General features: G+C 42.1%; 1 protein-coding gene across 1 annotated transcript; it reads right to left on the bottom strand.

The window, feature by feature from the left end:
• Nucleotides 1-201,510: 201,510 nt before the first annotated feature.
• LOC126195584 (galanin receptor type 2-like) lies at nt 201,511-766,423 on the bottom strand. The gene is made up of 6 exons (XM_049934210.1): nt 766,392-766,423; nt 758,895-759,113; nt 332,812-332,954; nt 231,387-231,502; nt 214,088-214,351; nt 201,511-201,951 (listed from the first exon to the last, which is right to left on the bottom strand). The coding sequence occupies exons 1-6, from the start codon at nt 766,421-766,423 to the stop codon at nt 201,511-201,513; spliced, it is 1,215 nt and encodes a 404-aa protein (XP_049790167.1).
• Between the last annotated feature and the right edge of the window lie 387,010 nt (nt 766,424-1,153,433).

Genomic DNA, 1,153,433 nt, shown 5'->3' with positions numbered 1-1,153,433 from the left:
CCAAGGGAAAGCCACGAAAACATTCCTCAGGCCATAACGCTACCTCCTCCAGACAGGTGCCTGCCGATGTTAGGTTCTAATGGTGAAATGTCCCCTTAGGAAAATTATACATGACTGTGTTTAAACTGACTCACAATATTTTTTTTAGCGCAACGCAATCTGACTTTCAAAAATCCCCACAAAAGAATGGCCCTGACTAACATTAACCTATACGTTTCACAAATCAGTTACCTCACAAAAATCTTCGTTACTCGAAATACTGCAATACAGTGAGCGCCACTACTGCCAGCTAAATAAAAGATTCAAACTACGGAAGGCACTAACTACTGATAGGCATAGTTAGCAAATGAAAGATTTTAATAGAGAACAAACAATGTATTTACCTTAATAGTGTTGAAAACTCATACATAGCAGTTCATGACATCCAGTCTTATAAATTTCCAAACTCCGCCATCTCTCTCCCCACATCCACCACTGCTGGCGGCTCACCCCTAACTGCCGAACGCTATGCGCTGTTAACATCCAGCTGCCCAACACTACAATGGCAGACAACAATGCAAACTAGCCACAGACTGCACACAGCACAGCCAGTGATTTTCATACAGAGCGCTACGTGGCGTTACCAATAAGAAAACCTAAACAGCCTACTTACATAGCCCCCATGCTCCCCACAAAATATTTTACAAATTGTTTTGGGCAATGGCAATAATGATTTGATAAAAGTTTTCATAATTACAATAACAAAGTTATCAAATGCTCAACTTATTGATACAATGTTGGTCAAAACCTAAAATTTTCTCACAGTCCATAAAGACAGTCCTGATCATTCATCACAGTAATATTGCAGTGTTTTTCTCAAAGTCTGAGCAGTAGAAGAAAATGCACACGGAAGTAGTGGATTTCCATGCAGTCTTGAAGAAGTGGTGTTGTCCTTCCAACGGAAAGACAGTGCTGACTCTTGACATGCAGACAGGTAATGGGCCACAACAGAGCAAACCCACAGCAGAGTAAGTCGAGGTTTTGAAGCATATTGGTAGGTAGGTCATCACAGAGTGGACCACTATAGTCTTGTTAGAGATTACGTTATTGGTGGGCCACCAGAGTTACAGACCCACTGCAGTCATTGTAGAAATAATGGTGTTGGTGAGTCATCATAGGTGTAGACCAACTGTAGTCCTTGTAGAGATGGCTAGCAGCCATCTGTTGCGACTGTGCAGGTGCACAATCAGCATCGAAGAGTCTTGTACTATATAGCAAGTCCATAAACCAACACTTGTGCACTCAAAAAGTTTTTTTTTATTGTACTTAGAACCAGCAATGCTGTTATCCAGTCCCTTGCTGAATTATTAACACACGTGCAAACACCATCAGTCCCTACTTCTCACATATTATCCATATACTATGACCAACAGAAACGTGTGCAGTGAAATTTAACTTACAAGTTACTTAATTTGATGAACTGGTGTCAATTACAATTTGATAACATAAGAATACAATAAAAAAGGTACAAAATACATCATTAAAGAACATAACAGTACAGATAACATTTGTAGTAATACAGGCTTTACAAAAGAATCGAAATAAGATATACAACAGTGTTACAGGAATTATGACATACGTAAATACATAAAATATCAGAATAACTTTTGAAACATCAACTTTACACATGAGCATTAAAAGAAAATAGAATAAATAATGTCTAAACATCTTTACAAAGAAAATAACATAGTATTTGAAAAATTCTACAACATAAATCTTATTAGCTAAACACGTAAAGACAGGAAAAAGACAAATACACAAGGGTACATAAACACATAGCGGGATAATACAAAAGGAAAGGACAGGGTTTGTTTTCAGTGTAACATTTGGTACTGCAGTCCAACCAAAACTTCATTCCATAGATCGTTCCTCTTATTTCGACATTTGCTCCAGCCAAAAATAAAAAAATCCTATCCAAGCATGCTTTCTGTATTCTGTTCACATCCTTTTTCTAAAATAGTTTTTCTCCACTGTACACTACTTTTTTTTTTGGCCAAACCATTTTCTTATAACTTCTCAATGCATTTCTTCCAATCCATCATAGTTAGTTTCTTATATAGTCTACCCACTCTTAAGCTAACTTAAATCTACTGAGCTCAGATGCTAAACTAAGGGATGAGGCAATGCAGCAGCACAAAACAATTAACGCAAACAGCAATGACAAAAAATGCAGATTTGCAAAGGAAGCAGCTTTATAGAAATTAGCAAAGCAATTGCAATATTACAACTAATATAAGGCAATGTGCAGCAAACAAGAAGAATAAATCTGGCTTAGCAGAGTAACACAAATTAAAATTCAGTAGCACTATGCCTGGCAAACAGCAGCAGCAAATGCAATAACTTATATCTAAACATGACAAAGCTCAAGCAGAAAAAATATTACAGTAAAAATGGCCATGTTTAATGCCTATGTCACATCTTAACACTAGTGTGATGCATCACCTTAACTTACACTACTAAATGAGTTACCCAGTCATTGACAAAAATTATGTATGCAATTCCTGTGAAGGAAAATGTCTTTTTGTGCTCCCTCGTATTTTTTGAAGTAGATTATAAAATGGTTATTTACTGGATCTGTAGGCATAAAATATCTATATTAGTACATCTATTAAATTTTATTTTAACCAATGCTGCAGTGCAGCTAGAAACTAGATATTAAAGAAATTGAGTAAATAAATACATAAAGCAAGCCATATGGCATTTCTCTCAACTAGCAAGACAATAGCTGTGAAATGTTTCTCATCGTTTGATTAGGCATTTTAGGAAATATAATAAATTAAGAGGTCCACAGTATAATCATATGTTTTCGAGTTTGAGCGTGTCGTATTTGCGATGCTTTCTACAAGGGAATGTCAATAGCGAGGATAATGGCCTCCCCCTTTTTTTTTTTTTGCACCTAATGGCTTTCTTTTGTCAGACGACTACCTCTCAGCTGGGCTCCCAAAACGCATTACGTCAAGGTCACCTACCTTTCTTACTGAAATATTTACAACACCAGTTTGCACTACAGTGGCAGTCTCATATACAAAATTTCACGGGTCGAGAATTTGCGTTGCAAATGTGTAGAAACAAAATCTTATGAATATAACAGTGTTCAAAAAATTTTCGCCGGCATTGTGATACATTCAGGCATTTACACACATTTCATAACTCTTAAAGTACGATTCTTGGTTTCCAACATCCTTTTTCACAAACCAGAGTCCCTAACCACTACTCATTATTCCTTACCTTATTCGTCGACACTTCTTCAATATTTCATCATAACAGATACATAGCATAATCAAATAACTCATATAGCATCTGCTTATTGATCATAAACATACCGCAACACCATAATACACATATTCATCGTAATAATAACATCATAACACCTCAGTCAACTATCAAAATCGTCGTAGCTTCCTCCAACAATTTCAAAACCTAAAACAAATTCTCTGCTCATGTCAAAAGTGTCATCTGCCTCAAACGTACCTTAAAAATCGTGATCCCATACGAAATATATCACCCAAGCTCTCATAATATCACAATGGGTCCGAAAAAATATGAACAGTTCACAAAGTACAGACAAAATACAATTTCATAAGTGTGAAGTTACCCAACTGTGTAATTGCGTAAACATGTGTCACTGATGTAGTAAAAAAAATGTTTATCTCTCAGTTAAATGATCAGATATCTGTGTAATTTGTGTGTTAGAGAAATACGGTACCGATGTGTGAAGTTGTATAAGCAAATACCATATTAGCTAGGGCTCCTTGTGCTTGCCAAACACATGGTACACAAAGTAGTGGTGTACTGCCCCCCTAAGGATCTGGAATTACGTATGGTCTAACACAAAATTTAGTATGCTCATGAACACGAAATAGGTATTGAAATCCCTTGATTGTTCCTGTTTTGTGATTAAAGACTGTGGAATGTGCTTGTAAAATCTCAAAAAGGTCTTGGCTATCAGTGTCATTACAATTCTCAATTGTTTGAATTTTATGCTGAATTAACTCATTAGTATCAAATATGTCGTCGATATCATCCCTGTCAGTACTTGCAGAGTGATTGTTAGTGTCTAGTTCCATAGAAAATTCCGAACTGTTGTCTAACAGAAGGTAATGCCGATTAATTTCCTCGTCATGGTTTGAGAGCAAATCTTCAAATTTCAAAGCTATTGACTTACCTTCTTTCTCTAAACTTATTTCAGCATCGTGAAAGCTTAAGATTGCTTTGTATTCATTCAAAAAGTCTACTCCCAGTATAATTTCTGTCGACAATAATGGAAAGTTCATAGAGAAGCTATTGCTTTGACAAAAGAATTCTACATTGGTTTGTTGGCGTACATCTGCACTTTTTCCAGCGATCGCACCTTGTAATTTAATCTTACGAAACGGAAGTGTGGGGCAATCGTTCGATTTGTTGCATTTGCTAAAGACTGTTCCACTAATTACTGAAATGGGACTGCCAGAGTCAAGTACTACTGTAAATTTTACGTCATTTACTGTAATATGAATCAGAGGATATGCAATGTTGTTATGTTTTACGTCGTGTTGCTGGAGTAAGATGTCCCTAATGTCTTCCATTTTTACGTAATTACTAGCTACGGCAGCTGCGTCGTCAGTTTCAGAAGTACGTTTTGTGGCTCCCAGCGGTATGAGTCATTGCCTATTGTCTATTTGTTGGCGCGCGTCGTTATTGGGATTTGGAGACCTAACTTCTACAAATTCACCTTGTCGAGAGGGTCTCGCCCTGTTTGAATCCCGCCAGTTCTGATGCAATTCAGGTCTGTCGTTACGATCATATCGTCTGTCGTCATGTCGGTAGATTCCATAGCTTCTTTCTTGTCGGTCACATGGTGGAGAATTTCTCCCTGAATCGTAACTGCGCGCTGGACTGTTGCGTCTAAAGTTATTCTGTCTCCCTTGATAATAATTATTTTGGTTCCCATATTTTCTGTTTCTCTGATTGTCTCTGTGATAGTCACTACCACAGAGAGGTGATCTTTCCCTGTAATTATTACTACTCTGCCAACGGTTGTCATATGGGTGATGTCTGTATTGGTCACGATTTGTGTTGTGAGAATACCCTTGTCGTGTCCAGTTATTATTTATTTCATAGCAGAATTGCGACGGATGTGACCTTTAATTGTTGTGTTCCTGTTTTCGCGTTCCGCGATTGTCAGTGTCAATTTCTAATTCTTGTAAGAGTCCCTGAAAAGCTTCAAAGTCGTCTTTGCAACGTCCTGCCAAAATAATATGTCATAAATGTTCAGGTAATTTGATTAAGGAAATGCGGATGAGTTCTGAGGGGCTGTATGGGTTTGAACGATACTGATTCTTATGCAACACGTCTTCAAAATATTTCATAAGACTGGAAAATTCAGATTGTTCAAAACGTTTCATCATTATGATGCTATGTTTTACTCGGTCTTGTGTAGCTTGAGACCAATACGCTGAGAGGAAGGCATGATAAAATTCTCCTTCACTGTGACAATCGTGAATGACCGATCGCATTCTTTCAGCTGGTTCATTCTCTAAGAAGCCACACATAAATTATAATCTGTGCTCTAATGACCAGTTGGGAGGAAAACAATGAGAGAATTGATGGAGCCACGCTTGTGGATGAATGTCGTTGCTAGAATTCTTAAATGTTTTAAATTTATGTGTAGTATTGAACAGCTTATAGTCAAAATCATCATGTCGGCGAGTCGCATATCGGTCATTGTTACGTCGTTTCGGCGGTTCCATTTCAAAATTCGGTGCACCTTGCCAAATTCTTTCATAATTTCCGAAATACGCTGTGTTATTATTTTGTGGTTGTTCCGTATTTCTAAGTCCCTCTTCCTGTACTGGAGTGCGAGTGTCCTCTGAAATATGTAACTTTTGTATTACTTGTGCCAAATGATCTTGTACTTCCCGGATTTCTCTTATGTGTTGCGTATTAATTTGATTCTGATTTTGTTTGCATTTCTTAATTTGTTCATACTCTTCTGTGTCAGTGATGGCTACAGGTCTTGTGGCATTCAGATCATCATCTACCTTTGTAGATAAGTTAGTGAACTGATCTGAAAGTTCAGCTACTTTATCCGTTAGTGAAATTATTTCCTCTGTGTGTTTTTCTGAACCAAGTTTCAGAGTGTCCATTTGTGTTGATATCGTATCTACTGTGTCCTTTAAGTTTTCCTGAGTTTTTGCAAGTTGCGTAACCGAATCGGTAGATGCATCTGAGTCAGTTTTAGCTTGCAAGGTGTCGTGATTTTCATGAACAATAGTTTGCAGTTCTTTTATGGCTGCTTCGTGATTCTATAATGCATTTTCATGCCGCGAAAAAATAGGTTGGAAATTCTCACAAATTTGTGAGGTGCCTGCCTATGTTAGGTTCTAATGGTGAAACGTCCCCTTAGAAAAATTATACACTCCTGGAAATGGAAAAAAGAACACATTGACACCGGTGTGTCAGACCCACCATACTTGCTCCGGACACTGCGAGAGGGCTGTACAAGCAATGATCACACGCACGGCACAGCGGACACACCAGGAACCGCGGTGTTGGCCGTCGAATGGCGCTAGCTGCGCAGCATTTGTGCACCGCCGCCGTCAGTGTCAGCCAGTTTGCCGTGGCGTACGGAAATCCATCGCAGTCTTTAACACTGGTAGCATGCCGCGACAGCGTGGACGTGAACCGTATGTGCAGTTGACGGACTTTGAGCGAGGGCGTATAGTGGGCATGCGGGAGGCCGGGTGGACGTACCGCCGAATTGCTCAACACGTGGGGCGTGAGGTCTCCACAGTACATCGATGTTGTCGCCAGTGGTCGGCGGAAGGTGCACGTGCCCGTCGACCAGGGACCGGACCGCAGCGACGCACGGATGCACGCCAAGACCGTAGGATCCTACGCAGTGCCGTAGGGGACCGCACCGCCACTTCCAAGCAAATTGGGGACACTGTTGCTCCTGGGGTATCGGCGAGGACCATTCGCAACCGTCTCCATGAAGCTGGGCTACGGTCCCGCACACCGTTAGGCCGTCTTCCGCTCACGCCCCAACATCGTGCAGCCCGCCTCCAGTGGTGTCGCGACAGGCGTGAATGGAGGGACGAATGGAGACGTGACGTCTTCAGCGATGAGAGTCGCTTCTGCCTTGGTGCCAATGATGGTCGTATGCGTGTTTGGCGCCGTGCAGGTGAGCGCCACAATCAGGACTGCATACGACCGAGGCACACAGGGCTAACACCCGGCATCATGGTGTGGGGAGCGATCTCCTACACTGGCCGTACACCACTGGTGATCGTCGAGGGGACACTGAATAGTGCACGGTACATCCAAACCGTCATCGAACCCATCGTTCTACCATTCCTAGACCGGCAAGGGAACTTGCTGTTCCAACAGGACAATGCACGTCCGCATGTATCCCGTGCCACCCAACGTGCTCTAGAAGGTGTAAGTCAACTACCCTGGCCAGCAAGATCTCCGGATCTGTCCCCCATTGAGCATGTTTGGGACTGGATGAAGCGTCGTCTCACGCGGTCTGCACGTCCAGCACGAACGCTGGTCCAACTGAGGCGCCAGGTGGAAAGGGCATGGCAAGCCGTTCCACAGGACTACATCCAGCATCTCTACGATCGTCTCCATGGGAGAATAGCAACCTGCATTGCTGCGAAAGGTGGATATACACTGTACTAGTGCCGACATTGTGCATGCTCTGTTGCCTGTATCTATGTGCCTGTGGTTCTGTCAGTGTGATCATGTGATGTATCTGACCCCAGGAATGTGTCAATAAAGTTTCCCCTTCCTGGGACAATGAATTCACGGGGTTCTTATTTCAATTTCCAGGAGTGTACATGACTGTGTTTAAACTGACTCACAATATTTTTTTTTTAGCGCAACGCAATCTGACTTTCAAAAATCCCCACAAAGAATGGCCCTGACTAACATTAACCTATACCTTTCACAAATCAGTTATCTCACAAAAATCTTCGTTACTCGAAATACTGCAATACAGTGAGCGCCACTACTGCCAGCTAAATAAAAGATTCAAACTACGGAAGGCACTAACTACTGATAGGCATAGTTAGCAAATGAAAGATTTTAATAGAGAACAAACAATGTATTTACCTTAATAGTGTTGAAAACTCATAATATACATAGCAGTTCATGACATCCAGTCTTATAAATTTCCAAACTCCGCCATCTCTCTCCCCACATCCACCACTGCGGGCAGCTCACCTCCAACTGCCGAACGCTATGCGCTGTTAACATCCAGCTGCCCAACACTACAATGGCAGACAACAATGCATACTAGCCACAGACTGCACACAGCACAGCCAGTGATTTTTATAGAGAGCGCTACGTGGCGTTACCAATCAGAATACCTAAACAGCCTACTTACAATGGCTCTGGGCACTATGGGACTCAACTGCCGAGGTCATCATTCCCTTAGAACTTAGAAGTACTTAAACCTAACTAACTTAAGGTCATCACACACATCCATGCCCATGGCAGGATTCGAACCCGCGACCGTAGCAGTCGCGAGGGTCCAAACTGTAGCGCCTAGAACCGCTCGGCCAATCCGGCCGCCGATGGTAGGTGCAGAATTTCTGCTTTCCGTCCGTTGGAGCGTGAATCGTGATTTATCTGAAAAGGCAGCCTGTTCCTACTCAGTGGACGTCCAGTAGTTATACTAGCGTGCAAATTCGTCTTCGTCGCCGATGAACAGCTGTCAGCATGGGTGAATGAACCAGGCGTTTGCTACAGAAGCCCGTACGGAGCACTCTTCGCCGAACGGTCGTTGAAGAGACACTGCCGGTAGGCCCTCGGCAGCCGTCGTTCAACCTTGTCGTCTATGGCTCGTGTTCCACCACAGCTGTCTCAGCACCGGTTTTTGGATAGCACCATTTTGCCAAGAACGGCACGACGGCATGCGAGCAGTTGAAAACTTAGATGCTTCCTCCCTTAGCCCGGAAGCTATGATCATGCGGTTTTTTTACGACAGCTAAATCGCTCCGTTGCCGGACTATGACAACGACTGCACTGAATTCCTCCTCCCGCCACACCTCCCCCAATACTCATTATAGATCCTCATTTCCCATCGTCCACTTACTCAAAAATTATTTCCCTTCTCTCCTTTTTCGTACTGTCGATTTCCAGTCCACATTTCAGACTAGAATGAAATTTTCGCTCTACAGCGGAGTGTGGGCTGATATGAAACTTCCTGGCAGATTAAAACTGTGTGCCGGACCGGGACTCGAACTCGGGACCTTTGCCTTTCGCGGGAAAGTGCTCTACCAACTGAGCTACCCAGGCACATCTCACGTCTCGTCCTCACAGTTTCACTTCCGCCAGTACCTCGTCTCCTGCCTTCCAAACTTCACAGAAGCTCTCCTGCGAACCTTGCTGTCTCGGTCCGGCACATAGTTTTCATCTGCCAGGAAGTTTCATATCAGCGCACACTCAGCTGTAGAGTGAAAATTTCATTCTAGAAACAACCTCCAGGCTGTGGCTAAGCCATGTCTCCGCAATATCCTTTCTTCTAGGAGTGCTAGTTCTGCAAGGTTTGCAGGAGAGCTTCTGCGAAGTTTGGAAGGTAGGAGACGAGGTAATGGCGGAATTGAAGCTGTGAGGACGGGGCGTGGGTCGTGCCTGGGTGGCTCAGTTGGTAGAGCACTTGCCCGCGAAATGCAAAGTTCCCGAGTTGGAGCCTCGGTCCGACACACAGTTTTAATCTGCCAGGAAGTTTCGCATTTCAGTCTCTTTCTTACCTACAGAGCTCTTGGACACACAAACTTCGCCTACCGTGGCGGGTGTTGACTTTGTATACATAGGAGGAAATTAAGCTTTATTTATACTGACCTTTGTTCTACTTCCGTGGGGATAAGGCCTTGAATCGCCTTCTTCATGTTAATTTGGTATCAGTGATTGGGGCAACGAAATGGTTGCAAGTGACTGGTTATCATTGGACTCTACATAATTTGCGCTGTCTCCATATGGACATTATTTTCGTAACAATCATATAAACTGCTTAAAGACAGAAGATATCAGACTGCGTTTAGTCATCAATGTTGGGAAATATGTCGATTGCTGTTTGACTGAAACCCAAGTCCTAACGTGTATGGCTTTCAAAACAATTGGAAGAACTCTGACCTATGGTATTGTTGTAAATTACCATGTTTTAGAAGGATGGTCTAGATTTCCTTCTTAAAACAGTACAGAATCAAACTTAGTATTTCGCATAGTGATGCACAAGCGACATAACATTTTGGTGGGTACCTCGTATAATCAATTTTTAAGTTCTTTTCATGCATACTGGAAGTCGTGTTCGCTTACTTTGCTTCTCATTTTCCATTTCAGTTGTATCTTTTGTCTGAAGTAAGAAATAAAGCGTGTCACTAAATGTGTACAATTTAATATCATCGTTCATAATACGAAAAAAGAAAAGAATTTCCATTGTTCTGAAACAGTTACCTACCCACAAAAAGTTTTTCTTCTCCGACCATCAGCAGGTGACAACCTAATGTTACAGCTGCAACAAAAATACGTGGAACTTCAGAGATATTAGTGATAGGGATACAGAGTTCTCACAAATAAAGCGCATTTCAAACGTACAGAGATGATCAGTATGTTTTACAATTGTTCAAAATCGGTTCAAATGGCTCTGAGCACTATGGGACTTAACTGCTGTGGTCATCAGTCCCCTAGAACTTAGAACTACTGGAACCTAACTAACCTAAAGACGTCACACACATCAATGCCCGAGGCAGGATTTGAACCTGCGACCGTAGCGGTCGCGCGGTTCCAGACTGTAGTGCCTAGAACCGCTCGGCCACTTAAAATTGTTGACAAAGTTAATTTTGCTACTGTAATTTAGCACATGAATATCTGGAATTTAGTTGAATGGAAAGGGAAAAAGAGAATTAGAACTGTTCATTTAGAACTAAGCATTCTGTGCCATGCGTTATTGTTTTCATGCACCCGGTATTTCCAATAGTGTCATGTTGCTGAGCAATCCGTGCAATCCACATCTCAGTTAATGTTATATTGGTGGTTTTCCACTAAAAGATGTTATCCTTAGATTGCATTTTGTTGACCTAGTCTGCAGATTCTTTCATATTACTGTTACTTATCTCCTTGTTAATCAAAGTTTTAAATACAAATGCCACACATTTCTGGTGTATGGCTCCTTCTGTTGCGTATATTATTTTCAGTGCTTGTGTAGAATTTATTAAATATTGCTGCAAAATAAGACGAAAGTAAAAATGCAGTTATACAAATAGCATGTGTCCATGTTTTCACGGAGCACATGTATCTTACTTGCAAGTCAGCTGATAAATATTGCCCCATACTGCCCTATTATGAAGCTTCAGAAATATGATTTACAGAAGTAATTAATAAATTCAACCTGTGCTCCAGGAAAAAGGGTCACCAAGGTAAACGCAACATATCTGCAGGTCGAAAATCTGAAAAACTTAACGATTCTCCTTATTACAATAAGTGGACCTAGACATAGTCTTTCCCCATACGTCAAACAACCAAGTTTAATTGTTGTTATTTATTATAAACTAAATCAACAGAGTTAGCGAGGTATACTATAGCCTAACAACACAAAAGCTTGTGGAAGTGTAGGGCAGGGGCAGCAAGGGAGACAGAGCTCAAGAGTCTCATAAAACAAAAGCCGTACTATGGCACGAGAAGGTTACGCTGACGGCGGTTGTAAAGGCCGGCAGATTGTAACGTAGAATTTACACCCCGGCTGCGTTCCGTGATAACTTCAAAGGTATACGAGAGCTCTTGGACCTACGAGGCAGAAACAGCGAGAGCCAAGTGGTCAACTTGGTTTCACGGCGGCCCTTGCAGCTTAAAATCGAGTAGCGAAATCCAACATCACCATGTGTCGTATACGAGTCATGTCAAAGCAAGTTGTGTGCAAAGTACATAGAACACAGTGAGTGGTACCAATGGCTCGACATACAGGTATGTTTTCTTGGGGTTAGTTTTACACTGAATGCCCCAGCAATAGTATGGCATTATTTTACAGATTTGATATCTGAAATAACAGCTGTCTTATGATAACTTAGAATCACTATAGGAGCGTTGTCAACCAACAAATAATTTCACCTGCAGATTAAAGCGAAAGGATCTGGCACCTAGGTCACGTTAAAAAGGATCTTTATGAAACAAAACTGCGTTGAATAACTGATAAGCCCCCAGTATACGGGTTTTATAGTTTGCTCTTGGTAAATATTATTCATCACATTTAGTGATGCCTTGCTTCCACATGTTGCGGTACACAGCAGATGCTGGTTCATTTGGGCTTAAGGGTAGTCCAGAAAAAAAAACTTCCGATTGTATAGTATTTCATTTGGTTTATATTTAAAATGGAAAGCATATACCCAATTTAATACGCATTTAATATAAAATCTCTAAAACAATAAACAAAAATCATTCAAAAAATTAAATGTAAAGGGAATAATAATTCAAAGAAGATATAGTAATGCTACATACTTTTAGTATGACTGATATTGGAACGTATCAAAAGCAGGGTTAACTTGAATATCATACTGAAACTTACCCTTTGAAAAATTATACAAGACTGTGCTTATCCTGACACACAATATTTTTAGCGCAACGCAATCTGACTTTCAAAAATCCCTACAAAAGAATGGCCCTGACTAACATTAACCTCTACGTTTCACAAATCACTTACCTCACAAAAATTTTCGTTACTCGAATTACTGCAATACAGGGAGCGCCACTACTGCCAGCTAAATAAAAGATTCAAACTACTGAAGGCACTAACTAATGATAGGCACAGTTAGCAAAAGAAAGATTTTGATAGAGAACAAACAATGTACTTACCTTAATAGTGTTCAAAAGTCATAATATATATAGCAGTTCATGACATCCATTCTTACAAATTTACTGTTTCTGTCCAGATCATCCGCTCTCAAAAATCTGCCATCTCACTTCCCCACATCCACCACTGCTGGCGGCTCACCTCCAACTGTGCAACGCTACACAAAGTACATAGAACACAGTGAGTGGTACCATCCAGCTGCCCAACACTACAATGGCAGACAACAATGCAAACTAGCCACAGACTGCACACAGCACAGCCAGTGATTTTCATACAGAGCGCTACGTGGCGTTACCAATAAGAAAACTTAAACAGCCTACTTACATAGCCCCCATGCTCCCCACAAAAATTTTACAAATTGTTTTAGGCTATGGCCAATACAGATTTGAAGAAATTTTTCATAATTACAATAACAAAGATATCAAATGCACACACTTATTGATATACTGTTGCTCAAAAGCAAAGATTTTCTCACAGTCCATAAAGACAGTCCTGATCATTCATCACAGTAAAATTGCAGTGTTTTTTTCTTTCAAAGTTTGAGCAGTAAAAGAGAATGCACACGGAAGTTGTGGATTTCCATGCAATCTTGAAGAAGCAGTGTTGTCCTTCCAACGGAAAGACAGTGCTGACTCTTGACATGCAGACAGGTAATGGGCCACAACAGAGTAAACCCACAGCAGAGTCAGTCGAAGTTGAAGAATATTGGTAGGTAGGTCATCACAGAGCAGACCCACTGTAGTCCTGGCAGAGATTATGGTATTGATGGGCCACCAGAGGTGCAGACCCACTGCAGTCCTTGTAGAAATAATGGTATTGGTGGGCCATCAAAGATGCAGACCCACTGTAGTCCTTGTAGAGACGGCCAGCAACCATCTGTTGCGACTGTGCAGGTGCACAATCACCATCGAAGAGTCTTGCGGAGAATATAGCAAGTCCATAAACCACCACTTGTGCACTCACAAAAAATTTTTTTGAAATGTCCTTAGAACCAGCAATGCTGTTAATCAGTCCCTTGCTGAATTATTAACACACGTCTAAACACTGTCAGTCCCTACTTCTCACATATTGTCCATATACTATGACCAACAAAAACGTGTGCAGTGAAATGTAACTTACAAGTTAATAATTTGATGAACTGGTGTCAATTACAATTTTATAACATAAGAATACAGTAACAAAGATACAAAATACATCATTAAAGAACACAACAGTATAGATAACATTTGTAGTTACACAGGCTTTACAAAAGAATAGAAATAAACATATACATCAGTATTACAGGAATTATGACATAAGTAAATATATAAAATAATGAGAATAGTTTTCGAAACATTAATTTCCCATATGAGCATTGAAACAAAACGGAATGAACAATGTCCAAACATCTTTACGAAGTAAATAACCTATTATTAATGCAAATTATATTTGAGGATAACAGTATTCCTCATCATAGTGAATGTAACTTAGTATTAGAAGAGAAAAAATTCTATGAAACAGTACACAGAGACAGGAAGAAAACAAATACACAAGGGTACACAAACACATAGTGGGATAACACAAAATGAAAGGACAGGGTTTGTTTTCAGTGTAACATTTGGTACTGCAGTCCAACCCAAAACTTCATTCCATAGATTTTCCCTTTTATTTCAACATTTGCTCCAGCCAAAAAAAAAAAAAATCCTATCCAAGCATGCTTTCTGTATTCTGTTCACATCCTCTTTAAAAAATAGTTTTTTTTTCACTGTACACTATTTTTTAGGCCAAACCATTTTCTTAAAGCTTCTCAATGCATTTCTTCCAATTCATCATAGTTCGTTTCTTATATAGTCTACCCCTCTTAAGCTAACTTAAATCTACTGAGCTCAGATGCTAAACTAAGGGACGAGGCAATGCAGCGGCACAAAACAATTAATACAAACAGGAAAGAAAAAAAATGGAAATTGTCAAAGCAAGCAGCAAAAAAATATAAATTAGCAAAGCAATTGCATTATTACAACTAATATAAGGCAATGTGCAGCAAACAAGAAAAATACATCAGTAGTAAAACTGGCTTTACAGAGTAATACAAAGTGAAATTCAGTAGCACTATGCCTGGCAAACAGCAGCAGCAAATGTAATAACTTATACCTAAATATGACAAAGCTCAAGCAGAAAGAATATTACAGTAAACATGGACATGTCTAATACCTGTGTCACATCTTAACACTAGAATGATGCATCACCTTGACTTACTCTAGCAGACAAGTTACCAAACTCTTAAAAAATTATTTTTGCAATTCCTGTGAAGGGAAATGTCTATTTGTGCTCTCCTTTCTACGAAAGTACATCATAAAATTATTGTTTACTGGGTCTGTAGACAGAAAATAGTGACATTAGTACATGTATTAAATTTTATTTTAACCAATGCTGCTGCAGCTAGAAACTTGATATTAAACAAAATGAGCAAATATATATATATATATATATATATATATATATATATATATATATATATATATATATATATATATATAAAGCAACGTATGAAACGTCATTCACTAGGCAAGTGGCGTCTCCAAAGGAAAAAAAAATTCTCTCAACTAGAAAGACAATAGATGTAAAATGTTTCTCATCATTTCATTAAGCATTTTAGTAAATATCATAAATTAAGAGTTCCACAATATAATCATATGTTTTCAAGTTTAAGCGTGTCGTATTTGCGATGCTTTCTACAAAGGAATGTCAATAGCAAGGATAATGGCCTCTTTTTTTTCCCACCTGTGCCTCTGAAAGGCACACACTAATGACTTTTTTCCAGGAGACTGTCACGCAGCTGGGTGCCCATGACACATAATGTGAAGGTCACTTAACTTTCTTACCGAAATATTTACGACACCAGTTTGCACTACAGTGACAGTCTCATATAAAATTTCACAGGTCGAGAATTTGCGTTACAAATGTGTAGAAACAAAATCCTTTAAATATAATAGTGACCAAAAAATTTTCGTCGGCATTGTGATACATTCAGGCATTTACACACATTTCATAACTCTGTAAAGTACGATTCTTGGATTCCATCATCCTTTGTCACAAGGCAGAGTCCCTAACCACTACTCATTATTCCTTACCTTATTAGACATATACATATTCGTCGACACTTCTTCAGTATTTCATCATAATAAATACATATCATAATAAACATTCCTCAACAGCATAATACACATCGTCATCGTAATAATAACATCATAAAACCTCAGTCAAATCTCAAAAACGACGTAGCTTCCTGCAATAATTTCAAAACCTAAAAAAATTCTCTGTTCTTTTAAATAGTGTCATCTACCTCAAACGTACTTACAAATCATGATCCCATATCAAATATATCATTCAAAGCTCTCATAGTATCACAATGGTTCCGAAAAAATATGAACAGTTCACTAAGTACAGACAAAATACAATTTCATAAGTGTGAAGTTATCCAACTGTGTGATTGCGTAAATATCTGTCACTGACGTAGTAAAAAAATCTTTGTTTCTCTGTTAAATAATCAGGTAGCTGGGTAACTCTGTGTTGCAGAAATATGGTACCGATGTGTAAAGTCGTATAAGCAAATACCATATTAGCTAGGGCTCCTTGTGCTTGCCAGACACATGGTACACAAAGTAGGCGTGTACCCCCTGAGGATTAATGTAATTATACCCTCAGGTGTTACAGATTACAGCAATGGAATGAAATGTATCACGGAAAACTTTGTATCTTTGTAATTCAAAAATCTCTAAAAATAAATGTTTTAAGAGAAAAATTAACCACCCAAATACGTGTACTGTAGCGCTAAACAGTGTGTCTTGTTGTAAGATAATCTCTGTCATTACTTAACGGTAAAAATGTGCGAAGTGTCGTAATTATCGTTGTCCGTAAGCAAAGTTCTGTGGAAGTCAATGTACTTACCTCGTAATAAACGAAGTGAATTGCTGTGCGTATAGATATCGTAGTTGTTACGCTTATTGCCGTGATGAAGTAAGTACTGTACTGTAACGTATTGTTGTGCTACAGAAAAGGCTGTCTCATTGTAGCTATACCACAAAAGTTACTACTAAAACATATTTCACTTTCCAGAAGAATTCAGAAAAACTGTGCAGATATAAAGCAGATACAGCACAAAAGCAACAATGTAAATTGTGTCACACATTAGTAGCGTCGTGATATAATCGTGTAGCTGTCAAAGAAACCAAATGCCAATTCATCTTTAATCCCACTGAAAGTACTTCAAATAAAGAATGTCTATTCAAGTAAACCAACATGTTGCATGAAAATCTCATTAGCAGTACTGTTATATGTTCTAAGTATGTAAGCCTTATAGTCGTTAAGTAATCATACAACTAACAAGCAAGAATGTACACGCACAATAACACTGTGTCATCTGTTCACTATAACAATGCATTCGTAATTACTGTCTAAATATGTTCCCTAGGTTCTAGCCGGCCGAAGTGGCCGCGCGGTTCTGGCGCTGCAGTCTGGAACCGCGAGACCGCTACGGTCGCAGGTTCGAATCCTGCCTCGGGCATGGATGTGTGTGATGTCCTTAGGTTAGTTAGGTTTAACTAGTTCTAAGTTGTAGGGGACTAATGACCTCAGCAGTTGAGTCCCATAGTGCTCAGAGCCATTTTGAACCTAGGTTCTAGACTGGATAGTTAACTTTAAAACATAGCTGCATGTTAACAGTTCCTAAGTCTGACGAAGCGTACTAGTAACGTGAAGTGAAAAATTTTATAGCAAAGACTAAGTTAAGAAACAGATTATCTTTCAATAAACGGTTTTACATGTGAAATGTGGTGCATTCCTTTACTCTGCCTACTATGCAGAGCTCCAGCTTCAATGGAATTATCATGTGGTATATGGTACATCGGTAAAGAATGCTCAAATTTTTCTCAAGGTTAGAGTCTATGTTATTTTTCTCTGAGCCAGCCGGCGCACGTCGCTGCCTGCGGTGCGAGTCATTGTCTGCTATCTCTTTGTTAGCGTGCGTCGTTATTGGGTTCAAATGGTTCAAATGGCTCTGAGCAGTATGGGACTTAACATCTGTGTTCATCAGTCTCCTAGAACTTAGAACTAGTTAAACCTAACTAACCTAAGGACATCACACACATCCATGCCCGAGGCAGGATTCGAACCTGCCACCGTAGCAGTCGCGCGGTTCCGGACTGAGCGCCTACAACCGCGAGACCACCGCGGCCGGCCCGTTACTGGGATTATGAGACCTAACTTCTACAAATTCACCTTGTCGAGAGGGCCCTGCTCTGTTTGAATCCCGCCAGTTCTGATGCAATTCAGGTCTGATGTTACGATTATATCGTCTGTCGTCATGTCGGTAGATTCCATAGTTTCTTTCTTGTCCGTCACGTGGTGGAGAATCTCTCCCTGAATCGTAACTGCGCACTGGACCGTTGCGTCTATTCTGTATCCCTTCATAAGAATTGTTTTGGTTCCCATATTGTCTGTTTCTCTGATTGTCTCTGTGATAGTCACTACCACGGAGAGGTAATTATTACTACTCTGCCAACGGTTGTCATACGGGTGATGTCTGTTTTGGTCACGATTTGTGTTGTGAGAATACCCTTGTCGTGTCCAGTTATAATTTCTTTCATAGCGGAATTGCGACGGATGTGACCTTTAATTGTTGTGTTCCTGTTTTCGCGTTCCGCGATTGTCAGTGTCAATTTCTAATTCTTGTAAGAGTCCCTGAAAAGCTTCAAAGTCGTCTTTGCAACGTCCTGCCAAAATAATATGTCGTAAATGTTCAGGTAATTTGATTAAGCAAATGCGGATGAGTTCTGAGGGGCTGTATGGGTTTGCACGATACTGATTCTTATGCAACACGTCTTCAAAATATTTCATAAGACTGGAAAATTCAGATTGTTCAAAACGTTTCATCATTATGATGCTATGTTTTACTCGGTCTTGTGTAGCTTGAGACCAATACGCTGAGAGGAAGGCATGATAAAATTCTCCTTCACTGTGACAATCGTGAATGACCGATCGCATTCTTTCAGCTGGTTCATTCTCTAAGAAGCCACACATAAATTATAATCTGTGCTCTAATGACCAGTTGGGAGGAAAACAATGAGAGAATTGATGGAGCCACGCTTGTGGATGAATGTCGTTGCTAGAATTCTTAAATGTTTTAAATTTATGTGTAGTATTGAACAGCTTATAGTCAAAATCATCATGTCGGCGAGTCGCATATCGGTCATTGTTACGTCGTTTCGGCGGTTCCATTTCAAAATTCGGTGCACCTTGCCAAATTCTTTCATAATTTCCGAAATACGCTGTGTTATTATTTTGTGGTTGTTCCGTATTTCTAAGTCCCTCTTCCTGTACTGGAGTGCGAGTGTCCTCTGAAATATGTAACTTTTGTATTACTTTTGCCAAATGATCTTGTACTTCCCGGATTTCTCTTTTGTGTTGCGTATTAATTTGATTCTGATTTTGTTTGAATTTCTTAATTTGTTTATACTCCTCTGTGTCAATGATGGCTACAGGTCTTGTGTCATTCAGATCATCATCTACCTTTGTGGATAAGTTAGTGAACTGATCTGAAAGTTCAGCTACTTTATCCATTAGTGAAATTATTTCCTCTGTGTGTTTTTCTGAACCAAGTTTCAGAGTGTCCATTTGTGTTGATATCGTATCTACTGTGTCCTTTAAGTTTTCCTGAGTTTTTGCAAGTTGCGTAACCGAATCGGTAGATGCAACTGAGTCAATTTTAGCTTGCAAGGTCTCATGATTTTCATGAACAATAGTTTGCAGTTCTTTTATGGCTGCTTCGTGATTCTGTAATGCATTTTCTTGCCGCGAAAAAATAGGTTTAAAATGCTCACAAATTTGTGTTTTTACGTCAGTACAGACTTTTTGACATTTCGATTCAATGTTATGTAACTCATTAGTTAAATCTTCACGTGTTTGTTCAAGTGTGGTGTCTAACTTCCGAAGATTTTGTTCCATTGTGTCTAACTTTTGAAGCTTTTGCTGTGTTTGTTTCTGGTGTTGTTCCATTGAGTCTAACTTTTGAAGATTTTGTTCCATTGTGTCTAACTTTTGGAGATTTTGTCCCATTTGATTCTGATTTTGTTCAAGTGTTGTGTCCAACTTTTGTAGCCTTTGTCCCATTTGTTCCATTAACTGTAATAACAATTCGCTGGTGTCTGAAACATGTTCCTCAGTGCAATTCGGCAGTGCATTTGAACCGCCAATATTCGCATTTTGAAAAGCAGAAAATGTGTCTTGACTTATTTGAGAAAACGGCGAGGACGCAAAACCTGAATCTACAGTATTTGCAAGATTGTGTCCTGTCATTTCGGATTTTTGAGGCAAGCTGTTCCCGACCGATCGATCGATAATGCTTCCCTGTTCACTAATTGTTTCACTGCCTACACCATTATTTGCAGCCCGCTCCATTCCCTATGTACAATTACCAAATTACTACTTTGAACATTAGTTAATTCATTACACGGTGGCGCTAACACACTGCTTTCGTCTTCACTGTCATTTCTCAGTTTACTTTGGAGCCTAGTGTTACGTTTTTCACACGCCATTGTTGTCACAATATTTCACACGACAACACAGAAAAGCACAATTTGAAGAGCAAAATAAAAAAATAACACATTAACATAGCATTGAAAATAATATCTCGTTAATTGCAAGCACAGCTGCGAAATACTAGGTGCAAATCTACATGCATGCCACAACTGTTTTACTGTACAAGAATGAAAACTACAACTACAAAGGAAATCCTCTCTATGATTACGCGCTAGCAATAAACAATAGATACACTAATTACACAGTCTACAATTAACAATCAGAAGATTCCAGTGAGGTATCCTCGGCTAAGCGGCGACATATGAAACGTCCCCTTTGAAAAATTATACAAGACTGTGCTTATCCTGACACACAATATTTTTAGCGCAACGCAATCTGACTTTCAAAAATCCCTACAAAAGAATGGCCCTGACTAACATTAACCTATACCTTTCACAAATCACTTACCTCACAAAAATCTTCGTTATTCGAATTACTGCAATACAACGAGCGCCACTACTGCCAGCTAAATAAAAGATTCAAACTACGGAAGGCACTAACTACTGATAGGCATAGTTAGGAAAAGAAAGATTTTGATAGAGAACAAACAATGTATTTACCTTAATAGTGTTTGAAAGTCATAATATATATAGCAGTTCATTACATCCATTCCTGCAAATTTACTGTCTCTGTCCAGATCATCCGCTCTCAAAAATCTGCCATCTCACTGCCCCACATCCACACTGCTGGCGGCTCACCTCCAACTGCGCAACGCTACGCACTGTTAACATCCAGCTGCCCAACACTACAATGGCAGACAACAATGCAAACTAGCCACAGACTGCACACAGCACAGCCATTGATTTTCATACAGTGCGCTACGTGGCGTTACCATTAAGAAAACCTAAACAGCCTACTTACAATGCCATATTGATTAGGAACCCTACTAACACGGGCAATGCCCTTAACCAATGAGCTATCCTGGTGCGACACATGTCTCACCCTTACAAACGTACTTATGTTAGTACTTCCTGCTTTTGATCATTTACATTCTCCTGCATACATTGCGAGCTAAGCTCCGGTGGAAGTAAGGCAAATGCGGAGTGGTATTTGAAGCACAGCCTACGGATTGCAGAATTAATCGTTTTGTCTGCAGAGAGATGAGTGCTGTTTTGAAACTTTGTGGCAGATTAGAACGGTATGCTGGACCAAGACACAAATCCAGAATGTCGACATTCGCGCTCAGTGCGCTACCAACTGGGCTTTCCAGGCGCAACGTACATACCACACGCCCTTGCAGTCTGTTTCTGGTACGGACTTTCTCCTACCTTCCCAATTTACAAGTGGATTTGCACCCTTTAGCACGTGTCCAGTAAACAGATGTGCTGTTGCGTACCATATTTGTATCATGTAACAAGCATCTGTGAGCAATACTGACATGGACATGGCCTTTCGACAAAGTGCTGTCTGTTCTCAAGTATTTTAGCGATGACAAACGTTTATAATGTGCTGAGTTTTATCCACTTGACACCTTGTGAATGAGTTTCAGCGTAAAACGAACATGTTTTAATATAAAAACGTCTAAGACCTGAGGATGACAGCTAAGATAGTTGAAACCGGTTACCATGAGTGTGTGTGTGTGTGTGTGTGTGTGTGTGTGTGTGTGTGTGTGAAACATTATATTTGAACCGAGGACTTCAGTTCGTTACCTGGTACTGACATTTAGATTTTGTATTGTTTTCCCAGCTCATTCCACGCGTTTTATTAAATGGTTCAAATGGCTCGGAGCACTGTGGGACTTAAAATCTTGGTTCATAAGTCCCCTAGAACTACTTAAACCTAAGGATATCACACACATCCATGACCGAGGCAGGATTCGAACCTGCGACAGTAGCAATCCCGCGGTTCCGGACTGCAGCGCCTAGAACCGCACGGCCACCGCGGACGGCACGCGTTTTATTCTGACATTTAAAACTGAGTACACGTATATCGGCATCGTATGCAATTACCTCGCCCTCTTTCTCAATTTTTAGCGAAGTGTGATCACGCATTGAAGTATTCTTTGGACACCGACATCCACATCTGCATGACTTCTCTGCAGTTCACAATTAAGTTTCGGGTAGAGGGTTCATCGAACTATCTTCAAGCTATTTCGATACCGCTCCACTCTCCTCTAATTTTTTTGCAATGATCGCTTCCCCATACGTAGGCGGGACATCAATAAAATAAAATACTTTTCCGTTCGAAGGAAAAATTTTACGAGAAGATCTTGTCGCATCGATTAATGTCTTTGTTTCAACGATTGCCACCGCAGCTCACGTATCATACATGTTACGTTCTGTTCCCTAATTTGCGATATAAAATGTCAGTGGTCCTTCTTCGTGCTCTTTCGATGTCCGTCAAGCCCATCTGATCCGAATCCCATACCGCGCTGCAACACTCCACAAGCGGTCGGATAAGTGCAGTGTAAGCAGTCTCTTTAGTAGATATTTTGCATCTGTCAATAAATCACAGTCTTTGGTTAACTTTCCCCACAACGTGATAGTTCCAATTTAAGTTTATTGTAATACCTAAGTATTTAGCTGAATTGATAGACTTTAGACTTGTGGTTTATCGTGTAACCGAAATTTAGCGGATGTGGGTGTCTTCGCACTTATCATTATTTAGATTCAACTGCGCCTTTTCGCTTCATACACATATTTTGTCCAAATCATTATGCATTTGCTTTTAATCATCTGATGATATCACATGACGATTAACGGCAGTATTATTTGCAAACCATCTAAGAAGGCTGCTCAAATTGTTTCCTAAATCGTTTACATAGGTTAGGAACAAAAAAGGTACTGGAACACTTCCTTGGACAACGCCAGATATCACTTCTGCTTAACTCAATGACTCTCCGTCAGTAATCCTCGTTGTGCAGTTTCGGATGCAAATTACGAATCCAGTCGCACAAATGAGACTATACTCCGTAAGCACGTAGTTTGTTTACAACCTGCTTGTGAAGGACGGTATCAAAACCTTTCAGGAAATGACCAATCAGCTTCATGTCACCTGTCGATATAGCACATTATTTCGTGTGAATGAAGAGCTATTTGTGTTTGATGATCATTTGGCTTCAGTACGATCGAACTGTAGAAAAATAGTCTAAATTATAAGGTAGACACACATAAATTGAGATTCTAGTAGATCTCTTTATTCGGTAAATGTTGTATAACTATTGTGCCTGATACGTTCTTTAATAAGCTAATACGCCAACACAGGACCAAACAGGAATATATAAAAAGCCAAACTCAGCTACTAGTAAGGAAATGAAACTGGAACAATGCTTTCGGCAGTAAATGTAAATTGATGTACCAAGGCCTGGCAGCAAGAAACATCTAACGAATCTAATGTGTTCCCTTTGATGCTAGACAATATCTGTCATGCTGGCACTGAAGAACGTTCAAAAAATGGCTCAAATGGCTCTGAGTTCTATGGGACTTAACATCTGAGGATATCATTCCGCTAGCCTTGGAACTATTTAAACCTATCTAACCTAAGGACATCACACACATCCATGCCCGAAGCAGGATTCGAACCTGCGACCGTAGCAGCTGCGCGGTTCAGGACTGAAGTGCCTAGAACCTCTCGGCCACCACGGCCGGCACGGAAGAATGTCCTTTCTTGAGAATATAATATGTTGTGTACTGTATGTACTGCGTACTACTTTCCATGCCACACGACGCTTCGTGATGTCTTCATGCGTAACTACTTCCACATGTTTACAGTATACTTGTCGTTTACACATCCATAAATCCACATTTAGTTTTTAGATACGCCACATCTTTATATATTATTTGCTTAACGTGATGAAATGTTCATAACCATGTCATAGGATTGATAATGCTACTGTAGTTGTATAATTAAAGGGAAAAGTAAGTAAGCAAGCATCATGAATGAACACAAAATAGCGGTTCCAACAGGTATAACCGTTTATTGGCAAGTTTCAATTAAATTTTCATGTCTGTAACTCTTATGTATGAGGCGGAAAAATGGGTCTCATGGAAAAAGGGTGACCCGGCTATGTCACGCAATTTGACTCTGTTTGATCACGAGGTGTGGCCATTAACTGCACGCGTCGATCACGTAGGCTGACGTGAGGATCAATGAACTATACTTGACGGGATGTATCTGGAACATCTTAGGTGATTAGAAAGTTAGTAGACAGGAATACAATTAAATACTTAGCTGTAATTCAGCATCAGCGATTAACGTCGATCTTTGTAAAATAATATTTACAAGTGCAGTTATAGACTGAACTGCGAATACTTCTTTACAATTCTGATTGCTTCCCCATGAACGAGGAATTCCCAGTAAGCGCGAGTCATAAGCTCGCGTTGATTACGTCCCTGCCCTTTGTACACACCGCCCGTCGCTACTACCGATTGAATGATTTAGTGAGGTCTTCGGACTGGTACGCGGCATCGACTCTGTCGTTGCCGATGCTACCGGAAAGATGACCAAACTTGATCATTTAGAGGAAGTAAAAGTCGTAACAAGGTTTCCGTAGGTGAACCTGCGGAAGGATCATTGGAACACGTATTATGTTCGAGTATAATGACTTTTCTGGAGACTAGAAATCTACTCTGTAGGAATCAGCACGGGTTTCGAAAAAGACGGTCGTATGAAACCCATCTCGCGCTATTCGTCCACGAGACTCAAGAGGGCCATAGACACGGGTTCACAGGTAGATGCTGTGTTTCTTGACTTCCGCAAGGCGTTCGATACAGTTCCCCACAGTCGTTTAATGAACAAAGTAAGAGCATATGGACTATCAGATCAATTGTGTGATTGGATTGAAGAGTTCCTAGATAACAGAAGGCAGCATGTCATTCTCAATGGAGAGAAGTCTTCCGAAGTAAGAGTGATTTCAGGTGTGCCGCAGAGGAGTGTCGTAGAACCGTTGCTATTCACAATATACATAAATGACCTTGTGGATGACATCGGAAGTTCACTGAGGCTTTTTGCGGATGATGCTGTGGTATATCGAGAGGTTGTAACAATGGAAAATTGTACTGAAATGCAGGAGGATCTGCAGCGAATTGACGCATGGTGCAGGAAATTGCAATTGAATCTAAATGTAGACAAGTGTAATGAGCTGCGAATAATGGAATGATCATATGAAGTTGATCGTTGGTAAAGCAGATGCCAGAATGAGATTCATTGGAAGAACCCTAAGGAAATGCAATCCGAAAACAAAGGAAGTAGGTTACAGTACGCTTGTTTGCCCACTGCTTGAATACTGCTCAGCAGTGTGGGATCCGTATCAGATAGGGTTGATAGAAATATAGAAGATCCAACGGAGAGCAGCGCGCTTCGTTACAGGATCATTTAGTAATCGCGAAAGCGTTACGGAGATGATAGATAAACTCCAGTGGAAGACTCTGCAGGAGAGACGCTCAGTAGCTCGGTACGGGCTTTTGTTGAAGTTTGGAGAACATACCTTTACCGAAGAGTCAAGCAGTATATTGCTCCCTCTTACGTATATCTCGCGAAGAGACCATGAGGATAAAATCAGAGAATTAGAGCCCACGCAGAAGCATACCGACAATCCTTCTTTCCACGAACAATACGAGACTGGAATAGAAGGGAGAACCGATAGAGGTACTCAAGGTACCCTCTGCCTCACACCGTCAGGTGGCTTGCGGGCTATGGATGTAGATGTAGATGTACAGATCAATTGTCAATGCAAAAACCGTTCGTGGCACTTTGCTAGGTCGTAGCTACTGACTTAGCTGAAGACTTTGATAACCAGCGTCTCTGCAAATGAGATCTCTGAAGCTATAACAAGTGAAACATTCCTATTAAAGTCAACTGTAGTACTGGCCTGTGGGCTAGCTTGTCTCGTAAGACCAGGTGAGTGGCGGCGCTCGGTGTGCTAGCGTCTAGGTGGCGACTCGCGGGTCCGATGTATAGTGACAGACCGCGGCCAATTTCAAGCCTACAACCTAGCATGTGTGGTGCCTTGCGGTAACACCACAGTACCACAGCATCAAAACTAAGTACAAACATTCATTAATATGTGAACCTAGTTTAAGGAATGAAATGTCTGAGAAGCGGTCGCGGTAGATGTAATCGTGTGGTTTCTGGTGCTACTACTGGAAGTAAGCGCTTGCTGCAGCCTTTGCGCTGTAAGCACTTTTAGAGTTTTCTGGGCAGCTCTTTGGCTTTCGCCTTTTACAGCAGGACTGTAAGCTTCTCCGCTCTCGCAGCGCGTTTGCGTTTCAGGAGGTTTAAGCCCCACTGAGTGGGCCCGACGGGTGAAAGAAAAGCACTACTCGCTGAGAAACCTGTTGTCAGAATCAGTGCAGAGAAATATCAAAAATTTCATATCTGTGTTACAGAGAACGGCTTATTTTCAACTCAGATACGTAGTCTTTTTTGTCTTCTTTTCGCTAAAGAAATTTCAACATTTAAAACACTTTTCTGGAAAAAAATGTTCACATGTATGTGAAATCTTATGGGACTTAACTGCTAAGGTCATCAGTCACTAAGCTTACACACTAGTTAACCTAAATTATACTAAGGACAAACACTTACACCCATGCCCGAGGGAGGAATCGAACCGCCGCCGGGACCAGCCGCACAGTCCACACTTTTCTAGTACGTAAACCAACAATTATTTGAAGATCTGCGCTGTACACAATAGTTACAAACGGGTCGTGGCGCATAAAGTTTCGGTAAATCTCATAAATAAGATATTTTAAGTACATGTATAGTAATTTTTTATTCAAATAAGTCACTGTTTTCTAATACCGTCTTTCTCCATCTGAAAGATGATGTTCATTCAGATTTAGCACCAGTCACGTAAGAGTGGCGCTGGTAACGCCACTATGACGATGCAATTAAAGGTTTGCTTTAAAGTGGCTAAGACTCCATTATCAACACGTCACTGAGTTGGAACGAGGTTCTGTAATAGGGCTACGAGGAGCTGGATGTTCCTTCTGCGATACTGTAGAAAGACTTGGCAGGAATATTGCTGGAAGCGACGGTCACGAGAATGTACGCTCGCAAGGAGACCAGGCACCGGACGGCCACGTGGCACTGCCGGTTGGAAACTCCATCGTGTTCGAGACGGGCTCTGGCGTCTCGAACTATATCTGCAGCAGCTATTTCAACAGCACTTGGCAGGATGCTTTTACACGGAGGAATTGCAGAAGAGTTCTGAACCAGATGTATTTCTCATCGAACACGTGATAAGACGTACGGGAATAGAGCGCTAGTCAAATGGTTAGCATTTCCATCATCAGGAAACAGTTGGAGTGACGCTGATGAGTTAGTATATAACAGGGAGCGTAGAGCTCTATCTCATCAGTAGCCTACTATGCATGATAGGAGGCACACCATAATAAGAGGTGGAAGTGGTATTCTCGACAAATTGCTGTTGAATTGCACATTCCGGGATGTATCTTCTGTGGGCCTGGAAGGAAGCTTCAGAAACCCCTGGCACGCGGTGATAAAAGTATTAACCTACCAGACGAAGCCCTCCTTGAACACGACCTCGCATTAAGCTGAAAATAAGGATCTCCCAACACGCCACGTTGCCGACCGAATATTAGCCGATAAAGCCAAGCAAATAAGACGAAGAAAAGATCTAGGAATAGGCCAGCGCGTTGCTGCATTCGTAGTTGATAAAACCATGCGTGGAGAAATTAAGTTGGGTTTGGGGGTGACGAATTTCAAACGAATTATGAATGCAGCGCGAACAGCTTTGGGAGAGGAGAAGAAGAAACCCGGTTGTCTGAAAAACTGTATTCTCACTTCGAGGTGTGCACCTCGACGTGTGTTGAAGGGTGGGGAGAAGAAAAAGAAGAAGAAGAAGAAGAAGACTGCAATTAAATCACCTAGGGTCCTACCACTACCAAAGAAATCAGGTGGAATTATTCTGTTCCTCGTTTCAGACCATGCAGCTCTGTCGGCGGTAGGTTCACATAAAGGCGGGGCTGCAGGTGTAGCCAAAACAGCCAAACACGCACAGAGTGCACAGGCGCAATTAGAGGAAGCCGGAAGACATAATCGAGCCATGGAAGCAGCAGCTATCGGAAAAGGTCTCTACTTGAAACCATACAGGAAAGGACTAGGTCTCTTCATAAATAAAAAAAAGTCCGTTAGTTATCGTACCTCATCGAGTGCTCACGAATATAGATCTGGTTAATATTGTTAAAAAAACTAAACATTCCTAGATTCCGTGGCGTCTTTATGCGGTACACATTACCGAAGACCATGTGTTGGACTAATGAGTGCGGAATTGTTTCTGGGGTCCAGGGACCCATTGGGTGGCGTATGTTAAGAAAGGTGCAAATACAGTACAATATTTCGATCCATTTGGGGATTTACAGCCACCTGAAGAATTACAACGCTGCTTCACCAGCAGAAGACGTGTCTTCTACTATTTATGGCGATGTCAGGACTTAACACATACCAGTGTGGACATCTCTGCGTTATGTTCATAATCACAGCCATGACAAATTAGCCTTCACCCGCATCAGCGAACCATTGGAATGCGCGCTGTATTTAGACCAAGCTGTGAGAAGTCTGGAATGTGCGCTTTCGCCTCTCCTCATCAGAGCAGGTGTGCTAACATCCGAACATATAAAAGAGCCATCATTGAACGCACGCCCATCATTTGAGGTTTAGATGCAATGTCGTGAATTCTGACATTAATAGAGCGAGGATCAGTATTACGTGCAAATTACTTTCCGCCGATTGCTTTAGGTACAGGGGACTGGAGTATTGCACTGATTGGTCTGGAGACGTATAGCAGCATTCCAAATATCACAAAGAGCAACAATAAACTGCATCTGGAAATTCAGTGTCGGAAGGAGATTCTCCAAATACAACCTGGTGCCTACGATATTGATGATTTAAACGAAGTCTTAAAACAGGAAAAGGTATTGAACTATGGGCAAACATTAATACCCTTAAATCTGAAATACGGACAGAGAGTCCTACGATCGACTTTATGCAAAGAGCTTCAATAGGCCCACTGCTAGGTTTTGCGAAGAATCGTGTTTTGGTGAAGGACCATAGTAACTTTTACGCATCCGATCAAGCTGTAGATATACTTCCTGTCAGCACAATCTATATTCAGTGCCACAAAGTCATACCTCAACGATAAATTGCTTCACCTAATTTACAGATTCTTCTCTAAGTCGGCACTGGGTATAAAATAGTTCAAGCCCCCACAAATGCTATATATCTCCTGGTGACAGTTCAGACATTGGATTACCTGGAACTGCGTACTGTTGAATATATTAATCAGGGTTGTTAACTTTCCAGGAGAAGAGATCATTGTACGCTTGCATCTTAGCCGAGATGGGAGCAGGTATAAAGCTAGCACACCGAGCTCACAACCCATCAGTGCATTGTGGAAGCGCTAGGTGATAACACGCCTTAATTACGAATTCCTTATTTCAGCAGGTTTCAAACCGCAAAATGACGTTGCTCAATGTAACTCAGTCGGTAGAGTATAATGATCCAATTATATGTGATGAATACCACTCACACAAACCCTACGCTTCAAGCACATTTAACAAAAGTGATGAAATTGGGATTGTTATCCAGCATCAGGACACCGTAACACTGCCTTGCCAGAGCTTCCTGTATCTGGACTGTACATTTAAGAAAGCTGATGGCACTGCAGTAATGCTCTCGAAGCTGATGAGAAATGCTCTAGCATTCCTGTTTCAAGAGATACGTCATGAACTTAACGGTATCGAAATCGACAGCACGTTTAATGTTGGTAAAACGTCAAGCCTTAAGATATACATTTCAGCCTCAGCCTCTGATTCAAACAGCTTAGAAAATGCGAGGTGGTTCATACATACGCTAGATGGTGAGGGGGGATACAGCCGATTTATCGCGTGCATGCCACTAAAAATGCTTATGCGTTATTTTGAGAAGATGCAGCAAATTATTATGAATGCTAAACAGGAGCTTATTTTGGTGCGGAGTGCAAATGATGTGAATTAATTCTTTCAAACAGCTGCAGAGAATGTTCAAATCAAGATTAGTTGTATAGTACGGAAAATGCCTCACATCACTGTTGCTGACGAGGAACACTTGAAGCTCTTAAAAGTTCTGAATGCCGGCACCTATCTACCACTAACCTTTTGATCATGGGAGCTTTTTGAATACCCAGTCCTACCTAAAGCATCCACTCTTACTAGGGCTATTAAAACATCAGTGCAGTTTGAAGCATCCCCATTCATCATATTCGCATTTCAAACTCAAAGGTGTGGGAATGTATCAAATGACTCAACTGAATTTGACCACTGCAAGTAAACTAACGCCAGAGTCTACTTGAATTCCGAATACTACCCATATATGAACATCTACAGTGGGACAGCAATGTATACAGTCTGGCATTGGACATAAATGCGAGATTCTGAGCATCTTACTATGAAGGTGTTCAAAATGAAGGATGCCTACTGAGTCGACAGAGTTTCAAGAAGCTAGCACGAATAATTGTGATTGACTGTTCAAAACAGAATGAGATAATTAAAACAGGGCCTGTAGATGTACGGATTGAATTTGAATCTTCAAAAAACTTCCCAGATCACACTGCAGCTTATGCTCTAGTTATGCATGGTCGTGTTGTTAACTACTGCCTGCTCACTGGTGTATTGCTACGAGTTGTATAAATTAATAGGCGCTCTGCTAGCTCTAAGGCAGATCTCTATGTTACTCCAAGGTGTGAGGATCATAGCTGACATTCAAGGATTTTACTGTGATGAACGCAGGTGATTCATAATTAAGGACTGTGCATTAATAGCATTCACACAAAGTGATGGAATAACAGGAACATTTGCATCAAGAGTTGCATCCTAAAACCATTCACGGATGTGAAGTGCATTAAAACATGTAGAAGTGCAATGTGGTTAACACACTTCTATCATGGAATTCACTGGGATGACCCTGTCATCTCTTATAAACATTTGGTGCGAGTGCTTCGAGTATTTGATCACATGGAGACAATCATATACATTAAAGGTGATGAGAAGATTACCTGTCTGCGTGGAATATTTAAATTTGCATCTGTTCAAGATGTAGAATTGTACAGATGTCCATCAATCCATGGACTGAAGAACATTTACCAAAAAAGTGCTTTTGTATCAGTGAATGAGAATGTAAAATTACTTTTATGTTGGATTACAACTTTCTTTCTATGACACCAAACGTCTGTAGAATGTAAGTTTATTGGGGGATATTGTATATGAAGCGAGTTCCAATGGAACTGTCTGAGACGCATACGACAGCCTTGACGTGCTGAGTAGCGTTACCTGCGTCAATTAGAGACCAGCTTTCACCTCACCTGTTTGACGATGCGTCAGATGCTAGCCACGCGGCTGCCGGCGCTATGGGGTAAAAGAGAGTGCTCAGGCGCGCTGCGTGATCGTGACCGTCAGATCAAGTCCAGCACATGTCATTCAAAAATGATTTCTTTTTAAAGCAGCAAACCTTATAGGTCTGTGCAGTGCAATGTGGCTGTATCCATGTCTTGTAGACACACAAAAATACATTTATAATATTTTGTTAATAAAAAGATTTATGGTGATTGAGGGGTGAAACAATAACTAAATTCGACATTTTTACACTAAAATAAGTGCATTTATTATTCAATTCAGAATTTTTTTAACAGTGTTAGTGTAATATCAGTTTACAGTAACATGATTCAGTTTTCACATTTATATATGAGTTTACAGGTACATGATTGGTTTTTGACGAAAAATATCAACATACTGCAGTTTGCTAATGGTTCAAATGGCTCTGAGCACTTAACTTCTAAGGTCATCAGTCCCCTAGAACTTAGAACTACTTAAAACTAACTAACCTAAGGACATGACACACATCCATGCCCGAGGCAGGATTCCAACCTGCGGCCGTAGCAGTCTCGCGGTTCCGGACTGAAGCGCCTAGAACCGCACGGCCACCACGGCCGGCCGTGTTTAACATTATTATTCAGAAAAATAAGCATTCTCCTCACATAAATTATATATATAATATTACAACTAATGCCGAGGTACTACCACCTAATTACACTATTTTACAAGGTAAATACTATCACTACTGAAGTTCCACCTGAAAAAAAAGAAAACACTTTTAACTGAAGGCGAAAGTAGTTACTTCATGTGGGTGACTCTAAAACATTTTCCACCACCACAAGCAATTGAAAATATATTTCTCTGAAGTAAGCGGCTCTAAAAATATTCGACTACAAGAGCGAGGTGAACATATATATATTTTTCATTGAAGTCGACCGCTCTAAACATTTTTCCACTGCAACAAGTAAGTCAACATATACAGGGTGAGTCACCTAACGTTACCGCTGGATATATTTCGTAAACCACATCAAATACTGACGAACCGATTCCACAGACCGAACGTGAGGAGAGGGGCTAGTGTAATTGTTTAATACAAACCATACAAAAATGCACGGACGTATGTTTTTTAACACAAACCTACGTTTTTTTAAAATGGAACCACGTTAGTTTTGTTAGCACATCTGAACATATAAACAAATACGTAATTAGTGCCGTTTGTTGCATTGTAAAATGTTAATTACATCCGGAGATATTGTAACCTAAAGTTGACGCTTGAAACCTCCGACGTTCAGTTGCGTGTTGTAACAAACACGGGCCACGGTCGGCGAGAAGCATCTGCAGGGACATGTTTACGATGACGACCGTGTTTACGAGTGTGGCTGTAATGCACTGTTGTGGTTTGCTCTAGCTGTCGCAGTGTCCGCATGTAGCGCTTGCTGCTATTGTTATTCTGCCTTCGTCTCCGCACGCAGACCAACTATAGTAGTGTTACCAGACGTCTGTGATTGTGTAGTGTTGTAGGAACTGTCACCATGGTGTATTCTAACTCTGAAAAGGCGGAGATGATACTCATCTATGGCGAGTGTCGACGAAATGCAGCGGAAGCCTGCAGGGTGTATGCAGATCGGTACCCGGACAGAGCATCCAACGTGCCGCACATTGCAAAACATCTACCGCCAACTGTATGCAACAGGTATGGTCGTAGCACGCAAACGGGTCCGTAACAGGCCCGTCACAGGAGAAGCGGGTGCAGTTAGTGTGTTAGCTGCTGTTGCCATGAACCCACACATGAGTACACGGGATATTGCGAGAGCCGGTGGACTGAGTCAAAGTAGTGTCATGCGCATATTGCATCGTCACCGCTTTCACCCGTTTCATGTGTCGCTACATCAGCAATCACATGGTGATGACTTTAATCATCCAGTGCAATTCTGTCAATGGGCATTAACAGAGAATGCGTTGCAGTTCTATCTGTTTACCGATGAAGCGGGTTTCACAAACCACGGGGCAGTGAATCTACGGAACATGCATTACTGGTCCGTGGACAATCCTCGCTGGCTCAGACAGGTAGAGCGACAGCGACCGTGGACTGTAAATGTATGGTGCGAAATCATTGGCGACCACCTCATTGGTCCTCACTTCATTGCAGGGGCCCAAACAACTGCAACATACATCGCGTTTCTACAGAATGATCTGCCAACGTTGCTCGAAAATGTCCCACTGGAAATGCGTCGACGTATGTGGTATCAGCATGATGGTGCACCTGCACATTCCGCAATTAACACTAGGCTGACCCTTGACAGGATGTTCGACGGGCGTTTCATAGGACGTGGAGGACGCATAAATTGGCCAGCCCGTTCTCCTGATCTTACACCTCTGGACTTCTTTCTGTGGGGTACGTTAAAGGAGAATGTGTACCGCGATGTGCCTACAACCCCAGAGGATATGAAACAAAGTATTGTGGCAGCCTGCGGCGACATTACACCAGATGTACTGCGGCGTGTACGACATTCATTACGCCAGAGATTGCAATTGTGTGCAGCAAATGATGGCCACCACATTGAACATCTATTGGCCTCACATGTCGGGACACACTCTATTCCACCCCGTAATTGAAAACGGAAACCACGTGTGTACGTGTACCTCACCCCTCATCGTAATGTACATGTGCGTCAGTGAAAAAGACCAATAAAAAGGTGTTAGCATGTGGACGTAATGTGCTGTTCCAGTCTCTTCTGTACCTAAGGTCCATCACCGTTCCCTTTGGATCTCTACGTAATTCGGTGCTCTCCGATACACACGATCGAACCAGCGGCGGAGTGGTACTCAAGCGTCAACTTTAGGTTACAATATCTCCGGATGTAATTAACAGGAGGAGGAGGAGGATATTAGTGTTTAACGTCCCGTCGACAACGAGGTCATTAGAGACGGAGCGCAAGCTCGGGTGAGGGAGGGATGGGGAAGGAAATCGGCCGTGCCCTTTCAAAGGAACCATCCCGGCATTTGCCTGAAGCGATTTAGGGAAATCACGGAAAACCTAAATCAGGATGGCCGGAGACGGGATTGCACCGTCGTCCTTCCGAATGCGAGTCCAGTGTGCTAACCACTGCGCCACCTCGCTCGGTGTGTAATTAACATTTTACAATGCAACAAACGGCACTGATTACGTATTTGTTTATATGTTCAGATGTGCTAACAAAACTAACAGGGTTCCATTTAAAAAACATAGGTTTGTGTTAAAAAACATACTTCCGTGCATTTTTTTATGGTTTGTATTAACCAATTACACTAGCCCCTCTCCTCACGTTCGGTCTGTGGAATCGATTCGTCAGTATTTGATGTGGTTTACGAAATATATCCAGTGGTAATGTTAGGTGACTCACCCTGTATAAAAAATTTAATTGGTGGAACTCACATATTAAAAACGAGTTCAGACTGGATGGTAGGTGGTAGGTAAAACTTACAAATTAAATTCTAATCTCTATAATCACTCACATGGAAGCACATACGAAGTGCGAAAAGTTTATATTTTCTTTATATAGAAGGTAAAAGTAAAGTGAGAAGATTTATCTTTTGTTCATATATTACGTAGTAATACTGGTCAAAAAATATTTACATAAATACGCTTTTTTTGAGTTATTAATTTTTTTTTCATTTTATGATTTTCTTTCAAAAAATATTAATATATATATTTACACACACATAAACATAACATAGGCTCCCACACTCATTCACACGCTCAGACATACACGGAAGCATGCAAACTGATTCACGCCACTCAGGACTCTCATCCAGTATTTACACTATGATAAAAGAGCCATACTATTTCCACCCATAACCCCCATTCACAACATTCACACGCCCATTTCCTCTCTATCAATCAACCAGAGTCCCCCACGCCAACTTTCGTTTCAAGTAAATAGTGTGAGTATGGGAGGATTTCCACCCCATTCTCACAAATAACTCTTTCATCATCATGAGGAGACAATCTGACTTTCTATTGTAGCACAGTGTACACCTCGTGACCTAGTGATCGAATGCTAGTTTGTTGAACCGTGTGTGAACGAGCGCCTTCAACACTGTGACCATACAGGCATTGCAAATAGTTCTTGACCATGAGAGCACGAGGTGCGACCCATCTAACACCCTTTGCCCACCTCTGAGTGTCCCCGTCTATTGTACGATATGCATACATTTTGGACCTCAATCCCACAAACTCTACAATTGGTAAACCATTCGACTCGTCTTTCATGAGATTGATAATGTTCTTGTTCTGTGGAACGATACCGTAAGGATTACTGGCCTCATAAAAAGACGTGTCGAATTCTTTACCATTGCACCTAATTACTTCATATGGATCACAGTTCTTGACCCAGTAGATAAAGCTGTCTGTATCCATATAAAGTAACTTTGGCTGTACGTAATGAGGTTTTGCAAACTCATAGTGGAATTAGTACATGTAGAATTTGGAGATATCCAGTATACACATGCCCAAATAGGTAGGCTTCATTAACTGTACTGCAGTCTTCGACATCTCCACAGCAACAAAGTTTTCATTGAAGATTGTGGCCCGCTTAAAATTTTGCCTGGCTATACATTTTCTCACGTGATAACACCCTTCCCATGCAGTTCTAATGACAATATCGCTTTCATTTCGCACATTCTGCATAGTTTTCCCGAAAATTGAATTATTCATTAATTTATAAAAGTCTTTTTCAAAATCATTACTCGCGACCGCCCACTTTTCGGTATTTAGTTCAATACACTCCCTCAACCAGGGGGATTGCGTGGAGACTGCCCAGGTGACTCTTACAAGCTTCATCCCTAATCTGAGGCACTGCTGGAGGTTACAATAATGAATAATACACGTCTGCTTATCCCCAACAATAGAAAACAGTTTAAGGATGATGCTTCCTCACGGAATTTGTTGCTCTGGACATAAAGGCAAGTTGTTTTCTCTCCATGCAAATTATTATGTCTGCCTCAAGCACATACCCTACATATGAATCAGCCGCAAGACCCATTATTTGTCCTCCTAATCCCTTCAATTCGTCTTCAGGCACCCACCGAAACCCACCAACCGGCAGTGGCTGCATCATGGCGTGCCCGTATTGTACTCGACTCCCATCAGCGGGTTATTTGCCTTGGCGTGCCTGTGAACACATTGGCAGTCCCCCACGGATCCCTCGCTCGAAACATAGAAGCATTGCAGCATTAGCCAAAAGTTCAATGCTGCGGGCCCATTTTTTTTTATTTTTTTATTTTTTATTTTTTTTTGTTTAGCGTTGCGTCCCATGACAACCTAGGTGCCGTGTAATAATAGGCATGGTCCAGAGACTACGTGGTCATACGTACACTCTGGAACTTAACGAAAACATCTACAAGCAAACACACGTCTGTGTCCATGTATAACAGTGCATATTCTCCCAAATTGGCGATGTTGAATTCCCGCCAGAGATTCACTGCATGCTCATAATCTGCGGTGGTTATGGCATCGTCTGTAAGAGTACTGGTAAAACCAGATATGTCGGGAAGCCTGGTTTCATTGAGTTTTGCCATACTATCAACATACTCGTATAGGAAAACTCCTTTCCTAGCCGCAAGCTGAAACTTTTCCTCATTGGGAAATGCAGATCGAGTGATATGCATATCATTCTGAGGTAAAGTCTCAACCAGTTTCTGGAGTGAAGTCTGCATAAACCGTAAAGAGTCAAGGAAGTGGAGCATAATTTTTGGCGTAATTCGTAACTGATACTTCAAGTTATATGTTGCACTGCGAAACTTACCCGTAAGATGACAGTGGTCTCTACGAGGAGTTTCCGCTTTTCTGTCTCAGGCCAGCCCACAAATATGACAATTAACCGCCTTTTCGTACAATTCATATAGGTACGAAAAGGGTTTGCTGCGCTTTCGAGTACCTAGTTTCAACTACTTTCCCAACGAACCACTGGTTAGCATGAACACCTTACTCTGCCAAAAATCGATAAACTGTCTCCCATTTACGATATTCCATTCGCATGTTTTGCATAATTGTAGTGTGAAACAGCAAGAATAGGTAGCTGGGTGACCAGGAAAAGTAGTTGAAACTAGGTAGTTGAAAGCGTTGCGAACCCCATTTTGTACCTATGTGAGCGTTTTAATGGCTGGCTTTGCGAGATTTAGCTGACCCTCTAACATCCATCCCAGAAAACCAGCCGTTAAAACGTTCACATGTGTATATAAAGAGGTTCCCTACGCTTTCGACTACCTAGTTTCAACTACTTTTCCTGGTCACCCAACTACCTGTTCTTGCTGTTTGACACTACAATTATGCAAAAGACGCGAATGGATTATCGTAAATGGGAGACTGTTTATCGATTTTTGGCAAGATAAGGTGTTTGTGCTAAGCAGTGGGTGGTTGGGTGACTTGGGAAAGTACTTGAAACCTACACTCCTGGAAATTGAAATAAGAACACCGTGAATTCATTGTCCCAGGAAGGGGAAACTTTATTGACACATTCCTGGGGTCAGATACATCACATGATCACACTGACAGAACCACAGGCTAATAGACACAGGCAACAGAGCATGCACAATGTCGGCACTAGTACAGTGTATATCCACCTTTCGCAACAATGCAGGCTGCTATTCTCCCATGGAGACGATCGTAGAGATGCTGGATGTAGTCCTGTGGAACGGCTTGCCATGCCATTTCCACCTGGCGCCTCAGTTGGACCAGCGTTCGTGCTGGACGTGCAGACCGCGTGAGACGACGCTTCATCCAGTCCCAAACATGCTCAATGGGGGACAGATCCGGAGATCTTTCTGGCCAGGGTAGTTGACTTACACCTTCTAGAGCACGTTGGGTGGCACGGGATACATGCGGACGTGCATTGTCCTGTTGGAACAGCAAGTTCCCTTGCCGGTCTAGGAATGGTAGAACGATGGGTTCGATGACGGTTTGGATGTACCGTGCACTATTCAGTGTCCCCTCGACGATCACCAGTGGTGTACGGCCAGTGTAGGAGATCGCTCCCCACACCATGATGCCGGGTGTTGGCCCTGTGTGCCTCGGTCGTATGCAGTCCTGATTGTGGCGCTCACCTGCACGGCGCCAAACACGCATACGACCATCATTAGCACCAAGGCAGAAACGACTCTCATCGCTGAAGACGACACGTCTCCATTCGTCCCTCCATTCACGCCTGTCGCGACACCACTGGAGGCGGGCTGCACGATGTTGGGGCGTGAGCGGAAGACGGCCTAACGGAGTGCGGGACCGTAGCCCAGCTTCATGGAGACGGTTGCGAATGGTCCTCGCCGATACCCCAGGAGCAACAGTGTCCCTAATTTGCTGGGAAGTGGCGGTGCGGTCCCCTACGGCACTGCGTAGGATCCTACGGTCTTGGCGTGCATCCGTGCGTCGCTGCGGTCCGGTCCCAGGTCGACGGGCACGTGCACCTTCCGCCGACCACTGGCGACAACATCGATGTACTGTGGAGACCTCACGCCCCACGTGTTGAGCAATTCGGCGGTACGTCCACCCGGCCTCCCGCATGCCCACTATACGCCCTCGCTCAAAGTCCGTCAACTGCACATACGGTTCACGTCCACGCTGTCGCGGCATGCTACCAGTGTTAAAGACTGCGATGGAGCTCCGTATGCCACGGCAAACTGGCTGACACTGACGGCGGCGGTGCACAAATGCTGCGCAGCTAGCGCCATTCGACGGCCAACACCGCGGTTCCTGGTGTGTCCGCTGTGCCGTGCGTGTGATCATTGCTTGTACAGCCCTCTCGCAGTGTCCGGAGCAAGTATGGTGGGTCTGACACACCGGTGTCAATGTGTTCTTTTTTCCATTTCCAGGAGTGTATATGAACTAAGTCAGTTGGAGTCCAGACCCAGTGGCGAACACACATGCTTGAAGTTGGTTACATAATAAAGACAAGTCCATTTTTCCCGCCATTTTCTCAGGTGTGACGCATTAGTATGTTGGAATTTGAACTTCCGGCCATTTTTCTGGGGGCGGGGGGCGTGGCACTTTCCCGCCAAAATTCAAACTTCCTGCCAAAACATGGCATCTTGGATGACGTCATCGCAGACATCTTGGATAACGGTACTTTGGGGCCGTATCCCTTTTGTTCCAATACTCACGAGATCTGTCCCCATACCAGTCGAGCACATATGGACATCATCGGACTAGATGTCCAGCGTCATGTACAAACAGCGTCCCTCTACTGACTAGCCAACTGCCACAGGTATGGAACTTCATCCCATAACGGAACTGCGGGACCTGTAGAACTCAATACATGTACGTCTGCACGCGTGCATTCTTCATTCTGGAGGTTACACTGGTTACTAATGAGAAGTATTTTACATTTGCACTGACTTATTTCGCACTTAAATTAGTCTCATCTTGCAACGCTATTTACTTAAATATATTACCTTGAAGACGTATTCACGAAATTTCATTACTCTATTGTAATTAATTTTTGGGGTTGTGAATTTTTTCCGTCAGTGTATTCTGTAGAATAGACATATTTTAAAATGGTAAACCCTATATGAAATATTAGTCTTAAAAATCCGTCAATGGAGCTTAATACTGTTTGCTTGAAAATTGAGTGCGCTTAATAGGGCTGGTTACTTGCCAAACGAATTATTGGTGCTTTATTGCGAAATCTCAGAAATACGAATTTGAAAACTCCAATTATGTCGGATTTGCAGTAAGAATTTTTGTAATAACAATTTACGGCAATTTACAGGATTGGCATATGATTCAGCACAATACAAAATTAAGTTGTTCCCTTATTTGATCATGTAAGCAATGTTACGAATGACTCTTAATATTTCCGCCATTACAATATCACATATATTCACGTAAACAATAGTAAGTGACGCAGTTCCACATTATCTACGTGCTGAAATAACGATACACATTTAGCTGTTTACCGGCAACTTTTGAAGTGCGTTTGTGTTCAGGATCGAATTCAGGATCTTTATCTGTGTCGTAGTTATTCACATCATCGTCAGCTTTCCACAAACCTCCCTCGAAAGCATTTTCCTAGCACAAACAGTGCACGTATTACTACTGACAGCTATACTTTTGCACTTACCACTGATTACATGACCAATTCCTGTCAAAGTTACCTTTAACGAGAATCTGAAATACGAGATTGAGCGGCCATCTCCCGGTTTGGTGTGGAGATATCAAGTGATACGAATAAAGCGCAATGTTTTCCACTTTCTTGCGTGCAACGACTCTGTTTGTCTTCTATTATCGCTTACATGTTTGCTGCCGAGGTCTTCATTTCCATTTCAGGTTGCAGCCACTGTGTAGATGAAAGATAAAGGTCAGAAACGTGGAGATTTACTGATGCGGAACGTCAATGTTATGCTATGTGGCAATGTAGGACATAACGTTTTGACAAGAATAATGAAAGAAAGAAATGCTATACGTCATTCTGTCTCTGTGTTCTAAAAACAATCCTGAAAAAAAAGGGGGAGGCTTTATAAGGATTCGACAACTTTTTGAGTTGATGAAAGTCGGTGAATATGCATTTGTTTTTCCATATAACTCTCCTCCTCTCCTCCCGCACAGGCCATGTAAGCCCAAAGGTACCGACTGGCCGCCGTGTCATCCTCAGCCCACAGCCCACAGCCCACAGGTTGATGAAAATCAAATGAGTTGGGATGGAAGTCATTAAAGCGAAGACGTTTTTCGTCGCGGCGAGATCTATTTACGAAATTTCAGTCACCAACTTTCTCTTCCGAATGCGAAAATATTTTGTTGAGCCCAACCTACATAGGTAGGAATGATCATCAAAATAAAATAAGAGAAATCAGAGCTCTAAGAGAAAGGTTTATGTGTTCGTTTTTCCCGCGCGCTGTTCGGGAGTGGAATGGTAGAGAGATAGTATGATTGTGGTTCGATGAACCCTCTGCCAAGCACTTAAATGTGAATTGCAGAGTAATCATGTAGATTAGATGTAGATAGCATCTGAAGATAGCCTTTTTGGGGCTGAAACGCATACACACTTGTTAATCATATGCTGCCCATAACATTTTAAGATAGCCTTTGAGGGTCGAAACGCATAGGCACTTATTCATCAAATGCCGCTCATAGAATCTGAAGATGGCCTTCTAAGGCCAAAACCGGTTATGATCGCATCATAAAAAAGTGACTGAGTGAAAAATAAAGGAAATAATACATTACAGAAACTTCTTTGTTTCTCAGGCTTAGTTCCAAGTCCTTCAGCCCTGTGACCGTCCTCCTCTATATGTTGCCTACATATTACACCATGTTGTATGCTTTTGAGATCCCATTACTTATGAACTTAAAGTTAATGTAGCAGACAACGGTTCGTTCATCGATCGACTGGAAATTTCAGTAGCTGCAGCAGCCTTCACACCATAGTTTCTTCCACATATATGATCTGCTCGGTCCTCTGATATGTATATTTGAAAATGTTCTAATAGAATCTGAAAACCCATCTCCTGTCCATTATCGACATTTAGCACGATACATGCAACATGTGTTTGTACTGTATAACAGAAAAATAATTGGAAAATGTGAAAAAAGTAATTTCCATTGTAACTCCCCACAAACAAGAATCACTTTGTTGACTAAATGTTTTGCACGAGTCAAGATTGAAACTTGGTGAACATTTTAACTTCTGCATGCTAAATAACACTTTACTTTGATGTCACACGTAAGCTGCCCATTTCATGTGGTTGCCAATAGGGTCTCCCACGTGCAATAGCTCGTTCGCTCTCTCATTACCCAATGTGCAGCGGGTCTAGTAGGCACTAGTACAGCAACAAATGCGTTTTGCGCTCCCTATTTCAATGGTACTTACTGCACCTGCTGCAGTGCAAAACATTGGATAATGCCATCAAGGGGAAAACCACACGTAACACCCGTCTGCTCGTTGAATACGTTGAGCGCAATCAATAGAATTTTGCTCGTAATCCATAGAAGTGCACTCGACGCGATGCTTGATATTCTGCGATCCCCAATTAGTCTGTCGAGTTTTCTTGTGGTGACGATTCTGCCTCAAAGCATACAGGCTTCAGTTGTTGCAATTTTATCTTCACCTGCATTAAACATTACAGGTGGCCCAGAGATGCGTATTTCTCTTTGGAGATGACTCAGTTGTTATTGTGAAAGAGATGGAACGTGATATAAATCATATAGCTGAAGGTGTATTCGTTGATATCATCATGTGGCTTTCAGAGAATATATTAGTGATTAACCGCAACAAAATGCTACGCATACACTTTCTGACACCGAACCCTCGTATAATAGAAATTTTATTGTTCCAAGTGAGATCTGGCAGTGAGGTCGACCATTTTAAATTCACTGAACTGAGGGTAAATGGGAGGCAATTTTGGAAGAACTTGCGTGGTGGTGAGTAAATTATCTGAGTGGTCATTATTTTTTTTGTTATGTCTTTAATGGAAACACTCTTACATTGCCTGTGTATGCTTTACATCTGTTCTCACAGTTTACAAGACACTAGAAACTATTTCTGCGGTCAGCCAGAAAGCGATGGAGTTCATACTGACCATAATTATCTCCAGTCTGCAAGACCACATTACTCATTGTGCTCACTGAACGAAAAAATTCCTACCTGCTATTTACTCAGCGGTATCAGGTACAATGACTCTAAATAAAATTTTTGAGTTCTGATTGATATTTTCTTTAAAATCTGACATGCACAAAATATAATAATATTCCTGGTAATGATGATAATGTCCCTATCGGAGACAGCACTGTTAACAGTTCAGAGGTGATCGATAAGGGATATTCCAAGTGAAATGGTCACCCTGGCTTCTAATCATCAAAGTTAATAGCTCACCTTAAAAGTGGGAAATAATCTCGCCACTTGCGGTTTTGTCAACATTACGGACGGCACACAAAGTTACTTCAGTGAAAGCTAAGCGATGTAGTACAGTGTACAGTCCTCAAGAGTTCGCTTCCTACTTTTACCGAAAACGCTCTTTGCAGCTGCCTGGCTCGACGTCGTCCAAGTGACAGTGCAAGCAGGCAAGTAGGCCTTTGACTGAGGCGGACAGATTGACATCCCGGTGTGAAGTGTCTCTGTTTACTACCTCTCTTATTTAGTAACTTAAGTAAACCTACTCTAATTATAAAAAAATTGTATAATTAGAGTAGGTTTACTTAAGTTACTAAATAAGTTTTAGTTCGACTGCATTTAAACTTTGGCGACTAGAATTTTTGGAATGAAACCGACTGGAACATGACCTCTGAACTGCCTCTTTAAGATTCCTTGTAATGATTGTTGTTTACAATGAAATGTTGAAACTCTGTACTGCTGTACTATTTAATGAATGTAATCGAGTGCTGTAATTAAACTTTCTATAACAAATACAAATGAAACTTAATCTATTGTGAATAAGAACTTTTTCGTAACTTGTAAACTAATCACACAGATATAGGTTTCTTAGATCAAACGGACTCTACATACGAGTTTTCATCTTTCTGAGTCTAATATTTAGCGCCTTCAGTTTCTCGTACAAGCGCCGGTTTTGACAAAAATAGTACTCTGATCCGGTCGTAACTTGTAACTTTTAATTGTGAAATACATTTGTCCATTCTGAACCGTTTTTAGCTTTCTAGCTTCGCATTTAAGACCAGTTATTCTTTCTTAAAATAGTGTATGTAGCGAAACATATTTATTTCATCATGCTGGTACTCAATAATGTTAACATTAAAATACTGAAGCATGCATTGACAAAGTCTGGAGAAGTTATTTTAATTTTTGACTTCACTCTTAGATTATGGGGCAGTCCATTATTTGTGAAGAACAGGTGTGTTATGATGTAAGCCTCGGCACACTTGCTTGCTCCTGTACCTCTTACTATGATGCAGCGTTTGTTTTGCCACATCAACCACTAATTATTTTTTTGGCCAAAATTTATTTTTGAGGAAAATAAAATATTAGAAACAAGTAATCAAGTGATGTTACTGTAGCTGATCTCTTTAAATGAAACTAATTTTAGCTATATGTACATAAAATAACAGAGAAACATGAATTAAAATTTTGGATTATTAGAAAATTAATTTTGTGATTTAGAATTTTCAGTCTTTACCTGATAGAGAAACAGAAATACATTTCACTTTTCAGTACTCACTCATGTAATCACAACCATAGACACTGTGGCGTGTGTCTTTACAAACCACTTTCACAAAAACATTTACAGTGGAGGGTGGGAAGTCACTATGTACTACGTCCTCCACGATACCCTATTACAAAATGGGAAAGAGGAGGAGAAACTCGGTATCTACCTTGCTTTCTTCTCCAATACGACTTGCAGGCTGCCTTTCATGGAACCTCCATGTTCCTGGAAAACAGACAACACAGCCTAAGTTTCTATTCTCAGCTTACATCTAAGGGAGGACGAAATACGTTCTATATTGTGTTTTGCTACTATAATGTAAGTAATTAATCGAGAAGTTATTAGACAGTATTTTTCTTTTTAAAATTTATTATTTGACAAACTATTACTAACCTTTTCAGAATGGTAACAGGCATTATGTTACGTTATTGTACCTCGCTCTTACTAGGTACGTCATTATTAGGCTTGAATCACGAACATTGCAAAATATTCTTTTTAATAAACCACAGCTATTATGCTCTAAAAGTCAACATGGATTTTTCAATAGTCACATTTTGAGCTAGTTTGCAATGTACTTCATTACCTTAGATGTTCCTTTACTTAGAAATTCAAGTAAACTTTGAAAGTTGTATCTTCATGTGGCTCAATTATTGTATGGATTAGTATGGTAAAGAAGTCATTTGTTCAACAGCAGTTACATTTCTTTGTTACAAATATAATTAAGAGGCCTATACTCTACAATCTGCATTTCTAAACACATTTGTTGATTTTTATTGTTGTCTGTATGAGTCAATATTTATCTCTTAAGTGACAATCTGCGTTAAGCAAGATTATGCGTTTCTCAACACTTATTTCGAGTCGTGAGAGAATTACACACCAGTTTGTCACCGTTCTGCTACATACATCAGCCTAGTGACTTCATCTCTCCCATTTCCATCTATTTTCATTTATTCATATTTTTAACTGTTGTCCATATTTCGACTTTTCTTTCTCCCATCAACCTTTATCAGCCTACTGACATAATAGTTCGCATATATTTTTGGTGTGATAGTCACACCGCTTTCACACATCTCCTGTAACTAACATCAAAACGCTTTGGCTTGCGTCTGTTGGCAGCATATTATTACTCTCTCTTATCTACAGACAACCTTACGTCCAACATGAAAATTATTAATTTATACAGAGTTTATTATTTCAGATTTTAGCATTTCTGAACTTCAATTACTTCTCTTAACGCAAAGTATCTCTATTTTGTTGTTACTAATCCCTTTTGTGGGTTTTATTCATTACTTTAGCCATTATACTTCTATCATTTGTACTCATAGTTACCCACTATTATTTCCACATTTAGAATTTACTATTACAGACTACATTCCATATACTCTAACAAGTTATCAGTCGGTGATAGTCGTTTTGGGGAATCATTCTTACTCCCTTGGAAGGTATTACAAGCCAAAGGCATACGCACAACATGAAGGCACATATTCCTTGTTTAGAACCGATAGAGACGAAGAGAATAATACCTGGAAGGGAAATAAAGTTTGATCCAGCGGGGAGCGCACAGTACACCAAACTTTGTACGTGCCAAAGAGTAGCAGACTCCCTATACGACCCAATTACAGTCTGTTTTGAAATTCTTCATATCTACAATGTTTCGTAGATCTAGTTCACTCTCATTTTTCGCGTACTCCAAACACTATGCGTTTGATGAGGCTTACCTGTTATCCACTAGTCCCTCTAAACGTCTTGTAACAAATCTTTTTCAGTATGACTACAGATAAAGTAATTTTGATCAGTTGCAAGAACATTTTTACACCTATATGCACGGTGTCGTAAACCCATATATCTGCAGCTGCCTTTTCTAACCTGTCCATCAGTTTTAAATCAAAGCACTTGACGGCTTTCTTTACTTTCGTTTGCTGCACATCGGCTTAACTATTCTGTATCTCAGAGCAACTACACGCCTGTGGAACATCGCTGTCTAAAATACTGTCGTCTGCTTTTACAGCTTGTGGCGCGTCAATATAGCTAACAGGTTCCCTGGCCTCGTTATTATTGGCATCCCCTTCATCTAGCAACTGCTCCTGCTCAATACCTTGCAAAACTGACTCTATTTTCTGTGCAGAAACTTTAGCCTTCAGATTGCCATATTGTCGAAGATTTAAGCCTTTAATTCATCTTCGTCGTCATCTGATTCAAACCAGTTAACTTGTTCTTCCCTATTTTCAACAGTGTTTCCTTTTTGCTTCTTGAAGCATTTTCCTAATGTGTTCAAAATGCTGTCGGCTGTATAATGGGAGTGATTTAGCACATTACTGGTACTGTCTGTTCCTATTTCATTATCCCTGTTACAGGTTTGCGCGTGCTGACTGACAGTGGTTTGTGTTTTTGCTGTTGGCTATGTTACTGTTGCCGCGTCGTGAGCACCAATTTCCTCATAGACGGGACGTAGTTTCACACACGCGACCTGTTTTGTTCACTTCATTCAGATGCAGATCGGGTAGCATTTGGCTCTCCCTCTTGCCTCAACGGCACATTATTTAAATTTCTGTCATCGTCATAATAATTGCTGCGAAACTTTGGTGGCTGTCTACCTCCTCTGTTCCTCAACAGCAGGTGCCGTGTGCACTCGCTCCAGATACTCAACGAACTCATCCACATTTTCTCTAGGTGCGGAAATGGCTCTTTTCTGCCAATACCAATGCGACTTTCTTTTCAGTTCCATTATCTTCATTTCCGGTGTCATCTTTTCTGTCAGATGTGACAGCCGTGAAACCAACTTTCTAGAAAGCTCTTTTAACTGATTCACGACCTGGAGTAACCCTTTTGCCACTCCAAATATGGCAAAACATCGTTATGTTTATTGTGTGAGCACTACTCATGATGAAATACAGTTTCAAATTTAAAAAGAATTTACATCTAATCATTACGTCAGCTGACCACCACAAAGCATTTCTTGGTAAATCACCTATTATTAAAGAAATTTTCTCGCGTTCTGACCATGCATTTGGTAAAACAACGTCAAATCTTTCCAGAATTCTAATGGGTGACTTTATTTGTCTGGATCGATAGGTAAAAATTGACGATAGCCGATGAAATCTGTGACAAGTAAAGGAACATGCTGAACTATAGTATTGCAAGAGCTACGAGAGGGTACTCAATTTTCTATGTTGACAATACTAGTATTACGTTCCTCTAATTGTAATACTATCGCCTGCACTCTGTCAGAAAATTTTTTATCAACATCCTCACAAAATTTCTCAGAATCAGATTTTGCTTTCCTAATATCCTTCTGACAGGCATTTATTTTATTAGTTACTTCCTCAAACCGATTAGATCAAAGTTTGGATTCATTGAGTGTTCTCTCTGACAACCTCCCTTCCATAAGATCATCCGTGTCCTTGAAATCTCTACGAACTTCGCCAATTTCGGTTTTGAAAATACTATGCTATTTAGTTAGCTGTTGCCCTATTTTGACTTGCAGTATATGGTAGTTACAGTCAATTTTAAATTTTAATAATTCAGTTTTCGGGTCGTTTCATCCTTTAGTTTTATTACTAGATTCAGTCTTACTACTCAGCTCCTTATTACCATACTCTAGTTTTTTATTACTGTCCTATAATTCTTTACAACGAGATTCAAGTTCAGAAAACAGTAATTGCCTCCAATTTGGTGCCTTTACTTTGCCACCGGTTTTAAAGAAGTTTCTAGCATTCCCTGAAGTGGCTGAATTTCAGGAATATTGAACTCAGTTTCATTACCTGATAACTCTATTACTTCTGTCTTTCCTTTTCTGACTTCAACTTCAATTACATCATCAATAAAAATTGGTTCTAACTTTGAAGGAACATTGTATTTTATATCCGATTCTACTTCTGGCAAATCAGCTTCAGATCTTAGATTTATTACTTTGACGGTACCATCCTTGTTAATTTCAAAATCAAATTCTGAGGATTCGTCGTTAGAGACTGGTTCCATCTAAACTTTTATATCATCGTCATCATTCCATTCCATTATCAATAGACTGGTAGAAGCAATTAACAAATGCTTTAAATATCCTTCACTTAATTGCTTGACATCGACGAGTGATGCCGACGCGGTGTACCGGCAAACGTGATGCGACGCATTGCAGTGCAGTTCAGGCAGCAGGAGCAGCAGCTGTGGCGGTGAGGATGCTGTTGGGTCTCACCTACTGCAGCAGCTCCACGGAGAGAGGGGTGGGGAGGGGAGCGTGTCACGGCGAGCACGCCTAGTAACTTGCAGGTAACTGCAGGTCCACGCAGCTTCATGGTGATGCATCGTCTTCTTCTAAGCTTAGCGCTGGAGGTAGCAGCGATTTTGTGTCGTCTTCTTAATGTGGCAATTTGGTTTCCACACTCCCGAGAAAATCTTAAAAGTGTTCATGCACTGATTTCGGCGTATTTCACTTTGGTATCCTCTTAGTGCCTACCGAGTTACTTGTTTTGTACCGACCGCTTTCACAGTTCAGTTTTCCGGTCGATTAAAACCATACACGGGGCGACGGGTAAATGGTCTGACTGGTCCTCGCTTTTTTGTTATGTCGTTAATGAAAACACTATTACATTGTGTGTGCGTGCTTTATACATCTACCTTCGCCGTTTACAAGAGTCTGAAATCTATTTTTGTAGTCAGCCAGAAAGCGATGGAGATCATGCTGAACATAATTTCCAGTCTGAAAGTCCACATTACTTAATGTGCTCACTGAAAAAAACTTTTTTACTTGCTATTTACTCAGCAGGATCAGATACCCAAGTTTATTGCTCACCTTAAAAGTGGAAAATAATCTCCCCACTTGGCACGTGGTTTTGTCAACATGACGGACGCCACGCGAACAGTTACTTCCGTGAAATCTAAGCGATCCAGAACGGTCCACAGTCCTCGAAAATTCACTTGCTACTTTCACCGAGAACGCTCTTGGTAGCTGCCTGGCTGTGACGTCATCCAAGTCACAACGCACGCAGGTGTTTGACTGTCACGGACAAACTGATTCATCGGTGCTGCTATCAACCGCCTGAGGCACAGATGGCAGCACCTAAATGACCCATCTCTCCACACATATTAATTAATACCTCAGTAATTCAACAATTTACAATCCTCTTAATTTTTGTATAATTACAGTAAGTTTACCTAAGTTATTGAATAAGTTTTAGCTCGAATGCATTTAAACTTTGACGGCTAGAACTTTTTGAATGGAACCGACAGTAGAACATGACCTCTGAACTGCCTCTTTAAGATTCATTGTAATGATTGTTGCTTAAAATACAATCTTGAAACTAGGTACACCTGTATTATTTAATGAATGTTATCGAGTGCTGTAGTTACAACTTTCTATGACAAGTACACATGATAAACCATAAAGAACAAAGATGTTTTGGTTCCAGTATGGTTTTTAGTAAGGAACTTGAAAGCCAATAGAAGTAGCTTATTGGTGTCACAGATATAGGGTTTTCCGATTTAACGGAGGCTATACAGGGTGGTCCATTGAAAGTGACCGGGCCAAATATCTCACGAAATAAGTATCAAACGAAAAAACTACAAAGAACGAAACTCGTCTAGCTTGAAGGGGGAAAGCAGATGGAGCTATGGTTGGCCCTGTAGATGGCCCTGCCATACGTCAAACGAATATCAACTGCGTTTTTTTTAATAGGAACCACCATTTTTTATTACATATTCGTGTAGTACGTAGAGAAATATGAATGCTTTAGTTGGACCACTTTTTTCGCTTTGTGATAGATGGCGCTGTAATAGTCACAAACGTACAAGTACGTGGTATCACGTAACATTCCACCACGGCGAACAGTAATTGCTTCGTGATACATTACCCGTGTTAAAATGGACCGTTTACCAATTGCCGAAAAGGTCGATATCGTGTTTATGTATGGCTATTGTGATTAAAATGCCCAACGGGCGTGTGCTATGTATGCTGCTCGGTATCCTGGACGACATCATCCAAGTGTCCGGACCGTTCGCTGGATAATTACGCTATTTAAGGAAATAGGAAGTGTTCAGCCACATGTGAAACGTCAACCACGACCTGCAACAAATGATGATGCCCAAGTACGTGTTTTAGCTGCTGTCGCAGATAATCCACACATCACTAGCAGACAAATTGCGCGATAATAGAGAATCTCAAAAACGTCGGTGAAGAGAAAGCTACATCAACATCGATTGCACCCGTGCCATATTTCTATGCACCAGGAATTGCATGGTGACGACTTTGAACGTCGTGTACAGTTCTGCCACTGGGAACAAGAGAAATTACGGGACGATGACAGATTTTTTGCACGAGTTCTATTTAGCGACGAAGCGTCATTCACCAACAGCGGTAACATAAACCGGCATAATATGCATTATAGGGCAACGGAAAATCGACGATGGCTGCGACAAGTGGAACATCAGGGACCTTGGCGGGTTCATGTATGGCCCCCATTTTATCGATGGCAATCTAAATGGTGCAACGTAAGCTGATTTCCTACGTAATGTTCTACCGATGTTACTATAAGATGTTTCACTGCATGACAGAATGGCGATGTACTTCCAACATGATGGATGTCCGGCACATAGCTCGCGTGCGGTTGAAGCGGTATTGAATAGTATATTTCATGACTGGCGGATTGGTCGTCGAAGCACCATATCATAGCCCGAACGTTCACCGGATCTGACGTCCCCGGATTTCTTTCTGTTGGGAAAGAGGACCACTGCACTGTTAGCTGCATACAAGAAGTTTGTTAACGATGAACTTTGCCTTTTTCCTGGTTTCTGAAAGACTTCGTCTACGTGTCTCCTGTTCGAATAACTTTGGGTTAACTCTGACGCCGCACAGCATCCATCTGCAGTGGTTGCAGTGAATCCGATTAACTCAAGACAAGCTCGTTAAAGTATGCGACGAATTTGACCAACGTCTGGGTGTTTGTCGGGCGTCCGGTAGAATGCACATTGACCATTTTTTGACATTTACATGAAACTATGACATTAAATATTCCTTAAGGTTGTATGTGAATACACGTGAATGAGATACGCTTGCAAAATGGAACTATTCTTTTCAAAAGTAAAAAGAAAAAAAATCGTTTCCATCACCATAGCTAAAATACAGTAGTTAAAAGGGATAAATCTCTCTGCAAGATCCTGTATCTACTGATATTCGTTAGCTAATCAGTGTCTGCGTGCTCCGTCGGCTGTAGCCCATAAACGGGGATAATGATGACCGTGCGCATTTATCTGAAAACCCAGTGTGAGTTCGATTGCGAGATACCGAATCACAACATTTAGAAACGTTCAGTGTGCTAAAATATGCAGTTTCGTATATGTTTTTTGGATGTTGTAAGAAAGTGCATTACGAAGGAATCTACGAGAGTGTGCTGAAAGGTTGTTGTTGTTGTGGTCTTCAGTCCTGAGACTGGTTTGATGCAGCTCTCCATGCTACTCTATCCTGTGCAAGCTTCTTCATCTCCCAGTACACACTGCAACCTACATACTTCTCAATCTGCTTAGTGTATTCATCTCTTGGTCTCCCTCTACGATTTTTACCCTCCACGCTGCCCTCCAATGCTAAATTTGTGATCCCTTGATGCCTCAAAACATGTCCTACCAACCGATCCCTTCTTCTAGTCAAGTTGTGCCACAAACGTCTCTTCTCCCCAATCCTATTCAATACCTCCTCATTAGTTACGTGATCTACCCACCTTATCTTCAGCATTCTTCTGTAGCACCACATTTCGAAAGCTTCTATTCTCTTCTTGTCCAAACTGGTTATCGTCCATGTTTCACTTCCATACATGTCTACACTCCATACAAATACTTTCAGAAACGACTTCCTGACACTTAAATCTATACTCGATGTTAACAAATTTCTCTTCTTCAGAAACGATTTCCTTGCCATTGCCAGTCTACATTTTATATCCTCTCTACTTCGACCATCATCAGTTATTTTACTCCCTAAATAGCAAAACTCCTTTACTACTTTAAGTGTCTCATTTCCTAATCTAATCCCCTCAGCATCACCCAATTTAATTTGACTACATTCCATTATCCTCGTTTTGCTTTTGTTGATGTTCATCTTATATCCTCCTTTCAAGACACTGTCCATTCCGTTCAACTGCTCTTCCAAGTCCTTTGCTGTCTCTGACAGAATTACAATGTCATCGGCGAACCTCAAAGTTTGTACTTCTTCTCCATGAATTTTAATACCTACTCCGAATTTTTCTTTTGTTTCCTTTACTGCTTGCTCAATATAAAGATTGAATAACATCGGGGAGAGGCTACAACCCTGTCTCACTCCTTTCCCAACCACTGCTTCCCTTTCATGCCCCTCGACTCTTATAACTGCCATCTGGTTTCTGTACAAATTGTAAATAGCCTTTCGCTCCCTGTATTTTACCCCTGCCACCTTCAGAATTTGAAAGAGAGTATTCCAGTTAACGTTGTCAAAAGCTTTCTCTAAGTCTACAAATGCTAGAAACGTAGGTCTGCCTTTTCTTAATCTTTCTTCTAAGATAAGTCGTAAGGTTAGTATTGCCTCACGTGTTCCAACATTTCTACGGAATCCAAACTGATCTTCCCCGAGGTCCGCTTCTACCAGTTTTTCCATTCGTCTGTAAAGAATTCGCGTTAGTATTTTGCAGCTGTGACTTATTAAACTGATAGTTCGGTAATTTTCACATCTGTCAACACCTGCTTTCTTTGGGATTGGAATTATTATATTCTTCTTGAAGTCTGTGGGTATTTCGCCTGTCTCATACATCTTGCTCACCAGATGGTAGAGTTTTGTCATGACTGGCTCTCCCAAGGCCATCAGTAGTTCTAATGGAATGTTGTCTACTCCCGGGGCCTTGTTTCGACTCAGGTCTTTCAGTGCTCTGTCAAACTCTTCACGCAGTATCTTATCTCCCATTTCATCTTCATCTACATCCCTTTCCATTTCCATAATACTGTCCTCAAGTACATCGCCTTTGTATAAACCCTCTATATACTCCTTCCACCTTTCTGCCTTCCCTTCTTTGCTTAGAACTGGGTTGCCATCTGAGCTCTTGATATTCATACAAGTGGTTCTCTTCTCTCCAAAGGTCTCTCTAATTTTCCTGTAGACAGTATCTATCTTACCCCTAGTGAGAAAAGCCTCTACATCCTTACATTTGTCCTCTAGCCATCCCTGCTTAGCCATTTTGCACTTTCTGTCGATCTCATTTTTGAGACGTTTGTATTCCCTTTTGCCTGCTTCATTTACTGCATTTTTATATTTTCTCCTTTCATCAATTAAATTCAATATTTCTTCTGTTACCCAAGGATTTCTATTAGCCCTCGTCTTTTTACCTACTTGATCCTCTGCTGCCTTCACTACTTCATCCCTCAGAGCTACCCATTCTTCTTCTACTGTATTTCTTTCCCCCATTCCTGTCAATTGTTCCCTTATGCTCTCCCTGAAACTCTCTACAACCTCTGGTTCTTTCAGTTTATCCAGGTCCCATCTCCTTAAATTCCCACCTTTTTGCAGTTTCTTCAGTTTCAGTCTGCAGTTCATAACCAATAGATTGTGGTCAGAATCTACATCTGACCCTGGAAATGTCTTACAATTTAAAACCTGGTTCCTAAATCTCTGTCTTACCATTATATAATCTATCTGATACCTATTAGTATCTCCAGGATTCTTCCAGGTATACAACCTTCTTTTATGATTCTTGAACCAAGTGTTAGCTATGATTAAGTCATGCTCTGTGCAAAATTCTACAAGGCGGCTTCCTCTTTCATTTCTTCCCCCCAATCCATATTCACCTACTATGTTTCCTTCTCTCCCTTTTCCTACTGACGAATTCCAGTCACCCATGACTATTAAATTTTCGTCTCCCTTCACTACCTGAATAATTTATTTTATCTCGTCATACATTTCATCAATTTCTTCATCATCTGCAGAGCTAGTTGGCATATAAACTTGTACTACTGTAGTAGGCATGGGCTTTGTGTCTATCTTGGCCACAATAATGCGTTCACTATGCTGTTTGTAGTAGCTAACCCGCACTCCTATTTTTTTATTCATTATTAAACCTACTCCTGCATTACCCCTATTTGATTTTGTATTTATAACCCTGTAATCACCTGACCAAAAGTCTTGTTCCTCCTGCCACCGAACTTCACTAATTCCCACTATATCTAACTTTAACCTATTCATTTCCCTTTTTAAATTTTCTAACCTACCTGCCCGATTAAGGGATCTGACATTCCATGCTCCGATCCGTAGAATGCCAGTTTTCTTTCTCCTGATAACGACGTCCTCTTGAGTAGTCCCCGCCCGGAGATCCGAATGGGGGACTATTTTACCTCCGGAATATTTTACCCAAGAGGACGCCATCGTCATTTAATAATACAGTAAAGCTGCATGTCCTCGGGAAAAATTACGGCTGTAGTTTCCCCTTGCTTTCAGCCGATCGCAGTACCAGCACAGCAAGGCCGTTTTGGTTAATGTTACAACGCCAGATCAGTCAATCATCCAGACTGTTGCCCCTGCAACTACTGAAAAGGCTGCTGCCCCTCTTCAGGAACCACATGTTTGTCTGGCCTCTCAACAGATACCCCTCCGTTGTGGTTGCACCTACGGTACGGCCATCTGTATCGCTGAGGCACGCAAGCCTCCCCACCAACGACAAGGTCCATGGTTCATGGGGGAAGGCTGAAAGGTTAGGCCTCCGAATTTATGTGAAAGGTTAGGCCTCCGAATTTATGTGAAAGCACTTAAGGCTTTTTAAATAACCTTTATTAACAACTTACATCTTTAGTGGCTACATATTTATTTCTGAACATATCCTGGCGACAAACATATTTCTCCGAACGGCAGGCCGGTTTGTTGATACCGTCCCTGTAGAATGTTTGATTTTTTTGACGGTTGCAGAACCACATTCTTTGCTTGCACCGCTTCATCACTATCAAAGTGAACTGCACGAAGGTGTAGTGTGGCTAACGGTTCTTCACGTATCATGTTACCCTTTGTTTGGTAGTTTAAAAACTACTGCAAACCATGACTGTAGAACATGCTTCAGATTCCCATGAAAGTTCCTCGATGGCGTCTTAAAACATGTCCAACCTTCCTATCCCTTCTTCTTGTCAGTGTTTACCATATTTTCCTTTCCTCGCCGATTCTGCGGAGACTCTCCTCATTTCTTACCTTATCAGCTCACATTATTTTCAACGTTCATCCGTAACACCACATCTAAAATGCTTCGATTCTCTTCTGTTCCGGTTTTCACAGATTCCATGATTCACTACCATACAATTATGTGCTCTAAATGTAGATTTTCATAAATTTCTTCCTCAAATTAAAGCTTATTTTTCATACTAGTACACTTCTCTTGTCCAGGAATGCGCTTTTCAAATGGGCTAGACTGATTTCTATGTCATCAATGCTTCGTCCGTCTTGTATTGCTTCCAAGTTAGTCCAAGTCCTTAACTGCTCCTGCCTCTATGCTAAGCTTCTGGCTATTCTCATTTTTGTTACCTTCGTTACTTGCGCCTTTCTTCGGTTTACTCTTAATCCACGTTTTGTACTCATTAGACTGTTCGTTCTATTCAACAGATCCTGTAATTATCCTTCACCATCACCACCGACAGCAATGCCATTGCCTATCATTGATATCCTTTCACCCTAAATTTTAATACCCCTGTCGAACATTTCCTTGATTTCCGTCATTGCTTCTTCAGGCTTAAGAATAATTATACACGTGTGCTATCGACAGATCGATACAAAAATTTATAAGAGCATACATAGAACAAAAGCACAGAGCCTGATGGAAACAAAAAATCATCCAGGAAATAAAAAAAAGAAGCAATGAAGCAGCTGGAGAGGATAGAATGGTAGCTGAGATTTTTAAATCACTTAAATCGCGGAATCTGTGATACTTGGAAAAAAGAAACAATAACCAGTGACAGGAAATTTGTCCTTATACACTCACTCGATAAGATCCATCATATTACCGTGCGTATTAAACCGTCGCTTGTGGGACGGTTGGTGAGCCAGATTCGTATCGATATCACAAGCTTATTAACAGTGAGGGTTCGTATGCCAGCCTGGATTTCTTTTAAGGCTGTTTCCCACACCCCACCAGGAGACTAATGGGCTAGTAAAGTCCCGTCTCAGTTAAATCGCCAACATTTAGAAAACTTTCGTCTACTTTCACATAAATAATATTACACGCAGATATTTGGCGCACACATATTGCGTCCCTTGGAAGGGGGTGGAGGGGTAACAGGGTGGTGACAGGTAGTGCATCAGACCGCGCTTATAATTAACCATGCCACATCCGTAGTAGCCATGTCGACCCTATTACTGGAAAATGATAGTCTCTCCGTAGGAAGGGAGACACTACTGACCCAAAAAATACCAAGCAATTTCATTAATAACAGTTTTTTAAGTGACGTAGATTTCAAAGCACAGTTGAGTTCCTTCCCGCTCAGCCAGTCGTCGCTGCGCTGCCTTGTAACTTATAAATTTGGCCAGAGAAAGCCGTTGGTGGAGTACGAGCCGCAGCTGCCCCTCTCTGAGCCTACCTGGAGCTTTGGAACACGGAAGAGAAGAGTCAGCTGCACCGAGTGGTCACGGCAACGTCCCTGGAAGCCTCCGCGGTGGAAGCGGCGGACCGACCTCGAGCGCGTCGCCTGGGCGACGGGGCAGCTGAGGTTGCCCGCATCGGCGGGCTGGGCCTGGATTTTTCGGTCAGCGTGTCGAGGAGATGCGGCAAGTACGACTTCACCCCTGCCGGAAGTCACAGACGGTATCAGTGGATGAGTCTTGGGGAGGCGTGCTCCTGCTACGGGGCACTGTTCGCACTTGTTTGCGTGTGGCGTGGCAGGCGCGCCGTCGCGGCTTACCGGCGAGTTGATTGGCAGCCAACTACCGAGACGGAGGTTCCAGTCTGCAACGTGATGTGTCCCGAAGACGGGTAGTCGACCTGGTCATAACAGTCAACACGAGGCGTAGCCAAGATGTTATGGATGTCACCTACTTGGAGGACGGTTTGCTGCCTTTTACCAGAGACAACAGAAAACGAAAACCACAGCCAGAAACGGTGAGCAGTCCAGGTTTCTTATTGCTGTAAAGTACAGAGCACTAGGAGCTGCTTCGGTGGTCCACAGTGACTGGTGGGCAGCTGACACGCTGCCAGGTTCATGCTGTTGTGTGGCAGTATGGAGCAGAATGAAGGCAGCCAGTTTACTAGCATATGTGTTGTGTATTGAGATGTGGTACGGCGTGGCCGTGTGGGCGCAAGAACGTTTGTTCTGTATTGTGTTTTACTTTCATGTCGAGTGTGTTTTGAATCGTGCACACCCAAAAAGATCTAGGTTTGTAAGTCACCGTGGGGCCCTCTTCAACTATTGTATATAAGTTTTCAGAATTTTATGTTGATGTCTGTTGTCCATAGTGTGAGTAACCTGCTGTAGTGTAGTTGTCTGTAGCAGTAGTGAGTAGCTGGCGGAGACGTTTGGAAATAACATGTACCTCCCACAGTGATTTGATTCGTTAATTATACCGCGTTATTACATTCCCTGATCATAATGTAAATTTAGTGTCACTCCACATGTTACTTGCTGCAGGCTGAAACTGTGAAGATTCTGATTCCTATTCTGTTATACTTGCTTGGAGCCCGCTTATGTGCCACAGGGGCTGAATCGGATTAGAGTTTCACACATTACAGGTTTCTTGTTTTGTTATTTATTGTTGCTTGGTGCCCATTTTTACGTAAAATCTATTTCCCATCTCTTGTTAACTGCGAATGATTTCTACTGATGTCACTGTGTTTGTGTGCACACACACAGGGTGTTTCACTAAATGTGTTTGGCTGTGTAAGTTACGAAGTAATAAAAATGTTCCAAATGGCCCTGAGCACTATGGGACTTAACATCTGAGGTCATGAGTCCCCTAGAACTTAGAAGTACTTAAACCTAACTAACCTAAGACCATCACACACATCCATGCTCGAGGCAGGATTCTAACCTGCGACCGTAGCGGTAGCGCGTTTCCAAACTGAAGCGCCTAGAATCACTCGGCGACTACGACGTAACAGGGGCCGGAAATATTTACTGCGGTAGGTCGCTATAAAAGACGTTTCACTGTCTGCAGAGCTATGGTCATAGTTTATTGTGTTATTATCCAAAGGGTTACAGCAAAAAGATACAATTTTTTAAATGAAACAATAGTTGTTTCTATCTTGCACTGGAATTAGTAATACCAGTTGTGTGTACATAAATTTAAATTACGTTCCTATCACCTTTAGTTTCGGAGATACAACCTTTCACAGTTTCAAGGGCAGATACCACACACCCTGCGCATAAAGCAATGTGCCTTCTAAATGTGGTGTGGCCGAGTTGTGACGTCGCAGGGTTCATGGAGCGGGAAGCTTCCTCGATGCGCTGTTAGACTGCCGACTGTCACCGCACCCGGACGTATAGCCGACAGTTCGAGCCACACAAACAAATGGGGCTTAATGTACCACAGATACTGACATCGGATGAAGATGGCATACACGAACAACGTGTACGTTGATATGTTGCTGATGCTCGGCGAGTGCCAACACGATGCCACTGAAGCAGCCATGGCATACGCCGTGAGATATCCTAGGCGAGGAGCTCTGGCAGCTATTACATTCTTACATGCCGAACAACGACTTCGGAAAACAGGCTGCTTGGTAATGCGCCACAGTAAGAGACCAAGAACTGCAAGAAATGAGGATATGGAGGTGTTTGTTTTAGCTGCAGTAGACCACGATTCTCAATAATGGTTCCAATGGCTCTAAGCACTGTGGGACTTCACATTTGAGGTCATCAGTCCCCTAGAACAACTTAAACCTAACTAACCTAAGGACACCACACACATCCATGCCCAAGGCAGGATTCGAACCTGTGACCGTAGCAGCAGCTCCATTCCGGACTGAAGCGCCTAGAACCGCTCGCCACAGCTGCCGGCCCACGATCCTCATGTCAGCTTACGAGCCATTGCTGCAGTCGCTGGTGTCAGTCTCACATCTGTGTGGCCTGTAGTACACGGCCACAGGTTTCGCCCGTACCATCTGTCACTGATCCAGGACCTGCATTGGAACCATTTCCGTGTGAGAGTTACATTCTGTGAATGGGCCATGCGTAATGTAGCGCTGGAGTCTTTACAAGGTGTTATGTTCTCTGATGACTCCACATTCACAAATTATGGTGCAATGAATCGGCATAACGTGCACTACTGAGCCGCAGACAATCCTCGGTGGATGCGACCTGTCGACCGTCAACGTAGGTGGTCTATTAATGTATGGTGTGGAAATCTTGGGGATTAAATCATCGGGCCACACTACTTCCCAGGTACACTGAGAGGTGAGTTATATCACGCGTTTATATTCGACAGTTTGGGTGGTCTCCTTGAACATGTGTGTCTACACACGAGAGTTCGTATGTGGATGCAGCACGATGGTCACCCAACCCATTCTGCGCGTGCAGTTGTGAAAGAACTATACCACAGGTTTGCAGGAAGGTGGTTGGGGCGCCATGGTCCTCATTTATGGCCCGCAAGGTCTCCGAATTGAACACCTTTAGATTTCTTTTTGTGGGGGTATCTAAAGGATCGTGTTTATGTTACTGAGCCCACATCCCCAGATGATCTAAGACGGCGCATCGAAGACGCATGTTGCTCCGTGACACCGGCGATGTTACATCTCGTCCGCAGATCCTTTAGAAGAGGCATTGCATTGTGCATTCAGGAACATGGACACACATTTCAACATATCATTTTAATCAACTTCCCACCGCCAGGACATCCATCACCCACCACACAGCCATGAATTATGTACAGCGTGTGGTATCTACCCGTGAAACTTTGGAGGGTTTTAGCTCCCAAACTAAAAGTGACAGGAATGTAACTTAAGTTGATGTATAAGTTGTTATTGATTCCAGTGCATGATATAAACAACTATTGTTCCATTTCAAAAATTGTATCTTTTTACTGTAACTCTTTGGATAATAACAAAATAAAGTATGTTCATGGCTCCGCATACGGTGTAACATTTCTTATGGTGACCTACCGCAATTAATATTTCTGTTGCCTATTACTTCGTAACTTACAGAGGCAAACACAATTAGTGAAACACCCTGTATATGTCGTTAAACGAACGCCGTTGTATACTAAGTCCACGGTTGTACAACCCCCGCAACAAACATGACTCCAGCCCTAGTTCAGCGCTGCACGTACAAAGTACTTTCCGAAAACTTATTAAGCATAATAGAGGTACAAGTGTATAATCAAATAGGTGGACTCCGAGAAGGATTCAGAAAAGGAAGATTTAGTATGAAACATTTTCTGTCTGAAAAGCTCCGTCATACTAATACCAATTAGAGGCATAAATACTATAGTTATGTTCGTAAATTGTAAAAAGTATTTAACACAATCAACTGGCAGACGCTTTTCAGTGCCATGGAAGAATTCGAAATAAATGGAAGCTTAGGAAACTCTTAAGGAAACGCTAATGGAAATAATCTCCAAAGTAAAATGTCTTGGTTAAATTTCAGGGCCCATTCAGATTGAGACAGTGTTTAGACAGTGAGATGTACCGTTGTTCAGTTTCGTTAACATCGTCGTGGAAAAGCTAATTTGGAAGGAAGCTAATTTGGAAGGAAACGAATATAAGAAGGAGCAGAAGGAATCTGATTAGGTCCAAAGAAGGAGAGTTTGAAGGCGCAGTGTTTAACGTTCGCTGATGGTGTAGTATGTTTAGTTAATGATAAAGATGAAGTTGAAAATCCGGAAAACTACACGAAATAGGAGGAGAAACAGGACTCATGATCTTCTACAAAAAGAGAGAATATATGGAATATAGCCATGATTGGAAAACTTATCTGATTATTCTGTCTGAAAAAATAAAAATAACAGATAAATTGAAAGCTCTTAGTGAATGGTTCAGACCGAATGGGCTTGATTAAGAGGCGAAGGAGAACGAGTCAGACAGACGGAACTGGTATATATGTTAGCACAGAACAGCTGTAGGGAGCAATCTCCTACTGAGAAACGATTATGCACTAGGCTAGGGTTGTTAAACTAAAAGCATTTTAAAGTTCTTAGTGCCTGAAACTGAACGAGAATGGAGAAATGGAAGAACTAGAAATGAAGGCAAGAAAAATTTTATGGAAGATCCTAGGACTGAAAGCTCTTGTGCAAGGAAGAAGAGGATGAATGAAGATCTGTAAAAAAACAGGCGGAGAGGACCGCAGTCACTGTACACAAAGAGAATCCTACTGTTTAATCGACACCTTGTCAAAATAAGTGAAAGCAGATTGACAAAGAATATTACCAAACCAAAGGCGTCCACAACATGGGTCGGGGAAATAAAGCAGGCTATGGCGGAGGTTGGATTCAGTGAGAAAAGAGTCTGGGATAAAGAAGTATTTCGAATAAGAGTTGACTTATTCCTGGGCTTCCATGAAAAGCAAATTAGATTTTTGTCCTGAACAGAGGAAAGAGGAGGAATCTCAGTGAAAGAATGAATAGACTGTTGGAGGAGAAGGAAAGAATTACCAGCAAACTAACTGTTTTCTGCTGTTCATAGAACACCGGATTCAAAACTAAAAGAAAAGTACTTACGCCAATAAAATGTATAAAATTGCATTATAAGGTCTGTAACTAGCGCTTTTTGAACGTGCTGCTTTTATAAAAACCAGGTGCATTACATAAAATGTTATTTTTTAACAGGGTTTCATATTAAATAAAAATTATTCTATGCGTAAGCGGCATTGTCAAATGGCAACATTTAACATTGACCGTGATGAAGATGATTTCGTTTGTAACAGTAAAAAGGCACCGAAGTCGGGCGTCCATCTTGCTTTGCAAAAAAAATGGTTCAAATGGCTCTGAGCACTATGGGACTCAACTGCTGTGGTCATAAGTCCCCTAGAACTTAGAACTACTTAAACCTAACTAACCTAAGGACAGCACACAACACCCAGCCATCACGAGGCAGAGAAAATCCCTGACCCCGCCGGGAATCGAACCCGGGAACCCGGGCGTGGGTAGCGAGAACGCTACCGCACGACCACGAGATGCGGGCTCTTGCTTTGCATCTGATCATATCCTTGTTGATTGCTATTTGCCCTCGGTCATTGCGCACAGGCGGGGCAGGCACGTAGTAGGCGATCTCGCAGCTACATCTACATCTACATATACAGTCCTCTAGTCACCAAGCGGTGTGTGGCGGAGGGCACTATTCGCGCCAAATTCATATTTGCCCCCTCTGTTCCACTCGCGGATCGCGCGAGGGAAAAACGATTGTCAGAACTCCTCAGTACGAGCTCCAATTTCCCGTATCTTTGAATGGTGATCATTGCGCGATATCAAAGATGGTGGTAATAATATATGCTCCACATCCTCGGCGAAGATCGGATTTTGGAATTTAGTCCCTTCCGTTTAGCGCGTCGTCTTTCTGCAAGTGTGTCCCACTTCAAACTTCCTATGAGATTTGTAACACTCTCGCGATGGCTACATGTATCATTCACGAATCTTGACGACCTTATTTGGACCTTCGCGATCTCTTGAATCAGACTCAGTGGTAAGTTTTCCATACAGGCGAACAATACTCTAAGACAGGACGAACTAAAGTATTGTAAGCAATTTCCTTTGTTGAAGGACAGCATCCCTTCAGGACCCTACCAATAAACCGGAATCTAGAGTTCACCTTACCCATTACTTGTGTAATCTCATCGTTCCATTTGAGATCCTTTCGAATAGCCACACCAAGATACTTGATGGATCTTACCGCTTCCAAAGACTGGGCATTTATTTTGTACTCGTACATTAATGGGGATTTTCGCTTTGTTATATGCAGTAGGTTACACTTACTAATATTGAGAGATAACTGTCAGTCATTACACCACGCATTTATTTTTTGCAAATCCTCATTCATTTGTTCACAAATTTCATGGGGTACTTCTTTCCTGTAGAACACAGCATCATCGGCAAATAATCTAATGCCGCTGTCAATACCATCAACCAGATCGTTTATGTATATCGAATAAAAGCAGCGGACCTATTACGCTGCCCTGGGGCACACCTTATGTTACGCTTGCTTCTGTTGAAGTCCCCCTATTCAGGACAACATACTGCTCTCTGTCTCTTAGAACACAACCGCATATGTCATCGGACAGACTGTAAGCGCGCACTTTTTGGTGCAAGCGACAGTGCGGAACTGAGTCCAACCCCTTTCGAAAGTCGAGGAATATGGCATCAGCCTGGGAGCCGGTATCTAGAGCCTGTTGTATACCATGTACAAAGAGGGCCAGCTGTGTCACGCATAACCGCTGTGTCCTAAGACCGCGCCGGTTTCTGCAGACGAGCTTCTCAGAGTCTAGAAAGGTCATTGTGTCTCAGCACAAAATATGTTCCATGATTCTACAACAAATCGAAGTCAGTGAAATTGGCCGGTAACTATGTGCATCCGATTTTCTACCCTTTTTATAGATTGCTAGGACCTGGGCCTTCTTCCAGTCCCGTGGAACTTCCCGCCGTTCCAATCATCTCTGATAGATGATGGATAAGAATGGTGCTATATTTGAAACATAGTCAACATAAAACCTTACGGGGTTTCAGTCTGGGCCAGATGCTTTCCTGGCGTCTGAGGGTCTTAACTGTTTTACGATCCCAGATAAACTATACACTATGTCAGCCATCCTTGCGTTTGTTCGATAATTGAAAGGTCGAATGGTGCTGCAGTCCTCTACCGTAAACGAGTTTTTGAAAACTAGGTTTAGAGTTTCGGCGTTCTGTTTTTACCCGTACTGGGAGCAAGAGAATGTATTGAATTATTTGTAGCGTTCATAGATTTTACGTACCACGAAAATTTTTGGTGTTACTTTAGAATCTGCAGATAAAATATTGCTTTCAAATTCGTTAGAAGAATCTTTCATTGGCCTTTTGTCAGCTGCTTTCATTTCGCATAATTTCTGTTTGTCAGCGGGGCAGTGACTACGTCTAAAACGACTGTGCAAAATTCTCTGCTTTCCCAGCAACTTCCTATTATGTTTGCTGGCCCAAGGTGGATCCTTTCTCTCCCCTATATTTTTGCTAGGCACATCTCTAGCACTTGGTGGACAATACCTTTAAATTGCGACGAAAGATGCTCAATATCTTTGAGTGCCGCGGTGAATGCTTGGAGCTGAGTATGAAGATATTGAGTATGAAGATATTCGTTAATGACACTTTTATTTACTTTCCCAAACAAGAAAACTCTACGCAGCTTCTTTGTTTTTTTTTGCAGCTTCCACTGACATAGAAGCCACAACGACATTATGATCGCTAAAACCTTCTTCTAGATTAACTTCCTCAAAATGATCAGGTCTGTTTGTCGGCAAGATATATCGTATGTTCCCATCTCGAGTTGGTTTTCTAACCAATTGCTCACTGTTGCATGTTGCGAGCGCTCCTAGAATAACTTCACATGTCTTCGCTTCTGCCCCCTGTGATAAAAGTGTAATTTTTCCCAGTCAATGGACGCCAGATTAAAGTCTCCACCTATAAATAACGGATAATTTGGATATTTAGTTCCTATGCAGCAGGCGAACTCGACACGTTGTGTTCACATGCAGCTCCAGATGGCAAATGCAGTTATGTTTGTTGATAAAATAATATCAAAAATATTAAGTAAACATCCGTTGCATACTCATTATGACCCTTCATTAATTTATTCGAACTTTTCTTGTTTAGCAAACATAAATTGCTAATTTCTCAAGGGTTTCCAAATGTCTTCCTTGTGAAGTTTCAACGAATTTTTTTGGTATCACATGCATAGTTGGTCACCAATCACCAGACGCATTTATAAACAGGATTAATTTACAACTAGCTGAGTACCTAGCATTTTCTGGATATGTATTTATTCCACATTAGTAGTCCATCTCCTCCTCACTCTCTCGCTTTTCATCTCCTTCTCATTCCTATGGCTGCCCATCTCCTCTTCTCTCCTCTTTCTGTCTATTTTCTCTCCCTCCTCTCTCTGTTCATCTCCTCCTCTCCACTCTCTCTCTCTCTCTCTGTCGGTCTCTTCCTCCGCTCTCCCTGTCCATCTCTTTCCCTTCCCTTTCTCTGTCCATCTCCTCCTTTCCACTCTCTCTGTTCATTTCCCCCGTACCCTTCCTTTGTCCCATGCCTCCTCACACGTATCTGTGTGTACCTAGCCATTTGTACACCTCCTCCACCTTCCCTCTGCCTTCACGTTATTATACTAACCCCAACAGGACGCTGTTGGTTCTTCACATTATTTCTTTCGAGGTCGTAACTAATATCTGCAACGAATTAGGTTGATAACGCTTCATAGGTTTAGGATAAGCTTTTTATCTATTCCTTTGCCCGGTTACGCACATGTCAAGCGTTTTCGACATATTAAACACATGTTTCTACATATTTTCACCTATATCTCTAGCGAATTTAGCTGTGCAGTTTCATTTCCGTGCAGCTCAGTGCTTGTGTCGTTGTATCTCCTGAACTATGTGCTGTGCAATGACATAATTTTGGAGGTACATCCGCCGGTATACGTGGCTGTTGTCTGCGAATGTGTTGTGAACACACAGAGCAGCAAAGTAGTAATCGATGAAAACGTCATCCATAATGCCGCAGTTTTTTACGCATGTCAGTTTTTATGACGTATTTCCTGAAGTAAGTGTCATACAACAATACGATTTTGCTGGTACATTCAGTTGTGTATGTAGATACTCTCTAAAAAATGTGGCGTCACTATGATTAAAAGTAAAGAAGTATTAAATTAAAACGTCGTGTCTGAATCGGGAGGTTTACTGCATGAACAGCAAAAATGTATTAAGGGATAAACTTTCCTCCTTTTATCATTATGTGTGTGTTACCAGAGAGAAAAAGTTTTAAAGGTCTCAATTTGTTTGTAATGTTTGTTGCAAGTCAATAATCGCTCTACTGAACGAATTCTGCGAATTTCCGCGTCGTGAGCTGTACTACTTTTTCACCCCCCTTCCCCGCTTTGAAAGATATGTCGACCGTATCCTCCCCCCTTTCCTCACACAGCGATTTTCTCCAGACAGTATATGATATGTGTACCAGGTTTGGTTAAAATTGATCCAGTACTTTAGTAGGAGACATGGAACATACATACATATATGTGTGCATTCTTTTTGTATATTTATGGATGTGCTTTCCTCAGTAATGCAAGGGAACTAGGTCAACTACGTTATGGTATCACATCTCGTTAATTTACGGTACTTTATCTCTGACTAATCTGCATATCTTCTCTTTTAACTCTTAGACTTTTTTCTTTGAGTCATTAGTCTTCTGACTTGGGTGCTCTGTCCTGCCACGAATTCCTTTCCTGTATCAGCCTCTTCATCTCAGAGTAGCACATGCAACCTACGTCCTCAATATTTGCAGGAAGTATTCCATCTGTAACTACCTCTAAAGTTTTGCCCTCTACAGCTACCTCTAGAACCGTGAAGTCATTCACTGATTTCTTAACAGATGTCTTGTCATCCTGCCCCTTCTTCTTTCAGTGTTTTCCACATATTCTTTTTCTCTCCGATTCTGCGCAGAACCCTCTCATTCCTTATCAGTCCACCTAATTTTCAACATTCGTCTGTAGTACCACATTTCAAGTTTTCGAATCTCTTCTGTTGCGGTTTCCCCACAGTGTATGTTTCACTGCCAAACAGTGGTGTGCTTCAAACGCACATTCTCAGAAATGTTGTCCTCAAATTAAGGCCCATATTTGATACAAGCAGACTTCTCTTGACCAGGAATGCCCTTTTTGCCAGTCCTATTCTGCTTTTGATGGCCTCTTTGCTCTGTGCACCATTGGTTGTTTTGCTGCCAATGTAGCAGAATTAACTTCATCTACTTCATGACCATCAATTCTGATGTTAAAGTTCACGCTGTTCTCATTTCTGCTACTTCTCATTACTTTCGTCTTTCTTGAAAACTGATTACTTCGAGTTTTACGTAATTAATTAAAATACAGAAGTATTAAAATTTACGTTACTGTTAATATAACTAAGGGAACAATTATAGGCTACAATAAACAATGCCCGTATTCCACCGTATGAGAAACAGAAGTGAGTTAGATTTTTTAGTATTATTAGATATAATTCCATGTCTATGGAATATGGTTAGTAAAAATCTTTGTAGGTATTTGATACAGTAGAATCAATCGTCAGTGGAATTGCAATCTTCTTCGTATGGCGTAAAGTTTGAGCCAGGGAAACTTAGTTGTATTGTTTTGTTTTACTGAACTGCATTATTTATGTAGTCACTGAAAAATTTATGCAGACATAACAGTTTCATTTCCAATTTTTTAAGCACTAAGTGTGGCAAATGTGCACAGAAACCTAAAGCAACAGTTGCGTATAATGCTTAAGACATTGTCTCAATAATATCTTTTGTTGGCAGTTTGGCGTCATTAGATGTATTTGGAGGCATAGGCTTTTATATCTTATTTGTTTCTCTACTAATGATCAAAAGTCGTTGGACTAGCTTTTTGACATCTCGTCTCCTATCTTTGGTGTGAGAACACAAAGTTTCTGACCGTCTACTACAACAATACCTTTCATGGTTTGTATTAATTGTAATCACCGACCTCACATACAGTGCTATTCTCTGTCACATCCCTGAGTGTCAGGTTAATGTTTGCTGAGCACATACATTCATTTCCGCCGACCTATCCAGTGTTCTGCCAAACCACATCAACTCTGCATCACTTACCTCTCACTTGGTGACCTCCTCCATCAAGTGCTGCACCGGCTTTCCGCTATTGTACTGACACTGTGAATTTTCCTATTTCCCAAAAAATGTTTCTATACCTACTGGAAGTTTACTTGTGTATTCTTAAGAACTGTGTACAGTGTCGTGACAAGTAGCGATCGATTTTGTCACATGCGTGTCCTCATATCTTTCTACAACAGTTCTTAAATCAGCTGAAATATTTTCAGGCGAACACAGTCTACACTTTTCTTCGTTCTCATGAGATCCAACTGATAGCTATTCATTTCAGTATAAGCATAGCTGTACCTTTTTCTTCGAAAAGGTAGAGTATATCTAACGATGTCCAAAGTGTATTTTGACCTTGCGTTTAGTTTTTTTGTGCTTACGTCTTTTTCTCAAGCAAAAATTAAGGAGCTGTTAAAATATGTCAGCACGGATGAATATCTGCAATGGTTTATTAAGGAGCTACAAGATAAGAGAGGGAAGAAAGCGAATTATTGTAGAAAAACATGAAACAAAACAGGAAAATGTCTTTTATTGTTTTGCTGTTGATTACAATCGTGTAATCTTTCCTTACCTAATATTTCAATATCATTTCCCTTTTTTCACATAATTCACAAAGTTCCTGTTCCTTTTTTAGTCCTCTAGCTCTCCATCCATGTATACTAAAACGTTCTGCCGCCCATATCTTCCATATTTTCACCAAGATTCATATATTTTCTTATTGTTAAATTTTCCTTTTCGATTTTCTTTGTAGTTGAATGACACTAGCTTTTAACATGGCTTAGAGTGAAACAACTAATAACGTGCTCGTTTCAGTTGTACAGCATATTATAAAATCTTTGTTTTAGCCGTAGTAGTTAATTCTGTTACTCACCTTGTTACATAGTAGGACTGTTAACCCTCGTGTCACACAATCTGACTTGCATCAGAGGCTTAACTTGACAGCTTATTTCACTGAAAATAAGACGATACTATTTATGAATAGAATTCATTGAAGAATTCAAGTTGGTAATAATTTTCCGATGGCTTCCGTATGATTGTATATATGTGTTTCACTTATTATCGTTAAAAATTTCATTATTTTCTTACGCGGATTCTTTATTTGTGGCGAAAGTTCTGCTAAAGCGCAAATAACGAGTACGCCTCTCGTAAAACTAACACTTGCGTTGCTGAGTAAGGAAAAAGACTTGTGTGATTTATTCAAATGTGAAAATGTGTAGAACTTCAGAACAACTATGAAAATAATAAGAATTTCTGATGAGTTTTCTTGTGGCATATGTTACTCCTATAGATAGATTCAGTCTACAACAAAATGATGAAAGTGAAAGTTCCCATTATACTCACATTTTCGGTAATTGGTTAGTATAATGTAAGGTTATTACACAGGAAACTGAATCGCTGGAACAGATACATAAGGTTAGACATTCCCTTTAAACAGTTTATATAAATATGGCAGTTTAACTTTCCTACTCATTGGTTTGGGATCAATTTATTAATTGCATCTCTTGTCTAAGCAAGAAGGCAGCGGATAGAGCGTAATATTTTATCCATTCCTGGATCATTATAAAAGCGGCACTGAATCAGTTAGTCGTTTTAAATCATTAAAGCATTTATTTTACAAATGTATAATCACAACGTTTATTGACTTTGGTGAAACGAATGCTGCCCTGAGGCTATGTGCTTAGTAACAATAGCAACAACAACGACAGAAGAAATAAATACAAGCCGTTCACACACATATTACATACACATTACAATTAACATTAATAACAGTAACCATACATTATAGAGACAGCTGCACTCTTTTGAGAGATGCAGGCAGATATCAAAAGTCTTAACAATAAATCTGAAGTAGCCGATGCAAGGCCCATGACACTGGAGCCGTCGTACGCAGATTGTACTTCCTGGAGAACTTCGGGAGAATAGCAACTATAATATCAAGTATCGATTCACTTTGTATTATTCCGGTACCGAACAGAGAGGAAAATCGGATGGGTACACTTGAAATAGACACTGACAATGAGTCGCAAGATGTCCTTCTCCTTACACTAACAGATAGGGATTCACAGATATTTCTTATTACAAAACATTTTCTTTAATTCTACATGGTACTTACTACATCGTAAAACACCCATACAACAAGACTTATGACAATCTGCAACAGAGGCGTAACAGAGAATAATAATTCAACACAGTTACAAAATTAGCAAAATGCGCACAATAATACACTTCATATCTTCCTTGTCGCTGAAGGCAAAATTAACTCTTCGTATTTGGTTTTGCAGCGCAATTGAAGATAGATGTAATTAATATTCCGTTGTGCAGATATCATCCTTTAGACTTGCAAGGATAAACACCACGTACTTACCCAACAAGGAGTTTTGCACGAGTTACGGATGCGACTACAAGAAGTTCGCGAGCTATGGTAACAGTCGCCGAGTGTAGGTAACATATTTCTAAACCTCAATGTACCATTTCTATTTTCAGCGTCTTAATGAATATTATTTTACCCTCAGCAACCTATTTTAACAACATCGATCAGGATTTATGTACAATTTATGTTACAAAAACTCAGCAGACTTTAGGTTAAGGATTTCGTCACACTCGTGGCCTATATTGTTTGTTGGAATAGCAAATCTAAAGTATATGTCGATGAAGAATTTTTCCGAGAATCAGTACTTCAGTTATAACTTGGGATCTCCTTCTTCCTAACAGTTGTTGGCCAGAAGCCATTTAAAATGTGTCTGAACTCGGTACACAGAAACCTCCATAATCCTATAGTAAAAGCGGTTAAGGTACAGTATTATTTGAATATTTACAGTATTAATTTACAAATCTACAACGTTCCTGATATCCCAAGCGCAACTTGTAAGGAGCTCCTCATTATCGGACTGGAACAGGAGACGATGCGTATTTTCGCAAAACGATTCAGCGCAGGCAAAGTAATCATTGAGGCGGACAGTAATCACTGAAGTTTTTATGCGAAAATGATATGTATCTTTTCAGTTGAATAGTAATGACTTGCAACTGTTTCTCGAAATGTCGAATGGGTCATAGGAATTACAAACAAATCAATTCCAATTTTAACTCAAAATAATTGCTCTAAACGTAATGGATGTCCTAAAATTGGACCAGAATTTGGTGACTTACGTGTCAATAGGACGATTTAACCAGTCCTGTTTGCCTGAAACCGCCAGTTCGTTAAATTTTTTTTAAACCGCAGTGCCTTTAACATGAAACTTCCTATGGTGCTGCTACAAAGAGACACCTATGGGCACTTCTACGAATGTAGTGCATTGTAGTAGTCGTCATACCCTCCAAAGCAACTGTCAGCGAGGAGATTGAGCTACATCGTTGTAGGAGAGTGTGACAGTCGGTTCATTTATAGCCGCCATAGTGAGTTGATTGACATTGAAAGTAAGTATATCTAAAGTTATTGTAACGAAAGTTTGATTCTTTGAGTTCGTAGGGCCTATCTGTAGTGATTAATCAGGAGAAGAAGAACTTCGTAACCGAGATCACTATAAAAAAAAAACTTTATTGTAGATAACCGGTTTCCGTAAAAGTAAGTTGATATCTTGAGATCTTCATAAAGGTTATTACAAACGTCTTGTGCCACCTACACACAAAAGCTTTCCATTGAATTCTGAGGTACATAAATAATGAAACGAGCGATGCGTTGGCACGTCAAAATTAAAATTACTATGTGCATCGCAATTCGCCGGAACATCATTCCCATAACATAACACGTCGTGCCTGCCAGGGAGCCACAAGATTAACTGTCTTAGTTATTCTTTTGGCGCTTGGTAGGCATGCCGTGTTATGTTTTGTTACTACAAACAAGATGTTTGTAGTAACCTAAGAGCTGAATGGTAGCTTAGTTTCATCGAAATCGGTTAACTACAATAGAGTTTTTTTGTAGAGATCTCGGATAATATGTTCTTCTTCTGCTGCGTAACGTAAATTTGAGTTTACACTATTGCTTTTGTGAGTGGCTTCGAAATTAAGCCACTGGTCGCGTACGTGGTTTTGATACAAAATTTATTAAATTTCAGGCAATTTTTCAGAATCACAATCGAGATGAGCTTCTAATCACATTTCGTTAATACTATATTTTATGTTTCATGTGTTCAAGGAAATTTAGACATCTAGGATTGTGTCTATGAAGGATGTCAGTTTGCTTTCAGGTGTATCACATGGGAAGATGGGTGCTTGAAAACTATATGATCTATGGTTCCAAAACGAAACCAGATCCTTAAAACAAGAGAGTGTCCACTATTTGTCAATTGCTGTCCGTTGATTACAACGGTTAATGCAGTGAAAAATTTTAAAATTATGTTCCAAAGCGAAACCACCTCCATACAATAATTGAGGGTTTACTTCTTGCCAATTTCGGCTTGTACCCGTTGCTTACTACGATAATAACAGTTACGTTTGTGAGTTATATTTTTGTTTTCATGTTTTTGGGACTTAAAGGGGTTAAAAAAAGTAAATATATTCTATCTCGAAAGTTGAATGGAGTCGTTTGAGTTTCAAAGTAGTCATCAGTAATGAGATTTCTAACTGCGTTACTAGTTCAACTCTTCTCTAATTCTTCTCCACCTCAGAGACTTATAATAGAGATAAAGCGAGCTTCTCCGTCTGGAGATCGAGAAAAGTGATGTAACTGAATCCACTCCTAAACGGATTTTTTTTAAAAGCAGCTTAATAAATAGTTCAACGAAAAAGCAGTAATAATTTGGGAAGTGAATGGCTATGCACACCGCCCTGCTACAAGAAGTGTTTTTGCTTTGGAAGCGTCAACCTCTTTGCGTCGTCGTCATGACAAATTGCGATCGTTTTTCAGAGCTGCCAAGGAAGCCCTATATCTCGCCTCTCAAGCAGGCTATCAATCATTTTGTAGCTTCTTTGGACAGAGCCACTCGTGATGGTCGATCATCACTTTCTTTGACACTGGTGCATTGCGTTTCGGTATGTAGCTTACGTCCGTGTGTCTTCCCCAACATCAGGGGCCTCGTCTCTCCGGCAAGAGAGACTAATAACGTTAGTTTATTCCACAGCGCAATTTCAACATCGATAAGGGTTGTAACGATGTAAGAAACAAAATCTACAATTTATCGTCTTCCACTGCTCTCTTAACCTGTATATTTCTAACAGAAGATGAATTCAAAAACGAATCCTTAATAAGTTATTACCTTAATGCAATAATAAGGTCGTAGCTGCTACCACTATATGTCCTACAATTTCTCGGATGAAAGATGTGTAAGAGATCAACTGCTTTATGGAACCAAGGTAGGAACACATAGGAAAAGTAAATATCACGCTACCGAGGTGCATGTCCTCCATCACAAAATGATTTACTGTTGACTGTGCTGCGACTGTGTAAGCTGATGACAGACCATCCATTAGAAACGTCCTGGAATTTTCAGTCACAAACGAGATGAGTTTCTCATCACATTTCATTAAATCTTGGTAGCACCCCTGATATGGTTAAACCAACGATTCGATTCTGCAGAAGCAATGAAAGCTCATTCTATCAATTAAAAGTAAGACTGAGACCCTTAAAGACGTCGTAAACGTAATTCCTTCATACTGGGTCAATAGGCAGTACATTCGCATTGCATTAGGAAACAGTGTGTCCGGTAACATCGTCAGCTGATTGTCGCTCTGTAAGTGTATGAAGTTTGGAAGTGTATTTTTGCAGACATGTTTAATAGCAGCTCGTAGTCGACTTTAACTTGACAGGTAACAGCAATAAACTCATTAATTCCATACTGGAACCAACTGATAATATTGTTCACATTACAGTACTTCAGACTATTACTTTTGTTATTATGAAAATTTAGTATGACCTTTTTCATAATGGTTCCAGCTTATGCCATTGGAGCTATATTTCCGTTTTATACTTGATGTACACCGATTAGAATTGAATTTGATAAACTACGGAATTGTACACAACACATTAATTCAATAATGGAAACAATACACTATATTAACTAATGCACGAAGTATTATTCCCATGATTAACACACGTTGTTATGACTAGGTTACACAGTATCTTAGACATTATGAAAATCGAGTTTTGTTCCATTTCATTCTACGATCAGTATTCTAGTGGGTACTTTTCCACAATGCACGCCAATAATTTTAAATTAGAGTTTTTGCCTAATGTGAGTTGCAATCCACAGTCCAGCGGAACCTCAATAGCAGGTAGACGTATTGCCACAGTCACTTAGATTAATATAGTTTATAAACCTCGCTGTCGATACAGAAAGGCAATAAGAAACTGAAATAGTGGGTAATATCACTCGAATTGGGCTTACTAAAGTTCATACGTTAGATTCTGCTGTGAAGAAACTACCAGCAGTGTAGTAAGTGGCTGACGAAGAGCTGATGGACTCTTGCGATCGCTGTTTTACAGGAACGAGAGCTTCACGAGCAGTCGTCACTTGTCCAGTAGTACCTGAGGACGTGTTTCCTGATCGCTCACATGGGAAATCATCAAGTTCAGTCATAGTAAGGGGATCCGCAACGGAGTCACTGAGTTGCGTCAGTCTTGTAGGATGTCTCTGTGCAGCAGAGATCTGCATCACCGAAGGGGCGGATGCCGTAGAAGGAGAAGACTGGACAGAGTTGTGGCTGTGGTGTGAGTTCACGGAGCGCCACATCTTGGCCACACGCTTCAGTATCCACGGGCCCCTGTGATACGAGCGCGTCGTCGCCGGGAAGTCCTCGACCCGGCCGTGCGACGCCAGCGGCGCCGACTTGGACGACAGATCTGACTCGCCGGACGACTCAGAACGCTCACTGAGTCCCGAATCCAGCGACCGGCAAGCTCTGCGCACGCGTTTGACCCCGAACAGATTCCGGCGCCGACGGGGACGGGAGAGCCCCGGTGAGGGCGCGGGGCGGGGACTGGGTTGTCCGTCCAGCGGCCGCGGCTGCGCTAGTCGTACAGGTGGACGGTGGCCAACAGGTCCCTGCTGGCGGTGCCCGACGACGAGGCGCCGCTGGCGAAGCGGACGCGCCGCGAGCCGCTAGACGGAGGCCGGTCCTAGGGGCCGTGTGCCATCCCCCCGCGCAGGTAGCAGCGACGATGCGGGCTGTGCGCCGACGAGTCGAAGCCGCTGCCGCTGGACGTGGTCCGGCTGGCACCCGCCGCGCGTGGCGGCGCTCGGATCTGCAACCACAAGACGACGCAAACAAAACACCCGCGCCGACAGAGTGGCAGCCACGGCTCTGGGATCTGCTACCACAAGACGACGTAGACAAAACATCCGCACCAACACAGTGGCAGCCACGGCTCTGGGATCTGCAACCACAAGATGACGCAGAAGAAACATCCTCACCAACAGAGTAGCAGCCACGGCTCTGGGATCTCCAACCACAAGGTGACGCAGACAAAACATCCGCAAAAACAGAGTGGCAGCCACGGCTCTGGGATCTGCAACTCTGCAACCACATGACGATGCAGACCAAACATCCACACCAACAGAGTAGCAGCCAAGGCTCTGGGATCTGCAACCACAAAATGACGCAGATAAAACATTCGCACCAACAGAGTGGCAGGAACCACAACACGACACAGACAAATCATCCGCACCAACAGAGTGGCAGCAACAGCTCTGGGATCTGCAACCACAAGTTGACGCAGACAAAACATCCGCACCAACAGAGTGGCAGCCACGGCTCTGGGATCTGCAACCACAAGATGACGCAGACAAAACATCCGCATCAAAAGAGTGGCAGCCATGTCTTTGGGATATGCAACCACAAGACGACACAGACAAAATATCTGCACCAACAGAATGGCAGCCACGGCTCTATGATCTGCAACGACAAGACGACGAAAACAAAACACGCATGCCAACAGAGTGGCAGCCACAGCTCAGGGATCTGCAACCACAAGACGATGCAGACCAATCATCCACACCAACAGAGTGGCAGCCACTGCTCTGGGATCTGCAACCACAAGACGACGCAGACCAAAATTCATCACCAACCGAGTGGCAGCCACGGCTCTATGATCTGCAACGACAAGACGACGAAAACAAAACACGCATGCCAACAGAGTGGCAGCCACAGCTCAGGGATCTGCAACCACAAGACGATTCGGACCAAACATCTTCACCAACAGAGTGGCAGCCACGGCTCTGGGATCTGTAACCATAAGATGATGCAGACCAAACATCCTCACCAACAGAGTGGCAGCCACGGCTCTGGGATCTGCAACCACCAGACGACGCAGACCAGACATTCTCATCAACAGAGTGGCAGCCATGGCTCTGGGATCTGCAACCACAAGACGATGCAGACAAATCATCCGCACCAACATAGTGGCAGCAACCACAAGACATGGCAGACAAAAATCCACACCAACCGAGTGGCAGCCACAGTTCTGGGATCTGCAACCACAAGACGACGCAGACAAAACATCCGCACCAACAGAGTGGCAGCCACGGCTCTGGGATCTGCAACGACAAGACGATGAAAACAAAACACGCATGCTAACGGAGTGGTAGCCACGGCTCTGAGATCTGCAACAGTAAAACGACACAAACTAAAGAATTGGACCAACTAAGTGGCAGCCACAGATCTAGGATCTGCATCCACAAGTTGTAAACAAAACATCAGCACCAACTTAGTGGCAGCCACAACTCTCTGATCGTCAACCACAAGACGATGTAAACAAAACACGAACTTATTACCAGCCATGGCTCTGGGCTCTGCAACCAAAAGATGACTCAAGTACACATCGAGCCTTGTTAGTGGCAACTGCAGCTCTAGGATCTGCAACCACAAGTGGATACAAACGACATAGCTGTGTCAATGACAGCCACGGCTCTGGAGTTAGCAACTACAAGACAACTGAAACAAAACACCCATACTAGCCACAGCTCTGGGACTTGCAATCAGAAGACGACGAAAACAGAACATGCGCACCAGCAATTTGGCAGCCATAGCTCGGGATGAGTGGCTACAAGATGGCGCAAGGAATATGCCAACACTTATCCTCTGGCAGGCGCAGCTCCACAATCTGAAACAAGATGACACAATCAAAACAGTGACCCAAGCGCAGCCACTGCTATGAAAGCTGCACCAGCAATATGATAGATAGAAACATGTAGTGATGTAGCAGACACAACTTTAGAATCTGCTGCAACAAAATGACACATTTAATTAGTTGGTTGGTTAGCTATACATCCATAAATCATTCGAACGGTTCTCTTATGTAAATGATGTGAAACGGGTCAGTTTGCAGGTATGTGCATACTAGGTAATTCACCTGCTATTACGAATGTCGTTTTATGTGACCCACAATATTGCATCTGTCTTTCAAAAACATAAGCGAGATTTTGTTATTTCCCCGCTTGCTGAACTCGAACTATTAGTCCTACAGAAAAAGTGAACAGTACCACTTTGTAGGAAATTTAATGTAGCAAAATTCTGTATGGGGTACGTTTTCGCTGGGAGCCACGATTTTCGAGACATTCAAGAGAAACATACAAAAGTAGCCCTCAGACCACATCACCACACCACACACAAACCTCACCAGTCAGAATTTCTGCTACGCTGTTTGTGGTATTCCCTCCCACCAATGCACCATTATTTCCGACTACAAGAACTATTCCCAATATTCGACCATTTTTGGTTTGTATTGACTGGGCTCTTATGGCACCTGCATTGTTGGCTATTTCCTTAATGTTACTAATTTAAACATACGCGTCAGGGTAAGGAATGAAAAACGAGTTTTGAAAATGTTACACTAAAACTAATTACCTTGATTTTTCAATCCAAACTTAACTTTTACAAGCACTGTATCTTCTTAATGAGAAGTCCTGACGAATACAAGGATGCAAAGTTTATTTTAAGTTATTAAAATTCAAAAAACTGTTAGGTAAGATTTATATCAATATCATTTTTACAATTTTTAAGTGCTCGAATAAGCGGGTGGTGTAATAAGGCCAGTCAATGAGGACCAAAAGAGCTGGAATGTGGGAAATAATACCTGCAGTCTCAAATTTTTTGGGAGTCGCAGGAGGGGCTGCCATGAACAACACTCTAGAAATACTGACCGGCAGTGACTGAGTGTGAGAGTGGGGGTGAGTCTGAAGGTCTCCTGAATAACTCGAAAACTCCAGCCTCAAGCAGAAACATATCCAAAATTTAACTACATTAATTTTCCTACGAAAAGATCATTTCATATAAATAGTTTACGCGTATCGAGCGAGAGAATATGAAAATCTGAAGGTGAGATATAACATTGCAGGTCGCATAAACCTGTATAAAGGGCAGTCAAATGAAACCGACACGCATGGAAAAGAAGTAAGTAAACTATTGTTTCCAGGGCTCTCGGGTGTCCACCATCATAAGGTGGCGGAAAGGTTATTCGCTGAAATATGGTGGGACTTCAACGATCGCATCCGGCTGGACACCTGAGAGGCCTGGAAACAACACATATGCCGGGAAAGCCTCCGATCACATAAGCAAACTGTTATTTCAAAAATAATCACCATAACCATTAATACATTTGCCCCACTGTGAGATAAGATGGTCAATGACTTCATGGAAAATTGTTTGCGGTTGCGTCTGGGGCCGTGCTTGTACACAGTCGTATACCTCTTTGTCCGAAGCAGATTGAAGGCCACGAATGTCTTCCTTCAAGACTCCGAAAATGTAGCACTCAACAGTGCTCTTCAATTTTTACAAAGTGCCGACGTACAGATGTGCGTTAATTGTCGCACCTTGTACCAGAAAGTCAGTGAGCAGTGTACCCTTACAGTCAAAGTAAAAGGTCATTACAACTTTACTGGCGCTCTCGAGCCTTTTGTTTCAATCAGTTTTGCTGGCAACTAGTTACACATTCGCCATCCCATTTTATATTTTTGAGCCCTCAAGAAAAATATTCCTGGCCGTCGATTCAGTGTCGATGAGGAGCTGCCAACCTGGGGACAATCCTAATTCCGTTGTTAATCGGAAATATTTTTTCATGATTGTCTTACAGTGGGTGATTGCTTTTGAGGTAATATATTACTTACTTTTTTTAACATGCTATTCTACCTGCCAGAGAGCTTATGTTACTGGAAAACGATGAAATATTTTTACTGAGCATATTGAACTCATTTACGAGCCATTGACAGCTTCAATAATGGGCAATAAATGTCATTTTTTCCTCTAGTGTTTCAGGTGAGGACATCACTACTCTTCTCAAATTGTGATGGATTATTGATGACGAGTTTCATTAGCAAATGTACATACGGTGATGGAGCAGTTAAAATGCCTAATTTCTTGAAGAGTTTCCCATAGGACACTAGCGGGTGAGCGTCAGATATTGCTCTTACTGCTTGCTTTTGTGCAGTCATTACTTTCTTTATAAGTGAGTAGTTACCCCAGAAAATTATTCCACAAGACGTTATTCGGTGAAAATATACAAAATATGTCAGGAGGCTGATTCGTTAACTTTCACTAACAGTTACACGAGAAGCATAAGCAGCTGAACTTAGCTGTTTTAATGAGAAACTTAGTAATATGCTGCCTTCCATTTCAAGTTTTCAACAACTTGTACACCCAAAAATCTGGAGCAGTCTACCCTATTTACCGACGCCTGTTCGTGATGTGCTTAATCAGTTGGTATGACAGTGTCGTACAGAACTGACCATAGTACGTTTTCTCAAAATTTAGGGAATTTAAATTTTCGGAAAATCACATAATAATACTTTGGAAAACATCGTTAACAATCTCTTGTATTACTTTCTCTGTAATGGGATTTGTTGTTAGAATCCTTTGCAAGAAGCACCCATTCTGCTTGTTGAATTTCAAGTAGAAGGCCATTCGCATATATAAGAAATAGGAGTTGACCCAAAAAGGGAACCCAGTGGTACCCCCTTTGTGGTTTCCCCCTAGTCACTAAAATTTTCTACCTTTCCCATAGTGTTTGAATTATTCAACGTAGCTCTTTCCGTCCTTTTTGTTAAGTAGGGTTCAAACTAGTTTTGTGTTAAGCCATCAATTTCAAGTAGCTTAAGTTTTAGGTAGAGTGTAACATGATCTACACAATCCAACACGTCGAAAACATATAGTGATCACAGGACTACTCTAGAATCTGCAGGCAAAAAGTGACACAAACTACAGAGACGAAGTGACAGACACAGTTCTAGAATCTGCTACAACATGACACAAATAGTGACAAAACGTCCGCCACAACTGTGGAATATCCAGCAATAAGATCACATAAACAAACGGTGATCGAGTGCCCGCCTCTGTCCACAATCAGCAACGACAAAATGACACGTAAATCTACATCTATATACGTGCAGTGTGTTGACTGTAAGACGCGAGCGGAAAGCCACACCGGCTCCCACGTGGTGAGATGACAGATCCGGGGGAGGGGGGGCCTCATCTGCCCACAGCAGTGCTGGTGTAGTAAACAGCGCTTTATGCTTCCGTGAAAGCAGAAATCGAGTACGGAAGTAAGAACCGCTTGCATTTTACTAGCAAAGGGAACTCAAATCATCTTACGTATCGACATGTTTAAGAAAGATCGTAATTGCGTCAGTAAGGTTGAAACACCTCCGTTTAAAACCTTTACTGGATTTTGTATAATTTATCGTAGCCGCCAAACAGTTAATTACTATGATTATATGACCGTGTGCTTAATGGAAGAGAGGCTATCTGTTTTTCTGCTGGTGTCGGGGGTATTTCAACCGAGTGCGGCTGTTCTGAGATTGAATAGTGGAAATGATAGAAAGTTTGTCTATTATTAAGGACCACAAAGGTTGCGATGTACAAACTGATATATATATATATATATTTCCTACTAACACACAAATGCTGAGGCAGTTGCTACCATCGCCTTACACGTCTAATCACAGTTATATCTTTTTATTGGTTGTTGATTTTCAGTACTTCGTCACACGCAATGCTGATGGTTGACATTCACAACAATCCTCACTGCAATCCATGGTTGTTGCTGGCCAACGCGGTTGACGTGAAGCACGTAATTCGGCACTTGTCACTTTCTGTTTCATATCACTCGCGAATCGGTATTAGTGAGGGTCAACCCCACGACGGTCAGGGGGACGTGCTCACTCGTCATACTCCGGTGAATTTTACTCGCCAACCTTTCTTGCCCGTCTTTCCCGCACTACTTCTCACTCGATACTCTCCAGTACTACTTCGCACTCAACACTTGTCTCACTGCCTCCTGCAACAGTCGACAATCGACTCCTGTCAGCTATCGACCTGAGTGTCAGATACTAGCATCTTTGTTCGTGGTATCACGGATCCCTTACATCCCCGCCCTAAAAACCTTCTTTGTAGCCACAGGCGAAAAAGAATAATAGGAAAAATTGTCATATAGCACATAAATGAAAATGAGGAACATAAGTTCTGGTTCAAATACTGAAAATTATATCGCATCACAAATAATACCCTATTGACTCCGGTAGCGAACTGCCCCTACAGAAACATTATACAACATCAATATATCTTTATTAACATAGGATGGTAAATATTTTTATAAAACTTTGTCTTACATTCAATTACCAAAAATCTTCACTTTCAAAGATTTATATGAGCCATTAACTACATATTTGTTATTACTTGCTGCAGCAAAGACAACAAAACAAATTAGTTGAATGCCAGCTACCCCTTTGGTATGCCGTCCTTTCAGCAGGGTTCATGCTGTCCATACTACTATCACTCTAACTTATAACTCACTTCATCAACACACATTAAAGTTAAGGAAGAAATTCACAACTTTTTCATTTTAGTCTTTAACACAAGCAAAATTGAAAATGAGAACAATATAAGTATTTATACCTTGACTTATGCAATTATGCTACAGTTCCTCATACCTCTACAAACTCAATAATATTAATTGTTCCATTATACCACTAAATATGTCTTACATAACTATTTGCATCTCCATTACTAATGTGGTCACCGAATGAAAATTTTGAATTACTGATTATTTCATTTTGCCAAACATTTACTGCCATCGCTAATGCTCAGATGAAAAATATAATATTTCCTATTATACTGACATTAATCCAAATCTGCTATATGGATTATTATTATTCATACACAGTGCCAGAATTCTGCTTCTAAAGCTTGACCTAAGTATAACCCTAATTGACTCTGACAGCTAATTGGATACATGAGTTACTCATTACTCATAAGTTACCCTTTCTGTTTTATCAGCATACCTCAGATCAACATGTATACCTACAAATAACTTGCAAACAGGTATTGCTCATGTGCTAAATGACATACTTCAGTACTTCAAACATCTCATACTCAATACACTTCATTATACATAAGTCCCTCAATTTAACAGCAACTTCAACTGCAAATAAATATACATTTTCAAACTACATCAACCCTCAATATTCGCTGCAAATAACTACATACAAATACTACTTCAGGCTCCTTGGCCTCTCCATTAATCATATTTCACATCATTTATTCGAATAACTATCTCCGCATGTATTTGTTTCTTTATATGTCATCCTAATTACAAGCTGATACATTACTTCAATTTTCTGACAACAGTTTGACCTTTTCATGCCTCACAAAACAACTCTATAAGATTACACAAACTCTTGTTTGACCAATTAGCTTCCTACCACGTATTATAAACATTAAATTTATGATCTAGTTCTCATTGTATTACTTCTGGCACTAATATTTTTGCAATGTACTGACACTAAGCCGATTTTTAACGTATTGATTCTCTGACATCTCACACTCTACCTCACCAGTAACTACTTGTTCTTATTATAAGTCAACTATAAATTTGCTACATGGTTCCTGACTGAATTACTTGGATGACCACTACCTATTCTAAGTACTATACACTAACTTTCTTAACCTAAGGATAGAGAAAGATGGAAGAGGAGTGAAACTTGAAATAAGAAATAAAGTCTCACCTAGCTGGGAGCATACCAATCGCCACTTGGTATACCAGCAAAAGAGTTGCTGGCTCCCTACACCTTACATTGATTTTATTCCATTATCTGGGTTGCCCTTATCCTTACGTGGATAGTATCTTTTTATATTCTCAACATGTTCCTTACCATGACCACTTTTTGTTTGCACATATTCCAATTCAACTGTGTTTGGGTGATAATTTCTTGTGATCTTATATGGTTCATTATAAACATGGTTAAATTTATGTATCTCAGAATTTATTTTCTTCGATTTGGTGTGCACTTTTACTAGCACCAGACCCCCAACTCGATAAGTTATTGGCTTTACCAATTTATCGTGCCCCTCCTGTATCTTCTTTGCTTTCTCTTTCATACTCAGTTCCACTAATTCTAATATCTTCTCCCATGTCATGTCATTTCCAGGTAGACAACCCGATAGCTCACGGAACACGCTATCAGGTTCTTGGTTGAGTAAGATCTCACATGGGGCAAATCCCATTGAGTCATGTGGGAGATGATTCTTGATACGTTCAAATTCTCCCAGGTACTCCTTCCATGACCCTTGCTTCCTGTGACAGTATGTCCTATATAAACGATTTAATTCCTTCATCGATCGTTCGGCCGGATTGGAGGCCAGTCTACATCTTGAGATTGCAACTGGTTCTATCTGATGATTATCTAGCATTTCTATGTTTCCTTTCTTGATTTCTTCATTTTCTTTGGCCATCTCTCCTATATGCTTGTTGATTTCTTTATTTCCTTTGGACATCCCTTCTGAACACTTGTCAACTTGTTTATTTCCTTTGGACATCTCTTCTAGATGCTTGATGATTTCTTTCTGTCCTTCGGACATCTCTTCCAAACGCTCGTTGATTTCTTGGAGCATCTCTCCCATATGCTTGTCGATTCCTTGGAGCACCTTAAGTATTACTGACTGCGATTCTCCATCCTCGAGACTCACTTCCTTTCTAATTGGTTTTACCGGTGTCTCAGGGTAACCGGTTGAATGACCCAATGGGCTGTCCATTGACATTCCACTACTAGCAATTCCTGACTCATCCTTGTCCTCCTGCCCTATCTCCATTTTTCTAACTACCTCCTCCACAACGTTTTCTTTCATTTCAGGATCCATTCTAACTATTCACTATGCACAGACAAGAAAAAATAAAAATAAAAATAACCTCCTAGTAACCCAAACACTCATTAATAAGTTAATAACGAAATAATCCTTCACTGTATCTGGTTAACCCAGACTGGCAAAATAGACTTCTCCATTGAACAGCATAAATTACAAAAGCCTACCCAGATCAAACTTCAATATTGCATTTATACACAAAATCTCGAAGTAACTTACACACAACTTAAACCTGTAGTTTACAATAAATAATGCAAATGAGACACTATGCTGTGCTGTACAGCATAAATACACGGGCATATTAGCATACCATGCTTCAGAGCAAATTCGCACAGAAATCTTAAAAAAATATTGTTTTTATAATTTCTGCAATTGTCAAATTTAATTTGAAGTTCCTTTCGCACTTGAAGATGGTGCAATACTAATTAGTCTCGCGCCAGCAAATCGTCTTCACTCACCCCTTGACGATCGTTGGTCGCGATGTTTTGACGTTTGAAGTCTCGCTACTAGTCGTGTTGACGTTGGCTCTTCCGGCGCGGCGGCTGTCAAGCGATGGGTTGCTGTGTAGCTGGTGTGGTGCCGTGTGCACTGTTTACGTCCGCGGCGAATCGCGCTGACGCAGTCTCGTAGTTCGGCGGTTGGCGACGGGATGGAGCTGCTGTCACGTATTTCGAGGATCGGCGGGTAGGTGGCGCAGACGTCGAATACTTCGAGGGTTCGCCACTAGATGTCGAACTCCGCGTCGTCGTCGTTTATACTTCAGCCACTTGGCTCCGCTGTAGTCACCGGTCAGTGTGGTACATCTCCGCTATCCAGCTCCTTGCTGTCGCGGCGTGTGCAACTTCTTCACTGCTTTAGATTCTTTGGCTAGCCGCTCATAGTCTGGGTGACGTCATTCAACAATTACGCCAGTCAACACTCGCAAATGCAGTAACAGTTTATGGGTTCACATCAAATTGAGCGATTTACACCGTTCAAAAGATAATTTCAGATACAAAGATCACTTCAGAACATGCTCCTGATACTTCCGTAACGGAATTTTAGCTGGTTCACTCGCGACTATGTACAAACGCGTCTTTTCTTGTACTATGAATTTTACAGCAATTCACGTAGGTTTCCTGTCCATACTTCAATATATTATTTATTAACACTTCTCTTGTCATTTCAACTCGTAAAAACAAACTGTTTACTGTTTCTCAGTCACTTTTGCACTGTATTGTCTAAATAATGTGCTTCTTTCCCGCAATTTCTAATTTCACCATAAATGTTACACAGTATTACACTGTTTCTAGTCGGAACACCATAATTTTTCTCACGGTAACGACAATACCGAATTGCTCTTGCACTAAAATTGTTCGATGATTGCAAATGTCATTCCATTGAAACGAAAAATTTAGGTCAATAAACCATTGTTCGGATCCGATGAATGCTACTGTCCTTTTCACGGGAGCCAAGATGAAATCGACATGTTTAAGAAAGATCGTAATTGCGTCAGTAAGGTTGAAACACCTCCGTTTAAAACCTTTACTGGATTTTGTGTAATCTATCGAAGCCGCCAAACAGTTAATTATTATGATTATATGACCGTGTGCTTAATGGAAGAAAGGCTATCTGTTTTTCTGCTGGTTTCAGGGGTATTTCAACCGAGTGCGGCTGTTCTGAGATTGAATAGTGGAAATGATAGAAAGTTTGTCTGTTATTAAGGGTCACAAAGGTTGCGATGTACAAACTGATATATATATTTCCTACTAACACACAAATGCTGAGGCAGTTGCTACCTTCGCCTTACACGTCTAATCACAGTTATATCTTTTTACTGGTTGTTGATTTTCAGTACTTCGTCACACGCAATGCTGATGGTTGACATTCACAACAATCCTCACTGCAATCCATGGTTGTTGCTGGCCAACGCGGTTGACGCGAAACACGTAATTCGGCACTTGTCACTTTCTGTTTCGTATCACTCGCGAATCGGTACTAGTGAGGGTCAACGCCACGACGGCCAGGGGGACGTGCTCACTCGTCATACTCCGGTGTACTCGACCACCATTCTTGCCCGTCTTTCCCGCACTACTTCTCACTCGATACTCTCCAGTACTACTTCGCACTCAACACTTGTCTCACTGCCTCCTGCAACACTCGACAATCGACTCCTGTCAGCTATCGACCTGAGTGTCAGATACTAGCATCTATGTTCGTGGGATCACGGACCCCTTACAAGGTACACTTACCACAAGGAAAGGAAGCCATTCGAAATACAATTAAGTAAAACAAAGTAATACATCAGACAACAATGGTTACCTCACACAGTGCTGTCGGCAAGATAATGTTCGCTACAGACAAAAGTAAATTACTAGTGGCTGAAGACTTTCGACTTTTATCGCCTTTTTGCCGATACAGGGCTACGGAGAGGATCGGTCATCTTACCTCTGATAATCATTCCCCTTCCTGTTCTAGTCGCAAGCGAGGGAACAACGACTACCTACATTCTTCCGCTTCTCCCATTACTTTCCTCAGTTTACCTCCATGTAATATGTTTCGCATGTCCTACCACGAAGGTGCGATGTGACCGAATTCGTTGTGAAATATTCATTACAGACAAACAGTGATCTGAAGAATAATATGTATAATGGTGGCAGTAGTGTTATGCAGCATAAATCAAGTATTTTTTTATTTTTATTTGCACATCAAGTTCCGTAGGACCAAATTGAGGAGCACATCTTCAAGGTCATGGAACATATCAATACATGAAAGCACAACAAAAAACTAATATCAGATAAAAATAAAATGTTTATGAACCCGAAAAAAGTTAGTCCATAAGTTTAAGTAAACGCAATGAACAATACAACAAGTTTAATTTTTAACCCTTTCAGGCCGTCTGGCCACAGTTGTGTACATTAAATTTTAATATATCTTAGCTGCAACAGAAGTATTTTTCTTCCTCTGAAAATCTAAAGTACATTTTTGTAAATATTTGAGCTTTTCATTCTGTGAAATTAAAAAGTCAGGTTTTGTTGAATTGCGTGTAAGAAACTGTAAAAACTATGTCTTTCTGTCATTTAGCATTACTTTATTTTCTATAAGCCCTGAACTTAGGTCATGAACTGCACTACTTGGAACCAAGCCAATGTTGTGCACAACTGTTGAGCATCACTATGACAATAACAGAAAGACAATGTAGCAGTGGGCAGCAGCTGGTCACCACCAGAATACACGGATGTGGTTGGTTCACTAAACTCCACTGTGTAACTGAATATTGTTATTTTGCATGTTAATCATTGAATCATCATGTTACTGTTTATTACAACAGAAAATAATTTATAATTAGTTATTTTAGTCCATAAAGTGAAGCCAAGTGTAAAACGTATGTTCTGGAAACTGGTACGGTACTTATTTTTGTATAAAACTTTCATCTAAAGTTATTAAAAAATCATCTAAGAGTATTGCCACATAAAGGAAAATTTAGGTCTGAAAGGATTAAGGAACTCCTCGACAGAATAGAAGGAGTGACTCACGAGGAAACTCTTCAGTTTCGCTTTGGAAGCGCGTGGATTTCTGCTAAGATTTTTGAATTCCAGTGGTAGCTTATTGAAAATGGATGCAGCACTATATTGTACACCTTTCTGCACAAGAGTAAAGGAAGTCCGATCCAGATGCAGGTTTCATTTCTCCCGGTTATTAACTGAGTGAAAGCTGCTTATTCTAGGGAATAAGCTAATATTTTTAACAAGAAATAACAGTACAGAATGTATATATTGAGAGGCCAATGTCAAAATACACAGACCTGTCAACAGGGGTCGACAAGAGGTTTGTGAACTTACACCACTTATTGCCCTGACCACACGTTTCTGAGCCAAAAATATCCTTTTACATGGGAATAGATATCCCAAAATACAATACCATACGACATAAATGAACGAAAACAAGCAAAGTAGATAAATTTTCGTATCGAACGATCACTCGCTTCAGATACCATTCGAACAGTAATAATGGTAGCATTAAGTCTTTGAACAAGGTCCTTTCCACGACAGTTTACTATGTATATCTGAACACCTAGAAATTTGAACTGTTCAGTTTCACTAATCATATGCCCATTCTGTGAAATTAAAAAGTCAGGTTTTGTTGAATTGCGTGTAAGAAACTGTAAAAACTATGTCTTTCTGTCATTTAGCATTACTTTATTTTCTATAAGCCCTGAACTTAGGTCATGAACTGCACTACTTGGAACCGAGCCAATGTTGTGCACAACATCCTTTATTACCAAGGTAGTGTCATCGGCAAACAGAAATATTTTATACTCGTAATACTAGAGGGCATATCATTTATATAAATAAGGAAAGAGAGTGGCCCCAACACTGATCCCTGGGGCACCCTCCCACTCTCACTTTACCATACCCCACTCAGACCCCACATTACATCCATTCTCAACATTGTGAATAATGATCTTTTGCTGTCTGTTGCTAATGTAAGGGGTGAACCAATTGTGAGCTACTCACTGTAGTCTATAATGGTCCCACTTCTGCAGCAATATTTTGTGATCACCACAATCAAACGCCTTAGCTAAATCAAATGCCTAGCGTTCGAAACTGTTTGTTTAACCCAACCAGTACCTCAGAGAGAAAAGAGAATATAGCATTTTCAGTTGTTAAACAACTTCTAAAGCCTTACTGTACATTTGAAAGCAAATCGTGTGATATAAAATGATCAATTATCCTTACATACACAGCCTTTTCAACAACTTTAGCGTCCGCGTCCGTAGCGTAGTGGTGGCGTTATCGCCTACCACGCAGGAGGCCGGGGTTCGATTCCCGGCAGGGGACTGGGTGTTGTGTGTCCTTCATAATTTTCATTATCATTGAATCGCAAGTCGCAGAAGTGGCGTCAACTAAAAAGGACTTGAAATGCGGCGGCCGAACTCCCCCAAATGGGGCCTCACGCCCAACAATGCCAATAACTTTAGCAAACACTGATGGCATAGATCTAAAATTATCTACATTTTCCCTTTCTCCCTTTTTATAAAGCGGCTTTACTATTGGGTACTTTAATCATGCATGAAACTGACCATTCCTAAAGGAAAAATTACAAATATAAATACAGGGCTAACATGTGCAGCACAGTACTTTAATATTTTGCTAGGCACTCCATCATATTCATGAGAGTCCTTAGTCTTCAGTGATTTAACTACTGACTCAATATCCCCCTTGTCTGTATCACAGATTAGTATTTCAGACATCAATCTCGGAAAGGCATTTGCCAGGAAAAGTGATTCCCTGTAGAAACTAACTTTTTCTTTAATTCACCAATAATGCTCAGAAGATGATTGTTAAATACTGTTCGTATATCTGATTTATCATAACAGAAATATTTTTGCTACGAACTGACTTTATATTGTCGAGCTTCTGCTACTGACCAGACACTTTCTTCACAACTGATCATATGGTATTAATTTTATCGTGTGACTTAGGTATTCTGTTTGCATAGCACATACTCTTTTCCTTCCTAATAATATTTTTAAGCACCTTACAATACTGTTTGTAAAGAACTACTGCAGCTTGGTTGTGACTAGTTCTAACTTTTTGATACAATGCCTGCTTTATCCTACATGAGATCCTTATCCCATTAGTCAGCCACACAGGCTGCCTAATACAGCTAGTACCCAGTTGGAAAGCAACTCTCAAAGAGCATGAGAAATGTGTTAGGGAAAGCATTATATTTATTATTTATTTTATCGACACTATAAGCATCCTGACACTTTTGTTCCTTGAGAAGGTTTAAAAAACTCTCTATTGCTGTTGGATTAACTTTCCTACATAGTTTGTAATTATATGTGACATTTGAGTACAAAAGCCTTTTAGTGTGAAAATTAGTGCATCATGGTCTGAATGGCCATTCACAGAATTCCCATCTAGTAATGAAGAATGAATAAAAATATTGTCTATGACTGTGCTACTGTTCCCCTGCACAATAGTTGGAAGAAACACTCTGCATCATATCAAATGAATGCCGGAGATCTACCAACAACCTTTTTCTTGCACCATCATATACAAAATTTATATGGAAGTCACCACATGGTACTAATTTCTGGTACTTCTAACAAAGTGAATCAATAACCCTCTCTAGCTTAAGCAGAAATGCTCTGAAGTCAGTTAGGGGACCTATAAACAACAATAATTAGAAGCTGAGTTTCACTAAATTTAACTGCTCCTGCACAATATTCAAATATCTGTTCAATACAGTGCTGTGATATGTCAATGGTCTAAAATCGAATACTATTTTTTACGTACATAGCCTCGCCCCCAACCCACAAGGAACTCCTTGAAAAACAGCCAGCAAATCTGTATTCCTGGTAAAGGAAGCCTCTGAATTGTCAAATTATTTATGTGGTGCTCCGACATATGAATAATTTCAAAGTCAACATCTATACTCAGTTCACTAACTTTATCTCTAATACCTCTTATGTTTTGATGAAATATGCTAATTCCTTCTCTACTTGTATACATGATGTCCTATGATGGTGATCCCTTAGTTTGAGGGACTTCCTTTCATGAGGTATACCTATCATTCAACTTCAATCTAAAAAAGTTGCAGCTCTAACACAAACTTCTACTGGAATTTTTCCATGTGTGATCCTACCACCACCCACTACACTGTCACCTATACGCTTTGCCAGCCTCCCCATGCGTATTGAGGTGCTGGCCTTGCCTAGTGAAACCCGATCTACTGATAGACGCAACTGGAACCACTGAAATGTGACCTATGCTCTCTGCCATCAGCGCCCTCCCCAGTCCCATGTTAACCCTGCTAGCAGCCGCATTAAGACGGGGCAGATAATGACGCTGAAATAGTTGCACGAAATGCACATTAGTGCCACCAGTTTGGGTAGCTATCTTTACCAGGTCACCACCTACATCATTTTCCCCGTTCCTATTGAGACTGTTCTCTACTCCACCCACTTTCACTACCTGATCCTCCTCCGTAAAATTCCTACATAAGTCCCCAATGCTCTTAGTCACCTGACGCAATCCTGCCCTAGGCTTCACTATGCTGGTGATCTGGTACTCACTCCCCAACACTTCTTGCAACTGCTGGCCAACACCTCTACCGTCAAACTACCCATCAACAGAACCTTCATATTTTTGTTAGACTTTGCAATTGACCTGGGCCTCTTAACCGCTGAGGAATGCTGCATGTTCCGTAAATCTATAGCTACAAGACGGGACACATGTACACACACACACACACACACACCAAAGTGGACATTGCGGAAAATGTAACAGACTTGGCAGAGATCGCCTTACCTCATGCGAGTGAGAAGCTTGAATCGTAAACTCTGAAACATGATATGTTATTGTAACACCGCAGCTTGATTCCTTAAGACAGAGTAAAAGTGTCACAGGAACACCTGTCGGCCTGCTAATACGGAGGAAAAGCAACAAACTGAAGCTCTGAAAGACATTCTCACGAAACAGAAGATGCTGAAGGCCGCTGATGAGCCCAGAAAAGTAGGCTACATTCACTCATCGTAGGCCTGACAGATCATAACTGCCTCAACCAGTAGTAATATATTCGCAGGCATCTATATCTACCAACATACTCCAGAAGACACCATACGGTGTACAATGGAGGGCACTCTGTGCCACTACTAGTCATTTTCTCTCCCGTTCAAGTCGCAAATAGAACGAGGGAAAAACGACTGTCGGCACTTCGACATGAGCCCTGATTTATTGTATGTAAACTTCGTGGCCCTTATACCAAATGTATGTTGGCGCCAATACAATCGTTGTGTAGTCAGCTTCAAAAGCCGGCTCTCTAAATTTTCGCAGTACTACGGAAAGAACGTCGTCTTCCCTCTAAAGACTCCCATTTTGGTTACCAAGGCATAACCGCAATACTTGTATGTTATTCGAACCCACCGATAATAAATCTAGAAGCTCGCCTCAGAACTGCCTCGATGTTTTCCCTTAATCCGACCTCGTGCGGATCGCAAGCATTCGAGCAGTAGTACTCAACAGGTCGCACTCTCACCCTATATGCAGTCTCCGTTACAAATGAACCACACTTTCCCAAAATTCTCGCAGTAAACGGCAGTCGACCTTTCGCCTTCCCTACTACAAAAATGGCTCTGAGCACTATGGGACTCAACTGCTGAGGTCATTAGTCCCCTAGAACTTAGAACTAGTTAAACCTAACTAACCTAAGGACATCACACACATCCATGCCCGAGGCAGGATTCGAACCTGCGACCGTAGCGGTCTCGCGGTTCCAGACTGCAGCGCCAGAACCGCGCAGCCACGTCGGCCGGCTTTCCCTACTACAGTCCTCACATGCTCGTTCCTTTTGTAGCGTTACGACCAGATATTTAAATAACGTGATGTGTCAAGACTGTGTATCCGGGCACTATGGGTTTGTTTTTTCTGCTCATCCGCTTAACTTACACTTTTCTAGATTTAAATCCAGCTGCAATACATCACACGAACTAGAAATTTTGCCTAAATCGTCTTGTACCCTGCTACAGTCATTTAACTTCGACACCTTTCCGTACACAAGAGCATCATCAACAAATAACCACAAACTGCTGCCCACCCTATCCGTTAGGTAATATATGTATCTAGAAAAAACTAGCGGTCCTGTCTCATTACCTTGTGGCACTCCTGATTACACGCTTGTCTCTGATGAACACTCGCTCTGGGCTTTTGTGATGAGTCTTTATTGCAGCACACCACGTAGGAGGCCGAGCCGGTGACTTCTGCCTCCGAGACTGTTTCTATCTGGCCAACCCGGCCCTAGTACCGTGAGCCGCCGACCTCGGACCTACTGATGAGAAGACTAGCCAATTCCTACCAACCGCTTGCAGAGCCGGACTCATGGTACTTGATGCACTGCAAACCTGTCACAGTATTCGGGACGCGTGCTAACCACCTTGCCTCCGATTGGTACCTATAGGGACTCATCGACTCTCAGCATTTCTGGATACAAGGGCTATGTTGTGGACCATCTCCACACTACGTAGAGCTGTTGAGAAATTACCCGAGGACAGCAATTTTGACGCTAACGAGAGAGCTCTGGTAGCTTTTATTTTCCGTCCTGGTCAGCTTTGCCGATAGTAGGCTTTACGCCGTTTTCCCACGAGGCCTGCCACCTGCATGACAACGTGACTGCTTGAGCCCCACGCCGAGTGTAACACGCGTCGGGGTTCGCTGAGAGAGTATCAGCAACTTATGAAGCTGCGACGCATCACTAAAATGAATAAATTCTTCTTCCACTAATGTTGTGTCATCATACCCACTGCACGTACTGGTCTGCTCCATCAGGTTCCACATTCCATCGTCCTGACAACAGTAGAGGTCTCAACCCAGTACTCTGCAGTGAGGTAGTTCTGCAGCCTGTCAAAAATTGCCAGTTTTCTGAACTTTCTTAGAAGTTCTTCAAAAAAAGTCCTGGTTGCAGGGGAAATAATACTTTAATGACACGTTTCGCCCTTTAGGGCATGATCAGTAAATTTATAAGAGAAGGAAAATAATATTTGTCAGTTAATGGTACTATTCCACAGAGCTATACTGAAAAATCTATACTGAAAATTGAAAGATTTACTATAGAACTTACTGTAATATACTACTCATCCTTCACATCAGTATGGATTATTGTGTGTATCTACAGGGTATGACTCTGCTATTAACAGTTATCATGTGTGAAAAGCCTCAGCAAATTTACGCTCGCTGCAAACCTCATCTTAAACAGTTGAAAATGCAGAGCTGTCGTAAGACCATACATACGGGTTTTTGAACCATATAGCAATAATTAATTCCAATCAAGTTCTCATGCAAAGGGCATACTGTTCACAATGTCAGTGTACTAAGTAACCCTTCCCCTATGTGGAGCATTGTGTGCATACTTTACTTCAAACGTTATGTGAGAAATTGATACAATAAATCACATTTTCTTAATTAATTTAGTTTTAAATAAAAGAAGCTAAAACACGATTTGATTGATAATAGTAATGTACGAGTAGCGCTTTACGTAAATGCAGTGATGCCCTTCTTTGCTCGACAAGCGATTGTTGTGTGTATTAACGTGAATCACACGCTTTCTCAACATAAGAAACTAAGAGCGCTCATCGACAAAAGTTTTTCCAGTAAAATGATCAAAACACAACTATAGGAGTAGTAAAACTAAATATAATGTGGCACCTACAGTTATCTTGTGGAAGTCATATGTATAATATTGCTACGTGTACTTAAACAGGGTGCCACTCAGCGAAAAGTTTTAAATCTAATACCCTGTCGTTATAGGTGTGGTTTCTTGTGATCAGATGATCTTTTACAACTAACTCAATACGTGTATATGAGTGTTTTATTATTTCAGTTTGTTTTTCGTGCAACCAAGACTATTTACCGTTCAAAATACTATCCACTGTTGCTGTCCAAGATATGCCATGAAGAGGCAAGAATTTCTGAATCGTGTTTCGTGAAAAGTACACATTCTTCCTTCTAGGGATTCCCATTTGAGTTTACGTACCATTTCTGTAGTAGTCGCGTTTTGACCTAACGAACCGATAAAAAATATAGCAGTACGCCTCGGAGCTGCTTCGACGTTTCCTTTAATATGACCGTTTTGGAATCCCAGACACTTGAACAGTACCGAAGAATCGTTTGCAGAAGTGTTCCGTATGCGATCTCCTTCACACGTGAGCTACTCTCGAAGTTGACCAATCGCTTTCCCCACAACCGATCTTTGGTGTACGTTCCCCGTCTTGTCGCTTTCAGGCGTGATGTCTAGATGTTTGATCGCCGTGACTGTGTCAACACCACCACCACATTTCAATTGCATAGGCTTGTTTCTCCTACTCATCTCCATTAAACCTCGCAGTTCCAGAGGATGTTGGTGGAGGGGGGGAGGGAATACCTGATGTTCACCTTTTGAAAATATTGTAATGTAATCAGTTATATTATATCTCAAAATCTAAGGAAAAATATTTTCTATTATTAATAAATTCTTCTACCAGATTCCGTAAACATTTAAAATTTTTCAATTACACTTAACCTTAACTTAATGCAATAATCAATACTTTCAGGTTCACACCGAACGAGGTGGCACAGTGGTTAGACACTGGACTCGCATTCGGGAGGACGACGATTCAATCCCGCGTCCGGCCATCCTGATTTAGGTTTTTCGTGATTTCTCTAAATCACTCCAGGCAAATGCCGGGATGGTTCCTGCGAAAGAGCACGGCCGACTTCCTTCCCCATCCTTCCCTAATCCGATGAGACCGATGACCTCGCTGCCTGGTCTCCTTCCCCTAACCAACCAACCAACATTTCAGGTTCACGACCTTATTTACACACCTATATTTTTTTTGAGAATGATGTTGTGATTAAAAGTCAACAATAACTAAACCAACCTGCATTACAAAAAACTGTGGTTTTCATAAAGTACCCCCACCCCTCCTTGCTATCGCACGGTACCGAATGTGCCTTGATAGTGCCAAGGGTGAGCTAAACGATATATCCAGGTACCTTTTTAGAGAAATATATTGTTAACTGAAGTCAGCAACAATTGACAAGTTTTGGTTCTTTCTAATTTTTTTGGGTCGGCTTAAAGTACATCCTCTCCCCTCCGAAACTGAATTCAAATCGTTTTGTATCGCCACACTGCCACTCATGACGATACTTTACCGTACATGACTCCTTCACTCAGCAGCTGCATACGTAGTGGAAGATTTATTCTGGTAACAATTTGCTGGGCTGCGCCTAAGCCATTTTATCTGTTATTTCCTTTCTTCTTTGTCGGCTAGTCCCGCAAAGACTGTAGGTAAATACGCGTGGCAACAAAGGAAAAATCATTTGTGTAGTTTTATTACAGCTGACGATCCAAATAAAACACCCCAAAGTGACTCAGTTCTCGACTATGCATATGCTGTCCTTTTCTCGTTACATGTGGGTTTTATTTACATATATGGACTGCCCATAGCATGAATGTAAGGAGATGGATGTCTAGTTGTTATGGAGAGATATTATAAGAAGAGGCACATTTCTACAAAATATATTGCGTAACGACAGCTTACAGGGCAATTACCGGAAGTCAAAATTAAAATATTTATTTCCAGTTAGGACATGCATATCTATATCCATCCAGTACTCATAAACGATTCGACCTTCGATGTTAGTCTACGTACACACTCCGTCAATGAGGAGTACATGAAAAAACAACATAAGACAAGATTCCTCACTATCTTAGTTCCTAATCATAAAACTTGTAGGTCCATGGTCTTCTGTTAATGCATCCTTCTTGCTCCATATACAGCTAATTCCAGCTTGATGAGCTGTAGCATGTATTTCATTTCCATTACGGGAAAACAGTAAGTCGCACTCGACACAATTTTCAATTTACATCTTCGTGAAGATGGAAGTCCGACACCTCCCCTGAACAAGATCTTGTTCAGCGACGCCTACCTCCTTATTCTGGAAGATTCACATTCACTAGGCGGGTTTTCAGAATCAGACGACTGCTCCAACAATTCCAGTATCGCCTCTTCTCCGTAGCATTTTCAGTTTGTAGAACAGTCAATTCTTATGAAAGAATGCACCAATATAAACATGTGCCTATTACAAGGAGGACCGTTGAACACCGAAAGAAACACAGCGCAAGTCAACAATGGCAAATAAAGTAACACACACTGCGCAGACAGACATCTAGGTGTTGAAAATTGCTTCTAGTCGCAGAGGCCTGCGACGGCCGTACGGGATGAAACGTGCACCAACACTTTAACACATAGCTATAGGTACATTTTTATAATCTTTTTTCAAAATTTTGACTAACGTGATTGATTAGGAAAAGTCAAATTTCATTCAAATAAATGGATAGTTACTAATAGAGGACAGTTTGTGGGCTGGATTTCCAAGTTTTTTGCACTTGGTCGGTCAGTAGACTAACGGTTAATGCTGTTTGTGGAAGACGCTGAACTTATCGTCCGATCATGTCTCGTATGTGCTCGATTGGAGATTGGTGATCGAGCAGGCCAAGGCGATATGTCGACACACTGTAGGGCATCTTGGGCTACAACAGTGATGTCTGGGTGAGTTTATCCTGTTGGAAAACACCTCCTGAAATGCTGTTCATGAATGGCAACACAACAGGTCGAATCACCAGATTCATGCACAAATTTGCAATCAGGGTGTGTACATGAGAGTGCTCCGGCTGTCATACGAAATCGTACCCCAAGACCATAACTCCACGTGTAGGTTCAGTGCATCTAGCATACAGACAGGTTGGCTGCAGGCCCTCAACTGGCCTCCCTCTATTCAGCACACGGCCATCACTGGCACAGAGGTAGAACCAGCATTTATCAGGAAACACAACGTACCTACACCCTGCCCTTCACTAATATCTCGCTTGACACCACTGAAGTCGCAAATAGCGGTGGTTTGGGGTCAGTGGAAAGCACGCTACAGGGCGTCTGGCTCGGAGATGACCTTGAAGTAAGCGAGTTGTAACAGTTAGTTGTGTCAGTGTTGTGCGAGATGCTGCTCAGATTACTGCTACAGATGCAGTAGGATGCTTCAGAGCCCCAGGCTCCTCCCTCTCGGCAGGGCCACGTGGCCGTCTGGAGCCCGGTCTTCTTGCTACCGTACATTCTCGCGACCACCGTTGCCATCGATCATGTAAAGTTGCTACATTCCTACCAAGTCCTTCTGCAATATCACAGAAGAAACAGCCATCTTCTCGTAGCCCTCGTTCAAACTTTGTGAAGTGCTGATACCGGCGCCTCTGTTGCCCTAGCGGCATTCTTAACAAATATCAACTCACCACGTCCAACGTCAAAGGTAACTAATGCTCACAAACATTATTGCGTGTATTTGAAACAAACCTCTAGCTCCACTCCTATGCGACAGGCGCGGACTGTGAACAGGTATCATCCTTCAGATGTGGGAACACGTCTACTAACTGTTGATAATGTCGCACGAATGCTTCTTCATGTTGCATTTTTTCCCATCAGTATATTTTGTTCAACTGATGGAAATCAAATGGGGCTCAAAAATTATTTTCTTTCATCTTCTTTTTCTCCTTAGCGATTATCCTGTCTAACAGACTGAAGAGTGTATGCTACGATTTATTTACTGTACCTAAACAAAAAAAAAAGAGTGGATTTTGAAACAAGAATTTTCATCCGTCTGAAAAATCATAATTTTTTTATATCAGTCCAAGCGCCCAACACAAATTCCTTTACTGGATGCATTCATAAAAATGGCAGCAATATTATGACTGCCACTTGTGTTATGTCTCTCTATCGACAGGAAAAAATGAATTACTATTGTAAATGTATCAAGTCATTATACGTGTCAATATGACTAAAGTCTGGGATGTATGTACGTATGTGCACTTATCTGTGAGTGTGGGTTGGTATGTATGTGTGTTCCATAACTCCTCCTAATCCAAAGGATTGATTTCAACCAAACTTGGTGCACATATCCCTTACTGTCACTTACCAGTCTCGCTGCGCTAATAACCACCTTAGTCCAGGAGATATGACGTCATCGTCAGTGACATGCGTGAAAAACTGCCGCATCATACATGGCATTGTAATTTATTACGCTTGTACCACTAACGATGTTCGCAAAATATTTCGCAAAGAGTACCAAATTGTACAAGTCAATGTACGTGCGAAGTTATATCTCTGTACCAGACATTTTTCAGAAGTTTGACGTCATAAAGGCTGAGTTGTTTGAAAACGAAACTGCATGGCGAAATTCGCAAAATCTACAGATCGAATTTGTGTACAGATACGTCTGAAATGTGCTAAATATAAGTGAAATATTTATCTCATGTGTGTAAGCTGTCATAGCCGCGAGTAAAAAGCTCCTCCTAAACCACTAGATCGATTTCAACCAAACTTGGTAGACATGTTACTTTCTATCCGGAAAGAAATACTGCTGGGATAAAAATCACTAACTTTCTGTTCGGACGTTGATAGTAACTTAAAGAAAGAGGATGGAGAGGAATAGATGATTGAAAAGGGAAACGGAGGAGACTGATGCAGACAACTTTAAAATATCACTCATTTTCCGTCTCAGTTGCATGTTTCTAAACAGTATGACCAGTTTCAATTTCCGTGGATAATCTTCAAATGTAATTAGTACCGTCAGCAACTCGTCGTTTCTCTGTCGGGACTACACATACTTCATTATTCTGATTTGGAGTTCCAATTATCTCTATGGTTCTACACTATTCTGGTGTGTAGTTCCAATATAGGCACAGTGCGTTGCTGAAACAACTACAGATATCTGAACACGATGGAGATGGAAACTAGCCACACTATCTAGAAACGTGCACCTGGAACAGAAAGTAAATGATGTAAAAAAATTTTTTAAGATAATTATTCCATACATGTATTTAACTTTTTCATATTAGCGTTATCAGGAGAAAGAAAACTGGCATTCTACGGATCGGAGCGTGGAATGTCAGATCCCTTAATCGGGCAGGTTGGTTAGAAAATTTAAAAAGGAAAATGGATAGGTTAAAGTTAGATATAGTGGGAATTAGTGAAGTTCGGTGGCAGGAGGAACAAGACTTTTGGTCAGGTGATTACAGGGTTATAAATACAAAATCACATAGGGGTAATGCAGGAGTAGGTTTAATAATGAATAAAAAAATAGGAGTGCGGGTTAGCTACTACAAACAGTATAGTGAACGCATTATTGTGGCCAAGATAGACACAAAGCCCATGCCTACTACAGTAGTACAAGTTTATATGCCAACTAGCTCTGCAGATGATGAAGAAATTGATGAAATGTATGACGAGATAAAAGAAATTATTCAGGTAGTGAAGGGAGACGAAAATTTAATAGTCATGGGTGACTGGAATTCGTCAGTAGGAAAAGGGAGAGAAGGAAACATAGTAGGTGAATATGGATTGGGGGGAAGAAATGAAAGAGGAAGCCGCCTTATAGAATTTTGCACAGAGCATAACTTAATCATAGCTAACACTTGGTTCAAGAATCATAAAAGAAGGTTGTATACCTGGAAGAATCCTGGGGATACTAATAGGTATCAGATATATTATATAATGGTAAAACAGAGATTTAGGAACCAGGTTTTAAATTGTAAGACATTTCCAGGGGCAGATGTGGATTCTGACCACAATCTATTGGTTATGAACTGCAGAATGAAACTGAAGAAACTGCAAAAAGGTGGGAATTTAAGGAGATGGGACCTGGATAAACTGAAAGAACCAGAGGTTGTAGAGAGTTTCAGGGAGAGCATAAGGTAACAATTGACAGGAATGGGGGAAAAAAATACAGTAGAAGAAGAATGGGTAGCTCTGAGGGATGAAGTAGTGAAGGCAGCAGAGGATCAAGTAGGTAAAAAGACGAGGGCTAATAGAAATCCTTGGGTAACTGAAGAAATATTGAATTTAATTGATGAAAGGAGAAAATATAAAAATGCAGTAAATGAAGCAGGCAAAAGGGAATACAAACGTCTCAAAAATGAGATCGACAGAAAGTGCAAAATGGCTAAGCAGGGCTGGCTAGAGGACAAATGTAAGGATGTAGAGGCTTGTCTCACTAAGGGTAAGATAGATACTGCCTACAGGAAAATTAAAGAGACCTTTGGAGAGAAGAGAACCACTTGTATGAATATCAAGAGCTCAGATGGCAACCCAGTTCTAAGCAAAGAAGGGAAGGCAGAAAGGTGGAAGGAGTATATAGAGGGCTTATACAAGGGCGATGTACTTGAGGACAGTATTATGGAAATGGAAGAGCAAGATGTATGAGACAGGCGAAATACCCACAGACTTCAAGAAGAATATAATAATTCCAATCCCAAAGAAAGCAGGTGTTGACAGATGTGAAAATTACCGAACTATCGGTTTAATAAGTCACAGCTGCAAAATACTAACGCGAATTCTTTACAGACGAATGGAAAAACTGGTAGAAGCGGACCTCGGGGAAGATCAGTTTGGATTCCGTAGAAATGTTGGAACACGTGAGGCAATACTAACCTTACGACTTATCTTAGAAGAAAGATTAAGAAAAGGCAAACCTACGTTTCTAGCATTTGTAGACTTAGAGAAAGCTTTTGACAACGTTAACTGGAATACTCTGTTTCAAATTCTGAAGGTGGCAGGGGTAAAATACAGGGAGCGAAAGGCTATTTACAATTTGTACAGAAACCAGATGGCAGTTATAAGAGTCGAGGGGCATGAAAAGGAAGCAGTGGTTGGGAAAGGAGTGAGACAGGGTTGTAGCCTCTCCCCGATGTTATTCAGTCTGTATATTAAGCAAGCAGTAAAGGAAACAAAAGAAAAATTCGGAGTAGGTATTAAAATTCATGGAGAAGAAGTAAAAACTTTGAGGTTCGCCGATGACATTGTAATTCTGTCAGAGACAGCAAAGGACTTGGAAGAGCAGTTGAACGGAATGGACAGTGTCTTGAAAGGAAGATATAAGATGAACATCAACAAAAGCAAAACGAGGATAATGGAATGTAGTCAAATTAAATCGGGTGATGCTGAGGGGATTAGATTAGGAAATGAGACACTTAAAGTAGTAAATGAGTTTTGCTATTTAGGGAGCAAAATAACTGATGATGGTCGAAGTAGAGAGGATATAAAATGTAGACCGGCAATGGCAAGGAAAGCGTTTCTGAAGAAGAGAAATTTGTTAACATCGAGTATAGATTTAAGTGTCAGGAAGTCGTTTCTGAAAGTATTTGTATGGAGTGTAGCCATGTATGGAAGTGAAACATGGACGATAACCAGTTTGGACAAGAAGAGAATAGAAGCTTTCGAAATGTGGTGCTACAGAAGAATGTTGAAGATAAGGTGGGTAGATCACGTAACTAATGAGGAGGTATTGAATAGGATTGGGGAGAAGAGAAGTTTGTGGCACAACTTGACTAGAAGAAGGGATCGGTTGGTAGGACATGTTTTGAGGCATCAAGGGATCACAAATTTAGCATTGGAGGGCAGCGTGGAGGGTAAAAATCGTAGAGGGAGACCAAGAGATCAATACACTAAGCAGATTCAGATGGATGTAGGTTGCAGTAGGTACTGGGAGATGAAGAAGCTTGCACAGGATAGAGTAGCATGGAGAGCTGCATCAAACCAGTCTCAGGACTGAAGACCACAACAACAACATATTAGCGGATTCGATTTTTTCAATAAATAATTCACTACCTAGCTAAGATTTCCAGTTTTCTTCGTTACATTCCGTTTGTAACTTGGGATCGTAGTCTTCAAAACTCGTTCTTCGTTTCATTGGCAATCCCAATTTGGAAAATATTATTTGTTTACAGTTGTTATGTTTGAAAGTGAATATCTTACCTCTCGGCAGCAAGTGCTAAGTTGTGTGACGAGTGAAAAATGGTTGCGTTCAAAACTTTTTTCTATTTCATTAGGTTAGACTGTCATCTGCAGAGCCGCAAAAAGTTTTTTGGTTGTGCGTAATGTTCCTTTGGGCGTTCAGTACTTATTTCATGCTAACATTTTTGTGGAGAGTCCACTAGAATGTTAAATTGGCATGAGTAATTAATGGACAATTGAACTTCACGTACAATCAAAACAGATTTTAAAGACCTGTAGATGACAGTCCTACCTATCGAAACCGGTCAATAAGAAACCGTTTTGAATGCGATCTTGACTACAAAAAATTTGTTTAAAATACTTACTGATCGCTGCTTCTCATTTCTCATTATGAGGAACTACAGTCAAACATGGTCCATTCGACCAGACAACACGTTTCCATCGATCCACGGTACTATCTGGATGATTTTGTGACCAATGCTGTCGCAATTAACAATGTCGTTGGGTCAATATGAAAAACCCCCAGGGGTCGTCTGCTATGGAGGCCCATGTTCAAGAATGTGCGCTGAGCTGGTTTCACCAAAACACTTGTTCCTGTACGAGCATTCCACTCTGTCGCCGAATCTGCCACAGATCATCGCCGCCTATTCTTCTTTACAGAGCGAACAAGACTCCAACCTCAGTGTTCTGTGACAGGCATGAACGTCCAACATCTTATCGCATACTCGTGGTTTTACGTCCTTACGCCTCTTTTCATGGATACTCACGAACTAGCAAGGGAGTAGGCAACCACCTATGAAATTTCAAAAATGGACGTTAGTAGGCAACGGCCCATAACAGTCTACGCTTTGTCAGCATTACTTATGTCTGCGGATTTCCCCAGTTTTTAGTCATTATCATCGCTAGCATGAATTTCGTTACCATTGTGTATTACGATAATATTTTTGCGAAGCTGTCACTTTAATACATTACAAACACCAACTTATTCAATCAAAATTTTAGTTTTTCGCTTTGTATTCCGAATTAACTCTGCTTGCTTGATTGTATCTATTTATACATCTTTCTCAAATGCTGCTACAAGTGCAAGTCGAAATTATCGGCAATATCAATAGAAAGGTTTGTAGGCATAAAATACTGATTACGTTACAATATTTAGATTTCAAATATAATACTGTCTAACCTTCCTGATCACCCAGTATATTTCGTAGTACTCCTGATGTACCAGCTAGTTCACTTCCTAACCTCACTGATAGAATCCAAAAACGGGAATATATTACATCCCGTCCTCGGTTCTATTGCTTTTCCCGCCGTTTGACAGAGATCATGCCATTCTGATTGGTGATGACATCATGGGACCTCATAGACCAGTGCACCTAGCTAATGGAAATGGGATATCAAGATCATGGTCTCAGTGGAGTAACTAACACTTAAACCGGTGAAACTCCTTTTAGGAAATAATGAAACCCTTATATCAATTTGGACAGACGGTTCATACACCCCAACCTTTCCATTAACAATCATTTTGAAGGTTGTTTCCCTCTTTCCTCTTTATCGTGAAATGATAGTGAAGTCACCACCGTAAAAACTACGTGTTGAAACAGTTGACTTGCTCGAAGAATTTATTGGCGGAATGGTGTCTCGTCCGAAAGCAAGCTTGATTTGCTAATTTCGCTGTGTCATACAGACTCACAAATTGTTTTCAGTTGTACGGAATGTAGAAATACTAGGTTTATTTGACTGAATGTGCGTTTTTTATGTGTGCGCCTTGAAGTTTTAATGTTCGTTTTGGGTTTCTCTTTCGAAGACGGTCAGTCACTTACGTTTCTTCATGCTTTAGTCTCTGGTCTTTCTGTCTTATCATTCTTGTAGGTGGTGTAGTAGATCGAGCAATTTGTCTAAAATATTCACCTTATTTCAACGGAATGATCTGGTCCTGCTCCTGATCTCGTCATTGCAGTTTTTAATGTCCACACAGCTATCTCGAGTTGTGCCCTTAAGTCCCTAATCATAGTAAACGCAAAAATATAACATCTGAATGCTGCCAGCCGTGGGCAGTAAATTTTTCGACTCAGTACCATTACGCCCGCCGTGACATTTACCACCCTGAGGGAGACATCTGCGCGGTCGCTTGCAATCTCTAGTGCATCGTTTGCGGTGAGACCTTTCATCCCATATCTCTTAAATGACGCAGATAACGACAGGATATAAATCTGAATCCACTCATACGTATCACATTCGCTCCGCTGTTTTCGTGAGGTACACGTAGCGAGTGTAGCACTATATGCGTAATGGAAGGGACAGTCATCGGGAGATAACTCATCATTTTTCGCCTGTGAGGTAACAAATATTTATCTACATTACGATTAAACCTTAACTGATACACATCTAATAGTATATTATAGCACAGTTTACTGAATATTAGGAACTAATGTGTCCTCCCTTTGTTTTAATGAGTTTCTGAACACGATTCGACAATGTTAGAGCAAATGTTTGGTAGTTTGTCGTTATAAAATCACAGTTCTACCCATTTACTAAAACGCGTTCGTTTGTTGAACAGTCCATCTAATCAAGATGCTGTTTCACAATACTCATAAAATTCCCCATGGGATTTAAGTCTGGTGACATACCAGGCCACTGAAGCATACTAATGTCGTTTTCCTCCATGAACGTCTTGTCAGCTTTAGAAGTGCGACACGCGATCGTGTTGAAATGTTCCTCCACCACCAGAAAAAGTCTGTAGAAATTGCACAATCTTGGGCCTAAGGATTTCCTTGTGTTGTGTGGTTGAATTCATTATGCCACCAACTGAAACTAGTGTCAAATGGCAACTTGCAGTGAAGAAACCCCAAAACAGGTTTTTGGGAGGATACTTTACAGTATGTTCAACGTACTTAGCTCACATTGCTTCATGAATGTTTCACCTGACGGTCCCTTGCTCAGTAATTACAGCAAATTTCAGTTATAAAATAAATTCAGTATTTCACAAGGAACATGGAACAATTCTGACGTGAAGCTGAGAGTCCCGTCAACGTCGAGGTCATTAGAGACGCAGCACAAGCTTGAAATGTTTCAAGGATGTGAAAGAAAATAGGCCTGCTCCTTCAAAGGAATAGCCCAGGCAAAGTGCAAGTCGTTTCAGCTTTAACGTAACGTGACGCGAGAAACCGTTTATAATTTTTTTCGATCAATGTTATTACTGTGCCAGTGAATTATTATTCACCTAATCCTAAAAGAAAAATACTGCTGACGCTAGATATTTAACTTGATTTACATTAACTATTATTAGACATCGAACCAAGTCTAGCAATTTAATGGTTGTTGGAGAAAGGATAACGTAAATGTTGCATGTTTTTTAAAGACTGAAGAAAAACTCATTAAAATTCTCTTATCAGTACTACTTGTTTTGTTGTTGATCCCTGTGATACCCAGTATTCATATTTTTGCTACCATTAAATGATTTCTTGTACTTCATTCACCGATGCATCGAAAACCAAAAAGTAATGAGGGGATATGAAAAAGAAGAGTAACTCATACAGAGGGAATGTAAACTGAAATATTTTCTTTGTGAGAGACCGGCTGACACACCTTTAGGGCCAGATCATTCCGTTAATAAACGATTAATATTTTATACAAATCATCTACTACAGCAACTTTATAAAAATGACAGGAAAATTAGAAACCAAAGTACGAAGAACTCGAAAATTAACAAGTGAAGCCTGTATCTGAGGATACACCATCCCGCCAACAAGTTCTTGGAGCAACTCATATGCTTCAGAGGTAGTCATTATTTTGACTTCACAATCATTTCACAATAAAGAAGAAAGAGAACGGCGGTATAGCTTTTATGGGCCAAGACACCAGTAGGTTGCAGGAATTATATCATACAATCTGCAAAATACGCCTTAGCAAAAATGTCCGGGACATTACCGAAATTTTTGTACTTGTGTTTGTATGTCAGTAGATTCGCCCCATTTTGTCGTTTCACGTAATTCGTTTCTTTATTTAGTTTCCATGTAGATGACGAAGTTGGAAAACCTATCGCATTCCACCATAACTGTGCGCAGCAAATTTCTATAACGAAGAGTATAGAAATTAGTTTCAGGCAAAGAAATGTTACTACATAGAATTATTAATGCATCGAAGTTGTTCAAGGTAAGCAAGCCTACGTTCAAGAATACTGCGCTGTAATGATTATTCGTGTTTCTTCTGCGTTGTATTGTAATCTATTTCGCGCGTGAAAGTTAGCACCAAAGTGAGAACACTGATACGAATTTCATAGCTCCAAAGTTACGGGACAGCGCCTGTAGATTCCGGTCACTCTTCATTAAAGTGTACCGCGTACAGATATTGCTCCTTATATTACTTTCAAAGTTCATATAGATTTTCTAGACGATGCTGCTTGCGGATATTTGAAATTTGCGAATGTCATAGTCAGTAAATACTTTAGGAGTCAACATTTCGCAAGTCGAAGATTCGACCATAAAGTCAAGGCACCATCTTCAAAAGCCCCGCTTTGAATCGCGTGTAACTTTACTTACGGGGAGCTCACCAGTAAAGCGTAAGTTCAGAAACATATCGGACTTCTCGCATACATCACTCCCGCTTAGGTATGATTGGATAATATAAGAATTTCAAGAAGATGTTTAGACTTCTAGGACTGATATCAACGTAAACTAAATTCTCCTATGTATTAAGCCATAAATTACAGTAAAATTAAACATTGTCTCTACTGAGTTTCACTAGATTCATTTGAAGGATCTAAATACACTGCGGTATACAATTAAAGGATCACATTTTCAAAACCCCGTAATTGCCTCCCATTGCGAAGGGGCAGTTTGAAATTGGGCACGAAGACGCCCTGCGACGTCACCCTTGGGCTCGGCGATGCATCAAGCCGCAAAGTGTCGACACGTTCCAAAAAAAGGGCAAAGCTCATACATTCTTGTGAGTTGTAAGGTGGATTAATGATCCTAAGGGAGGGGGGACACATCTGCATCAACTGCTGATTTTCACTCCCCCCCCCCCCCCTCAAGACGATTCAATCTTTCTAAAATGAGATCGTGGACCTGCAACCACAATGAACGTGATCACTCTCCTTCGGAGCATAGCGCGACCACAATTTTTCCTCTAGTGTACAGCGAAGAGCTACTTGGGACCATTGAAAACCATTCAACGAAATCTAATTGTGACTCAAATCAGGAAAGAATGTTTACACTTTCTCAGTCCTCCTGCATTTCGCCCTCCTGTGGCTTGAACACTGAGGCTGCAATATTGACACACGCATGAATGGTTCGGCAAACTGTCTCTCTCCCGTTCAGAAACACCATCGGTGGAACCCAGTCACGTTTGTTGGGCGCTTCAAAAATTTGCCTGTACGGAGACAGCCATTGACTAGTTTCTAGGCAATGGTTGACAGTCACCCCTTTCGATACCCCTTAAGGCCCCTCATACACCGGCAGACGAGTCTGCCAACCAGCCCCGTTTGCCTGTGTATAGGCGAGAGGCGGCGGTCGGGACCGTGGTCTGGGTCGACGGTCTGTGCAGCGAACCTCAACCTGCCTACCCGACTGCTACCTGTCTACTTTCAGTTAGGGCAAGCAGACAGGATCTACCACACCAGTCGTCGATGTACAGACACAGCAGTATGGGTCGGCGAGTGGGATGGCGCACGGGTCGGACGATCTGTCAGGCTGTGAATGAGGGCCTTTACATTTTGTGTGCAACCACCAGGCGCAAGTTCAGCGATCTAGCACTCTCAGCTGAGTCGTGTCGAAATGTTTGTCTGTCACACCAGTGCCAAGGAATCAGTGATTTTGTACTGTAGTCTTCTTTTGAAAACCAATTTACTTGCCAAGATCTCTTTGTTACCATATTTACTGGTTTACTAGTTTTTAAAACAGGTACTGCCATCCTCACATTCTTAAAACTGGTTAGTGGTAGAGACATCACACAATGCTTGCACCATTCTGTCACGTGTGAACTATAGGCCTTCAATATGCATAAAACATTCGAGATATTACAGTGCCATGCCAGGTGTTCCATTGTAAAGTATGGACAATTTTGAGTATGCATGCTATGAACAACACAGATATATGTTACACCTTGCCACTTCGTGGTATAAAGCCATGCTAGCTGACATGCTGGATGCCGCTAAACAGGGACATATTTAATGTGTCCGACAAAGGTGTGCCTTCACCGAGGTGGTTGCCAAATTAAGATGTTGTCAGGGTGGGAGGATGAGGGATTAGAGGGTCTCTTTGCCATTTTATTTACTCATGTGACAATATTACAACACCACCTGCCCTCTTCCCACGCCCCCCCCCCCACCTCTCCCCACCGAATGCACACAAAAACACACACACACACACACGCACATGTACAGGGTGATTATAATTAAAATTTCAAATCGTGGTGAGAATGATGTCAAATTGAAACGGAATATTATCAGAGAAGGGGGAAAAGGTGTGGCAGGAGAAAAATAAATAGTTACAAAATGCAGCAATAGATCGCGCTGTAACCATCATCATTTAATAGTGTTCGACTAAAAATTGGAAATGAATCATACAACAATGTCTTTGCTTAACGTTTGACATTAAACTGACTGTACTACTCAGTGTGCATCGGTGTACAGGTGTGATACTGTTAGTTACGTAAGCCAATCTACCACGGCAAGGTGGATGGGAAAAATCAGTTTTTAATTATCCTGAGGCCAAAAACTGCATACAAAACATCACTCACATCGATTTTTTATTGTCCTGAGGCCATAAACAGCATAAAAAGCATGAGTCAAAATCTAATTGAATTAGTAATTTCCGTGTGACTGGCGCAAAACATATTCAATATCCTGTCCACCGTTTTCTGCAACAAGCTGAAACCGCAGCATGTTCCCCAGATGAGCGAAGTGTTTCCGGGGTCACGTTCAGAATGTGTTGCGCAATGCGTGCCTTCAGTGCAGCTACGTTTGCAATCGGAACACTGAACACAACATCTTCCAGATAGCCCCACAGCCAGAAGTCACACAGATTAAGATCAGGTGATTGGGACGGGCAGGCTGTAGGGAAATAGCGGCTGATAATTCTAGCATTTTCTAAATGGAGCTTCAGCAGCTGCTTAACTGGATTTGCAATATGCAGAGGTGTATCAGCTTGCATAGAAATGATACCATCTACACATCCACGCTGTTGGAGAGCTGCAATTTCGTGGTTGTGCAAAAGACACTCATAGTGCTTAACTGTGACGGCACAGGTAACAGAACAGAAAGCACCTACGATAAATGGGCCGAAGTGGCCGTGCGGTTAAAGGCGCTGCAGTCTGGAACCGCAAGACCGCTACGGTCGCAGGTTCGAATCCTGCCTCGGGCATGGATGTTTGTGATGTCCTTAGGTTAGTTAGGTTTAACTAGTTCTAAGTTCTAGGGGACTAATGACCTCAGAAGTTGAGTCCCATAGTGCTCAGAGCCATTTGAGCCATACGATAAATGATGCCGTAAACCCGCACCACACAGTGACCTTTTCAGGACGAAGTGATACTGGTTGATTTACCTGTGGGTTTTCCGTTGCCCACGTTACACAATTCTGTGTATTGACATATCCTGACAGGTGGAAGTGGGCTTCGTCTGTCCACAAAATCTTCCACGGCCAATCATTGTCTACTTCCATGCGAGTCAGAAATTCTAAAGCAAAGGTCTCTCTTGCTGGCAGGTGAATAGGAAGAAACTCGTGCACATGGGTAATATTGAAAGAGTAACAAAGAAGAACTTTACGCACCGTGTTCATGGGTATGTCCATTGTTCGGGCAGTTCCCCGTGCACTACACGTTTGCACACTACCACTCGTCTCCTCCTGCATTGCTGTGGCCACTGCTTCCACTGCCGTCTAATCAATTCATTTCCTCCATCAAAAGAACCCATCTTTTCGAATTTCCAGACCCAAGGCAGTCATTAGCCCAACACCTTTTTTCAACTCTTTCTGTGTACTGAACTTCTCCAGAGCGCGTTGTGCACAGTCACTATTTTTGTAATACAGCTTTACTAGCAGAGCGTTATCCTGCATTGAGACAGTCATGGCGAATATCGCAGACGCGAAAGGAGGAAAAGCCCTGTACCCGGCGTGTTTACACCAACTTCAATGGATCGTGAGCATGACAGCTGCTTTAATTTACGTACTCTGACACATAAAGCGCTCTCTATTGATCAATTTTCACAATATTACTTTCTTCTGACACAGTTTTCCCCCTTCTCCGATAATATTCCGTTGTAATATGACGGCGGCCGGCCGTTGTGGCCGAGCAGCTCTAGGCACTTCAGTCTGGAACCGCACTGCTGCTACGGTCTCAGGTTCGAATCCTGCCTCGGATATGGATGTGTATGATGTCCTTAGATTAGTTAGGTTTAAGTAGTTCTAAGTCTAGGAAACTGATGACCTCAGATGTTAATTACCATAGTGCTTAGAGCCATTTGAATCATTTTTTGAATCTGATGGCATTCTGACAAGTGGTGTTATTCCTGCAGCGTTTTGAAAGTTTTAGGTTAATCATAATCACCCTGTACTTCTGAGCCACACACACACACACACACACACACACACACACACACACACACACACACGCACCCATGTACTTCTGAGCTCTGGCCTTATTTTCGCGGGTGTAGACACCTTGCAGTGTGAAGCGTCTCCTACCCAAGTGGTAAAGTTCCTAGATGGCACTCTTTCGCATCATTAAGAGGGAAAATATTGAGGCCACGTTTGGCCCAAATTTCACACTTCTGTGTCTCAATGGGGGATTATTATAGTGTTTCGTAATTGTGACACTTCAATTATGTTGCGCAATGTAGCTAGAAGTAAGGACTCTTTGAGGACAATCGATTAATGCCCATCGAAACGTGTGGCCTTGTATTATCTAATTTGACTCTACGATACAAAGCACTGGTTGCTAGTCCAGTTTCTGAGTTACTGCACTGCTGCTAAAACTGATCTTTCATGTAAGCGAGCACGTACAAGTGTCGCAAACGACGTAACATGGACTCGACTAATGTCTGAAGTAGTACTGGAGGGAACTGACACCATGAATCCTTCAGGGCTCGCCATAGACCAGTAAGAGTACGAGGGGTGGACATTTGTTCTGAAAAGCGCGTTGCAAAGCATGGGGAGTTTGGTAACTAGCGGAAGCTTATAAACTCAGTAGAATATTCCTGCAACCACTCTGCATCAATTCTGAACGTGTGGGGTGTCGCCTGGTCCTGCTGGAAATGCCCAAGTCCGTCGGAATGGCCAATGGATATGAATGGATGCAGGTGATCAGACAGGATGATTACATACATGCAACTTATCAGAGTTGTATCTGGTCTATCAGGAGTCCCGTATCACACCAACTGCACACGCCCCACGCTTTTACAGAGCCTCCACCCGATATAACAGTCCCCTGCTGACATTCGGGGTCCATGAATTAATGGGGTTGTCTCTATATCCGTACACGTCCATCTGCTCTATACGTGTGCCGACTATAACACCACAATCAAAGTCGCTTAAATCTGGATAACCTGCCATTGTAGCAACACTAACCGATCTAACAATTGCGCCAGAAAATTGTCTTATGTACGCGTTGCCGAACGCAGCGCCGTATTCTGCCTGATTACATATCCCTGTATCTGAATACGCATGGCTATACCAATTTCTTTAGCGCTTCAGTATACAATGACACAGCCTAATACCCAAGAACATTTTATTGAAACTCATGTTAAGGTTTTGGAATCATTTGGTGTAAGATGGCAAGAACTATGCCCCTTACATAAAGTCATTAAAGGTCACCTAACTCACGTTCAGTGAACAGTAGGGCTGAACAAAAAAATGACTGACAAGGCACAATGTATCTTGTAGAGGGTATAGTATGGATGTATTAGAATAATTAATGTCGGGTGATGGTTTTAAAGTTATTCACACGACATGAAAACTTTGTGGAAACGAGTCGATTTACTGGACTCTAGTTTACCCCAGGGAAGTATTTAGAGTCGACCATGGCCAGCTGGGGAACAGCGAAGGGAAGCGACAATAGGCAGCTTAGGGCGGCTCAAGCTCTGAGAAAGCAGTAACGCGGCGTGGCCTCCAGCTGCCTTAAGATGAGTGACAGTGAGTGGGTGATTGACCCAGACTCCATGCTCGTGTACCAGGAAACAAACGGAGAACTTGTATGCCTGTTGATAAATGTCCGTCGTCCCATTTTCTATGAAACATGCGAGAAAGCCGCACAAATCTATGGTGGAGCGGTCAACAGAGGTCAAAATATGCGTGTTCGTGACTATAGCAACTTCATGCTGAATTCATGGTCCACAGAGCCTGAAGTAAGGTGAAGAGTGACAGCATGAAATACGCCAGCCTCTGATGAGAATGTAGGACCAAGGAATTTAAGTACTCTCCTGGGAGTCAGAATTCCGGAAAAATTGGTGTTTGTGCAGACGCTAATCTTTATGGGTGGCCAGGGAGGAGCGAAATAGCAGAAGTTGAGAGGAAGGGTAATTTTGTGGGAGTTTGTTCACTTCCCAGAGCAGGCACTGGTCGGCGCTGGGAAGCGACGCATAATTAACGCAACTTGCGCTGCAATTGGCGTAAGTGATTTTGCTGGAGGGGAAACCGAGGCGAAGAGCGGACTGTGAGAAGTCTCCATAGAGGTCTTCCATTCCCAGCATGCCTAGAGTGCGGACGTGGCGTTCTTGACCTAGCTTGGCTGAGAAAGAGTTAGCATCTCTGCAGTTTAGGACTTAGCAAAGGGAACAATTGAGCTTGGAGATTGGAAGTTTTGTTTCAGCTATGTACTGAGCAAGATAGCTAGGAGTGAATAGACGAGCGCAGCCTTGCAGCACCACAAGGTCGGCCGACGTCCACACAACGACGCCACTCCGCCACGCTGTATTCGGTGAAATTGGGCCGGCTCCAGCCACTGATTAATTTGTTGGATCACGTTGGCAAAGTTTCCACGAGGACTTCATGGGCCGTGTATTGTAGAATTCTTCTCGCACTTCACATTACGCCTGGGTCAGTCGATAGGGATTACTTTTGTTTTATCGCGCTTTACTCCACGCAAACGCAATTGATTACCACTGCCTGTTAGGAGAGTCATGTAATGTGATGATTGAAGGTCGTGAGTTAAAATAAATCTGTGCTAATCGACTGCATCTGTTTTCAATCAAGTAGTTGAAATCCCAAGTCACTTTCTGAATTAATTTTATGTTCAACATTTGCATCTAGTGTTCAATAGCTGAATATAACATCAATGTGCACCCCTTTTTAATTAAAAGGGATCAATTCTGAATCAAATAATGTCAACACTGCCACCACAGTTCAATCAGGAGTCACAGGGCCTTATTACTTTCTTTGCGTTATCCAATATTGCGGCAGTTTTGCGCTCTCTGTTGATCTGTTAGTCAATTACCTGGGGCGAACACACACCAAAACCAGATAAGTGACAGGTGGGGTGTTACAGTGGATAAGAAAATATGTGCATTCAAATGACTGTAATTCAACAGAATGCATTCGATCTCTTTGTATCCTTCGGATATACAATTATTGACTTCGGTACTGGGTATCAACTTTTTCTTCAGACTGATCTTCCGTTATTCTCAGGGATTTTTTTTGGGGGGGGGGGGGGCGTCAGTCTTCTGACCTATGCGGTATGCCAGGAATTCCTGTTCTGTACCAGCCTTTTCATCTCAGGGTAGCAATTTCAACCTACATCCTCAATTATTTGCTGGATTTATTCCAATCCCTTTCTTCCTCCACAGTTTCTGCCTTCTACGGCTCCCTCTAGAATTATGGAAGTCGTTATCTCATGTCTTATGGAGACCACTGGAAATTTTAAAAAGGTCACCATCTTTGCCAAGAAAGGAAGATGAACGGAAAAAGTGGTAGTAGCCGACCTTGGGGAAAATCAGTTTCGATTTCGGAGAAATGTGGGCTTATGCGATGCAATTGACACTACAACTTATCTAAGAACATAGTTTAAGGCAAGGCAAAAACATGTTTATAGCATTTGTAGACTTAGAGAAAGCTTTCTACAATGTTGACCGGAATGCTCTCATGGAAATTCCCAGGTAGCAGAGGTATAACACAGAGAGCGAAAGGTTATATACAAATGGTTGAAATGGCTCTGAGCACTATGGGACTTAACATCTATGGTCATCAGCCCCTAGAACTTAGAACTACTTAAACATAACTAACCTAAGGACATCACACAACACCCAGTCATCACGAGGCAGAGAAGATCCCTGACCACGCCGGGAATCGAACCCGGGAGGTTATATACAACTTGTACAGAAACCAGACGACAGTTGCAAGAAAAGTAAACAATGTTTGAGAAAAGGGGTGAGACAGTGTGGCGAAACAAGTGTGTATCATTTGAGAGGTACAGAGTCGAGCACGCAAGCCAGGACTATCCTGTTTCATTGCTAGTAGCGCCACGTCATCATAACGCGCCTGTGCTTAGCATACTGAGTTGTTGTTGTTGTTGTGGTCTTCAGTCCTGAGACTGGTTTGATGCAGCTCTCCATGCTACTCTATCCTGTGCAAGCTTCTTCATCTCCCAGTACCTACTGCAACCTACATCCTTCTGAATCTGCTTAGTGTATTCATCTCTTGGTCTCCCTCTACGATTTTTACCCTCCACGCTGCCCTCCAATGCTAAATTTGTGATCCCTTGATGCCTCAAAACATGTCCTATCAACCGATCCCTTCTTCTAGTCAAGTTGTGCCACAAACTTCTCTTCTCCTCAATCCTATTCGATACCTCCTCCTTAGTTACGTGATCTACCCACCTTATCTTCAGCATTCTTCTGTAGCACCACATTTCGAAAGATTCTATTCTCTTCTTGTCCAAACTGGTTATCGTCCATGTTTCACTTCCATACATGGCTACACTCCATACAAATACTTTCAGAAACGACTTCCTGACACTTAAATCTATACTCGATGTTAACAAATTTCTCTTCTTCAGAAACGCTTTCCTTGCCATTGCCAGTCTACATTTTATATCCTCTCTACTTCGACCATCATCAGTTATTTTGCTCCCTAAATAGCAAAACTCCTTTACTACTTTAAGTGTCTCATTTCCTAATCTAATCCCCTCAGCATCACCCGATTTAATTTGACTACATTCAATTATCCTCGTTTTGTTTTTGTTGATGTTCATCTTATATCCTCCTTTCAAGACACTGTCCATTCCGTTCAACTGCTCTTCCAAGTCCTTTGCTGTCTCTGACAGAATTACAATGTCATCGGTGAACCTCAAAGTTTTTACTTCTTCTCCATGAATTTTAATGCCTACTCCGAATTTTTCTTTTGTTTCTTTTACTGCTTGCTCAATATACAGATTGAATAACATCGGGGAGAGGCTACAACACTGTCTCACTCCTTTCCCAACCACTGCTTCCCTTTCATGCCCCTCGACTCTTATAACTGCCATCTGGTTTCTGTACAAATTGTAAATAGCCTTTCGCTCCCTGTATTTTACGCCTGCCACCTTCAGAATTTGAAAGAGAGTATTCCAGTTAACGTTGTCAAAAGCTTTAAGTCTACAAATGCTAGAAATGTTGGTTTGCCTTTTCTTAACCTTTCTTCTAAGAGTAGTCGTATGGTTAGTATTGCCTCACGTGTTCCAACATTTCTACGGAATCCAAACTGATCTTCCCCGAGGTCCGCTTCTACCAGTTTTTCCATTCGTCTGTAAAGAATTCGCGTTAGTATTTTGCAGCTGTGACTTATTAAACTGATAGTTCGGTAATTTTCACATCAAAAGTCTTGTTCCTCCTGCCACCGAACTTCACTAATTCCCACTATATCTAACTTTAACCTATCCATTTCCCTTTTTAAAGTTTATAACCTACCTGCCCGATTAAGGGATCTGACATTCCACGCTCCGATCCGTAGAATGCCAGTTTTCTTTCTCCTGATAACGACGTCCTCTTGAGTAGTCCCCGCCCGAAGATCCGAATGGGGGACTATTTTACCTCCGGAATATTTTACCCAAGAGGACGCCATCATCATTTAATTATACAGTAAAGCTGCATGTCCTTGGGAAAAATTACGGCTGTAGTTCCCCCTTGCTTTCAGCCGTTCGCAGTACCAGCACAGCAAGTATTGCGCCATAATCTAAGGATGAAATTAGAAATTAAAGTTGGGTTTCCGAACTTTTTCAACATATGCTTTAGAATATTAATGTTTAAATTACATCTTCGCCTTCCACTCGCCGACTTGAACTATGGCGGGACAAAATAATTGGAAATACTAGCCAAAACCTAAAGAGAGCGCCTGGTGCTGGTTACCAGCTGCCGTACCTGACGTGACGAACTGTGAACAGACTGCGGACTGGACTGAAGCGGTTCAAAGAAAACTTGAAACCATGGGGTTACATTTCTGGAGATGCAGCCTGCGAATGCGGAGAATCTCAAGATGATGCTCACCTCTTGGTCTGCCCGAAGTTGCCTGAATCCTGCACACTTGATGCCCTGGTCGCAACAAATGTGCTAGGAATCAAGACTGCCAATTTCTGGGTATCAAAACCATTTTTACTTGTATAAATTTCTGTGCACATATTGTACATATGTTTGATTTTGTAAATAGTTTTATTGCACCGTCCTGGATACGAAAAGAATAATAATAATAATACTGTTTAAATTATCAAATCTCAGAGTAATCATATCAATATGTTTCCCTAAATTCATGGTTTGAAAAGAGAAACAAGTGGCGCTAAATAAAATTGGTCAGAACGTGCAAATGTGTGTCAAAATCAACTGTTAGAAGTTTCATCTCGATCAGAACGACCTTTTGTTAAAAATCGGAATTTTTTTAAAAAGTTGATGGCGCTAAATATTAGACGCAGAGATGTGAAAATTGGTATGAAGCGTCAGTTTAATATAAGAACTTTAGCTTTGAGGCGCCATTAAGCTACCTCTAATACTGTCGAATAATTTACTGAGAACTAAATTTGGAGAAAAACGTTCTTATTTGTAGTAGATTATGTATCATTTATATCAATGATAGACGGTTTCGATAAAAGTACTGATGAAATCCGTTATATAATAGAGCGGTAGCAAGTTTCAAGACTTTGATGCAACTAACAAACAACACGCGGTCTCTTACAGTTGTAGTTCAGAGGTCATGTTCTACCGTCAGTTCCCTTCTAAAAATTCTAGACGACAAAGTTTAAATGCAGGCGAGCTAGATCTTTTGCTGTGATTATAGCCAAACTGATTTCATTCATACAAAAATCACGAAGATCCTAAATTAATACACAACAGTGTTGTAAAATCATACATGTCCGAGAAAGCGGCCATTTAGATTCTGCTACTTGGGGATAGTGCGAATGAAGGCAGGTGTTTCCTTCGGCCGTCGGTTAATAGGACACACTCTGAGAAATCAAGAAAGTGCCAACTTAGTATTAGATGAAGGTGTGTGAGTGTGATGAGGGAGTGGGGGGCGCAGGTAATAATCGTAGAGGAAGGCCATGAGATGAATTCAGTAATCAGATTCAAACGCAAGTAAGTGGCAGTACCGCAGTTATTCGGAGATGAAAAGGCTTTCATAGAGTAGCGTGGAGAACTGCACCGATCCAATCTTCATACTGAAGACCACAACGACAACATCCTTACCACCATCAAACAGCCACTTAATGCATCCCAAAGTAAAGCAAGCTTTCTATACGAGACACTAATATAGGTATTCGTATGTTTTATGCAGAGGCTTATCTCTTTGTGGTATGTGGGAATATGAAAATATTTCGTTACTGTTCTGTTATAACCTGAACTTCCTTCGCGGCAAACTCATCCAATATTGCAAGTGAACTGTGTTACGACGCTGCAACATTTTCATCGCTAAAGCGTTCCCCTTTGAGACAGGTAATTCTCCCTTTTTTCAACCTTGTCGTTTTTCTTTCTTTCTTTCTTCAATGTCGAATGCCGCAATTCGCTTGTAGACGATCGTTCCTAGCTGGCTGACTCTGAATCGGCTGCTGGAATCCGAAATGAGCAACAGCAGCGCTGGATAAAAGCTTTCTGCCTGGGTAACGGTTGTGGGCGCCGCATTCGAATGGTTTTCGCCAGCCAGGAGGACGGAGGGGAATGGAGGAAGGGGTAGAAGATAAGGTGGGAGATGCGGAAATAGGAAGCGGAAGTTCCCTAACGAAGCTGACAGGTCGCTTCCCTGCAACCTTATTACGGCTGTTACTCTGCTCCAGGAATAACGGGTAGTGAGAGGGGAGGGTGGTTATAACGCGATGCCATGACACAACATGTGTGCCGAGGCAATCCCAGGTACAGGTGACTTATTAGACAGGTATTACATTCGATCAGACAACGCCATGCTCCTCTTTTTCGATGTACAGATACTTCCCGGCGTATAATCTCGTGCATAATTTTACAGCTGCTATTAGATCTCAACGGAAGTCTTGAGGTACTTGGTGCTCGGCAATCGTGATATCTCGTGGTGAAGCGACGACACCTTTGAGTGTTGTACAAGACACGATGACCGTACACAGGAAGCATGGGAAATATCAGTATTCATTTCATTCAATGTTTGGGGATTATAGGGAACAATTCTTGTACGTATTCGCACATTTATAAAATAACTGTATACTTTTTATATCAAAATTAATCCAGGAAAAAGACTGTGTTACTCGTATTTGTAAACGGAAGTCCATTGACATGGACACTTGGTCTGAATGGTTGTTTTTCCTTTTGTACTTGTGATCTGACTTCCCACGAACCACGAACATTGCTGTGGTGGGAAAACTTGAGTGCCTCAACAATACTGATAACCATACCGTACAGCAACGAGTGACATCTGTAGAGAGGCCTGACAAACGTGTGTGATTCTTGAAGAGGGTCAGCAGCATTCTTGCTAGCTGCAGGGGCGACAGTCTGGATGATTGATTGATCTGGCCTTGTAACATTGGTCGCGGTGCTGCGAACGACTGAAGGCTAGGGTAAAGCCTTTACTCTTTTCCTGAGGACCTAAATTTCTGTTGTGTGGCTTAATGATAATGGCATCCTCCTGCGTAAAAATTGTGGTGGTAAAATGGTCCCCAGTCGGATATCCGTTTGGTGGCTACTCAGGCGCCGGCCGGAGTCGCCGAGCGGTTCTAGGCGCTACAGTCTGGAACCACGAGGCCGCTACGGTCGCAGGTTCGAGTCCTGCCTCGTGCATGGATGTGTGTGAAGTGCTTAAGTTAGTTAGATTTAAGTAGTTCTAAGTTCTAGAGGACTGATGACCTCAGAAGTTAAGTCCCATAGTGCTCAGAACCATTTGATCCATTTTTTGGCTACTCAGGTGGATGTAGTCATTAGGAAAAACCAACCAGCGTTCCACGGGTTAGAGCGTGGAATCTTATTTCACTTACTCGGATAGAGAGGTAAGAGAATTAAAAACGAGGAATGGATATTTTCAAGTTAGATATAGTAGAAACCTCTGATGTGCAGTGACAGGAAGAACAGCTCTTCCGGTCAGGTGAGCACGGATTTATCAACACAGAATCATGTAGGGGTAATACAGGAGTAGTAGTGGTTATGTAAACAGAAATACAGGTAATCTGTTACGAATAACATAATGAATGCATTATTGTGACCGAGATTTATACGAAGCCAACACCCACCACAGAAGTGAAGGTTTATGTGCCTACCAGTCCTGCAGCTGAGGAAGAGATTGCAACAATGTACGATCGGGTGCAGGAAATTATATACATAGTTTAGGGAGACGAAAATTTAGTTGTGACTGAAGACTGGAATTAGACAGTAGGAAAAGAAACAGAAGGAACAGCAGAAAGAGAAAATGGACTGCCGATATTAATAAAAGAGGAAGCCGACTGGTAGAATTTTGCACTGCGTGTTATGTAATCGTCACTAATTAATAGTCAAAGACACTTCTATACATGGAAAAGAAATTGGACAGAGAGAAAGATTTGGACTGATAATGCATTATAATGATAAGACAGAGTTTTCGATACCACCTGCAGGAAAATTAAAGAGACCTTTGGAGAAATAAGCAACTGTATGACTAGCATGAGATCAGATGGCAAGTCAGTACTAAGCAAAAAAGGAAATGAAGGTATCATGATGCGGGAAGAGTTTGACAGAGCATTTTAGGGCCTATCTAGAGCAGCCCGAGGGCGCTCAATGACGAGGTTATCAGCGTCCTAAGTACAAATAGGAGTGCTGGAATAGAAAACATTCCCTCAGAATTATTGAAATTTTTGGAAGGGCCAGCAAAGTAAAAATTATTCCTCATGGTGTCCAAGATGTATGAGACCGGCGACATAGTCTCAGATTTCCGGAAAAGTGTAATGATTCCAGTTCCAAAGAAGGCCAATGCTGTAAGTTGTGCATACTATCGAACCATCATTTTAATAAGTCATGACTGCAAAATATTGACCAGTATTAGTTACAGAAGAATGAAAAATCTGGTAGAGGTCGACCTCGAGGAAGATCAGTTTGGGAACAAACAAGACAATGCTGACCCTACGACATACCTTAGAAGGTAGATTGAAAGAAGTCAAACGTACCTTTACAGCATTTCAGGTACAGAGAAAGTTTTTAAAAATGATGACTAGACTACACTCTTTGAAAGTCTGAAGGTGCCAAGGATAAAATACGAGGAGAGAAAGGTTATCTAAAATTTGAACAGAAACCAAACAACAGGACGAGTCGAAAAGGACTTTATAAATGTAAACCATGTAGAAATTTGCTGAGGGAACTTACACAATTGGTAGGTGTATCATTTTGTAGCAAACAACCTCAAGTTTCACATGAAAGTGGCAGGCGTAATTTTAGTTCGATGTGAGTACAATTTGTGACGCGGCAATCATCCCACCGGTAACTAATTTCTTTCCACACTCTTTGCAGTAACTCTGGTGTAGCTTGTGCAACTGAAGCATACATGCGATTTTTCTGGTCGGCTAAATTGTTCGGTAGTGAAGGAACATACACACGGTCCTTAAAGAAACACCAGAGATATGAAATCCAGTGGTGTCAAGTCTGGGGAGCGATGTGACCGTGCGACTGATTCTTCACGACCAACCTATAGACCTGGAAAGCGATTATCGAGGAAACCTCCAGCTTCCGTGCGGAAATGAGGTGGTGCTCTGCCTTGCTGGTAGTAAACAACCTCACTTCGGTCATCTTCGTCGATCTACTGAATTAAAAAGTTTTTAAGCACATCCAGATACACAGTACCAGTGGCAGTTTTCTCCATGAAGTAGAAGGGCTGTACACTTTTAGTTTGCTAAGGGCACAAAACATGTTAACATTGGGGAGCTGTCACGAACGTGCTCATGTTGCAAGTGGATTTTCGTTGCCCCACATTTGCAGTTGTGGGTGTTTGAGTTCTTGCTGTTATGAATATTAAAGGTATAGCGTATGTAGTGTGATGATATGAAAAAGAAGTAGCTTGGTTTCTCAGAGTATGTGGTGAGCCTGAATGAAGCAGTGATATTTTGTAAATGGTTTTATAACATAAAATTTTGTATGGTGTGGTACACAAGATAAAGTGTGACTTTGAAACAAAAGGGACATGCTCAGTCACACGACCTGGTTGTGCGTCGGTATAACTACATTTTGGTAGGGCTCAACAAACTAGATATGTTAACTAGCACGTAAAGATTATGCTTCAAATCTAGAAAATCTACCTTCAGCATGTTTCTCCACACTATAGAGTTAGCGTGTGTGTATGCGTCTAACACCCATTCTATTACAGTTGATAGATTGTTTTTGACTACTAGGATTAGTGTGTAAACTCATGTCAAGCCAATGAATTTGTACGTCATGAGTTAAGACAACAATTTCATTCTTACGTCTTCCTCGCAACTATTACTTAAGTAACTGGTAATTAAACATCGAGTATTCATCATGATTTAAAAGCATGTCGAAGTACAGATTCCGCGAATATCTGATATATGTCGGCCTATCTATGCATTATTTATTTATGGCTCATAGCTGCCCTGTTTTAATTTTTACGTCATCGTTTTCCATTTCAAAAGTGTTCCAAATTACAGGATTACAGGATACTGTATTATTTGGAATTTAGATTTACTGTTACTGCGTCATACCCGAGTTAGAGTGATGTTGTTTTAATGAATGTTGTAACTGTATGTAAGCACAAAACGTTTTTACACATGTTGCGAATTTTTGCTGATCAAGGGTCAATCAAGAGAGTTCCACACAATTTGTAATCCACTTCAGTTTAGAGGAATTTCGCTCGTCAGCGATTGGATACTTCGTCAAGTGTGGGATCTGTTTGAAAACTCGCTGCAGTGCTCGACTGGAGCCAATGTAGATGGAATTCGGAATTAATAATATGCTAATTGAGGATATTTGGGCATGTTTAAGTGAGAAGGATGTGCGACTAGACAATCAATGGCCATATTTTACAAGCCTGATGTTAGAGAAGGAAAACTGAGGCCAGAAACGATCACGCTACTAACTGCGAAGTTAAAAATAATATTGTCACATTACTGTGAAAGAACGCCTTATGGTATGTTGTAACTCGAACTTTTTAAAATACTATCATTCTCTGCAGAATTTCTCCAGTTACTATAATTGAGTCCTCTAATCTGTAGGGTTAATGTGAATTTTGAAGAATAAAATAGCGTTTCATAAAATCAGAACCCACAGTAAATTAAGATATAATGTCTGTTCCAATTTTTGTCGGACAGCTGCTGTTGATACTAGCCAAGATATCATTTGTCGGCTGCCACATACAAGCTTGACACCTCATGGATGACGACAGAAATTTACGAAACAATTATCTTCGGACTAGCTTCGTGCCTGCTGCATTGCTCAAGTAGGCTGTATGCCCAGAGTAGATTTTTGTTTTTATTTAATCGAATTTTTATGTTCTTCACAAATTGCAACAACTTGTAAGCCTTTCATGCTATTTAAGGCTATATAAGCATGGTCTTTTCCGAATGTGCTTCTCACCAAAAAGCGATTGTGGTAGCTGGAGTTCAAAGTTTTTAATAAATGAAAAGCACCAGTTTGCTTTTGTTCCACAATATTACTTTTATTGTGTTAACCGATTTTCGGCTTACAAGGCCATCTTCAGGCATATACTGTGTATTGTCATCAAAGAAGTTACAATGTTTGCAAACACCATTGGAAGAGAAGTAATACGTCTAGACTGAAGCAGTAACATATAGTAAGTAACATCTTTGACAGTGTGGTGGTAATGCAATGAAAAAGTAAAACATTGAACAGTAAATAAATAAAAATGGGGTAGACAGGAAAAACTTCAACACAAAATAGGAACAGCATGCCTGCATAACAGTTTATATTAATAAACAAAAGTAATAAAATAAAATAAAATTAGTACTGGACGAGGCTACATCAGAAAATATAAAACATGGAGAGTGATACAAAACACCAATTGTAAAAGAAGAAACAGTTATAAATGTAACTACAGAATACATAAGGAACTTAAGCAATATCAATAAGATAAATAGAAATAAACAAATGCAGCAAAATGGAGAAGTTTGAAGGAACATACAGTAAATGCAATCTAGCATTTTAACACTAACATTATATTGTAAACTTTGGCTATGTAGTAGTTTGCATTAAATAAATGAACCACATAAAATATAAACAATATTCGATGAGCCAACTACAAGAGGTGTTAAACATAGACAATAATATAAGTACCAGTTAAAAGAAAGCCTTAACAATTGAAACTACAGTCTACATGGAACTCATAGACAACTTTAATAAAACAAAAGAACTTAATGAATACAGGAAAATGGGAATTTGTAGGAACAGACAGGAACAAAGTTTTGTTGAACATGCCTTTTGCGTTCATGTGGAGATAACTTCAACAGCAAACTTTCATGCCCTAACGAATATTTCTTTTTATGTAACCGAGAAGTGACATGGCAGTTTTCATAAATTTAGCTTTAAATTTAATGTTGCGAAATATTTTCTTCAAAATTTGCATCCCCTCTTGCACTCGGTTAGGGGTTGAATTTTCAGGAACACTGAAACACCCATTTTTTAAACTTCTAACCGAGAGGCCAAAAACCAATTTTCATAGGTCGCCTTAAAAATTCTTTAGTAGTTCTTCAGTAAGTATTTATTTTCAAGGAAATCTTTCACCCACCATTTTATCCCGTTACTGATTGATTTTCCAGAAATTCTAAAACAAGTATTTTTATTTTGTAACTGGAAAACCAATTACCAGTTTCGTAGTTCTAGCTTCAGAATTCCCTTAATAGGGACGTACTTCCGAAAAGCCTTTCGTCCCTTATTTCATCCCCTTAGGAGTGGGATTTCGGACAATCCCTTTGAAACAGTACCAAAAGCTGAAGATCCTTCTCCAAACCCCAAACTTAGCGATCTGGGCTGGGCGATGATGAGGTAGTGAAGCAGTCTGACCCGATTTGAGCTCCCTTCGGGTTTGAATTTCCAAAAGCAGTGAAACACTTAATTTTTCATCTCCATCCGAGAAGCCGTACATCAGTTTCCCATGATTTAGCTTAAAAATGCTTTCGCAATGAAATATTTTCATAAAACGTTTCAACCAATATTTCGCACCGCGGGGTAAAATTTACAAAAATGCTGAAACACGAATTTATGTATTTCTGATCAAGAAAACAAATACCAATTCTCGTTGGTGTAGCTTCAAAATTGCCTTAATAGTGACATTTTTCAAAAAAACCTTTCATCCCATAATTCAACTCCTTAGGGTTGTAATTTCGAAAAATCATTTCTTAAACGGCGCCTACGGTACAGGATCCTAACCTTTTCCAAATCTGTTCGGCAGGGTTATGATGATTAAGTCAGTCAGTCATCAGGACGTTGCCTTGTATAGAGACTTCATTGTGTCATGTTACATTAAGAAACGATCAAGAGACAAAGTTTATCAAATAATTCAGTCCGTGGCTTTGCATTTATGATGCAGTGGAGTTGATAACGATTGTTCTGCCACACTTTTTTTCATTAGCCAAACGATTGTCAGTGTCTACTACACAAGAATAGTAGGTGTAAACAACGCCCACCTATCTGGACAGGCCACAGAGTCTGAGATTGCCATGGTAATAAAATTTCATACATCTACAGGTCTTTGTACTAGGTATACATATATCAGCTACACTGATACATTTTATTTAGTAACCGGAAAACCGGAGGAGTTAGTATACATGTCAGGACAGCCCATCCTCTTCCACCCACAGCCCGATGCAGAGGTGGACTTTCCCAGTAAACAGATGACAAGTCGTCGACGTCACAACCACTTAGAACTGATACAAATTATAAATAATCAAGTCGACCACATCAAATGCAGCTGGCAACACCTAAAAAGTAAACCAGTCGCTGTACTCCATAATAAACGGGAATGTGTGATGAGGTGGCTTTCATCAAAGAGACGTACAATTCCGCCAATACTAGTGTCTTAGCAACGACAGCAACATTGCTACAAGCTGCTCGCAGGTGCTCCAGCCGTCTCTCACGTATTAATCTGTGCTTTTTATAAGTGATGAGACACTGTAGTCTCAGATATGCCTAAGAATGCTCTTATCTGTCGATAAGTCACATGGCGATAATCTTCATCCTTGTTGTGCGAAGCGTCTACATATTTCGCTTAACAACCGGTTTGGGTCCGCAGTCATGAAAGTCTTTTCTGATAGAAATACAACCATGATGAAATTCTGCAAGCCAATTGTAAACAATTTTTTTCAGAACGTTATTGATTCCCGAAAACTGAACGAAGCTATCCGGTGTTTTGTTTTTCCGATAGACATTACGACAGTCATAAAATGAAACAGTACGACAATTATACAAAAAAAACATGCGAAATTACAGTTTTTGACGACACTGATGCTTTAAAATTGAGCTGTATACAAATTACTCCGTCGATTTCTGAGCCGATATTTTTTTCAACAACAAAACTTGGCAAGTTAATATTACAGTGGTAATAATTCTATATAGAGCCGTCTATTGATAATGTGCAACATAAAATACGACCCTCGTTTGACTTGCCCCACGAACGTCTACAAGTACAGAGCAAACGGTTGCGTGCAGTATGCGTAGCGACCCCCAGGAACCACACATCGCCTTCCCCTGTTAGCTCTGCGCTGGCCAGACTCCACCAGGCACTAAAACGGCTGGAACGTGCGTCAGGCGAGCCTCGTAGGCTCGGTACGGCGGTGATGAAGCCAACGGCGGTGACATTTGGCCACAGGGCTCGGGAGTAAACACCGCCATGGAGGTGCTCAAAGGTCACCCGCTCGTTTCGGCTGCCCTAACAGCTGCCCACGCACACACGCACGCGGGACAGGAACGTGATTTTCATCCGCCGTACACTAAACTGTTCGTTGACGACCTCTAATATAACGAAAGGACCGTCTCCTTAAAGCACTCCACCGTTGTATACTGCTTAGGAGAACTGCGTTGTAACACAGACGTCATAAAAGTTTTGGAGAAGAGAGACGCTGCACTGCTTTTCCACAAGCAGGGTTTGTATCTGTCGCCAGGCCAGGCTGTATCATAATTAGCTAAGAAAAATGAGTCGGCTGAAACTATACGAAAACTCAAACAAAAATGCTGCAGTAAATATGGGTTTACAAACAAACCCTTACGAGATAACTGAAGACTTCGGCTGTACACAATTTCATTCCTTGATTAGAGAAATTTCGCACTAAAGGATCTAAAAAATCTGATGAATAAGATACTTGAAGAATAACGATTGTGATTCTTTTTTATTCAGATAAATATTTAGTTTAAAATTTTCCTAAAATAACGACACGTTTTTAAAATAGTAAATTCTATCCCGATTTCTTAAAAAACATGAATGGCTAGTTAATATTTTCACTTGCTAACTGTGTGCACTTAAAATAGGGTAGATAATCGTTACTGTGAGTACTCTCAAAGTACAAACTAAAAAAAGGGAATTATTTCAGTTTTGCATTAATTATTTTTGCAAAAATTAATCTATGATTCAGCGTATTAATACACTCTAAAACAATATAAATGTCACACCACGAAGGAAATATCCAAACGGGACGGAAATCGGTAGATGTGATGGGCGCGTAGAGACAAACAAGTAATTACAGTTTCAGAAAAAAAAAATGGTTCATATGGTTCTGAGCTCTGTGGGACAACTGCTGATGTCATCAGTCCCAAAGAACTTGGAACTACTTAAACCTAACTAACCTAAGGACGTCACACACATCCATGCCCGAGGCAGGATTCGAAACTGCGGACGTAACGGTCGCGCGGTTCCAGACTGTAGCGCCTAGAACCGCTCAGCCACATCGGCTGGCAGTTTCAGAAAATGAGATATTCAAGAGAAAGAGCCTGATGAAAAGAGGAAGTAAATAACGTGTTGCCTCAATTCTGGCCTTATGCAAGTAGTAATTAGGCTTCACAGTTGTTGGATGTCCTCTTGAGGGATACAGTGCCAAATTCTGCCCGACTGCCGCGTTAAATCGTCAGAATCCCCAGCTGGTTGGAGGGCACTGCCCGTACTGATCCGAACGTTCTCAATGGGGGAGAGATCTTGCTGGCCAAGATACGGTTTGGCAAGCAGGAAGACAAGCCTAGAAAAGCATTACCTTGCTGAAAAGTAACCACAGAATGCCTCTAGTTTACTCATAGGTGTGACCTGTAGTGATTACTTAGCAGAAGAACACTAATGGCCATTAAAATTGCAACACCACGAAGATGACGTGATATGCAAATGATTAGCTTTTTAGAGCATTCAGAAAAGGTTGGCGCCGTTGGCGACACCTACAACCTGCTGACATGAGGAAAGGTTCCAGCCTATTTCTCATACGCAAACAGCAGTTGACCGTCGTTGCCTGGTGGAACGTTGTTGGGATGCCTCGTGTAAGCAGGAGAAATGCGTACTATCACGTTTCCAACTTTAATAAAGGTCGGATTGTAGCCCATCGCGATTGCGGTTTATCGTATCGCGACATTGCTGCTCGCGTTGGTCGAGATCCAATGACTGTTAGCAGAATATGGAATCGGTGGGTTCAGGAGCGTAATATGGAACGCCGTGCTGGGTCCCAAGGGCCTCGTATCACTAGCAGTCGAGATGACAGGCATCTTATCCGCATGGCTGTAACGGATCGTGCAGCCACGTCCCGATCCCTGAGTCAACAGATGGACACGTTTGCAAGACAACAACCACCTGCACGAACAGTTCGTTGACGTTTGTCACAACATGGACTATCAGTTTGGAGACCATGGCTGTGGTTACCCTTGACGCTGCATCACAGACAGGAGCGCCAGCGATGGTGTACTCGATGACGAACCTGGGTGCATCAATGGCAAAACGTCATTTTTTCGGGTGGATCCAGGTTCTGTTTACAGCATCATGATGGTCGCATCCGTCTTCCACATCGCGGTGAACGCACATTGGATGTGTGTATTCGTCATCGTCCTACTGGCGTATCACTCGGAGTGATGGTATGGGGTGCCATTGGTTACACGTCTCGGTCGCCTTTTGTTCGCCTTGACGGCACTTTGAACATTTCAGATGTGTTAGGCCCCTGGCTCTACCCTTCATTCGATCCCTGCGAAACCATACATTTCTGCAGGATAATACACGACCACATGTTGCAGGTCCTGTACGGGCCTTTCTGAATACAGAAAATGTTCGATTGCTGCCCTGGCCAGCACGTTCTCCAGATCTCTCACCAATTGAAAACGTCTGGTCAATTGTGGCCGAGCAAGTGGTTCGTCACAATACGCCAGTCACTACTCTTCATGAACTGTGGCATCATGTTGAAGCTGCATGGGCTGCTGTACCTGTACACGCCATCCAAGCTCTGTTTGACTCAATGCCCAGGCGTATCAATGCCATTATTACGGCCAGAGGTGGTTGTTCTGGGTACTAATCTCTTAGGATCTGTGCACCCAAATTGCGTGAAAATGTAATCACATGTCAGTTCTAGTACAATATATTTGTCCAATGAATACCGGTTTATCATCTGCATTTCTTCTTGGTGTAGCAATTTTAATGGCCAGTAGTGTAGTTCTTAGCCAAGATCGCCAGAAAAACCTTTATTGTAGGTAGCTGGGTTTGGTAAGACTAAGTAGCATTTTCAGATATGTAATAAAATTTTAAGACATGCTACTGACTGATAGACAAATAATGCAACATTAGTCCATAGAAGAACCAAATGACAACATACGTTCATAAAGGCTGTTACAAACCGCTTGTGTCATCTACAGATAAAATGGTTCCATTGAATTTCCGGGTATATAAGAAAAAAAACATATCATTGGTACGTCAAAATTAAAATTACTATGTACATCACAAATTCGCCAAAACATCATCCCATAACATAATACGTGATGCCTGCTAGAGTTCCACAAGACTGTCAATAGCCAATGCATAAGACGAACTGAACACAAGCGCAACAGGTGTCTTTACAGAACATAGGCTCTCCATGTAAAAAGACAAATACGTAACAACCATGATCACCATGCACAAGTACAAAGGCCACACAACGGGTCGGCATACTCTGGATCAGGTGGTCGAGCAGCTGCTGGAGTATAGCCTCCCATTCTTGCACCAGTACCTGTCGGAGCTCCTGAAGCGTCCTAGTGGTTTGAAGACGTGCAGCCATACTTCGACCTAGAGCATCCCAGACGTGCTCGATGGAGTTTAGGTCTGGAGAACAGGCAGGCCACTATATTCGCCTGATATCTTCTGTTTCAAGGTACTCCCTCCCTTGATGGGGCAGTGCGTTATCATCTATCAGGAAGAAGGTGGGACCCACTGCACCACTGTAAAGGCGGACATACTGCTGCAAAATGACGTCCCGATATACCTGACCTGTTACAGTTCCTCTGCCAAAGACTTGCAGGGGTGGACGTACACCAATCATAATCCGACCCCACTCCATCAAACCAAGACCTCCATACAGGTTCCTTTCAAGGACATTAAGGGGTTGGTATCTGGTTCCTGGTTCACGCCAGATGAAAACCCGGCGAGAATCACTGTTCAGACTATACCTGAAGTCGTCTGTGAACATAACTTGGGACCACTGTTTCAATGACCATGTATTGTGTTCTTGACACCAGGCTTTACTGGCTCTCCTGTGACCAGGGGTCAGTGGAATACACCTTTCAGGTCTCCGTGCGAATAAACCATGTCTACTCAGTCGTCGGTAGATGTGTGTCTCGAGACAACTGTTCCAGTGGCTGCACTAAGGTCCCGAGCAAGGCTGCCTGCAGTACTCCGTGGCCGTCTGCGGGCAGTGATGGTGAGATATCGGTCTTCTTGTGGTGTTGTACACTGTGGACGTACCGTACTGTAGTGCATGGACACGTTTCCTGTCTGCTGGAATCGTTGCCATAATATTGAGATCACACGTCGTGCCACACGGAAGGCCCGTGCTACGACCTGCTGTGTTTGGCCAGCCTCCAGTCGCCCTAGTATTCTGCCCTTCATAACGTCATCAACATTTCTTTGAGCCTTTTTCAACACACAGTCACCATTAGCACCTTGAAACGTCTGAACACTTACTCTCTGGACCGTACTCTGACAAGCACCAACACACCCCTGCGTATGTGGACTGCTGCCAGTTCCACCGTGCGACGACCGCCGGTCAAATGCACCGCACTGTCACACCCCGGGGTGATTTAAACCCGGAAACCGCCCATCAGAGTATTGTTTCACCATGTATCAGTATTATCCTTAATTTATGAGCATGAGTGTTACTATGTTTTGGAGGTACGTGGATGATACTGTCATAGTGTGACCCTACGGAAGACTTACATCATCCTAATTCCATTTAGGAGAACACTCGATTTAATATTGAATTAGAGAATTATGGTTTTCTCCCAAGGGGAGTTACGGTTAGACGGAATAGTGACAACTCTCTGGGACATTCTGTTTGCCGTAAGCACACTAACATTGACTTGTACTTACACTCTACAAGTTGCTATCATCTTGCAAAGCATGAATGTGCTTATAAAACTTGCAAACGGTGCTCATACAGCGTCGGATGCTGATTCTTTGCCTAAAGAGCTTGCACATTTATAGACAGCGTTGAGAGACAATGGATACTCTACCTGGCAAATTACCAGGGCATTCTCAGCTAAAACGAGGAACCGGGAAGTGTATATAGAAGAGAACGCTCCAGCTAAGTCCCTGGCTTTTCTTCCTTTCGTTGGAAATATTTCCTTTCAAATACCAAGAATCCTTACTAATTTTCAGGTGAGAATCATTTTAGGCCCACCATCTAAGATTTTGGACCTGCTGGGTTTAGTGAAGGATAATTTGTTATTGCGGAAGGTAAGAATCCACAAAATAGCCAATGTGGTGTGGCCTAGTCGAAGAACGCTACACAGAATATGTAAGTTGCACTCGCCCTCTACAACCCAGCACATCTGCTCCAACGGCCGTTTAATGTACTATGACAAAACATTAATTTTGGCCACAGCAACATCTTTTTCGCACTCCATTAGAAAATAATCCGTTGAAATACCCATCGGGATAAATCTACTGAACGTCGACATCTGTTACCAGATGGATATAGCATCGAATCCCGTTACATCTGAGATTTGCTCTAGTCGAAGACGCCAGAATGCTCCGGTAACTGCGGTGAGTGGCAACGCCAAGACAGCTGATCCTTGCAGACAACTAGATGATCTTGGGTGCAACGTCCTTTCGTAGCCTGGCCTCTTTGGCTGTCATCTGCGGCGCCCTACAGCACAGTGTTACGTCGTTTTGTTGTCTTCATGGCAAACCATCCTGGGCTTACATTTCAGCGAGATAAAGCCCGCCCGCACAGGGCGAGAACTTCCATTGCTTGTCTTCGTGCTTGCCAAACCCCGCCTTGGCCACCAAGGTCGCCGGATCCCCACCCAGAAAAAAACATTTGGAGTATTATCGGCAGGGCCCTTCAACCAGCTGGGGATTTCGACGATCTGACCTGCCAGTTGGACAGAATTTGGCACGATATCCCTCAGGACTCAGGACTATGAGGCAACGACGAAACGAATAACTGCCTGCATAAATGCCGCAGGTAAACTAATGCATTATTCACTTACTCAATTTGTGAAGCTGTTCCTCTTGAATAAATCATCCATTTTCCTGAAATTGTAGTCATTTGTTTATTTGCAATGTATATCACATCCATGGATTTCCGTCGCACTCAGATAATTCCTTCGCTGTGCGTCATTTTTAATCTCACAATGATAATTAATTTTATAGTCGCGTGACTACAGCACGTAATCAATGTTAATAACGACCCTTAACATTTCTGCCGTCAAAATATCAAGTAAATTCACGTAAATTATGATAAGGGACACAATTTAACGTTATTAATTTGCATAAAAAGTTATTGAAATTTACCTGATTGTAAACAACTTTTGAAGCGCATTTGCTGTCTGGAAAATATTCAGGAGCTTCATCTGCGTTTTCTTTATCCTCATCATCGTCAGGTTTGTACAAATCGTCTCTGAAAAGCATATTCCTGTTACGGACACCGCGCTCATCCCTACTAATGGCTACCATATTTTTGAGATTTACCACTGTTTACATGCACATATCCTGACAAAGCTTCCATTAGTGACAATCTGAAGTAAGAGGCAGAGCTGCCATTTCTGGGTTTATCGTGGAAATAGCGACCAATGCGAATAAAGGACATCACGTATCGGCACCATGTTTTACAAGCATACTGCGGTTTCTCTCCGACTGTCACTTACCACTGTTCACAGCTGAGGTCTTCAATTGTGACTGAGTGGTCACAGGCGTCAGTCAGAAATATTGTCTACATTAGTGCAAATTTATTTCAAATCAAAAGTTTTCGGTTACGTCTCAATCTAAGACGGCTAATATTGCACCCATGGCCCATGGTTGGAGAATGTGATGCACGGATGATGGGGCATCGGCACATGTGGCTGTTAAAGAAAGACAATTTACAGAATGATTCAGAACCTCCCCTCCCCCCCTAACACTGGCTTTTAGGAAGCTTGCAACGCCTTCAAATACCATCGGCAAAATGAACAAGACCTTTTTGTAGGAACTCTAATGTTTTTAAATTTTGTACTGGGATGCGTTTTCGCTGGAGGCCACGGTTTTCAAGGCCAATTTTGTATGCTTTTACTGAATAATTCGGAAAATATGGGCTCTAGCGAAAACGCATCCCAGTAGAAAATCTAACTACGTTAAATTCCCTACAAATAGGTCATCTTCATTTCCCTTTAGGACTAATAATTTCCACATAACGAGCCAGAGAACATGAAAATCTTGCTTGTGGTATCATCTTGGAAACTCACCAATACGGTCCAAGATAAACAGGGCCTCTAGGATCAGCTGTCCCCTATATTTATGATTATTGTCGACTGGTGTCATCCCGAAAATGAAGTGTACATCATTACAGTTGGAATTTTTTATGAAGTGAAGTAGTGAACTGTAGAGTCTCGTCTAGATTTGTCAGATGACGGGGTTATTTGAATAAATTCGGAGCAGAGAGTACTGCAGCACCGAACTGTGTCTATCAGACGTGGGACATCTGTCTTACCAAGTACGAATGTACAATGAATTGTAACATGTAACATTGTGTAGTAATATTATATGTTAAAGTGGGCCGTGTGTGAAATTAGAGCCCAATTATACGGAGGGGTAATCGAAAATTTTACATTTCGAATGTACTTGTACTAACTAGGCCAAATTTCGTATTGATGGCTGTAACGTCTCGTAACCACATTTCTGCGATAATCTCACAATCGGTGGGTTTGCGGACTCACGTTGAGTAGAAAGTTATTGCTTCTATTTTGATCTGATTTCACTTGGTAAATTATTACTGTTAATTATGACGCAACCCGTGCATGTATATTGTCATACAATATCTACACTCCTTGGTAGAACAACACTACTAGGAAGAAGACATTAACCTAACTTAGTTTCCATTTCGAGAATGAATCTATGGTGAAATGAAGGATGGTGCAATTAAAACTATATACCACGCGGGACTTGATACAAGGTCGGTAGGTCGTGGTATGCTCTTTGCACAGCAGGCGCATAAAAGCTAGTAGGCAGTAGTAGATGCTACCGATCGCGCGCATCCATGATGCTCCACTCCGTCTCGCCGCTGCTCTGCGAGGGTTTTACGGACTTTAGCAGTTGCTTCTTGCCGTCGTTGCTGTTTGCTGAAGAACAAATCTGTTGAGCCAGCTGTCAGGAGAAACAGATTGTCATGTTTTTGTTGTTTTTATATTCAAGCAAATCGTCTGTGTCACATCAAGGTACAGCATGGGAAGAAGTGATCTCAACAAGCAGAAGAGGACGATTGTTCGGCCAGAAAGGTCGACCTCTGCAAAATCGGAGGAAGTATGGCAGCAGGAAGAGCTAAGAAGAAGAAATCCCTTGTCGAGACCGACACTGGGCACATGATTATCTAGTTTTTGTCCGATTTACCGAGGATGACTGGATTGACACCCATGAAGAACTGACTGAAGATCTCCGTTACGGATGCAAATCACACCGATGGATAGTGATAACTCACTTGAGATCTGCATATTCTGTTCGAGTGACCAGGTCAAAGTGAGGATGCTGATGGAAGACTATACTATTAAAGATCCAATTAGGACAGCCCTTCAGAAGAAGACAGCACAAGTTATGGCTCGGGTACGTTGGCTAACGTGGATGTTCGAAATGAAAACAGAGCGACGGGTGCTGATAAGCCGTCGATGGGGGGCCACGGTAAAACTTCACATCGAACCAACAAGAAGGAACAGACGTTGTTCATTTTCGGAGTAGATCGGACTGCTGGTGCGGTTAGTTTCAAGAAGACAGAAGACCTCTTCAAGGTGACGGACTTGGTTGGCTTCGAAGTAAGGCTAGACCGTATCCCAACTGGATTTGACATTAAGCCACAGTGTTATAAATGTCCAGCGCACGGTGTGGGCTTTCAAAATATAACTACGCACGCTCCGACTTCGAGTTGCAATATTATAAGTGTTGGCTGGTTTCGTTGTCTAGAGGCTGGGATACGTCGTTGTAGCATTACACGCCAAATACTGCTGAGTCTACAGTCTAAAATATGAATACACGCATGAATCGAATGGTCAAAGGTTCTTATCACTCGGCAATTGCGAATTAATATAGAAATTTATAAATGAAACATTGCAATTAAATAAAATCAGCAGGTGCTATTTCAACGACTTTAAATGATGAACTCGATAGGAGAAGTACTTTTGAAAATGCTGTATATTTCCGCAAACACTTTATGGTGGCAATGGTCCAGCAATTAAAATATAAGCTGGGTAACAGGGAAACAATAAATTCCTACTTCACCTAATTAGTTATGAACGACAATATAGCTGGCGGGATATTCTAAAGGCACACTACGTCTTCACTGTAGAAGCCACGGAAATCTCGCAAATACACAAGTCGGCACTCCGAAATATTTCTATCTCTCGCGACCACGCGCAAACCGCTCCACACTGTCCAAGACTTTCCGCGACTCCGCGTCCGTCGTGCCGTCGCCTCCAGCACTTCCCGTGTCGTGTCGTGTCGTACCGTCTGTGTCCTTTGCCGTCCTGCCCAGAACTCCCCCGTGTCCTCTCCGGAAACTCGCTTCCATCCAGTCTCCCCATTCACGAGAGCTGTGATTGGCTAGAGTGCTCGCACCATGTCTTCATGCCAACGCACAGTCACAAACCGGATTTACTTTTAAATGACTTGAAATTACATAAATATTCCTACGGATAGACCATAAACACTCTCTAACATACATTATTAAATACATAAAGAATTAAGTAAACATATATCAAAAGAAAAGAAGCAAAAGGCAGGCCAGGAGCCTAATGTCTCTGTGCTTTCTAAAGCACAGTAAACATTTAACCAATTTCTTCATGAATACTATATATCGGCTATAAACAAAGACATAGATGAATAAATATATTTATAACGATGCTGCCACCGTTTTATCGTGAAACTGCGGAGTACTTATGACCTGACGCGATCGATAGTAATCGGCCACTTTGACCTCCAATAACTCATGTACTATTCCAGTTACATGCCTGTAACTCATACTAATTTAGGTTTATACTAATAGCTTTCTAAAGACACGGCGATCAACAAAATCGGATGAACCTTTCAGATTTTGGAAATTCGTCACTGGGTGTTACTATTTAGTGTCAGGTACTAAACTTTAAAATAATAAAGATATTGAAAATCTGAGTACACCATCAGAATCGTCGTGCAATTAATGATAATTTAAATGTTTCTTTTTGAAGTATCATGATTAATCTGGCTACTATTAATTTCTATACGAACTGTGAAATGTCTGCGATTAAGATTTCACAAGGTCCGCCATGTTTGGCACTCCCGGCGTGTCTCCTTCATTGTGACAGCGGAATTCCCAGACACGCGGCTGGACCATGCGCTGGGCTACCCCTCTCGTCCGGCAAACGTTTGCCACCACGTCTGCTGCCGAGCCCCGGCTTTGACGAGCGTCCAGTGCGGCCACGCCAACTTAGAATATTTACAGGGCGCCACACCTCGCCCGTTACGTCACAACAGGAATGTATCAAAATATTGTTACAATAAAGTGAGATGTGTTAAGAGTGCCGGTAGCCATGAGAACCGCTACTGTACACACGAGATTGATCTAACGTGTGGCTGCTGTGGGGGATCACACGTTGCGAGATAGTGTGGCTGCAAGGGCTTCATAGTTCGTAAAAGCATTGGAGACAAGACACAAGCGAAGTCGGAGGAAATCGCTAAAAAGAGAGGAGACGAAGAAGAGGGAATCGCGGAACAACATATCTTGAGAAGATCAAAATTGGCCCGTCAGCGGTCCCTGAACCCGGTGACCAACCGGCGGCCCCAGCCAGTGACTGTGGGGACCGGACTCAGCCGAGACACCGAGATGGAAAAGTCGTTACAGTGGTGGAAGGCAGTGCAGGACTAGAAACCATGTATTCTGGGATGGATTTGTTGAAGATAGAGGCACTGGCCGATGTTCAGTAAGGAAGCTTTTCTATCAGCTTGAGAACAGACTCCTGTATAGAGTCGAAGACGTGATCCAAGCGGCAGTTACGACATCAAATTAGCTCTTTGCGCATTTTTCAGTCCCAGTCTAGGATTTTTCAGAGGTCTCCCCTCCTCTTACGGCTGTAACGCAAACGTCGGGACTAGCATCTCCTCCTCTGTCCAGCAAGTGCTATACCTATCTGCCGGCCGCGGTGGTCTAGTGGTTCTAGGCGCTCAGTCCGGAACCGCGCGACTGCTACGGTCGCAGGTTCGAATCCTGCCTCGGGCATGGATGCGTGCGATGTCCTTAGGTTAGTTAGGTTTAAGTAGTTCTAAGTTCTAGGGGACTGATGACCACAGACGTTAAATCCCATAGTGCTCAGAGCCATTTGAACCATTTTTTATACCTATCTGCCCTTGCAATGAAATAAATTAATCCTACGCTAACTAAAACAAATGAAACGGAATAAAAGTCTATAGCTGAAAAGAGCTAAGCTGTAGATACAACCCAGTATCAGCAGAGGTGAAGAAAATAAAAAAATAAAAAAATGAAAAACGGGGAACGTCCGCTGGCAGAAGGCGTGCATAGTCCACGCCGAGCTCTCTTAGCGGGGCAGTCGGTGGCATGACCTGCTTGCTTGGAGGGAACTGTCTACTGGCGGCCGCGGCGTCTCTGCGGTGCTGACTCAGGCGAGCACTTTTTTTTCTGGATGCTACGAGAGGGCTTAGCCGAGACGAGCAGCACGTAAACGACCGGATGGAATCAATCATCTAAACCGAGCAGCCGATCCAGGAAGTTTTTCGTGCGAACAACGGACACGCGGCCTGAGCCCACACGGTTGCGCGACCAGCCCACCGGCATCCCGAGACATCAGTTTAGTTGCTGCCCGTCTGCCGAGGCGTGGACGGCAGACCGTGTGGGGGCAGGCCCACGCAGGAGGGAACTGTTTGCCGCGGGACAACATCCACTGCCTCTGTGAGAATGTATTGTCAGCGACATATCTCTTTCAATGGACTATACTGGTCAGCGTGTTTAGAATTGATTAAATTGGGACTGTGCTGTGCCTGTGTGTCAACCGCAATAAAATAATCATAACCCAGTACTTAGTTCGGCGGATATGCGCTTATTTAACGCCTACTGATGTTCTTTTTCTATCCATCTTCGTCACGGCAACACTTAAGGTTTAGTTTCCTGTGGCACTTAGACAAACTGTAAATTCAAAAGATTCAGATCAATCTCTCGATCTGAGTAGGGATCAATATATTTCATAATTGTTTTCGTGCTTAATAATTAATTTCTGGAGGTTATATATTTTGGGTCATCACACTTAAGGTTCGTGCCTAGTCAGGATTACCTTGTACGATATTAACACTTTGTTAGGGTAATACTGCCTTGCTGGTCACCAATATTCCCTGTACTTTTCAACTCTGCCACCACTTAAATTTTGCGTAAAAACCACCATCAATGGCGGCCGAAGACTTCTGGTATCAGAAGTCACCCTCATCCTGCCAACAGTCTTGTCAAAGGGGTTGGAGGAGTGTACCAGGATTCAGGACACTCTCTTGCCATTTGGGTGGGAAACTGCCAATGAAAGGCGGAAGAATCAACGAGGACCAACGAGATAAGGATGTAGGAGACAATGGAAATCACTGCATTAAAGACACATGATGTGTATCCGCAAGATATGTGGCCTGTTATTGAGAAAGTGTAATGATGGTCTCTCCATTCATAAAAGATCCCGGAATAGTCCTCTATCAGATCGGTAGGGGGGGAGGGGGGGGGTGGCACGAGGGAGGTGACCATGAGAAAAATACTGAGTAACCAACGAAAGGATAACGTTCTAAGAGTCGGGGCATGGAACGTCAGATGTTTGAACGTGGCAGCGAAACTAGAAAATCTGAAAAGGAGAAATGGTAAAGCTGAATGTAGATACAGTGGGGTGAGTGAAGTGAAATGGAAAGAAGACAAGGATTTATGATTACATTAGTATAGGGTAGTATCAAAGTCAGCAGAAAATATCACGGGAGTAACTTTCGTTACGAACAGGAAGGTAGGGCAGAAAGTGAGTTACTGTGAGCAGTTCAGTGAAAGGGCTGTTCTCATCAGAAACGACAGTAAACCAATACCGACGACTGTAGTTCAATTAGACATGCCGACGTCGCAAACCGAATATGAAGAGACAGAGAAGGTATATGAGGATAGTGAACGGGTAATTCAGTACGTAAACGGAGATGAAAATATAATAGTCATGGATGATTTGAATCCGTTAATGGGGAGAGTGAAGGAAATGGTTAATGGGGAAAATGTGTTTGGTACTATGAATGAGAGAGGAGAAAGACTAACTGAGTTTTGCAATAAATTTCATCTGATAACAGAGACTACCCCACTCAAGGATCTCAAGTGGAGGTATAATTGGAAAAGGCCTGGAGATAAGGGAAGACTTCAGTTATATTACATCACGGTAAACCGAGATTCTGGATTGTAATGCGTACCCCTGGATTCAAATGGCTCTGAGCACTATGGGACTTAACTTCTGAAGTCTTCAGTCCCCTAGAACTTAGAACTACTTAAACCTAACTAACCTAAGCACATCACACACATGCATGCCCGAGGCAAGATTCGATCCAGCGACAGTTGCTGTCGCGCGGTTCCAGACTGTAGCGCGTAGAACCGCTTGGCCACTCCGGCCGGCATATTAATAGTGTTTCCCGTTCGGTCATTCGACAAAATAGCAAAAGTATCAGTGAAATTGTCAACAATACATTCCAGTTCGTTATCGAAAACAGTCTGATGATGCACAGGTCGGTTTTCGATCCCATGCATGTAACGGCTTGATGATTCTAAGGTAAGCCACTTTAAAAGGTTTGTCGTCAAAGTAAAACAAATATAAAAAATGAAAACAAAACCTAACCTCCTTGGTGGTTTTTCGATAAGGGTTGAGAAAGGTAATCACATACGGGTACCAGATCAGAAGACGTGCGGTACGTATGTTTTCCAAACAAGATGCTCCGTGCTGCTTTCAGGTAGTGTTTGCTACTCTGCGACTGCGAAGCTTCTCATTTGTTGACAAAAAATGTCACCTCCGGAGAACACATCGCTGTGATGTAGTTTGTACCACAAAACACCTTCTTTGTGTCACCAGATGTGTATGAATAACAACACATTTTGTGGAAATACAGAGGCCATCGTTCGGGAAAATATTTATTATCGCTTACCCATTGTTTTCTACTCTGAAGTTACCATACAGTATTCCAAATCGCCATCAGGTCTCACTGGTTTAGGTTTATGGTGGCCTTCATAAATCTATTATGGCAAATTCCAGGATCAATGCTTTGAAAGGGCAGAGATAACTACCCTCCTAGCCCTCCCCATTCGTGATTCTGCTTCGCTTTAATCTCGTTTTCGACGGGACATTGTACCGTAATTCTCCTTCCTTTCTTTTAACCTCAATATAAATACTGAATGCATGTGTTGCATGATGATTAATTGCTCATCGCACTGGCCAGTAATCGTATACTAGTGTCATTGTCCATAGTAGTATATGGCAGAAACGTCCTTCATCAACGCCTGTTTGTGGCTCTGAGCACTATGCGACTTAACTTCTGAGGGCATCAGTCGCCTAGAACTTAGAACTAATTAAACCTAACTAACCTAAGAACATCACACACATCCATACCCGAGGCAGGATTCGAACCTGCGACCGTAGTGGTCACGCGGTTCCAGACTGAAGCGCCTAGAACCGCACGGCCGCACCGGCCGGCCAACGCCTGTTTGTCTTCCTGAATATGGTCATTAATTTAATTCAAACATATCATTCTTGAAATGAAACAACTTACCTTTTTCTCCATAGTACTCGCTCCATGCAGGGTACGCCGGCCGGTGTGGCCAAGCGGTTCTAGGCGCTTCAGTTCTAGGCGCTACGGTCGCGGGCTCGAATCCTGCCTCGGGCATGGATGTGTGTGATGTCCTAACCTTTAGTTAGGTTTAAGTAGTTCTAAGTTCTAGGGGACTGATGACCTCAGATGTTAAGTCCCATAGTGCTCAGAGCCATTTTTTGAAGCCATGCAGGGTACAGGTGTTTCGAATTGTTTCTACTGCTTTCACCCTTTTATTAAACACAAACAGAAAACAATTTCACAAATGTTAGACTTGGGCAAAATAAGACCATAGTTAAGTAAGCTTATAACGTCATGCCGTAAAATATCGCTACGGAGCAAGCTGAAACATAGTATTATATCACACGAAACGTTACATAACCCTACACTTGCTAATTCTGCTGCAGAAAATTACGCTCGGGATCATAGGCCCTACCCCTGAGGCATTGCGATTAACTGAGCACGCACCTGCCTGCATCAAGCGGCCGCGGGTTGATGGCGCTGAAATTGGTCTTACCGTGACACCCACCCACGAGCCCTTTCACAAACAAGATTCCGCAAAAATTTTCTATTAGTTTCCTGTTAGAAAATGAATGAAACGATCTTCGTTCTTCTGTCAGATATCCTCTTACCAGACAGATGGAATACAGCTTAAAAAGGAAAGGAAAGGTGTAGGTCTGATGTAACAGCTTTTTGTTCGCACTGCATGACACTGACTACTAAACCTCAAATCATTATTCGCCTCAACAGCTCAAGTGGAAGTCAGTATTTCTCATACCGTGTACTGCGTACTCCATTATGGCAGAAACATTATGCTAACACAATTCGATGGTTGCTTGCACTTAGACTAGCTTGTTATGGTTAAGGCGTGGATCTCCACTGTTGGTACCAGTTTGTAACAGTCTCAAAAATACTCTCTTCACCTCCAGTAACACGACGTAAAGAGCGCAGTACTGTGCCGTGGTTCCAAATCAACATTAAACATCTGCATTAGCTCTTGAATGGAACAGAGTTGGATTAGTTTTTGAGGTCAGTGGCGGAAGTCGCTACTTACAGGTACTCTGTCTTTAGTAAGCTTTCTTACACTAGGAGTGTAATTTTATTCCATGAATCAATCATCATGTAGGGTCTTAGGAACATCATTTCTTATTTTAAGTGACCCCGAGGTTTTGAAAATATTGGCACTTGACTGACATTCGAGCTCCGAGTCCAAATTTTTCTCTGCGTTCGAACCCTTTGATATGATACCGTCCCATCATTTTGACCCGTCCCATCATTTTGACGTGTCCTCATGTTGCCAAACTCCTCCAGGTCTCTACGCTCGACGAGAACCTAAATAGTAGAGAAAGGAAATGTGATATTTGAGACGTGGTCGTGTGTGGTCAAGAACTCCGATATATGCGGGGTGGAGTCCCACGCAGCACAGTACTGTTCGTTGCGTTACCTCTAGCCGAACAGGTCCACATCACGCCTCTGGTAATGTAACGATAAATATTTCATGCCCATTCGTAGCTATAAGACAATAGCAAAAGATTTCGGGTTCGAATCCCTGCCAAACAAAAATAATTTGTATCGTCGTTTCATGTTCCAATGGCTCCAACATCACGCTATTGGTTACCAATTAAATCTCTTACATCTGATTGTACTTAGTTAACAATTCATATTTGTACTGAGTTTTACTCTTCAGCCATCACTTTACTTCAAGGCGTTTCACACTCGTGCATACCACTCTTCCTGGTTATTTCTCAGGTGCAATGTAAGCTCCATTGGATATGGTGCAGTGCTAAAAGGATTGTCATTTCTCTCCGGGTTTGGATATTAGGCCTTGTAAACTGATACTGGTGAACACTTTGATATTGTACGTCTCTTTATGCCTAGTCAAGTTATCGATCAGACACGAAAGCTATGTTTGGTTAATAGTGGGTTCCATTTCAGATCAAGAACATCAGTTCGTCGTTTCATTTAATGAGTGTGGTAAGACTTCTCTAGTGTCACTTATTATAATGAAGTTTTATTTGCTAGCGTTAAGGACTGCCTCGTCTCTAAAAACGTGTTTCCTTATATTAGTTGTATGACGCTATTTGTTTATTTCTGGACTGGCATAAAAAGCAGTGTCTCTATTAGTCACTGGTGGAACCAATGGCATATATTCAAATGATTTTACTGTAGAGGATTTAGAGGACCTGTGACACAGCTATGCTATTTTGGTAGCATACAGTGAGGTGCGGCCTACGCACTGAATTCAGGGGTGGCCGGCTTTTTGTGCTGACGAGTGTACATGACCAAGAACTCGGGAATAGTGCGAGAAATGCGCTTCAGAGCAGTATAAATAGCTGTGAATTTTTTGATAGACTGATGCGGAGTGCAGAAGCGCCATTACCACGCTAGGCGAGGAGACAACATGGAGCCACCCGCCGCCGCTATTGGATCAAGTCGACACCTATGTATCTATTTCCTGTACGAACTGCCGCAGCACAGCAGGTCTGCTGGTCCACTCCAGTAGCCGCCAGACACATGCTACAAGGCATGGTTGTGACCAGCCTGGGCGCAGCTGCCGCCATCCGAGAATGAAGTTGGCACGTCTCTTGCCGCTCGCCTTGGCTGCCTGGGTGCGGTAATTCATCAAAGAGGGGCTACCTCTGTAAGATACCAGGGCGAGGTGCGTCAGTGCTGTGACTAAAGCAACAAGACCGTTGGCCTAGCACCGGGTGCAGACGTCAACAAAGCTAGGTGGCATCACATGTTGCAGCCAGGTGGTTGAACGCTGGGTGCCGGCTGACTGAATTCTGGTCCACTTATGTGGGGCAGGGGTGTGATCACCTCCCATTCAGGCCGCTGAATCAGTGAACAAGGACTGTTAAGGCGCTTCCTCTTGGGCCTCATCAGCTTGCAATGCGGCCTCGGCCCACGGCCATTCAGCCTTCTGTCAAGGGAGCCACTGCACTTCACACTGGGGCCGGCTGTAATTTGAAATGTCTCAGTATTGTTGCAACCCTTGTTCACAGTACGAGCAGTCCTTAGCGGCTCGCCATCTCACAACTATTCATGACGTCGCCTTTCCGGCTTAGACCTTTTTTAATATGAGACTTGTAAGTACTGCATCTTTTCCAGTCAGTACAAACTTTAATTTTATTAAGTATTATATACCTAATATGTTTTAAAACAATTAGTCCAATTCTGAAGACGACGCTCATAGTAGCGTCGAAACCTGGTCAATTTTGACTTAATATTTGTGACCGAGGGCTTATTTGTTCTAATGTAATCAATTCAATGCCTGTAAGAACACTATATCGTTCCATGTCTATTTTATAAAATAAATGAAATATTAGTTAAATTCATTTTATGTTAAACAATAGAAAAATTAGGATTGAGGTTGGATGCTTATTTGTTCTAATGTAATCAATTCAATGTCTGTAAGAACACTATATCGTTCCATGTCTATTTTATAAAATAAATGAAATATTAGTTAAATTCATTTTATGTTAAACAATAGAAAAATTAGGATTGAGGTTGGATGCTCTTGGAAGGTAAAGTACCGGCCCCGCTCAACATAGGCCATATTGATGTGCTTGATATCGTCTTTCTCAAACAGCACAATGTACTCTGTGTCCCATCACAAATTTAATTTCTTCTCCAACCAACCTAATATGTGAAATATTAGCCTAGTTACATAGGGACTTGGTTGAAAAGATTACCTTTCATATACGTTTTTATTATTACTTACCTCCCGTAATCTAGGGATAGCGTCTTTGACTAGTCCTCGATCCTGAGTTCAAACCCCACCACCACTTAAATTTTGATAAAAATCATTAGTAATGGCGGCCGAAGACTTCCACTGTAAGAAATCATCCTTACTCTGTCAACAGCCCTATCAAAGAGGGCAGAGAAGCTTACAGACGTTCAGAGTACTCTCTTGCCTTTGGACTGCGAAACTGCCTCTGCAGGCCGAAGAATTAGCAACGACCAACGGCATGAGGATGCAGAAGGCAAAGGACACGTAAGCAATATAGAAACATAATGTGTATGCACAGGAAATGTGGTTTGTTAATGACAAAGTGTCATTATGAGCCCTCCATTGGTAAAAGATTCCGGAATAGTCCCCGATTCGGATCTCCAGGAGATCACTGCCAAAAAGGTCTGACCACGAGAAAAATATTGAATAACCAACGAAAGGGTAACGTTCTACAGTCGGGGCAAGGAATCTCAGATATCTGAGAGTCGTAGGGAAGCTAGAAAATCTAAAAAGGGAAATGGTGAGGCTCAATCTAGATCTAGAGGGTGTCAGCGAAGTGGAAAAGGAAAGAAGATAAGGATATCTGGTGAGATGAGTATTGCGTAATACCAATAGCAGCTGAAAAAGCTATACGGGGAGTAGCGTTTGTTGTGAATAGGATGTTAGGGCATAGATTGAGTTACTGTGAACTGTTCAGTGATAGGGTTGTACTCATCAGAATTGAGAGCAAACCGACACCGATAACAACAATTCAGGTACCCATGCCAACGTCGCAAGCAGAGGATGAAGAGATAAGAAGTATATGATGACAATGAACAAGTAATTCAGAAAGTAACGTGAGATTTAGTGAAGAATACCGGCTTGGAAGTTGGAAAGAGAGAGGAAAAAGACTGACTGAGTTCTGCAATGAGTTTCACATAGTAATATCAAATACGCTGTTTAAGAATCACGAGGGTAGAGAATATACTTGCAAAGGACTGGGAGATACGGGAAGATTACACTTCAATCAGGCAGGGATTACGAAATCAGATATTCTATTGTAAGAGGTACCCAGAACCAGATATAAATTCACATCGCTATTTAGTAATGATGAAGAGCAGGATGAATTGTAAGTGACTAGTCGGGAAGAAACAATATGAAAAGGAGTTCAGAAGTACTAAGGAAGAGATACAGCTGGAGATCTCTGAATACATAGATACTGTGATGATGCTGAATAGCTCAGTAGGCAGTTCAGTAGAGATGAATGAACATCTCTAAAAAAGGACAATCACAGATTTTAGGAAGAAACCCGTAGGTACAAGGAAGGAAACTACGAAGAAACCAAGGATAACAGATGATACACTTCAGCAGATCGAAAGAAGGAAGTAAAAAAATGTTCATTGTAATCCAGGAACACAAAATTAAAAATATCACTTAAGAATGAAATAAATAGGAAGTGTAGGGAAGCTAAGGCGAAATGGTTACATGAAAAATGTGAAGAAATAGAAAAAGAAATAGAAAAACAAAAGATTGTCACAAGAACTGACTCAGCGTGTACAGAAGTCAATACAACATACGGCGAAATTAAATGCAAGGGTACTAACATTAACAGTGCAATGGGAACTGCACTGTAAAATGCAGAGGAAAGAGCGGATACATGGAAGAGTACACTGAAAGTCTCTGTGGGCGGAAGACGTGCGTATGATGATGTGATAGAAGAAGAAAGAGGAGACTATATACAAGAGGTGGGGAATCCAGTATTGGAATCAAATTTAAAAGAGCCCTGGAAGACTTAAGATCAAATAGAAATGGAAAACGTCCCATTAGAATTTCTAAAATCACTTGGGGAGTGGCATCAGAATTCTTCTTCACATTGGTGGTTAGGAAGTATGAGACTAGTGATGTACCATCAAACTTTCGGAAAAATGTCATTCACATATTTCCGAAGATAGCAAGAGCCGAGAAGTGCGGGAATTATCACACAATTATTTTAACAAAATCTGTTAATAGAATTGTGCGATGATTCCCGGCTCTTACTCTCTTTGCAAATGTGTGAATGATATTTTTCAGAAAGTTTGATGGTATACCACCAATCTCTCAAGAATAATATAAAGAAAAAAGGAAAAGAAAATGAGGATGTATTGGATGATGATTTGTCTGGCTTTAGGAACAGTGAAGACCCCAGAGAGGCAGTTCTGACGTTGCAGTTGTTAATTGGAAGCCAGACTGAATAAAAATCGAGGCAAGTTAATTCGATATTTTTGACTTGGAACAAGCGTTCGAGAATGTAAAATGGTGCCGGATGTTCGAAATTCTGAGGAAATCAGAGAGACACCATAGGGAAAGGTGGGTAATATGCAACATGTGCCAGTGTCAAGATGGAACAATAGGACTGGAAGACCAAGAACGAAGTGCTCGGATAAAAAGGGTATCGACAGGGATGCATTCTTTCTCCCCTACTGTTCAACATATACTTCAAGGAACCTATGACGCTCCTATTGTACAATCTATACGTCAAGGAAATAATAACGGAAAGGAAAGAAATGTTCAAGAGTAGAATTATAATTCAAGGGGAATGGTTATCAATGGTATGATTTACTGATGACATTCATCCTTAGTGAACGAGGAGAACTGCAGGATCTGGTGAATGCATTGTATGGTCTAATGAGTACAGAATACAGATTGGGAGTAAATCGAAGAGGAAATTAACGGATCGTAGCAAATACGAGAACAACGAGAAACTTAACATCAGAATTGAATACCACTAAGTAGTTGAAATTAAGGACTTCTGCTACCTAAGCAGCAAAACAAATCATGATGGACGGAGCAAGGAGTACAAGGAAAGCAGACTAGGAATGGCGAAGAAGACACTCCTGGCTAATACATGTGTACTAGTATCAAATATAGGTCTTAATTTGAGAAAGAAATTTGTGAGAAGGCAGCTCTAAACCACAGTAGCGTATTGTAGTGACACATGAGCAGTGGGACTCGGAAAGGAAGAGCATCTAAGCATTTGAGATGTGATACTACAGAAGAGTGTTGAAAATTAGAGACAAAGTTCCCGCAGAATCAGCGAGGAAAGTAACTCTTGGAAAATACTAACGAGAAGAAGGGACAGGATGATTGGACATCTGTTAAGACATCAAGAACTAACTTCCATGGTGCCATGGGGAGTGTAGAAGGTAAAACCTGTAGGGGAAGGTAAAAATGGGAATACATAGAACTAAGCCGCGCGGGATTAGCCGAGCGGACTAGGGCACTGCAGTCATGGACTGTGCGGCTGGTCCCGGCGGAGGTTCGAGTCCTCCCTCGGGCATGGGTGTGTATATTTGTCCTTACGATAATTTAGGTTAAGTAGTGGGTAAGCTTAGGGACTGATGACCTTAGCAGTTAAGTCCGATAATACATCACACACACATAGAACTAATAACTAAGGACGTAGATTGCAGGTGCTCGCATTCGCTATTCTGCGATGAAGAGCTTGGCACAGGAGAGGAATCTGTGGCGAGCCGCATTAAACGTCACAAGACTGATGACTCAAAAAATATCATACTGAAGTCAGTGGGGTTTCGTAACAAAACATTTCCAATGACCTTGCTAACGGCTTGTAGGTCAAACCGTTTTTCATGTAGTTTGCTTTTATTATCACATACTTTCACCTGTGCCAGTCTTTACAATTAATTATAATACAGCCTTTGTGAAATACATAAGAATGTTCTTTAATCGATGTAATGAACTTCGCAGAGTTTGTTTCGATAAAAGCCAAAGCTAATGGGTAGCTCTAATCTCGTAATATGAATTGATTCATCGATGTGTGGCTCAAACTGCCTCTGAATCATACGCTACCCTTTCAAAAACTAGACGTGCTTTCGGCCGAGCATTACACAGAACTTTACAGTGCCGATTAATAATTGCCCGATGTGAAGATTTGGAATGCGTTTTTCGAGGAAAGCACCTGATTCCTGGGATGTTAGGCAAGACATAAACAACGAACGCAAAGTACCGTTGTGCCGCAGCTGTTTTACTTAGCGTGGGTGAATATAAGTAAACGTCAACCAACACAAGAAACTCAAAGGAAGCAGATCAGAGAGCGGTCGCCGGGCCTGTTTCCATGAGAGGCTACATGCTGATACTGCAGGAACTGCCACCCGAGGCTCCTAGGCAATTACCACATATTCTAGCCATGATGGTGAAGCCAGAGCCGTGGTATCATTGACACAGCAGAAAGGCAGAATCAGCTGAAGCGTTGATGACCTGACAGCTATTCGACCGAGCTGTGGCTATGCTACGGCACACATCATGAATAATATTTGTACGGGCTGTACTTTTCTCTGTTTTGCCAAAGCATTAGTTCCTGTTGTATACAGTCAGTATTGATCACGCATTTATTAAAAATCTGTCACAGATGCAGTACACGCATTTTCTGACTAGCTTCGAATCAGCTGGTTCATATCCCTACTGACCCCTGCGCTGGAAACGTCTGACCTTAATAATAAACATCAAAATGGCAATAAATGCTTTGTACAATGTTCGCAGTTGACTGTCACAATCAATATGCCCCTGAGAAGCAAGTCAGAATCGTGCTGTGTTCAGATTAGTGGGGTATTTGGAGGAAACTGACCTAATGTTAGACACATGTAGTCGAGGGACGACTTATTCATTGCATAGACTCCGAACAACCACATCTAAACACCACAGACAAGGATCGCCATATTATGCACCAAGGACACGCTAACCACTACACATCTGAGTCCGTCATCCAAATTCGACAAGGGACTTCCTGCAACGTTCTTTCTCAACCCATACGATTGGTCAGAGAACAGCAGTAGGCGGGCTATGGAGGATTACCGTCCTATTCGTAGGCTGCTGCTAACATCGCAACACAGATGCCTGTGTTTCAAGTGGTATTGTGACCAGGGGCTTGGACTGCTGAGGGACAGCGTTATATCGTGTTCAACTATTGTGGATGACCATCGTCGGCGAGTGTGGCGGCGACCAGCGGAGAGGCATGATTTTTCCTGTAATTTGGGGATGCAGGCAAAGCGGTTTTATTCATGACGTCATAGTGTGGGGACCCACTGCATGTTTCATCAGATGACGCCTCTAGTGTTTGAATGAACTGTGATAGTAGAACGGCACTTCATGGACTGCCTGCATCCTCAGGTCTTACTCCTTATGGGGCCTTAACGTTCAGGTCTTACTCCTTATGGGGCCTTAAAGTGAGATTCCATTTCTTATCAGGATAATGCTCGCCCATACATGGAAAGTTCTATGAACTTTCTCTGAATGCTGAGGCACTCCCGTGACCAATAAGATGTCCAGATATGTCCTCGACAAAACGTGTGTGACCAGGTCGGACGTCAACTCTGTACCAGTGACAGTACACAGGGTAGGAAGGATCAGTTACAACCGATATGGACCAGCATTCCTCAGGAGAGGGTAGAACGGCTTTATGCAGCCCTTAATATTTGAAGGAGTGCATCCACATGGGCCAGCGGGGTACAACATCATACTGGTAATTAACCTCACACTACTGTGTTTACTCGACTTTTTTAATCACTGAAATAACATCACACATCCTTTCTACATCTGACGTTCCATTTCGTTCCCTCCTCCTCTTCTGGGTGCTTTATCTTTTTTTGTCAGAAGTGTATTTTGAACGAACGTTGGAAAAGGCGTGATTGTTGTGACTGGAAATTACAGAGCAGGCCAAAAGCACTGACAGACAGATCATGAAATATTTGAAAGCGATCGCTTTTGAGACGACCCAGTGTCACAAAATTAAAACTAACATGCTGGTGTGGTGCGAACAGGTCTATTCCTATATCTGTGTATTTAAAGAAGGCGTCCGTAATATCGACAGACTGTACGGGAAAATATAATCTCGGTAATATCTCATTGCCATGTGTTATTCTGTGGTAGTGGCAGTATGAGCAATTATGGATTCAAGCAAACTTTGTGTCGTTGACTAGTGAATGTGAGACAAGAGATATTCCGTAAAAGCGTAATAAAGGCTTGTTTCCCTACTTCAGAGATTAATCATGTGATTTATAATAGAAAGTTGAGTAATGCGTACCTGAGCACAAACATTTCCAGTTGTCTAATCGTATTACGTTCTTCAGAGAGTAACGTTAAACATAAACATCCAATGATAAATTTATAGTCGCATACATTCATCTCCATATCGAAGGTCGTAGATCCCCTGTAAATGATATGCATATATGTGACTGCTTACCGCATGTGCTTGTTTAAGGCCTATGTACCGTTGTCTGTATATCGTTTTCAACAGCATCTACACTACACTCTGTTAATTTGCGCGTCCATCTGAAGCACATCTCATGGGTTTTATACTTTTCTAAGGCATTTCAGAGAATATGTTTAAACGTTCTGAATCTGGCACTTTGCGGTTAGGAAATCATCTGTCAGGAACGGCATCAGCGTTCCATTACTATAGCTGTAACAAGTGCCATATCAGATTACGTAGCACTTGTAAATACTTGCGGAGTGATTGAACGGGAGAGTTGAATTTCCGAACGCAATCACAAACACAGTTGAAAAATCCCTTCTCTTCACTATGTGTACTATGTGTACAGGGTGTTTCCGTAAGGGCGTGCAAAAGTGTAACACGACATAGGGAATGGTCCACTGAACAATTTGTCGTAGGAAACCTGGGCTAGGAGAAGCCAAAGAGATATAGAAGTAAACTTGTCTACCGCTTTGTCTAGCATTACTGGGCCGGCCGCTGTAGCCGAGCGGTTCTAGCCATTTCAGTTTGGAACCGCACTGCTGCTACGGTCGCAGGTTCAAACCTGCCTCAGGCATGGATGTGTGTGATGTCCTTAGGTTAGTTAGGTTTAAGTAGTTCTAAGTCTAGGGGACGGATGACCTCAGATGTTACGTCACATAGTGCTCAGAGCCATTTGAACCATCTAACATTACTGAATTCCAAGTTATTTACAAATAACATGCGTACAAGTTTACACGTTGCAATTTCCCCACAGAAAATACCCTCTACCACGCACCAATTAATCGTTTTCAATCGAACCATACACATTCATTCACTTTGGAAAAGTAATCTGATCTGATTTTCTCGTAATATATGCGGCGACAGCTCGACGACGCCAAAGTATTTTCTAGTGTGTTTATTCTTTGAAATAACAGAGATGCATATATGCATTCTCCATGGTTGTTAGAGTGGTAACTAGGACAGCTTCTGGAGTACCTGTTGAGGGATTGACGTGTTTCTGAGAGATACATATTCTGCTTTTCTTCTCGCTAAAGCGAGCCAATTAACATTTGAGCCGCTAGCGGTTTGTTTGAAGAGCAAGAGACTGTGAAAGGAAAAAAATTAAGGCGTGTAATCACCGGTGATCAGGACATGTAATGGAGATGGATTTAATACACAATTTCCTCCAAAAATAAGGTTTGTGACTTTCTTGTTCTGGAGTGAATGAACGAATGAGTTTTTCTGAATCATTTGATGATCACGTTGGCACTGTAATTAGTGGGGAAGTTTCAGCTGTGTTGAAGAGAGCCTGCAATCACTGAGTCTGTGTTAAATCGTCCAAAAAGGCTTCGTACACATCTGGAATTCGCAATCTTTCGTAAAAGGAGCAAATTGTCCAAACGATTCATTCTCCCGACTGACTGCAGTGTTTAACAGTAATAATAAATGTAAAGATCTCTTACAGCAAGCCAGCCGCTGATTACCAAGACGAAGGACTCCACCAAAGATCCTATTTGGCTGATTTCACGTAATGAAATATTATATTAAAAACTGAACATAGATGAAGGAGAAAAAGAGAGAGAGCGAATGAAAATAGAGATAATACTAATAATCCTCCATTAGTCTAATTTTTCGCCTGTCTTATCACGGAGCAGCCAAGAACTGGGAAGACCTTACTTTACTGGATAGATTTATGTGTGAAGGTGAAGGGATCTTAAACGCAACAGATACACGTCTATACAGTCAAGACATTACAACGTACTGTGCCGTTTATTTACAAGTGAATTCTTTATTACCTGCATCAAAACAAGGAGGACGCACGGGGTTACTAGGAAGTCATGATATAGGTTTATTTACTTTAATTGTCTGTAAGGTGGCTCTGTTGTATCTTATTTACATTGCCTCATGACAGAATTTGCTATGAATCAACGACAGACCGATTCATTGCTCAGTGCTATTCAGAGACGTACAGTACAAAGCGATGGAGCAGTACCACTACAGTTTCACATAACTCACTGACATGCACCTTGTGTATGGGGAAGTATGTTGCAGTGCTCTCGCTGTTGAAAGGCTTTACAGTGAACGATTTCTTACCGGGCATCATCCGTCACGATGAGTGTTCATTTCTGTCGACGAATGCTGGAGACTGGTTAACTGGAAAGAAGAAACGAGGGGCCTGGTAACAAGAGGGCAACTCGAACACACAATTTTGAAGACGAAGTGCTGTAATGTGTTGCAGAGGACCTCACGACAAGTAGTCGTCGTATATCACCCAGAAAGAGTCCATGCAATCCTTGTGACTGACTTTGCACCAAGGATCGCATTGTATCAGTGGTTGCCCCAATAGTAGATTGAACGATCACATTTCGCCAAATCGTGCTGTTAGCTGGCGACGCATGATGTTATCGTGATGGTATCTAGACCATCAGGAATAGAAATGTCTGGGATGAGGAAAGCCCTCACACTGTAGCAGAGTCACACCATCAGCTACGTTTTTCTGTGTATATCTGGGCCGGCATCGTGGCGACAATCTCATTGGGCCATATTTTCTGCTTTGCCGTCTGCTTGGCCACCTGTACTTGAGTTTCGTGCAAAGAGTTCTGCCTGAGTTGTTGGAGAACGTACTCTTGGCTGTTCATGAGGGGATGCTGGTGCAGCAAGACCGTGCCTATCTTCATTGTGAGTGTCCGCAACCATCTCAACGCTTAATTTACTGGTCGCTGGATTGGAGGGGGAGATCCTATTCCATGGCCTGTGAGGTCACCCGACATGAATTCCCTTGATTATTTTCTATGGAAATATCTAAAATCACCTGTGTATGAGAGCCCAGTGGATACGGAGATGGAATTAGTTGCCAAAATTGGAGCTGCCCGTGACGTAATTCGAAACACACCAGGAATATTTGTCAGGGTGAGTCAGGATCTCGTTCGCCGTGTCAAGCTTGAATTGAGATTTATTGCCGTCAGTTTCAGCACATTTTGTAAGATAGGGCACAGATCGTACGTTCATTGGTCAGTGATGGTATGTGAAGTTAACTAATGTAAATAAAAAAGTACACAGTAATGTGATTTTATTCCTATTATCTCCTTAATCTGGCTTCTCCGACCCGAGGTTCCCAACCTCAAATTGTTCAATGGAGCATCCTATTTGACCTGTTTAATTTTTGCACGCTCTCACGGAAACACATTGTATGAAGTGAAGTTCCTTGCTCCCTTCTGTCTGTATGTACCGGGTAATATCTGGAGCTATTTTACGAAATTTTATCCGGTGTTGGCAAACAAACTGATTCACGAGCAAGTTTCGTGTGAATAATTTATAATTATTTCATGGAAACTGGCTGAATAATGATGAATTAAAATCCACCGCCGCGTTTTCTCGTCTGAATGTGAAGATTGCTCTCTGGAACAGCTGTAGGAATTTCAATACTCGCGGTAGCCTGGCGCAGCCGCCCCTCCGACAAGGGAGAGGCGTCTTTGATGTTAGGCTCGCGTTGAGAGCCGGACCACGCGGTGGCAAATGGTGCGTGCTGCGTAAATCGGTTAATTTGTGCTAAAGTGATGTTATTCGGTTTCCTAACGTTGATCTCTGATTTTTAGTCGTAAATCTACACAGTGCCCAGTATCAAAATTACGGTTACGCCACACGTGCCTTCTGTCCGTATAAATTAGTGCTACCTTGCGAAGCCGAGGCTGATCGCCAGTTCATTTATATGCACTCAAGCCCAATTTCAGGACTTGAATTGAAAAAGAGATAGTTGATGAGTATACCCGTCTCAACTGGAGTACCAACATGCAGTATGAGAACTTATCTGTATAGCCGGGAATACCTGTGTAATGAAAAGAAAAAAACAGACACATGCGACATAGAATGTCTTATTCGAATTAGTCTGTACTACCAGCTGCTAAAACATTTCTTTTACCCGAAAAATGTACGCGTAAACTTTTGAAATTCTCGGAGACTCCATCTGTTTTAAATATGTATCACATCACTCAGTTTGGAATCCCTGAACAACCACTGTGCTTGTCAGAAATCATACCTATGAGGACAGTGCAAAATCGAAAAGGGCGAAATCTATTCAGTAATCAATGCGTGCTGGTTGCCTCGTCAGAAAAAGCCATAGTTGTAAGATGATGTATGGTCTTTACTCAGTCCTGTATGGGTGAATGACTGTAGTGGGTGTGACAATCACACCACCCTAACTTACGGCTAATGGAACAACGAGATCTTGAGATACATAGGCAATCTTGGTTGGAAAAAATGTTTATTATTTATTCAATTTGTGGCGCGTTTAACTCTCACCGGGGCATTATCAGACATCCAAGGGAAAAAAAAAAGGTTCCTCAGTACAAATTTATGAGCCAGGAATCAGCTATAGAGCTACATTGTCAATAACATAAAGCAACTGGGAAATCACGACCCTAGTCGTGAAAATAGCGTAACCAGGGACAAACACACCGGGTGAAACACTTTAGGACCACTGGCAAGAGCACAGAACGTTCCGCGATCACCAAAAATGGCACGTCATCCGAAAAAAATGTTACTTTTTAAAAGAATGTATTTGCACACGTGGCTTTGGTTTGTACATTGATATTGTTTAGTTGTGTTTTTGTCATACATAATGGATCTAAGATCATGATCTATCAGTCAACATATTCTCTGTTTTTCCGTACGGCGCCCGTCACTTTGAGTCATAGTTCTGTAGTAGGAGCCGAAAACTTGAGCCTTAAGGACGCTTCGTACACCTGGCCTATGAGGTAAACATGCATTACGTGGTGTTAAGAGCGAGTACACGTAAGCACAGGTAGCGTGTGACTCTTATACGATTTTATTCCTTATATTACTGGCGTGCTCTACAGCCGAGCACTTTCAGCCCTTTGTTCCTTTATCTCCACCCTTATTTACGTGGTTTCTTATGATTGTTCCGCTTACCTCTCTTCGACATGAAACATATTCTTATTTATTTCCACAGGTGGATGTATATTTTATTTGATGACTTACCATTTTTGGTGACTGCGAGAGGTTCTGCACTCTTGCCACTGGTCCTCTAGAGGTTTTACCCGGTGGACGTATCATAAATTTTATTGGATGACGTGCCATTTTTGGTGTTTGCGAGGCTTTCTCTACACTTGCCAGTGGTGCTCGAGTGCTTTTACCCGGTGAGTTGTTCTTGGTAACGCTACTTTTTCAATTAGGATCGTGGTTTCGCAGTTGCTTTTATTTAACTGAGAATGTAGCTTTGTAGCTGATTCCTGACTCATAAATTTGTACTGGAAACTTGTTTTTCCCCAAGGTGCGTGATGATGCACATGTGACAGTAAAGCGAGTGAAAAATTAGATAAATAAAAAGCCATTTCGCAATCGAGACTGGTTATTCTTTCTTTGTGGGTTTATATTTGTCTAATGAAATACAACAGAAATCATGAAATAGACCAACGGAAACAATTATGTAGCTGATCAGGAATCGCAGTTTTAATCCTGTGGTTGACTTTAACACTGCCGGATACAATGTCGCGGTATTACCTTGTTCCGACCTAGACGTATGATAATATGTGAGAGTACGGTGAAACTGGTCCTAGAAATCACGTATCTTCTCTCAATTCTGTCTCCGACATGAGTTACGCGTTTGTAATTTTGATCCGAAAAACCCATAGTACAGGTTCAGGCTGACTCTAAGGATGCAACATTGTACACTGAGTAGATAAATAAGTAATATACTTCGGGATATCCACATGTACGTTAGCTTCAGTACGGAGTTGAACAGGTAACCTATGTCTCATCGCATCTTCAGCGTAGCAGATATATCTTTAACCAGACTGTGATCAATATCGTTATAGTAAATAAAGATGGAGCATTTTGTTATATTGTCGAATTTGGAACAATAGGAAGTGGTTACCGTGATATACAAGGTGGTTATATTTAAATTTTCAAAGCACTGCATAAATAACAGCACTGGTCAGAATGACGTCAAATTTCAACGGAATATTATCGGATATGGGGAAAAACTTTTAGCATAAGAAAAGAATAGTGTGAAAATTGATCTGTAGATGACGCTGTATGTGGCAGAACACATAAAAGAAAACACCTGTCACGCGCGCATCTCACTGAAGTTGGTATAAACGTGCCGGGTACACGGCTTTTGCTCCTTTCGCGTCTGCGACGTTCGCCATGACTGCCTCAATGAAGGATCGTGCTCTGCTTGTAAATCTGTATTACAGTACTGTGCACATGTCGTTCTGCTGAAGTTTCAGACACTGAAGGGTCTGAGAAAAGGCATTGGTCCGATGACTGCCGTGGGTCTGGAAAAAATGATTCGGAAATTCGGAAAAACGGTTTCTTTTGGTGTGCAACCTGATAGAGGGAGGAAACGAATTGATTCGACATCAGTGGAAGCAGTGGCCACAGCAGTGCAGGAGGAGACGAGCGGTGGTACGCAACCCACGTGTAGCGCATGGAGAATTACCCGAACAGTGGACATATCCCCGAGTACGGTGAGCAAAATCCTAAGTAACATCCTTCTTTGCTATCCATTCAAAATTACCCATGTGCACGAGTTGCTTGCTGTTGACCTGCCAGCAAGAGAGATATTTGGTTTCTAATTTCTTGCTCGCATGGAAATGGACAATGATTAGCAGTGGAAGATTTTGTGGACAGACGAAGCCCACTTCCATCTGACAGGATATGTCAATACATAGAACTGTCGAATATGGGCAACGGAAAATCCACACGCAGATCAACCAGTACATCCTCATCCTGAAAAGGTCACTGTGAGGGGCGGCTTCATTTATCATAGAGCCATATTTTTTCGAAGATACAGGTGCTTCCGGTCCTGCTACCTGTACCGCCACTGGTAAGCGCTATGAGTGTCTTTTGCGCAACCAGTTCATTCCAGGTATCGAGCAGCATGGATGTGTGGATGGGATCTTTTTATGCAAGATGGCGCACCTCCGCTTATTTCAAATCCAGTTAAGCAGCTTCTGAAGCGCTGTTTCCGAAATGCTAGAATTATTAGCCGAATTCCCTACAGCCTGGCTGTCTCGATCACCTGACTTTAATACGTATGACTTCCGGTTGTGGGGCTGTCTGAAAGATGTTGTGTTCTGTGTTCCGACAGCAAACTTAGCTGCATTGAAGGCACGCATTGTGCAACACATTCTGAACGTGACCCGGGAAAAATCTACGATCAGTTGTGGATTTAAATTTGCTGTAGAAAACGGTGGTCAGCACATTAAACATCTACTCAGTCTACATCTACATCTACATGGATACTCTGCAAACCACATTTAAGTGCCTAGCAGAGGGTTTATCGAACCACTTTCACAATTGTTATTCCAATCTCGTATATCGCGCGGAAAGAAAGAAGACCTATATCTTTCGGTAAGAACTTTGATTTCCCTTATTTTTATCGTGGTGATCGTTTCTCCCTATGTAGGTCGGTATCAACAAAATATTATCGCATTCGGAGGAGAAAGGTGGTGAATGGAATTTCGTGAGAAGAATCCATCGCAACGAAAAACGCCTGTATTTTGATGATGTCCAGCCCAAATCCTGTATCATTTCTGTGACACTCTCTCCCGTATTTCCCGATAATACAAAACATGCTGCCCTTCTTTGAACTTTTTCGATGTACTCCGTCAGTCCTACCTGGTAAGGATCCCACACCGCGCAGCAGTATTCTAACAGAGGACGGACGAGCGTAGTGGTGGCAGCCTACTTAGTAGATCTCTTACATTTTCTAAGTGTTCAAATAGTTCAAATGGCTCTGAGCACTATGGGACTTAACTGCTGTGGTCATCAGTCCCCTAGAACTTAGAACTACTTAAACCTAACTAACCTAAGGACATCACACACATCCACGCCCGAGGCAGGATTCGAACCTGCGACAGTAGCGGCCGCGCGGTTCCAGGCTGAAGCGCCTAGAACCGCTCGGCCACACCGGCCGGCCTTTCTAAGTGTCCTGCCAATAAAACGTAGTCTTTGGTTAGCCTTCCACACAACGTTTTATGTGTTTCTTCCCATTTAATTTGTTCGTAATTGTAATACCTAGGTTATTAGTTGAATTTACGGCTTTTAGATTAGACTGATTAATCGTGTAACCGAAGTTTAACGAATTCCCTTTAGCACTAATGTGGACGACCTACACCTTTCGTTATTTAGTGTCAACTGCCAATTTTCGCACCATTCAGATATCTTTCATAAATCGTTTTGCCATTTGTTTTGATCTTCTGATGACTTTATTAGTTTATAAACGACAGCGTTATCTGCAAACAACCTAAGACGGCTGCTCATATTGTCTCCCAATTTTATATGGATAAGGAACAGCAAGGGGACTATAACACCACCTTGGGGAACGCCAGAAATCACTTCTGTTTTACTCGATGACTTTCCGTCAATTACTACGAACTGCGACTTCTCTGACAGGAAATCACAAATCCAGTGACATAAATTAGACGATATTCAATAAGCACGCAATTTACTACAAGCCCCTTGTGTGGTACCGTGTTAGAAGCCTACCGGAACTACAAAATTACTTAATCGATCTGAAATCCCTTGTCAATAGCACTCAACACTTCATGTGAATAAAGATCTAGTCGTGTTTGACTGTGTGTCAATAGACCGTTTTCTGCGAGGTAATTCATAATGTTGGAACACAATATATGTTCCAAAATCCTACTGCATATCGACGTTAACGATATGGACCTGCAATTAAGTGGATTACTCCTACTACCTTTCTTGAATATTGGTGTCACCTGTGCAGCTTTCCAGTTTTTGGGTACGGTTCTTTCGTCGAGCGAACGGTTGTATACGATTAAATATGGAGCTAATGCATTAGCGTACTATGAAAGAAACCAAATTGGTATACTGTCTGGACCAGAAGACTTGATTTTATTAAGTGATTTAAGTTTCTTCACTACTCCTGGGATATTTACTTCTACGTTATCGTGTTGGCAGCTGCTCTCGCGTTGAATTCTGGAATATTTACTTCGTCTTCTTTTGTGAAGGCATTTCGCAAGGCTGTGCTTAGTAACTCTGCTGTAGCAGCATTGTCTTCGATAGTATCTCCATTGCTATCGCGCAGAGAAGGCATTGTTTCTTGCCGCTAACATACTTCACATACGACCAGAATCTCTTTAGATATTCTGCCAGGTATCGGGACCAAATTTCGTTGTGGAAACCGTTATATGCATCCCGCATTGAAGCCCGTCCTAAATTTCGAGCTTCTGTAAAAGGTCGCCAATCTTGAGGATTTTGGGTCTGTTTAAATTTGGCATGTTTGTTTCGTTGTTTCTGCAATAGTGTGCTAACCCGTTTTGTGTACGGAGGAGGATAAGTTCCGTCGTTTGTTAATTTATTTCGTATAAATCTCTCAATTGCTGCCGATACTGTTTCTCTGAATCCATGCTACATCTGGTCTACATTTATATTATTAATTTGGAATGAGTGGAGATGGTCTCTCAGGAAGGCGCCAAGTGAATTTTTATCTGCGTTTTTTAATAGGTATACTTTTCGATTACTTTTGGAGGATTTGGGGATTACAATATTCAATCTCGCTACGGCAGCCCTGTATTCACTAATCCCTGTACCAGGTTTGATGCTCGTTATTAACTCAGGATTACTTGTTGCTAAGAGTTTAAGTGAGTTTTACAACCGTTTACTATTCGCATGGGCTCATGAACTAACTCCTCGAAATAATTTTCAGAGAATGCGTTTAGCACAATTTCGCATGGTGTTTTATGCGTACATCCGGAAATAAACGTGTATTTATACCAACATATCGAGAGTAAATTCAAGTCATCACCAACTATTATCGTATGAGTAGGGTATGTGTTTGAAATCAAACTCAAGTTTTCTTCGAAGCTTTCAGCAACTGTATCATCTGCATTGGGAGGTCGGTAAAAGGATCTTAGTATTATTTCATTCTGGTTGCAAACAATGACCTCTGCCCATACTAACTCACAGGAAGTATCTACTTCAATTTCGTGACGAGTTAAACTACTGACAGCAACAAACACGCCACCGCCAACCGTCTTTAGCTTATCTTCCGGAACACCGTTAGGTTCTTCGCAAACATTTCGGCTGAGCTTATATCCGTCTTTTGCCAGCTTTCAGTGCCTACGACGATTTGAGCATCAGTGCTTTCTATTACCGCTTGGAGCTCTGGTACTTTCCCAACACAGCTACGACAATTTTCAACTGTTATACCAATGGTACCTATATCTACGTTATTCCTGTGTTCGGCCTGCATCTTTTGTGACTGAAGCCCTTCTTGTGTTTTCCTGAGACCCTCTAAACTAAAAAACCGCCAGTCCACGCCCTGCTACCCGTGTAGCCTCCTCCTGCGTATAGTGGATACCTGATCTATTCAGCAGTATCCGAAACCCAATCATCCTTTGGCGCAAGTCGAGGAATCTGCAGCCTACACGGTCGCAGAACCGTCTGAGCCTCTGATTCAGACCCTCTGCTCTGTACCAGAGGTCCAAAACCGGTCCTGTCGACTATGCTGCAAATGGTCAGCTCTGCTTTCATCTTGCAAGTAATAATGCAGCCTTTATGACTTCTGTCAGCCGCTTGAAACCAGGGAGAATGTCTTCGGATCAAAAGTGACACACAACATTGGTACCGACGTGAGAAACCGCCTGCAGTTGGCTGCACCCTGTGCCCTTCATGGCATCCGGGAGGACCCTTTCCACAGCTTGAATGACTCCACCTGGTATGCACACGGAGTGCACATTGCTTTTCTTTTCCTTCTTGTCAGCCAAGTCCCTAAGGGGCCCCATAACGCGCCTAACGTTGCCGCTCCCAACTACCACTAATCCCACAGTCTGTGATTGCCAGGATCTTGCATGCTGAGTGGATTCATTTGAAAAAGGACAGGCGACAGCATCTGGCTCAGCGATAGTGTCAGCCACAGACAGCACCTGGAACCTGTTTGTCAGACAAACCGGGGAGGCCTACTTGCGGCCGCCTGGGAAGTCTTTCGCCGCCTGCTTCGCCCCGGGACGACGTCTCACTCGACCACGGGTGAGGGGTCAGCCTCAGTACGAGTAGTAACTGGGTTGGTCACCGGTGTGGGCCGATCGGAGAACTCGGACGTGCTGGACGTCCGTTGGATGCCCACAACAGTGGTGCCCATCCACTGCAGCCTCAAGTGTGTAACCGAAGCCATCACAGCCTGAAACTGACTGTGAGAGCAAAGTGTCACCAACTCGGCTCGCATCCGCACACAACAATCGCAGTCCCTGTCCATACTAAAGACGGTGGAAAACTAACCTACGTTGATAAACGGACTATCGGCACGTGATACGATACGCTACTCTACTGTAGACCCTGACGAAAACGCAGCAACTGGGTCTATTAATACGCAGAGATTCAAAAACCTTACTACCGAAGCACTCAGGTGAAACTAAATAATTTGCCCTTAATTATGAACTTTAATATGTCACTAAATCGGTTTACTTTCCGCCGCAAACGAAAACGCGAGAACTGTGCCTATAGATATTAAATTTACACTCAGTAACACAAGAAACTGAACTATTAAATCACACAGATGATATAAAATTCGCTCCTGGTTGCAGCGTCTGTCTCGGTCGGCTACTGCTACCTTACTTACAAATTGACGTCATCCTGACCAGTGGTGTTATTTCTACGGCAGTTCGGAAGTTTAGCTTTAATTATAATCACCTTTACGTTGTGCCGTGTTTGGCACTATGACAGGGTTTATATGCGGACAAGGAAAAAAATATCCCGGATTTTTCCGGGATGAAGATACACATTTTTACAGGTAAAATACACATTTTCTTGGGTGAAAATAAACATCGAAACTCTAAAACTTATCAATTCCTTGAATGATAAAGTTTTATTTACCCCTTTATGGCGCTTTAGGAAACGCAACCTAGAAAAAATAATGCGGTTTGGGAAAATCTGTGATGCGTAGCAACATGTACGCTGAGTATTTTCGTGTTATGGAAGTATAAATACGAATTCCACCAAGCACAGAACATTGGTTCTGAAGCACTGATATGCAGTTAGTGACGTGCTTTTGTTAGCCAATCATAGCTCACTTCACGTTATCTCGCCAGTAAATGAAAGCAGATATTCAGAAAATAGGAATACTGATGTAGTCAGGCAATAGCTACATCACTGGTAGAGTAGAGTGAACACACAAATAGGAAAAGTTTATAGTTTTAATTAATACAAATGTAGTATAGCTATAATACATATAATATTGGTCCCTTCTGTTAGTGTTACCCTTTAGGACATATCAAACACAAATGTGCCAGTAATATTTTAAATGATGACATAACTGTCTTACCATCTGGGCTCGAAATTTTTCTGTGACTGTTTTTAGAAGTGTTAATCATTGAATGGGAGTAAATCCCTGTGTGATTTAAGAAATTCATCGCTCATTTTCATACGTAACATGCCTCATCTTGCTTAAAAGGGAATTTAGTATGAAATTGACACTTCTAAACCACCATTTGCCATATTTTCCCGCGACCTGTTAGAAAAACCATTGCGACACCACGCTCATTGAAGGCAATACAAATAAAATTTGCCGGAATTCTAAAAAATTCCCGAGCTTTTCCAGGGTTTCTCCAAGATGAAAAAATTCCCCGGTTTTCACGGATTTCCGTGTTGTCCTGGAGCGTACATGCCTTGCATGAGCCTAGATTGTCATTAGTAGACTAGGCTGGCCATACATTTTCGCAACTGCCTTTGCGACATCTCTGGCTAGGAGTGGTTTACCTGGCCGTTTGAGACGCTCGGAAAGTGCAGCGAGCACGGCAAGTGTGGCGGCCACGTGTGCCAGGAGGCGGAAAATGTTGCTGGCCATCGGCGTGTTGTCTTGCGGTCTGTTTTCCTGTAGTGACCGTGCCAAGTAGCTGCCGCACGCCGCATAGTGGTGGATAGTTGGAGCACGAGCAGACTGTGGATCAAACTACACACACTAAAAAAGTTTTCCATCACCTCGGATCAGAGAGTTCCGGAACCTGTACAGAAAATTGGAATAGAAATCAACATAAACATCATTTCCATCCTTTTTGTTGCTCATGAAAACCACACATTGCATGTTGTACCACCATACAGCGAGACCTTCAGAGGTTGTGGTCGAAATTGCTGTACACACCGGTACCTCTAAAACCCAGTAGTACGTCCTATTGCATTGATGTGTGCCTGTATTCGTCGTGGTATACCATCCACAAGTTCATCAAGGCACTGTTGGTCCACACTGTCCCACTCCTCAACAGCGCTTCGGCGTAGATCCACTAGATTGGTTGGTGGGTCATGTCGTCCTATTCAATCCATCCCAGGCATGTTCGATAGGGTTCATGTGTGGAGAACATGCTGGCCATTCTAGTCGTACGATGTCGTTATCCTGAAGGAAGTCATTCATAAGATGTGCACGATGGGGGCGCGGATTGTCGTCCATGAAGACGAATTCCTCGCCTATATGCTGCCGATATGGTTCCACTATCCGTAGGAGAATGGCATTCACGTATCGTACAGCCGTTACGCGCCTTTTATGACCACCAGCAGCGTACGTCGTCCCCATATAATGCCACCCCAAAACAGCAGGGAACCTCTATCTTGCTTCACTCGCTAAGCGTTCAGCCTAACCGGGTTGCCTTCAAACACGTGTCCGACGATTGTCTCGTTGAACGCATATGCGACACTTATTGGTAAAGAGAACGTGATGCGGTCCATTCGTCATGTTGTTGGGCCCATCTGTACCGCGCTGCATGGTGTCGTGGATGCAAAGATGGACCTCGCCATGGACGTCGGGAGTGCAGTCTATTGCCCACAGTTTGAGCTGTAACACGACGTCCTGTGGCTGCACGAAAAGCATTATTCAATATGGTGGCGTTGCTGATAGGGTTCCTCCGAGTCATAACCCATAGGTAGCGATCATCCACTGCACTAGTAGCCCTTGAGCGGCCTGAGCGAGGCATATAATCGACAGATCCCGTCTCTCTGTATCTCCTGAATGTCCGAACAAGATCGCTTTGGTTGACTCCTAGACGCCTGGACACTTCCCTTGTTGAGAGTCCTTCCTGGCACAAAGTAACAACGTGCACGCGATCGAATCGCGGTATTGACCATGTAGGCATGTTTGAACTACTTCCTTCCTGGTGGAATGACTAGAACTGATCGGCTGTCGGACCCCCTCCGTCTAATAAGCGTTGCTCATGCATGGTTGTTTACATCTTTGAGCGGGTTTAGTCACATCTCTGAAAAGTCAAAGGGACTGTCTCTGTGGTACAGTCAACGTCTGTCTTCAGGAGTTCTGGGAACCGGGGTGATGCAAAACTTTTTTTGGTGTGTGTATATTGAACATGAAACATTTCGCCGGACGTGATATCCGGCGTCGTTGTTGTGTGTGAATTGTGCAGTGTTATTCAGGTACTGCCTATAAGTGGCCGCGTCGCCACAATTTCAGTGTTTCATTCACCTACAGTGCGGCGCTAATTGATGAATGACCTTTTTGTGCTTTCATGCAGTACAATTTCCGCGTGTGTACTCCGATTCTCTGTGGCTTCAGTTCGAGGGAACAATGTGCTTCTTTCTTTAATAAGATCCTGGTTTGCCACCCTTTCTGTTATGGTCGTTTTGCATTTTGATATTCATGTTCGCTGTGGTGACTAACTTGGTTTTGGGCTCGTTATTTATTTATCGAAGTGCCTGTGTCAGTATATTGTGCGTCGCTTGTGTGTGACACTGGCCTTCTCAGGTGCGATCTGAAGTGTAATGTTCTATATTTTCAGCGGCACTCTGAGGTGGATGCCAAAGGACTTGTTTAAAGACGCGCCATCAGGATGCAAACGGACTGACAAATTGGGGAAGTAGCCGCTTCTTTTACCTTCTGATATTTGATAAAAATGAGGCACTGGCTGTGGCCTCCCTGTTGACCATTGTCTGAATACCTGTTAGACTAAAGCTGCAGGTCAGGATTAACAGCTTCGAATGTGGCCCTGTTCTGGTTAATAGTAATAAATGACACATATGCTTTTAAGAAAAGGTTGAAAGTTTACTAGATGTCGTGTGTTGCCTATCTTTTTTAAAAAAAAAATGTCTGTGTGATAACACAGAGGGACAGAATGCTTACGGTTGGGTTATGTACTTCCTTTTAAATTTGGCAAACTGGCGGCTGGCCCATATTAAGCGTTTTAACTAAAGCAGATTTGAAAATTGTGAAACTAAATAAACTGAACGCAAAACTTAAGTATGAGCTAGCTTATCTCGGCTTTTGATTAAGTGACTTAACACTTTTTTTAATTTAATTTTTGTGCCCACTCTTATATTTCTTGCTTAAGGTATTTCGAAGTCTGGTACCCACTTTTTACCGCACTCTAATGCATGATACAAAGGTCACGCGTTACTGAAATTTGGCGAAGACTTCCAGAATAAGAAGTCACCGTCGTTCTACCAACGACCTTGTGAAAGAAATTGGAGGAGCAAACGTAGGTTGAGGGAACTCTATTGCCCTTGAGGTGGGAAACAGCCCTTAAAATGTGGTATAATCTGCAGTTATCAACGGCTTGAGGATGTAGAAGGCAGAGGAAACCACTGTATTAATGACACATAATGCTTAACCATATTATATGTTTCCTGTAGTTGAAAAAGTGTCTTGACGATCAACCCGTTAACAAAAGATTTCAGACTAGTTGCCTATTCGCGTCTCTAAGAGGGACGCGCGAAGGGGAGGTGATCATGAGAAAAAGATGGAATAACCGACGACTGTATAACGTTTTATGAATCGGAGCTTGGAATGTTAGACATTTGAAAGTAGATAATGAGCTAGAAAATCTGAAAAGCTGAATACAAAGGATCAGTCAAGATACAATGGTGGTCAGTGAAGTGAAATGCGAGGACAATGTTTCCGGTTCAGACGATTGTGGGGTAATATCAACAGCTGCAGAAAATTATATAACGGGAGTAGGATTCGTTAAGAATAGGAAAGGACGGCAGAATGAGCTACTGTGAACAGTTCAGTGACGGATTGTTCTCAACAGATTCAGCACAAAACAAAGGCCGACAACGATAGTTCATGTGCCCTTAGCGACGTCGCATGCAGAAGGAACAGAGACAGAGGAAGTACATGAGGACATTGAAATCATGGGGTACTTGATTGCAAATGTAGGGGAAGGAATCGGTGATAGGGTTACGGGATAACACGGGCTTTGCACTAGGAATGAGAGAGGAGAAAGACAAATTAAGTTCTTCAATAAATATCGTATGAATGTCCATTTGACGGCTTGCGTATATCCTGTTTTATCATTTCAATATTTCATTAAGTCTGAAAATAGTTGAACAGCCAAAGTCGTGCGGCAGTGAAGAATATGAAACAGGATATCCTCGCCCAAGTAACGACTCTCAATGAGGCAGGTTATTGTCATCCATTGTATTTCCTACGTGACCTAATTGTTGCACTTGACGTATTTAGAAAACACAACAGTGCATTTAAATCCTACACAATGACTAAATTTCATTCATTCCTAGTCAAAGATTCGAACTATATACTGAGCGAATTTTTTATAGTTTTATGAACTGTTAGAAGATATGTAAATTGATTGCAAATATGCTGGTACCATATTATGAGTCAATAATGACGGGTCCAACAGCCAAATGTATGTTGTGAACTTCGTTAACATAGTTTGTGCATGGGAAGTGTTAAATAGAACTGTTAATTGCTCATAAGTCTTATGTCGATATCTTGAGTATACTCTCATGCCTCTAATACTATTAAGCAATAAAGAGATCAGACCTGCGAACGTGTATTCTGGTTTTGTCTACCAGGACCCTCCCACCAAAACGTCGCTTAATGTACTGTGTGCTTACACCACGAGGCACGGCAGAGATGTTTATAGAAAATAAAGTCCATTTGTGGACATTGCTATGCTGAGAAACTGTGTACCACAAACTTTTGTCTTCTAACTGACCCAATAACAATTTCGACTTTTGACTCAGCTGTCGAGCATGTGCGGTTTAGAAATTTCTTGACCGCGACTCGGACGAGGAACCTTTACCTTTCGCAGACAAATCCTGTACCGAGTCATCTCTGTAGGCACGACGTGTGCATCGGAACAGAGGATCTTGAATCTTACCTGCATGTCTCTGATGCTAGGCCGTTTGCCCACAAAAGGTAAAGGTTCCAGTGTCGAATCCCAGTCCAGCAGATATTTTCAAGTTAGACGTTAAACTTTGCTACATATTCATTTAGTTACCTACAGTATGGCTCTTTAAGCACAACAGCAAATATAACACAAACTGCAACACATGTAATTATAAACATACATATTTTAATATTACCATCTGAGTCGTTCATTGCCATCAGGAAATCGTCGGAAGTTGGACATTCTGTAACAGTGTAACGAATGGTATTCCAGGGTGCTCCACAATCGTGTTTAGGAAACGGAGCCCATGCTTCTCCCATTATTTTTGCGTATTCTGTTAATCATTTCCATGTTCCGTTTGATTGGTCGAAAGCAGGTGGTTTTTTATGCAGGGCAAGTCTTGTTACAATGAGTCGGTTTAGTTGAACTGAGACGTATGCAGTTCGATTGCTGTTTCCATTGATGGTTTTCCTATTCGAAGCCTATTTTTTTTCTGTGATAACCACCTCCTGGAGGATAATGAGTTTAATGGTTGTATTGTATGCGTTTTAACTCGCTGAGAGGAGCTGCTTTTCGTCGAATTCCAAGGGGTGGACAGACATTCTACAGGGTGTAACATCCACGAGATAAATTTTAGTTACAGTGCGACGAGAGAAAATTATGCCTCTAACAGTTATTATCTATTCAACATATGAAAAAACAGTGAAAACGATGATAAATGTTAATTATTTATATAATATTCTATGATGGACATATCGATGTGTATCATACAAAGACAGTGATAATTGTAAATTCCTTTTATGATCTGCATTTGTCTTCCTTTGTTTTTACCTTTTGTTGGTTGGCTTTTGTAGGTTGCGGACGCATATCAAACTGAGGTCTGTTAAGAAATTGTAATTATTTGTTAATTATTACTTGAGAATAGAGTTCATTATTATTATAACTATCAGTGAATAATTATTTGTAACTTCAACGCCTCTCTCAGTAAGCATTATCTGTGTTAATTATTACCTTCCGCTGCAAGGAGCGCAGCCATTGATGATAGCGATTTGTATCTCGTTTTTGTCTGTGTTTTCTTTAGAAGCCGGCCGGTGTGGCCGAGCGGTTCTAGGCGCTTCAGTCTGGAACCGCGTGACCGCTACGGCCGCAGGTTCGAATCCTGCTTCGGGCATGGATGTGTGTGATGTCCTTAGGTTAGTTAGGTTTAAGTAGTTCTAAGTTCTAGGGGATTGATGACCTCAGATGTTAAGTCCCATAGTGCTCAGAGCCATTTGAACCACTTTTTTTCTTTAGAAACAAATCAAATGTTTGCTTGATGAAGTCTAAATAGTGCACAATACGAAATTAGAGTTTATAGAGTTTAATAAGCATTTCAAATACTTACTTATTTGGTCTAACAATAGAAAGTCTCTATCAATTGTCTGCCGCCATCTTAGCAATTATCTCGGAGGCAAATTCAAATTACGCTACTCTGCAGACATAAATTCCGAACTTAATACAAATGTGTAAAAATAAATGCGCACCGGTGTTTTCGAACTCATTTTAATGAAAATAATTCGAATCAGTTTGATTCTTTAAAAACAGTGCTCATAGCACGATCGTTATAACAAACTTTTCTAGCTGATGTATGGAGCCGAAATTAATTACACACGAGTTGCGAAGAATATTGTTTCAGGTAACTTACATCAGTGTTGTGCGCGACCGATATTCGGTGGTTTTAATGATCATCTCGCTGAAGATAACTGTTTCCATCATAATCCATAGTTGTATAGAATCTGTTGTATGAACTGTGATTTAGTGACACTTACACAACTTACAGACAACACTTTAATACGACGTTAACTTGGAGTTTTTTAGCAACTTGGCCAATTCTTTAGCCGGAGAAAAATTATTTAGTAATTACTCAATGTAATAAAATAAGATTATCATTTTCATTTACAAAATAGTTAAATACCAAACCACTGAATAAAACAGCGAACGCCACAAGGATGTGATCTTAGTGTGCCACTGATAATTCTCGCTGTGTTCTTCAGCTGTGTGGCGAACGTTTGTGTGTGTTCGCTATTGATCCATACTGGAACACCATAGCCCACAGGAGAGTAGACTAGCTGAAGTGCGCAGATGTTCAGCAGTGGAGTCCCAAGTTGTTCCGCACGGCTTACGTAGGCCTGTTCCTAGTTCGTATCAGATACTGACTGCATGACAGTGTCCGATTCAGAGTAAACAATAGGTATTTTGGGTCCTGACCTTGGTTTAATAGTCAGTCGCTTAAACAAGGCAGCGGTCTGTTCGCCGCTTTGCAGCTCGACTGAATGCAAGCCTCCACTCTCGTGGTGATTCTTAGTTTCAGTCTCCATCTCCAAAAGCACGTTTCCATTACCGCTAGATCAGACGTTCCGAAGACAAAATTTTGTTTTTGGACGATTTTGGTTGGGAAAAAATCGGAAACTTTTATGTGATTTCTTGCAATACAACCGCTCCATTGCCTATAGTTTCACGAAGTTGTGAGGGCGCTATACGTAGCCATGAAAATAGAGTCTGTTATACAGGTGTTTTCCGAGCAGAGAGCGGTCATTGATTTGCTTTAGGCGGAAAAGCGGAGCATCACCGTTATTTATAACGCTTGGAGAATTTCTACGGGGACTTGGCTGTGAATAAAAGCACAGTGAGTCATCGGACTAGGCCTCTGCCAAAATCGCAACAAGGTCGCGAAAACGTGCCCGATCTCCCGCAAGCCATTCGTCCTCACACAGCTGCGACTGCTGTAATGTTAGTACGTGCGAAAACTGTCACTCGAGGCTATCGACGGATCACAGTCAAATATCTCGTTGCTCAATTGGACGTCACACAAATCTGCTCACCCGAGAGGAGCTCACGAAACTTCCTTGGGCTGTTATTTCATCCATCCTACAGCCCAGATCTCCCATCTACCGACTTCCATCTGTTTGGCCCAATGAAGGATGCAGTCCGCGGGAAGCAATGCATGGGTGATATGGTGGTTACTGATCCAGCGAGACGTTGGCTCGGACCGCGACCAGTAGAGTGGTACCACGAGGGCGTATAAGCCCTCCGAATAAGGTGGCGTAAGCCTCAACTGAGATTATGTTGAAAAACAGTGTTTTTAAGCCAAAAGAGTGGGGAATAATACGGTGCATTGGAATCCTCAATAAAACAAAGCTATTATCAGAAAAAAGTATTGCATTACTGATTGAAAGGTCCTCGGAAAATGACTTACGTTTCTTCAAAATTTCGATGTCCCCGTCATGGGCGTGTCCGAAGTTACGAGATCTGGTTTCAGACATATCAGAGACGTACAGATTAAGCAGCAGTGGGGCGAGAATAGATTATCCTAATGCTAAGTATGACCAGAAATGACCTACGAGCAAGCATGCTATTAATAAGTTACTCATTTTCTTCCTGACATTATCTGAATGAGTGTGCGAGAAGACAGCGTCTCCACACTTTGTCAACAGCTGTCAAAATATTTATAAATGCAACTGACATTTTTAAAATTCTTTTGAAAGCCTGCTTCTACGTAGGCCGTGAATAACGTTATCTCGTTTGTACAACTGCATGCTGGGAGAAATCCAACTTGTTGAATCAAAATTTTCTCAAGTACTGTAGAGATTCTGTTGTAGGTACCCTATCAAGACTCTATTATACTGAACTAAGAAGGGCTACTGGGCGTTAGCTTTTCAACTAGTTACTTGGTTTTCCTTTAATGGTCCACATCACAATATTTTAACAATTACTTATTACTACTTTCAGTTGGGCAACCAACCATGTTCAAATCAGTTTGCAAAACGAGGACATTGGCTAACCTCAAGACTGGATAAAGACATAGCTTTCACTTTATTAATTTATCTGAATGGGGCTAATTGTTCAGATGACACTAGTAATCATTGATTGTTAAAATATTTCGAACTTGACAGTTAAGGGGCTACATACAAAAATCTTTAACATTTTCAGAGATCACTTGCCGCCAACGTGACACTGTCAAAAAAAAAAAAAAAAAACTGTTTCAGTATACCAGGTATATAGCGGCTGAACAAATGCTCAATAATTAAAACATAGAGTTATTTAGCAATTACATCTTGTGAGACATCAAAATCTGGTTAAGGTTTAAGCTCAGCATACAATATATTAAAAATATTAACGTGTTCCACATCACTGTACTTCTCTCACGGGTAATAAAATGGTGTTAAAGAATCAGTACAGTGCTTGTGCCAACATAGCGTACGGAAACGTATCCAAAAAAGTAAAATAATACTTGTTATTTATGTTTCAAAATATGGAGAGGAAAAGTACAAATGGAACACTTTCCAAACATTTCATAATTTTAATGATACGACTTTAACGATGCACATCCAATATCTATGGAAAGAACTATGATCATTTGTCAACAGCCCTCAACGATTAATATGTGCTGCATGATAAGCAAAATCCCATGTTGATTTTGTGAACTCCCTCACATTTTTCTGTGAGCCTCACTTCGTTATTAGATGAAACAAAATGTGTGATCACCACGGCTCAGTAAGTTGGGAAAGAGGAATGGGGATAGCCTACTTTTGTATAAATCTATACCAGAATCTTTGCTTCAGAATGAATTATTTTACTCATTGAGCTATTTATTGAAATGCTCTAAAGCCTAATTGGCAAGCTGGGGTAATAACATGTAACCATAATATAAAGTGTCAATGCAAACTGAAATAACTAAAACTTATATTTACTTTGCAATTAAATCTTATGATATGTCAGAAAATGGTTTCAGTTTAAAATCAATATAGAATATCATAAAAATATTAACCTGTTCCATATCACTGTACTTCTTTATCATGAGCAATTAAATGCTGTTAATAAAATCGATACATACTACACGTGATAACAAAATGTAAGGAAAGGTAACAAAAAATTTTTAAATAGGCACGTGACATATGCTTTCAGTATATGGTGAGAAAAAATACAAAAGCAATAAACAGTTCGTAATTTCAATGAAATTCAGCTCAGATATGATTTTAATGAAGCACATCCAGTATAGCCGACGAAATGTTGCGTAAACCACAGTGCATATATGAAAAGAGTTATGATTATGAGCATCTGGTCCTAAGGACTTTATGTGCAGCGTGATAAGCAACATCTCATGCAATTTCTTTTGAATTGCCTCGCATTTTTGTACGAACTTCACTTCCTTTTTAGATGCAATAAAATATTTGGTAGTCAGTTGGCTAACAGTGATGAAAGGATTCAAACATATACAAGAACCTTTGCTTCAGAATCAGTCATCTTACTGACTGAGCTATAGCAACTGCACATGATTATAAACTGCACATAACTATCGAAACAGGGTACGGACATATACAAAGACCTGTTCATAAAACTTACACATTCTAATAAGATGTAAACAGTTTACATTCATTTAAGAATTCCTCAATGTAAAGTACGTTTTCAGTGGACCGTACGTCACATAGTTTGTTGTGTGATTTGCAAGAAACTATTCCTCCAAGTTCTCTGATTGTTTCTGTTCCGGCGTAAGATAAAGTGCCGGCGCGTCCGCCTGGAACGTAACAGCTGAGAAGGCTGTGAGACGACGTCAGCCAATACAACGCTGACTAGGACGACACCACGACAGGAGCGGCCCCTATACGAACAGAATATAAGCGCCGCACCAGCTTGTCTCGGCCGCACTAGAAGACGAGCCGTGATATAAACACAATAGCCGTGACTTGTGAACTTTTTCAATTGCATGCACGGAAATTGTATATATACGACATTGTTATATTTGCATATCGCCAATTGCTTGCGACACCACTTTGTAAAAATGTAAGGTTAAGTATTGCAATTCAGTTTGCTGTAATAAACTCCATTAATATGATTTGCTTGAACTGTTGTCTAGCGATCCGAGAAAACAGCTTCCTAGGCACCCTGTATTAAACGAAGGGGAAGGATCCCACAGTTTCTTGCTTAATGATGCACAATCATACTCCTCAATACTTTAGAAATCAGTTTCATGTAGTAGTTGCTCCTTATCCAAGCTCAATTTCTGTCGTTCTTTGCCGGCCGGTGTGGCCAAGCGGTTAAAGGCGCTACAGTCTGGAACCGCGTGACCGCTACGGTCGCAGGTTCGAATCCTGCCTCGGGCATGGATGTGTGTGATGTCCTTAGGTTAGTTAGGTTTAAGTAGTTCTAAGTTGTAGGGGACTTATGACCACAGCAGTTGAGTCCCATAGTGCTCAGAGCCATTTGAACCATTTTTGAACCATTATCGCATTTTCAAATGAAAAAGCAGTGACCATAGAATTGTTTCGTTAACGGGAGTGTAACTAACACTTTAGAGTAAGGAATTTGCCAGTATGAATTCATAATATTTCTCAGTGCTCAGTGACAAATGGCGTTAGATAATGTGAAATTGTTTTATGTAGTGACTGTTGTCCGAAAATTTTTATTGGTGGTGAGATGACCACTTCATTCCTTTCATAACAAGACTGAACAGCATTTACTACTTGAACAGCGGGTGTTAGAATCACACTTTGAATTACAGCACTCCACTGTTGTGTTCTTATCGGATCGTAGCCGTTCCACCGACGCTTTCTTCCTCATTAATTTGTCTATAAGACAGACTGATGGATAGTTTTCTAAATTCACACCAACAAAGGGAGTTAGTAATGTTATGGGATTGTCTGTCTTGCATCATATATTTTCACCATGATGTTTGTACCATGGACTTTAACTATCTTTAACATTTCAGGTTGCTTTGTACTCCTTATCAAATACTGAATTGTAATAACCAATTTTTACAAAATCTCTCGCCTTGCTGGCAGCCGCCACAGTCGACTGTAGCAGTTGCTGCTCTGCCAGCACTGAACATGTGAGACTTACCACTGGTTTACATTACAAGGAGAAACGAAGATCGATGGATCAGTGTTGCATAGAAAATTGACTACAGTCACAGACATAGTTCACTACCACTAGAGGATCAGAACTATGAAATCATAGATTACAAAATTGTAGCCAGACACCAGAGAGAAACTGACCGCCACGGACAATGAGATGTAAACAAATGTATCCAAAGAGGTGACTAGTATTGTAATGATAGTCTTGGAATTTTTTGTTGTTAGCCCAATAGTACTGAAAACATTAGAAAAATAAAATTTTATCACCAATGAAGCAACTACCAATACAACACAGCATGACAGAGACAGATGTCTCGACAACCATGACATAAGCAGCATAGAATAATAAACTGTATTCATTTGTGTGTGCTCTGACACTAAATTTATGTTTTTAATGGTTCGATGACACATATCCAATGATGTAAATTATCTTAGAAATGGTATAACACTGAAATAAACACTGCAAAATGAAGAACCAATTGTAGAAAATAGGTTATAATACTACAACACAGTGCCTCATAGATATCTCTTCATTTATTTTGTAATATTTATATTATTGACTGAATACAGAAGTATGTATTTCAGAAATTAACATCAGTTACATAACTAAATATCAAGAAATAGTATTGTAAAACAATGTAGTAGAAACGCTGGCCAAGCAAGGAACTTTGCATTGCAGAAATCAAAGATTAACCTTTCATGGCCTAGTTTCACGGTCATGTAAAATTTCTAAAGATCACCATATTTGCCGTTGACTGTAGAAATCATTTATTTCACAATTCTAGTTTTTGCCTTTGGCCAATTTTCAAGAGATACTGCAAAAAATTTTGCCTCAGCACATGTCAGGCTTCAAAGTCCTCCAACATTTATAGATGAGTAGGGTCCAGGACAAATTTAAATCAATGATCACAGGCAGCTAATGTCATTAATTACTTTGTATCTTGATAGGTTCATAATGGCTACCGGATCCAAATAGTGCCTGTTGTTCTGGGCATGTCTGAAAGAACAGTCACCACATATATTTCTCTGGGTGTGGCACATTATAGCTTATAGTGGCCAACATTCAACATGTATCATGAGTAAACTTGATACTGACTCACCTTACAGCTTCAAAAGTCATTTCGATATGTTACATAAATTTCATTTGTAGCAATACATGAACTAAAATGCACAAAACATAAAGGGCAGTTTTGAACATGGCTGTCTTTCAGCAAAAATTTAAAAGATTCACCGGAAAAATAAGAGAGCCCACCTGTTTCTGTATTATTTCGTCGGTGAAACATTAAGGGATCAACGACAACATTTTAACAGTCAGTTCTCCGAAATATATGTAGTAGTTTACTTAATTTCAAAATTACAAAATAACTAAGGGCAAGGATTGAAATAGAACCAGTTCATTATCAAGCGATGCTGGAGAACGACTTGTTTCATCATTTAGCTCCTTCATTATCGAGTGAGAAAGACTACAGAACGGAGACATATCCTAAAAAAAAATTATTAAGTGATATGTAGAAAGTTTACCGAGAAACCAGCAAAGGTAATTGTAGCTTTCCCTCATTAACGTAAATCAGTTTTTTTAGAGGTACCGCAGATAAATCGGTATTTGTTTCCTTGCTGATGGTCACATCCATACAAAACTGTTCATCTCGCCACATTATGTCTTGTATTGCAGAAACATTGAGCTCGTGCGGTTCCCCCCTTAATGTTACGTAGATTTCATTTCACTTTATCTACTCTACAAATTCTGAACTTACTGCTTAACTCTCCCTGATATCTCGGTAACTTCCTAATATCATTTTAACAGTTATACTCTTTTTGCTTCTGTCTCGTAGTTCTCTGTTCTTCTAGGATGGTATGTCGTATGAATCGGAAAACTTAATTTAATTCTCTGAGGTTCCCGATTGATAATTGTTACTGTTATCTTTCTCCGCTGTAACCAAACATTACACAATACTGTACACCTACAGATGCATACGCTGCAACCTGTAGGAGAGTGCTCGTAGTGGTAGCGATCGTAGGTGGATAAAAATTTGTTATAGACCACATCGCTGAGTGGTGGCAGGTGTGATAGAAGTCTACAAGCGTCGCAGCATCCCCAATCAGCACATCATGGTGTGATTGCTCACATCGTAAGATACTGCAGTATGAAACGAAACCACAGCCAATGCAGGTGGATATTGCCTGCTCAGTCATCATGCTACCTGCTTCAGGGTAACTGGATGTATCTCCAACTTCTGTGGAGTCCGCACAGATGGCTGTGTGGTGGTTGTGGTGTAATTTCAGGATTTTTAAATAGCACAAGTCGGCTATATATGCTACGTTGGATTTATACACCGCCATTTTAACGTAGGACAATTAGGCTAGATTGTTATTTTGGGGTAAGTCAGGGAGGTAGAGTGGGGGGGGGAGTCAGGAGATGCCAGGGCAGATGATGTATGGGGGAAGGAGAGGGGGAAGGAGGGGGGATGTCGTTGGCGAGAAAATTTGTGGATCTGAAATTAACCTTGACCCTCATGACGTTAATGTAGATGGAGCCCATTGTCCGCTCTGGAGCTCTTACGCATCTGCTACAGATCCAGCTATATGGTGGGACATATTTTGTCAGAAGATTAAATTCGATATTATTCCCATCCCCTCTCACTGGGCAAGTTTTTTGGTAGACAACCAATTGGCAGGAGGACTTTGCTATCAACTCGCCTACTATTTGGCTGAAAAAGCCTTGACTCTTGATTCTGCTCTACCTCTAAGGATAGGGAATGAAATGTTAAAAAAAAAAAAACAAAAAAAAAACATGTAAGTCGTTACAAAGCCACACTGGATAACACACCCTATAAAGCAGCGCACACCCGCATTCATAGTAAACATACAGCAAATATATGGACAAATTTTTAATTTTTTGTTTGGAAGAATGTATCAAAGGGTCCCAGAAATAAATTCAGATAGTTCAAATCCTCAATTTCTGACCAAAGTTCTTAGCAGGTTTCTTTCGGTATTCAAGTAAATCCTGGAATTGATAAGTCGCACTCGCACTATCAGCTCGTCTGATAATTGGTTAAACAGAAACATGACCCTGTAATGAGTCAAATTAAAAAAAAACTCCTCTCCACTCCTTGGAGGGTAGAATGGAAAGTGCAAAAACAAAAAAAAAAAAAAGCCCCATGAGCTAAAATCGCTCCGACCAACATGTTTGGGTAGTTTCCCTCGGTTGAGTCGTAGATGCTAAACTGAACGTTCCCCCCAAAATAATCTCAGTTCAGAGACTGTCGGTCCCATTCCTAGTCTGCTGGGAGAGGAGCAACTCTTTAATGGACGCATTTGAAACAGCTTAGTCTACTGAATGGACTAGAGAAAATACCAAAATAATGTAACTTACGTGTAATAAAATAGTGTTGTAAGAATTTTATTAAACCAGTTAACCTACTATACATCTGCTTGATTGCAATGCCAGAGGACATACAGCATGAAACATAATTTGCTGAATACGTAAATGCAAAATTTGTTTCAGAAAGAAACAAAATTTCAATTGTATGTGAATTCTTTATAGATACATGATCACATAAAACTCTTACAAACAGTTATATCTTTTATTTTGTCTGTAATGTGTAAGACTACATACATGCATTCATTTTCTTTTGAATTATTTTCAAGCTTTCCAAGTCTTGCAATAACAGTACCGTACTATACGTTGATTATATGGTGACTAAGTGAGATCAGTGTACTGTAATTCAGTTATCTTTGTAGAAGTAAGAATCTGTCCTGGGAACTGGTGAAATAAGAATGAACAGGCTATTGACAGTCGCACCGCAGTCAAAGTGCTAAATGCATAAGCTTTAACAGGATCAGTTTGCAGTTAATGCTTTACAGAGAGCCGACGTACTGCCAAATTGTCTTAGGAAATGATCGAAAAATATTGTCTATGAATATAACCATTTATACCGCTTAGTAAATAATTTATTGATAATGACGTTTCTGCTACTACGACGAACTTAAAACCAATAAAACTACTTCAACTGTAACCTGTCCGATGCCTAGGATTTGTTTTTGGTGACACAGGACATTGTTTTAAAAGTTACCAAATTCTTACCTGCTGATGGCTTTGTCGTGACGTCGTTATAAATAAAAACACTATGTTCGCCAACCTAGACGAATTTATTCTAACATATGCGCAATATCACTGACTCATTCTCGAAATTTACCTCTTTTGCTAACTAAATTACTTCGCTGAGAAAATTATACATTATCTTGGAAAGGAGCAAGTGCGCTTTGTTAGCAGTTCAAAAAGTGATCTAAATGCAAAAGTATGCTTAACTGATATTGAAGAAGTTAGGTGACAGTTCGAGTTCTTCTGAGCCCTCTATGAGCGGCCAACAGAAGACTGAAGAATGAACAACATTTTCAGAATTACATAGCCACAGTTGTGGTGGGATGTTACAACAGTTGCACAGAGTTTATATTAGAGCGTTCGCGTGAGCCGATGGCACGTTAGTACCGGAAATTTTAATAACAACATCCAAGCCTGAAATTTAATGAAGAGAGAGAGAGAGAGAGAGAGAGAGAGAGAGAGAGAGAGAGATGGAGGGAGGGAGAGAGACAAACAGAAAGAGAGAGAGAAAGTAGGAGCGATTGTGGTAACCTCGTTTACTGATGCTCAGAATCTTTATTTTTTTTCGTTTCAGTAGTTGTACACATTATGTTACATTGGGCGAAAACACCATTTAAGGTTTGTTTTTATATTCGCAGCTCAAAAGATCAAACATGTTTTTATTGCCGTACTTGGTAAAAAATCTCGTATCTCAAGTGGGAAACCACGCGTAACTTATGGAGTTTATTACATGTGTTTTAATGATTTCCAGTAGTCTTCAACATCCAAAGCATACTTTTATTGTCACTAAGTATGTACTCTTCTATTTGTCTGCAAGTTAAGATATTTGTCAATGTCCCCGATATTTTACTTCACAAATACTACAGTCAGTTGTGAAAAGAAAATACAGGCATTAGGTCAGATAGAATGAAAAAATCGTAGATAAAAATCAGTTTATTTCACTTCCTGTAAAATATGTGCTGTCTGAGATATGAGATAATGATTATAAGCCGTCGATATAGTACTTCAGTTGACTGCGCGTTAGAGTACAATCATAAAACGTTCGAGGTAATTCGATTCCGTGATATTTTGTTGTAAATAATGCGCTTTGCGATCCTGATAGAATAAATGCATATTACAGACGGCAAGTAGCATCTCTGTTAGATCTGAAATCTCAGCAGCAGATTCACGAAATGGTTACGAGAGTGGCTATCCATACTGCGCGACTACAACAGGAATCAGTGATTAGCGGGACTTTGCCCAGTGGATCTTTTACTAGGGAAACGTCTTCGATTTTCTTCATATGTTTAGCATTTGAAGCTCATTGCACTAACATAAATTTCCTAAAGCAGTACGACGCAGTTGTCAAAAAGGAAAGAGGGAAGGTTAGAAGGTTTCCGAACGCTGTTTACAAAAAAATTGTAATCCACCTACGCTGTTGTCGGTAGCTGAATGCCTAAATTTGGTAGTGTGAATTTCACTGTCAGCAATACTTTTTCGGTTTATCTAAATTCAATACATATTTAATAATAGAAATACTGAAACAGCGTGGCACATTAAAACTGTGTGCCGCACCGGGACTCAGACCCGGGACCTTTGGCTTTTGTGGGCAAGAGCTCTGCCAACTGAACCGCCCAAGCACGACTTATGATCCGTCACACCTTTGCTTTCACCAGCACATCTCCTACCTTCCAAATTTCATCCTGGCAACAGAAATGTTAATGCTGATCGTAATTTCCGAACAGATGTAACATATCTTTATTTTTAATTACTGGTCGTACGGAAATAACTTGCTATTATCATGCGAATTGCCATGTTTCGAAGTGAAAAATATAATTTTCATCATTAATATGTTTAATTTCCTGAATAAAGGAGTATTTCATTTACTATTTGACGCTGTTTATTTTTCATCAAACTTTAATTTAATGCGAATATTGCTTTAAGTAATTAAAAATAAATACATTTTATATGCAAAATTTATAATTAATATAGTTTCATTAACATTTGCATCTATTTGTTAAATATGAAATTTACGAAAAAGTAAAAAAAAGAATGTTGCTAATATGGAGATCCGAACCACTAAATTTAGAACTACCAAGTCTTGTATTAGTTCAGAAACTTAAAGATTACAAGATTCAGCTGTCAAGGATTATGAAATATTGCAGATGTTTTGAAATTAACAGCTCTTGTAAATATAATCTCAAAACAATATTTTTCGTAATTTTTTTGACAACTTCGTTGTACTGTTTAAGGAAATTAAAACCGGACAATATTCGTAAAAACGTGTAACACTGTCAGCATAAAGAAAATGGTAGAGGAGCAGTGGGTAAGGTCACCTTGCGGTTTGCTGCCTGCCTTACATTTGTCGCCTCACTGGGTGAATCACACATCATTGAAAGATTCGTTTCAGAATAGAGGAACGTATCTGCATGGTGAGTCTAGTCTCGAGGTTCATAACCAAATACGACCATCCATGCAAACTACTGTGCAGGATAACAGTGCAAAAAGATGAGAAATTCTTTCTCTGTGCAGAGGCAGTGAGTAAAAAAGCGTGGTATCTTCCACGTGAATTCTGACATTGTCTCACATGGATTTGCTACGCTGCTTGCAGTACCGCTGTAACGTACAGGAAAATATTTCTGTAATTACCACACGAATGAGCAATTGAATCAGAAGAAGGTTCTGTCTTGTCTCAGACTGCCGACATGGGTATGTTCTCGTCGTATCTCACAGAATTAAGCCCCCCTTCCTCCCCCCCCACTCACCGGTGACCGAGGTCACAATGCACTGGAGTTGGAGATACATCGGTTCGTATCGTACTTGGTTTCAAACCCTCCTTTCTGTCATAATCATAATCATCATTATCATCATCATTATCTAACACGAACTTAGTAGTACCTTATAAAAGCATCAGTTATGGTCAGCTATGTCCTGAAAATATACATACCACACTATACTCAAGAGCTTAATATCAGCGGAGGAATAAAATTTTCGCCAGGCGTCTCATCACAACCATAATGGGACCTTTTCAATTAAGTGACGTTAGTATTAATCTCACACACCGCGGATAATAAGTTTTACGAAAACACTCCAAAAGACATATATCAAGACCAGCATTTCCGCTACGACGTACAGAGACCACGCTAACTCCTTTAACTGCACACCGTTAGCATCCTGCAACGCTATTACTGAACGCTCGAAATAAATATATCGTTACTTAGATTTATGAATCACGTTACATATCATTTTAGAGTTAGATATTACACTTCAATTCGTAATGTGATCCAGGCTCTGCAGCACACAAATATAAATTCGAAAATGAACACTAAGAATGTAGGTTCAGGTAGATTCAATTCTTTTTAGGTATCTTCCTATAATGGGTCTGAAGGAAACGCCAGTGCTGTCTTAAATAAAATAAGCCTGGTATTCTCATCGTCTCCAGGAATGTCTGTACGTTCTGCAATGCTATCCACAGAATCTTGTTTCTAATTCTTAGTTCTATAGTGAACGCTCTACAGACACTGAAAATGGTAAAAACATAGTTTAACTTCCCGCTGCAATCGAGATCATTGGAGACAGTGTATTCAAAAGTACATGAATGAAGGTAAGAATTATAGAAAATCTATGGTGATAAATAAGGCGAACTGAAGGGAAATTTAATCACATTCGCCGCGAATTTCAGTCCTACGAATTATGCTCAACTTTACCTGAGACGACAGTAGCTACATCAAGAATACATCGATGAGTGCGCAACTGAGAGGACTCTGTTTAATTTAGCTCATTCAGAATTTGCGTATGAGAGAACCGATCCCTCAACTTAAGTTCGGTCATTCCCAACAATCCCTTCGTCCCGACAGGGATAAGTTCCAAGGGAGTGCCTAAACAAGATAATCTTGTCCTTAAAAGGTCCAATCTCACAAAAATATAGAGTTTAACTAGTGACACCAAATAAGTAAATGAAACGACCATAATTATATAAAGTAAAATTTGGACATACCAAGTGAAACCACAGTAAGTAAAATTAAAGAAAAACTCAGAACGTGAATAGGAGGGGTAATTTAAATAGTGGTCTGGATGGGATTATTAGCAGTATCTGCAGTTAGAAGCCTGGGCCAGAGAACATTTGTATACTGATGCCAGTTATTTCAACGTAGTTTATCTTGCTTGCCTTGCATGTGTCATGTAAATCTTCATGATGCACCTTCGAACTGTGGACATCTTTAACTAGGTGATCTGCAAAAGCAGACTAAAATTATCGTGTTCCTTCAGGGGGTGGATATTGCCCTGTCATTGTGGTCCGCATGAAGTTTACCATAGTTGCATGTGATTTTGTATACTCCACTCTTTTTCAAATTTACAGTGCTGTCTTTACCACTGGGCAAAGCGTGTCCAATAGTGTTGTTCACAATTTTTTTTTCAAATTTCACGGATTTTAGCTCGCTGGTCAATGTCAGAGACACTTAATTTATAAATATTGAATGGTGCATCCAATCAGTAGGTTCTCGACGTTGTGCGTTGAGAGTAGGGTGAGGAAATTGTGAATTAAGGAGTCCAACAAAGCAGCAGTGTAGCCACTTGTTGACGCTACTAGTTTGATTTCATTTCACTCAGTTTCGAAGTTATCATCACTCATCGGGATTTATATTAGGCAATTTAAAAAAATTGAGTGGAAGGCAGCACGTTTCTGGGAACTGGGTGTTGAAAATTGGTACTTATTACGGTGTGAATGGTGTCAGGTGCCCGGAAAATCTTGGAAATGTGAATGTGACTACTGTTGTCTATGGTTGGGTCGAAATAATTTATGGATTTAGCCCCAAACTCCTTTGTGAATTTAGTACTGTGTTCTTAGAATTTACTTTTCCTTTATGGGCATTGGTCATTGCCATACAGCCCACCATTACTTTTACAAAATATATTTCTTAATAGTAATTCTACTGTGCTCTTCAATGACTGTTCCTTACAATTTTTGATCCCAGAAACACAGAACAAACATATTTATCTTGGTACCTGCTGATGATGTAACAACCAAAACGTGGTTTGTGAAGTAATAAATGGTGTAGAATACTACACCACTCTGGTGCCTTTTTCAATTTATAGTGTATAAAATACTCTGCAAATAATCACCGGAACAGCGCATTAATGCCCCTGATGTTTCAGTCTGTAAATAAGACTGACAAGGAGACATGATTCGTCTCTGAGGTCACCTGACATCCATACTATTGTGGACACCAGCAATGCTGTCAACGGGTAATTACACGCACTGTCATTTTCTGCGAACTGTTTCATTTAAATTGGAACGGCTGTTGATAGAAAATAAATGGTTTTGGGAGCAAAGGTCCCTAATTCAATTGCTCATCTTAGTATACGCAACTTAAAATATGAAGCCTTACGAGACAGGGAAAGTAATTCGACACATTCATTACCAAAATTCTGCAGTTTACATTCATTCCTACTCACTGTATGCCTGCAACATCCTTTCAGAATTACTTGTTTCTCTAACACGATCAAAGCACAGTGAGATCAGCCAGTCTGTAGGCCGGGTGTGTGATGACAGTCGTCGCTGGATGCTGTGAAGTAAAAGTTAGGATATTAGCTTTGGGTATCAGAGTGAGAACAGCCAATTATCGCTACAATGATTTTATAAAATTCGAGTATTTTATCTTTTCATTCACCGAAACTATATTTCCAAATATAATTCCCTACTCTGCTTGAGCACTATGTTGATATCTGACAGCAGAACATTAATTTCTGACCCACTCAGATCCACAAATTAACTGTGCATTATATGACGCGAATGAGATCCTCCTTACACATTGTGTACGTATGACGAGGGATACTGGGGCAGTATGATAAATAATGAGCACAGTTGCTGTTGATTTCTGAAGAAACTGCATTGGTCAAACTTCCTATCGTATTACAATTGGGTACCTGCTAATCAGTGCTTTAGAAGCACGTGCACACTGCAGTCTGGTGAAGTATTCGTCTATATATTTTTTTGTATGTCTCACTGCTGTCGTAATATATCTGCTTGACATAATTTTGGCAGCAAGTGGAACAGGTGTCAATGACTGCTATGTGTATAAGGCACAGTTATGAGTACGAATGTACAGCCATGTATGCGTTTTTTGTGATAAAAAGTGACAGGCTGGTGCGGTAATAGCAAAGGGTCCTCTCTTCTCCAGTAGAGCCAAAGTATCCGCAAAGAATTGTGTTTCCGTACGACAGACGGATCGCCATCGACAGTTTCACATTCCCCCACTCGATAATATAATGCGTAAATGACTGGAATATAATCGCAGGGAATTCTTATGTCGTCAAGCAGTTGAAAAGGAATCTTTTTTCTACAATATGATTCTAAGTGGCTACCTTCTGTGGAATGAAAGAGATTAGATTTTCCCTTCCAATGCGTAATAGTTCAGAAGCACAAGCAAATAATTTTTCCTCAGTTGTAATTACTTCTCTTTTTTTCGATCCATAACCGAATTTATAAGAGGCAAGGTATTAATAAGTGAATTCAGTCAGGTTTGAAAATTCGGAGAGTTTCGGAGGGAATCTCCTATTTTCTGGCTCAGGGTCGTTGGTACGCAAATACGTGTCAGTGGCGCGAAATAAGGTATTAATGTAAATGTAAAATATACTCTTAAGTTGTAATGACCATATCTGGCTTGAAACTGTGCGGTGAACCTTAAATATTGTAAGTGTCACCTGTCTGGTGAACGTTTTCCGTTGAGCAGAGAGCACTGTTGTCCGCACTTTTGAAGTGTGTTATATAAAGGGATTGTGGTGGAAGACCTATTTCATTTCAGAATCTGACAGACACACAGGTATCAGTGTTCGTATATAACGCTGGAAAGCCTCGAACAAAATATACCTTGAACTGGACCGTACCTAAAGGAAAACTAAGACTTGAGCACCGGGATGTTGCAGTATGGCTTTACTTTAGTCACGAATTGGTTGCAATAGATTTACCATCTGTTCGAAGGTAATAGTGAAATACTGGCCATGGTGAGCCAATGTCACCACTTGTTATAAATGATTAAACTTTATAAGCATTTTTAAATGCGCATGTTAACAGCGATAGCCACTGAAAGTAGTGAACCTGAAAATAAACACGTTTTTTCTTCAAAAGTCAATGTCCGTCTTGAAGGTGCAGTACACACGCAGACTTATGCCACATTACGACCTACGGAGTAGCTCAATCATTTTATTTGTCCTCTTCCGTGGTGGCAGCTTTATGCGTGCATGATGATGCAGCAGCTTACCGATGTGTTTTAATCTTTTAATGATGGGCATGTTTTCGGTAAAACATGCAATTTTTAACGATTTTGCCAATTTTGCAGATTTATGTTTAAAATGTTTCATATTTCATAACGTAAGATGACAATGGCTGGCACTAGTCTTCCAGTACAACACAATTGCTTTCGACCAGCTAGAGTTGAAAGACAAAAGCGCTGCCTCAGCGATAACACTGGTTCCCGTCAGATCACCGGAGTGTTGTCGGCACGTCTAGCACTAGAATGGGTCACCATCTAGGTTTTCCGAGAGTAGTACATGACCCTCCATTATTATATTTATTCATCAGATTTCTAACTGGTTTGAATCGGCCCTCTACGAATCCTCCTGCGCCAACTTCTTCATCTCAGAGTAGCACTTATTTTCTGATATATTCCAATCTCTGTCTTCCTTTACAGTTTTTATCCTGTAAGGTTGCGTCTAGTATCATGGACGTTATTCCGTGATGTCTTGAAATGTACTTCCATTCTGTCTCTTCTTTTTTTCAGTGTTTCCCATATATTCCTCTCCTCTCAGATTTTCCAGAGAATCTCCTCATTCCTTGCCTTATCAGTCCGCCTAATATTCAACAGTCTTAACTGCTTCGATTTCCTTTTTTTCTGGCTTTCCCACTACCACCCCACGCTGTGCTCCAAATGTAAATTCTCAAAAACTTTCTTCCTCAAATTAAGGCCTATGTTTGATACCAGCAGATTTCTCTTGGCCATTCCTTTCTTGCCAGTGCTAGTCTAATTTTGATGTCCTTGCTCCATCTGTCATGGGTTATTTTGCTGCATAGGTTACAGAATTTCTTGATTTTAAGTTTCTGTTGGTTCTGATTTCTCCTGCTTCTAATTACTTTCCCCTTTCTTCTATTTACTCTCGATCCATATCATGTTCTCATTAGACAGTTCCTGTCATTCTGCAGATCCTGGACTACTTCTTCACTTTCTCTGAGGATAGCAATGGCATCAGCGATAATTGATATCACTTCACATTGTATTTCAATTCCACTCTTGAAAATTTTATTTATTTCCGTCATAGCTTTTTCGTTGTATAGATTGAACAGTAGTTTAATCCGAACATATCGTTCTTGGTCGTTCACTCTTATTATTCTCTCTTGGCTCTTGTTCATGTTGCATATTACACGTCTTTCCCTACAGCTACCCCTATTTTCTAAGAAGTTCGAACATATTTCTCCATTTGACTTTGTGGAACGCTTTTTCCTGTCAGAGAGGACAAATCCTATGAACATGTCTTGATTTTTCTTTAGTCTTGTTTCCATTATCAACTGCAATGAACGGCTCTCTGGTGCCTTTATCTTCCCTAAAGCAAAACTCATCGTCATCTAACGCATTCTCAGTTTCTTTTCCATTTTTCTGTGTATTATTCTTGTCAACAGCTTGGATGCATGAGATTTTAACCTGACTGTGCTGTTATTCTCGCACTTAGCGGCGTTCCGCATCCAATGGTGCCTGTCGGCTGAGGACGACACAGAGGACGATCTGTACCGTTATGCCTTTCGAGGCCGGTTCAGACCGTGTATAGAATATAAATGCTATTAAAGCAGTAGAAACTAGTTGAATACAAGGAAGTGACTTTGCAGCTTCCAGGCGATCTGATTTTCCTTTATCAAAGACGTAGAATATATGGATCACCACCTACACAAAAAGAAATACCTATCGCGAACACCTTTGCTGCAGTAAACGGTTATGCTGTCATAATCTTCCGAGCTATTGAGCTATTGTAACTCAGTGATTAGTAATGGGCCCGAAAGACACAGTGAGTAATATTGATTATTAATTCCATGTAGTTTTTTTCACTGTTACCAACGCTCATGTGCACATCCCCTTCAACTTCTCCAATCTTCTGCGCATTGTTCCTAGCCTCACAAGAAACACAATGCTTCACCTCTTTTCACTGTAATGGTAACATTTCATAAGTCTATAAAACGATTAATGGTTAATAACTGCATATACGACAGCGAGCCGCCGGTGTGGTCGAGCGGTTCTAGGCGCTTCAGTCAGGAACCGCGCGACCACTATGGTCGCAGGTTCGAATCCTGCCTTGGGCATGGATGTGTGTGATGTCCTTAGGTTAGTTACGTTTGTTCTAATTTCTAGGGCACTGATGACCTCAGATGTTAAGTCCCATAGTGCTCATAGCCATTTGAACCATACGACAGCGATAGAACCGGTTGTGAGCTCTGCAACATCCATGTACTAATTTATATTTATTTGGAAAACCCTATTTCTAGGGCTATATTTTAATTTTGACAAATGGACTTATGCCGACATTTGTAAAAACGGCGATGATACATCAGTCCATACTAATGTAAAATTGCCACCTTCTGAAGAAGACAAATTTAAATTTGTGAAACCTAGGTAAATAATTCTTTATCCATTGCAACTGGTCGGTTGTTAATAATTTTTAATACGTAGAACCGTTGCTGTTGTGCAGCTATGTTTAAAATACTGAAATCGCAAGATGTTAGATCAGGGCCATATGGTGGACGGTCCATGGTCATGAACTTTAGACCAACCAGATTTTCAGTTGTTAGTTTTGCTGTACGTGGTGATGTATTGTAGTGATGGAAAATTCTCATAAAATTTTTCAAAATTTCGTGAAAAATAGACATTAATGCTACAATCGCCAATAACGAAAAATCTGTCTTACAATGTTATAGTGAGACTAATGCCCGTTTTTGAAAAAAAAAAATTATAAGGCATCTTCTCATGAATACGTGAATTCAACGGATTTTTGTAGGCTAATGTTCTGTCTGATCTGATTGACTTTCCTTTTCAGGATCATAACAAGCAACACTCGACTGACCACCTGTAACGATATCCCAAACCAACTTAGAAATGCCATGCATGAAATGTACAGTGTTTTTCTGCACAAATCGGTGCGTTGCCGTTATTGATCGAGACTCTTTTATGGGGAATCCATCGAATTCAAAACTGTGTCACGTCGAATTGTTGATGTGAGACGTTTTGAATTTGACTTATACAAATCCGAATGTCGTGCGAATAAATTGGTATTATGTCTGCCGATCTTCTACAAGCACTGGACTATCAGTGGCAATATGATCGTAAGTAAACATCAGTCTTTGGGCGTCGCTCAAGAAATTAATCACTAAGAAAAAATTGATCCTTTTCAATTAACTGTGCCAGTTATAAATTGTTGCTTTAGATGGGACTTCTTCATTACATGCAATTCTAAGTCGATTCTCATACTGTTTAAGAGTTAATGATGATTTAATTTCTTAAAATCCTAAATAATTATAGCCTGGAAATGTTGCCTAGCTAAATTCATTTTTCAGTAGACACGAAATCTCTAAAAGGTGATAACTATCAGAGAAAATCGAACAAACTACACGGCAATGAAGCCCTAAAACTGTTCAGATATGAGGGGTAGTCAAATGAAAACGAGACAGGTTAAACGACGAGCATGGTGCGTAAGTTGGTAACGCAAGTAAGTGTGTGTATAGACACGCCCTTTACTGGGAATCAGGAAGAAACAGCGCGAATATTCAACGCTCTACCTTTTGCCTGCTCGATGTGAGGCCAGAGAGTTGTGTGTGCGTCGGATTTTTCTGGGCTGGGACAGAGGAAGAGCGAGATGTAGTGCGATTTTTAAGTGTGGTAGGAGTATCATAAAGTGAAATTCCTGCCCGAACGTCTCCTATCGCGAACGCAGTACGTAACGTGCTCGTGTGTCTGCGTGGAATAAACGTCTACATCTACATGGATACTCTGCAAATCACATTTAAGTGCCTGGCAGATGGTTCATTGCACCATCTTCAAAATTCTCTATTATTCCATTCTCGTATAGCGCGCGGAAAGAACGAAAACCTATGTCTTTCCGTACGAGCTCCGATTTTCCTTTTTTTATCATGGTGATCGTTTTTCCCACTGTAGCTCGGCATTAACAAAATATTTTCGCATTCCTGCAACGAGAAACGCCTTTGTTTTAATGAGACCCACCCGAAATGCTTCATCATTTCAGTGACACTCCCTCCCCTATTTCGCGATAATACAAAAAGTGCTGCCCTTCTTTGAACTTTTTCCCACACCACGCACCAGTATTCTAAACGGGGACGGGCAAGCGTAGTGTAGGCAGTGTCATTAGTAGTCTGTTACATTTTCTAAGTATCCTTCCATTAAAACGCAGTCTTAGCACTCATGTGAATGACATAACACTTTTCATTGTTGTTACTGTTGTGGTTGTTTTTGTGGTCTTCAGTCCAGAGACTGGTTTGATGCAGCTCTCCATGATACTCTCTCTTGCAAGCTTCTTTATCTCCAAGTAACTATTGTAACCTACATCTGCTCAGTTTATTCATCTCTTGGTCTCCATCTATGATTTTTACCCTCCACGCTGCCCTCCGATACTAAATTGGTGATACCTTAATGCTGTGCTAGCTTTCTCATCTCCAAGTAACTACTGTAACCCACATCTGCTTAGTTTAGTCATCTCTCAGTCTCCCTCTATGATTTTTACCCTCCACGCTACCCTCCAATACTGAATTGGTAATGCCTTGATGCCTTGGAACATGATCTACCAACCGATCCCTACTTCTAGCCGAGTTCTGCCACAGTTTTCTCTTCTCCACAATTCCGTTCAGTACCTCCTCATTAGTTACGTGATCTACCCATGTAATCTTCAGAATTCTTCTGTAGAATCACATTTCCAACTCTTCTTTTCTCTTCTTGTCTAAACTATTTATTGTTCATGTTTCACTTTCATACACGGCTACACTCGACACAAATGTTTTCAGAAAAATGGTTCAAATGGCTCTGAGCACTATGGGACTTAACATCTGAGGTCATCAGCCCCCTAGAACTTAGAACTACTTAAACCTAACTAAACTAAGAACATCACACACATCCATGCCCGAGGCAGGATTCGAACCTGCGACCGTAGCGGCCGCGCGGTTCCAGACTGTAGCGCCTAGAACCGCTCGTCCACCCGGCCGGCTTTTCAGAAAAGATTTTCTAACAAATCTATACTCGATGTTAACAAATTTCTCTTCTTCAGAAACGTTTTCCTTACCATTGCCAGTCTAAAATATACATCGTCTTTACCTCGACCATCAACAGTTATTTATCTTGCCAAATAGCAAAACTCATTTACTACTTTAAATGTCTCATTTCCTGATCTAATGCCCTCAGCATCACCTGATTTAATTTGACTACATTTCATTATCCTCGGTTTGCTTTTGTTGATGTTCATCTTAAATCCTCCTTTCAATATACGGTCCACTCCGTTCAGCCGGCCGGACTGGCCAAAGCGGTTCTAGGTTCTAGAGTCTGGAACCGCGTGACCGCTACGGTCGCAGGTTTGAATCCTGTCTCGGGCATGAATGTGTGTGATGTCCTTAGGTTAGTTAGCTTTAAGTAGTTCTAAGTTCTAGGGGACAGATGACCAAAGAAGTTAAGTCCCATAGTGCTCAGAGCCATTTGAACCACTCCGTTCAACTTCTCTTCCAGGTCCCTTGCTGTCTCCGACAGAATTACAGCGTCATCGGCACATCTCAAAGTTATATTTTTCCCCCTTCGATTTTATTTCCTGCTCGAAATTTTTCTTATGTTTCTTTTACTGCCTGCTCAATACACAGGTTGAACAATATTGGGGATAAGCTACAACCATGTCTCATTCCCTTCCCAACCACAGCTTCCCTTTCATGCCCTTCCACTCTTATTATCGTTTTTTGCGTCAACTGACAATTTTCGCACGTTACAAATATCTTTTATAAATCGTTTTGCAATGTGTTTTGATCTCCTGTGTCATTTGCAAACAACCTAAGACGGCTGCTCGGATTGTCTTCCAAATCGGTTGTATAGAAAAGGAACAGCTAAAGGCTTGTAATACTACTTTGGAGAGCACCAGAAATCACTTCTGTTTTAGTCAATGACATTCCGTCAGTTACTACGAACTTTGACCTCACTGACCGGAAATCACGAATCCAGTCACATATCTGAGCCGATATTTCATAAGCATGCAATTTGACTACAAGCCGCTTGTGTGTTACAGCGTCAAAGGCATTCCGGAAATCCATAAACACGGAATCAATTTGAAATCGTTTGTCAATAGCACTCAGCACTTAATGTGAGTTAAGAGCTAGTTGTGTTTCACAAGAAAAATGTTTTCTAAATCCGTGTTGGCTGTGTATGCATAGACCGTTCTCCTCCAGGTAATTCATAATCTTCGAACATAGTATACGTTCAAAAATCCTGCTGCATATAGACGTTGGTGATATGGAACTGTAGTTTAATGGGTTTCCCGTACTACCCTTCTTTAATATTGGTGTGAGCTGTGCAACCTTCCAGTCTTTGCGTACGGATCTTTCGTCAAGCGAACTGTTGTATATGATTGTTAAGTATGGAGCTATTGCATCAGCATACTCTGAAAGGAATCTTTTTTGTATACCGTCTGGACCGGAAGACTTGTTTCTATTAAGTCATTTAACTTACTTCACTACTGCAAGGGTATCTACTGCCACGTTACACATGTTGGCAGCTGTTCTTGATTGGAATTCTGGAATGTTTACTTCGTGTTCTTTTGTGAAGGCATTTCGGAAGACTGTGTTTAGTAACTCTGCTTTGGCAGCACTGTCTTGAAGAGCATCTCCATTGCTATCTCGCAGAGAAGGCATTGTTTCTGTCTTCCCGATAGCATACTTCACATACGACCGGAATCTCCTTGGATTTTCTGCCAGTTTCGAGACAAAGTTTCGTTGTGGAAACTATTATAAGCATCTAGCATTGAAGCCCGCCCTAAATTTCGAGCTTCTGTAAAAGACTGCAAATCTTGGAGATTTTGCGTCTGTTTAAATTTGGCATGTTTTTTTATTTGTTTCTGAACAATATTCTGACCAGTTTCGTGTACCAAGGAGGATCAGCTCCGATGTTTGTTAATTTATTTGGTGTAAATCTCTCAATTTCTACCGATACTGTTTCTTTGAATTCAAGCCACATCTGGTCTACACTTATATTGTTAATTTGGAAGGAGTGGTGATTCTCTCAGGATGGTGACAAGTGAATTTTTATCTGCTTTTCTCTATAGGTATAATTTTCGTTTATTTCTGGAGGATTTGGGGTTACAATATTCCCTGTCTCTACGACAACCCTAATTCCTGTATCCGTTTTGATGCTCGTTATTAACTATTTGTTACTAGGAGTTCAGGTGTGTTTTCACAACCGTTTACTATTCGCGTGGGCTCACGAACTAACTGCTCGAAATAATTTTCAGAGAATGCGTTTAGCACAATTTCGGATGACTTTTATGCGTACCTCTGGAAATAAACATGTTTTTCGCCAACATATCGAGGGTAAGATAAAGTCACCACCAACTATAATCGTATGAGTACGGTACGTGTTTGAAATCGAACTCAAGTTTTCTTTGAACCTTTCAGCAATCGCATAATCTGAATTGGGAGGTCGGTAAAAGGATCCAGTTATTATTTTATTTCGGTTGCCAACAGTGACTTCTGCCAATACTAACTCACAGTAACTATCTGCTTCAATTTCGAGACAAGATAAACTACTTCTAACAGCCACAAACGCGACCGTGTTTAGCCTATTCACTCGGAACATCGTTAGGTTCTTCGCAAAAAATTCAGCTGAGCTTATTTCCAGTTTTAGCCATCCTTCAGTACCCATAACTATTTGAGCGTCAGTGCTTTCTGTTAGCGCTTGGAGCTCTGATACTTTCCCAACACAGCTACGACAATTCACAATTTTTATACTGATGAAAGAGATATAGAAAAAGTCGGGCGTCAATAAAGACAGCAGTTGGTCAGGGGCGCATGGTAGAAGACATTCGGTTCACGATGGCAACAGTCACGAAAGCGCTCAGTCCATAACGACAGAGCATCTGAAGTTCCGAAAGATACGTGCGCCGTGGGTTCCACGCAGGCTGACGGAACAGCAGTAATTGAACAGAATGTCGATATCACTGCAGCACCTCGAACGATATCACGGTCAAGATTATCGTGAATCACAATTACCTTGACATTTTGCGACATTCTTATCGACAAAACAAATAGCACATTGTGGCAACATTAATGTAACAAGACCTGGCTTATCTGACTTAGGGGTTGGGGGTAAAGATACTAATAACAGCGCAAATGTATTAACTGCCGTTGCAAAGTGCCAGTGGTTTTCGTAATGTTAACTGGAAACAGAGAGTACAGTAGAAAAGAATACGCCAAACCTGTGGTTGGACTTGAAAGCAGACCACTGATTCCAAAAGCGTCTTCAATGTGAAACTTGTAGTGGTCGAAATGTTATTAAATGTAGTTCCCCTTCACCTAGCCTCACGGTTGCGCATCGATCTCCCCTGAGCGCTTTGGGTGGAGACTGAAGTGGCTGCAAAATCAGTCACTGGTGGAACCAACCACCTCGCTAGCGCAAAGTGCAAGTCAGCCTGTAATTTCTTTGAGTTCCTCGATACACGACTTATGGCGATGAAACTTGGCAGCCACCAAGTTGATGACGGACACTCAGATATACGATAAAGGACAAGGCGAAGTAGTGATTTCTGATCGAATGCCTGACATCAGATTGGCTGGGCTCTGGATCTTCCAAGTGCTGACGCGTAGAAATGCTCCTTACAACACGCTAGTCATCTTCTCTGGAACTCTCCTATTTTTACTAAACCAATAACGTTCATCCTACCATCTTACGCACAGACTATTCGTTTCACTCACTATGTACTTCTGTTCTGTGAACAATAAGGCAATCTTTGTCAGCACAGCCGAACTTCTCTGATAATCTGTAGTTTATTTAAGCGAGACGACTCCTGAAACTCTTATGTCACGTAAATATTTGGTTTCTGCAGAGGCAATTCGTCCAGCGCTGTCTCCCGTCTTCGAAGCCCCAATACTGTGGAACCCCATTCCGTTTTCGAGATCTGTGGTGTTTTGTGCCGTCCGGAAAAACACTCTGGTTTCTACTTTTGAGCACAAAAGTGCTTTCTGTTAAAACGTTTCTCTCTTTCCGGGTTGTAAAATGTTTGTGGTGGCGCTTGTGCCGCCGGGTCACAAATAACTGTCTGGCCTTGGCTCACTGATCCTCGACTCTCAGGAGGCCTTCGGTGATATTGATCTAAAGAATGCAGCCTTTTCTTCCGAGTGTGGTTTGCTAACTCTGGTGAAAAAGCAAGAATTTTTTTTTTCATAAACAGTTCAACTTTCTTCTCGGCATAGTCTCCTTTAAAGGATATACACTTGGTCCAGCAATCCCCCAGCTTATTCATACCATCAGAAAAATAGGTTCTGTCGAACTCCGCAAAATACTCGTTGACTACACCTATCACTTCCTTATCTGATGAAAATTTCTTCCCAGCAGACCAAAAGTTTAAATTAGGCTACAGGAGGATATCACGGGGGTTACGTACGGTGAATCTTGTGGATGTGGAACAGATGCATTTTTTCGTAATTTTTTCGCATTATCGGATTATCCCGGTGAAGGGACACTTTTTTGCGTGCCAACCTTTATCTTTTCTCAGCCAACGCAAGTTTCAGGCTGTCAAACAATGAAGCTTAGTAGGTTCCAGTTATGGTTCCGCTGTTTTTCCAAATAATCTATGAGGATTCCTTGAGAATCACAAAACACAGTGGTCATCACCTTTCCAGCTGCCAAATGGTCTTTGATTCTTCGGTACCCTTCCACCTGCCTTTGTCCGCTGTTTTGAATGCCGTTTTAGCACTGTTGGGTAATGATGGAAGGATGTTTCACAAACAGTAACGAGTTGCAGCAAAAAGTCTTCCGGACTGCGATTAAACAACGCCAGACATCGTGTTTAAATGTGCTGTATGCACTTTTGGCGGACTGTGAGCAAATGCGACACCCAACTGCACACAGCTTCTTCATAGCCAATTCTATGTGCAGAATATTACGCAATATCCGAGTTGAATCGCCTACATTCTCAGCAATCACACGAATTTTCATTCGGCTGTCTTTTGTTACCGTATCCTTTATTGTATCAATGGTTTCCTTTGTACTAACCTCAACTCCACAGCCACAGCACGCTTCGTCTAGGCTTTTTGTGCAACTGCGTTTCAGTTCATTAATCCAAAAGTAAATCGTATTCAGTGATGATTCTCAGTGCACGTGAACCTCATCCAGTTCCGATTTAATTTGTGCGGCAATTCAGCCCTCGAAATGAAAATGTTTCATAACAACACGAAATTCGTTTTTCTCCATTTTCAACCATCTCCTCGCTCTGATCACTTGGAACGTCTGTCAACAATGAACTACGCACTTTACATTGTCGAAATTCTTCATATGATCCTTGGAATAATCAAGCTTACCCATCATGAAGGCGAAGCAAAACTGATCCATTCTTCCGTGGAAATTTACCAGACTTATCAAACCACCCTCATACCATCTGTAGTGGTCCGTGTGCTTTCTGCACCAGGCAGAATGCTTTCAACGTTTTCACACTTCTGTAAAGCATACCCATACGAATCAAGATCGAATGAAGATAATGGCTACATTAATCAGTTGCTGATAATCACTCGTACTACTGTTTTTAATATACCTTGGCGTCAACCAAATATTCCCATCAAATCGTTTTTCATTACAAATGGGCTACCGTTATGTGACTGTTTGCAGAAAATTGATCACCTAACTATATTTTGCATAAATTGAAACTCACAATCAAGTCCGAACGAGAAAGAGTCTTGGCAGACAGCAACATTTCGTTGCAGGCTAATGCCCGCCCACCTGTGGCCAAAGTTGTGTCGACTGCACTACAGACATTTCACCGGGAAGCCATTAGACATCCTCCATACAGTCCCGATCTCTCGCCACGAGCTTTTTGGAGCCCTGAAAAAAGAGAATTGCGGTCGTCGATTAGCTTCGGATGAAGAGGTGCATGCCGGTGTAAAATCTTGATTCCATAGGCATGAATGCATTGACCGTCTTGTCTGACTACCGGACAAATATTCTCATATTGATGGCAAATGTACTCATATTAACAGTTATGGCGATTTCCTTTTTACATCTGTCTCGTTATCAGCTGGCCGTTCAGCTTGCTTTTATCATATTCTTTTGCTGTAGTTCTGCTGCGCGTATAGCTTCTTGGATAACTCGATGGTTCTCTTGAAAATTTTCCCGTCAGAGATTGCCATGAATTGGTAATATTGTGACAGAGTATTGTGGGAGTCGTGCCAGTTATTCTTATTCTTGCCTTCTGGCGCTTCTGTGTTAGTTCTAGGTGGTTTGGAGTGTTACGATATCTGCCGCTGGTTCTCTACCGAGAAGCGGTGATAATTTATGTGCTACTTATACTGTTCCCGCGTCCAGGGTACATGTGAAAGGGGAGTTACGTTTACTCTCATGTCAACGTTCGAACAGTGCTGTGACCTCAAGTTGGTCGCGTGTCATTAAACTCAGATCAGTAGCTATGTATTTACCAAGGGCATAAGTGCCATCCCTTATGCTTTACTTTGTTGCTTGTGGTAACTAATCTATGTTTGAGATATTCCTACCAAAATGTTTTTCTTTGTTAACACACTGTAAAGGCCACCTTGGTGGCTGATGTTTTGTTAAGAACCTAGTAGGCAGCTATTTCGCTGTGGGACTTATGCCTACGCGTTACTATTTGAAGGCAAGCTCTTAAGTATCTAGCTGTAAGTAGGCTGTTTAGGTTTTTATGTTGGTAAAACCACGTAGCGCTTTGTATGAAAATCACAGGCTGTGCTGTGTGCAGTCTGTGGCTGGTTGGCATTGTTGGAATATTCCCTATTGTAGTGTTGGGCAGTTGGATGTCAACAGCGCGTAGCGTTGTGCAATTGGAGGTGATCCGCCAGCAGTGATGGATGTGGGGAGAGAGATGCCAGAGTTTTGAGAACGGACGATCTGGACGTGAGTCCACCACAAAAAGGAAATTTGTAAAGATGGATGTCATGAACTGACTTTTCAACGCTATTAAGGTAAATACATTGTTTGTTCTCTATCAAAATATTTCATTTGTTAACTATGCCTATCAGTAGTTAGTGCCTTCAGTAGTTAGAATCTTTTATTTATCTGGCAGTATTGGCGCTCTATATATTTCAGTAGTTCGAGTAACGAAGATTTTTGTGAGGTAAGTGATTCATGAAAGGTATAGGTTATTGCTAGTCAGGGCCATTCTTTTGTAGGGAATATTGAAAGTCACATTGCGTTGCGCTAAAAATAGTGTGTGTCACTGTAGTGATGATCAGAATAAGTAAAGAGGAAACTGTTTGAGTACGTTGAGTTTTGGTCAGCTGTTTGAAAATCAAATAACATAAGAGGATTTACTAGCACAGTCATTCATAATTTTTCTAAGGGGACGTTTCATAGGTTTTAATTACTCATGTTGCAGGGTAGTAACTGTTAGCTAGTCAATGGCATTTCACTGTAGGCTATGACTACTGCTCGCATGGAGCTACCACTGTTCCTAATGAGATGCATCATCTGCTATAGATAACTATTGCTTGAAAAGACTGTGTGCCTGAGATTACATGATTTGGTATTCGTGTATTGAAGCTTCAATTTTAAAGTGTTCACTACATTGTTTTATGTAATATATTATTATTTAAATACTCTGCTATAAAGCCTTTTACAAGTTTTAGTAATTTAGATGGTAATTGCAAGCACTCTTCAGGAATTGGATTACGTCAAAATTTGGGAAAGAGCAGCTAAGTTTGCTAACTCAGGGTTTAAATTACCTGAGGCATATGAAACTGAAGTCAGATACGAAACCTTTTTCTCCTGAGTTACATTGTATAAAACTTGTAACTTCAGGTTGATTTCATGTTTGTTGCTATAAAACTGTTAAGCTGTCATTCTTGTAGCATGGTGTTGTTAGAACCTCGAATATGAAGCGAGGATATGTGACATTTAATTGTCGGAGAGAAGTTTTGAGCTCTGATATTAAAATCTAGTCTCCGTGTAATAATTAACTTTTTCCAAAAATGTACACTACAGGCCATTAAAATTGCTACAGCACGAATATGACGTGCTACAGACGTGAAATTTAACCGACAGGAAGAAGATGCTGTGATATGCAAATGATTAGCTTTACAGAGGATTCACACAAGGTTGGCGCCGGTGGCGACACCTACAACCTGCTGACATGAGGAAAGTTTCCAACCGATTTCTCATACACAAACAGCAGTTGACCGGCGTTGCCTGGTGAAACGCTGTTGTGAGCCTCGTGTAAGGAGGAGACATGCGTACCATCACGTTTCCGATTTTGCTAAAGGTCGGATTGTAGCCTATCGCGATTGCGGTTTATCGTATCGCAACATTGCTGCTCGCGTTGGTTGAGATCCAATGACTGTTAGCAGAATATGGAATCGGTGGCTTCAGGAGGGTAATACGGAACGCCGTGCTGGATCCCAACGGGCTCATATCACTAGCAGTCGAGATGACAGGCATCTTATCCGCATGGCTGTAACGGATCATGCAGCCACGTCTCGATCCCTGAGTCAACAGATGGGGACGTTTGCAAGACAACAACCGTCTGCACGAACAGTTCGACGACGTTTACAGCAGCATGGACTATCAAGTCGGAGACCGTGGCTGCGGTTACCCTTGACGCTGCATCACAGACAGGAGCGCCTGCGATGGTGCACTCAACGGCGAACCTGGGTGCACGAATGGCAAAACGTCATTTTTTCGGATGAATCCAAGTTCTGTTTACAGCATCATGATGGTCGCATCGGTGTTTGGCGACATCGCGGTGAACGCACATTGGAAGCGTGTATTCGTCATCGCCATACTGGCGTATCACCCGGCGTGATGGTATGGGGTGCCATTGGTTACACGTCTCGGTCACCTCTTGTTCGCATTAACGGCACTCTGAGCAGTGGACGTTACGTTTCAGTTGTGTTACGACCCGTGGCCCTACCCTTCATTCGATCCCTGCGAAACCCTACATTTCAGCAGGATAATGCACGACCGCATGTTGCAGGTCCTGTACGGGCCTTTCTGGATATAGAAAATGTTCGACTGCTGCCCTGGCCAGCACATTCTCCAGATCTGTCACGAATTGAAAAGTCTGGTAAAATTTTCAATTGGCTCGTCAGAATACGCCAGTCACTACTCTTGACGAACTGTGGTATCGTGTTGAAGCTGCATGGGCAGCTGAATCTCTACACGCCCTCCAAGCTCTGTTTGACTCAATGCCCAGGCGTATCAAGGCCTTTATTACGGCTAGAGGTGGTTGTTCTGGGTACTGATTTCTCAGGATCTATGCACCCAAACTGCGTGAAAATGTAATCACATGCCAGTTCTAGTATAATATATTTGTCCAATGAATACCCGTTTATCATCTGCATTTCTTCTTTGTGTAGCAATTTTAATGGTCAGTAGTGTAGTTTCGGCCCAGCACGATAGCACTACCTTGCCGCTCCTGCTACTACTACTACTGCTACTACTACAAGCACAACGGCTTTTTGAAGATTACCGGGCTCTCCTTCGTAGCGTGTCCCCTTTTGCTGCCAGTCGTATAGGGCCGCCTTTGCGTTGTAGCAACTTACTTTGTGCCTCTGGTGGTGTCGGGAGGCGAGCAGGGAGTTGCGCGAGACGATGAGCTCGCGCGCCGCAGAGCGGAAGGTGCGCGTGAGGAAGCAGTAGAGCACCGGGTTGACGGCCGAGTTGGCGTGGCCCAGCAGCAGCGTGAAGCGCAGCGCGGTGCGCAGGGGCGCGCCCGCCTGCCCGCCCAGCATGTCGGTGGCCAGCGAGAGCGCGTTGTACGGCAGCCAGCACAGCGCGAACAGCACCGCCAGCAGCAGCAGGATGCGCGCCACGCGCCGACGCTCGCGCACCACGCTCCGGCCCTGCGCACGCACACACACACACACCACAATTGGTACTTACTCAGGGTACTGAGGGACACGTCCGCTAATCAGAATTTTAAGGTCAACTTGCCCGATCAACTCCTAGCGACTAAAGTTTCCTCCATCACCTCGATGCGAACTATCTTCAACATACACCATGAGATCGAAAGTATCCGGACACCCCGAAACATACGTTCTCCATATTAGATACATTGTGCTGCCACATACTGCCAGGACCTCAATAATTAGACATCGTGAGACAGCAGAATGGAGCGCTCCGCGAACTCAAGGACTTCAATTATGGTCTCGTGACTGGGTGTAACTTGTGTCATACGTCTGTACCCGAGATTCCCACACTCTTAAACATTTCTAGGTCCACTGTTTCCGATGTGACAGTGAAGTGGAAACGTGAACGGACACGTACAACACATAAGCTTGCAGGCCGACCTCGTCCGTTGGGTGTCAGAGACTGCCGACAGTTGAAGAGGGTCGTAATGTGTAATACGCAGACATCTATCAAGACCATCACACAGCAATTTCAGACTGCATCAGAATCCACTGCATCGTCGAGCAGCTGCTCATAAAGCAGAAATCACGCCGGTGAATGCCAAACGACGCCTCCTTTGCTGGAAGGAGCGTAAACATTGGCGACTGAACAATGGAAAAACGTTATGTGGAGTCAGGAATCACGGTACACAATGTGGCGACCCGATGGCAACATGTGGGTATTGAGAATGCCCGGTGAACGTCATCTGCCAGCGTGTGTAGCGCCAACAGTAAAATTCGGAGGCGGTGGTGTTATGGTGTGGTCATGTTTCTCATGGAGGGGGCTTGCACCCCTTGCTGTTTTGCGTGGCACTATCACAGCTCAGACCTACACTTATGTTTTCAGCACCTTATTGCTTCCTACTGATGAAGAGCAATTCTGGGATGGCGATTGCATCTTTCAACACGATCGAGCATCTGTTCGTAATGCACGGCCTGTGGCGGAGTGGTTACACGACAGTAACATCCCTGTATTGGAGTAGCCTGCGCAGAGCTCTGACCTGAATCCTATAGAACACCTTTGGGATGTTCTGGAATGCCGACTTCGTGCCAGGCGTCACCGACCGACATCGTTACCTCTCCTCAGTGCAGCACTCCGTGAAGCATGGGCTGCCATTCCCCATTAAACCTTGAAGGTATGCCTGCGGCGTATGCCAACACCGTATTGAATTGCGGCATTACTGATGGACTGCGCCACAAACTTGTCATTTTCAGCTAGGTGTCCGGATATTTTGATCACATGGTTTAAACACTGAGGATGTGGGTACGAGGGGCGTGGGGTCAGCACACCGCCCACCCGGTCGTTATGATGGTTTATTTGGCCGGAACCGCTACTATTCGGTCGACTAGCTCCTACTTGGCATCACCAGGCTCAATAATTTCTGTCATGGGACAATGTAAATACGGTACAACAGAGTCACCTTGTCGACAAGTAAAGTAAACAAAATCTGCATCACGACTTCCTGGTAAACAGCCTCGTCCTCCTTGTTCCCTTGCAGGAAATAAAATTGTGCATGTAAATAAACAGCACAGTACTCGTAAACCAGTGAGCATCTTACTTTGTAAATAAAGTGGAAAACAGTAACGCTAAACAAACTGGTAGCAACGGCCTTGCCGCAGTGGATACACTAGTTCCCGTGAGATCACCGAAGTTAAGCGCTCTCGGGCGTGGCCGGTACTTGGATGGGTGACCATCCAGCCGCCATGCGCTGTTGCCATTTACGGCCTCGTGAGGCCAATTGAGGAGCTACTCGACCGAATAGTAGCGGCTTCGGTCAAAGAAAACCATCATAACGACCGGGAGAGCGGTGTGCTGACAACACGCCCCTACTATCCGCATCCTCAACTGAGGATGACTCGGCGGTCGGATGGCCCTGATGGGCCACTTGTTGCCTGAAGACGGAGTGCCTTAGACAGACTGGTAGACAAGTTCCACATCTGCTTAACCTTACTTCTCCAGGTTCCCCGTCTCAAATTATTCAGTGGTACATTCTCTATGTTCTGCTACATTTCTGCACGCTCTTACGGAAACACCCAGTGCACAGAAGGGGGTAGTGGGAACTAGACGCATGGGACGTTCCATTCCGAAAATCGTTAGCCAGTTCACAACTGTGTCACAGTGTCTAGAGTGAGCCGAGAATACAAAATTCCAGGCAATATCTTTCATCACGGACAACACAGTGGCCGACGGCCTTCACTTAAGAACCGAGACGTGCGGCGTCTGTTTAGAGTCTTTGGTACTACCAGACAAGCAACACTGTGTGAAATAAGTGCCGAGATAAACGTCGGACGTACAACGATTGTATCCATTTAGAGAATACGGCGAAATTTGCTATGACAGCAAACAACCGAAGCGACTGGCTTTCCTAACAGCAAATCATCCTCAGCAGTCCTGGGCTCGGTACCCCTTTGACCCTACATACCTGGAAAACGTGGCCTCTTCAGATGAATCCCTATTTCAGTTGGTACGAGGTGATGGTAGGGTTCGAGTGTGCCGCAGACACCACGAAGCCTTGGACACAAGTTGGCAACAAGGTGGAGTGCAGGCTGGTGGTGGCTTCATAATGCCTTGGGCTGTATTTGCATGGAGTGGGCTGCGTCACTGACTAGAAATGGTATGTTCAGCTACTTGGAAACCATTTACCGCCATTCATAGACTTCACGTTCCCAAACAATGGCGGAATATTTATGGATGCCATTGCGCCATGCCACCACGCTACAACTGTCCGCGATTGGTTTAAAGGGCAGTGTTGGCAGTTCGAGTGAATGACTTGGCCATCCAGATCGCCCGACATGACTCCCATCGAACATTTATTGGACATAGTCGAGAGATCAGTTCGTGCGCAAAAACCTGCGTCGCAACACTTTCTGGATTATGGAGGATTATAGAGGCAGCATGGTTAAATACTTATGCGGCGGACTTCCAAGGACTTGTTGAATCCATCCAACATCGAGTTGCTTGCTGCACTACTCCGGCCACGGGAGGCCCGACGCGATATTAGGAAGTATCCCACGACTTTTATCAACACGGTGTAAAATTTTCTAGACCCCTCCGTCGGTTACTGATGGTCGGTATTCTGAACACTAACGTCGGTTTTCTGATTTGCGGGGAAAGTAGCTAGTACTCCAGTCAGGAGATAATGTGCCAGTCCTCCTTTAATCCGGCTAAATGGATGGTGATCCGGATCCACCCTCTTGTTTTCAAATGCGAATCATTTCCACATGGTGGCCGGGAAGTAATCTTCTGAGAGAGTTGCAAGGAAGCAACAGCTGAAAGGACTGAATACATCAAAATCATGAAAATGAATGGACAGGGTGATTCTCATTAACGATTAAAAAACCCCTGAAACGATGTAGACGACGGCAAGATAAGTAATTTGATATTAGACTCATCGCGTTGCAAATGACAGGAAACACCCCAAAAGTGGATGAAAAATGTTGAACATGTGACGTCACTAGCTGACGTTCCTCTCCCCACGTGTAGCGATTCGGCTTCTGCGATCTGGTACGCTAGTGCTAGCAGTAGTGGTAATGTAAGACAACGGTGAATCGGTTTACACTTACTAATTTAACTTTAATATTTTTTTAAAGTAACAAAATATTTTCTTACAACTGCAGTCGTTTAGGGGCTGAATTTCCAGAAACATTGAAACAAGTATTTTTTTTTATTTCTAACCTTCCCTTAATAGGGGCAAAATTTCAAAAAGACATTCTTTCCTTATGTCAACCCATCAAGAATGGAACTTAAGAGAGTCTCCTCTTAAGACACGCCTGTAGTAAAAGATCCACACCATATCCACATTTTAAGTTTCTGTCATTAGCGGTTTGGGCTGGGCGGTGATGAGTCAGTGAATCAGTCTGAGTTTATATCACCTCCTTAGGGGTTAAATTTCCAAGAACAGTGAAACACGTATTTTTTCAACTCTAACCGCGAAGCGAAAGACCAATTTTCGGAGACTCAGCTTTCAAAAATGTTTTCGCGATGAAATATTTTCATAAAATGTTGCACCCCCTATTTCACCACCTTATCGGTTCAATTTACAAAAATACTGGAACACGTATTTTTTCTTTTGCAAACTAAAGTCAAATACCAATTTTGATAGTTGTAGCTTTAAAAACGCTTTAGTAGTTCTTAATTAATGACACACTTTCAAACAAAGCTTCCGCCCACTTTTTCACCCCCACAGGATTAAATTCCAAAACTACTGAAACTCTTATTTCTGACGGAGAAACCAAATACCAATATTCGTAGACCTACCTTCAAATTTACCTTAATAGCGACTGTTATTTTTTTTTTTTAAATCTCTTATATCACTCTCTTTCTACAGTTAGCGGGCTGGGCTGGGCGATGATGAGTGAGCCACTCAGTCAGTCAGGACATTGCCTTGCCAATCTATCCCATTTCGGGGGATTTCAACGTTAATAAAAATTGCCCTGTATGTATGTATGTCCCCTAAACTACTAGACCGATTTTAACCAAAGTACGTACACATATCACTTACTACCCGGGAAAAATCGTTGTGGTAAGAACTACTTATCTTCAAAGGGGTGGAAGTGTAGCCCGTACATTATTTAACCATTATTTAAGAGTGAGAGCACTTAGTGACTAGAAAAAGATCTTTAGACATAGAATGAGATTTTCACTCTGCAGCAGATAAAAACTGTGTGCCGGACCGAGACTCGCACTCGTAACCTTTACATTTAGCGGGCAAGTGCCCTGCCAACTGAGCTACCCAAGCACGACTCACGACCCTCCTCACAGCTTCAATTCTGCCAGTACCTCGTCTCCTATCTACCAAACTTCACAGAAGCTCTTCTGCACACAGTTTTTATCTGCCAGGAAGGTTCAGCTTTACACATAATTTCAAACTTCTACTAGTCTTTCCCTTCCCGAAACCCACAGAAAATAATGAAAGGAAAAAAAGTTTATCGTTTACTAAATTTTTGCTCTTCACGCAATAAACCTGACGTATCAACAATCAAGTGTCAATTTATTACTTGCTTCCTACTAAGTCTATTCGCAGCAGATTTCGTAGACAGTAGATACACATAAATGTGGATTTACCTTATAATTATGTCATTGTACGACCTGTAGCTTCTAAGCTATAGGTCGGACCTTTATAATAACGTCATACCTATAGCTTCTAAGCTGTAGGTCGTACAATGACAATTATAAAGGTAAATCCGCTGTGATATGTATCTACGGTCTACGAAATCTGCTGCGAATAGACGTAGTAGGCAGTAAGTACGACGTGATGTACATTGAGCTACGTAAAAGTGAAACTACACGGAGAAATTAGCTGGAGATAGAAGTGAGATATGTATACAAATACGTGTAGTATACGACCGGTATTCTGTAAGTAACGCAAAAAAATTTTTCACTGTCAGTTTCGGTTCAAAGAATGCAAAGTGTTGTCGAAAATTCGGGCTTCAGGCCGCATAGTTTCATGAAGTTGCGATAGGTGACGGCGCTATAGGTATCCTGAAGAATGGCGTCTGTAACGGAAGTGCGTTACAAGCAGAGAACTGTCACTGACTATCTTTTGGCGGAGAACCGGAGCATCACAAATATTCATAGGCGCCTGCAGAATGTATACGGAGTCATGTTAGTGAACGAAAGCACGGTGAGTCGTTGAGCTAGGTGACTATCAATATCGCAACAAAACCGCGCAAACCTGTCCAATCTCCAGCGTGCAGGCCAGCCACACAGAGAAAAAGCAACTAACACTGTGAAGTGAGCACATTTTAAGGTACCAATATTCACAATATCGTCACTTGTACCCCTAGCACCGTGTATAGTAGAGACCACAATGACCCTTTCCTTGGCCTGTTAATTCGCACATATCTAATGGTCATAAACGACATTTCGCATTATGATAAGCAAAAGGACGACGTTCTTGATAAGTCTGACTTCGCTTACGTGCACCTCCTTCAGCTCCCCCCTCTGCCACGCACACATAAACCCTTCTCTAAGTTCACAGTGGTCCAGCAACCACAATGGGTGTGTTGAGACGCCCTTGGAGAGCAATACGAGCACAGTTTTTCTCTTCCGCCCAGGATAGTAACACTAGAGAGAACTCAAAATAATTAGACAAAATATGAGTCTGATTCGAATTGTAGTGTGAAGAATTCCTGGTGAAAGGGTATTGATAAAATTCACTGATATTGCTATATTCAGTGCGGGTGAAGAAAAATTACAAGTGTTATATGAAATCAACAGTCTCATGAGTACACAATATTTTAGAATTACAGAATGTGCTATATGAAATGAACAGCCCAATGAATACTGAATAAGGACTGGGAGTGAACCAAAAAAAGACGAAAGTATTGAGAAGTATCAGAAATGAGAACAACGGGAATCTTAACATAAAATTTAGTGAATACGGAGTAAACGAATTTGAGGAAAATGGTTGCCTTCTAAGCACTGACTCATGAAGACGGACTCACAAAGGAACAGGGATACCAAAAGGAGACTAGTACAGACCAAAAGTGCGTTACTGGCCGAGAGAAGTCTACTAGTCTAAAAGATTGGCCCTAATTTGAGGAAGGAATTTTTAAGAATGTACAGTTGGAGCACAGCTTTGTACGGTAGTTGTAACACCATACCTCTAATGCTGTACGGATTAATTTTGCTTTTTTGCTTTGGTTTAATGTTATAACATTATCTGTAAATGTGTTTGAATCGATAACATAAAACTGTATATTCCTTTCTTTGTTAAAACTTTGCTGTCGTTGTTTGAGTCTATGCAATGCAGTATATCTGTCATTTAAATTCTTTGTCCCGTTTGGAGGGAACAAAACTTACTATATATAATTGTAATTTCTGTGTGAATAATTTTTTGTAGAAATGTCAATTTGTGCAAATGTTCTGTTTTATTTAATGTGTTTGGTTGCTGTTATGTAAACTGCTGATCTTCACTTAGGGTTCTTAGTTCTTTAGTATATAAAAGGTGTAGTGGTTCCCCTCGGGAACGGAACTGTGCAGCACGCGCAAATTGTGGTTGACCTAAGTAGAAATGGTGGAACAAGAGTCAGTCGAGGGCGAGCTACCAAACTGTGTACTGCCATGTAAAAGTTGTATATTGTGCTGGTTCTGAAAGAGGCTTTTTCTGCCACTGTCCAATGCCTCAGATGGATGGATAAATAGCTGGAACGATTCTGGAATTGGTATCCATCATCGCCACCAAGAAGGGACAGAGTCCAGCAATTCTGCCTGCAAATCCACCTAACAACATGCAGTTGCCACCACATTGCGCAATAACTGTAACAGAATACTATAATAATGTACTGTGAAGGATCAGCTTATTGGATGTGTTAGTGTGCTCAAATATAAGGTAACTTATAAACTAATTTATGTACGTACCTTGATTTTTTCCGGATCACAACACCTCTCAGGTTCCTCTCTGAACTATGATTACCGAGTGTCCTAGTTTGTGGAGAAAATGAAAGCTTCAGAACATTAAATAATGTTGTTTGATCTTTGGTAAGAAGGGAGTGTTCAGATTTACTGTGGATTTAGTGAAATTGTGGGAGGTAGTAAATGTAGTCTTGTGAAAGCCTCCCAGAGATGGAAACAATGTAATTTAAAGTTTTGTGGAGTTTCAAAGTCACCTATTTAATCATTTACTTGAAAATAGAAGATTGTGCTAATAAAGACAATTTGCAGTTTCTTTTAAAGATTAAAAGTTCATAGAACTGAGGCTTATAAAGTTTCGCTTAGTAAATGATTACATTGCAGCCTGTAGTAAATTTTAAAAGATGAGTCAGTTTCTTGCAATTTTGTCAACATTGTGTTTCACTGTAGTAAAAGTGGAAAACTGCAATAGTAGAAAATTATATGTTCATGATTGCTAAGTGTTTGTCTCTCTTGTGTATTGGAAGTGCATATTAATAGTATAACAGGATTCACAGTTTGTCTATTGTGCTAATGCTAGGTAACAAGTAACGGGAAGACCACTATTTATGAAAACCATAATTTCTTTATTCAAAAGACAGTGAGAAGTAACCTGTTAGTGAATTCCATTTAACATTCATTCTAAACAGAATAGCATTTAGTTGACAGATACTTAACCTGTGACCAGTTCATAATTTTGCAGTGAACTACATTTATAATTTCATGCCAGTTAGGAAAATGTTGGAACAATAATACTGAACCTGTGTCCAATTAATGATTCTGCAGTGAATGTTAATAGTAATGTTATAAAGACCATTCAGTTTGAACAAGCCCTGGAAGTAATAGTGTGTTTCGGTATCTGCTATATTTTTGCAAATAGTTTGTGCTGCCCTAGCTGTTAGCTTCAATCTTACCGTAAACATATGTATGTGTCAGAATTTATTGCAATCGTGTGTGGCCAAGTATAGGTTGTGTTTGTCCGTTAAAGTTACTCATACCTACTTTCCTACACGAGAACGTTAATCTTTCTCTTGCCTAATTAGGCTGGCGACCATTTTCCTTTATTCTTTAAACAGTGTAGCTAGGTAAAATATTATTTACTACTGTTTGAATATTTAAGTAATTCTGACTTTCATATCCGATAAGCCACTTCCGTTATATAACAAAATTCCTCTCAGAGGGTAACACTGCTCTGCTGCGTTATGCCATAATTGCTTTAACAAGATCGTTTTATTTCACAACCTGCCTCCAACTTTAGGGTTATGGTACAACATTAGCAGACACGGGATTATTATATAGTGAATGACTGACTGCGGGAAAACCGTAACAAAAGAATCGAAGCATATAAGACGTGGTGTTACGCAATAAAGTTGAATATTATGTCGACTGATAACATGAGGAATGAGGATGTCCTTCGCAGAATTGATCGACGAAGGACCATATGGGAAACACATTGAAGGAGAAAGGACAACATGTTAGGATACACTTTAAGGCATCGGGGAATAACTTCCATGGTATGAGAGGGAGCTGTAGAGGATAAAAACAGTGGAGGAAGACGGAATACAAATAACTGAGAAATACTTCTCTTCCTACTCTGAGATCAACAGCTTGGCCCAGGAGAGAAATTCGTGGCGGGTCGCATCAAACCAGTCAGAAGACTGATGACAGCCACCCCCAGCCGACCCCAAAAAAAAGAAAACCTCTTGTGGTATGCGTGGTACAACGATGTAATTCTGCAGGTAAACGCAGTGGTATGTAAGGGTATTGTCTGGAAAATATGTTGCAGTTAGTAAAAAAGACATAATAGAAAAATCGTGCCTGATGGTGAAGTTTTACTGCACTAACATAAAAAATTCCTTATATTATCTGTGTGTGTGTGTGTGTGTGTGTGGTCGGGGCAAAGGGAGGAATGGGAGTCTCAGCACCAAAGGTTTTCGAAGAGGCTTACAATTATGTGTAAGGGCCTCTGGAAGTGACAAATTGCTCTCATTCTAAAATCTGGGTGAATATATTCTGGATAATCCTGCCTTAAGGCAAGTTCACCGTTTCTAACTTTCCTACGCACTGTGTTAAACCTTTAAAGTAAAATTATAGCTCTAAATAAGTAGAATAAGACAGGATGCTGATTTTTTAAATGTGCTTAACAATTATGTAAAGTAACGAATACTAAATTTCAGATCCCCCTGGCAGCCATTAAATGTGCTATCTGGAAGTTGGTCCAGCTTAGATATATAGACGAATGTTTTCAGTTGAAAAGGATGTCGGAATCATATGATGACAGATATCGCCACGTCACAGTTCCGTAAAAGTCGTGAAGCTGCAACAAAATGACAAATAGTACATTATTAAAAGCACATTGGGCGTGCCCAATGACAAGTACAATTCCGGTCCAATCTGCGAGGGATATAACTGCGAAGAGAATTCCGAAACCACTGTGAGCGATTTCTTGAGCAACAGGATGTAATCGGCTTTCGCTATGGACATAGTAACAACTTCGCACGATGTACCGCAGTAAACAAGGGATTTACTCGAACGGCTTAAACATTAAAATGCACAACTCTGCCATAACAGGGTAATACGCTGTTAGAGGCAATTTAAGTTCAATGACAAGCAGGTTTTGCAACTTTAACATTGTGTAATTTCAGTTGGATATCAGTTAAATCCTGATTAACGAATACTGCCTACAACAGTAATTTAAAGAACCTTTTATAATGAAACGAGCGTCATTTAGCAGCTTAAAATGTGAACACGAAATGTAAAATGTTTTTCCCTCGGAAAAATTTTAGAAGACTTCAGCTTCGTTTACCTGCAAGCTGTACACGATCTTCGTCGGTTGGTAGACTTCAGAAAAAACCTCGATCTGATCCCATACATCAATTTATCATCGACAGTAAAATTTTCGGCTCCATTGATTATTCCTATTTATGAAGCTTATGCTTCCTCAAAGATCATTTTGGATGGATACGGGATTTGTAATCCCTTAGTATAGGAAAATCATTTCCTAATGGCACAATTTAACTATGTTGTCCTCTGCATTTGTGACAAGACAGCCATGTATATTTTTTACACACTGGATCTTATCTTCCTCCATATAAAGACGGGCACGTTGACAAAAACAGTTCCGGCTATTCAAGACTTTAATCTAGATGCTTTTTAGTAATCCTCCGTGTCAGGTACTTAGCTACCATATCAAAGTACTGTAAGGTAACATATTATTACTAAGGAATAAAAGAAAATGTTAAAGTGTTTATAATGTTATTGAGCGCATGCTGGCCAAACGATAAATACAGCGCTCAGAACAGAACACGTCTTTCATTATTTATACGTGTCAACTGATTTCCCTCAGATTTATGTTCACGAAAGATACTCCTAAGCTCCAACGGAAGTAAAAATATCTGTGTTCTGATTCTCGGAGAAAATATTTTATTTTATTCAAACTCGAATGCAAAATTAATACTCATTCATACATCCACTTAATTGACTTTTCCGAATCGTGATAGATTCATTTCTATTCCCTGTCCTGACAAAGTCATTCCGAAGGCAGGGCTGTAAGGCCGATAGGAACCATCTGTGTTGAAATCTTTATGATCTATTAAGGGTTCATTCATATCTGATCCATTAGGTTAGTATCTACTGCATACTGAAATACTGAGCTAACATGGCATTTGTCTGTACATATCGTTATTAGATTGTTAAAGTAACGAATTGTTACTACCGTACCGGCTTCCACTCTCTGATTTGCAGGCTAATCTTATTTATTTCTTTAGATATGTATTCTTTAACATTTTTTTAACGTGAGCGTATCACTCAATCCCAGTCCTGACAATAAAGCATTAGAGACAGAGGTGACGCGCGATTAAGCATGGTAGAATTATTGCTGCCGACAGTCTAAATAAATGCATTTGAGGTAATATAAAACTGTCTAACATAAACAGGCGAATGGGATATAATCGAAGTAGAGCTCATCGACATCCAGAGAAACATACCAACTGAATTCTTCAGGCATAAGAGATCAGACAAATGAAAACCAAACATCCGAGTCAACGGGGCCGTGGGATTGTCCAAGAGCGTTAAGACGTTTATCTCACTGGGAGACGAGACTATCAGTTCGTGTTTCGTAGAAAGCAGTCGGCTGCTGACGGGTTCACGACCGCAACGCTCATTGGGGTCAATGTCACGTATGGTGATTACGTTTGAGTGGTACCATTGCATGGTCCCATTGTGGCAGGTGTTCGATTTTCACTTGGCTATTCCTCATATAATAGGCTAAGTCCGGTTACCCTATTCATGGTACAAATTTGTGGGGCCAATATTGAATACGAAGAATAAATTTCTATTAATTTCTCTATAAGATAATTGAGAGCACAACTCATGTCCCCTGTATGGCATCAGGAATATATATATGAAATTCTTTAATAGCTCTAATTGTAGATATCCTGAGACTCTCAACGGAAGCAAAGTTTCTTACAATTTTTTACACATTCTACACTACCCTTTGATGACAATCAGATTCTGCTTTTCTAAGGAACATTCTAATAGTTATGCAACGGAAACGCTCTGTGTAACATAATATGAAGGAGTGAACTGAAGTCGTGGAGTGATCCAAAATGTGCACTTGAAATATTTAAAGTATCAGTTTAATAGCAACCCTACTACGTGATGCTAATCTGCTCACAGTGAGTGTCGGGAGCAGCTGACCTGTTTGGTGGACGCCATGCTGTCCTCGGAGAAGGGAGGGCTGATGGCGCAGAGGCGTCGCCCCATGAGCGAGTACGCCATGACGACGATGCTGCCAGGCACGGCGTAGACCAGCACGAAGAACGCGAGACTGGCGCCACGCCTCTCGCTGTCGTGCCAGCTCTCGTAGCAGAACGCGTAGCCGGATGCCACCTCTGCCAGCGAGTAGGCGCGCAGCAATGGTGAGAAGATGGCCAGCGCCGCCAGCCACAGCACCACGATCACCTGCAAACCAGAGGCAACGCTCACAACGGCACGATTATCTAGGAGCCAACGCAGCTGGCGAGTAGGCACACAGCAGCGGCCTGAGGATGCCCAGTGCAACCACCCGCAGCACAACCATCGCCGGCCGCTGTGGCCGAGCGGTTCTAGGCGCTTCAGTCTGGAACAGCGCAACGGCTACGGTCACAGGTTCGAATCCTGCCTCGGGCATGGATGTGTGCGACGTCCTTAGGTTAGTTAGGTTTGAGTAATTCTAAGTTCTAGGGGACTGATGACCTCATATGATAAGTCCCATAGTGCTCAGAGCCATTTGAACCATTCGAGCCACAACCATCAACTGCTATAGCGTGGCAATATTGTCATTGGAAGAAGTAGCTGTACATCAGCCAAGCATGTGAGTAAAGGCACAGCAGCAGCGAGATAATGGCCAGCGCTGCCATCCGTAACATCACCATCTCCTACAACAGTGTGGCTAATTTCATATTACCACAAGTATCTGCGCACCACCCCGGCTGGTGGTTAGACACACACAGCAGTAGTGAGATAATGACCAGCTATTGCAGTGTTTCAAGTTTCGCAGCGGAAGTAGTAGTAGGGCGTTCTCACAGCTAGAGAGTAAGGGCACAGCAGCGTTGAAAGGGTGACCAATACCATCAGCCATAGAACCCCGATCACCTGTAACTGAATGGCAAGATTCACATTTAAAGAAGTAGCAAATTCCAGAATGAGATTTTCACTCTGCAGCGGAGTGTGCGCTGATACGAAACTTCCTGGCAGATTAAAACTCTGTGCCGGACCGAGACTCGAACTCGGGGCCTTTGCCTTTCGCGGGCAAGTGCTCTACCACGAGGCTACCCAAGCACGACTCACGCCCCGTCCTCACAGCTTTACGCAGGAGAGCTTCTGTAAATATATATTACGGTAGTATCTGTTCCCGAAAGAACAGTTACAGTGGATGACCATGCAGCTTTGCTAGAAATGAAATGATAATTAAATAGACGCCCTAGCTGCAAACAGGCGTTGATGTACTTCATTGGGGACGTTGAAAATGTGTGCCCCGACCGGGAGCAGGAGATCCCGGGTTCGAGTCCCGGTTGGGGCACACATTTTCAACATGTCCCCAATGAAGTACATCAACGCCTGTTTGCAGCTAGGGTGTCTATTTAATTGTCTGAGCCGTGCTTGGGTAGCTCAGTGGTAGAGCACTTGCCCGAGAAATGCAAAGGTCCCAAGTTCGAGTCTCGGTCCGGCACACAGTTTTAATCTGGCAGGAAGTTTCAAGTAGCAAATGGTTACACGCACAGCAGCGACGAGTTGATGGGTAGTGCTGTCATCCGAAACATCATGTTCACCTGAAATTAGAGTTGTGCTCTACCAAAAGTAAGGTTAGGTAGTTTGGTGCAGTACATAAATGACGCAATAAATGGTCGGATTACCTATAATAGTGGTAGCATTCGTAAGGAAAGAAACATAAATGAATGTGTGAGAGAGAAACTGGGAGACAACTACTTTGTTTTTTGTTTGTTTTGCAAATAATTAAATCTGCACATCATTCAGCGTTAGTCCACTGCGTATTTTGTATCCTTGCAAAATATAAATTGCACTTTGCAAGCAATAAAAACCAATTGATGCGTAACGTACGCACATTTATGTAATAAAACCACTTACTTAAGATGCAGGTACGTTTTACATGCCCACATTTTGCACTCAGTAGCACATTGTTTAGCGTTTTGTTTTAAATTTTATCTTTTTTCTTTCTTTCTTTTTTTAAGCCAACTGCGTTTTCCAGTGCTATGTGATGAAACTGAATTTTTATTACATCTTTCTGTGTCACGTTACAAAGCAAAAATATTGAAATAAAACCTGAACTGAACACTGCTAACCTCAATTTTGATATAGTATTTACTTTCAAGTAACAGAGACAAACACAAATACGTTGAACAAAAATGTTACATAGGTTATGCAGTCTTTTATATATCCTCATTCAGATTCTACATGGTTCACTGCTTAAAATTTCTAGGGGAAGCTAGTAAGTCACTGATCGCAAATGCAAAGAAAGCAATCGAAACGAGACAACTCCCAATACATATAAAACACGCCTAACATATGTGTAACGCGGTTATGACCTTAGCTGACTAAAGCTAATCGAGAAACTACCGTAGTTTACGCTTACATACGATAGTCTGTGATAGAACGGTAGTTTTACAACTCTACCTGTGACAGAGTGTCTAATTTCCCAGTAGCAGGAGTAGCTGAGCATCATATCAACCAGTGAATCGATGCACAGCAGCCGTGAGATAATGACCAGCACCGCCAGCGACAGCAACACAATCACCTATAATAGTGAAGCAACTCTCAGATTGGAAGGAGTATCAGGTCATCATCCAATCATATGAGCAGGCGTCCAACAGTAGAGGTTGGTTGGTGAACGCAAGTACCGCAAACCACACCTTCATGATCAACTGTACCAGAGTGGCTAGGCTCACAGTAGCAAGAATAGCTGGGCATCAACCAGTGAGAAAGAACACAGCTCCAACGAGAAGAGGGTTAAAGGCCACGTGGCCAGCCACAGCACCATGACCACATGAGGTAGAGTTGCTGGTCTCAGTACTGCATTACCTGTGCACCACCTCTGCCAGCGATGAGACGTGCAGCAGCGTCTCCCAAACACAGCACCATGATCATCTATAACAAAGTGGCAAGTCCGAGAGTTGGATGAGTGGTTTGGACGTCAGCTAAGACTGCAAATAGTTTTACAGTTCAACATTACAGCTAGAGAGGAAGAAGGGGCAGACTTCGCCTTTTATTACAGCAATGAAAATTAGAAGGGAGGGATGAATGGGAGGCTCTGGTTGAATTTGATATCGTCCGAAAGCTAATAAAGGCTGGAGGACAAAATGAGCATTCTCCTTTCGAAGGAAGTCAATTCTAGTGAAACTGTGTGCCTGCGGAGTAATCGTGTCAGCTGTCCGACTGAATTCCTGGTAATTGATGAAAAGACTCAAAATATAAGAGAAGTGATATTTGGTGCTTCCGAAGATCCTTAAAATTTTTGGGTGGTGGTTCCAAACAATCACTGTGATCATCACAGACAAGTTACTGTTCAAATGGTTCAAATGGCTCTGACCACTATGAGACTTAACATCTGAGGTCATCAGTCCCCTACAACTTAGAACTAATAAACCTAAGTAACCTAAGGACATCACACACATCCATGACCGAGGCAGGATTCGAACCTGCGACCGTAGCAGTCCCCGGGCTCCGGAATGAGCGCCTAGAACCGCACGGCCACCGTGGCCGGCCAAGTTACTGTACCAAGATTTAGGTCACATGTGAGCAACCCTCTTAGACTTTTTGGAGATGATGGTGTCATTTACTGACTCATAGTGTCATCAGATGATAGAAACCAATGGCGAAATGATTTAGACAAAATATCTGTATTATGAAAAATGTGGCAGTTGACTATATAAAATAATAAAAAGTGTGAATGTCGCAAACCCTCTAGCTAGCTTATTTTCATATTTGTTCACCTTTAATTATGCTTATGAGTAAGAGTTTCATTAGTGTAGTGGGAGTCATGATATCACAGTGATTGTTTGAGACGATTTCACTTCCTCGTCTAAATCTCTTGTAGTTTAGTATTGTTCTGGGTACACAGATTTGCTTCATGGGCTAAATCTGGAATTGAGGAGTGCTGAGGCTATGACAGGTGACGCACTGTGAGGCGCAGTTGAATGTGCGGCAGTAGGGCGTTGGTGCACCAGCCATAGCAGAAAGAGAGATGGAGTAGGAATAGCAGAAGGGCCACCTGTTTCCTTTCCAGGGGATAGAAGTCACTTTGACACATGGAGAGCAGGCCGACACGCCATTGTTCACTTACAGGGCAGTTGTCAAGTGGCCAAGAGAGAACTCTGTTGGTACGTGGTGGGTGCTAGGAGCTTGTTAAATGATATACGTAGAGGGATAAATGCCTCCTGGCTTTCCTAGCAACTTGACAGTACAGCACTGACGTACTTACTGGAGCAGAGTTGGCCACTAGATTTGTATTGAGCTCTTTAACATTTCACAGGACCTGTAATTTGGGGCTAGCTGATCGCCTAACGAACACAGACTGGAGTGTTATAAGTAACATCATGGCACGACACTCAGTGGAAAACCAGTTACAAGTGTGGAGAAGAAATTACATTCATTGACTTGTTGACGTTTTGGCATTTCTGAGCACAAAATATTGTCAAAGAAAGAATTACGCCATTGGCGAGCTGTAGCAACATTGAGAGAATTGGTGGTCGTGTTTTTCTGGCAGGAAGACAGGAGCAGACTGCTGGGAAAAACGGAGAGATGCTGAGAGTCGGTCACAGGGGGTGAAGAGACACGGAAGTTGGGGGAGTTTCAGGGCAGAAGTCACGGACATGTGACGGAGGCTAAGTTGCAGCTCAGCTCTCAAGTCACAGAGCCACTATCTCGCCTCTCTGCTCACAGTGCACTGAAGATTATGGAAAGCGTCGCTTACAGCTTTGGCGTTTTAGGGAAATCTAGGGTATTGTAGTTCAACTGCAGGATAGCTAACACTGACTCATGACCTTCTAAAATTCTTGGATGTTGGTTCCAAACACTCGCAACACCTATAGGTGGAAGCATTAGCGGCCAAAGACACTACTAGCTAGGGAATAGCCACCTATGGCAAGCTGACATACAGCAACAAGCGACAAACGTCGGCAAGCCGCAGCATATCAGCAACGTTGACTGGATATACCAGCTGCCATTAAAGCCGACACAACAGGCTACAGCAGGGAAACCGACGAGCTCGCCGACTAACGCACAAACAAATCGCTAACATTACTCTTCACTGTGCATCTGATATATGACCTATCGTACACAAAACGAGGAATAACCTAAATGTTACAGTTTAGCAGGGGTTCTTTTCCCTTGGCAGTTGCCTTGGCACTTTTTTTCCTCTGCCTTTCAAACCGCTAGCTACCCTTGGTTCGACTTTCGACCCAATCTTTCTCCAAATGAGCGCGTATTAATGGTTAACCTTGACGTACGCAAACATCGTAGTACCTACATCCTACGACACCTCACATTAGCGAAAACTAACACTTATGCAGAGATGGCAGTAGACCTTTTGAGATGGCCATCATGCCGGTGTGGGCATGGAGGGCTCCACCTCTAAATTAAAAAAAAAAATTAAACAACCACTGTGATCATCATAGACAAGTTACCGTACCTATTTCACAGAAAAATGGCTCTGATCACTATGGGACTTAACTTCTGAGGTCATCAGTCCCCTAGAACTTAGAACTACTTAAACCTAACTAACCTAAGGACATCACACACACCAATGCCCGAGGTAGGATTCGAACCTGCGACCGTAGCGGTCACGCGGTTCCTGACTGTGGTGCCTAGAAGTGCTCGGCCACCCCGGCCGGCTATTTCACAGAACTAGGCCCGATATTTTATGCAACTCCATCTATTTCAGTAACTTTGCCAATCCAGACATTTAGTTCGCATTTCTTATAAATGCGCCGATCAAAATGTTTCGGTTCTAAGGCCATAAAGACCAGAATCTATATGCGAATTAAGCAAAATCGCTGTGAGCACTGAGGTAAAAATCCTACCGACCCACCTGGCTGAAGACACCCATTTAATAAAAAAAAACCGTGTTCTGCTGCGCGAATAAATAACTGCCTGCTGCACATCCTCGTCTGACAGATCTCGCATAGGGACATATTGGTAGTATAGGGCGGGTGCTCGGGTGCCCCCACTTAGCGTAACTTCTGCGTTACGACATTTCCGACATGGGGACGAGCGTTATCACGAAGAAGCAGTACTCCTTGTTTCAGTTTTCATGGGTGGTTCGCCTTAATTGAACGTCGTAGTTTTGTCTAATGTTGTGCAGCAGAGTTCCCCTATGATGGACCCACCAAGAAATCAATAAGCAATTGGTCCCGGTAATCAACTTCTTGGGGGAGGGGATGGTGGATGACACCACAGCATAGTCGATGATTTCGACTCCTGTTACCAGTGGTCGCACTAGGTTTCGTCATCCGTAACAATGCGCTCAAGGGACGTAAGCGTATTTGGTAATAACGTCAGCATAGTTCAAATATCCGCATTTACCGCACTCAAGTGGGAAAGACATGTCACACTGATGCCTTGCCCACATGTAGGTGCTTATTTATCCACATCGGAGTCGCCCTACTTTACGATTATGGTACAGCAACGCCCTCAAACTTAAACTTTGCGGTAACACTTTATGGTAAGGTACACATTTGCGCAGTTGATGTGTTTTTATAATAAACCATAGTGTTGCTCAATCATTGAGTTTATTATCACAACCTTTAAATGATAAATATTGCAGCAGTTGTCACCTTCAGATTCAAACGCAACGAATTCGTCTCCTGTACCAACCTTTTCGTCTCTGATTACCACTGGCACCCTTCGTTAATATTTGCTGGATGTACTCCAGTCTCTCTTCCTCTACAGTTTTCACCCTCTACAGTTCCTAGATATGTTACGACCAATGTCCTATCATCCTGTCCCTTCTTATTTCGATGTATTATTTTCTTCGCCAATTCTGTGGGGGGCTTCATCATTCCTTATCTTTTCAGTCTATAAATTTTTCAAGATTTTTCTGTAGCACCACATCTGAAAAACGTTTCGATTCTCTTCTGTTCCGCTTTTCCCAGAGTCCATGTCACATTACCATACAATGCCGTGCTCTAAATATACATTCACATAAATTTCTTCCTCAAATTAGTATTGATACTAGCATACTTGTATTGGCCAGGAAGGCTCTTTTTATCAGTGGTAGTCTCCTTAATTGTTCTCCTTGCTCCGTCCGTCATGAGTTTGTTTGCTGCCTGTGTAGCAGAATTCCTTAATTCGTCTGCTTCGTGATAACCAATTTATGATGGTAAATTTCTTGCTGTTCTGAAACTTCCTGGCAGATTAAAACTGTGTGCCGGGCCGAGAAACTGTGTGGCTGGACAGACTAACGTTAAAGCTAAAGCGAATTCTTCCATGCTCTAGACTGATAACACTGCTGTCCAGCATGCTGAAATACCCGCACTTCGGAGTCTGTCTTCGTAACAAAACGAGCTAGTCGTATAAACTTCAAAACGAGTCTCGGTCCGGCACATAGTTCTAATCTGCCAGGAAGTTGCATATCAGGGTACACTCCGTTGCAGAGTAAAAATCTCATTCTGGCTTCTTACTGTTCTCTATTCTGTTACTTCTCATTACTTGAGTCTTTCTTAGATCTACTCTCAATCCATATTCCCATTAGACTCCCATTCAGAGGATCATGTAATTCTTCTTCACTTTCAGAAGGATAGCAATGTCATCAGCAAATCTTATTACTGACATCTTGAATTTTAGTCTCATTCTTGAAAGTTTCTTTTATTTCAGTCACTGCTTCTTCGATGTATAGATTGAACAGTAGGAGCGAAAGACTACATCCATCCCTGTCTTACACTCCTTTAGGTCATGGACTTCCACTCTTTTTGTTCCATCTTGGCTCTTGTTCATATTGCATATTACATGTCTTTGTCTATAGCATGTCCCTACTTTTCTTAGAGTTTCAAACCTTTTAGGCCATTTGACATTGACGAACGCTTTTTCCAAGTCGACAAATCTTATGAATGTGCCTTGATTTTTCTTAAGTCTTGCTTCCATTATCAAACGCAGTGTCAGAACTGCCTCTCTGCTGCCTTTACATTTTGTAAAGCTACACATCTAATAGATCATAAATTTTCTTATCCATTCTTCCGTATATTACTCTTTTCTGCAACTAGGATGCATGAGCTGTTAAGATGATGGTGCGTTATTTTTCGCACTTGCCGGCTCTTGCAATCTTCAGAACAGCGTGGATGTCGTTTTTCCGAAAGTCTGAGGTATATCACCAGTCTCATGCATTCTGCACACCATGGCTGAAAACATTATATTTTCTAATATATATAGGGGCATTCTATAGGGCAAGGCACCTAGTCCCCTGTTTCTTTTCCGTCACATCATCAGAGAGTCCTCTCCCTCATAGAGGCTGTAAGTAGCTTGTTTATGTGTCTGTATGTTGGCAGCGCGATAGACTGCATTAATATCGCTGACAGCGCTCTGCGCCCTCGCTAAGAGACTCTGTGGCTGTTCGGATTCGCAGTCAGCAGTGATGGAAGTCAGAAGTGAATGGCCAGCAGTGATGGAAGATGAAGTCGAATAGCCAGCAGTGACGTAGGTTGGGTGTTAATAGTAGGCAGTGATGGAGGTTAGAGGTCTGAAGTGTTAGCGCGAGCGGACGGTCTGGACGTGTCCGTCATGGAAACGAAAGATTGTTAATGATTATGTACTTTTTTTTTTTGGAGCTGGATGTCATGGACAATTATATATTTTTTAAAGCTGGATTTCACATTATTAAGGTAAAATTTACTAAATACATTGTTTACTCTGTAACAAAATCTTTCCTTTGCTAATCACATGCCTATTAGTAGTTAGAGCCTACGGTAGTCATAATCGTTTATTTAGCTGGCTGTATTGGTGTTTGCTGTGTCGCTGTAGTTCGTGAAAAGAAGATTTTCTGCGAGGTAAGCGACTTATAAAATGTATAGGCTATTGTTCGGGTTTCTTCTGATTCAGGGCCATTCTTTTGTGTTAATTATTTGCAGTCAGATTGCGTTGCGTTTGTATATTATGTGTAATAAATAAATAGAATAACTTTGAGCTGTATTTATCAGGGAGAATGCTGTGGGTCAGTGCTGAAATGATAAAAATATGGCAAAGTGGTAGTACGTTCAGATTTACTCAGCAGTTCCAGAATTAAATTAAGAGATTTCATCTTCGCAGTTATTTCTATTTAAGTAAAAACTTAATAAAGAAGCTTCACCTGTCGACCTTTAGCCGAGGAAACCTGACTGGAATCTTTTGATTTTATTGTAGTTTGAATAATCAGTGCATGGTTAGAAATTATTGTTTACTGATAGCGCGTAACAATATAGAGAATTTCTTTTGTCGTTGTAGTCTCTTGTTCTTGTACTGTATTGTAATGAGCAAAGCAGTTGTGACATGCACTTGGATTTGCACTAAGTATTTCGCAGTCGCTTTTGCAGCTAATTAGGTATTTATTATTTTCAGTGCTGTTTTTTTTAGTGTCTTCTCATTTTTTCCTTTCAAATTGTTTTTTGTGTGTTATCGTATGAAGTACTGTGGCGTGTGAAAAACGTAAAACTAGGCTCCAAAGCAATTTTGTAATGACAGTGAAGATGAGCGTAGCGTGTTAGCACAACTTAGTAATGAATTAACAAAAGATCAACATAATACACTCCTGGAAATGGAAAAAAGAACACATTGACACCGGTGTGTCAGACCCACCATACTTGCTCCGGACACTGCGAGAGGGCTGTACAAGCAATGATCACACGCACGGCACAGCGGACACACCAGGAACCGCGGTGTTGGCCGTCGAATGGCGCTAGCTGCGCAGCATTTGTGCACCGCCGCCGTCAGTGTCAGCCAGTTTGCCGTGGCATACGGAGCTCCATCGCAGTCTTTAACACTGGTAGCATGCCGCGACAGCGTGGACGTGAACCGTATGTGCAGTTGACGGACTTTGAGCGAGGGCGTATAGTGGGCGTGCGGGAGGCCGGGTGGACCTACCGCCGAATTGCTCAACACGTGGGGCGTGAGGTCTCCAAAGTACATCGATGTTGTCGCCAGTGGTCGGCGGAAGGTGCACGTGCCCGTCGACCTGGGACGGACCGCAGCGACGCACGGATGCACGCCAAGACCGTAGGATCCTACGCAGTGCCGTAGGGGACCGCACCGCCACTTCCCAGCAAATTAGGGACACTGTTGCTCCTGGGGTATCGGCGAGGACCATTCGCAACCGTCTCCATGAAGCTGGGCTACGGTCCCGCACACCGTTAGGCCGTCTTCCGCTCACGCCCCAACATCGTGCAGCCCGCCTCCAGTGATGTCGCGACAGGCGTGAATGGAGGGACGAATGGAGACGTGTCGTCTTCAGCGATGAGAGTCGCTTCTGCCTTGGTGCCAATGATGGTCGTATGCGTGTTTGGCGCCGTGCAGGTGAGCGCCACAATCAGGACTGCATACGACCGAGGCACACAGGGCCAACACCCGGCATCATGGTGTGGGGAGCGATCTCCTACACTGGCCGTACACCACTGGTGATCGTCGAGGGGACACTGAATAGTGCACGGTACATCCAAACCGTCATCGAACCCATCGTTCTACCATTCCTAGACCGGCAAGGGAACTTGCTGTTCCAACAGGACAATGCACGTCCGCATGTATCCCGTGCCACCCAACGTGCTCTAGAAGGTGTAAGTCAACTACCCTGGCCAGCAAGATCTCCGGATCTGTCCCCCATTGAGCATGTTTGGGACTGGATGAAGCGTCGTCTCACGCAGTCTGCACGTCCAGCACGAACGCTGGTCCAACTGAGGCGCCAGGTGGAAATGGCATGGCAAGCCGTTCCACAGGACTACATCCAGCATCTCTACGATCGTCTCCATGGGAGAATAGCAGCCTGCATTGCTGCGAAAGGTGGATATACACTGTACTAGTGCCGACATTGTGCATGCTCTGTTGCCTGTGTCTATGTGCCTGTGGTTTTGTCAGTGTGATCATGTGATGTATCTGACCCTAGGAATGTGTCAATAAAGTTTCCCCTTCCTGGGACAGTGAATTCACGGTGTTCTTATTTCAATTTCCAGTAGTGTAGTTTGGTAATAGTGCATAGGGACATCGACCCGACAGTGTAGACAGTCAAACAATTAGTGAACACGGAAGTACTGTCGATCGATCAGGCGGTAATTGTTCCCCTCAGGAATCCGAAATAACAGAACAAAATCTTGCAAATACCCTAGATTCAGGTTATATGTCATTGCACTTTTCTCAACTTAGTCAAGACACACACTCTGCTTTTCAAAACACGAATAGTGCCGATGCAAACGCACTGACGAGAACCACAACCAACCTCCATCACTGCTGACTATACACACCCAACAGCGATTCCGACCAGCCACACAGTCTCTTCCAGAGAGCGCACAGCGCTGTCAGTGATATTAATGCAGTCTATCGCGCTGCCAACATACAGACGCATAAACAAGCTACTTACATAGCCCCCCAGCTCCTCTCAACAAATTTTACAAAGTCTTTCGGGCAATGGCTAAGACTAATTTGTTAAAAAAATTGATATTAACAGTATTAAATAGATCAGATCACATAATTAATAATTTGCCGTTTGTCAATAAAGCAAAAAATTGCCTTCACAGTCTCTAAAGATAGTCCTAAGCATTCATCAGGACTGTTTTATGCACACAGTCTGAGCAGTAGGAGAAAATGTACACGTAGGTAGTGGACCTCCATGTAGTCTTGAAGAAGTAGTGTTGCACAGTGCTAACTCTTGTCATGAAAACATGAAGATTGGTAATGAGCCACAAAAGAGCAGACCCACAGTAGAGTCAGTCGAAGTCTTGAAGAATATTGGTAGAATTGGTAGGTCATCAGAGAGCAGACACACAATATTCCTTGTAGAGATTATTGTAGTAATGGGCCACCAAAGGTGCAGAACCATTGTAGTCCTTGTAGAGATGGCCATCAGCCATATCATAAGGCACTTACTTCACAGGAAATCTTCATTACCCGAACTACAGTGATACAGCAACCACCAATACAGCCAGCTAAATAAAAGATTCTAACTACTGCAGGCTGTAACTACTAATAGGCATGTGGTTAGCAAAGGGAAGATTTTGTTGCAGAGCAAACAATGTATTTAGGAAATTTTATCTTAATAATGTGACATCCAGTTCAAAAAATATATAATCGTCCGCGACATCCAGCTCAAAAAAAATTATACAATCATCAACAATCTTACATTTCCTTGACCGTCCGCTTGCTAACCACATGCCTATTAGTAGTTAGAGCCTACAGTAGTTAGAATCTTTTATTTAGCTGGCTGTATGGTGTTTGCAGTATCGCTGTAGTTCGTGTAATGAAGATCTTCTGTGAGGTAAGTGACTTATGAAATGTATGGGTTGCTGTTAGGATTTCTTCTCATTCAGGTTCATTCTTTTGCGTTAATTATTAGCAGTCAGACAGCGTTGCGCTTGTATATTATGTATATAAAGGAATAGAATAACTTTGAGCTGTATTTGCCAGGGAAAATTCTGTAGGTTAGTTCTGAAATGATAAAGACAAGCAAAGTGACAGTAAGTTCAGTTTAACTCAGCACTTTCAGAATTTAATTACGAAGTTTCATCTTCTCAGTTATTTCAGTCCAAGTAACTAAAAAACGTGTTAAGAAGATTCAAGGCCTTCAACGTTCTCTTGCCACGTATCCGCTCTATCATCTGCATTTGACACAAGCATTACATTCATAATGTTATCGCCATCGATCTCAATGTCACCGAAGGTTGTTTTGAATGTTCTATATGCAGAGTCAATCTTTCCGACAATGATTTCTTTTTCAGTTTCATCAAATTTTTTCTGTAGCCACTTCGCCTTAGCTTCCTTCAACCTCCTTTATAATTAATTCCTAAGTGAATTTCCGCGAACGTTCTTGTACTTCCTTCTTTCGTCGATCAGTTGAAGTATTTCCCCTGTTACCCATTGTTTCTTCACTGTTACTTTAATTGTAAATACACTTTTCTTCCTAGAGCCTGTGATAGCATTTTGTGTAGATGTCCATTGCGTTCAGCTGAACTGCCTACTGAGCTTTTATTATCGCAGTATTTACGTCCTCAGAGAAGTTCAAGCGTCTCTCTTTGTTCCTTGTTACATACGTATCCTACTTCTCGGCGCATTGATTCTTCCTGACTAGTCTCTTATGCTTCAGCCTACCATTCATCACTACTAAATTGTTATCTGAATCTATATCCGATTGTGGGTACGGCTTACAATCCAATATCTGATTTCGGAATCTCTGCCTGATTGTGATATAATCTAATCGAAATCCTTCAGTATCTCCCGGCCTTTTCCAAGTGTACCTCCACGTGTTGCAATTCTTCAACAGAGTATTGACTATTAGTGGTTGAAGATCATTACAGAACTCAACAAGTCTTTCTATCTCGTTTCTACTACCACAATCGTATTCTCCCGTAGCCATGTCTTCTTCCCCTTTCCACGACTATTAGATTCTCAGCTCCCTTTACGTTCTGAATTACATTTCCTTTCTCTATCTCCTTATCCTCTGCTTGCGACGTCGGCTTGTGTATCTGAACTATTGTTTTCGATGTTGGTTTGCTGTCGAGTCTGATGAAAACAACCTTCTCACTTTCTGCCCTGCCCTCCTACTCATAACGAATCCTACTCCCATTACATAACTTTCCACTGCTGTTGAAATTACTATATATTCATCTGGCCATCTTTCCATTTCACTTCACTGATCCACTCTACATCTAGACTGTGCCTCAGCACTTCTATTTTCAGATTATCAATCTTCCCTATCACGTTCAAACTTCTCACATTCGACTCTCCGACTCGTAGTACGCTACCCTTTAGTTGGTTATTTAGTCTTTTTCTCGTAGTTCACTACATCTACATGTACGTGATTACTCCACTATTCATAATAAAGTGTCTGGGAGAGGGTTCGATGAAGCACCTTCAAGCTGTCTGTCACCGTTCCACTCTCGAACGGCGCGCGGTAGAAGCTCGGACTTAATTTTTTCTGTGCGAGCCCTGATTTCAATTATTTTATAGTGATGATCATTTCTCCTTATGTAAGTGGGTGCCAACAGAAAGTTTTAATTAGCAGAAGTGGGGACAAAGTGAGGAGTAAACTGGTGATTGAAATTTGATGAGAACATCCCGTCGCAACTGAAAACACCGTTGTTTTTATGATTGCCACTCCAATTCACGTACCATGTATGTGGCATTATCTCCCCTATTTCGCGATAGCACAAAACGAGCTGCCCTTCTTTGAACTTTTTCTATGTCATCCGTCATTCCCACCTGATGCGGATCCCACACCGGACAGCAATACTCCAGAATAGGTCGGACAAGCGTGGTGTAAGCAGTCTCTTTAGTAGACCTGTTGCACCTTCTAAGTGTTCTACCAATGAATCGCTGTCTTTCGTTTGCTCTACCGACAACATTATCTTTGTGATCGTTCCAGTTTAAGTTATTTGTAATTGTAATCCCTAAGTATTTAGTTAAATATACAGCCTTAAGATTTGTGTGATTTATCACGTAATCGAAATTTAGGGGATTTATTTTAGTACTCAAGTGAATAACTTTACACTTTTCTTTATTCAGAGTCAATTGCCTCTTTTTTCACCATACAGATATCTTATCTAAATCATTCTGCAATTCGTTTTGGTCATCTGATGACTTTACAAGACGGTAAACGACAGCATCATCTGCAAACATTCTAAGAGGGCTACTCAGATTGTCTCCAATGCCCTCGTTAATATAGCTCAGGAATAATAGAGGGTCTATAGCACTTCCTTGAGGAGCGCCAGATATTACTTCCGTTTTACTCTATGACTTCCCGTCTGTTACTACGAACTATGACCTTTCTGACGGGAAATCACGAATCCAGTCGCACAAATGAGGCAATATTCCATAGGCACGCAGTATGGTTAGAAGACGCTTGTGAGGAACGGTGTCGAAAGCCTTCTGGCACTCTAAAAATATGGAATCAATTTGATATCCTCTGTCGATAGTACTCTTTACTTCATGAGTATAAAGAGCTAGTTGTATTTCGCAAGAGCGACATTTTCTGCATCCGTGTTGTGTGTCAATAAATCGCTTTCTACCAGGTAATTCATAATGTTCGAACACATGTTCCAAAACCCTGCTGCAAATCGACGTTAGTGATATGGGCCTGTAATTCAACGGATTGCTCCTATGTCCCGCCCGCATCTCGTGGTCGTGCGGTAGCGTTCTCGCTTCCCACGCCCGGGTTCCCGGGTTCGATTCCCGGCGGGGTCAGGGATTTTCTCTGCCTCGTGATGGCTGGGTGTTGTGTGATGTCCTTAGGTTAGTTAGGTTTAAGTAGTTCTAAGTTCTAGGGGACTGATGACCATAGATGTTAAGTCCCATAGTGCTCAGAGCCATTTGAACCATTTTTTTTCCTATGTCCCTTTTTGAGTATTGGTGTGACTTGAGCAATTTTCCAGTCTTTAGGAACGGAACTTCCTGTGAGGGAGCGGTTGTATAAAACTGCTAAATATGGAGCTATTGTATCAGCTTACTCTGAAAGGAACCTGACTGGTATACAATCTGGACCGGCAGCCTTGCCTTTATTAAGTGATTTAAGCTGCTTTGCTACCTCGAGGATATCTGCTTCTATGTTTCTCATCATGGCAGTTGTTCTTGATTGGAATTCAGGAATATTTACTTCGTCTTCTTTGGTGAATGAGTTTCGGAAAACGGTGTTTAATAACTCGGCTTTAGTGACACTGTCATGAGTGTTTTCACCATTGTTATCGCGCAGTAAAGGCTCTGATTGCCTCTTGCTAGTGGTGTGCTTTATGTATGACCAGAATCTCTTTGGGTTTTCTCGCAGATTCCGAGATAGAGTTTCGCTGTGGAAATTATTACCTCCCCATTTGGTAGTACCCACCCGGAGATCCAAATGGAGGACTAGTTAGGAATCTTTTGCCAATGGATCATCTTGACACTTTTTAAAAAAATGGCTCTGAGCACTAAGGGACTTAACATCTGATTTCATCACTCCCCTAGAACTTAGAACTACTTAAACCGAACTAACCTAAGGACATCACACACATCCATGCCCGAGACAGGATTCGAACCAGCGACCGTAGCAGTCGCGCGGTTCCGGACTGAAGCGTCTACAACAGCTCGGCCACAGCGGCCGGCGATACTTTTCAATTAGGGGTCACATGTCCTATTGGTACATATCATACATCTTTAATGCAGTGGCTTCCTTTACCTTCTGCATCCTCATCCCATTGGTCATTGATGATTCTTCCGCATTTTAGAGGCAGTTTCCCGTCCCAAGGGCCAAGAGTGTTCCCTGACTCTCTGTCTGCTCGTCTGAGGGTAACTTCTTATTGCGTAAGTCTTAGGCCGCTACTGCTGACTGCTTTTGCTCTAAATTGAAACAGTGGCGGTGTTGCAGGCCGTGTCCGAGAACGGTTTGCTTACTCAATAAGGACGCTACTCAAAGACCATGACTAAGGTAAGTAATTCTACAGCGCACATTTAATTCGGTGCTGGAACTCAAGGGTATGCCTGATTCTTCATTAATTTCAGATTCAGTTACATTTCACATTCTCACACACGCAGTGCTTTGGAGAATCCTTAAATGAATCCACCAAATTTCGGTAACACGATAGTTAAATTCTTAGGGATTATATCAGCGAATAACTTGAAATGGAAAGATTACATATATAATGTTGTGGGGGAAGCTGATCTAAGACATATTTGCAGAACGTTCATAAAATGCAACAGATCTACTAAAGAGGCTGCCTACCGTATACTTGTTTGCCCTCTTTTCGAATATTGCTACGCTGTGTGGGATCCGCATCGTATGGGATTAGCGAAGGATATCGAAAAAGTTCAATGAATGGCAACTCGTTTTGTATTGTCCCGAAATAGGTGAGAGAATGCCACAGATATAATACGCGAGATGGGCATCTTTTCACGAAATTTCAATCACTAGCTTTCTCCTTCGAATCCAAAAATATTTTGTTGGCACCCGCCTTCAGAGGCAGAAGTCATCATTGTAATAAAAAAAGAAAAATCACAGCTCGCAATGAATGATTTAAGTGTTCGTTTTACCTGCATGCTGTTCAAGAGTGGGACGGGAGAGAAGTAGGATGAAGATGGTTCGACTGACACTCTGCCAGAGGAATTGCAGTCATGCAGATGTAGATGCAGACGAAGTATTTCAGCCTTAAACGATTTAGGAAAACCACGGAATACGTAAATGTGAAAGGTGTGCAAGGATTTGTCAACTCAATAATGTAGCAACATATGACCATCAATGTAATGTATATAATTTTTCCTTAACTGTGTTTCATAGTGCGCAAACAGAATTAATGTTTAAGATTTGACTTACTGCGATCGTGGTCCGCCGGTTGAATATCTTCCGGAAAGCCATAGGGTGTCTAATGGCCAGGTAGCGGTCAATGCTCATGGCTGTGATGGTGAATACGCTGGCGCCCACTGCCACACCTGTGAAAAACGACAAAACCTGTGACTGTGGTAATTGTTCAATGGAGTCAAAAGACATAAATTCAACAATTTTTCATGTTTATGCTTCTCTTTGTTATCCACTTCAATTCCAATCCCTTTGTTATGAGAATAAAGATGATTAGGTGTAAAGCAGTTATTTGGAGGATAGAACAACATTTCTTTTGTTCTTTGCATTTCAGCAGCTTTTCCACGGTCATTGAGAAATAAAGAAAAGCGGACTGTAATATTTAATGCAGTAATACAAGCCATTGTACAACGGTGTTTCGTCCGGTAATTTGGACCTTGAACAACGGAACCCACTATCAGAAAGATAGACAGCGATATATGTAGCGAATATAACAACTATCACACTAAAATATTTTGACGCTCCGTTGCAGATGGCACGAAAGTGAATTGCAGTTGACTCAGAGATATAAATAATTACATCCGTTAAGCACCCTGGTCTCCTTTGATTACATTGTCGAATTGGTCGAATGGTTTTGTAGCTTAAAAGCATTATGTCTGCAGTTATATCACAGTCGACGTTTTCCACACAAATAAATAAATAAATAAAAGAAACAACTCGATACAAACGCCTCAGAACCCGCTATCTGTGGGGCTTTTGCGAGGGTTTCCCAGAAACTAAAGCACCGCTTTTTTTCTGAGCCGAAAACAATGCTACGAAATTGAAATACTATGGATGTATTACTTGAAGTCTCTTGAGTGAGTGCGCCAAGTTTCCGTCACTTCCGGCAGATAGCGTAATTGCAGGAAGGTGATGTACGTTACAAGTAACGTGCCGTCATTGAATTTCTCACTGCAGACAAAGCAACTGTGGGGAACATTCAAAAACGCTTGTGCAAAGTCTATACACCATCTGCTGTCTCCAGAAGTACAGTTAGTTGCAGGGCACGTAGGGTGAGGTCACCAGAAGGCGGTTCGGCTTATCTCCACCACGATTTTCAGCGGTCGGGGAGTCCAATCACGGCTGTCACACATGACATGTGGCAGCGAGCTGATGATGTGATTCGCGAAGACACACGCATTGCGACTCGGTAGTTGCTGATGCACTTGTCAGTCAACAAAGGAAGTTCACACAGTGAAGCTCTGGGTCCGCCACCAGGACAAGGATTGGTACCGACAGGGCATACGTGGCCTTGTTTCGCTTTGCAGGAAGGCCATCGAACGGGATGGGGATTACGTGGAGAAATAGGGTGGCTTGATAAAATGCCATTCTTTCGTGTGTGCAATTCTCATTATGTTCAATAAATAATTGTTGAAGAAAAAAAAGTGCGATGAATTACTTTCTGGGCAACCCTCGTAGAAGGCATAAAATAAACTGTCAAATACGTAGATGTGGAAAACGTGGCACTGACTACCACAGAGAGCAGCCATCGACAGTACATACCAAAGGTATATATATCCCTCATATAAAAGTCACCATTTTCTCATCATGAAACTTTAACTACTAGCGTATCAAACGCGTGTCTTTGTTGCAGTTTGTTCTTCAGTAGTTACATTATTAGAGGAAAAAGGCTCCTTTCGGACCACAAACAAGGGGAATGGCTAAAATGGTTCAAATGGCTCTGAGCACTATGGGACTCAACTGCTGTGGTTATCAGTCCCCTAGAACTTAGAACTACTTAAACCTAACTAACCTAAGGACATCACACACATCCATGCCCGAGGCAGGATTCGAACCTGCGACCGTAGCAGTCGCACGGATCCGGAAACAAGGGGAATATGCTCCTGTATATTAAAAGACTCTGACTGAAAATGGCGGTTCCAGCTGCCTCATTCTACCTTCCTCAATACCTATACAAATTATTCCCAAAAATTTTGGGCTGCACACCCACAAGTCCATCGTTGTTCTCTTTAAGTCGCTCATACACAACCGCACCCGTTTGCCAGCCTCACACTCTCATTCAGCTCAACTCAATGCCATTACCTTTTTGTCTCGTTGTTAGTGTCACCTGTCTCACAGCCAGAGTCTGCTTTGTTTTGTCCTACAAATACTGTCCGCTCTCATTATGACAATCTCTCTCTTGCTCTGTTTTACAGCTACTTTCTCATTCCTTCCTTCATACTACCCTCATTGTGTCAATCTCTCTCTTTCTCTGTTTTACAGCTGCTTTATCATTCATTCCTTCATACTACCCACTTTCACTGTCGCCTTCTGTTTATTCCTCTCCCAACAGCACTGCCTCCCTCTCTCTTTTCCTAGCACTGCTTTGTCACTGCCAACTATGATCCACTGACACTTCGTCATTCTCTTTCTCATTCACTGCCATTGTCTCCTACTCTCTTGCTATACCACAACCAGTGTCTACTGTATTACAGTATTTATTACTCTTCCATCTCTTTCCCACTATCAATGATTTCTTCTCTCTCAGCATTGAAAACTGCGAATATGTAACCATGACAAAATATTTACAAAATTTTTTGAAGATGGTGAGGCTGCTGGTACCCCACTTTTCAGTCAGTCTTTTAATAAACACGTACTTTTTCCACTGGTTTCCTTCTATTCACTGCAAAAGCAGGGCACGTCACTAATATGGATAGAATTTTATGGGCTGGTAAAATTATGGTAGTTTACTTATGTGAAATTGAAATAACGCAGGACTATATAAATTCACAGCTCAGATGAAATTTTATGTGCACAAAAATTTTTACATGTGCTTGAGTACTACAGAAACATGGTGTTTCCAGAATCGTTCTGATGGCAACGAAGAAGCTTTACATCATATTTTTCCGTGCTACGTCCTTTGTGATGTTTTCGCCTCACATAGGGCTCTAGTGCGTGTTTTACGTGTACAGGTAGGGTTACTCTGAACCTATGTATCTCTGAAACCTATTAAATTATCAAGAAGATTTTAGAGGCTGTTCGAGATAGTGATCTTAAGAATATATCGTTAAAATTTCAGACATTTGGCGTGTGTAGCCGTCTTGGAATCCACGGTTCGTTTTTGGATCTAAAAACCAGGTTCTCCGGGTTATCTCAGAAACCGCCCATGATTTATGCTGTCTCCGTAAGCTTTTTAAGACGCACCGTAAGTCAAATGAAATTCAGGAAGATCCAGCCGATTTGCTTCCTTTTCCTCAGCCGGTAGAAATGCGTAATGCTTGAATGTCGACGCTGCATTATAACATATTTATGGTACGAGGATCCTTCTGTTTAGTATACAAATGGTCCTTAACCCAACCGACATCCAAAACAATTGATCCTGCCTTTGTATCAGCAATAGAACCCGAAGTATGGGAATCTCGTTTTTATGTGCTACGTTTTGTAACATAACAGACAGCTCACTCTGGCGCATGCGTACTGACATATTGTGTTTCTCTTCTACAATGACATGGTAATGTATTTTTAATGACTGTTTGTCTAGCTGTGCCGTGAAATAGGTGTTCCACGGCACGCCTGAGTTCCTGCCTCACCGAGCAGTTCGCACCTGTCACGCCAGAGAGCCTATGTGTCGGTGACCTGACGGACGTAGCTCCACGCCGAGATTTCCTGTGACAATGGAAAACAGTTGTGGCGAGTCTCAAGTACGTTGTTGGCAATGGCAGTGGCTGACAAGTATCTGTGCGGCGCTAGCTGCCTTGCACGGCACGCCAGTTTTGCATCGCCTTGGCTTGTCCATAGGGTTGTTGCAGTGGTGTAGACGAATTGTACGGCCGGAACGAAATCGGCCACATTGTAAGAAAGACAGCGCCCGGTCACCGTGAGAAGCAGCTGAGAAGTGTGCGGTTCTTCGCTGGGAGTCAGGCATTGGCGTGACTGCAGAGCTTCTTTGATACCAGTGGGGACCGACCCAGGATCTGCCGGCTGGCTGTGATACAGTATGGACGACCACAGATCGGTCTTAGACAACCAAGGAGCAAATTGCCGCTGGAATCCTCCAGCCAAAGAGAAAAAATGCTGGAGGAAGCTCAACAGTACTGTGCCTGAGGCTTGAGTGGGTAGCGTGGAGGCAGCAAGTCAGTGGCGGTGCGGACCGTCAATAATTGGTGTGGCCCGCTGTTGATGCCAGAATTCGTTTGGCTGGGGAACTGCTTGCCTCCATTCGTCCAGAGGATAAGATAGATGGGAGCCATGAAGATTTTCAAAAGAAAGATGTCCTAGTTTATAATTTTATTCTGGTTGTAGTTTTAAGCAACTGTAGTAAATACATTTACGATAAAGGCATCACTTGTAAATAAATTTTTATTATGCCTGACTGCTTAATTTGTCTTCTTCATAAGCCTACAATATTATGGATACAATAAATCTTTAGACCTTGGCTGTATATGTATGTGAATTGTAAGAAGCATATTGCATAAACTTACTTAGTATTGGTTTAACATATGTCAGTATCTTCGTCAGAGAAGCATAATGCCATGATGTGTCCAGAGAAGTAATATTTTACATGATTATTGTAAGTACAGATTGACAGACTGAAAATTGGCAGTAACTGAATCACATCTTTTATACATAGGAGAACGATATGCCATGTATTTTCAGATCTATTATAAATAATTTATTGTAATTTTATTTAATTTTATTAATTTATTATTGTGTGTGTTTATTTAATTTTTTAATTTTATTTATTTTAATTTTATATTTATACATGTTCCTTGTTGCCAGCACAACAGCTGCCAACATCTTATATATATATATATATATATATATATATATATATATATATATATATATATATATATATATATATATATATGTGTGTGTGTGTGTGTGTGTGTTGGCACCTGCAAAACCAATACTAATAAAGCTTCTGTAATATAGTGCTTATACTTTACGTAAGTGTATAACAAAAGTCTAAAGGTTTATAATATCCTTAATGTTATAGGCTTTTGAAGATGACAAATTAATTTGTCTGTGAAGCACAATTAAAGTATATTTGCAACTAACAACTAAATTTTATTCTGAAAAAAAGGAGATAGACTACTGTTACGACGACTGGAAGGCTGCGCATAAGAGTGACTTGTGACTTTTGTTGTGTTGGTGTTGAGTGTGATGGTGTTAGCATATTGCCAACATTTTGAGCTCACGAAATAACGAGGCCGCTGTTGAGCTTGTAATTTGAGGAGCAGTAACTTGTAGAAGTGTGTTGTATTTTGATGAAGCAAAGTGAGGCTGTGTGGGCTCCCGATATTGTGAAGCAGTGAATCATAGAAGGAACTGTACTATAGTGAGAAACTTTTAGTGGTTAAGGTTGCCTTCCTGCGTGCTTTGATAATCGACGTACATTTGGATTTTATGTCACTGTAGATTGAACATGTTGTATGCGTTGTCTTTCCGTTTGCTTAAGGTGTTCTTGTGCTATCTTGTTGATTACTGTGTATTGCTGCAAGTCATACTGAATGCCTTTTTTGTAGACTTAATCTCTGTGGGGCGATGTATTTCCACTGGATGACATATGTATATTAGTTACAGATTTTCTGATTGGACATACACTCGTGATCCCTCAAGAGTGTGTTATAGTTGGTGAGGATTTATTTTCCTCAATTTTTATGTTATTATGTCAGATGTAAGGTCGTTCATAAACTTGATTGGGACACCGGTAGTAAGGTGTCCCGAATTTTCAGACCTCACATGAGCTTGATCCATAATGACAGTACGATACAGTGTAACATCTTCTGTAAATAATATCTATATTATATCAACAAAAAGCAACTGCAGTAGTCTCACGTACCAAAAACTAACAAAACAATATCTACTAATATAATGATAGAGGCATGCATAATTAAGTTAAAGTGAAACACATTTTGGAGATGAACCGAGCAGGTGGTTAATGGCATTAGAAAACCCCACCCAACAAGAAAATGGCAGGCTTCGGCGCAGAAAGGGGTCAGGCCAGAACAACATATTATTTCTTTTAACGTATATACAGCCGGGACCGAGGGTAAGTGGCTGGATGGCTTTAACAGGGCTAGGCGGCGACCCAGCAAGGAAAATAAAATTCACCTGTAACGAGTCATCAATTGACTGAAGCCATACTTGGCGACACAGACACGACACGGTGGAGAGATCCCCATTATATAAAAGCATATTGAGAATTTAAATTTCAAGAAGCTCTCTCGTGTCGTGGCGGACCGCACAAGTGTGTGGAAAATAGCTGTGCTTCTGCGAAGTGTGGACGCTATGCTTCACATATCGTGGCGACAGATAGCAAAGAGGTAGTAAATTATTCATGTGGGAATTTTTGCAGCCAAAGAAATTGTACATGTCACTCCAACCCCTAGCGAGTGTGCAATAGCCATTATTTCGACTAGGGAAAAATTAACGTTCTACAGTACAGAATGCAGGAAATTAGAGACTGAGTGAATTCAGTCAAGGCCAGAGTAGGGAAATAGGATTTCAGATCCAGCACAGAGACAACGCCATTGCAGATCCCGCTTGGTAAACCAAAAGTGAATCAACGGAAAACTAGTACCATTATGATAGTCACAGATCCCTCCCTCTAGAAATGAAATTACGATGACTGTCTGGTCTTTTATAGATTATAATTAGCTGAGGATAGTAGAATATATTGTAGCAGGATTTATTTGATTTACTGAAAATACGACACTGTTTAATCCGATGAAATTCTTGCAACAGTGCCTGATGCGATTACCGTAAAAAATACGATTTTTTTAGAATAGTGAGTAAAATGTAGTTTCAAAGGATTCATTCCATCTCTAATTCACTCGATGACGCCACAACCTGCAAACATCAGCCAAAGAGAACATTTGGATTATCTTCGTATTTCTCTTTTGAAAACGAAAAACAAACGTGTTTCCCCCATGCTTAACCTTTACACGTCGTTGGTATGCATGTTACCCAAGTCGTCCATAGTTATCCACGTGACAGCTACAACAGCAGAGATGGATAAGTGATGATCAGTCTCTCGATCAACTTCCATGTATTTCTGATAGGAAAGATATCCATAAAATTTAAAAGAATACATAAGGATGAATTCATATCATTGTCACTAAAACTGCTAAAGCTCTTTTCTTGTCATGTGCCACTGACAGTTGTCCAGCAAGAAAACTTCATGTTTGTCTTAAAGATCTCTGCACTATCACTGCACCCAGTTTGAACTTCAAGATACCCAAGAATCTAATGAACAGCACAGTTTTAGTCAGTTTACACAAGACAAAGATATGCCAGTAGTTGTCCAGAAACAGATATTGAACGAAGAGCGCAAATTCTGTGTGGCGTAGGGCTTCAATGGGAGGTTAGACTGGCTGGAAGTTGCGCTGGTGTGGCCTCTTAACGAAATATAATTTAGTTTTATTAACAATATGAACCATGTAACTACCGAAGAATGTGCCACATCAGGGAAAACCGTGTGAAGTGCGAAAATGGACAAAACATCTGAACTGTCTTCTCAAGACCAGAGTGTTAAACAGACATTCTAGATAAAGATGAATCAGATAAATCAGCCCTGTAATGTAGCTAATATTAGGTGCAATTAGAAATGCTCCTGTCACATAACTAGAATGCATAAATTTATAAAATGAAATGTTGGGATGTATTCTAGAAAGACAAAACAGCTGTTTCCTTTTTCATTCTATATATAATTTATCACTGTGCTTTCAGAGGTCAAGTGGTACACAACAATCATGTTCAGTTACTTCCAACACTCAATAACAAAATATTTAGCTCTTGGACATATTGAACTGAAACATATTAAATTCGTTATATCTACATATTAAAGTTTTTTTTTTTTGGCTAGAATATTTAATAATCTTCATCAGCTGATTTATGTCTATGATGGCATAGCTGGTCAACGCACTGAAGTGGTGGAGAATAATTTTACTTTTTAAACCAATGAAACACTCTCATGTACTCAACGTGAGGGTAGGATAGTATCCTAGCTTTTAATATTAAATGTTCAATCCACCCGGTTATGGCCCTTTCCTGTACATTAAATCAGCTGAGGCAAGTCGTGGGCAGTGTTCTCTGAAAGGGATCAGATCGATTCCGCTCCCCACGCTGAACATGTGCTATCTCAAGTGAGTTCCTCGACAGTGCGTTTATCATTGAAGTAACAGTTAAAGCGAAAGTCTTTCTCCTAATCGTCAAGAGAGTCACAGACATCATCATCAAGACACTGAGACGGTGATTAAACTAACAACAAAGGTGCTTTAGTACTGTGTTTAAATGCTGCCCACGCTTGCCACGGTGGAATTATTCAAAAGCCTTTGCAAATTCCGTCGAGTGTATGTAGCAACTACTAAGAGATGCATGAACGCCCGCTTTAAGAACACGCAACATAAACAAACAAACGGTAGCCGATATTGCGCTGGGACCACGGAACAACCAAATTGAATTTTCCAGCACTGTTATTTTCTCGAGGTTCAGTCAGTAGTATGCTAGGACGAACAGCGTGGTCATATAATATCGGAAACAAAAGAGATGTTAATAGGAAAGAAGGACTGAAACTAAACAAGGTTTGGGACATCGTGGTAAACAAGCGAACAGCGCCAACTCTTCTGCTGTGCAAGCCCCATAACACACGTCAGTGAGGTTCAGTGCTCTGTTGCAGCGGTCAATATAACCATGGCACTCTTACGTATGAACATTTCGCCTTGCTGTGCTTCTTTAAAACTGAAAAACAACTACGTTTTTATAGCTTTAGAGGGTGTTCGAAGCATTAGGAGACTAAACGTTAATTACAAAACATGCCATAGGCCACGGTATAATAACCATAAGATGGATATCACTCCGTATGTACACGTTAAAAGAACTTACGGTAATGTAGCCGGGCGACCGACGTACACCGACATCTCTACAGGTGCACAACACTTCATTTGCAAGATAGAAATGCAACACAGAACAGACGTGCAAAGAAAAAACCTCAGTTTGTGGGCCTATCCAGAAAGGCAACGCAAACACCGCGAACACTCTCACCAACACAACCAAAGATGACCAAAGTCAGAATTTACTGATAGTGGTTATTAATTACTAGCCAGTTAGTAAGTACCGTTCAATTAGTGCCTCTGTTGTTTAATCAAGGAGGGAGAAGAATTCCAAGAAAAATTTAAGCAAAAATTTCCATTTCTTATGTCAGTTGTTAATTTAACCTCAGCTGCTCCCTTAACAACAGTATTCCAATATTTGGAAGTGTACGTCAGAATCTCCATGTTGCTATACAATCTGTGAGATGTGTGGTGCGAAGGCAGTGTTCTGCTGTAGCATGTACAGAGCGAGTCAGGTTCCCCTACTGCTGTCGTTTTATGCAACCTGCAGTGTACAGCTGGACTCCATAAACCACGCGAAAGATCATCATATTCTCTCTCTCACTGCATGCAAAGTGTTAGTCCTACGGAAAACATGAAAAGAAATTTTTGGTAGGTATTTTAATATAGCTATGTTCTGTACTAAGATACGTTTTCACAGGAGACAGTAGTTTTCCAGCTCTTGAAGCGAAACATACAAAAGTGGCCTTCTAATGCCCTCCTACTCCCAAAATCTTTCCCCAACCAGCAGGATTTCTGGTATGTTGTTCATCGCACTCCCTCCTACCACTGTATAAATTTGTGATTGTTCGAGTTATTTCCCACATTCGACCTTTCTTGGTCTACATTGACTGTCGTTATTACGCCACCAGTTTAGTCGAGCAATTGACGTCTGAGTAAACTTTATTAAACAATTTTATGAATCTTAACAGCATCATTGTAATCGTCATGTCTTCTAACTGCGAAACTAATATGCTGGTAAGAGATAGTTTGGATCAAAACGCCAAGGTAATTAGTTGTAGTGTAACTTGAGGAAAATAATTTCTCATTCATTACCCTCAAGGTCATGTTTAAATTAATAATGTTAAAGTCTAAGCTGCTGGTGTAATAGCCGAATCACTAGAGACCGAAATAAGTCGAATATCGGGAATAGTTCATCTACCCGGAAATGTTCAGTGGTAGGAGGGAGTGCCACGAAATACACATACTAGAAATCCTTAACCGTGAGGCAAGAGTGTGGGGTGAAGGCCCGTTCGAAGGTCACTTCCATAAGCTTTTCTTGAATAATCATCGAAAATGCGCCCCAGTACAAAATTTAAGTACGTTAAACTTCCCCCAAGAAGGTACTGTTCATGTTTTCTGTAGGACTAGCAGTATGAACGTAGCAAACAGGAGAATATGGAAATCTCGTGCGTGGTTTATGAAGCCCAGATATAGCATTACGGGCTGTGTAAAACGAGAACGGTAGGGGCAGTTGAATCACTATTTACAAGAAAGCAGTTAAGATCTTATAAACAGAGACCGAGGTTTCTACTTAAAGTCTGCCTGGAGTCGTGCTCATCGCCTGGTGCTTCTTTGTCGCATTCGCACAAGTATGAAGGTTTCCTTGGGTTGGTGTACAATACTACTTCTTAAGTTTATTTGATTAACCTAAACGGAGAAAGCTTTGGACAATGCAGCTTTGTCCGTGCTGGGGAAAGGTTTAAGCTTTGCATTGACACTGCAATGTGTCGTGTGTCGACTGGGTCCTGTTGCCCAAAGAGTAATATTAATCTAACTGCTGAGAGGGCGCAATTGCGTTTACTCGAGGTGACTCCTCATATCCGCGGACAAGGCCCATACCACTGAGCCGTGCGTCGTTCATGTGCGTGCCATCTGTTATATAACATCTTGTTTTACTGTACGGCAACCTCGACATTTTAACTTTCAATTACAGGTGTCACTGAATTACTGTCTTGCCTGCCCGTGAGTGGCAGCAGCAGCGCGTATCGATATTTGCCCTGTCGTATTATCTGTTCTGGATGGCTGGACGGCTATTACTTCCCGATCGTGGTGTATCATGGAGAGAGATCGGACCTGGAGCTGTTGGATTTGGAACGTGGCGGAAGTGCAGTCGGGACGTAGCAGTAGTCGGGGACGGAACGCTAGGGAGGCGCGGACAGCCAGTATTCGCCGACCGCTCGCGACACAGGATGACCTGTCCGACGGACGGAGATGAGAGCAGGATCGACCGCTGGTCCGTCGTTCAGTTTGTCACCTCTTTGGGCGACGTGTGTTTGGTCCTTTGACCGTTTCTGGGCGTCGTCGCTGGGTCATCTTGCTGGACGTGGATCGGTTCCTTCTCGAGCGGAGACGTCGTGGCCAATGGGCTAGAGACACCTCGGCACGATTGGGTCCGAGCCAGTGTGCCCGGATCGCCGTGTCTCCCAGTTCCCGACGGGCGGCGGACGCACATGGTTTGAGTGCCAACGACCTTGGTTGGTTGTTGGTCAGTCGTCTGGTCAGACGACGTGTTTCGCCTCCGACCGTCCATCGGGTGTGTCCGCCGGTGATTTGTTCTAGTTGTTCATCAGTGATTAGTTTTATGAGTGTTCGAGTTCCTAGTGGCAGTGTTTCGTGCAACACTGCGTACCCTGTGGCAGTTCGACTGTGCAATGCTTTAAATGCTGCAGTGCTGTCTGCGTTCTGTAGCAGCCAGTTGGTCGGCTGCGACAGAGCAGCGAGTGAATGTTTTCTTACCGTCTTGATCCTGTCCGCCACGGCGTGCAGTTCCACAACTTTTGCGATGTTCATGTATGTCAGTATTTATTGTGCCTTGGCTCAGTAACACACCAATATTTGAAGACCAGTGTTACTGGTCTCTTCACCTCGCTGGCATTTTGGTTGTAGTGTTTTTGCCCTGGTGACCGAAATCAAGTAAGTGGTTGGTTCGTTGGCTGTCTGTCGGTTGGTTTGCCTTCCGATTTATAGATTGTTGGTCAGCTGCCTGTCTCGCCTAAACGGGCGTCAGTGTTACTATTCTGGGCCGACCCTTGGAAACCTCTGAGCGCCGTTCCGTGTCTGTCACACAGTAACATCCCTGTTTCGGTTTTAGTTATTTGGTTCATGTGTAGCCATCAGCCGAGTTTTTATATATCCTGAATTAATATTCCTCTCTTGCCCTTTAGACATAAGATTCCTTATATGGGGGCTTGCAGCCGAATTTTACATCAAATCTTTTAAAGCCTTAAGCCGTTAAATTATTGTGTTGATGTGTGGCCTTAAGCCGAGTATTAATATCCCTTAAATTAATATCCATGTCTTGCCCTTAAGGCGTGAGACTTATTCTTTATTTTATATGAAATGTTTTAAGATAAGGCCTTCTGCTTAATATGCAGCCACCAGCCTAGTTCCATTAAAATTAAATTCCTAACGCCTTCAGCCGATTAGATTGAAGATTTAGAAAATATTCTTGCAATGAACCTCCAGAAGAATCTTGTATTTCAATTTTGATTAGGCCTTGTGTCTTGGATTTTGAATGTGGCCTTCAGACGATGTAAAGTTAATCAAAGGAAGTCCATTAAAGTTTTGTAATATTGTGTGTTGATAAATATAGTTATAAAGTTTGTATGTTGAGTGCATCTGACACGAACAAATTTTGGCCCCTTTCCACAACGTAATCCGCTCTGTCTTGCTATCCCAGGCATTTCAACCGTAGTTGTGTTACAGAGAAAGGATTACGTTCAAAATATGCTATATTTACTGTCTGATCTCGAGTATCGCTGGCTGAATGCTGAACCAACAGGAACGGTTGACAAAAAGACTAACAACCTCATGAAGAAAAGTTTCTTGTCGCAAGAGACTATCAAAACATTAACTCTCATTCTGCAGTGCTCCTAGACTATATGGCCTTCCGAATATCTAACAGAAAGAAGTTCCTCCTTGGCCTATTGCCAGTAGCGCTGGTGCTTCGAACTGCTGTGTATCAAAACACCTGTTAATCGCTCTATCAGGTTCACAATGGTTCAAATGGCTCTGAGCACTATGGGACTTAACTTCTAAGGATATCAGTCCCCTAGAACTTAGAACTACTTAAACCTAACTAACCTAAGGACATCACACACGTTCATGCCCAAGGCAGGATTTGAACCTGCTACCGTAGCGCCTAGAACCACTCGGCCACCCCGGCCAGCGCTCTATCAGGCCGTTGTGTCCATCACGTTAGGAACTCGGTGAATTTCTGTCGATTGGAGGGACTGCTTTTAAATGACTCAATATTTTTGTAAATTTTGTCTGGGCTTTCTGTTCAAATGCATTCCTCTCTCCTATTATCTATGTTTGATTGAGGTTAGGTTTGGTGTTGCATAAATTAACCTATTTTCATATATGTTGACGTCCACTTACATTTTACTCACTGACCATGACAATATTCTACGAATATGGAGCTGCAAAGGGGAAAGCTTTCTCGCCTGTTCATAGCCAATTTTTTAATGGAAGATATCTGGGAAAATGCTCAGGAATAGGCGGCGTTGAAAGTTATGTCCTTTTTCAGATACGAAGGTGATACTTTTGTTGTTTGGCCTGATGAGAGTGAGAATTTAAACAGCCTTTTAGAACATCTGAATTCAATTCATCCGAGTATTTGCTTCACGATGGAGGTGGAAAAGATAGCTGCATATCTGATGTTTTTGTCAGGAGGAAGTGTGATGCTGCATTTGTACAAGCTATTTACAGAAAGCCAACTCACACTGACGTCATCGTCTGGCTGAGGGTGAAGAGACTGGTTGATAGAGGCTACGTCACCTTGGACCTTGAAACTGTGTCATCTGAGTTAGCTAACTCGATATCACCTCCGGCCAGAGTATTTATAGTGAAAAACCCGTAATTCGGATGAGTGGTGAAAACATCGATGTGGCACATAAGTCTACGGCATTTTCGTCTTACACACTCAACATTTCCAACATGACTTATTATATTCTGCGCGGAAGCACGGTATGGATTGTGTTTTACCACCAACAACTAAGGTTAGGACCCATTTAGGATTGGTCGAGAACGATTTTGGTTCACACAACGTGGATGTCTACCAAACATTTTGCAGTTTTTGCGTATCATACATTGATCAGACCACCAGAACCGTCTGGGATCGGGTCCGCAGCTCGTGGTCTCGCGGTAGCGTTCTCGCTTCCCGAGCACGGGGTCCCGGGTTCGATTCCCGGCGGGGTCAGGGATTGTCTCTGCCTCGTGATGACTGGGTGTTGTGTGATGTCCTTAGGTTACTTAAGTTTAAGTAGTTCTAAGTTCTAGGGGACTGATGACCATAGCTGTTAAGTCCCATAGTACTCAGAGCCATATGAACCATTTCGTCTGGGATCGGTATTTTGAACACAAGCGTATCACACGCTTACAGCAACTGAGCAAATCTGCTGTTGCAGGAAAGTGTCTTGGCAGCGACCAAACTAAGGAATATAGCAACACAGAGGTCCTGGCATGCATTTCCAGCTACTAGGATGGTGTTATTAAGAAAGCGGTTGATACTAAGTTAGCAAGTGACGTTGTAAATGGAGACTGATGTTTTCGTTTAAATTTTGCTTGGAATCTAGCTCTCTCCTTGGTCAACCAAAAGAGAGTTTGATTTAGTTTTACATGCTCATCCGTTGGCAGTTAATATTAACTAATAATTTATGACTCTGATCATCTTTGTTTGTGTAGTAGTGCTAGTGTTTACGGTATTTTGTAATTTATTTTGGATTTGAGTTACAAGAACTATACAGTGAATACGTTTTTACGGTACGTACGTTATATTTCTGCATATGACACGTATACCGAGGATTTAAATTTCCTAGCACACCGATCTATCATACTATTTGTGCATTGAAAACGCCAGAATGTGCATCTGTCTAAATATCGACCGTTGTCGAAGACGTTACCTGGCTCCAAACCCGTAAGTTGTTAGGACATTTTATAGGCCGAGGAACCTCAAATTTCACTTGTACACACGGTTTTCCTGTCCTCCACCTCTCGTTTTGACATGACTCGGATTCCTCATCCAGCCTTTTTCAATGTCTTAAGAATTATCCCTCTGGCAGGTATTAATGCAAGCGCACTAGATAAGAAAATGTGCATTCCCAGCACATCACACTATTTTAAAAATGAAAACACGGTCCGTTATAGGTTGTATGTTAATGTTCTTTATTTAAGTCCGGCGATTAGCTAATTTCGAAACTGTGTCATATTCAAGTACTGAATTTCAAATATGGCTGTTGTTGTTGTGGTCTTCAGTCCTGAGACTGGTTTGATGCAGCTCTCCATGCTACCCTATCCTGTGCAAGATTCTTCAACTCCCAGTACTTACAGCAACCCACATCCTTCTGAATCTGCTTAGTGTATTCATCTCTTGGTATCCCTCTACGATTTTTACCCTCCACGCAGCCCTCCAATGCTAAATTTGTGATCCCTTGATGCCTCAGGACATGTCCTACTAACCGGTCCCTTCTTCTAGTCAAGTTGTGCCACATACTCCTCTTCTCCCCAATTCTATTCAATACTTCATCAATAGTTATGTGATCTACCCATCTAATCTTCAGCATTCTTCTGTAGCACCACATTTCGAAAGCTTCTATTCTCTTCTTGTCCAAACTATTTATCGTCCATGTTTCACTTCCATACATGGCTACACTCCATACAAATACTTTCAGAAACGACTTCCTGACACTTAGATCTATACTCGATGTTAACAAATTTCTCTTCTTCAGAAACACTTTCCATGCCATTGCCAGTCTACATTTTATATCCTCTGTACTTCGACCATCATTAGTTATTTTGCTCCCCAAATAGCAGAACTCCTTTACTACTGTAAGTGTCTCATTTCCTAATCTAAATCCCTCAGCATCACCCGACTTTATTCGACCACATTCCATTATCCTCGTTTTGCTTTTGTTGATGTTCATCTTATATCTTCCTATCAAGACACTGTCCATTCCGTTCAACTGCTCTTCCAAGTCCTTTGCTGTCTCTGATAGAATTACAATTTCATCGGCGAACCTCGAAGTTGTTATTTCTTCACCATGGATTTTAATACCTACTCCGAATTTTTCTTTTGTTTCTTTTACTGCTTGCTCAATACACAGATTGAATAACATCGGGGAGAGGCTACAACCCTGTCTCACTCCCTTCCCAACCACTGCCTCCCGTTCATGCCCGTCGACTCTTATAACTGCCATCTGGTTTCTGTACAAATTGTAAACAGCCTTTCACTCCCTGTATTTTACCCCTGCCACCTTTAGAATTTGAAAGAGAGTATTCCAGTCAACATTGTCAAAAGCTTTATCTAAGTCTACAAATGATAGAAACGTAGGTTTGCCTTTCCTTAATCTTAAGGTCAGTATTGCCTCACGTGTTCCAACATTTCTACGGAATCCAAACTGATCTTCCCCGAGGTCGGCTTCCACCAGTTTTTCCATTCGTGTGTAAAGAATTCGCGTCAGTATTTTGCAGCTGTGACTTATTAAACTGATAGTTCGGTAATTTTCGCATCTGTCAGCACCTGCTTTCTTTGGGATTGGAATTATTATATTCTTCTTGAAGTCTGAGGGTATTTTGCCTGTCTCATACATCTTGCTCACCAGATGGTACAGTTTTGTCAGGACTGGCTCTTCCAAGGCTGTCAGTAGTTCTAATGGAATGTTGTCTACTCCTGGGGCCTTGTTTCGACTCAGGTCTTTCAGTGCTCTGTCAAACTCTTCACGCAGTATCGTATCTCCCATTTCATCTTCATCTACATCCTCTTACATTTCCATAATATTGTCCTCAAGTACATTGCCCTTGTATAGACCCTCTATATACTCCTTCCACCTTTCTGCTTTCCCTTCTTTGCTTAGAACTGGGTTTCCATCTCAGCTCTTGATATTCATACAAGTGGTTCTCTTTTCTGCAAAGGTCTCTGTAACTTTCCTGTAGGCAGTATCTATCTTACCCCTAGTGAGATAGGCCTCTACATCCTTACATTTGTCCTCTAGCCATCTCTGCTTAGCCATTTTGCACTTCCTGTCTATCTCATTTTTGAGACGCCTGTATTCATTTTTGCCTGCTCATTTACTGCATTTTTATATTTTCTCCTTTCATCAATTAAATTCAATATTTCTTCTGTTACCCAAGGATTTCTAGCAGCCCTCGTCTTTTTACGTACTTGATCCTCTGCTGCCTTCAGTATTTCTTTCCTCAAAGCTACCCATTCTTCTTCTACTGTATTTCTTTCCTCCATTCCTCTCACTTGTTCCCTTATGCTCTCCCTGAAACTCTGTACAACCTCTGGTTCTTCCAATTTATCCAGGTCCCATCTCTTTAAATTCCCACCTTTTTGCAGTTCCTTTAGCTTTAATCTACAGTTCATAACCAATAGATTGTGATCAGAGTCCACATCTGCCCATGGAGATGTTTTACAATTTAAAACCTGGTTCCTAAATCTCTGTCTTACCATTATATAATCTATCTGATACCATCTTGTATCTCCATGATTCTTCCATGTAAAGAAACTTCTTTCATGATTCTTGAACCAAGTGATAGCAATGATTATGTTATGCTGTGTGCAAAATTCTACCAGACGGCTTCCTCTTTCATTTCTTCTCCCCAATCCACATTCACCTACTATGTTTCCTTCTCTCCCTTTTCCTACTCTCGTATTCCAGTCACCCATGACTATTATATTTTCATCTCCCTTCACTAACTCAATAATTTCTTTCATCTGATCATACATTTCTTCAATTTCTTCATCATCTGCAGAGCTAGTTGGCATATAAACTTGTACTGCTGTAGTAGGCGTGGGCTTCGTGTCTATCTTGGCCACAATAATGCGTTCACTATGCTGTTTGTAGTAGCTTACCCGCAAATCTATTTTTTATTCCTTATTAATCCTACTCCTGCATTACCCCTATTTGATTTTGTGTTTATAACCCTGTATTTACCTGACCAAAAGTCTTGTTTCTCCTGCCACCGAACTTCGCTAATTCCCACTATATCTAACCTATCCATTTCCCTTTTTAAATTTTCTAATCTACCTGCCCGGTTAAGGGATCTGACGTTCCACGCTCCGATCTGTAGAATGCCAGTTTTGTTTTTCCTGATAAATATGGCTACCAATGCAGAAAAGAACAAAAGAATTTATGTCACACTTTATTTCACTGCGTTCTTCATTTTCTCAGTACGACTCCCAATAGAGAATATAATGTTGATAATTATAACGCAACATCTTATAGCTCATACTTTTGTTTTCATGTATACTTCATATCAACTTGTTCTTTACTAGTAATACTGCAATTTCTTTGTATGGAAGACCTAATGAGCCGGTTTTATGTACAGCTCCTAGAAGTTATCCTCTGTGATTTGAATCATTCACCAGTAGGAACTTCCTCATTAACCTAGTTTTTCAGTCTGTGTCGAAACTGGCAACTCGCTGTTATTTTAATATGAAAGGAAGTATATAGTCATTCCGTGTCATGTTCAGCTGATGAACACCCGGGACCAACTAGATTAGTGTTACGTAACGACGAATCATCTTCAGACAATATGTCCCTATAAATTTCGGAAATATTACGAGAAGGAACTGTGACCAAAGTAGCATCAAAGGCACGTTGTACTCTGTTAACATGGTATTGGATCATTTTTACAAGTGAGAGAGGAGGGAAAGAACTTTGATTGTTAGGATAGTACATAACCTGCGAAAAGTTTTAAAGAATCCGTAAGTAAACATCCGATTATTCAACTACCTTAAACTTCTTGCTGGTCATGCCTAAAACTATAAAATAATTAATATCTGTGTTTACAGCTCAGTGATAGCGATTCCAAGTGAAAAGAGGATATCATAAACGTTATCGGACAACTACTAGCGCTCCAAAGAGAAAAGAATAACATAAAAGTAAGTAGGAGCATTGTTGACATCCGTATCAAACCATAATCCAATGATTTACTTCATCTTCCAGCCAGTGAGCCTTTCTTTTAACAAAGTGTAAATTCACCACTACGCACACAAAGGCCACCCTATACGTCACACGCACACTCACAATATCTTCTCCGTCATTTGTCGGGCCTTGCAAAGACGTCAGCCGATGAAAGGGAAATGCTGGCGCAGAGGCCGACGCTATCAACACGTCCACCCACACACGAGGTCTAAAAAAGCGAAAGCGGGTCATTCGGTGGCCCGGAAACAGCGCCGAAAGCAGCCAGGATCGCCTTCCCCCTCCCCCCCCCCCCCAAACATCATACCACGCCTTTGTCAGCAGAACGACAGAACTGTTGCTCGCAGCCCCACCACTCTACCTTGCGAGTGTGGGCTTGAAACTGTGCCAGGATTCAAATCGCAGCACGTTTCGATCAACGAAGACCAACACTTCCACTTGAATGTCGACTGAGACTATCGCAGCAGCCGTTGAACGCTGCCACATCAAGAGAAGAAAGCTGACGAGACAACGTGCGCAAAATACAAAAATTTAGTAAGTGCACAATTGTTGTTTCATACAACTGCGTAGTCTTCCGGGGCCAACGTGAGTTGACTAAAAGTTCTCTGAGTGTTGTACCTCGTCATAATGTAAAAAAAGCTGTATTGGAGAAACCAACGTTTCGGCCATTCTGAGTCTACTGATATGCTTTAGCTGTGAGCAGTTGCTTATATTTTTGTCGTTGCTCCTCACTGAGCATGGCATTATGTCATAATTTATAAGATCATACACTCCTGGAAATTGAAATAAGAACACCGTGAATTCATTGTCCCAGGAAGGGGAAACTTTATTGACACATTCCTGGGGTCAGATACATCACATGATCACACTGACAGAACCACAGGCACATAGACACAGGCAACAGAGAATGCACAATGTCGGCACTAGTACAGTGTATATCCACCTTTCGCAGCAATGCAGGCTGCTATACTCCCATGGAGACGATCGTAGAGATGCTGGATGTAGTCCTGTGGAACGGCTTGCCATGCCATTTCCACCTGGCGCCTCAGTTGGACCAGCGTTCGTGCTGGACGTGCAGACCGCGTGAGACGACGCTTCATCCAGTCATAAACATGCTCAATGGGGGACAGATCCGGAGATCTTGCTGGCCAGGGTAGTTGACTTACACCTTCTAGAGCACGTTGGGTGGCACGGGATACATGCGGACGTGCATTGTCCTGTTGGAACAGCAAGTTCCCTTGCCGGTCTAGGAATGGTAGAACGATGGGTTCGATGACGGTTTGGATGTACCGTGCACTATTCAGTGTCCCCTCGACGATCACCAGTGGTGTACGGCCAGTGTAGGAGATCGCTCCCCACACCATGATGCCGGGTGTTGGCCCTGTGTGCCTCGGTCGTATGCAGTCCTGATTGTGGCGCTCACCTGCACGGCGCCAAACACGCATACGACCACCATTGGCACCAAGGCAGAAGCGACTCTCATCGCTGAAGACGACACGTCTCCATTCGTCCCTCCATTCACGCCTGTCGCGACACCACTGGAGGCGGGCTGCACGATGTTGGGGCGTGAGCGGAAGATGGCCTAACGGTGTGCGGGACCGTAGCCCAGCTTCATGGAGACGGTTGCGAATGGTCCTCGCCGATACCCCAGGAGCAACAGTGTCCCTAATTTGCTGGGAAGTGGCGGTGTGGTCCCCTACGGCACTGCGTAGGATCCTACGGTCTTGGCGTGCATCCGTGCGTCGCTGCGGTCCGGTTCCAGGTCGACGGGCACGTGCACCTTCCGCCGACCACTGGCGACAACATCGATGTACTTTGGAGACCTCACGCCCCACGTGTTGAGCAATTCGGCGGTAGGTCCACCCGGCCTCCCGCACGCCCACTATACGCCCTCGCTCAAAGTCCGTCAACTGCACATACGGTTCACGTCCACGCTGTCGCGGCATGCTACCAGTGTTAAAGACTGCGATGGAGCTCCGTATGCCACGGCAAACTGGCTGACACTGACGGCGGCGGTGCACAAATGCTGCGCAGCTAGCGCCATTCGACGGCCAACACCGCGGTTCCTGGTGTGTCCGCTGTGCCGTGCGTGTGATCATTGCTTGTACAGCCCTCTCGCAGTGTCCGGAGCAAGTATGGTGGGTCTGACACACCGGTGTCAATGTGTTCTTTTTTCCATTTCCAGGAGTGTAGTTATGATCGGTCACTGAAAGTGGAAGGAGCGGAAACTTTACTATAATAGGTTGCTACAGTGGAGGAAATGGGGATCTGTTGTTGTCCATTGCTTCTTGCATACTTTGTTATGTTTGGTGCTCATCGGTGAATGAGGCGTGGCTTCTTGTTTTCCTCTTGCTGGGAGCAGGCCGTGCGGCGGGAGTTACTCGCCGACAACAGACAAGCAGGTCTCCTCTCCCTCCAACGTAGCAAGCAGTTATAATAAAGTTCCTGCTCCTTCAGCCTCCAGTGACGAATCATAACTACGACCTCTTAAAATTATCATGTAATGTCATGCTTAATGATTGGCAATGACAAAATATAAGCGACGCCTTACAGCTGAAGCACATCACTAGCCCAGAAGAAGGCAACTCTTAAAGTGGCAGAAACGTGGGTTTCTTCAATATAGTTCTTTTTAAAATTATGACACAGTACCATTCTCAAAAAAATTCATCAATTGTCGTTTTCATTTAATACCCAATTTACTTTCACCACAATTGTCACATCCTCAGTAGGGTTTTCTTTTGTTGTTTCCAAATACATATATGAAGTTGTACCGTATGTATGTTAGGGAATATGTTGCAATATAGTTTCATTAAATTGCATGTATACTTTTACTTTTATTTACATTTTGTATGCCCTGTGGTTGCCAGCAGTAATCAGCCGCAATTTTACCTAAATACGCGTTGTCGTCCTCAAACATAGAGATGTTACGGCATCGTCTGAACAAAATTTTTTCTTGGAATACAACATTTAAAAACGTATATTTCAGTACAGTCGTATCGTATGTCACTTATTAGTTTGCCTGATAAAGCTTTTTTTTGTGTATTTGGAATGATCTGTGGACATTCGTAAAAATTTTGTGGGTCTATGGTATGGAGAACAGTTTGGCCTCCTTTGATCATTATAGATTACTAGCTGTTACCTGTGGCTGTGCTCGGTTATAAGTAGTGTGGTTGCGATAATCTGAGTGACAAGTGAGTAACTACGCTAATGTACGTGCAATATCGGCAGCTGCCCGTACATGTGTGCCTGTTTGGGTAAGCATAACTTCTCAGACGTGCCCTCGCCTCTCCCCCCCCCCCCCGCCCCCCCCCTGCCCCTTGGCACAACGCATTAAGCCATAAGCGCGCCGTTGCCGAATGGAACATGCGGAATGGTGTGGGCAGGAAAGTACATTTGTGCATCATGCTATTGAAGCTATGTATTGTGCAACATGTACATTATGCAACAGATTTAAAAATTTTTAAACGTTCTCTAAATTTACTGATGTCGATATTTTTATTTACATTATTACTTTTACTTAATAAAGTAGCCTGTGGTCTTCCTCAGGGTTCCAGGAATTCAGTGATTTAGTCGAGAAAACATAAAAGACAGATTTACTTTTGCACTTAATAATATTAGAATGGAAACATTGATTAGCCATGTTGAGGACTGAATAAGCCTTGTACCAATCACGTTGAAACGTATTACGTGGAAGCTATATACAAAAAAATCACAGTTATAATAGTATTCAAAATTCAGAGGGAATTACTTTTGCACATAGTATATAGCTTTTTCTAATTAGCCTAATATTCTACAAATCAATAGATATCTTTCCCTAATCACTTTCGTAACTAGCCTGAACTCTTCCTCAACGTTGAACCCGGTCTCCGCACAAAATTTTAACAAAATCGGATCAGGGGTTTAGTCGGGATTATATAACAGACAGACACACTTTCGTTTTTGTAATATTATTACGGATATGGATCTTGTGAATTTTAGCAGCATCTACTTCCGTTTCCTTCCACCCGTTGGTGAATTCTGGGTCTTGTTATGTTTCTTTACCTTGAACACACGTTTCACTGCATAATATGCGTTTTTACCCCCTCTTAACAGTCGTTTTGGTTTCACTGCTTTTTTTCGCTTGGTGGACACAGGATACATAATATGTAAATTAACGGTAAAGTACATTTTAATTTAAATAACAGTATGTGATGTATAATGCTTCTTAACCTACATGAAATTCCTATGTATGTATTACAGGAATAATAAAAAAGAACCCCACTGAAGGTACCACAAATGTTGTGAAACATGTTTAAGTATTGAAGGAAAGCAATAACTATCAACTGAAATTAGGTGGACCTTCTTTAATTCTTTATGATGTTCCTGTAAGCACGGAATGGACCTTAAAATTCCAATATCAACTTAGTAAGTTGTAGGATCTTAAAGAACGAGCGAAAGATGTGGAGTAAATTTCCACTTTATGTATTGAATCACAGCCCATTTTAAATGTCACGAAATGTAAGATTGTGACAGTAAGAAAGGATAGAACCCAACAGTGTCCCATTACAAGATTAGTGGTGCACATCATATGAGCACGTTACATGACAGAAATTTTAGGGCTGACTATTAAAGCAATACGAAATGGTACACACACTTACAGTCGGTATTAGGGAAGAAGATAAGAATATTTACATTTTTTGAAAGTGTTCTGGGAAAAAGCAAGTGTCGGCGAAAGTAGGTGATAGCCGTCCGAACAACTACAACGGCGGGTTCTAAATACTCAGCAACCACATATGAACTTCAGTGTAACAAGTACGAATGACATTTATCAACAAATAAACACAGAGAAGATATTTGCGGATACCTGAAGACAGCGCTGGAATATAATTTGACAAGAACTGTCTATAACTGTCAATAAATTATCGACCTATGTAACATTCATGGAACGTCACGCCACACAGAGGGAACAAACCAAATCTCACAAGGGAATCTCCCCATCGCACCCCCCTCAGATTTAGTTATAAGTTGGCACAGGGATAGGCCATGAAAAACTGAACACAGATCAATCGAGAAAACAGGAAGAAGTTGTATGGAACTATGAAAAAAATAGGCAAAATATACAAACTGAGTAGTCCGTGTCCAAGATAAGCCACAAAAGGTACATGTACACTGATGAGCACCGTGGTCCCGTGGTTACCGCGAGCAGCTACAGAACGGAAGGTCCCTGGTTCAATCCTCCGTCGAGTGAAAAGCTTTAATTTTTTATTCTCAGACAATTATCAAAGTTCATGCACTCAGACATGATCAACTTCGCTCTCCAAAATTCCAGGACATGTTCAGATTTGCTTGGACACATGCAGGATTTGACGGTCTACACACGGAAAAACTTGAAAACGTTAAAAACGTATGTTTTGACAGAGCACAGGGAAAACTGTGCGACTGTGAAACTTGCATTCATTTGTTGCCGTTTATGTGACAAACTCTTATGTTTTCATCACTTTTTTGGGAGTGATTATCACATCCACAAGAAAACCTAAATCGGGCAAGGTAGAAGAAACTTTTTACCCATTCGCCAAGTGTGCAAGTTAGGTGGGTCGACAACATATTCCTCTAATGTGAAGCACATGCCGTCACCAGTGTCGTATAGAATATTTCAGACGTGTTTTCCTGTGGAGGAATCGGTTGACCTATGAATTTGCGATCAAATGTTTTCGGTTCCTATTGGAGAGGCACGTCCTTTCGTCTACTAATCCCACGGTTTTGCGGTGCGGTCGCAAAACACAGACACTAAACTTATTACAGTGAACAGAGACGTCAATGAATGAACGGTCAGATCGTAACTTTGCGAAAATAAAGTAAGTAAAATTTTTACTCGAGGGAGGACTCGAACCAAGGACCTCTCGTTTCGCAGTTACTCACTCTAACCACGGGACCACGGAGCTCCTCAGCTTACACACTCCTTGATGTTGCATATCTTACACTTGGACTACTCAGTTTGTATAATTTGCTTATTTTTTCATAGTTCCACACAACTTTTTCCTGTTTTCTCGATTGATCTGTGTTCAGTTTTTCAAGGCCTATCCACTGTGTCAATTTATAACTAAATCTGAGGAGGGTGCGATGGGGAGGTTCCCTTGTCAGCACCTCTGGCAACAACACTTAGAAGACCAAAAAAACGCATAGTGACGTCATAGCCTAGCAGCGACCGTGATAGACAGCAGCGAACAAAAAAAAATGGCTCTGAGCACTATGGGACTCAACATCTTAGGTCATAAGTCCCCTAGAACTTAGAACTACTTAAACCTAACGTAAGGACATCACACACACCCATGCCCGAGGCAGGATCCGAACCTGCGACCGTAGCACTCCCGCGGTTCCGGACTGCAGCGCCATAACCGCTAGACCACCGCGGCCGGCAGCAGCGAACACCTAAACAATGATGTACTTGTGGAAAGCACGATTTTTGAATTGATACTTGGACGAGATTTGATAACAGAAAAAACATAGTTGCTTACGTGGAAATGAGGCAAAACCAATTAAGAACGCATAATTCTATTAATTTCGTGCGTAGGAAATACAACATAACTAGCACATTTGTAAACGAAGCCACTGACGTCTTTGGAAAAATGTGCGTTAGTTTCGTATGCCGTGTTAGGAAAATCTGGGACATTTTTAAATGTACAGTAATCGTTTAATAAAACATTCACATATTTACAAACAATATGCGTAGGCATACAAAATTATAGAATCATGCACATCAGTCTGTTATATTCACACAATTTTCTGTTAACAGTGCAAGTGCAAGAATAAATTCTGAGACTAGAATTTGGTTTAAAGGAACCCTTTGAATAGATCTCCACTCTCAAATGATTATCAATCGCCATATACACTAAGTAAAGGTACTGAACAGATTGATCGATAAACATAATAAATACATTATTCTTTCACTATTTTCACTTAATTCGTCTGTAAAAATATTGCATAAGCTTTATCTTTCAGTACCATAACCTAAATCATACATTACTAAATTATATATAAAGCAAAACTGACCGCTGAATGATTAGTAACAGCGAAATCCCGCCTTGAAATTGGGTGTAGCCATTTCTGTCTCATTATATCGTGTTTGGTAAACTTAAACTCGTGGTATTTTTTGTGCTGTATAATTTCCAAAACTCTTTGGTACGCGAACGCTTCATAGCCGTAATAAAGATGAATTTGCATGAACATATATTATGTTGCGTTAAACTCAAATAAACACAACTTAATAACACTGAATACGATTTCTGTGTACTTAAGTAACAATCTCGTAACGATTACATAGCACAGCGAGTTTTTGTATACCCAACTCGTTGTTGATACAAAACAAAAAGGCTGCTGACTTTCGCCGCTTCTCGCTGAAGTCACAACCTCGAATTCTAATAGTTGTTCGGCCTTTCCATCTAGACAGTTTTGCCTGTGGCGGGTGGAGCGTGAAACCTTTGACAGCTAACGTAAACACAAGAGCTGAGGGTAACTGACGAGCTTGGTCGCTACACAAAGAATCAGCAAAGAATGTAACGTACGGGACGCTACTGCAACCAGCTCTACTGTTCCATATTTTGATAGGGTTATTAAGCAGGCCCGACAATAGATAACGAACGAATTCAGAGATGAGTTGACTGTAATAAGTCGCTATAGCTCATACGAAGCTGTAATCGAAATGCTTGTTTAACGTGAATAGCAATCCTTGGAATAAAGAAAACATCACTTATTGGTCCAGGTACCATGACAGTACGTAAAGAGATATTAGGGGATGCAAACACAAAATTTTCATTAGTGCAGTACGCTAGTGGAACAGGGCAGAGAACCGATGATAATGATGCAATGTACCCTCCGCCATGTATTGTACGGCTGTTTGTGGGTGTGTAGGTACGTCTAGGTTCAGTCGTCTCCTGTCGTTAGATATATGGCTAGATAAAATAACAACAGAAAAAGAAAATAGCCAGTAATTGCCGAAGCATTGTCATAACGTTGAGATGCTTTTAACCGAAATGCACGATAACAGATTTGACGTTTGGAGAAATAAACAAATTTGATGCTAGGCTGGTAATAATAATATTAAAGCTTTCGTGGCCACTTGTTAGCAAACTGCCTGTTGGCTACTGTCTCGGGTTCATCGGCCGGCGTTTGTCTGATGATTTTTCTGACCTTTCGCCAGCACGAATGCCTGACATTGTCAAAATTTCAGCCTTCTGTGCTGGTGGAGGACTGGAGCCGAGTTCGCGGCCGCAGCTAATATGTGACTAGACTAGTTTTCACTCTAAGTTGTTACTGTGGTGTCCACGTACACTGTACGCTTTGTTATTTGAACTGATTTACTGCCTGTCACCAGTGGTTAATAATGCTGACTGTCCGGAAAGCGGCGAGGTGTAACATTCTTTTTTTCTGAAAATGGAAATCCACGGATCTGAAACGTACAACGCCACCGTCCGAACTGTAAACTCAAATGACGCGCCAACTGTTAATGGAAAAGTAAATAGTGTGTCAAAATTTTTATTACCGTCAAAGAGTACCGACGTCTTTCTGTGTAAAACCATTACGAGTAGATTCAGTAACCTCTTTTTTCGAATCTTTATTTCGTTATCGTAACTCGCGGTCTAGGGGTAGCGTCTCTGATTTATAATCAAAACGTCTTCGGTCCTGGTTTCGAGTCGCGCCTCTGCTGAAATTCTGATCAACAATCAGCAATGGCGGCCGAAGACTTCCGGCATAAGAAGCCACCCCCATTCTGCCAACGGCCTTGTCAGAGAGAGCGGAGGAGCGGGCACGGGTGCAAGGCACTCTCTTGTTCTAGGGGTGGGAAACTGTCCCTAAAGGCGGAAGAATCAGCAATGATCAATGGCACGAGGATGCAGAAGGAAATGGAAACCATTGCCTTAAAGACACGTTGAAACTCATAAATGTATAGTTACTTAAACTGAAATAACTGAGAAGGTAAAACGTCTACATTCTGACTTAAATTGCTTAATGTAGCAGATCCATCTAACACTTCTGTGTGAAACTAAACGTACTGTCACTTTGCTATTTTTTTATCATTTCATTTCTGACCTTCAGAATTATTCCTGAAAAATGTAGCTCACACTTATTCTATTCATTTATGACCCACAATATACAAGAATAACGCAATCTGTTAATTACCACAAAAGGATGGCCCTGAATTAGAAGAAATCCTGACAATAACCCATACATTTCATAAGTTACTTACCTCACAGAATATCTTCATGACACGAACTACAGCAGATACAGCCAGCTAAATAAAAAGATCCTAACTATTGTGGCTTCCAACTACTAATAGACATTTGGTTAGCAAAGGAATCATTTCGTTGCAGAGCGAACAGTGTGTTTAGCAGACTTTACCTTAATCCTGTGACATACAGATCCAAAAATTATATAATCGTCAATAATTGCATTACCCACATTTTACAGTACATATCCAACAGGAATTAAATCTCCATGACGGACACACGTCCAGACCATCCGTTCGCGCTAACACTGCTTCAAACCTCCATCACTGGTAACTCTTAACTTCAAATTCAAACGGCGAGTCCGACCAACCACAGAGTCTTACAGATGGCGCACAGCCCTGTCAGTGATGTTAATGCAGTCGCGCTGCCAGCACACAAGCATAAAACCAGGCTATTTTCTAAGCCCTCTGATCCTCCCAAAAAATTTTACCAAGTGTTTTAGGCAGCGGACAATAATAATTCATAAAATTTTTTATAAGAACAATATCAAATAACAGATCACATGCACACAATTAGTAATTTACTATTGGTCAAAGCGAAAAACTGCCGTCACAGTCCCTAAAGACATTCCTAATCATTCATCAGAAGAGTAGTCTATGATAGTTTTATGCACAAAGGCTGAGCAGTAAAAAGAAAATGCACACATAAGTAGTGGACCTCCATGCAGTCTTGAAGACGTAGTCTTTTCTTCCCAACGGAAACACAATGCTGGAAATTGGTAATAGGCTGCAACAGGGGAGACCCACAGTATTGCTCGGAGAGATTATGGTAGTTATGGGCCACCAAAGGTGCAGAGACACTATAGTCCTAGTAGAGATGGCCAGTAACCACCCGTTGCGACTGTGTGGGTACACAGTCACAATTGAAGATATATATTTGAGTATTACAGGAATTTTGACAAAAAAACGAGAATATCCTTAGAAACATTAACTTGACATAGGAGCATTAAAAGAAAACATAACAGAATAAAAAATGTCTGAAAATCTTTCAAAGTAAAGAATATGTTATAAAAACACAAGATTTGAGGATAACAGTATTCCTCATCATAGCGACTACCGCTTAGTATTAGAAGGAAAAAAATTCTACCAGATTTATGTTATCAGGTAAACACACAGACCCAGGAAGAACACACACACAAGAGTACACATAAACAAATAGCGGGATAACACGAAAGGGAAAGACAGGGTCTGTTTTCAGTGTAACATTTCGTACTGCCGTACTTATGGTGAGCATTTTATACCCCTTTTTTCATTTTTCTCCTTTCAATAATATCCTTCATGATGATCCCTCCACAACTTTCAGCCAAAACTACTTCATTTAATTCTTGGAGATCCCCATTAGTTCCACATTTGTTTCTAAAAAAGTCCTAACTATCTGTATTTATAATTTCATATATTTCTAACCTCATCATTTGTTTTCAAGAAAATCCTACCTAAACCTGGTGTCACTGTACCCTACTTATCTATTCATTTCGATTTTCACAGTAATTGTTCCTCATTCTACAATACTCCTAGGCCAAACCTTTTTCGTATAGCTTCTTAATAAATCTCTTCCCAACTCATCACAACTCATTTTCTTTTATAACATACCCCCTCCTAAACTAACTTAAATCTACTGAGCTCAAACAACAATGACAAAAATGCAAATTCGAAAGCAAGCGGCATCATATGTAAATTAGCAAAAAGTAATGCAACATTACAACTAATATGAGGCAATAAGGAGTAAACAAGAAAAAATAAATCATTGGTAAAACTGGCTTTCCCATCAACACCACAAGCAAAGTGATAGATGCGTTTCCTCACAGCCAACACAGACCTGTAATAATACAAATTGATTGCACGGTTCCTGTCATACGATCAACTCTGCATGCTCGATAGAATTTCCAGAAAGCTGACTGGATGAAGTTTTCAACGGAACTGGATAAGACCATTCGATGGATACCTCCATCACATAATAACTATCAACGATTCATTGGTGCAGTAACAGCAACAGCTAAAACGTGTATGCCAAGAGGATACCGAAAAGAATATGTTCCAGGATGGAATGATGAAAGTGAAACACTGTACCAACACTTCCAGCAAAGTGGTGACCCAGAGATAGCTACGGAACTATTGTCCAGCTTGGAGGCAGAAATGGGCAACATCTGTGGCCGCCTTCGACACTGTGTGGAGGGAAGGCCTTATCTACAAATTTCTCCGCATCATACCCTGCAGAACAATGGCTCGACTGATTAACAGCATGCTAAGTGATCGGAAGTTCCAGATAATCACTGGAAGCAACATAAGTAAGGAGAGGAAGCTGAACAACGGATTGCCTTAAGGATCAGTTCTCTCACCCTTATTGTTCAACCTATATCTATCTGATCTACCTGACACTTCGTTCAGAAAATACTGCTATGCCGATAACCTGGCTCTAGCCGTAAAACACCAGGAAACGAAGACAACAGAGGAGATTCTAGCCAATGACCTGTCTGCATTAGATAATTACTTCAAAATCTGGAGTCTCCAGCCCAGTGTGAGTAAAACAGAAGTGTGTTGCTTCCATCTAAATAACCGGTTGGCGAACGTAAAACTGGAAGTAAGTTTCAGAGGGAGAATTCTTCGTCTTAATTGGCACCCAAAATATCTTGGTGTCATCCTGTATCGTACACTATGCTTCAAACAACATCCTCTTAACTTAGCTCAAAAGTTGAGGACTCGAAACAACATCCTCCATAAGCTATGCGGAACTACCTTGGGATCTTCAGCGACCACTCTGCGATCTTCAGCTCTGGGCTTGGTGTACTCAAGTGCTGAGTATGGTGCACGTGTTTGGACGAACAGTCATCATACAAGGCGTTGTTGATACCCAGATGAATACGGCAATGCACATAATATCTGGCGCAATCATATCTACTCCAGTTTATTGGCTTCCACTGTTAACCGGTATAATGCCTCCTGATCTACGCAGATGTACTGCCCTTATGAAAGAATTCCACAAGATCTCCAGCAATTCTAACCTACCCGTGCATAGCGACCTGCCACTTTTAAATCGTAAGAGACCGAAATGATGCCATTGAACCCTGTGCGATGCTGCTGACATGGTTGCTAAGGATTTCAAACCTCTTGAAGAATGGAAAGGTCGGTGAGAAGCAGTGACAGATGTGCACCTGCATAATATCTTCTCAGGTGTTAAACTTTCAAGTGGATTCGACCTACCACGGAAGACCTGGACTACTCTCAACAGAATCCGCGCCGGCCGTGGGCGATGCAGGGATGCTCTCTTTAAGTGGAAGAAGCTGCCTGATCCAGCCTGTGACTGCGGGGCTCCATACTAGACCGTTCACCACATTGTGAGTGAATGCAGGATTCGAGCCTATTACGGCCCCAAAGAGGACTCCCTGCTAGCAACTCCAGATGCAGTGTGCTGTATTGAAGGACTGGATATTCAGTTGTAAAGACAGACTTAAGCTTATTGTGTGTCAATATGTACATATGTATATGTAATTTAATTTCATGATATGTCTGTATTAGCCATACGCTAAATAAATAATTGGTAAAACTGGCTTAACACAGTAATACAACTTAAAATTCAGTAGGACTATGCCTGACAAATAACAGCAGCAAATGCAATAACTTATACCGAAACATGAGAACGCACAAGCAGAAAAAACATTACAGTAAAGACAGCAATGCAGATAAGGGGAATGTCTATTCACATCTTAATTACTATGCCACATCTTAACACTAGAATGGTGCAACACAACAACTTATTCTACCAAAAAAATTACCAAGCCCTTGAAAAGAAAACTATGCATGCAATTCCTGTTACTATTCCCTTCTCCTTCTTATTATCCTTTCCTTTCCAAGCGCTCTATTTTTTTAAGAATTGTGATCACAAAATTGTTATTTAATGGATCTGTTGACAGAAAATGTTTACATTAGCGTACATATTGAATTTTGTTTTATAAAACCAATACTGTAGGGCAGCTAGAAACTAGATATCAAATAAAAGAAGCAAATATGTACGAAGCAAAGCATGAAAACATCATTCACCAGCCATATGGCATTCATAAGTCAGTAGAAATTCTCTCAAGTCTCATAGAAAGACACTTGTCATAATTAGGTGCGTAAACGTAAGAGTACATCTCATCACTTCATAAGTATTTCAGTAAGTAGCATAAAGTGCTAGCTCCAAAGTGTAATCATATGTTTCCAAGTTATAATGTGTCGTTCTTGTGGTGCGTTCTGCAAAGAAATGTCTATAGCAAGGTCAACGGCCTCTCTTTTTTACAGCTGTGCGAGCGTTTGCAGGAATGCGCCCTGCTTCACAGCGGCAAGCGACACCATTAAATTTGAAAGGCAACACAACAATGGTTTTTTCTAGGTGGCTAGCGCGCAGCCAGGCGCAGCAGAGCATTCATTACGTCAAGGTCACATACACATTTTGCCAACATATTTACGACAGCAGTTTCAGCTACAATGACGGATTGATACAAATAGAAAATTTCGCAGGTTGAAAAATTACAGAAGTGTGTAGAAAGGAAATCTCACAAATAATAGAGTGCAGAAATATTCGTCGGCATTCTGGTGTTCACATTCACATATCTACTCACTTTTCATATTGATCATAACCGTATCTTGACATCATAATATATATCGTCCTCGTAAAAATATCGTCATAACACATCAATCAAATCTCAAAATCGTTGTAGCTGCCTCCAATAATCTTAAAACCCTAAAAAAAAGCTCTCTGCTCTTTTCAGTAGTGTCACCTACCTCAAACGTACTTCAAAAATCATGGTCCCATACAATATACATCACTCAAAGCTCTCACTGTATCACAATGGTTCCGAAAATATATGCAACGAGTTCACAAAATGCAGACAAAGTACAGTTTCATAAGTGCAAAGTAATCGAACTGTGTAATTACGTAAATATGTGTCACAGACGTAGTAAAAAAGTTCATTCCTCTCTGTTAAATGACCAGATAGCTGTGTAATTCTGTGTTCGGCAAATATGGTACCGATGTATAAAATTGTATTATCCCATGAGGGATAATATAGTTATACCCCATATGTTACAGATTAAAACTGCAGAATGACATGTATCGCCGAAAACATTCTCCGTATCACTGAAGTTCAAAAGTATTTCTAAAAATGTTCCAAGTACAAAATTTAATCACTCAAATGCGTGTCCTGTAGCGCTAGACTATGCTTCTTGCTGTAAGATAATTTCTGTCATTGGCTAACGGTAAAATTGTGCCAAGTGTGGCAGTTATCGTCGTTCATATACAAAGTTATCTTAAAATCAATGTACTTAGCTTGTCATATATAAAAGTAAAATGCTATGCATGGAAATGTAGTTATTACGTTCATTGCTATGACCTTGAAAGTGCTATACTGTAACGTATTGTTGTGTTACGAAAATACCTGTCTCAATGTAGCTATTCCACAAAAGTCATTACCAAAACATGTTTTACTTTCTAGAAGAACGAACAAAAACTGTACAGACATGAAACAGATACAGCGTAAAAGTAATAATGAATATTGACTTACAAGAAAGTCACTTACCTCACAGAAAATCTTCATGACATGAACTACAGCAAATACAGCAAGTATTCAGCCAGCTAAATAAAAAGATCTTAACTGTTGTAGGTTCTAGCTACTAATAGGCATGTGGTTAGCAAAGGAAAGACTTTATTGCAGAACGAACAATGTATTTAGCAGATTTTACCTTAATCATGTGACATCCAGTTCCAAAAATTATATAATCGTCAATAATTCCATTACCCACATTTTACAGTTCATGTCCAACCAGTCTACATCTACATCTACATCTACATCCATACTCCGCAAGCCACCCGACGGCGTGTGGCGGAGGGTACCCTGAGTACCTCTATCGGTTCTCCCTTCTATTCCAGTCTCGTATTGTTCGTGGAAAGAAGGATTGTCGGTATGCTTCTGTGTGGGCTCTAATCTCTCTGATTTTATCCTCATGGTCTCTTCGCGAGATATACGTAGGAGGGAGCAATATACTGCTTGACTCTTCGGTGAAGGTATGTTCTCGAAACTTTAACAAAAGCCCGTACCGAGCTACTGAGCGTCTCTCCTGCAGAGTCTTCCACTGGAGTTTATCTATAATCTCCGTAACGCTTTCGCGATTACTAAATGATCCTGTAACGAAGCGCGCTGCTCTCCGTTGGATCTTCTCTATATCTTCTATCAACCCTGTGTGGTACGGATCCCACACTACTGAGCAGTATTCAAGCAGTGGGCGAACAAGCGTACTGTAACCTACTTCCTTTGTTTTCGGATTGCATTTCCTTAGAATTCCTTCAATTAATCTCAGTCTGGCATCTGCTTTACCGACTATCAACTTTATATGATCATTCCATTTTAAATCACTCGTAATGCGTACTCCCAGATAATTTATGGAATTAACTGCTTCCAATTGCTGACCTGCTATTTTGTAGCTAAATGATAAGGGAACTGTCTTTCTGTGTATTCGCAGCACATTACACTTGTCTACATTCAGATTCAATAGCCATTCCCTGCTCCATGCGTCAATTCGGTGCAGATCCTCCTGCATTTCAGTACAATGTTCCATTGTTACAACCTCTCGATACACCACAGCATCATCTGCAAAAAGCCTCAGTGAACTTCCGATGTCATCCACAAGGTCATTTATGTGTATTGTGAATAGCAACGGTCCTATGACACTTCCCTGCGGCACACCTGAAATCACTCTTACTTTGGAAGACTTCTCTCCATTGAGAATGACATGCTGCGTTCTGTTATCTAGGAACTCTTCAATCCAATCACACAATTGGTCTGATAGTCCATATGCTCTTACTTTGTTCATTAAACGACTGTGGGGAACTGTATCGAACGCCTTGCGGAAGTCAAGAAACGCGGCGTCTACCTGTGAACCCGTGTCTATGGCCCTCTAAGTCTCGTGGAGCTGGGTTTCGCACGACCGTCTTTTTCGAAACCCATGCTGATTCCTACAGAGTAGATTTCTAGTCTCCAGAAAAGTCATTATACTCGAACATAAATTCTACAATATTAAATGTCCATGAAGGACAACCGTCCAGGCCATCCGCTCGCGCTAACATTGCTTCAAACCTCCATCACTGCTGACTACTAGCTACTTCCATCACTGCTAACTATTAACTACAAACTGCGAGTCTGACAAGCCCCAGAGTCTCCTACAGAGGAAGCACAGTCTAAAGCGCTGACAAAATAGAAACGGGCTACTAGTTTAGTTATACATACCGACGTTGCATGCTGATGATGAAGGGAGAGAGAAAGTGTATGAGGATACTGAAAGGGTAATACAGTATGTAAAGGGGGATGAAAATCTAATATTCATTGGGGACTGGAATGCAATTGTAGGGGAAGGAGTAGGAGAAAAGGTTACAGGCGAACATGGGCTTGGGACAAGGAATAAGAGAGGAGAAAGACTAATTGAGTTCTGTAACAAGTTTCAGCTAGTAATAGCGAATACCGTGTTCAAGTATCACAAGAGGAATAGGTATACTTGAAAAGGCCAGGTGATACGGGAAGATTTAAGTTGGTTACATCATGGTCAGACAGGATTCCGAAATCAGATACTGAATTGAAATGCGTACCCAGGAGCAGTATAGACTCAAACCACAACATGTTGTTGTTGTTGTGGTCTTCAGTCATGAGACTGGTTTGATGCAGCTCTCCATGCTACTCTATCCTGTGCAAGCTTCTTCATCTCCCAGTACCTACTGCAGCCTACATCCTTTTGAATCTGCTTAGCGTATCCATCTCTTGCTCTCCCTCTACTATTTTTACCCTCCACGCTGAACTCCAGTACTAAATTGATGATCCCTTGATGCCTCAGAACATGTCCTACCAACCGATCCCTTCTTCTAGTCAAGTTGTGCCACAAACTCCTCCCCAATTCTATTCAATACCACATCATTAGTTATGTGATCTACCCATCTAATCTTCAGCATTCTTCTGTAGCACCACATTTCGAAAGTTTCTATTCTCTTCTTGTCTAAACTATTTATCGTCCATGTTTCACTTACATATATGACTTCACTCCATACAAATACTTTCAGAAACGACTTCCTGACACTTAAATCAATACTCGAGGTTACCAAATTTCTCTTCTTTAGAAACGCTTTCCTTGCCATTGCCAGTGTACACTTTATATCCTCTCTACTTCGACCAACATCAGTTACTTTGCTCCCCAAATAGCAAAGCTCTTTTACCACTTTAAGTGTCTCATTTCCTAATCTAAATCCCTCAGCATCACCCGACTTAATTCGACTACATTCCATTATCCTCGTTTTGCTTTTGTTGATGTTCATCTTATACCCTCCTTTCAAGACACTGACCATTCCGTTCAACTGCTCTTCCAAGTCGTTTGCTGTCTCTGACAGAATTACAATGTCATCGGTGAACCTCAAAGTTTTTATTTCTTCTCCATGGATTTTAATAGCTACTCCGAAAGTTTCTTTTGTTTCCTTTAGTGCTTGCTCAATATACAGATTGAGTAGCATCGGGAAGAAGCTACAACCCGGTCTCACTACCTCCCCAATCACTGCTTCCCTTTCATGTCCCTCGACTCTTATAACTGCCATTTGGTTTCTGTACAAATTGTAAATAGCCTTTGCTCCCTGTATTTTAACTCTGCCACCTTCAGAATTTGAAAGAGAGTATTCCAGTCAACATTGTCAAAAGCTTTCTCTAAGTCTACAAATGATAGAAACTTAGGTTTGTCTTTCCTTAATCTTTCTTCTAAGATAAGTCGTAGGATCAGTATTGCCTTTCGAGTTCCAACATTTCTATGGAATCCAAACTGATCTTCCCCGCGGTCGGATTTACCAGTTTTTCCACTCGTTTGTAAAGAATTCGCGTTAGTATTTTGCAGCTGTGACTTATTAAACTGATAGTTCGGTAATTTTCACAGCTCTCAACACCTGGTTTCTTTGGGATTGGAAATATTATATTCTTCTTGAAGTCTGAGGGAATTTCGCCTGTCTCGTAGATCTTGTTCATCAGATGGTAGAGGTTTGTCAGGACTAGGTCTCCCAAGGCTGTCAGTAGTTCTAATGGAATGTTGTCTACTCCCAGGGCAATGTTTCGACTCAGGTCTTTCAGTGCTCTGTCAGACTCTTCACGCAGTATCGTATCTCCCATTTCATCTTCATCTACCTCCCATTTCCCTTCTTTGCTTAGAACTGGGTTTACATCTCAGCTCTTGACATTGATGCAAGTGGTTCTCTTTTCCCCAAAGCTCTCTTTAATTTTCCTGTAGCAGTATCTATCTTACCCCTCGTGAGATAAGCCGCTACATCCTTACATTTGTCCTCTAGCCATCTCTGCTTAGCCATTTTGCACTTCCTGTCGATCTCATTTTTGAGGCGTTTGTATTCCTTTTAGGCTGCTTCACTTACTGAATTTTTTTATTTCCTCCTTTCATCAATTAAATTCAGTATCTCTTCTGTTACCCAAGGATTTCTACTAGCCCTCGTCTTTTTAACTACTTGATCCTCTGCTGCCTTCAGTATTTCTTTCCTCAAAGCTACCCATTCTTCTTCTACTGTATTTCTTTCCCCCATTCCTCTCACTTGTTCCCTTATGCTTTCCCGGAAATTCTGTACAACCTATGCTTATTTCTGTTTATCCAGGTCTCATCTCCTTAAATTCCCACGTATTTGCAGTTTCTTCAGTTTTAATCTACAGCTCATAACCAATAGATTGTGGTCAGAGTCCACATCTACCCCTGGAAATGTCTTACAATTTAAAATCTGGTTCCTAAATGTCTATCTTACCATTATACAATCTGTCTGAAACCTTTTAGTGTCTCCAGGGTTCTTCCATATATACAACCTTCTTTCATGTTCCTGAACTAAGTGTTAGCTATAGTTAAGTTATGCTCTGTGCAAAATTCTACCAGGCGGCTTCCTCCTTCATTTCTTAGCCCCAATCCATATTCACCTACTACGTTTCGTTCTCTTCCTTTTCCTACTGTCGAATTCCAGTCACCCATGACTATTAGATTTTCGTCTCTCTTCACTACCTGAATAGTTTCTTTTATCTCATCACACATTTCATCACTTTCTTCATCATCTGTAGAGCTAGTAGGCGTATAAACTTGTACTACTGTAGTAGGTTTGGGCTTCGTGTCTATCTTGGCTACAATAATGTGTTCACTATTCTGTTTGTAATAGCTTACCTGCACTCCTATTTATTTATTTATTATTAAACCTACTCCTGCATTACCCCTATTTGATTTTGTATTTATAACCCTGTATTCACCTGACCAAAAGTCTTGATCCTCCTGCCACCGAACTTCACTAATTTCCCCTATATCTAACTTTAACCTATCGATTTCCCGTTTTTAAATTTTCTAACCTACCTGCCCGATTAAGGGATCTGACATTCCACGCTCCGATCCGTAAAACGCCAGTTTTCTTTCTCCTGATAACGACATCCTCTTCAGTAGTCTCCGCCAGGAGATCCGAATGGGGGACTATTTTACCTCCGGAATATTTTGCCCAAGAGGACGCCATCATCATTTAATCATACAGTAAAGATGCATGCCATCGGGAAAAATTACGGCTGTAGTTTCCCCTTGCTTTCAGCCGTTCACAGTACCACGACAGTAAGGCCGTTTTGGTTAGTGTTACAGGGCCAGATCAGTCAATTATCCAGACTGTTGCCCCTGCAACTATTGAAAAGGCTGCTGCCCCTCTTCAGGAACCACACGTTTTTCTGGCCTCTCAACAGATACCCCTCCGTTGTGGTTGCACCTACGGTACAGCTATCTGTATCGTTGAGGCACGCAGGCCTCCCCACCAACGGCAAGGTCCATGGTTCATGGGGGGGGGGGGGGGGGGGCACAATATAGTAGTGATAAATAGGCTGAAGTTCAGGAGATTAGTCAGGAAGAATCAATACGCAAAGAAGTTGGATACGGAAGTACTAAGGAGTAACGAGATACGCTTGATGTTCTCTAAGGCTATAGATACAGCAATAAGGGATAGCTCAGTAAGCAGTACAGTTGAAGAGGAATGCATATCTTTAAAGAGAGCCTTCACAAATGTTGGGAAAGAAAACATAAGAAAGATGGTAACGGCGAGAAATCCATGAATAACAAAAGAAATGCTTCAGTTGATAGATGGAAGGCGGAAGTACAAAAATGTTCCTGGAAACTCAGGAATACAGAAATACAAGTCGCTGAGGAATGAAATAAATATGAAGTGCTGGGAAGCTAAGACGAAATGCCTGCAGAAAAATGTGAAGACATAGAGAAAGAAATAATTGTCGGAAGGACAGATTCAGCATACAGGAAAGTCAAAACAACCTTCGTTGGCATTAAAAGCAACGGTTGTAACATTAGGAGAGCAATGGGAATTCCACTGTTAAATGCAGAGGAGAGTGTGGCTGGATTTGTCTGATGTGATAGAGATAGGGTATCCAGTATTAGAACCAGAATTTAAAAGAGCTTTGGAGGACTTAATGTCAAATAAGCCGAAATGGATAGATAATATTCCATCATAATTTTTAAATTCATTGGGGGAAGTGGCAACAAAACGATTATTCACGTTCGTGTGTAGAATGTATGAGTCTGGTGACATAATCTGACTTTCGGAAAAGCATCATCCATACAATTCCGAAGACGGAAACAGCTGACACGTACGAAAATTATCGCACAATCATCTTAACAGCTCATGCATCCAAGTTGCTTACAAGAATAACATACAGAAGAATGGAAAAAGAAATTGAGGATGCGCTAGACGACGATCACCTTGGCTGTAGAAAAAGTAAAGTAGGGGTAAGCTATAGGGGGAGACTGGTCCTACACATGTACAACAACCAAGAGTGAATAATAACAGGGGACGACCAAGAACGAAATGCTCGTATTAAAATGGATGTGTGACAAGGATGTAGCCTTTCGCCCCTACTGTTCAAACTGAACATCTAAGAAGCAATGATGAAAAGAAAAGGAAGGCTCTGGAATGGAATTAAAATTCAAGGTGAAAGGATCTCAAGGATACGATTCGCTGATATTGCTATCCTGAGTGATAGTGAAGAATAATTATACACTCCTGGAAATTGAAATAAGAACACCGTGAATTCATTGTCCCAGGAAGGGGAAACTTTATTGACACATTCCTGGGGTCATATACATCACACGATCACACTGACAGAACCACAGGCACATAGACACAGGCAACAGAGCATGCACAATGTCGGCACTAGTACGGTGTATATCCACCTTTCGCAGCAATGCAGGCTGCTATTCTCCCATGGAGACGATCGTAGAGATGCTGGATGTAGTCCTGTGGAACGGCTTGCCATGCCATTTCCACCTGGCGCCTCAGTTGGACCAGCGTTCGTGCTGGACGTGCAAACCGCGTGAGACGACGCTTCATCCAGTCCCAAACATGCTCAATGGGGGACAGATCCGGAGATCTTGCTGGCCAGGGTAGTTGACTTACACCTTCTAGAGCACGTTGGGTGGCACGGGATACATGCGGACGTGTATTGTCCTGTTGGAACAGCAAGTTCCCTTGCCGGTCTAGGAATGGTAGAACGATGGGTTCGATGACGGTTTGGATGTACCGTGCACTATTCTGTGTCCCCTCGACGATCACCAGTGGTGTACGGCCAGTGTAGGAGATCGCTCCCCACACCATGATGCCGGGTGTTGGCCCTGTGTGCCTCGGTCGTATGCAGTCCTGATTGTGGCGCTCACCTGCACGGCGCCAAACACGCATACGACCACCATTGGCACCAAGGCAGAAGCGACTCTCATCGCTGAAGACGACACGTCTCCATTCGTCCCTCCATTCACGCCTGTCGCGACACCACTGGAGGCGGGCTGCACGATGTTGGGGCGTGAGCGGAAGATGGCCTAACGGTGTGCGGGACCGTAGCCCAGCTTCATGGAGACGGTTGCGAATGGTCCTCGCCGATACCCCAGGAGCAACAGTGTCCCTAATTTGCTGGGAAGTGGCGGTGCGGTCCCCCACGGCACTGCGTAGGATCCTACGGTCTTGGCGTGCATCCGTGCGTCGCTGCGGTCCGGTCCCAGGTCGACGGGCACGTGCACCTTCCGCCGACCACTGGCGACAACATCGATGTACTGTGGAGACCTCACGCCCCACGTGTTGAGCAATTCGGCGGTACGTCCACCCGGCCTCCCGCATGCCCACTATACGCCCTCGCTCAAAGTCCGTCAACTGCACATACGGTTCACGTCCACGCTGTCGCGGCATGCTACCAGTGTTAAAGACTGCGATGGAGCTCCGTATGCCACGGCAAACTGGCTGACACTGACGGCGGCGGTGCACAAATGCTGCGCAGCTAGCGCCATTCGACGGCCAACACCGCGGTTCCTGGTGTGTCCGCTGTGCCGTGCGTGTGATCATTGCTTGTAGAGCCCTCTCGCAGTGTCCGGAGCAAGTATGGTGGGTCTGACACACCGGTGTCAATGTGTTCTTTTTTCCATTTCCAGGGGTGTATAATCTGCTGAACGGAACGAACAGTCTAATGAGTACACAGTAGAGACTGAGAGTAAATCGAAGAAAGACGAAGGTAATGAGAAGTAGTAGAAATGAGAACAGCGAAAAACCAAAGATCAGGTTTGATGGTCACGAAGTAGATGAAGTTAAGGAATTCTGCTACCTAGGTAGTAAAATAACGAATGACTGACGGAGAAAGGAAGACATCAAAAGCAGACTAGCTATCACAATAAAGGCATTCCTGGCCAAGAGAAGTCTACTAAAATCAGATATCGGTCTTAATTTGAGGACGATATTCCTGAGAATGTATGTCTGGAGTACAACACTGTATGATAGTGGAAGATGGACTGTGGGAAAACGGAGGAACGTTGAAAATTAGGTGCACCGATAAGGTAAGGATTCTGCGCAGAATCGGAGAGGAAAAGAACATGAGGAAAACACTGATAAGGAGAAGGGACAGAATGGTAGGGCATCTGTTAAGATGTATGGGAATGACTTCCATTGTACTAGAGCGAGATGTAGAGGGCAAAAACTGTAGAGGGGGACAGGAATACACCCAGCAAATAATTGAGGACGTAGGTTTCAGGTGCTACTCTGAGATGAAGAGGATAGGACAGGAGAGGAATTCGTGCGAGCCGCGTCAAACCAGTCAGAAGACCGATGAAAAAAAAGAAAAATTGCGTGGATACCGTTTGATACAAACATGGCAAAATTAAATAATTTTGCAAAACATCTGGAAGAACAATCTCTATTTTATGCACACATTCATTATGATCCTATCATAATAGTATTTATAAGACGCATTTCGATTAGCCACCCATCTTCAGATCTGTGATACACAACAAATAGCGTGTTTTAAAAGGAGTAAGTTATATGGGACATAACACTGGTGTAATCTAGACAAATAGCCCAAAATGGGACATTTTACTTTTGTTCAGAACGGTCAGTAGAGTAGCGTCGTTCGAAGGGTGGAGAAGGAAAATGTTCTAAGTGGGATTTATTTAAAATGCGTTTTCAGTGCTATTGTGTCCTCGAAATTCAACTACGTGTCCCTAGATTTATTTCAAAAGTCAAATCATCGTTAAAAATTTTCAGGCGTTCTTTACTAGGAAGTTTATGTTGTGTATGCTAAGCATTGCTTCCACCTTAGCTTCCAACTGCCTCTGTTCAGCAAGATTTACGCACGATTATTGAGTCAGCTAAGACTATGAAGAAACTCGATGACATTCCAATCCATACAACTTACTTCTTTGATTTTATCACATCACTGAAATACTGATGTCAATGCCGGTGTGACTGATCTCCAAATGCAGTGAGATACACGTGTCTCATACCCATACATCTGAAATAGTTACTTCAAATTGTTGCAGTGAAACAGAAAACTGAAAAATGTCGATGTATTCAAAGAGGAAAGGACATGCCATACTTCGTCTGAAAGACCAGTTATGTTGTAAGAAGCCAGTGTTTTGCAACTGACCATCGACTCTACGAGTGCTTCCTGATCTGATAGTTTAACTCGTTTTTTCTTTTTTTTTTTTTTTTGACACGACAGATCAAGTACTGCAGGGAGTCACCGTGAAACTAGCAACCATCTTGGTGAACCAATTATTCGCATAAGGGAAACGCCTGTTATCCTACCACATTTTATCGTGGTCGTTATCGATAGCTTGTGGTGAAAGAACCGCTTGCAGTCAACGTAAAAAGTTCCTCTTCAAAATACCAAATGAAACTCCTAGATATTGCAATACATAATTTATTAAATGAGTCAATAAGTGAAATTAATGATTTAACTATGAAACAAAAATGAAGAAATACAGAATAATATTCAGTCGTCACCAGTGAAAGTCATTAGGCACTTAATATCCTAATGTCGGTCACTAAATAAACGGCACTAACTTGAAGTTAATAAATTGTCAATTGAGTAAAAAAGAATCGGGATTTTGGAAGAGGAGGGAGGAAAAGGTTAGCGTTTAACGTCCCGCCAACAACGACATCACAGTAGACGGAACAACGGTGCGGATTAGGCACTGATGGAGAAGAAAATCGTCTCTTTCAAAGGAATCGTCCCGGAATTTGCCTTACGCGATGTAAAGAAATTACGCGAAACGTAAATCTAGATGCCCAGACTCTGATTTGAACCTCCGTCTTTCCGGATGCGAATACAGTGTGATAACCACTGCGCTACGTCGCTCAGTATCGGGATGTTGTGGAAAAGGAGAACTCTTGCGTTTATAATCGATAACGTCGTGGTTATCTCCAACAGTAATTAACAATGTGAGTGATTAATTGACTCGTTAGCCTCACAAGAAAAGAAATAGAATAAGAATGCTCGTGCAGCGCCTCTGAACTTGCACACCGGATAGATACCAGGAACCGCTGTGAATTTAACCGTTCCAACAATCGTTGTGTGCCAACCTGTCGCACTGCAGTGCCGTCTCACCACCGTGAACTTCGTGCGTGGCGGCGGGCGACGAATCTGAGCTCCGCCGGAGTGTTGCATTAGACGTGGGCGGAATTGCTTGTACAGCGGTGGAACTTGCAGTCTCCGCGCTCCATTGTAGCAGACGCCACTCCGAAATAAAAACTTGAAGCCTCAAAACGCGAAGGGCCAAGTCACTTGGTGTCCCGTTATAAGACGCCCTCCTCACGCATCTAGCTTCCAGTCTAAACTAGGAGCAGCGCTCGCGTCTCCCTTAGCGGTAAATCGTACGGCAGCTCCGAAACGCCCTTCCAATTGCTGCAAACTATGGTGAACATCTGGCTCTCACCAAAATGTCAACTGTGGAGTAACGAATCAGCACCTTCTTCACGAGGCAGGGCCCGCCTTGCCCGATTCCCCTGCTCATAAGCTATCCGGAGACAGGAATGGAATTTTTAAGGGTCTAAATTCCCATGGAAGGCTCTGAGTCTTTGTTCCACGGAGCATTGTCGAGACGATATTATTTTGACTAGCGAGTAGAGTCCCGCTGCCTTCCATCTGAAAGTTGGTTTATTCTTCATGTCAGCCGTCACTTTCTCCACTTTCGCTCTGTATAATGGGGATAGCTCGCCTCGCCATGGCCTCGGGCTCGGGCACACTATTATGCGGACCGCTTTCGGCCGAAACTGGAACCACCGGTCCACTTTTGTTTCCGCTATAAGCGGCTTAGCCATTGTCCGGTGAGCGCCAGTCTCTTCATCTCTCGCCCGGAGGTTGCCTGCTGATAGGATGTTACGAAGGCCCACGTGTGTCAGACCCGTGAGAGCTCCGAGTTCAGAGGCCCCATATGCAGCTCCAGAAATCGTTCCAACACACATAAATATTTGACAGTAAAAAATTTAGTACTGTAAACAGGTTAGGGAATCTTGCAATGAAGATAAAACTAACTACAGCACCCATAGAATGTCATAATCACTCATGTTTCATATCCTCACGAAAATCGGAACGCAATGTTGAATTATTCACACCTGACGCGGTTCTACGCTGATTAAAGTGTGAGGAAAAAGCCAAGATGAGGCCGCCGCCTCACAGTGTTTGTCAGTTGCAGAACAGGAAAACCTGTTGACGTGTTGCCAGAAGTCAGAAGAAGCAGAGGTCTTTACTGAGGAATTTGTTTTCATGAACATAATTTTGTTATTCTCTTGTAAAAAATGATGTAAAAGAAATGAGGACTGGTTTTGGGTGACAACAATTCTACTTGTTAAAATATTAGTGCTGTATATCACTGCTTGTATTATCATTAAAAAAATAGTGCTTCTGCATTAATGGCTCTTGGAAAAAATAATTTCTTATTGGCACGTAGACTCAGTTCTGTGCCATGGCTACGTTCTTAGTGAGTTATTTACATTATAATCTGTCCCATTAAAAATTGCAGTGATGAGTTGGTACCACAATACTAAGATATCAGAATTGTTCATCATTTTTTGTGTACAATGAAGATGCACAAAAAAGAGATACGTTGTTTTCCAGTCTTCTGACATATAAGACTCTGGCACTTAGATCGTTTTACACTTCCACTCTTCACCTGCTTGGCATTAATCATTCATTCCTTCCTGCTGCTGTTTATGTTACTGCTTCTGTTTGTGTTTAGTCCTCTTACTGTGATACCGCTGTCCGACGTAACTTTTACAGCTGTAAAACATTCATCGATTAAGGATGTGAAACAGTGCGAACGTGATGAATACGGGTTTTCAGACATAATTTCGACTAGTCACCTTGTACGATGCTTTAATTTTTATTTTCATTCGGTTTTAGAATCGAATAGCTTTACAAAGGAAGTAGTACCACGATGTAGACCGACCGTCATCCACATACATCTTATGTATGAATGCCAATAGTCACAATTTTGAGCATGTGAAATAAACGCTCTGTTTTTCATCTAGTCGTAAAGTTAATACAAGGGACAATGTTACTTCTGCATTGCCATACATTACTGTACAGTATTAACACAATTCAAACGCGCCTGAAGAAGTTTAAATGTCTTTCTTACTGAAATGCACTGAAGTGATATTGAAATTGGAGAAGTCATGTATTTTTTATCATTTCCATAGCTATTAGTTTTGTGGATAAAGTAGTACATGTTGATATAATTTTCAACAGCTCTTGGAGAGAATGAGTGTATTCTTGAACAAAAGGATACATGGTTCCCTTTAAAATAATTAGCCTCTATGCCATATCCCCTGCATCTGTGGGGGCACCTTCAGCAACAACTAACCAATGTTGTTAATAAAAATTGACTGAAACAGTTTTTCTTTTACCGCTTTACAAAAAAAAAGTTATTTTGGGTGAGGCAGATAAGTGGGACACAACATATGATGACATTTCGTGAACAGGTGTAGCATTGAAACTGTTTTTGACATGTTAAATTTTGCTTCAAGCATATTTAGTCTTGATGGCGACCTAAATCACTGGCTTAGCTTCTGATGATAATTTTACGTAGTATGAGCATTTGAGAGCGTGGTATATGTGGGGTGGCGCTTTGTATGTTCGCGCGCGCGCGCGCGCGCGCGCGCGCGTGTGTGTGTGTGTGTGTGTGTGTGTGTGCGCGCGTGCGCGCGTGTGTGTGTGTTTTAATCTTGGGTATTTTCCTTCAGAGCGACTCATTAGATTTCGAAGGTTACCGGTTCCTTAATATTTTGAGTAATGTGTTATTTACTAAATCAATATATTTATTTAAGTTTTATGACTGGATCCTACATAGACCAGGACGGATGTATTCAGGTTGTGCTGGCATTGAAACAGATTAAAGATTTCTTTAGTATATTTGTCTTGTGGCAGGTTTGAACTGGAGGCTCTCCATCGTCTCCTCTTCTGAGCATCTTCTTTCATCTGTTCACATATTAATGCTCTGTTAATGTCATCCACTATTCTCGTCCTGCCTCTTGATCTCAGTCCTTCCACTTTTCCCTGTGTAATTCTTTGTTGCAGACGATTCCTGTGCAATACATGTACCAGCGTAGAGTTTTTCCTTTCTCTGGTCACTTCCAGTAATCTCCACTCTTCCCCTGTTTTCTTCATTAATTCTTCTTTTTAAACTATGTCAGTCCACTTCATCTTAAGCGGTCTTAGCCGGCCGAAGTGGCCGTGCGGTTAAAGGCGCTGCAGTCTGGAACCGCAAGACCGCTACGGTCGCAGGTTCGAATCCCGCCTCGGGCATGGATGTTTGTGATGTCCTTAGGTTAGTTAGGTTTAACTAGTTCTAAGCTCTAGGGGACTAATGACCTCAGCAGTTGAGTCCCATAGTGCTCAGAGCCATTTGAACCATTTTTCTTAAGCGGTCTTCTCCACAACCTCGTTTCTAAACTTTCTAAATATCTTTCTTCTATTTCTTGACTGTCCATGATTGACTGCTGTATAACACTACAATCCAGACATAACATTTAGAACTTCTATTCTTCAGCTCCTATGGAATTATTCTAGACGTTAGTAACGGCTTCACCTTTTCAAATGCTCTCCTTCCCAGGGCTGTCCTACTTATTTCTTCTATACATCTTTCATTCCGCGGCATTAAACGTCCCAGGTACAGGAAGAATTTTACTTGCCCTATCGCTTCTTCCATCTAGGAATATGTTAACTTGAGCTTCAGTCTTGCTTAATACCATTACTTAACTCTTTCCTAAATTTAACTTCATTCTATACACCTTGCCCCTTCTTGCAATACTCTTCAACATCCTGTTTAAGTTCTCTTTTCATACGCCAATTACAACGCCTCTTGCGTAGTTTACGACCGTACCGATCAGTTCTCCATATGTGTTGAACAGCTTCGATGACAGTAAGCATCTTAACCTTACAACCCTTTTATTGCTCATCTCTTCCATGTTCACATTTATTGCTGTAACTATCACTTTTTGATTTGTAGTTATATACATCTCCCTTATTAGCCTTCTACATGTCCAGGCTGTTCCCCAAATCCTTTAAAATTCTTAGTAGCATACTTCAGTTCACTTTATCGAAATCCATCTGCCAGTCTATAAAACAAATGTTTACCTATTCGTTCATTTCTGCTATTCTTTCTCAATCATCTTCAGGCAGCCTATAGCATCCCTTGGTCCTTTACCTTTTATGAACCCGAAACTGGACTTCCCAGAATCCTTTTCAATTCTCCTCAGTATGAATCTCGATGCAGCCTTTGTTGCACGACTGATAAATCTAAGTCTCCTTTTGTGTCATAAATTCTGTTTACTGCCTTAGTGAACTTGGGTATTGAGTTTGGATCTAAGACTTTCATTGCGTCGGATACTCTTCTCTCACAGTCAATGCTTTCTTTTCATCAAGCACCTTAATTGGTTTCTTCAGTTACCATTTTAATATCTTACGACCTCTGTCTACTTAATAATGTTTCCATTCATACTCCAAAACCAGTCTGTGCGCCAGATAACTCTTCCACATAATCCTTCCAAACTTCCTTCTCTTCTGTTCATACTGTCTTCTTCCCATGTTTATTTATCATTTCTTGGTTGCTTATATTCCTTGTTTCTCTTCTAGTTAAAGATTTTACTGTTTGGTCCTCTTCTTCCAATTTCGCTTTCTTTTCCAGTTCTATTTCCTCACATAGTTTTTCCATCCAGTCCTCTCTTAGTCTTGTCAGTTAACTATCTTAGTTCATGGTTCAGTTTTGTGTCTTATGCCTTCTTTGAAACCGTTATATTCTACCATATTTCCAATTATCCATTCTTACATATTAGGCGTTTTGGCCATGTCTCCCATTTATATCTCCTTCCATTATTTTACTTCTAATGGTATTCTACTCTTCAGTGATTTCTGCAATTCTTCTTACGTGTTCCAAATTATTTTCTACATAGTGACTGTATTCTTTCTTAATGTTATCACTCTTCACATTCCCAAGATTCCACTTCTGTTTTCTCTTCAGTATGCTATAATCTTGTATTGACATCTGCTAGAAGCAAATTATTACCTGTGTCAGCTTATTACACCACACGCGAATTGGCAGGTGTGTTATTCCTACTAAGGTTCTTTCAACGTGTTTCATCGCCTACCACGTGTCATGCAGATTAAATTATATTCATCACGCACCGTAAGAAGCGTTCAGCACGTTGTTACAGTGGCTTGCAGATGCTGTGTCTTTCACACCAAGAACAAAAGAATCGCATTACACCTCGGAGAGTTCACGTACCGGATATAGAGGAGCGAGTACAAGGTGATTCTCAAACAAGTGCGCGAAAGGCACAAAGCACGTTTGTGCGTGGTCAGTTCTGCTCGAACTGATATCCTTATCACTTGTAACGTGTAGAAGTTCTCAAGTCAAAGACCGCTACTTCACATTATAGATCTGCTAATGGATTCTTAGACGGAACACTCCAGACGCACAGTTTGTACTTAATTTACATATGAGGCAAGACACACATAATATAATAAATTACCGTACTGGCTTCGAATAGGAAGATGTAACCCCTCGAGCAGTCATGGAGACAACACATTAGGTTCGTTTTAGTACCAGTATGGGGGCAGGTGCCATGCGTAGCCGATTCACAGGGCCAGTTCTTTGAGGAAGAAGCGAGAACAATGTGTAAGAATTAACGGCAACCACAATCAGCTACTTATTTAGTCAAGAGGTCGATAATTCCCTTACAGTGGAATCAGCATGGCCAGTGTCTAAATTATCGCAGAACATCTTGTTCTGTAAGATGTCTACTTAGATATTCGAAATAATCACAGAAAATATGAGATCTCCTTCAATGCGAAGATTGTCATATTAGGCAGTTAGGAACTTTTTTGTGTGTCGTGAAATGCTCGTGAAACGACAGTTGTAACTTTTTTATCTCTGATATTGAATGAAAGTGATGTGAAATCTTTTTTTATTCGATGTGTCATATTTCACACTAGTTCAATGGATATTTTCAAGCATATATCTTCAATATTCGGTATCTTACGCTACAGAGGTTCTGAGTACAAGCAACGTGATCTTTGGTTGCCAGTAGTATAGTCTATCCGATTGTAGCATTCTGTGAGAAATAGGTGAGAGACAGTGGGCTGTTAGTCAAGTGGCTGGGCGCTCTGAAGGCAACTAGCATAACAAAGAGAGGCAAACGTTGAGGGTGTTGCTTTTCCGAAATATGATTTTGTAAAGACTGATTTGAAATTCAGATAATGCCGCTGCGTTGGTTGCTTGCGCTCAATCTATCACGAATTTGAGAAACGCACATTTTTAGCATGGATTTTCTTTATTGGTTAGGGTCAGTTCGTTCGATTGTCGAGACATGATTAAACAAAGTTTCTGCTCAGATAGCCTTCACTCAGAGTTATAGAACCATCGCTCCTTTACCATTCTACTAACTAATTTCATGGCAGAGTCATATTTTTCTTTAATCACACGTCAATTTTCTGAAGACGGTTGTAATTATTAAGGAATCAGTGTTTCGTAACAGAGTTCTTAAATGGTGGTCTCTTTTGAATCATTCAGTGAGTCCAGTTTTTCCCAACGTCTCCTCACGAAAGTTAAATTTTGTAATTTTGTGTTGCTGCATTGCACTTAGCGGAACACAGTTGTGATTACTATAGCTGCTTTGCCTTGGGAAACTTGGAAAGGCTTTTTTGTTTAACTGGTTTGCTTCTGCGCTGTATTTTTAACATTCATCACTTTTGAGTATTATCAAGTTCGCGTTACTGCAAGATAAGTCATGAAAATTTGTTGGGGCCAGTCAAGAAACAGAAAGGTTAATCACAGTCACCAGTTGCACGTGAAAATTGTTATCATTAGGATGAAAAAAATGGTACAAATGGCTCTGAGCACTATGGGACTTAACATCTGAGGTCATCAGTCCCCTAGACTTAGGATTACCTAAACCTAACTAACCTAAGGACATCGCACACATCCATGCCCGAGGCAGAATTCGAACCTGCGACTGTAGCAGTCGCGCGGTTCCGGACTGAAGCGCCTAGAACCACTCGGCCACCGCAGCCGGCTCATCAGAGTCAGTTTAAGTACTCAAAACGTACAGAACCGTTTTAACAGATGCATTCAGGTCAGTTATTATTTCAAAGATCAGTTTGTAATTTTATGCAGCATTTTTACTCTACTAGTTTTGTGTGATGGAATTGCAACACACGTACGAGTACTGTGATGTCATGAACTGGAGCACTGTTTAACTTCAATGTACAACATAGAATTTCACACGACAGCTTATTTAGTATACAGTTGTAGGTTTTCTAATTATTCCGGGTAAAAGTTAATTGGTATACAGTGTTCAGTTTTACAGTGATTTGTCGACTCGTATCGTCAAATATCGTTTGCGTGAGTCACCATTTGCATTGTTCAGCTTAACGTCACAAAACATACATGAAAGTTTAAGAATATAAACTAGTTTAGAGTTTACATACACAATAATAATAATAATAATAATAAAACAATACAGGTACATTGTTCTCTCGGAATAATCCATAGGGCGTCTAACGGTCGTCTTATATGTGCAGTTAACGAGGTGTGTTAGAAAAGTTGTATGACAATTTTTTTATTTACCAAAGATTTTATTATTCTTTTTCTAACAAGAATATTGTCTATCGACTGGAATGGCTTTGACATGTCCGTCACACGCTTTTGAGTGTCCTCCAGAGTCCGACAATGATTCCTTTTAAGACATGTTTCAGTTTCGGAGAAGACTCAAGGACTGCTGAGCCTTTCAAGCACGTATTTGTAAAACGCTTCGTTGACAGTTTGTCCTTGAGGAACAAATTCTTTATGCATAATATGCTTTCATTAAAAAAAGCAAAGTGGATTGCTTTTATGTTTGGTTTGCTAATTCAAGTTTTATCGATAGAGGAGACGTGTCAGTGTGCTACTCCATACTGTGCCGCTTTGTCTAGGTATGTAGGCACTAAAAAGTCCAGGTTTCATTACTGTGATCACATGATTAATCCATTAGTTGTTACTGGCTTCTAAAGAAGCTCAACGCACACGTTTCTTCGATTGTCCTACTGGTATTTAATCAAGGCAGCGGCATCCACACGACAGTTGGCAGAAGAGATTTCTGCCGAAAGCTCGTGAACAGTTGACCAAGTCGACGTGGCTTGAAACCGAGAAAATTTTACTACGCTGTTGTTTCTTTTCTCTTATTTCTTCATTCCGTAACACTGTCAGAACATTGAGTGTTCTAGCCACATTATAGTCGTTAAATGTGGAATGAAGTATCTTTCGAAATCAGCAGTAAGTCTCTAAGTCTTACTCAAAATGTTTTCACTGTAGATACGAAATACAATAGCTCACGCAGAATCTAATCTGGTATTCAGCCGAAATAATGGAGCAGACGGCACCCTGCGTCGGAGTTTGCCTCACTCTTGTTTGAGCTAATGAGCCTATGCAAATTAACGCTGTATGATCGAATCCGCTCGCTTAGCGCCGCCTGCGTCACAAAGACGCGTGCCGTTCTCTATAGGCACAATGAAGCGGATTTTCGCGGGCTGTGAAAGCCGCGCTCTTTGCTTCATAATTAAGCTGCTGCCCTCTAAACGCCTTCCACGGTCTGCACATCGCTCAGCAATGGCTATGGACTTGAATCGGTCTTCCCTTTGCCACTGGGCCCCAAATACCTGTGCAAGATGATAAGGCTTGGTTACTAGTCATTTCTCTTCAGTGTTCTGGCAGTGACAATAATTCCACCTGACTCAACGTTCTGGTGCAAGTACGCTGCCAGGTCACATTAATTTGACCACCTGTGAAAAGCCTGAACAAACACATTTTGCAGCTCGAACTGCTGCTAGACGTGCAGCAAGACCGTCCGTGTGGTTCTCGAAGGAGCCATACCGACACCAGTGCCGTCGAATGCAGCGATAGGTTTTGTCGGTCGAGAATCAATGACGCGAATAAACCGATGGAGGTGACGTCACAGGCTCTAGAGCGACTTTACATGCGCTGAGTTTGGTGGCCGGCGTGTATGCTAAGCTAATTCGGGTTCTCTTAGAACTATGCACGAATACTGCGAGGTGCATGACCCATTACATTGTCCTGTTGGAAAACCAGACGTGCCAAGGAAAAACAAACTGCATGTAGATGTGGACTTGGTCACCAAGGATAGATGAATTCTTGTGTTGATCAATTGTGCCTTCCATAATGACGATGTCACCCAGGTAATCCCACACATGGCATTTCCCAGATCACAACGCTCCCTCCTCCTGCCTAGATACTTCCGACGATTGTTGAAGGGTGTTTGCCATCTGTCACATTGAGCATAAAATGTGATACATTCGATAAAGCCATCTGGCAATACTCAGACAAATTGTGCTTTTTTAAATTTAATTTAATTTTTATTTTATTTGATTTATTTTCTTCAGTCTTCCGATTGGTTTGATGTGGCTCGCCAGGAATTCCTCTTCATCACAGAGGAGGACATACGTTATCACTTGTTTCCTGGATGTATTCCAACCTCTATTATCCTTTGCAGTTTTTACCCTCAATATCTCCTCTTGTACCATGGAAGTTATTCCCTGACGTCTCAACAGATGTCCTACCATTGTGATCCTTCTTCTTGTCAGTGTTTTTCACATATCACTTTCCTCGCCAGTTCACCGGAGTACCTCTTCATTAGTTATCTTATCAGTCCAAGTAATTTTCAACGTTCTCCTATAACAGCACACATGAAATGCTTCATTTCTCTTCTTTTATGATTTTCCCAGAGTTCGTGTTTTACTATCATACAGTGCTGTCGTTCAAACGTACATTCTCAGAAATTTATTCCTCAAATTAAGGCCTATGTTTGACACTAGTAGACTTCTATTGGCCAGGAATGCTCTTTTTGCCAGCGCCAGTATGCTTATGATATTCGTTTTTGGGTTATTTTGCTGCCTTTTATTTTTTCAGTCATTAGTTTTCTGACTGGTTTGATTCGGCCCCCACGAATTCTTCACCTGTGCCAACCTCCTCATCTCAGAGCAGCACTTGCAACCTACGCCCTCAGTCGCGCGGTTCCGGACTGAAGCGCCTAGAACCACTCGGCCACCGCAGCCGGCTCATCAGAATTGCGAACACCTTGCCCTATTTTACGTTGCCGAACGCTTTTCCTAGGTCATCAAATGCTATGAACATGTCTCGATTTTTCTTTAGTCTTGCTTCTATTATCAACAGCAAGGTCAGAATTGCGTTTCTGGTGCATTTACCTCTGCTAAAGCAAAACTGATCCTCATCTAACATACCCACAATTTTCTTTTCCATTCTCCTGTATACATTCTAGTCATAATATTGGATACATGAGCTGTCAAGCTGATTGTGCTATAATTCTCACACTTGTCAGCTCTTTCAGTCTTCGAAATTGTGTGGATGATATTTTCCCAAAAGTCAGATAGTATGTTACCGGAGTCATACAATCTACACACCAACGTAAATTGTCGTTTTGTTCCCACTTCCAATTATTTTAGAAATTCTGATGGAGTGTTATCCATCCCTTCTGCCTTATTGTATCTTAAGTCTTTGAACGCTCTTTTAAATTCTAATACTAGATCCCCTATCTCTTCCGTATCGATTGCTGTTTCTTCTTCTGTCACATCAAACAAACCTTCCCCCCTCATGACGCCTTCGGTGTGCTCGTTCCACCTGTCTGCTCTCTCCTCTCCTTTTGACAGTGGAATTCCGAATGTACTCTTAATGTTACCAGTCTTTGTTTTCATTTTACCGAAGATTCATTTGACTTTTCTGTATGTTGCGTCAGTCCTTCCGACAATCAGTTTGTTTTCGATTTCTTCTCATTTTTCCTACAAACATTTCACTTTAGATAATCTGTACTTCCTAATTTCTAAGTTATTTGTGTTTCTGTATTCCTTAATTTCCCTGAAAATTTTTGTGCTTCCTTTTTTCATCGATCAATAAAAGTCAAACATGATTTACCCATAATTTCTTCGCCTGCCAGGGTGGCCGAGCGATTCTAGGCGCTACAGTCTGGAACCGTGCGACCGCTACGGTCGCAGGTTCGAATCCTGCCTCGGGTATGGATGTTTGTGATGTCCTTAGGTTAATTAGCTTTAAGTAGTTCTACGTCTAGGGGACTGATGACCTCAGATTTAAGGCCCATAGAGCTCAGAGCCATTTGAACAATTTGTTTGACCCTGATGATAATAATTTTTACATGCAACTCGTGACTGTGATTAACCTTTCTGTTTCCTGACTGACGGTAAACTGGCCCCAACAAATTTTCATGACTTGATAATACTCAAAAGTGATGAATGTTAAAAATACAGCGCAGTAGCAAACCAGTTAAACAAAATGTGGTGTCACCGCCAGACACCACACATGCTAGGTGGTAGCCTTTAAATCGGCCGCGGTCCGCTAGTATACGTCGGACCCGCGTGTCGGCACTGTCAATGATTGCAGACCGAGCGCCACCACACGGCAGGTCTAGAGAGACGTCCTGGCACTCGCCCCAGTTGTACAGCCGACGTTCATAGCAGTGGTTCACTGACAAATTACGCTCTAATTTGCCGAGAGGATAGTTAGCATAGCCTTCAGCTACGTCATTTGCTACGACCTAGCAAGGCACCGTATTCAATTGATATTTATATTGTGAAGCATGTATCATCAAGAGCGATCTTCTACAATTATGGATTAAAGTTAAGTATTCAAGCCACTACGTTCTTTATTTATTAGACTCAACTCCTTTAATTGTTCCAGACCTCACGCCAGTCTGCGTGAGCTTGGAACGCGTGTATTTCGGCCTCCTCTAGCAAAACGGTGTTGGCTCTTCTGCCAACACTACACAAAAAAGCCTTTCCAAGTTCCCCAAGGCAAAGCAGCTATAGTAAGCACAACTGTGTTCACTAAAAGCAAAATTAAACTTTCGTGAGGGCTCGTTGGGAAAAACTCGACTTACTGAATGATTGAAAAGAGACCACCATTTAAAAACTCTTTTACGAAATACTGATTCCTAAATAATTCCAACCGTCTTCGGAAAATTCACGAGTGATTAAAGAAAAATATGACTCTGCCATGAAATTAGTTAATAGAATGGTAAAGGCGCGATGATTCCATAACTCTGAGTGAAGGCGATCTGAGAAGAAACTTTGTTTAATGATGTCTCGACAATCGAACAAGCTGACCCTAACCAATAAAGAAAATCCATGCTAAAAATGTGCGTTTCTCAAACTCGTGATAAATTGAGGGCAAGCAACCAACGCAGCGACTTTCCTGAATATCTTCACACATTCAAATCAGTCTTTACAAAAACATATTTCGGAAAAGCAACACCCTCAGCCTTTGCCTCTCTGTGTTCTGCTAGTTGCCTTCAGAGCGCCCAACTCTCACCTCCTTCTCACAGAATGCTGCAATGGGAAAGACAGTACTACTGGCAGCCGAAGATCACGTTACTTGTACTCAGAACCTCTGTGGTGTAAGGTACCAACTATTGAAAATATATGCTTGAAAAATATGCCTCAGGCATGGATGTGTGTGATGTCCTTAGGTTAGTTAGGTTTAAGTAGTTCTAAGTTCTAGGGGACTGATGACCATAGATGTTAAGTCCCATAGTGCTCAGAGCCATTTTTAGATCACCGAAGTTAAGCGCTGTGGGGCGTGGTCGGCCCTTGGATGGGTGACCATCCAGGCCGCCATGCGGTGTTGCCATTTTTCGGGGTGCACTCAGCCTCGTGATGCCAATTGAGGAGGTACTCGACCGATTAGTATCGGCTTCGGTCAAGAATACTATCATAAAGACCGGGAGAGCGGTGTGCTGATCCCACGCTCCTCCTATCCGCATCCTCCACTGAGGATGACAAGGCGGTCGGATGGTACCGGTAGGCCACTCGTGGCCTGAAGACGGAGTGAGTACTGAATTAATCATTCTCCTCTTTCATTCAAGGTACCACGCTTGGCCCGAAACCTAATAATCATGCCGTTTTGGATGATAGATATTTCGCTTATTTTCCGCATTAAGATAGCGACTGCAGATTTGGGCGTGCTCCGACAAGCTTTATATACTCTCCCCTAGTGTAGCCACCTGTTGCCTGTGAGCGGTTACTGCACGCTAAATCCAACATAGGCGTTCGTCACATTAATGTGACTTTACAGCGTATTTCAGTTCGACGCTAATTATGCGACTCAGCCTAATAATCCTACCGGGTACGCGGGACCTGTATTTTAACGTGGAATCCAAACCACAAGTCCGTCCTGGCGATTGTTCAAAGCCTAGGTTAATGGGAGACATATGCCTTAGCCCGTTTGGGATTCGAGGCACCAAGCCCTTCAGTTCCCACACACGTCTTACCACTACACCAGGAAATCTGCTCCGGTGAGAGTTTAATGGAAGACATGAGTGGGAGAACATCGTGTAAGAACTGGAAGGAAACCAGCGGCCTGGTCTCAGAATGTTCACTCTACATTGATAACTTAAGAATGGCCTTACAGTTTCAGCTGTTGTAAGACTAATTGCAGTAAAAGAGGTGGTTCCACCGCTATTTCAACTGATCTAAGACATTTTTCCATTGAAGGCGATAATATTATGAATTACAAAAAGCCTAATATGCCCAATATATTCATGTTCATAAACAGCCAAGTGAAGGAAAACGAGTTATTTATTTAGTGTCTATTCATTGGGACACAGTTGAAAAATTACGGTATCCTGAAGTTGTTGAACTTACAGACTTGCAAAAATATAAACGTCACTTAATAATGTGAACTGTCACTTCGCTATTACACTGTAGTAATGTCTGACAATGTAGGATGTGATCTCAATACTTATTCGAAAGAATGTGAACAAAAACAGAAGAATTGGCGAGGTGCGAGTAGGAATCGAGCACTGAGGGTCCCGTACAAACTTAATTCTATACATTGACGGGGAAAAAATTGTGACACCAAATAATAATTAATATAGAGTAGCGAAATTTCTGGAATGCATTTCTCTAGGTAACATACAGGTCACTAACATTGTAAGATCACAGGTTAAAGTAAGCGCGTGGTAGCCCACTGCGAAAATAAAACCGATGCAACCGTCGGAATTTTGAATGCAAATATTCAAACGTGCATGCGCTGCGTTTTACAGGTGCCGGATGTCAGTTTGTGAGATGGAGTTCCATGCCTGCTGCACATTGTGGTTCAATACAGGGATAGTTAATGCTGTTTGTGAATGACGCTGAAGTTGTCGTCGGACGATGTCGCATGTGTGCCCGACTGGAGACAGATCTGGTGATCGAGCAAGCAAGGCAACATGTCGACACTCTGTAGAACATGTTGGATTACAAGAGCGGTACGTGGGCGAGCGTTATCATGTTGGAAAATTCCGCCTGGAATGGTGTTAATGAATGGCAACACAACAGGTCGAATCACCAGACTGATGTACAAGTTTGCAGCCAAGACGCGTGGGACAACCGCGAGAGTGATTCTGCCATCAAACGAAATCGCATCCGAGACCATATTCAGGTGTAGGACCAGTGTACATAGCACACAGACATGTTGGTTCCATGACCTCAAATGGCCTCCTCCTAACACGCGGCCTTCACTGGCATCGGGACAGAGTCACCTTTCGACAGAAAACACGAAAGACCTCCATCCTGTCCTCCAAAGTGCTCTCGCTTGACACCACCGAGGTCGCAAAATTAAGAGGAACACATTTTACGGATGGTGTGGCCCGCAGCTGTCTTTGAAGTAATCGATTAGTAACAGTTCGTTGCGTCACTATGGTGCCAACTGGTGTTCAAATTGATGCTACAGATGAAATAAGATGAGCCAGAGCCATACGCCGAACACCTAATATCTTTCCTATTGGTCGTGACCCCAGTCTTCTTGCGGCCGTACACTCACGAGACCTACGATCCCGGGAACCGTGTGCAGTGGCTACATTGCTGCCACGTCTTTCTGCAGTTTCTCAGAACTAACATCCGGCTTCTCGCAGCCCCATTACACGACCCCGTTCAAACTGACTGAGGTGTTAATAATTGCGTATTTGTCGCCTTAAGGGCATCATGAGAAACGAACGTCCAATCTCAAAGTAAACTAACCCTCATGACCTTCACAGCATGTATTTAAAACAAATATGATTTCCACCCTCTTAAGCGACTGGCACGAAACTTGAATAGACGTCATCTTTCGGATGTATAAACACGCCTACCAACTTTCTTTTTTGTCGCACAACTCCTTCTTAGTGTAGCGCTTCTTTTGCCGTCAGTGTATAATGACATTTCATGCATTTCGAGACCCGAAGACCTCGTCGATTTCCGCCTATTTTCGATATTGATACTGACCAGATATCAGTGTGAGGGATTAAAAGACTTTCGAGTATGTATTAATTCGAATTCGCATAACAAATGGCAAAAAAATATTTGTTAGATATAATCACAAATTAAAAATTTTATTGTTTTTCTTTTACTTCTACAATCTAAGCTTGCTTCTTGTCATATTTAATAAATCTGGGTTAACTGAAGCCGGCCGCTGTGGGCGAGCGGTTCTAGGCCCTTCAATCTGTAAACGCGCGACAGCTACGGTCGCTGGTTCGAATCCTGCCTCGGGCATGGATGTGTGTGATGTCCTTAGGTTAGTTAGGTTTTAGTAGTTCTAAGTTCTAGGGGACCTCAGATTTTAAGTCCCATAGTGCTCAGAGCCATTTGAAACATTTGATTAACTGGAATTACCTTGTAGGTTTTGATCACTTAGTTTGCGAATATCGAAATACGTGACTTAAATTGCCGTGTATCTATCTGTATTGACTTAGAAGCTAATGTTCATTGTACTGCCAAATGACCATAAAGCGTAGTATGTGAAACTTTCATCTTGATACCTCTAACCGTTCCTCGACATACAAACAGATAGACAGACGAACAATAAAGTGATCCTATAAGAGTTCAGTTTTTATTGACTGTGGTACAGAGCCCCAAAAATCAAGGTACGTTAGAGTTCTGTACTTCGATTATTTATGTACACACATGTTAAACATGATTCACAACAACTAGAACTAGTCAACTGAAGACATAAAGTCTGTAAATGAGCCCGTGATCATGTTATATCCATTATTTGTAAAGATCCCTCTTGATCACACATATTTTTCAATTGACAACAACCGGTTTCAGCAACTACCATCTTCAGATGACAAAACATTCCCATGTAGGTATAATCGTCAAATACCTACATCATGATATATTGCGTGTTAAGGCACCAGGAAATCACATCCATGGTACTAGAAGGCACTGAATAGTGTAAAAACTATAGGGGAAGCATGAAATGGGAATAAATACAGCAAATAATTGAGGAATTGGGGTGAAAGTCCGACTCTGAGGAAAAGAGACGTGCAGGAGGGGAATTCGTGATGGATTGCATCAAACGATGACTGATGGAAAAAAAGAAACTATGGGTGCTACGAGTAATGTAGATGAAAGAAGAGATAAAAAAGAGAGAGAAAGAAAACTTTATGAAACACAACGTTATGAGGGGGAGAAGAAAGTGACACGACTGACTGAGAACTGAAAATATCAAGATGAATTAATGGGAGAAATTGGGAGCATTTATTTATCGTTTAACAGAGGTAAAACTGACATACCCATAAATTTTTTGGGATCCGTTACACTGGCGACAGGAGGGAGGAGATTTGTGTTTAACGTCCCGTTAGTATCGAGGTCGTTAGAGGCGAAAGACAAGCATAGATTACGGAAGGGTGGAGAAGGAATGCGGCCATGTCTGTTCGAAGGAATCACCCCGGCATTTGCGATAAGCGATTTATGGAAATAACATGAAACGTAAATCTGAATGGCCGGAAGTGGGTTTGACCGTCGTCCTCTCGAATATGAGTGCAGTGTGCTAACCACTGCGCCACGTCGCTGGGTGACAGGAGGAAGTGTTTCAGTTGCTCCTTAAAAGCAGCAGGCCATTTAATAGTGCGTATGGTGCGGGGCAAAGCGGTCCAGAATAGACAGCAGCAACAGAGGAACAATTTCTGAAAATAGTTGTTTTTTGGCTGAACACAGCTAGTATAGGTATATAGAGGAGAGTGTGTGTTGCCAACCTTTTCATCTCCGAATAGCAGTTTCAACCTATGTCTTCAATTACTCGTTGGATGTATTCCAGTCTCTCTCTTTCTATACAATTTTTGCCCTGTGAAATTCCCTCTGGTACCATAACACCGTCCCAAGAGGCGTTGAAGGCCAAACGGTACCGACTGGGCGCCGTGTGATTCTCAGCCCTTAGGCGTCACCGGTTGCGGATACCGAGGGGCAAGTGGTCAGCACACCGCTCTCTAGGAAGGTGTCAGTTTTCGCGACCGGTGCCGTTACTTCTCAATCAGGCAGCTCCTCAACTGACCCGCCCAAGGGCTGAGTGCATCGCGCTTGCCAACAGCACTTGATCTATCCAAGTGACAGCCAAGTCTAACAGTACTTAACTTCGGTGATGTGACGGGAACCGCTGTGGCGAGGCCGTTGGTTTCTCTTGTAGCATACTCCTTGTCCCTTCCTCTTGTCCCTTCTTCTTGTCAGTACATCCAATAAATTCCTATCCTGGCCGGGTCTTCGCAGAACCTTCTGATTTCTCAACGGCCTGAACCTATTTTTGAACATCCTTCTGTAGTACCACATCTAAACACTTTCGATTCTCTTCCGATTTTCCCACAGACCATGTTTCAGTACCATACAATGCTATGCTGCAAACCAGCATTCTCAGAAATTTCTCCCGCAAATTAAGGCATATGTTTGACTGTAATAGACTTCTTTCCTCCTTAAATGTCCATTTTTGCCATTGGTAGTCTGCTTTTTCTGTCCTTATTGTTTCGTTCATTATGGGTTCCTTTCCTGCCTAGTGTAATGTCCCCACAGAAAATACCTTCTACCACGCACCAATTAATCGTTGTCAATCAAACCATCCACATTCATTCACTTTGGAAAAGTATCTGATCTGATTTTCTCGTAACATATGCGGCGACAGCTAGACGACGCCAAAGTATTTTCTAGCGCGTTTATTCTTTGAAATAACAGAGATGCATATATGCATTCTCCATGGTTGTTAGAGTAGTAACTAGGACCTTCTAGAGTATGGATTGAGGGATTTACGTGTTTCTGAGAGATACATATTCTGATTTTCTTCTCGCTAAGTCGAGCGAATTAACTTTTGTGCCACTAGCGGTTTGTTTGAATAGAAAGAGAGTGTAAACGGAAAATAATTAAGACGTGGAATCACCGGAGATCTGGACATGTAACGGAGATGGATTTAATACACAATTTCCTTCATAAATAAGGTTTGTGACTTTTTGTTCCGGAGTGAATGAATGAGTTTTTTTCTGAACCATTTGATGATCACGTTGGCCCTGTAATTAGTGGGGAAGTTTCAGCTGTGTCGAAGAGAGCCTGCAATCACTGAGTCTGTGTTAAATCGTCCAAAAAGGCTTCGTACACATCTGGAATTCGCAATTCAAAGTAATTGTGTTAAGATTGACAAGGGATTATCTTCCACATGTTGGTATACCTAAGGCGATAATAACAGACAATGCTAAGATATTCACGGGACTCCGATGGAAACAGGCTTTGTCTCAAGTCGGTGTGAAACACATACTAACATCATTTTACCACCCACAAGGCAATTTGGTTGAGAGAATTTTTAGAGAGTTCAATCGATTTATGAGGACCTATTGCCATAATAAGCAGACTGCGTGAGCAAATTATGTGGAAGAATTTGAGCAGATATACAACAACATGTCCCACTCCTCCACTGGATATACACTTCATGAATTGATGTTCGAGGCAAAAGAAGAAAACTTCTGGACTGAACATATGTCCAAAACTCAGGAAACTGAGATGCCTTGGGAAGAAAAAATAAGGCAAGCCATCATAAATATGACACAAAATGCTGATCAATATGACAAATTAATCAAAAGGGTACAGGCGTACCACGTCGGAGAGAAGGTACTAGTCAAAAGACATACCAAATCATCCTTAATAAAGAAGAGTATAAAGAAATGGGAGTTATTATATACTGGCCCATACATCATTCTACAAATTCCGAACCCTGGGGCTTATCTGTTAGCATACCCGGAATCTAACAAAATGAAAGGGTTATTTTCCCATAACGACTTGAAAAAATTTAATGAAGATTAGAAGATATGGAGGAATGGTGTTGCGAGTGACAGAGATGAACGCTCGAAAAAACATAACAATAAACTGTGTGTGTTTAGTGTTAGGAAACTTTAAACTGAAATAATTAATCAGTGACACAGATTGTAGAAACAGTGACTAACTATTACTATCGAGTGCTGCAAAGAAGATAGTGGAGATAGGCTTCACCTGTGTTTGGGTAAACATGGAACTTTAGCATTGCTAATGTCATCAAGGTTTATAAAGGATCTGAATGACCTTCAAGAAGAAAGAAATGTTTCCCGAAAATGACGCTGCATAATCAAAAAAGGTTCCCAGGGAATATTCATATACAATTTCAAGAGCACGCTTAGATGTGTAAACGTGTGAAGTGATGCGTTTAGGCATTGAATCATGAGTGACGGTTAACGCCGCAAAGATAAACAATTGACGCCGGCGCGAGAGTTAGAATCGATATAGACTACACAGATATGCTTTGTAAGAGACTCGCATCAAACGCGAGGGGAAACTGATTGATGTTGAACTTCAAAAAAGTGTCATAATTAGACGTTAAGAGTTCTTGATTTATTGTTGAATGTCAAAAGAAACTAAGATTCATAGAATTAGTAGTTATTTAATCGGTCTTGTTCACTTTGGAATGTTGTTTGAAAATCCATTTCCATATATGTGCATGTATGAATGCCGGATGAATCAGAGAATAAATGAAAGAAGAGAATCCACATTCCTCACTACTAATAAGTTTTACATTACAGCAATCAAGCGGAAAAATATATGTATTTAGGATAAAAATTTTATGAGTATATATAAATGATATGACTTTTCAAGGAAATGATGGATTATGTCTTTGTATAAAATGAACCACACTTTCCATTATTCGATGATTTGAATCCAAAATCTACTGCAAATTGCATAAATCCTTTAAATTACGAAGAACAAATCATTGACAGAAAATGTGTCAGAATTTTTGGACTTACAAGCACAAATGGTGATGCGAAGTCCAAAAGAAAATTCAAACTAGAGTAATTATTATGATGTTTTCGGCAACAGCATTAGTCAATGGATAAATGGAAACTTTAAGTCAATGGCTAAATTCCTTGCAGTACATCGTAAGAAAAAGGATGCATGGAGTCATAGGGATTTTGTTTTCAAAAAGGAGAATCTTGGACGGTGGAACCTAACCAGTTCTTTTACAGGAAGAGTTTCCCTTTCGGTCATTGCTAATTCTTTTGGAATGAATGTTGCATGTGAAATCTGGTATCCCTGTTCCTTCTACTCTTCCCAATGTGGGCCACGTAGAAGACCGACTACAAATGTGGACGTCGGGGACATGCAAGATCCGGGGGAGTTTCAGCATCGCAAGATATTGTCCTGGGAACAAGATTGTAACAAAAAAGAAACTCGAGTTATTTATTGTAATTTTTTTTTTTTTTTTTTTTTTTGCTAGAGGCACAAATCACTCTTCTCCAAATCGTTATATAAATCGATCCCTATCTTTCCTTTAGAGATCAATTTCAAAATTATTTTTTCTCTTCTGTAGGCTTTCCTATCTTCTATGTACCGTAGGCTGGGGGTCGAGGCTTAAGAGGTTTTCCAAGGTTTCCCTGCTTAAGAAAGTTCCCGAATGGGTAGACCCTGATAACAGTCTCATGAAAGATCAGCTTCCTTGGTTGTGCACAGCAAACATAACACCTTGATGCACGTAAAAGCAATACAGCCGCGGTACCTGTCTCTTCATTTCTTCTGTTCCCAATGTTTATTTTCTTCGTCTATCTTAAACATAATTAATCTTTTTCAGTCGGAGGACTGACACTCATCACTTCCGGGTTACCCACACTAATAGATAGCTCGCGAAGTGTGTTCGGTAAATCAAAATTAGGCTCACAAACTTCGCTCGCTGCGAGGGGCATTGTAATGTCCCCACAGAAAATACCCTCTACCACGCACCAATTAATCATTGTCAATCAAACCATCCACATTCATTCACTTTGGAAAAGTATCTGATCTGATTTTCTCGTAACATATGCGGCGACAGCTAGACGACGCCAAAGTATTTTCTAGCGCGTTTATACTTTGAAATAACAGAGATGCATATATGCAGTCTCCATGGTTGTTAGAGTAGTAACTAGGACAGCTTCTGGAGTATGGATTGAGGGATTGACGTGTTTCTGAGAGATACATATTCTGATTTTCTTCTCGCTAAGTCGAGCGAATTAACTTTTGTGCCACTAGCGGTTTGTTTGAATAGAAAGAGAGTGTAAACGGAAAATAATTAAGACGTGGAATCACCGGAGATCTGGACATGTAATGGAGATGGATTTAATACACAATTTCCTTCTTAAATAAGGTTTGTGACTTTTTGTTCCGGAGTGAATGAAAGAATGAGTTTTTTCTGAACTATTTGATGATCACGTTGGCCCTGTAATTAGTGGGGAAGTTTCAGCTGTGTCGAAGAGAGCCTGCAATCACTGAGTCTGTGTTAAATCGTCCAAAAAGGCTTCGTACACATCTGGAATTCGCAATCTTTCGTAAAAGGAACAAATTGTCCACACGATTGATTCTCCCGACTGAATACAGTGTTTAATAGTAATAATAAATGTAAAGATCTCTTACAGCAAGTCAGCCAACAAATGGGAGGCCCTTACTTTACTGTATAGATTTATGTGTGAAGGTGAAGGGATCTTAAAGGCAACAGATACACGTCTATACAGACAAGACATTACAAAAAGTTAGCGACTAGCTGCATTCATCATCTGTTCTTAGAGGAAGAGACGACAACTCATATTATCTTGTTAAACTAGGTGGCAGTATTCTTAGTCTACTTCATGATTCCTGGTTGTTACGTCAAGTTTCTCACAGTTCTCTTTTCTGCTACTTCTCATTTCTTCCGTCTTTCTTCGATTCAGTCTCAGTCCATTCAAGGCATCCAGTAATACTTCTTCACTTTCACTGAGGACAGCAATGTCATCAGCCAATCTTAACATTGATATCCTTTCACCCTAGCGTCTGTAGGTATTATATGTGATACCTCTAGTCTAAATTTTTTTACGCGATTTTCGACCGCTTTAGCGAGAGCGCCTGCCGGTATCACAGAGAATACATTCAGCGCATTCTGTTCGTCATTTATTTAAACTTCTTCACACCATCAACAGGTAGAAACAGCAGTTACGACAGCATGCACCACATCGGAAATTAAAAAAGGTAAATATTCTTATCGTTTGCAATTTCACACATTTATAATCATATTTATAATCGCAAATGGTTCATTTATCCTGTACATAAATATCTCTTCATGAACAAAATGTTCTACTTAACAGCGGGTATCATCCCCGATAACATGGGACTATGTTACTATAAATCTCCTGTCATTGTTTACTTGGTTTTAGTGGCGCATGTGTTTGTTTCTTAATTTTTTGCTAAATGTTCTGTTTTCTGTCGTTATCCTGTATTAAATTACGAGATTCCCTTACATGTAAATATATTGGGTGTTTATTGTATTACTTTGATGAAAATAATGAAACCATTAATCCTATTTTTCCCTGATGTACGGTTAACTGATGAAGACATAGCGGAACTTTTGGCAGTGGAAGATCCAAATATTTCTGAATTTGAACTGTCTGAAGAAGAACAAGATGAACTTGATACTGCTGTCAGATCACAAACTCTAGCATACGATGAGTCATTATCCGAATCAGATGACGATGGGGTATCTTTGAGTGAGATCCAACACAGAGGTGCAACTTGAAGACACACGATGGAGTAAGTAGTTGCTAGATATAAATTTGTATAGCATATTTAACGTATAGTTTGTAAAGATTTACGTTAATTTACTTTAATTTATAGGTTTAATCCTGAAGTACCAGAATTTGCAACACCTGAAAGTCCAACTGTGAGGTCACCATTTGAATATTTCAAGCAATATATTGACCAAACATTGTTTTATGATATGGCTTATTATATACATTTACGTGACGTTGAACTAACAGGAAAGTCAATGGACTCTGGTAAAGCAGAATTAAGGACGATTTTTTTGGGGGGGGGGTTAGTATGCTGATTGCATTACTGGGGTTCCCTAGATTGAGAATGTGTTGAGAAAGGCGAACACGTTATCCATTGATTGCAGATACAATTAGCAGGGACAGGTCTTACCTGATAAGAAATGATCTGAAACTGGTTAATGACAATGCTGTATTATAGGAAACCAAACGAAGTGGTAGCTGTTGGAAGATACAACTACTCCTTGACAGACTAAGAAACGCATTTCGAAATCATCCCCGACCAACTCATGCATGTATAGATGAGCAGATGATACCGTTTACAGGTCAAGTAAGAACAAGACAGTGTGTTAGGGGTAACCTCACTCAGTTGGCTTGAAGAACTTTGTGCTAGCTACAACCAAGTGTATACCACTTGACATTTTGCTATACGAAGGAAAGGGTAAAGATATCACGTCTGGAAAAATTCCAGTACCAGACAACCTTGGTATTGGAAGGGTGTTGTCCTAAAGCTTTCAGATTCTTTGCCACCTGGGTCCCTAATAAACATTGATAGATACTTCACATCTGTCCCCTTACTAGATAGTCTCCTAAAACATGGGGCAATCTTAGCAACTGGGACTATCATGGCTAATCGTCTTCCAAAAGGGAAGGTAGAGGTTCTTTTGATCATGCTGTAAGGAGTGATGAAAAAATAGTTGCAATGAAATGGTTTGACAATAAACCTATTTGCATGCATCTTTTGCTTTTGGTGTTCATCCCACTGTCCAAATTCAACGTTGGTCAAAGAAAGATAAGGCTTATGTCCAAATTCCTAGGTCAAATGCAGTTACCAAATATAACAAATATATGGGTGGAGCGAGTCTGCTGGATAGGGTAGTGGGGAAAATACCCAATGAGAAGCAGAACTAACAAATGGACAGTACGTGTTATCCACCACTTCATAGATTTTGCTGTTGCAGCAACTTGACTAGAATATAGACAAGCAACGCAAAGTAATAAATTTATAAGAAAAGACACGATGCAATATCAAGCTTTCAAGCTTGATGGTGCAGAAAATCTTATTTTTTATGGTGTACCAGAAAATGTGCAAAGATCAGACTCGAACCTCGAACAATGATGATGAGAGTGATGGTGATGAAGGTCCACCAGTAAAACGGGCAATAGCACCAAAAGCTTTTCCATCTTTGTCATTAAGCACATGCTAAGCAAATGCTAAGCACATGCCTCAGAGCCGGCCGAAGTGGCCGTGCGGTTAAAGGCGCTGCAGTCTGGAACCGCAAGACCGCTACGGTCGCAGGTTCGAATCCTGCCTCGGGCATGGATGTTTATGATGTCCTTAGGTTAGTTAGGTTTAACTAGTTCTAAGTTCTAGGGGACTAATGACCTCAGCAGTTGAGTCCCATAGTGCTCAGAGCCATTTGAACCATGCCTCAGATGATAAACAACATACAGAAAAATAGATCAAAATGCAGGTTAGAGGACTGTAGAGGTCTAACGTTTCTACGATGTAGCACATGTAATGTGCATTTTACACCGTGAAACGCTTTTTCCAGGTCGACAAAACCTACGAACATATCCTGATTTTTCTTCAGTCTTCCTTCCAAGCGCAACGTCGGATCAGCCACTCTGGAGCCTCTACCTTTTCTGAAGCTTAACTGATCATCATCGAACAGATTCTCACTTCTCCCTATCTACGCAACTGTGTGGATGATGTTTTTCCGAAAGTCGGAAGATATATCCCCGGTTTCACACGTTCTACACACCTAGGCCATTATCCGTGTTGTTGCCACTTTCCCCAACGATTTCAAAAATTCTGATGGAATATTACCTATCGCTCCTAGCTTACATGGTGATAAGTCTTCCAAAACTTTTAAATTCTGCTTCTAACACTGGATCGCCTATCCCTTCCCTACCGACTTCTTTCTTCTTATCACTTCATCCGACAAATTATACCCTCATTACGGCCTTCGGTGTACTCCATACATCTATCCGTACTCTCCTTTGCTTTTAATAATGAAATTTTCGTTCCACTCTTAACGTTTCAGCCTTTGCTTTTAATTACACCGAAGGTTGTTTTGATTTTTCCATATGCTGAGTTTTTCCTTCCGACAACATTTCTTTTTCGATTTCTTCACGTTTCTGATGCAGCTATTTCGCTTTAACTTCACTGCACTTACTGTTAATGTAACTCCTAAGTGTCGTAGGTTTATTTATTTTTTTATTTTTTTTGTATTTTCCTGAATAGTTTTGTACTTCATTCATCGATGAACTGAAGCTTTTCTTCCGTTACACATGGTTTCTTCGCTGTTGTACCAATGTGTTTCTTCCCACCTTATGTTAACTGCTGTTTCTAGAGATATAACTTCACCTTAACCAGAGCTCCCTAGTGAGCTACCAAAAAACAATCTTTTTGCCTACAGTGAAAAGTAAGAAATGAAAGGTAAAATGGTACGCTGCTATATTTTACAGTATTGTGTAATATGTTATTGGGTATCTGTACATTTTCTCTCTGCTGACTCGTGTGTGTGTTTCTATGAGTGAGAAAGTAACAGAGCATATGTGTGTGTGTTAGCGCCGGAATATGTGACAGATACTGGCTGTGGGAGGGTGTGGGAGGGGCAGGGAGACATACGGTGTGGCAGCTACGCGTCACTGTTGGTCATGAAAAATGGGCTTACGCCGACGGATAAAAACGAAATGGAGGTACCTCATCTCTTATGATGGCAGTTCCTGTTTCCCGCTGAAATATTTTCGCGTCACATCCGTCAGTCGACATCCACTGTGAAGCGAAATTAAATAAATCCTGCTGTGTTTTAATGACGTTCGATGGAGCTACTAACCAATACGACCAAAATGTTACCTTGCACATTCGCTATAAATAGACGGAATATGCCCATCATACAATCATGAGATAAAATTGTCTACATTGATGTGTTTCTCTTGGAACTAATGACACCATGTTTATCGTACTATCTACAATAGAAGTTTTCTTGCTTGAAATTGATGTCAGTTAAATGTAAGCAATGATTACTGTGAAAGAAATATCATAAAATTCCTCTTCACTTGCATCTAAATCTTTCTCCTCCCAAACACTGTGAAGTGCGTAGCAGAGGGTAATTCTCATCACACCAAGTGATGAGAGTCCTTCCATTTGCCTATTGTACTCTGGAGGAATGACTGTTTGAATGTCTCTGTCCTACTTGTTACCAATCCAGATTGTCTTCACAGTCAGATTAAGAACTACAGCTATTGCGTGTCTTACGTTTTCAGCCTGGTTAGTACCTCCAAATAGGTATGGCACGAGCATGCCATTAAACTTTATTTTCCCCAATGCAGCGTGTCAGGTAATGAAGTGTAGAAATGTTAACACCTAACGGATAGTATATACTGAGAGGTGCAGCCCACTTTGTGGAGCAGTTACGACTATGCAGAAAACATCAAGTTGTAAGTTACGTGATGTGGTTGGGGGAAGACTGTCAGATGCAGAGAAAAACAAACTAACACACTGAAATGGGTATATTTTAAGATACCAACGATCATAACATCTGTACCTCTATCCATAACACTCTATATATGAGGCTGTAGTATATTCACAGCTTCCTCGTTGAATAGTGGTTCTGAAAACTTTATAAATGAGCTCTCGCATGATCAACAGCGTTTTCCTTTAAGCAGGTGTCAGGTCGAGTTCACACTTCCGTTAAGAGTCCAACAAATCTAGGACCATTTGCTCTGCTCTTCATTGTATGCGTTCAGTCCCTCCTGTCTGTAATACCTGGTATGGACCCAAATACAAGAGCACTAGCATGTTATGTATGCAATGTCAATTGTAGACTGACCATATTTTGCCACTGTCCTGTCAATACACCGAAGATGGCCATATGCTCTACCTAAGACTGACGTTATGTGATTATTTAACTTCATGAGGCTAAGAGTTATGCCCAGGAGTACTTAAGAGCTAACTGATTCCAAGTGTGATCTGTTGGCACTGTAGTCATAAGATGTTATATTTAGCGAAGTGCACAATTTGGACTTAATGAACGTATAAACCAAGCCGCCAACTTTGAAATTTCATCAAGTGCTAACTCACTGTTCGCTCAAGCTGCTTCAAATAGTAGCGGAGTACGTTGTATCCTCGGAACACGTTTGACTTTTGCCCATAGCGAGCCGTGTACTACGTTTCCTTATTCCGTATTGAAATAACAGCATTCCCTTAATGCGTGCTGCAGTCTTTTTCGGAAATTACTAAAATTTTGGCACATCCGATGGAATATTGTATATACCTTCTGCATTATTTGATCTCAAATCTTCCAGAGCTCGTTCAAATTCTGTCTCTAACACTGTATCCCCTATGTCGTCCACATCGACTGCAATTTCTTGTTCTGTCACGTCGTCAGGCAATTCCTCCCCGTCATAGAGGCCTTCAGTGTACACTTTCCACTTATCTGCTCTTTATGCCTTTAGCAGTGGAATTACTATTGCACTCTTAAAGTTAAAATCCTTCTTTTTAATTTCACTGAAGGTGATTCTGACTTTCCATGTGCTGTGTAAGTCTTCCCGATGATTATTTCTTTTTCGATTTGTTCACATCTTTCCTGCAGCCATTTCGTCTTGTATGCCTTAAACTTCCTGTTCAACTGATTTCTAACGGAATTATATTCTTGTATTACTGTTTTTCTCTGAATATTTTCGTACTTCTTCGTTTCGTCCATCATTTTTATTTTTCTACTAACCTAGGTGTCTTCGGAGTTACCACTCTTTTACCTACGCCTCACTGTCAAATATCTGTGACTGACCTTGTTACAGATGTCAACTCCTGTTCAGCTGAACTGCCTACTGTGATATTCATTATTACACTATCCACATCCGTAGCGAACTTCAAATGCGTCTCATCATGTTTCAGTACTTCAGTGTCCTGTTTGACTCCATATTGAATTTTTTTGGGACGTTTATCTTGAACTTCAGTCTACGTTTCATAATTTCTAAATTGTGAAATGAGTCCATACCTGCAACTGGGTCGTCCTCACAATCCAATATCTGGTTTCGGACTCTCCGTCTGACCATCATGTAATCCAGATGAAACCTTCCTTGTCTCCGGGTCGTTTCAAATTACACCTCTTTCTCTTGTGAATCTTTAACAGAGTATTTGCTATTACCGTCTGAAATTTATTTCAGAACTCAGTTTTTTTCCTCTCCCATTCCTACTGCCATGCTGATATGCTCCCTCAACACTTACTTCCATTTATTTGCTTACATCCATGTTCCATTCCTCTGTGACTATTAGAATCTCATCTCCCCTTACATGCTGAATTACCTGTTGAAAACCCCCGTGTGCTTCCTCAGCTTTTCTTTACGCCATCGTTGTCGTGGTTGGTGTGCTGTCGAATGTGTTAATGACAATCCTATCAATGCATACAATACGTTACACAGCAGTTAAATATGCAAAAACTGGTAATATGTATAAACGCTGTATAAAACACACCCTCCTGTCTCAAAACAACGAAAACAGCAGAAAATTACGAAAAATGCTTATGGAGGTCTCTAGCGTGCGATCCTTCATGTGGTTCTAAAGACAGTCACGCGATATAACCACCAATAATGCAATATTATAATTTAGTAACTGCCAGGATATTAAGATAAATCGTAAACTGATACTTTTATGTCGATGACACTTTATAGAAGGTAACATGCTACGTCCTCTTTGCGAGGAATCCACAAGACGATAACAATATAGTTTCATATCAGCGCAAACTCCAAATGGCTCTGAGCACTATGGGACTTAACATCTATGGTCATCAGTCCCCTAGAACTTAGAACTACTTAAACCTAACTAACCTAAGGACAGCACACAACACCCAGCCACTTGACCCCGCCGGGAATCGAACCCGGGAACCCGGGCGTGGGAAGCGAGAACGCTACCGCACGACCACGAGATGCGGGCAGCGCAAACTCCGCTGCAGAGTGAAAATCTCATTCTGGAATATAGTTTGATATCCCATCTGACTAAACTTTCGTTGATGAACGTTGGTGCAGAATGAGACAAAAGGTTTTGGGACGTTATGTATTGACACTTGGCTTCCAGTCACATTGGCATCAAAACTTACCACAGTTGTGCCCAGTGCCACGGTGGACATGCAACACGACGGGAAGATCGTCACTACCCCTCTTATCCACATTTCATCCCTTCTTCTGACCCTTCTGCAGCTACAAAAAGCGTCATCCAGTCTCTAAGCCGCGGTTTTTTATGGGTGCCCGGAAAAGAGCATATCAGACACATCGCCACCAAAAATTGAGACAAGAGGCCTCAAGAGAAGGCAAACGGCCGTCAATGAAACTATTCTTTCCCCTCTGGGCGTTGATTCCAAAATTTCGAGAGCTAAAACGGCAGCTCACAGTGCGATGAGAAACAGGATGAAATTTTTGACATCAGGTACCGATGAAACCCCTCCCCCGATTCAACCGATGTTCAACAACACTGACTGTGTCCTGACTCTTGTGGAGTGTAGAGTGACCGTAATGCATAATCAGGGTATAGCCATCAGGAACCGTTCAAAACCATTCGATGAAATATGGGCGTGTGCCGAATCAGAAAGTGTCTTTATCCCTTTAACACCCTTCTATGGTACGATAACAGGGTAGGACTTGAAACACTGAAATGTGCATGAATAATACCGCTAAGGATCCCTCTAACACCCCCACCCCAGTTTGGCAACATACTCGGTTTCACCTGCAGACCTTGTTGCACCTGTACAGAGACTTCGACACCCAATCAGATCAGATGAGAGCTGCTGTTTCTCGCCTGCGCCTGATGTTTGGCAGCCCCTTCGACACTCCTTACATTTTGCATGACTGCACACCTTCACTTCCCATTAGTCTGTTCTTGCAACATACAGGTACAAGTGATGGAACCCAGATGCAGCGTTGTATTTAGCAAGTAAAAATAATTTCAAAACTCTGATATATGTGTGATCTGTAACTAGTTAAGGATATTTGTATCTAGAACTTGCCATTTGTGTGCAATAGACTAATCAACACATTTATTTTTGTCTTGAGTCCTCGGTATTCATATGAATCAGCACGATTTTTTCTACTGTACCAAACTCTTCAGGTCATTATAGCACGAAGTTTTGAATGCATCAGCCTCATTTATATGTTTGATGCATTCCAGAATCAGCTTCCCCCTACAGTTTATCATCTAGGGCTCCCTTACTACCGTCGTATCTGTCGCCTTATATCGTAACATATTCTTCATCACCGTGTTCCTTCTTACAGTCAAGGATTTCTATGTATTCCTTTCCTTGCCAGTTGTATAGACAACCTCCGCATTTCTTGTACATTAACTGTATTCGCAGTTGCGAACATGGACAACCATCAGCTGTAGAACTGAGTAACGACAGTGAAAATTAGTACAGGACATGGATTGGAACCCGTATTTCCCCCCTATCGCGAGCGCTTACCTTACCATTTGGCCATCCGTGCAAGACTCACGACTAGACACAAACTTCCATGTGTAGTCAGCCATGTGCTTGCTGCCTGTACTCGTACATCCAGTATGTATATTCCTGTACAGGTGAGATATTTTACGTTGAAAGTCGCTTGCCCGATGTCGGCGGATAACTGTGTTATTCTGAATTACATTGCAAAGTTCCTTTTTACACGCGTGTATGTCCACAGGAATTTTGCATCGTAATTCGGAATAACACAGGCTCTGAAATATCGAATATTTCTCGTATGGCCAGATGGTTTTGAGCGTCCCTGTGTAAATCCACATCTTAGGATTTGCTATTCCTCTGCACCAGTTTCCCTACAGTACACGATTCACTTCCATATTGTCTTGTGGCCCAGAGTTACAGACTTAAATATATCATCCTAAAATTATGTCAAACAGCCACCATTTCAGTTACTTTATTGCGACCCATTCTAACCAAAACGTTGGCAACGCAACGTTTTTGATTACTACTGACTCCTACAGCAGTATAATCGATCGATGCTACAAGATGCCAACCGAATTACTGCCTCGATAGATACCACGTATTCGAAGTAGACCGTAAAGGAGGTGAAACCTATTACTTCAATTACCATTTCTGAAAGTTCCTGCAGCATTTTATGCTACGACGTTATGTTCAAACTTTATCTTCAACTAAATTTACATAACATAGTCATTGGAACGATCAGAAGGAGGAGCTAATTGCTACGGTATTTTACTGGTGTGTTGTTATTGTGGTCCTCATCCGAAGATTGGTTTGATGCAATTCTCCACGCAATTCTTTTCTGTGCAAGCCTCTTCATTCTTGAATAACTACTGCAACCTTTTGAATAAGCTTATTCTCTCTTGGTATGCTTATAGGATTCTCCTATCCCCTCCCCCCCCCCCCCCCTCCATCTAAGTTTCCTCCAATACTTGGTTCGTTTATGTCTCGGAAGTATTCTATCAACCAACCCCTACTTTTAGTCAGGTTGTGGCACACATTTCTTTTCTCCCCAGTTCTATTCAGTACCAACCAGTTATGCGATCTACGCATGTAATCTTCAGCATTTGGTCATTTCAGAGTGATCGCTAAACGGACCTTTCGTAACGCATACAGCCGATGTTATGGTTACACTTCTGAAGACGTGGTCCTATTCTGTGCTCCTATGGCGAAATTTGCTGGCGTCATTAAGGTCTACCTTTCATTCTGTGTGACTTTACGACGAATAGATTTTATATCCAATTACATTTACCCAATTTGATGTTACCCCAAAAAGAAGAAGCGAGACACTAATATACGTAACTTTGCACCCTAAATTGCTTTTCACTCTGAAGTTGAGAAGGAAACGAACCAAGTTCAAGAAAGTCCTGTTCCTCAGGAGTAGGTGAAGAAAATGCGACAAGAATCTGACGAGTGGTGGGCTGAAACCCCCAATATGTATTTCTCGACGGTAAGGAATATTAAGCCTCGAAGCAGTAAGTAAGGAGAAAGTAAGGAGAAATTAGTTAATGGTGAGTTCAACTGATGTTCAAATGTATGTGAAATCTTATGGGACTAAACTGCTAATGTCATCAGTCCCTAAGCTTACACACTACTTAACCTAAATTATCCTAAGGACAAACACACATACCCACGAAAACTAATTGTCGTGCCCATATGTGTGCACTGTGACGAAAGGAAAACGTAGTAAGCAGAAGAAGGCAAGTGCAACCGGAGTCGCGCCAGTGGCGCGACCCGTGGAGTCGACCGAGCGTAGTCTCGGTGGACGAAATAGGCAGGCCTGACAATAAACGGCTCGCAGTCGTCACTTCCGTCAGCTCCGAAGAGCATGGACAGAAGACCGACGATCACACGATCGAATTTCCGACGCAACCTATATTCGCCCAGTTTCAGGGCGAAGACTCACTAGACTTCCTTGGCAGACTTGACGACACCACGAAAGGGGAAATCAGTGTCTAATGCCTAGACAATAACGTTCAGCTAGATGTTCCAGCCATGTGGCTCTTAAGCATATTCTCGGCCAATATACTGTTCCGGCACCGGAGAAGACGCAGCGAAAGAAGAAAATAGCAGCAGTCAAGGCGCTTCTTAAGGGGCTGCCACGGCTGTCCAGTGAGGGCACAGTCCGCGGAGGGTTGCTACGCGCTGGGTTTGGTGATGCGGCCGTAAGGCTGCATAACATAAACAGTAAGAAGAAGGCCCCGCTCTTCGTCTGTAGAAATAGGTGAAAACTCGCAAAAAAGAAACGAAACCGAACAATTCTATGAGCTCAACAAGCTCATGAGCTTTAACGTGCAAGTGAATCCTGTCTCGGCGAGATTCGGCACTAAGCCACAGTGCTACAAGTGTCAACAAGATGGTCTTGTGGCAAAATATTTCCGCAACCAGACGGTATGTGTCTAGCGCACTGGCAAGCACGCCAGTCAACCATGCCCGCGAAAGATAAAACATGCGCCTATTTCGGTGGGCCAATGTCGAAATGTGGTGGGGCTGCAGAAATTTTTCTTGTCGCAACCAAGAAGAGGCTCTGAAATAGGCTAAGTTGCAGGAAGGACGCGACTTCCTAGCCAGATCAGAGTCGAGACTGTAGAGGCGACCCCTCCAGCGCAAACCGGCTTCCCCCACCGCCAGTGAGAGTGTTGGAGGGAAAAGTCGGTTGCTTCTAGTAGAGCGGAGGTGGACAGCACCGGATAAGCGAGAACTCCAAGACGCCGCAGTGGCTGAAGGTGGAATGCCAAATGCGTGCACGAAGAACAACCCATATGCCAACGTCAATGCCACCCAACCAAAGGCTGATTCCCGTTTTAGGATGGCGCTCCACGCGGAGACGGAAGTGGCCTACCTCCTGTTCAGGGAGGCCTGCCGTCGTTGGCCGCAAGTGGAGTCGGTAATGGTGCAGACGACCACGCAAAGGGGCGTCATGGAAGGCTGCTAACAACAAGAGACGCAGACTCTCACAGGGTCAACCTGAGACGACAAATAAGAAGCAATCAAGAAGATACTCGTCAGTAGGGTGAGCTAATGGCCATTCGTCGAGCGCAGTCAATGAGAAGCGCACCTCGAACGACCAGAGCAGCTAGACCAAAGTATGGAAACCATACTAGTCACGTACGGACATAGGAGAGTGCTAAATACGAGTACAGCCTGAATGACTGGTGAGACAGCAGGTCCTACTGCGCAAGGTGAGATATGTCCCAAAGGTGGAAACACCAACAGTGATGGCCAGGGTTTTCGGAAGTTTCCCCACGGCTGTAAGTTGAATGACAAGAATGCCATTTGGAAGTCCTCCTGCAATTCCAATTTGGAGACAGAAGGAAATATTTTATCTTTCAAATCTCCCTTCTTTACATCACTGCAGTCATAATACAGAAAAAAAACAAAAAACCAGAGATATTGGCCTAGAAAGAGCGAATATGTATGCAATATAAAGGCCCGTCTTCCATCATAAGAGGGAGGATAGAAGTGAGCCTAAAAATTGTATTGTATCTGGTAGTACCATACGTAGTTTTTGTGTTAGCATAGCTTTGAGGATGTGTTTCTGAGGGTAATTTGAGGAACCACTGGATGGGTAAAAAATAAATTGGCCGAACTCATGGGATCAATGAAGTAAGACTACTTACAGTTAAAGATGGCTAGCTAAGGATGACTTGTAAAGGGGAAAAGAGTTTCGCAGTGTTATTCTTAGTTTCTTGTACATTTTCGTCCTACAGTTCAGTGAAATAGTGCTTAGTCAAGGAAGTTTTAGAAGAGAAGCCACATGATAAAACAAGGAGAAATGCTAAGCATGAGAAGAACACTGAGCTGGACTATTTACTGGTAGGCGACTCCTGAGGAATTTGTTGAGAAAGGGGAATTTGGTGATCTCCTTTGTGACTGACAGTTCAGTGGAATCATGTTACTTTGGGGAATCGGAGCAAGTCCGGTGGACTAAACTTAGAAGTAGTGTTGATATTAACAGTACAGGCATTTGAAACGAGATTTACCATGACAAAAACTGATTATGAACGTGCAAGGTATAGGAGACTTTTCAGAATTGTCATGAGCTGAGATGCAATGGGCTCCTGAAGGTGGGAGGCGCATTCCGCTGTAGTTCATTTACTTGGCCAGGGTGTGTAAAATTGGGATTCTTGGCTATGGCTAATGTAAGAGCCCATTGAAAGTGAACAGTTCAGGCTACGTGGGCGGATCTACATCAAGGGCGACTTGCTGTAAGGGGAAATAATGATTCCAAGGCTTCAAGATGGTTGCCACACGCTACGCCCAACAAGAGGGGCCAGCAGGGGAGCGGAGCGACTTCAGTGTGTGATCTGATTGCTGAATGACTGAGCAGTTGCTCTGTTGTGACTTAGCAACACATTAGAGGCAGGCCCATATAAAAACTATTCAATTATAATTGCACTGATGTCTGCAGACCATCTTCTCTTTTGGGAGACCTACCATGGTCTATCTACGACCCTACGAGTCTGTTTACTATACATGGTTCAACAAGTTACACCTATGGACTCTTAGTGCTCGGATGCAGACGTCTTAGCGCCCTCTAGCTGGTAGACCACCTGGTGGCCTATCACAGTTGCTGTCACCTCACGATCCTGAAGATCTGGAGTTCGAGCTCAGGGCCGTGCAGCTGCTCAGTCGCCGTTGACCGTGTGGTCGAACTCCTTGCCGACGAAGGTGAAAATGAGGTTACACTTGTCACTCGTACTTACGCAGCCATTCGGCCACAGTTACGATATACGAGGATGCACCTCTGCGGAGAATGTGGAAGACTGGCATAATTTTAGGATAATCACGGAAAACCTATATCTCGATGACCGAAAGCGAATTTGAACCGTTATCCTCAGAATGCGAGTCAAGTGTACAAATTACTATACCACCTCGGTGGGTGCGGAGAACAAGTCTTCCCTTGTTAGTCATTAGCCTTCTGACTGGCTCATCTTACAGTAGCGATTGCAACGTACATCCTCATTTATTTGTTGGATGCATTCCAATCTCTGTCTTATCCTACAGTTTTTATATCTACAGCTTTCTGTAGTACCATGGAAGTTATTGCCTGAGGTCTAAACTGATGTCCTGTAATCCTGTCCCTTCTACTCGTCACCGCCTTTCCTAGCCGATTCTGAGGAGTACCTCCTCATTCCTTACCTTATCAGTTCACGTATTTTCAACATTCTTATGTAGCACCGCATCTCAAATGCTTCGATTCTCTTCTGTTTCGGTCTTCCCGCTGTCAGTGATTCAATACCAGACAATGCTGTGCTCCAACGTACACTCTCAGAAATTTCTTCCTCAAATTATGTTTAATACTAGCAGACTTTCCTTGGCTGGGAACGCCCTTTTCGCCAGTGCAAGTCTGCTTCTTATGTCCTAATTGCTCCATGCACCACGGTTCATTTTAAGTCCGCCTACTTCGTGATATAAAATTCTGACGTTAAGTTTCACTTTGCTCTCATTTTGTTACTTCTCATTATTTTCGTCTTTCTTCGATTTGCTCCCAGTCCATATTCCGCGCTCATTAAACTGTTCATCTCATTCAACAAATCCAGTAATTCTTCTTCACTTCAACTGAGGATAGTAATGTCGTCAGCGGATCTTATTATCGATATCCTTTCAGCTGGAATTTTAATCCGACTCTTAAACTTTTATTTTATTTTAGTCGTTGCTTCTTCCACGTATCGGTTGAGCAGTAGGAGCGGAAGACTGCACCTCTGCCTTAAAACATTCTTAATCAGAGCACTTCGTTCTTGATCTTCTAGATTTAATGTTCCCTCCTGACTCTTGTACATATCGCGTCTTACCCGTCTTTCCCTGTAGCTGAACCCAAATTTTTCATAATGTACCATTTTACATTATCGAACGCTTTCTCCAGATCGACAGATCCTTGAACTTGTCATGATTTTTCTTCAGTATTTCTTCAATTATCAACCGAAGCTTCGGAGCTGCCTTTCTAGTGCCCTTAACTTTCCCAAAGCCAAACTGATGTCTCGTGTGGGTTCCACCGGAGGGAAGGCATTTCTATTGTATTTATGCTGTTCCCGAAAAAAAAACTTGGAGGGGAGTGATTCAGGGATGGGAAGGGGGGGGGCGGGGAGCACCGTGGACAGGCCTCGGGTTTCGACCCCTGCCCACCCTGTCTCCACCAGCTGAGAACTGACCACTCTGCTCTTCAACATAATTAAATTAAAAGCGGTAGCAAAAGTGGCTAGCCTTGCTGCCTCTGGATAATGGGGTTCCGGGCTCGACTCCTAGCCGGGTTGGGGATTTTCTGCACGGGGACTGGGCGTTTCACATCTGCATCTACATTTATACTCCGCAAGCCACCCAACGGTGTGTGGCGGAGGGCACTTTACGTGCCACTGTCATTACCTCCCTTTCCTGTTACAGTCGCGTGCCCCCAGGGGCTCAGCATTCATTTGCTGGGCACGGGCTAGGCGAACCCGGGGTTCCTGAGCTGGGGACTGGTAAGCGTCGCCAGTACCCTGTCACCGTAAGCTCTGGACGTGCTTCAGCGACCACCGTGCGGCGCGGCGGTGGAACGTTGTGTGTCTCAGGGAATAGGGATCTTGGCTTGACCGCCCGGATCGCGAGGATGGAATAAACCTCTATAAAAAAAACCTCAATCTCAAGGTGTGCTGCGCGCTGATGAGATGCATGGCTGTTGAGGTGGAACAGTTGTTAGCGGGCAACCTCTGGGGAACCTGCCGCACCTCAGTTGTATAAGGCTTACCTAGGCACGCGGGCCTCTGTCTAGGTGGACTCCTAGTTCCCTAGCTGCTCGTGGGACCGAGATGGAACCCTCGAACTTTTCTTCTTCTCCTCCCAGCGGAAAGGGTGGGCCGCTGGTGGGTTCTAACACCGAATCTCACAAGAGGGCTCGTGTAGCCAGTCCTCCTGATTCAGGTAGTAGTAACAGAACGCATGCTGCTTCGCAGAATGTGTTTCTTATAATTAAAAGAAAAGATGGGAGTTTCGAAAAACTTTCACCATTTTATATCCAGAAAGGCTTAGAAGGTATTGCTGGCACATTGAAACATCTAGCTTCCAGCAAGTCCAGAACCTTCAGAAGGCACAATTTCTTGGGGAGTTTGCGATAGAGACTGAATTTCACAACACCTTGAACTACAGCAATGGTGTTGTGATTTGCAGAGATCTCGTTGACATTCCCCAAGACGAACTGAAGGCTGAATGGTCCCGGGAAGGAATTGTCGACGTGCAACACGTTATGAAACGGGTGGATGGTACTCTCATAAAGACTGACTCATTTATCCTTACATTTAACAGCACCAAATTGCCAGAGCATATGAAGGCAGGTTTCCTACGTCTCAGTGTACGGCTTTATTACTCCAACCCCATGCGGTGTTTTAAATGTCAACACTTTGGACACACTACTCTCGGTTGTAGAGGGGAAGCCACTTGCGGGAATTGTGGTAAAGCCGCCCATGAGGGAGTTGGTTGCTCGTCTCCTCCCAAGTGTGTCAACTGCTCTGGGGATCACCCTGTGTGGAGTAGGGAATGCAGAGTTTTCCTTGAGGAACGGAAGATCCAGGAACTTAAGACTACAAAACGCATCCCGTATGGTGAGGCGAAGAAAATTTACAAGTCCATGCAGCCGCCACGTTCGCTGCTTCTCTTCCGTTCTCAGCCAGTCTTGAAAACCGATGCCGCTACACAAACGGAGGTTGTCGCTGTCAGCACCAGCACCTGCGTTTGTCAATGTACGTGTGCTGCTGCCGTTCCTGTGCAGCCTGCTGCTCCCCCCCCCCCCCTTCCCCCGGCCTTCTGACCAGGCTGTGGTAGCTGACACCATGGAACTTCCTGCCCCTTCCCGGGTCCAGTCTTGTGCACTGTCCAGCGCTGCTACACCCCCTACTGCTTCTGAGGTTTTGGCTCCAATGCCACCTCAGGCCAGAAAATCGAAGCCAAAGACAAAGGTAAAGACTCGCCCACTAAAGGAGATTGAAGTTATACAGTCTGCTGATGTGGATGTCATTCTCTCTGACGTCTCTCTCGACTCCTCTTCTGAGGCGATGGAGGTCGATGTCAGACTGAGGCAATCATCTCGCCCCAAAACTGAGCCTCCACCTGTTGTGGGCTCTCCTCCCCGACAGAAAGTGAGAATGAAGGTACTTCCACCCTGATCGATGGCTCCCATTATACAGTGGAATATGAATGGATTCCGGGCACATGTGGAGGAACTGAACCTCGTAGCACGGCAACGCCCCCTATGCTTGCGTTTACAGGAAACGCATTTCAAACCATCTGATGCTCCTGTACTAAGGGGCTATACGTTATATCGCAGAGATGACCTGACTGGAGAAAGGGCCAAAGGCGGAGTCGCCGTGTTTGTCAATAATGACCACCACTCCTCTGATCTCCCCCTGGATACTGACCTGCAAGCAGTTGCAGTTGAAATTTATTCACGTCGGAGGCTTACCGTTTGCTCCCTTTATTTACCCCCTCTGGATGCAGTGAACTTAGAGGCTCTCACAGCTCTTATCGACCAACTCCCCCGCCCGTTTCTCCTCCTGGGAGACTTCAATGCCCATCATGTCCTGTGGGGCTCCACTTCTCTTTGCGCATGAGGTCGAATTTTGGAGAGCCACCTAACATCTCAAGTGTTGTGCATCCTCAACACAGGTACTGCGACTCATTTCTCTAGTGCTACAGAGTCATTCTCAGCCATTGACCTATCTTTCTGCTCTCCAACCCTCACTGACTCCGTTCACTGGGAGGTCATTGACGACCTACATTCCAGCGATCACTTCCCTATCCGCATTCATCTCCTGGATGGTGTATTGCTGGAGCAGCGGCCACCATCGTGGATGATTGGCAGGGCTAACTGGCCACTGTTCACTCGGTTGGCTGTCTTTGACCGCTACAACAGTGTACAGGAATGGGTGGATCACATCACGCTTGTAATCCATCATGCTGCTGACCTGTCCATACCACAGTCTTCTAGCACTCTTAAGCGGCGCCTTGTGCCTTGGTGGACAGAAGAGTGCCGTTCAGCCATCCGGGACAGGCGTGCGGCTCGTCGCCGATTTAAATGGCGATCAACAGCTGTCAATCTTACCGCCTTTCGTATCGCGAGAGCCAGGGCACGCCATGTCATTAAAGAGAGCAAGAAAAGGTCATGGTAGGAGTTTCTGGACTCCATAAACCGTTCCACTTGTTCCACAAAAGTATGGGAAGCCATCCGGAGGATTTCCGGTAAACGCAGCCGTTTACCAATAGCTGCAGTCCTGAACCAGGGATGCCACCAAACGACACCCAGAGCTATACCTCAGTCGCTGGCAGAGCATTTTGCACAAAGTGCTGCCTCTGCAACCCAGGATCCGGCGTTTCGTCGCTACCGTGCGACTGTCGAACGAGCGAACTTGGACTTTCGGTCGAACAGTTCTGAGGCCTACAACTCCCCTTTCTCCATGTGGGAACTTGACTCGGCTCTTACTGAGACTTCTGACACTGCACCAGTTTACGACCGCATCCGGTATTCCATGCTTCGACATCTGCCAGCGGCCTCCTCGAATATTTTAATCTCATATGGCAGACAGGAGTGTTCCGCACCTCGTGGAGGGAGGCAATCCTCATCCCTCTCCTCAAAGCAGGAAAGGAGCGCACATGTCCCAGTAGTTATCGTAGTATCGCCTTGACAAGCTGTGTCGGAAAGACCCTGGAACGGATGGTTAACCGTCATCTGGTCTGGCTGCTAGAGACCAGACAGCTCCTTAGCCGCTTTCAGTGTGGATTCCGAAAATTTCGGTCCACAGTCGACAACCTGACCCTCCTCGAGGCGGCTATTCAGCAGGCTTTCCTCCGTCAGCATCACTGTATCGGTATCTTCTTTGATATCAGTAAGGCATATGATACTACTTGGAGACACTGTATTCTTGCACAACTGCATCAATGGGGCTTTCGTGGCCGCCTCCCCATTTTCATTCGGTCTTTCCTGTCTCAGCGGTTTTTTCGGACCCGCGTTGGTAACACACTGTCTGATCGCTTTGAGCAAGAGAACGGTGTCCCCCAGGGCAGTGTTTTAAGCGTTACCCTCTTTGCCATAGCCATCAACAGTATAACGTCTACAGTGAGGAGTCCAGTACAGTGCTTCTTGTTTGTGGACGACTTTGCTGTTTTCTGTTCCTCCTCTAGTGTTGCAACCGCGAGCCGTCAATTGCAGCTAACAATGCGGCGGTTAGAGGAGTGGGCTGCAAAGACGGGTTTCCGGTTTTCTGCCGATAAGTGTGTTTGTGTTCATTTTAATCGTTCTCGTCGTCTTTTTACGTTGCCTGCCTTGCATATGGGGGATACTGTCCTACATTTTAGAGACACAGTGCGGTTTCTGGGCCTAATTTTTGACTCCAGGTTGTCATGGTTGCCACACCTACGTGACTTGAGGATTCTTGACTCTGTTCACCATGCTGGGATTCGACTGGCCACGGGTGCTTATCGGACCAATCCCGTACCCAGCCTCTGTGCTGAGGCTGGCGAACCGCCACTTACCATCCGGCGGCAGCTCCTGCTGGTGCGCCAGGCTTGTAAGTTTCTTGCAGCTCCCAGCTCGCCTGCTCACCATCTTGTTGCCCATCCACATTTGGACCGCCTTTTTTCCCGCCGCTCCCGGGCTACATTGCCGTTTGGGATCCGTGTGCAACGTGTGCTAGAGTCCCTCCGTGTGAGTCTGTACAACCCCAAATCCTAGGTTTTAACCGCCTGCCACCCTGGTTACTGAAGAGGCCCGGTGTGATTTTAGATTTATTGCAGTACAAGAGAGATTGCACTCCTGCCAGCGTTTTTAATGCAGCATTTTCTGCCATTTTATCTGAGAACCACGACTATGTAGCTGTTTTTACGGATGGGTCGAAACAAGGGGATTTCGTGGGTTGCTCAGTTGTTTCTCCGGATCGTGTCCTCATGGTCCGACTGCCTCAGACTTTTACTGTCTTTGATGCAGAATTGTCTGCGATATTGCGGGCACTGGAGCAGATGAGACTTTCTTCCTCTCCTAAATTTCTTGTCTTTTCCGGTTCACTCAGTACCCTTCACTCATTGCAACGTTTGTATCCGGCAGACAAAATAGTGCAGACCATCCAGGATGCCCTCCTCCGACTACAGCGACTGGGGAAGGTTGTAGCTTTCTGCTGGGTTCCGGGGCATGTCGGCATTGCTGGGAATGAAAGGGCAGATCTCGCAGCCAAGGAGGCGTGTCTCGATCCACAAGTATCTCAGTGTGCTATCCCCTTGCACGCACTCACCTCGCTGTTGAGCTCACGAGTCATGCGTCGGTGGGAGCATGAGTGGCTGGAAGTGACTGACAATAAGCTCCGTATAGTCAAGCCCACAACGCGTGTGTGGTGTACATCCTTTCAGCCCCATCGACGGGACGAGGTTCTCCTCACGCGGCTTCGAATAGGCCACAGCCCTATGACGCATGGCTTCCTGCTCCGGCGAGAGGACACCCCCCCCCCACACCAATGTGTGGTGCTTGCGGCGTCCAGGTCACTGTGCGCCACGTTTTATTGGATTGCGTTTTATTTTCTGACCAGCGGGCCGCGGCTGACTTGCCGGCGGACCTGCCATCTCTTTTAGGCAACACTCGGACCAATGTGGTTAAAGTTTTAAAGTTCTGTGCCATGTCAAATGTTTTTACAAAGATTTTAGGGAGAGGATTTTAACTTGTTCACTGTGTGAAAAGCTCGCCCATATTTTATGTAAGTGGTCAGCCAATGACAATTTCCTGTGGCATTCTTGTTGCTATGTTTTCCCTTTCCTTCGGTTTTACTTTCTTATGTGGTATTTTCCTTCTTTTCCTGCTTTCTTTGAGTGTGTTTTTCAGTTTTATTAGGTCTGTCCACATTCGTTCCTTTTAATGTGTGTCAGGGTGCTGATGACCTCGATGATGAGCGCCCATAAGCCCCAACACACACACACACACACACACACACACACACACACTCCAGTCGCGTATGGTTCGCGGGAAGAACGACTGTCTTCAGTATTTCTTCAGTTATCAACCGAAGCTTCGGAGCTGCCTTTCTAGTGCCCTTAACTTTCCCAAAGCCAAACTGATGTTTGTGTTGTCCTCTTCATTTTATCATGATTCGTGATAGTGACGCGATTTGACTGGGTAAATAATTGGACTGTGTAGAAATTGGGACTTTGGACGGGCCTGATCAGCGCGCAGTTGAGCGCCCCACAAATCAGACATCATCATCATCCAACAATCGCTTTATTTTCGGTTTCTTCACGTTTTTTCTATAGCCATTTAGCCTTAGCTTCCTTGCACTTCTTTATTTCGTAAGTTTGTGACTTGTCTAGCTCGTATCCCAGAATTTTTCTGAACGTTTTTGTACTTACTTCCTTCTTTCGTTAATCAACACTACTTCGCAGTTACGTTCCTTGTTCTTGCGTAATTCTTTCCAACTTCTGTCATTCTCCTTTTTAGAGACGTACAATGCTCTTCAACTGTACTGCCTACTGAGCTATGCGTTATGTAGTACATGTTGCTTCAGGGAACCTCAAGTGAGTCTCCTTATTCCTTAGCAATTCCGTATCCCACTTCTTTGCGTACAGATTCTTCCTGGTTAATCTCTTAATCTTCAGCCTCCTCTTCATCATTACTAAATTGTGATCTGAGTCCATATCTGCCCCTGGGTAAGTCTTACTTTCCAATATCTGACTCCGGAATCTCTGCCTGACTATGATGTAATATAACTGAAATCTTCCAGAATCTCCCGTCTTTTCCAAATGTATCTCCTCCTCTTGTGATTCTCGAACAGTGTTTCGCTATTACTAACTGATATTTCTTGCAGAACACAATTAATATTTTTCCTCTCTCGTTCTGCTAATATGTGAATATTCTCCCGTAATCCTTTCTTCTACCCCCTCCCATACAACCACGTTTCCCTCTCCCGCGCTTTTAGAATTTCAGTTCCTTTTAAGTACTGAATTAACGCTCAATATCCTCATATACTCTCTCTGTCTCTTCATGTTCTGTTGGCGATGTAGGCATGCATACCTGAACTATTGCGTTCGGTGTTGGTTTACTGTCGATTCCGATTAGAACAACCCTGTCACTAACTGTTCAGTTACTCACTGCCTGCGCTTCCTTCCTACCCACTTCAGTTATACCATTTCCTGCTGCATTTGATATTACCCCAAAACTCGTCTGACCTCAATTTCTTGTCTTCTTTCCATTTAATTTCACTGATTCCGTTATATCTAAGACAGAGCGCCTGCACTTCCCTTCCGAAATTTTTTTAACTTCCCTACCGTGTTCAAACTTCTGACATCCCACGCCTCAACGCTTAACTTTCATTCCAATTTTTGACGTGATTTGCGCATAATATCATGATAGTAAAGCGAATTTAAGATAATGAATGTTTTTTGGTTATAGTATATAGGAAATACTACAACATCCGAAAAAAATCCTTGATAACGAATTCTCAGTTATTTCCGTTGTTCTTTGGGGATTTTGTTAAACTTAACGTGAGAGAAACATCATTGCGAAATCTTAACCGGATATAGACATTTGACTGTCTAAATAGGGTGTCGCTTCTATGAGTCGTCAGACGCAGTTTGTCTGTTTTCGTGAGATATTTATAATTTCGAATTCACACTGTGTGCCTGGCGTCAGCCCAAACGATTACTGCTCATGAGGTCTATCATGGGAGGCCCTTGTAGACGAAAAGCGTCGCATCATTTCCCGTTAAATACAGAATGTTTTTTAAAGCGGAATTTTACGTGCCCACTCGATAGAGCGGTCCCAGATCAGTCTACTGCAATATTTCGTTTGTGGGTATGTAGAAACAGCAAAAATACGAAGAATAACCAGTACTTCTGCAGCCAGACACTGCCCTGGCCCACGCTGTGTGCTGGTGTGAAACATGCCGCTTTAGTGAGTCGCTGCTGGATTATTCTTCAGAGAATTTATTTCCCTGACTATACATAATCTATAAGACAAATGACGTGCTAGGCTAAAGCGACAAAATTAACACATAAGAGGAGCTGTGCACGTCAAGACCTTCGGTGGCAGACGCTTGCTGCATATTGCAAATTGATGCACTATGTATGTTTCAAAAATAGGTTTACTGCCTGTGAAGCATGATTCTAATTCTTGTGTGCTTGCGTTGGGCCCGACGGCAGTAAACCTGTGTAGACCTGTTGTTTTATGCAGAGAGCAGCAGTGCCTTCGAGTAATACAATATTTTTTAATTTGGAGGGTGGGGACGGCGAATGCGTTAATGCTAGCACTTCTCTCCCAGCTCCTTGCTTGCTACTTTTCGGAAAACGATGTAACAATCACCATAATAATGCATTTATGCCATCAAGTGTCTAACAAATACACATTGTAAGCTTTCTATAAAAGTTATCTATAAATGAAGATACTAATATTGTTATTTCAAAGACTCCTTCCTCGGGTAACGTGTGCTTTAGATATCACATTCAACTGCTGAGCGATACTGACTGTTGGTCGGCTTTGTGTTGCGTGCTGAATAGTGTCGTGAAACAAAACTTGAAACTTAGTGAAATAATGAATTTGAAATAATGAAAATTAATCTAACTAAATGCCAAAAGTAACTAATTGTGTACTCAATGAAAACTATTTAATTGAAACTCAATACTAAAGTACATTACGAAATTTAAGTGGCAGGAAGTGTAATTCCTAAACAGAAATTTCCACAAAAATAAAATACTGTTCTACTCAAGAAAAAATGGGTGTTTGAGATTATCTACAATGTTCACTGCAAATTAATCTACTTGCTTAGCAGAACACCTGATAATTCTGATTGCGAACTGCAAAATGAGATCTCCCTTGAAATAAAAGTAACTTGCCTGACACTTAGCGTGTTGTTTTGTGTCTGGTGTACTGACGTTCTCGGAAAAAAATGAGAATCATCAGCTAAGTAAACAATAAACTATTCACTACATAACTTGCATTCTGCTTGTCAAAAACAATCTGGATTTATTGTGTCGTAAGGTCCAATACATAAACGACAAAAATATCGAAAACTTTTCTAATACTAATGGAGGAGGGTTTTAGTTTAAGGAAAGTCGTTCTTGAAATAAAGCTCTGATTGCCGTCAATAAAACTATATAACATGAGAAGACTCTAACAGTTACGAATTTTTCTCAATATAAAGGTTATCGACGTTCCAACCAATTGCGTTATTTGTGAGATAATGAAAACAAGCATATCAAAGTAACACTAATCACGAATGTGAGGCGTTGCGCCTTACACCGCTCCTGTCTAGAGCCTGTGTATCAGGAGAATGACTAATACAACCATAGTGACAGATGGTCTGAAGCGTGTTCCGTCGAATACGTAGTTCTAATTTTCATCTGCTAGAGGACGGTAGTGCACAAGACATTCAAGAAATATGTCAAGAGAATGTTTTTGTGAATTTTTCTGTTTATTTCTTGAAGGCTTTTTGTTTATTCATGTTCGTATATGCTTTCAGTAGTGCGATTGATATGTGAATGTGGTCCAAAGTAAATACGTAGATAATTGTTCTACTGATAATACTGATAAACACTGTACCAACTAGCGTGAGAAAATTTTAAGACAGTGTGAATGCAACAAATGGGGAATTTTGTATCGTAATATGTTAAGTAAGTTTATGGTAAAAGGAAAGCAAATCGAGTGCAAATGAAAATAGTTAATGACGTAAAGTATACACAAATGTTAAGTATTTATTTCGGGAAAAAGCACTGTTCGAGAGTGTGTTATTTGTCGCTTGGTTAGTCATGAAAAGCGGAGACTAACGTAGGAGAATGTTTTTCTACTCGCCTTAAAGAAAACTGATCATTCAGAACGGAGTATTCTTGGAGATACAGAAGAGTTACATCAGTCTAGGTAGTCGGAACCCAGCCTTTCAGTGGTACGGTCGTGTGTAATATGAGCTCCGAACGAAGTTACAGTTTGCCGGTTTTAGTTTGCTATATGTCTCAAAAGTGCTTTAAAGTGATGGCGTATTTATTCCGATGTGTTTATTTTAGAAAGTATGTGAAAAGACAGTAATTTGAGCAGATCGGTGACGAAAAACTTCATTGCATAAGACACCAACAAACTTAATAGTGTGGCGAATATTTTCATTTAAGAACAACCCATGCTTAGCAACAGTTCAGATTTCGGAGAATACGTTACCATAAACTTGCTAACATGAATGAAAGGGTTTGTGCATGGCTGTGTTTAGCACGGGCTTGGTAGTGAACTCGAAATTCTCGACTTTCACCTTTCATTCAAAATTAAGACCTTTCCCCGAGTGTTAGAATAGTTACGTTGAATTCAGCCTGGTGCGACTTGAAGTACCGTAGGTTTCTACTCGGCTTTCCTACCGGCGATCTTCTGCAACAAAATCACAGGTACGTGCTGGTAAAAAGGACAAAAGGAACCGCGACGCCACAATTGTTATAAGTTGTCTGAGGGACAAAGATTTCCTTCATTTGATATTTCTTACAAATACTTCATTCTTAGAAGGTGGGAGACGAGGTACTGGCGGAATTAAAGCTGTGAGAACGGGGCGTGTGTGTGCTTGGGTAGCTCAGTGGGTATAACACTTGCCCGCGAAAGGGAAAGGTCCCGAGTTCGAGTCTCGGTCCGGCACATAGTTTTAATCTGCCAGGAAGTTTCACTTCATTCTTGTGCGTGCATTTGTTACATTTAGAAATTCCTCAAAATCTGCTCCTTCAATAGAATCAATAACATGTATTTACAAACGAAGTTTCACCTCCATAATAAAGTATTCCACATAATTTCTCTCAGATTCACAAATAGCAAATATTCTTCTCTAAAATCTCAGCTACTCGATACTGTTCATCAAATAAGAATGCCCTTGCGCTGCACAACTGACAGGCGAGCAAGCGAACCACAGATGAACACTAAGTCAAGGATTCTATTTACTACTCGTGCTGTGCGCTCATTCATCTTTGTCCCAGTACCGCAAAGGTCAATCTTTTTTCTTTACAGTGGTAGAAAACATTTGACAATCTTACATTTTTTTTTGTTTCTGCAAGGACATCTGCACATCTTTGCAGATAATTCAACAGTGTGCTAATTCAAGTCATTTTAAAGAAGTAGAATAATATGTATTTCATACCAACAAGAAGTCGACAAACGTGAACGTCACTGACAGGGGATAAAACGGTGTGTTCTGCGCTCTTTTTTTTTACTGGGGTGTTCAGATACAAGTAGATACAAGTAATTACTCGATATTTTTGTTTCAATATGAGTTCTTTTAGAAACGAATCATGCTTTCATTAATTAGTTGGTGTAGAAGGAAAAGTACTTGTATCGAGTCGATTTTACGTATCTTAAGGTATCCAAAACTACGCTAATGACTGTTTGTCAACAGAACTTAATAGCATCATATTAGTATTGCCAGATGTCAAAGATTGTAAGGACGTTTTACTAAGGGAGCAGAAGGAAAGGCCTGATTTGATTGGATTACATTATACAGCCATTGCTACTCTATTGGATCCAAGGTTAAAAAAACTTGCATTTTCAAGATCTAGCGGCACTCAGGCGAGCCATAGAATAACTGAAAGGTAATTTTTATCAGCTAGAAACTAGCTCAACTGAATCTGAGGAAGATGCTGCTTCGCCTACTGTAACACAGGAATATTTTTGGAAACATCACAGATAGCTAGCACGTGGCCACAGAAAGCAAAACGGATACACATGAAAGTGACGAGTTATACCGTTATTTGTGAAACCTGACATGTATTTAAAAAACAACCCATTTGAAGAATGGCAAGACATGAAAGTCATTTTCCCGTGCTTGTACAAAAGTGTTCAACAATACTTTAATGTCAATGCAAAATCTGTGCTTGCTAAGTGTTTATTATTTTCAACTATGACTCAGGAACAGGATTTAATGTGTTAAAAGCGGATAACCATGACTAGGTACCGATACGTTTGTAGTACTCATATAAGTAGTATCGCAAGACGACCTGAGTACTAGCCATGTGAGTATGTATCAATAGTCTGATGGTATCGAAAAGTCCCTAATCGTGAAGGTGCAACTTTCTGCCTTCTTATTATTATAAGCAACGTACAATATTCCTTAATTTAGCGAGCCTAAACTTGAAAACTAAACGATCGATAAATTAGGTAATTTAACAAATAATTCCCTATTTTTTTGTATTTTTGAACCAAGCCAAGTAATAAAGTAATTTTGCTTTTTATACAACATAACAGCGTTAAATAGCATCGAAGTTTTTCCAATAAAGCGCTTCCGAATAGGGTTTCATTGCTGCCCTTGAAGCTCATGGATTAATTTCCGTCGTCCAGACTTTATAGCTTCTGGAAAGTGCCTGCGGCCGAAGCCATTCGTTAGAGCTATTGTGTTGGGAAGCCTAACGCCACGTGCGCGACGTAGCTCGGGCTGCTAAACGTTACTTGTTTGTTACAACGTCGATACTCTGGCTCCTGCTATCGAATTTTCGATGATGTGTTCCGCAGTATCCTTTCAAAATTTTTGAGTGCGACCATTTCCGAACAAAGTCGGATTCTATCAAAAATGCATTGCGTTTTATGCTTTAACTTCTCGGTCAAGTTTTGGTTACAGACTTTCAGATCATTTCCTTACAAAGGAAACTGATGTTCGAGATCGCTGTCGTCGAATGAACGACACTCGGTACCTACGATATTGCAAGGAAGTTTCTGAGTCGAATTACACATTACCTTTAATCATTTCTGGGAAACTGAAAACACGGGAAATCAAGTAACTAATATAGTGAAAGTAATAAACAACTTTCGGATTACCCCTGAAGCACAGTACACCCTCTTGAGATCGTCCCACCCCAATAGCTTTCTCGCGATACGCCTCTTTGAAAGTCCTCCCGAAACTTGGCTCTGCTGCATGTTTACTCTAGGCTCTCCTCTGTTTGAAACTTCACCAAAGCCAAAATCCACTGCAACATTTAGGAGAACTGCTTTCTTACGGTGCGTTTCGTTCTCCTAAACAAAAGAACGAACATACGATCAGTGTTGCTATTTTAATTTTCCTTTAGGAGACTGCAGCATTGGAGAAAAATGGGATAACTTTAGCTTTTCCGATAGTTCAATTGTATTGTACAAATATTTCGTCATTTAAATTGACTGGGATTCCTAGGGTTGTACTATAGAGAAAAAACGGTAAACGAACTCCAACAATGAGACACGAAGTTGAGGCTACTTTGGCTAAACGATTACCATGGTTCTAGCTACATATTTATACAGGGCGATTCAGCTACTCTAACCGACGCCATTTTATCCAATCCGCAATGATATATCTGGCCTTCAGAACGCGCGCGCCAGATTTTCATATTCTCTCGCTCACTACGCGCTGACTGTTATTCATACAGAGACTTTAGTGTCGATAAATATTACACTGAGGTACGTTTTCCCTAGAGGTCGTAATTTGAGTTTTTGTTTTTTTTAAGGTACAAAAGTAATCCACAAATGCTCCCCTACTCCCACACTTATCCCATCCCACCATTGTATAATAATTTGCGATTGCACGAATTACTTCCCAGACTCAGCTTTTCTTGATCTTCGTTGCCTGGCTTTAGTTTGCCAGTGAGTCAAACACTTACAAATTTTAAAATTGACGTCTGTGTAAGCTTTTTCTATCTACTGTGACTTTTAACAGCATAAAATAAACAATTACGTCATTGTATTCTTCAGGCCTTCTGACTGCGAAACTATTATGCTTGTGACGGTTAAATCTGGATCGAATTATCAAGGTAATTAGTTTTAGCGTAACGTTCACAAGTCGTTTTCCCTTCATCTTCACAGGCACGTTTGAAATAATGTTAACGGTATAACCAACCATGTTGGTGCCATAATAACCTAACAGAGATCAAAGAAGGTCGAATAGAGGGAACAGGTTGTGTAGTCGGAAATTTTTCTACAAAGGACCTGCCATTTTTCTGTAGCACTAATAATTTGCGCGTAGTGAGCGTCCTAATATGAAAATTGTGTATTTTGAAGGACTGATATAACTTTGCGGGTGACATAAAATAGCGTCGGTAGAGACAGCTGATTCACACTGTTGTTACGTAGTAAAAGAAATGCAAAAATGGTTCAAATGGCTCTGAGCACTATGGGACTTAACTTCTGAGGTCATCAGTCGCCTAGAACTTAGAACTACTTAAACCTAACTAACCTAAGGACATCACACACATCCATGCCCGAGCCAGAATTCGAACCTGCGACCGTAGTGGTCGCGCCGATCTAGGCGCTGTCACGCGGTTCGAGACTGTAGCGCCTAGAACCGCTCGGCCACACCGGCCGGCCAAAGAATGCATTTCGTGACGATAAACTCGGAACGAAAGAAGAAAGTACTGTGAACTGTTCCAGTCGATATGTATACGACATATTTTTTTGGCCACAATTTACAGTAGTTCCCCGTAATTTCCCTTTCTGCTGTTCACCTGTCCCGGAAGCGGGAGCTGTCGTTCAAGAATCTCGAAAGTAAACGCGCGTATAGGACGCTCTCTGTAGGCCTGCAAACAAATTATTATTATGAATACCAGGTTTGCAATGCTGAACTTCTCTAATATCTTTGTTGGCCGTTTTCTTGCTTAGCACTGGGGGAGAGATTTGCAATAAATGCAAGCTAAGTAAAGGACTAATGCCGTTGAGCCCTTTAACACTGGATTGGGATTCGATCTGAAAGTGGCGAATTATTTGTTTTCACTGTTTTCAGTTGTTTCTTCCCGCCAGGGACGCCTATTACTGACGTCAAACAGTCAAATGACGGTATGTTTGTACGGCCCTAATGCATGAAAGATTCCTTAAAGGTGAAATCCCAAGATGGCAACAGAGGATAGCCGAAACTGGTCGACTACATGAATAGTGGTTTTAGCTGTGCTGGCAGACGAAAACGTATTGTTTTTAAAACTTCTACTTTCTTTTTTCCGACGCCCCCAAACTGTTCAGATTTTACTGGACAGAAGCGTTGGGCCGCTTAGCCATTTTACGTATGACTAGAATTTTCTGTGGTTCTCGGCAATATTCTTGCTAAAGTATGATTCTGATAGTTGTTACATGCTTCACGCATCGTTTTCTTTATATAGATGCAATAATTTCTCCTAACTCATTCCTGTAAGACGATACATAGAAAACAGTGGTTCGTCAGCGACTTGCCGCAGATCTCGAATTTAAACAACGTACTGACATCACCCATGAGATTATTTAGAAGCTAAATATTCTTATCGCTTGAATAGAGAGTAAAATTAAGTTACCTGGAGGAATCTGTTGGGAGCTCAGGAGCTCAAATATTGAAGAGCTGATAAAATTTTGAGCATAATCGCAGGCGGAAACGGACTCTGATCGTTGTTTTGGGCTAGTATTTGTAGGATTTTACCTTATTAGTCTGCCAATGGAGGAGGGAAGAATAGTGGTTTCTTTATCTTGGGATGCTACATGTCACAGACTATATTCACCCACGATATTATTCCATGTAGCCATTATTGTAAACATGGAGTGGCGTTACAGTAATCTAGTACTGTGATGACCAAGAAAAACGCATCGTGCTGTCAATAGTTTGAGGTCAGTTGTACACATACTACGAAACCTTATTACGCGCTAACTCGCAGTAAATCGACCGAAGCGTCCTCAGTCTCAGGTGCACTAACATTACGGTCGATTAATAGTTCTATATTTGTAGTTTGTATTGAGCGTTGTGTTATTTGAGATTTCGTGAGCATAAGCTTGTTATCAGTCAGGGCTTAAAAATTATCTTATGATGTTCTATTAACGAGCATAAACAGTGATTACAGTTAAACTGAAGTTGCAATTTCTAATGAATACTTGTACTCTTTGAAATGTACTATCACTCAAATGAGAGTGTACCTGCAGCTTATTGAAATTAATACTATTCAGTGAATAATAATGATGTTACTGACATCGAAATAAGGACGTCTATTAGGAAATACGTGTGTTCCCAGAAGAGTGTGATGGGGAGTTAAGCGTATCCCTACGTCTTCTTGAAGACAAGTGACACTCGCAACCAAAACTTATTAACGTAGTAAGAAACTAATAGCATGAAATAATATATTGGCTATAAAAGTACTGATATTATGCGTTTTTGTACACTTGGTTAGCAAAATCGAGAAAGCCACATGTGTCTTCAGCATGGATGGGTAATCGAAGCCATTTCGCGAAAGTCAATGTCTGCCACAACGTGGCAATAGATATTCCATGGATCACCATTCTGCGCTAGAGAAGCACAGACCATTATACCTCCATGGCGCTGACTTCCCGAATATTATTATATTAACAACTCTAGCTTGTTGCAAGAGAAGAAAGATGAATTTTAAAAATAAATACGACTACTCTTATTTACGAAAGAACTAACGTAGAGATGACTTGGCTGACGTTGTATCGAAGAAGAAAATTTATAAATTATTGCGAGCTCATAATTAGTAAGGAAAGTTATTTATAAAAACGTGGAGCAGAAGAAATATAAACTAGATTTTAAAGTGTTTATCTCAGTTCTTGAGAAGAAGCTCTAGGGAACAACGGTCACACAATTGGATGGAATAAGCCAACACCACGCATGAGTGAATTCCTTAACATATTTTATAAGGACATGAGTATTAAATATTTAACATAGTCTACATAGGTGTTCTAGAATCTACATCTACATGCAAGCCACCATTTCCTGTTCCACTGGCAAATGGAGAGAGGGAAAAAACAACTGTTAATATGCATGTGTACGAACCCTAAATTCCCTTAGCTTGTCTTCGTGTCCTTACGCGAGATGGACATTCGTGCCAGTAGATTCAGATTCTCCTAACTTTCACACTAGTATTTTACCGAAATACCATCGTCTTCCCTTTAGGGAAGTTTTTTGAATTCATGGTGCGCCGAATTATACTCGAGTGTCGATCGAAACCAACGGCAACAAATCCAGTAGCACCCCTCGAAATTGCTTCAAATTCTTCCTTTCATCGCACGAGGTGTGGATCCCAAATACTCGAGCATCTAGCCCCCTACTACGTTAAGCAGTAATCAATAATTATTTTACGTGTTATGTGTGTGCCAAATATATACCAATGAAGTGAATATTACAGCAAACTGGAAAAAGGATAATTTCAGATTATCTTGCCGATAATTTCCATTCAGATGCTCCAGAAATGAGATGTGGGCTTGCTACGAAAAGATTAATATACTTTTCTTACAACTCTGTATGTTATTATTACAAACTGCCACATCCTTAAAATTTACAACTCGTTTCATATAAACTTGCCAAAAGGTAGCAGTCAGCAAACCAGCAGTTTGGTTGCTCCATGGGCTCTAAACATCAGAGACTGGTTTCTGCTGGATGTATCGCACCTAAATAAAATTTGAGACTTTCTTACTTAATCCCACACAATATGTCGCGTAGCATTTCGAACTGTAGATGAAGCGCTACAGTCAACATCCTGTAGCGAAGCTAGCCCACACAAGTACAGCGAGTGAATTACTACGTTTTCTCCCAGTCGCTCCGTCAAGGTCAGTCGAAGAGAGCACCTAAGGGAATGTCACCAACCGCAAACAAATGCGAAATATACTTACGTACATCTTAAACGTTTAAATATCGGTTCAAATCTTGGTCAGATTATGTAAGACTACGAAAATGTTAAATATTATGAATCTCAATGTTAACCACTAATTAGTTTTTGTACAACTCTAATAGGCAAGCAGTATTAAAGCTTCAGGCGTCTACTTTTGGAGTTTATCAAGAGAACACGTGATAGAAGTTTACACCTCTTTTACTTTTTGAATTATTTCACTTTTTTCAGAAATGTTACAACCGAATAATATTAAAGTTACAGAGTTAAACTTTTGGAATTAGGCTCCGTTTGTCATGAAAACGTATGGGAAACGTTTCCATGAAGATACCTAATCTACTTTTATAATTATTAAGAAAAAACCAGTTTCTGTAGTTACATTTTGTAACAATAGTTTGATTAACAAAACTTTGTTAATAAGCTACAAAGCCAAGATAACAGCTCTATATTCGTTATACGAATGTAATAATGAAGCAGCACCAAGTTTAAAGATAATATTATAAATCGTCAATGTACGGAAGCTAAGACTGACACAGTTCTCAGGCCAACATCTACCGACAGTCCATCTGAAAAACTTTGGGGTTCAAAATTTAAAAGTTAATGGATTCAGAATTTTATAGAATTTACATAAAATACAGAGACACTTAAGAAAAATTGGTATAGTTGTTAGTACTCAACTAACAATGACATACCAATTTTTTATTATAAAAGGTACTGGCTGACACTGCTGCCAATGCTAGAAGCAGTTTTGGTGCAAGTGTTCCCTTCGCCAACTGCACAGGGCCTATATGACTAATGAAGTCTCCGCATCTGAGTAGTTATGTAATCGTTGTCAGTCATACGAGCATGTGGTACTCCCCACTGTGCCAATTCACATCAGTTAAGCCTCCGATTGCGTTAGTAATGGCTGAAAGTATCTTTTGCGCTAAATGGCATATCGCATATAACTGGTGAAATTGCGCAAAAGTGAGCCTCATGGGATTATTAATACTTTGTGAGCGGTCCGGTATTTTGTATAGAAATCTTTGTGGCAAGTGTTAGATATTATTCTCCACGTTACAGGCGAACCATTAACTTCTCGCAGATGCGGCCAAACAGTAGAAATCGTCTCTCTGCGGTTTCGATTGATGAGTGCGATACGAAACATTAATTATTTGAAGAACCAATTCGTTGTGCGTGTGAACATTAGTTGCAATATAATACAGTGTATCGTCATACGACAGTAGACTTTTATTTATCTCTGTGGTTGCTGACTCTCTTAGAGTTTTCTTAGATATAAAATTTTATTTCAGTTTAGGCGAGATGAGAAGTGGATTTGTGTAATGAAGATATGGACAGTACGTTCTCCGTTGCTTTCTGACGGTCAGCACAAATAGTTTTCACGCCCGCGTAAAAGCCTGTGGTATCTAAAACCATCGCACAGGGCTAACCAACATTTGAACTTACAGAACTAGAGAACAAACACGTCATATTATTACCAGCAGCACCACGATCACCGCATCCTGAATGCTTCACTGGGTCTAATCAAGAATTAATGGTTCAAATGGCTCTGAGCACTATGGGACTCAACTGCTGTGGTCATAAGTCCCCTAGAACTTAGAACTACTTAAACCTAACTAACCTAAGGACAGCACACAACACCCAGCCATCACGAGGCAGAGAAAATCCCTGACCCCGCCGGGAATCGAACCCGGGAACCCGGGCGTGGGAAGCGAGAACGCTACCGCACGACCACGAGATGCGGGCCAAGAATTAATGTCGATACTGTGTACCCATACACGATACAAAATATTAAATCGTGCGACAACAGGTCAGACACAAAAAACAAAGTACAATGAAAATTGTAAAAAAAACCTCTGAAAATGCTCTTTAAATTAGCTGTAATAACGGTAATTTACAATAAAATTAAATAATAATGATACAAACTGTATAAGAAAACGGTATAGGATCTTTTTGTAGTTAATTGTTCTTTTACTCGCTGGCGAAAGAAACTACAAAGACTATCGATATTGCCCGCATCTCGTGGTCGTGCGGTAGCGTTGTCGCTTCCCACGCCCGGGTTCCCGGGTTCGATTCCCGGCGGGGTCAGGGATTTTCTCTGCCTCGTGATGGCTGGGTGTTGTGTGCTGTCCTTAGGTTAGTTAGGTTTAAGTAGTTCTAAGTTCTAGGGGACTGAAGACCATAGATGTTAAGTCCCATAGTGCTCAGAGCCATTTGAACCATTTGAACCACTATCGTTATTACTCACTCTCTCTTCCAGTCTCGAAGCTAACGCACGCTACGGCGGCCATTCCGCACTGTAAGTTGTAAATTTTAAATAATATATGGTAATTTACGCTGATTGTGCATTTTTCTTTCATGTACATAGTGACCTTCATTCTGAAGTGAAAATATTGTTTGTAAGGTTTCCAGCACGCGGGATAAACAACGAGAATGGTCCAACATTCGACCATTCTTGGCATATATCTTGCATAGAAATATTTCATTATAATTTCATTGCGTTCCGTTATCAACGTACGCTGTAAAAGACACGCACCATAATTATTAAGGAAAAGAAAGTAAATATTTTAATTGATTTCGTTTTAAGGTAAAAAGTAGGAACATTCAGTTAAGTTCAGATATTGGAGGCTCCTCGGAAAGACGAAGATCATTACGTTTAAAAAAGGGACATACTTCCTTTTATGAAAAGATTTATTTTAATTAAATTTCACTACAGTAAAGATATCCTGCAGCAGTATGTGATAACAGGAAATACAATCCCTGAGATTATGTTTACTTTTTTGTCAGTATGGCCACTCCACGTAGACATGAGTTTCCAACAAATTCTAAAGGCGTCTCACGCAATCCTATATCATCAAGGCTGTGAGTCGAACGCTGTTAAATAATCAGAGCTTAGAGAACAATTCTACGAAAATATAGGTTCCGGTCCCCCATATTATCATGAGTCTTTCTTGTGTCCACTCTGCCACACAAGTGCACTATTCACGCTCCTGCCTGGCGTAAATATCAGTAAAATTAGGCGGTCTTCTCATCACATTCGTTGTGTACACCGTAAGTATACTTGAGACGGTGTCCGGACCGGGGCGGTAGCGGTACAACTGGATACGGTAGGCCTGGAGAAAAGTGTGGACACTCTGCTTCTCAGAACTAACACAACTACTAAAGAGCTGACGGAAGTGGCGTTACTCAACATTAGCTCCGTCTGTTGAAGGTGAGTAATCTTTTTCTGGTGTGTTTATACACTCTAAGGAAAATTGCTTAAAGTTGTTGAGTACAACCAATAAACTATGGTAGGACTTACCATTTGCTTTACGAAATAGCAACGATCAGCTCAACGGCTTCGATATTTCTTCTACTGCCTGTCAGACGAAGTGTCTTACTTCAGCTTTCTCTCAGTTGGGATAAGGGGCCATTTTGTGACTTACCTTGTATATAGTGCGTGAGCTTGCACATGACGCTGCCATACAGCCATAACTTGCTGACGGAACCGCTGACAGCCATGGGCATGCAGATCAGCGTCACCAACAGATCAGCGGCTGACAGGTTCACCAGGAAGTAGTTGGTCACACTGCAACACCAACAGATTGAAATATTCAACAATCGTGGTATCAAACGTGCATGTAATGAATAAACAGCGGAAATTCATTTATGAATTGTTTTGAAGTAAGGTATTAAATAATATTTGATCCGCTTTCTTTTCTTCAACTACGTATATAATGTTATGGGAGGCCGACTGGTTGAACACTGTTGTAGAACATCGGTTTGTTGATCTTTTAAATAATTGGGAAGTCCGTTGTGTACCTGTGCATTTGAAATGTTTTGATCAAAAATTTCAGGGCGTTTCTTTTGAAACGGTTATAGTTTACATGTAAATGCTTATATATGAAAAGGTAAGTGCTGTTCTGTTTCTGTCACTGGAGCTTTGGAGCATGTCAAAAACAGTTACACGCATTTTGAAATTACGCAGTACCCATTGCTGGTACAGAGTGACTAAATATTTGAAAATATGTTTAGCATTTTGGCAAAAGGGCACTGTTTGCACGAATTAATTTTCTTGCCATATTCTGTATTTAACAAACTTCATTAACCATCAATGAACATGACGTATTTGGGCATAAGTTATACATTAACATCTGCATCTGGAAATTTGCGAACTAGAAAAACTAGACCAACGAATATCCGTTGAATACAGGGTATTTGTACCAGTATCTCCCTCTGGTGTTTGATGAGCACACGTATCCCACTTTCGCTCTTAACAGATAAGCCTGCATCGAATTCCACCACTTTTCTCTGTCCATCTCGGTCTCTTTCTCTTTAATCAAACTACTGCTGTAAACACGCTGTTGTAAAACACTTGGCCATCCCAGGATTTTTCCAGACAGTCTGAGGCTGGTGTTACGTTTAAAACGAGCAACGTTGTGAGACCTAAACCCCTAAAATGCTTCATAGCGAATTCCGCAGCTATCAGGTCACTGTGACTGAAGTACGTTACAAGCGGCTGTGTAGTCTCACAAGACCGACTGTTCTGGCATTAAAAAAAAAATGAGTAAGTTTAGTATGAATGAGTGTTATTTGGTTGCCTTTGCTGCGTTACGTGAACTGCTTTCCTCTTGCATTTCCCAACAACATTAACGGTACGACATCTCTTTCTACAACTTTGTCGTCGGATAGCATACTGCGTGTGTCCGAATTTAATCTGCAAAATTTGTAAGATTTGTCCGAGATATTTACTAAGTATTTGTCATGACCACCAGTGACCCTTTACAAATGATGCGGCTATCGTTCCTTCGGCTTGTTACCCCAGATACCTTTTTTCTGTGAAAATACCTTCACAACAATTAAAAGGCCTGTAATATGCAAACACTAAAACGCACAACGCAAAACACAATAATGCAACAACCCTCAGACAATAATTGTGACCATGCTTGATAATTTCAGGAATCGTAGCAATATGGGACAATTATTTACGCTATTCTGCTACGATTTCAATGTAATTACTTTATAAATAATAGATTTCAGCTATCAGTCGTCCATTTTAAATTTTATTGGCAGATCTAGATTTGAGCTAAAAACTATCTGTTCTCAATGCATTATCATTTTTGCTCAATGCATGTAATGCCTGTTGGTCGGGCTTCATCCACAGTTCATTGAATACCCTGGGTGAAGCCCGACCAACAGACATTACATGCACTGATCCAAGATGATAGTGCATTGAGATTGGATAATTTCCATCTGAAATCTAGATCTGCCAATTAAATTAAAAAACGACGACTAATAGCTGAAATCTATTATTTACAAGTCAATATAACAGTCACTGAGTGCAACAGCCTTCTGAATGGAAAGTAACCTGATGATAATTACTTTATGTTTTACGTATTGCGAGACATTTCCAGCATGTTTTGCTCATCAGGTATTTATGCATACAAATGCACTTTGTCACTTAATGATAAAATGTGTGAATATAAATTAACAAAAAACACCATGTTGCTCACAGTTCTGCTGCCGGAGTGGCTGTTGCTACTTATGGGGTGTGTGGAGAGAGGGGGTGGGGATCTGTGGTGCAGATAGTCTGTACACAGATGATACTGTCATTGTGTTTGATAGCACAGATGATAAAGTAACAACCCTCTCAATAAATACAATAGCCTGCATGAAAATAGCTATTTCATACTTGCGTATGAAGGGAACACTATCATACCATTTCTTGACATGAAATATCGAGACGGAACTTGTAGCTGCCTTTGAATGTCCACAGGAAACATTCTGGTTTAGACAGCTCTTCAATCTCTTATACACATCCCAGCTTCCAAAAATGCAGTTCTATACAGACCCTATAACTTTTCACTTCAACCTACAGAAATCCAACAGCAAATAAAGTCATCAAATATACAGTAAACAACGGATGCACTCGTTCAGTCTTTAATACCAGGTCGCAGCGGACAAAAAATAAACCGAACGAACAACAGCCTACTATGCCCACAAATGACAGCAGCCCAACTGTTACATACGTAGAAATGCGATTTATGGTATAATGTTTGATATATCAGTTGTGTTATGCAAAAGCACAAAAATAAAAATCTGCATCAGCACTACCAACAACCTAAGTACGAAGCTTATTCACAATATAAAACCGTCGGACCCTGAAATTGAAGTGTCTGTCATTTACAAAATTACCTGCAGCCAGCACAACAACTATTAAACAGACCAGACTGGCAGAAATTACTGAATTAGGTTTAAAGAGCATATAGACTGGTATTGACTGTAGCAATTTGGAGAATTAGCGGTGTCAACACACATTAATCACACCGATCACTCTTTAAAAATGAAAAGCTACCTTGAAGTTATGCATAAAATTAGGTAAATAAAAGAATGGATAGTGTGGAAGAAATGGACATATTCATTCAAAGTGTAAGAAATGGAGATAATATCCTTAATGACATACCTGAACTCAAAAACTCGTAATTCTTCGGTTGCCTTAAGCCATTTTTAATGCAATAGTTTTAAACGTACGAGTATGAAACGAATGACTAACAAATTGTCAGTATCACGAATATCACTGTAAAGAAGCCATAGCCCATACCCATACACATATTAAAAGACAGTCATATTTTAGTAAGTGCATAAGGTTTACGCCTGTGTACAAGCATTTTGTGCAGTGAAAAACGTCGAAGTCAGTATCAGACTAAGCATGTTGCATAACAACGCTGCCAATATGCCTACGACGAGTACGAAGCTTTAGCACATTACAATCGTAAGTGAACAACCGACTTGCCGTATTTTACGAACTGTAAGACGCTATGCGCTATAAGACGCACCTGGATTTTAAGCAAATATTTTAAATATTAAACATGTTTGCGATTTTTATTATTAGGTTGCATAGCCAGACTGAAAAAAGAATCTTAGTGTATAAAACCGAAATGACCTGTAAAATCCCTAAAAATCGTCATCTGAACCTTCTTCTTCTTCTTGTTATTTCTCTTCGTCATAATCGTTGCCCTCTTGGTATATAAGATGGTCTTCACTGCCATCGAGAGCGTTACTTATGCCGCACTTCTTGAGAGATTAAACAATAATGTCTTATCTTACCATAGACCACAACTGTTTTATCCACTGACAGACTTGCTTGACTGTAGATCGGTTTAAAACTCCCTTTGGCGTGAATGGAATCCTGTATTGCCAGGTAGAGATGAGTTTCCTCGCAGCATCGAATGTATGAGTATTTTTAAGACTGGTGGGCATTTTAAATCAAACAAAGGATATTTTTATATCAATTTCGGGTACAAGGAGCACTGAAGTTTTCAGGCAATTTTTCGAAGACAAAAGTGCGCCTTAGTGCCCGTGAAAGACGGTATTAAAAGTGTATCACACTATTACCGCACCATAACAACTGATCCAAAATTACTTGCATTCCACACTGGCTGTGGTATCTATAGCAACAAACAAGGAGGCACAGCCTCATTCCAGCAGAAACCACAACTGGATATCGATTACTGACCACCCACCGCTCTCCTCCATCCCCTACCCCTCTTGTATTTCCCCTCAATAGCAACTGCAGCAAAAGAACAGTACAGAAAACTCTATTCGATGTTAATTTATATTAACATTTTATCTTCAAGTACGTATGAACGCCTGATGCTGGGTGAAACATTCTTGAAACGCGTTGCAATACATTAAATCAAACATAGAATTATTAGATGTCACAGTTTGCAGAAAAATGCAAACAGTTAATCCTCAGTCAGATTCAATATTACTGTGATGTGGTAGCCTTCTCTCTGAGAACAACTGAGTGTAGGGTAGTTCTATCATTAAATTCACTGAACCAACACACGAAGTACGTATCGAATAACTCTGCGTCACTAAACCTATCCATACCGGTGTGTATCATTCTCACAGTAAAACCTAGGAAAAGCAAACACGCGACAGAACTGAGCATTACTGTATGCAAGCTTGCGGTCGAAGAATAATGTGGGTGTCACTGTTGACAAACCAAGTATCATGAGGGAATGATAAATGATTGTATCCAAACAAGTCATAAAGCACAAGCTCTACATTGTTGTGGGGATATTTTCGTTGCAATACAGACTCCAAAAAAAAGGGAAGTAACAAATAAAAACTAAATGAAATTACTCGGTAACAAACGCCGGAGACTACAGGTCGGTAACATTAATATCCCTGCAAAGCTTCTGACAGTTTGGCAGTGGAATTGCGGACCATGTAGTATATAGCAAATATACTATCACTCTTCCCTACAGCATTCGGCTTCGTCTCCAAGTTCTTCAATCAACGCTAACACGTTGATTTACACAGGGCGCTCTTTAATTCCCCTCACAAGCTCCTAGAACATGGAGGGAACTGAGTAGATAATATTTGGGAATGGAACCCAAGTCAGGAAACATACCGATTACGCGCTACAAATATTTGAAAATATGTTGGTACCTTGACCACATTTACAAGTAATTTATTATGTGTGCTTCAGTACAACAAGTGTTTACAATTCCACTCGTTAATAACCGACAAAACAAAATGAAAACTTAATGAGTTTTCACAAATACTGTTGTTTACAGTTAAACCGGTTTTGTACTTTGTCCTTTGTCCTTTTTAAAGGAGGGTTAGCATGCTGATCCACTACGACAAAGATTCGGTGTGGCTACCACTAAGTTCTGTGCACACTTTTTGCCTGCGAATGATGTCGTAGTGTACACGCTCTATCACACCTCGTGTCTCTGAAATGTGACCGGCAGAGACCACAACTCGTGCCATCAGGTCTTCTTTTGTCTCTACAGGAGTCCCTTAAACCAAACAGGTCATTCGACACCTGAGGAAAAAGTCCAGACGAGTCAAATCCAGTGATCGTTGAGGTCATGCGATTGGACCTCATCCGTCTATTCGTCTGTGCCCATTGCTCCTCCAGATATTCCCGGAAATAACGTGAAAACTGAATGGATCCGCTGTCGTGCTGAAATCACACGTCTTCTGTTCTATCAGTCACAGCATCCAATACCTCACCCAATACTTGTTGCAGGACGGTCAACTAGATGGGATCTATGAGCTTGTGGGGGAACATTTACGGTCCGACTACACGACCACCCTGAATACCAGCCCACACATTGATATCAAATCCGTGTTGGAATTCTGGTTGTGCGTCGCATGTGAGTTTTCGGATCCCTGGGCATGGCTGTTTCAAGAACTGAGAAAGGAAACCCTAGTAAATTCACATGCATCTGTGAGGAGAACACGCCGTGGAAATACTAGAGGCTCGTTGATGCAGCGGCGCAGAAACTGCGTGTAGAACTCAGTGCGTGGTACAAAATCTGCTGACATTGGTGACTCTATCCTTTGTAGTTGGTATGGATGTAGCTGTCAGTCACGAAGATGCTGCAACATTAATTGCTGTTGCAATAGCTCGTCCACTCGTTGATAGGTTCTTTTCAAATTACGTAGCACGATCTCTTTCAGTTCGGATGTGTAGTGTCTCCTTCGAGGATCAGTCACATTTGCTGTCAGTGAGAGTGCCCCTTTCTCGAAGCCGTTGCGTAACTGTGGCGAAAGGGCATGTGATGGAGTCGGACGTTGTGGATAACGATCTTGATAAAGGCGACGAAAGATCATGTCGGTGCATTCTGCAAGCCTGTTCTCAGCCATATTGCTCTAACATCACAGACTCGTGAGTAGGACAGACGTCAAATGACATCAGCCGATCCGACGTAAGCATGCCTCACCATGAATACCTGTTCCATAATTACTTAGCCAACATGTTTTCAAAAGACTGTAGTACGGACATGGGTTCCAAACCAAAATATTGTCCACTCAGTCTCCTCCACAAGTCCCAGATGTATTTCAAGGGAATATCAGAACTCCCTGCATACTATGAAAACATTTTCTGTTTCCAGGACGGTAGTACTTGGTCTAATACTTAGATTTCGCTGGTCGGAGTCAAATTTCATAATAAGGGATTGATTATATTGCATCCGTAACATGGCGGGGGAAAGAATAAATCAAAATGATGGTTTAACGGCACGTCAGTAACGCAGTCATTTGCGACGAAACACATGCTCCGTTTAAGGAAGCATAGGGAATGAAACCTGAACTGACAGTGCTCTTTGTAAGAACCGCGCCGACATAGCTTTGGATATTTTATGAAAAACACAAGAAATATACATCTGGATGGCTTGATAGTGTTTCCACCCATCATCATTTCGGCTAGTAATACAGTATGTAGAACAATAGGCACCTCTGCTCTTTGCGATGCCTACCAACTTCTGTGGAGACTGTACTTTTATTTATTTTATTTTATTTATTGAACCTAATCTTATTAGGGCCTTCAGGTCCTCTATTACACTGGATTACTGTTTACCACATACAGTATTTTTTTACGTTTTAGTTACCCATAAATGCCTATTATTTCAATATGACAAGTAGAAAAAAATGATTCGAATGTCTGTAGACACTGTGAAAATAAGTAGTGCTGACTAAGAGCTAATGAATGATGAGGTGATCAGCATATTTCCTTTATATCAGAATAACCTTTCACTTAATGGATGCAAATAAGTTGTGTACAAAAAGATATACAGTGTTTTTTGATTCTCTCGACAAATGTGAAATTCGGCAGATAGAACTTCTTTAGTATCCGCTCTTCATATAATGTCAACTGTACGTAATATGCTGTATCCTGAAAAGGGTCTTATCACTGCCCATCGCGTTCGATATCATTTATCACATTCTTAAGGACTCGTCATGAGAGTTCCTGTACGTTGGTAACATGTGCGTACATGTGTCACAGTTCAGCAACGTATTTGAGATGAGCTAAAAGTTCGTTATTATTTCCGACAGAACATAATAAATACAGCCTCTTGTCTCTTCGCGAAAATCGTGTGATATTAAATGCCGCTTTGAGCGCATCTTTAATGTTTTCTCATTACAGGTACAGCTCCAGCCTCAAGAACGATGAGAGCTAATCTGTGGAGCACGGGCAAATACCACTCGGAAGCCTCGTGCAACGTCATACAGTCTAATCCGCTAAAAAAAACATTTGAGCACGGCTTATCCTCTTAGGTACACGCGGATTACAGGACTAACGGTGCTACGACGCTTGACAAGGAAAATCTCGTAACGTGTGCCACATGAAGATAGGTGACAGTAAGGCAACTGTGGGAGCCCATTTCATCTCATATTTCTTCCAAGAAGTTTCCTTTCATTTTGTCTGCACATTTAACAGGAAGGAAACGTAAATACTAATTTTGCCAGACAAAATTTCCATGACAAGTTGCTGTAGTTACGACACATTACGCGAAATCAAAACAGTAAAATTTATACACGACCTTGAAATTATCACTTGTAATGTATAACATATCAGTTTCATTGTAACGCCTCCAATGTTCTAAGTACATTTTACTTACGATTTGTTTCAAGTATGTTGTCATCTGTAACTTTTAGTGAGACGGTGATTCACATTTTTACTCTCTGGATCATCATTTGCCCTTCTCTCTGCCAAGACGCCAATTTTCTCTACACTGAGTGATCTTTATACTACATGGATGCATAAGTCTGATCTCAGATCACGGGACTTCGCCGAGCTTGCAGACTTTTGTCATTTGCATAGCCCGCCGTGTTGTAGTTAGGCAAAAAATGTTCCAATCTGTTAATACGTGATATAGAATTCTCCACTTATCAATATGCGATGCAATAGGCTAATGCAGAAGTAAAATCGAGAAAGTATTTGCATTTTGCGTTTTCCTGATATTTCATATCAACCATGTTGTACTATATACGAGTAACGTTGACCGACATCCTCGAATAGCCGGAGCTCGATTCCCACATAATAGGCTACGGAGGCCATTGAAAGACATAGACGGTATCAGAGATCTAGTTCTGGTTAATTAGTCAAAGAAGGGGAAAGCTTTTACGGAAAGCTCCGTTTAATGCATTTTGCCGTCATTTTTTTCAATGAAATATTACTGCGACACATGAGGTATTAGTCACAACTTAGTTAGAATGTACTGAGTGCGTGTTAAAAGTAACGAAAGAACTTGTTGTGGTGGTTCTTTTTATGTCAGTGACTGATTTGTGGCACTTCTCGCAGTTAGTTTGCCCTACACGATGTTTTATATTGAAAGACACCAAAAACATCTAATATATCACTTCATGTTTATGGGAGTTGTTACTGAATTGTTTCAAAACAAGAACCACTAATTTTTACCTGTCATAATTAGCGAATACTAAGATTTTTTTTACAACTCTGGACCATTATAATTTAGAACAATGACACTGATCTCAGCGCCAATGTTCCCCTGTAACATTTGCGTGAAGTGTTGAAATATATCACTTCATGAATATAGGACTTGTTACAGAAAAACATTAGCGACAGTTTTAAGTAATATTTGATTATATTTAGGCTAAATGTTACATGAAACGTAAACCCTAACGTGCCTCGTCAAAAAATGGATTCTTGCACTACCAAGAAACAAAAGGGAAGAAAGAGGATCCTTTTTCAAAAGGAACAGAGATTACAATTACATTCGCAGTTCATATTAATTGTTTACAGAGTCTTTGTGATGTTTCTGCGATAATAGTTATTTCGTTAATACGTCAGTTTTGATATATTTGTGAATTTATTCAGATGATGAAGAAATTGATGAAATGTATGACGAGATAAAAGAAATTATTCAGGTAGTGAAGAGAGACGAAAATTTAATAGTCATGGGTGACTGGAATTCGTCAGTTGGAAAAGGGAGAGAAGGAAACATAGTAGGTGAATATGGATTGGGGGGAAGAAATGGAAGAGGAAGCCACCTTGTAGAATTTTGCACAGAGCATAACTTGATCATAGCTAACACTTGGTTCAAGAATCATAAAAGAAGGTTGTATACCTGGAAGAACCCTGGAGATACTAAAAGGTATCAGATAGATTATATAATGGTAAGACAGAGATTTAGGAACCAGGTTTAAATTGTAAGACATTTCCAGGGGCACATGTGGATTCTGACCACAATCTATTGGTTATGAACTGCAGACTGAAACTGAAGAAACTGCAAAAAGGTGGGAATATAAGGAGATGGGACCTGCATAAACTGAAAGAACCAGAGGTTGTAGAGAGTTTCAGGGAGAGCATAAGGGAACAATTGACAGGAATGGGGGAAAGAAAACCAGTAGAAGAAGAATGGGTAGCTCTGAGGGATGAAGTAGTGAGGGCAGCAGAGGATCAAGTAGGTAAAAAGACGAGGGCTAATAGAAATCCTTGGGTAACAGAAGAAATATTGGATTTAATTGATGAAAGGAGAAAATATAAAAATGCAGTAAATGAAGAAGGCAAACGTCTCAAAAATGAGATCGACAGAAAGTGCAAAATGGCTAAGCAGGGATGGCTAGACGACAAATGTAAGGATGTAGAGGCTTGTCTCACTAGGGGTAAGATAGATACTGCCTACAGGAAAATTAAAGAGACCTTTGGAGAGAACAGAACCACTTGTATGAATATCAAGAGCTCAGATGGCAACCCAGTTCTAAGCAAAGAAGGGAAGGCAGAAAGGTGGAAGGAGTATATAGAGGGTTTATACAAGGGCGATGTACTTGAGGACAATATTGTGGAAATGGAAGAGGATGTAGATGAAGATGAAATGGGAGATAAGATACTGCGTGAAGAGTTTGACAGAGCACTGAAAGACCTGAGTCGAAACAAGGCCCCGGGAGTAGACAACATTCCATTAGAACTACTGATGGCCTTGGGAGAGCCAGTCATGACAAAACTCTACCATCTGGTGAGCAAGATGTATGAGACAGGCGAAATACCCACAGACTTCAAGAAGAATATAATAATTCCAATATCAAAGAAAGCAGGTGTTGACAGATGTGAAAATTACCGAACTATCAGTTTAATAAGTCACAGCTGCAAAATACTGACGCGAATTCTTTACAGACGAATGGAAAAACTGGTAGAAGCGGACCTCGGGGAAGATCAGTTTGGATTCCGTAGAAATGTTGGAACACGTGAGGCATTACTAACCTTACGACGTATCTTAGAAGAAAGATTAAGAAAAGGCAAACCTACGTTTCTAGCATTTGTAGACTTAGAGAAAGCTTTTGACAATGTTAACTGGAATACTCTCTTTCAAATTCTGAAGGTGGCAGGGGTAAAATACAGGGAGCGAAAGGCTATTTACAATTTGTACAGAAACCAGATGGCAGTTATAAGAGTCGAGGGGCATGAAAGGGAAGCAGTGGTTCGGAAAGGAGTGAGACAGGGTTGTAGCCTCTCCCCGATGTTATTCAATCTGTATATTGAGCAAGCAGTAAAGGAAACAAAAGAAAAATTCGGAGTAGGTATTAAAATTCATGGAGAAGAAATAAAAACTTTGAGGTTCGCCGATGTCATTGTAATTCTGTCAGAGACAGCAAAGGACTTGGAAGAGCAGTTGAACGGAATGGACAGTGTCTTGAAAGGAGGATATAAGATGAACATCAACAAAAGCAAAACGAGGATAATGGAATGTAGTCAAATTAAATCGGGTGATGCTGAGGGGATTAGATTAGGAAATGAGACACTTAAAGTAGTAAATGAGTTTTGCTATTTAGGGAGTAAAATAACTGATGATGGTCGAAGTAGAGAGGATATAAAATGTAGACTGGCAATGGCAAGGAAATCGTTTCTGAAGAAGAGAAATTTGTTAACATCGAGTATAGATTTAAGTGTCAGGAAGTTGTTTCTGAAAGTATTTGTATGGAGTGTAGCCATGTATGGAAGTGAAACATGGACGTTAACCAGTTTGGACAAGAAGAGAATAGAAGCTTTCGAAATGTGGTGCTACAGAAGAATGCTGAAGATAAGGTGGGTAGATCACGTAACTAATGAGGAGGTATTGAATAGGATTGGGGAGAAGAGAAGTTTGTGGCACAACTTGACTAGAAGAAGGGATCGGTTGGTAGGACATGTTTTGAGGCATCAAGGGATCACAAATTTAGCATTGGAGGGCAGCGTGGAGGGTAAAAATCGTGGAGGGAGACCAAGAGATCAATACACTAAGCAGATTCAGAAGGATGTAGGCTGCAGTAGGTACTGGGAGATGAAGAAGCTTGCACAGGATAGAGTAGCATGGAGTGCTGCATCAAACCAGTCTCAGGACTGAAGACCACAACAACAACACATTTTTTTCACGTTATGTGGCATTCAGACACATTGTTACGAAATTCTATCCTTCGTCGTTTATCATTACGTAGTGATGACACTCCGTGATGCTCAAGATGACGTTGTAGTGTGCATGTAGACACTTATCTTGCTGCTAGTAAGCATGTTTATCGACTAAAGGTACGTGGCGTGGCTGCACAATCTTGTACTGGCGAGCGAACCATATATTCATCCTGCCGAGTGCTAATTGCGTGGGGACGTTGAGATTTTGCATGGCTTCAAGTACGGGCATTCAGAATACATCGATTCCATATTTTCATGATAACAATAGGAACCCGATCAAGGCGAGCAGTAATGTCACAGAACCATGAACCAAAGTCTCTATAGGCCACGATCCTGCTGCCGTCGAATTTCGACAGGTTTTACTGTTTATTTCTTCGTCTTACAAACAAACCCACTGTGCAACAAGTCCTTGTGTGCAGAATATCGATGGCTTTACATAGTGTATCCAGTACTCCCGTGTTGAAACGCTGATCATTTGTTCATCAGAGCATAATCGTCTGACGTTTTATGCCTGCCAGACTCCTGGTGTTACAATTGTAACGGCCAGAAGTTAACTCCTCTTTTACACACAGCTGTTGTTCCTTATACACTAGGAGATCAGAAGTATCCGGGCACGTGGCTGAAAATGACTCACAAGTTCGTGGGGCCCTCCACCGGCAATGTTGAAATTCAGATACGGTGTTGGCCCACCCCTAGCCTTGATGACACCTTCCACTCTCGCAAGAATACGTTGAATCAGGTGCTGGAAGGTTTCTTGGGGAATGGCAGGCCATTCTCTATGGAGAGCTGCACTGAGGAGAGGTATCGATGCCGGTCGGCGAGGCCCAGGCACGAAGTCGGTGTTCCAAAACATCCCAAACGTGCTCTGTAGAATTCAGGTCAGCACTGTGTGCAGGCCAGTTCTTTATTGTCGTGTAACCACTCCGCCACAGTGCGTGCATTATGAACAGGTGCTCGATCGTGTTAAAGGATGCAATCGCCATTTGCTACTCGCTCTTCAAGAGTGGGAAGCAAGAAGGTGCTTAAAACATCAATGTAGGCCTGAGCTGTGATAGAGCCACTAACAGGGGGTGCAAAGCCCCTGCACGGAAAACACGACCACATCATAACACCACCGCCTCCGAATTTTACTCTTGGCACTACACACGCTGGCAGATGACGTTCACCGGACATTCGTGATACCCACACCCTGCCATCGGATCGCCACACCGTGATTCGTCACTCCACATAACGTTTTTCCACTGTTCAGTCAACCAATGTTTACGCTCCTTACACCACGCGAGTCGTCGTTGGGCATTTACTCGCTTGATGTTTGGCTTTTGAGCAGCCAGTCGACCATGAAATCCAAGTTTTCTCTCCTTCCGCCTAACTGTCATAATATTTGCAGTGGATCCTGATGCAGTTTGGGATTCCTGTGTGATGGTCGGGATAGATGTCTACCTATTACACATTACGACACTCTTTAACTGTGGGCGGTCTCTGACAGGCAACAGACGAGGTCGGCTTGTACGCTTTTGTGCTGTACGTGTCCCTTCACGTTTCCACTTTACTGTCACATCGGAATCAGTTGACCTAGGGATGTTTAGGAGTGTGGACATCTCGCGTAAGACGTATGACACAAGAGACACCCAATCACCTGATCACGTTCGAAGTCCGTGAGTTCGCGGAGCGCTCCATTCTGCTGTCTCACGATGTCTAATGACTATTGAGGTCGCTGATATGGGGTACATGGCAGTAGGTGGCAGCACAATGCACCTAAGATGAAAACGTATGTTTCTACGATTGTCCAGATACTTTTGATCACATAGTGTATGTTGGATAGTGATGCTCATATTTTGGAAATATGTAAACAAACAAAGGGTGTAATCAAAATCTAGCGCCAAACTTTCAGGAAATGTACCTCAGGAAGTATACCTCACACATGAAGATAAAAAATATGGATATGATCTCGGAAAAATTTCATTTCCAACTTAGAGCTCATTTCTTATTTCTCTTTACAATCAAATTAATCACTGGAAAGAAACAGAAACATAACGTACCAGCAATATATGAAACGCTTTCGAACGCAAAATGTTCAAAATAACCATTTAATTACGTTTGGGTAAAATTTACAGTGTTTTGTAACTCGTGTGTCCATTGCCAGTGTAAGACAGAAGAGTTCCAGAAGCTAACTGATGGCTTCCACTAGCGCTACCGGAAACGGAGTAATGAAACGTTTCTTAGGGAACCAGAATTAAGGTATCACTTTTTCGAAACTTCATAATTGTTTCCCATTGTGATACGGAAGTGTGGCATTTTTCTCTAAGACGCCTACAACTGAAATAGTCCAATAGGTTGGCGCCCTGCGACATAGTCGAGGTGTCGACACGTGCGAAAGAAAGGTCAGAGCTTAGGTGTAACGTTGGTTAATGATATCACATTCGCTCAAAATATCATCACAATTCTGCCCAATTCGACTGGGGACGTGTCACACGGTGGGAAGGTCCTCACAGCCCCTCTTACCCAAATTGTAGCTCTTCTTTTTGCCGTCTGTCCGATAGAGCTAAGAACTGCGACGCCCAGTAATGAAATCACGTGGATTTCTTGTGAGTACCCGAGGAAAACATTTCTGACATATCAGTGCTCGGAATCGACGCAAAAAGTCTCGGTGGTGGCATAAAGGACGTAAATGAAACGATCCCTCTCCTTGGGGCATTGATTCCCTCACGTTTCAGAGGCGAAACACAGTTTGCATTGGGACGAGCAACAGAACGACGTTCTTGATAACCTCTGACAATGCTGACACCTCCAGATATTTCAAACCTTCTCTAACGACATTTCGGGGCTGCATCCCTATTCACTCCTTTGGAGTGCAACGCACCCACAATTTTTCCCTCGTTTACAGAATGGAACCAAAAAGGCACACTCAATACCATTGGCTGTAATTTGAATGTGATCCGAAGCAGCAAAGGGTGCTTGCTATGTCATCCAGCCTGTTTCGTGCCCTTATGTGGCGTGATCAGGTGGACATTGACACATGCGTGAAACAAACAGCAAATTGTTTCTCTAAAACCCTACAGTCTGGCAAAACCTTCCGCTAACCTGTTTTGGAAATTTTAAAAATTTAACTGTGAAGTAGTTCTAGGTGCGTGAAGGCAGGCAACCACTTGACACAACTCTGTTTCCAATTGCCTGCCTGCAAGTGCCTAGGACTACTTTACAGGTTGTCTCTGCACATGTCCATTTTTAAAATTCTCGAGAAAGGTCTGCGAGTGCGGCCGAGGGTTCTCCCAAAATGGTGGGTTTGGGCCGTTGCCGTTTGACTGATGGACCAGTAAATGTGGCAACCCACTGTGAGCTCGCTACAAGAGGATGTGGAGCAGGAGGGCTGAAAAAGAATAAGCACGCTTTTTTCCCCTTCAGATCGCTTTCAGACTTTATCGAATGATTTTGAACGGCCCCTTGTGGCTCCAACCTCTACAAAAAAAGAACAAATTGCAATCGCACTGTTCTCCAAATAGGTGCAAACACGTTGAATAGGGACGCAGCGCCACGACATTCTTAGAGAAGGAGTGAAAAGTGTTGAGGTGTTATCAGTGTCGAAGATTATCAAGGACGTCACGGTGTTGCTCGTCGCACTGATAACTGTCGTTTTCGTCTGTGAAATGTGTAGGAATGAGCGCCCAGGGACTGTGGACGTAAATAACTGCATATGCCTCATATGTTACGGGAACTATCCTGTTGTGGGGTAATGAGAGACTTAAACCATGTTAGTTTGAGACAGATTTAAGAGCTCCTCCTGAATACAATTCAAAGCGTTAAGCGCCCCTCCACCTCACACGGTTTGGGAGCACTCCTGTGCCTTAAGCAGGTGGTTTCATTGACACCGTCTATGCCGCCCTTGAGGCCATTTCGTCGGTGTGTATGAAACGGTTTCCTTGGCCAATCATAAAATATCCACGTGTTTTCATCGTTGAGCGTCGCGCTTCAGAGCTCCATCGCAGAGGTGTCAAAAAAATGGGGTAAAATGTGGGTACGAGGGACTGTGAGGACATTCCTATCACGTGACACGTCCACGTTGGCATTGGGTAAATGATTTGTGGAGAAATGACATAATTAGTAGACCTCATACGTCACATGAATTCCAGAACTCTGGTCTTTTCTTTGCATGTGGGTGATGTCGCAGGGCGCCACGGTTTTGCGCCCTTACGGAGGATGATTCAAAAGAAATTTAAAACTCCTTTGTCGCATTGGGAGACAATTACCAAGTTTCGGTAAGTGGTCCTTTAATTTGGTTGCGCAGAGTAGTTCGGAGCGGATACCCAATGAGTAAGTGGTCTTCTTCCCGGACATAATCTGGAATGTTAATGAACCACTATCCGAAACTGCGTCCATACGTTCACGCCGATATTCAATCTACGTTGCTAAGAGAACTATGTATGCCTGGGAAGTGGCTTGTGCTTCGACATCTCTGTCAAAAACAACAAAAGACTGGTACTGAGGATTAACTACTATTTTAAATCTAATAAACATCAACACTTTCATTCTTCACGCTCTGTTCGCGAATGGATCAGGAAAGTAATGGAGTGAAGGGGTGGGTGGAGTTACAGTGATACACAAGCTACCCTTAGGCACATCCCATTAGACGGCTTGCGGAGCATATACGTAGATACAGAAGTACGGGTCCCACATTACCTTCTGTGGACGTAAATAACTGCATATGCCTCATATGTTACGGGAACTATCCTGTTGTGGGGTAATGAGAGACTTAAACCATGTTAGTTTGAGACAGATTTAAGAGCTCATCCTTCTGAATACAATTCAAAGCGTTAAGCGCCCCTCCACCTCACACGGTTTGGGAGCACTCCTGTGCCTTAAGCAGGAAATCAAAGTCTCGTCTTGAGATTGAGATAGGGGCAGTGGAGGGACAGAATATACTCTACGGACAGGAAATCGCGTATGTGATGTACGTGTAAAGACGAAGATACGGTTATAGTTTCAGAAAAACTAGATGAGTTATTCCAAAGAAATAGCTTCGCTAATCATAGTGGCTAGATTCGTCTCTAATGATAATTCTACTCCACTGAAATTCCAGGCCGAAGACATGTCTGAGACGCCCCGGTCGGTGATGGGATACTAAACTGCATGCCGCACGCCATACGGTCCGACAGCCAGAAGTGATGTCCTGGAGTGCTATTTCTTTCGATAGCAAGACCTCTTTTGTTGTTATCCACGGCACCTTCACAGCATAGCGGTACATCGACGATGTTCTACGCCCCCTTTTGTTGCCCTTCATGGCAAGGCATCCTCGGCTTACGTTTCAGCAAGATAACGTCCGCCTGCACACACCGAGAGTTTCTACTGCGTGTCTTCGTGCTAGCCAAACCCCGCATTAGCCAGCAAGGTAACCGGGTCTCTCATCAATTCAGAATGTTTCAAGCATTATGGCCAGTACCCTCCAACCAATTCTGGTTTTTACGATCTGACGTGCCAGTTGGGGAGAATTTGGCTCTATGTCGCTCAGGAGGACATCCTACAACTCTATCAATCCCGAGCCGAATAAGTGCTTTTGTAAGGGCCATAGGTGGACCAACGCTTTACTGCCTTGCTCAAGTTCAGCAGCTCCTTCTCTTGAATAAATCATCCAGTTTTCCTGATACTGTAACCATTTGTTTGTCTGTACATGTGTATTACATCTAACGATTTACATTTCATTGAGATAATTCCTTCGTGGTATGTCGGTTTTTTTTCTTTTTCTCTTATAGTGTGTATAAATGGTGGCCTGGTTTTCTCGTCTAGAAATAGCAGAGACAGTGGGGCTTGTTAGAGTATCTAACGCTGTTTGCATTTGCATGATATCTTTTGTCTTATATGGTTGGAAGGTCAGTTGCTCCTGATAGAAATGTTACACTTTAGATACTCTCTATGTACGTTAAAACAACACCCATGTCTGCTACAGATGTGTAAATTGTTACAAAATATTAAAACATTTGCGTGATCCTGGTAGATGCGGTTTCTCTACGACTTGTTTAAATTGTTACAAAATATGAAAACATTTGCGTGATCCTGGTAGATGCGGTTTCTCTACGACTTTCCGCTTGTCAGAAAGCTATGATTTGTCGCAGAATCCTTCAATGTTCATCATGCAGAGTAATTCATCACGCACTCTGTGATGTTGGGAGATGAAATGGCGTGAGATTAACTACTCTCAATCTGAACACAGGCGATCGATAACGCTCTTATCGGCTAATGGGCAGCGTTGGAGATAAAGCTCTGCCGCAGGTTTGTGGTACCACAGCTCAACAGTGGTACAAATGAAGTAAGAGTGAACACACTGTGGAAGTAGTACTGTTGTTCGCAACAGCAGCTGTAGGATACGATTCACTTGATTACGCAAGACATAGTTCAGCGCTTACTTTTCCCGGCCCCTCTGTTCCCTAGCCACTAACCAAGAATTTTTCTGAGTGAGAACAACCTATCATACTTGATGCCGTTAGTTCGATTAAAATACCATTTTACTCGTATTTTAGCTCCGCCACATGATAATTTAATCAAACTAAGGACCACCATTGCGGCAGAGTGCTGTCATTCAGAATTACATTATAACCAAAATACACTATGTATCCGGAAACTTGGATGAAAATGACTAACTTACAAGTTCGTGGAGCCCTCCATCGGTAATGCTGAAATTTAATATGGTGTTGGCCCACCCTTAGCCTGGATGATAGCCTTCATTCTCGCAGGCATACGTTCAACGAGTTGCTGCAAGGTTTCTTGGAGAATGTCAGCCCATTCCTCACGGAGTGCTGCAGTGTGATGAGGTATCGATGTCGGTCGGCGAGGCCTGGCACGAAGTCGGCGTTCCAAAACATCGCAAAGATATTCTATAGTATTCAAGTCAGGCCAGTCCTTTACAGGGATGTTACTGTCGTGTAATCACTCTGCCACAGGCCGTGCATTATGAACAGGTGCTCGATCGTATTGAAAGATGCAATCGCCATCCCCGAATAGCTCTTCAACAGTGGGAAGCAAAAAGGTACTTAAAACATCAATGTATGCCTGTGGTGTGACAGTGCCACGCAAAACAAAAAAGGCTGCAAGCCCCCTCCATGAAAAACACGACCACATCATAACACTACCATCTCCGAATTTTACTGTTGGCACTGCACACGCTGGCAGATGACGTTCACCGGGCATTCGCCATACCCACACCCTTCCATCGGATTGCCACGTTGCGTACCGCGATTCATCACTCCACACAATGTTTTTCCACTGTTCACTCGTCGTTTGGCATTTACCGGCGTGGTGTATGGCTTATGAGCAGTCGCTCGACCACGTAATCCAAGTTTTCTCATCTCACACCTAACTATCGTGTACTTGCATTGGATCCTGATACAGTTTGGAATTCGTGTGTGATGGTCTGAATAATGTCTGCCTATTACACATTAGGACCCTCTTCAACTGTCGGCAGTCTCTGTCAGTTAACAGACGAGGTCGGCCGGTACGCTTTTGTGCTGTACGTGTCTCTTCACGTTTCGACTTCACTATCCCAACAGAAACAGTGGAACTACGGATGTTTAGGAGTGAAGAAATCCCCCGTAAGACGTATGACCCAAGTGACACTCATTCACCTGACCATATTCGAAATACGCAAGTTCCGCGGAGCACCCCATTCTGCTCTCTCACGATGTCTAATGATTACTGAGGTCGCTGATATGGTGTACCTGGCAGTAGGTGGCAGCACAATTCACCTAATATGAAAAACGTATGTTTTTGGGGAGAGTCTGGACACTTTTGATCACATAGTCTATGAAAGCCCAGAAGTTGCATAACTGTAGTGTTTTGTCTAGTCACTGGCAACGTCTGGAGTCAATACCGCAGTGTGGTAATAAACATTGATGAACTCTGTGTGTCCTATTTGTTTGCTCAGTCGCGCATGTTATGTATGAATTAATTTCAGTTTTGGACAAATGAATTTTTTAAGCTTCCAACGTCGTCGTTAAACAAAAAAAGCGTAAAACGCTATTACACTTTTATAACAGCTCCCGTACGTGATGGAACTGGGGCTGAAGTCCTTTTGACGACCCCCATAGAGTGTGCTGGGTAGAGCTTTTTTCTACCTTGTCCCGTACCGCACAGAATTAAGCCTCTAACTGAGGAAACCATTGACAGATACGACGGCAGGAAACTAGCAGTCCTACACATCAGCCTGTTTGAGTGTCTGCTGTACGTAAACTCAACTTGGTGTTCCAAGTAATGTAAAAGGCTGTTATTCCCTCATGATCACAACTATAACAGGAATTAAAAATGGCCTTCATTGAAAGTAGTGGGTTGCTCCAAAAGTTGTTCACCTTGGGGCCACAGAGTGTTGGTCGTGTACTAAATATCGTAACAAAAACAGTCACTTACAACTTTTTAAAATATCTAAACATATACTTTCTTTTTCGAGACAGCTCTGACTCTTCCACAAACGAATTTTCAATAGAAGTGGTTGTAGCATATGTACAGTGGGAGATAAATATATTTCCTTAACTTATGTTAGTCGATATGAATAAGTTTTAGTAACGGATATTAGAAACTAATGTGGGCATATTCGTAGTTTAATTAAGTCATTGCGATATCTAGAACTCAAAACTGACAAGCAATATATCCCATGAACACATAGCTTGCAAACAGAAGCGTTTTACATAATTCCCATATATGCAGATAACTCACCAATTCATTTTATCTTTGGTCTAGTTGTTGGATTAATACTCTGCTGGCAATGGTAAGATATTTGAGGACTGCGGCCCGCTTATGTTCCGTATGTGATTTCAGTTAAACATCCATTAGAGACATAGATTGTTCGACATGATGAAAGAATCCTACCATCTCTCTCGTCATAGTAGTCCAATGGACCTATGTGGCATCCCTTTTGTAAAGTTCAGCGATCCCGTAGACGGAATGTTAAGAGTTTTATTTCCCGTCAACGACGAGGTTGAGCTGTCCGCGACTACCTTGTATCAGTTATTTTTGCAATGGTTTTGCTGCGCCTGCTATCTCCTTGGTTGGTTCGCTTATTGTCTCCAAACTTCGCGCTGGAGGGTTTCTTGTGCAGAGAGTGGGAAGCTATTCGTCGCGTGCGCGTTGCGTGGGTTGTGTTGCGATTCCACTAGGTGCTGCGAGTGGCGCGGAGTGTGGCGAAGGGGCCACAGCAGTCGGCTGTTGGTGTGTTCAGTATGGCTCTCACTTGAGTAATAGCGTGGGCCGCTTTGCGATTGCTAGAGGTACGTGTGTCTCGAGGGGCTCTGTCAGCATCCTGAAGAATAAGTCGAGGTACTGCGTCGTATTCTGGAATTCCGTAGCGCGGAGTCTTGTTAAGCCCCCAATGAGTTGGTACCATTGTGGCAACTATTACGGGAGTCTTCTTCATTCTGGTAGCCCCTGCCCACCATGTTATTTCTAATTGGTCTTGAGAGCTAAGCTATGGTGCGGTGGCTCTTTTCTTCCGGTTTATCAAGGAAAACATCAGAATTGTCGTGGTTATTGTACTGTCCCCGTGCCCTGCCTACGTCTTAAATCCGAGTAATGCATTTACTCTCCTGTCAAGCTTAGAACAATGTGCTCACCACAAGACGGTCGCGTTTCGTTAAGTTTTAAATCAGTATCAGTTTATTTCAGATACCACATACCACTAATTTGGTCCTTGTTTAGCGTACGCATTCCCTGACGATTTACATATGTGGGTAACTTGTGGTGGTATTTCTGTCCAAATGCTCTGCTCTGTTTAATCTATTGTAAAGGCCACATTGATGACTGATGTTCAAAAACGCACGGAGCAGCCATTTGACAGTGGGACATGTACCTGTTTGATATTATGTAGAGTCAGGCTCTTAAGTAACCTGTTTTTTTTTTTTTTAATTTTATTTGTCATCCTGATGTAAGTTAGTCCTTTATTACTTCGTTATTCAGGCTCTGTGTACTGTAGGGGTTAATAGTAACAGAAATGTGCTATTTAATTTCAAGCTGTCGTTACCATTTCTCCAACTGTTTGACTGAATTGAGCGCCTGGTAATACAAATGATCGGCTCCTACAGGCAGATACCATTTTGAAAAGGCTGCTTGCCTGAGATTAATGCTATTTCATTTCTGTGCACTCACACTTTAAATTTTAAGAGTTTTTCATTCACTGTACTGAACCTTGACATAATCCCATTAGAAAGGTTTAATAAGTTCTACTATACTTGCAAGTTCATATTAGCTTGATCAGGTGGAAATATTGTAATTGGATTACTTTACAATTTCGGAAGCTTAGTTACGTTACTCGGCTGATAGTTGAATTTGTATATCAAGTGGATGTATAATTTTTTACTTGTTGTCTGGAGTCTATTAAACTCATATGAGTTTCGACACCTCTTTTCCTGAGCTACAGTCAATGTGTAAAATTTGTGGTTTCAGTTTCGTTTTACGTGGATCACCATCAGACTGTTAAGCTGTTTTTTTTTCCGTTGTGTGATGTCATCAGAAATTGTAGTATGAAGTATACAGCATATGTTTTTCATTATATGTAATGTAATTTCGGCCCAGAACCTTACCACTGTCTCCCTGCTCCAACCAATTTATGGGATTTCAATCTTAAGTCCCTATGGGCCAAAGGTTTATTAGAACACAATAAGACAATCAACGATATCTAGCATCATTCAACTCCCCTTTAACAATGCATATTTTTTCTGCTTGCACGTAGAATCATTATTTACTATTCTGTGTCTGTAATACTCAGTTGAAAGCGGATGTATACCAAATATTCTTGTCATGTCCCGAATTCGACTTTGATCAGGAAATACTTTCTCATCAGTGTATTTAAATCAATTTGGAGATTCTTTTACAAATATTTTTTGGCCGTTGTATGTATCGGTTAAGACATAATGTGAATTGATACACAAACATATCTAATATAGTTATAATGCTTTTCGTTAAAAATTTATTGTCGAAAAACAATTGACAGCTCGAAGTCTGTAATCTGTAAGTACTATTTATGTATTTTCTCCATATAGTTAAATGTACAACGTAAACATGTCTTATAGATGTGTAACGGAGTAAAATATCTGTAGTCCAAGTAAACGATTCTCAAGGAAATGTGAATACTATTGAAACCTGCTACATACGCATGTAGCCGGAAATGAGCGTGCTCCAGAACCCAGGAGAGAAACACCTGAAGCCGCAGGGCGGAATGGCCGCCTGCTCAAGAGGACACAGAACCTTTTGGTAGCCAAGCCAAGCGTGGCTGACTGGTTGCAGACGGGACACAGGCGAGGAATTTGAGAGCAAACTAGGCTATGCAAGTGACGAAGTACAAAGCGGAAACCATCGCCACAACGGTATCAACAAGCCACAGATAAAACACAATCCGAATCGCAACCAGAGGGAAATGCCAAGTGCCAAGCGAGATTGTTATTCAATAGTCCATAGTACAGCGATGACTATAGCAGACAATATCAGACCCGAGGACCGAATGGGGTGACCGGTCGCTCAGCGGCCGTATTTCGATCGGCCACGAGAGACACTACCGGCCGGCGTATACGTGGCGAGACGAGAGGCGCGTTGGTGTTGGTCCATTTCCTCTGGTGGATTGGTTGAGTGGTTCATTTTGGGGAGGAGAGCAAACAGTGAGGTCATCGGTCCCTTGAGATTAGGGAAGGAGAGGGAAAGAAGTCAACCCTCTCCGGAGATTCAACTTTTGCGGAGCCGGATACCAGAAAACCTACAGATTTTTGCTGTACCTTTGCAATAAATTACAGTCACTGTAAAAGCGATCTACTTAAGCCCCGTGATTCTTGAAGTTTTCCCGGCGTACTGAATATTCTATGAGGTTTCGGAATTGCAGCTGGGACATTTGACTTCTTGCAGCAATATTTCGGCTGGAAAACGTCCAGCCATCTTCAGGTGAGTTACCGCCACTCCGCAGTACATAGTTTACCTGTTTTCATTCAGTAATGTATGCTTTGATTCCAGTTAACTAAACCAGATAAAATACTGCTAACGTATGAGGTGTTAATTGCTTATGGTCATATTGACCCCAGCGGTAGTGTAAAAAAAAATTCTGGTAGTAGGAGGGCTGATGTGACCACCTCTTATGTCCGACGTCACCCTCCCGTAACCACTCACGAACGGCAGGTGGCAGCCTCAGCAGTGGAGGGTATATAAAGCACGTCGGATTGAACGCTGAAAAAAATGCATCTACATCTACATCTACACTGATACTCCGCAAGCCACCCAACGGTGTGTGGCGGAGGGCACTTTACGTGCCACTGCCATTGCCTCCCTTTCCAGTTCCAGTAGTGTATGGTTCGCGAGAAGAACGACTGCCAGAAAGCCTCCGTGGGCGCTCGAATTTCTCTAATTTTACATTCGTGATCTCCTCGGGAGGTATAAGTAGGGGGAAGCAATATATTCCATACCTCATCCAGAAACGTACCCTCTTGAAACCTGGACAGCAAGCTACACCGCGATGCAGAGCGCCTCTCTTGCAGAGTCTGTCACTTGAGTTTGCTAAACATCACCGTAACGCTATCACGCTTACCAAATAACCCTGTGACGAAACGCGCCGCTCTTCTTTGGATCTTTTCTATCTCCTCTGTTAACGCGACCTGGTACGGATCCCACACTGATGAGCAATAGTCAAGTATAGGTCGAACGAGTGTTTTGTAAGCCACCTCGTTTGTTGATGGACTACATTTTCTAAGGACTCTCCCAATGAATCTCAACCAGGCACTCGCCTTACCATCAATTAATTTTATATGATGATTCCAATTCAAATCGTTCCGTACGCATACTCCCAGATATTTTACAGAAGTAACTGCTACCAGTGTTTGTTCCGTTATCGTATATAATCATACAATAAAGGATCCTTCTTTCTATGTATTCCGAATACATTACATTTGTCTATGTTAAGGGGTTTCCACTCCCTGCTGCAAGTGCCTATCCGCTGCAGATCTTCCTGCATTTCGCTGCAATTTTGTAATGCTGCAACTTCCCTGTATACTACAGCATCATCCGCGAAAAGCCGCATGGAACTTCCGACACTGTCTACTAGGTCATTTATATATTCGTTGTTGTAATGCGGGAACGGAGCGATTTAATTGAAGTCCAAAAGGGCGCGATCTTTGACTTTCGGGGCAAGGGTGGAAGCTTTGCTGAAACGGCTAAATTTTCAATTTGTTTGCTTGTCGCCGTGATTAAGGTATCTCGTGCTCGGCAACTTTGCACTATCCTATACCAGCGCCAAAGCTACTGTGGTGCACCACAGGCCATAGATGACAGCGGTGAAAGACGGCTGCGGAGATGTGTACGAGACAATAGCCGTGCAACTCTTCGACAACTGAAACAGCAGTATCTCCCAAAGCCCGCAGCGAACGTTGCTGCGTATTGGCCTACGCAGCAGGCGCCTGGTTCACGCAACCATGCTAACTGTTGTTCAGCGACGATTAAGGCTGGAATTTGTACACCAATACTGCTACAGCGTGTCCACTGATCGGCGACAGTTGGCCTTTTCAGATGAATCACGCTTTTCCCTCTATCGTACAGATTTTCTTTGGCGTGTACTGCTGTGCAATAGTCGTCGGAAGGGACCAGGCCTGAGGGGGCAGCGTTATCATCTAGGTAATATTTTCGTGGCATTCCCAGGTGACCACGTCATTCAGGAAGGCAAAATGGGTCAACATAATTGTGCATCTATCCTTGCGGATCATGTGCACTCCTACAGGCAATTCGTTTCTCCGCGGCACGATGCTATCGACCAGCAGGAGAATACAACGTGTCACACAGCTCACAGTACACACGCGTATTTCGAAGAGCACCAGGATGAATTTTACTCCCCTGGACCTTCCGAGAATCATTTCCCTGTCTGTTTCTTCATATTTTTCATGCAACCATTTCGTCTTAGCTTCCCTGCACTTCCTATTTACTTCATTGGTCACCGACCCTTTTTTCTGTATTCCTGAATTTTCCTTAACGTTTTTGTACTTTCTCCTTTCGTCGATCAACTGAGATATTTCTTCTATTAGCCATGGTTCCTGCGCAGTTACCTTCTTGTACCTATGTCTTTCTTTCCAACTTCTGTGATTGCTCTTTTTAGAGATGTCCATTGCTCTTCAACTGTACTGCCTACTGATCTATTTCTTATAGCTGTATCTATAACTTTAGAGAACTTCAAGCGGATCTCGTCATTGATTAGTACTTTTGTATCTGACTTCTTTGCGTGTTGACTCTTCCTCACTAATCTCTTAAACTTGCGCGTCCTCTTCATCACTACTACATTGTGATCCAAGTCTATATCTGCTCCTGGGTAAGACTTACAATACAGCATCTGATTTCAAAATCTCTGTCTGACCATGATGTAATCTAACTGAAATCTTTCGGTATCACCTTGCCTTTTCCAAGTGTACCTCTTCCTCCTGTGGTTCTTTTATAAAGTTTTCGCTATTATTAGCTGAAACTTATTACAGAAATCAATTTATCTGTCTCATCTCTCAGTCCTTGTCCCAAGCATATATTCCCCTGTAACCTTTTCTTCTACTCTTTTCCCTACAACTGCATTCCAGTCCCCCATGACTATTAGATTTTCATCTCTCTTTACGTACTTTATTACCCTTTCAATATCATCATATACTTTCTCTGTCTCCTCATCTTCAGATTGCGACGTCAGCATATATACCTAAGTTATCGTTGTCGGTGTAGGCTTGCTATCGGTTCGGATCAGAACAACCCTATTGCTGAGCTGTTCACAGCAACACACTCTCTGCCCTACATTCATATTCAAAATGAATCCTACTTTGTACCATTTTCTAGTACTGCTGGTATTACTCTCTACTCATCTGACAAGAAATCCATGTCTTCTTTCCATTTCAATTCACTGACCCCTACTATAATTTGAGCCTTTGCATTTCGATTTACAGACTTTCTAACTTCCCTATGACGTTCAAGCTTTTGACATTCGACGCCTCGACTTGTAGAACGTTATGCTTTCGTTGGCTGTTGAATCTTTTTCTTATGGTCACATCCCACTTGGCAGTCCTCTCCCGGAGATCCGAATGAGGGACCATATCGGAATCTTTTTCCAATGGAGAGATCATCATGACACTTTTTCCTTACAGAGCACACGTCCTGCGCGTACAGGCTATGCGTCCTAATGCAGTGGCTTCCATTGCCTTCTGCATCCTCATGCCGTTGATCATTGCTGGTTCTTCCACCTTTATAGGCAGTTTCCCACTTCAAGGACAAGATAGTGCCTGAACACCTCTCCGCTCCTTTTGCCGCCTGAGAAGGACGTTGGCAGAATGAGGGTGACTTCTTATGCCGGAAATCATCGGCCGTCAATGCTGATTGTTAATCAAAATTTAAGCGCTGGCGGGTTTCGAAGCCGGGACCGATAACGTATTGGTTACTAATCGAAGACGCTACCCCTAGACCACCGGTGTAGAGAAATGTGTCTGAATAACATTATAATTTGTTGAAGCAGCTGCATGTAGAATTTTCAGATTTTGTTTTCAACAGTTCCTATTTAACCTTGTAGCTGCGACTTTTAGCGCAGCTTCTGCGGACTTTTGTGCTTTTGAAATTACTCATCAGCTACTCATAAATGCGTGAAAAAGAATATACTCACGTTTATGCAAGGATTATCCGCATGAAATGGGCTAAGCTTCAAAGAGGTGCTTTGATGTAGGAGCAGGCAAAACGTAAAGCACTTGCAAAGACAAAGAGAAAACTCTCTAAAAAAGACAAAAAATGTTTTATGGATTTATCTGACGGTAGGTGGCTAATGTCAGGAAAACTGAATAACTAAGCAATGTGTATGCATAATAATTATTTTCTCCATTGAAACAGCTAAGAACCTAGCTATATACATCTGTCGGGACTTTAGATCCTCACTTTTTGTTTTTTCCGTCGGCCTGTCGCGAGCTGACCGTGCACTGCGCTACAATAGGCTCAGGTCCGTAAAAAAGAGCGCGTAGGCGATCACGACCATTGTCAAGTAAAGCGGCGCAGAGTGCAGTTTTCAGGTGTCATGACTGACACGGACACTTACGCCACTAGGTGAAAAATATAGAAGCCCAATAATGTGTTACACGATACGCGGAAGGGCAGTCTTCATTGATAGCAACATACAGTAAAAGGCCAGTCTCAAAGTAAGGTTACCAGTGTTAATGGAAGCCTTAATTTCAGCGACCTGTGAACGCTACAATCCCATAGTGTAAGCTGTAGTCCAGAGGCTGTAGTCCAGATGTGTTTAGTTTCAGGAAAGGCACTTCTCCCGTACGACAAAGCAACAGTTTCAAGAAACCTACTGGAGGTGAGGTATTCCGGTAACCAGTGAGAGTGCACAAAAGAATACGAAGTACATTCAAGAAAACTGAAAGTCTTCCACTTTCTGGAGATGTTCATCATATAGTGGGTATTAGACGATTAAACTTCCATACCATTCGAAACTGAAATCTTTCATCAACAAAAGTATGCGTGGACCCTTCCCGCCCACCCATGGGCACGAATACTCTCTCGTTCGTAGTGGCATTAAAGCAAACAGCCTGTGATACCTTGAGGAACTTCTTGCCGTAACTAACACAGTTGATGAAAGCGTACTTCTTCCGGTTGCATTCCGACACGTTCTATGCATGACAAATCAGAGGCATGTGAAAATCCAATCCACGATCAGTACATTCTATATCTGCACGTACATCTATACCTTCATCTACATATGAAGGGCTTATTTCAGTAGTAGTACAAGTCCATTTTAGTTCATTTTGAGATACAGAGTCCTAAAGTTAAATGAGTGCTGAAAAATCTGCAGTTGAGATACCAGAAATATTCAAGCGTATGGCTTCTTGCTAGAGATGAACCTTTCCTTTTGTTTGTTTGGATCATTAATTTCAGAAGCATTATAGGCAGAAAAGTGGAGGTAATGGACTTGTACCAGTATTGAAATAAGCCCTTCATATTACACGTGCCTAAAAATGCTTCTATTCGACTACAAAAAAGGCGGATATTCTCCTGTTCATTGAAAGGCTGACTGAAAAAGAGGATACCAACCGTCTCATTCTATCTTCTTCGGCAAATTAAAAAAAATTTCCAAAAATTTTTGCACGCGTACATTTTCGCTCATTTTTAAGAAGCAGTTCACCTCTGTCTCCTACAGACTCACCTGTCTGTAACTCGCTCACACCGATTAGTCCATCGCTAGAAGTCGCTCATACCCATCCACTCCAACTTGCTCATTCTCATTCAAAAATTCAGCCCAACTCATTGTCATTACCTCTTTGTATCTGACTGTCACTGTCCCCTGTCTCACAGATACAGTCTCCTTCGTTTTGTCCTAAAAATACTTCTCTCACTTTCTCTGTCTCCTTATTACTCTGTCTTTCTGCTATTACTCTTACTCTACTATCTCATTCATTCCTTGACACTGGTACTGTCTTTTCCCACTGTCACTATCTCTCTCTTCCTCGTTGTCATTATCAAAGATTCTATCTGGCTATCATTAACTTCCACGTTAATCCTCTCCCACTGACACACTCTACTTCCCTCTCATACTATCTCTCTTCTGTCGCTGTCAACTATGCTTTGCTGCCGCTGTATCCCTCTATCTCTTACGTTGCCATTGCCCAGTTCCCACTCTCTATACCACAATCACTATCTACTGTCTTTCGGTGATTTTTGCTTTCACATTGACATTCTCTCCTCCTCTCTCAACATAATAAAGCGCTAATATGTTCGCATAATAAAATTTCTGGGAAATTTTTTACAGGTTCTGAGGAAAGTAGAACGAGGCAGCTGCTACCCGACCTTTCAGGCAGTCTTTCCAACAAGAGCATATTCGCCTTTTTTGTGGTCCGTTCAGACTAATTCTTCTCCCTGCTGCAATAGAGCATGTCACTCATATGAAAAGAACTTTAAGGGTCAGAATAGTTTACTTATACGAAACTGAAGTAACGAAAAACTAATTTTAGACCTCAAATCGGATTTTACGTGGACAAAAACTGTGTAGTGTTTCATTGCCACAACATGGGGTTTCCAGAACCATTCTGATGAAAGCGGAGACAATTTACAGTGTACCTCAATTTCAAGTTTGTTCAAGATCGGAATCTTACGAAAATATCGTAAACATTACAGCCATTTGCTGTGCGTAGCCTTCTTGGAATCAGCGGCCTGGTTTCGGTGCCCGAAAATGATTTTTTTTTTGCTGTTTCTCGATAATGGATGAAGATTCTTGAAAACGGGAAGATTGTGCTTCTAGATATATGCCTAGAGCATAAGCGCTGCGGATATTTATGATTTATTTTTCGCCTCATATCACATTTTACTCGCAAATGGATAAAGGTATCAACAAAATGTCCAAGGTTCTAGAGATCGATGTCTCAGGAAAACATCGTAAAACTTACAATTATTTTCTGTTCATAACCGTTTCAGAATTCGCTGCGCGGTTTTGGTATCCTAACCCACGTTTATCTGGTTTTCTCAGCAATCGCCGATAAACTAAATGGTGCGTCCAAAAGCCTCTTAAGGCACGCGTTAGACCACATCAAATTAAAAAAAAATAACTAACATATTTGTTCCATTTTCCTAAGCCGGAGTGCATTTGTAATATTCAGATTTTGACCTTGTACTATGGGGTAGTAACGGTAAGACGATCCCCCCCAGCCCTAGGCCTGTTCAAAACCCTTTGTACCACCAATAGAACCCGAGTAATGAGTCCCAGAAATATCCCGTTTCTATGCACGGTGTTTTGGAACGTATTAGATACCGATATTCACGTACCTGTGGTGCCTTTGTTGGTATTTGTCCAAAGGAACCCAATACGTTTTACTGGGAGCGAATACTTCACAAAAATGGGTGTGAAATTTAATAGCTCACTATATATAAAAGATGTATCAAATAAGATCAATAACATTACAGGATTGTTCACTGAAAGGTATAACGTACATGAAAGTATCATACTATGAGGGGCACATAAAATCAAAGACAGCTTTGTTGAATACTACGTATGTTTAAACGAAATCTAATATAAGATAGCAATGTGACCAATTCTATAATTTCTATTCCTGTGTTAGGAGACACTGTTAAATATCTATGAGAAAGAACTCATCAAATTATCTCAAACTGCTTGGAGCAGAAAAGATCATATGCAAAAAGCATAGTATCTATAAACACGTTGTTAGTCTTGTTTTGTACATAAAACCGCCTTTTGTAGCTGCAACTTAATGTATTTTCCCCAGACGCGTTCCGACTTTTTTTTCTCTAAGGTATCTATAACGACACAATGTCGTTAGTTTTAGATTATGAAACAGTTCACGTCTCGGTTTTTTTTATGTAAATAAGTAAACACACACAGTTTGCTGTGTTCCGCGTTTCCTCTCATCTGGTCTGGAGGTCGCACTACCACTTTACTTCCGAAACATAATCACAGTTTTGTGTTCCGATGTTTTTCGCACTGTTCACCATGTTTCTCCTTCTTTTTTGTGGCGTATTATTATTCATTTGCCACCAGATATAGCTGTTTGTTCGAACACTGTGCTTTTAACAACGTAAATATTATAAGCCAAAGAGGAGGAAACACAAATGAAGTTACAATATTTAAGTTGTTAAAAGCACAGTGTTCGAACAAACAGCTATATCTAGTGGAAAAAGAGTGATAGTACACCACAAAAACGAAGGAGAAACATGGTGAACAGAGTGAAAAAGTTCGGAGTACAAAATTGTACTTATGTTTCGGAAACAAAGTGGTTCTGCGGTTTCCAGACCAGATGACAGGAAGCGCAGATCACAGAAAACTGTGTGTAGTTGCTTATTTACATAAAAACGTGACCTGAACTGTTTGATAATCTAAAATTAACAAAACTGTATCGTTATAGAACCCACTGAAGTTTCCTTAGGGCAAGAAAAAGGCGAAAGTAGTCTGGAAAAAGTAAATTAAGCTGCAGCAAGATAAGACTTTCTTTTTCAAAACAAATATTTCTGTGCTTGGTGCGAAGGATGACCACGCAAACGAAATTGACATTGTTATTCCGTTTTGTTCCGGAGTGCATATGTTCCTTCCAGTTTCTAATTATTTCATTTATACATAATTATGTTTTGAAGAGCATTGGAGAGGGGCTACAACCTAGGCGGACACCTTGATTAATTACAAATCTTTGTGTTAAATTATGCCCCGGATCTAAAACAAGTTTTGTCTTCTTGAATAACTTAAACCAAGTGTTTGGTGTATTCATTGCTTTTCATTACAGTCCATAACTGCTACGTATCTACCACGTGAAGAACTCTTAAGCAATCAACAAAAGGTAACGCGGGTTTTTAAGTTATTCTCTTCTCCAACATCCCTTTTAAGCCAAATATGTTATCCATGCAAGATATCTGTATTCCGAACACTATTATTCCAGAAAAGAGAGGCTTTTTATTGTTTCAGCATATACTTCATACCAGAACATTTAGTGGGCATGTTCTATGGCAGTTACATGTTTGTATCATTTCTCTTAAACAGAGGGATTTTCGGGTGTGACTTTGCTTTCTCAACAACGGTTAATAAAATACACTCCTGGAAATTGAAATAAGAACACCGTGAATTCATTGTCCCAGGAAGGGGAAACTTTATTGACACATTCCTGGGGTCAGATACATCACATGATCACACTGACAGAACCACAGCCACATAGACACAGGCAACAGAGCATGCACAATGTCGGCACTAGTACAGTGTATATCCACCTTTCGCAGCAATGCAGGCTGCTATTCTCCCATGGAGACGATCGTAGAGATGCTGGATGTAGTCCTGTGGAACGGCTTGCCATGCCATTTCCACGTGGCGCCTCAGTTGGACCAGCGTTCGTGCTGGACGTGCAGACCGCGTGAGACGACGCTTCATCCAGTCCCAAACATGCTCAATGGGGGACAGATCCGGAGATCTTGCTGGCCAGGGTAGTTGACTTACACCTTCTAGAGCACGTTGGGTGGCACGGGATACATGCGGACGTGCACTGTCCTGTTGGAACAGCAAGTTCCCTTGCCGGTCTAGGAATGGTAGAACGATGGGTTCGATGACGGTTTGGATGTACCGTGCACTATTCAGTGTCCCCTCGACGATCACCAGTGGTGTACGGCCAGTGTAAGAGATCGCTCCCCACACCATGATGCCGGGTGTTGGCCCTGTGTGCCTCGGTCGTATGCAGTCCTGATTGTGGCGCTCACCTGCACGGCGCCAAACACGCATACGACCACCATTGGCACCAAGGCAGAAGCGACTCTCATCGCTGAAGACGACACGTCTCCATTCGTCCCTCCATTCACGCCTGTCGCGACACCACTGGAGGCGGGCTGCACGATGTTGGGGCGTGAGCGGAAGACGGCCTAACGGTGTGCGGGACCGTAGCCCAGCTTCATGGAGACGGTTGCGAATGGTCCTCGCCGATACCCCAGGAGCAACAGTGTCCCTAATTTGCTGGGAAGTGGCGGTGCGGTCCCCTACGGCACTGCGTAGGATCCTACGGTCTTGGCGTGCATCCGTGCGTCGCTGCGGTCCGGTCCCAGGTCGACGGGCACGTGCACCTTCCGCCGACCACTGGCGACAACATCGATGTACTGTGGAGACCTCACGCCCCACGTGTTGAGCAATTCGGCGGTACGTCCACCCGGCCTCCCGCATGCCCATTATACGCCCTCGCTCAAAGTCCGTCAACTGCACATACGGTTCACGTCCACGCTGTCGCGGCATGCTACCAGTGTTAAAGACTGCGATAGAGCTCCGTATGCCACGGCAAACTGGCTGACACTGACGGCGGCGGTGCACAAATGCTGCGCAGCTAGCGCCATTCGACGGCCAACACCGCGGTTCCTGGTGTGTCCGCTGTGCCGTGCGTGTGATCATTGCTTGTAGAGCCCTCTCGCAGTGTCCGGAGCAAGTATGGTGGGTCTGACACACCGGTGTCAATGTGTTCTTTTTTCCATTTCCAGGAGTGTATATTAACCTGAATTTAGAATCATACCCTCATATTCTTGCAGCTCGAAATGCATTTTATCTGACACTGGAGCTTTCCTATCTTTAAAGGTTTTCAGTAGCATACTTAGTTCCTCAGTACTTGTTGCGACATTTTCTGCAGCACTGTAATCGGTGATTGCTGTTCTTGAATCGGTAGAAAGTTTTCTTTGTAATGTAAGTCTTTATAAATCTGAATTCATGATTCTTCTTCTGATTCTTTTAATATTACTGTGATATTTTGATAATTTATAAGCCATCTCTTTCCTACAATGGTCGTCTTCTAATGAATTTATTTTCTTTCTTCAGTTTCCATATTATTGACTCTTCCTGATTTTCTGGTTTCCAATTCTGTATCATTATTAGATAAGCTACTGGTTTTTGATTCACAGCTTTTGAAATTTCTCCGTTACATAGTTTTAGGTCAGCTATTTCCCTAAATTTTCTTTTCTTGCTGATTGTTAAAGTTATATTTCCGATTTTTTGTTAATATCATTACTTGTTGGAATTTCAACCAAATGTCGCTTTAAAATACTCTGATGTGGATGTTATATTTAATGTTCTTGCAAATCAGTGGAGTTGTAATTCTGTGTGACAGTACATACACGTTTCTCGTTGCGGCGGAAACCTATCACGAAATTACAGTCATCAACTTCTTCCTCTGTATGCGGAAGTATTTTGTTGACGCTGCCCTACATAGGAAGAAACGATCATCATAATAAAATAAGAGAAATCTGAGTTCGCCCGGAAAGATATAGTTCTTTTTCTTATGCTGCGTGCTGTCCGATAGTGGAATAATAGAGAGTTATTGTGAACGTGGTTCTATGAATTCTCTGACAGTCACTTAAGCGTTTTTCTCTCAATACCAATGTAGATGTAGATGTACCGACTCCAGCTCATATGCTGCGTCAGTTGCTGGTGTGACTCTATTTGTTATACAGAACTGGATGTAGCGTGTATTTGCAAACTTTAGGGAGAGTCCATTTTCAGAGAAACGCTCAATAATTCTTTGGAAAATATCATGTACCAAGTCTTCTGTTGGGGTTATCGCGAATGAGATTTACTATAAGACTATTATCGTCTGCTAAAAGTATCAATTTTGATTGTTCTGTGTCAAGTGCAAGGTCTTTCATATATTTAAGGAATAGGTGTGGACCTAAAATTGTATCCTGTGGGCCTCCCTTCGTTATTTTATTTCCATCGCCATTAAAATTGTCTGTATTATTCAGAACAACATTTGCACTCTGGCTGTCAAGTATGATCCAAACCAGCTGTGTGTAAAACCATCAATTTCATAAAACTTGAGTTATTCTCAGAGAGTTTCACGATCCAGTCTGAGAGGTTTTGGCGACCAACGTGATTCCAACCGTTCAACCACATGGATGTGAGCGTAGGATCATTTTTATGCGAGACGGTGCTCCACCGCACATTGGACAGCAAGTGAAGCCGCTGCTGCAGAGGCATTTTGGAACTGCTATAATGCTATAATTATCAGCTATAATTTTCCTACAGCCTGGCCATCCTGATTACCCGATCTTCATCCGTATGACTTCTGGTTGTGAGGTTACAAAAGTAGTTGAATTGAGGGCGCGAACTACACGACGTATAGTGAATGTGACCCTAGACACTCCGATGTGTTGCAGAACATGGTGTTTCTCGGTTTCAAGTTGTGGCAGAAAACGGTGGACAGCACACAGAACATGTCTTACACCAATCGCATGTCAAACATCTATTTCATTGCTGCTTCTTACGTGGTTTTTTGCGTCAGGACAAAAACCGATTGTTATGCGGTTTTTAGTCTCCAGAAAACTAAAGACCGATGTTTCCCATGCGATGGGGCCGTTGTGGATGAGTTTACCTAACTAACGGCGCCACAACTGTTGTCGAGGTGGATAAGTTTACCTAAACTGTTGAACGGCACACTCTTCTGGTCAAGGACTAGCCACAGTCCAACTCACACCATGGCCGTCGTACTACGATTCATCTCTCATTTGTAGCCGAACCAATTTACATTAAGACGCCTACAGCGGTTTTTATTGGGCCACGTTTCGTCAGGTTTTTTCTGTTTACATAACTTGTCCTGCTTCGTCGACGTCAACTTGAGCAGCGGATGTTTATACGGCGTTTTGAAAGTGGATCTTCAAATATTATTACGCTGTACCTAAACGCTACCACCATCTAACACGCTACCTGAGAACCTGACCAAAAATTTTATGATCATGAGCATTTCCTTCCAGAAGTGAAACAAGTTGATTTCCTGGAAACAACCAGATTTTTATTCACTAAGCAGCAAGTTGTTCTCGAGGGTGATTTACGTTAATTCCAGCAATACACCAGTTTCATAGTTTCCGTAGCTACGCGAATGAAAAGCAGAGATGTTCTAAACTAAATCCCTGTTTCGACTGTACAATAACACAAAGCCGGTGAAAAACGAGAGAGAACATTTTACGTGAAGTGGAAGGATTTTATCTAACTTTGCGTAAGATTTCTCTCGCTCGTCTGTGGAAGCAAACTCTTTTTAACAGGCAAATACTTTGCATCTGTAAATACGACAACATGTGTCTCTCGATTATATAAAAAAGAAATGTTACACATCTTTTTATCATTTTCAAAAGATGTGGGTCTGACTCAGGTAGGGAGTGATTGATTTTTATTTATGTCTTAGCAATAATGATAAGGGTTTAACGTTCTGTGGACGGAGAAACCATTACAGAAGAAGCACGAGTTCTGGCTGATGATAAAGGAGAAGAAAACCGACTCTTCCCTTCCAAATGACGAGAGATTCACACCTTTCTGGCTAAGTTTCTGCGTGAGCGTACTGCGAAGTTAGTAAAAAGACGACTCCTGGTCTCCTACTGCAATAGTGGAATGTGTTACACGAAAACACAATAATCAGTCATACACTTAACTTGACAGTGAATAAAATATTGATAATTAGGAACTCTATAAATCAAAAGTATGAAAATGTAGTTTGTCATATGATTATTATATATTATACTGGTTACGTAATTACGACAGAGGGACTGCATCAGAAGCGACGTTATCTGATACAATTAACCTTCTCCTCCACCACAAAGACAAGCATCCACTGTTAGCGCATGCACCCACATGTATGTGTGTGGAGGATGCCAGAACATACAACAGTGTCCAAAAGTTAACCTTTGTGACGAAAACATTCGAAAGAATGGCGAAAGGGTGAACTGTCACATAACATCGCCAAGCTATTTACCCATGACCCTTACTTGTTCGCTGAATGTAGCAAAGGAATACTCCGTGCTGAGAATGACCCGTAACGGAAAGGTAAACGCAATCGTTGCATGAGACCAGTCATGTCTCGGTCTTGACTGTCCGTGTACTACGAGGGGCGTTCAGAAAGTAAGCTCCGATCGGTCGCGAAATGGAAACGACTATGAAAATCCGATAAAGCTTTGCACAGATGTGTTGGGTAGTGTCTCTAGTATAACCCCAGTTAGCATCACGTCGCTCTTCTCATTTCTGAGCTCGCAGTGAGTGCGTAAAGATGTCTAGAAAATAGTGTCTGCCGCCAAGTACGAGGGCCTGGTGAGAAATTTCGCCTGAAGCTATGCAGCTAACATTACATAACTGTCGTGCTGTTTCGTCTTCAAGACAATTCTCAGCCGCATTCTGCAGGGGCAATGAAGATGCTCCTGCATCGTTTTCAAATGGAAATGTGAGATTACCCACAATACAGTCCGCAATTGTCTCCCCCTGAGTTTCATCTCTGGTCACATGAACCGCTGTCTTTGAAGACAACATTTTGACACAGACAACGAGGTGTAGGCCAGCGTGGAGAATTGGCGGAAAGCACTGGCGGCTGCCTTCTATGATGAGGCTATTGAAAAGTTGGTACAACGCTATGACAAAAGTCTAAGTCAGAACGGCGACTACGTAGAGAAGTAGCTGAAAGTTGTAGCTAATTGTTACAAGTAAAACATTTCTGATGTTCACTGTGGTTTCAATTTGGCAATCAATCGGAGCTTACTTTCTGAACAGGCCTCGTATTTCGGCGAAGATGACATCGAAACGCCACTAAGACACCGTTAGGACTGTATATTGTAGGGTCATTTTTAGTCTTTGGCTACGGTTTAGAGATACAGGAGTTATTCGTCGTACGGCAGTGCAAGGTCGAGCAAGAATAACCACCCTACAGCGGAACCGATATTTGACCTTAACTGCCCAACGTAATCGGAGTATATGTGCAGTTGGCTGTAGAACTTGCAGCTACCGACAAAGTGTGTATCGGAGGTTCAGAACAACAGGGCTGTTTGCATCCAGCTCACTCCAACACAGAGATTGGCCCCTGTATTGTGGAATCAAAACTGGACCGTGAGTGAATGGAGGAATATGTTCTCCACAGATGAACCCTACTTCAGTTTGAAAAATGATTCACATCGCGGATGACTCTGGAGAGAACCTTGTAGCCGACACACCTGCGTGAACATCGTGGAAAGAGACCGGTTTGGACTAATGGCGTCACAGTGTGGGGAGACGTCATGTGGAATGGCCATATGGAGCTGATGGTCGGTGAAATACTGTACTTGTCCAGAGATACAGAGATGGGGTACTGCAACCACATATCCGTCTTATCAGATATGTACATGGTCCAGACTTGCTCATTAGTGACGATAACGCTTGTCCGCATCGAGGTGCTCCGGTGGATGAATTTCTTGAAGCTGAACATGTCCGTCTCATGGACTGGCCAGCGAGGTAGCGGATATGAATCCTATAGAACATGCGTTAGGGAGGTGAACTGCATCCCGTCAGCCTCCACCACGGACAGTTCCAGACTTCCGCACCGCTCTTGGAGAGGACTGCCAAGAGAGCTCTTGAACCATCTCACAGTGAGTATGCCACCCCACTCTCAGCATGTGTGGTTTTTACGGCCATATTCCCTATTAACAGCTTCTTTTATTGCGGAAGAGATTTTGCACGTCTGTTATTGTCTGACCAATAGTGTATCTTAGTTTTCTAACAGTATGTTTCTCGCACTGTTGTATGCCAAATGTCTTGTGATCAAGCTATACCTTGTACAGCAATCCTTCCGACATTCTGATATGTCCTGTTTTCGCGAGTATGCTTGATTTTTGGACATTGGAGCAATTTGACCGTTAAGATACCACGAGAGTTGTTATTGCATTAATATCTTAATTGCTTTGGAAATTAAAATGCATTTGCTATCGAGTGATGAAACCAACAGTTTTAACCATACACGCCTTTAGTGTGGAGCATAAAGTGCTTGGCCGGCCGAAGTGGCCGTGCGGTTACAGGCGCTGCAGTCTGGAACCGCAAGACCGCTACGGTCGCAGGTTCGAATCCTGCCTCGGGCATGGATGTTTGTGATGTCCTTAGGTTAGTTAGGTTTAACTGGTTCTAAGTTCTAGGGGACTAATGACCTCAGCAGTTGAGTCCCATAGTGCTCAGAGCCATTTGAACCATTTTTGAGCCATAAAGTGCTTGAGCTACCCTCTCATTCCTCCCTCGCCCTCCCAATTCCCATTTATAGGGTTGAGGGATGTTCGGCGGATAATTTTCGGTTTACAGGTCGGGAAACCACAGCCAAAGTTGCACAGGGTGAATAAATACTTGTATTAAAAACTCACGACCCGTATCGCATTGGTGGAGATGCGTCTTCAGATAATACGTTTCGGTGTTTTCTTTAAAAGGCCATAGTGCGGCAAAGTAATTGCTTCTATCCAGTTCCTACTGTTCGTCGTCAAGATTAAACCAATAGCGCAATATGAAAGAAATTGGTGGTGAGCTGGCAGCCCAAAATGTTGGCATTACTTACAGACGTGCACATATTAAAAGGTAAGTTAATAATCAAAATGTATCCAATTTCACATTAAAACTGATGTATCTCTATGTAAAGATTTGTTATTAAATACTATGGTAGCTTGAGGAATGACATTCACTGTGTCTAGAACTACTGCTATTATTTGTATGGCTTTTGGGATCATTTTACATTTTTGTTAAAGATCTTAATACATAAATTATTAAATATTCTTGAAGATACAGTGTATAAAACACGAACAAGCACACATACACAGTTTTTAGAGCTGAATTTTTCAGCCACTTACCAAATCTACAGATCTTGGTGTAACCAACGCAGATCATTAGATCCACCAAGAAATGTTCGTAATGAACAGTATTCGATCAAGTGCTCTGCAATTTTGCCCAGAAACTACACAGTCGCACTTCGGAGCATCTTTGCATTCACTCTCATACTCACAGGTACCACACCTTCCACGATCTGTACGGAATCTATTCAGAAATGTCCATATTTCCCTGGACAGACTAAACTCATTAATTTGCTGCAGGAATCTTCTGGCAGTCCTCTTTCCATTCATGGCACACAAGTGGCGCATCTTGAGTTAGTCAGGCTGGTTTTCTGGATTTAAATAGATTGGCCGGTTTATTCTGTAGCTGGTGGTACACAAGTTAGCTTTGATCAGTCGTACACTTTTGGAACACTCTTACAATTGCCGCTTCTCATTTAATTGACGATGGTGCAATATTAGATCCTACAGACAGCCTTGAAAATGGTATTCTTTTAGTAATGTCACTAATTATTCCTATTTCCTGGTTTAGCTTAACCAACTTTGCCCTGCTGTGCACTGTTTTTCCATACTGCAGCACTGTTGGCTGCCATACACTTAGGCGACAAATGTCATGGGATAGCGAGATGCGTATATACAGATGGCAGTAACATCGCATACACAAGGTGTGAAAGAGCAGCGCATTGGCGGAGCAGTCATTTGTACTTAGGTGATTCACGTTGTAGTGGCGTCCTCGGCCACCGAATGTATCAGGATGACCAAATGTAGTGAGAAGACACCGAATGTAGTGGGTGAGTGCCAGGAGGTGCCGTATTAAAACTCGGAGAGAACTTTCCAAATGATTTATTGTTTCGAACTACAGTGTCCTCGTTCAACTTGGTCTGCATCACTGGGCCCCGAAATGCTGAGGAAGCACGCCAGCGGCCTGTGCAACGCAGTGCTGTGTCGTGCCGGCCTTCGCCGGCTTGCTGAGTTCCGATGATGTCAGGATGGCTGCGACCAGCCACCATCCTCCTTGTCTCCGTGCTACTCTGCGGGTAGCCCTATGCGGGTCCGCCGCTGCTTCTTCCTTGCTTGCGTAGCTGAGATCGCGGCAGCAACAAGCGACAGCGATTCGGCGTCCGAATCTGGGGCCCTCGCCTCGGGAAGTCTCCAGCGTGTGTCGGGAGCCGAGACGACCACCCGCGGCAGCGAGCCAAAGAACGGCCCGCTGCTGGCTGACTGTGGACCCCGTTTCGGCCTCAGAAGGTCGAAACAACGACCCGCCGTGGACAGGGACGCTGGCGCCCCATCTGTTGCTGCATGCAGCCCGGTGGTGTGTCACACCCTACAGTTCAGGAGAGGTGCCACACTTGAACGAATCTCGTCAGAAAATGGCACCTATTTATACTCGGCTGTGTGCCTCTGTTTTGCCAAGGGCGGCGCTTCGCGTCACGTACTCCTAACACCCTAGCTTGGCCAGTGGCCCCCTTGGTTCAAATGGCTCTGAGCACTATGGGACATAACTGCGGAGGTCATCAGTCCCCTAGAACTTAGAACTACTTAAACCTAACTAACCTAAGGACATCACACACATCCATTCCCGAGGCAGGATTCGAACCTGCGACCGTAGCGGTCGCGCGGTTCCAGACTGCAGCGCCTAGAACCGCTCGGCCACAACGGCCGGCAGTGGCCCCCTTCTGCCTGTGACTTACACCATACAAACTGCTGTGTGTGCCTTCTCTGGCAGTTCTATGCCCCTGTGGCCTCTATTTGCCTTTGCAAGTGCTGGTATGCATGACCCACTGCAATCTGGCCTGCACCCGACTGTAACTTGTGCTCAGAATATCGCAACAAACTAACTTTCCATATCCTAAATGGTGGTGCTGCTACAAAACGTTTCTGACGTGATTGTGACCACACGAAGGGGACTAACAGACTTTGAATGCCGAATCGTAGTTGAATCTAAGTGCATGATACGTTCCATTTTGGAAATTGTCACAGAATTCAGTATCCCAAGAAACACAGTCTCACGAGTTAGCCAAGAACACGAAATTTCAAGCGTTACCTCTCACCACGGATAATGCATTGGCCATCGGCTTTCACTTAACGACCGAGAGTAGCAGCGTTTGCTGAGAGCTGTCAGTGTTAACAGACAAGCAACTCTGCAGCAACTCTGCGTTAAATTACAGCAGAAATCAAGTGACGTACGTACGACGAACGTATCCTTTAGGACAGTGCGACGAAACTTGGTGTTATCTGGTTTTAATAAAATATGGCAGCAGACGACTGACGCGAGTGCCTTTGCTAACTGCACGAAATCGCCTGCAGAGCCTCTCCTTGGCTGGTTAAACCCTACACAAATGGTAAACAGTGGCCTGGTTAGGTGAATCCACATTTCAGTTGGTAAGAGTTGATAGTAAGGTTCGAGTGCTGCGCAGACCCCACGAAGCTATGGGCCCAACTTTTGTGTCGTCTGTGTTTACTTGGAATGGACTGGGTCCTTTCGTCGAACATAATCAATCATTGACTGGAAATGGTGATATTGCCTAAACAGAGAACATCTGCAGCCATTCACGATGTTCCGAAACAACTGAAATTTTTATGGATGACATTCGACCACAATTGTTTGCGATTTGTTGGAAGAACATACTGGACAGTTCTAGCGAATGATTTGGCCACCCAGATCACCTGACATAAATCCCATCGAACATTCATGGGACATAATCCAGAGGTCAGTTCGTGAATAAAATCCAGCACTGCAGCACTTTCCCAATCAAGGATGGCCTTAGAGGCAGCTCAATGGCTTAGTATTTTTGGAGGGGGCTAGTTGAGTCCATGCCTTGTCTAGTTGCTGCACTACGCCTGAGAATAGATGCTGCGGTACGGTATCCCATAACCTGTGTCACGTCTGTGTAGAGTAATGTAGCAGTATGGAAAGGACGATTGCACCTCAGCCGGACCAGCTGCTGGTATTCACTTTCTTTGTTATATTTTGTAAGACACAAGTCGACAATCGGGAATCCCGAAGTTGTAATGAGGGACCATGTTTTATTATTCGAAAGGCATAGAGATAAATGAAGTAAATCTCATAAATAGCGTGATGCACTCACCTAGATGGTGCTTTCGCAGTGTCAGGCACCCACGAGATCAGAATGAGATTTTCACTCTGCAGCGGAATGTGCGCTGATATGAAATTTCCTCGCAGATTAAAACTATGTGCCGCACCGGGACTCGAACTCGGGACCTTTGCCTTTCGCGGGTAAGTGCTCTACCATCTGAGCTACCCAAGCACAACTCACGCCACGTCCCACAGCTTTACTTCTGCCAGTACCTCGTGTCCTACCTTCCAAACTACAGAAGATCTGCGAACGTTGCAGAACTAGCACTCCTGAAATTAGAAGTAGCACACAGTTTTAATCTGCCAGGAACTTTCATATCAGCGCACACTCCGCTGCAGAGTGAAAATCTCATTTTGGAAACATCCCCCAGGCTGTGGCTAAGCCAGGTCTTCGCAATATCCTCACTTTCAGGAGTACTAGTTCTGCAAGGTTCGCAGGAGAGCTTCTGTAAAGTTTGAAAGGTAGGAGACGAGGCACTGCCAGAAATAAAGCTGTGAGGACGGGGCGTGAGTCGTGCTTGAGTAGCTTAGATGGTAGAGCACTTGCCCGCGAAAGGCAAAGGTCCCGAGTTCGAGTCTCGGTCCAGCACACAGTTTTAATCTGCCAGGAAATTTCGTCCACGAGATCACATTCCGCCTCGTGACAGCTACTGCTCTACAGTCAAGACTGCCATTATGGCTCATACAGAACAGCTATGTACACGTCTGTTCTGTAGGCAACCGAATCTGTAGCGTCTTCGTGAAACACACATATGAATTGGAACATGCGCTTTACGATCCATTTACAGTATGCTAGTGGTATTTTTTGGATTAGAACTCTGGTGAACAAAATTTATTTGGTGAGAATGTAAGTTACCACCCGAGGAACGGCTAAATGAATATTAAACGCACCTGAGGGGCAGTTCTGATGCTGTAGTTGATGGAAGCAAGACTGAAGAGAAATTAAGATAGTTCAAAAGATTTGTCGACCTCAATAAAGCGTCCTACATTGTAAAATGGTGCAAGATGTTCGAAATTCTGAGAAATATGGGAGTAAGCTATATGGAAGGACGGGTAGCATACAATATGTACAAGAACCGAGCTGGAACTATAAGACTCGGATTAAAAATGGTGTGAGATAGGAATGTATTCTTTCGCCCCTACTGTTCAGTCTATACATCAAAGAAGCAATGATAGAAATACAATGAAGGTTCAAGAGTGGGACTAAGGTTGTATGTGAAAGTTCATCAATCATAAGATTCGCTGATGACTTTGGTGTCCTTAGTGAAAGTAACGCAGAGTTACACGATTTGCTGAATGGAATGAACCGTCTAATGAGTAGAGAATATGGATTAAGAATAACTTGAAGAGAGACTAAAGTAATGAGAAGTAGGAGACCCGGGTACATTGGGAAACTTAACATCAGGATTGGTGATCACATAGGCAGCCAAATGGCGCATGACGAACGGAGCAAGGAAGACATAAAAAGCTGACTAACATTGGCAAAACGGACATTCCTGGCCAAACAAGCTCTATTAGTATCAAACGTAGGCCCTAATTTGAGAAAGAATTTTCGAAGATTGTACGTTTGGAGCACGGCATTGGACGGCTGTGAAACAGGGTCTGTGGGAAAACAGGAACAGAAGAGCAGTGGACCATTTGAGATGTGGTGCTACAGAAGAGTGTTGAAAATTAGGGACAGGACGATACGACATCTGCTAAGACATCAGGGAATATTTCCCATGGTACTAGAGGGAGCTCTAGAGGGTAGAAACCTTAGAAGACGACAGAAACTGGAGTACATTCAGCAAATAATTGGGAATGTAGCTCTGTGATGGAAAGGTTGGCACATGGGAGGAATTCGTGGTGGGTCATACCAGACAAGTCAGAAGCCCGAGCACACAAAAAGAAAAGGAGGAGAGAGAGAGATAGAGTGAGGGAGACAATGTATGGAACGTCGCCCAATCTCCTCTCAAGTAACACGTGGGTAACTGCTTTCATAAGTAAGTGGCGAAGTTGCACGTCGGCAGTGTTAGGTCACGTGAAACTGCTTGCAAATGACATGGTGCTACATATAATGCTCAGAAGTTCCTTACACCGAGTACGAACAGAGGCGTGGAGAAAAATGCCAAATATGCTGTATTAATTTCGAAATTCCACGGAAGTTTTATGTGGAAACACACGAAATCGATGCTGTATAATATCTTGTTCCTCGTTGTTGGAGGTTCTGGATTAATATTCTGCGTGTCGACAATCGGGTGTTGATGGAAATTTATTACAGTTTTACTTCTTGTTTCATGGTGATCTTCTTTTTTTCTTCTTGACAGGAAACATCCGGTTAGAGTCCGATCTTTGCCGGTGCCAACGACTATAGAATGCCATTGACACCATCATTCGTCTTATTTGTCGTGATAAAATCACGTTGTTTATTTGAAGCACACTAAGTGGCTCTTTACCAAGCTATGTGTCGCTTAGTTCTGGAACACAAAAGCCACAGCCAAAATGCCAGATACCAATATATTAGTGTGAGAGCAACCTCATTTGCGATAAAAGAGAATTTATGCGAGAAACTGTGAGTTATCGTTGAAAATTATTAAATTCGCAGCTGAAGGTTGCTCTGCTCAAGTCTTTGCTTCATTATCGCCGTGTAATTGAAAAGTTTCGCCGCCTGTGGACATTGCAGAAAAGTTGGTCGTACTCTGCCCGGATCTAACGGTAACGCTTCGACGTACGAACGTCATCCCAGAAATCATTACCCAGCCCGTTATCTTTGCTTCGCAAACATGTGAGCCGGTGCTGTCTGACAGACTGCCGCCTCTACAAGTGACGCACGTAGCACTAATTGACGCTCCACTGGCTGAGATGTCCATGTGCGAGATAACGTCACTGAAATTGGTAGCGTAATGCAGTTCTTTGTATTCGATTGCTAAGTTGCACCAAGATCCATATCTTTTTCGAAATTCAAAGCGCATCTTTAAGTAAAATTTTATATCTTAGTTAAATAAGATATCCGCGAGCAAACGGAAGAAACTTATTAATGTGATGCTCTATAAATTTATTTTCTATTTACGATGTCTAAGAAGGTAATATCGTTATCTTTCGCCGCTTGTGTCGTTTACAGAAAGGTAAGTGGTTGAGTTGTGTACTGTAGGACGTTGCGGACACACTGGAGTCCCAACAACTTTATTTGTAGTGCTGCTCGTATGTGCCGCCGGTTTCACGAATACTCAGGAAACATTTCCCACATAGACTAATTTTCTCTGTATTAATGTCATATGAAATGTTACGAACTGTTGGGGACAGCGGGTGAAAGTAGCATTTTACAACTCATCACGCTGCTAACTCTGCGGAATTTATCTTCAGACGGAAGTGCAGGAAGAAATTTACTTTCTTCGTAGCCAGTTCTAGGTCAGTATCAAGTTGGAGGGAGTGTTACACATTATTATCATGGTGTCCAGGACGTGTATCGAAGAGAGTGCAAAATTCTAAAACTGACATTTCAGATATAGCTCATTCTGTGAGTCTGATAATTTGTTGTGCCCCAGTACTTAACTGTATCTCAAATAATTTAAAATTATGTACTCAGTGCTCTAGTAGGTAGGGCTACGTGATACGCATATTTCAACAGTGCATGCAATCTTTTGATGTTATTAATATTAATACGGGTAATACAGTTTCTATTCAACGACATAAATATCATCAGACGATTGCACCCTGGGTGAGCCACTCTCATGTTCTCAAACCGGACTACATCTTTAAAAAAGCTCTTAGTCAACTGCGATAGCATCTATAACACCCGGTTTTCTTACGAAACGCACACCTCACCTCATTGATGGATTTATTGCATTACTTTCACGCTTTAAATTTTTAATGTTGACTAGCATAGCAAAAGAATAAAATATCTTCTAAAGCAACATTATTTGGATTGGTAGGAAAAGCAGTAATGCAAGGCCACTAATCGACCAGGTGATTGTGAGAAACCTCCCAGTGCTGCTCTCAAACCAGCTACTAGAATAGACCTTTAACAACTTAGGACTGGAAGAGCAAGGGTGAAGTGCTCAGATTAGAAAGGGCGTAAGGCAGGGGTATGGTGTTCCGCCCCTACAGTTCAATATATACATCGAAATAATAATGACGGAAATACAACAGAGACTCAAGAGCGTGATTAAAATTCAAGGAGAAATGATATCAATGACACGATTTTTGATGGTGTTGAGCCAGAGCCATGCAATACTTTTTTAAAAGAGTAAATCGTCATTTGACTGTGTTTTACTATATTTATCTTTTGTACTATCCAGATTTCGGCTTCTATGCTATTACCAAGTACAATGCTAAAGGTTGACAGGCTATTATTAAGTCATATCTGTTAAGGTACCGGTAGCTCAAATGAAGTAAACAAGGCTATCATTAAGACATTTAACAGATATGACTTAATAATGGTCTAACAACTTTTAACATTGTACTTTACATTGGCGTCAAGGCTGAAATGTAGATAGTACATAAAATAAATGTAGTAACGCACAGTGAAATGGCTGTTTACTCTTAAAAATGATAAGTTTCGCTGTTTAATTGCTATCCTGAGTGGAGGTGAAGTAGAATTACAGAATCTGTACTATGGAATTAACGGTTGCATGAATATAGATCATGAACTGAGAGTAATCGAAAAAACACGAAAGTAATGGGAAGTAGTAGAAATAAGTAAGCATGACGTAGACGAAGTTAAGGAATTCTGCTGCCTAGTTATCAAAGTAACCTACAATGGACGGAGCAAGGACGTGATAGAAAGGAGACCAGCACTAGCAGTAAAACACTTCTGACGAAGAAGTTCAAAAATGTTCAAATGTGTGTGAAATCTTATGGGACTTAACTGCTAAGGTCATCAGTCCCTAAGCTTACATACTACTTAACCTAAATTATCCCAAGGACAAACACTCACACCCATGCCGGAGGGAGGACTCGAACCTCCGCCGGGACCAGCCGCACAGTCCATGACTGCAGGGCCCTAGACCTCTCGGCTTATCCCGCGAAGCTGACGAAGAACAGTGTGCTAGTATCAAACATAGGTCTTAATTTGAGGAAGGTGTTTCTGAGAATGTACGTTTGGAACACAGCATTGTATGGTCGTTAAATATGGATTCTTGGAACACCAGATCAGAAGAGACTCGAAACGTTTGAATTGGGGTACTATAGATTGTTGAAAATTAGGTGGACTGATCAGGAACGCGGAGGTTCTCCGCAGAATTGCCTACGAAAGGACTATATGGAAAGCAGTGACAAAAGGAAGATATAGGAGGAAAGTACATCCGGTTAAGACATGAGGGAATAACTTCCGTGGTACTAAAGGGAGCTGTGCAGGGTAAAACAGTAGAGGAAGACAGAGACCGGAATACACCCAGCAACCAATTGAGGACGTAGATTACAATTTCTGTTCTGAGATGAAGGGGATGGCGCAGGGTAGGAATTCGTTGCGGGCAGCATCAAGTCCGTAAACGACTTATAACTGAAAAAAAAAAAGAGATTGAACTGAGGCAGTCAATATTTATGGAAGCACTTAGGGCTGTGCTGCACAACACAGGGCTTAAGAAGTTCGCAATCCTCGTAAATGGATTCTTTTCGACCTTTATTCTTCTCTCTCTTCTCTCTCTCTCTCTCTCTCTCTCGCTCTCTCGATCCCCATCCACAGGAAACGGTATTGCACATCTACAGTATACTAGCACGGTCGAGTTCTTCAGGGAGCACTGCAGAAGCTCTGCCATGCGATCATAGGTGCTCTTTATCCACAGAACGCAGTAAATTACTGTTCTGATTCCGATGTGCAGTCAGCAGTGCTGTGTAACGAAGCAACACAGGAAGGGGTGTGGACACTACTTCGGCACGGTTCTGAAATGTTTCATATGCACTTTTGCTGCAGAACAGCACACAAATAGTCTCCGCTTCTACGAATTGGCATAGTTTCCCGTGAACAGTGTGACAAGCGAAACCATCCACGATATATCGTGACTGCTGGAGATACGAGTACACTATGTACAGTTGCGCTCAGCATTGTTAAACGTGCCGTTCAGTAGAATCGCTGGCAGAAACGTGTGAGAGTTCTGTTCCTATATTCCAGGAGAAGGTAAATGTACCCTCTTGCCGTCGCCCCACCCTCTCCCCTTTATGGATGCCTATGGTGGTGCCTCCTGAGGGATGGGCATTTTTTTGTTCTGTGTGGTTGTCAGCAATAAATGAGAACCAATTAGTTACCACAAATGTATCGGTTAAATTCCAGTCTAATCTTTTTATGCATGAAAATGGCGGTTAAGCGGTTTTATGAAAATCTGACATGGTTTGACTGTGACTGAGTAAAGATGAAGGTTAGTTGTCGCAAAAAAGTGCATTATTAACAGTGGCTGGTTGCCATTTTACTTTGTAGTAAGAACTAGAGGGTATTAAGCCACAAATAGTTTGTACGTTCACTACCATAGACAGAAAATAACATTCGACCCGCCTGTCAATCCTAGCTGTTAATCGGAATACGATGTCAGTAACTGTCCTATTTGTTAAAGGCAAGAACAAATTCATCTTCAGCTAGATGAATGGAACACAAAATGCTCAGATAAATTTATCTATCAGTGAGAAAGATCTGAAAGTTTGCATACTAAGTTGAAGTGGAGTGAGCCTAATTCCATAATTAGATTCCTCATCTACTGGTATATTGTATCTCAAGAATACCGATGTAAAGACAAGGGTATCACTGACCGATTCGTCCGAGATACTAGCAATGGACGTGTCTCTTACGATGCAGGCATACCTAAAGTAATTATCAGCGTGCGTGAAACAAAGTGGTCGTTCATTTACAAATACATTATTTCGAAGTTCACGGAGATGTCGTATTAAATAACGAATTGCAGTTTTTATTATAGATTCAGACATCTTCCTTAATCGGTTTCCTTAATGCTTTTGGTACATGACGGGCCTGCCAAGTAATAGACCGATACAGAGAAGATAATCTGGCACTAACAAAAGACCATTTTCATATTGTTAAACACTCTTCCGCCCACGACAGTACACTTGCCCTACTGGGAAAATTCGGTGACCGATACTTCTATCTGTTCTCCGTCCTTCATGTACCAGGAATTTCATAAATGGTCCCTCGAATCCTTACCAGACTTATTACCTTATCAGCACGCTCGAATACTTAACTCCAGAAAGTGGTGATAGACAAAGAACAATGCTGCGAAATTGCTGTAGTAGGTAATTGCGTCTTGAGTGATCAACAACCTAGCAATAGAGAGTGCAATTAACCGCCCATCTTATGACTGTGATGCAGAAAGTGGTCCACTTGCATCTGAATGGGACTTCAGTGAATTTTCTGTAAATATAGGACAATCAAGACGTACAGCAAACTGAGTATGTGCACCACGCTGTAACTTGAGTGCAGGTGATGCCTGGGCAGAAGCTTTGGTACAAAACACGACAGCTTAGACGCTGCCAAAACTATAATCTATCACCAACCCCCCCCCCTCCTCCCCCCGAATACTCAGTTTACGTACTGGACATGCGGAATATGCCGCCTAATGTCCAACGCAAGTATTTGTTTCCACCGCGGAAGATTTTGCAGGCACCTCCACAGGGCTGATCTCAGAGACTTCTCAGTTTTTAAGTGCGACCCAGCATAAGAAGCTGATTTTAATGGCAAATTCTTTTTACATGTGCAGTATAGCGAGCAGCGGGCTGCTTTGAGGATGAGACAAAGCAGACTGAAACGCCAGTTTGTCAGTAGCATCGCCTCTGACATCGCATCAGAAAATATATCGCCTAACAAAATCACTGGAGATTTTTTTAAAACACAGTAACGTGCGCTTAAAACTGAATATCTGGCAGTGATGAGTACTTCTGCAGGGTCCGACAGAGTAAATAGTAGGTTATAAAAAGGACAGAACTTCGAAACATATTGACATACATACTGAAAAGCACATTGAAAACAAAGAAAAACAATTGTCATTACATGTCGTACAAGCTCTTTATTTGGTTTTCAATATAACAAAGTGCTGTATGTAGTTTCGCACCTGTGAGTCGGCTGCTAGAGGTTACAGGAAGCGCAAAATGAAGCTTACTCGGGCAACTTTATTTTTTCGTTGAGTTTCTGTACGACCTCCAATGATGGCCGATGTGCCGCAGGGAACAATCTGACATTTTTAGCGCCAAGGTTTGTCTGACAGCAGAACAGCTAGAAGCTGGGATGTTTGCTTCAAGCACCTCCTCCACTCGCTTCGGGGTGCGCTGGGTCCTTCGTCACCCTGGGGTTACGTTCTTTGCACAAGATTCAGTAGTCCTGAATTGTTGCACCCACCATACAATCGTTCGATGATCCTAGATTTTTACGATGTCGTTCCAACTCGAAAAGGTGACGACAGAGTCGCTGAATTATGGTGGGAGACTCGTTATTTCTGAAGTAACCCTCGATGGCAAATGCTCGATGCTCTGAGCTCCACAGGGCCATAATTACAAGTGACTGTTTCCTCTATGCAGTGCGCGCACACTTATTTCGCGCAAGCGCAGTATCGACGCCGTACCATGTAATTCAAACAATACCATCCACGAACCCTGTATATCATCGTATGGACTTTCAAATGAGATTATTTAGCAGTGTCATTACGGAACAATGTGGCGTATTTTCCTATTATCTACCTTTTTTCAATTCTTGATTGTAAAAGAATTTTATTTGTTTTCAATTACCATGATGAGTTAGTCCACAAGAAACTGCATTTTCTTTGTTATCGCGTATAGTAATTGGCACTGCGGTGTCAGAGAATGAACGAAGTCGACGAGACAAGGTTACTGGAGAAAGCAGAGAGAACGAATGAGGAAGATAGGAATCGAAATAAAAAAAAAAGCGCATTCCTCTGACGTAACGTCTCTATTACATGTGATTTATGTTAGCCCCAAACATATTCAAATCTGTCTGAATTCCTAAGGGACCAAACTGCTGAGGTCATCAGTCCCTAGACTTACACACTACTTAAACTAATACTAAGAACAAGACACACACCCAGGCCCGAGGGAGGACTCGAACCTCCGGCGAGAACGGCCGCGCAATCCGTGACATGGCGCCTCGAACCGCAAGTTCACTCCGCGCAGCCACATATTCAAAGTCACAGGGATTCGATACTGGTGTTATCCGTATATATGCCATTTCATCAGAGCGACTGGCTGAAAGGTTGTACCTTGTTGGTTGGATGACTTCAAAAGCTTAATTAAGTTACATTTGCTTGTGAATCACATTCGTCCTGAGAATTATAGTTTGTCTGTGTCTGACACCATAAACAACACCTTCCATCTACATCACGTGTGGGGACTGATACATTCATTGGAGATTTGTCCTGGACACTTACAGAAGAAGAGAACGGAGGGCTTCAGAGCAATCTCACAATTTCCAAGAAGTGCTGTCACCAGAAGAAGCGATACTCATGTCAGAAAAATAACATGATAATCCAACCACCGGGCCAATTCGTAAACCGCGTGGTACCATCAGTTACGAGTTTAATGAAATTTAAGTGCAGACTAGCAAAACTATACCATAAATCGCAGAAGAAAACTAATTTGCCAAAAATCTTATGCTGACTACACGAGAGCCACGCACCTATGCGTAAGAGAGCTTAAGATCGATGAGTAGTTTAGTGAATCACGTGAATTTTATGTTGGATGTAAAACACATACTTTTCCCATTCTTTTGTTTTTATTTTCTTATTGACCAATTAGGATTACGTAAAAACTTCAGTTTCTCTTTTTTATTTGTTGTTTCCTATTTTGCAGTACTCCTTCTCCTTCTCCCATTGTTGTCTTTTCTTTCCTTCTGTGCGTGTTGTTTCCGATTTGTTATTTCTTCTGCATTGAAAGCCATCTAAATTTAATATTTTATTCTTAAAAAGTCTGATGTCTGGTATTTCCGATTCTTTGATATTGTTTCTTTCTATATTTTTCCTTATTTCTGAAATCCACGCTACGTCGATTTCTTCTTCCAGAAACGCAGGAATATTTGTTTCGTGTGCCTCTACTCTTTCATGTGGCAGAGGTGTCCAAAAACGATTCATCTTCTTTCATCGTCTTTACTTCTGATATTTTCTGTGTACTTTTGTAGATCTTTTTATTACTTCTCGTTTTCCAGCCCTTTGTAGTTTTTATTTCACCCATTATTTTTGTAACTGTCCAGCTTTCACGTACCTCTATTCTAATTCATTTTGAATGCCAATTATCCACATGAATTAGGATACAGGCACTGCAATAAAAGTATGTTATAAAGAAGGAGAAGAATTTTATTTTTTTTTCTTTAAGACGAATAAAGAACTTCAGTTTCTACGGACGTGCAAGTGGTTGGAATTTGGACAAAACACCAGAAAACGTTGCATTTATGAATAAGATAAATTATGCTTTTAAAGAGAAGAGGGACAAGGCGCTTCCTGAAGCATTAATAAAAAGGATATTCTTTCATTAGAAAAAAAAGATACTACGGCGTACACAGATGTAATGCCTCGGAGTTTTTTATGTGAAAATTGATTATGGTTTGTAAATACAACAAAAGGTATTAAAATTCTGCATCTTTATTCTTCATGTCTACATACTTGCAGCCTTCTGCTGCTAGAGGGCTCCGAATTGTAACGCATGGCATGGCAGTGTGTAAGGTTCCGTAAGAAACGTCATGCTGTAATCGAGTTTTGAATTCTAAGAGTTCATCCACACCTGCAGTATCCTCTTCTTCAGCATGACAATGCTGGACCACACACGGCCGCTTCGACATCTGCAACAATCCGACTCTTGGATTCAGTCACAAGTCATCCACCTTACAGACCCGACTTAGCCCCACCCAATTTTTGCCGGCCGGAGTGGCCGTGCGGTTCTAGGCGCTACAGTCTGGAACCGAGCGACCGCTATGGTCGCAGGTTCGAATCCTGCCTCGGTCATGGATGTGTGTGATGTCCTTAGGTTAGTTAGGTTTAATTAGTTCTAAGTTCTAGGCGACTGATAACCTCAGAAGTTACGTAGCATAGTGCTCAGAACCAGCCCACCCGATTTTCATGTTTCCAAAACTTATAGAACACCCTGGAGAACTTCAGTTTGATAATGATAAAGCGGTGTAAGCAGAGCTTTGGTTGAGGGTCCGTCGACTTAGTCAAACATACTACAATGACGGTATCAACAACCAAGTCTCTCGTTGAGAGAAATATCTCGTCGCCAGGGTGCCTGTGTTGAGAAATAAATGTAAAGACGTGAAGAACAAAGATGTATTACTTTAATCAAGTTTGCTTAATTTAAAAAAAGAATGTAAGAGTTTTCGAATAAAAAATTCCGAGGCATTGCTTTCCAGCACCCCGTCATGCTTGATTGATTATTTCTGTTTATATATGAGTCAAGAGTGGAACCGATGCAACGGAATTACGGGTCCTTCTGCCTGCTATCCTTTGCTGAAAACTTCGTTTCTATATCTCGGCGCTCAGTCCGGAATCGTGCGACTGCTACGGTCGCAGGTTCGAATACTGCCTCGGGCATGGATGTGTGTGCTGTACTTAGGTTAGTTAGGTTTAGGTAGTTCTAAGTTCTAGGGGACTGATGACCACAGATGTTAAGTCCCATAGTGCTCAGAACCATTTGAACCATTTTTTTTCCATATCTTGAATAGGTTCATGAAATAAAACGGGTGCACTTTTCAGGTTTTCACCCTTTGTAATCTAAACTGGTGTGCAATACGTAAGGACGAAAGTAACTTTCACATGATTTGTCACTGCTACAGTATGGTACTATAGGATAACTGTAAGGAATACGCAATGAGACGAACTAAAGTCACACTTGTATTCAAAGACGATAACGACACTGAAGTCATTGTCCCCTGAAAATTACAAAGGATGACGCACGGTTCTTAATAGAGTGTGTATCACTACGAACAGCAATGTCTGCTCTGGAACGTGTTTACATACTGACCACAGAGTTGGCAAGGAAGTTGTTCACGGTTGACAACTGGATGGTCGGTGGTGCACGTGGGCGTGCTGCAAGACCCCACACGTGATCGACCGGCTGTGTCGAAGGAACGGACAGACCAGACCATTCGACGAATATGTCTTTCGTTTCAAGAGGTCCTCAATCCGCATTGTTCGTTGAGGCATTTTCATCCATAAAAATGTTGTAAGGACCGAATGAACCTCTGAGAATAAACACATGGGCATGGAGTATAGTATCACAATAAAATTGGCTGGAGAGTGGAAAGTTTGGAAATTTTTGGTAAGGTCTTATGGGATTAAACTGCTTAGGTCATCGGTCCATAAGCCTACACATCACTTAATATAACCTAAACTAACTTACGCTATGGACAACACACACACACACACACACACACACACCCATGACCGAGGGAGGGTCGAACCACCGACGGGGGCAGCCGCACGGACCCTGACAAGGCAGCTAACCCACGCGGCCTGAAGAGTGGACTGTGTTGGAGGATTTGGAGGTAAATCACGAAACTATCATCTTCGACTTTGCTCCTGGGTGCATTACTTGCTCCAACATCTCACCATAGGAAGGGGGGCGGGGGGGGGGGGGGGGACTGGCCCAGAAACACTTTCAGTCAATATGCTCTCAGCCGAGAGCAGCACGCCTCGCCCAGTCTAAATGCCGCTGGTAAACATCATAAACGATCATGCTGATATGAGGGAGTCAACGGAACGCAACGTACAGATAGTCGCTCGAGGCGAATACCCCCATGCAGTCGCTGTGTCACCGTAGAGCGTGATACTGCATGAGTCGTAGATCTGTTAAATGTGGTTGCAATTGCACGTGCACGTGCTGTCTACGAACCATGATGTGATAGAGAACATCACCGCTGTGCCCCGTTTGACACACATCTTTTCCCGTTCCTACAACTGCCTCGTGTTGCGCTGACCTCATGCCATCATTATATCAGGTCTTACAGTTTTGTATATGCTACATGAGGGTAGCGTTCTTAACATTTCGAAGAAGCTGTAGATCTGTCAGGTGTTACGTAAACCTTCAAACAAGAGATTTAATTCTTAAACTGAATTAAGTCGTAAATCAGTTTTGACTAACTTTGATTACTTAAATGAACAGCCCTTTTCATTCGCCCTGTCCTCATCCTCGTACATCCTCTTCCTTGGTGCCTTTAATAAGACTATCTCCTTTTTGAAAATTTTTAATTCTTTTCAATTCTTCTCATGTTGTTGTTGTGGTCTTCAGTCCTGAGACTGGTTTGATGCAGCTCTCCATGCTACCCTATCCTGTGCAAGCTTTTTCATCTCCCAGTACCTACTGCAACCTACATCCTTCTGAATCTGCTTAGTGTATTCATCTCTTGGTCTCCCTCTACCATTTTTACCCTCCACGCTGCCCTCCAATACTAAATTGGTGATCCCTTGATGCCTCAGAACATGTCCTACCAACCGATCCCTTCTTCTGGTCAAGTTGTGCCACAAACTTCTCTTCTCCCCAATCCTATTCAATACTTCCTCATTAGTTACGTGATCTACCCATCTAATCTTCAGCATTCTTCTGTAGCACCACATTTCGAAAGCTTCTATTCTCTTCTTGTCCAAACTATTTATCGTCCATGTTTCACTTCCATACATGGCTACACTCCACACAAATACTTTCAGAAATGACTTCCTGTAACTTAAATCTATACTCGATGTTAACAAATTTCTCTTCTTCAGAAACGCTTTCCTTGCCATTGCCAGTCTACAGTTTATATCCTCTCTACTTCGACCATCATCGGTTATTTTGCTCCCCAAATAGCAAAACTCCTTTACTACTTTAAGTTTCTCATTTCCTAATCTAAGTCCCTCAGCATCACCCGACTTAATTAGACTATATCCCATTATCCTTGTTTTGCTTTTGTTGATGTTCATCTTATATCCTCTTTTCAAGACACTGTCCATTCCATTCAACTGCTCTTCCAAGTCCTTTGCTGTCTCTGACAGAATTACAATGTCATCGGTAAACCTCAAAGTTTTTATTTCTTCTCCATGAATTTTAATACCTACTCCGAATTTTTCTTTTGTTTCCTTTACTGCTTGCTCAATATACAGATTGAACAACATCGGGGAGAGGGTACAAACCTGTCTTACTCTCTTCCCAACCACTGCTTCCCTTTCATGTCCCTCGACTCTTATAACTGCCATCTGGTTTCTGTACAAATTGTAAATAGCCTTTCGCTCCCTGTATTTTACCACTGCCACCTTCAGAATTTGAAAGAGAGCATTCCAGTCAACATTGTCAAAAGCTTTCTCTAAGTCTACAAATGCTAGAAACGTAGGTTTGCCTTTTCTTAATCTTTCTTCTAAGATAAGTCTTAAGGTTAGTATTGCCTCACGTGTTCCAACATTTCTACGGAATGCAAACTGATCTTCCCCGAGGTTGGCTTCTACTAGTTTTTCCATTCGTCTGTAAATAATTCGTGTTAGTATTTTGCAGCTGTGACTTATTAAACTGATAGTTCGGTAATTTTCACATCTGTCAACACCTGCTTTTTTTGGGGTTAGAATTATTATATTCTTCTTGAAGTCTGCGGGTATTTCGCCCGTCTCATACATCTTGTTCACCAGATGGTAGAGTTTTGTCAGGACTAAGTCTCCCAAGGCTGTCAGTAGTTCTAATGGAATGTGGTCTACTCCCAGGGCCTTGTTTCGACTCAGGTCTCTCAGTGCTCTGTCAAACTCTTCACGCAGTATCATATCTCCCATTTCATCTTCATCTACATCCTCTTCCATTTCCATAATATTGTCCTCAAGTACATCGCCCTTGTATAGGCCCTCTATATACTCCTTCCACCTTTCTGCTTTCCCTTCTTTGCTTAGAACTGGGTTTCCATCTGAGCTCTTGATATTCATACAAGTCGTTCTCTTATCTCCAAAGGTCTCTTTAATTTTCATGTAGGCAGTATCTATCTTACCCCTAGTGAGATAGGCCTCTACATCCTTACATTTGTCCTCTAGCCATCCCTGCTTAGCCATTTTGCACTTCCTGTCGATCTCATTTTTGAGACGTTTGTATTCCTTTTTGCCTGCTTCATTTACTGCATTTTTATATTTTCTCCTTTCATCAATTAAATTCAATATTTCTTCTGTTACCCAAGGATTTCTACTAGCCCTCATCTTTTTACCTACTTGATCCTCTGCTGCCTTCGCTACTTCATCCCTCAAAGCTACCCATTCTTCTTCTACTGTAGTTCTTTCCCCCATTCCTGTCAATTGTTCCCTTATGCTCTCCCTGAAACTCTGTACAACCTCTGGTTCTTTCAGTTTATCCAGGTCCCATCTCCTTAAATTCCCACCTTTTTGCAGTTTCTTCAGTTTTAATCTACAGGTCATAACCAATAGATTGTGGTCAGAGTCCACATCTGTCCCTGGAAATGTCTTACAATTTAAAACCTGGTTCCTAAATCTCTGTCTTACCATTATATAATCTATCTGATACCTTTTAGTATCTCCAGGGTTCTTCCATGTATACAACCTTCTTTCATGATTCTTAAACCAAGCTATGATTAAGTTGTGCTCTGTGCAAAATTCTACCAGGCGGCTTCCTCTTTCATTTCTTAGCCCCAATCCATATTCACCTACAATGTTCTCTCCCTTTTCCTACACTCGAATTCCAGTCACCCATGACTATTAAATTTTCGTCTCCCTTCACAATCTGAATAATTTCTTTTATTTCATCATACATTTCTTCAATTTCTTCGTCATCTGCAGAGCTAGTTGGCATATAAATTTGTAATACTGTAGTAGGTGTGGGCTTCGTATCTATCTTGGCCACAATAATGCGTTCACTATGCTGTTTGTAGTAGCTTACCCGCATTCCTATTTTCCTATTCATTATTAAACCTACTCCTGCATTACCCCTATTTGATTTTGTGTTTATAACCCAGTAGTCACCTGACCAGAAGTCTTGTTCCTCCTGCCACCGAACTTCACTAATTCCCACTATATCTAACTTCAACCTATCCATTTCCCTTTTTAAATTTTCTAACCTACCTGCCCGATTAAGGGATTTGACATTCCACGCTCTGATCCGTAGAACGCCAGTTTTCTTTCTCCTGATAACGACATCCTCTTGAGTAGTCCCCGCCCGGAGATCCGAATGGGGTTACTGTTTTACCTCCGGAATATTTTACCCAAGAGGACGCCATCATCATTTAATCATACAGTAAAGCTGCATGCTCTCGGGAAAAATTACGGCTGTAGTTTCCCCTTGCTTTCAGCCGTTCGCAGTACCAGCACAGCAAGGCCGTTTTGGTTATTGTTACAAGGCCAGATCAGTCAATCATCCAGACTGTTGCCCTTGCAACTACTGAAAAGGCTGCTGCCCCTCTTCAGGAACCACACGTTTGTCTGGCCTCTCAACAGATACCCCTCCGTTGTGGTTGCACCTACGGTACGGCTATCTGTATCGCTGATGCACGCAAGCCTCCCCACCAACGGCAAGGTCCATTGTTCTCATATATCTTTTAATTGTAAGGATTTTTATAATTTTTAGACCTTGTCTTTTCGAAATGCTATGTTTCATTCTAAATTGTATGTTTATAAACGGTTCTAGAGTTTTATCCATGCGTCAATGAGTTATTCTCTTGACTCTTGAGGGTATTTTTGGTCTGTCGTTGCAACTACAAAAACGCGTGAATTGTTCAGCAGACACGTTCAGTTTAATTGAGGTAAAGCGTCACCGGTGGTATATAATTATGTTAATTATATTTTGATCTGACTTTTAGACCCAATAACATTTCGTTAAGAATAGGCTGATTTGTATTTACGGTGATTTTTCGGCTGATTTCTCGCTTACATCGGGAAATGCGGTCTGCCAGCACATCGATGCTTTTATGTTTTTGACACTGATAATTTTCGTCTAATTTTTACATGTTCTGCAGCACTATGCATTTGGCACACCACTGTTCTTTATGTATTGTTGTGTGTGTTTTGTAGTGTTGCCAACATAACCTTTCCACTACTCTCTCTTTGACCTACAATATTTTTTTCTATTCAGATTCTTGTATGTGTGTAAATCTTTTTAATTATGTTTCTGTGTATTTACGTACTGTGTAAGAGTAGAGAAACACTAGCGATACATAGGCTTTTTTATGAAAGGGGTAACTATGATGTGGACATAAGCCTATAGCAGTGCAATGGAGTGTGAGTTAGAGGAGAAGGTGTGAAAGGGAGTGGGGGTGGGGGGGGGGAGGTAGGCGCGTGAGTGGAAGGGTGGGAAGGATGGAAAGGCCTCTTTTCTTTTTCATGTAATTTCATCAACTATTCTATATAGAGTCTGGTTTCGAATATTTATCTGGTCACTGAACAAACTGTTTATTTTGTGTTAATGCTTTTTGTATGTGAAAATTTTCTTGGAAAGGGAGGAGGTGTCTGTTTTTACTGATGTTTATTACATTGATACCGTTTTCGGTATTGCTTGGTCTATGGTGTTCTTCTTTTAGGTGATACGCAAATGTTGAATGAATGCCCTGATATGTCCTTTATATCTTGTGTCAAATGTCCTGCCAGTCATTCCAATGTACTCGTATATCTTCTCACAATCTCTGCAACTGAGCTGACAGATACCACATTGTTGGCATTTGTCTGGTTTTGAGTTTATTTTTGGGATGTGCATTTGTATGGAATTGAAACAAACAATTCATCAAACAAATCAATTCCACAAACAATTGAAATTACGAAAGGGGTCATGGCTTTAATAAGGTATTTACAACAGCTGCAGCGGTTTTATGTCACATCAAAACTGTGATTGCCAAAGACAGCTATGTGTTCTAAACTTCTTCAGTATCTTCGAAGGCAGATGGTTAGACTGATTTCCCAGATGGTATCTGAAATAAAAACTGCGATGAATTAACAATAGAAAAACGTATTATTTCGTGGCGAAGCGGTCGATTTTCTCGGAGCAGTGGATCTCGTGTATCCAAACAACACTAACCACTAACACCAAGTAGAGGCTGCAGTACCAGTGCCCTAGTAGCACGATACCCCTTGGTCTGTGTGCCCAGAAATGCCACAGCAGCAAATGTGGGTACCCCCAAACTTGAGCAGGCGCTCGCTGACCCAACTCTGCGAAGCTTCCCCACCACCCTCCCACACACACACACACACACACACACACACACATACCTCAGCCCACGCTTAGCTCGCACAAAGACACGGCGCAGTGGCGGCATTCCATTGTGCTGCAGTGCTGTGTGTAGCTCTCAAAGCGCTCGGCACAATTTATTTGCCCTTGCCCGCTTTCATCCAGAGTACCTGTCCTTCCACTGGAGAATCAGACCTTTTACAGATTGCTTCCTCCTACGACAACGATTCTTCCAGCATACAGGATTTCAGAGAAAGGAAAGTCAGTGTGCTCGTACATTTTGAGAACATCTATTATTGTGCAAAAATTGGTCAAATTACGTTTATTAGTAAGCTTTTGTTTAAGCCCTCTCGTATCTAGAGTACATTTAACTTCCCATCACTTTTCATCGTGTCATATCGACCTTATCATACAACAGACCCCACTCACAACTCTCAAATATGATTGGAATCAAGAGATTTCAAGGAGTAAGAGGTGCATTCAAGTTCCAAGGCCTCCGATTTTTTTTCTAATTAACTACTCACCCGAAATCGATTAAACTGGCTTTACTTCTCGATGTAATCGCCCTGCAGACGTACACATTTTTCACAACGCTGACGCCATGATTCCATGGCAGCGGCGAAGGCTATTTTAGGAGTCTGTTTTGACCACTGGAAAATCGCTGAGGCAATAGTAGCACGGCTGGTGAATGTGCGGCCACGGTGAGTGTCTTTCATTGTTGGAAAAAGCCAAAAGTCACTAGGAGCCAGGTCAGGTGAGTAGGGAGCATGAGGAATCACTTCAAAGTTGTTATCTCGAAGAAACTGTTGCGTAACGTTAGCTCGATGTGCGGGTGCATTGTCTTGGTGAAACAGCAAACGCGCAGCCCTTCCCGGACGTTTTTGTTGCAGTGCAGGAAGCAATTTGTTCTTCAAAACATTTTCGTAGGATGCACCTGTTACCGTAGTGCCCTTTGGAACGCAATGGGTAAGGATTACGCCCTCGCTGTCCCAGAACATGGACACCATCATTTTTTCAGCACTGGCGGTTACCCGAAATTTTTTTGGTGGCGGTGAATCTGTGTGCTTCCATTGAGCTGACTGGCGCTTTGTTTCTGGATTAAAAAATGGCATCCACGTCTCATCCATTGTCACAACCGACGAAAAGAAAGTCCCATTCATGCTGTCATTGTGCGTCAACATTGCTTGGCAGCATGCCGCACGGGCAGCCGTGTGGTCGTCCGTCAGCATTCGTGGCACCCACCTGGATGACACTTTCCGCATTTTCAGGTCGTCATGCAGGATTGTGTGCACAGAACCCACAGAAATGCCAACTCTGGAGGCGATCTGTTCAACAGTCACTCAGTGATCCCCCAAAACAATTCTCTCCACTTTCTCAATCATGTCGTCAGACCGGCTTGTGCGAGCCCGAGGTTGTTTCGGTTCGTTGTCACACGACGTTCTGCCTTCATTAAACTGTCGCACCCACGAACGCACTTTCGACACATCCATAACTCCATCACCACATGTCTCCTTCAACTGTCGATAAATTTCAATTGGTTTCACACCACGCAAATTGAGAAAACCAATGATTGCACGCTGTTCAAGTAAGGAAAACGTCGCCATTTTAAGTATTTAAAACAGTTCTCATTCTCGCCCGCTGGCGGTAAAATTCCATCTGCCGTACGGTGCTGCCATCTCTGGTACGTATTGACAATGAACGTGGCCTCATTTTAAAACAATGCGCATGTTTCTATCTCTTTCCAGTCCGGAGAAAAAAAAATCGGAGGCCTTAGAACTTGACTGCACCTTGTACATCTCAACCTCCAGTCACAGAGTGACATAAACCTTTGCATAAATGTTGAGAGCGCGGAAAAGAAAAACAGAAAAAAATCATATGAATAATTACATAGTGTGCACCAACAAAGTATACAGGGTGATTCCATGATGTTACAAACATTCAGGTATGATGGAGAAGGGTAAATGTATCAGTTTGAGGTATGGGACCCTGTTGCGGAAACGACAGAGTTGAAAGTTGTTAGCGGAAATCGCTCTGATATCTCTTGACAGTGGGATAAATGTACCGCTTCTGTAGTTGCTACCATTGTAGCGTACACAGCTATCAGAAGTGGTAGTAAATATCAAAATATCTTGTAAACATGGGCTTTAAAATGCGTACCGTAAGAGAGATGAGCATTTGTTAATCTTCGACTGAAACATCTCTCTTCTACTGAACAAGTACCCATAGCTCCTAAGGTATGCATTTTGGAGTCGATATTTACAGAACATCTTTTTTCTTTGTTTGGTTTGTACTACGCCCACCAAAAATATGGAAACCAAACCGAACTCATATTCGAAAGTTATCAACGGTGTAACGCGTGTTCATATCAAACTATTCTGAAATAATTACTGCATCTGGCACTGAAATATTGAATAATAGCTGTTGCTTGCGGATGCGCTTGCATATCGGTGAAATGAAATGAAATGTGTGTATGGCTTTACCGGCCGGGAAACGCCGTTCGGAAAGTTCGGGGTGCTTCGTGCAAGTCTCTTTATTTAACGCCACTTCGGCGACTTGCGTGTCGATGGTAGTAAAACAAACCTACGCATGTCAGAATGTATGTTACGAAGCGTTAGAGAAGCGCGATGCTCAGCGGCTGCAAAGGAATGGGTTTATGGCTTCTATAGGTACGGAACTACGGATTAAACGTATAGAGGATCGTATAAGCATTGTATTCACTACGTTGAATCTGAAAATACCTGCCCTCTGATTGTAGTTAAGTACACAGTAATATAGAATCGCTAATCTTAAATCGCAAATATAAGATCTAGTATATCCACTTTGCAGGATTTTTTTATCAGTGGATAGTCTGCTGTGAGCGTATACCTTAGGGAAAATAACCATAAATAGGTAAATCCAGAATATTGTCTTAAGCGATTTTCGAGGCAGTTAAACACCTAGAAAGTTGCAGAAGTGAAGGGCTTCATTCAAAGACACAACCAACAAAATTATTAGACAGTTTCAAATTACCAGCAAATAACACAACACTTTCAAAAACTTCCAAATATAGTTTAAATCCTTCATTCAAAGCTGGCAACAACATCGGAAATTAAAGCATGACTTCTACACAGTTATGCCAAAGGGAACCAGAGCACTACCATAAGGACACTACGATGAATAATTAGATCATTAACCTTTAGAGAAAATATATGAGAAGTGTTCGTTTCAATTATACGTGCTCACGTCACCAGGAAGCGGGTACTGTATGAAAACTCAGTTCAATGAGTATCAATGCACAACTGAACTGAATAACTAACACGCCATATTGAGAACCGAGTACGCGATTTCAAGTTTAATACTCTACTGGCCATTAAAATTGCTACACCACGAAGATGACGTGCTACTGACGCAAAATTTAACCGACAGGAAGAAGATGCTGTGATATGCAAACGATTAGCTTTCCAGAGCATTCAAACAAGGTTGGCGCCGGTGGCGACATCTACAACGTGCTGACATCAGGAAAGTTTCCAATTGATTTCTCATACAAAAACAGCAGTTGACCGGTTACCCTTGACGCTGCATCACAGACAGGAGCGCCGGCGATGGTGTACTCAACGACGAACTTGGGTGCACGAATGGCAAAACGTAATTTTTTCGGATGAATCCAGGTTCTGTTTGCAGCATCATGATGGTCGCATTCGTGTTTGGTGACATCGCGGTGAACGCACATTGGAAGCGTGTATTCGTCATCGCCATACTGGCGTAGCACCCGGCGTGATAGTATGGGGTGCTATTGCTTGCACCTCTCGGTCACCTCTTGCTCGCATTCACTGCACTTTGAACAGTGCACCTTACATATCAGATGTATTAGGACCCGTGGCTATACCCTTCGTTCGATCCCTGCGAAACCCTACATTTCAGCAGGATAATGCACGACCTCATGTTGCAGGTCCTGTACGGGCCTTTCTGAATACAGAAAATGTTCGACTGCCGCCCTGGCCAGCACATTCTCCAGATCTCTCACCAACTGAAAACGTCTGGTCAATGGTGGCCGAGCAACTGGCTCTTCACAATACGCCACTTAATGAACTGTGGTATCGTGTTGTAGCTGCATGGGCAACTGTACCTGTACACGCCATCCAAGCTCTGTTTGACTAACAGAGTGAGGTGTCGCAGTGGTTAGACACTGGACTCGCATTCGGGAGGACGACGGTTCAATCCCGCGTCCGGCCATCCTGATGTAGGTTTTCCGTGATTTCCCTAAATCGCTCCAGGAAAATGCTGAGCTGGTTCCTTTCAAAGGGCACGGCCGACTTCCTTCCCCGTCCTTCCCTAATTCGATAAGACCGATGACCTCGCTGTCTGGTCTCCTTCCCCAAACAACCCCACACCTCTGTTTGACTCAATGCCCAGGAGTATCAAGGCCGTTATTACGGCCAGAGGTGGTTGTTCTGGGTACCGATTTCTCAGGATCTAGGCACCAAAATTGCGTGCAAATATAACTACATGTCAATTCTAGTATAATATATTTGTCCAATGAAACCCGTTTATCATCTGCATTTCTTCTTGGTGTAGCAATTTTAATAGCCAGTAGTGTAGTTATAGATGAGTGAAGTAATATAAAAGCAGTTATGAAGGGGACCCTGTTTCGGCGATCAAGGTGATCTTGCAGCGGCCATCCTTGTGTAAGCGCTGAGAAAGACAGATGAGATGGCTATACTGAGTGTGCGAACGCGAGTCGGTCCTGTTGTCATATTAACAGTGTTGAGAATTTAGAATTAGAACTGCCTGCTCTAATATCGGAAGTGGCATCAGCAGCTGACTGGAAAAAGTATTCTGTATTATTTAAGTGGCGAAAAGCAAGATCTTTTCCGAACTAAAATTGATGGCAGCTGTGGGTTGACTGCCAAGAGCATAACGGCGTCAATTAGCATATGGGCTTGTTGTACAAACGGCCAAACTTTCTCTGTGAAGTGAATACGTCGATCTTCAACCCTCTCATCTCAATACCAGCGAGTATATACTCAAGGAAAGCCAGCTACGTTCCTTGCACTTTCAGAATTATCAGATAGCTTCGTCAGTATTTGAAAATATGTAATGCAGTCTTGGATAATAAAGTAATTCAAGTTAATTGCCTTTAAATTCCAGTGGAGACATAACACAGCCAACCGGTTCCGCAGAGTTATTTAATTCATATACCAAAGTTTCTGCATCTGTAAGGATGTCTTCATCAGAATGAAAACTTAAAAGCTGTGAAGTTACACTGAGAGAAGACAATAGCAAACGTTTTGAGCAGACAGTCTGATGTTCCTTGCAGTCTGTACGTACAAAGGGCTGAAATGTTTTTAATTTTTATCTTTTGAGTTTCTCATGTCTGCTCTAAAATTTAACTATTGCCTTCTCGCAATGTAATTGTACGGCTTTTAAATTTTCATTCGGATGAAATATCATTACAGGTGTCTGAACCTCTGTAAATGTTTCTGCAACTAGTTGGCTGCGTTATATCTCAATTGAAACTTACATACGGTTGGTGAAACACAGCCATGCTGAAAAACTGTATGCCTTTAAATTGTTGTTTACCTTAACAAGTTTCCGTGTTGAACTTTCCTGATGGATTGAAGTGATGTGCCAGACAGAGACTCGAGCCCAGGGCCTTTACCTTTCGCGGGAAAGTGCTCTTACCGGCGAAAGACAGAGTTCGCGAAATTCAGTCCCGGCCCGGCATAGAGTTTTAATCCGCCACGAAGTTACATATCAACGTACACTCCGCTGCAGAGTGGAAATTTCATTCAAATTTCCTGTTTGCTCTCTTCAACTAAGCTTATGTGATAATTCTGAATACATAATTGTTTTTCAAAAATTCTGAATTACGACGTACACTTGTCGGCATAAGCATCGTAAGAATACGATGCTGCAAGCTCCCTCATAACTAAGGAATTGTTAATAAATTCTATAGTAACTTTTCTTATTTAAATTTGATGAGAATATGTCAATGTAAATTTTCTTCAGCAAATTGTGTAAAATAATTATTAACATGATAACTTTTTTGTTATCTTGTCTGAGTTTGTAGAAAGGTTTCACGTAGAACACATAAATATTTCAGTTTAAAACAAAATTAAGTTTTTAAAACAAAGATTTCAGATTAATAATTTAATTGTAGTCACTCTTCCTTCAGAAATATTGAACAAATTTGTTCCCTCAAAGCTGGCGACGAATCTTCGTGGTTTGACTGTACAGGGCAGGTGACAATGGCTGTCGTCGAGTCTCACTGAGACTAAATGCTAAATACCTTATGAAATTAGGAATATAGATCACTAAGTCTATTAAGATTTTGTATCATAAATCTTGAGAAAGATTTCGCTTTGTCCATTTTAGAAATACGGTACGCACAGGCCGATCTGGGAGAATGCAGGTGAACGCGTGCGGGGTAGAAAGCAGGACGGATCGATATTTTTTGTGACTAAGGATCGCGTGAAAGGCGTCAGCATAAAAAACCGCTAGACGCTTTGGCAAAGTTTGCAGCATGGGGCCGCATATTCTGTTAACTTCCCCCAAGGCAGAAAAATTTTTCAGTTTCTATAATCTTACCATTGAATGTGGCAATAAGTACACTGACGCCTAAGATACTCTTTGCAGAAGTTAAACTTAAATTACAGTACTACGAAAAGATATAATGGGCCGCACATTCATAAATTTACATTTCTAACCGTTCAGATACGAGTTCGGGATTTTATACATAAAATGCAACGAGCGTTTCGGTTATAAGTGTCAGCGAGTAGATGTTTTGTACAGGTTTGAAACTGTATGCGAAGTCGTTGAGTGCTGCCGTTCTCAAATACCTTATGAATGTAGTCTGCGTAATTTGCACTCCGTGAGCTAGACCGCCTCTAGACATACAGCGACGACATTATGACCGCCTGCCTAACAGCTTGGTTTCCCGTCCTTGGAACGAAATACATCACTAATTCTATCACTGATCCGACAGTTTGTTGGTAGGATGGTGGAGGTATGTGGCGTTAGATGTCTAATCACAGGTCATGTAATAAGCGTAAAATCGGACCGCTGATTAGCGCACGAGGTGACAGTGCGATAGCAACCGAAAAGGGGTTCCATAGGATTTACATCAGGTGAATTTGGTCGCCGAGAAATCAACGTGACTTTACTGTAATGCTCCTGAAACCACAGTAGCAGGGTTCTGGCTGCAGGTTATATACGACAGGGCGAAGAAGAAATGATGAAATTTTGGAGATAATGGGTACTGAACAACCAGTCGTGCAAAGAATTGAGAATAGAGCTATTCAATGGTATGTCCACGTACGGCGAATGGAACAAGGACGATGGCCAAAAGCAAGTCCTCAATGGTCGCAACGAGGAAGGAGGGCGCACGGACGGCCGAGATTAAAGTGTGGAGAGGGGAGTAAATGGAATAATGAGGAAAGGAGATCTAAAAGAGGAAGACTGTCAGTGTCGTGAAAGCTGGCAAATGGGAATACAGGGCAACTGCTGAAGAGTGTAGAAGCCCTTAAAAGTAAAAGTAAAGAACTGTTTCCAATTTTTTCAGAGTTATCGACTGTTTGTTTCAGTGGCTAGAGGAGTGTACAACTGCTTGGCAGAAGGCGATGCTAAATATAGAGTTCTCAAATGTTTATATAATACGCATTTACTTTTCCAGTAAATGGTAGATTTAATTATGCTTATCAGTGGAATAATTTGATGAATTCTGTTGTGCACTGTAAGATATTAATTACCTGCCGCAGGAGTTTCAAAATTTAAACTTCAAATTTCGGTAAGTATACGTCATATTTACAGCAGTCGCAAGTGCAGTTTGATCCCCACAGGAACTTACTACTTACCTACCTTTTCAGATTCTTCGACGCCTGTTTACCATAATACTTAATTGTAACGTAAAGCATTTGAAACATCGGTACTTTTCATATGTGTGGCTAATAAATTTGTTACCTTTCTACTCTGAATCATTTCTCTTTTGTATATCTCAGTATTAGTCACTTTAATATAGCATTTTCATTACTAAATTTTTCCGCTATTTTGTTGCAAGAATACGTTCCCGTAGATGGAACTACCTCAGTGTCTTGAATGAAATACTTCTTCTATTTTCTGTGTTACAAAAAAATGTTCAAATGTGTGTGTAATCTTATGGGACTTACCTACTAAGTTCATCAGTCCCTAAGCTTACACACTACTTAACCTAAATTATCCTAAGGACAAACACACACACCCATGCCCTAGGGAGGACTCGAACCTCCGCCGGGACCAGCCGCACAGTTCTATGTTACATACGAACCATTTGATCATATTGCAAACTACGAGAGAATTAATATTACATCCGTTCAGTACGACTTCATATTACCAGATCTTTCGCTCAGTAGCGGCCTCAACTCGTATTGCAGTAGGCCTTCAGAAGTTGGCTGTTGTGTTGGAAAATGAGTGCATCTGACACACAGATGAAGTGTGAAATTTTATTTGAGTAACTTCCTGACACATTAAAACTGTGTGCCGCAGCGATACTCGAATCCAGGATACTTAGTTTAGTCGGCAGAGCACTTGCAAGTGCACGACGGAGGTCCTGGGTTCGAATCCCTCTAGGGCACACAGTTTTAATCAGCCAGGAAGTTTCATATCAGCGCACACTCCGCTATAGAGTGATATTTAATTCTGGAAACCATCCCCTACAGATCAGTGTTAGTGTCTGCCTAGTGGCTACGATAGCGATAATCAGACTCCGTAAAGCTATGGATGACCATTGTATGCATATTATGAGTGAAGTTCTTACTACTCTCACTTGCAAGGGATAACTTTGTGTAGAGTTCTAAATATCTAGGATTTTCTGATCACTGCTAATATCTGCCATCTTGAGTATGATCTTACATTGCTTTTGCGTAAATGCATTTATTCTGATGTGTCAAAACTTTAAGACCAGCTGCTTCATAAAGTGTTGGTCCACTAGTCGAACATAATTCAGTAGCTATTCTGCGCGGTGTGGATCGAGAGGATAGTAGTGGGTTTTCGGAGGTATGTGCCACAGGACATGTAAGCAGAGGCGACAAAAGTTCCCGTAAACTACACGGCGGTGGTTTGTGAGCGTGGAGCTGGCGTCCGATAGCATGAAATTCGTTTCTATCTTCTTGCATCTACCGATCGCAGGAAGTTTCCCTTTACAGAACAAATACAGTACATACACCGATGAGCGAAAAATTACTAGCCACTGCCACCACAAGTATGAATGCTCCCGTTGGCGCTGCTGGCTCTTGGCGTCAGCAAAGAAGCCAAACACAGTAGTCAGTCTAGCAAAGATACAGGCACGAGTGGGGAAATCCACTGACATTGGCGACTTTCTCAAAAGAGCGATTAAAACCGTACAGCAGCCAGAAGTGGCTTGTAACGTGACTGACACATGCCAGCCGAGGGACTTGAGCATTTTCAGATATTTAGCAGCCAAGGGCCACACGTTAAATATATCTAACCGACGGTGATACGTATGACGGCGGTGCTGTGTACAGCGGGGTATATTTAAAATGTGGCTCTAGGGCATTAAATTTCTGAAGATTCTCGAGTGTCTCGAGTAAAACATGTCACTGAAGTTAAAAGCGTTATGTGGCTCCTCTATAATTTTAATTTATGAAGGTCGCTAAAGGGAGATGAAAGCACGAGAAGGTGTCAAGATGTTGGGCGTCCAAGGCTGATGACAACGTGGAGATCAGAGGGTTGGCCGCTCAGTATAGCACGACAGGAGGCGATCTGTGGCGTATCTGACGACCGAGTACAATGCTGCTGCAAACACACAAGTTTTGGAGTACATTTTCCATTGCACTTCGTTGAACAAGAAGCTTCGACTGGTAATAAGTGTTATCATAATGGCCCTTCGAAATAGGCAGTTACCACTGCAGCAGGCAACAGGTCATATAGATGGACCGCGGATGAGTTGAACCGCGTCATCTGCTCAGATGAATCGCGATTCTTTTCCAGCACATCGACGGTCGTGTCCTGATACGGAATGGTCCAAACGAACGGTTGCTAAGAACGTGCACAGCCACAGGCCGGTGGGGCCTGCATTATGCTGTGGGAAACATTCTTCAATGCACAGGTGACAGTAATCCAAGGCACCATGATAGCTGTGGTTCTCATGAACGTCATCGTGGACCACCTCCATCCATGAAACTTCACATCATCTCCAATGGGGATGGTATCTTCCAACACGATAGTTGTCCTCGTCACACTGCCAGAATCGTGCGTTAGTGAATTGGGGACTATCATAGTGATGCCTGTGTCTCCAAATTTGCCTGATCTGAACCCAATGGGACACTATCAGGCGCCAACACCACACACACAAACCACCGATGTGTGATCTTTACAGGAATTTTTGTCACCTCTGGTCAGACATTTTGTACGGGTTGTAGCACTTTGTTTTGCTATTCAATGAAAGTGGTGTGAGCGGTATTCAACGAAAGAGATGTGAGCTCTGATCTTAGCTGACAAAAGTCATGGGATACCTCCTAATGCCGCGTAGGACCTCCTTTTGCCCGGCGTGGTGAAGCAAATCGACATAGCATAGCCTCAAAAGGTCGTTGGAGGCACGTGCAGAAATATTGAGCCATGCTGCCTCTGTAGCCATCCATAATTGCGAAACTGTTGACGGGGCAGTCTCGATTATGTCCCATAAATGTTCCATGGGATTCAAGTCGAACTATTCGGATGGCCAAATCATTCGCTCAAACAGTTCAGCGTGTTCTTCAAACCAGTTGCCCAGTAACATGGTGAACTGTCATCTACAAAAATTCCATCTTTGTTTGGGAACAGGAAGTCCACGGACGACTGCAAATGGTCTCCGGTGAATTATCCTTCAGCTGAACCAGATGACCCACCCATTCCATGTAAACGCAGCCCACACCATTATGAAGCCACCACCAGCTTGCAAAGTTGACAACTTGCTTCCATGGCTTTTTGGGGTCTGCACCACACTCGAATCCTACCATCAGCCCTTACCCAACTGAAATCGGGACTCATTTGACCAGACCAAGATTTTCCAGTCGTCTACGGTCCACCAGAATTGGTCACGAGCCCAGGAGAAGCGCTGCAGGTGAAGTCGTGCCGTTAACAAAGGAACTTGCGTCGATCGTCAGTTCCTATAACGCCATAACCCATTAGCGCCAAATTTCGCCGCAGTGTCCTAATGAGTACGTGGTTCGTACGTCCCATAACGCCTTAAATTTGGTACTCTCGGCACACTCTTGGCACTGTGGATCTCAGAATATTGTATTCCCTAACGATTTCCGAAATGAAATGTCCCCTGCTCCAACGACTATTTCGCATTGTAAGTCTGTTAATTCATTTGGCCACAATCACGTCGGAAACCCTTTCACATGAGAATTTTTAGCATATTGCAGCCCCGTCAGCAACTGTTATAGACTAATATATTGAAAAATCCGCCTGAGTCGCAAAAATTTTCTGGTCTTCATCCAGGTTTCGGCTAGAATAATCTAGCCTTCTTGAGCAGCATAAAATTACTATAACATGTCAGAGAAAGGCACAGCCAACATTAAAAATTAAACCTATAGTACCGTGGTACCATATCGAATTAAAAGTACTTAACTGAAGTCCATCCCCGGCATCACTTCACCACGCGGTCGGTTGGCAGCGGCAACTACGTTGGCACTGACCGTTGCACGCGGAATTGCACTGCGCACATAGCAACTCGTGCACGTGCGCATACGGAGAGTTAAGGCTCTATATCATTGGCTGTCTGTATATCACGTGTTGGGAGCTGATAACCGTAATTGTAAGCAAACTAAGCATTATGTAGATGAAGTCCCTATGTGTATTAACTATACGCAAATTGTATTAAATGGTAGGAAATATACTTTTCACATAAATCAGCTGTGTACAAATGACAGCTGTGCCCTGTTATATCTTGTGTACGCAATAATACCGCCATTTGTAATGTACATATTGCTATGCCACGACTTTTGTCACCTATGTGTAAATCAGAATGAAATTTCACTCTGTAGTGGAGCGTGCGGTGAGATGAAAGTTTCTTGCAGATTAAAATTGTGTACCGTGCCGTGGTTCGAACACAGGACCATTACTACTCGCAGACAAGTGCTCTATCGATTGATCAAGTGTCCCATGTTCGACTCTCAGTCCACCACGCAGTTTTAATATGCAAGGTGTTACATAAAATGGGTTCGCGTTTCACCAATGTGGCAGGAGCACCTCCTCCTCGAGACAGCCAACAACCTTCTGTCACTTATTCAGTATTGTAAATGTGATACAATCAACTTGTCAACGAAAGAAGAATGTGATATAAATCAATAGGCCGCACTGGAGGTAAAATGTAACGGCTGATATACTCGAATTTCTGCATGGTCTCAATACAAATTACTGTAGTAAGTCTATCAGTTTACTAATGTAAACAGAGAGAGAGAGAGAGAGAGAGAGAGAGAGAGAGATAGAGAGAGAGAGAGATGTCACTTAAATGCATTGGTACACCAACTGCCGCTTGCAGCCCCACGAAAACAGAGAAAGATGGTGTTAATTTAACCGTTGTTATTGTGAATGAATAATTAAAAATAATGAAGTGCACTTATTTTATTACAAATTTCAACTGTCGCAGTATTCAGATATGGGGATACGAGAAACCCCGTGATAATGTAAAAATTCAACGAGTCAGGTGTCACATAATCATCCCAAAGAAATAGTTTTTTAAAGATAATGATATACATTTTGTTCTGTTACGTTAGATGTGTGACAGTCCTCTCAATAATATGTCTAATTTAGAAATTTTACGGAATGTTTAAAACTGTAATCAGCAGGAGTTTTGCCTGTCAGTTCGTCTTATCGATTAAATGAGCTGTAGATACGTTTGTTACAACTGTATGAATCGTTTTCATAAAAGCACTAACCACCGTATTGAAGATTGCGTAGTCTACACCTAAAGAACGATATTTCTCAATCCATTTGCTACCATGTTTTCTACAACTCGATGAAAGTGAAGTTGTATGCTAATAGGTTTTGTAAAGGACTTCATCACTGAAAAATGGTTTGGATACTTATTTTTCAATATTGTTAGGAAAAACACAGCTGTCATAAAGAACTGATTGTTGTCAAACTGCGCAAATGATGATTTTTGGAGTAACCACTGCTTTAGCATGTTTCTGAACAATGATTGATACCTTGGATGACTCTCTTCATACATGTTTGTCCTTTTCACTTATATTATGAAGTGCCGTTACTTTTGTGTTAACAAAATATATCACGGCATGAAACTTAATCAAAATGTAGTTTTCATAACAGAAAATTCTTGGCGGTTGATGCTAATTACGAAACATTGTTCCGATATTCTATCTTCAATTATTTTGCACATTTAATATGATAGAAATACATACAACACAACACGTATCTGTGAACAATAAACGTTATTGATGAGTCGGTTGTGTCATGGTGCAGCTCGTGAGCTGTGATCTGCGAGCTGCATTAATTTACTGAAATAGTATACAGTAATACACTCAGAAACTCGGTTCAGTTCTGTGATCTGTGGTGGCCGGCAGCCTAGTTGACAACTTCGTGTACGTAGATAATAAATAAAGGAAAGTGTGTGATTTAGCGAAACTTAGGTTCGTCAAAGGACATCCTAGACACAGGATAATTATTTGCAACAAGTATAGCCTACTCAAAAGCACTGAAGACATGGTGAGAATCGACATGTGTGTTACGGTTATAACAAGCAGTACAAGTATATTTTTGTATTTACATTCTACATTATCACCGCAGATTATATGGTCTTCGAATGTTATGTGACGTGCAATACACGCACGTTGGGAAATGATTTGTCGAAGAAAATAATATTGTTTTTTTAATCAATTCAAGAGGCGGAAAGTTGCACAGTTCTAAATAAACGTATTTCATGCACTGAGAGTAAGAATGAGTCTATTACGCGTCTGTGTTCCCGTACATACGTCAACGATGGAAGTCGAAATATACTTTGTAAAATCTCAGAACGATTTCTGGTAGTACCGTTTTTCCTCCTCAATCGAACTATCACAAGAAAGATGTACTTATACGTCTATTAAAGCCCTTTGTGTTGCAGGGTTTATATTATTTTCACAAGCTATGGCTCTTCCACAAAAATATGCAACCATCTAGAAGTACCTAATTCGAGATCTGGCAGGTTCTTTGGATTGATATACATTAAGCTCCAGAATACCTTTGCATTTAGCCACCTATCCCGCCGGGTCTTTGGTCGTTGATTTCATCCTCAAGAGTTTCAACGAGAACACCGTTTATAATCTTCCAGCGACAAGACGATAACTGTGCTGGCTAGTTCCGTCATCATGCAGATGTTAACTGCAAGAGAGGAATTGACATCAGAGGATTTGCCACATGACATTTTCAGGTGCACTTACAGTGTCTGTAAGAGCATTGTGACAATGTATTTTCAGTGCTTATGAATGTTTGTTTATGAATCTTGTAAAATTCATCCAGTACTTCCAGCCAGGAATTACTGACGGTCGTTCTACTAGAACTCGTTTACAAAGAGATTGACGCTCAGTAACGCCGATGCGTTACTCGTCATCGTTTGAGCGCTTGACTATACAGGAAATCGCTAACGTCCAAATGGAGCAAATATTGCGATACAAAGCGAGAACTCGATGTCTTGGAATGCCTTCAAGTATGTCCGGACTGCAGAGAGTAAGTTACACCCGTGGTCCCATGCCAATATCTCTGTGGAACAAGAGCATCTCATTGTAAGAAGAGACATCAGATTCGCGGGTTCTGCTGAGTATGGGTAACAGCTGCATCACGAATGATCACTGTAGTCCTCCTCGATCCGGATCGCCCTTCACTTCGTCTCTCCATCTTGTTCGTGGTCTTCCAGCTGGTCTTCTTTCAGAGTATGTCCATTTCAGTGTTCTCCTTGGTACTATGTCTTTTCCTTTTCGTTCAACACAGTCAAACTATTTCACCCTACTTTTCTCCATTGTTTTTTTAAGAGACTGTTTCGAAGCGTGTTTCAATTCTGATCCTGTTTCTGCTCGTATTACCCAGTGTCCTTAGCTGAAAGCACATCTCTTATGCCTGTGTTCTACACAGAATTATCTTTATCCTTATACACAGGTTACAACTGGTGGATACTATGATTTCTATTTCATAATACTGCTTTGGGAAAAATTTTGCAATTACTAATTATGTCTGAACCACAAAAATAAAATGTTGAGGAATGTGAGATGAAATGACGTGTTGAAATAGCAAGTGAGGAACCATTTCACGTATCTGCTATGAGTATCTAGTGCCACCTATCTTCAGTTCCTAACTAACTAGCAAATACTTGGTGTTAAATAGAGGAAGCTACGCCCACCGTTCACCACGAGATCCATAACAAAAGCGATTAAAATTCACAAATAGCCTATGTGTATATTGAGAAACATCGTGCTATGCATCTACGTGTAATACACTACAGGCCATTAAAATTGCTACACCAAGAAGAAATGCAGATGATAAACGAGTATTCATTGGACACATATATTATACTAGAACTGACATGTGATTACATTTTCACGCAATTATGGTGCATTGGTCTTGAGAAATCAGTACCCAGAACAACCACCTCTGGCCGTAATTACTGCCTTAATACGCCTGGGCATTGAGTCAAACAGAGCTTGGATGGCGTGTACAGGTACAGCTGCCCATGCAGCTTCAACACGATACCACAGTTAATAAAGAGTAGTGACTGGCGTATTGTGACGAGCCAGTTGCTCGGCCACCATTGACCAGGCGTTTTCAGATGGTGAGAGATCTGGAGAACCTGCTGGCCAGGACAGCAGTTGAACATTTTCTGTATCCAGAAAGGCCCGTACAGGACCTGCAACATGCGGTCGTGCATTATCCTGCTGAGATGTAGGGTTTTTGCAGGGATCGAATGAAGGGCAGAGCCACGGGTCGTAACACATCTGAAAAGTAACGTCCACTGTTCAAAGTGCCCGTCAATGCGAACAAGAGGTGACCGAGACGTGTAACCAATGGCACCCCATACCATCACGCCGGGTGATACGCTAGTACGGCGATGACGAATACACGCTTCCAATGTGCGTTCACAGCGATGTCACCAAACACGGATGCGACCACCATGATGCTGTAATAAGAACCTGGCTTCATCCGAAAATATGACGTTCTTCCATTCGTGCACCCAGGTTCGTCGTTGAGTGCACCATCGCAGGCGCTCCTGTCTGTGATGCAGCGTCAAGGGTAACCGCAGCCATGGTCTCCGAGCTGATAGTCCATGCTGCTACAAACGTCGTCGAACTGTTCGTGCAGATGGTTATTGTCTTGCAAATGTCCCCATCTGTTGACTCAGGGATCGAGACGTGGCTGCACGATCCGTTGCAGCCATGCGGATAAGATGCCTGTCATCTCGACGGCTAGTGATACGAGGCCGTTGGGATTCAGCACGGCGTTCCGTATTACCCTCCTGAACGCACCGATTCCATATTCTGCTAACAGTCATTGGAACTCGACCAACGCGATCAGCAAAGTCGCGATACGATAAACCGCAATCGCGATAGGCTACAATCTGACCTTTATCGAAGTCGGAAACGTGATGGTATGCATTTCTCCTCCTTACACGAGGCATCACAACAACGTTTCACCAGGCAATGACGGTCAACTGCTGTTTGTGTATGAGAAATCGGTTGGAAACTTTCTTCATGTCAGCACGTTGTAGGCGTCGCCACCGGCGCCAACCTTGTGTGGATGCTCTGAAAAGCTAATCTTTCGCATATAAAAGCATCTTCTTCCTGTTGGATAAATTTCGCGACTGTAGCACCTCATCTTCGTGGTGTAGCAATTTTAATGGCCAGTAGTTTGCATAACTTCTTAACTTCCACAAATATATTTGTTTATACAAACGCTATTTGTGGATTTTAATCGCTTTTATTAGGGATGAAAGGAAACGTGTGCGGACCTTCCCACGTATAACGCCTAACCTTTGCTAGCTATTTAACAGCTGATGACATGTACCAGTCGATACAGCAGCTCCGTGTACCAGCTGCTCATGTTATCTGGCAAACACAACTTTTTATTTTAAAGCTGTGTTGCTTTGATGTTGCTTTTTAAGGTTCAAATGGCTCTGAGCACTATGGGACATAACATCTGAGGTCATCAGTCCCCTAAAACTTCCAACTACTTAAACCTAACATCACACACATCCATGCCCGAGGCAGGATTCGAACCTGCGACCGTAGCGGTCTCGCGGTTCCATACTGAAGCGCCTAGATCCGCTCAGCCACTTCGGCCGCCGCTTTTTAAGGGGATTAAGTTTTTCAAACATATCCTTTTACGTTATACATTTTAGAGTCTAGTCCAAAGGGAGTTATATAGACCGAAACAGCTCCCCGAAATAGAAAATAAATGATTTTCTGCGACTGATTTTCTTTATAACTGTAATTTACGTTCACTGTCGCTCCTAAATGACGTTAAATTTATTACTTCCTAGATATCTTGAAACATTTCTTTCTTTAATAATTTTTCCGTAACAATAGACATCCTTATTTTTCGTTACACTGTATGTTTGTTTATAAATAACTCATCTGATACCAGTCACGATTTTCTTTATTTTATTTCTCGCACGACTCGTTTCGGTAAATGATTCCCATTTTCAACTGCGTTTTTTGTGTTTGTTATGCCATTTATATGTGATGTTGTCGATGTGTGAGAGTCTGCTTCATTTCGTTGACTTTACAGCAATATATAAGAGAACACACGAATTTCAGTTGGTTGTCGAGCTATTTGTGAATATCGACAACCAACTAAAAATCGCGAACTTTGAAATTTAAAATAGGAAACCAGATCTACACAAGACATACACTTTGTCTATTGCTCTTGTAGCTTGAGCTAGCATATAGATGGTAAAAACCTAATTCTGATATTGGATTATTGATAACATTGCTTCAATGGACATGTTCTTATTAGATGTATGAACTGACTTACCCAGCAGCGTCTAGGGCTCCTACACCCAAACATGTACCGAACGATGGTGAAACTATACAGTTTTCACATTAATAGATATTCCCAGTTTTGAAATAGCCAATAAGTGAGAGATAAAATTTCTGGGGCTGACCAAATAGAGCTGATGACACCAGGAGTTGTTTGGAAGTTACACACATTTCTCTGGTATTTCTAAGAAGACTGACTAAAATGTGTCTATGCACATTTCTTGGTTATCATGAAAGTAAACAGTTACCTTCAGATGATACTTTCAGCCGATGAGACTCCTTCTATATCCCGTGTGGGTACTTCTAAAGTAATTAGGCACTTTAAGCCATGAATATCAGTGTAAAATAAACCATTGGACACATTGTATTTATTTAATAAAAACAAACTTCAAATTTCTGAAAGGCACGAGATACAGTTCCACACTGTCTGCTAGCAAGTAAAACGGGAGCGCACATAATACCAGATTAGCTGTGTAATTGTACTGAAGAGTTCCTGACAGAAAACAGTATTTAGTTTTCAGTGGTGATCAAGGGTGCCCTATACCAAAATAATCAAACAATATCCCTAAACAGTCTCGAGATATTTTTCGGCGGGGTTCGGGTCCACCCAGTAGATATGATATCTTGGATTTGTTTATTAAATTCCAGTTAATTCGGTTGACTCTTTATACAACACCATAACTATTTTTCTCCCTACTTATTTTCCAACACAAGCTAGTGAGTCGTGCCCAAAATTATTGTGTTTGGAAGGATGGTAAGCGTTGACTTTCCTGTCTTCTAGGCAAAAGAACAATCTTCCTCGATAAGTGAGATAAATTCATTCCTTGAAAGCTAAAGAACACAGTATAGATCTGTCACTGCCTGATCAAGCTCGAAACATTACTGTTTGCGACAGGTGACTAAAACAACCATTGTTTCAATGCACAGGCGTTAGCATCAGCAATGGATATGGTTTGTTTTATTTCTAAGGCAGTAAAATATTTTTTGCTCAGCAGAAAAATTCGACCACTTTACCATATGAATATCGCAGAGATGGAAGATTTCTATTGTCCGAGACTGAAAATTGTTGAGAAATCGGCGAGTGTGTCCGTGCGCAGCCTTGAGAGCCGCACAGAGCTCTCGATGTGCTGCAACTTTATGAAAGAGCGTTCGCCGGATCCTTCTCGAGAGGGTGGCAATTTTCTTCCACCCCTCCCCAACCACCTCCCCCGCCTCTCCTCTCCATCCAATCATTGACTGAATCACTCCCGTGCCCCAGCTTTTTTCTGTTTCGCCCCAAACCACCGACAGGACTCCGTTTCGGACCATTATCCATCGACAGCCTGAAAGATCTCGATTACGTGCAGTTCTGTCGTTTCTCTTAGCGCTGTAGGCCCAGCGATATACCTCAGAAGGAGACCTTTCTTAGCACTTGATTCCTTCATCGTCTGAAGATGTTTTGGAGTGCGACGTAGCATGTATTTATTTCGTTAATATTTGAGTAAATTCCACTCATCAGCAGTTCTGGAATGTTTTAGCCTAAATTTACATATTTCAAACGTTAGCGTACATTCTCTTGGTTTCAGGACGAACGGAACTGTAATTGCGATCTTAGTGTCTGTGAGTGATGTATACCGCAGAAGGTCAAAAACTACAAATAATTCACTTCGTGACCATCATTTCCGATGTTAAGTTTCCTGCTGTTCTCATTTCTACTACTTCTCATTACCTTCGTCTTTCTTCGATTTACTTTCAATCCATACTCTGTAGACTATTCATTCCGTTCAGAAGATCAAGTAATTATTTTTCACTATCACTCAGAATAGCAATATCATCAGCGAATCGTATCATTGATATCCTTTCATCTATAATTTTAATTCCACTCCCGAACCTTACTTTTATTTCCATCATTGCTTCCTCGATGTACAGATTGAACAGTTCTTGGTCGTCCACTTTTATTATTCCCTCTTGGCTGCTGTACATATTGTATATGATCCGTCTCTCCCTATAGGTTACTATTACGTTTTTCAGAATCTCGAACATCTTGCACCATTTTACATTGTCGAACGCTTTTTCCAGGTCGACAAATCCTATGAACGTGTCTTGATTTTTCTTTAGTCTTGCTTCCATTATTAACCGCAGTGTCAGAACTGTCTCTCTCGTGCCTTTACCTTTCCTAAAGCCAAACTGATCGTCATCTAGCGCATCTTAAGTTTTCTTTTCCGTCATTCTGTATATTATTCTTGTAACCAACTTGGATGCATGAGCTGTTAAGACGATTGTGCGATAATTCTCGCACGTGTCAGCTCTTGCCGTCTTCGGAAATGTGTGGATGATGCTTTTCCGAAAGTCAGATGGTATGTCGCCAAACTCATACATTCTACATACGAACGTGAATAATCGTTTTCTTGCCACTTCCCCCAATGGTTTTAGAAGTTATGTTATCTATCCCTTCTGCCTTATTTGATCTTAAGTCCTCCAAACCTCCTTTGAAATATATCTCTTCTAAATCCACTTCTTTTACTTCTTCTATCACATCAGACAAATATTCCCCCTCATAGAGGCTTTCAATGTGTTCTTCCCATCTCTCCGCCCTTTCCTTTGCATTTAACAGTGGAATTCCCGTTGCACTCTTAATGTTATCGCCCTTGCTTTTAACGTCACCGAAGGTTGTTTTGACTTTCCTGTTCGCTGAATCTGTCATTCCGACAATCATTTCTTTTTCGATTTCTTCACGTTTTTCCTGCCGCCCTTTCGTCTTAGCTTCCCTGCACTTACTGTGTATTTCATTCCTCAGCGACTTGTATTTTCCTATTCCTGAGGTTCCCGGAACATTTCTGTACTTCCTCCTTTCATCTATCAATTGAAGTATTTCTTCTGATACCCGTGGTTTCTTCGCAGTTACCTTCTTTGTACCTATGTCTTCCTTCCCAAGTCCTGTGATGGAATGAGATTTGACATAAATGTGAAATGATGGCCACTATCAGAAACGAAGGGATGGGCACAATAGCACTAACAACTGACGAGGAACGAGTTGGGTAGGTGGAGAATTGCATCTCGGGAGCTGAAAGAAACGAAAGAGAACTAAATGAGTGGGACACGCGAGCAGAAGTATTTCTGAAGCGTGCAAAAGGCCTGCAATGAAGCAAGGATGTCCCTAAGCAAAATGGTCGTATATCAGACGCACTACGTTCCAGTCCTGATGTATGCGCGGAGATTTGGGTAACGAAAGGAAGACACAGAAGCAAAATACATGCTAGTGTGATGATGTGGAAGAGTGACAAAGGTTGACAGTTATAGCAGTCTGTGGATCAGGAAATTAGGAGGAATTATTACAGGATGGAACAGAAGAATTTAGGGTTACATGGGATGGATATGTTTAGCGAAAAGAGGAGAAGAGGATACCCAGAAAGATACGAGAGATCAAAGAGAAGGGAAAAAGATCAAGAGGGAGACAAAATGACAGGTAACTTTTAATGTGTCCCATCAAAAGAATGGACGTGTTTCTACGAGTACATAGTCCTGATCGTAGTTAAAAATTCCATTCTTTCACACTAAGCCATGACATTTAATGGACCGTTACCAGAATACTAAGAAATCTGTAATGATCACCTTGTTTAAACAAACATCTTGGGAAGACAAAAGGTGACACAGAGGCTTATGTTCCAAATAGATTTCGGCAGTGGCTAGAAACTGTGCAAGATGATGATAACAATTATTTTGAGGAGTCAATAACTTATACTTTTTAAGTATGTTGAAATAAACGTATTTGACACTGTAGTAATATGTCCCTTTTTATAAAACCATGAGTTTAGATTAAACGACGCCGGCCGAAGTGGCCGTGCGGTTAAAAGGCGCTGCAGTGTGGAACCGCAAGACCGCTACGGTCGCAGGTTCGAATCCTGCCTCGGGCATGGATGTTTATGATGTCCTTAGGTTAGTTAGGTTTAACTAGTTCTAAGTTCTAGGGGACTAATGACCTCAGCAGTTGAGTCCCATAGTGCTCAGAGCCATTTGAACCATTTTTTTAGATTAAACAACGTACTCAGGCACAATAAAGCTCAGTACTGTGACTTGTACCGCTATCGAAATAAGCCCTTCATGTATCAAGGGCTTATTTCTATAGTGGTACAAGTCCATTTTTGTTCATTTTGAGATACAGAGACCTAAAGTTAAATGAGCGCTGGAAAATCTGCATTTGAGATACCAGAAATAGTCAAGCAAATGGCCTCTTGCTAGAGATGAACCTTTCTTTCTGTTTGTTTGGATCATTAATTTCAGAAGCATTATAGGCAGAAAAGTGGAGGTACTTGACTTGTACCACTATTGAAATAAGCCCTTCATATGTTCTGTAATTACAGTCGGTTTCATGTCTGAGGTTGGTCTTTAGTTACAACGAAACATGAAATTTTAAAAAAAATTATGTTTATTTGAAAAACCATGATCTTTCAAAATAATATTTTTATTTGCATCTTCATTAGACACTTTTACACCTGCAATGTAGCTCAGTAAGACATAGCTTATTACATGCAATTTTTTTTCATTTAGGTAACGTATTATCCACGTGAGCAATGTAACTCCGTACTTTTTAACAGAATTTCGCTTCGTTACTAATACCTGGCTGTGAAGTTGATGTTCCACAACATGTCGTGACTGAAAAATAAATACTGTAATGACTGACAAATAAATGTTGAAATGACTTATGTTACTCTGACAAGTAAGACGTGATAAGTTGTACTTTGTACAACTAACCTGCTGTGAGAAACACTGACTCTAGATGACTTCCTATAACGAAGGGAAATCCATCGGAGCTCTATGGTATATTATCCATTCCATATACTTTGGAGACTTTTTCCGGCAATTACAACAAAAATCTTCTTTCCATACTTGATTGGCCAATAATCTGCAGCTTGGTTTCAAACCATTAATACGCTGTTTAAATTACTGGAAAGATTTCGCAGTTGAAATTCTGTAAATGCCTATGCCTATCTGGATATTACATTACTCTGTGCCCTTATTACGCTCAAATCGTATCAGATGAAACGCTCCGTCCAGTGTTAATAAACCCAAAGGGTACGAATGGGCACAGTAAATCATTCTGGTATCATCTATTTAATGTGAAATAAAGAGAGATTCATTTACACAATACACTTAACGACATTAAATTTGCCGATTTCGTGTTATCTTCTCGGAAAGTGCAAAGAAACTTTTAGTGCCCAAAATGTCATTTGCTTATTTATCTTTGAGAAGCTGACGACATGAAATTTTTCATGTGGGATTCGTAATGAGCCCTTTCTGTACTAAACATCTTGTCCACGAGATGTGTTTTCAAGACGACAAAAAAATACTTGTGCCATCCAGCACAGATTATTTTTTCAGACTTCTTTCCATACACAGTATAATGTTCCTCAACAACACGCGAATTATAGAAGATATATCTGGAACACAATAAATACTCTGTACATTTCTAGTTAGTTTTTTCTAATTCCGTCGTGTAAAAAGTCAGCTATTGATTGACGATGGCATTAATGCCAAACACGTTGTAATACGTAAATGTTATGACACGGCCATGTAAATTTTGTTAACTAAACAGCATGAATGGACGTCTCAGTGAAAACTTGGATTGTGTATAAATGAAAGTCTGCAGCACGTGAGTATTCGAAATATAAAATGAGCCGGTGTTGCCAAAACGCTAGAATTGGATGTCTAATCCCGATGCAACAGAAAAACATTTTCCATTATAAGCAGAGAAGGTTTTGCGCTCCGCAGGCTTAATACCGTATCATACAAACTGACGTTACCCGCTGCCGAATGACAACATATCCAAATATTAACCAGTGATGAAATTCCACAGTCACATCTACGTAACTGATATACAGGCGTAGCAACCAATCAAGAAATGTAAACAAAATTTTATTTCCTTCAGCAACAGGCTATTACCGCAGGCTCGTGCTGTCTGCAGCTCTCTACAGAGCTGCATATCTCTTGCTTTATGAACTCGAGGCCGGCTAACGTTTGCAATGTAGAGATTTAAAATTAGCATATTTACGCCGTATTTACATACAGGCCAAGTCCTGTAAGCCATCTACAACTAATGTTTTGGATATGTGTTCCTCGCACAATTAACGAGAGTTTGAGAGACGACAAAACTGCGTCCAGTGTTAACAGTCATAATAACGAACAAGGTGCCATCACCAGCATTTATTTTGAACTGACGGAGGAACAAGTCACTCTTGTGTTTCAGCTGAGGACGCTGGTTATTTGGTCCTAAAGGTTTGACAAAAAGATGTGCATCATGTGACAGATAGGAAATAGTGGGAGATAGTAACGGCAAGGTGGGAAAAAAAGTGTTGGTCTATCAGTGTCAAAATTACAACATCCCCATTTGTATCTGAGCTGAATGTAGATATGGAGAGTAGTGAAGGGTTTATGGAGATGTGCTCCGAACTAGAGAACGAGTATGTCAAGCTATAGGACGGGTATGTCACAGAAGTGAAAAACTATGGTAGTTGACTACCGAAGATAACAGTACTGAATTCAGTAACGTGTCGGTAATGCCCGCACACAAATAATACGAAAGAAAAAGAAAGACTGACATTGCTCGGTTTCTAGCCACCAATGAAGAATTTTTAAATGTAGACCATACTCTTAACGGTAGAGAAGGTACCTGATGTGTGTTTTAGAAAGTGACGCTGCGGCAGTTGGCCTTATGCGATGCGTGGAAAATATGAAACAAAATCGCGTGACTGGATGAAAATCTGATACAACTACTTCTAAAGCTCGTTGTCCCTTACTTACTGTGTTTACAATTACAGACCACTACTACATGACTTCATTTGAGTAAAATATTGTGCAGATCGCTAAATTTCTTGATATGCTAGATATTCTGAAGTCTCTACTGCATACTTCTATGTGATTAAAGATGTAATTGTCAGAGTAATAATTCAACTGTAGGTTGCTAATCCTCAGCTGGTCACGGGAGATTTTACAGTGGCTTATCTAGTTTTAAATTCTCTCAATTTTTTTATATGTTAGCAATAAAAAATATATCTACATTCGGCAAATGTCAATTAAAAAGTCGGAGGGGTGCAAGAGCTTACCTTCTCCTATAGGATCCTCCCTACTAAATAAATGAATTGCAATAAGCGTGACACATCTGCACTATGTGTGTATCCAGATACCTGGCTGAAAATGACTTGGAAGTTCGTGGCGCCCTCCATAGGTAATGCTGGAATTCAATATGGTGTTGGCCAACCCTTAGCCTTGATGCCAGCTTCCACTCTCGCAGGCATACATTCAATCAGGCGCTGGATGGTTTCTTGGGGAATGAGACCTGGCACGAAGTCGGCATTCAGAAACATCCTAAACGTGTTCTATATGTTTCAGGTCAGGATTTCGTGTAGGCTAGTCCATTACAGGGATTTTACTGTCGTGTAACCACTCTGCTACAGGCCATGCATTATGAACAGGTTCTCGATTGTGTTGAAAGATGCAATCGCCATACCCGAATTGCTCTTCAACAGTGGGAAGCCAGAAGGTGCTTAAAAGATCAATGTAGGCCTGAGCTGTGATAGTGCCACGCAAAACAACAACGGATGCAAGCCCCCTCCACGAAAAACACGACCATAACACCACCGCCTCCGAATTTAACTGTTAGCACTTCACACGCTGGCAGATGAAGTTCACCGAGCGTTCGCCATACCCACACCCTGCCATCGGATCGCTACATAGTGTACCGTGATCCGTCACTCAACACAACGCTTTTCCACTGTGCAATCGTCCAATGTTTATGCTTCTTACGCTAAGCGGTGCGTCGTTTTGCATTTACTGGCGTGATGGGTGGCTTATGAGCAGCCGCTTGACCGTGAAATCCAAGTTTTCTCACCTCCCACCTAACTGTAATAGTACCTGCATCGAATACTGTTGCAGTTTGGAATTCCTGTGTGATGGTCTGGATAGATGTCTGCCTATTACACATTACGACTCTCTTCAACTGTGGGCGGTCTCTGTCAGTCGACATACGAGGTGGGCCTGTACGCTTTTGTGTTGTACGTGACCCTACACGTTTCCACTTCACTATCACATCGAAAATAGTGGACCTAGGGATGTTTAGGGGTGTGGAAATCTCGCGTACAGACGTATGACAGAAGTGACACCCAATCACCTGACCACATTCAACGTTCGTGAGTTTCGCGGAGAGACCTATTCTGCCCTCTCATGGTGTCTAACGACTACTGAGTTCGCTGATATGGGGTACCTGGCACTTAGTATGAAAAACGTTTGTTTTTGGGAGTGTCCTGATAATTTTGATCTCATATTGTACGTTTCTTTTATATAAAGAGTCTGTTGAGAAGGTTTGGCTGTTTACGTTTCCTATACGAACATATTTTCGGAAACATGTTGTTACATTGTTTTCAATTGGGGGATGGTGTGGTAGAGGGCGTGGCAGGGACGTAGCTGTGGTGGCTAGCCCAAATGGCTGCATTTTTTATAAAATAAAACTTCATGCTACATATTATTATGCACTCCAGCTCAGCTCCACCTTGAGTTTAACGACAAATATCATCGAATGTGGCTCGTGTAGCCTTCTACAGTCACGATGTATAAATGGGAGAGTAGTCAGAAACGGGCTGTAAATGTTGTGAGGATGCTCCAGAGTAGGTTGTGCTGAGAAATAGTCGAAAAGAAAAGAAACTGTACGCTGCACCGTTTGTGAGTTAACATGCGTTGAGTTTAGCCAATGACGCCTTTGCACGCGCAAATTCAATCGTCCTGCCAGAGACGGTGGCACCCAAAATGTTATTCGTTTGGGGTTCTAAAAGCAAAGAAGAGAGCTACACAAAATAAGGACACGGGAAGGTAATAAGGATCGAACCTCAGGCAAAGGCTGAGCTGTCTTGATGCTATCATCTACTCTATGAGAACAAATGATACGAAATACGTCAGGTGGGCCAGTAGAAATTGCGCGAGCAACGACCTGATTTGCTAAGTAACTCCGAAACAGCAACACACTTACAAGCTTTCCAGAATAGTTTTGGTCTTCCTGTAAATAATATGTGAAAGTTCATACTGGAACTTGTCATGATGCCGTGTTTTCCATTAAAATTGCAATACGAGGAAAAGTATAGATTTCTAAACTTTATTTATTCTGCGTGGACAGCATTGTAGGAAAACTACATGATTAAATTTTTTGTTGATCTGGAGATACACAGTGTGTGAAATGTATGAGTGTCATCCTATGAGTTGATATACATATTCAGAAATATCCTGACTATACTTATTAAGCAACTTTTATGGGTATTACCTAACATATATTGGAAATATGCCATGCAGTGTAACGTACTAATTCGCAAATGCTCCCATAGATATTAGAGATTGTAATGAAATGAACTGTGAGTTTTCTTGATTTATTTCTATATTAAAAATAAATACAATGCCTGACAAAATAGGTAAACATCCAGAAGACATGGTTGGATGTCAATATACTTTCGTACAAGTTCATGTTTATTGTTACGAGAGCGGGTTTGATGTGTGTCTATGCGGGTTGCCTCCAAACATGTCTCCGACGATTCTCTGATTGAAGGCATATGTGACACTCATCGGTGAAGGGAAAGTGATGAAAATGCTGAGCGGTCCATTCGGCATGTTGTTGGGCCCATCTGTACCGCGATGTATGGTGCCGTAGTTGCAAAGATGGACCTTGCCATGGACGTCGGGAATGAAATTTCGCATCATGCAGCGTAACACGACGTCCTGTGGCTGCACGTAAAGCATTAATCAACAGGGTGGCGTTGCTTTCAGGGTTCCTCCGAGCCATAATCCGTAGGTAGCGGTCATCCAGTAGTAGCCCTTCGGCGGCCTGAGCGAGGCATGTCATCGACAGTTTCTCTCTTCCTGTATCTCATCCACATCCGAACAACATAGCTTTGGTTCACTCCGAGTCGCCTGGGCACTTCCCTTCTTGAAAGCCCTTCCTGGTACAAAGTGCGATCAAACCGTGGTATTGACCGTCGAGGCATGGTTGAACTGCAGACACTGCAGACAACACGAGCCGTGTACCTCCTTCCTGTTGGAATGACCGGAAGTGGTCGGCTGTCGGACCCCCTCGTCTATTAGGCGCTGCTCATGCGTGGTTGTTTATATCTTTAGGTGGATTTAGTGATATCTCTAAACAGTCAAATGGACTGTGTCTGAGATACAATATCCACAGTCAACGTCTATCTTCAGGATTTCTGGGAATCGGTGTGATGCAAAACTTTTTTTGATATGTGTATATGTGGCATCAGCTGCGTCAGATGTTGACTAGTCACTGTGAAGGACACAGAAATTCCTTTTGAAAGAGCACCTCAAGAGTTTAAAAAGTTGCCTTGTTGTTCGTCTGGGTGGCTGGTCGAACCATGCAATATCCAGATTTGTGGTGCATTTCGACGAGCAAGTTTACATGGGTACGTGAGGGCAGGTATACTCATCGCCAAGATTCTTGCAACCACGAACGACCACCATGAGGGATAACGGCCGCATTTTAATCCAAGCGCACCGTAGCCCTTTTATAGGTTTGTCTACCACCCAAGAAGGGGTAATGGAACCCCTGAAATATTCTGTATCATACAGCACCATTGGTGAGAGACTAAATGCAGCCCGATTATGAAAATACCGTCCTATGTGCGATCTGCCGTTAACGCCACAGCGCAGACTGCTGCGTGTGCAGTGGACCCTTGACCAGGAAGGAGTTTTCATGAACGGTGTCCCATTGTTTCCACCAATGAATCGCGTTTCTACCTACAATGGGTGACCATCTTCGGCGAGTTAGGTGCGGCCTGCATATAGTCCCACCTTTCCTGTGTCTTCCTGGCGTCTATTGTGGGAAGACTATGAGAATAATCCAGGTCACAGCTGATAGATAACGGGGGAACTCTGACGACACAATGGATTGTTACTAATATTACGTGGCCTCCTGTAGTACCCCTTATATGACAGTATCGTGTTGTCATTTTTAATAACACAATACATGGCCACACATCGACTGTATGCTTGATGATTAGGTACCACCTTGGCCAGATACATCGCTGTACTTGTCCTCGATACAGCTTCTACGGGACAATCTGTGGCATTTAGTCAGTCCCAGTGACAGTATGCACTCTGTATGTGTCCTCAGGAGGAAACACAAAGGCTTTATGGCGCCAACCCTTTCCTAATCACTGCACGCATCCAGAACACAAAGGTGTGCAACGTTATACTGGTAAGTAGGTTCATGCCGCTAAGTTTTCTGTAAATGTCACACGATATTGTAATCATTTGATTAATACTACGTACCATCTCAATACGTGAAGTTACGTCTCCCCTCCCACTTTCAGTTTTGTTGTGGCAGTCTTTTTTTTTAAATAGACGCATGGCCATACCCGGTGTTTCCCGAGTAAGTACATATCCCAAACTTCTATTCTCCATCTTCCCCCTCTCTCTTTCCGGATCCTCCTTATAAGGCGTGAAATGGCAGTGCGTTGTAGGAGCTGTCACTTGTACCTCGGTGATGCATGTGACAATATTTCCGACGTGATTATGATTGCACGACGGGAATTAACAGACTTTTAATGCGGAATGGTAATGGGAGCTAGACGCATGTGTCACTTCAATTCGGAAATCGATAGGGAATTCAATTTTCCGAGATCCGAAGTCTGAAGAGCGTGCCAAGAATAGCGATTTTCACGCATCACCTCTCACCATTTACAGCAGCGTGGCAGACGGCATTCACTTAATCACCGACAGCTGCGGTGTTTGCAAAGAGTCAGTAGTTAGTACGCCTCTTGAGACGCGGCAAGGTAGGAGTAGGCAAAATGCAACAGGGAATAACAATATTAATGTGCTAATAGTAAACTGCAGGAGCGTCTATAGAAAGGTCCCAGAACTGCTCTCATTAATAAACGGTCACAACGCCCATATAGTACTAGAGACAGAAAGTTGGCTGAAACCAGACGTAAACAGTAATGAAATCCTAAACTCAGATTGGAATGTATACCGCAGAGACAGGCTGGACAGTGAAGGGGGAGGCGTGTTCATAGCGATAAGAAGTGCAATAGTATCGAAGGAAATTGACGGAGATCCGAAATGTGAAATAATTTGGGTGAAGGTCACGGTTAAAGCAGACTCAGACATGGTAATTGGATGTCTCTATAGGCCCCCTGGCTCAGCAGCTGTTGTGGCTGAGCACCTGAAGGATAATTTGGAAAATAATGTTATAATTCTGGGTGGAAATTTTAATTTGCTGGATGTAGACTGGAAGACTCAAACATTCATAACGGGTGGCAAGGACAAAGAATCCAGTAAATTTTTTTTAGTGCTTTATCTGAAAACTACCTTGAGCAGTTAAACAGAGAACCGACTCGTGGCGATAACATATTAGACCTTCTGGTGACAGACCCGAACTATTTGAAACAGTTAATGCAGAACAGGGAATCAGCGATCATAAAGCGGTTACTGCATCGATGATTTCAGCCGTAAATAGAAATATTAAAAAAGGTAGGAAGATTTTTCTGTTTAGCAAAAGTGACAAAAAGCAGATTACAGAGTACCTGACGGTTCAACACAAAAGTTTTGTCTCAAGTACAGATAGTGTTGAGGATCAGTTGACAAACTTCAAAACCATCGTACAATATGCGTTAGATGAGCATGTACCAAGCAAGATCGTAAGAGATGGAAAAGAGCCACCGTGGTACAACAACCGAGTTAGGAAACTGCTGCGGAAGCAAAGAAAACTTCACAGCAAAGATAAACATAGCCAAAGCCTTGCAGACAAACAAAAATTCCGCGAAGCGAAATATAGTGTGAGGAGGGCTATGCGAGAGGCGTTCAATGAATTCGAAAGTAAAGTTCTGTGTACTGACATGGCAGAAAATCCTAAGAAACTTTGGTCTTATGTCAAAGCGGTAGGTGGATCAAAACAAAATGTCCAGACACTCTGTGACCAAAATGGTACTGAAACAGAGGATGACAGACTAAAGGCCGAAATACTAAATGTCTTTTTCCAAAGCTGTTTCACAGAGGAAGACTGCACTGTAGTTCCTTCTCTAGATTATCGCACAGATGACAAAATGGTAGATATCGAAATAGACGACAGAGGGATAGAGTACGCGAAGGAACTTGTCCCCCTTCTTGCAGCGGTATACCGTAGGTCTCTAGAACAGCGTAACGTTCCAAAGGATTGGAAAAGGGCACAGGTCATCCCCGTTTTCAAGAAGGGACGTCGAACAGATGTCCACAACTATAGACCTATATCTCTAACGTCGATCAGTTGTTCGAGTATAATGACTTTTCTGGAGACTAGAAATCTACGCTGTAGGAATCAGCATGGGTTTCGAAAAAGACGGTCGTGTGAAACCCAGCTCGCGCTATTCGTCCACGAGACTCAGAGGGCCATAGACACGGGTTCACAGGTAGATACCGTGTTTCTTGACTTCCGCAAGGCGTTCGATACAGTTCCCCACAGTCGTTTAATGCACAAAGTAAGAGCACATGGATTATCAGACTAATTGTGTGATTGTATTGAAGAGTTCCTAGATAACAGAACGCAGCATGTTATTCTCAATGGAGAGAAGTCTTCCGAAGTAAGAGTGATTTCAGGTGTGCCACAGGGGAGTGTCTGAGGACCGTTGCTATTTATAATATACATAAATGACCTTGTGGATGACATCGGAAGTTCACTGAGGCTTTTTGCAGATGATGCTGTGGTGTATCGAGAGGTTGTAACAATGGAAAATTGTACTGAAATGCAGGAGGATCTGCAGCGAATTGACGCATGGTGCAGGGAATGGCAATTGAATCTCAATGTAGACAAGTGTAATGTGCTGCGAATACATAGAAAGATAGTTCACTTATCATTTAGCTACAAAATAGCAAGTCAGCAACTGGAAGCAGTTAATTCCATTAATTATCTGGGAGTACACATTAGGAGTGATTTAAAATGGAATGATCATATAAAGTTGATCGTCGGTAAAGCAGATGCCAGACTGAGATTCATTGGAGGAATCCTAAGGAAATGCAATCCGAAAACAAAGGAAGTAGGTTAGAGTACGCTTGTTCGCCCACTGCTTGAATACTGCTCAGCAGTGTGGGACCTGTACCACATAGGGTTGATAGAGGAGATAGAGAAGATCCAACGAAGAGCAGCGCGCTTCGTTACAGGATCATTTAGTAATCGCGAAAGCGTTACGGAGATGACAGATAAACTCCAGTGGAAGACTCTGCAGGAGAGACGCTCAGTAGCTCGGTACGGGCTTTTGTTAAAGTTTCGAGAACATACCTTCACCGAAGAGTGAAGCAGTATATTGGTCCCTCCTACGTATACCTCTCGAAGAGACCATGAGGATAAAATCAGAGAGATTAGAGCCCACACAGAAGCATACCGACAATCCTTCTTTCCACGAACAATACGAGACTGGAACAGAACGGAGAACCGATACAGGTACTCAGGATACCCTCCGCCACACACCGTCAGGTGGCTTGCGGAGTATGGATGTAGACGTAGATGTAGGACAGTGCGGCGAAATTGGGCGTTATTGGGCTATGGCAGCAGATAACCGACGCGAGTGCCTTTGCTAAGGCTGCAGTGCCTCTTCTAGGCTCGTGAACATATCGGTTGGACACTAGACGATTGGAAACTGTGGCCTGGCCCGGTGAGTGCCGATTTTAGTCGGTAAGAGCTGATGGTAGTAACATGTAGGTACGTTGAGCGCAGTAGCTGTTGTTTGGAAAACGATTAAATAGGAAGCAATGGAAAAGAATTATTTATATACAATTAATTACATGTTTACATATTTACAGGTTTTCAATTACTATCCATATGGAAGAGTATTATAATTTTCTACTACTACTCTTTTATCGTACTGAAATGAGAATTCTTTTTTAACATCTTTGTTTATTAAATTTTTAGTGTTTACATCTCTAGATATCTGATTGTATTCTAATTGTACATTTTCTTTTACTTCAATTTCGATTAATCTTATCATAATTTCACAATTCAACTTTTGAAGTTTCTTGTAGTTTAATGTAAATCCTTTTATCTTTGTTATGGAGGTTTTGTCATTTCTTTCGTAATAATAACCTTTAGGGCCAGTTGAAGCTCAGTTTAAAATCCATTTATTATTTCCTAACTGATCTGTCCACTCTCCTAACATACAACCTGCCTCTATTTTATTTTTTTCCCTGTCAATATACACTATAGAATCAGAATCAAAATAAACATATTTTCCTAGTTTGTCTATCATCTCATATAATTTAAGTCTAGCTTTTGATGTAGTAAAGGCAACTATGAAAATATTAGTGGCTGTGTTGTTTTCCACATAATAATCCTTGAAATTGTAGTTAATCTGAATCATATTGTCATTAATAAAATTTATATCTATTTTATCTATTCGACCATCTAATAATATTGAATAGAATTTTTGTAAATCTTTAACATACTTAGTTTTACTCACATTTTGGCATTGTCCTGATTTTCCCGAAAATGAAATAAGACATATCTTAGAAACAGCTCTTTTTCCTGGATTTGTTTTTATGTTATTAAGATCTAATTCAATGCCCAATTTTTCTTTCACATATTTTTTACACTCCTTATTATCTTTGAAATTATGTGGACTGGTTTATAATTTTATTTTCATAAGTCTTTCATGTAATTTTTCAACAACATGGTGCTATTATTTATAAAATTCCAAACTTCATATATTTCTCTAATTTTATGTCCTTTTTCTAATGCTTTATTTACTTCATCAGTTGTCCAAGTACCAATAAAATGTCTTTCATCGTTATTATGATTACATTCATTTATTTTTTCTTCTACACATTTCATACACAATGGAAAAAAATAGTTTTTCATTTTTCTCAATTTTCATATGCACTGGTAAAATAGGATGGTACAACTTTCTAGTTGCTAATATTTTACATTTTATTAATCCATATTACTTTTACCACAGTATTGTGGTGTATATATTTATGTTGGATGTCCTACAGGACAATAATCATAATATTGTACCATTAGATAAAAACTACAAACATCAATATATATTATTTCAGTATTAAACCATCTTCAAAGGCTATATAATTTCAGGTAGCTGTTTAATTTTCTTAAGTTTTTTATACTCTGCTGATTTAACCTAAAGAGATTGAATCAAGTGTGTCGTATTTCTGCATTCCTTCTCAAAGTCTTTTGATATAAATCATCCATTGATTCTTAATTTTTATTGTTGATTGTTTCATTTTTAAAACATTTTTACAACCATGCCAAAACATCCATGATACTGATAAACAGTATTGGTTCCTTTATTAAAGTCATCTACTTTCTCTCCAGCTATATTTATTTCACCACCATTAAGAGCATGTTGAATATTATCATTATTTAAACTATTTAAACATGCTGTAGGTTCTTTACCATAATTCTCTTTTTGCTCTTTACCTATCACTGAAATTTTTCTACTAGGTAAATATTTAGATCTATATATAGCCATACAAACTCCAGCAATAGCATATCCAGTGTGTACCAACATGATCAGATGTATCTAAATTAATGATTCCACATTCCAAATTTTTTGGCTTTTTAGGTTATTTGTCAATCATGAATACACCACGGAAGTATTTAAATTTCATTTTTATAGCAAACTTTTCTACATCAAAATTATTACTTAATGCAATAGAATACTTATCAATTATTTTTTGCAACGTTTTTTTAACACTATACCTTTCCATTCCATTTCTAAAATACATCTATTTTGCTCCTCTAATTCTCCATCACCCTTTTTCTTGTTCATGACTGCATTTTGCAACTGCTGCAGCACCACCTGCTAATGTACCAATAGTAGCTAAATCTGGTAATGCTGCTAATAGTAATTGGAAAACCACCTTCATGTTTATATAATCAGATCTTTCTTTCATTTTCGTTAACATCTGTACTATGGCAACTTTCTCATTGTGATAGTGTTTATTTCCAGCAGATTCTTCTCGATAGGTTAGGCCTACTGCTAATCTATCGCTTACATATCTAACATTATACATCCAAACGTGTCCTACTGGTGTTTCTGTATATTTCTTTAATAAACCAATACCCATTTTCTCATCTGAACTTATTGCAGAATGTGATTGTGATCATCATAATTTTGGAAAACAAATAACATCAATTTCTTTTACAAATTTATTGTATTTAACACCTCTACTTGACTTTATTTTATTTGGATTATTATCAGAATACAATGCTCCTGACTTATATAATATATCTACATGATATGATAAATCTACACCATTAATTTATTCATTCATATCATTCATAGTAATCTGCTTTTTCGTTAAAAAATTCATTAATCCATCTGTACCTTCACATGTCTTTTTACCAATTTTTAATTTATTTCCATTAAATTCAACTGGCAAATTACCAATATCTTTAAATGTACCATCAGGTCTCAATCCAAGCACTTTATCTTCACTTTGATTAATATATTTAACATTCTTTTACTAACACTTTTTTACACCATTGTCATCCTCTAATTTTTTTTCTATTTACTTCAGGCAGATTGAATTTCTGATTCACTTAATATAAAATCATACTGGCCAGGAATATCATCAGACCAATCTCCAGAGTCTTCTGCATTATGATGATAAGGAATCATTTGTTTTTCAACTTCTCTGTTTTCTTCAATACCTTTCAAAACATTATCACCTAAGTCTTTGATTCCTTGTTTTACCTTTTCTATTGCGTAAATAACAGGTTGATCTTCCTTTCTGTATTTTTCATATTCTGGACACAGTTTTTTTCCTTTTTTAAATTCTTCTTTTAATTCTAATTGTTTCTTTTTATTTCATTAAGCTTATTTAACAAGCTGCAGATTGTATTTTGTAAACATTTATATAATGTAAAAACTTTATGTTTACATTTATATTTATGTTCAAGGGTAAAAAATTGTTACCATGTGTTACTATGAAATGTTTAATTTGTGCTCTGTATTTTCCATCATTTGATTTATCTGTCAAGTCTATTGCTATAAAACCAAAATCATCATTCCAACATTTACTACACATATATCTGAATTCATCATATCTTAAATCACCTCCAACAAATTCATGATAAATGTGATTTACATTTGTTTTATCTTCTCTTAAAATATTTAAAAAAATGATATTATCTCTGACTAGTTGTTTTGGTCTCTTTGACTATGTTTGAGCTAAATAAAAGCAATCTATTCCTTTATCTCTACCTCTAGTGATAGATTCTCTTACTATATTTGATTTCCTAATATGAAGTCGTCCATTACTACAATTGCATTATCTGTACACTCATCTAATGGTATAGTTTCATCATAGCTACTAATCAATGAAGCTATTTCAGTATCTAATTTGTTTTACAATTAATTACACTATTCAATAAATTCTTGATACTTTGATTGATTTAAGCTTTTTGAATAGATGTTTAGATGATTAATTTTATCCCAGTTTAACCATCCTGGTGCCAAAATATAATTATCAGTCATGAACATTGTTTTACCACATCCACTAGGACCAATAATAGCACATATAATAGAATTAGGTAATAATTTACCATGTTTATTTTTTCACTTGTTTTCTGACATTCTCATTTTGGGATGCAACCTGTTTTGATTTAATTACCAATAAATGAGTAGAATAATACAACTATGTGACAATTCGGCATAGCTTAAAAAGATTAACTGTAATTTTAAAAGTTTAGCATTGGTTGGATTTTAAACTAGATTTTTAACTCCAACTGTTAAAACAAAAATAATAAACTATATTGCAATGCTGAAACAATAATAATTCCAACTGGCCAATATAATTTGAAAAGTCTAGAAAATTATACCCATTCAAAAAAGCCTAATATACATATTAAAGCTGACGAATAGTTAAATAGAGTTACTATTGAATGCGATGTTAAATTGTATATAGATATAAAAGGTAGTATAGGAAGTGTGTTAGAATTTAATAACTAAATTAAAGGAGCTAATGAAAAGGTTGTTGCTCATGTTCCGAAAATTATACCATTTTAATTAATAAATGTAAATTTTAATTTAACGGATGGGATTTATGTAAAGCTTAATAATCCTTTCCATCATGAAACATGTTATTGCTTTTGGTTCTCACATTTAGCATTCAACCGCGATTTTTATATATATTTTAACAACGCGTTTCGAGAGACAATGCTCTCATCATCAGGTTGTAAAATCTATGTCGCGAAATTAAACGTACTAAAAAGACAAAATACCATCACCAATAGTTGGTGGGTCCATAAAGTAAAAAAGAATTAAAAGTATATTGGACTGTGGGTCCTCGTCTTACATTAAAGTTGTTGACGCAGGTCGATGGCCGTCCCATAGCTACCAAATATGCTGTCGACTGCGCCGGCTCGGGTGCTGTTGTGGACTAACGTGCCTAGGTGTTGTGGCGTGGTTACCGCCGTGTGCTTGACGGTAACGCTATGCTATTGGGCGCCTCATTTCCTTACTGCATTGGTCTGCCATCGTTAGCCTCTCGCAACTCCGTCATTGACATGCTACAAGTTTTAAGTCGCATGCCTGCCCTAAAATAATTCTAAAAACCCGCTAAAAAATCTCATTTCTTTAAAGTTATCTTGTACATTTAGGATATTGCTTTGTTTCTTTTCATGGATAGCTATCTCGAATTCCTCTAGTAAGTCAAGTTTCCTCCCTTTCTTTTCTACATGCAATATTTCTACGTTGTCTTCTATGCTATTAAGGGGATGGCCTGTTTCATATATATGGTTCGCAACAGCTGATTTGTCATAATTTCCTAACCTGAACGCATCTTTATGTTCTTTATACCGGATCGCGAATGATCTTCCTGTCTGCCCTATATATTTTGCATCACACTTTCTGCACTGAATCTTATAAACTCCCGATCTTTCAAACTTATTTCTCTTCTCGCCAATATCGTGCTTAAGGCTATACCTCACTAGGTTATTAGTCTGAAAGGCTATTTTGACATCGTATGGCTTAAAAATATTTGCTATCTTTTGTGAGACTTTTCCGTAGTATGGCATCGTGATAATTTTCGCTTTCTCTCCATCAGGTTTATTCTTTTTGCGCTTATTACATTTTCGTAACAGTTTTTTAACTATATCTATTCTGTAACCGTTATTCTTCGCTATTCTCTTAACGGTGTTAATTTCAGTCTCCCTATCTTTTTCACTCATAGGTATATTGACTGCCCTATGCACGAGACTACGGAAAGCAGCTTCTTTATACGCCTGCGGATGGCATGAATCATTCGGGATCACGGCATCAGTTGTAGTTTGTTTTCTATAAACGGAAAACGCATGTTTGTTGCCCTTCTTTTTTATATTCAGGTCCAGGAACTGTAGACAATTGTCAGTTTCGTACTCCACGGTAAATTTTATTTTATTATGTGCGTCGTTGAACTTTTTCACTATTTCCTCAATGTCCTCACTGGAACCATCAACAAGTAACAGAGTGTCGTCAACATAACGTTTGTAATAAACAATTTTATCCGTAATGTTTTCGTCAGAATTTAGAACTTTATCTTCAAGGTCATTCATAAAAATGTCCGCCATAGTTCCTGAAATGCTGGACCCCATGGCTAACCCATCGTCCTGAATATAAAATTTGTTATTAAACGTAAAATAATTAAAACTTGTAATGAGCTGTAGGAGTTCAATAAATTCAATTGTCTCTTGCGTTGAAATTTTACCGTATTTCAGGAAATTTCTCTTAATGATTTCTATAGTTTCGTTAACCGGAACACTGGAGTATAAGTTCTTAACACCCAACGAAACCAAACGGGAAGTGTCGGTGACTGGCGTATCTTTAATTTCACCTATCATGGTCATACTACCACGCACTGAATAATTATTATTATACACGTAAGTCTTTTTCAGAATTTGGTCCAACATTTTCGTTATTTTATATGCTGGACTATTTCGACCGTTAACAATCGGACGAACCGGATGCAGATCTTTATGTATCTTCACCTGTGATCTTAATTTGGGGGCCGTTGGATTCATGATAACACATCTTCTTTTTTCGGCTTCTGTCAGCAGGAAGTGCGTGCGTTTAAGAACATTTTTTAGTTTAGTTTGGAAATTGGCTGTTATGTCTTTCGGAATTTCTGTAATGCTATTTTCGACAAAAAACGCTAAGGTTTTCGAAACGTACTCCTCCTCTTTTAATATTACGACCGTATTCCCCTTATCCGCTTTCGTGGCAATAGCTTTCGCTTCATTAAGCTTTTTATTTATAGAATCGACAGTTAGTCGGTCTGCTCTAGTCTTATGATTAACACTATTTCTCTTATTTAATTCATTTTTTACTATTTTATGTAGCTTATGACCGACATGGCCTGTTTCATTATTATTTAATTTAGCAATTTCTGTTGTCATTTTAGTGAGGGCAATTACTTCTTTCGCGACCTTCTTGTTAAATGACGGCTCAATATTAAACTTTAATGCCTTATTTAACATTTCTACTTCTGTATTATCAAATGTAATATCCGTTTTGTTAACCACCCGTGGGTAAAAGTCAAAAGACGAAAGCCTTTGTTGTTGATCTTTTTTGTCTTCGCGCGTGTTATTATTTAATTTATGAAGTTTTTTATCTTGTTTTTCTTTTTTCTTTATAAACTCCTTCTGTAGTATTTTGTGAAGTCTACATGTAACCTCTTCCCATACGTTCATTGGTAATATTTCCTTGACCTTAGTCTCTGCTTGAGTTATTTGTTTTTTAATTAAGTCTTTCTTTTTATACAGATGTTTAATTTCTGCGCGTATCCAAAACTTTTTTGCTTTTTCAACAGCTAGTCGTCCCACCCATGACTTGCAATCACAAAGTTTCAACTTCACATAATTCGGGATAACATGATTCTTAACACATTCTTTATTAAAGTTTATGTTTGCGGCAGTTTTTAATAACTTACGTCTTAAATTTTTGTATTTATACACTAACCTCAATGTCTCGCCTGACACTAACGATTTGATATAATCCATTATGGAGTCGAGGTAGCAGTTGTCGTTATACTGGTTCTCACATTTAGCATTCAACCGCGATTTTTATATATATTTTAACAACGCGTTTCGAGAGACAATGCTCTCATCATCAGGTTGTAAAATCTATGTCGCGAAATTAAACGTACTAAAAAGACAAAATACCATCACCAATAGTTGGTGGGTCCATAAAGTAAAAAAGAATTAAAGGTATATTGGACTGTGGGTCCTCGTCTTACATTAAAGTTGTTGACGCAGGTCGATGGCCGTCCCATTTCAGAGATGAAATGATATTTTTATTCTTTTTGATATTTTTATTCTTTGATATTTTTATTTTTATTCTTTGATATTCTTTGATTTTTTTATTCTTTATAAACAAACTAGAGTGAAAGCTATCCGTGTTACTCATTTCCTGTAAATGAGAAAACCAATGTAACCTGAATATTCCTAGCAAGGATACAGGAATTAATATTCATATTGGAGATGGATGTGTACATCCTAATAATGCTCAGCTGTACATGAACTTCAGTATAATTGGAGCTGAAGGTACTGATTATCCAACATATGATGGAAAATCCAGAAAAAATATTGATTTACAACCATGTGATAAAACTATTTGACTTTGAAACCATAAGAAAGGGAAATAATGTTTTGTCTAGAATTGAACATCCTTTCATTTCATCATCAGTTTTATTGAATTTAACATCATCTGTTACTGATTAAAAATGTGTATCGAAGGACATATACTTAATAATGATAAAATTAGAAAGAAAACAAATGAAGTACTATATCCTCTAGAAATATTTGGTGGATGTTTCAAAGTTTACACAGAGATAATATGGGAAGGAGACATTACTGTAATTTATACATGGAGTTCTAGTGCAAAAGGCTGTATTCTTAGATGGGCTGATGTTAATAACGTTGGTGTTGAAATAAAGGATACACTACCAGAGGAAGTTAACATTGAAGTAGAAAATATAGAAATTAGAGTACCAGTTGTTATATATGAGCCTAATTATGAACTAGAGGAAAGAGAAAATATACTGAAAATCCCTAAAACTCCAATATCCTTTTATGAACTACAAGCTACAGAGGTGACTGGATTGAGTGGTAAGAAAAATTTTGAGCTAGATATCACAAACTATCATTCAATGGAGTTTGATATGCCTTATTTTATATTTGTTGTATTTCCAAATCATCAAAAAATTATCTGTTGATTGATTCATTATCATTTGACCTTGTAATGTGTATGTGCATTATATTTTAAAAATTGAAGAATTGAAGTATATCCTCAAGAAATGTGTAATTTAGATCCACATTATGATTATCTGAAAACTTATGATGCATTTTGTGAATTGAAAGGAGATGCTGATGTAAGTCCATACAATTTTATAACAAACTATCCTATCCATGTGATTAATATGACATGTAGAAAATATGTAGTAGCTTCATAAAAAACCACAATGAAGTTGTGTTCTGCTTTTAATGAAAAAATAGCAGATGACGTTCTTGATTATGTAATTATATATGGAAGGAAAAATCTCACTTAATATGCACAACATACAATCGTTTCAGTTCGGTATAAGAGTACTTCTAGAAAATTACGATAGTCTTCCATATGGATATTAACGGAAAACCTGTAAATATATAAATATGTAACTAACTGTATATAAAATAACGCTTTTACATTGTTTAATTTTTAATCGTTTTCCAAACAACCGCTTTTGCGCTCAACGTACCAATATACTACTGATGGTAGATTTCTAGTGTAGCCCAGACTACACAAAGCCATAGACCCAAGATACTGTGCAAGGTGATGATGGCTCTGTAATCGAGTGAGCTGTGTTTACAGGTAATGGACTGGGTCCTTTTGTCCAACTGAATCAACTGTTTGCTCGAAGTGGTTATTTGCAGCTTCATGGAGACCATTTGCAGCCATTCATGGACTTCAAGCTCCCAAGGAACATGTCACGTCACTGGGCCACAGTTGCTCGCGACTGGTTTGAAGAGCATTCTGAACAATTCCAGCGAATGGTTTGGTCACCCAGTTCGCCTGACATAAATCCCAGCGAACATGTACGGAAAGTAATCGAGAGTTCACGTCATGTACAAAATGCTGCACTGGTAACAGTTTCGTAATTGTAAATGGCTATAGAGGCAGTTTGGTTCGGTATTTCTGCAGGTGACCTACAGTGACTTTTTTGAGTCTCTGTCACGTCGGCTATCTGCACAACACTGGACAAAATGACGTCTTACGAGGTCTTAGGAGATGTCACGCGTCTTTTGTCATTTGGTTGTATATATGTGAATGACCCAATCCGGCTGTGAAACCAAATAAGTCACGATAAAGTGGCAACCTGTGCGCCAAAATCTTATAACATTACAACAATTATAATTAGATAACACTACAAGTTTTTTGTTTGTTATCTTTGTTGTTGAGGCATGTGAAATATAAACGCAATTCGTGAGCACTGTGACTGCGTTGACATTTAGATTCGGCATGTTTACAGTTTTCACCTCTCCACGCTGAAACAGCGCGTTGTAGTGGTGGTATGCAGCTAGGCTGAGCGTTATGCCACTAGAGTCAGCACGGGGCTCTTGATCCGAATTATTGGCCGTCCTTAGTTTAATTCTTTCGTTGCCCTTACATCTCACAAATTATGCATAATGTCTATCAGATTTTCTTTTCATATATGAATAACTCAACGAATTCCAATTTCAAAGAGACTGGCGATATTATTGTGCACCTCACGAGCGTGCTCTCTGCAATGGCACATACATTACTGAAATCAATGACCTCGCAGGATTCGAACCCTAACCACCGTTCCAGCATTCGCTGAACCATCCCAAGACCACAAACGCCTAGCCAGCTAACGACTTTCGTCCCTTGCACAGACAAGGATCGAACCACTGCTACCTTTCCCTGTGGCTTTTACCCGTATTTGAGGGGCAGACACGCACAATGTTGCCGCTTCCCATATCGTAAATCTTTAAAAAACTTCATCATTTTCGTCACAGTTTGATTGGAAAATATTTTTTTCACAATCCTTACACCCGCAACCATTATTGAAAGTTAATGGTACGTTTCGTTTCCCAGTTCCATGTATTTGATCCTTATAAGTTTTTTGCATATTTAAATTCAATATTCTAATTTGATTAACAAATGAATAAGTCGATTATGCTTTATGAATTCGTGTTATAGAGGGCAGCAGCCACAAAAGAGAAACAAATACGGATCTGAGAACATTCGTCTTGTTTTACTTAACGGAAATGAATGCACAGTCGAGAACTGAGAGGTGGGAAACGTGATTGAACAATTGAAAACTGAGAGCCAAAAACCGAGAACTTAAAACGCGAACTGAGAATCGAGAACTAAGAACCGAGAACTAGAAAGCGAGAAAAGTGAAACGAAAACATACCAGTGATTCCGGAAATCACAACTTTCGTATTGAAAAAATAACATAGGCGAAGACTCAAACGAATGGGGGTGTGCAAATAAAACAAAATTTAAGTCGAATGAGAAATGTAAATAATGAATGTAAATCGCAATTAATATATAAAAATAATTAAAATTACGTAGACAAAAATTCCAATTGAAGAAAGAGTGATCCAAAAAAAGCAAAAAAGTTAGTACAATTAAATAGGTACATTTAATTACATTAAAAAGTGGTTCAAATGGGTCTGAGCACTATGGGACTTAACTTCTGAGGTCCTCAGTCCCCTAGAACTTAGAACTACTTAACATCAGCTAACCTAACGATAGCACACACATCCATGCCCGAGGCAGGATTCGAACCTGCGGCCCCCAGGGGCTCAGCATTCATTTGCTGGGTACGGGCTTGGCGACCCCGGGGTTCCTGAGCTGAGGACTGGTAAGCGTCGCCAGTCCCCTGTCACCGTAAGCTCTGAGCATACTTCAGCTACCACCATGCGGCGTGGCGGTGGAACGTTGTGTGTCTCAGGGAATGGGGATCTTGGCTTGACCGCCCAAATCGCGAGGATGGAATAAACATCTATAAACAACCCCTCAATCTCAAGGTGTGCTGCGCGCTGATGAGATGCATGGCTGTTGAGGTGGAACAGTCGTTAGCGGGCAACCTCTGGGTAACCTGCCGCACCTCAGTTGTATAAGGCTTACCTAGGCACGCGGTACTCTGTCTAGGTGGACTTCTAGTTCCCTAGCTGCTCGTGGGACCGAGATGGAATCCTGGAACTTTTCTTCTCCTCCTCCCAGCGGAAAGGGTGGGCCGCTGGTAGGTTCTAACACCCAATCTAACAAGAGGGCTCGTGTAGCCAGTCCTCCTGATTCAGGTAGTTGTAACAGAACGCATGCTGCTTCGCAGAATGTGTTTCTCATAATTAAAAGAAAAGATGGGAGTTTTGAAAAAGTTTCGCCATTTTATATACAGAAGGGCTTAGAATGTGTTGCTGGCACGTTAAAGTCTGTAAAGCGCTTGCGAAATGGCACCTTGCTGGTTGAAACATACAGCTTCCAGCAAGTCCAGAACCGTCAGAAGGCACAATTTCTTGGTGAGTTTGCGATAGAGACTGAATTTCATAACACCTTGAACTACAGCAAGGGTGTTGTGATTTGCAGAGATCTCGTTGACATTCCCCAAGACGAACTAAAGTCTAAATGGTCCCGGGAAGGAATTGTCGACGTGCAACACGTTATGAAACGGGTGGATGGTGCTCTCCTGAAATCTGACTCGTTTATCCTTACGTTTAACAGCACCAAATTGCCAGAGCATGTGAAGGCGGGTTTCCTACGTCTCAGTGTACGGCCTAATTACCCCAACCCCATGCGGTGTTTTAAATGCCAACACTTTGACCACACTACTCTCGGCTGTAAAGGGGAAGCCACTTGCGGGAAATGTGGTAAGGCCGCCCATGAGGGAGTTGGTTGCTCGTCTCCTCCCGAGTGTGTCAACTGCTCTGGGGATCACCCTGTGTGGAGTAGGGAATGCAGAGATTTCCTTGAGTAACGGAAGATCCAGGAACGTAGAACCACTAAACGCATCCGGTATAGTGAGGCAAAGAAAATCTACAAGTCCATGCAGCCGCCCACGTTCACTGCCTCCTTTCACTCCGTTCTCAAACAGCCAGTCTTGAAAACCGATGCTGCTACACAAACGGAGGCTGCTACTGTCAGCACTAGCACCTGTGTTTGTCAATGTACATGTGCTGCTGCCGTTCCTGTGAAGCCTGCTGCTCCCCCCGGCCATATGACCAGGCCGTGGTAGCTGACGTCATGGAACTTCTTGCCCCTTCCCGGGTCCAGTCTTGTGCACTGCCCAGCGCTGCTACACCCCCTACTGTTTCTGAGGTTTTGGCTCCAATGCCACCTCAGGCCAGAAAATCTAAACCAAAGCCAAAGGTTAAGACTCGCCCACTGAATGAGACTGAAGTTATACAGTCTGCTGATGTTGATGTCATTATCTCTGACGTCTCTCTCGACTCCTCTTCCGAGGCGATGAAGGTTGATGTCAGATTGGGGCAATCATCTCGCCCCAAAACTGAGCCTCCGCCTGTTGTGGGCTCTCCTCCCCGACAGAAAGTGAGACTGAAGGTACTCCCACCCTGATAGATGGCTCCCATTATACAGTGGAACATGAATGGATTCCGGGCACATGTGGAGGAACTTAACCTCCTAGCACAGCAACGTCCCCTGTGCTTGTGTTTACAGGAAACGCATTTCAAACCATCTGATGCTCCTGTACTAAGGGGCTATACGTTATATCGCAAAGATGACCTGACTGGAGAAAGGGCCAAAGGTGGAGTCGCCGTGTTTGCCAATAATGACCACCACTCCTCTGCTCTCCCCCTGGATATTGACCTGCAAGCAGTTGCAGTTGAAATTCATTCACGTCGGAGGCTTACCGTTTGCTCCCATTATTTACCCCCTCTGGATGCAGTGAACTTAGAGTCTCTCACAGATCTTATCGACCAACTCCCCCGCCCATTTCTCCTCCTGGGAGACTTCAATGCCCATCATGTCCTGTGGGGCTCCACTTCTCTTTGCGCTCGAAGTCGAATTTTGGAGAGCCTCCTAACATCTCAAGTGTTGTGCATCGTCAACACAGGTACTCCGACTCATTTCTCTACTGCTGTTGGGTCATTCTCAGCCATTGACCTATCTTTCTGCTCTCCAACCCTCACCGACTCTGTTCACTGGGAGGTCATTGACGATCTTCATTCCAGCGATCACTTCCCCATCCGCATTCATCTCCTGGATGGTGTATTGCTGGAGCAGAGGCCTCCATCGTGGATGATTGGCAGAGCAAACTGGCCACTGTTCACTCGGTTGGCTGTCTTTGAACGCCACAACAGCGTACAGGAATGGTGGATCACATCACACTTCTAATCCATCATGCTGCTGACCTGTCCATACCACGGTCTTCTGGCCCTCTTAAGCGGCGCCTTGTGCCTTGGTGGACAGAAGAGTGCTGTTCAGCCATCCGGGACAGGCGTGCGGCTCTTCGACGATTTAAATGCCGCCCAACAGCGGCCCATCTTACCGCCTTTCGAATCGCGAGAGCCAGGGCACGCCGTGTCATTAAAGAGAGCCAGGAAAGGTCATGGCAGGAGTTCCTGGACTCCATCAACCGTTCCACTTGTTCCACAAAAGTATGGGAAGCCATCCGGAGGATTTCCGGTAAACGCAGCCGCTTACCAATAGCTGCAGTCCAGAACCAGGGATACTTCCAAACGACACCCAGAGCCATTGCTCAGACCCTGGAAGAGGATTTTGCACAAAGTACTGCCACTGCAACCCAGGATCCAGCGTTTCGTCGCTACCGTGCGACTGTCGAAAGAGCGAACTTGCACTTTCGGTCGAACAGCTCTGAGGCCTACAACTCCCCTTTCTCCAATGGGGAACTTGAATCGGCACTTAATGAGACTTCTGACACTGCACCAGGTTACGACCGAATCCGGTACTGCATGCTGCGACATCTGCCAGCGGCGTCAATGGAAATCCTATTTGAATGTTTTAATCTCATATGGCAGACAGGAGTGTTCCCTACCTCGTGGAGGGAGACAATCCTCATCCCTCTCCTCAAACCAGGAAAGGACCGCACATGTCCCAGTAGTTATCGTAGTCTCGCCTTGACAAGCTGTCGGAAAGACCCTGGAACGAATGCTTAGCCGTCGTCTGGTCTGGCTGTTAAGAGACCAGACAGCTCCTTAGCCGCTTTCAGTGTGGATCCCGAAAATATCGGTCCACGGTCGACAACCTGACCCTCCTGGAGGCGGCTATTCAGCAGGCTTTCCTCCGTCAGCATCCCTGTATCGGTATCTTCTCTGATATCAGTAAGGCATATGATACTACTTGGAGACGCTGTATTCTTGCACAACTGCATCAATGGGGCTTTCGTGGCCGCCTCCCCATTTTCATTCGGTCTTTCCTGTCTCAGCGGTTTTTTCGGATCCGCGTTGGTAACACACTGTCTGATCGCTTTGAGCAAGAGAACGGTGTCCCTAGGGCAGTGTTTTCAGCGTTACCCTCTTTGCCATAGCCATCGACAGTATAACGTCTACAGTGAGGAGTCCAGTACAGTGCTCCTTGTTTGTGGACGACTTTGCTGTTTTCTGTTCCTCCTCCAGTGTTGCAACCGTGAGCCGTCAGTTGCAGCTCACAGTGCGGCGGTTAGAGGAGTGGGCTGCCAAGACGGGTTTTCGGTTTTCTGCTGATAAGTGTGTTTGTGTTCGTTTTAATCGTTCTCGTCGTCTTTTTACTTTGCCTGCCTTGCATATGGGGGACACTGTCGTACATTTTAGAGACACAGTGAGTTTTCTGGGCCTAATTTTTGACTCCAGGTTGTCATGGCTGCCACACCTACGTGACTTGAAAGCCAGAACTCTGAAGGCACTGAACATTCTCAAGTGGGGAGCGGACAGGACGCGTCTCCTTCAGTTTTATCGCGCTTTTGTGCGTTCACGGCTGGACTATGGGTGCACAGTATATGGATCAGCAAGGCCGTCTTATTTTCAGCTCCTTGACGCTGTTCACCATGCTGGGATTCGACTGGCCACGGGTGCTTATCCGACCAGTCCCGTACCCAGGCTCTGTGCTGAGGCTGGCGAACCGCCACTTACCATCCGGCGGCAGCTCCTGCTGGTGCGCCAGGCATGTAAGTTTCTTGCAGCTCCCAGCTCGCCTGCTTACCATCTTGTTGCCCATCCACCTCTGGACCGCCTTTCTCCCCCCGTCCCCGGGCTACGTTGCCGTTTGGGATCCGTGTGCAACGTGTGCTAGAGTCCCTCGGTGTGGAGTCTGTACAACCCCAAATCCTGGGTATCAACTGCCTGCAACCCTGGTTACTGAAGAGGCCCGGAGTGATTTTAGATTTATTGCAGTACAAGAGAGATTGCACACCTGCCACCGTTTTTAATGCAGCATTTTCTGCCATTTTATCTGAGCACCACGACTGTGTAGCTCTTTTTACGGATGGATCGAAACAAGGGGATTCCGGTGGTTGCTCAGTTGTTTTTCTGGATCGTGTCCTCAAGGTCCGACTGCCTCAGACTTTTACTGTCTTTGATGCAGAATTGTCTGCGATCTTGCGGGCACTGGAGCAGATGAGGTTTTCTTCCTCTCCTAAATTTCTTGTCTGTTCCGATTCACTCAGTGCCCTTAACTCATTGCAACGTTTGTCTCTGGCAGACAAAATAGTGCAGACCATCCAGGATTCCCTCCTCCGACTACAGCGACTGGGGAAGGTTGTAGCTTTCTGCTGGGTTCCGGGGCATGTCGGCATTGCTGGGAATGAAAGGGCAGATCTCGCAGCCAAGTAGGCGTGTCTCGATCCACAAGTATCTCAGTGTGCTATCCCCTTGCACGCACTCACCTCGCTGTTGAGCTCACGAGTCATGCGTCGCTGGGAGGATGAGTGGCTGGAAGTGACTGAAAATAAGCTCCGTATAGAAAGCCCACAACGCGTGTGTGGTGTACTTCCTTTCAGCCCCATCGACGGGACGAGGTTCTCCTCACGCGGCTTCGAATAGGCCACAGCCCTATGACGCATGGCTTCCTGCTCCGGAGAGAGGACCCCCCACCAATGTGTGGTGCTTGCGGCGTCCAGGTCACTGTGCGCCACGTTTTATTGGATTGCGTTTTATTTTCTGACCAGCGGGCCGCGGCTGACTTGCCGGCGGACCTGCCATCTCTTTTAGGCAACACTCGGACCAATGTGGTTAAAGTTTAAAGTTCTGTGCCATGTCAAATGTTTTTACAAAGATTTTAGGGAGAGGATTTTAACTTGTTCACTGTGTGACAAGCTCGCCCATATTTTATGTAAGTGGCCAGCCAATGACAATTTCCTGTGGCATTCTTGTTGCTATGTTTTCCCTTTCCTTAGGTTTTACTTTCTTGTGCAGCATTTTCCTTCTTTTCCTGATTTCTTTCAGTGAGTGCTTCAGTTTTATTAGGTCTATCCACATTCGTTCCTTTTAATGTGTGTCAGGGCGCTGATGACCTCGATGTTGAGCTCCCATAAGCCCCAACACACCACCACCATCAAACCTGCGACCGTAGGGGTCGCGCGGTTCCAGACTAGCGCCTAGAACCGGCCACCCCGGCCGGCTTACATCCAAAGCACATAAGTAAATAAAAATAATGACAATTTATTATATAAAGATATATCAGTTATTTCAGAAAAGACAATTAAAATGGAGGTTTTGAAGCTCTCAAGCGGTTTGCATCCTATAACCTTCAACACGACAGGAATGCAGGTTATTCCCTTACTCTACTCGTCAGTTCTGAGCTTTAACATTAAGTTTACTATGTCAAAAGGTGCATAGCTAGCTGTTACATCACCTGTAGTCATACAAGTGGTAAGAGTACAAATGTTTGTGTCAATAGTTTTCTGATTCTACAAAACGAGAACTGATAGTTGAGAACCGACGTCGGTTCTCGAGAACAACGGGAACTACTTGGAATCTTGCACAGCTTCACAACAGTGGGCGGAGTCCACGGGAAATACGGGCCTTCCAACGAACTTGTGACGTCACACTACTTGCCTTGCCCGTAATACACCGCAAGCACTTGGCTACGTCTGGGTCTAGGCGGGAAATAAGTAAATCAATGAATAGGTACCAAATAAAGTCTTTAACTTTGCCATATGTTATCAAGAGCGTGATTTTATGTAAACAGGTAGTTACAAAGTATAACGTGGTCTTAAGTGGTAACTCGTTCCTCACCAGAGACGGTTGCTACGGCTCGGGAGACCTGTAGTGTCATGTACTGTGATGTACATCGCAGGGCCCGTGCATCTCATTGCCCCTGAACGGTGAGTAACTAGTGACCCTAAGGTGATTGTTGGACTGCAAACTAGAAGCGGAATTAATTTTTATAGTTGATGAAATATTAGATCGAGTGAAAATATGAGAAGTATCCTGAACAGAGGATGTATTTGTGTACTTGGGCAACAAGTCTGTAATTTTATAAATGAAGCAGCGAAAGTTGTAAGTAGTAAAAGACGATCGTGAAGTAACACTTGAGTGGCAGCCACGAATGGCACATGACAATTTACATATTCTAAATGTTGCTGTCGTTATAATTGGATGCCAAAAGAGGTCATTTAAATTATCGAAGGAGTTCTACCCTTCTGAGACTTTCACCATTAAGGTATTATCGTTAAGCAGAGAACAATACATACAGAGGAAACAGTGCGTAGGTTGGTTTAGGCACACGGTAAAGTTTAATACCTGTCTGCATATCTGTGGTAAACACCGCCCCTTTCACTCATCGTGTGAACTCTCATTAATAAAACAAATATAAAAATACCTAGGGGCACGGTTTACAAGAACATGTACCAGTGAAGGCGTATGCTTTTTTGCAGTAATTACCCATATGCACAGTAACAACCTATTCCAAAATGGCGCGCACTATAATCCGATTTTTCGTATCGCGGATTCTTGAAGTCACTCAAAATGATTTGGTTCGTTGTTGTGGGTGTGCGAGAGGGTCCTCTCCAGCTGCGATCACAGAGATAAAATGTGAAGTATTTTGGATATCCCTTACCCTTGCGACCATTTTTATAATCACAGGAAGAGCTGACATGTTCTATCGATTCTACAGCACTGGCCCAAAATTGGAAAATTACGCCCAAGTAAATTGAGCAAATAGCTTGGTTCTTTTACTTTAGGTGTGTGCTAATGTAGGCCTCAGGCGGCTTATAAAAGCACCAAATGCCATTTGTTGTTTGACAGTTCCTGAAAAAGCCCAGAAAAACCACAGTCTTTTCGTACCAAGAGTACTAGTTGTTGATTAGGCTAATTCCCTAATTTATTTTGATGACAAATCGTTGAAATTTTCACTATATGTTCACAAGATGATTTTCTCTGCGAAACTTGAAACTATTTTTGTTATCATTATCCGTTACCGTTATCCAAAGGTTCAGAGTTGTCATAGTGATACACGTAAAATATGTGCCTAATATCCGCTCTGAGGCGTAAATGTAGTTTTAACGGACATAGTTGAAACATGACAAGGATTCTGGGGTCATTTCAAGAATTCTGTGTGTCGCAAAACTATGTTTTTAATCACCAATTTTTCGCCAACAATACTTTATAACGCAGTCTCTTTGTAATGGACACACGCCCATACCATACTAGAAATTACCCGATAGTCTCACCTGGCAGCATAAGCACCTTACATTACAAAAAATTATTTTCTCATACAAAATTATTAGTACTTGTAAATTAAACACCGTATTTTTTGCTATACTGTCTGTCTCGCTTGTGCATTTTTATTTAAAGAAGTGTAAAATGAACTTGCGTTGGATGGGAAATGGTTTTTTGTCAACTTAATATAACGCGTACATATTTGTTGATTATGTGTGTCAAAGGTCGAAAATGTGGCGGGTTCTATAAATAAACTGTCGAAATGTCACTGACTTACAAAAATTCATTTATTTAGCCAGCACACACAGCAGTTACAGGGAAAACAAGGAACCCAGCTGAAAAATATTCCCGACGGAGCACAAAAAACACGAACATGCCTCCTTGAAAGACTGACAGAAAAATGGGAAATTAGCTCTCCCAATCCTCATACCACCTTTCTGACATTTTGGCGTGAGACGTATTCGCGTTTTTTTTTTTTTTTTTTTTTTTTTTTTGGCGTGTTAGAGCGTATCAGACAGACAGTGACGGTGGAAGAGAGATATAACAGTGCCAGTGGGAAAGAAAGAGTGAGGAGACTGTGGTGGTGAGAGAGGGAAATTGGTAGTGAAAGACAAAGAGAGACGGATGTAGACAACAGTGCTGAAGCCAAAGAGAGGAGATAGTTACACTCTGTGAGAGACAGTGGCAGTGAGAGAGAGAGAAAGAGACATCGATGGCGACAGAAGCAGTAGAAGCAAATGAACGAGGAGACAGTGTAAATGAAAAACAGAGATGACTACAGACGGCAGATGGGTTTGGGAGGCGAGGGGGCTCGACCCTGTGTCCCATAGCCCAGCAAAGTTTAACATGGAAAAATTTGCATGCTTTCGTCAACGACTATACCCTCGTCTTATTATTTCCCGGTGTTGGGATCAAACCCCCGAGCAAACCGTCCCTAGCTACGAGTGTAGAAAGGAAGGGAAAGATTTCAGACTGTAAGAGAGAAAGAAACAGTGCAATGCAAGAGAAACCGAATGTGACACAGACAATGTCAGTGGGACTGAGAGACAAGCAGAGCGAGAGACAGGGATGAAGACAGTGGCAATGGGAGAGACCGGCAGGAGAAAGTGGGAGAGAGAAACAGATGGACAGCGGCAATTACGGGAAGATTCTGAGTATGGAGGCTTCTCTACAAAGAGAGGGTGGGTAAAATGACTTAGAAAGTCCTGCCTTTGAAGAGCAAAAATATGTTCGAATACTAAAATTTTTGGTGAGGAAGGTGGAATGAGGATTGTGGCACCTGGTGCAGATTCTCTTAAAGACGAGCACAAACGCTTTTTTTTTTGCACTGACAAGAGCATTTTTCAGCTGATTTTATGTATTTACTTCATTGTAAGACGTGAGAATCGGATTTCATGGCCTTGCCGTATTGTTGGGTGGAGAAATAAGTCTGCCAATGTCAAACAAATTGTTCTAATACTCTTAGTATATAAATATTATAGACTGAAATACTTTACAGTTTCTTTCGTTCTCAGTATGGTTAATAAATTATTTATGTTAAATGTGTGTGTATATTAAAACTCATGATTAACTTGTTGATCGTACCTGAAATCTCGAATTGATATAGTAAAATATATCGCAATCTAATTTTTTAATTTTTGTTTGTGTAGCGTGTATGTAAAACCAGTGTATTCTGCTTAACGATCGAAATGCAAAAACCGTTTTCTTTGACAATTACCGTTATCACACTTACAAGACAAGCTTTATATATGTCTTATCTTACAATTAAAGAGTAACATGAATTACTTACACACTAAACTACCTATTTTTCTTGCACGAATTGGGTGAACATATTGGTACTGCCTCACATGCTTGCGAAGTATTTCTTTTCTAATTTCTAAATTGTCATTATCGTTTTATGCTGTTAAACAATGGGTATTGACTCTCCACTTATTAATATATAGTTCCGAGATGTTCTTTACCTGTAGTTATCCTAGAACATAACGGAGAATGCTCTCTGGTGCCAGTGAGGATACTGAAGCCATATCTAAATTTACCTCACATAGTCTTATTAAGTGTAGAGGACATGAGGTCAATAATTTTCCAAATTGGAATCAGTTAATTCTAATTGTTCAGTGCTTTCTGTGTAAGACAGAACTATTTATCTATCTCGGGAATTTATTACGTACATGCATAATAATGTGGTTATTATGGACATCATTATTGTTATTTATTGGAGAGGGAGGCGTCGAACTTCACGTAATTGACATCTATGTTTAGCGACACGTCGATGGTGAAGGTTTATTTTATGATTCAGCTGTAGGTCGTGTTATCACAAACGTAATAATTTTATGGAACCATGTTTAAAAACACGTCTACATAACGTCATTATCAGATGATCTGTAACAAAATAATTGTCCGCCTCTGGAATTTATTACGTACATACGCAATAATGTGACTATTATGGACATAATTATTGTTATTTACTGGAGGGGGAGGCGTCGAACTTCACAAAAAATAGACATCTATATATAGCGACACGTCGATAGTGAAGGTTTATTTTATGATTCAGCTGTAGGTCGTGTTATCACAAACGTAATAATTATATGGAACCATGCTTAAAAACACGTCTACATAACGTCATTATCAGATGATGTGTAACAAAATCATTGTCCGTTTCCGACTACATTTTTACATATTGTTCTTTACCATAAGCTATTGCATTCGAAATAAGGGATCACTTTCAATGGTTTCTCTCCGTTCCAGAACTGTAGAAACCCAATTTCGCCTCAGTTATTTTTAAATAGAATTTAGTTCATTTCTGTAAGGCACGTTCAGCGAATACCACGTCGTATATCAACTACAGCCCGACTTGTCACTGCAGATTACAGCGACAATCATGCCGCACGTCATCCCATGAAAATTTCATGGGACTACTGGGATCGTGAAATCGTAGTTCTAGTCTCCTTTCAGAATCCATATCTCATTTGTCGCCGGAGAAGCCTCTCGTACTGCTGGCCTTGCTCCATGCAACTTGTGGATTATCTGAGCTCCCTTTATTCTCCATCGTAATGAGAATCTAATCTACTGAACTTGTTCGCAATGGCGCCTGCAGAGGCGAATTAACTTTTGAGGCCTTAGATCGCTGTGTTAATTCACTATAAAAGGTACTTGTTGACTAATTATGGTTAATGGTAGTACAAATCGTAGGAGATGTCTGGTTAGTATGACTGACGAAAATTGGGAATGCGTACCAGATGATCGTCCCTGGCCTATAAAGGTGTGTTAGTGTCTTCCCTCATCAAACATCCAAACTATTTTTGCTATGATTTTGAATGGTTCGTTAACTATAAGTGCAATGGCCGTACCGCGTTCATCCATAGAAAAAATGAATCACTCAAGCCTCAAATTTGAGAGGGATATCTTAATATAACACCACTAAGGCAACGCTAACTCGGCACAACCTTAGGATGATTACTATCAGACTTTGCATGCAATATGTACCTTTCGCAAGAGGAGTGTGATGGACTATGGGCGTAATTGGATTTACGCCCTTTTTCCGTCAAAGTGCTGAATCGATACTTCCATATTTGAGTTACTCACCCTGAAAATTTCAGCTCAATATTTATGGTTTCGCCTAACCAATCATCTTAAGAAGGCAGTGGATGACAGGCAGTTGTCACCTTGTGTAATTCGTATAGGTTATTGTATCGACTCTGAGCTGCGTTGAGTGTTAACTTGTGTGATATAAAGAGTGAAGTGAGTGGTAATGAGTCATAAACTGACTTTACAGACAAAAATAAGTCAGTGTGACCGGAATTATGCCCTTTATGGAAGAAAGTTGAAGAAGAGGGAAACTGTACATTCAAAAGAAGAGTATGTCATAATCCTTACATAATGCAGGGAGAATCCAGAGCCATGTCACGTCATTGACGAAGGGGGGAAATTAAAGATTAGAAGAAAAGTTTAATGGGCTTCTTCTCAACAAAGCCACAGGGGAAATTTCCTTTCCAGTTGCAGTCATGTGTGAGGATGCACTTTGTCAGTGATGGCACAATCGGTGCTTCAAAATCATATTCGTAGGTCTTTATACGCTTTAAGTTGATTAAGAAATCAACAAGACTCCCTGAAGATATTTCGTTTTTGTCATTAATAGCGAAACCAACTGTAGCAGCAGAAAAGGTAAAGGACATTCAATACCTGTTCCTCTTTCTTCCAGATACAGTAAGAGGCAGGTATGAAGAACTTCTAGAAAGAGTAAACATTGAAGGAGCTACTGATCCTGAACAGGAAAATAAACTATAATGGCCATGAACATATATTTTTTGTTAATGTGCAGTTTAACTGGATAATAAAATAATAAATTCAATTTTCATGATATTTTGTAGAGGTATCATAGTTTGATGGGAAATAGGCGTAAACCATTCATCATATTTTGGATAAAATATCACAAACGGAAGAAATATGTTCAGTTGTAAGGAATGATTCTGTATGTTAGAAGCATGGTCTAAGACAAAATTATTACATCACTGAAATATAACTGTTTTTCAATAAGATACAATCATGCAAATCTTCAGCTTACTTTTACCGGAAATCCACTTTTCGGATTTACGCCCATAGTCCATCAAGCTCCTCATTATTGTACTACCGACTACAGCTACGACGGGTGGGGAAGCTGATAATTTTTAAGAATTCTTGCAAACTACAACATTTTTTTACGATTCTTTTGACCAACTGACAGGGAATTGGACAACAAAGGAATGGAAACTTAATTCATTTAATTATCCTGGACACATTCACAATTGACTGAAAACTGAGTGGGAGAAAGATCACTGTGGGGCGTACTCTGTGCATTGAGGAAATGGATGCTACATTGGAGGTGATGTTACCCTTGCAAACACGAGGATTCTACGGGAAACGAAAGCGAAGACTGAAACAGTATCAAAGAAAGCTACATAATATGTATGAGGTATACAGAGGAAGTCTAGTTAGAATTCCACTAGTTAAGACTCTTTCTGAAAGTACATATTGGACACTCACGCGAACTGAAACAGTGATTCTAAACTGTTCCCCAAAAGAGTAATGGTGAAATAATAATGAAACTATCAATTACTCTGAGGTCCACAATTCATCACTAAGCATACTTAAACAGGTTTCTTACAACTTCACCTCGCAGTCTGGAGAAGCGCCACACCTCTGCAGTCTTCATCACCCATCTGTTGCATCAACAAGAATCTTACTTGAGCATCGCCCAAAGTTTAGCTGAGTACCTCAACACTGAATTTTCCCCTAGTTACTCCAAGGTTTTATCTGACCACACACAGCTACGAAATTATTCTCTATAATCTCTGTACCTTCCCAGCGCAATTTGACTAAATTTTACACAATTGCGCAAACATCTAACTGCCCTTCCAGCTTCCACAAAGCTATCGCAATTGTCCACGCGGCCCCAAAGCTCTCTGTCAACACCCCAGTGGCCAAGGCGGCATGATGCCCGCGTTTTTTTGGAGTCATCAGTGACCAATCCTCAGCAACTCTTTTCTGCGCGACGGTACAGACCAATCACACTCTGAGAAATTCACGTAGGATCACACCTTATCTGGCCATCTACAACCGAGAGAAAGCTGTCAGAAGCTTCTAGAAGCATCCGATGAGCCAAGGAAAGTTTTTTCCTTTGGTATTTGACAAAAGATCTGCCCCTCCATCGGCGCACGAGCTACGGATGACGTAGGCCACACAGGAATGTTTTTCATTGGGCGTTCGTGCAGTTTTTCAGCGTATCAATCTTGCTACTGTGCTATGAAATCTACTGGAACCTACAAGTCCTCTTGCACGAAGGCGGAGCAGAAATTCGTCCTAACATTACAGAGACCTACCACGGAGTTGGTAGAACGGGAACTTAAAAATTAAAATAAAAGGCAGTTTCACGCTGGTACTTCCCCTGGACATGATTATTACTTCATAGAACTGAATACAGACAAAAACGCAATATGATACCTAGTTAAAAAAAACAACTCCTACTAACAAAGAAAGAGTTACAAAGACAATGACGTCTTACATGATAAACATGATGCTCCAATTTTCGATGGAATTTCACTCCATTCTTGGTTTGATTGTGAAAGTCATTTCGTGATATCTTGCAAGCTATGATAATGTGATTACTTAGGTACATAAGTTGAACAAGTGTAAAAAGAAAACTACGTTCAAACACGTTCGGCAAAAAGTTTCACCTCATTTTTCTGATAGTAGGTTGTAGAGGAGAGAAAAGTCCAGAGTGCCAATCTACTATTGGCTTCGGAAACAATTCCTGATTAAATCACAGTTTTTGATGGACTGAGAGGGAGAAACAAAAAATTGAGTGCAATACGAAGCAATTCACGATTCATATATTGGAAACAAATACTGGAAACTGGATAGGGCATCATGAGCTGATGTCGGAGCTGATGGCATCCCGGTCCAGAGCCATCACTATAGCGGTAGCCATAGTTGCTGTGACCTACTTGCGTAGGCCTCGATTGGGATGGCGTGTGACTACTATCTGAGTCCCACCACGCGATTCCACGAATGAAAGTAAGCAAATAAGGAAACAACGGACTGACATTAGGTGCTAGGGAAAAGACGGAAAGGAGTCAGATGCGACTATGAAGTCGGCTCATAACTAGAGAGAAATGAGAAGAAGTTAAAATTCCAAGGACTGAGACCAGGTCCAACCATCGTCACTAACAAAAATGTATTTGACGCATAACTAGGGAAACTGAATAAAAATTATTTTAAAATACTGAGATGTGTCTGGATTTTTTTATTGGCTCTCGGCATTAACCATTTAGTCAGAGAAATGAGTAGTTACAGAGTTGGTATACAAAATCATATGTACAGCATACGTAGTACAACTTATATTAATATCAGTTAAATTTCATGGTAGACTTTGGACGTTCGCACAATCAACACAGTACATACATCACAATTTCTCAGCTGGGTCCTTTGTATCTAACTTATATTTGGATATCATCGTCTTGCAGAGACCAGAAAATACTGATATAGTCGGTTGTGGGCAGCGGACGGTACCGGTTGGTCACAGATGTACGTCGGGGAATTCCTGCTCTGATTAAGACGCTGAAAAACTTCCGGCATTGTCTGTCTCGTTTGGGCTTCACAACACGGAGATGGTTGAACTTTCGTCCTGTGCAAGAAGGCCAGCCGGATGCGCTTTATGCTAATAGTATGACGTCTACATAGTTTGATATGTGAGAATCAGGTCTTCCGCGGAATACTCGACTGTGTTACGCCAACATGTCTTCCTTGCAACTGATGTCAGATCTCTCAAGTCTGTGACCATTCTCGATAGACTTTTCTCCTTATGCCAGAAAAAAAAGCACTGTGTGAAGGGAGGAAGTGGACGTAGTCACTCTTTGTTTCGCCTGGTGTTCACCAGCACGTTACATGAGATAATAGAGTAGCTCTTGACCCATAATAACTGGACGCCGCGTACCGAAAGGCACCCTTAATTGCAAGAACTTTGGCAGTGAAGATGTGTCTGATTTACCGCCTCGTCAATTAAGGAAATAAACTCCCTAAATGAGTCTCAACTACTTGCATCCACCCTTATAGCCGTACATGTTAGAGCGCCGGTTGCCGGACAGGGAGGTGCGTCGGCCCCGGATCTAAGCCTTCCGGCGAATTAGCGAGGAGGAGTGGCGTGCTGGCCAGGCTGAATGTGGTTTTTAGGTGGTTTCCCACATTCGACTAGATGACTAATGGGATGGTACCCAGTCACCGCCGCTTAAACTATCCGCAAAGATTTAGAATACTTTGGCTCACGTTCACATGAATTAATTCACACTCAGACAGATTGAGATGCACACATTACGTCCCAGGAGGGTAATGGGGTGCAAACAATAAGGGCGTAATAAGGGCGTCCGACATCTACTTAAACTAATCATGCCGATGTGGAAAACAGGCACAAAAAAGAAGAGTCTGCAGTAACTGTGAACGTTTACGGAAGAAGCCATTACCGCTCAATATATCGGGTGATCAAAAAGTCAGTATAAATTTGAAAACTTAATAAACCACGGAATAATGTAAATAGAGAGGTAAAATTTGACACACATGCTTGCAATGACAAGGGGCTTTATTAGAAAAAAAAACACCTCATATTGCTAGACGCGCGAAAGATGTCTTGCGCGCGTCGTTTGGTGATGATCGTGTGCTCAGCCGCCACTTTCGTCATGCTTGGCCTCCCAGGTCCCCAGACCTCAGTCCGTGAGATTATTGGCTTTGGGGTTACCTGAAGTTGCAAGTGTATTGTGATCGACTGACATCTCTAGGGACGCTGAAAGACAACATCCGACGCCAATGCCTCACCATAACTCCGGAGATGCATTACCGTCCTATTCACAACATTATTCCTCGACTGCAGCTATTGTTGAGGAATGATGGTGGACATATTGAGCATTTCCAGTAAAGAACATCATCTTTGCTTTGTCTTACTTTGTTATGCTAATTATTGCTATTCTGATCAGATGAAGCGCCATCTGTCGGACATTTCTTCAACTTTTGTATTTTTTTTTTTTGGTTCTTATTAAATCCCATGTCATTCCAAGCATGTTTGTCAATTTGTACCTCTCTATCTACATTATTCAGTGATTTATTCAGTTTTCAAATTTATACTGACTTTTTGATCACCCGATATTTTCATTTACTTCGATGTTTCTGATACTGCCATCACCACACCTGTATTTAAGATTAAAGTAACATGAGAATAACCGGTTGTAAGCATACATCACCAGAGTGGCCGAGCGGTTCTACGCGCTTCGGTCTGGAACCGCGTGACCGCTACGGTCGCAGGTTCGCATCCTGCCTCGGGCATGGATTTGTGTGATGTCCTTAGGTTGGTCAGGTTTAAGTAGTTCTAAGTTCTAGGGGACTGGTGACCACAGAAGTTACGTCGCTTAGTGCTCAGTGCCATTTCAACCAGTTAGACGTAAGTATAAACATAAAAAAAATAGAAGATTAACCCACCAATACTAAGGACTCGAAACAAGGAAAAAATTCAGTTGTAAAGAAACGTTATCATATTAGGTCATTTTGACGAATTCTACGGCTTGGTGAGTTATTTTTTCCTGTTTTTACTGTTTTACTCATTTGGAAGATTATATTTGTGCCACCGTCTTGCATTTCGGCCATCTGTCACCACTCAGCGGACGTCTAGTTGCGGCACTGGCGTGCAAATTCCAGTCTTCATCGCTCTTGAACAGCAGTCAGTCTGGCTGCACTAACCAAACTCCTGCAATGTTTGACGAATGGTCGTTGAGGAGACACAGTTAGTAGCCCCTTCGTTCACAAGTGCAGTCAGTTGTTCAACAGCTGCATGTCTAGTCGCCAGCACACTTGTCCGCCGCCGCCCTTCCCTCACGTCATCTATGGCCCCATGTGCACTATAGTTACCTCGCCGCCGGTTTTGTATAGTGCCACTTTGCCATGCCCTAACTACGACGGCACACGAAAAGACATAGCCGTTTCAGAAATGCTTCCACCCTTGACCCGAAAGCCAATGACCATGTTTCTTTTGACTCACACAAATCGCTCCTTTTTCCACGTGACGAGGACTGCACTGTTGCCCGTGCACTTCGCTGCCACCTGCCGCCTGTGAGTGGTTATGGCATTTTGACGTGGAACGTAGGCTGAGGTCGCATTAATGTGACTGGACCGAGCATGTAATACGTTTCATACATAGATTTTAAAAAATCACTTGCAGGTCTATTAATTTTAATTTCAGTATTCCGTAAATTTCAAAACTGTAATCACGCTAAACACTGGATTGATGACTCGAGGATATATTATCCTTGTAGGTGTTTTGCATTATGACTCTCTCCACAAGTGGCCGGGCATGAGAAAAGAATGATGTAGGAAATAGGATTTCTCTGTGCACAAGAATTAATCGTCAATCACATTTATGACGACATAGGGATATTCATTGTATTTTGCTACCACATAACGAATAGTCACATCATTTAAAGATAAATTAGCACCGCTGCCGGTCACAAAATTACTTACCTTTACTGTAGTATAAACAGGACAAATAATAAAGGAATTTTAAGACGGAATAATGTTGATTATTTGTGTCTCGTATAAATGTAAGAGACATGTCGGTTGACATCTCTGTCAAGTAATTAACGGCGCAACAGTTTTGGAGAAGTGATTAAAGTTTGATAGACTTGTTTACCACTCCGTGACGAGGACTTAAACACAGCCGCTGTAAACAGAGGGGAAGCAACGCCCGCAACTCATAACAGGCACCTCGCGATTTGTAAATTCAAGTCAGGCCGCTGACTGCATGTGTTGCAGTTCCACGTGTTTTTCGGCAAGCTGTCTGAAACAGTTCTCCGAAACCACTCCGACGACAGGTTTGCAAATGTACGGCCTTGTCCCTCCTGTCTTACGAGAGAGGTGACGCAGCGCAGTTGGGTGACCGCCAGCCCTTGCACGTGTGCTTGTTTCTCGAAACGACTTACCGCGACTGCACAATTAATCCTTATGCTGGGCATGTCTGACTGCATCATTTGTCACTGTACAACGTTAAGTGGCTTGCAGAGTATGGAATAGATTTAGGTATTTAGTGCTGTGTGACCAATATCATCTACCATTAGCAGTCGACAAATGGGAATCTTGCACGCACTTTCCAGATATGGAAGATGGTAGTGATAGATTGCGCACAGGATTTACCAAAACGGATAAGAAGTAGGAACTACAAATAAGATTAAAGATCTCTCTTTAAAAACATGAAGTTCTTTTTTACAAAGTTGCTACATATGTAAGTAGGCTGTTTAGTTTTTTTTATTGGTAACGCCACCTCTGTATGAAAATCACTGGCTGTGCTGTGTGCAGCCTGTGGCTGCTTTGCATTGTTGTAATACTCGCCATTGTAGTGTTAGACAGCTGGCTGTGAACAGCGCGTAGCGTTGCGCAGTTGGAGGTGAGCCGCCAGCAGTGGTGGATGTGGGGAGAGAGATGGCGGAGTTTTGTAATTTGTCATGAACTGCTATATATATTATGACTATTAAGGTAAATACAGTGTTTGTTCTCTATTAATATCTTTCATTTGCTAACTATCCCTATCAGTAGTTAGTGCCTTCCATAGTTTGAATCTTTTATTTAGCTGGCAGTAGTGGCGCTCGCTGTATTGCAGTAGCTTGAGTAGCGAAGATATTTGTGAGGTAAGTGATTTGTGAAAGGTATAGTTTAATGTTAGTCAGGGCCATTCTTTTGTAGGGAATTTTGAAAGTCAGATTACGTTGCGCTAAAAAAATATTGTGTATCAGGTTAAGCACAGTCGTGTATAAATGTTCAAAGGGGACGTTTCATATGTCGACCCTTAGCCTAGGATACCTCACTGGAATCTTCTGATTTTTTTCTTGTAGTTTGTGTAATTAGTGTAGATATTGTTTTTTGCTAGCGCGTAATTGTAGAGAGAATCTCCTTTGTAGTTGCAGTCTTTCATTGTTGTACAGTAAAACAGGTGTGGCACGCAAGTAGATATGCACCAAGTATTTCGCAGCTGCAATTAACTAGATATTATTTTCAGTGCTATGTTAATGTGTTCCCCTATATTTGCTCTTCAAATTGTGTTTTTCTGTGTTGGCGTGTGAAATATTGTGACAATAATGGCGTGTGAAAAACGTAACACTAGGCTCCAAAGTAAATTGAGAAATGACAGCGAAGACGAAAGCAGTGTGTGAGCGCCACCGAGTAATGAATTAACTGATGTTCAAAGTAGTAATTTGGTAACTGTGCATAGGGAAATGGAGCGGGCGGCAAACAATGGCGTGGACAGTGAAACAATAAGTGAAGAGGGAAGCATTATCGATCGATCGGTCGGCAACAGCTCGCCTCAGGAATCCGAAATGACAGGACACAATTTTGCAAATACTGTAGATTCAGGTTTTGGGTCCTCACCGTTTTCTCAAATAAGTCAAGACACATTTTCTGCTTGTCAAAATGTGAATGTTGCCGGTGCAACTTCACTGCCGAAAAGCACTGAGGAACGTGTTTCAGACACCAGTGCATTGTTATTACAGTTAATGCAACAAATGGGACAAAGGCTACAAAAGTTAGACACAACGCTTGAACAAAATCAGAAACAAATGGAACAAAATCAGAGACAAACACAGCAAAAGCTACAAAAGTTAGACACAGTGGAACAAAATCTTCAAAAGTTAGACACAATGGAACAACACCAGAGACAAACACAGCAACAGTTAGACGCAATGGAACAAAATCTTCACACCACACTTGAACAAACACGTGAAGATTTAACTACTGAGTTACATAAAATCGAATCGAAATGTCAAAAAGTCTGTAACGACGTAAAAACACAAATTTGTGAGCATTTTCAACCTATTTTTTCGCGGCATGAAAATGCATTACAGAATCACGAAGCAGCCATAAAAGAACTGCAAACTATTGTTCATGAAAATCATGAGATCTTGCAAGCTAAATTTGACTCAGTTGCATCTACCGATTCGGTTACGCAACTTGCAAAATCTCAGGAAAACTTAAAGGACACAGTAGATACTCTGAAACTTGGTTCAGAAAAACACACTGAGGAAATAAGTACACTATCGGAGAAAGTAGCCGGACTTTCGGATCAGTTCACTAATTTATCTACGAAGGTAGATGATAATCTGAATGACACAAAACCGGTAGTCTTTAATGACACAGAAGAGAGCGAACAAATTAGGAAACTGAAACAAAATCTGAATCAACACCAAAGAGAAATCCGGGAAGTACAAGATCAGCTGACACAGGTAATACAAGAATTACGTATTTCAGAGGACACTCGCGCCCCAATACGGGATGAGGGACTTAGAAATACGGAAAAGCCGCAAAATAATAACACAGGGCATTTCGGAAGTTATGAAAGAAATTGGCAATGTGCACCGAATTTTGAGATGGAACGGCCGACACGACCTAACAATGACCCATATGCGACTCGCCGACATGATGATTTTGACTATAAGCTGTTCATTACTACACGTAAATTCAAAACATTTAAGAATTCTGGCAACGACATTCATCCACAAGCATGGCTCCATCAATTCTCTCATTGTTTTCCTCCCAACTGGTCGTTGGAACACAGATTAGAATTTATGTGTGGCTACTTAGAGAATGAACCAGCTGTAAGAATGCGATCAGTCATTCACGATTGCTACAGTGAAGGAGAATTTTACCATGCCTTCCTCTCAGCATATTGGTCTCAAGCCACACAAGACCGAGTAAAACATGGTATCATAATGATGAAACATTTCGAACAATCTGAATTCTCCAGTCTTGTGAAATATTTTGAAGACATGTTGCATAAGAATCAGTATCTTTCAAACCCATACAGCCCCTCAGAACTCATCCACATTTGCTTAATCAAATTACCTGAACATTTACTACATATTATTTTGGCAGGACGTTGCAAAGACGACATTGAAGCTTTTCAGGGACTGTTACAAGAACTGGAAATTGACACTGACAATCGCGGAACGCAGGAGCACAACAATTACAGATCACATCCGTCGCAATTCCGCGATGAAAGAAATAATAACTGGACACGACAAGGCTATTCTCACAACACATATCGTGACCAAAACAGACACCACCCGTATGACAACCGTTGGCAGAGTAGTAATAATTACAGGGAAAGATCACCGCTCCGTGGTAGTGACTATCACAGAGACAATCAGAGAAACAGACAATATGGCAACCAAAATAAATATTATCAGAAGAATAACTTTAGACGCAACGGTCCAGCGCGCAGTTTCGATTCAGGGAGAAATTCTCCACCACGTGACCGACAAGAAAGAAACTATGGCATCTACCGACATGACGACAGACGATATGATCGTAACGACAGACCTGAATTGCATCAGAACTGGCGGGATTCAAACAGAGCAGGGCCCTCTCGTCACGGTGAATTTGTAGAAGTTAGGTCTTCAAATCCCAATAACGACGCGCGCCAACAAAGAGACAGACAATGACTCGCACAGCAGGCAGCCGCGTGCGCCGGCTGGCTCCGAGAAAAATAACATAGACGCTAACCTTGAGAAAAATTCCAGTATTCTTTACCGACGTATACCGCATGATAATCGATTTCAAGTTCAAACTCTGATTACTAGGAAGAGCAAAGGTTTACACCACATTTCACATATAAAACCGTTTATTTAAAGATAATCTGCTTTTTAACTTTGACTTTGCTATAAAACTTTTCACTTCAAGTTACTAGTAAGCTTTGTCAGACTTAGAAACTGTTACCATGCAACAATGTTTGAAGTTAAATATACAATCAAGGACCAAAGGAACATTTTTAAACAGAAATTACGAATGCATTGTTATAGTGAACAGACGACACAGTGTTGTATTTGTACATTCTTGCTTGTTAGTTGCACGATTACATAACGACTATCAGGCTTACATACTTAGGACACATACTGGTACTGCTAATGAGATTTTAATGCAACATTTTGGTTTACTTGAATATACATTCTGGAGTTTGTGTGAGAGCTACACGACTATATCACGACGCTACTAATGTGTGACACAATTTACATTGTTGCTTTTGCGGTGTATCTGTTTTATATCTGCACAATTTTTCTGAATTCTTCTGGAAAGTAAAACATGTTTTAGTATTTAACTTTTGTGGTATAGCTACAATGAGACAGCCTTGTCCGTGGCACAACAATACGTCACAGCACAGTACTTTCTTCATCACAACAATAAGCGTAATAACTAAGATATCTATACGCAAAACATTTCACTTTTGTTTATCATGAGGTAAGTACATTGACTTCTGCAGAACTATGCTTACAGAGGACGATAACTACGACACTTCCACAGAATTATCTTACAGCAAGACGCACATTTAGCGCTACAGGACACGCATTTGAGAGATTAAACTTGTACTTATGCCATTTATTTTTCAAGATTTTTGAATTACAAAGAAAGTTTTCCGTGATACATTTCATTCCATTGCTGTAATCTGTAACACCTGAGGGTATAATTACATTAATCCTCAAGGGGGTACACGCCTACTTTGTGTACCATGTGTTTGGCACGCACAAGGAGCCCTAGCTAATATGGTATTTGCTTATACAACTTTACACATCAGTACCATATTTCTCTAACACACAAATTACACAGCTATCTGATCATGTAACTGAGAGATAAACATTTTTTTTACTACATTAGTGACAGATGTTTACGTAATTACACAGTTGAATAACTTCACACGTATGAAATCGCATTTTGTCAGTACTTTGTGAACTGTTCATATTTTTTTGGAACCATTGTGATACTATGAGAACTTTGAATGATGTATTTGGTATGGGATCATGATTTTTGAAGTGCGTTTGAGGCGGATGACACTTTTGCCATGAGCAGAGAATTTTTTTAGGTTTTGAAATTATTGGAGGAAGCTACGACGATTTTGAGAGTTGACTGAGGTATTATGATGTTATTTTTACGACGACGATGTGTATTATGCTGTTGAGGTATGTTTATGATGAATAATTTGATGCTATATGGGGAATTTGATTATGCTATGTATTTATTACGACGAAATAGTGAAGTGTCATCGCAAGATTGACGTGTCGACGAATATGTATATGTGTAATAAGGTAAGGAGTAATGAAAAGTGATTAGGGACTCTGACTTGTGGAAAAGGTTGTTGGAAACCAAGAATCGTACTTCAAGGTTATGAAATGTGTGTAAATGTGTGACTGTATCACAATGCTGACGAATATTTTTTTTGGACACTTATATTTATAGGATTTTGTTTCTACAGATTTGCAACGCTAATTCTTGACCTGTGAAATATTTTTATATATGACTGCCACTGTAGCGGAAACTGCTGTCGTAAATATTTCCGTAAGAAAGTTAAGTGACCACCTGCACGTAATATGTCGTGGGCACCCAGATGGGCGACAGCCGCCCGAGAAAAAAAGCCATTAGCGTGTGCCTTCCAGCGGCACAGGTAGAAAAAAAAAAGAGAGGCCATTATCCTCGCTATTGACGTTCCTTTGTAGAAAGCATCGCAAAAACGACACGGTCGAACTTGAAAACACATGATTATACTGTGGAGCTCTTAATTTATGATGTTTACTAAAACGATGAGAAACATTTCATGGCTATTGTCTTGCGAATTGAAAGAAATGCCTAATGAAACGATGAGAAACATTTCACGGCTATCGTCTTGCTATTTGAGAGAAATGCCATATGGCTTGCTTTATGTATTTATTTACTCATTTTGTTTAATATCTAGTTTCTAGCTGCACTGCAGCATTGGTTAAAATAAAATTTAATAGATGTACTAATATAAATATTTTATGCCTACAGATGCAGTAAATAATTTTATGATCTATTCAAAAAAACGAAGGAGCATAAAAAGATATTTCCCTTCACAGGAATTGCATGCGGAATTTTCTTTTCAACTACTGGGTAATTTTTTTTTGGTAGAATAACTTCTTGTGGTGCACCACTTTAATTACATAGACATTAAGATGTGAATAGACATTTCCCTTATCTGCATTGTTATCTTTAGTGTACTATTTTTTCTGCTTGAGATATGTCATGTTTAGGTATTTCATTTTCTGCTGCTGTTTGCCAGGCATAGTGTTGCAGAATTTTAATTTGTGTTACTCTGCTAAGCCAGATTTATTTTTCTTGTTTGCTGCTCATTGCCTTATGTTAGTTGTAATTTATGTTGCTTGCTTCACCATTTGTATTTTTGATCATTGCTGTTTGTGTTAATTGTTTTGTGCTACTGCATTGCCTCATCCCTTAGTTTAGCATCTGAGCTCAGTAGATTTAAGTTAGCTTAAGAGGGGGTAGACTATATAAGAAACTAACTATGATGAATTGGAAGCAATGCATTGACAAGGTATATAAAAAAGATTTAGGCCAAAATGAGTATTGTACAATGAGCCATAATTATTTTGAAAGAAATATGGTTAGAATACAGAAAACAGGTATAGATAGGACTTTTTGGAAATAGTGAGGAACGAAGGGAGATCTCCGAGAAGTAAAGAAAGTTTTGTTTGCAAAATACTGCAGTAAAAGAAACCCTGTCCTTTCCTTGTGTTATCCCACTATGTGTTTGTGTTCCCTTGTGTATTTATGTTTTTCCTGTATTTATATGTTTATCTGATAAGACTTATGTTGTAGAATTTTTCTAATACTAAGCTACATTCACTATGATGAGGAATACTGTTATCCTCAAATATAATTGGCATTAATAATATGTTATTTACCTTGTAAATATGCTTAGACATTATTTATTCTGTTTTGTTTTAATGCTCATGTGTGAAGTCGATGTTTCAACAATTATTCTGCTCTTTTATGTATGTACTTATGTCAAAATTCCTATAACATTGATGTATATGTTTATTTCTATTCTGTTGTAAAGCCTGTACTACAAATGTTATCTGTATTGCTATGTTCTTGAATGATGTGTTTTGTACCTTTGTTACTGTATTCTTATGTTATAAAATTGTACTTGTCACCAGTTCATCATATTACTAACTTGTAAGTTACATTTCACTGCACACGTTTCTGTTGGTCATAGTATATGGACAATATGTGAGCAGTAGGGACTGTTAGTGTTTGCACGTGTGTTAATAATTCAGCAAGGGACTGATTAACAGCATTGCTGGTTCTCAGGACAATTCAAAAACTTTGTGAGTGCACAAGTGGTGGTTATGGACTTGCTATATTATCCGCAAGACTCTTCAATGGTGATTGTGCACCTGCACAGTCACAACAGATGGCTGCTGGCCATCTCTACAAGGACTGCAGTGGGTCTGCACCTCTGGTGGCCCACCAGTACCATTATCTCTACAAGGACTACAGTGGGTCTGCGTCTTTGCTGACTCACCAGTACCATTATCTCTACAAGGACTACAGTGGGTCTGCGTCTTTGCTGACTCACCAGTACCATTATCTCTACAAGGACTACAGTGGGTCTGCGTCTTTGCTGACTCACCAGTACCATTATTTCTACAAGGACTGCAGTGGGTCTGCACCTCCGGTGGCCCACCAATACCGCAATCTCTACCAGGACTACAGTGGGTCTGCTCTGTGATGACCTACCCACCAATACTCTTCAAAACTTCGACTGACTCCGGTGTGGGTTTGCTCTGTTGTGGCCCATTACCTGTCAGCATGTCAAGAGTCAGCACTGTCTTTCCGTTGGAAGGACAACGCTACTTCTTCAAGTCTGCATGGAAATCCACTACTTCCGTGTGCATTTTCTTTTCGTGCTCAGACTTTGAGAAAAACACTGCAATGTGATGAATGATCAGGACTGTCTTTATGGACTGTGAGAAAATTTTAGCTTTTGACCAACATTGTATCAATAAGTGTGTGCATTTGATTTCTTTGTTATTGTAATTACGATTATGAAAAATTTTAACAAATATGTATTGGCCATGCCCCAACCAATTTGTAAAATTTTTTGTGGGGAGCATGGGGGCTATGTAAGTAGGCTGTTTAGGTTTTTTTATTGGTAACGCCACCTCTGTATGAAAATCACTGGCTGTGCTGTGTGCAGCCTGTGGCTGCTTTGCATTGTTGTAATACTCGCCATTGTAGTGTTAGGCAGCTGGCTGTGAACAGCGCGTAGCGTCGCGCAGTTGGAGGTGAGCCGCCAGCAGTGGTGGATGTGGGGAGAGAGATGGCGGAGTTTTGTAATTTGTCATGAACTGCTATATATATTATGACTATTAAGGTAAATACAGTGTTTGTTCTCTATTAATATCTTTCATTTGCTAAATATCCCTATCAGTAGTTAGTGCCTTCAGTAGTTTGAATCTTTTATTTAGCTGGCAGTAGTGGCGCTCGCTGTATTGCAGTAGCTTGAGTAGCGAAGATATTTGTGAGGTAAGTGATTTGTGAAAGGTATAGTTTAATGTTAGTCAGGGCCATTCTTTTGTAGGGAATTTTGAAAGTCAGATTACGTTGCGCTAAAAAAATATTGTGTAGCAGGTTAAGCACAGTCGTGTATAATTGTTCAAAGGGGACGTTTCACATATTCAGGAATGATCAATAATTAGCAAAATAATTTATATCGCTTTTATTGATTCTAAAACTACAAGTTGTCATTAGTTGGACTTGAAATGAAACACATGGAAGGTATTACTTTTAACAGCCGGCATTCAGTAAGCGTCACACTTTGAGACAGACACCAAGATACACACGCGAAGAATAAGTTTCCCCTAAACACAGTGTGTTCTTCTGCGGGCAGTACATGAAGAGTAGACACGCACTACACTTAGACCACACAAAAACAGACTTACATACATAAACAGCAATAGGAGACCAACAACAATGGGCACAATTAAATGCATTAACAACCCGTATTTCAAAAACGACTCATGACGAGTACCTCTGGACATGACATAACAGACATGTCTATACGGGCGACACAACAATCTCCAGAGAGTGGACAACGCCACGCACAGTGACAACAGTGGCACTGAAGAGGAGCTGGAGGAGAATAACGATGAGATATAGGAGTAAATAAGACACCTGGAATTATAAATCAGACAAAACATGCCAAAAAGCAGCGACAAATTACACGTATGAGTCAAATAACTGTCAGAATACCGAATACTTGAGTAAATGCAGTGTAAGGCTCTGGATATCTACCCCAAAAAAGCACCAAGCGTTGTACAAGGATGAATACCTAAGGTTATTGCACAGGATTAGCAGTACCATTTCTCTACTACTAACTATAAACTATTTTGTTGAGACGTGGCTAACAACTCGAAGGAACTATTCCGAGATATTCACGGCCAGTCACAATGGGTGATGGCTTTAACAAATCTCTATCGTATCACAGTTTTTATTTATAAATTACCGTTATTTTAAAAAATAACAGTGCATGTCAAATGTTACGGAGAAAAACAAAAGAAAAACTAAAAAGAAAAAAATCACAAACGGAATCTGTAATATGCACGACACGTTATAAATATCGGGTAACAGCTCTATAAATTTGTAATAAATAAATTAATAATCCGTGAATGGTGAACAGCACCATATGCTTAATATCAAAGTGCAGATGTCTTACGCGCTATCGGAAACTACGAGTTTCATTCACTCTTCTGTGACACCCAAGCATGAGTTGTCAGTTTTGTCACGTAGGTCATCAAATATGCGTAGATTGGCCGTTTATGTGAACCTTCATGTTATCATATCATTTGGTCCATAAAACAGAGGGAATTCAGTCGTGAACAGTCTTTGTCATTTATCGCTTAACAAATTTGGTTACGGCTAAATTTCCCCGATTTTATAAACCATTCGGTTTTTATTACTTAACCAGTACTAGACACAGATAACAAAATTTGGTTAGGGCTCATTTTCCGCAAATTCATGGACCATTTGGCTTTTAATTGTCTGCCAGTCCTGTGGTTTTATTTTTTCTTGTTTTTATTCATTTACCTTTACGCAATACCGGTAATAAACCTTTGTAGTTTTATTATATATCTGTGTCAACGTCAAATCAATGTTCCGTAAAACCTTGAAATACTGTAGATGAAGAAATACGGAAAGCAGCTAATTTTTGTACTTTGATTTATCTTCGTCAAAACGCTGAAGGAATTATCCGTATGGAACGGAAATCGGTAAATGTAATGCACATGTACGGCAAACATATGATTCCAATTTCAGAAAAGTTGGATGTTTTCTTCAAGAGTAAGAGCTTCACAAACTGAGCAAGTCACTAACGCGTTGGTTCATTTATGGGCCTTATGACAGAAATTATTCGACTGGGCATTGGCTGATAGTGTTGTTGCGTGCCGTGATGAGGAATCTCATGCCAAATTCTGTCCAAATGCCGTGTTGGATCGTCAGATTACCGAGATGACGGTACAGTCCTACCCATAATGCTCCAAACTTTCTCAACTGGGAGAGATTCGGCGACTTTTCCAGAAAAGGAAGTGGTTGGCAAACACGGAGACCAGCAGTATAAATTCTCACCGTGCGCGGAGGGGCATTATCTTGCTGAAATGTAAGCTCACGATGGACTGCCATAAAGAGCAACAGAGTGTGCCGTTGAAAACCGTCGACGTCCCGCTGTGCTGTGAAGTTGCCGCAGATGACAACCAAAGGCGTCCTGCTGCGAAGAGAAGTGGCACACCGGACCACCACTCCCAGCTGTCTGGCCGTATGGCGGCCGACACTCAGGTTGGTGCCCCGCCGTCCGGAGAGTTACCGAACACGTCTTTGTCCTGGGATCTCATTGACTAGAGTAGAATTGTCTTCGGTAATGAGTGCTGATTCGAACCGAGGCCCGATGACCAGTGGAAACTTGTCTGGAGACAACAAAGACAGTCGTGGGTTAAGACCTAATGGTCGCCCATCATTCGGCCCGAAAGCGAGAAGTGATGATCTTTGATGCCATGTCTTTTCATATTAGGACGCGTTTTGTTATCATCCTAGGCATCCTTACATTTAGCGGTAGTAGCCGACATTCTACGCCCCGTGCTGTTGCCCTTAATGTCATGCTGTCATACGCTTACATTTCAGCAAGATAATGCCAGTCCGCACACGGAGAGAGTTTGTACTGCTTGTCTTCGTGCTTGCCAAACTCTGCCTTGCACAGAAATGTTGCCGGATCTCTCCCCAGTTGAGAACGTTTCGATATTATGGGCAGAGCCCTCCAGCCAGTTCGGGATTCTGACGACCTACCGTGCCAATTGGACAAAACTGGTCACGATATCCTTCAGCCGGACAACCAAGTTGAAAAGAACTGCTTGCATATGTGCTTGAGGTTGACCAACAAATAATTAGGTTCCTAAATTTGTGAGACTTTGTTTCTTGAATAATTTATTCAATTTTTCTGAAATTGCTATCATTTGCTTGTTTGTACATGTGTATCACATCTGCTGATTCCTGCCGCTCTCCGATAATTTCTTAGTGATCTTAGAGTGTATTACAGAATGGAAAGAGGATGTAAAATACGTGAGATTAGACATATGATGCAACGAAAAGAATTTGACTGCGTACTGGAAGACCTAGGTCGAAACAGGACTAGCTGTCATTCCTTCAGAGTTAATAAGACCTTTCGGAGATTTAGATTTGATTAGATTAGTACTTGTTCCATAGATCATGAGTACGACACTTCGTAATGACGTGGAACGTGTAAGGTTAATAAAAGGTGTCAATACAAGATATTACATTACACAGAATATTGCATGACACTTAATAATTTTAATATTCTTTTTTTGTGGGGGTTGGGGAAATTACCCACTTAGTATATCCAAAAGTTAATCTAATGAGTAGAAGGAGTTGCCATTAAGAAATTCTTTTAATTTCCTTTTAAATGCTACATGGCTATCTTTCAGACTTTTGATGCTATTAGGTAAGTGACCAAAGACTTTTGTGGCAGCATAATTTACCCCCTTCTGAGCCAAAGCCAGATTTAACCTTGAGTAGTGAAGATCATCCTTTCTCCTAGTGTTCAAATAGCTCTGAGCACTATGGGACTTAACATCTGAGGTCACCAGTCCCTAGAACTTAGAACTACTTAAACCTAACTAACCTAAGGACATCACACACATCCATGTCCGAGGCAGGATTCGAACCTGCGACCGTAGCAGTCGCGCGGTTCCAAACTGAAGCGCCTAGAACCGCTTAGCCACAACGGCCGGCTCCCCTAGTGTTGTAATCATGTACACTGCTATTACTTTTGAATTCGTTCAGATTGTTAATAACAAATTTCATAAGTGAATATATATATATTGTGAAGCTACAGTGAAGATCTCTAGCTCTTTAATAAGTGTCTGTAAGATCATCTTGGATGAGCTCCAGCAATTATTCTGATTATACGCTTTTGTGCAATGAACGTTCTTTTACTTAATGAAGAGTTACCCCAGAATATGATGCCGTACGAAAGCAGAGAATGAAAATAGGCGTGATAAGCTAATTTACTGAGATGTATATTGCCAAAATTTGCAATGAGCCTAATAGCATACGTAGCTGAACTCAAACGTTTCAGCAGATCCTTAGTGTCTTTTTTCCAGTTCAACCCCTCAACAATGCACACACCTAGAAAATTTGAATATTCTACCTTAGCTACCGATTTCTGATCAAAGTCTATATTTATTAATGGTGTCATTCCATTTATTGTGTGGAACTGTATATAATGTGTTTTGTCAAAGTGTAATGAGAGCCCATTTGCAGAGAACCACTTAATGACTTTCCGAAAAACATCGTTTACAATTTCACCAGTTAATTCTTGTCTGTTGGGTGTTATAGCTGTACTTGTATCATCGGCAAAAAATACCAGTTTCGCATCTTCGTGAATATAGAATGGCAAGTCATTAATAGTATATTAAGAACAGCAGAGGACCCAAGACTGAACCTAGCGGCACCACGTTCTTGATTGTTCTCCAGTTTGAGAATTCACCCGTTTTTAGCATATTATATGAGCTGCTTATTTCAACTTTCTGCACTCTTCCAGTTAGGTATGATTTAAACCATTTGAGCACAGTCTCATTCATACCACAGTACTTGAGCTTATCTAGAAGTATTCCATGATTTACACAATCAGAAGCCTTTGATAGCTCACAAAAAATCCCAATGGGTGACTTCTGATTACTCAGATCATTTAATATTTCACTAGTGAAAGTATATATAGCATTTTCCGTTGAAAAACCCTTCTGGAAACCAAACTGACATTTTGTTAAAACTTTATTTTTACAAAGGTGTGAAGCTACTCTAAAACACATAACTTTTTCAAGAATTTAGGATAAAGCAGTCAGAAGAGAGATTGGGTGGTAGTTGTTGACATCAGACGTATCACCTTTTTAATGCAGTGGTTCAACAATGGCATACTTCAGTCTGTCTGGGAAAATACCCTGCTTCAGGGAGATATTACATTTGTGGCTAAGAGTCCCACTTATTTCTTGGTAACAAGCTTTTATTATCCTGCTGGAAATGCCATCAATTCCATGTGAGCTTTTATTCTTGAGAGAGTTTGTTATCTTCCTAATTTCAGAAGGAGAGGTGGGTGGAATTTCAATTGTATTAAATGGTGTGGGTAAGGCCTCCTCTATTAACTGCCTTGCTTCTTCTAATGAACATTTAGATCCTATTTTCTCTAAAACATTTAAAAAATGATTATACAAAATGTTTTCGACTTCTGGCTTGTGGTTTATCAAGTTTCTATCTGCTTTGATGGTGATGCTGTCATCCTATACTCTTGGTTGCCCTGTCTCTCTTGTAATAATATTCCAAATTGTTTTGATTTTGTTATCAGAGGTATTAATCTCAGACATGATGCACATGCTTCTGGACTTTTTAATAACCTTTCTTCATGTAGCACAGTAGTTTTTATAATGTTTGGCTGTTTCTGGGTCATTACTCTTTCTTGTTGTTAGACACAGTTCCCTTTTGTGGTTACAAGATATTTTTATTCCTTTAGTAAGGTAAGGATTTTTGCATGGTTTCTCATAATTAGATTGAACTACTTTCTTAGGGAAACAGTTTTCAAATTCCCTTACAAGTGTATCATGAAATAAGTTATATTTTTAATTAGCATCATGTTCCTTGTGCACCTCATCCCAGTCAAACTGCTGAAGATTTTTTTTGAAATTTCTAATTGTTGAGTCATTGATTGAACGCACAACTTTGAGGGGTATTTTTGAATTACTGAATGGAGGTATGTCATATACTGTAACTAGCTGAGCATCATGATCAGAAAGGCCATTCTCAACAGGACAAGCCTATCTTGGTCTATAAAAGTGTTATCTATCAATGTGCTGCTGTCCTTTGCTACCCGAGCAGGAAAATGACAGATGTCAATTTGAAAGAACTGAGCAAGAATTCCATGTCATTCTTCCTGTTACACTCTTTCAGTGAATCAACATTGAAGTCCCCTCAAATAATAATTTGCTTTCCCCTATCTGACGGCTAGCACAGCAAGGCATCCACGTTTTCCAGGAATAAATGAAATTTTCCTGAAGGGGACCTATATACTGTTACAATTATAAAAGAGCCCTCCTTCAGTTCAAGTTGACAGGCACATACTTTTATATGTTGCTCTAGACAAAACGTTTTAGTATCTAACCTTTCTACACAGTGATAACCTTTGGCACATATGGCACCTCCTTCTCTCACCTTATGCTCTCTACTCATATGTGCAGCTAGTTTATAACCACTGATATTTACCTTTTCCATATCAGACACAATGTGATGCTCAGACAGGCATAGTATATCTATTACATTATAAGATTCAATGTTATCTAAACAAATCAGGAGATCATCTACTTTATTCTTCAATCCAGGGATATTTTGGTGAAAAATGGTAACATTATTTTTTGCTTTACTTTTGTGAGAACCTACTTTTTTCTTTGATCCACCAATATTTTGGTTAAATATGGTAACATTATTATTTACTTTTCTGTTGTGAGAATTTTGTGAGTTTTGGACCTCTTTAGCACCTGCCTGCCTGAACTTCTCATCGGACACTGATATTAGTCTAAAAAAGAGGTACATCCATGAGTACTAGTGTCCCCCCTTATGGATTTCGCTAACAACCCTGCCAGTTTACCCTTCCCTTTCCTATTAAGGTGTAGGCCATGCCTTGTGAAATCCCCCCTATCAATAGCGTCGACAGGAACCAATCCAATGTCTGAAGAAATTTCATATATATTGTGAGGCTACAGTGAAGATCTCTAGCTCTTTAAATAAGTGTCTGCAGGATGATCTTGGAAGAGCTCCAGCAATTATTCTGATTACACGCTTTTGTGCAATGAACACTCTTTCACCCAATGATGACTCACTCCAGAACATGATGCCATACGAAAGCAGAGAATGAAAATAGGTTTGGTAAGCTAACAACGTAACTGTTTCTCCTTCTGTACAATGTGTATGAGACAGGCGAAACTCCATTCAAAAGTTGCTACTGACAGTTGTGACTACTACTGAACTATTAGCCTAAAGTCATTGTTTCAATATACTAACTGAAAAAAAACGATTGAAGTCGATCTCGGGGAGGATCAGTTTTGAGTTGCGGAGATATGAAGGAACACACTCGGCAATACTGACCATACGTCATATCTTAGAAGGAAGACTGAAGAAAGACAAACCAACGTTCATAGAATTTGTAGGTTTTAAGTATGCTTTTGAAAACGTTCGCTGTACTGTACTCCTTGAAATTATGAACGTAGCAGGGATAAATTAGAGCGTAAGTTTATTCTTAAGGTGTCTGATGGCAGACTGAAGTTATAAGAGTCGAAGGAAATGAAAGGGAATCTGAGTTGAGAAGCGAGTGAGACAGGATAGTAACCTTTGTGTGAAGCTATGAAATCTACACAGTGAACAAGCTGTAAAGGAGAACAAGAATAAATTTGGAAGGGGATTTAATGTTCACGGGGAAAAGTACAAACGTTAAGGTTCACTAATAAATTTGTAATTCTGTCGCAAACGGCAAAGTACTTGGAAGAGGAGTTGAACAAAATGGATAGTGTCTTCAAAAGAGGCTCTCAGATAATCATCCACAAAAATAAAATAATGGTAATGAAATGTAATCCAGTTAGATGAAGCAGTGGTAAGGAAATAAGATTACATTATGAGACACAAAAGGAAGCAGGTGCGTTTCGTTATTTTGGCAGCATAATAACTGATGAAGGGCGATGTAGAGACTGGCAATAGCAAGAGAACTGTTGTGAAATTTAAATTTTTACCGGCGAATTAAACACTCGAAGAGATTTCGGGATGCTGCCGGCCATCGTGAACTTCGCTCCACCGTGTTCCGACTAGACATCTGCCTGTCACCTTCAAGTGAGCCATGGAAGACTGACAAGCGTTTCTGGAAAACAGATATTTGTTAATATCGCATATAAATTTAAATGTTACAAAGCCTTTACGAAGGTGTTGGTCTAGAGAGTACCTATGCGGGCAAGTGACAGATAATAAACAGATAAGACAAGAATATAATAAAAGCTTTAGAAATGTCATGCTGCAGGAGGATGCTGAATTTTAGAGGGACCGAATTGAGGAAAATAGAAAATTATTGCACAACAAGATTAAAAGAAGGAACCGATTGATTCAACACAACCTTTGACATCAGGTAATCGTTAGTTTCGTAATGGAGGAAAGTGTGGAGAGTAGAAATTGTAGAGGAAGTCCAAGGCTCGAACACAGTAAGCAGGTTCGAACGAATAAACACTCTAAGATAAAAAACCGACGCACCACGAAGAAACCACACAGGTCGGAAATCGGTAGAGGCACATGTACAGACAAGGAAACGATTACAGTTTCAGAAAGAAATGGTGATTTATTCAAGAGAAAGAGTTTCACGTATTGAGTAAGTCAATAACGTGTTGGTCCACCTCTGGCCCTTACGCAGGCAAATGTCCGGCTTGGCATTGACCGATGTGGAGATAAGATGTCCTCCTGAGGAGTATAGTCTGAAATTCTTCCAACTGGCACGTTCCTCAAAATCTCCCGCTGGGTGGAGGAACCTGCCATAATACACCAAACATTCTCAGCTGGGGAGAGATTCGGCTCGACCAGCACGAAGAGCAACAGTAGGAACTTCCGCTGAGTGCATGGTAGGATTATCTTGCTGACCCTCAGGATGGCTTGCCGTGAAGGGCAGCTAAAGGGGCCATACAATAACGTCGGCGTATATCGTTTTGTTACCCTTCATGGTAAGAAATCTTTCATTTGAATTTCCGCTGGGTAATGCCGTTCCACAGTCGGTGAGATTTTCCACTGGTTGTCTCCATGCTTGCCTAACTTTACCTTGGTCACCGAGGTCCCCTCATCTCTCCAGAATTGAGGACGTTTGGAGCATTATGGACGGGGCCCTCCAACCAGCTCGGGATTTTGATGATTTAACAGACCAATTGGACAGAAAGTTGAATAACTGCTAGCACAAGGGTCAGAGGTGGACTGATTTGTTCAGCTTGTGAAACTCTTTTTCTTGAGTAAATCATTCAAGTTTTTTGAGATTGCAATATTTTTTTGTCAATACATGTACTCATCTACCGATGTCTGTCCCATTTGGATAATTCCTTCTCGGTGCGTCGGCTCTTTTTTCTTTTTTTTTCTTAGAGTGTATGCTGTAGCATTTATGCTCAGATCAAGATACTTGTGCAGGATAATATAACGTGGAGAGCTGCATCGAAAATCCTTATTAGCCTGTACCGCAACCTGACAGGTTCCAAATGCAATAACCCCTATCGATGTGTTACAATCACCAGTCACTTTTACATATTCACATTCTCCATTATCTTTTACCCAAACATGAACAGTTTCATCAGAATTTATTTTACGTCTATTACGAGTATACAAAGCGACAGGCAAATTAGACATAAAGCAGGCCTTCCCAAAATTCTTATTAGTCTGTTCCGCAACATGATAGGTTCGAAATGCAATAACATCACATTCAGAAAAATTCTCCAGACCAAGGACGTTACTAACACCACTATGTCCCGTAGCAATTGCTACAGTAAACCAACCATTACCATGAGAAAAAGTTTATAAGATACTAAACTAAAATTAAAATTACACGTATAGAAAGTACAGGACCACCACGAATAACATGAGCAGCAATAGATTTAACGTGTATTTTATTCTTATTATCAATAGCGGTAGTCGTCAGTTCTACATTATCAATAGACTTCTATATATTGTAGTGAAACCGGTATTCAAACCTAACAAAAAAAATAGGACAAGTACTTCGTTCTGTTAAAGATAGAAGGCCACCATTATCATCTAGCGGTGTGTATAAAATTCCGTGTACTTGTGGCAAGGTCTATATCGGTACTACGAAAAGAAGTGTACATACAAGGGTAAAGGAGCATAAAAGTCTTTGCCGACTGGGAAAAATAGATAAATCGGCCGTGGCGGAACATGCACTTCAGTCAGGTGACCATGTAGTTAAGTTTTCTGAAAGTACAGTTTTAAGTGCTACCACGAACTATTATCCAAGACTGCATATGGAGGCTATTGAAATTTATAAACATGAAGATAATTTTAATAGAAAAGAAGAAGTTCTGAAATTAAGCGAGATATGGACAGTGGCGTTACAGAATGGATAAGTGATTTTTATCTATGACGGACTATTATCGATAGTTACATTTTATCTTTGACTAGTTTTCTCTCTGCTACTATGTGCAAGCTAGACCACGCCCACTTTCCTTGACATTTCGCCGCTCTCCGACGCCCGACTCGTCAGTCGGCAGGACTCAGCAGGACCAGCCATACCCCTGAGGATGTCCAGCGTAGTACTGGACGAAACGTTAGGAATAAATGAATTCCATGGACCACGGCCATATAACCCGGAAGAATTATCAACAACAGTACCATCCGGTCGTGAAAGCCTTCATTGTATGTACTCGCATGATCAAGTCAAGTGTTCGAAGGTATGGAGACGAACTTACGTGCGGATCACTCTGAGCCACGGAGGACACAGAGGACAGCGCAACTGCAGAGATTTATCTCTAATACGCTCCCCGTCAGACCCACATTTCCAACTTACAGTCCACACACTACATTTGTAGTGTCCCTGCCCACTATACTCATTACTCGCGGCAGTCAATCTACGGATTCTCGTAAGAGTTCGGGGAATGTGAGTACATCCGCACTGAAGAAGATCATTGGATGGTAAGCCTTATCTATATGAATATGATATCGGACATGTCCGAAAGAACAGATACGATTGGTGATCTTGCAGCTCTCGAACAATGAAATTACAATGAAATCTAGAACTTTAGCTGCTTACAGGCGTTGATAAACATCAACGGGGAAATTGTAATGTCATTGTTCGAGAGCTGCAAGATCACCAATGATATCTATACAGATACCAGCTCCATATAAATAGCGTTTAGGCCAATTTTAGAAGTGTGTGTTCGATACACAAAAATTTAGAGTAGCTTGTCTTGACTTTGATCCTCCAGTAGTAGTCTCGATACTCTGAAATTCATATGGAGAAAGTTACATTCAGGGAAACTACATGGATAAATTTTTGATCATAACAAGCTGAACGACCAGTAGAAAAGACCGATATCCAATTATGATTAGCTTCGACAATACGTTTCGCATTAGCATTGGTTGAGCTACCCTTTTGATTGGGGTATTAGGACTCTTAAACAGCAGCAATACAAAAATCGAATAATTAATAATGAATACATTTTAAGGCCCTTAGCTTTGGTCAGCACCTTCTTGTATAATACCGCCAATATCATGCTTTCAAGGAAGCATAGTTCTTTTCATGAACGATCCGATCCAAGCTTCAGTAGCGACAGCAAGCCGAAAGAACTACAAAGCAATTCGTACTTCTAGTCTGCCGTATAGGTATATTCTGTCAAGAAGTTTTCAGCTGCGCAATGTGACTGAAGTGTAAAATGTTCTCTGTGGAAACTAATCCAAAGCTATTACTGATCCAGAGAGACTCACATCCTTACTTCCCGTCTTTATACTTAATCCAGGTGTACAGGAGAGTTTGCGAGCAATTTGTGAAGTAGTATACAGATACTGGAGGTTTGCCGTTACGAATCGCATTGAGGGTTAGTGGGTAGGAACATTGTCAGCGACGAGCTATGATTTACGTCTCAGGCCTTCTCTGGCACACATGTTTCGTCTGTCGGCACGTCTGACAGTGACTGTCTTTGGAGTATATTTTTAAAAAGGGATTCTGAGTTGGAGCATAGGTGCTGTATCAGTCAAGACTAATTCTTGACGCAGTTGTACTCGCAAATAATGGAACTGACGAAAATTAGTCGTTTGTTCTGCACAATGTGACTACTACAGGTACAAACGAAAGGGCGATTATAGGGCAATAACAGAGAACATAGCCCGGAAGCAAGTGGTTTCTCCGTTATAACGTATGCTCAAGTGCATTGATGCCAGACCTATAACGCTGATAATGTCTAAGGCTACGCTTGCTTCTAAATACCGCAAGCATAAATTGCAGAATGATAAACTTTCGACAGCAAATGTATCTTTTGAAGAACTTCTTTTAACGCTGTTGAACATTTGACACTAATGGCGAGGACGTATACACGTAACGCCATTTTTTGTATGAATACAGATTGTTTGACAGTCTCAAGATGGTCCCCGCCCGAAAGTGGTTTGAACCACAAACGCCCAGTTCATTTCAAGTGACCCTTTTAGAAGTGCTACGTGCAGAGCTCTCAGTTCTATCAAGATTTTAGGCTTCCTCTACCAAGGACAATGTATCGCTCATGGTACGGCAATACTGTGGTCTCCCAGGTCCTCCGCATTGATCCGTGGATTTTTTTTAAAGGGCGATACTTACAACTTTCGTGCATTCCAGTTCTGTTGGTAGTGTTGAAGACACCGGGAGCGCATTTTGGATGGGTGCTAGTGCATTCAGAACACGTCAGGCATTGATGAACACGCGCACCTTAGAGGAGACGCGCTGAATCCTGCCATTACATGAATAGTGGCCGTGTGGAACACTTGTGCTAATGTTTATGAAGTGCATATCTTAATTTATGGCGTCCGTATATCCACCGTTTTAATGTTATGTGGAGAGACGTATTATTTTACAGAAGTTCCGCTTAAGATTTGTAGTAGCGGTTGGCTTACTGCACATATTAACGAGATTCGTTTCATCGTAGACGGAAGAAGTGCGAATAATTTAAGCGAATAATGTGTGGCGAACCAGTAAACGCACGTAACACATTGTATATATATACAGCAATGTGAGTTCTTTGAAAATTTTCATTGCTACAGCAAATATGAATAATTTTTCTGTTTCAAGAATGGCGCAGCTTAAACTGTAATATTGCATATTACGACATTCGGCAATACAGATTCATCGTGTTGCCATGTCGAGGAACTACCAAACCATTTCATAACACAGATTGCATTAAATAGTTCGTTGTAGAACTTTGTGATAAACTGATTCGCGATTGACCTCCAATTCTCGTAGTTTATTGATATTTGGGAAATAATGTTATTTACTGATAATGTATTGTGATGTACGGTCTTTCGCATCATCACCTTAAGGATGGTGACACTAGATATTTATAGCAGATCAACATTGTTCAAAATACAGGGTGTCCTAGGAGAAATGGATAATATTCAACGATATGACAAAAAAAGTAATTTGAAAGAAATATCTACTTAGGAACATATGCACTATTCAGAATGGTTTCCGGGACACAACACATTTAATGTACATTGCTATTTATTTATCGTATTATTCAATACGTTGTCTGGAGTACATATATACAACTTAGTAAATGTTACAATATGCTTTTTGCAAAGTATCGACTGAAAAATAAGTATTCTTCAGACATTCACCTCCAAGCATTAGCGTATGTGTCATATTGAAGCTGTCGCTCATCTCGTGTACTCATCTTTGTTTTGTACACCTCGGACTTCACCCAACTTCACAAACAAAAATCTAATGGCCTATAGTCTGGTGATCTTGCTGGACAGAACTGCGGAGAAATCAAAAAGGGCGCCACACAGGGTTCCATTCAGAGTTTAGTCCAGTTCCTTGTAAATATTTTCTATCTCGGAAAGCATTGGGGAGGGGTCTTTATTGACCATTGCTGTTGCGACACCGTTAGTGATGCAGACTTCCACGGACGAGATTTACATCTTGATGATTTCTCTCTCATCCGTGATCCAAGGCATGTTTCTGTAATTAACTTACCGTCTTTCAATTCTGGACAAACTCAGAGAATGCAGAAACGTAGATTGGCTAGCTGAGTTCTTTTAACTTACAAAATTAATTAGTTTTTATACACTGTGAGGATGTATTCAGCATGACGTGGAAAGTTAGACGCAGAAACACGACCTAGACCACGGACTATTATACATAAACCAGAATTAACCAAAGTCTTCAATCTCTAATATTATTGCAGTCACAATATATCCATGTGGAACGTAATAGAGCTATTCCTTCTCTCAGAACACAAAGCGGATAGCAGCACGTCCGATGTATTAGCAGGCCTTTTGTTGTAATGTCCACGTAACTAAAAGAAAATGCTTGCATAAAGTGATATACATTACAACCAAAGGAATGTGCTGCGTATCAGAAAAATATGTGCTCACTATTCCAATAACCGTATTCAGTGTCGACACAGAAACAGTGTTAAGAAATTCGACGGAGGCGAAAACTGAGCAGGGTTATTTCACGAGTGGAAATTTTAACAGTAACTGAGGATCCAGTAATAATAAAAATATAATGGTGTACGACATTACTGACGGAGATCCCCTTGCGTTATTTCCAAGGACAAGGAATAAGTGAGGAATCTAGGAACATAGCATCTACATATCTCTCCCTAGGCCCCCCCCCTCCCCAAGAAATTACAAAGACAAAATTACAGTAATTACTGAATGCTCTGGGGCATTTAAGCAGTCACATGTCTCACGCTCCACACGCGAATGGAACCGAAACAAATGATATTTCGTGGGACACTGGAAAGTACCCTCAGGCAACCACTTCACTGCAGCTAACAGAGTCCGAAAGCACTTATAGACGTAAAACCCGTAGAGTTAGAAGTATATTTGTGTTGTTTATACCGATGAGTGATAACAATGAGATGGTGGTACATTACCAAGACCCCTCCAAATGCACCAATGGGGCCGTCGGGATTAACGTTCCCATAGAAGGGACGCATGACCAAAAGCAGTGTTTCATGCCCTCAGTCCATGAGACCCTGCAAGGAGTTTTGACATCCAGCCCAAGACGCTCAAGCTAGGTGTGGTGATCCGGAACGGTTCGCCAACACTCCTCCTTCCCTTGTAGTCGCAATTCCAGCGAGAACATTTCCCCGAATCGACAGCCTCCGTTCAAGTTTGCAGAAGTGATTTTGAACACACAGGCGTGTTTTCTAGTAATATAAGCAGCGAAACCTGTTAGTACATCAGATTTTTTTACTTAGTCATCAATATATAAAAACAAATGATTATCAGACTGTAACTCTTTTTAAAAATGGGAAAGCCGTTTAGATGTAAAACATCTTCTGAAGCCTCATCAGAAAAGCCATAGACTGAACAGTACATCCACGTCCTGGATATTTCTTACATTTACTTTCTCTCTCTCTCTCTCTCTCTCTCTCTCTCCCCCCCCCCCCCCCCCCCCTCTTGACGACCACGCCTCTTTCAGAGTTGAGTCTTGCCGACTGACTGGTCGGGTGTCTGAGAGGGACTTACATATTGTGAGAAAGGGGGGCGTGGTTCAGGTGACACGTGATGAGCAGCGCCTCTGATGAAGTCCAGCGCAGTCCTGGACGAAACGTAAGGAGCAGAAAAGTTCTTGGACCACGACCTCACATCCCGGAAAGTATATCAACAGCCATGTCACCCGGTCGTGAAAGCCTTCATTCTACAATCTTACGTAAAGGCCACAAGACGTAAGATTATGACGACGGACCTGTATATTATGTAATTAAAAAAAGGCGTGCTGTAGCTGAGTTCGGTGGAAACGTATGTCAAAGGATATGCTTGACTGGTTATCCTCTTATATCTCTTTATCACAAAGTTACATAAGCCTTTCACGCGTTGTGAAATGTTTTAGTGATTGCGTCGCTAAGAATTAAAAGAAGTAAGAAGTCGCCCTCATTCTGCAAGCGGCTTTGTCAAAGAGGGCGGAAGAGCGGGCATAGGGTCAGGGCACTATCTTGTTCTTGGGTGGGAAACTGCCATTAAAGGTGGAAGAATTAGCAATAGTCAAAGCCATGAGGTTCAGAAAGCCATGGAAACCACTGCATTAAAGACACATAGCTTGTATCCACAAGACGTGTGGCCTGTAATTGAAAAAGTGTCATGATCTCTCCATTGTCAGAAGATTTCGGAATACTCCCACATTTGGGTCTCTGGGAGGGGGGGGGGGGGGTTATGCCAGAGGACAGGTGGCTATGAGAAAAAGATTGAATAACCAATGAAACGATGAAATAGTCGGGGCGAAAAATGTCAGAAGTTGGAACGTGGTAGGGAAGCTGGAAAGTTTGAAGAGGGAAATGTAAATGCTCAATGTGGATATAGTAGGGGTCAGTGAAGTGAAATGGAAAGAAGACGAGGATTTCTGGACGGATGAGTATAGGGTAATATCATCAGCAGTAGAAACGTGTAACGGGCGTAGGATTCGTTATGAATAGGAAGGACGGCAGAGAGTGTGTTACTGTGAACAGTTCAATGATAGGGTTGTTCTTATCAGAATCAACAGTAAACCACCGTAGTTCATTTTTATAAGCCTATGTCGCAAGCTGAAGATGAAAGATAGAGAAAGTATGTGAGGATATTGAAAGAGTAATACGGTATATACAGGGAGATGAAAATTTAATAGTCATGGGGGACTGGAACGCGGTTGTAGGAGAAGGAGTAGAAGAAAAGTTACACGAGAATATAGGCTTTGGACAAGGAATGAGAGGGTAGAAATATAAATTGGCATCTGTAACACATTTCAGCTGGTAATAGCGAATATTCGGTCCAATAACCACAAGAGGAGACGGTGGAAAACGCCGGGTAATACGGGATGATTTTAGACAGAGATACCGTAATCAGATACTGGATTATAAGGCGTATCCAGGAACACATACAGACTCAAATCACAAAGCAGTAGTAATGAAGAGCAGGCTGAAATTTAAGAGATTAGTCAGGAAGAATCAATCCTCAAAGAAGTGGGATACGGAGGTACTAAAGAATGAAGAGATACACTTGAAGTTCTCTGAGGCTAAGGATACGGCAATAAACAGTAGCTCAATTGGCAGTACCGTTGAAGAAGAATGGAAATCTCTGAAAAGGGCAATCACAGAAGTTGGATAGAAAAACTTTGGTACAAAGAGCGTAAATGCGAGGAAACCATGGGTAACAGGATAAATATTTCAGTAGAAAGATGAAACAAGGAGGTAGAAGAATTTTCAGGGCAATTTAGGAATACAGAAATACAAATCGCTGAGAAATGAAATAAATAGTAAGTGCAAGGAAGCTAAGACGAAATGGCTGCGTGAAAAATCTGAAGAGGTTGAAAAAGGAAAGGTTGTCGGAAGGACTAACTCAGCATATAGGAAAGTCAAAACATAGTTCGGTGAAATTAAAAGCAAGGGTCGTAACATTTAAAGTGAAACGGGAATTCCATTGTTAAAAGCACAGGAGAGAGCGGATCTGTGGAAAGAGTGCGTTGAAGGTTTCTACGAGGGGGATATTTGTCTGCTGTGACTGAAGAAAGAACCGAAATCTATTTAGAAGATACAGGGGATCCAGTATTAGAACTGGAGATTAAGAGAGCTTTGGAGGAGTTAAGATCAAATAAGGCAGAAGAGAGTATCTGGAAAAAAGCATTCGACAATGTAAAATGGTGTAAGATGTTCGAAATGCTGAAAAAAGCAGGAGTAAGCTATAGGGAGAAACGGATCATATACAATATGTTCAACAGCCAAGAGGAAATAATAAAAGTGGACAACCAAGAACTAAGTGCTCGGATTAAAAAATGTGTATGACAAGGATGTAGGCTTTCGCCCCTACTGTTCAATCTGTAAATCGAGGAAGCAATGACGGAAATAAAAGAAAGGTTCAGGAGTGGAATTAAAATTCAAGGTGAAAGGATATCAATGATACGATTCGCTGATGATATAACTGTCCGACTGAAAATACAGAAGAGTTACATGATCTGCTGAATGGAAAGAACATTCTAACGAGTAGAGAATATGGACAAAGAGTAAATCGAAGAAAGACGAAAGTAATGAGAAGTAGCCGAAATGAGAACAGTGAGAAACTTAACATCAGCATTGATTGTTGCGAAGTAGATTAAGTTAAGGAATGATGCTACCTGGGCAGCAAAATGACCCATGATGGACGGAGCATGGAGGACATCAAGAGCAAACTATTACTGGCCAAAAGGGGATTCCTGGCTAATAGAAGTGTACTAGCATCAAACATTGGCCTTAATTTGAGGCAGAAATATCTGAGAATGCACTTTTGGCGCACAGCATTGCATGATAGTGAGACATGGACTGTGGGGAAACCAAAATAGAAGAGAATCGAAGCAATTGAGATGAGAATGTTGAAAATTAGGTGGACTGACAAGGTAAGAAGTGAGCAGGATATGCACAGAATCGGAGAGGAAAGGAAAATATGGAAAACTCTGACAAGGAGAAGTTACAGGATGATAGGATAGCTTTTAAGACGCCAGTGAACTACTACAAGGGTACTAGAGGGAACTGTAGAGAGCAAAAACTGTAGAGGAAAACAGAGATTTAGAACGTAGGTTGCAAGTGCTGCTCTGAACTGATGAGGGTGGCACAAAGGAAGAATTCGTGGCAGGTTGCATCAAACCAGTCATAACGCTGATGACTAAAAAAAGAAAAGAAAAGAACGAGAGCATACAGAAGTATAAAGACATATATCACACATCTGCAGATTTTATAAACAATATCGGATTTGAAACTTTATCCTCTTCTTGTTTTACTCTCAATACAGCACACGTAACAGATACACTATGTGATCAAAAGTATCCGGACACATGGCTGGAAATGACTTACAATAATCGATAATGCTGTAATTCAGTATGGTGCTGGCCCACCCTTAGCCTTAATGACAGCTTTCATTCTCTCAGGCATGCGTTCAATCAGATGCTTGAAAGTTTCTTGGGAAATGGCAGCCCATTCATCACGGAGTGCTGCACTGAGGAGAGGTATCGATGTCGGTCGGTGAGGCCTGGTACGAAGTTGGCGTTACAAAACATCTCAAAAGTGTTCTATAGGATTCAGGTGAGGACTCTGTTAAGGCCAGTCCATTACCTGTTGTGTATCCATTCCGTCACAGGCAGTGCATTATGAACAGGTGCTCGATCGTGTTGAAGGATGCAATCGCCATCCCCTAATTGTATGTCAACAGTTTAAAACATCTGTGTAGGCCTGCGCTGTGACAGTGTCACGCAAAACAACAAGGGTAGAAAGCCACCTCCATGAGAAACACGACCACACGATAACACCACCGCCTCCGAATTTTATTGTTGGCACTACAAACGCTGGCAGAAGACGTTCACCACTCATTCGCCATACCCACACCTTGCCATCGGATCGCCACATTGTGTACTGTGATTCGTCACTGCACGTAACGTTTTTCCACTGTCCAGTCGTGCAATGTTTACGCTGCTTACACCAAGCGAGGCGTCGTCTGACATTTACCGGCGTGATGTATGACTTACGAGCAGCCGCTCGACCATAAAATCCAAGATATCTCACCTCCCGGCTAACTGTCAAAGCACTTGAAGTGGGTCCTGATGAAGTTTCGAATTCCTGTGTGATGGTCTTGATAGATATCTTCCTATTACACATTTCGATCCTCTTCAACTTTCGGCGGTCTCTGTCAGTCAATAGACTAGGTGGGCCCGTACGCTTTTGTGCTGTGTATGTCCCTTCACGTTTCCACTTCACTACCACATCGGAAACAATTGACCTAGGGGTGTTTAGGAGGGAGGAAATCTCGCGTACAGACGTATGACACAAGTGACACCGAATCACCTGACCACGTTCGAAGTCCGTGAGCTTCTCTGAGTGCCCCATTCTGCTCTCTCACGATGTCTAATGACTACTGAGGCCGCTGATATGGACTACCTGGCTGTAGGCGGCAGCACTATGCACGTAATATGAAAAAAGTATGTTTTTATGGTTTTCCGGATACTTTTGATCACATAGTGTACTACGTCCAGAACGTGAATATAATATCGTTATCATTTCGACACGGAATTGGTTCGTTGCATTTTTCTTCTGTTTCTTCATTACGTGTTGCACATGCCACTCATTTCGCTCTTCAGAATTTTCCCTTCCGTATTAAAATGGATCTGCATGTCAGATATTACATGTCTAGCCTCTCATAAATAAGGAGTGTTGGAATAAAGGCTATTGGTATTTAGGGATACATTCGCCGGAGGTTATAAAATCGACCTTTGTTTAATAGTGGTATTATGTGTCTCGAGTATAGCTCAAAAGGCGAACTGTCTGAGCTCCAAAAGTTATCTACAAAGTTTAAAATTCATGTCTGTTATAATTTTTCAGCTTGTGCTACTTTTGATTCACAATCATCAAGTGCGACGAGGTGCTGTAGATAACAGATCACTACTTCTGAGTAAGTGGCCTTTTAAAATTCGTGATGAAATGTATCCATCAGGCTCCGTGTCTCCCAGCTCTTTAATTCTTACAGCTTTTGTTGGTGTTTCTGCATGTAATGTCAGTAAACGGCATGATAATTTTTTTTAGGTTGTTTGTGCAATCAGAAGTTTGTAGGTAACATCGGTAGCGTATGTCTGTAACGTCTCAGTGAACGCATTACCGATTTCCCGCTACACCGCATTCACTCTAGGATTTTGTTTGAAATCTGGGTGCTTACAAGCGACGTAGTTTGCTCTCGGGGCCCTATGAACATTTTATGTGCCGGCGATGTAACGGGAGCACGCAGCGCGGCAGAGAGTTTAACTTTGCCGCTGGCCTGTGAAGTGCAGCGCTTGAGGAGTGATGCCTCGTTGGCTCCCTAAAGTGCGGAGCCATTTGGAAAACCGCTAAGTCGAGCTCGTAGCACTCGTGATTCGCAGATCTGGTAAATACTGTCTGTTAGAACAACTTGTTGCCAAACAAAGGATCGTAGGAGTGACTCGGAATACGAATGTGTGTCAACAGTTAACATGGTGACCTTCCTTGAAATGTCGTTACTGCACCGCGCAGATCTCTCTCCAGTAACTTAATCCCAGCACTGATACTGAACAGGGCTCTTAAGAGTTTTCCTTGGAAATGATACATTGGCTTTTCTGCTAAGGAAATCCGAGAAGGGCTTATTAAATCTTCAGTAACTGCAAAGTGCTAGCAATTGGAGAAGATCTAATCGACTTCAGTGTTTCAAATGGGGATATGAAACAAATTTACGTTGAGAAATTTTCTGTGAAACGCTTTTCTGAAGTTTGTAACGATTCGATGTTATCATCAGTGCAAAGCGCCACGCCATTTCCAGCTCAATGTAAAATAATGTAAAAACTTCCTTTCTGCTTGTGTGAGGTGGTATTCAGGTTCCTTCTTTATTTATTCTTTTATTAATAAATGTAAAATCAACATTGCTAACTTGTACCTATTCGTTTACCGAAGCGAAACCAATATTTATCCGGTACCTCTTTACATTTGGCTTTCAAACTTTTCTTTGCATTATTCTCTTCAACTGGTTACATATGTGACATTTCAGTCTCCTCGACGGATAGTGTACACTTCCTCATTTTGTGGCTGATGATAATATTTGGATCTCAGATCGTAAGTCATATATTTGGAAAAACCTTTGGTACAAATTCAAATAACGTAACACATATTGCCCCCACACACATTTCATCATCTCTCAATTACGCCTGCTGATTTTTTTGGGGTCAACACTATGCCGACCGGTTTGATGAGGCTAGCCACGAATTCTGATTCTGCAGTAGTTTCACCTCTGTCTTCAAGTACAGTTTTTGTCTTCTATGGCTCCTTCAAGTACCCTGAAAGTGATTATTTGATGTCTTAACACATGTCACCTCATCCTGTCCCACTATCGTGTCCATGATTTACATATGTTCCAATCTCCGCCGATTCTGCGGAGAACCTGTTTATTTCTTGCCTAAACAAACGACTTATCTTTCAACATCCTTCTATAGAATAACATCTCAAATGCTTCGATTTTCTTCTTTTCCTGTTTTCCCCACGTTCCACGATTCACTTCCATGCAATATTCTCAGATATTTTTTCCATAAACTGTGGCCGACATATTGTATTGGTAGACTGCATTTGGCCAGTAATACCCTCTCGTCTGTACTAGTCGGCTTTTTATGTGTCCTTCCTGTTACCCATGGTTTCTTTGGCGGTATCTTATTTGTGCCTGTCTCTTTCCTTCTAGCTTCGGTGGCTGCTGTTTTCCAGGTGTCCATTCTTCTTTAAGTGCACTTGCTACTGAGCTATTCTTACTGCAGTTTCTATAGCCTTAGAGAACTTCAAACGTATCTCTTTATTCCTTGGTACATCCGTGTCCCGATCATTTGCGTATTGATTCTTCCTGACTAATCTCTTAAACTACAACTGACCTTCATCGTTACTAAATAGTGACCTGAGCCTGTATGTGATTTCGGTATCTCTGTCCGACTATCATGTAATCTAATTGAATTCTTCCCTTACCTCCAGACGTTTTCCAAGTATATCACCCCCTCTTGTGATTCTTGAACAAAGTATTCGCTATTGATAGCTGAAATTTATTGCAGAACTAAATTATTCTTCCTCCTCTTCCATTCCCATTCTCCCGTATTTTTTTCTTCTACTCCTTGCTCTACAACCACATTCCAGTCCCCCGTAACTATTAGATTTTCACCTCCCTTTGTGTACAGAACTACCCGTTCAATATCCTCAGGCACTGAATTTGTCTCTTCATCTGCAGCTTGTGATGTCAGCATATATACGCTGACTATCGTTGTAGGTGTTCTTTGATTCCGATTCCGATGAGAGCAATCCTATTACTAAACTGTTCACAGTAACACATTATCTTTGCAGCCTCCCTATTAATAACGAGTCTTACTCCTGTTATACTGTTTGCAACTGTTGTTTGTATTGCCCTATACTCGTCTGACCAGAAATCCTTGTCTTCTTTCTATTTCACTTCGCTGTAACCTATCATATCTACTATATTGAGCCTTTGCGTTTCCCTTTTCAGATATTCTAGCTTCCCTACCACATTCAAACTTCTGACATTCTACGACCTTCCCGGCGCCCAAATGGAGGGGTGGGGTCCAAGTGGGTAAAGGTCGCATTCCGAGGCCTGGCCACCATGTCTCGTACCCATCCTCCAGGAACCAAGGAGAAAGGATAAAGAATGCGGAGTGCAGTTACAATGAACATCGTTTATTATTTATTTTCCTTGATTTTATTTTATTTTGTTCTTATTTATTTATTTTTGTAATATTAATACCACCGAGAATACCAGGAAACCGACGTCGCAAGGAGGAAGGCGCAGTGAGAAGAGACACGTTGAGACTATCGATGTATAGTTTTTTCTAGAAGAACATTCCTATGATCAGAGAATGTATCGGTTCTAAGTGTAGAAGAGGTGGGAATCAACTCTTCATGACAGGAACAACCCAGCTCTGAGATGGGTTAAGGAATACACTGCGCCGGCCGCGGTGGCCTGCGGTTCTAGGCGCTGTAGTCCGGAACCGCGTGACTGTTACGGTCGCTGGTTCGAATCCTGCCTCGGGCATGGATGTGTGTGATGTCCTTAGGTTAGTTAGGTTTAAGTAGTAGGGGACTGATGACCTCAGAAGTTAAGTCCCATAGTGCTCAGAACCATTTGAATACACTGCAAATAAGCTGCACTGGTAAATGGAGAAGAAGTGTCTGTATTTTGGATTGCGGATAACTTCATTACGATATTCATTAAAGAACTGCCATCAGCAAACAAGTAGTGAGCTGCACGTTCACAGATCCACTTCACAGAGTTCGTCTTCGCTTGTTAGGAGAGGAGCAGTTGAGTAGGTATCTGATGAGGAGCCGTACGGGTAATTAGAGACAACATCTGTCGCACCAAGAACCAGACACCTCTTGCGATCTGTACACCAGGCGGTGCTCGTCTGTGTCCAAAACATCACAGAAGTGACACACGAAAGGGTGACTGCTCGGTGAATCCTGTGAAGACGTGACCGTCATACTTGCTTCCCATTGTCAGTAAGGTACCATGCAGACAGGACGTCAGTTTAAAGATAAGGAGCGCACACCGATCGCCAAACGGCACACCATTCGACATGGGGATGCTTCCACTCCATCACATTCCGTGACCTGTGCTGCTGAAGGGAACCACAGATCGCCTTCGTGAATGTCAATTGCACCGGCAATATCACAGTACGGACGTAGCCCAGTTTGAGGAAAAGGTGGCTGTAGTAGAAGAAGGTGTTGGACTTCCGAAAGCTGGATAGGTACTGAGACAGAGTGTTGTGCAAGGGCCTCCAGAAATAGTCAGGCAAAGCACGTCGGACTACGACGCCACGGTGCCATTTGAGAGCCAATGGAAAATGCCTCTCTATCAGGCACATGAAATAGACCCAAAGAGCCCCTGCACCACGGGGTGGTGAGGGTCTCGTACCTTATCCGAACAACAAGCCCTGGCAAACAAATGAACCCATTGCCGCTAGCATGCGGCGGGCCATGGCGGAACAGGAAGTGTCTGTGCTACGTGAAGGATACGTGACGCCAACTATACATTTACGTATTGTGTCCGTTGCAGATGTTCGAGTGTTCGTAACCTGTGATCCAAGGCCCAGCTCGTAGTTAAAAAGTAGGCATCGGCACTTCAGGACAATTGTCTGCCGCAGATCTCTTGCGAAATCATGTCCTAAGCATCGGATGGTATCAGTTACACGCAAAGGAGCAGCACTGTCTGCAGAAAGCCCCGCACCTATAGCCATGACGCTCGATTTGCGGACTTTTAGGCAGCTACCAAAACCTTCACCGCAGGTGGTAACCCATGCCGGTGACTACCTGACCTCACCACTTCTACGAAGAACGATGACGAGATCGTCTGCTTAAGCAGTGCAGCTGAATACATGTTCGCTGAGAGACATCCCAGAGAGGCGTTGACGGAGACCACAGAGCAAAGTTACCATCGTGAAAGTATACATCAGTGCAGAGAGCGGGCAGTATTGACGCACTAATCGACGGATCGAGATGAGAGGAGCGAGACACCCATTCTAGAGTACACGAGACGTAGCTCCCCGAGGGAGATGCATTGCGACATCGACGATAGTATCAGGGTAGACCATACTGCGGAGCACCTCTACCAGGTAGTCGTTATCGACCCGATCTAACGCCTGGCTGAAGTCAGGAGCTGCCAAAAGTCCAGGCATGCGATGAGTGCGAGCACGAGCGATTATGTCTCGAGAACGACAGAGGCTGTGCGGATGTTATTGGAACCTCCCAAATAAGTTTGATCGGCGGAAAACACGTACCGGGCTGTCCGTTTAAGCCGCGCATCCAATAGCCGGGTCGCTGTTGAGTGACGTCAACAGACGGTATAATCTCATATCTGTGAGGTACCCCCAGGCTTGTGGATGGGAATGGGAAAACCATCGGAGAAGCCATCTGGAATCGACACAAAAGGTGACAGAAAGTCCTGACAAATAGTCGTCCATAGAGGCGTCAGAAGGGGATGAAATGTCTGATTACACTCCAGTAGGTGGCCATCAGGAAAAGTCTATCTGTTAGAAGATCCCGCCTGGATAGCATTGCGACTTCGTTCTATGTGACGTTAGCAAGCAGATCCGTATCCTCGGGAACCGAGCCAAAGCAGAGTCTGGAGACCGCCGTATAGTTCTCAGGGTGTTGACGTTGTTCAGAGTACAGCATAACGTAATGTGCGTGAAGGGCCGCCCCGATATCCCGTTGGGTATCAAAACGCTGCCCATAATCGGTCGTAAGTACATTAATCAAAGTCCTCCCACGGTGGCGTCGTTCCGCTATGACATGATACACTATGTGATCAAAAGTATCCTGATATCTGGGTGAAATTAACTTACAAGTTCATGGCGCACCCCATCTGTAATGCTGGAATTCAGTATGGTGTTGGCCCACCCTTAGCATTAATGACAGCTTCCACTCTCGCAGGCATACGTTCAATCGGATGCTGGGAGGGTTCTTGGGGAATGGAAGCCCATTCTTCACGAGTGCTGCACTGAGGAGAGGTATCGAAGTCAGTTGGTGAGGCCTGGTACGAAGTGGGCGTTCCAAAACAACTCAAAGGTGTGCTGTTGGGTTCAGGTCAGGACTATTGCAGGCCAGTCCATTACAGGGATGTTATTGTCGTATAACGACTCCGTCACAGGACGTGTATTATGAGCAGGTGCTCGATCGTGTTGGAAGATGCAATCGCCATCCCCTAATTGTATGTCAACGGTTTAAAACATCTGTGTATGACTGTGCTGTGATAGTGACACGCAAAAAAAAAAAAAAAAAAAAAGTGTCAGCCCCGCCATGAAAAACACGACCACACCATAACACCACCGACGCCGAATTTCACTGTTGGCAGTACAAAAGCTGGGAGAAGACGTTCACCGGGCATTCGCCATACACACACCCTGCTATCGGATTGCCACATTGTGTCCTGTGATTCGTCACTCCACGCAACGTTTTCCCACTGTTCAGTCGTGCAATGTTTATGCTCCCTACACCAAGCGAGGCGTCGTTTGACATTTACCGATATGATGTGTGGCTTATGAGCAGCCGCTCGACCATAAAATCCAAATTTCCTCACCTCCCGCCTAACTGTCAAAGTACTTGCTGTGGATCCTGATGCACTTTCGAATTCCTGTGTGATGGTCTGGACAAATGTCTTCGTATTACACATTTCGGTCCTATTCAACTGTCGACGGACTCTGTCAGTCAATAGACTAGGTGGGCGTGTATGCTTTTGTGCTTTGCGTGTTCCTTGACGTTTCCACATCACTATCAATAGGAAACAATCGACCTAGGGATGCTTGGGAGGGTGGAAATCCCGCGTACAGACGTATGACAAAAGTGACACCCAATCACTTGACCACGTTCGAAGTCCGTGAGTTCCGTGGAGCGCCCAATTCTGCTCTCTCACGATGCCTAATGACTACTGAGATCGTTGATATGGAGTACCTGGCAGTAGGTGGCAGCAAAATGCCCCGTAATGTGAGAAACGCATGTGTTTGGGTTGTCCGAATACTTTTGATCACATAGTGTGCATAAATGGACGCTGTTTCATTAACCCATCGTGTGTGCTCGCCCTGACCATAGCTCCCTCAAGATGTCGGCGAGAGATTGATGTGAGTTGTGGTTTGGCACGATTCACCATCGCCTGGCGCTCTGACGAACGTAGAGAGTGGTGAAATAGAATTCCCGAGTCCGTCGCCGCCACGCCGCAACCGCCCTTCCGCAACCAGTCAACGCGTTGCGGAGGACAGCCTCACACCTAGACCACAGTTGCATGCACAGTCGTTCATTAGAATCAGTCTTCAAAATGGTTGTAAATAGCTTCTTTCAAGTCCTCAATCGTTTGCTGTTTTGCAGCATATATTCCAACACAACCCAAGAGAAAAGAATGCATTGGTGCAAGGTCAGAAGGTCTGAATAATATTTCTACTGCCCCTCTGAGTTCCCAACAAATACCTCATCAACGCCATCATTTCGAAAGGGAAGTTAGTTCAAGTCATCCCAGGCTATTTCTTGTGCAGGAACAGCACAAGCTGTCAACATTTCCAGGTAGTTTTCTCCAGTTACTGTCACTCTCTGTATACCATTAGTTGTAACTGCGGTTGTTAACATGGCTTGATGATTTGAAACTTGCATCACCACTCCAAATTATGTTAGAAAACAACTCATCATAATCTTCTCATTATTCATTTAACACTGTTTCGCAGAATTAATGCCTATGATCATATCGTCTTCCAATAGCTCGCTTATGAGACGAGGTGTGTAATATTTGAATGTTGACTGATGTAAAATACTCCACACGGAAGTTCTAGAAATATCTTGTTCGAAAGATGGCCTGCGATTAGATATCCGGGCTCTAGAGATACCCTTGTAAGCCTGTAAGCTTAGTTTCATCAATTATTGACGGACTACCAGACTATGACAATCCGCTGCAGATTCATTTTCCTCAAAATGTTTTCGTAAATTGCAGGCAGCCTTCCTCGTAGATTTAACAGTATGGAAATTTTATTCCACTCTCTTATTATTAAATTGTAACCATTTTTGTACCCCTTTTTTGAAGTAAAACTATTTATTCATTACAACATCTTCACAACATGTTAGAACCAACAATGAACAATGACAGTGATGTTAGATTTAATAGCTGTGCACAGTGACGCTTGTATCGATAATTATCTTAAAAACTATGTCAGTGCTTTCAATGGGTTGCAGTTGGTAGTGACTTTTCGCAGGTATTTAGTACGTAATACGGTTTAAGGGTAACCAACGCAAAGACACAGTTGATGCTCACTTGTACAGACGAGTGTAATAATTTGCTTGAATTAGTTTGACGGAGCGAAGCAAACGAGAAGACGATTGGTGCTGGAGAAGGAATCCTTCACAAATGAAAGAGATCTATCGGTGCAAAAAGTCTGATACCGAATTTAAGAGAACATTACTGACATTATTCATTTGTAGCACATTACTATGTGGAATAGAACATCTGAAGGAGAGAGTGCCGCAGTCGATCATTGTGGAAAATTCAATGTGCAGAAAATTTACTAGAAGCGTCGTCGAGGAAATATGTCCACGAGAAATCCTTACTAGAAGGAATGACTGGCAATAGAATCAAGGCTTGGGAAAGTAGGTGCTACTCGAGTGAATGTGATTCCAGGCTGAAGACGTGTCCGGATATGCCAAGACAGTGGCGAGATACCAAACTGTCGCCTGCCATACAACTCGATAGTCAGGAGTGATGGTCTGGAGGGCCATTTCTTCTCATTGCAGTACCCTTTCGTTATCATCCGCTGCACCTTTGCAGCATTTCGTTACGTCGATGAGCTTTCTAAACTCAACATTGTTGTCCTTCATGTCAAGCCATCCTGCGTTTAAATTTCAGTAAGATAATGCCCGGCTACAGACTGCGAGAAACAGTTCTGCCAAATTCTACATCGACCAGAAAGGTCGCCAGATCTCTCCGCAATTGACAACGTCTGCAGCATTGTCGTCAGGTCCCCTCAGCCAGTTAGGATTTTGACGATATAACAGTACAGTAGGACAGGATTTGACACTATGTCCCTCAGAAGGAGGTATAACAAGTCTATCAATCAATGCCAAGCCGAATAACTGCTTGGATAAGGGCCAGAGTTGGATCAACAAAACAAAGTGTACCACACCTGATTGTTGGGCCGTGTGGCGTACGACAGTTGCGTTTGGTATCCCACAGGCACCTGGGAGGTCTCCAACATACGTCCCATGGTCACTGGGGCCTGGGGTATTATTGACTGGAATAGATCTACCTTCATTGATGATTTCCGCTGCGAACTGAGCCACGATGACCGGCGAAGACTTGTCTGAGGAAGCCACGGACAGTGGTAAAGAACCAAGCTGACTATCGCCCGCCATATGGCTCGACAACAAGTAATCTGGGGTGCCACTTGTTCTCATAGCAGAACCCTTTATTTTACATTCAAGGTTTCTATCACGTTTGTATTAATAACTATACTATGTCTAATTAATCCTTACCTCCTAGGAGACCCGAGTAAGTTGTACAGGCATCTTTACAGCATAGCGGTACGCCAGATAATATTCTATGAGCCCTTCTGTTGCCCTTCACGACAAGCCATCTTAGGCTCCCATGTAAGCAAGATAATGCCAGCCTGCACGCAGCGAAGGATTCTACTGTTTGTCTTCTTGATTGCCGAGCCCTAGTTTGTCCGGCAAGTCTGCCGGATCTCTCCCCAGTTGAGAACGTTTGGTGCATTTTGGCAGATTACTCCCACTAGTCCGAGATCTTGACGAACTCGCTAATTGGAAGGAATTTCGCACGATATCCCTCTGGAGAACATCGATCAATGCCAAGCCAAATAGCTGCCTTTGTAAGGGCCATAGGTGGACCAACACGTTATTGACTTGTCCATTTTGTGAAACTCTGTGTCTTGAATGAATCATCCGATTTTTCTGAAATTGTGATATTTGTTTTCCCGTAGGTGTACATCACACCCACCGATTTTCCCACACTCTGGTATTTCCTTCGTGTCGTGTCACTCTTTTTGTTTTAGACTGTAATAATTACCAAACGAATTTAAAAATTTAAAATATGTCATATTTGTTAAGAGGTATTATGTTAATTAATTAACGTAGTGAGACAAATATTACAGTAAGAAACTGTAATACTTTTCTTGTCTCGAAGCAACTCAGCTGATGCCGCTTCATTTACCCAGGAATGAGAGCATTGCCGACTTCCAACGAATTTTAAGCATAACAGCAAACACCTTTAAAACATTTCTCACTCACATTCTTAACTTCAAATATTTAACACATTAACTCATTTGTACGGTAATCGCCGGCCGGGATAGCCGAGCGGTTCTAGGCGCTACAGTCTGGAACCGCGCGACCGCTACGGTCGCAGGTTCGAATCCTGCCTCGGGCATGGGTGTGTGTGATGTCCTTAGGTTAGTTAGGTTTAAGTTGTTCTAAGTTCTAGGGGACTGATGACCTCAGAAGTTAAGGCCCGTAGTGCTCAGAGCAATTTGAACCATTCGAACGGTAATCAAACGTTTGAAGCTGCTTTATACTTGGTAGTTAGATTCTTTAAAGAATCAGGCTTTAACTGGTAAGTACACAGTCCTCTTCCTTTCACTATTATTTGGATCTAATGCACGCACTACTTTCTGTCATGAATTGGAATTAACGATGTTCTGATCTTTGGTTGCAGTTGTCATTCTTTCGATATTATTTTTTCTTTTCAGAATAGTAGCCATGCGTATAAGAATTACAAATTCAAAAGCAATGGCGAACAGTCTGGTTGTAAATTTCTTCTCATTCTGTAATTCCGAAGCGACGAGAGGAGTTCTTCTCGCTTCTTGAAGAACGATTATTCCTTACGACTTCTAAATTGTCGGAGGTTATTAAGTTTGATGGTAGTCTGCAACTTCAAGTACACTTTCACTCGCTTGAGAGTTCTAGACCTCTGCCATTTCAAATTCAGCACCGAGTACTTGGCTTCGGCTGACAGTTGAATTGTCGATCGGCCTAAGCTGGAAGCCTGTTATCTGCTGTTTTTTATATGTCGTTAACATAATACTTCTCGGTGTAAAATCAAGTATACTCCATAATATTACTAGTGAACACGACTATGCCTCGCAATTGCTAAATATGTATGGATATAGAAAATAGCAATAAAAAAGGCTTAAGTTCGTAGAGGGGAGAAAGAAGAGTTGGGCAGGGAGGGGGGAGGAAATGGACTTAAACAGAAGGAAGGGGATGAGATGGACAGAGAGAGAGGGCGCAGAAGAACAAAGAGAGGAGGAAGAAGAGAGGAAGAGGGGGACGGAGGTGATGGACAGAGAGAGAGGGAGGAGGGAGAGAGGTATAATGAGAAAGGGGAGGAGGAGGTGGATAAAGAGAGGTAGGAGAAGAGATTAGGACATACATCCAATTTTCATACATATTTACTTTAGGAAAAAATTCCGAAGGGCATCAATTCCAATTATTTCTTAAATCCTACGTCAATCCGAATGTTTTCTTAAAGTATTATGTAAATGTTTGAAGTAAATTGCTGAAAAACTTTTTAAAATATTTCCTAACAATCTTTCTCTTTTACAGAGTACATACATCCGTTTTCGTGCTATATATGTTCAAAATACGTGGCCTATGTCCATCTGAACGTTTATTAGAGCATAATGTAGAAATTTGAAGTAAATTGTTCAAGAACTTTATAATGTTTTTGCTAAGATTTATTCCATTATATATATATATATATATATATATATATATATATATATATTATTTATGCATATATTTTTATATTAAAAGTATATAGCCTACGTCTGTGCTAATACGTATTGAAGCATTGTAAAAAAAATTGAAGTAAATCAGTCAAAACTGATAGTGCGTATCAGGGATCCGACAGTTTGTTGGTAGGTTTCTGGAGGTATGTGACTTTACGCATAGGCCATGGAATTCGTGTAAATAACGGGCCACTGATTTGCGTACGCGCTGATGGCACCAAATTGGATGTACATCAGGCTAATTTAGTAGCCGAGACATCAACTTGAGTTCACTATAATACTCCTGAAATCACTGTAGCACTGTTCTGGCTCTGAGACACGGACAATTATACTGCTGAAAGATGATATCCCCATAAGGGAAGATATCAAACACGAAGTGACGCAGGTGGTTCGCTGCTGTCACCGTGTCTACGATTAGTACCACCGGTTCCATGCAAGCCCAGGAGAATGTCTCCCATAGCATATTAGGTAATACTATTATAGTAATCCTCGTCCGTGGCGCGCCGCACGTTTCGAGTCGCCATTGACCTTAATGACGGCGTCTGTAGAGGCGACCATCGACCCTGCATATACCTCAGATTTTTACAAGATACTTTAATAACTACCTGGATTGACATAGCCTAAATATTTCAATATATACGTTATTTAAATATATAACACACAAAGGGTAAATTATGTTAACAAAAATCTTGATCCATGTACTTAAAGTTTTTGTACATTGGTCAAGATCTTTTCGAGATTTTATATATATCCGAATGTTCATTAGAGCTTTCTATAAATATTTCAAGTACATGTGTCAAGACCTTTTTCGAGACATTTGTTAACACCATGTCCCATTCGCATATTATGTATTTAAATTACTTATACATTAAAATATTCAGCCAATGTCAATCCAAGTATTTATCAAAGCATCTTGTAAAAATCAGGAGTAAATAGGTCAAAACTTCTCAAGATTTTTGGCAACAATGTCAAACAACGTCTTGTCTTTATAAAGTAGTATAGATCAACTGCCTGAGTGGAGTATATTCACCAGCATTCATTTGATGCAACATGTGGCCCTAAGATTTGTAAGCCTGTAAAACATCTGCAAGAAACGTTAGATCTTTTGCAGTAAACAGGACATTCACACAGTTTCATACCACAAAATTTATTCAGTTGTTTAGATGATAAAGCAGCTTTTGACAATGTTGACGTCAATGCACTCTTTGAAGTTCTAAACGTAGCAGGGATAAAATACAGAGAGCCAAAATTTATCAACAGCTAGTACACAAACCAGACTGCACTCATCAGATTCGAAGGATATGAAAAGGAAGCAGTAAAGAAAGCAGAGAGGAAATTTGGAAATGGAGTAAGTGTTGGACGTTAAAACTGTAAGGAGGCCCCAAGGCTTGAATACAGTAAGCAGTTTCACGTGGCTGTAGACTGCAGTAGTTACCCAAGAATAAAGAAACTGATATGGGATAGGCAAGCATGGAGAGCGACATCAATTCAGTCATTGGAGTGAAGACGACAACGTCACCAAAAACAACACAGTAAAGTGAAGCTAGGAAGCAAAGGCGTTACTCACCCATGATATTATTGCTCTTGACCTATACCGTTAACACGCAGTGACGTTGCAGTAAACAAGTAACTTCGGAAAACACATCACACTCTCAATACTTTCAGGTCAATTGTGCATATACTACCAGCCCCGATTATACGTTGGTTCACGACAAGCCAACCTTAGTACCGTCTTCCACACATGCAATAATATTGTGGTCGAACAATATCTTATTTCAGAGTGCTTTGTAAAGCCACCAGTACTACAACAACCACCTCTCCACTTTACTGCATCAAATCACAATGGCTTTTATCATATGTGTGAGGAATACTATTCATGGAAGCAACGAAGATTAGTGTTTAGCGTATCTTTCGATTATGATGCCACTAGGGACCCAGTAAAACTTTATTTAGGTGAAATATAACTACAAAATCTAACTTCTTCAATTTAAGAGAGGCACACCAGTAACTGCTGTAAACAATCTATGGACAATATAAATTTCGATAGCTGGACGGTGATTTCAATCCCTGACCTCACGAACATAAATGCAAGATCGTACCACCACTTTACCCAATTTTAGACAAAGATTTCTTTCTGAGTAATCGGTTCGTTTAAGGACATTACTCAACCCACGTAGATGCTACAGCATGTACTCTAATTGTAATCACAGTAAAAATTAAAGCAATTGCAGCCCTTGGCCACAAAAAAGAAGTCTTTTGACCTAGGTTTCGGCACTGCTATGAGTGCCTTCATCAGAAGTAAAACACTCAAACTGGCATGTCATGTATAAAAATAAATACTAAGCGATAAAGTTTAGTCACAAATTTTGTGAAGTAGAATACATTGAAGGCAAGCGACTATGGGCTGCTCACATAGTGACTTGCCTTCTGTGTCACTCGGCCGCTGTGGCCGAGCGGCTCTAGGCACTTCAGTCCGGAACCGTGCTGCAGGTTCGAATCCTGCCTCGGGCACGGATGTATGTGACGCCTTTAAGTTAGTTGCAAGTCTAGGGGACTGATGACCTCAGATGTTAAGTCCTATAGCACTTAGAGGCATCAGACATCACGCATCACCAGTATTGCTGGCCCCTGCTTCGATTACAAGCGAGGTAGATTATACCTAAACGTCGGTCAGGGGCCTGAAGGCGGTGTAATAAAGCGCCGAAATGGTTCCCTAGTAAAATAACTTTGTAAATTGACGGCTGAAAGGTGTTTAATTTGACATCCTCAATCGAACAGCCGAGTCCCGCGGCCATCGCTAAAAAGATGGACATACAGAGACATTTAGATATGTTAGTACATGGAGTCCTTTCGACACCCAGCGTCACTACCTTCTCTGGTATGAGCTCTTCAATGTGTCCACTCTGCTGAAGATATTTTCAACGAGGTGTCTGGATGTCTGTGAGGGAGTGGCCGCACAGTTCTTCCCCAAGAACTGAAACCAGTTAACATAGTGATGATGGACGCTGGGAGTCCACTGGGATCGACGTTTTAACATACCTAAATATGTCCGATTGGCTTCAAATTGGATGCTGGGCACACCAGTCAATTTCAGATATGCTTTTTCTCTGTCCGTTGGTTCACAAATTTTGCTATGTCGTGGTCATTCGCCACCTGACATAGCAGCCAGAAAGATATCAGCGTCAAGCCCATACATCAAAGCCACAATGGGCCTCCAGCAGACGACAACCAGAAGGCTTCGCGCGTCCACAGGCCAGCAGGAGGCAGCATGATCGCGACAAGTGGTCACTGACTCCTCGGATCTACTTGCCTTCCTGAGGTCATGTGGCCACAAATAGACCTGGCGGCATCCTGGCGCCTACACGGTAAATAGGCTGGTGTGCAGACTTAGCCGGTTAGTTCATTACCCCCCCCCCCCAAGCTCTCTGGGCCAGGTGCTAAATACAGTAACCTCCAACCTTCTCTGCGTGGAAAAGCTGGTGCTGTCACTGGACTTTGCCAGACATTGTCTCTGCATCAGGCACTTTAGTGGACTTTGGTAATGGTCGTAGTAGTGCTTTGTGTTATTAACCTTTTCCTACCAAAGTGAACTCACCAGTTATTGCGCCATTCAAGTGTAACTCTGACTTAATCAAGTGCTGCCAATGTAAAAACTGAAACTTATTTGAAGGAGGAGATATGAGCTCATTTCTTTAATAATAAATATGTTATGCTTTGCTTTCTGGAGCTATGTTCTTATTGCACCTCCAGTGGCATGGTATGTATTAAATGGCAGTGAGGTGTTTTTTGTGCAACTAAGTTCATCACAGGTGCGCTACAGCGAAGGTAAACAGGTCTTTTCATGTGACTTCAAAGTTTCGAGTGAAGTGACATGTACTTTCTGTTCCAACGTGGCTGAACCATGTCAGAGTGTCACATCTTCTCCAAAATGTGAAACAAACTCAAGAACTGCTGCTGGAGAAGATGGCTGCCATCAAAAAAAGTGGCACCAGAAATCTCCAGCCACCTGTCAAACACTGATATGCTGGTGAAAGGATTCTGAATGGTGTCGTGGCCATTCCAGCCACTCGACAAAAACGTCAAACCACGGTCAAGCTCCATAGCGTGGCTTGATTAACATTTGCTGAGGCTTCTAATCATGGATGATGTTCAGCAGCGTTGATTTTTGTTTGCCTATGGAAGTCCAGAAGTGTACATTTGCTGTAGAAGCTTAATCCAGATCTTCACGCTCATGTGAAATCACGATCAATAGACTATTTTGATTCCCAGTGCATATTGTGGATGTCTGTTGTAAGATTTTCAGCTGATATAAATTCAGTGGACAGTCGTTTACAAACAATTTTACACAATGTATTTAGTTAGGGACATGATACTCGAACACTCGCCTGATGAAGGACTCCACAATTTTCTCCTTAAGCTTAAGGACCCCTCTGTCTTCTCATCCTTAGGATATTTAAACAATCTCTTAGATCCTTGTCAGTGTTATAAGACCCCCAGCACATCTTGGTCTCCTCAACAGGCCGAGTAACTTGTCACAGGCGAAGACACAATTTTCAGACGATGCGCTCAACAGCTGCCGTCGAGCACTGATTGTTTTGTGGCGCAACGGCGTCAACAGTGCTACCATCGCCGTGCCAGATGTGCGACCTGTGTAAGAATGGGTCACAAGGCGGACGTTTCATGAATCACCGCTCAAAATGATTGGAGAATTGCAGTTGCCTGGACCCTCCGGATTCTAGATCAGTTGAGGTGATCAGTGTTCGCTGTACTGATGCACTGCACGTACAGGCCATTCTCCCTTCTGTGATAGGCTCCTAACGCCGTTGCAGTGATTTTGCACATCGATACAGACTCACCAACGACCACTGTCAATTGGGAAACATTTCGCCACTCTGGATCTCCTCAATTCCAGGCGACCACTTTAATGCGTAGGTTTAGTACCAGTCAGTCTTATTTACAGTACAACTCCGCGTGGTTGATGTGATGGTGCTACAAACATTCTCAGGTTAGTCCCACACGTAGGAGTTCACTATTCTGCTAACAGTATCCAACCATTCATGCGTGGCGATCAGAGACAAATATCAGATTTTTCGCATCCCTCTACCGGCATCACACCTTCTGAGGTATATGTTGCACTCCTTCACTAGGATATGACCTGTTTTGTTAAAGCACGCACGTCTGCACTCTGGAATAAGCTTCACAGCGAGTTTTAACATCTTTAACATCTGCAGAATGAGAACGTCTTGACTTCAGCCTCCAATGGTCAGTGGGCCATTCCTGTCACCATCACGGGAAATTCAGAACGTTTTCTTTGTAGTGAGCTCCGTATCATGATTAACACACAGCCTAGAATAAGATTTTCACTCTGCAGCAAGTGCTCTACCATCTGAGCCACGCAAGCACGACCCACGCCCCATCCTCACAGCTTTACTTCCGCCAGTACCTCGTCTCCTACTTTCCAAGCTTTACAGAAGCTCTCCTGCGAACCTTGCAGAACTAGAGCTCCTGGAAGGAAGGATATTGCGGAGACATGGCTTAGCCACAGCCTGGGGGATGTTTCCAGAATGAGATTTTCATTCTGCAGCGGAGTGTGCGCTGATATGAAACTTCCTGGCAGATTGTATGCCGGACCGAGACTCCAAGTCGGGTTCGAGTCTCGGTCCAGCACACAGTTTTAATCTGCCAGGAAGTGTCAACACACAGTCTGTCGTTGATGCCTGTCGAATACCTATAGTAGAAGACATCGTATGGGCGCCAGAAAAAGCAAGAACTTCACAAAAATTTATTTATGTGATGCACTTGTTCAACTTGAAATACATGAGACATTAAAAACATCTTGGTTATCAATATACTAATTAAAATCTTCAGGTACAATCGGTTTCTCTATGACATTGCCAGCACAATACTGCTTATGTCATCTAGCCTGATAGGTGATGGGGATGATCTACTACTTAGATGGCAGCATTGTTGCTGCTAAAAATGCTCAAGACTGAGCCACCAACGTCAACTTCATATTTGTCATGCTCCAATATAGTAATGTCAAGTGTAAAGAGGGCAATTTTTTTGTAAACCCTACTATTAGTATAACACTGTAAAGAGCCAAAACATCTGGTACACCTGTCTAATATCGTGTAGGGCCCCCGCGAGCACGCAGAAGTGCCGGAACACGAGGTGGCATGGATTCGACTAATGTCTGAAGAAGTGCTGGAGGTAACTGACGCCATGAATCCTGCAGGGCCGTCCATAAACCCGTAAGAGTAGGACAGGGTGGAGATCTCTTCTGAACAGCACGTTGCAAGGCATTCCAGGTACACTCATAAATGTACATGTCTCGAGAGTTTGGCAGCCAGAGGAAGTGTTTAAACTCAGAAAGAGTGTTCCTGGAGCCACTCTGTAGCAAGTCTTGATGTGTGAGGTGTCTCATTGTCCTGCTGGAATTGCCCAAGTCCGTCGCAATGTACAATGGACATGAATGGATGCAGGTGACAAGACAGGAAGCTTACGTACATGTCACCTGATGGAGTTTTATCTATACGTATCAGGGGTCCCATATCACTCCAACTGCACACACCCCACACCATTACAGTGCCTCCACCAGTTTGAACAGCTCCTGCTGACATGCAGGGTTCATGGATTCATGAGATTTCTCTATACCTGTACACGTCCATCTACTCGATACAATTTGAAACCAACCAGGCCACACATCTCCAGTCATCAGCTGTGCAATACCAATGTTGATGGCCTAGGCGCTTCAGTCCGGAACCGCGCTGCTGCTACGGTCGCAGGTTCGAATCCTGCCTCCGGCATGGATGTATGTGATGTCATTAGGTTAGTTAGGTTTAAGTAGTTCTACGTCTAGAGGACTGCTGACCTCAGATGTTAAGTCCCATAGTGCTCAGAGCCATTTGAACTATTTTTTTAGTAGTAAGAGATTTCGGAATCAATATTGGCTTGTAAAGCATACCCAGAGCAGATACAGATCCTATTGAAATTAGAAATGAAGAAAAGTAGCTTAAGGTATAAGAGAATCGCCAGAAAGAATAAGTATATGCAGAATGGGCTTCTGAAGTACTGAGGGATGATGAGATTTTAAGCCGGCTGTGGTGGCCGCGCGATTGCTACGGTCGCAGGTTCGAATCCTGCCTCGGCCATGGATGTGTATCATGTACTTAGGTTAGTTAGGTTTAAGTAGTTGCAAGTTTTAGGGGACTGATGACCTCAAATGTTGAGTCCCATAGTACTCAGAGCCATTTGAGATTTTTAAGTTCTCTGTGGCTGTAAATACTTCGATTCTAAATACAAGAGTGGGTATTTCACTGTCAGAGGAACAGACACCTCTAAAAAGTGAAAATACAGAAGTTGGACTGGCAAACGTGGATCAAGGAAGGTAACTGCGATTAGTCGTTGGCTAACAGAAGAAATTCTTTAATTGTTCAACGAAGGAAGGAAGAATAAAAACGTTCCGAAGCAAGAAAGTACAAAAATGTCCTATATATATGTAGGTCTCTTAGGAGTGAAACATAATGTAAGTGAAGGATAGCTAAGGTTTTACGGCTTAGGACGAACGTGACGAAGTCGAAAAAGAAATGCTCCACGGAACTACTCATTCAGAGTAAATAAAGCAAAACAAACGTCGGTGAAAATACGAGGACTTGCTAAACACTAATGCCTTCGAATTTTTTATGTGAAAACTCTTAAAGCTTTTTAAATAAAAGAAACTCGCGACGAACACATTTCTCACAACGGGAGACCAGTTTATTGACACCGTCACTGCAGAGTGACTGTAGACTGAGCTACGACCTCATCTCCGCATTCACATTCACCGCTTCATCAATCTCAAAGTTAAATTCTCGAAGGTGTTCTTTAACTTTTGGAGACGGATGAAAGTCGACTGGTACCAAGTCGGTACTGTGTGGAGGATGATCTATGAGAGTGAACACAGTGCGGTGGAGTTTCGCAGACGTAGCAGTGCTCGTGTGTCGTCTACGACAGTTTTGAATCTTTTAGTGAAATTTTGAGAATTTTATGTGCATCAGTTTAGGAGTTTTTTGCTTGTGAAATATCTGGACGATTAACGACTGCACATGGGTACTTTCGTGTACGTTCATGGAATACTATGACGAGGACTTATTTTAAAGAAGACCACTGAACGACTCGATGTAATAAATCGCGAGTATCTCTGAATCAGTGACTACTTAGAAGGTGGAATTTATTCTGGTTGTACGTGTAAGATTTGGCTGCTTTGCATGTGGAGACTTGTAATAAAATGGACAGATAGTGAACTTGCATGTTTCATACTTCCTGACCTAAATGTGGAGCCGATAGCCAGTTGAAATTTGTTTCGAAGATGACACAACCGAATTAAGTGGGCCTTAAGCCTTTTATGCCTGCAGTTAGAACTGCAAACGCCATTTTTTTACGAATTTGGAGATATTGTCGCCAAGCTTAAGTTATATTGCCTTTCCTTGGGAGGTAGTTGATATTTCCCTAACTCTGCTTTTCATCGACTCAATGTTATCAACAGAGAGTGAAGAGGATTGACTCATAAAGCATATCACGGCAGGTGGACTGAATTATCAGCAGTGAAACAACGAACGTGTATTTTGTGGTGTCACCGCCAGACAACACACTTGCTAGTTGGTAGCCTTTAAATCGGCCGCGGTCCGTTAGTATACGATACGTCGGACCCGCGTGTCGCCGATGTCAGTGATTGCAGACCGAGCGCCGCCACACGGCAGGTCTAGAGTGACTTCCTAGCACTCGCCCCAGTTGTACAGCCGACGTTGCTAGGAATGGTTCACTGACAATTACGCTCTCATTTGCCGAGACGATATTTAGCATAGCCTTCAGCTACGTCATTTGCTACGACCTAGCAAGGCGCCATTGCCAGTTAATGTTGTTGTCGTCGTCTTCAGTCCTGAGACTGGTTTGATGCAGCTCTCCATGCTACTCTATCCTGTGCAAACTTCTTCATCTCCCAGTACCTACTGCAACCTACATCCTTCTGAATCTGCTTAGTGTATTCATCTCTTGGGCTCCCTCTACGATTTTTACCCTCCACGCTGCCCTCCAATGCTAAATTTGTGATCCCTTGATGCCTCAAAAAATGTCCTACCAACCGATCCCTTCTTCTAGTCAAGTTGAGCCACAAACCTCTCTTCTCCCCAATCCTATTCAATACCTCCTCATTAGTTACGTGATCTACCCACCTTATCTTCAGCATTCTTCTGTAGCACTACATTTCGAAAGCTTCTAGTCTCTTCTTGTCCAAACTGGTTATCGTCCATGTTTCACTTCCATACATGGCTACACTCCATACAAATACTTTCAGAAACGACTTCCTGACACTTAAATCTATACTCGATGTTAACAAATTTCTCTTCTTCAGAAACGATTTCCTTGCCATTGCCAGTCTACATTTTATATCCTCTCTGCTTCGACCATCATCAGTTATTTTGCTCCCTTATTGAAATTATAAAACTTGTACCGTCAAGAGTGATGTACACCAATTATGGATTAAAGTTATTCCAAGAACTATGTTCTTTTCTTATTAGACTCAACTCCTTTAATTGTTCCAGACCTCACGCCAGTATGCGTGAGGTTAAACGTGTGTATTTCAGCCTCCTCTAGCAACACAGTGTTGGCTCTTCTGCCAACACTACATTGGCGACAAGTGTAAAACCGGTCTTCTTCTTTATACTTGCTTAAATTACTTGTGTCATGGCTTCGCCACAATCTCCAGATGTACTGTCCGAATTTTATCGCTTGCAGAATCAGCAGACGAAGTCTTATTGGATGCCCTTGGACAGATCGTCAAGGGTCAACGTGCAATGCAAAACGATGCGGCGGCCGCCGCTCCACCGCTCCCGCAGCCACAACACGCAGTTGCACCACCTTTTCGTCCTTTTGATGTGGCACTGGAAAGCAGGACGGAGTGGTCACGCCAATTTGGATTCCATCTCGCCGCCTACAGAATTCAAGGTACTGAGCGGCAGCCTTTTTTGCTTTCGTGTGTAGGCGTCCAGACGTACTGAGTGACAGTGAAATTGTTTCCCCGACGCGACGTAGCAACTCTGTCCTACGACGAAATTTTTTCTGCATTAGATGCATATTTCAAAGAATCAGTCAATGTCGTTGCCAAACGGTATACGTTCTTTCGTACAAAACATACGGCCGGTCAGACTAATAGGGAGTGGGTTGCAACTTTGCAAGGCCTTACTAGGGATTGTGCTATTGAGTGTGAATGTGGACTCCCTTATTGAGATACTATGGTGCGAGATGCAATTGCACAGAACGTTTCTGATGTTCGTATAAGGGAACAGAATTTGAAACTAGTCAGTCCCTCCCTTCAACAAGTGATAGACATATTGGATCGGCAAGACACACTTGACTTTGCTCAGGAATCATTTGAACCTTCCCCAGCTGTGTGTCACATTAACCGGCCCGCCTGGCGCGCTGCACGGAACAGTAAACAGCCCTCGCACCCGTCCGCGCAGCTGCCGCCAAGCCCTCCGCAATGTGTGCCACGCCAGCAAGCAAATGCAGTGCTAAAGTCATGCCCGCGGTGTGCTACTAGACATTCGCTTGAGAATTGCCCATCACGCCAAGCTATTTGCTTTTTCTGTAATAAAAAAGGACATGTTCAGAGTGTTTGCCAGAAAAAGCTTAGATCGGACACTCACAACCATTCCAGGCCCTTGGCTTCGCGCCGGAATCGAACCAAGAATACTCAGGCTCGTGAACCTTCGCCCATGGACATTCATGTAGTTAATACCACTCCGCCCAGTGCCACTCTCTCTAACAGTGACTGTGTTCGTCCCACAAAATGTGTGTGTCGACATCGACGGAAATCGCGTCAGGTCGCAAGTGATTCTGTACCAGTGTCAGTTCATGTTGCACGAGACAGTCGCTCTTGTCGTCAGCAGGACAATAAACTTTTTGTAGATTTGGACATTCATGGCCGCATGATACCATTCCAGCTCGATACCGGAGCTGCAGTTTCATTGATCAATAAAGACACGTACAAACAACTGGGTACACCTCCGTTGCATGCCGCAAATGTTAAGCTAACTACATATTCAGGTCACAAGATCCATGTGTTAGGACAGTGCAGCCTTCTTGCAACATACAAGGGACAAACAAAACTTGTGTCATTTTACGTCCTTCGTTCTTCTTCTGCTGTGAACTTGTTTGGTTTAGATTTATTTCAGTTGTTTAACTTGTCTATAGTTAATCAGGTCCTATCAGTGAACCAGACTGTGCCTTCAGCCAGTGTTTCTCATCTATGTGAAGAATTAGCAGACATTTTTGCTCCGGGCCTTGGTTGCGCTAAGAACTATAAAGCACATTTGGAACTGAAAGTAAACGCGCGACTGAAATTTTTCAGAGCGCGCAATGTTCCTCACGCATTGCGTGATGAGGTCGCAAGGACATTAAACGATTTAGAATCACAAGGTGTAATTGAACGTGTGCAGGCTTCTCTCTGGGCCTCACCCTCAGTAATTTTGCCAAAACCTTCCGGAAAATTGAGACTTCGTGTGGACTTCAAGGCAACGGTGAATCCACAACTAGTGATTGCAACTTTTCCTTTACCCCGCCCGGAAGATATTTTTAACAAACTGTGCCCGGGTACATATTTTTCAAAGTTGGACCTAGCAGATGCGTACTTGCAAATACCAGTGGACGACGAATCCCAGCGCGTCTTGGTGGTTAACACGCCTCTTGGTTTCTATCGATTCAAAAGACTACCATTCAGGTGTGCATCCGCCCCTGAATTGTTTCAGCAATATCTGCAAACTGTTTGTGCGTCAGTCCCTACGGCAGCAAACTATCTGCACGATATTGTGATCTCCGGAAAGACGGAAGAAGAACATTTAGCCAATCTCCGAACATTATTTCAGGTCTTGTGACAAAATTGTCTTTGCTTGGGGAAGGACAAATGTGTGTTTTTTGCTCGTGACTTACCCTATCTGGGACATGTAATCAATGCCCAAGGCATACGTCCCAGTCCAGAGCACCTCCGTGCCACACAAGACTTGCCTTCGCCGCAGAATTTGAAGCAGCTCCAGAGTGTGCTGCGAAAAATTAATTATTACCACAGATATGTACCGCATGCCTCTTCCATTTCAGCTCCGCTTCATCGCTTACGCCGTAAAGGTGTTCCGTTTGTCTGGACGACGGAATGCGAACGCGCCTTTCGCCAGTTGAAATCGGCGTTGCTTTCAAATACTTGCCTTCCGCCATTCGATCCCCAGAAACCCCTTTTGTTGATGGTAGATGCATCGGATTTCGGGATCGGTGCTGTGCTTGCGCACAAAGATGGATCGCATGATCGCCCTATTGCCTTTGCGTCCAAATTGCTCTCGTCACGCAAAGGCATTATTCACAGATTGAGAAAGAAGCTTTGGCTCTCGTATTTGGTGTTACAAAGTTTCATGATTTCTTGTATGGTCGTCACTTTACCATCATCACAGACCACAAACCTTTGACATCGCTTTTTCATCCGAACAAGCCTGTACCTCCACGTACAGCGCAGAAATTCATTCGCTGGTCTATTTTCCTCTCGCAGTACCTCTACGATATCTTGTATCGGTCCACTGCTAAGCACGGAAACGCCGATGCGTTGTCCCGTTTGCCTGTTGCTGAGGATAGAGCATTCGATTCCTCCGAACTTGCTTGCATGTTCATTGATGCGGAAACCGATGACGTGGTCGAATCGTTTGCGATTGATTTTCGTCGTGTGGCTACAGCCACAGCTGCTGACCCTGTCCTTGCTACCGTTTTGCGTTTTGTTGCTACGCAATGGCCCTTGTCAAAGTCACGGATCGAGGATCCGTTGGTTCGCCGATTTTTTGCTCACAAGGAGAGACTTTTTGTACGACGTGGTGTTTTGCTGTTGCGTTCTGATAATGATCAGTCCAGGGTCGTGGTCCCACGTTCGTTACAGTCCTCTGTCTTACGGCTTCTCCAACAAGTACATTGGGGTATAGTGCGAACGAAACAACCTGCTCGTCAGCACTGTACTTGGTTCGGAAGCGATGCCGCGATTACGAATATGTGCTCTTCTTGCATGGCGTGTGCCGAACAACAATCCGCACCGCCGCGGAAATTCTTTGCATGGCCGAAAGCCACTTCCCCTTGGCAATGCTTGCACATCGATTTTGCTGGCCCATTCTGGAATGCTCGATGGTTGGTCGTGGTCGATTCTTTCAGTAATTTTCCTTTTGTTGTCCGGATGTCTTCCACGACGTCTTCTGCCACCATCCAAGCGTTATCCGCTATCTTTTGTATTGAAGGTCTTCCACAGACTATTGTTTCCGACAATGGCCCACAATTCATGTCCGCAGAATTTCAGTCATTCTGCAAGGCCAATGGTATTCAACATCTGACATCCGCGCCGTTTTCGCCTCAGTCAAACGGTGCCGCTGAACGATTGGTTCGGACTTTCAAGTCCCAGATGTTGAAGCTGAAAGAGTCGCATTCTCGGGAGGACGCGTTATTGCTCTTCTTTTCCTCGTATCGCTCTCAGCCCCGAGATGGTCGCTCGCCGGCTGAGTTGCTCCACGATCGTCCTCATCGAACCTTAATGTCTTTGCTGCAACCGCCGCATCAGGTTCCTGTGCAGCGGCAGCCACCTGCTTCTGCCCCAGGCGACATTGTCTACTATCGCAACTATCGAGGTTCACGGCGTTAGCTCGCAGGGCGCATTCTTCGCTGCCTCGGCCGCGCTATGTATCTGGTTTTGGGGGCCTCTGGTGAGGTGCGTCGGCATCTCAATCAGCTGCGCCTCTGTCGTCGCACGGGTTCTGCCGCTCCCCGTCTGCTTTCAGCGACGGTGCCGTCATGTCAGCGCCCTGGGGGCCCATCTACTGGCTCGCCTCATCCCCGGGTGTTACCGACGATGCCTTCCATTTTGCCCCATGGCGACGCGCCGCCGCCGCCGCCGCCGCCAGTCCTCCCGCCGGCGCCGCCCGCAGTGGACGCGTCGGTGCAGCCGCCGGGCGCCTCCCTGGGTCACGCGCCGCCGATCGCTTCCCGTGACCAGCTGTCCTCCGACATGGAACTCTTGCCCGCTCCGGACCAGATGGCGTCTTCGCCCGTCGGGTACCCCGACGCGATGGAGGTCGACCCTTCGGCCCCTCCTGTCTCTCTACGGGCGCATACACCGCATGTTGGCGTGCACCCTGGACTAGGTTTTCAGGCGTTTCCTACTCCCCTCGGACCGAATGGCCGGGTGCGGGTGGCACAGCATCGCCTGTTGTTAGGCTCCCCACCTCGTCACATACGTCAACATGGGGTCCTCCCCACGGCGGGCGGAAGCCTTATAACACAACCGTACGTCGATTTGCGGGGGAGGAATGTGGTGTCACCGCCAGACACCACACTTGCTAGGTGGTAGCCTTTAAATCGGCCGCGGTCCGTTAGTATACGTCGGACCCGCGTGTCGCCACTGTCAGTGATTGCAGACCGAGCGCCGCCACACGGCAGGTCTAGAGAGACTTCCTAGCACTCGCCGCAGTTGTACAGCCGACGTTGCTAGGAATGGTTCACTGACAATTACGCTCTCATTTGCCGAGACGATAGTTAGCATAGCCTTCAGCTACGTCATTTGCTACGACCTAGCAAGGCGCCATTACCAGTTAATATTGAAATTATAAAACATGTACCGTCAAGAGCGATGTACACCAATTATGGATTAAAGTTAAGTATTCCAAGAACTACGTTCTTCTCTTATTAGACTCAACTCCTTTAATTGTTCCAGACCTCACGCCAGTCTGCGTGAGCTTAAACGCGTGTATTTCGGCCTCCTCTAGCAACACGGTGTTGGCTCTTCTGCCAACACTACAGATTTTTAGACCGAACTGTGGTCTGAAGTTGGTTCAGGAAAGTAGGAGGATGTACGCGCGCCACTGCATCCCATCGTACCAGGAGGAACTGTAGAGCGCAAAGACTGTAGAGAAAGACAGAGATTGGAATACATCCAACAAATGAAGACGTAGGGTACAGGGGCCACTTCGAGCACAGGAGAGGAATTCGTGGTGGGCCGCATCGCACCAGTCAAAAGACTAATGAAAGAAAAAGTTAAAACAGTTTAATTTAATGACCTACTGAAGAGTGAGGGACTTCTCAACCAAATACCAGGTGAGCTGGTAATGGGGCAGATGGAATCACAGCTGGGCTAGAGGCTGTTCGCGGAAAGCGGAAAGCGGTGTAAATTCAAAGGGTTTGTACGAGCCAGGGGCAGTCATGGACTGATGGCTCAGCCAGGCACCACGAAGAGAGAGGCAATACCGAGTGCTAGAGTGGCGAGCCAGTGATAGTTGTGGCGTGGTTGTAGCAGGCGATTTTAGATGATTGGCCACCCGGGATCGTACACCGAATTTCCTGCATAGTTACTGAGACGTGCCATGTTGCCCTGATCGATGGAACGCTTCGCTCTGGATTTGATGCACTTTTATGTCATCTGCCTATACCGGAAAAGCGCATGTATTAATCCAATTGGCTATCCATCATGACTAAAATTGATTTGCTGAGTAGTTTTTGGTTTGTTTTTATTTCTGCAGCCCGACGCTGCAATTTTTCTGAGATTTGCCGACATGTGACTGAGTTTTAGACTGACTGTCCAATCTGCAGTGGCAGCTTGTTCTATTGCATTATAAGAAACACTACAAATCTGAAGGGCAGTTCAACGCGCTCGTGTTTGTGTTCTGGTGGAAGTTATCAGTTTGGGTGAATGCAGTACAAGGGATATGCATGACAGACTTTGTGTGAAATGAAATGAATTGATCGTGTGGCATTGTTGGCAGGGAGGTCCCATTCGGTGAAGTTCGGTCACCGAGTGCAAGTCTCATTTCAGTCGACGCCACATTGGGCGACTTGCGTGCCGGTGATGAGGATGAAATGATAATGGGAACAACAAAACACCCAGTCCACGAGCGGAGAAAATCTCCATCTCGGCCGGGAATCGAACCATGGCCCGTTGCATGCGAGGCCAGAGCATTACCACTCAGCTAAGGAGGCGGACGAGCTTGTGCCTATGACGTAGACACTCGCCATTTGCGCGAGTTCCACCAGCGCCAAGGGCGGCGTTGAGGATGAAGATATCGACTTCGCCTCGCCCAGTTGCCAGCCGAGTACAATCCGCCAATGACCAGACAGAAATCTACTTGGAAGATAAAAGAGCAGCTCAGTCCACATGGTTATAGAGCAAAGTCCGGAGCTGAATTAGACAGGGAACATCGTTTAGTGAACTCTTAGAATTTAACAGACGGTTGTTGTAAATTGCATTTGCTATGTGCTGTAAAGTTAACCTACGATTATTTTCATTTAGCCATTGAGGGCCTCTTTGTGTTATATTACAAGCAGTGTTGCAGATTCAATATTCAACTAGTCACAAAGATAAGTAAACCGTTTTAACTCATTTATGTGACTTTCTTACTAATTTTCTGGAATTGTCTAGAACCTTCGTTCTTCTATGCTGTTACCTGACCCTGAGGCGTAGCTGTGTAATATTGGCAGGGAGAAAGTGTCTTGGTGGTGAACTGCACCAGAAGCCGTTTCACGAGCTCACAAACCCTAACAGTGGCAACTCGGCCTCCCCAGCAGTAGCGACGAGGTCTTTACTGAACTGGCGATGAACCTTTGCAAAACTAGCGACGAGGGTTTGCAAAGGGTTCAAAGAAAATAAAAAGCTTGTCGGGAGTCTATTTTTAGGGAGTCTATTTTTATATCTGTCATGTATCTTCGATTTCAGTCCGTTGTATTGATTTTATTGTAACTGCTGTTCACCTGTGATTATGCATCCTGTTGCATGATCGTTTTATGGTGACTGGGTCCGCCGGGTTGTGAACGTTTGCACCCGCGAATGTTTAAAGTGTGTTGTACTAAATTTGGTTTTGTATTGTTTCGCGAAAAATTTACAATTTAGATCTAAATAATTTCATTGTAAGAAATGAATAAAGCATTTTTTAAAATAAATGTTTGTTGAACTTCGTTAATTGTGATTAGTGTTTGAAACACTATTTGCGTTTACTTGTTGTAGCCTGGCCCTGCCACTCGCACCTCATTATGCTGAAGCCGGAGTGGCCCACATTCCAAACACACATAAATGAAACACATAAAATGTAATCCCTACTTTGACTTCGTTCAAAGCTATAAATACGAGTGTACTATTTTGATCATCTAAGCGCATGAATATTGCTGCCCAGAGCTCGCCCACCGCGAGGGAGAAAGAAATGAACAAGAAAGGAAAATAAAAACTGTTGTCGATGCGGTGTGTAGAGTTCTTTTGTGCCTTCTCTATGTGCAGTACGGTAAGATAGGTCGCGATGTCAGCATTCAAAATATCTAGTTCATTTTGTTTCTCCATTTTGTTCCTATTACGTACCGAGTGTGTAATATCTAATAAAAAGTTTTCCTGAATTTTATAGAAGAGCAGTAGATTCCTACTGGTAGAAATTACGAAAATCTGAGCTCGTCGTTTTTCTGTGTGTTCAGTATATTAAGAGAAGCGTTGTGGTTCCAAGCTTGCTGTGTGTGTATGTGTGTGTGTGTGTGTTGGAAGACTTGTTGGAAAGTAATCAGAACTTCGATAAATTTGATAAAGGGAGCTCTTTCAGCACGAGGATAGAAGCTGAAAAAAAGCAATGTGGCGTTTCAGTAATAATCTGGTAAATTCTATACTCACTACTCTTCGCTCGTGAGCACCGGACAACGGCGCGGATTAAAAACTTTTCTCTTCGGAACTTTTTGCACAGTTTATCATTGTGCTTCCGTGTCCTCGGTCTACCAGCAGCGACGAAAGGGAGAGATTGCATCTGCAGCGGTTGGTGGACCGCGTAACATATATAATCGTGGACAATAATGTAATTGAAGCATTGTTATGGGGTAGGGGCGCTCGGAAGATAAACCATTTCCTTCGGCACTCTGATGTCACCGCAAGCTTCCTGTGGGAGGTGTTAATTTTGTTAGGCATTTCAGCACTGTAGGACGACGTTTACTCTGACATCCTCTCAAGTGGGTAGGACGACGTTTACTCTGACATCCACTCAAGTGGGGCGACGTGCGCACACCGGTAGTGTTGAATACAAAAGGTAGTTGTACATTAACATATACGACAGAAGATAATTACCTTCCTTAAAAAAACCATTGACATTGTAATTCTGTCAGAGACAGCAAAGGACTTGGAAGAGCAGTTGAATGGAATCGACAGTGTCTTGAAAGGAGGATATAAGATGAACATCAACAAAAACAAAACGAGGATAAGGGAATGTAGTCGAATTAAGTCGGGTGATACTGAGGGAATTAGATTACGAAATGAGACACTTAAAGTAGTAAAGGAGTTTTGCTATTTGGGGAGCAAAATAACTGATGATAGTCGAAGTAGAGAGGATATAAAATGTAGACTGGCAATGGCAAGGAAAGCGTTTCTGAAGAAGAGAAATTTGTTAACATCGAGTATAGATTTAAGTGTCAGGAAGTCATTTCTGAAAGTATATGTATGGAGTGTAGCAATGTATGGAAGTGAAACATGGACGATAAATAGTTTGGACAAGAAGAGAATAGAAGCTTTCGAAATGTGGTGCTACAGAAGAATGCTGAAGATTAGATGGGTAGATCACATAACTAATGAGGAAGTATTGAATAGGAATGGGGAGAAGAGAAGTTTGTGGCACAACTTGACCAGAAGACGGGATCTGTTGGTAGGACATGTTCTGAGGCATCAAGGGATCACCAATTTAGTATTGGAGGGCAGCGTGGAGGGTAAAAATCGTAGAGGGAGACCAAGAGATGAATACACTAAGCAGATTCAGAAGGATGTAGGTTGCAGTAGGTACTGGGAGATGAAGAAGCTTGCACAGGATAGAGTAGCATGGAGAGCTGCATAAAACCAGTCTCAGGACTGAAGACCACAACAACAAGATATATTTCTACTTACTTCACGGACTCATCACCACCGAGGGAAGACTTTGGCTAGCTGCTGAGGGGGACGCATAACGGGTCGTCATTCAACGCCACCCCGCATCCTCCCGGTACTCCACAGTATCCACAGGGAAAGCACGTACGAAATCACAGATGAGCGTATTTAATAGTTCAATGACTTTCCATTTATTGCGGAAGTTAAAGTAATTCGACATACCGGTTGGTTATAATTAAAGTGGAGCTACTAACGTAGATCTTGTGTGGGCTATATTTATCGTATGGCAGTGAAACTAAGTACATATTGTAATACGTTAACGAGGAAGCGATTTATGCAAATAAAATTAGGTCCATTTTTAGCCACCAGGTGCAAATATGACGCTTTGAATGCAAGAAAGATGTATAGAAATGTACGATACTGCAGTGCCTGCATTATTCCGAATTACGATGTAGTGTTCCTTCGGACACACATGGTTACGACGTATGGAAGTTTGTGGCTGATTGTAAGTTATGCTTGGATAGCGTAATGTAAGGTGATAGCTCACGGCAAGCGGGAAATCCTAGGTCGAAAACCGGTCCGGCACAAATTGACAATGAAACTTCCTGGTAGGTTAAATGTCTGTGCCGGTCCGAGACTCGAACTAGGGACCTTTGCCTTTCGCGGGCAAGTGCTCTACCATTTGAGCTACCCAAACACGACTCACGACCTCTCCTCACAGCTTTACTTCTGCCAGTACGTCGTCTCCTTGTCATTGTCGTCAATCCATTACACAACTAATGGTTGCCCATATTCTCAACTGCGAACACATTTATTGCATAGAAAAACTCCCATATGTATTTTGTTATAAACGGGACGAGAACATAAAGATCAAACAAGTGAGACTGGCGTAATGTCTCATTCATTATTAACCGCAGTTTACATGATTCGTTCAATATGAACACCGAAAACGACATGCTGCATCAGTAAACTGGCATGATCCACAGCTGTTCACAGTAGTTCCGGTGGAAAATGAGCTACATGCTCCTGTATATTGGCTTTCTGATCAGGTAGAGCGCAAACGTGCTCGTGATAAACGCGTTCTTTTAGATGTCGCCACAGCCAAAAGTCACATGGGTTCGGGTCAGGCCATGCATCTGGAAAACGTCCAGAGATAAAACGTTGGTGCAAGGTTGCATTAAGCAGATTTTTCACTGGGCGAGTGACAAAAGATGTTGTGGCATCGTGCATGGAAACACAGGTTTCCATACGGTTGCACTCTTCCAAAGCAGAAATCACTTGCTGTACGAGGAACTCTCAATAAAGTGAAGACGTCATGGTACACCTGACACACACTGTGGGTATATTCTCCTCAGAAAGAAGGTCCAATCGAGAACAAAAATGCTTATGAATCCATACCCCGCATTCACATAACGTTAGTGCAACGGTTCTTCGTCTATAACACTCTGTTTCATAGTACCCCTAATAAGGAAGTATCCTGTAGTGTAAAATATGCGTCGTCACTCCATAGTTATTGCCCAGCAACATGCCGTCAACTTCGATCCGTGCCAGAAACCGAAACGTAAATTCAGAACTTTACTGCAGATCAAGATGTTTCAGTTCTTATGCAGTCTGGATCTTGCGCTGCTACTTTCCATACTATTGACAATGGGGTGGACAGTTCTCGAGACACTAGCACTATGCGGGGCACGTGCCGAATGGTCAGTTACAGCATCAGCCACCTCGTCCACAACTTCTACCAGAGTAGGGCATCTTCCAGGTGCCACATCTAGATTATCCATGTTTTCTAATTTCATTATCATTTTGTTTAAACCATTTAATGATATTGGGCCTCTCCTCAGACCTTTCAGTCGGCGATTCTCAATGCAGCCCAGAAATTGCTGCCGTTCACATGAAACCGTTTTGCTAACAGGGCACGGTCTCTCTTCTCGATAACCATTCTGTTCACTCATCTTATGGCATTTCATGCGACAGCGTGGATGTCACACCGTCGTGCAAAGAATACAATGACTGATCTGCACCTGGTGGCCACAACTTTAACAAATCGTTTTCAAGGGTAAATGGGTTCCACATTAACGCGTTAGGTCATCTACCAGGTTTCGCTTCATACGATAATTACAGCACATGCTTGAGCACTTGCACTTTAATTATAAGCACCGGTTCCATTCTGCACCTACACTCCTGGAAATGGAAAAAAGAACACATTGACACCGGTGTGTCAGACCCACCATACTTGCTCTGGACACTGCGAGAGGGCTGTACAAGCAATGATCACACGCACGGCACAGCGGACACACCAGGAACCGCGGTGTTGGCCGTCGAATGACGCTAGCTGCGCAGCATTTGTGCACCGCCGCCGTCAGTATCAGCCAGTTTGCCGTGGCATACGGAGCTCCATCGCAGTCTTTAACACTGGTAGCATGCCGCGACAGCGTGGACGTGAACCGTATGTGCAGTTGACGGACTTTGAGCGAGGGCGTATAGTGGGCATGCGGGAGGCCAGGTGGACGTACCGCCGAATTGCTCAACACGTGGGGCGTGAGGTCTCCACAGTACATCGATGTTGTCGCCAGTGGTCGGCGGAAGGTGCACGTGCCCGTCGACCTGGGACCGGACCGCAGCGACGCACGGATGCACGCCAAGACCGTAGGATCCTACGCAGTGCCGTAGGGGACCGCACCGCCACTTCCCAGCAAATTAGGGACACTGTTGCTCCTGGGGTATCGGCGAGGACCATTCGCAACCGTCTCCATGAAGCTGGGCTACGGTCCCGCACACCGTTAGGCCGTCTTCCGCTCACGCCCCAACATCGTGCAGCCCGCCTCCAGTGGTGTCGCGACAGGCATGAATGGAGGGACGAATGGAGACGTGTCGTCTTCAGCGATGAGAGTCGCTTCTGCTTTGGTGCCAATGATGGTCGTATGCGTGTTTGGCGCCGTGCAGGTGAGCGCCACAATCAGGACTGCATACGACCGGGGCACACAGGGCCAACACCCGGCATCATGGTGTGGGGAGCGATCTCCTACACTGGCCGTACACCACTGGTGATCGTCTAGGGGACACTGAATAGTGCACGGTACATCCAAACCGTCATCGAACCCATCGTTCTACCATTCCTAGACCGGCAAGGGAACTTGCTGTTCCAACAGGACAATGCACGTCCGCATGTATCCCGTGCCACCCAACGTGCTCTAGAAGGTGTAGGTCAACTACCCTGGCCAGCAAGATCTCCGGATCTGTCCCCCATTGAGCATGTTTGGGACTGGATGAAGCGTCGTCTCACGCGGTCTGCACGTCCAGCACGAACGCTGGTCCAACTGAGGCGCCAGGTGGAAATGGCATGGCAAGCCGTTCCACAGGACTACATCCAGCATCTCTACGATCGTCTCCATGGGAGAATAGCAGCCTGCATTGCTGCGAAAGGTGGATATACACTGTACTAGTGCCGACATTGTGCATGCTCTGTTGCCTGTGTCTATGTGCCTGTGGTTCTGTCAGTGTGATCATGTGATGTATCTGACCCCAGGAATGTGTCAATAAAGTTTCCCCTTCCTGGGACAATGAATTCACGGTGTTCTTATTTCAATTTCCAGGAGTGTATAAAGCACGTACACATCCCAGTGCATTGTTTGGAACCCCCCTATAGTCGCCGCAGGACACAATAGCAGCCACCTCCGCCTTTTGTGGCAGCGGAATTACTACGAAGACAATGTGTTTCAGTCGCAAAATTCAGCTGTCTGTGCTTAAAGTTCGTTCTTCCAATTCACGAACTTTGCAATCACGATACCGCATGGGGGGATGGCCTAATGCGATGTGCACGAGCGTAAACAGAACGTTGCGTAGACAGGACGGGCTGTGTTTGCAAGGCAAGCGAAATAAGGTACACCAGATTTTTTTTTAACCATGACAGGAGAGAGAAAGAGAAAGAGAGAGACAGAGAGAGAGAAACGGTTTATCGAGCGCAGAAACTGCATCTGGAGCCGTTCAATGATAGTTACAACCTGATCGGAACGTTGTTCACACACTTTACTACGTGTAAGTGCGTGCAGGTCCACCTAGTGTACAGATAAACTGCATAACGTGTAAGCAACGCCCTAACCTGATAACACACCAAGTCCGAAACCCAACATATTTGCATGTTAATGGTGGCGTGAATACTGCAACTAGATCTTATAACATGAACCGCAACGCCACTAGAATTTCTCACGCGAACAGAAAGTTGAAACTAACCTAGCGCCTTCGACCTGATTCTTGTTGCTCACGAAGTCAGTAATGTGTCATCGCAGGGACATAAAGCGGAGACTGGGATTTAGAGTCGGGTAATGCAAAGATGTTGACGTACATCAATAAAAAATTCCTTGCAAATGTCTTTTTCAGTATAAAACGTTATATTTGATGCTCACATGTCGAAGGTAGGTGACTGACGTATTTGACTAGATTCTTATTTTTAAGATAGTTAAACATAAGGACATGGTCTTCATCGACCGTGTTTTGGTTTCGATGCAAACCGTCAATGTAATCAGCGTATTTCAAACATGTCTAACAATTCAGCTGTAAATTTCTGAACTAAAAAGGCTGCTCACACTTTCTCCATGCTGAATTACTGATGATCGAAAAGTTCTTCATGTGTGGCTAGTCACGTTTTATTCTGCAAAGCCTAAATTACTTCATCGTGAAAACAAAAACTTCTAACTGAATTCACCCATCAAACTATTCATATCACACTCAGTGAGCAGACTGAATACCGATGAACTCTTCTCACGCCTTTGTAGCGATCGGGACTGATTAGGCAAGCCACGAAATCTAAAGCCGTTAGTTGTAGCCTATCTCAAAGAACACTCCGTACGGTCTATATATGTTCTCGATATCCCAAGGGAAGATGCGCATTGTCTCCACAGTTGTGTACTCAACAACATATAATCCTTTTATTAATATACACTACTGGACATTAAAATTGCTATACCGCGAAGATGACGTACTACGGACACGAAATTTAGCTTACAGGAAGAAGATGCTGTGATATGCAAATGATTAGCTTTTCAGAGCATTCACACAAGGTTGGCGCCGGTGGCGACACCTACTATGTGTTGACATGAGGAAATTTTCCAACCGATTTCTCATACACAAACAGCAGTTGGCCGGCGTTGCCTGGTGAAACGTTGTTGTGATGCCACGTGTAAGGAGCAGAAATGCGTACCATCACGTTTCCGACTTTGGTAAAGGTCGGATTTAGCCTATCACGATTGCAGTTTATCGTATCACGACATTGCTGCTCGCGTTGGTCGAGATCTAATGACTGTTAGCAGAATATGGAATCGGTGGCTTCAGGAGGGTAATACGGAACGCCGTGCTGGATCCCAACGGCCTCGTATCAATAGCAGTCGTGATGACAGGCATCTTATCCGCATGGCTGTGACGGATCGCGCAGCCCCGTCTCGATCCCTGAGTCAACAGATGGGGACGTTTGCGAGAGAACAACCATCAGCACGAACAGTTCGACGACGTTTGCAGCAGCATGGACTATCAGCTCGCAGACCATGGCTGCGGTTACCCTCGACGCTGCATCACAGACAGGAGGGCGTGCGATGGTGTACTCATCGACGAACCTGGGTGCACGAATGGCAAAACGTCATTTTTTCGGATGAATCCAGGTTCTGTTTACAGCATCATGATGGTCGCATCTGTGTTTGGCGACATCGCGACGAACGCACATTGGAAGCGTGTATTCGTCATCGCCATACTGGCGTATCACCCGGCGTGATGGTATGGGGTGCCATTGGTTACACGTCTCGGTCACCTCTTGTACGCATTGACGGCACTTTCCACAGTGGACGTTACATTTCAGATGTGTTACGACCCGTGGCTCTACCCTTCATTCGATCCCTGCGAAATCTTACATTTCAGCGAGATAATGCACGACCGCATGTTGCAGGTCCTATACGGGCCTTTCTGGATACAGAAAATGTTCGACTGCTGCCCTGGCCAGCACATTCTCCAGATCTCTCACAATTGAAAACGTCTGGTCAATGGTGGCCGAGCAACCGGCTCGTCACAATACGCCAGTCACTACTCTTGATGAACTGTGGTATTGTGTTGAAGCTGCATGGGCAGCTGTACCTGTACACGCCATCCAAGATCTATTTGACTCAATGCCGAGGCGTATGAAGGCCGTTATCACGGCCAGAGGTGGTTGTTCTGGGTACTGATTTCTCAGGATCTATGCACCCAAATTGCGTGAAAATGTAATCACATGTCAGTTCTAGTGTAATATATTTGTCCAATGAATACCCGTTTATCATCTGCATTTCTTCTTGGTGTAGCAATTTTAATGGCCAGTAGTGTAGATGCGGATAGTATTACTGCTTTCCAAACGGCAAGCCTCAAATTATCAAATCACAAAGGATTCATTTTTTAAATAGTTGAAGAACCATACTTCTCCTGTCTGCTCTGCTTATACGTAAAACAACTACACCTACTACTAGTTTAAAAACTCCTCGCACAACGATACCAACTAATTGTATCCGTTCCGTTAATGCCTGTTAGTATGTTCTAGCTTGGTCGTACAAGACAACTAGATCTAGTTGCTATACGTACTAAGACGCCGAGCAAAACTAATAATTCATGTCGACATTGCTGCAGCTATCCTTTCTTGAAAGCTACAAGGCAACTTAAGTGTGAACGTGTTGATTTAGACTTTAAAACAGTGTAAACACAAATAAAAAACTATAAAAAATTCGTGTGCAACTGGCAGCGTCAGCTCCAAGATAATTTATTGAACCAGATCATGTGTCCACAGAATCCTTCAAAAGGAATAGGCCAAACGATAACGATACGGCAGAAGGCAAAGGTGTGTTGCCAAAGTGAGAAAAGGAAACCCATGGGAATCTATTCCGCTTTTGTGTGCAGCCTGGTCTCCAACTTCAAATAAAATTTCTCACTTAGTACTGTGTTCTAATTGATTGTCTAATACTACTTCACAATGAATTCAGAGATTATATTAAATGAAAGATTAGGCATTTTATAATGAATTATTCCAGGAAAGCTAAAAATAGTGTAATTAGTAGTGCTTCTTCCTTACTACAATCTTGTTTCGCCTATAATGCCATTCCCAACTAAACTTATAGACGGAATCTCATTTTAAGAAGGCGGAAGGAGCGATCTGCTTTACTTTCTAAAAATATTTAACAGCCAAGGTGAGATTAATGTTTCTTTATTTAAGACAACCGGTTTCCACACATTTTGCTGGCATCTTCAGGTCTTAAGAAATCTTTTTTTTATGAAACGTGTTGATTTTACGTTGGACTACACGCTAAAACTTAGCATTACATAGCTGCCCAATACTATCAGTCACCTGAGCCACAAGGCTTCAAAACGATGGCTACCTGGTGCTTGAAGGAACCGCCACAGGATTTAACTGAAACCCAATCCAATGGTTTTAGAAAATGATAGAGGATTTAAGCCCTAAACCTTCAGACAGCAAGCGCACTTGTTGGAACCTGAAACAAGCACTAGGATTTCATTTGTAATCTGCGTAATGCTTTCCTATTGATCGCCGTGACTTATTGGAATGAAATATGGTGTGTACATTTCATTATCGTTGTGGTCATTACTTGTCAAGTAAGAGACTGTTACATAAGCCAAACGACAAAAGTCTTCGTTGGACTGTAGCAACTTTTGTGTAGTGTTGTAATTTGTGACGGTATACGTACAAGGTATCGCCAAAAAACTTTCTCTTAACTTAGATAAAAAGTATGAAACAATTGACGCTAAACGAAGTTCTGCTTCCGTCTTTGCATAATCTGAGAAAATATGTGTCTCAGGTACTTTCATTTTCACGCGTACAGCAGTAAGTGTGGTATGTGATGTTTTCTTGTTGGCCGACCAGTGACTGCCGATTCAATGAGTGTGAAAGTGGCACAAGTATGTGTTACGAATAATTTCAGTGTTATAATGTCACCTGATTAAGTGAGCTTCTTGTTTAACGAACTGAGGGTTTTATTTAACGCATCTCTTTATTTGAGTCTATCACAGACTTTTATTAATGTAGCTGTATAATGCCTCGATCTGTTAATTTACTTAAGTAGTTTGATCATAATCACAGTGATTTAGCTGCAGGCCATGATTAATTACGCCTGCAAGTACCAGTGGAAGCTAATGACTGAATCACGGTCAGGGCAGGAAAGTGTACGCCCAGCGTTCATTTTAGCAAGAACAGAGCACCAGATAGAGGTCTATTACAATGTGGCCTTTTGCTTTTGCGTGTTGTTGCCGTGTTTATCAGGTCACATTATCTTAAGCGGCAACAGCAGTCGCACGTATCACTTGCCTTTCGAATCATGACACCAGTTTTCCACTCACTGCATACACATTATAAAGGCATTTTCGTAATGGTTTGGTAAAAATCATACAAAGGCTTTCAGTTATTTTTGAACGATGCTCATTAAAACAGCAGGACAATTCCATTCGGTTTATCAGTCTCCCTGTCAACCTCCCAGCTTAACGCTACACGCAGCTTTTTCACAACCGAAGTCACTGTTATAAGGACGTTCTTTGTCAGGTGTATGTCTACACCGAGTGCTATGGTGCTGTGATTAGCTTATTGGATCCTGGAAGGAGGGGGGGACTGAACTCTCATTCAGCCGTCATTGTTCCCGTTTTCTAAAATCCATGAATGTGTATTCCGTCTTCGTTCCCTTGAGAGGAAAACTACCGACTTTCATCTTCTCATAGTTCTCATCGCACAATATTAATTGACAACGGGCTTTCCCTAAGCTGATTTACGAGGTATTCGGCGTGTTCACCATAACCCTGAGCAATACCATCTGTATCTACACCCGCAAGAGTGACCTGCAATTCTAAGATAGGTGCCCAGGAGTGGGTTCATCAACTAACTTAAGTTGTTTCTATACCGTTGCGCTATCGAACAGCGCACGGGAAGGACAAACCTTTGAATCTTTCCGTGGGAGTTCTGATTTCTAGTATTTAAACATAATGATTATTACTCGCAACGTAACTGAGCAACAGTAAAATATTTTAGCATCGGGAACATAAAGTTTAACTTTTAAATTTCGTGAAAAGATCCCTCCGCAACGGAAAAGGCTTTGGTTTAATGACTTCCACCCCAGGTCGCTAATCGTATCCATGATATTCTCTTCCCCCCCCCCCCCCTCCCCTCCGGCTATTTAGCGAAAATACAAAACAAACTGCTCTTCTGTGAACTCCGTTCATCTTCTCTGATGCGGACTCGTCACCGTGCGGCAGTACTCGAGATAATTACGGTCAAACGAAGTGTAGCAAGTCTCTTTAGACCTGTTGCATCTTCTAAATGGTCTGAAAATAAAACGCCGGCTTTGGTTCGTTTTCCCGACAACATTATCTAAGCGATCGTTCAAGGGTAAACTATTCGCAACTGCTAACCCTAAGTATTTATGTGATATCTCAAGTGCGATTGACTAATATTGTGCTTCGAGATGTTCTGCCAAACAGTCGTTTCTATTTTATGTACAATACTTCTTCTTCAGATGCAGCACGTTATGTTGTCATGTATTTAGTTGAACTGTATGCCTTTACATTGAGGATATGGGATCCCTCCTCGTATCGTGCAGCCGTTCGTCGTGGCATGCACTCAAGTCGTTGGAAGTCCCTATGCACAAATGTCTGTATACGTCCATAACTGCGAAAGCGTTGGACTTCTTGATTACGTCTCATAAATGTTCTATGGATGGTCCAATCATTCGCTAGAATTGTTTGGAACATTCTTCAAACCAATCGATAGTATTGCCAGTGCAAGATTTTGTGCTCGATGTGACCTCTCGATCATGTCGCTTAAGTCTTCGGTGGGTGGTCCAATCATTCGCTTGAATTTTCAGAATGTTCTTCAAAGCAATCGCGAACAATTGTGACCCGATGCCATGGCGCATCGTTATTTGGGAGCATGAAGTACATTAATGGTAGTAAATCGTCTCCATGTAGCCGAACGCAACAATTTCCAGTCAATGATGGGTTCAGTTGGATCAGAAGACTCAGCCCATTCCGTGTAATCGGAAACCACACCATTAAGGTGCCACCACCAGCTTGCACAGTGCCTTGTCGACACCTTGGGTCCATGGCATCGTGTGGTCTCCGCCACAATCGAACACTACCATCAGCTCTTACCAACTGAAATCGTGATTCATCTGACCAACCACAATTATCCAGTCGTCAAGGGTCCAACCCATATGGTCACGAGCCCAGGAGAGGCTCTGCAGGCGATCTTGTACTGTTAGCAAAGGCTCTAGAGTCTGTCGCCTGCTGCCACAGCTCATTAACGCCAAATTTCGCCGCCCGGATATGTTAGTTGTACGTCAAACATTGATTTCTGCGGTTATTTAACGCAGTGTTGCTTGTCGGTCAGCATTAATAACTATAAGCAAACGCCGCTGCTCTCGGTCGTTAAGTGAAGGTCGCCGGCCACTGCGTTGTCCGTGATGAGAGGTAATGCCTGAAATGTGTTGTTCTCGACACACTCTTGACACTGTCGATCTCGGAATACTGAATTCTGTAACGATTTCCGAAACAGAAGCCCAATGCGCCTAGCTGCAGGCAACATTCCGCATTCGGAGTCTGTTGGCTCCCGTCGTGCTGCCATAATCACGCCGGAAAACTTTTGACGGTGCGTATCGCTACGCCATGTCTTTCGTCACCTCACTGTTTATAGTGCGATTTAAGGTGCAAATGAAATTTAGCCGATTCCTTTACGTACTCATGTGGACGACATCACATTTTTCATCATTTACAGAGATTTGTCACCTTTAACACGATGCGGATATCTTGTCCAAATCATTTTGCAATTGGTTTTGATCTTCTGATGACTTTATGAAACCGTGAATGACAGAATCATTTTGACACAATCTAGGAGGCTGCTCAGGTTTTCTCCTAACTTCTTATGGCATCCGTCTATCCTCGAAGGATGATAGTGTAACACAGTTGGTTCAGACTCTGCAACATCTGCTATGACTGAAAAGTTCCACTGGTAGTCTGTACTGCAGTTTTGGAACTTGAGATGTGAAGGACTCCCCCCAGAGTCCGCTCCCTCCTGTCTTTCTCTCTTCCTGACGTCTTCTTGCAAGCGTTCGCTCTCTGCAAGCTCAACCCCATTGCACACAGCTTGTCGCGACTTGACAAGGTCACCAGCTGTATTTTCCTACTGACTTTGCTGGCCTTGGTCAGATCTCTCTAGCAGACATCCTATTCCTACTGGTCTAACACTTTCATTAAGTTCTCCGTACAGCACTTTTTTTCGGTATTCGCTCAGGATCCACGCCTGATATGTCCCAACCACGTCGGTGGCTCAGGAGTGAATGAATGCTGGTTGCGCCCACGAGCCTTCCAAGAGACCTGAAGGATCTGAAGGACAACGGAGATGGAAGCTGTTCAGTCGGGATTCGTGTTTATCAAGAGTTGTCCATATCTTACGCCTATACAAAAGGGTGCAGATAACCTAAGTGTTATGTACTTGCAATTTAGTTTTTAATGTGAGTAGGCCATTCTTTCATACTCTGTTTTTCAATCTATCCATGACAGCCGATGATTTTGCAATTCTCTTGGTAATCTCACTGCCCACAGCCAAGTTGCTACTTATTGTAGATCCCAAGTAGGTAAAATCATCAACTACCTGGAGAGGATTGTCGTAAATGCTGATGGATGGAAGGTTGGTGGTTTCCTGCGCCATAATCTTAGTCTTTTGGAGGCTGATGGTAAGACCGAATTTTCCACATGCATGTGATAACTTGTTGATTAGACACTGCAGCTCATCCTATGAGTTTGTTATCAGAGCTGCAACGTCTGCATATAACAACTCGCGAATAACAATTGTATTGACATTGGTCTTGGCTTTGAGACGGGCAATGTTGAAGAGATTTCCGTCACACCTTGTATGTAAATACACTCCCTCTTCACAGACTTCAAAAGCAAATCTCAACAGAAGTGAAAAGAAAATGCCAAAAAGAGTAGGAGCTAACACACACCCCTGCTTTACACCGCTATTTACAGGGAATGAATTCGATGTTTTGCCGTTGAAACAAGCTGTTGCTTGCATTTTCTCATGGAAAGAGACAGTTATTCGTAGTGGTTTAGGTGGGCATCCAATCTTCTGCTGCAACTTGAAGAGCCCAATTCCAGTCATGGACTGTGCGGCTGGTCCCGCGGGAGGTTCGAGTCCTCCCTCGGGCATGGATGTGTGTGTTTGTCTTTAGGATAATTTATGTTACTTAGTGTGTAAGCTTAGGGACTGATGACCGCAGGAGTTAAGTCTCATAAGATTTCACACATTTGAAGAGCCTAATTCTGTTCACTAAATCAAATGCTTTGACGAGGTCAACCAAAGCAATATATACTGGTCTCTGCTCAGGGCACTTCTCTTGCAGTTGTCGTGGAGAAAAAATCATGTCCACGGTTGATTGGCCAGGTCTGAAGCCGCATTGAGTCTCTGGGTAGATTCTAGATGCTAGGAATTGCAATGGCATTAGCATGACTCTTCCATAAGCCTTCCCAGCTACACTCAACAGTAAAATGCCTCGGTAATTGTTGCAATCACATTTGTCTCCTTTCTATTTATACAAAGTAACAATCTTCGAATATCGCATACTTAGTGGGACGTAGCCTTCTTCCCAGATGGTTGTGAGAAGTGAATGTAGGTGCTGGAGGAGGACAGGCTTGTTATACTTAATAATCCCATCTTCAGCTGGAGCCTTTCCATTAGCTAGGCAATATATCACTCTGCCAAGTTCTTCCATAGTGGGCGTTCCGTAACTGGCATTTGTTTGATGTCATCAAGTGCATCCTTGCATACTTCATTTTTAGCTGTATACAGCTCGAGGTAGTGTTCAACCCATCTGCTTGCCTTCATCAGTAATAACTTCTCTTGTCTTCGTCTTCGGAGGAGCTGTTATTCTGACAGTTGAGCAATAACTTATCTTTAATAGAGCCTGTGTCTGGTAGCCGCGTCTCCTGTAGTTCATTATGCTCAAAATCAAGCGATGCAGCTCCCTATCGGTAACTGCAGACTTACGAATGAAACCAACCTTTTGGGTATCGTCAATGTATCTTGGACACATGGTCCTGACATTGCAGGTGGAAGTACGAAATGGCAGTTTCTTTATTGTTTCCTGTTCTTCGTATGTGTACTTTATCTACCCGCTTGTTGAAGGCTACTCATAAGCTCCACACACCCTATGAAGCAGGCGGGTAGTGGAGGGACAGCACCTTATTGGTTGGGGGCTGCCCAGCTTGTGGCGAGCGGTAGCTGACCAGTGAGATGCGATGGTCTCTCCCAACGTCGGAAGTGGCCTCTTGCGCTCAGGTCTTACGTCAATCAGAGAGCTTATAACCGGTGACTGCCCCTTCCCGTGTTGTTCCGATGTCTTTAGACGTCGCTGAAGTGTCCTCTCCAGGATGAGCCATGATTGGGCGATAAATATGAAGACACGTGAGTCGCCCATGCATCACGGTCTCCCTCTCGATCTAAATGATAGTGTCCAGAGGAAAGGCAAGCCAATACGTCTGGTATCACTTCGGTCATGGGAGCTGCCGGGAGGGGACGTAGTACGCTTTCCAACCGCCTTTGGGGTCCCACTTCCGATTTTCTTTCAGGGTTTTCTCCCTTAGCCTTCATACCTCCCAAGACTAACCACAAGGAAGTGGTACGCAAGATAATTAGATGAGGAAAGGAGTGGTAACGGAGCAAAGGGGAGGGTAGGGAATATGTAGGATATAGGATGGGTCGTTATGCTGTTTATTATCATGAACAGAATAGTTCTTCAGATATATTTACTATATTTTCTTCGTATTTATTCGTTTTTCATCTACATCTACATGACTAAACAGCAATTCAAAATTAAATGGGTGACAGAGGGTTCATTGAACCACCTTTATGTTATATCCGTATTGTTCCACACTCTAACAGCACACGGGAAAAACGAACACATAAATTTTCCAGTGAAAGCTGTGATTTATCTCATGTTATTACAATGATAATTTCTCCCTATGTATGTGGGCCTCCAGAAGAAAACATAGTTTCGCTCTCGGAGGAGAAAGTTGCTGACTGATATTTCGTGGGAAGATTTCAAAAATACATTGCTTATATGCGTAGTTATGTCACATTAATGCAATTCATTGTTTTGTACTCTGCTAGCAGCAGAATTCTGGGAATGCTCAATGTGATGTCACCGATTCCAGGTATCTGATTTGGTCCATTATAAATGGTTCTGAAAGCCTACAACTGTGAAAACAATTAGTCTGTTTCTAAATAAATCTTCTGCTACCATTCACAATTTTCTTTATTTTATTTTTCGCACGACGCGTTTCGGGAAATGATTCCCATTTTCAGGTGCACCTTTCTGTGTTTGTTATGCCATTTCTATGTGATGTTGTCGGTATGTGAGAGTCTGCTTGATTTCGTTGACTTTACTGCAATATATAAGGTACACGCGATCTTAAGTTGGTTGTCGATCTTTTTGTCATGTTACTGGCGAAATTAAGAAGAATTTGTACTTACAGTTTCCTTGTGGTTCATTTGTGCTGAGGCTCACAACACTAAACATCACATACAACTTGCTGTACACTTTGTACATCGACAATATCTTACATAAACAAAACAGTTACAAAGATGTTCCTACAAGTATTCAACAGAGATAAGATTGTAGGTCTTCTACAGAGTATGATATGCTTTTGTACAATTTACCGTATCAAGTTGGATCATAATTGTAAAAATTGTTATACTTAAATTGTACTTTAACTTTAGAATCTGCTGAATGAACCGACTAGTACAGAGTTGAGTATTCGTCAATAAATGCGTGTGTTCATGTCAGAAATCATTATGAGTATTTCAATGTTTCCTCTACGCATTACAAATAGTTGGGGGTGGCGAAGAGTAAAACCTTCTTCTGCAGTTGCATCGAAAGTACGATACACTACATTTTTGTAGGATTTTCAGATGTAGATTTTGTGTTGAACGGAAACAAACATTTATACAATGTTAAAAATTGATTTATATTCATACCGCGCACGCTGCCATCAGTAAAACGTTTGTAGACGTCGTTTACATTCACCACACTTGAATGTTTAATTTGTGAGACTGTACCCTCAGATTGGACCTCAAGCATTGCCTCTCCATACGGTTGACGTCTCACTCTTTAACGTACTATGGTTAAAAGGAATATGACGTGTGTTATATTAAGTCTATGTTGCAAGGGGTGGTGGTGGGGGGAGGCATTCCGAGAAATGGAGGAGGGAGAGGAAATTTCGGGAATGCTGATGCTGGCAACATCGATTCCAGGAATTCTGATGCTGACGTCAGCGAGCTCATGGCACATTCTCCCTTGATGCCACACTTTCATTGGCTTCGTAAAGCATCATTTTATTCAGGCCCCACAATTCGTAATGGTCGCTGTTACCTCAAGGGAACAGCATTGACCTTAATGTTGTGCTCAGCTTGATAGAAGCCCCCTGTCGTCTCGCATCACACCCTTCTGATGGCGCGAAACCTAGACTGAACGTTACTGCTGAGTGGTTGAAAAGAGTTCTGCAGAAAATCTTAAATGACACGTACAAATCATTTATATGATTGCGTTGCGTCCGTTCTTTCAGACATGTACGAAAGAACAGACACCACGTATTCATAGAACTGAGGCGCCTCGATGGGCTATGAATCAGTTACCTATCGTGCGAATGCACAATCGTGTTCTGCATCCAGCGGGAATGTCAAAGTAGCAAGGAAAGAGGGCATGGATGGGGTCTGCGGATAGGTCGCCCTAGGTGGGAATGTGGATCGGCCGAGGGGCGTACCGAGAGATAAACTCAGTGTACAAGTTGTGCGGCCGTTAACGCAATTGCCTAATAAGTAGGAGATCCCCGGTTTGAGACCGGGTCTGGTGTACTCCTCGCCGCTGACTACGCACAAAGCTCCGATGCAGCTATCATGAAGTCCTTCTGTTTCCTTTCTTTCCCTCTCCACCTTCAATTTTCATAACATTTGTAGTGTATGACTTCTTAACATGTTACACAAACATATAAGAACGCCTAGTATTCTGAAAGTCGCTTACAATATGTCAGAAGTAGGTAAGTGCATTAAGTAGCTAGGGAAACGCGAGGAATACTCCTGCTACGGTGACAGGTGACCGGACCCTTCGTCCGACACCAGCTAAATAAGTAAACATTACACCACTACACTCGACCGAACTGGGTCGCTGCAGTCTGGTGTGTGTCCTTTACTCCCCGGAGTTGCTACCTGATGAACGCTGTTCAGCGCCGAGGCCTCAGAGACGAGTACGTTCGTCCAGTCCACGACATATTACCATAAAGTTCGCTCAAACCTCTCGGGTTTCCCTCGTCCGGCCAGCCGCACACACCGTTCTGGGAACTGAAAAAAATTACTTTGACGTGTTCTTCGGTTGCCGAAGTGCGGTGTTGCTGTCGAGTCATGGAGAAAGCGTGCGAAGGAAGACACGTACACATTGTCTTCAGCACTGGGATTCAGATTTTATTTAATATCAGGCCATCTTCCTCCCTTTTGATACTCCTTGGGTGTTTAACAATTTTTATGGCCTCTCTCTATAGCGTTTCACGGTATCTGCTTGTGCCGTCCAGAACTTGAATCACATAATAACGAATGTGATTGTCTCCTGGGTGTAAAGCAAATTCCGCAACAGCTGATAGATGATTTAGTTTACCATGAAAGAGGCACGAAATACGCATTGTAGGGTGAATGAGGAAGAACAGTCCAACTGAAGTTTATCAGCTTCTGGTTCAAATGGTTCAAATGGCTCTGAGCACTATGGGACTTAACTTCTGAGGTCATCAGTCCCCTAGACTTATAACTACTTAAACCTAACTAACCTAAGGACATCACACACATCCATGGCCGAGGCAGGATTCGAACCTGCGACCGTAGTGGTCGCGCGGTTCCAGACCGTAGCGCCTAGAACCGCCCGGCCACCCCGGCCGGCTTATGAGTTTCTGTCGAGTGCGCATATTTGTGTGAGGTCTTACATTGTCTTCGAGAAGGAGAAGTTCGTTTGCATTTTTGTGGCCACGTACAATCGCCTGTGAAATCGAAAGTTTTCCAGCCTTTCGTTAAGGCTATTACTGACAGCACTCCAAAGATCTTTGGGAATCGGAACATCATCGTAATCTACAAACACCTGTGAAAGACAGAGGATCACCTAAAGTTGGCCAAGGATGCTCGCAAACCGTTCAAAAAACAGGAGTTTATACGATTTCGCGTAGTTATGGGGATGTGTACATAGGTACCACAAAAAGAACGATAAAAAGTGACTAGAAGAGCAGAAGGCAGGAGACCACCACATTCATTTTGACACTATTCAAGTATTGGCAACCACAAGCTGATACACTGTGCTGTAAAGAAGTAGCATCAAACTATAAAAGTAAGTAAAAGTTAGGTGACTTTTTAAAAGATATGTGCCCAATGACATCGTGAGAAAAATGGGCCTATCTAGATTATAAACACTGTACTATTCCATACAAACAACGTAAGGAACGTAATGTACGCACCGTGTATAAAACTCAACAAGTCACGGCATTAACATAAGGCAAGACGTATACGAAAATGGTGGCATATACTAAAATTTGCTGCTGTTATAAGATTAAGGCCAGCTACATAGAACAAGCGGGAAGGACTATAAGAACGTGATGCAAGGAACACACAGAATTAAAAATAAGAAACATAGGAACTAAATTCACCTTTGCAGCACACCTCATACCATATATACGAGTGCGTCGTGTTCTTTCTCACATGTCCGGTAGAACAGACACTACGCGGAATCGGTAGCTGTGATACATTATACGTAAACTGAAGGTGGAGAGGGGAGAAAGGAAGGAAAAGTAAAGGGAAGGGAAGGAAATACTGATGTCAGCGGCAACGGGATATTACGCGGAATCCCCATCGACGAGTGACATTGTGTGCCGGACGGGTGTTTCGAAGCTGGGATCTCCTGATTACTAAGCAGATGTGTTAACCACTGTGCCATCCAGACACAGCGCTATCGCCATTGCGTGAACGATCTCGGCACACCTCCCAGTCGACTCACATTCCCACCGAGTGCCACCTACTCGAAGTCCTCGTCCACGTTCTCCATGCTCGCTACTCCTGCAAGAGGTCGGGCATTCTTGTGCATCCATATTGAAGAAGGTGGATTCATTGCCCATCTAGGCGAATCAATTACATGAATGCGTGGTGTCTGTTATTTCCGACATGTCACGGTTCGACATACATTTTCACTCGGTTCTGCTGATTCCGCATAATGTCCCGATCCCCCTGATATCAATAATCACTTTCCTTTCCCTTTCCCTATCCATCCCCCCTCCCCCCATCCCGGCCCCTCAATCTTAAATTTACGTATCATATAAGATGCTGAGACTGTGCACAGTATCGAAAACGACCTCGTAGTCCTTTATAGAGTGAGGAGGGGATATTTTGTGGATATGAAATTTACATCCACCTTAAAAAATCCAAGGAAAAGCTGTCAGTTACCAGTGTACATTGAGAACTGCCAATTTCTTGATCTGCCGCCCCGCTATTGAAAACTTGTTTCAAGAGATACTCAGCAGTTTCGTGCTACCCGACCACGACATTACTGCACTTGGTCTTCCGTGGCTGTTACTGAAAACACGTTACAGTAAACAAGTACAGTCGGGACTCAGGCAAATGCATCCCGTTCGCAATGATTTCAAGACAGTTGTGCATACACTGTCCAATGTATCAGCGTGTCCCCGTGAAACATCACGATAAAAATTCACGATAAGCCGCCCGAAACACCCACACTTTCAGGTGCAATAATACTGTGGCGGACTAATATTATTCTGGAGTGAGGGTGCTTCGCTCGACATACTGTAAGTCAATGAATACTCGGGGTGGAAAGAATGTATGCAAAACTGACCTGAAAGAAGTTTTCCTCAGTGACCACTGCACTTGTTTACTACTGCAATGTCATCGCGTACTTCCGATAACGATCTGTCGCGTCCGTGAGTTCCTGCAGACGGATCGGGAATGAGGGAGCTTGAGATCAAGTTTCCAGAAGTAGAGTATTATCTTCCAGCTCGAAGTTCTCTCGAGCTAGAGGTGCAAGTTGAAAAGATTTCAGGCCAGGGAACTCGGTATACAAAGAAAATATATCTCTAAAAACTATGTGCCACGAAAATCTAAGTCCCGCCCCGAGGGAAGAGTAGCGCAGAGACGACGTCGAAAGCGGAGTCTAAGACGGAGTCCCTGTAGCAGATCAAGCTGTCGTTTATACACACCAGTGTGACGTTCCCGCAATCTCTAGGGAAACTCTTATTAATCTGGACGCCTTCCAACCTGTATCCCGTCACTTAGTTCCTCGGTATGGGAGCTTATTGCTTATAACCTACTACGCAGCTCTGGTTTTTCCGATCCGGAATTTGTGTAACCTACGTATGAAGGCTTTCCATGCCTCCGAAAGACGTGAAGCTGGCCAGCTTCTACATCCACGGCTATATCACAGTTCTCTGTAGCACAACAACAGCCTAACCTGTACCGTAATGAAATTTATTCGAGACAAATCAAGTCCAATAATATCGTGGTTGCCGGCCGATGTGGCCGAGCGGTTCTAGGCGCTTCAGTCTGGAACCGCGCGACTGCTACGGTCGCAGGTTCGAATCCTGCCTCGGGCATGGATGTGTGTGATGTCCTTAGGTTAGTTTGGTTTAAGTAGTTCTAAGTTCTAGGGGACTGATGACCTCAGATATTGAGTCCCATAGTGCTCAGAGCCATTTGAACCAGACAATATCGTGGTTGAGTAGTAGCTGTATCCAGATGTTTGTAAACATGCTTTCCTAAACAGTCCACGATGCGTCCAAGCAACGCTAGAGCCCTCTACTACCCGATCACAGCGTTATTGTACTTGACCTTCTATGGCCGCTGTCGGAACCACGCGGTGAAGTTACGGTAAACAAGTACATTGGTGACTAAGGAAAACACAGAATTAAGATTTCAAGACAGTTGCGCATATATTATCAAGTTGTGCATTGCATCTTGGTGAAATAACACGATAAAAAATCCGACCGAAGTCCTCTCATTCCCAGGTACAATAACATTGCAGCAGGTTGTGTTTGATTTTTGCTCGCCCGAGGACATAACTTTACTCTCGATATGGGCGTCCAATCCACTCCCACTATTTTACTCTTTTAGTAAGCCGAAAAAGATACTTTTTACTTTATATTAGTGAAGCTAACAATTTGTAATTTTGAATGCTTTAGAGTGTCAACTCTTCTGAACGTTAAACCATGAGAGCCCACCCGCCTAGCTGAACGGTCTAACGCGCTGCTTCTCTAGCGGGAAGTGCCGGTTCTCGGCACGAATCCGCCCGTCGGATTAGTGTCGAGGTCAGGTGTGGCGGCCAACCTGTGGTTGGTTTTTAAGGCTGTTTTCCACCTGCCTCGGCGAGTGCGGGCTGGTTCCTCTTATTCTGTCTCAGTTGCACTATGTCGGCGATTGCTGCGCAAACAATGTCTCCACGTACGCGTACACCATAATTACTCTAACATGCAAAAAATTTGTCTACTCTCGTCTGGTATGAGGCGTTCCCAGGGCGGTCCACTGGGGGCCGAACCTTACAATAACCCCGGATTCGGTGTGGGGCGGCGGTGGGTTGAGTGGTCTGCTGTAGGCCGTTGTGGGTTTGTGAACCACTGAGGGCTACAGAGGGACGAAGCCTCTCTGTCGTTTCTAGGCCCCCAGTTTAATACACAATACACAATAAACCATGCTAACTCTTTTGTTGTATCGAACTGTAAAAAGTTGAAAATCATCGCACGCAAATTATTCTCACGATGTCACTGGGCACATAACTTTGCAAAGCCACCGACTGTTACATTTCTTATCATTAGCGCTGTTTCTCCACAGCACACTATAAGTTGTATACCGTATTCTTTCTGTAGGTACAGAGTATTAGTACAGTCTTCGTGCAACAACCGTTTGGAGAAATGTTTGCTAGGTTTCATCCGACAGGCTAGTCATGGTGGGGGGTGGGGGGGGGAGGGGGGATACGTCGGATGTGCTGAAGTCATCTACGTCTGTGTGAGTGTTAGAGAAACATGGTGGGGCACACGTTCGCAGAATACACTGAAATGATCCTTCTGAATGGCGAAGTTCACTGTAATGGAAGAGCTGATTGTCGCTGTTGTGGGTTGGCAGGAGAGCCAACACCTTAATAATAGAGGAAGCCGAAAGGCACGCGTTTTAGCTCACGCAGGCTGGCGTGAGGTCTAGAACAGGACAAGGAATTTAGAATTTAGAAAAAACGGACGTAGCTGGTGGAATACTTAACTTTAATCCATTAATGGTGAACGTCGGTCTTGACTGTACATTGATCACAAGATCAATAGCAACTGATAATGGCGCCTTGCTAGGTCGTAGCAAATGACGTAGCTGAGGGCTATGCTAACTATCGTCTCGGCAAATGAGAGCGTATTTTGTCAGTGAACCATCGCTAGGAAAGTCGGTTGTACAACTGGGGCGAGTGCTAGGAAGTCTCTATAGACCTGCCGTGTGGCGGTGCTCGGTCTGCAATCTCTGATAGTGGCAACACGCGGGTCCGACGTATACTAACGGACCGCGGCCGATTGAAAGGCTACCACCTAGCAAGTGTGGTGTGTGGCAGTGACACCACAGTCGCCTCTATCAAGATAGTTCTCCACAACGTCAGACTGAATCGCGTACCCCCTTCGCCACATTTGCGCAAAGGCTGCGAGAGGGTACCTTCACTGCCAGTCTGCGAGAGGGTACCTTCACTGCCAGTAGCCGTGACTGCGATGTTCCAAGGAGACGCTGCACACCCGAACAGGGAGAGACTGCTTCACTTAGAAGAGAACCCATCAACGAATAAACGAGCAATTTGTAGGGCTATAATGACTGGAACTGTAAAACAAGTACTGGCTCACGCCTAATCAATTACTTGTAAAAGTTGTCGCGGTGAGAACTTCTTTTGAGATGGTTACAGCACATGGGTTCCCTACTCCCACCCCTCTACAGATCCTAGAAGTTTGTAACGGGAATTTCCAAACACCCTGTGTATTGACGTAATGTGAAGGACGAAATCAGTCACGGACTTACTGGAGCGGTATTTCATTAACTGAACGCACAAATGCGAAGACAGCACTCTCCAAATATGGAGACACTAATGATGTGTATTTATAGTTTAAAATTACGTATAATACGTTTTGTGAGCAGCGGCTATCAGTTCCAACACCTGGGTGTATAAAAATATTGGAGGCATACACCTTCCAGAAGTATGTGAATTGCAAAGCTGTCTGCAGCCAAAGCAAATTTTTCTGAATGACTATAAATCTGCCACATAGTCATTCGGTACTTGGATTAAAATATCGCTTTACTTTATGTCCTCTACTATTATCAACTTTCGGCTTTGTGGACATTTTCAAGTGTGTGGTATAAACCGTAAAACCGACAGATTTTGTTTATGTCTAAACTATTCAAGAATCACTTGGTGTACTGTTGTTGTCCGCCCTCCAAAATACGACCAACTTAAATTTTAACTCAGACACAAATGAGTGTGTCCGACGGGTTATTTAATTTTTTTTTTATTATATCTCAATTCCCCATCTGGGACAGGATAACAGCAGCATAGGCGCTACTCTACAGCAGAGAGACATTAAGTACACAACAGGAAGACAATTAAAACAATACAAAGGAGAAAATATGGCAGAACATAGATATAAAAAGGGGGAACATACTGGAAGAAAACATACAAAAGGGAGGTGACTGTAAAAAGGGAGATAAAAATCTAAAAAAGTAGTTAGCACAAAAAAACACACACGGTAAGGATTAAAAGAACACAAGGCAAAATACGGCCAGAACATAAAAGTTGCAGAACGATTAAAACATCCACGCGTTGGGCGGCGTAGCACAGAACAGTCACGGACAGCATAACTATGTACAAGTCAAGCACACGATTTAAACCACAGCACATCACGTCACTGGAGAGCGGTACCGAACACAACACTGACGTAGAACACTAATGACGAAGAACAAACTCGGAGGATCTGCTACTGGAAGGGATGTGAGGGTGAAGGGAAGAAAGGGGAGAAGGGCTGACGGGTTATTCTGCATTAACTGAAGATGAGTATATTTTATAAACACCCGAAACGAGTATCTACAAGTGGCTTTCGCGCTTACTATATGAACCTGTAAGGAAACACGCCGCTCTTCAGTGGATCTTCTCAATTTACTTTATAAATCCTATCTACTACGGATTCCAGAGTAACTAACCGTATTCAGATACTGGTCGCACGAGAGTTTCCTGCGTCACCTCCTTTGCGGACGGGATACTTTTCTTGAGGATTCTTCCTCTGTATCTCAATGTGAAATCTACATCACCTGCGATTACTTTTATGTTGTTGTTCCACTTTAAATCGATTCTCACTCATAATGCTACATATTCGGTGGATTTAAATGCTTCGAGCTATCGTTCTGCAATCGTGTAACCGGGGCATTAAGGGTCTTTCTGTCTCTTTATGCAGATTACGATACCTTTGTTTAGGCTGAGGGTCAACTGGCACTCCACGCTCCAAGCGTTGATCTTCTGCAGGTCTTCCGGCATTTTGTTACAATTTTCCAACCTTGATACTTACAAATGGTGTTTCCGTAAGATCGTGCAAAAGTGTAATTCGACATACGGAATGCTTCACTGAACAATTGCAGAGAGGGAACCTGACATCGGAGAAGCCACCTTGAGGAGATATGGAAGTAAGCTCGTCTACCGCTTTGTCTTGCATTACTGTTTTCCAGCTTATTTACAACTGACACGCGTAAAAGTTTACAAGTATTGTGCTGCTTATTTGGGTCTACATTTTTTTTTATTTCTTGCAAGGAAACGAGGAGGACGAGCCTGATTACTAGGAAGTCATGATGCAGGTTTTGTTTGTTTTACTTGTCCATAAGGTGACGCTGTTGTATCGTACTTACATTGTTGCATGCCAGAACGTGCTTCGAATCAACAGCATGGGAGGTCCTATTCCGTGGCCGGCGAGGTCATCTGACCCTAATACCCTTGATTATTTCCTATGGATGTATCTAAAGTCGCTTAAGTATGAGATCCGAGTGGATACGGAGATGGAATTAGTTGCCAGAATTGTAGCTGCCTGTGATGTGATTCGAAACACACCAGGGATATCTGTCAGGATGCGTCAGAATCTTGTTTGCCGATGTCATGCTTGCATTGAGGTTGATGTCCGTCAGTTTCAGTACATTTTGTAAGACACAGTACGAAATATACGTCGATTGTGTCAATGATGGTAATTGCAGTTAACTGTAACTGATGTAAAGAAAAACGTACAAACTAATGTGATCTTATTTTTATTATCTTCTTACGCAAGGTTCTGCTTCTGCGATCTACCTCCAATTGTTCAATGGAGGATCCTCTATCACCTGATAAACATTTTCACGCTGTTACGGATACACCCTTTATGTATACAACAGCACCAACCGTGAAAAGGCTCATGGAGCCTTCGACGTTATCAGCTAGGTCATTTGTACAGAATGAGTCAGAAAGTCTTTTACAACTTTGAAATGATATTGAAATTTATTGAAATAACCTACAGAATCGGTAGATGCGTCATTTTGTAGCAAACGAACTCATGTTCGATTCACGTAGTACATCAGCACCCCAATCCACCACAAGGAACGCCAGCTTGGTGCACCGCTAAACTGTCTACTTTCATTGGTGTGGACCGTGTTCGCTGTGTGTTTTTGCTTCATGCAACGAACGCTGCAACAACTGTTCAGGGTAAATTTCGCACCGAATACGCCAAAGAACCTCCAAACAGGCCAAAACTTAGCTCTTGACACAAGAACTTTGCTGAGTCGGGTTGTTCACCGTGACATGATAATCACCAGTTGGCCTGCGTGTTCATTATTATGTCGAACAGGTTAGAGAGAGCTTTCCCCACAGTCCAAAGATATCAACGCGAAGTGCGTCTCGCGAGAGTCGCATTCCACGAAAGTCTGTCTGGCGAGTACTACGTAGACATTTACACTCGAATCCATACGAATTCACAATGGAACAGCAAATTAGTGATGCAGATAAGGTTGCTCGTGGCGAATTCTCTGCGGATATGTTGCATCGGATAGACAACGACATTCCTGTACACAATAACTTCAGCGATGAGTCAACATTTCATAGTAGTGCCATGGTGAACACACACAGCTGCAGAATATGTGGCAGCGGAAATCTACATGTAACCCTTGAACACGTTCGTGACAGCCCTTAGCAAATAGAAGGCGTACAGCCCTCTCCTCTTCACAGAGAAAACTGCCACTGGTATTTTGTATCTGGATATGCTTGAAAACTTTTTAATTCCACAGATCGATGAAGATGACGGAGATGGAATGGTTTACTACAAGTCAGACGATGCACCACCTCATTTCATTACGGAAGTCCTAGGTTTCCTCGATAATTACTTCCCAGGTTGATGGATTGGCCGTAAAGGGCCAATAGCATGGTAGCGTCCCTCCCCAAACTTGACATCACTAAATTTACTTTGTCTGGGGTTTCGTGAAAGACCTATTGTATGGTCCTCACCTACCAAACAGTTTAGTCGACCTGAAAAATTAAATCTACGCTTTGTTGTATAAGTTTCGCCCAATTTGCTGCAACGAGTGTGGTAAAAATTGATTACCGGTGGGACGTTAGCCACATCACAAGTGGTACTCACATCGAACCAAAATCATACTTAACACTTTTATGTGGAATATGAGGTTTACTATAAAATGACACATTTATCTAGTCTGCAAGTTATCTCAATAAGGTTCTATATCATTCGAAATTTGTATAGTCCGTTTTGACTCACCCTGTGTATGTTATGAAAAGTAATGGCCCTGAAACAATCTTTCAATGCACGACTCTAGCTGCTTTTACGTTTGATAATTTCTCTCCGTTGGCTCACAACGTTACTTCCTACGTTAATCGGAAGATGCCACACAAGGGCGAAACCCATCATTGCCAACAAATAGATAAAAACAATTTGCAACCAAGACTGTCTTCTTTCAGGATGTTGTGTCATATTTATTAGAACTCATCAGTCTAGTAATAGAGTTGGTCTGACTTTGCGTTCGCTCATATTTTGTTCACCCAGCGACAGTGCAGAACTATACAGGAGGCCTTCCAAAAGTCAAAGAACACGGTGTCTGCCTGCTCGTCTATTTTTGAGTCTCTTGGACGAGCAGAGCGAGCTTGATCTCACACGATCGTTGTTTTCGGAACCCATGTTGATTGCTACAGAGGAGATTTTTGGTCACAAGAAATTTAGGAATACGTGAGCGTAGAAGTTGTTCCAAAATTCTACCGACCGACGTCACAGATCGAAACCTGTTCGACGGCCCTTTGCAGTGAAAGAGTAGTAAGTATGTGGAAGGAAGCGAGCTGAATATTCCATGACCTCAGCAATGTCAGATGTAGCGTCTGGAATGTACACCCTTGTGTGGACATAGAACCAATTGCAGTTGTGTCAGTAGGCTCACGATGTAAGCATAAATCAAAGAATTCCTTGCCATCCAAAAGGAGGAGGAATGCTGTTTAACGCCCCGACCACGACGACATCAAAGACGACGAGGCCCCTTTAGGAAAGGAACAGTTGTTTGGAACGGGAAGAAGTGAGGTAGGGAACCGAAAGTGTCGACCACAAAGGAATATTTTAAGAGACGTACAGAAATCTTAATGAACCCCTACTTATACTTGCTGAAAAACTTATTTCCGGTCCTTAGAGTCCAATGTATGATGTACCAACCTTTGGGAAGCTTCAGTGGGTTTTAACCTGGGCTACAGTGCTACTACTAATGATGTGGCAAACACTGGCTTAAACTCATACGTACATCTCGAGGATGATGCTATTAACCTTTGTAAATCATTCGATTTCTTGAAAGAAATGTCAGTGAAAAGGCCGAACGCTGTACTTGTTTTAATAAGTAGTAAAAAATGTGGTCTCCTATTAAATTATTAAGAGTGACAGCTGGAGTCAGTAATGCTGGACATACACCTCCAGTAACAAAGAGTGGCAACAAGAAGACGAAAGATCGCACAGGCAAATTCGTACTTAAGAAAATTGCTTCTTTAATTCGTAGAAAATTTGAATATGTCATTTTGCATACGAAAGGGGATGCATACCACAATTCTCATAGTGGAAAATGACGCACTTGTATGTAGGCGCCCAGTCACGTTTATTAACATTATTAACAAAGTTTAGACTTTTGTCGCGCTAAAATAAAGACAGAAAGAATGGTGACCGTTTATGCACCTTGATAAACAAGAAAATAATTTCAGTGCAGTGATAGAAATTTCTAGAAAGCTATAGGCGAGAGCAACTGTTTTACTTTCTGCTGCTCTGTCACGTGCGATCGACACATAACGTTATCCTCACTGGGGCAACTGGCGGCGCGATATCCGACAGACTGCCGTGGATTCACAAAAGTGTATGGCTGAAGTATATAATAGGCTGTCAACGATCTGAGCAGAGTTACGCCTTTTTAATTAGCGCAGAGCGCACAAGTTATTGTACTAACTAAAACAGCAGTTTTTCTAGATGCGATTAGTTGAAATAACTTTCCGTGGCGTATCGTTTGTTGCGTAGCCAACATTTTCTTTTACGGCAACCTTGCGTGATATCTCAGGCTGGAGCTTCCGTACCTGTAATAAATCTCCTCAGTCCTCAGCTTACATCTTATGAATGAAATGTTTATATTGATTGTTATCGTTCAAACTAGTACTAAAACACCACATGTAATAAAAGAGTGAGATACAAAAAAAATTTAGGACGGGATCAAAGGGAATAATAGTTTGATTAGAAAATAACGGAAACATGTACTACAGTCACAAAACTCAATATCAACATAATGGAACTGTGAAATCAGTGCACCTAGAATAAGAAAGTGAAGATTGCTGCGGGATGTAGGCCCAAGGCTACATAAAAATATATTGACTATATTTCTGTGATCAAATGAAAATTCGCTTATTCGTTAGCGTAGGTTATATTACCATATTACAGTATATTCTAAACACACTCTAGAGAAAAAAATATTAAAAATAAACAGAAATTACCTCTATTTCTCGAAGACACGCTGATACTGCGATGACCAGCTTTCTTCAAGAAAGGAAGAAGAAAGGCAGATTCGTTTTGAAGGTCCTGTCGACATCGAGGTCATTTGAGACGAAGCAAAAGTCCGGATTAAAGAAGGGTGAAGGAGAAAATCGGTCGTGTCCTCTTATAGGTATCATCCTGGAATTTCCCTTAATCGATGTACCAAAATGATGGGAAAACTAAACCAGGATGACCAGACGGAGACTTCAACCATCATCCTCCTGAATGCGAGTCCAGTGTGCTGTCCTCCTCGGCATCTTAGTATTAACATACAGGAATGAAAGAAAGCACAAGGTTTAAAGTAAATGCCACAATCAAACACAAGCAAGTTTAGTTAATTGCCTGAGAAAAGAAAATGCATGTAGCATGTATGCTACCTGAGGACTGAGAAGGTTAACTTACGAGTTTTTGGGTAATGAAAAATCCCACCAAGATGAGGCAGTGACTATTATCTTCATTTTCCCATAACCGATGCAATGGCCAGTGGAAATACGATGTTCAGCCACTGCAGATTTGTTCCGATTCAGTGGACAAGGCCGCTTTCAAAATGCAATCAGCGGACAACTTGATTTACAGAAACGAGGGTTTCCAGCTCGTCAAGTCATGGAAATCCATCATTTCATGTCTGCCCTCTCAAAGGAACTATTGATGTAAATCTTCATTGCATGGTATTCCAACATATGCCGTCCATAATAATCAAATAAATGCACTGTAAGTACTGTGGATTTCCTGATTCTGCACTTGCTCTGTTTCACGCTTAGACACAGTTTTATCTATGTCTGACGCTCCTGTTAGCAACGGTGTTATATCTGAGACATGCACGTTTGCTCTGCAGTATTCCGTAAAGTGATTTAAAAATCTTGCAAACGACTCACGATGGGAATGGCTGTAAGGCTGCCAACTGACAAACTGGAACAAGAATTAGTAATATTCTCGTACGGAGTGCACGCCCGAAATATGATGGGACATTCGATGACAGGAAAACATCAATAAACACTACATCGTAAGCATTTGTTTTCCAATTATGAATATTCAAATCTTCTTCATTATATTCATATTCCTCTAATCGGAAACACGCAAACCAAATCATTGCAGTCGTGGGAAGCGATATTCTCACCCCCGTCCGCGAATGAGACGGGGGAAAACTTTAACGTAAGGCGCAATAAAACGTATTCTCTCTCTTTCTTAGCAAGCTTGTAGTCATCCACAAAGCCGTTTTACGCTATTCAGATCTGTTAAATCCAAGAATGTTTGATGGTACATATTATACTAATACAATCTTCAACACGCATGGCTTACAGAATATCACTCGAAATTAGTTGTGAGGTACCCTTCGAGTTGACAAAAGAAATGCGTGTGGTTTTTTCTGCAGAAGTGGAAAATTTGGCGTTGAAAATGTTAAAATCCTTGCAGTATAAATCCTACCACAGCCACATTAATTTCATCATCCGACGAATAAAACTTTACTGAAGTACTGATTGTTCCATGAGGTTCAGAACTACTTCTCAAGCTGCTGCAAATACAACTTCGAGATCTGGTTAAGCATACAGTTACTAATTGTTACCGAGAAAGGTAACAAAGGCCTGGGGGCAATCAATTATCACAACTATGTACCGGGATGCAGATGCTATTCAATTTCCTGCGCTCCACCTTACTATTGACCGATTTTTTTCAGCGGTTTTCGAGCATCCTTGGCTAATTTTAGGTGATTCTGTATCTTTCACGTGGGTTTCTCGATTACTGCAATGTTCCGGTTACCAAGGATATTTGCTATGCGTTTAGTAACATCTGCAACGAAAAACAGGAAAACTTTAGATTCCACCGGTGCCTGTGGTTCTTGCGCGGCGGTCGTGATTCCCTTTTCACCTCAGCGAACCAATAACTACTCTTAATGTTCTTTCCTCTATCCGCCGAAGCTTTTATGATGCCTCGCTTTTGTTGCGGGCAGTGGTTCGAATCTTTGTGTAGGTGCGTGGGTTTCCGGTAAATAGTATGTCCTAAGCTACCGTCTTCTGACTTGAAAACTGGCACAAAGAGAAAACTGGATCTTACGCATTCATTCTACATGCTAAACTAAATCTTCGGGTTGACGGAACATGCTTTACAACCTAGAGACCGCCACATTCATTTTGATGGTATTCAGGTAATAGAAGTACTGGACGTCGCAATCTGATACCATGAAAATCTATACAGGGAAGCCGAAGAGATTGTTAACCAGATCAGGAATATCAAAAAGAAGGAGAATATCGTGAAATTAAATAACATCTTGATACCTGTGCAGAAGACAATGTGTACAAGTCTTCCTTCATGGGTGAGAGCAACAGCGGACGGCGGCAAGAAACAGAAGCCAATTGCGCTCGGATTATCAAAGCATGTGACATCACGTCAGTGGACGGAAACACATGTAAACGGAATTTTGCTGCAGTAAGTAGCAAGAGAGGGCGTGACTCGGACACTCAAAGAAGATAGGATCCCCATTGAAAAGATCTCCGCAGATGGGAAAGAAATGTTGGGTTTTAATTTAAAATTCATCCGACCACGGCATAATAGCCCGGAATATTTTATTAACTGTGACATTTATGACCGTTTACACTTTACAAAGACTTGAATTATGCTTACTTTATTTGGAAAAAAATTTGAAACTTCAGGTTCTTAATTTCATCTATCTTAAGCAATAGCTAGTTGATTACAGTTCTGAAACCCTCTAAGATTATGTATTTATTGCATGTAATTGTCATTTTGTGTGATAGCTCAACAAAATCTCGCAAATAATTTAGCGTCAGTGCTAAATTGTGTCCTCCGCGTGAGCTTACATTTCAGCTACAAGGCAACGGAAAGCATAGATCGATCCTGCCTGGGGAACATTTGCGTTCTGCGAACCTTCACGTCACATGAGAGCAGTTTACCGGAATAGCCGACCAAAACATTCGCCAGTGTTTGTTTTGGCGCCGGCTGTTTTTCGTGGCCACCTCGCTCTCTCGCCTCTGCCTCGACACCCTGTTTGAGATCGGACTGCACGCCAATTTACGACCCACTCTCTGTACAATCCCATCGCCCATCCCAGCCTCTCGCGGGCGAGAACGTATTTATGGCCATAGGTGTCGCTGATTTTCCGGAAATAGGTATAGTCCCGTGATTTGAAAAACCATGTACAGATGTTCAATACCATTGCTCAAATAGGCTAAATACAATTTTATAAATGTAAATATTTATACTGATTTTCCAAGTGCGTTAACGGCGACTTACAGAGCATAATACTATCCAATAATCAGGAGCGCAACAAATATTACATGTAAAAGCTGTGACGAGTCACAGAAGTATACAGGGAGAGACAACTACGGTAGTCCACCACAAATATATCCTGAATAAAAGAATGCATCAAGACGCGGTTTCCAGCAAGCTATAGCGGCAATAAGGCGAATTTCCTGATGTTAGTAATTTTTGTCGCTTTCAGCCTCCGAATTGTGACAACACACTTGTTTCCGTCCTGATGGAACTATATACTTTTTCTACCGCGTTTGAGAGAAGCTTCTAAGAGAACTTGTCATAACATGTATGAGTCTTGATCCAATAACGCGACGTAAACACCATCCCGCCTTCAGCAGAAGAGGTTCCACAAACGTCTGCCTATTATACCGAATGTAAGAAAACACGTTACTCAGGTATGGTTCTTGTGTTTATACGTGTTCGCGTGAAGGGCATCAGTCTGCGTTCTGCTCTTGTAGCATTCAGATAAGCTACTGACGCATTCACAGTCCACACGACAGTCGTGAAACTGAATGTCATTTATGGCTAACGTCGTCAAACCTTTAGAGAAGCGGTGCGGTTGTTTCCTGAGGAGTATCCAGGTCATGCTAAACAGTGGCGATCTGTGGCTCCAAACATTCTAAAAAAGAGTGTTAGAAGTTTGAAGTGTGGAAAATAAAATGCACCAAGAAAAAAGAAGAGCGACTGAAGAAAGAAGCCAAACTACCATTTTAGCGGCAGTAACACACAATGCAAACTTCACTAAGAAGGTCTCGAAGTAGGAGAGGGATCGACCATACGAGTGTTCTGACCCTTTCAATTCTTCATATTCAGTGCATCTACAGCCTCGTGGCAGTGCATTTTATCTCTGGCGTAAATTAGAGCAAGAGTTGTATTAGGAAACACGGAACGTCTCCCGAACGCATGAAATGCCTCATAAGATGGTCCTGCACTACTGTTAACTCCAAATGCAGCAATGTCTCTACAGAATAATTTTATAGCGTGTGGCAGCGTTCAAGGTCATCATTTTCAGCATTTGGTGTGACAGACGTCATAATAAACACACCAACTGTTAGTGAGTTGAGTGCTTGCTGACGTTTGGTATAATAGGGTAGATGTTTGGTAAACATTCTCCCCTGACGACGGCGCAGAGGCTGGTCGCGCTCTCATGTTCGTAGTATTTGATCGACTCCCAATCATGTTACGTCGTTAAGGTTCTCTTAGAAGCTTCTTTCAAATGCCACAGACAGAAGTTTACAGTGTCGTAATTCGGAGTCTATTAACGATAAATGTCATTTGCGAACGTCAGCACCTCGATGTGTTTATTCATTATGGATGAATTTCGAACAGCCCTTCTTAGCTGCCTCTCCCTGTATATTACGCAATTCAAAGTAAAGTGTTTAGCAGAAGGTGTTTCAGTTCAGTGTTAAAAACGTTTGTTTCTGTATGGTATGTCCGTGGTTTTGTGGTCTGTTTGATGCTGTGCGTTGGATGCCTCTTTCATTTTTGTTTCATTTTTGTCCTTTATTTCGCTGAAAGCGGCTACATCAAAAAGTAGAGCGCAACAGGTGGGCAATAATGTGGAAGAAACAGGTGATTAAGTAAACTGGTTTCAGAAAAGCAGTCAAGCACTGTTAGCTCAAACAAGTGAGCACTTGTTGACGTGCTTTAAGAATTACTTAATTGCGTAGGAGGTACTGGAGCTACGAATGTATCTGGAAAGGTGTATTAACTCTATGAAACAGGTTACCTACCATAAGGTTTAGAGAAAAGAGAGCTACAATACCGGATAAATATGAAAATAATAGGGCGAGTTTTCTGGTTCGTCGCGCTACTGATCGCTGGTTGTAATAATCCACAAAAATAGAAGAACAAATTTAAGAGATACTGGCTTAAGATTACATTATTTCTAGAAAAGGAAAACATATCAGAGCTATAACTGTGATATATAACGAATGGAATTAAAAAGGCACATCTTTAACTTCTGTACGGTAAGAGGACGACTGCATCGTAAGGTATGGTATATGTTTGCATTCCTGAAAGGACTGTGGCTAAAGCCTAGAGACGGTTGACTATACTGAGACATCTATGAAGCAAAATAGGAGCAAAAAGTACAAAAAGTGAAATAATTCCGTTATCTGGGAAGCAAGACGACAAGGGATGGCTGATGTGAGACAAAAGTTTGATGTAGGTACCTCCGGTGCAAGAAGTTTTTATGTAAGAAATGTGAAACTGGTGGTAAGAAGAATATTTTGAAATTTTTCACCTCCTGGGGGACGGGGGGCTCTGAAGTGAAATGTCTTCCATGAGTAATAAAAATAAGAAGACAATCAGGAATATGGTGCTATCGATGAAGTTTAAAAATTAGATACGAACACGAGCTGCTTTTGATTGAAGAGCTATCGGGAAGCATACGGGAAATCATAACTATAATAATGTATACGTTAATTGGTCAAGAATCCCCGGTAGCTAACTTGACACTGGCCTGAGTAGTAGAGGAGAAAGTTGATTAAGCAGACAAAGACAAAAGACAAGACTATGCAAAATTATAGGGGATGTGTAGCAGTTTGACATAGTTATCTCGTTTTCAGAGACTGCTTGACACGAATTTTTAGTCTGTGTGGTAGATGCAGTATAGACGCCTCTCTTCATAGAATGACAGTTACAGTACTTACGGCAAACGATTAATAAAGCACATTCAACGGGTGCCTGAAGACAAGGCAGTATTGCCTCGGAATCGATTGTATCTACTTGAGACATTGAAAATAAAATAAAAATACCACTGTAAGAAAAAATACAGCTGATGTAGCCTTGGCGTGCCGCGTTACATTATGGGATGCAACCAGTCAGGATTTCCGCTGTACCTGCTATGATTGGTCGTGACCATAGCTATTGTGGGCGAAGAGAACCGTCTGGCTTCACGTCTTGAAACTCTGCGCTTATTGCTTCCGAATGCGCAGCCCTGATATCGGGATCTGGGTTTCTGCAACGACCCTCTACCGACGTAGCCCAAGGCAGCCCCAATATTGAATTGTCGCTCTGCGCATTCGCTCCTTCCGCCCTCAGCATCTGCGCCTCCCTGGCTAGCAACAGGAAGACCCAGTCCTATTACACTGGATATTTGCGATTCGATACAGTCAGCAAAATTGCACTCACATAGGGGAATTGATAGCAGTGCAGTAATAAGGCAGACGATGGCTCTTTCGAAAGTAATGTAGCAGTAATCAATAAAAAATGGTAAGTTAAGTTTCATATAAGAACATCGCGCACAAGCTTTGTATGAGCAGGAGAAATCAGATCTCTTTGAAACAGAATTAATAACGTTTCATGTCATTCATATGAGCGGTAAAGGCTACTACATTAGAAACTGGTTACTTTTGTTTATAGTGGAGCAGGACTGTCAACAACGAGAAGTTCATTTCCGACAGCCAGCGCGATTCACCTCTCACGGTGACATCGCTTACGTAGACCTATTTAGTAGGAACAACGGTGGAGGAAAATAACATAATACGGCAAACCTTAGGAAGATTGAGACTCTTCGTGGACATCTCCACTATTTACATGATGACGGAGTGTCTGAAATGCGTTCACGAGTGGCCGTACTTCGATGGTGTGATATAAGAAAATTTAATATTTTGTGAGAACTTTGAAAAAGTTATAAGACATGCAAAAGTTATGTGGACGGCCGGCTGGTGTGGCCGAGCGGTTCTAGGCGCGTCAGTCTGGAACTGCGCCACCGCTACTGTCGCAGGTTCGAATCTTGCCTCGGGCATGGATGTCTGTGATGTCCTTAGGTTAGTTAGGTTTAAGTAGTTTTAAATTCTAGGGGACTGATGACCTCAGATGTTAAATCCCATAGTGCTAAGAGTCATTGAACCATTTTTTATGTGGACGAGTAGTCAGGTGTTATCTACTTCGCATTCTTAGTATTTTCAACAGAAACTATTGTTGCAATATGTGCATTAACTAAGAAATTACGGATGATGAAGTCAAAGTGGACTTTCAGTGCGCTAACATATTTAATCAGCGGTAAGTAAATAAAAGGACGTCTTTTAATAACACAACAGAATGAGGTAGTCTCATATTACACAGATGAGGTAGAAAACCTATTGAACTTCCTTTTCGTCAGTTTAGTTTTCATTGTCTGCAAAGATGGATATAATGCAATATATTTGCCATAAGAATTACACTGGTCCGAGGTCCCACTGTTCCAAACACTGCAAATAGAAAGCAGAACACGGATTGATCCATGGTTTTTGAATAAATGAAGTAACGCCACCAAAATATCTTGGGAGACAGATTTTAAATCGTTATAGGTATTGCAAATCGTTTGCGAAATACGTACTAGCCATAAAAATATTATAAAATCCAAACTCCATCACTGTTTCGGTTTTTTGCTCTGTTTTTCCCTCTCTTTTCAGAATTTGAGATTATTGTTTCTATATGTACGTATTTCTATGTAACAACCGATGAAAAACGTAAAGAGAGCTAGACATGAATAGTAGTAAAAGCCAAGGTTATATTCACTCAATAAAGAGTGTTTGGAACACAAATAACTAGAGATCTGCCTTGATCTCACACAAGCTGACAAACAATGGTTCAAACTGACAACATGCTCTCTGATTACAGTACGCCGTCCTTAGCACCAATCAGACACGATTATCAGTAAGTTTGAACCAAAGTCCTTGTGTCTCACCACAGTCAGCACCAGGTCGCCTGCACCGAGAGCCACATGCTCAAATCAGATGTTCACTGTTTGCGCAGTACTAGGCAGAGCGCAAGCCTGCATTCTCAGAATGGGGTGTTACTTAGGACTAATAAATTGGAAGGAAATACGGGACTAAACAATATGGCCAAATGTGCAGAGGGAAAAAAACTTAATTTGGCTGTCGGATGTCTCAGAATTACAGCTGTGTGGACTTGGCATGGAAAAATTCAAGTCATGCGTAACAGCCAAATCGATACGCTTATAGTTCTTAAAAATGATTGATAATTCAGAAAGTGTCGTTGGAGGAGGAAGGCAACAGCGCAGTTTCTCACTGAAACTACTAGACGACAGTTGCTCTTTGAGTCCCTTCGAAAGTAGTGAAAGCCAAGGTTATATTCACTCAATAAAGAGTAATAGTTTACTGTTTCAAACACATATAACTAGAGATCTGCCTTGATCTCACACAAGCTGACAAACAATGGTTCTTAGAAAAACTCAAGTTTTATGAAAGTAATATCTTTACACACTGCTGTTCTTTTTTTTCATATTTGACAAGCATCATGCAAAAGGTTCTACTTCGTAACCCAGACAATGTCGGAAAGATAGAAAATTTTAGTGACTGGGGTAAAAATCACAAAGGGTTTGTGTGTCCACTCCTGTTCCTTATATTTGCGACCAACCTTCCACTTCATATTCAACAAAGAAAATGGGTATATTTTGCATACGATGCTGCCAGAGAGAAAGTAGCATAAAAGTTCGTAAACGATATTTTCGGAAGAATTATTAAGTGGTTCTCTGAAAATGGAATATTTTGGAGTATTTTGAAAAATATGTCAGCAGGAAACTGAAAGATAATTTTCTGAAGTCTGTCTTCTCACCCACCTATCTTATGAAATGATTTAATAATTGCATGTTTTACCCTGGATGGAAACATTCCCAGGGCCTCTGATACATTGGATATATCACTAAGGATATTACTTATTAATTTGAAACAACTTTTCAGAATTCTGTTTGGAATTCCATCAACCCCACAAGAGCTTTCATTTTTGGAATTTTTACAATTGTGTTAATTTCCGTGAAGAATGTTGGTGCTACCTCAAGCTGCTTAAAATTTTGTGGAATGACAGTTTAATGTATTCTCTTGCTTCTTCGACTGAACCATTTAATGCTGTATTTGCTGCTACAGTTAGAGAGTGATTTTGGATAGTACTTGCAACTTGCGCATTATCAGTCACTACATTGTCTTTCAGTTTGTTATGGAATCTTTTACGCTGAGCTGCTGTCTTGTCTCTCATTTGACAATGTCCCATATAGTTTTAATCTTATTATCTGTATCATTTATCTCTGTCAGGACATCTATCTTTCTAGCTCTTCAATGACATTCCTTAAAATACTACAGTACATTTTGTAGTGTGCAAGAATGTAGGATATTGAGTTACTCTGTCCTTTACATAAATTTCCTTCTTACTTTTATATGAAGTTTTAATTCCCGTAGTTGTCCATGGCTTATTTGTGTTAAGCGGACCTTTTGGATAATTTGATACAAATTTACGAAGTAATAAATTGAATTTGACGTTAGCATCTCTTTTTACAAATACCTCACCCCATACTACCCCTTTAGATTACTCTTAAAATACTTTATCCTGTTCTCATCAATAAGCCTCACTGCTTTCCATGGGCCTATCTTCAGCTTATAAGGTGCCGTACTGTTAGTTGATCATCATGATCAGATAATTCATTAGTAATTGCGTAAATATTAATAGTTTAGTATGAGCACTGATATTAATTGTTGCAGCCTGAGCATTCTCTATAAAAATGTTATCTTTCAGTATCGTACTATATTGCTACACACGGGGGGAAACAGATTACTGAAATTAGATTGACTTATCCAAATAATAATTCTAGTTCGTTTTTTCTCTCCCTGTTTTGTAAGAAATCTACATTGACTTTTTTATGAACTACTAACATAATGCATCTAGATTTCTCATAAATACCTGGAAGTTTCCTACAGGAGATCAGTAGACCTATTATAGTATCTATATGATAAAGCATAATCAAAACAGCAACTGAGGAGAAATGGTTGCAAATAATAATAATATCTTTTATTTTCTATCCATCTATTGACTAAAATATTCAAGTAATTTATATTTACAGTGCGCTATTACACATTTTATAATTCAGCTTTCTCGAATAAGTGCATGAAATTTGAATTTTTATTGATAAATTTTAAGTTTAGGTATTTCTAGTTCCATGGCTACAGTGCTTGACAGACGGTTTATCGAACCACCTGGAGACAACAGCTCTGCCGTTCCACTCTCGAACAGCTCTCGGGAAGAACGGACACATAAATCTTTCCTTGCGAGCTCAGATTTTCTTATTTTCCTACGATGATCATTTCTCCCTACATACGTCGGTGCCAACAAAATATTTCTTCATTCGGAGGAGAAAGTTGGTGACTGAAATTTCGTGAAGAGCTCTCAATGCAACGAAAACCGATCTTCCAGAATGAATTTTTCACTCTGCAGCGGAGTATGTGCTGATATGAAACTTCCTGCCAGATAAAAACTGTGTGCCGGACCGAGACTCGAACTCGGGACCTTTGCCTTTCTTGGGCAAGAGCTCTACCAACTGAACTACCCAAGCACGACTCACGACCTGGGGCTGTGGAGAAGCCATGTCTCCTCAAAATCCTTTCTTCCAGGAGTGCTAGTTCTGCAAGGTTTGCAGGAGAGCTTGTGGGGAGTTTGGAAGGTAGGAGACGAGGTACTGGCGGAATTGAAGCTGTGAGGATGGCTCGTGAGTCGTGCTTGGGTAGCTCAGTTCTTAGAGCACTTGCCTGCGAAAGGCAAAGGTCCCGACTTAAAAGGGAAATCAGTAGGCCAGCCGGTATGGCCGTGCGGTTCTAGGCGCTTCAGTCTGGAACCGCATGACCGCTACGGTCGCAGGTTCGAATCCTGTCTCGGGCATGGATGTGTGTGTTGTCCTTAGGCTAGTTAGGTTTAATTAGTTCTAAGTTCTAGGCAACTGGTGACCTCAGAAGTTAAGTCGCAGAGTGCTCAGAGCCATTTGAACCATTTTGAAATCAGTATTTGGGTTTGATAGCGAACTCATTACAGACAAAGTACGTCACGTCGGGAAACGGTGAGAAAGAAATCTACTTTGGCCTTTCCAAAGGAACTAATATATAAGCAAAGAGAAACCCGAATCAGTGTAGAATCATGAGGAATGAACCAGGGACCTTGGAAACCTGAGACCAGGATTTTAACTACGCCACCTCTTTCATGTGTAAGATACTCTTGTCGACAACATAAACATAGAGTACGAGAGAAGGTCAGCAGAATACGTGGTGTAAATGGAACGTTCCACCTTTAAGTAGTTCTATGTTCTAGGGGACTGATGACCTCAGATGTTAAGTCCCATAATGCTCAGAGCCATTTGAATCATTTGATTTGAAAATTAGGTGGAATGATAATGTAAGGAATGATGAGGTTCCCCGCAGAATCAGCGAAGAATGGAATATATGGAAATCGCTGACAAGAAGACGCAACAGAATAGTAAAATGCCACTTGAGACATCAGGAATAACTTCCATGGTACTAGAGGGAACTGCAGAGAGAAAAAATTGTAGATAATGGAGACAGACATTGGAATATACCCAACAGATAACTGAAGACGAAAGTTGCAGGTGCTGCTCTGAGATGAAAAAATTGGCGCAGCATAGGAATTCGTGGTGGCCTGCCTCAAACCAGTCAGAAGAATGAAGACAGAAGAAAAAAGGAAACTTAAATTATTCCATATGCTGTTTTTTCAACTGCCGCTTTGCTTATTTACAACGGCAGCGCAATTTTACTAATATTGATACAAGCGTAGTCATTTTGTGCCACGAATCTGAAATTATACATTTACGTACGCTGCGTACCCTGTACTAATTCTAGTAATTTACTTTCCTGCTGCACTCTCGACATAGTGAGGGAAAAACGACTACCTATATGCCTACGTACGAGCTGTGATCTCTCTGATCTTATCTTTATGCTCCTCACGCGAAACGTACGTTGGCGTCAACAGAATCGTTCTGCAGGCAACCCCAAATGGCGGTTCTCTAAATTTTCTCAATAGCGCTCATAGGAAAGACCTGGTGCGGATCCTAAACACTCGAACAGTACTCAACAATGGGTCGCACATGCGTCCTATGTGTGGTCTTCCTCACAGATGAAACACACTTTTCTAAAACTATCGCAGGAAACCGAAGTCGACCATTTGTCTTCCCTGCTAGTACAATCCTACCGCAATTCGTGGCACGTCTTTCACCCTGTGCAGGCGGTTGGTGTCTTCCCCGACGAGAGCACGGCTATTACAGAGAACGCGCTGTAATCTATGTACTGTAAGAGGAGAACTAACAGTGTGCTCTAGTGAGCGCAGTTATGTCATATTGATCGGTGTAGTTTATTCAAGCTGTCCTCGAGCTCCGCAAATGGTTGATGCGGTGTGCACTGAGTGTAAAGATTTGTCCGTCGTATTCCACACAGAATGACTGTGAGCCCAGTCTGGCGTGTTGAGGTGACTTTGTTTACTAGCTGGGCGTGCAGCTGTTTTCTCTAGACGAGAGCTGTGGCAATCTTCTCTATTACTATTGCGCTGCGAGAGAAGGCAGAACTGTGTACATTGTAGGACAGGGGATTATGACCGCTAATACTCGTACTATTTTACTTGGTTCATGGTATTGTTAGTAGTGAGTAACTGGTTGAGGGGATGGTTAGTAGATCTAGTATTTGGATAAACGGAACGTTCCTGAACATCTAAAATTTGAAATAATTGTTAGAGGTTTATTCATTTCATGGAGTCACGATATTACATCTCCATTAGACATTAACGGCGAACTCCGGAGGACGTGGGATCGTAACAAGCCAGAAATTCGTGGAACTTCAACATAGTTGATCATTAGCTGTTTACTTTTATGCTCATTGCACCGGTTTCGATCAGAAGACCATTATCAAGCCGAAACAAAGCGTAAGAAGCTTGTCACTACAACATTTAAAGCGAACAATTATATAGCCATACATTTCACGTGGGCGATGCAAGTGGAAATGTACCGTTGAAGAACAGGGCGTAAATGCTCTATCCATCCATGTTGCCTCTTCTATAGGTGTGTCACTTATCCAGAACATATCGGCGGTTGTAGGTCCGTTGATAAAGCTCACCTTCACAACGAATACAGCCATAATTTTAAGTGTCTGCTGAGCTACTGACAATGAATAAGTACGTACTTGTAGGAATAACATCATATTTTTATTAATTATCATTGTGCAATGTCCACCACTCTTTATCAAAAGCGTAATAAAAGTAACGAACTCAGAGGAAATAGAATAAGGCCCACACTCGTACTGACTATCTGCATGAACGTTCACCGTCAGAACGACGCAGCCGCCCTTCGCGCAAGACCTCCTCAAATTACAGCCAGTCAGAGGTCAGAAAAGGGAGCCATACCTTGTAAGTGCATGCTCTTGACAACCAAAGGGTGACGGCGTGTACAGTAAATTCTCTGTGTAGGTGTGAAAATGTGTTTTAAACGTTTGCGTACACTGTCGATCGTGGAAGCACGACACGTTTATATGATGCATTGTCTTGGAAAATGCGTTCGACGAAGCAAAATGGTGCAACATGTTCGAAATCCTAAGAAAAATAAGTTTAAGTTATAAGGAATCTCGGGTAGTATACAATAACGACAAGAACCAAGAGGGTAACCGGGGAAGAATTACAGGATCTGTTGAATAGAATGACAAGTCTGATGGGTACAGTATACTGATTGAGGGTAAATCGAAGGAAGAAGAAAGTAACGAGACGTATTAGAAATGAGAACAGCGAGAAACTTAAATTCTGAATTGCGGATGACAAAGTAGGTGAACTTAAAGAATGCTACTGCGTAGGCAGCAAAATAAACGGTGACCGACGGAGCTAGGAGAACATTGAAAGCAGACTAGCGCTGGCAGAATAAGGGCATTCCTTGCAAAGAGAAGTCCAGAAGTATCAAACATAGCCGTTAATTTGAGGAAAAAATATATGACATGTAGGCTACCCTTGCAGTACAGCATTGTATGGTAGTGAAACATGGGCCGTGGTAAAACCAGAACAGAGCAGAAACGAAGCATTTGAGTTGTGGTGCTACAGAAGAATGTTGAAAATTAGGTGCCGGCCACTGTGGCAGAGCGGTTCTAGACGCTTCAGTTTCCTATGGTGCGACTGGTAAGGTCGCAGGTTCGAAACATGCCTCGGGCATGAATGTGTGTGATGTCCTTAGGTTAGTTAGGTTTAAGTAGTTCTATGTTCTAGGGGACTGATGACCTCAGATGTTAAGTCCCATAATGCTCAGAGCCATTTGAATCATTTGATTTGAAAATTAGGTGGAATGATAATGTAAGGAATGATGAGGTTCCCCGCAGAATCAGCGAAGAATGGAATATATGGAAATCGCTGACAAGAAGACGCAACAGAATAGTAAAATGCCATTTGAGACATCAGGAATAAATTCCATGGTACTAGAGGGAACTGCAGAGAGCAAAAATTGTAGATAATGGAGACAGACATTGGAATATACCCAACAGATAAGTGAAGACGAAAGTTGCAGGTGCTGCTCTGAGATGAAAAAAATGGCGCAGCATAGGAATTCGTGGTGGCCTGCCTCAAACCAGTCAGAAGAATGAAGACAGAAGAAAAAAGGAAACTTAAATTATTCCATATGCTGTTTTTTCAACTACCGCTTTGTTTATTTACAACGGCAGCGCAATTTTACTAATATTGATACAAGCGTAATCATTTTGTGCCACGAATCTGAAATTATACATTTACGTACGCTGCGTACCCTGTACTAATACTAGTAATTTACTTTCCTGCTGCACTCTCGACATAGTGAGGGAAAAACGACTACCTCTATGCCTACGTACGAGCTGTGATCTCTCTGATCTTATCTTTATGCTCCTCACGCGAAACGTACGTTGGCGTCAACAGAATCGTTCTGCAGGCAACCCCAAATGGCGGTTCTCTAAATTTTCTCAATAGCGCTCATAGGAAAGACCTGGTGCGGATCCTAAATACTCGAACAGTACTCAACAATGGGTCGCACATGCGTCCTATGTGTGGTCTTCCTCACAGATGAAACACACTTTTCTAAAATTAACGCAGGAAACCGAAGTCGACCATTTGTCTTCCCTGCTAGTACAATCCTACCGCAATTCGTGGCACGTCTTTCACCCTGTGCAGGCGGTTGGTGTCTTCCCCGACGAGAGCACGGCTATTACAGAGAACGCGCTGTAATCTATGTACTGTAAGAGGAGAACTAACAGTGTGCTCTAGTGAGCGCAGTTATGTCATATTGATCGGTGTAGTTTATTCAAGCTGTCCTCGAGCTCCGCAAATGGTTGATGCGGTGTGCACTGAGTGTAAAGATTTGTCCGTCGTATTCCACACAGAATGACTGTGAGCCCAGTCTGGCGTGTTGAGGTGACTTTGTTTACTAGCTGGACGTGCAGCTGTTTTCTCTAGACGAGAGCTGTGGCAATCTTCTCTATTACTATTGCGCTGCGAGAGAAGGCAGAACTGTGTACATTGTAGGACAGGGGATTATGACCGCTAATACTCGTACTATTTTACTTGGTTCATGGTATTGTTAGTAGTGAGTAACTGGTTGAGGGGATGGTTAGTAGATCTAGTATTTGGATAATGTGTATACCTGGAAAGAGGAAAGGCCGCTGGACCTAATGGGATACCAGTTCGATTTTACACAAGTACGCGAAGGAACTTGCCCCGCTTCTTGCAGCGGTGTACCGTAGGTCTCCAGAAGAGCGTAGCGTTCCAAAAGATTGGAAAAGGGCACAGGTCATCCCAGTTTTCAAGAAGGGACGTCGAACAGATGTGCAGAACTATAGACCTATTTCTCTAACGTGGATCAGTTGTAGAATTTTGGAACACGTATTAGGTTCGAGTATAATGAATTTTCTGGAGACTAGTAATCCTCTCTGTAGGAGCCAGCATGGGTTTCGAAAAAGACGATCGTGTGAAACCCAGCTTGCGCTATTCGTCCACGAGACTGAGAGGGTTCCCAGGTAGATGCCGTGTTTCTTGACTTCCGCAAGGCGTTTGATACAGTTCCCCACAGTTGTTTAATGAACAAAGTAAGAACATATGGACTATGAGACCAATTGTGTGATTGGATTGAAGAGTTCCTAGATGACAGAACGCAGCATGTCATTCTCAAAGGAAAGAAGTCTTCCGAAGTAAGAGTAATTTCAGGTGTGCTGCAGGTGAGTGTCGTAGGACCGTTGCTGTTCACAACATATATAAATGATCTTGTGCATAACATCAGAAGTTCACTGAGGCTTCTTGCGGATGATGCTGTAGTATATCGAGAGGTTGTAACAATGGAAAATTGTGCTGAAGTGGAGGAGGAACTGCAACGAATTCACGCATGGTGCAGGGAATGGCAAATGAATCTCAATGTAGACAAGTGTAATGTCCTGCGAATACCTATGAAAGCCCAGTTAAATCTGATTGCTGCTTTCTGATCCATTGTTTGTAGTAACTGGTTCCGTTTGGCAGCTCTTTTTATTTGCTGATTATTGTATTTTTCGCTCAAGAGGTTGAGTAGAGTGAACTGTGTTCTAGTTGTTGCCCCAATTTTAGTGTTTTGGGGACGCTCTTAATTACAACTTGTGTTATTATTGTGATGAAGAAATGTTATTATATTTATTGTGTTGTTTTAATGGCCGTGCTTCAGGAATTATATATGGGCCAAATACTTATATTCAGTTTTTTCAATGGCTACTTTGTTCATCGGCGAACAAGGTATTTTTGGTTTGATAAAAATTGTTTTTCAAAGTAAGCCTAGTCCTACAGAACCCCCAACCCGAAACTTACTCGACTTAAATCCTACGTTACAGTAGTTATCTACATAGACTTCGATTTGCTTGCAGTAGATTGCGTTATTCAGAAAATTCTTCATCTCTTTTTCATAACTCGTCGGCGTAGTTATGAAAAAATGTTCATTTTATGATATAATTTTGCCTAAAGTGTATGAAGAATGCACCTTCATTCATCAACGTGCAATATACAGTGCGGTCAGGGACAGTGTGAAAAGCTTGTAAGGGTATTGCAGAGTGGGCTCTGCCGAGAAATAATACGTTAAGCCGTTTTCGAGTTAATTAGCACTGTAATTAGTCAGTCAGGTTGTAGATTACGCAAACTTAAGTGATCCGCTGGTCAGTGTCACCAAACGTGTTATTCGATTGGTTTCCTGAAACAGAACAAGAGAGCAACACAAAAACTGGAAATAGGATGGTAGCAAGGATTGAATCCCAACCAAAGACTCAGCAGTCGCGTGCGCCATCATCTACGATGTGAGAACAACTAAAGCTACTTTTATTCTGGGTCTTTGGAATTTGCGCGCGCAGTAGTCTGATTGGCCAAATACAGTAATAATTAACTCGGGAACAGTGCAAAGTACAAAACTTTTTCCTTAACTAGCACAACACCCTTATAATGTTTCTAGTCTGTTTCTAACGCTCCTGCATACGACTTTTTCCTTCTCGTCAATTACAATTTTCGAAATGGTGTTATCACCATCTAGAGCATATTTTTATCAGATCTAAATTTCGGAGGAGGAGGAGGAGATTAGTGTTTAACGCCCCGTTGACAACGAGGTCGTTAGAGAACGAGGTCAGGGCCGGATTAGGAAAGGCTGAGGAAGGAAATCTGCCGTTCCTTTTTAAAGGAACTATCCCGGCATATGCCTGAAGCGATTTGGGGAAACCACGGACGTAGGTTTGAACCGTCGTCATCCCGTATGCGAGTCCAGTGTGCCAACAACTGCGCCACCTCGCTTGGTGTCATCAGCTACGCTGTGAGAAAAATTGACACTAGTTGTATCTGAGCGCGCAGTGGCCTGGTTGGCTAACTTCGATGATAATTAACTCGGAAACTGCCAACGTATCAATTTTTTTTACAATTTTTTCCTTAACAATTATTTCTCATCCCAACCTACCCTGCAACACACATACAAGCCGTTCAGACTGTTTGTGACGAACGTGTATATGATTTATTTCTTTTTGTGGAGTCACAGTCATGCAGCATTTTCGAAATGATGTAACCGCTATACAGAGTGACTTTACATCACGATCTAGCTCTTAGGCCTCAGTACTGTCAGCATGTTAAATAAACATTTCCACTATTTTGCTCCTTAATGTATCGTAGAGTACATGATGTAGATTGTGATGTCTCTGTGATGATTTTTGACGATCGCTTCCCTTACGCTCACGTCAGTTGATTTTTAGATGCAGTGAAATGAAGTTAATAGCTTTGTTTTGGGCGTCCAATTTATATCACAGTTTCACAACATTTTTCAAACATACAGCTTTGCAACTGTTTTCCATATCACACTTATGTTCTTACACTTACTTACGAGGCAACTGGTTTAAACATCCTGATAAGTATTTTTCGGCGACCACTTGTGTAAAACACAATTCTGGCGTATTCTGACGTGTAAGTAAAGTGACATGGGATGTTGCTCATACAGTAATATTCATTTTGTGTGCTTTTGCCCTGCTCTTTATAATTTGTACTTTTTACGGTTATTATTACAATTGTAACACTTGAAAATGACCTAAGGGCGAAATCTAGATCGTGATGTAAATATGCGCTGCACAGACAAGTAGCAATAGTATCATTTCGAAAGCAACCTGTATATATATATAACTTCAAAAGATCCACGTGAAACTGTCGTTCTTGGTGCCTGGGAAATGAAATCAGTCGGGACGTAGCACGGTTTCGAAAGGAGATTACGACTCGATGGATCTAGTTGTTACAGCCCATTTCTTTTCTGTTCAGCCTCGTATTTGAGTTTCGTCCTGTGCTCAAGCGTATATTTTGTCGAATTGAATAAATTAATTAATCTGAATTTTAACGTGAATAACTTTTCATCCCTGGGGAAGATACTACTTACTACACCGAACCATGTGGCTCGTTTGTGCTACCGTAACGCCACACATTGGATGCTCTTCCACATGTTGTCAAAATGGTACTCCCGGTCTTCTTTTCCGTTTGAGTTTTACGGACATGAACTAATTAAAATTTCATTAATAGCACTGACCTACAAATTTAGGTTTTTGTTTTTTACAGGAATAAAAGTAGCCGCGCTTTATAGATGTAGATAGGCTGAACACAAATATCAAGGTTGAAATTGTCTCGTCGCTGAGGCTTGTAGGTAAGGTCTTTACGCTTCACAATCATACTTACGGGAATTATAAGAGATACAGGCAAAGGAATAGCGACAAGGATTCCTTTATATATCTGTTCTTTCGGACATGTCCGAAAGAACAGATTCCATCTTACTATATATATAGTTAAGGCTCACCGGCCACTTGACCATCTTCTTCTTCTGTGCGAATGAACAAACAGTGCCTGAACTCTTACGGGAATCGGCAACGCGCCGCGAGTAATGAGTATAATGGGCAGGGGCACTACCAATGTAGTGCGGGACAATACGTTGAGAATGTGGGTTTCGCGGGAGGCGTGCCAAAGATAAATCCCTGCAGTCGCGCTATCCTCTGTGTCCTCGGTACCTCAGATGGATAGAGCGTCTGCCATGTAAGCAGGAGATCCCGGGTTCGAGTCCCGGTCGGGGCACACATTTTCATCTGTCCCCATTTACGTATGTCAACGCCTGTAAGCAGCTAAGGGTGTTCATTTCATTGTAATGATTCCTTTGTCGTGAGTGAGTAAGCTGGACGCTTCCAGAACAATTTGGTAGTGCTGCCTAACACTATGACTCATGTGCAGTCATGCGCCAGTAACAGACCCTACATTTCCACCAACTTCGTCTTCTGGAGAATCGCACAATATTAATCAGCGTGAAATCAGTGATCTGATTAGGAATTTGCATGTTCCAAAGCGTAAAGCCGTACTCTTGGTGTCACAACTGCCACAATGGAATCTCCAAGCTGAGACACTATGTGTCTACGTTTCGGGAACATCAGAGAAAACTTGAGTTTCAGTTCAGTACTGAAGGCGACATTACAGTCTGCTGTGACACTGACGGTTTGTCGGAAGATCTGAACATTACATACAACTTAAACAGGGTGGAGACTTTACGTGGCTCAAAAACAGGCCTGAAGGCAGTTCTGCTACACAGCAGCAATGAAAGGCCATCTATCCATGTCGCATATGCTTCCCTAACTAAAGAAAGTTGAATGTTGTTGAAATCCGTTGTCAAGTGTGCTAATTGCAGTAAGCGTGAATGGGTAGAATTTGGAGATTACTGTCATCGCAATTCTGTTTGTTTGTAAGGGGGTTTACTAAATCCGACGGGAGGCCCTAGCCACACGACATTTCCATTTCCATCTGTGTGGGTGAGACAGTCGCTTAAAAGAAAAACTCTACACACAGAGGAAATGGCCACCAGGAATAGCTCTAGTGCCTGAATCGAAAAGTGTTGCCGAAGAACCTGTTGTAGTGAATCCAAGCAAAATGGTTCTCCCACCACTGCACATTAATTTCGGGCTCATGACAGAATTTGTTAACGCTGTGGACATTTGCTTAAGAAATTTCCACGACTCAGCACAGAGAAGATACGCCAGCTGTTGGGGAATAGACACTTTGAGTCCCATCTCTCACCTGATCAGTTGCATGTGTGGCATTGTTTCTGTAACTTGATAACATTGTTCTTGGGAAGCAGGAGAACCGAAAATTACAAAGATCTTGTGAACGAATTCATTCATGCTAATAAAGTGATATGCTGCAATATAAGGGGCAGTTAAATGAAATCAAAACACATAGAAAGAAAGTAACTTCACTATTGAAAAAATAATCATCATACATGTTAATACATTTATCCAAGTCTGAAACAAGACGGTGAATGCGTTCTTGGAAAAATGTTTGCCGTCGTCTATTGAACCACGACTGTAAACGGGTGTGTACCTTTGGTCGCAAAAAAATCGACGTTCACGGATGCCTTTCTTCAGGGCCCAAAACATGGGAACATTTTGAGGAGAGACGGGGACTGTAAAGACATAACAGTGAAACTTCTATAGCATAGTCTAAACAAACTTGGCAGCACGTGGACCGGCTTTGCTTCGGACGCCTGTGCACAATCATGGTTCCGTAGGCAATCGCAAACATAGTACCACGAAGCCACTGACCATCTTGTGTCACAGTGGGACAAATGTGTTAACAGTTATGACCGTAAGCTTCGAAAGAATGAACGGTCTATTTTTTTTACAAATGTCCCGTTTGAATTTGGCTATCCCTTATATATCATAAAATGTTCTATTACTCACAGAACTTTACGTTGACAGCGTCATATGTATAAACTTCTTAATTTCTCGTACTCCGACATTTCCGTCTTGTCCGAAACGAATCCTGTGTTATACAGTTTTTCCTGGACTTTGCTTGAAACGCAAACACACTAATCGAAACCCTTTCACGGATATTACTTTGGAGTAAACGCGAGTAGGATGACGAAATTCCTCAAATGAGTTTTACGTGTCATTTCTTTGTTCATAAAATCTGAAGTTGAACTGTGATTTGCTTTCATTAACATAGAGGATGACTCAAAAAGAAAGAACAGATTTCAATTGTTATTACAGACGAACTAAAAAGATAGAAACACATTGCGCACGAAACAGGATAGAGGGAGGTTCAAAGTTGTATGGTCACACGGACACAGCACCATACGCTCAACAGGAACACCATGCGTTGCTCGCGAAACAAGGAAACGGTTGTCCATTTCATTCCACTCACGAATCAGCAAGTCCCTGGTAATTGAACCGACAGCTTCAACAATTCGACTTCTCAGTTCTTGAGGAGTAACTGCCGTATGTGGGACAAAGACTCTGCCTTTTGTGTAACATAAGAAAAAAATCGCAAAGCGTGAGATCTGGTGGGGCTGCAGACCAAAAGCAGTGAAGAAGGACTTGTGGAATGGTGTCGTTAAGATAATGTCGCACCTCGAGTGAAAATGTTGCGGGACGCTGTCATTCCTAAAAAATGAAATCATTGGAAGCTTTGTGACGTTGAGGAAACAACAAATTTTGCAGAATGTCCAGGTACGACACTCCTGTCACAGTTTCCTTCGCAAAAATGAAAGATTCATAAATTTTTAAATAGAAAGGGCTCAAAACACGTTCAATTTTGGAGAGTCTCTTTCATGTTCGACGTGCCAGGATCCCAAGAACATCAAGTTCTTAAATTGCGGCGGGTTACTTTACCGGACAGATTAAATGTCGATTCATCCGAGAAGATAAGACGTTCAGAAAGAGTGACATCTGCCATGTCCTGGAGAAATGAAACGAAAAATTTGTACCTTCCGTTACGATTCCGGGACGCAATTTCTGCAGACTGGAGGCGTCCTATGCAAACCTCGTTATAGAAGACGACATACCGTTGTTTGAGGAAGCTGAAGTTCCTAGCCTGTCGGTCTTTGGGAATTCAAAGAGCATCTCTGATGCGTGAGTGGCCGTCCTGTGCTCTTCCCTTTGCATACGTAACCAACTTCCACCAGTTTTGTACGCCAGGCATAAATTGCTTGTACAGAGGCGGTTCTTGGTGAATCGAAGGCGGAATGCACGTTGCACTTTAACAACACACTGACATCGCCCAAGACCAATACAAAAAATGATTTCTCTTGTGGTGTAGCCGCCAAATTAACTGCAGCGCAGCTATTTCGAAACTTCCGCTGTCCAGTGGCATGCGCAATGTGTTTCCGTCTTTTATAGCTTTTCTGCAATAAACAACTGAATCTGTTCTTTCTTTTCGTGTTGCAACGTCCCCTTAGAAAAATTAATGAATTACTGTGCTGATAAACATCTTATGTTATTTGATTTTCAAACAGCTGAGCAAAACTGAACGTACTCAGACATTCACTAAAGTGACACACAATATTTTTAGCGCAACGCAATCTGACTTTCAGTAACCCCTACAAAAGAATGACCCTGACTAACAATAACCTATACCTTTCATGAATGACTTACCTCACAAAAATCTTCGTTACTCGAACTATTGCAATACATCGAGAGCCACTACTGCCAGCTAAATAAAAGATTCTAACTACCGAAGGCACTAAGTACTGATAGGCATAGTTAGCAAATGAAAGATTTTGATAGAGAACAAACAATGTATTTACCTTAATAGTGTTCAAAAGTCATAATATATATATCAGTTTATGACATCCAGCCTTACAAATTTACTGTCTCTGTCCAGATCATCCGCTCTCAAAACTCCACCATCTCACTCCGCACATCCACCACTGCTGGCGGCTCACCTCCAACTGCGCAACGTTCACCTCCAACTGCGCAACGCTACGCACTGTTAACAGCCAACTGCCCAACACTAGAATAGCAGATTCCAACAATGCCACTCAGCCATAGACCGCACACAGCACGGTCAGTGATTTTCATATAGAGCGCTACGAGGCGATGGCGTTACCAATATAAGGACCTACACAGCCTACTTACAGTGTCATCCTGTATACCGTTCCTGTCTCATGTGTTTTTACTGTAATCCCAACCCATCGACCACCGTTTACTAGTATGGAATGATTGACACCCAGCTAACTAATCTTTAATTAATTGCCATTTGTTGCTGTAGTTTAATCAGTCTATAAATTAAATGCTAAGCAGACTACGGACTGTGGTCGCTATTCTCGTATAACTACGGTCGACGGTAAATGTCTTTGTTCGTATTTGTAATGTTAAATCGCTGCAAAAATATGGTACTTCTTCGTTCCATTACATTGGCGTTCAGAGTGCTGTAATGTTTCGAGTGAACATCAGTGTCAATCATTGTTCAGTACAACGATTCAGAATGATGCTAAGGGGAAGAGAGGAAATAATCCAGTTCTTTCTTGTCTTGATTGTGCTTAGCGTCGATTTTTGTCAACAGAACTTTGCAAATGTGAAAATAAAAGTGAGTTGACGCTAACGGAAATTAAACAAGGTAGCCGAAACATGGCGTCACATTGTTCCACCAATACTGAAGAAACTTTGACCTCCGTTTGTGCTGAATATTATACGTTGCGTCGTTTAGGAAGAATAACATATAGACCTACAGTGCAATGCGTTTAGATACAACATTCGTAGGTGTGAAAGATATTTCAATATCCTAATACATCATATCGGACATGGATTGTTTTTGTGATGGAGTTGCATTGCAACATGACATTCCTATATTATACAATGGAAAATCTCAACCACTGCAACATCTCCAGAATATATTTTCACTCTGCAGCGGAGTGGGCGCTGATATGAAGCTCCCTGGCAGAACTAAAACTGTGTGCCAGACAGATTCTCCAACTCGGGTCTTTGGCTTTCGCGGGGTAGTGCTCCACCAATTGAGTTTTCACAGGCTGGTGCTCCACCAACTAAGCTATCCAAGCAAGAGTCACGACCCAGTATTGTGAACTTTGGGAAGTAGGAGACTGGCTACTGGCAGAAGTAAAGCTGTGAGGACAGGGCGCGAATCGTGCCAGGGTAGATCAATTGCCGCCGGGACGGTAGATCAGCGTGTACGACCAGTGGGCTGGCTTCTCTCTGTAATAAATAAAAAGAAATAAAAAAAAACTGAGTGAAGTATTGAAGTTGGTAGGTCACGTAGTACGTGTCGCTGAAAAGTGTCCGATTTCGTGTGGAGGCCCGGCATACAATTTTGATTCTGCCAGGAAATTCCACACCAAAACGTTTCTTCAGAGTATCATCCTCAAAGGAACTACTGAGGTCTCACTGCCCGCGTTTATTACTTTGCTTTCGTTTTATTTTCAGTCTGTCACTAACCTGATATCGCACTCAGTCTGTTCATATCTTCCCATAATCCTTTCGCTTCTGAATATACGATATACACGGTAACATTTCTTTGTCCTATAAAATGTACCAGTCACCTACTCCATCCAGAACTATGTTAACGTTCCCTCAATGTCTCAGCTAGTTTCCCTCTAACTTGCATTAACCCTAGTAAAGAGTTTCAAAGACTTTGTATTTACCCTATCTTTGCATTTTACTTTGCAGGATTTTCGGACATTTCCCATCACCTGCACACTTACTAACGTACTACTGTAGCACAACATCCGATCTGCTTCCGTGTACTTTTTGGTTTCCATGACAGATAAAAGCTTACCGCAGAAAACTAGAAATTCTTTCCGTTGTTAATCGCATCCTATATTGTCACTAGGAGAGAGGTATTCCGTGTATGGTATATATAAAAGAAATTTCGTATGATATTCTACATATGTGGATTGAGATATATATTCCACAGTTTAAAAATTGTGTTGTGCTGGGGAACGGCAAGACTACGTTGGATGGAGCACGCAAGAAATGTAACGGAAGCGAACACACGAATTGGAGAGTGAATGGAGAATTTTTATTCCTGTGGCTCAATCTACAGAGGGCAGATGTACTGACTCAAACAAATTACGAAATGCGAAAACTGAAAATGGACGACGAAAAAAGAAATACCGGTTCGTATAAACAGCTCAGGTTCCACTTGTTGCACAACTTCACAGTGGTAACCCCTAAATAAATTCTGCTGCTTAGAGATTATGTAAGTAGGCTGTTTAGGTTTTTTATTGGTAACGCCACCTCTGTATAAAAATCACTGGCTATGCTGTGTGCAGTCTGTGGCTGCTTTGCATTGTAGTAATACTCGCCATTGAAGTGTTGGGCAGTGGCAGCTGGATGTGAACAGCGCGTAGCGTTGCGCAGTTGGAGGTGAGCCGCCAGCAGTGGTGGATGTGGGGAGAGAGATGACGGAGTTTGGAAATTTGTAAGATATACAATGATCTGTTATGTATATTATGATTTTTCAACACTATTAAGGTAAATACATTGTTTGTTCTCTATTAAAATCTTTCATTTGCTAACTATGCCTATCAGTAGTTAGTGCCTTCCATAGTTGGAATCTTTTATATAGCTGGCAGTTGTGGCGCTCGCTGTTTTACAGTAGTTGGAGTAACGAAGATTTTTGGTGAGGTAAGTGATTTGTGAAAGGTATAGGTTAATGTTACTCAGGGCCATTCTTTTGTAGGAATTTTTGAAAGTCAGATTGCGTTGCGCTAAAAACATTGTGTGTCAGTTTAAGGACAGTCTTGTATAATTTTTCAAAATGGGACGTTTCATATGGCGACCCTGCCAGGATACCTCACTGGAATCTTCTGATTTTTTCTTGTAGTTTGTGTAATTAGTGTAGCTTTTGTTTATTGCTAGCGCGTAATTGTAGAGAGAATCTCCTTTGTAGTTGTAGTTTTTCATTGTTGTACAGTAAAACAGTTGTGGCAGGTATGTAGATTTGCAGCAAGTATTTCGCAGCTGCACTTGCAATTAACTAGATATTATTTTCAGTGCTATGTTAATGTGTTCTCTTATTTTTGCTCTTCAAATTGTGCTTTTCTGTGTTATCGTGTGAAATATTGTGACAATAATGGCGTGTGAAAAACGTAACACTAGGCTCCAAAGTGAACTGAGAAATAATAGTGACGACGAGCGTAGCTTGCCAGCACCACTGTGTAGTGAATTAACAGACATTCAAAGTAGTCATTTGGTAACTGTGCATAGGGAAATGGAGCGGGTGTCAAACAATGGCATAGACAGTGAAACAATTAGTGAAGAGGGAAGCATTATCGATCGATCGGTCGGTAACAGCTCGCCTCAGGAATCGGGAATGACAGGACACAATTTTGCAAATATTGTAGACTCAGGTTTTGGGTTCTCACCGTTTTCTCAAATGAGTCAAGACACATTTTCCGCTTGTCAAAATGTGAATGTTGCCGGTGCAAATTCACTGCTGAAAAGCACTGAAGACCATGTTCCAGACACCAGTGCACTGTTATTACAATTAATGCAACAAATGGGACAAAAGCTTGAAAAGTTAGACACAATGGAACAAAATCAGAGACAAACACAGCAACAGTTAGACACAATGGAACAAAATCAAAGACAAACACAGCAAAAGCTTCAAAAGTTAGACACAATGGAACAACACCAGAGACAAACACAGCAACAATTAGACGCAATGGAACAAAAGCTTCAAAAGTTAGACTCAGTGGAACATAAGCTTGAACAAACACGTGAAGATTTAACTACTGAGTTACATAACATCGAATCGAAATGTCAAAAGGTCTGTAATGACGTAAAAACACAAACTTGTAAGCATTTTCAACCTATTTTTTCGCGGCATGAAAATGCATTACAGAATCACGAAGCAGCCATAAAAGAACTGCAAACCATTGTTCATGAAAATCACGACACCTTGCAAGCTAAAATTGACTCAGTTGCATCTACCGATTCGGTTACTCAACTTGCAAAAACTCAGGAAAATTTAAAGGACACAGTAAATACTCTGAAACTTGGTTCAGAAAAACACACAGAGGAAATAATTTCATTATCGGATGAAGTAGCCGAACTTTCAGATCAGTTCACTAACTTATCTACAAAGGTAGATGATGATCTGAATGACACAACACCTGTAGCCTTCACTGACACTGAAGAGTATGAACAAATTAGAAAATTCAAACAAAATCAAAATCAAATCAATACACAGTACAAAAGAGAAATCCGGGAAGTACAAGGTCAGCTGACACAGGTAATACAAGAATTACGTATTTCAGAGGACACTCGCGCTCCAGTACGGGAAGAGGGACATAGAAATACGGAAAAGCCACAAAATAATAACACAGGGCATTTCGGAAGTTATGAAAGAAATTGGCAATGTGCACCGAATTTTGAGATTGAACCGCCGACACGACGTAACAATTACGGATATGCGACTCGCCGACATGATGACTTTGACTATAAGCTGTTCATTACTACACGTAAATTCAAAACATTTAAGAATTCTGGCTACGACATTCATCCACAAGCATGGCTCCATCAATTCTCTCATTGTTTTCCTCCCAACTGGTCGTTAGAACACAGATTAGAATTTATGTGTGGCTACTTGGAGAATGAACCAGCTGTAAGAATGCGATCGGTCATTCACGATTGTCACAGTGAAGGAGATTTTAATCATGCCTTCCTCTCAGCATATTGGTCTCCAGCTACACAAGACCGAGTAAAACATAGCATCATAATGATGAAACATTTCGAAGAATCTGAATTCTCCAGTCTTGTGAAATATTTTGAAGACATGTTGCACAAGAATCAGTACCCGTCAAACCCATACAGCCCCTCAGAACTCATCCGCATTTGCTTAATCAAATTACCTGAACATTTACGACATATTATTTTGGCAGGACGTTGCAAAGACGACATTGAAGCTTTTCAGGGACTGTTACAAGAACTGGACATTGACACTGACAATCGGGGAACGCGAAAACAGGAGCACAACAATTACAGATCACATCCGTCACAATTCCGCGATGACAGAAATAATATACGATAAGGCTATTCTTTCAACGTAAATCGTGACCGAAACAGACACCACCCGTATGACAACCGTTGGCAGAGTAGTAATAATTACAGGGAAAGATCACCTCTCCGCAGTAGTGACTATCACAGAGACAATCAGAGAAACAGACAATTTGGGAACCAAAATAATTATTATCAAGGGAGACAGAATAACTTTAGACGCAACGGTCCAGCGCGCAGTTACGATTCCAGGAGAAATTCTCCACCACGTGACCGACAAGAAAGAAACTATGGAATCTACCGACATGACGACAGACGATATGATCGTAACGACAGACCTGAATTGTATCAGAACTGGCGGGATTCAAACAGAGCAGGGCCCTCTCGACAAGACGAATTTGTAGAAGTTAGGTCTCCAAATCCCAATAACGACGCGCGCCAACAAAGAGACAATAGGCAATGACTCATACCGCTGGCAGCCACAAAACGTACATATGAAACTGACGACGCAGCTGCCGTAGCTAGTAATTACGTAAGAATGGAAGACATTAGGGACATCTTACTCCAGGAACACGACGTAAAACATAACAACATTGCATATCCTGTGATTCACATTACAGTAAATGACGTAAAATTTACGGCAGTACTTGACTCTGGCAGTCCCATTTCAGTAATTAGTGAAACAGCCTTTAGCAAATGCAACAAATCGAACGATTGTCCCATACTTCCATTACGTAAGATTAAATTACAAGGTGCAATCTTTGGAAAAAGTGTAGATGTACGCCAACAAACCAACTTAGAATTCTTTTGTCAAAGCCACAGCTTCTCTATGAACTTTCTTATTGTTCCATTATTGTCGACGGAAATTATATTGGGAGTAGACTTTTTTAATGAATACAAAGCAATCTTAAACTTTCAGGATGGTGAAATAAGTTTAGAGAAAGAAGGTAAGTCAATAGCTTTGAAATTTGTAGATTGGCTCTCAAACCATGACGAGGAAATTAATCGGCTTTACCTTCTGTTAGACAACAGTTCGGAATTTTCTACGGAACTAGACACTACCAATCACTCTGCAAGTACTAACAGGGATGATATCGACGACATATTTGAAACTAATGAGTTAATTCAGAATAAAATTCAAACAATTGTGAACTGTAATGACACTGATAGGCAGGACCTTTTTGAGATTTTACAAGCACATTCCACGGTTTTTACTCACAAAACAGGAACAATCAAGGGATTTCAATACCAATTTCGTGTTCGTAAGCATACTAAATTTTGTGTTAGACCATACGTAATTCCAGCACATTATAGGGAACGTGTTAGAACAGAAATACAATCTATGCTTGACGAGGGCATTATTGAGCCTGCAGTAAGCTCATACAACAATCCATTACATGTGGTTGAGAAGAAAAATGGATCGATCAGGCTTGTCTTAGATTCGAGACAAATCAATACTATCATTATTCCTGAAACGGACAGGCCGCAAACGTTGGAAGAACTTCTTCAAAATTTTAATGGGGTAAAAGTGTTGTCTTCCATTGATCTCAGATCCAGCTTTTATCAGATCGAACTTCATCCAGAATGTAGAAAATACACAGCTTTCCTTTGTTTCGGCGTTTGTTATCAGTTTCGGAAACTTCCTTTCGTTTTGAACATTTCTTCAGCAGCATTCATTCGTGGGCTAAATTCCATATTACCTGAGTTCTTAAAACGTCACATCACCCCATATGTGGACGATATTCTGATAGCAGAAGCCTCAAGGGAACAACATAATCGCATACTTAACAGTTTGTTACGTATTTTTGCAGAATCTGGAATTACAGTTAACTTGGAAAAGTCTGGATTCGGTAGGTCAAAGGTGAGGTTTTTGGGACATATTATTTCTTCTGAAGGCATTCAGCCGGATCCTGAAAAGTTAGAAGCAATCAGAGCCATTCCAGTTCCATCCACGAAAAGACAAGTCCGCAGTTTTCTAGGTCTCGTAAATTTTTACCGTCGTTTTCTGAATATGCAAATTCTTGTTACACCAAAACTATGTTCTCTCACTGGAAAAAATACTATTTGGAACTGGGACGAACAAGCACAGTTGGAATTCAATTCTTTGAAAGAATCGCTACTTAACGCGCCAATACTAGCTCATCCAGATCGGTCACAAATATTTCTGCCTTAGCACGGATTCTTTTAAAGTCGGTCTTGCTGCCCATTTATTTCAAGAATCCATAGAAAATGACATTACTGTTCAGAAAACCATTGCTTTTGCTAGCCGAGTGCTAACAAAATCTGAAAAAAGTTATTCCGTTACTGAATTAGAAGCTTTAGCTATCGTTTGTGTATTTAACAAATTCCGTTTCTTTCTTTCTGGTAAGCATGTAAAAGTGTACAGTGATCATCGTGCATTACAATTTCTTATGTCTTCAAAATTAAATCATGACAGGTTAAAACGTTGGGCATTGTTTCTGCAAGAATTCCACTTCACAATAGTCTACATTCCCGGCAAGGAGAACATTGTTGCGGACGCACTGTCACGCGCACCGGCTGGGCTTGAGAAAAGTAACACAGAAGGCAACCTCGAGAAAAATTTCAGTATTCTTTACATTCAGAAAGTCGCCTTTGAAAACTTCATCACCACATCTTTAAAGGACATTGCTCATGAACAAGATAAAGATCATATTTGGAAAGACATCAAAAGTAAATGGCATGAAAAGACACACACAGATTCGGCATTATTATCTGGTTAGAAACAACATACTCTTCAAACGCTGCACTGTTGATGACAAGCTATGGGTACTTTGCATACCAGACGATTTTGTTAATAAGCTCGTTTGGTACATTCATTTCAGCTACGCACATTTTGGTCCACGAAAATGTTATCATATTCTTCGAACGACTTGTTATTTTAAGAATATGGAAAAGAGAATTCGAAGAGTCTTGTCTATTTGTAAACTTTGTCAAAAGGCGAAACCATCTACTGTCTCACATCGTGCTCCGTTGTTTCCTATTATTCCTTCTAAATTAAAAGAATTTCCTGCTGTTGATCTCTTGGGACCGCTTGTCAGAACATCTAATGGATTTTCGTACATTCTAGTCGCTGTTGAACTTGCTTCAAAATTTATTTATTTCACTCCGTTATGTAAAGCCACTGGACGGTCTGTATCTAACGCCTTTCTTAAAAATTTCTTACGTGAAGTTGGACACGTTAGTAAAGTCATTTCAGATAACGGACCGCAATTCAGATCTGCTGTTTGGTCACGCATGATACGGAATCATAAAATCAAACCTGTTTTTATTTCATTGTACTCACCACATTGCAACCCGTCTGAAAGGATTATGAAAGAAATCAATAAGCTTTGCAGACTTTATTGTCACAGAAAGCATCAGCATTGGGACAGATATTTACACTTATTTCAAAATGTGCTGAATGAAATGCCTCATGAGTCCACTGCTTTACCACCTATTCTTGTACTGAAGAATGAATAACCACCGAACAGAATCAGAGAGCTTGTACCTTTCCCGAATACACATAAACTTCGACACAAGGACATAATTGATTTGGCTATTAAAAATATAAAATCTGCAGCAGACAAAAGGAGAAAACTACACGGTAAAGCAAATGCAAAGAAATTATATATTAGTCAGAAAGGTCTCATTAAAGCTCATTCATTGTCATATAAGAAGTAACACTTGAGTCACAAATTCTTTCTAGTTTACAATGGACCATACAGAATCCGACGTATACCACATGATAATTGCGTTGAAGTTGAAACTCTGCGTACTAGGAAGAGTAAAGATTTACACCACATTTCACATGTAAAACCGTTTATGGAAAGATAATCTGCTTTTTAACTTTGTTTTTGCCATAAAACTTTGCACTTCACATTTCTAGTATGCTTTGTCCGACTTAAGAAATTGTTAACATGCAATAATGTTTGAAGTTAAATATCCAGTCAAGAACCAAGAGAACTTATTTAAACAGAAATTACGAATGCATAGTTATTGTGAACAGACGACACAGTGGTTAGTTTATGTGACAGCTACACGATTTTATCACGACGCTACTAATGAGTGACAATTTATAATGTTGCTTTTGCTGTGTATCTGTTTTATATCTGCACAGTTTTCTGAATTCTTCTGGAAAGTAAAGCATGTTTTAGTAGTAACTTTTGTGGTATAGCTACAAGGAGACAGCCTTTTCTGTAGCACAACAATACGTTACAGCACAGTACTTTCTTCATCACGGTAATAACCGTAATAACTAAGATATCTATACGCAAAGCATTTCACTTTTGTTTATCATGAGGTAAGCACATTGACTTCTGCAGAACTTAGCTTTCGGAGGACGATAACTACGACACTTCCACAGAGATTATCTTACAACAAGACGCACAGTTTAGCGCTACAGTACACGTATTTGAGTGATTAATTTTGTACTTAAACCATTTATTATTCAAGATTTTTCAATTACAAATAAAGTTTTCCGTGATACATTTCATTCCATTGCTGAAATCTGTAACACCTGAGGGTATAATTACATTAATCCTCAGGGGGGTACACGTTTACTTTGTGTACCATGTGTTTGGCAAGCACAAGGAGCCCTAGCTAATATGGTATTTGCTTATACAACTTTACACTTCGGTACCATATTTCTCTAACACAGAATTACACAGCTATCTGATTATTTGACAGAGAAACAAACATTCTTTTTACTACGTCAGTGACAGATGTTTACGCAATTACACAGTTGGATAACTTCACACTTATGAAACTGTATTTTGTCTGTACTTTGTGAACTGTTCATATTTTTTCGGAACCATTGTGATACTATGAGAGCTTTGAATGATATATTTGGTATGGGATCATGATTTTTGAAGTGCGTTTGAGGCAGATGACACTTTTGACATGAGCAGTGAATTTTTTTAGGTTTTGAAACTATTGGAGGAAGCTACGATGATTTTGAGATTTGGCTGAGGTTTTATGATGTTATTATTACGATGATGATGTGTATTATGCTGTTGCGGTATGTTTATGAGCAATTTCATTATGCTATGTATTTATTATGATGAAATATTGAAGTGTCGTCGCAAGATTGACGTGTCGACGAATATATATGTGTAATAAGGTAAGGAATAATGAGCAGTGGTTAGGGACTCTGATTTGTGGAAAAGGATGTTGGAAACCAAGAATCGTACTTTAAGAGTTATGAAATGTGTGTATATGCGTGAATGTATCACAATGCTGACGAAAATTTTTTGGACGCTGTTATATTTACAGGATTTTGTTTCTACAGATGTGTAACCCAAATTCTTGACCTGTGAAATATTTTTATATGAGACTGTCACTGTGGCGGAAACTGCCGTCGTAAATATTTCAGCAAGAAAGGTAAGTGACCTTGGCGTAATGCGTTTTGGGCGCCCAGCTGAGAGGTAGACGTCTGACAAAAGAAAGCCATTAGGTGCAAAAAAAAAAGGGGGCCATTATCCTCGCTATTGACATTCCTTTGTAGAAAGCATCGCAAATACGACATGCTCGAACTTGAAAACATATGATTACACTGTGGAGCTCTTAATTTATGATATTTACTAAAATGCCTAATGAAATGATGAGAAACATTTTACATCCATTGTCTTTCTAGTTGAGAGATTGCTCATTTTGTTTAATATCTAGTTTCTAGCGGCACTGCAGCATTGGTTAAAATAAAATTTTATAGATGTACTAATATAAATATTTTCTGTCTACAGATCGAGTAAATAATATTTTTTTCAAAAAATGAGGGAGCACAAAAAGACATTTACCTTCACAGGAACTGCATTCATAATTTTCTTTTCAAGTATTTGGTAACTTTTTTGGTAGAATAACTTCTTGTGGTGCACCACTTTAATTACTTAGACATTAAGATGTGATTATACATTTCGCTTTTCTGCATTGTTGTCTTTAGTGTAATATTTTTTCTCCTTGAACTTTGCCAAGCTTAGGTATTAGTTATAGCATTTGCTGCTGCTGTTTGCCAGGCATAGTGTTACTGAATTTGACTTTGTGTTACTCTGCTAAGTCAGTTTACTTCTGATTTATTTTTCTTGTTTGCTGATCATTGCCTTGTATTAGTTGTAATATTGTTGCTTACTTTGCCAATTTGAATTTTTTTGTTATTGCTGTTTGTGTTAATTGTTTTGTGCTGCTGCATTGCCTTGTCCCTTAGTTTAGCATCTGAGGTCAGTAGAGTTAAGTTAGCTTAAGAGGGGGTAACCTATAAGAAAATGAGTTGCAATGAATTTGAAGAAATGCACTGAGAGGTTATACGAGAAAAATACAGAAAGCATGCTTGGTTAGGATTTTTTTGGCTGGAGCAAATATCGAAATAAGACGAAAGATCTATGGAATGAAGTTTTGGGTTGGACTGCAGTACCAAATGTTGCACTGAAAACGAACCCTGTCCTTTCCTTTTGTGTTATCCCACTATGTGTTTTTGTACCATTGTGTATTTGTTTTCTTCCTGTCTGTGTAGTTTCATAGAATTTTTTCTTCTTCTAATACTAAGCTACATTCACTATGATGAGGAATACTGTTATCCTCAAATATAATTGGCATTAATAATATGTTATTTACCTTGTAAATATGCTTAGACATTATTTATTCTGTTTTGTTTTCATGCTCATGTGTAAAGTTGATGTTCCAAAAGTTATTCTGATCTTTTATGTATTTACTTATGTCATAATTCCTGTAACACTGATGTATATGTTAGTTCGATTCTTTTGTAAAGCCTGTACCACAAATGTTATCTGTATCGTTATGTTCTTTAATGATGTATTTTGTACCTTTGTAATTGTATTCTTATGTTATAATATTGTAATTGACACCAGTTCATCAAATTAAGTAACTTGTAAGTTACATTTCAATGCACACGTTTCTGTTGGTCATAGTATATGGACAATATGTGAGAAGTAGGGACTGATGTGTTTGCATGTGTGTTAATAATTCAGCGAGGGACTGGATAACAGCATTGCTGGTTCTAAGGACAATTCCAAAAACTTTGTGAGTGCACAAGTGGTGGTTATGGACTTGCTATATTATCCGCAAGACTCTTCAATGGTGATTGTGCACCTGCACAGTCACAACAGATGGCTGCTGGCCATTTCTACAAGGACTGCAGTGGGTCTGCACCTCTGGTGGCCCACCAATACCGTAATCTCTACCAGGACTACAGGGGGTCTGCTCTGTGATGACCTACCTACCAATACTGTTCAAAATTTCGACTGACTCTGCTGTGGGTTTGCTCTGTTGTGGACCATTACCTGTCTGCATGTCAAGAGTCAGCACTGTCTTTTCGTTGGAAGGACAACACTACTTCTTCAAGACTGCATGGAAATCCACTACTTCCGTGGGCATTTTCTTTTACTGCTCAGACTTTGAGAAAAACACTGCTATTTTACTGTGATGAACGATTAGGAGTGTCTTTATGGACTGTGAGAAAGTTTAGCTTTTGACCAACAATGTATCAATAAGTGTGTGCATTTGATATCTTTGTTATTGTAATTATAAAAAAATTTATCAAATCATTATTGACCACTGCCCAAAACAATTTGTAAAGTTTTTTGTGGGGAGCATGGGGGCTATGTAAGTAGGCTGTTTAGGTTTTTTTTATTGGTAACGCCACCTCTGTATAAAAATCACTGGCTATGCTGTGTGCAGTCTGTGGCTGCTTTGCATTGTTGTAATACTCGCCATGGTAGTGTTGGGCAGCGGCAGCTGGATGTGAACAGCGCGTAGCGTTGCGCAGTTGGAGGTGAGCCGCCAGCAGTGGTGGATGTGGGGAGAGAGATGGCGGAGTTTGGAAATTTGTAAGATATACAATGATCTGTTATGTATATTATGATTTTTCAACACTATTAAGGTAAATACATTGTTTGTTCTCCATTAAAATCTTTCATTTGCTAACTATGCCTATCAGTAGTTAGTGCCTTCCGTAGTTGGAATCTTTTATTTAGCTGGCAGTTGTGGCGCTCGCTGTTTTACAGTAGTTGGAGTAACGAAGATTTTTGGTGAGGTAAGTGATTTGTGAAAGGTATAGGTTAATGTTACTCAGGGCCATTCTTTTGTAGGAATTTTTGAAAGTCAGATTGCGTTGCGCTAAAAACATTGTGTGTCAGTTTAAGGACAGTCTTGTATAATTTTTCAAAATGGGACGTTTCAGTATATATAAAAGAAATTTCGTATGATATTCTACATACGTGGATTGAGATATATATTCCACAGTTTAAAAATTGTGTTGTGCTGGGGAAGGGCAAGACTACGTTGGATGGAGCACGCAAGAAATATAACGGAAGCGAACACACGAATTGGAGAGTGAATGGAGAATTTTTATTCCTGTGGCTTAATCTACAGAGGGCAGGTGTACTGACTCAAACAAATTACGAAATGCGAAAACTGAAAATGGACGACGAAAAAAGAAATACCGGTTCGTATAAACAGCTCAGGTTCCACTTGTTGCACAACTTCACAGTGGTAACCCCTAAATAAATTCTGCTGCTTAGAGATTGAAAGCACCATTAACGTAATATGTGGCGCCAACGCCAGTTCACATGAGATAGATTCCATCACCGGATTTGCTTTAGTAGAATGTGTCTCGTAACTTTTAGTAATCGTATTCGTCTTTCAGTAATTGTATTCGTCAGTATTTGGCACCATTCGGTCCCGTTTATATCAACTAATATCTTAGTTATTGTGACTTCGCCTGTGTAACTCAGATTAATTTTTGAAACAAATAAAGACGTCTAGATCGCTAAATATACTTTATTTATTTTTACGATTCAGGTATTACCATCACCAGAGTTCCTTCTGGCGATGAAGGTAGCCGTAACCTCGTAATAAACGAAAATGTGTAAGGTGGTTTCATTAGCAATAATTATCAAAGACCGCAGTCTCATTAATGGAATTCATTTCCTTTAATTAAGAAGAGTGAAGATTCTTGCTTCCCTGTCACAGCAAAACGATGGACGCAAATTGCTGACTAATAACGTGGTAGCAGTTGCATGTATTTTCTCTTTGTTGTATGAAAGTTGTTTACTGAAACCTGGTCACAGTAGTCACCGTTACAGTTTAATGGGAAGCGGATGAAGTCATCCTAAACGAAAATATGGCCGTTTTGTTAAGGTGTGTTGAAAATAATGCCGAGATCTCCTGAGATCAAGGAACCGCTTATTTTAAAATCGGCGAAAAAAAGAAAGGGTTGTATATTTTAAGGAACTCACACGGCATTCATCTTACGTAATTTAGGGAAACAGGGGGACATTAAAGCTAATTGAGTAGTCGTGAGTTTGAGCTCCCACGCTTCGAAATAACAGTTTCATAGGTACTACATCGTTTTCCTCGGTCTGGCACATTTATCTTGCGATAACGACCAATGATCCCTTCAGTACAGATCACACAAAGCTCCAACTATTACAGGAATTGCGAGGTGCCTCGAGTAACGAGGTTAATGAGCAGGGGCACCACATCAGTAATGTGAGCGGTCTACTGTCTGTCGAATCTCTGGAACAATTCTGAATCGAATGCCACGAAGTGGTTCCTTCATCTTCGGAATCAAATAAAAGTCACAAGGAGTTAAGTCCGAGGAATATGGGGGATGGTACAGTACTTCCCAGTCCCATCGACTGAACAGAGCAGCCACAGCTTGGGCTGTATGCGCCCGCGCATTGTCCTGCAAAATGATGGGTGGCTTGCACAGAAAGTGTCGCCACTTCTTTCGCAAAGCTGGTCGCAGGTGACGCTCCAAACACGAACAGTAATACTGTGCATTGACTGTCCGCCGTGAAAAAACTTAATGCGTCAGGATAACACCATCACAGTAATATAAAAGAATCACCATAACTTTAGACCGCACCATTTGCACAATCAACAGAACAGAGATAAACGGTTCTTAACAGTCGGACAACAAAGTGATCCTGTAAGGTTACATTGTTACGGACCACTTTTCAGCAAATTTAATCATTAAATCAGAGCTTTTCGCAAATGGAAGCAAGATTCTACTCATTTCAGAATCTGCGTTAGCATTGTGGACTGCATGATGACTCAGAAGAGTACAATCGCTTAAGTATTCATTCTTTATAGGCGTTAGTCATAGTTCTAGATTGACTATACAGGTAATTGAAGTGCAGGCAGCATTTGTAGAATGGTATGGTTAAAGCAGAGTAGTCCGTAGAAAGTATGTAGAAGGAACAGCGTAAGACCGATACTGTATTTCTCGTTTCCACATCACGGTTATTCGGACGGCATAATGTCAGAAAATTGCAGATGACATTCGAAACATTCCAGACACGAGGGAGCAGTAACTGCTGCGCACAAGCAAACCCAATTCTGACGTTCTGCGCATGACGTCACTGAGGAACTGCTCTTGGCGCGCGCGAAGTGTACGTCTGAGCTTTGTGTTGTCGTGGTTCGTCCGTGTTGTGTTTCGTGCGTGTTGTCGTTTCCGTTTGGTTATCTTTGTGCAGTGAGTGTTTGTCCGAAGTTTTTGAGTGTGTGGAAGCAATGCCAGGTTGTGCTGTTGTTGGCTGTAATTCTCACAATCGCAATACAAAAGGGACTGAAATAGTGTTGCATTGTTTCCCACGTGATGAAAGTCTGCAAAGGGTTTGGCTTTCAAAATGCCTTAGGAAAGATCCTGTGAACGTAGGGAACGCAAGAATATGCTCTCGTCATTTCAAGGAAACGGACTATATCCGGGACTTACGTTCAGAACTGTTAAATTTACCGCGGAAACTAATCCTTAAGAGTGATGCGTATCCCTCTTGCAATTTGCCTTGTGGTAGTAGCGCCAGTGATAACACACCGATTGCAATAGAAGAAAGGAAAGAACGTTATAACAAACGTGAAATTCGTAGCAGAAGCCTAGAGACTTTAAAGAAGCTATCACCATTGAAGAGGAATGTTGACAAGTATACATTTACAGATGAAGTTCATTGTAGTGATCCACATAAAGTCACTTTACAGAATTCTGTAGCGTCACTACAGAGGAGAAATGCTCATCTAAGGAACATGTGCATGAAATTGCGAGCACGTAATAAAGATCTCAAAGGGTCAGCTGTCCTCAATAAAACGACGTCTGCACGAAGAAGAATTTAATAAAAAGGAACTTGTGTCTCGTGAAACTAATCGAATCCTGGGCAAAATATTTTCACCCAATCAAATTAGAAGTTTGTTGCATGGTTCAAAACGGGTTCGATGGGGCAAATAGGACATTTGTAAGTCTATCACTTTACGTTCTCTTTCGCACAAGAGTTACAATTTCCGCAGAGAAAAACTCGAATATCCTCTACCTGCAGTGTCAACCTTGCGTTCTTGGATTAATCGAAGTTTCAGTTGCCAACAAGGAATTTTGAAGGATATTTTAGTGATGATGAAATTGCAGGCTGCAACACTGACTGACAGGGAACGAATTTGTGGTTTGTCATTTGATGAACTGAACATTGACAGAAGAATTTGTTACGGTCAGCAAGATGATAGGACCTCACAGCAATGTCCTCGTTGTCATGGTCCGAGGCTTGTTTGCAACGTGGAAGCAGCCTATCTATTTCAATTTTGACGTTCAGATTACAGCAGCACTCTTGAACGAAGTAATTGTTTCCCTCGCCAGCATTTGTTAGAATGTTGTGGCTGCAGTAGCAGACATGAGTGCAAAGAATAGTTCAGTCTGGAAGGAGCTTGGCATTACTCATGGAAATACTTGTTTTCCACACCCGTGTGATTCTCTGAGACGTGTGTGGGTGTTTGCTGACGTTCCCCATTTGCTCAAGCTCATAAGCAACCACTTGCTGGATCAAGGAATAATGTTGGAAAACAAGGCTGTGACAAAAACTGTGTTCGAGAAACTGTTAGTTTTGGACAGTGGCGAGATGAAAATATGTCCTAAGTTATCTCAGCAACACATTACAGTGAAGGGCAGAGAGCGACAGCGAGTACGCTCAGCAGCTCAGCTGCTATCACATACAACTGCACAGGCGATTCGGTATTTGATGCCTGAAGAAGGACACGCCAGTGATTTCATACAGATGGTGAATGAGACTTTCGATGTACTTAATTCAAGGACAAAAGAAAGTAATAAATCATTAGCCCGTGGTGTCAATTTTCAAGCCCAAGAACAGTGCCTACGTAAATTTTCTAAGTGTTGTGAGAAGATGCGTGTTGGCAACTCAAAGCATCTCCTACCATTGCAGAAAGGATTTTTGAAAACTGTTCGGTCACTTTTGGGTCTGTTCAGTGACTTAGCTGTTTATAATATTAGCCTAAATATATTCTTACAGCAAGATTAAATCAAGACTGCTTGGAGAACTTTTTTTCTCTTATAAGAGGCCTTGGACGTTTTTATGATCATCCATCACCAGTCGAGGTAAAGAGCCGGATAAGACTGTTCTTGTTGAGAGCAAACGCTCATGATATTCCTCTTTCAAATGCATCGTGTGTTGAGCCAGATGAAGAAGGAAGATTCGTGACTGCAACTGTTTTAGGCAATATCCTCCCTGATATGTCTGAGGCGCTGGAAATGGTTGAAGAAGAGAAGGAGATAGAAGACTTAGATTTTGGAGTAGGAGAATCCGATGTGCCTTCAATGTCACTGGCTTCTGATTGTAGCACTGAAGGATTTAAATATCTTGCTGGATATGTAGCTTATCGATGCAGACAGTATGACAGATCACTGGCCACACCCACTGGAGAGTTACTGACACTGCCTGAGGAGACATCGAGAGGATGGCTGGGCATGGTTTCTCATGGGGGTTTGCTTGTGCCTTCAGAAACGTGGCTCGAAACAATTAGCAAATTTGAATCAGTTTTAGCCCAGATCCATGGACACGACAGTTTGTCCAGGGAAACTGGTGTCATCAAGAACCAGTGCGCTATACTTACCGAGCGATTCCCTACTATTCACCCAGAAATCATTAAGATTCACGCTAGGACGAGAAAATTTATCCGACTGGGTTGGCTGTCTGCAAAGGACAAGTCGAAGAAAGCAGTTGCCGCTCAGCAACGGAAAGCAAGGAAGTGGTATTTGTCATCGCTTTAGAATGTAAATAAATAGTATTCATGAAAGTTAAATAATATATAAACTTAGTGATAGAAGTGAAGGTTCTCTGACTGTGTTTGTTTCACAACTAGCAAGACTCTACACTGACAGTGTCAAGGATTGGCTTATTGTTTCCCACACTACATACCAACTTTGCTGAACGGCGGACTCGGTAAGTTAATTTACCACTATTTCCTGTAAATCGTATTTTGCAGCACTTTTTTTGATTCAATGCCCTTTTATATAAGTGAATTTTAACAACTAGGGCAAACATTATACAGCCACCTTGATAAAAATGTAAGCCTAATGTGTGAGGTGTGAGAAAATTAAGAATGTGTGTGCGTGTGTGTGTGTGTGGTGTGTGTGTGTGTGTGTGTGTGTGTGTGTGTGTGTGTGTGTGTGTGTGTTTGTGGCAGTTCAGGTAGGTAATTCAAATGCCTCCCACAAATAAGGCAATTGCATAATTTCTTGAGTGAAAACGACAGTGTTTTTGTAGACATGATATAAACAGAATATAAATGAGGGTTACATAGAGCATGTCTACAAGTTAACACTTTTCCGAGAGCCAAAGTTAGAAAATTGAATGCTCATTTCGAACGTTTACTTTGTAGAGAACTGCAAAACAGACTGTACTTTGCACTTATTTTTGTATAGTTTGATCTATAGACGCTTGATTTTATTAAAGTCAGCACTCAGGAGTGTCTGTTTAAAACCTGGACAAGTTACAGAATATAGCAGTAACTTTCTAGAAATAGCAGAATAACAATTTACCTTTTACTATTTCTGTAGAAACTGAAACATTCCACAAATACATCGCTTAAATGCGCGGGCCGCGTCTTGCAGCGCTGTTCTAGAGTCAGCGGCGGTTCCTTTGTGACGTCACAGCCTCAGCCAATGGCAGGACAGAACGCTTACTGCTCAACCTTATTCTTTTTACGGACCTTGATTCCAGAAAAAGTGGAAATCTGTGCTTCAGGGTCTACTGGAATGTTACTATCAGTTCCTAGATAGTTAGCCTCTGGGTCACATTGATTATGGTGAAAAGGTGACCGTGGGACATCAAGGTCGTGCAAATTGACAGGGTGGTCAATGCATTTTACCGCGAAACATTGCTGAATTTCATCAAGGATTACTTATATGTAGCCATAAATTGTGAAGTAATAATATTTAGTGATTGCACCATATTAATGTGCCTAAAACGAACAGAATAAGAGCAAATATAAATATAGCATATCAACAGTATTCTGCAAATACTCTGAATATTTCAAATATTTCAGCGTAATAAATAATGTTTAAAATTTGAATCGGAAGAAAGGTAGATACTACGGAACTTCTCAAAATGATAAGTTGTGAAGAAAGAGGGGATTTCCATGTTAATAAAATCCTCGACAAGACAGTTTCTTCTGTCGGAAATTGATGCATGTAATCGTTACCTCCCTGATGTGACACAAAGCAGCCACTGAAAAGTAACACGTGAGCTCACTAAATTTCCTCACGCTTGAATGATTGTCAAATCTGTAGATCCACCATTAGTATGTCGTAAAATAATTCGTCGCCGTGGTAAAATTATTGTTAAATACCGAAACTTGCAAACTTGCAATTGCTGATAATAATCCGGCGTCCAGGTCGTATTGGAGCTATCTTATTCATTCCATGACGGTCGTGTACGCTTTCACGAGCGTCCTAACTGATTCTGCCCCTACTACAGCTAATACTCTCGACCGTTTTCGACTAAGGTTCGACAAGAAAAGTTTCCGTGACATGAATGGAAAAACTGTATCGCGTTTGCCCAGATTTAGTCCCCCATCATCCTCCCCACCCACCCAAATCCCTTCTTGTTGCTTGCAGGAGTACCGCAGCTCACGCGAAGTTAGCAATGCCTTCAGAAAGTTTTGCCTCCGTCCCAGCGACTACAAAGAGTTGGCGCCCTGCACATACGATTACTTATCCGACTGAACGCGACTTCGATTAGGTACTCCTTCACCAATCCATATCTAACAACAAGGAAATATGTATTAAAATCTGATTTTGAATACTTGCATTCGTTAGCTTTTACGGTACAGTTTTATGAATTATTTTATCACCTTAATTGCATAATTATTGAGAGTGTATGTGGAGCAGAGCATTGTATAGTAGTGAATCATTGCTTGTATATTGTAAAATATGTATTATTTTATTTTTTAGTGTTATTCAAAAACAGAAATCATCAATCTGTAAGAAACGAAAGTCACAAAATGTGCATGTAACAGCATGCGTGAGATGTAATTTTTATCAAATGACCGCAATAGTTCTGTAAGGGAACAAGAAACTAAAAAATGTGTATTTGTGTCCTACACATGGAATGGTTCCAGATATTTCTGGTATAAATCATTGAAATTGTGGTGTGTGTACTATAAGACCTTCGGTAGACACACCATCAGATTATTTGACTTGTCGCTCTAACGAAGTGGGTGAGTGTCAGCAATATGTCTCGTGGTCTTATCGTGGCGTGTTTATCTTCTGCCGTTAGGTCAGACGATAGAAATGCCACTTGCACACTTAGAGTAGCAGATTGACGGTGACCAACTTTAAACAGAACTTGATTAATTTTCACACACATTTATTCAAAGAATATAAATCATAGACATTACGTAACTTGATTCGGGATGCTGTTTACAATTGACAATCTGAAGTTCCTTTGGTCTTGGTACGTTAATCTTATTCTCACATATCTCTGATACTTGACAAAGTGTCTATACATTTCTCTTCATGGCTATGTACAGGAATATGATAATCATATTAGGCGCAGACTGAAACTTGACTATAGACTAATGCAGACTAATGCAGACTGATGCAGACTAATGCAGACTGATGCAGACAAATGCAGACTGACTAATCGGAGGTCTGTACACTGGTTATAATACCTCACGCGTTCAGGCATCACTGCGTGATTGTGATCCGCGAGTGGAAAAGGTTCTACGTTAGCAGCAATCTCATTGGCTGCATGACATATTAATATGTGGATCGGCGGAAGCAGAATTTGGTCCATCTCTAAGGCAGCGCCATCTCGTAGAGCGGAGACGGACGAGCGCTGCGCCTGCGCTGTTGTGCTTAGCGGGGCGCGCTCTATTGGGAAAGTTGTGTACGCGCTGACTACACGTAACTATGTACACAACAGAAATAATGAATGCAACATAAAGTTGTAACTAACTAGTACTTTTCAGATCATTCAGTGACAACACATTCGGCCGATGCATTGATTTTCACCATTCTGAAGACAATATACTGTACTTGCTGACAAACTTGTCATTGCGCGGATATTCATTTTTCCAGTTTTCTATTAGAAACGGAAACAAAAACTGAAGTGAGTTTGTAGTGAAATATCGAAAAAATTCGTGAAACATCTTTCAAATTATGAAACAGTCGTACAAAGAAATATGCATAATGTACAGATGTACGTTATGTTTCTACAGTCAGCACTACCTGAAGAGAAGGCAGCTGCATACTTGGTGTGACGTCACACAGAGCGGGCCAGACTTGGCGAGTCGCTGCGCTGACAGAATCGAGGCGCACGCCACGCAGTCTTTCTCAAACAATTTTACAAAATCTGTTGGGTAAAATTACTTCTTTTCTTTGTCATTTGTAACTTTATATGTCAGCTTCATGATGAAATGCCCACCATTTCGTTCATGGTCCTAGTTATTGTGATATTTTCTATATAAATAATAAATTCGGAAACGTTGAAACAAAAAATAGGTGTCGCTATGATTTTGCGTTTCCTGCATATTATACCATACGTAGCTGCGAATCAAATTTAGCTACGATGTTTAATTCTTATTTAGTCTTTTTAGGAGGTATGTCTCCAATCTCAAGAAAACGGATTCGAGTACCATGTCCATTGCCGATCGCACGAACTCGGAAATGAAATATCCGTAACATTCCTAATATGTCGCAAACTGTTCTAGATACCGAAACGATATTTTCGCGAATGATAGCACGCAAATACGAGAGGGTTTTTCAACATGGTTGACATACAGAACCCTACTTACGGCGACATTGCATAAGCTACAGTTTTTATTTTGCCACTGCACCTTTTTATCCTACTAGAACCGTTACTTCCTTAAGAGTGATGGACAGCTCGTAAAAAGAGAATTTGCTGGTATGAAAAACATGAAATTTCTTATGTTGTGACTATTAATGAAACGATGGGCATTTCACCATGAAGCTGACATACAAAGCTACGAATAACGTAAAAAGGAAAGTTTTCTTACCGGAAAGATTGCGTAAAATCGTCTGGGAAAGACTGCATGGCGTGCGCGTCGATTCTTGCGCGTCGGTTCTATCACTGTAGCAACTCGCCAAGCCTGGTCCTCTGCGTGACGTCACACTGAGGGGGCCGCAATCTTTTCTTTAGATGGTAATGCTACTTATCTATGGCAACGCCGTTTCATAGCTGTACAGACGACTATTGCTTTCGCCTAGAGCGGTTTGCGTTCCGCAGTTGGAAGCTGTCAAAATCACTAACATGTGTCAGGGTTTTCTTTAAGTTGACCTGACTGTAGGATTGACTTTATTAAAAGGATAAATATATTAAAACTTCGGGTCAACAGAAGCGTCCGATCTTACCCGTCGGCTTTGACCCGTGACGTAAGCGTGTTGTGGTGTGTGACGTCATTACGGCGCGGAGTTTGATTTGCGATTGTGGCGTGTTTGTAGATGTCTTGTTTTTCTTTGTCGTGCTCTCTGGTGGTGTGTTCATGGTTTTCGTTTGTTTCGTTTGTTTCGTGTGGTGGGGTCAGTTTTCTGTTGCTCAGGTGTTGGATTTGAAGCGGAATTTCTAATAGTGAGTTAATGGTTAATTTAATGCTCATTGCTGTACGTCGGGTGAGTTTGTTATTAAGTGTATTCGGTTGTGGTTTTTTGTTCAGGAATGGATATGAAAGCCCGGATTAATAGTTCTCGGTTGAGGGCTATGATGGGGGAGACAGCTTTAGAGCTGATTAAATTTCTTCAGCTATTTGGCTTAATTGCCGAGGTCGTGAAGTGCGGTGTGTGCCGTGAACCTATGAAATTGGTTAAAGTTCCGGACTCTCGGACCAGGGACGGATACATGTGGTGTTGCCGGAAAGATGGCATATGGCGTTCTGTAAGGCGTGGTACCTGGATCGAGAAGTGTAGATTGGCCATGCGTGAGATTGTGCTTATTACGTATTATTTTTGTTACAGTTGCGGACAGAGTTTTTGCGCGTTTGAGACTGGTGTGAGTGAGAGGACTGTTTTAGACTGGTATTCCTTTTGCCGCGAGGTGTGTTCCGAATTTATTAAGTACAGGGGTAAGTTGGGTGGGCATGGGGTGCTTGTGGAGGTGGATGAGTCGCAGTTTGGTAAAAGGAAGTATGGGAGGGGGAAGTCTGTGGCTGGTCTTTGGGTGTGGGGGGCTGTTGTTCAGGGGGGTGGGGGTACTGAATGTGTTTTTAGGATTGTGGAGGGGAGGTCGAAGCCTGAATTAGTGGGGTTAATTGAGGAGTATGTAGAGCCGGGGTCCACAGTAGTTTCAGATGCGTTTTCTTCATATAGGGGGTTGGGTGAGAGGGGATTTAATCATTTAGTAGTGAACCACAGTCTAGAGTTTAAGAATTATGATACTGGGGCTTGCACTAACACAATTGAGGGGATGTGGGGAGCGGTTAAGTCAGTTCTTGGGAGGGGGAAGAGGCGCTCTTCCAACCTTCAGTCTCATTTAGATGAGTACTGTTGGCGGAAGAGTGTCCCAGAGGGCTATTGCATTCTTCGGGTTTTTTTAAGGGCTGTGGGTAAAATGTATAGACCGAAAGTGGTTAGTTAGGGTGGGCTGGGTAGGTGGGTGGGTGGTTTATTAGATTAGATTAGATTAGATTAGATTAGATTAATACTAGTTCCATGGATCATGAATACGATATTTCGTAATGATGTGGAACGAGTCGAATTTTCCAATACATGACATAATTAGGTTAATTTAACAACATACTTAAGTTAATATAACAACTTTATTTTTTTGTGTTTTTTGTTTTTCTTTATTTTTTATTTTTATTTTTTTAATATTTTTTCTTTTTTTTCTTAATTTATATCTAAAAATTCCTTGTTGTATAGTGTTTGTGTGTTGTATTTTGGAGTTGTGGGGGAGGGGGTTGACGTTTGGGTGGGTTGGGTTTTTATTTTACTTCAGTATTTTTTCGTTGGTGTGTGTGTGTGTGTGTTTTTGTATGTGTGTGTGTGTGTGTCTGTGCGTGCGTGCGTGTGTGCATTTGTGTGTGATTGTGGTGGCCAATCTAGTTTGTGGAGCTGGAACTTTTTTGAGGTAAGTTCCGTTTTTTTTTTGGTTATTTATGTATGTTTTGTGTATTGGGTATAGGTTGGAAACATCCGATCTCACGCGTCGGCTTTGACCCCTCACGTAAGGGACCTACACATTGATCTGTAGCGTAGCCCTGAATACGAGGTTAGGTTGGGAGTTTTTTTTTGGAATGCGGCCGCGGCAGCGGCCGCCTATGATTCGAAAATATTGATTTGACACTAATGAACATGTATACGTAATATGAAGCAATTTGATGAACATATTGATCTGTAGCGTAGCCCACTTGAGGTTAGGTTGGGAGTTTTTTTTTTGGAATGCGGCCGCGGCAGCGGCCGCCTATGATTCGAAAATATTGATTTGACACTAATGAACATGTATACGTAATATGAAGCAATTTGATGAACATATTGATCTGTAGCGTAGCCCACTTGAGGTTAGGTTGGGAGTTTTTTTTTGGAATGCGGCCGCGGCAGCGGCCGCCTATGATTCGAAAATATTGATTTGATCAATATGTTCATCAAATTGCTTCATATTACGTATACATGTTCTTTAAACACGTATTGGTATTTGGTCAGTTTTGTGATGTTGATTTACTTCGTTGTTTTGCGTGGTTTTGAATGGCGGTCGGTCGCTACATTTCTGTATATTTAGTTTCTCCGCACCCAAAAACCCCTAATTTCCCACGCTTCTCCCGTTACAGTCATTAGGCTTTTTGTGAAACTTGTGTATTTCAGTGTTTACAATACGTATGCGATGTTTTTATATCCGCCATATTGGAATTGTTTATACTCGTTTCCGCGGTATTTGTGACGTCATGGGTCAAAGCCGACGGGTAAGATCGGACGCTTCTGTATTTCCAAAACTTCATGTATGATTTGGCCTCTTTTCCATGCATCTCAGTGCATATGGAGTCATACCTGCAGAACTATGTGCTTTTGGTATATTCACAGCCATAGTTTGAATACTGTCTTAGAAATATGTTGTGATTAGAGTCACTAGCATAGAAGTAATGAATTTAAACGTCGTACGTGATATGGCAGTTTCTCACACTTCTCAGTTCTATGATATCATATCTTCTGGTCTGTGTGTCACAGAATAATTTTGCAGCTGCATTAAGCGGCATATGTGGATATTGTACACAAAATGTGTTGGGAATAGATGCAGTAACAAAGAAGAAATTAATTTAAACGTCATGCAGAATGAGGCAGTTTTACACGAATCTAAGAGTTTATGGCGTCACATCTCGCGAAATACGTTTAGTACAATGATATGAGTTTGTAGGTGCATTTAGCTCCATATGTGAATGATGTTAGGGAAATTTATAGCGAATCGAGTTAGTAGCTCAGAAGTAATCAATTTAGAAACGTCATGCATGCTGCGACAATTGGTCACGCATCTCATTGCTTATAACGTCATACCTCCTGAACAGCAATTGTTTCATGACAGCAAAAAATTTGTGTAGCAATTTTTTATGAAATAGTGATGATAGTGGTGTAGGAGGAGATGTGGGACATACATACATACGCAACACACACTCACACATATTCATACATTTTGTTATTATGTAAGGATTTCTAAATAGCAGTTGTCGATTTTCGGTGACGTGCACATCTTAATCGTAGATATTGTCACCAAACAATGATTTCAAACCTCCACGTGTAGGTTAAGTGCAGTGTCCAAATAGAAGATTACTTTTCATTTCTATAAAATTTACTTCTATGAGATTGGTGTTCTACATTCGTTACAACTCAGTGCTTTTAAGTGGCTTATAGGTTTTAAATACTGCAGCTGCAGAATTTTCATTTACATCCCTAAAGCGTACCTGCAAATTGATTACGCTTGTAAGTGCATGGGTAATTGTAACACTCGTGCAGGGCAAGTTGGTTACTTTCAAGAGACACATTCTTCAAAGCTACTTTCAAGAGGTTTGACTAGCAGACTAAGATTTCAAACTATATTTAAAGTTTTACGTGTGAAAGGAGTGATACAAACTAGGCAATGGAAAGCTGTGCATTGTAACTTGGTGACCCACTTTCCTACCAATCCTCTTACGCTGAGCGTTGAAACTTTGAAGACGTTATAAAAAGGACTCCAGCTACATTCCTTTCCAACTGTTTCTTACTGGGAGCTCGTGAGTTGCGGAACGGAACACAAGGAAATTAAATGATGTGTAAACAGCCCTGAATGTAAAACACAATAAAAGGTCATTTTAATTTCTCTCTGTTTTGTTCTCTCGGGCTGCAGCTAGAAGGGAATTTTTTTTTTCCTTTCGCCAAGGATTTACGGTTGTGAGGGGTAATGCGATGAAGTGTTTCCGCATGATTGAGTTCTTCTGGGTGCTGTATTGCGTCGTGGCATGAAACTTAAAGTACTTTAAAAGTCAATCTACAAAATCGACATTTCGGCCGCACTATGACGGCCTCCATCAGCACAAGAAACCTACGTGGGTATAAAATGATTCCAGTCAAGAGAGGCACGGAACTGATGTATCATTCGTCTACATCTTCAAAGACACTTTAATTCTGAGTTTTCTGGTTGTTTCTACCACAAAATCGTCTTTTCAACAAGTGATGTAGGTAACTGAGGTATAGTTACTTCTACGTGACAGCAGTGAGGCTGCACATCGATGTCTCAAACAAGAAATCGATTTCTCTGGATATATCTCATCTGCAAGGATCACTCTTAGCTTGATTACGAATGTTCACTCGTGAACCTGACAGGAGGATCTGGGTTAAGGTTACAGTAATAGCCATTTATACTTGGGTCTTTCAGTGTCTCCATCCACCTCTGGGGCGAGTGCCACTACCATTTCAACGGTTTCGTCACGGCTGTTTCCTTCCAGCATTGTAATATTCGCACGATACCCTGTTACTAATGACTGCGGCAGAATAAACGAGGTGATGCAGATTACACATAAGTCTGTCATTTCTGGAGGAGTAGAGCTCAAAAATGGCCGCCCACACTAGGAGTCCTCTCTTTTCCGTGGTTAATTAAGACTAATTACGAGAAGGATTTTTTGGAAAGCAAATGATCGACTACGTTCCTAAATACAAGCTAGCTCTTGGCCTAACATGATCTGGTTGCATAATAGACACTAAGTCCTATTTTAATTTACTTGTAGTTTATTGATCTCGACGTGAATTTCCACTGTGTGGTCATTTTTACAGCGTAGCATATGGTACATATCGTCATGACGTCTGAGTTCGTAACCTTTGTATAATGAAGCACATTTGTTCTCTTGCATTCACTAGAACGTGCATTTATGCGCGATGTATTAAGTGTTGATGATGTTCTAACACACACTCTGAATAGATATTCAAAACTGGTAGCAGCCATCCGTTCTGAACAAAACCTATCAGAAATTCCTGTATCTCCTGTTCAAACTAATTCTTTGTCCAGTGTGCTTAATTATTTGACACTTTCCTATCTTTCTTACAGCAATCAAAAACTGTATTTTTTGATAGTTATAGCACGTGAAGTTCAATTCCACAGAACAGTACCAATTTCCCCAAAACAAGTCAGTGCAGCCCCCAAATTTTTTGGGGAAAATCGACTTTGAACTTTTAAGGTTTTCCATGTGGAGTTAGTATCCAGTACTCTTAGTCACACTGCTCACAGGAATAGCTTCCGTCCCGCTAGCCAACTAATTTCTCTTTGTCGTTAGTGCGGGTCGCTTTTACTTTGTGCAACACCAAGTTGCCCCGCCGTCAGAAGGGTAAGAGACAGCCACCTGATGCATTTCACATAGAAATTTACATAGTGTCATGGCTAATCATGCTAGCAGTGACAATCTTCTATCGCTAGTCCGACCCCTTTAAAAACTTTTAGTGTCTGTTCATTATGAATTATTTTTCTTTTTAGATGCAGCAAATCTTAAAGCATGGCTCTGTAACCCCGGGTTTCCGTTAACAGCAGTTTGTTCTTCATGAATGGAGCACGTCTTCGTTACCTGTTACTCGCCATAGTATTGACACTATTCACTGAATAGTAAAATTTTGTAGAAGCGCGATGTGTATGCCTACGATCTTTTAACGTTGCAAGCATATTTTAGACAATCGTTTATTAATTTTGATATCCACAAAATGTGGTGACATTCTACTTTCCTTTTTATCTTGTAGGTTGCAACTGATGATGCGGCTTTAGACCGCGAAACCGGTTGTGTTTTAATAAACAACAATTTTAACAGGTGTTAGAGAAATTCTTCCTAACATCACAGTACCCCAGAATCAGGTCTAGTTTTCGACAGGTAGCGTGGGTCTGCGGTAGTCTTCGTCTGCCAAGTGGGTGGTCTGCATTCGATTCATAGCTGATGCAAATTTTTGAACAAAGGTGCAAGTTCGACGTGCGTTTCCGCGAAGCGTAAAAGACATAAATGTGGGCAAAAAATCGGCAGAGACCGAGACCGGTAATCGATGGTAAAATTCTCGTTTCGGTCATTTCTTTTTTTCCCCCTACAGTTCAATTAAAACACGAAATGCACAAAGTGTTGCTACTTAACACATACATAATTATCATTTTTGTGAAAAATGCGCGTCCCCTTACTTCTAATTGCATGTATCACACAAAAATCGAGTTTTCATTGTAAATAGAAATACGTGATTACTGATCATCTTTAAAAGATAGTTAATATAGTTGGCTTCAATTAACGAGATACTTTAGATCTTAAAATTATTTTTATCTCTGTGTATCGTATTCTATACGGAGAGGCACATAAAACATTCAACTTTGTTTAAAAATATTTTACTACAGTGTAACCTTGAACACGTGGCAGGCAAGTTACCACAGCGCCATGCTGCCTGTCAAAAATCGATCTTACTTCATTGTATTACGTATGTTCGGGAAACCTTCAAAGTCGATTTTCTCGAGAATTTTTGAAAGTTGCATCTAACTGCTTGGTGGACTGATATTTGAGCTTTAATCTCCACGTACCATAAGTATCAAAAAGATACAATAAACCGATCATTGTGTGGTCTCCTTGCTAATCAATGACGAATAACAAATAACCCAATTTTTGATCATTAGAGATGACTTGTAAAGGATATCAGTTTATATAACTGAACTAACTTTTGGTTCTAAACTTAAATTATTGAGTAATTTGTAAAATGTATAATCCAAGTTCTTCAGCATCTGTTCAGTTGAAACATTATTATGTACATTGCATTGCACTGCCGAGTTGCGTCAAATTATGTGATTTCATTTGTGATTAGGGTTAAGGGTAATTGTGTGACTAGAATGAGAGAATGGATGCGTAGTTAAATTTAAATTTGTTTCCATTACGTGGGTGAAAACACTAACTGCTGCAACCTGCATTGATTATGTGCATTTCAAATGGTCCACTATTTAATGGCAGTGATAATAAATAGTGGTCATTAACAAATGTACATAGTAATTTTGTGGAGAACGTGTGCATCACAAATTATATCTAAGCGTCGATTTGGTGTTATGTATTGATTCTCAAATAAAAACGTCATGAACCTCATTACTTCAATTACGATACGAAATCCGACTGTTGCAGTACTGTAACTAGCTTGACACAACTCTGAAGGCCAACGTCGTACCATATTCAAATGAAATGCTGCTTTTTATGTCTATTGTATTGTAAAACATGTGATTATTGCCCACAGTGAAATTAATTGATAGTGGTTTGATGTTGGACATACTGTTTTCTGACCACTGCAGTCATATTTAGTGTAGGGTCATGCCGCCGGGTCGGATGTCCATTGACATAAACATGTCTTGCGAGGACGTAGTAATAAATGAAATAGCATTCATGAGTTGTGATCGTCAGATTCAGTACCGCTTTTCTGTTCAGTATGAATCGATCATCAACGTGATTTGTCAAAGTTGTAACACAAAAAGACGGCAAATCACAGCAGTATGGGATAAGTGACTTAAAACATGCCCTAACTAAGTGATGTGCGCTGATGCCATTCCAGTTCATGTAGGTCATATACAGGATTATTTTTTCCACTGTGTATAAACTCTAGGGACTGATCGACAAAAGTATAGGAACAAGAAAGGCCTCATCAAATTATGTCCGTAAATGCACAGTTTTCATGCTAGATACTATGTTTTCAAACATACGTTGTTACAGAGACTACGGTCTAATACGCGCTGTCAGTCTCTAGAGCTTGTACACGGCGGAAAAAAGTTAATGCACTCATATGTTTATCGGATGATCGGGTGACAGTAACTCCTCATTTCTCTTCTTAGTCCTCTTATTTACAACCATGTTAAAAATGACGCATACTGTTAAATTTTCCCTCATTAATATTCATTACTATAATGACAGTCAATATGTGTAGATATGTAGTCTGAATGTTACTATAAATACGTAATTTTTTTACTGTTACTTATTCATTATTACCATACTCATTGTTACCAACATACCACTCTAGTATAACAGTATTGTTTTGTTAAAAACAACTTCATCATCAATTATACCATTTAACAAGTTCTAAAAATTGTTGTGAACACAGCCTATTACAAAAACATGTACAAGCAAATGGTATGCATTTATACTATTTTCTCACTGATGTGATTGTGACATTATACCTGACTGCACTGGATCGGGTTCAGCCTGTGCACAGCAAACTGAAATGAAGTCGGGACTGGTGACTGAAGGAGGATTGTTTCCAGCAGAAGTTACATAATGAGATTTTCACTCTGCAGCGGAGTGTGCGCTGATATGAAACTTCCTGGCAGATTAAAACTGTGTGCCAGGCCGAGACTCGAACTCGGGACCTTTGCCCTTCGCGGGCAAGTGCTCTACCAACTGATCTAACCAATCACGACTCACGCCCCGTCCTCACAGCTTTACTTCTGCCAGTACCTCGTCTCCTACCTTCCAGACTTTACAGAAGCTCTCCTGCGAACCTTGCAGAACCAGCACTCCTGAAAGAAAGGATATTGCGGAGACATGGCTTAGCAACAGCCTGGGGGATGTTTCCAGAATGAGATTTTCACTCTGCAGCGGAGTGTGCGCTGATATGAAACTTACTGGCAGAAGTAAAGCTGTGAGGACGGGGCGTGAGTCGTGCTTGGGTAGCTCAGTTGGTAGAGCACTTGCCCGTGAGAGGCAAAGGTCCCGAGTTGGAGTCTCGGCCTGGCACACAGTTTTAATCTGCCAGGAAGTTTCAGAAGTTACATAGTTTCTAGGTACAGCATGTGTAAAAATACTTCCATGTATGCAAACATTTTAAGTTCGACGCAAATTTGCTCCAAATGTCAAAGAGTATATGAATGGAAAGATGTTACATTGTTATATGTGCACGATTTAGTTATTTGGAAGATAATATTAAGACGCTACGTTGTTATCTGTACATAGATGTTATTCACGAAACAATATATTTTCTGCAGATATCAGTAGTGACTATGTTGTAAAGTGGCTGCAACTGTTAAGTTGTCGTTCTTTCAGGAAAAAAGCGAAAATTTAATGGGTACAACCATTCCACATGTCTGCAGAAAAAAATTCATTTTGCAAACATTCATCTGTCTTAGTCTTAGAAACAATATATGTATGTGCAAGATGTACCGAGTGTAAGTGCAGATGTATCTCTTGATGACTGAGGACGGTGTGCTGAACGGCATTACAGCAGTATATAAGTAAATTGAAGATTAATAATCATAAATATTACGTCGTACGCTCGTTGGTTGGTTAATACCTCCAAGAATATGTGGCCAGAGCAAGCCATTAACGGCTATTTTCCTCTGGGCAGCAGAAGATATAAGACGTCATTTTGAAAAATTTGTGACATGTTTGTGGGAAGACTTCGACGCAGAAAAAAAAATACCATACTAAGTTATCGCATGTCCAAATATCTGCACTAATCCCCGTTACATCCTGTACATAGAAATTTCATACATTTGTATCACCTTATAATATACATATGTACACTTTACAGGAATAGTGGTAGCTTGTTCCAAACCATGAAGTGAACTGATATCAAGCACCTGAAGATGAACCTCCTGGGCTGAAACGCACTGTACTTTCTTACAAATTTTGTACACAGCCAACGTGCCGTTTCCTGCGTTTGCTGGCTAGCGTATCAATGAGCACCGCTACGGAGTTGGCGGCAGAGCTGTTTTCTGATCTCACAATCAAAATATGCGGAACTCGACGCAGGTGACATGCCTTGCGATCGCGGAGGTCGAGGAGGGCCACTGTTTGCTTGCTTACTCCCGCGTCACTCCGCTTCTGGGCGCTGTGTTTACGTTCCTGTCGTCTCCTCACGGCTGTGCTCCCACAACTGTACGTCGGAACCGAGGCCAAATGCGATAGGGCCCTAACCCGCATAATTAACGGCTGCTAGCACAGATGCTGCAACGATTTGTCAAAACGTTTCAGTAGAATAGGGTGCGTAACTTATACAAATTGGTTGCATAACAATATTCTACCACAGAACCTCACATTGGAACCCTCAGTTTCTTCGTATGTTCAAAAAATAGTTCAAATGGCTCTGAGCACTATGTGACTTAACATCTGTGGTCATCAGTCACCTAGAACTTAGAACTACTTAAACCTAACTAACCTAAGGACATCACACACATCCATGCCCGAGGCAGGATTCGAACCTGCGACCGTAGCAGTCGCGCGGTTCCGGATTGAGCGCCTAGGACCGCTAGACCACCGCGGCCGGCTCTTCGTATGTGGTTGCACATCCTCGAAGTACTTTCTGAGTGCTCTGAAACTGTTTTTTGTGTGAGTGAAGTGCAGACGGAAAAATTTACCTGTGTTAATGTCTGAGTTCGACCTGTGTGAAGCCTGGAGGCGTTTGAATTAACACAGACCAGGCGTGCAGGCCAGATGAAGCACTTGTGCAATTCATACAAGGCACAACATGTTCCCGGAAGGATGTGGTTCAATTATGAGGATGATGAAATAGAAAATTGCAGATCAGCATAGCTTCTGGCAGTTGTCAGTATGTCATTACTACTATCAGTCTATCGTAAGCATTTATCCATTTGCTCATTACATTGTCATTTCTCCTTATTTATTGTGTCATATAGTACAACACCACAAATAATGTCCCTTCGTCCTAGGTAGTTAAACCAGTCATCTTTTTCCGTATTTAGCTCCAACATAGCTTCCGGAACAACAACACTATGCGGAATTATCGTGTAGCCAAATCTAATTAATCTGCCCTCTGCAAGGAAATAGTTTTACTCTTAGACTACTGATTCAGGACTGTGCGGAAGATGGATTGTGGTTTGAAAATATATATGCGAATTGAATACTGCAGACCAAATGTGCAGACAATCGCTGAAGACGTGGTCTGCTCAGACAGATGTAATCGTGTTAACGGCCATCACGTTGTAGGCTGGACACCGGCCGAAACTGGCCAGTAATGTAACACAAGTTGATGCAGTAAACTTCGTCTGTATAAAAGACATGATAGCCTATGGTGGACATTTAAAATGGTTTTATCATTCACAATGGATCGGTTACAATATCGCTGCACTTAACAACAATATCTGTACAGTTTCAGCTTCATAGGTACTTACTTCAAGCTAATGTACATAACTCAAATCAGTTACGTCTACAAAATAGTTAAAACACAAATAAAAAAAAATTCATCTCTAGAAAATAACATACCGAAAGAGTATTGTCACACATTGCATATCTTGTTGTTCGCTTTCCCTCTGACTTGTTGAGAGCAAAGTGATGCTGAACATAGTCCAGCACGTTTTTACGGATTGGTATGGTAAATCATTGTCGCTCAAGACACATTGAAGTCAAGCATTTAATTCTAATATCTGGTGGTGTGATAAAATATTTTATTGTACCATGTTCTTCTTAGCTACATTTACAATTTTTCTTAATTTCTGTTTAATTTTGGTATTTATTAGGGCTACCCAACGTTATTTTTAGTAATATTTCACTTGAATGCTTGACCTGTAATCCAAGCATTATCATTTGATGTCTCATAATATAATATATCTCCCCTTCTTTGTCTTTTGACTTAACAATCACTTGTTTTTATGTTTGTAGATGCATTAGATTCATATTACAAAGATGAATACCCAGGAGAAGCAGCGTGCTATTGAATGCAAAATAAATGAATATTTCAATCCACGTAATAGCAGGTACTGTGACACATCGTTATCATACGGGCTTAGGATGAACGTGAAAATTCTCCAAAGCAGTTAAAGTTTGCTGTTCTTCTCTTGAAATCGTGTTGTGTACTCTGTTTCCTATATGTTCGTTTTCTCAAAAATGACCGTCTGTTCTGAAACTATGATTCAACAGTATTTTACGCTGATAACATGTGAAAAAACATTGGGAAGAAATACGTTGATGGAAAAAGAGAAGAAATTTGTTAACTTAGATTTTAAAGTTTTGTGTCAGAAAATCTTTTCTGAAGATATTTATATAATATGTGGTTCTGTATGAAACAGAAAAAAAGTGAAGACAAGAAGAGCATACAAGCTTTTGAACTTTTTGGCTCTAAAATAATGCTGGAAATTACATGCATAGATCACGTAACTAATGATTACTGAATAGAATTGGAGAAAATGAAATTTGTGGTATAATTTGAGTAGAAGAAGCGATCGGTTGACATGATACAACCAGAGGAATGAAGAACTTTTCAGCTTGGTAACGGAAGGAAATGTGTTGGATAAAAAATCGTAGAGGGAGGCGAAGGCTTCAGCAGATTAGGCAGGTTCAAAACTATGTTGGTTGCAGTATTTCTGTGTAGATGAAGTGGCTTCCACAGGACAGACTAGCTGGAAGAGCTGCGTGGAACCTGTCTTCGGACAGAAGACTACAACAACATCGAGTAAGCAAGTGAACAGATCTGGAACTGGAATTTCAACAGGTGTGTATAGGTCACACGAAAGAGTAACAGATGCATCAGATGCACTTTTAAGTATCATTTTGACATAAAAAGAAAACAAGCAGGATTTTCTTAGCAATTTTATTTTTATACGTACTTTAATCTACTTTTCTATGTAATTTCAGTCAGTATTAAGGCATTTATTGTACAACCATCTTCCGAATACCATCCTCGTACACATCTGCTGCTTCATTAGACAACCATTGCAACACGGTCGTATTGACATTGTCATTGTGACGCTGGCTACCCAGATGCTGCTTCATACGCAGGAACACGTGGTAGTCACTTGGCGCTAGACTGTGGATGTACAGAGGGTGATATATGGAGGATGATCAAACTGTTCCTATCCAAATAATTTGATAAGCTCTTGAATTCGATTGGCTGTGTGGACGCTCAGTCTTATCGAGCAAACGATCCTCTCAGCATGCCATGCCTTTTGTTCTGGATTGCACGGTGCTGTTATTGTAAGTTATCACAGTAATTCGTAGATTTTATGGTGTCATCACGAGGCAAAAAAATCCACAAAAAACACACGTTTCACTTCGTAAAATACCGTACACATGATTATCTGGGCCGAAATTGTTTGCTTTGCAATGCCGCCCTTCTATAGACTGCTCCTTTGACGTAGGTGTAACGTAAGCGACTCTTGTTTCGTCGCCTGTGTAGCGTGTCGACCGCATTCGGTCAAGAACTGCACAAGAACTGAAGTGAGTTCCAACAGAGCCAGTCACATGAAGGCAAAAGTGTTATGCGTCGCCAAGCGAAACACAGCCGACAGGCATTGCGAAGCGGAAACAGCTAGGCGCGATATAGAAACATCCGACACTACAGTCCGCAAGCGGAGGGATGGAAGCCTTTCTCACCTGCCGTTTGTGTTTAGAGTACATGCCTTAAGCCCTAAACGAACATAACCTGGAGCACTTAAGTACTCAACCATATGTATACTAATATATCCTCCTTTCAGTACCATAGCTTACAACACGGACATGTGACACCCGAAGCGACATCCCAGAATACAGTCTGCTGTTTGATCACGGGACGGGGCAGCCTGCCCTACGTCACGAGGGCAGCCGCCTCCAGAGCAGAGTGTTCTTCACTCGCCGAAGAGAGGACCCGGCCCCCTCCGCGGTATCATCTGTTGCGCCGCCACTCTGTCATCACAGTCGCAGCCAGAGGCGTCGCTGACAGTGGCATTCTAGTGGTGGTACGGTAGGCCCCGGTCTTTGTAGTGACTGTAATGTTGGACTTCTACGGTTACTCATGAGAGGAAACTGGACGCCTCCAGTGTTCCTGATGTAATACGGCCGAAGGCCGAAAAAAAGGAAGTTAACTAAACAAGCCTAACACCAGTAACGATTTGGCTCAAGCACTCGCTACCTTTCTCGCTGTACTACTCTAGAAATGTAAAAGAACTGGCTAAACATTTGTTTTGATCACCTCAGTCACTATTTTCGGTATCCAGCGTGATCATAACTTTGATAATTTAAACGTTCTGTAACAGTTACATAAAACACACTTCTTGGCAGTTGAGTAAATACATCGAATAACGTCGAAATCGTTAGGCGTCTATTGCCTCCTTACTACTTCATCAACTTTCTGCACCAAATCGTCAGTACTGACTAAAGGTCCCCCACTTCATTCCTCATCAAGGACATTCGTATGGACATCTTTAACAGCTCTCAGTCATTTCTGTACCATTCCATCGCTCCTAATGCTTTCTCGGTGCTCTTCACTGATCCGACGATGAATTTCAGACGCTTTAACGCTTTTAGCACTAAGAAAATAAATCACAACGCGTATTTCACAGTCTGCGGGATTTGCTATCGCGGGAGGAATTTGAAGTACAAACAAACGTAGACACGCCGAATGATTCTTAATAGCGTCTGGGGCCTACCAACAGAGTGCGGTACACAGCACGCATGCGCAAAATTCTGACTGCGGCTCTGCAGAGGCAGAATTTTAAAACGGTCTCATTTTAAAGACCAGCTTCTTACTTGCGGAACTTTAATGGGAATGCTTGTAAGAAAATCGAGATAGCTTTCACGAACCACTGTTAGGTAAATTCAGAATCCCTTTACATGAAGAAATCAGTGTAACTTCTGCCATCACAGTCCTCTTCACGTAGGGATCGTGGGAATAATATAGAAATTAGGGCACGTACAGAAACATATAACAGTAATTTTCCATCACTCAATATGTGATTGAAACAAGAAAGAAAATAAAAAAATTTGGCAAGCTAGCTTCTGGAATATACAGAGAGCGGACAAAAATATGGAAACACCGCAAAAAGAGAATGCATTACCATGCCTGAAACAGTGTATGAAAGTCGCTGGCATTCAAAACACCTTCAAGTAGTTTCGTAATGGAATACTACAAGTCCTGTACGGTTTTGAAGGGACTTTTGTACCATTCGTGTCTTGAAAGGAGGATATAAGATGAACACCAACAAAAGCAAAACGAGAATATTGGAAAGTAGTGTAATTAAATCGGGTGATGCTGCGGGAATTAGATTAGGAAGTGAGACGCTTAAAGTAGTAAATGAGTTTTACTATTTAGGGAGCAAAATAACTGATGATGGTCGAAGTAGAGAGGATATAAAATGTAGATTGGCAATGGCAAGGAAAGCGTTTCTGAAGAATAGAAATTTCTTAACATCGAGTATAGATTTAAGTGTCAGGAAGTCGTTTCTGAAAGTACTTGTATGGAGTGTAGCCATGTATGGAACTGAAGAATGGACGATAGTTTAGACAAGAAGAGAATAGAAGCTTTAGAAATGTGGTGCTACAGAAGAATGCTGAAGATTAGATGGGTAGATCAAATAACTTTTGAGGAGGTATGGAATAGAATTGGGGAGAAGAGGAGTTTGTGGCACAACTTGACTAGAAGAAGGGATCGGTTGGTACGGCATATTCTGAGGCATCAAGGGATCAGCAGTTTAGTATTTGAGGGCAGCGTGGAGGGTAAAAATCGTAGAGGGAGACCAATAGAGGAATAGTCCACACAGATTCAGAAGGATGTAGGTTGCAGTAGGTACTGGGAGATGAAGAAGCGTACACAGGATAGAGTAGCATGGAGAGCTGCATCAAACCAGTCTCTGGACTGAAGACACAACAACAACATTGTACCATTCTTCCGCCAAAATAGTGACTACAGGTAACAACGATTGAGATGCAGAGTGATAGCACACTCTTGTCTCCAAAGTAGACCACTAAGAGCCGATAGCACTCGTATTTAGGTCCGGTGACTGGGGTGGCTACGTTTTGTCTTTGAACACAGCGTCGTCATTGGGGAACAAATATTGCACTGTAGGATGGACCTGATCAACCCAAAGTGTCACGTAATCCTCCCTAGTAATATGACTTCGCAGAGTAGCCAGGGGGCTCGTGCAGTACCGTAGTATTGCTGCCCAAATCATCACCGAACAGACTCCTGAGACGTAGACTCGGCCAGAAGTTGGAAACAGTGAGAAACAACAGTTATTAGACCAAATGACTTTCATACATTGCTCCATAGTCTAGGTTTTATAGCTTCGGCAAAACGTTTTCCTGCTACGGCCATTTACATCACTAATATGTCATCTTGGAATTCCAGCTCGCCCTACAAATTTTCACCTTCTAGAACTCCACAGTGCGACATTATGTTCTTCAGTAACTTCTGAACCTGTCCTCTTTAATTTTCTTTTTTTTCCCCTTCGACTATGTTGGTTATAAAAGCACGGAGGATGCCAGAACCAAGAATTCGCACACTTTCTTACTAACTTAGCTGGAATGTAACGCCCTCACTACTACACAGAACACTGTTCTGACGACGACTAACACTTTCAACCTATTGAAGAAATTGTACAGGTACCACTTGTGATGAAATACAACAGCCTAAATCTGCAGGCTTGTCTAGCATCTGCATTTATGTCCGAGCATGCATTCCTGGTGGTGTTTCATTTTTGTCGAACATGTGTGTGTAGCTTTAGATGAAACATCAGGCATGGACTGAATTACCAACAGATTAAGAAAGAGACTCAAGTATGGGGAAACGGTTGAGAATCCAGTCCATAACCTGCGTAACACAGAACTACCGAAGAAAGAGAAGTCCCAAAGAAAGTAAGCTCTGTTACACGAGCTCTCGCATGTAAGTCACTGGAATGGATCAGAAATAAGCTCACACTATTTGAACGCTTAATTAGAATGCCATAACCGCTCAAATTTATATTTACTCGTGAATCTTTCACGAGGTAACAATTCGGCATTTATGTAAATCAGAAGTCTATGTGATTGACATTAGTGTATGTACCAGAGCCTTGCATCTGCCATATTTACCTGCCTTAGCCGGCCGCGGTGGCCGAGCTGTTCTAGGCACTTCAGTCCGGAACCGCGCGACTGCTACGGTCACAGGTTCGAATCCTGCTTCGGGCATAGATGTGTGTGATTTCCTTAGGTTAGTTAGGTTTAAGTACACTACTGGCCATTAAAATTGCTACACCAAGAAGAAATGCAGATGATAAACGGGTATTCATTGCACAAATATATTATACTAGAACTGACATGTGATTACATTTTCACGCAATTTGGGTGCATAGTTCCTGAGAAATCAGTACCCAGAACAACCACATGTGGCCGTAATAACGGCCTTGATATGCCTGGGCATTGAGTCAAACAGAGTTTGGATGGTGTGTACAGGTACAGCTGCCCATGCAGCTTCAACACGATACCACAGTTCATCAAGAGTAGCGACTGGCGTATTGTGAACAGTCAGTTGCTCGGCCACCATTGACCAGACGTTTTTAATTAGTGAGAGATCTGAAGAATGTGGTGGCCAGGGCAGCAGTCGAAGCTTTTCTGTATCTAGAAAGGCCCGTACAGGACCTGCAACATGCGGTCCTGCATTATCCTGTTGAAATGTAGAGTTTCGCAGGCATCAAATGAAGGGTATAGCCACGGGTCGTAACACATCTGAAATGTAACGTCCACTGTTCAAAGTGCTGTCAATGCGAACAAGAGGTAACCGAGACGTGTAACCAATAGCACCCCATACCATCACGCCGGGTGATACGCCAGTATGGCGATGGCGGATACACGCTTCGTATGTGCGTTCACCGAGATGTCGCCAAACACGGATGCGACCATCATGATGCTGTAAACAGAAACTGGATTCATCCGATTCGTGCACCCAGGTTCGTCGTTAGGTACACCATGGCAGGCGCTCCTGTCTGTGATGCAGCGTCAAGGGTAACCGTAGCCACGGTCTCCGACTTGATAGTCCATGCTGCTGTAAACGTCGTCGAACTGTTCGTGCAGACGGTTGTTGTCTTGCAAACGTCCCCATCTGTTGACTCAGGGATCGAGACGTGGCTGCATGATCCGTTACAGCCATGCGGATAAGATGCTTGTCATCTCGACTGCTAGTGATACGAGGCCGTTGGGATCCAGCACGGCGTTCCGTATTACCCTCCTGAACCCACGGATTCCATATTCTGCTAACAGTCATTGGATCTCGACCAACGCGAGCAGCAATGTCGCGATACGATAAACCGCAATCGCGGTAGACTACTATCCGACCTTTATCAAATTTGCAAACGTGATGGTATGCATTTCTCCTCCTTACACGAGGCATCACAACAACGTTTCACCAGGCAACGCCGGTCAACTGCTGTTTGTGTATGAGAAATCGGTTGGAAACTTTCCTCATGTCAGCAAGTTGTAGGTGTTACCACCGTCGCCAACCTTGTGTGAATGCTCTGAAAAGCTAATCATTTGCGTATCACAGTACCTTCTTCCTGTCGGTTAAATTTCGCGTCTGTAGCACGTCATCTTCGTGGTGTAGCAATATTAATGGCCAGTAGTGTAGTTCTAAGTCTAGGGGACTGATGTCCTCAGATGTTAAGTTCCAGAGCGATTTGAACCATTTTCATTTTTACCCGCCTGACTGCGGCCGACCGCTTCGTCCTGTTGCCTGCACTGCTGCTGTTAGTCGAGCTCAGCTGCTCCGGCAACGGAGTGCGCGAGCCACGATGCGCAGTCGTGGCCCGCGGCTCGCTCGGGTACCCGGCCGAGCCTGGGTGTCAACAGCGCTCGGTGCAACCAGGAAACAGCCAGCGCTGGGATGGCAGGATTGACTGGCCACACACGCGCATTCCTTTGAGAATCGTGAATGTTTGAAATGCTGGCAAGCGGCGTTCTTGATCTTTTACAAACAAAAATAGCGCGTAATGTAAAATTATGGGTATGACACAAAAAATACTTACTATAACATGGAAGTTACTGAATTCAAAGCAAGTAGTTTAAGAGCCCTAATATATTTCACCCGTACCACATCAAAAGGGCTGATGAAGCTTTTGCGTAATGGGTAGGTCTCGTATGCAACATTAAAGTATTATACACTTTTCTGTTGTCATTGGCCGGCCAGTGTGGCCGAGCGGTTCTAGAAGCTACAGTCTAGAACCGAGCGACCGCTACGGTCGCAGATTCGAATCCTGCCTCGGGCATGGATGTGTGTGATGTCCTTAGGTTAGTTAGGTTTAAGTAGTTCTAAGTTTTAGGGGACTGATGACCTTAGCAGTTAAGTCCCGTAGTGCTCAGAGCCATTTGAACCATTTTTTGTTGTCATTGTTGTTGTGCTGGTCTTCAGTCCGAAGTCTGGTCAGATGCAGCTCTCCATATTACTCTATCCTGTGTGAGCCTCTACATTTCAGAATAACTACTGCAACCTACAGCCTTCTGAATCTGCTTACTGTATTCATTTCTTGGTCTCCCTCTACGCCTTTACCCACCAGACTTCCTTCCAATACTAAACTGGTGATCCCTTGATGTCCCAGAATGTAACCTATCAACCAATCTACTATTTTGCTCAAGTTGTGCTACACATTTTTTGCCTCCCCAGTTCTGTTCGGTACCTTCTCTTTAGTTACGTGATCGACCGCCATGATCTTCAACATTCTTGTGGAGCACCACATTTCGAAAGCTTCTATTCTCTTTTTGTCTAAACAGTTAATCGTCCGTGTTTCATTTCCATACATGGCTACACTCCAGATAAATATCTTCAGAAAAGACTTCCTAAGACTTAAATCTATATTCGATGTTAACAAATTTGTCTTCATCAGAAACGCTCTTCTAGCCATTGCCAATCTACATTTTATATCCTCTCTACCTCTGCCATCATTAGTTATTTTGCTGCTCAAACAGCAAAACCCATCTTCTACTTTAAGTTTATCGTTTTGTAATCTAAATGCCTTAGCATTAACTGAGTTAATTCGACTACATTCCATTATCCTTGTTTTGCTTCTTTAAGTGTTCATCTTATATCCTCCTTACAAAATACTGTCCATTCCATTCGGCTTCTCTTCCAAGTCCTTCGCTGTCCCTAACAGGATTACATCATTAAACCTTAAAATCATCAGCAAACCTTAAAGTTTTTATTTTTTCTCCCTGAACTTTAATTCCTATTTCATATTCTTCTTTTGTTTTCTTTTCTGATTGTTCAATGTATAGGTTATTTTTCTATTCATCTAAAAGTTTTCATTATGGAACCGACTGGTTCAAGCCTTCCTCGGAATTCGTTGAGGAAGATGCGCCTGCTTTGCAAATGATATAACTTAGAAATTAGGAACCACAGAAAATAAGGACAGTTTCAAATTACTTTCACATTGAAGTTTGTTCTGGATTTATTTTTTCCATTCGTTTTACTAAGGAAAAGCCTTTTCGCACAGATATGTGGAAGCGACAGCAATTAGGCTTGTTACCGCTTCGTTTGATAGCATTGGAAATTCCGTCTTCAAGACTAACCAGAAACCTATATGTGACAAAGATTTATTTTCTCTAACTTACTCACTAAGAGTTTCGAGTAGCTGCTCGTTTCAATTTACACTTCATGTGGATTCCAAAATTATTGTTTTCCAAGCGATTGCGAACACAGTTTTTATTACTAGATACAGCAAGGAAATGGTGTTTGACAGTTTTCCAAATCCCTTCAAATGTTCCGTGATTTTATTCTTGACATTTTCATCCGAAGTAAAATGAATTGCTACTAGAAAGTCGTGAAGTGTAACGAATCCTTCAGTTTGACTGGAATTTAGACGTTTTTCACAAACTGCAAGGCTTTTAATAAACGATTCATAGGGTCTTGCTCGTTACACAAGTTTGTGTTTAGTCCGTGAAGAAATAACTTTCAATTGGTTCAAATGGCTCTCAGTACTATGGGACTCAACTGCCGAGGTCATAAGTTCCCTAGAACTCAGAACTACTTAAACCTAAGTAACCTAAGGACATCACACACATCCATGCCCGAGGAAGGATTCGAACCTGCGACTGCAGCGGTGGCGCGAATCCGGTAACTTTCAAGTGTTGACTTTTTAACAAGATTTCTGTCAAATAAGGTACAGTTGGAAGCAAAATTTTGCCAAGGGAAAGATGTACATACTGAGAAAAGATAAACGTCATACAACATGAGGACAGTTCTTCTGTAATATATTATTGTTACTTGCCTATTAGTTAATAAAAACTTTTAAATACCCAGTTTTACAAAAACGCTCTAATTAGTAGGACGACAATTAACAAAATTATCTATTTTCACTGCATCGAAAGATACAGAGGTTCTTCACAAGCAACTAACAATAAGTTGATTTAATAAGTGCAAGTAACCCTAGAGATTTGAGTAACCATCTTGTTGCTGATGTTTCAGCAATCAGTTACTTTAACACAATACCGAAAGTGAAGTACTTTTTTAAAAAAATATTCTTTATTCTTCAATACATGATACATAAGCAACCCACCAGCTAATACATTAGCCGACCGGTTTGGCCGTGCGGTTCTAGGCGCTTCAGTCTGGAACCGCGTGACCGCTACGGTCGCAGGTTCGAATCCTGCCTCGGGCATGGATGTGTGTGATGTCCTTAGCTAGGTTTAAGTAGTTCTAAGTTCTAGGGACTGATGACCGCAGAAGTTGAGTCCCATAGTGCTCTAAGCCATTTGAACCAATTTTTTTGAACCTAATACATTAGTGGGTCCTACTTGATACTAATACAATTATTACTACTGTAGCTTTTTATTCTAAGAATGTTAGTTCTATTACTCTTCCACAATGGGCACTACTGCTATATCCTAAAGTTACCAATATTTCACTATGTCTACTACTTATGCTAGTCTACTCTACCTGCAGCGTAACAGGTGTGCCAGCGTATATAAACCTACATTAGTTGGTCGTGCTCACCGAGCTAATCCCTGTGAGCATTAACCCAGAGTGGTTAATCGCTGCAGTTCTGCTCTAGTGTTGCTATCCTAGCTTGTCCTACATCTAACCTTAGTCCTATGTCAAGTCCGATGAGTGTCAGAATCGGGTAAAAGGTGCACCATCCCCCTGATCCCAAACGTGGCGAATCCCAGCCGTGAAGCGGAACAGGACAGGTCTACGGAGTCTAGTCAGGTGATCTGTTAGTTATTGTTCCGTAGAAATTCATTTATGACTTCGTGTGATATTTCATTAGCTAACTTGTTCAGGATCTCGAAGTGGTCCTCATGCCTCAGCAAGTGATACGTGTCATAGTTTGGTAACTGTTGTCGTGATTGTGCCGCTATGTCGTTGAAGAGGTGGCACTCATGCACCACATATTCTGGGGTGCCTAGTGCGGCCCCACAGTCACACGTTTGTGTAGTCCGTTTCTCAAACCGGCATTGGTATGCCGGATAGGATCCATGTCCCGTAAGGAAGTGCTGCAGTCCTCTTGATGGCTTGAAGTGTTTTCACTGTAGTCGCTCCCTGATGTTGTGGAGTAATTCATATGTTCTGCGACCTGTGTCTTCATTACCCCACTGTTCTAGCCAAAGCTCCTCCCCCCTACGTCTATTTTCTAATTTTTTTCCCCACGTGAATCCTCATTAATTCAATTATTTGGTCCCTGTTTCCCTTTTTGACCGAATTGTTTGCTCTTTATGTCGAGAGGACAAAGCCCCATCAGTACTGTTAGTGCTCCCCCTGGAGTTGTTCTATATGCCCCTCCTTTGTCGGTAAATACTGTGTGAAGTAAAAACCTGCTTGCAAACGGCCCACAGAGATCTCGTTCCACGTCCACGCCCGCAACAGTGCGATGCCTGGCGGGCGCGCGCGCGACTTGCTGAGCAGCCGAGCCGCACGCGCGGCCGCGAGGACTCGGGTTGTGGCGGGCCACCGCTCGACCCCGCGGGCCCTGCTGGTGCGGATCCACCGTTTGATCGGGCAGCGCGTGTCGAGGCTCGCCTGGCATCCAAAGCTACGTCCGCGAAAGCTCGGTGCTCGCCTCTGGTATGTCTTTTGCAACGTAGCATATCGGAAAAAGGTGCTACACCCTGATGTACGTGTTACTTTTATTGAAAACTGAGATCACAGTTACTTCTTTATTACTCAGATTGCACATGTTCATAGGGAGCAATCTGTCAGTGGGAAACAGAAGAATCTTCTGCAGCCAAGATCGGTGGTGTTTTTATATTTCATAATGACCAATTACGATAGCATCTCGTTGTCATCATCGGATCTGCAATGTGTCAAAAGGCCATTAAAAAGACAATTTAATACTGTGTGTACACCTGTTAATCAGTGATAGGAAGTACTTAAGCATAAGTTTACGAGGGTGAGTCAAATGAAAACCTTAAATTTGTAATAAGAAATCGAAACTTCGCGCCGTTATCCTGTAAGTTGGTAAGCGTGCTACAAACACCGTGCAGAATGGCCTGTAGGTGGCAGCATAGTGCAGATGCACACATACCGTCGCAGTATCCGTATTAACATGGCCGCCCCACTTTTGACTTGCACCAGCAAAGATCAGTGTTCTGTTATTCGGTTTTTGAGTAGTGAAGGTGTGAAACCTATTAAATTCATCCACGAATGAAGCTTCAGTACGGTGATGCATGTTTGTCACAGAAGCAAGTCTACGAATGGAGTAGGAAGTTCGCAAATAGTGTGACTTCAGTGGAAGATGCTCCTCGTCCAGGTCAGGCACAACGAGTGACAGTGAATGACATTGCAGCATGTTTACAGATTAGTCATGGGTCAGCAAACCACATTTTGCATGATGGGTACCACAGCAGCTGACTCCTGAAATGAGTGAACGACGTGTTGATGCTTGTGAAGGAATTCTTAGGGGCTTTGAACGAGAAGAATGGCTTGCTTGCAAGAATCGTTACTGGGGACGAAACCTGGGTTCACCTCCACCAACGGCAAACGAAGAGAGCGAGCAAGGAATGGTGCCATTCCTCATCACCAAAACCTAAGAAGTTTCGAACAGAATCATAAACAGGGAAGGTTGTGCTGCCTCTCTTTTGGGAGGAAAAAGGCATCATTTTGGAGCATTAAGTGCCTAGAGCGACCACTGTCACCAGTACGCAGATCTCCTAAAAAATCATCTGCTACCTGCAATCAAATCAAAGCGACGTGGATCGCTGTCAGCAGGTGTCCTTTTGGAACATGACAATGCAAGGCCCCACACTGCCCGTACAACAGTTGCAACAACCACAGACCTGAATTTTGAGTGTCTTCCTCATCCACCATACTCACCAGACCTTGCCCCAAGTGATTTCCATATGTTTGGACCACTCAAAGACGCAATGGGTGGAAACAAGTTCCATTCTGATGAAGAGGTACGCCACGCGGTGCATGAGTGGTTGCGCGGACTACCAAAGAATTTTTTTCTACAGGAATTTATGCACTTTGTAAGCGCTGGAGGACTTGCATTGAGCGTGGGGGAGATTATGTTGAAAAATGAAACAGCTTTGTACCACTTCTGCACAATAAAGAATATTTTTAAGAAATATTTAAGGTTTCATTCGACTCACCCTCGTACATACAGAAAACAAAAACTAACACCGTCCGAACTCGTCGTGAAGGTCCAGTGGTACCGACTGGCCGCCGTGTTATCCTCAGCCCTTAGGCATCACCGGATGCGGATGGGCCTGTAGTCAGCATACCGCTCTCCCGGACACTGTCAGTTTTCGTGACCAGTGCCGCTACTCCTCAGTCATGTAGCTCCTCAATTGGCTTTGCAAGGGCTAAGTGCGCCCCATTTGCCAACAGCACTCGGCAGACCCAGAAAGTTACCCATCCAAGTGCTAGCCTAGCACGATAACGTTTAACTTCGGTGATCTGACTGGGACCGGTGATACCACTGTAGTAAGCCCTTTGGCATTAGTTTACATACCGCTGAAAAATTCTTATTAATATGCACACAGGCCACCAATATTATGAGAATACTTTCCACTCATAGGAGGCGGCACCATATTTGCTTGTGAAACCCATAAAAAATTGCTCAAAATGTGTGTTAAAGAGTGGCGAGGAACAAGTGCTACCGTGGTTCAAGTACACCACAGGAAAAACAGCGGCAAGCAGCCTACAGCACAGCCAGACATTACATGAATGGTAAACAGGTGGCGCATGTGGGCACATATCGGCATATCCTACAGGCGTACACTGGAAGATTGTTAATTGAGAACCGGGCCACCAGATTTCGTCTATAAGGGATTGTCTTGTTGTCGAGTGGATTTATTTTCTGGTGAGTGGCTCTTGCTGGCCAGGGGGACAGTCGTTTTACACCACGAAGAGTACCACGCAGCAGCCGTGTGTTGACGTGCACTGTCGTGTTGAAAAAGCACCTCACGTTCCTGTCGATGGGATGGTAACAGCACAGGAAATACTGTCTGTCCATGTAGCGGAACCTGGTTCGTTTAACCTGCATAATCACCAGGTGATACTGCGCGTTGAAACTGATGTCCCCCGCCCCTCCCCCCCCCCCCCCCCCACCCACACACACAGACACCATGAGGCCACCGATGAGGCCAGTGTGTCGTGGTCGAAAGTAATATGTAATCGTAAGCTCACTAGGTGTACGTGCGCATCCATCACTTCCATACAGAAAGAATCTAGTAACTGAAACTAACAGAGCGCCGCACTACTCTCCAGCCAACATTTTGACATCACCAGAGTAGCTACGCTTGGCGATATTGTACTCTTAGTGGTCTTAATCCTGCTGCAGGCATACGATTTCTAATGGTCCTGATGACACAACAAGTTCAAAAGGTGCCCGTTGTCCATCTCTGGATAATATTCGGTCTGCCTCCGACGCTCACTCATTGCATCGATTTTCTCATCCATTTGCACTACGCGGATGTCCAAAATCTGGTCTACACGTGTGGTAGTGCTCTACAGATCAGTGCTCAAAGAAAAGGCACATCATCGAAACACCTCAACATGTGCAGCAATACGTCCATCCATCCTCCAGCAGGCCCACACTGCCATTCCGTTCAAACTGGCTGAATGCGTTAGGCAATAGTATGTCCCTAACATTGGGACACGGTGGTATCGTAGAATGAATGTTGCAAACAGTAATCAAGTCTAAACTCGGCACAGTTAGTGTCTGCACAGAAAGACCTGCTTGAGTTCCATCTCTTCGCCGATGCCCGTAAAAAATTAGTCACTACTACCCTTCCCTATGCACATACGTATTATGCCGTGGTGTCACTGAACATAGTCACGAGGGTGTTGCATTTTTTACCAGGAATGTAGATCATCCATCAGGGCAAGGAAAAAGTAATAGAAAATTTTTAGAAAGGAAGTAGTTATTGAGAAACCACATTTCAAGAAACATCATATCTCTCTCAACATATGTTTCAGATGGTGTCTTTACAAAACTTGTTAATTTCGTTTATATTACCTGAACTAACTCCTCACACGACGAAAACGTGGATTGTAACAGGTGTTCCTTCATCGGACAGAATAAGGCGAAAATCATTTTCCAATAAGTCAGATCTGTACGTTGTGTGCTCCGGGACAAAACTAACAAACAGAAACATGTGCATTCAATGCAGGCTTTCACGGTCGGCACTGTCTTCCCTAAAACTTCCGGGCTGATACGCCGTGGTCGATGTGTAAATCTATGCCCTGACATTTCGTCTACGATTGCGGGAGACATCCTCCGATATAAAGCGGCGAACTGCAAACATGTCGGTTTGGAAATTTCTAAAGGAGATACAATACCCCTGCAAGGGAAGAGAGCAGACATTCAGTATTGCATAGTAACCGCTGATGAAACGTGGTCAAACGCTACGAACCACGGTGTAAGCGGCAGAGTATGGTGTCGAAACGCCTTCGCCTACTGCAAAAAATAAATAAATAAAAGCCAAGATTTCCCAGGAAAGTTGGTGATGGTAGAGCTAGGAAAGTAGTGAGGAACGTTAAGGCACGCTCGATGTCCGCAAAGGCTGTTTCAGCTTATGGAAATTTCAAAACTACCTTCCGTGATATTAAAAGCAAGGGACGCTACGTTAAGAATTTAATGGGAATATTACTGTTAAACGCAGAGGAGAGAGCGGATAAATGAAAAGAGTACAGTGAAGGCCTATTGAGAGGAAGGCACTGCCTGATGACGTGATAGAAGACGAAACAGTAGTCGATATGGAAGCTATTGGGAACCAGTATTCGAGTCAGAATTTAAAAGAGCTTTTGATAATTTGTATCAAATAAGGCAGAAGGGATAGATAACATCATATCTGTGTTTCTAAAATCATTGGAAGAAATGGCAACAAAACGACTATTGCTGGTGTGCAAGTCTATAAACTGACGACTAACTATCAGGCTTTCGATAAAATACTATCCAAACAATTCCGAAGATAGCAAGAGCGAGGATTATCACTTAATCATCTTAAACACTCATACATCTAAGTTTCTGACAAGAATAATGCAAAAAGGAATGGACTAGAAAACTGAGGATCTGATAGAATGCTTGGTTTTAGGAAAGGTAAAGGCTGCAGAGAGGCAGTTCTATGCCATTGATGATGGAAGGAAGGTTGAAGAAAAATGAAGGCGCGCCAATAGGATGTATCGACCTGAAAAAAGCGTTCGACAATGTGAAATGGTGCAAGGTCTTCGCAATACTGAGAAAAATAAGAGTAAGCTGTAAGGAAAGAGGCGTAATATGCCACATGTACAAATACCAGGTGTGTACCATAATATAGGAAGACTAAGAGTGCAGCGCTTAAACTAAAAGCGGTGTAAGGCAAGGATGCAGTGTTTCACCTCCACGTTCAGTCTATACATCGAACAAGCAATGACCAAGAAGAGAGGTCTATTGGTATTAAATGTAGGCCTTAATTTGAGGAAGGAAATGCTAAGGATGCACCTTTGGAGCACAGCATTGTATGGTTATGAATCATGGATACTGGGAAAATGGGCAATCAAGAGAATCCATTCGATTGAGATGTGGTGCTACAGAAGAATGTGGAAATATAGGTGGACTAAAATAGTGAATGAGGTGGTTCTGTACGAAATAGTCGAAGAAACGAGCTTATAGAACACTGTCAAAAAGACGGGATAGGACGATAGGACACTTGTTAACACATCAAGGAATAACTTGGCTGAACTTGACAAGAGCTCGGTAGAGGAAGACGGAGAATCCCACACACACAACAGGTAACTGTGAACATAGGATGAAAGCGCTACTGTGAGAATAAGAGGTTGGTACAGGAAGGGAATCCGTCGCTGTCCCATCAAACCATCCAGAAGATTGATGAAAAAAAAGAATTAAAAAAACAAACTGTAATGGGTTCTGTGTCTACGATAGGCGAGTTCTGTGACAAAATTTTTAATTTCATGAATATTCCTATATTCCTCTTACAGTTGATAACAGAGGTCAAAGGCGCATGTAATTAGTTAATGTTCCCACTTATCAACAGAATGACCTGTCAGTCAATGTCACCAGCGCATTAAAAAGACGTTTACAGCGGAAGTAATGGAAGTAAGGCACACAGAAGTGTAAATACTCATGGGTGCTACGTTGAAGGCGAGTATCAGCGAGACATTTAGTGAGAACCACAAAGTAGCAGAATATTTAATGTCAGAACTTTGACAAAGTATCCTCCAGCAGAGTATATAACTTCGTCTGCAAAAATATGTACATCCACTGCTATTAAACTGGCAGATTATGAGGAAACGCCAAAACAGCTCTGCGTGTAAATTGAATTTGAAATTCTATTTTAATTGAAGGTGATCTGTAGTCACTCAACGACAGATCGAATTATTGATGTTAATTGCAAAGGAGATTAAACACTTTCTAGTTTTAGTGTTTTCTGAGAAACATGATTACTTTCAGGAAATTATTCTAGTTTCTAGTACTGTGAAATCTACATCTTCATTAAGCAAATATTGCTCTGTAATTTAGTTGTATCGACATAATGAAACGGAAAAAAGGCATAGAATTATTAATGGTAGGTGGAAAAGGACTGAACTAAACTTTGGTCTCTGGTTGGTTGTGGAACTTAAAAATTCTGTGGATAACAAGCGGTAAAAGATGTAAGTAAACTCACCAAATATTATTCTCCCCCTTAAGTGAGCTCGGTGGTCGCTTTGGATAGCTGTCGATAGTGTACAACTGATACTGGAACTTCCACAGGGCGAACAAGGCATGCGAGTCCTGTGACGTGTGTCACAGCAGGTGAAGCTACAGGTGATAAAGTTTCAGGGAACGTGTCCAACTGGGTTATGACTACAATTTCACATTAATGTGATACTTCATAGCTACGCGTTTAAATACTGCCAAGCTCTCGATAACAAATGGCAAAGCTATGGGCTTTAGCGGGTACCTTTTCATTCGTATACTGGTTAACCACCTGGCCACGGATGTATCGCCGGTCACTGTGGCCGAGCGGTTATAGGCGCTGCTATCTGGAACCACGCTGCTGCCACGGTCGCAGGTTCGAATCCTGCCTCGGGAATGGATGTGTGTGATTCCTTAGGTTAGTTAGATTTAAGTAGTTCTAAGTCTAGGGGACTGATGACCTCAGATGTTAAGTCCCACAGTGCTTAGAGCCTTTTGAACCGGTGTATCCGAGAGTTCGCGATATACGTCGGGCAAGGCAACGTGCGATGTCACAACTTAGTTGTGGGCCCACATTTCTCATATGCCCCGCCCTTCCACTGCTGACCGCTGATATAAGACATGGTGGTAACAGTGTTGTAAGATGGATACGTGGCAGAAAAGCAGCCTACGTTATCAACGCGTGCAATTAATGGCCACACCTCGTGATCAGACGAAGAGTCAAACTGCGTGACTTAACCGGGTCACCCTTTTTCGATGAGGCCCATAGTTCCGCTTCAAACATAACAAAGGCAATGCAGGACAGTTGCTTAATCCACAACTTTTCATTGAGCACGCGACCGATTTCGGAATACTTAAAGTGCGATCATCTGGTGTTATAAATAAGATTACTTAATCATCTGAGCTCATTTTCGCACTAATGATGCCGTGGAACAGTTTCATATACTGACATCTACGGTCCCTAAGTGATGTAAGAATTGGAGATTTTAAGACAATTTAATCAAAAGGTACAGCTACTTATGTTTCACATTTTGATACTCGACAACTCACGCACCAGAATCTGCAAAGTACTTCTAGTCCGCCTATAATCATGAAATTAGGCAAGAGGGTAGGTATCACACTACGCGTAAATAAAAATATCCGATAATTGTTATGTTGTTATTGTTGTTGTAGTTATAATTATCTCACACAAAAAATTGTTATTTACTATTCGATTGTCTGTCTGTCCGTTCCTCTGTGAAGACCTCTTTTCACAGTAACGGGTAGACGTGTCAGTCAGAATTTTATGCCACATACTAAAGACAATAACCTCTTGGCGGTGTAGTAAATTTATACTTTTAAACCAAATCAGTCGAAAGATAAGGCCATTTAAGGAACATACTTTGATACTTCCAGTCATCAAGGCCTATACGGTATCCCATGTTGGCTTATCATCATGAAATTTGTCAAGAAGCCAAGTTTTAAGGTACAAGTGAATGATAAAATCCAAAAAACATTAATTTATAATTATCTCACACGAAGACATATTTTTTTGACAATTATTGTCCTACTGTCCGTTCGTCTCTCTGCTAAGATTTCCTTTTCGCAGGAACGGGTTGACGTGTCAAGTTGAGATTTGTGTCATATACTAAGACTTATAGTCCGTTGGCGGTGTAGTAAATGTAATCTTCTAAGTCAAGGTTAGCAATGTCATATATTTTGGTTCTCGCAGACTCACTCATCAGAATATAGAGAGTACTTCCCTTTGACGTAGAATCATGTCGTTTGGCAGAAAGCAAGGTTTCAAAGTACAAGTAAAGGACAACTTCCAAAAATTGTTCATTTGTAATTATGTCACACAAAAAAATATTTTTGCCGTACTCGAAAGCCCTAGAATTGCTGGGACTGATGTCGTGCCAGCATCCTCATCGATAAGGCTAAAAACAGACGAGATTCTCGATTCCCGGGATAGATGAACTGTCTTTATACACCTTTGGTGCGCGAGTCCCACTCTAGCCGGCCGCTGTGGCCGAGCGGTTCTAGGCGCTTCAGTCTGGAACCGCGCTGCTGCAACGGTCGCAGGTTCGAATCCTGCCTCGGGCATGGATGTGTGTGATGTCCCTAGGTTAGTTAGGTTTAAGTAGTTCTAAGTTCTAGGGGACTGATGACCTCAGATGTTAAGTCCCATAGTGCTCAGAGCCATTTGAACCAGTCCGACTCGCACTTACCCAGAATCTTTTAACATATGAAACATAGTTTAGAGTACAGTTTCTTAATTTGAGATATACTTAAAAATCTACAAAAAAGGAAAATAATTAATCAAAGAGGGATATTAGCGTTTTGTTTGGAGCCTAATGACTAAAATTTCGGTTCTTCAACACCTCAGAAATACGTTTTGTTCAAAGGAAATCGAAGTCGGGCTCTGGCTTGTACCTGTTGATTGACTGATGTTTAGCGACATGATTTAATAAGGATCATTGGGGATAATTAAGGATCAACCTTGGTTTCTTGTGACGGATTCGCTACTGAAGTAGAGAAATCGAACAAATTTAATTAATTTTAAAAAGCGCAAAAAGTTCACTGAAGCTTTCCTCAGTAATTGGTATAAGGTTGGTGAGGGCAGAAGGGAGAAAGCAGACGGAAATATCACAGGCTGGGCTCGTTGTTCATGCTGTCTGAGAATTTATGAATGGAACGAAGGTGTGAGAGCGTGGGAGGGTCGACAGATAATTACATACCCGGCACTCCACTCTCGAACAAAAGGAAAACAGCTAGTGAGGCTGCGGGTGCAAATCAGATGTAGTGTTCAGAGACAGCAATCAGCAACGTAATATCTCCTGTTCTTCTGTCTCCCCTTCCTCATTCCCAATCCCCAACAGAAATTACGTATTCATTCAGAAGTCCATCAACCAGCGTGCTCGCGCGTGGATGAACTGTCATGCAGTTGTGTGTATATGTGTGAGTGGGGGGGGGGGGGGGGGGGAGGGATGGAGGGTGGTGAGAAGCAGAGAAAGGTAGAGATACACAGAGAGGCAGAAAGAGAAACATGAAAAGAGGAAGCCTTTGGTCTTCGGAATGATTCTACAATATATCAGATATGAAAAGTAGTAATAATGATATACTGGTTAATCGGGGTGTAAAGTTAGTTCGCCTCCACGTGGTGCACCCTGGGTAACGCTAAATGAACTAACACAACTGGCGGCAGACCGAACGAAGGATTCCTGCCCCACATCACAGTGAAACAGAACGACAGACAAAGCGCTATGCAAGATACATACAACGGTCCTATTAGGGACCAACTGACAAAGGATCTCGGACCTTGCATCCGAATCTGCCTTTTCAATATTGAGGGCATAAGCAGAGCAAAATGCCAAGTATTGCAGAGAATTTTACACGATAACGACATTGACCTGGTAGCCATACAGGAAACTCATGCTGAAAATAGAGTCCAACTTGAAGCTAGAGAAAGGATACTGGGATATGATCTACTTGGAGCCACGTATGACAGACACTATGGCGTTGCGACATATGTGCGTGGGGACACAGAGGACGCCTTTCTAGTTGAAGCCTCCATTGCAAATGATATCCATGAAGTTGTCATAGAAATAGGAGAAGTTACAGTAACTAACATCTATAAACCTCCTGCTACTACATGGCCAGCTGAAGTGACAAAGATCCACCCACACCCAAGCGTATACGTTGGGGACTATAATAGTCACCACGAAATGTGGAAATATAGTACGAATGATAGCAATGGAGACATGCTGGTCGATTGGTCCGAGGAACAAAATACATATCTGGTCTTTGATGCCAAGGACCGAGGGACATTCAGATCAGCCGCATGGAACTGCGACTATAACCCGGATCTGTGCTTTGTTTCGAGGGATACAAACGATAAACCACTGACAGCCTCTAGAAGGGTCCTGACGGACTTCCCTCATAGCCAGCACCGCCCTGTGCTTATTAATATCGGTATATCCATCCCGATAATAAGGTCTTACCCTCGACCAAGGTGGAATTTTACAAAAGCTGACTGGACAAAATTCTCTGTACAACTTGATTATACCTTGAGCTGGATCCCTCCAACCAGTAACAGCTATGAGAGGTTTGTGGGAGCGGTCATTAGCTCTGCGAAAACAGGGTACCGCAAAAAATACATTCCCGGTTGGACAGGGATAGGCGATGACCTGTACGCGGAGTTCATCAAGAATGGGGACCGGGAAATAGCAGATGAACTATTACATAACATCGACTTTATTAGACGGCAAAAATGGGAGAATACTGTTGAAAATCTAGACTTTTCAAAGTCAAGCCGACAAGCTTGGTCCCTACTGCGTAAACTTGGAGGCGCAAATCCACCTGAACATAGAAAGGACGAAATATCTCCCATCAACGTTGCATCCCGCGTAGTTTCTGCGTCTAGAGCCCCACCAAATAGAAAGCACACAACAAAAGTGAAGAAAGACTTAAAAGCATTAAAAAGGACCCGTGCAATGGACTCAGAATATTCATCAGATATTCACATAGAGGAGGTTACCAATGTCCTGAAGAAGGTTAAATCAGGCAAAGGTCCGGGTTTCGATGGTATCCACCCTGAGTTCCTCATACATGTCGGAGCCTACACAAAACAATGGCTGCCTAAGTTCTTTACGGACATTCTCCAAGTTGGTAACATTCCTCCCTCACTTAAACGAGCAAAGATCATCGCAGTCCTGAAACCTGGTAAACCAGGCGATAGACCATAGAGTTACGGCCCCATTGCCCTTCTCAGTATGGTCTATAAATTACTAGAAAGACTGCTCCTCAACAGAATAGGCCAGACTATACTAAAAAAAATCCCTATCGAAGAAGCAGGATTCCGTCCATATCGCTGCTGTACAGATCAAGTCCTATCACTGACAACATATATAGAGGCGCGGTTCCAGAAGAAACATAAAGTAGCTGCAGCATTCATAGACCTAACAGCAGCCTATGATACAGTTTGGAAACAGGGGCTCATGTACAAATTAATCTGTGCCGTCCCCTGCAAGAAGATAACCAACCTCATTGATGATATGTTGTCAAATAGAACCTTCCAAGTAATAATGGGGAATGAGAGAAGTAAACAGATGAAACTCAATAATGGACTCCCACAAGGCTCTGTCCTTGCGCCCCTCCTTTTCAGCCTTTACATCGCTGACATTCCTGCAACCAGATCGCGCAAATTTGGTTATGCTGACGACTGGGCTCTAGCAACAGCCCACAGAAATATAGAAACTGCCGAAGATATCCTTACGAGTGACCTAGGGATTCTCAGCGAGTACTTTAGAAAATGGAGGCTACAACCTAGTGCTACAAAGACGGAAGTATCTGCCTTCCATTTGAACAACAAAATGGCCAACACAGAACTACAAGTCTATCTAGACGGGAAATTACTAAATCACAACAAACACCCAAAGTACCTTGGGGCTACCCTAGATAGGACACTAACATTCAAAGAACACCTGACGAAAACTGCAGCGAAACTTAAAACACGCAACAACATATTGCAGAAGCTCTGTGGCACCACTTGGGGCTCCACAGCATCTACCTTAAGAACATCCGCACTTGGGTTGGTGTATCCAGTGGCAGAATACTGTGCCCCAGTGTGGCTCAACAGCAAACACACACACATGGTAGATAGCCAACTTAAAGCAACAATGCGTATTATATCAGGCACAATCAGGCCAACTCCTACAGTGTGGCTGCCCGTTCTCAGTAACATAGCCCCTCCTAACCTGCGCCGTGAACACGCTCTGGTTAGAGAATTTCAAAAAATCAGGGCCAACCCCCAATTACAAATCCATGAAGATACTCACGACATCCAAGGAAACCGACTCCGGTCTAGGCACCCTCCACTAAAGACCGCACAGGCTCTGCACCAAACCAGCTTTAAAATAATTGACCGATGGAAAGAGGAATGGGAGAGCAGAACAGCAGTAAACTGCCACTGTATGCCATGCATCTTTAGTAAACCAAAAGGATTTGATTGCCCTCGCAAAGTTTGGTCAACTCTTAATCGCATCAGAACCAACTGTGGGAGATGCGCCGACTCCTTACACAGATGCCGGCCGGTGTGGCCGTGCGGTTAAAGGCGCTTCAGTCTGGAACCGCGTGACCGCTACGGTCGCAGGTTCGAATCCTGCCTCGGGCATGGATGTGTGTCATGTCCTTAGGTTGGTTAGGTTTAATTAGTTCTAAGTTCTAGGCGACTGATGACCTCAGAAGTTAAGTCGCGTAGTGCTCAGAGCCATTTGAACCATTTTAGCCTTACACAGATGGGGTAAACTTTCTTCGGCCGCTTGCGACTGTGGCGCTGAGAGACAGACGGTCAAACACATCGTGGAGGAATGCCCATTAAGGGCATACGAGGGTGACCCACGGGATTTCCTAATAGCGACCCAAGAGGCAATCGACTATTTATTATCTAAGCTGGACGTCTGCTTGTGATTGCTCTTCTGTGAGTGTAAATTTACAATTGGCTGTGTCCTTATATACAAACTGTTATTTATTGCTCTGTTTATACATATGTGATTTTTTTCAACTCGTGTTGTTTCTGTAATTTTTACTGTGATGTTATGAGCCATACGCTAAATAAATAAATAAATAACTGGTTAATCCACAAGAAAGCAGTCTCTTTCGTTCAAAACTAGGAGGTGACTGATTCTGCATTTAACATTTGACGATGTCACTATCGCTGCTGTACATTAGGATTTTGTATTTATAAAACAGGTATGCCCCTTCATACTTAAAAGCGCACAAATGCATAAATTTGTAAGTAGTGCTTTTCATTGTGGTCTATGTTTTGTTTTTAACCTGTAGACAATCTGCGAGGATATTTACGTTTTTCTTATTTTTTGCTGCAGATCTGATGATGGTCATTATCAACCGAAACGGGTAATCTGTCAACAAAACGTTTGTGTCCACAGACGTAAACGAAAGGAACCTTATTGTGTGTATGGGTCACTGTTTTATTTGCGACAATGTCGCAGCTTGTGATACCTCTACATTAGTAACCCACAGCACACCCTTCAGTGTGTATTAGTTGTATTTTCGGTTATTTCCTTGTTGTCATTCCGCGACTTCTATTTGACAGAAACTAATTTGTTGTCCTACTCTTTCCGGAATTTCAGTGCTTAAGCCTGTCCATGATCCACAACACTTCTCTTGTAGAGCTTGCGTTGGTCGGCAGCTCAGTACCGCTCACGAGCCGAATAAACGACTCCGTGACGGAACACGCCGTTCTTCGTTAGGTCTGTTACATATTTTCTATTAAACCAGTCTGGTGATGGTTCCAGACTGATGAGCAATACTCTGCAGCTGAGCTCTCTTCTGAATAGACTTCAGTGAACAACGCGTAGCAGTTGCTGCTATGAGTTTTCAGATCTGAAGTCGGACTAGACAGACTGAATAAAGTCAGTGAAAATAAATAAAATTGTGATCTGGATTGTGTTCTTGAGACAGAATCAGGCTGGAATGAGACTTCAGGAAACCAGTCATGCGTGTTACAGCACGTCTGTGTCTTCCACGGCACGGCATTTTGCACCTAACAGTGTTAAAAGACAAGGCGTTGGACGTGATACAATCGTATTGTGATTGTTTTCAGGATTTTGACTAAAATAACCCCCTTACGGTAAAAGTTACAGAAATACTAAAGTAGAAACATTATCACCCAAAGAAGCAAAATAACGCCGCCAACAATCGTTATAAATATGAACATTTTATTAGATATGTTACATCATTCTCGATGTGTCTCCTGCTGAAGCTGTTTTCCCAGATATGTATTGTCGTTGAATGGTCAGACGGAGATGCGGATCGCCTTACAAAGTCCATTTGACGCATTAAATAGTCATTCCAACTATACTTGGAGACGCGTGACGCAAACCAGTTTTTGGTCTGGAGTAGGCAGCAGTGATGTTATCTGAATGCAAGTATGCACAGTGTACCTTTCGTGTTCTTGCACATATAGTGTCCGGTCATGGCACATCCTTGGAGCTTCCAAGGGTGGTCATCAACAATCTGGCCACTACCAAGCGCTCTGACATGAAGTGTCTTGCATATTCTAAGCATACGTACGGCGACAACGGTCAGCATGGTGTTTAAAATATCCCACTCACATGACACGATGAACCATTCTGTTCACCATGAATCAGGGCAGATCCCTCTTCTAGACAACGTTTTAGTGATTTCGGTGTTCGTATATACAAAATAGAGACATGTAAAAGTGGCAGAGACAGATAGCTTGGGAAAAAGATAAGAACCGGGGGAATATGTACGTAAAGAGACAGAAATAAGGAGGAAGTGAAGAGGCAGGTGCACAGAGTGCGAGGACGACTGAGAGAGAGACTAAGAGGAAGTGTGGCACCACCAGAATCCGACTCATGCGGCGAGTAGCTCCTGGGGGCCAAACGGCCGGGCGAAGCAAGCGAAGAATTCGAGGCATACACCCAATGGCAGCTCAAATAGGCGAAATGAAAGAGTAGTATTACATATTATTAACAGAGTTATGTTAACGTGTTACAGCCCCTGGAACCATGTTACAGAAAAACCATGTGCAATAGGAAAATCGCAGAAATGAGATGAGTTCATTGCAGCTTCAAGCGGTACACTAGGATGACAACAGTGGAAGTTAATATTGTTTTCAGTTACGATAGATTATAAAATTAAAAGCAAACAAACCACGAGAACAGTTCAATTATATGATACCTAATGTGAATGCTAACAACGTGAATAGAGACCACAACAAACTATTTTTCAAATTCTGCACGTACTTGGAGAACTACGAACGAGTTTAACAAAAGCTGATGTTCAAATATGACAATACTACCAATGCCCCATTTCTTACTTTACCAATATAATTAATTTTCAGTATTCTTCTGTAACACAACATCTCAAACGCAAGAATTTTCCTCTTTTTGGGACTTCACCTTTTTGTGATTCACAGCTATATAATGCTGTATTGCAGCCCTACTTTTTCAGAAACGTAATCATGAAATTAAGGCCCATGACTGACACTGGTAGCCTTCTTACAGATGACGATGGTCCATTTCGCTTGTGCTATTCTGCTTATTGCATTGTCCGACATATGCCATATTAATTCGAAGGTATCAGAAGTCCTTTCCCTCGTTCTCTATGATCTTCAGTTTCAATGTAAACAAAATTACTAATCTCATTTCTGTTACTCCTCGTTACTTTCATACTTCTTTGTTGCACTTACAATCCATATTCTGTATCCATTAGACTGTTTATTCCAGTAATTAGGTTTTGGAATTCTTCTTCACTTTCACTGAAGATAAATGCATCATCAGTGAATTTTATAATTTATAATCTTTCAAATTTTTTGGAACAATGTTCCAGTAAAAACCGATCTAAAAATGCTATAATTCATTAGTAAACGAAGTCGAGGTCTCACATAATGTTACTCTTTATCTGTGGACCACTGGTTCCGATCTCCTACAGAGATCGTCATCAGATCTACATTCCTTGGTGACAGTAGGTGCCGCTGACGTGGATCAGGCCCGTACGCGCTGCCTTTCAGAACACTGCAGCAGTGCTCCACGTAAGCGGTTCCTACTATCACCCACGATTGTAGATCTGATGACTGTGTCTCTAGTAGATCAAAACCCGTCATCTACAGATAAAAACTAACATTTGATATGAGACCTCGACTGCATTTACTAAATTATAACTTTTCAAACTGAATTTTAATCCTACTCATAAACTTTGCATTTCCGCAATTTTGTTTCCCATTGTACAGATGAGCATTAGTGGAGAAAGTGCAAATGCTTGTCTTGTGTCTTTTTTAATCCGAGCGTCTCTCCTTTGATATACCAGTGTTACTGCCCTTCTTGGTTCCCACAGCTGTAATGAACCCGCTGCCGATAGGAGGTCAAATACTAACTCTTCCTCTCTCTCTTCCTAGATGCTATGCTCCATAAACAAACACTATCACAAAACGAAGAGATTTCCGATACAAATTACTTCACAACCTTTTGAGATTTCCAAAACCATACCAACAGAATAGCTGTATTGTTGCTGAGCGAAGAGAATAGCTGGTAAAGCTTCTAGGTTAAACACCCGTGTCAGTTCTTTTATCTGCCATCTACAACCGAAATATACTTTAACATGGTAGTGCATATAGTGCCTGTTCAGCATCGAAGATGATCACCTCAGCATTATAAGTGACTTTTAAACTCTACCGATTAAATGACTGTCTACTGGCGTTCGCTGAGTAGCAAGAACACAAAAATACTTTTACAGCTCTAGCGCCAGTTGGCAGCAAATCTGTTGCGGCTAGATCACCGTCCGTTTACTCTGGCAGTACTGCTTCAATACACGGCTTTTATTTGAGCAAACACAGCGGTCCATCGAAGGAATGTTATACTTGGAAATGAAGGTTTCTTGTGGCTTTCCCAGTTTCTCCTTCTTTCTGTTAGAATTCTTCAGTTGGTCTCCGTACGCACTCAAGTTTTAAGTTATACCAGAACCTTCTAATGATTCAGATAAGTGACAAATATCTTGTGAACAAACAGCAAAAAACTCTGTGTTGCGGTATATACTTCAGGCATTTGACAGGCTTGAAGCCCCCTTAGTCAGGAACAGAAGAGACATTCCCACTGTGCTGATCAGTGGAACACATCATCTCGTCGACATGCGTGGCAAAGAGGAGCGACAAAATGTCAGTAGTTCCCGTGCACTTCCAAAAGGATGTGGACCGTTGGGGTAGAACAAGGATGGGTGTCCTAGAAAGTATAGCTGACGGTTGAGATGCATTTAGCATTTACAAGGATTGTGTGGCAGCAGCTGTCACAGATACGTATCCGAGGAAATTCGGTACTTTATTTGCAGAATGAGATTTTCACTCTGCAGTGGAGTGTGTGCTGATATGAAACTTACTGGTAGATTAAAACTGTGTGTCGGACCGAGACTCGAACTCGGGACCTTTGCCTTTCTCAGGTAAGTGCTCTACTAACTGAGCCACCCAAGCACGACTTATGCCCCGTCCTTACAGCTTCTGTGAAGTTTGAAAGGTAGGGAACGAGGTACTGGCAAAATTGAAGGTCTGAGGACGGGTCGTGAGTCGTGCTTGGGCAACTCAGTTCAAATCACACACCTTCCCATTAACCGTAATTACTCATAGCATGGTGCCAAAAAGAACAGCAAGTACACACTGGGCAACAAGTACCCTCATTGATCTAAGCTTAGGTGTCCGTTGCTACTGACTAACAACCAAACTGCAACTACATGACATTAGTATTCACGTCATTTGTAGGCTAATAATAATAGCCATTAGGAGTGGAGTGTTTTCAAGTTGGTTAGTACCTCCAGTACATGAGGCAAGAACAAGTCATAAATGTTTATTTTCCCTGGGCAGCAGATAAAATGTAGAAGTGTGGATGAATATCCGCAAAATGGTAAGTCTATACGGTTAGGTGCACTCCACACTTAGTGGCACGGTTACGATTGTGCAGAAAAAAACAGACAGTAAATCATGTGATGCGTTAAGGGGAAGACTATTAGACACAGAGAGAAAAAGAGTAACACACAGAAACGGACACACATTAAGTTACCAATGACCACAAAACTCTATATATACTGTGACAGAGATGAGACAGATGGCGCCGTGATGAGAGATGTGCGCAACAGTTTTCCAGAATAAACGATTTTTCATTAGCAACTGAGAAGCATGCATTTAAAAAAACGCTCAGGAGACGAAGTCCCAGTTAGCTTAACAATTTTATTACCACATTGTGTGCACAACAATTTAAAAAAAAACGCAAGATAACACCACTTTTGTTGGTGATTAATGAATTTACAAAATTTAAGTTCACAATTACCGAAGTACAGTTAAAGCTAATAGCATTGAGATCATAGTCATATAAAATATGTTTTTCAAACATCAACATCGAAGGCTCTCAGATGCAGTTTCAGTTTCATGCTGACAGCTACAAAAAAGAAACTTCATTTAATGAGAGAACATTCGAAAAACTTTAATGCACAGTATTTTAATTTAAATGGGGCCCACCAAATACACTACAGACAGCACAAGGGACAATACAAACCTAAGCAATATTTACAGTCGTTCTGTAAAGAACCCGCTGCAACAGCCATTCAATAACATTCACAAATTAACATAGCTCTTTCGCTATGAAGTGCCATTGGACAGTAAACGTTTGCACCAAAAACAGTCACCTTCTTACCTTTGCGAAAACGAAGTTAATCCACCATCTGCCAATTAGAGCACCTTGGAATGGACAGGATTCTGTTGTCGTTGTTCTGGTCTTCAGTCCTGAGACTGGTTTGATGCAGCTCTCCATGCTACTCTATCCTGTGCAAGCTTCTTCATCTCCCAGTACCTACTGCAGCCTACATCCTTTTGAATCTGCTTAGCGTATCCATCTCTTGGTCTCCCTCTACGATTTTTACCCTCCACACTGAACTCCAGTACTAAATTGGTGATCCCTTGATGCCTCAAAACATGTCCTACCAACCGATCCCTTCTTCTAGTCAAGTTGTGTCACAAACGTCTCTTCTCCCCAATCCGATTCAATACCTCCTCATTAGTTACGTGATCTACCCACCTTATCTTCAGCATTCTTCTGTAGCACCACATTTCGAAAGCTTCTATTCTCTTCTTTTCCAAACTAGTTATCGTCCATGTTTCACTTCCATACATGGCTACACTCCATACAAATACTTTCAGAAACGACTTCCTGACACTTAAATCTATACTCGATGTTAACAAATTTCTCTTATTCAGAAACGATTTCCTTGACATTGCCAGTCTACATTTTATATCCTCTCTACTTCGACCATCATCAGTTATTTTACTCCCTAGATAGCAAAACTCCTTTACTACTTTAAGTGTCTCATTTCCTAATCTAATTCCCTCAGCATCACCCGATTTAATTTGACTACATTCCATTATCCTCGTTTTGCTTTTGTTGATGTTCATCTTATATCCTCCTTTCAAGACGTTGTCCATTCCGTTCAACTGCTCTTCCAAGTCCTTTGCTGTCTCTGACAGAATTACAATGTCATCGGCGAACCTCAAAGTTTTTACTTCTTCTCCATGATTTTTAATACCTACTCCGAATTTTCCTTTTGTTTCCTTTACTGCTTGCTCAATATACAGATTGAATAACATCGGGGAGACGCTACAACCCTGTCTCACTCCTTTCCCAACCACTAGAGAGTCAAAAATTCAAGGCAACTAACAGCGGCAAGATCAGACAACTTGCTCTAAATCACACGGTGACTGGAAAATGGGTCCCGTCTGTCGCCGGCTCGAGACGTACAGGAAGCTGTGCCTGTACAGCGCACCATGTCCATTAAACGTTTACTTGTTGGCAGCTCCGACAGGAAGTGAGATCTTCCCAGTAAGCAGCATTACTCCGGCAATGCTCGTTTTTTTTAAAAAAAGTACAGTTATATACGTTACAACACATTCACATTTCATTACTATGTAGAGAAATCTGCAGGAAAGTGTCCATTGAGCTATTTCTTAGACGAAATTCTGTAGAATTCTTGAGATTTTATGTCAAAGTATTATCATAAGCCTTACATTTTGGAATACTGAGGAAATTCTCCAACGTAAGTCTATATTTTAGGATGCTGAGTTATTTTCTCTTGTTCATCGAACAAGTACATCAGTTTTCCGTTAATTTAAGTCCGTAAATTATGTGACTTGTGTGCGCCTTGATCCAAAATGTTGCGTGTGGTTTTTCCATTCAGGTATCATGGTTTTACAAACCTGAATATTGCATTTTATATATGATTGAATTATGTCTCTTGTGGTGTGCCACATCGCGACAAATTTCATGAATTCATACTAACTCGTGGAAGTGACGAAATTGAATTGTCGTTGCTAAAATTTAATTACTCTGTCCTGCTACGCACAATACTCTCTGGGAATTTTATAGACGACGCCTGTCAGATAACATTATACGCACTATATGCATTTCCACTGTTATAGAACTTTAGCATACAACGACCAATAACATTAGAAACAGAAGCCTTAGCAATATACATTGAAGCACCAAAGAAACAAATATAGGCATGCCTGTTCAAATACAGAGATATGTAAGCAGGCAGAATACGGCTTTGCGGTCGGCAACACCTATATAAGGCAACAAGTGTCTGACGCAGTTGTTAGATCAGTTACTGATGCTACAATGGCAAGTTATCAAGATTTAAGTGAGTTTGAATGCGGTGTTATAGTCGGCACACGAGCGACGAGACACAGAATCTCCGAGGTAGCTTCAAATGGTTCAAATGGCTCTGAGCACTATGGGACTCAACTGCTGTGGTCATCAGTCCCCTACAACTTAGAACTACTTAAACCTAACTAACCTAAGGACATCACACACATCCATGCCCGAGGCAGGATTCGAACCTGCGACCGTAGCAGTCGCACTGGTTCCGGACTGCGCGCCTAGAACCGCGAGACCACCGCGGCCGGCTCCGAGGTAGCGATGAAGTAGGGATTATCCCGTACTTTGAATATCAGGAATCCGGTAAAACATCAAATCTCAGACATATCTGCTGCCACAAAAGGTTCTGCAAGAACGGAACCAACGACGACTGATGAGAGCCGTTCAACGTGACAGGAGGACAACCCTTCCACAAAATTGCTGCAGATTTCAATGGTGGACCATCAACAAGTGTCAGCGTGCGAACCATTCAACGAAACATCATCAACATTGCCTTTCGGAGATGAAGGCCCACTTGTGTACCCTTGATGACTGTACGGCACAGAGCTTTACGCCTCGACTGGGCCCGTCAACATCGACATTGGACTGTTGATGACTGGAAACATGTTGGCTGTCTCGTTTCAATTGTACCGAACGGGTGGACGTGTACGGGTATGGACACAACTTCGTGAATTCATAAACCCTGTATGTAAGCAGGGGACTGTTCAAGCCGATGTAGGCTTTGAAATGGTATGGAGCGTGTGCAGTTAAAGTGATATGGAACCCCTGATACGTCTAGATACGACTCTGACTGGTGTCAAATATGCAAGCACCCTGTGTGATCACCTGCATCTATTCATGTCCTTTGTGCATTCCGATGGGCAATTCCAGCAGGACAATGCGACACTCCACACGTCCAGAATTGCTACAGAGTGGCTCCAGGGACATTCTTCTGAGCTTAAACATTTCCACTGTCCACCAAACTCCCAAGACATGAACATTATTGAGCATATCTGCGAAGCCTAGCAATGTGCTGTTTGGAAGAGATCTCCATCCCCTCGTGCTCATGGATTTATGGACAGCCCTGCGGGATTCATGATGTCATTTTCCTTCAGCACTACCTCAGACGTTATTCGAGTTCATGCCACGATAGGTTGCGGCATTTCTGCGTGCTTCCGGGGGTTCTACACGATATTATGCAGGTGTATTACTGGAGTCAGTCTTCCGTCATCTGGCGGGCTAAGTTATTCCTACATAACACGTATCTCCAAAGAAAACAAAATATAAAAACAAATAAAACTATGTGGACATGTAGTCAACGTCTTACTTTAAAAATGGCAACACCATATTCTATTCTCGGCTTATCCATGTTTATATTGTATTGTATTGTATGGAACTGGGGACCTAGAAACGTCGGAGAGGCTTCGAGCCCGCCGTAGCCCTCAGTGGTTCACAGCCCCACAACAGGCTACAGCAGTCCACTCAGCCCACCGCCGCCCCACACCGATCTCAGGGTTATTGTGCGGTTCGCCTCCCCCCCCTCCACCCAGTGGACCACCCCCCCTCTACCCCACCCCCTCGGGAACGTCTCACACCAGACGAATGTAACCCCAATGTTGGCGTGGTAGAGTAATAATGCTGTACGTGTACATGGAGAAAGTGTTTGGGCAGCGATCGCCGACATAGAGTAACTGAGGCGGAATAAGAGGAACCAGCCCGCATTCGCTGAGGCAGATGGAAAACCGCCTTAATAACCATTCACAGACTGGCCGGCACACCGGACCTCGACACTAATCCGCAGGGCGTATTCGTGCCTGTGACCGGCACGCCTTCTCGTCCGGAATGCGGTGCGCTAGACCGCGCTTAATCATGTTACTGCCCTTCCATCGAAGCGCAGTGGTTAGCACACTGGACTCGCATTCGGGAGGACGACGGTTCAATCCCGTCTCCGACCATCCTGATTTAGGTTTTCCGTGATTTCCCTAAATCGTTTCAGGCAAATGCCGGGATGGTTCCTTTGAAAGGGCACGGCCGATTTCCTTGCCAATCCTTCCCTAACCCGAGCTTGCGCTCCGTCTCTAATGACCTCGTTGTCGACGGGACGTTAAACACTAACAACCACCACCACCACCACCGAAGCGCACCTTCAATAAAGTGGTTAAGAGTGTTCGCATCAGCTGCCTCTCGCCGGCCGCTGTGGCCGAGCTGTTCTAGGCGCTTCAGTCGGGAACCGCGCTGCTGCTAAGGTCGCAGGTTCGAATCGTGCCTCGGGCATGGATGTGTGTGTTGTCGTTAGGTTAGTTAGGTTTAAGTAGTTCCAAGTCTAGGGGACTGATGACCTTAGATGTTAAGTCCCATAGTGCTTAGAGCCATTTGAACCATTTGAGCTGCCTCTCCATGCATCGGTTGTTCGTAAACGCACAGGCAGTAACGGGTATATGTGCAAATAGTTCTATATGTGGCACCTTAATATGTGTACACAACAGTGAGATATTTTTTTTCCTCTGTGTCGAACAGTCTTTCCACAACCACACAACAAACTTTTCGACCTCATGCTTTTTGCATGGTGGTACTGCACCACGAAGTGGATTAAGTCTGGTCTGTCTGTGTAAACTAGCCGTTCTGCGTCCACTAGTTCACACTTCAACATCTAGCTTGCTGCCTGGGGGAAAATGAGCATTAATTGCTTGCTCTTGCCATATGTACTTGGAGGTACAACCAACCTAAAAAGACACTACATGTAATGATTATGATTATTAGTATGCAAATGACGTTAATTCTGTTAAAATTTTGTTGAGCACACCATCCTCAGTCACCAGTAGTACACATGTTACTCCCTGTACGTACAGCACTGGTCGACTGCACTGATCCACCAGTCGTTCCATAACGTTAAAAACATGTGAGGCACCATACCTATGATTATTTATGCAGAATCATTCACGTTTGTCATACTAACACCAGCCAAAATCTCACTGAAGGTATTATGATTCTCGTTAGTTTGTATATTAAGTACATTATCAACTTTAACGCCATGCATTGCTATTTCAAGTTCCTCAGGGAGATCGAGTTTCTTTCCTTTGTTATCTAACTATCATCTCCAAGTCCTGTGACTGTCAGATATTTACTAGTTTCATATATAAGTGCATGTTTGCCAACCCCGGATCTGCCGCTGTCTAAAAGCTTTTTCATGCTGCCTTTAACTTGTCGACTCCGTCTTATTACTTCAGTATATGCAGAACGGGTAAGTTCTTTACAATATCTTTCAGTTTGGGCAAAAACACCCATGGTAAAATAAAGTCAGACGATGTGGTAAAACTTTTCTGTGAAAGCAATTTGTTGAAGGACGTTAAGTTTTCTGGTCCATGTAATACGCTCAAAGCGATTTGTGGGGTAACAAAATGTGGTTGAAGACTCTGTCGTCTATGCCTATGTTGATATCAAAATTAACAAGAGTGTACTACTTTGTCTACGGAAAGAGGCGTCAATTTACACTGCTGAAATCATAGCCATTGACACAGCACTAAGCTGCGCAATGACCGAAGCGGCTCTCCATATTGTTATACTCACGGACTCTCAATCCATGGCGAAAGAATTTTAATTATTAAGGACAAACGGAGGTTTTACTTTACATAGCAAATAGTTGTTGTATATTTCTTTGGATCACGAGCCATCCTCGGTGGGAAACGAAAAAGCCAACCGATTTGATAATGACACGGCGACGACCGGCATGCAGAAGCGACGCATTCCCACGGAAGACCTCATTGCTCTGGTAGGAGGTTTGACCAAAAGTGTCTGGAACGAGGCATGTGAGACTAAAGATACACACAAGGTCGCCTGCTACAGGCGAACCTACCTGCATTTACCGAAAGCCACTGGTGTGCTGAGAAGGGGGCTCTGAACTACAACTTACCTGGTGCAGGGAGAGAAAGACAGTGCTTGAAGATCATTGACAGGTAAAAATTCAAGCACGGCTGCCACTGATAACACCTTTACATCGCCATATTGCGACTGTGCCGCGCTCTAGGACATTAATCAGATCTTTTTACGCAGTCCTCGACGCAGAACGAAATCCGACTGTGATTAGGGAGCTGTTCTGCATCCTTCATTCACTTCCTTCTCCTGTATTAAACCTCAAGTTTACGAAGCATTTTGATATTCCTAAAGTATTAGTGCCATTTGCTGAAAAAGTTGAAATTAAACAATGATTGCTAAGTTAGAGTTGTGTGTGTGTGTGTGTGTGTGTGTGTGCGTGTGTGTGTGTGTGTGCACGTTTGTGTAAAGGTGGTCTTTCGCTCGGTTTCAGATGTGATTGTCATCTTAAGGGACCGATATACTTGTTTCAGTATTATACGAAGACATTGTGTGTTTATTCATTTGCATTATTTGCCATGTAAATGATGTCTGTTTCTTAGTTTACTAAGACTTCCTATGTTTTACTGCCTGTATAGGTGAAACTGCAGGTCAATAAACGGAAAAAACTTCTTTCCTTAGTTCAGTTCTTGCCAACCGGTCATAGCTTTGTGATACTTGGCAGTTCCTCATCGATTTTGGACCCAATGGTACGTTACACTTTCAAGGAAGAATTGAAATACGTTGTGGAGAACAATTAGTAGCACGGAGACGAAATTAAAGGCAGCCTAACAATCTGCAGCGAATTTGTGTGTTTTTTCAATTATACATCTCATTGACAAACTGCCTATTGGTTTCTGTCTCGGGTTCTTCGGCAGACGTTCATCTAATGATTTTTATGACGTTTCGCCAGCACGAGTGGCTGGCATTGTCAAAGCTTCACCCTCCACTGCCGGTGGTGAACTGGGTGAATAGAGGGTGATGCTTTGACAATGCCAGCCACTCGTGCTGGCGAAACGTCAGAAAAATCATTAGATGAACGTCGGCCGAAGAACCCGAGACAGATGCCAATAGGCAGTTTGTCAACAAGTGGCCACGAAAGCCTTAACGATTTTGAATACATCTCATTATTATTAAACAAAAAAAATAATGAAGTTGAAAGAAAGTTAGGATATTACTACTTATTAGATCAACTTATTGAATTACTTAGTTTTCTGTAGCCTTATAAAGTGATCCTTAAAGATTAAAATAAGCTAATCACAGCGTATTACTTACTAAAACTGAAGCGCTAATCATTGAAGACTTGATTTATTATAATAAAAGGAATCCACAACACTCACAGTAGAGTTGATAAGTTATAGAGACACTATAATAATGAAAGGTATGCATGATAAGAACGTAACAGTTTTGAAAGTTCGCATAAAATATTATCATAGTTGTCCTAGGGTTCTCTCACCTAAAACTGCTTACTTACCGTTGAAATGAGTCGAGCCAATTATCTTTAACAATATGCGGGCTGAAAAAGAAACAGTAGTCTTAAGTTTGTGTCTGCATTCATAGGAATAGTCATTCTGGTCACATATAAAAGACGATCTAAAACGTTACATTCAGTATCAAAATTTATACGTACGTCTAAAGATGCGTTCCTGAGATGACTGCAGCTATTAAAGCTTTTCTCATGTGTGCGTTACCAGTTTAATCTTGCTTTCCTACCAGATGAAATTTAGGTACTATTTCGAGGATTAACAAAACTAACCGTTGAAATCACGTAATAGTGTGGCCTTTGTGGTGAGGATTATTGGTGCACCTATTCTACGAGGGGACCTCGAAAAGTAAGTTACACGTTAATATGGCAGGCAAAGGAACTTTTATTGAATGCTGCACGACACTACAAAGTGACACAGGTGCATGAAACGATATGGTTATGAAGTCTTTGTGAACAACCGCCGGAACGATCTACTGATCCTCGACGACGACATATCCTCCCAGTACTCACACAGCCATTAGAGAACCGCTGAGTAAACGTTCTCATAATTGTAAATTCCCATTCCCTACGGATGATCTCTCAAACTACCGAAAAGATTGAAGTCGCTCGGTGCAAAAGGTTTGCTTTCATTGCTGTTGAAAATTATAATGCATTTGGTCCATATATGCCAAAGTTTCACGGTGAATCTGTGTGCAGTTAAGACGTAGTGCCAAAAGCGCCCCTTTTGTTGTGCAATGATCTTACCGGGAGATGACATGTGTAACTTACTTTCTGATGTCCCGAACTAGAAACCAGTAAAGCTTAGTAAAGAATATCGATAGACCTGGAATTTTCTTAGTGCTTTCGTTCCCAATTCTGTGATATTTAACAGTAAGCTCTCCGACAATGGGTCGTTTTGCCAGTGCAACATCTAAGCAAGGTTTGCTGCCAGTCGGTTGCGTTACTGCAGTCCTAAAAGAATTAATTTTCGTCACATGTGCGTGTAATAAAATCTTCGCAGGAAATCATGAAAAACCACCACTGGCAAAACTCCTCGTACACCAAGTAAATTGGAGCACTTATGATACAGCTTAGCTTGTGACTTCTGCCACTGCAGTTTAATAATGGGTTGATGACCAGAACTATGTCGTTTGAATTGGAATATCTAGTTGTTTGTAGTAAATAATTTACGTAGTCCTGTCGGATGGCCAAAACCTTGGCCTTCTTACGAGCCAGATTCTTTGGCAGTCAAAGAAAGGTATAATATTAACAGATTGCTGTAGGCTTTGTGAGTTTTCATGACTTTAAACGACCCGTCACAAGAGAACACATTGCTGCATTTCTTGATCAGTTCTGAATGTAAACATATCCGCGAGCAAATTGAAACCTGCAGCAAAATGTGCGCTGAAATGAAACTTCTTGACACGTATGAATTGTACGACAAATGAAGAATTCATTCCATAACTTCGCTTATTTACCGCTAAACCTTGAGCCTTCTGAACATGCTTCACAATTAGTCAAGAGTTTCCCGTGAAATTCGAAGAACTATGATTCACGTAGCCGTCCGGTACACCATTTTAATGTTTCATGAAGCATTAACCGAAAATAATATTTTGCAATATGAGTTGAATTTTGATACTTGTCACTGGCGGATAACTATATTAATTTTTTGTAAACATGGTACGGTGCATTAGAACGTAACAAATGACTGTCGCAACAGAAGATTAAACAAATGTAGAAAACATATAATATGTCAAATAACAACGATAATAATGGCATTTAAAAATCAAAGTTTATCTTTCATGTAGTCATAGTGTACAAACTGAAACTGGTACATTTTACGCTGTGACTTGTATACGAATATAATTTTACCAGTAATTTCTCATAGCAGATGGAAATTCGTAACAAAAATTTGTTCTGTACGTTGTCTTTACTGGTGAGGATATTGAACTCTGCACCGAGCAACTCGTAAGAGAAGTATGTCCTGCCTGCTGTTTTTACTGGTCGAAAGGTCATTCTCAATCTCCGAGCGTCGTAAACGTGGTTTGAATATAAAAATTTATTGTATTCTTAGTATACTCGATTTTTCTTGTCCATTTTTCAAAGTGTCAGTTTTCATTTCTTTTCTGATAAAGACTGCATTTTTCCAATAGGTTACGGCAATTTTATTAGCCAAATAACAGGAGACCAGGAAGTAAATTTAGTTTGAGCGGGTCCACATATACCCAAGTAAGCTGCCGAAGTTTCGCTGGGTATCTCTTACACAATTTCGATACAGTCCAGATCTCTGCCCACGGAGTTTCCATATTTTTGGAGCCCTGGAAAAGATATTCGTGGCCACCGATTTGATTTGAACGAAGTGATTAACCGCTGGGTACGATAATGGTTCCGCAGGCATCCGCAAACTTTTTTCCACGAAGGCACTCACCATATTGTCTCACAGTGCGGTAACTACAGTAACAATTATGGCGATTGCTTTTGAAACCGTCGAAAGTTTACTTACTTTTTTCCAACTGCTTCGTTCTCCGTTGAAAGCTGCAGTGAAGCACTGAATCTTCTACAAGGAGTAACTACAGCAAAACGTCTTTAAGGACCACGATTTCCGAAGTGATAAATAACTTGTTCCTGTCACACGGTAAGCGCATATGAATTAAACATGCAGTAGTGTCAGTCTAGAACCCCCATATAACGTCTTTCAATGCTCAAGATAAATATTTTCAGCTCTTGATATGTCACTCATAATAGCTAATATATGAACCGTACCTGAGCTACGTTTGTTGCTTCCCTTTGGTACAGTGCGGCAGAAGATTTTCGAATATCTTCTCCTGACGGAAGAACTGTGCTTTGCTGCGCAATTATCTTGTTGCTATTCAATTAAGTTCAGCACATGCTATGTCACTGAAGTCTTCTTTGAATGTCCTTTCAGTACTAGAGAAATAGTACACAGTTCTATTGGAAGGAAAACTAAGTCGGTGTCATGATTCAGAAGGCATTAACTTTAAAAATAGTTGCGGACGTGGGGAAATTCCTTGCACTGTCCGCTACAACTTCGGAAAAACTGCATCTCGATACACACGGCGGTGGGAACTTCAAGGACTTCTAGACGGGAGTCAGTACATTATATTTTGAACAGGAATCAACTTCCGGAAATGTACTGTTTTCGGTTTAGGACGTTTTCAGCTCAGAGGTTTAATTCGTCCACTTCTGCTTGGAGAACTGAGTTGGGCGTGACGCAGTATAATTATTAGTTAACAGTTCCAAAGGAAACGTAACTAAGCATCCATTTATCACTTAAGCACACGCTTTTTGAATTAAAACATAAACATTACTGTTTACATTACTCCAAAACAAAACAGAACCCACCATATTGCACGTACAGAAAGTAATATTCTAGTGTTAACACAAAGAAATGCGTTTAAATGATAATTGAATGTTTCGACATGTTTCCTTTCAATTTTCTGCCTAATAACTGTATTGCGACACGCCTAATGAAATTCTTCAAGCAGCAGTGGATGAGTTAAACATCTGGCCTGAAACCGTCGTAGAACGGTAACGGTGTGTTCGCAGGCAAAGGTTCCTGTTCAAAATATTGTATACTTACTCCCCTCTACAAGTCCTAGATATTTGTAACGGGTATTTCCGAACACCCTGTACATACAAGATGTCCTAGGATTTTTTTACGACACAACTTCGACGGCAAATGTGATTGTGTACGCTGACGGACCGCAGGGGAACATCTCACAGTGTTGTTTGTTATTCAGTGATAGCGACTGATTGCGATGATCGCCAGTTCGGAAGTTGAAGCTAGCTACTGCGTAGAAAGGCCTTGTCTCCTATGAAAGCGTGGCCTCGGTGCATGACAGTGTCGGACTCACGTGTCTACCCGCATATTATTTTTCTCCTGGAACCCTCTAAACTCTGCAATATTTTAGGTATACAGAAGAACGGTAAACTGTGGATGGAAATCCATGTTGGAAATCGCAAGGCAGCATCACATTCTCAGGAAGCAAGGCCTGTCTACGCCGCAGCTAGCTCATGTTCTCCACTGGAGATCATGATAGACGGATTACTAACCAACAAATAACATCAGAGACGTTCCGTCTACGATCCGTCGCTGTACAATGTCATGTTTGCAGCCGAGGAGTTGTCTCGTGGCAATAGGTGGAGCCTATAACTTCGACGTCTGTAGCACTGGATGACTATTCCAGATACTGATTTCTAACCAGTTTTTTTTTCTCAAGACATCCCCTAAAGTCTCTTAGAAGTTTGTCGCAACATTTCTGGTAGAACAAGTATGCTGGGTGTTATGCTGGGTGTCTCAAACCTTCTGCATGAAATTGGCACAGCTGATTGTGAGTCCACAACTGATTATACTGCGATAGGTAACCAATGTTCGGAATCGTATATTTATTGTGTTATCGACATACATAGTGTACACTGCATAACAGCAACGTAGCTCATACTAATTGTTCAATGTGACGACTGCCTGCCCGTCTTGATGGATATATTCCAACGGTGCATGATGTTCTTCCGCACTCTCTCAAATATCGTGGTGTGTGTTGTACGAGGAGAAAGGCAGCTTAGACCGTAGAAAGCAGGTTTTTGTCCGCTTCTGCTGGTATTTCACATATATACACCTTGAAGTAACTTCAGAGGAGAAAATCAAGAGGTGTGAAATCTGGCCATCGCGCCGGCCGGGGGACAGAACCTTCACTTCCAATCCCAGCGACGTGGTTCGTGTTGTTCAACTGATAATGGACATTAACATCGAAGTGACCTGGTGGGACACGACCTACACGGCCAATCCCAGGGATGAGGGTGCGTGTTGTTCAGTTGATTGCGGACATTAACCTCGACGTGGCCTCGTGCACCGTCGTGTTGATACGACATTCTTTCGCTGACAACAGTATTGGCAGAGCTGTCATTTGTACTCAGGCGATTCATGTCAGAAAAATTACAAAGTTTTTATGACCGCACGAATTCAATTAACAGGCTTTGTATGCAGAATGGTAGTTAGAGCAAGACGCATGGGACAACTGATATAGGAAATCGTTAGTGAATTCAATATTACGAGATTCACAGTGTCAGTAGTGTGCCGAGAATACCAAATTTCAGACAAATGCCATCTGACATCGCAGACAACGAAGTGGCCGACGTCCTTGACTTAACGACCGAGAGTTGCGACGTTTGCCTAGAACTGTCAGTCGTATCAGAAAAGAAACACTGCGTGGAATGAAGGCAGAAATCCATGTGGTACGAACGACCAACGTATCCGTTAGGACAGTGCGGCTATCCCAACTGTTGACCGCCGGAGTGGATTTGCGAATAGCACGACAACGCCTGCAGCCCCTCTCCTGAGCTCGTGACCATACCAAATAGAACATGGTCGACTGGAAAACCGTAGACTGGTCAGATGAGACCCATTTGATAAGAGCTGAGGTTCAGGTTCGAGGTGGCGCAGCCCCCACGAAGTCATGGGCCCAAGTTGTCACCAAGGCACTGTGCAAGCTGGTGGTGGCCCCTTAATTATGTGAGCTGTGTTTACGTGGAATGGACGAGGTTCTCTGATCAAACTGGAAATATTTATGTTCGGCTACTTGCAGGCCATCTGCAGTCATTCATGGACTTCATGTTATCAAACAACGGTGAAATTTTTACGGGTGACATGAGCCATGTCAGTGGGCCACAATTGTTCGCGATTGGTTTGACGAAAGTTATGGACAATTTGAGCGACTGAAAGGGCGATGTTAGTTCGTACACAAAATCCTGCACCGCAATTATGGACGGATATAGATGCAGCATGGCTCAATATCTCTGCAAGGGACTTCCAACGAGTCCGTGCCATGTCGAGTTCTGCACTACGCTCGGAGAAAGGATGTCCGACACGATATTAGGAGGCATCTCACGACTTTGGTCATCTCAAAGTAAATTTAAAATGAGAGGATACAATAGGAATTCAATAATTATAATCATCTTGCCCAGACAGCGAGTGTGGTAACTAACTAAATCGCTCAAACTGAGTTTACTGTCAATGAAACAATCCAACTGTCAGTTTAGTAGGACCCTGACGCAACTGGCAGGTATAAAATAAATTACTCATCATCACTGCAGCAGTTACGCGAAGATGATGGGGCTTGCGCAGGACTGTCTAGCACAGAGAGCTTCATCAAACCAGTCTACAGACTGAAGACCAATGTGCACCTGGTTGTAACTACATGAGAAACAGATCTTGCCAGTGGCAATAACAGTTCCAAATGTGTCACGATTTCAGTTAAAAAATGGTTCAAATGGCGCTGAGCACTGTGGGACCTAACATCTTAGGCCATCGTTCCCATAGAACTTAGAACTACTTAAATCCAACTACCCTAAGGACATCAAACACATCCATGCCCCAGGCAGGATTCGAACCTGCGACTGTAGCGGTCGCGTGGTTCCAGACTGAAGCGCCTAGAACCGCTCGGCCACTCCGGCCGGCCACGATTTCAGTTGGTAAGAGCTGAAGATAGGGTTTTAGTGTGATGCTGATCCCATGAGGATGTGGATCTATGTTGTCAACAAGGCACTGTGCAAGCTGGTGGTGGCTCCATAATGGTATGGGCTGTGTTTACATGGAATAGAGTGTGTCCTCTGGTCCAGCTGAACCGATCCTCTTAGAGATTGTTGTGTTTGGCTACTTGCAGACCATTTGCAGCAATTTATCGGTGTCATGTTCCGAAACAACGACGCAATTGTAACTGCGCCAGAACTGTTCGCGACTGGAATGAAGAACATTCTGTGCAATTCGAGCGAATGATTTGGCCACCCTGGTAGCCCGACACGAATCCCATCGATCATTAATGGTACGTATTCTAGAGGTCAGTTCAGGCACTGGCAACACTTCCGCAATTATAGACGGCTATAGACGCAGCTTAGTTCAATATAACGTTCAACGACGCCTTGAGTCGATGCCACGTCGAGTTGCAGCACTACGCCGGGAAAAAGATGGTGCTTCACGGTATTAGGAGGCATCCCATGATTTTTGTCATCTTGGTTTAATCGGCGTTAGACCCACTATCAACTGCTTCAATTTGATACCCAATATTTGGAGTGCGCTATTTTGCCAGTTGAATCATGTGCATATGTTTCTAACATCAAACGTCACACCATATTGAACAACTATTGTTAAAGACACCTTCGATGACGCCTCATGACGACGGTAGGTTCCAGTTGACTATCAGGGACTGCTAAGCAAGTGCGCTGCGTACTAAAAACATATGTCAACTGGTTGAGTAATCATTAACAAGGAAAAAAGCACGAGTGCTACAAGAGGAGAAGTCTCTTGGGTCTGTCCCTGTCGTATGGAACGAATGACTGGCTTGTAAGTAACATACAAGGCACACGCACGACGTGGTGCAAGGTACATACACCCTGCCCCTTCTAGGGGCCCTCACAACCATCACAAATAAGAAAGGTCGCTTAAAATCTCTGGAAAGAGACGGTGAACATTTTATCTTTTACAAAGGTTGTTCATCGTGGCGTGATCTATCACTCCTAGATGTGTGATATAAATACGTTGAAAAACGAACAGAACGATAGGAACGAACTTCGACGAGTTGTAGTTGGGGGTCATAAGCAACAAATTGTGGATAAGTATCCATGTTCAGAAATTATAATCAATGACGTTGCAGATACTCGTAGTTGAAGAGTGCAAGGACCAACAGCTGTCGCTAAGTTCAGCCCCTCAGCAACTACCGAGAGTTTCTTCGCCGGCACGACCCAAGAAGTTGGTGCAGGTGTGGATCAAATCAATGTCTTGATACGCTCCCTGAGGTATTAAATGTAGTCAAGCAGTCAAGCACAATACGAAAATATGCAATTAATATCTAACATGCAGAATATACATTTGTTACACAATTAAAGTGGAACGTACAACACGTAATTGCGTAAAACTTGGCAGTCATTTTGTTGGTTTTTTTTATCTCGTCCCTTCTCCTTATCAGTGTTTTCCACATATTCCTTTCCTCTCCGATTCTGCGTAGAACCTCCTCTTTCCTTACCTTATCAGTCCACCTAATTTTCAACATTCGTCTATAGCACCACATCTCAAATGCTTCGATTCTCTTCTGTTCCGGTTTTCCCACAGTCCATGTTTCACTACCATACAATGCTGTACTCCAGACGTACATCCTCAGAAATTTCTTCCTCAAATTAAGGCCGGTATTTGATATTAGTAGACTTCTCTTGACCAGAAATGCCTTTTTTGCCATAGCGAGTCTGCTTTTGATGTCCTCCTTGCTCCGTCCGTCATTGGTTATTTTACTGCCAAGGTAGCAGAATTCCTTAACTTCATTGACTTCGTGACCATCAATTCTGATGATAAGTTCCTCGCTGTTCTCATTTCTACTACTTCTCATTACCTTCGTCTTTCTTCGATTTACTCTCAAACCATACTGTGTACTCATTAGCCTGTTCATTCCGTTCAGCAGATCATTTAATTCTTCTTCACTTTCACTCAGGATAGCAATGTCATCAGCAAATCGTATCATTGATATCCTTTCACCTTGTATTTTAATTCCACTCCTGAACCTTTCTTTTATTTCCATCATTGCTTCCTCGATGTACAGATTGAAGAGTAGGGGCGAAAGGCTACAACCTTGTCTTACACCCTTATTAATACGAGCACTTCGTTCTTGATCGTCCACTTTTATTATTCCCTCTTGGTTGTTGTACATATTGTATATGACCCGTCTCTCCCTATAGCTTACCCCTACTTTTTTCAGAATCTCGAACAGCTTGCACCATTTTATATTGTCGAACGCTTTTTCCAGGTCGACAAATGCTATGAAAGTGTCTTAATTTTTCTTTAGCCTTGCTTCCATTATTAGCCGTAACGTCAGAATTGCCTCTCTCGTCCCTTTACTTTTCCTACAGCCAAACTGATCATCACCTAGCGCTTTCTCAATTTTCTTTTCCATTCTTCTGTATATTATTCTTGTAAGCAGTTTCGATGTATGAGCTGTTAAGCTGATTGTACGATAATTCTCGCACTTGTCAGCTCTTGCCATCTTCGTAATTGTGTGGATGATGCTTTTCCGAAAGTCAGATGGTATGTCGCCAGACTCATATATTCTACACACCAACGTGAATAGTCGTCTTGTTGCCACTTCCCCCAATGATTTTAGAAATCTTGATGGAATTTTTTCTATCCCTTCTGCCTTATTTGACCGTACGTCCTCCAAAGCTCTTCTAAATTCCGATTCTAATACTGGATCCCCTATCTCTTCTAAATCGACTCCTGTTTCTTATTCTATCACATCAGACAAATCTTCACACTCAGAGAGGCTTTCAATGTATTCTTTCCGCCTATCTGCTCTCTCCTCTGCATTTAACAGTGGAATTCCCGTTGCACTCTTAATGTTACCACCGTTGCTTTTAATGTCACCAAAGGTCGTTTTGCCTTTCCTGTATGCTGAGTCTGTCCTTCCGACAATCATATCTTTTTCGATGACTTCACATTTTTCCTGCAGCCATTTCGTCTTAGCTTCCCTGCACTTCCTATTTATTTCATTCCTCAGCGACTTGTATTTCTGTATTCCTGATTTTCCCGGAACATGTTTGTACTTCCTCCATTCATCAATCAACTGAAGTATTTCTTCTGTTACCCATGGTTTCTTCGCAGCTACCTTCTTTGTACCTATGTTTTCCATCCCAACTTCTGTGATGGCCCTTTTTAGAGATGTCGATTCCTCTTCAACTGTACTGCCTACTGCGCTATTCCTTATTGCTGTATCTATACCGTTAGAGAACTTCAAACGTATCTCGTCAATTCCTTAGTACTTCCGTATCCCACCTCTTTGCGTATTGATTCTTCATGACTAATGTCGTAAACTTCAGCCTACTCTTCATCACTACTATATTGTGATCTGAGTCTAAATTCTGCTCCTGGGTACGCCGTACAATCCAGTATCTGATGAATGAATCTCTGTATGACCATGATGTAACCTAATTGAAATCCTCCCGTATCTCCCGGCCTTTTCCAAGTATACCTGCTCCTCTTTTGATTCTTGAACAGGGTATTCGCTATTACTAGCTGAAACTTGTTACAGAACTCAATTAGTCTTTCTCCTCTTTCATTCCTTGTCCCAAGCCCATGTTCTCCTGTAACCTTTTCTTTTACTCCTTCCCCTAGAACTGCATTCCAGTCGCCCATGACTATTAGATTTTCGGCCGGTGTGGCCGTGCGGTTAAAGGCGCTTCATCTGGAACCGCGTGACCGCTACGGTCGCAGGTTCGAATCCTGCCTCGGGCATGGATGTGTGTGATGTCCTTAGGTTAGTTAGGTTTAATTAGTTCTAAGTTCTCGGCGACTAATGACCTCAGAAGTTAAGTCGCATAGTGCTCAGAGCCATATTAGATTTTCGTCCCCCTTTACATACTGCATTACCCTTTCAATATCCTCATACACTTTCTCTATCTGTTCATCTTCAGCTTGCGACGTCGGCATGTATACCTGAACTATCGTTGTCGGTCTGCTGTCGATTCTGATTAGAACAACCCGGTCACTGAACTGTTCACAGTAACACACCCTCTGCCCTACCTTCCTATTCATAACGAATCCTACACCTGTTATACCATTTTCTGCTGCTGTTGATATCACCCGATACTCATCTGACCAGAAATCCTTGTCTTCTTTCCACTTCACTTCACTGACTCCTACTATATCTAGATTGAGCCTTTGCTTTTCCCTTTTCAGATTTTCTAGTTTCCCTACCACGTTCAAGCTTCTGACATTCCACGCTCCGACTCGTAGAACGTTATCCTTTCGTTGATTATTCAGTCTTTTTCTCATGGTAACCACCCCCTTGGCAGTCCCTTCCCGGAGATCCGAATGGGGGACTATTCCGGAATCTATTGCCAGTGGAGAGATCATCATGACACTTCTTCAATTACGGGCCACATGTCCTGTGGATACACGTTACGTGTCTTTAATGCAGTGGTTTCCATTGCCTTCTGCATCCTCATGTCGTTGATCATTGCTGATTCTTCCGCCTTTAGGGCAATTTCCTACCCCTAGGACAAGAGAGTGCCCTGAACCTCTATCCGCTCCTCTGTCCTCTTTGACAAGGCCGTTGGCAGAATGAGGCTGACTTCTTATGCCGGAAGTCTTCGGCCGCCGATGCTGATTATTTATCAAAATTTAGGCAGTGGCGGGGATCGAACCCGGGACCAAAGACGTTTCTGATTATGAATCAAAGACGCTACCCCCTTTTTTTTTTTAACGCGGTTCCTCCGCTTTATGGTCCAACAACGCGACCACTTTTTTTTCAGCTATCCTAGCCACTTTTTTTTGAATAAAATGAAAAAAGGGAAAAATGATTTTGGAAGGTTTGTTTTTCTGCTTTTTTATTTTTATTTTATTTTATTTTTATACAAATGGATAAAAGGAAGGCCGTTCCTCTTCGGCTACATAAACAGAATAATAGGAAGTCGTCCCGTTACGACAAAGGATGCTCCATGCTATAGCCCGCTGCTAATTTTTCGATGACTGACTTCTCGTTGCTGTGTTGTTTCCGTTGTTTGTTCAATCTCATTAAAAAAGGAACTGGGAAGAGGTGCTATGGTTATCTTCTCATGTCATCGATAATCCAGCTGCGAGGCGGATTATGGAATGCGCTCCAAAGAAAATTAGAGAAGTATTGCCTATATTTAGGGTTCTTGACGATCGCACAATGTCGTTCGTTGAGGTAATACCAAAAATCGGGTACCGTCTTTTCGCCATTACCGAAGAGGTAGTGAACAGCGTGGCCGCTGATCCACGTCACAGAGTTCGTTTTTGCTCCTGGGAAATAAATCTTATCAGGGAAAAGAAGTGATCGGGTAGTTATCCTGTCGGGAGTCGTGCGTGTGAGAAAAGCCAATATCTGACGCACCAAATACCAAACGTCCTTTGCCGACCCGCATTCGAAACGGTGTTCATCCGTGTCAATCACTTGGCATGTGGCACACAAGGGTGAATCAGCTAGGTGGATGTGATGTAGGCGGGACTGGCACAACTGTTTCCCATTAACAGTTACGTACCATGAAGATTGCACGTTAGTATCAAGGGTGGTGGCATTCACTGCCTGCCACACCACGCGCCACTTGGTGTTGGGGTGTTTGCTTTCAATCACATTCGGCATCCTGTTCATTTGCATGGCAGCATATACCGCCCTCGTCATCATCAAGCGTGTGGGTAGTAGTGCGGTGCGGATGTAGCTTAATTCAAGGAAGAACTGGCTAATGTAGAAGAAAGGTGCTGGGATGTCCGATATCGTCACAGGGGGTGCGAGTGAGATTGGTCGTAAGGCTTCCAGTAAGACACTTGTGAGGCACGTCGGACTTCGTCGCCACAGTTGCAGGTGACAGCTGACGAACAGGGCCCTCGCTCTGTTCTGAACATGACAAAGGCCTAAACCCCCTCTACTCCTCGGGAGGGTTAGGGACTCGTAACGAATCTTAAATAACATGCCCGTATTAACAAAGGATCCCAAAACCGCCAACATGCGGTGAGCCAGGGTAGGTGGTACGGGGAGTATCTGTGCAAAATGGGGGATACGTGACGCCAAATAGACGTTAGCATATCGTGTCCGTTGCAGGAGGTCTAGATGTCGCAGACGGTGGTCACTTATTCCAGCTCTCATCTGATTCAATAAACGCCTGTAGTTAAGGGCTGTTGAACGCTTCATGTCAGATGTGAAATCAATGCCAAGACAGCGGATTGTGTCACTGATTCTTAGCGGTGCGACACTCTCGTCGGGTAGGCCTCTGCCTATAGACAGGGCGTGTGATTTGTGGAGATTGAGATGGCTCCCCGATGCCGCGCCGTAGGTCGCCACCCACGCCAGTGCTGCACGAACTTCGTCATTATTGCGATGAAGGAGTACCAGATCATCTGCATAGGCAGTGCAGCAAAAAGTGTGTCCACCAAGGGATATTCCAGTCAGGCGTTGTCGGAGGCCGCAGAGGAGTGGTTCCAAGACGAGGGCGTACAATATCGCCGAAAGAGGGCAGCCTTGTCGCACCGATCGCTGGATCTATATCGGCGGCGTAAGACGGCCATTATATAACACCTTGGACGTCACGCCGCGTAGGAGACGCATCAGTACATTAACTATGACGTCCGGATACCCCATGTGTCGCAGTACCTCCATCAAAAATGTGTGGTCGACTCTGTCAAAGGCCTGGCTAAAGTCGAGCAAGGCCAAAACTCCTGGCAGTTGGCGAGCTTTGGCTAGCGCGATCATATCCCTATATCGGCACAATGCAGTGCGAATATTATGGTCACCACCTAACGATGCCTGGTCCTGCGACACAACACATCGTACTGATCGCTTTAGGCGTGCCGCCAGAAGCCGGGTGAAAATCTTCAAGTCACTGTTGAGTAAGGTCAAGGGCCGATAGTCACTGATCCTGGATCCGCCTCGTGGTTTGTGTATAGGCACAATCAGTCCTTCTAGGAAGGCCCCAGGTATCTGCGTCGTGGGAGACATAAGATCGCGGCAAATATCAGTCCATGCTGGTGCCAGCAATTGTCGATACGTCCGGTAAAATTCCAGAGGAAGGCCATCAGGTCCCGGGGACTTATGAGCAGCCCCAGCCTGTATTGCTTCAATGATTCCCTCTTCCGTTACATCTGCAGTCAAATCCGCCGCCGCTGTCGGAGAGATCGAGCCATAAGTGAGTTGAGAGACTTCGGCGATCACCTCTGGGGGATGTCGATGTTCCGAGTACAGCCTAGTGTAGTGAGCATGAAGGGCGTTTCCTATGTCGCGCTGGGTATCAAGGCGTCGTCCGTCTTCCGTCGTGATAGCGTGGATCAGTGTCCTGCGTCGCCGCCGTCGTTCTGCAATGACGTGGTACATAGACGGTTCCTCCTGGGCCACTCTGTCTTGAGTGCACGCTCTGACGATCGCACCCTCAAGGTGACAACGTGTTAATCTGATGATCTGTGCCTTGGCACGGTTCACCGTCATCTGCCGTGCAGGTGAGTACGGCAGTGTTGTACATTCCCTTAAGCTGCTGTAGTAAAAGTCCATGGTATGTCTCTTCCATGCTGCAACATCTCGGCCGTAGCCTATCAAGGTCTTCCGGAGGGCTGGTTTGGCGCAGAGTAACCACCACGACAGTGTAGACCGGTAGGTACCACGCCGGCGGCTACAAGAGTCCCACGTGTTCTCTATAAGGCGGCGGCATTCCTGAGAAGCGAGGTGGGCGGCGTTCAACTTCCAAGGACCACGGCTGTGCCATACCTTCTGGCGGCCGAGGGTAATAGCGCAGATGTAGGCCTCGTGGTCAGAAAAAGCTGTGGGCCAAACTTCGGCAGCTCTTGTCCCCACCGCTATGGAGCGCGAGATGTAAATCCGGTCGATGCGGCTGGAGGAATGGCTGGTGTAGTGAGTAAATCCGGGCCGATCGCCACAAACATGCTCCCACGAGTCCACCAATTGAAGATTATTTATAATTGTCGTAAGTTCTGCGCAGGGTGAATGATGTGGTAACTGATCCTTAGGTGCTTGGCTACAGTTAAAGTCCCCTCCCATTATCAAGGAGTCCTGACGGCCCATAAAGAGGGGCGTGATTGTATGAGCGAAAAAGGTGGATCGTTCCCGACGCCGACCAGATCCTGACGGTGCATAGATGTTAATAAGTTTGACTCCTTGGATAGTAAGAGCCATGCCTCTGGCGTCAGGGAGATACTCGACGTCGTCTGCGGATATTCCTTCGCGGAGGAGGATCGCCACACCACTGCCATTTGCAGACGCATGTGAGACCCAAGTCTTGTAGCCATAGGGTCCGTTGAAGTCTGTGACATACACCTCTTGAAGGAGCGCAATGTCGATGTCTGCTGCGTTGAGCAGGTCCTGTAGCATCTTTAGTTTATGTCGGGCACGTATGTTGTTGATGTTAATCGTCGCTAGACGGTACGTTTGGTCAGCCAGGTCGGCAACTGGGTTGTGTAGGAGGCCAGGTGTGGGCGGCAGGGGCGGCCCCACAGAGGCTGACGATACAGCCGTAGTCACTGTTGTTGGTCGGTGCTGGGTACAGCCGCGGGAGCATCTCTGCCCTCGGCATCCTCCTTGTGCTGTGGCTCATCCTCGACATCATCCGCCCAAGAATCAGATGCAGCAATTGGTAACTGTTGATGAGTGCTGTCAGTAGAGCACTCGCGCGCATGTTCAGTAACAGAAGTGATGTTGTCAGACTGAGGTTCAGAAATTGTATCCGCCGTAGCATCGTGACGGGAAGGGTAAGTTGTGGTGGTAGAGTCCTGATTGTCGTCCGACGCCGGATGTTCGTCCGAGTCACACATCCGAAGCAGGCAATCATCGGATGGCGTATGGCGCCGTTTCTTGCGTTTTCGAGGGGACCGTTGTTTCCGGACATGTTGTTCTGTGTCAGAGTGCGGGCGACAATCATCTGATGCGGTCTCCATTGGTAGGAAGGCAGAGGTCGGGACAATTTCAGTTTCTACTTCCATCTTCTCTTTAGGCTCGTCTTGGAGGCACAATTGATCACCGTCTTGAGGCAAGTCTACCGATGACGTCGTAGAGGGGGATATGCTGTCCGCCACACTGTCATCGACCACTGACTGCAATAAGGTGTTACGATCCTGGGTAGGAACAGCTGTTGCGGTTGCAGCCGCTGCATAAGTGATGGGGAGTGAAGTAGGCGTCGCCGGGGATGGAACTTCACCAACCGGTGTCTGAGTCAGTCGGCGTTGAATGCAGGCCGATCGAACATGTCCTACCTGGCCACAGCCGGCGCAAGTACGCGGTTGTCCGTCGTACATGACAATGGCTCTGCAGCCGCCAATTACTAAATAGGATGGCACATGCTTCGTCAGTGCAATCTTAATTTGTCGCACTCCATTTAAGACGGGGTACGTTTCAAACGTTTGCCATTTTTCAGCCAAGTGGCTGAGCACGTTGCCGTATGGTTTGAAAGCTGTCACCACAACATCTGGCGGGACTTCGAATGACAGCTCGAAGACCCTCAGAGTGCGAAGGCCTAATCCAGCGTGGTCGATCGTGACAGTTCCTATGTGACCATCAGAATGCTTGAATTTAAGTCCATGAGCGTGTCGACACACAACATCAGTGCACGCCTTTTCATTGATCATTTTTATGTAGACGACACTTTGTGTTATAGAAAAGTGGATCCCAATGATGTCTTGAGGTGCAATATGAAGTTCTTCCCGGATGAAACGTTCAATGTCAAGTGCTCGAGGTCTTGCATAGTCCGCTTGAAATGTGATCTTAATGGTGGACTTGCGATACGAGTGCGCCATGGCGCTACCGAGACACGGACGCGTGACACTCGCCGCAGCGGAAGGTAAACAGTAAACACTCGCGCGCGCGGTGCGCTAACAGGGGGACACAGGCACGACGACCTTGCCCCACCGCTGCTAACAGCGGACTGCCGACCACTAGATCACGGGTGTTGTTCGGGTACAGAACATAATTGCCTGTAATTGACACTCCCTCCATGACATCATTAAATAAAATAAAAATGTTGAACAAATAACAGCTTACAATAAACACAACTTGTGTGATGATCGTTTTGGGAGATTAGGCCAGTTTCGGGTTCATATAAATCATTTAATACACTTGGTGTCTTGTCTCTTTAAATAATTCATAAACACTTGAGGATAACCTGATGGCGGAAACCGGTCGTCACCCAAATACATTACTGGCCATTAAAATTGCTAACGAAGAAAGAAATGCACATGATAAACGGATATTCATTGGGCAAATATATTATACTAGAAGTGACATGTGATTACATTTTCACGCAATTTGGGTGGATAGATCCTCAAAAATCAGTACCTAGAATAACCACCTCTGGCCGTAATAACGGCCCTGATACGCCTGGGCATTGAGTCCAACAGGTGTGTACAGATACAGTTGCCCATGCAGCTACAACACGATACCACAGTTCATCAAGAGTAGTGACTGGCGTATTGTGACGAGCCAGTTGCTCGGCCACCATTGACTAGACGTTTTCAATTGATGAGAGATCTGGAGAATGTACTGGCCAGAGCAGCAGTCGAACATTTTCTGTATCCAGAAAGGCCCGTACAGGATCTGCGCATGGGGTCGGCAATTTCCTGCTGAAATGTAGGGTTTCGCATGGATCAAATGAAAGGTTGTAACACATCTGAAGTGTAACGTCCACTGTTCAAAGTGCCGTCAATGCGACCAAGAGGTGACCGAGATATGTAACCAATGGCACCCCATATCATCAGGCCGAGTGATACGCCAGTATGGCGATGACGAATACACGCTTCCAGCGTGAGTTCGCCGCGATGTCGCCAAACACGGATACGACCATCATGATGCTGTAAACAGAACCTGGATTCATCCGAAAATATGACGTTTTGCCATTCGTGCACCCAGGTTCGTCGTTGAGTACGCCATCGCAGGCGCTCCTGTCTGTGATGCAGCGTCAAGGGTAACCGCAACCATGATCTCCGAGCTGATAGTCCATGGTGCTGCAAACGTCGTCGAACTGTTCGTGTAGATGGCTGTTATCTTGCAAACATCCTCATCTGTTGACTCAGGGATCGAGACGTGGCTGTACGATCCGTTACAGCCATGCGGATAAGATGGCTGTCATCTCGACTGCTAGTGATACGAGGCCGTTGGAATCCAGCACGGAGTTTCGTATTACCCTCCTGAACCCACCGATTTCATATTCTACTAACAGTCATTGGATCTCGACCAACGCGAACAGCAATGTCGCGATACGATAAACCGCAATCGAGATAGGCTATAATCCGACCTTTATCAAAGTCGGAAAAGTGATGGATATGCATTTCTCCTCCTTACACGAGGCATCAACAACGTTTCATTAGGCAACGCAACGCCGATCAACTGCTGTTTGTGTATGAGAAATCGGTTGGAAACTTTCCTAATGTCAGCACGTTGTAAGTGTCGCCACCGGCGCCAACCTCGTGTGAATGCTCTGAAAAGCTAATGATTTGCATATCGCAGCATCTCCTTCCCGTCGCTTAAATTTCGCGTCTGTGGCACGTCATCTTCGTGGTGTAGCAATTTTAATGGTCAGTAGTGAGCCTTTACGCAGCCAAAGCTTTGTTTAATTCACAGTACCGTTAGGTGCCGAAAGTCGTGAAATATCCCCGAACACCGTGTCGGACCTCTTCTCGCCAGGCGCAATGCAGCAGAAGCATCGAGCCATGGTGCCCCTATAGCCGTCCAGATTGCGAAAGTGTTTTGTGCGCGAACTGACGTCTCGATTACTTCACATGTCGGGCGATCTAGGTGGCCAAATTATTAGTTCGAACCGTCCAGAATGTTCTTCAAATCAATTACGAACAGCTGTGGCCCCCTCTTCGTGGTGTATTCTCAGATTCAAAAATCGAAGTGAACGCATGGCCGCAAAGGACCTCCAAGTAGCCGAAAGACAGCATTTACAGTCCATGATCGGTCCAGTTACATCAGAGGACCCAATTTGTTACTTGCAATGTAAACACAGCCCACACCTTTATTGGCTCACCATCACCTTGCACAATGCCTTCTTGACAAATTTGGCCTATGGCGCAGTGGGGTCTGCGCCATACTCGTAACCTACCATCAGCACTTAGCAACTGATATCGGGACTCGTCTGACCGGGCCACTGTTATTCTGTAGTCTGGGGTGTATGGTCACGATTCTAGGGCAGGCGCTGCAGTCAAAAATATGGTTCAAATGGCTTTGAGCGCTATGGGACATAACTGCTGAGGTCATCAGTCCCCTATAACTTAGAACTACTTAAACCTAACTGACCTAAGGACATCACACACATCCATGCCCAAGGCAGGATCCGTACCTGCAACCGTAGCGGTCGCGCGGTTCCAGAATGTAGTGCCTAGAACCGCTCGGCCACTCCGGCCGGCCGCTGCAGTCGATGGCACTCTCTTAGCAAAGACACTCGCGTCGGTCGTCTGCTGCCATAGCCGATTAACGTTAGGTTTCGCCGTACTGTGCCTTCAGCCACTGCGTTGTGCGTCGTCAGAGTTAATGACTGAAATCTGGTATTCTCGGCACACGTTGATACTGTGGATCTCGGCGTACTGAGTTACCAAACCATTTCCGAAACAGAATGTCCCATGTCCCATGTGTCTAGCTCCAACTACTATTCCACATTCAACGTCTTCATCCCCGTCGTGCGGGCGTAATCACATCGGACACCTTACCACATGAATTACTTGAGTACGAATGACAGCTCTGCCGATGCACAGCAATTTTTTACCTCGCTTAGGCGATACTAACGTCATGTGTGTAGCAGCATATCGCTAACCCGTCACTTTTGTTACCTCAGTGTACTGTTTACAAGTGTGGGTATGCTGCATGCAATACGCTGTAAATACAGGATAAACTAATCAAATACAGCTCGTGATACCACTACATATTGACCATAGTCCTGCTTGCAGAAATCGAGGATGATAAGTAAATGATTGACGTACGTGAGCTGCATTACATCCTTAAACTGCCCATAGCGCTATATTGACGAAGGTTCATTACGGAATGGAAAAATTAATGTGTGTCTTTTGAACCACTGACTCGTGCTGCTTTACCTGTACGAAAGATTTCATCATCACAGTATTGGGTTTCTGACAGGCTCTCTGCCACGATAATGACTGCGCTGATGTGAGAACTTCGCCTGAAAGACAACACAGGAAGAGACGAAGATCAATAGCCTCACGTTATCCTGACACTTTAGCATACAGTCATTGAAGGTTAAAACATTTATGCCACCTTGTAGTGTTCAAAATCTTCAAAATGAATGTTTATTGCATTACTGACATGTGCACCGAAATATGGTGATGCATGGGTATTATGCAAAGCTTAAAGACTGAACATATTATGCAAAGCTTAAAGACTGAACACTAATCTACACGTCACAGCTATTGAAACGACGCTAGAATGTAACAGATCTCCTTATGCACTCACTGAGTTATTAACTAATCGAGTTAACATCAGAAAAAATGAGACGAGTACTGTGTTACCGGTGATGTAAGTGAGAAGCACATTGGTCATTCATATAAATCACTTCAAAAAATAATTCTGTATCTGCATGGAATGATCACAGATACGCCATCATGCCGTATGCGCCATTTCTTTAATTAGATGACATGACGTAATATTTAACATAGGCGAGTGTGTTTTGATCTCTCGTTGCGATGTTCACAAATAATCAACGAGTATATTTACCTACGACCTTTACAGCTACCTACAGCTACCCAGAGTCTAATTTTAGTGGATCCATGTCTATGTGCTACAATTTACTTAAAATGTGAATTGCCAATTACTGACAAAGCAAATGAGGTACAATGAGCTATTTAATTTACTAAATAGCCATGCTTTTAATCCAGACAAACACTACATAGACGCTCAAGTGTATTGTGTGCGCTATTACGAGTCATTTTTTTGCTGTTTGTGTGAGTGTCATATGTGTTAGCATCAGGACACGCCAAGCCAATCTGTAATCCATTTGTGAACTAAGAATCAAATTTACTGGGAATACAGACATTTATCTAATGATGAGTTTGCGTATCAGACTGAGCAAAGCCTAAGACGCAACTAGCAGGGAAATGCTTACCAACAAGTAGTCCGGATCACCTCTGAGATCAGTGTGGCTACCCATCCTGAATCGAGATAATCCAGCTATGGTCGTCAGAACGTTCCTCATATCAAACCCTTGCACCCGCGGCCCACGTGCCCGCTTTCGAGGTTCTTTCTCTTCCACAAATAAAAACAGAATGCCTGTTTCCACTTTGACTGTGCCTAAGGAACACGTATGTTTATTTGCTGGCTAATGGTGTGGTAAGAGCAATTGGTGCACGAATCGTATGAAATTTCGTAATTTATCTCCACTCATTTCATTTTCTAGTGACGGTCCAATAGGGCGGAGAAAACTCGTTTGCAAAATTACTAGCCAAGACCAACATGGCGGACGAATTCGGTTTTTTCCTTAGAAAATATCTTGCGTCAGACCCACAAAGAGAGTCATGATGTTTCTCTGCTTGGGGAAAAAAATGTTTCGCCCTCTCCTAGCGCTAGTAGACGATGCTGTACGGAATGCTTCCATTGTTAGCGCACACACAGAATACTTAAATGCAGTCCAGCGGCTGGCCAGATAGTCACAAAAGGAGTTGCCTTCCATCCTCGGCTAGGACCACCCACATAGTATGCACCGATCGTTGTTCTTGTCGTGGAATTCATCCAGTGGTGTGCTGAAGTCAGCGCCGCTTACAGAGCATTCCTCTCATGGAGCTCACTATATCTGGAGCCAATCTTAGGGGTCAAGCTAAACGCCAACATTTACGAAATTTATAAATTTTTAATCCAACAACAAAATTAACAAGGTTTGTCCAAATGCTGTCTGGGATAGGAACTCCCTCTACATTTACAGTGAGGGCATACAAACTGCTTCACTAATTACAATCGTCTCTCCCAGTTAGCGGGTGAGGTAATTGAATAAATCGCTTAAACAGAGATTTCTCTCAATGCAGTGACACAACCGTCAATTTAGTAGGATCCTTACACAAGTGTCGGGTATAAAATGAATTACTAATCATCATATCTCGTAAAAACAAATACAACTACCCAAGTATTGTCAAACACCACCATTACAAATCCTCTTTCATAAATATTTTCCATGTAGGAATACCTGTCAAATCTTGTAGCAATTTTCGTTAAACATGTGGAAAATCCGAAAACCGTGACAGTAAGTATAGAGCCCTTGCCCGCGAAAGGCGAAGGTCCGGAGTTCGAGTCTCCGTCCGGCACACAGTTTTAATATGCCAGGAAGTTTCATATCAGCACATATTCCACTGCAGAGTGAAAATTTCATTCTGTAAACATCCCCTAGGCTGTGGAAAACCCATGTCTCCACAATATACAGTCCTCCAGGAGTGCTAGTTCTGCTTGGTTCGCAGAAGAGCTTCTGTGAAGTTGAGAGGGTAGGAGACGAGGTACTGGCGGAATTAAGGCTGTGAGGACGGGTCGTGACTGGTGCTTGGGTAGCTCATTTCGTAGAGCCCTTGCCTGCAAGAGGCAAAAGTCCCCGAGTTCGTGTCCTAGTCCGGCGCACATTTTTAATCTGCCAGGAAGTTTCAGTATGTATCTAGTCTGCCATGATAGCTTGAAAACAATAGTTACTTCAAAACGTACGTGGGTTGCAGTAGTTATGCCAGTATGGTAAGGCTTGCGCAGGACTGTCTACCATTGAGAACTTATCAAACTAGTCTTCATACAGAGGAACAATGTGCACCTGACTGTAATTACATGGGAAACAAATCCTGCGGATGGCAGTAACAGTTAGAGAGGACTTGCATTTGTTGTTTGAACCTTAGTTTTTCCAATAAACTTCTTTCGGGGTCGGAGAATCGTTAAAGGGTGCAGTTTCCTTAAAATATGGGTGAGTTAAAGGAAATGTAGAAATCTGCAGCAACTGTGTAAGTAGATGGAAAAAGAGTGTGAAACGGGTGACTTCTTATGTGGTATAGAGGAAAGCATTATCATCACATTACCAAAGAAGACACATTCGCATGAATATGGAAATGGTCGGACAATTTTTCTGACTGTTTATGTTTGTGAAGTGCAGACAACAATATTACACAGAAGAACTAGGAAGAAGAAATAGAGAACGTTCTAAGTTTTTTAGTGCTAAATTGCTCTCGACACTATGTTGCATGTCGCTAGGCTTGTTTCAAGTGTCAAGTCATTGAGTAAGTATTTCAAACATTCATTAATAGAAGGTGGAGGCTTCCATTAAGAGTTCCAGTTACATCCCTCCATGTCTGTATTCCGCAACGTTTACACAAGACTGCTGAGACATATAAAGTTAGAAAAGCCATTCCATGAAATTCCAATGGATGTAACTGACTACTTTGGTTTTAGAGGTACTGTTGAAACATTTCTGTCAACACAGACGCGTAAGGTTTCGAAAGATGCAGAGTGGCTATAATTAAACTTTCACTATTTAATAGAACCCCACGAAAAGCTACTGATCGCAGGACAGTGAAACTTTGTGGAAATATTTGTAATGACACCCGGAAGAGAAGAAATGAATATACTATTGAAATAAACAAGTTTTAATTTCCATATTACAGGGTAACATTTGTTAATTACATACTATTTTAATTTCCCTGTTGCATACGGTGCTTAGTGTGATGGCCATCTGCAACTATGACACGTTAGAATCGCATTATAAATACAATTTCACAACTGTTCGCCGCATTTTTCGAACGATGGAGCACAGAACGTTCAGCTGTGGTGATATAATTCGTGCACAGCTTAAAGATCGCTTAAAGATACGTTAAGCGTTCCCCGTCCTAACAAGACTTTGTGGCGGCAACGAATTGCAGGTTCCGTACCATGTTCTTCAGCATCGGTGAAGAATGAGAACCTCTCCTGATTCCTTTAATGCGTCAATAATTCGCAGTAAGATCCAACGGAGCTGGGTTGGTCTCAGCCAAACAACAAACAAAAAAAGGTAAAGCCAAATGGAAAGAAATAACATTTATCAACAATAAAGTTGATAACTTATAAAATGAAATATATTAGAACTAAAAATTAAGAAAATGAAATATAACTGAATTAAAGCTAATCTAACTTCATATAAAATAGTTCGAGCAAAAGAACGCGAAGAACGAAATAAAGAAAATATTTGAATTTGACGATCGACCAGCCACTATTAAAATATACGCACCTAATCTAGTACAATACAAAAATTAAAAACCTATAACAGAATGAACACATGTAAGTTAAATAAGGAAAAAATCACTCAAACAGCCAAAGACAATATTAAATTAAAAACAGGAGAAAAATAATAAAGCACATAATTTGATATATTAAGAATATTCTGCTCCTTACAAACTAATTTGGTTGTATAACTAAAAGGCTGGGGTGTATCAACAAACCCTACTTTATTTTAACCCTTTTGAATTTGAATACAACCTAAAACCTTACGTTCCAATAAAGTAGAAAAACTACACAAATAAAAACACAATATAAATAAATCATGAAGTATCGATACTACTTGTAAAAAAAGAAGTCACGTAAAAGCATTCTAATTTCAACACATTAATCTTTCAAAATAGTAATCAATTACATCAACCAATAATATAAAATATATTTTATCCACATGGTCTTTTCGTACTAATGTGGGCAAATTATCTTACGAAAGAAACCTACCTGGCTCACACCGCTCTGAACACCGATCATCTAACAATTTAAAGTTCGAACGGACCGAATCTCTGGGACGCTGAACCCAAATATTTCTTAATCCAACATCGAGTTCGCAACTGCCTTGTCAATAAGAAAACAATTAGGCTGTTAGCCTTAAGGTAACCTAATCCCATGATAAATTATGGATCATGACAACAAACAAAAATTAATGATTTTATAATAAAGAGTTCATTTATTCTTCATGCCACCGTAACGAAACATTATCATTAAACACAGAAAGGCCATCCCAAAACTGCATAAAAGTAAAACGTTAAGTTCTATAACATTACCAGCAAAGCGCCGCTCACATTGTTTAGAACCAAGATGACTGTCTGCAACAGTGATTTACACTGATGCTTATGTTTCAAGCCTACGTCAGCTTACTGATACTGGTTCCTAATGGTAAGTCATCAGCTAACAGTCTTAACAATGAAAATTCCTCGGAGTACAGTCTGAACATCAGTCCCAGATGCCTCCTGCATTCCGCCCATATCGAAAGCTGATTAGTCATACAGCTGAAAAATGGGTTAAGTTCACTACATGCCCTGTTCTCAATGGAGTACGACAGATCCGCGTAGAGCTAGCCAAACATGTGCCGTCCTACTTATATATGTTGGTGGCTGCCGTGCAGTTATAATTTATGATTGCCAGCCGAAGACACTCAGGATGTGCCAAAGGAGGACACCTCCTTTCTGGCTGTGTGCAACGAAGAATCACACAGTTACCGCCTGGGGACCTGCCGGCCACGACCGCTTCGAAGACGCTACCGCTGACGTTCGTCGAAGATTTCCATAACGACCCCCTACCGCGATCACCGCTACTGACACATCGTCGCTTCCGGTAATGACTGAGGCTGTTACGGACTGACCGACGCCCTTGCCTCCTCCTCCCGACATGTGCAGTGGTGAGCACTCTCTAGGACAGGGGACGGCCCTTGACTTCATGGTTGTGCCTACCGATGCTTTTGTGCCTGACCGTCCGGATCCCCAGGCGTCTTCGGACACTGAAGATCAGCAACGGTCGCCGAAGAGACGTCGGAAACGGCAGTTCACCCCGTTCGACGCCTGCAGGACGCAGTCTCAAGACGATGAGGATCACAGCTATCAAGATGTTCCGCCGATGCCCATTCCGTAGTGGAAGCACTAGTCTGCATCCCGTCGGAGGTACACCCATCTTTGTATGCACGAGGTGCTGTACTTATGGTCGTTGAACAGCAGCTGAGCCTACACCACTCTTCCACCGCCAACGTGACGCCGCCTTCGGAATCCACAGGTACTCCACTGGACGCACGCAATCCACGCACCTTTTCGTGGTCTGACGTTGCAGACGACGAAACACCCACTGTTGAGACTGCAGCGAATGCTGCTGCGCGAACCAGCAACTGCTAATCGACAGCGTTACTGGATGGGGATGTGCAGCCTACTGGGACAACGTTCCTGTTCCCTGCTGCTCTTCGTGCCTCCATGAGCGTCCCAGTAGTCCCAATTCCACGGCAGTCTTACAGGATTGACTCCATCAATGTCAACACCATTGGCACACCTGTCAAACTACAATTGCTCTGTGAAATGTTGAGGGCATCGGACGTCGATGTTGCCCTTCTGCAGGAAGTTCGCCTGGCGACGTTCCCTAATATATACGACTATGTTTCCTACCTCACGCCGTGTGCTGACGGTGGCAGTGGGACAGCTATTCTTTTGAAGGAAGGCATTGAGGTAGACGGCGTGATTTACCTGCCATCGGCTAGGGGTCCTGCTGTGACTTTCCACGGCGCCCGAATCATATATGTTTACGCTCCCTCGGGCACGGCAAAGCGACGGGAAAGGACGTGGTCTTTTGTTTGTAGGCCGCTACGACCATATTATTCTTGGCGGCGACTTGAGTGGTGTGTTATACCAGAAGAACCAACATTCCCATTTCACCACATGCCTGGAACTCAAGCTGCTCGTGCATGAACTGAACGTCACCGATACTTAGGACCGTGTACATGTGATCGACCTGGATATATGTACGTCACCAGCCATTCAGCAAGTCGTCTTGACCGTATCTACGTTTCTCAAGGAATCATAGCTGCCACGCTTGATGCTGAGTAATGGCCTGCCGCCTTCTCCGACCATATAGCCAACATTTGCACTGTTTCGCTCCAGAGGCAGAAGGAATAGCGCGGTCGAGGCCTGTGGAAGCTGAATGTCACCCATCTGAAGGATATGGAATGCAGGCAGGTCATAGTAACGACGTGCAACAACTGTGTGAGACGCCTGTCAGCTTATCCTTCAACACTCCGGTGGTGGATCGACTGCACCAAGCGTGCTTTACATCGTTCTGTGATTAATTACGGACGCGAAAAAATGCTGCGGCAACAATATACCATGGAATACTGTTTGAAAATTCTCCAGGAACTCTCAAAGCACGCCCCCTCTGTTTAACGACAGGTTGAAATTCAACTCTTGTGCGTCACCGCTCTGAAGGCACAATAGTACGCGCAAGATGTCTCGATTGTGTACTAGGAGAGCCCTCATCCATGCATCATATTATCCGAGAGAAGCATCGGTGTCGGAGAAAGCTGGTCAACGCCCTCGTCATGCGAGATTGACGGCCAAGAATGACATCTTAAAAGCCTTTGTGGATAACTACAACCAGTTCTATGCAGGACAGGGCTAGAACATGGCGGTAACGACTGATGTCCTCCGTTCCTGGACAGGTACCCTTGACGAGGCTGCTGCGGAGATTCTCACAGCGACTATTACGGCTGATGACGTCGCTGATGCTCTTCATAAGGGTGCGGCGAACTAATCCCCAGGTCCCGACGGGTTTCCACTGGAGTTTTACCGCACATTCCACGACATCATGGGCTCACGCTCGACTGCGATGTATGAAGAACTGATGAACACTGACCTTCCCTTGCCACCCGAATTCGTAGAAGGCTTGCTTATCCTGGTCCCCAAGCCATCGAGAGATCACGGAATTGGACATTATCGGCCATTGACCACGGTAAATTATGACTTCAAGATTATTACACGGATTCTTCCCGCTCGCCTTAGGCAGATATCCCTCAATTCATTCTCTGGATCAAACGTGCTTTGGTGGTGACAGTAACATTCAGACGGCACTCAGCGATTATCGTGACGTCATAGCCGTGGCCACGACCTGCTGCAGTCGCAGTGCCTTAGTGACAGTGGATTTGGACCACGCCTTTCATAGAGTGAGTCATTACTTTCTAGAAAGCGTACTCCGACGGATGACCTCTCCCCACAGGTCTATACACATCATATTGCGGCTCCTCCGCCGGCCGCTGTGACCGAACGGTTCTAGGCGCTTCTGTCTGAAACCGTGCGATCGCTACGGTCGCAGGTTCGAATCCTGCCTCGAGCGTGGATGTGTGTGATGTCCTTAGGTTAGTTAGGTTTAAGTAGTTCTAAGTTTTAGGGGATTGATGACCTCAGATGTCAAGCCCCATAATGCTCAGAGCAATTTAAACCATTTTTGACCGGCTCCTCCGAGGTGCCACTTCGCGAGTGCTGGTCAATGGTCCTATTAATGTCAGGCGGTCGGTCCGTCAAGGATGTCCGCAGTCGATGCTGCTTTTGACCATCGCCCTTGAGCCGGCTGACAGGGATAACAATGAGGAGGCATACTTTCATCTGCCGCTCCTATACAAATAAAGTGGTGTTCTTGGTTGTATCGGAGGATGAATTGCGAGAGGCACTGGCATGGATCAACCAGTACGGGACTGCTGCGGGCAGTCGTGTGAACCAGACGAAATCTAGTCAGCCGGTGGAGGTCTTCCAGCAGAGATTGTGGCTCCATTGCCTTTAGTGGAAAAGCTCAAATGTTTGGGGATCTGCTTCACGCGTGGTACAGAGCGCACGATCTCATTTAACTATAAACGCCTGCTTCAAGCTATCCGCACGAACGTTCATGGCAACCTCCTGAGTGAATTAGACATGTTAATAAGGGTGGATTTTGTTAACACACACCTAGTCTCGCGACTACCCCATTTAGCACAGATTTTATTGATGCCAAAGGAAATGGCTACAGACTTGAGGAGGCGTTCGGCTACTTTGTAAGCGCGGGTCTCATCTTCAAAGTCCGCCACGACACGCTGACACTTCCTCCTCAATATGGCGGCCTCGGCCTTGTCAACGTCCAAGCGAGAGCAGCGGTACGATGGTAAAATCGTGGACCCGCCGCCGAACCGGACTATCGGGAAGCCTGATTGACGAACTCGCCCCTCTCTGTCGAGTGGCACCCGTTGCAGCAGCCCATATGTCTTCCTCTCTCTTACACGTCAGGACATTTTTCATCGAACACAGTTATAGCAGTTATATCCATGCCGACTTGCCTAGTACCAGAAATCCTACGGTGCGTGATGTTTACCACCCAACGATGAGAAACCATACTCAGATGTTGAGGAAAGCAGATATCCTACGACTGCATAGCCCGTGGCTTGGCGTTCTGTGCATCATGTCCTCCTCGACACGAGCGCTCATGTGACCTGATGTCCGCTCGTTATTGGAAAATTAATGACGCAACTTCGTCTAAATGCCATAAAAATGACAGATTCGCCGCTGTGTCCTCGTTGCCACACGGTTGATACGGACGAACATCGACTGATGTGTGGATCTTCTGCAGAGATGTGACAGCTGATTCAGAAGATGCTTGCCTTTCTTCTACGTCCGGCTCCCCATGCCATTACACCGAAATCTCTTCTGCTCCCAGATGAGGCATATTTCCCACGCACGTAGACCACCGCTGTGATCAGGATAAAGGGCCTCTCGATCTCTTATTCGTTCCATGAAGGTGTTCTTGATTTTTGGACGTTCGTGCAAGATCACTTTATTTTTCACGTGCACCATCCGCGATACCGTCGTTTTACTATGCCAACATTTTGGGTAGTGCCTTCTTCGATCGCCCTGCAGCTGGGGAATCCCAGGTATGAGAAGGTGATTTCAGTGAGATTGTGTAATACCAGGACTCGGCCTAATGTACCAGCAAAATGCAATATTCGTGAAGACGTGCCTGGAACATGCCTGCTTGCCTTGGGATTCAATGTGCGTCTACCCACAAGTTGGCGGGAGACGGATGCCATTTTGTTTGTTCTGCCAGGAGGGCGTTTTCCTTACTTTCTTTAATTCCCTTTATATTTAGCTTGTTATTGATGGTAATTACACATCATTTTGTGATCTCAACAAATATGGAAAAGAATAAAATTAAATTAGTAAGATACATGATCTAAAAGAAACTGATACCGAAAAAGTATACTTGTTTAAAAAAAAGAAAAGAAAGAAATAAAGAACACTAGATGATAGAGCAGTTGCCGACGAAAGGCAAAGGTCCCGAGGTCGAGTCTCGGTCCGGCACACAGTTTTAATCTGCCAGGAAGTTTCATATGGAGAAGAAGATCGGTGTAATAGTTACGTAGAATTGAAAAGAATAGCACAAGATGGCGAAAGATGGACAGGATTAGTTGAAAACTTGACGACGAGAGCAAAATGTAAGACCTTTATAAGTCCATTAAAGATGCAAAAAAAAAAAAAAAAAAAAAAAAAAAAAAAAAAAAAAAGGCTCTGAGCACTATGGGACTTCACATCTGTGGTCATCAGTCCCCTAGAACTTAGAACTACTTAAACCTAACTAACCTAAGGACATCACACACATCCATGCCCGAGGCAGGATTCGAACCTGCGACCGTAGCAGTCGCGCGGTTCCGGACTGAGCGCCTAGAACCGCGAGACCACCGCGGCCGGCAAAGTAGCAAAGATTACAGTATGATCCGAGTAATATATTCCAAGTTAATGTGATAGAATACCTCATACATTACTATGTTTAACTTTTCGCATCGAAGTTTCTATCGGAAATCCGTCTTCATTTAGGTTGTAAGTTGGCTGTTCAGGTTTTTATGTTGGTAACGTCACGCAGAGCTCTGTATGAAAATCACTGACTATGCTGTGTGCAGTCTGTGGCTGGTTTGCTTTGTTGGAATATTCGCTATTGTAGTGTTGGGCAGCTGGATGTCAACAGCGCGTAGCGTTGCGCAGTTGGAGGTGAGCCGCCAGCAGTGGTGGATGTGGGGAGAGAGATGGCAGAATTTTAAGAGCGGACGATCTGGACGTGTGTCCGCCAGAGAGAGTAAATTTGTAATACTGGATATCATGAACCGATATATATATATATATATATATATATATATATATATATATATATATATATATATAATGACTTTTGAACATTATTAAGGTAAATACATTGTTTTGTTCTCTATCAAAATCTTTGATTTGCTGACTATGCCTATCAGTATTTAGTGCCTTCAGTAGTTAGAATCTTTTATTTAGCTGGCAGTATTGGCGTTCGCTGTACTGCAGTATTTCGAGTAACGAAGATTTTTGTGAGGTAAATGATTCATGAAAGGTATAGGTTATTGTTAGTCAGGGCCATTCTTTTGTAGGGATTTTTGAAAGTCAGATTGCGTTACGCTACAAATGTTGTGTGTCTGTTTAGTGTTGATCAGAATAAGTAAAGAGAGTAATGTGTGAGTACATTCAGTTTTGCTCAGCTGTTTGAAAATCAAATAACGTAGAGGTTTATCAGCACAGTAATTCATTAATTTTTCTATGGGGATGTTTCAAGGTTACCAAACGTCACAGCATAGCCAAAAGCAAATAGTTATTTACAAAGGTTGAAACTTCATAAGCTACTGTTATTTTCAGCAATAATAGTTCCTGGTGCGAAGGGTGACAAATGTACACAATAGAGACTTGCATTTCAGCGTAGGTGTACACTTTTATGAGCGTACGCTGTAGTAGATAACAAGAATAGTTTTACGAAATCTACGAACAAAAAATTCTATTGTTAATTACACGATGTTCCTCTTTTCCCTTTATTTGTAAACTTTTATGTGTTACCGAACATTATGTAAGCCGGCCATGGGTGATCATTTTGCAGAATATAGCGATCTGATACGCTAATGTGAGAAATAGTTGCAAAGAACGTCAACAGCAGTTAGCAGCCTTGTAATAGCACTCAGCACCGGTGTAAAACTGCGGCTTTTATCGTAGCTTCAGTGTTACTTTGTACTTGGCAGGGAACATTTAATCGGCGTTCCTGCTTCAGATGTTTGTACAGGGTGAAGTAGCATCTGCTTCCGGTTATGAAATGTTTATTTTTGACGATCACTGTTGTCAACACCCAGTTAACTACAAAAAGCAAGTGGTTTCTGTCTTTGACGGCCTTCCTTTGTGGCCGAGCGGTTCTAGGCGCTTCAGTCCGGAACCGCGCTGCTGCTGCGGTCGCAGGTTCAAATCCTGCCTCGGGCGTGGATGTATGTAATGTGCTTAGGTTAGTTAGGTTTACGTAGTCTAGGGGGCTGATGACCTAAGATGTTAAGTCCCATAGTGCTTAGATCCAACTGAACCATTTCGGTCTTCGATGTGCACACAAAGCAAGAGCTGCCTTGGCTAATATGTAATACTTTTATACGTCAACATAGCGGAAATAGCCTTTCTCAGGGATGTTCTATTTTGGTTTATGTTTCCCTAATTACTATTTTTTGATTCTGCACCTCAATCGGTAAAAACGGAGCCATTATAGAACCACCTTGTTGTTCGTCTGACCGTCCGTCTATTAAGACCACTTTTACTCAAAAACGAGTAGACGTATCAAATTGAAATGTGTTTCAAGTAGTAAGATCTATCGCTCCTTGGCTATGTATAAAATTAAAGTGCTGAAGTCAACACAGCAAAAAGATACGAGCATTAAGGTCCCATATACCCGCAACCTCACTCATCAATACCTATACATGAACTATCTACATATACTGTGTTCAAAAAAGGTGTCGATTACTTTGCGAGAACAGAACAAGAAAAATAAGTCCGGTAAACACGGTTCCGATAATACATACTTTCTGAGCTAAGCTCCATAAACATCGGCTCGGAAACGCATACTTTCTGTGATAAAGTTGCGTTTACAAGTGATGTTCCACGTGGCGTCAATTCATAACAATGCAACGCTCTGCTCTCCGGCATAAGGAATGACGCACCCTTGGAAGTATATCCGGTTGTTGTTACAGCTGATGAAACAGCAGCGAGGGGCAGCCGCGCGTTCTGGGGCGTCTTGTCACGGTCCGCGCGGCTCCCCCCGTCGAAGTTTCGAGTCCTCACTCGGGCATGTGTGTGTGTGTCGTCCTTAGTGTAAGTTAGTTTAAAATAGATTAAATAGTATGTAAGCTTAGGGACCTATGACCTCAGCAGTTTGGTCCCATATGACCTTACCACAAATTTCCAATTTTTCTGCTGGAAGGCACTGAAGCCACGACACTGTACTGTTCGCACATCTTTGATTGCCGTGGCGTAGATCAATTCCTTCAAGTGTCCCCGTAAGAAGATTGAGGTCTAGGGGAACGATCAGGCCAGGGTGTGCCCCCTGTCCCCCCCCCCCCCCCCCCTGTCCCTTCCGACCAATCCATCGGCCTGCGTAAGACGTTCGCTCACATTTTGACGGAAGTGTGCTGGTGAGCCATCATGCATGAACGACATTTGAATTCGTTGCTGCAATGGCACAGCCTACAATAAGGTAGGAGATACATTAATGATGAACTCAAGATAATACGCCCCAGTTAACCTTTGTGGTAGCACGTATGGTAGTATTTGTCTGTCGCCAAATACACCTGCCGATACGATGATTCAGAATCGGTGTCGATCCCCTCTTTCCCGAATTGCTTGGGATTTACATCTGCCAATTCATGCTGGTTACGGAAATTCACAGCACCATCTCTTGTGAACCCTGCCTCATCGGTAAACGAAATCTTGGATATGAACGATGGCTCTGCGGCACACTTCTGCAACAGTGATTGACAGAACAGCCAACTGCCATGATGATCCTGCGGGCTTAGGAGCTGAACGATTAGGCAAACAATCATTGTCTGTGAAGTATCCCCCATATCAGTGAGACACGCTTTCTGGTGCTACTAATCGTCGCACACTGGTCCTAGGAGTTTCTCCCACCGATTGTTGTACACGCTCTGCACTATCAGCGTGCGGACTGTGGGGGCCTTTCACAGTCAGTCTTCTGAGGTGGAAAGGTTCAAATGGTTCAAATGGCTCTGAGCACTATGGGACTCAACTGCTGTGGTCATAAGTTCCCTAGAACTTAGAACTACTTAAACCTAACTAACCTAAGGACAGCACACAACACCCAGCCATCACGAGGCAGAGAAAATCCCTGACCCCGCCGGGAATCGAACCCGGGAACCCGGGCGTGGGAAGCGAGAACGCTACCGCACGACCACGAGATGCGGGCAGAGGTGGAAAGGTGCCTGCGCTAAGTCTACCGAACAGTTCATCAGAGGGCACTGTGATCTATGGACATTTTTTAGCTTTCAGGATACGTCCTGAGAAGAATATCACGTCCTCTGTTGCACATGTCGAGTAATAGGCTTCCATTGATAATAAGTGATGGAGGAAAATGTAAATGTACGTACTACAAAATTTGTACGTACAAACAGCGTAATAACGGTAGACACATAAGTGATTCCACGTTTTGAAGAAGGTAAAACACCATAATATGTAGCCCGGGTTGACAGTACTGTACAATAAGGCACACAAACATGATTAAAACTAATTTAGCCTGCAACACGACTCGAAGCACACAACTGACTGCAAAATGGTTCAAATGGCTCTGAGCACTATGGGACTTAACATCTGAGATCATCAGTCCCCTGGAACTTAGCACTACTTATACCTAACTAACCTAAGGACATCAGACACATCCGAGGCAGGATTCGAACCAGTGGCCGTTGCAGCAGCGCGGTTCCAGACTGAAGCGCCTAGAACCGCTCGGCCACACCGGCCGGCAACTGACTGCAGACCATCTAATGGTATAGAGTATTGTAAGTAAGACATCATAATGTCCCGCCAACCCATTTCATAGAGCCCTAGTGCGACGACTGTGCTAATATCCGCAATCAAGAGTCGCGCAGCTCCTCTCATAAACACGTGTTTATCTCGGAAAGTGTAAGTTTCCTGATCCATGTTTATTTGACTTATTTCATAAACACGTTTTATCTCGGAAAGTGTAAGTTTCCTGATCCATGTTTATTTGACTTATTTTTCTTGTTTAGATGAGTACTACTGCCTCTCAAAGCATTTGTCACTCTTTTTGAACACCCCGTACCCTTTACAAGTAAGGCTGCACGAAACCCTCAGAGCACGAGTCCTTCTTGCACTTGTCCAGTTTTTTTTATCTATTTCCTTATTTGTGGAAATGGGTGGACCACAATATACTGTATGTGTATCAGCACTCCATTGCTGTAACATTACTGGTTGCGTTCGGCTGAAGTACGAGTAGAAGTCTTCCCTGTCTTTTGTCCTTACGCGTGTGAAGTTAACGAGGAATTATAGCTATCGAGAGCGTGTATGCCGCAGCTGAAAATCAGCCGAAATGCCAACACTCAATGGCGTCAAAAGATTTTGCAAAGTCTGTTCCATGTTCAACACAAAGTTTGAAACTATGACCCACCGTACACTTCTTCTGCAGGGAATCGTATCCAAGGTTGTACTAGTCGATGGGGTTTTTCACAGTATGAATGACTCATTCGCAAAGCGCGTAACTTTTTACCTCTCGTGGTAGCCGAACTTCTAGAACTCTCCTCTCAGTTGCACCTGTGTCGCAATTTTTGGTTCAATCATGTAAAAGTTTTCACGTTACACGTACCTTTGTACCTAAAACCGACGTGGTATCCTGCGTTCAATCCTATTGGCCTTATATGCAGTCACTGAAAACATCGTTTAGTAAAGTGATGGAAATTACGCTGAATATAGCACAAAAGAAGAAAGGCAATTAATCAAAGTAAACGTTACTCTGGCATTTATAAAACCAAAAGAAAGCAGACACACCAAATGGGGTCCAAGGAGTATAATTAGGTAAATAAATATAAATACTCATCTGAGATCCACTGATTATCAACGGCCAGTATAGAAAATTCCTTCTGTAGCTCACAAACGAAGAATTTTCGGATCCATGTTCATTTGGGCTTTTGTAATGTTTTACTCAAAAAATACATCCTCACATTTATGGACACCAAATCATAAACACCCTTGTATATACACCACGACCACTTTTTTTCAAATGGCTCTGAGCACTATGGGACTCAACTGCTGTGGTCATCAGTCCCCCAGAACTTAGAACTACTTGAACCTAACTAACCTAAGGACATCACACACATCCATGCCCGAGGCAGGATTCGAACCTGCGACCGTAGCAGTCGCACGGTTCCGGACTGCGCGCCTAGAACCGCGAGACCACCGCGGCCGGCCACCTTTTTTCGAGAGGTAAACTATAACAGAAATGAGCAAGTATCTTGTTTGTAGCAGGGGTCATCAACCAGCTCGATTTCTTTCCTTATAACAATGGTCGTTACGGAGATAAGACCAGCAGCACTTAGTTTTTAAAAGTTCGTACTTTTGAGGGGTGTCGTGTTTAATTTTGTTTCAACAATGGATTACGGTATTACAAAACGGCATTAAAGATCCCAGTTTTTGTTTCTTTTTAATTAGAATGTTGTGTTTATGTGAATTCGTTACGAGTTTTTGAACTGATATTGCGGAGAGAACGTGAATTACCAAACAAAAATTTAATGTGTGATTTAAAAAAAGACGTACTGCTGCTCATGTCTTCGTAACGAAAAAAGGTACATCAAAGACAGGCTTGCTGGTTAATGTCCCCAGCTAAACAACATTAGCTTGGTATGTTTCGTATTTCGCATGTGGACAGAAAGTTACTTGGAGTGTTCAAGCTAAATGTATGTAGCAAAAAGCAGCGATCTCTGCTACCCATGTTCTATTGATTTGCAATTGTATATGTAACTTATCTACCCGTAGCCATTGCAGTGTTGTGGATAGTGGCTAACCTCGTCATTTTACAGCTATATGAATATTTATTTATTTGTTTATTTATTGCTTATTTTGCCTGACCATATTAGGGCCTTCGGACCCTCTCTTACATCTGACCATACCAAAAATAATACAAAATCTTCGCAATAATGAAAACAACAGTAATAATAATAAATTAAGTGAGACTAATAATAACAATAATAATACTAATAATAAATGTCGTTTAGAATGCAATAGATTAACTTAGCACATTTGAAGCTAGATGTACTGTTATCAAAAACGGAACTGCTGAAGGAAGAGGGAAAGATTAAAATGATAGAGACACTGGCTGTTACTGCAGAACAGAATATAAACACAGAACTCTGACGAAATGAGAGAGAGAGGGGTACTGACAAGAGGGTGATGCACATAATGTGGGAGAAATAGCTATTATGATAGATGATGGATCATTAGCTCTCTTTTAAAGTTCGAGAGGAACTTAATGTCTCTAATATTTTCAGAAAGATTGTTCCAAAGTCGGATTCCTGCTACAGAAGATGATTTTCAGAACATTGCAGTGCTGTGTGTTGGTACAGAGAGAAGTTTACTTTTCTGAGAACATGTATTTCCGTTGTGCTGTTAGAATAGCAGATTAAGAGTTGTAGAAAATTAAAAGGGGGTGCAACGATTGAAAAGACCATACAGCCACTAAACGTTTTTGAGAAGTGTTTCTGGTGTGCTGTTAGAATAGAAATAACAGGGAGTGCGATGACTGAGAAGACGATAGATCAGATATTAAGAATGATAATCTGTAGCCACGCCACTCGGAAGTAGCCGAAAGGCACGCGTTCAGCTCACGCAGATTGGCGTGAGGTCTGGAACAGGACAATGTCTTCAGAATTGCAATAAAGTACGAAAATCTTGTAATACTTAACTTTAATCCACATTTGTAGAACATCTCTCGTTACGGTGCATGCTTCATAATATTAATTATCAATTGAATACGGCGCCTTGCTAGGTCGTAGCAAATGTAGCTGAAGGCTATGCTAACTATCGTCTCGGCAAATGAGAGCGTATTGGTCAGTGAACCTTTCCTTGCAAAGTCGGCTGTACAACTGGGGCGAGTGCCAGGACGTCTCTCTAGACCTGACGTGTGGTGGCGCTCGGTCTGCAATTACTGACAGTGGCGACACGCGGGTCCGACGTATACTAATGGACCGCGGCCGATTTAAAAGGCTACCACCTAGCAAGTGTGGTGTCTGGCGGTGACACCACATAATCTATATGCTTATCTACACGTAGCCATTATAATTCTTTGTTGGCTTGTGTAATGTGGTCGGAAAAAGAGCGTTACAAATGTGTTGTACACAAGCATTCATCGCCAGCGTCAGCTTTCAAACGAAAGTCCTTGGAGAATGGCATCACAATAATCAAGTACGGGGCTGTTAGTGTCTCTACGACCTTCTTTTTAAGCTCGAGAGGATATATATATATGTTTTTAATTTCTGTCATGAGTGAAGTGACCCTGACACCATCTTACAGACTGCAGTTGTTTGTTGAGAGTCCAGTCTGAATGATGGTCCAGAATTACTGCAGAAGAATATTACAGGCTGATTATTCAGTACGAATTTATGGAAACGTTCAATGAAATCATATAATGATATAAATGTATATCAAATATTAGAGTTATCCAAATTTAGTGGCGATATGTATGAGTATTTATCGTTATTTTGCACTTTGATAACTAATTAACTGTCAATTTCCTGTTCAAAATTGGCTTTCGTTTAATAGCTATTCTAATAAAGTGAGCTACTGGTAATTTACCTCTCTCTCTCTCTCTCTCTCTCTCTCTCTCTCTCTCCTTCTGTACCTCAGTTTTGCCTCTGCAAAATGTACCTGAACCGTGTGTATACTGATAGTGACTGGTGGTGGCAACCGCAGCTGCCGCTCCCTGTGTGCGGTTCTAATTTACAAGTCTGTCGTTCGAAATTTACATTCCCTCGGCTGCAGCAAATCGCCTACAAATGAGCGCTTATATAGGTGTATCACATTACACTGTTTTTTTTTTATGACAGTCTGGTCTGTGCGGACGTTGAAACACCTCATCCTACAGCGGAAATACGTCTTCACGTAAAGAAATAAAACGGAATTTTAGTCGTGCATTAAACGCGTTGCCTCTATCAAGGCCACATTGTGAACTGTGAACTTTCAGTTCTTCCCTGTCACCTTAGGCAAGGTGAACTGCAGCCTAACTACCCAGCTTTACTCTGTGGCACGGGAGGCCAGGGGATGTACCTATCAAATAACATAATAACAGTGACACTTCTGGAGAGCTGCACCAGAAAGAAGGCTAAATAAAAGGTTAGGGTTCACCGTCTCTTCAGGACGGTAGTTGCTAGAGATGGAGCACGAACCGAATAGGCCAAGGTAGCTATCCTCAACTCTCTCCAAATGACAAAAGCATCCCAACCTCTGCAAGGGTCACCAGGCCAAGTAGAAATTTGTCGAAGATTCCCATGATAAGATCCTGACGAACGATAGCGACATAGCTGATAGATGGAAAGGGTACCTTCGACAGCTGCTAAATTGTGATGAACCCGAACTGCAGTTTGATTTTCAGTACCCAGTTACAGCCGACGCAGATTATCACCCACCTATCCTGGATGCGATAAAAAGCAGAATCAGACACCTCAAGCAGAATAGGAGTCCAGGTGAAGATGGAATACAGGCCGAAATGATCCTGGCAGGAGGAGAGAAACTTGAAGAAAGAATACACCTACTGATACAGGCAATATAGAAAAAAAAAGAACTACCAGCAGGACGGAAAACAGCTCTGATTTGTCCAGTACATAAGAAGGGCGACAAACTGAAATGTGACCACTGTCGAGGAATCGCCCTGCTTAACTTCTGCCATAAGATCCTGTCGAATTCCCTCATACATAGAATTCAGCCAGTGGCAGAATCGGTGATTGGAGAGTACCAAGGAGGTTTCCGGACAGGACGGTCAACAATAGATCACATCTCCAGTCTCCGGCAGCTCACTGAGAAACTGGGTGAATATGGTAAAAATCTGCATATTTTATTCGTTGATTTTAAGAAGGTCTACGACTGCATAAATCGAAAGAGCCTGCTGTTTAAGAGAGTTTGGCATGGCACGGAAACTCATTAATCTGATAACGATCTGTCTGAGCGAAACACGTGTAATGGTGAAGATGGGAAATCGCGTAACTGAGGAATTTGAAATAGTGACAGGACTCAGGCAAGGCGATGGTTTGTCCCCTATCCTGTTCGACTTTGCCCTCGAGAACATCGTACGTGAGACCTTCGAAGAAAACGAAGAGATTGAAAAGGAAAGAGACTGGCATACTTAGCCTATGCAGACGACATATTTACTCTGTATGTCTGAAGAGCAGTTGGAGCAAATGACCAAAGCATTAAAGGGGGTGCCAGCAAATTTGGGCTAATCATAAACGAAGCCAAAACAGGGTACCTCATTATGACCCGCTGTCAAAGTCAGACTGCTGGTCATCTACAATACTGCAGTGGGAGACCAGTCCTACAAGAGAGTGCCTGAATTCAAATACCTAGGGGTACCTTTCACTGAGAACTCGTCATGTGAAGCAGAGATCAATGCCAGAATACAAGCAAGAAACCGATCTTACCACAGCCTAGCACAACTGCTTCGGTCCAGATATATCTCCAAAGAGCACATGATTCGACTGTACCAAACCCTGATCCAGCCTGTTGTTCTATATAACTGTGAGACATGGAATATCCGGAAACAGAACTTCCATAAGCTCCTCATTTTTGAAAGAAAAGTGCTTAGGCAGATCTTCGGTCCGGTTCTGGATGCAGACACAGTGGAATGGAGGATCAGATACAGCCGAGAGCTTGAGGAACTATATAGCAACAGCCCAACATAGCAGGAACTGTCAAAGCCAAACGAATGCAGTGGGCCGGCCATGTGGCCCGGATGGAAGATCAGAGATAGCCTCGAAAGATCCTGGATTTCACACCTACAGGAAAGAGACCCCCAGGGAGACCCAAGAAGCGTTGGAGGCATGGGCTCCTTGAAGATTTAAACCAAGCATCAATAGATGTGGACGGATGGCGGATAGCAGCAATGGACAGAATACAGTGGAGGAGGAAACTAATAGCACCGTGCGGTCCACTGGGCCTGATCACGTAGTAGTAGAAGAAGAAGAAGATCATTACCCTGAGTGGTCTAAGCAAATTATAGGCATTTTACGTCCAATGAATGTCCTATTTGTTTATTTATTTAATTCCTATGTCAATGGATTTCTGTATCAGAGATGTACAGTTTATTTTAGGAATTACATTAAACGATGAGAATAGTCTTGCTGTAGCTGTCATAGAATGCTTCCTCGACCTTCTTATGAACGCAGTACATGTGTCATAATTAATGATATTACGTCACTTATGTAGCCGGTAATATCCCTTGTAAGCCGGCCGAAGTGGCCGTGCGGTTAAAGGCGCTGCAGTCTGGAACCGCAAGACCGCTACGGTCGCAGGTTCGAATCCTGCCTCGGGCATGGATGTTTGTGATGTCCTTAGGTTAGTTAGGTTTAACTAGTTCTAAGTTCTAGGGGACTAATGACCTCAGCAGTTGAGTCCCATAGTGCTCAGAGCCATTTGAACCATTTTTATCCCTTGTAGACTAGCGGCCACCAAATGGAAACGTTGACACACACGATTCTACATGTAAATACCGCAAACCACCTCTGTTCCAGCCCAAACGAGTAACTCTATGTAGCTTAAAACATATCAGGTGCCATAATTTAAGCATGACATTTCCAGTACAGGTAAGGAAGTTTGGGTTTTAACATCCGTTGACGACGATCCCATCATAGAAACCCAGCTGCTATTGGTGTAAGAAGCATCCAAGCATTATTTATAAGATACCCAGCGTAAGCACTACATATGTATCTCAATAGCTGGGCATCAATTTGAATCTCTTCCCCAACCCTTCCCGCTAACAATGTATCCCACGTCAGAACCATTTCAGTTGTGTCTCACTGTATTCGTTACAATCTTCGCAATGTATGGAGGAACATTGTTTTATGGGTTTATAAACCCGATAAGTAACTGGTTTATTTCATGTTTAACTAATACGGAGAAAAAGTCAAGTTAGTCAGATCATGTTGCTCTCAAGATCGATTTTGTTTTTAGTGACGGTTAATTACCTGTGTTATTCACAGCATTCAGTTTTGGGACCACTACTATTCTTGCTGCTAATAAATATCCTTCCATTTTACACCGATAAAGGAGTAATAGTTCTCTACATCAATGATGCAGACGTCGTAAACAAGCCTAAGAGAGGTCCAAATTTTTAAAACGATTATTGATCTTTCCTCGGTATGAGGCTTTCACTTAGAAAAAGCCCTGTTCATTCAGTTCTGCTCAAGGGAAGATGTATCAGTCAACATCAACACAGAACAAGAGAATCTAATAATAGAGGATGTCCCATTTCTCCAGACCGCCTCAAATAAATTTTTTGTGTATAAGCAAATTAAAAAACAGCGTATTAAGCAAATGCTTAGCTACGAGAGGGACATCTCTTGTAACTTTCGTCGTTACGAAAATGTGAACAGCACGACATCTTGCTTAAATGGCATTTTGTATTTTCTAATCGCTAATCGGTAATCACTCCCTTTCCTCAAGACACGTTTAAATACACATCACAGCATACCAGTCACGTAAACATGACGTTATTGCTCGAAAAATTCACACTGGTCATTCAGTCACGTGAAGTTCTGTGTGAGCACAATATACACCAACGAAGAAATGTTAGGAAAGGTACTTCTCTATGAAGAATGTAAGTTAGCGTAGCATAAATTACAACAATGTTTCCTTTATTTAACAAACAATTGTTTAAATTACTACTGTTTCTAAAGAAAATTTCATTATAATTATTGCCGTCCCGTTAACTTAAATTTTCCATATATGAGGAGCACCTCTCATTCAACAAAGCATTATTGAAATTACTGTGGTCATTTAATAAGATATTACCCCGGCCACTGTTCTGATAACTGGAATTCTTCATAGATGCGTAGCGTTTCTACTTTCTCCACGATGGTGAACATTTCATCCACATTAAAGCTAACTGAAGGCGTTTGACTGTATGAGCGTCGTTCATTTTCCTTATTCTGTGTTTCCATTTGTTCGATCTTTATGTGAGTGGTTAGCGCATCTGATTGCCATGTAGCCGACCCGGGTTCGATTCCCGGCCGCGTCAGAGGTTATGCCCTTTCAAGGATTGGGGGTAGTGTTGCCTCTTCAACATTTCATCATCATCGACACGTAAGTCAACCAATGTGGCGTCAACTGAAATAACTTGCAAATCGGCGGCCGAACTTCCCCAGGTGGAGAATCCCGCCCATTAATGCCGTACGATCATTCGCATTTGCTTTCTGTCACTTCCAACAACGTTACCTCTCGTACTAGTACTTAATAATGTTAGCACAGGACAGTCAAAGGCACTTTTCAGTTTTGTTTTTTTATAATAATAACGTCAAAAAAAAGTTCAAATGTGTGTGAAATCTTATGGGACTTAACTGCTAAGGTCATCGGTCCCTAAACTTACACACTACTTAACCTAAATTATCCTAAGCACAAACAAACACACCCATGCCCGAGGGAGGACTCGAACCTCTGCCGGGACCAGCCGTACAGTCCATGACTGCAGCGCCCTTGACCGCTCGGCTAATCCCGGGCGGCAATGACGGCATGTTTCCGTGAGTAATTCACTGTGATGCATATTTGACCAGTTGTTGTAGGCTACGGTAAAATAAAAAAAATTAAAACATGTACTGCTGTCATATCTTTGTTACAAGAGAGGCATTTATGCTAGTTAATGTCCCCCTGGTAGCAAAACTACATTCGCCCGATACATTTTTTTTCTTCTGGACGAAAATCTTTATAGAGTAGTCAAGACAAACTTTATAAAAGTAGCGGTAATTGTTAAACATTCCTGGAATGTTCGTATATATCATAGCTTGCAATTGAAATAAAATACGACATGCCTTCTCAGTCACTTAAGTTAAGCAGAGGTTCGTCTTCGTGCAAATACTGCTTCTGCTAATAAAAGCATGGTTTGGTTTGCATGATGTCATTTACTGACATCGTATAGAATAATCTTCTGTGGTAATTCCACAATAGGTGGAAGAAATTCTTCGCTATACTGATAACATCCGTGTTTCAGTGAGGTATCCGAATGTCTGTGGAGAAATAAGCTGCCATTCCTCCTCAAGAGCCGAAACCAATGAACACTTGAGCCTGGGCCGAAGTAGAAGTTGTAAATCATCCTAACAGACCCAGTGTTTTGTGGTCGGGACTCTGGGCAGGCCACTCCAATTCAGGAACGTCGTTGTACACGAATCATTATCCCAAAGATTCTATTTTATGACCGGGTGCATTTTCACACTTATAGAGACAATCATGGTCTCCGAACTGATCCTCAACGCTGTACACAATAATTTAAAAAGAGTTCGTATCCTTCGGCATTTAGCAATCGCCGGTCGAAGTGGCCGAGCGGTTCTAGGCGCTACAGACTGGAACCGTGCGACCGCTACGGTCGCAGGTTCGAATCCTGCCTCAGGCATGGATGTGTGTGATGTCCTTAGGTCAGTTAAGTTTAAGTAGTTCTAAGTTCTAGGGGACTGATGACCTCAGAAGTTGAGTCCCATAGTGCCCAGAGCCATTTGAACCATTTAGCAGTCTCTATAGAACAATAAGGAGACGATATTAACACCACAACCATACCGTAACACCACCTCCGTGCTTCACTGGTGGCTTTACAAATGATGACGGATAACCTTCTCAATACAATCGCCAAATCCAAAATTTCCCTCGGAATGCCGCAGGGTATAGCGTGACTTATCACTCAAAATCGCTCGTTTCCAACGTTCCACTGCTCATTGGCGTCACTCTACACTAACAGAGACGTCGTTTGGTATTTTCTTCTTTATTTATTTGCAACACGCTCCAATGCAATAGAGTGTGTGTATGTGTGTGTGTGTGTATGGATTATGGATCGCAGTGTAATGTTTATGTTGTATGATGATGAGGATGATGATGTACAAGAAAGAAGGGCTGAAATGACGCTAACGGATATGTTATTCATGCGACGTCCAACGACTAGTTCACCTTCGAAGTCACTGAACTCCGCTCTGCGGTTACAGCCTTTTATACCGACAGGTAATCATTACATGACGTCCAGTGATCAATTACGCATGATGTAGAGCTGTAAGGATACTTTTGACCATGTATTGTTGGTTGTGAAGAAAATAATCGTATGGTTTATACACTGATGTGACAAAAGTCGTGGATTAGCGATACGCACATATACAGATGTCGGTAGTACCGCCAACCACGGAATACGCAGTGGCCGGCGGCCTTCACCTAACGAAAGAGAGCAGCAGCGTTTGACGTACGACGAACGTGTGTGTTACGACAGTGTGACGAAATGTGGCGTTAATGGGATGTGGCAGCAGGCGACTGATGCGAGTGCCTTTGCTAACAGCACGACATCGCCTGCAGCGCCTGTCCTCGGCTAGTGACCGTATCGGTAGGAGCCTTGACGATTGGAAAACCTGACCTGGTCTGATGAGTCCCCATTTCAGTTTCTAAGAGCTGAAGGTAAGGTTCAAGTGTGGCGCAGACTCCACGAAGATATGGACCCTAGTTGTCAACAAGGCAATGTGCTAGTTGGCGGTGGCTCCATATTGTGAGTTCTGTGTTCACAGAGAATTAACTCGGTCTTCTGTATGTTAGGCTGCATGGAAACAATTTGCAGACATCCATGTCCCTAAACAATGACAATGCGACAGGCCACTGGTACACAACTGTTTAGTGTTGGTTTGAGGATCATTCTGGACAGTTCGAGTGAATGGTTTCACAACCAAAATAGTCCGATATGAATCCCACCGAACACTTATGGGATGTAATCGAGAGGTAATTACTACACAAAATCCTGCACAGGCAACAGTTAAGTATGGAGGGCTGTAGAGGCAGCATGGCTCAGTACGTCTGTTCGGTACAACTAACGACTTGTTGAGTCCATACTACCTCGAGTTGCTGCCAGGCAAAAGGAGGTTCGACACGATATAAGAAGGTATACCATGATTTTTGTCACGTCGGTGTAAACAGCTTCAAGTTCCACTTATTTATCTTATTGTTGCCCAGAAAGGAGCACATTTGCAGTCATAAATATATTGGAACACATTCTCTGTGACTTGTAGTTCTAGAAGATAATGAAAGTTTTGAAAACAAATTGAAGGCATTTCTAGCCGACCACATTTGAGTAGATAATATTGAAGTTTTTGGGTTATATTTATCTAGTTTTGTGGTAAGACTAGTAAGATATCCATTTGTGTCGACAGCCGGCTTGTAGCCATTTTTCTACATCCAGAATGAATCATATTTGTAAACATAGTTACACATTCCGTATTAATGTGATTCTTTACGAAGATAATACACGGAATACGCATAAGAAAACAACTATTCGGACAATAAGTCGGTGAAGAAGGATACTGCAACGTCTTTCAAACATACATAATAATATACAGCTGAGTTGGTGTTGTATGGTTACTAAACTACACCTAAAACATCCTAGACTCGACGCGCAAGTTACCGAAGTGGCATCAAATCGAAAGACTTGCACCCGGCGAACGGTCTACCCGACGGGAGGTGAAAGCCACACTACGACATCCTAGAACAACGCGGTGAATTTCTGTCCGCCATGTTGCCATGTATGTCCATTGGTTCTGTAGTCCAATGGGACTGTTTGTGCATAAGATATAAATTTTAAATAAAAAATAGCTCCAAGAAATTGCTACTTACTTGCGAGACATTTAGAGCTTGGGGAGCATATTTCCTGCAAAGCATACGCTGAAACTATATACAACGTATAGTTTATTTCGGCGAAGAGGAGTGTTGTAACTGTTGTACTGAACTCTCTCTTCGTCACTTCGGGCAGTGCGATCTAAGAGTTCTACGAATAGTTTTTGTTGCAATAGCTGTCCATTATCAAGATGTAACTATACCAGATCAGTGCATCAGTCACAACGAGTATACAGTCTGCATACTCCGCACTCCGAATCAAGGATTGTTAAATACCCACATAATGCGAAAGGGTTGCCGATTTCGTATGCCAGCCACAATAATATCCACAGAATTTTCCAGATATTTGCGTGGTGATTTCATAACGCGCCTGTTCGTCATACACTTCCTCGCAAATTCCGAGTCGTCAGGAGAAGAGAGGAGAGAACGAAATAATATAAACCAATTTTGTACAGACATTCAACTTCCGGGTAGACAGTGATATGGAATTTTGTAAATCACATAATGTTCCGCCTATACTGTAATAACTATAAAGGCAGTTCTCAATAAATGATATAGTGTTATCATAACGAATAATAACAATATATCATTTATTGAGAACCCGTGAAGGGTTTCTGGTCTCCATTGGGCGCCTCCGCAGGTGGCGGATAGAGGAATGCTCACCAGATATAGTGGGAACCGGGGAAGGCATCTCTACGGGGCAGGCATAGCACAGAGCATTGGAAAGGCAATCTGCGAAGGAAATTGTAATCCAAAATATTACTAAGCTAGCTTGGAAGCTGTGAGGTGGTAGCCCCATCACCAAGCTTAAGCAGCGCAGCGCTCGTAACGCCGCCAGGGGATTCTACACCTACTGGCTCACATCAACAATTTGCCTCGGATAATGGATTCAAAGGAAACGGACTTGGACTATGGAACAGGAATTCGTGAGATGGAGACAAGAAACACCGCTTCACATTTGGGACATGGAACGTTCGTAGCTTAATAAACCAGCTGCGGCAGCGACGTTGATATCTGAATTAAAAACATAAAAGACAGACATTGTAGCTCTACAGGGAGTTAGGTGGCCTGCAGAAGGGGTACACACAGAGCAAAATTGTGTCATTTTTTATGGGGGATAAGGAAAACATCATGAATATGGTACTGGATTGTTAATCAGGTTAAGGAATTCCATCCCACTGACTGTGGTGCCACTGCCAGACACCACACTTGCTAGGTGGTAGCCTTTAAATCGGCCATGGTCCGTTAGTATACGTCGGACCCGCGTGTCGCCACTATCAGTGATTGCAGACCGAGCGCCGCCACACGGGAGGTCTAGAGAGACTTCCTAGCACTCGGCCCAATTGTACAACCGACTTTGCTAGCGATGGTTCACTGACAAAATTCGCTCTCATTTGCCAAGACGATAGTTTAGCATAGCCTTCAGCTACGTCATTTGCTACGACCTAGGAAGGCGCCATTATCAGTTACTATTGATATTGATTCATGTACCATCAAGACTGATGTTCTTCATTAACAGATTAAAGTTAAGTATTCCACCAGCTACGTCCGTTTTTCTAAATTCTAATTTCCTTGTCCTGTTCCAGACCTCATGCCAGCCTGCGTGAGCTAAAACGCGTGCCTTTCGGCCTCCTTCTAGTAACACAGTGTTGGCTCTCCTGCCAACCAAAACATTGGCGACGAGGCAAACCCGTGTTCTTATCGATGTTGCCCTGATCTACTTGTGTAATGGCTTCACCAATATCTCCAGATGTATTGTCCGAATTTTATCGCTTACTGAATCAGCAGACGCGGGCCTTACTGGATGCCCTTGGACAGCTCGTCCAGGGTCAACGGGCAATGCAAAACGATGCGGCAGCCGCCGCTCCGCCACTGACGCAGCCACAACACACTGTTGCAGCAACTTTTTGTCCTTTTGATGCTGCACTGGAAAGCTGGACGGAGTGGTCCCGCCAATTTGGATTCCATCTCGCCGCCTACAGAATTCAAGGTAACGAGTGTCAGCCTTTTTTGTTGACGTCAGTAGGGGTGAACACGTACCGTGTGATAGTCAAATTATTTCCCCGACGCGACGTAGCAACTCTGTCCTACGACGAAAAATTGTCTGCATTAGATGCATATTTCAATGAATCAGTCAATGTAGTTGCAAAAAGGTATACCTTCTTTCATACAAAACGTACGGCAGGTCAAACTAATCGGGAGTGGGTTGCAACCTTGCAAGGCCTTACTAGGGATTGTGCTTTTGAGTGTCAATGTGGACTCCCTTATTCAGATACTATGGTACGTGATGCAATTGCACAGAACGTTTCTGATGTTCGTATATGGGAACAGATTTCGAAACTAGTCAATCCCACCCTTCAACAAGTGATGGACGTATTGGATCGGCAGGACACACTTGACTTTGCTCAGGAATCATCTGAAACTTCACCTGCCGTGTATCAGGTTAACTGGCCCACCGGGCGAGCTGCACGGAGCAGTAAACAGCACTCGCGCCCGGCCGCGCCGCTGCCGCTAGGCTCTCAGCCACGTGTGCCGCACACGCAAGCAAATGAAGTGCTAAACTCAAGCCCGCGGTGTGCTACTAGACATTCGCGTAAGAATTGCCCGTCACGCCAGGCTATTTGCTTTTTCTGTAATAAAAAAGGACATATTCAGTGTGTTTGCCAGATAAAGCTCAGATCGGAAACCCACACCCATTCCAGGCCCTTTGCTTCACGCCGGAATCGGAATCGAACCAAGAATACTCAGGCTTGTGAACCTTCGCCCATGGAAATTCATGTAGTTCATTCCACTCCACCCAGTGCCACTCTCTCTAACAGTGACTGTGTTTGTCCCACAAACAGAGTGCGTCGACATCGCCGGAAATCCCATCAAGTCGCTAGTGATTCTATACCAGTGTCAGTTCACGTTGCACGAGACAGTCGCTCTTATCGTCAGCAGGACAGTAAACTTTTTGTAGACTTGGACATTAACGGCAAAGTGATACCATTCCAGCTCGATACCGGATCTGCAGTTTCACTGATCAATCAAAAATGGTTCAAATGGCTCTGAGCACTATGGGACTCAACATCTTAGGTCATAAGTCCCCTAGAACTTACAAGTACTTAAACCTAACTAACCTAAGGACATCATACACACCGATGCCCGAGGCAGGATTCGAACCTGCGACCGTAGCAGTCCTGCGGTTCCGGTCTGCAGCAACAGAACCGCACGGCCACCGTGGCCGGCACACTGATCAATCAAGACACATACAACCAGCTGGGCACACCTCCGTTGCGTGCCGCAAATGTTAAGCTAACTAGCTATTCAGGTCAAGATATCCCTATGTTAGGACAGTGCAGCCTTCTTGCAACATACAAAGGACAAACAAAACGTGTCATTTTACGTCGTTCGCTCTTCTTCTGCAGTGAACTTGTTTGGTTTCGATTTATTTCAGTTGTTTAACTTGTCTATAGTAAATCAGGTCCTATCAGTGAACCAGACTGTGCCTTCAGACAGTGTTTCTCGTCTATGTGAAGAATTTCCCAACATTTTTGCACCGGGCCTTGGTTGCGCTAAGAACTATAAAGCACATTTGGAACTGAAAGTAAACGTGCAACCGAAATTTTTCAGTGCGCGCAATGTTCCCCACGCATTGCGTGATGAAGTCACAAAAACATTACACGATTTGGAATCACAAGGTGTAATTGACCGTGTGCAGGCTTCTCTCTGGGCATTACCCTTAGTAATTTTGCCAAAAACCTTCGGGAAAATTGAGACTTTGTGTAGACTTCAAGGCAACAGTGAATCCGCAACTAGTGATTGCAACTTATCCTTTACCCCGCCCAGAAGATCTTTTTGACAAACTGTGCCCGGGTAAATATTTTTCGAAGTTGGACCTCGCAGATGCGTACTTGCAAATACCAGTGGACGAAGAATCCCAGCGCGTTTTGGTGGTTAACACGCATCTTGGTTTGTATCGATTCAAACGACTGCCATTCGGGTGTGCATCCGCCCCTGCATTGTTTCAGCAATATTTACAAAATGTTTGTGCGTCGGTCCCTACTGCAGCAAACTATCTGGACGACATTGTGATCTCCAGAAAGACGGAAGAAGAACATTTAGCCAATCTCAGAACATTATTTCAGGTCTTGCGATAAAATGGTCTTCGCTTGCGGAAGGACAAATGTGTGTTTTTTGCTCTTGACTTGCCCTACCTGGGACATGTACTCAATGCCCAAGGCAGTACATCCTAGTCCCGAGCACCTCCGTGCCATACAAGACTTGCCTTCACCGCAGAATTTGGAGCAGCTACAGAGTGTGCTGGGAAAAGTTAATTATTATCACCGTTATATTCCTCACGCCTCTTCCATTTCAGCTCCGCTTCATCGCTTACGCCGTAAAGGTGTTCCGTTCGTCTGGACGACGGAATGCGAACGCGCCTTTGGCCAGTTGAAATCGGCGTTGCTTTCCAATACTTGCCTTACGCCATTCGATCCCCAGAAGCCCCTTTTGTTGATGGTGGATGCATCGGATTTCTGGATCGGCGCTGTGCTTGTGCACAAAGATGGATCGCACGATCGCCCTATTGCCTTTGCGTCCAAATTGCTCTCGTCTGCGCAACGAAATTATTCACAGATCGAGAAAGAAGCATTGGCTCTCGTATCTGGTGTTACAAAGTTTCATGATTTCTTGTCTGGTCGACACTTTACCATCATCACAGACCACAAATCTTTGACATCGCTTTTTCGTCCGTCCAAGCCTGTACCTCCACGTACAGCGCAGAAATTCATTCGCTGGTCTATTTTCCTCTCACTGCTAAGCACGGAAACGCCGATGCGTTGTCCCGTTTGCCTGTTGCTGGGGATAGAGCATTCGATACCTCCGAACTTGCTTGCATGTTCATTGATTCGGCAACCGATGACGTGGTCGAATCCTTTCAGATTGATTTTCGTCGTGTAGCTACTGCCACAGCTGCCAACCCTGTCCTTGCTACCGTTCTGCGTTTTGTTGCTACGCAATGGCCCTTTTCACAGTCACGGATCGGGGATCCGTTGGTTCGCCGATTTTTTGTTCACAAGGAGAGACTTTTTGTACGACGTGGTGTTTTGCTGTTGCATTCTGATAATGATCAGTCCAGGGTCGTGGTCCCACGTTCGTTCCAGTCCTCTGTCTTACCATTTCTCCACCAGGGACATTGGGGTATAGTGAGAACGAAACAACTTGCTCGTCGGCACTGTACTTGGTTCAGAATCGATGCCGCGATTACGAATATGTGCTCTTCTTTCATGGTGTGCCGAACAACAATCAGCACCACTGTGGAAATTCTTTGCATGGCCAAAAGCCACGTCCCCTTGGCAACACTTACACATCGATTTTGCTGGTCCATTCTGGAATGCTCGATGGTTGGTTGTGGTAGATTCATTCAGTAATTTTCGTTTTGTTGTCCGGATGTCTTCCACGACGTCATCTGCCACCATCCAAGCATTGTCTGCTATCTTTTACATTGAAGGTCTTCCACAGACTATTGTTTCCGACAATGGCCCACAATTCATGTCCGCAGAACTTCAGTCATTCTGCAAGGCCAATGGTATTCAACATTTGACGTCCGCGCTGTTTTCGCCACAGTCAAACTGTGCCACTGAACGATTGGTCAGGCCTTTCGAGTCCCAGTTGCATTCTCGGGAGGTCGCGTTATTGCTCTTTTTGTCCTCGTATCACTCTCAGCCCCGAGATGGTCGCTCGCCGGCTGAGGTGCTCCACGGTCGTCATCATCGAACCTTGATGTCTTTGCTACATCCGCCGCATCAGGTTCCTGTGCAGCGGCAGACACCTGCTTTTGCTCCAGGCAACGATGTCTACTACCGCCACTATCGAGGTTCACGGCGTTGGCTCGAAGGGCGCATTCTTCGCTGCCTCGGCCGCGCTATGTATCTGGTTTTGGGGGCCTCTGGTGAGGTGCGTCGGCATCTCAATCAGCTGCGCCTCTGTCGTTGCATGGGATCTGCCGCTCGCCGTCTGCTTTCAGCGACGGTGCCGTCGGGTCAGCGCCCTGGGGACCCATCCACTGGCTCGCCTCAGCCCCAGGTGTTACCGACGCTGCCTTCCCCATGGCGACGCGCCGCAGCCTCCGCCGCCTGTTCTCCCGCCAGCTACGCCCGCAGTGAACGCTTCGCTGCAGCCGCCGGGCGCCTCCCTGGGTCACGCGCCGCCGATTGCTTCCCGGGACCAGTTGTCCTCCGACATGGAACTCTTGCCCGCTCCGGACCATATGTCGTCTTCGCCCGTCGGGTGCCCCGGCCCGATGGAGGTCGACCCTTCGGCCCCTGCTGTCTCTCTGCGGGCGCATACACCGCATGTTGGCGTGCATCCTGGAGCAGGTTTTCAGGCGTTTCCTAGCTCCCCGTGGTCCGAATGGCAGGGTGCGGGTGGCACAGCCTCGCCTGTTGTTCGGCTCCCCATCTCGTCGCATACGTCAACATGGGGTCCTCTCCACGACGGGCGGAAGCCTTATGCCACCACCGTACGCCGATTTGTGGGGGAGGAATGTGGTGTCACCGCCAGACACCACACTTGCTAGGTGGTAGCCTTTAAATCGGCCGTGGTCCGTTAGTATACGTCGGACCCGCGTGTCGCCACTATCAGTGACTGCAGACCGAGCGCCGCCACACGGCAGGTCTAGAGAGACTTCCTAGCACTCGGCCCAGTTGTACAACCGACTCTGCTAGCAATGGTTCACTGATAAAATACGCTCTGATTTGCCGAGACGATAGTTTAGCATAGCCTTCAGCTACGTCATTTGCTATGACCTAGCAAGGCACCATTATCAGTTACTATTGATATTGATTCATGTACCGTCAAGACCGACGTTCTTCATTAACAGATTAAAGTTAAGTATTCCACCAGCTACGTCAGTTTTTCTAAATTCTAATTTCCTTGTCCTGTTTCAGACTTCACGCCAGCCTGCGTGAGCTAAAATGTGTGCCTTTCGGCCTCCTTCTAGTAACACGGTGTTGGCTCTCCTGCCAACCAAAACATTATCAAAAGAACGTCTTACATAACAATCAAACACGAGTGGTACGATATAACATTCATAAATGTCCAGACACCGACTGAAGATTCAACTGAGGATGAGAAAGATGAGTACTATGAAGAATTAGAAAGAGTAGTCGAAAGTATTCCAACAAGAAATATGACAATTATCTTAGGAGACTTTGATGGAAAAATAGGTAAAGAGGATACTTTCATCCCTACAATAGGAAAACATGGCAAGCACTCGAGCACAAACGAGAATGGATTAAAAATGATCAACTTTGCACTGTCAAAGAATATGAGAAGTTGCTCGACGATGTTACCTCACAAATATATACGCAAAGGTACATGGTGCTCTCCAGATGACAAAACAGTAAATCAGACAGAACATGTTATGACAGAACATCGTTTCATTTCATTTATAAGATATGTGAGAACGTACAGAGGAGTTGGCATTGGCTCAGATCATTTACTAGAGATAGGAAAGATGAAGATCAAGCTGATTTGGAATCAACAACCAAAAGCCACACCAAAACCTAATTTAGACATGGAACGACTGAAGGAACTGTCTGTTAAAGAAGCCAATGCGATTGAAATAAATAACCGATTTACTGCATTGCAAGAAGCTGAGGAGGAAAAATAGTGTCGAGAAGGCTTGGGAAAGAATAAACACTGTAGTAACAGATGAAGCAGAAAAAACACTGGGCAAGAAAAAGGAAAAAAAAGACACAGAAATGGTTCAACGAAAAGTGCCAGAGAGCAGTAGAAAGGAGGAAAGAAGCAGGATTCTGTGGCTGCATAATAAGGAGATTGAGGACAGGAGAGACACCTTCATTGCGGTTAGAAGAGAAACAGCAAGACTTCTACCAACAGAGAACAGGAAATATCTAACTGGAGTATTAGTATCTATAGAAGTGGAAAGCAGGAATAGAAAATCAAAGAAGTTGTTTCAGTATACAAAGTAAAGTAAGAGAGGTTATCAAAGTGAAAACCTATTCATAAAAGATAAAAATAAAAATACGCTAACGCAGCTGGAAGATATCCTAGAGAGATGGAAAGAGTATTTCTCAGAAATGTTAAATTACACTGATCTGCACATAACCTTCAATTGCTCAATGTCTTAGAGAGACAGCATTAATAATGGCGAATGTAGAATCACAGAACAGGAAGCGATTCACACCATTCAAAAGCTGAAAAACAACAAGGCAACAGGTGAAGACCAGATATCAGCAGAGATCAGATGAGGGCGGAAGGAAACTACACAAAGAAATTTTTAACCTTATCACAATGATCTGGAAAACTGAAAACTGACGGAAGGTAGGAAAACTGCAATAATTTGTCCAATACACAAGAAAGGAAACAGAATGGAATGAGGAAATTACAGAGGAATGAGTCTGCTGAACATAATATACAAAATTCTCTCAATGATCATTCTGGAAAAACTTAAACCTTACACAGAAAACATTATTCAAGATTACCGGGCTGGATTTCGAACAAACTGTTCCACAACTGATAATTTGTTTACTATACGACAGATCTTTGAGAAATACTAGCAATTTAACAAAAACATCCACTGTGTCTTCATTGACTTCCAGCGAGCCTACGACAGCATCCACAGAAGTAGCCTCTACAACACATTACGAGAATTTACTATACCCAATAAAAGCATTAGGATGATACAACTGTGCATGGTGGCTCCCAGGCAGCACTGAAGTTCATAGGATCCATATCTCTCACCTTTCCAATTAAACCAGGCTTACGACAGGGAGACGCTCTTTCATGTGTTATCTTCAACCCAGCATTAGAGGAAGTGGTTCGGGAGAGTGATTGACATCTATACAATGGTCTCCGATTAGAACACAGTGAAGTAAAACTACTGGCTTATGCAGATGATATAGTGTTGCTGAGTGAAACTGAAGAAGAACTGAAAGACATGTACAGATCTCTCAGACACAGTGCCAGCAAAATGGGCCTCCTATTAACCAAGAGAAAACCGAATATATGGAAATAGGTCCTGTCATAAACCCAAATCCTTTCTTTGAAATTGACCAGCATTCTAAACTCAGAAAAGTTCTATATTTTAAATACCTTGGATCACATTTCAACAGTAAAAATATCAAATCAATGGATATAAATGAAAGTATAGCTGCAGGGTCAAGATGTCTGTACTCACTAAGGAACTCACTCAAAAGTAAAGCTTTGTCAATCACCACAAATATGAAGATATACAACACTGTCATCTGCCCCATAGTACTGTACGGTTTACAAAGGTGGACGCTTACAAAGAATGAAAGAGAAAAACTGAATGTTTTCGAAAGAAAAGTAATGAGAAAAATCTGAGGACCTGTGTTGGAGAATGGTGTATGGAGAATTCTAAAGAACAATGAGATTCATCTGTTAATGAAGCAACCCACTTTCATCCAGAAATTAAGAAGTAGGAAATTGCAATGGGCCGTAGAGGTGGCTAGAATGGAAAACAACAGAATCACCAAGAAAGCCTTTGAAGGAACTCTCCTGGCAACAAGACCATTAGGTCGACCCTGTACAAGATGCAAAGATGACATAGTAAAGGACATCGCAGCATTAGGGATTTCCGCAGGGTGGAGAGAGGCTGCGAGAGATAGAAGGCGGTGGAAGCAGATCCTTGATGCAGCGCGTGGTTTTCAGGGCCTGTGATCGCTGAGAAGAGAGAGAGAGAGAGATAAGCAACGAAACTGAACAGACATTACTACTACTTAACCATAACTGCAGTACCATATAATCAGCATACAAAATCGGCAACAATGCAGTTACTTTTGAAAATATGTAACTAAATTTGAGCACACTTCTTAGAAATGTTGAGTGCGTGGCTGGATGGTTCTGTTGCACGTACGTTAATATTTCAATTGAAGGTGAACAGTTACATTATTCGGTTCAGTTAACACAGCGCAATAACAACCGACTTCCAAGAGTCGGGTCAATTAACAAAGTACAATAACAATAGGATAATTATCAGACCTACGAAATAGTTATATTACTGAACTTTTTTCCAACATGAATTGAAACTTAGGTGCCAAGGCACACACCATATCTGCGTGAAATATCTGAGTTAAGTGTAGTAACTTCACCATAAGCCCCCAAAATTCAGACTATTATCACCACACCTCTTTAACTTCTGCACCGTCTATATGTCTTTGTTCAACACTAATAGTGACCTCATTAGCTACAACGTTTCACAACCTACATCTAAATCCACGTTCATTATCCGCATTAGGTGCATGGCGGAAGGTACCTAGTGCCAATACTAGCCACTCCCAGATATAGCGAGGATAAAACGACTGCCTGTATGACTCCATACGGCCCTAACTTCTCTTGTCTTCCTGGTTCTTACTCGAAATGTATGTTAATGGCAATATAATTATTCTGCAATCTATATAAAGTGCCGGTTCTTTGTAATTTCTCTTCGTGAAAAAATTCTAGGATTCCCATTTAAGTTAATGAGCAGTTTCGTAATAGCAATGTTAAACAAACCTACCAGTAACAAACCTAACAGCACTTCTATAAACTGCTTGGATGACATTCCTTAACAGTACCTGGTGGGGATCTACATCAACATCTGCATCTACATAAATACTCCGAAAGATACCGCACGGTGCGTGACGAGGTTACCTTGTACCGCTACCTGTCATTTCCTTTCCTGTTCCACTCTCAAAGAGAGCGAGGGAAAAACGACTATCTATATGCATCCGTAAGACCCGTAATTTCTCGTATCTTATCTTCGTGGTTCTTACGCGCAATTTACGTTGGCGGCAATAGAATTGTTCGGCAGTCAGCTTCAAATGCCAGTTCTCTAAATTTTCACGGTAGTGTTTCTCGAAAAGAACTTCGCCTTCCCTTAAGGGATTCCCATTTGACTTTCCGAAGCGTTTTCATAACACTTACTTGTTGTTCACACCTATCGGTAACAAATCTAACAGCCCGTCTCTGAATTGCTTCGATGTCTTCCTGCAATCCTGTCTCGTACGGATACCGCCGGCCGGAGTGGCCGTGCGGTTCTAGGCGCTACAGTCTGGAACCGAGTGACCGCTACGGTCGCAGGTTCGAATCCTGCCTCGGGCATGGATGTGTGTGATGTCCTTAGGTTAGTTAGGTTTAATTAGTTCTAAGTTTTAGGCGACTGATGACCTCAGAAGTTAAGTCGCATAGTGCTCAGTGCCATTTGAACCATTCGTACGGATCCCAAGCACTCGAGCAGCACTGACAAGTAGGTCACACCAGCATGCTATATGCGGTCTCCTTTACAGGTGAACCACTCTTTCCCCCAAAAGATGAGCAATAGTAAGGAACGGGATCGCACTACTGCTCTATAACTATCAGCTTAATAGATGAGCTCCTGTAGCTCAGAATTCTAAAAAAAAAAAAAAAAGTGTGTGAAATCTTGCGGGACTTAACTGCTAAGGTCATCAGTCCCTAATCCTACACACTACTTAACCTAAATTATCCTAAGGACCCATGCCCGAGGGAGGACTCGAACCTCCGCCGGGACCAGCCGCACAGTCCATGACTGCAGCGCCCGAGACCGCTTGGCTAATCCCGCGCGGCAGAATTCTTTCAATAAACCAAAGTGCACCAACTGCTTTCCCTGCTACCGGCTTCTCTATTTGCACCTCATTTCTGCAATAGCGCGGTAAGCCCATTCGAGGCCGAGACGGTGAAACTAAATCAGGTCGCCGGTCTGCATAGAAGTTGATGTACTTTGTTATGCAGCATTTTCCCAAAAGTGTTCAATAAAAAACGTAAAAACAGATTATTAGATTGGAGCGATTAATCAACAATGAGAAATGTAACGTGTATCGGTACCGGAGATCATCAGTAGTTAATTAACATAATATCCATTTTCATTCAAAATTGCATGCTTTATGCAGTACAGGTAAGACGGCTTTGGATGCACTGGAATGAGGCAACAATGCTCAGACAAGCGGTGGACGTAGGAACCGCCGTCAAGGTATTTACAAGGACGCACTGGAAAGGGTGCAGATCAGTTACACGCTGTCCGCTGGACTCGTTTGTAGCACTGTGACTGCGCACTGGATGTACCACAAACCACACAGATACGATCTCCTGCAGAATAAGGTCCCCATAAGTTACAATTTTACGACTCAGACGTGGAAAGAGAAGATCCTGTGTTTTTCGCAATGGCCAGAACGGTACTATTGTGCACGAAACATAGAAAGTGTGTTTCCTTGGAACGCACAGACCACTATACAGTACATCTAGAAAATTGAGTCAGAACACACAGTTTGTGACACCTTCGAAAATGTGGGATGCCGCCGAACACTGAATTTACAAAAACTAAATATTTATGCAATTTGAGAACCGCTATGATTGGCTAATGCAAAGAAAGTGGAAGTCAGAGAGAGAGAGAGAGAGAGAGAGAAATTCAACCGTACTTCCACTTCATTGGCCAAAGAGAGATAGAGTGACATGCATTTTTCCAACACTAAATGGTAGGACATTCGCTACTGGTTAACTGCCTGAACGAAAACTCAGGGAAGAGGATCCGCATCTTCTAGGAAATATTTTTATTGGTTGGTACTCAGAAGGTGCTAAATGGTAGATCATATGTTACTGGTTAGATGCCTGAAGAAAAATCCAAGGGAACGGGATCAGCATCTTCTGAGGAATATTTTTACTGGCTGGTACTCAGAATGTATGTAGCCCGTTCTCATTTTTACGAAGTTACAACATCGAAGAGCCAAAAGAAACCGGTACACCTACCTAATATCGTGTAGGCCACCCGACAGCACGCTGAAGTGTCGCAGCACGACTTGACATGGACTCGACTAATGTCTGAAGTAGTGCTGGAGGGATATGATACCACGAATCCTGCAGGGCTGTCCATAAATCCGTAAGAGTACGTAGGGGTGGAGATATCTTCTGAACAGCACGTTGCAAGGCATTCCATATATACTCAATACTGTGGAAATCTAGGGAGTTTGGTGGCCAGAGGAAGGGTTTAAACTTAGAAGAGCGTCCCTGGAGCAACTCTGTAGCAATTATGGAAGCGTGGGTTATCCCATTGCCCTTTTGGAGCTGCCCAAGTCCAGTATGGATGGATGGAAGCGATCAGACAGAATGCTTACGAACGTGTCACCTGTCGGAGTCGTATCTAGACGTTATCAGGGATCGAATATCACTCCACCTGCACACACCGCATATCATTACAGAGGCTCCACCAGCTTGAACATTCCCCTGCTGACATGTAGGGCCCATGCATTCATGAGGTGGTCTCCACTTCCGTACACGTCCATCCGCTCGATACGAGACTCGTCCGACCATGCAACATGTTTCCAGTCATCAACAGTCCAATATCGGTGTTGACCGGTCCAGGCGAGGCGTAAAACTTTGTGTCGTGCAGTAACCAAGGGTACACGAGTGGACCTTGCTCCGAAAGCCCATATAGATGATGTTTTGTTGAATGTTTTGCACACTGACGCTTGTTGATGGCCCAACACTGAAATCTGCAGCAATTTGGTGAAGGGTTGCACTTCTGTCACGTTGATCTTTTCTCTTCAGTCGTCGTTTGGTCCCGTTCTTGCAGGATGCTTTTCCGGCCTCAGAGATGTCGGAGATTTGATATTTTACCCGATCCCTGATATTCACGGTACACTCGTGAAATGGTCGTACGGGAAAATCCCCACTTTATCTCTATGTCCCATCGCGGCGACTGTAACACCACGTTAAAACTCACTTAAATCTTGGTAACCTGTCATTGTAGCAGGAGTAACCGATCTAACAACTGCACCAGACACTTCTTGTCTTATATAGGCTTTGCCGACCACAGCACCATATTCCGCCTGTTTACTTATCTCTGTATTTGAATACGCATGCCTTTACTAGTTTCTTTGGCGATTCAGTGTAGATACGTACCCTAGACCCCAATGTGCTACTTGAGTATTGTTATTTTTGCTTATCAGAAGGTCTACGAGTCACTTGTATGGTGCTAAAACGAATTAATTGTGATTTTTGCTACATTTAGTAGTCACTCAATTCCTGTTTCATTATTTTGGAGAGTGATACATCTCACATCACATGATTAAGTAGTACACTTCGAGTTTGGACAGACCAGTAGCTTACAATTTATAGTGTATAATTTTGTAAAAAATCTGTGATGGGAATGTAATGGCTGAAAATAGGTCAAGAAATTATGATGTGTGTACTCTACCGTGTAGTAAATGTAGTACACATACTTATAGATGAGAAACTTAGAACATGCATCAGCATATAGCACAGCAAGCGTCAGGTAGAGCGCTTAAGAAATAATAAAGATTAGAGAAAGAAAATTACCTTTTATTTTTTTATATTTATTTCATTTACATACTTCATTTATATTTATTTTATTTATAATCGTTATTTATATCTGTGGAAATGAAGCTTGTACAGTTCTACTATCGGTTAGTTTCGTAACCTTTGTACGAGATAGGAGTTATTATTGATATCTCAACTTTTCTTTCTATTCATAAAATTCACATATTGGATAGCTGTTCTTGATTCATGGTAGAGAGAAGATAATTTTTTATTAGTTTCAGTACAGAGAAACTTCTCTCACATGATATGACAGACATGAACAGTCAAGAATTATTGGATTGTAACTGATATATAGGGTAATGATTGACTAAACTCCAATTTAAGTACGTGTTGAAGGATTTCTTAGGCTGTCCATATAGCAGCAATGACCGCACTTTTTCTATCGCACGTAGATGCCTATGATACCTTTCTCGTTATTTCACCTTCTGCTCCTTATCAACCTCATTGAAAAATTCCACCAGATTCTCCAGCGCTACTGCCAGAACGTTATCGAAACTTTCAAACATAAATTTGGAAACATTTTGTGATTTCCTTCAAGGCTGTATATCACTGTAACAATTCTTGTAGGTCAGTAAATAGATCTTTGCATTCAAACATTGATCGACCAACTTCACCTTGAATCGAAAACCATGCGCCATCAGCTTCTTCATCCGGAATTGTTTTACTTACCCTCGTTTTTTGTCTTTGACCAATGCTAATATGCATAACATTGAATATTTCAGGATTGTATACAGTTACTGTAGTTTGTTCCGTCACTAAAATCTCATTCAGGGTTTTCAGTTTGGCGAGTCCTTAATCCAAAGTCATTTTTGTAGACTGTAGCTGATGGTAGACTTCCTCCAGTACAGCTTTTTCGTCAAAAAGTTAAAACCGCATATAGCTGCCAGGAGCAAGCATCTTGCAGACCGAGCATCAAGGTTTATGTTGTATGAATCTCGCATATCAAATAAAAAGTTCTCACTACTGTTTCCCCGTTTTCTTTTATTACTATAGTTGAATTGTAACGAACACTCCAGTATTAGACAATTGGTCTAAACCTTCTCCCGTTTTTCTACAAGTACTTCACACCTATATTTTAACGACGAGAAGAATGAATATAATTTCTCTACTGTTCTAAAACGGGAGACTATAGATGGAACATTAGAGATTGAATGAAATCCACAAAGATTTGCCGAATGATTAGCACAGGAACCGAACAGAACCTTTTGACTTCTCGAATTTTTGGTTGTACTCCTCTATGTACACCTGTCGTTGACACGGTATTGTCTTAATCTTGAACCCTTGGTAGTTTGATCCCTGGAGTTATGGTTACGCGTTGTACATATCGAATCTTGCGCTTACTCATCTCTGCCTGACCACAGCCCACTCGTAGATAGGGAGATTCCCAATCATTTGAGTTAGGAGTGCTTTTGGCACCTGCCACGGCAGTCTGTCAGTAGAGAGCAGCTGAAGTAGTCAAGTATCTGGAGTGCGAGTCAGAGGCGAGCGGTGCGATAAAAATAAATGTAAACGTTAATTTTTGATTAACTTCAGTTTTTTATGAAACGATAGAACTTAATATATTTACTGCGACCAGGCAGTCTGAAAAGAATTGGCTAATTGAGTGAAGCTATGAAATCGTTGAATGCTGACGTACTGTGGATGAACCTTAGGCGTGTTAGGGAAATTTTATGTGAAACTAAAGAACAGTATATTCATGTTTATGAGTTTACTATTTTATGTGGAGTGGTGAGAACAGAAATTTGAAAGGACACGACTCAGGTACACAGTTAGAAGCCTTCTACTGTCGTACAGAGAAGCAGAAGGATAATCAACTTTACAGTGACCTCCCTTGGATATCGCATACGTATGTCGATCTTCAAATGCCACCACTATAAGGAAAATGGAAGTAAAAATGCCTGTGGCTTCAGCGAGAGAAGATTACGAACAACAAAGAAATAAGAGAGTAGAAGAGGCCATACCACACAATGTACACAACAGACCAAGCAAATACAACACCACAGCTCACTGTATCGTCTAGTAGCAGAAAACGAAGTACTGTATAAGTAATTATAGTCGATGATGCAGGTGAGTAATTAGAACTGTGCAGTGGGCGATAGTAATGGCTGAAATGGCTCTGAGCACTATGCGACTTAACTTCTGAGGTCATCAGTCGCCTAGAACTTAGAACTATTTAAACCTAACTAACCTAAGGACATCACACACATCCATGCCAGAGGCAGGATTCGAACCTGCGACCGTAGCGGTCACTCGGTTCCAGACTGTAGCGCCTAGAACCGCACGGCCACTCCGGCCGGAGCGATAGTAATGCTACAACTGAATGTAACGATGGTTTGTGTTGGAAAGCAGTAAACATTTTCTGGAGCAGTTTTACTACCGTATTTTAATTCGCCGCTTCAAACGCACATTCTCGGATATTTCATTCTCAAATTAAGATCTATGTTTGCAGACTTCTCTCGGCCAGTAGTGCCCTTTTTGTCAGTGCTAGTCTCCTTTTCATGTCTCCTTGCTCCGTTCGTTATGGGTTATTTTTCTGTCTAGGTAGCAGAATTCCTTAATTTTCTCTACGTCGTGATCTCCAATTCTGATGGTAAGTTTCTCGCTGTTCTCACTTCTGCTACTTCTCTTTGTTTTTGACTTTCTTCGATTTACTCTCAGTACACATTCTGTACTCATTAACCTGTTCGATCAATTCAACAGTTCCTGTAATTCTTCTTCACTTTCACTGAGAAAAGTAATGTCATCAACGAATCTCATCAATGATATCCTTTCAGCCTGAATTTTAATCCACTCTTGATCCTTTCTTTTATTTCCCTAATTGCTTCTTCGTTGCATAGGTTGAATGGTAGGGGCGAAAGACTAAACCCCCGCCTTACACCCTGTGTAATCTGAGCACTTTGTTCATCGTCTTCCACTCTTATTGTTCCCTCATAGTTCTTGTACAAGCTGTATATTACCCGTCTTTTCCTGCAGATTACCCATATTTTTCTCAGAATTTCGAACATCTTACTCCATTTTGTATTGTCGAATGTTTTTTCCAATGAACGTGTCTTGATTCTTCTTCAGTCTCGCTTCCTTTGTCAACCACTACTTCAGAGCAGTCTCTCTGGTGCCTTTACCTTTCCTAAAGCTAAACTGATAGTCATCTAACAGAACTTCAGTTGTCTTTTCCATTATTTTGTATATTATTCTTGTCAGTCTTTACTTCGCTTACTTATCAAGTTATAAGTAAAAGAAATGAAATTGTAAAATAAAAAGTAAGCAAATATTCAGAAAGGAGAGAAATTTTGAAACGAAGGACATGAAAGAAGTGTTCAAGAGATGTCCGATAGGCAAGAAAGTAAAAGTGAGGAATTAAAAACAGAGATGAAATTATAAATTCAGAAAAGCATTGGTTGGGCTTTGAGATAATGTTCACTACGGGAAAAACAGTAGTAGATATCGAAATGAAATTGGTACAAGGAAAACAGCACAAAACAGTATGGTAGAGAGTAAGCAATACATAACCACAGACGGAGGTAAACACGCAGTAGCAAAATGAAGTAACCTTACGCTAAGTAAAGGCGAACGAGAAACCAATTTGTACAAGAAATGCGACAGACAGGGCAGAAACGCCCAGAATATGCAATACATACTAACCTGCTTCTGAAAACAGTGTCTGTTCAAGATAAAATTGCAATAACAGACAGAACAAACCAGTAAGTGGAATTAATGTGCAGCTGCATACCTAAAATATTCTACCCTGAAGAAAGCGCGATACTGGAAAGACAACTCGCAATAAATCATTTTCTAGACGTGCAGGATTACAAAAGAAACACCAGGCACTGGGTAGTGAAAGGGCTTCGACGGGTTCGCACGTATTTACAACGCACGATAATGGAAACCGTCGAACGATCGCGACTAATATTCGCATAGCCCTAAAGCAAAACAAGGTCTTTGGCGGAGGCGGTCAGCAACAAATTGTCTGTCGGGAAGCTGAAAGAAATAGCGACAGCGGGCAATGAATGTAAATGTGATGGATATCCTTTCGGGCGGGCGGGTTTCATGCGAAGAAGAATTCAAGAAATGGAAGACGAGGTGGATGCGAATCAATAAGCCAATGTGAAAGCAGAAACTCCGCCTAGTTTTTGCAACTAAATCTGAAAGACAATAGGCAGCTAGGGAGTAGTGTGCAGTTACCTTATATTGTTAGAAATGGAGAAATTAAATGATGATCAGAATGAATTATTAGAAGAAGAAAATTAATAAAAATAATGTGGCAGTTATTAAATTGTTCAACTCTATGATCAAATCGAAAAACTTAAGAGATCCACACTGTTAGCTTTGAACAGCAGCAAATGTCATGTAGAATGAAGTACCGAATAAATGAATTTAGGCTGAAAGTTTACAGGTTAGTGGTTTTTTAAAGTAGAAGGTGCCGTTGGAGGATTACGTGAAACACGTAATAAATTCCGAAGAAAAACTTGATAAAGCCAAGGTCGCTAGTAAAGCAATTACTTCGATAACCGGTTACCATCCTTAGCTCCTATGCTTTACAACGTCAAATAATCTCCTCCATCTCTGCTATGTATCGTGTCACATCGCGAATATGCATCTTTTGCGAAACCAATTATCGAAATAAATGCTTTACTAGGTATTTACGCTTTTTAAGTTTTTTTTCTGAGTTTCTTAAACTGCAGATACGCCCCTATTATGGCAAAATGTCAGGAATATCTGGAACACCTAAAATGCCAAGTGTTGTTGGAATTTGAAATTTAAGAAATATATAAATATCACGTTGTCGCAGTCGTTGTGCCGTATTTGTAAGAAACTGTTATTGCTGAATTAAAAGGACTGAAGATGAACGAAGAGGAAGTGACAGACAGAAGGAACAAAATTCAATGAAGTGAAGAAGGAAGAACAATTAAAAAGAAGTATACTATGGAAGAAATGAAGTGAGATTACATGGAGAAGGAAGAGGAAGAAAAGTATCAAGGGTTTATTTTATTTTTTTTACTATTGGAAGACAATATTGAATCATGTACAGAGGTTTACTCAAGTAGCTAAATATTTAGATGGGACGGAAGGGACAGTGCTGGGAGATTTCACCGAACTGGTAGAGCTCTAATGAATAAAGAAGAAAGACCTTAACTGTCTAAGGAAGATGTTTAAAGCAATAAATTGTGCGATCACAAAGTTAGAGAACTCAGAGAGAAAGCTGACTAAAATGTTGGAAAAATCAAATATGTTTCGCCAGAATAAACTGGATTCACAAAAGGAAAATGCTGGAAGAATAAAAATAATACCGCATGCATAGTATTTGATTAACATGTTACTGTAACCTGCAGATGAGATAAAAAGTGGTCCAAAAGAAACTAAAACGAATACTGTCTGCAGAAGTAACATAGCAAGGACGCAAGCACAAGAGTAGTTTGTTATTTCGAAACGTTTAGAAGGAAGACTACAAGGTAACTGAAGCGAAGTGCAAAAACATTGTGGTAGCTATAGTTAGAAAAAGAGACTACAATACAATTGTGGACAAGTGGAGAACATCATAAAATAATAACAGGGGAGGAAGGCGTGCGTAAAGACGGTCATTGAGCTAGTAGGAACCAAGAGATATTAGGGCAGAAAAAGTTATTTTTTTGTTTTTGTGTTTGTATTTGTCCATTAAGAACTGTGTTGGTTTGTGTTACATTTACTTGTTTATGTAAAAACGGTGTTTGCTTATATGCGTGATTTGCTATCCAGCAGTTTATAGAAACTGTCGCATCAAAGTGTAATGAATCCATTGTCATTTCATAGGCTTAACGAAGTACACGCGATACCTTGCATAGTGGTAGCCGCTATTAGCAATCTTGTGTAATGTGCTAGTCTCAACTGACAGCACGCAAGCGTCTCACGCTAGAAGCAGCGGCTGAAAACAGAAGGTACTTCGAAGGCTGCGAGCGAAGGGTCCTGCGTGTCGGCAGCCGCTGGACAACGGCCTTTGCCGCCAATAGCTGACCATACCAGCGGATTTTAGCGACGGGCCACGGATATTTCCAAAGGCTTCTGCGAAACCGGCAGGGCCCCGATTGTGCGTTAGTTGAGGCACGACCTGCGAGGTCGTTATCTGCAGTACTTGGAACTGGCAGCCCCGCCGTACGTGCGAACTTGTGCTACTGGCTGCGTTCAGAATGTCAGTGACAGAAGGTGCGGATCAATCGCGACATCAAAAAGCGTACACAATTGTACAGAAAAATTTGTTTATGGAAATAAACGCATGAGCATTAAACGACAAAGAATGCAAAGAAAATCCAGACACTATTCCAGCCGTGGAGCAAAAATCAATAAAATTTGAAATAAGGCTTCATAAAATAATTTCATTTGTGTGGGCATATCGTCCATAGTTGTTACATAATTGTTGAACGTATCTAAAGCTATCTTCACAAATACAAGAGAATGCGTATTTTTGTCATCAAACGTATTCTTTTTTATTGAAAGAGTTCTGTAAGGAAAACTTACCATCTACCGTGTTTTCTAGATCTAAAACTAGTTCGTTACTAAAGATGTTGATTTCATGTCCGATTTTTGTTCACATCAGGAAACGCTGTCTGCTTGCTTGCCATGTTTACATAAAGAAACGAGTAGTTCTGCAAAGCGGTATGGGATTAAGCGAAAAAAAGCAGTGCCGATCGAGGGAGCACCTCATCAAGTAGATGGCATTTCTCATGACAGCGAAAATCGGACATAATATGCCGTAAGTGAAAGGAAGATATTTTATAACGAACCGCTTTTAGATACAGAAAACCAGCCAAATTGGAACTGTTTCATTATACACCAGAGTTGAAGTTTAATTTCAATAAGACGAAACGCGCGTGGTAAAAGAGAAGGACGGATTAAAGATACCTTCAGCAATTTTAGAAAATATCCGAAAACGCTGAAGTCGTCCCAAAAAGAAGCGGAAACCAGGGTCAATAAAAAGCTTATTGCTCTATGTTCATTGTTGCAGTACCTGTAGGTGTATTATGTCCTTTACTTCACAGATATTAATGTGCTTTGGGAAGGATCAGTAACTCCCCCTTTCTAACATGACGAGCCTACAGGAGTCTCAGAATGATGCCTCCTGTTCTGAATCAGATCCATAAATCATGAATTTTTCTGTACGGCCATCCATTTCTTGACACATTTTCTAGAGAGAAATACACACACGGGGCAAAAATTAAAACAAGATTTATGTAGCGTAATACAGTTTTGGGAATACCTTTGTTTTGGTAACGTATTTAAGTGATTATCATTGCTAGATCATAGTTCAACATATGCGCGCTATAAACTACTGCTAACGTGAAATTCTGGTACATTAATAACCGGTGTAACGGCTAGAATGTTAAATGTTATCATACTAACGCACATCTACTGTGCCGGGTGTCAGTTTGTGGGTCGAAGTTCCATCCCTGTAGGACTTGGTCGGTCAGTAAGGGACGGTAAATGATAGTTGTGGATGTGCAGAGCGGATAACACACGTGCTGCCCATTCAGACGCTGCGTAACGAACAACGCAACGTCGCACCCATAAAGTACGTAAGTCCACAGACACCAGGGCTAAGTGTTACCTCATCGAGTGTTAAAAATTGTGTATGTGCAGTAGCTGTTCAAAAGTACCCGTACACCCCTATGTAATGCGGCATTGAGCATTAGATGTAGCGAGAGAGGTTCTCGCCATTATAAAATGAGACAGGCAGTGTTATGTTATCAGTAAAGAAACAGTAACACCAATATGGGTCGGTCAGCGCGTCCCTAGAGACTTCGAAGGTGGCCTGCTCATTAGATGTCACTTGAGTAACAAATCATGGACATTTCAGTTCTTCGCCGGCCGCGGTGGTCTAGCGGTTCTAGGCGCTCAGTCCGGAACCGCGCGACTGCTACGGTTGCAGGTTCGAATACTGCGTCGGGCATGGATGTGTGTGATGTCCTTAGGTTAGTTAGGTTTAAGTAGTTCTAAGTTCTAGGGGACTGATGACCACAGCTGTTAAGTCCCATAGTGCTCAGAGCCATTTGACCCATTCAGTTTTTCCAGAACTGCCCAGTCGACTGTTGGTAATGTGATTGTGGAGTGGAAAAGCAAATGAACAAGAGCAGATATCAAGATCAGGAGGAACACATTTAGTGAAAGACAATGTACGTCAAGCTCTGTGGAGGGTCGTTGTAAAGAAACAGATCAAATCTGCAGATGGAATCACCTGTTATTTCCACAGTCCAGAGGCCAGCTAGCACAATGTCTGAGTACATGTAGTTAAGGTGAATATGGCACAAAAGTCAAACACATTCTGATAAGCTACACCTTCATGTAGCCAAGAATAATCGACGATTCACAGTGGACAGTGGGTAAGTGGAAATGGCTGATTTTGAGTGATGACTTACGGTATACCCGTAAACTGTGGTAGGTCTGGTTATGTCGATCGTGTTGAGAACGTTACCTCACATCGTATACAAGCGCCCCCCCCCCCCCCCAGCGCAACAGACGAGTGGGGTTACGACAAGAGGGTTTTTTTCGTGGGCAGAGTGTGGTCCTCTTACTGCACATACGAAAACGCTAAACACATTTTATGTCGTTGTGTACGGCGTAAGTTACAGGATCGGTTCTCGGAGGATGATTGTTTGTATCAGCAATACAATGTACCCTGTGGTGAAGCTGAATTATTAAATTTCTTTATTTCCGTCTACGATAGCAAAATGTTGGGTCCTCAGACTACCGGTTTCGGTCTGCAAAACCCATCTTCATTTCTGTTTTAAAAACTTGCCCTAATATAATGGAGGCATCGTCAAAAGATGAACACATAATCAGTGGTAGTCTTGAATTAACTGTGACTGCAGCGCGAACAATAGGGAACTGACGTACCAGGACACGTCTGACACTATAAAATAATGCACTGATAATGGCTAGGAACTAGCCGAAATCTAGATTTGCTTTAAAAAAGCCTGAAATGAAAGGACGACTGACTGTTATGATCCATCATTTTTGAAAGTCTTATCACAGTCGTTGAGTACATTCCACATTCCTAATAGAACTTGAAATGTCGTATATACTTCCTGAATTAGAGTGCCCTGAGCAGAGTTTCGACTTGAAGCTGCAGGGAGACCTTTGGGATATGTTAGAACATCGACTCCGCTCCAGACCGTGGCGTCCTCCACTACCTTGTCTGCTTTCGGCTCTTGAGGAAGAATAGACTGCGATTCCTCCACAGATGTTCAGCCACCTCACTGAAAGTTCAAGCTGACTTCAAGCTGCAGGCCAAGGTTGGCAAACCGCCCATTAACGTCCACTATAAGGTGTCCGGATACTTTTGATCAGATATATGCATATAATGTGCCGGCACCGCGCACGAAGTTAGCTTTTTTTCTTTCAGCGATCGACCACTGTTTGTAAATTTATTGTTCTCACACACTTATGAGATGCTTACTGAACGTTGCACCAAACAAAGGGTTTCTATTGAATAAACATGCTAACCCCTCAGCTATTCCGACAAATTTGTCTGAAAAAAATATGTATTGCGTTTAATGTATTTTGAGAATTTCATACAATTTTGTTAGTTTTAGATTTGATACTTTCTTGTTTAATACTATGCTAATTGGTATGTGGATTCTTATATAATGTAAACTAAAATACGAGTAAGTGCTTTCAATGTAGAGAGTTTCGAATTTCTTATCTGACAATTTGAAATTTGAAAATATATTAAACTGTATCATACCCATATTTGACAATAGTATTATGGCAACGAGTTTTGGCAAATGTTACATAAATATATACTTACTTGGAAATGTAAGGATTTGATTACTGATTTTTTTCGATGATTCATTTGATCAGTGACAACTGACAAAACAAAGAATTGTAAAATCGTTACCTATAGGGGTGGACGAATGGAAGTGTGTAAGCGTTTTATATTTAAACATAAAAATTTTCTTGGCTATGATTAATTTAAGAGGGCGCAGTGGCTGATGCACATATTTTATCTGAAATTTTTTTGGGGTGTTTTGGGACCTCGGTCTTTTACATCCATTTTTGGCTAAATTTTTGGGTTTTGGACAAGGTTAATTTGGAGGCTGCAAGGCTACAGAAATCGATGCAGTTCCTAAGTATAGAATAATAACGGTTAGAAACTTCTTTAGTGTGATGTGTTCATCTTGGGAGGAAAGCTACCCATCGATGCTGTCTGGAGTAACCAATATGACAGCTATTTTATATTCCGTGCAACCGCAGCTGTTGAAAGTCATGATGTTAAGAAGATCTCCGCTCACAGCTGTTAAAATTGTTGTTGTTAAAACACGACCGGTTTCGCGGATTGTTTTACCAGTTGTGGGCGGAGTTCTTCCTAACATCATGACAATAAGACAGCAATTTTACCGATCTTTTTTTCAAGAAGCAACCTTAAACGAAATACTGTGTCGCGGCTTTCCCGTATCGTTGACTAACGTGGGAGAGGAAGAAAGTCGATAAGAAGGATAGATGTTGCCTTATTTAGAATTCTCATCCCGGATCGCTGAAACAAGTTATTTGTCGTAACTCATAACACAGTGTAAACAGAACCGAATATAACGACGGATGGCCTTGTTGATTCAGAAATATGGAACCAAAAGCCATCATGTCTCACCTATTTTAAAGTTAGGATTGAAAATGTTTGGCCTTCCGGGTACGAATCACACCATTTTGAGTCAAGTTTTACTGTTCATCGTGTTATAACGACATCGGAACTATGACAGGAGCAGTCTGTGCAACTGCAATGAGAGAAATCGGGCGTAACACTTAAAAACTACTGTTCTTAGATCTAAGAACCAGTTGTTTTTCAACTCGTGTTATTACGTTTTCATTGTCTTTATTAAATTCCTCAAAGGCGACTGAGTTTCAGACTGGAAAATAACTATTTGTATCACTGTCTGTTGATATGACTTAGAAGCGTTTTCCCGCCACAAAGTTCTTAACGTGTGAAATTTGGCGCATATTGTTGGAACTTGGGTGTTCCAACGACACATAATGTGAAATATTTACTTTCCTACTGCCAAAAACCTGTTATTGGATGGTGCACAGTCGTCACTAATATTAAATTTTTTAAAGCCCCAGTCGCCTCTCACGCATTGATTCGTCCGTTTGGTGTAGAAGACTTCAGTATTTTTACCGGGTATTGATTTAGCGTTTGGAATGAAGCCAATAAGACCATCCTAAACAACATTGCTTACCTTTCTAACAGAGGAAATAGAGTTCACCTATTTTGGTACACGGCAATAATTTTATCCGCTTCTTAGATTGCTGTTTTCTTGTTTCTCTCGTGAAACGGTGAGTCCATTGCCCATCAACAGGAACAACGTTGTAAAAGCGTCCATGGTTTTTAAAGAAACTCAAGTTTTGCTGAGAGATTCAGCACACATGCAGCTGGTCAGCAAACAGCAAATATACCACTATTCTTGTATAAGTCTCTAAACTACAACCAAATTTCAATTCATCCATTTTCTTTGTAAAAATTGAAACTCACGAAGAAGACTTCTCAAATTTCCTCAAGTTCTGATGCAACTCCTATGACGCTAAACTGTTCAGAACGCGTTATTTTATCACGACACAGTATGCTACTGGAACGGCACACACACACACACACACACACACACACACACAAACACACACAACTTGATTAAAAACACATAATCGTATACTCTAAAGCGTTTCGCAGATCAGACGGTAATGCGTAGAAAAGACAAAAGGATGCCCCTTTATCGAGCCGGCCGGCGTTCCCGAGCGGTTCTAGGCGCTTCAGTCTGGAACCGCGCGACCGCTGCGTTCGCAGGTTCGAATCCTGCCTCGGGCATGGATGTGTGTGATGTCCTTAGGTTAGTTAGGTTTAAGTAGTTCTAAATTCTAGTGGACTGATGACTTCAGATGTTAAGTCTCATAGTGCTCAGAGCCACTTGAACCATTTTTTTAACCCTTTATCGAGCATTGGGTGATGATGTCAATCGTGAGGATGGAGACCATGATCATAATTTCGCATATCAAGCTTTCATCAGTCTTACATTACTGCTTAACATGTATGACATTTTCAATCACAAATCGTTTTTGACTTCACCTAATATACTTCTCCTTACTCTCGCGTGTTATAAAGCGATAAAAGCGAATAGTGTGAACTACACATACCTCGAAGAAAACAACTATTCTTTCCAGGCGGTTCTAAGCCCAAGATCAAGAAACTATTTTGCTATTAATTAACTGCACAGCAGAAAATACAGTTGTTTTACTGACATTATAAACAAATAAATTAAAGACTGTAATGTTTGTCACTGAGCATAGTTAATACCTTCTGCCCTTCACCTTGTGCTGTCTCTTGTCAACTATGACCGTTTATGGCTTAAATTAAAACAATTTTCTTTATGCGTCGTTTATATTATCTTCCGCGAGTCGTTTCAAGTGCGTTCAGTCTCATCTTCAAATGGATCATTGGATTACACCAGACTTTCTTTTCCTGGATACAGCCAGTTATCTGTCTTAAACTTCATTTCGCAGTTTTTCCCACTAGAAGAACACTGAGAGTTGTCATAAATGTACATTTGTACCACTGAATTCAAATCAGACATGAAGTGAAAGTAGACTAGTTACCGCGCAAATCTAGAAACGCGTCGCGAAAGAAAATAAGTGATTGAAAAATATAATTGTTTTTGTTTTTAATAAATAATACATCAGAAAACGACATCCGTTTTATTGACGCTACATATAACTACACTCCTGGAAATTGAAATAAGAACACCGTGAATTCATTGTCCCAAGAAGGGGAAACTTTATTGACACATTCCTGGGGTCAGATACATCACATGATCACACTGACAGAACCACAGGCACATAGACACAGGCAACAGAGCATGCACAATGTCGGCACTAGTACAGTGTATATCCACCTTTCGCAGCAATGCAGGCTGCTATTCTCCCATGGAGACGATCGTAGAGATGCTGGATGTAGTCCTGTAGAACGGCTTGCCATGCCATTTCCACCTGGCGCCTCAGTTGGACCAGCGTTCGTGCTGGACGTGCAGACCGCGTGAGACGACGCTTCATCCTGTCCCAAACATGCTCAATGGGGGACAGATCCGGAGATCTTGCTGGCCAGGGTAGTTGACTTACACCTTCTAGAGCACGTTGGGTGGCACGGGAAACATGCGGACGTGCATTGTCCTGTTGGAACAGCAAGTTCCCCTGCCGGTCTAGGAATGGTAGAACGATGGGTTCGATGACGGTTTGGATGTACCGTGCACTATTCAGTGTCCCCTCGACGATCACCAGTGGTGTACGGCCAGTGTAGGAGATCGCTCCCCACACCATGATGCCGGGTGTTGGCCCTGTGTGCCTCGGTCGTATGCAGTCCTGATTGTGGCGCTCACCTGCACGGCGCCAAACACGCATGCGACCATCATTGGCACCAAGGCAGAAGCGACTCTCATCGCTGAAGACGACACGTCTCCATTCGTCCCTCCATTCACGCCTGTCGCGACACCACTGGAGGCGGGCTGCACGATGTTGGGGCGTGAGCGGAAGACGGCCTAACGGTGTGCGGGACCGTAGCCCAGCTTCATGGAGACGGTTGCGAATGGTCCTCGCCGATACCCCAGGAGCAACAGTGTCCCTAATTTGCTGGGAAGTGGCGGTGCGGTCCCCTACGGCACTGCGTAGTGTCCTACGGTCTTGGCGTGCATCCGTGCGTCGCTGCGGTCCGGTCCCAGGTCGACGGGCACGTGCACCTTCCGCCGACCACTGGCGACAACATCGATGTACTGTGGAGACCTCACGCCCCACGTGTTGAGCAATTCGGCGGTATGTCCACCCGGCCTCCCGCATGCCCACTATACGCCCTCGCTCAAAGTCCGTCAACTGCACATACGGTTCACGTCCACGCTGTCGCGGCATGCTACCAGTGTTAAAGACTGCGATGGAGCTCCGTATGCCACGGCAAACTGGCTGACACTGACGGCGGCGGTGCACAAATGCTGCGCAGCTAGCGCCATTCGACGGCCAACACCGCGGTTCCTGGTGTGTCCGCTGTGCCGTGCGTGTGATCATTGCCTGTACAGCCCTCTCGCAGTGTCTGGAGCAAGTATGGTGGGTCTGACACACCGGTGTCAATGTGTTCTTTTTTCCATTTCCAGGAGTGTATTTCCAACTATTATAAGCCACCCACCGAACAGTTTCCATTGACCGAAGTAATATTGTAGTCTTGCTCCAAACACTAATTCTCGCACAGAGGGTTACTGGAAATGACATCCACATCTCAAAAAAATGTACTGAAAGTTAATACCCGGAGGGCGCCTGGGTACATTGAATCTCTTTCATTCAGACACGTGTCGAATCGGAACAATGGTGCTGAACTGTGTTCCTGAACTGGACTGGGGTTATTGCGGTGGTTCATGCGGGCACATGTGAAACCCAGAAATATAAGCGAACGCCGGCGTTTCCGGCAAAACTGAAGTAATTTACACAATTTCAGTATCTGGAAGGCCCATCACCACTGACAGTGTAGAACCCCTCTCACTTCCACTCACGTTTTCCCGAAACGTCGATACAGATCTGCTTCTCGGAAGTAAAACAGTGAGGGTTAGGATGAAACTCTAGCCACGCGGCCCTAATGTAATAACTCGCTGAGCCTGGAAACATACTCTGACATTTTTCCGGTATTTGTGAATGAAATCTGAGTTTCTAAAAGCTCCGCCTTCAGAGAAACATAGTGTATTTATTCCTGCAGTACCAAATCGTATAACGACACATGTATGCCGCTTTAATTGGGTCACGTTTCACTTAGGGGAAATATTATACAAAAATTGTGGTTGGTGTTTCTGTTTCAGGGCGAAAACCTGTAACACGTGTACAGGGGTTGAACAAAAGTATGGAAACGACTCGAGAAATCCACGCTTGTCCATCAGTGCAGATGCTAGGCGAGCTTGTAGTTTACGCTGTGGCATTTGACCAGGAATGGCTCCTGCGCTGTACACAGCCACCCCGAGACATTGTAAGTGTCAGTCGGGGTCAGAACAGTATTCTGTGTAGTCGTGAGTTCATTATGTCTGAGCTAAGTGAATTCGAACGCGGAAAACTGTTGGGGCTCGTGTGTTGGGTGCTTGCGCGTATGGTGGATGCTTCCGCAATCAAGATAGCCGAAGAGTTTGATGTTCCAAGGGACACCGTATCGAAGATTTACAAACACACAGATATGTCACAACGTAGATGAAATTGTGTGTTGAGCTACCGTGACAGAGAGTCATTGAAGAGGCCTGTGACAAAACGTAACGGGATGAGAGCTACAAAAGTCACTGCAGTGCTGAATGTCGCACACGCGATCCTAGCCCGCACCAAAACACAACGAACGGGGCTCCAGAAACAGGGAATTTCAGGGTGAGCTGGAATCCGAACATCACTCATTAGCGATGCAAATGCCCATAACAGGAATACGTGGTGGCGAAGCCATAAGGCCTGGAATATGTGGCAATGGAAGAATATCACTTGGTGGGATTAGTCTCGTTTCTCACTGCTTCCAGCTTCTGGCCAAGTTTACGTCATAAGAGTGAAATCTGGCGGTGGTTCGTTGATGATATGGAAAGCCATGTTGTCGTATTCCATGGACCCCATGGTTACTTTGTAAGGTCATATTACTGCCGAGAATGTGACCATTTTGGAGGATCGGGTACATCGCATGGTACAACGTTTGTTACCCAATGGTGATACTATGTTCCAAGTTGATAGAGCGCCTTTTCACACAGCTCGAATCGTCCAGAACATGGCGATGAATTGTCGGATCTCCCCTTGCCACCATATTCATCAGGTCTAAATATTCTTGATCCTTCGTGGTCCACTTTGGAGAAAAGAGTGAACTTGCCGCTATTTTTCAAAAAGAATGATGTACTATTTCCTTTAAAAACTGTACAAAAACTGTACTTATGCAGTCCACATCTGTACGGTAACTATGACTGCTGGCATGAAAATACGTAACCATTTTCAGACTTGAGCAAATCAGTCTTTAGAGTTGCTTCACCATTGTACGAGAATGAGTCTGGAAGTAAAGATGTTTTTGTGTTAGAGAGGCGAAACCGTGTTTATGTGTTCCTAAAGTTTTTATTACTATTGAATTTATCTTTTTTGAGAGACAATACTGAGCAACAGCAGTTACCATACTGTGTGAAAAAGTCACCCAGTCGTCTACCACTGATGTTCACGGAAACAGATTAACAAAAAGTTACCAAATTTCTCCTGTGTAGAAAATACGAAAAAGACCTACAGAAAAAAGAACCATTACCGTTTACTGAACATCTGGCTACATATAGTTGCATAGGTATACAACGAGTAAACCAGAACTTCACGGAAAATCTTCCTGAGGTGGCAATGGGGAGCAAAACAGGAAAATGTGTCCTCTAAGCACACGCCATAAAATGTATATCATAAGAGTTACGAACAGCTGTGTAGTACCAAAGATGAAAAAATGCCCACAGCTATTAAGATACGGTATGCAATTTAGAGCCTATATTTGCTAGAAGCTATTTTGTTATGTTGGTCCACACTATCACCTCCAAACGTTTGCGGATGGGGTTCTGGTTTAGCTTGTATATTATATACCCAAGTACAATCTATTTCCTGGAAGGAATAGTGCAGATATAGTGGGAACAGGAAGTTAGAGATTCAGATAACAATAAAGATAATGAATAATTAGAGAAATAATAAATAACTAGTAAAGCGAATATATCTCCTAAGAAAAATATCAATTGTATTTACTAGAAATTTTGTTTAGTTTTAAAAATTTATTTTTAATAATTGAAAAGTTAAGAAATACATTTCAGATGAGGTGATAAGCAGAACATAGGTAAAAATGTCTTCATAGAAAATTGAGTGTCTTACCAACGGAATATGTGGTGTCACCGCTACACTTGCTAGGTGGTAGCCTTTAAATCGGCCGCGGTCCGTTAGTATACGTCGGACCCGCGTGTCGCCACTATCAGTGATTGCAGACCGAGCGCCGCCACACGGCAGATCTAGAGAGACTTCCTAGCACTCGCCCCAGTTGTACAGCCGACTTTGCTAGCGATGGTTCACTCACTACATACACTCTCATTTGTAGAGACGACCGTTTAGCATAGCCTTCAGCTACGTCATTTGCTACGACCTAGCAAGGCGCCACATTCAGTTACTGTAATCTGAACAGATAATATTGTGAATCATGTACCGTCAAGAGCGACGTTCATCATTAATGGATTAAAGTTAGCCGGCCGGTGTGGCCGTGCGGTTCTAGACGCTTCAGTCTGGAACGGCGTGACCGCTACGGTCGCAGGTTCAAATCCTGCCTCGGGCATGGATGTGTGTGATGTCCTTAGGTTTGTTAGGTTTAAGTAGTTCTAAGTTCTAGGGGACTGATGACCACCGATGTTAAGTCCCATAGTGCTCAGAGCCATTTTTTTGATTTCAGTTAAGTATGAAACTAATGACGTCCGCTTTCTGAATTCTCATTCCTTGTCATGTTCCAGACCTCACGTCAGTATAGTTCTCCCCTTCTCACGCCAGCCTGCGTGAGCTAAAACGCGTGCGTTTCGGCCTCCTCTAGTAACACGGTGTTGGCTCTTCAGCCAATACAATAGAATACATGCACGAAAATATTTTGTGACATGTCAGAAATTAGTGCTCAAGGAAACGGCTTAGCAAAATTTACGACAGAAGGAATAACACAGAAAGTGTGGACAATGTACAGTATAAAGTTTATTTATTTATTTACATTTTATGGCCTTCATTGGACCACTCTAGCCAAGTTTATACAAAGAATATTTCAGTTTCCTGTTAGCCTAGTACTTCTTCATTCTCTCGGATATCATCCTTCTTTCTTCACCGGAAATCACCTTTCCTATTGTCTGTTCGCTGATTCTCGTTTGCAGTCAGGTTTGTCTGTGAGATTCCTGATTTTGTCAGTTTTGTTTCTTAGGTCTTCCAGTGTAATCTGTAGCACATCAATATTTTCCTTGATTTCTGTAATCCACGTAATGTTTTACTTACTACCTGACAATTTTTCTATTATTCTCCTGATGATCCTTTCCTCTGGTGTTCTGATTAGATGTCCGAAAAATGAAATGCGTTTCTCCCTGATTGTACTCATTACTGGTTCTACTTCCTTATAGACTGTTTCATTTGTAGCTACTCTCCAGTGCCCATCTTTCTGGTATGATTTGTTGATGCACGTTCTGATGATTCTTCTCTTTATTTTGAGTATTTTATCTATTTGTCCAATGTTAGTTGTTTTGAAGATGGTTTCACTTGCGTATGTCATTTCTGGTTGAGTGATTGTTTTGTAGTGTTTCAATTTTGTTGCTATTGACAGGCTCTTTTTGTTGTAGGTGTTCTTGGCCATATATTGTGCTCTAGTCAGTTTCTTTATTCTGTTATTCCATGTTGGCTTTTCGTTGAAGTTATCTGTTATGATTTCTAAAAAAATGGTTCAAATGGCTCTGAGCACTATGGGACTCAACTGCTGTGGTCATAAGTCCCCTAGAACTTAGAACTACTTAAACCTAACTAACCTAAGGACATCACACACATCCATGCCCGAGGCAGGATTCGAAGCTGCGACCGTAGCGGTCGCACGGTTCCGGACTGCGCGCCTAGAACCGCGAGACCACCGCGGCCGGCGTTATGATTTCTCCCAGATATTTAAATTTGTCTACAATTTTCATTTCTTTGTTTCATATGGCAATTTTCTTTTTGAGTGGTGGGTCAGTTAACATGATGACTGTTTTTTCAAAGGATATTCCAAGACCAATTTTCTGTACTATTTCCTGTAGTGAGATAACCTTTTTTCTGTTTTCCTGAATACTGTTGAACAAGAGAGCAAGGTCATCAGCAAATCCTAGACAATTTAAACTTCTGTTGTCTTTGGGTCTTCCAATTTGGATGTTCTTTGGGCTGATCTTGTACCATTCCCTCAAGCAATCGCCTTGTCTTAAACCTGTTTTTATAATGAATGGCTCAGAGAGTTCCCCCCTTAACTTGACTTTTGATACAGTGTTGGTTAAGGTTAGTTTCATCAATTTGATTAATTTTGTATGGAGCCCAGAATTTCTTAAGATTTTTAACATTGAAGGTCTATGGATACAGTCATATGATTTTCTAAAGTCCACGAAGGTTATTAGAAGAGGTTTATTTCGTTTCTTGTAATATGCCATGGCTAATTTTAAAGTGATGATCTGTTCTGCACAGCTTCTCCCAGGTCTGAAGCCTCGTTGGTATACACTTAATTCTTTCTCTACTTGCACTTTGATCCTCTTGTAAAGGATTCTGGAGAAAATCTTGTATGTGCAGTCTAAGAGAGAGATTCCTCCGTAATTATCTGGATTGCTTTCATCTCCTTTTTTGTGGAGTGGGTGAATTATGGCTGTGGTCCAATGTTTGGGAAACTTTTATGTTATCCAGATTTTTGTTAGGGCTATGTGTAAGGATATTAGAACTCAATCACTATCATATTTACACATTCCTGGAAAAACTTGGTCTTCTCCGCATGCCTTATAATTTTTCGACTCTCTGAGTGCCGTTTGCATCTCTTGGATTGTTGGAGGATTTATGAGATCAGGTGGAGTCTTGATGGGTGTGTCTGTATTAACTTCTGAAAGTTCCTGGGGTTCTTCACAATTCAAAAGTTTACTAAATGCTTTTGCCATGATTTCGGCGTTTTGCTTGTCATTATGTGCCATTTTTCCATCTTCCCTTTTCAGGATGTGGGAGGGGAAAGTTTTTGTAATTGTCTTGCAAACATTTTGTAAAAGTCTCAGGAATTGGTTTTATGGTAATTTTCTTCTACTGAGTCGATTAGATCTTTCTGCGATTATCTCTTGGTTTGCCTGATAATTTGTGTGTACTTTTTCCTGATATTTTTGAGATTGGTTGCATCTTCTTCTGTTTTGTGTGTTTGAGATTTTAACCATGCATGATGTCTTTCTTCATGAATTTTGTCACATTCTGAGTTCCACCAGACATGTCTTTTACGTGGGATCAATGGGGCTAAATTTGCCTGAGAATTTGAACCAGTTCTTCATAATTATCTGTCAGTTTTATACTTTGTGTCACTTCTCTATATTTATCATTTCTAATTAGTTGGTGGGGATCGAAGTTCCTCTTTCGTATATTGCATTTTCTGTTTCTTTTTTAGTGGTGTGAACTTAATTTTGATTTTGACAATATAACGATCTGAACTTGTATCTACCTCTCCTAATACTTTAAAATAGTAAATTTCTCTGACGAAGAGTTTGTCCATAAATACATGATCCAGCTGCCATTCTCCTCTACCCCAAACAGATTGTTTCCAGGTTTTAAGTTTGTCTGGCCTCCTGTTGAAGTATGTGGACTTTGAGATCAGTTTGTGTTCCATACAGAGTTCAACAAGTCTTGGCCATTCTTATTTGTTTGTTTATGTGGAAGACATTTCCTAATGATATCCCGGTATTTCTTATCTCTTCCGAGTTTGGCATTGAAGTACCCTAACAGGATCTTAACATTGTTGATATTTACTTGGTTTATTGTTTGATCAAGGAGGTCCCAAAACTTTTTCACTTCTTTCTTAGTCTTTGTTATAAAATTCTTTCATTAAAAGGGGCATGGGCATTAATGATCGCATAAATTTTGTTGAATGCTTTTAAACTCTAAGTTGCAATTCCAAAGTAGAAGGCTTCAAAATCGATAATCGAAACTATTATTTTCACATTGACTATAAATCCAGGAATACAATAAAATGGCTTGTTTGTAAATGCAGAAGTATAACAATTCAACATGGAATGGAATAGATACTTCCTCTTGTAAGAAAATGATTTATGATTTTCCACAGGATTGCAGATGAGACAACAAATACGATGGCTATTCGAAAAGTAATGTTCGATCAGGCTCGAAATAGGAAACTCAATGAAAATCAGATAAAGCTTTGCGCAGATGCGTTGGGCAGTGTCCCTAGTGAGCCAGTTGACAGGGTGACTTTGCTCTTTTCAGTTTTGAACACACAGTGAGGAGGTGAAAATGACTGGAAAATAGTGTTTACCGCCAAGTGCGCCAAGTGTGGATGCCTGCCGCGAGATTACTCCTGATTTCATGCAAACTTCATAACGTAGAATACAAAAACATATTTTTGTATTGTTATTCTATAAGAACCACAGACGCCTGCAGGTGAAGAAGCACCGAGGAAATATATCAGAAAATACGAGAAATTATATGTAAAGAAGTGACTTTTTTGTCGGAATTTAAGTGACAGCAATACAAAGCACAAATATGGGTCTCCATCTCAGGGTTACAGCTCAAATAGATCATAGGAACAGAATGCATACAGATATACAGATATAGAGCGTACGACATCCCCGCATGAAAATACCACAGACGAGTGTGACACGCATCGCTCTTGTGAGAGGGTCCTGTGGCTTGGAACAGATTACCACACGGGCTGCTTCCTTCATTCGCGCCACTGCTTCAGCGTCGCGTATTATCTCATTGTCGCCGGGAATTTACGAGAGGCAATTTCCGGCTACGTGCGAAATGCTCTCTACGGGCTTGCTCGAATTTCGTTCTGCTGGCAGACAATTTACGCCTTCCGCGTAGCGCTTGCAGTTCTGACGTACTGGACAATCCGCCTGCCCCCTTCCCCTCTACAAGCCCCGTGTGCTGGCAGAAGGTTTCCCGCGATATCACACTCAATTCCGAGGAATATAATCGCCTAATGGCTATCTTCGAACGAAATAGCAAACTGGCTAATCTTAGGGAATCCTTGAACAATCATTTCCTGTCCCAATTTCTTCGTCGCACGATGTTTTATACACTGGCGGAAAAAAAATCGCAACACCAAAAGATAATTAATGTAGAATAATTAAATTTCGGGAAAACATTTCTCTGTGTAACATATTCCGTGATTAATATTGTAAGACCACAGGATAATGTAAGCGCGACATAAACCATTGGAAATGTGAAATGCTGGTACATTTATTGAGCGTGTAACCGTCGGAATGTTGAATGCAGCTGTGGAAACGTGCGTGCATTGGGTCGTCAAAGTGCCGGATGTCAGTTCGTGGGATGGAGCCCACGCTAGTTGCAGTTGATTCGTCAATACAGTGACGGTTAATGCTGTTTGTGGATGACGCTGGAGTTGTCGCCCGATGATATCCCATGTGTGCGCAACTGGAGTCAGATCTGGTGATGAAGCAAGTCATGGCAACTTGTCGGCACTCTGTAGAGCATGTTGGGTTATAACAGCAGTGTGTTGGTGAGCGTTATCCTGTTGAACAACTGCAATTGGAATGCTGTTCACGAACGGCAACACAACAGGTCGAGTCACAAGATTGATGTACAGTCTTATAGTCAGGGTGCGTTGGGTTAACCACGAGAATGTTCCTGCAGTCATATGAAATCGCACTCCAGACCGTAACTCCAGAGGTAGTTCCGGTGCGTCTAGCACGACGACAAGTTGGCTGGTGGGCCTCTACTGGCCTCCTCCTAATCAATACACAGGCACCGAGGCAGAACCATCTTTCACCAGAAAACACGGCACACCTCCACCCTGTGCCCCCAAAGAGCTCTCGCGTGACACCACTGAAGTCGCAAACGGCGGTAGTTTGGGATCAGTGGAACGAACGACAAAGAGCGTCTGTCTCGTAGCTGTCCTCGGAGCAACAGATTCGTAACAGTTCATTGTGGCACTGTGGTACCAACTGACGATGTAACTGCTACTGCTGATGCAGTACAATGCGACAGAGCCATACGCCGAACACAATGGTTTTCCCTGTAGATAGTACCAAGCAACAGTCTGGAACCAGAGCTTCTTGCGACCGTACTTCCTGGTAACTACCGCTGCCAGCAACAATGTGCGATGGCTATATTCTTACCTAGTCTGTCTCTAATATCGTAAAAGGAACGCCCAAATTTTCGTAGCCCTGTTACAGGCCCTCGTTTGAACTCAGAGAATGTTGATAACGGCGTCTTTGTCGCCTTAAAGGCATTCTTGACTAACATCAATTCACCACGTTCAAACTCAAAGGTAACTACCGCCCACTACCGTTACAGGGTTTCTTTCAAGAGGATCTGATTTGCGTCCTCATATTTGCACTACTAGCGCACAAAATTTGATTAATCATCTTTCTGATATAGAAACACGCCTACCAACTTTCGTTTATGTCGTACAACTCCTTCTTGGTGTTGCGATTTTTTCTCGTCATTGTATTTAACTTCTCTCCCGATAACCGATGGTGGCAGGGATCGTGTTTGAACACCAGTCATGGACTCTCGAGAGGGTACAGCAAATGTTTCAACTGCCGCATAATCACTCCATATCAACAGAAACAGATTTTTAATGTACACTGTGCGACCAAAATTATCCTCACATACATCAGTGGCAGTCATAGGGAATATACCCGCCCTTCTTCTTTATCACGGCTTCAGCAAGCTAGGGATCTGAATGCCTGTGGAGGAACCACAGCCGATACTACCTTCACGGCCGAATTCAGGAAACGTGGAGATGTTGGACGCTGGGGTATTGAGCGAAGCCGACGTTTCAGTTCAAGTGTTCCATCAGGTTCAGGTCTAAACTATGATCACCCCGTTCCATTTCAAGACAGTCCACAAACCATTGCCTCACAGATGCTGATTTATGGTAAGGCGCAATTCCCTACTAATACAGTCATCGTCTCCAAACTCTTCCTGTACTGTATGAATTGCACAGTTCTGTAAAATATGTTCCGCAATTAGTGCTTCCGCAAGCGCGATGGGTGCACCATACCCTTACCATGGAGTGCCCCCTTACACCTATACACCTCCTGCACCTCCTCCGTACCACACATGATGGCAGGTAACATTCTCCGGACATATGTCAAACACAAAACCATTCTATCGGACTGAGACAGGCTATGCCGTAACTCATCCGTACAAATCATTCGTTTCCAGTCATCTGCTATCCAGTGGCGTCACAGTTTATAATACAGAAATGTTTCGCTTATGGTGAATTGGTCGACAACTGTACTCAATTATTTTAAACTTTCGACACCCACTCATTGCTCTAGATGTATTTTTGGTAGCAATTTGGAATTCACGAGTAATTGCTTCTGCTGTTTTTATTCGATTTTCTTATGATCAACGCCAGCCCCTGTGGCCGAGCGGTTCTAGGCGCTTCAGTCTGGAACCGCGCGACCGCTACGGTCGCAGGTTCGAATCCTGCCTCGGGCATGGATGTGTGAGATGTCCTTAGGTTAGTTAGGTTTAAGTAGTTCTAAGTTCTAGGGGACTGATGACCTCAGATGTTAAGTCCCATAGTCCTCAGAGCCATTTCTTATGACCACCCTCCTCAACGCTCGATGGTCCTTGTTCGTCACTTTATGAAGTCCGCCTGGTATCGGATTGGCTGTGGTCGTTCCTTCACATTTCCTCTTCACCAACAGCCGTAACGCGCAGCTTTATCTGGGTTTACGTCTTCCTGATGGATTTGTTACTCGGGTGACCTCCAGCGTCTAATCAACGTGAAGTCACTGATCCCTCCATATCGACTCATTGTGCTCTTGACTCTACGAAAAAGAAGGTTATGTTATGTCTGTAACTCTCTCTGCTCCTTTGTTTGGTGGAAAATCAACACAGCTCACATCATCAAACATTCGCTGCATATGGCGTCATATTTCGACTGTCTGCTTTTTATTTTCATATTAATTCTCCAACGTAAATTGTATTAATATTATGCCTGTAAACATAGAATGACCGTGTTACTGGTTTTCTGTTGATGACGAAATTGTCCCCGCAGGCAGATTCACCTAACATGTAGTGGTCAATTCTGCTTTGCATAAGCGTGTCCAGATAGCCTAATAGGGTATTTTCAGTGTGCCGGCCTGTTAAGCTGCATACGGTACTATTAGCTGTACAAGGTAGTTGAATGCGAGATGTGCTGCCTGTAAGTTGTCGGCTGGCGCCGGCCGAAGAGGCCGAGCGGTTCTAGCCGCTACAGTCTGGAACCGCGCGACCGCTACAGTCGCAGGTTCGAATCCTGCCTCGGGCAGGGATGTGTGTGATGTCCTCAGGTTAGTTAGGTTTAAGTAGTTCTAAGTTCTAGGGGACTGATGACCACAGCAGTTGGGTCCCATAGTGCTCAGAGCCATTCTGTCGGCTGGGGTGCTTGCAGTCGGAGATGGAATATGATTTCGACACCGGCTGTAAATCAAACAGGAACTCTTCTGATGCGCTTTCTAGCCTCAAGCAAGTACTTTCCGCAGTCACGATACCCTATGTGACTATAAATGTTTTATCCAGAAGCATGTTCGTTTGACTCACACCCCAGACCTCATTTCCAGGTTTGTCAAAACGTAAAATTAATACTGTCTATGATTTTTTAACCACTGCTTTTGCGTTTCTATATAATAAACTGAGTTGATTGAGATCATTTTTTTAATTTCATAGGTGATCGAACACTTTTATTACTTTTATTACTTTTTTTTCCGTCCAATGATCACAAAACTTTTGGCCTTAAACTACCCGTTTCGTCAGCAATGACCATCTCCAGGCCTGTTTTATAAGATGTGCTAATATAATAAATCGATAGTTACTTCGTCACAAAATATACACAGAATCAGCTTAGCGTCGACAAATACATTTAGAATATGGTGTGAACTAGGCCACAGTTCTGGCAGAGTCATACTATCTCCTAATCGCTACTGTTCATAATATATAGTACGACTCTGCCAGGAATGTGGTCCAGTTTACACCATATTTTAAATGTATTTGTCGATGCTAAGCTGATTCTGTGTATATTTTGTGACGATGCCATTATGGTTTTACCATGTTAGGACATGTCATAAAACAAAACTGAAGATCGTCATTGCTGAGCGAAACCGATAGTCTAAGGACCGAAAGTTTTGTGATCTTCGGAAGGAAAAACAGAAATGTATTCTAGTAAGAAAAGTGTCCGCTCATCTATGAAATTAAAATATGATCTGAGTCAACTCAGTTTATTACATAAAAATGCAAAAGCAGTAGTAAAAAAATCATTGACAGTATGCGAGTGCTTTTGCTAACAGCACGACATCGCCTGCAGCGCATCTCCTGTGCTCGTGACCATGCCTGTTGTATCCTAGACGGCTGGAAAACTGTGACCTAGTCACATGAGTCCCAGTTTAATTTATGTGAGAACTGATGGTAGGGTTCGCGTGAAACCATGGGCCCAAGTTGTCACCAAGGCACTGTGCAAGTCGGTGGTGGCTCTATATTTGTGTGGGCTGTGTTTACATGGAACAGACTTGGTCCTCTGGATGTTTGGCTTCTTGGAGAACATTTGCATCCATTCATTGATGTCATGTTTACAAGCAACGTGGAATTTTCGTGGATAAGAATGCGCCATGTCACTAGGCCACTGCTATTGGCGATCGGTTTCAAGAACATTCTGCTCAGTCTGAGAGGATGGTTTGGTAAACCACATCACCCGACTTGGATCGCACTGAAGACTTATGGGACATAACAGAGTGATCAGTTCGTGCACAAAATCCTGCATCGCCAACACTTCCAAAATTATGGATGGATATAGAGGAAGCGTGGCTCAATATTTCAGCAGGAGACTTCCAAAGACTTGTTGAGGCCATGTCACGTCGAACTGCTGCATGAAACTCGGCAAAAGGAGTTCGTTCACGATGTTAGGAGGCATCCCATGACTTTCGTCACCTCACTGTTGATTAAAATTCGTCGATAAGGCAGAAACGTAGAAAGAAGTTATTCGTCAGGCCTCGTTTTCAAGAAGAAGAAACAAGGGATTACGTTAGAGAATGAAATGGAATAAGTGGAAGAAGCAGAAGACGAAGTTGACCATAAACCATGAAGAAATTGCGAGGAAGTTCAGTCAGGTGATTTGATGGTAGATGTGGCCCTAGCTTCGATCGCATGTATTTTGAAAAGATAGATGATTTAGAAGTTGAAGAAGACGCTGAAGAATGGGAATACGCGTGTATGAACGAATTAAAAGAGGAAGAGACGCAGAGTACAGCAGATGCAACACATTAAAAGAAGATTTTTCCAATTTTTAATTTGAGAGAATTATTGCGGTCTGTTAAACGCCTTAGAAGAGAAAGAGTACACGGGCGAGGACGAGGGCGTTCCAGATGATGGGAAATGTTCGTATATACTACTTCTAGGATCAGAGGAGAAAGGAAAGAGGGAAATGGTGTAGACAGCGGTTGCGGAGACGATCTATGGAGTAACCTATTCTATGAAAATAAGTAGATAGTAAATACGTGTTGGGCTCTTTCAGGAGTGTGAAGAAGTTTAGAGAAGTCGCGAAAATTATGTATTATAATATGAGAAAGATTAGATAATGAACACTATCGAATAAAAGACACTATGACTACTCACTGTTTGACTCAAAAACCGTGAGATAACCACAAAGTTAGCTCTGGAGAGGGTAATTTTAGTGCATTTCTGTGTACTGTTGCCAGGACAGATAGTTGAACTCTTAGAGAAAGGCTATGACGAATTCAAACAAATAAGAAATAATAGAAAATGTGAATATTACACGATCGAAGTTGCAGGTAGGTGCGAGCTAAACAAGGAATTTCAGTGAAGTATGGACAGACCACGAACCATTGCAGCTGCGAAATAACGTAACGAAAAGACAACGAAAGGAACCACTGTAGTAAAAAAAAGGATAAATTTGCAAAAAGAAGGGTGAGATGAGACAAATTCTGTAGTGTGATCTTCAATGCACGTGTCGAGAATCGATTTACGCCTTTGTTTATGTTACGGATTAGCGATTGGCACAACTCAGGTGTTCTACAGTAGGAAATAGAAAACAAATTCCTAACATGGAAGATGTAGGATGGCTGGAGATTGAAACTTATGAGAAGAAAAATAACGAATGCAGAAAACAGAAGATTGGTAATAACAGTAAACTACCTACTGTACCCACAACAGATAAGGGTGGTAGGTAATTGTGAAACTTCTACTAGTATCAGTAGACCTCTCTGGATAAACAGTGGTGCATGTGAACATCAAATACTTACATGTATGATTAACACTAACGTAAATCTCGCCTGAGCTCCCAGGGAAAAGAAAACTGAGAAAAGTCTCACAATGTAAGTTTCTAAACATTTAGCAAGAGAACTGTGATTATAAATTATCTATCAAAGTAACTTAAACGTAAATAAGAATCTTGAAAAGAATCGAGAAAATATTTGATGCAAATTAAATTTGTAAAGATAAATCCTTGAATGAAGAGAGAGCTGTTTAGGAATTAACAGTAATGAAATATACAAAATGATAAAATTGTTGAGTTAAATCGAAGAAGAAATTTAAAACATTTTACTATTGAGGGATGGGTAATAAGAGTGGAGTATATTTGTATTTTATGAGCATTGTATTATTAGTGTATGTACTGTAATCAGTTTGAGTTCACACCAGTCACAAGTTGGAAGGAGGTATTAGAGGTCTGTAGATGGCAGATGGGATGAAAGAGTTCGAGCAACTAAATGTTGAGCTATGTGCCAGTCATAGTCACAAATTCTCACAGTGGCGCAAGAATTTAGTCCAACAGAGTTACAAGTTGAAACATGTTCTGGGAGATCGGTCACTGCCCGCCAGCCAAGATGGGCTTCTATAGGGACGGTTTGTTCAGCGCGTACCTCTTTACTGGTGAATGAGCTCGCCACGTGAGTGGGCATCCCAAAGGAAATATAAGAACCCACCAACATCCCGCTATGAACTAGCATACAATTGGTGTTCTAAGATGCCATTACTACAGAGCCGACATGCTTCCGCAGCCCTGTTTACCTACACCAAATTAAGAAATCGTATGTGGATTGCAGGTAGTCTTTCAACGATCCACTGTGTGTTACCCATGTGTTGACATACACAATGAACAGTGAAAAAACCATACTAACCATACAGACGATTCCCAAGGTTTTGTAAGGAAAGGACACAGTTGGAATTCCGTGGAAAGATCTTATGGGACGAAAGTACTGCGATCATCGATCCCTAAGCTTACACACTATTTAGTCTAGCCTAAACTAACTTACGCTAAGGACAACACACACACCCATGCCCGAGGGGGGACTCGAACCTCCGACGGAGGGAGACGCGCGGACCGTGACAAGACACCCAAGACAGCGCGGCTAACACGCACGGCAAAGGACACATAATTTTTATTGTAATATAGAATATTGTGGGTGGGAAGGAACACTTTGTCGAGTGATACGAGCTCGCTGACTGCTTCCCAAATAAACGCTATTCGCAACTCGTCATGCAGGGCGAGTGCAAGGACCCAAGCCACTCATATTTGATGTATCTCGTGGCGCTACCCGGTAAGGAAGAGACATTGTTTTGAATTTGTTGGTACACCTCCACATAAACCTAACGTAAACAGCTGTGGGCAAATGGTGGACATGAAATTTTTGCAAGATAGATTACGGTCACCAGTACTGTGTAAACCTTAACTTCCGACTTCGAACGTCTGTGCCACAGACACAATAGGGACAAACTTGCGCTGAGAACAATCATTAATCGCAAAGTGCTCATCTTTTGTCAAACTAATGCCACACCATACTACACTGAAGCGTCAATGAAACAGGTATGGGCATGCGTATTCAAATACAGAGATATGTAAACAGGCAGAATAAGGATCTGCCGTCGGCAACGTCTGTGTAAGACAAGGGTCCGGCGCAGTTGTTGCATTTGTTACTACTGCTACAATCGCAGGTTATCAAGATTTAAGTGAGTTTGAACGTGGTGTCTTACTCAGCGCACGAGCGGTGGGACACAGCATCTCCGAGGTAGCGATGAAGCGGGGATTTTCCCGTACGGCCATTTCACTTGTGTACCGTTTATATCACAAATCCGGTGAAACATATCTCTGAGATCCTGCAAGAACGGGACCAACGACGACTGGAGAGAATCGTTCAACGCGCCAAAAGTGCAACCCTTCCGCAAATTGCTGCAGATTTCGATGCTGAGCGAACCATACAACGATATATCATCGATATGGGCTTTCAGAGCCGTCAACAATGACATTGGACTGTTGATGACAGAAGACATGTTGTCTGGTCGGACGAGTCTCGTTTCAGATTGTATCGAGCAGATCGACGTGTACGAGAAAGGAGACAACGTAATGAATCCATGGACCCTGTATGTCAGCAGGGGAGTGTCCAAGCGGATGGAGGCTCTGTAATGGTGTGGGGCGTGTGCAGTTGGAATGATATGAGACTCCTGATACGTCTAGATACGACTATGACATGTGACACGTACGTAAGCATCCTATTTTATCACCTACATACATTGATGTCTACTGAGCATTCCGACGGACTTACGCAATTCCTGCAGGACAATACGACACCCCACACGTCCGGAACTGGTACAGCGTGGCTCCAGGAATACACTTCTGAGCTTAAGCACTTCCGCTGGGCACCATACTCTCCAGACGTGAACATTATTGAGCATATCTGGGATGTCTTGCAACATACTGTTTAGCAGAGATATCCACCCCTCGTCCTCTTACGAATTTATGGGCAGCCCTGCAGGATTCATAGAATCAGTTCCCTGCAGCACTACTTTACACATTATTCTAGTCCATCCAACGTCGTGTTGCTGATCTTCTTCGTGCTTGCAGAGGCCCTACACGATGTTAGGCAGGTGTACGAGTTTCTTTATATAGGAGTTGCCAATAACCTTGAACACAGAAACATATCGCATCCTTCTTTGTGAACAGTGCCACATGTCTGAGCTCTGTATGAAAAACAAAGTACTGTATCTTTGTAAATGCTTTTTGTTTTTCGTTGTTTTGTGTAAATTATGTTTCCATATGTATCTTAAGGTCTGACATTGTATGCTGCCAAGTACGTTGTATATATATTGAGTTGCCCTCATGTCAAGCAAGTTATTGTGTGATAATATTCTTTCAAGTGTTTTACAATGTTTGCCGTAGCTTAATGTATACGCTTTTGCAAAGACATGAATGAATGAAATTAAAAATAAAAGATATCAAGTGAGGGTCAATGATTAACCGATCCTCTCTAAACAAACAGGGCCACAGATGATCACATGATGCCAATGGCAAATTTCTTAGATGTACTTATCTGTTACGAGTTTTGAATGCAACTGCAACGACATACATTAAAAAAGAAAAAAAGAAAAAAAAACGGAAAGGGATGATGTTACGCTACTATTTTTCCCAACTATCCTGTAACTGATATAAGGCCTATAATGAAAAAGAAAGTAAATCAAATTTGAATATATTAATTCCCACTGATACACGAAATACGAATCAGTACCAGAATGATTGCCAGTAGTTACCTGTGTAGATTACAATTCCCTGTACTGAAACAAATGTACACTAGAGAAGAAGCCGCTATGGAAGCATCCGGCAGTCTGCTCTACGTGAGGGGATACACGATGTTTCATATATCAGCAAGGAGAACGCCCCAGCAGAATTTGAAAACGGCGCTCGATCACTCGCAGAGGACAATGGCAGGCGGCCAGACTGGACCGCGCTGTGAGGCAAGCCAACCTGAGATGTACTGAAGTGACAATACAGATTATACCTCCACGTTGTACTGTAGCTGTGGCTTGAAATTACTGAAAATCTTTAAAATTCGTAGGACTTTCCCCACAGTGTGCCTCGTGTTGTGCCAGATCTCACCATACAATACAAGTGGAGACGGAAGTGGCCGCGAAATCCGTCATTGGGTCTGCACCAAGAACTTGCATTTAAGTTTCACTAGGGCCGGGTCACAGCCACTTGCTGCTACCTGAACTCTCTCGAGGAGTCGCCTGTCTGTCGAGTAAATCTATGCAGTCTGCTCCTGACAATCAAGACTCAGTTCTCCGCATTTTTCCGGCATTTCATCATTTTTATCAACTGAATAATAAATGTTTTGAATGACAGTTAGTGGGAAGTTATGTTAAAGGGCACTGGTCCCCCTCCCTTGCTATCATTTCCGTTCGTTAACCACTTACGAAAATACTTACATATGGTGCTGTTAAACTATGTCCTACTCTCTCCATTTCCTGTCTGTATTTGCATGCAGCCAAATAGGATGGACCTTTGTAAGCCACGGATGTCAAATTAAACGCCTCTCAGGTGATGTTTGAAGTGGTCACTGCAACAAATATCTATTAATACCAGTATTGCTGGCCCCTGTTTTGGTCACAAGCGTGGTTGATTATTTCCATACGTCGGTCAGGGGCCTGAAGATGGCGTAATAAAACGCTGAAACTGATAGCCCAATAAAATAAGGTTGAAAATTGTTTGCTGAAACGCGTTTAATTTGACATCCTCTATCGAACAGTCGAGGCCCGCAACCCTCGTTAAAATGATAGACATATAGAGATTTGTAAGCCACTGTCTGTTTCTTACTCCAACTTCAAATTGTTTACTTTACCAATGGAAACTTTCTTTTTTATTTCCTTAAACATTCTGTTTCTGCAGGGGCCTGGACGATGTTTTGGTGTGTCACGTTCTCCAAGGTATTCCTAATCTTTCTTGTTCACTGTCCCGCTATGAGGTGTTATTTTAGTTGTCGGTATTTTGAGTTTGCACTGTATTGTTCACATTATCGTTCTTCTGGAACCCTGCCAAAAATGGCACGCGTCTCTCAACCATACACTGCCCGTTAAAAACAGACTCTATTATTCAGGAAGAACATGGAGATACGCTCTATTGGCCGGAACACACTTAGGGTTTTTGTCCGATCGGAATTTTTATCGTCGCCGCCGTTCCGGTAGCTGCGCGTAGGATCGTATTGTGATGTACGCATTGTGTGTAACAACGGGCGAACGGATTATTTAACGCCAACGGCATCAGTGCAACCGCCAACTGCCGTTACAATCGACGAATTGTTTACCGTCTCCCCCGAAATGCTGGCCTACGTGACTAAATGAGCGGTCACACACTCATCGTCCAGTCTGGAGCCGACCGCTGTTGAGTACGCGCTGAGAGTGGAGTAGTGTTGTCATTTCATCATGGCGGAAGTGGTTGTAATTGACAACGAGTAATTAATTCATTTTGTACTAGAAAGGCTTGTGCTCTGGGACAAAACCTGGGACATTTTTAAAGATAGGAACGCCACAAGGAATGCGTGGCATGAAGTTTGTCTTCAACTTAGGAATGATTTTGATAAGCTGGAAGACCGCGAAAAGAATGACATCGGCAAGTACAAATAATTTTATCTATTTGTTTTAGTATGCTATTGAATTAACCTTAATAGTCCCAAATTTATTTTTATTTCAAATTTTTAATATACTAGCAAATGCAAGAAACCGACATTTAAAAAACAAATAGAAACCCCATACATTACACAAAAAGAAAAAGAAGATACTGAAGCATTATTACAAAACAGCAAATATAATAACATCAGCAGGTAAGGGAACGGTCATAGCAGTAATGAATAAATTAGATTATCAAAATCGTTTAACACGAGGCTTGCTAAAGATATATACTACTTCGAAACGTCGCCGAAGCAGAAGTAATAAAAGTAAGTTAACAAATTATTTATATTATATTAAATAAATATAAGAATATTGAGGTCAATTAAATTGCATTCTAACTAATAATTAATAGTCTTTAAAATTAGTTTCCAATATCATTGCGTTTATTTTACATTTTTAATGTTTCAGTATACATCGTACCTCTTATAAGTCGAATTGGAATAATCAGTGACATTGGAGTTATTTTTGATGCTTAACAGTGTCAAATCTGTCCACAATGTAAGTGGTTATGCTTATGTTTCCTGGTTTCACGTATCTGGGCCCTGAGATCTTTGACATCTGCGAGGCAATGCTTCCAACACTTGGACCCGTAGTACTTGCAGAGAATGTTTCTCACGTTGTTGATTTCAAACCTCCTCTTGAATAGCACGCTACTCGGATATTTTCAAGTCGTGCAATGGACGTAGCATCCGCAGCTACGTACCCATCTCTAACATAATTATGAAGCACAATACAAGCCTTGACAATATCAGTAGCAAACTCAGACTGTAAATTCAAGGGACGGTGAAAACTTCGCCATATGTTACTGAGTATTCCGATAGCGCACTGTATGTATCTTCTTGCTCTGCACAGTCTGTAGTTAAAAATCCTCTTTTCAACAGTCAGGTGAGTACCAGCGTAAGGTCTCGACAAATGCTTATGCAAGCAAAATGCAGCGTCAGCAACAAAGAAATAACAGACTTTCGGGCTTTCTGTTCTGGTAGACACATCTCTACCGGTAGAATATGTGAACCACTTTCAACTGATTTCTACAGCTTAGTGTCTTTGCAAATAAAAGAGTCACAGTGTTTCCCATAACGTCCAATGTTCAGAAAAGAAAATCGGTACGAACTGTCTGCGATAGCCATTAACACAACTGGATAATAATCTTTATAACTGAAGAACATAGAACCACTTCCCGCTGGACACAAGAAACGCATGTGCTTTCCATCTATCGCACCTATACAACGAGGGAAATTTGCTATTGATTCAGATCCCTTCGCTGATTCCTTCCAGGTTTCTTTAGTGGGTGGTGGTAAGAATTCACTTTGCAAAACTAGCCAGAGCTAGGCAGACCTCTTTCACAATCAGTCCGTTTGCTGTAGATATTGTAATTATGTACGTATAATGGGCGTCCGTAAATGTGCATCCACTGGCCAAACACCTAAAAATGAAAACATTATTTCAGTGTCAATGCAACACATATATTACGGTTAACAAGTTATACATATTCTACTCCCTTCTTTCGCCTTACAGTTATTTTATTTACAGGTAGAGAAGTCATGAAAAGGTAAAAACACGTACGTGATGCTTTTATCAAATCACAAAAGAAATACAGCGAATCAAAAGCAAACTATTCACATGCCTCCAAGAAAAAAAAATAGATATTCAACGACGAACTACAGTTTCTACAAAACAGAAACAGAAACGGAATAAAGCTATAGCAATGGAGATTAAGACTACGACAGTGAAAAACTAGGTTCTCCACCAGTAGCTCCGGCAATGACTACAATTGAAGGAACAGCAAGGTAAATCGACTTGAAAATCTTACAGACATTACAGAAAAGAGAACCTGAGAAAAAAAAAAACACAAGTTTTTTGCCTCATGTAGACAAGTTTTATGACACTCACTGGCTTCAATGCCAAACGGAATTTCTTCAACTCATTTCGAAAATCAAAAATACATACCCCTCCATACCTCAGACCAGTAATGCACACAATGACTTCCCAGAACCAGCAGTTTAATCAAACATCAAACATTAAGTTTACACAGCCTTTCAATGTTCCTCAAATGGCTCAATAAGAATTTACGATCTAACATACATTCGCCACAGTTTACAAGTACTCTAGCTCCTTTACAACAAATTACCTGCTCTCCAATCACAAGTTTCCAGGCAACTTCAAACGTACCGCAGTAGGAAGCTTTGCTCCTCAACATTACGAAAATCATTCTCAAATGACCAGGGATGGTAATGTTCAATCTCGTAGCCCTTCAGTTACTTCATTATCTTTAACGAACACTATTGATTTTAATGAACTGTAACTCGTAATGATCATATTTTGCCAAAAATCTGATAAAATTTTGTAGCTTATTGCGTACAGAAACATAAGGTAATGTAATCTAGAAATTGTGTGGTGAATTAATCCACAACTCTTAGTTTTCCTTTCCTTAAAGTTATTGCCACCATTTCCACCATTTGGATACAATTCCTCAGTCTAGTATTTTTCTGTTGTATAGATTTTCCAGCAGGTTGTGTAGATCATTGAATGACGAGACTGACATCCTAAAATAACTGAAAAACGTATCATCGTTGTTTCTTAAATCAGGAAACAAAGTGTAGAAGGCTCCAACTTCCTCTCTCCTTTGATCAATCAGATGAGCCCAAATAAGTCCAAATTTTCACTTACTCTTCAATCGACTATATAAAAATTATACAAGACGTTGTTCTCAATTCATGTTGTACACAATACTATTTATAACATAATAAAACGACAGTCCGCAGCTCGTGGTCGTGTGGTAGCGTTCTCGCTCTCCGCGCCCGGGTTCACGGGTTCGATTCTCGGCGGGGTCAGGGATTTTTTCTGCCTCGTGATGACTAGGTGTTGTGTGATGTGCTTAGGTTAGTTGGGTTTAAGTAGTTCTGAGTTCTAGGGGACTGATGACCATAGAAGGTAAGTCCCATAGTGCTGAGAGCCATTTGAACCAAGCCATTTGACAATTAAATAAATACTTGTTGCACGGTGGTCAGTAATCGATTGGTGTGGCGTCGGTATTTAGAATGTTACCGCCGGTGTGTAAATGCTACATTAATGTCAGAGCGGCGACGGTAAAAATTCCGATCGGACAAAAAGGCTGTGTGTGTTCCCGGACATAATGTGTCTTTAGCCTGTCTGGCGGCAGGGCGGTTTGCCTCAAAGCACGTCCCATTTTGCCCACTTGCAGTCTTCGTTTCCAAGTGTACGAGCGCCTTCCGTCAGTTCTTCTGGGGCAACCTTCCTTCACGTTTATGAGCCAAGGCGCGTCTTCTCATTTACGTCCGACTGCTAGATTCTTATATAGAGGCCTCTTATTCAGTGTAGAAGCAATTCAGTATACGTAGGAGATTGTAATGTACCGTAGTTCAGAACTGGAAATCACTCTACTGACTTATAGCGATTTTATTTGTCTTTTTGTTTCGCGTTTTACGTAATTTACGGAACAGCTTGTGAAAAACGGCAGCGTAACGCTGTTGACATCTCTTCGTTGCTCCCCCTACCCTCTGGGACAGATTTCGCGTCCAGCTGTGTCCAAATCTAGTATTATCCCGGGAGAAAGCATGGGAAATGTTTATGAAGCGTGGAACTGAGACACGACGCGGGTACCAACCTGGCACTCTTCTAGTCCAATGTGTGCCTATAAAATTATACCCAGGCTGGCTGCACAAGGGGCGTCACACTAATCCGTGAGGCGAATCAAATGGTTCAAATGGCTGTGAGTACTATGTGACTTAACATCTGTGGTCATCAGTCCCCTAGAACTTAGAACTGCTTAAACCTAACTAACCTAAGGACATCACACACATCCATGCCCGAGGCAGGATTCGAACCTGCGACCGTAGCGGTCACGCGGTTCCAGACTGAAGCGCCTAGAACCGCACGGCCACATCGGCCGGCGTGAGGCGAATCCAATCTGTTTTCAGGTTTTGAGACTGATACACATAGAACAAACATATTTCGTCCATAAAGGACGGCATTATGGGGGCTGCAACTCTTGACAAATACAAACAAAGCAGTTTTCTGTCTCAGTAACTTATTTATTTTGCCACTGCACGTTTCGATGGTTCACACGATCATCTTCCGGTAGAATTGCTTATTTACATAACTAGTTTTGGTGAAGAGTACCGACTTGCTTTTCACAGCAGCAGAACAAGGACAGTGTAGGTTAAGTTCTGTCTTTCGCTAATGATAAGAATAGTTTCTTTAGAAGAGGCACTTTAGATTTAAAACAAAATGTACTTAAAACGAATTGTACTTACAGGGATGGTAGAGCTACAAAAGGTCTGCATACTGCTTCCTGAATTCAGGTTGCTTTTATTAAGGATTATAGTACATCATATTATTCCCCAACGTTTTGGCTACAAAACCTTATTTTTCAACATTATCATGAATTTCAACATTATTATGAATGCGACTGCCTTAGACCAGTTTACTGGTAGGGCACCTGTACCCACGTGGTACCACTCCATTGGTCGACGTCGTAGCCAGTGTCTTTTCACATGAATAACTTCCCCATCACCCATGTACTACTTCCAACGGTGCGTATCCTTCATTGGGCCAAACAGAGAGATCTAAAAGGTACCAGATCTGTGAGCTCCTGTTGGGTGCGCAGAGTTGTCTGAGGCATTGAACTGTCATGGAGAATGAGAAGTTCGTTTGCATTTAGGTGGCGGCGAACACGCTAAAGTCATTTCTTCATTTTCCTGAGGATAGCAGAGTAGACTTCAGAGTTCATCGTGGCACCATGACGGATGACACCAAACAGAATAGCCCCTTCAGCGTCCCATAAGAAGATCGCCACGGCTTTACCGGTTGTGGGTACGGATTTGTGTTTTTTTTTTTTTTTTTTCTCTCTCTTGGGGAGAGATGGTGTGGCGCTACTCGATGGATTTCCGTTCCGAAGTGATGAACCCACGTTTCATCGCCTGTGACGAAGGTCGCCGAAAAGTTGTCACCACAGCCTCCGAACACGCAAGCAATTCCTCGCAGATTGGTCTTCGTTGCTCTTTATGGTCTACTATTAGGCGGCGATGAACCGAGCGAGCACATATTTTTGAATACCCCAATTAGTGGAGGAGCGTGTCAGCACTACCAACAGAGGCGTCCTGTTGTGCATCGAGGTGTTTGGCTGTGATCTCTCTGTCAACTGGGATGGGAGCGTCCCCGCTTCCAACGCGGCAGGGTCACATCGGTGTGCTAACAGCCAGTACGCAGGATGTCGGACGGACCTTGGTGCGATGGTGGCAGACTTCTGCCCCATCGACTCAGCGTGCTTTTGTTCTCCGTAGTTCTGCAAGTGCCCATGAATATCTGCGACGCTCTGGTTTTCCGTCAAAAGAAACTCAATGACAGCTCTCCCCTTGGAACCCACCTCGGTTACAGAGGCTATTTTGAAGGCTATGTAGTAACTTCATGAAACTATAGGGGCTGAAACGGGAATATTCAACTATGTCCCACAGCAAATTCCGCATTTTTTCAAACTAAACTGCCCGAGAAAAAAAGAATGCGCTGCATTACTTATTCAACGTCCCTCGTACGCACCCTTTACTTTAAATAATATTTATACTGTTGTACGTCTTAGAGATATGTTCGCTAACATCAGATACAAAGAAAATAAATTAAGTGGTTGTATACATACACATGTTATCCTTTTATCTTAAAAATATAAATGGGCTGCACCGGAATATGAATTGTTTTCTTGTGTTTTAAAAGTATAAAGGGCTGCAGCTTTCGATGCAAACTTAAAATATTGATTGATTATGTACGTAAATATGTTTTTCTTTTATTATAGAAATATGAATGGGCTACACCGGAATATGGACATGTGTACAATTCAACTTTCATATTAATTTCTTGTGCCTAAAAGATTACAACAGGCCATATATATATATAGTAGATTGAACTTATTGAGAAATTAGTGGGATTGATTTCAGTGATTTCTGTGCGTTGGAAATGTAAATCATGAGCAAGCTGTAAATAACTGATTGAGTCTGTTTCACTATTGTCGTTGCGTAGATTTTCCCCAAGAATGTTTCTGTGGATTTAGATTTTTAGTTTTTCATATACAGACATCCTGTGTACTTTTCTCAGTGTGTGTAATATCTTAAGGTTGTTTTCTACGTTTTCAAATGGATGTCCTGTATCTTTCACGTGAGAGGCTATTGCAAGTTTATGTAGTGAGTTGTATAGGAAGGCACTGAAGTGTCCCGCGAATCTGCTATGGCCTGTTTGACCTATACATTTACCTGGGCATTTACAACATGTGATTTTTTATATGCCACTGGATGAAAATTTATCTTGACTGATTTTCAGGTTATGAGATAGTCTTCGCCAAATTTTATTTAGTCCCTCTTGAAGATATTGGCAACGTTCGCTACATATTATCGAGGAAGGGGATGTACGTCGTTAGTATATATTGCTGATTCTTGATGGTTATTTGTCCATCTTTTTTACTTGATTGTCTGTTAGTGTGGGTTAGCACCCTTTAGCTACAGCTACTTGTAATACGAATTTTATCTCATTTTGGAGGGTCTCATCACTCTGTGGAATTTTCAGAGCCCTGTGAATCATTGAGCGGTTTGCTGCTAGTTTTTACATGTTCGGATGGCAGGAGGAAGCATGTATGTTGATTTGTAAGACATAATGTTGCCTTGCTTGCAAATAGTTCGACGAAGGAAGTTAATGGTATCATTTATTTTCTGCTCAAAGGTGAATTTAATATGCTTGTGCATCTTGTTGAGTGTTTGGAAGATTTCTTCGACATCATGTTTGTTTTCCTCATCAGTTATTAGAAATGTGTTACCTACGTGTCATCTGTAGGACTGATCTTTTTGAATGCATGTTCGCTTTTCTATGAAATATCTGTGCTCTAAGTAGCTGAAGAATATTTCGGTTACAGTTGCCGATATGCTGGCACCCGCAGCTAGCTCATTTCTTCGCAGATTTTTCCATTGAAATACAAGTGATTATACTTCGGTACCTCTTCTAGACTGTTTATGAAATCTATAATTTCTTCCGAGGAGAGCTTGTAATACTTCATTAGGTTCGTTTTAATAATAGCTAAAGCATCGTAATGCGGATGTTAGTATACATATTTGCTACATTTAGAGAGATTATTTCGCGTTTGTTAGCACTGTGTGTGACTTTGAGAACAGTGGCAAAAGAGAGGGTTATTGAGTAGTTACTTTCAAACACAAAGTTGTCCTTTAGGGTGGACGGAACGGCGTGTCATTCTCTGGCAATGGCATAATTTTGATGCGGTATGAAGAAGGACATGTGGTCAGCACACCGCTCTCCCGGTCGCTGTCGGCTTTCTTTACCTTGGATCCTCTGAAAAAATATTCAAATGTGTGTGAAATCTTATGGGACTTAACTGCTAAGGTCATCAGTCCCTAAGCTTACACACTACTTAACCTAAATCATCCTAAGGACAAACAGACACACCCATGCCCGAGGGAGGACTCGAACCTCCGCCGGGACCAGCCGCACAGTCCATTACTGCAGCGCCTGAGACCGCTCGGCTAATCCCGCACGGCTTGGAGCCTCTAGTTGTCAATCAAGTATCCCCACAATTTGCGTCACGAAAATGAGTGCATTCCGTTTCCGTTAGTCCTCGTATCAAAGCAAAATTCTGGCACTACCGGGACAGGAACTTGGCACCTCCATATAGCAGCCTAATACACTGACCAACAGCCTTTGTTTTCCCTTACACAAGGAGCCTAATCAGCGAAACTCTCTCAGCATACCACTGAACTACGGAGGCGGACGATTGTACAGGAAAAATCCTAAATTTAAATTGCTAACTCTTTGTTCTAACGTGAGCAAAGTTCGAGAGAAAATTCATCGCATTATTTAAAAGCCAACAAATTCATCATGCTAATTCCAGACGAGATGCTATAAAGATGTTCCGCAACACTTACGGCGCGTCAGGTACTTAAGGATAGGACTCATTAGGGCTACCTTAGATGAAAGGGAAGCAAAATTGTCTAAGTTTTGGGAATAAACTCTTTTACTATGTGAGAAACGCTTGAGGCCATTGACAGTGCAATGTAGCCTCTAGTCAGATGGAGTGTGGAGAAGTTTAGACATTAACTGTGGACAGCGGCACACAAATGTGAACAAAGAGCTACTCTCTCCATCGCACACTTCGTCGTTGGCCAAATAATACAGTTATATTAATTACTTAAGATTTTCTTCTACCCACATTAAAACTATTTTAAATCCATTTGGTCGCCATAGTGAAGCTTCGTACTAGCAACAACGATAGTGTCTGTTCCATCATTACTGTGGGAGGGAGTGATATTTGCATTGCAGTCGCACCATAACCCAGAACCCTTACTTCTCCCATTTTTTTTTTTAATTCCACATTTCGCTTTCCTCGTAATATATCCTAATCATATCTCTTCGGAGTTTCCCTGTATCTTTTAAATTTATACATTTTATCCGACTAACACTAATAGGAAAGTCACTGGTGGCTATGAAGAACAATATAGGTCCTTATATCCTACCTTAATATGCTTCTCGGCGCACAATGCTCGTAGAGCGCTAGGTGACTCTAGGTGAGTCTGTGTGGTTTTTGAGTAATGCGTTCCATCTATTACATTCAAAGTAGATAATACAACTGCATAATAATTTTTATTTTGTCTGTTGCACGCTAGTAAGAGAGAGCAGACGATACCAGAATCGTTTACATCCTTTGTAGCGGCTCTGATTTGCTTCTCAGGATCCAACCCTCAGGAGTAAATGCTACTGAGCCTGTCTGCATCGCTGATATTTAATCATAGCACATGGTTGAAGAAAAAAAGAAATGCCTAATTTGAAATGGATCGAATTTTGTGACATTCTAAATGAGTTAGTTAACGTCCATCCAAGGAACTGTAAAGATCTATTTGCCAAGGTTTTCCAAGTTTTGAAAGTACATTGAAGTGACAAAAAGTCGTTGTATAGCGATATGCTCATATACAGATAGCGGTAGTATCACGTACACAAGGTATAAAAGGCCAGTGAGTTAATGGAGCTGTCACTTGTACTCAGGTGATTCGTGTGAAAAGGTTTCCTACTTGATATTGCCCACACGACGGGAATTAGCAGACTTTGAAAGCGGAATGACAGGTAGATCTGGACACATGGGACATATCATTTCGGATATCATTAGTTATTTCAGCATTCTGAGATCCACGTGTCAAAGAGGTGCCGAGAATACCAAATTTCAGGCATTACCTCTCACCACGGACAATACAATGGCCGACGGCCTTCACTTAACGACCGAGAGCAGCGGCGACTGCCTTGCGGTGACAGTGCTAACGGACAAGCAGCACTGCGTGAAATTGATAATCGCCTACATCTGATTCTTCGTAAAAGAATGAAAACTTACCACTGTATAATCTGTATTGTTCAGTTCCTATCTTTGCCTAAAGCTGCATTTTAATCACTGCAAAATTATTTAACTGGTCATTTCACTTTAGGAAAATTCAGTTCTCCAGCAATGATCACTGATTTCTTTCCTACCTTTTTTCTAACAATTTTTAAGGTTTTCAGCACATCTTTGGTATTCGCAAACAGTAAATAAATATTGTGAATCAGCTTTATTATATTCTTCGTTGGTGATCACATATGTCATGTAAGAAAACGTTCTCCCGTAAACAAGTGTAATACGCTGATGTAAGCCGGCCGCGGTGGCCGTGCGGTTCTGGCGCTGCAGTCCGGAACCGCGAGGCTGCTACGGTCGCAGGTTCGAATCCTGCCTCGGGCATGGGTGTGTGTGATGTCCTTAGGTTAGTTAGGTTCAAGTAGTTCTAAGTTCTAGGGGACTTATGACCTAAGATGTTGAGTCCCATAGTGCTCAGAGCCATTTGAACCATTTTACGCTGATGTAACAAAAGTCGTGGAATGCCTCGTAATATCGTTTCGGTCCTGCTGTTGCCCGGCGCATGGCAGCAGTTCGACGCGTCGTTTTCAGTTAACCACAGCTGCAGAAACATACGTCAGTTCTCTGACATTGCAACTTAGAGGATATTCCGTAGGTCATATATTGCAACGTAAGTATTAATGAATTCATCATTGTGCTTTAGAACTACTACCGCTCATGATTTGCGTTGTTAAATCAAAACGTTATGACCGCTGCCCACCACCAAAGTGAATGCGGCTTGGTGCCTTTGTGAGCACGAGACGCTGGAAGGTGATGTTGGGAACAACCGAACGAAAGGAGTCGCATCAGTCGGTAGTAGTTTTATGTATCTGTAGGGTTACTATATATTCGATTCATTCGATGGAAATGTGGGAGTAACCGAATGAGAGCAGTCGACACAGCTAGCGCACTCAATTCTGACGAGGAGAATCGGCAAGTGCCTTAAACCTACTTCTCAGGAAATTCGCTTAGTGGAAGAGAGGTCGAAATAAGCGGATTCAGTCTTTTGCGCCCCGTCTCCGAAGCCCGATTATTATTTTTATTTATCTTCCCATGTCCGAAGAAGATAATTGATGAGTGTTTTGAAATGTATATTCAAATAACGTTGACCTTATTCGTCTACTAGTTGTACATGTGATGAATGAATTGAAAATAATACAATAAATGAATGAGAAAATTGTATGAAATCGTTCTCGGTGAAATTCAAAGTATTGATTTATGATAATTTGCAAGCTACAGGTCTCGATAAAGTAATCCTTTAAGCGTAATTTGCCCTATAATTATGGCCAACATATGAAATTTCCAGTAGCGTTAAAAACATTGCTTTCCGGAGTAAGATTTATACGAAGAAATGTCACTCTGGTAAAACAGTTTTCGCGCAATGCTCATGGTGTTCGGGATCTCTAAGATTCGAATGTATCTACGATCAACGCATCATTTCTTACATGAATATTCACAGGCATGTACGATAAACTGAAATAAACTCAATTTCTACACGTAGCTAAATCCATAGTATGACTGGCTTCGCAGAATCCTCCCACAACCATGTTATCAGTTACAGGAATGTTCAGACCTCATCGTCAATTTATTTAAACATCCATTTAAATTTTAGGTGTTTTTACTATCATCATAATCAACTAGTGAACAATACAAAATAACGCGACGGAAATAATCTCTCTGTACCATCTAAATGCACAAGATCAAAAGAACTTAAATAAATCTAGATAACACAGTGGGAAACTGTTCTTATTTCATTCTCCTGAGGCACATCATTTCTCATCTGCCTCAGTTGCATGAAGTCGTTTTTTCTTTTCTTTCACCAGAGCGGAAGGAGGAAACACGAGTTCTCGATAACTTCGTTTAAATTATGTAACTAATAGCAGTACCGTTACTTCAGTCAGCTGCAACGAGCGGCGCATGGAAACAAAACGAGGTTTATTCTTCAAAATAACATCTGTCTTCGTTATTTCCATTGTTATCCACAAAGTTGCTAATGGTACCTACGATCAGTTCCCCAAGTGCTACTGATTCTACACTCCCAACACTCAGATCACACCCCTTTTAAAATATGCCTGCTTGTGACGATTTAGCCACGAAGTTGGACCACGTTACAATCAAAGGTAGGAACTATGCTCCAAAGTGGTCGCCCCAACATCACTCGGATACCGTATGATAAACACTTTCTTCCAAAAAAACTGGAGAAAGATTTCTAGGAATCTAAAACACTGTTCTATACGGTGATATGGAAAAGATCGGCAGCATTAAGAATGTGGAAATTAATGAGCATGCCATTTGCACAATTTATGGAATATCCTTACCGTGAAAAGCAGTTAGATATATGCAAAAGTGTAGCTGAACACCGGCAATTTAATAGATATTTTTTGGGATAGCTACGGATTTGACCGCGTAGTATCAAGTATCCAAAACGATAGAAACCGCAGATAAATCAGATTGGGTGAACCCAAATGAAAGTTCTAGGTACTGAAATGAAACGACGTAAGTCTTGAAACCTCCTTCGAAAAGACCAAAATCATGAAAAATATTTTTTAATAAAACCAACACTTTTGCAACGGGAGAACCAAAATATAGGGAACGTCAAACAGTTCAAATATCTTGATGAAAGGTCGGCTGAAATTCTGTAGAGAAAAAGGCAATAGACTCTAAAAGAAGCAAAAATTTAATTTAGCTACCAGCTTATCAAAAACACATGTAACAAAAAATCCCTTTCATGGAATGCTAAAATAAGCCATTATAGTACTGTAATGAAACGGGAAGCCATGTGTGCAACCGAAATACTGTCCATTACTAACCGTGGGGCAATTGAAAGCCTGGAGATCAAAGAAAAATTATTGGCTCCAGATTCCACAACAACAAACTAACCCACATCAGAATTGAAATCCTTTACCAAACTACCGAAATACTCTCAGACACAATGAGGGAAAGATGGAATTTTCATCTCAGAGGAGCACTTGCAACCTGCGTCGTCAATTATTTGCTGGATGTATTCTAATCTCTGTCTTCCTCTACAGTTTATGCCCTCCACAGCTCCCTCAAGTACCATGCAAGTCATTCCTCATGTCTAAAAGATGTCCTGTCACCCTGTCTCTTCTCCTTATCAGTGTTTTCCACATGTTCCTTTCCTCTCTGATTCTGCGTAGAACCTCCTCGTTCCTTACCTTATCAGTCCATCCAGTTTTCAACATTCGTCTATAGCACCACATCTCAAATGCTTCGATTCTTTTCTGCTACGGTTTTCCCACAGTCCTTGTTTCTCTACCGTACAGTACTGTACTCCCGACGTACATTCTCAGAAATTTCTTCCTAAAATTAAAGCGATATTAGTCGCTGTTCTCAATTCTACTACTTCTCATTACCTTCGTCTTTCTTCGATTTACTCTCAATCCATACTCTGTACTCATTGAACTTTTCATTCCGTGCAGCAGATCATGTAATTCTTCTTCACTTTCACTCGGATAGCAATGTCATCAGTAAATCGTACCATTGATATCTTTTCACACTGAATTTTAATTCCACTCCTCAACTTTTATTTTATTTCCATCATTGCTTCCTCGATGTATAGATTGAATAGTAGGGGCAAAAGGCTACATCCTTGTCTTACACCCTTTTTAATACGAGGACTTCGTTCTTGGTCGTCCACTCTTATTATTCTCTGTTGGCTGCTGTACATATTGTATATGACCCGTCTCTCCCTATAGCTTACCCCTACATCTTTTCAGAATTTCGAACATCTTGCACGATTTTACATTGTCGAACGCTTTTTCCAGATCGGCGAATCCTATGAACGTGTCTTGATTTTTCTTTAGTCTTGCTTCCACTATTAACAGCTAGGTTATAATTGCCTCTCTGGTGCCTTTACTTTTCCTAAAGCCAAACTGATCTTCATCTAGCGCATCCTCAATTTTCTTTTCCTTTCTTCAGTATATTAGTCTTGTAAGTAACTAGGATGCATGAGCTGTTCAGCCGATTGTTCTACAATTCTCACACTTGTCGGCCCTTGCCGTCTTCGGAATTGTGTTGATGAAGCTTTTCCGAAAGTCAGATGGTTTTTCGCCATACTCATACACTCTAGACACCAACGTGAATAGTCGTTTTATTGCCATTTCCACCAATGATTTTAGAAATTCTGATGGAATGTTACCTATCCCTTCTGTCTCATTTGACCTTAAGTCGTCCAAAGCTCTTTTAAAGTCTGATTCTAATACTGGATCCCCTATCTCTTGTAAATCGACTCCTGTTTCTTCTTCTATCACATCAGACAAATATTCCCCCTCAGCGGGGCTTTCAATATATTGTTACCACCTACCCGCTCTCTCCTCTGCATTTAACAATAGAATTCCGATTGCACTCTTAATGTTACCACCCTTGTTTTTAAGTCACCGAAGGCTGTTTTGACTTTGCTGTATGCTGAGTCTGTCCTCCAGACAACCATTTCTTTTTCTATATCTTCACATTTTTCCTGCAGCCATTTCGTCTTAGCTTTCCTGCACTTCCTAGTTATTTCATTCCTCAGCGACTTGTATATCTGTATTCCTGAGTTTCCCGGAACATTTTTGTTCTTCCTCCTTGCATCAATCAACTAAAGTATTTCTTCTGTTACCCATGGTTTCTTCACATTTACCTTCTTTCTACCTATATTTCCCTTCCCAACTTCTGTAATGGTCCTTTTTAGAGATGTCGATTTCTCTTCAACTGTACTGCCTACTGAGCTTTTCCTTATTGCTGTATCTATAGCTTTAGAGAACCTCAAGCGTATCTCATCATTCCTTAGTTCTTCCGTATCCCACTTCTTTGCGTATTGATTCTTCCTCTCTTAAACTTCAACCTACTCTTCATCACTAGTCTATTGTGATCTGAGTCTGTATCTGCTCTTAGGTATGCCTTACGATCCAGTATCTGATTTCGGAGTCTCTGTCTGACCATGATGTATCTTCCCGTGTCACTCGGCCTTTTCCAAATATACCTCCTCTTCTGATTCCCTAACAGAGTATTCGCTATTACTAGCTGCAACTGGTTACACAACTAAGTTAGTCTTTCTCCTCTCTCATTACTTGTCCCAAGCCCATATTCTCCTGTAACCTTTTCTTCTACTCCCTCCGCTACAACTGCATTCCAGTCCCCCATGACTATTAGAGTTTCATCCCCCTTTACATACTGTATTACGCTTTCAATATCGTCATAAACTTTTTCTCTCTCTTCATCTTCAGCTTGCAGCGTCGGCATGTAAACCTGAACTATCGTTGTCGGTGTTGATTTGCTGTCGATTCTGATGAGAACGACCCTCTCGCTGAACTGTTCGCTCTCTGCCCTACCTTCCTATTCATAACGAATCCTACTCCCGTTATACCATTTTCTGGTGCTGTTGATATTACCTTATAGTCATCTGACCAGAAATCCTTGTCTACTTTCCAATTCACTTCATAGAAATACATAATAATAATAATAATAAAACTAATGTAAGAGAGGTTCCAACCCAACACGAGAACTAAAGAAACAATCCGAATATCTGAAGAAAAGAAAGCAAAATGAGAAAGAATAAAACATTATTGGCCTATCAGGCAAACAAAATTAAAAAATGATTCATTTAATTTGCCCCAAAACCGGGTGAAACGAAAGAAGAAGAAGAAATTAAAAATGTCCATGTCTCATAAGGAACACACCAAGAAAAGTAACGAAGAATAATATCACTGTAAGAAATGATGAGTACTTGCTGATGGCGGTGAGGTTGGCTCCATTGCCATTATCTGAGATTGACGACACCGTAACATCGAAACGAGAGATTTTTCTTATACTATCGAAAGGGAAACCTCTACAACAGTGCCGTTAATTTACGGTGTCTGATGGTCCAGAGTTGCGCCGGTACGCTAATTAGCTTCGTAACGACGGGCTGTCACGTTAATGAAGTTAATTATTGGGTTAATCTCTTCGAATCCCAAAAGCCATGTAGCCCCCTTGTGTAGCAATTACGGTGGATCCCAGAGTCTACAGAGAAGGCACATTGACCGCCTATCATGAGTGTTGCAGTAGCCGCATGCTTCAACGAACACCGTCATCTGCAGCTTAGCCCCTCTGGAATCCAAAACTACCGAAGTTCCAAAATATTTAATTATTCCAACGGAACATCTATTACGTGACTGCCTTCTTACCGTGGCACTATTACGACTGTCGATTATAAATGTACATCTACTTAAAGTAACATAGCATATTACATGTATGTTTCTTCAAGAGGGAAACTATGACACAGTGTTGCATGGCGTTATAATTTCAGTAGAACAAACATAGCTGCTCGCTTCGTTAATCTACATAACAGAGATTTTAGTAATCCCGTCCCCCACATCGTTCGCTGACTATATTGTTACACAGTTTTTCCCCTGTGACTTGTGGTGTATTTCTCGGCCCGAATTTAAGATTAGGGCCACTTTAGGATCTGGAAAGAATGGTCTTGGTTTGCGTAAACCCATTAGGTACCATATTCTGTTCGGCTATGGCACTGAAAGAGACGTGTATTTGTGTCGTACTTGAATATCGAAGTTTAAGACAAGCTCACTCAGATTTAGGCCACGCGGATCATGTTCACAGCCCTGCATGATCAACTGATAATTTATGTCCAAACAACAGAACTAATTCAATAAGTACGCTACTATTCTTTTATAATGCGAACCATTAGATCTGTCCGAAGGTACACGCTTGTATGATGTGCAGAAAAATGTCAGTGCAGTTGAGTGTGAAGAACAAACCTATAATGTTGAATTACAGCATTGTGTACTGATTGACGCAGTAACGGCTGTTAAATATCGAGACGGAAGACCGCAAAGCAATATGAAATACATGGAGCACGCGAAGATTGTAATAGGGAAGGGGATTGGTCGACTTCGTTTTATTGGGAGAATTCTAGGTAAGCGTGGTTCATCTGTGGAAGAGACCACGTGCAGTACACTAGTGCGACCCATTCTTGGGTAATGCTCGAGTGTTTGAGATCCCCAGTAAGTAGCATTAAAGGAAGACAACGAAGCAATTCCGAGGCGGACAGCTGGATTTTTTAGCGGTAGCCTCGAAGAACACGTGACGATTGCCGAGATGCCCTATGAACTCAAGTGAAAATCATTGGAGGGAAGACGATGTTCTTTCGTGAAACACTATTAAGAAAATTTAGAGAGCCAATATTTGAAGATGACAGCAGAAAAACTTCATTGCCGTCAATGTATTTATCGCGGAAGAAGGTAAGAGAACTCGGGCTTCTGCGGAGAGCTATAGACAATCGTTTTTTCCTTGCTGCGTATGAGAGTGAAACCGGAAAGGAAATGGCTAGCAACCCTTCCGCTGCTGTGGACGTGTATAAGCATCATGCTACATCAGTCCACAGATGCTGCGGACGTGTATAAACGCGCCACTTGGGTAGCCATGTGCAGTATGCCTCCTGAACCGTCCACCTCTCACTGCTGCGGACGACTTACTTCCGTATCTCGGTGAATACAAAAGTGTAGAGTATTTATCATACAAAAAATGTGCCTCATTGCGTGCTGTCATTTGGAAAAAACTTTGTTCCCATCGTTTGTGACACACGACGATTGTTACGACTACATGATACACGATGATCAAGGACGAGTATGGGCACGAGATATCTGTCTGCTCTTAATTTTAAATAAAATTTCAACATCTTATCTACATTTTCTTCATTGCAACGTATGGGCTAACATCAAGTACACGCAAATTTTACGTTATACATTTCTACCTCTGCTAAGTATTTAAAATTTTGGGCAATATTTTGCTTAATTCGGTGCAGCGCATTAAGTGTGAGGAATAATAAAAATACATTCAGTTCTTTATCGAAAATAGATATCAGACTGTAAAATGTACTAAATTCAAATTTTTTTCACGGAATAGTTTTATAGAAATCGAGTGATGTCTCACATCGGCTGGAACGCCGTCTGTCAGCACAGGTGCCAGCATTTGGCGGGCAGTACAGGCAAAACAAAAGCTGCCTCAACACTGGCTGCAGAGAGCACGTGTGTAGCAGCGAAAGGGGTAGCGGTCCTCTGTAACCTCCGCCTGGCTTGCGGAATATGTGTGTTGAAGTAGACGTGTAGAGAAGAGGATGTCACGAGCAGATCCATTTTTTGTGATTCGGTATCAAGTTACCTTGCAGAAAACATCCTTTCCTTAACTCAAGATGCACCTCAGCGCAAGATGTAAACTTTCATATTGGGCGTCTCAGATAGCATACTTGCGAAGAGAGATTATGAACGGCAGGGGTACAATAAATTATGAGGAGATTCATTGAAAACTAGCTGAGTTCATTCATTACATAAACATTATGGGGCACTACCCCACAATATAGGCAAATGAAAAGATTTGCTGTCTCGCTTTGTGAAATAGGAGTAACATAACAGAGAATCTAATCATGTACAACCAAATGTTCTAAAATGAGGAAACAGTATGGGGAAACAGTTTGGAGAGAACTCAACTTCTTCATGTTCTGTTACATGAAGGGTCCCAGTAACTTCGGTTCTGCAGCACACTTCCTTAGTGACATTCAGAGAGTGATTTGTAGTCCTAGGGGGGATGCCTCTAGTCAGGTGAGGCATATTGACAACATCAAATAAAGTGTAAAGAATAAATAGAAATCAGAAACTAAAGGAAATTTCCACGTAAATAAGCAGCAGTCACATTCAGAAATTAATCGATCACAAAATAACTTGGACTGGCCGTCAGTGCAGAGCAAATTCTTTGCATGCAGTCTGAAAATCAGGATATGACTAGAGATTCAACTACACTCAGAGATTCACTACACTCAGGCCTTTGACTTAGATCGTTTAAAAAACGCTACTTATCAATAATCTCAATGTAAGGGCCGCATGAACGGCTGAGGGCCAGAATTTAGACTAATTCCAGTAAATTCCAAAACTGCGAAGAAATACAAAATGCACACATATGTAAGCGTTCAATACACTCAGTTCTTTGAGTTCTATCATTCTAAACACTGTAATTTATCTATAATTTCACAGAAAGGGACACAGAGTCGTCTGAGGGTCAGAATTTAGACTCTCAGTCATTAAGAAAATTCCTTCCAAAACTGTCAAAATTACACTGCCCAGAAATCACGTGAACAGCAAAAGAATAGAAACATTACGCAACTAGAACTGCTCGTGATACTTAAACATTGTAATCGCGAGAGCACAGCTTTAACGACATCCCTAACGACATAAAATGAATCACTCATGCTTACATTTGGGGTAACAACGGATCTGCAGAGAATGTGAGAAAATAATTTTGCGGTATCTATGCGTAAACTAAGTTAACCGTATACCTTTGTCCGTCATACCAGAGGAACGCTCCAAGAATAGCGTCCGTCACTTACCAGTCCCAACGGAATAGTGCCTACAATTCCCTTGTTCGAAAGCCTCCACCCCGTGCCCATGGGAGACGGAAATTACTGCGGTGTGCTGAAGCTGACATCTGCCCCATGTAACTCACGGACCACTCTGGTTTCAGCACCACTTATCCACAAGGTGAGGTGTTGCTATGATTGCACAGTTCCAGAAAACTGTGAACACACTGGGGATCAAAATACTCGCATTTCCACATTTGCTCTGTTGGTAATGTGGGACACAATAGGTAGTGTGTGAGGGGAAATAAGTAAACACAATTTCTCTTCTCATTTCCCGAGGCTTCGTGTTTTCGTGGAAGAGGGAAGTACTGGGCAACTGGAAACTATCAGCTTCTCGAGGCACCAGACACGGTTAACGCTTGTAAACCTGGTTCTGTTGACTCGCTTCAGCACGTCATGATTTGGTGAGACCAACAGGTCTGTGAAGGACTGGTGTATAGAGCATAAGCGCAGCAGAAACTTACACGAGCCGAGAAAATCTACTGTTGCAGAACACTATGAATCTGTCGAGCACTTCCAAAAACTGGGACATTGTTGTTAAGGAAGATATTGTGACTGAACTAGCGAGTGACTTCACAAATAGCGACGAAGGTTTTGCTTAAACTCTGCGTGGAATCCTGCTCTCTTCCCGTCAAAAAACAGTGGGGCCTGTTTAAAGCAATTGAATCTACGAGGGTTAAATGCAAGAAATAAGGAGATGTCATATAGTTCTATGGTGCTACTAAATTTTGCGATCTTCGTCAGCATTCCGTAAGTTCATCAAGTCGACCAGGCAAAGGGGATTGAGATAACTGTGGTATGCCTTACGGCGAGGTTGCCACCTTGGTGTGCAAGAATATAATACGAGGCTAAGCAAATAAAATCGTGAAGAGGACTTACAAAGTTGCTGAACTCTCGAAACAATTGCATGCCATCTGCAGTACAATCAGAGTGACGATCAAAATGACAAGGTCAGAGAGCTAACAACTCGTACGGGAACGTATAGCTGCTTATTTGCATATCAAACAGGGAATGAAGGGGACAATTACCATATATACCCAACTAATATTCGCAGTTTAATTATACTAAAACGTATGAACGTGTGACATAATTAACAAGCTGTGAACATCAGCTGAAATTAAATAACTAAACCAAATATGTAAGACCACAGAGGCAAGTTGCTTTAACAGCTCCATGTCAGTTCTGGATTTTCTACTCGTTGTCAATAAAATACTGTTAAGGTAATTTCTTTCTCCATAAAGATTAGAGGCACAATCAAAATTACTATCGAACTTCATGTAGGTATATTCCTTCTTTGCAACTAAACGAAGCAATACGTTTTTCACCATGAGCGTTTCGCTTGTATTATTCGTGAAACATGTAATACATGTAGCAATTGAGTCATTCAGTAGCTACAAAAATATGTTACTGTGTTATGTTTTCTCTTCTTATTCTCTTGTTAGAAACAACTTTTTGCTGCAGGAGTATCGTGGGGTTAAATCATCGTTTGGTAAAAATATCCCATTTAAGGCAAAGGATTCAACAGAGTCTAGGAACTGACTGTAGTATACTCTAAGCTCCGTCTAAACACTCCTCGGAAGGGCCAGCGGTACTACCGACCGCCGTGTCATCCTTATCCAAAGGCGTCACTGGACGCATATAAAAGTGCGTATGATCAGCACACCACTCTCCCAGCTGTTCTCAGTTTTCGTGACAGGAGCCGCTACTTCTCACTCAAATACCTCCTCAGTTAGTGTCACAAGGGTTGAGCGCATCTCACTTGCCAACAGTACTTGGCAGACCCAGATGGTCACCCATCCAAGTGGTAGCCAAGCCCTTGATTCCTTATCTTCGGTGTTCTGACGGGAACTGGTGTTATCACGGCATTGGTAACTGACTATAATGTTCATTCTTAGTTCGAATGCTGACGTCAGCACCGTCGAAACTGATTGAAGGGGACTTCAAGGTTCAAATGGTTCAAATGGACCTGAGCACTATGGGACTTAACCTCTGAGGTCATCAGTCCCCTAGAACTCAGAACTACTTAAACCTAACTAACCTAAGGACATCACACACATCCATGCCCGAGGCAGGATTCGAACCTGCGACCGTAGCGGTCGCGCGGTTCCAGACTGAAGCGCCTGGAACCTCTCGGCCAGGACTTCAAGGGACCAGGAATATCAAAAATACGTTTCATATCATCCTATGTATTTCCATAGTTCGGGTTATTTATATCGAAAACAATTTGCGGTGATCTTTCATCCACATAAAGCGATTTTTGCAGTGGAGGAAAGAGGAAATCTGCATCGTCAGTGGAGTTCATGATGTGTCTTCAGCTATGAATGGGCAAACTGGTTCTGATATACATTTTAGTCTGCCATCATGCCTTGAAGGGTCATTTTAAGGTTATAACTTGTTCTCATTTTCTTATTATGACAAGAAATGTTGTCAGCAAGAGACGTTTCTTGATGAATTTCCATACATTACAGCGACGTTGTTCGAACATTCCAACACGGTTACCACATATTAGTCGCGCGATGCCAACAGTACCAGCTCATGACCGATAGCTACACTGTGTGGACGGTAGGCAACTTGTAGGCCAGGGCTGACCACTGCGTGCAAAATTGCACTCATTCACATTGTGCTGTATGCGTGCAGTCCGAGGCTCAGCCTGTCTCGGCGCTACTCGGTAAGTTTCAGCTTTGCTCCGTCCTTCTCGGAACTGCTCGGTGCAGAGCCACATTTCGTCAAATATTGCGAAGCAACATCATTTCCTTCTGGCACTTGAAGTGGGATTTTTCGCTCAGCAGCTTTCTCTTCAGTTCGGCAGAATCGTTGTGACAGTGCTCTTCGTTCTTCACTATTTGTTCACGGCACGTAGTAAATTTACTGGTGAAACGGTTATTTGTACAAAATGAGGCAGTCTAGCGATCTACTGTCACAAGCCTTTGAAACTCAACAGGGATCACGGATGAGAATTCTCAATGCGAATTCTGCAGTGGCAATGTCGACAGATAACCCAAATTTACTGTGGAACGGCATTACAACTCCGTGTAGAAAGAATTTAAACATTTAATTGGCGATTAAAGAGAAAAACATTGCGATAGACTGATCAATTATACGGAATTCATTGTTCTGTACATCAAGAAGCACTCTGTGCTAAATTTACAGGCAGGGGGTACGTGATGAAACTAGTGGTATGAATAGTAAATATTCTAAAGTCACATTATTGCACCATTAGTTAGAACAGTTTTTGTTGGAACTGAATGGAATGTACTGACTGGCTATATATTACTACTAACTGTGTTTGAAAGTCGAGAGACGTACTGTGAACGATATTTCGAATTAAGACTCGCTATTGTTGAAGTTCTGAAGGAGAAAGAAAAGGAGGAACGGTATTTAAAACGACCGGAATGCAGGGTAATTTTGCATTTTATGTGGATCTTAGTGCACCCTGTCCCCAGTAAGACGTCGCAGAGTCAGATAAAACTAATTTCTAGCCTGTTTGGGATGCATTTCAACAGAAAATCACATTATGCAAAGAACAACATCTGCCATTCTTACAAGAAATGTCCATAAGCTAAGGAAACACTAATTATGAAAAATTAATTCTGGCGTCGAAAGAATCAGAATAGTTTCCTTGTCGCACTTATATCTGTTTCTAAGTTGTAACTGCATTTGATGACGACCCACAGTTTCAAATATTAAAATTTTCCCTGAAAGTCAACTTAACTGTAGTAGGTATAAATGTACTACCTAAAGTGACATTTGAAAATTTGTGCCGGACAGGAATTAGTACGAGGATTTCCCGCTTATCGTGATTGATCATCTAACAACTTCGGCTATCCACTGCAGTTCCCCGTACCATACTTGTTTACTTCTTCTCATAGGTTATTATTAATTCTTTTACCAACACTCGCACATCTTGTGATTCCCATGCAGGTTTTAGTTTCAAGAGAAAGAGAATTCATAGACTATCATTGTTATTTCCGTCACAGGCCGAACTTTGCCGTATATATATTTATATTTGATGAACTGTAGTTCCACGTACTGAAATTTTTTCTTTACGTAAGGCATCTATACTTATTATAGCTGAATTTGAATAATAAATTTCAATATATTTGAATGGTTTTCGAAGCCGTTTGGCGTTTCAGTTGAGACTGCCCCTGTGCATGTGCACATGGAACTGGTCGCCCCGCAATGTCATTCCCATTTAAAGGAAAAATTTTCTGCATTGCTTTCCCCGGGGAGAGTATCCACGCGTCCATAATGAGGTTGCAAACGTGATGCAATGCTGAAGTCAACATTTATGAGTTAAACTTTCTTCTGAGGTGATTAAATAACTCACAATTACGTGACAACCTGAATAATGAAAATAAGCGAAATTTTTCTTGTCCGTCCGTATGCCGACTATCTACACCACAAAATTTTATTACGTTATAAGAGCACCAAATTGATTAACCAGTAATGACAAAATTTCTCGTTTGTGATCTGTAGTATTGAGGAACACGGAATATGGAACCATGACACACGCAAGACAGCCATGTTCTTTTCGTGACTTCATTGTCATGCGGAGCGTTCCAGTTTTCCCCTGTCTTTATTCTCTTTCCCCTCTCCTGGCGAGGTGAAGACGGAAGTGTGCACTCGAGTGACAGGGCTCCACTCGTGCGAGAGCTCCGCATGCATGCAATATTCCTGGTCGTCCCTGGTGTAGACGCAATAGAAATTCACGCTGCGTTTTAAGAAGCAACTGGGAGGAGTGTGTCGACACACAAAATAAGAGTGCGTGATGAAAAGTAATGCTTCCGAATTTCTTAGTCTATTGTCAATATAGACTGACGTATTACTCGGTCGATTTTTCCACTTCAGCCGTCTCGTGGCGTGTAACATCGCAGTGTGCAACCTAACTGTGTTGGTGCATGAGAAACAGCGTGCTGTAGTCGAGTTTCACGAATTCGAAGAGTTCGTCCACCCACGGAGCACCTTCTTGTTCAGCACGATAATACCAGACCACACATGAATGCTGCGACGTCTACAACAATTCGACGCCTAGGCTTCACTGTCATCAGGCATCTTTCATACAGTCCCTATTTGGCCCCATCCGATTTTCATATGTTTCCAAGACAAAGAATCCCATCGAGGACTTCTATTTGATAGTGATGATGCGATGCCAGCAGAGGTGAGGTTGTGGCTCTGTTCATGAAGTCAAATATTCTATAGTGGCGGTAGCAGCAACCTAGTCTTTCTTTGGCAGAAATGTGTTTGTAGCCAGGGTGACTATGTGGAGAAATAAGTATGTAGATATGAAGCATAAGCTTTCGCGCTTTTCCTAAGAACAACGTTCCAATATATTCTTCGTGAACCATAAATATGCAGAATGTTAACAACGTTCTTTTTTTTACAAAGCTTCAGGATTTTCACATAAAAATTAGGAAGCATTACTAGTCAGCACGCTCTCGTATGCGGACGACAACGCACGATGTTCTCGGTCTCGAACAGTCCATTGACAACCAAAGTTGGAATCTAATGATACCCCGATCCAAGAAGAACGTGGGAATCGGGAACACAAAAGACCGGAACCTGAATCAATGCAGTCGATAATTGGCGGATTCGTTTGACACCTGATACTGTCGTAAAATAATGCGAAATATCAATGTAAATCTTTGGCATGCTGTCCAGGGGTTCAGTTGGGCGGTGGGTAACATTTTGGCCTCGTTTCACATACGAATGCTGGATGCCTCTGATCGCTTTCCGAGGTAAATTCAGGACTGTGCAGTATCCAGCCCTCCGGTCAGTAGTTCGGTGATCTATTTGCCATTCAAGACGATAACACACGGGCACACTGGAATCACCTCTCAAACTTCTTCTTCGAGGAGACAGGAAACCACCAACTGGAACGGCCTTCGCTATCTTCCGAGATAGCGAGATCAGCTGAAACTTGAGGTGCATTTTTGGAGAAGCCTTCCTCAAACGCTTGATGACCTCAGGAGGCTATTGTTGACAAGCTGGATAAACTTGAGTAGCAACAACTCCAACATCTTGTGGACAACGTGCCATACGGGCTCTAAATATGTTACAGTGAATTTGGTAGAGATACACAAAATTGAATTTTATCCAGCTGAATGTTCTGACTGTGTATTACAGTGATGCGCAAAACTGTGCCTTCGTTGTAGTTATTATTTTACTTCTACTTCTCAAGTAAAATTTTCATTCTATAAGGAGGCAGTTAAATGAAAACCTGCTACAACATGACCAAGGAATGGTTCCATTCAAAAGTAATCGCCACACTCCTGTTTCGTAGAACGATATTAGCCGCTGATGGATCCACACCTGCAGCCAATCTTGCACTCTTCGTACGACTGAAACCATCGTCCAAGTATATCTTTCTTCGGGTTGTCAGAGATGTGAAAATCACATGGTGAAAGATCCGGGCTGTACGGAGTATGTTGCAGTGTTTCCCAACGAAATCGCTGAAGCGTAGCTTTCGTCCAATTGGCAGTGTCGGGTGGGCGTTATCGTGCTACAGGATGATTTCGTCCGACAGTATTCCGTGGGATTTTGACTTTATGACGCGTCATAGATTTTGAAAGGAGTATTCATAGCGCTGCGCACTGATTGTGGATCCACGCTCAAGGGACTCGATAAGCAGTGGTCCTGTGGCGGACAAAATATGGCATGTTCCTGTTGTTCGCTTTGCCATTTGTCTTCGGGCTGCCAGAATGCTACAGGGCGGAATCGTCCTGGTGCACGATTACGCACGCCCGCACACTGCCAGTCGGGCGAAGGCTGTGCTTCAGCGATTTGGGTGGCAAACACTGCAACATCCTCCGTACAGCCCGGATCTTTCACCGTATGATTTTCATATCTTTTGCGACCTGAAGAAAGACATGCGTCGACGTCGGTTTCAGCCGGACGAGGAAGTGCAACAGTGGGTTCGTTGACTGATCCGTCAGAGGTCGACCGCGTTCTGAGAAACAAGTATTGATCATTCTGTCTCGCAGTGGAGTAAATAACGCGTGTGGTGATTGACATTGGGCGGGTTATCGGTTTTCATTTGACTGCCCCTCGTAGTTTCATAGGCATTATTCTTTTATTTCCTGCTTAACTTGCGTGTGGCCGCAGATATCCAGCTGGTGGGAACCTCTTATCGGGCAGGTGAGGTGTTTTGGACTTACATAGTTTCCCACACAAAAGGATTCAGAAGTTCCTTCTGTCACTTTCTGTGGACTTCACTTTACCCAACACTTTTTTATAAACGTTAATAATTTTAACTTTTATTTAGATTTTACATAATTCTGGTCAAGTGTCTAACTCTCTCAATTTGCAAAGTTTAAAGAAATGGGGGAAGCAGTGTAACCTCGTTCTTGCAATTATTGAACTGTGCATTCGGTTGCGATGCTTTTATCTAACAATTTATTATGTGTAATGACACACTTTGTTAAGGAAGTATTTATATTTCCTCTTGGTAGGCCCATGATATCTTCATGTTTATATATCTTATAAAAAATTGTTCGAATGCCTCTAAGCACTAAGGGACTTAACATCTAAGGTCATCAGTCCTCTAGACTTAGAACTACTTAAATCTAACTAACCTAAGGACATCATACACATCCATGCTCGAAGCAGGATTCGAACCAGCAACCGTAGTAGCTCTTCATTTCAAGCAGTAGACGAGCAGAAACTTTTGGGTTACGAGGAGGCCAACTGTTCACAATAGCAGGAGGTTGGGAGAAATCCATTCACTGGTAACTGCGGGCAGAATACCGACCCCTGGCAGGCAACTTTCTCTTTTGATGCCGTGTCTCAGAGGCCGAACGATCGACGCTCGCTACTTTTACAATGGCTGGGGACAGTTTTCTCGCGAGAGTCTCGCGTTTTTGGCATCTACGCGCCAGCACGGCGCCACGGCTGTGCTATTGTTTTAGCCATTTCGGGGAAATGATCGCCGAGCTCCACGGTATAGCCGACAGGACGATACAACACATAACACCCCAGTTATGATATTCCGTTGCCACGCGTCGCCAGAAGACTTCCCGTGCAAAGCTCTGGGGGACGCTATTATAGGCTGCTCGACTGTTACGTCAGCACACATTTGTTGTCAATGTCAAGATTTGGCGGAGAGGAATGCTATTGGCCCCTACGTTGATGCAGTACCATGTTCCTGAGCACCGCAGGAATCGGTCGTGTGCTTTGCCGCACTTGCTACGAAGTAATTTCATCTGCAGTTTCACTTGTCCGGTCACCCGGACCAACATTTTTTTTTTCCACGCTCGCGCTTGGATTGGTCTGCAAAGCGTAGCATTTGTTCCTTGCAGCGCAGCCGACAAGGAGCAGCAGTTGTCACCAGCACGCCCTGTGCCCTACTTTCGATAATATACGCAGCCCCGGCGTGAAGAGTTTCATTTGGTTTTTTCAGCAGCCCAAAATTCGAACTGAGCTTTCTCAACGGTGACATCCATAAAACCACTTTGCCTCCCTAGGTGATATCGTGGTGCTGAATTCGATTACACACTTGCTTATCGATTATACATTTCACCTGTTCTCTTTGTTTCTCCTTCTCGCAGTAGAGAAGCATATTACATTTCACGCATTGTCATGTTTACTAGGTTATTGTTAACACCTCTATCAAGTGAGAACTGTTTGAATGTTCGGGTTACGTTAATGTACATGATTGTTCTTTGTGCTAATTCATGAACAATTTTGTGTTTCACTCAAAGAAAAAAATGTAATGGTAAATTTTTAGGATGGCACTTAGCTGTTAAACAGTCACAGTTACCAGAATCCATCCCCGCCATCATTTTTCGACGGGAACTTTGATCAATTAATTTAATGAATAAATTAGATGAGAAACTAGCCATCCCAAGTAGGATTTATGTAGATCGCTCTAACATCTTTTGTATATTCAATACAGACGCACTTGTTTGTGATTTGCATAACATCATGATTGTGCTCCCTGACTTGCATATCAGTTTATCAGTTTAAGTGTACCACGACAGCAAACACTCCACTAGTTTCCAATACTTTTGTCTACCCCCCCCCCCTCAACCATATACTGTAATAAAACTAAACGACTCTTTTTCAAAACATTCGTAAGTTACAATTTACCGCATTTTTCTGTGTTGATTACTGTACAAATATTCAGTTGTAAAATCGAGTGAAAAAAAGGCGACAGAGAAATCTTAAGTACTCACAGCGTCGTTATGCTGTTCATACATATTGATGTCTTCCATGATATGCAAAGATGCTGATTTCACATTATTGTTACCTGAGGAAGGGTGACGCGTGGCAGAGATTTGGGAGTGCGGTCCGCTTACCTGCGCATGTAGTGATACTTGACGACGACGATAATGACGAGCGTGTTGGCGATGGCGGCCAGCAGGAAGAGCGGCACGTAGCAGGCGATGAGCAGGATGTGCTGCGGCTCGTGGTACGTGAACTGCTGCTGGAACCACGTGTTCAGGACGCACTGCGTCTCCGCCTCCGAGATGGTGTTCACCGTGCTGCTGTTGGAGTCGCGCGTCGCTCGCGACAGCCTGCACACAGCACAGAATGACGAATGACTCGTAACTTGAAGGTGTGCCTCATCGTCGAAACGTCAAATGCATGTGCACTAAAATAATGCACATGATTACGACTACGCAAACCTTTCCTATCTTTAGTATGCAAGATGTTTAACACATTAGGATGGTGTTTCTAAGTTACTAATAATTAGCAGTCGGTGAAATACAAAATGTGAAAATTTCGATAACATCTGATTCCTTCCATGCCATGGTACTGTACCCCGGGCGTTGTCGCTTTTTATTTTGTTCTATCGTCTTTATCTCATTCTGCATAGCGTGGCCACGGAAGCGTGATTAAGTAGAATGAAAAGGAAATGATCGGACGGCATAGTTGGCCGGGAGACCCCCTGCGGGGTGTTCGGCCGCCGGAATTCTAAGTCCTTTTCAGCTGACGCCACTTCGACGACTTGCGAGTCAATGATGATGAAATGATGATGAAAGACACACAACACCCAGGCATCACGAGGCAGAGAAAATCCCTGACCCCGGCGGGAATCTAACCCAGGACCCCGTGCGCCGGAAGCAGGAAGCTGCGGGCTCATTACAATGAAGAGGCGTTTCATCATTATCATTAGAGCGAAGACTCAGGCATGTACAACGTCATTCCGAAACCAATTCCTCCTATTTCGTATGTGTTGACTTTAAGCGTTCTAGCCAGATTATGTTGACGCAGTACTCTATTTCTTTTTTATTCCGCTGCCAATTTCGTTCCCGTGCGACGAATAGCAGCAGTAGCGAAACGCTCCAAAATAGTATGTAACATCGAATTGAGTATAACACAATGTGACACTAAATTTCCCATTGCTGAACAAATTTAGCCAATTAAAATCCTATGACGCTGGATAAAGCTGTGCGAGGAGGATCGAATAGTGTTACTTGAGATAGATTGCATTTCAAGCTCACGGAATGGATTTTGGATACACTAATAAAGGTATCTTTCTGAAATGTTGCTGCATTACTCGGTATACCGCGAGGTGACGAGCGCGCATGAGTGACAGCCGCGAGCAATCTGGGCTGTGACAGCGAAGGGGCTGCACCAAAAGCCATGGGCAGCAGCGGCGGGGGAGCGCTTGCTGTGCCGGTCCATGGGAGGTGCGCTCAGTGTCTTGTTTACGTCAGAGGGTGGATTGCTCCTGGAGTTGTCTAGTGAGCGTGGGAATCGCGCGACCTCGTATCGGCAGTCCAGCACAAACACAAGACAGCGACCCTGTATGCACGGAGCACTGGGAGACCGCTTTTGTTAGGCAATGTGTCGGGCAGCTGCGGGGCTGTGGCAGCACCTATGAAGATGAGTGGACATTGCCACTGACATCCAGTGATAGCGGCTCCATTTGTGTGGACGATGAGGCGGCTGCTGCTATCATGGGGACTGCAAGCTGAAGAAGATCCCAGTTACATGAGCGAGTGCTTGGACAGCTGTCAAGGAAGGACAAAACGGCAGTAACAGGTACACATGTGAGTAGCACAGACAGGGCTGCAATTTCACGGGGCTAGTAGCAGGGCAGCTTAATGGAGTCTGAGCCTGAGCTAGCAGGTGACAGAAGTTGTTATGAAAGTGTAAACATTGGCTCCTGTTAAGGATGGTTGGATGATTACTGGCGTCTTGTCTCTGGTGGAGGCTGACGATTCAGAGTTAGATGGTATCCGTTGTGTGCGCTCTTGACGTAAACAGTGGTTGTTCTTTTGCTTCCATTCTGCTTGCGATTCACCTCCACCTGCCATAGTGTTTTCCGATATGCAACTTCCTAACGCCGCAACGCCTAAGTGTGTTTGGCTGAAATACGATTCTTGAAAATGTAAGTGAACAAGGTCACGTGGGTTGTGCTCTTATTTTGTTGTTAAGTTCTATATGATTGGTTAACCTAGTTCCTGATTTTGCTGAACGAGTCTATTTTTTTTTATTTTAGAATAGTGTAGACGTTTTTCTGTGGTGTTTACGTTGCCTATTTCATGCTGCATTCGCAGAATTAATATTAACTATGGTTTTGTAGCAATTATCATTTGCATTTTACTTGTGAATTATATGTCGAACGCGTGCCCACCCTATTGTACAATGTTAAGCTACATTTAAGAGAGATGAACACCACAGGATTGGAATTTTGTGTATTCTATTAAGTTAGAGTGTATTTATATGTCTGTTTTATCACACACACACAAATATATATATATATATATATATATATATATATATATATATATATATATATATATATATATATATATATATACCCTGAAACACCAAAGAAACTGGTATAGAAATGCGTATTCAGACACATAGATCTGTATATCTATCGCTTGAGCCTTGTCCCGCACTTACGCAGGGTCAGCCATCGTTAATCATATTTGGCACGTTAATGTAGAAGGGGTGGCCGGATGCCCTTCCTGCCGCCACCCCGTACCCCCTAGGACGGAATTAGTGTACGCCGACTTTCTGCGTCGAGTGTAATCCAAGGAAAAGTGCGAAAGTGTTCAGATGTCTGCGCCGTGTAACTGAGGCGTGACATGGGGACCAGTCCGGTATTGACCAAGCGGGATGTGGAAAACCGCCTGAAATCACGTCCAGGCTGGCCGGCACATCGACCCTCGTCGTTAATCCGCCGGGTGGATTCAATCCGGGGCCGGCGCGCCTACCTGAGTCCAGGAAGCAGCGCGTTAGCGCTCTCGGCTACCCTGGCGGGTAAACACATAGATGTGTAAAGAGGAACAATACGGCGCTGCAGTCGGTAACGCCTTTCTAAGACAACTGGTGTAGTTGTCAGATCGGTTGCTGCTGCTACAATGGCAAGTTATCAAGATTTAAGTGAGTTTGAAGGCCGTGTTACAGCCAGCACACGATCGATGGGACACACTACGTCCGAGGTAGTGATAAAGTAGGGGTTTTCCCGTACGACCATTTCACGAGTGTACCATGAATATGAGGAATGATGTAACACATAAAATATCCGACATCGGTGCGGCTGGAAAAAGATCCTGCATGAATGGGACCAACGACGACTGAGGAGAATCGTTCAACACGCCAGAAATGCAGCCCTTCGGCAAACTGTTGCAGACATCAATACTGGACGATCGCCATGTCTCAGCTTGCGAACCATTCAACAGAACTTCATCGATATGGGTTTTTGGAGCCGATGACCCACTCGTGTACCCTTGATGACTGCACGACACAAAACTTTACGCCTCATCTGGGACAAATAACACGGGCACTGGACCGTTGATGACTGGAAAGCTGTTGACTGGCCGGACGAGTCTCGTTTCAAATTGTATTGAGAGGATGGACGTATGCGGATATGGAGACAACCTCATGAATCCATGGACCCTACATGTCAGCAAGGGACTGTTCAAGCTGGTGGAGGCTCTGTAATGGTGTGGAGGGTGTCCAATTGGAGTGATATTTGAGCCCTGATACGTCTAGATACGACTCCGCAATGTGACAAGTATCTAAGCATCCTGTCTGATCACCTGCATCCATTCATGTCCCTTCTGGATTCCAACGGACTTGGGCAATTCCAGCAGGAAACCATACGACCAGAATTACTAGAGAGCGGCTCCAGGAAGGCTCTTCTGAGTTTAAACAATTCCGCTGGCCACCAAATTCCCCAGAAATGGACATTGTTGAGCATATCTAGAATGATTTGCAACGTCCTGTTCAGAAGAGATCTCCACCCCGCCGTACTCTTACGGATTTTTGGAGAGCCCTGCAGAATTCATGGTATCAGTTCCCTCCAGCACTGCTCCAGACATTAGTCGATTCCATGCAGCGTCTTGTTGCGGTACTTCTGCCAGCGCTCGGGGGCCCTACAAGATATTTGGCTCTCTTCGGTGTATATGAACGTCTGACGGCGAATACCTTCAGTGCGTGGGTATCAGATGAATTTGTGAGCAATGAGGATAATGGACAGAAGACGCTACATGTGTAGTGTGCAACAAATAGAGAATCTAGGTTGTACGGAGAGCATACTCGAGTAGCTGAAGCGATTAAGGCTATCTTTCAAATAAAGCAGCACTCCGGGTTCGAGGCCCAGTCGGGCAATAATTTTCACCTATCGCCATTGGATTTATTTCAGCGCCTGACTGCAGCTAAGGCCAGAGTTACTCTTACGTCATTACGTGTATTTATGGGTTTTGAACCCATGTAATATTTCCTTGTTTTTTTATCACGCTCATGTTTTCTGATTTTCTAGGTTCTATCAATAATAAATGTCTTAAAACATGATAAGTATTTACGCCATCGTAATCCCCTGGCACTTGTGACTGCTAACGTTCCTTTATCAAAAGATCGCTTTACATCTAGACGAATGTATTGAGAAAAATGCCAACGAAGAATATCTTAAATGCTTAAGTATAAAAACTGATCGTTGTTTCGTGGAATAATAGTGAAAACCAAATGTTCCGAAAAGGAAATATTATCCCAAAGCTCAACCGTAAGTAAAGAAACGTACAAGAGATTGAAAAACTATGGCCTTAAAAACAAGCTACAAATTTTAAAGGCTGACGATCTGTCGACGGAAAAGTCATTAAACTCCACAAAAAATTAAAATAAAAACAGTGGTACTGAGTGACACTCTTTTGTTCTGAATACGGTAAACATAAAAGCGACAAATTACTTTTCTGACTCAGTGGTTGCTTCAGTATTCATTACTTGTCAGAGCTGACAGAATTTTGTATCTTGTCACTTACCCGCTGTGGCAAACATCAATAATCTGTGAATTTAATGCAATCCATTTTATGAAGAACGAAGTTGAAGGTTTTATATTTTAACAATACCAATTAGGAGCAGTCAGCAATGTTTAGGACAAAAGAAGCGTTGAATGCTACATGCTTAGTTGCGTGTTGAGACGAGTTGCCTTCTTCCAAGAAGCGTGCTCCACTTTCCCTTCTACTTGCTAGCACTTTTGATAAATGTAGTATACATTAGTATGCGGTAAACATTTAGTTTTTACAAACCTACTGTTTTTATAAACGCATATTGTATCACTGAAGCAATTGTGGTGCTAGGCATGTTTCTTAGTTTCCTCCTGTCTGTTTATCACCTATCTTCTGGGTGCACCCTTCTTGAGAAGTGTTGTTTCCTAGATAGAAGAATTTCTTCCATTCTTACTACTGACCCTGTCTCATTCATTTTTATTTTAGGCGTCTCGATCTGCTATGCTTTACGAAAATTAATTCACTTTTGTTTGCTTAACTCCCAACTGGATGAAGTGAATTAGTCTACTTACGTGTTTTAATTTCCATTTCCATTCCCTGCATGATTTGGAACATGTAATTGTTCGGCAGCCTGATGAGACCACAGTATAATTCTAGAGACGTATTTTACGTGTGCGATATTGGAAACTGCGTTTCAGTATTGCGTATGTGAAAAACGTTGACTGCTACGAAACATTCTAAACTCCACTCTCTGGGGAGGCGAGAGAAAGAAAAGAAAGAAAATACATTTACTAGAGTTATTTATTAGCAAAACTCTCAACTATGTTACTTAATATCAATAATTCGACATGCATGAAAAAGTTTTGCGATTTGAAGTTCTTAAAAGGTTAAGAAGACAAGGCTACATTTACAGAGATTTACGTGTACATTGAGCGCAGTTGCATTAAGAATATATTTTTCGATTTTGAAAGATCATTTCGTTACAAACAAGACATTAAGAGTTTATTCTGTTGATAGGAAGCGGAGCCGTCAGTTAGCAACGCAAAAATTTTCTTCTGTTCTTCTTGTATCGGTTTAAAGCGCAGACTGACACACAGGTCCCAGTGGCATCTCTATGCACGGTTTTACTTCATGACTTTGTAATTTGTGTCATCATCCACGGTGCAACCACAGAAGCCATGTGCAATATCCCTCACTTTTTAGTCGCGAAATTGGTAGATGCGTCTGTTTCGTCTATAACTTTATAGTTTTATGCAAAAATATTCCCCACTAATCTGCTACGTCCCAGCGAGACTGCGGAAAAAGTTATGCAACTGTTTTCTCTGAGTGGATGCTGTCGCTGAAATTCCTCTGCGGCCGTGGATTTCATTACTTGTGAATCTTCTCCTCGTTCCCCTCCTCCACCCCCCTCCCAGGCCCCACTCTACCTCCCCCCCCCCGCTCCATCCGTTTCCTGTCTGCCTTCCCCCTCTGCCCACTACCATCCAGTTACTTGTTGACAGAGGGAACTGTAAATTGTTAGTTTCAAGCGGGAATGAACGTACATCGCCTCCGCGGAGAGTGGAGTTTAGAATGTTTCGTAGCAGTCAACGTTTTTTCGCATACGCAATACTGAAACGCAGTTTCCAATTTCACACACGTAAAATATGTCTCTAGAATTATACTGTGGTCTCATCAGCCTGCCAAACAATTATTTCGAGGCCATTGTTGGCGCCAGTTTTAACGATGTTCGTACAGGATTTCAACACAGTCCTGAAATTTTCAGGTATCACAATGACTATTGTTACAACTTTGCAGCGAATGTATCATAAAATAAAAGTAGAGGTAGTTAACATTGTATGTAATGAGTACGCAGTAAAACGATTCGCCGTAGACTTTCCATACAGGTCTTTTTTGAATTTTGTCCTTTTGTTAAATGCATGTCGCGCAAGATGGGAATATTTACTTGCACACAGGATAGGCTTTCAGTTTTCATATTTGTTTTTACGACGATAAATAAACTGATGACATAATTTATGTTGAATATGAGAGAAAACTAAACAGCCGTAGTGGGCTGGAACCTTTGTGTTGGCGACCCAGTCCTATACAATTATTTTCTGTATGGCTGCATGCGAGTAATGTTGAAAAACTGCAAACTTGTCACCTGAGAATATTGTTCCAGAAAAAGAAATTAATTTCACGTTCAGAGCTATGGCAAACACTGACATGTTGATGCCTAAAAAATAAAATTAGGAACACGTTCCACCTGATTCTTCCTAGCTTATCTAATGTTTGAAAACACAGAGCGTACTCACTCAATTGCTCGTTTACGATAATCATGGATGTTTTGGTGAAGTACAAACGTCTGTGTTTGCTTTATTATAATCCCAGTCTTGGATCACAAAGTTTATTTGTAATCAGGTAATTCCGGTTGGTAATGACCATCTTGAGACCTAAGCAGAAACATGTTAGATTATATATATCACGCCATTACATGTTATGGTGCAGTCAGTATCATTTAGGTTAAGTCAAACAAAAAATCTTATGGTGTGTGTAGTGCACCATTGAATAGTACATATTGCGCACGAAGACAGACACAGTTAATTTTCTCTTCTTATGCTTACATACGCATCAGTGGTGCAGTCAAAATCATCAGCCATTTTGGCTACTTCAAACAAATAAAATTGTAGTAATTAAACAGCACCACTGAAGCATACATATTGCACACGCAGAAAGAGACAATTACATGATGGTATACTTATATCACAGTAATCTTTGTATAATGCAATTTTATTTGTTTGAAGAAGCTAAAATGGCTAATTATTTTGAAAGCAGTAATGAGATTTGTATCTTAAGATGGCTTTTGCCTGAACAAAAATCGGCAGTCCGAATAAACATGGAAATACGGCAATGAATTGAACAACATCATGTCGACCGAAGTAGTTGCAGAAACGAATGGCAGCATTCTGCTCAGACACCGCTGTCGAGGAACTACAGTAATACAGGCTGTCTGACACCGATACTCCTGTTCCAGATTTGGCGTTTACTCTGTCGGCGCTGTGCACAGTCATCATTTGATACCTGCAGAGGTTAGTGGAGACAGGTTCTGGGCTAACTGATTCTGTTTAATTGGCGTTGTACTTGTTTAGTTTTCATAGCATCTGTCGAACCTTATATCGTGATAGATGAACTAATAAAAGGCCAAAAATGGTTCAAATGGCTCTGAGCACTATAGGACTTAACTTCTGAGGTCATCAGAACGTAGAGATACTTAAACCTAACTGACCTAAGGACATTACACACATCCAAGCCCGAGGCAGGATTCGAACCTACGACCGTAGCGGTCGCGCGGTTCCAGACTTTAGCGCCTAGAACCGCTCTGCCACCTCGGCCGGCAATAAATGGACATAAGGACGTGTTAAAAAACTAAAAGCTTCACCTTACCAGTAAACCTGCCCATATTATTGGTCTGTGAAATATGGAAGTTACAAGTTATGAAGCTCCATAATTGTCTCCTGCTACTACATTATCAGATATTATATCTTCGAAAAAGGGAAAAATTGGAAAATGCTTGGTGAACTTACTCTACGTGTAGCTGAAAGACAGTACATTATGACTTTTTTATTCGCTGGAATAATTTCGTTGGTCAGATTATTTGCACTTCGGATGTTTTATTATTTCTTGAGAGTTTCCTCTTTCATTGTTTCGTTCTCTTAAGGCGCGGACGCCATTCTATTGGCCTCATTGCAGAGATTATTACGTAAAACATAATTAGGTTTTCTTAATAAAGTATGACGTTAAAGTTATTTTGCTTTTTATTTCTAACAAAAACCATGTCACTTTTATATGACTTTTAATTTGTATGTTGTGTTTTCAGACGATGGAGGCTTTAACAAAGGCGTCTATGGCACGTTGTTAGAGGAAGTTAATGACTGTACACCTCCTGTGGTCAGTCATTCCTTTTCATAGCGTCTTACGCTGTTCGTCCCTGTGACACTTCGACCGATCATTTTATTTGTGTCTTACAGGATTTTCACGCAAGCTATGCAAAGAATGATTCGGTTATTCGTTTGCTAACAATGGCCCATGTTCGGCTTACACCAGTCGGACACAGGCGCCACGAACGTTTAAAAGTTTTTGATGGCAGTTAATTTCCCTTATATGATGCATTCTCAGCTTCACGCCGAAATCAGTACGAAACATTGGCTATATTAACGCGCAGTGCCGTACGTTCTGCGGACGACAGAGCACGCAGCCACCGTCTGTTGACAGCCACGCTTATTTTTTAAACTTATTTTAAATAATTGAAATTACTATTTTTTGAATCTAAGTAAGGGTAGTAACGTGTCAACATGCACATTGCCATGTAACAGAAAGCAGGATGATCACGAAAAACGTAGCGGCATACCTTTAACGACGTTATAATAAATAATGAAAATTGTGTAATGCGAGAATTGAACACCAGTCAGAAGTACTTGGAGATCGACGCTACTAAGAATCAGATGATGAAGAATTAAAATGTATTTAGTTCTAGAGTTCGATCACGATGTAACCCACCTGGAATCTTCTTGGGTTTCCAGGTCTGTTCCATATATGCCTTCTCCTCTTGTGATCTTGAACAGAATATTCGCCGTTACCACCTGAAGATCTACCCGTGGTCTAGGGGTAATCAAAACGTCTTCGGTCCCAGGTTCGATCCCCGCCACTGCGTAAATTTTGATAAATAATCAGCATTGGCGGCCGAAGACTTCCGGCATAAAGAAGTCAGCCTCATTCTGCCAACGGCCTTGTCAAAGAGGGCGGAGGAGCGGATGAGGTTCAGGGCACTCTCTTGTCCTAGGGGTGGGAAATTGCCCCTAAAGGCGGAAGAATCAGCAATGATCAACGACAAGAGGATGCAGAAGGCAATGGAAACCACTGCATTAAAGACACGTAACGTGTATCCACAGGACATGTGGCCTATAATTGAAGAAGTGTCATGATGATCTCTCCATTAGCAAAAGATTCCGGAATAGTCCCCCATTCAGATCTCCGGGAGGGGACTGCCAAGGGCGAGGTTACCATGAGAAAAAGATTGAATAATCAACGAAAGGATAACGTTCTACGAGTCGGGGCGTGGAATGTCAGAAGCTTGAACGTGGTAGGGAAACTAGAAAATCTGAAAAGGGAAATGCAAAGGCTCAATCTAGATATAGTACGGGTCAGTGAAGTGAAGTGGAAGGAAGAAAATGATTTTTGGTAGATGAGTATTGGGTAATATCAACAGCAGCAGAAAATGGTATAACACGTGTAGGATTCGTTATGAATAGGAAGGTAGGGCAGAGGGTGTGTTACTGTGAACAGTTCAGTGACCGGGTTGTTCTAATCAGAATCGACAGCAGACCAACACCGACAACGAAAGTTCAGGTATACATGCCGACGTCGCAAGCTGAAGATGAACAGATAGAGAAAGTGTATGAGGATATTGAAAGGATAATGCAGTATGTAAAGGGGGACGAAAACCTATTAGTCATGGGCGACTGGAATGCAGTTGTAGGGGAAGGAGTAGAAGAAAAGGTTACAGGAGAATATGGGCTTGGGACAAGGAATCAAAGAGGAGAAAGACTAATTGAGTTCTGTAACACGTTTCAGCTACTAATAGCGAATACCCTGTTCAAGAATCACAAGAGGAGCAGGTATACTTGGAAAAGGCCGGGAGATACGGGAAGATTTCAGTTAGATTACTTCATGGTCAGACAGAGATTCCGAAATTATATACTGGACAGTAAGGCGTACCCAGGAACAGATATAGACTCAGATCACAATATAGTAGTGATTAAGAGTATGCTGAAGTTCAAGACATTAGTCAGGAAGAATCAATACGCAAAGAAGTGGGATACGGAAGTACTAAGGAATGACGAGATACGTTTGAAGTTCTCTAACGCTATAGATACAGCAATAAGGAATAGCGCAGTAGGCAGTACAGTTGAAGAGGAATGGACATCTCTAAAAAGGGGCATCACAGAAGTTGGGAAGGAAAACACAGGTACAAAGAAGGTAGCTGTGAAGAAACCATGGGTAACAGAAGAAATACTTCAGTTGATTGATGAAAGGAGGAAGTACAAACATGTTCCGGGAAAATCAGGAATACAGAAATACAAGTCGCTGAGGAATGAAATAAATAGGAAGTGCAGGGAAGCTAAGACGAAACGGCTGCAGGAAAAATGTGAAGACATCGAAAAAGATATGATTGTCGGAAGGACAGACTCAGCATACACGAAAGTCAAACCAACCTTTGGTGACATTAAAAGCAATGGTGGGAACATTAAGAGTGCAACGGTAATTCCACTGTTAAATGCAGAGGAGAGGGCAGATAGGTGGAAAGAATACATTGAAAGCCTCTATGAGGGTGAAGATTTGTCTGATGTGATAGAAGAAGAAACAGGTGTCGATTTAGAAGAGATAGGGGATCCAGTATTAGATTCGGAATTTAAAAGAGCTTTGGAGGACTTACGGTCAAATAAGGCAGAAGGGATAGATAACATTCCATCAGAATTTCTAAAATCAATGGGGGAAGTGGCAACAAAACGACTATTCACGTTGGTGTGTAGAATATATGAGTCTGGCGACATACCAACTGACTTTCGGAAAAGGATCATCCACACAATTCCGAAGACGGCAAGAGCTGAAAAGTGCGAGAATTATCGCACAATCAGTTTAACAGCTCATGCATCGAAGCTGCTTACAAGAATAATATACAGAAGAATGGAAAAGAAAATTGAGAATGCGCTAGGTGACGATCAGTTTGGCTTTAGGAAAAGTAAAGGGACGAGAGAGGCAATTCTGACGTTACGGCAAATAATGGAAGCAAGGCTAAAGAAAAATCAAGACACTTTCATAGGATTTGTCGACCTGGAAAAAGCGTTCGACAATATAAAATAGTGCAAGCTGTTCGAGATTCTGAAAAAAGTAGGGGTAAGATATAGGGAGAGACGGGTCATATACAATATGTACAACAACGAAGAGGGAACAATAAGAGTGGACGATCAAGAACGAAGTGCTCGTGTTAAGAAGGGTGTAAGACAAGGCTGTAGCCTTTCGCCCCTACTCTTCAATCTGTACATCGAGGAAGCAATGATGGAAATAAAAGAAAGGTTCAGGAGTGGAATTAAAATACAAGGTGAAAGGATATCAATGATACGATTCGCTGATGACATTGCTATCCTGAGTGAAAGTGAAGAAGAATTAAATGATCTGCTGAACGGAATGAACAGTCAAATGAGTACACAGTATGGTTTGAGAGTAAATAGGAGAAAGACGAAGGTAATGAGAAGTAGTAGAAATGAGAACAACGAGAAACTTAACATCAGGATTGATGGTCACGAAGTCAATGAAGTTAAGGAATTCTGCTACCTAGGCAGTAAAATAACCAATGACGGACGGAGCAAGGAGGACATCAAAAGCAGACTCGCTATGGCAAAAAAGGCATTTCTGGCCAAGAGAAGTCTACTAATAGGTTTACTTGAAAAAAGGAGTCAGCATTGGTCGTATATTTTTTACTATTGCAAAATCGATTTTCTGTCACTGAGTGACCATCTTCAGTGCTATATTGTATAACTTAAATTGAGTCTATGTGATCGCCGTAAGCTTAGTGACAACAGTGCATCCCAATTTAAGTTATACAATATAGCACTGAAGATGGTCACTCAGTGACAGAAAATCGATTTTGCAATAGTAAAAAATATACGACCAATGCTGTCTCCTTTTTTCAAGTAAACCTGTTATCTGGTCGTGGTGCACAGGACAACATGGAGTCGCCAATCAAGTCTACTAATATCAAATACCGGCCTTAATTTGAGGAAGAAATTTCTGAGGATGTACGTCTGGAGTACAGAATTGTATGGTAGTGAAACATGGACTGTGGGAAAACCGGAACAGAAGAGAATCGAAGCATTTGAGATGTGGTGCTATAGACGAATGTTGAAAATTAGGTGCACTGATAAGGTAAGGAATGAGGAGGTTCTATGCAGAATCGGAGAGGAAAGGAATATGTGGAAAACACTGATAAGGAGAAGGGACAGGATGATAGGACATCTGCTAAGACATGAGGGAATGACTTCCATGGTACTAGAGGGAGCTGTAGAGGGCAAAAGCTGTAGAGGAAGACAGAGATTGGAATACGTCAAGCAAATAATTGAGGACGTAGGTTGCAAGTGCTACTCTGAGATGAAGAGGTTAGCACAGGAAAGGCATTCGTGGCGGGCCGCATCAAACCAGTCAGTAGACTGATGAAAAAAAAAAAAAACACCTGAAATTTATTGCCGAGTTCAATTAGTCCTTCTGCTGTCTCGTTGGTACTGCCTAGCACATTTTCTCCCGTAACACTTTCCTCTATTCCGTCCCCTAGCACAGCGGTCCTATCCCTCGTAATTGTTAGTTTTATCCCCTGCTAGAGGCTGAATTACCCGTCCAGTATCTTCGTATATGCACCCTATCTCTTTATCTTCTGCAGCTCTAGAAGAGTTGAAATATTCTTGATGGATTTGTTTCTAATGTGATATCAAATGACTAGCCCACTTTCGAAGTCACTGAGACCTCCTGGCCAACCAAATCTGCTGCTGCTGTTTCCCCACCTAATTTTATAATGATGGGCCCACGTCTTGTGATATCTAGTGGTCATATCCGCATTACACAGGACAGTCCGGATACTTTTGGTCTGATAATGTCTAAGTACCCAGTAGGAACAATAAGAGTGGAAGAACAAGAACGAAATGCTAGGATTGAAAGAGTGTAAGATATGGATGCAGCCTTGTTCTCTTATTGTCAATCAGTACTTCAAACGTGCAATGACGGTAATAAATGAAGTTTCATTCGAGGGTTTGAAATTCATACTGCAGCCGTATCAACGATGAAGTTCGCTGGTGGTACTGCTAGCCATAGTGAAACGAGAAAGAACTACAGCACATATCGAACGAAATGAACAGAAGAATGTTGACTGCGAATGCACTGGAGAAAGGCGAAAGTAATTAGGACTAAGAAAAATGAGGTTAGTGACAAAATGAATGTCGAATTGGGACCACATAGTAGGTGAAGAGAAGGATTTCTCTTACCATTTAAGCAAAATAATGTATAACGGACAAATTCACAAGGAAATGAAAAGCAGTTATACAGGACATTCTGGTCCAGAAGAAGTCTACCATTATAAGAAATTATCTTTAATCCGAGGAAGAAATTTGTACGAAAGTACGCGTAAAGAACGGCGTTGTATTGAAGTGATACATGGACCATGGGAGAAGGTGATACGAAGAGCATCGAAGCGCTTGAGATGTGTTTCTACATAAGAATGCTGAAAATTAGTTAAACCGACGATACAAGAGATTTGGTGGTTATTTGCAGAACCGAGGAGGATAGAAATGTATGGGAAACTTCTACAAGAACAAGGGACAAGATGATGTAGGAAGCTGCTGATGGTAAAAACTCTACAGAAAATCAGTGAGGCCGGTGGCCATATGTTTTACTCGGGGACGAAGATGTTGACACAAGAGAGGTAGTCGTGGCGGACTGAAAAAAAAAATCCTACATTTGTTACTGCTCGAAGGTTTTAACTGAACTTCTCTTTCATTGTTTCACATTCTTATTACATTGCTCACAGTGGTTCCGTGGCAGATAAGATTCAAAAGTTTACTTTCCATCTCAGATTTCTTCTCAATATCTCGTGCCACTACAGCTTTTTATAAAAAGTTGGAATATCTTTAAGTCTAGGACTGTGCTCATATTACTAATGTCGTAGTTGCATGAACGAAAGCTAAGTGACTATTAACATTAGCTAGGAAGTATGTACTTGTGTAGGAAAAAATGTCAGTATCGTATGTAACAGGCTATCATGGCCGGCGTTTCCTTCAGGTAAGTGCCCAGGCTGAGACGTATTAGTCGAATTTGTTTATTGCTCATCAGTCTTCTGACTGGTTTCATGCGGCCCACCACGAAATCCATTCCTGTGCTAACCTCTTCATGTCAGAGTAGCACTTGCAACCTACTTCCTCAGTTATTTGCTGGATGTATTCCAATCTCTCGGTTTTTGCCCTCCACAGCTCCCTCTACTAATACGGAAGTCATTCCCTCACGTCGAAATAGATGTTCTATCATCCACGTCGAAATAGATGTTCTATCATCCTGTGCCTTCTACTTGATAGTGTTTCCCACATGTTCCTTTCCACTCTGATTGTGCGTAGAACCTCCTCAATCCTTATCTTATCACTCCACCTAATTTTCAACATTCGTCTGTAGCATCACATCTCAAATGCTTCGATTCTCTGCTGCTCCAGTTTTCCCAGGGTCCATGTTTCACTACGATACAATGCTGTACTCCAGACGTACATTCACAGAAATGTCCTCCTCAAATTAAGGCCGATATTTGATATTGTATTGGATTTTATTATATGGAACTGAGGACCTAGAAACGAAGGAAAGGTTTTGTCCCAGCCGTAGACCTCAGTGGTTCGCAACCGCACAACAGGCGACACAAGTTCACTCAGCCCACCGCCGTAACACACCGAACCCAGGGTTATTGTACCGTTCGGCCCCAGTGGACTTCTCCGGGGAACTCCTTACACCAGACGAGTGTAACCCCAATGTTTGTGTGCTAGCGTAATTACGGTGCACGCGTACGTGGAGAACTTGTTTGCGGAGCAATCGCCGACATGGTGTAACTGAGGCGGAATAAGGGGAACCAGCCCGCATTCGCCGAGGCAGATGGAAACCGCCTTAAAATACCGTCCATACGATGGCTGGCACACCGGACCTCGACACTAATCCGACGGGCGAACTCGTGCGGGGCAAGGAAAGCAGTGCGTTAGACCGCATGACCAAGCGGGCGGGCGATATTTAATATTTGTAAGCTTTTCTTGGCCAGGAGTGCCCTTTTTGCCATTGCTAGTCTGCTTTTGATGTTCTCCTTGCTCCTTCCGTCATTGATTACTTACTTGACATTATCTACTTCGTGACCATCAATCCTGATGTTAAGTTTCTCCCTATTCTCATTTCTACTACTTCTCATTATCATCGAATTTCTTCGATTTACTCTCAATCCATACTCTGAACTCATTAGACTGTTCATTCCGTTCAGCATATCATGTTATTCTTTTTCACCTTCAACTCATGATAGCGAAGTCATAAGCGAATCCTGTCATTGATATCCTTTCACCTTTAATTTTAATTCCACTCCTGAACCTTTCTTTTATTTCCACCATTGCTTCCTCGATGTACGGAATGGACAGTATGGGTGAAAGGCTACATCCTTGTAATACGAGCACTTCGTTCTTGGTCGTCCACTCTTATTATATTCCCTCTTGCCTGTTGTACATGTTTCATATGACCCTACTCTCCCTATAGTTTACCCCTACTTCTTTTCAGAATTTCTATCATCTTGCACCATTTTACACTGTCGAACGCTGTTTCCAGATCGACAATTCCTATGAACGTGTCTTGATTTTTTTTATACTTGCTTCCATTATTAACCGCAACGTCAGAATTGCCCCTCTGGTGCCTTTACTTTTCCTAAAGCCAAACTGATCTTTATTTAGTGCATCCTCAATTTTCTTTTCTATTCTTCTGTACATTATTCTTGTAAGCAACTAGGATGCATGAACTGTTAAGCTGATTGTGCTACAATTCTCACACTTGTCAACTCTTGCTCTTTTCGAAATTGTGCTTTTCCGAAATTCAGATGTTATTTCGCCAGACTCGTACATTCTACACACCAACGTGAATAGTCGTTTTGTTGCCATTTACACCAATGATTTTCGAAATTCTGATGGAATGTTACCTATCCCTTCTGCCTTATTTGACCTTAAGTCGTCCAAAACTCTTTTAAAATCTGATTCTAATACTGGATCCCCTATCTCTTCTAAATCGAATCCTGTTTCTTCTTCTATCACATCAGACAAATATTCCCCCTCATAGAGGCTTTCAAAGTATTCTTTCCACCTATCCGCTCTCCCCTCTGCATTTAACAGTGGAATTCCCGTTGCACTCTTAATGTTACCACCGTTGCTTTTAATGTCACCTAAGGCTGTTTTGCTGAGTCTGTCCTCCCGACAATCAATTCTTTCTGATGTCTTCACATTTTTCCTGCAGCCATTTCGTCTTAGCTTCCCTACACTTCCTATTTATTTCATTCCTCATCGACTTGTATTTCTGTATTCCTGAGTTTCCCGGAATATTTTTGTTGTTCCTTCTTTCGTCAATTGTTCAAATGTGTGTGAATTTCTAAGGGACCAAACTCCTGGGGTCATCGGTACCTAGACTTACACACTACTTAAACTAACTTAAACTAAATTATGGTAAGAACAACACACACATTCATGCCCGAGGGAGGACTCGAAGCCGGCAGTGGTGGCCGAGCGGTTCTAGGCGCTCCAGTCTGGAACCGCGCGACCGCTACGGTCGCAGGTTCGAATCCTGCCACGGGCATGAGTGTGTGTGATGTCCTTAGGTTAGTTAGGTTTAAGTAGTTCTAAGTTCTAGGGGACTGATGACTACAGAAGTTAAGTCTCATAGTGCTCAGAGGCATTTGAACCATTTTTGAGGACTCGAACCTCCGGCGGGAGGGGCCGCACAGTCTGTGACATGGCGCCTCTAACCACGGTGTCATTCCGAGCGGCCTTCTTTCATCGATCAGCTGAAGTATTTCTTCTGTGACCCATGGTTTCTTCTGAGTTGAATTCATTGTACCTATATTTTCCTTCCCAACTTCTCTTACGGTCCTTTTAGAGATGTCCATTCCTTTTCAACTGTACTGCCTATTCAGCTATTACTTATTGCTGTATCTATAGTCTTAGAGAATTTCAAGCGTATCACACTATTCCTTAGTTCTTCCGTATCCACTTCTTCGCGTATGATTCTTCCTGACTAACGTCTTGAACTTCAGCCTACTCTTCATCACTACTATACAGGGTGTCCCTTTTATCTTGTCCACCCTAAGTAACTGTTTGTCCAGATGCAAATTACAAAATGGTTCAAGCAAATGTACTTTATCCGTCAGGGGGACATGAATCAGCATGATTGCCTTCGTTGCAGCTATGTTTTTGACAAAGATATGAATAGCGGTATGGCATTTTTAAATGTCACCCTGTACTAAACAACATAACAACAGTATGTCCTTCATTTGCAGACTAATAATTACAGTTGTTAGGAATAGTACGTTTTTGGGTTGGTTAGTGCCAATCTAGTATATGTGGCAAGTATATTTTCCTGTGGACAGCAGCTTAGGTGTTGAATGGTGGACGCCTGGACGGAAACTGGTTAGTCTTTACTGACAAGCGTAGGCTGCTTAGTGGTGCAATTCCGAACGTGTAGAAAACATCAGGTAGTGAATTAAGTGACGTGTATGCGGGAAGACTGTTAGGTGCAGAGAAAAAACTGCTAACACACTGAAGTGCGCACATATTTAGGTACCAATGATCACAACATCTGCACTTACACACCTAACACCCTGTACAAAACTATACTCTGACGTTTTGTTTCTGACCGTTAGTAACATCATCTGAGGCATACGAGCTTACCTCCGTAGATGCCTTCAGAAATTGGTGACGAAACGCCAGGGAATATAATTTTGTACCAACGACGGTCCCGAAGCCCGGAAGTTTTATTTGAAATGTTCATATCAACAAGACAAGACAAGTTCCGTATGTTAGAGGTCATCATTAGCCTACAAAACGGCAATGCCCATCATTGCTGAGTCTCACATATGCGTTTGACGTTTCTAACACCAGTGGCAGTAGAGGATACTATGGCATTGGGCACGTATTTAGGTCTTAATAATTCGGGTGCCGAAGCGAAATGTCAATATCAGTACGACGTGACAAGTTCCGTTGCCTAGAACGTCTTGTTAGGATACGAAACGGTCTTTGTCCATCACTGCTGCGTCTCGTAAATGCACTTGACGCTTCCAACACCAGTGACAGCTGAGGACACCAAGGCGTCTGACACGTATTTAGGCCTTAATAACTCAGGTGCCGCAGTGAGCGTGTCTTATCGCCGCCTCTAGGTCGTCCCGAGGTCGACATTAACGCATCCCATCTCTGCACGCACGCAGTGCAAGCCGCTATCACCACGTTATCAGTGATGGGCCACCTGCGGGTAGCTCCAGGATGCGGCAGTGGCACAGAGACAAGAATGGAAGCACGCGAGACTGTCCTCTGGTCGTTGACCAGTGCTGGAAAATACACAAAAATAAGCTACGGCTCTTAAGAAAGTCAGCAGCCCCTTAATACCTATCTGTTTCTTAACCACAACATTTTTACGTTTCTGTTTATGATCCAGTAATAAAATTATCCTGAAGCAGAAGAAAAACTTGGAGTTTTCCACAGAGAAATTTGGCGTTGTGGTCAAGGTACTGGACGTGAATTCGAAAGAACCAGGTTTCAAATTTCCTTTTACTTGGTTTTTCCTAATTCGCTTAAAGGAAAATACGTGATGGGCGTTTGTAAAGGCCCTTTCCAATCGTTCAAAGAAAGAGCTCGTGGATCGTCTGTAATCATCTCGGGGTCAACGAGACGTCGAAAAATAATTTTTCTTCTTTTGTGTAATTACTGCGATATCTCGGTTTCTGATGGTAATGCGATCTATGAGTTTTATTTTATTCTTTTAATTTATGCCAGACGTTTCAGATTTCACAGAGGTCTTAGGTCTTTGAACATTTGTGCCGTTCATACTATATAGCACCATATGCAAGTCTCACTTCTCAACATTCGGTGACAGGGTGGCGTATTAGGGTGCCACTCATAAGCGACGCTTTCAAATTGACCTTTTTTCCGCATAACAGAAAATTCAACAGTTGCTTTAACTTTTTAGTTGGAAATGAGGCAACTGTATTGTTAGTGTTGGAATTTAATCATGGTATAGTGTGAGATAATAGTGTAGCTGTCTTCGACTGTTGAGGTTTCATTTATTATCGTGCTCACGTTTTCTATATTTTTCCCGGTATGACCCGAGCAATTGTTCTCTAACCAAAGAGCAAAATTTAGATTACGTCAATTTTTTCCCACGTAGAAAAGAACAAATTGTACCAACTTGGAAATTCGGCGCCGTTATGATGCAAATTTCAAACTAGCTGTTACCCGTTACACTAAGAATACATCTAATATAAAAACTTCCGTAAAGTATATTTTGAAGTAATCTAATGTGCAACATTGTATCACATTGGAGAATTAGTTATACTGCTGTTTAACGAAGGATATCCTAAAGAAGGCCTAAAGCTGGAAAAAATCCTGATCTCGAAGTCAGGTGCCTTTTTAATCTTGCCAGATAGAGAGGCCGCATGATCCCTATCTAAAACTCAACCTTAATAGTGATTTAGTAGGCGGTCTTCGAATGGCTTATTTAAGACGACAGAAATCGTCAGGTATAACTATTAGTTTTGCCTTCAGAGTAGCAACTTTATCCTTTACTAGTAAAACTTTCCAGCCGGCCGAAGTGGCCGTGCGGTTAAAGGAGCTGCAGTCTGGAACCGCAAGACCGCTACGGTCGCAGGTTCGAATCCTGCCTCGGGCATGGTTGTTTGTGATGTCCTTATGTTAGTTAGGTTTAACTAGTTCTAAGTTCTAGGGGACTAATGACCTCAGCAGTTGAGTCCCATAGTGCTCAGAGCCATTTTTTAGTAAAACTTTCCGTGGGAAAACCGTAACGCTCCAGAACAGCATAGAGGGAGTGGGTCACCTTTTATAGCAGAGATAGGATGTTTAACTCTCGACAGATTATTCATTTAACCCTTTCATGGTTAAATTGATTTTCTATCTATTTGAAAAATAAAAGGTCAAAAACGGTGATAAATAATACGCTTTCACTACCAAAACTATTTTAAACAGTGCGATTTTGATAATTGGTGAATGTGACATATGCGGCCTACGAAACTAATTAAATAAATGTTTTCTTGTGCACCTAGGATTTTCAAAATTCTGTTTTTTTTTAATTGTATAACGATTTTATAAGGATGGCAAATACGAAAAATGTATAACAAATCAGTAACAAAACTCATTTATTTTCCTAACAATGAAAAACTTGAAATATAGCATACAAGTTTTCAACATAGCATTTAAATATTGCTTTGACATACCACACACAAATGTTTTCTACATTCTATGAACTTTTCAGCTACATACAAACTGTGCCCAAACCAATAGAATTTCTGAAGAGTGTTGTAATGTTTCAAAACGATGTCTATTATATATATGAAAAGACATTAATTTTTTTCAGACACTCTTGGAATGTAGGAGATGGTGATTCGTTGTGATTTTCGTGGAAGAAATGCACAGCATCATCCACACGCTGCACCATTTGATCGCTCACAGCCTTCTATGCAGGGAACCGAAAACAAAGAAGTCGACGGGTACTTTATGTAGAAGTAAGGAAGAAATATCTCGTAAACTTGGGCTCTAAAATGCATATCTCACGATGTATGAGCACTTGTCCATCTTCGATACTATGAAACAGATCTCTCCTACTGGAAGGTCTTACTTTCCATATTTTGAGAGATGAAACTACTAGCCACAACAAGAAAAAAATGTTTTGTAACCATGGGTCAAAAATGTATACTTTAGGGGATATGAGCATTTGATCATCTTCTCTAGTATGAAATGCATCTCTTCGACTGAACATGTGCTCGTCGCTCTTACAGTATGCATTTTGGAGCCCATGTTTCCACATGTTTTCATTTACCACCGAGTTCTCATATTTTGTAAGATATACGCTTTAGAGCCCTTGTTTTCTAGATAATTTTTGGTTTTGATGTAAGGAACCTGCCCCTAAAGTTTGTGGGTGACAACCTGTATAACCTCAAATGCTCGAAACTGCATATTGCGTTAGTGGGACGTATGTATCCCATGAACCACAAAAGAGTTAAAATCCAAGGAAACTTCGTAATCTTAAATATGACACAGACAGAATTCAGCGGGAGTACAGTTTGGCACTGTAGGTTTATATGTAGAAGAGGTCTTTCTATCCGGCAAGTCACTTAACATAGAAGATTTTACCCGGAAACTCGACTACTTCTAGAGGCTTAAGCTAAAGCAGAAGCGGCACTTTTACCCTCTACACCAAATCAACATCGTCGCCGAGACACACGTATTTTGGAGCAAAGCAATAGCAAACAATACGACAATGGACTACAAAGGGATGGAAACTACCTCATCAAGAACAACAGAAGAAAGTATTGCTGTGACATTTGCAATTACTATAGAAAGAGGAAAGCTGACCTAGCTCCCTGTGTATTATTTTAAAGTGTTAAAGTTTGCTCATGGACAATGTCGCTAGTAAAGAATAAAGTTGATACACTGAAGATGGAAATAGTCGTTATACTTGGAGATATGCCTCCAAACGTACTGCTACTTTCTGTCATCGTAAATAAGTCATTCGAATACCGATACCAGTTTTCGGTTTAGTTTTAAGTACGGATCATGCAGTTACTCTGTCTAGAAACATTTAAACAGTCATCAACAACCCAGAGTTGTTAGTGGATCCTCTCTTCAAGACACACAATAGCATACAATATCATCAGATTCTTTTACCAAAAGGTTCAAGAAATGCTGTGCTTCAAGAACAACGTCTTTTGAGAGGAGAGTGACGACATACTACCACTGAAACAAATAACTGTGATGAATTTGTGTCATCAGTGTTGAGGGAGATAAAAAGAAGGCTGGTATTTCTGTCTAATTTATCTATATTACAATACATGAAAATTTGTTGAACAGATTCTGATAATGGGCACTGTAATAAATTTTGCTCCCCTGGGTTTCTCTATTTCGGTACCACCACAAAATAGTCAGTACTTCTAGTTTTCTAATGCAGTCTCTGATCGAGTCAATAAAGTACTTTCAACGTGTTTTATCTCTGCAATAAACATGGGTTTCAGTACAGCATTTACTTACGTTTGTCATTGAAAAATTGCTACACTGTCGAAACATGTAATTTATCTTTACCCATCACCTTATCTATATGTCAACTTTCGGTTGCAGATCATCAGAAACTGTGAAAATATTGCTGGTGTTGAGATATGATTATCGATTTGCAACTAAAAAAGCTCTGAAACGAAGGGTTTTAAAATTTTACAGTCAATTTAATAAGTTTGTGCTCTTGGTTATCCATCAATCGATCTCAGAATTTAAGATCAGCTGTGATTTACAAGCAACGAGTCAAGTGTTTAAGTTTAGAAAGGTAGAGAAGGAAGTCCGCTTTCAGACTTGGGCCTCGAGAGTAACACAGGTACGCCACCAAGTGCCCCACTACAAGATGAGAAGTTCCAGCAATTAGAACTCTTCTGACACACTCCAAGAACATATTTTCCGCTAAGAACATTTCAAAAATAACGTTTTATATCGTCAAAGAAATTATAGTAGCATAAATGGGTAAAACGTTTAGATTCAGAAGCTGAAGCTATATACACGGCGACCGCCAGGAAATACTCTGTGGTTTAGAGCCACAGGTAGTGAAACAGAGTGTAATTACTGATGTAGAGACAAATGCAAGCAGTCTTTGGTTGTCGGCGACGGGACGTTAAACACTATTCTTCTTTCTTCCTTTGGTTTATAGTGCATTCGTTTCAAAAGACACTGTTCAAGTTTAGTGAGTACAAGCAGTTTAAGCACTACGTACTTTCCGTGGTGCGAGTAGAATGAAATGAAAACAGTTCTTTCAGAAGAGTTTCCTTTAGTTGGAGAGATGATTGCCTATGCAAGATCAGATGATTGGGTTGCTTCAGCGTCAGTGCTGTTAATATGTCCATAGAAGATCCTGTTTATGTCATTGTGCGTGTACTCCGATTTTGGACCAATGAAAGTGCAAAAATTCGGAGGAAATTCATGATTATCTCGAGTATCCATCATTTTGTAGGCGATGTAAGTCTACGATTACAAGCTACAGATCAGTAATTAAAATAAAATTTCCCTCGCCACGTATACTACCATATTCTTTCGACAATATACATGAAGTTTTCATTTGCTCAAAAGCTTTTAATTAAATATTCACTGTCGGTAATAATTATTAACACATTTTATTAATAAAGAAAACATATTTCCCGTGTGAGTTGGCGATTATTCGTTTTTTGTGTATAAATCCGTCTAGATCGATTTACACATTTCTTTATTTATTACATATTTTTCGGCTACAGCTACCATAAAATCAAAACTTGGAATTGTGAAACAATGTTAAGTGTCAGTATCAATAAAACACATGAGGTACAGCGATCATCGACACTGACACTGAACCTTGTTTTTCAAGTTCTAAGTTGAGATCTAATGATGGCTGCAGCCGAAATGACGAAATAAATACAGAAGTACATCAAGCTATCTCCGCGGCTTTATTCTCAAAATATATACATGTTTGCCATGTTAAAAATTCTATATCTTGGTTTTATCCACAATGGATGCATCGATTTATTGAAATGTTCTTCATGAGACTATTTTCACACTAAACAATATTTATGCTTAATTACTATTTTGTATATATATCTTGTGTGCAAAATTCAGTCTTATTTTTCATAAAGTCATATGATCTCACGATCGACAAACAGTATGAAGATCATGTCGTATTTCTCCTTTGTCTATCGTTTATGGTTCTGTGCCTTAACCGGTAAAAATGTAATATAGTAACTAAATGGCCTTTACTGACTTTGAGGACAAGTTCCTTATACCAAAACAAGAAAAAAGTCTAGTAAACCTGACTTCTAAAATGCGTACCTTAAGACATATGAGCAATTGTTCAGTAGAAGAAAAGTGTTTCACAGTTAGGAAGATGAACCAGTGCTCATAGCTCTCTTACGGCAGGCATTTTAGAACCCATGTTTACCAGACATTTGCCAGCAATTTTTCTTGTTTTGGTGTAGTGAACGTGTTCTCAAACTGTGTAAAGGGAAGTTGGTTATATCGTGTAGGATCACTCTGCTGTCTTTCTAACTGTCCGTCTCTTAACACAGCTTTTTCTCAGGAACGGGTAGAGGTTCCAAGTGGAAATTTATGTGAAACACTAAGATCTGCGTTACCTTAGCGGGGTAAAACTGTAAGCTTCTAAGTCAGTTCAGTCGAAAGCTGTAGCCATTTACGTCACATATTGCGATATTTGCAAACTCACCCATCATAAGCCATAGATGAACTATCTGTACACATAATTACATTCTTCCGGACCTCCAAACTGGGAATCCTTCTCGGACTTCCGGCTTTTGCTCTTTGCAGCACTTACGAGGAACAATTCTTTCATATGTAGAAACACTTGTACATGGAAGAATTGTATATCGCAATTCGTGTGCTTTGAGCTTTCGTAATTTGTTATACTGTAATTTATGTGCCACGATGTCGTTCCGTTTCAGACTACAAGTGACCTGCGGATCCGCCATTATTTCAGGTGCCTGTAAGCCAGTCAGCAAGTAGTACGAGTTAGGATGTCTCTCATTGGCGCAAAGTGTAAACAAGGCGATGGGTTTGGGCAGCTTCTCTGAGTGCGACGTGTGTTTGCTTTCGGTACGTCCTATTACAGTAGGTTCACTGTGGTGAATGGGATTATATGGCAGTTTCGTAAACTAAGGTGATCATTTCAGTCCCAGAGCGCGTGCCTTGAACAAATTCGATCTGAATCAACTCTGTACTTACTGCAGGGAGAACATTAATGAGACGCAAATCGTATTCTTTTTAACTCAAAAGCAGAGATGAAGATAGATTCCCTCCCCCAGTACCACCGTGGAGGGATTTCTGTTATATCACTCTGAAATACCTGTGGGTGAGTCTCGATCTGGCTCTCACCGACAAGAAACCCTGATCTAAGATCATCCCAAAACAACATTATATAAATGTGGACGGTTACCACGTGTAGAATACAGTCTCAAATGATGGAGACCCCTTAAAATAGTTATGCTATTTTACTTGTGAATACCACATGGCACAGATGAAGCCGAGCAAAACAAGGGGCACTTAATGAGATGTACAGCGTTATTACAAGCTGTTTACGACCAACGCCAATAGAGAGGCTGTATTGCCTCGCAAGCATTCTATTTATTAGAATTTGCCGAGACCTGGCCGAAATGAACGGTGAAGAATAGGTCTCAAAATTTACCCGAACTCTGTATTTAGATATCAGTCAGCAGGACTAAAATAAAGAATACGTCTCTCCAGAGCTACAAAGCCCGAGTCCTTAAATCGAGAGAAAGATTTAAATCTTCTGAAGAATGGCTTACACGAAGTGAGATAATTGCTCCTGCTTATAAAAACGAATAGGCAACATGGAAGTTCTTTGAGAATTACGAGGCAATCAGTGGAAGTGGGGCTTTCAGGTGGAGCCAACAAAGAGTGAATCTGTGTCACCGAAAACAACTGCTCATTTACTAAAGTACCGTTTGCACACGGCCACATTAGCTTGATTCATCTAATACAGGCTACGGCAGAAGCATCACGTACCACGAATTTCTGAGCGTCTGTACTGTGGCATTGACCATCACGTCTCGCACATAGTGAAAAAACTATAAATATTTTATGTCGTATAACTCGTAGGATTGCACCAGTAGTTTCTTCGAAAATCGCTTATATTTCGTTCGCGTCATTTTCAAGGTGATGGTGGGTAAGGCTGCCGAGGTGCCACTGGGAGATTGGATTAATTCTCGCTGTCGATGAAGAGTGGACAGTCCCTCTATTAGTACAGTGTAGCGGACAGCGACACGATACCTGTTTAACAGCTTTAAATATTCTGCTTGCCAATCTGTGTGTGACTGTCTAGTGGATTGAAAAGAACCTGCATATTTAGTGCCCTGAACAGGTGTTTTGTTCCTACAAAAAACACTCGCGGAGAGTGTCACTCTTCTGCTTTCACCTGAAGAAATCTGCTGTGGATTGCATTTGATAGTGGAAGCGTATGGAGATCAAGCTCAGCTGAGATTTGTTTCGGCGAGTGAAAGACAATGGTTTTGGAGGCGAGTAATAAAATGCGTCTACGAAGCACAATTACTCAATTTGTATTGTGCACTTAAAGGCAAAAGGCATCAATACTCCGAGAGACGTGACAATGTGAATCTGCTTCATATCAGTGCCAAATCACATGTTTCAAACCACGTGAAGGAAACTGTGTAGGGGGATTTCGATGGCATGTCTCACCCTTCCCACCGTGTTCGCCAGACTTTGCTCCTTCCGACTGTCATTTGTTTCGCTTCATGCTGCATGTCCTCTCTCGAAAACTGATTCCATTAGTAGTTCACCTCAAAACAACCACCGATTTTTTATCGCGGTAGCCACTTCTCATCAGAGAAGAGGTAAAAGGATTCAGCAGCCGAAGGACACTTTTCTAGTAAATTACCTTATACCATTCTGCTAAAGTAAATATTTGTTTCCTCTCCAACAAATAGCGAGAGTTAATTCAAGTATCTAATATTTAGGACGCCATGTAGGACGAAAGACTGAATGTAACCAGCGCTATAGTCAGTGCCTACCAGATATTAGCGCCACTCCTATGTGACCGGCGAGAAACCTGAATATAAATCATCTTTGACATGTAGAAACACGCCTACCAATTTTCGTATACGTAGCACAACTCCTTTTTGGTGCTGCGATTTTTTTCCGTCCGTATGTATGTTTACTGTATTATTGCTTGTTAACAGTCGTATGTGAGCAAGTTGAGTGACTTTTTTAAGCGACATTACTTTACTTAACAATTTCTTGTCTTACTGAATGTAAATCCCATGACCTTTCATGCCTGATACTGCATTTCAGTGTGTTTTAGTGTCGCGTACGGAGCTCCGCTAAGACTAAGTGTGCGTCACCGTGCGGTTGTGTCGATTGAAGTTCTGCTCACGTTATATTGTTTGTACTGGCGGGAGGTGGGAAAACTGTGGGCTAGAGGCAAATTTGCTAGCCCTCCGAACATTTAAACTTTACTGAATGTCAATCTGTGGTATACGGCCCCACAGGGCTCTGAGCTGATTTTAGTTTTAATGTTTTATGAATTTGCTTTTAATTCCTAATTACTAAGAAAGGTATTTATTAGAAGCTGCCATTCACGCCCTGCTGTGTCCTTTAGGCGGAAAAGTTTAAGAAATGTCGTCTTGCGTTGATTGTTCAATACATCCCAGTTAATTCCCTAAACTGAAGACGCACTTGTACTTAGGGCGATGTATTTGGCATCCTTGTTGGCTCGTCCGTAAGATTTATGCACAAACGTTGTTTCAGCGTAGATAGTAGCTGTGAGAGCTATACTTTCATTCTTGGCAGATTGCTTGGATAGTTGTTCGTAATTAAAATTTGCGTCTTGATCACTGAGTGCCTCGGGTGGGCTCGTGATATAAGACTGCCTGTACTTCAGATGCGCCTGCCATACCTGCTATTCGAACGACCTGGTAAAGTTTGGTGGGCCGTTTGTTTGGTCTGGCCATTTAAGAAAGCAAGGCTGCCTTCCGGAGCGATCGGTCGGTTACACCGAAATCTTGATATCCGGACTTACAACCCACACATTGTTTCAGCCGGTGTGTCTAACCGAAGTCTAACGCTTTTAATTTGCGGCTTCTACAGAGGAGGTAAGTTTCATTGAATCTGAAATCTTGAATAATTCTCTGATCTGTGTTCAGGTTAATTGTATTTTTTTCGTCTTAATATGGGCCTTGGCCTTTGAAATCCTTAGGAGATAAGCAGTGGTGGCCAAAAATTATTGTTTTGATCCTCTACTCTTTATATCTGGTAATATTACGTAAGAAATGTTATAGTCTGTTGTATCTTACGAAACAAGGAAGTGTAAGGGAGCTTCAATCATTATTTAACAGCTGTGATTTTTTATTGTTAAGGGCAAAAGAAATTTCAGGTTCTTGCTTAATTCCAAGTTGTGCAACGAAAACATGCTTCAGTCTCTAGCTTAAAGGAGAGCGTGTATTTTCTCAGAATGTTTACGTTTGTAAAATCTTCCCTATTACCAAGTTTGGCACTGCTGATTATTAGGGCCCTTTTATTTCAGTTGTTTAATCTTTCATGTTTATTTCCGCAGTTTATTTCTTGGTATAATTATGCTGTAGTTGTGTTTTTAGTAAAACAGTGAATGATGCTGAAAAGAAAGTCCCTGAGGTCCAGTCCATCCGTTTGTTCCTTTCGCGACGTTCTTTTGGGCTTAAATTTCTCGCAACGCCATGCAACTTAAGTTCTGTGGATACTGGTGCGGATGAGTGTGTTTACGGGCAGTTTATAGGAGACGCGTAAGGATGAGGACAAGTATGAAGGCGAACGCCCGCCGTTGTGAGTCAGCGCCCGCCCACTCGCTCCCGATCGACCAGCTTGGAGGAGCTGAGGCGCTGTCGCCGTGTCTGCCGGACTTGTTCGCTGGAGTGGTCCCCGAGTGGCGAGTTATTGCGTGCCGCCTCCGTCCGGCTCGTTAGTGTCGCTGCGCTGAGAAAAGTGCTGTCCGGCTGATACAGCGCCGCTATAAACTGCGCTGCCTGACTCTGGCACTTTCCTTCTGATATTTGTTCCACCGTTGCTTCATATTTTCTAGAAATGAGCACTTTTTTATTTCTAGCTTCATTTCCAGAACAAGTCTAGGTCAGTGGTGAAAGATCGACACCGAGCACTCTAGAACACAGCCAAAAGAACAGGAGCAGACGTTGTGTGACTTTAAAGCCGCTCGTTCGCCCTCGATTTTCCGTTGCTCTAAGATTGAATGACATTCGAAAGTAATACATGATTTCAAACTACAGATGTTTAATCCCCGTGTTGTGAGGGTGCAGATGCGGTCAACGCTTTTAACAGAAGGAACGGAGCGCCATAGGTAACGAGGAGGTGGCTTCTTAGGGCTGTCTGAAATGTACAGAGGACAACTAACCGCTATTGCTCGCATGTACTATCCTCGAAGTAAACAGCCGCTGTTAAGAGAGCAAAAGGCTAACTCAGTGGCTACTGTGTGCAGAGTTTCCTGGCGAATTATTATTATTATTACTGCACGGTCGCTATTTCGTTCGACGTATATCTCTACAACTCGTCTCTTCCCCCCCTGCCAAAAACAAATTCTGTTCTTAAACTAATCTTAAAAGTGTTTTTACTTTGTCTTGCAATCTAGAAAAAATGCTTTGAATGTCATTTAGTGCCTGTGTCTAATCCTACCTATGCTTATATGTTCCACTTAGACCGTTTAACATTGATTTTTGGTGCTGGAAGTAACACGGTGTCTAGTGTAGCTGGAAAATATGATTTAGATGGTGAGAGAAACTTGTTTTACCTTGTGGTGCGATTTTCTCAAATTTACAAAGATGAGTGAGCAAACACATTGTCATGGGTAAGAAGTTGTGTTTCCATAACTGTACAGGGTTTTGTGATTTTTTTTCGCTCAAACTTTTCAAAACGCCGCTATACCGTTTGAGTCGATTAATTCGAAATTCACTTATTCTCTGACATCAATAGTTAAATGTGCGTAAGTCTGACATTCAGACGCAGAGGCCCTTTGTCGGCCCACTGTGTTCACTAACCCGACTCTCATCTCCAGTAACAGTAAGTTGTCTGCATTATTGTTTTGCCCTCGTCAGATTACTCAAGAAATACCTGGAAAGCGTTTACACAATGCGCCTTCAGCTACTTAGCCAAAAAATGCGGAAATATTTTCATTGCATGTACCACTTCTTAACATAAAATCTCTTTACACGAATTATTTGAGACTTCATACTCTTCTAAGCCGCACTTCCCATGCTTCTCTCGCTAAACGTGAGTGTCACCGCTTGAAATCGAATTACTGCCAGGTCTAGAAACACCTTGGCGTGGTTAGTGATCACTTACGAATCTACTTTTTTAATACTGCGCTAGATCTGGAGTTTCATCTCTGTAAGACTGCTGTCAAAAGATGTCCCTGGGATTTTTTACGTATTATTTACTTTGTATTAACTTTTCTTCTCACTGGTTTGAAACAGCCAGCCAAGAATCCATGTCTTTTGCCGAATTCGTCATTTCAGAGTATTCATTGCGGCCTGCGGCTTCAGCTGTTTGATAGATGTATTCCCGTCTGTGCTTTCTCTACCGTTTATACCCTCTAAAGATCCTTCAAATATCATACAATCTCTTCCCTGATGTTCTGTCACCCAGTCCCATTCTTGACAGTGTTTTCCATATGCTCCTCTTTCCGTCGATTCTGCGGAGAACTTCCTTATTCCTTAGCTTTTATTGCTACCTCATTTAGAAGCTCTTCCTCTAGCAGCGCATCTCAAACGCTTTGATGGCTCTGAGAACTATGCGACTTAACTTCTGAGGTCATCAGTCGCCTAGAACTTAGAACTAATTAAACCTAACTAACCTAAGGACATCACAGACATCCATGCCCGAGGCAGGATTCGAAACTGCGACCGTAGCGGTCGCTCGGTTCCAGACTGTAGCGCCCAGAACCGCACGGCCACTCCGGCCGGCTCAAACGCTTTGATTATCCGTTTTTCCCACAGTCCATGATTCCCTAGCATTCAATGCTGTGCTCCAAACTTTCATTCTCAGACAAATTAAGGTGGATGTGTATACTAGTGGACTTTATTTGGCCAAGAATGCCCTCTTTGCTTGCGCTGCTTTCGTTTTATGTCCTCCTTCGTTCATCCGTCGTATGTTATTTCACTTCCAATGTAGCACAACTTTCCTACTTCGTCTACTTCGTGGTCACCAATTTTGACGTTGACGCTATCACTGACCTCATTTCTGATACTCCTCATTACATTCGTCTTTCTTCGGTTTACTATCTCAGTCCATATTTCGTGCTCCACAGACTGTTAATTTTGTCCATTTTGTCTATTACATTGAAAATAGTAATGTCATTCAATTTTATCGTTGATTTTATTTCATCGTGAAATTTAAACCCACTCCTGAGTCTTTCTTTTATTTGCATCATTGCTACTTCATTGTACAGATCGGAAACATCCTTGAACTTCATTCTTCTCTCACACTCTTTTTAATTCGGTAATTACATTCTTGGTCTCCAATTTTCAATGTTTCTTCTTGGTTCAGGTACAAAGTATATACATCTCGTCGCTTCCTATGCGTTACACATATTTTCGTGAAAATTTAGAATGTCTTTCACCACTTTACATTGTCTAGCGCATTTACTCGGTCAACAAATCCTACGAACGTATCTTTTCTTTTTTCATACATATTGCTTGCATTGTTAAGCACATCGTCGGAACTAGCTTTCTGGTGCCTTTACCTTTCGTAAAACCCAATTGGTCATCTAATACTTCCTCTGTTTTCTGTTCCATTCTTCTGCGTACTCTCCGCATCGGAAACTTGTATTTGTAAGATGTAATGCTGAACGTGTGATCGTTGCAGCTCTTTTGTTGGACTTTCTCTCTCTTCGAGATTTTGCCGGTGGCTGGTGGTTCCTACTTTCACGATACAATAAGTCAGATTACAGATATTATCATAACGTCAAATGTAAGTTATTTTCTGTTCGGATCCACAGCCTGTAAAGATTTTTTACATAAGAAAACGTGGTCGTTACGGGCTGTAATGTAAACGTTCTATATTCAAATCATGCGATTAGCTAATTTCGATCGTAAGTCATTTTCAATCACATGTGTTATGTCACGTATTAGATATTGCAAGAGAATTCGATAATTAGAAACTGTAACATGTGATATTGCACGTGTGCTTGAAAATTACTTCTGGTCGGAATTACCTAATCGCACGATTTAAATAAATAACGTTTACATTACAGCCTACAACGAATCATGCTTTCTTTCACAAAGATATAAGTGGCTCTATCTGTATCAATCCCCATCATCCTCCCCACGCTGATCAAACTCCATTTGGTGGGTGATCAGTAGTACTGGGCGTGCTACTTGTTGTCCTACTGACGTGCGGAGTATTAAAGTCCACATTTCATTGTCTCTTCCTACCTTCCGCCTTTACCCCCTCGTGCGCGTCCATGTTCTTGAACCAGAGAGAAGCCACCGCGTCGATACATCTTGCGGCCGCGCTCCAACTTCTTCAACGCTCCTAGCTGCCGAGACATATTCCTTAGTTCATCTTTTCCAAAAGATCCAAAAGATCATCATGTTCTGTTGAGAGCAGGGCCTCGGCCAGGTGTACATTTAATGGTGCTTTACGACCAGGAAGTGTGCCTCGAGATTACTGCAGTTTCGATACTGACCAAGGCTGCACAGTTATTCTGAAGTTAGCCTTCATCATCTCAACTCGTCCCGGAAGCATCGTATGATAGTGTCTACCATTCTCTTCTACCATCCTCCATTGCAATACGCCCATAGAGTGCTGAATTTACAAGTCACTCCGGTTTTATCGGGGAATCTTTTGGTCTCTAAGATTGTCAGTTAGTTCCATAGATCAGACAGTTCTGCACTGGCAACGTGAAGGGTCTTTGCATTGTCGAAGTAGGTGCTGCGCGGTAGTCCACTAGCAAATCTTCGTAAAGCCATCAAAATTATCGCGGTCTTCATATTGTCGGAGAGTTCTACACGTACTGCGCCTGTTGCTGCGCATGTGAGGGGTGTTATATTGGACTCCTCAAGGTCACGCTTATTTTGATGTAGTGAAATCTATGCCAGTGACAGTAAAAGGCTTGGGTGCTCTCTTTGGGTCTGCAAGTGGGGGAGCTCCATTTTGTTGCCCTCTTCGAATCTTCATGATATTGCATGGTAAACACTTAAGCCAGATCTTTTTAATGGTTTGACGACATCTGAATATCCGAAGTTCTTTCAGAAGTTCAGATAACACAGTTCGGACACCAAGATGATGAAAATCAATACGTGTATGAAAGATCAGGAATATCCCAAAATGATGTGGTGCATCAAATATTAGTGGATGCAGCTGCACACTGGTGACGTCTGCAAACACTGTAATCTGTTTCCCAGACGGAGTATGTCTTTAGTGAACGGATAAAAGCGTCCAGTTTTAAAGTCTGTTTACCGTTCTGGAGTGGGCGGATTTCCCGCGTAAAACACTGTCGTTGGCCAATACTCATCCTGCACGTACGTGCGTTTGCGGGCTCGACTGCTGACAAGACTCCAGCAACTTTACGTTTATTTCGAATGTTACGTGAGAAGCGAAGGATGTAGCCTACTGTAAGAACTAGTCTCCAGCAAGAACGGAGATTGGAAATCTGTATGAGGCTCGAAGGTAAAGATAAATGGCTTTACATGTCTTATATTTCCTTTCTCTTCCGAGAGGCCAGACTAGATTCGGTTGACAAGAAGTTCCTGTGTTACGTGACACGCTGAATTATCATGCCCTCGACAGTTCTCTATCGACCAGGACACGTCTATGTATTAATTTCTGTCACTCTGTTACAGACGAAGGTCTTCAATCGATTGGTATCACTGCATATCCAATCTAAAATTACTATAGCATCCACAACAATAGAGCGTGAGTATTGTCTCACCATATACCTGGGCAGAAATACATTAGTAATCGTACTCCAAGAGGCTCGAGATGTGGCAGTGTTACCTTTTTGACTGTGCAAGCCTGATCTTACTACAGGGTAAGTGAATCATTGTGTTGCCGTGCGCCGGCCGCAGTGGCCGAGCGGTTCTAGGCGCTTCAGTCTGGAACCGCACTACCGCTACGGTCGCAGGTTCGAATCCTGCCTCGGGCAGGGATGTGTGTGATGTCGTTAGGTTAGTTGGGTTTAAGTAATTCTAAGTTCTAGGGTACTGATGACCTCAGATGTTAAGTCCCATAGTGCTCAGAGCCAACTGAACCATTTTTGTTGCCGTGCAAAACAGTGCGAATGTAATCGACTGGCACATACGCTAATTAGGAAGCGTGACAAAATACGTGAATATGAACGTCCTAAGTTTGAGTAATTGATATTCACTCTCGGATATTAATGCAAGACAACGAAGGTGAAGTGAACTTATGCGTAGTATACCGTGTTGCCATATTGTTGGGCAGCAATTCAATTCAGTCAGTTCCTCTTCACCACGTTTCTTGGTAGTTTCGCTACGAATGACACAGAATACAATAGCCTTAGTTGGCCGTAAAGTTTACATATGGTAGAACAACCTTAGTGACAGATGTAGTAGGACGTTCATCACTAATGGTAGTGTGAGTCACGGAATCCACCGTTTCCCTTCTATTCCCGTGACGCGCGTGAAATGACACACTTGGCTGCATCTATATATTCTTAACATTTGGATCCGTCATCAAAAAGACTGTTGGTTTTTTCATCGATGTCTATTAGTGTATAGAATAATTCCTCTTTTCTATCCTTAGAACATTCGTAATCTTCAGTCGGTGCCACCTTCAATGTGCGTGAAATATTAGCTCTTGCTTTCGCCCGTACCCTTTTCAGACGCTGTAACTGGTTCTTGCTGTCGGTGTTTTCCGTGTCAATTGTTTGAGTTTGCTAAGGTAGTACTTATTTGTGGTTTGATAAGTTACTAGCAGATGAAATTTCCTGGCAGATTCAAACTGTGGTGTTCTAAACGGGGACGTTTACGTTTCACGGGCAAGTCCCCTATAAACTAAACCACCAACGCACCTCTGAAGGCCCGTCCTCACAGATTTACTTTCGCCAGTAAATCGTCTCTTACCTTACCACACTTCGCAGAAACTCTCTAGCGAGACTTTCGGGACTAGCACTCTTGGAAGAATGAATATTGCGCTGACATTGCTTAGCCACAACCCGTATCATGTTTCCAGAACTGGGGAACTAAAGCAGTGAGGATTGGTCGTGAGTAATGCTAGGGTAGGTAGTGTTTGGGAGGCTCAGATGATTAGCCGGCACGGTAGCTCAGCGTGTTCGGTCAGAGGGTTAGCTGCTTTCTGTAATAAAAAACTGATTTAACGGCTAAACGATGAAATAGAACGGGTGTTCTCGGACGTCCGCCCCGAACAAATACAACGAACAAAAAAAAAAAAAAAAAATGGCTCTGAGCACTATGGGACTCAACTGCTGTGGTTATCAGTCCACTAGAACTTAGAACTACTTAAACCTAACTAACCTAAGGACATCACACACATCCATACCCGAGGCAAGATTCGAACCTGCGACCGTAGCAGTCGCACGGTTCCGGACTGCGCGCCTAGAACCGCGAGACCACCGCGGCCGGCTACAACGAACAAAATCAGATTAAAAAGAAAGTAATGGTAGAGTAATGGGCGGCGCAAGGTAAAAGACCTAGGTTCGAGTCCCGGTCCGCCAAACAGTTTTAATGTGCCAGAAACTATATCAGTGCAGACTCCACTGCGAGCGAAAAATTCATTCTAAACTGACTGATGGCAGCATCAAGCGCAAACAAACCGTAAGCACAGTGGAATAATCTGATAATCCGTAAAAGTACCAACAGAACAGCTACAATGGTAGTATAGTGAACAACTAACAGAACCAGAAAGAATGTGATGTGAATATGTAGTTATACTTAGCGCCCTATGTAGTTGGTCGTCGTCGAAAGAGCTTGCAGCTTGGTGCAACAAATTACAGCTGTGAGCTCTCCTTGAATTGCTCGTGATGTGCATTCAAAATTCGTGATGTCACAGATGAAATCGTGGACATTTCCCGGATTTTTTCATCAATATGTATGTCGTGATGGCGGTAGTAGGCAGTGATTCCGGTACAAAACAACTGTATTTATAGTCACAGAACTTACAACAAATGACTTTAGGATACGTCAGAGCACATATATCAACATTCCGTCAAATCAGAGATATGTGTCTTTGTCTAAATCAGTTCCTAACAAGAGACGAGAATTCAATTGGGAAGCTCATCTAGCTTATATAAGTTCTGAAACCGCATTTGATAATGTGAACAGAGAAATGAAATTAAATATAGTGGCTGAATGAGGTTATACATGAGAAATGTAAGTAGGCTGTTTAGGTTTTTTTATTGGTAACGCCACCTCTGTATGAAAATCACTGGCTGTGCCGTGTGCAGTCTGTGGCTGTTTTGCATTGTTGTAATACTCGCCATTGTAGTGTTAGGCAGCTGGCTGTGAACAGCGCGTAGCGTTGCGCAGTTGGCGGTGAGCCGCCAGCAGTGGTGGATGTGGGGAGAGAGATGGCGGAGTTTTGAAATTTGTCATGAACTGCTATATTTATATATGATGATATCAAGGTAAATACATTGTTTGTTCTCTATTAATATCTTTCATTTGCTAACTATCCCTATCAGTAGCTAGTGCCTTCCATAGTTTGAATCTTTTATTTATTGGCGCTTGCTGTATTGCAGCAGTGGGAGTAACGAAGATTTTTGTGAGGTAAGTGATTTAGTGATTTGTGAAAGGTATAGTTTAATGTTAGTCAGGGCCATTCTTTTGTAGGGAATTCTGAAAGTCAGATTGCGTTGCGCTAACAAAATATTGTGTGTCAGTTTAAGTACAGTCGTGTAAAATTGTTCAAAAAGGGGAAGTTTCATATGTCGACTCTTAGCCGAGGATACCTCACTGGAATCTTCTGATTTTTTTCTTGTAGTTTGTGTAATTAGTGTAGCTTTTGTTTACTGCTAGCGCGTAATCATAGAGAGAATTTCCTTTGTAGTTGTAGTTTTTCATTGTTGCACAGTAAAACAGTTGTGGCATGCATGTAGATTTGCACCAAGTATTTCGCAGCTGCGCTTGCAATTAACTAGATATTATTTTCAGTGCTATGTTAATGTGTTCTCTTATTTTTGATCTTCAAATTGTGTTTTTCTGTGTTGTCGTGTGAAATATTGTGACAATAATGGCGTGTGAAAAACGTAATACTAGGCTCCAAAGTAAACTGAGAAATGACAGTGAAAACGAAAGCAGTGTGTTAGCGCCACCGAGTAATGAATTAACTGATGTTCAAAGTAGTAATTTGGTAACTGTGCATAGGGAAATGGAGCGGGCGGCAAACAATGGCGTGGACAGTGAAAAAATTAGTGAAGAGGGAAGCATTATCGATCGATCGGTCGGCAATAGCTCGCCTCAGGAAGCCGAAATGACACGACACGATTTCGCAAATACTGTAGATTCAGGTTCTGGGTCATCACCGTTTTCTCAAATGAGTCAAGACACATTTTCTGCTTGTCAAAATGTGAATGTTGCCGGTGAAAATGCACTGCCAAAAAGCATAGAGAAACAGATTCCAGACACTAATACATTATTATTGCAATTAATGCAACAAATGGAACAAAATCAGAGACAAATGGAACAAAATCAGAGACAAACACAGCAACAGTTAGACACAGTGGAACAAAATCTCAAAAAGTTAGACACAGTGGAACAAAATCTCAAAAAGTTAGACACAGTGGAACAAAATCTCAAAAAGTTAGACGCAATGGAACAAAATCTTCAAAAGTTAGACTCATTGGAGCAAACTCTTGAACAAACACGTGAGGATTTAACTACTGAGTTACATCACATTGAATCGAAATGTCAAAAAGTCTGTAATGACGTAAAAAATCAAATTTGTGAGCATTTTCAACCTATTTTTTCGCGGCATGAAAATGCATTACAGAATAACGAAGCAGCCATAAAAGAACTGCAAACTATTGTTCATGAAAATCATGAGACCTTGCAAGCTAAATTTGACTCAGTTGCATCTACCGATTCGGTTACGCAACTTGCAAAAACCCAGGAAAACTTAAAAGACACAGTAGAAAGACACATGGAGGAAATTAGTACATTATCAGAGAAAGTAGTTGAACTTTCGGATCAGCTAAATAATTTATCTACGAAGGTAGACGATAATCTGAATGACACAAAACCGGTAGTCTTTAATGACACAGAAGAGTGCGAACAAATTAGGAAATTCAAACAAAATCAGAATCAAATTAATATGCAACACCAAAGAGAAATCCGCGAAGTACAAGATCAGCTGACACAGGTAGTACAAGAATTACGTATTTCAGAGGACACTCGCGCCCCAATACGGGAAGAGGGACACAGAAATACGGAACAACCACAAAATAATAACACAAGACACTTCGGAAATTATGAAAGAAATTGGCAAGGCACACCGAATTTTGAGATGGAACCGCCGACACGACGTAACAATGACCGCTATGTGACTCGCCGACATGATGATTTTGACTATAAGCTGTTCATCACTACACGTAAATTCAAAACGTTTAAGAATTCTGCCAACGACATTCATCCACAAGCGTGGCTCCATCAATTCTCTCATTGTTTTCCTCCCAACTGGTCATTGGAGCACAGGTTAGAATTTATGTGTGGCTACTTAGAGAATGAACCAGCTGTAAGAATGCGATCGGTCATTCACGATTGCCACAGTGAAGGAGAATTTTACCATGCCTTCCTCTCAGCATATTGGTCTCAAGCTACACAAGACCGAGTAAAACATAGCATCATAATGATGAAACATTTCGAACAATCTGAATTTTCCAGTCTTGTGAAATATTTTGAAGACATGTTACACAAGAATCAGTATCTTTCAAACCCATACAGCCCCTCAGAACTCATCCGCATTTGCTTAATCAAACTGCCTGAACATTTACGACATATTATTTTGGCAGGACGTTGCAAAGACGACAATGAAGCATTTCAAGGACTCTTACAAGAACTGGAAATTGACACTGACAATCGCGGAACGCACGAGCACAACAATTACAGATCACATCCGTCGCAATTCCGCGATGAAAGAAATAATAACTGGACGCGACAAGGCTATTCTCACAACACAAATCGTGACCGAAACAGACACCACCCGTATGACAACCATTGGCAGAGTAGTAATAATTACAGGGAAAGATCACCTCTCCGCGGTAATGATTATCAGAGACAATCAGAGGAACAGACAATATGGAAACCAAAACAGTTATTATTACGGGAGACAGAATAACTTTAGACGCAACGGTCCACCGTGCAGTGATAATTCAGGGAGAAATTCTCCACCACTTAACCGAGAAGAAAGAAACTACAGGAACTACCGACATGACGACAGACGATATGATGACAAACTGCCTATTGGCTTCTGTCTCGGGTTCTTCAGCCGACGTTCATCTAATGATTTTTCTGACGTTTCGCCAGCACGAGTGGCTGGCATTGTCAAAGCTTCACCCTCCATTGCCGGTGGTGAACTCCGGCAATGGAGGGTGAAGCTTTGACAATGCCAGCCACTCGTGCTGGCGAAACGTCAGAAAAATCATTAGATGAACGTCGGCCGAAGAACCCGAGACAGAAGCCAATAGGCAGTTTGTCAACAAGTGGCCACGAAAGCCTCAACAAGACGATATGATCGTAACGACAGACCTGAATTGCATCAGAACTGGCGGGATTTAAACAGGGCACGGCCCTCTCGGCAAGGCGAATTTGTAGAAGTTAGGTCTCCTAATCCCAGTAACGACGCGCGCCAACAAAGAAACAGACAATGACTCGCACAGCAGGCAGCTGCGTGCGCCCGCTGGCTCCGAGAAAAATAACATAAGACGCTAGCCTTGAGAAAAATTTTAGCATTCTTTACCGATGTATAAAACATGACAATTGCCTTTCAGTTGAAAGTCTGAGTACTATGAAGAGTAAAGGTTTACAACACATTTCACATGTAAAACCGTTTATTGAAAGATAATCTGCTTTTTTTTTAATGCAACATTTTGGTTTACTTGCAAATACATTATGGATTCAAGGTGCTTTCTGAGAGATACCAGGTGAGACAGTGGTTAGTTTATTTGACAGCTACACGACTATATCACGATGCTACTAATGTGTGACACAATTCACCTTGTTGCTTTTGCGGCGTATCTGTTTTACATCTGCACAGTTTTTCTGAATTCTTGTGGAAAGTAAAACATGTTTTAGTAGTAACTTTTGTGGTATAGCTACAAGGAGGCAGCCTTTTACGTAGCACAACAATACGTTACAACACAGTACTTTCCTGATCACGGTAAGGTACGTAATAACTAAGATATCTATACGCAAAGCATTTCACTTTTGTGTATCATGAGGTAAGTACATTGACTTCTGCAGAACTTAGCTTTCGGAGGACGATAACTACGACACTTCCACAGAATTATCTTACAACAAGACGCACATTTAGCGCTACAGGACACGTATTTGAGTGATTAATCTTATACTTAAAACACTTAATTACAAAGAAAGTTTTCCGTGATACATTTCATTCCATTGCTGTAATTTGTAACACCTGAGGGTATAATTACATTTATCCTCAGGGGGGTACACGCTTACTTTGTGTACCATGTGTGTGGCAACCACAAGGAACCCTAGCTAATATGGTATTTACTTATACAACTTTACACATCGGTACCATATTTCTCTAACACACAAATTACACAGCTATCTGATCATGTAACTGAGAGATAAACATTTTTTTTTACTACATCAGTGACAGATGTTTACGTAATTACACAGTTGGATAACTTCACACTTATGAAATTGTATTTTGTCTGTACTTTGTGAACTGTTCATATTTTTTTGGAACCATTGTGATACTATGAGAGCTTTGAATGATGTATTTGATATGAGATCATGATTTTTAAGGTACGTTTGAGGTAGATGACACTATTGAAATGAGCAGAGAATATTTTTTAGGGTTTTGAAATTATTCCAGGAAGCTACGACGATTTTGAGATTTGGCTGAGGTTTTATGATGTTATGATGACGATGTGTATTATGCTGCTGAGGTATGTTTATGGTCAAGAAGCTGATGCTATATGAGGAATTTGATTATGCTACGTATTTCATATGATGAATTATTAAAGAAGCGTCGATGAATATATATATGTGTAATAAGGTAAGGAGTAATGAGTAGCAGTTAGGAACTCTGCCTTGTGAAGACGTATGTTGGAAACCGAGAATCGTACTTTTATAATTATGAAATGTGTGTAAATGCGTGAATGTATCACAATGCCGACGAAAATTTTTTTGGACACTGTTATATCAATAAGATTTTGTTTCTACAGATTTGCAACGCTAATTCTTGATCTATGAAATTTTTATATGCGACTGTCGCTGTAGCGAAAACTGCTGTCGTAAATATTTCGTTAAGAAAGGTAAGTGACCTTGATGTAATGCGTTGTGGCACGCAGCTGGGCCAGCTGCCCGGAGAAAAAGCCATTAGGTGGAGAAAAAAAAAAGGGGAGGCCATTATCCTCGCTATTGACGTTCCTTTGTAGAAAGCATCGCAAATGCGACACGCTCATTACTTGGAAACATATCGTACTTTCTGATATTTACTGAAATGCCTAATGAAATGACAAGAAATAGTTTGTCTACATACCTGATTATGACTACTGTCTTTCTAGATGAGATATTTTTTTACTACTTATGAAATGCCACATGGCTATTGAACGATGTTTTTATGCTTTACTTTGTACATAGTTGCTTATTTCATTTGATATCTGGTTTCCAGCTGTCTTGTAGCATTGGTTTCATAAAATAAAATAAAATGCATTTGCTAATGTGAACACTTTCTGTCAACAGATCTATTAAATAATGATTTTGTGATCCACATTTTTCAAAAAAGGAGCACTTGGAAAGGAAAGAACAATAAGGAGGGACTAGTAACAGTAAATGCATACATAATATTCTTTTCAAGTACATGGTAATATTTTTTTTACAATAAGTTGTTGTGGTGCACCACTTTAATTACTTAGATATTAAGATGTGATTATACATTTCCCTTATCTGCATTGTGCATTGTTATCTTTAGTGTACTATTTTTTCTGCTTGAGCTATGTCATGTTTAGGTATAAGTTGCTGCTGTTTGCCAGGCATAGTGTTATTGAATTTGACTTTGTATTATTCTGTTAAGCCAGTTTTACTAATGATTTATTTTTATTGTTTGCTGCACATTGCCTTAGATTAGTTGTAATATTACAATTGCTTTGCTAATTTCTTAATGCTGCTTGCTTCGCAAATTTGCGTTTTTTTTATTGCTGTTTATATTAATTGTTTTATTGCTGCACATTGCCTTAGATTAGTTGTAATATTACAATTGCTTTGCTAATTTCTTAATGCAGCTTGCTTCGCAAATCTGCGTCTTTTTTCATTGCTGTTTATATTAATTGTTTTATGTGATGCTGCATTGCCTCGTCCATTGGTATATATCTCTGAGCTCAGTAGATTTAAATTAGCTTAAGAGGGGGTAGACTATATAAGAAACTAGCTATGATGGATTGGAAGAAATGCTTTGAGAAGCTATAAGAAAATGGTTTGGCCAAAATAGTGTTTTGAAAGAGGATATGAACCAAAAAAGTAGGGTTTAGGGACAACAGGTTTAGGTAGGATTTTCTTGGAAATAAATGATGAGGTAAGATAATGGTAAATAAATAATGAGGTAAGAAATATGTGAACAGAATATAGAAAGCATGCTTGGATAGGATTTTTTTTGCAGGTGCAAATGTCGAAATAAGAGGAACGATCTATGGAATGAAGTTTTAGGTTGGACTGCAGTACCAAATGTTACACTGAAAACGAACCCTGTCCTTTCCATTGTGTTATCCCCCTATGTGTTTGTGTACCCTTGTGTATTTGTTTTCTTCCTGTCTCTGTGTAGTTTCATAGAATTTTTTTCTCTTCTAATACTAAGCTACATTCACTATGATGAGGAATACTGTTATCCTCAAATATAATTGGCATTAATAATATGTTATTTACCTTGTAAATATGCTTAGACATTATTTATTTTGTTTTATTTTAATGCTCATGTGTGAAGTTGACGTTTTGAAAGTTATTCTGAACTTTTATGTATCTACTTATCTCATAATTCCTGTAACATTTATGTATATGTTATTTTGATTCTTTTGTAAAGCCTGTACTACAAATGTTATCTGTATTGTTATGTTCTTTAATGATGTATTTTGTACCTTTGTAATTGTACTCTCATGTTATAAAATTGTAATTGACAGCAGTTCATCAAATTAAGTAACTTGTAAGTTACATTTCACTGCACACGTTTCTGTTGGTCATACTATATGGACAATATGTGACACGTAGGGACTGTTAGTGTTTGCACGTGTGTTAATAATTCAGCAAGGGACTGGATAACAGCATTGCTGGTTCTAAGGACAATTAAAAAAAACTTTGTGAGTGCACAAGTGGTGGTTTATGGACTTGCTATATTATCCGCAAGACTCTTCAATGGTGATTGTGCACCTGTAGTCACAACAGATGGCTGCTGGCCATCTCTACAAGGACTACAGTGGGTCTGCATCTTTGATGACCCGCCAGTACCATCATCTCTACAAGGACTGCAGTGGGTCTGCATCTTTGATGACCCGCCAGTACCATTATCTCTACAAGGACTACAGTGGGTCTGCGTCTTTGCTGACTCACCAGTACCATTATTTCTACCAGGACTGCAGTGGGTCTGCACCTCTGGTGGCCCACCAATACCGTAATCTCTACCAGGACTACAGTGGGTCTACTCTGTGATGACCTACCTACCAATGTTCTTCAAAACGTCGACTGACTCTGCTGTGGGTTTACTCTGTTGTGGCCCATTACCTGTCTGCATGTCGAGTCAGCACTGTCTTTCCGTTGGAAGGACAACACTACTACTTCAAGACTGCATGGAAATCCACTACGTCTGTGTGCATTGTCTTTTACTGCTCAGTCTTTGAGAAAAACACTGATATTTTACTGTGATGAACGATTAGGACTGTCTTTATGGACTGTGAGAAAGTTTAGCTTTTGACCAAGATTGTATCAATAAGTGTGTGCATTTGATTTCTTTGTTATTGTAATTGTGAAAAAAAATTTAACAAATATGTATTGGCCAGTGCCCAACAAAATTTGTAAAATTTTTTGTGGGGAGCATGGGGGCTATGTAAGTAGGCTGTTTAGGTTTTTTTTTATTGGTAACGCCACCTCTGTATGAAAATCACTGGCTGTGCCGTGTGCAGTCTGTGGCTGTTTTGCATTGTTGTAGTACTCGCCATTGTAGTGTTAGGCAGCTGGCTGTGAACAGCGCGTAGCGTTGCGCAGTTGGAGGTGAGCCGCCAGCAGTGGTGGATGTGGGGAGAGAGATGGCGGAGTTTTGAAATTTGTCATGAACTGCTATATTTATATATGATGATATCAAGGTAAATACATTGTTTGTTCTCTATTAATATCTTTCATTTGCTAACTATCCCTATCAGTAGTTAGTGCCTTCCATAGTTTGAATCTTTTATTTAGCTGGCAGTAGTGGCGCTTGCTGTATTGCAGCAGTGGGAGTAACGAAGATTTTTGTGAGGTAAGTGATTTAGTGATTTGTGAAAGGTATAGTTTAATGTTAGTCAGGGCCATTCTTTTGTAGGGAATTCTGAAAGTCAGATTGCGTTGCGCTAACAAAATATTGTGTGTCAGTTTAAGCACAGTCGTGTAAAATTGTTCAAAAAGGGGAAGTTTCAGAAAGACACCTTAATTACCATCGATGTCGGAAAAATAATCGCAAAGGTAATGAGTACAAAGATATAAGGCGAGGATATCTCCAACACCCTTCAGTATACACAAAGTTGAACTGACCAGTAAACGGGAAACAGCGATTAGAAAAGCAGTATTAATTGAACGTGACACAAGACTAAATGCCGTCTTATACGCAGATACCCGAAAACTGGTTGCAGGGAAAGGCGACGACGCTCAAATTGAAGTCAATAAGTTGCAGCATACGACTTCACGAACTTAAACTATCTACAGGGTGAAAAGCATTTAAACCGACAAACTCTGGGAGGTTGTAGGGGACACCAAACAAATATTTTTACCTAATGTCATTTTTTCCTATGAGGATTATTTAAACCGGTGGAGGCCGTATCACGCTCTTCAGTTGTTGGAGGCGGTATTATGATCTTCAGTTGTTACAGGGCGTATTACGCTCTTCAGTTGTAGGCAACTGCTGTCCACCAGTGTAGTAGTGCATTGTCTCTGTTTACTAATGTAGCAATACACATGGAGTGAGTACACTGATATGGTTGGTGCGTACTACGTAGAGCACCACAACGGACGAGCTGCACAGCGGATTTAATAACAACAATATCCTAATCGCCGTATCCCGCATCATACGATCTTTGCTGCTGTGTACCAACGTCTGAATGAGACCGTGTCATTTTGCTGATTACCTGGACACGGTCGCCGACGCACGGTAAGAACGCTGCAAATTGAGGAAGCTGTCTTGCAGCATGTGGAGCGAGATCCTTCAATCAGCACTCGTGCAATTGCACGTAACATGGGGACGAATCAGACGAATGTAAGAACAGTCCTTCGAGAGCAATTGTTACGTGCATTTCACTTACAACGTGTCTACAACCTGGAACCAGTTGATTATCCATCCAGAGTACAGTTTTCGCAGTGGTATCTGGAACAGTGTGAAAGGCATCCTACATTTCCATCCTCAGTATTGTTTACCGATGAAGCAACGTTCGGGGCTGATGGAGTCTTCAACATGCACGGTTCGCATGTTTGGAGTGAAGATAGCCCACATGCCGCAGTTACTAGCACTCATCAAGTGCGGTTCTTCGTTAATGTGTGAGTCGGTGTTGTAGGGGACTGTGTAATTGGGCCGTATCTGCTACCTAGTTGTTGTCTCTTGGTCATAAAAAAATGGAAAAGTGTTTGTTGGTTTAATTAATTTGCCGCCAGAGAAATCTTCCTCTACCGGTTTAAATACTCCTCATGAGAAATAATGACTTTAGGGAAAAATATTTGTTTTGATGTCTCCTACAACCTCCCAGAGTTTTTCGGTTTAAATGCTTTTCACCCTGTTTGTGTGAGATGAAAGTGGTGGCATTTCAGGACAAACTACCACTAAAATTGAAAGTAGTCTAGAATAATAAAATCTTGGTACAAGTTAAACATTTTAAATATTTAGGATGCAACATCACATATGAAACCAACAATGCAATGAAGTAGAACGGCTATGGAGACTTTGCCACACACCTCAGGTAGCCACACTAGTCAGCACTGTAGTCCCCGAGAAATGGTGGACTAGTCCATGTGTGCCAGTGGTCATTATATTGCCACGTGAGTTTGGCTCCATGTTCAAAACTGTCCGAACGATGTGAATTTTTTGCCAATAATATACCAATGGTGTATTTCCACTTCTGTGTTCCTTACCAAAACTATGTTAACTCCGCATCAATTTCATAAAATGTTTCCGCGTTCAAAACTAACTAAACATTATTCAGTGTCATATTCAAAGGCACCAAAATGACTCAAGTTATGTATTTACAAAAACATTCACACTCACTCACTGACATGCACGCACACACACATTTCTCATTAAAGATTGTTTCTGTACTTTACAAGAATAATACTATGTCTCTATATTTCACCAAAAAACATTTTCGTGTAAGTGACTATATGACCTCGTCAGTAAATTTCATCTCTCTCTTTATGTTTCACTAAAATACTGTACCGCATGTTCAGTAAATTTTATTGATTTTCTTATGTTTTATGCCTTTCTTCCTGGAGTGGAGGGCCGGCCGGTGTGGCCGAGTGGTTCTAGGCGCTACAGTGTGGAACCGCGCGGCCGCTACAGCCGCAGGTTCGAGTCCTGCCTCGGGCATGGATATGTGTGATGTCCTTGGGTTAGTTAGGTTTAAGTAGTTCTGAGTTCTATGGGACTGACGGCCTCAGAAGTTAAGTCCCATAGTGCTCAGAGCCATTTTTGGAGTGGAGGGTGAAGGTGAAAATAGTAGAGGAAGACCTACTGGTGAATGTAGCAAGCAGATTAAGAAAGATGTAGGTTGCTGTAGTTATTACGAGATGAAGAGGATCGCACAGGATAGAGTAGCATGGAGAGTTGCATCAAACTAGTCCTCTGACTGAAGACAACAACAACATGCCTTGCTCTTTCATTACTTTGAAAGCAAGGAAGTGGAGAAACAACTCAGAGAGAGAGACTAAGGGAGAGAGAGAGAGAGAGAGAGAGAGAGAGAGAGAGAGAGAGAGAGAGATTGTGTGTGTGTGTGTGTGTGTGTGTGTGTGTGTGTGTGTGTGCGCGTGCGTGCAAGCGTGCGCGCGGCTGATTGTTCTTTTTTTGTGTTAATTTATTCAGAGTGAAAAGCAATTTCATTTCCTTAGCCAGTTTCTTGAGAAGGTTATAAGATACTTTACGAACATGGTTCCAAAGGCTGTTCAGATACTTTTGAAAATTGTACCATTTTGAACAATTAGTGAGATGCTTACATAGTTTGGAAAATAATACAGGCACGAAAAAATCTGAAAGTTACAGCCTTTATATATTTTTGATTAATGATTGTTTAGATACTAGTCGGTATGGTGCAAAATTCAGATGATTGAGATACTGTTAAACATGGAGCCACAATGGCCACTAGCGCGAGTGCAGTAGCTCAGCCATCTTGGATGATGAATTTTTCATTTGCACAGCGGCTCTGGTCCCGCCATATTCCCTTTTTTGTATTTTCCACCATAGCCACCTTCGATTCTTCAGTGACTGCAGTGCTGACAAGTGATGGCCACTTGAACTGTTTGCCAACGGCCCCAATGCCATTTCGTGATGACTGGGTGTTGTGTGGTGTCCTTAGGTTAGTTAGGTTTAAGTAGTTCTAAGTTCTAGGGGACTGATGACCACAGATGTTAAGTCCCATAGTGCTCAGAGCCATTTGAACCATTTGAACCCAATGCCATTGTACCACATTGACCAAATATTAAATAAATCTATTTCTACATGTGGAAAGATTGTAAAAAATTGACAGAATGAAGCCAGGAAAAATAACCAGCTGAAATTTACAAGCCCTCAGTAGCGTAGCCCTTAATGATGGATGTAAAACATTAGTGACAACAAGACATGAGCAAGAATGAACACAAGTTAAGGGTATGAGGTTTCTGAGAAGCGTGAAAGAATGTGCGAAAGAAGATCATAAAAGAAATGAGGATATAAGGAAAAATTTAGGAGTGTGTAAACTAAAGAAAAGAATTAAACAAAGTAGGAGAAAACGGAAGGAATATGTAGACTGTACGGGGCAGAAAGATACCCGGTAAGTTATAAACTCACAGGAAGAAGAAATGTAGGAAAGCTATATATGAAATTCAGCAGCACAATAGGTCATTTGCTTAACAGACGAAGCGAAAAATAGGAAAAAGATATAACTTGACTGTCATGTCGCATCTGCACTACCGAAAAACTTACCTTTCGTAAGTTAATATATTTTAATGTTCGCGACGGAACTGTTTATAGGGGACGAGGGATACCATCTCGATAAGGAAGCTGAGTATTTAAGGGAAGCACTGATGCTATAAGAGAAATGGTTCATTAGGACTAACTTGCGTTCCGGCTCTAAAAACTTTATAAGCTAATCTACATAAAACCGCTATTTCAGACTGGGAATTTTGTCGATTACGGTATTCAAATCTTGACCCACATACAAAACTACCAGAAAAAGTGAAATTTATGCACTGTTTGTTGAGAGTTAGTTTTAGTGTACCCTCTTGCAAAACTTGTACAAAAGACATAATAGATCGCCGAGGCGGAGATCTCTGTTTATTCATGGTGCCTTCAAGCGGAATACATGCCACTTCCGTAATCCGAGGGAGATTCCTTCGTGTTCATGTCAGCTGCAAAGCTTCAAGCTATATCCGCTGACTGCCGCTGTGAGAAGCGTTTACGGATTCTGTTACCAGAGCTGTATCCCATCCGGCGGACACAAAGGCGTGCTGCGTAGGTATCCTGTGTCGCATTTTCCTCGGCGACCGTCTCATCCCTGTCTCTAGCGAAGGGCTTACACAAAAGACTGCGGAAGCTGGGAACATGACATGCATTTGCGGATGTATGATGATAGTAGAACAGCTTCAGTCGCTTTTTTGTTACATGTAGTAGCAAGAAACAAAACTGAAAGAACATATGAAACGTCTTTTTAAGCTCAATAAAAACATATTGAATCATTCAGACTGATTACTCACCTTACAATTTACAAAACAAAACAGTATTGATGGTTTCATTTTCGTGTAAACAGACATTTAGGCTGCTGACATGCGTGAAGCAGAAAATACACACCTTTCAGCACCTACTTGGTCTCCAGTGAAGAGACACGTGAAGTTAAATATTCTGCCAAATTAGACACTAATTTCTCCTCGCTATTTGCAATATTCCAGTAAAAACATTTCATAATACGACTCCCTTTTATCCCTGAATCCTCCATTTTTCGCAAATTCATGTTACTTCATCGATGGAGTAGAAGGTTTCCTGCGGTCACCCAATGCTGATCTCTGCAATTATGAACACTGAGATCATTTGTTTCACTCATCTTAAGGACGACTGATAGCCAGATGCCTGGTACCTGGTTGACTATGCCTTCATTTTATGACTCACCAGACAATTCATTCAAGTATTCGCTCATGTTGTAGTAGTGATATAGCTTCTTATTAATCACCAACACAAAAAAGTATTGCGACTACTATTTGAAGAAAATTTTATTTATTGTTTGACACGAACAAAAACAAAGAGGCACCATTAGTAATTGAAGACCAAAATAGAAACGTCCAGATTAAATATAATGTAGGAGGGGAATTCAATCATTCGCTCTTCCTGTTCAATCTATACGTCGAAGATGCAATGACGGAAATAAGAGAAAGATTCAGGAGTGGATTTAAAACTGAGGTTAACAGGATATCAATGATAAGATCCTGTATTGAGATACCATCATTGAAAGTGAGTAACATTAAAGGACGTGTTGAATCGTGAGTACAAATATGGATCAAGGATAAAACGAAGACAGACTAATGTAATGAAAAGTATCAGAAATGAGATAAGCAATAAATTTCACACGAAAAGTGGTCACCACGACGAGGAAGATGTTCAGTAATTCTGTTACCTTGGAAAAATATGACGTACGGCTTGAGGACATAAAAAGTAGAGTAGTAGAAGCGGAAAGGGCATTCCTGTCCAATAGAAGTCTGCAAGTATCAAATATAATGCCTTAATTTAAGAAAGAATTTTCCACCACTGTATATTTGGAGCCTTTATTGTTTATTATTGTTATGGATGAAATCCTACAGCAAGTATCAGATGCAATTGGAGATCATAAAATGAAAGCAGTGCTTTTTGCCGATGACCTGATGTTATGGGGAAATTGCGAGAAGGAGGTGCAAGAGCAGTTAGATGTATGGGAGGCAACGGCAACACAATATGGAATGCATTTCTCTGCAAAGAAAAGTGAAATAATTGTCACAACAAGGAAGAAGAATAGGCCAAATGTGGGTATAACTTGTGGAGGGGAAAAACTACAAGTGGTAGAGAACTTCAAGTACCTGGGAAGCATGATTGAAAGTAAGGGGGAAAACGCAATGGAAATAAATGAAAGGTGCAGAAAAGCAGGGCAGTTCTACAGATGCATTAGGGGGCTTATTTGGAGCAAGGAGGTGCCACAGAAATCCAAGGGAATTATATACCGAACCTACTTTGTCCCCATATTGACATACGGAAGTGAGACATGGGTAATGCACAAAAGCGACAAAAGTAGAATATAGGCTAGTGAAATGAAGTTCCAGAGGAGCAGGTTGAGTGTAACAAGACGAGACAGATTGCGAAATGTGTATGTGAGGGAAAGGCTAAAGGAGGAACCAGTAAAGGACAGGATAGAAAAATCAAGACTGCAGTGGTATGGACACATGAAGAGAATGGATGAGGGAAGAATTCCAAAGAGGATGTTTGATCTGCAACTGGAGGGGAAGAGGCCCAGAGGAAGACCAAGAGATAGATGGGTGAAGGGAGTGAAGGAATGTGTGACGAGAAGAGGAGAGAATTGGACGAAGGTGGAAGAGGGGGAATGGTGGAAAGACAGAACACGATGGAGAGGCTTGTGTTCCCGACAGACCCAGCCAGTGGCTGGAAACTGTCCAAGATGATGATGATGTATATTTGGAGCGCAGTACCACATGGAGGAGAATAATGGGCTGTAAGAAAACTGGAAAAGAAAAGAATCGAAGCATTTGAGATACGTTGCAATAGATGGATGTTGAAATCTAGGTGAACTGATGAGATAAGAAATTCGAAGGCTCTCCAGGGAATCGACGAGAAGAGGAAAGTATGGAGAAGACTGATAAGAAGGATTGACTGGATGACAGGACATGGTAAGACGTTAGGTGATAACCTCCGTTGTATCAGAGGCAGCTGTAGAGGTCAAAAACCTTAGAAAAAGACAGAGACTGCCAGTTATCTATCAAGTAACTCAGGAAGTTCAATGTAAGAACCACTCAGAGAAGATGGGATTGGCACAGGAGAGGCATCCTTAGCGGCCGCATAAGATCAGTCACAGGACTGATCCCCCGAAAATCAAAGAAAAAATCCCGCTAACGTGCATACTTTCCAGGACAATCAGCATGCATAACATAATCTCCGCTGACAGAGCTAATAACAGCCACAATTTTGGATGCTCTATCACGTTACAGGAGTCGCTCCCTACATTTCTTCTTTTACCTTTTTCTATACTCCACGTACTTATTATGCTTGAATTCCGACTGGTTTCTTTGAACTTCTTAATGCATCATTAAAATCATCAAACTCGTGGTGATAGATGAAAGAGTGACCGTCGACAGTAGCTTGTATATTCTACGAAACGAAAGCAACAGGGATGACGAAAAATTGACTCTTATTGACCATTACCTCGATTTTACGCTCAAACATGTACAGACTGTCGATTAAACGTGCATGTTAAGTTAGCCTGTTAATTTAGCTCCACTGCCGCATTCTAGCAAATCAGTAACAGCAATACACTTCCTGACTTCCAAACCAATAAACGACTTATTCCAAGGCAAATTAAGTACGTCATGTTCCCAACTTTTCGGATATTTTCACTTAAGAGAGTAAATGAATAAGGCTATCGATGATTGTGTAGAGCTCTATACCTGTCTTTAATGTTGCTGGTCTATTAATCCTCACATGCTTTTGATGATAAATGAATGATTTTTGGGTTAGTACTGACTACATGTCTCTCAATGAAGACAGTATTTGTTTTACATTGAAAAAACAAATATTGCCTTTATTCAGTGGATAGAGATTGTCCTGACTTTAAAATCATTAACAAATAACTTCCGTTTTAATTAAATTAGTGTACTGTGGTTTTTGGTTTCAGGTTTGTGCAGGTAACTATTTATACCTGAATAAGGCAGTGTTGATAACAAATTTCCTTATAATTTGATATAAACAAATTCGTGGGCACCACTGTGCTTTTCAGACTATTTGGATAAACGCAACAGCGTGGTGTCTCCACGACAGCAGAACACCGACTTTTGTTAATAACTGTGTATAATGAAGCAAAAAATTTATTGTGAATCTTGAAAACTATAATCACGGTATGCAATACATTCTAGGCGAAAGGCAATACAAACACTAACTGATAAATACATACAAAAGCAAAATTTTTGATAATGATGTTTACGACAACGAAGAAGACGTATTTCATTTACGCAACAGTTACATGAGTGTTATCAACACAATGGCGTAATGGACCGTAGCGAAAGACAAATACAGATTGTATCCGTATACAAAAATATCGTCGTATTGATTACTAACAATATAAATTTCTAATACAGTGTCTAAATTTCCGATCTTCTTCTTCTTCTTCTTCTGGTTCCTATCCGTTCCGAATGTTGACCACCATCTTGGCAAAGCTTTTCCTGTCACTTGCAACTCCAAATAGTTCTGTAGATGTTTTAGAGGTTCACATTCTGATGTTCTTAAGCCAGGCTATTCTTCTCCGGCTAACGCTTCTCTTCCCTGGTATTTTTCCTTGCAGGATGGTCTGCTGTTGTTCCGCATGATGTGTCCCAGGTAGTGGATCTACCTTGCTTTCACGGTGGCCAGTACTTCTTTCTCTTTCTTCATTCTTCGTAGAACCTCGACATTTGTGACATGCGCTGTCCACGGTATTCTTAACATTCTCCTGTTCAGCCACATATCAAAAGTCTCTAGCCGCTTACCCAACGATTCTGTCAGATTCCGTCATTTAACACCATAGAAGAGGGTGAAATACGTAGCAACGTAGAAGTTTGATCTTGAAAAGGTTACTCATCTTATTAAAGCCAGCCCCGGCTTTTCCAAACCGAGTTATCACCTCATCAGAAGGATCCAACTGGTCATTTATTGTAGTGCCAAGGTACATGTATTTACGTACTTTCTACGTGATTTTGGCCTATTGTAATGTGACATGCACGGACTCTGTTTTTCCTGATTTTCATTGTTTTCGTTTTCTGAGGATTGGCATCTAGACCATATTAAGAACCTTTTTGTGCAAGTCTATCAACAAGGTGCTGCAAACTATCATCACTATCAGAAAATATTACTGTGTCGTCAGCATATCTGATGCTGTTGATATATTTTCCTCCACTTCATCAAGAGCTTCCTTAAAGATGTGTTCTGAATAGATGTTGAAAATCAGTGGGGATAATATACAACCCTGCCTTATACCTATGTCTTCTGTATTTTCTCTGCTCAGCCTCTCAGAAGCCGACTGGATCCTCTATAGATACACAATTATACGTAGGTCTTTATCGTCCAAACAAATGCTTCCTAAAATGTTGACAATCTTCTGGTGTTTTACTCTGTCGAAAGCCTTCTGATAATCAATAAAGCAGGCATAAATGTCGCAATTCACGTCTCTGGACCTTTGAAATAGTACCTGGATACTGAATAATGCTTCGTGCCTGCCAAATGCATTTCTGAAATTTGTTCTTCACAGATCTTGTAAACTCTTTTGTGAATGACTCTCAGAAAGATCTTTAGCAGGTGACTCACGAGGCTGATGGTACTGTACTCACCACAAGTCTTAGTTCCGGGCTTTTTGGGCAGTGTAATAAATTCGTATTTAAGCCATTCCCGTGAAATGTTACCAGAGTCGCAGATGTCATTGAATATTGCAGCCTACGATTTTAAATTATCCTCACAGAGCAGCTTGAGAATTTCGGCATTCACATTGTCGGGACTAGGTGATTCACCATCTTTCATTGCATTTATCGCAGCTTGTACTTCTTCCAGCAGAATTCTAGGTCCTGTTTCGCAATATGTTTGAGAAAGTTCTGGCCGGTTGTTCTATGTATGTTCTCCATGTATCTTTAATCTCATCTTGCCCAACTATCATTTTTCCTTCATATTTCACCAACCTGTTTCCTATCCTCTTTCTGCAATTTCCTGTCACTTCTTTGACTTTTTTTATGAATATTGAAACTATCCTGCTTCAATTGTAATTTCTCTATTTCATATCAGTGTTCCTGTATTTCTATTCCTTACCTTTTCGTATCTGTTTCCTGATCTCTTTGTCGATATTCTTGCATTCATCAGGATTATTTTCACTTTCCTCCTTCTGTCTATCACTTTAGGTATCTCTTCAGTCATCCATGATTTCTTTTTGGTGACATTAGGATTTCAGATGTTCTTCTTCAACTTATTCCAGTATAGAGTTTATCTCTTTAATTTTCTCTTCGGTGCGCAAGTTACCTGACAGAGACTTTAGTTCATTATTAAGATGAACTCCTGCATTTTCTCTTACAGAAGATTCTTTCAGTTTGCGGATATCTTACTTTTTGACTTTTTTCTTTTGAACTCTCTTCATTCTGATTTTAAGGACCCCAAGTAGGGGAACGTGGTCTGAGTTAACGTCGGCACCTGGATAGGTTCTCATTGAGAGACTGCTTTTTCTATATCTTTGGCTTATCAAGATATAATCAATCTGATTCCAGGTAATATTTTCGTCTGAATCTCTTGGGGACTTTCAGGTGTAGAGACGTCTGGATGGTAGTGTGAAGAATGTTTTAGTTACTAGGAATCTCCACTCTCCTCCAAATGCACTGAATAGTTAGTCTCTCTCATTCCTTTCACCAAGTCCATAGTGACCTATAACATTGCCTTCGGATTCCCTTCCTACTTTGGCATTAACATCTCACATGATTATTGTAAGATCTTTCTTCGGTAGTTGTTGCATAACACCTGAGATTTGGGACTAAATTCTGCAACATCTTCATCACTATGGTCTGTTGTAGGAGACCAGACATGAATAATGTTCAGTTGTGTGGGTAGAGCACTTAATTCGAGTAACATCACTCATTCTGAAACAGGTACACAATCGGTGACGCCTTCTGCCATTGCTTTCGATGCTATAAATCCTACTCCAGACTTATACTGTCCATTAGGTGTTCCTGAGCAGTAAATTCTGTCTTCATTGATGTTACAAGAACCGGAACCTGGCCATCACATTTCACTAATGCCCATGATCTTAATGTTCATTCTTTCCATTTCTTGGATTGCATTGTTGATTTTTCCAACCTGAGCCACCGTCTTCAAATTCCATGTGCTTATCTTTATACTATCTTTCAAAGATAATCTCTCTTTATGACAGCGTTGCTCAAAACTGTCCCCCTCCCCCGCCCCCCTCGCCCGGAGATCCGATTGGGGGACTTGAATCTCCGGAAAATTTGGTTTTGCGCACAGCCATGATGTGTAACTAGAAAAATCCATAGGATCTTTAATGTGGTGGCTTCTCGTTGCCTTCCACATTCTGATGCCGTTGACCAATCTGGTTCATCCGCCTTTAGGGACGATTTCTCATCCCAAGGATAATAGAGTGCCCTACACTTTACCCGCTCATCCGCCCTTCAATGAGGTCGTTGGCACTTGGTAGAAGGGGACCACTTATACCGGTGGTCACTCGTTTTTGGACACAGTTTAACGTCATGCCCGGGATAGAGCTTCTTTATCTAGTTTTCTATCAGGAACAAAAAACATTATCCTCGCTATTCGCCACACTGTGAAGAACTACGTCGAACATTTAATTTTCCAAATGCATTGATTCGTGTTTTGATAGCTGAGTTGTGCATTTATACAAGTGATCTCAAATCTCTTGCCCTAGCTTGAACTACTTCGATCAGTAAACACCTATTTAAAACTTCGATATGCTCTGTTACTATTGTGGAAAATCAATAGAGAGGGGTATGAATCTCTGTAATTATGAATACAGGATCTAACATTTGAAATCAAAATTATATCTGGTGCTTACTTAGCTCAGAGCAGCTGCCATTGAACAATCGTGACAGTGTACTAATTTATTTGCCTACCTGGACAGCTTCATACAAAGTATTTTGTTAATCACAAACAGTAAAAGTTGATGAGTTGATGCTAGTACTGTCATTCCGCTGCAGTAACCACGTTATTGTCTTCATGAGATTGGAAGCTCTTGCGACGGAATAATTCCAAATCAAATCAAGGCTACCGAACCACATTCCAGTCTACGGCATAAATAACAATTAATCGTGAGCCAAAGCCAGTACACTCAACATTACTGAAGTTAACGGAAACAATTCTCTCAGAGACAGGTTTGATCCCACCTTGATTAATAGGTCGACAGGCTGACGAGACAGCCCGAAACTCAGTTAATGAAGTTGGTGTGCGGCCCTTCTAATAAGGTAGCTCAGCTGCAATATCCGTCATCGCCAGTTGAACGATCGCGCGGCGGATTGATCGAATCCCACTGTCGCAGTGAACCTTGACAAGCGAGCTTCACCCGTCACCCGACACACAATCTGAATATGATATCAGTTTCATTGCAATAAACTATAAAACTTACATTCAGTTTACTTTTCGAGGATCTAAGCGGAGGGAAATTTTATTTCTTGCTTCAGTGCATTCGCCGTTTCAAATTATTTTTCCGTTTTCATTAAGAAACAGCGTGGAAGATACTCACGACAGCGGAGAAAGAAAGAACGTTGCTGAAGTTAGGAGCTCCTCTTTCACGTTGTGTTTCTTCGCAAATTAAATTTCTATTTTAAGAATGTTCACATTCCGCGAAACACGATTACAAACTCATAAATATTTCGACATCAGTGTGGTTTTTTTCCTGCGAGTGTTGTTTTTTATTTTTAAATTAGTTTTAATTAATTGACTATCTGAAATAAGAATTCTAGGCATCAAAAATAATGTACCATTAAAATGAAAGTGAGACCTACATAAAATGATACATACACGTCAAAACAAGCATGAGTTGCTAATAACAAAAACTGGACACGTGCGAGTATCATTCGCGCTATGGGGGCTCATACAAACCAAATATTTATGTAGCTAATACCTAGCAGAAATTTTGTGTGGCTTAGTATCCCGACGCTTGCCATCGGAGATTCGAGTCGTCCCTCGGGCATGGATTTGTGTGTTGGCTTTGGCGTTAGTTAGTTTAAGTTAGATTAAGTAGTGCGTAAGCCTAGGGACCGATGACCTTAGCAGTTTGGTCCCATAGGAACTTACCACAAATTTCCTAATTTTTCTTGATGCTTGCAGTTGTATTCGACGCCACTTCGCCGAATTGCGTGTCCTTCACATACGCCAGTTATCCAACCAAAGAAAAGGGGCGTAAAATTTACGAATATTCATACCACACGTTGTTTCTGACAACTCTTGGTCGTGCAGAGGTGTGGTGGGCTAGGTTAAATTGCAGTCTAAAAATTCAGTGTCCCGAACATGATCCATTCCCGCGATCTCTTCGTTTCCAGGTACACGCTTTAGCTCTAGATAATCTGGCCCGACGTCATCTGGAGGCTTTGATTAGAGTGTTTTCTGATATGAAAATTGTATCAAATACGCCAGTAACTTTTGATTGCACTGATTTACTATCGTAAATTATCAATTTTGGCAAAAGACTGTAGAGCTTAATATTTGACATAAATTTCAGCTTGATACCTCTATCCGTTCCCGAGAAACAGAGGTGAAACAGACATACAGATTGTCGACAAATAGCAAAAAAATTTAAGTTGATATAATTAGAAATAAACCACTTCCTGACGTTTTGCCTTTACTCGTAATGTAAAACCTTGCTACTTTCCAAATTTCATGATTCTAGGTGAACGGGAGGTACCCTGTAGTTTTTTATGAGTGAGTTTGCCACCATCAACATGTGTTACGAAATGGATTCGCGAAATTTCGAGTACGGTTTGAAGTCATTGACACTTCTTGACGATTCACACCTGTTGTAAATATTACTCATTGGATTCTCAATTGCAAATACAATTTGACATCTTTTCACTAACTCATGCATAACCTCAATAAAGTTCGAGGGTAACAGTATCCTGGTAGCAACCTAACCAGTCACTCGAATAAGCAAATGATCCGTAAAATTAAGTAATAAGAGGAATATCAGTGACTGCTCGCCTTGAATTTCTTGAAGATATTTCTCTTCATTATACTATGAAGAAGGCAGATAAATCGTTTGTGACATACAGAGGACATTGCGAGAAGCATGTAGATATATACGATTATGATCTCACAGTGATAGTGTGCTGTGTCATCAGCACTTAATGTGGCAAACTGTATCATCATTAGGTCCTCCGGAGGGACGTTGTGTCCTATTCTCCATCTTATTTAAATAGATCCAAGTCCCAGTAACTCGAACTACATATTCGCTGGTAAGAACTGTCCAACTGGGGGAACGCTTACCGAACGGGGCTTGATGCTACAACAGTGACGTGAGTGTGGAAGTCAGGAGACAAATCATAAACACGACGATGGAGCGCAAAAATGGTTCAAATGGCTCTGAGCACTATGGGAATTAACTTCTAAGGTCATCAGTCCCCGAGAACTTAGAACAACTTAAACCTAACTAACCTAATTCACACACATCCATGCCCGAGGCAGGATTCGAACCTGCGACCGTAGCGGTCGCGCGGTTCCAGACTGTAGCGCCTTTAACCGCTTGGCCACCCCGGCCGGCGGTGGTGCGCACGTACTTCGATAACAGAATGTAGCAAGCGAGTGGGGTTCATTCTCATGTAAGTGATCACGAACATCACAGAAAATCGCCTGGATTGCTGGCGTCTGGATGATAACGTCAATGAAATGTCGCTAGGTGCGTGATATTTTATCCCTCAGATAACCTCATTCTGGTTCGTCATAAAGTGTGTTTTTGGACTTCGGGCTGAAGGACTCGTTAGTACACACCGCACTGTGGCAGTGACAGAAAAATCTTCTCTGGTAAATCCCCCTTCAGTTTGTTTACTGTAATGAGCCACAGCTTATGCGACATTAGAGTAGCTCTTTCACAAATCCAGAATTCATTATGTCACGTTCACCTTGAATAATTTTTCCCTTGCCATATAGTAGCATCATAAAAAAGGGTCATACTTAAAAGCGCACGACAATAATTTCCAAGATAATTCTAGGATGTTCTGGCAATACGTGAAGGAAATGAACCAGTCTCTTGTGGATCCGTCTCGGGTTGAAACTGAAGACAGGTGACAGAAAGCAGAAATATTAAATACCAAATTTAAAACTGTATTTACAAATGAGGAAAATACCGCACTAATGTCAGACCCTCCTACAGATTCTCAAATGAGATTTTGATGTAGAACCCACTAGTAGTACAAACTGACCATTTTATCGTTAACGCTGTAGAAAGGTGAGGCAACACTATTTTGAATGGAAGACTAGGAAAACTTTTAGTACAGGAAAGGAAAATACTAAGGCAAATTTTTTGATCTCAATACGATGTAAATAACATCGAATGGAGAATCCGAAGAACGAAAGGAAGCTTTACAAACACCTTAATATCGTTGAAGTGCTAAAGAAGAGAAGATTGACCAGGGCAGGTCATATAGAAAAAATAACGGATAATAGACTACACAGAGTAGCACTGTGCAGAACAATGGATAGAACGAGAAGAAGAGGAAGACACTGAATTAGGTAGAGAGATAACCTCCAGAAGGATACAGCTAGAATGGCTATCAACAACGAATTCTCAAAGAGTAGACTCGTCAGACACGTTCATAGTACAGGCCTATGGATGGTGGATGAGGTGCTTGTCACATATAACGTAAAGTACCGAAAACGAGATTATTATTTAAAGCAAACAATCTATCAGGGACGAAATTATAGTTAGCTTTCCTTTGAATATATTGTGGAATTAGCTGCTTTACTACCACATAGTTATCGACAGTTGTTGAGCAGGGAATAATTAATTGTATTTGGAAAAGAGCGCAGGTCACCTCTGTTTAGAAATGGAATTGGAAATGGCGTGTGACGAGGGCCTCCCGTCGGGTAGACCGCTCGCCTGGTGCAAGTCTTTCGATTTGACGCCACTTGGGCGACTTGCGCGTCGATGGGGATGAAATGATGATGATGAGGACAACACAACACACAGTCCCTGAGCGGAGAAAATCTCCGACCCCTGTTTAGAAACTGGTTAAACATTGGCTACACACAATTACAGACTGTTACAACTGAAGGCCGTCTATTGCTAGCTCCTTGACCACATTCTAAGCTCAACTACAGTGACTTGGTTGTAGAGAAACAAACTTCTGACAAGGAATTGCAACGAATTCGCGAAAAACCAACTGCATGAAATAGGTTTTTTAATCGTACCCAAAGTGAAAATAAGAGATGCAGGTGAACAGCCAGCATTCGATTTCCGAAATGCCTTCATGATTGTCTTATATCGCGAACTGCTAACCAAAATATGATCGTGCGAAGTATCTCCCCAAAAGTGTGATTGTTTAGGTGAATATTTTAGCAACTGTACACAGTAATGTCCCTGACAATGTAATCTTTCGACAACAATTATTTTCTTCTGGTGGTACCATTATGAAACGAATCTATTTATTTAGCTCCGCCACCACCACCAATATTACAAACACGACCATCGACAGCTCAGGTCCGAGTAAAAATCCCGTCTTCCTTGGGGTTGGAAATCTCCAGTTGAGGAGAGCAGTTTGCCACTAAACTGGATTCGATATAACCAGACGTGGGCATTCAAGTGGAAGGATGTGGACGGGTGTCAGCTAGCTTACCTCTCAGCATCAATGGCTGTGCAGTGAGCAACACGATGGAATCACAAATCCATGGAAGGTTAGCAAATTCAGACTACACTCAAGTTGGTCACTAAGTCATAATACAGAACCCTAGACGGACGGAACTTGAAACTAAAACAAGAAACCCTGCTACACCTGTCGGTACTTAACTCCCACCAACTTTGACGAGAAACCACCGAGAATGCACTACAATCTCTACTGCTACACCGCGCACGTCATGCTGAACGGTGAATGTTCCACAAAAAAAGGTAAGATCTGATGTGCCCTAACGAAGTGTAACAGGTCCTTTAATGTTCTCATCCCCCACCCCTCCAATACGATTAATGAGATGGTTTGAGCAGCAGTATAAGATGGTTTCCTGACGATGCTGTCGTCTACAAAGAACTAACATCGTTCGCTAGAAGTCGTGGGCAAAATATCCACTTGGGGGTAATGAATGACAGATCTCTTTAAATACGAGTGAATGGTAGATAATGCTAATAACAAGGGGGAATCATCCAATTACACCCGACTATTTGATTAGTGCTGAACGTCTTCAGTACATCACTTAATACCACGTGGTTACAATTAAAGTGCAGCTACTCCCAGAGATCCAGTGTGGCTTGTGATTATCTTATTTCATCGAAACTTCGTAGACATGATAATGTGTTAATGTGGAACCTATTTACGCTGGTAAAAAATTAGTTCCAATTTCGGCCACCAGGTGTAACGATAAAAATATGGCGCAGTGAATGCAAGAATGACGTATACAAATGTTGCAATACGTAATGGATTAGGAACGGGACATGGACCAAAGATGTGACGTACTATTGATTTTATTAGTATGCTCCGCTAACATAGTATGTTAAATTTAATCATCGGTGACGTCAACGAAATGCTGCATCGGTAACAAGATGTGATCAACAGTTGCTCGAGGCAGTTCCGGTGGAATCTGAGCAACACAATCCTCTGTACTGGCCTTCCCTGGTAAACGCGTTCTTTTAGATATCCCCAGTCACATAGATTCAGATCAGGCGATCCTGCAGGCTATGCACCTGGAAAATCTCTGGAGATAGCACTTTCGTGGAAGGCTACGTTAAGCAAATCTTCCACAGGGCTAGTGACATGAAGTGTTTCCCAGCTAACTTTAAAACAGTGGTTTCCACATCGTTGTGTTCTTCCAAAGTAGGGATCGCGTGCTGTACCATTACGAACCGATAACGTGCAAACATCACGGTACACCTGACAGGTCCTCTTCATGCATTCTCTTCAAAGAATAACGGACCGAGTGTAAGGGCTCTTGCAAATCCACACTACACAATCACATACGACGAGTGCAATGGCTCTTCGTGCACAATACGCAGTTTAACAGTACCCTGGATTCGACAGTTTTGTATATGCACTGCACCCTGTTGCGTAAAACGTGTCTCATCACTTCATAGGATATCATGCGGCCACATATCCCCAACTTCGATCCGTGCCGGGAACCAAAAAGCAAATTTGAGAACGTTGCTGCGGCTCATGAGGCTTCAGTTGCTGCATCGTCTGAATCTTGTACGGTTACCAATCTAATGTAGACCACAAAACATTCCATACTGTTGACTATGGGTTGGCCAATTGTCGTGAGTGATGTCAGCATTCGAATTAAGAACGAACATTATAGTCAGTTAACAACGGTCTTGCCGTAGTGTTAACATCGTTTCCCGTCAGATAACCAAAGTTAAGCGCTTTCGGACTGGGCTAGCACTTGAATGGATGACCGTTCGGTTTGCCGAGCGCTGTTGGCAATGGGGGTGCACTCACCCCTTGTAGGGCAAATTGAGGAGTTACTTGAATGAGAAATAGCGGCTGCGGTCACGAAACCTGACAACGGCCGGAAGAGCGGTGTGCCAACCACACCCCCTCAAGCCCTCCCCTCATATCCGCATCCAGTGACGCCTATAATCTAAGGATTACACGGCGGTCGGTCAGAACGTTTAGGGTATTTCTAGGCCTGTTCGGACGACGTTTTGTTTTAGTTCATTGTACAACGATGCAGCGTGTTCGGAAATTCCCATTACAATGTACACTACTGGCCATTAAAATTGCTACACTAAGAAGAAATGCAGATCGTAAACGGTGTTCAATGGACAAATATATTATACTAGAACTGACATTACATTTTCATGCAATTTGGGTGCATACATCCTGAGAAATCAGTACCCAGAACAACCATCTCTGGCCGTAATAACAGCCTTGATACGCCTGGGCATTGAGTCAGAGTTTGGATGGCGTGTACAGGTGCAGCTTCAACACGATACCACAGTTCATCAGGAGTAGTGACTGGCGTATTGCGACGAGCCAGTTGCTCGGCCACCATTGACCAGACGTTTTCAGTTGGTGAGAGATCTGGAGAATGTGCTGGCCTAGGCAGCAGTCGAAGATTTTCTGTATCCAGAAAGGCCCGAACAAGACCTGCAACATGCGGCCGTGCATTATCCTGCTGAAATGTAGGGTTTCGCAGGAATCGAATGAAGGGTAGAGTCACGGGTCGTAACACATCTGAAATGTAACGTCCACTGTTGAAAGTGCCGTCAATGCGAACAAGAGGTGACCGCGACGTGTAACCAGTGGTACCCCATACCATCACGCCAGGTGATACGCCGGTATGGCGATGACGAATACACGCTTGCCCGCATCTCGTGGTCGTGCGGTAGCGTTCTCACTTCCCACGCCCGGGTTCCCGGGTTCGATTCCCGGCGGGGTCAGGGATTTTCTCTGCCTCGTGATGGCTGGGTGTTGTGTGCTGTCCTTAGGTTAGTTAGGTTTAAGTAGTTCTAAGTTCTAGGGGACTGATGACCATAGATGTTAAGTCCCATAGTGCTCAGAGCCATTTGAACCATTTATTTGAATACACGCTTCCAATGTGCGTTCACCGCGCGCAGTCCGCTGTTAGCAGCGGTGGGGCAAGGTCGTCGTGCCTGTGTCCCCCTGTTAGCGCACCGCGCGCGCGAGTGTTTACGTTTACCTTCCGCTGGGGCGAGTGTCACGCGTCCGTGTCTCGGTAGCGCCATGGCGCACTCGTATCGCAAGTCCACCATTAAGATCACATTTCAAGCGGACTATGCAAGACCTCGAGCACTTGACATTGAACGTTTCATCCGGGAAGAACTTCATATTGCACCTCACGACATCATTGGGATCCACTTTTCTATAACACAAAGTGTCGTCTACATAAAAATGATCAATGAAACGGCGTGCACTGATGTTGTGTGTCGACACGCTCATGGACTTAAATTCAAGCATTCTGATGGTCACATAGGAACTGTCACGATCGACCACGCTGGATTAGGCCTTCGCACTCTGAGGGTCTTCGAGCTGTCATTCGAAGTCCCGCCAGATGTTGTGGTGACAGCTTTCAAACCATACGGCAACGTGCTAAGCCACTTGGCTGAAAAATGACAAACGTTTGAAACGTACCCCGTCTTAAATGGAGTGCGACAAATTAAGATTGCACTGACGAAGCATGTGCCATCCTATTTAGTAATTGGCGGCTGCAGAGCCATTGTCATGTACGACGGACAACCGCGTACTTGCGCCGGCTGTGGCCAGGTAGGACATGTTCGATCGGCCTGCATTCAACGCCGACTGACTCAGACACCGGTTGGTGAAGTTCCATCCCCGGCGACGCCTACTTCACTCCCCATCACTTATGCAGCGGCTGCAACCGCAACAGCTGTTCCTGCCCAGGATCGTAACACCTTATTGCAGTCAGTGGTCGATGACAGTGTGGCGGACAGCATATCCCCCTCTACGACGTCATCGGCAGACTTGCCTCAAGACGGTGATCAATTGTGCCTCCAAGACGAGCCTAAAGAGAAGATGGAAGTAGAAACTGAAATTGTCCCGACCTCTGCCTTCCTACCAATGGAGACCGCATCAGATGATTGTCGCCCGCACTCTGACACAGAACAACATGTCCGGAAACAACGGTCCCCTCGCAAACGCAAGAAACGGTGCCATACGCCATCCGATGATTGCCTGCTTCGGATGTGTGACTCGGACGAACATCCGGCGTCGGACGTCAATCAGGACTCTACCACCACAACTCACCCTTCCCGTCACGATGCTACGGCGGATACAATTTCTGAGCCTCAGTCTGACAACATCACTTCTGCTTCTGAACATGCGCGCGAGTGCTCTACTGACAGCACTCATCAACAGTTACCAATTGCTGCATCTGATTCTTGGGCGGATGATGTCGAGGATGAGCCACAGCACCAGGAGGATGCCGAAGGCAGAGATGCTCCCGCGGCTGTACCCAGCACCGACCAACAACAGTGACTGTATCGTCAGCCTCTGTGGGGCCGCCCCTGCCACCCACACCTGGCCTCCTGCACAACCCAGTTGCCGACCTGGCTGACCAAACGTACCGTCTAGCGACGATTAACATCAACAACATACGTGACCGACAAAAACTAAAGATGCTACAGGACCTGCTCAACGCAGCAGACATCGACATTGCGCTCCTTCAAGAGGTGTATGTCACAGACTTCAAGGGACCCAATGGCTACAAGACTTGGGTCTCACATGCGTCTGCAAATGGCAGTGGTGTGGCGATCCTCCTCCGCGAAGGAATATCCGCAGACGACGTCGAGTATCTCCCTGACGCCAGAGGCATGGCTCTTACTATCCAAGGAGTCAAACTTATTAACATCTATGCACCGTCAGGATCTGGTCGGCGTCGGGAACGATCCACCTTTTTCGCTCATACAATCACGCCCCTCTTTATGGGCCGTCAGGACGCCTTGATAATGGGAGGGGACTTTAACTGTAGCCAAGCACCTAAGGATCAGGTACCACATCATTCTCCCTGCGCAGAACTTACGACAATTATTAATAATCTTCAATTGGTGGACTCGTGGGAACATGTTTGTGGCGATCGGCCCGGATTTACTCACTACACCAGCCATTCCTCCAGCCGCATCGACCGGGTTTACATCTCGCGCTCCATAGCGGTGGGGACAAGAGCTGCCGAAGTTTGGCCCACAGCTTTTTCTGACCACGAGGCCTACATCTGCGCTATTACCCTCGGCCGCCAGAAGGTATGGCACAGCCGTGGTCCTTGGAAGTTGAACGCCGCCCACCTCGCTTCTCAGGAATGCCGCCGCCTTATAGAGCACACGTGGGACTCTTGTAGCCGCCGGCGTGGTACCTACCGGTCTACACTGTCGTGGTGGTTACTCTGCGCCAAACCAGCCCACCGGAAGACCTTGATAGGCTACGGCCGAGATGTTGCAGCATGGAAGAGACATACCATGGACTTTTACTACAGCATCTTAAGGGAATGTACAACACTGCCGTACTCACCTGCACGGCAGATGACGATGAACCGTGCCAAGGCACACATCATCAGATTAACACGTTGCCACCTTGAGGGTGCGATCGTCAGAGCGCGCACTCACGACAGAGTGGCCCAGGAGGAACCGTCTATGTACCACGTCATTGCAGAACGACGGCGCCGACGCAGGGCACTGATCCACGCTATCACGACGGAAGACGGACGACGCCTTGATACCCAGCGCGACATAGGAAACGCCCTTCATGCTCACTACACTAGGCTGTACTCGGAACATCGACATCCCCCAGAGGTGATCGCCGAAGTCTCTCAACTCACTTATGGCTCGATCTCTCCGACAGCGGCGGCGGATTTGACTGCAGATGTAACGGAAGAGGAAATCATTGAAGCAATACAGGCTGGGGCTGCTCATAAGTCCCCGGGACCTGATGGCCTTCCTCTGGAATTTTACCGGACGTATCAACAATTGCTGGCACCAGCATGGACTGATATTTGCCGCGATCTTATGTCTCCCACGACGCAGATACCTGGGGCCTTCCTAGAAGGACTGATTGTGCCTATACACAAACCACGAGGCGGATCCAGGATCAGCGACTATCGGCCCTTGACCTTACTCAACAGTGACTTGAAGATTTTCACCCGGCTTCTGGCGGCACGCCTAAAGCGATCAGTACGATGTGTTGTGTCGCAGGACCAGGCATCGTTAGGTGGTGACCATAATATTCGCACTTAATTGTGCCGATATAGAGATATGATCGCGCTAGCCAAAGCTCGCCAACTGCCAGGAGTTTTGGCCTCACTCGACTTTAGCCAGGCCTTTGACAGAGTCGACCACACATTTTTGATGGAGGTACTGCGACACATGGGGTATCCGGACGTCATAGTTAATGTACTGATGCGTCTCCTACGCGGCGTGACGTCCAAGGTGTTATATAATGGCCGTCTTACGCCGCCGATACAGATCCAGCGATCGGTGCGACAAGGCTGCCCTCTTTCGGCGATATTGTACGCCCTCGTCTTGGAACCACTCCTCTGCGGCCTCCGACAACGCCTGACTGGAATATCCCTTGGTGGACACACTTTTTGCTGCACTGCCTATGCGGATGATCTGGTACTCCTTCTTCGCAATAATGACGAAGTTCGTGCAGCACTGGCGTGGGTGGCGACCTACGGCGTGGCATCGGGGAGCCATCTCAATCTCCGCAAATCACACGCCCTGTCTATAGGCAGAGGCCTACCCGACGAGAGTGTCGCACCGCTAAGAATCAGTGACACAATCCGCTGTCTTGCCATTGATTTCACATCTGACATGAAGCGTTCAACAGCCCTTAACTACAGGCGTTTATTGAATCAGATGAGAGCAGGAATAAGTGACCACCGTCTGCGACATCTAGACCTCCTGCAACGGACACGATATGCTAACGTCTATTTGGCGTCACGTATCCCCCATTTTGCACAGATACTCCCCGTACCATCTACCCTGGCTCACCGCAAGTTGGCGGTTTTGGGATCCTTTGTTAATACGGGCATGTTATTTAAGATTCGTTACGAGTCCCTAACCCTCCCGAGGAGCAGATGGGGTTTAGGCCTTTGTCATTTTCAGAACAGAGCGAAGGCCCTGTTCGTCAGCTGTCACCTGCAACTGTGGCGACGAAGTCCGACGTGCCTCACAAGTCTCTTACTGGAAGCCTTACGACCAATCTCACTCGCCCCCCCCTGTGATGATATCGGACATCCCAGCACCTTTCTTCTACATTAGCCAGTTCTTCCTTGAATTAAGCTACATCCGCACCGCACTACTACCCACACGCTTGATGATGAAGAGGGCGGTATATGCTGCCATGCAAATGAACAGGATGCCGAATGTGATTGAAAGCAAACACCCCAACACCAAGTGGCGCGCGGTGTGGCAGGCAGTGAATGCCACCACCCTTGATACTAACGTGCAATCTGCATGGTACGTAACTGTTAATGGGAAACAGTTGTGCCAGTCCCGCCTACATCACATCCACCTAGCTGCTTCACCCTTGTGTGCCACATGCCAAGTGATTGACACGGATGAACATCGTTTCGAATGCGGGTCGGCAAAGGACGTTTGGTATTTGGTGCGTCAGATATTGGCTTTTCTCACACGCACGACTCCCGACAGGATAACTACCCGATCACTTCTTTTCCCCTATAAGATTTATTTCCCAAGAGCAAAAACGAACTCCGTGACGTGGATCAGCGGCCACGCTGTTCACTACCTCTTCGGTAATGGCGAAAAGACGGTACCCGATTTTTGGTATTACCTCAACGAACGACATTGTGCGATCGTCAAGAACCCTAAATATAGGCAATATTTTTCTAATTTTCTTTGGAGCGCATTCCATAATCCGCCTCGCAGCTGGATTATCGATGACATGAGAAGATAACCATAGCACCTCTTCCCAGTTCCTTCTTCTCTTTTTTTTTCTTTTTTTTTTTCTAAGATTGAACAAACAACGGAAACAACACAGCAACGAGAAGACAGTCATCGAAAAATTCGCAGCGGACTATAGTATGGAGCATCCTTTGTCGTAACGGGACGACTTCCTATTATTCTGTTTATGTAGCCGAAGAGGAACGGCCTTCCTTTTATCCATTTGTATAAAAATAAAATAAAATGAAATAAAAAAGCAGAAAAACAATCCTTCCAAAACCATTTTTCCTTTTTTTCATTTTGTTAAAAAAAATTACAAAAAAAAGTGCCATACGCTCATTATTATTATTATTATCATTTCTCAAATGTTTCATTTTTTTTACATGACAATGGAAAAACTGAGTTAAAAAAAACCGCGATGTCGCCAAACACGGATTCGACCATCATGATGCTGTAAACAGAACCTGGATTCATGCGAAAAAATGACATTTTGCCATACGTGCACCCATTTTCGTCGTAGAGTACACCATCGCAGGCGCTCCTGTCTGTGATGCAGCGTCAAGGTTAACCGCAGACATGGTCTCCGAGCTGATAGTCCATGCTGCTGCAAATGTCGACGAACTTTTCGTGCAGATGGTTGTTGTCTTGCAAACGTGTCAGGGATCGAGACGTGGCTGCACGATCCGTTATGGCCATGCGGATAAGATGCCTGTCATCTTGACTTCTAGTGATACGAGGCCGTTGGGATCCATCACGGCGTTCCGTATTACCCTCCTGAACCCACCGATTCCATATTCTGCTAACAGTCACTGGATCTCGACCAACGCGAGCAGCAATGTCGCGATACGATAAACCGCAATCACGATAGGCTACAATCCGACCTTTATGAAAGTCGGAAACGTGATGGTACGCATTACTCCTCCTTAAACGAGGCATCACAACAACGTTTCACCGGGCAACGCCGGTCAACTGCAATTTGTGTATGAGAAATCGGTTGTTAACGTTCCTCATGTCAGCACGTTGTAGTTGTCGCCACCGTCGCCAACCTTGTGTGAATGCTCTGAAAAGCTAATCATTTGCATATCACAGCATCTTGTTCCTGTCGGTTAAATTTCGCGTCTGTAGCACGTCATCTTCGTGGTGTAGCAATTTTAATGGCCAGTAGTGTATTAATAGGAACCTGTGTCCGGGAACGTACTGTATCTGTTCTACGACGGTTTCAATTCAGATGTTTAACTCACCCACTTCTACTTGAGAAACTGAATTAGGCATGACGCAGTAAATTATTAGGTAATAATTCTAAAGTAATAATAGATAAACATCCATTTGTCACTTAAGCACCTTTTCCTGTATTAACACTCAAACATTACGCCTTTTAATTACTCAAAAAAAAAGCACCCAGCATATTGTACGCACAGAACTTAATGCTTAAGTGTTACTAAAAATAAATGTGCTCAAACGATAAATGGATGTTTCATCAAGTTTCCTTTCGAATTTTTACCTAGTAATAGAATTGCGTCACGCATAATTCAGTTCTCAAGCTGCAGTTGATACTTCAAAATATTATGTACTCACTCCCCTCTACAAGTCCCGGAATTTTGTAAAGAGAATTTCCCGAATGCTCGTATACCAGCACTAAAACCACTTATTCACACACACACATACATGTCTACACCACTATATATTAAGGCATTAATAAATTACTAACATACTTTCTCACTACCACTTGTCATACTTTTAACTAGTGACACGCGAGCGCATCTGCGGGAACAGCTAATAGAAAATAATCTAGAATATTCCCATTTTCAACTAACTTCGAGTATCTTTCCCTGAGGATTCATCCTTTTCATCTATATACTTTTATAGCTGTGTACAGTGTTGTTATCTAAAATCGATTACGAGATGCCTTATTTCATTCACGTTTTTGTACATTGCTTTTTCTCTGTCCATCGTATGTGTATTTACCGTTATTAACTTTAGTGATTACTTCATGTTATAGAAATTTTAAAAAATCTTATTTTTTCGTTTCCAGTAGCTAATGTAGCAGTAAAAATTAAAACTGAAAGAGGAATTGGCTGTCGTCCCCTTCTAGCTCGGGTCTGAGTGGTCTGCTAGTTCCGGAACTTTCTGATGGACAGGACTCTCCTTATTGCACTCTACTCTGCCAGCGGCAGTCCCTTGAAGTCGCCATCAGAGTCCCGGCAGCGGCCGTGACTGCTGTCTTCTGTTTCTCAACTTTTGAGTGGATCCGCCTAACTTCGTCAGTACCGTCCAGTCTGATTCTCCACATCGTCTTCCAGCTCTCTGAGACTAAGAGCTCGTAACCGGACGACTTTCAATTAATTATTTTGGGTACTCAGTGTGCACTTGAATGTAAGATCGTAATGGTTCAGAATCTATCTTACTGAGTGTTAATCATACAGGACAATGGAGAGTACATTAACGTATGACTTACAATGTTCCAGAATGATGTTACTACTCATTACAACACTCACGAGTTGTTAATCAGTGTTCTTTTGAATGTGATGTTTATTCATAACTGCATTAAAGATTCTGATGGCTGCTTTACCTAAATGAAATCCGTGTCGGCTATTTCAATAAGTGCAGAACGATAGTTTAACCTATAGAAAATATTAGTTTCTTGATTATATTTCTTTTGCAATCTGAGACTAAGGGCTGCCGCTACTTGTCAAATTATTTTACAGAACCTGAATGGAATGCCTCTTACAACAACTCAGCGTACTGCTTTTAAGAAACACGTCGTATGTACTTTCTTTTGACCGTTGATACTACTAATCGATCCGCGCACGAAGTTGCACGGTACGAATAAGTTCCAGAAAACCTCGGGTAAAGATTTTATTTTTCTGTGGGTCGCATCTCGGGTTGTATCAGTCACAGAGATAAGGGGTCAAGTGTTTGGGACAGCCATTAACGTAGCGACCATTTGCATCCTACAGGAAGAACGGGAATACCATAACTATCGTACAGTACAGGTCGTGCAACAATGTGTTCCAAAACGCCGCACAGAAAAGCGGGATTTTCCCGGGGTTCATACGTCGGATCGAATGTTCTGCATAGCCCTTGACCAAGGATCATCTGAGTGTCACTATCCTACTGTTCAGGGTCGAAGTATGAATATTACACACTCCCTCCAGCTTAGGCAAATGGAGCAAATCGGTTCTTTTTGCATTTTTTATGGTCTACCATGGGCCCTACGGGGCTTGTGAGGGCAGCATTAGTTCATGGACGGTTCCTCACAAAACCTGAAATAAAGGGGATTCTTATCACGTTGCAGTACCAAAACAGAGCCGCGGATTGCAAGAGGGCTGTGCATAGCAAATCGTTGACATTTTTACGATATATTGCTAAGATCTAGAAGAACCATGAAAATTTACTGGATATGTTTATCCATTTCACAGATACAGAGGTTCAAAGCTATCCAATCGTCAGGTACTACCGAGAAACACTCAAGAACATGCTTTCTCGTTACCAAAATCCAGTGTGAGGTGAAAACATAGTTTACAAAGTGTCGTAGAACGGAGAAATATGCTCTAAAGTGTCTTCATTACTATCATAAGGGTTCTGCGAACCCCGTGTTGTAGTGTTGAAGCACATGCAGAATTTTTGTGCACGTAAAATCCGGTCTTAAATGTAAAATTAGCAGCGTGGTGTAGCCGTGCGGTCTATCATTCAACAATAAATTTTTGGGCCATGCTGTCTCTGTATAATGGACACATCACGGCTATACAAATATGCCAAAAGTGTTACTGCAGTGTCCAAAACTGGGCTAAGAAGTCTCTTCACATGCCTGGAAAGAACCAGAAATGACTGCCAAAAATTATGTAAAACTGAAGAGATTGCAAATTCTTTAAAATATTTGTAATGACATTTTCACTTTCTTAAGATGCAAGTTATAAGCTGGGCTAATTGATAACTTGCGATCGATGAGCCAAGTATCCGGTAGAAATTTGAAGCAAACGATTTTGTATTGACTTTATATTATGCGTACTTATTTGTTGTTTATATGTGTCGAAGTATGTGAATGTGTGGAAGTATGTATGCAAACTGGCAAACTTTACTGACGTATAGAATTCTTGACGTCGATTTGCAGTAGGGTTTTGGAGCATATACTGTATTCAAACATTATGAATCACCTCGAAGGGAACGATCTATTGATACGTAATCAGCATGGTTTCAGGAAACATCGTTCTTGTGCAACGCAGCTAGCTCTTTATTCGCACGAAGTAATGGCCGCTATCGACAGGGGATCTCAAGTTTTCCGTATTTCTAGATTTCCGGAAAGCTTTTGACACCGTTCCTCACAAGCGACTTCTAATCAAGCTGCGGGCCTATGGGGTATCGTCTCAGTTGTGCGACTGGATTCGTGATTTCCTGTCAGGAAGGTCGCAGTTCGTAGTAATAGACGGCAAATATTCGAGTAAAACTGAAGTGATATGAGGTGTTCCCCAGGGAAGCGTCCTGGGGCCTCTGCTGTTTCTGATCTGTATAAATGACCTGGGTGACAATCTGAGCAGTTCTCTTAGGTTGTTCGCAGATGATGCTGTAATTTACCGTCTAGTAAGGTCATCCGAAGACCAGTATCAGTTGCAAAGCGATTTAGAAAAGATTGCTGTATGGTGTGGCAGGTGGCAGTTGACGCTAAATAACGAAAAGTGTGAGGTGATCCACATGAGTTCCAAAAGAAATCCGTTGGAATTCGATTACTCTATAAATAGTACAATTCTCAAGGCTGTCAATGCAACTAAGTAACTGGGTGTTAAAATTACGAACAACTTCATTGGAAAGACCACGTAGATAATATTGTGGGGAAGGTGAGCCAAAGATTGCGTTTCATTGGCAGGATACTTAGAAGATGCAACAAGTCCACTAAAGAGACAGCTTACACTACACTCGTTCGTCCTCTGTTAGAATATTGCTGCGCGGTGTGGGAACCTTACCAGGTGCGATTGACAGAGGACATCGAAAGGGCGCAGAAGAGGTCAGCTCGTTTTGTATTATCACGTAATAGGCGAGAGAGTGTGGCAGATATAATACGCGAGTTGGGATGGAAGTCATTAAAGCAAAGACTTTTTCGTCGCGACGAGATCTATTTACGAAATTTCAGTTACCAACTTTCTCTTCCGAATGCGTTTGTTTCGTCACTAGAAATAAATAACTAGTACAAGAAAGGTTACTGGTGGTAGAGTTTCTAAATGTCGCCACTCCAGACAGAGAAGGAATATCATCTTTAATGTGAATTTCAGACCACACTGCCATTATAACTTCTTCACTTGGTGTAGTCAGAAGAGAATGGAATCTTTCTCTCCATATCTAAAATCATTGATATAAGTGGGAATCGAACCCAGACCATAGGTATAAGAACCTACCATTAGTCCAACAGACCACGAATCCCTCTTACCTGTGACTCCTTTTTCTATCATAACACCGTTGCGCCACACTTGATGAGAATTCTGACACACAAGCTCCCTGTAGTAAATTGCAGCGTGTTCAGTAAATTCATGAACTTGGTTGACCGAATCCCCATTAACTAGCTGCCTCGGCTACCCAGTGCATACATTCAACTCTATTTTGTAATCACCGAACTGCCAACAGTGTAGAATGCAGAAATTTAAATAGGAAGTGTTCCTTTCCACTTGAGCTATTCTATTGCGCTATCTGTTTGTAAAAAAACGCCGTGCAGCGCAAAAGAAAAGCTGTAACTGTTACTCTCAGAAGTCTAGACCTGGCCATTTGCATTATCTTGCAGCGCTGTGGTATGCAGAAGTTCTGGAGGAATTGTTCTTCAGCTCTGGAGTGGTTGTAGCTATGTGTTAGCTAGTAGCGTGATGGTAAGTGTCGTGCATCATAGATAAGACGTCGCGAGTTCGGATATATATACTACAATTTTTTTTTAAAAAACGTAATTCTGCTGTCTGCTGAAGTAACCAGCCTAATGGAACTTTGAACATAATTCCCTTCACTTCTCAACCTAAAATAGTCGCTTGTGGAAAAAGGGCTAACTTCTGTGACATTTTGTTCTTTTCAGGTTTAATAGACAGCCAGGCAGCAGATGCATCTCGAAGCTTTTGTACTATGTATGGGGAGAGTGCATCGTGCCCAAATACGTCAGAAAAGTATTTTCTACATTAGCTGTCGTGTGGTAGTGGCATTTTATTCTTCTTCATACATTGTTTGACAGCTTTAACTCAGAACAAGTTTTCTACATGCATGTAATCAATAAACTGCATGTGCATCATCAGACTGTTATAGATAACGTCAGAGAATTCGCATATATCGTTGATGATTAATGTCGCTCTCATGTTTACTATTGTTTCAACAACACTAAAGGAAACCTTACGAAAACTGTGCACTGTATTATAAGAAATGAAATAAAACTACCCACAATAACCTTACGACGAAAGTCTGTTTTAATAAAAGCATGCCTCTATCGACACGAATTAGTAAAATACTACTCACTTAGATTTTGATTGGGTCTGTGTTTAATTGGTATGCTGAGTCATACTCAAGAGGTATGCAAATGTATCATTTCATAAATATAGTTATGTATTTCTACAAACCCAAAATTTGCTTGTCAGTAGCGGAAAGAGGCACTACCTGTTGGGCAGCATTGTAAGTTTTTCACCGTTGCAGTATGAGCCGAAAGTATTTTCTTGCGATTTCCTTATTGATGTTTGATCTGAGTGCTTGTAGCTCTTTCACAGTAGGGGTAAAAACGTTGGAGTCAGTGAGACTGGAACTGCGAACCATAACAGAAGCTTTTCACAGGGCAGCACGTTACCACAGAGCTGGCGAACAGGTGTGAGTGTGTGTGAGAGCTTCCTCTTACGAGGCCAATGGTGGCTAGAACTCATAAACCGCTATTTAAAGGACGAGATTAGTTGCGAATTCCACCTGTAATGACTTTCCTGGGCTGAAAACCGTAAGTTTACAATCTTTTGTCACACCTCAAGCGATAATAACTGAGATTATTCAATGGAAATGACAGGTAAAATCAAGTGAACTTTGAGGCTTAATTCCGTGCATACAAGGAAGTAACTCGTCGATTACAGAGTTGCCAAACATTCGTTGCCTTGTTGCCAAATCTCAGTTACAGTACCAGCAGGAAGAAGACAAACCGATGTGATACTACAGCGGGCTGGGAAGTGACTATAGCTGGTGCCTCCAAGTCGCAGCTGCTGCGGCGTGGAATACATTATGCGACTGATTCGCATTTCTGTAACTAGGTTTAGGGACTGGAGCGTAGTTACTAAAAATACTCAGAATTGACTGCAAACTAAGCGTCATCAATCAGTAACTCTCATAGTTGTTCTTATATTTCTTTCGCAAGAGTACTCAAAACTAAGAAACTCATTCACAGCCGTTTTCATGCCTCGCCGATAGTCGAACACAACAAACAAATAAAAGAAAATAATGTGTTTGTGTGTGTGTGTGTGTGTGTGTGTGCGACACAGAGAGAGAGAGAGAGAGAGAGAGAGAGAGAGAGAGAGAGGAGAGAGAGAGAAGTAAAAAAGAATGAGAGAGAGTGTGTGTAAAAAATAGTTGTAAAGAAATTGAATCATGGTATGTAAAGAAATATTTCATTTAAAATGACACGTTCCACATCATTACGAAATGTCGTATTCATGATCTATGGAACAAGAATTAATCTAATCTAATCTAATCACATCATATTGATGACTAGCCATGAGGAGTCATGAAGAGTGGCGACATGTAGAGACTCTATCACCAGTAACCTTTCTTATACTAGTTATTTATTTCTAGTGACGAAACAAACGCTATGTAGAGTCACAGGACACTTATTCCATCTCATATCTGAGCTTCTGTATATCGATAAAATTCGTTCTGAACTGAGAATGCGACTCAGACCGCCCTTAACCCGAAATTTGATTCCTTCGTGGCAATACAGCTCGGCTACAATATGTTGTTTGTTCAAAACTGCAGATTCCTCAACATCTCCACATATTGCGTGTGAATGGGTTCGAATCATGGCCCGGCACTTAAGATTTCATTATGTATTATCAAGCTCTAGCATGAGAACACCTATCTGCTGGTGGATAATAATTTTGAATTTTAATGTTTTTTCATTCGTTGTCAACACTAACGATATCTGACGTTTTTGACTCCCAGTGGGACACAGAACTATTTGCGAGATCACTGTAAATTCAAGATGTTATTCCGAGCTGCCGGTGGAGAAAAATTCGGTAGCTGACGTGTCTTTGTGTGTAGTCAACAACGATATGTGTGCGACTCTATTCCCAGTGAGCACTGAACTCTTCGTCATATTATTTCTAGTTCAAACATGCTCACATGTCGCTGCTGGTGCAACAAACCCGTATTTAACGTTCATTTTCTCTAGGATATAACAGCGATAGGTGCCGGGTTGGAGTCCTGGGAAGGAAAAAATTAATGTTTCTTCTCGCCATTTCAGTTAAAACAGCTAGCTACTGGCAAGGAAATCCGATATGTCACAGTTGATTGTGCTTCGATATCAATCCTATTAGGTTCTGGGTTCGAATCCCTGTCCAACACAAAGATTTACCTCACGGCATTTCAAGTAAGTTACATGTGAAGAAGCAATATTTAACATCTCTCGTAGTTCGTTAACAGGGACAAGAGATGCTGGGGAGGAATTCTCGTCCGTTAAAAATGTTTGTGTTATGTAATTTAAAGCTGATATTTGCTAACTGACACTGTCTAAAATCGAGATATATATCTCTCTGTGTGCCTAATCGGGAAATGACTGTTAGTTTGCGTCAGTCACGAAACCTTTGCTTAGTCTGCCTGACCTGGGTATGTATTCATATGCAGAACGAGACGGTTCGTCGTGTCTTTTGAAATTCATACATATTCTCAACTAGCAGCTCATGGATAACTTAAATTTTTAATGTCATTTTGTGTTTAATAATAAGTACTATATGATACTTTGAAGAGAAAATCATGGATACGACGAACTTACAACGTGCATTACCTATCTGACGTAATATTGAGAGTGGTAACGTTTCAGGTATGTCATTTATTGCAAGAAATGTGAGCTTACAAGCCTTAAGGACAGTCTTATCTGTGATAAGGTGTTCCCTGATATTTGTAGCATCGTGGTATTGATTTACATCATGAGTTACTGCGATACAGAGCAGTGTTTTCTGGTGGTGACTTGTTGGAACCAATTTCAGTAGTCAAACGACTGTACCAAGGAGCGATTAGAGGACCTGCTAGACAGCCGCGTTATACCGGTTGCATGCGAATCAGGCGAAATTCAATTCAGGTCGTTCGGATACTTTTGAGTATGACTGTACGTCCGGACGACTTGTCTAACGCAGTGATTATAAGCTGCACACACAAAGCTTCTTGCTGAATCACTGTATTGCTGATAACGGTATCCAAATGCTACAGCAGTCCCTGTGATTAGCTCAAACGTACAGAGTGAAACCGCAGCTGGTGCCTAACTTATGATACACTGACGTGCAAAACTTAAGGACGAGAGAGTAGCTTTCGCACGATCTGTCACTGACAAGTTACACAGCTAGATTAAATAAACACCAAACGTAGAAAGACCCGCTGCAGTATAATGCAAATAGAAATGCACAATGAGACGAACACAAACGAGATTTTTTTTTAAAGACAGTAATAATACTGAAGTTACCGCGGTATCTGATGGTCCCATAGTCATTGTAAAAGATGGAACGTGATTCTTAACATGACGTGTGATCAACTTTACCTGGCAGCCTTGTGAAGGGCTGGTCACAAGGTTGGGTAAGAGTTCTTATGGTGGGGTGTTTCATTGCTCCATCAGCGTGGTTAACATCTTCTTGATGGTCACTGATCTATGTATAAGAGCTGCAAAACGTGTCCCCAACGCATACACACGTGCTCGATGGGATATAAGTCGGGGAATGGGCAAACCAGTTCACTCAACAGATATACTCTCGATCCAAGAGCTCCTCTACTTTCGCAGCTCTATGTGCTCGTGCGTCGAATTCCACAAAAGTGAAGTCAGGAACGATGCACTCCCTGAAAATACGCTCATGGGGAAGGAAGACAGTGTCACAGGAACGATGCCCGGTGAGATTTGGAAGACAGTACGGCCGTGAAGCATTAAGTCTCACCACGCCATGGGACACGTGGACCACCAAAACGATCATCTTCGACAAATACGTTCCTACCTACCATCATATTAAGGTATGTCTGGCATTGTCGAAAATGATCATTTTTGCGTTCCAGGTGTTGAGGTGTAGAGAGGCATAACGTTGTATGGACGCACTGACATCCAAATCATTGAACAGGGCGCTCACCTACCAGCGTTATTGTGACACCGTACTTGTAACCCCTGAGCGACTTTTCAGCATTCCACTCGGCCCTGAGCTGGAAGAGCTCCTGCAGCGCGAGGATATTCGGTGAATTGGAGTGACCTATCCGTTTCTCCGAATTAAACCCCACCGAACACGTGTGGGATGCATTGGGGAGAAGTTTGCAGAACGTCCAAATGCACCAAAGATTATCGAGCAGTTGCTAATTGCGCTGATGGATGAATGGAAAGCCCAACCACAAGAGCTCCTGGCCTACATCGTGACCAGCGTGCAAGAACGTTTCACAGCACCCATTGCAGTTCTTGGCTCTTTGGCTCTGAGCACTATGGGACTTAACATCTATGGTCATCAGTCCCCTTGAACTTAGAACTACTTAAACCTAACTAACCTAAGGACACCACCCAACACCCAGCCATCACGAGGCAGAGAAAGTCCCTGACCCCGCCGGGAATCGAACCCGGGAACCCGGGCGTGTTGCAGTTCTTGATGGCCACACATGTCACGCCTTTTGTAATGTTCAGTAGACAGACGTAAATCGCTGTGACGTTAGTGTAATTGAATTCAAGTTTCGTTTCCGTTTGTCTCAGTTGCCTCCTGTACTTAACTGTAGAAATTCTTTCCTTGTATGGTCCAAAATTAATCGAGCTGCGGTACGTTCCAGTGACAGATCATGCGAAAGATACTTTCAGAAGACAGCATTCTAGGTATAGATATCCGTACAACTGCCTAGTGAATCAGTTTATCAGTGAAAACTGTATTCAAATCTCTACAGTTTCCTGCTCATATAGACAGAAAAACGCGGCGGAGGACTTCAGATTATAATATGTGTAGCACAAAAAGATATGTCTGTCGTCTGGTACTAATAATATCATGTAGCTAAATAACCTTGATCATGCCTTTAAGTCGGACTCCACTTCAGCTGTTTGCGTGTCACGAATCTATCCCAGTTACTCAAATGGGGAAAGTGGACACAGTTTAATGTGGAATCTGAACCATGTGTCGTTTCTGCTGTATCTCCACGTCGTTGGAAGGCGAATGCTAGATTATAAGGCACACTGAAAAATTCATGGCTTGACCAGTACTTGATCCTGCGACCGTTCTGTTTCGAGTAACATGCCTCACAGCTGGACCACCACACGTGCCATAGGTTCTGGTGTAGTTTCGTTGCTCTCTGGATTCCGTCGGCTCTTTACTGCTCTGCAGATGACCAGCTCGTAAATCCGATCATTACCACCAGATGTCACAACAAATGCGAATTGTGTTCAAATGTGTGTGAAATCTTATGGGACTCAGTGATAATAAATTACACACGCGAATCTTACTCATGTATTAGTTGATCTTCAGTAGTTTCTGAGATTAGACTGATCATTCAACAGAAACTGCGGTGTAGGACTTTATAATATGTATAGATCTGCGACTAAATGGCTTACCACATGTTAAGTTTAGGAATAGAAACACTTCACCCTCTCTGAGATTTCTAATTGGTAGAACGTCTACAAAAAGCAGCCTCAGGAAATGTGAGGTTGAGAAATCTATTTTCATATGGATTTTGCGGGATTGTCTGTTACAGGCCCGTATTACGGCCTATTATTGCGTATAGTCCTATTAAATGAGCAGGACGTAGTTTGGAAATGTGGTACAAATTGTGAAATTTAACAGAATCATGGCCAGTAATAATTCCTCACGCTCTGTGTATAACATTTACTGACTGTGTATGAGCCTCTTTAAACCTGTACGTGTAAAAATTCGAAATTTCCGGATTGAAAACATTCGTGCTCAATGGTGAAAATGCTATTCATTACGATTTATTAACTACGGACCGTACAGAGCACGCACATATTTCGTTATACAGATTTGTCTTGAGGGTGGAGAAATTGCTTTTAAACTAACAAGAATAATTCATTTACCAGTGCGTGTTTCATAGGACATTTAACGACAAGCATCGCCTTAGAAGTAAAGTTTCTAGCTTTCATCCCAAAATTTTACTTGTTAAGGAAATTATTTACGGAGTCAACCGATGTTTTTCCCTTTACTGGCGCTAGCTAAGTGATGAAAACGCTTCCCCTTTAGATTCTTTTTCATTCTGGGCATCAGGTCCACTGACAAGCATGGGAGCAAAACTGTAGTGCGTTCAGCTAAAATCTTCCGAGACTCAAAACTATGGGACTGGATATGTTGTCGCGTGAAAAGAGGCATTCCTTTGATTGTCTTAATGTAGTCTACTCTTACCACAGTGCTTCATAGTTTTGGTCCTAATGGTTCAAATGGCTCTGAGCACTATGGGACTTAACTTCTATGTTCATCAGTCCCTTAGAACTTAGAACTACTTAAACCTAACTAACTTAAGGACATCACACACATCCATGCCCGAGGCAGGATTCGAACTTGCGACCGTAGCGGTCGCGCGGTTCCAGACTGTGGCACCTAGAACCGCTCAGCCATCTCGGCCGGCTCATGGTTTTGCTTAGCAGTTGCAGGTACTAATAACCTTTACTTACAGCATCATGATAGACAGTTGTGGTCTGTGAAGAGGAGACAGCCGTTTGGAAACCACTACATGGTGCCATTGGACGGTGAGGCTTGAAGCCGTTTGTTGTTGTCAGGAATTTAGTTGCGGGAGACTAAAGGAGTGGACAGTGCGAACAGTGGTTGTTGTTCATGAAGTGTGACAAACGTTGTGTGTTCATCAGCAGAGAGTTATGAGGCACTGAATAATGACAGCAGTCTACCAACTTGAAATAAAAAAACTACCTTCTCTTGGTGTGAACCGCTACGGAATTGCGCTTCGAATAATGGATCTTGACTGAAGTTATATTCATGCCTTGCATAATGACGTGTCTTATCGCATCGGTAAGCCTTTCAGCCCATAGTTCGGAGTTTACTTCGCCACCGCCTTTGTGACGTACAAGAGGCCCCAAGAGTATCTTCGAAGCGAATGGCTAGTACGTCATTTGAGTGTAATGCATACCTTTGTATTTCGCTATGTCTGTGACAGAGTTTATATCTATGTAACGAATTAATATTTTTTTCCACTTTTTCACTGTATACTGTAGAAACACCTTTCCTCCTGGAGCCACGGGGCTAAAAATTTGGAAATTTGTGGTAAGGTCTTATGGGACCAAACTGCTGAGGTAATCGGTCCCTAAGCTTATATACTACTTAATCTAACTTAAACTAACTTACTGTATGGACAAGACACACTCCCATGCCCGAAGGAGGACTCGAACCTGTGACGTGGGCAGCGGCACGGACTGCGCGGCTACCCCGCGCAACACACTGGACTATCAAGGCATACTATCTGTATGCTCGGATTCTCTGAACGATGACATCTTTTATGTACAAAGGGCGTTCAAAATGTTTTGCACTGTCTTTCTAATTTTTTAATTTTTTGCAGGAGGTGAATGAAATATTTTGTGAACATACTTGGAACATTTAGCTAAACACTAAGCCTACTCAATGTAGCCTCCATAAGCTGTGACGCATCTGGCCCAGCGTTCTTTCCTTAAAGTAAATGCACTTTGGTAAATTTCTGGGGACCGACTTTTACACCATCGCTTGACACAGGAAAAAAGGTCTTCCTCACTATCAAAGGTTTTTCTAGCAGGTGGCCCTTCAGACAACAAAAGAGGTAAAAGTCAGACGGAACCAGGTCCTGACTGTAGGGAGGATAAGGAACAATTTTCCAACCCATATTCCTGATTTTCTTCCGCGTCATAAGGGCTGTATGGGGATTGGCATTGTCACGGTTTAGTCTGATGAGCTGACTCTGAAGCTGAGGTCTGTGGGTCTTGACGGCACGTCGCAGCTTGTCCAATGACAAACAGTAACGGTCCCGGTTAATTCTGGAGCCAGGTTCCAAAAAGTCAATGAAAATGACGCCAAAATAATCCCAGAAGAAGGAGGCCATCCCCTTTCGGCCTACTGTTCTTGAAGGTCTTGGTCTCTTCTTCCGAGGGCAACCCGGATAACGCCACTCCATGGATTGGGTTTTGCTCTCAGGTTCGGACAAAAACCACCATGTTTCGTCCTGGGTAATGAAGTCGTCAAAACATTGTTTCCAGTCTTCAGTATAGGTGTTCATGAGACCATCGCACACATTCTTCCTCATCGTTTTAATTTCTCTTGTCAATAATCTAGGCACCTAACGTGCACAGATTTTTCTGTAACCTAGTGACTGTACCAGTCATACCACACTTCCCAATGACAAACGAATCATTTCAGCAAGCTTTCGTGTCGTCACAAATCTGTCATTTTGGATGATTTGATCGATGGTCTCCTTATTCACATCACTCACTGTCGTCGATGGTCTACCGCATCGTGGATTGTGCAGTAGAGAGAAATCACCTTATTTAAAACTCTGCAACCACCGCTGGATACTGCTGCGATCCACTGTGTCCTCCCCATAAACAGGGAGCAACTTCCTGTGAATCTATGTGGCAGAGTCATCGCCGGTCCTGAAGAGGAACTCCATCACCGATAGTTGTCGCAACCTGACAACTACTTCACGGTCCATTATGGCTCAACGGTAAATAAAAGAAAATACTTTTATATACCAAGTTATAGATAAATGTTCCAAGTATGTTCACGCAATATTTCATTCTCCTCCTACAAAAAATGAGAAAAATAGAGACGACTGTTCATAACTTTCTGAACGCCCTTTGTATTTTCACCCTGATAAATTGGTTGGAGGTGATCGGTTGCGTGACGCACCGATTGCGCGCAATAAGCTCGCAACGGTTCACAGTTCAAGATTTATAAGTTGAGCCTGCAATCCACATTTTCACCAAAGTCCGTTCGTTATTGCTGCAGATCTTTTCTTTGCATTGAAACCTAACACAAAACACGGTTTCGGGTCACGGAGCTTCCCATTTTCCGTAAACGACTTCCTGATGCTTTAGCTTCACAAAAAGAACAGGTAATTAATTAATTTAAAGCGATACACGCAGAAGGAGAATTTTCATTAGTTTCAACTCATTAATTCTAAAACCTATGTTTATATGCTTCTCATTTTTCTCTTGTTGTCGTTGTCGTTAATGTGATGAGACCTTCCATTGTGAACATTTTTTTCCTCTTTTCAAACGTTTAAAAAATGGCACTCGTACGAGAGAGGTAGTACTACAATGCCTTCCTTGAATTAATTGTAACATGCACATACTGGGTGGCGTTACTTTACTGTGAGTGAGCAGGTAATTTGGGAAACAAGGAAAAGCTCCTGGGGTGCTTTTAGCACAATTACTGGATGTTTCATTTAGTACATTACTGGCTTAAATGGGTTTACTTGGTGAATCATTAATTTACAGTCACATCAGCTTTCTCCAGTAAAGGCCAATATGACTAATGTAACATCACTGCGAGTTCTTTTGCGGATTCTGTCTAATGTTAATCCGTCTTGTCTTGTAAAGAGACGGACCAAGATGAACTATGCCCTGGACAATAATTTAAAACTGTTCTTATTGGATAACATGCAGCACAAGTTTGAGATGCGAAGCCATCCCAAGATCCATCTTGTTTCTAAATGATTTTGGAACCTGTAAGACTTAGCAAATTTACCTTTTAAAAAGTTTTAAAATGTTTTCTTATTTTTAACTACCATAGGGCCTCAGAGACCTATCTGTGACTTTTTTTATATTCTCTATCGGTAACTACACATTTTATTTTAAGGGAATTTTAGGTTTTTTACTAATTTGCCTTGCTAGTCATAATTTAGGAAATAGTTACAAAAAAATTACCTACATCTTAAAGTACTGGTTCACATTTCCTCCTTTACGGGGCTCTCAAGCCCGAGCAGTTAGAAGCAGTTGATTAACAACCCAGAAGTCTGTCTGCGAGGCGCCTGTTACGTCAGTTGCTATTGTTCACTCACGGTATACTAAGCACGTGTTTTACTTTGGTACATTATTCCATAACAGCTGTCTGTTATACAAACTGAAAACATTATACAGAAATGGCTGATAAGATGAGTTACGGGAACTGTCGCAGCATTCTTCTGATTCTGAAAACCTGTCTAGTGAATTCGAATTTTCCAAGAATGACGACAGTGAGGTAGACATCGCTGAAACTTAGAACAACAGGAATATTACGATGATCAAGGAGAGTCCGCTTAGGAAGGAGAACAATCTAGTGCAAACTCTGTTAAGTAAGACATGGTTTTATCCTACTGTCCCTAAGACTGGAATTTCTGACAGGTGGAGCAACTATGATTTATTGAAAGACCAGGAACCTTACGGCTATTCGCTTACGAACCGTAATAATGTAGTGTCTTGTTTTATATTGTTCTTTCGCGTATCATTGGTATAGTGTGTATGTAGACCAACAAGGAAGGTGGAATCGCTTACACGAACTGTGTGGATACAGATTTTTATGAACTGAAAAAGTTTCTTGTTTTCTGATGCTGACTCATGTTTACAAGGAATGTAGGCACCACTCAGCTTTGGAGTTTTGAGAGTGTCTGACCACTGTTCAATGAAATTATGTCTCACAACCGTTTCCATCCTATTCTGAGGATGTCACGCTTTGACAGTGCTGCAACCCGAAATGAGCAAAGGTCAAATGACAAACAGGAAATAAAAAAGAGAAGATGTTGATATGTGGGAAACTACCCTGAGGGATGCCATCTACTAGGATGGTGCATGACCGTGGATGAACAGTTGGCAACATTTACAGGTCGCTGTTCATTTCAACAATACATGCCATGGAAACCTGGTAGATACTAGATGAAGGTCTGGGTAATCTGTGCCAGTGCAACAAGCTATACCCGAAGATGAAAGTGTATTTGGAGAAGGAAGAAAAATCAGAGCCTGGCGACTTGGATAGAATGTTGAGAAAACCCAGGCGACTGAGCTAGAAAAGCCTGGACGTAATACCACCTGCAATAATTTTTTTACACGTCTCCTTTTAGCTCGTTATTTCCAGTCAAAAGGTCTGACACTAGTTGGTACTATCCGAAAACAGAAATTTGAACTGACTCCTGATTTTAATAAACCTAAAGGACGTGATGTTCGGTTTTCAGCGACGTGTGATACCATCTTATGTTCCAAATAAGAACGAAGCTACTACCGGCTCTTCATGGCCAACCAATGGTATCACCATCAACAGTAAAGAGGCCTGAAACTGTAATGCCATAGAGTATCACGAAAGGTGCCGTTGACACTATGGACTAGTAAGACGTGATGCTATAGTATAAAGAGAAAAACAATTCGCTGGCCACTAGTGCTATTCTTCAACATCATGCATGCATCATAATGAGATGTTGGGCTTCCATCATCAATTTGGGATCTCAACTAGCAAGGGGCAAAAAGTCAATTAATTCGATAGTAGCAGCGGATCTAGGAAGTACAGCGAAACCTGAAGATAAGATGGTTCAAATGGCTCTGAGCACTATTGGACTTAACTTCTGAGATCATCAGTCCCCTAGAACTTAGAACTACTTAAACCTAACCAACCTTAGGACGTCACACACATCCATGCCCGAGGCAGGATTCGAACCTGCGAACGTAGCGGTCGCGCGGTTCCAGACTGAAACGCCTAGAACCGCTCGGCCAGACCGGCCTGCTCAAGATAAGAAGAGAAGCTGTGCATATTGTGTAGAGACGGAAGAGAGAAAAAAATCATGTTAAACGTTGTAAGTGCACCAAAACTGTATACTCTGTACATTCTGCTTTTGCCTGTGGACGGGCTGTGCACCTCACAACAAGAAGTATATTTTAAAAACACTTGGTGTAGAAGCCACCAACAAAAGTACGGACATTTTGTTTTTTCAAATGTAAACGTTAAATAAACAGAATTATTCTAAAAGTATTTATACCTTAAAGGTGGTTCACGACATAAAGGGTCATATTAATGCCAGTTTATGTCAATGTAAGCAACACAGGGCTGAGGAGCACGACTGATATGTGACATTATACAGATCTTCTGGTAAGCAGAGGCAAAAAGACAGAAATAATGATTTGTAATAGAGTTAGTTCTGTTGTCAGTTGGTCAAACTATTAAGTATTTACGTATTTTGAATCCAAAATAAATTTTGGCTCCGGTAATAAATTCTTAGTGCCTTGTGTCTGTGAAAAATACTTGCTGTGTCAGAAAGAATGACCAGATTTCAAACCTAATTCATAGATAAAACATGTCACAAAAACGGGATGAATTTAAAAATACAAATTCTTCAAGTTTTACCTACGCTATTACAAATAGTCATATGTCTACCAGCAGCAGTACCTATAACATCCAGACGATAGCTAAATCCGTCATAAACTTTATATACTGTATCTGCTATTACAAAAACTATGAAGGCTGCTATTCTTTTCTTCGTTCTTCTATGCCACGAGGTAAAAGAGAGATGAACATACTTTCCGTCATATATCCCCACTAGAAAAAATCGGATAGGTTCGTGTCTGGCGATGTAAGAGGCCAAGAATGTTGGGCAGTGTTTCTGTGCACCCTATACAGCGGTGAGGCAGTGTCATTGAGACACTGACATACGTTGTTGTGCCAGCCTGGTGGAGTTCCATCGTGTTGGATAGTTAAGTAATCGGAGTCCTCCTGAAGTTGTGGAAAAGGACAGTTCTGCAGTGTTTCGAGATAGCTGAATAGAGCGCGCGAGACACAGACGCACAGCCCTGAATTATTGGCCACCAAGATCATCAGACGTGACCTCACGCGATTTTTCTTGCGGGGATATGTGAGGGAAAGTGTGTTCATCTCCCCTTTACCTCATGGCATAGGAAAAGTGTAGAACGGTATAACACCCGCCGCAAATTCCGTAAAAGTAGATGCATTGCGTAAAGCTTTTGAATTTAGCTATCGTCCAGATGTTGTTCCTGCTGCTGCTGCTAGACACATAGAGCATTTGGAAGAACATAGCTTAAACCTTAAGACTTGGTTACTATTCTTCACTGCATCCCATGTTTGTGGTATGCATTTATCAACAAACATGAAGATTTGAAGTCAGGTCATTCTTTTTGAAACACCCTGTATTAATTAAGCTATTGTCATGTTGGAAAATAAATGTGTAATATAAGTGAAACCTAAGACTGAATTCGCCTGACACACGAGGCATTTCCTCCTGACTACATAGGTTCATTATTCTGAGGGTGGGTTAGTTTTGTGCGGTAGTAGATGGCTATCAGTACCAAAGCGCGAACTTGAGAACAACTGTATCTTTTAAGCAGTATGTTCTTACTCGTCTCACAAGCAGATCTCTTAACAAAGCCATACCAACTTACCGCCATTTTATCACATTCATTCACAATGTTGATGTCCGCCTCCATAGCTGAGTGGACAGTGCCGCAGAATGCCATGCGAAGGGCAGGGGTTGGATTCCCGGCCGGGTCGGAGAATTTCTCCGCTCGGGGACTGGGAGTTGTATTGTCTTGATCATCGTTTCATCCTCATAGATGCGCACGTCAGCAAAATGGCGTCAACTAAAAAGACTTGCACCTGGCGACCGGTCCACCCGATTGGAGGCCTTAGCCACATGGACGTAATGTCGATATTACGTCATCACAGCGCTAATTAACCACAGATATCCCTCCAAAACCAGTAAAACACGAAGAAGGGAGGGAGGGGATGGGACTAGTCGCAAAGTTTAAATTCTCGTGTAGCCACACTACCTGACAATTTTTTAAATGCTTCTCAACATAATCAACCTCCAACGAGACACATTTCTTCTGGACGACGGTTTATATGGTAGAGTCTTTACTTGTAGAAACCTGTATTACGGCTGTATACGAAACGCTCTACCTCGAAAATTACCTATCGCTCATACGGGACACAGACCGTCCATGATGATTAGGCAGTTAAAAATGTTATCCCCTCTTGTCTCAGTTCTACAGGCTGTCTGTGTGGAAACTGTATCGAAACCTCGCAGACGGCGACCTTTGTCATGATCAAACTATCATTTCATATGTTGAAAACTGGCCAATTACTTCCTATCGCTTTTCCCATTATCGTCCTCAACTTAGTATCGATTCGCGATGTTCTTCATTCTGACAACAATGCGCGCGTGTGAACCACCTAAACAATTAATCCTATGATGGTGCGTTGTTGCCTTACTGTTCCTCCAACTCAGCGTCGGATGTTGCAGCGTCTTTGGTCTTCAAATGCTTCTTCTTCTTCTTCTTCTTCTGCTGCTGCTGCTGCTAACTGGGGTTTCCCGTGTTTGTCTGTCTCATTTCATGGGTGTACTGGACCAAATGCTGTCCCATCTCTGGGGTAGTCGTCCGGGTAGAGGTTTTCCTCGCGGTAGTCCACGTTTAAAAACTGTAGTTACTCTTAAGGGGTCAATTCTTCTCCCATGATCTTTCCAATTTCTTTTGCTTATACACTCCTGGAAATTGAAATAAGAACACCGTGAATTCATTGTCCCAGGAAGGGGAAACTTTATTGACACATTCCTGGGGTCAGATACATCACATGATCACACTGACTGAACCACAGGCACATAGACACAGGCAACAGAGCATGCACAATGTCGGCACTAGTACAGTGTATATCCACCTTTCGCAGCAATGCAGGCTGCTATTCTCCCATGGAGACGATCGTAGAGATGCTGGATGTAGTCCTGTGGAACGGCTTGCCATACCATTTCCACCTGGCGCCTCAGTTGGACCAGCGTTCGTGCTGGACGTGCAGACCGCGTGAGACGACGCTTCATCCAGTCCCAAACATGCTCAATGGGGGACAGATCCGGAGATCTTCCTGGCCAGGGTAGTTGACTTACACCTTCTGGAGCACGTTGGGTGGCACGGGATACATGCGGACGTGCATTGTCCTGTTGGAACAGCAAGTTCCCTTGCCGGTCTAGGAATGGTAGAACGATGGGTTCGATGACGGTTTGGATGTACCGTGCACTATTCAGTGTCCCCTCGACGATCACCAGTGGTGTACGGCCAGTGTAGGAGATCGCTCCCCACACCATGATGCCGGGTGTTGGCCCTGTGTGCCTCGGTCGTATGCAGTCCTGCACGGCGCCAAACACGCATACGACCATCATTGGCACCAAGGCAGAAGCGACTCTCATCGCTGAAGACGACACGTCTCCATTCGTCCCTCCATTCACGCCTGTCGCGACACCACTGGAGGCGGGCTGCACGATGTTGGGGCATGAGCGGAAGACGGCCTAACGGTGTGCGGGACCGTAGCCCAGCTTCATGGAGACGGTTGCGAATGGTCCTCGCCGATACCCCAGGAGCAACAGTGTCCCTAATTTGCTGGGAAGTGGCGGTGCGGTCCCCTACGGCACTGCGTAGGATCCTACGGTCTTGGCGTGCATCCGTGTGTCGCTGCGGTCCGGTCCCAGGTCGACGGGCACGTGCACCTTCCGCCGACCACTGGCGACAACATCGACGTACTGTGGAGACCTCACGCCCCACGTGTTGAGCAATTCGGCGGTACGTCCACGCGGCCTCCCGCATGCCCACTATACGCCCTCGCTCAAAGTCCGTCAACTGCACATACGGTTCACGTCCACGCTGTCGCGGCATGCTACCAGTGTTAAAGACTGCGATGGAGCTCCGTATGCCACGGCAAACTGGCTGACACTGACGGCGGCGGTGCACAAATGCTGCGCAGCTAGCGCCATTCGACGGCCAACACCGCGGTTCCTGGTGTGTCCGCTGTGCCGTGCGTGTGATCATTGCTTGTACAGCCCTCTCGCAGTGTCCGGAGCAAGTATGGTGGGTCTGACACACCGGTGTCAATGTGTTCTTTTTTCCATTTCCAGGAGTGTATTATCCATTTATTTATATCTTGTGTTCCACATTGTACACTATCGATCCATTTCTTCTTTTGTCCCTCAAGGTTATGACTTAGGTCTGTCTTAGTACCTTCGTTTCCACTGCAGTTAGTATTTGTTTCAGCTTTTTCGTTTCTGCTCTAGTTTCGGCTGAATATATCGTTACAGAGCGGACCATTGTTTAATTTTTTTTATTTTCCCTTGAATTTGTAATACACTTGTGTGTCCATACAGTATTTTGCAGGCATCTGGTTACCTTTGCTGTCTTTTCCACTTGATTTTACACTTCCGTGATTAAGTCTTTGTAGCTGATCATAATAGACCCTAGGTAAAGCTCATCACCTGTTCAGTTGACATACCATTTACTAGTAATTTACGTCGTACAGGTATTTATGATGCTACCAATCTCTTTACGTTTTTTAGATCACATTTGTGTTTTGTATTGCCGATCCGGTTTATTAAATTGGTGAAGTAACCTTTGTAAATTATCATTATCTGCTATCATACAGAATCGTCAGCATAATATATATGGTTTGATACTGTATTTGTCGTTTTACAACCCTGTTTCTTTCTTAGTGTATCAAAGAATTGTCCATTATTAATTTGAACAGGATTGGGCTTAATGAGTATGCTTGCCTAATTACTTTATCTAGTATAATTTCATCTGAAGAGCCCCAAGGAAGCCGGCCGGAGTGGCCGTGCGGTTCTAGGCGCTACAGTCTGGAACCGAGCGACCTCTACGGTCGCAGGTTCGAATCCTGCCTCGGGCATGGATGTGTGTGATGTCCTTAGGTTAGTTAGGTTTAATTAGTTCTAAGTTCTAGGCGACTAATGACCTCAGAAGTTAAGTCGCATAATGCTGAGAGCCATTTGAACCATTTGAACCCCAAGGAAACCACGGGGTAAGTCCATTTAATCAGGAAGTGGATTTACGGCACATTTTGATGGATAATCATCCGTACTACAATGCAGTTAAAATAATGTTGAAGTAAGGCGGCAAGTCACTGATATACAAAGGATTTCGTTTTTAGTGATAACGGAAAGAATGGTTCAAGTCTTAAGTATGCTTCTTCTCTTCTGTTAGGTGATCTGGGTTGTGACTGCTAAGGTGACCGACTGAGTTTCTTACTCTTGGTTGTTTCCTCACAGGAAAAGTATTTAGTTTGAAGTGAGAAAGGATTTTCTAGATGTGTGTATCATCACAAGAGGTTAGATAGTACCAAAACAGTATTCCCAATAAGAGGACACTCTTACAAGGTTTACGATAGGAACTACTGCAGAAATACCAAAAGACTCGTTTAAGGCTTTTGGAACCAGAAGAGTGAATCCCAGGCCTTAGAAACTCATTCCTGTTCAACAAGAAATTATAAGAGATTGGACGATGTTTTTAAAGGCATGCTACAAAGTGAAGGGTTCTCCGAAGACACGACCGCTCAGAGAAACTCTGGTTGTAGTGGAAGATAAGTTGTTCAAATACAGGATTACTTACAATGAAACCTAGCCACGAACAGATTTGGAATTTTCTAGTGGTTTACACATACAGGTCTAGCCTGAGTATCAAATGCCGGCACCTGAATTTTTACGACCTCATCGAGGATTTAATGATATGTGCTTTGTAATATGAACTTTATGTAAGGTGAAGGAAGACAGTTTTCGAGATAACTAATTCTATGGGATATACTTTCTCAGTTTCTGCCAACATTTTACGAAAAATATGCAGACCTTCAAGTACATAAACAGTTTTGAAGCCAAGCCGCAAGAAATCTGTATTTTTGTGGTCAAGACACAAGAAATCTTTGTTCCAATCTACTAAACAACGAACCAAGGTTCAAGACCAACAAAACGAAATTTTCAATGCTAAACAACACAAAGATGGGACGAAAGCCTACCAAAAGTGATGGGCTTACCACGTTCTTTTCGTGGCGAAGATGTGCGTTCTTCTCCTGTATTGTCTTTTCTATCATATAATTTCAACTGTTATTTTTTTTCTTAGGTACTTCCTCTACAGTTATGAAATTTGACATCGTAGTTTTACTCTTTACACTCGACTGCAGTGTTTAAGTATTTTTCTGCAATCCTGTAATTTTAAGTTTTTTCTCGTGAATAATGTACAAAATGTGACTTCCCCGTTATTTCCTTGGGCTCTTCATGTGTGAGTCCTTGTGGCACGTTACCATTGAAAATCCCTGGCAGAGAAAGGTGCTAAATCCTCTACTCACTTGTGGCCTGACACTATTTAGCCTCTTCGTCCTCTGGGATCTGGAAGAGTCTGTTTCCGCGATCCGGCAGCTAATTCAATTTTGCCACTCTGCCCGGGGTAGCGGCTTATCCCCGTTGGGAGTTGGTAATATCGTTAACATTTACGCCAACCAGGCTCGCCGAAAGCACATACGTGGTGCCGAAATTCCCCTATGCGGCACTCTGCAGCTGAGAACTCAACGTGGTTCTCTCCTCGGAATTCCAAATGAGGGTGCGTGGCAGTCCGCTTTACGGTGCACTGTAGGTGATTTTCAACAAAAGTGAACAGTCATGTGTAATGGTACAGCTGCCGACGTGCTTCAGTTTCTAATTCCTGTAAAGCTGCATGTACAGCATAATCAGAAACTGTCCTTGCGACCATCCAGTTTATCTAGGACAGATGTTCATATGGAGTAATACCCGTGTCCTCAAACGCCGATTTAGTGTTACAGGATCGAACATGATATCAATGCCTGCCATATGCACTGCAGCGCCAAAGAAACAGGTGTAGGCTTGCGTATTCAAATACAGAAATATGTAAACAGACAGAAAACGGCTCTGCGATCGGCAACGCCTACATGAGACAACAAATGTCTGGGGCAGTTGTTGCATCGGTTACTGCTGCTAAAATGGCAGGTTATCAAGACTTAGGCTCCGGAATGGCTCAAAATCATGAGAAGTTCAATTTTTACTTTTTTGCGTTTTCTGAATCTGCAGACTTTTACCTTTTAATAGATATATAATTTATTCAATTCCGAAGACTACAACTAGTTTTAAATTATTTTTGAAATGTGTTCTACATGGGCGTGACCCACTGTGGCGCTGTTAAACTGCTGTCAAGTGGTGTTATTATTAACGTCCGTGTTCATCAGGTACATTTTAGTGATGTGAGATAAAGTATGTGTTGTGGCTAACCTGTGATGGTTCAATATATGTCGCTGGTGTGATTGTCGATTGTTTCATGTTTATTTACTCTGTCGTTATCTCGAAAATATTCGTAATTAATTCTGTTTCTTGAGTCTCTGTTTTGTTGAAGTATAATAATGAGTAAAAGTAAAGTTATTAGAAATCCTCTGAAGGCTTTTAAGAAAAGGAGAAATTTTGGAAAGCCAAAGGTATGTGTTATTACTATAAACAATAAAGACAATGAAAATCCCCAACATAGCTTGTGTCCCAAAGAAGAAGACAGTTGGTGTAAATATAACAAAGGATTGCTAACTGGTGAAGTGTACACTCATAAGCATAGTCTGCCTCATGCAATAATGGAGGTGATAAAACCTATTTTCAGAGACTTAGCAGCACCTGAACTGTTGAAAAAGTGTATTCACAGAAAAACTCAAAACCCCAATGAAAGAGTAAATAGTGTTATATGGTCGAGAATCCCCAAGACTGTATTTGTTGGAACAGAAAAACTTCACTTTGGTGTGTATGATGCTGTTGCGACTTTCAATGATGGCAACATTGTAAGGTGCAAGGTATTTAGAAATATGGGAATGAAGATAGGTTCTAACATGGTACGAGCGATGCTTGCTTTAGACAAGGAACGCCTTCGGGCTGCAGACAGGGCTGTAAAGAGTCTAGAAATACAAGCAAGAGTAAACAGGAGGAGGAAGAAGAGGAAGCTGGTGGAGGAGTTTGCAGAAGATGAAGATAATCCATCCTATGGACCTGGAATGCACTAAAAAGTTAATCCAATCTTTGTCGCTCGATTCCCAAAACTTTTATTTTCTCATACTAATTACATGTTTTCTAAGGATCTTCCAAACATATTTGTTTCAAACTTTCAGTAAATGTTACACAGTATCTTCTGCATAATTTAACACAGCCTTTTTCCAAAAAACTGTATATTTTTGAATATATAAATAAAAAATTGCAAAAAAATGTTGTGAATTTTCTTTACAATTGAAAAAAATCATCTTTAATAACTGAACTAAAATTTTGTAAAATCCCTGTGTTAAGTTGTAGCCCATATTCCAATAAATAATCTGTAAAAAGTTCAACTTTCTACCTCAAATACTTTGTGAGGAAAGATGTAATTTATAAGCGTTATTTTAACATTGCAAGTATAGGGCGTTCCGGAGCCCCTTAAGTGAGGCTGGCCGTGATGTGCAATAGGACACAGCACCTCAGAGGTAGCGATGAAGCGGGGATATCACTGGTATACCGTGAATGTCAGGAATCTGCTAAAACATCAAATCTCCGACATCACTGCGGCCGGAAAAAGGATCCTTCAAGAAGAGGACCAACGACGACTGGAGAGAGTCGTTCGACTTGACAGAAGTGCAACTCTTCCGCAAATTGCTGCAGATTTCAATTATGCGCCAACAAGTTCAAAATGGTTCAAATGGCTCTGAGCACTATGCGACTTAACATCTGAGGTCATCAGTCCCCTAGAACTTAGAACTACTTAAACCTAACCAACCTAAGGACATTACACACATCGATGCCCGAGGCAGGATTCGAACCTGCGACCGTAGCGGTCGCGTGGTTCCAGACTGTAGCGCCTAGAACCGCTCGGCCACCCCGGCCGGCATCAACAAGTGCCAGCGTGGAAATCATTCAACGGAACATCATCGATGTGGGCTTTCGGGGCCGAGTCTCGTTTCAAATTGTATCGAGAGGATGGACATGTACTGGTATAGAGACAACCTCAAGAATCCATGGACCCTGCTTGTCAGCAGGAGCTTTTCAAGCTGTTGGAGGTTCTGGAATGGTGTGGGGCGTGTGCAGCTGGACTGATATGGAATCCCTGATACGTCTCGATACGACTCAAACAGGTGACACGTACGTAAGCATCCTGTCTGATCAAGTGCATGCATTCACGTTCATTGTGTGTTCAGACGAACTTGGGCAGTTCCGGCAGGATAATGCGATACACCACACATCCAGAAGTGCTTCAGTTTGGTACCATGAACACTCTTCTGAGTTTAAACTTTTCCACTGACCACCAAACTCCCCAGACACGAACAATATTGAAGATATCTGGGATGACTTGCAACGTGAAGTTCTGAGCAGAGATCTCCACCCCGTCGTATTCGTACGGATTTATGGACAACCCTGCAGGATTCATGGTTTCAATTCCCCTCAGCTCTACTTCACACATTAGTTTAATCCATACCACATCGTGCAGCGGCATTTCTGCGTGCCCGCTGGGGCCCTACACGATATTAGGCAGGTGTACCAGTTTTTTTGGCTCTTCAGTCTATACGAGGGCATACTGAAAAGTGATGTCTCTCAATACCCGTTGAGGTATTTCATATCGTGCACACTACTCGGTCGAGTCTCCCAGTTTGCTGACGCAAGTTGCAATCATCTTCCGCTAGATGGCTCCGAACTATAACATTTAACACGGCAGTGTGTAACTTAATTATATCAGCCCGTGAGAAACAGTGTTCTGTATAGAGTTTGTAACGGCAGAAAAAGAGTCTCCAACTGAAATCCGTAGAAGAATAGAGGCGTTGTGAGCGTGAGCGCAACGGGTTCCTGAACGTCAATGGGGCAGGTGATGAAAGCTGTGTTCACCATTTTGGCCACGAAAACAAGAGAGCATAAATGGCGTTTCGCTACAAAGGATCAGGAGGCAAAGTAAGGCTCACAATGTTCTGGGATGTTCAAGGTGTGGTTGATTTAGAACCTTGTGTAATATCCAGGGGACCTTGATTAATCGCGGTCACTTCAGTATAATTATCGACTCTCAATTTTTCGTCCCATTGCATATTTCTTTTAGTTCCCTTCTGTACTTTTCTGTAGCAGTTCGTTAAAGATAGGTCGGACCCTGACAATTCTAAAGTGAAATTAATTTTTCGCCTTCCATCGAAGGAAGCAAAGCACTCTGCAGGATACTGCGACACCCTCAGAAAACTGAAAGCACGAATTCGAAATGTTCTTCCACATATGGAGCAGTGTATCCTTCAGGATGACAATGCCCGACCACAAACGAGCACTGAGACATCTGCAGCAGTCGGACTTCTTAGGTTACTGCCATCGATCATCCTTCTTACAGGCCCAACTTGTAGCCATCCATTTTTCATCTGTTACCAAAACCTTAGGAATACCATCGAGAAGTTCATTACGTTCGTGATGAAGTCGTGCAAACAGAGTTCAGGTTATCGATGCGTCAGAAAAGTCAAGACATTCTACAGTGACGATATCAACAAATTCGCAAGAGACATTTTGCCGTGGCTATGTCTGCCCGATATTGGGAAGACTACACTCGCAAAAGATTTTGCTAAGCCCAGTGCAGCGGAGCATCAGTTCATCATTGACAGTGCGCAAAAGTGCTGCTGTCTTCGATGGAAGGCGAAAAATTAATTACACTTTAGAACTGGTCAGGATCCGACCTATCCTTAACGATCTGCTACAGAATAGTACAGAAGGGAACTAAAAGAAATATGCAATGGGACGAACGGAAATAGCAATTGAAAGACAATAATTGCACTGAAGTCACCGCGATTAATCAAGGTCGACTGCACTTTACAGGAAGTGGGCCATGGATCTTAATAGTGTGTGTGATAACCAGGGACGGCAACACGTGCTCTGTAACATCGTCCCATGATGGTCACAATGTTGGTATGGAGTTCTTGTGGTACAGCTTTCTATTACCCCATCAGGACGGTTGACAACTGCTGGAAGGTCAGTGGCAAATGTGGGCATTCCATGAAACGTCTCCTCAACGCATCCATACGTACTCCATGGATTTAAGTCTGCGGAACCAGCAGGCCAGTCCATTCGGTGAATATCATCTCGTTCAGAGGTATCTTCCACTCGCTCAGTTCTATGCAGTCGTGCATTGTCATCTATAGAAATGAAGACAGAGCCGAATTCAGCAGTCAAAAGACAAACATGGGGGAGGAACACAGTGCAACAACCACATTGACCGGTGAGTGTACCACGTTCAGAATTATGGAGGACATAGGTGTGACACACCGTGGCAGGTTACTCCCATTTGAATTTAGCACACCAGTGTAGCTGACACCGTCCTTGTCAGACGGTAGCAGTCCTCAGAATTTTCGTTCACATTGCTGGCGAGTACAGTCTCCACGATGAAGGTATGCACTCAGTTTTCAAAGGAAACGGATGTTCTCCACAGGATGAATTCCTAAATCCGATGAGGAAAATGTCAATCAGATGACTATTCAACTTAAATCGTAGAATCGATGAGTCGTCACCGGATTTTGGGGAAAATATCATCCACCCAATCCCAATGTAGCAAGGGCAGATGACTACGAGAACTTTCGCACAAAGAGCGCAGCAGTTTATGCAATGTAATTCCCTACAAGAAGAATATGCAAAGGAATGGAATGTAAAAGTGAGAGTTTCTTAGTACTTAGATGACGACCAAATTGCCTTTCCTAAAGGCACCAGAGAGACAGTTTTGCTGATGCATTATTTCATCCCATTACGCGTTTCGAGACTTTACACTCTAACCTTCAGGTGGAACAAGGATACTGTGTTCCTCATTTGCTAGCTGGATGCAGCCAGTTCTTTGTTGTGGTTACATTTTGCTACAAGTATTTCTTAGCGTGATATGGCACTAAAAATATTAAATTTAAACTACACTCCTGGAAATGGAAAAAAGAACACATTGACACCGGTGGGTCAGACCCACCATACTTGCTCCGGACACTGCTAGAGGGCTGTACAAGCAATGATCACACGCACGGCACAGCGGACACACCAGGAACCGCGGTGTTGGCCGTCGAATGGCGCTAGCTGCGCAGCATTTGTGCACCGCCGCCGTCAGTGTCAGCCAGTTTGCCGTGGCATACGGAGCTCCATCGCAGTCTTTAACACTGGTAGCATGCCGCGACAGCGTGGACGTGAACCGTATGTGCAGTTGACGGACTTTGAGCGAGGGCGTATAGTGGGCATGCGGGAGGCCGGGTGGACGTACCGCCGAATTGCTCAACACGTGGGGCGTGAGGTCTCCACAGTACATCGATGTTGTCGCCAGTGGTCGGCGGAAGGTGCACGTGCCCGTCGACCTGGGACCGGACCGCAGCGACGCACGGATGCACGCCAAGACCGTAGGATCCTACGCAGTGCCGTAGGGGACCGCACCGCCACTTCCCAGCAAATTAGGGACACTGTTGCTCCTGGGGTATCGGCGAGGACCATTCGCAACCGTCTCCATGAAGCTGAGCTACGGTCCCGCACACCGTTAGGCCGTCTTCCGCTCACGCCCCAACATCGTGCAGCCCGCCTCCAGTGGTGTCGCGACAGGCGTGAATGGAGGGACGAATGGAGACGTGTCGTCTTCAGCGATGAGAGTCGCTTCTGCCTTGGTGCCAATGATGGTCGTATGCGTGTTTGGCGCCGTGCAGGTGAGCGCCACAATCAGGACTGCATACGGCCGAGGCACACAGGGCCAACACCCGGCATCATGGTGTGGGGAGCGATCTCCTACACTGGCCGTACACCACTGGTGATCGTCGAGGGGACACTGAATAGTGCACGGTACATCCAAACCGTCATCGAACCCATCGTTCTACCATTCCTAGACCGGCAGGGGAACTTGCTGTTCCAACAGGACAATGCACGTCCGCATGTATCCCGTGCCACCCAACGTGCTCTAGAAGGTGTAAGTCAACTACCCTGGCCAGCAAGCTCTCCGGATGTGTCCCCCATTGAGCATGTTTGGGACTGGATAAAGCGTCGTCTCACGCGGTCTGCACGTCCAGCACGAACGCTGGTCCAACTGAGGCGCCAGGTGGAAATGGCATGGCAAGCCGTTCCGCAGGACTACATCCAGCATCTCTACGATCGTCTCCATGGGAGAATAGCAGCCTGAATTGCTGCGAAAGGTGGATATACACTGTACTAGTGCCGACATTGTGCATGCTCTGTTGCCTTTGTCTATGTGCCTGTGGTTCTGTCAGTGTGATCATGTGATGTATCTGACCCCAGGAATGTGTCAATAAAGTTTCCCCTTCCTGGGACAATGAATTCACGGTGTTCTTATTTCAATTTCCAGGAGTGTATGACAGAGCTACAATCTGTTCCAGTGCACAGAACGGACGGTTCTTCGCATAAATACGTGTTAAGTTACTTTTTGTCAGAGAGCAAGAAGAAATAACATAAACACCTCAAAGATTATAACAATGTAAAAATATAATGCCTTGTCTCATTACTAAGTTCACTGCGGACCATAGATACGTATAAAAATTATAAAGCTGTTTCATATCTTACAACAACCTGTTAAAAGTATTACTATTGTAAGTACATGACAGTAAAGCCAGAAATTAAAATATAAAAAAAAGGAATACAAAACCTGATGTTAGTACCAACACAGAGTAATTCTTACTGCTTCTGTACACAAAATACTCTATATTCCGGGCAACCGCATGTGTTGAAGGGTATGATGTTAGGACGAACCCTGCTACCAGTTGATAAAACTGTTGTTTATTAAAGCACAACCGGTTTCGTGGCCAGAGGCCGCATCATCAACTGCGTCCTATATGGTAAAAAACAAAGTACGTTGTCACCATATTTTTTGGATATAAAAATTAATACAGGAATGTCTAAAATATACTCACAACTTTAAAAGATTTACTATTCAGTGAACATCGTCAATATTACTGTGAGCGAAATGTATCGAAGATTTTTCTCCATTCTTTAAAATTTGCCTCCATCTAGAAAGCAAAAAGAAAAATGTTTTATAATGAGCGGAAGCTAAAATTTTTTAAACAGGGGTCATATTGGAGATAAAAAAGTTGTCGCTGCTATCATGATTAGTCGGGTGACTACGCACGGTACCATGTGTAATGTATTAGATGGCAGTGTATTACCGGTGTGACTGCCGTCGCACGAATGGCTCAGAGAAACCAGCTGGCTGTAGGAACGGAAGCTGTCCACGTCGACAGCGTGATACCGTACATTCAGGACTAGGAACGCCGGGTTGCTACTTTTACGTGCGAGAATAATACAGAATTTTATTACGTGCTAATACCTAATCGTATAAACAGTCAAAATTAGCCAGAATGCTACGATGCTTTAGTTCCAATTGATTATTTGTCGTGTTTTCGTTTTTGTGTCTTAGAATTCCCACTTCCTCTAATATATTAAAAATATGGCTTATTTCTTTTTTATGAAGTATTCTCAAAGCTTTTGAAGGGTTTGTTATGCTGTGCCCCTTTTCGAGTAACTGCTTTCATAATGCAGATCGTGAGTTATTTAATATGTTCCTGATATCTAATTCGTAATGACTTACTGGTTTGCCCTATACGTATCTTAGGACAATCACTGCATGTAATGCGGTATACACCTGATTCATTATATTTATTCACCACAGCTATTTCCTTCTGCATTTCTGCCTCGATCCGAAAATGTAAAATACGCTGCGATAATGTTTTAGGTCTCATACGTCTGCCAAATTTTTCTGATACTGCACCCAGATATGGTATTCTACAAGAAATAGAGCGTTCTTTTGCCTACTCGCCTGGTCTAAGCGTTATAAAATCTGCATCTGATCATCTATGGAAAGAAAGATATTTTTCATTATATTTCTATTAATGTTGTTAACAAACTCTGCATCGTAATAGTTTTGGTACGCGATGAACTGCATTACATCATATTTACACTTGAGCTACACAAGTAAGTGACATTCATACATGTGATTTAACATGGCTCGGAATGCCGCCGTTTATTTTTCATTGGATGGCTTGACTGCCTGTGTATAACAAGATCCATCAAGTTTGGCTTTCGGTAAATATTCAAGCCTATATTTAACCCGGTTGTATGTAAGCAGGAGTAGGAGTGAAAACCAAAAGTAGAGAATAAAACCCGGACAGTGTCATTATAAAATCAAATAATAGTAAGTTACCAGAACATTAAGCACTCATAGTACGGTCTGACAAAAGTAAGTCAGCGGTAGGAATCTTAAGCGGCAAACTACAGAAGCAAAATTTCAAAATTTTTTCAGCAGAATAATACAATGAAAATTATATCAGAGTTAGCTGCTTAAGAAACGTTTTTCGTATATCGGAAATGTTACCTAATAAAACTCAAAAGAAACGACTTTTACCAATGTACCCAACTGCATCAAAATCACGTGGTACTGTAGAGTTTACAGAATGGGTCAACCATTACGTCCGATTGTGAATGCTTAAGGGGGCGCATGTTACGAAGTAGAAAAGCTGCTCGCTGAATATTTGAATAAACATTTTCGACACCGTACTAATTTCAGTATAAAAATAGGAAACAGTTCATAAACAATTTGCAGGGTGTATTCATACCACCAGCCACACATATGATGACATGTGATGTCAATATGTAAGCTAATGCTCCTATAGTTCAGATGCAAAGTATTATCGCAGGGAATCTGCATGCCTTTCCAAAGAGGCCATCTAAGAATGTGGAAGAAATGCTGGCTTTATTAAAAATTGTATAAGCTTTTAGTCATTTGAATGGCTCTGAGCACTATGGGACTTAACATCTATGGTCATCAGTCCCCTAGAACTTAGAACTACTTAAACCTAACTAACCTAAGGACATCACACAACACCCAGCCATCACGAGGCAGAGAAAATCCCTGACCCCGCCGGGAATCGAACCCAGTCATTTGAAATTTGACGATGGTTCATGAAATACATATATTTCACATTATGTGATGGTAATAATGTTGAAAGAGATTGTCCGGGATCTAAACAGTTTGAACCAAAAAACACAGTTTACAGCACATTATGCTAAGATGTCATTAATGAAATATAAATGGTTCAAATGGCTCTGAGCACTAAACTGCTGTGGTCATCAGTCCCCTAGAACTTAGAAGTACTTAAACGTAAGTAACCTAAGGACATCACACACATCCATGCCCGAGGCAGGATTCGAACCTGCGACTGTAGCAGTCGCACGGTTCCGGACTGCGCGCCTAGAACCGTGAGACCACCGCGGCCGGCATGAAATATAAATCCGCGGCATTCCCAGCCGTGTTAAACCGTATTTATGAAGTGCCGCTTACTGAATGTGATGTACTATATGGCGTATGAAAACGGTTACGCTCCAGAAATTTTAATACATTTAATAGAGGTATATTGAAAAAGAAATATCTTCCTTCTCATAGCGGATAACATGCAGATTTTATAACGCTTAGACCAACCGAGCAGACAAAGGAGAGCTCTATATTTTCTTGAAAACCACATCTGGGAGCATTATCCGAAAAAATTAGCAGAAATATGAGATCCAAGAACATTACTTCAGCGTCTTTTACATTTTCGGATAAAGGCAGAAAACTTAGGCACAAGTAAAAAGCTGTGGTAAATAAATATAATGAAGCAGTGTATGCTGCTACATGCAATGATTGCCCTAAGAAGTATGTAGGGTAACCCAGTAGGTCATTTCGGATAAGATATCAAGAACACCTTAACTTAAATAACCCGCCATCTGCACTGACAGCTCACTTACGCAAAGAGGGGCACAGACTCACACGGCCTTCAAAAATAAAAAAAAAAATAGTTCACAAAACAGAAAAGAAGCAATATTTAGAATATACACTCCTGGAAATTGAAATAAGAACACCGTGAATTCATTGTCCCAGGAAGGGGAAACTTTATTGACACATTCCTGGGGTCAGATACATCACATGATCACACTGACAGAACCACAGGCACATAGACACAGGCAACAGAGCATGCACAATGTCGGCATTAGTACAGTGTATATCCACCTTTCGCAGCAATGCAGGCTGCTATTCTCCCATGGAGACGATCGTAGAGATGCTGGATGTAGTCCTGTGGAACGGCTTGCCATGCCATTTCCACCTGGCGCCTCAGTTGGACCAGCGTTCGTGCTGGACGTGCAGACCGCGTGAGACGACGCTTCATCCAGTCCCAAACATGCTCAATGGGGGACAGATCCGGAGATCTTGCTGGCCAGGGTAGTTGACTTACACCTTCTAGAGCACGTTGGGTGGCACGGGATACATGCGTACGTGCATTGTCCTGTTGGAACAGCAAGTTCCCTTGCCGGTCTAGGAATGGTAGAACGATGGGTTCGATGACGGTTTGGATGTACCGTGCACTATTCAGTGTCCCCTCGACGATCACCAGTGGTGTACGGCCAGTGTAGGAGATCGCTCCCCACACCATGATGCCGGGTGTTGGCCCTGTGTGCCTCGGTCGTATGCAGTCCTGATTGTGGCGCTCACCTGCACGGCGCCAAACACGCATACGACCATCATTGGCACCAAGGCAGAAGCGACTCTCATCGCTGAAGACGACACGTCTCCATTCGTCCCTCCATTCACGCCTGTCGCGACACCACTGGAGGCGGGCTGCACGATGTTGGGGCGTGAGCGGAAGACGGCCTAACGGTGTGCGGGACCGTAGCTCAGCTTCATGGAGACGGTTGCGAATGGTCCTCGCCGATACCCCAGGAGCAACAGTGTCCCTAATTTGCTGGGAAGTGGCGGTGCGGTCCCCTACGGCACTGCGTAGGATCCTACGGTCTTGGCGTGCATCCGTGCGTCGCTGCGGTCCGGTCCCAGGTCGACGGGCACGTGCACCTTCCGCAGACCACTGGCGACAACATCGATGTACTGTGGAGACCTCACGCCCCACGTGTTGAGCAATTCGGCGGTACGTCCACCCGGCCTCCCGCATGCCCACTATACGCCCTCGCTCAAAGTCCGTCAACTGCACATACGGTTCACGTCCACGCTGTCGCGGCATGCTACCAGTGTTAAAGACTGCGATGGAGCTCCGTATGCCACGGCAAACTGGCTGACACTGACGGCGGCGGTGCACAAATGCTGCGCAGCTAGCGCCATTCGACGGCCAACACTGCGGTTCCTGGTGTGTCCGCTGTGCCGTGCGTGTGATCATTGCTTGTACAGCCCTCTCGCAGTGTCCGGAGCAAGTATGGTTGGTCTGACACACCGGTGTCAATGTGTTCTTTTTTCCATCTCCAGGAGTGTATTAGAGGTAGTAGAAAGTCTTAGATTTAAAAACGAAAGCTATGGCAGATATTCTGGACTCCATTGCTAGACCATTTGGTTGTCTGTATACCTTATTTGTGAAAGTGAAATAGTTGTAATTAATTATCAGTTTAGACAAATCAATGAACTTCATTATTTCGAATACTGATAGACTTCTTGTTTTATGAAATACTGTTTAATAACCTCCACTACTTCATGTATGAAGATGTTTGTATATAAATTGGCAACATCTATTGATAACATCTGCCACTTGTCTGGAACTGGAGTATTTAGTAGATCATGTTGTAGGGTATAAGTGTTTCCTGCAGAGTAGTTCACTTCAAAAGTGTAGTTGTTCATAAGAATCTCATTTAGTTTACGTGTCAAATTATAGCCTGAGCTGTTTCTACAGTTAACAGTAGGTCTCACAATACAATCTTTCTTGTAAATCTTTAACTATAACCTTCACTGTGATGATCTGGGTTCCATACATCTGTATTTCTCCTTCTCAGTAAGTAAGAAGTTAATTTTGTTCAAGAGTTGTTACACGCAATCTCATGAAACATGATAGCAATCAGTACCTGAATTAGTCTGATTCATTGACTTGCTTCAACTAGTACGTAATTGCAACTATTTCATTTTCGATAATAAAGAATACAGACTACCAAATGGTCTAGCAATGGTCTCCAGAATATCAGTGACTATAACTGACTTATTCATTAACTACATTGAACAAAGATTATTGAATAGCAACAGCCCATTATACAAGGTATTAAGTTTTACAAAGGCTATGGGGATGACATTACAAACGATGGGAAGAACAAACGAGGTGTTGAGTAAATAATTCAAGCATTCAGCAGCATGAATAAGAACACTCTGCTCGCTTGGCCATATGACAGTGAGAATTCAATAAAATATTTGCACCTCATCATCACAAGATATGACAGTGAACATGTTCTTAGTATTGACAGAAAACCAACAACTACAGATGTATGTCAATATCCACCCTCCTTCGAACCAGTGGTACTCACACGAATTAGCAGTTTACTGATCCATGTCGCACAGGCCACACAAAATACCATTAATGAATGAGAAGCTCCAAAATGAAACTGAGGCCATCAAAGAGACAACAACGGCAAATGGTATCTAAGAATGTCAAGAAAGGAACAGACAGAAATATCAATAAGAATAATTAGGAGACAGTCACTAGGATAGTATGTTTTCCCTATGTTGGTACCTTTTCGCAAATTTTTGATAATGAATTGAGACTACGCAATATAAAAGCTAATTTCTCCACCAACAATAAATTAGGTAATAGACTGCCACGTAATACAGAAACCAGTAAAGATAAATTCTGCAGCTCAGGTGTATATAAGATAAAATTCTACCAATGCCCCTTACAGTATGTTGCCCAGACCAGACGAAGCTTTCAAACTAGACTGAAAGGACACATTAATGCATTTAGATGTGACACAACCAATAAACCTGCCAGAGCTACACACATTCAGGACAAAGGACATTCCTTTGATAACACAGAGAATAATCTAAGAACACTTCACAAAATAAACACTACAAACTCAGTCTCTATGAAGAACTGAAATTTTCATTCACAGTAGAATACATGGAGAGAACACACTAAATGAACGAGGCAGTGGAAATGGGCTTCTTTATGAGCTTCTAATATATGCTAGATAATACAATATAAATTTTCCATATTCTACTACCTGAGTGACTTATAAAATATAATTCCCAAAGCACTGTACAGAGACAGTAAGAATTAAACTATATTGATACAAACAGCACTTTTATTCTTGTCTTTTAGTTTCTTAAGTTTTTCATTTGTTCCTTTACTTTCATGTATTTGCAACTGTTGTTGTCGAAAATAAAACAGTTTGATAATTTGTATATTTGTATAATTTGTATATGTTTCTGATTCATAAAGTAATTTAGTAATGAATCATCTCTGAGACCAGGCACTATATCTTTACAACGTCGTAATCTGCTGTTTATTTATGTTATCGCTTCGTGATTTTTGTATGCTGGAACAGATGATAAGTTATTATGACTACTTAAAATTTATAATCTTAGTGGCACATTACGTTAAGAAATGCCTGTTAGACATTTTAGTAGAAAAGTGAAACCACAACAAAGAACTGGCCGCATCCAGATAACAAATGTGTAACACAATGTCATTCCACTTGAACATGAGAGTATAAACTCTCGAAACGCATCGTGGAATGAAATAAAAAGAGTGACGCAGGTAACTCTTTTATTTCAACTTTTATTTTCATAGACAGTCACAGTTCCGTACAACAGTCCAACGGTAGCACATAAGGTAGTAGAAGAAAGAATTCAGAAAAATCAAGCCATGGTCACAGGATTACCTGACGTAGAAAAATAATTGAGAATGTAAAATAATGTAAAATGTTAGAAATTGTCAAGAAAACAGGTGTCACTCTGGAGAAGACGGGTAGCATTCACTGTGTAAAGGAACCAAGAGGGAAAAAAAAGAATGAAAGCTCAAGAACAAATTGATCCGATTACGAAGGTTTAAGACAAGATTGCAGTCTTTCGCTCGTGTTGCTCAACCTATATAGCGAATAACCAATGATGCAAATAAATGGAAATTTGTGGAGTGAGATTAAAATTCGAGTTGAAAAGATAACACTGCCAAGACACGTTGATGACTCTGCTACCCTAAGCGACAGTGAGGAAAATTTGTAGGATCGTTTAAATGGACACACTATGCATTTACAGTAATCAGAAGAAAGACAAATATAACGACAACTATCAGAAATCAGGTGAGCAATAAATTTTATTCTAAAATTGGAGACAAGGAAGTATACAAAGTGAAGGAATTCCACTACCTGGAAGCTAAGGAATACATCATGGCCGAAGCAGAAAAGGAATAGGAAGCAGTCAAGCTGAGGCAATGAGGGCGTTCATGACCGGAAAAATGTCAATAATATCAAAATTGGCCTTACTTTGAGGAAGAAGTTTCTGAAAATGAACGTTTGGAGCACGGAATTACGCGCTGGTGAAGCATTGATTGTGGGAAAAGTGGAAAAGAAGAGCATCGAGAGGGTGACAATAAATGGTTCAAATGGCTCTGAGCACTATGGGACTTAACATCTGAGGTCATCAGTCCCCTAGAACTTAGAACTGCTTAAACCTAACTAACCTAAGGACATCACACACATCCATGCCTGAGGCAGGATTCGAACCTACGACCGTACCGGTCGCGCGGTTCCAGACTGAAGCGCCTAGAACCGCTTGGCCACACCGGCCGGCGAGAGAGTGACACGAGGTGCTGTAGAAGGATATTGACAGTTAGGTGGACTGATAAGGTAATGAATGAGGTGGTTCTCCGCAGAATCGACCACCAATGATTTATATGGAAAACACTGAAATGAAGACAGGGTCAGGATGACAGGACATGTGTAAAAACGTAAGGAATTACTTCAGTGGTACCAGAGGGAATTGTTGAGAGTAATACTGTAGTGGGCGACAGAGATTAGAATACGGCGGACTTTAGGTGCAAGTTCTACTCTGGGAACAAGAGGTTGGCACAGAGGACGAATTTGTGCCGGGCCGCATCAAAGCAGTCAAAAAAAAAAAAAAAAAAAAAAAAAAAAAAAAAAAAAAAAAAAAAACAGGAGACAATAAGTTTTATTCCTTAGTGACTTTTGTGAACCAAGATGTAAATGTCTGCGAAACATGGTTTATCAAGGGTACTGAAACGAAATCATACAGAAAATACCATCCAGACATCACTTACCCTGCTTAACGGTTCTTCGTGGTGCAAAGGGACGGGAGTCCACCTCGATTGAACGATGATAACACCACAGGTGAACTATGACTACTGATTACAGGGAATAATTCGTCATTGTAGAGACCAATACCTAACTGTGGAATATGTGCTTTCGTCAGAAACGACGGAATCTTAATAATTGGTAATTTACTCGTCAGTTGTATATTAATGTAGAACGTGTTAAACACGTCAGAGAGAATACAAAAATCTCATTAATCATTTAAAACATGATTAAATGAATAATATGGATTGTGACCTACTGTCGTAATTTACTCGTTTGTTATTTTCTGTCAGTTTGCAAAAATTATGTACGCCTACAACGCAAACAAGTCTCTTTATGGCACTGTCTGTTAGATTTTGTCCGAGATTTCCCCCGACGCTGAACCAAGTATTTCGAAAGTTTACGTTTTTCAACTAAAGACTACAGTGTTGATCAGTCGAAGACAGTGGAATGGAATAGGGTCTTGGCTGTAATAACTCATGTGATGTTTGTGTAATATATTACGAATGTTCCTGCGCCTTAAACTCAAGAGTTCACGGTGGAAACACGCAGCGTCGTGAAATGAGAGAACGGCAGCACTCTAAGTGCGCTGCAGAGCAAATATTTACTGGTAAAGATGTTATTAAAACTCCGTAGCTACACAAGCCGTAGAGGATATTTAATAAATTTTGAAGATTTTCACGGTTTGGCTCGGCATTTCATTCGCTTCATGTTACATTTGTTTTCTCTGTAGACGATGCTTCACAAAATCTGCAGTACCGTCTACCGGATACGTAATGAACGTGCAATTGAGAAGCGCGCACTTCGCTCCTGAAATTCAGTTGCCTTTTCATCATGAGTTTCATTGGTAAACATTTCTTTTTCCAGTCATTATGTTACAAAAGAATCCCCGATGTTCACCCTGAATTTTAGTACGAGGTGTATATTACGGTTAGCACAGTTTTCAACTCTGAAATGCTAATAAATTGGGTCCCTAATTAGACATCTTTCTTCCAGCATAGATGGAATGTTTGCTATTTCGAATTTGTAACATTGGGAAGACCGTACAACTTGTTTCTCCTGAGGAACACGTGCAATTATACTGCCATTACAAACATATTGAGACAGACATAATATCGGCATGTCTACGAACTAAAGAAAATGTGGCAGGTGTACAGCTATACGGAATCCAATAATTTATGTCAGGGATCTATACTTTTATTATTGTCGCTTCTTCTACTGGCACCAAACGACATGAAAATTTCTGCATATCATTTGGTGCTCTCTAGAAATGGTTATTTTACCATAATCTTCTGGCACTAGGATGGCAGCTTAGAAGATTTCTAACGTGTCTTTTTCACAAAAAGGCACTTGGACAGCACCAACAGAAAAGGTATTCCTTATTCCTAGATTTCCGTAAAGCATCCGACACAGAGCTGCACTTCCGACTCTTAACGAAGGTACAAGCATACAGAATAGGTCGCCAGATAAGTGAGTTGCTCGAAGACTTCTTAAGTAACAGAGCGTAGTATGTTGTCCTCGAGAACGGGTGTTCGTCAGAGACAAGAGTATAGTCCGGAGTGTCCCAAGGAAGTGTGATATTACCGCTGTTATTTTTTGTTTGCGTAAATGAACAAGCGGACAAGGTAAGCAGCAGTCTACTCCTTTGTCCGGCTGTTTGCTGATAATGATGTTCTGTATGGGAAGGTGTCGTCGCTGAGTGGCTGCAGTAAGGTACAAGATGACTTACACAAAATTTCTATTTGGTACGATAAATGACAACTAGCCCATAATGTAGAAAAATGTAAGTTAATGCTGATGAGTAGGATAAATAAATCCATAATGATCCGGGACAGCATTAGTAGTGCGCAGCTTGACACGGTCACGTCGATTAAATACCTAGTGGTGACGTTGCAAAGCAATATGAAATCGAGTAGAATTGTAGTAGAGAAGCCGAATGGACGACTTCGGTTAATTAGGAGAATTTTAGTAAAGTGTGTTTCATATGCAAAGAAGACGATGTACAGAATACTAGTGCGACCAATCCTTGAACATTGCTCGTGTGTTTGAGGACTCTACACGACAGATTAAAGGATGACATCGAACCATTTAAGAGGCGGCCTGCTGGGTTTATTACCAGTATGTTCGAACAACACACAAGAATTACGGAAATGCTTCGGTATGTCAAACGGGAATCGCTGAAAGGAAGACGAAGTACTTTTGGAGGAGCACTATTGATACAATTGAGAAAACCGGCATCTGAGGCTGACTTCAGAGCTGTTGTACTTCCACCAATAGGAGAGGAAACGACTGGTGGTGGTGCAGGGTACCCTCCGACACGCACATACGTTGGCTTGCGGAGTGTGTATGTACATGTACATGAGTATTACGGCAAGAAAGGAAAAATGAATTGATTGTTGGTGTTAATAACGATCATCCTCCTTTACCTCTTCTGCATTACTGCACATGACGTGTCACTGAGCACATTTGTTCTGTGCATGCAGTACACGGGAGGCGCCTAGTTGTTTCCACTGCACTGTATGGAATACGAAGAGCACCTAGAACCACTCGGCCACGAAATCATTCCAATGAGTAGTTTAACTAATAATAATAACTATACTTTAACGTTTTGGGGCCCTTGCTCCGAACCCAGCAGCCAATCACAGAGCAGTAGCATAATGCTGGCGGTCTTTCTCACGCGAATGGTACCGAATGTAACATCTTTCACAGGTACCTCATACCACATTTCGTCATCTATGTACTTCTTGCATCTCCACTGCTCTGGAAACAGCTTTTTTGAGTCTAACATGATGGCTGATTAAGCCAAAAATATTACAATATGTAGATACAAAAACAATAAAATAAACGATATTGCAGTGCCGGTGTTATTCTGTTGACAATGCACTGCGGCGACCACAGCCGTTACTAATCATATCAGATGAATTCGCGGTTGCGAATAATGACTTCCATCAGCTGCAGAATGGAAAGGCGACAGTGAAAATTTGTGGCGGACAGGGACTCGAACCTAGACTTCCCGCTTGTCGCGAGTGGTCAGCTTGATGACGTATGGAAGTTTGGGTCGGGCCGTGAGTCGTTGCGTGGATAGCCAAATGATAAAATGGTAAATTTTCACTGACAACTTTCCATTCTGCAGCCGATGGTTGTCATTATTCACAACTGCGAATTCATTTGTAGTGTTTAAAAAAGTAAACTGTTCCATAGGAGTACAGTTATAGAAATATCATTTAATACGAAGGTTTTCCCGTCTGTTTGAATGAAACTGAGCCTTACTACTAGTACTGAGACAGATCGCACATCGCCATTCTCCACCTGTCACAAGAACAGCGATATGCGTACCTTGTATTAGTGTGATGATATGCCAGTAATGTTTTGGTTGCATCTGGAGTTGCAGATATTTTATAATAGAAACTTACATCATTTATCGATTAATAGATCATTCTGCTTTTTATGTACAACAATATTGCCTTACGCCGATCTCGTGGTCATCCGCCGCTTGAGCGGTCTGATAAAACCCTCCGCTTTAGCCCTGTGCGAATCTCTTCTTATCTGCATAGCTATGTACATCCACACGAATGCCCTTACTTTAGTCACGCCTTTGAATCCCTCTACAGTGTTTCCCTGAATATTTCGCTCCGTTACTAAATCAACTATTCGTTGATGCCTTGTAATGTGTCATATCAACCTGTCCATTCTTGTACACAAGTTACATCACAAATTTCTTTCCTTCTCTTATCGATTCAGTAGCGCTTTACTAGTTATCCATTCTGTCAATCTTCAGCATATTTCTAAAGAAACACGTTAATAAAGCTTTTACTCTTCTTTATCTATTGTTTCACTTCCGAATACGTATACACTCTACATTCATACTTTCGGTGAAGACTTCCTAACGGTTAAATTTATATTCGATCTTAGCATGTTTGTCTTCCTGGGGGCATCTTTTCTTTCTGTTGCCCCACTGCCGTTTGCATCTTCTTCGCTTTTCGCGCAATAACTTATTTCTCTGCCCAAATGACAAAAAAAAACATGCACAGCTTTCCGTGCCCCATTTCCTAGACCAGTTTCCTTAGAACCGAGTGATTCACCAACATTCTACTATCCTCGTTTTCCTTTTGTTGATGTTAGTCTTATAACCTATTTTCAAGACACTGTCCATCTACTTCGAACCACCTTCAAGATACTTCTCTACTGATATGCTATCGAACAGTGAGCACGAAGAGCTAAGGTTTAAATCTTTCCGCGGGATCTCTGATTTCTCTTATTTTATTAGATTGATCATTTATCCCCATGTCGGTAGGCACCAACAAAATATTTTCGCCTCCAGAGGAGAAAGTTGACGATTTCCTGAGAAGCTTCTGCCGCAACAAAAAAACCCTTTTTTTAAAGGTAACCACACCAAATCACAGTCATATCCGCGGCACTCTATTGCTGTTTCGAGATAATACAAAACGCTCTGCCTTCTGCGAAATTTTTCGATGTCCTCCGTCAATCATATCTGATTCGGATCCCACTCCCCCCAGCAATACTCCAGAAGAGGGCGGACAAGCGTAGTGTAGCCTGTCTCTTTAGTAGAAGAGTAGCATTTTCTAAGTGTTCTGCCATTAAATAGCGGTCTTTGGTTCGCTTTCCTCACAACTTATCTTTGTGGTCGTTCCAATGTAAGTTATTCGTAATTGTAATCACTAAGTATTTAGCTGAATTCACAGCCTTTTTATTTAAGTGAGTTATCACCTTAGAAAAATTTTGCGGATTCCTTGGTACTCTTGTAGATGATTTCACACTTCTCATTATTTAGAGGCAATTACCAAATTTTCCACCAAACATACACCTGATCTAAATGATTTTGCAATTGCTTTTCAGCTTCTCACGATTGCAAAAGACGGTAAATGACAGCATAGTGTGCAAAAAGTCTAAGAGGACTGCTCGGATATATATATATATATATATATATATATATATATATATATATATATATATATATATCATTTACATGAAATTTAATTCCATTTCCAAACCTACAGAATGTGTGTTCGGTCAGAGGGTTAACTGCCCTCTGTAATTAAAAAAAAAAACTTTGTTAATGGATCAACGACGAACTTAATCGGATGTCTTACGACGTCCGCCACTAGCAGATGCAGCGAACGAAAACCAACAAAATAGATTTAAAAAAAATAAAGGTGGCCAGCGCGACAGAATGTCAATGCTAAGGGCTCGGGTTCGATTCCCGACTGGGTCGGAGATTTTCTCCGCTCATGCACTGGATGTTGTGTTGTCCTAATCATCATCACTTCATCCCCATCGACGCGCAAGTCGCCGAAGTGGCGTCAAATCGAAAGACGTGCACCCGGCGAACGGTCTACCCGACGGGAGGCCCTAATCACACGACATTTACATTTTTTTACTTCTCAATTGCTACCTCCCTATCATATCCATTTAACATTAGCTCCCTTTATTTCATCCCTATTATCTTCATTATTTTGAACAGTTTGTTCTATTTAGCTTGGCCATAGCTTTGCCTGTATCTACGCAATAACGGTAGATTTTCATATTTTTTCTAGTTACGTTTTAAAATTTCTACTCTAAAAATAGTGTTATCAGCGGTTCCTCTTCCGCAGTACTTTACGTTTTCAACAGTAAGAAACGTACAGTAGTAAATAAATTAACAGAGCACTAAAGTAAATTATGTTCTTACGCTAGTTCTCTCAAAAATCTCATTAGGATGTATAGTGAACACTAGCGGCCATATCACACTACCTGAGTTACTCCAAACATTGCTTTTTCTTCCCACGATGCCTACCTATTACCTTTGCGTCGATTTTGCGGTTGACTGTATCTCATTTAAATCCACGTAGCGAATAAATTTCGAGATCTGAGACATCCATTACGGAAAACATTATCTTTTGAAATATTTTAGATAGAATAGTGATCGGAAAGAACCGAACATCTGTTATAATGCATAAGAGTTGTTTGTGATTAAGCCTGCAGAGATGTGGCTTACATATTGATCTTGTAGGAAGAGAAATGTTGGCGACACCCCAGGCAAACGATGTTGCAATTCGAGAATAAGTAACGTAGTAAATCGGCGTAATAGAAAGACGTGAGTACCAATGAGGCAAAATGTTCGGTGTGCAGAAATGTGTTATGTCGTATCATGATATTTCATCTTCTGCAGAGCAGCACAATACGTGTCATGAACCAGTAAGTACAATAAGTTCGGACAACTTTGAGCGGCTGTCTCCATGCATTGTGAACACAGTTTAATATCGCGGTCAGCTATGATACGATAAATATCATCCACAGGATAAGTTCGAAGCGACGCCAGAACATTGTTACTTATGTCGACCTGCTTGCGTCGACTGTTGCCGACTGGAATAGCGTCACATCATTGCGGCCGTTTTCCCTTGGCCAGAAGATAAAACGCACTAGCTAGCTGAACACTGTCTAGTGTGCGCAGAACGGAGAAAGGTATGTTCGTAGTGCCCACTTGATCACTTGTGCGGTGAATTCCTATGAATGGTAGAGCTAAAAATGGTATTACTGGCTCTTCACGTTTCTTAGTATCAGCTTTTTCAGCTATGCGCAGTTCATTGTGAAATGAAGCAAAACTGGAATCGAAGGGTTATTTAGCAACGTCGGGTATTAGAACCAGCGCAACTAAATTTCTTTTCGTCTATTTTAATGTTGTTTAGCTTTCATATCGGAGTTTCTAACCTTTAGTGGAGCTTGTACGGGAGGAAAACTGTGTCTGACATTACTGAGGTTGATCAGTGTCGCATGGGAACAACACATTCCATGTCTCCATTGGCGGTTTCTCAGTAGGAGTGGGCAACGTGCTGACATTGCCTCTTTGTATCTTTTCCTCTGTCTCTCTTACCAGATTTTCGTAATCATCTGCGTAATTCCTAAAACATTTGTATAAAATGACTCATGTCAGTTTTAGACAAACTTAACATCAATGAGAAATGAAAGAGCACCCATTATTATCTCATTATATCCACCAAACCCAACGTACTGTGGCACAAAGTTTAGCAAAAACCACCTTAATCATCCTTCAGAGAAATACACTGAAGAGCCAGAGAAACTGATACACCAGCCTAATATCGTGTAGGGCCCCCACTCTCACGCAGAAGTGCTGCAACCCGACGTGGCATTGACTCGTCTAATGTCTGAAGTAGTGCTAGAGGGAACTGACACCATGAATCAGGCATGGTTGTCCATAAATCCGTAAGAGGACGAGGGGGTTGAGATCTCTTTTGAACCACACGTTACAAGGCATCCCAGATATGCTCAGTGATGTTCATATCTTGGTAGTTTGGTGGCCAGCGGAAGAGTTTAAATTCAAAGGGTGTTCCTGGAGCCACTCTGTAGAAATTATGGACGTGTGGGGTGTCGCATTGTCCTGCTAGATTTGCCCAAGTCCATCGGAATGCACAATAGACATAAATGGATGCAGGTGATCAGACAGGATGCTTATGTAGATGTCACGATCTAGATGTACCAGGGGTCCCGTATCACTCCAACTGCACACTCCCATCATTACAGAGACCTCGTCAGCTTCCTGACATGCCGGGTTCATGAATTCATGAGATTGTCTCCATACCCGTACATATCCATCCGCTCGATACAATTTGAAACGAGACTCGTCCGATCAGGCAACATTTTTCCAGTCATCGACAGTTCAATGTCGGTGTTGACGAGCCAAGGGGAGGCGTAAAGCTTTGTGTCGTGCGATGATCAAGGGTCCACGAGTGGGCCTTCGGCTCCAAAAGCCCATGTCGATGATGTTTCGTTGAATGGTTCGCACGCTGACGATGGTGGCCCAGAATTTAAGTCTGCAGCAGTTTGCACCTCAGTCGCGTTGAACGGATCTAGCCGGCCGCTGGTGGCCTAGCGGTTCTAGGCGCTTCAGTCTGGAACCGTGCGACCGCTACGGTAGCAGGTTCGAATCCTGCCGCGGGCATGGATGTGTGTGATGTCCTGAGGTTAGTTAGGTTTAAGTAGTTCTAAGTTCTAGGGGACTGATGACCTCAGCTGTTAAGTCCCAAAGTGCTCAGAGCCTTTTGAACCATTTTTTGAACGGTTCTCTTCAGTTGTCGTTGGTCCCGTTCTTGCAGGATCTTTTTCAGGCCGCAGAAATGTTGGAGATCTATTGTTTTACCGGATTCTTGATATTCACGGTACACGCGTGGAATGGTCATACGGAAAAATCCACACTTCATCGCTATATCAGAGATGCTGTGTCCTATCGACCGTTCGCCAACTATAACACCACTTTCAGACTCACTTAAATCTTGATAACATGTTATAGTACCAGCAGTAAATGATCTAAAAACTGCGCCACGTACTTGTTGTCTTATATAGGCGTTGCCGACCGCGGCACCATGTTCTGCCTGTTTACATACCTCTGCCGGCCGGAGTGGCCGTGCGGTTCTACGCGCTACAGTCTGGAGCCGAGCGACCGCTACGGTCGCAGGTTCGGATCCTGCCTCGGGAATGGATGTGTGTGATGTCCTTAGGTTAGTTAGGTTTAAATAGTTCTAAGTTCTAGGCGACTGATGAACCATTTACATACCTCTGTATTTGAACACGCATACCTGTACCAATTTTTTTGGCGCTTCAGTGTTTATTCCGTGAAATAGTAACTTTCTACAGTGTAATGTAGAGAACACTAGATATCTACACGAGAGGTTTACAGAGTTTAAAAAATCACCTTAGATAGTTAGATAAGTTCGAAGCGACGCCAGAACATAGTTATGTCGACCTGCTTGCGTCGAGTAGCTTAAGTAATTTCGAGTAGTAGATAGAATCTCACAACTTGCATTTCGAACGAACTGGCGTTGCGGTAGTAGCAACAAAGAGGCCCTTTTAGTTAAAGTTGGTAAGGAGAATTTCAATAGATATGACCACCCGCTGCCGTCCATGCGTCTATAATGGACGTTTTTCTGCTGAAGTGAGGGTGGTGGAAGGCTAATCTAAGCACCACATACGACAATACATACACTAGATATATACGCATAGCGAAGGATTTACTACATCGCTTGTGGTGGGCACCGGCATGGTTTTTAAACGAACCATCTGCCAACACAAGAATCCTACTGACTCTAAAATACCGTACCGAATACCTCAACGTCGACAAATAGTCAAGCAGTAATGTAGACTCGTTGCAAACAATCGAACGAACATATGACAGACTGTGGTACCGCTGAGAAAAATTCCATCGGAAGCTTGAAAGTATGTACTTACAAAGTCCCGGCTGAAACTTTATGGAAAGTAGTTTTTACTTCACTATTTGAGGTTCTCTTCTCTAGAGCTCAGTAATTGCCGTCGCACTAGGAAGCGACCAACAGTAGTCACTCGGAGGAGACCTGCGCATTACGAAGCAGCTGTCTTTCGGCGGTCTCCGTATTTATCATCCATATTTCTGTACAAATTAGTGTGTGTTTGCTTACGGCGTTTTGTGACTGATATACTCGTATTCAAGCTGTGTACGCAATCACTCCGGAACTTCCACTACACGCATAAAAAAAAGCTACTACCAAAGCACTAGCATCAATCTTTAACGTGAAACTAATGTAGAGCAAGGGAGGGTTTTGGAAACACGTAAAAATTGGAGAAATAAAAATATTTAGGAATGTAATTCACACCACGTCGACCACAGCCGAGCTAAAGCTGCTCTGTTTGTGTTTCTTCTCTTCCCACTGCCGAACAAACAAACCCTAGTCCGCATATGATGAAGAGATGAGCCTGAGTTGAGAGAGAAACTACATCTGCAATCCGGTTGGCTAAAATCATTAGTAAAAGAACATTCTAAACTAATATTTTATTTTTGTATTCCTTCTGTTCAATTACCTTACCCTATTTCCATGTAGGATTGGCATTTTTATACATTGATACAGGCGTGTTAATGACGTTTGGTGTCTGGATGCCCTGAGAACTTCGTAGAACACAGGTGAAGTGCATACACCTTTTTATAAGGGTTGCTTGATGTCTACATTATCCAAGTGAGACTGAGTTGGTCACCATCTGATGCTTCCGTCAGTCGTTCTGATGATGGACCAACGGGAGCCGATAGTGTTAACAACATAAGACTTGTATACGGTTGCATCAAATAAAGTTTTACAGGTAAAATCGAAGTAAGTTAATCACCAAACAGTCACTTTTTAAAAAAATATGCTTCGTTGGCTATTTTGTTATCGTTATCAATTTTAACAGTCCAGTGAAGGTACTGACAGAAAAAACCTTTGTAAATATTATACAATAACTAATTACGTTTACAATTTGATGATTAAGCCCCAGCAAGCGCACTGGTTGTAAGAAGGCCCATTTAGTTGTTAAAATTCACTAATTTGAGAGGTTAAATGTACAACCACGTCAGTTTTACAATTTGTAAGTGTACGAATAACCTGGTGGAGTAATACTAGCCCAGTCAATGAAGACCAAGAGAAGTCGAATGTGGTAACAATTATTTTTGTCGTAAATTTGTGTACTGTTTTAGAAGAAGTGTCGTGAACAACATACTATAAATTCTGACCAGTGTGGGATGAGTGTGGAAGTTGGGCTCCGTTCGAAGGTCACTGATGTATTTTTTCCTCAAATGAATAGAAAACCGCAGAAATGGGCTATTCATGTTTTTCTCTAGGACCGGTAGTTTGGGGGCAGACACTTTCTTTTCCTTAAATAGAAACTTAGGTGAGTTTTTTAGGTCAATTTGAGGTAGTTTCCCGACGTGTTTGACCACAAGTGTCCTAATCAAATTATTCACCTCAATTATCTCTACATCGCTGTGCTACACTCTAAACAATTCTCGTCGACACCCTGTCTATAACAGGGCTATTCAGAAACTAAGGTCCGATAGGTCGCGAAATGGAAACCACAGTGAAAATCATATGAACCTTTGCACTTATGTATTGGGCAACGGTCTAGTACGCCTATAGATCGCGTCTCGTCGCCCTTTTTAGTTCTGAGCACACAGTGAGCATGTCAAGACGCCTGGAACAATAGCGTCTCCCGCCACATATGAGTGCCCGCAGCGATGTTTCGCCTGATTTAGTGCAACTCCACATAACGTCCAAGTCATGCATTCTTTCTTCATAACAATTCTAGGCCCAGACTTCAGGGGTAATGAGGACGCACCTCAACCGTTTCCGATGGGAATCATTTGATCATCCGTCATACAGCCCAGACTAGCTCCCTCTAATGTTTACCTCTGCCCACAAGAACTGCTGCCTATGAATGCAACATTTTGGCACCAGCGTAGAGAAGTGGTGTAAACCACAGGCGGCTGCCTTCTACGACGAGGGTATTGGTAAGTTAAATACAATGCTACGACGAATGTGCAAGTAGGTGAAGCGACTACGTAGAGAAGCAGCTAGAAGGTGTAACACACTGTTGTGAATAAAACATTTATGATTTTCACTCTGGTTTCCATTTCGCGACCCATCGGACCATCCTTTCGGAATAGCCCCCGAACAATTTTATTCTCTGGAGTATGGAAACGGGCTCACTACCTCAATAGGAATATTAAATCACTTTTCATTGTAAATATTTTAATGTTGACATTTGCATACATATTCTCAGAGCTGACTTAAACGTGCAATTTGAATAATTAATGGGTGGAGCTACATCGGGCTGATTAGAGTTACTTGCATACAAGCTCCCGATTATCCAGATTAACGCTGACACGACACTGCATAGGTAACCAATAAACATCGATCAACGAAAACACGCATTTTTTCGATATCTGCTATGTACTGATTTCACAAAGCATACACGTGTCACGCTATTAATCCCAAGGGATTACATTGGCCTTACTCTCTTCAAACAACGTATTGGAAATTATCGATGTTTGGATACTAAGTGCAGGGGCCGACAAACATACAGACGAGAATTCAGCCGCGGACATGTTACTGGTTCAGAGTTTCCTCATTTACCTGAAGATGACATAGGGAATGTCCGACGGTGGATTTGGTGCTCTCATTGTCTTTCAGCGATAAAACGTGAGTGACGTTCGAGTCTAAAATATAAGACAACACTTCAAACATTTTTTTAAACACGTGATGATTAATCCTTAACGCAACAGCTTTTTTTCTGCGAATAGGTCATCCGAGGACCACGTTCCAATTTCAGTTCTTCGTTCCTTGCTCATTCTTTTTCTTCCGGTATTCTTTGATCTGTTCATTTTGTCTCTTCTATCTGTCTTCGGGCCATTTGAACCAGTCTTTTTAGCTACCCTGCCTTAGAATCCTTCCATTTTCAGTACTTTTTCCCGAAAGGCTTCTCTGTTGTTTATATCTTCTGTTTTTATATTCCTTCTTTCTAAATACTTTTTTACTTTGTTGACCGAGCTTGTTGTGAACTTCTTACCCCAAAAATTTTTGAAAATATTATTAATTATTTTACTGCATTACATTTGAAATAAATGTCCAAAACCATGAGTCTTTTCTTCTCACTATATTTGAAACATTTGCTACATTTTGGTATATTTCAGCATTACTGCTGTGCTTTGTGGTCGTAGTATTTTCCTCATAATTCGCCTTTCTAGTACTTCTAATTTCTCTAAATTATAGTTTAGTGGCCGGCATTCGCTTGCATACAGGTATTCTGGCTTCACTCCTTTGTTGTATCGCCTTGTTTTTCTGTTTTAGGACAGGCGCTATTTATTGAAGAGGTCTTTGGTAATACCAAATTCTGTCCCAATTTTATGCAACCTTTCCTTTACCGCCGATTTTCCAGAGCCTTTTCTCGGATTACCTCCCCTAGATATTTGAATTCTTTTACCCTGTCTATTTGACCAACATCTGTTTTCAGGAATATTCGAGCATCCTTCAAGTTTGTTACAAATTTTGTTTTTTCTGCGGATATTCTTAAACCAGTTCTGCTTCTGTTCTTGTTCTATTCTTCTTAATAAAATATTGGAGAATAATTTATACACTACTGGCAGTAAAGAGATTCTTATATAGTTTTTTACTCCATTTTTATTACCTTTGTGGAGTGGATGCATCAACTCAACTTTCCATTTCTCTGGGATTTTTTTCTGCTTTCCAGATTTCTTCAAAGAGTAAATGAAGATGATTTGCTATATTTGGCAAGGACCACTTCTAAAGTTCAGCTGTAATAGAATCTTCTCCACAAGCTTTTTGTTTTTGATGGTTTTAATTACTTCTTCCACTTCTTCTGTAGTTCATTGTAAACCTTCTTTCAAATTTTTATAAATATCTAAGATTCCAGTTTGTGACTTGTTTCAGGACAGTTCAGAAGTTGATGAAAATATCTTGCTAGTATTTCACAATTTTCAGTATTGCTTAACCCAATTTTGCCTTTTTCATTTTTGAAACAGACATTTATAGTTTGATTCCACGTTTAATTATTGGTAACAGTCACAGATATTATTTTCTTACTAAGTTATTACCTATTTCCTAGAGTTTCTCCTTTGCAAAGGCTCGTTAGGTATTTCTAATTAACCTAGCTGCTTGCTTTCTTTGTTGTTTAAATTGATTAAAATGTTCAATTTTATTTAGCTTTTCCATTTTTCCCATTTTTAGCCCTCTCTGCTATGGTATCTTTGAATGTTTCATTCCACTGTATTTTCCTTTTACGCTATTTTTTATTGAGCCAAATGTTTTCTGTGTAACATTATTAATTGGTTTGGATGTTTCTGTGTTTTTTTTTTTTTTTTTTTTTTTTTTTTTTTTTTTTTTTGTAATTCCAATGTTGGGACAAAATGTTTATATGTAATCAGGTTATTAATTTCGGTCCGTAATGACCATTTTCAGACATAAGGAGAAACGTACTGCATTATACATATCACGCCATACGAATAATATAACGCATTTCTAGTCAGGTCTGAAGATGGCCATTACCGACCGATATTAATAACCTGATTACAAATAAACTTTGTGATCGTAGACTGGAATTATAATAACGTATATATTTTCCTGAATCGCTGAAAACTTCATCTTGGCTATGTCACAACTTGTGTACTTTCGATAAGAGTGGGCATGCTCTGGAAAGGCCTCCTGGAAAAATGCGACGGTATGAAGTTTTTGAAATGATGGTTATACAGGAATAGTTTTCTGTTAAATGGTGTACTAAAGACAGCATTGCACCAGGTCAAGACTTTAACTGAATTAACATTCAATTTACATTAATTGCAGAAACTAAAAAACAGCCTGTATCTCCAGAGGCGCAGTAAGATTTTTGTAATGAATTATGGAGAACATAGTTCTTGAGTTACAGCATTCGTGACTTCGTGATTTTTAGATATTTATTGAAATGAATTTTACTGTGACTGCGTATTGCAGTTTAACTGTGAACAGTTAGATGACTTTGTAGTGAAATGGTTCAAATGGCTCTGAGCACTATGGGACTTAACTTCTGAGGTCATCAGTCCCCTAGAACTTAGAACTACTTAAACCTAACTAACCTAAGGACATCACACACATCCATGCCCGAGGCAGGATTCGAACCTGCGACCGTAGCGGTCGCGCGGTTCCAGACTGTAGCGCCTAGAAACGCTCGGCCACTCTGGCCGGCGACTTTGTAGTGAAATATTTATTCCATGAACGTGCTAAAATCTCCTTGTGTATTGAACTTTCATTTGTCAGCAGTTACGGTACGAGCTTTAACTCGAAGGCAGTTAGATGAACCTTTCACCAGACCAAACTCAATCTTTGCGCATTCTCGGCGCACTGATCGTAGGCCCTTTTTGTTGGCGTTGCAGCTCGACCGGGTTTTACAATCTTTGCGCGTCCGGTTGTGAAAGGTGGGGCATGAACTGGCTACTGACAGAGACTGCAGTATTCAACTCCGGATAGGCCGACTACGACCCTCGTTTGAATGTAAATTATGTTACATTTACCCACACAGTTACCGGAATTGGTTCTCTGCTGTTTGTTCTCTACGGTGCCGTCGATGTCAACCAGACTGCAAGGTGGATACTAGTCTCAATCAGAACACAGTGACCACTCTAACACAAGACAGCTTCATCTTGTCACCACATGCACGTACGAATATAATTCTTTGGTGTGTGACCAAAGATAGATAGCGAATTTCCACCAGACGATCGCGCAACCCACATCAATGTGATAACTCTGCTGTTCACAACTAAGTGCCTGGCAGAGGGTTCAATGAACAACCTTCATGCTGTCTCTCTACCGTTCCACTCTCGAATGGCGCCCGGGAAAAACGAGCACTTAAATTGTTCTGGACGAGCCCAGATTTCTCTCATTTTATCGTGATGATCATTTCTCCCAATATAGGTGGGTGCCAACAGAATGTTTACGCAATCGTAGGAGAAAACTGGTGATTGAAATTTCGTGAGAAGATCCCGTCGCAATGAAAAACGTCTTTGTTTTAATGATTGCCATTCCAATTCACGTATCACGTCTGTGACACTAGCTCCATTAGTTAGCGATAATACAAAACGAGCCGCCCTTCTTTGAACTTTTTCGATGGCATCCGTCCGTCCCACCTGATGCGTATCCCACACCGCACAGCAATACTCCAGAATAGGGCGGACGAGTGTAGTGTAAGCAGTTTCTTTAGTAGATCTCCTGCACCTTCTTAGAGTTCCGCCAGTGAATGGCAGTCTTTGATTTGCTCTACCCACAACGTTATCTATGTGATCGTTCCGATTTAGGTTATTTGTAATTGTAATCACTAAGTATTTAGTTGAATTTACAGCCTTCATATTTGTGTGACTTATCGCGTAATCGAAATTCATCGGATTTCGTTTAGTAGTCATGTGAATAAGTTCACACTTTTCTTTAGTAAGGGTCAATTGCCACATTTCGCACCACACAGATATCTTATATAAATCATTTTGCAAATCGTTTTGGTCATCTGATGACTTAACAAGACGGTTAATGACAGCATCATCTGCAAATAATCTAAGAGGGCTACTCAGGTTGTCTCCCATGTCGTTAATATACGTAGATCAGGATCCATAGAGGGCCTGTAACACTTCCTTTGGGAACGCCGGATATTACTACTGTTTTACTCCAACACTTTCCGTCTATTACTACGAACTGTGACGCTTCTGACAGGGAATCACGAATCCAGTCGCACAACTGAGGCGATATTCCATAGTTTGGTTAAAAGCCGCTTGTGAGGAACGGTATCGAAAGCCTCCTGAAATTCTAAGAGTATGGAATCAATTTGACATCTCCTGTCGATAGCACTAATTACTTCATGAGTATAAGGAGCTTCTTGTGTTCCGCAAGACCAATATTTTCTCAATCCGTGCTATTTGTCAGTAAATCATTTTCTTCGAGGTAATTCATAATGATCAAACACAGTCTATGTGCCAAAACCCTACTGCAAATCGAAGTTAGTGATATGGGCCTGTAATTCAGCGGATTACTCCTATTTCCCTTTTTGGGTATTGGTGTGACTTGAGCACTTTTCCAGTCTTTAGGTATTGAACTTTCTTTGAGCGAGTGTTTGTATACAATTGCTAAATGTGGAGCTATTGCATCAGCATACTCTGAAAAGAACCTGACTCGTATACCATCTGGACCGGAGGCCTTGCCTTTATTAAGTGATGTAAGCTGCTTTGCCACACTGAGGATATCTACTTCTATGTTTTTCATCTTGGCAGTTGTTCTTGATTGGAAATCGGGAATGTCTACTTCGTCTTCTTTGGTGAAGCAGTTTCGGAAAACCGTGTTTAATAACTCTGCTTTGGTGGCATTGTCATTAGTGACTTTACCGTTGTTATCGCGCAGTGAAGGTATTGATTGCGTCTTGCCACTGATGTGCTTTATATGTGGCCAGAATTTCTTTGGGTTTTCTACCAGATTCCGAGACAAAGTTTCGTTGTGAAAATTACTAAAAGCATCTCAAATTGAAGCACGCGCTATATTTCTAACTTCTGCAAAACTCTGCCAATATTGGGGATTTTGCATTTTTTTTAAATTTGGCATGCTTTTTTCGATGCTTCTGCTACAGCTATCTCACCCGTTTAGTGTACCATGGGGGGTCAGTACCATCACTTATTAATTTATGTGGTATATATCTCTCAGTTGCCGTCGATATTATCTCTTTGAAATCATTCCACATCTTTTCTACGCTTACATAATCAGATCGGAAGGAGTGGAGACTTTGTCTAAGAAAGGCGTTAAGAGCATTTTTATCAGGTTCTTTTTTTAAAAAGATGTACTTTGCATTTCTTTTTCATGATTGTGGGTGTTACAGTATCCAGCCTAGCAGCAACTGACTTGTGGTCGCTAATCCCTGTATTCGTCATGATACTCCCTATTTGTTCGGGATTGTTTTTTGCTAAGAGGTCAAGTACGCTTTCGCAACCATTTACGCTTCGAGTGGGCACACGAACTAATTATTCAAATAATTTTCTGAGAAAGCATTCAGTAAAATTTCGGATGACGCTTTATGCCTGCCGCCAGCTTTAAACTTATTATTTTCCAGCATATCGAGGGTAGATTGAAGTCTCCACCAATATAATTGTATGAGAGGGGTACCTATTTCAAATGAGAGTCAAGTTTTCTTGGAAATGTTCAGCAACTATATCTTCTGAGTCGGGGGGTCGGTAAAACAATCCAGTTAACTGTTAACTATAACCTCTATCCATACTATTTCACAGGAACTATCTACTTCAATTTCACTACAAGGCAAACTACTTCTGACAGCAATACATACTCTACCACGAACTGTATTTCATCTATCATTTCTAAACACTGTTAGATCGTTTGAAGAATTTCGGCTGAACTTATTTCCGGCCTTAGCCAGCTTTCTGTACCTATAACTATTTGAGCTTCAGTGGTTTCCATTTGGGCTTGGAGCTCTTGTTCTTTCCCAACACAGCTACGAAAAATTACAACTACAATACCGATAGTTTTGACAATTACCTTACTGTGTTTTATCTGCCCCCCTTGAGACGGACTCCCTTTCTCTGGTTTCCTGAGACCCCCTAACCTAAAAACTGCCCAGTCCCTTATACACAGCCTCCATTACTCATGTAGCCGCTTCCTGTGTGTAGTGGACTCCTGACCTACTAAGCGGAACCCAGAAACCCACCACCCGGTGGCGCAAGTCAAGGAATCTGCAGCCTGCACGGGTCACAGAACCGCCTGAGCCTCTGATTCAGACACTCCACTCGGCTCTGCACCAAAGGACCACAGTCGGTTCTTTAGAAGATGCTGCAGATGGTGAGCTTCACCTTAATCGCGCAAGTAAGACTGGGAGTCTTTTCCAATTCCTCTAGCCGCCCGAAAACAGAGAGAATCTCCTCCGATCCAAAGCGACAAACGTGATTGGTACCGACAGTTGGCTGCGCCCTGTACTCTTCATAGCTTCCGGAAGTACCCTTTCCACATCCGCAATGACTCCCCCCGGCATGCACATGGGATGCACATTGGCCCCTCCTTCCCCTCCTAGGCAGCCATGTTCCTAAGCGGCCCCATTACGCGCTTAACGTTAGAGCTCCCAACTACCAGCAAACCCACCCTCTGTGAATGTCCTGAACTTGCGGGTCGAGAAGCTTCCTCAGGAACAGGGTGGACGACTGCATTCGTCTAAGAGACTTGGTCAGCCACAGATAACACCCGAAACCTGTTCGTCAAACAAACTGTGAAGGCCCTACGATCGGCCCCTTGGAAAGTATTTCACTGCCTGCCAGACTTTGGAATGATTTCCCACTTGACAACGGGTGGGGGGTCAACCTCAGTGCAGGCAGTTCCCGGGGCGGGCACAGCACAGCAGTGGACCGATCGGGGGATACGTGGGTGGTGCTCGACTTCCCTCGCACCTCCGCGTCCGACCCCGCCCCCCACCGCCCCCCCCCTCCACCAAGTGATGCCCCTTGGCAGCAGCCTCAATCTGTGTGACGGAAGCCAATGCTGCCTAGAGCTGTGAGCGAAGGGCCACCAACTCAGCTCGCACCTGTACACAGCGATCACAGTGCCCATTCATACTCGTAAAAATATGTAATAAACAAACGGTGTACTCGCTTTATTCGTAGCAGGAACTTGCGGTGTTCTTCCATTGACTGTTTTACCGACACTATCGCCTAGTAGTGGTTTCATCGTTATTGCATTTTTATCGATACCAATCAGAATGCGAACATCTGCGATTGTACTAGAAGAAAACATCATGACAAATGGTGCAGGCCGAACACTGGAAGAACGTAGATACAGAAACCATCGGTATAACAATTGTAGCTGTGTTCGAATAGTACCAGTGCTCTTAGAGCTAATAGATAGCACTGATGCTCAAATCGTTAAAGACACTGAAAGCTGGCTAAAGCCGGATATAAGCTCAGGCGAAATTCTTACGAAGAACCAAACGGTGGTCCGAAAAGATGGGCAAAATACGGTTGGCGGTGACGTGTTTGTTGCTGTTAGCAGTAGTTTAACTTTTAGCGCAATTGAAGTACATACTTCCTGTGAGTTAGTATGAGCAGACATCATTGTTGGAAACCGGAATAAAATAATAATTGGATTCTTTTACCGGCATCCCAATTCACATGATACACTTACTGAAAGGTTCAAAGAAAACTTGAGTTTGATTTCAAACACGTACCCGACTCATACGATTATAGTTCGATGTGACTTTAATTTACACTCGATATGTTGGTGGAAATACATGTTTAATTCCAGGGGTACGCATAAAATATCATCCTAAATTGTGCTAAACGCATTCTCAGAAAATTATTTCGAGCAGTTGGTTCATGAGCCCAAGCGAGTAGTAAACGGTTGTGGAAACAAACTTGACCTCTTAGCAACAAATAATCCAGAGTTAATAATGTGCATCAAAACCGATACAGAGATTAGTGAACACAGGTTAGTCGTAGCGAGATTGAATATTGTAATCTCCAAATCCTCAAAAATAAAGGAAAATTTACCTATTCCAAAAAGCATGTAAAAATTCACTTGACGCCTTCCTAAGAGATAATCTCTACTCATTCCAGATTAATAATATAAGTGTAGACCAGATGTGGCTTGAATTCAAAGAAGTAGTATCGGCAGCAATTGAGATATTTATACCAAATAACAGACGACGGGTCTGATCCTCCTTGGTACACAAAACTTGACAGAAAATAGTTGCAGAAACAACGAAAATAACAAGCCAAATTCAAACACACGCAAAAGATTGGCAATCCTTTACAGAAACTCGAAATTTAGCGCGGTCTTCAATGCGAGATGCTTATAACCGTTTCCACAACGAAACATTGTCTCGAAACCTGGCAGAAAATCCAAAGAGGTTCTGGCCGTATGTGAAGTATGTTAGCAGTAAGAAACAATCAATGCCTTCTCTGCGCGATAGCAATGGAGATACTATCGAAGACAGTGCTGCCAAAGCAGAATTACTAAACACAGCATTCCGAAATGCCTTCACAAAAGAAGGCGAAGTAAATATTCTAGAATTCGAATCGAGAACAGCTGCCAACATGAGTAACGTAGAAGTAAATATCCTCGGAGAAGTGCAACAACTTAAATCATTTAATAAAAGCAAGTCTTCTGGTCCAGACTGTATACTAATTAGGTTCCTTTCGGAGTATGCTGATGAATTAGCTCCATACTTTACAATCATATACAACCGTTCACTCGACGAAAGATCCGTACCCAAAGACTGGAAAGTTGCACAGGTCACACCAATATTCAAGAAAGGTAGTAGGAGTAATCCACTTAATGACAGGCCCATCATCGTTCTCGTCGATTCGGAGCAGTATTTTTGAACATATATTGTGTTCGAACATTATGAATTACCTCGAAGAAAATGGTCTGTTGACACACAGTCAGCATGGCTTTAGAAAACATCGTTCTTCTGAAACACAACTCGCTGTTTATTCACATGAAGTGCTGAATGCTATTGACAAGTGATTTCAGATCGATTCCGTACTTATGGATTTACGGAAGACTTTTGACACTGTACCACACAAGTGGCTTGTAGTGAAATTACGTTGTCATGGAATATCTTCTCAGTTATGTGACTGGATTTGTGATTTCCTGTCAGAGAGCTCACAGTTCGTAGTAATTGACGGAAAGTCATCGAGTAAAACGGAAGTGATTTTTGGTGTTCACCAAGGTAGTGATATAGGCCCTTTGCTGTTCCTTATCTATATAAACGATTTGGGAGACAATCTTAGCAGCCGTCTTAGGTTGCTTGCAGATGACGCTGTCGTTTATCGACAACTAAAGTCATCAGAAGATCAAAACAAATTGGAAAGCGATTTACAAATGATATCTGAATGGTGCAAAAATTGGCAGTTGACCCTAAATAACGAAAAGTGTGAGGTCATCCACATGAGTGCTAAAAGGAATTCATTAAACTTCGGTTACACGATAAATCAGTCTAATGTAAAAGTCATAAATTCAACTAAATACCTAGGAATTACAATTACGAACAACTTAAATTGGAAGGAACACATAGAAAATGTTGTGGGGAAGGCTAACAGAAGACTGCGTTTTATTGGCAGGACACCTAGAAAATGCAACAGATCTAGTAACGAGACTGCCTACACTACGCATGTCCGTCCCCTTTTAGAATACTGCTGCGCGGTGTGGGATACTTACCAGATAGGACTGACGGAGTACATCGAAAAAGTACAAAGAAGGGCAGCACGTTTTGTCTTATCGCGAAATATGGGAGAGAGTGTCACAGAAATGATACAGGATTTGGGGTGGACATCATTAAAAGAATGGCGTTTTTCGTTGCGAGGGAATCTTATCACGAAATTGCAATCACCAACTTTCTCCTCCGAATGCGAAAATATTTTGTTGACACCAAACTACATAGGGAGAAACGATCACCACGATAAAATAAGTGAAATCAGAGCTCGTACGGAAAGATATATGTCTTCTTTCTTTCGCGCGCTGTACGAGATTGGAATGATAGAGAATTCTGAAGGTCGTTGGATGAACTCTCTGCCAGGCACTTAAATGTGATATGCTGAGTATCCCTGTAGATGTAGATGTAGATGTAGGTTTTTCTTCAATAAAACAAAAGTCAGTGGCTTTGTAAGATTCAGCCAAAAATATCAATCGTTAATAACAAAGCAAGTTAAATGTTCCACGTATTTGAGGCACCAAGTAACATACCGAAAAAAAAGAAAAAGAAAGCAAATCCATTCCCCATAACAAATACGAGAAACTGTTGGAATGAGAGATGTATTAATGGATCTGTATATGGTGGTGGCTGTACCTGAGCTCACACGAAAATGAATTCAGTGAGCTTACCGAGAAATAAAAAACAGAACACAGGCACAAGAAAGATTTCTTAGTAGAGTGAGGAACTATGTGAAATCTGTCAACATTAGATGTAAAACAATAAGAGAACAAATATAGTACCTAGTCAGTGGTATCCAGAAACCTATTATTGGAAATTAATATGGAGTGTGTCAGTACTTTGCCTTTAGAACGCTTTAATTGTGCTGAAGAGACTTTCAAAAAACGGTGTCTGAATGTCTGTGGAGGACTGGCTGCACATTGATCCTCAAGAACCGAAACTGGATAATGTGATGATGTTTGACGCTGCATCCGAACAGACCATTGCCTCACAAAAGCTGCTTTATTACGGGGTGTTTTGAAACGCTATTACAATTATGGTCTGCGAACTGCGCCTCTAATGTTCGCAGTATACAGTGCTGTAAAAACTGTCTTTTTTCTTCCATAATTTCCGTTTTGTTAAGCTCACTGAGGGGACCACATTCTAACCACGAAGAAACGCTCATATCGCCACATCACAGCCTCCGTACTTAACTGTCGGCACACCATATGTCAGGTAAACTGTCCAGGCGTTCACCAAACCCAAAACCGTTCCGTCAGTCTGTCATAGGGAGTAGCGAGATTCATCATTCCAAATCACTTGTGTCCAGTTACCATTGACCATGGAAGTGTGTGGTTCGACCGCTGTACATCACCTTCTCAGCTTGCTACGCACGGTCATTGCGTTTACTCGACTGCTGGTAGCACTTCGCAACTCACGAGCGACCACTCCGCTGATCTCAAGCGGTTTCCTTAGCCATCATCGGCAATGCTTGACCATCCCTGTACCGCAGTATGCACGGTATTACTCTAGCTGCGGTTTTAGTTTCGCATTTCTGCTTCACAGTTAGACCGCCACTAGTCTACTTGGGCAGCTTGAGAAGAGCTGAAATGTTCCTGATGGATTCGGGATTCGTTACTCGGGTGATTTCAAATGAATAATCTACGATTGAAGTCAGTGACCTCTCTGCCCCATTCTACTGTAACAGGTTCTCTAGGGACAACACAGTATTCTCCACTTCCTTTCATACTGGCGGATTCGTATCTCCTAACGTCTGTTGCTCATTTCCGCACAAGGGTGTCCGCACACCTTGCATCGAATAGTGTACGAAGTCTCAACCAAAAAATAATACCACAATTACTATTATCAGCATCTATAGCCGTAGACAGAGACCATTTAAAAATGACTACCTATATATAAAAGCGCTAAACATCGAAACAGAAAAGAGTGGGGAAAGAACGCAACAGTTGAGCAGATTAGCACATTGTATTTACAGTACTTGAAATGGAGTCGACTTCGTGTCGGTCTCTCCGTTTCTCTGATATTCGTTCATTGTCACCAGGCGGTTAAAAGTAGGTTGACACAGCCTACAACGTTGTACAGAACTCTGTTTTCAGTCAAAATCAGTTGAAGCAGAATCTTCAACCATTTATATCCTATTAAAAGGGAGACACATTAAGCTTTGGTGTACTGTTGACGATGTAGTTAGAGCTAGAGAACATGCTCTGATTTAAATAAGGACAGCGAGATTCCTGCTGGATAACGTTATGGTCAGACAGAGATTCAGAAGCCAGACACTGGATTGTAAAGCATAATTAGGTTTAGATTTAGACGTAGGTCACAATTTAGTAATGATGAAGTGTACACTTACGTTTAGGAAGGCCGTCCGCCAGAATCAGTACGGAGGGAGGTGGGATACTGAAGTACTGAGCAATAACGAGACGCTTCTGAAGTTGGCTAAGGATGTGGATAATGCGACAGGGAACACCACAGTACGCAGTGCATTTGAAGAGGATGGACATCTTTAAAAATGGCAATTATAGATATTGGACAGCCAAACAGAGATACAAGAAAGGCAACTGTGATGAAAACTCGAGTAACAGAAGAAGTACCTCAGTTGAAAGACGAATGAACGCAGTACAAAAACGTTAAGGAAAAAACGTGAATACAGCAATATAAATCCTTTACGAATGAAATAAATAGTAAATACGGGATAGGCGAGGCGAAATGGCTACAGTAAAGTCGTAAGGAAATCGAGAAGGAATGACCGTCGCGAGGACTGGCTCAGCACACAAAATACTCGAAACAACTTTCGGTGAAATTAAAAGGAAGGGTTGTAACGTTAAGAGGACAATAGGAATGTCACGTTAAATGCAGAAGAGAGAGCATATAGGTGGAAACATTACATTGAAGGACTCTACGGTGTTAGAAAAAGAAATTGGGTTTGATACGGATGACATACGGGAACCAACACTACAGTCAGAATTTAAATGATCTCTGGAAAACTTGAGATCAAATAAGGCAGAAGGGATAGATAATATTCTATCGAAATTACTAAATTATTCGAGTAAGTGGCAACGAGATGACTATTCAGGTAGGTGTGTAGAATCTATGAGACTGGCCACGCACCATCAGTCTTTCGCAAAAATATCATACACCCAATCCCGATGATAGCAAGGGCTGGTAAGTGGGAGAACCATCAGTTTAACAGCCTGTGATCCCTAGCTGCTGACCAGGATAATAAGCAGATAAATGGAAAAGAAAACTGAGGATCAGTTAGATGATCATCAGACTGGTTTTAGGAAAGGTAAAGGTACCAGGGCCTGTGAGGGTTGCTGGTCCCCCATCGGGCGCCTCCCCTCGTTGCAGATAGGGAAATGCTCATCAGGTGTGCTGGGTACCGGGGTAATAAAATATCCGAGGGTGGACGAAAACCAGTGAAGAGGAAGTCAACGGCTCGGATGCCGGGAGAGAATGTTTTTATAGCATTCCAACGGTAGAAGAGGCGGAAGGCATCTCTACGGGGCAGGCAGAGCTCCGAGCCTGGGAAATGCAATCTGCCTAAGAAATGGTAACCCAAAATGTTACTCAGCGAGATTGGATGCTATGAGGTGGCAGCTCCATCACAAAGCTTAACCTGCGCATCGCTCGTAATGCGGCCAGGGCTCTGCTGGCTCACGTCAACGATTTGCTTCGGATAATGGATTCAAAGGAAACAGACATAGGCTATGGAAAAGGAATTCGCGAGATGGAGACAAGAAACACTGCTTCACATTTGGGACATGGAACGTTCGTAGTCTTAATAAACCAACTGCTGCAGCGAATTTGATTTCTGAATAACATACAAGACAGACATTGCAGCTCTACAGGAAGTTAGTTGGCTTGCAGAAGGGATACACACAGAGGAAAATTGTCATTTTTTATGGGGGAGATGAAAATCGTCATGAAATTGGTACTGGTTTTGCTGTTAAAAACAGGATTGGGAATCGGGTTAAGGAATTCCATTCCATTAACAAAATAATGTCTTACATAACAATCAAACACGAGTGGTACGATATAACATTCATAAATGTCCAGGCACCGAATGAAGATTCAACTGAGGATGAGAAAGATGAGTACTATGAAGAATTAGAGAGAGTATTCGAGAGTATTCCAACAAGAAATATGATAATTATCTTATTGAACTTTAATGGAGAAATAGGTAAAGAGGTTATGTTCATCGTCACCACAGGAAAACATAGCAAGCACTCGACCACAAACGAAAATGGCTTAAATATGATCAACTTTGCACTGTCAAACAATATAAGAAGTTGCCCGACGATATTCCCTCACAAAGAGATACACAGTGGTATATGATGCTCTCCAGATGTCAAAACAGTAAATCAGATTGACCATGTTATGACAGATCAACGTTTGATTTAATTTGTAAGAGATGTCAGAACGTACAGAGGAGTTGAAATTGGCTCAGATCATTTCCTAGTGGTAGGAAATATCAAAATCAAGATGATTTGGAATCAACAACCAAAAGCCACAGCAAAACCTAATTTAGACATCGAACGATTGAAAGAACTGTCTGTTAAAGAAACATATGCGATTGAAATAAATAACCCATTCACAGCATTGCAAGAAGCTGAGGAGGAAAATAGTGTTGAGAAGGCTTGGGAAAGAATAAAGACTGTAGTAACAGATGAAGCAGAAAAAAGACTGGGCAGGAAAAAGAAAACAAACAAACAGAAATGGTTCAGCGGAAAGTGTCAGAGAGCACTGGAAAAGAGGAAAGGAGCCAGGATGCTGTGGCTGCATAATAAGGAGAGTGAGGACAGGAGAGAGACCTTCAAGGCTGTAAGAAGAGAAACAGCAAGAATTCTACGAACAGAGAACAGGAAATATCTAACTGGAGTCCTAGAATCTATAGAAGTGGAAAGCAGGAATGGAAACTCCAAGAACTTGTTTCAGTATAAAAAACATATTCATAAAAGATAAAAATCAAAATACACTAACGCAGCTGGAAGATATCCCAGAAAGATGGAAAGAGTATTTCTCAGAAATGTTAAATTGCACTGATCCGCACATAACCTTGAATTACACAATGTCTGAGAGTGACAGGAATAATAATGGCTGGCCGAGGTGGCCGAGCCGTTCCAGGCGCTACAGTCGGAAACCACGCCACCGCTACGGTCGCAGGTTCGAATCCTCCCTCGGGCATGGATGTCTGTGATGTCCTTAGGTTAGTTAGGTTTAAGTAGTTCTAAGTTATAGGGGACTGATGACCTTAGAATTTAAGTCCCATAGTGCTCAGAGCCATTTGAACCATTTGAATAATAATGACGAATGTAAAATCACAGAAAAGGAAGTGATCCACACCATTCAAAAGCTGAAAAACAACAAGGCAGCAAGTGAGGACCAGATATCAGCAGAGATGTTAAAAGAGGACGGAAGCAAACTACACAAAGAAATTTATAGCCTTATCACAATGAAGTGAAAAAGTGAAACACTGCCTGAATATTGGAAAACCGTAATAATTTGTCCCATACGCAAGAAAGGAAACAGAATGAAATGTGGAAACTACAGAGAAATCAGTTTGCTGATCATAACATACAAAATCCTGTCAATGATCATTCTGGAAAAACTTAAACCTTACGCAGAAACCATTATTCAAATTTACCAGGCTGGATTTCGTTCCACAAGTGATAATTCGTTTACTATACGACAGATCTTTGAGAAATACTCAAAATTTAGCAAAAACATCCACTGTCTCTTCATTGACTTCCAGCGATCCTATGAAGGCATCCATAGAAGCAGCTTCTACAACACATAAAGAGAATTTAGTATACCCAATAAAATCGTTAGGATGATACAACTGCGCATGGATGGCTCCCGGGCAGCAGTGAAGTTCAGAGGATCCATATCCCCCACCCTTCCAATTAAAAGAGGTTTACGACAAGGAGACACTCTCTCATGTGTCCTCTTCAACCTTGCATTAGAGAAAGTAGTTCTGCAGAGTAATTTACAGCTATACAATGAAACACAGATGATATAGTGTTGCTGAGTGAAACTGAAGAAGAACTGAAATACACTCCTGGAAATTGAAATAAGAACACCGTGAATTCATTGTCCCAGGAAGGGGAAACTTTATTGACACATTCCTGGGGTCAGATACATCACATGATCACACTGACAGAACCACAGGCACATAGGCAACAGAGCATGCACAATGTCGGCACTAGTACAGTGTATATCCACCTTTCGCAGCAATGCAGGCTGCTATTCTCCCATGGAGACGATCGTAGAGATGCTGGATGTAGTCCTGTGGAACGGCTTGCCATGCCATTTCCACCTGGCGCCTCAGTTGGACCAGCGTTCGTGCTGGACGTGCAGACCGCGTGAGACGACGCTTCATCCAGTCCCAAACATGCTCAATGGGGGACAGATCCGGAGATCTTGCTGGCCAGGGTAGTTGACTTACACCTTCTAGAGCACGTTGGGTGGCACGGGATACATGCGAACGTGCATTGTCCTGTTGGAACAGCAAGTTCCCTTGCCGGTCTAGGAATGGTAGAACGATGGGTTCGATGACGGTTTGGATATACCGTGCACTATTCAGTGTCCCCTCGACGATCACCAGTGGTGTACGGCCAGTGTAGGAGATCGCTCCCCACACCATGATGCCGGGTGTTGGCCCTGTGTGCCTCGGTCGTATGCAGTCCTCATTGTGGCGCTCACCTGCACGGCGCCAAACACGCATACGACCATCATTGGCACCAAGGCAGAAGCGACTCTCATCGCTGAAGACGACACGTCTCCATTCGTCCCTCCATTCACGCCTGTCGCGACACCACTGGAGGCGGGCTGCACGATGTTGGGGCGTGAGCGGAAGACGGCCTAACGGTGTGCGGGACCGTAGCCCAGCTTCATGGAGACGGTTGCGAATGGTCATCGCCGATACCCCAGGAGCAACAGTGTCCCTAATTTGCTGGGAAGTGGCGGTGCGGTCCCCTACGGCACTGCGTAGGATCCTACGGTCTTGGCGTGCAACCGTGCGTCGCTGCGGTCCGGTCGCAGGTCGACGGGCACGTGCACCTTCCGCCGACCACTGGCGACAACATCGATGTACTGTGGAGACCTCACGCCCCACGTGTTGAGCAGTTCGGCGGTACGTCCACCCGGCCTCCCGCATGCCCACTATACGCCCTCGCTCAAAGTCCGTCAACTGCACATACGGTTCACGTCCACGCTGTCGCGGCATGCTACCAGTGTTAAAGACTGCGATGGAGCTCCGTATGCCACGGCAAACTGGCTGACACTGACGGTGGCGGTGCACAAATGCTGCGCAGCTAGCGCCATTCGACGGCCAACACCGCGGTTCCTGGTGTGTCCGCTGTGCCGTGCGTGTGATCATTGCTTGTACAGCCCTCTCGCAGTGTCCGGAGCAAGTATGGTGGGTCTGACACACCGGTGTCAATGTGTTCTTTTTTCCATTTCCAGGAGTGTACATGTACAGATCTCTCAGGCTCAGCGCCAGAAAAATAGAGCTTTTGAACAGCCAAGGGAAAAGAGAATATATGGAAATAGGTCGAGTCATAAACTCAAATCCTTGTTTTGAAATTTACCAAAATTCTAAATTCAAAAACGTTCTTCAGTTTAAATACCTTGAATCACGTTTCAACAGTAAAAATATCATAACAATGAATATAAACGAAAGAATAGCCTCAGGGTCAAGATGTCTGTAGTCACTAAGCAATCCACTCAAAAGTAAAGCTTTTACCGTCACCACATAGATGTTGTTGTTTGTTGTGGTCTTCAGTCCTGAGACTGGTTTGATGCAGCTCTCCATGCTACTGTATCCTGTGCAAGCTTCTTCATCTCCCAGTACCTACTGCAACCTACATCCTTCTGAATCTGCTTAGTGTATTGATCTCTTGGTCTCCCTCTACGATTTTTACCCTCCACGCTGCCCTCCAATGCTAAAGTTGTGATCCCTTGATGCCTCAAAACATGTCCTACCAACCGATCCCTTCTTTTAGTCAAGTTGTGCCACAAACTTCTCTTCTCCCCAATCCTATTCAATACCTCCTCATTAGTTACGTGATCTACCCACCTTATCTTCAGCATTCTTCTGTAGCACCACATTTCGAAAGCTTCTATTCTCTTCTTGTCCAAACTAGTTATCGTCCATGTCTCACTTCCATACATGGCTACACTCCATACAAATACTTTCAGAAACGACTTCCTGACACCTAAATCTATACTCGATGTTAACAAATTTCTCTTCTTGAGAAACGCTTTCCTTGCCATTGCCAGTCTACATTTTATATCCTCTCTACTTCGACCATCATCGGTTATTTTACTCCCTAAATAGCAAAACTCCTTTACTACTTTAAGGGTCTCATTTCCTAATCTAATTCCCTCAGCATCACCCGACTTAATTTGACTACATTCCATTATCCTCGTTTTGCTTTTGTTGATGTTCAACTTATATCCTCCTTTCAAGACATTGTCCATTCTGTTCAACTGCTCTTCCAAGTCCTTTGCTGTCTCTGACAGAATTACAATGTCATCGGCGAACCTCAAAGTTTTTACTTCTTCTCCATGAATTTTAATACCTACTCCGAACTTTTCTTTTGTTTCCTTTACTGCTTGCTCAATATACAGATTGAATAACATCGGGGAGAGGCTACAACCCTGTCTCACTCCTTTCCCAACCACTGCTTCCCTTTCATGCCCCTCGACTCTTATAACTGCCATCTGGTTTCTGTACAAATTGTAAATAGCCTTTCGCTCCCTGTATTTTACCCCTGCCACCTTCAGAATTTGAAAGAGAGTATTCCAGTCAACATTGTCAAAAGCTTTCTCTAAGTCTACAAATGCTAGAAACGTAGGTTTTCCTTTTCTTAATCTTTCTTCCAAGATAAGTCGTAAGGTCAGTATTGCCTCACGTGTTCCAACATTTCTACGGAATCCAAACTGATCTTCCCCGAGGTCGGCTTCTACCAGTTTTTCCATTCGTCTGTAAAGAATTCGCGTTAGTATTTTGCAGCTGTGACTTATTAAACTGATTTTTCGGTAATTTTCACATCTGTCAACACCTGCTTTCTTTGGGATTGGAATTATTATATTCTTCTTGAAGTCTGAGGGTATTTCACCTGTCTCATACATCGTGCTCACTAGATGGTAGAGTTTTGTCATGACTGGCTCTCCCGAGGCCATCAGTAGTTCTAGTGGAATGTTGTCTACTCCCGGGGCCTTGTTTCGACTCAGGTCTTTCAGTGCTCTGTCAAACTCTTCACGCAGTATCTTATCTCCCATTTCGTCTTCATCTACATCCTCTTCCATTTCCATAATATTGTCCTCGAGTACATCTCCCTTGTATAAACCCTCTATATACTCCTTCCACCTTTCTGCCTTCCCTTCTTTGCTTAGAACTGGGTTTCCATCTGAGCTCTTGATATTCATACAAGTGGTTCTCTTCTCTCCAAAGGTCTCTTTAATTTTCCTGTAGGCAGTATCTATCTTACCCCTAGTGAGACAAGCCTCTACATCCTTACATTTGTCCTCTAGCCATCCCTGCTTAGCCATTTTGCACTTCCTGTCGATTTCATTTTTGAGACGTCAGTATTCCTTTTTGCCTGCTTCATTTACTGCATTTTTATATTTTCTCCTTTCATCAATTAAATTTAATATTTCTTCTGTTACCCAAGGATTTCTATTAGCCCTCGTCTTTTTACCTACTTGATCGTCTGCTGCCTTCACCACTTCATCCCTCAGAGCTACCCATTCTTCTTCTACTGTATTTCTTTCCCCCATTCCTGTCAATTGTCCCCTTATGCTCTCCCTGAAACTCTCTACAACCTCTGGTTCTTTCAGTTTATCCAGGTCCCATCTCCTTAAATTCCCACCTTTTTGCAGTTTCTTCAGTTTCAATCTGCAGTTCATAACCAATAGATTGTGGTCAGAATCCACATCTGCCCCAGGAAATGTCTTACAGTTTAAAACCTGGTTCCTAAATCTCTGTCTTACCATTATATAATCTATCTGAAACCTGTCAGTATCTCCTGGCTTCTTCCATGTATACAGCCTCCTTTCATGATTCTTGAACCAAGTGTTAGCTATGATTAAGTTACGCTCTGTGCAAAATTCTACAAGGCGGCTTCCTCTTTCATTCCTTCCCCCCAATCCATATTCACCTACTATGTTTCCTTCTCTCCCTTTTCCTACTGACGAATTCCAGTCACCCATGACTATTAAATTTTCGTCTCCCTTCACTACCTGAATAATTTCTTTTATCTCGTCATACATTTCATCTATTTCTTCATCATCTGCAGAGCTAGTTGGCATACAAACTTGTACTACTGTAGTAGGCATGGGCTTTGTGTCTATCTTGGCCACAATAATGCGTTCACTATGCTGTTTGTAGTAGCTAACCCGCACTCCTATTTTTTTATTCATTATTAAACCTACTCCTGCATTACGCCTATTTGATTTTGTATTTATAACCCTGTAATCACCTGACCAAAAGTCTTGTTCCTCCTGCCACCGAACTTCACTAATTCCCACTATATCTAACTTTAACCTATCCATTTCCCTTTTCAAATTTTCTAACCTACCTGCCCGATTAAGTGATCTGACATTCCACGCTCCGATCCGTAGAACGCCAGTTTTCTTTCTCCTGATAACGACGTCCTCTTAAGTAGTCCCCGCCCGGAGATCCGAATGGGGGACTATTTTACCTCCGGAATATTTTACCCAAGAGGGCGCCATCATCATCTAATCATACAGTAGAGCTGCATGTCCTCGGGAAAAATTACGGCTGTAGTTTCCCCTTGCTTTCAGCCGTTCGCAGTACCAGCACAGCAAGGCCGTTTTGGTTAATGTTACAAGGCCAGATCAGTCAATCATCCAGACTGTTGCCCCTGCAACTACTGAAAAGGCTGCTGCCCCTCTTCAGGAACCACATGTTTGTCTGGCCTCTCAACAGATACCCCTCCGTTGTGGTTGCACCTACGGTACGGCCATCTGTATCGCTGAGGCACGCAAGCCTCCCCACCAACGGCAAGGTCCATGGCTCATGGGGGGGGACATAGATGAAGATATACAATACTATCATCTGCCCCATAGTACCGTACCTTTCAGAAAGCTGGACGCTTACAAGGAATGAAAGAGAAAAACTGAATGTTTTCAAAATAAAAATAATGAAAAAAATCTGGTGACCTGCGTTGGGGAATGGCGTATGGAGAATTCGAAAGAACAATGAAATTTATTAGTTAATGAATCAACCCACTATCATCCAGAAATTCAAAAGTAGGAGACTGAAATGTGCTGGACATGCGGCTACAATGAGAAACAACCGAATCGCCAAGAAAGCATTTGAAGGAACTCCAGGCAACAAGACCACTGGGACGACCACGAACAAGGTGAAAAGAGGACATAGAGAAGGACATCGCAGCATAAGGAAATTCCGCAGGGTGGAGAGAGACTGCGAGAGACAGAAGGCAGTGGAAGCAGATCGTTGATGCAGGGCGTGGTCTACAGGGCCCGTGATCGCTGAGATGAGAGAAAGGTACCAGAGAGGCAGTTCTTACATTGTGCTCGATAATGAACGCCAGACTTAAGAAAAATACACGCCCATAAGATTCGTGTACCTAGAAAAAGCGATCGGCTATTGAAAATGGTGCAAGATGTTCGAAACTCTGAAAAAACTAGGAGTAGGCTGTAGGGAAAGGTGGGTAATATGTATTGCGTACAAGAAGCAAGAGGGAACAACATGGCTGGAAGACCAAGAACGAAGTGCTCGAATTAGTAAGGATGTAAGACGCGGATATAGTGCTTCGCATCTATCGTTCACTCTATACTTCAAAAAAGCACTGAGGGAAATTGATAAAAGATTCAAGGGTGGAATTTAAATTCAGGGTGAAAGACATTATGTTAAGATTCGCCGATGACAATGCTATCGTCAGTGAATGTGATGGAGAAATAGAGGATCTACTGTATTTGATGGAGTGTACAGTCTTGTGCATACAGAATATGGCTTCAGAGAAAATCGGAGAAAGGACAAAAGTATTGAGATAAAGGAGGAATGAATATAGCAACTAACTTTGTACCAAAACTGGTCATCCTGAAGCTACCTTGGAAGGAAAATTACCTGTGACGGACGAAGCAAGGACGACATAGAAAGCAGCCAAGGCAGGCGAAGTAGGTCATTGCTGGCCCAGAGAAAGGTACTCGTATCAAACATAGACTTTAATTTGATGAAGAAGTTTCTGAAAATATATGTTTAGAGGGCATCACTCTATGGTAGTGAACCATGGACAGTGAGAAGGCCGGAGCAGAAGAGAATCGAAGCATTTGAGATGTGGTGCTACAGAAGAAGGTTGAAAATTAGGTGGACTGATAAAATAAGGAATGAGTGGTTTCTATGGAGAACTGGCGAGGAAAGGAATATACGGAAAACACTGAAAGAAGAAGCCACAGGATGATAGGACATGTGTTACGACATCAGGGATTAACGTCTGTGGTACTACAGGGAGCTGTAGAGGGTAAAAACTGCAGGGGAAGATAGAGATTCAAATACAGCTAACAGGTAATTCAGAAAGTAAGGAGCAAATGCTACCCGGATATGAAGAGATTAGCACAGAAGAGGAATCTGTGGAGGACCACTTCAGTCACCAGTCAGAAGACGGATGACGCAAGAGAAAAGAAAAAAAAATGAGGAGTGAAATCGGCATCTGCTTTCCAGGGGAATCAGAAGTGAATTTGCGTTAGGTGATTTATCGTGCCCACGTGTAGCTTAAATCTGAGTCTTCCCCAATACTGTTCATGTGTGCTAACCACCGCAGAGGATCACTCGCTTTTGTTCTGAACAGCGACACATTGATCCACCGCCTCACCGCCGCATTATCGCAGCAGCCTCGGAAAATCACAGAGCGACCGCAGGCAGTAGCACCTGTTGCATTATTACTGGTGTCACCTGCGAACATCATCAGCCGCTGATTACGGCAGTAGAACTACTTTTATAGTTTAAGATACCCCATTCTACCCTACATCGTTAACATACCTTTAATTCTCAGAAATGTGTGCGGCGACTACAACAAAGGCTGACAGTCATCTGTACGGCTTTACTACTTCAATTAATGTGAACTTCAGTGAAATTACGAGCTGTAGTCTAAGTTATACAACAGTGGTTGTCAACTTTCGAAGACTATTAGCTCTGAAAAGAATGAAGTATTTCCAATATAATGATTATAAAGAGTCCGCCTCGATTGCAAATAGAAACCGGATGTTGGCCTAGATTTCGGCTCGGATAACCACGCCTTCTTCGGAACACACTAAAACAAAATGGTTCTGTATTAAAGTTGCACCATGCCTCTTTAGGCAGTTTGTAGTTTTAGTGAGCTCCGAAGAAGGCGTGGTTATTCGCGCCGAAACCTAGGTCAACATCCGATTTATATTTGCAATCGAGGCGGATTCTTTATAATCATTACATAATGCGCGATTGCTGACGCACTGCAATGTTAAAAGTTCTCTATTTCAAATATTCCCAATAAATTTAAGTACCAAACCAGACTTCAAAGTAAACGAAAAAGCACTTCTACTTTCAAACTGGCAAAACGTTAACGATTCTTAGTTTTTATATCAAATCAAGATATAATCAGTTAATCAAACGACCCCTTTACTTGTAACTTTCGTATGTTGTCTAGATTACTACACTTCGTAAAGAGATTTTTGACTCAGCACTTTTCTTTCACTTTACTTTTCATGATGCAGCTTGTGGCAAATGGAAAGGTATCCATAGTCATATAATGGTGGTCCCTGCCTCCAAGCGCTGTTACAGTTCTGTATCAGCTGTGGTGTCACCGCTAGACACCACACTTGCTAGGTGGTAACTTAAATCGGCCGCGGTCCTGTAGTACATGTCGGACCCGCGTGTCGCCACTGTGTATTCGCAAACGTAGCGCCACCACAGGGCAGGTCACAAGACACGGACTTGACCTCGCCCCAGTTGTACGGACGACATAGCTTGCGACTAGACCTACCAAGTATTCCTCTCATTTGCCGAGAGACAGATTAAATAGCCTTCAGCTAGTCCATCGCTACTACCTAGCAAGGCGCCATGTGTATCATTGCTAATTGCTTACTACTATGCAAGAGATGTATTTCAACAAGAAGAACATCATTAAAAGTTAAGTAATCTACCCAATACGTTCTTTTCTTTATAGTTTTTCATCCAGTCTCCTGTTTCAGAATTTACGCCCGTCTGCGTTAGTTTCGCGTGCACCTAGCCACTCATTGTGTCGAGACCTTAGGGAATCGACACAACATCAGCAATGTCAGTTTACAGTAGTGTTTCATCTTCCCGGAGATCAAGATTTAGTGTGGTTCGACATTCACTATTTGAAAACATTCCTTCAGTCACTTGCAACGATCTTAGAACCGACTGCTTCACATTATCTAATCAAAAGTATCGAGATACCTCATGTCATGCGAATATGAACGCTAAAGAGGTGGACCCGCCAGTACAAAAGGAGGCGCGAAGTGCTGTTGTCAGTAGAGAAGCGGAATCAGTTGAATGGATCGGGCAGGAGAACACCATGACTCCGTAAGTGGACTACTCGCTTGCTGTCACCTGAGTAACAGATCCATGAGGGACGCTGTTTACCTTCTACAACTGGTCACGCCGACTACGGTTGTGATGTGGAAACGCGAAAGGATAATCACGGCCTTAAGAAGACCAGACATATCTAGTAGACCGACGGACAGGGGTCTTTGAGCACTGTGGAATAGAGGAATAGTTCGGAGACACAGATTGTATCAGGTTGAGAATGGGCCTTGTGGTAAAGTAGTATCTGTAAGGCAATTTTCTGTGAGCAATACCATACCTCAAATCTACTTGCCTGCCGTGAGTCCCGACCTGACCCAATTGCACACCACTGGGATGACTTAGAACGTCGATTTCGCTCCCTATCCCACAGTCCTACATCACTATCTACTCTGGTTTCACCTTCTGAGGAAGAATGAGCTGCCATTTCCCCAAAGACATTCAAGTATCACAAAGAAAGTGTCCTCAGCTGAGCTGAAGCCTTCATAAAGGTGAAGGGCGGGCGCAACACATATTCATGTCTACTAACATGTGTCTAGAACGTTTGATCAGACAGTGCACTTGTCACTTTTCAAGATCAGGAAACCAGTTAAGAACAACATTTATTAGCACCACATTCCACTACTCTGAGAAAAATGAAAATAACTTTTAATTCAACTTATAAAGTGAATATTGATTTGAAATCAAAGTTTATGATGCGTCAGATACAGAAACTTTACAATCACTGTGTATTTATATGTTTGTATATGGCATTGAGATATTCATCTAAAACGCCAAATTAATTAAAAAACTGAGGACTGCTCAATGAACCATAAAGAGATGAATGTCTGGAAATATTGTGAGACATGAAAGCAAAGGCGTGTGTCAGGAAAGAGAGTGCAGTGGAAAACACGTACGAACTATAACGGCAAGGATGTGGTGGTGTGTGGTACCCCTAAATCCCATGTTGACATGCAGGTTCATGGATACATTAGGTTGTCTCCATACCCGTACACGTCCATCCGCTCGGTACAATTTGAAACGGGACTCGTCCGACCAGGCAACATGTTTGAAGTTATCGACAGTTTAGTGTCGGTGTTGATAGGCTCAGGCGAGGCGTAAAGCTTTGTGTCGTGCAGTCATCATGGGTACACGAGTGGGGCTCCGGTTCCGATAGCCCACATCGATGACGTTTCTTTGAATGGTTCGCACGCTGACACCTGTTGATGACCCAGCATTGAAAGCTGTAACAATTTGCCGGAGGGTTTCACTTCCGTCACGCTGAAAGATTCTCTTAGGTGGTCATTGGTTCTGTTCTTGCTGGATCTTTCTCCGGCCACAGCGATGTCGCGATGTCAGAAATTTTATGTGTTACCGGATCCCTGATATTCATGGCACACCTATGATATGGTCGTACGGGAAAATCCCCACTTCATCGCTACCTCGGAAATGCTGTGTCCCATCGCTCTTGCTTCGACTATAACACCACGTTCACACTCCTTTAAATCTTAACCTGCCACTACAGCAGCAGTAACCGATCTACGAACTGCGCCAGACTCTTTTTGCGTTACATATTCGTTGTTGACCGCAGCGCCGTATTCTGCCTGTCTACGTATCTCTGTATTTGAATACGGAAAGCCTGTCCCAGTTTCTTCGGCAATTTTGTGTATAGTCAATTTTGGTCGGAAAATGATGGCTTTTAGTTGTCCTTTTATCCTTTCTTGGCTTATTTATTTATTTTGATATGAACGGTTGTCTCTGCAACTTCACCGCCTTTCGGCTAGTACTGACTATTCTCAAATCGAACCATCATCAGATGAATACATGTATTCTGTAGCAATGAGAATCATCTCTTTAAAGTCGAGGTCCTCTCCACCTAAGGACCTGAAGATTTCTTCGAAACTACAACACCAACTAAAGTATGTCTGGTTTTTAGTCATGTTGTTTTGACAGCGCAGCCTGCTGTCAGGTGCAGCAGTCTGAACGGATTCCGTGATGCGGAAATCGCAACTCGATACATTTATTCATCCTCGATTTATCTGGGGTGGTCTGTCTTACTGTTAGCTGCCTCAACCTGCTTTGACTACTGTGCTTCAGTCCAGTACTCTATGTCCCCTTTGCGGCGGGTTGATGTGCTTTAATGGTTGCGGCGGACGTTGGCGCAGACAGGCTGGAAAGACAATATGCAAACCTCTGGTTAGCTTATGAAAGGCTCTTTTCCGCGTTTTATTTTTATTTTTACCAGACAACTGGAGGTGCTGTGTAAATATCTCCAGGCTGCTGTTTGTGGGTGATCGTGGCTGAGTAAATATTAAAAGCTGATACTGACAGAGATGAGTCATTCAAAATATTATTGTTGGTGTGGCGCCTCGATTGTTCCTGGTGGTAATCCTACACTTACCATTACCTTTCGCTACAGATCGGTACGCTGCGGGGGCTGCACGAGCAAGTCGTCGCGCCGGCGCACCAGATATTACTTCATATGCTGAACTATGGCTCGCTAGCTACTGATGTGGGGACCGACATAAGAGACCCCACCATCGTCCTCCAGTGCCAACCCACAGCACCACTGGCGCCGGTGACGTCGACTCGTGCACCCTGGGATCAGTCTACGACATGCCGTTAACTGTTAGTTTTCGTGCAGCCATCCAGATGTAGATATGTTGTTGTACTAGCTATATGTATCGCCTTTGAGTGTAGTTCCGTTTTATTGTAAGCTTTGCCGTCGTGTACCATATCAAATAAAAAAATTAAAAAAAAACAATGTTCCTTTGTGTTGTGCTCCACAGCCTCTTGGTGGCTGGGTGTTGACTCCTGTGTTAGTGGTTAGCCACGAAGACGGAATCCTGCAGTCGTCATCCCTATATAAACTGTATTTACTCTTCGATATTATGACTGTTTCTTTGACTTAGCTCCTGAAAATATTATTTTCCCTGGCTAGCAAGCGTATATTCTTCAAATTCACAACTTGTTCACATTATTTTTGCTGCACCGCCACCGCTTATTTAACCTTCTGTCTTAAAAGTGTGTCGCTTTCGTGCTCTTTAATGCGTTCTTCTAATGCCTTTCCAGTTTCAGTATACATGCTCTACCGCAAACTTATCTCACTTCATGTACTTTCGCACTGTGGAGGTGGTCAGGCACGTCTGTTGCATGCCGGAAGAAGTCATTTACCTTTTGTTGACTGAAAAACTTTGTCCTTAAACGACTCTTCGGAATGATTCTGCTTCTGCATTATGCTATTCTAGACACAAACGTTAAGCTTAGAGAATGTACAGAGGGCTCTTCGTTCTTCTTGGTTACATTATTTATATTACCACTTCCTTTAAAAGCCCTGTTCATAGAAAGTTCATCATAACCGTTGACCGTCAAATCTAGCTCTGACCGCAGACCTATACTGCCAGTGATACGGTATGCACGAGAAAACAGTGCTGGAAGAAGTTTGGTTTTGGGCTGGGTGGTTACGCCAAGCTACGTCTCGATACCTGTTTCCTACAAACTCATTGTACTAGATTAATGTCAGAGGTTCCACGAATTGCGGGAAAAAGCGTTTTGTAGCTGAACGCACACTGTATTTCAACAGTGTTCAGCCATCCGGGGACACCGGTGGAATCCTGATGAAGGTTCCAGTGGATATATCGAATCATCAAACAGTGAAGAAGTTCTGGGAGGAATGTGATGCGGCCTAACTGCTCACAATAATTTATCGTCAATGGCAATGGCCACAACAGATGCAGTCATGTATCTTCGTTATAGTTTCGTATTAGTTACAACTACCAGTTACAATCTAATCAGTGCGTTTCCAAAATCGTCCGGTTTCTGATATCATGTTTACCTGAGAAGTACTCATAATGCTGGAACGGTCCTCTAGAATTGGCCGCATTGTCGTCTTGCAAGTCATTTTCCTTACAGAGGCACTACACCTTCGCAGAACCCTTTCATCAAGCCATGTCTTCCATTTGTCTTCTTTACGTTGTCCCACTTCATATCGCTTCTTATTATTACCCCTACACACTTTCACGATGCGACATGCCCCAGATGTTCAGAACGATTCTTGTAATCGGATACTGTGTCTTTCTCATGACTCTCACTGTCTGATTTTACGATACATCCGCTGGAACCTTCTTCAGGACTCCACCGGTTCCCCTGGATGGCTGAACACTGCTGACGTTTTCACCGAGCGATGTGGCACAGTGGTTAGCGCAGTACACTCGCATTCGGGAAGAAGACGGTTCAGAATCCTTGTCCGGCTACCCGGATTTCAGTTTTCCGTGATTTCCCTAAATCGCTCCGAAAAAATGTTGGCATGGTTCCTTTGGAAAAGAAAAGTATCCTTCTCCAAATGCATCTACGATAGCGTTCTGCAAAGTAATGCCTCCGATTTGTTTCGTGAAAATTCTTAAAACCTTTAAAATATAACAAACGTTGTTACCATCCTACACCTTTATTCTTCATGTATACGTATTTGCAGTCCTCTACCACTAGAGGGATCCGAACTGTAGCGTATGACATGACAGTCTGTAAGAAGACTATGTCGGTGCATGAGAAACATCGTGATGTAACAGGGTTTAGAATTCGAAGAGTTCAGCATGCCAATGTTGGTCCACACACAACCGCCGCTACAACAATTCTCCTTGAGTTCACTGTTGAGTTTTATCCTCCATACAGTCCCGACTTGGGCTATCCGATTTTCATCTGTTTCCAGAAGTTACAGAATTGTTTTGAAGACCACTTTGATAGTCACGAAAGAGTGCAAGCAAGGGTGACGTTGTAGTTCCTTCAACAAACATTCTCCGTGCCGGTATCTGCAAACTGGTCTCTCTTTTGGAGAAATGTGTTCGTCGCCAGGGAGACAATGTTGAGAAATAAGCATGTAGACATGAAGAATAAACATGTAGAATGTTATAGCACTTGTTTTGTTTAAAAAGCTTTAAGAGTTTTCACATATAAAATTTGGACACATTACTTTTCAGCAGACCCTCGTACACATATATTCCGAGAGTCACCGTATGGTGCGTTGAGGAGGGTACCTTGTATAACTGCTAGCCTTTTGCTTTCCTGTTCCACTCTCAAACAGAGCGAGTGGAAAAAGACTAAGACTCCGTATGAGGCCTAATTTCTCTTACCTCAGCTCTCCGATCCTTACACAAAATGTATGTTGGCGCCAGAAGAATCGTTCTGCACTCACTTTCAAATGTCATTTATCTAAAGTTTCTAAATAGTGTTCCTAAAAAAATCTCATTTGAGTTCCTGAAAAACTCCGTAATACTAGAGTGTTGATTGACCCCACCGGCAACATTTCTAGCAGCCCGTCTGTGAACTGCTTCGATGTCTTCCTTTAATCCGACCTGTAGCGTCCCCAAACACTTGATCAGTGCTGAAGAATATATCGCACTAGCGTTGAATGCCCGGCGTCCTTTACAGATGAACCACACTTCCCCGAAATTCTCTCAATAAACAGAAGTCGACCTTTCGCCTTGGCTACTACAATCCTTACACGCTCGTTCCACTTCATACCTATTTACAACGTTTCGCCTAGATGTATGGTATAATCGACGTGACACCACTAATGCAGTACTGGAATATTACGTGATTGTTTTTCCTACTCATTTGCACTATCTTGAATTTTTCTAGATTTAGTATTAGTCTCGATTTATGACATCAAGTAGAATTTTTGTTTAAGTCATCATCTATCCTCCTGTAATCACTCAATGATGGCACCTTCCTATACACCATAGCATTATCAGCAAGCAGTAGCAGTTTCCTGCCTATCCTGTTCGCCAGATCATTTATATTTACAGAAAATAACAGCAGTCCCATCACACTTGCCTCGGGCATTCTTTACGATATGCTTGTCTCAGATGAACACTCGCCACTGAGGAGAAAGTACTGGGTTCTGTTATACAACAAGTCTACGAGCCACTCAGATAACTTGGAAGCCGTTCCGTATGCTCGCACCTTCGTTAACAATCTACAGTGCCGAACCATGTCAAACGCTTATCCCAAATCTGGGGATTTGTCCTTCATCCACAGTTCGTAGGATACCATGTGAGAAGAGGGCAAACTGAGCTTTGCACGAGTGATGTTTTTTAAAACCGTGCTGGTATGTTGACAGAAACTTTTCCACTTCAAGTATATTCATTATATTCGAGCTGAAAATATGTTCAAGAACACTGCACTAAAGCGACGTTAAGGATATTTCCCTCTAATTTTGCGGATCCGTTCTTTTACCCTTCTTACATTACAATATTCATCTGCGTTTTTTCCAGTGACTTGGAACTTAGCACTAGGCGAGAAATTCGCGATAAATGCACGCTAAGTAAGGAGCCAGTGCCGCGTACTACTCTGTGTTAAACCCAACTGAGTCTCTAACTGGATCTGGTGACTTATTTGATTTCAACTCTTTCAGGCGCTTCTCAACGCCAGGTAGCCTTTTACTATTTCCTCCAAACGGGTGTCTGTGAGACGGTCAAATTCGAAACTTCAATTTTCTTTTTGCTGTCTTCGGTTGCCACATCAGACTGGTCAACGAATGACGAGATAGAGGCCTCAGATACATTTAGCCATTTTACATCGGACCTGAACTTTCACAGGTCTCGGCAATACCTGTTAAGATATGGCAGTGGTAACTGTTGTATGACTCGTGCATCGGTCTTTTTGCTGACGCACGATTCTCTAAGAACTTTCATCTGTCGTCATTTCACGTTCTCTTTTGAAGCAGAATTCAACAGCCATTCGCTACTCAACATTTTCCGAATCCTTTTCATTAAACCACGCTGTTTTTTTCTGTTTTTGATCCCGTCAGTCGGCATATACCTCTGCAGAACGCGATTTACAGTTTGTTTAAACTCTGCTCATAATTCCTCATCGTCCATCAATGTTCTGTTGTGGTCTTTAGTCCGAAGACTAGTTTGATGTATCTCTCCATTCTTCTCTATACTGTGTAGGCCTCTTCAACTCCGAATAACTACCGCAACTTACACTCTTCCGAATCTGCTTGCTGTATTCATCTCTTGGTCTCTGTCTACAATTCTTACCTCTTACACTTCCCTCCAGTACTAAATTGGTGATCCCTTGATGTTTCAGAATGTGTCGTATTAACCAGTCCCTTCTTCTGTTCCGGTTGTGCCATTAATTTCTTTTCTCCCCTCTTCCATTCAGTACTTCCTCATTAGTTACGTGATCTACCTATCTTATCCTCAACCCTCTTCTGTAGCACTGCATTTCGAAATCCTCTATTCTCTTCTTCTCTAAACTGCTTTTTGTCAATGTTTCACTTCCACAAATAGCTACACTCCACACAAAAACTGCTCTTCCAAGTCCTTTGCTATCTCTAATAGAACTACAACAGCATCGGCCAACCACGAAGTTTATATTCGTTATCCTTCAACTCTAATTCCTACTCTAAATTTTACTTTTGTTTCCTTTATTGCTTGATCAATGTACAGATTGAATAACATTGGCGATAGGCTACAACGCTGTCACATTCCCTTGTCAATCAATACTGGCCTTATCACTACTTGCCTTTCTTGCCCGTCTCAGTGTTTATATTTGTTGTCCCTTAAATTTAATTCCCACCGCAAATTTTACTTCTGCCTCTTTTACTGCTTCCTCATTGTACAGAATGAATAACAATGGCTACAGGCTACAGCCCTGTCTCACTCCCTTCTCAACCATTGCTTCCATTTCTTGCCCCTCAACCCTTGTAACTACCGTCTGGTTACTGTGCAAGTTGTAAATAGCCCTTCACTCCCTGGATTTAAACCTACTATCTTCATAATTTCAAAGAGGATATTCAAGTCAATATTGTCAAAAGCTTTCTCTATATCTACAAATGCTATAAACGTAGGTTTGCCTTTCCTTAACCTGTCTTCTATGATATAGTATCGACATTGTATCGAGTGTTACATCATTTCCCCGGAATTCAAACCAATGTTCCGCCAGGTCAGGTTCTGCCAGTTTTTTCATTCTTCTGTAAAGAATTTGTGTTAGTATTTTGCAGCCAAGACTCATTAAACTGATGGTTCGGTTACATTCACGCCTGTCCGTACGTCTATCATACTGGGATTAAATGACGACCATTCATCATCCTTACCCTTTCGTGATCCGAGCTTGAGATCCGTGTCTAATGATCGCGCTGACGACTAGACTTTAAACTCTAACCTACCTCCCTTCGAAGTTTTCAATCTTGAAAGAGAGTTCTCATTCGGTATGCCAAGTAAAAGTGCCTACCAAGCATTTCTGCATTTTCGTTCGCTCATTCAATAACTACACTTCCCTGCAGACAAACCTCTCTCTTTTCTCGATAAGAGCGTCGCACGGAGAACTGAGTTACTGGTTTTCTTCTGTCCACGTCGTGATTTTCTCTCTACTACGACATATTAATTACTGAATTCTGACAGCAGCTTCTGGCAATAGCTTCTGACGAAAGCTCCTAGTTCAGTTAACTCCCTTTCAATTTGTATACAGGGCTTGCGACATTTAATTCAACAGATGACTATTATATAATAGTTCGCTTCATCACAAATCTGTTCCTAGTAATTATGAAAGAGGATGTCTCATCTACAAAACAGAAAGTTTAACTGATCTAGGGAAGTACCATCCTATATGAGGGACATCTGTTTGCAGCAGAATCTCAGAAAATACTTTAAATTCTAACCTGTATTAAATAAAACAACGTTCTCCATGGAAAAAAGTAACAAAGACCGTTCGAAAATCAACTCGCGAAATACATTACTTCAATGGTTCAGCTCTTCCTAAAAGCTTTTGGCTCAATAACACATCGGGTTCTTCTTAACGCTTTCGCTGCTACAGACGTGCTCTTTGATTTGTGTTTTGGATGTACCGCTGGCCAAATACTGGCATCCGTATTGACGGACGGCGTTGCGACCTATGTGGAATACTTATCATCCGATTTTTTGGAAATTATTTCGTGAAAAAATTAATTTTTGCACGTCGGACTGCCTGATATCTGCGTTTCATAAAGGACTGAATTCATTTTCGATATCTGCTGTAGTTACTGTGCTGCATGATATTAAGTGAAATATGGCGCGAACTTGTAAAGTTTTGCAGAGGTAAAAACTCATTGCCGGAACTTTACGTATGCTGACATCAGCTCATTTATCGCAGTGGATGAAATGTGTATATGTATCGAAAATCTATTTAAAATTGAGAGCAGAGGGATATGTCATTTCGTTCTCGAGTTATTGAGTTTTATATCCGATGGATGGATGCGAGCGACCCGCCCGTCAAGTCCTTGCACATCGGGAATTATGTCGTCATAACAATCGTGTCTCATAAATGATTCGAGGTATCGAAACGAGAATTTTTGCAAATGATACCACGCTATGAGAGACAATTACGTCGCTTGACAAGACGACAAAACATTTTTATCCACCGAGGTATGGAAGTGTTTCGTCCGCAGCAGTGAGGGGTTGTCAGTTCAGGGCGCATTCAGACGTTCATAGCACTGTAGGAAAACCCGAGCGGCCATCGTATACACGTCCACAGCATCTGGGGAACGGCGCAGCAGGACGTGTGTACACGTACAAAGCAGCGACAGGGTTAATGTAACCAACAGCCGTTATAAATATTTCAGCGTACAACAATTAATGTTTGGAACATAATCCACAGTAATGCGTTTCTCGAAGTCAAGCTCCCATCGTCTGGCTAAGTTTACAGTACACACAAACCCCTTCAAAAGCATTCAGTGTCAAAATAGAAAACCAAATAAAAATGGTATGGATATGAAGTCCTCGTCTTACGAGGTGTGTTTTTTAGGTAAGTACCGTTTTGAAATTAATAAAAGACGTGCTAAGATATCTCAATAATTTTATTGTTACATAAAAGCCTGTACCTTAATCTACCCACTGACGCCATTACGGTCTTATCCTTCCTTGTTTACGTTGTGTACTGAGTGTTTAAGATGCTTCCGATAATCGTGAGTCTCGCCGACTGTGAAGTACGGGCTGTTATAAGACTTCTTAGTGCTAAAGGCCTAAAAGCGATCGATATTCATCGTGAGATCTGTGTAGTTTACGGAGAAAACATTATAAGTGATGGAGTGGTAAGAAAGTGGGTGAGAGCATTTAAGATGGCCGCACAAATGTGCATGATGAACAAAGGAGTAGGCTCCTACGGTAGTTAATGAAAGATTGGTGCAGGAAGTGGACAATAAGGTGAGAGAAAACAGACGCTTTACGATTTCCTCCTCGCGGGACGACTTTCCTAATGTTTCTCGTAGTGTTTTGTATGGCATTGTGACCGAGCACTTGAATTAGCGAAAATTGTGCGCACGGTGAGTACCGAAAATGTTGACGGATGTGCACAAAACCAAACGTTTAGACAATGCATTGACTTTCCTTGAGTGGTACAACAACGACGGTGATGATTTCTTAAGCCAAACCGTTACGGACGATGAAACATTGGTGGCTCACGTCACACCAGAATCAAAGCAACAGTCCATGGAAGTTGAGCAAGGGCATCATTTTGCTGCAAGACAATGCCCGTCCGCATGTGGCGAATCAGATCAAAGATCTCATCACATCTTTTCGATGGAAAACTCTAGATAATCGTCCGTACAGCCTCGATCTTGCGCCCAGTGACTACCATCTGTTCCTGCACTTGAAGAAATACCTGGGCGGTCAGCGTCTTCAAGACAATGACGAAGTCAAAACAGTGGTGATGCATTGGTTAACAAGTCAGGCGGTAGACTTCTTTGAGGAGGGTATTCAGAAACAGGTACAACGTTATGACAAGTGCCTCAATATTGACGGAAATTATGTAGGAAAGTAGATTAAGGTACAGGCTTTGAGGTGTCACCGCCAGACACCACACTTGCTAGGTGGTAGCCTTTAAACCGGCCGCGGTCCGTTAGTATACGTCGGACCCGCGTGTCGTCACTATCAGTGATTGCAGAACGAGGGCCGCCACACAGCAGATCTAGAGAGACATCCTAGCACTCGCCCCAGTTGTACAACCGACTTTGCTAGCGGTGGTTCACTGACAAAATACGTTCTCATTTGCCGAGACGATAGTTAGCATAGCCTTCAGCTACGTCATTTGCTGTGACCTAGCAAGGCGCCATTATCAGTTGCTATTGATCTTGTTAATCATGTACTGTCAGACCGACGTTCACCTTTAACGGATTAAAGTTAAGTATTCCACCAGCTACGTCCGTTTTTCTATATTCTAATTTCCTTGTCCTGTTCCAGACCTCACGCCGGCCTGCGTGAGCTAAAACGCGTGCCTTTCGGCTTCCTATAGTAATCCGGGGTGGGCTCTTCTGCCAATCCACAACATTTGGCGACGAGGCCAAACCGCGTTCTTATTGATATTGCCTGATTTACTTGTGTAATGGCTTCGCCACAATCTCCAGATGTACTGTCCGAATTTTATCGCTTACAGAATCAGCAGATGCAGGCCTTACTGGATGCCCTTGGACAGTTCGTCCAGGGTCAACGTGCACTGCAAAACGATGCAGCAGTCGCCGCTCCACTGCTAACGCAGCCACAACACGCTGTTGCACCAACTTTTCGACCTTTTGATGCTGCACTGGAAAGCTAGACGGAGTGGTCACGCCTATTTGAATTCCATTTCGCCGCCTACAGAATTCAAGGTAATGAGCAGCAGCCTTTTCTCCTTTCCTCCATAGGGGTGCACACGTACCGTGTGATAGTCAAATTATTTCCCCGACGCGACGTAGCAACTCTGTCCTACGACGAAATTTTGTCTGCATTAGATGCATATTGCAAATAATCAGTCAATGTAGTTGGCAAACGGTATACCTTCTTTCGTACAAAACGTACGGCAGGTCAAACTAATTGGGAGTGGGTTGCCACTTTGCAAGGCCTTACTGGGGATTGTGCTTTTGAGTGCCAATGTGGACTCCCTTATTCAGATACTATGGTCTGTGATGCCATTGCGCAGAACGTTTCTGATGTTCATATAAGGGAACAGATTTTTAAACTAGTCAATCCCTCCCTTCAACAAGTGATGGACATATTGGATCGGCAGGACACACTTGACTTTGCTCAGGAATCATTTGAAACTTCGCCACCAGTGTGTCAGGTTAACCGGCCTGTCGGGCGAGCTGCACGAAACAGTAAACAGTCCTCGCGCATGGCCGCGCCGTGGCAGCCAGGCTCTCAACCACGTGTGCCGCGCTGGCAAGCAAATTCAGTGCTAAAATCATGCCCGCAGTGTGCAACTAGACATTCACGTGAGAACTGCCCATCACGCCAGGCTATTTGATTTTTCTGTAATAAAAAAGGCCATGTTCAGAGTGTTTGCCAGAAAGAGCTTGGATAGGACACTCACAGCCTTTCCAGGCCCTTTGCTTTGCGCCGAATTCGAACCAAGGATACGCAGACTCGTGAAACTTCGCCCATAGAAATTCATGTAGTTCATTCCGCTCTGCCCAGTGCTACTCTCCCTCACAGTGGCTGTGTTCGTCCCACAAAAAGTGTGCATCGACATCGCCGGAAATCCCGTCAAGTCGCAAGTGATTCTGTACCAGTGTCAGTTCACGTTGCACGAGACAGTCGCTCTTGTCGTCAGCAGGACAATAAACTTTTTGTCGACTTGGACATTAACGGCATGTGATACCATTCCAGCTCGATACCAGAGCTGCAGTTTCACTGATCAATCAAGACACGTACAAACAGCTGGGCACACCTCCGTTGCGTGCCGAAAATGTTAAGTACCTATTCCGGTCACCATCTCCCTGTGTTAGGACAGTGCAGCCTTCTTGCAACATACAAAGGACAAACAAAACTTGTGTCAATTTACGTCCTTCATTCTTCTTCTGCAGTGAACTTGTTTGGTTTCGATTTATTTCAGTTGTTTAACTTGTCTATAGGAAATCAGGTTCTATCAGTGAACCAGACTGTGCCTTCAGACAGTGTTTCTCGTCTATGTGAAGAATTTGCAGACATGTTTGCCCCGGGCCTTGGTTGCGCTACGAACTATAATGCACATTTGGAACTGAAAGTCAATACGCAACCGAAATTTTTCAGAGCACGCAATGTACCCCACGCATTGCGTGATGAGGTCGCAAAAACATTACACGATTTGGAATCACAAGGTGTGATTGAACGTGTGCAGGCGTCTCTCTGGGCATCACCCTTAGTAATTTTCCAAAACCTTCAGGAAAATTGAGACTTTGTGTGGACTTCAAGGCAACAGTGAATCCACAACTAGTGATTGCAACTTTTCCTTTACCCCGCCCAGAAGATCTTTTTGACAAACTGTGCCCGGGTAAATATTTTTCGAAGTAGGACCTAGCAGATGCGTCTTTGCAAATACCGGTGGACGAAGACTCACAGCGCGTTTTGGTGGTTAACACGCATCTTGGTTTGTATCGATTCAAATGAATGCCATTCAGGTGTGCATCCGCCCCTGCATTGTTTCAGTAATATCTACAAACTGTTTGTGCGTCGGTCCCTACTGCAGCAAACAATCTGGACGATATTGTGATCTCCAGTAAGACGGAAGAAGAACATTTAGCCAAACTCAGAACATTATTTCTGGTCTTGCGACAAAATGGTCTTCGCTTGCGGAAGGACAAATGTGTGTGTTTTGCTCGTGACGTACCCTACCTGGGACATGTCATCAATGCCCAAGGCATACATCCCAGTCCCGAGCACCTCTGTGCCATACAAGACTTGCCTTCGCCGCAGAATTTGAAGCAGCTACAAAGTGTGCTGGGAAAAATCTACTATTACCATAAATATGTGGGCCACGCCTGTTCCACTTCAGCTCCGCTTCATCGCTTACGCCGTAAAGGTGTTCCGTTCGTCTGGACGACGGAATGCGAACGCGCCTTTCGCCAGTTGAAATCGGCGTTGCTTTCCAATACTTGCCTTACGCCATTCGATCCCCCGAAACCCCTTTTGTTGATGGTAGATGCATCGGATTTCGGGATCGGTGCTGTGCTTGCGCACAAAGATGGATCGCACGATCGCCCTATTGCCTTTGCGTCCAAATTGCTCTCATCTGCGCAAAGAAATTATTCACAGATCGAGAAAGAAGCATTGACTCTCGTCTTTTGTGTTACAAAGTTTCATGATTTCTTGTATGGTCGTCACTTTACCATCATCATAGACCACAAACCTTTGACATCGCTTTTTCATTCGAACAAGCCTGTACCTCCACGTACAGTGCAGAAATTCATTCGCTGGTCTATTTTCCTCTCGCAGTACCGCTACGATATCTTGTATCGGTCCACTGCTAAGCACGGAAACGCCGATGCGTTGTCCCATTTGCCTGTTGCTGAGGATAGGGCATTCGATTCGTCTGAACTTGTTTGCATGTTCATTGATGCGGAAACCGATGACGTGGTCGAATCGTTTCCGATTGATTTTCGTCGTGTAGCTACAGCCACAGCTGCCGACCCTGTCTTTGCTACCGTTTTGCGTTTTGTTGCTACGCAATGGCCCTTGTCAAAGTCACGGATCAGGGATCCGTTGGTACGTCGATTTTTTGCTCACAAGGAGAGACTTTTTGTACGAAGTGGTGTTTTGCTGTTGCGTTCTGATAATGATCAGTCCAGTGTCGTGGTCCCACGTTCGTTACAGTCCTCTGTCTTACAGCTTCTCCACCAATGACATTGGGGTATAGTGAGAACGAAACAACTTGCTTGTCAGCACTGTACTTGGTTCGGAATCGATGCCGCGATTGGGAAAGTGTGCTCTTCTTGCATGGTGTGTGCCGAACAACAATCAGCACCACCGCGGAAATTCTTTGCATGGCCAAAAGCCACTTCCCCTTGGCAACGCTTACACATCGATTTGCTGGTCCACTCTGGAATGCTCGATGGTTGGTTGTGGTAGATTCATTCAGTAATTTTCCTTTTGTTGTCCGGATGTCTTCCACGACGTCATCTGCCACCATACAAGCGTTATCTGCTATCTTTTGCATTGAAGGTCTTCCACAGACTATTGATTCCGACAATGGCCCACAATTCATGTCCGCAGAATTTCAGTCATTCTGCAAGGCCAATGGTATTCAACATCTGACATCCGCGCCATTTTCGCCACAGTCAAACGCTGCCGCTGAACGATTGGTCAGGACTTTCAAGTCCCAGATGTTGAAGTTGAAAGAGTCGCATTCTCGGGAGGATGCGTTGTTGCTCTTTTTGTCCTTGTATCGCTCTCAGCCCCGAGATGGTCGCTCGCCGGCTGAGTTGCTCCACGGTCGTCATAATCGAACCTTGATGTCTTTGCTACATCTGCCACATCAGGTTCCTGTGCAGCGGCAGACACCTGCTTTTGCTCCAGGTGACGTTGTCTACTATCGCCACTATCGAGGTTCACGGCGTTGGCTCGAAGGGCGCATTCTTCGCTGCCTCGGCCGCGCTATGTATCTGGTTTTGGGGGCCTCTGGTGCGGTGCGCCGGCAACTCAGTCAGCTGCGCCTCTGTCGTCGCATGGGATCTGCCGCTCGCCGTCTGCTTTCAGCGACGGTGCCGTCCGGTCAGCGCCCCGGGGACCCATCTACTGGCTCGACTCAGCCCCAGGTGTTACCGACGGTGCCTTCCATGTTGCCCCATGGCGACGCGCTGCCGCCGCCGCCTGTTCTCCCGCCGGCGACGCCCGCAGTGGACGCGTCGCTGCAACCGCCGGGCGCCTCCCTGGGTCACGCGCCGCTGATCGCTTCCCGTGACCAGTTGTCCTCCGAAATGGAACTCTTGCCCGCTCCGGACCGTATGTCGTCTTCGCCCGTCGGGTGCCCCGATCCGATGGAGGTCGACCCTTCGGGCCCTCCTGTCTCTCTGCGGGCGCATACACCGCATGTTGGCGTGCACCCTGGTGCAGGTTTTCAGGCGTTTCCTAGTTCCGCGCGGACCGAATGGCAGGGTGCGGGTGGCACAGCCTTGCCTGTTGTTATGCTCCCCACCTCGTCGCATACGTCAACATGGGGTCCTCCCCACGGCGGGCGGAAGCCTTATAACACAACCGTCCGCCGATTTGCGGGGGAGGAATGTGGTGTCACCGGCAGACACCACACTTGCTAGGTGGTAGCCTTTAAATCGGCCGCGGTCCGTTAGTATTCGTCGGACCCGCGTGTTGCCACTATCAGGGATTGCAGTACGACCGCCGCCACACGGCAGGTCTAGAGAGACTTCCTAGCACTCGCCCCAGTTGTACAACCGACTTTGATAGCGATGGTTCACTGACAAAATACGTTCTCATTTGCCGAGACGATAGTTAGCATAGCCTTCAGCTACGTCATTTGCTACGACCTCGCAAGGCGCCATTATCAGTTGCTATTGATCTTGTTAATCATGTACCGTCAGACCGGCGATCACCTTTTACGGATTAAAGTTAAGTATTCCACCAGCTACGTCCGTTTTTCTATATTCTAATTTCCTTTTCCTGTTCCAGACCTCACGCCAGCCGGCGTGAGCTAAAACGCGTGCCATTCGGCTTCCTCTAGTAATCCGGGGTGGGCTCTCCTGCTAGCCCACAACAGGCTTTCATGTAAAAATATAATTATTGAGATATCTTAGCTCGTCTTTTTTTAATTTCAAAACGGTACTTACTTAAAAAACACTCCTCGTACTTTAAAAATGGCAACACCATATGCCCTGCTACGCGTTTACACGCTACAGCACATCCTGCAAAGTTCTGCTTGTGTAAGGCGGTAAACACCGTTTACACCAGTTGCCCCTCCGTGCACCACTGGTTCCTGAAGATACGTACGGCTCTGATAGACGGCAGTGGATTAGCGGAGCAAGGACTCTGCTTAGGACATTTTTAAAGTAATACAGGGACTCGACGTCGGAATAATTTTATTTGTTTTTAAATTTTGAGCTTGATGCATTTGAAGTGCATTTTGTGTAGGATTAGCCTAGACAGTCAGATGATGGGAGCCTGACTCCCGAACCGCGTTGCTGTGGATTATGTTCCTGATAGTAGTGGTTGTATACTAGAAAATTTATAACACTTACCTCAACAACCGCTACTTCCTATCCTTGAGATGGACAGTATTAGTATCTAATAACATTTGCTGCTGGATCGAAAACTGAAATAGTACAGTAATACCGGACCATCGTATGCAACTATAATATTTCAGAGAGTGCGACTGCGTCAGTAATAATGGAAAACAAGAAACGTCGCACCCAGTGAAACTTGTCGAAATCGAGAAAATAAGAAACTAATTTCGGTGGGTGATTCATTCGAAGAAATTAAAACTGGTAGCATCATTAAGAACTTTCTACATATGGGTAAAAAGAAGATTGAGGCGTAACATATATGTCTATGATAAAATACTTAACGTAAGACTAGCAGCGATTAGAATCATATAAACAGCACTAGGGAAGAAGCTATAATTTCAATTGGTACAATCCCACGCTTTAGGCAACTGAAGAAGTAAGACACAAACAGAATTATGATGATGCTGAAGATGACACGTCATAATGAAATATGTTCACGTGTAAACGGAAGATGAACTTGATTCCTCTCCGGAAAATGGTCACCTAATATCAATAACGTAATTAACGTAATCCATGGCTTAGGCGTTTATGTGGACACACTGAAGTACAAGGATTCCTGTAGATCACACATTTTGTACTTGAATTAGAGAGAGAGACAGACAGAGAGAGAGAGAGAATAAAGATGTTACCTTCTTTATGTTTAAATAGTGTAGCTGTGCCATGAATCAAAATAATAAAAATTTAGTAAGAAGTTGCTGTGATTAGATGTTTTGTATAGTTTCTATCGGTAAACACATTCATGTGTTACGTAGCGTGGTTTACCTTAGTTAATTATATATGAAAGCCGCTCTTACTAGGTAAATAACAGTGCAATTTCATTTACCTTCTCGTAATTAATGTAAACATAGTTTACATAGGGCCAATTGCTAGGTTACTGTACCCGGTTTAATTACAAGGTGGCTTACATACAAGGTAACGCTCGTTTATCTTGTATGCAAGGTCTATCTCACCGTCATGATGCGTGGAGCTAGCTCACATGGAAATTTGGACATTATTCATCGGAATACGTAGCGGACAGGGAAGCGATAAAATACGTACACACTTCGCTAACGGCGAATACGTGTTGCAAACAAGCAGGTATGGATTATCAACTATAGATGAGATACATATGAATCTAGACACCACTTAGAACTAATCTAAAATTGCATCAAAATCATTTGAATTGCGAATGTGTAGTGTATAATAAGAAACCTGTCACTTCGCAATGATATTTATATAGAAGGCCATTACCGTATCAGAGCCAAATGTTGATCAATAGATGGTACTCTTCTGACGTATTTCCTGTTAGCATTTCCGGGCTCACCTTTTGCTTTTTCTTTTTGTTCTTAATATTTTCGCTGAAAATGTATACAACTATTGCCACGTGTTCAACGAATGATATTGGCATGTGTGGCGTGAAGCATGAAATTGATATCACTTAATAGCTTTTACTGTGATTAATTATGGATGTTTGATAATCGCTTTAGCATTCTCTTTGTGGAACTCAGCATCATTCAATATGTCTATTTGCTGAAACTTGTATCTTGGCTGCTTGAAAACAATGTACCTACGATGTAAAGGTTTGCCCTGAAAATATTGTCAATGTAGAATGGGTATTAGGGGTATTAGCAAACTGGAATATAAAATCATAGCGTATGCTGCTTCCTATTGTTTATAGGCCTTTTAACAGAACATTTTTGTATAACTCTCCAGAAACCTATGTAGCAGTGTCGTTATTTTTGTACGTTTAATTTACGTTAAAGAGATAACACTAATGTTCACAAACAATTAAAAATTATTGTTCCGGGGATGAGCCGTATATATTTTGTAAATCACAATTTAAAGAAGCATTCACTTCTAAAGTACAGATACGTTATTAGCAATCGAGCGAGGAAAGTCATCTTCGGTGTCTTATGTCTGAATAAACGTCTTATTAATTTTGCTGTCTGCAGGTATTATTTTGGTGATTATATAAAATATGTATGTAGTTATGACACTATCCAGTGGACAATATATGATAAGTGTAGATGGGATTTTAATACAACTGCTACAAAACACCTTGTTGAGATCTGTTTTTTCATTCAGCAAATACTGCTCTAAAGATGTTTATGTCTGATGATGTCTGTCTCTTACGTCTTTCGTTCATTTCACCTTTCCGCCAGCAACGGTCAGAATTCCACCTGAAATTGCGCTTTTCCCTACAACTGTTTCAACGAATCATTTCTTTGTTGAAAGAAAGATAAGACCAGTCCTCTACTTGTTGATGACGGACTTCAAAATAGTTCGAACACTTGGCTTCCGAAGGTAGATCCGCATATTCCACACAGAAGCAGACAGTATCGGGCAATATCAAATAATTGTAATGTGAGCACATATATTCCTTTATTAGAAAAGGAATGAACACATTTTACGAATATTTTCCCCTAACTATTGTCCTTACAAGCACTTAGCGGCTGTCGTGTAACATTTGCATAAAATATGATGTTAGCTTAAATGTACATCTTCCTTCAGCTCGACATGTAACAGATGTTTCGTCATATTTCCCATTCGATGGACAAAATTAAGTTTTAATTGTTCCCTGTCTTGTCTCAATTAGTGTTTCAAAGCAACAAACTTTCAAAATTGAAAGAAGAAAAAAGAATATTGAATTATGCATATGTCTCATCCACGAACTACTTCTGTACCATCTCTTAAATCAATGCATTTGGAACCATTCTCGTTTTAGAACTCCAGATTGAGCAATACAAGTAAATTTCCTTTCTCCTGATGAGATAATTTTGTGAAAATTGCACGACTATTGTCTATTTATTATCAGTCTTTATAGTGACAGCACATGCTGACTGGATGTAAAAACATAATGGTCACAAATATGGATGTAGCTGAAGCAATGCCGTATAGTCACACACTGTATGTACTTACATATAAGGAACAGAAGTCTGAAAATTACAACAGAAAAAGTAATACCGACAAATAAGAAAGGAGAAAAAAATGACGTGGAAACTACAGAGTGATAAGCTTACCGGCGCAGCGTAACAGATGTGTGTAAGAATTTTAAACACAGCACTAAAACAATAGCACAATGTTTGCTTCTGAAGAAACAGGTCGGTTTAGAAAGGGACTATCAGCGAGTGGTGCAGTTTTCAATTTATTGAAAAGCAGCGGAAGTTTGCCACAGCGGCTCTAAATTAACCAAGATCAAAGTAAAATAGGTGAGGAGGGTGTATAATGAAAGTGAAAAACCATGCGTATCATAAACTCCAGTTGGAGAAAAGTCAGTTACCATATTGTCTCAGCATGACGTTATACTGCACGATGGTGTAAGGCTACTATTTCTCCTTAAGTATCTGTTCTAGCAGAAATCGGAAAAATGTACACTTTGGGGTATGTGACACAGAAATAACGTATTTGCTTTGGGCTCCAAAAAGGACGAAGGCCTCAAGATGACTCATTAAGAACTATGTCGTTAACAACGAAAAGGCGTGTCCCAAAATAAGTCCAGTAAAATCACCGATAAATTTTTCCTCATTCCGCAAATTTTCCTGGGCTAGTTAACATTTTAAAGATACCAGAAGTCATCGACATTACAGCTTTGTGTAGCAGCCAATGAACGAGTGTTCAGGGTGGCGGTGGAACGTGAATCATTGCCTGCCCTGTGCGGCAGTGGAGCATCCACCTCTAATTTCGCGGCTATCGCCGCATGAATTTGACCTAATCAGGCATCTGTTGTATCAGCTCAGATGTGGCCATAGTGCTAGCGCGCTCTGTCACCACGCGTCTTGCTTCCTTTGGTGCAGTGGAATGCTTAACTGGAAACATGTCTAAACTTGTCATCGGTAACTAGATCTCATTCGGACTTGCATGCAGTGACTTTTTTGTAACTGCGATGTCGACAAAGAGATCGGCAATAATCGGAGGGTGACAACTTCCCCTGACGACCTTGTGTGCAGAGCGAGGGATTATGAAGCTTGAATGGAACCGTAAGCGTCTGGGCCTTATCGACGGAACACAGAGCAGCGTAGTATGCTGTTAGAACGTAATCCAGCCATTTGGTAGCAGTTCTTACAATGTAACATATACATGACCTTCCAGATAGCACCATCTCCAGTTTGTCCCTGTACTCATCTCTCGCACTGCACAAAGTACTCTCGAAAATGTTCCATGACTCTACCACTGTGATTACCTGATCTTCTTCGTATAGCTAGCGTTTCATATGGTACAGCAGCACTTCATCTGGCCCGCATTACCAGAAGTAATGTTTTCGCCAACCAAGACAATGTAGCATAGTGACATGCGCATATACAGATGGCGGTAGTATCGCAAACATCAGGTATAAAAGGGAAGTACATTGACGCCGCTGTCATTTGTTCTCAGGCGATTCATGTCAAAAGGTTTCCCAAGTGATTACGGCCGCACGACTGGAACTAATAGACTTTGAACGCGGAATGGCAGTTGGGACTAGACGTATGGGAACTTCCATTTCGGAAATAGTTACGGAAATCAGTATTCTGAAATCCACTGTGTCAGGAGTTTGCCCAGAAATTTCAGGCATTACCTCTCACAACGGACAACGCAGTTGCCGAAGGCGTTTACTAAACGACAGAGAGCAGCAGCGTTTGCGTCTGAGTTGTCAGTGCTAACAGACAAGCAACACTGCACGAAATAACAGCAGATTAATCGTCTACTGGGGCAGACGACCGACGCAGTGCCATTGCTGGCAGCATGACATCGACTGCAGTGCCTCTCATAGCCTGCTGAGAATATCGGTTGGACCCTAGACAACTGGAAAACCGTGGTTGGTTAGATAAATCCCGATTTCAGTTAGTAAGAGTTGATGGTATCGTTCGAGTATAGCACAGACCTTGCGGAGTCATGGACGCAGGTTGTCAACAAGGCACTTTGCAGATTAACCGATCATTGACTCGAAATGGTTATGTTCGTCTGGTTGAAAACTGCAGTGATTCATGAATTTTATGCCCCCAAACAACAATGGAATTTTTATGGATGACAATGCGCCGTGTCATCGGGCTACAGTTGTTCGCTATTGGTTTGAAGAACATTCTGAACAGTTTGAGCGAATAATTTGGCCACACAGATACCCCGACGTGAATTCCATCGAAAGTATATAGGACATAGCCGAGAGGTCAGTTCGTGCACAAAATCCTGTACCGGAAAGACTTTCGCCGTTGTGGACGGATGCAGAAGCAGCATAGCTCAGTATTTCTGTAGCGGTCTTCCAGTGTCTTCTTGAGTCCATTTCACGTCGAATTACTGCGCTACGTGCACTATGCCGGGCAAAGCAGAACCGACACGACATTAGGAAGTATTCCGTGACTTTTGCCGACGCAGAGTACGTAAGTGAATCTATGACCATCTCTGCAGGCTATTATTGAGCTGGAGTGTAAATGAGCGGAACAGCAGAATGATACCACAAATCTTTAGATGTTCCAGGTATCATTGTGATTATTTATAGGGTTTAGTGTGAATAAGACGTAAATTCACCTGGGTCTGCACCTTCTTAGTCATTTCTTTGGCGAAATTAACAGGCAAAAAAATATGGTTGTCGGACTAGGATACGAACATGGAATCTGAACGTTTGACGGAAAAGTATTTTATCCAGTGAACTACCCAAGAACAAATTACGACCGACCCTCATAGATTTACTTCCCCAGTTACCTGATTCCAGCTTTCCATAGAGCATTTTCCCGTGAAAGCAAGGCTTCTGCCTTCGTGTCGCGGTCCTACATACAGTTTTAATCTGCCAGCGAGTTTGAAATCAGCGCACACTCCGTTGCAGAATGAAACTTCGTACCGGTCTGTTTTGTCCCATACGGTGCAAACAATTTTCCCTACAGACGTTTTGATATTATGATATTGCCTCCAGCCAGAAGCTTACCCGGCGAGGAATTGTTCGCGGTCGAGTCGAAATGATCCACATGAGCGGCACTGCCTAGGAATCGCTACCTTCGTCGTTCGGCCACGCCGTTTCCGGAGTCAGTTCTTTGCAAGCTTCAGCCTATGCGTCTTACTTTTTACTGGGGATCCGTGTGTGAATTCTTCGTATTTGTCTCTGAGAGCGATTTCGGGCATTCTGTTTGCTAGCTAGGTTGACACTCTTTGTTTGTTACGAATGCCACCTGTACTGTTACCACTCACACATTTACGAGCGTGTCGAAGAAGCTGCCAGGTCACACAGGTACAGCCAGTCCCCTGGTGTCTCTCAGTTCCGTACAACAGCCTCCAGACAGCGCTCACAAACAAGGAAGTTTTTTCTGCTTCAGTGCCACTTGTACGGTCAAGGCAGGGACGATTAATGTTGGTTGTGGATAACTCTGGAGTTCTTGTCCGATGATGTCCCATATGTTCTCGATTGGAGATAGATCTGGTGGTCGAGAAGACTAAGGCAACGTGAGGACATTCTGTAGAGTATGCTGGGTTAAAACAGTGGTACGTTGTTGAGCGTTATCCCGTTGGTAAACACCGCATGGCTTGCTGTCCATGATTGGAAGCACAACTGGTCGAATCACGAGATTGACGGGCAAATTTGCAGTCAGGTTGCTGGGGATAACCACAGAAGTGTTCCCGCTGTTGTAAGAAATCGTACCTCAGACGGTAACTCCAGGCGTAGGTCAAGTGTATCTAGCATGTAGAAGGCCCAAACAGGCATCCTCCTAATAACACACGGCCATCGCTGGCACCGAGGTAGACGGAAATTTCATCAGAAAACATGTTCGACCTATACCCTGCCGTCCAATGAGCTCTCATTAGACACCATTGAAGTCGCAGATGGCGGTAGTTTGGAGTTAGTGGAATGCACACTACAGGACGTCTGGCTCTGAGCTGCCTTTGAAGTAACCGATTTGTACCGGTTCGTTGTATCCCTGTGGTGCCAACTGCTGCTCAAATTGCAGGTACAGACGCGGTACGATGCGCCAGGGTCATAAACCGAACAGGATGCTCTTCTCCCTCGGTGGTGTTACGTTTGCGTCTACAGCCTTGTCTTCTTGCGACTGTACGTTGTTATGATCACCGCTGCCAGCAATAATACACAATGGCTACATTGGTGCCAAGTCTTTCGGCAGTATCACAGAAGAAATATCAAGCATATCGTAGCCCTGCTACACGACCTCGTTCAAACTCAGTCAAGTGTTGACATTTTTTCAGGTCACCAGTCTTCTGACTGGTATGATACGGCCTGCCACGAGTTCCTTTCCTATGCCAACCTCTTCATCTCAGAGTAGCACTAGCAACCTACGTCCTTAATCATTTGCTGGATGTATTCCAATCTCTGTCTTCCCCTACAGTTTTTGCCCTCTACAGCTCCCTCTAGTACCATGGAAGTCATTCCCTGATGTCTTAACAGATGTCCTATCATCCTATCCCATCTTCTTATCAGTGTTTTCCACATATTCCTTTGATCTCCGATTTTGCGCAAAAGTCCTCATTCGTTATCAGTCCATCTAATTTTCAACATTGCCTGTAGCACCAAATCTCAAATGCTTCGATTCTCTTCTATTCCGGTTTTTTCACAGTCCATGTTTCACTACCATACAATGCTATACTCAAGACGTACATTCTCAAAAATTCTTGATACTAGTAGAAATGCTCTTTTTGCCATTGCCAGACTGCTTTTGCTGTCCTCCTTGCTCCGTCCATCATTGGTTAATTTACTGTCTGGGTAGCAGAAACCCTTAACTTCATCTACTTCGTGACCATCAACCCTCGCTCCTTTCATTTCTGCTACTTCTCATTACTTTCGTCTTTCTTCGATTTACTCTCAATCCGTATTCTGTACTCATTAGATTGTGTATTCCATTCAACAGATCATGTAATTATTTTTCAATGTCACTCGTGCTAGGAATGTTATCAGCGAATCGTATCAGTGATAGCCCTTTACCTTGAATTTCAATTCCATTCCTGAATGTCTTTTATTATTATTATTATTTCCATGATTGCTTCTTCGACTTACATATTGAACAGTAGGGGCGAAAGACTACATTTCTACCTTACACCCTTTTTAATCCGAGCACACCGTCCTTAGTCGCCCACTCCTATTATTCCCTCTTAGCTCTTGTATGTTTTGTGTACTACACGTCTCTCCCTATAGCTCAGCCCTATTTTTCTCAGATTCTCGAATTTCTTGCACAGTTTTTCACTGTTGCACGCTTTTTCCAGCTCGACAAATACAATGAACGTGTCTTAATTTTTTTTACTCTTGATTCCATTATCAACCGCAACGTCAGAGATGTCTCCCTGGAGCCTTTACCTTTCCTAAAGCCAAACTGATCGTCATCTATCATCCTCAGTTTTATTTTCCATTCCTCCGTGTATTATTCTTGTCAGCAATTTGGATGCATGAGCTGTTAAGCTAATTGTGCGATAATTCTCGAACTTGTCAGCTCTTGCAGTATTCGGAATTGTGTGGATGCTATTTTTTTGAAACTCTGATGGTATGCCACCACACTCATACATTCTACACACCAACGTGAATAGTCGTTTTTTTGCCGATTCCCCCAATGAATTTAGAAATTCTGATGGAATGTTAGCTATCCCATCTGCCTTATTTGATCTTGAGTCCTGCAAAGCTCTTTTAAATTATGATGTTAATATCGTCTTTTCCACCTTAAAGGTATTCTTCATCAACATCAACTCTCCACGTCCTATGTCAAAGGTAACCCACAGTCACGACCGTTAATGTGTGTATTTAAAACAAACTTAATTTGTATCTTCATACAGTACTGGGCATTAAAATTGCTACAGCAATAAGAAATCCAGATGATAAACGTGTATTCATTGGACAAATATATTATACTAGGACTGACATGTTATTACATTCTCACGCAATTTGGGTGCATAGATCCTGAGAAATCAGTACCCAGAACAACCTTCTCTGGCCGTAATAACGGCCTTGATACGCCTGGGCATTGAGTCAAACAGAGTTTGGATGGCGTGTACAGGTACAGCTGCCCATGCAGCTTCAACACGATACCACAGTTCATCAAGAGTAGTGTCTGGCGTATTGTGACGAGCCAGTTGCTCGGCCACCATTGACAAGACGTTTTCAATTGGTGAGAGATCTGGAGAATGTGCTGGCCAGGGCAGCAGTCGAAGAATTTCTGTATCCAGAAAGGCCCGTACAGGACCTGCAACATGCGGTCGTGCATTATCCTGCTGAAATATAGAATTTCGCAGGGATCGAATGAAGGGTAGAACCACGGGTCGTTACACATCCGAAATGTAACGTCCACTGTTCACAGTGCCGTCAATGCGAAAAAGAGGTGACTGAGGCGTGTAACAAATGGCACCCCATACCATCACGCCAGGTGATACGCCAGTATGGCGATGACGAATACGCGCTTAAAATGTGCGTTCACCGCGATGTCGCCAAACACGGATGCGACCATCATGATGCTGTAAACAGAACCTGGATTCATACGTAAAAATGACGTTTTGCGATTCGTGCAACCAGGTTCGTCGTCGAGTACACCATCGCAGGCGCTCCTGTCTGTGATGCAGCGTCAAGAGTAATCGCAGCCATGGTCTCCGAGCTCAGAGTCCATGCTGCTGCAAACGTCGTCGAACTGTTCGTGCAGATGGTTGTTGTCTAGCAAACGTCCACATCTGTTGACTCAGGGATCGAAACGTGGCTGAATGATCCGTTAGAGCCCTGCGGATAAGATGCCTGTCATCTAGACTGCTGGCGATACGAGGCTGTTGGGATCCATCACGGGGTTCCGTATTACCCTCCTGAACCCACCGATTCCATATTCTGCTAACAGTCATTGGATCTCGACGAAAGCGAGCAGCAATGTCGCGATACGATATACCGCAATCGCAATAGGGTACAATCCGACCTTTATCAAAGTCGTAAACGTGATGGTACGCATTTCTCCTCCTCACACGAGGCATCACAACAATGTTTCACCAGGCAACGCAGGTCAACTGTTGTTTGCCTATGAGAAATCGGTTGGAAACGTTCCTCATGTCAGCACGTTGTAGGTGTCGCCACCGGCGCCAACTTTGTGTGAATGCTCTGAAAAGCTAATCATTTGCATATCACAGCATCTTCTTCCTGTCGGATGAATTTCGCGTCTGTAGCACGTCATCTTCGTGGTGTAGCGATTTTAATGGCTAGTGGTGTAGTTGCGCTACAGGCACCACTATTATGCGACTGGCGCGAAACTTTAATAGACATTATCTTTCAGATGTGTAAGCATGCCTTCCAACCATCGTTTAAGTCGCACTACTCTTTCTCGTGGATGCGACTAAATTTTTTTTTTTTTTTTTTTTTTTTTGTGTAGTTGAGTACCTAGTGGATTCATGTGGCATTCACGGGATTCATCTGGCCGATATGGCGTTCAGTATTGGTACTGTGTGGCACCTCGTTAGAATCGAGTTGCGATAAAAATCCGCTTTGGGTCTGTGAGACACACCATCGCGGACCTGGCCGGCTGCCGGGCTGCCCCGGGCACAGGCGAGGTGTGCTGCGCGCGCACAACCTGCGCCGCTGTTCAGCTGTTTCCAGGAAGCCGTCCGTCCCTGCGGCGCCCCCGGCGCCACGCTAGTCACCCCGCTACCTGCCACAACATCCGCAGCGCTAAAACACGACGCAGCACTGCTTCACCTCGCCTCGGCTCGCCGCGCCGCGAGGCACGGCCCGGAGCGCCGTTCTTTTTTAGTTTTCTGCCGTGCTAACTCGCTGTGCCGGCGCCACCGTGCACCCGCCTCGCGCCGCACGCAGTCACGCCTGCGTTTTCACTCGCACAGAATCTGAATTAGTGCCGTGCTCGAGATGAATACGTCCATGGACAGTTTTCATTTGTTACATGTACCAACGCCATTTAGTCCTAGACCCTTTTCTGGAAGTAATTTAGAAGCTGAAATTAAAAACGATATGGTAAGAAAGAAAGAGTGTGACAAATACTGAGAGAAGGTGATTTTTTACTGGCAGCACTGAGCTAGAATATAAACCCTCACTTCCAAATACATGCGGTACCAAGGTGTGTGTGTGTGTGTGTGTGTGTGTGTGTTCTCAATACCTACGTGGTCAGCACAGATGATTGATTTGCGAAAGATCTGGATTCAGTTGGCATTACTACTAGCTATATGCCGTTGGTAGCCAGCCTAGTGATGCCAACTGTGAGGAATCACTAGGATGAGAAGTCGCGGCTTCAAGGTCTGAGACAAAGGTCTACAGAGCGGAGGGCTGACTCTAGGCATCTCCATACCGTACCGGAACGACGCCATTGCCCGAGAACGACACTGTCGGTCAATTTTTGTAGATCGACTTCATTAGGCCAAAAAATGTAATCCCATCAACATGTTTAAGGTACTATTTTTTTAGTCGCTTACGATTTGTAACTTTTTAGACATGGAGAAAAATAGTTAAGAAGTTAAAGAGTACGTCGTCCTTCATTTTTACGGATATACTGGATGATCAAAAAATCAGTATAAAATTGAAAACTGAATAAATCACGGAATAATGTAGATAGAGAGGTACAAATTGACACACATGCTTGGAGTGACATGGGGTTTTATTAGAAACAAAAAAATACAAAAGTTCAAAAAATGTCCGACAGATGGCGCTTCATCTGATCAGAATAGCAATAATTAGCATAACAAAGTAAGACAAAGCAAAGATGATGTTCTTTACAGGAAATGCTCAATATGTCCACCATCATTCCTCAAAAATAGCTGTAGTCGAGGAATAATGTTGCGAACAGCACTGTAAAGCATGTCCGGAGTTATGGTGAGGCATTGGCGTCGGATGTTGTCTTTCAGCATCCCTAGAGATGTCGGTCGATCACGATTCACTTGCGACTTCAGGTAACCCCAGAGCCAATAATCGCACGGACTGAGGTATGGGGACCTGGGAGGCCAAGCATGACGAAAGTGGCGGCTGAGCACACGATCATCACCAAACGAGGCGCGCAAGAGATCTTTCACGCATCTAGCAGTCCTTTTTTTTTTTTTTTGTAGTTCTGAATAAAACCCCATGCCATTCCAAACATGTGTGTCAATTTTTACCTCTCTATCTACATTATTCCGTGGTTTATTAAGTTTTCAAATTTATACTGACTTTTTGATCACCCTGTATATGTATTGTGTGTGTGTGTGTGTGTGTGTGTGTGTGTGTGTTTTACTGACGAATTTCAGATGATTTTGCAAATGACATCCTATAAGTCCAAAAAATATTTTTTTTATAACAACTTTCGCACATGGTGCAAAAAATTCTTATCTTTCAAATGCTTTTGAACATGACCAAGGTGGTAGCTCTTTGGTCTTACATAGAGAGTGACTCTTTCATTTTAAGGTCGTAAAAATTACTGGAATCTAACTGCCTATTTCAATTTTAGTGGTCACCAGTAGTCCAAAAAATGAGATATGGTTTATTGGATTGCAAATTAAGCGTCAGCTGAAGTGAGCTTCACTTGTCACGTGGTGATGATGACGTCATAGGTAATTGGGAATTGCCTTGTGATCTCACGCATTTCCCATAGCCATATTGCCAACGAAATGGACAAAGGTGTTGGTATCTGTGGTACTACTGATGCCTCGCACTAATCTTTGAAAGATGATGGCAACTCCTATCGGTGATTTATCGAGTTTATGTAGAAGGTCTAAACAACGGTATAGTGAACTTGCAGGAAAGAAAAAGAAGGTAGGTAGGAAGTTCAAGGTGTAACATGCAGTAGACGTCGAGGCCGTCGGAGGTGGAGTACCGCCATAGAAAACGTTTGCAAAAGCGAGTTCGTTTCTGTGGCCATTCTTCGAGGCAAGGGCAGAAATATTTCTTCTGTAAATAAAAAAATGCCTTGTCTTGCTACACTGTATTTTACTCCTTCTAGCCGCGTTTCGCCTTTTTGAACTTCAAGGCACTTTTGATAAGAGTTATTTGTAGATTATAAAACAGTTCACTTCTCACTTTTCATGTAAATAAGTGATTACCGACAGTTCTTCGTGGTTTTAGTTGGCATCTACAAATAACACATATGAAAATAAATTTTTGTTTACGAAACAAATATCAAAACTAGACATGATTGTCTTAATGGGAATTCCGCGATCGTTCATTAAATAAAATACGGCGTTTCAGTCTTCGATCGCTATTCTTTATTTTAAATTATCGGTTTCGGGCTAGCTGCCCATCTTCAGATCATATGTTGCAGTTACATAGTACGGACAAGTTACTCTGTAACTGCAATATATGATCTGAAGATGGGGAGCTAGCCCGAAACCGGTAATTGAAAATAAAGAATAGCGATCGAAGACTGAAACGCCAAATTTAATTTTTTTAAATATTTTCCATACGTCAGAACGTATACAACGCCACGCCGTACGGACAAGTTACTCTGTAGCTGCAATGTATGATCTGAAGATGGGCAGTTAGCCCGAAACCGGTAATTGAAAATAAAAAACAAATATCTTTTCATAAGCGTCATGGTGATCTTTCCTAAGTTTTCATCGAGGTGGTCGTTTCTTCGTGTTTTCCGTTATTTTTGAGTAATCTGTCTTCTGACTAGTTTTATGTGGCTCACCACGAATTCCTCTCCTACGCTAACTTCTTAATATCAGATTAGCACCTGCACCCTATGTTCTTCAAAAAATGGTTCAAATGGCTCTGAGCACTATGGGACTGAACGTTTGGGGTCATCAGTCCCCTAGAACTTAGAACTAATTAAACCTAACTAACCTAAGGACGTCACACACATCATGCCCGAGGCAGGATTCGAACCTGCGGTCGCGCGTTTCCAGACTGTAGCTCCTAGAACCGCTCGGCCACTACGGCCGGCCCCTATGTTCTCTATTATTTGTTGAATGTATTCAAATCTCTATTTTCCCCTAGTTTTTACTCTCTACAGTTCGCTCTGGTAGAGTGGAGGTAATTCCCTGATGCTTTACATATGTCTTATCCTCTGACTCTTCTTCTGGTCAGCTTTTCCCTTATTTTCCTTTCTTCGCCTGCTCTGCGGAGGACCTCCTTACAACATACATTCAACAGTCTTCTGTGGCAGCACGTCTGAAACGCTTCGATTCCCTTTTGTTCCGGTTTTCCCACTGTCCGTGATTCACTGATATACAATGCTGTGCGCCAAACGTACATTCTCAGAAATTTCTTTCTCACGTTAAGCCGGACGCTAAAGAAAACTTTTTTGTCTCAGCTTCCTTTGGTAGTCTTTACATCCCCCTTTTTTCGGCCGTTTGCCGTGAAACAGAAATTTCGTGGCCTGTTAGAATTGCCGCCCACACGGCTGCTCACGCCACCATTCGGCCGGCGGTCTGTAGTGGGCGGCAGCGCCACGCGGGAGGGCCGCAACGCACGATCCGCCGAGGAGCGCTCCTCTGCGACGCACCGGACCGCGGCAGAGTGCGGGGCGGGGCGCCCGTGGGAAGAGAGGCGGCGGCCTCTTTGTCGACGATTCGATCCGCCGCTTCTGCCGCGCCGCCTTGTTTCGGTTCCGTCATGAAGCCTGATCAGCAGAATGCCTCTCTTTTACTTCTACTGCCGGCCGATGTGGCCGAGCGGCTCTAGGCGCTTCAGGCTGGAACCGCGGGACCGCTACGGTCGCAGGTTAGAATCCTGCCTACATCTACATCTACATGCCTCGGGAATGGATGTGTGTGATGTCCTTAGGTTAGTTAGGTTTAAGTAGTTCTAAGTTCTAGGGGACTGATGACCTCAGATTTTAAGTCCCATAGTGCTCAGAGCCTTCCTTACTTCTACTGCTGAATAAGAAAATCAAAAAGAGGTAATTTGAAAGTAAATCCTGGCTGCCTCTACTTCTCTGAGGCAGAGTAGTTAAAGGTTTACTAAAAAGACGGCTAATTAACTCATGTGTGTGGCAGCTACGAAAGGTAAATGTACAGTGCGATCCATTTAAACCTGAACTACTTTTGTGAGGCATAACATCTGAACTAATAAAGTGAAAAATTTGCAGAGTTGTAAGATGATGATACACAAGTCGGAGGGTACATACACATATACAGGGTGAAAAGTATTTAAACCGACAAACTCTGGGAGGTCGTAGGGGACATCAAAGCAAATATTTTTCCCTAATGTCATTTTTTCATATGAAGATTATTTAAACCGATGGAGGCCGTATTACGCTCTTCAGTTGTATGCAACTGCTGTCTACCAGTGTAGTAGGGCATTGTCTCTGCTTACTAATGGAGCGATACACCTGGAGTGAGTACAATGATATGGCTGGTGCGTACTACGTAGCGCACCACGACGGACGAGCTGCACAGCGGGTTTATCAATAACAATATCCTAATCGCCGTATCCCGCATCATACTATCTTTGCTGCTGTGTACCAACGTTTGCGTGAGACAGAGTCATTTAGCAGATTACCTGGACAGGGACGCCGTCACACGGTAAGAACGCTGCAATTTGAGGAAGCTGTCTTGCAGATGATCATTCCTCCCTACGAAATGTGGGTGCCAACAAAATGTTTTCGCATACGGAAGACAAATTCATGGATTGAAATTTCGTTAAAAGTTGCTACCGCAACTGAAAGCTACTCTTTTTTCATGATTGCCACCCCAACTTGAGGATTATTTCCCTGACACTTTCGACCCTACTTTACGATAAAACAAAACGATGTCCGTTGTCAATCCTAACTGGTAAGCACCTTATATCGTGCAAACGTGGCGTATGCAGTATATTTAGTAGATTCGCTGCAGCTTCTTAGTGTCCTGCCAATAGATCGTACTTTTTGGTCCAACTTACTCAGAACATTTTTCATATGATCGTTTCAGTTCAAAATGTTCTTAACTGTAATTCCTAGGCATTTAGTCGAATTGACAGCCTTTACATTCGTGTGATTTATCGTCTAACCGAAATTTAACGGATCCCCTTTAGTACTCGCGTGGATAACTTCCCAGTTTTCATTATTTAGAGTCAGTTGCCACATTCCGCACCATACACGTATCCTTCCTAAGCTATTTTAAAACTTATTTTGATCTTCTAATGACTTTACAAAATAGTAAATGACACAGTCATCCGGAAACAATGTAACAGGACTACTGACATTGTCTTCTTAATCTTTTATATGTAAGGGGCGGTCAAAAAGTTTGCATTTGAAGACCACAGTTAACCATTTTCTTATGTCAGTGCTTATATACGCCCAACGGACTCGCAGTGGTTTACATATACGCTGTAGCAAAGCCCTCGGACAGAAACATTTTGATCAGTCCTTCTAGGTTAAGAACATCAGGGGGCCTATTACACTACCTTGTGGAAGACAGATACCACTTTTGTTATACTCGATGACTTTGCGTCAGTAAGTGTCAACTATGAACTGTCTGACAGGAAACCAAAAATCAAATAGCACACCTGATGTAGTCAGTAGGCACATAGTTTGATTAAAAGACGTTGGCAAAGGGTTTCTGGAAAACTGGAAATATGGAATCAGTTTGAGAACTCATGTCGCGCAGCGGTGGACAAGACCTTGTGTGCTGTGCTGGGCCTTGTAGAGCCTGCTCCCAGGTGTGGTTTACCTCCCCGAGTCAATGGCTCCGAGAGCTAGCAGCCGACAATCAGATCCTGGGCGGACGGCTGGAGGGAGTAGCTTGTCCGCCGGTATCAGCTGCACGTTGCAGTACAGAAGGGAAGCATCCTCATCAACTTGAAACAGCGCCGGGGTCAGCAGTGGACAAGCCATGGGTTCGAGGCTGGATCTGGCATGGCGCATTGCGCATGCTTGTCTTTGGGTGCAGTTGCTTGATGCCGACGAAACGAGACGGACGCTGGAGATACAACAGCATTGCGGACTTTTAGAGGTCGCTGAAGGCAGCAGAGCACAGAGACAGCAACAGTCGACATAAGGTACGGTCCTTGTCACGCAGGCGTCGTTTGGATGGGGCAGCAGATAGTGTTCCCTCTGCACGTCCAGAAGATAACAACAGCTGGACGTCACACAGGTATTGTGGTGAAAAATTTGTGTTAGGACGATATAAAGGCAGTGCGTGAGACTCACTTGTGCCGTTGAGTATCGCTACAACTGCGTGTATGATGGCATTAGTGCGTGACAGGATTTGAACAGTGAAAAAACAGTGCGGTCGTGTTGTATCTGGCTTAACAGAGCAATACTTCCATAGTTGTACTTGGAAAAGCAATGGTGAGCTCTTATTGTATTGTAATTGTACTGTAATTGTTAACCTGTTGCCTATAGTAGCGTACTGTATTTTAAGCTGGCAGTGTTGTGCAGTTTTATTTCTGTTCGAAACTAGCGGCGTGTTTGCTGTCGTGAGAACCATAACTGATATGCAAGTTATGGGGCAGAATTACGGTGTCGTATAAATAACGACCAAGTGGGAATATGCTGAATCTGTACAAGGCGTGTAACGCAATCTTACAATGACCCTCACAAATCCTACGTGGAGTGCCATAAACTGACTGACCAAGGTTCCCCATCAACAATGATGATTGGAAAGGATTCATGTGGGTGTGACGGTTGAACAGAGAAATACCGTCCTAAAAATTTACAGTTATGTTTATTTTTTTATAGGGAACACAAAATTGAGCAAGAATATGTAAACGGAACACTCGTGCGTATTAATATAAGCCAAACATGAAAATATTCCTCGCTTGATAGATTTGTTGGCAAGAACCCAGTACAAACGACGTTCATAGGATCTAGTGTGTTTCTCCACTAAGAGATGTGCGAGCAAAGAGAACAGGTGAGCCTGCCAGAGTGGCCGTGCGGTTTTAGGCGCTTTACTTTGGAACCGCGCTACCTCTACGGTCGCAGGTTCGAATCCTGCCTCGGGCGTGGATGTGTGTGATATCCTTAGGTTAGTTAGGTTTACGTTGTTCTAAGTTCTGGGGGACTGATGACCTCCGCTGTTAAGTCCCAAAGTGCTCAGAGCCATTTGCACCATAACGGGTGAAATGTATAATATCGATAAACAAGTGGGTAACTGGATGCAGTACCACAATATCACCTGAGGAGGCAAAGTGGTTCTACAGATGTCACCGCTGAGAAACTTCAGTTCGAATTCTGGTCAGCTGAAAAACAACTGAAACCCTGCGAACTGGAGCTGCTTGTATCACCGACATTACGGGGCAAACGGCGTGCCGATGACGGCTGCTACTCGTGGTGGGCTCCGCTGGGCGGAGGCGGGCTCCGCCTAGGAGACTGACCGACGTGCGTGTGGTCACCCGGACAAGTGAGACTGCGGATGAAATTACTCTGCAGCAAGGGGGCAAAGTACGTGATCGACTCCCGGAGTGGCCAGGAGCCTACTCCTCACATTTCTCTCCCAGAGAGTGGCCGGTCCGTCGTGTCTCAGCTCGGTCAATCGTCACCATAAAATGAGCTTTCGCCAATTATAGCCTTACAACAAATTCTTCGAGACTGCCACTACTATACTCTGTCAATCTAAGCACAAATACCATTCCTTCCCACCAATTCCCGAAGTTGACAGCAAACGTGTGCTGACTTAACAGTCGAGCAGCCTGTTACAGCTTCTGGCAGGACTTTCCGCGTCAAGCTCTCTGGGAACAGGCGCCAACTTATGCTCGGTGTGGTGAAGATCCCAATACATGGTCCATTTGGTTGCCAGCTGTGATGTGGACAGATGGTAATGAAGTACTGAAGTCTTTGGTGAAGACAGTTCGTGGTCTTGGCACGTGTTGCATTAAAAGTATGAGATATACGCGAAGAATCAAGTACTGTACTGTGTAAGGAACAGAAGGCAAATAATTCAAATACATTTTCAGTTACTGAAGCAGGATGGTTGACCTCCTCTCTGCTCAGGTGCTGCAGCTCGTCTCCTACGCGAGAGCAACAGAATTACGATGTGCATGCATCCTACTCCCGATCCCGTACATGCCGGTATACCGGGTGTTACAAAAAGGTACGGCCAAACTTTCAGGAAACATTCCTCACACACAAAGAAAGAAAATATGTTACGTGGACATGTATCCGGAAACGCTTACTTTCCATGTTAGAGCTCATTTTATTACTTCTGTTCAAATCACTTTAATCATGGAATGGTAACACACAGCAACAGAACGTACCAGCGTGACTTCAAACACATTGTTACAGGAAATGTTCAAAATGACCTCCGTTAGCAAGGATACATGCATCCACCCTCCGTCGCATGGAATCCCTGATGCGCTGATGCAGACCTGGAGAATGGCGTATTGTATCACAGCCGTCCACAATACGAGCACGAAGAGTCTCTACATTTGCTACCGGCGTTGAGTAGACAAGAGCTTTCAAATGCCCCCATAAATGAAAGTCAAGAGGGTTGAGGTCAGGAGAGCGTGGAGGCTATGACGCTGACATTAGGGTTATCGTTAACTGCATGAAGAATTGCCTCGTCCATTGCAGGTGTCCTCGTCGTTCTAGGTCTTCCACAGTCGCGAGTCATAGGCTGGAATGTTCCGTGCTCCCTAAGATGCCGATCAATTGATTCGAATGTCTTCTTGTCGGGACACCTTCGTTCTGGAAATCTGTCTCGATACAAACGTACCGCGCCACGGCTATTGCCCCATGCTAATCCATACATCAAATGGGCATCTGCCAACTCCGCATTTGTAAACATTGCACTGACTGCAAAACCACGTTCGTGATGAACACTAACCTGTTGATGCTACGTACTGATGTGCTTGATGCTAGTACTGTAGAGCAATGAGTCGCATGCCAACACAAGCACCGAAGTCAACATTACCTTCCTTCATTTGGGCCAACTGGCGGTGAATCGAGGAGGTACAGTACATACTGACGAAACTAAAATGAGCTCTAACATGGAAATTAAGCTTTTCCGGACACATGTCCACATAACATCTTTTCTTTATTTGTGTGTGAGGAATGTTTCCTGAAAGTTTGGCCGTACCTTTTTGTAACACCCTGTATACCATCCTATTACATTCTTTACATGACACTATAATACGGTATGAAATGACATTAATTTGCATGTATGCAAATTCAGATTTTAGAAACCCAAGACTGACTGGTTTGATGGAACATAAAAATATGTGAAGAGGCCTGCTGTCTTTCACTGTGCCGCTAGTAAAGTTAGTTTTCTTATGAATGAGCTGTACTCATGTATCTTAAGTGCAGTACTATTATACGTGCTTAGATTCCTCTTTGAAGACTTTGTTGTTTTATTGCTGTCGAGTGAGCAACTTTTTATTTATTGTTTCTTTTGTAGCAAATTTGCTTCAAGATGCAGAGCAGGTGTTTGCCTATTTACTTACAAATGCTCTCTGGTGTCATTTGTTGTCATTAAAACAAAGCATTTGGTCAGAATCTCACGCTTAGACAGCCCCGAGCGTAATACCACTTTCGGTGAAACCCTGCGCTACACCCATCATATATTATTTTGCTTCCTTTTGCTTCTTCATCGCTAATTTCATTTCTGCTACATCTACATTGGGATACATACTCGCAGACCATAGTACATGAGTGGTGCAGTGTATATCGTACCGTACTAATCATTTCCTTTCGTGTTCCACTCAAAAATAGAGAGAGGGAAAAATGACTGTCTGTATCTGTACCAGTCTCAGTTTGTCTTCTTGGTCCTTACGCGAATTTTATGTTGACAGCTGTAGAATCGTTCCTTAGTCAGCTTAAAATGCTTTGTTCTCTAAATTTTCTCAGTAGTGTCCCTCGAAAAGAACGCTGCCTTTCGTGCAGGGATTTCCATTTGAGTTTCCGAAGGATCTGTGCAATACTTACATGTTGGTCGAACCTTGCGTTATCAGATATAGCTTCACGCTTCTGATCTGCTTGATGTCTTTCTTTAATCCAAACTGGTGCGGATACCAAACACTCGATCAGAACTCAAGATTAGGTCGCACTAGCTTCCACCTCCTCTTTACCTCCGCCTTTCTTTCACCATCAATTAATATTTCCTGTACATTCCATTCCACAAGCCCTGTAAAATATTTCTTACTTTCAACTAGATTAACAATGTTATCAGCGAAACTTGTCATTTATGTCATCTCACCCTGAATTTTATTCCCGCTCCTGACCGTTTCTTGCATTTCCAGCACTGCTTCTTCAATGAAACGTTTACACTCTATTGGCGAAAAACAGCATCCCAGTTTTATACCCTTTCTTTCGAGCGCTAAGCTCTTTCTCTCCACAGCAAAAAGAATTACGTGAAATCATAGTCAGAGTTTTTAAGTCAAGTAGAAAGATATTGTTTTACGCAGATTCAGATGTCTGATATTTAACAATGAATTTTCACTCTGCAGTGGAAACTTGACAAAAAACCTGTGGGACCAACGGTCCTGTAAGAACGGTTGTTGCAGAGAGATGACTCAGTCACATCCTGAAGAAATGTTTCTTTGCAATGAAGTGCATGGTGATATGAAACTTCCTGGCAGATTGAAACTGTGTGTCGGACCGGGAAAAAGAGACATCTGTCTTTCACAGGCAGATGTTGTACCAACTGAGCTAGCCGACCACGACCCACAAACCTGTCCTCACAACTTTATTTTCGCCAGTATCTCACCTAATAGACCATCTAGCTTAGGCAATGGTCAACAGCATGTACAACATCTAACAGTTTTAATAAGACAGGGAATTTCATATCAGCGCTCGTTCCACTGCAGAGTGAAAGTTCATTCAGGAAATAATCCCCTCGGCGGTTGCTGAGCCATATCTTCGCATTATGGCTCCACCCTCCCAAGTTTTGCAGGAGCACTTCTCTGAAGTTTGGAAGATGGGAGATAACATGGCGGAAGTAAGCTGTGAGGAATTGTCGTGAGTCGCTCTCGGTTAGCTCTGCAGGTGGAGCCCTTGCCCGGGAAATGCCGAGATCTCGGTTTCAATCAGCACTGGAGGTTCACACCTTACATTGTCATTCACTTGCGTACACCCTAAACAAAGAGCAATGTGGACATATCAAGACACAGACGCGAAATGGGAGCTTTATAGCAGTATGTCGTCGATCTCAATGTTATAAATTCATATATTACCAAAGTACGATGGTATAAAATACATGCATGTTCCAGCGTACATTAAGTTTTCAGTTTCCTTGTGAAGGACGGGAGTTTAAACTGTTACCCCTATCGACAGCTAGTTGCTTCAAAAATGGTTCAAATGGCTCTGAGCACTATGGGACTTAACTGCTGTGGTTATCAGTCCCCTAGAACTTAGAACTACTTAAACCTAACTAACCTAAGGACAGCACACACATCCACGCCCGAGGCAGGATTCGAACCTGCGACCGTAGCAGTCGCGCGGTTCCAGACTGTAGCGCCTAGAAGCGCTCGGCCACCCCGGCCGGCGCTAATTGCTTCGCTCTGTCACATTATAACTGCGGAAAACTGCGTACAACAAACAATAATATTGGTTTCGTGCAAAAGAAATATTAGAAACATTGAATGTATATGTCCATCAGTGGATGCAACGGCATAGTGGCTGTAACCACAGTATCATTTCTACACAAGATGTCACGATATGTGTGTAATTCGGTCTATCCAGGCGTGAAGAATGTGTTAATTGCAGCTTCATAAAAACTGCATCATCCAAAATCATAATAGCCATAATAATAATAATAACAATCGATAATGACTACATAATAGGAATACGTTTAGAACAGTCTACCTTCAGTAAAAGATTATGTTTTTTGAAAGATTACGCAAACATCAGGCGCTGTTGTGTGGCTGGAGAGAACGAATTTCTCCAAAGACATCAGTCACTAAATGGCTGTCAAAGGAAACCGTAACGTGAAACAGAGCACGTACTTGTTATGTCAGAGCGTGCAACATAATCATTTGATGAGTTTTTTTAGGAATGGAACTGTATCTCCTGGAAATGAATTTAACGTTTCGTGACCATTCGGCTCGTACGCGTTGCTATGAATCTGTTGTTAGAAGGTCACACTTCGCGGAGAGCGACTACTGGGCTGTGTAATACGATACAGATCACATGGTCGGTCAGCAGGGTCCACTTTTCCTGTGTTTACATGCGGCTTCCTAACAGGGTATCCCGTAAACAGTATTTCCCAGGACCGCTTCTTGTTTGGCGTGTAAGCACTGCAGTGTTTACTTTGGGCATGCGGTTTTATTCGCCATATTCCGATATTCACTATCATGTGAACGCTCAACCGATTTTGAAACGCGCTTTTCTGAGGACACTATTTGCTTTCAAAAATTATCTGCGTGGACGAAGCGATTTTCCGTCGAGTGGACGAAAGGACGGACAATTCTATTCGTTTCTTTTATTTACCTGAAGAGAAACACACTTCATGTGTTCTGGAAATACATGCGCTAATGATGAAATACTTGTTGCTTTAGAAAAACATAACTGGTTGACAAGACTGTATTCGGGTTAGCTGGATAATTTGCAAACTGGTATACACACTATTTTTCGGGAAATCATCAAGAAAATAAATGAGTCTTTACTGATTTCACGTCTTCTATCCATTAAAAGCCTCCAAAAGAGTTGCGTACAACAGTCTCCCAAAATGGCTGTTCTTCACAATGAAGAACTGAAGAGGACGTCCTTCGTCACGCAGAAGAGAACCCGAGGGCAAGTATTCAAAGCACTGCCCATTCCATGTGCTCTTACAGCGCACAGGTCACAGCTCATTGCATCCACCTTATATGAACTGGGGAGCGGGAGATTTGAAAGTCATCCAGTCGTCAAACTGATCTCACATCCAAACGGTACATTTCCATACATGGGTTGATTATCAAAACTATATCAGCTAAGTCCCCTCTACAGCCCACAGAAGCCTGTAATAGCAATTTTGAATCAACCTACATAAAAACAATTCGTTGTTTAACGTTGTCGTCAAAATTGTTGAAAAGTTCGTGACCATACTACTTAAATTTTTACACGTTACTCTAATAAACGGTCAGACAGACGTAAGCTACGAATTTTTTAAATATTAATTGTATATATATTAGAAGGAGGCACACAAAGACGAACATGTTCACTAAATGCAGTTTTTCAGATTCAGCATCGAACTTATTTCAGGCATACATATGAATGAAAATAACATGTGGCAGTGCCAGCACCTTTACTTTTATACCAAAAGGCAGTTCATATCTGTAAATAAAATACACAACAAAAAATAATTTTCCTTTAAAAAGTAAATTGAAATAAGGACATATTGCCTTCCGTATGAATCATTTAGACATGTTCGGCCTTGAACGATTTTCAAAAGGAAATATCTATTAATTACTTTAAATCGCCGCGTGGAGTGGCCGCGCGGTTAGAGGCGCCACGTCACTAATCGTCCGGCGTCTCCCGCTGGAGGTTCGAGTCCTCCCTCGGGCATGGGTGTGAGTGTTGTCCTTAGCGTTAAGTCAGTTTAAGTAGAGTGGAAGTCTGGGGACCGATGACCTCAGCAGTTTAGTCCCTTAGGAATTCACACAAATTTGATTTGAACTTAATTAAAACGAAGTTGCCTTGGCTTTATCCTTTTCAGTGACATAATTCGTTGTACCGTCCTCTCGTGAAATACGTTGCCTTAAAAATTATAAATTAACTGTCTCCGGTGCAGTGCATACCGTTAGTGTGTCTCATAACTAAACGTGCATCGAAAGAATGAAAGCATCTTAGCGTAACATACTGCTTTCTTTCCTCCGTTATAGGATCAGAATCATACTTCTTCCTCTTTCTGCTACCCGTGTTTCGCTCTTCCGTCTGCCCATGACAGAAATGGAAATCACGTGACTTCAGTCTGCGTCTGGTATATGAAATGTATTTGTGGCCAGGATCCTATCTGCTCTGAACCTGTATTTTCACAAGTTCGAATTCGCTTAAATTGCAACATTCTGCTTATCCTTTGTGTACCATTCCATTTTGAATCTCATTTGTTTTCAAATGTGGATATGTGCGCCTTTGCACTTCCCTCCACATATGAATGTCGTTAGCAAAAATCTCGAAAAGTTCTTGACCTACTTCAAATTTTTACACGAATCACTAATAAACGTCCGGACGGACATAAGCTGTATGCATGTCCGAACGAACTTTGCATCGTACTTCTGAACACGAGAAATTAAAATGTCTTCCTCTACGGGAATATACATGTGAATGTGAGAGTGCAAGTTATGGACACATGTTTGACAGCATATGGAAGTTCCGGTCTGGCCATGGAGCATGCTAGGATAGCCTAATTATAAGGCGACCACTAGTGATAAGCGGGAAATCCGGATTCGAACCCCGGCCGGTATACATTCTTTTTGTCATCATTCCATTATACAGATGACGGCTTCCCATATTCGCAAATGCGAACGCGAATCATGTACCTGGAAAAGATCTTAACCGATTTACTACGAATACATATATGATTGCACGAAGGCTATATAGCAGCAACATCAAATAGTTATCGCCCAATTTCCTTCAAATTTATACGTCGTACCCCGTTAAGTGGGTGATCCCGCCGCGTGGGCCTGTGAAGGAGATGGGCCTCCAGGTTGTGTTGCAAAATTTTGCCTTTGACATACCTGGTGACCAACGAACTCATGGCGAGGTTCTGGCCGAATTTCTGCACAAGCGACCCGTTCGCACATTGGTCTCATCTCATACGTCACCTCATTCTGCTGGGGAGTGGGACGTGTTTGTTCGTTTTTGTTTTCTAACATTTCTTCCTGTGTATTTTCAACTACTCTGGACTCCTGTTTTTGAGAGCAGAAGCACCCTTCTTGGTTGCGCTCACTTCGACAGCGTTTCCTGATCTCGCACAAATTGGTCATTTTATCGCACATCTCGTGCTTCTAATCTGGATGTTCTGACCTCATGTGTGGACTCTGCCGCTATTTCTCGCGTCTCATCTGATGTTTTCCTAATGTCTTCAACCTCTCCTTTTACCCCCTTAACTTCATTCTTGACCTGATTTACGTTTTCGACAAATTCATCACTCCTCTTTTAATCTTCCTTAGTTTCTTCATCCTCCCTCCGGCATGGGTGTATGTTTTGATCTTACCATAAGTTAGTTTAAGTAGAGTGCAAGTATAGGGACTGATGACCTCAGCAGTTTGGTCCCTTAGGAATTCACACACATTTGAACATTTTTTTTCTTTCATGACTTCCTCTTGTCTCTTTCTCTCCCTTGTGTTGTCGCTTCTGAATTTCTCTAATTTCATTAATGAGATTCTCTTGACTTTGGTTTTCTTTTTGCCGAGTCTTTTATTCCTTTTCCTTCCTCTGTTTTTCCTCCTCCTGTCGTCTGTATCCTGCCTCTTGCATAAATCGATTCTAATTGCGTACTTCGAATAACGTACCCTGGACTAGACGCTCGCGACTCACCTTTGCCCGCAAAATCGGACTGTTACTTTCCCATACTGTACCTCTTTAAATACTTACACAACCTAAATGATGTACCACCTCGGTACTCGGCATCGTTTTCACATTCATTCCCTCAGTGAACTTAACCCTCATCATCCAAGTATTCGGAATTTGACATTTTTGTTCTGTTTGCAGACTGATTTGAATGAACCACTTCCGACGTTATATCTTGTCCTGCATCAATGGTTCTAACTCATCACGCGGTAGAACTCGCCTCTGATCTTCTTTCAAATAATGCACACTCTTATGCCTCAGCCCATGAAACAAAACCTACTGTAAAATGTCGTACACATCCCCATAAACAAAGTTGTTCGTAAAACCTTGAACAATGCTGTTAGCAACGATGCAACATCAGACAAGAAGTGACGCACAAGTCACTGGCAAATCACAATGAGAAACAAAGAAATCAGACACATTCAATACATACACTGAAGTAAAATGACTGCAGCGTACTACAGGCTGCGGTGACACAACGCACAGTGCAGATCCGAGTATAAATGTTCGCAGTGCACCTTAGTTTCACTTTGAAGAGAAAAGAAAACGCGCCTGTTACTCAAGATAACGCACTAGCTACCTGTCAAAAGTGCCATGATTCGAGATACTGGCCAAGGGACGCCATTTGAAAGTCGTCGCTTGCTTTAATCATAAATATATGTCTGAGTGATGCTAAATGTTTTTATTTTTACCTAAAGAAAAGAATTATCTTATCACTGACTTTCAAATCGTGAGCTACACATTTAATTTTTATTTATGAATTGGTGAATTTACTCATGACACTTTTGTTGCCTATTCCTGTGGTCGCTTTCAGAACCCAAATTAATACTCTAATTAATTAATTTAATGAGATTTAACCTTAAATTGCTGGTGTACCCATGTACCACCACAGTACAATAAAACAGTGGATAGTTGATGGCGTGTAAATGAGAAAACTGGAGTACATAAATTTACAAAATATTGACCAATTTCTTTGTTAATCATTTTTTAACTGCAACTAGCTGATAAGTCTTACACAAAAATGACAAACACATATCAGAAAAAGAATAGCGTTTGATAGGCAAACATACATTGGGGCAGAAGTTATACAGATCCTCTCCTGAATTAATCCTTTTTAAAACGGAATATGACTTTGTTTACGTGAATCCGCTATGACGGGCCGGGCGGTGTGGCCGAGCGGTTCTAGGCGCTTCAGTCTGGTACCGCGCGACCGCTACGGTCGCAGGTTCGAATCCTGCCTCGGGCATGGATGTGTGTGATGTCCTTAGGTTAGTTAGGTTTAAGTAGTTCTAAGTTCTAGGGGACTGATGACCTCATGTGTTAAGTCCCATAGTGCTCAGAGCCATTTGAACCGCTATGACGTCCAATTCTGTTCAGAGGGAATCAACTACTACCGAGTATATCACAAAGTACGCTTTCCAGGCGGGAAGGTGTACTGGTCCCCGGCACGAATCCGCCCGGCGGATTAGTGTCGAGGTCCGGTGATCCGGCCAGCCTGTGGATGGTTATATTGGGGATACACTCGCCCGGGGGGTGACGTTCCTGGGCGGGGAGGGGGGGGGGGAAATCCACTGGGGGACGAACCGCACAATAACCCTGGGTTCGGTGTGGCGCGGCGGTGGGATGAGTGGACTGGTGTAGCCTGTTGTGGGGTTGTGAACCAACCAGTGAGGGCTACGGCGGGGACGAAGCCTCTTCATCGTTTCTAGGTCCCCAGTTCAATACAATATAATACAATACCACAAACTATGTTTCACAAGAGAACAGCGAGCTGTGAGTATCGTTTAACAACCCTACGCCGGTGCAGCAGTATTTTGACTTTTTCACGTTGATTCAGACGGCAGCAGAAAATGGACTAGGCGTGGAGCGATGCGCTGCGGCAGCTGTAATCTTCTGACACTCCACGAAAACTTTCAAACTACGCGTTCTGGAGTTCCGATAGTCAGAACGAGGAAAAATCCCCTATCAGAGCCCTGAAATCCCGGCAGACCCACAGATTTCTGTGTATGGTGTCACTGGTCTGACCAGATCAATCTGACTCACACGCACGACGGTGCGTGCTGGAATTGTCGAACATCAGAGAGCCGACTCAGGACGAATAATTTCACCCTCGTGACACATGATATGTCGGAGATGATATGCAGTTCAATTGTCGGTACAGTTGGAAACTGCCACTGGCTGTTAGTCCACAAGATACAGACCGCAAGTCTCGCCCACTAGGGAAACATCTCAAGTTCTCCACCAGGGGAGAAGCAGAAGGCAAAGAAAGCAAAGAATCAGAACTACTTTCACCACGCCTCGGTACAGGGGCCGTATTAGCAAATACGAAACCACCCCCAAACTACACAATATACCATAATTAAACTATCCTCTACTCATTCAATCCCCTAACACCCCCACCCCCCCTTACCCCTTTGACTGTTCTGTTGGCCTGGTAGCCAATCCAAGTACACCACTAGGGTTCCCACGTTGGGGAGCAGACCTCCACTTTGCATATCCTGAGAGAGTCAATAGCGACTCCAAATTTCTCTCGTCTGAAAAAACAAGATTTGAGACTAGGAGCATGCCATGTCTTGGCAATAAGCTCCTTTATCTTGGCGGGATGACAGTCCACATTCACAGAAGATCTAGTCTTTCCGTACCGACCGTTTGGAATTTCTGAAAGAAAGCCGTTAAGCTTCGAAGACAGTCGTGCCCATGAAATATACACTCCTGGAAATGGAAAAAAGAACACATTGACACCGGTGTGTCAGACCCACCATACTTGCTCCGGACACTGCGAGAGGGCTGTACAAGCAATGATCACACGCACGGCACAGCGGACACACCAGGAACCGCGGTGTTGGCCGTCGAATGGCGCTAGCTGCGCAGCATTTGTGCACCGCCGTCGTCAGTGTCAGCCAGTTTGCCGTGGCATACGGAGCTCCATCGCAGTCTTTAACACTGGTAGCATGCCGCGACAGCGTGGACGTGAACCGTATGTGCAGTTGACTGACTTTGAGCGAGGGCGTATAGTGGGCATGCGGGAGGCCGGGTGGACGTACCGCCGAATTGCTCAACACGTGGGGCGTGAGGTCTCCACAGTACATCGATGTTGTCGCCAGTGGTCGGCGGAAGGTGCACGTGCCCGTCGACCTGGGACCGGACCGCAGCGACGCACGGATGCACGCCAAGACCGTAGGATCCTACGCAGTGCCGTAGGGGACCGCACCGCCACTTCCCAGCAAATTAGGGACACTGTTGCTCCTGGGGTATCGGCGAGGACCATTCGCAACCGTCTCCATGAAGCTGGGCTACGGTCCCGCACACCGTTACGCCGTCTTCCGCTCATGCCCCAACATCGTGCAGCCCGCCTCCAGTGGTGTCGCGACAGGCGTGAATGGAGGGACGAATGGAGACGTGTCGTCTTCAGCGATGAGAGTCGCTTCTGCCTTGGTGCCAATGATGGTCGTATGCGTGTTTGGCGCCGTGCAGGTGAGCGCCACAATCAGGACTGCATACGACCGAGGCACACAGGGCCAACACCCGGCATCATGGTGTGGGGAGCGATCTCCTACACTGGCCGTACACCACTGGTGATCGTCGAGGGGACACTGAATAGTGCACGGTACATCCAAACCGTCATCGAACCCATCGTTCTACCATTCCTAGACCGGCAGGGGAACTTGCTGTTCCAACAGGACAATGCACGTCCGCATGTATCCCATGTCACCCAACGTGCTCTAGAAGGTGTAAGTCAACTACCCTGGCCAGCAAGATCTCCGGATGTGTCCCCCATTGAGCATGTTTGGGACTGGATGAAGCGTCGTCTCACGCGGTCTGCACGTCCAGCACGAACGCTGGTCCAACTGAGGCGCCAGGTGGAAATGGCATGGCAAGCCGTTCCACAGGACTACATCCAGCATCTCTACGATCGTCTCCATGGGAGAATAGCAGCCTGCATTGCTGCGAAAGGTGGATATACACTGTACTAGTGCCGACATTGTGCATGCTCTGTTGCCTATGTGCCTGTGGTTCTGTCAGTGTGATCATGTGATGTATCTGACCCCAGGAATGTGTCAATAAAGTTTCCCCTTCCTGGGACAATGAATTCACGGTGTTCTTATTTCAATTTCCAGGTGTGTATGTTGTTACCGCTCACTTAAAGAATCTGGCGACTTCCTGGCGCCAGGGGAGTTACAGTCTTGCCTCTACCAAACACGTGCACCAGCTGCTGCTCTGTTTGTATCGTCCCAGCTTGTAAGTGGAGAATGAAGGAGTCTTATGATCATCCCCCGATTTTCAGAGAGGCTCAATTTACAGAAGACTGTCGCAAATGGCTTCCTCCATCCACTTTTCGTCAACTGGGCACATTTGGGATGGACTGCCACCCAGCTAACCGGCGCCCATCTCTCTGGACATAAGCGGAGGGAGGAGCGGCTTTGGACAGAAGACACTCTGCAGTTTCAACCTACTGAGCGCTGCTTCTAGGACTCACTGACACAGACTAGTCACCGCACTCAGCATTTATGGCCTCAATTTATCTGGCTCATTATGATCCCTCGACTACAAATTCTCTACAGTTTAGATATGTGGTCATATGAACATTCTGCCCACAATTTCCTTATGTAAAAATTCATAGTAAATGAAGTACTTGGGACTGACAATATTGTTAAAGTGGGAGAGTGGCATTCCATATCTCAGCAGCTTCACTCACTAAAGCTAACAGCAGCGAGGTGAGCAGTGTGCTGAACACATGCACCTCCATACCTCCATCCAGTGACACATATTGGCTGAGGATGACAAGGCGGCTCTTCTGTACTGTTTGGCATTCCGAGGACTGGACGAAGTTTATTATCAATAATCTCGAAAAGTTCCTTACCGATTTGCTTCAAATTTTTACCTGGTAGCCTAATAAACTGTTGGACTGGCATGGTCTGCAATAGATTATATATATAAAGCGGGAACATTATTACCAACAATTTCGAAAAGTGCTGGATCAATGTATGTGGAATTTCTTCACAACATTCTAGTAATTATTCAGATGGGCGCAGGCTACACATCTTTTTAAACAAAAATGTACAGGTTTTCCGTTGAAACTGACTAGCAGTAAGAAAATGCTGTGCTGCGAGAAAGCTCGTTTTTAACGACTTCAGTTCCCAATCAAGAATCCATTGGCAATATCAATAAACAAGGCTCAAAGCTAGAGAGAGGGAGAAGATGGATGATGAATGAGGGTGGGGTTGGAGGAAATTGACATAGAGAGGGGGAGGTAGGTGACAGGGATCAGTGGCAGTGGGTGGAGGAGATGAACACAGAGAGTGAACGGAGGCGTTACAAAGAGAGAGAGGAGGAGCTAGAGAGGGAATAGGAGGACATGGGCAGCCAGAGGGGGGGGGGGGAGGGGAAGTAGATTATGACATATATTCAGTTCCCACACACATTTAGCAATTGCGAAGCATTGCTGCGCTCGTGACTGTGCTGATGTCGTGTATGGAATTTGCTGTACAGATGACCACGCTCTCCCAGAACGTCCCAGCAAACAAAAATCATTAATTCACTTTCCCTAATATAGAACATTTCGTTAAATTTCTTATCGTTCATTTGCATTATATACTAATATTGGAAAGATATGAGATACTGCAGGTCATCGCTATTGATATGGTAATAGGATTCTGTACGGATCTGTCTCTTTGTTATAGGCATGGTCTTGCATTTGCCCGCGTTTAAAGACAGCTGTCCGTCAATAGAATTAATTAAAGGTTTCTGCAAGTGCTTTCTGTACTTCTTTACATTCGTGCAACGACGGTACTTTCCTTTAGACCACAGCAGCATCAACGAGAAATCTAAAGTGCCGTTGATATTGCAAGGAAAAGCGCTGAAGAATGCTGAGGACACTAGAGACGTTGTTTGAGCATACGCGAAGTCGCTTTCCTTGTTGCTGATCACCATCCGCCGTCAAGAATGACGTACTGGATATTATAGGCCATAAAGTCTTCGAACGAATCGTGCATAGTTGAAAATACTTCTTACAAAACTATCTCCACGGTCACCGCGATCAGATGCCACAGTACAGATGATCTTTCACTAATGAAGGAAAACAGAAGTATCTTTTCACCAGCACCCAGCATTTGATACATAAAGATTTAATGCGAAAACAGTTGTTGGTACTTTACATCGTTGAAGGTTCAGGTTTTCAATAAGGCGCTGTGTACGAACTTGTAGATGAGTGAGATCGGAGCAAAACACGGTTTCCTGTTTTCTCGTTGTGAACTCCCATTTCATCATTAAGTAACTCACAGCTTGAAAACTACGTCGTGTCTTAATTTCAGCTCCCTCAGATTAGTATGTATGGCGTTTCTTCACTCCAGGTTACTTTGGCACTCGATTATTCGACGATTGTATTCTTGGGACCATATCTGCCGACGTCCACGTGTGTTCAATCATTTTTAACCCTCTAGTGTCGTCCAGTACTTGTAGTCCTGAGGGACTACCTGCAGCGTTACTAATCGCGAGCAAAAGTTTCTAAATGTTACGTCTGGAACTTTGTTGCTGCTGTCGTTCAGCCCTGGCAGGTCTCTGAACTGTCGCAGTGGTAATAATTAGTCGCTGTCGATCCGATGCAGCCACACTTTGTTGATAATAGCTGCGGTGCAAGGTAGCGGTGGCATTAAGGTAAGCGAGATTACAACAATGGACTATAGACATGATGCCTGGTGTAAGATTGCATGTCGGTGGTAATACAGCAGTCCACACATCTCGTTACATGTCCTAACATTAAGATATGTTGTTATACTCCCGTTCAGTGTACTCGCACTCAGTACTCACCAAGTGGGGTAGCGCAGTGGCTAGCACACTGGACTCGCATTCTGGAGGACGACGGTTCAAATGCGCGTCCGACCTTCCTGATTTAAGTTCTCCATAATTTCCCTAAATCGGTTAAGGCAAAAGCATGGATGGTTTCTTCGAAAGGGCGCAGCCGGTTCCTTCTCCATTCTTCCCTAATCCGAGTTTGTGCTGTCGCTAATGGTTGAAATGGCCCAGAGCACTATGGGACTTAATTTCTGAGGTCATCAGTCCCCTAGAACCTAGAACTACTTAAACCTAATTAACCTAAGGACATCACACTCATCCATGCCCGAGGCAGGATTCGAACCAGCGACCGTAGCGGTCGCGTGGTTCCAGACTGTAGCGCCTAGAACCGCTCGGCCACTCCGGCCGGCTGTCTGTAATGACCTCGTTGTGTAAGGTACGTTAATCATTAATCTCATCACCATCTCAACCTGCTCGCATTGACAGATCGTACAATTATGAATCACATTAATATGGCGGTTCTGGAAATTAATCAGACATACTGTTACTCACTGGCAAAATTAAAATTAGTGACAATAAACATAAAAAATAATTACAAGAAGTCGTTCCTTACAGTCACATTAAGTTAAGGTTCATGTCACGTTTCGAGGTCTGATAAGTCATATATTAGTAAAGTGCTTGAAAAGAAAGTTTTTAGCAATTGTTTTCGACGATTTCTATGTACAGAGTAATATCTAGAAGGTGAAAGCACCACTTTCGTTCATAATGCGGATTTCTGAAATATCTGTGCTACTATGAATGGTTAGTAGGAATGCGATAGTAGGATACGGTATTTTATGCGTGTGCTTAGAGATGTTTGAGCACGCTGTGTTCTAGTCAAATACTTTACACCACCATGTTGCGCTGAGAGACACCGTGTAAATTGTTTCTTCCGCTGTAGCAGACATTAATCGAAAGCTCGTATACATACCGTGGTATTTTAAAACACGCGCAGGAAACATGGAGGAGACGGCACACTAGATCGTGAAAGATCGTTTGTTTGGCGGCAACTCACCTTGAAGGATGTATGTAATACAGAACTCTGCTTTTGAACAGGACGGCTGAATCATGAATGCATCGTTCACGCCGCACCGGTTGTTCGTAGAATTAATCTGTCAGTTTAGAAATTAGAGGTGATACAAATTGGAGAATCCATTCATTACGAGTTTTCCTTCTTACTGGACAGTAAAAGGAAAGTATTTCAGCTTTCAGAGACTTTTTACAATTATTTTAAATTCAGCAATTTGGCTACTCATTTGTCAATAAGAACTTTAATAACGGCAATCAAGGAAATAACTCATTCGCTTACAACGAGCAAAATCGCCCACTCGATAACAAGAGAAGTAAAAGATTTGATTCCCATAACGATTTTTATGGACATGCTAATAAGAGACAACATTTTGGTAAACAGTGTGTTCACCAGCAGCAACAATATCAGAATTTCGACGTCAACACTCACAGTTTCCAGCAGCAATTCTTGCCGTAGCCGCATCAGCCCGGAAATATTCAACAACAATACGGTCTACAAGCCCAACCGAAGGTCAATGTGTCACCGCCCAACTTGGCCAGTACAGCCCAGTCTAGTATTTTTACGCCACCGTAAGGGAATAACTTCTCCCGCAAAAACCAGTGGTCGCAGTCACAGCGAAACGATCTACGGCAAGGAAATTTTCACCACAAGCATGGAGGGATTAATCAACAATTTAAGCTTAATTTTGGCAACAGCAGCTTTCATCATAATCAGCCCCAGCAGTCTCAGTTCATTCTTAATGAACCTAATGTTGTTTCTATCCTCCGCGGCATTCTGCAGATCAAAACAGCGGTACAGTACATGTAACTGAACCATCAAAGCAATCTTCTGCCACCAATCAGCCCATTAGTAATGCACGACTAGAAACTACCGACACTGTTCATTCGGAAAACGCGCATTGTTATCCTGCTACTCATGATACCGTTCAAAAGAACGTCATAACTTTCGACGACTGTAGAGACACCACACTCACAAGAATATTTCTCATCCCATAGCTGAAATTAAGATTGGCTTGTATTTATTTTCTGCAGTGGTCGACTCTAGCTCACCTGCAACGGTGATAAATGAAACAGCATTTCAAAAATGTAACGCCTGCAATACCTATCCTACTTTTCTATTTGGTAAAACGAAAGTTCGAGGCGCAGTCTCCAGCAAGGGAACAGATGTCAAACTATAAACAAACATATCCTTTATACGTGCTGATCACACATTTCATGATAATTTCTGGATCGTTCCCTTCTTAACAACCGATCCTTGGTATGGATTTCTTTGTTGAACATGGCTCTGTTATCAACATTAAGAAGTCATTGCTTGTATTGAAATGCGATACGCAACGACTATCAGTCACTTTTCAGAATTCTTTGTCAGCTGGGGAGCAGGACATTTTAGCATCTAAGAATACTGAAACTTCCTGGCAGATTAAAACTGTGTGCCCGACCGTTACTTGAACTCGGGACCTTTGCACTTGCCCGCGAAAGGCAAAGGTCCCGAGTTCGAGTCTCGGTCGGGCACACAGTTTTAATCTGCCAGGAAGTTTCATATCAGCGCACACTCCGCTGCAGAGGGAAAATCTCATTCTATCTAAGAATACTAATTGGCATACAACATTCTTTACAGACACGTATTTCCGCAGTTACAATATCCCTGATGAATGTGACTACCACACTGTGCAGACGATCAACAGTAAGGTAAGTGAATGTAAAGCTTCGACCGACGACGAGCGCCAACAGTTACCGAATATTCCTTTACAGCACTCTGAAGTATTTACCAATGTACCGGGACCCATGTCCAGTTTTGTTTACGAATTCCAAATGAAACCGCATGATACATTTAAGGCAAAACAATATTCCATTCCGTTCATCTATAGAGATCAAGTCAAGCAAGAACTTCAGGCTGTTAGACCAAGTTTTCAATGAACCAGCCGTTAGTCAATATGTTAACCCCTCTTCACATTGTCACTTCGTCTTATGTTGGATTCATGTCAGATCAACGAAATCATTATTCCTGAAACCGATCGTCCGCTAACACTGGAAGACCTCTTGCAAAAATTTCATGGAACGTCAATCTGTTCTAGTCTGGACCTAAAATCTTGATTCAACTGCATCCAAATTGCAGAAAATACACTGCTTTCCTTTGTTTCGGTAACTGCTATAAATTTTGTAAATTACCTTTTTGTTTCACAATTAACTCTGCTGATTTCATCCGTGCGATGAATACTATTCTTCCAAATGAATTGAAAGACAGAATCATCACATAAATTGACGACATTCTAACTCCAGAATCGTCCTAGTCGGAACATAGTTCTGTGCTTCGCACGCTATTGCAGACTTCTTTTACAGAAGGTGTTACCGTGAACCTTAGTAATTCTCATTTTGGCAAGACATCCGTAAAATTTATAGGTCAGGTAATTTCGACAGACGGCATTACGCCTAATCCCGACAAACTACAAGGCATCCGTGAACTTCGCAGCTTCCTCAGTTTTAACAATTTTTTTCGCCAGTTCATACATCACTCAGCTCTAGATACCCCCAGATTGTGTCAACTAACTGGTAAAAATACTATCTAGTCGTGGGAAGACCAAGCCCAGTCCGAGTTTCTCAATCTGAAATATGCTTTACTTAATGCTCAACTTCTATCACATCCTGACCCGACAAAGAATTTTTCGATTGCTACAGACAGTTCCAAGACTGCTCTTGGTGTCAATGTATTTCAGAAAATAGACGAAAATGGTACAGCTATTAAGAAGAACATCGCATTTGCTAGTCGCATCCTCACATCGGCAGAAACAAATTATTCTACCACTGAACTCGAAACATTATGTGTTTTTTGGACTTACACTAAATTTCGTCACCTTCTACACGGCAGACACATAACAGTCAGTATACACAGATCACAGAGCTATTCAGTTTCTTTTATCAGCTAAATTCATACATGACAGACTTAGTCGTTGGAAACTTTATTTGCAGGAATCTGACTCTGCGATTGTCCACATCCCGGGAACCCAGAATACTGTAGCAGATGCACTTTCTGGCTCACTGAACAGTAACCAGCAAGAAATCGCTGCTATTTTCTGTCAAAATAATTACAGCATTCTCTACATTAAAGAAGTAGATTTTAAAAGTTTTATTTCAGCATCATTAAGAGACATCACCGAGCAGAGCAAAGACAATGTCTGGAATAAGAGCAAACTTCTGTGGCGTGTCCCGAGCCAGACAACAATCAGAACTTACTATACCGTGCACAATAATATTCTGTTTCACCGCACTCGCCCTAACAGCGATAATAGGACTCTCTGCATACCTGAAGAACGTGTCAGTAAATTAATCTGGTACGCCCATTATGGTGCTCGCCAATGCATTTTGATACTACGACAGAACTGTTATTACACAAATATGGAAAAGCGTACTGCCGAGTCTCAGCGACTTGCTAAATTTGTCAAAAAGCGAATTCTTCTACAATATCTTACATTGTCCGTCTGTAGCCCATTGTACCAATGAAATTAAGACATGTGACAGCTGTTGATCTATTTGGATCCATTCCAAGAATAAATAAAGGTTTCTGTTACACATTAGTTGCTGTAGAAATGACTTCGAAATTTGTATCTTTCATTCCGTTACGAAAAGCCGCTGCTAAAATTGTTTCTAACGGCTTCCCTAAACATTTTTTGCTTCGTGTTGGACATGTTGAGAAGGTAATCTCCGACAATGGACCACAATTTCGATCAGTAATATGGAAACGCAACTGCAAGCTAGAAATATTACACCCATTTTTGTTTCCAGATACCATGCTTCTTGCAACCAATCAGAGCGCATCATGAAAGATATTGGAAAACTTTGTCGTACCTATTGTCACAAAAAAACTATTGATTGGGACAAGCACATCTCAGATTTTCAGCACGTCATCAAATCCATACCCAACGACTCCACCATGCTTTCGCCGTATCTTGTGTTGAAAAATATAGATCCACCTAACAAAATTCGTGAAGTTCTTTCTTTTCCTACTACACGAAGATTACGCCATCATGACCTTATAGACATCGCACTCAACAATGCAGCACAGCGCCGCAGACATCAACAAAAATAGGTGAGGAATCTCCAGGAATTCCGCGTTGGACAAAAAGTGTTGGTACGCACTTACTACCTCTCCAATAAAGGAAAACGTCTATGCAGTAAATTTGAAAGTTTATATTCTGGACCTTTTAGGATACGTAATCTTCCCTATCCCAATGCGGTTCATATTGAAACTTTACGGACGAGAAAATCGCTAGGTAATCAGCACATCGGCAACGTCAAGCACTTTATAGATTAAGTTTTGTTTTTGGTTCATTTCACTTAACTAGATAGAACTTTTGATGACCACATACCACAATTATTTATTTTTCTGCCTTTCAGCTTTGTATAAATTGTTTTGCTACTTTGCTGGAACTATGTTAATTGGCAAATTTTTTACAGTTGTGCCAGCTTTCGTATATGCTTATACTGATTTACGTATGAGTGTACATAATAATATGACATAATATGACAAATCACAGATAATTTTACCTGAGGCATTTCCCATGCTTATACAAATTTTATTGGTGGCTTGTTTTCAAGATTCCTTGATTATTCATCATTTTATTATGAGGCGACATGCCCAGTAAAGAGAATGTTGCAGGTCCATTCTCTTACCGTAAGCTTAGGCTTTGACATTTTTCTGTTTTCATACGCATGTGCATGAAAACAACAAATGAAAGAGACACCATTTATTTTCATGAGTGTCCCGCAGATCACATCCCTTGGGTGGTCTCACCGCTGCAAACTGTACTCATACACTTCTTTTACATAATAAGAATTTGTGTCCTTTTTGTATATAGCCTCTATATATCTTATGTTCATTTACTTCTGATGCTGTTTTGTCTCTACTGATACCACGAAATATGTTATTTTTTGATGCTATGCTACTCAACTTTGCATTATTGCACACCTCAATACTCAACGTGGCATGAGAAGTAGTTACTACATGAAACCCGGGACTAACCGTGTGCCGGCGGTACGTGAGTTAGGCAAGACGTTGTGCCAACATTGTTGTCGACGATTATTCAGAAACGTAGGAGGAAGTGAATTGCAGTATTACAGTTTTTAAGGGATAAATTTAGTTTCATTTATTTGGATTTTATTTATATTCCCTCTAGCTGATAAAATGCTAAGTATTAATTAATACATTTATTAATGCATTTATTTATTGCTTTCTCGTCTTTCATAGATTCTAGCCATTTGGAGGTAATCTCATTTATGATTTCTGCTTCTCACTAATTCTACGTGTTAGCATCAATAGTTCCAAAATACTGATCGACAGATATTACTTTATGAAAGAATATCTGATATAATGTGACGAATCTTTTTATCGTGACATATGTCACTATACTTTAATGGATCGTAAGTCCATTAGTTTATACCTCTTTTCAAGACTTGTATCCAGTATCGTCTCACATTTAATGCCCATCTTTTCGTGTAAACAGGATTTCAAGACATGTCAATTTCACTCATTGTTTCCCACTTTGATGTAATTCGCATGTATACAATGCTTTTTGTGACCAATTTTAAAGTGTTCTCCTGGCATTAATAGGTTCGACAATATCTTTGCTCTCGAATCTTGCTATTATTCGTGACTAGTTTTTTCACAAGAGATTTACAATACGGGTCCAGATTTGCACAGCTGAATACGGTGACGTATGCGACTATAACGTCGCCGAGCGCTCGCCGTTAGTTGTGGACCGCTGCCCAGTGGGCGCCCCGCGCCATTCATCTCTGCTGTCACGTGTGGCTGCAGCTGTCCGCCTGCAATACGCACTCCATGCGGCGCTCGTATCAGATAAATGGGCCCTCCGGCGACCAACTCGTACACAGCAGGTTCCTATCTTGATCCGTCCAAACCATCATTCAAGTAATGAAGCACTAAATTACAAGATTTAATGAGTTTTAGCACGCGCCCAGAAGACACGGCGATCGGAGTAATGTGTGCATTGCAACCTGTGTCAAACGTGAAAGCCTGAATGCGGATGTGCTTATCGACAGGGATGAGAATCGTCGAGAGTGCAGTATTACAGGTTAATTTCAGGAAGCTACCCATGTCGACTGGAGAGTGTCTTCACACACAAAGTACACTACAAACTTTTTCCTGCACCCGATACAACAGTGCGAATTCGGACGACTTACATTATTTCTTCTTCTGGAACCACACCGAGACTTAACGAGTCAGACCGCAGGGATATCGACAAGGAATTATTATAAGGAACATAGGTAAACATTTGTCCTCCACTTATCGGACAAAACTATTCCTCTTACCTACATGTATACTGACTCCCTAGTAGCCGACTCCTTCGTCTAAATACAGGTGTGAGAGCACTGTCACAGCTATTTCAAACACAAGACTGACACAAAAGAAATAGAAATATTAATGGACATATTGAAACTATCCATCTCTGCTGTTTTGCACAAGTATTGAATTTATTATGTCTTGCACGATTGACTTATTTCGGCCTTATAGATTTACAAACTGTACAGCGCGCGTACTGCGCTTAAAAATGTCCTGTGAGGTCTAAACTGGCCAATCGTGTAAGATATAATAAACAGCATACGTGTGAAAAACAGCCGAGGTGGAAAAACTTCAAAATGTTCTTGGTGACCAAAGAAGCAAGAAATATAAATCGATTCGCATTAATACCAATCGCGCCGCCCCTGAACGACGAGGCATTTTGTGCAGAGAACGTCAGCAAAAGATGAGTATGAAATTCAGTTTGAGATCATGTTTTAAACACTCGTCTTACCCTTACCCGTGAGAATAGTATTCGCCATAATAGCACTGTGTTTGCTAGCAGCACGTTATGAACTGTTGAGATTTTAATGGGTCCATTCCATCGTTGGCTTGTCCCATACAGCTACTTTTTATGATGTTTTCTGAACACAGTCAGTCTCGATTGCAAAACTGTTTTTACTAGTACCAGTTACACGTTTCGCCCTTGTAGGGCATCTTCAAACTGTCTGAAGAGAAGAGGAAAAAAAGTTAGTGTAACACACGATATGCCGAACGGGGTAGCCGTGCGGTCTCGGGAATCTTGCAACGGTTCGCGCGGCTGCCCTGTCGGAGGTTAGAGTATTTCCTGGGGCATGGGTGTGTGTATGTTGTCTTTAGTGTAGGTAAGTTTAAGTTAGATTATGTAGTGTGTAAGACTAGTCACCGATGGCCTTCGCAGTTTGGTCCCATAGGAGCTTACCACAAATTCCCTTTTAAAACATCATAACGTAATGAAAAATGATTCTAAACTGTGGAGTCGTGCATACAGGGATAATAATGTAATTGTAAACTCACGTAAAGGTGTAGCAAAATTAACTTCATTCGTCAAACGCCGCAACAGAGCTTAAAGTAATAAAAAATCGCCTGGGTAAGGCAATCACACGTTAGTACTCCTATCGGGATCTAAAAGAAACAAAACGGAAGTGAAAATAAAAATAAATTTACTGGGGGGCAACAAGAACATAAAACTATTAAGATACAGGCGTTAAGACCGGCCTTGCATGGTGTACACAGCGTAGAAACACGAGTACAACATGTACGCTGCAAAGGAGCGTTCCGGTGAAACACATCTGCTAAGCACGACAGCAGAAGCTAACCGAAAGGTGTGCTGCAAGAGGTACAGTACAAATACTACCGATGTGAACTACATGACGCGTAGGTCAACCATAGCTGAACACACCGAACGCATGAAACATGAAAACTAACTAAAATGTGCTCAATTACATTTGGAAGCCACTTAAATTAATGAAATAATATAAGGTTATAAAATTAGCTAATAACATTTGGGGATAGCGAAAAGCGGAGTCTGGTATAAAATATTGTCATTTACAAAACTGCTGAGAATTAAGAATATGCCGATATATAAAAGTATCTTAAATAGAACCTAAGGCTATCACAAATAATTGGAGTAACGAACGATTATGAGATTATCACAATAAAATACATAAAAGGGTCTATAAATAACCAATATTAGTTAATACAAAACCATGTGAAGAAAGTAACAGCAGCTTACTCCCTTTTACGAAACGAGTCACCTCAAATTATTAAAATAGTAAGTGGTTTAAAAAATATTCATGTGTAATAATTAACGATTACAGGAAAATAATATTCAGGAAAAGGATTTCCGTTCACAAAAATGCTGAAGACGAAGGGTTTCACAATACGTAAAAGATTTTTTCGCTTATTTTATTTTACTTTGATGGACTCACGATCTTAACACCTTCGCTACTCACTCAGTATAGGCTGTGATAGTTTGACCCACATTTTAAGTTTTATTTTCATTTCCGTTTGGATTGTTTTCGGTTCCGATAAGACTTCTCATGTGAGGATGCGTTATTCGGTGGACTTTTTTTATTATTTTATGGCCTGTTGTGGCAGTTGACGAATGAAGTCTTCTTCTGCATTTTTATGTTAGTTTACACATATGTTATTGTTCCTACATGCATGGCTCCACTTTTCAGAATCATGCTTCATTATGTTACCGTTTTTTACATTAATTTTTTGTTTTGTTCTCTTCTCTTCTGGTAATCTGGTAATACCTCACAAAGGCTAAACGCGTAAATGCTATTAATAAAAATAGCTTTGCAACCGAGACTGCCTGTAATCCAAAAACATTAGGAATTTCTTCATTATTTTATTTCAACTATGAATTACTTTGCGTACTTAAAAAATGTTCAGATGTGTGTGAAATCTTATGGGACTTAACTGCTAAGGTCATCAGTCCCTAAGCTTACACACTACTTAACCGAAATTATGCTAAGGACAAACACAAACACCCATGCCCGAGGGAGGACTCGAACCTCCCCCGGGACCAGCCGCACAGTCCATGACTGCTCTTTGCGTACTTAATTTACATATGAAACAGATAATGCTTAATACCCCCCCCCCCCCCCCCATGATCCATAGACCTGGCCGTTGGTGGGGAGGCTTGCGTGCCTCAGCGACACAGATAGCCGTACCGTAGGTACAACCACAACGGAGTGCTAACTGTTAAGAGGCCAGACAAACGTATTGTTCCTGAAGAGGGCCAGCAGCCTTTTCAGTAGTTTCAGGGGCAACAGTCTGGATGATTGACTGATATGACTTTGTAACATTAACCAAAACGGCCTTGCTGTGCTGGTACTGCGAACGGCTGAAAGCAAGCGGAAACTACGGCCGTAATTTTTCCCGAGGGCATGTAGCTTTACTATATGGATAAATGATGATGGCGTCTTCTTGGGTAAGATATTCCAGAGGTAAAATAGTCCCCCATTCGGATCTCCGGGCGGGGACTACTCAGGAGGACGTCGTTGTCAGGAGAAAGAAAACTGGCGTCCTACGGATCGGAGCATGGAATGTCAGATCCCTTAATCAGGCAGGTAGGTTAGAAAATTTAAAACGGGAAATGGATAGGTTAAAGTTAGATATAGTGGGAATTAGCGAAGTTCGGTGGCAGGAAGGACAAGACTTTTGGTCAGGTGAATACAGGGTTACAAATACAAAATCAAATAGGGGTAATGCAGGAGTAGGGTTAATAATGAATAAAAACATAGGAGTTCGGGAAAGTTACTACAAACAACATAGTGAACGCATTATTGTGGCCAAGATAGACACGAAGCCCACGCCTACAATAGTAGTACAAGTTTATATGCCAACTAGCTCTGCAGATGACGAAGAAATTGATGAAATGTATGATGAGATAAAAGAAATTATTCAGGTAGTGAAGGGAGACGAAAATTTAATAGTCATCGGTGACTGGAATTCGAGAGTAGGAAAAGGGAGAGAAGGAAACATAGTAGGTGAATATGGATTGGGGGGAGGAAATGAAAGAGGAAGCCGCCTTGTAGAATTTTGCACAGAGCATAACTTAATCATAGCTAACACTTGGTTCAAGAATCATGAAAGAAGGTTGTATACATGGAAGAACCCTGGAGATACTAGAAGATATCAGATAGATTATATAATGGTAAGACAGAGATTTAGGAACCAGTTTTTAAATTGTAAGACATTTCCAAGGGCAGATGTTGACTCTGAGCTCAATCTATTGGTTATAGACTGTAGATTAAAACTGAAGAAACTGAAAAAAGGTGCGAATTTGAGGAGATGGGACCTGGATAAACTGAAAGCACCAGAGGTTGTAGAGAGTTTCAGGAAGAGCATAAAGGAACAATTGGCAAGAATGGGGGAAAGAAATACAGTAGAAGAAGAATGGATAGCTTTGAGGGATGAAGAGGTGAAGGCAGCAGAGGATCAAGTAGGTAAAAAGACGAGGGCTAGTAGAAATCCTTGGGTGACAGAAGAAATACTGAATTTTATTGATGAAAGGAGAAAATATAACAATGCAGTAAATGAAGCAGGCAAAAAGGAATACAAACGTATCAAAAATGAGATTGACAGGAAGTGCAAAATGGCTAAGCAGGCATGGCTAGAGGGCAAATGCAAGGATGTAGAGGCTTACCTCACTAGGAGTAAGATAGATACTGCCTACAGGAAAATTAAAGAGACCTTTGAAGAAAAGAGAACCACTTGTATGAATATCAAGGGCTCAAATGATAACCCAGTTGTAAGCAAAGAAGGGAAAGCAGAAAGGTGGAAGGGGTATATAGAGGGACTATACAAGGGCGATGTTCTTGAGGACAATGTTATCGAAATGGAAGAAGATGTAGATGAAGATGACAGCCTTGGGAGAGCCAGTCCTGACAAAACTCTACCATCTGGTGAGCAAAATGTATGAGACAGGCGAAATACCCTCAGACTTCAAGAAGAATATAATAATTCCAATCCCAAAGAAAGCAGACGTTGACAGATGTGAAAATTACCGAACTGTCAGTTTAATAAGTCACGGCTGCAAAATACTAACACGAATTCTGTACAGACTAATGGAAAAACTGATAGAAGCCGACCTCGGGGAAGATCAGTTTGGATTCCGTAGAAATATGGGAACACATGAGGCAATACTGACCCTACGACTTATCTTAGAAGCTAGATTAAGAAAAGGCAAACCTACGTTTCTAGCATTTGTAGACTTAGAGAAAGCTTTTGACAATGTTGACTGGAATAATCTCTTTCAAATTCTGAAGGTGACAGGGGTAAAATATAGGGAGCGAAAGGCTATTTACAATTTGTACAGAAACCAGATGGCAGTTATAAGAGTCGAGGGACATGACAGGGAAGCAGCGGTTAAGAAGGGAGTGAGACAGGGTTGTAGTCTCTCCCCGATGTTATTCAATCTGTATATTGAGCAAGCAGTAAAGGAAACAAAAGAAAAATTCGTAGTAGGTATTAAAATCCACGGAGAAGAAATAAAAACTTTAAGGTTCGCCGATGACATTGTAATTCTGTCAGAGACAGCAAAGGACTTGGAAGAGCAGTTGAACGGAATGGACAGTGTCTTGAAGGGAGGACATAAGATGAACATCAACAAAAGCAAAACGAGGATAATGGAATGTAGTCGAATTAAGTCGGGCGATGCTGAGGGAATTAGATTAGGAAATGAGACACTTAAAGTAGTAAATGAGTTTTGCTATTTGGGGAGCAAAATAACTGGTGATGGTCGAAGTAGAGAGGATATAAAATAAAGACTGGCAATGGCAAGGAAAGCGTTACTGAAGAAGAGAAATTTGTTAACATCGAGTATAGATTTAAATGTCAGGAAGTTGTTTCTGAAAGTATTTGTAAGGAGTGAAGCCATGTATGGAAGTGAAACATGGACGATAAATAGTTTGGACAAGAGAATAGAAGCCTTTGAAATGTGGTGCTGCAGAAGAATGCTGAAGATTAGATGGGTAGATCACGTAACTAATGAGGAAGTATTGAGTAGGATTGGAGAGAAGAGGAGTTTGTGGCACAACTTGACAAGAAGAAGGGATCGGTTGGTAGGTCATGTTCTGAGGCATCAAGGGATCACAAATTTAGCATTGGAGGGCAGCGTGGAGGGTAAAAATCGTAGAGGGAGACCAAGAGATGAATACACTAAACAGATTCAGAAGGATGTAGGCTGCAGTACGTATTGGGAGATGAAGGAACTTGCACAGGATTGAGTAGCATTGAGAGATGCATCAAACCAGTCTCAGGACTGAAGACCACAACAACAACAACAACAATGATTAATAGGAAAGGGAGTGTTTTCATGTTCACTTTCTCAACCATCCTCCCGATGTGTAGCTATAGTTGGGAGTCTTTGACGTACGTCTCTGTTTTTGAGTTTGCCTTGTTCACAGTCGAAAACAAAAGATTTATGCCAAATTCGATGTTGATATTTTGAACCCACGACTATTCATGTGTGGTACAGCTCTCTGCTCATCTGGAGTCCATATTGCTACATAGGTAGCTTCCTGGTGGGTGTTCAGATACATATTTTTGGTATTGTAACTTTGCACTTACGAATGCTATCGAGTGACATGATACAGTATTTCAGCCACCGGCCTCACATTAGAGTAATGGCGGTTCAAATCCTACACCCGTAAGTCAAACTTAGGTATTCCGTGGCTTCCCTAAGTCACTCAAAGTAAATGGCGGGATGGTTCCGTTACAAAGCAGGCGGCCGATGTATTTTCCCATACTCCCCCAAACCTAGCCAGCATTCCATCGTTAGTGACCTCGTCGTCGACGGTGGGAACTCAATATCTCGCAAACTTTACCTTACTTTTTTTCACTTTGCAGGAGGTGGGACTTCCGACTGAAATTGTAATTCATGATACAATTCTTTCCCCAGGAAGATGTAAAAATCTACACTAACTAGCCTGATGGTCCGTCTTCGGAACGTAATACAGCACCGATTCTGCGTACCATCAATTTTACAATTTGTTGGTGGTCTGTGGAGGTATGTAACATCAGATGTCTACACACAAGACATATAATTCGTATTAATAACGGACTGCTGATTTATGTACATGGTGATAGTACCCGGTAGCGAGCCACATGGGATACATCGAATTCACATCAGGCGAATTTGGTGACGAAGAAATCAATGTGATTTGACTATCATGTTCTTCAAATCACTACAGCATGATTCTGGCTTCGAGACAGTATTATGCTGAAAGATAACATCACCGTTGGGGACGACATCAAGCGTGATGGGATGTAAGTAGTCCGCAACTGAAATGATGTCTTCGGTTACTACCGTAAGTCCGAAGCAAGCGGAGGAGAATGTTTTCTATAGCATAATACTGCTGCCACCAGCCTGCGCCCGTGGCGCGGTGCATCTCTGGAGTCACCGCTTACTTTGAAGCTGACTATCGGCCTGATGTAGTAAAAAACATGATTCATCTGAAGAATCGACACGTTTCAATGCTCCACGGTCGAATTCCGATGGTTCTGAGCCCGTTGCAGTCGTTATTGTCGATGTCGTTGGATCAACATGGGAACATGTCTGGATTGTCTGCTGCGGAGTTCCATGTTCTGCAATGTACGTGAATGGAGTGCTCTGAAACACTTGTGTGTGACCCATAATTCTGCTCTTTCGGCAGAGATACCACACATCACCATCTGTCCTACTTTACTGATCAGACAAGCCTCCGAATGCCATATTCTGTGCAGAGTCCTGGACATCTAACCAATTAGTGCCTACTAATAGTTTCACTATTCTTCTACCATGCTCAGCACAGCATTAATCGAACATTCGACCAGCTTCGCTGTTTTCAAGATACTCGTTCACAGCCTCTGCGTAATAATAACCTGCACTTGGTCAGAGTCGCTTATCTTAGTGGATTTCCCCATTTGTCGTCCTTATCTTTGCTAGGGTGATTCTCCATCAATCTCTGCTTCGTTTACATACTTTTTTCACTGTGTCATGTGCCCATGACGCAACCAGGCGGCATGCAACATCATGGGGAGTAGTAGTCATAATGTTTTGGCTGTTTGGTGTATATATTCCACGGTAAGCTATGGAACTATGACCATCTCGTCTTCCATGAACACGTCTTAGGCACCTAGAAGTGACATGACGAAGTAGTGCGACAGTTGATGGGACAAAGAGAACGGTCCTCTTTGTGTGAAGAATTAAGAACTCCAGTGATCTCAGCAGCACTGACCACTGAAGGGGTGAGAGCATTCTCGAAAATTACGATATGCGCTCAAAGTCTTTGAGGGCGTTGCTGCCATGTATATGCAACACAGCGCTACTTCAACGCATAAATATAAGGACCAACACATAGGCAATGGATTAATGTGGCATTCATAACTTTGTGACGTGTGTGTGGTAAATGCGGGAACATGAGGTATGAGAGGTTATTACCGAATGCCTCCAAACAGGATCAAGTGTGGTTATTCTTTCCTTAGGTGCCAAAGGAAGAACGCCGACAGTCAGCCATCGGAGAATGGAGACTGTGTACGGGGGAGCATGTCAGCGAAAACCTTCGTTATGGAATGATGCGCCAAGTTCTGTGCTTGTCATGATTCTGGCTCTGAGCACTATGGGACTTAACATCTGTGGTCATCAGTCCCCTAGAACATAGACCTACTTAAACGTAACTAACCTAAGGACATCACACACATCCATGCCCGAGGCAGGATTCGAACCTGCGACCGTAGCAGTCGCGGTCATGATTCTACACAAGATGCACATCCCCATACCGCAAATGTCGTAACGAGAAAGTTACATCAACTGGGACACACTCGGACACCTGCCCAAGAGTCTTCAGCTTTCCCAATGCCACTCACGCCTTTGGCACTTTAAAAAAGGCCCTGCAAGATCGACGGCTTCTGTCGGATGAGGATGTGCAGCATGGAGTTACGGAATTCTTCAAGCACCAGGACACGATGTTTTACCAAACGGCTATATCCAACATAGTGCGTCGTTGGCACAATTGCCTCAATGCTGACAGAGATTTTGCCTGATTGACATACTATGAGGTGACAGCTTGAATGAATATTAATTTCGCACCTCACATGATATTTTATACGTCATAACAAGTAGATGCATGTGTCACCAGACATACTTCAGTGACAGTGAGCAGATTTGCCTGTCAAGATGTACAGTATGTAATGCTAAATTGTATGACACTCCATTCGATGATATTAACACAATGAACCCAAATCCTGCATGTCAATGAGCAGAAGGTGAAGGAAGCTGCTGGAAGAAACGCTTTAGTTTGGCACAGATTAGAGTTTCGCAGCCACAGCCCGCATACAACGAAAGGTTCCTAACAGGGGTCGGTCACCTGTAGCAAGGGAGACAACGAACGCACCAGGTAGGGAGCGGGTAGCAGCCCAGCGCTGCCTGAGACATAGATATTCTTCAGAAAATTGTATTGGGGAATTTCCAGATGGATACAAACAGGTCTGAAATGCAGTTCAAAGAGTCGCATTTACTGAACACGGGAAAGGTCCTTGGTGCTCTCGTGATGCACGTGTAACTTTTAGGCGTCAGGAGAGGGCACAAAATGTCCGATTGGCTGAAATAAACTCAGAAGGAGTAGAAGTGGTGATACTATGAAGCAGTTTGAAGGTATGTCCTTTGCGATTGGCGGGGGTAGTTTCCACGAGATGAAAGGAATGCTCCCATTAGCCTGTAATGGACATGACGCAAAGTTCGAAAGGACACAGGTGGGGGAAAGTTTGCCACGAAAGACTGAATACCGAATACTTTGGGGCCTCTCCTCTGAACCAGCGTCAAATGTAGAACCGGGCCCACCACGCTCTGCACGACGCAAAAAGAGGAATTTTGTGTGAACACTGCGTTCACTTTGGCAAACATTCAGCTATAAATTAGCTGAAGAGTCGTTGAGCTCTGATAGCGGAGAAACGAAACAGCCCCTTAATTAACTGTTATTGCGAGACCTGAGAGGGCACTGAAATACACACACTGCTCAATCTGTGCACGTCTATAACGCTATATTTTCCAGACTAGGCACGAGTGCATGTTTTCTTGCCTAACGAGAAAAATAGGGCAGTTTCAGCTGATAAAATCAGTAAAGATTTTGATTAGTTTTTTATAAGGTTTTCAGAGGTCGAGAGCAGCCATGCAGCTGTCAACACGTCGCAGCTAATGATAAATGCCGCTGGCAGAGTTGTAAAATTAGTGGATCACCAGCTTGCGTCCACTATGAAAAATGGTTCAAATGGTTCTGAACACTATGGGACTTAACATCTCAGGTCATCTGTCCCCTAGACTTAGAACTACTTAAACCTAACCAACCTAAGGACATCACACACATCCATGCCCAAGGCAGGATTCGAACCTGCGACCGTAGCAGTTGCGCGGTTCTGGACTGAAGCGCCTAGAACCGCTCGGCCACCGCGGTCGACTGTCCACTATGAGCAACACTGAGTAAACTTTTGCATATCTTGTCCCAATAACTAATCATCCTCCGTAGACATGATTGTCATCCTAAACAGAACCGAACTTAGAACCGGAATCGGATGATTTGACGTAATATTGACCAACTCAGACAGTGTTTCACTGTCTGTATGTAAGAAAAACCTTGTAGAGAACCTTCTACACACATCGAAAAAAGTTTTAAATGACCCCGGTTCCTATACCTCCTGAAGATAGACGTTGACTTTGGATATTGTATCACAGTCCCCTTGAATGTTCAGAGATGTCACTAAACCCGCCTAAAGATGTAAACAATCATGCATAAGCAGCGCCTATTAGACAGACGGGGGCAAACAGCCGATCAGTTCTAGTCATTCCACCAGGAAGGAGGTACATGGCTCGTGTTGTCTGTGGTTCAACCATGCCTAGACCGTCAATACAGCGGTTCGATCGCGTCCGCATTGTAATTTTGTGTTAGGGAGGGCTCTCAACAAGGAAAGTTCAAAATGGTTCAAATGGCTCTGAGCACTATGGGACTTAACAGCGGAGGTCATCAGTCCCCTAGAACTTAGAACTACTTAAACCTAACTAACCTATGGACAGCACACACATCCATGCCCGAGGCAGGATTCGAACCTGCGACCGTAGCGGTTGCGCGGTTCCAGACTGAAGCGCCTCTCGGCCACTCCGGCCGGCAACAAGGGAAGGGCCGGCATCTCGGAGTGAACCAAAGCGTGTTGATCGGTCATGGAGGAGATACAGAGAGACAGGAACTATCGATGACATGCCTCGCTCAGGCCGCCCAAGGGCTACTACTGCAGTGGATGAAAGCTACCTATGGATTATGGCTCAAAGGAAACCCTGACAGCAACGCAACCATTTTGAATAATGCTTTTCGAGCAGCCACAGGACGACGTGATAAGACTCAAATTGCGCGCAAAAGGGTGCATGATGCGCAAGTTCACTCCTGACGTCTATGACGAGGTCCATCCTTGCAACCACAACGCCATGCAGAGCGGTCCAAATGAGCACAACAACATGCCGAATGGACCGCGCAGGATTGCCATCATGTTCTCTTCACCGATCAGTGTCGCATATGCCTTCACCTTTTGGAGACGTGTTTAGAGGCAACCCGGCCAGGTTGAACGACTTAAATAAACTGTCCAGCGAGTGCAGCAAGGTGGATGTTAACTGCTGTTTTGAGGTGGCCTTATGTGGGACTGACGTGCGCCACTGCTGGTAATGGAAGGAGCTGTAACGGCTGTATCATACGTCCTGCTACCGATAGTGCAACCGTATCGGCAACACATTGACGAGACATTGGTCTTCATGGACGACAATTCGTGCCCCCATTGTGCACATCTTGTGAATGACTTCCTTTAGGATAACGACATCGCTCGACTAGAGTGGCCAGCATGTTCTCCAGACATGAACCTTATCGAACATGCCTGGGATGGATTGAAAAGGGCTGTTTATGGTCTGCGTGACTCACCAACCAGTCTGAGGGATCTACGCCAAATCGCTGTTGAGGAGTGGGACAATCTGGACCAATAGTGCCTTGATGAACTTGTGGAGAGTATGCCACGACGAACACAGGCATGCATCAGTGCAGGAAGACGTGCATATTAGAGGTACAGGTGTTTACATCAATGTGTATCACCACCTCTGAAGGTCTCGCTGTATGGCGGTACGACATATACTGTGTGGTTTTAATGAGTAATAAAAAGTGTGGAAATGCTGTTTACATTGATCTATATTCCAGTTTTCTGTACAGGTTCCGGAACTGTCGGAACCGAGGTGATGCAAGACGTTTTTTGATGTGTGTCTTTAAATTTGATATTGTTCTGTTCAGAGTTACTTCGTAATAAGTTATCTGGATAATTGTCCTGAAATCTATGTAAACCAGCGTGTTTCGTAGAACAATACAAAAATTAACAAATTTAGTACGGCTAAACAACGATGTGCTCTGTCGTAGAATAAGGATCCACTTGTACCCCAAGTAATTTATTCTAGTGACGCTAACGCACTCACAGGGTGTTTTTGCTGATCTGACGAATGTGAGGAGTGGAGTGTCAGAATACCTATTCTTGATTGTACGAAATTTAAACGGAAACTTTTTCATCGCCCCTTATGCTAGCCTTGTCGGATGCAGCGGATATTATTATTCTCGCCGTACAGAATTTGCGAATTGCATTCAACCCTAAAGCCGTCGGCACACGGACCGTGCATCCGAACGTTGAGCGTTGAGCGTACCGAGTTTCTGACGTCATAGCGTGGAATAGCACGTTCGGGAGTCTTTCCGAACGTGCAGAGCAATATCTGGCATGTCAGATATTCTGAGCGAGCGTCTTAGCGTTGACCAATGAGATGGCACAATGCCACCTACGTCACACGCACGCCGTCTCCCTTCAGTACAGAGTTGTGAGGCGCCATGTTGGGGTTCATTTCAAGCCTATATGTATATATGATCTTTCTGAGCACCAGCAAATTGACAATCACTGGAACACCCGTTGATAGTTGTGTGATTCGTTCCAATAAAATAATGAGAAACATCATATTCGTGGCAAAAGAATTATTGTAACTTGCGTATTATGAGAGTAGGCTATTTGGAGGCAGTGACACACTGAAGATCCACCAAAAACGCGTTGTTCTTGGTACAATTTCATATAATTAAATTTCAATTAGTAACATAATTATCCACATTAACTTTTTTAGCAAGTGGTAACACATATGGTTACGCAAACTGAGAGAACTGTTGGTTTAGCGTAATGAGTAGCGTCTGTTACATTTACATTTATAATTGTAACTGTATATAGGTCCCCATCAGGAAATTTTCATCTATTTCTGAAAAATTTGGACTCCTTGTTGTGGTATCTGTCAGACAGAGGGAAGCATATTATTATTTGTGGGGACTTCAATGTAGATTCTCTGAAAGAGGGTAATAGGAAAAATGACCTTGAAGTATTACTCGGTTCTTTCAATTTGACACCCGTTATTGATTTTCCTACTCGGGTGGTAAAGGATAGCAGCTCACTGATAGATAACTTCTTTATAGACCAAGATATGTTTAACCAGATAAATGCTCAGCCTGTTGAGAATGGTCTTTCTGATCATGGTGCGCAGCTAGTTACAATATATGACACAGCTCCATTCAGCAATACTAAACAGTCCTGCAAAGTAGTACGTTCAGTCAACGATTTAACAGTTGCAAATTTCAGGGAAAGCCTACAGCAGTTAGACTGGGATGAGGTGTACCATGAACCTGATGCCAATTTAAAATATAGTTTATTTCATGACATTTTTGTAAATGCATTTGAAAACTGCTTCCCCAAGAAAATAGTTACATATACTCGTAAGAAACCTTGTAACAAACCATGGCTTACTAAGGGTATAAAAATATCTTGTAACCGGAAAAGGGAAATGTATCTGACAGCAAGAAAGAGTATTGACCCACAAACTATCAAACATTATAAAAACTACTGTGTTATATTAAGAAAAGTTATTAAAAAATCCAGGAGTATGTGTATCATGTCTGAAATCAGCAACTCTGATAATAAAATTAAAACAATTTGGAATATTATTAAAAGAGAAACAGGTCAACCAAGAGCAGAGGAAGACAGTATTACCATAAAATTGAATGAAAACATTACGAACAAAAAGTCAGAAGTTGAAAATATTTTTAATAATCATTTTCTAAATGTTGTGGATATAGTAGGATCCAGGTGTTCATTAGAAGATGCTAGGCTGTTAATGGAAGAGGCCATACCTATGCAATTTGATACAATTGAAATCTCACCCACTTCTCCCTCTGAAATTAGGAAAATAATAAACTTGCTTAAAAGCAAAAACCCACATGGAATTAATGGCATTTCCAGCAAAATACTAAAAGCTTGTTCTCAACAGATAAGTAAGATTCTCAGCCACCTGTGTAATAGCTCTCTGGAACAGGGCATTTTCCCTGATAGACTGGAATATGCTATTGTTATACCTTTGCGTAAAAAGGGGGATAGATCTGATGTCAACAATTACCGCCCAATATCCCTTCTAACAGCTTTATCTAAATTTTTGAGAAAGTAATGTATTCAAGAGTAGCTTCACATATCTGTAAAAATGAAGTACTAACAAAATGTCAGTTTGGTTTCCAGAAAGGTTTTTCAACAGAAAATGCCATATATGCTTTCACCAATCAAATTTTGAATGATCTGAATAACCGAACACCACCCATTGGGATTTTTTGTGATCTCTCCAAGGCTTTTGATTGTGTAAATCATGAAATTCTGCCAGAAAAGCTCAAGTATTGTGGCATGAGTGGGATAGTGCGCAAATGGTTTAATTCGTACCTAACTGGAAGAGTGCAGAAAGTTGAAATATGTAGTTCTCATAACATGCAAAGATCAGCACATTCCTCAAACTGGGGAACTATCGAGGATGGGGTTCCACAAGGGTCAGTCTTGGGTCCTTTGTTGTTCTTAATATATATTAATGACTTGCCATTCTATATTCATTAAGAGGCAAAGTTAGTTCTCTTTGCTGATGATACACGTATAGTAATCACACCTGAGAAACAAGAATTAACTGATGAAATTGTCAATACTGTCTTTCAGAAAATTACTAAGTGGTTCCTTGTAAATGGACTCTCACTGAATTTTGATAAGACACAGTACATACAGTTCCGTACAGTGAATGGTATGACGCCATTAATAAATATAGACCTTAGTCAGAAGCATATAGCTAAGGTAGAATATTCCAAAATTTTAGGTGTGTCCATTGATGAGAGATTAAATTGGAAGAAACACATTGATGATCTGCTGAAACGTTTGAGTTCAGCTACTTATGCAATAAGGGTCATTGCAAATTTTGGTGATAAACATCTTAGTAAATTAGCTTACTACGCCTATTTTCACTCATTGCTTTCATATGGCATCATATTTTGGGGTAATTCATCACTGAGGAATAAAGTATTTATTGCACAAAAGCGTGTAATCAGAATAATAGCTGGAGTCCACTCAAGACCATCCTGCAGACATTTATTTAAGGATCTAGGGATATTCACAGTAGCTTCTCAGTATATATACTCTCTTATGAAATTTGTTATTAACAACCAAACCCAATTCAAAAGTAATAGCAGTGTGCATAACTACAATACTAGGAGAAAGGATGATCTTCACTATTCAAGATTAAATCTAACTTTTGCACAGAAAGGGGTGAATTACACTGGCACTAAAGCCTTTCGTCACTTACCAAATAGTATCAAAAGTCTGACAGATAACCAACAAGTATTTAAGAAGAAATTAAAAGAATTTCTGAATGACAGCTCCTTCTACTCCATAAAGGAATTTTTAGATACAAATTAAGAAAAAAACAAAAAAGTATTTAAAAAATAAAAAATAAAAAAGATAAATAAATAAAAAACACAAAAAATAAAGAAGTTGTTACATTAACTTAAGTATGTTGATAAATTAACTTAATTATTTCATGTATTGGAAAATTTGACCCGTTCCACATAATTACGAAATATCGTATTCATGATCCATGGAACTAGTATTAATCTAATCTAATCTAATCTAATCTGTGTACATGTATGACATTTTGTTGGGGTGGTCGTTCACGTCTTAACACTTCCAAATTTTTTTTTCTAACATTCGCGTTTTTATTAGGTTCTGATACTTTATTAATAGTTTAATATAAGTATATTCTATAATATTTGATGTTATATGCATAGAAGTTCGCCTTTTTTTGAGGGGTGACTTTGATCGATTGGCTTAATCAACAGGACAGCTTGCGCTACTTGTGTAAAGATATTTTGCTCCTTTTTCTTTAAAGCTTTGTAATTCACTTGTTGCAAAGATTCTGCTACTGTGTAGGAACAGTGACCAAGTAAGACTGACCTTGGGGTTTTACTAAAATGTGGAAATGACGAAATACTGGTAATGTTTATCTTATGCAGAGAAGTATTCGAAATTTGAACCGCGCTGTTTGTAATGGAACTTTTATAAGCCTGTGACCTTATTTATTAGACATGGTACTTTCCTTTTCGTGGACGATGGAGGAAATGTGTGTTTTACTACAGCTAACGTGGGAATTTTACGCGTGCCACTTGAGTAAACAGTGTGATTTACGAACTATAAACATACCTGAACTGCCGCTGGAGTGTGTTGAGATCGCGTATACCAAGTACCGTATGCACAAGTAACATCGTTCCTGAGCGTTCAGCAGCACGTTGAACTTGGCTCGCCCAACGTTAACATTCGACAGCACGGTCCGTGTGCCGACGGCTTAATGGTAGGCAATGTGCTGGATGTAACGTAGTTCAAAATATGAGGTTTTGTACACTGTGTGCAATATCACCACATCTTATACTGCTGTTTAGTTTGAGAAAGACAAACGTTTGTTGCACTTATAAGGAATGGTTGACGTAGGAGCTGGTTTTAGCCCAACGACAGCTTCACTAACACTAGTGCTCGCGTCGAAAGTATTATAAATAGATCATAGACGAATAGAACTTTCCTGTGTGTCCGGTAATGTTTCTAGGTCTGTTAGGTCGGAAATGTATCTCCGTATATCGGTCTCCCGGGGCACATATCGTTTACAGATGTTCTGCAGAACGCAGGTTTGATACTGATCTTATGCTGTACGTATACTTGGATGTCAATTGGATCTCTTAAATATTTCAGTAGACACTATAACATATTTCAGCTAAGCAGTCATTATCACTGAACCCTTGTATCTGTTCACAACTCATATTATTCCCACTCTATATGCCATTCTCCATCAGGTTAAGTGTCATGGTCAACGTTACACTTATCGCGCTTGAGGTTGATTCTGATGAAAAGAAGCAGTTGATGGCTGGAGAACTGACACCAAAGGTTTCAGATAGTCTGCGTATCCAGTTATGCTGGCCACTGATACTGTACACATAAAGATAGTGTCAACCTCTTCAGCATCAACTACAGCCTGAATTTGCGCATTGAAGCGCTGAAACTGGCTGCAACAAAATAAACAAAATCATAAGAACGGCTGTAGGTGTCTCATTTTCTCACAGTAATAAACGGCCATCGTCCCCAAGACCTCCTGTAAAAAGGATGGACATACAAAAATTGGTCAATATCATGGCACATAAACCTGTGATGCTTACTGGATGGAAGTATAAACTGGGAATTCTGAGATGCGCTCAGCTCATTCCACATTATTCAGGTCCCCACCCAACTGGCTCTAAATGGCTCTGAGCACTATGGGACTTAACATCTGTGGTCATCAGTCCCATAGAAGTTAGAACTACTTAAACCTAACTAACCTAAGGATATCACACACATCCATGCCCGAGGCAGGATTAGAACCTGCGACCGCCACCCAACTGATTTCGGACAATTTAATTACAAAAAAGATAATTAATCACTGATTAGATCAGCAGTAATTATATATCCTTAATTGTCTTCATCAGTTGATCAATGGAATTCAAATTATTCATGAACTACATCCTTTCCAAGTGAAAGGTAACGGGAACTTAATCTAATGTTCAAATGTGTGTGAAATCTTATGGGACATAACTGCTAAGGTCATCAATCCCTAAGCTTACACACTACTTAATTTAAAGTATCCGAACGACAAACACACACCAATGCCCGAGGGAGGACTCGAACCTCCGCCGGGACCAGCCGCACAGTCCATGACTGTGGGAAGTTAACCCTAGACACTGTACAAAATGCTTTCTTAGAGACACGAAGGTATTTGTCCTTAGGAAAAAACCACGGTAAGGAAGGAAGGAAAATATGGAAAATCAAAATATAAATATACTGAGGGCTTTCAGGAACATGAATATGCATATATAAATGCCGTAGACAGAGACAGATCACAATTTGTCTGCATCGTTAAGTTAATTTATCATGAAATATGCATGTCCCACTGGTCAGATTTCTCAAGGATTGCGCTGAGAAAGCCACCGATAATTAGAAGTGTCAGAATTAAGTGGAAGTACCATTAAATCGAGAAAGATTACGTGAAACATTTCTAAGAGAGACGTTTCGATGTTATCGAAGCATGGACAGTCTTTCTGCGCAACCAGCTGGTATCAACATGTACAATTCTCTGACTTCATCCTGTAACCTTTATTATTTCCTCATTGTACGTTTTACCATCTCCTTTCGTTTCAGTCATGCAAGGTTGTTAATTTTTTTCACTTTTAGCATTACTCGGCATAGATTCAACGTATGGAAACACGGTATTGTCGATTTCTTCTCTTGTTGTCACTACCTTAACTCGAACTGTTCGGATATGTAAAATCAAGTTCGCTTATGAGTTTTATGATTTGGCTTTCTTTCGGGTGGGTGTATTACGTACACTGATGAGGCATAACGTCTTTGTCCATCACGAGACTGGATGCCACCTTACGAAGGGCAAATTTCTGTCCCCCTGCACCTGAAAGCGAGCACCTCGGCAACCCCGTAGGCGATTGTTTGCTTCCGTGCTACTGTCGTGAGAAACTATAGAAAGCGATGGAAGGAATGTGAAAGCACGAGCGGCGTCAAGATGTTCGAAAACCGTGTCTCCACTGATCAGTGAGGACGGAGGTTTACCCGGTCAATAAATCAGGATAGGTGACGAGCTGTGGAACATCGGACTAGACACTGCAACGCTGCTGCAGGCACAAGTCTTTCGGAACATACCGTTCTTTGTTGAACATCCCTACCTGATCCGATTTAGACTAAACGACACTGTCAATTACGACTGCTATGGGCACGGATGATTTGGCTAGGTCAACGGAAATACGTCATGTTTCTTGATACATTGGATCGATGCTCGAAATATGCACTGCGCCTCAGCGTATGCCCGTGGTGACACTATAACGCTATGGAAACATTCACCAGGGCTTCCATAGATCTTGTGGCGGTAATTGAGGGCACCATGGCAGCTGTGATCTTGATGAACATTATTGCGGAGCACCTGCATCCGTTCGTGCTTGATCTGTCATCCATTCTGACGGCATATTGCAGCAGGATCACTGTCCGTGTCGCACGACCAGAATCGTGGTACATCAATGCAAACTCAAAATGATGTCTTGGCCGCAAATTCGAATGGTCTGAAGCAGAAGCATCACATCTGGGACCCTGTGGGGCACCAGTTCTACACCCACAATCAAGCGGCCCGTAATTGACAGGAAAGTCGTAACTTTCAGGCTCTACCTGTATTCATTCATATATCAACGATCGGTAGAATCCATGTCAATTTCATGATTAATTTTGTATGTTTTACACACATTTAAAAAAAACACAAATAAGATGAAGACGGTTCATTGTTTCCTAAAGTGAATGCGTCAAACTGTCAGAGTATACTGCATTATTAGATTGTGGATAATATTCTACAAAGTCTGACAAATCTCATGGTAGCAAAGAACCTTAGTTATCTACTAAAATATTTCACAACATTCTTTGGTGTAATGTTTTCTCGAACATCAAGCAAGAAAAAATGACAAATTGGTTGCTGATTTGAAAGCTTAATCATCATAAGATATCAGACATTTAAATGCTTCAGTCTGATACATTAAAACGTTATTTCCCTCGTCATATGTTTTGTTCCCGAGTATCGCCTATTACAGGTTCGCTCCATTGTTAATGTGTGGACGTTTTGTTCAAAAATTGCATTTATTAACCCTTTCTGTGCTAAATGAAGTCGATAAGTACGTTCCTCAGTAGCCTCAGTTTAAAGACGCTTGTGCAATAAGTACAAACGGCACTCCGGTTTGTGTGTAGTTTCTCGACGTAACTTAGAATTCACATACAGACTAATTTCTTTGTTTACTGCAATAACGTCAGTGGCTTTTCTTTTCTTTTCTTACCTTCTGCAAGCTGTTTTCTCTTCATTTGTTCCTGTCCTCCCAATGAATATTTTCGCACCTCCAGTATGAAGTCAGATTGTAACTTTTAAAAATTAAACGTAAAGTAAACCCATAAAGGAATATAACTTGTTTCAGTTTGACATATTTATAACACAGACAGCCAAACCGAGGCTTGAAGAGTCGGCGACGAATTTAAAGTTTTAAAATAAGTGCTTTATCCAGATAACTGTATTCAAGCACCTCACAAAAACGCCAAGTGCGCCGTAAGATGTTACATACATCTCACTTAATTCACCATCTTCGTGAATCAAGATCTTCTGTGAAGCGTAACAACACAAACGATACAATACAAAAATGTTGCTGCTGTTGTTTTAGTGTGCTTACGTGCTCACCTGTTTACAGCCCTCTTTGTGTTGGTACTCGGCTGTTCGTTGTAATAGAGACTGCAATCATGGCTATGCAGATACTTATATCTGTGATTATTTGCTTGGGAATGAGGTATACTCCCAATGTAATGTACAATAAATAAACATTTTACACCTGTGAGCGGAAATTACCATTATTTGTATTTACTGTGCATGCAGCTCATGCCACATGACACTAAAATATTTCTCTTACGTATGAAATGACTAGTGGGAATATCAAAGAAATCAGAGCTTATCGATGCTCCTTGTTCCCACTCACCATTCCTGTTTGTGGCATTGCGTGAAGAAATGTGTAAAATACCATACAAAATATGTCCGCCGGCCGGGGTGGCCGAGCGGTTCTAGGCGCTACATTCTGGAACAGCGTGACCACTACGGTCGCAGGTTCGAATCCTGCCTCGGGCATGGATGTATGTGATGTCCTTAGGTTAGTTAGGTTTAAGTAGTTCTAAGTTCTAGGGGACTAATGACCTCAGAAGTTAAGTCCCATAGTGCTCAGAGCCATTTTTTTTCTCTCCAAGCGTCTTTTTTACACACATGTGAATTTAATTTAAAAAAGACGTTTCTTTCACGCACATGGATTACTCTCACTGTACAGTTTTCTTTGGATATTTCGAAGAGTCCATTTTAATCAAAGTTCTCGTCTGAAAATAACGTTCATTAGAATAACAACAGCAGTTCTCATCAGCAACTCGTTACTGGCAGACGGGTGGTAACCGCTCTTACAGAATGGTGGCCTTCTCTTTCCGGAGGGGGCGTAGGACCAAAACAAAATTAGTTATGGGCCAGTGATCAAACGCAAGAGTTAAGAATTAAGAAAACTGACGAAGGCCTGATGAGAGTAGCCACAACTCTGAGGAACACCCTTTGTTATGGCTGGAGCAGAATTTGCTCTGATAGGCCTTCGTTATCTGAAATTGCCTCTCTTTAATGCAACGTATACACGATGGTGAGAGCTTGCTTTTAGTGGTCCCACGTCAGCCAGATGGCTTCTGTGTGACGACGTCAGGGCTTGAATAATTGCAAATACGACAACTATATGCCGATGGCTTCCAAAGTCAGGTATTTCATAAAACATTTTCATATTCCGTTAAAAACCAAATTTATTTATTTTTAAAATTGAACGGCTCCCAGTTTATATCTCTACCCTGGGATAACGGCACGGTAACGGTAAATTGTAAATGAATGTGTTGTCCATTTCTGATAGTGTGGCACTTACCATTTTGTAAATTGAGTCAGAATGAAAAGGAAAGTCTGAAAAATATTTTTTAATTGTCACATTTCAGTTATGTGTAATTGGGAAGGTAATTTGCACAGCATGTAAGCAGACACTCCACATATGATTCCCGCACTGGCTACTAATGTAGAGTTAAGGATGTTAAGTTTGATTACCACAATGGGAATATCTGAACGACAGTGAAAACAGCTGCTATAAAGAAGTTCAAAGTGGAGACTAGTGGTCGTAATTACAAAGTAATGGCTGCCTACATTTGTACATTGCACTGTGTGAGAATTTGGCAAGAAAACTACGGAACGAAATGGGGTGTCGTACAGAAACTATGTTGCCATACCAAAGTTCGCATCGAGAATCGATACCATAGACATTAGCGAGGGCTCGCTCCAATTGTAGCGAGGCTCGTTTAGATTACGCCTCCACTCTAAGCACAGCAGCGCCCTTCCACTGAGGTCAATATAGTTTTGAGCTACCAGGAGCTCCCTTCAGTTTTTGATCTCATCCGAAGGAATCGACGTCAAGGCATAGGACGATAGTGATAGCTATAGTTTCTAATGAACAGTATGTTAACCATTAACTTGTGAGGTGAGGTCTCTCAGACCACGCAAAAATAATCGAACTCGCTCTCCAAGGTCAGTTCTTGCGGAAGGCTTCTATATTGGCAACTCTATAACGTTTCGTTGTCGGTTGCAGTACTCACTTGTCTGTGTTACTGGCACTTGCTATGGTCTCCTGGACCGCGGCTCATGAACTACGTACTTAGTTTTCTTCAGTATAGTACAAAATGTGTTCGCAGGATCATGTCAGTTTTAACTGTCGTAAGTTTGATAGAACTGTTAATCGATCGATGGTTGAATATGTCAGTGACATAGATAAAGAAACAGACGAAAATACGATTTTACAATAGCTAGCGATCACAGTTCTTTTAGCAAACAGTCCGGTGATTCAGAGGAAAAAGTGTTGTGATGAAGACATCTCTGCTTCTCGAGTAAAGTACTTGAAGTGTTAGTCAAAATCAAATTTGTTCTGAGTGGCGAGAAAAGAAAAACTTTAGATCTCAGCATTCGATGTCAGTCTTGCAGACTTTCTTTCCACAAGTAACGAGGCAATTTTTGTGTGCAAGTTTAAAACCTGGAATTTAGTTTCATGTCAACATTTACTTGCTTCAAAGGTACTACAATATTTCAGTATGTGGAATACAGTTCTCTAGAGTTCGTTTATATGTTTCATTTAAACAATGCAGCAAAGTCTGTGATTTTATGTGATAAGAATAAAATATTGTAGGTCTTATGTAGAGCAACAGAATCAGCAAGAAGTATTCGAACAATTCTTAAATAATTGTAAAAATAATCCTTTATAATTAAATTAAAAAATTCATGCAATTTGTACCGTAATTCTCGAGTCGAACATATGGGTCCCCTAGACCCCACCTCACATTACATGTTACAGAAAAGTCACCTCATGAGTTAATGGTTGATTTGTGCATCATGTGAAGCTTTAATCGTCAATAACACTTGTAAATGATTCAGTACACTTGTGACAAAGCAGTATGTCAAAGTTATGTAAGTCTCTTATTCAGTTATGTAATAAAGTGAACTAATGTTTGATGTGCTCTAGTTTGATGTGCCACCTCACCGAGCAAACAAAGAACACACAGTTGTAGGCGGACTAGAGTAATTTAACCTGATCACAACACAAATGCTAGACCATATGAAGAGAGGTGCGAGCAATGGCAGCGAAACGTAAAGGCTAAGCAGCTTAGCAAACGAACTGTCGCCAGCCATTCCCTGGAGATTAGTTGCAGTAGCTGGGAACTTTTCTTTGTAATCTGTTATTTCCTCTTATGTTCTGTCTTTTCCTGTTTCACTAAATCTTTAATTCCTTCTTTAACAATTTTCTAACCAACATTCTGGAAGCTATGTACTGACTCGTTCCATGACCAAGTAGCTATGGCTCACTTGCACGCATAGGACCTGATAAATTGCATAAAAATATGATATTAGAAAAGACAAGTATCGTTATACGAGTTAAAAATGGCTAGAAAAATTTAATTACAGGATCTATTGAAATGAGAATATTAGGAAAGAGTCCGCCCTGGTAGATGTCGGCACGGTAGCTCAGCGTGTTCGGTCAGAGGTTTAGCTCCCTTTGTAATAAAAGAACTGAGTTAATCGATCAACAACGAACTTAAACGGTTGTCTTACGGCGTCCGCCCCGAGCAGATGCAACGAACAAAATCGAACAAAAATGAATTTAAAAAAAAGATAGCTGAGTGGTCAGCGTGACGGATTGCCGTCCTACGGGCCTGGGTTCGATTCCCAGCAGCTGGCTCGGAGATTTTTCTCCGCTCAGGGACTGGGTGTTGTGATTTCTTCTTCATCATTTCGTCTCCACCCGGTGCGCAGGTCGCCCAATGTGGTGTCGAATGTAATAAGACCAGCACCAAGGCGGCCGGACCTGACACGCAAGGGGCCTCCCGACGAATGACGCCAAACGCTCATTTCCATTTTCCATCAGGAAAGTTATCAGTAGGGGTGACAGTCTAAAATCACAAAAACGGTAATAATAGTTGTCCGCTTTATTAAGATTTCACGACTCTTAAATCCCTCCAAATCATCATCTGTATATCACGTTCGACAGTGATGGTAGTCATGAAAATATTTTTTCCAGTCTCAAAGGATGACCCCAAATGATTGGTAACGTACAGGCAGACAGTGGATAACGTCCATCAATACTCTTCCATTTATAATGTACCGTAGTACTGTACTGGAGCTGAATACGTTACTTCAAAAAAATCATACAGCCGGTGAAAAATGACTTTGTTACTCAGATTGCTCATTTGCCGCGTTTCGGGATTATTTCCGTCATCAGATATCAGTTACTTCAGGGTAATGCTTGGATCTATGTGCTAAGCGGATCTAACGTTATGTTTAAACATCCACTCTTGCTCTTAACACTGCTTGCACCCGGAGCTAAAGAATTAAATCCCCAAAGAAAAGATCCGAAAAACATCAAGTGAGCAATTTGACTAATAGCCATTTTTACAGGCTGTACGAGTTTTTTTAAAAAGACCTGTACAGTTCCAATACAGTCCTACAGTATAAACATCTTTGCCTGCCTCCAATGGGACTTCATGTCTCAACTATACTGTTTCATGCCAAGCTGGGCATATCAACTTAGACTAGTGTTTTTGACGAGAAGTGTTCAGTTAACGATATGTTCCAAATTACGCCAGTCGTAAATTTAATTCTTTAACTACGAGTGCAGACAGTGTTAAGGTCAAGTGTAAGCCACTACGCGTAGAAACTGAGATTCACTTTGCATAAGAGTCCAAGTTTACGCTAGTATAACAGATATTTAATGATGGAAATGAATCTGGAATGCATCATGTGGGTAATTTGGGTAATAAAGTTACTTTTCACCGCCCGTATGACTTTTTTGAAGCGACCTCTTCAGCTCCAATATAGCACTTAATTATAATATAATCATGATTGCCTGCCTCCTACGAGATTTCATGTCTTAAGTGTGTTACGTTTTTGACATTTCGTAGTTCAACCAGTCAATAATACAAATGGATGAACGTATGAAAATAGGAAGTCCTACTTGAACGGTGATTCATTTCGTATCGTTATCAGAAATATTTGTAAACACCCAGGCATTACTTTATACTTCAAAGCACTAACATATCAAAAGCTTTGAAATTGATTTCAGTGAAAGGGTATAACATGGAAAACAGACTAAGGACCGAGTGTCATAAGATTGAAGATTAGAAAGTGCAGACAAATGCTGAGTCAGCAAATTCTATCAGAAAATAAACTCTCCCACCATTAGTGCTAAGGTGCTGGGCAAATTAAATGATACCGGTATTTCTGTAAATAACAATTTATGATGACTTCAGTAAAGCAATCTCTTAACGGTAATGGATAACAACTCAGGTGGGAGTGACCCCATAGAAAAATATTACCTCAAAAAAAAATCAACTACAATTTTCAAAATTTTAAAAGCACAGAAGATTTGTACATCAGTGCGTCAAATAAATACCAAAAAGGATCCAAGACAATAGTACCAATCTGCAAACAATAGCTTCCAGTCAGATGACAACAACAGCAATAATAGTATGAATCTTGAATCACTAAAATAGTGGACTAGACACAATCATGTTGTTACAACATGTTTCACTACAATGCAAGAAGCTCCACAAGCAAACAGGGTACAATTTTTTTTAACACGAATGAATTCTTGGACTATGGCTAACTAAATTTTTAAAATAAGTGAGACCTCCGATTATTAAACTTACATCAGGTACTGAAAATACAAACAGGTGAGGCCCACTGTGAACGCGAAAGCTACTTTAAATTTTAAAATAATCTGCCGTCGGAATATGCAGTAATACAGTGAAGAGCAAAAGAAATGGGTACACCTGCCTAATATCGTGTAAGGCCCCCACGAGTAGGCAGAACTGCCGCAACACGACTTGGCGTGGACTCGACTAATGCCGGAAGTAGTGCTGGAGGGAAGTGACACCATGAATCCTGCAATTCTGGACGTGTGGGATGTCGCATTATCCTGGTTGAATTGCCCAAGTCCGTCAGAATGCACGATGGACGTAAATGGATGCAGGTGATCAGACAGGATGTTTACGAACGAATCACCTGTCAGAGTCGTATCTACGGGTATCAGTGGTCCCATATCACTCCAACTTCACTAGACTCACAGCATTACAGAGCCTCTACCAGATTGAACAGTCCCACGCTCACATGCAGGATCCGTGGACTCATGAAGTTCTCTCCATGCCCGTACATCTGTTCGATACAGTTTGAAACGAGACTCGTTTGACCAGGCAAAACGTGTCCAGTCATCAACAGGGCGATGTCGGTGTTGACGGGCCCAGGCGAGGCGTAAAGCTTTGTGTCATGCAGTCATCGAGGGTACACGAGTGTGCCTTTGTCTCCGAAAACCCATATCGATGATGCTTCGTTGAATGGTTGGCACGCAGACGCTTGTTGATGGTGCAGCATTGAAATCTGCAGAAAAATTGTGGAACGGTTACACGTTGAACGATTCTCTTCAGTCGTCGCTTGTTCCGTTCTTGCAGGATCTTTCTCCGGCCGCATCGATGTCGGAGATTTGGTGTTTTACCAGATTCCTGATATTCACGGTAAACTCGTGAAATTTTCGCACGTGAAAATCCCCACTTCATCGCTACCTTGAATATGCTGTCTCAATGCCCTTGCGCCGACTGTAGCACCACGTCTAAACCCACTTCATTATTGATAACCTGCCACTGTAGCAGCAGTACCCGCTCTAATAACTGCGACAGACACTTGTTGTCTTATATTGGCGTTGTTGACCGCAGCGCCGTATTCTGCCTGTTTAAAAATCTTCGTATTTGAATACGCATACTTATACCAGTTTCTTTGGCGCTTCAGTGTGTATGAAAAGCCACTTCTCGACAGCGCTACAAAAGATTTTCAGAAATAGCTTTAGCAAAAGGATTTGACATCAACGTCCATGAATAATTAAGCTTAGTATAGGCATTCAGATTATTAAGGTAGTATATAAGTAAATTTGAGCACTACCAGGTAATGTAGTAAAAGATTTTCTGCCAGCACAACAGTTAAATGAAGATAGAATCGCCTTGAGGTGACTAAATTAAGTTAAATGCTTAATTTCAGTAACGAACAGTTGAAACAGTTAACGGCTGTTTACAGTCAGCGATGTAAACCCTAAACTTATCAGCTTAAGACCACTGGGGCAGAAGAGGGAGACAAACTCGCGACGCGATAGCACCACAAGAAGCGAGCACACTCAAATGCAGTAGAACAATAAACAGTTTATAGTAAAGTACCTACTTGAAATTAGCTGGCCAGCTTTTTTACGCAGACACGAGCTAAAACCAAGGATTTATTAGAATCCTGAGGCCCCTCTTGTTCTCTCTTTTTTTTTTTTTAATGAGCTGTGAACTTGGCTGCTATCGGAGACACACGGAACAATACAGCAATACCCGCTTCCTGGTTCCCTCTTGAATTCGCTACAATAATTATTAAGAAATGACCATTAGCTCCTCTGACTCATACCAAATGCATTACTCCAAGTACTACTCAAACAAGAAAGCACGTGCACCAGTAAGTGTGAAAAAATCGGTGAGCACCAGAAATACAAACGCTAGAAAAGTTTTAGAGCAATTACTAGAGCATGTGGCTCCCAATCAATATACAAACAAGCCAAACAAGCCAAACCTCTCAGTGAAATGACAACAGTATCCCAAAACTGCCGATAGTAAACTTAATAACTAACACACGTTTGCCACAAATCACGTAACGTGCTGAAAACGTCTCCAGATAACCCAGCACAGAATCAAACAAGCGCGTATACGCCCCACAGTATATCACTCCAACCGTTGAAAAATCATATACAAACTAAGATGCCCGAGGCCATAACACTTGTTTATCAAATTCAAAATTGCTGTCCTTAGCTGGACATAGCCGGCAAACATAAAATTCATCTGCCTCAGATGAGATAGATTCCCAGGCCAAATTCGCTTCCTCCAAATTGTTGAATGACTGACGATTTTAATTCCAGCCAGTGTATCGCCGCCAACAACACACAACTCAAGCAAGGCTGCACGTTTCACGCGAGGGCTGCGAACATGTCCGCGGTAATGGCGGATCCCGAACTACGCACAGTTCCTCCGACGAGACACGCGGGTATGCCACCCATGTCCATATATTGCCTCTCGGCGTCACCTCCCTGTCCCAACAACTCACGTCAGAGGCATTCGCCGTGAAGGGCTACAACTGATGTAAGCGAACCGCCGCGACATGGAACACACACAGCTCAGATATCTAATTCCATAATAAACTTACAAAATTTATTGCTTGAAAAATATTGGGGTCACGCATAAGTTCGTATTTATATATGCTTAATAGGCACAACAGATACACATAATAGACACTTTAGTCATCAAAAATATATTCTCCTTCGTTATTTACAATAGTCTCCCAACGCCGGGATAAATTTCGATTCCGAAACTGTAGAAACTACTCGGTTTTGAAGCGAACAACTTGTGGAGCCATGTTCGGAACTACATGAACTATAAGGAGAAAATGACAACCCCTTAGCAACCGGAATACCAATACGCAAAATATAAAACGTAGCTTATACACTAACCTGGTAATACACAATGAATCAGATTATTCAAAAGGGTGTTCAATATTTAAAGCTGGAGCACATCATACATACGAAAAAATTATGAGAAATAATTGACTTCACAGAAACATGTTTCAAATACACAAAACAGGAAATGGACGAATATCCCTCCATTATCCCCTTAACCAATTAATAATTAAAAAATAAAACTTCTCTTCACCTTTTATTTTTAATAGTGTGGATGTAAAATATATGTAAAATTAAATTGAAAGATAATTCAGCAAGTAAGATAGAAATCAATTTTCACTCTGTTATGGATACCAAAGTATTTGATTTTTTTCACATAGAGGTCAAATCTGTTAATTATTTGCTTAAATTTTCAGTTCAATATCTATTAAAGTTTTTGTATTATTATATTTGCAAGTGTTAGTAAAAGATATAAACCATGACGTCCTGGTCCCGTTAAGAAAAACATTTGTATCAGGGTACTTGTTGCTGTTGTTCTTATTGTTGTGACCCTCAGTCAGAAGACTAATTTGACGCAGGTCTCCATACTAATCTGTCCTGTAAGCCTCTCCATTTCCGATTAACTACTGACACCTACATACTTCTGAATCGGCTTACTGTTTTTATCGCTTGATCTCTCCCTAAGGATTTTATCCCCCTCCCCCACCCACTTCCTAGCAGTACTAAATTGGTGACCCCTTGGTGTCTCAGAATGTGTGCTATCAACCAATCCTTCCTATTATTCAAGTTGTGCCACAAATTTCACGTCTGTCCCATTCTATTCAATACATCATTAGTTATGTGATCCACGCATCTAATCTTCAGTATTTTTTGTAGCACCACATTTTAAGCCTCTATTCTCTTCCTGTCTAAACTGTTTATTTTCCATGTTTCACTTCTGTATATGAGTACAATTGTGACAAATACCTTTAGAAAAGACTTCCTAAAACATTATATTCAACGTTAACAAATTTCTCGTCTCCAGAAAAACTTTTCTTGCCAAGCCATCTACATTTTATGTCGTCTTTACTTTGCCCACCATCAGTTATTTGCTCCGGAAATAGCAAACGCTGTCTACTACTTCAAGTTTCCCATTTCCTAATCTAACTCCCTCATTCGGCTACGTTCCATTATCCTTGTCTTTCCTTTCTTGATGTTCATCTTATATCCTCCTCTTAAGACACAGTCCATTCCGTTCAACTGCACTTGCAGTCTTTTGCTGTCTCTGGCCAAATTACAGTGTAATTGCCTAACTTCAAAATTTTTATTTCTTCTCCCTGAACATTAGTACCCACTCAAAATTCGTTTTTGGTTTCCTTTACTGCTTGCTCAATGTACAGATTGAATAACATCAGGGATAGTCTACAAACCAATCCCATTCCCTTCTCAACCACTGCTTCCGTTTCATGCCCCTCAACAGGTTTCTACACAGGTTGTAAAAAGGCTTTCGCACCCAGTATTTTGTCTCTGCTAACTTGAGAATTTCAAGGAATGTATACCAGCCAACAATGTCAAAAGCTTTAACTCTACAGTTGCTATAAGACTAACCTTTCTTCTACAAGAAGCCGTAGGGTCAGTATTTATTCACAATTTCCTTCAATTCCCTGAAATCCTAACCGATCTCCCTCGAGGACAGTTTCTACTACTTTTTCCATTCTTCTGTGAAGAATTCGTGTTAATATTTTGCAACCATCACTTACTAAACAGATAGTTCGATGATTTTTACACCTGTCTCCAATTGTCTCCAATTGCAATTACTACATTCTTCTTAAAGTCTGAGGGTATTTCACCTGCCTCATATATCTTGCACACCAGATGTATGAGATTTGTCATGATTGGCTCTCCCAAGGCTATCAGTAGTTCCCGGCGACATAGACCGTTAGTGCTCTCTGAAATTCTTCTCGCATATTTCCCATCTCATCTTCATCTACGTCCTCTTCCATTTCTATAACATTGCCATCAAATTCATCTCCCTGGCGTCGGTTCTCTACGTACTTTTTCCGTATTTCAGCTTTTCCTTCATTGCTTAAGATTGGTTTTCCATCTGAGCTTTTGATATTCAGGCCACTACTTCTTTTTCCTCAAAAAGTCTCATTTTCCTGTAGGTGGTATCTACTTTTACCCTTGAAAATACGACTCTAAATCCTTACATTTGTCCTCTAGCTATTCCTGTTAGCCATTTAGCACTTCACATCAGTTTCATTTTTTAGACGGTTGTATTCCATTTCACCTGCTTCATTTGCTGCATTTTTTTATTTTCTCCAGTCATCAAATAAATTCAGTACCTCCTGTGTTATTCAAGGATTTCTACTAAGCCTTGTCTTCTTACCTGGTTTGATTCTGTGCTGCCATCACTATTTGATGTCTCAAAGCTACCAATTCGTTTTCTGCTGTAACCCTTTCTTCTGTTCTAGTCAACCGTTACCTAATGCTTCCTCTGAAACTCTCAACAAACTCTCGTTCTTCCAAATCATTGAGGTCTCACCTCCTTAATTTCCTACCTTTTTGCAGTGTGGCCGGCCGAAGTGGTCGTGCGGTTAAAGGCGATGCAGTCTGGAACCGCAAGACCGCTACGGTCGCAGGTTCGAATCCTGCCTCGGGCATGGATGTTTGTGATGTCCTTAGGTTAGTTAGGTTTAACTAGTTCTAAGTTCTAGGGGACTAATAACCTCAGTAGTTGAGTCCCATAGTGCTCAGAGCCATTTGATTTTTTGCAGTGTCTTCAGATATAGTCTACTGCTGATAACCTATAAATTGCGGTCAGAGTACACATTTGCCCATGTAAATGTCTTATAATTAAAAAATATGGGTCTGAAATCTCTTTTTTACCGTTATAAAATCAGCCTGAAACTTTCCAGTGTCTCCAGGTCTCTTTCACGGATACAGCCTACTTTCAGCGATGATTAAATCACGATCCGTGCAACATCTTACTGTTTATAAGAGTTTAACCACTTTCGTATTTTCTTATTCATTATTAAACCTACTCCAGCATTACCCCTCTGACTCTATACTGATAACTATGTATTCACTTGACCAGAAATCCTGCCACCGAAATTCATTAATTACCACTACATCTAACACCAATCTATGCAATTCCCTTTTTAAATTTTCTAATATTCCTGCCCGATTAAGGGATTTAAGATTCCACATTCCGATCCGTAGAAGCCAGTTTTGTTTCTCCTGATGACGACATCCTCCTAAGACGTTCCCTCCCGGAGAACCGAAATGGGGACTATTTTGCCTCCGAAATATTTTACCTAAGAGGAAGCAATCATCATTTAACCACCTAGCTGTGCTACTTGTCCTCGGGAAAAATTGCGGCTTCAGTTTTATCTTGTTTTCAGCGGTCTGCAGTACCAGTTGAGCTAGAGTGTTTTGGTTGGTGTTAGAAGACCGAATCAGTCACTATTCATACTGTAGACCATGCAACTACAGATATGACTGCTGCCCCTCTTCAAGAATAACACGTTTTGTCTGGCCTCTCAACAGACACTCCCTCGTTGTGTTTGCACCAGCAGTACGGCTGGCTATATGTGTATCTGGGGCACGCAAGCTACCCCACCAATTGTATACCCAACGATGGTATGGGGGGAGGGGGGGGGGGGCTAGGAACGTTATGGCTGATAACACCAGATCTCAGGGATGTTTCCATATTTTAGTAGGAAGAGGAGAATAGAGAGGAAAATAACATGTTTATAGACGAAACGAAGGTGAAATGTGTTGACAGAGGCAGCAAGGTTTTCCAGGATCGGAGATACGAGAGTGTGGTATGAAACAAATTTTCGTGAAATATAGGACACCTGAAGGCGTTACAGGGTGTTGAGTAAGTGCCGGAATTTTATGAATGAAAGAAGATAGTCAGATACTGAGAAAGGAGTGTCATATGAAGGTAACAGTAATACTTGAGACTGTTGGGGGTAATGCATCATTCATTTTGCGTAGACAAGGATGTGTCAGATGTGAGTCTTGTACGGATCAGTAATGACCATCGGATTTTGTCACCTTGTTCCCACGATTAGTATGATAAACCTGCTGTGAAGTTCTCTTTGCGTGGATGGTAAATGGTGTGCTCAGTTTCTTTCTGGTTAAATGTTCTAATCAGAAAGGAGGATTGTGAAATTTCTTGAGACAGGCCTGGATATGTGAATTTATGACAGATCGCTAATGATCTAGGCTGTGGCAGTTTGCTGAACAGGAGATGGTAGATGGTACATAAGGAGAACTCAATCTAATCAACATTGCTGGTGATGACAGGAGCAACGACGTTTACATACACTATTTCAAATGTTTTCAAGCGTTATGAAGTATTGAATGTGCACCAAGGGTGTTAGTGCCTGTAACTACTCTCACAGCTGCTTGGGCAATTTAATACACAGCTTGTGTTGTACCGTCCCACCGGCTTATAGCTTATATATTCTGCACAAAAAACTGAAAGTGTTACACAACAAAGCACCAGTATGATATTCATGAAATTTTGTTTACATGTTCGTCATTTAATGTGTGTGAAATGACCAAAATTTCATTCCGCTCGGGACTGACATCCACAGTCAACACAATTTTGAGATGTGGCTCTCATGGGCACGAATAAATTCAATAGAAGCAAAATGGCTACTAAGGTTATACAAAAGAACCAGCGGAGAAAACCGGAGTTGCCCAGGTATTTATTTATAGCTGTGCGTGCACGCTCACACCAAACAGACCCTGGCCTTGTGCTTAATGTTTATGACGTCACATCTCCAGAACTATGTGTCGTACAATGATATAGGTACATCCAGCAGCATAAGTGGATACTATGTGAAAAATGTATTGCAGACGGAGTTGGTAGGAACAAAGTTAATGCAGGATGTGGCAGTTTTTCACGCATCTCATTGTTTATGATGTCATATGTCCTGCACTGTGTGACGTACAATGATATAGTTTTGCACCTACATTCGGTGGTATATGTGCATACTGTATGTAAAACGTGTCGCGAATACAGTTAGTAGTAAGGAAAGTAACAAATTATAACATCGTCCCTCATGTGGAGCTTTTACTGTATGGACAGCTGAAAAGTAATAAGCGAGAAAAATTTTTTCCTTTCATTTTGTAGGTGTTGTCAACGATCAAATAAATTTCGTACAGGTTTGAAATTTTGTGCAAAGTATGTTGAAAGTTGCGAAGTGCTCTCATTCTGAAGGACTGGATGAATGAAATCTCGAATCCACGCGTCGCGGGCTACTCTCCTATTCCGCCCCACTCCGAGACTTTGGCTGGTAGGTGGTTCTTACTGCCACAGCGATTGTCACCTGAGAGTAACGTAGATGTGTACCATGTTTGATTGAAATTAATCCATTGGTTTAGTAGAAGACGTGGAACATACATACATACACACGCACACATACAGTCATACACACACACACACACACTCACACACACACACATACTCATACATACGTCCATATTTATAATATGTATATATTCCATGCCATACAGGAAACAAATGGCGTGTTATTTCATGAAGGCTGCTGGCTGGAAACTGGTGTGAGTGTGCTTTTTCCATCAAGTCCAAAATTTTGTCTGTGTATGACAAATCAGAGTCCAGGATGGCCAGCCACAGTACCAGCACCAACCTCAAAGCAGTTTGATGGGAACTTCAACGTAAGATTTTCAGTTATACAGCTGGAACCATGGTCAGGAGGGTATCACAAAAAGCTTTACACTTCTAGTAGCGTACTTTGAAGCAAGTATTACCAGACCAATCATAGCTACCGATACGTACGCCATGAATTGAAGAGTTGCTGCATTTCACCAGATCGTCTGAAGACGCGTTGGAATCGACCTGACAAGACTTTTGTCTAAACATTAGAAAATACCACTCAATTACCTAGCTGAATCTGGCTCTACACAGTGCAAGTGTCTGTTGTTCGTGGTACGGTGTTAATAGAAACAACTTATGTCAACTCCAAATCTCTATCATCATGCCGTAACGTGTTCCCGATGGTTTGTATTGATGTGTACGGTAACAGTCCGCCTGAGGGCTCCTCCGGAACTGCAGATGTTGAGTAGACGATCGAACAACTCTACGATCTGCTCGTTGTACAGTCTTGTGCCTGCTATTTTTCCAACACTGTTGTTCTGTGTCCATTTAGTCACCAGTCGCTCTTCACTCACTGCACTACAGCAGTGGTGCCTTTACTATTACGTTGGTGCGTAAGTTCGTAGCGTTTTTCGGTAAGTTTCATATACACAACACATAGACGTAAGAGAGACTTCAGTCTTCAGTAATATGTTCTCCTTCACTATATATACCAATCTACCAACGCTGGGCTAGCTTTTCGGCCGGTGTGGCCGTGCGGTTCTAGGCGCTTCAGTTTGGAACCGCGTGACCGCTACGGTCGCAGGTTCGAATCCTGCCTCGGGCATGGATGTGTGTGATGTCCTTAGGTTAGTTAGGTTTAAGTAGTTCTAAGTTCTAGGGGACTGATGACCTCAGAAGTTAAGTCCCATAGTGCTCAGAGCCATTTGAAGCATTTTTTTGGGCTAGCTTTTCCATTTCCGCGACTGTAGAAATCAGCTTGTTTTGAGGCGAAGAACTCGGTGAGTAACGTTCGGAGAGCGTTTTAATTCAAAAAGGAACTTCTTTAAGATTCTTCGATAGAAAACAGAAAAGGTGAAAATCTGAGAGCTCAAAGGCATGGGAATGAGGTGAATGCGAAATGATTCCCAACCTAACTCCTGTCTACCGTTTTTGTCACACCAGCAAAATGTTGGCGTGTGTTAGTTATCGTGGAACAGCATCACTTGACTGAGTATTCGTTGCCGTTGGTCCTGGCTTGCAAATGCAAGACATCTCAGCTGCTAACAGTAAATGTCTGCATGGAGATGCATATCGTAGTACATCATTCCGTCACTGTTGTACCAAATGCATAACATTTTCTTCGTCTATTTCTATTTTTTCCTTACCTTAGCATAAAGAAATGATTTGCCGTCACCACTAACGATACAGGATAGGAATAGTCTGTGCTGCTCACGAGCTAACTGATAACGAGCAGGCAAGGATGCACGAATGGCCATCAGCTGATTTCTGTTATTATGGCTTAGAACATGCGGCACACTTACACTCGATTTTCGAATCTTATCCACTGCATGAAAACCGCGCACGGTGGTGGAATGGTCACAGTTAGCAACATTTGCCAGTTTTCGAGTACATTGTCACGGACCATTGTCGATTAATCCGTTTAAACGATCTTAATCAAACAAGGTTGGTCTTCCTGAAGGTGGAGAGTTACCAATGTCAAAACTATCCTCCCTAATACGGGAAAAACGTTTTCTTGCCGGACTCTGTCCAATGGCAATATCCCCATACACTGATGAGCCAAACCAATATGAACACCTGCTTAATAGCTCGTTTGTCCGTCTTTGGAACGATATACGTCGCTGATTGTATGTATCAGGTATCCGATAGTGTGCTGGTAGGTTTGTGGAGGTCTGGGGCAAAACATGTCTACGCCTAGGTCATGTAATTCGCATAAATAATGGGCCGCTGACTTGCGTACTCGGCGATGGCACCCCATAGCGATACAGATAGGTTCCACAGGAGTTACATCAGGCGAATCTGCTCGTTATGATATAAACGTGAGTTAGCTACAGTGCTCCTCAAACTGCTGTAGCATGGTTCTGGCTCCGAGGCACGGGCAATCATACTTCTGAAAGGTGACATCGCCGTCGGGGAAGACATGAAGCACGAAGGGAGGCAGGTAGTTCGCAAGTGTCAGCGTGTCTTCGATTAGTGCCAAAAAAGCGCAGGAGAATGGCTCCCGTAGCGTAATACTGCTCCCACCAGCCTGTATTCTTGGCGCGCTGCACGTTTTGAGCCGCCGTACACCTCGATGACAGCGTTTGTTGAGACAACCCTCGATCCAACAAAAATGTGATTCAGCGGAAGAGCCGACACGTTCGCATTGATCGACGGTCAAACCCCGGTGGTTCTGTGCCCACTGCAACCGTAATTGACAATGTCGTTGGGTCAACATGCGAACAGGTAGGGATGGTCTTCTGCCGAGATCCACGTCCAACATTGTACGACGAACGGGATGTTCCGAAACATTTGTGAGTGCACCGGCATTGTGCTCTTTCTGCAGGTGCCACAACTCAACATGTATCCTACTTTACAGAACAGGGAATCATCCGAACCCCACGTTCTGTGAAGAGACGTGGAAGTTCAACGACTTAGCGCCTAGCTATAGTTTCACTTCCTTCTATCACTTTTCGTAGACGTACACGACAGTAGCACGAGAACATTCGACCAGCTTCGCCGTTTTTGAGATTCTTGTTCACAGTTTCTGCGTAATAATAATATGTCCCTTGTCAGTGTCGCTTATCTCAATGGATTTCCCAATCTGCAGCCCATAGCTTCGCTATGGTGATTCCCCGTCGGTGTCTGCCCCTCTAACATGCTTTTGTTACCGCGCCACGTGCCACCAAAGCCACCAGGCGGTCCGGCGTCGCGGTTGGCAGTGGTCATAATGTTTTGGCGTATCAGTGTGTTCGTCGCAAACTTTCTTCGTTGTCTCAGCTGCTGTCAACCTCTGCTGAACTCAAACAGAAGAACATGTCATAAACGTCCCGATTTCATCACTTGTCACTCTATTTTGTAGCGTCCACAGTTCGTCTCACTACCTCCAAATGCCAAAATGATAGTACGTAGATTCCCGTTGCAGCAATCGATAACTAAACATATAGCAACAGGGATTACAAAATGCAAAACAAGAACGCTGATGTTTCTGGAGTCCAGGAAGATCTCAGTAAGCTGTATGCGATCGTCCTCTGAGCATATCGAGTTGCGACCTCCACCTGAGAGGTCCCAGTATTGTGGAAATACTTGAGAACCATCATGTAGTCATTCAATATCTCGTCTTCAGGATTGATTTATTGTGTGCTAAAATTACTCACACTATATTCGTTTTACACGACACATCCCACAGGCATGAAAATACTGAAATATCAGTTAAGCAACAACAACGGTGACGCAACTCAGATAATGTAGACCATTATCGCTTTTCATCAGTAAGAAACAAAATTTATTATATATTGAACTAGCTCAGAGCTTTCCTTGTAATAATTACCAAAAACCGTGTCTGGCACGCAAGCTTTAATGGTCTTTAATAAGCTAAAGTAACTCCATGTTCACTTTGTCCTTGAGTACGAGCCGTTCACGCGCACTGCTGAGGCGTAAGCGTGCGACACGCAGCAGCAACAGTGACATAGTGCGCGACCTGCAGACGATAACAGCGGCCAGATTACGTTGGCATACGGCGTGGCGCGTTTACAGCGTCTAACAGCGATTCACACAGACATTTCTATCCAGTTAGAGACTCTCAATACCTTAGGTTTCCTAAATGTGTCTACACTAATTTTAAACCCGTGAATCTGTCATGTATGTCTGTCTGACCATGCTTCCCCAGGACCAACAAAGAATTTTTTTCGACTAGAAGAAGGGATCGGTTGGTAGAACATGTTCTGAGACATCGAGGGCTCACCAATTTAGTATTGGAGGGCAGCGTGGAGGGTAAAAATCGTAGAGGGAGACCAAGAGATGAATACAGCAAGCAGATTCAGAAGGATGTAGGCTGCAGTAGGTACTGGGGGATGAAGAGGATTGCACGGGATAGAGTAGCATGGAGAGCTGCGTCCAACCAGTCTCAGGACTGAAGACCACAACAACAACAACAACTGGAGCAAGTCCAATGGTGCGAAACGTTGTAATTTCTGAGAAAAATAGGGTAAGCATGTACAAGAACCAGGAGGAAACTATTAGAGTACAACACCAAGAACGAAGGGCTCCAATTATAAGGGATGTAAGATAGGGATATAGTTTTTCACCCCTACTATTCAGTCTACACCTCGAAGAAGCAAAGGCAGAAATAAAACAAAAGTTCAAGAATGGAACTTACATTCAGGGTGAAAAGATGTCAATGATGATTCACTGATGATATTGCTATCCTCAGTGAATGTCAAGATCACTTCCAGCACCTATTGAACAGACTGAACAGTATAAAGGGTACAGAACATGGACTGAGAGTAAACCGGAAAGACAAAAGTAATGATAAGTAGTATAAATAAGAATATCGAGGAACTTGTGGTAAAGAACCGAAGAAAGACGAAAGTAATGCGGAGTAACACAAGAGATGAACTTTTATCAAATTTAGTGACGATGAAGTAGAGGAAGTAAGGTCATCAGTTCCTAAACTTACACACTACTTAACCTAAATTATCCTAAAGACAAACACACACACCCATGCCCGAGGGAGGACTCCAACCTCCGCCGGGACCAGACGCACAGTCCATGAGTGCAGCGCCTGAGACCGCTCGGCTAATCCCGCGCGGCAATAATGCTAGTAGTAATAACAATATTGTGTAGGCCTTACAGCAGTTTAGTAGTCATTACATGGTTACTATTGTGTCGTCAGTTAGTTCGTTTGTCAGTAGCGAAGTGAGTAACCAAGCTTTTTCCGGACCATTACGGGAACTAACTAAAACTCAAAGAAGACATTTTCATCACATATTTAGATGTATGTGACGTATATGCTTCACTTTTTGGGATATAGGCGCGTGGTAGTGAACTACGAATTATGTTACGTTACTGAATTTTACTTAAGGAACTGATGTTAAAGTTAATTAAAAATTATGATGTTATTATTATTATTCTTATACCGCCACGTTCAAGTACTAGTAATTAGTTCTTATGTTATTTAGCTGTAGGATATTTAATTAATCGATAATGCTGCGAATTCAGTGGGTTTTGAATAGCTCTCCAAATTTCAGAGAACCTAAGTAAAATATACAATCGCCTGAAACTGGATGTTGCATTTACTCTCACTCATAGAATTTTCGGATCCTGTAGCAGTGCAATTACAGCACTCAGCTGACTGACCGCTGTCCTAGACATATACGTATATTTATAGAAACTAACAAAATGGCTCTGAGCACTATGGGAGTCATCTTCTGAGGTCATTAGTCCCCTAGAACTTAGAACTAGTTAAACCTAACTAACCTAAGGACATCACACACATCCATGCCCGAGGCCGGCCTCTGGTGACCGAGCGGTTCTAGGCGCTTCAGTCTGGATCCGCGCGACCGCTACGGTCGCAGGTTCGAATCCTGCCTGGCGCATGGATGTGTGTGTAGATGTCCTTAGGTTAGTTAGGTTTAAGTAGTTCTAAGTTCTAGGGGACTGATGACCTGAGATGTTAAGTCCCATAGTGCTCAGAGCCATTTGAACCATTTGAACCATGCCCGAGGCAGGATTCGAACCTGCGACCGTAGCGGTCTCGCGGTTGCAGACTGCAGCGCCTAGACCCGTACGGCCACTTCGGCCGGCTATAGAAAATAACAACGGATTAATAATTCTCCGTGGTTGCAGATTGCCAGAATGATCCAGAAATCAGTGCCCGAGAATCCTAGGGCAATATTTAACGTTGTCAACTGAGACCAGTCACTTTTTGGATGAATAAAAAGTGCTACAACACTACAACAACATGGTAAGAGAAGCGGAGGATGATTTCAAGCATCACAGAGCAAGGCAGATGTACCAGAATATAAAAAAGTCCTTGGGAAAATTCACTAAAAGGGAACAGTTTATAAAGGACCATAATGGGTAAATACTTACAAACAAGAATGACATACAAGAAACATGGAAGACATACTTTACACAGCTGCTCAACTGCAATGATCCACAATATTACTTTACATTTGAAGAACCAGATACAGTTGATATACAAGTCAACACACCATCATTAAATGAAATAAGACAAACAATAAGGAAATTAAAGAACAACAAGGCCTGTGGGGAAGACCAGGTATATGCTGAGCTTTTAAAAAATGGAGGACCACAATTGGAAATAGAACTACATTCCTTAATTGAAACAATCTGGGAGACAGAAAACATACCGGCCGATTGGAAAACTGCAATTATATGCTCCATCTTTAAGAAGAATGATCCCCTTGTCTGTGATAACTACAGAGGAATTGCCCTACTCGATGTCACGTATAAAATTTTGTCGATGTGTATACTACACAGACTGATTCCCATAACCGAAGAACTGATTGGGGACTACCAATGTGGTTTCCGCACTAACAGATCCCCTTTGGATCACTTATTCACATTGAGACAAATAAATGAGAAGGCATGGGAATTTAATGTAGATATCCATATTCTGTTTATAGACTTCAAGAAGGCCTATAATAGCATACACCGACAGACACTCTTAAACACCATGAAAGAATTTGAAATACCATTAAAATTAATCAAATTAGTTAAAATGTGTTTGGAAGAAACCATATGCAAAGTTAAGACACCTGCAGGAGAGACTGAAAATTTTAAGGTGTACACTAGACTGAGACAAGGGGATGCCATCTCACCTATTCTATTTAATATTATCTTAGAGAAGATTGATAGAGAATTCACCAAAACTAATCCACAAGGGATCCAACTGCAGGGACAGAACATTACTAGACTTGCTTATGCAGATGATGTAGCCTTAATAAGCACTTCAAAAGCTGAATTAATCAGGATGATGCAAAATTATTACAAAATAGCTGAGAAAGCTGGACTTCATGTGAATGAAGAAAAGACAGAATATCTAGTCATAAGTAAAAAACTCCAAAAGAATACACCACTGACCGTAAATGGTCTCACTTTCAAGGCAGTTGACCACTTCAAGTACTTAGGGAGTCTTTTTAGCAGAGACAATAGAGCAGAAATAGAAACAGCTAATAGAACTTTTTACAGCTGTATCAAAATTTTAAGGATGAGATCACTTAGTACTGAATTAAAAATCCGTTTTTATCAGTCAACTATTGTACCAGTAGCATTATATGGATGTGAAGCTATTACATTCAGGAAAAAAGATGAAGAAAAACTGTTGATATTTGAAAGAAAAATACTAAGAAAAATATTTGGACCAATCTTCGATGAAAATGTCATGGAGTGGAGGATAAGGAAAAATGAAGAACTACGGGAGCTGTACAAACAAAGTACCATTGTGGAAATGTTAAAGAAGAGAAGACTGAACTGGGCTGGTCATGTAGCAAGGATGCCGGAGAACAGACTACCCAAAATAGCATCCACTAAGAAATTAGAAGGAAAGAGAAGAAGAGGAAGACCTCGAATTAGGTGGATGGAGAATATCCGGGAAGATGCAGCTAGGATGGGCATCAACTCTGATTGGACAACAATTTCACTGGATAGAAATAATTGGAAGAGGCTCGTAGAGCAGGTGTATGGTCGATAAGACCTTAGCCACGTGTAAAGTAAAGTAAATGTACGTTTAACTACTTGCTGTTCTGTTTTCCTGAAAATATTACACTTCCTTCATTCGAGATGACATTCATCGGATATTATTTCTATCGAAAACTTGATTTTGAATGACTACAGGCCGTAATGGCGAACAATAGTAGAATACATTTCTGCTAATAAATACACACAGTATTAGAGTCTTCCAAAATAGTGATGAAGATAATTACCTTTAAAAATTCGTTTTTTCCGTCACAAAATTTCATTTGACCCTCAGGGGGTAATTACCCCCAGTCTGGGAAACACTGACCGAAAAGAACGTGGAAAACCACCTAAAAACCAGATCCAGCTTGGGTGGCACACCGACCCTCATCGTTAAGGCGCAGAGCGGATTCGAACGATGGACCTCCCGGAAGCGGCTCTTTAACACGCAGGGGTATCCGGACGGGTATGTCAACAATGCTAGTTTGATGGTTAAAATTATACATCTGAAAAGCAAACAAACAAATCTGAAAACTTGGCAATTTCCATTTATCTACAATCAGAAATGTCTTCACAACAGTATCATGTACGATCCACTACCGTCTTGTTTGCGGTTTACAGTTGACTCTAATTGCCTGCAGAGGGTGTTACGTAGCATCGTACACGATGTGGAGTGAAGGCAGATATGTTTTAGCGGGACACGAAACAGTGGCGTCGCGCTCGTCTCGAGGCCCGCGAGACCCGGCTTGCAGCTGCGGACGATGTTGGGGGCAGGGGATCAGGGCAGCCGGCGGAGCGAGCAGAGGGGCGGAAAATGAGGCAGCCAGTGGGGGCGGCACGACACAAGGCCCAGACGGTCCCAGATTACTCAGACAGCCGCCGAATCGCCGGGGCCGGCTGGACCAGACCATATAACAAGCTAGCAGTCGCCGCCCCCTGGGACTGCCTCATCAGGCGCGCTACTGCCACCTCACTCTGCTCGCCAAGCCGCGGCTGAAGCTACTTTGCCTTATGGGGTAATGGAGCTCAGACGTACATGCTCCTACAAATTATTTGTCCTCTTTCTAAACTCTATATTTTTAAAAGTATTACGTATGCAAATACACGACCCAGTCACGTTAATGTAACCAACTGTCAAATGCTTGATCGCAGCAAAACGTGCAGGACGAGAAACAGTGCGACTCTGGAATGTATCGACTGGGATCTGGAACCATTCCTATTCCAGTGCCGTGGCCAAGTGCGATAGGTTTCTCGGTTGCGGATCCAGAGCACGAAAAGTCCGATCCTGGTTGACCCTTGATTCTCTATTAGGTTTAAATCTGGAGTGCTTGGTGGCCGGAGGAGTACGGTAAGCTCATCCTGGTGTTCTTCATACCACTCAAGTCCACTGCGAGCTCGGTAACACGTTGTATTGCCCTGGTGGTAGATGCCAACGAGTCGATGGAAAGCAAACTAGAGGACAGAGATATGCTTATGGCGATCCCTTGTGTCATACATCCAGAATGAGGATATCATCCAGGGAATGCCACAAATATATTATCCAGATCATAACGCTCCTTCCTCCGGCCTGGACGCTTCCGACGATTGTTGCAGGCTGCACACTCCAAGAGCTATCAGCCCGATTGAAAATAGCAATGATTCATTTGAAAAGGCCAGCCGTCGCCACTCAGTGGACGTTCAGTTCGGTTCGTCTCCGAAGAACAGCAGTCAGTATTGGTGCCACAACCAGGCGCCAGCTGCGGAGGTCCGTACGAAGCACCGTTCGCTGGACGGTCGTTCGGCAGACGCTGGTGGTGGCCCCTTGGTTCGTCTAGGCGGTCAGTTGTCCTACAGTCGCACGTGCATTTGTTCGCACACATGTCCACAGCTGTCGTTCACCCTTTGTGATCAACGGCCTATGGCGCTTCCCGGCACGCACTTTACACTTTAACCACAGCGGCACTCGAGCACAGTACGAATTGTGCCGATTCGGAAATGCTTCCACCCTTGGCACAAACGCGAATGATCATGCTTTTTACGAAGTCAGATAAATCGCTCGATTTCTTCATTACCACAAGGACTGTACTTTTTTCCACATACCAACGACAGGTTTCTTATGCCCTCCACGGCTACTGCTGCTATCTGCCACCTGTGAGTCGTTATTGCACCTTGTCTGTGGTCATAACAATGTGACTTGAACCGTGTATGACCGATGCATGAATAGAATCGTAAATTCACGAAGTTTACATTTTCCAGTATATGCTGTATCAGCGCTCCTTTAGTCACACGATACACCTCCAAGCTGTAGTCAGATTCGTTCCATACCTCATGTAGCAACATCTTCTAAGTGGTCATTACAACAACATGGATACCTCGTTTAAGCTCCTCCAGTGTTCCTCGCGGGGGGGGGGGGTTTCCCTTTCATAGAAATTTTCCTTAACGTACCTCCAAAGGAATAGTCACTAAGCGTTAGATCAGCCGACCTCGGGTTTCAAGGGAACAGAGTTACATGATTTTCACTAATCTGCAAAAACCAGATATCCCAAACTTCGTTGGTAGCGGTGAACCTCAATTCTCCAATGGAGGAAATGCAGTTGGGGGAGGGGAGTGAGGCTTTCCTGTATCGTTGGAAGATGGAATTCCCGGAATCAGCAGCCATCTGCGTAAACAACCTCAAGTGTAACATATCAAGATAAGAAGTATTGGTCATACTCCTCTCCAGAGGAAAAGCGGCTCATTCAGTTTCGTTAATGACATTGCCCGAAGAGCATTAAGCTCTGGCGAATGTCATTCATGCACCACAATATAACGAAGATTTTGAGCGCCTCACAGTGTCACACAGCAGCGATTAACCTTTCACGATAAAAAAAATAGCTCTGAGCACTTGGGAACTCAACATCTGAAGTCATCAGTCCCCTAGAACTTAGAACTACTTAAACCTAACTAACCTAAGGACATCAGACACATCCATGCCCGAGGCTTTATTCGAACCTGCGACCGTAGCGGTCGCGCGGTTCCAGACTGAAGCGCCTAGAACCGCTCGTTGAATGTCAGCTTGGAAGTGAAATGTTCGTCCTCAAGGGCTTTCTACGTTGTGATGCAAATTGCAGTCGCCTGCCCTAATCTTCCGATTTCAATAGTTCCACTGACTGCAGACTATACGGTCTGAAAAGTAACCGCTGTCGAAAAACCTTTCACAGAGTTTACAGAGATATAGCAAGTTAGTGATTTGGGTGGACTGCATACGAAACTATTCCTCGCGTTCTTCACGACTGCATATTGAAAACCCGGACGAGCGGTATTTTATTGTTTACATAGGCAATTGGTTTCCCTATTTGTCGACAGCAGTGTTCAGTATTCTGTTTATGTGTTCGCGTAAGTTGGCGCCAGCATACCATGCGGCATTTAGATAGCCGCCGCGGACTGGAGGGCCAATCTGCTCGAGTTTGTCGCAGCCTGTCGCACCGAGTGAGTTCCAGTGCCATCAGTCGCAGCCCAGCTGGAATCGCTGTAGCTGTTAGCTCCACCGTTAACTCAGAGACAGGCAGCACTTAATAGAATAGAACAGAATGGAACTGAATATTTATTCACCTTTGAATATGTTTACATGTAACTGATGTAGCCATATGTTTTGTAGTTATAGCATTGCAGTTATTTTACAATTATCCTTGCCTAAATATGTTGCAAGGAGGATTTACATAAATAACTACTTCAGAGAAGTACAGTGTAAGAAAAACTGATCACTTTTTGCAAATCAGAAACAGTATTCCACAATGAATCAGCATATCATGATAGTCTCTTTGTATCTAAATAATCCGTATACAATTATAATAATCTTGAATTTTATCTCTCTATTGCCTTATACAATATGGCACAGTGAATCAACGTGCCACACCGGTAGCTTCATAAAATGTCAGAATTTATAATTTATTGTAGTCTCATCTGAAAACTCCAAATCATCTATTACACCTTAACAACCGTAATTGTGAACATAGCGGACTTTGTATTTCACCAGCAGTGAGCTACCCTGGACTATGACAGAGGAGCTTGTACCACAACGAATATTTAGAGTTAAGTAAGGTTTCCACTCTTATGAATAAAGAACCCAGTTAATCTATGCGTGCAGTTTGTGTTATAGAAAGAGCATACCGGTGGCCAAGGAAGGTCCTATGCTTGCATCCCAGGTAAACTCTACAGAGACGATAAGACTACATACACGGTTCTACTCACGCATCAGTAAAATTTTTGCGTGTAATGGTTTGGAAAATACAAAAATTTTAAAAAGAATGAATCATTTAAAGTAGCCCTGCAGAATTTGCAGCTATTTCGAGGCACACTGTCATAGAGCAGAATGTGACGAATCTTCTGACTTTTATTTGGGAAGGACTGGGAACGGAGGGGGGAGGAATGGGAGGTTTTAGATTAATTTGATGTAGACATTTAGCGCAAAGTGGTAGTTTCACTATCCTCCTATGTCTTTTCGTAGATGCTCACGATAGTAGCACGTGAACATTCGATGCGCTTTACCGTTTTCGAGATACTCGTTCACAGGCTCTGCGTAGTAATAATCTGCCGTTTATGTGAATGAATTGCCCCATTTACTGCCAATATCTTCACTAGGGTGATGCTCCGCTTACATATTTGTACTACCGCATCACGTGCTCTTAATACCACAAGGCAGAAAGTGGTCATAATATTTTGGCTGATCAGTGTAGACCTGTATCTTTGACGTCAGTCTGTTATACGGTTGTCGAACATGTCTTAAGCTAAAGATTTTGACATTTTTGGGGAGCGAAAATGTTCTCTATAAAAATGGATATCAATTCCGCAAGCAGAAATCTTGTGAAACTCTTCGAGCTCTGTTCCTCCACGAGATCCATAGCGCCACGAATGTGTGCAGGTTGATGACGTCTTCCTTGACTACAGTATGGCACTGTCCCGCACTGTCATTTAGTGAAAAAGATACGAGATTACCAAGTATCGGACCAGATTTGGCACTGGATTTAAGACTCCCTTGCAGATAGAACTCAACAAGCTGCTCTTGTCGAAATAAAATCGGTAGATCTAAGGTAAATTACTGAGTATCAGAAGGAAGTGTGCTAAGAGCGCTACCGGTTATAATGTTTAAACGATAGAAAGCGTCGGTTGCCCTTTAAGACTGTTCACCGATTTTGCGGTTGTCTGTAACAAAGTATCAACGCCAGAAAATAGTATCAATAACAGAATGACCTGATGAGGATTGCTGAATAATGCGGGCTCTCGCAGTCGACCCTCATCGTAAACAAATGCAACATGTTGTGCATACACAGGAAACAGGAGACACTACTGTACAACTGCACTATTTATGACAAACTGCTGGAAATAGTGTCTACCGTAAAATGCCCAGGAGTAACTATCGCAGAATAGGTGGAATGACACATAAAGATATTGCAGGAAAAGAAGACGTCAAAATGAGATTGTTGTTGTTGTTGTGGTCTTCAGTCCTGAGACTGGTTTGATGCAGCTCTCCATGCTACTCTATCCTGTGCAAGCTTCTTCATCTTCCAGTACCTACTGCAACCTACATCCTTCTGAATCTGCTTAGTGTATTGATCTCTTAGTCTCCCTCTACGATTTTTACCCTCCACGCTGCCCTCCAATGCTAAATTTGTGATCCCTTGATGCCTCAAAACATGTCCTACCAACCGATCCCTTCTTCTAGTCAAGTTGTGCCACAAACTTCTCCCCAATCCTATTCAATACCTCCTCATTAGTTACGTGATCTACCCACCTTATCTTCAGCATTCTTCTGTAGCACCACATTTCGAAAGCTTCTATTCTCTTCTTGTCCAAACTGGTTATCGTCCATGTTTAACTTCCATACATGGCTACACTCCATACAAATACTTTCAGAAACGACTTCCTGACACTTAAATCTATACTCGATGTTAACAAATTTCTCTTCTTCAGAAATGATTTCCTTGCCATTGCCAGTCTACATTTTATATCCTCTCTACTTCGACCATCAACAGTTATTTTACTCCCTAAATAGCAAAACTCTTTTCCTAATTTAAGTGTCTCATTTCCTAATCTAATCCCCTCAGCATCACCCGATTTAATTTGACTACATTCCATTATCCTCGTTTCGCTTTTGTTGATGTTCATCTTATATCCTCCCCTCAAGACACTGTCCATTTCGTTCAACTGCTCTTCCAAGTCCTGTGCTGTCTCTGACAGAATTACAATGTCATCGGCGAACCTTAAAGTTTTTATTTCTTCCCCATGGATTTTAATACCTACTCCGAATTTTTCTTTTGTTTCCTTTACTGCTTGCTCAATATACAGATTGAATAACATCGGGGAGAGGCTACAACCCTGTCTCACTCCCTTCTTAACCACTGCTTCCCTTTCATGCCCCTCGACTCTTATAACTGCCATCTGGTTTCTGTACAAATTGTAAATAGCCTTTCGCTCCCTGTATTTTACCCTTGCCACCTTCAGAATTTGAAATAGATTATTCCAGTTAACGTTGTCAAAAGGTTTCTCTAAGTCTACAAATGCTAGAAACGTAGGTTTGCCTTTTCTTAAACTTTCTTCTCAGATAAGTCGTAAGGTTAGTATTGTGCTGTCACCGCTAGACACCACACTTGCTAGGTGGTAACTTAAATCGGCCGCGGTCCTGTAGTACATGTCGGACCCGCGTGTCGCCACTGTGTAATCGCAATCCTAGCGCCACCACATGGCAGGTCACAAGATACGGAATAGATCTCGACCCAGTTGTACGGACGACATAGCTTGCGACCAGACCTACCAAGTCTTCCTCTCAATTGCCGAGAGACTGATAGAATAGCCTTCAGCTTATTCCATAGCTACTACCTAGCAAGGCGCCATTTGTATCAGTGCTTATAGCTTACTACTATTCAAGAGATGTATTCCAACAAGAGAATAAAGTTAAGTATATTATTCCAGCTACGTACTGTTCTTCTTATTCATTAATAAGTCTCATGTTCCAGTACTTCACGCCCGTCTGCGTTAGTTTAGCGTGCACTTTCAGCCACTTCGATCTACAAGGTGTTGGCCCCGCTGCCGACACATCAAGTATTGCCTCACGTGATCCAACATTTCTACGGAATCCAAACTGATCTTCCTCGAGGTCCGCTTCTACTAGTTTTTCCATTCGTCTGTAAGAATTCGCGTTAGTATTTTGCAGCTGTGACTTATTAAACTGATAGTTCGGTAATTTTCACATCTGTCAACACCAGCTTTCTTTGGGATTGGAATTATTATATTCTTCTTGAAGCCTGTGGGTATTTCGCCTGTCTCATACATCTTGCGCACCAGATGGTAGAGTTTTGTCATGACTGGCTCTCCCAAGGCCATCAGTAGTTGTAATGGAATGTTGTCTACTCCCGGGGCCCTGTTTCGACTCAGGTCTTTCAGTGGTCTGTCAAACTCTTCACGCAGTATCTTATCTCCAATTTCATCTTCATCTACCTCCTTTTCCATTTCCATAATATTGTCCTCAAGTACGTCGCCCTTGTGTAAATCCTCTATATACTCCTTCCACCTTCTGCCTTCCCTTCTTTGCTTAGAACTGGGTTGCCTTCTGAGCTCTTTATGTTCATACAAGTGGTTCTCTTCTCTCCAAAGGTCTCTTTAATTTTCCTGTGGGCAGTATCTATCTTACCCCTATTGAGACAAGCCTCTACATCCTTACATTTGTCCTCTAGCCATCCCTGCTTAGCCATGTTGCACTTCCTATCGATCTCATTTTTGTGACGTTTGTATTCCTTTTTGCCTGCTTCATTTACTGCATTTTTATATTTTCTCCTTTCATCAATTAAATTCAATATTTCTTCTGTTACCCAAGGATTTCTATTAGCCCTCGTCTTTTTACCTACTTGATCCTCTGCTGCCTTCATTACTTCATCCCTCAGAGCTACCCATTCTTCTTCTACTGTGTTTCTTTCCCCCATTCCTGTCAATTGTTCCCTTATGCTCTCCCTGAAACTCTCTACAACCTCTGGTTCTTTCAGTTTATCCAGGTCCCATCTCCTTAAATTCCCACCTTTTTGCAGCTTCTTCAGTTTCAATCTGCAGTTCATAACCAATAGATTGTGGTCAGAATCCACATCTGCCCCTGGAAATGTCTTACAATTTAAAACCTGGTTCCTAAATCTCTGTCTTACCATTATATAATCTATCTGATACCTTTTAGTATCTCCAGGATTCTTCCAGGTATACAACCTTCTTTTATGATTCTTGAACCAAGTGTTAGCTATGATTAAGTTATGCTCTGTGCAAAATTCTACAAGGCGGCTTCGTCTTTCATTTCTTCCCCCCAATCCACATTCACCTACTATGTTTCCTTCTCTCCCTTTTCCTACTGACGAATTCCAGTCACCCATGACTATTAAATTTTCGTCTCCCTTTACTACCTGAATAATTTCTTTTATCTCGTCATACATTTCATCAATTTCTTCATCATCTGCAGAGCTAGTTGGCATATAAACTTGTACTACTGTAGCAGGCATGGGCTTTGTGTCTATCTTGGCCACAATAATGCGTTCACTATGCTGTTTGTAGTAGCTAACCCGCACTCCTATTTTTTTTTTTTATTCATTATTAAACCTACTCCTGCATTACCCGTATTTGATTTTGTATTTATAACCCTGCAATCACCTGACCAAAAGTCTTGTTCCTCCTGCCACCAAACTTCACTATTTCCTACTATATCTAACTTTAACCTATCCATTTCCCTTTTTAAATTTTCTAACCTACCTGCCCGATTAAGGGATCAGACATTCCAGGTTCCCATCCGTAGAACGCCAGTTTTCTTTCTCCTGAAAACGACGTCCTCTTGAGTAGTCCCCGCCCGGAGATCCGAATGGGGGACTATTTTACCTCCGGAATATTTTACCCAAGAGGACGCCATCATCATTTAATCATACAGTAGAGCTGCATGTCCTCGGGAAAAATTACGGCTGTAGTTTCCCCTTGCTTTCAGCCGTTCGCAGTACCAGCACAGCAACGCCGTTTTGGTTAATGTTACAAGGCCAGATCAGTAAATCATCCAGACTGTTTCCCCTGCAACTACTGAAAAGGCTGCTGCCCCTCTTCAGGAACCACATGTTTGTCTGGCCTCTCAACAGATACCCCTCCGTTGTGGTTGCACCTACGGTACGGCCATCTGTATCGCTGAGGCACGCAAGCCTCCCCACCAACGGCAAGGTCCATGGTTCATGGGGGGGGGGGGGGGGAAATGAGATTAACAGGAAGAATTTTAAGGATGCCAACATATATCTCGCGAAGTGACCACGACGAGAAATTTCACCAAATTAGAGGCAGTAAGGAAGTTTGCCAACGATCATTCATCCCACTTGCCATTCGCGAGTGGAACAGGATAGGGGGATCAGTTAGTGGTATCAGAATTACCCTCCGCCACACACGACAATGTCACTCGCAGAGTATGATGGAGCTGTAGATGTAGAAACATTTTAAAACAAGACGGTTGCAGCTATCTTATTTACCAAAGCGGACTCACTTGTGTGTTTCTGTGGATGGCTGTTCCACGATTGACCTTAGCTATTTTTTTATTTAAGTTTTGAAGCTTCATTTGCTCTTTGAGCGTCGTTACACAGTGGCTCGCCTCTGGTTGTGTTTTCCATTACAATGGTTACAGCCCCGTTCGAAAATGTTTAAAATATTTATTAGTTAAATTATGACTGGTTTTCCGGATATTACGTTTAAGTCTATATCTATAAGTCTACTCTGCAATTCACACTCACTTGCTCGGCAGAGGGTTCATCGAACTATTTTCAGTCTGTTTAGGACGAGCGGTCTAAGCCGCCTTGTCACGGTCCGTGCGGCTGCCCCCGTCGGAGTTTCGAGTCCTTCTTCGGGCATGGGTGTGTGTGTGTTGTCCTTAGCGTAAGTCACAGTTAGATTAAGTAGTCCGTAGGCTTAGGGGCCGATGATCTCAACAGTTTGGTCCCATAAGATCTTACCACAAATTTCCAAATATCTGTTTACCAGCGGTTCTATTTCTCATATTTTGTTACAATGGCTGTTTCTCCCATTCAGAGGAGAAAGTTGGTGAATGAAACTGGCCACAGCGGAAAATGCTCTTGTTTTAACGATTGCCACACCAACTCTCGAATCTTACCCGTGACACTCTTTCTCCTACTTCGTTTTAATACAAAACGAGCTGCCCTTATTTGAACTCTTTCGATATTCTCCGTGAATACTACCTAGTACGGACCTCATACTGCGTAGTAATATTGCAGAAGAGGACTGACAAGCACAGTGTAGACAGTCTCTTCAGTAGACTTGTTACATCTTATCTACCAATAAAATTCAGAGTTTTGTCTGCTTCCTCTCAATATTTTCTACGTGACATTTCCACTATTGTAATACCTAGGTATTTACTATTGTAATACCTAGGTATTTAATTAAATTTAAGTGAATTGCAGACATCAGCTGTGTACGGGACGTTGATAAAAGTCAACAAGGAGAGTTGAAAATATGTGTCCTACCGGGATTCGAACCTGGGATCTCCTGCTCATTAGGCAGACGCTCTAACCCTAAGCCACCGAGAACACAGGAATTATCCCAAGGCCCCCCACCCATCCTCGCAACATACCCACGTGCTCAGCGTACCAAACACGCTATAGTGCTCCCTGCCCATTAATCTCAATACTCGCGGTAAGACCTGTTCCTGCATAAGTCGGAGAGTATGTGTGCAGCCGCGCAGAAATGATCCTTCGCTTGTGATCACGGTTGTCACGATCCAGCATGGTGTCAGTTCTTTCGGACATGTCCGAACTAACAGACACCATACACACCTAGGTATTTAGCTGAACTGACACCCTTCAGATTTGTGTGGTTTATCGTGTAACAGAAATGAAACGGATTCCTACCAGTATTCATGTAGATGACTTCCACATTTATTAAAGTACATTTCTATTTTTCGCACCGTGAAGATATCACGTTTCAATCATTTTGCCATTGATTTTTATCATATACTGACTTTTTCAGGCGGTAAATGACAGTATCATCAGCATCCTTAACACCGAGTCTCAAGCATTTCAGTTCTCTTCCTTTTCGGTTTTTACACTGTCCATGATTATCTTCCATACTATGCTGTGCTGAAAACATACATTCTTAGAATGAAATTGAGGCCTGTGTTTGATACTATTATCCTAGGAATATCCACTTTATGTCTGTTAGTATGCTTTTTATATCTTCCTTCTTCGCATTTTAGTTTGCTTCCAAGGTAGCAGAACTCCTACACTTCGCCCAATTTTGATGTTATGTTTATTGCTAAGCTCGTTTCCGCTACTCGTTACTACTTTAATCTTGTTTCAGGAGTGCGCAAAATTTTTTTCGCTACATAATTGTCAACTTCGGGCAAGATTGTGACACCTTTAGCAGTTCCTGTAACATAATCATATAAACGTATGTATTGGGGCAATTAATTTCTACATGTAAGGAATTTTGTAACCATTGTCCTTTTATTGCGACAGGATTTTTTCCCCAATGTGCTGTACGAAAAAAAAAAAAAAAAACATTTCGGCATGAAGCCTAAGACAGGGAAAGTAAGTTAAATTCATCATCTCCTCAGATGAATCACATTTTATGCCCTATCGGACAGATGACCATTGACCAGGGCAGCCCTGCAACAATCGTCGGAAGGGTCCAGGCCGGACGAGGGAGCGTTATGGTGTGGGCAGTGTTTCCGTGTCATTTCCTAGGTGGTCTCATCGTATTGGAAGGCACAATGGATCAACAGAAGCATGCATCTATCCTTGCGTATCATGTCCATCCCTACATGGTTTCTGTTTTATCCACAGCACCATGGCATCCACCAACAGCACAGAGGAATGTGTCACACCTTACAGTGTAAGTGCGCGGTCGCAAGGGCTCCAGAATGAATTTACAGTACTCCCCTGGTCACAAAACTCTGCGCATTTTGACCCAATCGGGAATCAATGAGACCATCTCGATCCGGCTGTTCGCAGCATGGACGAGAAACCTAGCGAAACTGGCCACGGGATTGATGTCGGCGTTGCTCCACATCCCTGCCAGTGCTTTCCATAACCTCACTCTTTCCTGCACTTCCGCGCTGCAAAATGTCGTTATTCAGGCTTCTGATATGTGGTGACATTAAAGTGACTGGACCGTGTAAACGATGACGTTGTCTGTAAGCGTTAAAGTAGTATTCTGAGGCAAAGACATCTGTGCAGGTAAGGAAGGCGTGGAGAGCTGCTTCAAATTAGGTGAATTACCTCCCTCCCCGCCCCTCCTCTGCATATTATATACGTATTAAATGTTACTTATTAAGGAATGTAAGCGCCTATCAGCAACTTTTTAGTAAACATAAGCAAGTCATAAACCTCTTATAGTTTTATTACAGATAAAAAGATCAATTTTTTCTGTGGAACCTTGATTACTGCTGCCTCAGTGTAGAACAACTGCTGCTTCATAAAATTATGTCTACTGGAGTTGCTACAACAAATGTTTCTATTGCAAAATAGTTAACAAGATGTGTTTGAATGTCAATTGTAATTCCTGAGACGAATGAGTGAGTGAGTGTGTTTCATTTTCACTTACAAGACCTCGCCATACAGCTGAGTTATCATTATTAAAGTGTATTTCATATCGTGATAGCAGTGATTTGTTTACGTTATTGAAATGAATGCTTCAATATATGAAACAATATTTCTACATCTACATCTACATCCATACTCCGCAAGCCTGACGGTGTGTGGCGGAGGGTACCTTGAGTACCTCTATCGAGTTTACTGTCAAATTTTGCCTTAGCTTTGATATAGAATTTATTTCAGTGATCATAGAGTGTACATGGTGACCCATCAGGTTAGCCAATGTGCTGCTTCCTGGACACGGGTAGACCCACCGGCCCCAGATCGAGTCTGCTCGGCGGATTAACGACGAGGGTCGGTGTACTGGCCAGCCTGGATGTGGTTATTAGGCGGTTTTCCACATCCCTCTAGGTGAATTCTGGGCTGGTCCCCACGTCCCGCTTCAGCTACACGACTCGCAGACTTTTGAAAACGTTCGCACTATTTCATGGCTTACACTATACACAGACAGCTGGGGTACACTAATTCCATCTTAGGTGTACGGGGTGGCGACAGGAAGGTCATCCGGCCAACTCTGACGCTAACATCGCCAAATGCATAGTAACTAGGCCGACCGTGAGTTGAAGTGGGACAAAGGCCCAAAGCAAATGATGATGATAGCGTGTACATGGAAAGTATATCGTCCTTTCAAAGTATCGACGCTAGTACGCTCAGTGATGTTGAAGTGTTTAGATGTACTTAGGCTGCTCTTCCATGTAAAACCTCGGTTTTCCTTAGAGTGTGTGCATACTGGTTTTACGTTTGGTAAGAGTACCTGTAACAAACTAATTTGAATTTCTGCCCGGTGAAGAGGATTTCGACCCCCCTGCTGGTCAACGCCGACAATATACGCCACGCCAGAGGTTACACCAAGACACAGCTCCCTTCGAAGCTTTTCCAGGAGCAGCATTGGACAACGTCATTGAATCTGTCACCCACACTAACGGTCGTTAGCAATGAAACTGGAATACACCCACAGGAAAAGTTGAAACTGTCAAAAATGGATACGTCCACCTATCCAATCACGGGAAATAATCGTAAATTGGAGTAATCAGGAATTAACGAACTCAAAATATTAATTAAAGTAGCTAACGAAGTATCATGTTCTACTAATACTTCGAATTTTATACTCATGTAAAAACAACTTCTGCTACCAACTAACTGTTATAAACATTTCTCCTGAGGTACCTGTGACTACTAAGCGGTCTACTAACTTTTACCAATGGAAAGATTGGAAAAAGCATCGGCCGTCTACGTTCTATGGCTCAATGGAAAATCCCACAGATTTTGTTACGAGTTGTCGGAATGCTGTAATTTTTACGACTCCTCAGGGAAAGGCAAAGCGAAGGTTGAATTAAAACTTCAGAGAAAGCTAGTTTCCTTATTAACACCAAAGTAGTAAAATTGAAAAATATACTTATAGATTTCCTCTTTCGTTGTCCTCAAACGGGGAGTAATACGAAAAGTTCATACAGATCATCAAGAACCTAATTTGTGAAGGTTTACAATCTGAGGGAAGCCGAAACAGGACGGAACCACGGGCCGGAAGAGAACAAGTGGCTTAGTTTGGCAGCCAAATGGTGCGCTGGTGAATCACTTTCAGGAACTGTTATTCAAGAGAAAATCATCGAAGCAAGCCATTGTAGAAGTGTTGGCCGTTGTCTGCTGTAGCAGTAACGTGTCTGTGCTTGTTTTCGCCTAGCCGGCCGCGGTGGTCTAGCGGTTCTAGGTGCGCAGTCCGGAACCGCGCGACTGCTACGGTCGCAGGTTCGAATCCTGCCTCGGGCATGGATGTGTGTGATGTCCTTAGGTTAGTTAGGTTTAAGTAGTTCTAAGTTCTAGGGGACTGATGACCACAGATGTTAAGTCCCATAGTGCTCAGAACCATTTGAACCGTTTTTTGTTTTCGCGTAAATATTACAATATTTGTAACTCTTTATCTGCAAGGTAAGGGAAAACGCTTTATCTATTAGTATTCTCTTTCACAATATCACAAAACCCTCGGTTGGCCGATTATTTTAGAACGTTTTCAAATTTTTTTTTGTTTCAAAATGCTTTGTGGGTTTTGAACTACGATAAACCTCACAGGTTGTGACGTTAAGGACCAAGGCGAAACCGACCGAAGAAACGTTCTGTCCAAGGCAGCATTCCAATCTCTCCTAATGTTTACTTCTTAGCTATCATATGTATTGTCACGCTTCTATGACACATTATTATATTTTCAGGTTTTTCATATATTGACAGTGACAGTTCTTTATTCATAGGAAGCTAGCAAGTACGAGCTCAATACTAATCATCAAAGATGGTTTACAGGAAACATGGAACAAGCAGCGACAGCTGTTTTCAAAAAGGAAATGAGACTTAATAAAGCCAGAATTCAATTCACGGTCCCAAAACAGATCGTCTGAAAATAGTTCAGCGTAGGCTTTTCAAGCTAAGTCAAAGGGAATTTTTTTCATATTTTCTCAATTGAGTCAGGCTCAGAGTTTTCGCTTGTTTAAAATACATGGAAGGCATATTTTTGGGACTGGCAAAGAAGGAATTCAGAACTTCAGCTTTTCACTTAACAGGCAAAAAGAAATTGAAGCAGTCATTTGATAAAGAACTCAAACTGGCGGGTTAAGACCATCGAGGCATCCGGATTTGAATACAAGAAGCCGGATGTTTTACCTCTAGTGCTCTAGAAGAGGGCTTCATTCGTGCAAACGTTTCCTGATTTTCTGAGCTACTCTTACAAAAAAATGGTTCAAATGGCTCTGAGCACTATGGGACTCAACTTCTGAGGTCATTAGTCCCCTAGAACTTAGAACTAGTTAAACCTAACTAACCTAAGGACATCACACACATCCATGCCCGAGGCAGGATTCGAATCTGCGACCGTAGTGGTCTCGCGGTTCCAGACTGCAGCGCCTAGAACCGCACGGCCACTTCGGCCGGCAGCTACTCTTACAAACTGTTATCAAGCACAAGAGGTCGCATTTGTAATTGCGATGAGACTAGTATGCGTGTCATTCTAAACAGGTATTCGAAGGTAACTATTCCCAGAGGAAAGCGTCAAGTAGGCGTTGTTACGTCGTCAGAGAGTGGAGAAACCGTAAAGCCGCAGTATCTGTTTCAGCTGCCGGTGCATATGTGCCTCCTATGCTGATATTTCCCAGGAAAATGACGCTGAGAAATTCGACTTGGAACTTCCTGCGGGTGGTTGTGCAGGATGAAGCTTAAAACATGCCGGAAACTTTACCACACTGTGCCAAGTGGCATCTCTTTTTGGCACAGCATTTCTAAATGCTGTGACCATGAACAGGAATAATTCCTGTCAACATGGGTGTTTTCACGGACGCAGAATTTTTACCATGAGCACTAAGTGATCGCCCTTTGGATGACAAGACGTCAAACCCAGCAACTTTGTCTCACAGTGCCGCACGACCAGCAATGTATCCTCCCTCTGATAATGTGCCGAACGGACTGCATCTGAAGACAGAAGTGAGCCTGTTCAAGAAACCGCTTTCCCTTTAAGTTCTACAGTATTTTTCTTCACAAAACGTTGTTTCTATTCCAGAAGTTGAAGTGAGGAAGAGCTACAAAATGAAACAAAAGTCGTGCTGTGATTCTGACTTCGTCTCCCTATAGGACTGAACCACAAGCAGCTATTGAAAGACGTTAAAAAATTATTATCAGGACGAAAAGGTCATAACGAGTCAGAAATCATTGTACCATTGCTGATCTTATAGATCTTATAATTAGATATTTCCCTGAGACATCTAAGTCTCTTTTTATTATCTACGATAATGATCGATGCAGACGAAATTATTTAAAATTTGTGATGCGGCCGGGTCTCGAACCCAGCTCTTATTGTTTGGGAGGCAGAAATGCTAACCATTACACCACTGCAGTCCAATGAAGTGGTGCTTGCCAATATGGGAGAGCCCTGGCAGTGGTGACAATATGTAAGGGAAAAATGAAGTTTATGTTGGGGAGGACACTCAGCTTAGGTCGTTCGTGCAGCAATGTTGACCATCATCTTTAGCATTTCTGCCTAAAAGGGCAACAAGCCCCGGGTTACAATCCTCCATGCAGCATTAATTTTGGCAATTTCGTCTGCTTCGATCTTTATCGTAGATAATAAAAAAGACTTAAACGTCTCAGGGAAACATTTACTTATAAGAGTCAGAAATCCGTTCCTGAGAAAAGGAAAAGGAACATGAAAAATTTAAGTAAAAATAAAACAAATGTCGCAAGTGCAGCAGACTGGACTCACTATATTGTCCACCACGAGTTTGTAAGGAGCGTAGTGGCGCTGACGGCACATGACGCGGTAAGAGAAGCTATGAGCGGAGCAAAGACGAATGTGGAATCATTCTGTCGACGATAAGGACGCAAATGCGGAAACCCGCCAACTGAAGCGACTTTGAGGAAAGCCGAATTCATGTGGCCCAGTGCCTGGGAGTGATCATCTCGGGAATGGCGAAGCTGGGCGGGTGTTTTCGTGAACTGTCGTGAGCATCTATGATACGTGGTTGAAGAATTCTGATACAACAAGTAAGCGACAAGAAGTTGTACGTCCATACATTATCACAGACCATAGGGATCGGAGGCTTGCCCGTTCTCCGACGCAGGATAGGTGGCGATCTGTGGCAGATCTGACCACAGAGTACAGTGTTGGCGCAGCCACCAGCGTTTTGGAGTAAAGTGTTGAAAAACTGTGATCCGCAGCAGAGGAGCAATACGCGTTCTCATGTTGACCGAACAACATCGTCAGTTATGATTAGAATGGACACAGGATCATTAAGATTGGACCGCAGCTCAATGGAATTGTGTCGCCTGGTCGGATTAATCCCGTTTAGTAGACTAGGTCGATGGTCGTGTGCAGACACGCTGTCATCCAGGCGAACGGCTGCCCGAAACATGCAGTGCGCCACGGACGCAGACCGGTGGTGATGTCTTCATCAACAGTGCTGGCATCTTCCAGTAAGGCAACTGTTAGTGCATCACGGCCAGAATCATGTTGAAATAGTTTGAGGAGCATGTTTGTGGACTCTCATTGATGTCTTGGCTTCTCTGAATGCGATGAAGCCCAACTGGGACGCTGTCGAGCACCAGCTCCGCGCCCACAAACCAACCGCCCGTAAAATATGGGATGTGTGCGACCTGTGCCTAGGCATCTGGTGCCACAGATTACACTAGATTGGATTCTAGTGTCAGAAAGTATAACACAAAAAACATAAAACATTTGAAACTAATACCACTACCCTGATCATTTGTCAGCTTATCAAAACACATGAATACATATTACAGTAAACTGGAGATGGTAAAATTACAGAATTAATACACTGTCAGAATGAAACACGTTAAGAAATTTTAAGAAATTTATAATACACGGTCGCAGGTTCGAATCCTGCCTCGGGGAATGGATGTGTGTGATGTCCTTAAGTTAGTTAGGTTTAAGTAGTTCTATGTTCCAGGGGACTGATGACCTCAGATGTTAAGTCGCGTAGTGCTCAGAGCCATTTGAACAATATAATACACAAAACACCTAGTCTTGATGCTGTCAAATCTGAAATCTAACATACATTTTTACTTAAGCTGTCCTGTTAAGATATGTATCTACAGAGAAGAAGGAGTTGTCTATCAAAAAGTCTTTCAAACTGTATTGAAAGTGTGCTTTATCTGAAACCAAGTTCTTAATAACCGCTGGGAATTTATGGGAAATGTATTACTGACTATTGGACCGCTTTTTGGACCAAGGTAAGTGATTTTAGGTCATTATGTAGATCGTTCTTATTCCTAGCACTAGCACTATGTATTCAGCTATTGGTTGGAAACAGAATATATAACTACCAACAAATTTCATTAAGGAAATCAAGGAAATATGCTGAGAAGCAATGATTAGCATACAGAGTTGAGAAGGTTTCTAAGTGATGTTCTTGAATTCGTCCCACAAATTAGTCTTATTACATGCTTTTTCAAGCTAAAGCTTTTGCTCGGTTTGACGAGTTACCCCAGAATATGATCCCATATGACATAATAGAATGGAAGTATGCAACTTTTTTATATTTATGTCTCCTACATCTAACTTCATTCTCACTGCAAATACAGACCTGTTTAGGCGCTTCAGCAATTCTGTGGTGTGCGCTTCTCAACTGAATTTATGATCGACTTTATTCCCAAAAATTTAACACTGTCAACCTCTTCGAGCTGCTTGTCTTGATATGTCCTACACATGCTGGAAACGAATCTCTTACAGGTTCTGGGCTGCATATAATGGCTCTTTCCAAACTTTTATGACAGTGAATTATATTAACGTCAGTGAAAACTTTATTTGCAGGCATTTCTAAATCTGTACTTGACTTTCTACTTCTTGCAATGTTTGTACCATTTGCAAACAAAACAAACTTATCATCTGCCAGTGTAACAAACAAGAGGCCATTAATGTACGCAAGGAAAAGCAACGGAACCAAGCAGGAACCTTGAGGAACACCACATGTAATTAATTCCCAATCAGATAAAGATTGATTGCTTACCGCACAGGTATTTGACAGTAACACCCCTGAATGAGATTTCCACTCTGCAGCGGAGTGTGCGCTGATATGAAACTTCCTGGCAGATTAAAACTGTGTGCCACACCGAGACTCGAACTCGGGACCTTTTCCTTTCGCGGGCAAGTGCTCTACCAACTGAGCTACCCAAGCACGACCCACACCCGTCCTCACAGCTTTACGTCTGCCAGTACCTCGTCTCCTACCTTCCAAACTTTACCGAAGTTACTCAAACGATTTCGCTGCACACCATAATATTCTGATTTACCTAAGAGTATGCTGTGTTTCACACAGTCAAAGGCTTTAGACACTTCTCAGAAAATTGCAGTAGCCTCTAATTTGTCACATAATGAATTAAGTACGTTCTACTGTACGTGTAAATAGCTTTCTCTCTAATGGGACGCTTAGGAAAACGAAACTGACTTGGACAATATACTATTTGCAGTCAGATGCTTAAGGAGATGCTTGAACACAACCTTTTCAATTATGTCTGAAAAAGCTGGAAAAAATGAAATTGGTCGATAGTTTGGTGGTATCTCTCTATAGCCCTTCATATAAAGAGGTTCAACTTCAGCATATTTTAGCCAATCCGGAAACGCTCCGCTGACGAGAGACTGATTACGCAAATAATGTAAGACAGAATTCATCTCGCATGAGCACTCTTTGATTAAGTTTGTTGATATGTTATCATAACCACTAGAATGGTTAGATTTTAAGGATTTTATAATGGATGTTACTTCCTTGGGAGACGTGAGTGTCATTTCCATTTTACTGAAGTTGTTTGCAAAAATTGGTCCCAGATACACCATTGCATTGTTTTTCAGAACCTGATAACCCCAAGCTGTCAGTAACAGAAACAAAGTACTTGTTTAGGAGGCTTGCAACGTTATAAGCACTTGTTAGCAATGCATTATTTATTTATAGAGGTATCTGTTCGTCTTCCTTTTTCGTTCCAGCTGTCTTTGTCTTCACTATATCCCATATAGTTTTTATTTTGTTACCTGATGTAATTTTCTTTTTCTCATAACAAAGCTGCTTAGATTCCTGCATTACTTACTTTAATATTTTTCAGTATTCTTTGTAATGCGTTACAATGCTAATATGACAGCTGCCCCTAGATAGTAGATACATTCTCCTTTTTGTTCCACATATCTTTATTCCTTGTGTAATCCATGGTTTATTTGTAGACTTTTGTTTGATTCGTGTTATCTTCAGGGGAAAATAATTTTTGATGAATGCTTCGTATTTTCCAATTGAATCAGAAGTACTGTAAACATTTCTTCAGTTCATGTTTTTCAGCAGTCTCCTGATCTTCTCAATATTTGGCTGATTTATTACCTTCCTGTACTCAGATTTATTAGATATTTTTATCCTGAAAAGTTTCGCCATTTAACACAACATGCTGAATGTCATGATCATATAGCCCTTTTACTACAAGTTTTGTGATATGACTTTTTTCCTAAGTTTGTCTACTTGTCTACTAAGATATTATCAATAGCAGTCTCAGAGCATTCACATACCCTAGCAGCATAGTTCACAGTAGGAATCAAATTGAGTGACAGTGTTACTGATTGCAATAGTTGTTCACTGACAGAGCTTTTAAGTAAATCCACATTAAAATCACAGCAACCACTATTTCCTTGTATTTTTACTGTGAGATGGGACAATAGAGCTTCCACAGATTTTATGAAGAGATTAAAGTTTCCTGAAGGTGCTGCCTTGGTTGGTTCAAATGGCTCTGAGCACTATGGGACTTATCATCTGTGGTCATCAGTCCCCTAGAACTTAGAACTACTTAAACCTAACTAACCTAAGGACATCACACACATCCATGCCCGAGGCAGGATTCGAACCTGCGACAGTAGCGGTCACGCGGTTCCAGATTGAAGCGCCTAGAACCGCACGGCCACACGGGCCGGCCCCCTGAAGGTGCTCTTTATACACTTACTATAACGAAGGATTTATTATGAAATACTACTTCTGTTGAATAACTTATAAATGTGGCTCTGAGAAAAATTTATAAATATCAATATTCTTGAAGTCAAAACAGTTTCTGAAAATGTGGCAACTCCTTGTTTTTCCATATTTTCTCTACGGATGTAAGAAGCTAACTTGAATCTTGTAACATTTAACATATCTATACCAGTGGTCAAATGACGTTCAGACGGCAGATTATATCAAATGGTTGGCTCAATTCTAATTCTTCAATACAAATAAGCAACTCATTAAGAATACACCTCAGTCCTCAGATATTCTGAGCAATGAGGATAACAGATTTTGTGCATAAGCCTCTGGAAACATATAGAGTACCTGTCGAATCCATGGCATGCAGGATCACTATTGAATGGCGTTCCAGAAATGGACCAACACTGTTTTAAAAAGGTGGTTTTAGTATTTTGACTATCAGTGTATATTCGAGGGCAGCTGAAGGTTGGATGGCTTGTGTTTCGTGTCATAAATGGGCACTATACTCCTGTCCATGAACAATTAGTGAAGAGAATGACATTGACTCACCTGTGAATTTTATGCCCAAAGTCACTAACATTCTGCCACTTCTAAACTCATACATTTTTGGTGTTTTAGTAGACTTTAGGAAGTATAATTAGATGCTTTGAAGACGAACTTGTAAGGAACTCAAAATTAGTAAGAGACGTTATAAAAGCAGATAAACTGTGTTGTGTTGTCTACTGTGGGACTCAGCGCCGACACAAACAAGGAAGGAGAGAAGTTGTGATAGCTGGTGATAGGAATCCAGAATCTTCTGTACAAAACACTTTGTTTCCATTAAGGGGAGAAATGTAACTTAACTTAATTCCTAGGCTTCCTGTGCCTCCTACGTACAGGTACTTTGCTCTCTACTACTACTCGCAGAACGCATTACTCAATACTGATGGTCTAGATGACTGCGACCTAACTGCGCCAACCAGCGCTGGCCGGCTAGTTGTATGAGCGTTGGCTGGGGCAGTGAATTCTGTCTTCCTGGAGGTGTGGCGCTGCCCGCTCTTTCCATTGGCGCGCGAGTCAGCGCCCTCTTGATGCCGTTTCGCGGCGCTGCGCTGGTCGGTGTACAGTCGATGTTTTAGGACTACGCACACTGTATTAGAGTTGTGAATGGTTCCAATGTCTCTAAGCACTATGTGACTTAACATCTGAGGTCATCAGTCCCCTAAGACTTAGAACTACTTAAACCTAACTAACCTAAGGACATTACACACATCCAAGCCAGAGGCAGGATTCGAACCTGTGACCGTAGCAGCAGCGAAGTTCCGGACTGAAGCACCGAGAACCGCTCGGTCATAGCGGCGGGCAGAGTTTTGAATCTGGTATCGTTCTGCCCCATGCTTGGAACACAGCCAATTTTAATTTTGATATCATGTTCGTCTGTTTGCCTTTATATCAGATTTCTTTGTTTCATTGTTAGAAGTATATATTAAAGGTGACACAGATTTCTTTTTGGCTTCTTATTTTACGCCTTAATTGTACTATCGTCTTTTTAATATTAGTGTTACCATCCTGCCTCGGGTTCTCCTATTCACTGTTATCATTGTTAACGTATTCACTATGTCAAAAGTGAGGGATGGAAAACCACAAATTGTCAAACTGTAGACTTAATTTACGGGTCCCTGTGTCTATTCATTGAATCAAATGTCCGTTAGGTCCTCACTGACCATCTGTCATGCAGTGATTCAATTGCTTCCGATGCGGGCACATCAGAACAATGACGGTCCAAGATTAGGTGCATGAGATATACTGGACCTCACTGGATTTGTGCTATCCTCAATATCGTATACGACGAAAATCTGAAGAACAGGGATTCGCTGAACATTATTCGTATGCCAAACTACGCGTCAATCATCGGGCGACAACAACATTTTTTGCCTGCGCCGATCATTTTTGCTCAAACAAACTACAGCGCTCTAGATTTCCGATACACACAGCTTTCCCCTTCGCAGACAGCCCCAAGCATGTAAGGTCAACAGCGCGGAAATAGGGAACTGAATATGTGGATGCCCCTCTGCAAACACCACTCACCGACCTCACCGGCGCTTGCTGAAAGTAAACAAACACCGTAACGTGCAGGGGTGGCCCTCACTAGCGAAACCTGCTATACACCACGCAACATACAGCCCCTCCTATAAATCAGAAATCCCTGTCTGCCTGCTGCGTCATAGGTTATCAGCTTCGTAAATAAAATATCGACGACGACCTCTAGTTCATGATGGACTGATGTATAAGATAATAAATGTTACTGATATTGTCATTCCGAATACACGACAAAATCGGTACGCATGCGACAGAATGTTCTACCTAATACTGTATCTTCCAAAATGCCACGCATAAAGATACGATTTTGCCGCGACTCCAACCTCGAGTTCTACTGGTGACAGAAGAATAGGGTCAAGCGTTGTGGACGGCCCTTGCGTTAGGTACTATTTACGTAACCAACAGAAGAACCGTCATAATGTAACTATTCTACAGCACAGTTTCAAATTTCAATATTACACATTTCCTCCAACTTAGGGAAATGGAGCAAATCGGTTGGTTCTTTTTGCATTAGACCTTGTCTACGATGCGCCTTGATGGGGTTATGGAGGCTCAAATCTGTTCATGAGCTGTTCCTCAGACAACTCGAAAAACGTGGTTTAGGATACCAAAACTAAGCCATGGATTCTAGGACGGCTATGCACAGCAAAAGGCTGAAATTTTTACGGTAGACTACGTTCCTAAGATTTCGTCATCGAAATACTTGGAAAATTTTCATGATATTTTTATCCCTTTTAGAGACACAGAGGTTTTAAGTTATCCTACTTGCATACATAAAAAACGTACGTAAACTCCGGCCGTAGTATATAAAGTGGCGTAGCACAGAGAAATATGCTTTAACGTGTCATTGCTATCATCAGAAGAGCCCTGGGAACCCCGTGTTGTATTACCGAAGCACATGCAAAATTGTTATGAATGTAAAATCCGATCTGAATTGTAAAATTAGACTGTTTTCTGTTATTTCAAGTTCACGAAAGTAAACTCTCAAGTCTCATCAACTAGTTTACTGTATTTGAATACAAAGCAAATAAAAAAAATGCTGATATTAGGTAAGACTCCCGAATGTCCTCGGGGCACTGCGAAACGCAAATTTCCTTTGAAAACCTGTCACTGCAATTCTAACTTGAACTTCTTGAAAATGATAAAAGTAATGCCCGTGTTAACAAATTCGTGAAATGTTGTTGTTGTCGTTGTGGTCTTCAGTCGTGAGACTGGTTTGATGCAGCTCTCCATGCTACCCTATCCTGTGCAAGCTTCTTAATCTCCCAGTGCTTACTGCAACCTACATCCTTCCGAATCTGCTTAGTGTATTCATCTCTTGATCTCCCTCTACGATTTTTACCCTCCACGCTGGCCTCAAATGCTAAATTTGTGATCCCTTGATGCCTCAGAACATGTCCTACCAAATGATCCCTTCTTTTTGTCAAGTTGTGCCACACACTCCTCTTCTCCCCAATTCTGTTCAATACTTCTTCATTAGTTATTTGATCTACCCATCTACTCTTCAGCATTCTTCTGTAGCACCACATTTCGAAAGCTTCTATTCTCTTCTTGTCCAAACTATTTATCGTCCATGTTTCACTTCCATACATGGCTACACTCCATACAAATACTTTCAGAAACGACTTCCTGATACTTAAATCTATACTCGATGTTAACAAATTCATCTTCCTCAGAAGCGCTTTCCTTGCCATTGCCAGTCTACATTTTATATCTTCTCTACTTCGACCATCATCAGTTATTTTGCTCCCCAAATAGCAAAACTCATTTACTACTTTAAGTGTCTCATTTCCTAATCTAATTCCCTCAGCATCACCCGACTTAATTCGACTACATTCCATTATCCTTGTTTTGCTTTTGTTGATGTTCATCTTATATCGTCCTTTCAAGACACTGTCCATTCCGTTCAACTGCTCTTCGAAGTCCTTTGCTATCTCTGATAGAATTACAATGTCACCGGCGAATCTCAAAGTTTTTATTACTTCTCCAAGGATTTTAATACCTACTCCGAATTTTTCTTTTGTTTCCTTTACTGCTTGCTCAATATACAGAGGCTACAACCCTGTCTCACTCCCTTCCCAACCACTGCTTCCCTTTCATGCCCCTCGACTCTTATAACTGCCATCTGGTTTCTGTACAAACTGTAAATAGCCTTTTGCTCCCTGTATTTTACCCCTGCCACCTTTAGAATTTGAAAGAGAGTATTCCAGTCAACATTGTCAAAAGCTTTATCTAGGTCTACAAATGCTACAAACGTAGGTTTGCCTTTCCTTAATCTTTCTTCGAAGGTAAGTCGTAAGGTCAGTATTGCCTCACGTGTTCCAATATTTCTACGGAATCCAAACTGATCTTCCCCGAGGTCGGCTTGTACCAGTTTTTCCATTCGTCTGTAAAGAATTCGTGTTCGTATTTTGCAGCTGTGACTTATTAAACTGATAGTTCGGTAATTTTCACATCTGTCAACACCTGCTTTCTTTGGGATTGCAATTATTATATTCTTCTTGATGTCTGAGGGTATTTCGCCTGTCTCATACATCTTCCTCACCAGATGGCAGAGTTTTGTCAGGACTGGCTCTCCCAAAGCCGTCAGTAGCTGTAATGGAATGTTGTCTACTCCCGGGGCCTTGTTTCGACACAGGTCTTTCAGTGCTCTGCCGAACTCTACACGCAGTATCGAATCTCCCATTTCATCTTCATCTACATTCTCTTCCATTTCTATAGTATTGTCCTCAAGTACATCGCCCTTCTTTGCTTAAAACTGGGTTTCCATCTGAGCTCTTGATATTCATACAAGTGGTGCTCTTTCCTCCAAAGGTTTCTTTAATTTTCCTATAGGCAGTATCTATCTTACCACTAGTGAGATAGGCCTCTACATCCTTACATTTGTCCTCTAGCCATCCCCGCTTAGCCATTTTGAACTTGCTGTCGATCTCATTTTTGAGACGTTTGTATTCGTTTTTGCCTGCTTCATTTACTGCATTTTTGTATTTCTCCTTTTATCAATTAAATTCAATATTTCTTCTGTTACCCAAGGATTTCTATTAGCCCTCGTCTTTTTACCTACTTGATCCTCTGCTGCCTTCACTACTTCATACCTCAGAGCTACCCATTCTTCTTCTACTGTACTTCTTTCCCCAATTCCTGTCAATTGTTCCCATATGCTCTCCCTGAAACTCTGTACAACCTCTGGTTTAGTCAGTTATCCAGGTCCAATCTCCTTATATTCCCACCTTTTCGCAGTTTCTTCAGTTTTAATCTACACTTCATAACCAATATATTGTGGTCCACATCTGTCCCTGGAAGTGTCTTACAATTTTAAACCTGGTTCCTAAATCTCTGTTTTACCATTATATAATCTATCTGATACCTTCTAGTATCTCCAGGATTCTTCCATGTATACAATCTTCTTCCATGATTCTTGAACAAGTGTTAGCTATGATTAAGTTATGCTCTGTGCAAAACTCTACCAGGCGGCTTCCTCTTTCGTTTCTTAGCCCCAATCCATATTCACGTGCTATATTTCCTTCTCTCCCTTTTCGTACTCTCGAATTATAGTCACCCATGACTATTAAATTTTCGTCTCCCTTCACTACCTGAATAATTTCTTTTATCTCATCATACATTTAATCAATTTCTTCATCATCTGCAGAGCTAGTTGGCATATAAACCTGTGCTACTGTAGTAGGCGTGGACTTCGTGTCTATCTTGGTTACAATAATGCGTTCACTATGCTGTTTGTAGTGAATTACCCGCACTCCTATTTTTTTTATTCATTATTAAACCGACTCCTGCATTACCGCTATTTGATTTTGTGTTTATAACCCTGTATTCACCTGACCAAAAGTCTTGTTCTTCCTGCCACCGAACTTCGCTACTTCCCACTATATCTAACTTTAACCTATGCATTTCCCTTTTTAAATTTTCTAACCTACCTGCCTGATTAAGGGATCTGACATTCCACGCTCCGATCCGTAGAACGCCAGTTTTCTTTTTCATGATAGTGACGTCTTCTTGAGTAGTCCCCACCCGGAGATCCGAATGGGGGACTTTTTTACCTGCGGAATATTTTACCCAAGAGAACACCAAATAAAAACCAAAAATGTAAAAACAGACTTAATTATGTTCTGAATTTGATAAATCAACTAGTATGACTCATTTGGCATAGAACCAAGTCCTTAGAAACAGCTGACTTCCTTCCACTCAGCCCGCATCTCGTGGTCGTGCGGTAGCGTTCTCGCTTCCCACGCCCGGGTTCCCGGGTTCGATTCCCGGCGGGGTCAGGGATTTTCTCTGCCTCGTGATGGCTGGGTGTTGTGTGATGTCCTTAGGTTAGTTAGGTTTAAGTAGTTCTAAGTTCTAGGGGACTGATGACCATCGCTGTTAAGTCCCATAGTGCTCAGAACCATTTGAACCATTTTTGAACCTTCCACTCATCCTAATACGTACAAATTTGTGGGTAGAGCGATTAATTACCCGATCCCATTCCGAAATCATCCATTTCCTGTTAAAGATGACTGTAATCATATCTTACTTCATCTGTTCTCTAAAGGAGAACTAACTGATGCTATTAAATTATCGAGAGATAACTGTCCTTGTAATGATTTCATTAATCGGTCCGTGTACGAGAGTGCACGGTATCAATTTGTTCCAAAAAGCCTCGCTCGAACATGCTATTTTTCAGGGGGTTGTATCTCGCGTTTTATTGAACACAGAGATAAGGAATCGAGTGTTTAGAGTGCCCTTTGCTTAGCGACCACTTGTGTGGTACCGGAAGAACGAGCATCATGCAGCTAACCTACACTACAGGCCCAAACTTTAAACATTACAGTCTTCCTCAAGTCCAGGCAAATTGAGCAAATCGGTTCTCTCTTCTACATTATTTGCTGTGATCCAGGGTGCACCAAAGGAAGCTTATAAAAGCGCCATTTGTTTATCTGCTGTTTCTAAGAAAACCCGAAAAACCATGATGTTTGAGTAAAGTACCAAAAGTACCAACTGTGAGGATGGTCACATCTACAATTTCCCTTCATGGCAAATATATCATATCTTGCTAAGAGTATATTCCCGGGATACAGAGCAAATTTTCAGTGCCATTAACCGTTACCGATATCCAGAGATTCAAAGGTACCATACATATCCATATAAAATATGCACGTAACAAGCTTTTGGTTAGTAAATATAATGGACACATTCTTTTCTAGTGTCATCACAAGGGTCCTGAGGTCAACAAACTGTGTTTTCAGTCAGCAGTTTTTCATCATTGTAGTGCAAACAATGGTTGAGGCAGGAAAGACGGAAGGAGACAGTGTAAGTCAGAGAGTAGGTACTAGCAGTGAAATATACTGTAAATCAGTTGATGAAGAAGTTGAGAATGGTGGAGAGACTACCGATATCTAGTGGCAGTAAGGGGGAGGTGACTAGCACGAAGGCGTAGCTACAAAGGGACACCAGGTGAAAGGATTTACAGTGTTCTGTGTTAAAAGAACGTGAAAATTTTCGCATGCGACAGTTTTGACGAGGAACGGGGAATGAAGACTGAGACAGCAGGTTTCCCACCTTTTTGTCACATTCTTTTTAGACTGAGTCTTTGTGTTCCGACAGGAGCATTTTTGCGATGGTTACTGTTGTGGCGTAACAAGCTAGCTACGCCACACTGAAGTAGCCGAAAGGGCATGCGTCAACTCACGCCGTCTTGCGTTAAGTCTGGAACAGGATACGTTATGAATGCTATAAAGAAAAGAACGGAGCTTCTCGTATACTTAACTTTTATTCACTTCTGCGGTACATCGCTCTTGATAAGACAAGTGAGACTCTCTCCAGATATGGTTAATGGCGCCTTGCTAGGTCGTAGCCATGGACTTAGCTGAAGGCTATTCTAACGGTCTCTCGGCAAATGAGAGAAAGGCTTCGTACGTGTAGTCGCTAGCATTGTCGTCCGTACAACTGGGGCGAGTGCTCGTACGTCTCTCGAGACCTGCCTTGTGGTGGCGCTCGGTCTGCGATCCTGACAGTGGCGACACGCGGGTCCGACATGTACTAATGGACCGCGGCCGATTTAAGCTACCACCTAGCAAGTGTGGTGTCTGGCGGTGACACCACAGTTACTCTGTGCTTAATAATCAGCAATGGAACCGAAGTATTTGTTCTTATTCATGAAAAATCAGTACTACATGAAACGGAAACTAATGGAAACTTGGTCGACGGTAGTGGGAAGAAACTTGGTCGACGGTAGTGGGAAGATAGAAACTAGTTATATACCGTTCACGTTATAGTCAGGTATGGATAATGGTGTCTATGAAAGTAGACAGCGTTTACCGATTCCTTCAGTTTGTGCCAGCTTTGAAATTTGTTCTCCTATCTTACATTCTACAAGGTATTCGTCGCATTTGTCTTTGTTCCAATATGTTCTTGGTACCTTCAGCAGTCAGATTCCAGACTATTTTGCAATACGACATGATAGTCATGTATAAATAAAAAATGCAGATTTAATCATCTCGTTGAAGCTCAGTGGCCCGATTATATATGTATGCATGTAAATGGATAAATATTCCCCAAGGAGGTATATTGGCTGTACTTTTTTAAGCCCTCAGCCTGATCTCGGTTTAGTGTTCAAACTAGCAAAATGTGCCACATTTTTTACTGCGGCAGCAATCGCAATCGTAGGACTGAGATGTCTTGGTGCTGTTTGACGAGAAGCACTGTTAACACGCTGTAGATAATTTTGTACATGTTACTCATGATAGTCGAATGTGGCTATTTGCACATGTACTGTTTGTATAACGATTCACTACTAACGGAGAAGGCTATGGTTCGGCAATCGACGTCATGTCAGAAAAAATAGTCGCACCTAATAAACGGTATTTCTCATTTCAACTTCGACAGAATTTCAAATATCACTTTTTGTAAAATAAAGTTGCTTAGCCATTTTCCTGCAGCATGCTGTGAATTTATAAACATGTCTATCTGGCGAACGCTGTATGTAAATTCAGAAGGATGCAGAACAATTGAACTCCGTCTTTTTGTAGACTACTGGAACGGCTGTGCTAACCCAGAAGCTAGAAGCCAACTCCACAAGACTAACTGAAGTTCTCTGAGGCTATAGATACAGCTACAAGGAATAGCTCACTTGGAAGTTGAGCTGAAGACGAATGGACATTTCTAAAAAGGGCAATCGTACAACTTGGAAAGAGAATTATATGTACAAAGATGGTAAGTGCAAAGAACTGTGGGTAACAGAAGAAATACTTCAGCTGATCGACGAAAGAAAGAAATGCAAACAAGTTCACGGAAATTCAGGAATACAGGAATAAAAGTCATTTAGGAACGAAATAAACAAGAAGTGCAGGGAAGATGAGGCAAATGACACACCAAATGAAATTATTGTCCGAAGGACTGACTCGGTATATAGAAAAGTCAAAACAACCTACCAGGAAATTAAAAGCAGGGATGCTAGCATTAAGAGCATTAAGATTGCAATGAGAACTGCACTGTTAAATGCGGATGAGGTAGTGGATAGCTGTAAAGAGTACATTTAAGGCCTCAGTGGGGGAGAGACTTGTCTGACGACGTGATAGAAGAAGATTCGGCCGTCTGTGTAGAAGGGATAAGGGATCCAGTATTAGAATCTAAATTTAAAGGGGCTTTAAAAGACATAAGATAGAGTAAGACAGAATGGATAGATAACATTCCATCTGAATTTTTTAAATGACTGGCACAAATGGCATGAAAACAACTATTCATCTTGGTGCAACAAAGCAACTATTCATGTCGGTTTGTAGAATATATGAGTCTTGCGATACACCAATGGCTTTCTGAGAAACATCGTCCACACAATTCCGAAAATTGTAGGAGCCAACAAGTGCGAGAATTATCGAACAAACAGCTTAGCAGCTCAACCGTCCAACTTGCCGACAAGAGCAATGTACAGAACAGTGGGAAAGAAAGCTGAAGATCTATTACATGACTGTCAGTTTGGCTTTAGGGAAGGTAAAGGCACTGGAGAGGAAGTTATGCCGTTTCGATTGATAACGGAAAGAAGACTAAAAAAAATCAAGAACCGTTTGTATCATTCGTGGATCTGGTAAAAGCGTTCGACAATGTGAAGTGGTGCAAAATGAAAATGTTAGAAATTCTGAATAAAGCAGGGGTAAGCTACAGGGAAAGATGGGTCTTACATAATGTGTGCAAGAACCAAGAGGGAACAATAAGAGAGGGAGACCAAGAACAGACTGCTGGGATTAAACGGGTGTAAGACAGGGACGTAGTATTCCGCTCCTATTGTTCAATCTCTACACCGAAGAAGCAAAGACGAAAACAAAAGAAACGTTCAAGTGGGGATTAAAATTCAGGGTGAAAGGATAACAATGATAAGATTCGCTAATGACATTGCTATTCTGGCTGAAAGTGAAGAAGTACAGCATCTGCTTAGGGGAATTGACAATATAATGAATACAGACTATGAATGGAGAGTAAATCGAAGAAAGTCGAAACCAATGAGGTGTAGCAGATGTGAGAACAGCGAGAAACTTACCATTCACTGAGGCACCAAAGAAACAGGTTTTACTTAATCGTGTGGCTAGGGACCCCCGTCGGGCAGACCGTTCGCCGGGTGCCGGTCTTTCAATTTGACGCCACTTCGTCGACCTGTAGTCGATGAGGATGATCGGATGATGATGAGGACAGCACGACACTCAGTCCCTGGGTGGGGGACATTCCACGACCCACCCGGAAATCGAACCCGGGCCCAGAGGTTTGACAATCCGTCTCGCTGCCATTCAGCTACTGGGGGCGGACAAAGAAACTAGTATAGGCGCGCTTATTCAAATACAGGAATATGTAAACAGGCAGAAGACGGCACAATAATTGTCTGGCATAGTTGTTAGAGCAGTTACTGCTGCTACAATGGTAGGTGATCAAGATTTAAGTGAGTCTCAATATGGTGTTATGGGCGGCTCACGAGCGATGGGACACAGCATCTCTGAGGTAGTGATGAAGTGGGGATTTTCCCGTACGAACCTGTCACGAGTATACCGTGAATGTCATGAATCTGGTAAAACATCAAATCTCGGATATCACTGCGGCCGGGAAAAGATCCTGTAAGAATGGGATCAACGACTACTGAAGAGAATCGTTCAAAGTGGAGGAAGTGCAACCCTTCGGCAAATTGCTGCAGATTTCCATTCTGTGCCGTTACAAGTGCCAGCGGGCGAACCATTCAAAGAAACATCATGGATATGAGCTTTCGGTGCCTAATGCCCACTCGTGTACCCTTGATGACTGCACGACACAGATCTTTACGCTTCGTCTGGGCCCGTCAATACCGACATTGGACAGTTGATGACTGGAAACATGTTGCCTGTCTCGTTTCAATTGTACCGAACGGATGGACGTGTGCGGGTATGGACACAGCCTCGTGAATTATAGACCCTGCATGTCAGCAAGCTTATGTAGGGTCTGAAATGGTATGTAGCGTGTGCAGTTGAAGTCATATGGGACCCTTGGTACGTCTAGATACGACTCTGACTGATGACAAGTACGTAAGCATCCTGTGTGATCACCGGCATCCATTCATGTCTATTGTGCATTCCGACGGACTTTGACAATTCCAGCAGGACAATGCGACACCCACATGTACAGAATTGCTACAGAGTGACTATAGGAACACTCTTCTGAGTTTAAACACTTCCGCTGGCAAGCAAACCTCCCAGACTTGAACGTTAGTGAACATATTTTCGATGCCTTGCAACGTGCTGTTCACGGACAGTCGTTCAGGATTCATGGTGTCAGTTCCCTCCAGCACTATTTCAGACATTCAGACATTAGTCGAGACCACGCCACGTCTTGTTGCGGCTCTTCTGCGTGCTCGAAAGGCCCCCATTCCCTATTAGGCAGGTGTACCAGTTTCTTTGCTTCTTCAGTGCATGTGAAATGAATAGGAGCAAACGTTTCAAAGCGCATCAAATAAATAACGAAAACGTATTCGTACGTTAAAATTGAAAACTAGGTTTCAAAAATCTAGCTTCATTGGATTTTACATGCAAAAAGTACGTTTTTTGTGAGATTTTTTACGCACACCACTTCGGTGTGTCAGACTTGTGCGAATCGGCTCGAATTTCGTAAAAATCTTGAAAAATATATGGATTTGATGGTCGACCTGTTATGAGAAAGCATTATCCGTCGCTTGGATATAAGCAACATGATTCGAAAGACAATAAAAAACCTACAACGGTTCAGTCAGCACCCGAGTCAACAAAAACCTACATCGGTTGCTAAGCTATGGTTGTCTAGTGTCTAAACTACGGTAAAGTAAAAGTTTGAAACCAGAATGAAAAATTCTCCGATCGTAGCACAAAGAAGGTGAATATGTTCTAGACAAATTTAGGGATGTAAAAGAAGGGAACTACTTTTCGACTTGTCTTGGCAGCTTCAAGACACCTAAATCAAAACATTTTGAAATATAATCGCTTTTTTAAAAGTTTGTTCTACTTCATCAGCGCAATAAGCTTTCTTACCTCAAGGTATTAGCACACCTGCATCTGAAATCTGTCGCCTGAAGTCTCTGATCCTCTGCTCAAAATCCAGAATATTAGGCAGCGATGGTGAACATAACATTACGGCATGTGACGTGTTATACGTATTATATTACTTTACTTTACACGGTGTATTATATTACGTTGCATGTTCATTAAAATTACTAGAAAAAAGCAGAAGTATGTGAAGTTGATTTGACGTAAATGTTTTTGAAGCTACCAGGTAAGAAGAAAAGCTAGTTTCCTTCTTTTACTTTTCTATCTCTGTCCAAGATATATTCACCGTTTTGTGCTACGATAGGAGCATTTTTGATTCTGGTTAGAACTTCATAGATGAAGTGAATTGTATTTTTTAATGTACAAAACAATAAATAATCTCAATTTCATTGCTATTGTCAGTATTGCATACAGGCCCTTACACGTACATATAGACGTAAAGACACACACACACACACACACAAATTAACTACCGAATAAATACGTTTAGAGCATTAGAGCATTCTCACTGACAAAACTGTTCGTTTGTTGCTAGTTCTTATACTGGAACAACTTAAATGATTTTTAGTATCCACGGTCAAACATTATTAACCGAGTAAGCTCTCAATTCTTATTAATTTAAAGTTATTTGCAATTTAAACCAATATTTCGTCTCGAAACGTCAGGCGGGCCTCGTAAAAATGGGAAGAGTTAACTAACTGCTTAATTAGTTCCCTTGGCGCTTACTAACTTGGGCTGCATTTTCATAAATGAGAATTTACGACCGAATAAATTTACCGAGACTGCTAGACAAGGAATACGGCTTTCATCTCTAGTTTATAAAAGAGGCTTCTTGTCTATGACTCCACGTTAATACTTAGTATCACTTTGATTTGGAGTTAATTTATGAAAATTCCACCTCATTCGATTTGCGTATTCCTTGTCTCAAGTTGTAAACAGCACATGGAAAACATCCATTAAAACTCCAGTCTGACATATATTTTTTCCTAGGATTGAAGCGATGTGCACTTAACCTCAATCATTGGACTTCCAAATGTGTAAAAAAGTGAAGCCACATGTATAAAACGGCTTCAGATCCTGCGTACTTTACAAATGACGTAATGTGTTAAACATTTGACGTTAAACGTATAGGCGACGAAAGTTTATAATGGCTGGAAATTATGTTTCAAGTTTCTTGGATGTTACCAAGTGATCTCATTAGCAAACACTGAATAAGTATAGTTTTGATAATTAGTCCTCAGTTTCAAGGAAAATCTAGTTTTTCGAGCACCTCAAAGTTTATGAGGTGATATCTCCTGCACACTGTGTCTGACAATGATGTAATTTAGCAGGTAAGTGTGGATACTGTCTGCAAAAGGTGTTGCAAGTTAGCAGTCAAGAATTAATAACTTAAAACAGTACACTTGAGGCAACATAAACAGCGAATGTACCTAGCTAGATTTTTCAAAAAAATGTTCAAATATGTGGGAAACCTTATGGGACTTAACTGCTAAGGTTATCAGTCACTAAGCTTACACACTACTGAACCTAAACTATCCTAAGGACAAACATTCACATCCATGCCCGAGGAAGGACTCAAACCTCCGCCGGGATCAGACGCACAGTCCGTGACTGCAGCGCCTGAGACCGCTCGGCTAATCCCGCGCGGCCTAGATTTTTCTTTTATCATTTTGCAGAAGGCGTCAGCGAGAAAAAGATTCGTTAACTTTCTGAAGTTATGTGTAAAATCTGCTGGAAGTCACTAGGTCATCTCATTCTCAGGTACTGGTTGAATAAAGATTGCCGGCCACTGTGGTCGAGCGGCTATAGGTGCTTCAGTCGTCCGGAACCATGCTGCTGCTACGGTCGCAGGTTCGAATCCTGCCTCGGGGATGGATGTACGTGTTGTCCTTACGTTAGTTAGGTTTAAGTAGTTCTAAGTTCTAGGGGACTGATGACCTCAGCAGTTAAGTCCCATAGTGCTCAGAGTCATTCTTTTGAATAGAGATTGGACATTTGCGCGCATTGTGGTACCATGCTTTATGAACATACACTCAGTTGCTAACTGTAACACTTGTCCTATTGTGTTAAACTTTTAACATTAGATCAAGCCTCTTAATGCATATATTATGACAATATGTTAGTACTAATTGTGCGAAATAAGTGAAATTTTATTTTTGTTGTCCCTCGAAGGCATTGGATAGGCCACCTGAAACAGGGATGCCCACCATTAATAATGAGCCAGGTAATCATTTTGTAATGTAGATAGGACAACTGAGCAGGTAAGTGGAGAACAAGTAGCACATATGGTTCGGAAATTTCGATGTTAATGGCCTGCTGAACGGTGTGTTAACCGCATTTCCCGGTATACTGAGGGCCGGTGACGCCTTCTGAATCACTCGGCCTCCTTGAGCACATCGCACTATTTTACAAAGAGCTATATATATAGTTGTGGCTAGCAGATGTATGGGAATGAAGTATAATTAGCGTTAATGTTAGCCACAAGAGCTCGATGTTAATGCAGGAAGCCAGAAAACTTAGTCATCGATACTATGAGCTGTCGTACCGTTGTTTCTTAAGGGGTGATTTTTGCGGACGTGTTGTGAAACCAAGGATAAAGTGTGATATGTGTTATGATCTAACACCCAGTCAGAGGTGAAAGAAAAGAAGTGGATGAAAACATTTTGTGGGAATGGACTACTCTTCACGACAAGCAGAACGTTGAATAGAGATTTGCAACAGGAGGGGTAGAAAACGACTGATTTGTTGATATGTTGATGCTCATAATCATGCAATGAACTATACACCTTAAAACCCGTCTCTCTCTCTCTCTCTACCTTTTTTAAACCCAATCTAACAGTAAATTCTTGACCAATGCTAATTTCGCCTTGATGATTTTTAGCTTCAGATCACTTTTGGTGTTATTTAACTCGAAATGGGTATGTCCTTCTCCACTACCGCCAGAACATGTTCGTGGCTGGCCATCGTAAATTAGAATAGCTCGACATCCTTCAATATGCGTATAAATATGATGGGATATCGCCCAGCGTTCAGGCGTATGACTGAGTACCGTTCCATACAGTCGGACCGACTTAATAACCATCGATTCTGGTACCTCCAACGGCAATTCAAGTATCCGAATGACCCCCACACCCAAGCCTGAAGGAACTTCTTCCCTCAAAAAACGCTCTATTTCGAATTCCTTGAGTCTGGCATATTCGTTGTCAAACATAAATTGGAGTGCAGTCTTTCTAAAATTGTGTGCCATGGCAATCTAGTCAGACAACAACACGTGCGAGTATCAGCGGTAGAAATACTTCCTCTTCCACCTGTGTCCGCGGCCGGGACAACAGGTCTGTGCCGCGCCATTGCCTGAAGGAGACTGTCGTCTGTGATACCCAAGCAAGACTCAGGACCCGTCCTCACAGTCATAATTCCGCCAGTACCTCGACTCCTACCTTCCAAACTTCACAGAAGCTCTCCTGCGAGCCTTGCAGAACTAACACTCCTGGAAGAAAGGATATTTGCGGTGACATAGCTTTGCCACAGCCTGAGGGATGTTTCCAGAATTAAATTTTCACTCTGCAGCGTAGTGTGCGCTGATATGAAACTTCCTAGCAAATTACAGTCAGGTTCGTAGGAGAGCTTCTGTGCTGTTAGGGAGGTAGGACGCGAGGTACTGGCGGAAGTACGGTTGTGAGGACGGGCCACGAGTCGTGCCTGGTTAGCTGAGATGGGAGAGCACTTTCCCGCAAAAGGCAAAGGTCCCGACTTTGAGTCTCGGTCCGGCACATGGTTTTAATCGGCCAGGAATTTACACGGAGCAATTATTTTGGGTTTCTGTGTCAACCGCCTAATACTATCTTTTTCTCCATTACTTTTTCCGTCATCCTTCATTACTTTCTTTTCCTCATGCTGCTTTTTTGTATCTCTGGTGCGCAACCTGTATTTACTTCTCTGAAAAACATCTCTCGCATTCTGGTCGTGACAAATAAATATAAATTTATTTTATTTCTTCTTCGTTGTACCCGTTACAGTTTTTTTTTTATTTTCAGTTCAAAACTGTATATACTAGATTCCACATTGAAAGGATGACCTCTTGTAACAAAGTATGTGTCACAACTAACCGAGTGATAAAATTTTAAGAAAGCTTTGACAAATGTCTGAAAGACAGTATGGATGTAATCATATGAAGATAAATAAGTAACTAGACCTATATTACCGTAGTATCATTGACATTAATTTTCAGGCGTAGTTTCCAACTTTCTCTGAAAGTTTTTCCGTTTGTTCTTACAAAATATCTTTTCTGTAGATAATCACCTCTCGGTCAAACTCAGATAGATCGAGCGCCTTCCCCTTTCTACATATGCAGCACGCTCACTGATGCAACATGCACCATGCGTGTATCGGACTATCAGTCATTCCTCGTCAGATTCCTGTACAGATTTATATCAATAGTAGGTTGGTGGTCATAGTTTTCTGGCTGATAAGAGTACACATTCATTCTGAATAAGGCACACTTGAAGACGCCCAGGAATATATCCGCTAAAGTATTGTTTAAGTACATATAATGTTTGTAATCTTATTTGTATGTAATTTTATTTATTCCGTTTTACATTAATTTCATACACTAGCAAAGAGATATTTTACTGTACCCATATCGACTATACAGCATCTGTAAGTTAACATCGTTATGACTGTAAGCTCTTTGCAAATACTGTTCTCGTTTGTAATATGAAGCTGGGTCACGTTTTCTAAACGTTATTCGTGTGTGTTGCGTGTGTAATTAAGATGATGAGGTTGAAAGTGACGTCCATTGACTGGAATAGCACTCACATAGTGCATATTGAAAAGTGTATTAAGCTTGCGGTCGAAAACATAAACGCCGAATATTTCGTCAGGCAGAACTACATGGCTCGTAAGTACACTAACCTGCACGTTTACTAAGTTTAAAACAAAAAACTATCTCATGAGCAATCAGATTTTGTAAAAGAAGTAAATCTTTCGTAAAAATACCATTACCGATATGACAACAAAAATATTTCTTTTCTTTCCCAGTGCAGCAAACGAATAACAAAAACAAAACTAGGTCCAACTAAGAATGCTTGTAACTGCCATCTGAAGATAGATTTCTAAAGGAAAATCCGAAACCGGTCATGGTCTGAAGGTAATAAACCTTTTTAAACCATACATGTGGCTGGTAGCTGTTTTTATAAATTATAAACAAAAATTTAAGTTTTGAACTATTCTTAGAAAGGTTGTGCTATAGTAAAATACATAAAAAAGGAACAAGGGTGTTAACGTCTGCAAGACCATTGTACCATATGCCAAGCGTGTTTGCTACATAAGAGGTATCCGACATGTCGGCATGTAGTGCATCTTCTCGCGCTCACAGTGGCCAGTTTCACAAGCGCCATTTCCAGTCGCTTGGACACGGATTTCGTCGAACAAAATGGTATAGCGAGGAGTTAACGCGGGTCTTCGCAACTGATGACTACTACGTGTTCCCATGGTGACCCAACGATATTGTGAACTGTGAAAGCAGTGAGATTGTACCTTGGATCAGTGGAAACTTGTCACCTAGCCGGATGCAGCAAGCTTCTTGTAATATTTGCTCGAAATGTCGTGTCGGATGTAGTGCCACCCAAGCGAACAGCAGCTGGAACATACGCCGCGCCACGGACTCACGCCGGTGGAGTACTGTATGTATTCTAACCCTTTTTTCCACCAACCTGTCTTCTTCTAAAGTTGTGTCCTCAGCGCAGAAGACAGCTCGTCGGTCGTGGGGTCTTCTTCGGCGGAGGCTGCTATGCTGTCATATCGAACTTGATCCTGTGTTTGTACTTTTTTTGTGGGATGCCACTTGCCCCTGTTAGTCTCTCTTTTTCTACAGAGGGTAAGATCTGTAGTACTGACAATGATGTTAGGGGACACCTCTCATTAATGTATCGTGTTTGCTTATATTTTAAAATATCACTTGTTACACTGTCTTCTACAACACTCGACATAGGCTTCTTATTTGTACCGTAACTTTTCTGGCAGCTTCCGTTATAGAGTACGACATGTCTGTCCGAAACAGAGATACACGTCCGGCTCTGAAGAACACCCGAAACAGAGTGACTAGCGCAGCCGAAGTACTTCGTCTCCCAGGCACGTCAAAGCGACCCGAAGGTGTCTGAATCACTTTGGTTCTAATATCATTACTCTTATGTTTCTCAAAACTAGTGAAATTTAATAAACAAAACGGTAGACTCGTAGGGTAACCATGAGAGATTGTCATATTCAAAACTGAGTTACATGCAATGAAATGTATATAAATAATTAATATGAGAAGTTGATTGTTTTGGCGCCTAATACACGAATGTGCCGACCAGTCAGAAGCAAGTTCAGCGCAACTGGCGGACTTTCCCACAGGAATAGTACATACTGTACCATCTGCTGCTTATACCTCACCCCACTTTTGTACCATATCCTGCTGCACTTATATCTAGCAAGGTAAATGTGGTGTCACCGCTAGACACCACACTTGCTAGGTGGTAGCCTTAAATCGGCCGCGGTCCATTAGTACATGTCGGACCCGCGTCTCGCCACTGTGTGATCGCAGACCGAGCGCCACCACAAGGCAGGTCTCGAGAGACGTACGAGCACTCGCCCCAGTTGTACGACGACTTTGCTAGCGACTAGACTGACGAAGCCTTTCTCTCATTTGCCGAGAGACAGTTAGAATAGCCTTCAGCTAAGTTAATGGCTACGACCTAGCAAGGCGGCATTAACCATTTGTAACGTTGCATGTACCTCAAGATAGAGTCTCACTTGTATCATCCAGAATGCTGTATACCAAAGGACAATATAAAAGTTAAGTGTTCTAGTAGCTACGTTCTTTTCTTTATCACATTCATTACGAATCCTGTTCCAGACTCACGCCAGACGGCGTGAGTTGACGCGTGCCCTTTCGGCTACTTCACTGTGGACTGGCTGCCTTAACAGTCCACTACAGTAAAATACTGGCGGCTACAGCCAGGAATATCCCACTGTGGGAAGGCGTATGCTGTCACGTACTTCCGGAAACATACCGCGCACTTTCCTAATCCATGCCACACAGAACTGTTATTATACTGCACTCAAAAGGTGGAGCAAACCGCTATGAACCATGTAATTTATCCTTTGTCTGGTAGCAAAAAGCAGATGAAAATAGTAAAGATCATTGAATTTACTTGACAGCGTGCAGTGCATAAGTAAAGGTTTGTCATACAAAGGATACATCACAGAAACGATGTCATGATGTATTGAATTTAACTCCAAATATGAAATATTGAATTATGCTTTCCTGAAAATAAAACGGCCATCGCTTGCCTGATACATTAGCGTATCAAGCCGTGGGTATTGCTGCACGTACGATCGTCCGGTAAGCGAAACGCCCGTCAGCTATTTTAATTTAGTCTCCACTGTAAACAGTGTTTGTAATAATGGTTGGGACTTCATACTGAAAAGATGCAGATTCTATTTGAAATGAACTGCTTAAAGAGTAAGCCGTGATATTTGATCAATCTGATGGCTTTCGAACAATGTACGTTACTCTTCCCGAAACATCTTTTCTAGAATAGAAACTACATATCATGAAAACATACATCAGAAATCTATAGGGGACTATAATAACTGACGACATGTCTTTAAAAAATTCTGGTTATCACTCAGAATAAATCAAATTACAGTGTCGGCACACGTACCTACGACTTTTCAGCCTGTTGAACTATTGAAAGTGAGTTAAACGGGAAGGGGCCTCTTCCCTCGGAAGTTTTTCTACTGTCTTTTAACAACCAATAGTAGTTCCTCGTTACGTATCAATACAAACATCCAGAATTCTTTTCTTTCATCACACGTGTTTGTTTGTTCGTGTTGGCGCGAACGGAAAGGGATCTTAACAAGAGATTCATCCGATATTAGTATTTATACTAATATTAACATATGTGGCATCATACTGACGTCGGTAAATACTATTTTTTTCAATGAAGCATCACAAGTAAACAACAAACCCAGCTTTTTCTGACGACTAATAAGAAAACGACTTTTTAAAATTGAAATTTATTCATAATGCGACCTGTTTCTCATCTGCGGCGAACTAAGCTTAAATGGTTGTCTAGAAAATTTGATCACATTTAAATATCGGTGATCCGCAAGTGCAGATTAATGCAGCCTGTTAGCCAGACCTTTACGGCATGATGCATTGTTTCACGATTGACTCCATACCAATTTGGGTTTTGCAATATTAGGAAGAGACTCAATCCATTTTACTTCCAACTAATGGGCTGGAACGTTACTCGATGTAATCCGAATATATTGTGAGCAGTGCCTCAATTTCCGGGAAGGATATTCATTTACGCTATTTCCATTAAACTCATATGAATAATAATCACATAATGTGTTAGAAATATCGTGCAGAAGTACAGCTAATGGGGCCTTGTATGTCATGCAGTTGACACATGATTCATCGTTGTTATATTCGGAGTTACATTATACTATAAGGGGGGGATCACATGAAAACGAGGCTGATGAGAAAAAATAAGTAAACTGTTTATTATTCCAAAGGTAATCGCCGTAGCTGTAAATACATTTATCCCACAGTGGAACAAGCCGGTCAATGTCTTCATGGAAAAATGTTTGCGATTTACCTACGCAACCATGAATGTACCCATGCGTGTATCTCTTTGTTGGAAGAAAACTGAGGCACACGAATGTCTTTCTCCAGGGTCCTAAAAAAAACTGTGAATCAAACGGGAAGAAATCGGGACTGTATGGAATAAAAGGGATTCGCAATGAAACTTTTGCAGCCTGGGTACAAACATGGTTCCGTAGGCAACCGCAAACATTTTTCCGTGAAGGCACTGACATATGTGGGATAGATGTACTCGTATTAACATTTACTGTGATTGCTTTGGAAATAAAAGTTTACTTTCTTTTTTCCATCTAAGTAGTTTTCATTTTACAGATCGTCACCACCTCTTTCACATTCAGCAATTTGGCGTCTACTGGCGGATAAACGCATTCTCTGTAATTTTTAATCCATTACTGTCTTATGCTACATGCATTCATGTTTGCGCTGCAAGTTGTTTGGTACCTACAACCAACTCTCACTTGGTTGTCGTCTCAGTTATTTCTTACCGCTCGCCGGCCCGGGTGGCCGAGAGGATCTAGGCGCTACAGTCTGGAACTGAGCCACCGCTACAGTTGCAGGTTCCAATCCTGCCTCGGGCATGACCTCAGAAGTTAAGTCCCATAGTGCTCAGAGCCATTTTCTTATCGCTCCGAAAAGAGCAAGGAACTTCCTTCGGCCACATAGCACCAAGCGTCCTGGCTGTATGAGCCACACACTTCCATCTTTTTTCTTTTGTAGTTGTAGTTGCGCTTTGTACTTAAGTTAGGTCCCTGAACACACTTTTATTACATTTTTTTCTTTTTATACAGTGATTACTAACATACATTTGTCGGTTGCTCACTGAAAGACACCGTGTTATTGAAGCTGGTGATAAACACTGACTGTCAACTTCTGAAGATTAGTTTTCAAAACTCTATCAGCCTCATCGACAGCAGTCCACGCTATTAGGAATGTTATTACCCAAATCGGGGTCGTACTGTCATCAGGAGGCCGAGCGTAGAGGCTGCGGTGAGTGACCCTGTAGAGCTCTGGGGCGCTAAGTAAACGTCATTCAATTGACAGTCACTTATTGGCAAGAGCGTGCTGAGTGGACGTCGCTTGAGAGCGCGAGGTGGTATTTCAGTGCCCGGCGAGGCAGGTCCTGGCGTTGTCTGCAGTCGGTCAATCTGTGGCCCCATCGCGGGAGGACGCGGCGGCCGTGCGTTCCCGCAGCCTCTGCGTCCTCTGTCCCAGATATCTGCATACCCCTACTGTCGGTTGTCGAGATGACGTGTAAGCGGAAGATCCGGCAGCAACACAGAGGACAGCCCGAGTGGCGGTCCAACGTACAGATGATAAGGCTGTGCTCGTACCGTCCTAGCAGTGGCAACACTAGAGACGGCGGTTTCCGGTGATCTCGGTATCCTTCAACGCCGGTTTAACCAGACTGTTAAAACCGTTCGAAGTCAGTGGTTTCTGAAATAGCCGGTTATCGGTTTTCTTTCTGTTATTTCCTGTAGTAAACGTGGAACAAAAGTTGACTCCCTCTGGTACAAGACACACAGAATCAATATATTTAGTTAAATGGGCGAATAAAAGAAAACTTAGTCCATCCATCTTCCTCTGCTTTTCTCGTGTTATAGTTCTTTATTTACGGCACTCCAACACCAGTTCTCAAAACCAGTAATATCCAACTACTTTTCTGCGAAGTAAGACATATTTTTGTGACAATATCCACATTTGGTTTTATTAATGTGTAGGTACTCCGATGTATCGATATATTACAGTGATACGGTTCTTGTGTGTGTTCATTTCTGTGAGACTGTCATAATCTTTGACTTACCTGTAATCGTTTTGGCGTTAATTCGCACAGGACAGTCTTTGTTTGACTTTGCAGAAGTTATGTTGTTTTTTCGCTTTGTAAAAGAACAGTCAAGTCTTGTGTTTGGTTAAAGTGGAAATTAAATATGTGAAGATTGATACAAAACTGTTGTCTTGATGATGTGACAATTAAGAAGAAGTATATATGAATTTACAAGAAGTTTATGAAAAATGCGGATCGTGATCACCAAGTCAAAAATTATTTCTATCATGCCATTGTTCCGATCTGGAATTGTTTGATCATGAAGACTGTCCGGAAAAACGCATTTGTTAGGTCTTCAAATATTGCTAAAATACAGATCCGGACCTCCTAGCAGCCAAAGTGGAATTACCCTAGAACCAACAAGATGAGCCGTAACGACTTTGATGAAATCTACGTGGGAATCCATTCAAGACAAGTGCCAAATTAATGACTGCTTTACAGTGACCCCATTATTTCGATTCTGACGATATCATCCACAGTCAATTGTTTAGTTGTTGCCCGATAAAGCGAACATATGCTGCGTATGCAACATTATTAATCTGATTAGTAATCCACTTTGTTAGTGGTGGTACTGTTAGACTCGAAAAGTAATAAATGGTTGGCTAAAATGGTTCAAATGGCTCTGTGATCATCAGTCCCCTAGAACTTAGAACTACTTAAACGTAACTACCTAAGGACATCACACACATCCATGCCCGAGGCAGGATTCGAACCTGCGACCGTAGCGATCAAGCGGTTCTAGACTGAAGCGCCTTTAACCGCACGGCCACACCGGCCGGCAATAAATGGTTGAATAATACAGAAAAATCATTAGTCTTCTCTTATTAACTATAATTTTTGAAAGTTGGCTCATGAACCGTGTTGCAAACGAGTATCGTACTACCATTTGGGTGTCACGAATAGTCAGTGCTAAAGGGTGAAAAGTGAGGTTGCAGAATTCTGTTTTACGTGTTAATTTCTCCTTAGCTAAGGGCTGCAAGCAGACAAAGGTACGTTACGTAGACACATGTAACAGATCGGCTACTTCGTGTTTTGATTGCAAACTACGAATGAATTGTTAAATGATGTCGCTAGTTTCTTGTGGCTCCTCTCATTCGTAATCTGTTAAAGCAAATGCAGCGTTGTATCCTCCTTGACACATCTTTGCCTAAAATATATCCAGACTAGGGACTATAATACAACAAATGGCCCACAGTGTCAACGAGAAACTACGAAATAAACCAGAGAGGGCAAGTCTTGTACACTCCAGGTACGCACATCACACACAGTAACACTACATTACTGTCTCAGCAGTGCTGTACCAATTCTTAATTCATGTGAGTGTTGCTCCTTTCTGTCGGCATTGTTACGAAAACAGCAGCGATCTCTTTGCCCATTTTTATAGTACGGCATTATTCCAAAGCAATGGAAATTTTACGAATAAAAATTACTCGTTTTTTACAAAGAGGTTTGTTTACAAACCAAAAATATTAGAACTGCTGCTATGGCTAGTTGATATTTCGGTTTTTTATCCGGTTATTAGTAAAAATAAAAAAACACCTATTATAGCAGAGAGCAAACAAATACCGAAATATGCCGATTATTCAGAACTAAAATACCGATATCAGTTTTGACCGGTCGGTTTGTCGCATTCCTAGGCGTCACAGGCGTCCAGGGCTTAGCGTGAACAGACTTCAACAGCTTGCAGATGGTCAGATCGGTTCTTCATCAATGGAAGTTCGGCGCTGCTCCCATCCTAAGTCACCGTTGTGACCAGCACGACTGCGGCTTGCAGATCAGTAGTCCGCTCCAACGCTGGGCGCCTGTGGGTTTGCTACGGTCTACTCTGTTGGTGGTACCTTGTAGACAATTGCTGAATTCACCAGAGCATCCTGCAACTTAATAGAGACGGTCTTCCATCAATATCCCTAATGCAGATTGAATGGCCTTTTCATTGCAGGCGCTAACACCATCCCCCCCCCCTTCCTCCCCCCTCCCACATGTTTCCTGTTGACATGAAGTACTCTCATTTTCTGAGCCTGTCAGCGCTTTCGGGTGCTCCACTATTTCATTTCGGGGTTTCAGAACGTTTCTTTAACGTGCAGTTTGCGTCAAGAAAGATCGTGTCTCTAGGAGAAGTTACTACATTTAGCCCAGTTTCGGCAGAACATTCTGTGTGCTTCACAATGTTCTGAAACTCCTGAATCACTTGTTTTTGATTTCACTCTAGCATTGTCTCATCAAGCGGGCTTCCAGCTTTTTCGTATTTCGTGCCTCCAGTGTTGACATTTTGGTAACGACGCCGTTGCACAGACAGCAGACGGGCGCCCCTTAGCGACCTCTCAGACGGTTTGTAACAAATTTTTATTCCTGCTGTACAACTGTATTCTCATATTTATTTCTTTGCTGGTCTCTCCAGTGGTTATGAACAGCTTACCCATTTATAACTACTGTCAACTGCTTTCGCGATTTATTGTTGACTTATTAAATTTTTGTTTCTAATATTGGAATGAAATATTTACATTCTATGAATACATGTGTTTTCTATAGTTTTGAAAAGTAAAGATTTCTTAGAAATGGAACACTGCTGGTTCCTCGAATGTTCTCCATGAATGCAAATGACATCTCGATGAAACTTTCCTTCCATAAATATAAATAAAGAACTGTCAGTTGCAGCCATTTGCTCGACTGTGCGAGGTGGTAGTTTTAATCCTTGTGTAATAATCGCGCTTTATTTAGTGTGAATGAATTGTGCTGCTCTCTCTCTTGCAGCAAACTTTAACTAATTTGGCACGGGGGCGGGGGGGGGGGGGGGAGGGGGGTGGCGTGGAGGGGACACTGGCGGACGACACAAGTGGTTGTCGAAAGTTCTACTTCGGTCAAATGCGACAAAACAGACGCCAGTTTATTGAACGTGCCCCCACGAATGGTTATTTGTACAGCTGGGGCAAAGAGTTATGATGGATGTCAAGTTGGCAAGAGATTGTATTTACATTCTCATTATCATGAGTATTTTTTAATTAATACTGTTTAATGCAAGAATCTTAGGTCAGTATTGTATCCAGGAACTGTATTCTCGGTTGCGAATAGGCGCCGCCATCGGCTATATATTGGAAAATTTGTGTCGCTCCCAGGCTCGAACTCGGATTTCCCGCTTAACGCGAGCGTTCGCCATAACACCTTCAGCCATTCGAGCAAAAATCGCGGCGAGACACAAACTTCCATATGTTATCGTCTATGTGTCACAATTTGGACCCGCCCGTCCAGGAAGAACATATTTTTTGAGAGTCGCGCACCTGGTATTGGCGAATAATTACGAAGTAGCAGTGCCTGTGTTATTAAGAAGTAAGATGCGTTATTCCTTCGGATATTTTAGGATAATTGGCGAAACTTGCTCCTATAGCAGAAGGTAAGGCTTGGATGTGTGCCGTATATTGTTCTAAATTCCTGCTGAGAGGCGAGACTATCTAAAAACTGGTGATTTGATGACAAGTACTGAGCGCTGCTGGAGATGCTACTTAAATTATTGAACCCTCATTTAATATGCTGAAAGCTGTCTAATTCTTTGTCTGATCTGTTGATTTTTTAAAATACGTTTTACTTGTTGTTCTAATTCTTAAATATTCGAGGCTGAAGCTCGGTGGACGTTCTTAAAAATTTTTTAAGTATTGTTCACAGTTAGTTGCTTGAAGCCCGTCAACCGGCTAGAGAGTTTCCTTTGAGCGTTCAGTTGGACGGTTATTGAAGTACCATGGTACTTAAAGGAAAAATTTAATTGTGTCTGTTAGCCAAAATAAATGTTCAATGAAAGGGGTCGTGTCTTACTACTCTAGAGTCCCTGTATCCAAGGAAACCAGCTCTATGGTTAACCGTTTCCTACTCTTAACCTCACCACAATTTCCCCCCAATATATTCTCCTTCTTATACCATGCTTTCTTCGTCCATAATTCGTAATTTAGCTTTCAAGGTAACAGAATTTTTTCAGCCACTTCCTGATAGTCTATTTTGTCGTTAGTATTACCCCCAATCTGTTTTTGGTTTCTACTTATTACGAGGGCCGCTCGAAAAGTAATGCAACACATTTCCTTCTCGGCCAGATTCGGTAGAAAAAGTTCGGATTTTTTGAGGTACATCGTTGAGTGTTACCACTTCAGCTCCGATAGGTACCGGTGTTATACTTAGCCTTCAAAACGGGTCTGTAACGTAGGTGTGCTCCAAGCAGAGACCTGCCATTAAATTTCTTTTGGCGAAAATCAGAGCATTACATATATTCATAGGCGGTTGCAGGATGCTGGCGGTGCGTCAATGGATGAGGCGTCTGCCATGATCGCTACAAGGCCGTGCAAACCCGCACGATCTCCATCGGCCTCACAAAGCTGTGACTCTTGCAGTATTGGAACGTGCTGACACTCTTATTCCAGGTGATCATCGGATCAAAATTAAACACGTCGCTGCTCAATTGGACACCTCTGTTGGTAGTGCTGACACCAGGTGGTGTACTCAAAGGTGTGTCCACACTAGTTCCTCCCTGCTTAACAGCAGTTGTGCACAAATGTTTTCATATTAGAAGGCTAATAACGACAATTGTTTGTCAAACGTTGTCACAGGAAACGAAAAGTGTGTTTATTGCTTCGAAACGGAAAAAAACGGCAGTTCATCGAGTGGCACCACACCTCTTCTCTTCCGAACTTCAAAGCCGCGCCATCAGCCGACAAAATTATGCTGTATTCTGGGACTCTGAAGTGGTTATTCTGTTCGCTGTGCCCTCCAAATTGAAATGATCAACTCTGGAGGGTATTGTGCTACCCGCAGGAAGTTGAGTAACCGAGTTCAGCGTGTTCGTCACCACGAGAGAGTAAACGAACTTTTCCTTCACCTTGGCAACGCGAGACCTCACGCAAGTATGTGCACCCTAAAGTAGCACAAAAAGCCTCACTTCCACGCTACAGCCCGGATCTCGCACCTTCCGACTTCCATCTGGTCATGTGCTTTAAGAGTACCTGCGGACACTATACAACGGGCATGCCAATATGCGATTTAAAAAGCTCCAGACGGTCGACAGCGGCACTCACAGTGACAGCGAAAACAGTGACACTGAAGAGGAACACGAAGAGGAAGACGAGATGTAACAGTAAATAAGCATAAGGTGCTCGCGAACTAGCTACGAAAGCGCGGATGAGCACTTAAAGTTAATACGTAGGACCAGGAACACATAGGATTAGCAACACATACGATTAGTAACACATACGATTAGCAAAACCATTTCTCTACTACTAACCAAACTCTTTCGTTGTGACTGGCGGTCAACAGCTAGAAGAAACGATTCGGAGGTATTCACTGCTAGCGACAGTCGGTGACGTATTAACAAAACTGTCCTTTATGGTAGCATCCTTTTACATTCATCTTAAGACAACAAAATTTTATTTACCCTTCAACCTTAAACTGTTGTTATTTTAAAAAGTATTATTCCTTGTGTGTGTGAATTCCTAAGGTACCAAACTGCTGAGATCATCGGTCCCTAGCCTTACGCACTACTTAAACTAACTTAAACTAACCTATGCTAAGAACAACACACACACTTATGCCCGAGGGAGAACTCGAATCTCCGGCGGGAGAGGCCATGCAGTCCATCATTGCGCCTCTCACCGCGCGGCCGCTCTCCGCGGCCATTATTCCTTGTACAATGGTGTAGACAAAATCAAAAGAAGAAAAACTACTAAAAAGGTGAAAAACGAAAACTGTAAAAGGTGCGGCCTGTTTTAAATCATCAGGTAACAGGTCTGTAATTTGGGCACAAAAAATTAATAAATCTCCTTGGCCCCATGAAGGATACACTCTGTGGGAAGCAGTACGCGGCTGATGGGGAGGTTATCGATACAGTACGACGCTGATTCCGACCTCGACCAGTAGAGTGGGACCGTGCAGTCACACAGGCCCTCCCAATAAGATGGCATAAGGCGGAGATTGTGTTCATAAATTGGCTATCGTAGCCAGGGCGTAGGGAGTAGTATGGTGTAGTTGAATCCTGCATAAGACCAACCTGATTTCAGGAAAAATGTTCAAATGTGTGTGAAATCTTATGGGACTCAATTGCTTAAGTCATCAGTCCCTAAGCTTACACACTACCTCAACTAAATTATCCTAAGGACAAACACACACTTACACCCATGCCCGAGGGAAGACTCGAACCTCCGCCGGAACCAGCCGCACAGTCCATGACTGCAGCGCCCTAGGACCGCTCGGCTAATCCCGCGCGGCTGATTTAAGGCAGAAACGGTTTGCATTACTTACCGTAAACCCTTTGTACTTTCGTTTTTCCTCTACTTTTAATTCACAGTGTGTGCCGTAATTTGTTATTTCTGACACATCAAATATCCTGCCTCGGCCAGGATGCCGTCTTAGCGCTCCTTACGAGCTTCAGTTTCTACAGAGTGCTCGGCGGCTGCTCTTGCTGCGCTGCTGGCGCCACTCCGAGCCGTGGCTCACCTTCTTCCCATCGAATCACGGGCCATAGCTGTAGCACATCAAGATAAGAGACATCAATTACTGTTGATTGACCGGAAAAGAAACGCCCATAAACTTTTCGCGGAGATATTTCTTGGGGCTAAGTGTGAAAAACTCGCACTCGTTCAACAGGTTTTTCAGTCACTCTTTGTCGTTACATCCTCTTCCCATTGCGTACAGGTATACAGACAACACTGTTTGAGCTGTTCTTTCATTTGGTGTATTATATACAATTGGAAGCTGAACGTAATAAATGCTACAACGCCTTAAAACCGGTATGTTCATTTTGAAAATCACTGTATTTCCCAAATAACAGGTGAAAACAGCCAAATCACTTGCAATAGTCGAAAGTTTTAGTGAAACCACTTGAGCTACGTTTCGATCTGTTTAAAAAGCATTTTTCAGAAGGGACAATAATCGACAATTGTTACATACTGTTGTGCAGGTACCTTAAAAATGTAGCCATAAGGCACAAACGAAGGTAAACTTCAACTCTCGCTTCTTCGTTTGTGCCATATGTCTACATTTTAGAAGTACCTTCACAACAATATGTAACTCGTGTCAGTTACTGGTTCTTCTAGAGAAGACCGTTTTAAGGACTTCGAAACCTAGGTCAAGGCGTTTAAATGAATCTTTTTACTATTAGAACTCCACCTTGAGGACTGTTACCTTACTGCATTGAGGACGTTTGACTCTCCCATTCTCCCACTATACCCTGGGAGCAATGATGGTGGCAGCAAGCCAGACAGGTCCAAGTGTCACAACGAGGCCCCTGAAGGCATCAGATTAGACTGCCTCTGGAAGGACTCAGAAAAGGAACAGGAACAGCTCTTAGAAGTGGCAAAGTCAACCGGGGAAATAGCCCAGATTAAAAATTAAACAGCTGCTGCCTTGTAATTCGGTGATTGGCTTTCCAAAGTCTAAAGGAAGTAAACCTTGAAAAAATTACTGGCAAGTATGAGCTGCTGCTCCACCATATGTCTAATCTGGCTAGAGGCTGTCATATCATATTGGAGACTCTTGTTTACTCGTAATCTGCAAAGAAACCAGCAGGATGGATTAAGTAGAAAACGACCCAGTTAAGAAAGAGACAAGCGATTTAGAATAGTGGGAAAGCTCATCACTGGGACTTGAAATATGAGAAGACTGCTCTTATAATAAACAGAACTGAAACAAAGAAACATTAACATTGCAAACATTTACAGAAAAGAAGAAAAGGCTGTGAGGAACTGCACACTTAGTTCGATACTTAATGATCAATAGCTGTGTAGGAAGTGACAAAAGAGCAAGTAGTGAAGTAGCTTTCTTAGTGGATAATAGATGGAAATCCAAGATCAAACATTATACTTATATAAGTTAAAGGATCATAGCATAGACATTCAGAACAGATAGCGTTCATCTAATACTGACGGGGGTTTACAATCCTGAAGATGGAAAAAGGAGAGAATGAGGCTTGTTGTGAAATTCTACAAAGAGAAGCAGATATATACAAAATAAACGGACCACATATTAATCTGTGGAGATTCAAATGCCAGAATAGGAAATAATCCAGTACCTGTAACGGTGGAAACTTTTGGTGAACAACACATAAATGATGAAGAACTTTCTCAGCTAACATTTTCCCTCAAGTAATCGACTGAAAATTAATAGAGCGTGACGGGACAGAGGTCAATAATAGATTATGTGGTCGCCAACAGTAAAATATGCAGACAAGTACATAGCAATAGTGGCATTTATTCCGATGCCCAATTGTAGCAAAAACGGTATGCTCGCTAGATGGAAGAAGACAAAAAGAGTTGAGACAAGAAGGGAAGAAGGTTTGAAGGTGTAGCTATTACAGGATGAGAGCGTACGTCATCTATACCAAAACATCTACATCCACATCTACATCTACATAGATACTACGCACGCCACCGCACGGTGCGTGGCGCTTTCCACGCGTAAACAGAACGAAGGAAGAACGATTTCGTATGACAGACAGCCAGACACGAGTGATAGTATGGAAACTGAATGGGGAAATGTAAAGCAATGTATCGAACAGCCGCAAATGAGTCACTGAGGGAAAAAAAGTAAGAAAAGAAATAAGAAGAGACAGTGTGTTTAACGATATTCTCTTAAAATTGAATCGAGCTTAACGCTGGGTGCCATTTTAACGAAATTCCTGGAATGAATGATTTGAAATTTCGTAGAAATAAAAAAAGGAAATAATAATTTTATTTCTTGCTTAAAAGTTAATTTGCCTTAGTGCGAACTTTGTTGTAGAACCACTCTCTTCATTACGTGTGGTAATAAAAAAACAAATTTTACTTTCTTAAGGATTACGTACATTTAAAGGAAATTATTACGTGCACTCATATTAATTGGATAGTACTATCTGGATAAGAACTGAGTCTCTTAAATCATTCGGCCTTGGCATACACTTTCCAGAATGCAGTGGGTTTTTCTTTTTGTGAAATATTTTTACTGACTTTTATCCCGGCACTAGCCATAGAACACAAGAATATTTTAATTAACAGAAAATGTCTTAATTATTGCCAAGCCGACATTTATCACTGATCAAACCTACTACATTACGCATGTGATTTATAGATGACGTGGGCATGCTCATTTACATAAATAATTCACACTTTTAATGAATACTAATATATTTAGCCCAAACAACAAGTCAACTCACAATTCGTACGCTTTGATTAAAGGCGGCAAAGTCCCGACAGATACAAAAGAAGTACATCTTAACTCTGCTGGATAACCACGATGCATACACAACCTTTAGTGCCCACAATGCGGGTTAATGAATCAGGCGCGTCTAATGGGCGCGAGCGTAGCTGCACATCGCGTCTGCTAGAGCGATCAAGGATTGACACTTCCTCACTTCTTCCTCACTTCAGCTGCTCTGTCCACAACTGACCCTTCCTCACTCTAGCGGCTCTGTCCACACAACTAACCCTTCCTCACTCTAGCGGCTCTGTCCACACACTGAGCTGCTCTTCCACACACTAGCTGCTCTGTCCATACAACGACAGAGAGTCTCCACATGCCAAAGATAAACAACGGCACGACTATTACGATTATTAACATTTCTTTGTAAATCGATTTCTAGCAAATATCGCTGATACCGCAAATACTGACACTTTTACATTCACATAATAAATATAGAAATTTCCTATCCTAATACAGAGAAATGTTACAAAAAAATATAATAAAAATAACAAACATATTTCATACCACATTCAGTAATATTAAGATATATATATATATATATAACTTGCCCAGATCGGCGTATATGTTACAAATAAATTGTGAAAATGCCAGGGAACGTTACATTGCCCCCTGGCAGCATTTGGCAAAGAGGTTTTACACTTTGACACAATGGTGCCAGTAACGTTCTTTACACCTCTGTATGTTTTATGGAATGGCTCTTGTAATTAGCCCCAGGATTATATAAGTACATGGCTCCCCATTTGGGCGTAGGCAATCAGGAAACCTGGGCAAAACTGTGCCGGAGCCCAGCCATCCCAGTTGGTTTATAGTCCATATTAACAGTTTTTCATTTGAAGTATTTTTGCAGTTTGTCACAAACGGGTTTACACAATTACACAATATCCCTATTTTTCTTGTGATATACTACAAGATCACTTGTCCTAGGTTATATCAATTACGGACGTACATAGTACATGTTCAATGTTTATCAAAATGAAGTCATTAATATGTTATTCAGTTTATGTAAACATTTCAAAAGCCAATAATGTATTTGATGAGCGGTGGGGTGCGGCGCTCGGCGCGGCGCGCTGACTTCGTGTAGGTCACCGCCCCATCGTTGACAGCTACGGCGCGTACGGGCGTGGCTGTCTGGTCTGCTACGGGCTGCTGTGGCCGCTGCATAGCTGCTATAGCCGAACGCGTTGGATACCAGCTCGCCCGTGCGACGTCTTCTTGCGGTGCTCCAGGAAACATGCAACAAGTTCACAAACAGTATACTATCCGTATTTCCTGCTGTGGGAAAGAACGCACACAATTAGTGGTAGTTATTACTCAGTAGGCCTTCACTAGTCTGGTTCGCACAAGGTTTCATTGTCACAGTACACTTTTATGGGCACACAATATTTTCCACCGTCATGACTTGTCATTAGTCACACGCTCTTTCCTAGCGTCCCTTTACATACAAAAAGTTAAAATTTGACACTAGGTTTATCCACCGTCCGTTATCGGTTCACTATTCGTGTTGTGCTAGTTCTTTATCAGTGACTGTCACTGTCTGTTTCTGCCGCACAATACTACACCTTTGTTAAAGTTTATTTATTTCTATTTACAATGTCCGCTGCTGAATTTGTTTGCAACAGCACATTCGTAACCTTTTACCAGAGTGTAAGATTTACGTACATACAATCAACGTCCTACGTAACCACAGTGAAGTCTCTGTAGGCGAAAATTTACTTGGACCGTATCTGGCTAGCTCTTTCTTATTGATTGAATCTGCACATGCTACATAAATTTACAACAAGGTTGCCTCCCGTGGTGCTCTCGGGTCACTACTGGGTGCATTATTTTGTGATAACACTAGTGAGATAATAAAGTTCTCAGGGCCTTATATTACTAATATTGTTCCGGGTTCAGATCTGTCAATCTGACAGCTACACATAGATACACATAATATAAAGGATTGTGCCAAGAAATATCTCAAATTAAACACAAATTAAAAGAGTACATAACACAAATATCCACACACATGAAAAAAGTCAATCATGTTCTTATAACTATACACTCCTACACTAGTACACCTTATTAATGTTCATTGTTTACAAAGGAACGGTGTCCGCATAGGACTATTAGTCTTTTACTGTAGGAATGCTTTTACATCCTTACGCGGATACAGTCCCCGTACTCTCCCTGAGTGGGGATCTGCTAAGAGATAGCTACACTCATGTGGCACACTTACTACTCTAAAAGGTCCATTATACACCAATTGCCACTTGCTATTCTGTTTCAAAGATGCCGAGGACTTAGGATGATTGCGTAAGAGCACCAAGTCCCCAACATTAAATGTTTGGTTATTCGTTACATGTCGATTATATTTTTCCGTCCTTTTCTGGGCGCACCTGGTAAGGTTGCATCCCGCTTTTCTTATCTTCTCTTCCTTAGGCTCAGGAATGACTGGGACCTTAGGCAAGGGTGCCAGCCACTCGTTCAGAGCTCGATTATTATTCATTAATATCTCATTTGGTGGATACCCCGTAGAAGCATGCGGGGTTGCGTTGTGAATTTCGACAAACTTATGTATCATATCTGGCCACCTTGTGTGCTTATATGCAATGTATAACCTGCAAAATTTATTTAACTCTCCAAATACTCTCTCTACTAAACTTGCTTGTGGGTGAAAGCGGGAAATTAGTATACGCTTTATATCTTGTTCATATAAATAGTTTTTCCAGGTATGGCCTGTAAAATATGAAGCATTATCCGATATTATCGCTTCAGGCTTACCTACTTGTATAAAATATTCTTTGCCTAACCATTTCACTATTCCACGAGCAGTGGCTGATTTAAGGCAGTATATTTTTAAATATTTTGAAAAGAGGTCATACACCGCTAAAATGTACTTCAATCCACCCCTGGCTCGTGGGTAGGGTCCTGCTATGTCTATAGATACTAATTGAAGTGGTCGATGAGGCACAATAGGATGCAGTTCAAACCTTGTGGACTTATTTTGAAACTTAGCCTTTTGGCACAGAGGACAAGTCCTGATAATGGTGCGAGTCTGCTGGCTTATCCCTTTAAAATAACAGAATTTGGATAAAATCCTTATTGTTTTGCCTATCCCAGCGTGACCCCAAGCTAAATGCGTGTGCCACACTACAGCTGGGATAGCCTGTTGTGGTATACACACGACTCCGTGGTCATTTGACACACTTGTTTTATAATACAGAATATTATCTACTATTTTGAAATTCTGAACACTTTTAAGATTGGTTCCTTCTTTAATTTTGCTAATTATATCTCCCCAGATCGGATCAGTTTCCTGCAATATAGACATATTCTTACACATGTGTAAAAAGTCCCTCCTATGTACTTTATCTTGTACCAAGAGTATTCGATATTCCTCCGATTGTTCTAAAATATTTGACATTGAGGATTGCCCTAGTGGAAGCCTCGACAAAGCGTCTGCCACAACATTATCTTGTCCCTTTAGGTACATGATTTTAATTTTATATTCCTGTAATGCTAACCTCCATCTTAGCAAGCGGGTATGGTATAATTTGCAAGTCATTAAATAGCTCAGAGCCTGGTGGTCACTGAATACTTTGACTTCCTTACCATAGATATAGTAGTTAAATTTCTTTACCGCCCAGACCACTGCAAGAGCCTCTAATTCGGTAGCAGAATATGCTCTCTCGCAGCTGCTTAGTGTGCGGCTGGCAAACTCGATTATTTTTACTGTTGTGGGGTCGTTGCTCCTTTCCCACTGAAATAAACAAGCACCCAGACCGTATGAACACGAATCTGTCGCTATACAAAAATCTTTTGTCATGTCTGGGTGTCGCAATATGTTTGCATTCACCAAGGCGTTTTTGATAGCATCAAATGCGCGTTGACATTCGTCTGTCCACACCCAGTGCGCATTTTTACGCAACAGGCTCAATATCGACTCGTTATTCATTAATTGGTTCGGGACAAATCGTCTAAAAAAGGATGCTAGACCTATAAATGCCTTGAGCTGTTTCTTAGTTCTAGGACTAGGAAACCCACGAATTGCATCAAGTTTTTTGTTGTCAGGTTTGATGCCTTGTGGTGTTATTATGTGACCTAGGAATTGAATCTGATTACGTCCACACTTGGATTTATCAAGATTCGCTGTTACCCCTGCTTGCTTAAACCTTTCTAAGACTTTACTCAGTAGTTCTACGTGCTCCTCCCAGGTGGCAGTGGCAATCACTAGATCGTCTACATATACTGTCACCCTTTGCAGCAACTCCGGACCCAAAACCGCGTCAAGGGCTGTTATGAAAACTCCTGCACTTACATTTAGGCCGAAAGGTAGTACCCTAAATTGGTAGCTTCTTCCCCCAAATATAAATGCAGTATATTGTCTCGACTCGGGTGTAAGTAGAATTTGCCAGAAAGAACTTCTCATATCAATAGATGTCAAATATTGCACTCCATGGAATTTTCGAAGTTGCTCATCAAGGTTTTCCGGATGAGTCCTGACAGGTACAATGATTTCATTTATGTCTCTTGCATCCAGTACTAACCGTACCTGTCCGTCAGCTTTTGCTACCGCCACCAATGGACTACTATAAGGGGACAAAGACGGTTCTATTATTCCCCACTCGATCAGTTTTCTTATTTCCTTAGCTACTATTTCCTTCTTGGACCAAGGAATGGAGTATGAGGCTCGACAGTAAGTTTTGTGAGGCTTTACCTCGATCTTGTATTGATATCCCTTAACAACTCCTGGTCGTTCAGAAAATACATCTGCATAATTAGATAATAACTGTACTATTTCCTTCTGTTGAATTGAATTTAAATTTTCGGACTGTGATACTTTGTTCACTAATATATCCATATTCGCCTTTGATTGATCACCTTGTACGTCAGGATAATAGAGATTCTGCCCTGGACAATAATTGTCTAATTGTAGTATCGATTGATTCCTACATTTTATATTTATGGCGTTACAATTAGGTACAGGTACCTCTTCAGATCTAAGCATGGAAAATTCTATTCTCCTACCAGCATTCATCAAACTTAATTTTCCCCGAGAAAGGTCTATTATTGCGTCCCTCTCTCTCAAAAAATCTACCCCCAAAATGCAGGCTACCTTTAAACCCTTTACTACCAGGAATGAGCTCGTTATGGCTTCTTCCCCTATATACATCTCTACCCGCACTTGGAGCTTAATTATTTGTCGCTGTGCACTTATGGCTCCAGTGACTCTACAATTATTCACGGGAAAAGTCAGCATACGCCTTTCCTTCCCCAGTACCTTGAATAAGTCCATACTCATAACACTAACAGTAGCACCTGTATCTATGACCACTTGCACATCAATATTGTTAATTTTAACTTCTATTATCACTTGTACATTGTCCTTGTGTTCCTTTATGCACGTGGATGGTTCGGTTATTAATTCATCTCCCATCTGTACCCCGTCATTATACCTAAGGATACAGATTGTTTTCGGTGTTTTGTTTTGTGTCGGGCTGCTCTCACTCCAAACCGTAGCCGACGATGGAGAGCGTATCTCGGCCGCATCTAGTTTGTTGAATTATTGCTAGTGGATGGGCGTGGCTGCTCTGTGTCATTGACCTCCACTATGTGCACGTTGTGTTGCGTCGGCCGCCACGGCTGCGCAATTGGCGCATTTTGTGGTGGCGGTCGGTTATTGTCATATCTATCACTGTTTTGCCGGTCCGGACTGGGCCTCTGGTTCTGTGGCCAAGTTCGGTTTGCATCATTATAAGTATTAGTGTTGTACGGCCCCCTGGCATTTTTCCATCTATGACTGCTTGGTGGGCCTGTTTCATACCGGTCATCGAACCTCCTTTTCCTATCATTATTCCCCGGTGGTCTATTTCCGTTCCGGTCTCTATCTCTATTTCCGTTTTGTGTATACCCTTGTCTCCTATTATTACCTCCGCCGTTTCTATTACTGGTTAGAGGCGTGTTATTTCTACCATTTCTATAACTATTTCCGTTACTTCTAATCTGTTCAGAGGCCGCCTTAATGGCCTCCTGAATCAGGTCAATTGCGTCCAGAATAGACAAGAAATGTTCCATATCATTTTCGGGCACGTGTATAAGCTTTTCCTTTACATCTATCGGCAAGTGTGATTTCAAAAGTCTGATCAAATCCCGAGATGAAATCTGTTCGTCCCAGTAACGGGTCTTATTAATGTACTTCTCAAAATATTTTCGCAAATTGCCTAATCGTGGAGAATACGGCTCTGGATTATATACTTCCTTCCGTAATCTCTCCTGAATACATGTTGACCAATATTTGGCCAAGAATGCCTTTTCGAATTGCTCATATGTATCGCAACTGTCAGCTGCTTCGGTTGCCCATAACGCAGCATCTCCCTGTATGTAAGACATAACAAACTGTATTTTCTGGGTATGACTCCAAACGCTAGGCAAAATGTTTCTAAATCCCTTGATAAACACTACAGGGTGAACAGATTTCTTCTCCGTTGTAAAGATCTGAAACTGTCGGTTCCTAATCAGACTTTCTTCAATCACTACTTTGGAATGACATTTATTTGTTCCGCTTACATCGGTTGCCTGTCCTGTCTTGCAGTCACAATTGTGTACTGCTGTATTTATATGCCTATCATTGTTGGACTTGGCTGGCGTGACATACGCCAGCGCATCGTCTTGCCGCAAACTTAGCTCCATTTCGGCAAGACGGCGGTCCACACTCCGCTGCCACAGCGGAATGTCCTTTTGCACTATCTTTTTAAGATCTTGCACATCCGCAGTAGAATCCATCTCTCTGGCCTCAATTGCGGCGTGCACTTTCTCATCTAATTCCTTTATGAAGTTACGTTCTACTTTGTGCACATGTTCGATCACTTTGTTCTCAATTACGTGGGTTGTGTTAAGTTCTAGTTGTTCGACCCTATTAGTCAGGACACTGACTTCCTCTACGATATTGGCATTAGCCATTTGAATACTATTTAGTCCTTCGCTTAATGCTTGCACCGTTTTGGGCATGGTTTCATATTTTTGTTTCAAGTTAACAATGTCACTTTGCATAACTTCTAAAGCTTGCATCAACTGCAAGTCCCTCTCATGCATGCGTCGGTCACGCTCTGCTTGTTTGGCATCACGTTCTTTATCACGCTCTGCTTGTTTACATGCAAATTCAGCTACCAATCTCTGGTCACGCTTTGCTTGTTCGGCATCACGTTCTTTATCACGCTCTGCTTGCATTTGTACAAATTCAGCTTGGAAAGTGATCATGCGCTCAAACATATCTTTTAATGATTGCACTTCTGACATCACACCACTCTCTGGTCCGTGCCCAGTGCTTGCGGATGGCTCACTATTTACGCTATCAACTGAATCACTGGGTGGCAGTGGCAACATTTCTTGCCCTTCTGCCCCCAGATTCTCACATTGTACTTCCTGAGCTACGTCACTAACATTACTTTGTGTCCCATTTTCTAACTCGGTATCACTATTAACTAACTGTTGCTCATTATCCATGTTGATATCTTTCTGACTACGCAATCTAACCATAGTAAACAAAAGAAATAAAATCTGAACTAAGTATCCTAACACTTCAGGTTTCACTCACATAAGCACACAAGAAATGGACATTACCCAATACATACGTACTATATACTACAATGACTAACTACTTAAATGTCCTGTTATTTTAAAACAAAGTACTAACAACAAGCACACCACTAATGATCCGAGGACACTGCACGGAGGCTACTTTACTACCTACAGGACAACTACACTGTAGCTTTACCTTTTGGTGATCTATCTTGGGTGCTGCTGCCCCCTGATATTGTGGAAGGTTATTAATTTTTCAAAATAATGAGCTCTCTGCTTCAGCTCCGGATACATAGTGTTCTCATGCAAAAAATCATACACAGGTATTACCACACAATATTGGTTAAGCAATACATACAGTACATGACAAAATTATTAAATGTCCTGCAACAAAGTTCGACTATATTAATTCCCTAGGTATCTCAAGGGTATTTCGTGGCCACTGCATATTCGAGCCCCACGCTGGGCGCCATTTTAACGATATTCTCTTAAAATTGAATCGAGCTTAACGCTGGGTGCCATTTTAACGAAATTCCTGGAATGAATGATTTGAAATTTCGTAGAAATAAAAAAAGGAAATAATAATTTTATTTCTTGCTTAAAAGTTAATTTGCCTTAGTGCGAACTTTGTTGTAGAACCACTCTCTTCATTACGTGTGGTAATAAAAAAACAAATTTTACTTTCTTAAGGATTACGTACATTTAAAGGAAATTATTACGTGCACTCATATTAATTGGATAGTACTATCTGGATAAGAACTGAGTCTCTTAAATCATTCGGCCTTGGCATACACTTTCCAGAATGCAGTGGGTTTTTCTTTTTGTGAAATATTTTTACTGACTTTTATCCCGGCACTAGCCATAGAACACAAGAATATTTTAATTAACAGAAAATGTCTTAATTATTGCCAAGCCGACATTTATCACTGATCAAACCTACTACATTACGCATGTGATTTATAGATGACGTGGGCATGCTCATTTACATAAATAATTCACACTTTTAATGAATACTAATATATTTAGCCCAAACAACAAGTCAACTCACAATTCGTACGCTTTGATTAAAGGCGGCAAAGTCCCGACAGATACAAAAGAAGTACATCTTAACTCTGCTGGATAACCACGATGCATACACAACCTTTAGTGCCCACAATGCGGGTTAATGAATCAGGCGCGTCTAATGGGCGCGAGCGTAGCTGCACATCGCGTCTGCTAGAGCGATCAAGGATTGACACTTCCTCACTTCTTCCTCACTTCAGCTGCTCTGTCCACAACTGACCCTTCCTCACTCTAGCGGCTCTGTCCACACAACTAACCCTTCCTCACTCTAGCGGCTCTGTCCACACACTGAGCTGCTCTTCCACACACTAGCTGCTCTGTCCATACAACGACAGAGAGTCTCCACATGCCAAAGATAAACAACGGCACGACTATTACGATTATTAACATTTCTTTGTAAATCGATTTCTAGCAAATATCGCTGATACCGCAAATACTGACACTTTTACATTCACATAATAAATATAGAAATTTCCTATCCTAATACAGAGAAATGTTACAAAAAAATATAATAAAAATAACAAACATATTTCATACCACATTCAGTAATATTAAGATATATATATATATATATAACTTGCCCAGATCGGCGTATATGTTACAAATAAATTGTGAAAATGCCAGGGAACGTTACTCTGTGCCACGCGTAAACAGAACGAAGGAAGAACGATTTCGTATGACAGACAGCCAGACACGAGTGATAGTATGGAAACTGAATGGGGAAATGTAAAGCAATGTATCGAACAGCCGCAAATGAGTCACTGAGGGAAAAAAAGTAAGAAAAGAAATAAGAAGAGACAGTGTGGAACCAAGATATCGCAAAAGCAACAGAGAAAATTAATTGAGCGTATCATAAATATTTATAGTGGAAAACAGAATCTGGGAAACAAAATTACAAAGGAAATAAATAAAGCAGAAACAATTGTTCGGAGAATCGTGGAATAACTTTGTGAGCGGAATAGATCTATGGAAGACAAGCCATAGCTTACGAGATGTTACAGCATTTAAATAAAACTGAAGAAGAGACTGCAAACCTAAATACAATACCAGAATATAAATGTATTACACATTATAAGCAGCTCTGGCGTAATGAAAACCAAGCTGTAGAACCAAGCTTTAGAGGAAGGCCCTCGTGAAATAAAAGAACCATATGACGACAATGTGATGACCAAGAACTACACGTGGCCTGAATAAAACAAAAACTCGGAAACCAGTAGGCCCCGACGAGTACACGCCGAGTTACTTAAATAAGGGGGATTATTTGTAAAACTTTGACTGCTTCATTTATACAATATGTGTTGGCAAAGACGCCAAATCTCAATACCATGAACTGTTATAGATCTCATTTCAGTCTTTAAAAAAGGCAAACGAAGTGAATGCAATAATTGTCGTGATATAACGTTAGCGGACACAGCGTATAAGATTTACCCCAAGATAGTAACTCAGTACTCATATCGAAATAATAAGCAACCAAATGCATAAAAGCGATTTAATTTCTTTACCGGTTTCGGGCACTTAGTACCCTTCTTTAGTAGATTATACCTGGCGCATTATTTTCTGGTGTAAGCAGTAAGGGCCATAAAGCAAAATGCGGTGGTCATATGGTTCATAGTGTCCGTATAAATCATATGACCATGGCATTTTGCTGTATGCATCTTAGTGTTGACTCTCGCAAATAATGCGATAGTTACTACCTTCTGAAGAAGGTGCCCGAAACCGCTAAAGATATTACATTTCTTTTATGCAGCTGGTTGTTTATTATTTCATTACGTACAACTGCAGTTGCTGAGGATGGATAAAACACTAAATCAATGGCTAAAAATTGTGTCCGAAAATCTGTTATCTCAAGAACAATATAGTTTCAGAAGAAAAAGATACTGAACCGATAATGTTTTCACAGTTAAACAAACTATAAAAAACAAAGAGAGATCAGAAGGGAAACACACCGATAAACAAAAGGGTTCGACAATGGTGTAGCTTATGACTCACACTTTTTAATATATACATTGACGATGTGATTAAAACAGGGAAATAACAATTTGATCCGGATCTGACATTATCATATAACATATTTCTTAATACGATGCTTTTCGCAGACGACATTGTGGTTGTACAGAATAACGAGCCTTCGCTACCAAGATCCATAGACTGAACCAGATTGCTAAAGAATATAATATGAAAATATCCTTGCCAAAAACAAAAGTTACGGCTTTCAAAGGGACAAAACCGCTGACAACTAAGATCATAATAGGAAACAAAACAGTTGAAAAAGTTAATCAGTTCAGTTACCTTGGAAATATTGTAAGCTACCAGTGTGAGCTCTACGCTGGCAACAAACTGTAGAAATATGAAGTGATATGCGGGACATTGAATAGAAGATTAATGAATAAAGTCATGAAAGACACAATCAAGTTTTATAAGGTAAGGGCCACCCTCACATTGTTATTTGGAAGAGGATCCTGGACAGCTACTAAAAAGCACGAAAGTAGACTCCAAGGGGCAGAAATGAAACGTCTAAAAGGAATTAAGGGCTCTACAAAATTAGATTAAGAAACGGAGACATGAGAGCAGGGATAGGGTGTGTGCTATAAATTAGAAGATGAGGTTTAATCGACAAAGCTGGCTTGAACATCTACAAAGAATGTTACATTCAAGACAACCAAAAGGAACCTAACGTTTTAAACTTTTAGGTACAAGATACGTAGGAAGATTAAGAAAAAGATGGTTGGATACTTAGAAGACGGTAGAGGCATGTGGCCTCGACCTTGATGAAAGAAGAAGAAGACTATTGCAGTTGATTTTGCTGATTTTTCACGTCTATCTCTCGAAGATGGGATTCTACAGTTGTTGCTCCAGCCCTGTTAATGATTTTAATTGTTACTGTTCTTGTCCAATAATATATCCGGGAGCAAAGTTCTTTTCATTTCATTAAATTCTGTTTACTGAATGGAATTATTTTCGTTGTATTTTATTGTTTGATCCACACATGAGGAACTAGACGGGGCTGCATACTTATATCTACATTCACTGCTATTTTATTACTATTCTATTATCTAGAAGTTTTAATCTTCAATACATTAATTGCTGAATTGAGCCCAACGTCTGCAGAATCCCCAGCCGGCCCCACTTCACAGAAACACTCCATTACAAATGTTGGCTTATTAGAACATATATTTGATTCGATAGGTCCTCCACTACTTCCTCAGTTTCACTTAGCAGTAGTATCAGTGAATCTTATCGTTGACATCTTTTCACTGTATATTTTATTTTAATTCCTCTGTTGAGAGTTTCTTTTATTTGTGTCTTTGATTCTTGGATGTGCAGAATGAACAAAAGGGCAAAAGTCTGCAACTTATTCAATCAGGGCACTCCGTTCTTGGTCTTCTCTCTCAATTTTCTGCACGTATTGCGATTTACTCGTCTTTCCCGATAGCTCGAAGTTATTGGTTTCTGTGAACTTCCAATAGTTCGCACCATTTTACATTTCACATTGTCGTTTAACGAGATTTTAATACTCTCCCCATACATGAAAATTTCGACTAACAAGCGTACTGAAGAAGTGCACTCTTTCACTCCCAGCAGTAACAACAGGTGACACCACCCGTATTCTGTTTCGTTGAGTGTACTTTTTAATGTGATGATCTATGTATTGATTTCATTGCGTTGTAAGCAAACAGTCCAGCAAGTTTACATCTCTTTTGATGATTTCCCAAAAGGAACGTTGTAAATAGTCGGAAGAACATTTCGTTGATCCTACTGAGGAATACTAGAAGTAACGTATTATTAACCTCGTAAGTATGGCTAAAATACAGAGAGCAAACGGCTATTTTCAAACTGTACAGAAACCAGGCTACAATTGTAATAGTTGAGGGGCTTGAAAGGGAAACAGGGAGTGACGGCGCTATAAATTACCTCGATGTTCTTCAATCTGTACACTGAGCAGGCAGTACAATAAATCAAATAAAAATGTGGGGAATGAATTAAAGTTAAGGGAGAAAGGCTTCGATGTTTGCCGGTGACAACGTAATTCTGTCAGAGAAAGCAAAGAACGAAAGAGCAATTGAATAGAATGTACAGTTTTTTCATCGGAGGTTGTAACAATAAGAGGGTATGGAATGTGGCAGATTTAGATCAGGCGATGCTGGGCGCCACTTTAACGATATTCTCTTAAAATTGAATCGAGCTTCACGCTGGGTGCCATTTTAACGAAATTCCTGGAATGAATGATTTGAAATTTCGTAAAAATAAAAAAAGGAAATAATTTTATTTCTTGCTTAAAAGTTAATTTGCCTTAGTGCGAACTTTGTTGTAGAACCACTCTCTTCATTACGTGTGGTAATAAAAAAACAAATTTTACTTTCTTAAGGATTACGTACATTTAAAGGAAATTATTACGTGCACTCACATTAATTGGATAGTACTATCTGGATAAGAACTGAGTCTCTTAAATCATTCGGCCTTGGCATACACATTCCAGAATGCAGTGGGTTTTTCTTTTTGTGAAATATTTTACTGACTTTTATCCCGGCACTAGCCATAGAACACAAGAATATTTTAATTAACAGAAAATGTCTTAATTATTGCCAAGCCGATATTTATCACTGATCAAACCTACTACATTACGCATGTGATTTATAGATGACGTGGGCATGCTCATTTACATAAATAATTCACACTTTTAATGAATACTAATATATTTAGCCCAAACAACAAGTCAACTCACATTAATTCGTACGCTTTGATTAAAGGCGGCAAAGTCCCGACAGATACAAAAGAAGTACATCTTAACTCTGCTGGATAACCACGATGCATACACAACCTTTAGTGCCCACAATGCGGGTTAATGAATCAGGCGCGTCTAATGGGCGCGAGCGTAGCTGCACATCGCGTCTGCTAGAGCGATCAAGGATTAACACTTCCTCACTTCTTCCTCACTTCAGCTGCTCTGTCCACAACTGACCCTTCCTCACTCTAGCGGCTCTGTCCACACAACGACAGAGAGTCTCCACACACTAGCTTATATATAACTTGCCCAGATCGGCGTATATGTTACAAATAAATTGTGAAAATGCCAGGGAACGTTACTCTGTGCCACGCGTAAACAGAACGAAGGAAGAACGATTTCGTATGACAGACAGCCAGACACGAGTGATAGTATGGAAACTGAATGGGGAAATGTAAAGCAATGTATCGAACAGCCGCAAATGAGTCACTGAGGGAAAAAAAGTAAGAAAAGAAATAAGAAGAGACAGTGTGGAACCAAGATATCGCAAAAGCAACAGAGAAAATTAATTGAGCGTATCATAAATATTTATAGTGGAAAACAGAATCTGGGAAACAAAATTACAAAGGAAATAAATAAAGCAGAAACAATTGTTCGGAGAATCGTGGAATAACTTTGTGAGCGGAATAGATCTATGGAAGACAAGCCATAGCTTACGAGATGTTACAGCATTTAAATAAAACTGAAGAAGAGACTGCAAACCTAAATACAATACCAGAATATAAATGTATTACACATTATAAGCAGCTCTGGCGTAATGAAAACCAAGCTGTAGAACCAAGCTTTAGAGGAAGGCCCTCGTGAAATAAAAGAACCATATGACGACAATGTGATGACCAAGAACTACACGTGGCCTGAATAAAACAAAAACTCGGAAACCAGTAGGCCCCGACGAGTACACGCCGAGTTACTTAAATAAGGGGGATTATTTGTAAAACTTTGACTGCTTCATTTATACAATATGTGTTGGCAAAGACGCCAAATCTCAATACCATGAACTGTTATAGATCTCATTTCAGTCTTTAAAAAAGGCAAACGAAGTGAATGCAATAATTGTCGTGATATAACGTTAGCGGACACAGCGTATAAGATTTACCCCAAGATAGTAACTCAGTACTCATATCGAAATAATAAGCAACCAAATGCATAAAAGCGATTTAATTTCTTTACCGGTTTCGGGCACTTAGTACCCTTCTTTAGTAGATTATACCTGGCGCATTATTTTCTGGTGTAAGCAGTAAGGGCCATAAAGCAAAATGCGGTGGTCATATGGTTCATAGTGTCCGTATAAATCATATGACCATGGCATTTTGCTGTATGCATCTTAGTGTTGACTCTCGCAAATAATGCGATAGTTACTACCTTCTGAAGAAGGTGCCCGAAACCGCTAAAGATATTACATTTCTTTTATGCAGCTGGTTGTTTATTATTTCATTACGTACAACTGCAGTTGCTGAGGATGGATAAAACACTAAATCAATGGCTAAAAATTGTGTCCGAAAATCTGTTATCTCAAGAACAATATAGTTTCAGAAGAAAAAGATACTGAACCGATAATGTTTTCACAGTTAAACAAACTATAAAAAACAAAGAGAGATCAGAAGGGAAACACACCGATAAACAAAAGGGTTCGACAATGGTGTAGCTTATGACTCACACTTTTTAATATATACATTGACGATGTGATTAAAACAGGGAAATAACAATTTGATCCGGATCTGACATTATCATATAACATATTTCTTAATACGATGCTTTTCGCAGACGACATTGTGGTTGTACAGAATAACGAGCCTTCGCTACCAAGATCCATAGACTGAACCAGATTGCTAAAGAATATAATATGAAAATATCCTTGCCAAAAACAAAAGTTACGGCTTTCAAAGGGACAAAACCGCTGACAACTAAGATCATAATAGGAAACAAAACAGTTGAAAAAGTTAATCAGTTCAGTTACCTTGGAAATATTGTAAGCTACCAGTGTGAGCTCTACGCTGGCAACAAACTGTAGAAATATGAAGTGATATGCGGGACATTGAATAGAAGATTAATGAATAAAGTCATGAAAGACACAATCAAGTTTTATAAGGTAAGGGCCACCCTCACATTGTTATTTGGAAGAGGATCCTGGACAGCTACTAAAAAGCACGAAAGTAGACTCCAAGGGGCAGAAATGAAACGTCTAAAAGGAATTAAGGGCTCTACAAAATTAGATTAAGAAACGGAGACATGAGAGCAGGGATAGGGTGTGTGCTATAAATTAGAAGATGAGGTTTAATCGACAAAGCTGGCTTGAACATCTACAAAGAATGTTACATTCAAGACAACCAAAAGGAACCTAACGTTTTAAACTTTTAGGTACAAGATACGTAGGAAGATTAAGAAAAAGATGGTTGGATACTTAGAAGACGGTAGAGGCATGTGGCCTCGACCTTGATGAAAGAAGAAGAAGACTATTGCAGTTGATTTTGCTGATTTTTCACGTCTATCTCTCGAAGATGGGATTCTACAGTTGTTGCTCCAGCCCTGTTAATGATTTTAATTGTTACTGTTCTTGTCCAATAATATATCCGGGAGCAAAGTTCTTTTCATTTCATTAAATTCTGTTTACTGAATGGAATTATTTTCGTTGTATTTTATTGTTTGATCCACACATGAGGAACTAGACGGGGCTGCATACTTATATCTACATTCACTGCTATTTTATTACTATTCTATTATCTAGAAGTTTTAATCTTCAATACATTAATTGCTGAATTGAGCCCAACGTCTGCAGAATCCCCAGCCGGCCCCACTTCACAGAAACACTCCATTACAAATGTTGGCTTATTAGAACATATATTTGATTCGATAGGTCCTCCACTACTTCCTCAGTTTCACTTAGCAGTAGTATCAGTGAATCTTATCGTTGACATCTTTTCACTGTATATTTTATTTTAATTCCTCTGTTGAGAGTTTCTTTTATTTGTGTCTTTGATTCTTGGATGTGCAGAATGAACAAAAGGGCAAAAGTCTGCAACTTATTCAATCAGGGCACTCCGTTCTTGGTCTTCTCTCTCAATTTTCTGCACGTATTGCGATTTACTCGTCTTTCCCGATAGCTCGAAGTTATTGGTTTCTGTGAACTTCCAATAGTTCGCACCATTTTACATTTCACATTGTCGTTTAACGAGATTTTAATACTCTCCCCATACATGAAAATTTCGACTAACAAGCGTACTGAAGAAGTGCACTCTTTCACTCCCAGCAGTAACAACAGGTGACACCACCCGTATTCTGTTTCGTTGAGTGTACTTTTTAATGTGATGATCTATGTATTGATTTCATTGCGTTGTAAGCAAACAGTCCAGCAAGTTTACATCTCTTTTGATGATTTCCCAAAAGGAACGTTGTAAATAGTCGGAAGAACATTTCGTTGATCCTACTGAGGAATACTAGAAGTAACGTATTATTAACCTCGTAAGTATGGCTAAAATACAGAGAGCAAACGGCTATTTTCAAACTGTACAGAAACCAGGCTACAATTGTAATAGTTGAGGGGCTTGAAAGGGAAACAGGGAGTGACGGCGCTATAAATTACCTCGATGTTCTTCAATCTGTACACTGAGCAGGCAGTACAATAAATCAAATAAAAATGTGGGGAATGAATTAAAGTTAAGGGAGAAAGGCTTCGATGTTTGCCGGTGACAACGTAATTCTGTCAGAGAAAGCAAAGAACGAAAGAGCAATTGAATAGAATGTACAGTTTTTTCATCGGAGGTTGTAACAATAAGAGGGTATGGAATGTGGCAGATTTAGATCAGGCGATGCTGGGAGAGTTAGATTAAGGAACGAGACACTAAAAGTAATAAACGAGTTCCTGTATTTTGTCGAATTAGAGAGGATGTAATATATAATCTGGTAATGACAATAAATGTGTTTCTGAAGTAGAGAAATGTGTTAAGATCGGTTATGGATTTAAGTGGCAGGAAATTTTTTTGGAGGTATTTGTCTGCATTGTAGCCTTGTATGAAAGTGAAACGGGGATGATAAACAGTTCATAAAAGAAGAGGACAGAAGCTTTTGAAATTTGGCGGTAGTAAGAGTTATGGCAATCACTCCTCCGAATTAGCGCCGAATTACACTCGTCATGTTAATTACGCCTCCAAGTGACTGTGTGGATGGTCACCAGTAAGTGTGACTGATTTTAATCCGTTTGTTCTAGATCATACTCATTGCAAGTGTGTGAATACTCTCTGTCGTAAACTGAGTTGATGCAATTGGGACTGCCATATAGTCTGTGTCGAAGGCAATACACTGCTAAAAGTAGGTTTGCCCTGGTATTTGGTTTTGCAGGTGGTTGTAGTTCACGTCGTCAATTTTCATGTAATATGAAGGAACATCGAGCTCGTGACGTGTACGTGTAGCCACCTCCGCAGTTGGTTAATATTTTCTACATCTTAGATGTTGTCGTCTGTAGCCTTATTTGTATGGATTACTGTTTCCTTATTGATGCATTTTGGAGGGGTAGTTCTGGCAGCAGACGACGGGTTTCTGTTTCCTGGGATCAGAACTGAGACGTGTTCCCTTCTTTGCTGCGGTGACACCCACAGGCGCACGACTTTCTTGGTTTTCGCGCAGCCAGGATCCTCTATCAGCTGTCTCGTGTTTGCTCAGGTTAGGGTAAATTTGATTGTTTCGTACGTGCCAAGGCGTAGTGTCACCCAGTTAATTCTGGAACCCTTGATCTATTCAAATATTTAGAGTTGAGAAATCACACAAGTGTTAAGGTGTGAACTGCAAGTCAGAAGATCCTTGTGACTATATTTTCCCTTTAACAACTTGTTTAAGACTTGGAAGCCCTATTTGCTAGTTATGGAGCGTGTTAAGTTTTAAAGGCTTTTGCTCGTGGGTTTATGAACAGTTGAGTTTCTTCGTCGGCGGTCATTAGCTAACTCCATTTATTATCAAGCTTGAGTGGTTGGTGCCAGTTTGCTGTGATAACTGGCTGTTGTAACTTGTCACCTTCCTCGTATTTTGAGGACTTGTGTATTTAACCGTCATTATTAATATTCCGACTGGTGTCTACCAGTTGTAAGTCACATTTAAATCGTATGCCTTCACAGCTTTTTTTGGATTGTGTACTTATTTAAAGGTCATTACCAACGTTTCTGCTGGTGTGTACCAGCTGGGACTCACGTTTAACCTTTTTGCCTTCCTAGCTTTGCTTGTATTTTGGGGGATTGTGTATTTTATTGCTTAAGGGAATCTATTAAGATTTATATATTGTTAAGGGCTTTCCAACAACCACAGTCAGTTGAATGACTTGTTATGCTTTCCGTATTTTGATTGGGCGTTGTCTATTTTTGTAACGTTTTATCCATGCTAGGAAACTGTTAGTACTTTTAGTGGTAGTTATTTGTAATTCATTTTCCTGGTGAAACCCCGTCCGTTGAACTAGCTTACAGTCACACATAGTTGGTGTGACTTCTTACATGCATTCTGAGGCTCATGTATGTTCCTGGTTTTAAGCTCTCCTCTTAATGGTATAAATTGTTAAAGTTTTTTAATAATGAATTGATCCTGTTCTTGTTGTTTAAATTACTGTGAGCGTTGTTATTCATTTTTTGACTAGGTCTTTAATTTGTAAACGTAATATAAATTACTGTGAGCGTTGTTATTCATTTTTTGACTAGGTCTTTAATTTGTAAACGTAATAAGTGTTTTCGATGAAAAGACAAATGACGAAATGTGTGGGTCAACATTGCACGTGTTTTTCCTTAAAATTATCCCAACCCCTTTTGTGAGGTATCAAGGTGACTTGAAAATTGGAGCTCTAAAATCCGTAGGACAAATGAGTTTGCACCTAGTTTGTAAATAGAAGGGATATGTTAAACTGATCTAGCAAGTCCATCTCATCTTATATGATTGCAACGAAACAGGATAAAGCATGTAATCAGTGCGTTATGTGTATGTTAAATGGAACTCCGGAAGTGGAATTCAGTCAGTATAGCTATCGTGATTGTTGTGTTGATCTCCAACTGAAAGCGTGGCTTTTCACCAACATTGAGAACAATTACGCTCGGGCCTCAAAGAAATTTAAATAAATAATTCGCAAGGAAAGGCCACTGCGGAAAGCTCTAGCGGTTTTGTTCTCCTGTGCAGGTAAAACAAACTAGTCGAAAGACAGGAAGAAGATTTGAACAAAGGAAGTGTTCCCACATCGTAATGACGTACAGTTTATGTTGGAAGATAACTATATGTGAGTGTGATTCTTTCCGAAGATACTATTATTGTCATGTGAACTCGAAAGCAATCTTAATAAAATAGTAAAATGAAATGAAAATATTATACATTATTTTCTTACTTTGAATGTTTTATAGGCAATAGATAGTTATCAAAATCTTTATACAGTGCTGTGCTTCAGTTGAAATCGTTCCCAATCAATTTAGCTCTGACTATGAAACACTGATTTAGTGTCCAGAATTGCGAGAATCAACTGGAGAACACAACAAAAGAACAAGATAAATGTTCTTAGGTTATTCGAGCTACAAAGAGTTACAGTCGAAGCCACGTCTAATTTTACCGTAGTGCTTGTGTAATACACTTTTCCGTTGTCGCGTTTGGTACGGGATTCAGAAAGGACGATCAAAACGAAGTAGAATAAAGTTATTTCGGTCACGATGAGATCATATAACAGTGACGCACTTCCGTTAAGTGAGAGTCTCTTATAGCACAAAGAAGAGGAATATCACGTAACTCTTTACATTAGTGGTTAATTATACAGCGGGTATTGCATCTAAAGCATCAAAGACAACTGTGTTTTGTTCCCAGAAAACCGGCGCACATTAATGAAGAGCGTAATTTAACTTTCTTAAGAGGGTTTACATTGAATAATGTAGGGTTTAGGAAATAGAGTATACGTTTGTTTTAAATGTGTTGGTGTGGGGGGAGGGTGGGGGGAGGAGAGGAGTGAGTGAAAGAGAAAATTCAGATAAAATTTTTTTAAGTAAAATGAGAGATTCCGCAAAGGAGGGCTGAACAATATACGTATCAGTGATCACCGATATTCATCAATGAGCACTAAGATGGCTAAAGAACTGCGTCGTTACTGCTTATAAAGTTTTATTCTTCTGTTGGGAGGCTTCTTTAGATCTGCAGAGTGTGGCTTTAATTCACTGCATCAGTTATAGTCCGTGCTTACTACACAGGGTGAAGAAAAGATACCGCACTTGGAGGTCGACATTCGATTCCTCATTCAGATTCAAGACAAAAGATTATCTAGCAAAATCAGACCGGATGCGTCTTGAAAAGATGTATCAAAACGAAGAGCTGATGACACTGTCACACCGTGAAGAGCATCAGATTTTACGTAGCAATGTGTGTCACGGTGCAGTACTGTACCGGGCGTCGTAGCTCACTAAGTAGGTTACGGGAACATCAGGCCCTCATCCACTATGAAGCTACGATTCGTGTCCTCATGATGTTCGTTTTCTTGTTTTTCAGACGTCTGTTCCCTTGTTGTCGTCGTTTATAAGCAGGACATCATTTTCACATCTGTCAATACCTATCACACGACAATTGTATCCATAAAGTGCAAGAATGTGTCTACTATCTGCGTAGCGCAAAACCTTAACTGTTCGTGTCAAGTTCATGTAGTGTGGTTTTTGGATGAGCTATACAGGCGACAGACGATGAATATGTCGAATGCTTTTGGTGCTGGGTGCGTCCGATAACCAAGTCGCTGCCAGTGCTCGTGAGTTGCTGCACGCTATCCTCAAAAGCGCTATGCCGATATAAATGTTTTTCATCGCCTGGAGTAAAGCCTTCGGGAAACTGGTAACCTTCGTCCACAAGTATTGGACAGAGGTCTTCCAAAGACTAGACGTACTCCAAAAACAGAGGATGCGATTATTGAGACTGTTCACAAATCACCTAAGCGCAGTACCCGATGCACACTACACCGGTTGAGGGTGAAGAGATTTATCGATCGCAGATTCTCAGTCCCCCAAGTGCGCCAGTTTTGCTTATTGAAAGTGTGTTCCGTCGTTAAACCAAACCGTACAGCGCATACTAATTCCCATCATGCTCTGCGGCCAAGCGTGCAGTTTGAACGTCGTAACTCAAACCTTTCAGAAATTATGACGATCGTATTTCACGTAGTTCAATAACTGTCACCCTGTATTCTCAGTTCGAATTTAACAGACGATTTTGAGGCTGATGAGTTTATGTCCTCGAATCAGTACGGTTTTAAAAAGCAGCGCTCCTGCTAAACACAGCTTACCCTTTTCACACATGATATGAAAGAAGGGAAATCGGCAGATTCCATATTTCCAGATTTCCGGAAAGGATTTGACACGGTTCCCTGTTACAGGCTGTTATTAAAGGTACGAGCCTGTGGAATAAGTTCACAGATATGTGATTGCCTCGAAGACCTCTTAAATAATAGAATCCAATATGTTGTCCTCGACGGCGGGTGTTCATTAGAGACAAGGGTGCCCCAGGTAAGTGTGTTAGGACCCCTATTGTTATATACCGGGTGATCGAAAAGTCAGCATAAATTTGAAAACTTAATAAAACAAGGAATACTGTAGATAGAGAGGTAAAAATTGACACACATGCTTGGAATAACATGGGGTTTTATTAGAATAAAAGAAAAAAAACAGAGTTCACAAAATGTCCGACGGATCTCTTGCGCGCCTCGTTTGGTGATGATCGTGTGCTCAGCCGCCACTTTCGTCATGCTTGGCCTCCCAGGTCCCCAGACCTCAGTCCGTGCGATTATTGGCTCTGGGGTTACCTGAAGTTGCAAGTGTATCGTGATCGACCGACATCCCTAGGGATGCTGAAAGACAACATCCGACGCCAACGCCTCACCATAACTCCGGACATGCTTTACAGTGCTGTTCACGACATTATTCCTCCACTACAACTATTGTTGAGGAATGATAGTGGACATATTGAGCATTTCCTGTAAAGAACATCATATTTGCTTTTTCTTAGTTTGTTATGCTAATTATTGCTATTCCGATCAGATGAAGCGCCATCTATTGGACATTTTTTTGCTTCTGTATTTTTTCGGTTCTAATAAAACCTCATGTCATTACAAACATGTGTGTCAATTTGTACCTCTCTATCTACACTATTCCGTGATTTATTCAGTTTTCAAATTTATACTGACTTTTTGATCACCCAGTATATGACTTGGCGGACGGGGTGGGCAGCAGTGTGCAGTTGTTTGCTGATGATGCCGTAGTGCTCGGTACGCTGTCGAAGTTGAGTGGCTTTAGGAAGATACAAGAGGATTAAGAAAAAATTCCGAGTTTGTGTGATGAATGGTAGCTAGCCCTGTACGTGGAAAAATGTAAGTCAATGCGGATGAGTAGGAAGGTCAAACGTGTAACGTTCGGATATGGTATTACTATGTCCTACACAATCAAGCCGTTTAAATAGCAGGACCTAACGTTTCTAAGCGATATGAGATGGAACAAGCATGTGAGAACTGTGGTAGGGAGAATGTTAGGAAAGAGTGATTCACCCATAAAGGACATAGCTTATAGTTGATACGACCTATTCTTGAGTACTGCTCGAGTATTTGGGATCTGTAGCAAGTCGGGTTGAGTAAGACATAGAAGAAATCCAGAGGCTGGCTGCTATATTTGTTACCGGTAGGTTCGAACAACACATAAGTGTTACGGAGATTCTTCAGGAATTCAAATGGGAATCCTTGGAGGGAAGGCGACGTTCTTTTAGGGTAAATATATTGAAAAAAATTAGAGAACCGGCACTTGAAGCTGACTGCCGAACGATCCTACTGCCACCAACATACATCGCGCGTAAGGACAACGAAGATAAGATACGAAAATTGGGGCTCACACGGAGGCATATGGAGAGTTGTTTTTCTCTCGCTCTTTTGGAGAGTTGAACAGGAAAGAAAACGATTAGTAGTGGTACAGGGTACCCTCCGCCACGAACCGTACGATTGCTTTCCGAATATCTATGTAGATGCAGATGTAGATGGCGGACAGAGCTGCAACTGCGCAGAATCGTAACGCGGTGGATACCGCGTGGACTGAGGAAAGTTCAACGGTGAATGCGGTATGCAATACATTCCGACATCCTAGTGGCCTAGCAACAGGACGGTAACACTTCCTACTACGAATAGTCACCATCTATGAATTCTGGGACAGGGTATGTGAACCAGGACACAAACATCTGACTATCATAATAAATATGACATGTACAATGCTTGCGTGTTCTTTAATGTCCGCAAATGTTGTTTCCAACTCATTATTTCATCTGTATGTGTCGCGTTTTCGAACCTAGCTGGTATTTATAGGAAAAAAATGGCTGCACTGAGTTTCTCCCCAACCACTGTGAGTTTGTTTAATTAATATAGCGTAATATCTGTAAGTTTTAGGTATCTGTTATGGCACTTTTTATTTAAAATAATTATTTAACATCAGTTCACGTACTAGAATTTGTCTGTTTGGTTTACAAAGAATATTGTAATCGAATAGGTAATGTTATAACATAAAAAGCTCTCAGGTTGGTACCAAACGACACAGTTGATGGCCAGAGGAAGCAGTAATTATTGTGTTCTACGTCCGCAACTCGTGGTCTTTCTTGAAACAGTTTCACCTTCTTTTCAACACAGAGTGATGAATATCTAGATTTAGTAAATTTTTTCCCAAGCGAATTTTGTTAGGCGAAGGAACGCTAGCATATTTGTTTCATAGTTTCATTATTTTTTTGACAACATGCAGGCACACAAACAACGGAACGGAAGCATGACGGATAAGGAAATAGTGAAAAAAATACACAAAAAAACTAGATACAATCGCAAAGGTCCAGGGTTTGATTCCCGGTCGGCTAGAGGATTTCCTTCACTCGGTGACTAGGTGTTCTCATCATCATTTCATATTATCTTCTTCGTCATACAAGTCGCCGAAGCAGCGTCAAATCGAAAGACTTGCGACAGCTGGCCTAACAAGAAATGTGGTCTCCGCCCAATGTAACCATACTTCATTTTCTATATTTCAGTGTTAGCTTTTTCTCTTCCAGTATGACGGGAATGAAATGAACCTCACAGAAATCCCATATCCGGGTACTGAGTATCAAAGATTGTAGTTTATGTTCTCCATTAGAAAGGTAAAGTACAGGGAATGAAAGGCTATTTAGAATTTACACTGAAAGCCGACGACATAAGAGTAGACGGGCAAGAAGGGGAACAGTGGTTCAGATAGCAGTGAGACATAGTTATAGCCTTTCCCCAATGTTATTCAGTCGACAACATTGAGCAAGCAGTAAAAGAGACAAAAGAAAAATTTGGAACAGCAACTAAAGCTCATGGAAAAAAATAAAAAAAACATTGAGGATTTAAGCATGTTACCGCAATTCTGCCAGAGACAGCAAAGGACTAAGAATAGCAGCTCAATGGAACGGACAGTGTCTTGAAAGGATGATAATGGATGAACATAAAAGGAACAAAACAAGAATAAGAGAATGTAATCGAATTAAATCAGGTGATGCTGAGGGAATTAGACTAGAATACGAAACAGTGTGGCAGTAGATAATTTTGCTTTTTGGCAGCAAAAAAACTGATGATGGAAAAACTGATGATGACCGAAGTAGAGAGGATGGAAATAAACGCGTTAAGGAAATTTGTTAAGCAGATTCAGAAGGAAGCAGGTTGCAGTAGCTCTTGGGAGATGAAGAGGCTTGCTCGGTGGGGTGTCACCGCCAGACACCACACTTGCTAGGTGGTAGCCTTTAAATCGGCCGCGGTCCAGTAGTGTACGTCGGACCCGCGTGTCGCCACTATCAGTGAATGCAGACCGAGCGCCGCCACACAGCAGGTCTAGAGAGACGTCCTAGCACTCGTCCCAGTTGTACAGCCGACTTTGCTAGCGATGGTTCACTGACAAATTACGATCTCATTTTCCGAGACGATAGTTAACATAGCCTTCAGCTACGTCATTTGCTACGACCTAGCAAGGCGCCTTTATCATTTGCTATTTATCTTGTGATGCATGTACCATCAAGAGCGATGTTCACCAATTATGGATTAAAGTTAAGTATTCCAGAAGCTACGTACCTTATTTGCTAGTCTCAAGACATTGTCCTGTTCCAGACCTCACGCCAGCCTGCGTGAGCTTAACGCGTGCCTTTCGGCTACCGGTCATAGTGGATTGTCTGTCTGGCCAGTCCACAACACTCGGGATAGAATAGATTGGAGAGCTGCATCAAACCAGTCTTCGGAATGATGATCAACAATAACAACAAGACTATATTCAAAATTTGACTGGGGATTGACGCTGTAAATAATCTCTATATGGTGAGTTTATAGTCGACAGTAGCAGTTTCACAGCGATGTAATAATTTTCTTGCTGGTAGCGCAAATACTGTCGGTGTTAGTGTAAGAAGTGAGAGATTCTTTTTTAGGAAGGTAGTGACATGAAATTAGACAATAGGTGTTCCACCAATATCCATAATCCTAACTTTAACGTTAACTAATCGTAATGTAAAATGGTTTTTTCATTGTTGAATTGACAAGTAGAAGCAGAAATAGCTCATTGCTGCAGCTCTGTTTAAACAATGGTTCAAGGTTGAAGTGAATTACTCCTGTATCAAATCACCAGTATTAATGATTCATAGGTTTGGAGCTGAGCTGTATTTCAAATCACAGTCCAGTGAGTCGAAAAGTGCGGCTTCCCCAGTACCAAAGTTATATTAGCTGAAATGAAATGATTTTTACTTGTCATCACCAAGGAACGGGCAGAAACTGCGTAGCAAATATATGCACAAAAATGAAATAAGGTTTCAGAAAATTGAGGTATAGCCATCCAGTTCCCATAATCTACATCAACATCATTGCACCGCCGTGACAGTGAATCGGTGGGAGATCTAAAGTATCTACTTGTTTCTTGCATCGAGCATAAGGTTTCAAGGAAACTTATACAACCTTTAAGTTCATCTTATATCCGGCTCCCACGCTACATCATTTCACTGAAAACAATACATGAGATCTTACAGCTTCATTGAATTTAGTTCTAGTAGGAATTTTACTCTTTCCTATTGAGAATAATTTAATTTATATCTTGAACAGTGAGGGAAATGCTATTCTCTGTTTTTTTTTTTTTTTTTTTTTTTTTTTTTGACATGTGTGTCACGTATGATCTCTGTTTTACCATGTATTAATTTCTGTTAAGTATTGTAGTTGGTTTGGTGAAATATTTGTGTGTATTTTCTACTACCAGTAACTTTTTTCTTGCAACACGTTTCACGTATGTTATGCTCATCATCCGGCACTTATGATTACAGTTAACAGTTATTAAAAATAAAAACATCTAAAACTAAATTAAAAGAACCGTTTCCTCACTGTGGGCTGCTGGAGAAGTTATTAGAGTATTGTGGTGGAGGTGATGGGGGTGCGGGGTTGTCAGTGAGTGACCAAAAATCAGTGTCTGGTGATGTTTTCTGCAGCTCAGCTGTGGAACTTTGTTTAGTTGGTTACTGTGACTGACACCACAACATGTGTAGGATGCATACGGTTTTGCCTTAGTTGCTACACTCCGACAATCGTGTGACATATGTTAGCTTTTCACTTACGATTTTGCTGTCCCAAAGCTTTATTTGCCTCGCTGGTTCTCCAGAGGTGTTACTTTGTAACATTATACTGTTGCACTGCTTGATCCTACACTTATTCTCACGTTACTCGCTGCAAAATCGTTTCTACATTGAAGGGAACAGTACACACCGAATACAATATTACTGTCTTGCAGCATGTAGATGAGTATCATCTATCGCTTCTTTACAGCGATATTATTGATACTGACGGTCTGGTCAAATCTATTGCGCTGGAACTGCTTTGATGTTACTAAGGAATTCTGAGATTGTGAATTCAGTTATCCCATTAAGAAAATTAACTGAATATTTATTACTATGAACGAAAATTTCCGCTGTCTGTGTCGTTAATGTGTTTTGATAATCAACTCTGTAGAAGTCTGAAAGTTCGTTAAATCAAGTTGTGAAATTTCTGTGTGTTTAGCCTATTTAATATTTGCTGTATTGGCTGCACATAATTTTATACTGTGTGCCTCCGACTTAGGTTGTTGTTGGAGCTGAAGCTGATTTTCACATCTGTGGTCTGAAAAACCAAGCTAATTTATCAGACATTTTACCTGGATGAGATATACATAGTTCGTCTGAACTGGCTTCGGAAAGGCCGACGGTAGCGATCGACCACCGTGTTATCCTCAGCCGATAGGACCCTCTGAATGATGATATGGATGGGCATGTAGTCAGCCACACGCTCTCCTAGCCGCTGTCAGCTTTCACATCGAGAGCCGCTACTTCTGAATGAAGTACTTATAGCTCCTCAATTGGCCTCACAACTTCTGGGTGTACCCCGTTTGCTAGCAGCTCTCGGCAGACGCGAATGGTGACCCGTCCAATTGCTAGCCAAGCCCGACAGCATATATTACCCCCAGTAGCCACATTCTCCAGACATTCTGACCATAATGGCAGTGGAATGGCACATACAGCTATGCGTCTTATTCCAAAATTGTTCCACAGGGGAACACCGCACTCTGGGACCTCTCTCAGATCGTCGCTCATATGACAAAACGCATGATATCGAAATAAATAACCATAGGATAGGAAAGCAAATAAGATCGTTCAGCAGAGGGAAGACCAATCAACCTTACTCGATGTCAATACTATTCCGCACAGAGTATGCGAATGAACGTTGCCTGCTTCTAGCCCCAGAGCACCGTACGTCATTGGAGGAACAAGTGTTCCTGATGATTGAAAAAAAAAAAAAAAAAACACAGGTCATTCCTGTTTTCAAGGAGGGTCGTCGAACAATGGCACAAAACCATAGACCTCTATCTCTGACGTCGATCAGTTGTAGAATTTAGGAACATCTTTTATGTTCGTATAGTATGACATTTCTGGTGGCCGAAAATCTCAGAAATGGTTCAAATGGCTCTGAGCACTATGGGACAACATCTATGGTCATCAGTCACCTAGAACTACTTAAAACTAACTAACCTAAGGACATCACACAACACCCAGTCATCACGAGGCAGAGAAAATTCCTGACCCCGCCGGGAATCGAACCCGGGAACCCGGGCATGGGAAGCGAGAACGCTACCGCACGACCACGAGCTGCGGACCCGAAAATCTCCTCTGCAGAAACACATAGGGGTTCTGAAAACTAAAATCTTGTGAAACCCAGCTCGTACAGTTTGCTAATGAGGTCCAGAAAGCAGTAGGTACAGGTGCAAAGCTAGATTCCAGAATTATGCAAGGCATTCCTCACCACCTCCTAATGAACAAAGTATGAGCGTACGGAATATCAGACCAACTGTGCGATTAGATTGAAGAGTTTCAAACAAAGAGGGCACAGCATGTTATTCTGTATGGGAACAAGCCTCAGACGAATTTCCACAAATTATATGAATGACCTAGTAGATAATCGTATGTTCAAAAAATGGTTCAAATGGCTCTGAGCACTATGCGACTTAACTTTTGAGGTCATCAGTCGCCTAGAATTTAAAACTCATTAAACCTAACTAACCTAAAGACATGACACACATCCATGCCCGAGGCAGGATTCGAACCTGCGACCGTAGCGGTCGCTCGGTTCCAGACTGTAGTGCCTAGAACCGCACGGCCACTCCAACCGGCTATCGTATGTTCCATCAAGCTTTTCGTAGATGATGGTGTTGTATACAGAGAAGTTGCGACGGTGGAAGTATCCTGTGAAATGCCGGAAGACCAGCGGAGGACTGACACTCGGTACAGGGAGTTGCAATTGACCCTCAACATAAACATATCTAAGGTATTGCGATTGCATAGAAAGATCCTTTTTTGTATGATTACAGCCGCGCGGGATTAGCCGAGCGGTCTTGGGCGCTCCAGTCATGGACTGTGCGGCTGGTCCCGGCGGAGGTTCGAGTCCTCCCTCGGGCATGGGTGTGTGTGTTTGTTCTTAGGATAATTTAGGTTAAGTAGTGTGTAAGCTTAGGGACTGATGACCTTAGCAGTTAAGTCCCATAAGATTTCACACCCATTTTTTTTATGATTACAAAACTGCATAAACAATCCCTGGAAGCAGACACTTCCATAAAATACCCGAGAGTATGCATACATAGCGATTTGAAAAGGAAAGGCCACCCAAAATTAACCGCCAGAAAGCCGTATGGTAGTCTGAAATTCGTTGGAAGAATCTTCAGTAAATATAGGCCATCACCAAAGGAGGTAGCTTACGAAACACTCGTTCGACCAATACTTGAATATTGCTGGTCACTATGGTACCCTTACCAGATAGGACTGATAGAGTAAGTTGCGCATTTCGTTCTGATTCATTTAGTACGTGCGAAACCTTCACAGGGATTCTGATGGCTTATGCTGTCTCCAGCACACCGATCAGCGAAGATGAAGCAATGATCGATTACTAGGCACTGGATCGAGCATGCCCGTCGTGAGAGGGGCCAGAGACACACCGACAAACGACGCGCCGCAGGCGGCTGCTCGGCGTCATGTATGTAGGTCGCCGCCGCTTATCGGCATGCTGCGCTGACGCAATCGTCCTGTTGGCAGCCGATATTGTCTGCAAGAGGACTAATACTGATGAGCTTGTACCACAACACATGGACTCTACTCAAGTAAATATTCATGTAAATAAAGAACTTTATTAGTTCACGTGTGCATTTGCGTTTCAGAAAGAGGATACCGACCACCGATCCTCTCCTTTGCTTCCTTCCAGTACAAGACTCAACAGGGATGTCCAAACAACTCTGGTTGCAGACACTGTAGGAGAGGCGTCCTGCATCACGATGTAGTTTATCGTTCAAGTTCCGAGACGTTCACGTTCGTAGAAGAGTCAACAAATATATTTCTCTCTCCTAAGTATATCTCGAGAAAAATCATGACGATGAAATTAGATTTGAACCCATATGGGTGCTTACTGCGCGACCGCTCTTCTCACAGACTATTCGCAAGTGGAGCAGGAGAGAGGAGAAGTGGCATTAGACAGAAAGTACCCTCCGCCACACAACGCAAGGTGGCTTGTGGAATGTAGGTGTACAAGTAGATGTAGAAGCAGCGAACAGTGAACAAAACAGGTCTCTCTTACGATATATTGTTTTTAAGAAACAATTTTCTATGTGCATAAACTCCTGATAATGACCAAAAACGCTCGAAACGCGTTGCGAAATGTTAAATTAAACATAAACCAAATAAAAGTGACTGGCAGCAGAAGATACTAATAATTATTCCACACAGTCACGGTTCCTAAACTTAGCCACCATGGCCACAATTAATATAACGTAATACAGTAATACGTTTATGCTGAACACGTTTTCTTATAAAGTTTAATGTAAACAGTTTAATTCCGAGAACAATAACTATAATTTGCTGCAGTTAATAACCAAATATTGTAACTTCAAGATCTTTCGGACCAAAGGCAATAAAATAAATAATAATCGTTGCTTCATTCTATATGAATTCTCTGCGTACATCAGCAATATTTGTGTAACCAGTAAGATGCATGTCGTTTTATTTATTTTGGCAACATTCAGTTCTTGCCCGACATAAATCAGCTGAATGTCGGTTCTTGGTCAAACAAATAAATGCTCCAGCATATCAGGAAATTATTTCCTTTTCGATATTTTTCTCATCGTCCGTGAAGCATTGACAGAAAAAACAGTTAACGTCGATAAGCCATTAAACATCAGGAAAACAGAAAAAGGTAAATAAATAGGAATTAATAAAACTGTGCGGCTAGCGTGGAGAATGAATTAAATGCAATGCGTGGAAACTCGGGGAAACGACATATTTCCAAAGCAGTTTCATGACTCCCAGGTATACTTTTGCTTGAGGATCATACAGCGGTATCTGTTCCAGCTGCGTTTTCCCGGTCTCTAATCACCGAATCTGCTCGCCTGGCGCCGATGATTAAACAGTAACCGGACAAGAGTCGTCCCTCCAGTATCTGGCCCTCCGCCGTCGCTGCGGCTCGTTAGCGAAACAGGAAGTTGGGCAGAATAATTACGTCACAGGCGATCAGTCGCGTCAGAAGACGGCGAACTGCGTGCCGTCGCAAGTCCATTACCGTCCGCCACGGAGGCGTAACTTGTAAAATATCTGTCGCAGCAGCGATACTCTGCAGAATTCCATAAGTGACGACTGTTTGCCGGAGATTTCGAAGTCTGGCTAAGGTTTGCTGATGGGTAAATTATGCGTCTGCGGTATTATAGCCTGGACATCATGTTTCATACTGTATGCATTCATTCCGTTCACCCAGAGAAGGAATGAATACTTACCAATTGCACGTTGCGTAATTACTGCTTGACGGTTACCATATAGATTTTTCTCTGCTGTGACACTTCTTTAGCGTTTACATCTACATGAAATTACTCCGTTTGCACATTACGAAACTGAGGACGTAACATACTCGTAATAACCGGAAAAGGAGCAATAAACTGCTTATGGTTGCGGCTGATTTGGGAAAAATATTATATTCACAGAAGAAAAACATGTATCCTACTATACTATATACGAACTATTCTACGAATAGAGTCACTTGTATGTGCTATATTTAGAACAACTTTTATACAGTAAACGTAACAGGCAGCCCATTCAGTTAAAGTAAAAAAGACAGACTAGAACAAGAGAATATGTCCTGAATGTAAGACCTCACAAAAAATCTTTGTCAAACTGAATTTCTCGAGAATATCGCAATTCCAATTATGGGATATGTTCATTGCTAATTTTGGATGGCAGCTAAGAATGATAGTCGTATCCGTTTCTTTTCTTCAAACAATAATGCAGGTGGTAGAAACGCCCCGAATATAAATTTACCATGATTTCTAGTCTCGTTCGCTTATTACGTTATGTATGGTAAAATCATTATTTTCATTTCTGCCTCCATTTATCCTTCTTCCAATCACCTATTTTAATGTGTGTAATTTGGAAACGAATTATAATCGTTGCTATAATTGAAGTCTTACAAACTTGTAACAGTCACCTTCCCTTGACATGGCGTTTGTTGTAAAAAAAAAACCACCTCATATAATTTACCGGTGGTCTCCGTGTTTTGAATAATATTTCTCAAAAAAAAGAAAAAAAATGCTAAGCAAATATATTACTTCTCGATTTTAACCCGTCTCCAAAAATGGTTCAAACGGCTCTGAGCACAATGGGACTTAGCTTCTGAGGTCATTAGTTCCCTAGAGCTTCGAACTACTTAAACCTAACTAAGGACATCACACACATCCGTTCCCGAGGCAGGATTCGAACCTGCGACCGTAGCGGTCGCGCGGTTTCAGACTGTAGCGGCTAGAACCGTTTGGCCACCTCGGTCGGCTAACCCGTCTCCAAATTTTACTTTTATTCAGTACTACATTCAAAAACAACATGGCGTTTCATGAAGTAAGACAACATGCTTCTTAATCGAAGGATCAGAGTGAGCGAAATTTTGAGAAAGAATAAAGGTATATATGTTTGAAACACTGCGTCAGCTGTGCACATTATGAATGAGGAAGCAGTTGAGATGAAATGTAAATCATGAAGGTTACCTGATGTAAATATGTTATTTTGGTACCACAGAATGACATTAAATATTACAGTTACACACAAATTTCAAAATGACGAGCAACTAGCATGTATAAGACAGTGAAAAGCTAAATCCCTCAACAAATATGACACGTTGCTACGAAAGGAGTTAAAGGAGATAGAAATATTTAAGTTCTCTGTGGATGGACTACGGTAAGGGAAATGTTATAGCGGTGCGTAACGTTCAGAATATGAAATATAAGGCTCACGGAGTTATAAGAAATACAATGTTTGTAAGATTTGTACATGGTAGCAAAAAAATCAAAGGTATCCTGAGATCAGAAGAAAGACGAAAAGACGAAAGACGAAAAGACGAAATACGAAAAGACGACACACGAAACGGAAACCAAAAAACAGGCCATATGTCAACGTTTTCATCATCTCCAAATATGATGCACCCCTCATAATTTAAACTAAACAAAAAAGGAACAAATTTTCGTTTCTACATTCTTCATAGCGATAAATCTTAACCACATGTAGACGTATACTCTACAAACCACTATGAAGTACCTGTCAGAGGTTATGACCCATTGTGCCATTTATTAGCTACACTATGTGATCAGAAGTAACCGGACCCCTCCCCTCCCCCCCCCCCCTCCCAAAAAAAATAAATGTTTTTCATATCAGGTGGATTGTGCTGCCACCTCCTGCCAGGTAATGTCATGAGACATCATGAGAGAGCAGAATGGGGCGGTCCGTGGAACTCACAAACGTCGAACGTGGCCAGGAGATTGGGTGTCAGTTGTGTCATACGTCTGTACGCGAGATTTCCACACTCTTAAACATCCCTTGGTTCACTGTTTCCGATGTGATAGTGAAGTGGAAACGTGAAGCGACACGCACAGCATAAAAGCGAATAAGCCGCTCTCGTCTGTTGACAGAGACCGCCAACAGTTGAAAAGGGTCGTAATGTTTAATAGGCAGACATCTATCCAGACCATCACACAGGATTTCCCAACTGCATCAGGATCCGCTGCAGGTACTATTACAGTTAGGCGGGAGGTGAGATAACTTGGATTTCTTGGTCGAGCGGCTTCTCATAAGCCACCCATCACGCCGGTAAATGCCAGACGACGCATCGCTTGGTGTAAGGAGCGTAAACATTGGACAATTGAACAGTGGAAAAACGTTGTGTGGAGTGACGAATCACGATACACTATGTGGCTGTCCGATGGCAGGGTTTTGGTATGGCAAATGCCCGGTGAACGTCATCTGGCAGAGTGTGTAGTGCCAACAGTCAAATTCGGAGGCGGTGGTATTATGGTGTGGTCGTGTTTTACATGGAGGGGGCTTGCGCCCGTTGTTGTTTTGCGTGGCACTATCACAGTACATACCTGCAGTGATGTTTTAATCACCTTCTTGCTTCCCACTGTTGAAGAGCAATTCGGGGATGGCAATTGCATCTTTCAACACGATCGGGCACCTGTTGATAATGCACGGCCTTTAGCGGAGTGGTTACACTACAATAGCATACCTGCAATGGACTGGCCTGCACAGAGTCCTGACCTGAATCCTATAGAACACCTTTGGGGTATTTTGGAACTCCTACTTAGAGCCAGGCCTCAGCGACCACATCGATACCTCTCCTGAGTGCAGTACTCAGTGAAGAATGAGCTGCCATTCCCCAAGAAACCTTCCAGCACCTGATTGAACGTATGCCTGCGAGAGTGGAAGGTGTCATCAAGGCTGAGGGTGGGCCAACACTATACTGAATTCCAGCATCACCGATGGAGGGCGCCACGAACTTGTATCTCATTTTCAGCCAGGTGTCCGGATACATTTGATCACATAGTGTATGTTTCCTCGTTTTCTTTAAGTATGATGGGTGGGAAGAATGGATGCTTAAATGTCACTCGTGCTCTAATCAGTCAAATATTGTCAGCGCGATGTCCATGGGAGCGATACGTAAGGGATTGTAGTATGTTCCTAGATTCGTCATTTGAATATGGTTATAGAACTAGGAAAGTTTCTATAGGATAGTTTACATCTATCTTTGTCTACCAGTTCACTCCCTTCAGCGTCTCCCTGACTGTCCCACGTGTTAATCAAATCTTTGAGTATTGGTGCTGTCATTCTCTGCAGGTGTTCGATATCCTCTGCTAATACTATCAGGTATTGGATCCACACACTTCAGGAACATTCCGGCATGGGTCACACGAGTGATTTATAATTCTAAGCAGTCTCCTTTGTAGACTAATTGCGTTTCCCTACTAATTCTAGCAATGACCCGTAGTTTTCCATGAGCTTTACTTAAGACTGACACTATGGGATCGTTCCATTTAATTTGCCGACAAATTGTTACACCCACGCATTTGTCAGAATTTGCGGGCTTGATCTGTAGTCCATTGATATTACAGTCGTAGGACACTAAGTGTTTTCGTTTTGTGAAGTGCACCATATTACTTTTCCGTTATTTAAAGTTAGTTGCAAATCTTTCCTCCGCTATTAAAATTTATTAAAACCTGATTAAAAATTCGTGCAACTTCTTTCAGACAGCATTTCAGTATAGATTACTGCATATTCTGTGAAAGGTCTGAGGTTACTATTAGCATTGTCCACAAGGTCAATAATATGCATCATGAACAACAAGGGGCCCAATGTATTTCTCTGGCGCACTCCCGAAGTTACTTCTATGTCTGTCGATCACTGTCTATCCAAGATAAGAAGCTGCCTCCTCCATACGAAAAAATTCTCAGTCCGGACACAAATTCCGCTGTACGCTCGTACTTGATAAGAATCATCATGTGGTACCGAGTCAAATGCTTTTCACAAATCGCTAAATACCGCATCTTCATGACTGCTGTGATCCACTGCTTTCAGGATGTCATGTGAGAATGGTACAAATTGGGTTTCACATGATCTCTGCCCTACGCTTTATTTCACGCCTGTTATGCAGTAATCTGTTTCTTTAGAAGTTTCTTTACTGTGTATACAATGGAGGGCCCACCAATTATGAACTTCTCTGCTGTATACTCATCTACCCAGCGCATGTTCACCTACTATTTTAAACTTGAGCCATAGTTCCTGTACATTCTCCTGACCAAAAAGTTTCAAGTTCGTGATTTAGGTACGACAATGACGCATATTTGTATAATTTACTGATTATGTAACACTTTCCATTTGTTTTAGCAACTGCTGGGTGACTTTTTTCGTGGAAACAGTCACGTAACATCAGACTCGTAGTGAAAGACCCATTTATCGGAACGCCTCATTCACAGCAAGGAATATAACCACAGCACTAGTGATTGTCGGCAACTGGCTTATGTAGCCTTATCTTCATTCAGTGTTGATTCAGATTTGGAAGCGTTACATAAATGAGGGGATGCTGAAAGCGTTCTGGGTAATGCAGAAGCACATGGACTGCCAGGGGAGTAAAAGCAGACCACCACACACACAGCCGTTTTGCAGAAGGCAACCTGAGGGAAGTGCAGGTCAGTACACTATGGGGCCAGACAGCTATTAGTAATGCTGCACTGAGGTGCCCAAAGCATCGTGGACAATCCCAGTATCGTCTGTGGAGAAAGCAGCGTACTGCAAAACATTCTAAATCCCAGGAGAGGGGAAAGAGGAGGTAAGTTCTTAGCTGGAGGCACTATTGTGCAGATATGTAGAAAGCTTGTAAGAGGTCCATGATTAAGGAATTTGTTGCTAGCGCACTCGAGCAGATGTAATTTCGATGGATTGCTCACGCGCTGCCTGCGATATGTAAGGTATAAGAGAATCTCAGACCAGAGAGCAGTGTTGTCAGCAGTAGGAATTGTAGTTGCTAGCAGTTGTGTGTGTGGTTGGCTGGGCCGGTCGTGTGGAGCGATGGCGGAGCCTGAGCGTTGTAGTATAAGGTAAAAGCAGCCTCGCGCATTTGTAGTATTGTTATATCAAGTCCCATGTAAATGTTTTAAAAAAATCTCTTAATAATAATCTTTCTCATAAAAAGTACCTTTTGACAATCATTCATTTCAGTTTAAAGAATTTAATAATTTCTCCAATCCTTGGTCATCCCGATTATTGAAAGGAAAAATCAGTTGTTTCTTTTTATACATGACAAATCTGTCGGGCAGCATTGCACAGAGCTGCGCCAGAAAAGTTTCTTATAGGAGCAGATATGTACGCGTTATCCGGCGACCTGATTGAGGTAAGATTTTTCAATTTATTCAGAATGAATTTTCAGGGCCATGACGCAGCGCTGCTGACGTCCTAAATTTACCAGTTTAAATTCACAGTCATTATTGAAAGGTTATAATTGAGCGACATTTTTTATTGAGAGATTAGTCACATTTTATATTGATAGGTTACGCAGTTTTTCTGTTGGTAGGTTATACTGAATTTGAACGATATAATTATATTTTTTACTGTTGGGAGGTTTAGGAATTTTTCTGTTCGGAGGTTACACTGAATGTGAATATTACTTATATTATTTTTCTGTGGGAGGTTACAAGCTGAGTTTTTCTGCATAAAGCACCCACACGTGGCAGAGCAAAGTTTTGGAAAAGGAATGGGATCTGCAGTTTTTCGGACTTTTAAGGCATGAGACTTCATTGGAGGAGACGGCACTGAACGTTGACTTCACAAAAACCAAATGTTTATGTGGTATAAGAATCACAAGAATTTGCTAACATAAATTAACGAGGGTTCATAGAAGGAAGCTCTGCTGTGCTGACGAGGACCACATTAATGGTCGCATACATAGGCGGAGAGTGAGACCACTTTTTTCCGTGTAAAATGGTAAAATACGTGCCACTGGTTAACCGAATACAGGATGGCCCACGGAAAGGGACTAGTGTGTGCTAGGGAGAAGTTTTATCGGTCAACATTCGGGAGATCCGAAACCAAATGATTCTGAATAAAGTAAAAGACGCGAAACACAACTATGTGGGGTTTCCTTGCAGAAATCATTCGGCCAGAAATTACTTTATTTTACACTTCATCCTAGACAGCATTCTGGACTTCAGACCCTATCGAGAGCCACTGACGGCGTGGCGCCACCAGAGCCGATGTATCAACGGACTTAAAGAAATATCCGGCTGATTTGTTTGAACTTTGCCGTCGTGACGGTCTTTGGCGCCACCAACGACTGATTTTGCATTCACTATGGTGAGATCTATTTGCAGCCGTGAGACAATGTATCAGGAAGCTAGCCATTTCATAACATTTCGTCCACTTCGTGATTCACTCTGAAGACCTGCATTTTTAATTCAGTGAACATTCTGCTTTCAGCCCCCATCACAGGTGCGACGTACTCCCTTCTGCAGTACTATCTGATTTGAAATTTAAGTCACGACAAGCAATTGGCACTTCACGTTTACAGTTAATTAACTTGCACAATTATTAACATCCTTTCCGTCTACCCGATTGTCAAATGTGGAAAGGTCTTACTACATTAATAAGCCATTTTTATCAATTGTTTTACGAATAAACGTAGAAAATTGTAATTCTTGTCTCATTTATTATCCAGAGGGCACATAATTCATTATTTTACAGGGCGATTAATTAATATAAGTCACAGGGTCTACTTGCACATTCTTACATAAATTAACAACACCCATCCAGTGTGTACTAACACTACCCTTCGTACTTTAGTAATTATTGTTGTTGCAACAGGCTCATGGCCACCAATATATTTTAGATGTGGATGTCCTCAAAGATATCACGCTTATCTGCTACCACTAGATCTGATATATTTCCTTAATGAATGGGGTTCTGAACCATTATAGCGGAGCTTCTCATATCCGATGCAGAAGCAAAGCAGAGCTTTGTGTAAAACATTGTATTTAAAATTCTTTGAGGTGCGGATCTCACTTTGAGGTGCAATTCCTCTGATCATAAACTCGTTTCGACACCGTTTGGCGTACTCGCAGTTATAGAGCGCTGACAAATTCCACAGATCACATGATACGTTACTCTACGATGTGTCTGAAAATGATCTCTTGTAACTTTAAAGTATTTTGAAGTTGAAGATTCTGTAACGTCGAATTCAAAATAGTACCCAACCTATTGTAGTAAAATCTGGTGTCGAATAAGAAGTGAAGTTGAATAACGTATTTTTTCACAAAGAATGATACTTGATAAATGATTTGTTTGTGTTCTTAACCAAAACAAATTTGGTTTTCTTCAGTTTTGTGTTTCAGAAGTCATATATATTCACAAGGGTCAGTCAGTGTAGCTAAACAATGTAGCGCAGATACCTGTGAGGACATGCGACTGAAGAAATTAAATGGAAATGTCATAATGGCGATGTGTTAAGTAGACCGAATGCTAGGCTTGGGTTCTCTACCATGATGTAACGAAATAAGTACATAATATCTTAAAAATTTCTTTTGAAAGTAGTTAGAAGAACGGGAGGGAAATCGGTAGCGTGATGTAGATGTACGAACTTCCTTTGATTCCAGAGCCCTGTGAACTAGAATTTTAGTAAGATGATCTTGATAGACATTCTGTCAGGATGGGACTGAAAATCGATCACATAGACCTGAAAACGGGAACTGAATTCCGAAAAAACCGTTAGCTTGACCACAACACCTTTTTTAGAACCTTTTTCCTTCTTGTGGCAAGGATCACAAAGGTGAATGCGGGCTACAGCTTAGTATCGTGCCAGGCAATATTCTTGTATCCAGAATGAGATTTTCACTCTGCAGCGGAGTGTGTGCTGATACGAAACTTCCTGGCAGATTAAAACTGTGTGCCGGGCCGAGATTCGAACTCGGGACCTTTGCCTTTCGCTGGCAAGTTCTTAATATTCTTGTAGTGTGTGAAGGTTTTTTCAACATCCCGTCCCGCCCTCCATGACCGAAAGCCAAATGGGTCTTGTGGAGTATGCCCAATAACTCGGAGTCCGCGACGTACTCGTAAAATTGAACAGCAGTCGTGATTTCTTTGACAGGGCAGCTCAGTTTACTCTCATTCCTTATAGTGTTTCAGCAGCCAATAGTCCCGTGGTTCGTTCTTGATGGTCGTCTTACGGTTCTTCACATCATCGACTAACATTTGGTAACCGGTTTCGGTTAGGAAGACGCACTTTTTAGTAGCATTGGCTCTTACTTGAGATAATTGGTTGTTGCATGTCAGCAAGGTGTGATTCCTGTCTTGGCACTACACTCTATTCAGACTTGGTGTTATAAGAACAACGGGAAAGGATGATGGGAGAGCGCGCGGAACTTCAGCCTGAGGCTGTACATTGGATAACTCTGATGGCGATATCCGTGTCGTAATAGCTGAAGGTCGCAGAACAGTACGCTGTCTTCGGAAGCATTAAACAAAGATCCCAACGCCACCTCAACAGTGGGGGTATTAGGAGTACTATATTCTTTGCCAGCAGAAAACCCGACAAAATATACTATGACTAGGCACTATATAAAATATCAGTCTCTCCATACCTTGGCGTTCGATTTTAGACATTCTGTAGAAAGCTTGATTTAACACAATGCGATATAACAGCTTTGTCTCAATAATTTCTTCCTAACCATGTCGTTTCATTCATTGTCTTTGATCAAACCATTCTGCCACGCCGTCATGGTGTGCACACATGTTGCAATCGGCTTTGCTATGGCTTCTACAGGGACGAATATGGACAACCATCGGCTTTATAATGGAAAGACGACAATGAAAATTTGTGCTGGACCGGTACTCGAACCCAAATTTCCAGCTTATCGCGAGCGATCACCTTGCTATTAGGTTATCCGAGTACAACGCACGTCTAGACCCAAACTTGCATATGTCGTCAACGATGTGAGTACAACCTGTATTCAAACATCTATTATGTAGTATTTCCACAAAGGCGAGACATTTTACTTGACAGCCACTGTTTCAAAAAGCAGACTATCAGATATTTTAATGGGTGCATATTTTGCTCCTTTTTTCCAAGAGTAAGGTTACGTTTTGCATAGTGATTTCTATTATTGTTAGTGTAATGAACGATGTCTATGAATGCTACTATTATTTTCTAATTGTATCCACTTCTTAACAACAAACTATATACGAGAGTTAATGTATCGTTACGGTGTGGTTCCTATGCGTAACTTACTAAACAGGTGATTACATGACGACTGGAGATAGACATAAGGTGTAATCTTAACTGCACGTATCTATACAATAAATACTGCGTTCCTATTGTGGCATCGTCCTGAAAGTAGTTTCACATGACACCAATGAATGGAAGTACAGAAAGTAAGGTAACTTTCTACTACTTTCATCACCAAAATCAGAAGCTACACTTAAATCAGATATTGATAAACTGTACCGTTTGGAAAGAATTGTAAAACATAATTTTCCGTACAAGTCATGATGTGTATACACACCCAGTAATTCTGAACAATCAGTTCCACATACACACATCGAAAAAAGTTTTACATCACCTCGGTTCGCTGAACTCCTAATGATGGACGTTCACTGTGGATATTCTATCACAGACAGAGTCCCTCTGACTGTTGAGAGTTGTAACTAAACCCGCCAAATGATGTAAACAACCATGCTTGAGAAGTGCCTGTTACACGAAGGGGGTCCGACAGCTGAACAGTTCCAGTCATTCCACCAGGAAGGAGGAGGTCCACGGCTCGTGTTGTCTGTATTTCAGCCATACCTAGACTTTCAATGCTGCAGTTCGATCGCAACCGCATTGTTACTTTGTGCCAGGAAGGGCTCTCAACAAGGGAAGTGTCCAAGCGTCCCGGAGCGAACCAAAGCGATGTTGTTCGGACATGGAGGAGATACAGAGAGACAGGAACTGTCGATGATATGCCTCGCTCAGGCCGCTCAAGGGCTACTACTGCAATGGATCACCGCTACCTATGGATTATGGCTCGGATGAGCCCTGACAGCAAAGCCATCATGTTGAATAATGCGCTCCGTGCAGCCACAGAACATTGAGTTACGACTCAAACTGTGCGCAATAGGCTGTATGATGCGCAGCTTCACTGCCGACGTCTACTGCGAGGTCCATTTTTGGAACCACAACACCAAGCAACGCGGTGCAGATGAGCTCAACAACATGCCGAATGGACCGCCCAGGATTGGCATCACGTTCTCTTCACTGATGAGAGTCTCATATGCCTTCAACCAGAAAATCGTCGCAGACGTGTTTGGAGGCAACCCGGTTAGGCTGAACGCCTTAGACGCAACGTCCGGCGTGTGCAGCAAGGTGGAGGATTCCTGGCGCTTTGGGGTGGCATTATGTGGGGCAGATGTACGCCGCTGGTGGTCATGGAAGGCCCCGTAATGGCTGTACGATACGTGAATGGCATCCTCCGACAGACAGTGCAACCATATCGGCAGCATATTGGCGAGGCATTCGTCTTCATGGGCGGCAATTCGTGCCCCCATCGTGCACATCTTGGGAATGACTTCCTTCAGGATAACGACATCGCTCGACTAGAGTGCACAGCATGTTCCCCAGAAATGAACCCTACCGAACATGACTGGAATGGATTGGAAAGGGCTGTTGGTGGACGACAGGACCGACCAACCACTCTGATGGATCTACGCCAATTCGCCGTTGAGGAATGGGACAATATGGACCAACAGTGCCTTGATGAACTTGTGGATCATATGGCACGACGAATACGGTCATGCATCACTGAATGAGGACGTGCTACTGGGTATTACAGGTACCGGCGTGTATAGCAATCTGGACCACCACCTCTGAAGCTCTCGCTGTATTTTGGTACAACGATGAATGTGTAGTTTTCCTAAACAGTAAGAAGGCGGAAATTATGTTTGTGATGATCTCTATTGCAATTTTCTGTAGAGGTTTCCGAACTCTCGGAACCGAGGTGATGCAAAATTATTTTATGTGTGTATTGTCTTACCCCAATGCTGTGTTGTTATTGCTTTGTTGGTGTATTATGCTTATACGTTTAATCAAGGACGACTCAATTTTATTTTTGTGTAATTCATTTATTGTTCCTTCTGTTTGAAAAACTTGTCGCTGTAAGGATACTGTCAATAGGTGAACGCCTCAGAGAGATTTGTTTAATGTTTAATGTGACTGTGTGTGCATTAAATATGTGTACGACACGGACGTGTATGAAATTAGAGACAAGCAAATTGTATGTGTCTTCTGAGTAGATGACCTGACTTCTGTTGGACCGTGTCTGCCAAGTGGAAACGACAGAACCATGAATAGAAAAGAGTTGTCGGTCTCTCACCATTCAAGGAAAATGCGGATGCCCCGTCTGCCGCAGTGGTACAGTGAGATACGCGGAGACACCGTCGGTGGAATTTGCTCTATCTGGACTCGACGCGATATGACACCACGTCAGAGCGAGCTGACGGTCTGCTGTCAACGGCGACAGTAGGGACGCCCTCGTGGTGGACAGCGCCTGCGCGTGGCCGGCGAGTTGGTTCTTACGGGCCAGTGCTCCTCAAAGCTCCCACTGCAGATTTGGTCGCACGTGTCGCTCCAGGCGGACGGCATCAACTCCGCAAATTTCAAATGAAGGCTTCCACCATGGCGCACTGCAGGCCACGATATGTATATCTCCGGGAGATATTTAAGAGCATTGTGGTCGCAGGGACTGTTACTCTGCTACTGCCGTATATGCGACACACGTGGAAATCCCGCAGGCTTATATGTGACATGAGATCCGGGATTTCCGGAATAGATTTTCATGAGGTAGGCGTTCAGTAAACCTTAATGAGGTTTCCAAATACGAAATAGACAGTCATAAAGCGAAAGAATTATCTGAATGGGACAGAAATTGGTAGATGCGATGTAAAAATACAGGCGAACAAATAATTTACTTCGTTGGTCCATCTCTGGCCCTTAAGCAGGCATGGGAATGAGGAGACAAACTGGTCCATATCTCAAAACGTTTGTACTTTTGATCAATACGACCTGACGAAGGAATAAGTGACACTGTTTCAACACTCTGTATACTAAGTCGCTTATCAACTGTTTACAAATCGAAATAAGTAATACTTCTATTTCCATCGTTAATTTTTACATTTCAATTAGCTCACGAAGAAGGAATACGATCTCAGTTAACCGCTACTGGAATGTTTTAGAAGTTTTTGAATTCATTGCCAAGTTATCATTTTTATTTCTATACGGTCTTTCGACCACTTCCCTAATTCGTTCGCCAAGTGTAGACCGCAGATTTTGTTGCTTGTTTTGATTTCAATCACGATACTGGAATACACTGTACGGATCAGGGGTGGTGTGTGCAGCAGCAAGTTCTGACACTATGGCCACAGCCGACTCTCCAACCGCTGAGCAGTCCACCACGACAGCAGCCTATGGTGTTGTCATAACGTTTATGAGTCAATGCAGGGTTGTTTACGTATGGTTTCTTAATGACTGGCGATGATTCAATGCAGAGCTACGCTGGAGTTACGAGCGTGTTAAGAGGTTCTCATAATACATTTTTCGTGTAACATAACATTGCTGTGACACTATGAGTTGAACTAATCATTTCGAACGTCGAAAAATAATTAGGACTTCAGTATCATAATGTTCCTAAGAAAACTGAGACAGAATAGAAACTGATAAATGCTATATTGCTATTACGAATGTAAGTGTGGACATGTCCAAAACAAATTTTGGAAATTTGGAAAATTGTGTGCCGGCCGCTGTGAGTGAGCGGTTCTGGGCGCTTCAGTCCGGAACCGCGCTGCTGCTACGGTCGCAGGATCGAATTCTGTCTCGGGTATGGATGTGTGTGATGTCCTTAGATTAGTTAGGTTTAAGTACTTCTAAGTCTAGGGGTCTGATGATCTCAGATGTGAAGTCCCATTGCTTAGAGCCATTTGAACCATTTGGAAATTTGTCGTAAGGTCTTATGGGACCAACCTGATGAGGTCTTCGGTCCATAGGCTTACGCTTTACTTAATCTAACTTAAAGTAACGTACACCTAAGGACGACACATACACACCCATGCCCGAGAGAGGACTCAACCTCCGACGGGGCGAGCAGCGCGGACTGTGAGAAGGCGCCGTAGACCGAGCGGCTACCCCGCGCGGCCCAAATAGAACAGACACTATATATATATATATATATATATATATATATATATATATATATATATACACGGCAAATCAAGGTATCTTCAGTACGAACGGTTTCTAGGTCAGCTACCATGGGGGAATCATGCTAAATTGTGCCAGCAATGGGGATGGTGGACAGGTGGGCGCTGCGGAAGTATTGAGGGAAGGCTGGGAATTAGCATTTGATGGGAAGTGTGTTCGGATAGCTGAAGTTGTTAAAGTGACCGTTGGCAAAAAGCGGGAAATTCGATTCCGGATCTTTCACAAATTTTCACTTTTTGCCATTGAATTATTTCATAGTCTTCATGCATCTGATGTCGGCATTTTTGTTTGATCGTGATAAAGGTTTGCAGACGTGACAATTAATTTTCAGTTGATAATTGCCGGCCGCGGTGGTCTCGCGGTTCTAGGCGCGCAGTCCGGAACCGTGTGACTGCTACGGTCGCAGGTTCGAATCCTGCCTCGGGCATGGATGTGTGTGATGTCCTTAGGTTAGTTAGGTTTAAGTAGTTCTAAGTTCTAGGGGACTGATGACCACAGCCGTTAAGTCCCATAGTGCTCAGAGCCATTTGAACCATCAGTTGATAATTCTTGCATGTGCTCAACACATATTTCTGATTCAGAATACGAAAGGGGTTTGGAAAATAAACTGTCAAATCTCACTCCTAGACGCAGTTTGAAGCATCAAAGTTCAACTCTCTGACCCTCCAGAGTGGATGTGTGGAGTTGTAATTAGCCTTATACTGCGGGCAGTATTCGGGCACAAACCTGGCTGCGGAAAATAAGTAGAAGAAATTTTACAGGTAGATATACACACATCCAATAAATGTTTTGCATCACCTCGGTTCCCAGAATTCCTGAACCCGTAAAGAAAATTGGAATAGAGACCAACATAAATATCCTTTCCATCCTTTTTATTGCTCATGAAAACCACACATTGCATGTTGTACCACCATATTGCGAGTCCCTCAGAAATGGTGCTCCAGATTTCTGGACACACCGATACCTCAAATACTCAGTAGCACATACTCTTGTATTGATTGATGCCTGTATTTGTCTAGGCATACTATCCACGAGTTCATCAAAGCACTGTTGGTCCAGATTGTCCCACTCCTTAACGGCGATTCGGAGTAGATCCTTCAGAGTGTCAGCCATAAACAATCCTTTTCAATCTCTCCCAGGCATGTTCGATAGGATTCATTTCTGGGAACATGCTTGGCACTCTAGTCGAGCGATGTCGTTATCCTGAAGGAAGTCATTCCCAAGATGTGCACGATGAGGGCACGAATTGTCGCCCATGAAGACGAATACCTCGCCAATATGCTGCCGATATGGTTGCACTATCTGTCGGAGGATGCCATTCACGTATCGAACAGCCATTACGGGGCCTTCCATGACCACCAGCGGCGTACGTCGGCCCCACATAATGCCACCCCAGAACAGCAGGAATCCTCCACCTTGCTGCACACGCTGGACGTTGCGTCTAAGGCGTTCACCCTAACCGGGTTGCCTCCAAACACGTCTGCGACGATTTTATGGTTGGAGGCATATGCGACACTCAGTGAAGAGAACTTGATGCCAACCGTCAGCGGTCCATTCGGCATGTTGTTGTGCCCGTTGCACCGCGCTGCATGGTGTTGTTGCAAAGAAGGAACTAGCCGTAGACGTCGGGAGTCAGGTTGCGGATTATACAGCCTATTGCGCACAGTTTCAGTCGTAACACGATGTCCTGTGACTGCACGGAAAGCATTATTCAACGTGGTGGCGTTGCTGTGAGCGCTCCTCCTAGCCATAATCCGTAGCTAGCGTTGATCCACTGCAATAGTAGCCCTTCGGCGGCCTGAGCGAGGCATATCATCGACAGTTCCCGTCTCTCTGTATCTCCTCCATGTCCAAAGAACATCGTTTTGGTTCACTCCGAAACGCCTGTACATTTCCCATGTTGAGAGCCCTTCCTGGCACAAAATAACACTGCGGTCGCGATCTAACCACGGTATTGGCCGTCTAGACATGCTTGAAATACAGACAACACAAGTCACGTACCTCGTTCCTGGTGGAATGACTGGAATTGGTGCTTCTCACGCACGGTTGTTTGCATCCTTGGGCGGGATTAGTGACATCTGTGAACAGTCAAAGTGACTGTTACAATTGAAAGAAAAACAGTCCTCAGTCACTATTTTTAACAAATTAACCTGGTTTCAACACCGATAGTAGTGTCCTACTCAGCATTTAAAACAGAGAATGGTCTATTTTCTATAACATGGTCACAGAATTATGACTAAAAGCGTATGATAGGGTATAAGTACGAAATCATCGTTAAAGACTGGCAGTAGTTATATGTCATTATTTTTATAAAATAATAAGTATACCAAAAGGGCATTAGTCACAAAGATATTTAAGATAAAGAAAACTATGATGGCAAGCCACTAAGGGCTGCTCGTTACTTGCGTGGTGCAGGTTACAAAACGGACTGAGGTGCCCGCGTTAACAAATGCGGCCAGGTGAACATGGCACTGCGACGAGCGCGCCATCTAGTAGCCGTAGATACAAATAGGCTACTTCACATTGAAATACAGGCAGAAATGATTATAAATAATCAGTATTTGGTACATAATGGAGAGCAATGTTTGTTTGGTAGTAGCATACAACATAACATTTTGTCTACATCTCAGTTTGTGGGATTAAACATGAAAACATCATTATGAAAATGTAGATAGACTGAATGACAACCTGTAGAAATCAATATTGACGTGAAATGCAGCCAAGAAACATTTGATACTTGAAAAACATAGGACTACCTTAGAAGGAAATGAACATTTCGGCAACCTGCACAAGGAGACCCGAAGTCAGATATCGAGTAACGGCTTTACACCGCTGAAAAATTTTTTGTTACGTAGCTGTAACTGTTCGTTAAGAACGATGCTATCATTTGGGGTAAAATGCTTGAAAGTCTCTAATTCTTCTAGAATATCTAGACTACGCCCTTTCTTTTCGGTGTGTAAAATGTTGCTATCGCAGATGGCTTTAGGTGAATGACCTGTAATTAGAATATGGTCGGCCAAAGATGAATTTTGGGGGCTAGTGCCATTTTTTCTTAGCAAGTGTTCTTTATATCTGGTAGTGAAGGCTCGTCCTGTTTGTCCTATATAGTAAGAGGAGCAAGTGTCGCAGACAAAATTGTAGACACAAGAATTTTCTAAAGGGGAACGCATCGAATGTAAGTTATGAATGCAGCTTTTTTCTTCAAATTGTTATTAGTAGAAAAGGCAACGATGCAATCGTTTTTCTTTCGAAGAATGCGTTGGATCTGATAAGAGATAGGCCCCAAGAAGGGAACAGAGGAATATCTTTTTTAGTTAGACTCGATAACAGTAGTGCCTAGCGTAGTAAGTTTTTTAGCAGTTTTCTTTTTTAAGGACGTCATCTACTATGTTAGGTTTATACTCGTTTTTAACTGCTATTATTTTAAGTAAATTGATTTCGTCGTTGAAGTTTTCTTTAGAAAGTGGGATGGAAATGGCTCGGTGAACAGCAGAATGAAAGAAGGCTTTTTTTATGAGATTGTGGATGAGTAGAAGATGCAGGAACGATCTGGTCGGTATCTGTTACTTTACGAAAAATATTGAAAGAAATTTTATTTGTTTATATAGTAAGCGTCAAGTCAAGGAAATTTAATTGACGGGCCTCATTTATAAATTCGATTGTGAAAGAAATTTTCTCATTCTCCGAAAGAAATACGATTGCAACGTTGCTTTTTCTACAATTTACATTCTATGCGTTCCCCTTTAGAAAATTCTTGCGGCTACAAAATTGTCTGCGATACTTGCTCCTCTTACTATATAGGACAAACAGGACGAGCCTTCACTACCAGATATAAAGAAAACTTGCTAAGGAAAAATGGCACTAGCCCCCAAAATTCGCTTTTTGCCGACCATCTTCTAATTACAGGTCATTCACCTAAAGCCATCTGCGATAGCAACATTTTACACACCGAAAAGAAAGGGCGTAGTCTAGATATTCTAGAAGAATTAGAGACTTTCAAGCATTTTACCCCAAATGATAGCATCGTTCTTAACGAACAGTTACAGCTACGTAACAAAAAATTTTTCAGCGGTGTAAAGCCGTTACTCGATATCTGACTTCGGGTCTCCTTGTGCAGGTTGCCGAAATGTTCATTTCCTTCTAAGGTAGTCCTATGTTTTTCAAGTATCAAATGTTTCTTGGCTGCATTTCACGTCAATATTGATTTCTACAGGTTGTCATTCAGTCTATCTACATTTTCATAATGATGTTTTCATGTTTAATCCCACAAACTGAGATGTAGACAAAATGTTATGTTGTATGCTACTACCAAACAAACATTGCTCTCCATTATGTACCAAATACTGATTATGTATAATCATTTCTGCCTATATTTCAATGTGAAGTAGCCTATTTGTATCTACGGCTACTAGATGGCGCGCTCGTCGCAGTGCCATGTTCACCTGGCCGCATTTGTTAACGCGGGCACCTCAGTCCGTTTTGTAACCTGCACCACGCAAGTAACGAGCAGCCCTTAGTGGCTTGTCATCATAGTTTTCTTTATCTTAAATATCTTTGTGACTAATGCCCTTTTGGTATACTTATTATTTTATAAAAATAATGACATATAACTACTGCCAGTCTTTAACGATGATTTCGTACTTATACCCTATCATACGCTTTTAGTCATAATTCTGTGATCACGTTATAGAATATAGACAATTCTCTGTTTTAAATGCTGAGGTTTATTTGTTAAAAATAGTGACCGAGGGCTGTCTTTCTTTCAATTGTAGCTGTTCACCGTCTCTGAACGTGCAGCCATGTACAAAATTTTGCAAAGTGAATGTGTCTGTGATACAACATCCACAGTCAACGTCTATGTTCAGAAGTTCAGGGAACCAGGCTTTCCCACAATCCGTGTTTTACTACTATACAATGATGTCGTTATTGCTCTATCCGTCATTTTTTATTTTGCTGCCTAGGTAGCAGACTTCCTTAACTGCATCTACTTCGTGACCATCAATCCTGATGTTAAGATTCTCATTGTTCTCATTTCTGCTACATCCCATCGCTTTCGTCTATCTTTCATTTACTGTCAATCCGTGTTCTGTACTCATTAGCTTGTTCATTCCATTCACCATATCATGTAATTCATCTGCACTTTCACTCATAATAGCAATGTAATAGGCGGATAGTATCCTTGATATCTTTTCACTTAGAATTTTAATTCCAATCCTGAACCTCTCTTTTATTTCCATCATTGCTTCTTCGATGTACAGATTTAACGGTATTGGCGACAGACTACATCCCTGTGTTACAACCTATTCAAATCGAGCTTCGTTCTTGGTCGTCCACTCTTATTATTCCCTCTCGGCTCTTGTACATATTGTATATTACCAGTCTCTCCCTATAGCTTAGCCCTATTTTTCTCAGAATTTTGAACATCTTACTCCATTTTACAGTGTCGAACGATTTTTCCAGGTCTACAAATCCTGTGAACGTATCTTGATTTTTCTTTAGTCTTCAGTCTATGCTGATTGTGCGACAGTTCTCGCACTTGTCAGCTCTCGCAGTTTTAGGAATTGTAGGGATGATGTTTTTCCGTAAGTCAGATGATATATAAAAAAAATGGCTCTGAGCACTATGCGACAACTTCTGAGGTCATCAGTCACCTAGAACTTAGAACTAATTAAACCTAACTAACCTAAGGACACCACACACATCCATGCCCGAGGCATGATTCGAACCTACGACCGGAGCGGTCGCACGGCTCCAGGACTATAGCGACTAGAGCCGCACGGCCACTCCGGCCGGCGATGATATGTATCCAGACTCATAAATTCTGCATAATATCGTGAATAGTTGTTTTGTTGCCACTTCTCCCGATCGTTTTAGAAGTTCTGGTGGAATGTTGTCCATCCCTTCTGCCTTACTCGATCTTAAGTCCTCCAAACCTCTGTTAAATTCTGGTTATAATACATTATCTCTTGCAAATCGACTCGTGTTTCTTTTTCTTCTATCTCATGAGACAAATCTTCCCCTTCATAGAGACCTTCAATGTACTCTTTCCTCCTATCCGATCTCTCCTCTACATTTAAGAGTGTAATTCCGTTGTACTCTTAAGGTTACCACAATTGCTTGTAATGTCACCGAAGGCTTTTTTGACGTTCCTATAAGCTGCGTCAGTCGAAATTTATTACATAACAAATTTAGTATTTCTCCCCTCTAATTCTTTGTCCCATGCTCAAATTCTCCTGTAAACTTTTCTTCTATTCCTTCCCCTACAACAATTCCAGTCCCCCATGACTATTGTCTTTCTTCCATTTCACTTCACTGAACGTTTGTATTTCCCCTTTCGGAATTTCAATTTTCGCTACCACGTTGAATTTTCTGACATGCTTCTGACAGTCAATCTCCTACTCGTAGAACGTTATCCTTCCGTTGAATATTCACACTTTTTCTCATGGTCACCTGTCCCTTGGCCGTCCCACTCCCGAAGATCCGAATGGGGGACTATTCCGGATCATCGTGACACTTTTTCAGTTACATGTCACTTGTCCTGTAGATATATGCTGTGTATCTTTAATGCAGTGGTCTCCATTGCCTTCTTCATCTTCATGCCGTTGATCATTGCTGATTCTTCCACCTTTAGGGGCAGATTCCCATCGCAAAGACAAGAGAGTGCCTTGCACCTCTTTCCGCTCCTCCTCCCTCTTTGACAAGGCCGTTGGCAGAATGAGGGTGACTTCTTATGCCGGAAGTCTTCGGCCGTCAATGCTGATTACTAATAAAAAATTAAGCGGTGGCGGGTTTCGAACCCAGCTCCGAGGACGTTTTGATTACTAATCAAAGACGCTACGTTTCCTTTCTTTTTTTAAAAATGTCCCTTTTTTCCTTATTGTTCGTTGCATTTGTCCGTGGAGTTCGTCGCATGACACCCGTTCAAGTTCACTGGTGATCCGTTCAGTCAGTTTTTTTTATTTTTTATTTTATTACAGACTGTAGATAGCCCTCTGACCGGACACGCCTAGCTACCATGCCGGCGACCCCTATGCCACGGGTGCACTTGGGCATACTGAGAGCGAGGTCTCTTCCTTTACGTAAGCTAAGGCATTGTCCCTGTTGAGTAAGCTGTTTTCCACTCCACTTTCGAGTACTTCCTTTATTACACTATGCCAGAAATCCGTCACTTGCGCTACAATATTGGTATCATTGTGTTTCATTTCAGGCTCAACGATACAGCGCTAGACACCAGCTAATTTAGTGGGTTACTTGAGTCGGGTGTTAATACTTGTGTTGAAATTCTTACATTCAGTCCAAGATACAACTAGGGACATTCGTACTATGCTCGTATTTCTTATACATCCTCAACCATTCCTGCACGTATACTAACAATAATTCGTAATAATCAAAACTCTTTGCATGCATGTTACCTGCACATGTAAATAATAGATATTACAGGAATTGCCATCAACTATCCCTACATCGTAACTCATTATTATGAATGTGGCAGACATGGAGAATTAAAAATGATAATTGGAACAAGATTCATTTGAGATTGTGGAGCCTGACGGATTGCTCTCGACTGTCCAGATTCGTTTCATCGCTTTACCTTTTTTTTCTATGGTGAATAAGATATGCGTTTCTTGTGAAAAGTCAACGTAACACCTATGTCGTTACAGAGAATCTCTGGAAAAGTTTCCAAGGCTAAAAAAATAGCGAGCGAGAAGCACCACAGTCGGTGAAATGGAATTACATTACGACTCTGCGTACCGCTGTCACACTGACGACGGAGTCGTGAATGTTAATGGAGCGGGAAGACTTGGTGTGAAAGTTCTAACCACAGAGAAGCGTAGGAGCGGGCCCAGAAAATTTATGTGGAAGTGAGAATTTGACTCGTCAGCGCACGAACCTAAAAGGGTGGAAAGAAACTGCGGGAGCGGCAAAGCCATTACTGGACCAAGACCAGGTAATGGAGACAGGACGCTGCAGGCTCATGCCACGCGTAAGATCTCTTTAGAGTTATCCAGTGTACGAGAAATATTAAAAACGCAACAAATAACGTCTTATTCTCCTGGAATTTCAGTTAATTTAATCACAAAGAAAATTCAAATCTGTTAAAAATCACGAGATCGTAAGGGTAAAGGTGTCAAGACTGCGCTTGTTCCGTCAATTACCTATTAGACAGCGAAGGAAGGTAAACATTAGAATACATACGGAAATAGAATATAAGACCTACCAGGAAAATAATATGAAACCTCGCATTAAAGTTAGTCATTGCACTCACTAAAAAGCACATACGCAGTCTTTGAAATCGGATGTATTCTACCGGGTGAGATTAAGAAACTGGATTATCATTTCGCTGCAGCAGGGTTCATCTCCTCAGCCGGGTATCCATATTTATATGTTGTGTGGTAGCACTAAACCACTATAGGTCAATGAAAGGATGATGTCTCTGAAAATAACACGGCGAATATCCTTCCTTGCCTTTGTGCACTTCAAACTTATACTCCGTGCCTAATGACCAGAAACCAAAAGGCCAGTAAGAAACATTTCACTTTTTCGTTCGTTCTCCCGAAGCTACAACCATCAAATTCTCTTCTATTTAACGTCTATTTCTAGAAGCCACACCACACGTCTCTTAACCTTCAGATCTATATACATCATGCTTCGGGAAATCTTTGGAAGCCTACCGCAGATCGTTCCACATGCTTCATTGACGTAGCTCATCCCGTCTGAGACCCACTTTTGCAGTTACTACGGCGTTTAGTGTAGCCTACGAGGAGGCTCACTAGGTTCTAATACACTGAAGGTAGAATGAGTATCCAGCCTTTCCGAAACATAATGAACAACTAAAATATATCACATTTCAGAAAAGCTAAGAATCTCGGATGGATAAATTTTTGTTACTTATCCTTCTCGATCACATTTAAAACACCCTCATCTTATAAAATGCTAAAATAAATCAGTGTTTCGGCCATGTTTCAATGGTCTTGTTTAGGGCAGAGACTAGTTGGCTGAGGAGTGGGTGCTACAGTATATCGCTTTTCTGTGTCACTAAACAACCACTGTGACATTTATTAGATTTTATTGGCTCTGATGAGTCTTAGGAGAGGAACATGGGATCTGTGAATGACTACATGTCGACCTGTCGGTTACTAGCACTGCTTTTCGACGGATGTTTAACCTATACGTAGAAGAAGGGATGATGAAAATAAAAGAAAGGTTGAGATATACGATTAACATTCACAGTGAAAGGATATCTATGATAAGATTCGCTAATCACATTGTAGCTAAAATGAAGAGCAACTACAGGAAGAGTTGAATTGATGGAACTGTCTCACGGCTACAGAATATGGATTGAGAGTAACCAGAAGAAAGGTGAAAGCATGGAGGAGTAGCAGACATGCGATTAGCATAATCTTAACATCAAAATTGGGGACGACGAAGTAGATTAACTGAAAGAATTGTGCTATCTTAGGAACAAAATAATACGTGAAGGGCCAAACTAGGAAGATAGCACATTGATACAGGTTGAGGGCATTCCAGGCCAAAGTGGCTAGTACGAGACACCAGTTTTACTTGTAGGAAGAAATTCTCGAGAATGTACGTTTGGAGTACAGCTTTGTATGGAATTGGGGCATACATTGTGGTAAAAGGTAAGAAAAGAGAATCTAAGCGATTGGTATATGGTGCTATGGATATGTTTGATGGACTGATAAGGAATAGCTTCTTCGAAGAATTGGCAAGGCGAAGAATTTGTGGAAACCATTGATAAGCAAGTGCAGGATGATAGGACATACATAAATTTATACAGCAGTGAATAAAAGCTGTAGTTGAAGGCAGAGATCCGAATATCTACTACAAATCACTGAGGATTTTGCAAGAGCCACTACGAGCTGAAGAGGTTCGCACAAGAGAGAAATTCGTAGTGGACTGAATCGAAACAGTCAGAAGACTTAAGATCGAAAAAGAAACAAAAACTAAACCAGATCTAACGTATAAGCAACGCGGAAGAACGCTGCAGACGTTTAGGTCAACCTGGCGACGTAACAACGGCACATAATATTTTGGAAACTTTGCACTCCATGAATCAGAAGCAAATGTACTTCCGTGATTCTATCATAATAAATTACATTGACTTAATTTCATTCACCGTAATCGACTGTTTAGAAAATCTCTACCATTAAAGATTTAATAATAGAACACTACCAATTATGTTATTTTTTTAATGCGCAGCTCTACGCGTTTGGAAAATTAATTCTCTTTATCACCTGCAGCTGTTTACATCGGTATTTTATTTGATATATGTACCCGTTTGTTGTTCTGCCTCTCTCGCGCAGAAGACATGTTTCTTTGGTTTTGCTGCAATCGGAAATCTAAGTCATGGGATATTTTATACTTTAATGGAAGAGAACAATTATTTTTATCTATATGTTTACAGGTACTATCCCTCCTTTATTGTGCAGAAATTCACACCTACACAACCCATCACCCACACAGTGAAGACAAAATATGGTACAAACTTGTTATGAGAATGTGTCTCCCCAATGTGTTTGTATACTGTCAGGGATTACATTGTTTACATCAGGTTGCCACTTAAAAATTCTTTCAGTGGCGCCACTGGGTACTTAAACTATAGATTGTGTTTTATGTTTTATTTTATGCAATTCTGTTGCGAATATTCAGTGGAGTGTATGTGGGAGTGCAGTCACTTATGGATTACGGTATTGCTCAGGTATTACACTGATGAGCCAAAACATCATGACCATAACCTACAATCGATAGCAATCCGTCCAGGCGATAGCAGCGTCACCTGGCGAGGAATGACTGCTGGTCAGACATGCACGTTGCATGTAATATAAGTGAGCGTGCTGACCGAGTGTAGAACTGGAAAGGTGCGCGATCTATCTCAGTTTGACCGAAGGCAGATTGTGACGACCCGTAGGCTCGGCACGGGCCTTTTGGAAACTGCATGACTTGTCGGGTGTTCGAGGAGTGCTGTGATTAGTGCCTTCAACACGTGCAGAAATCAAGGTGAAACCACGTCTAGACGCCGTGGGGTTGTGTGGTCCACTCCTCGTTACAGATGTCGGACGTCGTAGCCTGGGCAGACTGGTGAAACTGGACAGGCGGCGAACTGTGGCGAAACTAACATCAGACTTTGATGCTGGTCAGAGTGCAAGTGTGTCTGAACATTCCTAAGGATGCGCCTCCGCAGCCGACGACTCATGGATATGCCAATTTTAACACCACGACATCGGCAACTGCGACTGAAATGGGCATTTCAGCATCGGAATTGAACGTTGGCGCAGTGGCAGATCGTTGCATGTTGTGACGAATCCCGATATCGTCTTCATCATCTCTATGGGAGGTGGCGAATCCTTCGTTTTCCAGGTGAACAGTTCCTTGAGATTAGTACTGCGGGACGGAAACAAGCTGGCGGTGGCTCAATTATGCTCTGGAGAAAATTCACTTGGGCATCGATGGGCTCAGCGGAACTCGTGTAAGGCACCATGATGGTCAAGAAGTATCTTACACTGGTTGCAGACGACGTACACCCCGTATAATCATGTTTTCCGACAGATACGGCATTTTTCTACAAGATAATGCGCCAGGAGTGCGATGGAGTGGTTTTGTGAGTTCACACGAACATGAGATACTGTTTCGTTTCATTTAAGTCATCGATCAGTCAATCATTATTTCGATGACGAACGATTATTAACTGGGATAAATGTTACTATATTTGAAATAAACTAATCTTTGTTAAAATTTAAAACGCCGTGTGCAGTGAACATTATTTTCACAGCAAATTCCTGCCTGCGTTTATTAGAACTTGTGACTGAACTTTTTAGGGTTACTGTGGCAACTTCTTTGGTTGGCCCCTACACTGCAATGTAGCCAACACTTAAAAAACTCCAACAGCATGTTTAGAGGCCCTATAAACTGTGACTTTCTAATTTACGTTTTATTATTCACACAGTTGCACGTGGGGGTTCACGTGCTATTGATTGAACAATTACTTTGTGGAATCAACGAGTTTTAGCTTTTACATTCACCATTTCTTATCCGTATCGTCGTATTTCGTTGGTCTCGTCCGAGAACATTCTCTCTCTCTGTCTCTCTCATAATATCTGGCATAGTGGCGAAAGTGAGCTAGTGTCACCATAGACACGCTAATTATATGGCAACACCACACACCATTTCGACAAAACTGTCACGAGTACGTGGTGGATCGGGTGAGGAGATGACAATCAGCATAGGTAGTGTAATCTCATGGCCGTCTCTGTCCTCTTATCTCACTCCCTGTGAGTTTTAGCTGTGGGGTAAATTGGAGAGTAGATGTACTCACGTATTCACAGGCTGCAAGAGCTACCGCAGAACATTGAAAACGCTATTGCAGCTAGTGGCCATTTACAGTATCTTCTGTGATCTTGATTAACAAAGACAAGTCCCTCATCAGTGTTACTGTAAATATTTTGTGCGCCAGCATCTGCAAGGAAGTGGGGGATACGGAAGAGCTCCAACTGAGACGCACATCTGTGATGAGACTGAACATGGAGTCAGAGCTCACCGGATCCTCCACGGAATTCACGGGAATTAGGTGACTTGTGTGTGTAGATGTGGTGCGAGCTCCCTCCAGCGACGTACCAAGGCCTCAATGCTTCCATGGCACGAGGCATCACCGCTGTCATCCGTGCCGAAAGAGTAAATACCGGTCATTAGTTAGGTGGTCATAATGTTCCGGCTGATCAGTGTTTTTATAGGTGTGCCCGAGACTTCTTATGTCTGGAATTTATTTCTGACTTACAAAGCTTCTTTGTATACAGCGTTTGATATAGTATGATTGGAGACAAGAAGGACGAGCTTGTTTGACTAACATGGGAATACCCTTTTAGAGCTTGCCCATGCGAAAAACTGGTGCCACTTAGATCCACACACCCTCAACACGCAGCGTCTGGCCTTTGTTTATGGTCAACGCATAACATTAGCTCACGTTTAAAGCAAAATGTGACACTGGTAGGAATAAATGGGATTCAGGGATAAAAACTCCTTCGCCTGTGCCACTTGCCATCAAAATTTCCGTTTCTATGATGTTAAGTTGGAGATAAGTATCTTTAAGACTCTGTGAGTGAATGGTTCTAAGGAGCGAGATAATGCAAGACACTCTCGATAAGATTTATATCACGCCTCGTTTCGGTTAGAGTTTCCTAAGACTGAGCTACAGCCTGATGTTATTAAACTGCAGGAAGTCTCACCACACGATCTTCATTTACCCGTTATGATGTATTCAGAAAGACTCAACCGTTTTCTAGGGATTTTTATTCGTAAACAAAATGAAATTAAAATGTAATGAGTAATCACCAAAAATGTTAATAAATTCGTTTATCCTAGCAACGAATATAAATAAAAGTTATCAAAAGAAGCAGTGAAATGTCGTTAAGCTCTTAACACATAAAACTAAATCACTGTACACATAACTTGTTGCCAAGAAAACGCGTTATTAGTATATAGTATTAAAGATAAGAATGTGGTGCTTAATTCTGTCACTGATGTAAACTTCCGGAAATACTAACGTCGTCATATAATGGTTGTTTAGTTTATTATGAGACTTACAGTGGGATTTATTGGTTCTTTGGTCTACTATGCTGTGATAATTTAACGTCCGATCTACTAAGCTGAGCAAACTATTTTAGATAAAACTCGAAGTTAGACATTTTTTCTTCTGTGTTCCGAATTTGATCAAATTAGGCCTATACGTTTCTCCAAGCTACGTCCGAGTTACCTGTGAATCCCCTCCAATTCGAGCATGTTCCAACAGACAGGAAGACACACAAGAGGAATTTCTATTTAAGAAATGGTAGCCACCTAATAATAACTTACATTTAAGTGTAATGGAACGAATAGGAGTACAAAAACTGTGTTCATTAATGTCAGCAGTAATAATGTGTACTTATCCTGTAAAATGATTCGCTCCATAACATTTCGATGAAAGAATAATTCAAATGATCTACGGACCATGTAACTAACTAAGAAGATAGAACTTCAAATAAGGGTATCCTTTTCTAAGCCATCTGATTTTGAAAAAATAGAGCCATTACCTTGCCCGAAGCTACACTCAAGTTACTCGTGAAAACCCCATGAAAATTCATCATCAATGATGAAATACACTACAGTTATAAAAACTATTTATTTCTCAAACGAAAACCACAATCGTGTTTCAGAACCAGTGTCTTATCTTCAGGTGCATTGAATTTATCATTGGTGATGAGTATCAACAAATTGTTGATACCCCGGCAAGTTAAACAGGTGCCATGAAAATTTTCTTATGCGTTTGGAGATAATCGCTGTCAAATCGACAGACACAAATGTTTTACAGTATTGTTATTATTACTGCATTATAGAAGGATGAACATTTGAAGAAATTGATAGATACATTACATGGATTCTCAATGAGAATTTTTTCTCATGTCTCAGTGTGGTTTACTAATGTTTCCACTGCCTCCATTAAACCCACAGTATGTAATTTCTGGAACCAATGGAGTATTTTAAGATCTTCATCTGTGTATGTGAATGGCTATCCAGTGTTTTTTATGTGTGTTGATATTGCTGATTTTGTGAACTGGCAATATCTGTAACAGTTAATGTGTTCAGTGTAACTAGTAAGAAAGTTCCTACCAGCCTGCCCCATGCAGTAGTCTGAGCAGGTTTTACTTGTGATTTTGTATATTCCCAAATCAATCCTCATTAACCGCGATACGGGGTACGGTTTGGTAAAGCGTCTTATCCTGATCAATATCTCCTTAAGAAGCTGCGGAAACCTAGACCACAGCATATGAACTGAAAAGAATGGACAGGTGACGAACGAAATGGAGTGAGTGATACTGGAGGTCTTGAGCGTAACGACATCCAGGCAAGCGTGAAGATGGGTCGAGTATGAAACCGAAGTCCAGCCTCCTGGAAACATACTTAAAGCACATACAGGCTCGTGTACACACGCAAGATAACTTTCATTTGGGTTGGTGGTCGACAGTGAACTAGAAATAATCTGAAATTGTTCCAGTCCCCCCCCCCCCCCCCCCCGCGTTCCACCCAAGCGAATGGCAGAACAATAAATCGCCTCCCAAATATTCCCCATTCAGTTCCTTTTGTCCCAGTGCCAGCGTATGAAAAAAGACTGAGGAGGACTAAATCATAAAACGGCCCGCCCTTTTGTCACTATGTGGGAATGAGAAATATAAAAAGAAATCTGTCGGCGTTCCTAATGATAAACAGTACAGTTATTTTACGAGGCACTTTTTCTACCTTTGTTAACGTTTCCATGGAGCAGATGAGGAGGAATGAGTCCGTACCAGAGTCAAGGCACAGTTTTACGAAACACACACCAATTTCCACTGCCAAACACTCTGATAACCACCATCCGTTAGGCCATTATGTGGTTCTGATAGGCATCAATCTTAGCACTACCTCATGTGCTGTAACCACCTCACCTGATCCGTGTTCCACACAATAACAAAGATGTTATCGTACACTTTCCATGATGTCGATCACCTGCTCTTGACATTTTGAATGTCAAACCATACTCCCGTGTAAGTGTAAGTTCGCATTTTCTTGGCCATAATCAATTGTAATAACAACAACTACTACTACTGACACTAGTAGTATAAAATATAAAATTCTGACTGTTTGTGCTAAAATTTGTCAGGATACCGACGGATATGATGACCATGGTCTACCGCCAGTAAATATTCCTGCATTCGTCTGGAACTATCTGCAGAAAACGTGAAGTCCCGAAACAGAATGACTATAAAAGAGGCCAATCCCGATATATAAGTTAATATTTTATTTCGAATTTTTTTTGTTTCAATAACAAAAGCAGAATAATTTAAGCGAACCATTCCAGAACTTGCAGAAACAGGAGAAATGGCTCTGAGCACTATGGGACTTAACTTCTGAGGTCATCAGTCCCCTAGGACTTAGAACTACTTAAACCTAACTAACCTAGGGACATCAAACACATCTATGCCCGAGGCAGGATTCGAACCTGCAACCGCAGCGGTCGCGCGGTTCCAGACTGTAGCGCCTAGAACCGCTTGGTCACTCTGGCCGGCACTTGTGCAATGGTTTTGGTCTGTATTCTGCCTGTAGAAGTGTAGCGACCAGTGTGAGAGTTACGGCGCTTGGATGGAAACACACACGGAAATCAGTCACCATTTTGGTATCATGGTTCGAGGGAAGCCACCGAAATCAAGCATTGCGATGGTTTGGGAACTCGCCACAATCAACCTCGTAGATACAGGATACTATCTTATTATGCAAGTAGCTGATTTGCTAGAAATTCAGTGTCCATCCTTATTATTTGTACTCTAAAATCACATTAGCAACACTCAAGAAAAGTTTGAACATTAACATCAACTGTTGGGACACAAATGTTCATATACAGGGTGTTACAAAAAGCTACGGCCAAACTTTCAGGAAACTTTCCTCACACACAAATAAAGAAAAGATGTTATGTGGACATGTGTCCGGAAACGCTTAATTTCCATGTTAGAGCTCATTTTAGTTTCGTCAGTATGTACTGTACTTCCTCGATTCACCGCCAGTTGGCCCAATTGAAGGAAGGTAATGTTTGGGGGCATTTGAAAGCTCTTGTCTACCCAACCCCGGTACCAAATGTAGAGACTCTTCGTGCTCGTATTGTGGACGGCTGTGATACAATACGCCATTCTCCAGGGCTGCATCAGCGCATCAGGGATTCCATGCGACGGAGGGTGAATGCATGTATCCTTGCTAACGGAGGACATTTTTAACATTTCCTGTAACAAATTGTTTGAAGTCACGCTGGTACGTTCTGTTGCTGTGTGTTTCCATTCCATGATTAATGTGATTTGAAGAGAAGTAATGAAATGAGCTCTAACATGGAAAGTAAGCGTTTTTGGACGCATGTCCACATAACATATTTTATTTCTTTGTGTATGAGAAATGTTTCCTGAAAGTTTGGCCGTACCTTTTTGTAACACCCTGTATAATTCATAAATGAAAAGTGTAATCAAGTGCGACTGTTCTTAATTGCTAAAAGAGATATACTTGATACTTATCCATTACAGCGACATGTACCACGAATGGGAAACAACGATTTGAGTAAACCGTGAGTATATTTTGCCGTAGAATGAATATGCGCTAAAAATTGCAAAACTGGCCCCGCCCACACTGGATGGGTGGTTAGGAGATGCTCAATTGTAACACCGGCAGATGTCCTCTTCACTAATATAAACATTTCACTTTGAACATTTGTTTCGTACGATGCGTCGTTTTGGAGATATTTAGCTGTCTCAAGTAAAACAAACACCTTGTATACTAGCTTACAGTACAATCGTAAATTGCCACTGCATATGGCTTCAACGCACCATTCGACTACAGTATTCTCTGTACTGGTATTTAAGTACTATTTACGCTTTATCACGAAAGCTATATGAGAAAGGAACTAGCTTATTCTAGTTGTATGTCGAGTGAGTGTGTAATCGACGTGTAGAGGTCGAAATGGATGTAGGTTGCTCTGACAATGCAGAGATGGAGAGACTTGCACAGGGTAAACACACTAGCGTACAGAGTTGCATCAAACCAGTTTTGAGACTGAAATCCGCATTAGCGGCATAGATGGTGTGTGTGTGTGTGTGTGTGTGTGTGTGTGTGTGTGTGTGTGTGTGTGTGTGTGTTTGTGTGTGTGTCAGCTATTTAAGGAATATTAGATAGCAAAGTGGTGTAAATTTAGTAGAAATCAACAATTTTTTGTACTACTTACGTTACAAATTAAACAGAAATTGAACAAGTGTAATTTTCTACTATACGACGGTTGCTGCAAGTGTTTTTACTATCTCTTTGATTAAGGCATAGAAGTAGTTGTCCAAGAGAAATACAATAAGTTTATACTTAAACTTTTCTGTGCTACCTGTCACATATTTTAGGTTTTTGGTTCGTGATCTGATTTTTATAACTGCATACAAGAATCCTTTTCAAGCCAATCACAGTTTTAACAACGAGTTGGTCATGGTGATCACTGTAGACGGTGCCAGTCTACTGCACTTGCGATCGATTATATATATATCAAACTCCATAAATATTTTGATCCTAAAGTGAACTTCGTTCTGCTACAGCAGGACGTATGGGATATGTTGCTACTACGAGATGTACACACCTATCCTGAGTTCCAGAGATTGTAGGTTCCCCATATCACTAATTACGTCATCATTCTAAGGTATCACAGTGACACCTATCTCTACTGAAGTCTGTACAAATCCCTAAATATGCTGTTACATCAAGTGGCAGTCTATATTAATAAATACCATATGGTACCTGAGTTTTGCCCCGGAATTAGTAAGCGTAAAATTTCCTATAAGGTATTGGAAAACAAAAAAAAAAAAAAACAAAAAAAGAAAAAATTTCTGTAGTCAAGATCGCAGAAATTCTTCTTTCTTTTAGACACTCGGTTTCGACGAACTTTGCATGCATCTTCTGAAGATGACAGGGAAGTCCACCGAAACCATCCGTCGAAAATAAAGAATTTTTTCGATCTCGACTAAAGCGAGTATTTCACTAAGTAAAACAGATTGCTCCTTCTAATTTCGCAAAAAACAAAAACTCAGTCACATTCTGGAAAGTGTTTTAAAGAGACAAAAGTTATTACGTGATTTATAACTCACACTAATACGAGTCATGTTTTGTTTACAATCACTGTCCATTATATTAGCTATAACGTTGTACATAATGTGCCAGTTCGTCAGCTGTTTCCTATTGGTACACTCTGACTCAACAGACGGCCAGAAATGGCAGTAACACCAGTTAGCCTACGATGGATCATGGGGAGGTGCTTCCAGTAAACTGACGTCAATCACGTCAAGCAGAAGGCCGAAATCATATGACGAAGCTGATACCCGCCCGTAATGAGTCGATGGCATCAAACGTGACGCCACGCGACACTTTAGTCGGCAACGCCTCCTGGTCAAAGCGATACGCCTGATGATGAAAGGCACCTTTGATGGCCCGGGGTTCCTGCGGTTGTTAGTGGACAGGAATGGAAAGCGAACTCACTCTAGGACACGTGCTTATCGCTAGCCGCGACTCGCGTGATCTCCAATGCACCTTGCTGCGTAGCCAGGGTTAGACGACTCGGCACTTTAAGTTTTAATAACAGACGTCCTTGACACTGCGAAGGAAGTGCAGTTTCGAACAGGTAGGGATGAAGGTTAGCTAAGATACAACATTTCGACGAAGTTACGCCCACTGAAAACTGAGCGCCAAAACCACTAGGCACTGTTTGAGACGGGACTGGCTTCATTCAGAAAATAAGAATAAAATAAAATTTAAAAAAGTAACAGCTTAAGTCGTATGGCAATGCTGAGAATGTATCTGATTAGCATCTACTAATAAACCTACCATGTATAGTTGTTTTATGACAGATGCGGAAGCATTATGGGCAGAGTTTAAAGAGATTGTAAATCGTAGTGCAAGATGTTCGAAATTCTTAGAAAAGTAGAAGTACGCTATAGAGAGAGACGGGTAATATACAATATGTACAAGAGCCAAGAGGGAATGATAAGACTGGACGACCAAGAACCAAGTGCTAGGATTAAGAAGTATGTAAGACAGGGACGTAGCCTTTCGCCCCTACTATTCAATATGTACATCGAAGAAGCAACGATGCGAATAAAAGAAAGGTTCAGGAGTGAAATTAAAATTCAAGGTGAAAGGATATCAGTGATACAATTTGCTAATGACATTGCTATGATGAGTGAAAGTGAAGAAGAATTACAGAATCGAAGCTCTTGAGATATGGTGCTAGAGAAGAATGTTGAAAATTAAGAGAAATTATAAGGTAAGGAATGAAGAGGTTCTGCGCAGAATCGGAAAGGAATATGTGAAAAACACTGACAACGAGGACAAGATGATAGGACATCAGTTAAGAATGGGGGAATGACTTCCATGGCACTAGGGAGAGCTGTAGGAAGCAAAATCTGTAGAGGAAGACAGAGATCGAAATACATCTAACATATAATTGAGGTAGTAGGTTCCAAGTGTTACTCTGAGATGAAGAGGCTGGCACAGGATAGGAATTCTTGTCGGGTCGCATCAAACCAGTCAAAAGACTGATGACTCAAAATAAAAATAACAATAATAATAACTTCGGAATAGGCCCACCGTGGCTTAACAACGAAATTCGTAATATTCTAAGTAAGCAACGGCTATTGCCCTCTGACGAACGCGCCAATGACGACAGCCAAAGGTTGATAGATATTCATACGGCTGTGGAAACCTCTATCCGAGAACCCGAGGGAATTCTGGACCTACGTAAAATCGCTAAGTGGTTCTAAGGCTATCATACAGTCACTGATTGACCAGTCTGGAGTGGCAGTCGAAGATGACTAAATGAAATCTGAAGCTTTAAATTCCACGTTCAATATATCATTCCAGCAGGAGAATCGTAAAAGCGAAACAGACACCCGGACAGAAGATGTTAGTAATAAGCATCCTTGTCGTAGAAAAACAAGAGTAACAGTTGAAAACAAGTAAGTCGCCAGGTCCGGATGGAATCCCACTTCGGTTCTCGAAATAATACTCTCGTTCAGCGCGAGGCTCCAAGTGAGTGGTAAAAAGTGCAGGTGACTCATGTATACAAGAAGGATGAAGGAACGTACCCGCAAAATTACGCACCAATATCCCTAACACCCGTTTGCTGCAGAATTCTTCAACAAAATCTGAATTCGAATACAACAGCATATGTCCTTGAAACCAAGAATTTAATATCCGCGAATTGGCACAATTTTAAAAAGCATCTCTGGAGAGAAACTCATCGTGCCCTTTTTTCACATCATATACTATCAACTATGGATAAGGGACATATTTCTTGATTCCAAGAAGGATTAGATACGGTTTCCTACTGCAGACTGTTAATGAAGGTACGGTTATGTGGAATAGTTTCCCAGATACATGAGTGGCTCCAAGAATTGATTTCTTGAATAATAGGACCCAGCATGTCGATCTCGACGGCGACTATCAAAGCGAGGTGTATTGTCAGGAGTGCCACAGGGAAGTGTTATATGATCGCTGTTGACCTCTGCGTAGATAAATGATCTGGTGGACAGGATCATCTACTGTTGTTTGCTGACGATGCTATGTTGAACGGGAAGGTGTTGAAGTTAAAAAGTCGAAGTTACGTGAATGTAGAAATTTGTAGTTGGTGTTATAAATGGCAGCTGGCTCCAAATGTAGAAAAACGTAAGTTAATGCGGATGAGTAGGAGAAACAAACCCGTAATGTTCGGGTACAGCATTAGTAATATACTGTTTGACTGTCAGGTCGTTTACATATCTGGTTGCATCGTCGCAAAACGATATGAGATGGAACGTGCATGCGAGGAAATTTATATAATCGGAATCTGAAACTGATTACAGAATGAATCTACGGTCGCCAACATGCATTACGCGTAACGACCTCGAAGATAATACACAAGAAATAAGGGTTCATACGGAGACATCGTTTTACTCTGTTTACGAGTGAAGCATGAAAGAAAGCGACAAGTAGTGGTGTAGGATGTCTTCTGCCGCTCACAGTACAGAGGCTGCGGAGTATGTATATACACTCCTGGAAATGGAAAAAAGAACACATTGACACCGGTGTGTCACACCCACCATACTTGCTCCGGACACTGCGAGAGGGCTGTACAAGCAATGATCACACGCACGGCACAGCGGACACACCAGGAACCGCGGCGTTGGCCGTCGAATGGCGCTAGCTGCGCAGCATTTGTGCACCGCCGCCGTCAGTGTCAGCCAGTTCGCCGTGGCATACGGAGCTCCATCGCAGTCTTTAACACTGGTAGCATGCCGCGACAGCGTGGACGTGAACCGTATGTGCAGTTGACGGACTTTGAGCGAGGGCGTATAGTGGGCATGCGGGAGTCCGGGTGGACGTACCGCCGAATTGCTCAACACGTGGGGCGTGAGGTCTCCACAGTACATCGATGTTGTCGCCAGTGGTCGGCGGAAGGTGCACGTGCCCGTCGACCTGGGACCGGACCGCAGCGACGCACGGATGCACGCCAAGACCGTAGGATCCTACGCAGTGCCGTAGGGGACCGCACCGCCACTTCCCAGCAAATTAGGGACACTGTTGCTCCAGGGGTATCGGCGAGGACCATTCGCAACTGTCTCCATGAAGCTGGGCTACGGTCCCGCACACCGTTAGGCCGTCTTCCGCTCACGCCCCAACATCGTGCAGCCCGCCTCCAGTGGTGTCGCGACAGGCGTGAATGGAGGGACGAATGGAGACGTGTCGTCTTCAGCGATGAGAGTCGCTTCTGCCTTGGTGCCAATGATGGTCGTATGCGTGTTTGGCGCCGTGCAGGTGAGCGCCAAAATCAGGACTGCATACGACCGAGGCACACAGGGCCAACACCCGGCATCATGGTGTGGGGAGCGATCTCCTACACTGGCCGTACACCACTGGTGATCGTCGAGGGGACACTGAATAGTGCACGGTACATCCAAACCGTCATCGAACCCATCGTTGTACCATTCCTAGACCGGCAAGGGAACTTGCTGTTCCAACAGGACAATGCACGTCCGCATGTATCCCGTGCCACCCAACGTGCTCTAGAAGGTGTAAGTCAACTACCCTGGCCAGCAAGATCTCCGGATCTGTCCCCCATTGAGCATGTTTGGGACTGGATGAAGCGTCGTCTCACGCGGTCTGCACGTCCAGCACGAACGCTGGTCCAACTGAGGCGCCAGGTGGAAATGGCATGGCAAGCCGTTCCACAGGACTACATCCAGCATCTCTACGATCGTCTCCATGGGAGAATAGCAGCCTGCATTGCTGCGAAAGGTGGATATACACTGCACTAGTGCCGACATTGTGCATGCTCTGTTTCCTGTGTCTATGTGCCTGTGGTTCTGTCAGTGTGATCATGTGATGTATCTGACCCCAGGAATGTGTCAATAAAGTTTCCCCTTCCTGGGACAATGAATTCACGGTGTTCTTATTTCAATTTCCAGGAGTGTAGATGTATGAAACAGTTTGAAAGTTCTGGTTACTTAATAAATGAGTCAACATGCTAAGCACTTAACGTTAACGACGTTAGCGAGACAAAGGTTTGAAATAGTTAAGGTTCTAGGAAGTTGTGAAGTGCTTCCATTACCAAAAACGGTACGAGTATAATCTGCACTCCGTTTTATGCAAAAGCTAGTCTTCAGGCACGTCAGTCTTTATGTCTTCATACCTCCTCAACTTTGTATCGTACAAGGACATGACTTAGCAAGTATATTTAGTGATATATGAAGATGATATCTGTAAAATGTGTTGCGAATAGAATTAGTAATAAAGAGGTAACAAATCAAAAGGAAACATGCCTGATGCTGAAGTACTACAGCATGAAGAGCGAAAATGTAGTAAGCGATAAACATCTTTTCTTTCATCCACTTTTAGCGGGATGCTGGCGAGGAAAAGTTTCGTAAAAGTTATTACGTGTAAAGTTCGTTGGAAGTCGCCAAGTGCTCTCATTCGCAAATAATTAATGAATATTGTCTTACTATTTGCGCCTTGGGATACATTGCCTCAAGGCACACATTTTCTAACTTTAATTCTTTTCTTCATGTGTTAAGCCTTTGATGTATGATTGTGACAGAATTTTAAAATTTTAAAATTAAACTTAAAAATTAAATGGCATTAAATTACTTTTAACTGGCAAGAATAAAATAGCAATAATAGAGGCATCGATGGGACATTAAATTCGAACGTTTCTTTCCTTAATCGTCATAGAAAGTGCATTACTGAGCTATGCGCTTACGAAGGGTACTTAATCGTGGTTAGGTTCAACCGGTTTCTTATTTTTGTCTTAATTATACGAGCAGTGCTATGAATGCTGGTAGGCGTGTATTTACTACGGAATTGGCGCTACAAGTGCTTTAAGTATCAGCTTCACAGTCTGCCTATACAGACACTTAGTGTGACAGTATACATGTGTGTGTGTGTGTGTGTGTGTGTGTGTGTGTGTGTGTGTGTGTGTGTGTGTGTGTGTGTGTGTGTGTGTAACTACATATATTTGCGATCGTGAAGAACATCTTTATTTTGTTTTAGATTTGCAGATGCAGTCGTTGTGAACTGATAATTTTCTACGTTTTACGTCGATCGTTAATTATACAGATGTGCATCTCTGAGAGTAATTAGTATCAGAAAGGGAAAAATGTCATGAAGTCAATTTTTGCACTACACGGACTGCAGCAACCATTTCCTTAATTACCAGATTAGATTATTTGCTACTGTCTTTCTCAAGTCCCAAGTTCAACGCATCGAAAAAGGCTAAAGAGCAAAACTAAAAATCTGTGTCGTTGTTCATAAATTAGCCATAATATCGACCATCGAGACCAAAAGAAGGCAATATTAATTTTTTTCCTCAAAATCTTCGGCAAATTCGAAGTGCATTGACTGAACAGTATTTTTTAAGAATATTGCTACTATGTAGATCATACGATAAAGCGTCCTTGAAAAATAGTTTGTCTTGGTGTGAGATATCGTTTCCTGATTTTTCAGTGGCATGGGCATGTCGACTACTTGTGTAAGTAGAAAAATGTAGTTGAAACCCATATCAACAAGAACATGCTATACTTTTCAAAATAATTGAACAAAACATCCTTGTGAAGCTCTAGAAAATATGGTTGATCACCACTTTCTTCTAGTCAGTATCTTATATCTTAGTACTTTGGCATTTTTACAGTGATATTTCAGGAACAGTCTCAGCAGTGAAATGCACATCTTGCTGATTGTCCCAGAAGTGGGGAGTTTGTTATCAGTATTTGTGATGTCTACCGAATGCAGATAATTGCTACTTCTAAAACGTTTCGTGATTATCCGTGATACAGAGCATATCTGCTGTTCCATTCGTTGTCAATTTAACGCTTCCTGTGCTCATGAAAATGCATTCATTCATTCAATGAGAATGAGATCAAGCAGGCATTTGTGTGAATGTTCAAAAATGGTTCAAATGGCTCTGAGCACTATGGGACTCAACTACTGTGGTCATAAGTCCCCTAGAACTTAGAACTACTTAAACCTAACTAACCTAAGGACAGCACACAACACCCAGCCATCACGAGGCAGAGAAAATCCCCGACCACGCCGGGAATCGAACCCGGGAACCCGGGCGTGAGAAGCGAGAACGCTACCGCACGACCACGAGATGCGGGCTGTGTGAATGTGAGCGCGCGCGCGCGCACGTGTGTGTGTGTGTGTGTGTGTGTGTGTTTGTTTGTGTTTGGGTGCTTGCGTTCGTGTGGATTTACAGCTCTCAAAATGGAGGTTTTTACCGCCATAGTCTGAGGCGGTTATGGTTCAGTTCATAATATACAAACAAGCGTAAATGCAACAAAGGACTGGTTCTGATCATATGTAACAGAAAAGGAAGAGATAACTCAAGGTTCAAAAGGGGCTAAATAGTGAAACACTTGTGAGAACCTAAATATATTGATATAAGAGTACCTCAGAGTAACATATTAGAACTAATATTTTTCCCCAATAGCCATAAGGAAATAACTGATTCTGATGATCGCAATACAAAAGTCACTGAGAGAAATGCTCCCTTGGAACTCCAATTAAACCTTCAAGGAAGTTTACACTGACGATATAGATTAAAGTTAAATTCAGCACAAAGAAAAATAAATGCCATGAACTTCATTTTGAAGAGGTAAATGTCGGTACTAAATTCAATGTAGATGGTACCTCTATTGAACGAGAAACTCAAAATTTAGGAATGAATATTGATTCTGAGTTGATTTCACGTGAACACACAAAGATATCTGCCGGCTTCATGTCATCAGTATTTTATGCCTTCAAGAGCTTTTATCAGAGTGACAAAGCCAGTGCTTTTAGTTATACACGAGACAAATATACTCTCAGTTATTACCTATGGAATTCTTTCCTGAGGAACGAATACGCAAAATGTTAACACAGTTTGTAAAGTGCAGAAAGGGCCATAGGATGGGTAAGTATAAATGTTACTCACCATTGTGGAGGTCTGTTCAAATCACTGTGGATTTTAAGTGCACCATGTGAGTACCTTTACTAATCGCTGATATACATAAACAATGACATCGATAATTGCTGCACGAGTAATTCTGTCGACGAACATGGAACAAAATATAGACTAAACTTACGGTTACAAGGGAAGAATAAACATAAAAGTCATTACAGCAAGGAATAAAACCGTATTAAAATGGACCAAGGAGATTAAATATATTTTTGAAACGATTTTTTTTAAAAAAAGCATTTTAAAAACTTATTAAGCAGTGCATTTTATAAAGCGAAAGGTTAATTAGATACCACGGAATAAGGATTTGGTAAAAGAATGTAACACAATAAATAAGAATAACGATGAAGTATTCCGTGTTAGCTTCGGTCTGAGGCTCTACAACCGACGCTAGTTTAACGATTTTCGTGATGTTTCGAAACCACGAGTGTTGGGCGTTTTGAAAGCTTCACCTTTCACTGCTGTGGCCGAGGGTGAACCTCTGACAATGTCATACACTCATGCTGGTGTAACGTCAGGAAAATCGTTGCACAAACGTTGGTCGACGATTGTTAGACAGAAGTTAAGAGGCAGTACTTCAACAAATGGTCTCAAATGACGATAACAAATTGTAACTGTGGTATTTTGTTATTGTTCACTGAAAACCCTATTCCAAAAACCTCCTGACCTCATCTCATAATCGGACGATGCTGACTCGTTTTTTCACACTACCTGACGAGAAGCTACAGTTCGCTAAATGGAAATCAAACACAATTGCTATGATCCCGTTGTCAGCCTTATAGCGTGTGTGGTATTAAATTATCAAGTAATATGTGTATATTGGGTGTAGTTTGTGCGTTGAGTGGGAGCCTGAAATGCGTGAGAAGTGTAGCACCAGGCTTGTAAGTCTCTAAATAATTTATTTGTAGAACACACCGAGAATAAACCGAGTGAGGTAGCACTGTTTTAAACCTGTTTGAAGCCTATACTGAGAAACTGGAACTTCTGGTGCTCATCCTGCAATCCTTATCTAGGTTTTCCGTTGTTTTCCATACGTTATTTCGGCAAATTTCCGGGAGATTTCTACTATAGTAGTTATCGACTACCTGTTTCATCCTTGCCAAGCTACACCTTTATGTATTTATAAGGGTTGTCGAGATAGCAGGTTTCGATCGGCCGCGAAATGGAAATCAAAGCGGAAATCATAAATGTTTCACCTGCAACAGTTAACTGCACCTTCCGTTACTTCTCTATACAGTCGCGGCTCCAGCTTATCTTTCGTAGCGTTGTACCAACGTTTCAACAACGCTAACAAAGAAGGCAGCCACCTGTGCTTACCGCCCATTCTAGACGCAGGTCTGTGGCTCGTTATCTGTGCCAGAATGTTGTCAGCACAGCTAGCGGTTGATGAAAGCAGAGATGAAAATCATAGGGAACCAAGTCCAGGCTGTATATTGGATCATTAAACACTAACGAACAAAAACCCAGTAGGAGTGTTTTCTTTGCCCCTGCACTGTGCGGCCGTGAATTGTCTTGAAAAGGAAATGCATGAGAGTAAATTTATGTGTCGTTGCATGAAATCAGCGAAATCTCTCGGGAGGCACCCATACTTAGAGGGAGATGCTATTTTGTAGGAATCTTTGTGTGCTCATTGCGAGAAGAAAACAGTGAAGAGCAGCGTGATGCAGTCGACGGGCATACTGGAGGCGCGTGGTTTCCATTTCCCGACAGATTGGAACTTACTTTCTGGACGTTTCTCTTAAATGTCTGCAGATATGGATTATGTCATTTTTATTTATTCTTCTTTAATTTTATGAACACGACATGTCTAATACCCTTGTAAAAGTGATTTACGGTGAGTTAATCTACTGGTAGTATTACTGCTATTATGTAAGGCACGAGCTCTATAACAGCAACAGCTGCTTCTCCAGGACAGATATTCATTACTGATGAATCTGTAATTTCCAGCTTCAGTCCTCTCCTTAGTCTTTTCAGTGCAAGTATTAGCCCCCCAGTACAGGGGCTCATCACTGCTTACAATGAGACAGAGTCTATTGCAGAGGTAGATCGATACGGCAATGTGGGCCATTTCGTTGGCAACGCGTTCGATCACAGAATTCTTTCCATGCTGCTCTCATTTCAGAAGTGAAGGACCGAAGAAGGCACTGATTGCTTTCCTCTAACAGGATTAATACTGTATATATTCCATGGATGGCTTCTCTTTTGACTCTACAGTCCACAAGCGTCTTGGGTGAGAATGACGAAGGATAGGGAGACATGTGGACCAGCGTAACTGACGACGTAGAGTGGCGATTTTTAACACGTCCTTTTATATTTTGTGTATTCATTTCAGGTTTCTCTTTCATTGACGGTGTGAGCATTGGTATGCGTTTTAGCATACTGTTTTTCTGTACGAGGTGCATTCAAGTTCTAACGCCTCAGATTTTTTTTCTCCGGACTGGAAAGAGATAGAAACATGCACATTGTTTTAAAATGAGGCCGCGTTCATTGTCAATACGTCCCAGAGATGGCAGCACCGTACGGCAGATGGAATTTTACCACCAGCGGCGAGAATGAGAAGTGTTTCAAATACTTAAAATGGTGACGTTTTCCTTACTTGAACAGCGTGCAATCATTCGTTTTCTGAATTTGCGTGGTGTGAAACTAATTGAAATTCATCTACAGTTGAAGGAGACATGTGGTGATGGAGTTATGGATGTGTCGAAAGTGCGTTCGTGGGTGCGACAGTTTAATGAAGGCAGAACATCGTTTGACAACAAACCGGAACAACCTCGGGCTCGCACAAGCCGGTCTGACGACATGATCGAGAAAGTGGAGAGAATTGTTTTGGGGGATCGCCGAATGACTGTTGAACAGATCACCTCCAGAGTTGGCATTTCTGTGGGTTCTGTGCACACAATCCTGCATGACGACCTGAAAATGCGAAAAGTGTCATCCAGGTGGGTGCCACGAATGCTGACGGATGACCACATGGCTGCCCGTGTGGCATGTTGCCAAGCAATGTTGACGCGCAAGGACAGCATGAATGGGACATTCTTTTCGTCGGTTGTCACAATGGATGAGACGTGGATGCCATTTTTCAATCCAGAAACAAAGCGCCAGTCAGCTCAATGGAAGCACACAGATTCACCGCCACCAAAAAAATTTCGGGTAACCGCCAGTGCTGAAAAAATGATGGTGTCCATGTTCTGGGACAGCGAGGGCGTAATCCTTACCCTTTGCGTTCCAAAGGGCACTACGGTAACAGGTGAATCCTACGAAAATGTTTTGAAGAACAAATTCCTTCCTGCACTGCAACAAAAACGTCCGGGAAGGACTGCGCGTGTGCTGTTTCACCAAGACAACGCACCCGCACATCGAGCTAACGTTACGCAACAGTTTCTTCGTGATAACAACTTTGAAGTGATTGCTCATGCTCCCTACTCACCTGATCTGGCTCCTAGTGACTTTTGGCTTTTTCCAACAATGAAAGACACTATCCGTGGCCGCACATTCACCAGCCGTGCTGCTATTGCCTCAGCGATTTTCCAGTGGTCAAAACAGACTCCTAAAAAAGCCTTCGCCGCTGCCATGGAATCATGGCGTCAGCGTTGTGAAAAATGTGTACGTCTGCAGGGCGATTACGTCGGGAAGTAACGCCAGTTTCATCGATTTCGGGTGAGTAGTTAATTAGAAAAAAAATCGGAGGCCTTAGAACTAGAATGCACCTCGTACCTCACACCACTCAGATCAGCCCGCTATGATGCAGGAACTAACGTGAGTGGTACGTGACTGAGCATTCAGCTGGTCTGTACTCTAAAGCGAATTTAATTCGAGTTATTAACTGGTCCACGCAATCCAGAGGGTATGGAGAGTAAACAACAAAGAACTTAGTGCATAGGACAACAAAATTTAATTATTAACCAGTATGTAGCATCCAGAAAACATGTAGAAGCAGCAACGATCAAAAAAGTATGTACTCAAAAAACAAACTAATACAAATAATACATTTTAGTGAAATTGCACCAATAGGATCTGTAGTACTATATGGTTAAAATTAAAGTGTAGCTACTCACAGAGTTCCATCAGTTATCACACGGCAGCGAGCTTGACAGATATGCTAATGCGTTAATGTGGAACTGATATACGCTGGATAAAGGATTATTTATAATTTTGGCCACCAGGTGCAAATCTGGAACTATATATTGTGGTCGACGTCTCCAGTGTTCATGTTGAACAAACCGAGTAATGCAGTAGTTAATAATAAAATCAGTGTTATGCCTTTTCACATGTTTGACCTTTTCTGCCCACATCCAGGTCCAGATACATTAGCTATGGAAATATTTCTATAAGCCTTTCTTGCAATCACAGCGCCAAAATTGGAGCTGATTTTTTTCCAGTTTTAATTGATTCCACATCAACACATTAAAATATGTACCAAGTTTCCCACATACGATAATTACAGAACACACTGGACATCTGTGAGCAGCTACACTTTACTCACAACCACCTGGTACATGTACGGCGTATTCGGCCGCAGCATTCCCTGCTATGCTTCGTGGGGCCAGGCTTGACCGCTGCAAGTTGTCTATCAACAGAATAATTCCTGAGCAGTTTACCGCCAAGCATCCTGCAATAGCTACAGCGTTTGGGAGCGCAAGTTGAGCCAGTATGTGCCATGCAGGTTGCGGTAGACACCACTGGTGTCGTTGGCACCTGTTCGCGTCCTCTTAGTCATGTGTCCTCGTGACACCACGGGTTTAGTCTTGAGTGGACGAGTACTTAGGTCAGCAGACAGATGATTCGCCGCCTCGAATTTCCGTTACGGGCCCAGAGCCTGCCTCAGTTGCGATCTATCAGGCAATACCGTCTAGCCCTAGCTGTGAGGCGCTTCTGGAGGATCCCACCTGATGCTTAACCTGTGTGTGGACTGCCCATGCGCTACCGTCTCGTGAGACCGTTTTGTTATGGCAGCTGGCTGCTTCCGTGGACTGTAAACAAGCTCGAGTCTACGTGAACAATGTCGCTACTCTTTCACAACATTTCTCTGATCCTGGCTTCTAAGACATTATGGTGAACACATTCTAGATATCGTCAAATTCTGACTTTTCCTTTGTAATGAAGTTATATGGACATTCGTCCTCAGAAGCTGTACTTGTTAGATCACGGTTAATAAACAGTTGATATTCTTATGGGTGCACGAGAGTCACATGCTTGGCACTTCACTAAGATGAGGACACAAAACAATCAATCACCGTTACATTAAGGGGGTACAAATGAATATACAGTTTAACAATACAGCAGTACCAATACAGAGGACACAATATCAATAATTCAGATGCAGGCTCCACACGAGGGCTTCAGTTAAGATACACAAACAACAAAACACAGTGAATGAAGACAATAACCGATTTGTCCAAAACCAAATTCCAAGAATACCCAAGGAAAGAAGACACCGTTCTTAATCCTAATCAAACAAGAGAGACCATATTGACAGTGGAGTCAACATTCCGCAGCACGCAGTATACCAAAAAGCTAAAGCAACGAAATTCAACAGCAATGACAATACAGTTTCCCATAGGCACGTTTCCTTGAGATAGCATTCATTAGGTAGAATACATTAGGTCCAACAGCGGCGCCCTTGTAATTTAATTGAGTAATTAGTAAACAACTCAAAAACATGGTTCAAACAGCTCTGAGCACTATGGGACTTAAGAACTGCGGTCATCAGTGCCCTAGGACTTAGAACTACTTGAACCCAACTAACCTAAGGACACCACACACAACCTTGCCCGAGGCAGGATTAGAACCTGCGACCGTGGCGGTCGCGCGGTACCAGACTGAAGCGCCTAGAACCGCTCGGCCACTACGGCCGGCTAATAAGCAACTCACTCATAAGCACTACAACCAGCGATAAACACAACAAACATACATCATTTTAACACTTGTGCCCGGAGACACATAGCGGTAAGCATCTCTTCGCTTCCTGCTGCACAGCATTCGTTTAATTCATAAAACCCAACATTGTGTGCTATTCAGCTAGAGCCTGGCCCCGTTTTGACAGCAAGCTCCTATCAGCCTCCACCGTCAGTACCCGATCGAGGTGGTCCCATAGCTTCTCCACTGAGTTTAAAACCGTAGAGGCTGGTGGCTGGTGGTAAGTTCATCCCTATGCTCTTCATAAAACCCAACATTGTGTGCTATTCAGCTAGAGCCTGGCCCCGTTTTGACAGCAAGCTCCTATCAGCCTCCACCGTCAGTTCCCGATCGAGGTGGTCCCATAGCTTCTCCACTGAGTTTAAAACCGTAGAGGCTGGTGGCTGGTGGTAAGTTCATCCCTATGCTCTTCATAAAACCCAACATTGTGTGCTATTCAGCTAGAGCCTGGCCCCGTTTTGACAGCAAGCTCCTATCAGCCTCCACCGTCAGTTCCCGATCGAGGTGGTCCCATAGCTTCTCCACTGAGTTTAAAACCGTAGAGGCTGGTGGCTGGTGGTAAGTTCATCCCTATGCTCTTCATAAAACCCAACATTGTGTGCTATTCAGCTAGAGCCTGGCCCCGTTTTGACAGCAAGCTCCTATCAGCCTCCACCGTCAGTTCCCGATCGAGGTGGTCCCATAGCTTCTCCACTGAGTTTAAAACCGTAGAGGCTGGTGGCTGGTGGTAAGTTCATCCCTATGCTCTTCATAAAACCCAACATTGTGTGCTATTCAGCTAGAGCCTGGCCCCGTTTTGACAGCAAGGTCCTATCAGCCTCCACCGTCAGTTCCCGATCGAGGTGGTCCCATAGCTTCTCCACTGAGTTTAAAACCGTAGAGGCTGGTGGCTGGTGGTAAGTTCATCCCTATGCTCTTCATAAAACCCAACATTGTGTGCTATTCAGCTAGAGCCTGGCCCCGTTTTGACAGCAAGCTCCTATCAGCCTCCACCGACAGTTCCCGATAAAGGTGGTCCCATAGCTTCTCCACTGAGTTTAAAACCGTAGAGGCTGGTGGCTGGTGGTAAGTTCATCCCTATGCTCTTCATAAAACCCAACATTGTGTGCTATTCAGCTAGAGCCTGGCCCCGTTTTAACAGCAAGCTCCTATCAGCCTCCACCGTCAGTTCCCGATCGAGGTGGTCCCATAGCTTCTCCACTGAGTTTAAAACCGTAGAGGCTGGTGGCTGGTGGTAAGTTCATCCCTATGCTCTTCATAAAACCCAACATTGTGTGCTATTCAGCTAGAGCCTGGCCCCGTTTTAACAGCAAGCTCCTATCAGCCTCCACCGTCAGTTCCCGATCGAGGTGGTCCCATAGCTTCTCCACTGAGTTTAAAACCGTAGAGGCTGGTGGCTGGTGGTAAGTTCATCCCTATGCTCTTCATAAAACCCAACATTGTGTGCTATTCAGCTAGAGCCTGGCCCCGTTTTGACAGCAAGCTCCTATCAGCCTCCACCGTCAGTTCCCGATCGAGGTGGTCCCATAGCTTCTCCACTGAGTTTAAAACCGTAGAGGCTGGTGGCTGGTGGTAAGTTCATCCCTATGCACTTCATAAAACCCAACATTGTGTGCTATTCAGCTAGAGCCTGGCCCCGTTTTAACAGCAAGCTCCTATCAGCCTCCACCGTCAGTACCCGATCGAGGTGGTCCCATAGCTTCTCCACTGAGTTTAAAACCGTAGAGGCTGGTGGCTGGTGGTAAGTTCATCCCTATGCTCTTCATAAAACCCAACATTGTGTGCTATTCAGCTAGAGCCTGGCCCCGTTTTAACAGCAAGCTCCTATCAGCCTCCACCGTCAGTTCCCGATCGAGGTGGTCCCATAGCTTCTCCACTGAGTTTAAAACCGTAGAGGCTGGTGGCTGGTGGTATGTTCATCCCTATGCTCTTCATAAAACCCAACATTGTGTGCTATTCAGCTAGAGCCTGGCCCCGTTTTGACAGCAAGCTCCTATCAGCCTCCACCGTCAGTTCCCGATAAAGGTGGTCCCATAGCTTCTCCACTGAGTTTAAAACCGTAGAGGCTGGTGGCTGGTGGTAAGTTCATCCCTATGCTCTTCATAAAACCCAACATTGTGTGCTATTCAGCTAGAGCCTGGCCCCGTTTTAACAGCAAGCTCCTATCAGCCTCCACCGTCAGTTCCCGATCGAGGTGGTCCCATAGCTTCTCCACTGAGTTTAAAACCGTAGAGGCTGGTGGCTGGTGGTAGGTTCATCCCTATGCTCTTCATAAAACCCAACATTGTGTGCTATTCAGCTAGAGCCTGGCCCCGTTTTGACAGCAAGCTCCTATCAGCCTCCACCGTCAGTTCCCGATCGAGGTGGTCCCATAGCTTCTCCACTGAGTTTAAAACCGTAGAGGCTGGTGGCTGGTGGTAAGTTCATCCCTATGCTCTTCATAAAACCCAACATTGTGTGCTATTCAGCTAGAGCCTGGCCCCGTTTTAACAGCAAGCTCCTATCAGCCTCCACCGTCAGTTCCCGATCGAGGTGGTCCCATAGCTTCTCCACTGAGTTTAAAACCGTAGAGGTTGGTGGCTGGTGGTAAGTTCATCCCTATGCTCTTCATAAAACCCAACATTGTGTGCTATTCAGCTAGAGCCTGGCCCCGTTTTGACAGCAAGCTCCTATCAGCCTCCACCGTCAGTTCCCGATCGAGGTGGTCCCATAGCTTCTCCACTGAGTTTAAAACCGTAGAGGCTGGTGGCTGGTGGTAAGTTCATCCCTATGCTCTTCATAAAACCCAACATTGTGTGCTATTCAGCTAGAGCCTGGCCCCGTTTTAACAGCAAGCTCCTATCAGCCTCCACCGTCAGTTCCCGATCGAGGTGGTCCCATAGCTTCTCCACTGAGTTTAAAACCGTAGAGGCTGGTGGCTGGTGGTAAGTTCATCCCTATGCTCTTCATAAAAACCAACATTGTGTGCTATTCAGCTAGAGCCTGGCCCCGTTTTAACAACAAGCTCCTATCAGCCTCCACCGTCAGTTCCCGATCGAGGTGGTCCCATAGCTTCTCCACTGAGTTTAAAACCGTAGAGGCTGGTGGCTGGTGGTAAGTTCATCCCTATGCTCTTCATAAAACCCAACATTGTGTGCTATTCAGCTAGAGCCTGGCACCGTTTTAACAGCAAGCTCCTATCAGCCTCCACCGTCAGTTCCCGATCGAGGTGGTCCCATAGCTTCTCCACTGAGTTTAAAACCGTAGAGGCTGGTGGCTGGTGGTAAGTTCATCCCTATGCTCTTCATAAAACCCAACATTGTGTGCTATTCAGCTAGAGCCTGGCCCCGTTTTGACAGCAAGCTCCTATCAGCCTCCACCGTCATTTCCCGATCGAGGTGGTCCCATAGCTCCTCCACTGAGTTTAAAACCGTAGAGGCTGGTGGCTGGTGGTAAGTTCATCCCTATGCTCTTCATAAAACCCAACATTGTGTGCTATTCAGCTAGAGCCTGGCCCCGTTTTAACAGCAAGCTCCTATCAGCCTCCACCGTCAGTTCCCGATCGAGGTGGTCCCATAGCTTCTCCACTGAGTTTAAAACCGTAGAGGCTGGTGGCTGGTGGTATGTTCATCCCTATGCTCTTCATAAAACCCAACATTGTGTGCTATTCAGCTAGAGCCTGTCCCCGTTTTGACAGCAAGCTCCTATCAGCCTCCACCGTCAGTTCCCGATCGAGGTGGTCCCATAGCTTCTCCACTGAGTTTATAACCGTAGAGGCTGGTGGCTGGTGGTAAGTTCATCCCTATGCTCTTCATAAAACCCAACATTGTGTGCTATTCAGCTAGAGCCTGGCCCCGTTTTAACAGCAAGCTCCTATCAGCCTCCACCGTCAGTTCCCGATCGAGGTGGTCCCATAGCTTCTCCACTGAGTTTAAAACCGTAGAGGCTGGTGGCTGGTGGTAAGTTCATCCCTATGCTCTTCATAAAACCCAACATTGTGTGCTATTCAGCTAGAGCCTGGCCCCGTTTTGACAGCAAGCTCCTATCAGCCTCCACCGTCAGTTCCCGATCGAGGTGGTCCCATAGCTTCTCCACTGAGTTTAAAACCGTAGAGGCTGGTGGCTGGTGGTAAGTTCATCCCTATGCTCTTCATAAAACCCAACATTGTGTGCTATTCAGCTAGAGCCTGGCCCCGTTTTAACAGCAAGCTCCTATCAGCCTCCACCGTCAGTTCCCGATCGAGGTGGTCCCATAGCTTCTCCACTGAGTTTAAAACCGTAGAGGCTGGTGGCTGGTGGTAAGTTCATCCCTATGCTCTTCATAAAACCCAACATTGTGTGCTATTCAGCTAGAGCCTGGCCCCGTTTTAACAGCAAGCTCCTATCAGCCTCCACCGTCAGTTCCCGATCGAGGTGGTCCCATAGCTTCTCCACTGAGTTTAAAACCGTAGAGGCTGGTGGCTGGTGGTAAGTTCATCCCTATGCTCTTCATAAAACCCAACATTGTGTGCTATTCAGCTAGAGCCTGGCCCCGTTTTAACAGCAAGCTCCTATCAGCCTCCACCGTCAGTTCCCGATCGAGGAGGTCCCATAGCTTCTCCACTGAGTTTAAAACCGTAGAGGCTGGTGGCTGGTGGTAAGTTCATCCCTATGCTCTTCATAAAACCCAACATTGTGTGCTATTCAGCTAGAGCCTGGCCCCGTTTTAACAGCAAGCTCCTATCAGCCTCCACCGTCAGTTCCCGATCGAGGTGGTCCCATAGCTTCTCCACTGAGTTTAAAACCGTAGAGGCTGGTGGCTGGTGGTAAGTTCATCCCTATGCTCTTCATAAAACCCAACATTGTGTGCTATTCAGCTAGAGCCTGGCCCCGTTTTAACAGCAAGCTCCTATCAGCCTCCACCGTCAGTTCCCGATCGAGGTGGTCCCATAGCTTCTCCACTGAGTTTAAAACCGTAGCGGCTGGTGGCTGGTGGTAAGTTCATCCCTATGCTCTTCATAAAACCCAACATTGTGTGCTATTCAGCTAGAGCCTGGCCCCGTTTTGACAGCAAGCTCGTATCAGCCTCCACCGTCAGTTCCCGATCGAGGTGGTCCCATAGCTTCTCCACTGAGTTTAAAACCGTAGAGGCTGGTGGCTGGTGGTAAGTTCATCCCTATGCTCTTCATAAAACCCAACATTGTGTGCTATTCAGCTAGAGCCTGGCCCCGTTTTAACAGCAAGCTCCTATCAGCCTCCACCGTCAGTTCCCGATCGAGGTGGTCCCATAGCTTCTCCACTGAGTTTAAAACCGTAGAGGCTGGTGGCTGGTGGTAAGTTCATCCCTATGCTCTTCATAAAACCCAACATTGTGTGCTATTCAGCTAGAGCCTGGCCCCGTTTTAACAGCAAGCTCCTATCAGCCTCCACCGTCAGTTCCCGATCAAGGTGGTCCCATAGCTTCTCCACTGAGTTTAAAACCGTAGAGGCTGGTGGCTGGTGGTAAGTTCATCCCTATGCTCTTCATAAAACCCAACATTGTGTGCTATTCAGCTAGAGCCTGGCCCCGTTTTAACAGCAAGCTCCTATCAGCCTCCACCGTCAGTTCCCGATCGAGGTGGTCCCATAGCTTCTCCACTGAGTTTAAAACCGTAGAGGCTGGTGGCTGGTGGTAAGTTCATCCCTATGCTCTTCATAAAACCCAACATTGTGTGCTATTCAGCTAGAGCCTGGCCCCGTTTTGACAGCAAGCTCCTATCAGCCTCCACCGTCAGTTCCCGATCGAGGTGGTCCCATAGCTTCTCCACTGAGTTTAAAACCGTAGAGGCTGGTGGCTGGTGGTAAGTTCATCCCTATGCTCTTCATAAAACCCAACATTGTGTGCTATTCAGCTAGAGCCTGGCCCCGTTTTGACAGCAAGCTCCTATCAGCCTCCACCGTCAGTTCCCGATCGAGGTGGTCCCATAGCTTCTCCACTGAGTTTAAAACCGTAGAGGCTGGTGGCTGGTGGTAAGTTCATCCCTATGCTCTTCATAAAACCCAACATTGTGTGCTATTCAGATAGAGCCTGGCTCCGTTTTGACAGCAAGCTCCTATCAGCCTCCACCGTCAGTTCCCTATGCTGCCTCGTTGTTTCGCCACACACTGTTTCGTCTCTCCAGCAGGCATCCCCGCCGTTCGATCCGTACGTTCCGCACAGCCGCTCCACCGTGGCTGCCTGCCGCCAATCCGTGTTGCTGCTCCCTGCGCTTTCCACGCTCTGTTGGCGACCTCTCGCGTGTTTCACCACCAAATCTACACTGTCCAGTCACATTAATGCGACCGCCTGTGAAAAGCGTGAACAATCATTCTTTGCACAAGTTACAGCTGCGAGGAGTGCACAAAGGTAGTCACTGAGGTTGTGGAAGGTACCGACCGGGATGAGGAGCCGTACCGACTCCACTGTCACAACCAGCTGCGCCGGGTTTTCGGTTGAGGATCCTAGGGGTGAACAGCCCGATCGAGGTGGTCCCATAGCTTCTCCACTGAGTTTAAAACCGTAGAGGCTGGTGGCTGGTGGTAAGTTCATCCCTATGCTCTTCGATCCACACACGTACACTGTGAGCTGCGTGACACATTGCACTGTCAAGTTGGTAGATGCCATCGTTCCGAGGAACGTACGAATTGCATATTGTAGTCGATATGGTCCACAAGAATAAATGTATACCTTTGTTGTTCCATTGCGCCTCCCAGAATAGGTCACCGACGGAATGCCACAAAAACATTCCCCATACTATATCGCTCTGTCCTTCAGCCTGGACGTTTCCCACGATTTTCAGAGCCGTGCATACCGACGACCATCTGTCCAGTGGAGCATAGAACGTGATCCATCTGCAAAGGCAATCGTGGCCACTCACGGTCGTCCAGATGCGGTACTGGCGTGCAAATTCCAGCCTTTGTCACCAATGAACAACAGGCAGCAGGGGTGAATGAACCAGACACCTGCTGCGGAGGCCAATACTCAGCAACATTCACCGAACGGCCTGTGAGGATACACTGTTGGTAGCCCGCTTGGCTCATTTGGCCCATCAGCTCCTCAAACGTTGCGCTTCTATACACTCTTTCACATCTGCACAGCCGGCATTCACCATGGTTGCCTCGGTGCCAGCTTCGGATAGCGCCATCTGGTAATCCACGGTTTGCTGGAACACTGGACGCATGCGAACAGTTTACAAACTCAGCCGTTTCGGAAATGCTTCCAGCTTTGACCCGAGGATCAACGATCATGGCGTTTAGGACGTCAGATAAATCGCTCCATTTTCGCATACCGTTTTCCGCATCCACGCGCCACCTCACATGCTTTATACCGGGTGATCAAAAAGTCAGTATAAATTTGAAAACTTAATAAACCACGGAATAATGTAGATAGAGATGTAAAAATTGACAGAAATCCTTGGAATGACATGGGGTTTTATTAGAACCAAAAAAATTGCTAGACACGTGAAAGATCTCTTGCGCGCATCGTTTGGTGATGGTCGCGTGCTCAGCCGCCACTTTTGTCATGCTTGGCCTCCCAGGTCCCCAGACCTCAGTCCGTGCGATTATTGGCTTTGGGGCTACCTGAAGTCGCAAGTGTATCGTGATCGACAAACATCTCTAGGGATGCTGAAAGACAACATCCGACGCCAGTGCACCATAACTCTGGACATGCTTTACAGTGCTGTTCACAACATTATTCCTCGACTACAGCTATTGTTGAGGAATGATGGTGGACATATTGAGCATTTCCTGTAAAGAACATCATATTTGCTTTGTCTTACTTTGTTATGCTAATTGTTGCTATTCTGATCAGATGAAGCGCCACCTTCGCACATTTTGTGAACTTTTATATATTTTTGGTTCTAATAAAACCCCATGTCATGCCAAGCATGTGTGTCAATTTGTGCCTCTCTATTTACATTATTCCGTGATTTATTCAGTTTTCAAATTTATACTGACTTTTTGATCACCCGGTATATCCTCCACTGTTAGATCTGCCTTCTATGAGTGCATATAGAACGTTGAACATAAGTGGTGGTCACGTCAGTGTGACCGTACGATGTATTTGCAGACTCGCCGCCAGCTTTGGGGAAGACAAATGTGCCGCAATTCATAGCACGCAGTTAACGGAGCTGGTCTCTAACTACAACATACAGGATCACAAATTTTTGAAAATGGAGCTGGTCTGTTAATTCATCTCAGTGTAGGACGGTTGCTTGTTTTGTTTTATCTGCTATAGATTGTTTTCCTCCTGTAACATTTACAAATACGGTTCTCTGCTGCAATAACTAACTTAGAATTACAGAAGTTAGTCCATGACATGCTTCGTTGGCTGCCTTACCACAAATGCAACACAATGCCTAGAAGCATGGAATGGCCATATTGCATCCACTGAAACCATCGCTGGAAATGTAACAGTTGTTTGCATTCTTATGTCGTGATCCTTATTGCCCTAATTAGATTTCAATTAGCATATTTACGCATTTGATTGCCGTACGCACACGTGGATTCTGTTAATTGCACAACTGATACGAATCTTAGTGCTGGATATTATTTGTGGTAATTGAAAAATTACGAAATTCTGTTTTATATTTCGAACGCACGAAATATGTTAACATACAGATGATACCATAACAAAGTGCTTTACATCGATATATGGGATTCATTTTAGTGCTGACTTGCTCTATGCGTTTGTTTCTGTAATACTAAATCGATTATGTAGTTCTTATAACACTTAATCCAATAGAGCCTGAACGCCAAAACACTTACTGATCGAATATTTTCTTAGAGAAATTCTGATTACCATTCCATTTCTATATTTTGAAAGAAATCGTACATATTATCACTGTTTTCTCTGTATATCTCATTGCCTTCAGTTTTGACTTGTCATCTTCTTTCCATTTGGAAAAATAATTCTCTTCCTACTGCTAAGTAATCATTTTGTACGTTTTGCTGTCGGTTTTAGTGTCTCATGTATTTTCAGGACAATGTGAAGCTACGGTATACTGAATTTTAAATGCGGTAGACGCTCGGTTGCTTGCGGTAGGATTACTGTTTCATTTCTCTGCGGTACACGTTTCATGTATTCTGCCGTGAATTTTTATGCTTCGCTTCTCTTGTACGTTAATGTACATTATTGCAGAGAAAGCTGTACTACTTTTATGTGTATTGAAGCGAATTCTTAAATGAAATGAAATGAAACATCAGACGTTGGAAAAACTGACGCTATGTCGACTTCTTTGCCAAGACAATGGTAATACCTAAATATGGAACGACAGTGTAATGGAAATTAAACGAAATATTCTAAACTGAAGGCATTCATCCCTGCTGCACCGCAGTCTCCCTTTCCCCTTTCTTTTTGTGTAGGTATCAGACTATAGCTAAATGGCCACTTAAAATATAACGGCAAAGGGTTAAGAAAATCCAAACAATCCACAAGCTCGGACAGGGGCTTCGGGTGCACTCAGCATGGCCAGCGAACCGAAATTAGACTGCAATAAATACACGAAAACCATCAGAAACTTGTTATATTTCATGGCAAACTGTCACCCATTTCCAAATTCCTGACAGATTAAAACAGTATGCGAGACCAGGACTCAAACCTGGCTCCATTGCTTTTTGCGGGCAAGTGCTCTATCGACCGAGATGTCTAAGCACGACTCAAGAACGACCCTCTTAACTTTGCTTCCGCGAGTACCTCATCTGCTGTCCTCCAGACTTTACCCCAAGTTCACCTGCATATCTTGGGAATCTAGTTCTTCCTGAGGAAAGGTTATGGTGGAAACATGGCTTAGCTTCGAGTCCCGGTCCGATATACAATTTTAATCTGCTAGGAAGTTACATTTCTGTCTCCCATTTGTATACCTCATATGATTTTCTACTGTTTGTGAAATATACAGAGGTAACTGGAAATTAATAAACTTCGATAAAAACCAGGTGGTTGGGCTTCTATGGGGGATGATGAAACGCCGTAGCTAGAAGTGAGGATACTGGTAGTCCAGCAACCTGGGCAAGGTTTCAATGAGGCAGTGAGTAGATACTTGGTGCTCGTCTGGTGTTCTGTGATTGGTAAAGTCATTGCTAAAACGTTCATTTTATGAATTACACGCACAGAGAGGCCAACATCCGCCTGGTGTAAGCCGTACCCACCAGCGAGGAACACGCTGTGCTTACGGGCCACAACAGCAGTGTTTTTCCATACCGGCAGAGGCAGGCATCAAGGAATTCGACAGCAAAGGCGATGGCAGTTGAACGGCGGCACGACCCGAAATTGTAGACCTCCACAGTAGGACCGAGCGACGTGGGGCAGTGGTTAGTACACTGCACAGATTGAGAGCACGAAACGAACAGATGTTGCTTTAAACGAAGAATATGTGAGGATAACTGCTGTGCCTTGCAACAATCTAATAACGAGTCCCCCTTGCAGTGACGCGTGCATGGAGTTGGAGATGTACACGTAGGCAGTGGTCACAGTCATGCGGATTCACTCCGAAAGAGATACGTGTGCATTTTTCAAGTCTGTAGTATATAGTATACCGAACTTATCTCTTGCAGAGGTGTTTTGTTTGATGTGAGCACAGCAGACATGGACAAGTTGGTGTAGTGCGACAGATTTGCGTATGAGGGGCGAAATTGAAACTAACTTTTTCCAGTGTAAATTGGGTCCGCCTTAGCGTAATATCATATGTCTTTCTTCCATTCACAGCACCAGATTTGCATCTTCTGGCCCGAAGTGGAACAAAATTTTTACCTGCGTATATCGGTTCCGCATTAAGACATTACAATATCTAACATGACTGGCTGCCATACGATAGTTACAGCCCACATTGGACCTCCGTGAGTAACTACACTTCACTTGGTTTCTAATCAGAAGTTGTCACATACAGCGGTTATAATTGAAGGGTTACTGTGGATTCTATGACCAATGTGAGGAATAGTTTGTAACATAGAGTTAGTCGGGAGCCGGACAGGTACACTACTGGCCATTAAAATTGCTGAACTACGAAAATGATGTGCTACAGACGCTAAATTTAACCGACAGGAAGAAGATGCTGTGATATGCAAATGATTAGCTTTTCAGAGCATTCACACATGGTTGGCGCCGGTGGCGACACCTACAACGTGCTGACATAAGGAAAGTTTCCAACCGATTTCTCATACACAAACAGCAGCTGACTGGCGTTGCCTGGTGAAACTTGTTGTGATGCCTCGTGTAAGGAGGAGAAATGCGTTCCATCACGTTTCTGACTTTGATAAAGGTCGGATTGTAACCTATCGCAACTGCGGTTTATCGTATCGCGACATTGCTGCTCGCCTTGGTCAAGATCCAATGACTCTTAGCAGAATATGCAATCGGTGGGTTCAGGAGGGTAATACGGAACGCCGTGCTGGATCCCAACGGACTCGTCAGACAGGAGCGCCTGCGATGGTGTACTCAACGAAGAACCTGGGTGCACGAATGGCAAAACGTAAATTTTTCGGATGAATCCAAGCTCTGTTTACAGGATCATGATGGTCGCATCCATGTTTGGAGACATCGGGTTGAACGCACATTGGAAGCGTGTATTCGTCATCGCCATACTGGCGTATCACCCGACGTGATGGTATGGGGTGCCATTGGTTACACGTCTCGGTCACCTCTTGTTCGCATTGACGGCACTTTGAACAGTGGACGTTACATTTCAGATGTGTTACGACCCGTGGCTCCACCCTTCATTCGATCCCTGCGAAACCCTACATTTCAGCTAGATAATGCACGAAACGCATGTTGCAGGTCCTGTACGGGTCTTTCTGGATACAGAAAATGTTCGGCTGCTGTCCTGGCCAGCACATTCTCCAGATCTCTGACCAATTGAAAACGTCTGGTCATTGGTGGCCGAGCAATTGGCTCCTCACAATACGCTAGTCACTACTCTTGATGAACTGTGGTATCGTGTTGAAACTGCATGGGCAGCTGTACCTGTACACGCTATCGAAGCTCTGTTTGACTCAATGCCCAAGCGTATCAAGGCCGTTATTACGGCCAGAGGTAGTTGTTCTGGGTACTGATTTCTCAGGATCTATGCACCCAAATTGCGTGGAAATGTAATCACATGTGAGTTCTAGTAAAATATATTTGTCCAATGAATACCCGTTTATCATCTGCATTTCATCTTGGTGTAACAATTTTAATGGCCAGTAGTGTATGACGATTTGAGAGTGTGCTGATATTCTGGCAAAAGGTTCGAATAAGTTGCATGTCGGACAGATAGGCAGGTAACAGGTTGGAAGAGCAGTGCACTTGGAAACCGTTTGTAAAGGAAGTAACACAACCACTGCCACATTCACAATGGTGTGAGATTTATGCACAAACTAGCGAAGTGTTCCTGTGGGATTGTACTGAAATAAGGAGATAAAAGGTCCGAACTTTTTGAAGGATATAGTTCATCTGTAGTCTACAGACGAGTAATCGTATGTACAACCTCAGTAGTCATTCACATTGTGGACACCAATAAATTAATAATTTTTATGACTTTCTGTGTCGCGAAGGTTTCCCAGTCACTATCCAGCTGTTCCAACCAGCTACACGTGCCACTGTGTGCGTACTGGACTCAGAGTGCAAAGCCCAAGGCCACTACCGAGCTGCACCAAGACGCCGTGAAGTTTGAAACACGTTTGTATTCATTACCAGCGATGGCGAGGCGTGACAGAAGCTCTGACCAGAGAGTTATTTATCGTTGCTAGTCTGCGCTTGACCGCGCGAGTCGACAGTTGGATAGTAGTAGCAGTCTGGTGCAGTTGCGTGTAGCGAGTCGGTAGGAACAGTAGTTGCACTCTGTCTGCAGTAGTGGTAGTCAGTCAGCAGTAGTTGTAGCGAGTGGACGGTTGTACGGAGCAGGCGTCGCCATGCGTCGACGGCGTGCTGTTCTTCCGAATCTGGTCAGGATTGTGGTGGACGATGTGTATTATTGTAGAAGGTAATGAAGCAGCATTGCGCGCAGCTAATAACGTATGTTAATTGTAATTAATTTGTTCAAAAAAATGATTCCCCAATAATAATTTTTCTATAAAGTAACTGTTTTAAAGAAAGAGATTCATTTCAATTTAAAGAATATTTCCTATGCATTTCCTCCAAGAATCAAAAATTAAATGTAGGCCAGCATTGCACGGAGCTGTGCCAAAAAAAAAAAAATAAGAGCAGATATAGATGCAGTTTTACTGAGGTAAGAATTTTGGTTTTTCTATTCAGGTTTAATTATTTCACAGGGCCGAAAGTCAGCGCTGCTGCCCTTATAAAATTTATCAGGTTTAATTATTTCTGTGGAGATGTTACATACGGTTCATGGTTCATTATTTAATTAATATTATTGTGGGTTTATGATCAATTATTATTCTTTAATTTTGTGGGAAGCTTACGCATGGCTTCATTTCAATTTAACGATATATGGCTCCATTTCCGTTTACATTTAATATTGTCAGATTTTCACGGGGAGGTTACAAGTTCAGCACACTTTTAACCAATGATGAAGCGTGGCAGGGAAGCTACGTGACTGCCTCCTGCATCTACTTGCTGGGAGGCACTGCGCATGTTCGCTCTTTCCTGTTCCAGAGGTCGAAGATAAGGCTTAGGCAGTTCTCTTTGAGGATGGTCGTTGTACGACGCAGACGGGTTTATGTCGTCTGTTTCTGCCTCAATCCCTTTCCGTTAATCGGAATGCGCCCTGAAAATCTCTGTTCTTTTCAATGCGTCCCTTTACTTCTGTGCGCCCACCCCGATGCTCACGCCACCGGTATATGGGATATTCTTCCCGGAGGGTCCTTTGTAACAAGTATTTGCGGTAATAACCAGATATTTTCTTCCACGACACCCACATCCCACTTGAGCAGATTTACACAGAGATGTAAAATCCATGTTTTCGGCCTCGACAACCCTTTCAAATAAATGGTTCAAAATGGCTCTGAGCACTATGGGACTTAACTTCGAAGGTCATCAGTCCCCTAGAACTTAGAACTACTTAAACCTAACTAACCTAAGGACATCACAAACATCCATGCCCGAGGCAGGATTTGAATCTGCGACCGTAGCGGTCGCGCTGTTCCAGATTGTAGCGCCTAGAACCACTCGGCCACTCATGCCGACAGACAAGCCTTTGATTGATAACTTGTGAAGAAGTAAAAATCCGCGAAACTGCGTCATCATCTTTCAATATTTTATTTACAGCCTTTTACCTCTTGAGTTTATGACAAAAAGCATTTGGATCTCTCATGTAAAGCGTTAAATTTGTCTGGCGTGAGGTCAGTCGCTTGACGGCGCGTTTCGGCGCGGGCCCGCCCGTTGCCGGCGCGCCGTAAGGCACGGAAGCTCGCACTGGGGCGTATCGCTTTTCAGTCGGGTGTGCCGCGGCAGTCCTCACAGGGGAAGTGATGCGTCTCTTATAGCCTCTCCTTCCCAAGCAGCTCTTTCCGCCTTCCCGTGGTGCCAGACGTTAAGCTCGGCATTTTCCCTTGCGACAAAAGGGAGAGCTGCGACCCAACCCGATGCGAAAGCGAAGGGTGCGTGGCACAGGGGGAGCTGTGTCGAGGGACCGAACACCAGTCCCTTTCTGTTCGCAGGGCACAGACCAGCAGGTGCTCTGCATGCCGGCGACCTCGTTTGTCGGCGTGGGATCGCGGCGCGAGTCGGCAAGGGTGCTTCGCCGCGCCCCTGGGTAACCGGGGCGTGTTCTGCCAAACCCAGGAGGTGGTGACATCGCCTGGGCTAGGTTAGATGGGCCCAGACCGCCGAACGACTGGGGGACCGACCCACCACCTGAGTAGGAGTGGGTCCTTGGCCTTCAGGTGGAAACTCGGGCTAGTAGGCGGCGAAGGGCGAGGGGTGCATCCGCCTCTCCGGAGTGCGGGGTGCACTTGCCGAGGAGCGTCGCGTGAAATCATCGACGACGAGGCCTTCGACGGGGACCAGTGCGCTGGCAACGGCGCGTTGAACCCGCAGCTCTGGAGTGCCCTTGACCTAGGGGCGAGGTCGGTGGGCGAGCTGCAATAGTCCCCCCCCCCCCATGCCAGAGGAGCCGGTCCGGGGTAAGAGACGGGCTCCCAACTTTCTTTCACTCGTCGACATCATGGCTGAACAAGAGACGAGTGATTCGAGTGCGTTATCGAGGGCGAGTATGTCCACTGTCCCTACCTCACAGGAGGAAGTGGGACACGAGGATGAAAATGTATATGAAAGACACTGTCGTATCAGTCAGATCCTAGATTCCAGTGTCAAAAACGGAAAGATCAGCCAGGCTGCGGTCCTGGCAATAAAGAACGAGCTCGCTGGCTGGGCCATAGCACATGCAAAGCTCGAAGGGCGTCTCGAAGAGTTGGAGAAGGAGAACGCCAGACTACGACAACAACCGATCAAGACATGGGCTGGCGTGGTGGCGCAAACCGCCACGAAGGCCCAAACAACAAAAGAAACGATTGCCAAGGTTTCAAAGAAACCAGACACGGCAGTCTTTTTAAGACCACTACCTGGACAGACCATTAAAAAAGTCCAGGAGATTTTTACAACTACCATTGACCCGGCAAGAGACAAAATAAAAGTCAACAAAGTGAAAGCTACCAAAAATGTCGTAATCGTGGATCTTGCCACAGAGGAAGATAGAGACAAGATATTAAATAATACCAAACTAAAGAAGGCAGTTAAATGTGAACCACTGAAAAAGAGAAATCCACTAGTTATTTTATAAGATGTACCTGTAGCCTTGACCGAAAGTGACATATATGAAACCCTGTATAATCAGAATTTTGACGATATTGAATGGGAAACCTTTAAAAATGAATTTAAGCTGCGTTTTAAAACCGGGCCTCGGGAGCGAGATGTTGTCCATCACGTCGCCGAGGTCTCCGGTAAGATGTGGCGCAAACTTACCGCTATGGGCAAGGTATACATAGGGTTTCACGCAATTAACGTCAGAGACTACTTAGTAGTTCCCCGATGCCACAACTGTGGTGATCTGGACCATGTCCACAAGCACTGCGAAAGGAAGCCGGCCTGCTCCAGGTGTGGGGCAGAAGACCACACAAGGAAAAACTGTAACAAAAATGTAACCTGCATCCCATGCATAAAAAGAGGAAGGAAACCATGCAACACCACCGGAAGGAACTGCCCAACGTACAGGATGTTGGAACAAAGGCTAATTTCCCGAATTGACTATGGCTGAGGCCATAACCGAACTCAGGAAGCCTAAAAGGAAATCCCCAAGCAAGAGGCTGAGGGACGCTCTGAGGGCAAGTAAATTTAAACAATTTTTACAAAAAATTACGCAACCAAGATCTATGGTCATAATAATGAAAGACATATGTATACAAACAGATCCGTGTGATGAAGAAGCTCCCTCTCCTCCCTGCTGGGGACCTGGGTCGAACCAAGAACCTTCTCGGCCACGAAGGCATCCTGTACCTGGGAGTTCACTTCCACATAGCAAAGAATCGGTAAATACCGAAAAAGTCCAGTGTAACGAAGTGACCAGCACAAACTCATCCACTGACTCACCAACCCAGAGAGAAACGGGAATAGACCCCCAACGAATATACCCCAACCTGGAGCATGCACTGCAACTCTCCAGATTGGAGGAGCCGGCAATCCTCACTACGGCTTTAAGACATGTGGTACGTGTCGGCCATGAATATGGCAGAGATGTCACCTTTCCAGTAATGGAGGCTGTGGACAGAATCCAGCTTAAGACAATGAATCTCCCCACCGACTTCGGAGCCCTGCGAGATCTAGTTAAAAAGGTTTTTGAAAGACGCAATGAGAATTTTAACATAGAGGAACTATATTATCAAGCAGTAATAACCAATGGTAGAGTAGCTCACGACTGGTCCAGAAACTGGCCAGAATAACACATTCACACTTACTTCCCACGTGAACCAACTAAACGTGGGTCAGATAAACGCACACAACAGTGAACTAGTCTTGCAGGAACTTCGGAGGGAGGTGGAAGAGAAGAGTCTAGATGTACTCTGTTTGCAGGAACCGTACTCCCAAGCGGGACGGATCCCATACATGGCTGCCAATTGGCAAATAATATACACCGGAGCAGAACCAAAAGCTGCAATAATAATCACTAACAGATCATTCAGGGCCACGGTCCTCGCGCAGTTCTCAAGCGAACACTGCAATGTCGTGGAACTGCAAACATCGACAGGAGTGATCTACATCTCCAACATATATTTCCAATATGGGCGAGAAATAGATGAGTTCTTAGAGACACTCACATTGGTTACCACGGCACTGCGGGGACGCAGGATGATAGTGACGGCAGACATAAATGCGAAGTCCCCCCTTTGGTTCAGTGGCACTTACGATGATCGAGGGCTAAAGGCTGAAGAGACGATAATGGCATTACAACTGGTGGTTGCAAACCAACAAGGGAACCCCCCCCACCTATACAGGCGGCGGGGGAGATGGCACAAATATAGATGTTACGTTGGTAACACCAAATCTCATCACAAAAATCAATAACTGGAAAGTGTGGGACAGAGCAACCACCAGTGACCATAACCTAATTTCTTTCAATATTGGGGAAAGGGAGTGCCACTGGGACATGGGGTGGGAACTGCAGCTCAATTAAAACAAAGCCAACTGGGACCGTCTCGCGGAAGAGTGCAACATCCCGACATTGCTGGAGGGTGATGAAAACGTGGACGAGTACGCCGAAGAACTGGTACAAGCGATCACTAGGGCGGTGCGAGCCGCGGTACCAACCAGGAGGAGAGCCGTTGCGGCCACCCCCACCCCATGGTCGGCTGAATTAGAACAGATGCGCCAGGCTGTAAGGAGGGCAAGGAGGTGCTACCAGCGGAGTGTCGTCTGGAGAGAAAAACAAAGATGGTTACAGATCTACAGAGAGAGTAAGGATCAATTCCAACAGGAGCTCAGGGCTGTCAGACTCAGAAGTTGGGAAAATTACGTGAAAAGCCAATTGGCTACAGACCCTTGGGGAGTCCCATACAAATTAGTACGAGAGAAAATAAGATCACCTATGGTGCTATCCACCATCAGGGATGGGGACCGGATGACGGGCACATGGCAGGAAACTGCCGAGGCCCTCCTTTGGGTCTTGTTACCTGACGATGTGGAGGAAAATGAGACACAAGAACAGAAAGGAATCAGAAGAGAAGACCAAAGGGACTACAACAACAACATAAGAACTTACCCCTTCTCTGAAGAGGAAGTCGCTGCCCAGATAAATGCCCTTAAAAAGGGAAAAGCTCCTGGCCCAGACGGCATTACTGCGGAAGTGGTGCAATTCCTTGCCCCCCAGCTCGTAGCTCCTCTCACTAAGTTGTACAACGAGTGCCTACAACTCGGGAAATTCCCAGCTATTTGGAAGAAAGCGAACGTTATCATAATCAAAAAGGGTCCAGATAAAGATCCTACAGAAATCAAGTCCTATAGACCCATCTGCTTGCTAGATGTACTGGGCAAACTTTTTGAGAGGCTACTAGCACACAGACTGACAGCACACCGCGTGCTGTGTGGGATGAGCGACAGACAATTCGGTTTTCGGTCTGGGTGTTCTGCGTCTGACGCAATCGCCCTGGCTGCCGAGGTCTGTGGCTCTGCCCCGCACAAGTATGTCGTTGGCATCATGGTAGACATCAGTGGCGCCTTCGACAACCTGTGGTGGCCCTCACTCTTTTCCCGCCTGCGGGAGAAGAACTGTCCAGGGCTACTATACGGCTGTCTGAGGAGCTATTGTGTAGACAGGGAGGTCTGGCTATCGGCCCCTAGCGGCACGGTCAGGAAGATTGTGACCAAAGGATGTCCTCAGGGCTCTGTCCCAGGACCTCTCTTTTGGGACATCAATATGGAGCCTTTACTCGAAGATCTAAAGAACTGTGACGATGTGCTAGAGGTCATAGCATACGCAGACGACCTCCTCTTGCTGGTCGGCGGCCGCAGCCGTGAGGATTTAGAACCAAAAGTGGAAAGAGCCGTAAATGTGCTTACATCGTGGTGCCACAGAAGTAAAATGACAATTGCGCCCAACAAATCAACCTACTTGCTTCTTAAAGGCCAATTGGTCAGAAATCCCACCGTAAGAATCAACGGCATGCCAGTTCTTCGGCGCCGTGAGGCCCGATACCTGGGTGTAATCATTGATGAGAGGTGGAACTTTGCATCACATATTGATACCGTATCCCAAAAGTCACTGGTTTTATTAAATAACCTCATTGGAATTGGTCATAAGCGATTTCATCTCCCACCCAACCTAATAAAACTATATCATAATAGTATTCTGACCTCCATAGTAGGATACAGGTCAGGAGTCTGGGCACACAGACTCACGAGGGTCATGCCTGCCATGGCCGTAAGAAGAGTGCAGCGAAATATGCTTCTACGTTCGGCAGGGGCTTACAGGACTACACCAGGAGGAGCACTGTTAGTACTAATGGGGATCTGTCCATTAGATATAAAGATCCGAGAGCAAGCCGCCTGGTACTGGGCGAAGAAGGAAAATAGGGAAAAAACTAGGGAAATACTTGGGGTCTATGTGGGGGACAAGTATGCCATTAAAAAGAGAGGAATTGAACTTTGGCAGAGTCAATGGAATAGTGAGGACACTGGACGCAGAACCTATGAACTGCTACCAGACATAG

The sequence above is a fragment of the Schistocerca nitens genome, chromosome 7 (genome assembly GCF_023898315.1).
Source record: "Schistocerca nitens isolate TAMUIC-IGC-003100 chromosome 7, iqSchNite1.1, whole genome shotgun sequence".
Classification (NCBI taxonomy): Eukaryota; Metazoa; Arthropoda; class Insecta; order Orthoptera; family Acrididae; genus Schistocerca; species Schistocerca nitens.
The sequence above is the reverse complement of the archived record's forward strand: the minus strand, read 5'-3'. Positions and strand labels throughout refer to the sequence as shown.

Excerpts from the sequence above, each read along its gene's own strand:
- LOC126195584 (XM_049934210.1), bottom strand. The coding sequence starts at position 766,423 with ATGGCTGATGATTTTGACTGCACCACTGATGC. Across the intron at positions 759,114-766,391 it reads TTTGACTGCACCACTGATGC|GCTGTCGCGAGCGACGCGCG; the intron begins GTATGTAAGCAT and ends TGCTGTGTGCAG. Across the intron at positions 332,955-758,894 it reads AAGTATCACTACATGCGCAG|TGTGACCAACTACTTCCTGG; the intron begins GTAAGCGGACCG and ends TTGGTGTTGCAG.